Raw genomic sequence first — 1,153,433 nt, 5'->3', positions numbered from 1 at the left:
GTTGCTAAACAAAATACATATTTAATCTACATAAAACAGCTTTAAAATAAATTTAAGACTCCTACGGAAATTCATACGAGTGAAAAGTACAGCTTTTAAAAACTATATGAGATTCTCCTTATGCAGAGTGTGTACAGATTAATGGTGAGAGCTGGGGACTAGCAGCCAGGACTCTGGGCACTATTCCCAGCTCTGCCGTTGGCTAGCTGTGTGACTACGATCAAAATACTAGAATGGGACTACTGGTATGGGTAAGTGCCAATCACTGAAGTCAATTGCTCAGCACCTCTTAGGATTCAGCCTTTGTTAGTTTAGTGATATGGTTCAGTCAGAAACCCCTTTCATTTATTTTGTTTGACAAGGAAGAAAATAAAAAGCCAACTTGCCGACTGAAGGATGAATTATTTGCCTCATAATTAAGCTACAGTTCCTCTTGATCACATTTGGAAACAAATTCCTGGTTGGAAAAAATACCAAGAGCCATTTCACTTGTCCAGTTCATTTTTATTATTGGAATCAATCTTTTTAAAAGAACCCATTAAGAACAGTGTACAGAGCTATAAACCAGAACCACCAGTCAAGCAAACGTGGTACTCAGAAACACAACACTGGCATGGTCTCCAACATGAAATGGCTTCTTTTCAAGGAAAAGTTTGTATAAATGTCCCTTCTTGTGGGTGAAATTCCCACTTAAGCCTTATTTAAAGCACTATATACCACTTAAATCCCAAGGTATCTGAAGTGGTCTTGTGCTCCTCTTCTGCACAGGGAGAACTTCACAACACACATAGCAAAGATGATCTTTCCATGGTGGCTTTTAATGTTTGGTTTATCTTGTATAGGAAATATGTGCTTGACAGATCAGACCCTTTGGGGAGTTTTGAAAGCATTCCAATATTTGCATTTCTTATTTTTCCATTTCACATGTACCTTTGTAACCAACACACTTTCTGGTTGTGGTGTTCTGTTTGAGACAGATAAAAGGAGTCTGCTCTACAGCCTTCGCTAACACCCAGTTGGCTTTTAGCTCATGCGGTAGAGGCTCTTGCACTAAACTCCAGAGGTCCTGGTTCGATACCACCCGCTGATGACTAGGGTCTGTCAGCATTACAAGTGGGGGCTTATCTGGGATTTCAACTGGGAAGTCTCTGAAGCTCGGGACACGCTTCCTCAGCTAGGGAAAGTATGTAACCCACACACCTTCTGGGCATGGTGTTCTGTCCCATCTAGTGGTACTGAGACCACTTAGAGACAGAGTTAAATGGATCTGTCAGCATTACATCTACACTCCCTAAGTTCTGATTGGAAGGGACATGGCTTGCCAATCCTTGTGGCAATTAGCCTCTTCAAAGAGGCATGGTCTCTTCATTACAACAGGTTAAATAGTAAAAACAATATTGTTTGCAATATGTTCCCACAGAGGAGGGGCAAAGATTGGCTTGCTGTGATTTGTGCGCCCATATAGTTAATTGTTAGTGAATATTCAGACCATTTGCCTGGTGCTCATGAAAGCATTCATGAATTAGCAAGAAGAGTTATTCATCTGAAAAATGTATTCTGAAAAGTGCCCTACTCACTGTTTGTTATTCTTCTGTTAAAAAATGTTTCATTTAGCCAACAAGGGTACAACAAAACACCAGATGACTTAGGTGACATATCACAAAACGCAAACTGCTACACAGTTATGGAGCAGAAACAATCCCATGGGACTCAAGTGACCCGTCACAAAACCTGAATATATAACAAGTGGTTGTAGAAAATAAATCATGAACAACTCCTGGGCTGAAAATTGTTTGTCCAAACTAGACAGCGAATACTCACAAATAAAAGGTGCAATAGAAAAATTCAGAATTGGTTCACAAATGATTTTCTACCCTGTACATGGGCAAAATTCCTAACAAATAATTCAACCTGCTCTTCTCTTCATTATCATAGAGCACATAGTCCTAAAGAGAAGTCACACATCTCTAGACCCTTATTTGAAAAATCCAGCCCCAGAATTTCATGGAGGTTAAATGGCATCGTTAAAGTCCTATGTAGGAGGGTGGAGAAATGTGCAAAACTCTTTAAAAAATAGGTTTTCTTAACTGCAATTCAATAAAAGTAATTTTGCCGCTAAGACAAAGTAATGACCACGTTTCCGAGATTTGTAATACATTGCAGGAGCTGGGCCCAAGGGCAGCAAATACTTATTACTGGCAGTGTGTATGCTCTTTCAATCAACATAAAATATTATGTAGTTCAGTCTGACACAGTCAGCAGACAGTCTGCACATAATACTGCTACAATGAGTCTAATTTCAAGAACAGCTCAGAGCCAGAAGTAAATAAATAACATAAAATAATAAATAAAACTAACCAAGTTTGCAGAGAGAAGGACTGAGCCGGAGCAGCTGCAAATGAGCTAGGCTGTACTTCTGCTGTATATTTTAATTTCTGGTGATCATCACCCTTTGTAGGGGATGGAGTCTCCAAAGTCACCAGAGCCTGGAAATAACCAAGGCGGGAGAGAATAAAATGGCATTTAATTCTGGAACCAGACAGGAATGGGGTGCCTGTCTCCAAAGGGTGATGTTTACCAAGATGGGGAAGGGATTGCATTTTCCAATAATAGTTTTGGAGGGTGAGCATCTGTGCTTCTTGGATGACAAGGAACAGGCATTGTTAATTACGCTGTTGCTATGAACAACAGTCTGAGTTCCTATAGCCAAACCCCATTCATCCAGGGCTGACAGCCAAACTATTTCTCTCAAAGACTAAACAGATAATAGCTCCAAGATGGATGCAGTGTCGCTCACAGATAAACTAGGGATGCATAGTGGTTCCTAATTAGCCCTTGTCAGACATGAGACGATGGCAAAGTGATGAGAGTCCGTTTTTACAAGGGATTGAAAGCCAGTTTGCTCCTGTGTCAATTTTTAACTTTACAAGGACAGATTAGTGGGACCCAGCATGATTTGCTGGGTTCTGCTAAATAAAAGAGGAATGGGCTAGCTGGTCGGCCTCAGGGTAAAGGTAGTTCGTCAAACGGCACCCTGAAGACTCTGGGGAAAGGAGTGGAATGACTGCTGGTCACCTTCTGAAGTGCAAAACTGTCCCAGTACTGGTATAGAAGGATACTGCAGGACCGCCCAGAGGGTGGGGCAAGTGGAGCAATTTGCCCCAGGCCCTGAGCCCTGCAGGGGCCCCCACGAGAGTTTTTTGGGGCCCCGGAGCAGGGTCCTTCACTCGTTCTGGGGGCCCTGGAAAACTCTCCCAGGGCCCGGGCCCCTGGAGCTTCTTCTGCTCCTGGTCTTCGACGGCAATTCGACGGCGGGGGACCTTCCGCTCCGGGACCCGCCACCGAAGTGCCCTGAAGACCCACCGCCTAAGTGCTGGGTCTTCGGCGGCAATTCGGCGGCGGGGGCCCCTGGCCGTCAAAGACCCCAGGCCCCCTGAATCCTCTGGGCAGCCCTGGAATACTGGGCCTCTCTCATCTTCAGCCTCCCCCAAGAAGAACTGCCATCAGATGGTAGGTTTCAGAGTAGCAGCCGTGTTAGTCTGTATCCGCAAAAAGAACAGGAGTACTTGTGGCACCTTAGAGACTAAAAAATTTATTAGAGCATAAGCTTTCATGGGCTACAGTCCACTTCTTCGGAGGCATAGAATAGAACATATATTGAGGAGATATATATACACACACATACAGAGAGCACGAACAGGTGGGAGTTGTCCCACCAACCCTGAGAGGCCAATTAAGTAACAGGAAAAAAACAGTCAGATGGTAGGCATCCAAAGACTGTTTCAGGGAGAGTTTTATGTAGGGGTTGAGGAGCGAGGGCCCAAAACTTGGGAATTTGGGGCTAGTCTCAAAAATGTTGATAATTCAAGTTGGCATCTAAAAGCCTGAACTCTGGAACTTTGCCCATTGCTAGGTTTTGTTATTATGGGTGAATGAGCCCAAATCTCAAGACATACTTAACTGAATCTTTTTTTAAAGTTATAGATCAATTTGCTTAAGTAGCTCCCCAGATGCACCCTAACATGCGGTCTAATTTCTCTTAAATAATCATATTTGGACCTCAGCAAATCTGGCTTTCAGTGTGGGGCTGTCTGTCATCTTCAAAACTCATACAGTACTTCTTCTGGGCTTCCTCAGGAGATATCATCTGAGCCAAAGAAGCTTTGGAAAGAGCCCAGAAGACAATACAATGGACCTGAGATGGCATGGATTGTGACCTGGAGCGTAGTCATCTTTGGAGGATGGAGAGGAAGTTGGGGTCAGGCAAAGGGAGAGGAATCTGGCTGCATTGAGAGCAATGAGTACAGCCGGTCAACTTTAAAAATAATAAAAAAAAAAAAAAAAAAACCCACACAAATTTTGACAACATTTTAAATAGAGGGGAAGTTTTTCACTGAATATATTCAAAAATAAGAGGTGAGGAATGGACATCAGAAGTATTAATTACAAAGAATTAATCTTTGAGTGGCCACCTCCACTTTTGGTGTCATTAAGAAGTTATATCACCACTGCTTCATGTTCCTTTGGTGGCAAAAGGGGGAGGGGGAAAACCCTATCTAAAAGATCACTGAACTTCCCACATTCTGACAGATAAGGGTAACATTTTCAAGAAGTGCATACTAAGTTGCTCTAGCCATTTCTATTATAGTCAGAGCAGCAACTAAAATACTTTAAACAAATAAAAATGTTAAGTTTTTGATTATGCACCTTTTTGGGTACTTAACTCCTTAAAATGTGTGCTTTTACCTCTTCAAGCACCTTTCCTGATGAGCTAAGAAACATCTTTACCTAAGCCACATGACTCACTATAGGAAATGAAGGACCTCAAGAACTGCATACCACCTGGAGTCTAGTACTTGCACTTTTACAGCATGTACCTTGACAAATACTTATTTATTATTATGGTTGCACCTAAAACACCAGCTAAGAATGGGACACCAATGTGCTATGCACTGTACATAAGAACATAATGGCCATACTGCGTCAAATCAAAGGTCCATCTAGTTCAGTATCCTGTCTTAGAATCATAGAATACCAGGGTTGGAAGGGACCTCAGGAGGTCATCTAGTCCAACCCCCTGCTCAAAGCAGGACCTAATCCCAACTAAATCATCCCAGCCAGGGCTTTGTCAAGCCTGACCTTAAAAACCTCTAAGGAAGGAGATTCCACCACCTCCCTAGGTAACCCATTCCAATGCTTCTGACAGAGGCCCATGCCAGGTGCCCCAGACGGAATGAACAGAACAGGTAATCATCAAGTGATCCATCCTGTTGCCCATTCCCAGCTTCCGGCCAACAGAGGCTAGGGACACCATTTAACTTCCACTTTTTAAAGGGTGCCTTTTTGCCTCTCACTGCCTCTTTTACTTCATTGGTTAGTCAAAGTGGCACTTTTTAGTTCTCTTACTATGATTTTTTTAATTTGGGGTATACATTTAAGTTGTGCCTCTATTATGGTATCTTTAAAATGTTTCCATGCAGCTCGCAGGGATTTTACTTTTGGTGCTGTACCTGTTAATTTCTGTTTAACTAACTTCCTCATTTTTGTGTAATCACAAATTACATACTGAAATTAAATACTACAGCACGGGGCTGCTGTGGTGTTTTCCCTGCCACAGGGATGTTTAAATTTAATTATAGTCATTATTACCAAGCGGTCCAAACTGAATATACAACAGTCCCCGCCCAAAGAGTTTACAGTCTAATTAAACAAGACTGGCAAATGATGAGGCGTGGAGGGAAGGATATAACATGAAAGCACAAAGTGATGGTTTGCAAGCATTGTTTAAGTTCTGCATAGCTTTTTCTTTTTGGTGGGGATCTTAAATGGGGAGGAGCTAAAAGAAAACAAAGGAAAGGAGAATGGGACACTGATGTGGGGATGATAGAAGAAGGTTTGGATGGAGAGGAGCATGGAGGGCAGTATGAGTTTGGTTGAATGAAGAGACTCAGAGCAGGTATGAGCAGAGGTTGGTGGAGTAATTAGTCAGTCACCAACAGAAAAGAAAAACTCCACAAAACGGTCTGTCAGCACCATCAGCATCCAAAGGTCTACCTTCAGCTGCTGCTTCTGCCTAGTACACCCATAAATTGCTTCATATAGCAATAAGGGTGAATTGACTTCATCATGGTTAAGACGCATATTGAATATGCTATACATGCTTAGGCCTTTGTTGTACGATCCACACGGAGTTCACTCTCCTTCCCCTGATTCTACACAACTAGAGTTCCTGGAGCACAATTCAAAGGAAAATGTTTGCTCTCTGGATGAGCATGAAGTTTTAGGCTGCGTTTTCTAATTTATTTTTTCAGAGAGTTATTTTTCTGGGGAGACTGAACCTTTCTGAACCAACACAGAGCTTAATGAAACTCAGTTTGGTTTTGAATTTTCATTTAATCATAGGGGATTTGAACCTGAAACTTAGATCAGAAGTGAAAGGTTGAAAATTCCATAGGATTGGAGATGGATGAAAAACTTCATCAAGACCCTTGTGAAGTGATGCTAGCTAATATGACACAGATCTAGTAACTGATCCTACTCCCCTTGAAGTCTAAAGCGATATTTGCTATTGACTCCAATGACACCAAGATTGAGCCCCTGCCCCTTAGTTTGTAATCCATTTTTAGAGGCAGTGCTCTACTTCACGGAAAAAACATATTGGTTCAGACACAGCACAGAAGCATTGATTTCTCTAAGTCCACTTGATCTGAGTTGGGAAAGATAAATGGCAAAGATTCTAAATGCACAAATGTAAGAGGAGTAGATGGACTAACAGACAGAACTATGGTTACTCCTCACGCTGGGATATTATCTTCAGGTTTATTACTGGTCAACATGAAGGATGTGAGCTAAATTTCAAAACTACTTAGTCATCTGTCATGCAATTATGGGGCTCAGAAAAGAAATTCACAGTAGATAGAAAAGAATTACCTTGTGAGCCTTTCAAAGCCTTTGATTAAAGCAATTTTAAAAGTGTTCTGCAAAATTCCTCTGTCCACCAGCAAACATGAATAGGGAGGATGTTCATAGTCAGCAATTAGTGGTAACTGGGAGTAACACCAATATTTGTACTTCACCTTATTTCCTGCCTTTCAAAAACATGTAATCTCTCTGTACTAGACGGCTCAGAGGTCCATTACGGCTAAATTTCCATCTACTACCACCTCCCAATGCTGTTTGAGGCAGTTTCAGGCAGTTCGTTATAGTTGTGTGCTTTCTGGCAGGCATGTGTAAGGAAAAAATACGACATTTTTATACAAAACCATTTTTGCTTAAGGGATTGATAATGGGATATGGAGTCTTTCACTTTTAGGACTCTGGTGCAAATCTAGTCTGGGTCAGTAGTGATCACAAGTTATTCCCATCTGAAAATGGTTTTTGAGCAGATGTGAAACAAATTGGTCGCTCTCAGCCAAGTGGCCAGATCATAAAACCACCAGCACAATTGTCACAAACTGGCCCCCCATGAGGGCTGTCTTGGTACAGACCCGAAAGACAGAATGGATTATGGAGATTAACCACTCCTTCAATTCAGTGGTCCAGGCACAGCTAGTCGACAATTTTCAAGCGAGAAGTTTTCCTGCCAAAAAATACAGTTTTATCAAAACCTAAACTTTTCACAGGAAAAATGTCTATTTCGACACATACAAAATGCTTTTCCGGTGGAAAACGTCAAAAGAAAATAGCAACAAAACCAACATTTTCAGTTGAAAGAAAATTTGTTTCATTTTGACTTCAAATGTTGGGGTTTTTTCAGTTTTAAAAAAAATGTTTCACAGCCACATGTTGAATCAAAATGACAATTTGTCTCATTTGATTTAAAGCATCATTTTGTTTCAGTTTTTTTAAACTGAAGAAATAACACAATGAAACTTTCAGCCGAAACAAAACAAAAATTGTTGTTTTGTTTCAAAATTGATTTGAAATGAAAACTTCTGTTTCAAATTGGTTCAAAATTTCCCATGGGAAAACCGAAACATTTTCAACGGCTTTTTATTAGAAATCTCTCCTTGGTAAAAATCCAGTCTTCCAACCAGCTCCAGTTCTCACCCAAGCAGGGACATATTAGCAGGGCACTGAGGGAATTTCACCTGCCTTTTTGTGGATAAAGAAAGGACTTTTGTCACCAGCACTGTGAACCTTGCACTAGCACTTGACTTAATCCTGATCCCACTGAAGTCAACAGCGGAATTCCCACACACAAATCTAGGGACTGGAATTCAGTACAAAATGTGCCCTTCTCAAATCTCAAAGAGTGAGGTGGGGTGTGGGTGTGAGTGTGAGTGTGAATTAGGGCACCAAGCAGCAGAGATGTATGTGAGAAGGGAGAGCACTGAGGGAGTGGAGAGAAGGCTCTGAGGAGAGAGCATGTGCGAAAGAAAGAAAGAAGAGCAGAAGGGATGGTGGAGTGTTAGCGGGAAAATTTGTCGAGTAGAGGTGAGTGAATAAGGGATATTTCAGATAGGAGGCTGAAGTGGGAAAAAAATTGGTTTCAACTGCAACTGATTTTATTTTTAAATACTTGTCTTTTTTGTTTAATTTCAGGTCATTTTCTGGGTGTTTTTTCACCTGTTTAAAAGAAATAGCTAAATTTCAAAACAGAATACTGTTTCAAAATGAAGAGTCAAAACATTTTGTTTCAGAGCTGTCTAAACAAAATGTTTCAGCTTGAAATGTTTCATTTTGGAAATGTCAAAACAAAATGTTTTGACCTTTCCAACATTTTTTTCCAGGTTTTTTCAAACAAAATAATGTGCTGAATTTGACCTGTATTTGCTAACAGTTTTGAAGCCTTGAAAAAAAACATTTGTTGACAAAAATTGTACCCCGCTGTATGTGTGAGGGAAGGGAACATGGTTGAAAGGACAGAGTATATGGGAAGAAGAGGGGAAAAGGAGGGAGGAATGAGAAGGCTGGGACAGAGCCATTCATATTTTTTTAAAAGAAGATCAAGAATCCAAAATACACCATTTCCCACCAATATTTTCCCACAGCTGATTATTAGCCCTTAAATACTGCCTGGCAGAATTCACACAGCATACCAGCCCTGTGGTCTTTGCTCTCCCATTAACATTAATAAATTCTGATTCAGCCTCGGAGCTGCTCAGGCCCTCCATTCCCACCCCAACCTGAGCACTGACATTCTCCATTGACCCAGTCCTGCAGACATTTGTGCTACATATTGACCCAACCTGGGGTTCAGCTGTGCATCCACAGACTTGCTTAGTTTCCCCAGCATGGCCAGAGAGATCGACAAGAATAAAGTTAAATTGATTACTTTAGTATCTACTGCACAGATCTTCCCCACCTCTCTTCATAACAAAACTGTGAAGGAGATTTTGTGTTGGCAATAATCTCAAAAACAAATTAACTTGACTTTAACTCCATTATGCAGGCTAGTCTCTCTTGAATTCTGTACCATTAACACAGGAAATGGGCTCATTAATTATGAATGGTGTATACACTTAACTTCAGTAATTTGAGGAATATGTTAGGTGGTTTGTGGTGGCATTTCTCTTAATCATGTGGGTACGGTTGGAATGTCTTTCCTAGAGCACAGCATGTTTCCGAATGCACAATATTCAGATTCAGAGTAACAGACTCTTCAGGGTACTTTGTAGATACAGGGATGGGTGGAACAGGATTGTATAAAAATAAAGTTGAACCAAACCTTTGTCTCAAACTGAGCCCCTGTTTATTACTGGAGTTCATAAATCTTCCATTAACATTTGTATGTTGCCTTCCATTTTTGATGCACCTCTGCCTTTCAGTATTTCACTCGGGAGTGGAAACAGAATTATCAGGAACATAGTGGATTGAGCATAGGACTGGAGCTATGCACTCCACAGTCCTAATCACAGCTTTAACACGGACTCAATGGGTGGCCTCAGGCGAATCCTCCCTGCTTCTGTGGAGCAAGCCACATACTCTCTCCAAATCCATAAAAAGAGGCTAATATTTAAGTAAAGTGATCTGCATTTACCACACTATGGTATATAAAACCCAGATATTATCTTCCATTCTAAGTCCAGGGTAATAGCAATGGCTTCTCAGATAGCAACTGTCTTCCAATCAAGGCACTTCTGTGGAATCTATTATGACAGTATCTCAGCTCCTCATAGTCCATCCTGGAATTTATCTTTACAATGTGTCTAAGCATGGGCGGCACATGGCTCCGGTATTTGGGGAGGCTGGTCTCAGCAGAAGCTCCCCCTGCTCTGTCCCAAGGCCCTGCCCATACACAGCCCCCTCTCCCAAAGCCCGTGGGCATGTCCCTCCTCTCCTCTATCCTGTCCCCCAAGACCCCTGCCATCCATCAAGTCCCTCCACCTCTACCAAGACCCCACTGCCTGCTGCGTCCCTCCTCTACTCCCCCTCCTCCCTGACACCCTACCGCCTGCCACCTCCCTCCTCTCCTGCACTCCCTTCCCTGTGCTCTCCCCACCTGCTGCGGTGCTCACTGAGTCCTGACTCCCTCCTCTCCTCCACCCACACACCCCATGGCCCCCCCATCTGCCACGGCACTCACTGAGTCGCAAGTCCCTCCTCTCCGGGCCTTAGCAGGGGGGCCACGGGGGAGGGAAGGTGGAGGAGGGTAGAGACACAGCAAGCAAGTAGTGGGTGCCTCTGGGGGAGGACATGAGGGACTACTCAGTGAGAAGCGGTGGGCAATGGGGGTCTTGGGGGAGGAGCAGAGCAGGGACAGGAAGAAGTGGAGCATGGGAAGGGCACTGGGGAAAAGCAGGAGGGTGCCTCAGGAGTAGAGCACAGGCAGGGCCACCACAGCCCAGGCATCCACGCTCTCCAAGGCGGCAGGTCAGTGGCTGCACTGCAGGGGAGGCTTAGCCTCCCCTGGCCTATTATGCCTAGTATTACCCCAGATACATACATGGGGGAACTGAAGGACAGAAAGGTTAAGTGACTTGCTCAAGATCACACAGGAAGTTTGTGGCAGACTGTGAGGGGCACCTGTGTCAGAGAAACCTGTTTTAGCCCATGAAAGCTTATGCCCAAATAAATTTGTTAGTCTCTAAGGTGCCACAAGGACTCCTCGTTGTTTTTGCTATTAATCACTGTATTTCTTCATAAAGGAAGAGACCAGACCCTCGAATAGGAATCGGGGATGAATACGGAAACAACGTAGAGCCCCCGCATATAAAATGATTCTTTCCCTGACTTGAACAGCTGTTTGTGAAGGAGCTGTCAAATGAAATGGGAGGAGGCAAACAGTTCTGTACAACTTAGAGAGTCATATTTGTGGAGGAGGTTTGGTACAGGTTCCTCTGTGATGGTGATAGGAAAGAGCTGTTGTCCATTCCCTTCTGCTCTATTAGTGCTGGGCAGAGGGGATTTTTCTGGCCTCTGTAGAGTTGGGTTATTCCAGGAAGCTACCAATCTAGAAGGTTTATTGCTACGGTATGGATTATTATGATTTATGAATAAACCTAGATGTCTGAGTTGTGAAAGATGGTTATTGCCTTTCTGGCTTGTCATTCAGATGTGCTCACCATGGGACAGGGGAGTTGGAAATAACTCACTTTTTGTTTAAATGAAGGCTAAAGGAATCTCATAATGGCAAGATAGCACCTGGAATATCTAGGCTGAGATAATTTACTCTGAGCTTGACGGGACTTGGTCTGTTCCATGCTTCTAGTAATGGGAGTCTCCTTTATCTCTGTGTGTGTGTTTGTTCGGTACACATCACCATAATATCTGAGCTCCTTCCCCCCACCCCATTTCCCCTCCCCTTTCCTCTGCCTCCCTCTCTTCGACTTCTAACAAAGAAAAACTCAAACAGCTAAACATAGTTCTGACTGAGGATTTTAACTGTGCTCAGCATAGAAATACCAGCCATTTCCCTCTGGCTAGAGCTGTCCCCAGAATGCAAGCTTCAAGTGCAAATGCCAACGGTTCTCTAACAAGTGCAGCATCTAATTGATTCTCAGCAGGCTCCTGTACGGTTGTTGTGTTAGTGTAATCTTTCCATGCCCTTCAAGGGCAGTCTCCTCCAGTCATTTCCATTCCTCCTTTTGTCGTGAATTGTATCTATGCATGTATTCCCTGTTTTCCCCAGGTTGCCTGTCCTATGATCTGCATTTTCTGTCATAACATCCATATTACTACCATAGTTGCTCAGTAGCACTTTGAACAGAGTCTCAATTGGCTTAACCATGCATGTCATTTCCACAGTTTCAAATCTCTAGCCTCTGTGAAGTACACACCAGTTGTGTGTTACAAATATATACTGTGTATTACATCTTCTGTAACTGGTGCCCCCCTACATCTATGGGGGATTTAAATTGATGGAATGTTGTGGAGTATCTGCTCTATTTAGCTGTTCAGCAAAAATGTTCTAGCTGCATGTACCTGGTAAACATCAGCCCCACACCAAGTGTATAATACTCTCATGCCCAGTCCTACAGAAACAGAGCTGTGCAAAGTCCATCGCACAAGAGCAACCTTGCAATAATCATCATGTATGCTATGCATAAGGCTCATGAACAACCCTATAAAAAACAACCCAGCATACAGAACCCAGCATGCACCAAGAACAACCCTACAATAACAAACAGGTCTGCAAAGCTCAGGACTCAGGAGCCACCATATAAAAACAATCCACTACACAGAACCCAACATGCCCCAACAATAACAAACAGGTGTATATAGCTGAACAACCTATAATTATAAGCAGGTGCTCACAGTCCAGCACTAACCACAACCAAATCTATTGGAACAAGACATGTACAATGCACAATTCTATAATAATACACCAGTGTGCATTTTCACAAAGGAATGAACAATCATTTTGGTAAGGAAAGAAAGGTCACACTCAAGCTTCTGATTATTAGAAGCTTTTGGGAAAGTGGACATCCTTTTAAAAAGGAGAACAGATTATACAGAGATTCAATTTGGAGTGAAGCTTTAGTACTCAAGGGAATGATAGAATTGGCTCCAGCCAGGCATAGAGCAGGTAGGTGTCCTGCTGAGCAAGTATCCCCAGATAATCCTGGTCTTGTTGCAGACTCTGCTATTCTACTGTTAGCCTCTGCCCAGCTCTGCCAATAAACCTCAATTCCGAGCTGCAGTATTCTCTGCTGTTTTAGTCCTGAGCCCCAAAGGAACTCTACCAAAACATGTTACTCCTTACCTGCAGCACTTCACAGCTAGTCACCTCCAAAACTAAGAAGCTCCATGTTACAAGGCTGCTCTGCTCATGCTGGGTGATGCCTCCTTCTGGCTGTATCCAGGGCTTAGATCTGCCAGGCTTCTTCCTGCAGATGCACTCCATCACTCTCTCTGAGTCTTGCTCTGTCAGGGCTCAACTGCTCCCACTTCATGGCTTGGCCTGCCAGCCAGGTCACTGGAAGCCTCCCCTTTCAGGGCAGCAAAGTCTTTCAGGACCCACTATCCTAGGCAGTCTTCCCATTCACTGCCCCTTAATGGTGCCACTTCCCCTTTGGCTGGTCAGGGGACCCAGGCCTGCCCTCTACACTGGGTTCCAGCCCCGGAACCCTACAACAAGCGACCGAAGTCTGCACCGTCCTAAACCTCACTGCTGTATCCCTGGGCTATTTTCTACTTTCTCTTTGCTCACCCTGACCCTGACTGAAGCCCTCTCCCTCTGTGGAACCCCCAGATGCTCTTAGCTACTGAGCTTAATACAGTCCTTTCCTGTTCCTGTCCAGCTGAGCCTTCTCTCTAATTAGTCCTTGTTCCCTGGCTCCTCCTCCAGGTGCAGCATAAGCAGTTAATTGGCCCACTTAACCTCTTCAGGCCTTGTGAGGGGTGGACGCCCCCTCACACTGAGACAGAAAATATTTAAAAAATAAAAAGAGGAAACAACTTTTAACTGCATTTTTTCAGATGTCCAGATTACCTCAGGTTTGGTTTGAGTTCTGCTCAGGCTCTTCTTTTAACCCAACCAGTTTGTCCATTTCTAGTGAGAGGAGTCAATAGGAAGAGACAGTGTTGTTCCCAGGTGAAACCAGACATCTGTTGCTTGAAATGTTTCAGAAGAACACAGGCATTGTGTTTCTGGGTAAAGCACCTACAACACACGGCATTCAGGCTGCTCCCAGCTGAAATGGCATGGCCCAGACTAGCATCCACAGAACATTCTGCTGGGCAGCTCAGCTGAACTCCCCTCGGCAGACAACAAAGCTGCTTGGAAGGTGTGCAAGGAGCGTCTTCCCCCCTGTGACAAGCACCTTCACTTGGGAAAGAGAAGAAACCACCAAGGCAGCAGATATTATTTTTCACGATTGTGGGTATTTTCCATTTGGACACAGACCATTGGGTAGGATGTGCTTTTAAGACACAGCCCTGTGGTATTAGGCGCACAGGTGGGCTACCCCCCCCCCCAGGTGGGAGATCTAGCAGGTATTGTCTGCCATACCAGTGGTTTATATCTCATTGTAAATACAAAAAAAAAAAAAAAATCAGACCTCTGCTGGTTAAATGGCCCCCATACAACACAGGCAAAAAATGACAATGGTACTTCCCGCTCTGCCTCACAAGAGGACCCAGACATTTTGTTCTTTGTTTTATATTTTCTTCTTCATATCAAGAGGGAAAAAAGATAAATGGTTTTCTTGCTCGGACTGACTGAACTTGTGAGAATGTCAGGTCTGGTCTCTCACTTTACTCAGGATTGCCCAGATGGCTCCCTTTGAAATGGATCTGTCTAATTTTAGAGCAAGGAGAGAAGAAGGAACCACAGAGTCTAAAGCAAGGTGACTTTTTTCATAGGCTTTGATGTAATAAAATTCTATGGTTATGGCTTTCTTGCTCTCCTTTTTTTCTCCCCACAGTGATGCACGTGCCTCAACTTAAAACTGATGAAGCACAGAGGTGCCTCTGACGAACGGAGACTCTTCTGAGGAAGGTTGGGTTGGCATGCAATTAGCATATTAAGGACATGTTCACTTGTCATTGGTATTTTGTTGCCAACCTCAGAAATACGTATTGTAAAGACTGTAGAACACAGGAGTATTGGCAGCACAATCCACATGATGAGAAGCAAAGGCAGTTGTGTTTCTGCCACTTTTGATAGTTGTGATTTCCAGCCACTGTTGTTTTCCTTGGGGTAACTTCTCCTAATAGTTACCATTGCCATGTAGGGCAATATGGCATACAGATCACGCCGCCAAAGATACTGCAGCATGGAAGTAAAACTAGATGGACACTTTGCTTGTCACTGGTATGGAAAAACAAAGCGGCCCCTCTGCACACTAATGAACATCATTAATTAAGGTAAATAGGAATGCCCTAGTGACTCAGACCAGTGGTCTGTATAGCCCAGTATCCCATCTCCGACAATAGCCAGTCCCAGAAGCTTCAGAAAAAGAAATCCTGCCATAGAGGACAACCTGCCTTAAGGAAAGTTTCTTCCTAAACCCCAACAATTAGAGTTTGGAATATACCCGGGAGCCTAACGATTTACATCCCTTCCAAAGCTCTTGTTTATTTTTTTTTTTAATATTTACTACAGTGACTTTGGATATTCTTGGATACAAATATCTAATCAATGTTTGAAGTCTGCTAAGCTTTTGGCCTCACTGATATCTCATGGCAATGAGTTCCCCAGGCTAATTGTGCATTATGTGGGGAAAAAATCCTTTTATCAGTGTTGAATTTGCCCATTTTAATTGAATGTCCCACCTTTTTCTGAGAGAGAATTAATGGAGGTTCAATTGATCTTCAATATACCAAACAAGGGGATTTCTTGCCCAACGTTGCAGATTTAGATAGTACAGATAAGCACCTGGACGTTTAGGTTCTCTTTTTTTTATCTTAATGAATCTCTCAGCTACAGCTGGTCAAAATGTTTCAAAATTCAAAAAAAGAAAGTGGGGTTGTTTCAAAACAAACATTCGCAAAGAGCTCCTCTTCAAGCCTTTTGAGTTGCAGCCTTCATGGCTCCTGGCCATAGTTAGTGAATAAGATTCTCTCACTTCCATAGGTACTGACAAACATGCAGAGATTGGGCCAGATTCTCTTGTCTGTCTCAGACCTGGTGTACACTAGAAAATTAGGTCAGTTTAACTAGGTCGTTCAGGGATGTGAAAAATCCACACCACTGAGCCGCATTGTTAAGTTGACCTAACCCACAGCATAGACAGGGCTCAGTCAACAGAAGAATTCTTCCATCAATCTAGCTATCGCCTCTAGGGAAGGTGGCAGCGAGAGAGCCCCTCCCGTCGGTGTAGGTACTGTCTATACTGAAATGCTACAGCGGGGCAGCTGCAGTGGCATAGCTGTGCCACTGTATCATTTTAAATGCAGACAAGCCCTCAACTGTGCCCCTGTGCAAGTCAGAGGAGGATGGTGGGAGCAAAGGTGACTTAGGGTATGTCTGCCCTGCAGTTAGACACCTGTGTCTGGCCTGGGCCAGCTGACTTGGGATCGCAGGCCTCGGGCTAAGGGGCTCTTTAATTCTGATGTAGACATTCAGCCTCGGGCTGGAGCCGGGGCTCTAGGAGCCTGTGAGTTGGGAGGGTCCCCGAGTTCAGGCTGCAGCCTGAGCCTGAACATCTACAACGCAATTAAGCAGCCCCTTAGGCTGAGACCCAGGAGCCTGAGTCAGGTGGCGTGGGACAGCCACGGTTGTCTAATTGCAGCATAGACGCACCCTAAGCACCTTTCTTTGGCCGTAGGTCCCCTGGCACTGGCATGGCCCCCCTGCAGAAGTTAGAGCAGCCAGAAGGCTTCTCTTTCTTGGGTTTGCTGCCACGGGCTCTCAGTGATTATTACAGTAGCTAGGAATCAACTGGATGCAGGGATTTTCACCAGCTATGTTCCCTGTGCCAACAGCTGATGGTTGTGCTCAGGGGAAGTGGGAGTGGCAGAAGAGCCACCTAAGGACTGGAAGGAGGAAATGACTGATTCCTCCAGCTTTGGGGCTGCTTGTGCCACTGGTCCCCTGAAATATCACTATTGGTATTATAATACTTTGCACTTCTAAAGTCAGTAGCAGAATTAGGCGATATCCTGACTCCCATGGTTGTGCTTTGAGCACCAGACTGTGTATATGAAGAATATATCGATAGATAGATTCTTGAATTCAGGATGAAGCAACAGGAATATGTGTTCTTATAGACTAAATATGTATCTATACTTCCCGGATTATAAGTAATCACTGCAGTTTTCTTATACACCTCAGCTTCCTCAATTCTTCTCAACGCTCACAAAAACAACGAGGAGTCTGGTGGCACCTTAAAGACTAACAGATTTATTTGGGCATAAGCTTTCGTGGGTAAAAACCCCCACTTCTTCAGATGCATGGAAGTGGGTTTTTTACCCACGAAAGCTTATGCCCAAATAAATCTGTTAGTCTTTAAGGTGCCACCGGACTCCTCGTTGTTTTTGTGGATACAGACTAACTCGGCTTCCCCTCTGATGCTTGGTACTCAACACCTCGTATGCTAAACACAGAGACAATATTGAAGCAACTCTGAAAGTAAAAAGCCACAGAATTAGAATCAAACAGGTGAAATTACTGCAAATACAGATTTCAAGTGAGCTTGGAGATAAAACCCTGACAGCTCTGACCTTCTCCTTAGCCAGCTGCAGATTAGCTGGCAGTGGTGCTTTGCTATTGCATTAGAAGCTTTGGATAATGTATTCCTCAGAGTGTACAATACTTTGCAATAAAACTTCAGCTTTCAAGCCACTGCCATTAAAACTGAAGGACTTGTGTTTGGTTTGGTAAGAGCTTAGGACATCAGAAAGAGGCCCAGAAGCATGTAGAGTAAGGATGGGCAGACCAGTTTCCTCACTTGTCTGTCAAGTGCCACCATTTGGATAGTAAGAACTTTATGACAGGAATCTTTCTTTTAAATATTTTCCATGAAGCACCTAGCAGTCTTGTGGAGATAATAGTATTAGTAATTATTATTAATATTGCATTGAGCATAGTCTGAGAGGGTTGTTTTAATTCTTGTGACATTTGGAGAAGTTCTACTATTGACTCTGCTCTTTATTCATATAAGCTTCCCTAAAATCCTCTCAGACTGCAGGTAATTTAATCTACTAAAGTCCTCTTGAGTAAATCAATACCCTGTAGAGAAAACATGGTGATGTGCATGTTCTCAAATGTCGCGGTGGGGTGGTGTACACAGGATATGTCAGTGTTCATTCCTTCAGATAATTTTTCTCTGTGTGACTTGAGTGCTGAGGAAAAAGAGTTTGGGAGAGGAGTCTGTTGGAGCTGACAGAATCTCAGTAGACGTGCTGGACTCTTGAGAACCTGCCCTTAAAGACCTCAGCACCCTCCACTGAGGCCAGATTTTCAAGAGTGCTCTTCTCCCAGTTAGGCACTAAAATAAGTGGCCAGATTTTCAAAAGCTCTCAGTATGCAGGGTGTTGAGCACTTTTGAAAATCTGGCCTTTATTTACACCTAATCAGAGAGCAGCTCTTTTGAAAATCTGGGAGCTGTGGGCATCTCCACCTGGCTTAATTCTCACTTGAGATCTCCCTGAAGAGTCTTCTTGGGAGTGCACTTTAGCAGTCCTGCTACTACAATACCAGTGTCCTGTGCCACAGAGTTGAGTCAGAACTTTCCCTCACACGCCGCATGGTCAGCAAAGTGACTGTGAAAAATTACATGGAGAGCTCCCATATTTGTTTTCTCTCACTAGCTTCCAGATCAGGTCTGTTCCATTTACAGGAATCAATGTTCTGAGAATCAATCTGCATTCCCTCTGGAACTACTAGACATAAAAATACTTCAGTCAGAATTTATCAGACATGTCTATTGATGATGCACGAGGAAGGCAAGAATTCAACTCACTCTCCTAACAGCTTCACTGGCTATGTGGAGCTCTCAGGATTTGTCGGGGATTTTGTCAGTAGATCTCACAGATGTGACTCAACCACACAAAGTATGCAGGTATGCTGAGTAAAAAGTCACCATGTTTTAAATAGCTATTTAGACTTTCACCACACTTTATCACAAAGTACAGTGTAGGAGTTAGTTGTTAGTAAATAACTTTGCTCACCAATGGGGTACCTAGACTGCTCAATTCACATGTGCTTGCAAGTGCTACCTACACTGCAGGCCCAGCCTGTAGGCACTTAATGATTCTTTAAAGAGTGATTATGGTCAGAAAACTGGCTGTAGTGATGCCATTTGCTTGAACTGCTCCTGAATGTGTTGTAGAGGCTTTGTTTCATGCAATCCTTGCTCAAGTGTGACCCCAGCCTTACACTGACTTCAGCCACTGAAGTCAATGAGAGCTTTGTCTGAGTGCAATAAGAATGATGATGTGACGTTGCACTCAATATGATTTAATGAAAATATGCTAATGAGTGTAAATATAATGTAACTGGAATATGCTTCATGCAAAAGGTCTCTTGTAAGGTATCATTACAAAGCTTATAATCTACTGAGTGTGGTCATCCTATTTGTATAAATGTACCACTCTTGTATCTGAAACTAGAAATATGAAATATAACTCTGAGGGCCTATTGTAGATATGCAAAGTGTGGGCCATTAATGGTGATTTGGAATCTTGATGGCGCCCATTAATCAGGACAACTGACTGTAGATGGCTCTGTTTTACTTGTAAGTCTTCCTGTATAGGTGTGTGCTGGCAAGTGGGTAATGAAGTCTTACAGTGTCATGTGATCATGTCACCTGAACTGGAATCCATCTTTAACCTGGTGCTTTTCCATTTAGAAGTGGGTTGGGGGGGGGGGGGGCCCAGAGAGACAAAAGATTCCTGCCTTGTGCCAAAGATATATAAGTGGGTAGAACAGAACAAAGGGGGCTGCAGTCATGAGAAATCCCCTTGCTACCACCTGAGCTGGAACAAGGGCTGTACAAGGGGAAAAGATTGTGCCCAGACTAGGAAGGCGTCCAGTCTGTGAAAGAAACTTGTTGAAACATCTCTGAGGGTGAGATTTTATCTGTATTCAGTTTTATTACTGTATTAGGCATAGGCTTGCATGTTTTATTTTATTTTATTTTGCTTGGTAATTCACTTTGTTCTGTCTGTTACTACTTGGAACCACTTAAATCCTACTTTCTGTATTTAATAAAATCACTTTTTACTTATTAATTAACCCAGAGTATGTATTAATACCTGGGGGGGAGGGGAACCGCTGTGCATATCTCTCTATCAGTGTTATAGAGGGCGAACACTTTATGATTTTACCCTGTATAAAGCTTATACAGGGTAAAATGGATTTATTTGGGGTTTGGACCCCATTGGGAGTTGGGCATCTGAGTGTTAAAGACAGGAACACTTCTCAAGTTGGGTCTGTGTTGGAGCAGACTGGCGTGTATGACTCCATAAGGGTGCTGGAGTCCCAAACTGGCAGGGAAAGCAGGGGCAGAAGTAGTCTTGGCAGATCAGTTGGCAGCCCCAAGGGGGTTTCTGTGATCCAACCTGTCACAGACGACTTCAGGATTTGGCCACAAATCAGATTCATTTTTTACTATTGCCAGCTCAAGCAGTGTAGCCAGCTGAGGAAGAACAGCTGGGCTGGTTCTATTCCATATCTTTATCAATGATTTAGATAATGGCATAGAGAGTACACTTATAAAGTTTGCGGATGGTACCCAGGTGAGAGGGGTTGAAAGTGCTTTGGAGGATAGGATTAAAATTCAAAATGATCTGGACAAACTGAAGAAATGGTCTGAAGTAAATAGGATGAAATTCAAGAAGGACAAATGCGAAGTACTCCACTTAGGAAGGAACAATTATCTGTACACATACAAATGGGAAATTACTGCCTAGGAAGGAGTTCTGCAGAAACTGATCTGAGGGTCATAGTGGATCACAAGCTAAATATGAGTCAACAGTGTAATACTGTTGCAAAAAAAGCAAACATAATTCCGGGATGTATTAGCAGAAGTGTTGTAAGCAAGACAAAGAAGTAATTCTTCTGCTCTACTTGATGCTGATTAGGCCTCAACTGTCCAGTTCTGGGTGCCACATTTCAGGAAAGATGTGGACAAATTGGAGAAAGTCCAGAGAAGAGCAACAAAAATGATTAAAGGTCTAGAAAACATGCCCAATGGGGAAGATGATAACAATTGGGTTTGTTTAGTCTGGAGAAAGGAAGACTGAGAGGAGACATAACAGTTTTCAAATACATAAAAAGTTGTTACAAGGAGGAAGGAGAAAAATTGTTCTCGTTAACCTCTGATGATATGACAAGAAGCAATGGGCTTAAATTGCAGCAAGGGCAGTTTAGGATGGACATTAGGAAAAACTTCCTAACTCTCAGGGTAGTTAAGCACTGGAATAAATTGCCTAGGGAGGCTGTGGAATCTCTGTCATTGTAAATTTTAAGAGCAGGTTAGACAAACACCTATCAGGGTTGCTGTAAATAATACTTAGTCCCGCCTTGAGTGCAGGGGACTGGACTAGAAGACCTCTCAAGGTCCCTTCCAGTCCCACGATTTTATGATTCTATGATTCTATGGATTCTAGTCTGCCTCATGTGTCATTGACACAATATCCAGCTAAGTTCTGGTTCCATAGTTTTCACTGGGGTAGGACTGAGAGGGTCAGTAAGAAGTCAGCTCTTCTGAGTCAGTATGGCCATGGCATGTCCATAAGGGCCCTAGAGGACCTGCCGAGACATACTTCAGAACCAGTCTTTTGCAAAGGAATCAGAACTATCACCCTGTTCCCCATTTTCCATATAATATGTTGACTGACTGACTGACCTACTTGCAAATAACTAAGTGAAAAGTATCTGGAGTAGGAAGGAACAGGGCTATATGCACTACACAGCTACCAATAGTGAAATCTGACATGGAAGACCAACTAGGGGCTTTGCTTTTAGGAGCCTGGGTTTGGTGATATTTTCTATTGGTTCCAATAGGAAATTCACTAAACTAAGCTCTGTCCTTGTCTGATTCTCTCTGTATAGGAAACATAAATCCTGCACAAAACATTTACACAGAGCTACCCCCTAACTATGCTTCTGGAGAGCAGACTCTGTTCAGCTAACAGGGACCGTGATGAGACTTGGGAGCATTTTCAGGCATCGTAATACAGTGAATCCCACTTTCAAGAATTACCAAGTATGAAAAGTTTATAAGAATCAATGTCCCAAACTATTTAATGTTCTTTTCAGGGAGAAGAGCAGCTCTGAGTGCAATTGGTGTTAAATAAAATGGATACACACATTTTTTTAAACCATGGATTTCTCCAGCATTTTTTTTTTGTTTCAAACGCTCACCCTGCCTTGTTCTAGCTCCTCCCAAAATACAGCCCTGCAAACTCCCCATCTTGAGTGTGCCTTTAAAAGTTGTGCAATGAGCAGAAAATAATCTGTAGCAGTAGCACTGATGATATTGGGGAAGGTGGTGCTAAGAGGAAGATGTTACAGTAGGGGACATGGAGAGCTGGCACATACGAGCTGGGCTGAGAACAGAGTCCAAGAGTCCTGTGAGGATTAGAATCCTAGCCCATCATCAATATAGAAATACCCAGACTCTGGATCTAGTCACGTAGGGCCAGATTTTCATACGGGCTCTCCTCCCATTTAAGCACGTAAATAAGGGTGAGATTTTCTAAAGTGCTCAGAGCCCAGGAATAGAGCTGGATGAATTTCTTTCCCCGCAAATAGTAAATTTGGTGGAAAAAGTATTTTGGGTGCACAGAAATTATTCATGAATTTGGGTCCATTACATGAAATAGATTAGCCCCTCCCCCCCCGCCACCCCAAAAAAATGGGTGAAAAAATAAAATGTTGAAATTGTTAGTTTCAGTCATTTTGACGTGTGACATTTTGACTTTTCTTTTCATTTTGCCCATTTTAAAAACAAAATGTTTCCTTTCAACCATTTCGAAAAGTTTCTACTTTTTGTTCAAAATGTTGCTAAATTTTTTAGAAAGGGTGAAAAATACCCCCAAATGACATGAAACAAAACGGAAAAATAAGTTCCGAAATGAAACGTTTCATTCAACTCAAACTGAATTTGTTTTGTCTCAGATCAGTTTTCTGCTGTATTATAATGTACATATCTGGAACACAGGAGAAGCTTAGCAGGAAAACAACTTTGGGAGAACAGATTTTATTTATGCAGCTGAGGATCTGGACAATATACACTATGTGACAACATCTCGCTATTTATTTTCTTTCTTTTGGGTGCTGATAAGGATTCAGTTGCAGCACTGTGTAGACTAGGGGACAATTTTTGCTCTAATTTATACAGGGCAAATCCTACTAAGCTCTTACTGGTGTAAGAATTTGGGTCTAGCTGTCATTTCAGTGATCATCAGTAGCCGTGGGGTGGTACTGAAAACACACCCTGAAGTGTTTAGAGCAATCCTATAGATTCATCACTTTCAGATGAATCCACAATGCTGATGTGCTTTTGATTAATTTCATGACAGTTTTGGAGGGTGTTTGTTGCAGGTCAGCAGTGAGATACATTGGCATCATTTGGATGCACAGGACCGCAGCTGTAGGCGGGGAAAGGCAGGAGTGAGCATCCCTGGCAAAGAGATGTGGAGGAAGCTGGCACAGAACCAAATCACATTACCCATATTTGGTTAGTTCTGAGCTGGAGTAAATCAGGTCTGCTTCATTGATTTCAGTACAACTACACTGATTTACACCAGTCAATCAGTTAAGGTTTTGATTCGGAATGTCAAAATGACTAGCATTCTGCAATTTGCATGATTGAAATGACTAGCATACTGCAATTTGCAATGAGTCATGGAATAGAAATATATTTTCATGATGTTACTCCTGGACTAAAAAGCCAGAGAGGAAAACTGTTCCCTTAAACACAGCCATCACTGTATCAGAGTGAGAACTGGTTGGGAATTTTTCAACAAGATGTTTTTAAATCAGAAAATGCCAATTACATGAAACAGAAACTGTTTGGGGAAATTTGACAAATTTCCCATTTCAAGAAAACTTTGAAAAAGTTTTGATTTTTTTTTAAATCAAAATTAATACCTTTTAGTATTGTGTTGAAATCACTTTTTGTTTCAACATTTGTTAATTTATCGTAAAAAGTTTAAAAAGATCAAAATCATAATTCAACATTTCAAAATTATCAAAATGAAACATTACGATTGAACCCCCTCCCAAAAATTCAGATTTTTGGTTCATGAAATTTTTCTAGTTTTTGACTTTTTGTCCTGATTCAGCATGTGAAAGATGTTCAAAATCTCTAAAATTCACGTGGGTCAGGAAAACTGTTGCCTACCCAGCTCTAATCAGACCCCCTCGTAGGAGCTCCAAATTCATCCCCCACCCCGCACCCACACACATAATCCCTCCCAAAATATTGCAAAATATTCTATCAATAATTAAAGGAATTATCTACTTGCAATTGTGCTGAATGTTCCAAGAACATCTTATTGCTCCACTGAGTTCAATGGACTCTTAATTGTTGATGACAGGGCCAGCAGCAAAAAAGTTGAGACTTTGCCATAGGGACTTTGCCATGGAAGATCTCTGTGCACCCTATTTTGCAACACACTATTAAAAGAGAATGCCCTCAAAGGAAATCTGAGAAATCTGTGGACCTGAAAAGTGGCAGATGCCCAGATCTCTCTTTGCTGGAAACACCAGTGACTACTTTTATAGCTACTTTCCACATAGAGTAGCTTTTGCCTGTGTCACTGCACTGCCCGTATTAGGACAAACAAATAGATCTCAGCAAGTTTAGTTCAGAGAACCAGCCAAGACATGGGAGCCTGAGCCAAAAGTTACCTTTTTTGGTTTGATTGAGGGAACTATATGCAAGAGTACAGATGACGGATTGTCTTATGGTTACGGCACTGTACTGGGACTTGGGTAGATCTAGGTTCAATTCCTTCATCACCCACAGACTTCCTGTGGGGCCTTGGGCAAGTCTCATAAGCCTCTCCTCTGCCTCAGTTTCCCATCTGTAAAAATGAAGATAATACTTCTTTTCCCCCATCCCTTGTCTGCCTTACCTACATAGACTGTAAGCTCTTTGGGGCAGGGACTGTCTGTGCACTGCCGAGTAGAATGGGACCTGATCTTGGCCAGGCCTTGAGGTGCTCCTGTAATGCACATAAATTATAATAGCAGTGGAGAAAACTTGCTGTTGTTGGTCCTTCCCCTAACTGGCCAACTTACCATCTGAATAGTCTTACCCTTGGTATTTTATAACTTCCATGGAAGTTAGGAGCCTAAAAACCTCTGAGGATCTGGGCCTTCATACTTACTTCCACCTCTAGACAAACATTGAGAAGGACAGAAGTACATGGGAATTAATATGAAAACATTATCCAGACTTTTTTAAACCCTCAAAGGACAAAGATATGTGATTGCTCCTAATTATCCGAGTTGGTCCACCCATAATGTAGATGCTACTGCTCTCGGGCCTAATCCTGAGATCATCTGCTCCAGATGTACATAGTTGTAACGGAGATCAGACTGGCTCAGTCTCTTTCTCCGTTCCCTTTGATCTCTCGTACTGGCTTCCTTGCTCTCTTGTCACAATTTTAGACACACAGGTGTGGGGGTGGGGGTGATTCTTCCCTGTTTTGCATGATTGTTATTTGTTTGTATTACTGGAGTGCCCAGGAGACCAAGTCATGGACCAGGCCCCCCGTTGGGTGAGATGCTGTACAATCTTGCATAGCCACTTGTGCAAAGTGAGTGTAAACACCATCCATGCTGTGAGTGGAGAATTCTAATTAGGTAGCATTTTACAGCCATCCCTATCGTCAGCAAAAGAGAGAAGTTCGGAATCAACTGAGCAGAGGACCAGGGATGTGACTTTAAATTTCCCCAATCACAATCCTGCTCTGCACTGGTCCAGTCCACCTTCAGTGACCTTATTCCTGATTTACATTGGCACAAGATCTGAATTAGGCAGGCAACCTATACAAAAAATACTACACAAAATTGTTGTGTTTGCTTCTTTATTTATTTCCCCCCCCCCCCTCAATAAACTTTGTTGGTAAGTCTGCTTCTTAAAGTAGCTACTGACCAGATCTGATCACTGGAATCAGGACAGACTAATTATACCTAATAATAAGTTCTGAGACACAGCAAGAAGCCTGCGAGTGGGAACCTTTAGATCAGCTAAGCCAGAACAGGAAGTTTCATTAATGAAAAATTGGCTTAGAATTTATGTTTGTCTGTCGGAACAGCTGGCCTCGTGGAAGCTGGGAGGATGCAGGCTTTATTAGTTTGACCTGTTCCTCCTCCTCCTGTTTTAATTAAATGAAGACATTTGATACCAAAACATTTTGACATCCCTCCCAGTCACCTCTGGGTATGATAGGGAACCTGGTCCTGTGCTCAGCCTGGCTGGCAGTTGCTCCGGGCTGTTTTTTGCCGCAGTCAACAGTAATGTGTTTCATGAATTCAGACAATCTTTTGTTCTGATGACAGTATTCACAGCCATGAGAAACTGCTCAGAAATCAGAGTGTGTTGTAAGGATTTTTCTTTCCCTGGCCCCAGCCTCAGTTTTCACTACCTCACAAATATACCCGAGGCAGATCAGCAGGGTATACAGCCAGAACTGGCAGATATGCATGAAAAAATGGATCCTAATGAAGAATTTTTTGATCATTTAATTGGAAACAGCCTTATATTTGTATTGACCTTCTCTGCCTTCCAGTTCCCATTCAGCACAAGCTTCCTCTGCTAAGCCTTTCAATAATGACCTCTGCACCCTTCTTATACCTGCTGCTCATGCCAGCACAACGTGTATTATTTTATCTGTGTTTGATCTGTGTCTGAGCTAGACGGTAAACTTTTGGAACATGGACTGGGAGTTTGGCTGTATTTGTGCTTACATTGATTTAAATTACTCCATGGACTTCAGTGAAGTTATTCCTCCTTCACACTGCTTTGCTAATAATCTTATTTGTCTAGATAGCACACAATTGGCAGGATAATAATACTCTATTGTATTTTTAAGTGGTTGTATGACATCCCATATCTGCCGGGGGGGTCTAATATAGAATAATAGGCAAAATTGATTTCTGTGTAGCTCCACTGAATTTCTATGGAGCTAAACCATGGATGAATTAGGCCATTAATTATGATTATTACCGTGCTGTTTCCCTTAGCTCTTCATAACAGTGAGGTGATTTTCAAATGCAATCCACAGACAGTAGTGTAGAATTCTCAGGAAATAAAACATGGAACTAATGGTAGATATACAAAGGGTAGCATCAGGGTTTATTTAATAAGGTACCAAATTCAGTAAAGCACCTAAGTGTCTTCTTACCTTTAAGTTTTTGCTTATGTCCTATTAACTTCTATGAAACTTAGGGTATGTCTACACTACGAAATTAGTTCGAATTTATAGAAGCCGGTTTTATTGAAATCGGTTGTATACAGCCGATTGTGTGTGTCCACACATAAAATGCTCTAGGTGCTCTAGTCGGCGGACCGCGTCCACAGTACGAGGCTAGCGTCGACTTCCGGAGCATTGCACTATGGGTAGCTATCCCACAGCTATCCCACAGTTCCCGCAGTCTCCGCCACCCATTGGAATTCTGGGTTGAGATCCCAATGCCCGGATGATGCAAAACAGTGTCGCGGGCGGTTCTGGGTACATGTCGTCAGGCCCCTCCCCCCTCGTCACAGCAACGGCAGACAATAGATTCGCGCCTTTTTACCTGGGTTACCTGTGCAGACAACATACCACGGCAAGCATGGAGCCTGCTCAGCTCAGCTGAGCTCACCGTCACCATATGTCCTCTGGGTGCCGGCAGACGTGGGACTGCATTGCTACACAACAGCAGCTGCTAACTGCCTTTTGGCGGTAGACAGTGTAGCATGAGTGATAGCCGTGGGGCTGGCAGCCGTAGGGCTGCATTGCACCAGCCCCTTGCCCTTTGGTAAGCGATGGTATAGTATGACTGGTACCCATTGTCGTCGTACTGGAGTGGCTGTCAATCATGGCCACCTGGGCAGACATGCTACTGTTTCGATGATGATGGCTACCAGTTGTAGTATACTATTTTCTGCCAATTGCCCAGTATTGTCTGCTAAGCACCCAGAAGAGGCCGAGGGCGATGCTGGGTGCTGGCGGACGTGGGGCTGGCAGACGTGGGGCTGCATTGCTACGCAGCAGCAGCCCCTTGCCTTTTGGCAGACGATGGTATATTATGATTGGTATCCATCATCATCGTACTGGAGAGGCTATCACTCATGCTGCACCGTCGGCTGCCAGCTTAAGATGTAAAAAATAGATTTGTTCTGTATTCATTTGCTTCCCCTTCCTCCGTGAAATCAATGGCCTGCTAAGCCCAGGGTTTTCAGTTTAATCTTTGGGGGGGACCATTCTGTGTGACAGTTGTTTGTGTTTCTCCCTGTTCCTGTACCTGTACGCCATGTCGTCACTCGGCCCTCCCTCCCTCGCTCCCTCCCTCCTTCTCCTGGACCATCAGATACTAGTTTCGCGCCTTTTTTCTGACCAGGCGCCATAGCTAGCACTGGGATCATGGAGCCCGCTCAGATCACCGCGGCAATTATGAGCACTATGAACACCAGGCGCATTGTCCTGGAGTATATGCAGAGCCAGGACATGCCAAGGCGAAACCCGGACCAGCCGAGGAGGCGATTGCAGCGCGGCGAAGAGAGTGATGAGGAAATTGACATGGACATAGACCTCTCACAAGGCACAGGCCCCAGCAATGTGGAAATCATGGTGTCACTGGGGCAGGTTCATGCCGTGGAACGCCGATTCTGGGCCCGGGAAACAAGCACAGACTGGTGGGACCGCATCGTGCTGCAGGTATGGGACGATTCCCAGTGGCTGCGAAACTTTCGCATGTGTAAGGGCACTTTCATGGAACTTTGTGACTTGCTTTCCCCTGCCCTGAAACGCCAGGATACCAAGATGAGAGCAGCCCTCACAGTTGAGAAGCGAGTGGCGATAGCCCTGTGGAAGCTTGCAACGCCAGACAGCTACCGGTCAGTCGGGAATCAATTTGGAGTGGGCAAATCTACTGTGGGGGCTGCTGTGATCCAATTTGCCAGGGCAATGAAAGACCTGGTGATATCAAGGGTAGTGACTCTGGGCAACGTGCAGTCAATAGTGGATGGTTTTGCTGAAATGGGATTCCCAAACGGTGGCGGGGCCATAGACGGAACCCATATCCCTATCTTGTCACCGGAGCACCAAGCCACCGACTACGTAAACCGCAAGGGGTACTTTTCAATGCTGCTGCAAGCCCTGGTGGATCACAAGGGACGTTTCACCAACATCAACGTGGGATGGCCGGGAAAGGTACATGATGCTCGCGTCTTCAGGAACTCTGCTCTGTTTCGAAAGCTGGAGGAAGGGACTTTCTTCCCGGACCAGAAAGTGACCGTTGGGGATGTTGAAATGCCTATCGTGATCCTTGGGGACCCAGCCTACCCCTTAATGCCATGGCTCATGAAGCCGTACACAGGCAGCCTGGACAGGAGTCAGGACCTGTTCAACTACAGGCTGAGCAAGTGCCAAATGGTGGTGGAATGTGCATTTGGACATTTAAAAGCGCGCTGGCGCAGCTTACTGACTCGCTCAGACCTCAGCAAAAAGAATATCCCCATTGTTATTGCTGCTTGCTGTGCGCTCCACAATATCTGTGAGAGTAAGGGGGAGACCTTTATGGCGGGGTGGGAGGTTGAGGCAACTCGCCTGGCCGCTGATTACGCGCAGCCAGACACCAGGGCGGTTAGAGGAGCACAGCAGGGCGCGTTGCGCATCAGAGAAGCTTTGAAAACGAGTTTTGTGACTGGCCAGGCTACTGTGTGAAACTTCTGTTTGTTTCTCCTTGATGAACCCTCCAACCCCCCCCCCCCCCCGACCCGGTTCACTCTACTTCCCTGTAAACCAACCACCCCACCCCAGTGCATTTTAAAACTTTAACTCTTATTGAAGGCCAGCCTTCTGATGCTTGGGCGATCATCTGGGGTGGAGTGACTGGGTGGCCGGAGGCCCCCCCACCGTGTTCTTGGGCGTCTGGGTGAGGAGGCTATGGAACTTGGGGAGGAGGGCTGTTGGTTACACAGGGGCTGTAGCGGCGGTCTCTGCTCCTGCTGCCTTTCCTGCAGCTCAACCATGCGCTCGAGCATATCAGTTTGATGCTCCAGCAGACGGAGCATTGACTCTTGCCGTCTGTCTGCAAATTGACGCCACCTATCGTCTTCAGCCCGCCACTTGCTCTTTTCATCCCGCCATTCAGCCCGCCACCTCTCCTCTCGTTCATATTGTGCTTTTCTCATGACATTGACTGCCTCCACGCATTCTGCTGTGCTCTATCAGCAGCTCCGTGAACATATCGTCCCTCGTCCTACGTTTTCTCTTTCTAATGTTCACTAGCCTCTGCGAAGGAGAAACATTTGCAGCTGGTGGAGGAGAAGGGAGAGGTGGTTAAAAAAGACACATTTTAGAGAACAATGGGTACACTCTTTCATTACAAGGTCGCATATTTCGGCTTGCAGGCAGCCATGGCAGGCCACAGTGTTTTGGCTTTTTTAACCTTCTTAACATGCGGGAAAGGTTTCAAACAGCAGCGCATTTCCCATATCAAGGATGAATTGGGTTGTCCATTTAAAATGGGTTTTCAATGTAAAAGGAGGGGCTGCGGTTTCCCGGTTAACATGCAGCACAAACAAGTAAACCACCCCCCCCACACACACACACGATTCTCTGGGATGATCACTTCACCCCTCCCCTCCACCGCGTGGTTAACAGCGGGGAACATTTCTGTTCAGAAGAGCAGGAACGGGTGCCTCTGAATGTCCCCTTAATAAAATCACCCCATTTCAACCAGGTGACCGTGAATGATATCACTCTCCTGAGGATAACAAAGAGAGATAAGGAATGGATACTTTCTGCATGCCAGCAAACACCGGGACCATACGCTGCCATGCTTTGTTATGCAATGATTCCAGACTACGTGCTACTGGCCTGGCGTGGTAAAGTGTCCTACCATGGCGGACGGGATAAGGCAGCCCTCCCCAGAAACCTTTTGCAAACGCTTTGGGAGTACATAAAGGAGAGCTTTCTGGAGATGTCCCTGGAGGATTTCCGCTCCATCCCCATACACGTTAACAGACTTTTCCAGTAGATGTACCGGCCGCGATTGCCAGGGCAAATTAATCATTAAACATGCTTGCTTTTAAACCATGTGTAATGTTTACAAATATTTACAAAGGTACACTCACCAGAGGTCTCCTGTGTGCCCTGAGGGTCTTAGGTGAGTTCGGGGGTTACTGGTTCCAGGTCCAGGGTCACAAACATATCCTGGCTGTTGGGGAAACCGGTTTCTCCGCTTCCTTGCTGCTGTGAGCTACCTACAGTACCTCCATCCTCATCTTCCTCGTTCCCCGAACCATCTTCCCTGTGTGTTTCTCCAGTGAGAGAGTTATAGCACACGGTTGGGGTAGTGGTGGCTGCACCCCCTAGGATCGCATGCAGCTCCGCATAGTAGCGGCAAGTTTGCGGCTCTGCTCCGGACCTTCCGTTTGCTTCTCTGGCTTTGTGGTAAGCTTGCCGTAGCTCCTTAATGTTCACGCGGCACTGCTGTGTGTCCCTGTTATGGCCTCGGTCCTTCATGGCCTTGGAGATATTTTCTAATACTTTTCCATTTCTTTTACTGCTACGGAGTTCAGCTATCACTGCTTCATCTCCCCATATGGCGAGCAGATCCCGTACCTCCCGTTTGGTCCATGCTGGAGCTCTTTTGCGATCCTGGGACTCCATCACGGTTACCTGTGCTGATGAGCTCGGCGTGGTCACCTGTGCTCTCCACGCTGAGCAAACAGGAAATGAAATTCAAACCTTCGCGGGTCTTTTCCTGTCTACCTGGTCAGTGCATCTGAGTTGAGAGTGCTGTCCAGAGCTGTCACAATGAAGCACTGTGGGATAGCTCCCGGAGGCCAATAACGTCGAATTCCGTCCACACTACCCCAATTCCGACCCGCAAAGGCCGGTTTTATCGCTAATCCCCTCGTCGGAGGTGGTGTAAAGAAACCGGTTTAAAGGACCCTTTAAGTCGAAAGAAAGGGCTTCGTCGTGTGGACGTGTCCAGGCTTAAATCGATTTAACGCTGCTAAAGTCGACCTAAACCCGTAGTGTAGACCAGGCCTTAATGGACAAGTTTAAGTTCTTTGCTGAACCAGGGCCCAATACATCAAAAGCAGTCAATGAGGCAGCATTTCCATGGATGATGGGATACAGAAATACCCCATATTCTCTCATTTCTGCACACTTCTGTGTTTAGGAGGAGAGTGGAAGTGTCAGATCCCCATTGAGCAGGACTGATCTTGTGGCATTATCTGGTCCAACCAGGAGGGAAAGTCTGGTCTTGTGAAACATTCAACCCAGTGTTGCAGACCCAAAAGCTCCAGATATGTATCTGATTCTCACCAGTTTTACAGCAGTGTAACTCTACTGGCATATATTGAGTTGTTTCTGATTTACACTGATATAAAAGAGTGGAATCAGACCCCACAATCCTTAGGTGCTTATCCAAACCCAAGCTCTGGACCTCAGACAGTGTTCCACATAATATGTATCCACATAATACAGTCATGAAAGCTCAGCATTCTCAAACATTTATTGAAATTCAAAACAGCTGTTCAACCTCTTTGTTTGTTATTGGCATGACCTGTTTCTCTTTCCTGCACACAGTTTGGGGAGGGCAGGTGAGATTTTTCTTCACACAGATGTATTCACGGGTAAACAAGGGTATTTTTGCTGCAAACCAAAGTGTTCATCTTTTTTTCTGTTTGCAAAGTTTAATTCATCCAATCAGACAGCTGAAACAATACAATGTGAGTCAGGTAACCAATCAGATACCTCCACAGATGATAGTCAAAATGAATAGTTTGTGAAGATCCCATGGCATGTACAATGTTCGTTCAGATTATTTGGGTAATAATACCTGTGAATAACGAAAACTTTCCCTGCAACCAAGACTGGACCGCAAATGATTCAGAAGCAGAAAGAAAGGAACCCATCAGATATTTTATTCACAATGAGTAGCTCAACAGCTGGAAATTGAGTATTCCTTGATATAGCTTTGAAAGGCTTGAGATATGCATTTCAGATGCATTTGTCTTTCTTTTCTTTTCTCTTCCCTCAGCCTCCTCTCTATAAGTAACCCTATAATTTGTCTGCCACCAGAACAGATTTAATAACTTTCATCTCTGAAAACCCCAACCTTTGCTCAATACTTAGCATCTTATGACATCCACACCCATCATTTATGACTACAGGGAAACTGAAACATAATCCCTTCATAATCTTCCATTACACTTTCTACCCACCAAATGTGCAATTTACTGACATATCTCTGCTTCTTCAATGTGAGAATAATGACTGAATTTTACGAACACTGATACAAACAATCCCATAGTCCTTCACTCTCAGTGGGGCATTTCATATTGATCTTTCTTGCCATGCTTAAAGAACTGACTGTGAAAACTCAGTTGGCAACTGCAGTTTATCCAGATCACTACCATCCATGCCCCACCAGTTTCAAACATTATGGCAAATTGTTAGCAGCCTGGAGTAGTTATGGAAGAACCACTGAAAGTCTGACAGTTTAGTTCAAATAAGGACAATAAAGTTTACTGGCCAAATTCAGCCCTGGTGGAAGTGGACAAAATTCCTGTTGGCCTGAACCCTCTTATGCTAGGATTCAAATTGCTCTTGGTTTCTCATTTGAAACTTATCCAGCCTGGTTTATCCATGCCTTGTCATAATTAGGAGCATGGGAATGGTCAGTCTCAAGGTCCATCTAGTCCAGTACCCTGTCCCTGACAGTGGTCAGCATCAGATGTTTCAGAGGAAGGTGTAAGAACTCCACAGCAGGCAGATGTGGGATAGTTTGACCCCAACACGAGGTCTTATAATATCTGAACAGTTAGAGATTGGTTTAAACCCTGAATATCGAAGTTTAATATCCCTTCCAAAATTTGGTAGTATTAACTATTACCACCCTGGCTATAATTTGGTGCATTTTTTTGTGGGGCTGTATCATGATGTTGCATCCCCATTTCCTGGTGCAATGTTATATAGAGCTCTTTTGGTCAAAAATTTTGATTAAAAAATGTTTTCCATTTCCTCCCTATCTGTATTGTCATATATTGTCCGATGTAAAGTCATTGCATCGTGGCCACCCATCATTTGGGACTAATTTTTTCATGAGTGAGGCTAGACTAGGGTTGCCAGTTTTGATTGACGTATTCCTGGAGGTTTCATCACATGACATAATCTCTAACTAAAGATTAGTCTTTAATTTCTGGAGACTCCAGGACAATCATGGAGGGTTGGCAACCCTAAGCTAGAGAGGCAGGGAAAAGGGGAGAATCACCCATGCTGGTATCTTCATACAGTTCCACTCAATGGTGGTTTTATGACTTTGAAGGTTCCCCTACAAGGAGTGCCTCTCAGACCCCCTCAGAATGTCCATCTCCCTTTCAGACATGTGCCAGATGAGGGTGGATTAGGCTCCAGCGCACCCAAATCCCCTCAATACACATGCATATTTACTGTGGGTTACTCTAGCATGTTTACATTTTCTCTACCACTCAGATTTGAGTGTCCCCTGCCCATGGGAGGAACAAATTGCTCCCCATCACTAGAACCATCAGATAGATGTCTGTGTCCCCCGACAGGTGTAGAAATTACTGCTAAGACTGGTGCCCTACTTCCATCACTCTTTCTGTATATTGGTCATGCTTTGCTATGGCTGCTGTGGCAAGTGGCGGGGTATAATCAGCAGCAGATTAAACTAAAATCTGACCAGATCCACAGAAAGACAGAATGGCCCCGATACCTTCGTGTTGTAGCCCTCTCCTGATACCCAGTCATTGGCACAGCTGAGTCCAGCCACTCTTACCCATAGCTAGGTTCCCTGGCAATCACTGCAATGAGGGCAGACACTGTGCTAGATAATCTGCTCCGGGACAGTGTAACCCTCTCCCTGCTAATCGCTGAATGTGAAATACACCCCCCCACACCAGGAATCGAGAGAAAGGTTCTAAGTGCTCTGATGCAGTAGCTTCTTTTCATGCCTCTGTAGAGGGGTGAATTTCATCCTATGTACCTGTTTTTAAAGGAAAAAAACACAGCGCACTATTAGCAGATGTACCTCAGACACAATGCATCTGCAGTAAAACGTGTGTGTGTGTATGTATGTATGTGTGAGAGAGAGAGATTTCCAAGGGACCAAAGGGAATTGGGCACCCAAATCCCATTGTAATTTAAATTCTCTATATCCATTCTTGTTTGTGGTGATTTCTCTGTCTCTTTTGCTATGGTTATTTAGATTTTGACTTGATTTTTTGAAACAGAAGAACTAAACACCTTTTCAAAATTCAAATAATTATTTTTAAAAAATGAAGCCAGAATGAAGTCTGTATCCGAGAATAGTTGCTGCTGATGCACATGGGGAAATGATTGGCTCGGTTCATACTATTTCCCTTTCCACAACAGTTTTATTACTGTATTTTTTCTCCCATTTTCCATCTTCTCACTTTCGCATAATGTAGTTTAAACAGTGGAATCTAGTTTATTCCAGCCCTGGGGTCTCACCCTCTCATGTTAAAAATATATCATTTTTTATAATGATGATATATACTTTCCACATACCGATCTCCCACAAACTATTTGCTCTGACTATTTACATATTGAGATGCACTTCAGCTTTGGAAAATTTCTTGCAGCCTCCCATTACCACTGTTTAGGTAGGAGCTACAGTGCTTTGTGCTTAAGAAGCTAGCAGAGAGAGGGCAAAGCTATCAATGCTTCCCTGAGCGGATGTGACCGAGGACACTAGAGGGAAAACCTAGCCCCCACTTCTATGGCTATGGATGTCTCCCCAGTGATGGAACTGGTTCAGTTCAATGTACAAGGGGGAGCTGGATTTGTGCACCCCGCCATGGCATGGAGCCTAGATCCATGAAAGCTTCCTTTGCAACACTGCTGTGAGGGTGGAGTCAGGGCAAGCTCAGAGGTTCTGCCACAGTAGGATCCTTCAGGCCTACTGCCCCCACATTTTGCTAGGGACATGGTGGGGCCATAGAGGGTTGCTTCAGCCTGGGGGGGGGGATTCCTTCCTTCCCCACTCTGCACTCTTATGCACCACTCAGGCTGGGAACTGGGTTCTGGATTTGGCACCTAGGCTCCAAAGGAGGAAGATGAACCAAAAATAAATAAATAAATAAATAAATAAAACCCAAGAAAGTGGCACTAAATTTCAAGCTCCAGTTGAAATATCGGGGGAAATAAATTTGCTATACGTTAAGGGAATAAAGAGCCTGATCCTCAAAGTGTTGTTGCCGAGTTGCTTTAGAGGCTTCTAAGTGGTCCTATAATTACAAATAATGGAAATCATAAATACCACCACCACCACAAAAAAAAAAAAAAAAAAAAGTAGTTGAGATGATGCAGAAAATGGAATTTTACTCTGCAAATTTTAACATGAAGTGAAAGTTTGGGTGCACTTTCACAAGAATTCACACGTTTTCTCAAAGCGGACATTTTTCATCAATGAATCCAGTTTGCCAGAGTAAAAATTAGGCTAAATCCCATGTTGGAACTAATAGGAAAATGTTTACACATGTCATACAGGTAAAAACAAAACCAAAAATCTCAACTGTTGCAGAGAAATGTCTCTGCCTTTGCGGCAAAACTGTATTTTTAAGTGTTTGTGTGAACTTACCATTCTTATTTCGTAGGAAAACAGGGATCACTTTGAGACAAAACCCATCACAAATTTAGTCTTTTGCAAAAAAAGGACTAAAAATGAAGTCTGGTCTCTTTGCGCCAGATGTCCTGGCAGCAAGACTTATTTCTATACACTCAGTACCTGTCAGTGTCCCCTTTCAACATAACACATTAGAAGATTATTATATTTTAAAATTTCCCAGGCTTTTATTTCTTTAAAGGTGCACAGTTTGCCAACAATTAGTCTCTACCTGTTTGCAGACTTCAAGCCAAAGCCCTCCTGACTTTGACTCTAGTTAGGATTTCATGTAAGCAGCTGAGAGATGAATTATCTCGCTAACCAACTGGCTCTGGTGTTTCAAGGGTTGTCTGCTGAGATGAAAATAGTGAAGATCTGAAGGAATTTATCTGAGTTATTCCACACTCATCTTTCCCGATCAGTTATTTTTTATAAGTTATTTATATTATGGTAGTATCTAAGTCCCATTCTTAATGGGGGGCCCCTTTGTGCCAGTATAATACGAAAGACAGTCATTGCCCCAAAGAGATTGCAGTCTAAATAGACAAGGAGAAACGTGTAGTAGACTGAAAAATTACTCGCTTTAAAATTTAAAGGAATTTGGCTGCAACTTTCATTCTGATGAGACATTGGGATCTCCAGTAGAAGGTCTCCATTAGATATTAGTCTGTCCCTTAATTATTCTTTCCACTTGTTTCAGAAATAATCTGTGGTTATTAAGTCTTACATTTCCCAGAAAAATGTTCAAATGTATTCAGGATTGAAGAGACGGTTGGAGGTAAACTGCGGGAAGAGAATAGAAAAGATCCCAACTCCTCTCATCTGACTGTGTCTGATCTTGAAGAAGAGACACTAAGTATCACAAGCTTCAGTTCTGTGGGTTTTTCATCCTGACATGATGATGTTGGAATCTCAGGGCCAGCCCAGAAGAGCTTGTGCTCCAGGAATCCATCCATTGAGCACAAGTGGGAGGAGAAGGCTAGAACCTCTAAGTACAGAGCCTACGAGAAAGCAAACAAATAAGGAAAAAGTTACCAGTACTTTAAAAGATGGGATGGCTTGAGTTGTGTGTGAAATTTCAGATCAGGTCCTATTTTATATGAATGAGTTCACTTACCCCTAATTTCTAGAGCAAAGAGGTGGAGATAAGATAAACTACTGGATGCTCATAACAGTGTCTCACCTTCGATCAAGATGGACCATTGTGTGCTGGAACATTCAAGCTTTTGTGGGCTGCTCCTTTATATTAAAGAGATGGATGGCTGTCCACATTTCAGTAGGCTGATACTTTGACCAGTGAATTAAGTCATCTGCTGACTTGGAACAAAACAAGCATCCCATAGCCTTGTGTTTGAGCCCTTCCTAGAATCTGCAGCTGCCTGTGGACTGTTCAACATGCAGAATACGTGAATACTCAACATGCCAGCCCAGTCATTTTGATGTAGCATTTCTCTCTTTGAGGGCTCTCAACTGTCCCAGCTAGCACACTATATAAAAAGGTATCTTAACATTCAGATTTCCTGCCCATTCACTCTCATCATTGAGAGTTTAAGGACCCAGCTCTTTCTTTTGCTGTGCTATCCATAGCCTCTATCCTTGCTGCCAGTGAGCCCTGGCATTTCTCAATCATTGTGGCATACTAGTATGGATAAAGGCAGAGCTGGCAGCTTCTTTCTGAGGAGCCCATGTGGCTTGGCATTCCGTCAGGGCACAGATGTTCCCCAGTCTCACATGGGATGTCAGGATGGAGAAACCCCTTTACCAGAAATGTGGCTGAAACAGCTCGAATGAGCGAGCATTGATACACACAAGGGTTGTCAGCCTCCACTCCAGAAACACAGACTGTTTGCTGAGCTGCCTCTGGGTCTGGTTCTGATTCTCCTGCAGCTTGTCACACTGGAGACAGCAAGACACCTTGGATGAGTCTTGGATAGTTCCCTTGCCTTCCCTCTGTAGATTTGTCTTTTTCAGAGAGAAAGTGCTGAGGACATGGATACTACAGCTTGGATCCCTTTTGATCTCAAAGCATTGTCTCTGCCAAACAAGTCTCTCACTTCAAGTAGTGAGGGTCTGTTGCAGAAACAAATGCTGGCAAGAAAGGTCTCTCAGACCTTCACCACCATACGATGTGAGAGACTGAATCTGGGGCTCAAATCCAAATTTGCTGCTTGCTAATACATCTCATTTTGCTTTTGCAATTTTGCTGAGGGTCTGGTAGCATGTCAAAAGCCAGGCATAATGAGAGAAGATGCTCTTCTTTCTCAACACAACTCTGCCAGTGCAAGCTGATCTGGCCCTGCCACACTCTGCAGTTCCAGTACTACTCAACCACCATTTCTCCCCCAACAACTGAACCAGTTCTTTAAAATCTCTACTATTCCCATCCTAGCCTCCCCACACATAGCAATGCCAGTGCACCCTGCCCTGATTTGTAATAGCCCCCTCTTCTACTCCAGCATTAGGTCTCTCCTGAGCAGATGCTGCCAGTAATGGGAAATTGGATAAACATCCACTAGAGAGTAGGCTACAAATCATCAAGACCAGAACTGATTCAAATGATAGAACAATACTGCATCATGCTAAGACATCTTTGTCAAGGCACTTCAGAAGTATATGACAAGTGCTGATCGGCAACGCCAAGCCAACAAACATAAGCTAGGAGACAAAGAAGGGAGTTCTCAGGCTTGAGCTGAGAAGTAATGGGCTGGTGGCATCCTTGAAATCTGTGCACAAGGAGCTCCAAAGAAAAGGTAATAAAGGGATGGAATAAAACCTGCCACCGAGAACAGCACAGTCAGGGTTCAGGGAGAATGGTTGAAACCAGTAGCTAGAGCAGAGTGAACAGGTCACCTCCCCCAGCCAAAGCAGTCTGGTACATTAATACACAATGTTCTCATGAGCCTGTAGAATTTCTCCGCTGTGAACAATGCTGATGTTCGGATCATGAGAAGTGAATAGAAATTAGATATCTACTTTTCAGGTTGCAAAGAAGGGCCCAATTCACCAGGGCAAAAGGAGGCCCCCGGAATGGAAAACTTGCCAGAAGACAGTTGCAGCAGCCCAAAATGTAGGTAACACTGGCCAGGATGTGGACATGATGAGGAAAATGCCAAGAAGCACTGATTTATGGCATCCCTTTAGCCATCTCCATCGGCAAAAAGCCTGCTGAGCCCCAGCTATAAGGTGGAGATGTGTCCCATCTTCATCAGTAAGCAGAAGTTGGGTACCTGCCCTCCCTCCTGGTAAATCAGCCATAGGCTGCAGTGAGCCTAGCTGGCACAAGAAGGTATAAATTTATACCTCCCTGCATCTGCCCTGGATAACATAAGCAATGAATACCATTTACTGGACACTTTTAGGGACTTGTCCCAACACAACTTTATTCCTGGCTTTCCCTTAATTTTCTGAAAACTCAATGAGCCTAGCCTGCTTCCTTCCAAGCCCCAAAACATCTTACCCCCCCTAGTTGTAGGGTATCCCATAGCTGGTCATACTAGGAGGGCTTCTGTGATTGGACATGGCTCAATACTCATTACTCTCAATGAAAGATCCATGCCACTGTTCTGTGGATTATATTGGTCCACTTCCAGGATCTGGTGACTGAACCTATTGGTGTGAACCATGGGAAGACTCAAAACCAGTGGCCACAACCCGATATAAGGCACATAGTCAGTTGTTTGCAGTGCGTGCACAATAAGCATTAGTGAAAGTAGGAGGGAGAATCAAGGCACCCAAACCTACACCCCTCTCATATCCATATACAGACGTCCATTTGATTTCACTCTCCTGCCTGGGACAGTGGAATCTCTCAGACAATCCAAGCGCAGCACTGTCATAACATAGATAGTGGAGAAGATTACACATTTTTCATATCCAGGTGGATAAACATAACTCAGTTAGGCTTAAGTGTACTCCAAACAGTTCTGGCAATTCTGGCACAACCCAGGGACGAACAGCACCAGTGATGGATAATATTCTGGGTTAGCTATCTGCAAATGTTCTGTCAGTTTCAATCAGTTCAGTAGTTGGAATGCATCTGTGGCACAAGAAGATGACAGCCTATTTCAACCATGGCAACGTGTTCTGGGATAATACCAACAAAGAATCACCGCAGGGGTGTTTTCTGCTAACTGGGATTATGATCAGGAAAAAAGCTTCAGAATAATGGAAAAAATCCTTACATAATTTTGGAGAAATACAAACCAGGAAAAGCAACTAGAATATTAGGGTCTCACTACATGAAGCAGGGAATGGCAGTAATTTATGGATATGTCAGACTCTGATTTCAGTTATCTTGGTAAAGATCGGGAGTAACTCCAATGAAATCAAAAATTACTCAGGATTTACACTAGAGTAATTGAGATCAGTATCGGTCCCAGGTAAGAGCTTTTAAGCATTCCCATTAAAATGCAAACCTCTATTTTTAGGGAGTTCTATTACTTGGTGTGTTCTGGGGATTAAATTTGGGCACATAAATTCCCAACCTATTCTATCAAAGCCACATTGGTCTCAAGAAACATTCAGTCTTTCATTATAAGAAACCTCAGTGACAAAGTGGGAACAAGTTATTGCTGCTGTCTGCTATGTCAGGCTATGTGCCTAGCAGTGTCTCCCATGGGTTAGTCAGGACTCCTTGTTTCTTTTTTCCCCCAGCTCCACCACTGACTCACTGTGAGAACTCAAGCAAGTCCTTATTTTCAGTGCCTCAATACTTGCATGCCCAGCTTGGGACACATTAAACTTGATTTTTCAGAGGTGCTGAGCACTGATTTACTTCAAACAGCTTTATGGGTACTCAGCACTTCTGAAAAATCAGGCCCTAGTTGGGCACCTAAACACAGAGGCAATCAAAACTAGTGGACACTCCTCATAATGTTGGCCTAATCTCCCTCCCCCAGCCCTATCCGGGGCTCAGTTTCCCCATCTCTAAAATGGAGATAACACTCTCCTATGGGACTGTGAAGTTTCATTAATGTTTGTAGGGCACTTTGAGAGCCTCATATTGTGTGGCATCTTTCATCTAACTAGTATGATTATTACATATTGTGTTGGAGTAAGACCTGAAAGTGAGGTATCTTCAGAGGCTAGCCCAGTGAGTAACAGTCTGTGTAAATGTCCTGTCTTACAGACTCTGTGCGTCCAATTCTCCAATCACTTCCATCATTCTCAATGCCAAATAATTCCACTGGGTGTAAGTAAGAGGAGAATCAACATTTTTCTATTAAGTGAGTCCAGAGACTAACTCAGCCTCCAAAACTCTACAATTGTATTGAATTTATTCAGTTTAAATGGATGAGAAAAGAAATTTTGTCCAACCAAACCTGAATTCTTAGGGCTACATTTAGCCACCCTTACTCATGCTGAATAGTACCTAACTCTGCAGTGTTCCCCCTGCTCTCAGAGTAAGGTACTAGTCACTGCAAGTAAAGGAGGCAGAATCAGGCCTATATTAATTTTATTTTCCGTGGCTTTATAAATACCCATTGTGACAAAGTTCCTCCTCTATCTTGGTGGGTCCTGCGCTTATTGGCAGATTTTCTTGCCACAGAGATTCACCATGTGGTTTGGGGAACAGCCCAGAGACCTTCCCCTCTGGAAGAACCCACAGTCCAGGTCAATCAGGAGGTTTGGGGGGAACCCAGGCCCACCCTCTACTCCAGGTTCCAGCCCAGGGCCCTGTGGACTGCAGCTGTCTATAGTGCCTCCTGTAACAGCTGCATGACAGCTACAACTCCCTGGGCTACTTCCCCCTGGCCTCCTCCAAACACCTTCCTTATTCTCACCACAGGACCTTCCTCCTGGTGTCTGATAACACTTGTGCTCCTCAGTCCTCCAGCAGCACTCCCACTCAGCTCCTTGCACCTCTTGCTCCCAGCTCCTCACACTACAAACTGAAGTAAGCTCCTTTTAAAACCCAGGTGCCCTGATTAGCCTGCCTTAATTGATTCTAGCAGCTTCTTCTTAATTGGCTCCAGGTATCCTAATTAGCCTGCCTGCCTTAACTGGTTCTAGCAGGTCCCTGATTACTCTAGTGCAGCCCCTTCTCTGGTCACTAAGGGAACAGAAAACTACTCATCCAGTGACCAGTATATTTGCCCTCTACCAGACTCCTGTACCCCACTGGTCTGGGTCTGTCACACCATATTATACATTCTTCCCCCTTCCCCCCATGCAAACAAATAGATTATTCTTATTACATCAATTACACATTCACTAATGAAATCAGATAGATCAGAGCTGCCAGAATTCCTCCTTTCAGTGCAAAGCCAATTGCAGCAGCTTGAGTTTTGGAAGGTTTCTATCTCTCTCCTTTTGAAATCATTTCATTAAAGTTCTCCAGTTAATGTCATTGTCACCTGGCGAAATGAACAATAGAAGTGAATGATGCTTAGCAATGGTAACTCTGGAGTTACCAGTCTCTTAGGGTTGAGGTTATTCCTAATAGGTCCATTCTTCTGCTTTTAGGAGATGATCTTGCAAAGACTGAAGCACGTGATTAACTTTACTCACCAGAGTAATCCCAATGACATCAAAGGGACAACTCCTATGAGGAAAATAAAGTTATTCACATTTCTTGAGTCTTTGCAAACTTGGACATTAATTATTTGGGACTAAATGGTGCCTTGTCCTTAAATGGTTGTTCAGCTAGGAAGGAAGGTTTCCTCCCACCACTACCACATATGGCCACATAAGGGCTACTTGATTTGCTGCCCCTGGATTTGGGAGAGTTCAGGGGCTGTCTTCCAGACATTGCCTCTGAGGAGCAGCAAGCTGCAATGCTCATGGGACAGGAAGCAGGCAGAGCCATAAATCTGCCTTCCCACGACCCAACCAGTGGGACTGACTGGCCACACAGGATCAGAGGGGAGAATATACTGTGCCCCATAAGACTGTCAGAAATTACTCCCTCCACCTAAGTGCAACCAGGGATGTGCAGGAGGACCTGTGTCTCTGAGGATGTGCTGACAGAGGGTTCCTTCCCCAGTGTCACTAGAGGAGGTTTTGGAATTAATCGATAAACTTAACAGTAACAAGTCACCGGGACCAGATGGCATTCACCCAAGAGTTCTGAAAGAACTCAAATGTGAAATTGCGGAACTACTAACTATGGTTTGTAACCTGACTTTAAATTGGCTTCTGTACTCAATGATTGGAAGATAGCTAATGTAACGCCAATATTTAAAAAGGACTCTAGAGGTGATCCCGGCAATTACAGACCGGTAAGTCTAATGTTAGTACCGGAAAAAATTAGTTGAAACAATTGTAAAGAATAAAATTGTCAGACACGTAGAAGAACATAAATTGTTGGGCAAAAGTCAACATGGTTTCTGTAAAGGGAAATTGTGTCTTACTAATCTATTAGAGTTCTTTGAAGGGGTCAACAAACATGTGGACAAGGGGGATCCAGTGGACATAGTGTACTTAGATTTCCAGAAAGCCTTTGACAAGGTCCCTCACTAAAGGCTCTTACGTAAACTAAGTTGTCATGGGATAAGAGGGAAGATCCTTTCATGAATTGAGAACTGGTTAAAAGACAGGGAACAAAGGGTAGGAATAAATGGTAAATGTTCAGAATGGAGAGGGGTAACTAGTGGTGTTCCCCAAGAGTCAGTCCTAGGACCAATCCTATTCAACTTATTCATAAATGATCTAGAGAAAGGGGTAAAAAGTGAGGTGGCAAAGTTTGCAGATGATACTGAACTGCTCAAGCTAGTTAAGACTAAAGCAGACTGAAGAACTTCAAAAAGATCTCACAAAACTAAGTGATTGGGCAACAAAATGGCAAATGAAATTTAATGTGGATAAATGTAAAATAATGCACATTGGAAAAAATAACCCCCACTATACATAGAATATGATGGGGGCTAATTTTGCTACAACTAATCAGGAAAAAGATCTTGGAGTCATTGTGGATAGTTCTCTGAAGACGTCCACGCAGTGTGCAGCGGCAGTCAAAAAAGCAAACAGGATGTTAGGAATAATTAAAAAGGGGATAGAGAATAAGACAGAATATCTTATTGCCCTTATATAAATTCATGTTATGCCCACATCTTGAATACTGCATACAGATGTGGTCTCCTCATCTCATAAAAGATATACTGGCATTAGAAAGGATTCAGAGAAGGGCTACTAAAATGATTAGGGGTTTGGAATGGGTCCCATATGAGGAGAGATTAAAGAGGCTAGGACTTTTCATCTTTGAAAAGAAGAGATTAAGGGGGATATGATAATGGTATATAAAACCATGAGTGATATGGAGAAAGTGAATAAGGAAAAGTTATTTACTTGTTCCCATAATATAAGAACTAGGGGCCACCAAATGAAATTAATGGGCAGGTTTAAAACAAATAAAAGGAAGTTCTTCAGACAGTGCACAGTCAACTTGTGGAACTCCTTGCCTGAGGAGGTTGCGAAGGCTAGGACTATAACAGGGTTTAAAAGAGAAGTGGATAAATTCATGGAGGTTAAGTCCATTAATGGCTATTAGCCAGGATGGGTAAGGAATGGTGTCCCTAGCCTCTGTTTGTCAGAGCGTGGTGATGGACGGCAGGAGAGAGATCACTTGATCATTACCTGTTAGGTTCACTCCCTCTGGGGCACCTGGCATTGGCCACTGTTGGTAGACAGGATACTGGGCCAGACCAGAGGTCCATCCAGCCCAAAACGGCCGTTCTTATGTTCAGTGCCTAACCTAATCTCTGAAGTACAATGCCTCCCAATGCTCCCCCCAGGGCAGTGCTTCTGTGCACCTTCCCTTCCGATGGACTGCATGCAAACAGCACATCCTAGACCTTAATTACCAAGTGACTGATCCTGTGAGGTGCTAACTGCCTCCTTCAAAGTGCTGAGCTCCCTCACCTCCTATTGACATAATGGGGGTGGAGGACCCTGGGCATTTTACAGGATAGGGCCCTTAATTTGCTTATAAATGGAAGAATAGGATTTTCAAAGGAGACTAGGAAATACAATGAGAGTTGGGTGTGTCCAACTAATACTGTATTTTCCTTAGGCTCCTTTGAAAATCTCAGCCTAAGGGCTAGTCTACACTGGCAACACTAAAGGGGACTTGTGTAGTCGCAGCAGAGCACTGGGAGAGAGCTCTCCCAGCACTCTAAAAAAACCCACCTCCACGAGAGGCGCTGGTGCACTGTTTACACTGGCGCTTTACAACGCTGCAACTTGCTGCACTCAGGGAGGTGTTTTTTCCACACCCCTGAGTGAGAAAGTTGCAGCGCTGTAAAGTGCCAATGTAGACAAGCCCTGAAACTACAGACACTTAAAATCCTGGAACATGAATAGATCCCATTGACTCTTCTTCTGAGAACACCTGGTTGTTGGTTTATATTTTGGTTTCTAATTGATTAGATGAATATTTGGATCCCTTACTCCTTGGAATTTCTTTTCTCTCATAACAGAGAAGCTCTTTTTATTATTAATTATTATTATTATTATTAGGAGGTTCAAGTTTGTGCTTTGTCATCCTTCATTATAGACCATTGTATAACTATTTGACAGTGTCTGTAACATGCTCCCCCTTTTCTGTCCTCTTCTGATTAATCCTGACCTCTCTCTTTACATTACATAGCATCAGTCGCTTAGTGACATTGCTTCAATTTTACGTTTCCTCTTTCTGTAGCTGGCTCTCATCCTTCAGACTCTTCTCCTGGCACAGCTGGATCAAAAGATCTACAGCTAACAAAAAAAGTTTGAATCATAGCAATTCAGTAAACTTCCCTAGGCTGTAGAACATGCCTGTAATGAATTTAAAGCCCTGCATTCTTGAAGTGGGTGGGTGCGCACAGTTCAGAGTTTTCCCTCTCATTGTCACCGGCTAGCGAAGTTCTTAGTGACAGCAAATCCTCCCAGTTACACTTTTGCCAAGAAGGGAAGTGGGATCCCTTGCTATTTCTTTTGGCGCTGCTATGCCTGGGAATCTCTCTGGGGATGTCCAGTGCCCACTTGCTAAAGAGCTGCTGATCTCCTACAGACAGACAGAGTTGGTTGTAGGCGTGGGTAACTGAAATGGTTGCTTGGGATTGCCATGCGTTTGACTCCTTTCTCCATGGTCATGCACTTATTCAGCATGGGCTAATAAGTTCTTCCCTTCTGGCAATGGGGCTAGAAGGGGAGGCACCTCACAGCTTGATTTCCTCACCTCTTGTGGCCTGAGGCCGCACAAATCATGGGGCATGCCCTATCTACAAAGTAGGAGAATGATCACATTTTCAGACACTTGTGATGGCTAGAAAGAGAATCTAGTCTCAAGAGGATATGGAGGTGAGCAAAGCTGATGGTTTGTGATGCTGGATATGTCCTTTCTGACCAGAGGAATTTACAACATGCTGGCTACTTTTTCCATTTTCCAGGTTGACATCTCTTCATATTGTTTGACATTCAGCAGCAGGTGGAGGTGAACCATGGAGCACACTGAACTGAATGACACTGCACTGTGGTTTTCCCCAGATAATTATTGATACTTCCACATAGGGTTGCCAACCCTCCCGGATTGGCTGGGAGTCTCCTGGAATCAGCCTCGATCTCCTGGAGGCTACTGAAACCAATCTGGAAGATTTTAATAGGCCACTAAAAGTCTGGTGGGCAGCTCAGCGGAGCTAGGATGACTCCCTACCTGCCCTGGCTCCACGCGGCTCCCGGAAGCAACTGGCACATCCCTCTGGCTCCTAGGTGCAGGGGTGGCCAGAGCATCTCTGCGCACTGCCTCCACCCCGAACACTGACTCTGCAGTTCCCATTGGCCGGGAACCATGGACAATGGGAGCTGTGGGGGCTGTGCCTGTAGGCAGGGGCAGCATGCAGAGCCACCTGGCCACCCCTGAGCCTAGGAGCCCGACATACCGGTCACTTCTGGGAACCGCCCAAGGTAAGCGCTGCCCGGCCGGAGCCTGCCCCCTTCATTCCCCTTCCTACGCCCCAACCCTCTGCCCCAGTCCTGAGTCCCCTCCCTACCCAAACTCCATCCCAGAACCTGCACCCCCTCCTGCACTCCAACCCCTTGCCTCAGCCCAGAGCCCCCTCCCACACTCCAAACCCCTTGGCCCCACCCCCGAGCCTGCACGCCCTCTCACACCCCAACCTGCTGCCCCAGCCCAGTGAAAGTGAATGAGGGTGAGGGAGAGTCAGTGATGGAGGGAGGAGGAGGGGGTGAGCTGGGGGCAGGGCCTCGGAGAAGGGTCAGGGCAGGGACAAGGCCTCAGGGAAGGAAAGGAAGGAAAGGAGCAGGGGCAGAGCAAGGGCGTTCGGGTTTGTGTGATTAGACAGTAGGCAACCCTATTTCCACAGAAACTTCTGTCCAAGGATCTCAACAGTTCTGGGAACAATTAAGAGTCACAACAACCCTGCAAGATAGGTAAATAATACAATCTTCTTTTCATAGGTGGGTAACTGAGCCACAAAGAGAGTCAGTGTTTTACCCAATAGTTCACAGGATGAAAATGATGAAGCAGAAAATACAGCTCACGCAATTGGATTCACCACTGTAATCATTGGAAGATGATGGCAGCTGACATGCAAAACTTGGTCCCTCTGCTTAGGTTAATCACCTATAAAAGCCTATTCCAGATATTTTACTCTGATGATTCCAGTTTGCTCTCTGCCCTGTACAGGCCTCCAGGCAGGCCAGCTCTACTGTTTTTGCCGCCCTAAGCAGCGCGTCGAATTGCCGCCGTGGATGGTGGGGGCAGTCCGTGTGCCTTTAGGGCAGTACGCATGTTTCCGCCACCGAATTGCTGCCGCAGGCAGCTGAACATAAAAGCTGCTGCCGAATTGCCGAGGAAACACGCGTGCCGCCCTAATGGCACACGGACTGCCCCCGCTGTCCACGGCGGCAATTCGGCATGCTGCTTGGGGCAGCAAAAACACACGCACTGCCGCCCCTTGCAGATTGCGGCCCCAAGCACCTGCTTGGAATGCTGGTGCCTGGAGCCGGCCCTGCCTCTGGGCAAAATTAGTGGTCACGACCTATAGCTACAAGATATACATCAAGCTCTGGCAGGCATGTTTTATTAACTGCAAATATTATCAGCTCTTCACTCCCATTGAGGTGATGAAGCCACATGTTTTATATCTCCTTACAATAAAACTGATAAACATCATTCAAGGGCTGTCATTCACAGCAAAATGCTGTTGCTGTCTGCATTGCTACAAGGCAAGCTCGCCGAACCATTACGTCTCTCCAAACCTCAGTCCTCGCAGCAGCAAGTAAACTCAACAAAGAGCCAATTCCAGCTGAGAGAAGCTCAGTCCAGGAATGGGGGACTCCATCAATTTATTGAGGCCGATTTTCTTATCCTCTCTCTGATACTGTCTTGCATGACCTCATATATAAACTAGGGAAATACAACCTAGATGGAGCTGCTATAGGGTGGGTGCATAGTTGGAAAACTGTTCCCAGAGAGTAGTTATCATTGGTTCACAGTCAAGCTGGAAGGGAATATTGAGTAGGGTGCTGCAAGGAGCAGTTCTGGGTCTGGTTGTATTCAATAGCTTTATCAATGATTTAGATAATGGCTTAGAGCATACACTTATTAATTTTGCAGATGATACCAAGCTGGGAGAGGTTACAAGTGCTTTGGGGGATAGGATTAAAATTCATAATGATCTGGACAAACTGGAGAAATGGTCTGAAGTAAATAGGATGAAATTCAAAAAGGACAAATGCAAAGTACTCCACTGAAGAAGGAACAATCAGTTTGCACACATACAAAATGGGAAATGACTATCTAGGAAGGAGTGCTGCAGAAAGGGATCTGGGGGTCATAGTGGATCACAAGCTAAATATGAGTCAACAGTATAACACTGTTGCAAAAAAGCAAACATCATTCTGGGATGTATTAGCAGGAGTGTTGTAAGCAAGACACAAGAAGTAATTCTTCTGCCCTACTCCACGCTGATTAAGCCTCAACTGGAGTATTGTGTCCAGTTTGGGGCACCACATTTCAGGAAAGATGTGGACAAACTGGAGAAAGTCTAGAGAAGAGCATCAAAACTGATTAAAGGCCTACAGAACATGACCTATGAGGGAAGATTGAAAAAAATGGGTTTGTTTAGTGTGGAGAAGACTGAGGGGAGACATGATAACAGTTTTCAAGTACATAAAAGGTTGTTACAAGGAGGAGGGAGAAAAATTGTTCTCTTCAGCCTCTGAGAATAGGACAAGAAGCAATGGTCTTAAATTGAAGTAAGGGCAGTTCAAGTTGGACATTAAGAAAAACTTCCTAACTATCAGGGTAATTAGGCACTGGAATAAATTGCCTGGGGAGGTTGTGAAATATCCATCGTTGGATATTTTTAAGAGCAGGTTAAACAAACGCCTGTAAGGGATAGTCTAGTCCTGCCATGAGTGCAGGGGACTGGACTAGATGACCTCTTGAGGTCCCTTCCAATCCTACGATTCTATGATGCCTTTGTTTGTACATTGTACCCTTCCCTGGTGCTTTTGTTTGTTTGTTTTTAGACTGCAGGCTCTTTAAGAAAAGGATTTTGTAGTGTTCTGTGTTTGGATAATGTCTAGCATGTGATGGATGCTACAGCAATCTAAATAATAAATAATAATAATGTGTGGCCATCACCAAAGGGCTTCCACCTGGTAAGAGAGGGTTATATGTATTTCATTGTTCCTAGCCCAGTATATTAAAGGATTTGTTCTCTCAGCCCAACTCTGATACAGGACTCTTTGTAACAATCAGTCACAGAGGAGATAAGGAGTAGCTGAAACTCCCTTACTGTTCTGGTTCTTTGTCCTTCCTCAACCATCATGTCTTGCAGCACAGACACAAATGGAATTACAGGGGAGGCTGGTCTCAGACCTATAAAATATTTCCCCTGGCTCTCAGTTTTTAGCAGAGATGTCCCCAAATGAAAGCCCTGGGCAAGAACACCCCTGAACTTTTCAAGGGTAGGTCAAATTCAAAGCCCAGCTCCAACTTTTGCAGCCAGTTTCATAAGCCCCTCTCATATCAGCACATGAATCTCAAAGAGCTTTACAGACATTAACAAGTTAAGCCTAGTGAGGTAGTAAGTTTCATTATTCCCTTTTCTGTAGAGGGTAGAGAAACAAAGGCCTGGTCTACACTACGACTTTAATTCGGATTTATCAGCTTTAATTCGAATTTACCCTGCAACCGTCCACACAACGACGCTATTTATTTCGATGTAAAGGGCCCTTTAAATCGATTTCTGTACTCCACCCCGACGAGCGGAGTAGCGCCAAAATCGATTTTAACATTTCGAATTAGGGATAGTGTGGCCGCAATTCGATGGTATTGGCCTCCGGGAGCTATCCCACAGTGCATCATTGTGACCGCTCTGGACAGCAATCTAAACTCGGATGCACTGGCCAGGTAGACAGGAAAAGCCCCGCGAACATTTGAATTTCATTTCCTGTTTGCCCAGCGTGGAGAGCACAGGTGACCACAGATAGCTCATCAGCACAGGTAACCATGCAGGCTGATAATCGAAAAAGAGCACCAGCATGGACCGTGAGGGAGGTACTGGATCTGATCGCTGTATGGGGAGAGGATTCAGTGCTTGCAGAACTTCGTTCTAAAAGACGAAATGCCAAAACTTTTGAAAAAATCTCCAAGGGCATGATGGAGAGAGGCCACAATAGGGACTCAGATCAGTGCCGCGTGAAAGTCAAGGAGCTCAGACAAGCCTATCAAAAAACAAAGGAGGCAAACGGTCGCTCCGGGTCAGAGCCGCGGACATGCCGCTTCTACGCCGAGCTGCATGCAATTCTAGGGGGGGCTGCCACCACTACCCCACCTGTGATCGTGGATTCCGGGATGATAGTCTCATCAGCGACACCTGAGGATTCTGCCGATGGGGGAGAGGAGGAGGAGGAGGAGGAGGATGAGCTTGCAGAGAGCACACAGCACTCCATTCTCCCCAACAGCCAGGATCTTTTTCTCACCCTGACTGAAGTACCCTCCCAACCCTCCCAAGCCAGTACCCAAGACTCTGACCCCATGGAAGGGACCTCAGGTGAGTTTACCTTTTAAAATATAAAACTTGTTTTAAAAGCAAACGGTTTTTAATGATTACTTTGCCCTGAGGACTTGGGATGCATTCGCGGTCAGTTCAGCTACTGGAAAAGTCTGTTAACGTGTCTGGGGATGGAGCGGAAATCCTCCAGGGACATCTCCATGAAGCTCTCCTGGAGGTACTCCAAAAGCCTTGCCACAAGGTTTCTGGGCAGTGCATCCTTATTCCGTCCTCCATGGTAGGACACTTGACCACGCCATGCTTGCAGCAAGTAATCTGGTATCATTGCCTGACAAAGCCTGGCAGCGTATGGTCCCGGTGTTTGCTGGCATTCAAGCAACATCCGTTCTTTATCTTGTTGTGTAATCCTCAGGAGAGTGATATCACTCCTGGTAACCTGGTTGAAATACGGGAGCTTAATTAAGGGGACAGAGGTGGCCGTTCCTACTGGGCTGTTTGCCGGTGGCGGAAAATAAATCCTTCCCTGCAGTTAGCCAAGTGCAGATGGGAAATTGGCCCTGAGCTTTTCGCGTTTGGCTAGCAGGGATCTTCCCTGTTACCAGCCACACGGTGGGGGGGAGGGGTACCGTGATCATCCCAGAGAATTCATGGCGGGAGGGGGGCGGCGGTGGCGGGGTGGGGGGTGGTTAGTTTGGTTCCTGCAGGGATCTTCCCTCATACCAGCCACGCGGTGGGGGGGAGGGGTACAGCGATCATCCCAGAGAATTCATGGCAGGAGGTAGGGGGGGGTTAGTTTGTTTTCTGCTGCTGCTGAATGTTAACAGAAAAACCGCAGCACTCTACAGGCTATGCTTGGTATGTGGGAAAGGAGGGCGCAGAAGCTGTAAGACAATGGCTTACCATGGCCGCATGCAAGCCGAATTCTGTTGCCCAGACCTGTGATCTCTAGCAGCAAAGCCACAGGCACTCAGCATTAAGAGGCAAAATGCGACCTTGCACAGAAATCACATGTGCTATGTAATGTGAATAGTGTTGGTCACCGTGAAAGAGTATAAGCATTGTTCTGCAAAATGTATCTTTTTAAACAATTCTCTCTTTTTCCCCCTCCCTACAGCAGCTGCAAATTCTTCAAGCCTCCCTCCTCCATCCCGAAGGTTATCACAGATAAGGCGTCGTAAGAAGAGAACGCGAGACGAGATGTTTTCTGAAACTATGGAATCCAGCCGCAGTGACAGAGCTCATCTGAATGAGTGGAAGGAAACAGTTTCAAAGTATAGGAAAGAAGCCAGTGAACGTGAGGACAGGAGGGACCAACGTGAGGACAGGAGGGACCAACGTGAGGACAGGAGGGACGCTCGAGATGAGAGGTGGTGGCAGGAAGATCAGAGGAGGCAGGATGCAACGCTGGGGCTGCTGCGTGAGCAAACAGACATGCTCCGGCGTCTGGTGGAGCTTCAGGAACGGCTGCAGGAAAACAGACTGCCGCTTCAGCCCCTGTTCCACCCTCCCCTCTCCCCATGTTCCGTATCCTCCTCACCCAGACGTGTAAGAACGCGGGGGGGGAGGCTCCGTACACCTTCCCATTCCACCCCAGTAGACAGCCCAAGCAAAAGGCTGTCATTTTTTTAACCTTTTCTTAGTGGCTTTTTCCTTCCCAGCAATCCTCCTCCCAAATACCACCCGGGTTCCCTCCCTCTTTTTCTAACCTATTAATAAAGAATAAATGATTTTTAAATGATAGTGACTTTATTTGGTTTGAAAGAAAGCTGGGGGAAGGGGGAGGGTGGGTTCCTTACAGAAAATCAGTCAATAAAGGGGGCGGGTTTTCATGAAGGAGAAACAAACAGATATTTCACACTGTAGCCTGGCCAGTCATGAAACTGGTTTTTAAAGCTTCTCTGATGCACAGCGCTTCCTGGTGTGCTCTTCTAATCGCCCTGGTGTCTGGCTGCGCGTAATCAGCAGCCAGGCGATTTGCCTCAGCCTCCCACCCCGCCATAAAGGTCTCCCCCTTACTTTCACAGAGATTGTGGAGCACGCAGCAAGCAGAAATAACAATGGGGAGATTTCTTTGGCTGAGGTCAGAGCGAGTCAATAATGATCGCCAACGACCTTTTAAACAGCCAAATGCACATTCTACCACCATTCTGCACTTGCTTAGCCTATAGTTAAACAGCTCCTGACTCCTGTCCAGGCTGCCTGTGTATGGCTTCATGAGCCATGGCATTAAGGGGTAGGCTGGGTCCCCAAGAATAACTATTGGCATTTCAACATCCCCAACGGTTATTTTCTGGTCTGGAAAGTAAGTCCCTTGCTGCAGCCCTTTAAACAGAGTAGTGTTCCTGAAGACGCGAGCGTCATGAACCCTTCCCGCCCAGCCCGCGTTGATGTTGGTGAAACGTCCCTTGTGATCCACAAGTGCTTGCAACACCATTGAAAAGTACCCCTTGCGGTTTATGTACTCGGTGGCTTGGTGCTCCGGTGCCAAGATAGGGATATGGGTTCCGTCTATCGCCCCACCACAGTTAGGGAATCCCATTGCAGCAAAACCATCCACTATGGCCTGCACATTTCCCAGAGTCACTAACTTTCGTAGCAGCACCTGAGTGATTGCTTTGGCTACTTGCATCACAGCAGCCCCCACAGTAGATTTGCCCACTCCAAATTGATTCCCAACTGACCGGTAGCTGTCTGGCGTTGCAAGCTTCCACAGGGCTATCGCCACGCGCTTCTCAACTGTGAGGGCTGCTCTCATCTTGGTATTCTGGCATTTCAGGGCAGGGGACAGCAAGTCACAAAGTTCCATGAAAGTGCCCTTACGCATGCGAAAGTTCCGCAGCCACTGGGAATCATCCCACACCTGCAACACTATGCGGTCCCACCAGTCTGTGCTTGTTTCCCTTGCCCAGAATCGGCGTTCCATGGATAGAATCTGCCCCATTAACAACATGATCTCCAAAGCACCGGGGCCCGTGGTTTCACAGAATTCTGTATCCGTGTCCGTGTCCATGTCCTCATCATGCTTGTCGCTGCGCTGCCGCCGCCGCTGCCTCCTCGACTCGTTTTTCTGGTCCTGGCTCAGCATAAACTCCACGAGAACGCGCGAGGTGTTTACAATGTTCATGACTGCTGTTTTGAGCTGAGCGGGCTCCATGCTTGCCGTGGTATGGAGTCTGCAGTGTTCACCCACCCAGGAAAAAAGGCGCGAAATGTTTGTCTGCCGTCCATTGCTTTCATGCAGGGAGGGAGGGAGGAGGTGAGGCTGTACCCAGAATCACCTGCGACGATGTTTTTTGTCCCATCAGGCACTGGGATCTTAACCCAGAATTCCAATAGGCGCGGGAGACTGCGGGAACTATGGGATAGCTATGGGATAGCTACCTACAGTGCAACGCTGCAGAAATCGACGCTAGCCCCGGTACTTGGACGCACACTGCCGAATTAATGTGCTTAGTGTGGCCGCATACATTTCGACTTTATACAACCTGTTTTCCAAATTCGAATTATATAAATTCGGATTAGTCCCGTAGTGTAGACATACCCAAAGGCATGAAAAAGTTAAATGACTTATGCACGGTCACACAACTAAACTACTGACATTGCTGGGAAAATAACCCAGCTCTCTTTGCTCTCAATCTCAGATTTACCCATAGACCATGCTCTAAGATTAGAGAAGTTGCCTCTCTAATCATTTTATTCTTTTGGGGAGAGAAAAAGGTGAGAAGTTCTGAGAACAGAGGGCTAATAATGAGGGAGCTAAGAGTCAATACAGAACTCATTTCTTATGGACAATAGAAAAGGAAGGTGCATGGCCATCCTGCTGGGACAGCGATGAAGGGGTGTGCTCCACATTGCTCTCAACTGACCCATTCTGGCCATGATTAAATTAGACTAGACCAAGAGAAGGCGCTCTCTCCATATCAGATAAAGGAGAGGGTGGAGCTGGGGGGTGCTGCTTCCCAAGACCGGAAGAGGAGTGAGAGCTTCCCACTGCTTTTAGTGGAGAAAGGGGAGCTGTGCTCATCCAGCACCTCCTGACTTTAAACCCTGTCTCCTGGCCATCCAAGGACAGACGCTGCTGAGAACCATGGAGAACCATGTCCAACTCTCTATGAGACAGCCCAACACAGGCTTTAAGGGAGGAATAAAGCAGCATCCCACAGCTTCCCATTTCCTCTCAGACAAAGAAATGCAAGGTGAGCTTCCTTGCTGGCCACCCACGGACACTCTTCAAAGAGCAAAGCTTCAGGCAAGAAGCAACACAATTGCAGAGCACATTTAATAATTGGACACAAGTGCTTTGTCAACACATTATAGGAACAATAAACCCACGCGTGGCTTTAGGTATTATCACAGGCTGCAGCTAGTGGGGGATGAGGAATTCAAGAGCCCTCTTTGGCTGCTATTTTAGTACCACTAGTATTCTTGTGAGAGAAGCCGAACAGATTTTTAACCGAGCACCACCCAAATCCTGCAGCATCTGTGGATCTCCTGAGATGTCATTTAAACTGAGATGCCATCCCCCATTCACATATACAACTCATACATACCTTTCTCTCACATACACTCATTTACCTTTTACCGTGAATGTGCAACCTCCCCCCCCCCCCACACACACACACTCTTTCTCACATAAATACGCCTTCCTCTCACACTATTCAAATGCCACTCACACACCACCCAGATAGCTACATTGTCACTCCTCTTGTGAAGGTCCCCTGTAATGCATGTGAATAAGCTAAATGTACACAGCTGTGAAACTACACATGGGAGACCAACCAGTGTGTAAAAGCATATAAAGAATAAAGCACCTCAGTAAAAAATGAATGGCAAAAAGCCCTAAAAAACAGAGTTATTACAGAGGTAATTAGACCAAATAGCCAAGACGCTAAAGAGAACAGGACTAAATGAATAGCATCTATAATATACCATACAGTGTTGGAATTGCTGAAGTGTGCCAGACTCACAAGAAAAAAGGTACCAATAAGAGGGCAAATCCCCGCATACTCAGTAAATCAAAGGAAAATCAGTTCCCAGACGTATACAGAAACAGCCATATCTGTGGGGGTGGGGGAGGAGAGATCATGTGTAAAATGTGCAGCCGAATATATTAAGCAGGACTTGTCAAGGGAGAGACAGCTCTGAAGAGAGGCAAATGGCAAACATCCAGCCAGTTCCCAATTAGAGATGTTTACTTTGGCCACATGCAGGTCACAAAATGCAAAGGAAAAATAAAATAGCAGCAGCAGGAAGGGATGAAGACAGATGCATAGATATTCAGAGAATGAGAGGGAATAAGTAATGTTGCTGTTGCCACAAATTTGGGGTGACAGTATTAGTTATGTGTATATGCACCCAGTTGATTGATGCGGAGATCTGACATGAAAGCGGACAAACTATTAGTTAATTGTTAAGGGAGGGGACTTTTCTGTGGGGGGAAGCTTAAGCTCTGCTAAGATCTCTTTGATCTACAGATGAAGAACAAATACTTGAAGGTACTTATTTGTTCAGGTAAATGGCACTGAATTTCAAGCCTGTCACAGCTTACCTTAAGGATTGCTATTTCAAAGGGGTCCTGAGCAGTGGGAGATGGAGGATTCAGGAATAGTAATGGGATACATCCTGGAAGTCACTAGTTGGAATACTTAGCAGATAAAGACAGATAATAGCTCTCATCGGATGGCTGACCTGTGTAAAATTAGTTGTGTCTCTGGTTCCAAGTGGCTCATAACAAAATACTGTCCCTATAATCATCCTGCTTAGAAATCTCAGTAGGGCCAAGGACTGGATGGGTCATGTCGGCCTCTCTCAATTGGTGATACAATCATGAATCCTATCTGAGCACTGCACCTGCATTAATCAGTTTACACCCCCCCCCCCCACCCGCCACAGTAGCCCTGTGAGGTAGGGAAGTGTTAACAGCATACTAGATCCCTAAGATTAGGCATGATAAGGAAGCTCAACAGCCATACACCATCCTTCCTAATGGGACCAGCGCCTTTTACAGTCTTCCCACTATAACTTCAGGGAGCAATAAAAACCACAACGGTCCTATTTATCATGCTAATCTCCCTAGGAATAATAAAAACCCCAAGCAAACAAAAAACAAATCCATACAGAAATTCATCCTCAGCAAAGAATGCCTCTAACCCAAACTCCTTCCGTCAGGTGTCAGTATCACTAACTTGGCTTTTGCACAGCCTTCCTTAGAGCCTGAGCATTTATCTGTCTATTTCTCTCCCTCCATCTGTCCTCATTGCTGGCATCTTTATTCTGCTGAGAAGTGCCAGAGCCAGAGCTTTAATTATCACCTTAGTACTTGGAACAGCAACAAAATAAGAATAAATGCAGCACCGACAACAAGACAATGCCCCATTGCTCCAGTGTTTTGGATTATTTATATATTTTTGGCCTCCTGAATAGACAGTTTTAATGGAGTTTTCCTGTTCTATCATCTCTGGCTGCATGGCTGTCTCTACTTTCCTTTGCTTCCTTTAACCTTCCTTTTCGGGAATGGCATCTTTCGGGGCTATCACATCCTAGCATTTTGCCTGTGTTTTGTTGGAACCTCTGGAAGGGCTTCAATAAGGTCATTTTGAACTTTTTCCAAATGTTCATTTCACAAGTAATTTCAAAAATTTTGACTTTTCATTCTGATTGAGGATGTAAGGACATTTTGAAATATCAGCATTTCCCCTGGAATGGAAATTCCAAGTTTTGAGTAGATCTACTTATAACTTAGCCAAACTTTAACCATTTGGCCCGAAAATATCTATGCCAGGTGTCTGTCTCAGGTTGACTATATCTGAAAATTTTCAGCCAGAACAGTTTAGCCACTTCTGAGAACAAGGTTGGGCAAAACAATGTATTTTCCCCAAGGTTAAAAAATGCTGGTGTCCTTTTCTTTGAGAAGCTCTAGCGCTTCCTTGTTTTGATGCAAAAGTTTGAGATGTGGTGTATGGGAGGCTGGCCTTTGTGTCAGGGACACAGGTTTACCTACTGAAAGAGTAATCAAAAATTCTTCTCTCCCTGAGTGCAATGTGAGCACTTTTCCTGAGTAGGTCTCCAAGTGCTTTACAAAGGAGGTCAGTACCATTATTCCCATTTTACAGACAGCAAAACAGGCAAAGAGAAGAAGTGACTTGCCTAAGGTCACTGAGCAGACCCATGGCACAACGCAGAAGAGAACCCAGTTCTCCAGAATCTCAGTCCAGCATACAATTTGCTAGGTCACGCTTTAAAGCTCCAGCCACTTCCCTCTGCCAAATATAGAGAGACAGTCCCCAGAAAAAAGCAACAGAGGGTCCTGTGGCACCTTTAAGACTAACAGAAGTATTGGGAGCATAAGCTTTCGTGGGTAAGAACCTCACTTCTTCAGATGCAAGTCCCCAGAAAAGCATGCTGAGCAAAACAGTTCCTATAAAAGGGCAACCTTACAATAGGGACTAAACAGTCATACAAGAAGGTGAAGTCCCCGCAAATCACAACTATCTCATAGGGGTATCTTCTAGCTGTTTTAACAACTGTTATTTGACTACACCTTTGGGCTATGACTGAGTGAGCATGAGTGATCAAATTAATCCCTGGTGCAATTCCACTGTCTTCAATTGAGTTCACACTGTATAAATACTAAGGATGAAGCTGGCTATGTACAAGCACCTTTTCTTTCTATTTAACTTCTGGGCCCCTTTTCTCCCACTCAAGTCAATGGGATTAACTCGTATCCTGCACAGATATTTCAGAACAAATCCAGCTCTTTTGCTTAAGAAAACGCCAAGCAGATTAGAGGGTTAGAATGAAAAAGCATTCTCAGCCTCATCTATAAGGTTCATTGCATGCAAATTGTAATACATTTAATTATTATTGGATTGTCAGTGCCAATGTGCTTAATGCTATGCAGGAAACAGTCCCTGCCACATCAAAACAAGACATATTGGGAGATTCAGGGCAGAAGGTGTTATTTTCCCTTTCTCTTGCACTAATATTTTCTATTGTTTTGTTTGTAGGCCTCACAGAAACACTGAATTTAGGAGGGATTTGCTTGAGCAGAAGCTGGGATCCCAGCACCCCAGTGGAACTAGATCTTTTTTGCTAAATATTGTGTGGGCTTAATTGAGCTAGAACTGGCTTTCTCCTGTAAATTGCTGGACAAGCATCGCGCACATTCTTCTCCCTTCTGAAATCCCCAATGATGTAGCTTGGCAGCACGGTAAGCTCCTGATCTATTCCTGCAGGCAGCTAACTTTGTGAGCCATCTTGCTGTTAACGATGACCTCATCTCCAGCTGGATAGAGAAATAAAACCCCACACAATTTGCCCACTGCTCCTAAGATGGCTTTTTTTCCCCCCATGATTGTTTCCGTGTCCTGCCTGCAGTCGAATCAACTTGGCTTCCAACGTTACAAAGCAAGCATATAATTTTGGACAATACAGCATCCTCTATGTACTGCCAGGAACCAGTCAGTGATTAACACACCTTTATCAAAGCCAGCCATGACAAATGTCAATTGTCTTACGAGTCAAACACTACAGCAAAGGATGATTTTCTGGAACCAGTGTAATAAAGAAGCAAGGACATGATATGGCTCATTGTGGGGCTTTGATCTTTGTCATGAACTATATTAGGTTGTGTAGTATAAGAGAAACACTGAAGTTGTCAGGATATCATTGTTTGTGTCTGTAAATCACTGTTAGCCTTGTCCATCTAATGATATGGTCCTCGTTGCTGTAATATCTAAGACGCTCACAGTCATGAATGAATTTTATCCTCACAATACCCTTGTGAGGTAGGGACGCTCTATCCCCATTTTACAGACGGGACACTGAGCTACAGGGTAGATTAAGTGAGTTGCCCAAGGTCACAAAGGAAGGCTGTGGCTGAGCAAGGGCTTACTTTAGGCTATGCCTTAGGATTCAAGATGCCTAGGTTCACGTACACAGCAAAAGCTATGCACAAGCTTTGCCTACCTGAACTAGCTTGAATCCAGCTAGTGCAGCTACGAATAGCAGTGAAGATAGCGCAGATGCATTTTATGAACAGGTAGTAAAACCACCGCATGGACCCTGGGTCAGCTTACCAGCCTGTTCTCAAGGCCATGCAGAGCGGTCCTCACTGCTAGTGTTACCAATGCTAGCTGGATTCAAGTTGGCTCAGATAGGCTATCCTGTGCACAGTTTCTTTCCTTAGTCTGGAAACTTATTAATGACTGACCAAACAGCAGCAACTTTCAAAGGAATGTAGTTGTGCTCATGTAGCTGGACTCTCACAAGGCACTGGGTCCATTGGGTAGCATCCAGGGAGCATCCAGGGAGTTTCCTGGTATGTATATTAAATGTATATAAATGGGGTTGCCGGTTAGGGAAAACAAAGTTGAAGAAGTATTTTTTCACATGGCAGGATCAGAGGTAGAGAGGGGCCCGGTTCAGATCTCAGTTACACCCAAATAAATCTGGTGTCTTCAATGGCAGTACTGTGAATTTACAATCATGTAAGTCAGATGGTCTCAGAATCTGGCCCAGAGTGAGGATGTAAAGCCTGGATTGGAAGGGACCATTGGTCATAAAGAGCATCCAGGAAGTTAGGAGCAACAAGGGGGGTCTAAAAGGTCACCATCATGGTTCCTGAACTCCCTGGTGATCATGGAAGTAAAGGAGCAGAGTCCATTACTGGGGAGGAAGTCAGAAGAGTCCTGATGGGATGAGTTAACAGGCGGAGGGTTCAGGCAGTATCAAGCCGGAGTGCGATAGAAATGGAGAAGAAAGTTTCTTGAGCACAGATCAAGTGCGGTTGAGGTAAAAGGAGGTGAAAAAGAATGAACCACATGTGCCGGAGGTTAGTCACATTACTAAATGCACCACTGGAAGGTCCTCAGATACTATGGGGTTGATGGCATTATAAGACTCTAACTAGAAGACAATAGAGAATTTAAAATCAGATTTACAAATAATTAGAGAACTGCAGGGGCAGAGGTGGAAAAGACCTACTAGGCCTATAGCCAGGTTCACATTTTGAAAGGCCCATGTTAACAAACATTTGTACCCAATTTTCATCCCAAAATTGCGTGTACAACTGAGTGCTTACTTTGCATGTGCAGACCTGCATACGCCACAGTGTTGGCGCCTTGTGTAATGTATGTTTCCCTAGCTGTACATATATGCAAATCCCTTACTTGCATGCATGTCCTCATGCAAAGTAGATGAGAAAGCAAACCCCTCTGGGAGTAGGCAATTGTGACCTGTTATTTCTCTACACTCGTTAGACCTTTTTAGGTTTGAAGCATTGCAGAAAATCATTTAACAATCTCTATTTCAGAGCTCACCTTGTGAAAAGTCTGCATTGATTCCACCAGAGAGAGAGAGAAAATTCAATATAAAATCAGTTTGTACCACAGCTTGGAGATCAGCACTCTGTTTCTGACACTCTTGTGATGACATTTCACTTTTCCTCTTCAGAAGTTGCTTTCCTTTCTGTTTAACTTCTGGGGCCCTTTTCTCTCACTCAAGTCAATGGGATGTACTCGTATCCTGCACAGAAGCAAATGGGGGCTCCTCTGCTCTTCTGGATCCACACAGGAGGAGAACCATTAACTAAAGCCTGTTTAATCCCAGATGCTTGGAAATGGGTGGATGCCCATCTTGCACAACCAAATGGCATCAGTTCAGAAGGGGGCCCATCACTTATGTAACTCAATAGGAAGATGGAAAATCACTTGGGTTCTCCTTTCTCAGAACTTTAATTTGCCTATGCAACCTTGGTTCCTCACTGATTTGAAGGCCAAGGCACTCATGTGGCATTTCCCTGGGCCAGACAATACAATCTTGGTGCCTGATCACGCAAAGTGCTGGGCATCCTCAACTCCCATTGATTTGCAGCAGCCGGCCCTAATTTTGTATCCTAAAATACTTTACTGAGTTATACAGCATGGATTTAAATAAAAAAAATGAGCTTGGTGAGGAAGAAATTAAGAGCTACTGTATAAGCAAAGTCAATGGGCACTGTGCAGAAGACAGTAGGTATGGCATGACTGTACCTCTGGAAAGAATTTGGTCCTGGTGTTATCAAAATTCCATAGCTTTCCAGATGAAAGGCTGCCATTTGCGGTCTCTAACCAGGGGGGCTATGACATTGGAACAAAGCTAGTGAGTACCAAGATAATGGGATCCACTGATATTTGGATTTGGAGCTCTGTCGCTGCAGCAGACCATTCTGAAACTTTGGCTTAAACAACTTGCACTATCTGGAAATTACTTTTTTCACCTTTCAGATTCATCTCTTAGGTTCAGCCTTCCTGCAGCAGCCATTTGCTTTCAATTAAACACAGGATGTTTGTGTGCCTCCTTAACTGAGATCCTGAAAGACTCTTGGTTACAGCACAAACCAACCTTATCGCAGCTTCCCCTGAGTCACCGTGTGGCTCAGCTGGGAGATACAGAACAATTACGATCTCTGTTACTGACTTCTGCTGTTTAAAGCTTTTCTTTTATTGCTTTCCTTTTTCAAAAACAAAGTCCACCACAAGCAAATAATGATCACCCAACCTCAGATTCACACTTTTATAAGGTGACTGCTATGGTAACTACTACACGTGACTGGTTTTAATTAATCTTTATAACACCGACCAGGTCAGGTGACTAGGATCTGGAAATAAAGTTAATTCTCATCCCAGTCCTACTTTGTGTCATACCTTTCTGTCAGTATGAAACAGGATTTGTGGTAAAGAGGGGACTGGATGACTTCATGGATTGGGTAACTGGGTTTTGACAGAGCCTTGCATCTCTATTTTGCCCAGAGCACAGATCAAGTGTGGTTGATCAAGTGCCCAGAAGAGCAACGAATAAAAGTTGTTACCTTCTGATTGCTGTTTGGAGGATGCTGTATGAAACATATTAGTGATTCGCATGCTGTTTGTAATGGGTGGGTGCATGTAGAGAAGCAGGATAATAGTGATTAGGGTACTAGTCCAAGACTTGCGAGACCTAGGGTCAATTCCTTGCTATACCACAGTCTTCCTGTGTGGTCTTCGGCAAGTCACTTAGCATCTCTGTGCCTCAGTTCCCCATCTGTAATATGGGTATAATAGCACTGTCCTGCTTCCCCAACGGGGCTGTGAGGATAAATGCATTAAAGATTGTGAGGTGCTCAGATGCTATGGTGATGGGGGCCATAGAAGTACCAAAGATAGACAGACACTAAAGAAGTACCACAATTGGTACTAGCTATTCCTCTTTTTGGAACCTCAGCAAAGATGTTAATGACTAAATGGGGGTAGACACTTCCCTCTCACCCCTCCAGAGCAGGGTTGAGACACGTCGGCAGGTGGAGCAGAGCTTTAGGAGCACAGCATGGGAAAGACAGCACTTCTGCTGCCGGTGCTGTGGATAGAGAGGATATTGATCTTTGGGGTTGTCAATCCTGCACCTTCAGCTTCACCGACTCCCCCTAGTCTCTTTTGTGAGCAGGGGATGTTGCTGGGGATTCTCCAGTGTCCCCCACTGGATCCCTTGTTTTGTCCCTAAAGTCTCACTTCTGCTCCTGTTTTTTATTTGCCCTCCACCATTTAATTGACCTTGGTGTCCTCAACAGAGGGGGAAGGCATTGTTTTTTCTTTGTGTAGAACCCCCCTTCAAGGACCTGTTAATCCTCTCAGCTCCACTCATCCCGTTCTCTTCATCAAGCAGTGGGTGCTGTCTGTGGTTCTCTGCCCAGTGTCTATTTCTGGCATTTTTTTTTCTCAACCATTGGCCCTGCTCTTATTAAATTTTCCCATGTAATTAGTCAACCCCATTTCCCTTTTTGGATCTTCCCTTTCTTGGTGCCCGGGCCACTGTTTTCTGTGTGGGAGGGCCCCTTTGGGCCTACTCCATCATGGGTGGTCACATAGGCCAGCACTCTTGGCTCCACCAATTCCCCATATCTCTTTCTGGAGCAGTGGGGTTCTCTGATCAGTATCCCCCACTGGTATACTTTTGTTGTACTTCTTACCTCATCCCTGTCCCTGCAGTTTTCATTTGCTTCCTGAAATCAGCTGACCCCACTTTCTTTTGGCCCCTCCCAAAGTCTGAAAACTGGCTGTAAATTGTACATTTAGGGGTTCATTGTTTAGATTTCTGCTTTTGCTGGCAAAGATCTTTCTTCAGCTGTGACAGGAGGGGTTAGCACTTTTATTTGTCACAACATGAGTTTTCTAGCCCTCCAAAAAGTTCTCTTCAGACTACAGGAACTGGATTCGAAACGTTTTCCATTGAGTAAACCCTGTTTCCACTGCCACGCTGCAATTCCCTGTGGCACACAAACAGTTAAGTTTTAAACGTTCAGAATAACTGTCTAGAAGAGATAAAATGTCATCAGATTATGAGGCTCAGGGCCTGATTCCATAATGAGCTTTTCCTGTTCCACATCAAAATACTAAATAAGTAAATACATTTTTTGCTGATATTTCTAATCTCAAAAAGGCATCGCCAATTCTCCCTGGGCTGGATTAATGTTCAAAACTAAAGTAGAGAAATAAGCTTTTTAGTGGCTCACAAGGAGAGGTTTTGGCATGTTTGAATAAGACTAGGGAGCTTCAAGATAGGGTCCTTCTTCCCTTGAGTATAATTGGGCAGCTTCATTGCTGGTAAAACTCCATAGCTATAATAATTATCAGTAAAACTAGAGCAGGGACAATGTTGATTCAAGGTTTTTATGTAAATGCCCAGACACCAATGTTTCTCAAAGCCCCATTGCTGCACTGGCTGCATAACACCCTGTGACAGATTATGGCCACTGTTCAACTAGGGACTTATGCATGTGGCTAATTAAAAAAAACACACAAATAAAACAGTTGATGTCAATGAGATTACTTAGTTGCTCAAAGTTTGGCATGTGCTTAAGTATCTTACTGAATCAAGATTGATGTGAGACAGAGCTAAAGTTACTGAGGTTTTCTAGGGCATGGCCAAAACAAAGAGGAAAAAAGGAAAGGTTTCCTTCAGCCAATGAGTTCAAAAAGGGGTTTCTCTTCTCCCAGGTCTCTGCATGGAAACTTTCAGCAAGAAAGGTTAAAGCTTGACAGTCTCCCTACCAGGGCCAGCTTTTTTGCCACCCCAAGCGACGAAGCAAAATAAAATAAAATAAAGATAAAGCCGATCGGCAGCACGTCAGCGGCAGCTGAATCGCACCGCTCCATTCTTCTGTGGCAATTCGGCAGCAGGTCCTTCGCTCCCTTTCTTCCTCTTCGGCGGCACTTCCGCAGCAGCTCAAAGAGGAAGAGAGGGACCCGCCACCGAATTGCTGCTGAAGACCCGGACGGGCTGCCCCTTTCCATTGGCCGCCCCAAGCCCCTGCTTCCTTCACTGGTGCCTGGAGCCGGCTCTGCTCCCTACTCTCAGTTCTGGTGCTTGGTGCCACAGCACCCTACAGCAACCAGGAGCAGCAATTGCGGGGAAAGCCCTGCTCAGAATATGCATTCTCAGGATGGAGCATGCTCAGTCACTCTGTGCATGTGCAATCTGGTTGGTACCTAGGAGCTGTGAAGGGATGGAGCATGCTCATTGCAGATGGAATCTTCTGAAAATTTAGCTGCTGAACTCTAACAGTCTCTACTGAGCATATGAAAACTGCAATTTCTCAAAGGCTCAGAACTTGGCCACATATGGGCAGTTTTTCAAGGGCATGGCAAAGCCATATCCCTGACACCAGGATAACTCCCTGCCAAATTTCATGTCCATAGTCCAAAATACAGAGGCACTAGTGCTCCCCAATTTTTTTTTTAAACATCAACAAATAATGTATTCCCTCCCATTCCCAGAAATGGCTGAACAATTTTTGCTGAAATTTTAATAAAATCAGCCACAGGTAGGATGACCAGATAGCAAGTGTGAAAAATCAGGACAGAGTGTGGGGGTAATAGGCGCCTATGTAAGAAAAAGCCCAAAATAGCAGGACTGTCCCTATAAAGTCAAAACATCTGGTCACCCTAGTCACAGGCAGATACCGGCATGGGAAATTTCAGCCTCAACGGTAAAATTGTGGCAAAGTTATAGGCAACTGACAATAGAACCTTATGATGGGAAGTGTTGGACAACCTTAACTCTGCTACTAGCTCTGACCCTGCCAGCAGGTAGGGGATCTTGGGGGACAACTACTGCACTGGTGGGGTGTAAAATAAAAAACTTTATTAAGAACATGCAAAAACAGGGAAAAATTTAATAGTGAGGGGTATGGGGTTTGTTAAGGTAGACAATTGGGGAGGGGTTTCTTTTAGTAAATAGGATAGGAGGTTTCAATAGTGGGGTACAATACAGTTGGTAACCAATTAACACTGAAGTATAAATGTAGCAGGTAGCTAACAATTTATATGTAAAGAGTGTGTCACAGCAGCATATAACCAACTAACAGTATGGGTAAAATGTGTTAACTAACCAACAACTCTAGGTAAAAATGTGTCACAGTGGTGTAAATGTAAAATGTGAGGGGTGTTAGAGAGGAAAAAGGGTAACCAATGGGGTTTTATGCTAGACTTTAGCAATACAATTGAGGTTTGGCAGCAGTGGGAGCAGGGTGAGCACGTGGGGGAAGGGATTAAGAGAGAGAGAGAGAGAGCGCGAGCGCGCGCAGACAGGCTGCAAGTTTAAACAGCAGAGAGACAATTATACAGAACACAGCAAAATCTTATCTATGATTTAACTTAACCAAGACTACACAAATTAGCAAGTAACAAAACACAATGCAACAATTCTTGAAGCCTAACTTACAGAGTACAATGCAAGCAATTTTCTAAACCTAACTTAACCACACCTATGCAAAATGAAATTACAATTTATCTAGACTAAAGGCTAAATCTAACCTAATGGGTGCACCTTATACTAGGGGTAGTTCCAGAGGGCAGAATGGTGTGTGCCCAGGATACATCTTCAAGGGGGGGTGGGGTTTAACTAGTGGTGGCTGCAAGCAGGCTTATTTCTAGCAGCAAAGGCGCTGCGGAGCTAGAAGCAGATTACAGATACAGACCAAGGAGTTAGCTTGGGTCTGCCTGCTGGGGAAAGAAAGCCAGCAGCTAGAACAAGGGGAGTGTGCAAGAGGTTTTTCCTTACCAATCCCCAAAGCAGCAGCAGGAACAGCAGTTTCAGCATCAGAGGACGCAGAGAGGGCTCGATTCGCTTACAATAATCAGGAGATCTCCAGGCACAAATTCGTTGTTTGTGGGAGGGGAGTTTAAAAATGGGGTACGCTCAAAAACAAACGAGAGCAGGGAGAGGGCCCCCCAAAGACCCCTAGCTGATCAGACCAGGTGGCAAAGCAAGGACCTTCTCCGGGCGTCTGATCAGAAAATGTCTGGTTTTAAGGGCAAATTCAGGCAGTTTCCCGCCAGTAACTCTGATTGGTTCCCCTTAATCCAGGGGAGGAGAGAAGGCAGGGAAACTGCAGGTAGGCACAGGACATGTCTGGGCAAGTTCTGAGTCACAGGTTTGACTCATATGCTGAGCTATGTGGCCACTTTAGGTCTTGCATACCTGGGCAGAGCACCCTACACTGAGCCAGGTCCTGAACAAAGAAGCTAGACAAAGGAGCGAAAAAGCCCCCACCTCCCTGAGCAGAGCAATGGCTCCAGTCAGTCTGCACAAGCCATTTCCATGAGCAGGGCCAGGCTGCGACTTTGGTCAGTTCCATGGCCGGGGGGGGGGGGGGGGGGGGGGGGGGGGGGGGGGGTGCGGCCACTCAGCACAAACAGAAAGGAAGGGGATAAAAGGAATCCAGCAGGGGGACAGCTGTAACAGACAAGCTCCACCTATAATATGAACCAAACTGCTAGCATAGGCTCAGTCCAGATTCCTCAGAAGATATAGCTTTAATAGTGCCTGGGAGGACAGCATCATTCACTAAAATTTAGCCCAATCTTATTCTCTTCATCCATGGATCTCGGACAATCCTTCTATCACTGATCGAATCATAGAATATCAGGGTTGGAAGGGACCGCAGGAGGTCATCTAGTCCAACCCCCTGCTCAAAGCAGGACCAATTCCCAACTAAATCATCCCAGCCAGGGCTTTGTCAAGCCTGACCTTAAAAACCTCTATGGAAGGAGATTCCACCACCTTCCTAGGTAACCCATTCCAGTGCTTCACTACCCTCCTAGTGAAAGTTTTTCCTAATATCCAACCTAAACCTCCCCCACTGCAACTTGAGACCATTACTCCTGATATGCAGCTGTATTCTTTTTCCTCCTTTGGGAAGGAGAACTAACTAATTTTCTACCTGTCACTGGACTGGGTTTGTTCCCTGCCAGATACATCTGTCTTTTAAATAAGACCGGCTGAAATTATTTTTAAAGAATTTTTTTCTGTAAGAAAGTTACCTTTCATTGACATAGAATTTTTTAAACAAAAATGTTAATTTGACAATAATTTATAATAAACATTTTCTAAAACAAACCCTTGGAATATTTGTTCAAGTTTTTAGAAATTTTCAATTACTTTTTTTAAATAGTGGAGAATCTCACTCTGTTTACTTTTTTCCAAAGGGAAAAAAAGGTAAGAAAGTGAGAGAAAAAGGAAGGAGGGAGAACACTCTCAGTCTTTTTAAATTTCTTCCACTGGAAAAGTGTAAAAAATATTTTAAAAAGTGAGGGAAAGTGTTACAGTCTCTAACTTTTTAAACTTAAAAAATGGCACAAACATTACTTTTCCACAGGGGGAAGTAAGAGAAAGGAAAAAAGAAACCCAAAGTTGTAAGTGATTTTTTTCATGAAAAAACAAACCAACAAATGTTAGATAAAACAAAAAACTTTTTTTCAAAAAAAGATCACCCCCCCCCCACATTACTTTTTTGTCCATGCCATCCCTAATTCTGCAAAAGGGAAACCCTAATGTTTATCTAAGAAGGCTTGTTATCTTTTGAAATCACAAGTCAAGGTATGAGTCTGCTGCTATGCCACCTTGGCCTATCAGCTAATCAAATCTCACATGATCAGCAAGGCTTAAATAAATTAGTGCTTGTGTGGAAGACCTCCAACCCACCCCCCACCCCACCCCACACACACACACCATCCCAAGGTATTGAAGAACATGGTGTTGGTGATTCAGGAAATGGCACATTTCCACCTCAGTCAGCTCTGAAGTACAGCCCTACCAGAGTGTTGGTGGATGCTGTTTTTAGGATGAGACACCAGGTCCTGAACACATGGAGTCATTAAAGACTCTAGATTTTTTTTTTTTAATTATTTGTTGCAGAAGTAGAGAAGCTAGGTCCATCCCCGACTGAATTCTAGCTTGTGTCATGTACTGCTCATATGCCTCATGCAGCTTCAATTGGATATTCTATACTCCCTCGCGTTTTGCCTTGAACTGTTGGTATTGTTAAACAGATACTGCATTCCAGAGAGGAACAAAATAATTGTGTAAGTGGCTTCATTTTCGAGAGAGATGCAATGATTCCTGTGTATGTAGATACTATATGCAGTTTGAAAAGCTCTTTCAGATGAAAGGAGATCTAAAAACACAAGATAATGTTATTTTACAATCTCAAGGAGACAAAAGATCAGAATGTTAATGGGCAGGAGTCAGTGTACTCTACAATATGGCATGTTTATGTCCATCGTATACAAAGACACCCACTCCCCACATCCTGAAATGCCTCTCCACTCTGATCAGGGAACACTAACGCTACTGTGGATGTTATTAGCTTATAGGTTGTTGAATGCTACAAAACTTCAATTAGTTCTCAGAAGAAGATGACATAATTTATTTACATTCTGGGCTTCACCATGGACCAGTCAATATATGCCAATTTTATTAGGTGCAAGGTTTTGTAATAGTGAGATGTACTCCTGAACCTCCTTGGCTTTTAATGATCATTGGCTTAGACAGGTAATCAATAGCTGCTTCTCAGAAGGCCCGTAGATATTGACTTTGGTCTCCAAAAGACTTTATCAAGAGTAATGCGGGGGATACTTTCACTTCAAATTAAATTGTGGACCATTAAATCTCTTTAGTAAAAGAGTGGAACTAATATTAGATGCCAATGTGCCTTTTGAATTTTTAAATAGAACACAACACTCATGGTTGGGGACAAGGATTCTGCCAGGTTCCTGGGTTATTCTTTTTTCTTTAGCAGATATTTTAACTGTTATAGATTTTCCTGAAGACAGAATGCTATAGCTTCAGAATGTGCTCTCTGTTTCTCAAACAATAAGAGCATCTCCTATGTAAGAGGGTTGGATCAACTGAGCATCTGCAGGTTCTAAAGACAAATCACATTGCTCTTGGTCACCTTGACACTTGCCTCCTGATTCCTCCCGCAAGTCCCCATCTTGACTGTGTATGTATAGGTTGAGGTGGTAGATGGAGATGGGAAAAATCTATGTTCTAATGACTGACTTTTCTGTGTTATGTGTTACCTTGTGTGCAACTGTGTCTCTTTAGATTTGATGTCAATGAAAAGGGGATGTTACCAACCATGGCTACAAATTTAAGAGAAATGGGCTGAAGTTGGAAGAATCAGCTTGGCTGGTAGTACCCAACAAAATTGAGTTTGAGAGGCTAGTAATGCTAGCCAAAGATAACTCTCTGGGATTGCACTACACCATAGGTGATCACACCAAACTTAGCCATTGGCAATGTCACAAGAGCCAGAGCTTCACCTTACTTATATAAAATGGAGCAACCTACAACCACCCTTGTCCTTTAATACAGACATTGAGTGTGTAAGCTTCTGCTGGGATCAAGTAGGAACATAGTATGCTGGGCCCTTTGTTACAGAGTTTGTGGTCCTTGGAAACCAAAGATAAGGGTAGCCAAGGTAACATTGCAGAGCTCAGGGGACCAGGTTTGCTTCATAGACCACATTTGGGCCACCCCTGGACTAGGGGTAGGCTATGAGAATCATTGAATCATAGAAGTGTAGGATTGGAAGGGACCTCAGCAAGTCATCTAGTCCACTCCCCTGCACTCAAGGCAGGTTTAAGTAATAACTAGACCATTCCTGACAGGTGTTTGTCTAACCTGTTCTTAAAATCCTCCAATGATGGAGATTCCATAACCTCTCTAGATAACTTGTTCCAGTGCTTAACTACCCTGACGTTTAGGGCATTTTTCCTAATGTCGGACCTAAACCTCCCTTGCTGCAATTTAAGCCCCTTTGCTTCCACTGCTATCTTCAGAGGTTACCACAAGAACAATTTTTCACCTTCCCCCTTGTAACAACCTTTTATGTACTTGAAAACTGTTATGTCCCCTCTCAGTCTTTTCTTCTCCAGAAGAAACAAATCCAATTTTTTCAAGAATGCCATGGTGTTATATGTAATAAAATTCCCAGACAGCAGACAGGAAAAACATGTAAAACACACACAATATGAATGGAGACAAATGTAATTTATCTTGATCTATCACTATGATATCAATTTTTCTAGCATTTGTACTTTATAAAGTTTTCCTTTATCAGTGGCTGTCTAGCCCTGTTTCACATCTGTTTCTATTCCCTGATTCCATGGCTGCCTGGTGAAGAGTAGACTCATCGCGGGAGTGCCCCACATGGCTGGGTGTAGTGTAGTAGGCTCTCTCCTCTTTAATGTCCCCAGCCAACAGTCGTGCTGGTCCTGTGGTGCTCTGCCTCTTCCTCAGCCCTCTGCCCAGATCATGATTTATTTCCACCCCTTACAAGGTAACAGAAGTCCCACTAAGGGTATGTCTATAATGCAATTAGACAGCCAGGGCTGGCCCGGCAGCTGACTCGGGCTCACAGGGCTTGGGCTAAGAAGCTGTTTAGTTGTGGTGTAGATGCTCAGGCTGCAGCCTGAGCCTGGGATTCTGCCTCCTCACAGGATCCTAGAGCCAAGGCTACAGCACGAGCCCAAACATCTACACCACAATTTAATAGCCCCTTAGCCCCAGCCCTGCAAGCCCAGGTCAGCTGGCACGGGCCAGCCGCAGGTTCTGAATTTTAGTGTAGACATACCCTCAAAGTCCAAAACCATCCCAGCACAAGAGATCCTTCTGTCTCCTTTTGGGCTACTCCTCGGCACATCCTTGAGGCTCCATCTTCAGCCTAGGCTCAATAATCCTCATGTCACTCTTGTGCAGCCCTGCCTCATGCTTGGTAGGGGAACCCAGCCCCACCATCTGCTCTGGGTTCTGTCCCAGGGACCCTGTATTAAGCTGCTAGGTCTGTTCTTTCAGACCTGCTGCTGTTTTCCTGGGCAACTTCCAACCTCCTAGTGCTGCTTCCCTGCAGCCTGAGCTTAACACAGCCTCTGCCTTGGTTCCCAGGCCTCTGACTTCTCCCTACATCCTTCCTGCTTCTCCTTTCTCTGCTGTAACACCAGCCCCTCAGGACTGCCTCTCTGTGCCTTCTCCCTTTTCCAAGGCCCAACACAGGGATTATTTCTCTCCTAGTGGCCTTCTTCACTATGTCTTCTCCAGGCCCTTCCCAGAGAGAGGAAACTCTCTAATTCATCTCTCCTGGGCTCTTCTCTCCTGGGTCCCTCTGCTGGGCCTGTCCCACAGTTCTCACTTCCTTCTCTTGTGAAGAAAAGCCAGCGCCTCCCCAGCTGGATTTAACAAGTCAAGCCTGTCACACCCTCCAGGTGCAGCAAACTGGGTGAATTGATCTCTCAGAATCCTGTTAACTTGTGTTCACCTGTGTGGCATAGAAACCCCATCACACTGCTGTGGGTTATCCATTCCACACATTCATTTCCCTTGGCATCCAGAGGTCTTTTGAGCTTTCTTCGCTCTGTAGATTCATTCTTCACCTCACGTTTTGTCTTATTTTTGAGCCTGTGACCCTCTCAAATAGTTTTGTGACATTCACCTTCTCTGTAACCCCTCAGAAACGTTGCATATTGCAGTGGCTTCGTATCTTTTCCAGTGAGTGCAAGTATTTTCCTTCCCCACTCTCTTCATAGCTTTAACTCCTGACAAACTCTAGCACCTTTGCTGCCCTAATCTGTACCATCTCCAGTTTTCCAGCCTCCTCCCTGTAACAGGCAAAAGCCAGAGAGTTCAAAGCAGGGCTGTGAGAAAGCAAATATGTTTCAGACTGTGCTGTTTACTTTCTCTTTCTGTGGTCTCCATGAAAACAACGGGTTGCTTCATACGAAGGGGTGAACACGGATGGGTGTAACAAAATGCAGCACAAACAGGTGAAATGTAAACATGTCTTTATTTGGGTTACAACGTGCTCTTGTTATAGTGCTTTGGCCTTTCCATCAAGGTCACTTCACACCATGTGTGAGGTGTGATGCTCAGTGCAGGCAGACAGACTCACGCTAGCACACTAAAAACAGCAAAGTGGATTTTGTGTTGAGGGCCTGAGTCCAAGCCCACATGACCCCCTGGGTCTGGGTGACTATCCTGAGCCACCACCCAGCCGCAGTGTCCACACTGCTACTTTTAGCATGCTAGCTCGAATTGAGCTAGCACAATTCTGTCCACTCAGACTGGGAATCACACCTCCTAGCTGCATATCCAGCATGGCACATGCCTGCTGTGGCTTTCCATCAGACCACTGCATTTCAACCCCTTTCTCTCCACATCACAACTGCCAAGAGCCATTGTCTTTCCCTCCTATTTGTTTCCTGTGCACAAAGAGCAAAAGATGCATTTTCAGGCTGCCTGACAAATAAAGGAAGAACATTATGTCCTCAGGAGAATGAAAGACCAGAATGTACTTCTCATTCAAAGATCATCTGAGTTGAATCTCCTCATAGCCCTGACCCTTAGCAGAGAAGTAGGCGGAATTTTTATTTAAAGAAGCAGTATCTATACAATAGTATCATAATTCTGTGCACCACAATCAGGTTGGCTCTTGTGGTATATCTGGAAAAGAGAAACATCAGATGTACGCCTGGTCTACAGTTAAAACTTATATGAGCATAGTTATGTCAGTTGGGGGTATGAAAAATAGAGACACCCTAGCAACACAGCTATGCCCCAAAAATCCACAGTGTAGATGCAACTATGCCAGCAGAAGAGTGCTTCTGTCAGCATAGCCAATGTTCTTTGGGGAGGTTGAGTTCCTACACTGGCAGGGTTTCTTCTGTCGGTGTATGCTGCGTTTACACTGGGGGGCTATGCCTGCATAGCTATGCCACCATAGGCTCTGTAGTGTAGACATAGCTCTGGTTTGAGTGTAAGGGCTTGTGTAAACAAACATTTTGTTCACTGTAAGCTGGCCTGTCAGAGCCCACTCTTAAGTGTCCATGTGGACCCTGCTACCATGCACTAAAAGTTCCTGGTGTACTTTGATCTACCCTGCTTTGAAATGGGAATAGATCAGAGAGCACTATGAAACTTTGAATGCATGGCAGCAGGGGTCCACGCAGATGCAGTGCACGGCTGGCTAACGTGGGGTGCATTCACACCCCAGCTTGCTGAGAACTGTTAGTTTAGACAAGCCCTAAGAGAGCCTTCTAGACCTCGCCTACCTTATGGAGCAGGTGTCCTATATTGCTCTGCCTCATTGACTCATTTGCTTGTTTATCAGAGATTTCCAGCCCATTCCTACACATCCAAGAGGAGACTCAACATGCCACATTAACATCTGATTTTTGGGGTAATTATCTGAACTGGACCTCATATCCTAGTTTGGAGCATCCACCTATCACTGGTCCACTGTGATGTGCTGCACAGCTGGATCAGCAGTGGCACACATACAGATGTGTAAATCTGGCACTGAGATGTTTAAGAATTTTTGCTAGCCAGAAGCCACATTCTTTTGTTTCCTTCTTAAAAGGGGAAACAAAAATTTCACAGTGATTTAAGAAAGTGAGCAAGCAGCCCCACCATAGGGTGACCAGGTGTCTGGTTTTCAACCGGAACACCCAGTCAAAGAGGGACCGTGGCATTAAAAGTCCGCTTGGCGGTGCTGCGGAGCCAAAGCAGGCTAGGCCAGCAAGTCTGGCTCCTAGCCGGGGAGGCCACAGGGCTCAGCGCGCTACCTCCGCCCCGAGCACTGGCTCAGCCAATGGGAGCTGGGGGGGGGGAGGGGGCACAGTGTCTGCGGGCGAAAGCAACGCGCGCCACAGAGCCTCCTGGCCCCCAGCCCTACCTCGGAGCCAGACCTGCTGGCCACTTCCGGAGCACAGCGCGGTGCCCCAGGACAGGCAGGCAGCCTGGCTTGGCTCTGCAGCACTGCCTCCCGGGAGCTGCCCGAGGTAAGCCCACGCGCCAACCCTGAGCCCCAACCCCCTGCCCCAAGCCCCCTCCAAACCCAGAGCCCTGCACCCCAAACCCTCATCCCTGGGCCCACCCCAGACTCCACACCCCCAGCCCAGAGCCCATACCCCATCCTGCACCCCAACCCCCAGCCCTGAGGCCCCACAAACCCAGAGCCACCTCCTGCACCCCACAGCCCACACCCACAGCCCAGAGCCCTCACCCCCCGCACCTGAACCCCCTCCCCAGCCCAGAGACCCTTCCCACACCCTGAACCCCTTATTGCCAGCCACACACTAGAGCCCTCAACTCCTCCTGCACCCCACCCCCCTGCCTCAACCCACAGCCCCCTCCCACACTATGAATCCCTCAGCCCCACCCCCAGCCTGAAGCCCCTCCTACACTCTGAACCTCTCAACCCCAGCCCCACCCCAGAGCCAGCACCCCCAGCCAGAGCCCTCACCCCAACTCCCTTCCTCATACTGGAGCCCCCTCCTGCACCCTGAACCCCTCATTTCTGGCCCCACCCTGGAGCCTGCACCCCCATTTAGAGCCCCCTCCCACACTCCAACCCCCTGCCCCAGCCCAGTAAAGTGAGTGAGGGTGGGGGAGAGCGAGCCACTGAGGGAGTGGGAATGTAGTGAGTGGGGGGCGGGGCCTCGGGGAAGGGGCAGGAAGGGGATGGGGTGGGACTAGGTTGTTTGTTTTTGTTACAATAGAAAGTTGGCAACCCTACCCACCCACTGGTAATAAATCTAAGCTTGCCTGTGCCCACCTTCCCCACCAGGCTCAGATTTATTTTCTGAGACGTAAATCACAGAGACAGATGCACCATTTAGGATGTTTTCCTATCTTTAACTGCATCACTGCTGATCCTTCATTCCCCATTCCACGGGCATTCCAGTGAAACAGTAGAAACTAGCATGTTCAGTATCAAGAAAGAGGCTAAAGAGGTTAAAAACAAAACTAAGACACTCAGCATGGACTGCATAAATTAAAGCCCTTCTAGCACAGGCAGAACTGAACATATGTACTGAGTAGGTGACAGGTGGTAGGAGAAGTCAGTAAGCATTGCCAGGATTGACCACTGCCAACTTATTTCCCAGTACACTAAATAGTCATCCCTGACATCTGTGGGCCTTTTATCATAGAACGATCCTCCTCCCGTCACTGAGGTAGGTCAAGTTTATTGAGGCAATCCTGTCCACTTTCAAGACAATAAGCAATAGGTCTAAATTATCCATATGCTCACAGCACTCAGAAAATGGCGGGGCATTGTAACAACAATGGGTTTTGTTATTACTATTATTGGCTGCCCTGTGACAGCCAATATTTTCACTATAGCTGTTAGTGTTCATTGTCTCCTTAACTCCCCAATAGTCCAGAAAGACAGATTGTGCAGCAGACAGTTCTGGTGCTCAAGAAAAGGGTGACATGGTCATGTCTATCATTTAGTGAGATAAGCAGACAGCTCACTGGATGGATTAAAAGGGAAGCCTGGCTTCAGTGCTGGCCACGAAAAAAGATCTGGAATATCTAGAAAGTTTTGCTGCTGGTGCAACTGCAGCAATGTCTCTTTTGCTTTTGACCTCACTCTTATATTTCACAGTGTCTTTCAAACACAGGGTGTTCCCAAATACTTTACACCAGGGGTCGGCAACGTTTGGCACGCGGCTTGCCAGGGTAAACACCCTAGCAGGCCGGGCCAGTTTATTTACCTGCTGACGTGGCACGTTTGGCCAATCGCGGCCCCCACTGGCCGCGGTTCACCGTCCTGGGCCAATGGGGGCAGCGGAAAGCCGCGGCCAGCACATCCCTCGCCCGCACCGCTTCCCGCCGCCCCCATTGGCCCAGGACGGCGAACCGCGGCGAGTGGGGGCATAGCCCCCCAGTGTAGACGCAGCATACACCGACAGAAGGAACCTTGCCAGTGTAGGAACTTGACCGCCCCAAAGAGCATTGGCTATGCTGACAGAAGCACTCTTCTGTTGGCATAGTTGCATCTACACTGTGTGTGATATGTGTCACTTGTGTTCTCATACGGAGCTCTACTTCTCCCTGCTGCAAGCTCCCTCCCAGTGGAGCTATCCGACAAGCCCTGGGTTGCCCAGGGCTGGGTTCCTCCAGCCCCAGAATCAGATGAAAGAACACACACATTAACAGAGCACGTCTGAGAGGACCGGGTTAATCTGCACTCTGAAGCTGACCCCTTAAATGTCCCTGGACGCAGTAGGCTGGGTCAAGCAGCACTTCCAAGCTGCCACCCTTATATGCCATAGGTTCAGCATGGGAAGCCAAAACACACTCATGGCGGGGGGGTGGGGGGTGGGAGGGGAGAGAGAGAGGCAACCAGCTTAACCATGAAAGTTATCTATTGCCAGGTAATAACCATACAAGGGGAGCCAAACAAACAACAGTTATAATATTAAACCTAACTTAAATTTGATTATAAAAGTCAGGTTTAGAAAACTATAACTGATCACACAAGTCAGAGTCAGAAGGCTGTACCTAGAGAGAGACAGAGTGAGAGAGAGAGAGATGGGTTCTCACCACTCCATGAAGCTTGAATTGATCCGGGGTCCCAAGTAGTCGTGGTAACGGAGGGGTCCGGAGTGCTGGAGACAGGCACAGCCCCCAGCACGATCAGTCAGGAGAGGATGAATTCCCAATGGAACAGATGCAGATTTTGGATCCAGGCATCAGAGCACTTACTTGAGCCCGGGTAGGGGTTTTTATAGGGAAAAGAACAATGGTTCAAGGGAGAACACTAGATTTGTTTATGGGTAAACTAATGGTTCAAGGGAGTATACCAAAGTTGTTTTGTTCAGGCTAGACAATAGGAACTGCTCATTTCTGGCTATGGGCGCTGTTTCTTCGAGAGAGCCCACAATGCAATTAGGCAGCTTCAGTATTTTGGATACCAATAAAGGATTTATTACTAGAATTGGTCTGATAACTACTGAGCTGGGTGTGTGCAGGCGTGGGTTCATTAACGTCTGGAGCAGAGATCCCCATCATGCAGTGCTTCCCTGCTTTTCTGGTCCCAAAGTGCCGTGCGGTTCTTGCCTTGGAATCTCTGCTCTCCATTCTGTATGCTAATGGGGATGCCTCTCTGTCCCATCTTCGAATCAAATGAGGCTAGGGGGAGTTTCCTTAATCCTGACACTCTTGTCCGGAGGGGTTTAGGTGGGTCTCCCACCGCCTTTTCATTGCTTTTTGTACGTCTTTCTTCTGATTGGCTTTCGTTCAAAAAGAAGCTGGGAGTGGGGGGAGATCTTTTGTGAGTCAGACAGGCTGGGTACTGCACCCTAGTTCCCCAAGAACACAGAGCTGATAGTTAACATAAGGGAGGCCTACATTATTTGCTCCTAGAAGTATGACCTTACATTTGGCCGTGTTACAATACATGTTGTTCAAATAAGCCCACATTACCAAATGATCCGGTCAGTCTGTATAACTGATGCGCCCCAACATTATTTACCACTCCCCAATTGTGACATCTGCAGATTTTACAAGTAATGATTTTAGTTCTTCTAGACCACTCAAAGATAATAAATAGCATTTGGCCAAGAACAGATCCCTGCAGGATCCTGCTAGAAACATCCCCAGTGGATGAATATTCCCCTTTTACAATTACTTTTACTCTAACATTTAATCAATTTCTAATCCATTTCCTATAGATTGCATTCATAGAATCATAGAACTGGAAGGGACCTAGAGAGGTCATCTAGTCCAACCCCCTGCTCAAAGCAGGACCAATTCCCAACTGCACTCAGGGCAGGACTAATTATCTAGACCATTCCTGACAGGCATTTGTCTAACCTGTTCTTAAAAATCTCCAATGATGGAGATTCCATAACCTCCCTAGGCAATTTATTCCAGTGCTTAACCACCCTGACAGTTATGAAGTTTTTCCTAATGTCCAACCTAATCCGCCCTTGCTGCAATTTAAGCCCATTGCTTCTTGTCCTATCCTCAGAGGTTAAGAAAAACAAATTTTTCTCCCTTCTCCTTGTAACAACATTTTATGTACACCTCTACCCCAATTTAACGCTGTCCTCAGGAGCCAAAAAAACCTTACTGTGTTATAGGTGAAACCACATTATATCGAACTTGCTTTGATCTGCTGGAGTGCGCAGCCCCACCCCGCCCCTCCGGAGAACTGCTTTACCGCATTATATCCGAATTCATGTTATATCAGGTCATGTTATATCGGGGTAGAGGTGTACTTGAAAACGGTTATCATTTCCCCTCTGTCTTCTCAATTTGTCCACATCTTTCCTGAAATTTGGCGCCCAGAACTGGACACAATACTCCAGTTGAGGCCTAGTCAGTGCGGAGTAGAGCGGAAGAATTACTTCGTGTCTTGCTTACAATACTCCTGCTAATACATCCCACTATGACCCCAGATCCCTTTCCGCAGTACTCCTTCCTAGGCAGTCATTTCCCATTTTGTATGTGTGCAACTGATTGTTCCTTCCTAAATGGAGTACTTTGCATTTGTCCTTATTGAATTACATCCTATTTACTTCAGACCATTTCTCCAGTTTGTCCAGATCACTTTGAATTTTAATCCTATCTTCCAAAGCACTTGCAACCCCTCCCAGCTTGATATCATCTGCAAACTTTATAAGTGTACTCTGTACGCCATTATCTAAATCATTGATGAAGATATTGAACAGAACCAGACCCAGAACTGATCCTTGCTGGACCCCACTCATTATGCCCTTCCAGCATGACTGTGAACCACTGAAAACGACTCTGGGAACGGTTTTCCAACCAGTTATGCACCCACCTTATAGTAGCTCCATCTAGGTTGTATTTCCTTAGTTTGTTTATGAGAAGGTCATGTGAGACAGTATCAAAAGCCTTACTGAAGTCAAGATATACCACATTTACCACTTCCCTCCTATCCAGAAGGCTTGTTACCCTGTCAAAGAAAGCTATCAGGTTGGTTTGACATGATTTGTTTTTGACAAATCCATGCTGACAGTTACATATCACCTTATTATCTTCTAGATTTTTGCAAATTGATTGCTTAATTATTTGCTCCATTATCATTGACTCTGTATAGTGCTGATTTTATTATCCAAAGGTCATGTTGAACTACATCAAATGCCTTGCAGACTAAGTATAGTATGTCAACATAGTTACTTTTATCAACCAAACTTGTGAGTGCATCAAAAATATCAAGTTTGTTTGACAAGACCTATTTTTCATAAAACTCTATTGATTAATTAATTATGCTACCATCCTTTAATTCTTTACTGATTGCATCCCATATCTACCTTTCCATGATTTTGCCCAGGCTTTACGTCAGGCTACCAGACATCCCAGGTCAACCCCCCTTACCCTTTTAAAATATTGTTTCAATGTTAGCTTTTACCAGTACCCTGGAACTTCCCCAGCGTTCCCAGATTTATTTGTTAAAAATCAAAATTAATGTTTCACAGAACTCCTCAGCCAATTCTTTTAATATTCTTAGGTACAAGTTATCTGGTCCTGCAAATCTAAAAACGTTTAACTTTAATGGTCGCTGTTTAACATCCTCCCATGTCACTGATGGAATAGAAAATTTCATGAACACTATGAATACATTATTCTGATTCAGGATACCCTGAATACAGAACATACATATTTATGGAGTAATTTTGCCTATTCGGTGTCATGATTGAAAGATGTTTTCAGATGAGATTTGAGCAGAATTGAAGAGTCAGTTGACAGAAATAGGAAGATTTCAAAGATAATATTAACAGTAAATACATTGGGTGAAGAGACTAGAACCTGGCAAAGAGTAGAAAAACAGTATTTGCAAATATGCTTGATAAACTGAATCCCATTCCCACCCCACCAATGTTGTGCCTTTTCTTTTTTATTGCTAAATGATATTGTATTCAAACAAATGGACGAAGTAATGCAAGTTTTGAGCTCATAGCAAGGTTTTGTTGAATAAAAGAATGATTTTCTTTATGATGAATCATATTTCATACTAGGTGAAAGTAGAAGCTGTTTATAAAGGTTATGTCTACAGATGGTCACAATTTTTTTCATTGTAGAGGTTTTGTGATGAAAAAATGTCTTTTTGACCAAAAGGAACATTAATGTTGGATGATTTTTAACTAAAAAAAGTTTGTTTGTTTTTTTTTTTTTTTTTTTAAACATTGTTTTGTTTTAGTGTGAAAAATCTCTCTCAATGTTTATTTGTCTCCTGGGGCGTGAATAAACAACTGTGAGAAAAAAGGGTTGTTTGTTTGTTTACCTTTTCCCCCCACTGGAAAAAGAGTGGGAGTGTAAAAATGTTGGGGAGCATTTCCCAAAAACATTTTTTAGAATAAAAAAATTGGAGTTTTTGTAGAAAGCTTCAAGCCAAATAATTTTTTTTTTCTTTCAACAACATTTTGACCAGTTCTAGATGTTATCCAGGCAGGAAACAGAAACATTACCATGTGGCGCAGCTCGAGTAGCAAGTTCCAAACAGAAAACACTCAAATATTTGCTGCATGGTTGAAATGAATTAGAACAAACTCGTCAAATAATTTAAATTAATAAACCAATACAAATTGTGATCTGTGCACAGATCAATCACAAACAAAGAGAAACAATTGGCAACTGATTTGTTCTCAGGGAATAATTCAACTGGTCTCAGAAGGGAAAGAGCTGAATACTAGATGGGTAAAAGGAGTAAGGCAGGTAAAACAACATCTGTTTTGTAGGCTAGAATAGGTCCCTGGAAGGTTTGAGAAACAAGGGGCTAGAGTATGTTTCACCTCTTGAAAGGCTGGGCCTCATCTCCGTATGTAAAGTTAAGCATGAGTGTTAGTCTTTACAAGACCAAAACCTTAGATTCGAAGGAAGGAATTGTCTTTTACTATAGTTATGTACAGCATGTAGCAGAATAAAGCTCTCCTCTCACCTTGGAGAACTAGGCATTACAATTATAAATAAAACATTTGATAGGTTTCAGCTTGCTAAATCCTATAGATTTTTCCACAAAGGGAAGCTTGTTCATTAGAATATTAACCGAAAGCAAATGCTAAACAGTCATAACAAATTTTAGAATTTTATTTAATTCACTTTAGTCTAGCAGCCAAATTTAAAAAGAAGTTTTATTAATGAGTTAAGGAACCCATCTGCTAGAAAACATTTCATTGCTATCCCATATAAAGCACATATCTGGTGGTGCAATTTTTCTATATCATGTAATGTTTAAATGCTATCGGGCATATAGTCTGAAAAAAATAATAAAAATCATCAGAAAAGGTTGTAACTCGAAGAAACAGTTTAATTTTGATCAAAATTGGCATAAAGCTTCTAAATACAATTGATAATGAAACGATGTACTCAAAATAGCAGTGTTTTGGAAAGTCTGGGAAATATTTCACCTGAGGTGATATATTCTATGCATTTTCCCCTACTTTTTTGCCTTCGGTTAAAGTAAAAAAGACTAGTCAAACAACAGTATGAGCTTGTTTGTACAATGTAATATATCAAAATATGTGTCATTCCTTGTAGAATGGACTGATTTGGGGGGGAAAAAAAATCTTGTCTAGTATTTTTAAAAAGTTATGCAAATAATAAGATCCCTACCTCCTAATTATAAAATGTTTTCAATGTTTAGAATGCTCTGACAGGTTTCATGAATAATGTCCAGTCACTCCACCAGCTCATGGACACTTAAATTTCTATTTTGGGAAAACTACCGGAAAAGTTTTTCCCTGGATAGAAATGTATGTAATGGATTTCTCCCAATTACTGATGGATTACATAGCAGCAAAGAGACAACAACAAGTCCATAGATCTTGAGACATTTGAAGAGATGATTCCACTTGTCTTCCAGTGTGGTCATATGAATTATGCTAGTTGCGGTTGTGTAAATGTAACAGAAGCCAGACTTCTGAGAAGTCAGATCTATATTGTGTCCTAGTTTATAGGGAGGGGAATACCAGATTGCCAGACCCTTCAATGGTATATGGCATAACATGGTCATTGAGCAATCTGTCAGTGAGGACTGATGGAAGAATCATCATCTTTGCACAAATAAGGCTCTGACCAAGTACCTTGTGTACCTGATTGCACATTTTAAGACAGCTATGTCAAAAACAAATGTGTAGAATGCAGCCTTCAGCAACAGATCACCACAAAGAAACTACCATAAAGCGCATGGCTGAAGATGAAACTGCTGTCCAAGAGATTTTAAAAGTTGTGAGTAAAAGAATGACAAATCCTTTTAGCACTGAACCTGGAACAAACCCAGACAACACACAGCCACTTATGAACATTGCAACATCTACTGTAGCCCCTCCTGAAACTGCAGAAAATTTGTGCATTGTAACAGAGAATAGCACACAAGAAATGAAGCGGTTTGTGACCAGTAGCCTGCAAAGTGCTGAGGTAGACCTCTTTGACTACCATAAAAAGGCATAATTTTAAATCATGTGGTATTCTCAGCAAAACAATTGAACAAGAGAAGAAGAAGCAGAAAGCACAAGAAATAACTACTGATTATCTGATATTCAGCAAGCTGACAGTTATTGCCCATCCGGAGATGGTGAGATCCAGGGTTTGATGAAGTATGAGCTGGTGTAACCCACACACCTTCTGAGTGTGGTGTTCTGTCCCATCTAGTGGTCCCGAGACCACAGAGAGAGAGATAAAATGAGTCTGCTCCACAGCCTTAGCTAACAGCCAGTTAGCTTTTAGCTCATGTGGTAGAGGCTCATGCTTTAAGCTCTAGAGGTCCCAGGTTCAATCCTTTCCCTCTTCAACTTGGAAGTATCTCTAAGCAACACACTGTCTTGGCTGGAGAAAAATCTGTCAATAGTTGAGATACCAGTATCCAGTGAGCCAACAATAGCTATTATTGACCTCAAGATGCTTCTGCAGATGGTGTGCACTGAAACTACCAAGTGCAAACCTTTTGGGGAGCTGTCTGATCAACTGCTGAACATTATCCTGGGCCGAAAATGTCAATACACTGCTGCTATTGATGACAATTATGGCAAACAAAGAATCAATCAAATCTGGTGAAAGAGCTCTCAGGGGGAATGTCCAAATGCAAGAAGTTTGGAACCCCACTGTGTAAACATTATCAAAGCACCACTTGAAGATGATTTCAAATTCAAAGAATAAAAGAAACGCAAACTTTCTCCTCAGAGACTGGAATGTGAAGTGTGAATAGAGATTGTTACCTGGTTGTGAAGTATACCTTGCCGGTCAGTTTCATAACAGCACATGAGCAGTAAAAGCAGTGCCTGGCAACCATTCTGCAATACCAGAATCAGCGGCGGCTCCAGGCACCAGCGCTCCAAGCGCGTGCCTGGGGCGGCAAGCAGCGGTGGGTGCCCTGCCGGTCCCTGCAAAGGCGGCAGTCAGGCAGCCTTCGGCGGCTTGCCTGTGGGAGGTCCGCCAGTCCTGCGGATTTGGCGGTGGGTACGCCGAAGCCATGGTACCGGGGACCTCCCTCAGGCACACCACCGAAGGCAGCCTGCCTGCCGTGTTTGGGACGACAAAAAAGCTAGAGCCACCCCTGACCAGAATTTGAGGCAGATCATGAGGAAGCAGATTCATGCATGTTCTTGCATGTTGCCAATACAAAGCAAACACTCGGAGTAAGCAGGGTGCAAATGTGGAGCTTGGATTCAGATGTTGCATCTATATGCCCAAGATATTGCCTATCCTTGGGCCAGATGAATTCTATTCCAAAACTGGTTTTGACCAAAAGACGAGATTTATTCCCATATATAGAGTGGCTATGGAGTTGGGAATGGACATGTGTCTTATGCTGCCAAACATTCATGCTCTCAGTGGTTGCGAATCTACTTCAGCTTTCAGTGGCATGGAAAAAAAGAAATGGTTGAAGACAGCAGCTGAGCACCCAGAGCTCATGCAGAGTTTGAAACGTCTTGGGAGAAGTCCATCTCAGATAGAGGAAGAGACAGGGAAAGCCTATGACTCACTGGTACCTTCGCTGTATTGTAGTAAGATGCAAGCATCTCTGGATAATGTGCGCTATGAGTTGTTTGCTAAGAACAAAACAAGTGAGAAACTGCCACCAACAATAGACTTCTTCAGGCAGCACCTGAAATGTGCAAATTGTCAGTCATACATATGGCATCATGCCACAGTTCAATATTTTCAAATGTCCCTTGTCAGTAATGGATGGTTGATGTATATAGAACGGGACATCTTGTTCCTAATGTGATGGGGCTATCATGTGCTCCAGAAGCCAACAAGGAGATGCAAATGCCGCAGGGAAAATTGGGTGTGCTGCCAATTCCTGCCATGCATGCAACGGTGCCAGTGACAAGTGTTGCAACACAGTACTGAATACATCAGACACAGCTTCTGGGGAGAAGAAGTGTTTCAACTATCTTCAAATTACTGTGACTGTTTATGTGAGTAAATATATCTTGAAGGGTTGTTGCATTAGACAATCAGTAGCTCCTAGTTACATGTAGGGGTTACATAAGTGTACAGGGTTATACTTCATTATTTACACGATATATTCATACAAGACATTCTACAGCCTTTCTACTAAAAGTCATTACTGTTGTATAAATAGTTTACATGTATTGTCATCATATCCGGTGACAGTAAAAAGTTAATCACAGTTGTGCCATGTGTGCTTTAGAAATATGTCTCCTGCCAAGCAGATAACATCAAAAATATGTTTTGTAATCAGGAGAAGGGATCTCATTATCTGCATTGCTTCATAAAAATAGCAGACAGAAAAATCTCTCTCAAATCAGTCCATTCTACAAATAATGGCAAATATTTTGATGTAGTATATGGTACAAACAAGCTCATACTGTCATGTGACTACAGATTTTTGCTTTAACCCAAGGGGAAAACAATAGGGGAAATGCATAAAATAGAACACCCGGGGCTAAATATTTCCCAAACTTTCCAAAACAGTACTATTTTTAGTACTTAGTTGCATTATCAACTGTATTTGGAAGCTTTCTGTCAATTTTGGTCAAAATTACACTATCTTTATGTGAATTATGGCCCCTGTTGTGATTTTATATTTTGGATTGGATGCAAGCTTAAAAACATTGTTATAAAGAAAAACTGCATCACTTTTAGCATCTACAGCCACCCAAGTGATGACTACCAGATATGTGCCCAATATGTGGTAGCAATGAAATTTTTCTAGCTGATGGGTTACCCCTTACCAAAATGGGTCTGGGCTGGTAGACTACTTCTGTAATCTTCACCTAGCTCTACTCCCAAGCAACTGGGTTCACATACCTATCCCCTGAAGACCATTCCATAGCCTAATAGAGCTGTGAGGAAATTTCCTGACAGAGGCATCAGTGCAGCAAGATATATGGAAAAGTGACGTATGCAGCAAGTCAATGTTTAAGCATCTTCTTTCTTCTCAATGCGGGGGCAGGGGAGGTCAACCTTTTTTAGGTTCCTTTGTGTATCACAAGAACAACACAGAAGGAGGACTGGTGACCTATTCTTTCCAAGACCATCTGATCCTGGTTGAATAGCTTTGCATTTATGCTCCAAATGGGAAAGTAGGCTTCCAAAATCCTGACATTTGCTACCACAGGGACAACAGTACTTAAGTATGTCTTTAACTTTAAGCATGGGAGTGATTTCACTGAAGTCAGTGGGACTACTCCTATGCGTAAATTCAGGCATGTGCTTAGGTGCTTTGTTGAATCAGGGCCAGGATCTTCCCTGTCTTAATTTCATCCCGTCACTACTAATTGTATCCCCAGTGGCTGCTACGTGATGCTTCAACGTTTACTATATTCACCAACCTTCTATATTAAAAACATCTGATTTTGTTCAGCATCCATGATCAAACCAAGCTTAACAAGGTAATAATTACAAGCAAGCTCGGCAGCTGTCAAATATATTTTAAATGAAGAAACATTTATTAAATGTGAACGCTAATGTGGGGAGATCCAGCTACAGGAGCATTTCTTATAAAGAACAGAAGTTGCTGCTCAACACCTGCACGGTCTGATTTGCACCAAACTGCTCTAATTAGCACATTTTGAGCTATGATTAGAGCACCAGAGGAAGCCTTCCAAATGCCATTAATTATGGATGCGATCTTAAATTATTCACTTTGAATATTTTTTCTTGATATGCCCCTTTTATCTTCCACTAACTTTTTGTTGCATCCTAGAACAGAGTCAAATTAAACCTCAAAAGTGAAAGTTTGCTATGCTAAAGAAAGGGCAAACTGAAAATTAATCACACTTTTTTTAGGGCATCCATGTTGGGTGGCGGGGAGGGAATGGGGAGAATTATTTTAGCTATAAACAATCACCATTCTCTAAAACCATCCACCAATGCTGGGAAAACATTAACCTTTAATAATTTAGGATGAAAATGTGTATCCCTCAGTAAAGCAACGTCAGGGAAGTCCGGAAGCTGGTAGTATATTCGTAGATTTTACAGCCAGAAGGGACCAATAGATAATCTAGAAAGATAAAGGTGGAAGCAGAGAGAGAGAAGGAAGAAAGGATGGAACCCCCCAAAATAAAATAGAAACACCAGAAAGGAGAAGGGAAAGCCATTTAGTATGTTACATTTGAAAATATATTCATCAGAAAATTGGACAACAAGGTTACAAGTAAAGACCTGTTATCACAATGAAAGTGGATGAGAAGTCCATTCTTGGTGGAGTTTATCCCCTCTATGGGGAGCATGGACTATTCTCAGCCAGGATTATCATATCTGGCTTCTAAAGGACAGTTATTTCCCTTGGACTGCACAAAATGGCATCTATTTTCCAAACCATTTCTAGACTGTGTCACCCCCGTACCCCTGGGAAGAGCTGCAAGGGTATGAGCTCCTTCCCAAACATGACTCAGGACCAGATCATTCCCTTAACAACATTCGCATGCAGAAGGGACTTTCCATGTGCAGATCTCCCACTCTCTACTCTGAATGAGGGTGGGGAGGCAATTTCCCAGGCAATGCAGAGGGGTCAGTAAGTGGGGAATGAGGAGTAGTGATGGGTGATGTGTATCCTCAGTACTCATCCCAAGCAACAAAGGGAATTAATACAGCACTTAAAGGTGGCACCAGGGACAAGCGTCAGTTAGGGAGTTCCCTAACACTGAAGTGCCAAGGAAGTGTGGCAGTTAGGGATCCAGGGCAGGGCAGGGCCAAGCCATCAGGTCTCTGCACAGATAGCCCTGTGCTCCTAGCATATCTCTGATGTCCATGAGGCTGGCCTTGTTTTCTTCGACAGGACAGCAAACCCCATTGCTCTTGATCGGACTAATTCAGAAGACACTCTGCAGGGCAAGCCCCACATTGATTCCTGGCCCCTGAGTGGATATTTCTGCTGGAGGGCATCATCTAGCCCTTGGCAACTTGTGCCTTGATGAAAAGACATTGGCTGGGCTGCTTGGACTTGCCAGTCTAGCCCTGTGTGTGTATGCATATGATTAATTCAAATACCATGCTGCACACTTCATAGACACACTAATAGTGAAAGAGAGTTACAACATATTAAGCCAAAGGCTTTATTTTCCTTGTTTTCACATGCTGATCTGATTGCCTGATGACATTTACAGGAAGTAACCTTGTTTTGCAGAGTTAGAAAGAAATCAGGGGAATTCTAAATGTCTACTAAAAATAAAACCACATCTAGATGCAATCTATATATAAATGATAAAGGACTTCTATGCATGTCCTTTGTACTAAGCAGATAGTCATTACATGGAATGGGGATGTTTACTAGAGCATCCTCCTGAATTTTATCTCTTTTCTTGATCTAATTCTCTCCTTTAAAGTTTCCTCTGGGATCAGTTAGAAGCTACCAGCACATGGTTGTTTTGTTAAAGGCTGCTGGTAAAATCCAGTGGAAAGTAGAGATTTTTAAAAGGGTATTTAAAATATGTGACTATCATAAATTATAGACAGAGCTTTAGGCTGTTGCAATAGCACTTACGGCTGGGATCACATCATCCTTCTCGAGCTGTACAGGACTAAGTCTGGTCACAACCTGCATGAGAGCACCCTAAGAAAGCACTGCATGGAGCAGAGATTCAGGACACAGTGCTCTTCCTCTGCACCAATGCTGAATCAGCAAGGCATTTTGTGTCTGAGAGATCTTGCAGATGAGCTATGTGGAGGGAGCCACCTTATTATTTGTGGTCATTAAAGCACTTTAGAGAGATTGGTTCCAACATCCTGGCTCAATTCCTACCTGGGTATTAACCACATTCTGCTAGATGGCTCATGCCGTTTCTATTAGATGAAATATTCTTTAGTTCCTCTCCTAAACTATACTGTTACCATGACGTATTCAATCACTCCTATGTTCTTTCACAGATGGTGATTTGTATATGTGTTTTCTGGATGTAAGACCAGATCCAGCATCTATTGAACTTAATAGAAATTCTCCCACTGACTTTAATGGGCATTAGATCAGGATTGTAGCACATAGCGAACCTGCTCTTGTCCTTGTGAAACCAATGGAGTTTTGCCATTGACTCCCCTGGGTGCAATGGCAGCTCCATAAGTACAGTTCAATCCTCAAGAGGCACTACAGAAATGTAATTGACAAGCTTAAATATAGAGAGAAATTACACATAGAACTGAGCCAGAATTTCCCATGTGATAATTTATGCCATCACTAGGTGCCAGACTCTGCTGTTAGTTATTACACTGGGGTAAATACAGAGTAATTCCACTGATTTTTGCCAGAGTAACTGAGATCAGAATCTGGCCCTAGGTGTCCTGAGTTAGGTACCTAGTATATGAACCTCAACCCTTTCCATCACTGAGACAGTTGAGAAACAAATTCCATATAGCTGTAAGACTCCATCTGGAACCCAGTCTTCAAAATGTTGTGTCTTTACTTGGCCTATAAAATGTAGGCTTTGCTTGATATTATCATCATCATTATAAAATATTGCCATGAACAGTATATAATAAATGAATCTGTAACAGGGCGGGACTCACCCCTGCGGTGCCTCCTGCTGGTCGTCCAGGGAATTAGCTCGTCCAGCCTCTGGAGTGCCCCCTTCAGGCTGGTGTCCCACTTGCTGCTGGGCCCAAGTCCTCCTGGACCCCGGTGCCCCTCTCTCTTGGGGGCTGTTCCCTGGCAGTACCCCCACAGTTTCTGAATCTCCCCACCCAGGGGAACCCCCACCCACTATCCCCACCTCATCTGAGTATCAGGCTACTGCCAGTCACCATCTAGCCCCAATTCACTGGGGCAGACTGCAGTGTACAAGCCATTCATCACAGGCAAGGGGGGTTTGAACCTGCTGCCTCTGCCTGCCCTTGTGCTGCCCTCTGCCATCCCAGTACCCTTTCCGGCCTTTAACAAGGCCTGCAGCCTGTGGGGTTTCCCCAGCTCCTCTAGCCTTCCCCCAGCCCTGCTCCACTTTAGGTACTCTTTCTCAGCTCCCAGGCAGCCAGGCCCTTCTCCCTCAAGAGCTAGAGGGAGAGTCCTCCTCTGGCTTCTGGCCTCAGCCCTCTTATAAGGGCCACCTGGGCCCTCATTAAGTCAGCCGCGGCCTGATTGGGGCATGGCCCCTAGCTGATGCTGCTTCCCCCAATCAGCCCTGCTTTTCCTTCCCTGCCACAGCCTCTCCCCGGGCTATTTTAAGCCTTTTAAGGCAGGAGCGAGTGACCACCCTGCTACAGCATCCCAGCAGGATACTCTGTTTCAAGCACTCTTAAACATCACCCTACATTGCATTTCATATAGAAAGTCAATATGCAGTATTTAGCTCATAATATTCAATATGCATCTGCCTCTCACCTCCTTAGATCTGACAAACATCATCTGAGCATGACAACTACTTGTCCAGGTGTCTCATGGGTGGCAGGTTGGAGGGAACTTTTCAGACAAACTTGCAACTACGCAAATGAAACTCCTAGCTGATTATGCCATAAATGACAACCAGAGCTAATTAAAAGGAACAATATCCAGTTTGATTTTACATTAACATTGCTAGAACCTCAATAATTGGATTCTGGGCCTTCCACCTCTAGTCACGGGTCTCAACCTTGCCCTGGCTGGAAGTGAATAACCCCAAATTGTTGCCACCTATGGTGTGTCCTATGTGAAATGAGTTAGTGGTTTTCAGTTCAGTTCTTAGATGGAAAGTATTCATAGCACATAAACACTATTTCACAACTGGCTCACTTGTTTGCAATCTAAGCAGACAGACCAGGGGTTGAATGAATCATAGACACTGAACTATGCACTCATGTTTGAGAGCTGTTCCTACCAGATCAAGGGTGGGGCACATAGGCATGAGATAGTGAGAGGAGAATCTGTGCACTGCTACTGCTCTTAGTGTTTCTCTTCTGTGGATACAGGACCTTGGACACAAGGTGGGGGCAGCCCAGCACCTTACACTAACATTAAATGTATATGAAAAATTATCTGACAACATATTTCTGATAGGAGTCCCTGTGCTGCAATGTATTCAGGTGCATTCGGAGAGAGTGAGAGTGGGAAAGGAAGGAAGATGAATCCAATAAGTGTTGTAAAATCAGACTTATTGAGGCAAAAATAATGTATTTGGCAACTGATATATGAGCCAGCAGGGAGACCCCAGGTGTGGCTATAGCTGTACAACTGCTTGCTCAGCAGCGTTTGATTTTGCAATCCACTTCAGAAAAAGACAGCCAGGCATTTCTGCCTCCTCCTCCTTACTCTGTTCATCTCCCACCTGCCAGTGGAATTCAGCCGGCGCAACTTGGGAAGCGGTGTGGGGGGAGGGGGCAGAGGATAAGACGGTCCCTGCATTGGAGATGGATGGCTCATGGGATTCCAAACAGGCTACTGTGCCTGGGGGTGCCAGTTCAAACTGAGGCCAGATCAACAGTGACCATAAGTTATAATGATCTGAATGCTATTTAGGGACCTGTGATAAAATGAGTCTGATGTTCGTCTGGTTCCTAGCAGACAATTGTCCTCCCTGTACCACAGGTGACTCCCTTCTTGGGGTCCCTAGCAGAGGGGCCAAGGAATGAATGGGCCATGGAGATAAAGCTAAATTACCCATAGAGGGCATGGGTCCGGTCATGCTGCTGCCATGTCTTCACATGTTCTCTACCTGAATAGTGGAACTTGGTCACTCTGGGATTTCCTTTGACTTGCGTCCTCACTCCTGGTCCTACATTCTTTATCCCCATAATCGGTTGAGCTCTGGGCTTTGTAGCCTCTCCCTCATTGGAGGAGATGGGCCTTTCATCATTTTGAGGGGCTCTGCCCACCAGTCCTAGATTCAAACCAGTTGGCAGTTAGCACCAGCACCAAACTCACAAGAATCTAAATTGCTGCTACTTAGCTAGAGAGAGGAACAAATTTCATTGTATTCTCCTTAGAGCTATTGTGTCCTGATGTACATTATTCTCTGTAAGTTGTTTAATACATGAGGTGGAAGTGCTCCCGGTAGATAACAGATTCATCATCATCATCATAATATTCCATAATTGTTATGTCAGTGATGCAGTGGGTGGTGCTCTTCTCTTCCCATGCCAAGGCAGTACTGAACCAGTGCTCCAGCTTCATGCTAGGGGGTGTGGTGCTGAGAGAAGTGCCTTCTTTCATACCAATAATAAAACAAAGGTCCTGACCTCTTGTGGTCATTAAAGCTCCCATGGTGCTTGTTAGACCTAGGTAAGTCCACCTTCCTGTCTTTATTGTCGAAGTCACTACAGCCGTTAGTGCCTTTGTCACCTGCAGGCTAGAACATTGTAACTGACTCTTATCTGGCACTCATATGAAACTTGATACAGGTTCCAGCAGCTACAAAACGCATCAGCCTTTTTACACCTTTGTGTAGGGTCAAGAGAATGGATAATACCCTGTAAAGGCCCTTCTATACTGCTATGCTGATTTCTGAAAACAAACTGATTCAATGCCATGTCTTGCTGATAATATATACAGGGATCACTGTGAGCTTTACAGACTATAGATACTGTACAAAAGAATTGCTTTCCTCCAGCACCGAAATGCATCCAGCTCTTTGTTGGAACACCCAGCACAGCGACACTACTAAACTGTTTAGGAGAGACAGTGAAGAATACCAAACATGCCAATGAAACTGATGGAAGAATTTAGGTAAATGGAATGTCATGACCTGTCTTTGAATTTGAGCAGGACACCCAGATTGACAATGTACTCTTGCAAAAAATACTTTGGAGATTTTAATGCTCAACACCATGAGAAGCTCAGTTTTGCATCTCATCCTTAAAGAGGGATCTCCCCTAACCGAACCTAACCTGCCCTCCTGAGATGTCCCAGTGCCTCCTATTCCTAGGCTTGAGCATCATAATTAAGGCTGGGTGGTAGTCTTGGGAAGTTATGAGAAAAAGTCATGCAGTGATAATGGGGGAAATGGCAAAAGTCCCAAATGTAATAGAGACAATATGAAAAGTCACAAGTTGTTGCAAGGAAGCCATCCTTTATTTGCAACTAAACATGTTTAAAACCATTGAGCAAGCCGTAAGTACTAGTTTAGACTATTTAAAACCAGGCCACTCTTCCATACTCCTTTACGCTGGCTAATCGGGCCTGATCCAGATACCACTGAAGATAAATGAGAATCAGTCCATTGACCGAGAGTTAAATTTGTAAGGACCTGATTCTCATTTACACTCAGGCCTCTTTACACTGTTCTGGAAGTTTAGAGGGGCCTTAAAATGGGCAAAAGTGTGATCTGCACCTGGTTTTATGCCCCTTTACACAGAGTGGTGTAAAAGGGCCTTAGCTGAATTGAGAATAAGGCCCTAAATGTTCATAGAAAGTAAACATTTGATGGGTGACCAGGGAGACAAAGGCATAGGATATTTTCAGAAAGCCCCTAAAAGGCATGGTTTTCCACACAGGCATCGTGGCCATGGCAAGCCTGAACATTTAATGATAACAGTTATACATGATAGGTTTGGTAGTGACTTAGGTCCTGATCCTGCAAACACTCACATAGGTAACTTTGCTCGCATGGATTGTCATTGACCTTATTGGGACTTAGTTATGCACATGAGGAAATGTTTTCCAGAGCAGGACTTTAAAGTGAAGAGTGTCACCTAGTGAATTAATTATTATGACTTTATACAGCACCTGCATCTTCCTTGAAGATTTCCCATCCAAGCACTGACCAGACCTGACACAGCTTAAGAGCAAATCTGCTCTCATTCACATGCATGCAGATCCTGTTGGCATTAATGGGAGTTGCACCTGTGTAAGTGAAGGCAGAATTTGACCCATATTGCCTGGGGCGGCTACAGGCACCAGAACAGCAAGCACGTGCCTGAGGCAGGAAGCCAAGGGGGGCGGCCTGCCAGTCGCTGTGAGGGCGGCAGGCAGGCGGCTTTCAGCAGCATGCCTGCGGGAGGTCCGCTGGTCCCGCGGCTTCAGCAGCAATTCAGCGGCGGGGCACTGGCGGACCTACCGCAGGCATGCCGCCGAATCCGCGTGGCCAGCGGACTACCTGCAGGCGCGCCACCGAAAGCTGCCTGCTTCCCGTGCTTGGGGCGGCAAAAAACATGGAGCCGCCCCTGCATATTGCATAAGTTCTGCAGTGCTAATTGGCCTGGTTGCTAGATTTGTTGTTGAAACTGAACTTTGAACTGTTTTTAATTTGTGCAGCACAGTCTTCAAGATATTGTCAATTAAAAAAAAATTAAATCTACTACCAAAAAACACTCCAACCTCTTACTAAATCTTCCCAAGAAGCAGGAAGTTTTCATATTAGTAATAGAACTATCTCTATTTCACCTATGGGGAAAATGTGGCAGAGAGAATATAGAAATTAGAGGCTGACAAGAACTAGGAAATGATCTAGTTGCATCTTCTTGCCCGTGTCAAGGCAATTTAAGTGGCAGGTTAAAAGAGGAGAAGTGACTTGTACAAGGGAATGCAGCATGTCAGTAGAATAATATTCAAATTTCCTGACTCCTACTACCCTTTGCTAACTACTTGGGCACACCGCGTCTCAGAAGACAAGATTTCTGCAGTCAGCACAAGTTTACTTAAATTATGCTCTTTGACTCAGCTTGTGAACGCAGCCATGCACCCACATAAACAGAAGATGGGAATAATTACATTTTCCTTTCCCCATACCTTGTAATTAATAACTGCAATACTTAATACACCAGTTATAATTGGTGAGGGGGATTTTTTTTCTTAAGACAATTCACAGCTATTGCAATTATGAAGCATGCAGTATTTATTATCACAGCAGGCACTGCCAAATGCTCATCAGCCGTTTGCATGTCATTTGTTAAGGCAGTGTCCTCAATAGGAAAGCTGTGTTTGACAACACATATCTAGCGTCCGGCAGCAATGAACAAAATTATTTTTTGCACTATCAAGTCACCCATTTGATGCCATTTTTGGAATTACTACTTTCAACATGTGTGTGTGTGCGGGCGATGGATGATACCTATGAAAATTACAGCATTGAAATGGGTAGGGCCCATCGCAGCAGAGGAAAACCAAAAGTAAGGAAAAATACCAACCTGGACACTGAAGACCAGGGGCCAGTTTTTGATCATAGTTACACTCAATAGAATCATTCTGAATTTATACATGCATAACCTTGATCAGAATCTAGTCCTAGGTGCATATGGACCCACAGAAGATCAGAGAAAGCAGTATGGTCCTTTCCCTCTCTTGCAGTGCCATGGGATGGCACTTCCATGTATACATCTGCAAGGTGGTAATATGATGTCTGGTAATCTGAGCTCTTTACACAAATTTGGTTCATCAAAATCCAAAGTGACTGGTTCAGGTGGACCTGGATTCCAGCTCACCTTCCTGAATACCTCCTAGGGTGGTGGAGCTCTGAAATTTGCCAGATTTGTGAGACATATTTTTAACTATCAGAGCTTGTCTACACAGGACACTCAGGACAATTAATCCAATTAATAAAGGCCATGTCTGCACTACAGCTCCTATGCCAGCATAGCTAGGTTGGCATAGGTATGTAGACATAGCACCCTAGTGTAGAGAGCCTATTCACAGTTTTTCTGCCAGTGTAGGAACATCACCTCCTCAAACGATGTTAGCCATGTCAACAGAAGCACTCTTCTGTCAGTATAGCTGCGTCTACACTGTGGGTTTTATCAGCACAACCGTGTCAGTCAAGGGTCTGGGGTTTTCACATCCCTGACTGACATAGCTATGCCTATATAAATTTGAAGTGCAGACCAAGACAAAAGATGTGAGTTTAAAGTGGATTAGTTAAACTGCATTCAACCCCCCCTTGAACACTCTCATTTAAATTAAAGTGGCATTAATCCAGTTTACTTGAATTCACTTTGGAAGTGTTGACACAGGGGTTTTATACAGTTTAACTAATCCACTTTAAATTTACACCTTGAAAATACCAAGGGTATGTCTACACTACGAAATAAGATCGAATTTATAGAAGCCGGTTGTATAGATATCGGTTTTATACAGTCGATTGTGTGTGTCCCCACATAAAATGCTCTAAGTGCATTAAGTTGGCGGACCGTGTCCACAGTACCGAGACTAGCGTCGACATCCGGAGCGTTGCACTGTGGGTAGCTATCCCACAGTTCCCGCAGTCTCCGCCGCCCATTGGAATTTTGGGTTGAGATCCCAATGCCTGATGATGCAAAAACAGTGTTAAGGGGGGTACATGTCGTCAGGCCCCTCCCCCTCCGTCAGAGCAATGGCAGACAATCGATTCGCGCCTTTTAACCTGGGTTACCTGTGCAGACAACATACCATGGCAAGCATGGAGCCCGCTCAGCTCAGCTCAGCTCACCGTCACCATATGTCATCTGGGTGCCGGCAGACGTGGTACTGCATTGCTACACAGCAGCAGCTAATTGCTTTTTGGCAGTAGACGGTGCAGTATGACTGGTAGACGTCATCGGCTATCTGGGTGCGGCAGACGTGGGGCTGCACTGCTACACAGCAGCAGCTCCTTGCCTTTTGGCAGTGGATGGTGTATTACGACTGGTATCCATCGACATCATACTCCTCAGTGAGTTCAATCAGAGGCACCTGGGAAAGTTCTTCAGCAGATTCCTCTAAGAAATACTGCACCAAACTTTCCACTCAGGGCATCTGATTCTTGATGATGATGGCTATCAGTCGTAGTACATCATTTTCTGCCAAGCACCCAGAAGATGCCGATGGCTTTCAGTCATGCTGCACCGTCTGCTGCCAGCTTAAGATGTAAAAAATAGATGGACCAGATTTGTCCTGTATTCATTTGCTTCCCCCTCCCTCCGTGAAATCAACGGCCTGCTAAACCCAGGGTTTTGAGTTCAATCTTTGGGGGGGCCATTCTGTGTGACAGTTGTTTGTGTTTCTCCCTGATGCACAGCCACCTTTGTTGATTTTAATTCCCTGTACCTGTACGGCATGTCGTCAGTCGCCCCTCCCTCCCTCCGTCAGACACTAGTTTCGTGCCTTTTTTCAGACCAGATGTCGTAGCACTGGGATCATGGAGCCGGCTCAGATCATCGCGGCAATTATGAGCCCTATGAACACCACGCACATTGTCCTGGAGTATATGCAGAGCCAGGACATGCCAAAGCAAAACCAGGACCAGCCGAGGAGGTGATTGCAGCGCAGTGACGAGAGTGATGAGTAAATTGACATGGACATAGACCTCTCACAAAGTACAGGCCCCAGCAATGTGCAAATCATGGTGTTACTGGGGCAGGTTCATGGCGTGGAATGCCGATTCTGGGCCCGGAAAACAAGCACAGGTTGGTGGGACCGCATCGTGTTGCAGGTGTGGGATGATTCCCAGTGGCTGTGAAAGTTTCGCATGCATAAGGGCACTTTCATGGAACTTTGTGACTTACTTTCCCCTGCCCTGAAGCACCAGAATACCAAGATGAGAGCAGCCCTAACAGTTGAGAAGCGAGTGGTGATAGCCCTGTGGAAGCTTGCAACGCCAGACAGCTACCGGTCAGTCGGGAATCAATTTGGAGTGGGCAAATCTACTGTGGGGGTTGCTGTGATCCAAGTTGCCAGGGCAATCAAAGACCTGGTGATATCAAGGGTAGTGATTTTGGGAAAGGTGCAGGTCATAGTGGATGGCTTTGCTGCAATGGGATTCCCAAGCTATGGTGGGGCGATAGACGGAACCCATATCCCTACCTTGTCACCGGAGCACCAAGCCACTGAGTACATAAACCGCAAGGGGTACTTTTCAATGCTGCTGCAAGCCCGCGTGGATCACAAGGGTCGTTTCACCAACATCAACGTGGGATGGCCGGGAAAGGTACATGATGCTCGCGTCTTCAGGCACTCTGGTCTGTTTCGAAAGCTGGAGGAAGGGACTTTCTTCCCGGACCAGAAAATAACCGTTGGGGATGTTGAAATGCCTATCGTTATCCTTGGGGACCCAGCCTACCCATTAATGCCATGGCTCATGAAGCTGTACACAGGCAGCCTGGACAGTAGTCAGGACCTGTTCAACTATAGGCTGAGCAAGTGGCGAATGGTGGTGGAATGTGCATTTGGACGTTTAAAAGCGCGCTGGCGCAGCTTACTGACTCGGATAGACCTCAGCGAAACCAATATCCCCATTGTTATTGCTGCTTGCTGTGCGCTCCACAATATCTGTGAGAGTAAGGGGGAGACATTTATGGCAGGGTGGGAGGTTGAGGCAAATCGCCTGGCTGCTGATTACGCACAGCCAGACACCAGGGCGGTTAGAAAAGTACAGCAGGGCGCGGGGCGCATCAGAGAAGCTTTGAAAACCAGCTTTGTGACTGGCCAGGCTTTTAAACCATGTGTAATATTTACAAAGGTACACTCACCAGAGGTCCCTTGTGTGCCCTCAGGGTCTGGGAGCATGCCTTGGGTGAGTTCGGGGGTTACTGGTTCCAGGTCCAGGGTGATAAACATATCCTGGCTGTTGGGGAAACTGGTTTCTCCGCTTCCTTGCTGTGAGCTCTCTTCATCATCATCTTCCTCATACCCCGAACCCGCTTCCCTGTTGCGTGTTTCTCCATTGATGGAGTCAAAGCACACGGTTGGGGTAGTGGTGTCTGCACCCCCTAGCATGGCATGCAGCTCTGCGTAGAAGCGGCATATTTGCAGCTCTGCCCCGGACCTTCCGTTTGCCTCTCTGGCTTTGTGGTAGGCTTGCCTTAGCTCCTTAATTTTCACGTGGCACTGCTGTGCGTCCCTGTTATGGCCTCTGTCCTTCATGGCCTTTGAGACCTTTTCTAATATTTTGCCATTTCGTTTACTGCTACGGAGTTCAGCTAGCACTGATTCGTCTCCCCATATGGCGAGCAGATCCCATACCTCCCGTTCTGTCCATGCTGTAGCTCTTTTGCGATCCTGGGACTCCATCATGGTTACCTGTGCTGATGAGCTCTGTGTGGTCACCTGTGCTCTCCATGCTGGGCAAACAGGAAATGAAATTCAAAAGTTTGCAGGGCTTTTCCTGTCTACCTGGTCAGTGCATCTGAGTTGAGAGTGCTGTCCAGAGCGGTCACAATGAAGTACTGTGGAATAGCTCCCAGAGGCCAATAATGTCGAATTCCATCCACACTACCTCAAATCCGACCCGCAAAGGCCGATTTTAGCACTAATCCCCTCGTCCAAGGTGGAGTAAAGAAACTGGTTTAAAGGGCCCTTTAAGTCGAAAAAAAGGGCTTTGTCGTGTGGACGTGTCCAGGCTTAATTCAATTTAACGCTGCTAAAGTCGACCTAAACTCATAGTGTAGACCAGGCCTTAGTTAATTCAGATTAATTTTCCTGTGTGTCCCCCAGTAGAGAAGTCATACATGGATCCAGGTGCCAGACAGGCTGAATAAGAAGATCCTATTTCTACCAGAGATGGGCAAAACTGGAGGTGATTTTAGGTTTGGCAAATCAAATTCTAAACTTGATGTGGTTTGAATCCCCATCCCATTTAGCCTGAATCCCAAAGTTTAGGAAGGGAAGATGACAGGAAAATGGTTCTAATACTAGTTCACTTCTAAATCTGACAATATTGCTTCTCTGACAGTGACTGCAATTTAAGAACTGGACAAAAAATGTTGCTTTGAATATTGGCTTTTATTATACCAAGGAATGTTCTTAGCTCGTTATTATTGGTGTTTTAGATAAGATAAAATTTACCATCTGAAAGGTAGACTCCTGCTGCTTCCCATTTGTATAGTCAGGCATCTGCAGCTATTTTGCGCAAACAATGTTATTAACCAGTGTCCATTAACATGTGTGTTTTCCCCGCAATTCTATTTACATTTTGATTTCTGATAGCATTTGAGGGATGCTCATTCATCGTGTTCCCGATGAAGGCCATTACTGACTGAATTATTTATAGATTGCTGTGCATCATTCATTGAACAGATAGGAGCAAAAGACCATTGCTAATTTGAGTGGGTAGCTGGTTAAAAGATAAAGGAATGAAAGCTTATGCTGGATTACCAAGAAAGATTCAAAGTAGTCTATACTGATCCCTAGCACTTTACCTTTCCAACACACTGCGCAAACATTAACTCTTTAATCCTCACAAGATCCTTGCAAGGTAGATAATTTACAGATCAGAAAAATGAGGCACACACAGGTGAAGTGATTCATGGAAGAATTCAGTGCCAAACCTGGGATGGGAACGTAGATACTCCTGGCTCCCAGCCCCATATTCAGTACACTATAATATGCTGATTCTTCTTAGGTTCATAAAGCTGGGGTGAAATCTTGGCCGCACTGAAGTCAATGGGAGTTTTGCCACTGACTTCAGTGAAGCCAGGTTTTCACCACTGTGGTTTATATATATTTTTAAAAACTGCAGTGTGAATTTGGAGCCTATGAGAGGGAAGGATTGCAAACCATGACTAGAGTCAGATGTAGGGCAGGAAGGTGCTGTGCAAATCTCCTGTACTGTAGCATTGCTAATGTACCCTGTGACCTGCAGCAGACCCTGCTGTTCTAGTCCTGGGCCTCCATACAGCTTTGAAATACACATCAATCGCAGCCCACACACATCTCCTGCTACTCCAGTTCTGGGCTGTGCCTACGCAGAGACTATTTATTGTGACAAAATGAGACTCTCACTGCATGGTGGCTCTCTGATGTGACCTGGATCAGATCATCAAACTTATTTTTCCTTTAGCCCTTAGGCGAGCCATGATTTCAAACCTCCAGGTAGGTCATTAACCAACTGCAAATGAGTACCTAGCCTTCAAGGCTGGTGGTCTTAACAAAAGGACGACATTATTTCTCAAAGTAACAATTCCCAAAGCTGCCTAGGACTCTCTGAGACTGTTCTGAAGTGCAGCATTGTGAAAGGCGGAGGAATGTGATGGGGGAAGGAGAGTTAGTGGCATGGTGGTGAACTGACATCAGAGTAGGGGTGAATGGTTAACTGATTCCAATAGTTGTTAAGGGTAGATAAAGGGTAGGATAGGGAGATCAGGCAGTATTGTCACAGTAGGGTGTTCAGCCCTGGTATGGAAAGACCCCCATCCTCTACTGCTTAGAAGGCAGCTCAGTCACTTTGGCCCATTCAATGTATGGACTCTGCTGAGGATACCACTTAATGCACGGTCCACACTACATGGATAGGTCAGCGTAAACTGCCTTGCATCAACCTAGCTGTGGAAGTGTCTTCACTTAAATTTGGCTCCCGTCAACATAAGTGCCTCTGTACACCCGTTTAGAAACCCCAGCTCCCCGAGCGGCATCAAGTCACAGTCAATGTAATTAGGGCGATGTAAAGTCAGCGTAGACACTGTGCTGCTTACATCAACCGGTAGTGGCTATCAGGAGCTATCCTACAATGCCCCACACTGACAATACAATCGATACAAGTGCTCCTGGTGAGACCATGCACCGTCGACACAAGGGCCCAAAGGTGCACACACACAAGTGATTTTACAACTGTAGTGGCTGTAGGCTGATGTAAGTTAGGTTGACATAATTTTGCAGTGTAGGCATGGCTCACAGCTGACCTAGAAACCAGAGACCCACTACAAATAGTTCACATAGGCCAGTGACCACCTTACAGAAAACAGTGACTTTTGTTTTGCCATTGAGCTGGGCCAGGTACAAAGCACTGATCTGTAGGTAAAATAATGCATTCCCCATCCCGCTTCGCTGAGCTATCCAGTTCCCCTGTTTGTTCTTCTGCTTTTCATGCTGCTGATTTGATTTTTGATCTCCACCAAAACCACAGCTACGTAATGAAATACATTTGCTATCATCACATGGGCCAATCACACAATGGGATAGGAGGGGAGGCAAATATAACACCATTAATTTCTGTCAACAAAACTCAACTTATTTCAGTGACTATAGCCAACTTTTGTCTTCCAACATAATAACATTTGTATGTGCATGAGTATATAATACCATATGGATAGCTTATATGTAGCAATCAATGCCTTAAAGGCGTGTTCTTGTTTTTCCTTTCTGAATAATGCACCGAACTTTGGAAAGTGCTTAGAAGTAGTTTTCTGCCTAATCATTTGTTTGGAGTTTTTCCATGTTTTTAAAGCATACAATATTTTCCTTCTCTCAGCAAAAAGTTTTGAAAGTATATGTGATGTCTGAAGGAGTTTTTGATGGGGCAGGGAAAGAGGATTATTTCAAAGATACTTGTGCCGCTAAAGATTTTAAATCAGAAACCCCATCCACTGGCCCTGATTCAGAAGAGCACTTAAGCATGTGCTTTACTTCAAGCTGTGCATGTGAAGAGGAGGACAAGTATTAACAGAACTGGATGAATACTGCAATAATGATTCACAGACATTCTGGTGACACCTCAATAGGAGTACAGTGCAACTGTGTTTGCATCCTGTTTCATTCACTTTTCTCTAACATCCATGCAGCCCAAGTTCTGTTCACACCAAGGTTCACAGAAAGTAACTGTCAGGCCTGCTGCTCAATACCAATGGGAAAATGTAGAACAAAATTAAAAACTGAGAGAAAATGCAGAGATTTCCCCCCAATAAAATGAAACTTTTAAAATTTGTCATTGAAAATGAAAAATTTTGAATGAAACAAGGCAAAAATGATTATTTTGAATTTTTTCACAAAACATATTTACATTTTTTGATGATCTCTCATGATTATTGCAACGGTCATAAAACGGATCAAGTCCAACCATCATCTAGGACCTGATCTATAGCCTATTGAAGTACATGGAAAACCTTTCTTTGTTGCACATTTGGGGACAAGGCCCATTGACATCATTTTTGGTATGTCAAGTCCCCCAGTACCAAATAAATATCCTTCGTACCAATCCATCATCTTCCATGTAGGGCAGTATTTCCCAAACATGGGACACTGCTTGTGTAGGGAAAGCCCCTGGCGGGCTGGGCCAGTTTGTTTACCTGCCGCATCCACAAGTTCAGCCAATCGCGGCTCCCACTGGCCGCGGTTTGCTGCTCCAGGCCAATGGGGGCTGCGGGAAGTGGTGGTCAGTACGTCCCTCGGCCTGCGCCGCTTCCAGCAGCTCCCATTGGCCTGGAGCGGCAAACTGCGGACAGTGGGAGCCATGATCGGCCAAACCTGCGGACACGGCAGGTAAACAAACCGGCCCGGCCCGCCAGGGGCTTTCCCTACACAAGCGGCATCCCAAGTTTGGGAAACACTGATGTAGGGGATATAAAGGGATGCCTTTAACATTTACAGATCATCTCTTGTTCATAAGCAACCTTGACCTCCTCATTAGCCAACAATAAAGCTAGGCCCTCTTTGTGACAGGGTGTATCAACCCTGCACTGGCAACGCAAGGGTTAACAAACTGATTTGGGCCCAAGAAGCTACGCCCAATCACCTTCCCTGGGCATGCTCACAGTGGAGGGAGTATTCAAAAGGAAGCATCTCAGCTCAGTCTCGGCTGGCTGAGGAGGAGAGTGTTTGTGTGCAGCAGGCTCTTCCCAGAAGCCGTCAGGACTCCAAATTGCCAAGGCTGAGTACCGTGACTGTGGTGGGGGAAGCCAGTTGACCGCAGCAACAGAAGGGGACGATGCACCTCAACCAGCAGGTGAACTGCCAGAAACAGAATAAAGGGCAGGAAGCGGCCATGGGGATGTGCTTGAGGGTATGGAGACCTGAGCCCTGTAACAGAGTAACTGGTTTTGAAGGGCCTTGGGTTGGAACCTGGTGGAGTAGGGTGGGATGGGTTCGTCTACCCTCCCCACACTTGTCACTAGACAGTACTGCCTCTGGAGAGAGTGGCCCCCAGACTCTTGCTACTGGGCAATACTGCAATACTTACTCCCATCAGAGCAAGTGCCCTCTTAGACTCCCGCTGTGGGGTGCTACCACCCTTAAGCAAAGCAGCACTCTGGACCCCTGCTGTCCCCTGTGAGGCTGTATGACTGAATATGACCTTTTATATCGTTGATATTGCCACTGTTATACGAATGCAACAAATTTTGCACAAAGTATGCCCTGTAAGGTGTCAATGGAAAAGTTATGATTGGCTAAGTATGATTATCCTCTTTATATGCACGCATCATTTTTGTATCTGAAGTTCTGAATATTGGCTATGTACTGGCATCATAAATATGTGTTGTATTCCTGGATAACACTCACCAGATAAAATTTACATTAAGGCCCAACAGCTATGTATTGATGCACAGTTCTCACAGTGGGCTATGGAAGAAACTCATTCCACCCAGGTAGCTCTTCCTGTGGATGCCTCAGCAAGATTATGGGCCATGGCTACCCCGGGTGAGTCATCGAGCCATGTAAGGGCATGTGATATGCTCATATGACCCTGAACCCATCTTTCCGCAAAAAAAGTCAATAAATTTCCAGGCACATGGCAAAGGATATAAAAGTATTAAATAAATATTTTTCAAAAATCCATGCCTACCTAATCCATCCACAACATTCATGGGAAGAGTACCCAAGACTGCAGTTAGAAGAGGAGCAGTGTTAGGGATTGCTGCATATAGTAGTCATGCTGGTAATTTTAATCCTGTATGAAATAAAGGGTTTTTTTTAACATCTTCATTTCAAGCTTCAATCTAGTTCCTTTTTAGCACAGACAAGAAGCAGGGTAACCACTTAGCTGTAGTAAAGGCTTTTTATTTTAGTTTTTTTTTTGTTTTAATTCAAATGAAATCATACTCTTTTGGAAACAGAGCTGACTTTCCAAATCAGGCTCTTGTCAGACTCAAGGGACGCAATTAGATGTAAAGCAGGCCACCTGTTATGACAGTAATGAGACTCAAGATCTGTTGTTAGCAAGCCCCAATGGCAGCACTGTGAAATTAGCTCTGAACTTTAATTAAACCTGTAGCAACAACTTACTTTTACTTTTTAAAATTATTATTTTATTAGTTACATCTGAACAGGGGACTAGATGGCTCAGTGGACTATCAAGGTTTTATACCAGCTTTTCCCTTTAGATTAAGCCCTCCTCAGTTTTTCTATTCTATACAGGTTTTAATACTATTCTCACCACTGCACTGTCTGTGCGCCTTCTATTAATACTCTAAGCCAGTGTTTCTCAACCTTTTTGATACCAGGGACTGGCTTGCTGACATTCTAAATGGGTCAGGGAGATCTCAGGGACTGGTGCCGATCCACGGATCTGTTGTTGAGAAACACTGCATTAAGCAACATGACTACACATCGGTCACATGTATTGTTTGTTCTCTCATCCTCTCCCTAGATGGAGATGCATATTCAGTGGAGTGTCTTGGTTTGGTAGGGTTTTTTTCTTTATTATTTTTATTAAATAACAATACCAATTGCTCTGTGCTTATATTAGAGAAGGTAAGATCAACGAGATGTGCTTTGTACTAGGGAAGTGGTGAGATTTGTGATGGTCCTTAGTTCCCGTTGGGAGTTCACTCTGCAGTCTCGGACCACCCCCAGAGAAGATTCTGCATCCTGCACAGATGAGTTACTCTTATTGTTAAGAGTTGCATTGTGCCATAGTCTTCATCCCAGAGCTTTAGACAATCTTTTTTAGACAGTCCTGGTCCAGGCCATGGAGCATCTTGACAATAAGGACTGAGATCTTGAACTGAGACCTTAAACTTGATTTGAAATGCTATGAGAAAACAGTGCAAAGAGCAGAGGACAGGTGTGATGTGCTCATAGTAGCCTGTGTTGCTGAGGAGACGTGCTGCAATACTAGTTGGCATTTCCTAAGCACTGTAGGTTTCAAGGACAGGTACATCAGATTGCTGTATTCCAACAATCATTACCAATATCTGCCTGGCTGTTTAGTGGTTTAGGTGAAATTAATGGAAAGACTCAGTCCAATGTCTACTGAGTCTCAGTTCAGTCACCATATCGGCATATGGATTGGTGGAGTCTCACCAGTCCCAGGGAACTCAGAGGATGATTTGGTTCTCCAGCTCACCCCCAAACCCCATATCTCCACATGTTACCATTGCCTGGTGGGCCAGGATGACCTGACCACCACAGAAAGGATGGAGGGAGAAAGGACCCTAAATAGAATGCAGGAATGCTTACACAAGGGGTATATCAGTATTGAGTTTATTATCATCTGCACCCAAAGTCTTTAGTCCCATACATTCTCTTACCTCCCAGGCAAGAGACAGGCCCCAGTTGGTGCCCAACTCTACCAAAACTCAGTACATTTTCTCCCAAGATGATTACTTCTCCTTCTACTCCCTTCCTGAACTGTTTTCCCTTTGGCACGTCTTCAGCATCCCAGTCTTCTTGAATGTTGCCACTCCCCCCATCTGGACAATACAGACCCTCAGCCCTTTCCACTCCCAGCAGCCTCTGTGAGGATTGGTTAACTGGAGTCAGCTGCTTGGTTTTGTTTTTTGTTTTCTTCACCCATGTGACAGTTCACAATGTCATAGAGCAATCCAGCAAGCACACTCAGCAGTAAATCACTCACAGCTTGGGACACCCCAGCATGTTTTATGGAGAGACAGAACATTGGCCTGGACAGCAAGATTGTCCCCTACTCGAGTCTATTCTGTACAGTTGTGCGTGGCATTTTAAAGGCAAAGATATAGACAAGGTCCTTGCCCGTGTACAATGTAAAGTTAGAGTCAAGACATAATACAGCGTCAACAGATATGAAGGCTACAACTCTTAGGGGTGCAGCTGGTACCAGATGATCTTTCATTTGCAGCTGGGACCTTGGATGGTCACTAATAATGCAGTCCTTCTCCCCAGTGTATGCAGTGAGTAAAGGCCTCAGTCTTACTGTGCACATCTTGAAGCTATGAGCTTCCAGCCGTGCTAGCCATTCATCCACACTGACACCTCAGAGAACATGACGCAAGTTGCAAAAGCTTGGCACTAATGAAGTCAATGGGAATTTTGCCATTGATTTCAGTGGGGTCAGGATTTCACCTGCAGTGCCCAAAATCACATACCCTCGCATCAGACATTCTCTTCCAAGGAATTTAGACATTTTGGTGGAACACAGTGAGTGCCCTTGGATTCACACACACAGCTCCAACTGAAGTCAAAGGGGACCACACTTGTGAAAACAGGATTTTGTGCTTAGTTTTGCAACCATCTTTAGCCAATACGCCCATGATTTTCAATCTTCCCTATAGTACATAGGAAACATGTCTACCTTTGTTAACTCAAATATTAATTGAAACTTGAAATTGATATGCCATGAATCAGAAAAGACAGGTGTAGTAGAAGACTTCTGGGCATAATTCAGTCCTTTCTGGAACTGTGCCTGCTTTTTTCCAGGGATTACTTGAGCCACCCTGTATCTAGATCATGAGCGTAGATTTTATTAATAAAGCTCATCTCGTCCATTTCCCTTGCCAAGTCAGGATTGTTCTCAAAGTATCCACAAACACAAGCTTTGTCTCAGCAGGAAGAAATATTGTCGATATAAAGTTTATATTTAAAATAATAATAATTTCCTTTCCTGACATTTGACAATAGATTTTTTTGCATAATCTAATTTCAACTTTTCACCATTTATGTTCTTACTTAATTTTCTGCCTTTCAATCTTCTTGGACAGTGAAAATAGAAAGATCAGTTTCATTTTTTGTTTCTCGTGCACTAGTGCAATAGCAATACTGTCTGGTGAATTAAGTTCTGTTTGGGTTTCTGACCCACAAGAGAATGTTTAAATACCACAGACATACTGTACTGAAATATAAAAGACCATGAACACATTTCTGTCTATATTAGGTTCTGTAAAAAAATATGAAAAAATGAAATCATATTTAATTGGGGTCCTAAGACTAGCTGACATTCTCTTTAAACTGGAGGGGGGAAAATCAATCTTTAAAAAATGCTTTTTATGAAACTGGTAGATATTTTAATAACCACAACTCAAAAGGTCCTTTTAACCCATTTGAAAGATGTCTCTGTTATATCTTTTAATGAGCAGTTTCATCAAATTTGCTTCATCCATATATTTAAAAGAGAAGTCATTAAAAGAAATGGAACACTGATGATTTTTGCAAAGTTTGGAAAATGCTGATTTAACCAAAGTTTCACTAATAGTAAAGTTGGGTCTTTTCTATTACACAATTACAACTGGTATAACTTACTTGTCCATGTATTTTGGTCTCAGCCCACAACCAGAAACTCATTCTTCCCTCGTATAATACACCTACAGTTACATCTATGTAGGAACTATAGTAGGTTTCTTATGAGTTAATACTGTAAAGAAGCAGCATCATATTGTGGGTTCAGTTTAATAGTTCCCAATGTAAAACCATACAGATAACCCCAAAGAGGGAAGGGTCATTTTCTAATCTTGTCATCGCTTGTAAATAAATTCCATAAAACACTCAAGCAAAAACCCTGCTGGGTTGTGCAATGTGCCCTGAAGATCAGATAACTCAGCCTTTCATGGACCATTTCCAGAGGCAAGATTTTGCTCTCAACCACTCCAATGTAAAGCCAAAATAATTCTACTGAGAAAGCTCCGACTCCAGGTTCCCTGGAGTTCAATTCCTGAACCATCAGAAAGAGCATCCCATTCATCTGAGAACAAGTGATGGCCCAGAGACAGAAAGGCCATTTCTAAAACAGCCAAGTCCCAAACTTTTAGAGCGAAAAACCATCCCCTTGACTGCACACTGGAACAAGAGGGAAGCTAGTGCAGTATATGGACCACAGTCATAACATGTTCCATGTTTGAACTGTTGCTAAGGAGAAGCACTATCTGAGTTTCCGATTGGTGCCCTTGTTACACTCAGAGTCAGAGACCGGGGTGATTTAAAATGGGAGCATTTTATTAAACTTAGAATCCAATTACAACACATGCGTGCACACACACACACACACACACACACACACACACACACACACACACACACCACACACACACACACACACAGCTTGCTCAATACCCACTGCTGGAGAGTCTTATAGAAGTACACCATACTGGGACCACACCTGGCTCCACAGAGCTGTTTTAAGCTGCTACCCCTTAAACAGACCTCCAGTCCATGGATAACAATAGCAAAGTCTTTGCCCTATGTGGATATATATGGGCTTTATTTTCCCCTGTGTCAGATTCCTGCTAAATGTAGGGAAGCACATGTGTGTATGGGAGACCACCAGGGAGCCAGTTGTGACCCCCTGATCCTATGCTTCCCAGCAAGAGTTAGAGCAGTCAAGGGGTTGCTCTAATGTGCACTCTTGGCACAAGGTCCCTAAGAATCTCATGGCAGTGTAGCATAGTATAGCCATTCACTGTCCCACCGAGATCATTCCCCTCTATTCAGCATTTGAGAGGCCTCATCTGGAGTACTATGTCCAGTTTTGGACCCCACACTACAAGAAGGATGTGGAAAAACTGGAAAGAGTCCAGCGGAGGGCAACAAAAATGATTAGGGGGCTGGAGCACATGACTTATGAGGAGAGGCTGAGGGAACTGGGATTATTTAGTCTGCAGAAGAGAAGAATGAGGGGGGGATTTGATAGCTGCCTTCAATTACCTGAAAGGGGGTTCCAAAGAGGATGGATCTAGACTGTTCTCAGTGGTAGCAGATGACAGAACAAGGAGTAATGGTCTCAAGTTGCAATGAGGGAGGTTTAGGTTGGATATTAGGAAAAACTTTTTCACTAGGAGGGTGGCAAAGCACTGGAATGGGTTACCTAGGGAGATGGTGGAATCTCCTTCCTTAGAGGTTTTTAAGGTTAGACAAAGCCCTGGTTGGGATGATTTAGTTGGGGATTGGTCCTGCTTTGAGCAGGGGATGGGACTAGATGGCCTCCTGAGGTCCCTTCCAACCCTGATATCCTATGATTCTATGATTTTAACATGGGAATGGGTCAATTGGCACAAGATCTGGCTCTGCAAGCTTTATGCCATCAAGGAATTTCCCACTGTCAGGAAAGCTTTCCGCCAGCCATTTTCAACCATAACCTAGCCATTTTGTGCCACCTGAGCAGTGCAAAATCGCTGGAGCAGACACACATTCTGCTTTTAGTCCCATCAAACTGGAGTAACTCCACTGACTTTAGTGACATTACTCTGGATTTACTTTGATGTAATAGAGCAGAATTTGGCCCATCATTTTCAAAATGGCACTTAGAAATACCTGTCATAGTCTCGATGTCATCATAACTGTGAGTAATAATAGTACTTTGCACTTACAGATCAGTGGTGCTGATGTCTCTCAATGAGAATTGCCCTTTTATTAACACATTCCAGCTGGAACTCCAGTCTGATAAATGATGTAGTGAGACACAGACAATGGAGCTCGACATTTGAATGCATCACAAAAAGCAGAGGGACTTCCAATATAGTTTGATTGTAACTTCTATTATGTAGATGTTTTATTAGGGTTCATTGAACAGTATCTTAATGCAGCTGCATTACCAGTGTCTGAAAATATGTCAAGCTGTCAAAGAGGCAGCTTCTTAACAGCATTTAGAGCTTAAACTTCCAAGAAGAGGCGGTGCGAGCACAGCTATGGACCAGCTGACACCAATGAAAAGTGACTGTTCAAAAAGTTTCAAACTTTTTAAATAGTCGACGGGGGTGAGGGCAGGCTCAGGGCTGGGTCTGAGTTTGGGTGAAGGTTTGTGTCAGTATTTATTTTATCCAAACTGCCTCCCATCCTTGATCTTGGGAAGGCAAATTACAAAGTAATGACTCTGATCGTTGAGCGCCCATGTCTCTCAGGGAAGTGGGCAACACACAGACCTCCTGAACAGTCTATTCAATCAGACTCTCCCAGGACAGCAGAAGCCAAAGAGAAAGGGAGTGTGTATGTCAGATGGGAACCTTGAGACAGAGAGCTGCCAAGGCTGTCTGATCTCAGTCCATTTCTACATGTGGCCAACCGGGTGACTTCCCTGGTCTATCCTGCCTTCCCTCAGTCTTTATTAAATGCCTCCTTGTAGCTCACTTCCTTTAGGAGGTCTGAACCCCCCAATCTCCCTGCGATTGGCAGAGCCTTTCTTAGGGGTCACACTCCAGCAGTTTCAAAGCCCTTTCCCCCCTTTCAGAGGTCTTTGGCGGGTTTTGGAAAGTCTTTGCTGGCACGGGTTTCTCAGCTCCATCTGAGGCCCCGCTGCTTTCCTCTTGGTTGCTGCCCTTTCCTGTAACCAGCTCTCTGTTTTAGGTTTGCTTCCTCCAACTGGAACTGGCTCTGCAGTGTGTCCATTTGGTAGAGATTGAGCCCAGAGGCACTCGTTAGCCTTCCCCTGTTTGGGACGGGGGGGCGTGCCCCATTACACTTCCTTTAAACATACACTGATTAAATCCATGAAGTGACCACCATTCCCAAAGCCGTGGAGCTCACAAGATCAATGCTGATGACCAACAATAACTGAAGGCTAAATTCTGCCAACAGTTCTCAGGGCATGTCTACACTTAAAATGCTGCATTGGTGCAGATGCACTGTGGCGTTTTAATGAAGATGCTCTAAGCTGATGGCAGAGAGTGTCCCCATCAGTGTAGTTAATACAGCTCCCCAAGAGGCAGTAGCTATGTCGGTGGGAGAAGCTCTTCCACCAACATAGAGCTGTCTACATGTGGGGGGGTGGGCATCAGCCGCAGCCGTGCCTGAAGACGGGAGGCAGCTTGTCTATGTCTGCACCTACACCATCTCAGGGATGAATCTACCCCATGTTCATAAGCAGGACCAAAGCTGGAGACCCTACAGAAACCAGCCCAGGTTTTTCACAAGACTCTGGAGATGCTATGAGATTTTTAGCTAATTTCAGGTACTTTACCAGCCAAGCTAAGTGTTGGTAATAAATATGCTTTTTTTAAAAAAAAAATCTATCCTATATCTTAATGAACTAATTAAACCCTCCAGACAACCAGAGACACAACAAGAGACCGATATAAATACATTTGCAGGCCTCTCACTGTATATAACTCAGCTGATTTGCCTTAAACTAAACTCAATGGCAGCCCTTTTAAACCATCATGGTTAGCTAGCGAGAATGACAAAGGGACATATAGGGAGATAAATTACTCACTGCACTTACCTGCTGGACCTGTCAGAGTGAGAGAGACTATTTACTGAAACAAGCATCCCCATTCCCTAGGCGAGACTCTAGTATATTAACCAGAAAATGGACAAGGTTCTGAGCTGGAGGGACTGGAAAACCATTACAGACCTTCGTCATTTAAAACTAAATAGTGAGCTTAGTGCTGGTTGGAAAGCCCAGAAAACTGTACTTTTCTATTTAACTACAGAGCACAGACTACAACAGTGCAAGCTTCCACCAATACTGCTCTGCTGCCCTGATCGCTTCCAGGGGCCAGAGAAGAATTCAGTGCCTCTGAGCTGTTCAATATTCGGCCTCTCTGCTGAGACAGCCACCCCAGGGCAAAGGGGAGTTAGTGTCGACAGTTTTGTCCTTGTGGAACTGGAGCAAAACCAGCCATTTGTTTTATATACGCCTCCAACCAGGTATCCAGTAGCAACAACTTTGGGGCAGTACTTACCAGAGCCTGGCTCAAACACATGACCTAGAAGCAAAAGCCTCTTTAATCCAGTCTCATGAGCATCGGGCACCTCTGCTCAGACCTTTTCAAACCTATGAACGCTTTATTGATTCATAAATCGTTGGGTAACAACAAGAAGAGTTGGGAAAATGCTAGTACCGACCTGCAACATGTGAGCTGGCAGCAACAACACAACCTTGAGAGCAAATTTATAGCTAGGGAAGTTGCCTCTTTCAATCATAAATTCACCAGGATGGGAAAATCACAGTTCTCATAAAATATAGTGTCCAATGGCTCTGCAAAGATTCCTTCTCCCTCCCCCTCAAGAGTTAAACATATGATTAAGTGGAAGTAAATGCCACAGTAATCTCTCTCTAACTTCTCCCTGGGGTAGTGAAGCGCTGCACTGTTCTTAACGGGAGCTAGTGCTTAAATGGCACAGTTTGGCCCTGAAGTATCAAAGTGCTACCTCGCTGAAATAACATTTGCATTTCAATGCCTTCCTCTGCAGCAGGATGTTGGAGCAATAATAACACCACCTTGCACTTTGATAGCAGCTTTCATTGGAGCACCTCAAAGCATTTTACAAACAAGAATTAATTAAAGCTCTGGGAGGTAGGTAAATAGTATTAGAGGGCTAGATCCACAAAGGGGTTTAGGTTTCTAACTTCTACTGAAATCAATTGACGTTGGTGCCTAAATACCTTTGAGGATCCAGATGCAGAGGAGGAAACGAAGTCACAGAGCAATGAGGTGACTTGCTGAAGGCTACATGGCAGTGCCAGAAATTGGGTCCCTCACTCACCATTAGACCTCATAGTCCTCATACTCTCATGGGTGTCCATAGCTCTGTTAAATTCTCTTCATACTGAAGATGACATTATAAAGTCAGTTTTTTTATTTACAGTGCATGCCCATTTTTATCTCTGGGTGGATTTTTTTTCCCATGTGAACTCTTCTTCCTTATTGTTAAATAGCAGAGTAAAAAAAAAAAAAAATCAAATGAGAGTTACTGGGGTTGGACTATATTAGTCTTGAATGTCTTTTCAGTGTATTAAAATGTTTTCAATTACCTCCTAATACACCTCCAGGGAGCCTGGGAGAATGGGAAGATTAGCAGAATAATGAGTTTAAATTATTTAGGGTTTTTTTCTCTATTATATGATGATATTTAATTGAATCCTAGGCCAGACACATTTGACAATATAAGCCAGGTTATGTCTAACAAGTTATCTTGGTTTCAAATCAAAAGGGTGGAAATAATTCATATTAATATGCAAATTTTCTTTTCTCCCCCTCCCCCACTCCCAGCAGATGAATTAAGAGGGGTTTTTTGCAATGAGCCAAACAAGGCAGCTGATGTGATAGTTATTGAATCTAGCTAAATAGACAGTCAGTCTCAATTGTGACCTTATCAGGCTGAGTGGAGACAACGTTCAGAATGGTGGGGAAGGAAAGGTGCGAGGGCGATCCATTATTTTTGTTCAGTCCAACTTAATAATAAAACCATTCAACATTCAACCTAATTTGCAAGCTAGCAAAAGGGCTTTTGATTGGAAATGTGCTAGGAGGGGGTGGATCCATTTGATTGGTTAGTGGAGGAGAACTAACATCTGTCTGGGTTTTTATAAGAAATATTTATATCAATGAATCTAAGGTATGTAGCTAAAGAATTTCTAAGGTGCCAGTCACCTTGGTAGCTAACTGCCAAGCAATAGTTATGAGGAAAGTATAAAAAGTCCCCAAACCCAAGTTCTCAAGAGGACCAGGTCACACACAGATTCAACCTCATGAACTTCTTCTGGTCCCTAATGTGCAGATTTTTGGTAATCTACAAACACTGTTCTATATAAATTACAGGTGATCCTGGGGAAGGCTTTACTGAAACTCTTGTGTCTTACATTTATTTCATCCTGAACATTCAGACTGGGGCTTAGTCTATCCCCATGACCAGAGTCCCACTGCTGAAAATGAGCTTCTGCCTCTCCAGGTTCATTGTCTTTGTGGAGCAGAACTTTGGAAGAGGATGGAGGTTAGCCAAATGTGAGGGAACCATGTCCCAGTCCATTAAAGGTTTTGTATGCTAGGACAAGGACTTTGAATTTAGATCTGATACAGAAGCAGGGAGCAGTGGAATTCGCAAAGAATCAGTGTGATATGTTCATGGTGTAGTTATCTGTTTATGGACTATCTGCAGCCACAGCAGCCTTCTGGTAGCAGCTGAGTTGCAGTAGTCAAACCTCTCTCTCTCCTATATAGTCTTCCTCTGGAACTTCTATGGTCCTCCTCTCAATAGAATCTGAGAGTCTTGCAATCAATTAATGGATTTTATCCTCACAACACGGTGATGATGTAGGGAAGTGATACTCCCATTTTTACAGATCAGAAACTGAGGCAGGGATAGATTAAGTGATTTGCCAAAAGCCACATATAGGAAGTTCACAGCCGAGCCAGGAATTGAACCCATATCTCCTGAAACCCACTCCAATGCTCTACCGACTGGATCATCTTTCCACCCCAGGATGTGACAGGGCTGGATCATGATGCCATGATCCTTGTGTTAGAGGCAAAGACATAACATACCAACCTGCCAAAGGTGGAGGAAGGTGTTCCTTGCCACTTTGGCCATCAGTGTTCCTAGGAATAACAGGACGTTCATCACTGCCCTGCCAATCTAGGGTCTGAGGCCTTCAACCAAAAGTGCTGCTCCAGTTCTAACAAGTTCCTCAAAAGTTTCACTTTCCCTCCACCACTTCTGCTTCTCCTGGCGTTGGTCTGAACCAACTCCATTTCACCCATCCGCTTAACTCTTCAAGTAAATGGAACATCTTTGTGATAGCAGAGACTGCATCATTGCAGAAGGAGACAGACAGTAGGGGAGATATTAGAGAGTTCTATAGAATTTCATATGGTAGGGACCTCAATGGCAAGGAGTAGGTTTCCATCAGACCTATCTGAGGTCTGCCTGATAGGAATGAATGGATGCAGTATCATGTTACCCCCCATGTACTCCCACAAGATCTCATATACGCATCATGAAGCTGATCTAGCAATATCAGGATAGAGGTTTATTTCCTCCGCCCCCCTTCTCTTTCTCTTTCACTCTCTCTGGAGACAGAGAAAGAGAGGGACTCAGTGTGTGTGTGTGTGTGTGAGGCATAGCACACACAGAGAGAAAATATATGCCTTGTAAAATTAACCAGTTTGGGCGCTTAATCTACTCACTAACCGCAGTTCTTCTCTAGCTAGTTCCTTAACATTTATGAACTTCATTCTCTGAATCTGAAAAAAATGGGACTAATAATATATGTCTATTTATTTGCGGCTGTGGACATCTTCACTACAGTAAATATCATTTCTCTTATTTCCCAGTGGGGGATCAATGTCTGCCCTGTGGATTAGACATGGCTTTAGCAAGTAGTAAACCTGAGTTCTAGTTCTAGAAGTTCTGATACTGATTTACTCTATGGCTTTGGGCAAGCCACTTATCTCAGCACCTCAGTTTACCCATTTGTAAAATGGATGTCATGACATTTAGCTTGTAAATAATAGTTATAAAGTTCAAAGGATTATCAGGTCTTTCAGACACATAGATTATGACCTCTTGGTTCCTAGTTCTATGCTTAGACCACCTGGTTTGTAGGCATTGCTGCTGTTTCAAAATTCATAACTGTTTTGTTTTTTCATGTCTCCTATGAAAAATGGTGGGAGATTAGGTGAAAACACTCAGCAATAAACATTTGCATGAAAGATTTTTCAATAAATAAATTAAATAATGTAGCATTATATTATATACAAGTAAAAAATTGCCTACTAGAATTTGTAAAAAATACGAATTTCTGAAGTTCATCATGAGCATCTATGTTGTATTTACCAATAATAATGGATTGGTCTTCTTAATCCTTAATGATTGCATCATTGTGGAGATTGTTATAAAACTACGGAACGGTTATGGGGGACTGACAGTTCTTACTAATGGATTTAATGGCTGTTGTTAGGAAATACTTCATAAGAAAATGTATTCAGGAGATTGTCCTTGTGGATTAATTCATGCTTTTATGAGTGTCTCTAATAATAAATGAGTAAGTATGTGATAGGTTACATTGTCATATTAAAACCTGAAGTAGTTGTCAGATACACGAGGTGATTAGAACAGGACGTGCTGAATATCATGTAACCAGAGAAAATAGTAATGGTGGGCCCAAGCCACAATGTTCAGATATGAAAACTGATCCAAATTTCTGATACTTCCAAGTATAGATTAGACCCAGTCTTCCAGCTTCAGGACCATATCTAGAAATCAGAGATGGAAAGCAGGATCTGGTCTGTCTCTATATTCCGGACCGTTCCCTTTAGTATATTCTCCAATGCTGTGTCTATTCTAGTTTTATGTGATGGGATATCTCCCATTTCCCACAGAGACTATTCGACTGTCTAGTAGCTCTCATCATTGGGAAAGATTTTCTTGATATTGAGATTAAATTATCCTTAGCACAGTTCATCATATTACTCCTAGTTATGCCCCCTTTTACCACTCTAAATAATTTCTTTATATCCCTGGTGAATGATTACAGGGCGAGGATTTTCAAAGGCATAAAAAGGGCCAGGTGCCCAACTTTGCTGAATTTCAAAACGAACTCTGTGAAAATCTCCCCTGACACCCAGAATAGAAAGAGGGCCCCAGCATGGACTGATCAGGAAGTCTTGGACCTGATCGCTGTGTGGGGCGATGAGTCCGTGCTTTAGGAGCTGCGATCGAAAAGACGGAATGCGAAGATCTACGAGAAGATCTCAAAAGCCATGACGGAGAGAGGATACAGCCAGGATGCAACGCAGTGCCGCGTGAAAATCAAGGAGCTGAGACAAGCGTACCAGAAGACCAAAGAGTCAAATGGATGCTCCGGATCCCAGCCCCAGACATGCCGTTTCTACGAGGCACAGCATTCCATTCTAGGTGCGGCCGCCACCACTACCCCACCACTGTCCGTGGACTCTGACGATGGGGTATTGTCGACGGCCGCATCCTCGGAGATGTTCGCAGACGGGGAAGATGAGGAAGGAGATGAGGAGGACGAGGCAGTCAACAGCGCTTTCAACGCTGATTTCCCCGACAGCCAGGATCTCTTCATCATCCTCATGGAGATCCCCTACCAACCATCCCAAGGCGGTAACCCGGACCGTGAATCAGGGGAAGGATCAGTAGGTAAGTGTTTTAAACATTTATTTTGAATAGAATAGGCATGGTATGTTAGCAATGGGTTTTTAATGATTAGTTTGCCCTAGGCACTTAACTTTTTAGTCATTGCCAGTGCAGCTACTGGAAAAGTCTGTTAACATGTCTGGGGATAGAGCAGAAATACTCCTGGGACATCTCCACAAAGCTTTCCTGGAGGTAATGTGAAAGCCTTTGCATCAGGTTCCTGGGGAGAGCGGCCTTATTGCCTCCTCCATGGTAGGAAACTTTTCCGCGCCAGGCTAGCAGCAGGTACTCCGATATCATTCCCTGGTAAAGCACGGCGGCATACGATCCTGGTGTTTGCTGGCATTCATGCAGCATGCGGTCTTTCTCTGGCTCCGTAATCCTCATCAGAGTGATATCACTCAAGGTGACCTGCTTTGAATTAGGGGAATTTTAGTATGGGGACTGATTGCCTGTTCCTTTAAATAACTGTAACCGGCAGTTTACAGCCACGCGGTGGGGGTGGGGAGGCAAACCGTTCATGCTGGCCGGATCGCCAGCAGCGTGCAGGGATCTTTCCCGAGCACAGCCAGGTGGTGAGGGCGGTGAGGCAAACCATTCATGCTGAGCGGTTTGCCGGCAGCATGCAGGGATCTTTCCCGGGGACAGCCGCAATGGGGGTGAGACAGGAATTGGCCAACGCTAGGAGCATTGCTTGGAACATGAAAGGAGGGCACTGCTGTAAATTAAGCTTTAAGCAGCCAAAAGTCTACGTCTTACCATGGCCGCCTGCTAGCCGAATTCCGTTGTCTGGCCCCGCTTGTGTGATCTGTACAGCAAGACCCCAAGCACTCAATGTGAAGACAGAAAATTTGACCTTGTACTGAGTGCCCATGTGATAGGTACTGTGCATGGTCTTGTTCACAGAGAAAGACTATATTCATTGTTTGCAAAAATGTATCTTTGTGAGGAATTCACTCCCTTTTTCCCATCCCACAGCTGCGAGTGTCTCCTGAGCTACCCCGGCATCCCCCTCCCAGAGGCTGGCGCAGATTAGGCGCCGAAAGAGAAGGACACGGGACGAGATGTTCTCAGAACTTATGGTCTGTTCCCGAGCCGAGGTGGCACAGCAGACCCAGTGGAGGGAGAACATGTCACAATACCAGTGATCACACAGCAAATGGGAGGACAGGTGGCGGCAGAAAGACCAGCAGGCGACTCAAACGCTGCTTGGACTAATGAGGGAGCAAACGGACACGCTCCGGCGCCTTGTAGATGTTCTGCAGGACCAGAGGCAGGAGGACAGAGCCCCACTGCATTCTATCGCTAACCGCCCTCCCCCGCCACAAAGTCCCATCCCCCCCTCACCCAAAGTCCCAAGGAGGAGGGGTGGCAGGGGCCGTGAAAACAGTCACTCCACCCCTGTAGACTGCTCAAGTAGCAGAAGGCTCTCATTCCCAAAGATTTGATACGTCCTTTCCTTCCCTCCAAATGCACCTCACCCAAGCCCCCGTCCCAGTTTCATCCCCTAACTGTGTAGTTCTTAATAAAAAATATGTTTCTGTTAATTACTGTTTCCGTCATGTTCTTTTAGAGGAGAGTGTGTTTGAAGGGGGGGAAGGTGGTTGGTAATTGGAGAGGACAGTCACCTTTACCAGGGTACAGACACGGGGGCAGGTTCAGCAGAAGGTCACACACACATTGCAGTCACTAGGCACCCTGGTCAGTCTGGGAGGTGGTTTTCATTTTCGGGGGGGTGGGGGGGAGCTATGTGAGTTTGTGGCGGGGGAGGGCGGTTACAGATCTTATGCAGCGGTCCTTAGCCTGGATGACAAAGCCACGCAGCAGGGGATCTGTAACCGCCCTCCCCCGCCACAAAGTCACATAGCCCCCACACACAGAGTCCCGAAAAGGAGGGGTGGCAGGCTCTGTTGAGACAACCAGTCCACCACTGCGGACCGCTCTAGGAGCAGGAGCCTGTCATTCCTTGAGTTTAGAAGCGTCCTTTCCATCACTACACCCGCTCCCCACCACAGTCTGCATCCCAGTTTCAACCCTTTACCGCGAAATCCTTAATAAAGAAAATGGTGTTAATGAACAAAGTTTCATTTATTTTATTTTTAAAGGTGTGTTGGAATGGGGGGAAGAGGGTTGGTAACTGGAGAGGATAGTCAACGTTAACTGGGTAAAGAAACAGGGGCAGGTTCAGCTTCTGTTTAAAAAAATGTAATAGTCACAGGTTACCCTGGTCACTCTGGAACCTAGCTTTCAAAGCTTCCCGGATGCACAGCGCGTCCCGCTGGGCTCTTCCAATCACCCGGCTGCCTGGCTGGGCGTAATCAGCAGCCAGGCAATTTGCCTCAACCTCCCACCCCACCATAAACGTCTCCCCCTTGCTCTCACAGAGATTGTGGAGCACACAGCAAGCTGCAACAACAATGGGGATATTGGTTTTGCTGAGATCAGAGCGAGTCAGTAAGCTTCTCCATCTCCTCTTCAGACGTCCAAAAGCACACTCCTCCACCATTCTGCACTTGCTCAGCCAGTAGTTGAAGAGTTCTTTTTCACTGTCCAGGGCGTCTGTATAGGGCTCCATGAGCCAGGGCATTAGCGGGTAGGCTGGGTCCCCGAGGATCACTATAGGCATCTCCACAACCCCAACAGTTATTTTGTGGTCCGGGAAGTAAATACCTTCCTGCAGCCGTCTAAACAGACCAGAGTTCCTGAAAACGCGAGCGTCATGAACCTTGCCCGGCCATCTGACGTTGATGTTGGTAAAACGTCCCCTATGGTCCACCAGTGCTTGCAGCACCATTGAAAAGTAGCCCTTTCGGTTAATGTACTGGCTGGCCTGGTGGTCCGGTCCCAGGATAGGGATGTGAGTTCCATCTATAGCCCCACCGCAGTTTGGGAATCCCATTGCGGCGAAGCCATCTATGATCACCTGCACGTTTCCCAGGGTCACTACCTTTGAGAGCAGTAGCTTAACGATTGCATTGGCTACTTGCATCACAGCAACCCCCACGGTAGATTTGCCCACTCCAAATTGATTCGCGACTAACTGGTAGCTGTCTGGCGTTGCAAGCTTCCAGAGGGCTATGGCCACTCGCTTCTGGACAGTCAGGGCTGCTCGCATCCGGGTGTCCTTGCGTTTTAGGGCAGGGGACAGCAACTCACAAAGTTCCAGGAAAGTTCCCTTACGCATGCGAAAGTTTCGCAGCCACTGTGATTCATCCCAGACCTGCAGTCCATGCTTGTTTCCTGGGCCCAGAATCGCCATTCCACAGCATCAACATGACCCATTGCCACCAGGATGTCCACCGCGTGGGGTCCCGTGCTTTGTGAGAGGTCTGTGCCCCTCTCAGACTTAATGTCCTCACCACGCTGCCGTAGCCTCCTCGCCCGATTTCTCAGCATCTGCCTCTGAAAAAGGTGGCTGATAAGGTGCGAGGTGTTGACAACGGCCATAACTGCAGCGATGATCGCAGCGGGCTCCATGCTCCCGGTGCTGTGGCGTCTGCGCTGTCAATCACCAGAAAAGTGCGTGAACTGATTGCCCGCCGGTGCTTTCACAGAGGGAGGCCGGGAGTGAGGGTTGAATGACAACAGTTACCCAAAACCACCCTCGACACATTTTTTGCCCCAGCAGGCATTGGGGGCTCGACCCAGAATTCCAATGGGCAGCGGGGACTGCGGGAACTGTGGGATAGCTACCCACAGTGCACCGCTTCCAATGTCGACGCTTGCCCCGTTAGTGTGGACTCACAAAATCAAATTACTGTCCTTAGTGTGGATACACACGTTCGACTTTGTAATATTGGTTCCACAAATTCGCTTTAAGTAAAATCGAACTACTCTCGTAGTGTAGACATACCCTAAGAGTAAGCAATGGAAGGGGATGTGGTGACAGTTAAGTGTGTGCAGATAGGAAAGCGTTGAACGGGAGAAGTGATGAGTAGGACCCTGAGAAAGCAATTACCCAACAGTGTCCTCTGAGATTTCTCAGAAATAAGAGAAGAGAGACAATGATGGCCGACACTGTCTATCATACCCATGCAAAGGTCAAATGTTATGGTCAATGCTATTGAAGGCAGCTGACAGATCTAAAAGTAGCAGCATGGTCCTTCATCAATTGCCAGACGACCATTAACCAGCACAATCAACATTCCCTCTGTACTATGCCCAGACCTAACTGTCTGAGGTCGAGGAGATTTGAGGACTGCAGAAACTGCTGGCGTCATTCCACAACAATCTTTTCAATAATCTTCCCCCAAAAAGGAATATTTAAGTCTATAGGACAATTACTGCAGACTCTCAATGTCAAGAGAATGAAGAGATGTTTTTTTCAGCTAGGGTCACACAATTGCTTCTTTAAAAGAAGCTGACATCTTGTTCTTCTGGAAATTAACTCCAATAATGTCACCAGTATCTTCCCACCTGCCTTCATTAGCAAAGAGCCACCTGGATCTAGCTTGTGACTCCCACAGCACTGTAGCAAGCTACACCAATCAAAACTCAACCAGCGAAGACCTCATCTTTGTCTCCAGCAGGCATGATGTCACTATTGTGGATGCGGATTTATCCATCCAGATCCAAGCCTTTTCATCTGAAATCTGAATGCATCTGCAATACAAATTGAACATTCTTCACTGTGAGACACACTGGACCTAATAACCAGATGCAAGGAGCCCAAATTAATGTGGCTGAGTGCAAACCAAAACATTTCCACTGATTTTAAGCACTGCATGATCAGCAACTTCTGGGAACTGATTTACCCTCTCATGGTGTCTCACACACACAGTACAATTTAAAAAGTTGTGTGTTGTGGATGGATTGTACCAGAGAGCTCTGAAGCAACCGGAAACATTTTGGGTGCTCATTTACATACCTCTTCCCAGCATGCTCTCACAACTCAGAGTTATCCCCAGGCAGCACAGGAATCCAAGGGGGAACAAAGAAAGGGTGTTTGTGTGTGCTTTTCTCTGCGATCTTTGCAAACTGCTTTCAAACAAGCAGAATGGGATTTTTAACCTGAGGTACATTAACAATACTACGTACAGCTATGGATTATGCAAATTCATACTGGACTATCAGTCAGTGCATTTGGCCATAGAGACAGCTGGTGTCTAAATGGAATTGTCTGATCTTGAACAAATAGGTTCAAATTGTTCGGGGGAGGCACATGACTCTGACTGTGAACTGTTTACAGGTTCATTGGTGATAATCTTTAAACCAAGATTTAATCTGCATAACTCATCTTCCTCATTAACAATCTTCTGCTCCAACACCTGCCTTTGCTCTCCAGTTGGGACAAAAATGCTCCTAGGGTGAATAAACTGTGCTGAAGCTAGCTGAGGTGATTATGGTGCTGACAGTTTTCTGAGTGTTAATGAAGTCTAGATAAAGAATTAAGACTGGTTAGCTGGGCATCAGCACATTGATTTACAACAGCAATGTTAAAGACAGCTGGGGGGCGGAACAAGTCTTGTCACCGGACGGGAAAGAGAGAAGGAAAGATAAACGATGGAATTCCAGACCCAAACAACTTTTTTCCCAAACCAGCAATCAGGTGTTGAGACCATCACAGGATGCGTAAGGTTTCCCTTTCCCGACAGCATAGGGAAGCAGGAAACGCATCCCCTGTGAAATGATACCCAAGGTATATTTGTGAGAAATGCTGGCCCTGTGGTTAAGGCAGTGGCCTGAGATTCAGGAGTTGGGTTCAACGCTTAGTGCAGCCACAGACTTCCTGTGAGCCAAGTGATTTCATCTCTCTGAGCTTCCATTCCCCACTTGTAAAACGGGGATAATAATACCTCCTTTTCTATTCAGACAGCCAACCCTTGGCAGGGCACAGCCTGTGTCTCACTAGGTGTTCATACAATCAGGCCCTGGTCTTGGTTGTACTATAATACAAATACATTTATGCACACACACCTCATTCCCCAGGAACAGGACAGACTGATGGCAGAGGGAAGTGCTCCCAGAGGATCAGAGACTAGAGTTTTGGCCCTTTGTCTTCTTGTTCAGGACTCTGTATCACACTTTAAGTCCTACAAACTGCAAGACCTGGAGAGCTGTTATATGCATCACCTTGGTGACCAGGGCAACTGGCCTAGGTATCTAGACACAATACAGCAGCAAGCATGGCACAGATTGTACAATAGAAAGATGCTATTGGCAGATATGCAGCCCCTCTGTTTGTAAAATTACTGTTTAGGTGGAGCCTTGTTAATGAATAATCTAAAAACATAAGCAAGTCAGGGGTTTTCCCCCTTCTTTTAATAGCATTGAGTTTGTGTCTATTTGAAGGGTCTTTTCATTTCTGTCTAATGTAAAGATGCTGCAGCTTGTTAGAGGTAGACCAGTGGGAGATTCCTTTCTTTCTTTCTTAATGCTCATGGTACTTCAAGTGCTGGGATTAGCATATTATCTGCCTGTTGCTTGCCTGTAATGTGCATACAGAGAGTCCATATACCAAATGTGAGAAAATTATCAAGCCAGACCTCCAGCCTCTGGAGGGCAATCTAACTCACTAGTGTTCTGACTATCTCTTGGACTCTGGCAGTTTACAGAGTGGTTTTAGCTTATCCTAGGAACCTACGTGAATTAAAATGTATATTTTGACCACATTAAAGGCCTGTTTGTCTGTATTAAATGCATACTTTGCCACCTATATTATCTATACTAAGAAATCACCTTCTTTCACAGAGATATGCAAACTGACCCTCCGTGACACCCTGTGCCTCAAAATAGCACCCTAGAACCCCCATATTCACCACTGTGATATGATTATGATATGTTTTGTACAAAGTATGCCTTGTGAGGTATCATTTGAGAAGTCAAGATCTGTTGAACATTCCTATCCTGTTAAACGATGTGTGTTACCATTGTATCTGAAGTTATGATGTTTTGTTATGTGCGTGTTACCGAAATATGTTGTGAGGTTGGGAGGCACCCACCGCTAGCCTTTAAGGGGCAACAAAGGAGCACTGACAAGACAGGTTTACATCAGGACCAGTCAGACATATGTTGATGGCCCATCGAGAAGAATCCACTTCCCCCAAGACTCCTCAGAGAGGACATGGACACAACGGGGGCTAACTAAACCCAGCGTCACAGCAAGGATCTTTCTAGCACCTGGAGAGAAAACATAAAAGAGGGACAGTGACATCATCACTTGGCCTTTCTCTTCCCCCATCTCTACACCTGGAAGATCGTCTGGAAGACAAAGACTTCAAACTGGGGAGATTGGTCCCAGGCTGAGAAGGGAATTCTGCCTGCGTAATGAGAATGGCAAACTTCCTGAAAACATCCAGTAGGATGAGAAACTTCTTGATTCAAATCTTGCTTAGTCAGTAGAATTTAGACTGTGATTTTATTTTTATTTCTTATGTAACCAACTTCCATCTCTATGCCTGCTACTTTTAATCACTTAAAATCTATCTTTCTGTAGTTAATAAATCTGTTTTATATATGATCTAAAACAGTGTGTTTTGCATTGAAGTGCTTAGAGAATCTCAGCTCAGGTTAACAAGGGCTGTTGCATGTCCACTCCCCTTTGTTGGAGTGGCGAACTAATGAATGAGCTTGCACTGTTCAAGGGAGTCTTGAGCAATGTAAGATGGTATATTCTGGGGTGAAAAGCTGGGGACTGGGGTGATTTGCTGGTGCCTCTCTCTCTCTCTGTTTAATTCATGAGTGGCTTGGAGAGCCTTCATGCAATTTAGCTGGGTGTCGGTCTCCACATGCTGGTGGCTGAGTGATCACAGTGCCTGAAAGGGTTTGCTGCTTGTTACTGGCATAGCATTGCAAGAGACAGCCCAGACTGGAGAGTTAAGGGGGCACAGAAATCTGACAGTTTCAGGTTGTACCCCAGGGATCCCATCACACCCGCACACGCCCACCCCCATTATCTGGGGATGTAGTTTTGGTTCATCTTGAAATTCAGAACAAGAAGGGAACAGTCAGCCAACTATTCTGTTATGCCTTCATTAACTTTCAAACCTCACATTCCTGTCCCAGTATCTCCGCCAGTAACACAGATGAACTCTATGGTGAGTTCTGTAGTAATAATTAGCATCCTATGCTGTATGTATTGAATATAACAGGTCACTACACTTGTATTCCCATTTTCCAGATGTTGGCAACTGCATTTTGACCTAGCTTTTTAATCAGCCACTCTTCTTGCTGTGTTTTCATACCAGGGCCCTCTGTGAGGCAGAAGGATGGAAAATTCTCACAAGTGATGAAATATCACAGCTTTACAATAAAATATTGGGCAGAGATGCGGGGGCCTGGGGTGATGAATATAAAATACAGTCATTGGAAACTGTCACTTCACCCTGTGAAAATCCAGTGAGGTCAAACCTGATGGACTAATCTATTGTGACAAATGTAAGCGGGGGAATGGTCCCGCTATTGTGGGGAAATTTCCTGACTTCTGCACTACCCCGGTGAGGTGGGCAAGCGAAAGGATCTGAGTCCCCGCTCCCACTTCCTTTACCCAGAGGCCTCCCTGCCCTTGAGGGCTCCCCTTCCACTCTCCTGTCTGGCTGAGTCCTCGTAACCCCAACAAGGCTGGGCCCAGGATTCCTGGGGGGCTCGACCCCCAACCCTGCTGTGGTCACCTAGGACAGGGGCTAGGGTGTCCCCACTCCGGGGTACTCTCTTTACACTGGGCACCTCCCTGACCCACTGATTATTCCATACAATTTAAAGAAAATTCAAGTTGTTTAATTAACAATTAATCTAAAGAAAAGAACAAGGAAAAATGGGAAAGGTTAAAGGAAAACACATCACCCTGCTCTGTGGCAGGGAACATCACAACCAGTGTCTCTGGAATGTCAGGGCAGGTCACAGTCTGCTTCTTGTAGGTCCCAGGCCTCCTTCTCAGGCCCAGGCCGTGCTGCAGAGACGCTGCGGGTTGGACACTTGCAATGGTGGTGGCCACACACCTCTGGGCTTTGAGTGGTGGGACCCTTCTTCCCAGCGTCAGCCCCCCGTAGGGTTAAGGTCCCCCTCCCAGTCTGGCCTGCAAGGGCCCTTGTCTGGGGGTGTCTTTCTGTGCTGGGCCCTTTGCCCAGGTTCCCCCTTGGCTGGCCCCACTTGCTCACCACACCTGGCTCTGTGGCTGCAGCTCTGCTCCCAGGACAGGATCTGCTCTCCCCGGGCTGCGTCTCTGGCTCTGTGGCTGCAGCTCTGCTCCCAGCACAGGATCTGCTCTCCCTGGGCTGCGTCTCTGGCTCTGCGGCTGCAGCTCTGCTCCCAGCACAGGATCTGCTCTCCCTGGGCTGCGTCTCTGGCTCTGGATCTGGCACGGTTCTGCTCTCCAGCTCAGCTTGGGCCCCTGCTCTCTCCTTAGCTCGGCCCCACTCAGTCTGACTCAGGCCATTCCAGTTCACACGGAGGACGGGACCCCCTCTGGCCTCCTGACTCCCTGATTAGCCTGCCCGCCCTGTCAATCAGGCTGATCTGGAGCATTGGCCTCTCCCCATGGTTCCTGGGGACTGTCAGTCTCAGGCTCCTGATTTGCCCTCGACCCTTCCCCTTTTAGTGCTGGGAGCTAGCCAACCAAAACACCCCCACTGAATGTTAGTAAGGGGGCAACAGTCCCCTTACACAAAGGTAACACAAAGGGAGGAAGGCTGGTCTTCTAGTTAAGGCACAAGACTAGAGGTCTAGGTTCTATTCCCACCTCTACCACAGACTTGTTTTCTGATCTTGGATAAGTCATCTGAGCTCTCTGTGCCTCAATTTCCTTATCTATAAAATGGAGTAGCAATATCTATCTCACAGGGCTGCTGTGAAGCCAAAATCATTAGTGTGTGTAAAGTGCTTTGAACTCTCCAGGTGGAAGGTGATTCAGGGCCTAATCTAGTGTCCCTTGAAGACAATGGAAAGATTCCTATTGATTTCAGCGGGCTTTGGGGATCAGGCCGATAAAAGGCCAATGTATCATTAGATTATGGTATGGTGTCAATCATGTCAAAAACCTGAATACATTTTGCTTTCCAAATGAAAGGAGACGGTTATATACGCAATGTGATTAGTCATGGAGCCCACTTTATTAATGGAAGGCTGAACAGAAACCTACTTAGGGAAGAAAACACTAGGGAAATCTGAGCAGAAAGGGATAATGCTTTGGTGAGTTTGACTGTAGTTGCTCTTTAGAGTCTGAGAAGGCCAAGAAACTGAAGATCAGAAAGTTTGCTTAAAACAGACACTTCTGATAACAAGGAAAGTGGACTCTGTGTTGGCTGCCTGCCTAACACATCTGAGCTTAAGTAAAACAAGAGGGAGATTGCATTGCCATGCAGGGTAAGCCTGTGCTGACAAGATGTTTTCTCCTGTGCTCTGCATTAAATTTAACAGATTGAGCCAGTTTCTACTCTAAGCCACAACTAAAGCAGTGCAGGAAGCAAACGTTCCATTTTGCCGGGAAGTACATAATTTTGACATTTGTTTTCATACAAACTCAAAATGAAAACAAATAATTTCAAAATTTCCCATGAAACGAAATTACGAAAAAAAATATTGGGGGTCCATCAAAACTTTGCATCACTATTTCGTGTAATATCAAATACCTTTTGAAACAAAGTTATTTCAAAATGAAAACTTGAACTGTCAAAACAGAATGTTCCAGCCTTATCAAAATGATTTTTTCCCAATGTATCTGTAAACAAACTTTCCTCAAACTAGACAGTTCCCAGGGAAAGTTTTGGTTTTGACCAAATGGCATTTCCTTCTGGAAAAATGTCCTGTAGAAAACATTTCTTCCAGCCCTAGTTACAAGTTTTAGTGCATGCAGTGAAATTAAAGGTTGTACAGAAGTAACTGAAATCAGAATCCGGGTCTTTGTTTATTTATTTATTTGCAGGGACAGCACCATGAGCCCATAGTCTGGAGCCTTCTTATTTGTATTATGACTTTGAGTCATAGAGTTCAAAGCCAGAAGCGACCACCAGGTCACCTAGTCTGACCTCCTGTATATCACAGGCCACCACCACCCAGAACCAGCACCCTACAGCCAACTATGATTTGTCTAGTGATAATACGCCGAGGCCCCAGTCAACTTTGAGGTCTCATTATAATAGGCATTGTACTGGCAATCAGGTAGACAAAGTCAAAGAGCACATAATCTAATTGGAGCCAAGAAGGAACGAATGGGCATAACTAACAATGCAGGAAATGGAGGAGGCAGGACCAGGGCTGGGGAATCAAATGAAAAGGTATATTTGTAAATAGAATCTGCCTACCTTGTTTGTAAGTTCAAAGAAGGTCTAATTCAGGGTCAGTTCAATGTTCCTTGGGAAGTTTCTTATTTTATCTACAGCAGTTCATCTGTCCCTACTTTCCCCACTGCATCGTCCAAGAACTCAAGGCTGCACACAAAGGGTTAAGTTCTAACTGACACATCTGACTGAAATTAAAGGGGTAGGGGTTGGCTATGACCTCCCTTGCACTGGTCTGTAAGGTGCCGAGGGTGTGAGGAGCCTTTCCTCACACTGTGTCCTGAGCCTTCCCTCACACTGTGAGCTCTTTGCATGAGCTAGGTCCAATCTCCTTGGGGAGCACAAGCCCTGCCCCAGCTAGCATCACTGTGGGCACTAACCATCTGAAAGTGGGGTGGGGCACATCATGATCCCATTTTCCTTTCACGCCTGACTGCAGAGATGGACGAAGATGGAGGGGCTGGGGAGCTATAATCTTCCATTGTAGCTTTCTACTTTGTAGTTGGCCTAGAAAGAGAAAGTGGGATTCCGCCAGAGTTACTGTATTCTCCTGTCCCAAGATCCCCAGCCCCCTCCCCTTGAAAGGAAGAAGTGCTGTCAATGTAGCAGGTGTTATCCTACATTCCCCAGGCCCAGCTAGAATTCCTCATGCTCTCAGCTAAATCAAGGTGCTGTCACACTGTCTCTAGGGCATACACCAATTTAGAAGCCACGATCTCTCACAAATTAGCTAGTTGCATGTTAGGGCTCAACCTCCAAGATGTGTAGATTGCATTGCTTGAAAAACAAAGGCAAGGAGGAAAATGTTAGATTAGGGCATGCTATTGGCAAGCAGGACTACTGGGGTCTGTTCCCAAATCTGCCAGTCTTGCTCCAAGTCACTTAGATCCAGATGTTTATGTAGGTGGCTAAATCCCACTGATCTCAAAGAGTGTTAAGGAGTCTAAACACCTTTAAAAGTCCAGTCCTTGCATGCTCTCTGCCTCAGTTTTCCTATGAGTACAATGTGGATAATAATTAGAATTGGTTGAAAGTTGATCAGCTAAACATTTTTTTAAGAAAAACAGCTTTTCAATCCAACCAAAAATGTGCTCTGAATATTTTCATTTTGTTCAACATTCTCAGTTTTTTTCAAGGAGAAACTGAACATTGATTTTTTTAATGTATTTATTTGGCAAAAATGTTTGGGTTTTACATAAAAATAAATATGGAAAATTTTGAAAATAGATTCTTTTGAAATATTTGCATGAAAAATAATTGGTATTTTTTGACTAGTTCCACTAATAACCCTTACCTAAAATCTTAGATGTGTTGTCTGTCTAAGCATATTAATGTCTTCATTGTGTATAAAGGCCTTTGAGAGCCTCACATGAAAAGGGCTAGGGGAGAAGAAAGTGTTATTATAGAAGGATTCCCTCACAATCTTGCCTTCTCAAGAGTTTTATTTTCCTGAATTATCTCCTGTTCTCGCTGATACACAGTCAATCAATACCCATACTGGTGTTTGTCAGGGACATAACATGCCAATTATTTGAAAGGTAGATCCAAACCCAGGGAATGGGCTGTCTCATTAAGATGTTTGCCCACAGGCCGAGTTCTATCTAGCATCCTTTCTAATTAAGCGGTTTGTGCTCCAAGACCCTAACAAGATCTTGGCCTTGGATTTTCTCCAATGTAGATAAGACCACAGAGGCACTTTATGAGCTATACTTGCCCACGTGATCCACATTACAAGTGTTGCTTGGTTTTGCAGCAGTCTGCCTTTGCAGAATAGGGATGGCAGTACTGATTACCCTTAATAACATTATTATGCTGTGTGCACAAATCAAGCACCAAGTGCAATCATGTGGAGGATTAGATTGTTTTAAAACCTGATCTTTATGCTTGCTACATATCTACTGGACCCTGTATGTTGTAATAGGCTGGCCTTTACATTCCTACTGCTTTGATAAGATGAGAGGTGATGCCAAAATGTATTCTTTCCAGCTCGGCGTCCATAGCTAATTGCTGTTGACTGGTGCCTACAGCATGTATAAAGTGGAGATTATGAAAGGAGGGCTTGAACTGTGCATGTATTTGGTATAACCACACTTATCTTAAGACATCAGTGGATCCCTTTATGCAGTTACACCTGCTCATAGCTGCATACTGAGTAACTGAAGTTACTTGGACATATGCAACCTACTTTGCAAAGAATTTGAAGCTCATGGGCATTGGGTGTGACAACAGAACTCGGGGTGACTGTGCTAACGGTCTACAAATGCAAAGGTCAAGCAGGAGAAGGAAATTGAGCAAAGATAAATTGGAACAATCAGGACACATTCCCTAAGTGTGCTCCCACCAGTTCTCTTGGGAGATTATTTCACAACTGGATACATTCCAGCCTATTAGGCTGTGTAATAATTCCATGACAAGTGGAGAGAGCACAGACACGTTGGACATTAAGTACTAAATTTCCAGTGGGTAGAGTCTCTCCAGTAAGCACAATGGTGCATTTACATTTGCCTGCACATTTACTACAACTGTGCCTGCAATTACAATGATTTTGCATGCACGCAGGTGGATATATAATGGTCTATTTGCATATGGCATTACAAAAACCAGATACAAAAATATAGCTGTGCACCGGAACTTCATTGTTTCAAAATTTAGCACCCAAATCTAGAGCCAGATCTTCAGCTGGTGTAAATCACTGTAGCACCGTTAACTTCAATAGCACTGCATACATCAGCTGAGTATCGACCCCTAGAATTGACAAAACCCTTGACAACATATTGGGGATTAATCCTGCACTGGCCAGGTTTGGTACAGACAAGATGGCCTTAGGTCTTTTTCCATCTCTGATTTCTGTGATTGTAGGACAGCTGCTTGCTTTCTCTGTGATGGTGTTAGCATGCAACATAGCTGATGGAACCAGGATTAAAGGGAACAAAATAGGCTAGTCCACACTGTGATACTGCACCCCATATGCATCATGGGGGTATGAGTATGACATGATTATGACATAATTATGATACGATTTGTATAAGATAAGTCATGTAAGATATCATTGGAAAAGTTATGATTTGCTGAATATGATTATCCTATTTGTGTGCATGTATCATTTTTGTATCTGAAGTTATGAATATTGACTAGGTATCTGTATTTCAAATGTGCTTACTCTGAGGAACACCCACAGCTAGCCTTTCAGGTACAACAGTGAAGAAGCTAGACAGTGCTGATGGCTCATCAGCAAAGACAATGGACTATGAAAGGGCTTAGCCTTCCTGTAAACGTTTCAGCTGTCCTGTAAATAATGGCTGCTATGACTCAGCAAGGGCATATGACCAGACCACATGATACTGAACTCCATTTTGGGTACCTGTATTTTCCCACAAACTGGGGTGGGGACTGAGTTAGGAATAAAGGGTTCCCATAATATGTTAAATTTAGGGCCGACTCTGGCTTTCAGGCTGCCCAAAGCAAAAAGAAAAAAAAACCCGCGGCGGCCAGAACAGCAAAGCAAAAATTTAAAAAAACCTGCAGCGCGGCCGAAGCGCGGGTGCAGGGGGACTCCCTGCCCTGCAGATGTGCCCCGGCTAGTGGGGGGAGGGAGCAGGGGGAGAGAGAGAAGGGGGCGGCCAGGGCTTCAGCGGGGCGCTGCTATGCGACCCCTCCCGCCGTGCCCCCTGCCGGGAGGGCTCCGCACCACTCCGGTTGGCTGGGAGGGAAGGATGCAGGCTGCCCTGCTGGGCTTGCTGCAGGGTGCTCCCATCCTCCACGCCGCTGCCCCTACAGGGCGGCCGGAGCGGAACAACAACAACAACAACAAAAAAGCGGCCGTGCCACCCTAGGATTGGGCGGAATGCCGCCTCCTACAAGCTGCCACCCCAAGCACCAGCTTGCTTGGCTGATGCCTGGAGCCGGCCCTGGTTAAAGCTATGTCAGGTGGGGTGTGACATCATCTAGGGGCCTCACTCCCCACATAAGGACACTCCTGCAAACATCTGAGAAACAAAGACTGAACTGGGGGAAGCAATGGTCCAAGGCTAAAAGGAGTTCTATCCTGTGTATGGAAACCTGGTGGACTGCTTGTATCATCAGCCAGAGTGAGAAACTGCTCATTCATATCCAATCTTTCTAGTGTCTTAGCCTTAGTTTGTGGTTTTGTTTTTTTTACTAGGTAATCTGCTTTGATCTATTTGCTATCACTTTTAACCACTTAAAATCTATCTTTTGTAGTTAATAAACTTATTTGCTTTATCTAAACCAGTGTGCATTTGAGTGAAGTATCTGGGGAAAAATCTCAGCTTGGTTAACACAGGTTTGTTGCATATCTTTCCCACATTGAGGGGAGGGTGAACTCTTTATGAGCTTACATTGTACAGATCCCTGTGCAGTACAAGACGGTATAATTTTGGGTTTATACTCCAGCAGGGGACTGAGGGGGGCGTGCCTGGGGAGCTGGGAAATTGGCTGGCATCCGCTGTTTGCACTTAGGTAGCTCAGTTTGGGTGTGTGGTGCCACCTGCTGTCGTGTTGAGTGATATCAGGGCTTGGTGAGTCTGGCTGTAAATCTCCAACAGAGCAGTGTGAGCAGGGCCAGCCCCGCTGGGTGGTTAGAGGAGCACTGCGATTCCCACGGCTCCCCGACTGCACCCTGGGGGTGACAACCCATCATACACACTTACAATAGCTTCCTTTTGAAGTTGGGAGGGCCCTTTGTCCCACCATCCTAAGATGGAAACGTGTTTTGCTACTAACGTGCAGGATCTAATAGCAATCTATCACACCTTGAAGGTATGTGACATAAATTGTGCCTTGTTTACATAGCTGGTTCAAACAGACAAGGTAGGTTAAGCTGTTCAGAAAATGACTTCTGTACGGGACAAACTCAGTATCACCTGAACAGGCTTAGCCTGACCAAGACTGCTCTATGGTTCACCTGGTAAGGTAGCTGACTCTGGACTGGAGACTTGGCTGCAGTAATAAGCAGGCTGCAAGCCCAGAGACTCCAGGCACTGGATGCTGTGGGGTTGAGAGAACCTAAGCAATCAGTCGAGTCTGCTTAGTTAGCAGCCACTGCAGCAGCCTCATGGAGTTTCACTGATTATGCTGCTCACTTCTCGTCCTGAAGGAGGTGGGGGGAGCAGACCGTCTTCTTTCCTTCATGCGCCTTGAATCAATTTTTTTCTCCATAAAGAGGGATTTCTACCAGGTTCGTTGGATGATGCTCTGCAAGGATTTGAGAAGCCATTCCAAACCTTTTGCTCATACACTGGGCAAACCTTTTCTTTTAACTCCCTTCTTAAATTGGTACAGTAAGGAGGTGGAAGGTGGGGGGGTGGGGAGAACTGGCCTATCTGTCCAAAAAGGTGCCAGAGTGTAGCAAGACAGATTCTAATGCATGGCTGTGAGCCACACGATTTTAGGTTAAGAATCATTAGAGATTCCAGTGGCAATGCCAGGGATGCTTTCCTCTTTCAGCAAGCACAGCTTTGCCATTTTATCATTTCTAAGAAAGGGCTGACTATTTCCCCCCGACTCCTTAAGCATGGGATCATTAAAGCAACAGCTGAGCTTTCCCCTGGGATAAATTGCAGGGGGGGTGGGTTAAGTCAACTCTTGACCAAATCAACAAAAGCCCATGTGTTTCTGGGACTCCAAGGGATGGATACTTGAGGGAGGCATATGCCATGCCTCACTGAAGCCTGTATTCTCTGCTCAGTGTCTCCTCCTTCTGCTGCTTGCAGCCCATGATCTTATCCCCAGCCAGCATTCAGTTCTTTAGTCTGTCTTGTTTGGATCCAGCCTCATGGTCGCCGTGTTCGGAGGCTGCTCCCAAGTATCCACCTGTCGTGGCTAGTGCTGGCCCCTTGCCAGGAACAAGCTGCTCTGTGGGCCCAGCTCTTATCCTTTCAATCCCAGCTTCCAAGTTGCCCAGCTAACTCGCAGGCTGATGCCTTCAGCCAGTGGCTCCTGTAGCCATATAGCCTCTGGTCCCCTCTGACCTCAGGTTCTACTTTCCTTCCATTTGCTAGAGGGATTGTGGAGCTATCTACTGGCGGGATGTTGAGATGCAAGTTAACACAGTGCCCAGTAACGAGCCAGCAGGGTTTTTACAGTACTTCGCACTTCTATAGATAGCACCTTCTACCTGGGGATCTCAAAGCCCTGTATGGATATTAGCCTCTCAGCTGCTCTATAAGGAATTGTATGGATTACAGCAGCGTTATTGTGCTGGCTGGCAGAGCAACTGCTCAATAGAATCATAGAATATGAATATCAGGGTTGGAAGGGACATCAGGAGGTCATCTAGTCCAACCCCCTGCTCAAAGCAGGGCCAATCCACAGGCAGATTTTTACCCTAGTTCCCTAAATGGCCCCCTCAAGGATTGAACTCACAACCCTGGGTTTAGCAGGCCAATGCTCAAACCACTGAGCTATCCCTCCCTTCTTGGTACACATGATGACATCCACTCAAAGGGGACCCCAGGATCGGGATGCACTTTGAAGAGGAAGTTAAGGGGTGTATCTGCTCTTCCTTCCTGTGCGGGAGAGGGAAAACATAACTAACAGCAGCAGCAGCTGCATGTGCCCTCTCCCACTAATAAACAGACATGGATATTTTGCTTACTCAGCTTATGCCTGCATCCTTATTCTGGGGAACATGCCTGTGGGCTTGTCCCCCAGTAAATAGACTGCAAGACCACCTAGCTACGTAACTGGCATTATAATTCTCTTGTTAAGGAAACTGAGGGACAGAGAGATGAAGTGACTTACCCATGGCAAAGCCAGGGACAGAACCAAGGAATCCTGATTCCCCATTCCCTGCACTTGAGCATAGTCCAGAGCAAACAGCTTCTCTCTGAAAAGCTGTTGTCAGGCAGACTGCCACGTCTGGGCAACTTCACTCTGAACTTGGCAGCGGCCCCGACGGCTCAGAGGGCTGTCAGACCGCATATGTTCTGCCTGTTGTTCCCTTCAGACCCAATCCGCACAGCATTGCATATGCTTGGCAGGTCAGAAACTCTAAAGCCAGGCTCACCGTACGTAGCTTAGCAGTCACTCCTGCATCTGATGAAGACTGTCTTCCAAACCAATGCCTAGATCTATATGATTATGGACAGGCATGCACTAGTCCTATTAAAAAAAATCCATCCTGCCTGGCATGTTAATGGGGTACCCATTCTGCCCTCAGGGGGCTCTGTTCAATAAGGAATTATTTAGCAGATCGTCTGTGGCTTTATCCCATCAGCATTCACGTGTGAGTCAAGGCTACGCATGTGAAGCATCTGCTTCAAACTGTCCTTCCAATTCCCCTCTGACGCAGATGCTGAGAGGCAGGTGAGCAACGCCGGGATGAGCACACAGACATGATGCAAAAAAGAGAGAGATCAGACAGGATCTCATCAATTATCAATAGGGGAAGCCATTGCTCTGTCACAGATTGGTTAAGAACCAACCTCTCTCTTTAAAAGCTTCCAATTTCTTTCAGTCAGAGCAGAGACAACGCAATCCTGGGTTTGTAATGATCTGCAACCCCAGCTCACATGCCATGGTCATCAGCTGCACATGCAGCATCAGGAAACTAGAAGTCACAGCTTTCAGCTCCAACAGCTGCAGACAACTGCTACACAGTGGGCTCAAAGGAGCAACTGCATTAGCCCAGCTGGTAGAGGGCACTGATGTATACACACAAGTAGGTCTGAGTGCATGCCCAGCAGAGGGCAGTGCCATGCATATGTATAAGCGGTCTATTAAAATGAGCTGTCCTCCAGTAAAGCAAGGTTCAGAAGCTGGGAGGATTATGTCAGCAGAACACTGGGATGGGGCAGGGAGTGCCTTGCATTATTCTCTAGCAACACCTATCGCCGCTGACTGACACAAGCAGAAGCTCTGAAGGGGCCTGCAACCAGCTCTAGTCTGCCAGAGGCAAGATCACTATGATCCAAAGGGAAATTACTAGAGGTATCATCAAGGCGGTGATGGGGAAACAGGCTCAGAAAAAGTGACTTGCCCAAGGTCAGAGAGGGACACTCAGTCTGAGAAGAATCAGAAGAGGAGAACCTGACTTGCTGTCCTCTGATCAGTCCATCTGGCCAAGCCACCTCCCTCAATACATAGGGTGCTGCCTTCTCACAGCAAGTTGCTTTTGTCACCCAGAATATCAGGGTGTTCTGAGCTGAAGACTTTGCTGAGGAACTCGCATGGAGCAGTTTCTTGACCTGGCTTTGAAACTGGGCCTGGACATTACACTAGTAGCTCTGTGTTATAAGGTAGGGTCAATGTAAAGGCCAATCTCAAAGGGAGTGGACTAACTGAAATGTTATAGATTTCATAGAGTCTGACCTCCTGTATATCACAGGCCATTGAATTGCACCCAGTCACCCTGGAGTGGAGCCCAATAACTTGGGCTAGCCTGATCCATTGCAGTCCTTCGGAGACTAAACAGTTGTGCACCATACCCAGAGAACAGGAGAGACTGAGGCACCACCAATGCCTGAGGCCCCTGCCGTGGCAGGGAATTGGTCAGGTGGGATAGGTAGAGATAATCCCAGCAGTTGAGCCGTGCCCCCATACTTCACAGGCAGTAACGTAGCTAGCGGGGTGTAGGGGAAGCAGCTGCTTCCCCTCAGCACATTTTCCAAAAGCGGCGCCTTAGTTAGGGGTTACCATGGCACCAGCGGACGGGGCCCACGCTCCGCTCTGAAGCTTGGCCTGCCGGCCGGCGCTGTACTTCAACAGGCAAGGGGGGGGCAGGGGCTGGTCCCTGCGGGGAGGCGGGGCGGCGCCAGGCACAGGAAGCGGAAAGCGGCGGCGCTAGCAACTGCAGCAGCGGGGCTGGTACCGGAAGCAGCATGGAACGGCCGCGAGAGGTGGGTGCGGGCGGCCCGGCTCCCCCTGCCTGGGGCTCCCCTCGCCCGCCGCGGGGCACGGGCTCCTCCTCTGCAGCACTGCCCGCCGCGGGGCTGAGGCTCTCCCAGGGCTCTGCCCTGCACGCGCCCAGCACCCCCCAGGGCTGCTCCTGCCTCCCTGGGCTGGCCCCAGATCCCCTCCCCCGGGGGGCTGGGGTCTTGCTGTGGCTTGTGCCCCTCTGCCTCCTCTGCGGGGCAGGCAGCCCCAGGGGGTTGAGGCTGTGCCACCCCTTCCCAGCTTCCCCCTCCAGCAGCCCCCGCACCACCCTGCCAGGTCTGTTCAGCCCTCGGCTCCACCGGGTCCTGCCCTCATGCAACCTGCCTCTACTGTGCAGGTGCAGGGGGCGGCCCGGCCCAGGGGGACTGGGGGAGCCGCAGCAAAGCCCTGCCTGGAGCTGCCCAAGAGACAAGCCTGGTTCTCAGCCCAGGCTCCGGCATCAGCCTACAGTGGGGAGCAGAGCCACCCCCCGCCGGCTCAGCTCAGCCCAGCCCCACTCTTAAAGGGACACGGACCCCACCGCGGCACGACCCGGGGCACGTGGGGATGTCAGGGTGCATGCAGGGGGCACCCGGGTGCCTGCAGGGCCCTGGCAGTAGATGGGTCTGGGGGGATCAGGTGAATGCAGAGAGGGTGGGTTACATGGGGTATCCAGGAGGGTCGGTATATGGGAGTATCAGGGTGCATTCAGGGGGGTGCATGCGGGGGGCTTTGGGGCACAAGTGACCCCAGCACTGCAGTGCACTGGTGCAGGTGGGGTGCTGCAGGGCTCTGTTTAACATGCCCTGTGCTGAGTTCCCATTGCTAGCATTGCTGGTGCAGGTCTTGGGACAGGGGGCCTCCCGCAGCCTCCCAGCATTCAAGAGCGCCCTGGGCTACCGTCCAGTGTTCTAGAACCCAACCGGGCTCTGGAACGTTCAGCCTCCTACCCCCTCCCCTCCCGCCTGGGGGGCCCAGTGAGGGGGGTGCTCGGCATCATAGCAGCGCAGAGGGGAGGCCAGCGCGGGGTGGATCCCATGAGGGCGGGGGGGGGGGCGCCAGCCAAAGGGGGGGGTCGTGGAGCGGCCGGAGGAGAAGCCAAGGGGGGGGGGCGTGGCCAGAGGAAGAACCAAGGGGGGGCGCCTTTTTTATGTTTGCTCTCTCTGCTCTTAGAACCTGGCTATGCCACTGTTCACAGGAAGGCTAAAACCCCAATGGTCCCAGACAATCTGACCTGAGGGGAAATTCCTTTCTGCCCCCACATATGGTGAGCAGTTTGATTCTGGTGATGTGAGCAAGATTCGCTGGCCAGGCATCTACGAGGGAGGATTTTCCGTACCACATCGGTGCACTGGTTCACCACATCCAGTGTCCTGTCTGCAGCTGTGGCCAATCCCTGATGCTTCAGCTGAAAGAGAAAAAAAAAATTATCAGAATACATTGGCAACAATGGGGAACAAAATCCTTCCTGACACCTGCAGGTGATTGGCTGAAGCGAAGCATAGGATTTGAATACAGTCACTGTCTTACTGCAGAGCAGCAAGTGTTATGAGCATGGTGAGGAAAATGCAGAGCTCTTCGTTCCTCTCAAGGCCCATGAAGGGAGACAATGAATAGGGGGATACATAGACAGTACCAAGGCCCTGTCCCCCATAGCTTCCACCCACCACACACAGACAGGCTGTAGAATTTCTTCCAGTAGCTGGATTAAACATACTGTTTAGAAAGCTATCTGATCTCTCTTTAAAGACTCCATGTCATGGTGAATCCACTACCTCCCCTGGTGAGCTTTTCCAAAGTATAATTACCCTCACTGCTAGGAAATTGTGTCTCATTTCAAGGTCAAATTTGTCTAACTTCATCTTCCAGCTGCAGGCTCTTGTTCTGCCTTTGTCAGCAAGGTTGAAAAGCCCCCACTATCAGGTATCTTTTCTGTACGTTTACCTAAACTGCCCTTGCTGCAATTTAAGCTCATTTCTTCTTGTCCTATACTCAGAGGTTAAGGAGAACAATTTTTCTCCGTCCTCCTTATAACAACCTTTTTTGTACTTGAAAACTGCTACCATGTCCCCTCTCAGGCTACGTCTACACTACGGGGGGGGGGATTGATTTCAGGTACGCAAATTCAGCTACGGGAATAGCGTAGCTGAATTCAACGTATCTGATCCGACTTACCCCGCTGTGAGGACGGCGGCAAATCGACCGCCGCGGCTCCCCTGTCAACGGCACTTACTCCTGGGCTGGTGGAGTACGCGCGTTGATTCGGGGATCGATTATCGCGTCCTGACGAGACACGATAAATCGATCCCTGAGAGATCGATTTCTACCCGCCGATCCGGGCAGGTAGTGAAGACCAGCCAACAACATTTTCCCTCTCAGTCTTCTCTTCTCCAGACTAAACAAACCCAGTTTTTTCAATCTTCCCTCACAGGTCATGTTTTCTAGACCTTAAATCATTTTTGTTGCTCTTCTCTTGACTTTCTCCAATTTGTCCACATCCCTCCTGAAATATGGCAACAAGAACTGGACACAATACTCCAGTTGAGGCCTAATCAGTGTGGAGTAGAGATATCCTGCATCATGGCCGGTGCTGTTTGTTCCCAACCTATTACCTTGTCGTTGGCTTGTTAAACTGATCAGAAACCTCTGATGCTAGCTCTGATTTGTAGCTAGCTCTCAGCAGCCCCATTTGCACATGACGGAGGTTCCTGTTGCTTAAGTGGTAGTGCTGAGTTGTGGGATGTTTTCCTTTCTGTTCGGGGAAGAATTGCTCATCTGTATGCTGGGGGAGTCTCAGGGAGGCAAACTGCTGCATCAGACAGAGATGCGCCCTGCTGAGCCATCCAACAGCATTCCTGTTTTAGTTTACCCATCTAAGTAGTGTAAAGGGCTCCATAAAGAAAAAGATATTTGCATTAAATGCCCATCGCCACAGACAGCCATCCTGGTAAAGCCACCACAGCTGAAAGAACAAAGGTGGAAGAGCTGGGGTGGCAACTGCTCGGTAAAATCACGGACAGTAGTTCCGTGTTGATCCCACTTCAACTTAAAATCATAACCTAGTGACTGTGGTCTGCTTCATCAGCAAAAGAAACACACCCTTATGAAGAGAGTTGCTTTGTGACTGTAGAGCCAACAAACACTTTGCCTGATATGGGATGTCAAGTTTTCTTGCAATCAGTGATGAGGGCTTATCCTGAGAGGTGCAAAGAGCCTGCTATGACCTTTGACCCCAGCACTGATCACTATCATCATAGGTAATTAACTTTCATTGTAACAGAATGAGTCCTCTTGGTCCAACCTGAAATTATGGTATACGACTACAGTACTTTTGAGTGTCTTTCATCTTGTCTGAAGCCTATTCTCTGAGGTCTAATCTATGCCTGGCCTATATATTTGTCTCCAGGCTGTCTCCTCCCCAAATCCAGAACAAGACATCATGATGATCCACTTCACCCCAGCCTGAGTGGGATGATCCCCCAATTAATACTAAATCGAGGTGGAATTAGATCTTTTGAACTAGGAGGGACATGCCTTTGGACCCCCTGGTGTACTCCTCCCCCAAATTCCATAGGCAAAAATATTCCTTCATGAAGGCACCTCATCCCAATTTCAAAGACTGTGTTTCATATTAGACCGAGCAGCACCATTATTCTCCCTAGATGAGCCTCTCTAGAAAAACGTGACTCCATTTGGCTTGGATTCCCTCTCAGGACTACAGCCAGTGAGTGACTATATTAATGATATTAGCCATGCTAGCTGACACGAGGGCCTCCAGAGAGACTCAGTTACAAGCAACACATTTTAAAGCTCATTTCTGATCTTAATTTAAACTGATTTATTTTGTGCGTGCATGCTCCCGGCTTCCAGCGGCTGGTAATTTACATAGCATTGAAAAAAACCCTGATCTGTTTAAGAAGGCCACATTCGAGGTGGGAGTAGTCCCCCATAATAGTCATTAACAGAAGCTCCCAGCCAGAGACATTCTGGATAGTATAAGGTTGATGGTGCCAGTTTTACTTACACCGAATAGTATTTTACTCTAATAGTCCTACTAAAACCATGAATAAAGGTGACACAACCAGGGCTGCCCAGAGGGGGGGCAAGTGGGGCAATTTGCCCCAGGCCCCACAGGGGCCCCGTGAGTCCTGGCCTGGCAGCGGTACGGGTCTTCGGCAGCATTTCGGCAGCGGGGGGCCCTTTAGTGCTGCCGAAGACGCGGAGAGACTGAAGGGCCCCCCACCGCCGAAATGCCACCGAAGACCCGGACCGCCGCCGGGTGAATACGAGCACCGCAGCTCCCCCACTTTGCCCCAGGCCCCCTGAATCCTCTGGGTAGCCCTGGAAACAACCAGGCCTTCATTCCCCCTGCCACACACACACATCAGGTTAATTTGATAAAAATGGAGCAATTTTCAGTGTCCTATGATCATGCTGGTAGCAAATATTTTGTGGAAGGACTTGAGGCTCCAAATCCAGATCTAAGACTGAGCAAAAACAAACAAACCACATTCACCTGAGAAGGATCCACCAGCTCAGGATTCCTTTTTTCCCCCTTCTCTTAATTAAATATTAACATAAATTGGCCTGTCAAAGCCACATTCCTCGCTGAATTCCAAGTCTTTCCTTTAGCTGATCCTTCTCCTCAGACCCCTTCTTTTTCTTTAATTTAGTACTGAGGGAAAAGGCACTGGTTTGACAGCTCTGGAGGCTGAAGTTCCATGTTTATGCACACAGCACGGATTCAAGACTTGTAGTGGAAGTGGAAGCTTCCCCTCTCCCCGCTAAAGCGTCTTACATCCCTGCTAAAGCATCTTAACCATGTCTTGAAGGGACCACTTCTAGAAGGAGGAGATATTGCACTCTTCACAGTCTTTTCAACCCTCAGCCTCTCTGCTGAATTTGTCAACGAGGGAGACAACTAGTGCCAAGTGCAGTTCTTGATGTGGATACATGCTTTACTAGTCACTCCTCAGAGCCTGCCAACTCCATTTCACATAGTGCACTAAGCAACAATTTACAGGCAGTAATGATCCAGTGTGGATTTGAACCACTTACTTATATGTGAAAAGCCCCTGTGGTATTACCAACCTCTTCAGCCGTACACTACTTAAGTGGATACTTTTAAATGTGAATAGTAGTGCTGCTTTAAAGCAAAAAATAAACACCCCCTTGCATGCATTGTGGGGATGTGACAAATCCTAGGCTTTTCTATTTGTTAGGCACCAAGTATCATTGATTATAGAATATGTATCTGACTAATAAGGCAAGTCATGTAGTATGAAGAAAAAACAAAATCTTCTCCCAGCTGGTGTGATCTACCCTGTTGTATGCAACTTGGGTGTCATGGGTTGTATAGATCATACAAGCAGCACTGTCAGGTGTCATGAGCTCTTTCCTCACACTGTTCCTGGGGTGATAGCAACAAGTGCCAGGACAGTTGTGGCCCTGGACTGTAACAGGGCAAAGAGATCCAGAAGTGTGTCTGGAAGAAGACTCAACTGGATTTCACAATGAAGGTACAATAGGGGTTTTTGAAATCATAGATAGTGATTTTCTTTAGTTATTTCTATATTTTTTGACTGATGGTACCTTCCTATCTTGGGGATCAGACCCATAGTCCACATGGCAGTCTCCAGTTTGAGTGGCTCTTATTCACACATGCTTTAGTGCTATTTCAATTATTAATATTAATTCATTATTAGAGAAAGTGACTTGATGTCCTGATTTGTGTAAAGATTGACTCCTATTCTGAGAACCACTATCTTCATAATAACACTGGATGAGGAAGGCAGGACCATTCGCCTAAACTCTGATGTGTACTTGCAAAAGGCTGAGGCTCACATCCTCAAAAATATTTAGGCACCTAACTCCCATTGAATTCAATGGGAATTAGGTACCTAATATCTTTGAGGATCTGGGCCTCACTTTACAAATACTTCCATAGTGGGCTATGGGAGACAGGATTGACTCTGGGTATCACATGTGGTTGTTGATCTGAATTTGAGGATATGGGTCTCCAATGTTCTTTTACATCAGGACAAAAGCTAATTCTAGAGATGGGCCTGAACCAAAAACCCTAGATACAAACACCCCTGAACTACAGGGAAGTTCAGAACTGAAGCCAAAATTTGTGGCCAGCCTCTTTCTCTCTCTTTCTCCATCTCATTTATTCTTAATGACAGGTCTAGCAAGAGATTGTATTGCTCAGGGGACTGGTAATAGGCTAAGAAGTCATTCATCTCTAGTTTGGTAGTAACTATCAGAGGGGTCTGAGAGGACATTGCTGAGGACTTCTGGACTGTGTTGAAATGAACTGGTAGTATCAATCCAGTTTCTACTGGCCAGATGTCCCTTTCACAAAAACCATCACTGCACTTGGCATTAATTGGCACATGCCTTTTCAGAGTCAGCAGAGAGGCCAAGGATTGATTGGTCCATTGATTATTATTTATACCATATATAATGGTCCCTCTGTCCCAGGCTTAGAGGATGGCCACTCTGACCTGCTGTGTCAGGAAATAAACAGTTAATTAGGGGTCCCCAGCCCAGGACTCCTGGCTAGGGAGAATAGTGCTCACAGTCTGAGTTCCAATCTTCTGGGTGGGGGGAGGGATAGGGCAATAAGCAGTCTTTAGCCTAGCCTCCCGGTAAGGCAGACAGCCAACATGGTCAGTGGCTCTGGTCCTCCAAGCAAAGCAGAGCAGTAAGCAATTAAAAAGTCTGTAGCCTAGTTTCCTGGCTAAGGCAGACAGCATACACAGTCTAGGGGCCTGCAATCTTCTGGCTGGGGCAAGCCACAAACAAGACACAGATCTTCTAGCTTAGGATGAGTAGGCCACCACTCGAGGGTCGGGCTTTGCGGCAGGGCAGTAGGGGGACCCAGTCCCATCCTACTCCACCAATTCCCAGCCCAGGGCCCTTACAGTGGCAGGGGATCCTACCAAAACATGCTGACTCATACTACAACAGCACAACCTGACTAATGTCTGGTTCCCCTGGGCTACTTCCTACCCCAGTCCATTGGTGTGGCTCTGTAGTCTGCAGGTCCTCAGTCTCCTCAGGGTAGGTGGCAGATGCAAGTCCCAGCAGCTCCTCTCCACCTTCAGTGTCCTCCTCCAGGGGCAGGCAGGGCACCGCATAGCTTGGGGTCTGGTCCGGAGTCCTGCAGAGGGCTAGAGACATCTACCTTCTTCGCTGGCCCAAGCCCAACTGAGCCAAAGGGCCCGCCTCTTATACTTCCTGTCCTTTCCCTGTGTTTCCAGGACAGGGGGTGGTGCTGGCTTGGCTCCACCCACCAGGGGAATGTAGTGGTCCCTCCATCTCTGGCTCGGAAGGAGGCCACTCTGCCTCATTAAACCATATTAAAAGTGGAACTTTACAAACACGACAGGTCTCCCACCCCCAATGAATTTGCAACCTAAGTTCATAGATGCGTGAATGGCGGTTTCCTAGTAGTGAGTTTATTGAATTGTACTGCTGCATTTCAGTTACATTTGTATGCTTGAGTCTTTTAAAACTAGACAGGACTAGACAGCTCTGAAGACTATATTATAAAGAATAATCTTTCACTGCCCGATGGGACAGACTGGATGATTTAGCAGGTCATTTCCATTTCTAATGTCTACAAAATGGAAGATGAACTAGCCACAAACAACATGTATAAACTGTCTGGGGATCAGAGAAAATGAGCTAGCAACATCTCACTTTCCTGCTGCTTTTATTTCCACCAGTTACTATTTTCCCCTAACACATCAGCATCTGATTAGTGTTACACTCTTGGAAGTTGCAGCAACTACTAATGCTCAGTGAGCTTCTTCCAAGTAGCCATGGCAGAACCCTTGATGTCAGGTAAATTAATTGCTGACAGGCTTTTAATTAGTCCTGCCAAACTGTTCCAAAGTCTAAGAGCTGAATAAGATGAAAGAGAAGTGGGGATGCTAAGGACAAATAACCTGTTTTGTAACCAATTATAAGTGTCCAAATACCCACTAGCAACTGTGCCAAGATAGACCATGTTTCAACCATTTTCATTCTGGTGTGCGCAAATAAGACCAAGAAGTTCTTTTAAAAACTGTGTGTTATAGAGAGATATTAATAACTTAATCAATGGACCTTGGATCAGGTCCTGATTCAGGAAAGCACTTATATGTGTGTTTGATTTTAAGTGCATGCTCAACTCCCATTGACTTCAAAGTACCTAAGCAAGTTTTTAACCTGAAGCATATAAGTAGTCCCACTGACTTCACTGAGGTTACTCACATGTTTAACGTTAGGCACATACTCAAGAACCTTGCCGAACTGGAGCTTAAGTGGACAGATACACAGACTGTTCATATGTTAGACCTCAGTTCTTGCCCAAGCCCAGAAACCCAAACTCATGCCAGCAAAATGCTGTCACGCCCACTTTAGAACTGTATAACAGGACTATAAGGTGGATAGAAAGCTGGCTAGATTGTCGGACTCAATGGGTAGTGATCAATGGCTCCATGTCTAGCTGGCAGCCGGTATCAAGCAGTGTGCCCCACGGGTCGGTCCTGGGGCCGATATTGTTCAATATCTTCATTAATGATCTGGAGGATGGCATGGACTGCACCCTCAGCAAGTTTGCAGATGACACTAAACTGGGAGAAGTGGTAGAGTGTAGGGATAGGATGCAGAGGGACTTAGACAAATTAGAGGATTGGGCCAAAAGAAATCTGATGAGGTTCAACAAGGACAAGTGAAGAGTCTTGCACTTAGGAAGGAAGAATCCCATGCACTGCTACAGATTAGGGACCAAATGGCTAGGCAGCAGTTCTGCAGAAAAGGACCTAGGGGTTACTGTGGATGAGAAGCTGGATATGAGTCGACAGTGTGCCCTTGTTGCCAAGAAGGCTAACGGCATTTGGGGCTGTATAAGTAGGGGTATTGCCAGCAGATCGAGGGACATGATCATTCCCCTCTATTCGATATTGGTGAGGTCTCATCTGGAGTACTGTGTCCAGTTTTGGGCCCCACACTACAAGAAGGATGTGGAAAAATTGGAAAGAGTCCAGTGGAGGGCAACAAAAATGATTAGGAGGCTGGAGCACATGACTTATGAGGAGAGGCTGAGGGAATTGAGATTGTTTAGTCTGCAGAAGAGAAGAATGAGGGGATATTTGATAGCTGCTTTCAACTACCTGAAAGGGGATTCCAAAGAGGATGGATCTAGACTGTTCTCAGTGGTACCAGATGACAGAACAAGGAGTAATGGTCTCAAGTTGCAGGGGGGAGGTTTAAGTTGGATATTAGGAAAAACTTTTTCACTAGGAGGGTGGTGAAGCACTGGAATGGGTTCCCTAGGGAGGTGGTGGAATCACCTTCCTTAGAGGTTTTTAAGGTCAGGCTTGACAAAGCCCTGGCTGGGATGATTTAGTTGGGGATTGGTCCTGCTTTGAGCAGGGGATGGGACTAGATGGCCTCCTGAGGTCCCTTCCAACCCTGACATTCTATGTTTCTATGATTATTGGTCCATTTGTGTGTCTGTTCTTTTTCTTTTGTTTGTCCCTTTCAGACCAGATGCTGCTCTGATTCATACCAACATAAATCCAGGGTAATTCTACTGAGGGCAGTAAAACTCCTCAGGATTTACACTATTGTAAATTAAAGCAGAATTAGGGCTTTTGGCCCAGAGCCTCTAACCAGATTTACCACGTTGCCCTTTATGTCCATGCAGGACCCTCCTGAAGTGGATGGAGCACTATACAGGTGCAGATGACCACCCATGCACATCCAACTGCAGGATAGATTTTAATCCCCTCAGTGCAAGGACTGTGCCTTCCTTTGCGTCTTGTGCAGAACCAAGCACACTATTGGAACTTAAATAATAGTGGCATATTTAGGAGGCATTGTTACACACAAGACCGTACATAAATATTTTGTCATTTCATTTTATTATGGGTATTTATTAGGTATGGCTGACATCAGAGCTGCTGCCTCGCTATGTCTCAACTGCCATCAAAGGCATAAGGATATTGGCTATAATGCAGCATGGTGCTCAGAGATGCTATGAGTGAATCCACTCCTTCAATGCTTTATCAAAGTGAGGAGAAACTGAATATCACCATCCTGCATCTCTATCATCAATAATGCCACCAGCCACTGGGCTGCAGGGCTACAACTATAAGGGGTCATCACACCATAGAGAGTATTTGGATCCCAACACTGGATCTGAGTGCTTTTTGCTCCCCTTTTATCTGGGGAGGCTTTAAGCACTCTCTTTTTCTTTGGCCTCTTAGCTTACTCCCTAGACTTTCTGTCTAGAACTCTGTTTGGAAGTGGGACCCCACAATCCAGCTTCACAGATCCCAAGACCAGTGCTGAACCCTCCAAAACTCCCCAGTAGCTTAAGCACACCTTTCACAGAGCTCCACCCTTGTTTGTAGTCTAGTTCTTCATTTACCTTTTCAGAGACACAGGATAGTTGAAGCAAATAACTGACAGACTTAACTGAGGGATTTCTAAACCAATCACTCTTTACTTTAGAAGGCACAAGAGATTTGCAGATCTAGGTGTGACACTATGCCTCATATTCTTCATAGTGATATTGTTATGATATGAATATGGCACAACTAAGATGTGTTCTGTGCAAGATGGGTCATGTGAGATATCATTGCACAGGTTATGATATATTGAATGTGATTATCCTGTTTGTATGCATGTTCATTTCTGTATCTGAAGTTAGAAAGATGGTCTATGTATCAATTACAAAAGTCTTTGCACCAGGGGAACGCCCACCAGACAAAATGCAATCAGTATGGCTGGCTAGTCAATGGGCCATTAGGGAGAACAAGGGACTTTGAAGATGCTAATCTCTCACCTTCCTGAGCAGCTTCCTGGGATGCTGCTTTGACAGTGCAGGGTCATGTGATCATGTCACCTGGTATTGAATGGAGCGAGGTAAATAGTGGTGTCCCCCAGAGGTCTGTTTTGGGACCAGTCCTATTCAACATATTCATAAATGATCTGGAAAAATGGGTAAACAGTGAGGTGGCAAAATTTGCAGATGATACAAAATTACTAAAGATAGTTAAGACCCAGGCAGACCGCGAAGAGCTACAAAAGGATCTCTCAAAATTGGGTGACTGGGCAACAAAATGATGAAATTGAAAGATGAAATTGATGTTCATCAATGCAAAGTAATGTACATTGGAAAGCATAATCCCATCTCTACATATAAAATGATGGGGTCTAAATTAGCTGTTACCACTCAAGAAAGAGAGCTTGGAGTCACTGTGGAAAGTTCTCTGAAAACATCCACTCAATGTTCAGCAGCAGTCAAAAAAGTGAACAGAATGCTGGGAATAATTAAGAAGGGGATAGAAAATAGGACAGAAAATATCATGTTGCCTCTATATAAATCCATGGTACGCCCACATCTTGAATATTGTGTGCAGACGTGGTCACCCCATCTCAAAAAGGATATATTGGAATTGGAAAAGGTTCAGAAAAGGGCAACAAAAATTATTAGGAGTATGGAACGGCTTCCGTATGAGGAGAGATTAATAAGACTAGGACTTTTTAGCTTGGAAAAGAGACGGCTAAGGGGAGATCTGATTGAGGTCTATAAAATCATGACTGGTGTAGAGAAAGTAGATAAGGAAGTGTTGTTTACTACTTCTCATAACACAAGAACAAGGGGTCACCAAATGAAATTAATAGGCAGCAGGTTTAAAACAAATAAAAGGAAGTATTTCTTCACACAAAGCACAGTCAACCTGTGGAATTCCTTGTCAGAGGATGTTGTGAAGGCCAAGACTTTAACAGCATTCAAAAAAGAACTAGATAAATTCATGGAGAATAGGTTCATTGATGGCTATTAGCCAGGATGGGCAGGAATGGTGTCCCTAGCCTCTGTTTGCCAGAAGCTGGGAATGAGCGACAGGGGATGGATCACCTGATGATTACCTGTTCTCTTCATTCCCACTGGGGCACCTGGCACAGGCCACTGTCAGAAGACAGGATACTGGGCTAGATGGACCTTTGGTCTGACCCAGTAGGGCCATTCTTATGTTCTTATGTACTGGACCCCATCTTGGCCATCTAGTATTTTTCCACAAAAGGGGTGGAGACCAAACTGGGAAACAAAGGATTCCCACCATATGTAAATCCTATTTAAGACAGGGAAGTGTGTTAATTAGGGTGCTCTTTCTTCACTGAATCCCCACCCAGGAAGACTGCTGAGAAGATCTAAGGCTTCGTCTACACTACTGAGTTTTGACAACAAAAACTGCCTTTTGGTGATAAAACAGTGAATGTGTACACACTGTGATGCAACTTTTGTCGGGAAAAATGCCTGGTTTTGGCGACAAAATACTTCCACTCCTACGAGAGACTTTTTTCTTTTCCCTTCCCTTTATTATCGACAAAGAGCCATTGTAAACATCATGCCTGCTTTAATTGCTTTATTTGGCCTCCAGGGAGTGTCCCACAATGCCCATCCTGACCGCTCTGGTCAGCAGTTTGAACTCCGCTGCCCTGCAGCCAGGCAAACAACAATCTGCCCCTCCCCCTTGCAAGCCCTGGGAATTTTAAATTCCATTTCCTGCTTGCCGGCTCGGCATGGGGAGATCTCATCACATCTTCCCAGGTGATCATGGCTGGCTATCGCACCAAACGCTCTCCTGCCTGGACCACCATGGAGCTGTTGGATCTGATCAGTGTATGGGGAGAGGAGTCTGTGCAGTCGCAGCTGCATTGGGCCCATAGGAATTGGGATACCTATGGGCACATTTCTCGAGGCTTGTGCAAAAAGGGTTATGATCGGGACACACTACTATGGCAGGTGTACCATCAGGCGAGAGAGGCAAACCATCGCTCCAGTGCTGCACCTAAGACCTGCTGTTTCTATAAGGAGCTGGACGGTATCCTCGGTGGTGACTCCACCTCCACCGCCAAGAGCCCTGTGGATACTTCGGAGGGAACAGAGGCAGCACAAAGAGGACCTAACCCAGAGGATTAAGTTATTGATGAAGAGGTGGAGCTAGACAAGGATATGGAGCTCCTGATGGGGTCACCCAGTGGCACAGGCAGCTAGGAACTTTTTTTCCACTCCTGAGGTGCCTAGGCAGTCTCAGCAGTTGCTCACCAAGAAGCAGGAGATGAGATGCCTAGTAAGTGGCTGTGGCTTGTGTAGTGTGGAGGTGGGTTCAGGGCATAGAAATGTGGGAGGCTGGCTGTGTTTTTGTGAGCTGGACATTTCCCTATGTAGCTAATCAGTACAGCGGAACAGGGTGTTGATGCATGCCGAGATCTCATGGGAATCCTCCAGAGACATCTCCAGAAAAGTTTCCTGGAGCTACTTGGCAATCTTCTGCTGCAGGTTGTGTGGCAGTTCAGCTTTGTTCCTTCCCCCATTGTAGGACACTTTCCCGCACCATTTGACAATCACTTGTGCAGGGACCAAAGCGGCACATAGGTGAGCTGCATATAGAGCAGGGCGGAAGCCTCAAGCCTGCAGTAGATGTACCCTGGTTTCCCTGCTTACCCTCAGCAGTGAGATGTCTGCTAGAATGATCCCTGCCTGTGGAAAAGTGTGGGATAATTTTAGAATTATTTCCCTGTAAAGCTGCACCGCAACCCCTGAACCTGGCAAGGGTCAGTGAGAAAGTGATCGGTATGTTGCAAAAGGTGCATATAAGTGAAACGTGTCAATGTGGTGCTTGAATTTAATAATCCCGCTTCTGTGCATTGTCCTCTGTGCTTCCCCAGATGCAGGCTTCAGGAACACCCCACGCACCCTGCTGACCATCTCTGTCAGATGAGAAAGAGGCCAAGATGCAGCAAAGAAGACATGTTCCGGGAGGTACTGCAGGTACCTGTTAATCCACTAAAATTCTCAAACCCGAACTCTTCTCCCCTCCCCTGTCTTCTCACTGATATTCTTGGCCCACTGTCTGCTGCAGATATCAAGAATGCCTACGGATTCCTCACTGTATCTGTAAGGGAGCCAGGCAGCCAGCGAGTCTGATTGCTCACATTCCATTCAGACACAAACAAATCCCCCTTGCCTCCCCTCAAGTCGTGGGACTGGGTCCTCTCCTTCTGGAGGATTCTTTCTGTTGATTTCTGTACTGATGGTGGAATTGATCCAAATTCATACTTTTTTCTTTTTTTTTAAAGTGGGTAATTATTTTTTTTAAGTGTTGGTTCAGCTCCAGCTAATTACTAGGAAATGGAGAACCATGTGCTTCCTGCCACAATTAATTAGTCCACTGCCTGTTTCCAATCTTACATTAGCCTGCATTCTAATTATATAGAGTGACATTCCTGCCATGAAGCATTAGCATCCAAACCAAGAGGTGTGCACACATCTCCACAGATCCTGTGTGTTGGATCAGCTATGGCAGACTCACAGAAGCACAGATGGAGAAGGCCTACTAAAGAGACCAGGTGAATGAGGGAATATCTTTGATTGGACTAACTTCTGTTGGTGAAAGAGACAAGCTTTTGAGCTACTCGGAGCTCTTCTTCAAAAGCAGTGTAGCTTCAAAAGCTTGTCTCTCTCACCAACAGAAGATGGTCCAATAAAAATATTACTTCACCCACATTGTCTCTCTAATATCCTGGGACCTACACGGCTACAACAACACCGCAAACAAGACCTATTAATTCATCTTCTCTCACCCTTTCCTTCAGCACTGTTCTTAGTGTTTTTTACAATGCTTTTTCCACTCTGTGCTCAACTCACTCAAGCAACAGGGCTTCTGCTACTTTTTGTAGGGCAGAATTTCTCAATCTGTGGGTCGTGACTCCAGTGGGGGAGTGGGGGGGGTCACTAAAGGTAATTAGGAGGGTTACGAGCAGGGCCCGCCCCAGGGTTCCCCCCAAGTGGCAGGGGGAAAAAAAAAGGCCCGATCGCGATCGGCGGCAGCTCCATTGCGCCGCTTTCTTCTTCGGTGGCAATTCGGCGGCAGGTCCTTTCCTTGGAGAGGGACCGAGGGATCCGCCACTGAATTGCTGCCGAAGAGCCTGACATGCCGCCCCCTTCCCCTTGGCCGCCCCAAGCACCTGCTTGCTGCGCTGGTGCCTGGAGCCGGCCCTGGTTATGAAGCATTGAAAAAATGTATTACAATTCTAAAACAAAGAATATTAGCACTTCCAGAAGAGCTTTGGGGCAGCAAAAAAGCTGTCCAAATTCATGTGGTTCTCACCAAAGGAAAGTATAAAAACATCACTGAGTGTAGCCTAAAGGCTCAAAAACAGAAGGCAAATAAAAAAGAAATTTGAAAAGTGTGATTTTTAGAGCCAAGTTCATGATTCCTGGGGCCAGACTCATGAGCTCTATACATTGGAGTGCTAGGAACGCCGGCGAATCAATAAATAATAAAAAAACAATGCAACCAACTGAAGCTGCTGAGAGAGGATGTTGGAAGGCAGGAAAGGCTTCTGCCCCACTCCGAAAAATGAATAAATCAAATCAGCGTACAATATACTGACTCCCATCCCAGATGAAGTCCACGTGCCATTTGCAGCGGCCTGATTTAACGGAATCCACCTGAGGCCCCTGGGTGGCGGGCCGGCATTCGGGAACGTATGCAGCAGCCAGGAGCAAGGCTTTAGCCGAGGCTGCCAACAATTCATGGAGGCTGTTCTTTCAAAAGACCCTGCTCTGAAGAGCTCCTGTTTGGCTCTCGGGTAGGTTGCAGGGACCCACATAGAATTCTGACAGCAGGTGAGTCGGCTCAGGAGAGTGTAGGACAACTGGAATGAAGTTCAAGGTTAAGCTCCTCTTTCATTGTTGAACACCTAGAAAGAGAAGGCACCGCCGCCTGTGTGTTTTAAAGAGTTTTGGGAAGATTTTATCACATTCCTTCCAATTTGCTCCCTAGCAATTCAAAGCAGCTCATGCTCCATGCTTACAGCCCGCCAAGCATTATTACCACCCATACAGCTTCTCTGTAGAAAAGCCGCCACTGGTAAAATAGGTAGCAGGACCAGAAAAGCCCTCTCGGGTCATCTGCTCTGTGCCCTCTGCATTTCATAGGACTTTGTTCTTTACCTCATTCTCACTAATGTCTTATCTAACCTCTTGGATCTGTGCAGTGATGGTGCCTCAGTCTTCTCCCCTGGGGAGTTTCATCTGTTTTCCTCTTGTTCTGACTGTTAAGAACTTTTTCCTGATATCTGGTCTAAACTTTTCCTTCATTAGCTTCAGGCTATTTCTTCCTATCCTGCAATTTTCAAAGGCTGTGAATTAATTCCCTTCCTTCATTTATATTGTTACCTGGAAGGTATTAGACTCAGATTTTCTTCCCACTGGTCTTCTTTTAATAGACTCCTTCACTGTCTCCTCCTGTGACATATCCTCCACTCCACGAATCATTTTTTTAAAAATATTTCCCTCCTATTCTTTCAGCCTCCTTCCTTAACAGTAAAGACCAGAGCTGCTTATAGTTCTGCAGGATCCCTTGCACTGGGACTACGTCAAGTGGCATTTTCACCTCCCTAGTTTTGCGTGTGTTCCTCTGCTGCTTGCAGCTGAGAATAATATGTGTGCATATCTGCTGTCAGCTGTGTCAAGAAAAAGATGAGGAGTCAATGGAAATAAAATCTCTTAAATCCTCAAGAGTCCTCTTCTTTTTTAGTCTGGCAACTGTTAAAGGGGAGAATAAAAATAAAGCAGAAATCTCTTGGGCAGATGAGCAAGGCAGATTTAAAACTGGAGCGAGTGTGTGCCAGATTATTGTATGGCAGTGATTCCCAAACTTTAACAACGTGTGAACCCCTTTCACTAAAATGTCAAGTCTCGCAAACCCCCTCCTAAACATGCATATTTCCAGGGATTTTCACCTTTACCTGAGTATAAATTATAAAACCAGTGATCTTGGAAATATAAAATTTGTTTTTATGACATGCTTATTACACACTATTATTAATTATTATTTATCATTACAGTATTTGTATTACATTATGAAAACGGCAACACTCTTCCAAGATCTCAAGATAGCTTGTATCACTTTGAATAAGCCTGTTATAAAACAAGGCACCTACGTGTCATCAAGGAGTATCAGATGTGAAACAGCATGAAGGTACTTAAGAAGCCAACTCACAGAGTTCCTCCTACACAAGCATTCAGGTCTTGAGCAGTCCAGACAAACAACGCACGTTACAACAAAGCTTAAACTTGTTCTTCATAATAATATTAAAAACAATACTACCTGCCTATTTAATTTTAAAAACAGCAAAAAATATCCACCTCCCTTTCCATTACTTATAAGGAGTCTTGAAGTTTAAATCTCCTCAGTGTGATAGATATGCTTGCTTTGATCTGCTTAGCTCTTGGGAGTCCAGGCACTCCGGGCTGCTGGCCCCGTGCTGCCTGGGATCCCTAGGGACAGCTCTGTCTGCCATTAGGGAATTTTTTCCCGAGAACCCCCTGTAACATTTCACGACCCCCCAGGGGTTCACAAACCCCAGTTTGGGAACCACTGCTGTATGGCGAGGGTATATCTGCATGTATCTATATAAAACAACTTCCATTTTGTTTTCTGAACACCATTTTGATTATGAGTCTAATCTGTGCCTTCACTTGGCTTTGAACCTCCATATTGTGCTAAAACACATAGGTGTTAGAATTTCTCCTGAAACCACCTAGCAGAGGGATTACAATACAAAGTCATTAAACCTTGATGTTCATCCATTCAAATGGAAGGACTCTTGCTACCATCCACGGCAAATTTGTTCTCCCAGATGAGCTGGTAACCAAACAACTGATCTCCTGATGGCGAGACTTTGCTCACCTGGCAGGGATTTGAGACTTACCAGGAAGGTCACCTTACAAGGGAGACTGGAAGCCTGTAAAAGGTAGGGTCTCTCATGGCCATTTTGAGAATTGACCAGAAGAAGAAAAGGTTGACCAGAATGAAAAGCAGGGGAGGAAGGATCTTGGACTCCTTAGAAGACACTGACCAAAGGATGTCCAAAAGTGGAGAGGCAAGTGAGGCGGGGAATGGCATATAGTTGTTTTTTGTTTTACCTAGTGTGACAGGTTATCCCCTCACTGTGGGATGCCCCCTAATATATTGGGGTACCACTGAGCCCACCCATTCCAGCAGCCTGGGCTCCCTCACCCTATACTGCTGAGCCAGGCCCTTAAGTCTCCTCCAGTGTGTGCGCGCACACGTAGGGACACACCCAGCTGCAGAAAGACACAGACACTGAAATCAGATCTGCGTGGGATTGCCCAGTATTCAAGTGCACAACCCCTCTGGGGTGCAAACCCAAAATTGTATTGTCTTGCATTGCACAGAAGTCTGTACAGCATAAGCTCATGAAAATCACCCCCTCTCTCAATGTGGAAGAAGATATGCACAGCTTTTTGCCACCCTCCGCCCCACTTATAAATTGCACAAACTGGTTTGAAGAAAACAAAACAAGTTTATTAACTACAAAGGATAGATTTGAAGTGATTATAAGGGATAGCAAACAGATCAAAGCAGGTTACTGAACAAATAAAACAAACATGCAAACTAAGATCAATAGAGTAACTCCTCACTTAACGTTGTCCCGGTTAATGTTGTTACATTGCTGATCTATTAGGGAACAAGCTCATTTAAAGTAACGCTATGCTCCCTTATAACATCATTTGGCAGCTGTCTGCTTTGTCCACTGCTTGCAGGATTCTCTGGAAGAGCAGCCCCTCCTTGTGGGGATTAGAACCCCCACCCCCACCTGCTCCCCTAAATTCCCTGTAAGGTACCTGGCTCGGCAGCTGCCCAGGAGCAGTTCAGCTGTCCCTCCCCCCACTGCCGTGCTGCTCCTGACCTGCCCTCTGCCTTGGAGCTTCTCCCGGGAGCTTCCTGCTTGCTGGGGGAGGGAGGGAGAGGGGTGCTGATATCAGGATGTCCCCGTGCTCCTTCCCCCCCGTGCTCTGTACCCCCCCCTCCACAAAGCAGAGGAGAGGGACAGAAAGGAGGGAGCTGGCTGGAAGCTGTTGCTTCCTGTCTGATCTGCTTAAAAGGGCAACGTACTTGAAGTGGTGTCAGCATACTTAAAGGGGCAATGCACGTCTCTCCCTCACTCATGCACGCACCCCCCAGCACTTTGGAAAGTCAGCACCTGTGCACCCATGCATGTGCTGTCAGGGGGAGGGAGTGGTGCTGTCCAGCTGGATAGCATGGGCTCATCATCATGTTCAGTTTTTTTCAGGGAAGTGTTTGCAGCTACTGCCCTGCATCTATTGTGTTTCCTCCCTCCTGCCTCAGTCCATGTTGCCTTGTAGAGTGTGAGGCTACATTAACAACAGTCTATTAACCCTTGAGGGCTCAGCTGAGTGCTTGTTCATCATTTAGCAGCAAGGCATTCCCTGGGAAATATTCCACCCTCTGACTCCACCACCTCAACCAAGCTTCACAATAATTCATTGCTGTGTACAATATTCAACTGTTTGTTTAAAATTGTTTAAAGCTTATACTGTATATGTATATAATGTCTTTTGTCTGGCCAAAAAAAAATTCCCTGGAACCTAACCCCCCCATTTACATTAATTCTTATGGGGAAATTGGATTCGCTTAACATTGTTGTGCATAAAGTCACATTTTTCAGGAACATAACTACAATGTTAAGTGAGGAGTTACTGTACATTAAAGAAACTGGCTACAAGTAGTAATTTCTCACCCTAAATGTTTTAGGCATTTCTTTCGCAGGCCAGACACCTTTTCCGGTCAGGGCTCAGATCTTCTTCCCTCCCTCCTCAGTCCTTGTTTCTTAGGCTTTGTCTACACTACCAAGTTTTGTCAATTACACTTATATAGACACCCAAAACTCGACTTAATAAAAATCAGAAAAGCTTGTTCACACTATCCCCCTCTGGTGAGAGATCACGTCCACATTGGGGGCACCATCATCGACAGTGTGAGCAATGCACTGTGGGTATGTATCCCATAGGTGTTGTGGGAAGGCGGAGCGGATCACAGTGCATCTTGGGACGGTGCTAAATGTCCCATCTTGCATTGAACAACAAGGAGTCTGGTGGCACCTTAAAGACTAACAGATTTATTTGGGCATAAGCTTTCGTGGGTAAAAACCTCACTTCTTCGGATGAGGTTTTTACCCATGAAAGCTTATGCCCAAATAAATCTGTTAGTCTTTAAGGTGCCACCAGACTCCTTGTTGTTTTTGTAGATACAGACTAACACGGCTCCCCCCTGATACTTGACACCTCCCTGTGCATCGAGATCCCCCGCTGAGCTGCCTGCACCCAGACTGCCCCCCACAGAACCCTCTTACCCTCATCTGGATCCCCCCACACTAAGTCCCTCTGCACTTGGATCCTGCTGCTGGGATGAGCCTCCCTGCCCACATCTGGAGTGCCTGGCACAAAAGGGGCAGGGCCCCAGAGTATTTCTGTGGCAGGCCTGGCCCTTGTTCTGTGTCAGGGTCAGGTTCAGTCTCACTGCCAAGTCCCTGTCCCAGGGGGGTGCGGGAGGCTGCAGGGTATTCTCCCACCTCCATACAGCCAGTGGCCTGTGCTCCCCACTGCTGTGGTGGAGCTTCCACATTTATTTATTATAGAAAAAATTCAGAATTTTAAAATATTATGCACAGAATTTGATGCAGAATTCCCTCAGGAATATGGGGCACTGTACAGCTGTGATGGTGGGATTGTGAAGGGGGTGCTGGACAGTAGGGGATCTGTGGGTGGGGTAGCTGGGCAGGGGGTATGGTGTGCAGGGTGCTGTGCAATTATGGTGGGAGGTCAGCGGGAGGGGTCTCTAGGCAGGGAGTGCTGGGCATAGGGATCTGTGGGAGAAGTCTCTGGATGAGGGGGCACTGACATAAGGGCAGGGCACTGGGCAGGGGGCAGTGTGGAAAGGGCATGGTGGCAGCACAGGGCTAGGTGGGCCAGTGTGCGTCTAGCAGTTTTGGGTTTGTAAACAGTGCCCTTGTGCTGGGCTGAGTGGGGCCACTCCCACTGTGCTTCATTGCCCCCAACTAGCCCCTCGCTCTGCGGACCACCCCCCATCACATGCCCTATTTCCCCAATGAGGGCCCACAAATATGTTTGGCGCCGGGCCCACAAAAAGTTAATCCGGCCCTGCATACCACAGCATTATAGTGGGGGATGTGGAAATGCCCATAGTGATCCTGGGAGACCCGGCTTACCCCTTACAGCCATGGCTCATGAAATCTTACATGGGACACCTGGGCAGCAGTAAGGAGTATTTCAATAAAGGCTGAGTAGGTGCCAGATGACAGTTGAATGTGCTTTTGGCAGATTAAAAAGCACGCTGGCATTGCCTTTATGGCAGGTTAGACCTTAATGAGGAGAATATTCCCATGATCATAGCCGCCTGCTGCACTTTCAATAATGTCTGTGAATCTAAGGGTGAAACATTTGCTCGGGGTGGAGCGTTGAGGCAGAGCACTTGGCTGCTGAGTGTGAGTGGCCAGATACCAGGGATGTCAGAGGAGCCCAGAGGGCGGCAATTGAAATGAGGGAGGCTTTGAGGAAGCACTTTGACAATGAGCAGCATTAACGTATATCTTTCTTAGAGTAGCTTCCATGGTGTATTCCATGCTTTTTCCTAGGAGGCTATGTTGACATCTGGGGTCGAGCCCGGGCCTGCTCACTCTGCAGCATTATTAAAGACTTGAGCATTTCTATTTGCTCCTCCATTACTTTTATCATCCACTCAGTTGCGTCCCTAGCAAATGCTTATCAAGTATCAGGGGGTAGCCGTGTTAGTCTGTATCTACAAAAACAACAAGGAGCCTGGTGGCACCTTAAAGACTAACAGATTTATTTGGGCATAAGCTTTCGTGGGTAAAAACCTCACTTCTTCAGATGCATAGAGTGAAAGTTACAGATGCAGGCATTATATACTGACACCTTTAGCAAATGCTTGATTCTCTTTTCTATCCTGTCTTTCAGCTTCCCAGAACTCCTTTTGTTACCTTTTATATTGGTTACAATTTGAATGTAGTTAAATAAGGATTACTAAATTCCCTACCAAACTGGTGACATTTCCTACACTTGGGTAATTCTTTCACTATGTGCCTGTATAACAAACCATAGCAATATATATATAAATAAATCTACATAGGGGATGGTGGCAGGAGGGAAAGTGAGAGGGTAAAATCATCAGTGAATGTGGAACCCAGGCCCTTCTGTACCAAAACCACAGACTCTAATCACTTGAGCAAAAGGAAGACACCACCAGGTGATGTCTGTGTTAGGGTAATCGTGGGGTCAGCCACTAGAGGAAGACATTATCACACACACTAAGCCAGTGTACTATGCAAGTGTCCTCTCTCAGAGGAAAACACCACCTTCAGAGGCAAGCACAAGACTCATATTGTCCTCAATAGAAGCTATCCTGACTCACTCAGGGCAGGATTTTGGCCTATCTTGGAAGTCAGCCATTTTCAGCAGCCGTCTCTTTAAAAAGATTGGGGCTCTCGTCTATTCACTAAGATCCTATATAATAGGACCCATAGTGCCAGATCCTGGGTCCTGCCACCAGCTGTTTTGAACTGCTCAAAGGGTGGATGGGAAGGGAGAAAGGTGGTCCCCCACACACACACACACTCACACTCTCTGCAGGTCCCATGATGAGTACAGCTCAGCTGGACTTTAGGATCTGGCTGACAGTCTTGTTGCAGGTGGCATGGGCCTGCTCTGTCTGAGAAGCAGTTCCCTAAGCAATAGCTGGGGCTTTGAAAGCTCCCGTTTTGCTTTACTTTGAGAACTAGCTACAGCCAAAGCCTGCAAGGCTCCTCTCGTGTTTGTTGTGGCACATTAACTATATCTCCCACAGGGATTGTTCTGACCATAACTACAAGGCAAAATTACACAGAAACGTTCCAAAGGGGGTGGAATAGGTGTTAACATTTAATGTGTTTAAATCTTTGATGATGGGGACGTTCAGGCTTTGGGATACCAAGGGTCACATTGCATTTTGCCAGAAGGCCAATGCTCTAATTTGCATAAAGTTAGCATAAAGTGATCCTTAGAATCACAACATCTGTTTGTGCTTGTATTATCAATGATAGGGAATAAAAACTGTATTTTGTGTGAGTCCAGACACAATAAAAATTGGCAGCATGGTGCAGTGGATAGGGCGATGGACAGGGAAATAGTTGGTGGAGCCAGGAAAAAAACAACACTAGTCATGTGACCTTAGGTGAGTCTCTTAACCTGCCCGGTGTGTCCTTTACCCACCTTTGTAAAGCATTTGGGAGTCTACAAATAACAATCACTAAGTGCTAAAGATCACGATTAATTGATCATCATTGTTCTCCCCCTGCAGTGATTAGGAGAAGGTACTCGGGAGTCCCATTTTAGGACTCCCAGATTTCATAATTTATTGATTTTGCTAAAAGCGTCCCTTAGAAAATACTCTCAGGTTTGTTTGTTTTTTGGTTTATTTGTTTTTTTTAACTACAGGAAAGGGCCCAAACAGTCTACTGTATAGGCTAGTCATGTAGCATACAATACTTTATCTATTTCTGTATATTTGCACATGGTAAGAAACTAAGCATTGTGACCTGTACTCGCTCTGCACAAGAGATGCCTCTAACTCTGGTGTGGGAGATTCTAATGGATTAGTGCTCAAGGCTTGGCTAACTTCATAAATGGAAGCTGTCAGCCGCTGGTAAGATTATGCAGTCACCTGCACCGCCCATGAAGTCAAGTTTCCTGTGGTTTTGAGCCATCATCAAACCAGAGAGGGTAAAAGGGAGAAAAGGGATTGCTGAAACCATGAAAGAAGCAATCACATATCCCCATTTCTCATGGCAAAAGGGCTCTGATACAGCAAGATGGAGCAAGACAGGTGACAGAGTCAGGGAATTTGCTGCAAAAGAGGATTTAAGAAAAAAAGCCAAAAAGAGGACTAGGAATCCAAGTCAAGATTTTCCTCCTTCTAACCATGTCTGGCTTTCAGATTTGAATGACCCTTTATTCTTCTTCCACTCCTGATTTTCAAGAGACCAGTGTTTCTGGGATAATAACATTTTCAGTGTAAAAGTGGCTTCCCTTTCAGCCTTCAGTGCTTTGTCATTGTGGAAATAAATTGATATATTTGCATTTGAAAGACTCTTATTATCACACCTGGGCTCAGGATGGATTGAGAGCTTGCACATCCAGGGGAAGAAAAAGAATAGACTGTCCTTCAATGTCAGAAAATAGTTCTGCTGATCATCGCTCTCTCTTGTCTCTGTGGGTTTTCTCCCCCCTAAGAAATAATCATTTCATCCCGTTCAGTGGAGGAGCATTTAGCCATCAACGGCTGGACAGTGAGGAACTTCTCTTCTCCATTCTTTTGGTGCTGACCCCCAGCTGCTTCCAGCTCATGAATAACTACTGAGAAATCCACAGTTAACAGGTTTTTATTCAATAGACAGGGCTGGCTTAATATTTTGGGTTGGGTTGAAGGATGGCTAGTGGGCTGTGGTTCCTCTGTAAAACAGTGTGTGTGTGTGTGTAGGAAAGTTGTTACGTGCATTCTGGGGAGAGGGTCATATTCTATTTTTAATTACAGTCTCTATGCCCGAGTATATCTTTAAGACAACACACAATCTGGCATCCACTGCACAGGTCACACTGAGGTCAATGGGAAGTTTGCATAAAGATCAAATAAAGGAGGCCCTTAGTGAGTGTAGTAACTTAATTTTAGTTTGTAGGGCCTTATTGCTGCATTCAGCATCACTCATCTGGAGAATACACTCTCCTGTAAGGCCACCACTATTCCTTCCCTTTGTTTCTCTTCCTCCCTCTTCCTCCTTTCTCTGTTTCTCTCTCCACTTTTGTGACTCTCTTCCTCTTTCACAGCTGCCCAAAAAAGTGACAGCCCTATAATAAGAGCGGTGAGAAGCTGTGCACCATATCAGTTAGCCCAAAGGACTCTTGTGGTCCAATCCTGCTCCCATTGAAGTCAGTGTCAAAATGTCCTTTGATGTCCTGAGATGCAGAGTCTAGCCAGGAGGTTCTCTTTTCAGATCGGCCGTTGGCTTACTCCGCAACCATAGGCAAGTCACTTAGACCTTTCTGTGCCCTAATTTCCCCCTTCTGTAAAATGGGGGTAATAATGTTTACCCACCTTACACGGTGTTGTGAAGCTTAATAAATAAACGTCTGCAAAGGTGCTTTGAGATCCTCAAGTGAAAGCGACTGTATTCATTGAAAGTATTATTACCTGGGTGACAGGGAAACACTTAGTGCTACGGACAGGCTTGAACCAAACCGCACAACTGAACACTCCTGAAATTCAAAGGGAGGTTTGAATCTGAGCCTGGATCCAGAGCTAAAATCCAGAGCTCCCCATCACAGTGAAATGGGCCACTTTGACAGCCTCGTTCTGAACACCTCTGATCTTCCGAATTTCAAGAGCTCTGAAATCCAGATCCAAGTTTTGCAGTTTCACATAATGCAAAACATGACAGGTATCAGGGATTCACAGAAATATCACCAGGGCTAAGGTTACAGGAGCCTGTTCTGTTCCAAGTAGGGCTATGAGAAGCTCGAGACCTGATTGTCCTTTTCTCTTACCTCAACTTCATAGTGGACTGGCTTCTCTTTTAAACTTGGCGTAAGTGCACGGCGAATCTTACAAGGGTTGTAACGAATTCAGATTTTCCCCAACATATTTGAATTACAAGCTGTAACTACTGCTCTAAGGATCCCTGGTGTAAGAATAATTTAAACACAAAAAGGCAGAGGCTACTTTCACAAACATAACAGATTGCTGATGCAAATAGATAACCCTTGTCATGACTCTGTGTTCTGTTATTTCAAAAAATTATTCATTAAAATATGGTGTTTATTGCTCCAAATCTCAAACAATCATCCTTTATTATCTGAGTCAAGCTGTGTAGCCTCAGCTCAGAACACTGCCTTCCACATGTTTTATTCCTCCTGACAGCCGGCCATAGGGAACTATGCATGCAAGCAATATTTAATGGAGGATTTGGGTGTTTATTTTTCTGCTGCCAGAAGCACAGTGCCTTCCATCGTATGCTTCAGTCTGGAGCACTCAGCTATTATGCAGGTCAGTAGCAGCCACAGAGCAGATCAACCAGCATTCAATTTGCACTTGGGTAATTCTATAGATATTCTTACAGATATTGGGAGTGCACTGCACTGGGGGCTTCAGTTATTTATTGGAGTCTGGAGAACCCAAAAGGCTCTTGGATGCATCTCATGAAGTGCCTTGTCCATCTTCTGAAAGCATGGGGAGCACATCCAGCTGGATAGACTAAACAATAGGGTACATCTTTCACTTTGTACATTACAGGGATCTATTTGGGGTCACTTTAAGTCCCTTTAAAAATATCCTTCTTTCTTCCCTCCCTCTCATCACTCTCTCGCAAGTATTCTCTGATGCCATATACTAAGTAGGGATGAGCCAAATAAACACTGCACCAAACTCATTCACCAAAACCAAACTCTCAAAAGTTCAGGCAAAGTTTGGGCAGTGCCTTCTCCTGCCAAATTTTCTCTGGTTGGGGAAGCTGGATGGATCATTCTTCCTGAGAGGCAGGATGGTTCACTGGTCAGGGTATCAGCCTAGGCCCTGAAAGACCTAAGATGAATTTCCTGCTCTGCCACAGACTTTCCAGTGTGACCTTGGGCAAGTCGTTTAGGAAATTGAGGCATAAAAAAGCTATCTGCAAAATGGAGATAATACACTGCTCGGCCTCCTAGGGGTGTGGTGAGGCTAAATGCATTACACATGGCCAGGTGTTCAGCTACTACAGTAATAAGGGCCACATAAGGACCTTAGACAGATAGACTCTCTTGAAAGAGGGCAGTCAGAATCTATCGCCAGGAATCACCACCTACTTTATCTCCATTGATGTTCTGCATCTGCTGCTCCCCCTACTTAAGAACATTATCATCATTAGTTGTAATATTTGGAGCCTGTCAGGAAGGTGATTTGTGGAGGAAGACAGAGTGCTTCAGTGGAAAGGAAGGGGTTTCAAAGTGCAGAGGTTCAGAAAAGCATCCCACGTTTGGGGAGCTTCTAGGAGTGGAAGTCAGGTTTTCAGTGCTTTGAGGTTCACCTATTTCTATAAAAATAAACTGTATCGTGTTAAGTGAAGCCAGCCAAAGGGATTCAGATTTGGCCCAAACCGTAGCCTTAATATTAAATTGAATCCAAGCCTTGTTAAAATGTCCAGAATAATGGGGATCTCTACTAAATCCTCCCCTTCCCAAACTGCAGCCTCTCCCCCCAGCTGCTGACTGGTGCTGGAATTCATGTTTAGGTCTCAGCCATTCTAGCAACTCAGCTGTTTTCAGCTCTAGGAGGTTTGGGTGTGTCTTCCCTTGGGATCAGAATGAAGAAATGCATCTTGGCTAGCCTATGACACAGAACTTATAGGATTTAGGAACAGGCTCTTTGCCCCAATAATATCCTTCAAAAATTAATGCTGCAGGTTAATAACCCCATGGGATTAATCAAGGAATGTTTCCTTTTAGTCTTTTAATTTCATTAGCTTACTAGTTTTTTTGTATTATGGCACAGGGTACATGGGAGCACGTGTGATGCTGGCAGACCAGCTGCCAGGCCCCAGGCCTCACTGAATGCTTACAGATGCATAGCTGGAAACCAGTCTGGCTCACCTCTGTTTTAGCATTATCAACATTGATATTAGATATTAAGTTGATAAGAATGTGTTTAGATTTTTTAAAATGGGTGTAGGATGCTGCGTGCACTGGTCTCATCTGATGGGTTTTAGCCCACGAAAGCTTATGCCCAAATAAGTTTGTTAGTCTCTAAGGTGCCACAAGGACTCCTCGTTGTTTTTGCTGATACAGACTAACAAAGTTACCACTCTGAAACCTTTGTAATTGTGTAACTCAAACAGGAAAAGAAGCATTCATTAAAGTAAAATGCTTGCCTTGCATACAAGAATTGCCCATTGAAGGCAAAGGAGGTATTGTGTAGCATCAAAGGACAGAGACCCTGTTGACTGCATTCCTAACTCCCTCCAGGAAGGAGAGACCTACTCATGAACTCATCCCATCGATTTTGGTCTTTGGAGTGGAGGGGATAAAAAAATCCCTGACAAGGAGAAACTGAATCTTTTATGCCGTCGGGATTTTGAGGGGCGAGGATTTGTAAACATAAGCATAGCTATGTGGCTTGGGAGGGGTTAGCCTTGAAAGACACTTTGGATTGACAAATTATTACTTGCGTCACAGACAAACTCATTTGGGTATATATGCCTGCTTGCTTGAACCTGCAAATAACTCTCATTCCTTTTTCCTAATTAATAAACTTTGTTACTTTATTACAGGATTGGTTAGCAGCATTGTCTTTGGTATGATCTAGGATACAAACTGACCTGGGGTAAATGCTTGGTCTCTTGGGACTAGGAGCAACCTGAATATTTTGTGATTTTTTGGTGTAAGTGGCCATTTATCACTTAAGTCCATCTTGCCTGGGTGGCAACATAGACCCGGGGAGCCTCGGGGAACTGTGACTCCATGGTAAGACTGCAACAGTGATCCAGGAGTCCACAGTTGTTACTGGATTGGTGAAATCTAATTGTAGAACATACCACCAGTTTGGGGTGTCTGCTCTCCTTTTTGCGGTTGGCACGCTCAGTCATGAGCCACTCCAGACAGTGTGATAACATGTAATTAGCCTATTGTGTACTTTCGGTATTTTAGTATTCTACTGTAGAATTCTAGTATGTTTCGTTTGATGAGGGAGCCTGACATGAGCTATATGAAGTACAGACGTATATGACAGATTGAACTTGTGATCTGCGTTTGTCACGCTTCACAGCTTAGAGTTTAACAGCTCTCTTCTTTGCTCTTGCAGGTGTGCACCCCTGTGTGAGCTGTCCATTTTCACCCATACAAAGTCAAACTCTTTAGCCAAAGCCACGGGTCAGGCCAGGATGCATAAATTAATCTTGTAATCAGTGTTGCGGATTGCATGCCCCAGTGATATGTTTGTTTTCCTCACATTTGGTTACTTTGAATATGAAATAGAATTTAAAACCCCATTTGAATTCCAGAGCTTGAGCTGTACGCAATGCTGCAATCAATACCTGGTCACTTTGAGGTCTAGCAGTAGAGGGAGGAGTCTTTGGGAAGAGACAAATGTTTCTCTGTCAGGGCCGGTGCAAGGATGTTTCGCGCCCTAGGTGAAATTTCCACCTTGCGCCCTCCCCGAGCCCTGCGGCAGCTCCCCGCCCTAAGGCGCCCCCCCCCCCCCCCCCCCCGTGGCAGCTCCCCACCCCAGCTCACCTCTGCTCCACGCCCTCCCCGAGCCCTGCGGCAGCTTCCCGTCCCCACCCCCCACCCTGAGGCACACACCCTCACTCCGTGGCAGCTCCCCTCTCCACCTGGGGAGCCGTGTGGCAGCTCCCCACCCCAGCTCACCTCTGCTCCGCCTCCTCCCTGAGCACGGCGTCGCTGCTCCACTTCTCCCGCCTCCCAGGCTTGCGGCGCCAATCAGCTGCTTGGCGCCGCAAGCCTGGGAGGGAGAGAAGCAGAGCGGGGCGGCGTGCTCAGGGGAGGAGGCGGAGCAGAGGTGAGCTGGGGAGTTCCCCTGCATGCCGCCCCTCCACACACACTTGCTGCAGGCGGTCCTCCCCACACCCCCTCTGCCCCAGCTCCCTCCGCCTAACTTCCGACGACAACCGGGGCGGCCGAAGATCTGGCCGCCGCGGTCGCCACCGAAGAAAATGCCACCCCACAAATGCTAGCACCCTAGGTGACTGCCTAGGTTACCTACCTAATAGGTTGCACCGGCCCTGTTCTCAGTGTCCCAAAATGGGTCTGTGCTTCCATGTACCAAGAGCAAGTTGTACAAAAGACAAATCAACAAAGCAGTTGACTTACTTTCAGTGGAAAGTTTTCTTGAGTAAGGACAGAGGAGCCAATCTGTAAACACTTATCACTGAGTGTACTACCCGCTCAACAAGGCCTTTAATGAACACTGCATGATTGGGCCCATGGGTTATCAGACAAACAGGGAACCTGATAGGCTACAAAGCCCAGCACAGAATGTAGCAACATGGAGAATGGGATAAAATGGTAATTTAGGTTTTGACTTATCACATAGCAAGTAAAGCACCATATGCAAAAAAAAAATAATCCCAACCTTAGTCTAGCCCAGAGGCCTAGTGAAAAGTGCTGTGCATGGCAGTACAGGAGGCCTGGGATTCATATGGTAATAACTTCAAAGACTGAGGATTTGTGAAACTAGATGGACCAAGGGATTGACAATGGGCTTTGGCTTTTTTTTTTTTACAAGTAATTATTTACTATTCAGTGGCCTATGTGTTGAGGACCTCAGTCCAGGTTCTGGTGACCAACAGGTGTCCAATGAGAAAAAAATCTCTGTCACTCCGGTAGCGTCTGGAGATCAAGCACTGAACTCTCAATGGAGACAGAGCTTCATTTTGAGCCTAAGAGGTGCCTCCTCAAGGTGAGTGTTGAAGCCCATTGGTAGAGTGTGTTTGTGGAGGGGAAAGCTTGACCAGACAGTCCAGCCCTTGTGGTGCCTGTTCCATAGGTAGGAATTCAATCTCCCGGGCTGTCAAGCCAGCATATTTAACATGCAAAGGGGTAGGTTAAAATCGGCACCCTGAAAGGCAATATGCTGATTCGAATACCCTGGGACTGTAAAGCTGGGTTGGAAATCTCATGAGAAAATGCTCCCACATGAGATATCCAGTAGGTCCCTTCTCTCTGGCCAATGAAAGGAACAGCATTGATGCCTAAAGGAGCCCTACTCAGTTCTCTATCAGAGTTAGAGTGGACATGACATAGGACCTGAAGTGGTAGGAGATTGAACACAGAGGAATCCCCAGAAGGAAACCCTCTTCCTCTATTCATTTACAGTTTACCCTTAACTGTCTGATCATTAGTAGTGGGACCAAACACTGTGTAACTGTTGCCCTTGAGGTGTCCACACAACACCAATTAAGAATAAGAGGCATCAAGGACAGCATATAGTTGTAGGCCTTGTAGGGTCCTTTAATTCCTAAATAGTCCTTATGTTAGCTAATGTCTGTCTCTAGTTAGAAATGACAGACATCAAAACTGGCACTAAATAAGTGATTAGCTGATGAACACTTCTAGACTGGTGTTTCTAGCAAGGAAAGCCCAAAACACGACATGTGCCATTATGTGCTGCAAAAAAGTCACCATCAATTACCATCCCAATCACACAGCCTCAAGGCCAAGCCATCGATGAGCATGGCGGAAGCACCTAAAGATTCAGTTCATTGAGAAGAACAAAGCACTGTGGATTTGTATCATCCAGCTGCTCCTTCCCTCCCCCTCTCACCGTAATGACAGTTTAACTGAGCCGGAACAGGACCCTGGAATTATATCCAGCAGTAAATGTGTGTGTAATTGAATTGTCAAAACAGACAGCAGCATATTTCCACTGCTGTATAATACAAACAACATGTTCAAGGCAGCGGCACTCGTACAGCACAGGAAATAAGATGAGAGGCATGCATGCTTCTGGGACTGAGTTTGAGCTTTTAATGGCTAAGCATGAGGTAGCTGTGCTGTTACTAGCCACTGTATATTTATTTTTAGGAGTGCTGGCTTGACAGAGTGGCTTATAGATATTCACAAAACAGGTGAAGCACAAGTTTCTCCCAGAAATCCCTGATTCAACTGTTTAATTCCTTCCCTGGTGGGAGCATTGTTAGGGGGAAGAGGGTAGTTCAGTCTCCATGAACTTTCAATCCTCAACCTCTCCACTGAGATTGCCAGTAGTGGATTGGATTGTGGTGGGATGGACATACATCTTGTAAAGTGTTTGCCATGTCCCCCACCACTGGCTACCCCATGTCAACATTAACAGCCTACCGCTCCCAGATAACGGAGTTACTCTTTTAGCTGAAGTGGTAGATGTCCATGTTTTGGTGCTGAAGGTTCTAGGTTCAAACCCTGACAACGACCCACGATGGAATTGTTACAGGCACCATTAGGCTAGTACTTGAGAAGTACAAACTCAATTCAGTACTCTGTTCTGGCTTTGAACTGCTAACCTGGATTTGAAAGACTGTCCACTCCAACTCCTACTCTCCTTTCCTTGTACAACTGTAACTTTCATGTTAAATGGCAAGTTTTAGGGGTCAGCAGCCATTAGAGCTGGGGACCAAAACAAAACTACAAGGCAGCTCAGACCAATCACACTAAACCTACTCAATTTCAACTGGTCTCTCATTCTGTGTATCTGATTTTCCAGGGAAGTCTAGAAACAAAGGTAATAGAGCTTTCAGGGCTCCCATAGGTTTAGAAACAGTTAAGCCAGCACATATAATGCCTGCTGCATTAAATATTAGGAGCAGATAAAGGTTAACATAGATAGTTGTGGGAGAAGGAAGCAATTTGCCTCCTATCAAATGGAATTTAAAGTATTTAGGTGAGAGACAAAAGGTTGTTGTTTCTTTCCACCCCATCGGACAAAATTAGCTGGCTCTTAATTGCATGTGGCTCTTCTCTGACATCCTTCTTGAATTGTGGACACTGGAACTGGACATACTATTCCAGCAGCAGTTGCACCTGTGACAAATAGAGAGGTAAAATAACCGCTCTACTTCTACTAGAGATGCCCCTGTTTATGCATGCCAGGATCACATTAGCCCTTTTGGCCCAGCATCACCCTGAGAGCTCATGTTCAGCTGATTATCCACTACGATCCTCAAATCTTTTTCAGAGTCACTGCTTCCCAAGACCTTTGTTCCTAGGTATTTAGCCATATTAAAAACATATATTGTTTGCTTGCTTCCAGTTTACCAAGCAATTCAGATAGCTCTATAACAGTGACATGTCCTCTTCATTGTGCCCAATTTCTGTGTCATTTGTAAACTTTCTCAATGATGATTTTATATTTTCTTCTAGTTCATTGATAAAAATGTTAAATAGCATAGGGCTAATAACTGATCCCTGGGGGACACCACTAGACACACATCCACTTGATTACCCCCTTTACAATTACATTTGAGATTGATCAGTTAGCCAGTTTTTAATCCATTGAATGTGTACCAAAGTTAATTTTATATCATTTTAGTTTTTTTATTAAATCAAAATATTGTGCAGTACCAAGTCAAATACCTTACAGAAGTCTAAGTATATTATGTCAACACTATTACCTTTGTCAACCCAAACTGGTAATCGCATTAAAAAACTATATCAAGTTCGTTTGACAGGCTCTATTTTCCATAAACCCATGTTGATCAGCATTAATTAAATTAACCCCTTGAATTAATTATTAATCCATGCTGGATATCTGCCTGAGACTGACTTTTTCTGGAAAGTTTTAGCTCAACTTGTTCAGACAATTCTAAGAGCGAGATTGGGGAGTGGGGGGTAAAGTTCTTTTGCCCATATTCAGAAGTCTTACAGTCATTTAATTGTTACACTCTAGTACCTCAATGCTTTGGAGCAGAGTCCTGACACTTCTTTTGGTGGGGTGCGGGGACTTCCTGATGTCAAGGATTCACGTCTTGTCATTCCTGTGAAAACCTGCCCAAGTTATAAATCTCTGAACAATCTCAGTTTGCATATGCTCAGTAGAGACTTGTTAAAATTTGGCAGCTACATTCTCTGAAGATTCTGTCTGCACTGAGCATGCTCCATCCCTTTTACCATAGGGATCCTGTGTATATTATCATAGAACCATAGGGTTAGAAGGGACTGCAAGGGTCACCTAATCTAACCCTCAAGGTATCACACCCCTTCAGAGCTTCTATGTGGGATTGGACTGTATATTCAATGTCTCTTAAAAGTGCAATTGCTGCACCCAGCTGCTGTGGTACCAGCCACTGGAATTGAGAGCAGGGACAGTGTCTCTCCTGGGCTCTGTATGCTCCCATGGTTGGTGCCCAGGCAGCATGGAGTAGAAGGAGGGAAGTGTCTGGAACACAGAAAATGTTTCTAACTTTTGAGTGTTTGACTTTACAACCTGAATGTTCTTTTAACATAGTTTTTGAATGAAATTACAGTTTATATCACAGCAACACCCTGAGAACCCAACCAGCCTTAGGGCTATTTATGCTGGGCAATGTACAAATGTATAGTAAGAAACAGTCCCAAGCACCGATTTGCTTGCAATCCAAATAGACAAGGCAAAGGATGGGAAGGTAAATAGAAGTACAGAGAAATTAAGTAACTTGCCCCACATCACACACAGGCCAGTGTCAGGAGCAGAACCTGAATTATCTGACTTTCAGTGCAGTGCCTTCTCCATTAGACTATGCTGCCTCCCAGTCTTGGTTTTTATTTTGCTTTAATTACTAGTTGTTTGAAGCTCCTCGAAGTTTTGAAATAGTCCCAGAATGGATGGATTAATGGACATATTTGAGTATATGTATTTCCTGCACATCAGTTCTCCTTTCTTTCTGAGAACCTAACTACTCCATAGCTGTGCTTTGGGAAGCTCCCAGAGCCCTTCGGAAGTGGGGCGTGGAATGTTCTTTGGTCTCGATCAGAGTACTAGACGAGATGGAGATTATAAAAACAAAAAGCAGCTGCCATAAGCACACTGTCTTCAGAGTCGATGTTCTGTGGCTAAATTCAATTTGGTTCATTGCACCAGGTCTGGATCACCTTTCCAGGGGGCAGTGAGTTGTGCCTAAAGCAGTAATTATGATAAATGTTATCAAATGTCTCTCTGATTAAAAGCGCATCCTGACTCGATCATCATTGGAAGGATGTGTGTGGGAGACAGACTGCCACTCCAACGATTAAAATTTAATTATGCCTCCATTTGGATTACAAGTGCTCAAACTGCTTTATCCTCTCCACGCCAACTCTTCCTGTAGCATCAGAGCTATTTCTCTGTGTGCACCTGCCTCCCCATTAGAACCTCGTTAAGGTGCACACCTGCAGTGGCTTCCATCCAGCCCTCAGCATTCCGGTCATTAACCCTGTGCATGGTTGCATGTATGCACAGATACACAGTGGAGGCCACTAAAAAGAGTGAGCATTTACCAGCAGTTATCAGACAATAGCATTAGAGCTTACACTGTTTTCTTTCCATGCTTAGAACAGGACATGACTGTGGGAAATGTTGACGACTCATCTACTGCACTTTCTAGCCCAGTGTTGAGTTTCCCATACTGTTTTGGCACTTGCGGGTATATGGTCTTAGCACATCTTCTGTTCCACAATATTTCAGCCATGATGTCTCGCCCTGTGAGGAGCTAGACTCCGTGCCATTTCCTTGAACTACACGGGTTGCCTCCAAAAGAAGGACGTGGGGGCTGAATAGAGAAATTGAAAAACCAGTACCCCAGTGTATATGCAGTTGTAATGAAATATCAGTAACCAACCTGGCCAAGTGGTGTCTCATCTGAATCTGCTGAAGTGACACAGATTTGGTGGCAAGTACCTCCCACCCCAGCAGACTAATCATTGAACCCTCTGGAAGGGTTGGTTTGATTGTTACATTGTGCATCCATTAAGGCAGTTTCACTTTCAGCCTTTCCTGCAGTAATACAGACACAGAATCTGCCCAGAGGTGTACCACCTCTAACAGACTGACTTTGTGGGAATTCAGAACAATGCACAAGAATTATTGCTGTAATTCCTCTACGAGAGGTTCACCACCCGAAACCTACCTCCACCAATACCTTAACATTTGAAATGTGAATAAACTGGAAAGGGAACTACACAGCTGCATTGCTGATAAGCACAATTTTTGTTCACTTTTAGATGATTTCCCCTGACCCGTAACCAGAATCCAGCCTAGTATTCACCACACAGGGCAGGAACTCAAGAGGTACAAAAGTCTCTGTCGTGCTCAGTGGTACCCATATTTTTCTTCATCTGCTCAAAACCACTTGTGCTGCTAGAGATGGGTAGCTTTCACTACTAGTGTGCATGGGCAAGGTGCCAGTGTGCCTCCAAAGGGAACAAAAGCTGCCCAGGTCGTGCTTTCAGAGCAACCCCCTTGACAAATGGTGATTCGGAGACAACTGGGAACGAATACAGGATTGCCTTTCAGACCCACTGGTTATGCCAAGAAAGGAGACAGGGTTAAGAATTATGTAAAAGAGACTCATCTCTGCTTTTAATTGAAACCTTAAAGGCTCCCATAGGTCCAGCTGGCTCCACTGAAATGTCATCTTCTGTTTCCCAACACAGTATCAGTGCCGCATCATTTATGGAGGTGTATTTGCTTAAGAGCCATCCTCATTAAAATTCAATTTACACTGAAGCTGTATAATCCCTCATTGTAATAACCTGCTAAAAAGCCCTTAACTACCACCTCACATGCCCATTTAGCAGGGAAATTAGCTCCGCAAAAAACATGGTCCTAATTCAGCAATTAGGGTGCAGTTTGCATCCGCCTATTGCAATAAGATTGGAAGGCAATTTACAAGGGAGTATCACTCATCACAAACGATTAGAGCTGCATTTGCAAGTGAACAGAATTCCCAGTGGGAGTCTGTATAGGAAAGGTCTGTTTGTGTTTCCAAAAAATAATCAATGATATAGATGATATCAAGAAGAGTGAGACTTTTTCCATAGTCTTATTTCTTAAGCTACTGTATTATTTTCCCATCACCTCAAATAGGTAAATAGGGCCTAAGCTACACAACATGGCATTTTTAAGGTGAAGTGGAACATAGTGGAAAGGGCACTTCCCTAGCGAACTAGAGACAAAAATCTTTAAACTTTGGAGTGTACAGTCAGGCAGGTAAATCCATATATAGAGTCCTAAAAAAAAGGGCTGATTTTCCAGGGTTGTGAGCATTACAACTCTCATAAATTCATATTTAGATACAGATTTCACACTTGGCCCCTTTTCTTATAATGAGTCAAACTAAACCCCTAGGAGAGCTAAACTCCTTGAACTTGGGGAAAGTTTGGATTTGGATCTAAAGCCTGGGAGTCAGGCCCAGCTCCACTTGCTGCTTTCTAAGGAAACATCCAGCAGAACCAGGGTCAGAAAAAGGCAATAAATTATTTTAATTTCCTTGGTGAAAGGGCTCTGGGTTTGGTTTGGCTACATATGGCTAAGGGAATTCTAGTTTCCATTTAGCCACAGTAGAGAATGGCTAATGCAGCAGCAGCTCAAGCTGTTACCTTGCCAATGTCTCCCAGACTTACCTTTTCAGGGATAATGGGATGGCCAACCTGTGGCTCCGGAGCCACATGCGGCTCTTCAGAAGTTAATATGCAGCTCCCTGTATAGGCACCGACTCCGGGGCTGGAGCTACAGGCACCAACTTTCCAATGTGCCGGGGGGGGGGGGGGGGGCTCACTGCTCAACCCCTGGCTCTGCCATAGCCCCTGCCCCCACTCCAACCCTTCCCTCCAGGGCCGGCTTTAGGCCGATTCAGCCGATTCGGCTGAATTGGGCCCCGCGCCAAGAGGGCCCCGCGCTGCAGCTCTCCACCCCGCCCCCAGCTCACTTCCCCGGCCCCTCCTCCCCTCCCCTGAACGCTCCACCCTCTCCCCTGATTTGCGGGAAGTCTGAAAAGAAGCAGGGGCGGGCCGGTGTATCAGCACACAAGGTAAGCTGGGGGGCGCGAGAAGGGCTCGGGGAGGCGCGGCCCGTTCCCGCAGGCCCCAGCGGCTCTGGCCCGGCTTGGCTCCAGCCCGGCCCCCGCGGCCCGGCTCCGGCTCGGCTCGGCTCGGCCCGGGTCTGGCCTGGCCCGGTCCCCGCGGCGCCCGGCCCCCGCGGCGCGGCTCGGGTCGTGTCCCCCCCCCCACGGCGCGGCCCCCACGGCGCGGCTCGGGTCGTGCCCCCCCCCCGGCACGGCCCCCGCGGCACGGCTCGTGTCCCCCCCCCCGGCGCGGCCGGCGCGGCTCGGGTCGTGTCTCCCCCTCCCCGGCGCGGCCCCCGCGGTGAAGCTCGGGTCGTGTGTCCCCCCCGGCGCGGCCCCCATGGCGCGGCTCGTGTCCCCCCCCCCGGCGCGGCCCCCGCGGCGCGGCTCGGGTCGTGTCCCCCCCGCCTGGCATGGCCCCCGTGGCGCGGCTCGTGTCCCCCCCCCCCCGGCGCGGCCGGCGCGGCTCGGGTCGTGTCTCCCCCCCCCGGCGCAGCCCCCGCGGCGCGGGTCGTGTCTCCCCCCCCCCAGGCGCGGCCCCCGCAGCGTGGCGTGGCTCGGGTCGTGTCTCCCCCCCCCCCAGCTCGGGTCGTGTGTCCCCCCCCCGGCGCGGCCCCCGCGGCGCTGCTCGGGTCGTGTCTCCCCCCCCGGCGCGGCCCCCGCGGTGCTGCTCGGGTCATGTCTCCTCCCCCCGGCGCGGCCCTCGCGGCGCGGCTCCGGGTCGGACCCAAGCCCGGCAACCCTGGCCGGAGCCCGGCTCGATTCCTGGGGGCGGGGCTTGCAGCAAGCCCCGCCCCCAGGAATCGGGCCCCGCTCTTGCTAAAGCCGGCCCTGCTTCCCTCCCCCTCCCCTGAGCCTGCTATGCTCTCATCCCTCCCCCTCCGAGCCTCCTGCATGCCACGAAACAGCTGATCGGGAAGTGCGGGGAGGGAGGGGGAGGTGCTGATTAGCAGGGCTGCCGGTGGGTAGGAGGCGCTGTGGGGGGGGAGCTGATGGGGGGGGCTGCTGACGTATTACTGTGGCTCTTTTGCAATGTACATTGGAGATTCTGGCTCCTTCTCAGGCTCGCAACCCCTGGATTAGACCATAGATCAGTCTCCAGACCTTTTAAACCTTTGGCCTCTTTGCTGAGACTAACTACAGTAATGAACTTATTCAGTTGGTTCTTGTCCAATATCAGCCAGACTGAGACCATGAACTCATTTCACATAGGCCACTGACCAGGCTATCCCAGTCCCTGAGATGTCCCTGACACAATTTAGGAAGGCAGCAAGACGGTCCCTGGTATCAAAAAAGTTGAGAAACACTGAACTGTTCTAACACATAATAAGTGTGATACACCAGAGCATTACAGTTCACAGCTAAAGGTTTCACTAGAAATAAAACTAAATGGTGTATTCCAAAAAAATTTTCAACAGCTGGAACTTACTGGTACCCAACAGTCCATGCAAGAGAGGAATGGGTTTTGTGGTCCTTGTTTTTAACATGTCACTCAAGATAAATCCAGCAGCAATTCTTAGAACCAGGCTAGGTTCAGTACTGACCCAGAGGCAAGAGTGTTGACTAGGAGAAGTCCAAGGAACAATTAAGGCTCCAACCCTTGGGTCCAGACAAGCTGTATGTGATCCAGGACTCAAGATGAGGAGGGCAAATGTGGCTTTATGCCATCTTTTCAATAGCCCAGGCCACAAAGGGGCCAGTTCACCAGCTGCCATAAGTTAAAGCAGACTGTCAAACTGCTCAAACCTATACTAGCTTTTAACAGTCCCCTATGCCCCCAGCTCCTATAAAAAGGTCATTGGAGTGCAGTACTCTCCAGCCACATGCCCTAGTTCAGTGAGTCCCAAACTTTAACAACCTGTGAACCTCTTTCACTAAAATGCCAAGTCTCGCAAACCCCCTCCTAAAAATGCATATTTCCAGGGATTTTCTCCTTTACCTGAGTATAAATTATAAAAGCAGTGATCTTGAAAATATAAAATTTGTTTTTATGACATGCTTATTACACACTATTATTAATTATTTATCATTACAGTATTTTTATTACATTATGAAAACGGCAACACTCTTCCAAGATCTCACTTTCATAGCTTGTGTCACTTTGAATAAGCCTGTTATAAAACAAGGCACCTACGTTTCATCAAGGAGTATCAGATGTGAAACAGCATGAAGGTATTTAAGAAGCCAACTCACAGAGTTCCTCCTACACAAGCATTCAGGTCTTGAGCAGTCCAGGCAAACAACGCACGTTACAACAAAGCTTAAACTTGTTCTTCATAATAATATTAAAAACAATACTACCTGCCTATTTAATTTTAAAAACAGCAAAAAATATCCACCTCCCTTTCCATTACTTATAAGGAGTCTTGAAGTTTAAATCTCCTCGGTGTGATAGATATGTTTGCTTTGATCTGCTTAGCTCTTGGAAGTCCAGGCACTCTGGGCTGCTGGCCCCGTGCTGCCTGGGATCCCTAGGGACAGCTCTATCCGCCATTAGGGAATTTTTTCCCCGAGAACCCCCTGTAACATTTCATGACCCCCCAGGGGTTCACAAACCCCAGTTTGGGAACCATTGCCCTAGTTCTAGCCCTAGCACAACCCCCCCGAAGGGTGGCCTAGAAGAGGCTGACATATGCAGATGACTATGCAACCAGTGCAATGAAGTGGCTCAGGATCTGGCCTGTTGGTCAGACCCCACCCTTTCTTCTCGCCCTCTTTCCAGTTTATTTTCTGCTTCCTCCTTCCCCCTCCCTTGCTGTTGGTTTTGATGCTAAATGTTAATTGTTTTCACTATAGGGCACACATGTCTCTTATTTGAATAACTGGTTGCTATCGCATGCCAGCTGTGTTTGTACAATTGCACCTGCTGTGCTGTATGTTATACAATGACATCTGTTATTACTGTCTCCAGTTTTCTCGGTAACACTTTTCAAGAACATTTAAATTGTAAACAAATTGTAACTTTCAAAAGAACAAAGAGTCAATGCATATACAAGCAGCTACCAGCACAATACTAGACAGGCAACCTAAATTAAGCCTGCAGCACAGTTAATTGCACACACATTTGTGTGTGCAAAGTAATTGCATGCACAGATAAGATCATGTGCAAAAGGCTTATTTGCTGTAGGCTTACCTGTGTGTGACTGTGAAAATGAACATTCCATGGGCAGCTTCCACAACTACATCTGAAAATGTGACCTGGGTCCTATAGCATTTTCCTCAATATTGACAGGCAAGGGGTTAATTCCCCCCCCCCCCCCCCCCCCGAAAAGTTGAGCTGTGTTGCAAGGAGGGATTGGAACAAGCAGATGGGAAGTGGCGCACCCTACCAGGATTCCTTTAGGGAGCCCAGCATTGTTTGCATGATTTACAGTTTCATTTAAAAAGTGGCGGGGTGAGGGGACCAAAACAAAACACAAAACTCATTAGCTCTTTTCGTTGCAGAGAAAGCCTTCCAAATGCCACCCCAAGACAGTGCTGCAGCAGACAGGCAGCAAACGATGGGCCAATGTATCCCTGGTGGGACTCCATTGACTTCAACAACGTTACACTGGAGATGAATTTGGTCCATTGATCCGAGTTGTGAACTGTCCCCGTTCACCTCAGTAGGTGTTAAAGAAGTCTAATGATGATGTAACACACTGAATAGTGCTACAGACATAGGAGGCTGATCCAGAGAGATTAATGAGCCTGCTATTGCTCCCACCTCCAGGACTTGGCTCTCTAGCTCAAGGGCTAGAGACACATGCTCTTAGCTTTGAAAACTGGTAGGTGGGGCCAGTTACAATAAATGTTATTAATTAGGCCTCTTTGATTATTTTATCAGGAACATTGGGCTATTCCTGGATCCTGGGCAAAGCTTGCGTAGATTACCAACACCACTTTTTCCCTCTCCTACACTGATCCTTAGTTGCAGCAACAAGTTCTTCGCAAACTCCCACATTGTTTTAGCCTTTCCGGCTGCCTGAAACACAAGCACAAAGAAATGATATATATTGGACCACAGGAGCCAGTGGCTTGTGCCGGATTGGATTCCAGGCCACTGTCTCCCCACTGTGTTATAAGCAGTCGCTCTCGGTGTACATACAGCAAAGAAGAGTCTTGAGACAGGGATTCATACTTTGATACCATAGTAAAAATCCAGCCCCGCATTTGTCATGGCCAGAGGGGGGGCAGTCATTACAGCCCACGAAATCCAGCTATATCCCTTGAATTGAGTGAGCAAAGATCAGAGCGATAGAAAATAGAGGTGTTTGCACAATGACCCAGCCCCAGCTGATGGGATAAGGGGAAGAAGAAGATAGAGGTGGAATAGTTTTATTAAAAGCCACCTAAGCCATAACTTGTTGCCATCACCCAGGGATCAGGACAAAACTGTTCCTCACTGTATACTATTCTCCAGTACTTTAGCCAGTCTACAGTGTGCCAAGGAATGGGGCTTCCACTGAAACCCTTAGGTGAACTACTCCACAGCCTAACAAATCTGAGCCTCATACTCAGCCTCAATGTTCCCGCCATTTGGGCTTTTCTCCCCTGGCACCTTGTCTTACCCAGCCATCGTGTGAGAACTGATCCAGAAAGTGATTTCTTCCCAGCAACATGAACCTCTGCTCAGGATCAAGGTAAGTAGAAGTTAGGGTTACCATACGTCCGGGTTTCCCCGGACATGTCCGGCTTTTGAGTCTTTAAATAGCCGTCTGGGGGGAATTTGTAAAAAGCTAAAAATGTCCGGGATTTCCCCCTGGACGGCTATTTAAAGACCCAAAAGCGGCTGACAGGGCAGCCGCACTGGATTGAGCCACTCACTTGCGGCCTCTCCGGCAGCAAAAGCCCCTCCCCTGCAGCTTCAGCACGCCGGCAGCACTGTGCGGGGCATAGGCACCGACTTTTTTAGCCGGCGCCGGGGGGGGGGGGGGGGGTCGCACCCCCCCCCCCTCCACCCCTTCCCCACCCCATTCCAACCCCTTCTCCAAATCCCAGGCCCCACCTCCTCCCCCGGGCACGCCGCTTTTCACGTCTACCCTCCTCCCTCCCTCCCTCCCAAACTTTTGCGCACAAGCCTCGGGGGGGGAAGAAGCGGAGTGCTCAGGGGAGGTGGCAGAGCGGAGGTGAGCTAGGGCAGGGGGTGCAGGGAGGACTGTCTGCAACAGTTAACCCGGGGGGGGCGCAGGGGAACCGCTCCCCGCCCCAGCTCACTTCCGCTCCGCCTCTGCCTGCTGCCTTGAGCGTGCAGCCGCGCCGCTCCGTTTCTCGCCCCCTCCCTCCCAGGCTTGCCGCGCGAACAGCTGATTTGAGGCAAGCCTGGGGGGGGGGCGCGGAGAAGCGGGGCAGCTGCGCGCTCAGGGGAGCAGGCAGAGCCGGAGCAGAGGTGAGGTGAGGTTGGGTGGGGCTGGGAGCGCAGCGAGTCAAGGAACAGGGAGCAGGGGGGTTGGATGGGGCAGGGGTTCGGGGGGGGACCTGTCAGGGGGCAGGGGTGTGGAGAGGGATTGGGGCAGTCAGGGGACAGGGAGGGTTAGATGGGTTGGGGGTTTGGGGTGGGCAGTCAGGGGACAGGCAGTGGTTGGATAGGCGTGGGAGTCCCGGGGATCTGGCAGGGGTGTGGATAGGAGTCAGAACAGTCAGGGGACAGGTAGGGAGTGAGGTCCTAGGGGGGTAGTTAGGGTGGGAGGGTCTCAGGAGGGGGCAGTCGGGGACAAGGATAAGGGAGGCTTAGATAGGGGGTGGGGTCCCCGGGGGTGGTTAGGGGCAGAGGTCCCGGGAGGGGGCGATCAGGGGACAAGGAGCAGGGGCAGTTGGATGGGTTGGGGATTCTGGGGGGGACAGTCAGGGGGCAGGAAGTGGGAGGGAGTGGCTAGGGGGCGGTGCTACCTCCTCCCGGAGTGTCCTCTTTTTTGAAAGTTCAAATATGGTAACCCCATAGAAGTGCTTTACCCAGACTCACTGAAGGCTCCTTAGAGCAGGCACTGAGACAATCACAAACATTGAGCCGCACCTGCTGTGAAAGGGCATGACTGATACCTCTGTGTGTCAGCTTTGTGCATGTGACATCTAGCTGTCACCATCTTCCACTGGTCAGCCTGCAGCTGCCTTCCACAGCAGCCTCATTCCCATTGCTTTTAATGAAATGCCTGATGTGTTGCTAGCGGTGGGGCCTGGAAGGGGCAGGGCCACATCCTTATAAATATTTTCCTCTGGAACAAACCACTTAAGGGAAAGGGATTTGGGTCTGACATTTTTTTGTCCCCAGCTGCCTGGCTGCTTCCCTACCCAGAATGTTTCAACACAGTCTGTCCCGTGGAATATTTTGCATATCTAACTTTTTGTTCCCAAAGTGAAAAAAAAAATGGAAATGTGAAATTTTCTGCAGAATGGAGAATCTGGGTCCTGCACAGCTCTCGCTCAGACATCACTTCCTGTAACAGGCCCTTTAGCAGGAAAAAGCAAAAGTGCAGGTAGAAAATGCTGAAGTTTGCACTGGTGACAGCGCGGTGTACAGGTTGGAGCATGAAGTGAGAGAAACCAGGATGCTGGCTCTTTTCTATGGGGAGGTTCATTTAAAAAAAAAAAAGTGGGAGGCTTCCAGAACGGGCAGCCATAAGTGATCACATCAAACAAATGACCTTCCCATGGTGATTTATGGGCTAATCTCTCACCAATGGTTACCACCAGGGCAGCTTATCAGTGAGTGCCCAGTACAATTAGCGCTGCTCCATGAATCACTCCCAGAGCTGGCTCTTCTGGAGGAGGTTCACATGCAGTTTGTCATTACAGCAGATAAAGACTTTGCCTGCACCTCTTCTCCCCCCTGCCCAGACACTACCGCTGAAGGCTAGTGGAACTCCTGTTAGCAGGCTTCTCTGGCCTAACCAGGACTCCATTCAGTTGCTAAGTGTGCGTTGGAAGGCCGGGTGGTGAGGGCACACATTGAGTGGGGGGCTCAGGACTCCATTGGCAGGGGGAGCTGTGAGGAATCAAGGAGAAAAGCACTGAATAAATATAGAGCAAGGAAACGGGGGAAACAGGATCATGTAGCTGCCAAGGAGAAGGGGTAAGAAGGGACTTGTTGGAGGTGTGATGGGACTAGTGAAAACTCATCTATGCCCCCTTTCTATGCCGCCCCATATGAATAGCACAAGGGCAGCACCCCTCTTAAATTACTGACAGGCAAATTTAGCAAAAACGGAGGAAGGAGATGCTTTTTTGTGCAGCCTGGAGCCAGCCTAGAGAATTCAGTGTCACACATATATACAGTAGCTGGATTTTAGAAAGGTCCAAATAGTTTTTAGACCAATAATAAAAGTACTAGTTCTGCATGTGAGAATCCACTCTCCTGCTTCAAGGAATAAGCTGATCATTGCCAAAGCCAGAAGCAAGCTTCTCTCTCCTCTGTCCTCACAATTTGTATGCTGTCATATAATGGACTTCAATTATGGGCACCAGAATAATGCCTAGGCCGCAATCCCTGAGCCAGCAAGGAGAGAGAAGCATTCTTCCCTCTCCCCAGAGGCTGGTATCTGTAGTATTTACTACCATTATGGTTCCCACAGAGGCATTTTCTGGGACCTTCTATGGCTTGGAACATTATGTAGTTTTACTCTCATTCTGGAAAGCTCTGGGCTCCAAGGACTATGTTGGTGGAATATGGATCTGAACCTACTGAGAGAATCCTTAGACCACTAGTCCATCCCTATAGAAATAGAGCTCAGATCTGCTTTAGCCACTAGGCCATGCATCCTCCCTTATTGATTATACAGATTTCTTCTTTCACAAATAATTTCTCAGCGACCATTGATGCCTAAAGCATCATCATCTGGACCCATGGGAAGGAGACTCTGGAAGAATTCCACCACGATTTCAACAGCTTCCACCCCACCATCAACCTCAGCCTGGGCCAATCTACATGGGATTGTATCTCCTGCTGTGCATCCACACCGCAGTGCCTGAAATGCTGGTCCTAATGCCACTGAGGTGAATCGCTACAGCAGCTTTGTTGACATCACACCTCTGTAGCTCCACTGAATTCACGGGGCTGCACGGGGCTGACTGAAGGGGGAATCTGGGCCCATAATGGCCAGACAACGTAGAAATCTGACAGCTTCTTCCTGAGCTTGTAACTTTCCAGGCTGGAAATTTCCATGAAGGTGACAGAACTGCAGCCTCCAGACTTTAAATCAGGCACCGAGACAAATGGCAGCAGAGCTGATTGAGGATGTCATGGTTTGAGGAGGGGAAATACAAATGAGGTATCTATTTACCGTTCAACAGTGTCCATGCGTTGCTCATGCAAGATTTCCATTGCCAGTTGACATCTGGACCCCAGCCCTAATTATACCCTGACAACAGGGCATCGCCCATTCTTCCCCAGTCACACAAACTGCATTTCAATGGCTGCTACGGCTTGTACCCCTGGCTAGTGACATCTTACAGGAAGCAGAAAGAGCATGCATGTAGTTTACATTCAAAACTAAAGCTGCACAGTTTGTGTCAGAGGAAAGTGATTCACACAACACACTCCCTTACTGGCTTCCTATTGCCTGCAGTACTTGCAAGCCAAGTTCTGATCTCCCATACCCCTTTGTATCCCCACTGCAGTCAATGGATTTGTAGAGGTGAAACAGAGAGCAGAATATGGCCCACTCACCTGCGGTCATTTGAGGTTCTTGTGACATATTATGCCCATTGCCCTGGCCAAATTTCAGTTGGGAAACTACAGGGCCCCAAATTCTCTCTGCATTTTGGGTATGGTATTCTTCTTCAATACGGTATTCTGTCTTTAAACAGCTGCCACATTCCACCTCAGGGATTTCAGGGCTGGTTGATGCCACACTATGGGCTCCTTTAAGGTGCTATGTACCTAAGAGTAAAAGGCCTTATTCCCTGTGTAATCTGAAATCTAGTGTTTGCTGATTGCAATGTGATGTTTATTCCTCCTTAGGGTTAGGAGAGGGTGGAGCTTGGCGGTGGTTCTCAAAGATGGTTTATTGACAGGTATCACTATTTGACAGGAAAAAGACCTTTGACTTAAGTGCTCTTCCACCCCCTGGATAGCAATGATCACCCTGTGCCACAGGGAGGGAGAAGCCATCATTTGTAACTGTGCCTCTGAAGCATGGCTCAGCGATGGATACGAAAATAAAATCAGCCAAATCCTGCAACTTATTATTTATATTATAGCCATTCCTAGAGGGCCGAGCCAACATTACAGCCCCATTGTACTAGGCACTGCACATACACATGACACATGCTAAGAGACAACCTCTGCCCCCAAAGAACTTGCAGTCTAAATAGACAAGCCAGGCCATGAATGGAAGCAATGAAATAATCATAATCCCCATTTTGCAGATGGGGAATTGAGGCACACAGAGATTAAATTTCTTGCCCAAAGTTACACAGAAAAATCTGTGTCAGACCTAGGTATTGAATCCAGATCTCCAGGGATCTAGTCCAGCACTTTAACCATAAGAACAACCTTCCTCTTAAATATCTTTCTCCATCTTCTTCACCCCTTTCCTTTCGACCCCCTTCATCCGACTGTTTACTACCATTACCCCTTTCCTTCACCTCCACCCCTTTGTTTTTCTTTTTGTATCTTTCATGTCCTATTCTCTCCGACTGTTTCCCCTCTTCTGTTCTCTCCCCACCTTCCCCATCGCCTCCTCATAGGAAAGCGTCTGTAGCATCTCCCTGCCTGCCACTAGCAAGGTCTCTCACCCTGTTGGCCATTCAAGATACACCTTCTTCACTTTGAAGACCACAGAGGAAGGAAGTGACAAAAATACACATCTCAGGGGAGATTAGCTAGTGCCATTATCTTATTTGATAATTTTTTTTTTTTTGGAAGAGAGCGAAACTCAGTGTGGGCCTAAGTGAGCATTAAAGTGTGAAATTAATTTCTGTTTGAGAAATAAAGAGAAGGATGGGGTTGTATAAGAACAAAGTGCATTCACAGTGAAATCTTTTTAGAGTTCCCTGTGCTCTCTCTCTTAGTCAGTGACAAGGCTCTTTGTGTCCCTGTGACTCTTCTTAAAGACCAGAAGCTCCAGTCTGCATTCATGCAGCAGCTCAAACCACATGAACCCCAAGGTCTCTGGTGTCTTCTGCTGACAATCAAAAATCACTGTGAAAAGACAGAGTCTCAGGGGATGTCTACATTGCAATCAGAAGTGTGATTGCAGCACAGGGAGACATTGCCTCGATAGCTTTACCCATGCTACCACGGCTAAAAATAGCAGTGCAGACCCGGCGGCAGGGGCTTCAGCCTGCATGAGTAACATAAGTATATACCCAGGGTCCCCGGTGTGTTTGTCCAGGCTGTGCTGAAGCCCCTGCCATCACATCTAAACTGCTATTATTAGCTGTGCTAGCATGGGTATGTCTAGCCGTGCTGCAATCACACCTTTGAATGCAGCATAGACATACCCTCCAATACGAAACCATCTATCCAGAGATTCAGGTCAATTCCTGGTACCTAGAACAAGTATTAAATATTCATGGGGAGGCAGGCCTAGATCAAACTCACACGTGAGAACAGCCCCAAGCATTAGGAGTGTGACATTCCCCAGGGGAAAGTCTGGACTGTTGAACCGCTGTGTCCCCTCAGGTCTCCAACCCCAGGTGACTCTTACACTGCTTTGCTGTAAGAATATTCACTCCTGGCCTGTTCACACACAGCCTCTAGCATGTAACTTGCTCCCAGCTGCACGATATTGAGTGCTACTAGTTAGCCACTCATGAATTAAACAGCAGAGCAACACCAACAAGCTCTCTAGCCCCAGACTTTCCCCCCAGAAATGTCTGTCTTGTACTGTCCAGCACACTAATGAACAAAGGAAGCTCATAGAAAGTCCGCCATTTCATCAAAGGAAAATGATACGCAACAGCCTTGTTGTCCCAAATGGCATTTCCCACACACTTCAACCAAACACACGGATTAAGATAAAACAAGAAGATAAGTTTATTAAGTACAGAAAAACTAGATTTTCAGTGATTACAAGTAATGATGCACAAAAGTCAGGATTGGTTACAAAAGAAATAAAAGAATAAAATGCAAGCTGAATGCCCAACTTAACAAGCTAAGTGAACTTAAAAGCAAAAAGTTCTCTCTCCATAAGTTTACAGTAGTCTGTACTTGCTGAAAAGCCTTCAAGCCAGGACCTCTCCCCCAGTTCAAAGATGTTTCCTTTCTCTTTCAAGCTTTGTAGCTGCTGTGAGTAGAGATGCAGGGAGAGAGATAATTTGTGTTTTGTGTGTTCTCCATTCCTATACACTAATCCCCTCTGGGAGGATTATCTCCAACTATGGTTCAGGTGACAGGTGATCTGTTACACGGAAACCTCCCACTGTGTCTTTGCCAATATATAAAGTCCTTGCTCACACCCTTCTTCCTGCTAAGGAATAGCCATTGACTAGGTGATTGTCCAATTGATTATGTTGATACCTGGCTGGGGGCATCGGTGTGTCTTTGTCCTTAAAGAACTGGTTTGGGCCTGCCTTTCTAACTCTGGAACATGTTACAGCAATATTATGCAGTAGAAATGTATAACTTAACATACAATGTTGAGACACAGATTTACCAGGATAATAATGTTCAGTGGATTATGATGTTTCAAATGCTACCTAACAAGGCATACTTTGTACAAAATTTATCATGGTCTTGTAAAAGTGGTGAACATAATAGTATAGAGTAGACCATCACAAGGAGTGTTTCAGTTCTCAGACAGGATATGCAAATGGCCTCTACCTTCATAATGGGACAAATCCCAATCTTGGATCTAAAGACTCTAGCCCTTTGAAACACTGGAAATCTGGATTGGGAATTGGCTTGTGAGGTTTGGGTCCATCTCTACAACATAGTCAAACTAAAGACCTTATGTCCTGCCCTAATGCTTGTGAATGGAGATGGGGGATTGCTCTGGGAACTTTACTATGAATCCCTTTGCGGATACTGACTGTGAGCTAAGGTAGACTCAGACTAAGCCCTGATCCAAAGGGGGATATGCTGTGAAAGTGGCAGAGTCAGTCCTGTTCCTTCTGCCTGCAAAGGGAGTGAAATAGAGTGGTAAAACAAACAAAACATTGCGGCAGAGATGAGACAAGTTGCTTGGCATCCACAAGATCAGCCTCAGCTGTTTCTCTGAAAATGATTTTGACAGCCTCTCCCACTACCCCCTGCCTATGGGCTCACTCATGCATTATGCACCAGAGCGGTCACCCCCGCATTTGGTTGGTGGGATGGCTGCTATTGCTACTGCTGCTGCTGCTTTGATGTCCTCCAGGGACCCTACTTTCATTTTCTTTTGCTCTGCTGATATATCAGTGATTCAGCAAGCCTGGCCTGGCGACGTGTGTTTATTTCCTTGTCAGTAGAAAATCACCAATCTCTAAATAAAAATCAATGCAGAAAACAATTCTCTCATACTATATATATTGTTTCCCCTTTCCTCTCCCTTTGAAGCTTCTGGGCCTGTTTGCACCACAGATGCTGAAGGAACTTTGCTAAGTTTGGCTATTGTTACCGTTGAGGATCACTGATGGAACCTGTCTGCATTTAAAAACAACACAGCCCTTGCTTCTACTAGAAAAAAAATCAATCTGTTGTATAGCGATCAATTGTTCCACCACTGACCGAGTCTGTCTGTGTCCACACAGGCCATGCTATACCAGTTCAAGGCCACAAGCAGATTTGCCTTGTGTCTTCACTTACAATGACCTGCACCAATTGAAGTGCAATCCCAGAGTTCCCTGCACTCCTCCCTGATATAACTGGGTAGGAATGGGAACACACTGGTATCCACTCTGGCACTCACTTGATTGAACTTGTACCAACTAAGGCTTTACCCCTACAAGTTATGGGGGTACTTTCTATAGATTGTTTACTGGGCAACAACTGACTGATTGTAGTCAATCTGGGTGTGGACACATGGTGCCCTTCAACCGACTGAATGCCATTATAATTGATTGATTATTTGAGTCCAGGTAAGGCCATGGTCTGAGGGCTTACCCCCAAAATACATCGCTTGCCTCCGATAAAAGGAACCTGACAAACAGAAATCCAGCTGGGAAGATATCCTCTTTCTAGAGATTTGCGAGGGACTCTACCAGCCATGCTGCAGAAAGGCTGGCTTGTGAATCAGCCAGGGAAACGCATAAATGGAATAGAAATCCATCCACAATGAGATGGCAAGGAGGCATAATAAACAGAGGTATGTTTGTCACCTAATACATTTAACTCTAAACTGGACATAAGCTCTAGAAAATAGACTCTAGGGAACAAACCTACATTGGCCAGAGGAGAATTAGCTGACCAAACTGGCAGGATTTGCAATTTCTGTGGCTGCTTCTCCCTCACTGTGCTATCTGAGCACCTCACAAATACTAATGAATTAAGCTCTGCAATGCCTCTGAAATGTGGGAAAGTATTATTATCTCCATGTTTCAGACATGGAAACGGAAGCACAGAGAGCTACAGTGACTTTAGCCACAGTCAATAGCAGAAGTAAGCAGAGACCACCATGCTTTGGGGCTCCTGGTGGATAATCAACTGAACATGAGCTTTCAGTGGGATGCTGTGCCAAAAGAGCCAATGTGATCCTGAGATGGATAAACTGGGGACTCTCGAGCAGGAGTAAAGAGGTTATTTTACCTTATTTTTTGGTACTGGTGCTACCACTGCTGGAATACTGTGGGTTTAGTGCCCACAATTCAAGAAGGATGTTGACAAACTGGAAGGGTTCAGAGAAGAGCCACAAGAATGATAAATGGATTAGAAAACGTGCCATATAGTGACAGACTCAAAGAGCTCAATCTATTAAGTTTAACAAAAAGAAGGGTAAGGGGTGACTTGATTACAGTATATAAGTATCTACATGGGGACAAATATTTAATAATTGTCTCTTTAATCTACCAGAGAAAGGTATAACACGATCCAATGGCTGGAAGTTGAAGATAGACAATTTGACTGGAAATAAGGTGTACATTTTTAACAGTGAGAGTAATTAATCACTGGAATAACTTACAAGGTAAATCCTCCATCCCTGACCATTTTTAAATCCAGATTGGAATTTTTTTTTCCTAAAAGCTCTGCTCTAGGAATTACTTTGGGGACGTTCTATGGCCTGTGCGCTATAGAAAGTCAGACTAGATGATCACAGTGGTCCCTTCTGGCCTTGGAATCTATGAAACTTCTAACTCCCCATCTTGTGTCTGGACTGCAAGGTCATCCTTTCCTCCCCTCCCACTCTGTTAGGTCTTTTCCATCTCTAACTCTTGGGTTCCTATGATAGGTATTAAAGGAGAGAGTGGAATCCTAGGGCTATTGTTGCCATCTGCTTCCCTAGCCACAAGGCAATGCCAAGCCCTGTGCTGGAAGCTGCTGTTAAAAGAGAACCCACATAGCAGAATATATGTTTTATGCAAGAGGCCTAGAGAGAATCTCCCCTGTCAAACCATCTGTTCCTGCTTCAGTGGCAGAGTGAGTGCTCTCCTCTGCTGGGAACGTCACATTGATTTCAAATCCTGGCACAAACAGCCCCTGTGAGTGATCAGAGACAGACAGCCACGTTCACATATAGAATGTGCAATGAGCGAACCATTAAGTCTTTCTTTTCTTTTCTTTTCTCTTTGGAGTCAATGCAAAAGCAATTAAGAAACGCAGCATAACTTTCCATCTGAAAAACCATTTCTTGCATACATAAAGCAGATGAACTCCATCTCCCTCCAGGGGTTTATTGAGAAGGGGCCAGAGATTTCTCGTTATTAACTACAATTGCCTTGGCGATGTGGACATTATCAATAAAGAGCCATATTCCCCCTGCAATCCTTCCCAGTGCAAGTGAACACAATGTGTTTTAAAAGATATGTGATATATTATTAGCATTAGCATTATTGTGGGGCTTCTGTCTTTGGCTTTGTGTTTAATCAAAAAGGAGTTTTAGCAGGTTGTTTTTGAAATCCCCCTCCTTATAAAAAAGTGGTTTCATGAAAAGTAGCTCTGATTGTAAACATGTCGCCTTTGAAAATATCCTTGGCAAGGTTAATAAAGCCAGCCGTGTAATTCAGTGCTATTCCTTCGGAGTCAGTACTGAGCCAATGCCCTGGTCATGGGGTTAACTTTTCAATGAGCTATTAAACCAAAGCCTGTACCATTTCCAGCAAATTGCTGCTGGATTCCTATTGCTTGGTGGTAACTGATAAATATTTTACCTTGAAATATACTGTCTTGTGCAGTGTGATAGGGTATACAAACCCCACACAGGACAACAAGGGGCTAAGAAGTTGCTTGGGGCTTACCCAGCTCTGCCCCGCCACACCTGCAAGGCATGCATTGGCTGGTGGAGGAGCTTAAAAGGGGAGCAGAACAGCTCCCTTGTTGGCAGGCTAGGGAAGAGAATAGATCTTCAGCCCCCCACTCCTGAGGAAAGAGCTGACTGAAGGCAGGAGCTTCCCAGATGACTGCTGCCTGAAGGCCCCACCCAGAGGGAAGGGAGGGCCAGTGTCTGATGCACACTGAAAGGTCATTGCCCTCTATTTTTATTAATTCAGTTTATCTGTGTTAGTTCCCCTTGCTTTTTGTTCATGGACAGTCTGCCCTGGAAGAGGGGAGACTTCAGTGACCTGGCCAGAGGACCAAGGCACAGGGAAAGGTAGGTCGCTTGCAGAGATGGAGCAACTGTTAGCAGGAGACACCCAGCAGGAAGAGATCTCCTATGCCTGGCCCGGCCCCCCAAGGAGGCTCCAGTGGTGAGTCCATCCCTTCACTGCAGATATACTATAAACTCCCACTGCATTTCCAACTGTTGTGGTCTCAGAGGCCAGTCTACAGGGAGAACAGTGGCACCTGGGACCCCAGCCCTTTTGAACCCTCTGTCACCCTTGGTAATGTCGAGCTTTGGCACTCCATGCCAGAGGTCCCACTAAGCAGAAGAGGCAGAGCCAAGATGTATACTTGATTGTGTATGGGGACAGAGCACTGCTGCTGTAGCCCCCAAGTTAATTCAGCACATATCTCCAGAAAGGTTGCCTTCCCCATCCTGAAATTCTCTCACCACTGCTGGGCTCAGGTCTGCAGAACAATTCTTTCCCAGCAATCCATGTTGGTTTCCCAAGCCCAGAAACAGTGCTGCTGTGAAGCTGCTCCAGGAGCCAATCCTCCTCTGTCAGTGGCTCGGTGTCTTTCTCTTCTTCCTCGTCCACCTCCCAGTCCCACTGGATCGTCGCTGAAGATCCTCCTGCTGCTGGTGGAGCTGCTGCTGCTGCCACATCAGCTGCTTGGTGCAGCAGGCAAAGTCCTAAGCTGAATTCTCATGGGTCTGAGTGAGGATATAGAGCCCAAATAGCCTCTGTATATTCAGAGTTGTCAACATCGTGGCACAGTGCATTTGTTGGGTCCATGCTGGTAGGCAGCAATTCAAAAACGATGCATGCCTACCCAGAAAGGAAATATGGGATGGAGACAGATGAATCATGGGATTTTTTAAAAAATGAAACTAGGCAGGCTTCCACTATGCATCCCACAATGCACAGCAAGAAAAATCCCAGAATGCATGTCTAAACACCGACAGACCATGGTCATCAGGATCAAACCTAGGACCTCTGGAGCTAAATGCATGAGCGTCTACTGCATGAGCTAAAAGCCACGTGGCCCTTAGCTAAGGCTGTAGCAGACTCATTAATCTCTCTCTAAGTGGTCTTGGTGCCACTGGATGGGACAGAACACCACACCCAAGAGGTGTGTGGGTTACACACACTGCTCAGCAGCCAAGCAAAGGTGCATGGAATACCCTCCAAGAATGCCACACCTTCAGTTTGCAGCAAACCAGCCCCATATGTACACAGCAATGTGCATTGCCAGATGTCCTGTATGCATTCTGGTCCTGTAGCTTGCATAATGTGTGTTACCAGATGTGCAGCAAAAAAGCTGAGGATTAACCCCCCCATGTAGACAAGCCCTGAGACTCAGGAGTGGATTAACCCTTACTCCCTTGAAGCTAAATCAGGGCTTGGTACAGCCCATATTGTTAAAATTCCTAGATACTCAGAGTTTCCTTATTTTCCTTCAGAGTGTTAGCACTGAAAACATCAGTGTTTTCAGAATCCTCCATTTCCTGAATCCTATTTTCCTCCCAGGCCCTAACTCCAGATGCTTTAGATTTCATCTACACGGCAGTTCTAAATGCGCTAACCCATGACAAGGAGGTTCCATCTTCAGCCACAACTTGTTGTTTGTGGAGTGGGTAGGGGCAACATAGTTACAGAATCATGTTCAGGAAGTGAGTTATGGTTAGAATTGTAGCCCGGAGGGAGAGTAGTGTATCAGGGACACACCCATGGGTTCCATTTGGCTTCTGAACAGCCTTCTTCCAAGTCCTCTTCTCAGTTCTTGCTACTTGTTTCACCTACAAACTGAATAGTGAATACTCTGTACTTTGTTTACATTTTACAAATATGTAACTTTTGGATAGTACAAAACTGAAACCCAAGCCAGTTCAGAGTAACATAACTATATAAAACGGTCATTTCACTAACCAAATGACCTTAGACCATTGCAAAAGGTAGACTAAACCAAAGCAAAACCACTCTGCAGTGTCCTCTAGTGATGCTAATGGTGCATGTCAGAACTAAGCCTCCACAGTAAGCCTCCTACAATAATTAGAAAAGGCGGCCAGGTTCTGTTGCTCCAGAGAGGTTGCATTTGCTTTCAGAAGGATTAAATATTCACTGAGTTCACTTTACAGCACACCGGGTAAAGGTTTAAAGGAGATGTGTGGAAAGAGCAAATTTTGTTGAGTGAAAAATAAATTGGAGAGTGGGAGGATACAACAATGTCCAGAATGATTGTTCCAAGCCCCCAAATGGTACTTTATATGACATTTTTGAAAAATAGTGGGTTTTCCATCATGACATGTTACATTAAGAAATTTCATTGTAAAAATAGATCTTCATCAAAACAAAACAAAATTGAAATTGAAAAACTGAGAGTTTTGTTTGAAGGTAGGATCAACACAGAACGAAATTCAACAAAATTTCACTCAAAATGATCCTGTTAACTACCACACAGCAATAACAAAACCCCACAGTCAAATAAATAACCCCCTCGCACACACACACACACAATTTGAAATTTCACTGGTTACTTGTGAGATTGGACTTGTTTTAAAAAAATCAAATCAAAACAAAAAATATTCCCATTTTTGTGAATTGTCCTGTGACTCTTTTTCACATTGCCCTTTTAAAAAGACATTGTTGAGTACAACTGGGCCCAAACCAGGGCCTTCCTTTAAACTAGTTGAGTTTGAGTGGGAATGTTTGCTGTGGCACAGTTATTCCATTGGTTGCATGGGTACAATTGCAACTGCCACTGAATTTAACAGATGTCTGCACAGGCGTGGGTTGGAGAAGCGAGGACACTAGGCTAACTGATCTCAGTGCAGGATTGGAAGCTAAATATGAAGCACAAAAAGTCTCTTTCCTGTTTGTGAAGCAATGTGTTGTGGTTCTGTGGCTCATTTACAAACTGCCTCCCCCTCTCTTAGCCAGTGGCCTCTCCTCTATCTCCCTAGGCTTCCGCTTCTTTTTACTGTGCATCATTTTATTTGCTATTTGCTATTTTGATATTCTATACATAGTTCCCTTTGCCTCATTTTAAGGCTGAGTTCACAAAGAGAATTAGGTACCCAATGCCTTCTGGAAATCCCTCTTAATTTTACTCCTAGTCTCTCTTTATTTTGGTTTAAATTTCCCACCTTCTTCTTGCTCCTCTTTTATTTAAAAACATAAGAACAGCCACACTGGATCAGACTAATGGTGCATCTAGTCCAGTACCCTGTCTTCTGACAGAGGCCAATGCCAGGTGCCTCAAAGGGAACAGAACAGGGCAATTATTGAGTGATCCATCACCTGGCAGTCCCAGGTTCTGGCAGTTTTATTTACTTGTTAGCTGCTACTTTCTCTCTCTTCTTCTGTCTATGGTACTTATATTTCCCCCATTGCTGTAGCTCCTGAACACCTCACAACACCCTTGTGAGGTAGACGGTGCTATTTATATTGAGGCACAGAGAGGCAAAGTGACTTGTCCAAGCTCACACAAAATTTATGGCACAGCAGGGACTTGAACCCAGTTTCTAAACTAGTGCTCTAAAAATTGGATCCTCCTTCCTCTCCTGATCTGGGTGTTCCAGGGGAATTGAGCCACTGAGTAAAACTTTTCATTTTCTTTTGGTGCAAGGTTATACTCCCTCAAATTTCACTTTATCTGCAGTTTGGTCAAGATGGCTACTTCGGAATCAGAATCTTACAGACACACTTACTTTGGGTATCAGAGGGGTAGCCGTGTTAGTCTGAATCTGTAAAAAGTAACAGAGGGTCCTGTGGCACCTTTAAGACTAAGAGAAGTATTGGGAGCATAAGCTTTCGTGGGTAAGAACCTCACTTCTTCAGATGCAAGTAATGGAAATCTCCAGAGGCAGGTATAAATCAGTATGGAGATAACGAGGTTAGTTCAATCAGGGAGGGTGAGGTGCTCTGCTAGCAGTTGAGGTGTGAGCACCAAGGGAGGAGAAACTGCTTCTGTAGTTGGATAGCCATTCACAGTCTTTGTTTAATCCTGATCTGATGGTGTCAAATTTGCAAATGAACTGGAGCTCAGCAGTTTCTCTTTGGAGTCTGGTCCTGAAGTTTTTTTGCTATAAGATGGCTACCTTTACATCTGCTATTGTGTGGCCAGGGAGGTTGAAGTGTTCTCCTACAGGTTTTTGTATATTGCCATTCCTGATATCTGACTTGTGTCCATTTATCCTCTTGCGCAGTGATACTTTGGGCTCTTTCCAGTGTAAAAGGCATCTCAGATTAGAATTCATGACATCCAAGAATCAGGTGGTGACCCCCTCACTCCTACAGATAAGCAGCTAGTACACTCATAGTGCCATGGACTTCAGCAGACTACTTGCATGAGTACATGATTACCAGTGAGAAAGAGGAAGTCACAATGTGGCTCTTGGTGAAATTGTCCACATCGATCCATTTTTGTCTACATATGGGCAAGGCAGCTTAAACAGGAAGTGAACTGAACACACTTGGAGAAGCATTTAAACTCCTATCTGCTTATCCATTCTAAACCTTCCACTCTCCCTAGGGTTCATGCACCACCAACCCTGTGCAGAGTCCCCCAGATGCTATTGTCTACATAGAGTCTGGGCTTAGATTTTGAAAGCTGCCTCAGCGACACAGACATTTTTGAAAACCCACACCCTAAAATTCCTCCTTTAGAGCTGCACTGCAGGGTGAATTCCTTTAAAACCATCAATTTTCCAGTCAGATGAAGAGCACTGAGTCCCTTCAGGGTAGGTGGAATGTTAAACTCCAGGACTGTGCTAAACAACCATCACTGCAAAGGTAACTAGGAAATGCTTGCAACTGCAGAGAAATAAATGTATTAAGAAAGCAAAGCTCTGCCTTAGAGGAAGAACTTAATCTCAGTCTCCTAGATCACAAGCTGCCTGCCTGCATTCCCCTGCTGGGAAGAGCGGATTCCCACAGCCTGCTGCATCTTCTGCCCTTTCAAATTTGCTTTACTGTATGCAAACAAGGCTCTTCTTCCACTAGGGAAAGAGATTTTTTCTCCCATTTCCTTTCTCCCCCCACCCCCCACCCCCAATCCTTTAATAAAAAATAGCATCTACAGATAAAGCCTCATTCTCTTGCTCTTAGAAGAAAAAGATGTTTTCTCCATGCAACCGGGAGACATTTTCTGTAGATGGCATTGGAGTGAGAAACATCTTTTGCGAAAAAAGAAAAAAAAATCTATTGTGTTATTCTCCAAGGGTGAACTTCACCCCTGTGCAGAGGGTCAAAACAAGGCCTACACACCACTTAAGGATGAGGTGTCAGCATCAATCCATGCTTGCCAACCAAGTTGCCTCAACTCGGACCTTAAGAATCTCCTCTAAAGAGTAGTTTCAGCCTCCAAAGCCATCAGTCCTTGACCTCTCTACTGAAAATGCCAACAAGGGGCCTAACTAATACAGACTGGGTAGGTTTAGTAAGAACTAGAATGAGATTCTCTAGTGCATTTCACATAGGCCACTGAATAACTTCCAGCTGATTGTAACTAGTGACCTAGGGGTACGGTTGAACCACTGAACTAGTGAATAAGGATTCTGTAGCTTGTTACCAAACTGTTGAGCAATCTAGGAACATGGACACTTCTAGCAGTGGCAATTAAAAACAAATATTTCTACCCATTGGCACAGCTTGGATTCTTTCCCTGTTCAAATAGCATCTGCAGCTTATAACAGAAAAGGGTCAGGAACTGGTGGATGAAAAAGGAGAAATACCCAGTTGAACTAAGAAACGATGAGTAGACTAGTGATGTTGGATGCACTTAGAAAGCTTTGCTTCAGCTCAGCATCCACAGGCTCATGCAAATGTATATAGACCTCATTCGGGTGTGTTCTCATGGGAATTTTGTTGCTTCTTGGGTTTGATAGGGTCTGAAAGTACCTCAAGGCCAGTGTCTCTGTTGCTGTATTTCAGCAATTCTGTCAGGGATGTTCAAAGGTGCCTATGAGAGTTAAGTACCCAAATCCCATTGAATTTCCATGGGGTTTGATCACCCAATTTCCTTAGGCTCTTTTGAAAATCCGAGCCTTTGTTTCTGGTCCCACACAGACTCCGGAAATGCAAAGTAACATGCAAAATTTAAACAAACAGAAAATAGCCTGGAACTAATTAGCTCACTCAATATTTTGAAATATCAGACAACTTGAATTTGGTTTGAGGTTGGGGCGTAGATTCAGACTGATTTTTATTTTAGCCAAACTATTTCATCTGCCATTCATTTGGGAATAATAATAATTAATAATCCATCTTCCTTACCCATTGTTATTACCGCAATACCATTATTTGACATCACGGAAATGATCGACAATTATGCTCTCAATGCTCGATGTGAATGAAAGGGAGAGCTGCAGAAAACCCATGCTAATGGCAAGTGGTAGCACAGGCTAACTATTTCATCTATTGTGTATTTGCAGACAAAGCTCCTGCAAGCTTGAGTGTTTGTATGTAGGAAAGGGTCGGTCTGCGTTTGTGTGATTTTAAAAAAAATATGTTTGGATAATTCCCGCTGGTTGTTAGTGCAGAGCCTAGGAGGCAGTAAATTAACTATAATTTCACATAGGAGATGAAACCTTTCACAGAAATTAATGACTGACTTTGGGGGAAAAAAGAGATGTTACTCAGATGAGGAACAAATGCAAGACGGAATGACTCTCAACCCTACTTTAAACCAAAGCTACCTTGTTTTTAAATCTGGAACATGATAAGAGCTGCAGAAAATATAACAACAAGGACAATTTGGAGTTCCCTCACAGCACTGAACACTTTCCTGATACATGTTACCTTAATTTACACACAGGAAACACCCTCCCCTCGCATATTTGAAAGCCTAATTTTTTCCACCTAATAGTTAATTGCCCAAATACCCTATGTGCCTGTGTAAAGGCCTGTTTGCAACTCACATGCAGTAACTTCTCCTTGAAGAGTCCCATGCAAAATACAGCATGCACAGAATTAGGGTTTGCCATTTGAAAATATTAGTCCTTAATGCATCCTAGTCCTTATATAATCCTTAATGATACTGCAGAAATGGGGAGAATCCAATGTTGTGCTCAGCTATCACACTGATGAGCAAGGGAGAGAGTTCAAAGCCTCAGCTTCACATCTAAGCCAAAGGAGAGCACCACCACAGCACAATGCCTCTGCTCTTAGCACCGTACTGGGACATTGGCGTAAAGGAAGAGTCCCAACTACTCACTCACCGACACCACATCCTGCAGCATGCAGGTGTCCCTTAGGGTTTTCCCATTGAGCCAAACACTGACCCAACTTGACTCTTACTTAGAGAGGAGGCGATTATAGGGAAAAGTCACTGTTCAACAGGGTTGGAGTTCCAGGCTGCAGACAAGGGGTGAAACAGCAGCCCCATTGAAATCAGTGGTAAAGCTCCCATTGACTTCAGTGGGCCATGATTTTTCACTCAAGATCTGCAATTTAACTAGATAGATTACAGTGGTGGGATTTTCCTCCAATACTCCTATTGACTTCAGTGGGATCAGAGTTTGGCCAACACTGGGTTCTTTTGAAAATCTTACTCTAAGGGTAGGTCCACACTACCCGCCCAATTCGGCGGGTAGAGATCGATCTTCTGGGATTGATTTATTGCGTCTCATCTGGATGCGATAAATCGATCCCAGAAGCGCTCCCCCGTCGACTGCGGAACTCCTGCTCGCCGAGAGGAGGAAGCGCTGTCGACGGGGGAGCTTGCCTGCGCCGCGTGGACCCAGAGTAAGTAAACTTAGTTCGATCTAGGAAACATCGACTTCAGCTACGCTATTCTCGTAGCTGAAGTTGTGTTTCCTAGATCGATCCCCCGCCCCAGTGTGGACCAGCCCTAAGTTACAAGGTCTATCAGTGTTACAGGATAGAAGTTGATTGGTCATTTGGGGAACTTGGAGGACATTAGGAAACACTGAGACTTAAGAAGCTCAATCTATTTCTTTTATCCGAGAGAAGGTTAAGAGGTGACTTGAACATGGTCTACAAATACATAAACGGGGAAGCCAATTCTGACAGAAGGCAGCTCTTTATTCTAGCAGAAAAAGGTATAATGGCTTCCAATGATTGGAAGCTGAAGTTAGACAAATTCAGACTACAAATAAGTCAAAAAATGTTAACAGTGAGGGTTCTGAACTGTTGGGACAACTTACCTAAGGACACAGTAGATTCTCCATCACTTGAAGTATATAAGTTAGTGGTTCTCAACCAGGGGCCCAGGGACCCCTGGAGGGCCCTGAGAAGGTTTCAGGGGGTCCACCAAGCAGGGCTGGCATGAGACTTGCTGAGGCCCAGGACAGAAAACCAAAGCACCACCGCATGGGGCTGAAGCCCGGGGCCCCGAGCCCTGCCACCTCGAGCTGAAGCTAAAGCCTGAGCAACTTAGCTTCATGGGATGCCCTGTGATGTGGGGCCCAGGGCAGCTGTCCTGCTTGCTACCCCCTAACATGGGTCCTGTCTTTTATATGCAGAAGAACAGTTGCTGTGATACAGCTGGGCTGTGGAGTTTGTATAGCATGTTGGGGGGGGGCTCAGAGAGAAAAAGGTTGAGAACCGCTGGTCTAAGTCATAGAACCATAGGCTTAGAAGGGACTGCAAGGGTCATCTAGTCTAACCCCCTGCCAAGATGCAGGATTTGTTGCATCTAACCAGTGGTTCTCAACCTATTTACCATTGTGGGCCACATCCAATACTACCTGTATGGCCCTGAGGATGTCGTGTGGGCCTCAGAGCTGTACTGATTGGGCTGCAAGCGGCCCATGGGCTGCAGGTTGAGAACCACTGGACCATCCAAGACAGATGGCTATCCAGACTCCTTTTGAAAACCCTTGTCAAAGGAGCTTCCACAACCTTCCTAGCCAGTCTATTCCATTGTCCTACTGTTCTCACAGCTCGGAAGTTTTTCCTGAGATTTAATCTAAATCAAGGCTGGATTACTTTCTAACAGACACACTATGGCTCAAACAGAAGTTAGAGAAGTTTGGGCTTAATACAGAAATTGCTCTATGAAATTGTATGGCCTGTGTAATGCATGAGGTCAGACTAAATAATAACAATGGTTCCTTTTGGCCCTAAAATCTATAAATCTCTTAGTCGATTAGGTGTGTGAAAATCTGGGGGAAAGTATTCAGAACTTTTTGAACCCCTCCAGAATAAGTGGATGCAGTATTCATTCTGAATTTGGGGCCAAGTTGTAACTTGGTTTTCTTTTATCTAAATTGCTTCACTCATCCCTAAAGAACATAGTTTGGATATTGCATTATAGTCTTTAGTTTACTTTTATCCTACTTTAGAAATAGAACTTCAAGTAAATAAATCCTCTTCACTCCCTGGTTCCCTCTTTAACCATCTAAAGGTTCTCTCAGTTCAGCTCCTGGGAGACAGTTTAGTATTCAGTATAATAATAATTCTAATATGGTACTTATATAGAGATTTATGTCTTCAAATCACTTTGCAAACATCCACTAATTAATTCAATTATCTAAAACAATTAGTCTGTAAAGCCACTATACACTCTTCAGATCACCCATATGTTACAGTATATAATTGAGTGTTTCGCTACTAACTTTTTAAAACTAAAAATGTAAATGCAACTTAACAAATTCATTTAATACCTGGCTCTCTTATTTTGCAGCAATTAAGTGCTCACATATTCCTGTCTAGCAGCTTAGGGGGGAAAAAAAGCAATATTGGTTTAATGTATTAAAGGGAATGTAATTAAATATTTGTTCAGGGGTAATTGTGCATAAATTGCACAACAATTGAGTTTTATATAATTAGTACATCTTAATTAGTCACCATCTTTACGATCAATGTTCAATTTACTCACAATTGTTTTGCTTAAATGTAAATTAAACACTTCTTTGTGGGCCTTTTACTTAAACCCATTACCCAGCACTTTATATAGGAACTGATGCTTTTTGCTGTTATTAAATGTCTGCCTGCAGCCGCTTATGGTCCCAAACACTCTTAATGTCTCAACTTACTTATTTCACATCCAGTGAAATTTACTTTATTATTTCCAGGCTGAGAGACTGTGCTTAAGGCCAGATTTTTATATATGATAAAAAATAGGTGAAATAGACACACTCAGCTAAGAGCAGAGGCCTTTTTGGTTACTATTGGAATGGAAAGATTCATGAATTCGTGATGCCAAAGGGAAATATTATGTTGAATAATGGAAGAGAAAGAAATGAATACGATCAGAGCAACTTTGTCCCATATATGAGTCAAATCTCTGTCTCTCTAGCTAGGCGTGTGTTTTATTTTTTAAAACAGGTGCATCAGAGCAGCTGCCTGTGCTGACACAACCACACTGCTTTTTTTTAGGTGCTAGCTCAAGCAAAGATAGCACATGTATGTCTGCCCAACGCAGGAATCCCAGCCACTGTGTAGATGTATCCACATTGAGATAGTAGCAGAGCTGAGGACAGAATTTAGGAATCTTGGCACCCAATCCCCTGTTCTAACCACTTCCACTTGGTTATATGACATTCATCTGTGGCCAGTGTGCCATTCTAGACACAGAGACACAAGTGCATGCCCCCTAGTTTTTTGCATGGTTTATTAGCTGCTAAACCAGATTAATACTTGCAGGTAGTAAGATAACAGTGTGCCTGGCAAGATTCTCAGCTGATTGGCAAATGCAGTCTTCCACTCAACAGAGAATGCGCTGATAGAGATTATGCACGTTGAAATCATAGCGACTCAGGAACATAGCACGAGACTGCCTGCTCTGCAGTGTCGATCGTGAGGGGAGGCAGGGGAGGAGAGAACGGTGGCCCTGGTGTGTCTCCACTTCGATTTGCTTCAGAGCTGAAACGGACGACTGGGGACATTCTATCCCTGTAAAGATTTCTTGGCAGCTACTCACGTCTATATAATCCTCCAGCAGAAGCAGTCTGTGGCCAGCAGCAGCTTCCTGCTTTGAGAGCATTAAGAGCCTTAGCAGTGGGGTGTTTGATGAGGGTGCTTGTTTGATAATGACTGAAAAGGTGAAGCAAGACAGTAGCCCACCAGCCTTGGACACGAAGCATGAGAGAAACACTGGCATGAGAAGCTGTTCACAGAATAAGGACCTAAAGCTAAAGGGAATGAGCATTCAGAGAGTTAAGTTCTGGTATTCATTAATATTATTGATTCTACTCTTACAGTGCCATAAACGTACATGGTGTTTTACAGACGAAGAGATGACAAAGTGGAAGCTCTTCAGGGTGGGGACTTCAAAATAAAAGCTCCATGCACATTTTCCAGTGCTCAGCACCCAGGGTTGGGACTAAATATTTAAAAATGCTCAGCAACTAGCCCCTCCCGTTGCAACACTTCGGCCAAAGTTTCAAAAGGATTCAGCAGCCACCAGCTTCTACTGCGACACTTTCAGGCAGGTATTCAAAAGCACTCAGCACCCAGCCTGCTGGTGCTTCTTGGAGAATCTAGCCCCAGCTGTGGGAGCTGAGCCCTTTTGAATATCTGGCTCTAAGCACACCTCGTTCAAAGTGATTTAGATGCAAAAGGCCCAGTCCTGCTTTCAAAGTCAGCCGGAGCTTTGGCCTTGACTTCAATGGGAACACAATCAATCGTAAAATCAATATTCAAAAGCAATTAACCCAGGTAGTATTTTTAACAGACAGCACTTGGTTTAGAAAAAGGAGGACAGGGAGTGTGATGATAGCGGTCTATAAAATACTTGAGTGGGGAAGAAATGATTGAAGATGATATTATGGAGATAAGTCAAAGGAGAATTTCCATAAATTGCCAATGGAAAAATTCAATGTTCTTCTAAAAAAGGGTGTGGAAAGCTCTTCACTACTTCTCACCACCAAGTGGAGTTCAGATAAAACACATCCCCATAGAGGATAATCTTGCACTAGTGTCAGAGTGTAGGATAGACTACATAATCCATGGCACACTCTCCAGCCCCAGCATCTAGGAGTCGGTTTATCAACTATATGTATTTTCCTCTTTTATGAAGTATGCAGTCATTATTTTGTCCTGTGTACTGTTAATCTCACGCTATGATTTCTGCAATATGTGAAATCACTTTCTATGCACTATATATTTCAAATCTCTTCACTTCCAGGTAGATTTGTGACTCTATATAAACTTTTATAGAGAGTACTGGAGAAAACAAGACATACACACAAAATGTTCCTTTTATGTGGTGACCCAATGCCTCCCAAGTCTATTTATTTGATTTATCCTGCTGGGGTCAAACATTTGATCACACTCTCATCAGCGACTAGTAGTAGATATTTGAAGGCAAACATTTCCTATGCACCCTATGATGCTGATGATAACAGTAAAAGGACAAGTAGCCATTTAACTTATTTTTGAAGACTGTGTTATGACATCCAGCTCCTGTATGGTTTATCAGTAGAGGTTGAACTCAAGACCTTCAGCACCACAGCTACATCTTGAGCTAAAGGATTAATTCTATTAGCTGGTCACAGTACCCGGCTGATGCACTCTGGACCAGCCTACAGAGAGGGAGAGATAATGTGGGTCACGTGAATGTTACAACTACCAGGAGTTTGTTTTACAACTCCCTACCGCCCACCCATAGGCACCGATTCCGTGGGTGCATAGGCGCTGACTCCATGGGTGCTCCAGAGTTGGAGCACCCACAGGGAAAAATTAGTGGGTGCTCTGCACCCACCAGCAGTCAAGCTCCCCTCCCCTCCTCGCCTCACCTCACCTCCTCCTCCACCTCCTCCCCGAGCACACCGTGTCCCCACTCCTCCGCCTACCTCCCAGTGCTTGCCGCTGCCAAACAGCTGTTTGGTGGCATAGCAAGCTCCAAGAGGGAGGGGTAAGGAGCGGGAACGTGGCACGCTCAGAGGAGGCAGTGGAGAAAAGGCAGGGCCAGGGTGGGGATTTGGGGAAGAGGTTGGAATGGGGGCAGGGCAGGGGTGGAGTCGGGGCAGGGCCGGGGGCAGAGGGGGGGGGTCAAGCACCCACCAGTGTGAATAGAAGTCGGTGCCTATGTCTAGGTGCGCTGGGAAAAAAAAAGTGGGTGCTCAGTACACACCAGCCATAGCTGGTGGCACTGCAAATCAGCTGTTTGGCAGCTGGTGAGGAGCGCTTGGGGAGGGCAGAGAGCCAGTGAGCAGCAGCCTCAGGGGAGGGGGCAGGAAGAGACAGAGTGAGGGAACGGTCTGGGGGAGGGGGCAGAGCGAGGATGGGAAGAGACAGAGTGAGGGCAGGGCCTTGGAACAGGGGTGGAGCACCCACAGGAAAAAATAAAAGTCAGCACCTGTGCACCCATCCCAAAACACACACAAACAAAACCCTAATTGTACAAACTGGAGAGAAGAACCTTCCCTGTGATGCTCTCTACGTATTTATATAGCTCTCTCACTCTAGTATCTGAGTATCTCCCAAATATGGTTGGATTTATGCTCAAAACACTCCTCTGAGGTCGGGAGGTACCATTATATAGAGGGGGAAAAGCAGCAGAGAGAGAGGCCAAGTGACCCTAAGATCATATGGAAAATCTACGACACAGCTAGGAACTGAGCTCAGATTTCCTCATTCCCAGGCCAGCCCAGACTTACCCACACACCCATCCTCCTTCTCAGCTACCACAGATGTCTGAACCAGAGGGAAGCAGTACCATGGCTACCATTCTGAACGTGGGCAGACAAACTAACATAGGCATAGTCTTCATCACTGCTTTTGCTTTCTGAAGACTTAAAGAAATTAGTGTAGATGTGGTGTGTTCAAATAAAAATGGAGGTGTGTTTTTCTACACACACCTGCATGCCATTTTGTTCATTATCTGTTACACAATCTCTCTTACTCTGCAGTTTGAAACTGCATAGCACATTTTACATTCTAGCGTTTCTTCTGATATTTGCATGCATCAGTGTCTGGTGACCCCTCACCCTCTGTTAAGGACTGTCCATCTCATGTAATGGCTGCGTTTGTAATCACTACTGAAACTACAGTATATAAGGAATAGAATAATCAAAATAATAAAATTCTTCTACTCTGTCGTCTCTTCGATCTCAGGATCTCAAAGCACTTTATAAACATAAAGGAATTAACCCTAACCTGACCCTTTTAGATTGGGCACAGAGCAAGGAGACTTGTCAGATGACCTCTATGGCACAGCTGGAATTTAGACTCATTTCCAGATTTCCAGCTCCAGATTTCACTATACTAGACATTGCGTCCTCCCTGGGGAAGGTACAGCTGCCTAAAGTGTCTGCTGATAAACCCATTTTGTGCCTGTACCTCTTGCTTTGAATATTTCAGCAAGTTAGACAAACTGAGACCAGTTGCCACTGATCAGGCAATGTTTTCCTAAATCAGTGATTACATTTAGCTAAAAAACATAAATCCATCAAGGGCTTGTTTTCCCAGGAGTTCACTGTTTGAAAATATAAATATATAAATTAAACTAAGCTTTCTCTACTGGATGTCTTGTAAAGCCTTGATGAGGACTCTTAGGGCATTGCTAAAGTTTTGGGTTTTTTTAAATTATCAGAGGAACTGTAGCTGGATCTATAGAAACTCTGTATCAAAATGACCTTTTTTCTCTATCACATTTCTTTAAAATGTTATAGATTATTTCTCCTTAGAACTTTTCTTTTTACAGAACATTTTTACAAATTCATTTCCCATTTCAGTTGCCTTCTGAAAGTAAAGAAAGCAGAACAGAAAAAGTCAAGGCCAAATTCCATTTCAAAACTCATTGTGCCTATAGGTGTGCAGACATATGCAAGAGCACATCTATGCACAAGCTTTCACACCCATACAACTAATCAGGGCCGGCTCCAGCATTTCTGCTGCCCCAAGCAAAAAATAAAAAATAAAAGCCGTGATCGTGATCGGCAGCGGCAATTGGAAAAAAAAAAAAAAGCCGCCATTGGCGGTGGCAGTTCAACGGCAAGTCCTTCGCTCCTAGAGGGAGTGAGGGACCTGCCGCCCCCGAATTGCTGCAGATGCCGCCCCTCTCCCTTGGCCGCCACAAGCACCTGCTTGTTAATACCTCCCTGCTCCTTGGTAGTATCTTCTGCAACTGAGACAGACTTTTTCAAGTCACACAAGTGTCTGTGACCAAAGCATCCGCCACAGGAAGTGCTGATTGGTCCTGAGCAAGCTAAGTAGCTGTGGGGAATTGTCATTAAGGGTGAGCAGTTTGCACATTCCAGGAAACTGAGCCAAATGCCAATCATTGCTTAGAAGGGCAATCTGGAGAAATAGGTCTAAGCAACTGTATCAGCCAGACTCAGCCAATGGGATTCTGCAGACGAGAGGCATCCTCAGGCGTTAGCAAATCCCCAAATAAATCCTCATTGATGGGTGAACCTCACAAATAGGGAACTTTGTCTCAGCTTTTTCATCTGAAAATTCACATAAGAGAAGATAGGAGATGCAGACGCCATGGGGATATAAGCACCTTAGAACAACTTAAAATAGCAGCAGTAGACATTAGTACATTATTTGTTATTGTTATTCCTTATTCAGTGTTTCCCTCTTTAAAAAGTTTCAGTTGCCCAATCAAAGAGGTGAAACAATACCATGTGGCATGGGTGACCAATCACAAAACATACTGATTAGCTGAAATGAAAAGTTTGGATTATCAATAGGCTGATTAGCTTTGAGTTCAATGCTTTATGGAGTTTCCTCAGCTTCACACATGATCTGTCAGTCCTTTACGGTGCACAAGTATATTTTCCAAGTGTCATCAGGCTATTCTACCCTGTGGTGGCTACAATAATTAAACATGGCATGTTTTGCAGTGGTTAGAACAGGAGTCTGGCAGCCAGAACTCATGAGTTCAAGTACCTGCTGTGTGACGGTTGGCAAGGCATGACATTGCTCTATGCCTCTGTTTCCCCTATGTAAGATGGGGATAATACAAGGGTATGGCGAGGCAACATACATATAAAGTAAAAAGCCACCTGAAAAGCTGTGTCCTCGGCCATCAAAATCTGCTTCTCATAGAATATTAGGGTTGGAAGAGACCTCAGGAGGTCATCTAGTCCAATCCCCTGCTCAAAGCAGGACCAACACCAACTAAATCATCCCAACTAGGGCTTTGTCAAGCTGGGCCTTAAAAACCTCTAAGGATGGAGATTCCACCACTTCCCTAGGTAACCCATTCCAGTGCTTCACCATCCTCCTAGTGAAATAGTGTTTCCTATTATCCAACCTAGACTTCCCCCACTGCAACTTGAGACCATTGTTTCTTGTTCTGTCATCTGTCACCACTGAGAACAGCTGAGCTCCATCCTTTTTGGAACCCCCCTTCAGGTAGTTGAAGGCTGCTATCAAATCCTCCCTCACTCTTCTCTTCTGTAGACTAAATAACCGCAGTTCCCTCAGCATCTCCTCATAAGTCATGTGCCCCAGCCCCCTAATCATTTTCATTGCCCTCCACTGGACTCTCTCCAATTTGTCTACATCCCTTCTGTAGTGGGGGGACCAAAACTGGACACAGTACTCCAGGTGTGGCCTCCGTGCCGAATAGAGGGGAATAATCACTTCCCTTGAGCTGCTGGCAATGCTCCTACTAATACAGCCCAATAAGCCGTTGGCCTTCTTGGCAACAAGGGCACACTGCTGACTCATATCCAGCTTCTCATCCACTGCAATCCCCAGGTCCTTTTCTGCAGAACTGCTGCTTAGCCATTCAGTCCCTAGTCTTTAGTGATGCATGGGATTCTTCCTTCCTAAGTGCAGGACTCTTCACTTGTCCTTGTTGAACCTCATCAGATTTCTTTTGGCCCAATCCTCCAATTTGTCTGGCTAACTCTGGACCCTATCCCTACCCTCCAGTGTATCCACCTCTCCCCTCAGCTTAGTGTCATCTGCGAACTTGCTGAGGGTGCAATTCATCCCGTCATCCAGGTCATTAATAAAGATGTTGAACAAAACCGGCCCCAGGACCGACCCCTGGGGCACTCCCCTTGATACTGGCTGCTAACTAGACATTGAGCCGTTGATCACTACCCATTAACCCAGACAATCTAGCCAGCTTTCTAACCACCTTATAGTCCATTCATCTATTCCATACTTCTTTAACATGCTGGCAAGAATACTGTGGGGAGACCGTATCAAAAGCTTTGCTAAAGTCAAGATATATCACATCCACCGCTTTCCCCATGTCCACAGAACCAGTTATCTCATCATAAAAGGCAATCAGGTTGGTCAGGCATGACTTGCCCTTGGTGAATCCATGTTGGCTGTTCCTGATCACTTTCCTCTCCTCCAAGTGCTTCAAAATGGAATCCTTGAGGACCTGCTCCATGATTTTGCTGGGGACTGAAGTGAGGCTGATCGGTCTGTAGTTCCCCGGGTTCTCTTTCTTCCCTTTCTGAAATATGGGCACCATGTTTGCCTTTTTCCAATCATCCAGGACCTCCCCGATCGCCATGAATTTTCAAAGATAATGGCCAATGGCTCTGCAATCACATCAGCCAACTCCCTCAGCACCCTTGGATGCATTAGATCTGGACCCATGGACTTGTGCACGTCCAGCTTTTCTAAATAGTCCTGTTATTTCACCACTGAGGGCTGCTCACCTCCTCCCCGTATTGTGTTTCCCAGTGCAGCAGTCTGGGAGCTGACTTTGTCTGAGAAGACCGAGGCAAAGAAAGCATTGAGTACTTCAGCTTTTTCCACATCATCTGTCACTATGTGGCCTCTCCCATTCACTTTCCCTGACTTTCTTCTTGTTGCTAACATACCTGTAGAAACCCTTCTTGTTACCCTTCACATACCTTGCTAGCTGCAACTCCAGTTGTGCCTTGGCCTTCCTGATTGGCCTTCCCCTGCATGCTCTAGCAATATTTTTGTACTCTTCCCTAGTCATCTGTCCAAATTTCCACTTCTTGTAAGCTTCCTTTTTGAGTTTAAGATCACAGAAGATTTCACTGTTAAGCCAAGCTGGTCGCCTGCCATATTTGCTATTCTTTCTGCACATCGGGATGATTTGTTCCTGCGCCATCTTCTCCTTGAGCTGCCTGTTGCAGGTGGCCCTGTGCGCAGGTTGGCTCTGATCATCCCTGCTGTCTGCCATAAAACAAATGATGCCACTTCTGAAGCTGAATAATGAAAGCAGAGGCATGATTGATAAGAAGATAAACTAGCTTAATTGGCTTTATTTCAACAAACATAAATTAATGAAATTAAACACCAGAGGGAGGGCAGCTGCTCTTTGAAGTAAGCCCGGGATTTCATTTTGCCACTCTCTGCAGCTTGCTGAAAACGATGGGGCTTGTTGGACTATCTCTGGGAGGAGCCATCTGATCATGACAATAGTCCCCCATCTTGGTGCTGACATGTGATCAGCATCCCTAACTCCCTCAGCTCCCAGCCAGCCGGTAAGAAGAGATAGCCAATAGGATTAATTCCTCCATCACTGTGGAACCTGGTCAACAAGAATCTAAACATGAAATTCTGCTGGTGAGGAAAAAGTGAGAAATCTGCCTCCTGCAGCTTGACTCGCAGAGATGTTGTTGACATTCTTGTGAACTCTAGACCAGAGTCAGGGAAACTATTAGTGGCTCTGCCTGCAAATGCAACACTGCCCTTGCTTCTCCAGTGCTTCATCCTATTCAGTTTTAAAGCTGCCCCAAGAGATGGGATTTCCAGCACTGAAAGTTTCTCCTAATTCTTTTACACAGGGAGCAATGTGTGCCCACTGAAAGCCTCCCATTAATGCCAACAGGCTCAGGACCAGGCCTCTTACATTCATCATTTCTTTTATATCTTATACTACAGAAAACACAAGCCATTCTGAGGGGAGATCTCTTGCCAGACATTGTGCTTTTTCTAGGCACCTAAAAGTTAGGTATGGTGAGGCTTAGTGTCACCAGGCCTAAATTCTTTTGTCAATCTAGCTCATGGACAGTGTTCAAGGCACTTGCAAGAGATCTGCTATATTCTGTGTCCCGCTCCAACTGCCTGTGCATAACAAGAGCTTTGCAGTGCTGCACCTAGACTCTTTGCCTGGGAAACTCAGCCCTACAAGGCACTACCCTCACTATCACAGTACACACGTTATTCACCGGTGGGTGGGTGTGTAATACCAAAGACACACAAGGTGGCTAAGCTAAGCAGTGGCTCAGATCCTTAACACTGGAACATCTTGATTTCTTTGCATTTAAATTCTCAGTCTCACTGTAGAGTTTCGCATTTAATTTCACTCTCTATGCATCTTGCTAGGGGAAGTTTCCTGAATAGCCTTGGTGCTTTCCATTCCATTCCTTTCTGTGCTTCTGAAGCATATATATTCTAGGGGACAGTGATGTCTATTGGCTAGAGCAGAGGCCTGGGAATCAAGTAGCATCCCTGCCTCTACCCCTCCATCTAACCTTGGGCACACCAGTGAACTTCAGCAAAGTAGGGTTAAAGTGAGGATAGGGAGGGTTAATGAGCCTAAAATACTTGGAGATCCATTGCTATAGTAAAACGATGTATTGTTATTATGTCCGGGCAAAGAAGATGGAACAGATCCTCCTTTATATGGACTAAGCTGACAGGACCACTAGATTGTGTGCTTGACCCTCAAATTCCTCATGCGCTTTCAAATATCCTCCCCCACAGCTGCCTGTATTTGCTACATTACCTGTAGCTAACACCCAGTGGGAGCAAATCAGAAAGCTGCTGAGGATGCATAATAAAAGGGAAAACAGAAAGCTAATGGATTTAATTTCTCTCATACACAACTGGAGTTATAGACAGTTACCAGCCTCACAGAGGGACAAATAAATATGGTTGGACATACATTATTAAATGTAATTATATTGTTACTTATAGGTTCAATTAAATACCTTGGACATTTTTTGTAACAATTCAAGTCACAGTATGTGCTGTGATGACATTAACCTTCAATAATCATCCTCCTTTCCCATGGCACTGCAAGAATGACTACATTAATTAGTAATGAAATGATTAAATATGAAGAGCACAAACCCTGCCATGAATCTCGGCATGTGGACACCTTTCAAGGACCGACTGGCAAAGAGTCAAGCACACCCTGAAAGATCCACCCTGGGAATTTTACTGCTGCAGGGACTCTACAGCTGGGAGAGTGAATGGGTTTCTGGTTTTGTAAACTGAATGGTCTAAAACCAACTCAGCTAGTTTATACTGCCATTCTGGAAAACATTAAGCCTTTCACCACCCTGCTCCCAGCTAAACTGTGTTCATCTGCCCTGCAGAGATCAAGCTCTGTCCTAATCCTTCACATAAAACATTTTACAGCAGCTTCCATCCCTTTGTGCATCTCTTCACTGCTGAGCGCACCAGATGGGTTGCGTCATTCTCAGGGATTAGGGACACAGCTAACACTAGAATTTACTAGCAATCTTGGGAGAAAGCCTGTTCTCCTGAGGTTAAAACTCAACTTCTTGGCCAATGAATCGCTGATAGATTTGAACAAACATCTTTCCCTTTGGGTACTGATCTATTTGACCTCCAAACATTTTGGAGATGTGTTTTCCAGAGATTTACACCACCACATGGAACTACAGACTGTGAAACTACAGACTGTAAAGTGCATTGAACAAGGCAAGCTGTGGTGATGCAATGCAGTTCCCATGTACTGAATAGCGTCCTGGGCCCAGATTCTGTTTTCAGCCGCACCTGGGGAAATCTGGAGTCACTCCACTAAAGTCAGTGGAATGACTCCAGATTTACGTTAGCATACACTGGGAGCAAAAGTTGCCCTCAGGGGATTGGATTTACAATTGCAACTGTCCGGTAACAGTCAGTTTTTACAGGAACTCAGGGTGTCTCAACGGTATTATTCACCCTGCAGGGCAGAAAATCCCATGCACGGCATGCTCCCATTCTGCTCTGCGTGCTGTACCTATTTCCAGAACTGCCACAAACTGAAAATCAACAGTGAAAACTCTCTCCTCTCATTACAGACCCAAATGACAGGCTTTTAGAATGATTAGCTAGAAATTGCCTTTTCCATCAGATACAAGCCCAGAGGAAGGGGGGTGCCAAAGAGAAAGGAGATGCTGATATGAGCTTCTTTGTAATGCAAATGTAGGAACACGCTTTTTATCTTCAGACAAGTGCAAGTGCCTCACAAAGATTTTATTTAAGGCCTATGTTCTCATGCATTACAAAAGTGAAGCAAAGAGACGTGCCAACTTTAATGAACTAGGGGCCGTATTATTAGTTTCAAGAAAGAGAGAGAAGGAAAGAGAGCGCACAAGCAATTTAACGTCAAGCTTATTAAGAATATGCCATGCATTATGAGCCCTAGGAAGGTGGTGGATTTCAGTCACATCTCTATTTAATCCCAGGACCTCAGGTAAACTGTACACACAGCAACAATTCCATCTCCATCAACACCTAAATCACTCTCCGCAGCCTCCTTAAAGATCCTGCTTCAATGCTTTTCCTCCCATTTCCATATCATAAAGCTGTGATTGTTGCAGGGGCAGCACGATGCGGTTCAAGGGAACGCAGCAGCATGGAAGGCGCTTGCCTCATTTTATGCTTGCACGGGGTTGTTAACAGCCATGTCATAAATATGGCACGTCACTTCTTCCTTTTGTGTGTTTTAACTCTAGCACATAATGATGTATAGCCTGAGCTATATGTAATGGGCTGGCTGCATGAAGGAGAAAGCAAAGCTTCACAAACAAATCAATTCAGAAAAACAGGTGATAGCATTCCCCCCCAAACCTATTGACTGATGCCTGATGCAGAAGCCAAGTCTGGGGGAGGGGAGAACCCCAATGCTCCACAGTATGTGCTGTCATTACATAGATTTCTCCAGCACTTCTCCATCTCTCCCCAAGCAAGCTCCTTTATTCCACCAAGCAGTGACTTCCATCTCCACCTGGGCATTAGAAGAGTGGTGCACTACTGAGAAGACCCAACAGGGGAGCTTCAGGATGCCGGCACTTTTCAGTTGCCTTCTCAAGTGAGAGTGGATATTGACAGACTGGGAGGGGCATTGCAGGAACCTTAGGTTCTCATCTCACGTATTGCGTAGGACACAGCCATGGAGGAGACGGGCTCATCTTCTTTCTCCTCATCTGGGCAGAACCTCTGAAGATCAGCAAAAAGACCCAATGGTATGATGGAAAAACCCAGCATACTAGGATGGCAACAAGAATTCTTAATTAAGTTGACAAAGTTCCAGGTGGGAATGATCCAAATGGGAGTATCCAAGAACATCCATTATGAGTGTCCACACAAAAAAACTAAGCTTCCAGCACTCCAAATATTGACATTCACTCTCATCTTCAGAAAGTTCTGGTATGTAGGCACAACAATACTATTCTCACCAGATACCTTGAAAACCAGGTTTTAGGCCAAACCATTTCTTTCAACAGTTCTACAACACATCCTTATGTGTTAAAATTGACCCTTTTCATCTCCTTCCTCCCACATTTTGTCTCAGCAATTAAAATAAGACAAAAAATCTAAGGCCAAGATTTACAATAATAAATGCCTAAATTTAGACTAAGTCTACACTCTCAGTGGCCAGTATCACAGGTAAGGGAGTACCTTTGGTTTATACAATAGCATTAGGATATTTTCAATCTCAAATCCCTGTGAATCTTGACCATTTTGTTTGCTTCCAGACTGTGCTAGGCAAGGAGCAGAAGTTTCCATTGGGCTGTGTACATTGATGCCCAGGTCCTTTTCCTGACTAATTGCAGTTAATTTAGACACCAGCAATGGGTACGAGTAGCTCAATTTGTTCCTTCCAGCGTGCATTACCTTGCTTTTGTCCTGCCTGTGGTAATGTCCTGGACTACACACAAAGAGACAGATGTGCAGCCCAGCCTCAACTGGGCCTTAATTTTTGTAGGTTTAAAATTCTGCTCATTAATCAGGTATTAGGTATTTAAATCACGTTAACTATGGGTGCAAAATTGTGCCCCTCAATAATATGCACACGCACACACAATTTGTGCCAGCAAAACTGGAGGCAAAGGTTTGAAAGTCTGGCCTACCTAGTCATGTAACTGCTGGAGAACTGCTAACCAGTTATCTGCTACTCTGTTGTCTGGCCTTCCTCTGGAAGACACAAGGACAACCTCTTTCCAACTCATTTTCTCCCTGAAGGCCTGACTCCTAGGGCTGTGTCTTGACTGCTTCTTCATGTCTTTTTGCAGCTGTACAAGCTTGCACAAGTGGATGAATTTTGCAGCATTGACATGCATTACTCCATTGACATAGTTACCATTCCCCTCCCCCCATCACAATATTCTTCCTGCACTGAAGGGGCTAAATGAAAAACGTTATTGTTTGGCAAGTGTGTTTCACAGCTTGTTAGTGATGAGAATGCATCTTAACGTTTGATCTTTGAGCCTGCTGCGCTGAGCTAAATGAACCAGCTTTTCCCTTAACATCTTCCTCCAAGCAGGAGCTTTTGCGAATTCCATCAATCCATACCCATGCCACAGAGAAGGCTGGGTTAGCGAACAAGAGGGGGATGTGTTCTGAAACTGCTGATTGACCATGAAAAGCACATGCAAGGTAGAAATAAATACCGTGGGATTTATAGTAAAGAGGAAATCGTAGTCATTATCCCAAATGACTGGGTCAGGACAAATGAGCTGTTTCTCTCCCTTCACACATTTAAGAAGCACTAGATGTAAATGACAAATGCTGGATTTAACACTCTCGCTGAACTTAAGCGCTGAATAATTCACAAGACCCAACTCTGGGTCTGGTAGAGCATCTTTGCTAATCACCAGGGCTTATTTGGATATTGCCTGGTGAAACACACTTTAAAAATACATTAAAAATGTAAAGACCTTCTGAAGAATTAAAATATCTACAGGCAGTGTGTGGCTCCCGAGTAATCAGAGTGACCTTTGTCTTCTTCTGAATTCAGTCCTGGAGCCTCAAAAATCCCACCTGGCCTGTAGGGAGGGAGGCTCCAAGTTACAGGAGCTCATTGTTATTCAATGGAATTCATTCTGCAGATTAGGAATCCTCTGCAGGGTGAGTGGAATTTGAAAGCTCTGGGACTATACCTGAGCAAGGGAGAGAACAAACAGCAAATATATATATATACAGAGAGAGAGATAAATATACAGAGAGAGAGAGAGAGAGAGAGATTACGCTCAAATAAATTTGTTAGTCTCTAAGGCTGGGTCTACACTACCCGCCTGAATCGGCGGGTAGAAATCGACCTCTTGGGGATCGATTTGACAATCGATCCCCGAATCGACGCTCTTACTCCACCAGCGGAGGTGGGAGTAAGCGCCGTCGACGGGAAGCCGCAGAGGTCGATTTTGCCGCCGTCCTCACAGCGGGGTAAGTCGGCTGCGATACGCCGAATTCAGCTACGCTATTCACGTAGCTGAATTTGCGTATCTTAAATCGACCCCCCGCCTCTAGTGTAGATGTAGCCTAAGGTGCCACAAGTACTCCTGATCTTTTTGCGGATACAGACTAACACAGCTGCTACTCTGAAACCTGTCGTTATGCAAGGCACTGCATTTAGCTGAATGGAGTGGAAATCCATAAACTTCATGAAAAAACTCACACAGATACAGACAGACATCATCTTCCTTTCCAAATGCAAAGAGATGGACATCATACCAAAAGGACTAAAGGTAAAAAATCCATTACAATCTACATATCACATAGACTATGCTGAGAGGTTGTGTCACACACTCTCAAAGAAACTGCGAAACCACCTGATCAACATCCTATACAGCAAAAAGGGAAAGATTAAGAATGAGCTCTCAAAACTGGATACTCTCATAAAAAAACAACCTTCCACACAATCTTCCTCATAGATAGACTTTGCAAAAACTGGACAAGCCATTTACAACACAAACTTTGCTTCTCTACAAAGGAAAAAGGATACTAAACTATCTAAACTGCTACATGCCACAAGGAGCCACAACAGTACTTCCCTTAACCCACCCAACAATATTGTTAATCTTTTCAGCTATACTCTTAGCCTGGCAGAAGAGTCTGTCCTATCTTGGGGCCTCTCCTTTTGACCCTCCAGACCCACGAACATGATACAGTTCTGCGGTGACCTAGAATCCTACTTTCGACATCTCCGACTCAAAGAATATTTCCCACACACCTCTGAACAGCATACTAACCCACAGAATCCTCCCTACCAGCACTACAAAAAAAAGGATTCTGCATGGACTCCTCCTGAAGGTCGAAACAACAGACTGGACTTCTACATAGATTGCTTCTGTGAACGTGCACGTGCTGAAATTGTGGAAAAGCAACATCACTTGCCCCATAACCTCAGCCGTGCTGACACAATGCCATCAACAGCCTCAGGAACAACTCTGACATCATAATCAAAAAGGCTGACAAAGGAGGTGCTGTCGTCATCATGAATAAATTGGAATATGAACAAGAGGCTGCTAGACTGCTCTCTAACACCACATTCTACAGGCCATTATCCTCTAATCCCACTGAGGATTGCCAAAAGAAACTACACCATCTGCTCAAAAAAATCCCTGAAAAAGCACAGGAACAGATCTGTACAGACACATCCCTAGAACCCTGACCAGGGGTATTCTATTTGCTACCCAAGTTCCATAAACCTGGAAATCCTGGACGCCCCATCATCTCAGGCATTGACATCCTAACAGCAGGATTGTCTGGCTATGTGGACTCTCTCCTCAGGCCCTACACTACCTGCACTGTCAGCTATCTTCGAGACACCACTGACTTCCTGAGGAAACTACAATCCATCAGTGATCTTCCAGAAAACACCATCCTGGCCACTATGGATGTAGAAGCTCTCTACACCAGCATTCAACACAAAGATGGACTACAAGCTATCAGGAACAGTATCCCCAATAATGTCATGGCTAAGCTGGTGGCTGAACTTTGTGACTTTGTCCTCACCCACAACTATTTCACATTTGGGGACAATATATACCTTCAAGTCAGCGGCACTGCTATGGGTACCTGCATGGCCTCACAGTATGCCAACATTTTTATGGCCGACTTAGAACAACGCTTTCTTAGCTCTCGTCCCCTAACGCACCTACTCTACTTGCGCTACATTGATGTCATCTTCATTATCTGGACCCATGGAAAAGAAACCCTTAAGGAATTCCACCATGATTTCAACAATTTCCATCCCACCATCAACCTCAGCCTAGGCCAATCCACACAAGCGGCCCATTTCCTGGACATCACTGTGCTAATAAGCAATGGTCACATAAATACCACCCTATACCGGAAGTCTACTGACCGCTACACTTACCTATATGCCTCCAGCTTCCATCCAGGACACACCACACGATTCATTGTCTACAGCCAAGCTCTAAGATACAACCGCATTTGCTCCAGTCTCTCAGACAGAGACAAGCACCTACAAGATCTCTATCAAGCATTCTTAAAACTACAATACCCACCTGCTGAAGTGAAAAAACAGATTGACAGAGCCAGAAGAGTACCCAGAAGTCACCTATTACAAGACAGGCCCAACAAAGAAAATAACAGAACGCCACTAGCCGTCACCTTCAGCCTCCAACTAAAACCTCTCCGGATCATCAAGGATCTATAACCTGTCCTGAAGGACGATCCCTCACTCTCACAGATCTTGGGAGACAGACCTGTCCTTGCTTACAGACAGCCCCCCAACCTGAAGCAAATACTCACCAGCAACCACACACCACAGAACAAAAACACTAACCCAGGAACTTATCCTTGCAACAAAGCCCGATGCCAACTCTGTCCACATATCTATTCAAGTGACATCATCATAGGACCTAATCACATCAGCCACGCCATCAGGGGCTCGTTCACCTGCACATCTACCAATGTGATATATGCCATCATGTGCCAGCAATGCCCCTCTGCCATGTACATTGGCCAAACCGGACAGTCTCTACGCAAAAGAATAAATGGACACAAATCTGACATCAGGAATCATAACATTCAAAAACCAGAAGGAGAACACTTCAGCCCCTCTAACCACTCAGTGACAGACTTAAAGAAAAGCTTCAAAAACAGACTCCAATGAGAAACTGCTGAACTTGAATTAATATGCAAATTAGACACCATCAAGTTAGGCTTGAACAGAGACCGGGAATGGCTGAGCCATTACACACATTGAATCTATTTCCCCGTGTTAAGTATTCTCACACCTCTTGTCAAATTGCCTGTAATGGGCTATCTTGATTATCACTACAAAAGTTATTTCTTTAATTAATTAGCCTCTTAGAGTTGGTAGGACAACTCCCACCTTTTCATGTTCTCTGTATGTATCTCCTTACTATATGTTCCATTCTGTGCCTCCGATGAAGTGGGCTGTAGCCCACGAAAGCTTATGCTCAAATAAATTTGTTAGTCTCTAAGGTGCCACAAGTACTCCTCTTCTTTTTGTGAACCATGAGTAAGTCAGATAGTTAAATTCAGAAGCAAATATCTAGATTCTAGAATCCATGGAATTGAATTCCCATCCCAAATATTTGGAGAAGAAGTGGAAAGGGCTTTGTTCTCAATGCCAAGATTGAACCCCAAACTGGAGAATGCTCTAAGAAGGGGTTACAGCTCAGAATCAGGTATGCTTCTCCATAGAAAGCTCTCTCTTATAGCATTCTCTCCTTCTGCAAAGAGCCAATACTAATTCCTTAGAATATTACAGGGACATAAAAACCTGTTGAAAGTACTATTGACCTAATGATGACAACACTCACTCCTGAAGATGGTACTACTGTCTTTACTGCTCTTTGAGTCATACAGTCATAGAGTTTAAGGGCCGAAGGGACCGTCAGATTATCTAGTCTGACCTCCTGTGGATCACACGCCACCAATACCACCCAACACCCGCACATGAAACCCAACATCCCAAATTAGACCAAATATTACAGCCCACAGGAGACTAGACTATTATGCGCCTTAGGCAGAGAATAGGCTGGACCAAGGTGCACCCCGTGCCCAAGACCCCCGCACCTGCAAGGGAAATGATTAAGTGAGACATACCCAGATAATCCTGAAAGTGACCTGCATCCCATGCTGCTGAGGAATGTGAAAATCCTCCAAGGTCCCTGCCAATCTGACCAGGGAGAAAATTCCTTCCCAGCGCCACATATGACAATCAGCTCAACTCTGAGCATGTGAGCAAGAACCAGGGAAGCTAAGCACCTCATAGAGAGAACGCTTGGTGCTACTTCAGAGCACTGGCCCTCCCCATCTGATGCCCCATTTCCAGCTGTGTTCATCCCTGATGCTTCAGAGGAAAAGGATTAAAAAAGCCCTCCCAGAATACCTTGTGGTGATGACCCTTCCTGACCCCTGGCTGAAACCCTGAAGCATGAGCCCTGCTCTCTGCCATCACAAGCAAGCCTGTCATACAATTGCATACATAAAGTTGTCCATCTCTCTCTGAAAAGTAATTGAGTTGTTTGTTTCTGCAACTCCAATTGGGAGGCTGTTCCAGAACCTCACCCATCTGATGGTTAGAAACCTTCTTCTAATTATCAGATTGAATTTGTTCATGGATGGTTATATCCATTTGTTCTTGTGCCAACATCATCCTTTAGCTTAAATAGCTCTTCACCCTCCTAGGTATTTACTCCTCTTTCCCCACTGTATTTATAGGAAACAATCATGTGCCCTCTCAGCCTTCTTTTTGCTAGACTAAACAAGTGAAGTGCTTCTAGTCTCCTCCCATAATATAGGCCCTCCATTCCCCTAATCATATACTAGTTCTCCTCTGCACCTGTTCCAGTTTGAATTAATCTTGAGTGAGTTAAGTAGTGATGAAAGTGATGGCTTATTCGAACCCCGGGAGACTGAAATCTCTTGTTGTTCCCAAAGGAATGAGTTAAGACCATATTTTTTTAAAATTCCGAAAAACTTCACTGCAGCCAGAACCCTCACACAGCAGCATCTGCCTTCCCAAGAGCTGGAGACAAGCAGCACAACACACCAAAAGGACAATTCGTTTCTGTTCCCCTTCCCCTAGGCTCTCTCTCCAACCATACCCACCTGCCACCCAGCTAACAGCAGGGAAGTCCATTACACTATGCATGTGCAGAACAGTGGCAGCACCAGTATAACCTTTCCCCACACCAGTATGCTTCATCCCTAATCTGGATTTTATCTTTGCAAATCCACTCTAAAATCAGAAAGTACTTACTTATTCCCATTTTTTAGATGGGGACCTGAAGCACAGAGTAAGTCACTTGCCAAAGATCATACAGGAAATCTGTGGCACAGCAGGGACTTAAAGCCGGGTCTCCCAAGTCCCAGGATAGCACCCTGACCAATGAGCTGTCTCTAACATGGAGGGACCACCTCTAGGGGTAAGGAGGAATATTAAGAGGATCTTCATGGCTCCTTCAGTCCATGACCATCGTAACTCTGAGTTTTTGTCCCATGCACCCCTGGCCACTAGGAATTGGACTGAGACCACTAAACTCATTTCACAAGGCTGACAAGCATTATTGTGAGCTGGTAATGAGTTTCAGTTCCTTTTAGCCTGGAATAGGTTTGAATCAGCAATCTAGAGATGAGAGACTCCAAATACCATTGCCAATTACCTGAATCACCCAGTCCTTCACACCTGCAGTGGCATCAGAACTTCTTACGTGCAAGACTCCCATCCTCTATATGTTGAGCCACTCTGTGCATCACTATAATGGTACATATTATATGCAGAATATAAGAACCTAGGAACTGCCATATGGGAACCAAACAAAGGGCCGTCTCTTCCAGTGTCTCTCTGATAGAGGCCAATGCTGCATTCTTCAGAGGAAGCATAACACGTCTCCATAGAACATCAGGTGGTGCAAATCTATACCATTGGCCAGTGGGGTAAAGTTAATGACTGCCCCCACATTTGTGGACCCTGATGCATCAATATTTAGCTTACTAAAGGGAAATGACTAGCAGAGGAAAGTAGGGTAGCAATATCCAACTAATTTTGCCAGCTGACTTCAGCTTAGTCTGAGTCCCAGGCCTCAGAAAACTGCCCAGGTGGGAAAGTAAAGCTGATCAGGAATTTTTCAATTAAACATATTTTTTTTTGGCCAAATAATTATGATTCACTGAAAAGGTGGCTCGGGCCATAAAAGAATATCTGGGGGAGGGGAAGAGAAAGAGACTACTTCTCACCCTAGAATTGTCAGCAGCCTGGTGGTTAGGATGCTCGCCTAGGAGATCAAGGATTAAGTCTCTCCTCTCTGTGATTTACAGCAGAGACTGAACCCAAGCCTCCCACATCCTAGGGGAGCATCCGAACCACCAGGATAGTTGTTATTCTGGGGTGGGTAGCTCTCATTTTTTTCTCATGAAAAATGTCACAAGGTCTAGTTTTTGTTGTAATGTAGAACAAAAACCAATATTGAATCCTTGCATTCCTTTAATGAAGTGGAATTCTTGTTGTCCACCCAGCCCTAGTGAAAAGTTTGGAGGAGTTCAAGGTAGCCCTTGAGGAGCTAAGGCAGCAAAATGGTCCATCAGGCAGTTATTATGTCATCAGTGATGAAGGGCAAAACCCTATCAGTTGATTGTGATTTCTTCAGCCCATTATTTATTTACACAGATAATTAATTCCTCTGCAGTACAAACATTTATCAACAACTCCATTACCCAACTCTTCCCTCTTAGTTCTTTGTGGGGCTAGTCATGCTGACAGCTTCAGTAACCACAGTCTAATTAAAGTAATTGTTGGCCCGCATTTCTTATTCTGTTTCATGTATAATTATACTCCGTGGGAAGTCTTGTGGGATTAGAAACAGACTTTTAATCTATTCCACATGAATCAAAAACAACTCCCGAGAAAACAGTTTAATAGCCATGTTTAACAGTGTGCCACTTTATTTTCACTAGAGATTTCACAGGCTCAGTGCTACCCGCAGACGTTTTCAGCCATACAGAGATGACAAAAGGCTCCTTTAAAAGTGATTTTTTTTTATTTCCTTAAGTTAATTAACTTGGTTTTTAAGGGAAATCTTGGACAAAATATGTGGTGCAAGTGACAGCCGCTGCTCCCCCAGTGTTCTGGGTGGCTATAAACTCTTTTCTTTGCCTCACCACCCACTTTTGAAATGCTTCTCTGAATCCACCTGTCCTATGCTCCCTGATGTGAACCAATTACCCATGCTAGCACTTGCTGTCACCAAGCCTTCATTGCTTCTGCTTGTCTCTATTCCCATCTATACTCACACCTTCTTATTCTGGCATCGACATTGCCATGACTGTGTGGCATTGCAAGATAGTTATACTGAAGATGGCACAAAAGAAAATTGTGCTTCTTTGGGATCTGCTGTCACTTCTGTCCTCCTGGCTTGTTCAGAAAGCAGGAATTTGGGCCCAGAATAGAAAGATTCATATGAACAGAAGAGATCTGGGGTTAGCTATTATTGGTCTGTGGGGCTGGTCAAAATGGCCAAAAACTTTCTCATGACATTTCAAAAGAAAACCATTGCTAATTTAAATAATAGGGTTTTTAATTCCTCAATATTTTACGAGAGTACACTTTACACGGTACATAGACTTTGTGCTGGCCCTCTACACCGTGGTGAATTTAATCCATTGCTAGTATTTAGTTGATTAGCAGATATTAATTCAAAGCTTGTGGCTGGCCAGTACAGTCACATTATAATATTTCTGTTCCTTGATTGGATGACCTCACATTTGCAAAACTACTTCTGCATCCATACAAAAAGCGTTTCATTTAATCCCATTGTGAATGTAGTTCTATGAGTACAAAATTCATTATTTGCTAACATTTGCATAAGGCAAACAAAACTTTGGTTGCATGCATCTGTGCAAGAAGTGTATAATCAATGGCCCCATTTCTAATTCAGTGAATCGTTTGTGAACAGGTTTCTACTCTATTCAACCAGTTCCAGTTGGAACTACTTGTTAGAAGATTGGAAATTTTTCAAGCAAGTGAGTTGAACTTGCACAGACAGTGGACATAGCATAGTTCTGAATGATTCAAGCCAAAAGGTACTATTTTGTAAATTTTCTTAAAGGGCCAGATACAGGAATCTTTCAAAACCATTCTATTTCAGAAACATTTTTTTATATAACGTCACTTTTCTATATTTTTTACTTCATCATTCTTTACTGATCACCATATGTCCAATACTGAAAAATATCCTTACTTTAGCTTCACGTTGTTCATCTGCAACAAAGACGCTATCCAAGAGACATGTTTCAATTGTCTGTTACATTGCTTATCATTTGCTCTGTCCTTTATAAAAATACTCTGTGCTTCGTATGTTCACCTGCTACCCAATTAGCCACAGCTAAACTGCACTCCTGCCGTACATTTATCCTCAGGTAAAGCTCTGTAGCTTTAATCTATTCCCAGACCCCACAGTACATCACTCATTACCAGACATGGATTATAGCAGAGAGTTTCAAAAATTTAATTAGGATTCTAAATCCATCTTTAGGCACCTAAATGAGTGGTGTAATTTTCAAAAATGCTGAACACTTTGCAGTTTCTGTTGTTTCCTATGAACACTGCGGGGTGCACAGCTCAGCACCTTGGGAAATTGGGCCACTTATTAAGAAGCCTAAAGATGGATTTAGGAGCCTAACGTTAGGCATTAATTTTTTAAAATCTTGACCTAAGATCTTAAACAAGTTATATGTACACGTTTATATGAGCACAGGATATATGGCCAGTTAGAATGTTCTATTCTGTTCTGTATTGGTTCTTATACCATGCTCACTGTTGTTTCTGAGCATCTTCCAGGAATGCTTTAAGCAACATGACTAAGCATCTTCATGTGTTTGTTCTCTCATCTTCTCCCCAGAGGGAGAAGCATGTGCAGTGGAGTGTCTTGTTTCGCTAGGGTTTTTTAAAAAATAAAATGTTGATATATTTTTACATTAGTGGAGACAAGGTCAAAAAAAATGTGCCTTGCCCTTGTAGAGGAAGGTGGTGAGTTTTGGGATGGTCCTTAGTTTCTGGAGGATTCTTTCCACAGTCTCAGACTGGCTGCTGGGAAAGTTCTGTCTCCCACGCAGACTTGCGTGACTCTTATTGCTGGAAGTTACACTGAGGAGCAGTGTTTTCATCCTTGGTCTTCGTCCTGGAGCTTAAGATAGCCTTTTAGATATCCTGGGCCTAGACCATGGAGCTCTTTGAAGAGAAGGACCGAGATTTTCAATTTGACTCAATAGTCTATGGGAAGCCAGTGTACAGTGTAGAGGATGGGTCTGATGTGCTCACGGCAGCCTATGCTGCTGAAGAGACATGCTACAGCATTCTGTACTAACTGGAGGTTTTTCAATGCTGAAGACTTCATGCCCAGGTATATCCCATTTCCATAGTCCTGCTGAGAGGTGATGGAGGCATGAATAACTCAAGTAATACCATTATCTGCAGTGATGGGACAGTCTCCTAGACATCTGGAGATGTTAGAAAGTATTATTATGGATGATATTAAGGGAGCAGTGAGGAATCCAATAATATTCCTAGACTATGGATTGAATTGACCAATTGAAGATATGTATCTCCAACCAAAGGAGGCTGCATCATAGCTGAAAACTCCAAAATACTTTCCTCTGTCCACCAGCATCACCTCTGTCTTGCTCAGGTTCAACTTCAGCCAGCTACTCTTCATACTTGAGTTTATCTCTGTCAGGAATCAGGTCCTGCAGCAGAGCCAGTCTCTGGGCAACCTAACAAGCGCAGCTGGCCTGTAGTAGGCTGCCTGCATGGCTGCACCACATGATTGGTTGGAAAAATCAGCAGACCAGCATTGAAGCCCAGCAGCAGCAGCTGTTCAGTCGTTGGCTGATCCAAAACCAGGTGCTGCAAACTGTATGTGGTGCCTTCATCACACCAGATTGCTGCTGGGGAAATGCCCATTACTGTAAAGCTGAAGCTTTCAGACTTAACCTTTTGGGCTAAAGTCATAGGAAAGCATGAAGATGGAAACACTAAGCTAATATACAATGAATGCTGAGAATTAAGTGTTTGACATGTAAGGCAAAAACTAAAAATGCCTCATTTTAGTAGGGTTAAAGCACAGACAAAGGATCTTCGTGAAAAGAAAGACCTAAAAGGGATTAAAATCTATAGCTTTGGGAAAATGCATTATAATTGGAAAATTATACCTCCTGAGGTAGATATGGAATTGTATAAAGTTAGTTAGTTAATTGTTCTGTTAGTTAAACAGAAATTAAAAGGTACAGTGCCAAAAGTTAAATCCCTGCAAGCTGCATGGAAACTTTTTAAAGACACCATAATAGAGGCTCAACTTAAATGTATATCCCAAATTTAAAAACATTGTTGTTTAGCCATGGTGGCACTTTTTTGGTTCTCTTACTAAGTAAAAGAAGCAGTCAGAGGCAAAAAGGCTTCCTTTAAAAAGTGGAAGTTAAATCCTAGTGAGGAAAATAGAAAGGAGCATAAACTCTGGCAAATGAAGTGTAAAAATATAATTAGGAAGGCCAAAAAAGAATTTGAAGGACAGCTAGCCAAAGACTCAAAAAGCAAATAAAAATAGCAAAAAAAATTTTTAAGTACATCAAAAGCAGGAAGCCTGCTAAACAACCAATGGAGCCACTGGACAATTGAGATGCTAAGGAGCATGCAAGAATGGTAAGGCCATTGCGGAGAAACTAAATGAATTCTTTGCATTGGTCTTCACTGTTGAGGATGTGAGGGAGATTCCCAAACCTGAGCCACTCATTTTAGATGACAAATCTGAGGAACTGTCCGAGATTGAGGTGTCATTAGAGGAGGTTTTGGAACAAGTTGATAAACTAAACAGTAATAAGTCACCAGGACCAGATAGTATTCACCAAAGAATTCTGAAGGAACTCATATGTGAAATTGCAGAACTACTAACTGTAGTCTGTAACCTATCATTTAAATCAACTTCTGTACCAAATGACTGGAGGATAGCTAATCTGACCCCAATTTCTAAAAAGGGCTCCAGAGGTGATCCTGGAAATTACAGGCCGGGAAACCTGACTTCAGTACCAGGCAAACTGGTTGAAAATATAGCAAAGAACAAAATTGTCAGTCACATAGATGAACATAATTTGTTGGGGAAAAGTCAACATGGTTTTTGTAAAGGGAAATTATGCCTCACCAATCTACTGGAATTATTTGATGGGGTCAACATATGTGTGGACAAGGGCGATCCAGTGGATATAGTGTACTTAGATTTTCAGAAAACCTTTGACAAGGTCCCTCACCAAAGGCTCTTAAGCAAAGTAAGCAGTCATGGGATAAGATGGAAGGTTCTCTCATGGATTGGTAACTGGTCAAAAGATAGGAAACAAAGGGTAGGAATAAATAGATAACAGTTTTCAGATGGAGAGAGGTAAATAGTGGTGTCCCCCAAGGGACTGCACTGGGCCCAGTCCTATTCAACTTATTCATAAATGAACTGGAAAAAGAGGTAAACAGTGAGGTGGCAACATTTGCAGATGATACAAAACTACTCAAGATAGTTAAGTCCCAAGAAGACTGCGTAGAGCTAAAAAGGGGTCTCACAAAACTGGGTGACTGGGCAACAAAATGGCAGATGAAATTCAAAGTTGATAAATGCAAAGTAGTGCACACTGGAAAACATAATCCCAACTATACATATAAAATGATGGGGTCTAAATTAGCTGTTACCACTCAAGAAAGGTCTTGGAGTCATTGTGGATAGTTCTTTGAAAACTTCCACTCAATATGCAGCGGCAGTCAAAAAAGTGAACAGAATATTGGGAATCATTAAGAAAAAGATAGATAACAAGACAGAAAATATCATATTGCTCCTATATAAATTCATGGTACGCCCATATCTTGAATACTGCATGCAGATGTGGTCACCCCATCTCAAAAAAAGATATATTGGAATTGGAAAAGGTTCAGAAAAGGGCAACAAACATGATTAGGGGTATGGAACGGCTGCCATATGAGGAGAGATTAATAAGACTGGGGGAGTTTTCAGTTTGGAAAAGAGATGACTAAGGAGGGATATGATAGAGGTCTATAAAATCATGACTGGTGTGGAGAAAGTAAATAAGAAAGTGTTATTTACTCCTTCTCATAACACAAGAACTAGGGGTCACCAAATAAAATGAATCGGCAGCAGGTTTAAAACAAACAAAAGGAAGTATTTTTTCACACAATGCACAGTCAAACTGTGGAACTCCTTGCCAGAGGATGTTGTGAAGGCCAAAACTATAACAGGGTTCAAAAAAGAACTAGATAAGTTCATGGGGGATAGGCCCATCAATGGCTATTAGCCAGGATGGGCAGGGAGTGGTGTCCCTAGCCTCTGTTTGCCAGAAGCTGAGAATGGGCGACAGCCAGGGGATGGATCACCTGATGATGACCTGTTCTGTTCATTCCCTCTGGGGCACCTGGCATTGGCCACTGTCAGAAGACAGGATACAGGGTTAGATGGACCTTTGGTCTGACCCAGGATGGCCGTTCTTATGTTCTTAAGATATAGCAAATCAATACATTTCTGACTAGTGGGGATGCTACTGTCAAATATATACTGATGCCTCTTACATATAAAGATGTAAGAATAGGAGGAGGGGGAACAGCACTCTGCCTTCCTACACTGGGAATCAATAAAGCTGTAAGACTGTCAAACTTTGTAGCTGTTTTGATGGCTGAAATGGCAGGGATAATGCTGACATTAAATTGTGTCATAGACGTGTGCCCAGTCACCGTGGTCATCCTATTTGATTCCTTATCTAGACTACTGGTGATTAGAAACACCTCTTCAGATAACAGAAATTATATATTTTGTGTAATAATACTGTTAACAACAGAATTGACACAGTTGGGTGTAATCAAGTTGTGATGGATTAGATCATAGAAACCCCTTGGGAACTGCCAACTGATGTGCCAAGACTACTCCTGCCCCTGCTTTCCCTGCCAGCCTGGGACTCCAGCACCCTGTCTTGTTGAGCCAGACATGCCAGTCTGCTCCTACACAGACCCAGGGTCTGAACCACGTGTCCCAAAGCTGCAGACTTAACTGAAAGCAACTTAAGAAGTGTTCCTGTCTATAACAATCAGATGCCCAACTCCCAATGGGGTCTAAACCCCAAATAAATCCATTTTACCCTGTATACAGCTTATGCAGGGTAAACTCATAAATTGTTCACTCTCTACAACACTGATAAAGAGATATGCACAGCTGTTTGCCCCCCCCCCCAGGTATTAATACATACCCTGGGTTAATTAATAAGTAAAAAGTGATTTTATTAAGTACAGAAAGTAGGATTTAAGTGGTTCCAAGTAATAGCAGAAAGAACAAAGTGAATTACCAAGTAAAATAAAATAAAACACGCAAATCTAAGCCTAATACAGTACTAAAACTGAATACAGATAAAATCTCACCTTCAGAGATGTTTCAATAAGTTTCTTTCACAGACTGTACGCCTTCCTAGTCTGGACACAATCCTTTCTCCTGGTACAGCCCTTGTTCCAGCTCAGGTGGTAGCTAGGGGATTTTTCATGAAAAATGAAAAATTTTTGTTCTGTTCCATACACTTATATATTTCTTGCATAAGGCGGGAATCCTTTGTCCCTCTCTGGGTTCCCACCCCTCCTTCTCAATGGAAAAGCACCAGGTTAAAGATGGATTCCAGTTCAGGTGACATGATCACATGTCACTGTAAGACTTCATTACCCACTTGCCAGCACACACCTATACAGGAAGACTTACAAGTAAAACAGAGCCATCTACAGTCAATTGTCCTGGTTAATGGGAGCCATCAAGATTCCAAACCACCATTAATGGCCCACACTTTGCATAATTACAATAGGCCCTCAGAGTTATATTTCATATTTCTAGTTTCAGATACAAGAGTGATACATTTATACAAATAGGATGACCACACTCAGTAGATTATAAGCTTTGTAATGATACCTTACAAGAGACCTTTTGCATGAAGCATATTTTAGTTACATTATGTTCACACTCATCAACATACTTTCATAAAATCATATAGAGTGCAACATCACACAGGTATCCCAGCACATGCAGGGGTAGTAAGCAATGAGCTGGAATACAAAATGGCAAAAAATGCTGTTAAAAACAAGCAAGTTGATTTAGAGATCCCGTCAAATAAACCGGAGTTTAAAAATCTAATTAAAAATGAGAGGTATGGAAGAAGTTATGGGCAAAAGAAACAAAGGGGAAAAGATTCCATGAAATATGCCCAAGAGTTGAAAATGCTGATATAAACCAAGATCGTGAGGGACAGAAAGAAGTGGCACCATTTAGAATTATAACTGGCCATTGTGGATTAGATAGTAATTTGTTTCTAATTAAACATAAAGATGGATTATGTGGAATGCACAAGGTCCAGGAAATGATTGCTCCTCTCCTTTGAGAATGCAAAGAGTGCACCATCGAAAGAGGGTATTTATATGAAAAAAAAAGTATCAAAATGTTCACTGAAACACCTAGTAAGAGCACCAGGAAAATGGGAGCCTATAAGAAAATATTGAAATTCTTTAAGAATATTGGGAAGGGTGAAAGACTTTAATTCTTGAATTATCTATGGTATCCAGTGATTGGTCGTCAAAGACTCAGCAAGTGAGTTTGCTTTGCCATAAAACAGAAGAAGCAGCAGCTCAGGGTTTGTTCAAAGCATTTGCCCAAGGCTGTGATAGCTCCTGCTCCTGACTTGTTCCCAGCCCTGCTCCTACCTTGGACCCCGCCCTGCTCCTGCCTTGTCTTGCCTCACTCTAGGTAACTCAGTTCCCACCCTTGACTCCAATTCCTGAGCTCTGACTTCAGCTCTGACCCTTGCTCTGCCATCTGGCCTCTGACTCTGGTTCTGACCTTGGGCTCCATCTCCCAGCTCCTGCTTTGACCACTAGGCGTGACTCCTGCTCTGCCCATTGGCGTGACTCCTGCTCTGACCACTTGGCATAATCACACATATTATGGTCACTGACAATCTCCTCCAAGTACAAGACCATCTCAGTGGGAGTGGTGGTGCAGTATGTGAAGGATATGTAGAGTTCTGCATCATCTGCATATTGCTGTCACTTGAATGAATTCTTTAGACAATAATCACTTATAATTTACATTTACACAGCAGGATCCCAGTGTGCTTTACAAACAGGACTAATGTTACACACTTCTAAAGGGCAACCACTTCTGGCATAGAACATAGCTTAGCAACACTTCACAACAATGCAAGATAGAATGCAAAGAAAGTAACAGGATGCCACTAGTCATCACCTACAGCCCCCAACTAAAACCACTCCAGCGCATCATCAAGGATCTACAACCTATCCTGAAGGAAGATCTCTCACTCTAACAGACCTTTGGAGACAGGCCAATCCTCACTTACAGACAGCCCCTCAACCTGAAGCAAATACTCACCAGCAACTACACGCCACACAACAAAAACACTAACCTAGGAACCAATCCCTGCAACAAACCCCATTGCCAACTCTGTCTACATATCTATTCAAGGGACACCATCATAGGACCTATCCACATCAGCCACACCATCAGGGGCTCGTTCACCTGCACATCTACCAATGTGATATATGCCATCATGTGCCAGCAATGCTCCTCTGCCATGTACATTGGCCAAATCAGACAGTCTGTATGCAAAATAATAAATGGACACAAATAAGACATCAGAAATGGTAACATTCAAAAAACAGTAGGAGAGCACTTCAATCTCCCTGGACACTCAATAGCAGATTTAAAAGTGGCAATTCTTCAACAAAAAAACTTCAAAAAACAGACTTCAGCGAGAAACTGCGGAACTGGAATTAATTTGCAAACTGGACACCATAAAATTAGGCCTGAATAAAGACTGGGAGTGGCTGGGCCATACAAAAAGTAATTTCCCCTGTGTTGATATTCACCCCTTCTTGTCAACTGTTGAGAATAGGCTACTTCCACCTTAATTGAATTGCCCTCGTTAGCACTGACCCCCCACTTGGTAGGGCAACTCCCATCTTTTCATGTGCTGTAATACATATACTGCTTGCTGTATTTTTCACTCCATGCATCTGATGAAGTGGGTTTTAGCCCACAAAAGCTTAGGCCCAAATAAATTTGTTAGTCTCTCAGGTGCCACAAGGACTCCTCATTGTTTTGGCTGATACAGACTAACACGGCTGCTACTCTGAAAAGAATTCTCTGTCCGCTTAAAAATGGTGGGGGAAATTAGGCTTGGTCTACACTAAACCCCCAAATCGAACTAAGGTACGCAACTTCAGCTACGTGAATAAAGTAGCTGAAGTCGACGTACCTTAGTTCGAACTTACCGCGGTCCAGACCCGGCAGGCAGGCTCCCCCGTCGACTCCGCGTACTCCTCGCGGCGAGCAGGATTACCGGAGTTGACGGGGAGCACTTCTGAGTTCGATTTATCGCGTCCAGACAAGACGCGATAAATCGAACCCAGAAGTTCGATTGCCTGCCGCCGAACCAGCGCGTAAGTATAGACAAGCCCTTAGAGTGGCAGAATGCAATTGCCATAGCTGGAATATGACCAGCGCACTGAGGCAAAGCCCCCAGTTACAGTATATTGGGAGAAAGCACTTAGCTTGTGGGAGTTGGCAAACTTGCAGACACAGGGTGCACTAGCTCCACTAGCAGTAACACATCTAATCCCCACACAAGTTGATAGGTTTGTGGGGAGGGGCTATACTCTACAAGTGACTGCTCCAGTCTGTGTTAACATTGCTAGTTAAATGTTATTGAGCCCCAAGAAGCTACTCAAGTCTAGAAACCGAATTCTCCCCTTCAACTGTGCCATCTTCATTTTCTTCAGTTTATCCAGGATTTATTCTTTTTTTTCTCCATTTAGGAGTATAGGAGGGTGGAAGGGAATTTTGGGATAGTGTTATTGTTTTTCAACGGCATTGTGGATATGCTGGTTTGCTTGCCAGAGCGAATACAGTACCGACCGCAATGACTTCACAATATTTGTGGGAGTTAGCTTTGGGATGAATCTGACACCTTTTTCTTTTCTGTCTTCAAGAATCTCAGAGCAGTTTGGAACATGAATTAAGCGTCACCAGATGCCTGTGAAGAAAAATCCAGGAGTACTGATTCCCACTTCTGTGCCCCAACTATGAGACAACATTACCTTGGCACTCCACACTATTGATCCATATTGAACATTAGAGACTTTCCCTGTCATTAAGGACCAGATTTACAGATTCAGTACTGAGCTCTTTTGAAAATCTGATCCCTCCTGCAAAGAGACTGGTCATTACACTGCATTAGTAACCTACAAGACGTGATCATTGGTGAACAGACCGAGCTGAGATTCTCCCCCAGGAGGAGCTGATTCCACCACCAAGGAGTTTTTAAATAATAGACAATGAAAAAAAGCATCTGTGAAATTTTAGACTAGCCTTATAGACAAGAATATTGATGTTTCTGTTGTTTTAATGTGAGGATGACAAACTTGCTTGGTTTTGCTTGCAAAATAAGTTGGAAGATTAATATCACCCAAGCAGTGGAGTGATTGAGCCTGCAGCCTCATCATCTTTTTGATTCCTGAGCAGTTTATCTCCTCATACGCACAACAGCAAATGAATTATTATCTAATTAGAGATGTCGGGGGGTGAGGGGGAGAATCCACCCAAACCTGCCCTAACTTGGGCCAGATGTGTGTCCAAAGAACTTAGCTTCACTAGCAGATTTTGTCCAGTGGTTTCAGAAATCATTTCAGCACTGCAGTATGCCTGCTCTCCTCTGCTGATCCAGATAGTGCTGTTGCCTATTATCTGGATTCCAGGAGGAAAGAAAGGCATCGAGAAGGAGGAAGAAGAGTAATTACCATGCACACTCCTTTGCTTCCCTACAATGCTGCAAAAATATTTTTGATTGTTATTAAAAATAATTCCTGGCTAAATTCTATAATCATTTCACAGAGAGAAACAACTTTAGCCCAGGAGCCAAACTTAGATGAACAGCAAAAATTTGCAGCTCTGAAGACAAAAGGGTTAAAATCTTTCCATAAGACTTACCTTTGGAAACCTTTTTGGCATGTTTATACGTAATTAATCTAAATTAAATTGGGTGCCTCCCTCTCTTAGTGACCTTTGAAAATCCCTATCTCCACACATGGCAGTACTGAACTACAGCACCTATAAAAAAAGTAATTTTCCCTCTGTTGATACTCACACCTTCTTGTCAACTGTTGGGAATGGACCACATCCACCCTGATTGAATTGGCATCATTAGCACTACAAAAAGTAATTTTCCCTCTGTTGATACTCACCCCTTCTTGTCAACCCTCGGGAACAGGCCACATCCACTCTGATTGAATTGGTCTCGTTAGCACTGACCCCCACTTGGTAAGGCAACTCCCATCTTTTCATGTGCTGGATATTTATACCTGCATACTGCGTTTTCCACTCCATGCATCTGATGAAGTGGGCTGTACCTCACAAAAGCTGATGCCCAAATAAATTTGTTAGTCTCTAAGATGCCACAAGGACTCCTCGTTGTTTTTGGTGTTACAGACTAACATGGCTACCCCTCTGAAACCTGTCACTACTTAACCCCGGGGAGTTGTGCCAGCAGGGAATTTGACCTTATGAGATATTTTTAAAAACATGAGGGTGTGGAAGCTGAGCCGTTAAACACAGTTGTGACTTAGCTGATACCACCCCTTCCTTAACAAGTAAGGCAAGAACTATCTGTAGCATCAAGTCTTTTGCCAGTTGCCATGCTCAGGAAGCCACCAAGCTCTCTCTCCCTCTGCTCAGAGCCTAGCCTATTCTCACAGGACAGACCGGAAGAGGGAGCAGCCAGAGCCCTGCAGCTCAGCATGGCTCCACTCCCTCTTCCCTGCTCCCCTCCTGTGAGCAGAGACAGCGCTTCTGCTCCTCCCCACTCCCTCCCTGCAGCACCCAGCCCAGGGGAAGAGGCTGAAGAACCCGTGGAAGCTGCGCCTCCTGCATGGAAGTGGGATGGGAGACCCTGCTGCAGCCCCCCTCTGCCCTACCAGGCCTGGGAGAGCGGGGTGAAGAATCCCGGCAGGAGCAGATGAGACTGGGGTGGGGAGGGGCACAGCTGATGGGGGCTGGAAGCTCGGGGGCCTAAGCAGTTGCTGGGGCTAGCGGGCAGATACATTTCAGTTTATTTTCTCACTCTTTACTGTCATGCCATGTATTTAATTTCAAAACTTTTTGTTTACAGTTAAGCACGTTGGAGCTGGAGAGTGTTGATACACTTTGATTTACAATGGTACGCTTTTAATCAGGCGCTTAATCAGACACTTATGCGACATGAAGCGATCTGTAATTGACATTAGTTAACCTGATTGCGTGCTGCACAGTACTTTTCCTAAGGAAAATTTTACAAAAATAAAAAAAGACGGTGCAAGTGAGTATCAAAATTTCAAGCAAGAAGAAAGGGTAATTAGATGGTCATTCATTTCTGGTGAGTTTAACTTCTATTTCTAATGTCATAGTTTTGCCAGAATTAATATTAATAGCATGCTAGTTTAATAGCATGACAGTGTATTTTATAACTCTTTGTTTGCAAGGTTTCATTGGAATATTGTTTACCGGCAGACTGACACTTCTTTTGAGATTAATAAATACAATCCAGCACACCACTCTTGAAAATGATGGGCTTGTGGCAGGCTCACTGGAGAGCAAACACTTGGAGAGCTCTTTGTCCCTTGAAAGAACCCTTTGACCAACCAAGATTTGGCCAGTGCCTTATCCAGCCATCCAGAAATGTAACTGAATACCAGTGCTTTAGGTAATTAAAGCCATAGCCAGGGCTGGCTCCAGGCACCAGCTCAGCAAGCAGGTGCTTGGGGCGGCCAAGGGGAAGGGGCGGCACGTCGGGCTCTTTGGCGGCAATTCGGCGGCAGGTGCCTCAGTTCCTCTTGGAGGGAAGGACCTGCTGCCGAATTGCCACCAAAGAAGAAAGCGGTGCGGGGGAGCTGCCGCCGATCGCCGGCCCTGGCCATAGCATCACTATATGCATTACTATGAGTTACATGCCGAGATTAAAATGGGTTTTGTTTGTTTGAACTTTCATTCAGCTTTGCAATTGATATAGCACAAGTAAAAAAATAGCACTGAAACAATCAAGCTGCTTTAACAACATGGTGTTTGGCATCAGGCCTGGATGGTGGTGAAACAGTCAACGGAAGGACTGAATATGTAAAGAGGTGGCCCCAAAACTATAACAACCCCAGGCCTCCATCAAAGTTAATCCAGCCCTGTGCACCGGGGTCAGTTTGAACAATTTGAGTTAGACAAAGCAAATGCTGATAGGGCGGCATTCATTCTGCTACTTCCCTCCCACTCAAGTCCTATTGAAGTGGTGCATTGACCTTTTGCTGCTGTCTGCATGGGGGCAACTTTCACCTCAGGGGGAGGATTGTGTTGCATTTCAGAAAACTAATGTTGAATGCCACAAAGAATCTGAGCAACACAGGATTTCTAGAAGGGTTTTACTTTGTTAATAGAACTAAGCCCACTCACTTCCTCCCTGGAGGGAAATGGGTCAAAGACAGGGAAGAAACAGAATGTGACTAGATGAAGGTTCTTTTCAGAATTTCACCTTGCCTAATGGGTCCATTTCCTTTACCAGTTTCAAAAATGGGCTTAACTTAGGGCTTGTCTACATTTGAAACACTACCGCAGCACAGCTGGAGCGCTTCAGCTGCACTGCCATAGTGTAGACACTACCTACGTCAACATGAGGGGGTTCTCCTGTCGCTGTAGTTAAATCACCTCCCCAAGACTTGGTAGCTAGGTCAAGAGAAGAATTCTTCCATCCACCTGTCTACATCAGGGGTTAGGTCAGCTCAAATATGTTGCTCAGGGGCGTAGATTTTTCATACCCCTGAGCAATATAGCTGGGTCAACCTAACCTTTTAGTGTACAGCAGGCCTTATGGGGTATATCTATATTGCAATTAGATACCTGTGTCTGGCCCGTGCCAGCTGACTCAGGCTAAGGGCATGTTTAATTGCAGTGTAGATGTTTAGGCTCAGACTTCTCCAGCCCAAGCCCAAACATCTACACTGCAGTTAAACAACCCCTTAACCCAAGCCTCAGAGCCCGAGTCAGCCGGCACGGGCCAGTCGTGGGTGTCCAAAGAGATCAAGTGGTGTTCGAATAAATGTCAGGTTCCCTGCTTGCTGTTTGCAGTGTTGTTGTAGCCATGTTGGTCCCATGAGATTAGAGAGAAAAGGTGGGTGAGGTAATGTAACAGAACCTGGTCTTTTAAAAGATATTACCTCACCCACCTTGTCTCTCTAATGTTCCCTAATGACAAGCAAACGGGGCTGTTTAAAAGGCTACATATAAAATATGTCTTGGGACAACCTTATTTCCCCTTCTTAGTAGTCAGAATTGCTTGCTATACCGTCTGACAGCTCCACTGATGAAAATGTATGAGAAGAAGAGGTGAACTACATCAGATGTCTGGAAAATGTTACGCCACTCACAAGATCTGTGACATTAGAAGATTGACTTGTGTCAATGCTTGAAGCATTATAGAATCTTCAACAGAGGCTATGGCAGCTAAAAGAACTAGTGTCTGGCCACTTTGAATGGCACTGGAGTTAAGACGATGCACAAGACAGGTGCAACCTGACTGAAAGAAACTTCAAAGATCTACGCTGTTGTACTCATCACTTTGAGCTGATAAGCAAGTTATTCATAGTACAGCAGTGATGCGTCACTAGGTGACCAGATGACAACAGTAAAATATCGGGACACATTGGGGTGCCATCATCCCTGCCCACAGTTCATCCCCACTCCTCCCAGGCTCCGCCCCCACTCTGCCCCAGGTCCCGCCCCTTCTCTGTTCGCCCCCACCACTACACCCTTCCTCATCCCCCGGCCCGCCGCTGGCTTGCTGCGTCCCTCCTCAGTCCCTCACCCACTGCTCGCCTCTTCACCACCGCCCACCGCTCGCTTGCCACTCACCTTTTCACACACACACCCCCGCCTGCCACTCACCCCTACGGCGCCAACTTCCCCTTTACCCAGTGGGTTCTCGCCCACCCCCCGCCTCTTCTCGCCCCTGCACCGCCCTCACCCCGCCCCCATTGCATCCCCTTCCTCCAAGTCTCCTCCCCTGAGTGCACCGCATCCCCGCTCCTCCCGCTGCCTCCCAGAAAGTCCTAAGTGTCGCCAAACAGCTGTTAGGTGGCGGGAAGCACTGGGAGGAAGGGGGAGGAATGAGGACATGGTGTGCTGCAGGGGGAGAAGGAGGCAAGGAGCGGGGAGCTTGGCTGTAATTTTTCCCTGTGGGTGCTAGTAACAATCATGACTGGTGGATTTCTTTCTTTGCTGATTCCTTTAACCTGAAATAACAGTAATCTAGACTAGTTGCATAATGTAATAGACTGTATCGGGAAGGAGGTTTAACTCCCAGCCTTTAGGGCATGGCTACACTTGCAGATGTAGAGTGCTTTGAGTTAAACCAGCCTTAGTAGAGCGCAGTAGCTATCCCAGCATGCAAGTGACTGCAATGTGCTTTTAAAATGGGAGGGGTGGGGTGGAGTGTGACAGGGAGTGTGTTGTGTGTATGTGGGGGGAGAGAGAGTGGGTTTTTGGGGGGCTGAGAGCATGTCTGCATGCTGTCTTGTAAGTTCAGACAGCAGCAAACCTCCCCCTCCCCCCCGCCCCCGCCTCTCTCTCTCTCACACACAGCATTCTACAGTAACGGCTTGCATGCCAGCTGTCAGAAACGGAGCTTTGAAAGGGCATTTCTGCATTCCTACAGGAGTTCAAAACAATGACAAGAGTGGCCACTTGACTTAAGGGGATTATGGGACATTTTCGGAGGCTGATCAGAGCACAGTAACCCAACACCTCATTCACACTGACACCCGGGCGTTCTACCCAAGGTGCAGCAAACGTTATTCCACTTGCCGAGATGGAGTACCAGCAGCGCTGTAGCCGTGAAGTCAGAGCACTCTACGTGCCTTGCCAGTGTGGACGGGGAGTGAGCTAGTGCGCCGGGGACTCCTTATTGCACTGTAACTCACAAGTGTAGCCAAGCCCTTAGTTCTCCCAGAATTAGATAAGTTAATGGAGGATAGGTCCATCAATGGCTATTAGCCAAGATGGGCAAAGATGCAACCCCATGCTCTGGGTATCCCTAAGTGTTTGACAGATATTGGGACTAGATGACAGGGAATGGATCACTTGATAATTGCCCTATTCTGTTCAGTCCCTTTGAAGCATCTGGCATTGGCCTTTGTCAGAAGACAGGATGCTGGCCTAGATAGACTATTGATCTGACCCTGTATGGGCATTCTTATGTTCTTTAAATTTGTCTTCTAGACTGTAAATTCTCTAGGACAGGGACCCTCTTGATGTCTGTATGTTGCATAGCACTGGGCATTTAGACAACATCAATATTGCTAACCCCAAGTGTTTAAAAATTATGAGTCAGGCTAAAAAATCAAGGGATTATCATAAAAATCACAAGATTTTAAAAAACAAAACCAACAAAAATGTTGGGGGGGGGGGGTGTGGAGTAATTTGCTTTCTGGCCTCTGAGTCTCCAGGGTGCCGTTGGGTCATGTTTTCAAGCTTTTTCTCTATAATCACAAAGGCCATAAACTTTACTTTTTTCTTTTTTTTGTTTTAGTCAGTGCTGAAGTTTTCCTCTCATCACACAAATCTAGTAACTAGGACTTTAAGAAAAGCTCCAGATATTGCGAGGGTCAAGATAAAATTGCAAGAGTTGGCAACACTGCAACACTTAACCAATCAAATACAATTGGAGTGCAAATATCTCCATTATAGAACCATAATTAACTGTCTGAGATGGAGCATTAGCTTACTGGCTGCTGCAAAGTCTATATCCAAGCAATCTTTCACATAGAAACCCAGGCTATGCTTTTGGAACTGTGACTGATGGTTTAGCCATGCCTCTCCCAGAGTGTCATTTCATGAGTCTCAACATTTAGCTGAGGTGGGCATCATTATTGCTTTCAATGGGCACAAAGAGATCTGAGGAGACCCTTCGCTACCGTGATTTCATACTGATTTCATTATGTAAAAGTGCTGCACAATCCCTGCAGGCGAATCACCCTGGTTTCCCACTCAAGCTGTTTCTAAATCAAATGTCATTCACTGCAATACACAGACACAGCGTCCAAATGGCAGCAGAGCACTGACAGCCTCACAGATATAAATATTTACCCACCATGGGAAAGATAACCTGTCTGGATGTTGATAACTTGCTGATTTGCCTTAGATGTGTATTGCGTGATGGTCATTTTTCCATCGTCCTGCAGTCCTACCACCTCTGGTTGTAATATCTTCAGATCTCAAAAGCTAAGCAGAGTCATGAGACCTCCAAGGGAAAATAAGGTGCTGCCAGAAGTGATGAGGTTTTGATTCAGTAGGTAGAACTCTTCCACATAAGTACCAAACTAATACCCCAGCATGGTGTTAGAGGGCATGGTGCTGCTTGAAGTGCCATTTTTGGGTGAGACTCAGTATTGAGATTCAAATTGCTTTCAAATATCATTGCTGGCTGGTCTCTCTGTAAAGGGCCTCTAACCACCCTTTTTTCTTTGGAAAATTCAGAATCCAAATCTAGAGTGATCTGTTTTGACTTGGGCCCACTTGTAGTGAACAAGAAGTGAGGTTCTTACCCACGAAAGCTTATGCTCCCAATACTTCTGTTAGTCTTAAAGGTGCCACAGGACCCTCTGTTGCTTTAAGCAGGAACATGCACATCTATTAGGTAACAAGAACCTTTAGAACATTTCAGTGGTGATTCTATGAAAACCAAGGGCTGAAGGATCATATTACTTAGGGGTTGTGGAATCTTCATTGCTGGAGGTTTTAAAGAACAGGTTAGACAAACACCTGGCAGGGATGATCTAGGTCAGCATGGGGAGACAGACTAGATGCCCTCTGGAAGTCCCTTGTAGCCTTACGTTTCTCTGATTCTATGATCCTTACTTAAGTAGTTACTGGATCTTGCCAAGACTCACTACTGAGAACAGTGTTTAAAGCTAATGAGAGTACCCCCAATAGTAAGCATTGCACTTGGCTGAAAGCATTTGCAGGATCAGGCCCTAAGTGTGTAAGCTCCTCAGGGCAGCGAGCATGTATCCATTCGACTTTGTAGGGCCATGCACATCTGTAATATTTAGAGCTGGTTGGAAAGGTTCTGATGAAACAGTGTTTCATTGGAATTTGCCAGTTTGTCAAAATTGAAACATTCAAAAGCCAGGCAGCTTTCAAATCCTACCTGCCAGGCAGTTTTCTGAGGGAAACTTGTTTCCTACTAACTCACCCACCTAGCTACTCCGCTGCCTGCTTGGTGGGCTTCTGGGGAGCCCAGGCTTCCAGGGCCTGCGGCTTCCCTATCATCCAATATGTAGATCCCCCTAGGGCTGCAGACCCCAGGGCTTCCAGAGTATGCAGCTCTGGGGCAGCCAGCCAGGACCCGAAGGCTTTTCTTGCTGTGGCGAATTAAACCAAACTAAACCAAATTTTGAAATATTGAAATCCTCAGTTAAATGTAATTACCTTTTTCCGCACAGCCCTAATATTGTTGTATAATAATAGCCCCATTGAACTCACTGGGAATTGATTACTCACGCGAGTGAGTGTTATAAAACTGGGCCGTAATATAAGTCAGCCTTCTTCTGAAGAATATGAAACCATTTTAAATTGATCAAAAATAAGCAAAATTACTAACAACACTTCTAAAATTAAGAGAAGATTCTAATGTGCAGAGAAAACCCTTTAAGAAAAGATTGATTTCTATCTTTCTCCTCAAAAGGGAATGTGTCTTTATGTTTAATGCCAACTATAACTGCATGTGATAAATTTAATCCTTTTATGTTAGACAGAGAAGGGCAAGAGATAATTAGTTTATCAGCCTTAGATACACTTGATGGTTACAAAATATGACAAAATGCCAAAAATTATCAGAAGAAGCTTTTAAAAAAAAAAAAGTAAAAAATGATGTTTCAAATCTTCAGGCCTAAAAGGTGTTCTTAAGTCATTCATTGTCAAGAAAGGCTGGGAAGGATCTAAGTATAAAATTAGATTTAATAAATGGAGGAGAGGAATTAACGAAGAGTTGAAAATATAGCACATGATGTGATACACATGACAACTCAAGATATTATGCCTACATAAGGGAGTGATAGATGATAATTAGATGAGAGACCAGCGCAGGATGGAGTCAGCCAGGAAAATCAAGAATCGCTGAGAGACGGATTTGGACACTCTTAAAGGGTTACTGAAAGAAAAGGATAAGGGATCATGGTTTGAGCTCAGACATAGGAAAATATAGGAACATGTGAGGATAGGCAGCTCACAACTGCCTTAGTAATGGAAAGGTTGTTGTGTAACTTTCAGCTCAAACTCTAGTTCAACGATCAACTTTAGTTCACTCACTCACACAGAGAGAGAGAGAGAGAGAGAGAGAATTGACTCAGATACAAAATGTTGACTTATAATAAGAAAATTGTATAATGTTTATAGTGAGAGCTCCTGGAACTGAAATGCTAATGGCCTGATTGTAGAGATTCCAGTCAGTTCCTGCCTAGACTGATAACAGGGGTGACTGTGTGAAATCAGCCATCATATGAAAATTGAGGAAAGGGGTGTAGGAAGGTACAGGCAGGTCCTCAGTAATTATTGACACTTCAAGGCCTGAGCAAGGCGGGGCATCAGACCAGTGGACCTACTTCAAGCGTCACTCATGAAGATCAAAGCCAATTTGTGAAACACAGGAAGAGGAATTACCAAATGCAGGAGGAGCACAGACAACCCTACCCATTACAGCCATTGTATCCTAATTAACCTTACCGTCTTCATTAAAGGTGATAAGAGCTCTGCCATAGTGAGGAGACTATGGGCCTGGCTGTCCTTGGGGTAGTATATTGGGTCTCACTGGATTTAGTCTCAGGTGACCTCGGTTAAGTTCCCACCTCGGCCACAAACTCCCTGAGTGACCCTGCCCAAGTCAGTTAATCTGTCTGGTGCTTCAATTCCCTATCGTTGAAATGGGGATAATACCTGCCTACTTCACAGATGTGTAGTGAGGATAAAATCCAGTGATGCCTCTGCTCAGCTATGGTGATGAGGGCGATATAAATACCTACGTAAGACAGATCCACTGCCTTAAACCTTGTGCAATCATTTATACCTGGGCAAGGTGAAAGCAATATGCTACTAACTCAGAAGCATGAGCATGGCAACAGGGCCGCTGAGAGCGGGTTCGGACCCCGGTGAAAAAAAATTTTCGGGTCCCCCAGCAAGGGCAGACCAGCTAAACAGGGCTGACGAGAGGGGGGGAAGCCAAGGAAGCCGGGCCCCGGGCCCCCTTCCGGACTGCCAGGCCCTGGTAATTTATACCGGCTTCCCCCCCCTCTCGTCAGCCTTGCATGGCACTAGAGAATCACACCCCATGTGTCTGTGATAGCAAAGACAGGAAGTTCCCTTCTCTCATACGTGAATTCATGAGCCATGCCATTTCAAAGATCCTTGGTGCATATCTCAGGTCACTGAAAGCCTGTGCTAAATTCAGCCTCGAACTGCACAACATGGCACGAAAAAATATGAACTTCTCCATTGAAATGTCCTGAACCCATGAAAATACCCATAAGAGAACAATCTGGCAATGCCAGAGAGGAACATTGCAGCAACTGGAAAAGTGGGAAGGATTCCCAATTCCAGATTACATTAATGCCCAAAGCAGTACATAGCTAGTGTGCTTACTCCAAACCGAACAACTTACAGTTTAAAAAAAACACACACTATAGCTGTTCCTCACAGTATCTGTGTAATAGCAGAGGCTGTCATCTCAGACAGGGTTAAACAGTCATCAAATGAAAGATAGAAGGAACTCATCTTGATAGATAAGGAGTGAATGAGACTTTGGGAAAGTACCTGGAAATAAACATAAAGGGAAAAGCCTTGAGCTCAGCTTAGAGAACTCTTAGTTGAAAAATCCGAGACTGAACAGAATCAGAGATAAAGAGATGAGAGGCAGAGATCCAGTATTGCTTCTAGTAAAAGGTCAAAAGATTCATCCAGATGTAAAATACTTGTGTGTGTGTGTGTGTGGCTTCTTACTCCTTTTAAAATTTTAGATGGAAATTTTCTTTGGAAATCGTTTGCTCCAAATCTTGTAGATCATCACTTGGGTTAGCTAATAAATCTAATTGCGGAGAATCTAAACTCAAAGAGCTGGATTTATATTCCCTCCACCACAAAAGCCTCATTGCCGCCTTCATCAACAGTGCCGATGGGAAAAGTAAGGCCATGTCTACACTACCACTTATGTCAGCAAAACTTATGTCACTTAGGGGTGTGAAAAAACATCCCTCTGACTGCCATAAGTTTCTCCGGCATAAGTGGTAGTATGCACAGTGCTATGTCGGTCAGAGAGCTTCACCCGTCGACATAGCTACCACCACTCGTGGAGGTGGGTTTCTGATGTCGATAGGAGAGCGCTCTCCCGTCGGCATCGAGCAGCTACCCGAGCAATCTTACAGCAGCGCAGCTACATTGGTATAGCTGTAGCAATGTACAGCTGTAAGCTTGCTAGTGTAGACGGCATAAGGAAGCACCAAATTATACATCGACAAATATAGTGGGGCTATTGGAAAATGTTAATGAGAAAATGGATCACAGAGATTGCAGTGCCATTTCTAAACACAAAACTGGAGCAAATAAACATGTCCACCCACAACATAGCAAAGGTGGTAACACTTTAAAATATATTTACATTGTAGACCATTTGTGGTGGCATGTAGGGTATGTTTAGCTACATGTCACAGTGAAAAGGATGCTGCATCCAGACTGCAGTGTGTAGCTACACACAGCAGTGAAAGGCTCTGGCAGTGTGGAAAGGCTCCAGTAGTGGGGAGCTGCCAAAGACTTTCCCCAGTGTCTCCCCCCTGCCAGACACTTTCACTGCTGTGTTGCCTCAAGACCATTGTGAGGCATCATGGGAGATATAGTCCAGCCAGGAGCCCAGCCCATAGAGGATAATGAGGATGAGGCACCCAAACTACTACTCCCATCAGGTACCAAGACAAGAGTTCCAAATCAAAATATGTAGTTTTAACCCAAAAGTTTTGAACTGAGAAATTTTGTTTTTCAATTTTTTTTTCACTGAAATTTTTAGGCTTTGATTTTTTGCCAAAAAGTCAAAATTTTCCATGGTAGATTTAAACAAAAACCATATTTTTTCCATTGACATTTTCCACAGAAAAGAGAACATTTTCTAACCAGTTCTGTTACTATCCCCACTTTACCGAAGAGAAACTGAGGCCCAAAGAGGTTAAGTGACTTGCCTACACTCACATAAGAAGTCTGTGGCAGAGCTGTGACTTGAAACCAGATCTCCTGATTCATAGTCCAGTCCCTCAACAAGAAAGAAAGAAAGAATCAAAACTCATCATTAAACACTGCCAGCAGAAAACCACTTGATAATTGCACCATCCTTCTTAGCATTAGAGATCACTGTAATTTCAGATAGATAAATCTTTAGTACCTTGTACACTTCAAAGTCAGGTGGCATAATAAATTTATCCTAGGGGTCTAACAATAGAACCTACAAGATTAACAACCCTTCTCAGCCACTAAAGGGAGCAAAGATCCAGAGGGACAATGTTTTATTAAGATGGCTAATCTATCTGAGGAACAAATCTGCTTGGTTTTTGTGCCCCTATCCCTCCTATGATTGCTAGCTGTGGTGTATGGGGAATTTAACTGGTCCCCTGGACTTTGACGGTATGTTTACACTATAGCTGTGCAGCAAAGCTACGGTGCTGCAGCTGTGCTCCTGTAGTGTAGACGCTTCCTACAGCGACAGAAGGGGTTTTTCCATTGATGTAGTTAATCCCCCACTCCGAGAGGTAGCTAGCAGAATTCTTCTGTCGACCTAGCCGCATTTACACCAAGGGTTAGGTCGCCCTAACTATCGCATTCAGAGTGCAAAAATATTCACAGCCCTCAGGGACTAGCTAGGTTGACCTAGTTTTTAAATATAGACCAGGCCTGGGTCAACTAGATCCCACAATCCCTTACAGAATATGAGAGGAATGAGAAGTGTGGGAACCTTGAACTGGTTGTTAGGTGGCCAGGAGGCAACTCACCCAAGCCAGTAAACAATTTTCATCATATGCTAATTCCTCAGAGTCCTTCTCACCAATTGCTACTTGTAGTACGGTCACTAGGATTTGTGGGGAATACATGAACATGTTTTGTGACTAATGATTTGCACTGTTTTATTTTAACTGTTTAATTGATTGTTTCCCTATATACTATGGCAAAAACTCATCACCCACGAAAGCTTATGCTCCAATACTTCTGTTAGTGAAGCTTATGCTCCAATACTTCTGTTAGTCTTAAAGGTGCCACAGGACCCTCTGTTGCTTTTTACAGATTCAGACTAACACGGCTACCCCTCTGATACTAATATGCTGTATTTCTAGGATGTCTCCCATTCAATGATCCTAATGTGTTTGTACAAATAATCACAACATCCCTGTGAAGTATGTTCTCCCCCATTAACAAATGTGGAAATGGAAGCCCATAGAAGTGAAATGACTTGCCCATATTCAAATATCAAGTCTGCAGCTGAGTTGGGAGTAGAAATTAGATCTCCTGAATCCCGGTCCTGTGCTTTAATCACTAGCTGTTCTTCCTTTATTTCATTTTTCTTTCTTTCCTTATCCTGAACTTTAACTGCTGGACACCATCATTTACTGCAGAAAGCCACATACCTGCATCCACAATGGAAGAGTTAATTGACTTTTGAATAAAGTGTTCCTCTTATCTGTTTAACTGTGTAGCTGTTTGCCTTTTCTCCCATGCAGGTATATATCATCTCCATGTTTTTGATATTCATAATTACTTTTACATGAAAATCAATGCAATATTTGTTGCAAGTATTTTGGCCTGTGGAGAGAGCTTACCATTCAGAAGGTATTTGAATTTATATGGAATACTTTTATTGATCGAGAACTGAAAATATGATCAAGTTTCTGTCCTCGCTTGCTTGACAATATCAGTGTTGGAAAACTATCAGACTTGAGAATCAAAGTAATTTATCTATAAACAAAGCCCTACAGCTCTCAGAGGATCACAGCATTATGGAGGTGGTTCATCTTGGAGCAACATAAAGTTTGGCTCTCTTCGTAAAGAGAGCAACTATTCATCCCCAGTAAATTTGACAAGGGAAAAACTCACATTTTCTAGTCATCTTAGCCCATAGCACGCTGGTATTTTGCAGACTGCCTGCTGAATGAATGCTGAGGAGGACAGAGATAAATAACATGTCCACAAGATTCTAAATGGCTACTGCTGTACAGAATTTCAGGAGCAGAAAAGAAATTGAATTCCAGGAGGTTCCTTGGTAGGCAGGGCTGGAGCGCCAATTTTCTGTCTCAGTTTCATCTCTCTTGTGGCTAATGGAATGAAGAATGAGCCTACATTTTCTCAGATTTTTAAAAAGATTTTCAGATTAAAATATTTTTTTTAAAAAGCTAGAGTTAAAATTCAGGGATTTCAATCATATTTTCCATTTTTTTCTTTTATTTACTTAGATATCAGTCTTGTACAAACTCAGCACAAAAGGGTGCATATTTAAAACTCTGGGCACGCTTGATATACATTTAAAAACTCAGTAACAAAGGAGTTACAAAACATGAACCATCCATAGCAGCATCATTTCAAACTCTTCACACCCTAAGCCCATAGCTACACTACAAAGTCGACTTAAGTAACATCGATGATCATAAGCCGCTTTAATTACATCAGTTGTGCACATCCACACAACACTCCTTGTGTCGACAGAGTGCGTCCACAGTCAGTGCTCTTGCATTGACAGAGAGAGCGCTGCATCATGGGTAGCTATCCCACTGTGCAATTCACCACTCTCTGCTACTGGGAGATCTGGGAACGGATCGCAGTCCATCATGGGGGCATGCTCCCCTTCCTATGATGCAGTTCTTTCTGTCCCATCATTCCAAGGACTTCCGACTTCATTTTGCACCATTTTTGAACAACCCCTGTAAACTGTGTGCCTGCCATCTGTGCCTGAAAGAAAGGATCCTGAACTAGTGATCAGTCTGGTGATGAGCATTATGAACATAGCACAGCTGGTCCTGCAGTATTTTGTGAGCTGCAAAACAGAAAGGGAATCTGTGGTGCCTGCCCTGCTGTGTGCAATGGAAAGAAACAATTCAAGATTGCTGCTGGCATTCACGGAGCAGCTGCACATGGTGGACCGTCAGTACTGGGCTTGGGAAACAAGTACTGAGTGGTGGGATTGTATCGCAATGCATGTATGGGATGAGGAGCAGCAGCTGCAGAACTTTCAGATGCACAAAGCCACCTTCTTGGAACTGTGTATGGTGCTTGCCCCTACCCTGCGGTGCAAAGACACCAGAATGAGAGCTGCCCTCACAGTGGAAAAGCGAGTGGCAATTGCTGTATGGAAGCTGGCAAATCCAGAAAGTCCACCATGAGGGTTGTGGTGATGCAAATGTGTAGGGCTGTAGCAAGGCGGTGGAACACCCCACAGCCCCGCTGAGGGCCGAACTTCCCCTAATCCCAACGTGGGCGGAGCCACCGGGTCCGGCGCCCGCCCCTCTGAGGTCACGGCCCCGACCTGGAAGTATAAAAGCTCACCTGCAGAGCTCAGTGGAGCCCAGGCCGGCGGCGAGAGCAGACGTCCGTGGCCAAGCTCCCGCTTGGGAAACAGCCGCAGGCCGCGACCGGCCTGCTGAGTCACCGGGCCGGTCGAGCCTACCTCTCGCCCGGTACCCCGAGGAGGACTGGCCAAGCCTGCCCCATGCCAGGTACCCCGAGGAGGACTGGCCAAGCCTGCCCCGTGCCAGCTACCCCGAGGACAAGCCGAGCCTGCCCTTCACCACCTACGCAGAGGAGCCAATGCTGGTGGAGAGCACCGATGACACCAAGATGGCCCAGGTACCATCCGAGGGGAAGTGTGGAAGTAGCCCGGAGGCAGCCGACCCCAGTCTGGCTGCTGCACTGCCAGAGCCAATGTCAGTGTGTTGTGGCCAGGATCCCCACTGACAGCAGCGAGTTTCCGTCGCTGCTAGGGCCCCGGGCTGGGACGAGTGGAGTGGGAGGGCCTGCGTCCCCCCTGCCACCCACTCCTTGGGTGGCAGACTCCCCCTTTTTCCCCTGGCCTAGAGAGGCTGGGTGCCTGCTTGACTATTGATTTGCTGCCCCGCCCTGACCTAGGGCCTGGGCTGCTACAAACTCTGACCCAGCCCCTGCTTAAAGGCCTGGGCATTTGCCTGATTGTCTGATTACTGCCCCACCCTGATTGAGGGCTCGGGGCTCTTTTCTGACTGTAGCGAGGCGGTGGGATACCCCACAGCCCCGCTGAGGGCCGAACCGCGGCCCAAAACTACTACACGGGCCATTAATTGCTTCCTGCTATGAAGGACTGTGACTCTGGGTAATGTGTAGGAAATACTTGAGACTTTGCGGCAATGGGATTCCCTAACTGCCCCAGGGTGATATATGGCATGCATATCCCAATTTTGGCCTCAGACCATCTTGCGACAGAGCACATCAACCGAAAGGACTACTGCTCCATGGTCTTGAAGGCGCTGGTGGATCACGGGGGTTGTTTCACTGACATCAATGTGGGTTGGTCAGGGAAGGTTCATGATGTCTGCATCTTTAGGAACACTGGGACTTTCTTTCCAGACCATAAGATTCCAAAGGGGGATGTGCAAATGCCCATAATGATCCTGGGAGACCCCGCCTACCCCTTGCTCTATGCCTCTCCTCAAGGTGGTTTGATTTTGTCAGCAGCGTAGCAGGGGAGGTACATTGGTGGTAGGAGCATTTCAGTGTGTACAACTCCACTGTTTTGTCAACTAAAACTGACTTTTGGCAACAAAACTGGGTAGTGTAGATCAGGGGTAGGCAACCTATGGTACGCGTGCCAATAGGGTGACCAGACAGCAAATGTGAAAAATTGGGACAGGGGGTGGAGGGTAATAGGAGCCTGTATAAGAAAAAGACCCAAAAATCAGGACTGTCCCTATAAAATCGGGACATCTGGCCACCCTACGTGCCAAGGGCGGCACGCGAGCTGATTTTCAGTGGCACTCACACTGCTCGGGTCCTGGCCACCGGTCCGGGGGGCTCTGCATTTTAATTTAATTTTAAATGAAGCTTTTTAAACATTTTAAAAACCTTATTTACTTTACATACAACAATAGTTTAGTTATATATTATAGGTTTATAGAAAGAGACCTTCTAAAAATGTTCAAATGTATTACTGGCACGCGAAACCTTACATTAGAGTGAATGCATGAAGACTCGGCAACCACTTCTGAAAGGTTGCCAACCCCTGGTGTAGATAAAGCCTAACACACACCATTGACGAATCAGTCATTTGACCAATACAACTTAAAACTAGACCTGTCCAGAAAATGGAAATCGCTTCCTATGAAAAACTTCGCACTTTTGAAAACAATGTCATCCCATATTGTGAAAAAAATTCAAAAACGTGTTATGTATGACAGGAAGGGATTCCCAGAATTTACAGATAAAATGCCATTTCAGGAGAACGAAAACGGAATTTTTTGGCTTGCCAGCTGCCTGTCTAGAAGAATTTGTCAATTTCACTTTTTCCCAGAGAAAATTATGCCTCACAACTTTATTGCAGAGAAAGTGAAATTAGCCAGAGTCTTCCAGGTGTGCAGCTGGGGAGCTGTCATTTAGATTTTCCTGACTGAAAATAGAAAATTTTTGTCCAAGTTGAACTTTTTCTATGGAAAACGTTTGATTTTGCAAAAAAGGCACCTTCCAGCAGGAAAAAGAAATGATGGGAAATTCCCGACCAGCTTCACTTAAAACCTGCAACATTGGACTGTTCCCACTAGTCAGAAATCTCACTCAGCGGCTTTAACCCTCCATTAATGACCACGTAAATGGATGAGCTTTGAGACATGTCTGGAAGGCCAACTAATATAGGCTATTTTGGACCTTAATGGAGAGAGCATTCAACAGGAAAAGGGGCCTTGCTGAGAATCCGCTGCCAGTAGCTCTCTCCCTTTCATAACAAACGGGGAATCAAGCTCCAGGTTCTCTTCTGGTCCCAATTGTGGCCAACACTTCATTAATTTTAACATTAGTTTAATGAAATTTTTTGTCTTTGAACTTTTTTAGGTGTGACTGAAGATTACCTCTCTCGTGCTAACCTAAAGATTTCCAGATGCTGTATTCCAGTTGACTATTAAAACCTACCTTGTTTTGAAAAGGCTGCCCAGTGTCAACGCAAATGCCTGAAGTGCACTGCTCCCTACGAAGACAAAGGCTCTCTCAGAGTCTGAGTTCTGTTGGATTTGCTCCAAAGAGTCATGGAGAGAAACAGGGGTTGCTGGAGTCTGAAGGCTCAGTCGCAGAGTTTTTGAGACCATAGGCCCGCCCTTGTGGAGAGTATGGATCCTTGTGGTCCAGCACACTAAAGGGCTTACTCCCAGGAGACTATACAAAGGCCAAGTCATCTGTGAATCCCTGACAGCATGACTCAGGATGGTATGTTTCACATAACTAGCAACAGTATACACAAAACACTGGAGAAACACTGGTAGCTCGCAATGATAGGAACCAGTTGAGCTATGGGTGGCTGCTGCTTAGTCCATTACAAACTGTGCTCCACAAGGAGTGTTCAGACATTGAGGAAAATCTGGACCAAATCCCACTGCAAAAGTGGATAAGACTCAGCGCACAAAAGGCCCTAAATCATGCTTCGAACAAAACGTTTAGATCAATTGGAGTGCTTACAAAACCTCTATTGCTCTTGTAATAAAATCAATGTTCTTTTAATACTTGGCCAAGCTTCCTAAATGAGTAATATCCCCAATAGCTTCTCTCAAGTTTCCAGCCACTAGAAAGGAGTGGGAGGCAATTATAATCTTCTCGCAATCATGGACTTGCAAAAGATTTAATCCCTGACAATAGGACTCAAGTGATCACTGAATACAATCATGCCTGAACCATTTCTTTATTTTGGTTTGCTCTAGAAAAGTGGACAATTTGTAATCCTGCCATGTCTGCAACGGAGACTCTCCTCTCTGCGAGGTTGTTCCAAACTCTTACAATCCATTGGGGAGGGAGGAATTCACCCTGTAATCACCAACACAGAGACCTATCCCAGTGCCTTTATTAGCATGTACAGAATCTCAGTGTCATTGCAAAGAGCAATCAGACAGTGGGAGTACAACATAAATCCCAGATTCCTAAAAGTAACTCTAGCTCCCTCAATCAACAGCCATCTTGACCTGCCCTCCAGCTGGGGCTCCTTAGTTCGAGATTAAGGCACCTCCTTCCCTTTGGGCAGTGGCCAATTCTTACATGTGGTGCAAGATCAAAAGGACCACACACTTAAACTGCTCCCTGAGTCTGCCCCCAACCTTGGGCTCAGACTCTTGGCCTACCATCTCCCTTGAGCTGCAGCACATGCACTTTCCTGCAGCCTTCACAGAGATTTGTTGAAAGGCAACCCCTTACTTTATTTGGAGGAGAACTGGTTGCAGGAAGTAAGGACTGCATTTCCGGCCAAGCTTCTAGACAACCAAGGCTCAAGGAGGAGAATGCAGATGCCAGTTTCTCCTCTCTGCCCACCTACTCACCAATCAGGGATTTGAGGGCAAGGCCTGTAATCACAGGGTTGCTACTGAGTTGTGTAGTGGGGGCTCCACACATCTCCTCTCTTGAATACCCGTCCCCAGAAATGCCTTATCCTAGCTAAACCCCATGTTATCCTATCTCCTTCTGCCCACACCTCTTCCTGATGCAAACGTAGTTCAAATTTCTGCAATGCCTTGGCAACTGTCTTCATCACAACTCTGCTTCCCATTAACATGTAACACTTTTACATATAACACCATTAGAACAAAGAACTTGGCATAGTGCAATCAATAACTGTGCTGCCCTCTGCACTGCCGTATCAGTCAGGGAGGAGATACCCCTTTATTCTGTCTGTGAGAGCACTAGGGTTCCTCTAAACCCTCCCTCAGACCCAGGGCCTGAGAGAGAGAGAGATGGATCCTGCCCAGACAGACCATAAAGCCTCCTGGGTCCCATCATTGTCTGGTTTCACTTAAAATAAAAATGATACTATTTTCCTGACTTCAAAAATGTGTAACCCCTTTGGGGTTTAGAGAGGGCCTGCGGGCTGCTGCCTCTCTCTCCTCAGAGCTCCAGCGCCACCCCCTGGAGTTTCCCTCCTTTTTTCTCACTCTCCCCCTCCCCCCCCGGAAAAAGATTTCAAGGGTGCTCTCTGAACCCCAAAGGGGTTACCATGTTTTCAATCAGATTTTTTTTTTCAAACAGCTGAGAGAAGGGGAGGGATTTGAGAGGGTTGGGGTGAGGAGGGGTGAGGGTTGGCAAAGAGAAAAATCTGAGGCTATTGAATTTTCTCCTGTAGGCAGGTACAGGGACAGAGTTTAACAGAACACAAAAAACGCCAAACCAACTGGCTGGAGGGAGGAAAGGCCAAACAGAAGGTGCATCGTCTGTCTGGCTTTTGCCCAGCAATGAAAGATGCTATCAGGGGGCTTTCAGGTTAGTCCTTTCCAGCAGACAGAGAAATTGACAGGTTGTTTTCCTCCCTGACAAACAATGCTACTTTGCGCCATTCACATTCACTCTTCGGACTGCCTGCAGAAATCTTCCAGATTGTGTTAGCTGAAGGGTGGCAATCCACACCTTCCAGGTTGTTCATTGTCATTGCTGTGGGACCATGGAGCTGGCTTTAGACAAAACAACCCTCTCTGACAAGGCAACAGACTGCTGAGAAATTTAGGACCTACATTTAGGTGAAAAGTGGGGTTTACTGAAGGCATTATGAATAGAAATGTTTTGGAGGTTTTAAAAATTATTTAAATTCCCATTCAAACAATTTATTTTTTACAAAAATTAAACATTTCCCTACACTCTTGGGAACCTAAACACAATTAGATTGTTCTAATCCATGAGAACCACAAAGTAAAACTGACTAGAACTAGAAAGTGAAACTGACCAGCCTAGTTTCATTGTCCTTGCTGAGCATTCTAATCTATTCAGGTTTCAGGGTAGCATTCTAATCTATTCAGATTCTTTAAACCACTCTCATCACCTTCATATCAACAAGGAAATGGCATAAGCAGTGGCAAGTGAATTAGATGTTTAAAGTTCTTTCAGTGTTGATAATATACACTAGAGAGATAAGGTGGGTGAGGTAATATTTGTTATTGAACCAACTTCTGTTGGAGAGAGAGACAAGCTTTCCAGCCACACACAACTCTTCTTCAGCTCTATTGTGCAACATGCTGTACAGGCACACAATGAAAAGACAATCCTTGCTCCAAAGAGTTCACCATCTAGGTATGACAAGATGCAACAGCTGGCTGAGACAAATAAGGGTGAGGGGGGTAATGAGGTAACAATAAAGTGATTGAGTTCTCCTCCAGTAAGCAGTGGTCTCAACTCAGTGCTTGCTTAGCTAGTGTCAGCCAGTGTTTACTTGTAGCTGTCATGGCAGAGGTGAGTCTTAAGGGGGAGTATGAAGAAGGAGAAGGTAATGGCTTTGTGTATTTTTTTAGGGAGTTTTTCCTACTCATAGAAGGCAGCATGATAGAAAGCATGAAGGTGCCATTCATTCACTTGTGATATACTTTTCATATTTTCAGATAGACTTGCAAATGACAGAGCTAATTCACAATGCTATGCAAAAGAAAAGAAAAGAAAAGAAAAGAAAAGAAAAGAAAAGAAAAGAAAAGAAAAGAAAAGAAAAGGTCAATTCTGCTGCATTTTGCATTAGGCAAATACTATTTAACTAGCTCCTTTAATAATGCAGATCAGAACATTATACATACACACACACACACACATTAAACGAATGCACTTATGCTTATGTGAATTTTGTCTTGACAGTTTGAGGGTGAAGTGTTTCTTTTTCTGGATACATTGCTGTAGTTGTTGGAGCAGAGAGCATTTCCTTGACTCTTACTAAATATTGTTGATTCTGAAGATGGCTGTATGTGAACTATGCAAAAACACCCAAACCAGCCTGGATTTTTGAAGCCATAAGTGTTTATCTGTTTGTGTGTATAAGTTGCACAGGGTAAATAGTAATTTATCATAAACAGCACCAGGCTTCTGAGTTTAAAGATATTCCTCCTGCAACCTGCAACCCCAGGCTGAGTTACCGACAAGTAATGAGAGAATGTGTGAGTTCTTGTCCATTTTAGATATAATAAATCCTCAGCAATTCTGGTTTCCAGGTAGTGCATACAGCACCATGACAACCCCTATTCACAAAGGCATGTCTTCATTGACTGGAAGCTGTGCCCTTAATAAGACATGCTGTGGCAGATGTTGCTTTTGTCATGAGGAGAAAAGCTTCTTTGTCCAGATAAAGACAACTGAATCCTCCTCGATGAAGGCCCTGTCTGAAGGGAGCAGAGCCAAACTGAACTCCTGTGCTCCTAATGAACCTGGGAGTTCCCGCTTTCAGTGACAATGTGGCCGTCATCATTATCTCCAGCTCTTCAAGCTCCTGGCTCCTCCAGCTGAGCCGACACTCCTGTGGCCAGGATGGGGTTCAGAAGCTAATTAGATCAACAATCAGTGGGGAGCGCAGCCAAAAACTCTCCACTGAAAGGCTCACACATCTGAGAGCCATAGCAGTGTGGAAATTAACAAGGAAAGGACAGAGAACTATCTGTCATCCTTCTCTCCCTAATAATAATAATAAATAATGAATAACCTACACGGGTATTACCTGTCATTCTGTATCATCTCTGCAACCATTACAGGCTTAAATTGATTTGAAAACTATGGGTTCACTGATGATACATCTAGGCAGACCCAAGTGCAGGATCTAGCCCTATGGGTGAGACTTTGGCCAGCCCTGTACAAGGGGGGGAAGGATGCAAGGAACTTCTTTTGCTACTGTGTTGGGAGCTGTCTAGAATCCTGATAGGAGGCAGGGAGGGAAGAAAAAGCTATATGTTCGCACCTATAAAATAGATACCTAAAGGAGAGATGAGGAGAAGTCCCTGCTTCTCTCTCTCCCCCTCGCTCTTCCCTCCCTACCACAAGCATTGTGGGAAGGGGCATGCACCCTCTTGAAAGGTAGTGCAGCAGGCCTGCCAGCATACACTACCTGGAAGCCCCAAGAAGGAATTCTGGATATGTCAGCCCGGGGGCTCCAGTAGCTTTGTGGCCCTTTCATATAATCTCTAATGAACCAAAGGGTGCCTAGACCAGATTCCAGCCCTATTTGGTGGTATCACTTCACCTGCTACTGAAATGCAGCTACCTCTGGGGCCAAACATGGTAGTTGTTCAATAGTGCGTAACAGCACAATACCACAGTTTAGACTGGGCAGTCGAAAACAACTTTCCAGTTGAACTGCCAGGGAAATTTTGGCAGGAAAAAAGTAACTACCAAATTGGTATTTGGCCAGGACTCTGGGGTTAATATCACTACCTTTGCAGAGATTGCCATGGGATCTTTCATGGTCACACATGGTTAGCATCTGAGTCTAATACATCTCATCTGAAAGATAACCGCTGGCAGCATGGCACACTCTAGGGCTGTGTTGAGGCACTGATACAATATTAGCTCAGAATGCCCCCTAGTGAATCCAATAATGAAAAAAGCAACTAATTATGTAATGAAATGCCAGCAGCCTTTGCCCTTTCCAATTATTTATTTTATAAACTTATCATAATGGTTGCAGAAGTACCTTGTATGGGGAAGCACTATAGGACTTCAGAGGGATGAAGCCAGCAGAAGTCTATAGAAATTATAAGAGTTCCATAGAAAGTACTTTCAATAACCTGCCAAATGGAGTAGAGACTTGTATATCCCCTGCTAAAAAAATTGTATAGGATTGTTTTAAAAATCCTACTAGGAAGGCTGTAATCTTCTATTAATCCTATAGGACTTTTCTATAGGGGCAATAAGAGGGAGGCAGGTTAGTAGCAGAATGGCAGAGAAAAGAAGTGAGTTTTGAGGAGGGATATGAAGCGGGGGCGGGGGGGGGGATGAGGCGTATTTTTGACATACTGGAGAAGGAAGGTCAGTTGAGGCATGTACTTTGGTGTGACCTTTAAGGCTTCTGTGCTACTTGCTTCCCTTTGATCTCTTGGCTGCCCTCTGGTGAACTGCCCACTTTCACCTGTTGCAAGTCACCCTTCCTTGGAGTGGATTCAGGGTGACCAGCTGTCCCGATTTTATAGGGACAGTCCCGATTTTTGGATCTTTTTCTTATATAGGCTCCTATTACCCCCCACCCCCTGTCCCGATTTTTCACATTTGCTGTCTGCTCACCCTAAGTTGATTCCACAAGCCTGGTCCCACTAGACCAGAACGAGAGTAGGTGCCTAGGTCCACAGATGCTCTTAAATTTTCCGGCATATTAGTGGGAGGCCACCCGCTTGGGTTAACTCTCCACAAAGACAGAGGACAGTTTGAATTCTGCAGAAAACCAGCAGGTCTTTTTGAAAAACAAGGTGTTTTAATCTAAAGAATTCAAAAGCAAAGAGAAAAACGACTAAACAAACTTTCGCACACATCTGCTCCTATCTAGGCTAGAGACTATGAGTTAAGCTAGATAAGGCTATTTCATCTTAAAATATAGAAAATGAGGGACACACCTTCCATTCTTATAAGCCAAAGTCCCCTCTGACCTATTTGTTGGCAGCCTGGCATAGGGTCCTGGGGTGGAACACCCATAGCCTCTCAGTTGTGAGCCTGGGTCTGTGTTCCTTTAAAAGCCCACTCTCCTTGCTGTCTAGAGCCTCCACACCAATTTTTGTGTCAGGAGCAAAAGTTATCCCCCACCCCACCCCAGGGAAGAATAGATTTCCTTTTTCCTAATCCAGTTATGCCTTGTCTACATGGGGAAGTTTTTTTCAGTATGAGCTAAGGTGTGAATGACACAGGTATAATCCCCCTGCATTGGGGGTGCTTATTCCAGTAGAAGAGGGCCTTTTTGCCACTTAGCTTATGTCTCTTGGGAAGGGATTTAAATGAAATTAAAAAAAGCTACTCTTATACCAGAATAACAGTATCCACATGGGGGTTACCCCAATATAACTATACCTGTATAGCTATAGCAGTATAACTGGTAAAACTTTCCCATGTAGATAAAGCCAGCTATTTCAGTTAAATATCAAACAATAATTAATAGATTCATAGATTTATAGATTCTAAAGGACCTCTGTGATCATTTAGTCTGGCTGACTCCCGCATAACACAGGTCATAGAACTGCCCTGAAATAATTCTTGCTTGAACTAGAGTATATTGTTTAGGGGGGAAATCCAATACTATTTTCAAGAATTATCAGTGATGAGGGGTTGAACTTGAGAATTGAAATTTGGCTTCTATTTGTCACTCTTAAGCAGAAGTGCAATGACTTAATGGGGTCAGAGATTCAACACAGGGATGCAGGTGAAAGAATTTCAAATGACCATTGAATAGCGTGGCAGAGTTTAAAGTCACCAGTAGAGGGCTATGTTCCCTGCCAGCTAAGCCATTGCCTCTTTAAGAGCTATGCAGTACTGTCTCCTTGTGCTAAGAAGAATCCCCCATTCCAACTTCCCTTTCCCTCCCTTTCTAACTGCCAGTAGAACAACGTTTCAGAACATGAAATATATGGGTTTTTTTTCCATTCTTGTTTTAAAGAAAAACAGGGCAGTCAGTCTTCAAACTACCAAACAGTAAGTGTCTGGCTGGAGTGTTTCTCCCTGCTGACCTCCTTGAGAGAGAGAAAGAGAGAAAGTAAGTGAAGCAAGAATAGTTATAAAAAGGCTGAAAGGGAACAGTAAATGTGTTCCCTAGTTTGTCTGCGCTGTAATACGAGCCGAGATACACGACTAGGCAGATACACCTGAATCACCCACATGCCCCATGCACATCACCCCGGGACCTTTTAACTCTTGATCAGCTAGCTTCACTTGCAGTGGCATTGTGTGTTGTCAGTCACCCAGCATAACCTGTATAACTCCACCTATTGTGCATGCATTGTCACAGGAGATCCTACTCCAAAACATGACAAGACAGTCTTGGAAAATGTTCATCAACATGTAACAGGCCAGGCAGAAAAATCAGTCAAACCTGCTCTTCAGGGGGTTACTTTGACAGGTTAGTTAACTCTCTGCTTGTTAAAGAAGTATACTCATCTACAGGTTCCCATTGCTAACAAGAATTCCCCACACCATCACCCTTTCTCTTTTCTGTTACACTGAGCTGTCACTTATACTAAAAGAATTCAGAACAATGGGACAAATTAAGCCCTGGTGTATCACCATGGAATTCAATGGAGAACTTTAGATAAGCAGACTGTAATTTGTGCTGGACGTTGAGGCTCTCATCCGTACTCTTTCAAAAATGCCATGGATTCTTGAAGGATCACAAGTAGCCAGGACCTCAATTTGATGTGCCATCAGAGATCCTCATGACATGATATCACATCACTGTGTGATGACTTAGAATCATAGAACCATAGGGTTAGAACGGATCACAAGGGTCATCCAGTCTAACTCCCTGCCAAGATGCAGGACTTGTTGTGCCTAAACCATCCCAGACAGATGGCTATCCAGCCTCCTTTTGAAAACCTTCAGTAAAGAAGTTTCCACAACCTCCCTAAGCCAGTCTGTTCCATTGTCCTACTGTTTTTGCAGTTAGGAAGTTTTTCCTGAGATTTAATCTAAATCTGCTATGCTGTAGTTTGAACCCACTGCCTCTTGTCCTGCCCTCTGTGGCAAAAGAGAACAACTTTTCTCCATCTTTTGATGGCAGCCTTTCGAGTATCTGAAGACCACTATCATATACCCCCTTAATCTCCTCTTTTCCAGAGTAAACATACCCAGTTCCTTCAGCCTTTGCTCATATGGTTTGCATTCCAATCCTTTGATCATCTTTGTGGCTTGCCTCTGGATCCTTTCCAGTTTTTTGACATCCTTTCTATATATTAGTGACCACAATTGGATACAGTACTCCGGCCGAGGCCTAACCAGTGTCAAGTAGAGTGGTACTATCACCTCCCGTGACTTGCATGCTATGCCTCTGTTAATGTACCCTAAAATTCCATTCGCTTTTTCTGCAGCAGCATCACATTGCTGACTCATGTTGAGGTTGTGATCCACCACAACTCCCAGATCCTTCTCAGCAGTGCTGCTGCCATGCCAGTTTCCCCCCATTCTGTATTTGTGCATTGTGTTTTTCTTCCCTAAGTGTAGCACCTTACATTTGTCTTTGTTGAATTTTTATTTTGTTGACTATAGCCCAGTTCTCCAATGTATCAAGATCCCTCTGAATTTTAGCTCTATCCTCCAAAATATTGGCACTTCCCCTAACTTTGTGTCATCTCATGGTGTTGCACTGGGATAAGGTGATTTTCAAAGGGGAAGGAAGATTTCTCCATAATATAAATTCTCAGAAGTGGCAACCTTTATCCTATCATCCTAATGAGGATAAACGAGCTGCATGCCACATGTGAAATGCACAAAAAGAAAGAGATGGAGCAAAGAGGTCCCATGGTCTTTCTGATACGGCGTGCACGATGATCATCCATCCATCCATGCAATCTACTGGCAAGGGCCATTATTATCCATTATATGTTCCTTTCACATCACATGCCCTGTATTTTATGGGAAAGAGGGAAAATCATCCTCCTACTCAGCCAAATCTCCTTTGCTTCCCTCTGGTCCTCACTAAAGATAATTGCAGGGGTGATACATTCACAGCATTACTAATTACACTCTGTGATACTAATTACACACTTCCTTTAGTATTCAGCACTAGCAAAAACAAAAAAGAGGGGCCTGATTTTGATTTCTTTTAAACTAGTGACACTCAGGAGTCACTCCACTGAAGTCAATGGAGTTGCACCAGTGTAAAAACAGGGTGAGATCAGAGCCTGGCCACTGATATCTACCATGCATCTTAAGAAAGAATTACTTTAATTTAGTGCCTGTATTTCTTATAATGCAAATGTGTTGAAAGTATTTTAACCCTTTCCTTGCTGGCCCTTCCGTCACCAAATCTGTGGTATTTCCTCTGCTACCAATGATCAGTGATATGTTAAGAGGAACCAGATATGCCCAGCAGCCTAGGAGACAAGTTCTATCAGAATGGAGCAGCACAGAAAGTGGTTTCTGCCCAGACATGCCTGGCATAATCAACAGCACTGCAGCAGGTATATTCTGCCTGGATGTACCTTGCACATTCAGTGGGACAATAGATATATTCTACTTGGGTCTCCCTACTATACACAGCAATATAGTTAAGTCTTTATTACCCAGACATACTTGGTACATAGCAGGCTTGTTCTACCTGGTTATATCTAGGACATTCAGAAGCATGTGGGGGCAAGGTCCTCAGCTGGTGTAAATCAGTGTAACTCTGACAATACATCGGCTGATCATCTCCCCAAAATGTACTATATCCAAGGTGCATCATACCCAAACACACCTGGTATCAATTTAAAATTCCACCTGTCCTGGGAGGAGGGGGCCTTTTTTTTTTTTTTACAGGAACTCAGTGCTAGTCAATGGAATTCAGGCTGCAGGGTAGAAATCTACTGCAGGCAGTGAGGAATTTTAAAGGGCCGGCACTGTACGTTCAGCACAGCAGGCATGTTCTGCACAAACTAACCTGGTACATTCACTAGCAAAACAAGGGTGTTCCCTCAGCATGTACCTCGTACATTCAGCAGCAGGTGTGTACCACCTGAATGGACCTGGTTCATTCAACTGTGCAACAGATGCATCATAACTGGCTGTACCTGGCCCATCTGGCAGCAGTCTAGCCGGTTAAATCCCTTCTTACTAATGCTACATAATCAACTCATTGTGTAATTGCCAGTCTATCACTCTGGCAGTACATTTTGTGGTGTGCATGTTTGTGTGTTTTCATATTTCAAATATGAAACCCTTTCTTTGGACCATTGTTGTGTTTTTTACGCCTAGGCCTAGCGATTGGGACTCTGAGAATTGAGGCCCACACAATAGGCCAAACAGCTGGCTTTGTGTTGCCTTCATAGAAATATCTAATTACAGTGGAGAACACATGCCACCATTGATGGCAACACATCCATATTAAAATGCCTTTGTCCTGCTCGCAGTCCTATCATTTATCTAAATGACTATTATTTTCTCTTTTTCCCCCAAAGCTTTTATTAAATCTATGAGCAATTTCAAGCCATTAGCCCACAGATATCAGCTTTATTCAATGAGCATGCATTGCTGGCAGAGAGGTGGCGTGCCTAGCTTGGTCTCTGGCACTAGTCATGTCAGAAGGCTCAAATCTAAGGGGCACGGTTCCTCTACTTTTGATTGATGCCCTGCTCCCGGTTTTTCTGCCAAGTGAGGTTGTAATTCATGCCCGGCCAGTTCTGCTGTCACTTATTTCTGCACGGAACGTCTATCTTTTTCTGGGTGAATTTTAATTTGTAAGGTTTATTTTCACTGCTGGCAGGATTCTTTTTATACTGGAGGGACTGCTCCTCTAAGCAAACAAAGTCAACAGGACTAGCTAAATAGAAAGTTATTAGGGGGTAGGTACCATCATCCCCTCTATGTTTCTCTGCTCTGCCTCCTCTGATTTTAATGGTTGGTGAGGTGCATACATCTGCAACCATAGCTGCAGGCTGTGATCTAGTCAGTCCTGGTGTGCCAAAAAAGTCTTGGCCCATTCAGCACCTCATCTCTCACCCTGTGTTTGTCTTATCTATTTACACTGTAAGCGCTCCGGGGCAGACATTGCATCTTGCTATGTATTTGCACAGTGCCTAGCACAACGGCGCCCCAGTCGTAGCACTGCTGTAGTACAAATATTAAATAGTAATGTATGTCATTAAAGATCCTGTGGCACTTTTTGCAGAAGTGGGGACATTAGCGTCAGTTTTCAGGTGTATCTTTTTCCCAGCATTCACCCTGCAATTTTAGTTGGATACCGTCGGCTTCACTTCCTGTGCTAAACAGTTTTGTCATGTTATTTTGCCCTGTTCAGTAGCTATCATGCTCTGCCTCAGAGGTTCTGAATGTCAGTCACTGGTGTAATGATTGCTTTATTTATGGTTTATAAAGTGATTGAGGATCCTTTAGAATCAAAAGTTCTTTGGACATGTAGGGGCATGTGACCCACATTTCCCCCCACACACATCCCCAATGCGTCACCTCTGCTCAGGCAACACTCCCACTGAAGTCACTGGGAGTGTTGGCTGAATGAAAACTAAGTAGAGAGCTGAGGATGTGGCTTTCCATGTTTATTCACAGCTGCGTTCACTGAGATAGTCTCAGGGGAGACAGGTCTTCACCCTGAGGAGGGTCGCCAGGCAGAGCAGTCAGACACTCTGATGTCACAGTAAGTTCAGTGCAATTAAACATTCACTCTCGTCAGCATCTCCTGATCTCTTCTCTAAATCCCCACTGCCACACATCACTAATTGTTGCCGGGGCTGTTACAACCTCTTCCTCTCTAGCCCCTCACTCGCCTTTCCCTTCCCACCAGTCTTTCCAAAATGCAACTACTGCACCCCCTCCATCTCCCAGTTGCTAGGGGCATGTCAGTCTCCTCCTCAAGGGCCTGATCCTGCTCTCACTCTCCCCGACTTACACCTGTGTGAAAGAGATCATGACCAGGCCCCAAATCTTTTCACTGGCTCTGCCTACATCCCAGTTAAGTGGCTTGCTGTCACCTTTGAAGCTTACCACTGCTCTGGCTCACCTACACCACTGCCCATATACCTCCTCTGCCCCGATTCTTTGCTCCATTAACTTTGCTGGGCTACATGCACCCTTGGCCTCCTACTCCTGCTCGCACCTCCTCTAACACTGCTTCCTGGGACTGCAGCAGCCTCCCTTTTCCAGAGCATCACAGCCTTGATCTTGCATCCAGTGAATTCAGTGGGAGTGTGTCATGGGCTTGAATGGCTTCCCCATGTGAATTCTAAGGGAAGGCCATCCCTCCAAAGCAAACCACCCGACTCTCTCACTGTACCAAGAGGGCATGGTGCAGACCAGAAGGGAAGGGGTTAGTGCTAACAGGTGCTATTTATTACCATAAACTATGTCTACTAGCCTGTGAATGTACTTGACACTTAATAGAATAAGACATGGTTCCCTGCCCCAAAGAGTTTGCAATCTAACACAGACGACACAAAATACAGCTGTGCACTGTTCAGCAGATCACCTACATTCTCCTTGTGTTCTACTAGAGACCCAAGGTTATGAACCAAAGCCCCATTTGCCAATGGCCCTTCCTCACTCTTTATCTGAATTAACATTGAACAGGTGGGTAGGGTCCCTAGCCTGGAAGACAGGAGACCCGGATTCAATTCCCTGCTCTTCCACAGACTTCCTGTGAGACCTTGGGCAAGTTACTTAGGCCCAAGTTACTTAGGCACCTAAATCCCTTTGAGGGCCTGTGCCTCAGTTCTCATGTGTGAAACAAGGCAAACAGCACTTCCAGACCTCACACAGGTAGTGTGCAGCATTCAGATACTGTGGCTATAGGGGGCATGTACGCACATGAAATAAATAGAATAGTGGCCTTTTTTAAAAAATCAGTTTTGTTTTGACCTATTTTACAAGCTTGAGGCAAATAGCTTTAGCAAGTTTCAAGAGCGGATTAGACACTCACCCGAGTAAGATTTGCATCAGTGTGACACTAGCTGGGATGAGATTACAAGGACTATCAATCATAGATTCAGAGACATTAGAGATACAAAACATCCATTTTGTAGATCATCTAGCTCATTCCCTGGCCAGTGCAGAATTTTCCATACCATATATCCTCTGGCTTTTTCATCCATCCTACTTCTACAATCTTCATGGCTTCGGGCAGAAGGTGATCTCCAGATGGGGTCATAAAGAAATTTCTCCCTACCGCACTTCTTATTTCCCAACTATGTTTGAATCAATTTATTAATTTCCAGCAAGAGGCTCTTCTATTTCTCTTCCAGTTTGGAGCAGATGGCCTCCTCTGAAAGCCAGTGACCTGAAGATATGCAATTTGTTTTCCTTGGGTCAACCACTGATCTTCAGAGCCTGAAGGAGGGTGGGAATAAAAATGCCCAAACATCTGCTTTACTAAGGGGGAAATGAGACTGTCTCAAGTGACTGGTTCAAATTTAACCAAAGTTGGAAACTCACCCTAGAGACCAATCAGTTGCTTTACAATGAAGCAGTGTTTGTTATGATTTATTATATGCCCCTAGAGACTCCACCCAAGAATGAGGTCCCATTGTACCAGGCACCATGCAAACAAATATCAAGAGACAGAAACTGTCCCAAAGAACCTGTAGTCTAAACAGATGAGAGAAAGGAAGAATTATTATCCCCACTTTATGGAGGCACAGGGCAACCACGTGACTTGCCTAAGGAATTGAACCCAGATGTCCTAAGTCCCTGTCCAGTGCCCTACCCACAAGACCCTCTGTCACAGACTGGCTGGCCCTTTAAGGCAAGCCAGACTCGTCCTTGCCTGTGACCAGACAGCTATCCCCCAGCTGAGTGTGATGGACACTTAATTATAATAACTGACCCCAGCTATGGGGATCTCAGAGGGGGGGGGTGCTGCTTAAACAGGTGTCAATGTTTAGCAGTGAGGGTGATTAACCATTGGAAGAGATTATGAGGGGTTGTGGTGGATCCCAGCCCTAACCATTTTAAAATCAGATGTTTTTTTTTTTTCCTAACAGAGCTGCTCTAGGAATTATTTGGGGGCAGTTCTGTGGCCTGTGTTATGCAGGAGGTCAGACTAGATTATCACAATGGTCCCTTCTGGCCTTGGAACCTATGAATCTATGAACAGAGCTGTGAACTCAGCTTAAGGGAGGAGGCCCAGATGAGAGGATCCAGGGGAGTTCCCTCTCTGGGAAGGGTCTGGGAAGTCAGACTGGAAGACCCATTGGGAGTAGGTCAGGTTCTGGTGGAGGCCCTGAGCTAGAACCTGTAATGTGCAGGGAGGTCCCTGAGGGAAGCTGCCAGAGTTCTTGGGGAGGGAGACAGTGAGAAACTCTTGCTGGGATGAAGCAGCATTGGACAAGTTCTGCCCAGCCTAGGTGTGGGGGGAAAAGGTGAGAACTTCAGTGTAGCCCAAGAGGGGCAGAATAATTGTTAGTTTAGATATTTATTTGGACTCACTGTTGGACCTTTTCTTTCCCAAAACGGTGCTTGGACTTTTAAGTGACCTGGTTGGAGGGTCAGGCCGTGGAAGACTTGGCCAGAGAAAGGCCATTGTGGGACCAAGGAACAGGCCACTAAGGGTGTGCTAGAGGTGAAATCCCTGCAACAGCATGATCGGCTGCAAGGAGGTGCTCAAGTGGTGGGTATGCACTCTACAGCACTGACCTTCTTTCTGAGTTCATGAAGCAGGGATGAATAATAAAGAAATATTAATTATCTCATCCTAGTCCTGGCAACCTCAAACCCCTTGTAGTGCAACATATATTGTACAAGTAGGTGCATTACGAAATAGAAGTTTCATGCCTTCCTTTGCAAGATCTGACATTCCCCACTGCAGGAGACAGGATGATAGACTATACAGGCTATCTAGTTTTGTGAGACCGCCCCCTTTCTGGTGATCAGAACTGTTTTCTCCCTAGAAATCTATCCATAACTCACTTTGCAAATATTAGAATTTTTTTTCCCCAGCAAGAGGTAATTGGGGGAGCGGGAGGGAGGGAATTTCACCAGTGGCTTCCAGTGATGCAAATGGTGACATTCTCTGCAAAAAACTCCCACATCGTTGCACTGGCTGGAAATCTGTCTCTTTTTTGTTTGTTTGTTTTTTCCGTGAAAACAGCTTGTGGTCACTCTCCAGGCTCTGGACAACATTGTCCCTGCCTCGAATTCTACTCCCGTTCTCTTATTCCCCATGAATTCCTGCCTAACACCGTATCCAATCCTGTCTTCTAACTGCTACACCAATAGCCTTCTCCTACTTTCAACTTTTACTACGAGCAGGGGATGTGGCCTAAAAAGCAAGTGCAGATTCCCTAACCCTATCCACCAAGGGCTGAATTCTCAAAAGGACTTAGCTTCCTAACTTCTATGTAGGTTTCTAATGTCCACTGAAATCAGTGGAAGTCAGGAGCCTAACTCCTTTTAAGAACCTTAGCTTCTTCTCCTTCAAATCCACTTGTATCGCTTAGTCTTCCTATGGTCAGCATCTCTGCAGTTCTGAGTGACCGCACCTGGGCTCTTCCATTTATAATGACACATAGTTTCTTGTTCATTTGCAGATGCATTTCAAGCTGCTGGCGATGATCATAAATACCCTGAGGAAATTATCTGCCAGACCATCTTTTAACTATGTTTCATCTCTGCAGTTCAGATCAGCTGGGAGCTGCCTGTTGTGAGTATGGATGTTTAAACAGCTTCAGTCAGATCCATCTCGGGTGTATCTCCATCTTCAGCAGCAGAGTTTTATATGTGGAGGGCTCCCACCTTTGGAGTTCACTCTTCTTCACAAGTCTGTTACAAGCCAGATCATCAGCAGCTGTAAATCAGCACAGTCACATTGACATTGGATCTGGCCCAAAGTCTAGCAGCTTACAGGTCGTGATGCCATATTCATCTGTTTAGTAAAGCTGCATCGGGCGGGACCACAATCTTGTTTTGTGAGAAATTCCGTGATTTCAAATTGTGGTTTTGCTACACATCAGAACAAAAACAAAACTTCTAAATTTACCACAAAACAAATTTTGGGGAAAAACTTCATTTTGGGTCCATTGAAATATTTTGGTTCATGCTGACTTTTTACAATACATTATACATTTTATATTATCATTTATAACACAAACTGAACTTCTAAACAAAAAGTTATTTTGAAATGAAAACTCAAAGCATTCCATTCTGACAGTGTCAAAGTGGACGTGATCAAAACACTTTATTTGAGTCAAGGCATTCCTGTGGAAAGATTTTTGCTTTTGACAAAATGGCACATTCTGATTTTTTTTAAAAGAAAGTCCATCAGATTTTTGACGGGCTCTACTATTTAGGTTTAGCGTTTGATTAACCTATTATTTGTGGTGCTTTCATTACTGTAATGGAAACACTTGGTTTCTTTGGCAGAAAGTGCTATTGGGTTGTAATTGATTGTAAGCTCTTTCAAGCAGAAGCAATGTCCTTTCCCATTTTTCTGAGAAGTCATGCCACCCTAAACATAAAGTAGCACTGAGTAAATACATAAGATATCTTATGGCATTTTGCAGAGTACCAAATACATCTCCTATTGTATCAATCCTGCTGACTCTTAGTAGCACTTCTTTTGTGAGTAGTCCCAATGACTACTGCAGTAAATGAGATTCAATATGCGTAAGGACTCAGAATAAATATTTTATGTTGCTTTATAAATGTGATAATAGAAATGGTTTGAAGCCACAAAGCAGAGATCTGGATTTAGCCATGAACTACTCCAAAGATGGATCCAGGGTTTTGTTTCGGAAAACAAGCAAAAACACTTCCGCAATTACTTGTATTGTTAAATGAACCTTCTTTTATTGTGCATAGGTCTCTTTTGATCTCTGTCCGTGACAGTTGTAGTGAATGAGTTTACTAACAGGAATGTTCATGGAAATAGCAAATGTTGAGTATTATAGAATGTCTGGAGAAAGTGAACGCCGATTCACAATCACAGGTATTCACACTGGCAACTTGATTCAAACTTATGCTTATCCAATGAGGGAGCAGAAACATACCATGTGATCCACCAGCCTTCTCAAAATAGCTTGAATTGCAAATATCAAATACAACGAACTAAAGACTGACAATTATTTGATGAAAACATTTGAATAATTAATAAATCTGAGAAGATTATGATCTTTTCAAGGACAATTCATGAGCAGATAACAATGTGACGCTCATCAGAAATTATTTTGTAGATGTTATTTGTCCAGTTCTAAAAAATGTGAATAGCATAATAATACGTAATTCCAGTAATGGAACATTACTCTGCAGTAAAACCCCAGCTATGGGCCAGATCCTCCACTGATGTAAATGAACATAGTTCTGTTGAAGTCAGTGGGCCATGGCCTCAGCTAGTATTAATGCAGCGCCACTGAAATGAATTAAACTATGCAGATTTACGCCAGCTGAGGATCTGGCCCTATAAGTATTAAAGTAAAAATACTAACCAAGTAAAAATAAATATCTCTGTCGTTTCACACCATCCAGAGAGCTTCACAGTATCACTTTCTCCATCTGTTGTTATCAAACACTGGAGAGAGGAACATATTTTGTCACTGAGTTTAGAGGCTGCAAGTTATCCACTCACTTTTCTTGCCACCTACCCTGTTCCAGCTGGGTCACTGATTTACTAAACTACTGGTGCTCCCTTGCCAGCAGGTGCTATTTCCAGATGTGCTGAATATTCATGAGAGCAGCATGTTCACTGGGGCTAGTGCTCTGTTTCTAATTTATTTTCATACCTTTATTCCTCACACCTCTGGACCAGTTGCTGCTTGCAGATCTATTTTGGGGGGCTTTCTTCTCTTGTGTCTTTGTGCATATGCTTCCGTTCCATGTGTGCTGCCTTATTTAATAGGACATTAATCAGTGACGGACTTCCTTAATCTTCCTCTTTATTAGTATCTTTGCTTCCTGATCCCAGAGACAAGATCAAGAACATTCAGGTGCTGCAGAATATGATGCTGGGAGTTGGTATGGGCTGCTCTTCCCTCTGAATTAGTAAAGAGCCTAAGCCTGAGGTGCTGTGTTGCTGGTCGTGCCATCTTTTGGATGAGATGGAAAGACAAAGTCCAGGCCATTTATGATCATCATAAATCTCATGGCATTCTTCACAAGTGTAGTGATCTAACCCTGGTTCATTAGCCGAAATTCCAGTGCAGTTGGAGTACGTAAAATCCGAAGACCTGAATCGGATGCATTATTCTGTTCCTCACCTAAACTGCTGTGAAGAGTTGCCAAGTGCTGTCACCTGCTGTATTTCAGCCCAGACAGGGCTTTTAATGGAGGATGAAGTGATCCCGGTATGTACAGTTTGTAATGTTTGAGCTCTCATAGGTGAACTGGGGAAATGTGGCATAGATGAAATTCCTATGAAGTGGGTGCACAACCACTTAAAAGACTGTACTCAAAGAATAGTTATCTATCAAACTGGGAGGGCATATCTAGTGAATCCCATGGGGTCTGTCCTGATTCTGGTATTTCTCTGTATTTTCATTCATTATTTGGATCATGGAGTGGGGTGTAAAATTTGCAGATGACACCATACAGGGAGGAGTTGCAAGCACTTTGGAGGACAGGATTGGAATTCAAAATGACCTTGATGAATTTGAGAATTGGTCTGAAATCAGCAAGATGGAATTCAATAAAGACAAGTGCAAAATACTATACTTAAGAAGTACTGCAGAAAAGGATTGGGTGTTAGAGTGGATCACAAATTGAATGAGTCAGCAATGTGATGCAGTTATGAAAACGGCTAATATCATTTAGGGTATATTATAAGGAGTGTTGCATGTTAGACCTAGGAGGTAACTGTCCTGCTCTACTCAGCACTGGTGAAGGCTCCGCTGGAGTGCTGTGTGCAATTCTGGGCGCCACACTTTAAGAAAGATGTGGACAAATCGGAGAGAGTCCAGAGCACAGCAACAAAAATGATTAAAAGTTCAGAAAAACTAACCAGATGATACCAAACTGGGAGGGATTGCAACTGCTTTGGAGGACAGGGTCATAATTCAAAATGATCTGGACAAATTGGAGAAATGGTCTGAGTTAAACAGGATGAAGTTTAACAAAGACAAATGCAAAGTGCTCCACTTAGGGAAAAAAATCAGTTTCACACATACAGAATGGGAAGAGACTATCTAGGAAGGAGTACGGCAGAAAGGGATCTAGGGGTTATAGTGGACCACAAGCTAAATATGAGTCAACAGTGTGATGCTGTTGCAAAAAAAGCAAACATGATTCTGGGATGTATTAACAGGTGTGTTGTGAGCAAGACACGAGAAGTCATTCTTCCGCTCTACTCTGCTCTGGTTAGGCCTCAGCTGGAGTATTGTGTCCAGTTCTGGGCACCGCATTTCAAGAAAGATGTGGAGAAATTGGAAAGGGTCCAGAGAAGAGCAACAAGAATGATTAAAGGTCTTGAGAACATGACCTATGAAGGAAGGCTGAAAGAATTGGGTTTGTTTAGTTTGGAAAAGAGAAGACTGAGAGGGGACATGATAGCAGTTTTCAGGTATCTAAAAGGGTGTCATAAGGAGGAGGGAGAAAACTTGTTCACCTTAGCCTCTAAGGATAGAACAAGAAGCAATGGGTTTAAACTGCAGCATGGGAGATCTAGGTTGGACATTAGGAAAAAGTTCCTAACTGTCAGGGCGGGTTAAACACTGGAATAAATTGCCTAGGGAGGTTGTGGAATCTCCATCTCTGGAGATATTTAAGAGTAGGTTAGATAAATGTCTATCAGGGATGGTCTAGACAGTATTTGGTCCTGCCATGCGGGCAGGGGACTGGACTCAATGACCTCTCGAGGTCCCTTCCAGTCCTAGAATCTATGAATCTATAAGTCAGTTTTCATAAGTCTTCAAAAATGATAAATGTTGTTATAAAGAGGATGGTGATCAATTGTTCTCCATGTCTACTGAAGGTAGGACAAGAAGTAATGGGCTTCATCTGCAGCAAGAGAGATTTAGGTTGATATTAGAAAAAACTTTCTAACTGTAAGGATAATTAGGGACAGGACTAGACTTCCAAGGGAGGTTCTGGAATCCCTAACATTGGAGGGTTTTAAGGATGTGAGATGGTCTAGACTTACTTGGCTCTGTTTCAGTGCAGGGGGCTGGGCCAAATGACCTCTTGAGGTCCCTTTCAGCTCTACATTTCTATGATTCCGTTTGTTGAGTAATCTTTAGGTGAAAGGTGCTAGATTAATATCAGTGTGATGGGGTAGATTAACCCCTTTTTGACTGGTGGTGGGATTAAGAACGCCTGTGGTCACAATCTGCCTCAACCCATCCCACCAGTGTGGCTTGTCAGACTTAGGTGTAGGCCCTTAAAAGGGAGGAACTCAGTCCAGTCGAGGTGGCCGTCTGAAACAAGCAAAGCTAGAGCTCCTTGGCCAGGGCAGTAGGGTACATGCTGATGAATGGCTTGGGAGAATTGCCAGCTTGAGCCTTCTGAGAAAAGAAGATGGGCTGGTTTGCTTCTTTGGTTGAAATGCCCGGGATTAACTATTGGCCTTTAGCTATGAAGGAAGGTGGGAGCTCAGATTTCCTGTGGTTTATAGAGTCATAGCAATTACAGATGGGAAAAGACCTGGCAGGTCATCCTGGGCCTTACCTCCTGCATACCAACACAGGTTTGTTTTCTGTATTCCCTGGAGCTTTGATCAGGGGTAAAATCATTGAGATTTTCAAATGCAGATTACAGAGAGAATGTATAAATAACCAATAATGTGTCTGTGTTTGCAATTACACGTGAATTTGTTCTGCAAATAGAGAGGTGGTGTGTGTGTGTGTGTGTGTGTGTGTGTGTGTGTGTGTGTATATATACATTCTGTCCAATGATGTGGGGCCTTGGCCTTGGATGGAGTCTCAATATGTTGGTGCTACTGTAAAACCACGACTAACACTAAATGCAGAAAAAGACGATAATGCATGTGTGACACTCCCCAGGAGCGCCCAGGGCTGTGAGGCACCTCACCACCACCTGCCCTTAGCGTGCAACTGTCTTGTTTGTCAACTGTGTCTGGTTACAGACTTGATTCTAGTACAACTTTTAGAATGCCATCAGGATATATGTTTTACAATGATATTAACGATCAGTGTGATACCAGATTTCATTTGATACCTTACAAGACACAATTTCTGGATAAATACCATGAAGGCAGTGTGTTAGGTGTAGTGAGTTTGTCAGTCATGTTGGGAGTTGCTGTTACAGACCAGGGAACCCTTTGCCAGTTGGCTCTGAGGGGTTCTGAGTGTCACGCCCTGGGAGTTGCAGAGAGACATCTTCCAAATAACACCTGTTTACATCTCCCCAAACCGGTTCCCTCATCCTCCTTGATATTTACGCTGTTAGCAACAAGCTTGCTCCATCTGCACTTTGTGGGAATAGCTATCACTTCAAACAAGGCATTAATGAAGATGCAGTAGAATTTGTCTTCCTGGAGGTTACTGTCTCACGCTCTTTGCATTGGCTTTCACTTCCAGAGAGAAATGCATCTTTAATAAAATGTCTAAACTTGTGAGCTTTGATGTAATTATTTTATTTGTGATCAATAATTTTATTTTTCACAACCATAGAGACCTTGCTTCTGAAACTTGTAATTCCCACGACAGCTTTGATAATGCTAATGTTGATGGATTATCTTGCAAATAATGGCCATTTATCTTCAAAGGACACTCTGCTGCAGCTGATTATGACATCAAAAACAAGTTCTTCCCACAAGACCTGACCGATAACCTTGATTATTGTACACCACAAACACTGCTCAGACATTCCACAGCACACAGTACAGTAGCTGATAGACCTAATAATGTAGAAGAGACCAGCATGCTTCAAGGGAAGGAGGCTGTGATGCCTAGTAGTTAAAACTGTGAGCAAGGAAGACATGCAACTGTTTACAGCTTCAGAGCAGTATTTCTTATGGTGACTGGCTGATTGTTTGGTTTGTCATCAGTAAGGCTATGATTTTGGCATGGAAATTTTTAGTAAATTTCATGGCAAAGATGCAGGAAACATTGATAAGTTGCAGAAAGGTTACTCACCAAATAATGTAAGAGGGGGTGGGGCTGGAGAATGAGCCCACCTGTGCTTATCCTGAAGCAGTGGCTCCTGTCCCACAGGGTTGGGCCTGGGTCCCCACCCCGGGCATTCAACCTGGTGCACAGGATCTCAGTACCACTCATTTTTGGCCTGTCCGCCCCTCCATATCAATCTACAGAGGGGCACCTGGGGCCAAACCTGAGTGGCATTGCAACCCCATGTGCCAGGTTGCAACACCACTTGTATTTCATGGACTTCATTCAAATTAACATTTGCCTGACCTCTGTGACAAAATTGTAGCCCTAGTCATCAGGCATTTTATCACACACTATAGGCAAGCAGCAAAGTAATACAAGAAGCCTCCTAGTCTTGGAAATATAGTGTATCTGTACTTCTAAGTACAGGATTCTGGGAGATTGCACCATCTTGATTCATTATTGAAAAGAATGAAAGAAAAAGAGAGACCGCCTATGTAATCAAAATGGAGATGGATGACAATGGGGAACAAGGTAAGAGACACAACACATGACTTCAAGTATCAGAGGGGTAACCGTGTTAGTCTGAATCTGTAAAAAGCAACAGAGGGTCCTGTGGCACCTTTAAGACTAACAGAAGTATTGGGAGCATAAGCTTTTGGTGGGTAAGAACCTCACTTCTTCAGATGCAGTCTGAAGTGAGGTTCTTACCCACGAAATCTTATGCTCCCAATACTTCTGATAGTCTTAAAGGTGCCACAGGACCCTCTGTTGCTTTTAACACATGACTTTTTAGGTGCAGATGATCATGACTTTATCACACATGTTATGTGCAAACAGAATAAAGTCCCAGCCAAAAATATATATTAATTACACTTAGGCCCAGATCCTCAAAGGTAGCAGGAATATGTGGAATTCCTGTGGAACTTTTAAGAAGCACTGGGTCAGCTATTTTTTTGTGGCTGCAGACGCTGAACAATATAATCCGCAGAACACAATCAGTCCTGGCTGGCTGGCAAAAAGGCATTATTTTACCACTTTGGAAAAGTAAAGGCAGCAAACAAGTCAGTTGTAACCATTGTAGCATTACTCTTCTGTCCATCATGGGGAAGATTTTGCTTCTATCTTGTTGACTGATATCTTGAGCAAGAGAAGACCACAACAAGCTGACTTCACTCCCGTCCACACCACAACAGCGCAAATCTTCCCAGGGCATCAGTTTATTGAGAAGATATAAGACGTCAAGTGTTCCATTCACACTGCATTTGTGGGTATCAAGGCCACATTTGACTCTGGCAGGGAATCGCTTTGGCTGATCTTGAACAGAGGCCTACCCAAGAAGCTCTGTAGAATGTTAAATCTCTTATATGATGACTTCTCAAGCTATATTCTTGTAAATGGGAAAAGAACCTTCTTTTTCTGAAATAGGTCAGGCATTTGTCAAGGATGCACTGTCTCCCCAGAACTTCACAATGCTGTCAGACTACATGCTTGACCTGACACTGAGTAAATATATTTTAGGAATATGCCTTGATTATAAGAACCTTACCAATCATCAATTTTGCCAATGACATAACTCTAGCTGTTGAATCAATGGACAAGCTGGTTGTGTTACTTAAAGCCCTGGAAATCTTAGCAGCAAAAGTCAGCCTGAAAATTAATTGGGGTAAAACCACATTTCTTCTGGTCAATGATTTCAAACATACTGCAGGCTCTAGCATCTTAGTGGGTGATGACTCTGTTGAGATTGTCAGTGATTTCACCTACCTTGCTCTGTCAATAACATGGGCAGCAACAAGAAAGAACTTGAAGCCTGCACAGCAGAAGCATCATCTGTAATGGGGCACCTCATCAAGAATGTCTTTTAAGTTTAAAACTGAGCACCCTGATAAGCAGGGAGACTGAGGATATATAATGCTTTGGTGGGCCATATTCTCAGGTATGGGACTGAGCCCTTGCTGTGAAGACTGAAAGGAAGCTGGACACCATTCAGATGCAGCATCTCCATCATCGGGGGGGGGGTGGGGGATAGCTCAGTGGTTTGAGCATTGGCCTCCTAAACCCAGGGTTGTGAGTTCAATCCTTAAGAGGGCCAGTTGGGGATTGGTCCTGCTTTGAGCAGGGGGCTGGACTAGATGACCTCCTGAGGTCCCTTCTAAACCTGATATTCTATGATCTCCAGATCATCAAATGGTATGAAGTCAAGTTAAATGAAGAGATCCACTTCCCAACAAAACAGGTCCTATTCTCTCAAACAGTCACCCAGTGCTTTCAAAGCTGGTATGGTCATCTGCTGCAAATGCCTACCAACTTCCCTGCAAGAATTGTCTTTGACTCAGTGACAGTAGGATGGAAACTGCTCCCACTCCCTGAACACCTAAAACATGATGGCTGGATGGCATCAACAGACCCTTGACCTTCTCAGACATCCTGCCTGGTAATGTGCCTGATTTAGCCCAGGACAGAACATCACAGAGGCACATAACTTTTTCAGTATTCTCTATGCTGTCCGAGTGACAGTATGAGAACTAACTTACCCAGCTTCTCAAAGATATGTAGGTGCCTATCTCTCACAGAAAGTTAGGCACCTCTTTAAAATGGCCAGTTTCACAAAGCTGAAAACAATTATGAGTCCAGTCAGCTGGTGGAAAGAAATTTAAACAGCAACTGGGAATGATAATTGGGAACTGTTTAAGAACATTTTGCTAGATGCCCAAAATGCCACCAGCAAGAAAGAAAGCTAGGGCTACACTGTTTGAAAAAAAACCTGTGAAAGCAGAAATACAAAATAAAGAGATACATACCATATTAAAATGTATATCTCCACAAACAGAAAAAAGGGAAAGCTGATAGCAATGAATATAAATTGAAAGCTAGAAATTGTAAAACATTGATAAAGGGAGACAAAAGGTCATAAGGAGAACTGTGGCTTGCAGCGTTAAGGAAGCAAGGTGGTTTTTAAGTCTATTAGGAGCAAAAGGAATCTTAACAATCATATTGATCCATTACTAGATTGACGTGTTAGAATTGTTTATAATAAGGCAGAAGTGTTCAATAAATATTTATCCTCTTTCTTTGGGAAAAAGCCATATGGTATAGTCAAATCAGATGACGATAATGAAATACTTTCCATTCCAATAGGAACTTAGGAGAATGTTAAACTGCAGCTACTAAAATAAGACATTTTTAAATCTGCAGGTCAGGATAACTTGCACACAGTAATTTAAAAAAGCTGACACAGGTGCTCTCTGGACCATTAATGTTCATTTTTAATAAGTCTTGGAACACTAAAGTTCCAGAGGACTGGACAAAAGATAATGTGAACTATTTTAAAAGGGTAAATGGGATACCCCAGTAATTATAGACACATCGGTCTGACTTTGATCCCAGGCAAAATAATGGAACAGCTGATACAAGACTTGATTAATACAAAATTAAAAGAGGGTTTATCCAAACATGGATTTATGGCAAATAGATCCTGTCAAACTAACTTGGTATTTTTTTGATGAGACTAGAAGTTCAGTTGATAAAGGTTATTGTGTTGATATAATAGACTTCTGTAAGGCATTTGACTTGATACTTCATGACATGTCAATGAAGAAACTAGAGCAATACAAAATCAATATGGTACATATTACATAGATTAAAAACTGGCTAACTACTAATTGGTCTCAAAATGTAATTGTAAATGGGGAATCATTGTTCCGTGGGTATATTTTTAGTGGGGGGCCTGCAAGGGTTGGTTCTTGGCCCTACACTATTTAACACTTTTTATCAATGACCTGAATGAAATATAAAATCTTCACTGAGAAAGTTTGCAGGTGACTCCAAAATTGTGGGAGTTGTAAATAATGAAGAGGACTGATCACTGATACAAGGCAATTTGGATCTCTTGGTAAGCTGGGAGCAATCAAATAAAATGCATTTTAGTGTGGCCAAATGCAAGATCATACATCTAGGAACAAAGAACAAATTTCTCTAATTTCTTAATTGACATATCATGTAGTACCAAGCCAGATGCCTTACGAAACCCTATTACATCAACACTATCCCCTTTACTAACTAAAATTGTCATCTCATCGAAGACCAACACTTACAGGACTAGGGACTGTTGTACTAATTGGGCCTATAAATGTATCCAAGTTGAAAACTCAGTTCTGGAAAGTAAGTAAAAGTTTATACAGTGTCACAATAACCTATCATAACAAATGTTAATGAGAAAAGGGGCAAAAGGGAGAGAGAATGAATTAGTACAAATAAAAAGGCCTCCTGACTGAATTCAACGACTGTGTTAAGATTACACCTGGTAAAAAAGAAGTGTGGAGTTGGAAACCAATAGACTGAAATTGGTGTTTCGGAAATTAGCCTTAATTTGTGGACAAAATAATGAGAGGATGGGCTATGCTGCCCATCGCTTCCTTTGCGGGTTCTTAAAAAGAAAAGACTTTTGGGTGGGGAATGAGCAGAAGAAGGAATTGTGTGCCATTACAGCTGCTCCCCCACCCCACCTCCCTCCACACACACACACACTCACACTTTCTCCTCGGACCCCAGGATCTACCATAATTCCTATGGGCCGTCATCTTGAGCCTGAGAGAGGCCCTGACCAGGCCAGCGAGAGGGACCTAAATGACAATGGCATCTTCACTGGCTTCAGCTAATTCTCAACCACCCCCTGGGATGTGGGACATTGAGCTCTTCTCTCTCTCTCTCTCACCCTACCCCACTGTGTGTCGTTTTCCTTCCCCACCTTATTTCTTCTCTCTCTCTCTTTTCTCCTGCTGTAAAATAAGAGTCTGGTTTAGCCAGCCAAGACTCTGTTTCACAGTACCGTTGTCAGTCTGTGACCAGAGAGGCAGCTAAAAGCAATGCCCTAAACAGTCCGATGCTGGTGCAAGTTTGCCAGGTCTCAAAGTGGTGGATAAGACCATGTGCTGTGCCTGTTTCTCCAGCAGTGAGGTTTCATGTACCCAAAAAATAAACTGGAAGCCACTATAGACTCCAGAATATGGGTGAAATTCACCCCTGTGTGGAGAGCCAGCACAAGGGCTTCACATCACTTAAGTCCCACTTATGTCCTCAATGTTTAAAATGGTGCTTAGGCCTGGTCTACACTAAAACTTAGGTTGACCTAGCTACAGCACTCAAAAGTGTGAAAAATTCACACCTGTGAGAGACACAGTTGAGCAGACCTAAGCCATGGTATAGATACCACTAGGTTGATGGAAGAATTCTTCGTCAGCCTAGCAACCGCATCTTGAAGGGGTGGATTAACTACAGTGATGGAAAAACCCCTTCCGTTGCTGTAGTGTCTACATTACGGCACTACAGGAGCATGGCTACAGTGCCATAGCAATGCCTCTATAGGGTCTGTATTGTAGACAAACCCTTAAATTCTGTGCTGGCCTTCTCCATAGAGGTGAATTTCACCCTGAGCCAAAATCCTGAATTGGCGCATAGGCCTCATGCTGGCCTTCTGCTCATGGGGGAATTTCACTCACTGTGAGAAAGTTTCAGAGTTGGCAGAAAAGAATGCTTAGCAGGGCTCTCTCTCTCTCTCTCTTTTTTTTTTTTTTGTCTTTCCTAACGTCTGCAAAATTCCAGAAGTATTTCAAAACAGCAGCAATGGTGGTGAAAGAGAATAAGAAATGAAAGTCATGTTTATTGCTTCCGACAAAAGCTTATTCCTCTTCCCTTTCCACAGTGACATACACACTTTCTTGGTGCTTTGTCACCAGAAAATATAAACAGCAGTTTGTATTTGTTTCAGGGCTGTTGGTTTTGCTTTTTATGTTGTTGGTTTTGTTTTGTTTTGTTTTGCTTAGATCAGGATTTTTATCCATGCGTTTCAACCTAGATCTACAGGACTGCTTGTACTTAGGGGTCTACCAAATTTGCGGCCGTGAAAATCGCATCACAGACTGTGAAATCTGGTCTCCCCCATGAAATCTGGTCTCAAGCCGCCCAGCTCTGAAGGCAGAGTGGAGAGCAGCGGCTGCTGGCTGAGCACCCAGCTCTGAAGGCAGCACTGCTGTTAGCTAGCAGTGCAGAAGTAAGGGTGAAAATACCGTGACCCCCCTACAATAGACTTGCAATCCCCTTTTGGGTCAGGGCCCCGTTTGAGGAATGCTGCAGCTAAATCACACATTTTTTGTGGGTTGGTCATGGCATAAGTAGCAAATATTGCAGATATGTTACACATCTGCGAAATTTGCTATTATGCCATGACCAACCCATGAAAAATGTGTGATTTCTCAGCGATTTAAGTAGATCCCTATTTATACTGTAAAAACAGAGGAAGGAAAAGTTTAAGCAACTTCCTTTTAATCTGTGCAGAGCAATGATTCAGGCTGTCAGCAGGAGTGTGATTTAATACCATGACAAACTCCTTGAAACATCTAGTGTGACTTGTATTTAAATGGGAGCACCCTGATGCCAATGTACCAACTCCTGCTATGTAAATGAGGCAACACTTTCTTTACAAATGAGACTACTACCATCCCTAGTATGGTGTCATCAGCAGGGTTTGAACCCAGGACTTTCAGCACTGACCTCTATCACTTGAGCTAAAGGAGTGACTCAGCTGTTAGCAGTAGTAGGCTGTAATCCTCTAGTGAACTAGCCATTAGCAGGGGGATGTGGCACACACTTTTCCAAAGTGTCCCAAGAGCATCCACATGGGTAAGTGGGACAACTCCCTCTATACATGTGAGAAATCCGCTGCACAGAACTTTCATATCCTGATGAACCCTTACACATTATGTGCTCAGTTTATGTCCCGGTGGTGCAAGAGAGTGCAATGGGAGTGACACGATCCTGAACCACTTAGTTCCCTCAAGTGATGATGTTCCCTAGCTCACAGGTATTTTTAGAGACACACATGGAATGAGTCAGACCTGACCTGAGATGGTTTCCTGCACCAGCCTTAAAGAGCCTGTGACACAGTCTCTACTGCTCATGCTGTCACTCTGTGCATCATACTGACCTGAGATACAGCTGTACCTCATTGTAAGTCCAAGATGGCAGAGAGAGCTCTTCTGGGCAACTATGCTATGCCATGCCAATATATCTATTTGCATGAATATCAGCTTCCCTTTGAACATTCGTATGAACAAAGCTTCACATGCATAAATGTTCATAGAAAGTGAGTTAGACAAGGGCAGACTAAAACTGACTTGAAATCAATTTATTGTTAGTAGTAATGTTCATGGAAATATTTTTCACTCTTCACGTTGCTCTAATTTTTAAGCAAAGTGTGCACTGAACATATTAAATCTTATCTATCTATATAAGCCTTTGTAAGGCAGGCATCAGCATAGGCTCTGAGTGCCTTGCATGATGGCGGGGATGGACAAGACAACGGAATTTATCATCTTTCCATCATTAATTTCTATGATTCCAATTCAGCTAGGCAGCAATTTGCCCATGGTGGCAGCCTCTCAATGATGTGTTACTTCCTCTGGCTTAACATTTTCTTTGACAGGACATTAGAGGAGACAGAGTAGAGATATGGTGTTGTTAAAGTAGAATGAAGTGATGTCTGGGAAAAAGTTTAATCAAAACGCCCTCAGTTTGCCCAGTAAGAGTTCTGGGAAATCTTGTCAATTTCACCTAAAGAAGGGGCGGGGGGAAGAGGAGGAGCGGAAGAGAGATGGCATCAGCATTCTCCCCTAGAGAACTGAATTGTGCTACTGCTGTCATTCAGGCAAGACACAGGAAAAGGGGAATATGTTTTCTCTTTGACATAAATATGGATTAATTTAGCAAATGTGGTTATTGGCTTTTTTGTTATTCCTCTGAGATTCCAGTGGCTTCCTAATGCTAGCATATACTGTGGGACACAACTTAGCAGAAAAAAGGGTATCCATGCAAGCTGATGGATATCAAATAAGGAAAAATTCAATAGACTTATTCTCCTCTCGCTCCAGTTTTACAGTGCATTACTTCTGTTGGTTTCAATGGAATGTGGAAGGAGAATCCAGATGAATGGGTTAAGACACATCTGTCCTGAGTTTCAGAATCCCTCTATTTCTTTTTTCTTTTTATTGGATGCACTATTGTATTGTTTTTTGTTTGTTTTTTCTTTTGAGTTATGGGGACATAAAGTCTCAGAGAAGCATCATAATTTTTATGCTGTCTCTTTTCAGTTTTCATTTACATTTTTATTCTCTTTTCTCTGAATAAAAATTGTTCCTCAAGGGTAACGGGAGAGACAGCAAATTCATCTCCCACTGTCACTGTGGTCACATGATTCCCATGGTGTACTGTGGAGGCTCAACCAGAGGGAAACCATGACGCGTCATGGGAGCGGTAGTCCAGTCAGGGAACTCAGCCCAAAGAGGAGAACAGGGACATGAGGCATCTGAACTACAATTCCCATGAGGCACCTCAGCCACTCAGGGAGACGCAGATGAATGTGGACCTGACCTAAAACTAAATGTTTTGAATAATTTCAACAAAAATAAATGTTTCAATTCAGGTTGTACCAATCCAACACAAAATATTTTTTCCCAAAAATTTCTGAGGAAAATTTTGATTTTGCAGAAACTGTATTTTCTATCAAAAACACATTTTGATGGCAAGTATCAAAGGGGTAGCCGTGTTAGTCTGGATCTGTAAAAGCAGCAAAGAGTCCTGTGGCACCTTATAGACTAACAGACGTATAGGAGCATGAGCTTTCATGGGTGAATACCCACTTCTTCAGATGCATTTTAATGGAAAATTTCCAACAGCTTCATTTTCAACCTTTCCACAATGAGTAAGATTCACTGCTGTGCACTGGGCCAGCACAAGGCTTGTGCACCACTTAAGGAGTGATACCTTCATGGAGTGCTGTGTGAATGACCATGCAGTACAGATGTGATAATGAACCTGATACTGTAGTTATGTGCCTCACTACTGAAGCTCAATGCCTTGATTTAAGGGGATAGTGTTTCCAGTAACATGAGACACAGCATTACACTCTTACTTTTCCAAGATTGAGTTGAGGTATGCTGGTGGGGTGGAGTGGAAGACATCTTGAATGGCTGCCTACCTGTTAAGTATCAGGGGGTAGCCGTGTTAGTCTGTATCCACAAGAACAATGAGGAGTCCTGGTGGCACGTTAAAGACTAACATTTATTTGGGCATAATCTTTCGTGGGTAAAAATGAACCTTGCATCTGAAGAAGTGGGGCTTTTTATCCACGAAAGCTTATGTCCAAATAAATCTGTTAGTCTTTAAGGTGCCACCAGACTCCTCGTTGTTTTTGCCTACCTGTTGTATATGTTAATTCAGGTCTCTAATCGCCAGTGAATCCAACCCTCATTAGCACTAACTTGGAAAGTTAAACAACAAATTTTAGTAACTTCCATTCATTTCTAACTTTTATACAGATCACTTGTAAGCCCAAAAAAGTAACAAATATGGACAAAACCTAATTAGACAAACATTACTGTATTGAGAATACTGTGAATCAACTTCATACAATCGTTATTGCCCGACCTAGAACTGACCTGAACAATTTAAAAACAAGTGCATTGGATTTTACTATTCAACATCCATTAATGCTCATGGAAGGCAGATGGCTACCCGTTTGATTAAGTACTCCCTTGAGATATACAAAGCACTCAACGCACAGTTTTGCTTTGATACTGAAACATTTTGCAGGCTTTTTTGTTTGTTTGTTTGTTTCATACAAAATTTCATCTGGTTTCTTTGACTTTCACTGGAAGTGTCATAATTGTGCACATTTTCATTATTTCTGTTAAATTTTTTCACATTTTTAGCTTTTGAAAAGGGAAATGCATTAAACTGCCTTTCAGTCAGGGTAAAGTGAGATTCTTGACTTTGGCTCTTACATTTTCATTAGCTTTCCTCTATGACTCCAAGCAAATCTGGCTTTTCAGGTCCAAATGCTGTCATGGAGACTGAAATAATGGTCATTATTATAGTCATCAGTCGACTCTATCTGAATTATTCCCTGAAGATGCTGCATACTGTATATGCCAACTGTCCCTCTCAGGAAGTGTGAGTTGGTGATGAATTCTGAGCAGGGTTTCTAATTCATTTTATTCCCTTTAATTTAACTTTTTTCTGCATGTCCAGCTTCAGAGCCACCTATTTTCTCTGCTCACTCTCTTCACTCACTGCACAACTTTACAGTACATCCTCTTTGTCTCTTCCAAAGATTCCCTATTTGGAGGTTTCTCTTTCACAGAGGAAGCTCTATACCATGTGTGTGGAACTTTTTTCCCCCTCCCTCTCCCTCCTTCTGGGTCACTTTATAGACTCATAGAAGTTAGAGGAGGAATAGACCTACTAAGTCATTTCACCCGTCTCCATGGGCCAATGCAGGACTGATCCCTAAAGTACACTTACTAGTGTTTTAGCCAGCCTAGTTTTAAAGGTCCTGACCTATGGCGCTTCCAACACTCCCATGGGTTGACAATGCCACAGCCCACTAGATCTTGCTACAAATACATTTTCCTGGTAGTCAGCCTAAAATTTGCCTGTTTTAATTTCTTCCCATTACTCCTAGTTATTTGCTCTTGAGCTCACCTCCAAACAATTCCTCCATCTCCTTCATCTTTACACCCTCCAGAGAGTCCAGATATTTGTAAACTGTTTTCATCTCCCTGGTTATTGTTCCCATAACCAAGCTACATATATATATAGTTCCTCTAGGATTGAATTGCCCCTGTGCTCAGGGGAGCCCAAGGATTGCTTACTTTTTAACACCTCCTCCCCGAACAGGAGTACACATTGCCCTCAAGAGGGCGGAAAGTGAAGCCATCTACAGATGAGGACTTCCTGAGGCATGATCCGCTCCATGTGGGTCTCCCCTGCCCCCTATTCAGGGCTGGGCCTATTTAGCACAATCTAACCATTCCCTTTAGCTCATGAGTCAATCCTTCCCGACCCCTTATTCATGTCCCTCACTTTAAACCTCACTCCCTTTAGCTTGTGATCAGTTCTCTCTGTAAAATATTTTGTGACGTATTCTACAGTATATTGAAAGTGCTTCATAAAAACACAATAAATTATTGGAATCTAGCCCTAAGCATTTCAACGGAGACCAGAGATGTGTGTTTATCTTCACCCACTGAGCTCCAAATGCTACAGAGCCCTGAAGTGAGGCCTCAGAGTATTTCTTTCAGACTGCTGCTTCTTTGATCATGGGAAAGCAGGCCTGACTTGAAGTCTGTCAGTTTTGATCCATCTGGCCGAGATGCAGCGACTCAAAAATGATGGAGCTAAAACAGAATAGGAAACCTTGTAGTGGTAGAATCCATTGCAAGGAATTATATAATGGGATGTAAGGATGGTCGCAAACAGGAACAACAAACAAGATTAGACAACTGGTGAGTTGTCATTACCGTGATTGTTGCTGCTGATTGGTTGATTAGGTATTGCACACAGAGCAGAGCAGACCCTCAGCTGGTATAAATCAACCTCATTCTATTGAATTATGCCAATTTATACTACCTGAGCTCCAGCTCATTTTGGTACCTTGCCCTCCTCCCCCCATGCTGCCCACTTGTTTGTCTCAACCACCTTTCAGTCTTGTTTTTTAGATGGGAAGTTCTTTGGGGCAGGGACAGATATTTGGTATATGTTTATACAGCGCATACTGTAGTGACTTTATTGAGAATTTCCAAATATTTGGTATTTTCCTTAAAGCTTCCAGCTCCTGGAGTCATGGGAATACATAAGTGGCACAGCTTCCCTTTTTAAAAAAGCAAGTTTCTAGCCCTCATGATTGCAGAATAAAGCTTCAAAATGTGAGCTGAATGCAGCCTAAAGGGTCAAAACCAGAAGGCAAATAATAAAAACCCAATATGTATTATTTGTTGAAATCTCATGATTTTTAAGCCAGTCTCATGATTTTTGAAAGCCTGGGGGTGGCAATGCCTAGCACAATGGGGCTCCATCGTGATTGAGGCTCGAGGCACTCTTGTAGTAATAAATGATAACACCAATATATGGATCTGTTACATGAGGAAATATTTTGTGCCCTCTGGGTATAATTTGCACTTCTGCAAAGGACTAACAAAGGACCTAGGTGATATTTAAATCCCATCTAAGCCCTCTGGCAGCGAGGGTGAAATCCTAGTCCCACTGAAGGCAATGAGAGTTTTGCCATTGACTTCAATGGGGACAGGATTTCACCCCTAGTGCTATTCCTCAGTCCCTCTGGCTATAAGCAGGACTAAAGTGGAACATACAAAGGGGTGAATTTCACCCTATGCTTAAACCATCCTGATAAAACAGCACAGCTTCTCGGGAGTGAATTCTTTTAACGGGAAAGAAAAGTTTCCTGTTCGGCAGTACAGCAAGACTGTCTGTTGAACAGGTTTCTTATTGCCCAATCAACAGCCAGTAATAGCTGAACCACATGTGGCCTTCATTTCTTTGCCATCTCCTTGAAAAACGCAGGTGTTCACCTAGCGGACGGACGAGCTCTCTGTGTGCATGATCAAAGGTGGTTTGGAATAGGAAACAGCTTTGCAGCTTGATACACCAGGCATCATTCGTGGCTTTTAAAGTTTTACTTAAAATCCCATAAACATGTGTTTGTTTTGCTGGGACAATGAGGTGCTGTTTCGCTACTGAAGGCTCAATTAACTAAGATTCTGTGCTGGTGCAATTGATGTAAATCAGGCTATTCGACAGGCAGTGCAAATAAAGAAGCAGAATTGGCTCCAACCATTTAGCTGGTGCTAATTGAGATGAAATGGAAGGCAACACATTGAATTTAACATTCTCTGTGTAGACAGTTTAGTGCATTTTTTTTATTGCAAGAATTTATGGACTGTGCAATGATAGCACCAGTGAAAACATGACAATGTAATGGTGTGACGCATTGTAATGCTTTGTTTTTTATTGTAAAACAATTGGGAAAGATGGGAGGTGATGCAACATTACCTCCCACATTTATCAATGAACCTGTCCATGCTACTGTATCTCCTGGAACTACTAAACAGTGGCAGGGCCAGGCCATAAGACCACCCCGGGAGTGTGGGATGAGGGATGTGGGGTTACAATTTGTGATAAGAGAATCTCAAGGGTCTAGATGTTTATCTGAACATGCTTGGTTTGAAAAGCCTCTTGAAAATCTCAGGAGAACTGCCTTTTTCAGGACATTTAACGTTTCAATGTCTGTAAAAAACCTGGAGATGCATGTACATTAAGAAAAAAAATTCCCTTAATGTGATCAGCCTAGTCCCTAGTGGTCATGTGTCCACGCTGAAAAGCTCACCACCGGAACTGGCCCTTTTATTGGCAGCCATCGACAGAATGGCCTATGAAGGCTGAACTTCCTTCTCAGTGACACTGACAGCCCCTCCAGACCACAGGAAAGGCACATTCCAACTCACTTTGGGCTAGACTGGGAAAATGATATTTTTTGTTAAGACACAGGCAGTCTGGGTTCAACTCCTAGCTCTGCTATAGATGGCCTGTGTGATCTGGGGCAAATCACTTAGTTGCTTTATGCCTCAATTTCCTAGGCCTCTCGGATCAAGCTTCTGTAAGAGGACCATAATAGAATTTGTCATGGCTGAAATTAACCCCATGCACTTGAAAAGATGTACTGTCACAGAGAAAATCTACGAGAACACACACCCATCGAACATTTCCATACTAATCCATGTACGTGATCCCATTTTTCACATCAATAAGTACAATCTCAGAGGGCGATGTAGATAAGAAAAACATTTGAAAGGTGTAACATCAAGGATAGATTGGATGAATTATTTAATTTCACCCAAGTCGGTAGAAGTAGGTGTGATGGAATGAAACTGAAGAAAGAAAAGTATAGGTGAAGAAAAGTGAGCAGAAAACTCTCTTATTTAGTGTCTGGCATATACTTCAAAAATACAACAACAACAAAATAGAAAAAAGAAAAAGAAATACAAAAAAATTCCAATGTTCTTACGAATACTCTTCATTGGCGTTCCGGGACCTTTTGTGATCATTTTCCATTGACTGAGTTTCACTAGCATAACTATTTCCTGCAACATGGGTTTTTTTTTTAATCTTGCACACTCAAATGTTTGTGGGAAACAATTTAAAAAAATTGCTTTCAGCAAGCATTTGCAATGGCACTTGAGTTACATTCCGCCAGTCAGGGAATGGAAACAATGTAATGTGACATGATCAGACCTAGTTAACCAACACAACTTCTAGTTTGAATTTTAGATAGCAAGTCGTAGAATACAAAAAATGAGTAAAAATATGATAAAATCATTCAAATAATGATTGAATCTGAAGAAACTGTGATGTGTGCAGAGACATTCTTTGATGTGGCAAAATACACTGAATCAGCTATGCATTGCAAAATATTTGCTCAGGAGTATCCTAATGGTGAGAATGATCAGACAGTGAAATAGTCTCCATCACAGGATGAGTTGGCCCTTGAAAGACGTTTGGACCCAGCTTCATATCTGGTTTCCCTTGAATCATGGGACTGGGTTTGGGAGACCCGAAGTGCAGCACAACAGCAGGGGGAGCATGTAACCCCAGGAAGGGTCACATAACTGGGTCAGGTGACTGCCTTTCTCTCAGTCGGAGAGATCACAGTTGGGGTGAGGCTTGCCACAGTGATCAGGCCTGAGGCTTAGGAACGCAGCCTATCAAGGTCTTAGCTGGAAGTAAACTGGGGAAAGTCTGGGATAAGGACTTAAGAGAAAGGCTGCCTGAACCATGAAGGAAGTAGCCCTGAGGGAATAATGAGCCTGGAATAGATGGCTTTTTCATTAGTTCAGGCCTTGGGGGTGGAGCCTAGGAGGAGAGACCAGGCTCTAATACACCCCATATTATACATTATTGCCAACCCCAAGTGTTCAAAATCAACGAGCCCCCAAAAACCATAATACTGGCTTAAAAGTCATAATATAAAAATAACAAACAGTTCTTTTTAAATGTTACTTTTAATATTTTTTAAGTCTTTAGAGGTCAAGTTTTCCAGCTTTTCTCTACAACCACGAAGGCTAGAAACTTACATTAATTTAAAACAAAACAAACAAACAAAAGGGCTGAGTCGGTGTAATCACTTGACTCTCTAGAAGGTTTAATAAAACCCCATATATCATTACCCTGCACAAGGGCAATGCATTAGCTGTGCCCCTGGGAGTGGGCTGTGAGGAATCCCTGCACTAAGAGGAGACAATGTAATATATGCCATCATGTGCCAGCAATGCCCCTCTGCTATGTACATTGGCCAAACTGGACAGTCACTACATAAAAGGATAAATGGACACAAGTCGGATATTAGGAATGGCAATATACAAAAACCTGTAGGAGAACACTTCAACCTCCCTGGACACACAATAGCAGATTTAAAGGTAGCCATCTTACAGCAAAAAAACTTCGGGACCAGACTTCAAAGAGAACCTGCTGAGCTTCAGTTCATTTGCAAATTTGACATCATCAGCTGAGGATTAAACAAAGACTGTGAATGGCTAGCCAACTACAAAAGCAGTTTCTCCTCCCTTGGTGTTCACACCTCAACTTCTAGAAGAGGGCCTCATCCTCCCTGATTGAACTAACCTCATTATCTCTAGACTGATTCTTGTCTGCATATTTATATCTGCCTCTGGAAATTTCCACTCTGACGAAGTGGATATTCACCCACGAAAGCTTATGCTCCAATATGTCTGTTAGTCTATAAGGTGCCACAGGACTCTATATCACTTTTTACAGATCCAGACTAACACAGCTACCCCTCTGATACTTAAGAGGAGACAGTGTCAGTAGAGACCTGCATCAAGGGCTGAGGGACTGCTCAAACTTGGGGAAAGGGTTGAGGGCCTACTTAAGCCTGAGAAGGAGGCTGAAGGAGAGTTTGAGCCCAGGGAAAGGCTATGAACACTATTGATCCCTGAAAGGTGGATAGAAAACCAACCCCAGAGACAAGGGGAACTCTGCAAGGACTAAACTGCTGCTGCAAAAGGTAGAACAGTGTGTGCTAAGAGAGGGCTGGAAAGACCATTGAGGCCTCTGACAGATGGTGACAAGACTTGGGAATGTGTTTTGTTTGGACTCTCCTTTTTATCCTTGGAAGTGGGGATTGATGTCTAAGCTAGAGGGCCAAATCACCCCAATTCACCAAACCACCCTACCACTAGAAGAATGATAGTAGACCTGAAGGGAAATGACAATGCAAAGCAGAGAAATAACAATGCAAAGCAGAGAAAGTCAAGACACGGACAACTGGGCAAATGGACACCAGAATGTGATAAACTGACCATGTTACTTTCTCCCAATGGAAACTTCATTTCTGGAGTCATTTAAAACTGAACTTGACAAAGAACTAGAGAACACATATATTTTGCAGGGAATAATGCTGCATTGGCAGTGAGATAGATTAGACAGCGTCTGTCTATTGTTTATTTCCATATATATTTTCTATGGGACAAAATCTGTTTCTATTGAATTCAGTGTCAAAACTCTCATTGACTCCAGTAGGTTTAGGAGTTGGCCCTCTGAGAATTAGTAACCTGAGACTTCATTATGTACCTGTTACTTCAACTACCCAGCAACTGCCGAGTGACCCTTTCGAGGCACAATGGGAGTATATGGGATTGTGGTTGTATTTGTTCTTCAAAAAGTGCAGGTTATGTTTAAGGGTGAGGGAGGAAGAAGATTCAAACAGCTGTATCCATCAAGAACTTGAGCGGAAAATAGGACAGACTTCCCTTTCTAAAACTGCCTCTGATAGCAGAGTTCTTTGAAAAAGTGTGCTTCCGCCTCTCTAGTCTTCAATGGAGACGGTACATTTGAGAGCAAAGGGAGAAGCTGAAAGATTGTAGCAGTATCAGTACCAGGGGATCGTCGCATGTTTGAAGCTTTACTTCAAAAGTAACTTGACACCAGTGGAATCCAAGACAGCTACTCTGCATAAGTGAACTGTCACAATCCAACATGGAAGAGTATCTTTTTGAGTGAGACTTTTTTTGCCCAAGCACCCTCGTATGATGTACTTGTTGTCTGCCATCAGGCACAGTTGCCTCTCTGGGATCCTTCTTGTCTCCAAATACTCATAGCTCCACTTTGGGCTGGATCCTACAAGGTATGAATGCCTTCACCTGCCATTTTCTCCATATATTGCCTTTGGTGGGAGTTGAGGGTGCTCAGAACCTTGCCAGCCTGGGGCCTTTAGGAAGGAGGGAGTGGGTTGTAGGCATCCTTGAGGCCCTTTGCCCCATGGATACTGCTGTCTCCAGGAAGGTGAGGAAAGGAAGTCATGATCAGCCTCCCTACCCAACCTTTCTAAATCCAGAGCTTGGAAGTACAAACCCAATTCTGTTTGCCTTGTTGCATACTCCTATTAACAAAAAGTGTGGGGGGAAGAAAAGGGGTGGATAGGAGGAATAGCCACACTGTGCTCTGCCCACCTTCTATCCATCTATCACACTGTCTTCTCCTTGTGTGTGAAAAATAAGGGCGACATTCTTTCTGTACAGGGGGACCAGTTCATAGCCTGTGCACTACTTAAATCAAATGTAGGCCTTGTAGTCAGGGCTTTAGTGAGACTGAAATGATGTATAGACCTGGTGTTGCCCTGCTCCAAAGTGGAGAATTTCACCCTACAGGAGGAGAAACAGACAGTGACTGTGGGAGGGGGAGACAGAGTGATGCATAGAGACAAAGGTCAAGTAAAGGAGAGAAGACCCAGGGAAGAAAAGTCAAGGCAAAAAAAAGGAAGGAGAGGCAGAGAAATCCTGCTGTGAACTGGGCTGGTATCTTCATAATGAAACCATCTCCCTAAAGTCTTGAAGTCCCCCACACCTGGAGTCTACAACAACAACGATCCTGTCTAGTGTTTCACAGGAGCCTGGTGATGACGAGGATGATGATCCTTCTGAAGCATTTTTCATCAGTGAGGCACTTTGCAATCCTTCATGAACCTTCACAACACCCCTGTGAGGTGTGATTTGCCCCACAGAGCACAGTGAGTGAGCCAGGATTCGTAGCTTTTATTTCTCCACAATGAACACATTCCATTGCTATCTCCATTTAAAGGGCCACTGTCTTGTACACAGATACCTTGCTTTAATTTCTCTCGATGGGAAAGAAAGTCAAATGGCAGCAGGAGCTACTAGATGAGAGATGATTAAGCCCAGTACACGAATCTGTGACTTCTTAAATTGACATTGGTTTTGTCTGCTGGGATGATATGATGGTTAAGAAAATGTACAGATTACTTTCTATTAGATTCCTTGATTGAGAAATAGCAGATATGGAGTATCTTGGCTACCAATAAAAGAATCGGCTTCAAAGCAATACCCAGAATAAAGGTCACACACACACCCCACCCCTGTTCTAGCAAAGTATTTAAACACATGCTATGTATCAGATTTTAAGCTCACCAAGGCAGGGATTGTCTCTTTAGCTGTTTGTATAGTGTCCATCGCAGTGGGACCTTTGAGTGCTGCTATAACGTGTTGAATAATATCAAATCATATCAATCATATCAACTGGGAGATCGGGGCTAAAACTAAGTAAACAGGTTCATGAAGTTCCCAGCTGTCTTACTGAATGATGATCCATTCCCTCCCCACTCTCATGCTTGTTACCTTAGACACTTGGTAAATGTAGGATGAAGATTTTCATTATTTATTTGCAATATGTATCCTCTGGATTGTAGGCAGCAAACGGACAACCTGAAAGGAGTAGAGGATCGACGTGGACAAGCATCACAAAGTATTCTGGCTTCTCTAAACCATTAGTGCCTGGATCACTGGGTAGAAATTCACAGCATTCTCCTTGGAAATATGTTTCTTTTCAGTCACTCCATTTCTTGCTTGCTGAAGTGGCCAACTTCTCACTGCTTCAGAGGCTCCATTTATAGCAGTTCCCTTAGACCTTCACAGAGAGCTTCATTCCCATGCATGCATAGCCAAGAGCCAGTGCAGCGAGGGAGCTCCCAGAGGGATCATTCTTACCTGTGCTGGATGAGAAAATCAGTCCGCTGCATCTTGCTACATAGGAGCTTCCTGGAGCCTTGGTTGAGGAAGTTTTTAGAATCCACTTTGAATACGCTCTTCCCCTTTGGGCAAACATTTACGGTTTTCATTTTTTTCCTTCCTAACTTTTCCCTCATGATAAATTCCTGGCAATGTGTGACTGTTAAAGGAAAGGTATTAACATGCCATATATTAATATGCGTCTCGGTTAATGGTGTTATCTTAGGTTATACTTACATCAGAGACTGATTAACTGCTCACTGAAATCGGATTGTGAGAATATTAAGGAAGAAGCTTCTAGAGTGATACTATCACCTCCTTTTAATAAAAGTATCATTAACGCTTCTTAATTCACTACAATATGTGGTTCCCTTAGCTGGAAGGTCTGACTCTTTTAAACAATTTATTGCCAGTGAAGGCCAAGCAGGTGCCCTTTATAAATCTATTTCATTAACATGATATACTTAATGAGAAAAAGATTATTCTTCAGAGCCCAGACTTGGTGAACATATTAGCTTTAGAGACTGTTAGACCTTTTCTGTTCCTACAACTTTTAATATTAAATTCTCCATGGCACATCACCCTGATCCTGTTATAGTTTCTACTTAACAAACCCCCAAGCCAACAAAACTCAGATGTAAAAAGTAGACCTTGAGAGTTTGCATCTAGTGGCAAAGGCCCTCTTGAAGTTCCAGTTAGCAACAGATGAGCCTCACAAGGTTTGAAAGAAGCATCCAAAAGTTCAGATGTTTATATAGTGCCAAATATCAGAGGGGTAATCGTGTTAGTCTGTATCCACAAAAACAACAAGGAATCCGGTAGCACCTTAAAGACTAATAGATTTATTTGGGCATAAGCTTTCGTGGATAAAAAAACCCATTTCTTCAGTTACATCTGAAGAAGTGGGGTTTTTTATCCATGAAAGCTTATGCCCAGATAAATCTGTTAGTCTTTAAGGTGCCAGCAGACTCCTAGATGTTTATGTAACGACTTTAACCTGGAGAGGAGAAATAGAGTAGTCTAGTAAACTGATCACGAAGCTAGAAGTCAGGAACTCCTCAGTTTCATACATTCAGAAGTTAAGGCCAGAAAGGACCATCATGATCATACATGTGATCTGACTTCCTGCATAATACGAGGCACAGAATTTCACCCAGTAATTCCTGGATCAAACCCATGAATACTTGTTGAGCTAGAGCTTATCTTCCAGAAAGACTTGTTTAAACAGACAAGACAGACAAAAACTATTATGCGCATTACACGGATGGGGATCTGAGGCACCAAGAAATGAAGTGACTTGGCTAAAGTCTCACAGAAAGTTTGTGGCCATTCCAGGAATTGGGGGAGGAAAGAAGAAAAAAACAAGGAGTATCATTTCTTTTCCAGCCTCAGTACAGGTTTGGTTCAGTCTGGGATGTTTAGATTGGGATGAATATGACCCAGGAGGTTGCCTGTTTCACCTTTCTGGTTAAATATAACTGTCATGAGAAGTCATAATCCCTGCATGAGAGGTGCTCTTTCAGATGACTTGATCCATTGACATGGAGAATTTTGTAGATGAAGAACAATGTTTTGAGATCAACCTAATGTTCTGTGGGAAGACAATGAGTGAGGCTCTGTGATAAAGTCCTCTCAGCCACAAATGTTACTCAGGAAGAGGTGTGCTCTGTACTGTATCAGCTGGATCTTTAAGGTTGGTGTGCTCATTCCAAAGTAGAGTGAGTTGCAGGGATCCAGAATGGTAGTCAGAAAAATGTGAGTTATTAGGAGCAGAAAGTAAGCCTTTTTGCCAGCCACAGATGGAAAAAAGGCATTTCTAGCATCTGTAGCTATTTAAGTGTCTAGAAACAGGTCGGGAAGAGTCCAGAAAAGCTCCAAGGCTTTGAAACAAACTTGACTATTGGAAAGCAGACTCCATTAACAGTGGAAGATGCTTTAGTAGTGGCTAGATCTTCAAAAAGTCTTCCTCTTCCCACCAGCATCACCTCAGTCTCAGGTGGGTTTAGTTTCAGCCGTTTGCCTCTTATCCACTCACTGGTCTCACTCAGACACTGAGTAATTGTGTAATACAGAGTTAGGCTTTGCTGTAAAAGGACTTCATTCAGACAGTCAAGGGCTAGTTATGCATACCTTGTATCAGGCAGCAGATACATGGGAGAAACCAGTGGTAGTAATATTTTCTGTGGGTCAGAGGAAGAGACCAGGGAGACAACGTGAAAGTCTCAGAACTGCAAGGTAATGAGTACATTCAATTCCCATTGACTTCAATGGTGGCTGACAGAACTTATTACTTCACAGGACTGGGCCTTAACGTTGAATTAGAATGATCAGATGCTCAGTTTGAGAATACTGACCAGGTTTGCTGGACTCTGACCACAAACACAGAAGCACTACATTGCAAACCACACAAGTTTACTCCAGCTCCCTGTGTAATCTTCCTCTTAAGAGGCTAGAGGAGGCTGAAGCCTAGGTGTGGCTGTAGTAGTAAGCATTTAAAAAGACAACAGATGTCTATGTATGAACATTCTCTGGGCTGATTCTCCTTTGTGGCTGACCCCTGGTCAGCACTGGGGAGAGAAGGGGAGGTACTAGGGAGCTGATTATGGCTCTCTGTGCACCACTTGGTCCTGGCTTCTGTTAGAGCAGCCGAAGGGCTGCCCCTAAAGACCCAACAATAGTGGAGGAAAGTCTGAGTGGAGTTTTGCCACACCTTCCTGCCCCACTCCACCCTCTATTCTGGGGAAGAGGTGACAGGCACAAGAGCTGGCTCTGCTGGCTTTACATCACCACAGAGTTCCTCCTGCTAGGGGAATTCTTTGCTGCCTAGCTTCAGCCCCTCTGTGATACAAAAACTAGAATCCAGCCCTTTCTTTCCCAGCTATTGAGTACATAGGTGTATCCTTCAGATGGTCTCATGCTAGGCTGGAGTCCAGTGAACAATGCAGACAGCTATTATTTTAATCTCCATGGGCTGAATTCCTGATCAAAATGGTGACGCCTCCACAAGATGGCTCCTTTACCAATAATATATAGTGAGAGGCAGAGGCCAGAGAATTCTAAGGGCTCACCTGCATGAGAAGTTAGTGCAGAATAAGCTGATGCGAATTGAAAGCACACTTGCTATTCCACACTAACTCCCCGTGTGGACATTCTTACCGCACAGAAAAGTGGTTTAGTGTGGTACAGTGTGCAATAAAAATGTCAGTACTGGGAATTAGTATGGAACAGCTAGTGCACTTTAAATTCATATCGTAGCTTACTCCATACCACCTTGCCACGTTGACAAACCCTAGGACAGTAAGGCTGGTCTACACTTAAAACTTATACCAGCAAAGTTATGTTGGTCAGGAACATGAATAAAACATCCCCGTAGTGAGTGGCTGTGCAGATAAAATTCCCAGTGGAGACGCAGCTATGCCGACAGAAGAGGGCTTTGGTCAGCGTAGCTAATGTCCTTGGGAGGTAGGGGGTACCTCTGCTGACAGAACTCCTTCTTCTCTTAGCATATTCAGTGTCTACACTAAGGGGCTGTGATGGGTTGGATCACAGAAAAACCCTTGGGAGCTGCCAACGGATGTGCCAAGACTACTTCTGCCCCTGCTTTCCCTGCCAGCTCGGGACCCCAGCACCCTGTCTTGCTGAGCCAGACACACCCGTCTGCTTCAACACAGACCCAGGGTCTGAATTACTTGCCCCAAAGCTGCAGACTTAACTGAAAGCAGCTTTCAGAAGTGTTCTTGCCTTTAACACTCAGATGCCCAACTCCCAATGGGGTCCACACCCTAAATAAAGCTTATATGGGGTAAATTTATAAATTGTTCCCCCTCTATAATACGGATAGAGAGATATGCACAGCTGTTCCCGCCCCCCCAAGTATTAACACATACTCCGGGTTAATTAATAAGTAAGAAATGATTTTATTAAATACAGAAAGTAGGATTTAAGTAGTTTCAAGTAGTAAGAGACAGAACAAAGTGAATTACCAAGTAAAATAAAATAAAACACGCCAGTCTATGTCTAATCCAACTGAATACAGATAAAATCCTCACAGTTCCAGAATGCTTCCTTTTACAGCGTAATCTCCTTTTAATCTGGGTCCAGCAATCACTCACACTCCTTTGTTCCAGTTTCTTTCAGGTATCTTTGGGGGTTGAGAGGCTCTCTCTTTAGCCAGCTGAAGACAAAATGGAGGGGTCTCCCACGGGCTTAAATAGACTTTCTCTTGTGGGTGGAGACCCCCTCCTCTCTCCTACGCAAAATCCAGCTCCAAGATGGAGTTCTGGAGTCACCTGGGCAAGTCACATGTCCATGCATGACTCACAGTTTTTACAGGCAGAAGCCATTGCCCCCATGGTATCTTGAATGTCTCCAGGAAGACTTATGTGGATTGACAAAAAGAACAGGAGTACTTGTGGCACCTTAGAGACTAACAAATTTATTAGAGCATAAGCTTTCGTGCATCCGAAGAAGTGGGCTGTAGCCCACGAAAGCTTATGCTCTAATAAATTTGTTAGTCTCTAAGGTGCCACAAGTACTCCTGTTCTTTTTGCGGATACAGACTAACACGGCTGCTACTCTGAAACCTGTCATTATGTGGATTGAAGCATTCCAAGATGCATTATTCCTTAAGTGCTTCCTGATTGGGCACTCAATATTGCTAATTCCTTTCTCCAGGAACTGACCAAATGCTCTACTAAGGTTATTTAGAAATCAAGCCAGTACACGGCCCATATTCATAACTTTGAGTAGAAAAATGATACATGCATACAAATAGGATTAATAGATTCAGTAGATCATAACCTTTACATAGATATGTTACAGGGCATATGTAGCACAGAACATATTCCAGTTATGTCATATATATTCATAAGCATATTTCCATAAAGCCTTATGGGGGGTGCCGTCACAGGGGCTTTGCCGACATAGGCTCTGTAGGTAGTGTAGACGTAGCCTAACAGCCAGATTTTCAAAGGTATTTAGGTGGCTAAAGATGCAAATAGGTGCTTAGTGGGATTTTCCAAAGTGTGTAGGTACTTAATTCCCATTGAAATCAATGGGAATTAGGTGCCTAGGTGCTTTTGAAAATCCCAATAGGCACCTATCTGCATCTTTAAGTGCCTCCATACCTTTAAAAATCTGGCCTTGACTCTGCAACATACACAATCCCTGTTTCCTGGATCGCTCAGGAGTTAATAACCAGTGATGGGAATAGGGAATGGTGAACCCATCCCTCTGAAATGAATATTCTCCTGTTTCGTGCCTTGGCTCTATCTTCCCTGACAGATGAACCCGAGGACAGTTCTTTGTAAAGGTCCCTCGGGAGATATGTGCTTTTATGTTCAAAGCCCTCAGAATTTGTTAAGAAAGTGGAATTGTTGGGGTAAGCTGTGAGTCAAGCTTCCTCCAGGGTATAAGCAGGAACTGGCAAAACTCTTGCATTTAATTAGGCCACATCTGGGTCCGATGAAGTGTGGAAAGAATAGTTTCCTGACTCATCAGCTGCCTTTATTTTGTGTTCCATTCTCTCTTCTTCTCGATTGGACCCGTTCTTTTTGCAGATGTTGTGCGGGTTGCACTCTAAGCTATTGTGCAGCATGAAGACTGGCTGGACACTTTGAACAATTGCTCTTTGTAAAGGGAGAGGATTGCTTGAATGGTCGTGCCAGAGTGAGACTCAATGGGCTGATCTGTTGCTACTTTTGTGGGGAGGGAGACGTTTAAAACTACGACAAAAACTTGAAAACATTTTTTTAAATGATTTGTTTTAATTAATTAATATTTCTTCTTTAGTACCAGGAGTTAAAATTAGGGGGAGCCCAGCAGAGGACTGCCAGATCTCAGTGCCACCGTAGCCACACCCTCTTTCCCCCGGCCATCCCTCCACACCAGGATCCTGCAAAGAGGGTGGTTAGTGCTTGTGCATGGAGGGAATGTTGGAAATAACTAAATCTCAGGCTCATTTTGAAAATCCATCCTCAATGTATTTACCAAAATGAAAAGTGCACGACAGCTCCGCTCAAGCACACAGTGTACTGTGTGTTCAGGCTCAAGGGAATGCTCCGAAAGGTGACAATGAAGGGGTGTTTGTTAAACCAGCTTTATAATACAGAAGTGGGCCCAGCATGGGGGTTTGAGTTCCTATGTGAAAGAGAGAGAATATGTGCTGAAGCAGGGTGTGTGTGTGTGAGGGAGATGAGATGTTTGTGCTGAAAATTCACTTAGATTATTTAATTTTGTAAGGCAGACACGTTGGTGGGTGCATTATAAGAACCTAAATAGAACAGAATAGAGCATTTGGGAGAAGAAAAAGTGTGTGTATTACACCTCTCCCACAGAATCAAGCTGAAAACAGCAATAAATTAAGCAACAAACTTTAAAAAGACCTTCATCAGACCCTGAATAGTATTTCCGAAAATGATTGATAAACAATTATTAGGCTGCTGTCACACCCCTAAAGTCGTATTTCATTCTGTCTACCCAGTGGACTGTATAAATCATTGGCTCATGACAGGAGAAATAAATAAGAGTCTCATTTCTCACACAGTGCAGGGTCTTCTTTTTCTCCTCTTTCTCCTCTGTTTTTCCTCAGCTGCATCCACACTGGCTAACAAGCCAAGTGGGCTAGTCAGTTGCAAGCCAGAAAGAAGTGACTGATAAGACTTGGTGGCCTGGCTTGATAACCTGTCCCATATTCTTCTGGGCAGGCTCTCTGGATGGACTCTTAATTGTTGTTCACAGGCACTGATTCCCCTGGGATAGTTCCCACTGTTAAGGGATATAGAACCAGCCGCCAGGTGAAAATATTGACAGCTCTTCCAGGGGAGCCTGCAAAGAAACATGACATTTGGGGACTAATATTTATCGCTCGACAACAGCTGGCAAATTGTTCTCATCGGATTCGGCTGGCTGCTCCCCGGCGGAAATCAATAGCAGATTGGAGATATTTCATTCCATCTATTAGGTGCAATAAAAAATATATATAACCATCATTAAAGCCAGGGATTGCATAAAAATCTCATTTGAATTTGGGCTGCATTCCATAACCCAAGTTATAGCCCAGACACTACGGTGTATCTGGGCAGTAGGTGTTTGTGACATCTAGCTGGAGAAACAGGTGATGAAGTATATTCAGTGAGATATCTAGGAAGCAGCTACTGTGATTTTGGAACCGAACAGCTAACTTTATTAATTTGCTAATGCACAGAGATTATTCCATGACATCACAGCCTGGTTACCAGGGCCGGCTCCAGGCACCAGCTTCTCAAGCAGGTGCTTGGGGCGGCCGTTCCGGACAGGGGCGGCAGTTCCAGGTATTCGGCGGCGGGTCTGTCACTCCGCCTGGGAGTGAAGGACCTCCCGCCGAATTGCCGCCGCAGATCGCGACTTTTTTTAGATCACGATTGCGGCTTTTTTTTTTTTTTTTTTTTTGGTTTTGGTTTTGGCTGCTTGTGGCGGCCAAAACCCTGGAGCCGGCCCTGCTGGTTACCATGCACAGACGTCAGGTGGCAGCATAAAAGAAAGCACCGCATGAATAACAGGCTTTTTCTGTTATACATGGCAAGGATGTGCCCTATGGGAAAAGATAGGATCTGGAAGTTCCTTTATGAAACTTGTCCAGACTTCAGAAAAGGTTAATAATTGGTTATAGTAAGGTTTGGGGCTGAGGGACAGGGTTCTTATTTCCAAATTATGAACCATTTCAGAAAAATATCTGGAGAAACTCCTTTCTAGCTAAGATGTGATCTAATAAGCAACCCTAGGTCCTAGATTCCAGAAGCTCCTCCAGCTATTACATTGTCTTTCATGTAGTGACTGTACTCTATTATTTGTCATCTCCCTCCCAATTGTAACAGAATGTGATAATTAGGAAAGGGCTTCATTAACCTCACAGTCATGTCTCGTTCAATGCAGAATGAAGGCCTTACTGTATCGTAGTTATAATCAAAGTTGTATACCAAGGGCCAAATGTATTGGAAGAGCTGTTCTGAGGAGGGGAGAGGCCTGGAACAGCAGAGGATTGCAGGTCAGGATGGAAATACATTAGTTCATGTGTGTGAGTTCCTGGAACTAGAATAGCAAGCAGTGCTGTGGGTCAGGACTGAAGTGCATTGGCAGAGCTGTGTGGCAGGCTTGCCCAGATAACAAGCATTGTTGCAGATCGAGATTCAGAGGTTTAATTGGCTGACTGAACAAATCCTACCTATGTTATTCTAGGCCAGGGGTTCTCAAACTGGGGGTCGGGACCCCTGAAGAGATCACAAGATTATTACAGGGGGGGTCGCGAGCTGTCAACCTCCACCCCAAACCTCGCTTTCCCTCCAGCATTTATAATGGTGTTAAATATATAAAAACATACTTTTAATTTATAAGGGGGGGTTGCACTCAGAGACTTGCTATGTGAAAGGGGTCACCAGTACAAAAGTTTGAGAACCACTGTTCTAGGCATTAGGTAGTGCAATCAGTTCCCATGAGTTCTGAATCTTGACACAAAACATGTCAAAAGAAGAAAGTGAGAGATACTTTCACTTCCATCCAAAATGTCTGTTTTTTGCCGCCCCAAGCAAAAAAATTTTTGGCTGCCCCCCACCCCAGCCCTGGGCTCCCCCCGCACCCTCTTGCCACCCCAGCCCTGGGCTGTCCCCCCCAACCTGCACCCTCCTGCTGTCCCAGCCCTGGGTCACTGGTAACTCGCTCCCAGGGTGGGTCATTCAGCAGGAATTTTGGATGTGCACAGAACACAAACAGGATTGGTTCCCATATGGTTACAGAAATTCAGTAAAGTGGAACAATTTTCAGCTTGTGTGATTGGAGGATGTCTGGATGCATATTATAAGACTGTTGTACATAAATGAGGAAAAGTTGAGGTGCCTTTATTATTCTTTTGTTCCACTCTTTGTTTCTATAGGGAATTTGCCAATTTGCCATCACTGTCTTCCTTTTACACAAATAAAACTAAAAAAAAAAAAAAGGCAATGGCTGTTGAAAATAGCAATTCCAGTCCTAATAACCACTGGGAAGCATTTCTTGCTCAATTTTATACTACTTTTTCTACAGCAAGTTACAGTGGATCAGTATATTTGATTTGGGAGAAATGAAGTAACAGCTGCCCAAATTGAGCTTGAGCACTCCTGAATTTTGAGGGTGTTCAAATCTGGAAGGCAGGTGCTAGATTCCCTTTCTGAATATTAGCTAAATCTGGAAAGGAAAAGTCAATTTCTGCTTCCATGGCTCAGAAGTGGAAATCCTGCTACGTGCCTGGTACTGTATCTAAAGCTGCCCAGGTCCTCTAGCAGAGCCTCCCCTCCCTTACTTTTCATTTTAAATTCTAGTGGGATCCACGTACCTCCCTTGCTAGGATTCAGATAGAGAGGTGCACTGTCCTTTTAGTCCACCCAATTCCTTCTTTGGGAGCTGCAAGGTAAGGTCACACCAGTATCCCTAATCCAGTTTGGGGAAGTCTTCTACTTCTTGGACTGGGCACACTTGTCCCCCACTCACAGTGCCACCCCGTTCTAGCAGCCAGCTCTCCATTCACAGCAAGCTGCAGCATGGCTCAGCTACCTCACTCCCTCCCCCTCCCTTTCCTGTTGATAGCTGCCAAGAGATTGCTGGGAAATGTAGTTCTTTCCCTGCTCCAGGGCTGGCTCTATAGGCAGGGAGCTAGGCAAGGAACTACAGCTCCCAAGCTCCTGTGGGTTCTCCGCTTCTGCAGCATTGTGAGAGGGGAGGAAGTGAGTTTAAAAAAAATAAAAAAAAATAAAAAGGATGGCCGGAATTCCGCCCCCTGCAAATGTGCTGCCCCAAGCACCTGCTTGTTTTGCCTGTGCCTAGAGCCGGTCCTGAGTGCAAATGAACATTTTCAACAGTTGATAATTCAGACAGCTGAAGTCTCCCTTCAAATGATGCACCTATTAATTTGCTTCAAACCTACTCATTTGCTCTCTGCATCCTTCCTCAGTGACTCACTGATGGCTAAGATTTCGAAGAAATTAATTTCAAGAGAGAGACATGGTGTTGGATTGAAACCAGTCGAAGTGATGTGAATAATCAAAAGGGGAAAGCCAAAATATAATGGACCTGAATTTGTTTTGTCATCATCAGCTGCCCTGGACTCCCCAGGGAGTGACAATCATGGCAACTGATTTAGACCATTATTAGGGTTCTTCGTTTTCAGTTTTTACCAAAAACTTCCAAAAAATGCCATGATGTAGTATGTGAATTTGTCCATGCCCTGTGCTTCTCAGGGCTTACCCAGACCTTACTGATGGTCCTTTGGGGGATTTTGTGCAAAAGTTCTGCCCAATTGCAAATTCAATTAACCTGACCAAGAAATATTTTGTGGAGAACAATGTTGCTCTTAACCAAAAAATTAAAGAGAGGTTGGCTGGAAATATGGTTAGTTCTTTGATTTTTGATGAATCACCAGATATTCTTGATCAATCTGTTATCGGCAATTTTGTTTTCATCATTTGATTTTGTAGTGGGTAAGTCTGCACTTATTTTGGCAGATTTGAAGTTTGTAACTTCAGCACATAGTCAGACAGTAGCAGCCCATGTCAGTAAACTTTACATGAAAATGTATTATATGCAAGGATGTGGCAACAGTGAATTCTGACTCAACCTCTTACTGCACAAAGTTCAGACAAGAAGTAAAGCTGTCTGAGAAACCTGAATTGCTTTGTTTGTCTAGCCCATGTGTCTCAAGCAATGGGTATTCCAGAAATAGCTAACTTAAGGAAGGTCATAATTGGTGCTACTGCGGTTTTCAAGCATTCCAGTAAATGCTGGATGATGTCTGTGAAGAGAACAAATGTGAATGCAGCCTTCCAATTACCATTGTTCTGACAAGATGGTTTAATATTTAGCTGCAGAGTGTTCAGAAGGCATGAGGTGTCCTAATGCAGCTTTTAGATCAGCAGTGGAAAAGCTGAAAAGTCAAGCAGCTACTCAAGAAACTTAGGCAAATTCTTTACACACAATTCAAATTTCTGACGGAAACCCTTAAGCTATTGTATGAAGCACAGAAGAAATTGGGATCCTGTTCTTCTATAAAACAGAACATTTTCTAACACAGAGGTGTATGGAATTCTGGTCAACAATGTCTCTGTGGAAATTTGTCCCAAAAGCACATCTGGAAAGATTCCAGAATAAACAGAACTTTTCATGTCTATTTTGCCAATCAGTAAGCAGTATACAGTTGGAGAAGCTTTCCAAACATTTAATGCAGAGACATCAGAGAAGTGGGAATGTATTGTCACTCATAATATTCACTCTGAAGCTTTTAAGAGTGAATCATCATTCTGGAAAGTCATTGTGCTGTTTGACCCCCATCACAAAAGTGTGGCCTCTCCTGATACATTTCATGATTATTTTTATATCATATCCTCCTCTGTGGCTTTTAATGAAGAAAGCACTAAACTGGAAAGCAAGTTCCATGAGTACACAGCAATGCCTTCTCCAGACAACGGCGCCATCACCCCATTGAATTTTGAAAAATCCACTCTACTGACTCCCCAGATTTGAGTGGTGCTGCTTCTCACATCCTCAGTGACCAGCCTGACTCAGCTGAGGCGGAGCAAATATTTTCTAAATCTGGCTATATCTAAGATTGCAGGAGAATAGGCCTTTGAAAAAAAGACACTTTGAAAATACTGTTGCAAGACTGTGCTACCCCAGACTTTTGGCATTCACACTGAATCCCCTTATATCAAATGTAACTGCGCAGATCATGAACAGTAAACTGTCCACTTTTTAAACAGAAGTTTTATTTTTGTCACACGGATTAGAGATAATGGTTTAATAAACAATAAACTCCTACTTTTCTCTATTTTTTGCTTTTTTTCTGTCCTCCCCCACCCCCAGTATTAACCCTGAGATTTACCTGGAAAACTGTGAAGTTAATTTGATGCACTGATTTTCACTTAATTTTTGAAATGAACACTTATAAATTCCCGGGAAATTAAATAAATAAAATTTGGAAATGAAGGGGTCTTACCCATTGCATCTGGTTCCATTGGGATTTCCCCGGGGCTGTAAGACATCTGCCCTGAGGGACTAGTTCTTTGAGTGCAATTTTCCCTTGTGCAGAGATCTGGAGAAAGCCTGTGCACCCGTTAAGTCCTATTTAAACCCTACTTTGAGGGATTAATTAGGACTAACATGGTGCCTAGGCATTGTGCAGGGCCTCTGCACAATGGTGAATTTTACCCTTTGTTAGCAATTAAGGGGCTTGTTCACTTTCAGTGTGTTTGAGTAGAGTTGGGTAAGTTGCAAATTTTAACAAATACTGTAATCAACGTGTGATTCCATGAGAGAGGTTTCTTTGTAGAATCCTGGTGCCATGCAGGATGTGAAGCAACACGGTCAACTGGGCTGAGGATGGAGTTAGGATCTTCTGTGTACTAATCCCGGGTCTTGTGCTGATTTTCTACTTGGAAGTAAATTTATTTCTCTCTGTTTGATTGGATTGGGGGCAGCACAGTGGGGAGGCAATAAAAAGGGGCTGGTTTGGGGCAGTAGAAAGAAAGAGATTACATCCAGGGAGGCAATAGAAGGAGAAGGTGGCTTGTGGGTAACAGAGAGGCTGGATTTCGGGGGGGGAGGGAGGAGAATGATGACAGTGGAATAAGTAACTTATCCCTTTGTCCGCTCCGTATCTTTCTCTGTATTTTCCACTCTGTTTTGCAATCCTGACTGGGTTTTTTCTTCAACTGCTTGTTTCTCGTTGTTCAGAGTTTTACCCATCAGAGCCTGTTCTGAGACATGGACTCCCTGGCTGTCTCCAAAACGTGAACCACTTGTCTTCATAATCCAGTTAACCCCTGTGTCTGCATTTGGTTCTTGATGTGACATTTCTGACATGACATGATGCAGGTATGACAAGCCAAGCTAGGTCGCACTATCATGATGCATCAAATCAGACCAGCCTGGGAGGTGGAAAGAAAACGCCCAAACCCCACATAACCTTTGCAGACGGAGAGGCCCCTCATCAATTTGATGGAGGTAGCTTGATTAGAAAGACAGCCCAGGGGATGGCAGGAGAAGGGCGACCTGTCCCTAGCTCACTGGAATGTACCAGGATAGTCCCTTTTTTAAGCCCTGTCCCGGCCATCCCAACTTTTTTGGCAAAAGTGGGGACTTGTCCTGTTTGCTCTTGCCAACTTGGTCAGTTGGCAAGAGCAAACGGGACAAATGCCCACTTTTGCCAAAAAAGTGGGGTGCAGAGGAACGTGCGGGCGGGTGAGCGAGTGAGGATGGGGGGAAGCAGGGCTCAGGTGAGCAGTGACACCAGTCCCAGCCTTGTACAGGGGGCAGGCAGGGCTTGGGTGATCAGTAATGCCTGCCCTGCGTGGCGTAGGGGTGGGGGCTCAGATGAGCTGCTCGACCAGCCCTGCTATCCCCCCTTTGGGAAATATGGTCACCCTACCCAGATTCTGTCCTGCACCAAGGTTCTCTCAGGCAGGACTGATCTGCCCTAGCCCCACCATAGGCAGGAGCAGCTTTGGGGCAGCTCGAACCTGTGCCAGCAGGTCCTCAACGGCTCATGCATAGCTGGGGATTACCAGAATCCTTTTCCTGCTCTCTATACTGGGGGTGGCTGGGGATGGTGATGCAAAGACTAGCTAGGCCTCCCTCACATGAGGACAATTTATGTGTGTCCCAGATCTGGCTGCTTTCCAGTGTGATGCAAAGAGACTAGAATGCCAGAGAAAATCTGGCCCAAGTCATGCAGGTAACCTGCAACGGCTGTCTTGGACACTAGTTCAAGGGAGCTAATTCTAGCTGCTCCTCCCTGTGATTCATTCGCTGCAGATGCACCGTCACAGAAGATAATCTGTTGCTGGTGTCCTGGTGCCTGTTTCGTTGTTGAGCAGTGGCGTTGCTTCTATGGCAAACATGAGACGTGCTAGAGGCTAAAGCCACAGGAGGATGGAAATGGGGAGGAGTGACTGTGACCACAGAGAATCAAAATGGACAGTACAAAGAGGAACTTTGCCAATGAGGGGAAAAATACAACATTCCCTAGGCAGGCAACTCTCCTCCAAGACAAGGCTTTGCTCATTCAAGGTAGGTTATATAACTTTTGAATCTTCTGTGGCATTAGGATGCACTCTGAATATTTGTCAGTGGGCTTGTGTAGTAGGTCTCTCTCTCTGCCTCTTCCTCCCTTCCTCTTGTTGTCCCCTTTTTCTTCACTCATGAAAGTCTTGAATCTCTCCAGAATTAGCCATATAACTAACTGAAAGGAATGAAATAGGGAATGGAGCTGGAGGGTCAGGTTTCAGGTTTATTTGCTGTACACGATTACTCGGTGAAATGTGTCTCTAATTTCGTTTACTCTCTGGCCTGCTATTTGAAATGAGGATGTAGCCTGGACAAAGTCATAGCAAATGCACTTTTGCTGCACACACCCCTACAGCTATTCTGGACTGTTTTACAAGCATAGGCAGCCCTGCAGCTATGGAAGCCTGCCATAACTTAAAGGAGCCTCCCATGATGCCTATGTTTCATTGGAGGCTGTTTTGGACCATGGAGCACTGCAGAATTGGGAGGGTGCATAGTTAGCTTTGAAGCCACCTTTGTCCCCAGAGCCCCACTTGGTCTGTCCTGGGGGCACAGCATAGAATCTTAGTCCCGTAGTAAAAGGTCATCTCCTCCCACACTCCACAGGGCGTAAGAACTTCCCAGGGATTGACTCCACTCTATCTGGGCATGCTACACTCAGCCAACACATGCATGACAATCCAGATCAGTGCTGCCTTCATTGTCACCTTTCGGAGCATTCCCTTGAGCCTGAACACACAGTACACTGTATGCTTGAGCGGAGCTGTCGTGCACTTTTCATTTTGGTAAATACATTTAGGATGGATTTTCAAAATGAGCCTGAGATTTAGTTATTTCCAACATGAGAGAGCCTTAAAGAGCCCCTGTGGGCCACTTCATTGGCTGAGCAGTGACAATTATAAACAATAACTGGAATCTAAATAGAAAAACACGCAGGATTGTAAGTGCTTCCCATTTTTCAAGTGGATGGAAATGGGGAACAGATGAAGAGATTCAGTCTGATGAAAAAGGATGCTACAAAACTTGATGAAGAGGCAGCAGACTAAATATTTCTTTATTGCCTCGTCAAGGTACTTGTGTCTCGCTAAATACTGCACAATGTTATTTAAAGTGTCTGTCATTCAAGCCTTTGCCAGAGAACAGATGAGCAAATGCAAAGTTGGGAAGGAGACCAAACAGAGTTGGTCTGAAAAGACTCTTTTGGCGTCTTTAAGCTGCTTTACGTACCCACACAAAAAGGAAAAACAAAGGAGGGAAAGTTAAAGGACCATTTTGGCACCTGCCAAAGGATTCAGTTCAAGGCGGGTTCAGAATGTGAAAAGGGTTGTGTTTGATTCTAGTTCAAGTGTAAGGATTAGTCGGGTGTGGCTCTGGAAATGTGGGTAGTTATTGGTCCTGTTCCAAAACTGTGACGTTTTTCAGATTGGTTTCAGTTGTGGAATGGGTGAAGAGTTCTGTTCTAGAACCTAGAGAAGGTTTTGTTCAGGTTTGGTACTAGCATTGTGGGAAAAGTTGGTTCCTGTTCGATTCTAAAACCTGGACAACTTCTGTTTCATTCCAACATTTATTTGCTCTTCTTTTCTACTGCAGCAGCAGTCTAAGGGCACCAATCAGGGATAGGTGTCTCACTGCACAAGGGACTATACAAACAGCACAGGCCATCACTTGCCCCATCTGGTATTTAGAGTGTTCACAACTGTATCCCTATACTTAGATTGGACTGTCTTCTTGTTCTGTGTTTGTACTGCACCTAGCATAATGGGGCCCGGTCGATGATGGGGAATCCTAGGCACAAATGCAATCATAATAATTAACAGATGAATAAAGAAACAGAGCTAGATTCTATATTGTACCTCTCAGAAGGATCAGCACAAAAGGTACAGCCTGTGGGCAAAGTGGCTTTAAAGCACCTTTGTTCCTGCTAGATTCTGGGCTGGGGTTAGAGTAGCCCTCACTTTGTTCATCTGAAGAAGTGGGTTTTTTACCCACGAAAGCTTATGCCCAAATAAATCTGTTAGTCTTTAAGGCGCCACCGGACTCCTCGTTGTTTTTGTGGACACAGACTAACAAGGCTATCCCCTGATACTTGTCACTTTGTTAGAGCAGCCTAAATCTAACTTAATGGTAGCCTCCCTACCGCTGCCTATGGATTGCTCCACAGCCCAGAGCACTTGGAGCAGTGTGCAGGGACCAGAACCTGGCCCACAAACTGAGAAGAGCGGGAAAGGACTAAGTGACAGTAGAAATGGGTGTGTTCGTGTTTGGGTTTGCTTGTGGAATTAGTCCCATATTTGATTCACATCAGTTCTAGAACCATGTTGCAGGTACTCTTGAAATTAGACCTATAAAGATGTTCAGGCAAGCAAGCAGGGTTGTCTGAATTTTCCAAACCAGTTCACCCATCCCGTCTTCTAAGATCATTTGCCTTTACAGTTCAGGCTGAAACCAGACGTTTCATAAGGTTTGTGTGACTGTAACACACTATCAAACAGAGGCAGGTCTCTTTGCAAATTTGACTTACAGTCCTGCTTCATCAGGCAAGAGTCACTCTTTGCTGTTGTGGTGGGGCTTTTAGAAACACTCCCTTCCCTAGTAGAGCTTGACAGTTTCAGAATTTAAATTTTAATTGTGCTGACATTTCCTAGGCAACTGTAGTTTGGCAGCCCTTGAGTAAAAACAAAACAAAAAAGAAATTGAAATTTGCATTTAGATGGGGAGAATTTTTTTTTCTGAAGAGCATAACAAGCAACAAACCATGATAACTTCCAGTCGTTGAGATAACACCAGCTTGGAAATATGCCAGCCATGATCAAATTATGGGACTCTCTCTTATTTATATATATTCTCCCATTCTGGGCACAATATGTTCCTTTTTCTCAATTTTGTACCTTGCCTGTAGCAAGTGGCAATAGAAACAAATCAAATCAGTTCATTTTGTGCCAAATCTGAGGAATGAATTGCTTTCAGTAATGCACCTACACTCTTGGGCTGAGAGAAGAAAATTGTTGGCCCCATGACTTTTAAAGATGTAGAGTGTTTATGCTATATTTTAAGAAGCAGCCAGCCATGAACGGGTACTTGAACTGTGCTGTCAAGGAAAACAACACACTTTGATGATGCCGCTTTAAGTGATTAAGTATCTTGGTGGATAAATGCTTCAAAGCTAGTTTTCTCAGGATGCCTTAAAGATTTCTACTGAGTCGGGACCAGGTGAATTGGAAATGGAATACAATGGAATGGATGGGAACAGGGCATTTAAAAGTATATTTAGAATTGTGAAAGGTGCCAGATGAAGACTTCAGGTCCATTTTTATCCCACAGCGTGTAAGTAATTTCACTTGTGTGTACAGATGGTAGAGTTCACCTACCCAAAACCCATTTACATTCATTGTTCACAAGTACATCTATTTTGGCACATGTAGATTCAATCACTCGTGGACACAAGTAGTAGTGCTCAGAAACTACATGTTCAAAACGGCATGGGCGGAAAGAGGCCATATTTTGGAGACATGGCTCCAACAGCTGACAGTTCATAGGTATTTAAACATTTTGCCATCTTCTGACATTCAGTGTCATATCTTTACCCATCAAGATCATTGGCCCCGGATAAAGTACCTTTGCATCTCTGGAGCAGCATAAAGGGACCTTACAATAACCCAAAAAGGGCTGACGAAGATTCCTCTAGGGTAATCTGGGGTGGGTAGAGGTGTGATAGGGCTAGAATGCAATGACCTCTGTTGATCCTCAGCTAGCAGAATGGTCCATAGGGGAACTTTTCTAGCTGGTGCAAGTTGAAGCAACCCTGTGACTACTCCAACTCACCATGGGGTTTGGTTCAGCTCCTTGGATAGCCCAGGATCAGGGGAGGCCTAAGGATGGCTTAGAACCAACTTTGCCTTCCCTTCTTTCAGCTGTGCCAAACATAAATGTATGCTTGGCATGGCTGAGGATTGTATCCAGCCTGAGAATGTTGCAATACTTTTTCCTGGATTGAACATGCACATCAGAAATGAATGGTCTGTTATTAAGGTGAAGGTCTCAGTCACCACTAGTGGTGAAACCCTTTAACTTGCCATGCCAAACCAATGTCATGCATTTATTGGTGTAATTTTTTTTCCAGCTAACCTGAATGGGATGCAACCACTACTGGTTTTTCATACTCAGTGAGCTATACTTGTGCATCATCACTCAGACATCATGAGTTAAGACATCAAGACCTATTGCAGAGTAAGTCCCAGGGCATGAGTGATCAATACTATCTCTGAACGTATCTGCACAGGCTTAAGACCTCTGATATTTTCTACCATTTTGGAACAGCTAGTTCAGAGGGAAAAGAAAACTTCTGGCAGATAATAATTATAATATTTTGTAAACCTAAAAGGAACAGCGTGTACAATATTGGAAACACATAGATAATTCTTTATAACAACTATATTATGCTATGATTTATACCAGCTCCTTCCAAATATACTAAAAACAGAATACTAATTTTCTCTGGAAAAAATCATTTTTGGCATGGGTTGTCCTTAACCCATATTTGCTCTAACCTCAGTAATGCTTAACTAAGGTATTGTAGAAATAAAGTCATATGTTGCACTTTTAAAGTACTTCCTATCTGAAGGCTTGTTTTACAAACAGAGCACTGTGTAGCTGAAAGCTTGTCTCTCTCACCAACAGAAGTTGGTCCAATAAAAGATATTACCTCACCTACCTTGTCTCTCAAACATTAATGAATTCAGTCCTACAATACCTCAGTATTACTTGAGGCACAAGTGCCTTGAAATGACTTGTTCAAGGTCACACAGGAAGTCAGCTGCAGAGCTTGGAAAATAACCCAGCTCTCCTGATCCCCAGACCTGTCCCTTTTTCCCCCCGTAACAACAACATCTTCTAAAGAGCACCTGGGTTCAAGGCTCTCTTGAAACACTTATCTATATCGCAAGACTGTCCTTGCTTCAAAATGAGAACAGGCCTTTATAGTCACTCATGAGAATCAAGGCTCATCTCAGTTTGTAAATAAGCATGAACTAAGTCCACCTTCCTATACTTCTACTTGCCTGTGAATGAAGCAAAAGTATCTGTACATTGAAAGGTGTAACTGGCCATTTTTTAAAACAGCAGTAATCATGGTTTTGAAATCACCAGGCATCATCACATCCCCATTCTCCTCAATGACAGGCACAATTTGATCTGCTCTCTCCCTGACTTCTGCTTTATTTTTCATATCTGCCTTATTTTCTGGTCACTACATTGGCTCCTCATTGAAAAGAAGGTCAATTTTAAAGTCCTGGTGCTAATCTACAAAATTCTTGATGGTCTGGGGCTGTGCTATGTGACTGGCCTCTCCATTTCTGATGATGATTTCCCATGACAAATATGCTCCTCGGGAACAATGGAGTTTTCCAAGAACAATAAGACTCACAAGAGCTGGAGACAGAGCTTTCTTAGCGGCTGATTTATGTCTAGAGAATACACTGAGGAGATCAGAATTATCCCAAACCAAACCTCCTCTGTGTCAGAGACCGGGACCTATCTATTTCCCACAATAATTAAGCAAAATAAAATTGGATGCATAAAACTGTACATATAAATACATCTAATAATTAAGGTGTTCCGATACCTTGATGAAGAGTGCAGGATAGATAGATAAGATACAAAGAATAACAAGTTCTATACACCAGGAGGCCAAGAAGATTTACCGTAGCTGGAATGAACAATTCCTTCATGTTCTAACTTACCTTTGCAGCTACAGTGAATCTTTTTGGCCTTGTGGCATATAGAATTTAATGTTCCTTGTATACTGCAAATCTATCATCCAAGTTACTTACGTGGCCCTCATTTCCATAGAATCTGAGTGTCTCACAGTCTTTAATGTATTCATCCTCACAACATGCTTACAGGGGAGGGAAGTATTGTTCCCATTTTACAGATAGTCTCTCTGTGCTCAGTTCTCCAAGTGACTTGCCCAGTGTCACACAGGAAGTCTGTGGAGGAGCAGGCAATTAAATGCCGGTCTTCCAAGTCCCAAGGTAACACCCACTGAATCATCCTTCTCTAAATGTGACTTTCAGTATCAAGGCAGCTGGTTGCACATCCTTTAATTTGTCCACACAAATGTAGCATGTAGACTTTCTAGAAGTCTGCTTGCACCACTTCCGTGGTTGTGACTCTGTTTTAATGCCAGGACAGTCTAGCTTAAGATGGAATAGTCACCCACACAATAATCCTAGAGGTAATTTCTGGTCTTTATATCCAGCTTCAACATTCAGACCACATGTTGATTAAAAGCCTCTATTTTTATTTTTCTCTGTGCCAGAGGACACATTGCAGTAGACACAAGCAGAATAGCTCTAGATCACCTAAATAAATAAAAAATAAATACAGTTCTTTCTGTGACGGAACTGAAACTGCAGACTAAAGCCAGTCAACATTTTTATCCATATCGTTGTTCTGGAGGAAAATACTATTTTGTCAAAATCAAAATATTTTGCAGGAACGTTTTGGTTTTGACAGACAAATTTTGAAACAATTTGAAATCAAAATGGAATATTTCATTTTGTTTTTTCTCATTTTTTTTATTTTATGTTATACATCATGAAATGTTTAATATTATATATTACATATTTTATATTTATACAGATTATAACATTTCAACATTATCAACATAAACATTTTGAGAAGTCGTTTGGATGTTTACAAAATGAAATTGTACAGAACTTCCATTTCATAAAAAAAATCAAAATTTTGACTTTTCATCCTGAATCAGGATTAAAACAAATTTTGACATGTCAGACTTTCTCTCAGGATGGAAATTCCATTTTCTGACCAGCTCTAATGCAGATTCGGTGTTTACTCCTTTTTAAGGGATTCCTATCTACATAAAATTCTGCCTAAGTAATATGAGCTTTTCTGTACTTTGCTTATTGTGATTCTACACATGTTGGCTACAAATACTGTCACTATTACTGGTAGAGGAGCTCTCTTCTACAGCCTGAATAGCTTTTACTACCCCAATGCAAAAGAAACTGAGGTGGGACAGAGAAAGGGTTGCAGGCAAAGTGGAAGGAATATCTACATTTAATATCTTTCAACGTTAATGAAACAACTGCTTGTCTTACATAAACCAAGCACTGATTTCCCAGCAGTGTGCACTAAATGGTATGTGATCCTTTATGGAAAATGCCTACTAGGATGAACCCTCAGTGTTCTACAGAAATTACTCCAAAACCCAGTAGCCTATAATGAGGAATCTAAAAATGATTGTTTCTATATTCAATTTTGTAGGACTTCTCCATAAGGGGTTGTGGAGTGAAGATGCTTTTTGGTGGCATGGGGCAGAGACAAAGAATCTGACCACTGAAAGACTTACTACCTTGATGTCACCTTGATGTACATGTGCTGAAAAAAATTGTTAGAGGGCCACATTTGGAATGGTGCTGAGCATCTACTACTCCTTCACTTCAGTGGGAGGTATAGGTGCTCTGCAACTCTCAAAATTTCTGCCTAAGAAATTCCAATCCAGTATCGCAAGCAGCATGGGCTAGCTGCCCTGAGTATAAACCTGTCCAGACTCTATGAGTACATAACTCGGGGTGGGTAACACATTTTGCCGCTTGCTTCTGCCCATGCTACCACAGATACACTACTAATATTAGCACGCTAGCTATGTCTAAATGAGCTGGGAATCACACCCTGAGATTGTAGTGCAGAAGTAGCCAAAAACAGTAGGAGAAAAAACAGGCATGTCAAGCAGATGAGATGTTTTTAGAAGCTGAGTGAAGTTGCAAATATCATGCTATATAGAACTGTAGTCTGCCTTAAAAAAGGATGTATTTATTATAGAAAACCACTGCAAACTATAGACACAAGCAAACTTGGTCCCGTTAGACTGGAGAATAGCTAACGTGGTTCCTATTTTCAAGAAAGGGAAAAAAAGTGATCCGGGTAACTACAGGCCTGTTAGTTTAACATCTGTAGTGTGCAAGGTGCTGGAGAAAATTCTGAAAGAGAAACTAGTTGAGGACCTTGAGGTTAATGGCAAGTGTGATAATTTACAACATGGTTTTACGAAGGGCAGATCGTGCCAAACGAATCTGATCTCCTTCTTTGAGAAAGTAACAGACTTATTAGATAAGGGAAATGTGGTGGACCTAATATACCTGGATTTCAGTAAAGCGTTTGATACTGTACCCCATGAGGAATTATTGGTTAAACTGGAAAACATGGGGATCGATATGAAAATCCAGAGGTGGATAAGGAATTGGTTACTGGGGAGAATGCAGCGGGTGGTATTAAAGGGTGAACTGTCAGGTTGGAGGGAGGTTACTAGTGGAGTGCCTCAAGGTTCGGTTTTGGGACCCATTTTATTTAATCTATTTATAACTGACCTCGGAACCGATTGCAGGAGTGGGCTGATAAAGTTTGCGGATGATACGAAGGTGGGAGGCGTTGCAAATTCGGAGGAGGATAGGGATATTCTGCAGGGAGACTTGAATGAGCTTGAGAATTGGAGTATCAGAAATAGGATGAAATTTAATAGTAAAAAGTGTAAGGTGATGCACTTGGGGATGACTAATAACAATTTTAGTTACAAGCTGGGGACGCATTGGTTAGAAGTAACGGAAGAGGAAAAGGACCTAGGGGTCCTTGTAGACCGCAGGATGACTATGAGTCAACAATGTGATGTGGTGGTGAAAAAAGCCAATGCGGTCTTGGGATGCATTAGGCGAGGTATATCTAGTAGGGATAAGGAGGTCCTGCTTCCATTGTATAAGGCGCTGGTGAGACCTCATTTGGAATACTGTGTGCAGTTCTGGTCTCCCATGTTTAAAAAAGATGAACTTAAACTGGAACGAGTGCAGAGAAGGGCTACTAGGATGATCAGAGGAATGGAAAACCTGTCGTATGAAAGGAGACTAGAGGAGCTTGGGTTGTTTAGTCTGACAAAGCGAAGGCTGAGGGGGGATATGATTGCTATCTTTAAATATGTCAGAGGGATAAATACAAGGGAGGGAGAGGAATTATTCCAGCTTAGTACTAATGTGGACACGAGAACGAATGGATATAAACTGGCCGTGGGGAAGTTCAGGCTTGAAATTAGACGAAGGTTTCTGACCGTCAGAGGGGTGAAATATTGGAACGGCCTTCCGAGGGAAACGGTAGGGGCGACGGATCTGTCTGGTTTTAAGATTAAGTTAGATAAGTTTATGGAGGGAATGGTTTAATGGTAAAACATAGTAGCCAAGGAAAACCAAGCAATGGTACGTAAATAGTATAATGGCCAACAGGGGTCAGGCTGGAGACTCTTGCCTACATGCTCGGGGTCTTACTGATCGCCATATTTGGGGTCGGTAAGGAATTTTCCTCCAGGGTAGATTGGCTGAGCCTCTGGAGGTTTTTCGCCTTCCTCCGCAGCATGGGGCAGGGATCACTAGCAGGAGGGTCTCTGCCGATTGAAGTCACTGAAACACAGGATTGGGGACTTCAACGGCAGAGTCCAGGGAAGGGTTTTGTGGCCTGCAGCATGCAGGGGGTCAGACCAGATGATCATAATGGTCCCTTCTGACCTTAAAGTCTATGAGTCTATGAGTCTATGAGTAAACTGGCTTTCACACAGCTTGAGTTCCTGCCTTGTGTCTCTTGTTTGCCAGGGACCACACCCTGATTGGCACTCCACACAACACACAGATACTTAATGGCTAAATAATATACCCTAGAGCAAAAAAGGGACAGGGACAGTTTTATGAGGGGAGAATGAACATAAATATAAGTGGTCTGATTCCCAGAAGTCCTGAGCACCCCAAGGTCCTGCTGAAATCAGTAGATTTTTAAATTGTGACCCTGGTAAGTGGCTTTATAGGCAGAGGGATACAATAAATAGTTATATAGACCTTTAAAAAATTCTCTAAAACGTGCTTCAAATACTTTTTTCTCTACTGTATAAGGAATATATAGACTACACCATGTGTACTCCGCGAAAAGAAGAACAGGAGTACTTGTGGCACCTTAGAGACTAACAAATTTATTAGAGCATAAGCTTTCGTGGACTACAGCCCACTTCTTCGGATGCATATAGAATGGAACATATATTGAGGAGATATATATACACACATACAGAGAGCATAAACAGGTGGGAGTTGTCTTACCAACTCTGAGAGGCCAATTAATTAAGAGAAAAAAAACTTTTGAAGTGATAATCAAGATAGCCCAGTACAGACAGTTTGATAAGAAGTGTGAGCATACTTACAAGGGGAGATAGAATCAATGTTTGTAATGGCTCAGCCATTCCCAGTCCTTATTCAAACCGGAGTTGATTGTGTCTAGTTTGCATATCAATTCTAGCTCAGCAGTCTCTCCTTGGAGTCTGTTTTTGAAGTCTGAAAAAACAGATTGACAGAGCCAGACGAGTACCCAGAAGTCACCTCCTACAAGACAGGCCCAACAAAGAAAATAACAGAACACCACTAGCTGTCACCTTCAGCCCCCAACTAAAACCTCTCCAGCGCATCATCAGAGATCTACAACCTATCCTGAAAGATGATCCTTTACTCTCACAGATCTTGGGAGACAGACCTGTCCTCGCTTACAGACAACCCCCCAACCTAAAGCAAATACTCACCAGCAACCACACATCACTGAACAAAACCACTAACCCAGGAACCTATCCTTGTAACAAACCCCGATGCCAACTCTGTCCACATATCTATTCAAGTGACATCATCATAGGACCTAATCACATCAGCCATACCATCAGGGGCTCGTTCACCTGCACATCTACCAATGTGATATATGCCATCATGTGCCAGCAATGCCCCTCTGCCATGTACATTGGCCAAACCGGACAGTCTCTACGCAAAAGAATTAATGGACACAAATCTGACATCAGGAATCAAAATACTCAAAAACCAGTGGGAGAACACTTTAACCTGTCTGGTCATTCAGTGACAGACCTGCGGGTGGCTATATTACAACAGAAAAACTTCAAAAACAGACTCCAACGAGAGACTGCTGAGCTAGAATTGATATGCAAACTAGACACAATCAACTCCGGTTTGAATAAGGACTGGGAATGGCTGAGCCATTACAAACATTGATTCTATCTCCCCTTGTAAGTATGCTCACACTTCTTATCAAACTGTCTGTACTGGGCTATCTTGATTATCACTTCAAAAGTTTTTTTTCTCTTAATTAATTGGCCTCTCAGAGTTGGTAAGACAACTCCCACCTGTTTATGCTCTCTGTATGTGTGTATATATATCTCCTCAATATATGTTCCATTCTATATGCATCCGAAGAAGTGGGCTGTAGTCCACGAAAGCTTATGCTCTAATAAATTTGTTAGTCTCTAAGGTGCCACAAGTACTCCTGTTCTTCTTTTTGCGGATACAGACTAACACGGCTGCTACTCTGAAACATGTGTATTCCCTCTCATATATAGATAGATTCACATCTATTGTTTTGCATGTGTAATGTAATTATTGGAGCTGCTCAGTGCTGGAGTACACTAAACCCTAAGGGTATGTCTACACAGCAGAGAAAAACGTATGGCTGGCTTGAGCCAGCCAACTCGAGCTGTGGGGCTGTTTCACTGCTGTATAGATGTCTAGGCTTGGGCTGGAGCCTGGGCTGTCAGACCTTGCAGGATGGGAGAGTCCCAGAACCCCAGGCTCCAGCCCGAGCCCAGAAGTCTACACCGCAATTAAACAGCCCTGCACCCCCTGCCCGAGCCCATGTCCGCTAACATAGGCCTGCCGTGGCTTGTTCTTTGCTGTGTTGACATACCCTAAAGTTCCAGTAGTGTGCCCGGTGTACCATGACTTGGAGATAAGCACTGAGCAACCCCAGTAATTACATCATGCACACAGGAGTGTGGTAGCCCTGGTGGATCCCAATAACCTCTCAGACACATGGCTAGGCGAAAAGGTATTTCACTTGGGCTGGCAGGAAGGGTAAAGATTGCAGATATTCTATGTACAGAGCTTAAACAGGTACAATTCAAAGTGAGCAATAGAGGTTCTTGTTTGGGTCCCTGGACAGCCCAATCAAGAGTAAGGGCTCTTCAGGCCTAGTGCTTGGGGTACCCTCTCCAGTCTCTTTTCCAGCAAAAAGGAGCTTGCAGGTTTCCAGGCCAGGCTCAGTTCATGTCTTTCACTGGGGCCCTTCTGCCTTGGCACTTTGCCTAGCTGCTGCTGCTCCCCTATAAGCCACACATACACCTGCATCCAGCTGTAGCATCTGGCACCCATAGCCTCTTCCACACGCTGCTCTGCATATGGTTGGGGGGGGGTTCCTCTCTGCATCCAGTTTCTCTGCAGCTTCTGGATCTGTGCTTCCCAACCTAGCCGGCTACTCCCTGCTTCAGGTCCCTCCCCCTACCAGGCCAGGAGGAAGTGCTGGTGGGAGTTGTAGTCCCCAGCTTAGCAGCTCTATCACAGTAAGGGCTTGTCTATACTTACCGCGCTGGTTCGGCGGCAGGCAATCGAACTTCTGGGTTCGATTTATCGCGTCTTGTCTGGACGCGATAAATCGAACTCAGAAGTGCTCCCCGTCAACTCCGGTAATCCTGCTCGCCGCGAGGAGTATGCGGAGTCGACAGGGGAGCCTGCCTGCCAGGTCTGGACCGCGGTAAGTTCGAACTAAGGTACGTCGACTTCAGCTACGTTATTCACGTAGCTGAAGTTGCGTACCTTAGTTCGATTTGGGGGTTTAGTGTAGACCAAGCCTAAGATATTTGTTTCTCTGTATGAACAGTTGGAGTGTACTATTTCTATAGTCAGGATTTTCTTTTAAATCAACTGCCATAAAGTCAAAATGGTCTTTCCTTATTTGAATTCAGAGCAGGTGCAGAATTATTGCAAAGCTCCCTTTTAAAGGTCATGATATACCACATTAGCATTATGATGACACAGTCAGACATGAAGCATCTACAGAGCAAGTGTCACCCAGGAAAGGTTAAGGGTTTGCTTCCTACCCTGATACCCCATATTAATCCCATCTGGAGAGCAAGCTACCTCCAGACAGAGGGAGATGAAAGCTGGGAGAATGCACAGATTCCCCAGCACCTGCAGTCTGAGCTAGTTCAGGAGGCCAGACTATTTTCAAGCTGTCTTATTATTTTTTCCTGAAGAAGTAGGCAAAATGATGGATTGCAGGAGGATGGGGGCATAACCAGTTTGCTCTGCATCTAATGAGACACTGCAACAATGAGGCTTATATTCAGCCTCGTAAGAAGAAAGAAAGGGAATTGAATGAGGAATTTCAAAACTATGAAGGCTATCGTGAAAACTGATTGGTCCCTTTTTTACATGTTGTCCCACAATACATAGGCAACAGGGATGCTCAGTGAAGTTAACGTACTCTGAAAAATAATTGTTTTTGTGAAAACTAGATGTGTAATTGCACATGGAATGTACATGTGCAATTGCATGGGGTTTTTTGCTCATGCAATCTCTAAAATTCCATGGGGAAATCACCAGTGGTTCCTGTAAATGGCCATTTATGTGTGCAGGTCCTTGTTTTGCAGTTGTGGAAAGGAAACACACATGTTATGTGTGATCTTTTTTTGTGTGCCCTCAATTTAAAACCAATGAAGCATGAATAAATGGTACATATCATCCTCTGGGATTCATGAGGTCACTGAGAGAGATACTGTGGCTACACATAAAAGATTACTTTATTATGACCAGTAATACACAGCTACGCAAGTGAATATAGCAAGAAAGGTGTTCAAATCTCAGGCTCCAAGGCATGAGCTGACCACTGCACTGGCCAGGAAGGAATTCTACTGCTGAATGCACAGCATCACAGAACTTATCAAGAGAAGCATTTGGAGGGCTTTGCCTTCCTCTAGAGCATTAGGTACTATAAACTGCCAGACCAGTTTATCTTAATCCAGTGTTCCCATTCAGTCCACAAATGAAGTGTACTGCAAGAAAAAGTATGGCCTTACCTTTAAATGATCTAGTCCACATGTACAAAAAAAAAAGATGTACTTATCCCACTGGAAGAATCTTTGCCATGGTTTTTCTAGAGCTTAATTCCTGCTGAATAGTAAGGAACCGTTTTGAGAGGTAACCAGGAAATCTCACCCTCCTGATATTTCCAAGAAAGATGTTCCATGGGATCAGTGCAGTGTGAACAAGAAGAGTGAAGAAAAAAAAGCCCCCTTAGAGGAATTTGATTTTAATAAGAGGATGATGAAGTTAATTAAAGCTCAAAGCCCCTGAGCAAAGATAGCACGGGAGTTCTTTGGGGTTCCTTTTGCTTTGCCCCAGCTGTTCCTTTCTCAAAGCCAAATGCGGGAGCCAAAACACCACAAACTGACAGCTGTTCACTGGTTAGGCTGTGTTTTTGTCATTAAATGGTAGGAAATATAGTTTCAGAATCCTCTGCAGGGATTTAGCCCAGTAACTCATACTGATTCTTAATGGGAATTACACAATTCAGTCCCTCTCCCCTCAATACATCTCTGCTAGCTGGGTTATTTGTCTGTTTCATTCTCACCTGAAACACCTTTAACCCATCTAAATATCACAAACAACCTGTGCTGTCATTAAAAACAAAATCCTGCATGCGTATTCACAAATGGACACTTGTACATGCAAATCAGATAATTACTAATGGGCCAGCTCCTGAGAGTTGTTAAGACGTGGAGGTCAGCATGAGCTGCGGTTGCTCAAAACATCTTTTGGATTTGGCCTAATAATACTTTCTGTAGCACCTTACATACAAGGGTTCACCTGGCATCCAAGGACCTCGAAACACAGGAGTTAAATGTGACCCACTCTTTTCTTCCCCTCTAGTAGCTACATCAGTCACACTGTCCTTTCCTGGGTTACTCACAGATCTTGAAGCCCTCACTGTTCCTTATGGAATTCCTGCTGCCAGCAGCTTGATGGGCTGCCTTCGGATGATTACTTTGCTTGGATGATAAAGATATTTCTTTCCCTTTGCGTCTGATCCTACAAGGTGCTGAGCACCTATTGAGAGGTGCTGAGTGTGCTTAACTCGCTCTGAAAATGAATGGGAGTAGAGAATGCTCATCTTTTCTCAGGAGGCACTTAGCACTTTGCAGAATCAATCCCATGTGCTGCTTTTAAACCAGTCAGTGTCATTAACTTCAGTGTAATCACTCCTGATTTACACCAGAATACTTGGAAGAGAATCAGGTCCATGCTTCCCCCCCATACCCCTCATTATCTGTTTGCTAATATCAAACACCATGTGCATTTTCTGAATTATTTCTGCCACAGTAGCTCCATTGGCATGAGCTGCTGACCAAAGCCACCAGGCTGCATCTACCTGCCATGTTGTACATGTAATGACCAGATTTGGGCATGCAAAGCTGTGGTTTTGCTAGTGCACCCATGTATAGAAACATGGTGTTCGCTGGGAGAGGCACCTCAAATGGGAAGTACCATCTAACTATGGAGTGTTCCACTGGAAATCTTTGCAGGGTTGAAATTCATTTCTGCCAACAATCTTTTGTCAAAGTCTTTCAGACCCACACTCAGAACAAGATGCCCACTGGGCTCTGTTTTTGGGATACTTTCCAAATATTTAACATGAGGGGAAAAGAAGGGAAATGAATAGTCCTTGTAAATACCCTGATCCTACAAGGTGCTGACAGCCCTCAACTCCCTCTGTAGTCATCAAAAGTAGGAATGAGGTTCCGACTGTCTAGGTGCTTGGATGAACGAGAAAATTAGGTGACCCTAAAGGGATGCTAACAAGAGCAACCTGTTGCTTGCCCCACTATAAATGAACTAGCCTGGAGAGCAGATTAGTTTGCAATCTGACACACAGCAAATCAGGCAGTTTGTCAATGTCCCTTTAAATATCAGAGGTGCTAGCATCTGAAAGCAACTAATGGTGACATTTTGTGGGAAACAACCCCATTGAAATGCATGGGGCTCCATTAGGTGTCTGGAGGGGGTGTGACCAATCAGCATGGATGAAATGGCAAAGGGGACTCTGTGTGAAATGGTGTTCATAACAGTTGGAGTGAAAAAACAAAAGTAATTGAAGCCAATAAACTCTGTTTGCTTTGCCATCCCCCAAAATGGAAACCAGCCAACACCTCCACCACCACCAGACCAAACCTAGGGAGGAGTGGGTCAAATGGTTAAGGAACACCATAGGTGTAAATAAGAACACCTATGTTCCATTCACATCTCTATCACCCTCCGTGATGGGGCAAATCCCTTATTTTCCCTGTGCCTACATTTCCCCATCTATAGAATGGGTATAATGAGCTATGCCAGAAAGGGGCTGAAAGGTTTAATTTGGGAATATTTGTGAAGCAATTTGAGATTGCTAAATGGGAGGCACTGTAGAAGTGCAGCATTTTGTTATAAGACCCAACTCAAATCTTTAGCCCCAATCTTTAACCAAAACCCAACTGTGACCAGACATCATCATCACCAATGAGGACCGGAAGAAGATCATCATCGTGGACGTCACAGTGCCGTTCGAGAACAGGACCCCGGCCTTCCATGATGCCCGAGCTAGAAAGGCAGAGAAATATGCTCCTCTGGCTGAAACCTTGAGAGCTAAGGGTTACCAGGTCCAGACACCCACACTGATCGTCGGAGTGCAGAGAGAATGCAGAATCGGTCAATGCTACGCTTGGCTGATGCAGCAACTCATGGTGTCGGACACCATCAGGTGGTCGAGGGACAGCTACATAGAACACATCACCGGACATTGGCAATACCATGAGGGATGAGCTGGAGTGCTGATGAGAAGAGCACTGGGGAACGTAACTGAAATACTTTCCTCATGGATTGTATTTTCTAAATGGACAGCCAACCTAATTCTCAATTACTGAGGGACACTCTCCACTCATTGATATATTTTGCTTTCCACAACCAAATCTCTGTACAACTTTTCATGAGTGATGTAGCCGAGTATTCGGATTCTAATATCTAAACTGTATTGTTAAATCTATTCACCTAAATTTGGGTTATTGCTGATTATGTACTCTATGTAACATATGATTTTAAAAACTAACTTTATATTTGTGGATAATCTAAGCTCTAGACCCAGATGCACAGACTCTCTTTTCCCAACCTATGTATTATATACTTTTTTTAACATTAGCTTTAAGAACATTTTTATATTGGTGTATCTGGGTGAAAATGAATGGCTTGTGTTATACAGGAGGTCAGACTAGATGATCTGACGGGTCAGTTCAGATCATAAACTCTATGAAACTTCATTTCAACCCAGAATCTTTTATGAGATCTGGAAAAAAAAGAGAGTTAATTCCCCTCCCCCAAACATTCCTCAAAATGTTCCCTGCTATGGATAAGGAAGGTGTGTGGAAGTGTGCTCATTCTGAGGGCTTTCCCACATTCTTAGAACACACCTTGTTATGGACCCTGGATGAAAATGGGCACATTGTGAGGGATATCCATACTCCTTAGAATCTGCACCCACTCTGTACCTGGGGAGCATTTTATGGTATCTGTCACATATCTCTCAGAACATGCAACCATAGTTTCCTTTGCAAGCAGCTGAAGTGGCTGACAGGAACATTCTGAGGCAGGGCACATTTTGCTGTCACACCAGCCAGGAGAGGTGGCCGTCCTCAGATGGCAGTGTATGTTGCTGCTTTTCAAGGGGCATAGCAGCAGATACATTTCCAGTGTGTCCATGGAAGCTCCAGGAGCTATTGTGGTGGCCTCAGGCAGAATGTCCCCTAGAGACCCCACTGTGAGGACACTGCTTTGTACCACACCCTGTATGTGCCACGCTGTGCCTAATAGGCAGGTGTAAGCCCAGTCAAAGTTTTAACTTTCCTCAAGTCCATGAGGTGCTTTGAGTTTCTGTGAGGATTCTGGTAGTGGCAGCTAGATAAACAAGTTGGTCTTTAGAGGTGGGAGGGTGTTCTGAAAAGGGGTGGCCACTGGTTCTGGGTCTCTATCTGCCCATGTCCTCAAGGTTTTGGGGGGAGCATAGATGACAGCAATCTAATCTCACCTAGTGCAGAGCCAATGTCCCCTATATAAATAGTAAGACAAAATCAGATGAATGATCCAAACCTGGATGTAATCCTTCCAAACTTCTTGGTAGTTTGGGGCAAAGTTTCTTATTCCTGTGAGGAATGAACATTCACAATTCCCAAACCAAATCTCCAGTATGAAAGATGATCAGATTGCTTAATTTCAAAAATCAACCTAGCTAAAAGTGTTGCCATATTCTGGGAAATATTCTCCAACTTCTAAATACCTATTTTAAACTATATTATTGTGATGCTAGCAGACCAGGTGCCAGCTCATGCTAAAGCCCCAGGTCAATTCACTTGTGTATTAGTATAGCTCAAAGGGGTTAGTCCCTGGGCCAATCCCGAGTAGTGTATTGGGGATCATGGGTAAAGGGCCAGCAGAGGAGGGGTCCCGATGGAAAGGAAGAGGGGTCATCTAATTTGCTTTACCTGTGGTCAGGAAGGCCATAGGTACAAAGATTGTTCCCAAATTCAGTGTGACTATGCCCAGGCCTGTGCCTCAGAAGCCCCAGGGGAGCCCCTTAGCCCAAAGGGTTATGCTTTCACAGTCACAATAGACAGCACCACAGCACTGGGCCTAGTGGATTCTAGCTCAGGACAGACATTTGTACAGGAGCAATTGGTAGTTCCAGGGGCTCCAAAGGGTGCAGAACGGGTGTATGTGGGCTGCATTCATGGAGATGTCCAGCCTTACCTCACAACCAATGTTAGATTGACCACAGGGGGCCAAGATTGACGGTGGTAGTAGCACGACATCTCTCCTATCTGGTGATTTTAGGACAAGATTGGGGCCCTGCAGCCAGACTTTTGAGGGCACCATGTAAGGTGGGACCAGAACCCGCTCTTGACACCCAAGGGGAATATAAACTAGAGGAATTTCTTCCCTTTTCTGACCTGTTTGGTCCAAGGCCCAAGTCATGCTGGGAAGCCCTTCGGGCTTCACGGGAAAATGGCATCGGGGTGCAGTACAATTTAGACTTCCCTAGGAACCATCCACCAGAGCTGGCTGGTCCTAACCCAACCCCAGGGGAAGCCATGCTGGCTTTGGACCGGGGGAGCCCAACTTTATTCAGAGTCAGAGGGAGGATCCAGTGTTCAGCCCATTATATGGCCAACTGTTCAGGACTCCCAATAACCCCATTTTGAAATACAGTGGGATCTCTTGATGAGGGTAACCTGAGACAAACAGATGGAGCCTATAGAGCCCAGCTCCTAGTTGTCAGGCCACACCAGAATCAGGTGTTAAAATTGACCCAGGACATACCTTGGTCCAGACAGCTGGGGGCTGGCCTCCCTCAGAAGCTTGAGTAAGGGGTAAACCCCGTATTGTATTTGAGCAGAAAGCTCCTTCCCTGTGAACAAAACTATGTGGTGATCAAAAAAGAGTGCCTGGCAATAACGTGGTTCTTTGAGGCCAGGGGATACTATTTCCTTGGAGCACCCTTCACCCTCATCTTCAGCTATGCCCTGCTGCAGTGACTGCATGCTATGTGGGAGACAAACCCCAGAGTGATATAATGGTACCTAGCCCTGTGGCCACATGTCTTCACAGTCCACCACAGGTCTGGAGCCACCCTTGTGAACATGGATTTTTTTTTTCCACAGGAAGGGGCAAGTTTGGTGAACAAAGAGTGTGTCCCCAACATCACTCAGCGGGGAGGCGTGTAACAGGGAGATCTGCCCCTTTAATGGCCTTGTGGTGGGGTGGACAAGGAGCAGTCGACCCTGTGGCAGAGAGAAGCCCAATAGACAGGTGCTCGGAATCAGCTGACACAGTTAACAGCACTTCATGATTGGCCCATGCTGTCATCTGGGTAAGGATAGTATAAAGGAGAAACCAGCAGCTGCAGCTCAGAAGATAGTAGGGAGCATTTGCTACTGTAAGAGCAGGAGGCTGAAGGCCAGTGGGCCCTGTGGATTTCCCCCTGGATTGGGGAAGGCCCTGCTCAGTAGCTGCCAGAGGGCCCAGTCTGATCCCTTACCAAGATTGTTGATTCTGTTACTTTTTGCACATTTTTCTGTCATTGTTATGAAGACAATAAACAGAGCCCTGAAGAAAGCGACAGAAACTAAGTTGGGCATGGCTGACAGTTTGTTCCCAGCTAGTGATTAGGACCACAAATGCACACATCCCTTTTTCATCTATGCTTATGTTTCATCTATGCTTATGTTGCTTATGTTATGTGGCAAATTAACCAATTCCCATATTTTAATCAATACCTGTTTACCTTTTACTTGTAAGAACTAATTTCCCATTACATTTTATCCAGACAAATGAAGAAAGCAATTTGCATTCCTACATAAGAACGGCCATACTGTGTCAGACCAAAGGTCCATCAAGCCCAGTATCCTGTCCTCTGACAGTGGCCAATGCCATGTGCCCCAAAGGGAATGAACAGACAGGTTATCATCAAGTGATCCATGCCCTGTCACCCAATCCCAGCTTCCGGCAAACAGAGGCTAGGGACACCATTCCTGCCCATCCTGGCTAATAGGCATTGATGGACCTATCTTCCATGAATCTATCTAGCTCCCTTTTGAATCCTGTTATAGTATTGGCCTTCACAACACCCTCTGGCAAGAAGTTCCAGAGGTTGACAGTGCGTTGCATGGAAAAAATACTTTTTTGTGTTTGTTTTAAACCTGCTACCTATTAATTTCATTTGGTGGCCCCTTGTTCTTATATTATGAGAAGGATTCTGGTTAATTGTTCTGTTTGTGAGAGCTCAGGTTTACAGATTTTAGATAGCGCTGTTTCAGATATGGTAGCTGACATTGCTACAGCAGTGCTATGGTTTCACAAACTGTATTTTTCCACTTTATCTTTGCAGCTAAGCCAAAGACATTCAGTTGATTCAGTTGTCCAATTGCAAAGCACGCTGGTCCAGTTTGGTCTACTAGTGTCATGAAGTACGATGGGTTTTAACTTAGTTTAATCAATGGAGAGGAAAGAGGACGTTATAAATAAGAAGAATATTTGGTTATTCTGTAATAATGCTTGTACAGCATGGCTGAATGCTTCTTTTAATTACTTTTAAAAAAATATGAATTATTCCTTATCACTAATACTGTGCTAATGCCATGAGTTTCAGTACACTACTAAGGTTAATATTTGAGAACTGGTAACCAAATATTGGTAAGACAATGGCTTGGATTGTCACCTGTCATCCTGGCAGCTGAATTTCAGCAGAGACATGGCAAAGTCTCCCTTTTACCCTTCTGCCCCAAAAATTTTGCACGATTTACCAGTGCATTTCCAAATGTGTAGGAGCGCTGCATCCAATGGTGTTGTATTACATATACCAGAAAAGTCAGTTTCTTGCAAGACGTGATTGTATCCTCAGTGCATATAAGTAAGTTAGTTCAGACTTCATAAAGGAGGTAGGACACCTCTGTTGCTATGGTAGAATGTCTTTACAGACTTTCAGCTATAGGTCCTGCTATTTTGTGATTATTTCTATAAAGACAATTAAATCCTGAGGAGAGTTGTCACAATGCAGATTATCAACTCATCAGTTAGCAAGCAAGTCAAACAGGGCCATCACTGCAGTTAAGAACTTATATTTATATCAGGTTATTAGTATTCTGGGCACTGTGAGTATAAAATCAGGTAGATACTCAGTGGATTTCTGCTTTATACAACTGGAGCAGATACTGTATTCCTATTAGTAGTCACTGCTGTTTCTTAACATTATCAATTAGTTACCTTGGGAGTCTTTAATTATTAGATACACATAATGCATTACAAAGATTGTAAGAAAAAGAGTGTGATCCAATGGATAGGAGACTGGACTAGGACCCAGAAGACTTGGGGTCTCTTCCTAGGTTAGCTACTGACCTGCTGTGTGACCTTGGATAAGTGACTTCACCTCCCTGTTTCCTCTCCCACCCTTTCTCTATCTTGTCTATTTTCAGTGTAAGTTCTTTGGGGCAGATACTAGTTCTTATCATGTATTTGTCCAGCACCTGGTGAAATGGGATCCCTCTCTCAGCTGAGGTCTGTAGGCACTAGTAGTATACAAATACATACATGAGGTCTTATTCTGGGTGCTCTCTCCAAGTTGTGTTGAAGCCTATCAGTGTGATATTCTGAGGGATGCTTGCACTGCCTTTGCCTTTTTTATGTGTTTTCTGTGGACAAAGCATGACGTGGTCAATTCAGTATCTTTCAGCAATGCTAAATTCACTTGAAAACTAAAATCATGGCATATGGTCTATTGATTTATGGTAAAGTAAATGATGACCATAGAGTAATAAGAGCTGTGGATTCTGGCTATGTAATGAAGCCTGGGAGTTATTCTTTCTCTGAATAATTCTTTAGGAAGTTGTAATATTTACCCTTTAAAAGGTGGCAGGGAAATAACAGACCACCCACTGAGACCAACTAATTGATCCATGTAATGAAAAGGACAGAGTGAGGATGAAATAAAAGAACCCAAGACTGGTCAAATGAAGGAGACTCAAATATAAGACTAGCAGAAGGAACACAAGGTCAGAACATTTTTTAAATTATTGTAGTGTGGCTTGTAACTCACCTTGTGAATTTAGGTGCTGGTGTGCGATAATTATTTCTTTATAATGCCACTTGTGAAATGAAACAGCTCGGAACTGATAAAAGCGTAAACTCCAAATCCATTGTGGATCACTGAAGCATTTAATCAATGTTTTAATAATCTTCCCATTCCATCTGAACTCCAACTGGCTTCTCACGGTAAAATCAATGAAATAAGTCTATCCATTAATACTGACTCTTCTGCCGGGATGAAATGTTTGGAGCTGGCATTGGGGTTGGAATTCAGCTTTCAGAGTTAGGGTTTGTCAAGGCTGTATCCCCACTTTGAACTTTAGGGTACAAATGTAGGGGCCTGCATGAAAACTTCTAAGCTTAACTACCAGCTTAGCTCTGGTCCGCTGCCACCATTTCCCAATTAGATTCCCTCCCTGGGAAGCCCTGAGAAACCTTTCACCAATTCCCTGGTGAATACAGATCCAATCCCCTTGGATCTTAAAACAAGGAGAAATTAACCATTCCCCCTCCTTCCTCCCACCAACTCCTGGTGAATCAAGATCCAAACCCCTTGGATCTTAAATAAGGAAAAATCAATCAGGTTCTTAGAAAGAAGGTTTTTAATTAAAGAAAAAGGTAAAAATCATCTCTATAAAATCAGTATGGAAATTAACCTTACAGGGTAATCAAACTTAAAGAGCTCAGAGGACTCCCCTCTAGTCTTAGGTTCAAAGTACAGCAAACAAAGATAAACACTCTAGTAAAAGGTACATTTACAAGTTGAGAAAACAAAGGAAAACTAACACGCCTTGCCTGGCTATTTACTTACAAGTTTGAAATAGGAGAGACTTGTTTAGAAAGATGTGGAGAACCTGGATTGATGTCTGGTCCCTCCCAGTCCCGAGAACGAACACACTCCCAAACAAAGAACACAAACAAAAGCCTCCCCCCCCCCCCAAGATTTGAAAGTATCTTGTCCCCTTATTGGTCCTTTAGGTCAGATGCCAGCCAGGTTACCTGAGCTTCTTAACCCTTTACAGGGAAAAGGATTTTGGAGTCTCTGGCCAGGAGGGATTTTATAGTACTGTACACAGGACAGCTGTTACCCTTCCCTTTATAGTTATGACAGGGTTCCTTCTTGAATGGCTGGGAAGTGTTGAGTCTGTCCACTGAAGGCCAAACACGAGGGCAGATGAAAGCAGTTTATGACATCCCCTATCGGGAATCTGGACTTACTGTGCACACCACACTGGAGCAGGGGGACTGAAATCTGAGCTTCCCAGGTGGGAGGGAAAACAGGGAGGTGAAGTCACTTATCCAGGGTCACACAGCAGATCAGTAGCTAACCTAGGAAGAGATCCCAAGTCTTCTATATTCATTGGGCCAGAGAGAGTGTGAGAATGGCCTGCTCCAGAATTTCCCACATCCCTTCTTCACATCAAGTGGGGGTGATTTAATCTAGGTCTCACGTATCCAAGATGGATGCCCTAGCCACTGGGCTTAAGATTATAAAGTGGCACCACCACCTCCTCCTGCTGTGTTGTGTTGGTTTAGGCATGCTCAGAGCATGTCTACTGGATCAGGCCCCCAAGGGAAGATAGGCAGGGGAATGCCTAGCTTGTGAATCCCTAACTGCTGAGTGTGTCAGAACTTAGACAACTATGTGCAGGCCCAGCTGCTGAAATTTAGGTGCCTGGGACTTTAACAACAAACATTTAGACACGCAGGGATTTCAGACACCTAGGGTCCTAGGGAGCATCTGAGCGGGAGTTTTGTGAATGTCAATGGTACCTAAATTTTGGACTTAGGTTCTTAAAGTAGCAGTTAGGTACCTAAGTCGCTGTGTGTATTTAGCCCTATGACTAAAATGTTGCCAGGACCTTAAGGATGTAGATATAATCAAAGAACATGTGCCCCACAAAGGGACAGGAATTAGAATTGTTAAATATCCCAGTCCTGCTTGAAACACTTGCTCACCTTTATGAACTAATGTGCTTGTAGCAGCTCATGTGCAATACACATCTGCCTTCTCTGAGATGGAATATATGGGGAATTGGAATGTAGCACAGCACCAGGTGTTCTGCTCCTACTGCATCCCCCATGACTTCTGTCATCCCGGGACCAAATTCAAGTTCACTTTCTTGGCGGGCTGAATGGATTGCGGCCACAGTGCCACCTTGCCAGATGGCAGAATTCTCATGTAGTGTATGGCGCCCATCTGCAGTAAGGCAGATACAGCCATGATAAATGGAAGATCATTGATCGACACAGATGGGCCTTTGCAGATTTCTCTTGATGGAGCCTCAGTGCTGGCTATTCCGTCCATTAATCAGAAAGACAGTTAATCTACTGCCCTGTCTGAAGAGGAGACCGAGAGAGAGAAAGACTACAACACAACTGTTAACTCCTTTCTCAAGACACTATTCTCACTTAACTCAATGGTTTAATGCAGGAGTTTGCTCTACTCTCTTGTTATGTGGGCCTTATAATTATTACAAATTGAGGCTCTGGGTTATAATGCCTATATCTTCTACTGACATAGATCACTGACGTACGACTCAAATGTCTGTTCTTGGTTCTTATTCTACATTCTCTGGTGCCTTTAAGAAGCTTTCTCTAGAGGTAAGACAGTGATACCGGGAGTCAGGAGACCTGAATTCTATTTCCAGCTCTGCCTCACATTTATCTTGTGACCATAGGCCTGTCCCTTAACCTCTTGGTACCTCATTTTACTAACTAAAAGTCAACTTCTATGTCAGGGGAGCCTACGTGGCTGGAAAAGTGAGCACCCTTTGGGTTTAAAAATTGGACAGAGTTGTTTATCTTCCACCTCCTCCATCTAAGACAAAGGACAAAAGCAGAGATGCAAACAATGGCTTCTCTTTCTAAGGCCCCTTAATTAGCAATATGCCGTCATGTGCATCCCATGTACCACAAAGCCTTTTGCACTAACGACCAAAATCCCATTAATTTAGCAACAGAGGGATGGGATAGTGGTCAGCCTGTGAATGCTAAGTGCATTTTAACAGCTGCATATCTCTGACATCTTGGAAAATCATCCATTTTGATGCCCTTATTTCAAAGCGGATTTGCCTGGACTTATTTATCGCTGCTCTAAGGAACATGTTGTTTTTCAGCCTACGCCCCATTCACATCAGCATGAAAGACATACACACACACAAAGACAAAAATCCTACATGTTTAAATAATCTGAAGGATTGATTTCAACTGACAAAAAGACAGGAAATTAACAACTAAGCGCTGACACTCCATGCATAATGTACTGTCAGGTTCTATTCTGTGTGTGCATGTGACTTTTCTTTTGTGGGTTTCTTTAATGTTAATTTTAAAGAGGGACTTCAACATTAAACAAACTTGAAAGACAAGAACATTAACAGAACTTGACAGTGTCCTTATAAGCAATAATGGCAATACCAGCAGCTACTATACATTATAATCCATTTTGACATAACGCTGTACATCAGTTTCCTAGAGCTATTTATCGTGACCTTTATAACTACAATGCTAATGACTTTGTACCTTACTCCCCTCCCTCCTTTATTATGACATTCTGCAGCAGACCATTTTTACTGGTTGAAAGGGACTATTTCATGATGGCATCATCAGAGGGTGCAGAAGAGACAGCAGGGAGTATTGTACTTGGACACATTATAAGGTATGAACCACGAAGGACAATCGCGCTTTGCATTTCTATAGGGACTTTCATCCAAGGATCTCAAAGTGCTGTGCAAACATTAATCAAGCCTGTGATGATAAAACAACCACTGCTGAATTTCCCAATAAAAGGATGACAGAAGCTGGGGATGTGATGATTGTCTGCTGGTATTTGGAGGGTATTAATATGGAGGAGTGAGAATTTTCTAGAATGGTCCAAGGGTCCATAACTTGAAGTAATAAGATGAAACTATAGCAAAGGAAAATAATAGAGTCTTCTATTCTACATAGGTTCTCTACCTTCCTCATCACTGTAGTATCTTCCATGGCAGCTACACTCTTCAAGAACAATGGAGCTGCCCGCAGTCAAAGTAAGACTGGTGAGAACTAGGCTAGGTCTATACTACCCGCCTGAATCGGCGGGTAGAAATCAACCTCTCGGGGATACGCGACAATCGATCCCCGAATCGGCGCTCTTACTCCACCAGCGGAGGTGGTAGTAAGCGCCGCCGACAGAAAGCCGCAGAAGTCGATTTTGCCGCCGTCCTCACAACGGGGTAAGTCGGCTGCGATACGCCGAATTCAGCTACGCTATTCACGTAGCTGAATTTGCATATCTTAAATCGACTCCCCCCTGTAGTGTAGATGTACCCCTAGAGAGAGGGCTTTCTTGATGGCTGCCCTGTGGCTATGAGACTGAAGAATCCCAAATTACCGGGAATCTCACTGCTTTCAGGCCAAAGATCCATCTCCTTGCCTTAGCTTTCCCTCAGCAATAACAACACAGCAACCCAAACTGCTACATATCCTCTTTCTGGCTGGGGATGAGAGCAGCAGTGAACCATATGGTAGGCACTCCGACACCTCAGTGGCAGACAACAGACACCACTGCATAGCAAGATTTGCTCATAGTCTGGATTTGAGGAGTGAATGAGATAGAGGAGGATTCCCAGTTTTTAAGTGATGTAGTTGTGATGGGTTCCCTCCCCACCCGGGGATGCCACCTGCAACTGGGGTTCTACTGAGCCCCCTGGCCCACCAGCCTGGGCTCCCTCTCACACTGTACTGCTGTGGTAAGCTGTAAAGCCTTCCAGCCTACACTTTCACCAGCATTCACACAGGTAGGGACACACCCAGCTGCAGTTACACACAGGCTCGCTAACCACCAGCTTCCCAGCCTGGGACCCCAGAGCAGTACCCCCGTGCCCTGGTCAAATCTGGCCAGTATATGGGTTTAATACTCTCCCTCAATGTGAAGAGAACACTGCACACTTGTGGTAACCAAGCAGAGATTTTCCCCAAGCACGCCAGTCAAAGCTCACTGGTTTAGATTAAAACATAAAATAAGTTTATTAACTACAAAAGGGTAGATTTTAAGCGATTATAAGTGATAGCAAACAGATCAAAGCAGATTACCTAGTAAATAAACAAAACCGCAAACTGATCGTAACACACTAGATAGGTAGGTTATGAATTAGCAAATTCTCACCCTGAGTGATAAACAGGCTGGCAGATTCTTAAGGCACAAGCTGCCTTGACTCTGCAGCTTGGGTTTTCCAGGTTTTCATACAGGCTAGAAATCCCTCTACCTTGGGACCATCACTTCCCACAGTTCAGTCTTGTTCCTCAGGTGTTTCCAGGTGTGTTATTATAAGGGGAGTGAGGTCCCCCCATGATGTCATTTTCCACTTTTTATATCTTCTTCCCACTTGCTGGAAAGCTCTTTTGCTAGGACCTGGGTTAAACAATTCCCATTGTGTAGTGCTATCTCTGAGAGGTTTCTATTGTACACAGTCCCTGGGTTAATCCTGGTGCTTGTGTGCATTTCCTCAATAAGCCATTAACATTGTTTGGCCTTTTTACTGTTGTATCTGAAAGACTGCTTGTGAGTGATTTCAGCCTCACAATAAGTTTCAGTAACACATATATAGCCAAACTTCATAACTTCACAGACAACAATAGCACATACAATCCAATGAGATATTACTGTCTAGCAGATCAAGACTTTTAGAATGATACTTCACAAAGCATACTTTGTACAAAACATATCTTAATTACCTGAAAGTGGTGAATATTGGTGTGCCAGGGTGTCACAGTAGTGTCTAAACTTATACCCGGGCCAATCTAGTGACCTCTTTCTGATATTGCCATCTCCAGAACTGAATATGATATTATAGTTGTTGTTTCACAAGTGCCATATAGAGAAGTCCAGGCAATGATGCGTGTGATATGCAACCCACATTCAAATTGCATTGTCTTTTTGCCACTATATCTCATTGTAAGCTCATCTAATTTGCTGTCCACAGTCATTTCAATGTCTTTTTTGGCATTGCTGCTTTCCATGTATCGCCCTCCAATTGAATATCTTAGATTTGAATGATTATTCACCAAATAAATTAGCTTGTATAATATCTCCTGTCCATATTTCTATCCTCTGGATCCCTTTTATGATTTCTTTGTCCTCACTGGCATTTGTAATACTTCCAGTGCACTTTCAAGTGTTAATTAAATTAAGATGTGTTTTTTCTCTCATCTTCCAAATACCACATCAGTTGCTCTAGAGATAATTATGATTAATTCTCACGGAGAATTATGACCTCAGGTGAGGAATAAGCATCTGATAGAGATAAACTGGTAAGAAACAAAGATCCTGTTTTTATGCAAATAACCCCGGTTCATCTGAAAATAACAACTAACTTGTCTGTAAAATTAATGTTGTTCATTTTTCCAGAAGGCATTATTTGCTCTACTAAGGGCACTAATAATTTCCCCTATTTCTATACCACCATTCAACCCCAAATGCATTATAAATTATTCAAAGTTTTGGTCCTCATCCTCAAAATCTTCCAGAGGTTTGGCCCAAGATACCTGAGAAATTGCCTCACTCTGTGTAATCATGACCTCCCAGCAACCCCAGAGCAAAATGCAGACCCACTTCTTCAATCCAGTCTTCCCAAAATAACACTACTACAAAACCCCAAACCAAACAAAAGCTGCAAAATAAAGTTCAGTCCTAGCTGGAAGGAAAAAAGAGAAATATATCTTTCTGTGTATACTTCATAAGTTTAGGAGGCACTCACATAAATATACACAGAAGCTAGGTGATTCAGTGAAGATTGTATTCAATGGGTTTTCTGTTTTTGTTGTTGTTATAGTTGTTGTTTGCAAATTATCCATTAGGAAAATCACTATTTTCTTGACTATGTTTGTCATTCAGAATAATTCTTGGGCCATTGCTTATTCACAAACAATTGCTTGCAAGCATTCAGTATTCAAAATGTGAACTGTTTTAATTGGATACATAGATCATGTGATTTCTATCTGTTCCTTGATTGGATGAATGTGACTCTTGGAATCAGGTTTTTGCTGTAAATATGCATGACTATGCAATCAAAATCACTTCTCCAATACTCACATAAACTACATTGTTTCCACAAACATCCCTCCTGCCCGTAAACTTTTTTGTTAGAAATATATGAGAAGAGAAGGGGTGGGATCCCAGCCAAAGCAAACTCATTTAAAATGTGAATGAATAGCCCTGGGATTTTTTTGTTTTGTTTGCAGTATTTGCAAAAATATCCTATGCCATTAAAATCAGAATTCCCTAAATTTATTTTTTTAAATAATTCTCAAATGAACTCCAGCCTCTGACAAAATCAGCTGAAATTAATATTATCCAGTGACACTATTTGCGAGGTTAGGTTGAACCTTCCTGAATTATACTGTGTTTATGGTTCTGCAATAAGATAAAGTATATTTGTTTGACTTCCAGGACTCCCACAAGTATCAGTATCACATAAGTTTCCCTGCACTATATTGCACTGCAGGATGTTGGCGAGCATGTGACTTCAGGGATCCTTGTGAGTATGTATATGTATCTCATGAAGCTATCACAGTGAGCACAGGTTAGAGAACTGGTCAGGATGACCTATTGTTTCCAAGATGTGCTGGTTTTGTGATAGCTCTGGAAATGTGATTGCAACAAGGTGGCTGGGTTCCTTTTTGTCAGTCTTGTTTGTAAGGAAGATGCTAATTGAGCCATGCTGTAGGAGATGCTTCTAAACTCCACTATGGATGTAAGTGAGGGGTGAGTAGTTCTTTAGAGCTAAAGGAATCTGTGGTCTGGGGTTTAGCAGTCCTGGAGCTGGTGCCCCAGGAATAGCCAAGAAAGGGGAGAAGGATTGGGCTGTAGCTCACATTATTTATTTGGGGTTAATAAAGTTGAACTCCAGGAATGGGAGATTTTTGCCACTCTAGAGTGGGTGTGGGCTGTGTTTTGTTACCAACAGGCTGAGAACACCATCTGTTCACAGGGATCACTGCTGAGCACATTGTGATGTTGATTTACCCACTCATTGTCTTTACATTAGGGCTGTCAAATTATTTTTAAAAATTGCAAATAATCGTGATATTAAAAAAATAGTTGTGATTAATCGCAGTTTGAATTGCACTGCTAAATAATAATGGAATACCAATTTAAATTGATTACAAATATTTTGGATGCTTTTCTACATTGTCAAATATATTGATTTCACTTACAACACAGAATACAAAGTGTACATTGCTCACTTTATATTATTTTTATTACAAATATTTGCACTGTACAAAAGATAAACAAAAGAAATAGTATTTTTCAATTCACCTCATACAAGTACTGTAGTGCGATCTCTTTATCATGAAAGTGCAGCTTATAAATGTAGATTTTTTTTACATTACTGTACTCAAAAACAAAACAAAGTCAAATTTTAGAGCCTACAAGTTGAAGCATGAAGGGGCACGCAAATGTTTAGTGTATCTGGCACATAAATACCTTGCAACATTGGCTACAATAGTGCCATGTGAATGCCTGTTCTCACTTTCACGTGACATTATAAATAAGAAGTGGGCAGCATTATCGCCCATAAATGTAAACAAACTTGTTTGTCTTGAAAGTTGGCTGAACGAGCAGTAGGACTGAGTGGACTTGTATGAGATGAATTGAAAAATACTATTTTGTATTACAGTGCAAATATTTGTAATAAAAAATAATAATGTAAAGTAACCACTGTACACTTTGTATTCTATGTTGTAATTTAAATGAATATATTTAAAAATGTAGAAAAAGATCCAAAATATTTATAATAAATGTAAATTGATATTGTAATATTGTTTAACAGTGCGATTAAAACTGTGATTAATAACTTTTTTTTAATCTAGTTAATTTATTTTGCATTAATCACATGCATTAATTGGGATTAATTGACAGCCCTACCTGAAATGAATACAAATGTGAATTGATTTAACTTCATTTGGAAAATAAACTTCCCTCTCCCTCTGCGCACTCGGGCTCAGCCTCCAGCTGTATCTCTGTTTTCATTCCAAAAGCACCAGAACCCAGCAGATCCAACCTGTCTGTGCACACATGGTATTATTAAAAGAGCTGTGTGGTCAGATGTGAGGGCTGGTTCACAAATCACCTCAGCAGGCATCAGCCAGTTTTTTTCTGGTTAGTACTCCAGTACAAAGGCTGGTAAAGAACGAAGTGTAGAAGGATGGCCAGAGGAGGGTGGGAATTGCACCCAGAAGACTCCCTTCCATGGTAAGTTCAGCAGAGCTGTGAAACTGTCTTTAGCATGAGAGGCAAGCCTCCCTGGTGGAAGAGGAGGAATGAGATGGGATGCCAACTCCGCTGGGGCCTACTTATGTCTTGACTGCAGGGGATGACCACACTAGTTCTAGTTTGATAGGTCTGAAGGCTGTGGGAATAGTTACTAAAACTATTCCATGGCTTCCTCCCTCTCCAACCACCCCACTAGCTGTCACTTAGAGGACAGGAACTCAGATCATCCCTAAACAGGAGGAGCAGCAGCATAGAAATGCTCCCAGTAAAAGCAATGAGTCTAATTCTTTTCAGTATGACTTCACTGGGCCAGATCCTCTGCTGGAGTATATGGGCATAGCTCCATTGACTGAAGTAGAGCTCTGCCAATTTACATTAGCTGACAAGATGACACCTCCCACCCCATCCTCGACTCCAATGGAGTTACAGTTAACTTACATTGGGATAAGTGAGAGGAAGATCAGGCCCATGTTTTCTGTCATTGGAAGAGTATGTGGAGGACCCCTGCAGATAGCACTAGCGCTGATCTCATCCTAACAAGCCCTCAGGTGACTTTTCAAAAGAATTAACAGAGATTTACTTTGACTCTTCATTAATTTTGGCTTTTAAAATAAGATGAGCTGTTTCTCTTTTCTGGGGCGTTATTTGAGGCATCTTTCTTTGCTGACCTTTAGTCTCTTTCCTCCTGTGTGCAGATGAGGGCTATTTTTCTTCTCTGGCTGCTCTTTTAGAAAAATGAGACTCCCAGAGAATCAGATAGTTTGGGGGATTAGACTGTCAGCCTCAGGTCACCAATTCAAATTAGGTCCATGTGGTTAAGCCCCTGATCAACCTGCATGTAGTCATGATCATTCACTAAAATGTACTTACTGATCTCAGTCCACTAACTACAGAATCAATGCCCACATCAGAGAAACCACCATCATGAGTAGGATTAGTAAACTGGTTTACTGTGTCAGCACTAGCATCAAGGACAGACTAAACCATGGAAATAGACCTGCTTCCTCATCTCCAGAGGTGCTTCCTGCAAAATCCAAGGCTGAGGAAGGCATTTTGATGGGAGGGGTGTGTGTGTTGGGGGGAATAGACACTGACACTGTCCATTCTGCATCTGTCCTGAGGATACATATATGAGTCAATCCCCACCGCTGTCAATCTGGCATAATTTACCAGCGCCAAATCCACTTTAAAAAGAAAAGAGAAAGCTGATTCTTTTAGCCGTGACCTGACCTCCAAATTAAACAGGAGTGCTCAGATGGGAGGGTGGGGGGAGTGTTACCTGAAAGGAAGTGAAGATGAACAGGGACCATTATCTGAACCCTCAATTCAAGAAAAGAAATAGCACAGCAAACATAGTGAATGATAAAAATTGGAATAATTACTTTTTCAAAGCCTGAACTACTATGATCATATATTTTGCATGTCCATTGTGCCATCCAGCCAAGGATCATAAATCCCTTTGCAAATATTAGTGAAGCCTCACAACATCCCCTGCAACACAGGTATTACGATGCCCATGTTCCAGGTGACAAAAGTGAAGCTTGGAACAGCAAGTGACATGGCAGAGGTTGCTCTGAAAGTCATTGGCAGAGCTAGAAATGGAACCCAGATTGCCTCATTCCCAGGCCTGTGATTAAACCACCCAGCACTGCTCTGTCTCCTTGTGTATACCACTGTAAACAGTTATGTCTGTGATGGAGCAATGACACTTCACTGAACCAAGGGTTAGTTTTAACCCAGCTTCCCTTCCTCTTGCTTGCGTGCTCAGGGGAAGAACATGCCTTTGGGAAGGCCCAGGGTCAAATCAAAAGCTGTGGAGTTTTCTGTTTATGTTATTTTACTTTCTTACTATCCCTTGAGAAAAATACCCTGCTGATGCAACAGCTATATTTTTTTCTGCTGAATCATTTTCCCCATCTTACAGTCCCTAAGGTCTCTGAATCATTCAATAGTTCTTTGAATTTTCGATTTAGGTTTCAAGGCACAGAATAAAATGCAAACCATTTACAAGAACGAAGGGACTGTCATACAGGCATTGACTATTTATTACATTTCCGTCACATTCCACTTGATTCAAATCAGGGATGGGCAAACTGGTTTGGCTGAAATAAGAGGTCTCCCCCTCCTCTCCCATCTCTTCTTTAACTCTGGAAACTTTGCCCCCAAATTTAGACCAAGGTAGCTGCTTTCCTGGGGGTCTTTCAGATGGCTGAACTCCAGCATTTTCAAGTTTCATCTCAAAATGGAAGCACTGAAATACAGAGAGATAGGCTGTCCTGGTAAGGATTCCAGCTCAGGTGAAAGGTGTGTGGGTAATTCAGATAAACAGTTACTCAAAAACTTTCAACATTTTGAATTTCCACCAAAATACAGATGGGTTTGGGGGGTTTTTTTGCATTTTTTATGTGAAAATATTGACCTTTTTGACCAGCTCTACAGATAAATTGTTGACGTTTCGGCTATCCTTATTAGGGAAAAAAATTGGAATCAAACAGAATTCCTGGATTCTATTCCTGGCTCTTCTACAGACTCATTGTGTGACATTGGGCAAGTCACTTAACCTCTCTTTGCCTCATTTTCCCTGTCTGCAAAATGAGTATAATGATTCTTACCCATTTCTGTACAACGTTTTGAGACTGATAGACAAGTGCTATGTAATTTCGAAGACCATTATTCTACCTGAACTGTATCTCAGAGCTTTCTGAGTTTTGCCACTCACTGATTCCTAACCTCTTAATGATGCCTGTGTGTATAACTATGATTATGTATTCATAATTATTTTATTGTGTCAGGGCTCAGAAGCCCTAGTCAGGATCATGACCCCATGTGACAAGCATGGTACATACATGGCAGAAGACCCAGCTCCTGCCCTGAAGAGATTGGAATCTAAATAAGCAAGACAGACAAACAATAGAACAAAAAGATAAGTACATAGTTTGGGAGTTGCTTACCCAAACACATTTGATAAAGCAAAGCAGGCTGCTCAACTTGAGAAATAGAATATGAATACTCGGGTAGCATTTATAAAGGAATTTTGAAGCATAGTGATGTCAGTAGTGTCACGGAATACTAAGCAAGGCTTTATATATTTTTTAAAAATATATATTAGTACTTGATGTTTCATTATTTATAAGGCTCTCATATGGCCAGATAGTAGAACACCACATAATTTCCTCTTCAGCCCCACCAGTGAAGATGAAGGTGCCCTAATAAAATTGACTTGCTCACCGAGGTGGCAAAATGTTAATTACTTTTCATAAAAGATTCAGCTATAGAATTTTAAGTGAGCACATTTGCTGCCAGGGTGCTGGGAAAACTCACTGTAACACGGCTAGCATTAGCATGTGACATTGGTGTTGCTAACAAAGACTGCATGCTGGTGGTATGGCCTGCTTGGTACAGTGTATCACGTGTCTCCCCGTATCCAAAAGGGTACAGTCCTAGGGAGCAACATAGAGAGAAGAGATGGGGTGCTACTGAGTGCAGCATCAACGCATATGCCAACTGTATCCATTTCCCTAAGGCTAACAGGTAACGGTGCAGAGCTAACAGAGAGCCTCTTTTGCCAGACTCAGTCCTGGTGGTGGTTGCATTTGATGAAGAACTTCAGTAAGTCACCTGAAGCTACACAAGTGAGGATTTTATTGACCTGAGGCCCAGAGAGGGAAGCTCAGGTTGCACTTCTAGGAAGCATTGGTCCGGAGACACCTCCCACCAGAGAGGAAGAGCACAGGATTAACCCTATATAGATCCTACCACAAGAACGTATCTCAGGAGTAAGATTGGTGGAGGGGAAGGGAGAAGAGAATTTGACACTGACAGCCAGATCTCTGCTGGAGTAAATCATGATTTACACAAACTGAGGATCTGCCTACACTAGCCAGCACATTCTGCCATCTTTGATATGACAAAGTGTGGTGGGTCAATCCAACAGCCAGCTGGCCAAGTGGTCAGGCAGTGGCTCCAGAGTTCTCTTCAGTCTACTTGTTCTAGACGGGGCCTTGCTCGGATGTATACAGCAGGCCTCTCCCTCTGCTGTATGGGGGGGACAGGGAAGGGGACCTGGGCCCTCTCATTCCACCAGGTCATGAACCAGGCTCCTAAAGGAATGTTGCAGTTCCTGGACCACTTGGTTCACCCCAAGTTACACTCCCTCCTGGGTCACGTCCTGCCAAGCTGTGGCTCCTCTGTCTGGGGCATGATCACAGTCTTTGCAGTATCAGTGTAGTCCATCAGTGTCCCCTCCTTCAAGGCCTCTCTTGGGTTCCTAATGCAAAAGGAGATTGGGCGGAATATGCATCATCACTTCCAGAGTGACCTTTCTAATGATGTAGTCTCATAGACTCACAGACTTTAAGGTCAGAAGGGACCATTGTGATCATTTAGTCCAACCTCCTGCACATTGCAGGCCACAGAACCTCACCCACCCACTCCTGAAATGGACCCCTAACCTCTGGCTGAGTTACTGAAATCCTCAAATCGTGGTTTAAAGACTTCAATTTATAGAGAATTCACCACATACACTAGTTTAAACCTGCAAGTGACCCATGCTGTAAAGGAAGGCAAAAAAAACCTCCAGGGTCTCTGCCAATCTGACCTAGGGGAAAATTCCTTCCCGACCCCAAATATGGCAATCAGACCTATAGCATGTGGGCAAGACCCAAAAGGCAGATACCTGTGAAAAAATTCTCTGTAGTAACTCAGAGCCCTCCCCATCTAGTGCCCTGTGTCCAGCTGTTGGGGAGTTTTGCTACTGGCAGTTGCCAATGGACCACATGCCATCATAGGCAATCCCATCATACCACCGCCTTCAAAAACTTATCAAGCTGAGTCTTGCAGCCAGTTAGGTTTTCTTCCCCCACTGCTCCCCTCAGAAGGCGGTTCCAGATCTTCACTCCTCTGATGGTTAGAAACCTTCGCTTAATTTTGAGTCATTGTTTCCACAGCTCCGGGAGTCAGCCTGGCTTGCTGTTGCAGAGTGCAACTCCTTCCCCCCCTACCCTAGACTATTAATGTGCTTTTAAACTGTCCCTTCACTGGGAGTATACCCTGCAGCTGTTGAGGTGCAGGGCCTCCTTAGCCCAGTACTGTTCCATGCCTTGTTCTGGTTTAGTGTAAGCCCCATTGCACAGAGGTTGTTACATAATTAACCCTGAATTTCCTGGCTTCTGCCAGCTTAAACCCACCTTTTAATATTTTGTTAAATACAGAAGAAGGCAATGGTGTTCCTTGAAGTGCTGGTGTTCCTTAGAATGGCATGAGTTCAGTGGCTCTGTGCTAGGCAAGTGGGACAGCACTGGGGATATGCATTTAGCCCCATCATACCTGATACATTAGGCAGCAAAAAAGCAGACAACAGATTTTGGGGACAGGCAAGGCCGGTGCAACCACTAGGCAAACTAGGCAGCTGCCTAGGGCGCCAAGTGGTTGGAGGCGGACAAAAGCACGCTCAGGGGCAGTGGTGGAGTGAAGGTGAGCTGGGGTGGGGAGCTGCCACATGGCTCCCTGGGCCGGGGGGGAGCTGCCGCGGGGGTGGCACCTCAGGGCGGGGGGGGGGGGATGGGGAGCTGCCACAGGGCTTGGGGAAGGGGGAGGGCTCAAGGTGGAAGTTTCGCCTAGGGCGTGAAACATCCTTGCACCGGCCCTGGGGTTATTTATTTTAATACCTAGCACAGCACGGACCAGTCTGTGAATGCTACAAGATCATCTGTTCTTCACAATAAAGCAGACAACAGCTCCCATTTCCCCTTTCAAATAAAACTAGTCTAGTAAAACAAGCAAGGAGACAAAAGCACCTGCCCTCCTGTTATCTTGGCCATCTGTGTGCTTTCCTCTTGGCCACACTCCAGATGCTTAAGAAAGAGATTCCATGTGAAAAGTTAACAGTTAATGCAAATTCACCAGAGCCCTCCCCACCCTATCTCCTCCTTTCCTTTGCCCAGAAAGAGTCAGAATAATTCACTCTGATGAAATTGCATGTGACAGTTTATGGTACTGATTCTTCCCAAGGTTGGAGGCAACCCAAAATGAGTCGGAATGGCTGCCTCTCATACCTAATCCCATGTGCTCCTTGCTGCCAGCATGATGTATATGACTTTAAGATAAGCACTCCAGTTCCATAGTGATGAGCATAACACGGATGCTGAGGCTGAGAGACCCAGGAGGGCAGGAAACTGACTGATCCTTTGAAAACTCCTTCCTTCAAACAGGAGTCCAGTAGTGCTGGAGTTTGGTTTTCAATATTTCTAGAGAAGGGGGATTGAAGGAGGCATTAAAGCCCTCTTTGCTTCTGTCCCCTCACTCCCACCCTGTGTTGCATCCACCACCCTTCACAAAAGTATAAGACAGGATTCCTTCTGGAGCTGATCCCCACAGCTTTTCCATTGACCTCAAGGGTGCTGTTGAATAAGACAAGGTATTACCCCTTTCCCCTGAAAGTTGAGCAATATGCCTGTGTCATTCCTGGCCCAGGCCAGTGTGGTGTCAAGGAACTGAAAATTAAAACAGCAAATCCCATATGGCAGGGTGCAGAGCATAATATTAACCACTGGCCTTACAGCAACCTTTCCCTTGTAAGTATAATATAGCATTGTACCTGGACATGGTACTTCACAGACACATAAAAAGACAGGTCCCTGCCCCAAGAATCTGGTCATCTACAGACTAAATTGTGAGGTAAACCACAGTCCATTGTAGTGCGACTTTGAAATTTGCTCTCCTCAAGCGTTTGTGCCAGGAAAACTCCAATGAAGGATCACTGGTCCATAACAAATAGAAAGGATGGGAGCAAACCTGGCGAGGCCTACAAGCAATGTGCCAGAACTCTACAATTTAGAATGATATGGTTTCACATGGCACATTTTCCCCATCTTCCCACTGTATGTTTATTTACCCTCCCAACTCCCACTGAATCAATGGGAGTCTTTCCATGGATTCTAACAAAGATTGGGTCGATCCCGTTGTAAGTTCCTGGGGGCAGAGACTTTGTCTTTCTCTCCGTCTGTTAAGAGCTGTGCAGATGCGTGATCCTATAGAAGCAATAGATAATATAGTTAGCAATGTTTCTGCTGGCTCAAGTGAGCTAACACAGGGGCTGACAGATTCTTCTGAGGGGTAAAAATAAAAATGTCCTTTTCTTAAACTCAGCTTATGTCAGGGGTAAGAAACAGCCCAGGAGACCTTGTTATTCATCTCCAGAGACGGAGGGTAAATACATTCTGCTTTTGCCTGGGTGTTTGTTTAGAAATGATTGCTGAGCACCAGCTTCCCACCCAGATGCTACCTCGTTATTATTCTGCATTCATTTGAGTGAAGCTTCCCACCCCCCTACCCCACCTGAGATGCATTTACTGGTGATCATGAGTAACATCAGAGCTTGTTTTGCTGTGATTATTCTGTAGTGATTTATTGTTCTATAAACCTATACATTATCCCCTGTCCTTTACCAATCAGAGGTATGGGCAGGAAAGAAACATACAAAGCAGATGATTCTGCAAAGGTCTGAGAGCCGGCAGTGCCCGTTCAGCACCTCGCAGGATCAGGCCCAGCAGGAGAAGAGTGAACATTTCAGCTGGTTGGGAGTGTTTTTTTTTTTAAATGCTCTTTTTGGGGGTCAAAAAAAGCCAATATGTTGAAACTGAACCTATTAGCATGAGAGGGTCAGTTTCAATGAATTTCTCATTTCAAAAAACTTTTGAAAAAAAGAGTTTCAAAATTGTCATAACATAGAATCATAGAATATCAGGGTTGGAAGGGACCTCAGGAGGTCATCTAGTCCAGCCCCCTGCTCAAAGCAGGACCAATCCCCAACTAAATCATTCCAGCCAGGGCTTTGTCAAGCCTGACCTTAAAAACCTCTAAGGAAGGAGATTCCACCATCTCCCTAGGTAACCCATTCCAGTGATTCACCACTTTCCTAGTGAAAAAGTTTTTCCTAATATCCAACCTAAACCTCCCCCACTGCAACTTGAGATCATTACTCCTTGTTCAATCATCTCCTACCACTGAGAACAGTCTAGATCCATCCTCTTTGGAACCCTCTTTCAGGTAGTTGAAAGCAGCTATCAAATCCCCGCTCATTCTTCTCTTCTGCAAACTAATCTTCTCTTCTGCAGACTAATTTTGATGTTTTCTAAATTAAAAAGTTCCATTTAAGGGTCAAAATGACGGTTTGAAATTGAAGTTAATTTATTGTAAAAAAAAAGTGAACAAAAATATTGAAAAGATCAAAACAGAAACAGAACATTTCATATTTATCACAACAAAAGGTTTTTGAATGACCCGATTTGAAATGTTCTTTGGTTTGTTGGTGTGCAAAATGTTTGAGATTTCAGCTTTTCACCCTGATCTGGGACAGAAAAAAATGATCAACATCTCCACAATTCTCAGTAGATGGGAAAACAGTTTCCTGCCCCGCTCTAATGAAACATCCCTTCTGCCTGTTGCCACTTCTTTGCCACTGAGACAGACTTGGAGAACTGAATCATCCAGATTGTTCAGTCTTCTCGGACCCCATCCAACAGCTATTCCTCCTCCTTGCATTCAGATTTATTATCATGTGGCACTGACTTTTATGGGACTTTAACGCTATTGCCTTGATTTAGATTCTTTCCAAATACCACAGTCTATTAAAAGCATCACTTCATCAAAGTCCGCAATGTTAATTTACCAGGAAAATTCCCACAGGATTTTTTTTTAATATTTTTTTTATTATGAAATCTAGCTTCAGCTTGAACTAACAGAAACTTAATTATAAATGGGAGCATAGCACTAATTAAATCACCCATTCCAGTGTTAAGGCCCGTTTGGCAGTAATACACAGTGGTAAATTGCCGTGTGGGCTACATTTCAGGAGATAAGCTCCCAATATCGGTTAACTCTAATTTCTTCCCGTCTCTTTCCCCTTCTCCCCACTTCATCACAATGAAGAGTGGAATGCAAGAAATCCAGGGATCTCTGAGCCACTGGAAATTCTTTCTACAAACAATAGCTATTGCAATTACAAAGGGAAGGATAAAAATAACGAGGAGTCCTTGTGGCACCTTAGAGACTAACACATTTATTTGGGCATAAGCTTTCGTGAGCTAGAACCCACTTCATCACATGCATTAAGTGAAAAATACAGGAGCAGGTATAAATACAATAACTCCTCACTTAACTATCAGAGGGGTAGCCATGTTAGTCTGGATCTGTAAAAGCAGCAAAGAGTCCTGTGGCACCTTATAGACTAACAGACGTATTGGAGCATGAGCTTTCATGGATGAATACCCACTTCGTAAGATGTATGTCATCCGACGAAGTGGATATTCACCCACGAAAGCTCATGCTCCAATACGTCTGTTAGTCTATAAGGTGCCACAGGACTCTTTGCTGTCCTCACTTAACGTAGTTATGTTCCCGAAAAATGCGACTTTAAGTGAAACAATATTAAGCGAATCCAATTTCCCCATAAGAATTAATGTAAATGGGGGGGGGTTAGGTTCCAGGGCAGATTCCCCTACTCTGCAAGCACCAGGGGCGGGGGGCTCAACCCTCAGCCCGCACACTCCACCCCTTGCCCCAAGCCCCCACCCTTGACCCGCCTCTTCTTCCTCCCCCACCTCCTCCCCCTTTACTTCCGCACACTGCATCCTGGCTCCTCCCCCTCCCTCCCCTCCCTTCTAAATGCCACAAGCCAACTGATTGCCGCATTCAGGAGACAGGCGTTTAGGTGGCAGGATGGAAGGGGGAGGAGCGAGGACTTGGTGTAGGCTCCCCGCCTCCTGCCCGGGGAAATCAGCTGGCTTGCAGCATTCGGGAGGCAGGGGAGGGAGGGGAGGGGGAGGGAGGGGGAGCCTGTGCACCGAGTCTTTGCTCCTCCCCCCTCCCTCCTGCCTCCAAAATGCTGCAAGCCAGCTGATTGCCACGGGCAGGAGGTGGGGGGAGAAGGGGAGAGGCGCTGATCTGCGGGGTCTGCCGGCGGGTGGGAGGTGCTGGGAGAAAGCAGACAGCCAAACAAATTAAGAGTGGAGCATTGCACAACTTTAAATGAGTATGTTCCCTAATTGATCAGCAACGTAACAACAAAACAACCTTAAGTGGGACGACTTTAAGTGAGGAGTTACTGTACATGAAAGGATGGGGGTTGCTTTATGAAGTGTGAGGTCAGTCTAATGAGATAAATCAATTAACAGCAGAATACCAAGAGAGGAAAAATAACTTTGGAAGTGGTAAGAGAGTGGCCCATTACAGACAGTTGACAAGAAGGTGTGAGTAACAGTAGGGAGAAATTAGTATTGGGGAAATTAAGTTTAGGGTTTGTAATGACCCAACCACTCCCATCTTTATTCAGGCCTAATCTGATGGTATCCAGTTTGCAAATTAATTCCAGTTCTGCAGCTTCACGTTGGAGTCTGTTTTTGAAGGGGTTTTTTGTTGAAGAATTGCCACTTTTAAGTCTGTTATTGAGTGACCAGAGAGGTTGAAGTGTTCTACTGGTTTTTGAATGTTATGATGTCAGATTTGTGTCCATTTATTCTTTTGCGTAGAGACTGTCCAGTTTGGCCGGTGTACATGGCAGAGGGGCATTGCTAGCACACAATGGCATATATCACATTAGTAGATGTGCAGGTGAACGAGGATAAAGGGAAGGATAAAAATCAGAACAGTTCCCAAGCCTCATTCTCCATATGGTACAATGTTTGGGAGTAACCTGATATGCTCTGTGACTTGCCTGACCTGTATGTCCCCAGTTGCTAATTGAGATGCTCTAGTCTGGCCAGGGGGCTGGGGAAGGTGGCTGCATGCTAGCTTACACTCAAAGTTGAGCCCAGTTACCAACATCCTTGAAGGCTTGTTCTGGCAGCTAGGGATATCTGGCAGCTGTGCTCCAGTCACACCCCCAGCCATGCCTGTACATGCCACCTTGCTGATTTTTTGACACTGAGGGAATCCCTAACCATTCTATTAAGAAGGTGGCATGGGAACCAGGCTTGGTCTCATTGGTAGCTGACAGTATATGTACTTAGCACCTCCTGCGCCAAATGGACCTTCAGCCTCCACTATAGAAGACAAAGTCAAGGCTTTCATGTGACAAGTTTTCACTATTTAATCAAGTCACATGTCTTGCACTGGTACCTCCTCGATGACTTCAGTGGGGTTATTTTAATGAGGACGGAGATAATCAGATTCCAAAACAGTCTACCCTCCAATGGGTGAAGAGGTGACTTATACTCTTGGGTCTCAATTCAGAACCAGGATAATGGTGTCTAAATTCTAAGCACTAGCTGACTTGCATTAAGCTGTGATAAGCCAGAGAGAGGGGTGGCTAGGTAGTCACCATAGCAATCATTTTTTGCTAAGGAAAGGTACATTGGTCTCTATGATAGGCAAAGCACAGATGAAGAAATTTTAGCAGTTCCCCTCTGGGATTAAATCAGAACTTTTATTCTCAGTGTCTGTGACATTTATTATTTTTCCAAGACAGCTTATGCTCTGCTTTTGATTTCTAATTATTACAGCAAAAGAAACCCTCATCGCTGGGCAGGTTGCTAAAGTGTGTTCCCCTCTTAAGCACCTACAGGTGGCCCAACCTTAAAATGAATTTAACCAGTGAAAGGAGTCCACTTCTAGTGGTCGGATTTGTTGTGTGTGCAGCAAAGTCTCAAACTGGGACCCTCATGGTCAGGAAGCAGCATTTCAAACAGGACACCTAAATATGTTCCCATAATAAAGTGCCTCCATTTGGCCATGCTATAAGCCTTAGAAAAATCTCAGTTCACATGTCCTCAATAGAGACTTGTTGGAGTTTCACAGCTAAACTCTGAAGATTCTGTCTGCACTGAACAATACACTCCAGCCCAGGGCAATAGGGGCCAAGCAGGACTCCCCCTGCAATTTCAGCTCCCAGCTGCTGCTGGTGGGGTGGGGCTGGGCATCAGAACTGAGAGCTGGGAGCCTATCTCTCCTGTACTCTCCATGCCCCCACTTCTGGCACTCGGGCAGTGTGGAGGAATGTAGCAGGGACCAGAACTGGACCAGTGGGGAGAAGTAGTAGATTGGGATAAGGATCCTGCAGGCAGGGAAGTGGAACTGGAGGCTGGTAGGAGGGGGAAGATGGGGACTGGCTGGGCAAGGAAATTGAGGACAAGGAGCTGAGGAGATAAAGAAATTGAGCAAGGAGACTGAGACTGCAAGCCAGTGGGGGGAACAGGGGTAGGGGGAACAACTGGAGCTATTTTGTGGGGCACATCACTGTAGTATCTAAGTGGTTCATTAATAATAATTGATTTATCCTCACAACAACCCTTGTGAGGTGTGGGGCTATTCTTATCTCCGTTTTACAGAAGGAGAACTGCAGCACCTATCATATATGAAGCCCACAGAAGCATTTTCCCATTGAATTTTGACCTCCAAGCCCTCTCCCTCTGCCGTGCTGGCAGGATCTGGTGAAGGGATGACATTGTGTAAGATACTCATACTTACTCCATATTATATGGATATCAGAAATGTTCACTAAATTGGTGTTTTCCACATACAATCATCATCATCCTCTTACTTAGTACTTCTATAACTCTTTTCATCTATAGATCTCAAAGCACTCTACACAGGAGTGGTCGCAGCATAATCCCCACTTTACAGGTGGGGAAACTGAGGCATGGAGAGGTTAAATGATGTGACCTTGTAGACAGTGCAGAAGTCAAGTTAACTCAGCATAATTCCTCAGCTTATTGGAATGATGGCCTCAGCAGACAGAGAACCTGCACTGTAGAAAACTGGGAATACTGGGGAGGAATTCAGTGGGACCAAGTTGTTTCCTATTGTCAGGGCACATGGATATTCTAGAAGAGGAATTCAGTGATTTGCTATCCATCTTTTTTGGTCAGTACTGAGGTGAAACCCTAAGAAATGTGGGGGACAGGGAGGAAGCAAATGGGAGTTGCCTGATGTGACTGACCCTAACAATGTATATGGTTTGTGTGAAATACCATCACGTACGTTCCTGTGGTCTATGTGTCATTTTATCTCAGATCTCCGTGCTGGCTCCCTTCCTTTTGCGCATTCAGAGCATAGTTTACATCCTTGCTCTGATGGCTGTGGAATGGATGTGTTTCTGGCCCCTGTTGCTGGGAAGAGATGAATCTTACAAATGGGCAAAAAATGTAAATTTGGCTCCTTAAATTACATTTCGCTGAAGTCTTCCAGTGAAGCTTACAGAGCTCCTCTGAAGTAACCTCCTGCTGGTTTCCTAAGGGCCATTCACCTACAAAATGAAAGGCTGAAGAATTCACTCTCAGACAGGGGCATGGATGCTGGGGATCGGGAGGGCGAAAGGCACCTGCTACATCCTAACAGTTCTGCCAATCCTAGAACAGTGTCAGTTCTCCAGAGGCACATGAGCTGCACCTGTTTGCAACATGTTCCACTGTTGTGCATTGTTATGGACTAATTCGCAGTGACTGAGACCACATCGGTTCCAATTCTTATTTACAATTGTGGCCCTTTACCCTGCTGTGGCAGGGGAAGGGTGCCTTAAAGTGAGTGTAAATGTAATTTAACCCCCTTAAAGGGCCCAATACATTGCTCAGAACATTTGTGTAAAGGAGAATCAGGTCAATCATCTTTGGGGCTATACAGTAGGTTCTGAAAGCCTCCAGGATAACCATTAGGGCTGCCCAGTGCGAGAATGCAACTGCCAAAACTGGGAGGGAGTTGGAGGGATAAATCCCTACTTCTATTCAGGTTAAACTCCATTTATGAGAAGACTTGTGTCATGGCATAACTCCAAGGGGAGCCCCCCTACAGCCCAAAAGATAGGGAAGGAGATGGTGTCTCAGTGCAATTCCCAGTAGGTTCGAGTCCTTAGCATAGAATTTATCATCAAAACTGCCCTATGTGTTGAGAGAGGCCAGGACTGAAAAAGTTAAGTTGACTGAACCCCTTTGCTGACCTATAAAGATCATCCTTCCAGGTCAGAGTATTATTGTTTGCGTACCTTAGTGCCTAGAGGCCCTATTTTTTTTTAAGTGCAGTAAATACACATAATCTAGACGTTGTCAGTGCATATCCCACAAAAGCTTACAGTCTACATGGACAAGAGACACAAACGATGGGAGAAGGGAAGTAACAGTATCCTTGTTTTACAGATGGAGACCTCAGACATTAAGTGACTTGCCCAAGATCTGTAGTAGAACTAGGAACAGAACCTGAGGTTCTTGAGTTCCCACCCATTGCCTTAACAGCAAGACCTCCTTTTGCTGATAAAGCCACTAAATAAGGTGACTAGAGTAGAACTATTTAAAATACATTAGAATGTATGAGGATTGCCTTCATAAAATGAACTGGGGGGTTGTTTTTTTGGTTTGGCGTGGGTGGTGGGAGGGGCAGATGACTGGAGATTTGGAAAGCGAAGTTAATAAATGTGCCCACTTCTTTTAAAAAACAAATCTGTGTACCTGCTAATTATTAGTCATATATGTAAATACTGTCATTTTTGTTGCTCACATGAGTTTCTGGTTTATATACTACAGAAGCTTCATGAAGAACATCATCATTTGAATTATCATTACAGGCATTTATACAGCACTTGTATATCGGGATGAATTTTATATTACTGACATGAGGTCATTAAGAATTACAACTAGGAGCAGAAAAAAGCCATCATAGTTCTCTGCTATACCACACAGCTTTCAGGCAGAGGAGGTGGGTTTGGCCAGGTGGCTAAAAGACTGGTAGTTCATAGCTTATGAGCAGGTGGAAGCCCAGACATAGAGATGCATCTTGCAATTCTTTCTGAGCATGGCCAGGTGGGTGATTTACTATATTTCTGGTAGATGCTGAAGAGATGCAGACCCATTATCTATAATGCCCTGCTGCCAGCTGCCAGGGCCTTCATCCTGGGGCTAGTAATTTCCAGCACTCTAGATGAGTGTTGGCCATGCAACTGGAATAACTTGAGCACCCGCTCTGGCCGCAACATCTCATCAGGCAAATAAGAAATATGGAGCTGTTACAGAGTGGTACCCAATAGCAGATTTAAATTCCCGTGCGCCCTTGGAGCTCAGAACAAGCATTGCCGAGCTACTGGTTGCAGAAAGAATATGTAATGTGCTGTGTACGCGTCTGTGCTGTTGCTTTTTACCACCTGGCCCACAGAGTGGCTAAGCGATCGGCTGTTAAACTATATAAAACTTAGTGTTAGAAACCTGCCTCTTTGGAGCTGATGGACCAGGAGTCTAATCCCAGCTCCCTAGGAATGTGTGTGAGTTACCAAATTGTGTCTGTTGTCTGCAGTGCAAGATTGCTTTCACCTCCTGTTCCTGAATTTTGTCAAAAGGCCTTAGGGTATGTCTGCAGTGCAAGTAAAAGCCTCTGTCTGGCTCATGCCAGCTGACTCAGGCTTGCTGGGCCCCAGCTATAGGGCTGGAGCCTGGGCTCTAGGACCCTGCAAGGTGGGAGGGTCCCAGAGCTCGGGCTGCAGCCCAAGCCCAAACGTCTACACTGTGGTTCAACAGCCCCTTAGCTTGAGCTTCACAAGCCTAAGTCAGCTAGCATGGGCCAGCCGCAGGTGTCCAACTGCAGTGTAGACATACCCTTAATGGCTGCGGCTGACCTGGTTCAGTCCTCTGAAGAGCATCAAGAAGTGTGTAACAGGCTATCACTCTCCCTGCCTCTGTTTCCCCTGGCAGGCTGCATTATTATTCACATCATGATCCTTCCCCTGCATCATGCTGGACTTTCTTCTTCTTCTTCTTCTTTTAAGCATTCACTAGTTTTATCTTGCAGTCTTGCCACTGTATTAATTCTGCTGGCTGCTTGGGAGAGCATACAGCATGTCTCTCTTATCAAGCTGTAGCACAACAGAAGCCCTCGGGTAAAGGCATTTGGCTCATAAGATCCAGCTTCTTTCTGACCATGACTCGGCAGGATTTATGGTTAAATACATCAGGACTTGCTCTGGCACTTTTTATCTCATTACCACTGGCACTTTAGGCCAAAATACAGCCCTCCCAGACTTGAAGGAAAGTGGCATCTGCTTATGAGAGGACTGACTTTGGTCTCATATCCTCCAGATGATGAAATACCTCAAAAGAAATACAGCACAAATGCAGTTACAACAGACTAGCTAACTGTGTTGTCTCCCAGTCTAGTGACTACCCTACGTAAGAGGATAAGAATCTACTACTGCCACTACTAAGAGGAGATACTCCTTCAGCTCAAGTGGTGGCAGCCTGTTCTTTTAGTGCTGCAAATCCCAAATTCAGTCCTTCCTGAGTATAACTGTACAATCAGAAGAGAGTTTTTCCTCAACCCTTAATGCTTATAACCACTTCTTTACCACTCCCCCAATATTTGCATCATCTACAAACTTTACAGTAATGGTTTTATGTTTTCTTCCATGATTTTTTTTTATGTTTAAAAGTGTTAAATAATGTAGGGCCAAGAACAGATCCCTGCTAGACCCCACTAGAACCACACCCACTCATTGATGGTTCCCTATTTACAATTATAGCTTGAGATTTAACAGTTAGCCAGTTCTTAATCCATTTAATGTGTGATGGAGCAGGGCCAGGGAGCAGTGGGAGAGGGGAGATATATAAGCCCTAGGTTAATTAAGGTGTGGTTCCCTATAGACTAGGGAGGGCTGCTACAGGTTAATTGGAACACCTGTAGTCAATTAAGGCCCTGTCAAGAACCTAATTAAAAAAACTCTACTTCAGGCAGACAGGGTGTATAAGGAAGGAGAGAGGACTGGGGTTTAGAGGTGTGTTACTGATAAGTGAAAGACCAGAGCACTTGAGGAAGGGAGACCCTATTCCAGTGTCAAGGACCAAGGGTAACCCTACCTGATGGGGAAGAGGGTAAGAAACTCACAGGGGTTGAGAGAGGCTAGGACTCAGAGTGAGGAGCAAACCCAGACCCCTTCTCTGTTTCCCTCCTCTACCACCTTCCTGGACCCCAAGAGCAGGGGCCAGAGGTGGTGTCTTAGCACCCCACCAAGAAAAGTGGGGGACCCACATGGCCATTTTGTATGTTATTTTTGTATCATGCTAGTTTCTTAATCAAAATGTTGTGTGGTGCTAAGTCAAATGCCCTACTGAAGTCTAAATATATTGGACTGTCTTTTTCCTCTGTCTGTACAGCTCCTAGTACAGTGGAGTTCTAGTCCTTGACTAGGGCTTCTAGGTGCTACTGCAATACAAATAATAAATACTAATAAGCATAATCAACATTAATACCTTTGTCAACTAAACATGTAATCTTATTAAAAAGAGAAAATATATTTTCCATAAACTAATGTTGATTGGCATTAATTATATTACCTTCCTTGCCTTCTTTATTAATTGAGTCCCTTATTAGGTGCTCCATTATTTCCATAAAGAAAACTGAATTGTAGAAAATAGTAAAGGGAAGCACAAGCTCCCAAGAAAAAACCTATGGCCAGTAGAGTTAAGGAAATAAAATAGAGATTTTAAGTATATTAGGAACAAAAGGAATCCTAACAATGGTATTGGTCCATTAATAGATGGAAATGGTAGAATTGTAAATAGCAATGCAAAAAAAGGAGAAATGTTCAATAAAGACTTCTGTTCTGTATTTGGGGAAAAAGCTAGCTGATGTGTTCATATTATATGAGGTTTTGATATAGATACTGAAGACCCACCCCTCCCCAGATTAAAATTTTGCAAAATTGGTAGATTGCTGGACAAGATACATGGTCTGAATCCATTAGAAACTTGAAGTTTAGCATACAGCAAAAATCCAGCAGAGAAAAGGCAAATTCTGGTCTCAGAAGTACTGCCTTAGAAGCAAAGTACTATTAGATAGGTGGTGCAGATGGAGAAATGGACATTATCTGAAGTTTGGCTTTTTTTTTTTTTTAATTTAAAATTAGCACAGGAATATCCTCTATTCTAGATAGCGTGGCCATTTATCCTGCTGCCTGTCACTCCTGTAAGAACTTTCACAGTTGGCATCCATTTTCTATACTTGTACCCTCCTCAATTTGATGCAGTGTCTTTGTACATAAAATTAAAATCCATGGAAATGTCATTCCACCACAGCTTTAACAAAAAAACTGCACTTCCCTCTGAAGAGCAATGTATCAGTAGAGCTAGAGAAATTATTAAAGAGTAGTCTTTCTTTTAAAAAATAAAAAAAAAATTAAAAATCGTTCTTTACAAAGCTCTGATGCCTTTTGGCTGGAGTCTCAGATGCAGCAGTGACATTAGAGGAAACCTAAAAATAATTTTCCTAAGTGTGCAGCAAGAGAAACAGTCATATGTAACTGCACACTGAGTCAAAGTAAATTGTATTTGAAGGTGCCCCACTGTGGTGAATGGAGGCCATTATACAACTGGGCCAGCAGCTAAGCATGAACTGTAGATTGGAAATCATGCTGAAGACTGATAGGGAGACTGAAGATGGTTGGTGCAGGTCTGAAAAGTTTGTAGACCTAGAAATTGGGTCAGATATTCTTAGGGTTTCCAATCTTCATGCTTCAAGCCAGAGGTTGAGAGCTTGTAGGGGGATGGAAAGGAATTCTCCACCCTGTCCTCCATGGTAGAGGTACACAATTATCCGGGTTCATGTTGGCTTTTTGGATCTAGGACAGACCGTACTGTAGATGGACCAGTACTCTGATTTCATTATGGAATCTCATGTATTCCTAAGAAATGGTCATGTCTGATCATCTTGAAGTAGGGGGAAGTATTCAGCCACTGAGCTTCCTCAGTTATGAGGTATAGGAGCTGAAGGCATGAATTGTAAGTTGACTGATAACCAAATGGCCCAAGCAGAAAATATGGATAGTAAGAGAAACTGGAAGTCTAATACTAGGAATGGTCAAAAAATAAATGGGTGAATAGGGAACTAGAACCAGGATTTAGAACATCAACTTGATCAAAGGATTCTAGGCAAGACATCTATGCCAAGCAGATGGAACAGTACAGAATCAGTAGTGAGATGAGTAACCTTTTATAGAGAAGAAATGTCAGCAAACACAGATCTAATAAATACAGACATCTGGCAGAACAAGTAGGGTGGATCCAAGATGGGAGAAACTAGGGTTAGGGAGGAGAGACCTTTGAAGAGTTAAGGGATGGGACATGGCTGATATTAATGTTGTACGGCATTGTTGCATAGTAAGTCTTGTTCTAGCACTGAATGCTACTTAAGGTTTCTTTCTGAGGACATCCATGACTTCTGAACTTTGCACACACATTAATGATATTTCTAGTACCGCCCTACTGTAGCTTGGCTTCATGCAGGAATTACCAAGTGAAATTCTATGGCCTGTGCGCTACAGAAGGTCAAATGAGAGAATTTGGCCTTAATATCTGTAAATCTATAGTGGGGATGACAGGTGAACTTATGTTGGTTGACTGGTGAACTTAGGACATTCTCTGAGGTAACAATTTCTGTGGGAGTTTAGGATTGGAGTAAAAGATACCTGTTTGCTGCATGGCCAGTGAGAAGGCTACAGGAATCAATCTGTGTGCACAATGTCAACTTAAGCATTCATGAAGTGCAAAACTGTACAATCTTTACATTACATGCAAAAAATGACATCAAGGTACAGTAATAGCTTGTAAGAGCCAGAAAAAGACCACTAGGACCACACAGTCTGAACCCTGATGTTCTGCAGAACTAGTCACTCCATCATTCTCACTAATGTCTCACCTACCCTTTTCTTCAATCTCTGCAGTGATGGCACCTCGACCACCTCCCTATCTTGCTGCCAAGAAAAGAATTCTGCAGTCACTCCCTAGAGAGTGGGGGAGTTGGCAAGAGATGGGGAGTTCTAGGGAGAGTGAGCCCTGGAATCCAGTCTGGGAATGCAAACTCGGGCAAGAACTCAAGAGGGGGTAAAGTAGATGCAGAGGAAGCTCCAGTGGTAAACCAGATGGTAGGGGGGGCATAAAATAGGGAAGACAGGTAAGAAGAGGTCCAGGGAGATAGTGACGGGGTCTGGGAGTAAGTGAACCATAGTTGCTGGACACAGGTTCCCTGGGCTGGAACCCAGATTAGTAGGCAGGCTCAGGTTCCCCTATTGGCCACTGAGAAAGTGGCATAGAGTGCAGTGGCTAAGCAGATTGTCTGAGACAGTTTGTCCAGTGGGACTTTGTTACCTCAAAAGTGGAGGACTGTAGGGACCTGACTGGCAGGCCAACCTGTGGAGTGGGAGCATCCTGGGTTACAAAGAGGGAGTAGCTTGAATCTGGAGTGCGGGGGAGGGAAAGGAGAGTGACCACAGGTGAACAACCAAAAGGAGGCTGGTTTAGAGCAAATCCCCAGATAAGCCACTAGGAGTTGCCCCAGTGGTGAGTAGTGAACGCCATGACACAGCCAGATTTCATGTTGTAGTTATAGCCATGTCTCTCAGATCCAAAGAAGTGCAAAAGAAAACAAATGCTGATGGAGACTTCAGGGGATGTTAGAATCACGGACACACTATGATCATCAAACATATCCCATTATTTATTTGTAGTATTTTACAGTAGCCTGCATAGTGTCTTCCAACCCACTTGTCTTCATGATTTCATACTCCAAATATGTATATATTGTTCTGGTGAAGGCATTTATAGACTGATCATGCTTCCTCTGGTTTTTTTTTCTTCTTCTTCTCTAGACTATATAAATTAAGCTCCCTCTGTCTCATCTTTCAGTCCTTGTATCACTTTTTTGATGGTTTTCTCTATTTTCTATCAAACTAATATTTACTTATCTCTGCATGAAATGGCCCCCAAAAGTGATCCATTCTATCATCAACTTACAATTTTGCAATCTTGCACTTCTTCCTTCATTTCACCCTGTCTGACACGACAACTGCTTTTTTTCTCCACATTGCCCTCCCAATGTACCTCAGCCCAGACCCAAAGAGATCATCTCTTAGGGCGAGAGAATAGTTCATCATTCATATCCATTCAGTCTCCAGCATCTTTGCTGAAACTCCCAACAGGGGTGACAATGAGTGTAAATTATGGTGGCCTCTTAAATTAAGATAGAAATCTAGTAGATCTAGTTGGGAATTTTCCATCAATTATTTTTCAGTGAAAATTCAGTTTCTTCAAAATTGAGATGTGGTCTGGCCAGGGTGCCTGACCCATAGGATAGAATAGGGACATGATACCTAAAACCACAGCTCCCATGTGGCATGACAGCGAAGCCTAATTTAATGTTGATCTGACTCAATGTTTTGTTTGGAGTCAGTTCAACAAAGCAAAATGAAACATTCCTCTTTGGTAATCTCGAAATGGTAGAAATGAAATGTTCCATGAAACCATTTGATATTTCAGCTTTTTACTTGAATTCAGGTGGGAGTGGGAGAAATATTGAAATATACAAATTTCCCAGCAGATAGAAATTCTGATTTTCTCTTAGCTCTAGTATCTAGCCTAAGAGCCGTCAACTGACTCATTTCATAAAGCCACTGCATAGGCATTAGAATAGAACGCTGGTCTCCACTGACCTGTGCTGAGTTAGAATTTATGATCTAGATGTATTTTGCAGTCTATTCTGCAGACATGCTGAAGTACTTCGCGGACAGACATTGTGAAGTCTTGGCTAACACAGCGATGGAATTCCTTCCAGGGAATGATCCATGATCCAGTGAAAGGCAACAAGTTAATTGGAAATAAATTTCAACACAACTTAGTTAACCTGTAGAACTCCCTGCCACAATAAAGTCACTGAAACCAAGAGTGTAGTAGGATTAAAAAGAGGATTACATGGTCATATGAATGAGAACATCCACGTTTATATTTGATAGGGTACACAAAATATGAGAAACATAATTAACCTTCCAGCATCAGAGCATGAGCCCAGCACATACTCCTTGGGTTATGAAGAAATTTACTTTACAAGCAGGCTATCCCATAATTGCCCATCATAAGGAATCTTGCATCTTCCTTTTGGACATCTAATAATCTGCTAATTCCACAGTCTACCACACTTCACGAGTGTTTTTCCTCATCTTCAATTTAAATTTTCCTTAGCTCAGTTTCACCCCTTGCTCCTAGTTGTTTCCCAAAAACCATTTTCCCCCCTCCTGGGCATTCACATCTTATCAGTATCTCCCTGCCTACTGTACACTGCAGCACGCTGCTCTGTTTTGCAACAGATTGCCTCTGGCAGAGCACTGGAAAGATGAGGAAGAATATGAGATGGTAATTCTATTTAATCACAAACTGAAGCATCACCTGGGTTTTCACAGCACACAGGGCAGTAATTCCACCATGCAGATGCTCAGATACCAATGTAATAAGCTAGAATGAACACCTATATGTTAGACATTAGAGGAAATAGGTGGATAAATGGAGATATCCAGTTCAATCATTAAGTCATGGTAGCCCCTTAATTCACATTTTATTTATTTAATTCAAGGCTCTGTAGTTTCCATTGAAATGTTTTTAAATAGTATAAATGCCCCCCATTATTAAAACCAGTCAGTGAGAAGCCTGTGCTATTCTCAGTGTCTGGCGGTGCAATGGTGTAGCAGGAGCTAAGATAGATTTAAGAAGTTGGCTCGTTCAGATATTTAAAAGGTACAGCACGATGTTATAAATCCAGCTTTCTCCATCCACATGCACTACAATGTAGTGCAGCGGCGCCGTATATTTTAAATAGCCAGAAAATTGGCCCAACTCATAATGATTTTACATTTATTGGCCGTGCTTCAGATTTATTTTGTGCCCACATGCAGGTGGGAAATACAGAGTGTCGGATCCACAGGGAGGTGGAGGCCAAATGTGCTGGGTGTGGAAGTGTAGCAGAACATTGTAAGGTATTGGGGGGCTGGAAGGGCAAGAACATGCTGACACCCCGGCTGCCCTCAACCCAAAAGCAGGAATAATGCAGCCAGAATTCTTTTCTTTTCTTCCTCCTCCTCCTCCTCCAGCCACTCTCCTTTTACCCTATCACTCAAGCAAATTAAAAGGGCATTAAAAATGCAGGTTGGAGATGAGATGATGACCAACGGGGTGGGGGGAGGATCTGAGCAATTAAAAATTAACCTGCACTCCAGCAAATAATTTCCCTATAAAACATAATTTGCATCTTCCCCTGCTGCTCTGGTAAATGAAATTTAAATATTTAACCAGAGTCCCAGGGGTTGCAGCATGTGCCATCCCTCAATGGGAGAAGGAGAGCAAACATTTCACTAACAAGATGAGCAATGCTGCCTGTCATTCACTCGGACTGGTCCACTCCTTACACAGCTTTGCAACTCACTCACCCTTCTGTTTGTGACAGATCTGTAAGCTGCAGACGGACACACAGGCAACTGCTAAGATGCTTCACGCATGAGGTGCATGGTACTTCCACGGATGCGCCTTGTGTCATCCTCCGAAATGACAATGGGCTAATGGGCCATCAGCACAGCAAAGAACATGCTGTGGCCCACTGCAGCCAGGACCAGCAATAAACCTCTTGGGCTGAGCAATGCAAACTAGAGATCACAGAAACATCAATGGGATAGCTCCACGAAGGGACGAATAGTCTCATTTTCAGAAATGTCCGAGTACCCACAAATCCTATGGAAGTCAATGGGAAGTGCGGGTGCTCGGTACCTTTGAAAAACAGGCCACCAGTGACTAGGTCCTAGTCCATAATCCTGCTACGGCTACTGCAGGATGGTTCCGTAGAGTATGTTTGATAGTCCTTTGTCTAGATGGTTTTTTCCATGTCCCAAGCAATGAATCTTCCACCAATTCCCCAGGTAACTATTCCACAGGCTTCCTGATATCCACCCTAAATGTCCCTTTTCTTAATTCATCCTATCTTGCCTACTTCTACACCCTTAAAGTCACCCTACATAACGCCTTTGTTCCCTTGAGGTTTACACTATTCAGGTATATTTACACTGTTTTATCAACACATTTAAGGCTTAGTTGCTCCCTGTCCCACCCTTCACCCCTCTGCGGGGGCCAGGCACAGACACCCACTGAAGATTCCAACCATGTCAGAACTGGGACTGCTATGGACTCGCAGTGGGGAGGGTCCTTCCCTTCTGATCCCTGTGGAAGTCCCCAAGAAGTGTGAAGATTTGGTCCATGCCCCCCTGTTATTTATTTCCTGGGCCTAACCTAGAGTCAGCGCAGCCTTAAGGAGCGTGCAGGTATATGTGAGGTGTGCAACTATTGCTAGCTGAGAACAGCTTCAGACAGCATTGGTGTGATGTCAGGATGGAAGGAACAAGTGGGTTAAACAACAGTGGAAAATCTTCCTCGGAAGCCCAAGTGAAGGCGTTAAGAAGAAAAGCAGAGCAGTGAATGACTTTGCTTCCTTTGACGTTTCTGAGTGATGTCTCCCTCTGGAGCCGTGGCCCAAAGCCTCCTGTCTGAATATGCCGATGAACAAGGAGAAGAGATCAGCATGACGCTGTAGCCTGCAGGGCCACTCGTGGGGAGAGAGTTGTGCTTCTCTTCATCTTAGTCAACATGGACCCATGGCAAGGAAAATGTCAGGCGCTTTTAAGCCCATTTCAATCAGGGCCTATATCTTGCCTTGAGAGAAGGGCAGAGGGGACAGCCACAGCGCTGATGTGAATTGTGTGATGCAGCTACTGTAGTGAGGAGGGGACAAGTTGGATGTAGCTGAGAAATGTTGCCCCAAGAAGATAGAAATGATCTTTAGTGGTTTATTCTATCTCTTCATAGACCCCTTTGGGAGCTGTATCAATAAGAAATGTTATCTAGCCCATTAGACGTAAAAGGAAATCCATTTAAGAAGCCACCATCCAGATGGATCGTGCTGCCTCCAGATATGTCTTGGCTTCAGCGGCCCAGCTACGGTGCTGCAACTGTGCCAGGGTAGTGCTTGTAGCATGGAGGCTTCCTACATCGGCGGCAGGGTTTTTCCGTCAATGAGAAGCAGAACCTAAGTCAATGGAAGAATTCTTCCATCGACCTAGCTGCATCTACAGTGGGGGTTAGATCGACCTAATTATGTCACGCAGGGTGTAAAATTTTTCACAGCCCTGAGCAATGTAGCTAGGTTGACCTAAATTTTAGGTGTGGACCAGACCTCAGAAAAAGTTAGCAGAGCTTACAAATGCTTAAATGTGTAGGAACTGGATGACTCAGGGGATTGGGTGTTGCTTCAAATATCACCTGGGCTGATTGTACCAAAAGCTATAATTACCTGGTGCCTGTTCAGTGGCCAATGGGAAATTAGTGGGTGTCTCTCAGTCCCATTCCTACTGGGCTGATGGAATAATACGATTACCTGGCTCTTATACAGCCCTTTTCAAATAACGATCCCCAAAGGCTTTGTATACATCACATCTAGTTTTAACTGGCAGTGTCAGCAGAGAAATCAAGAACTGAATGGGCCTGAACACCCCTCTAACCCAGATCAGGTTTGAAGAGAAGATTGGGCCATATCAGCTCAATCATTGGTCAGGCTAGACTGATATTTTGCTTCCAGCACGGGCCAGTACTTAATGCTTTAAAGGGAGGGAAGGAATTGGCTTTGTACACCCAGCTAAAGAACATCTTATATAGTAGAGCACTGCTCTGACTAAGGGCTATGCAGAAGTTGCACCACTCTAAGCGGAGTTCTGAGAGACACCAATTGCTTCTGGAATTCCTGGGGAGCACAGCTGCTGCACCACCCCTTAGAACTTACAGGGAACAACTTGTACTGCCTTCTTCAGCCAGCTCTACCAGCTAGTGCAAAAAAGGGTTGGCTCTACTTCCTTCCAACCCCCTTTGGAGAGACTAGCACCTACAGAGGCAATAACCCAGCCCAGCCCTTTGTCTTGGCGGAGCACAAGAGTTGCATCTGTGGCTAGCCCCTGTGAGGGGTGTGAAAGGGCAGAGGGCTCTTTGCTCCCTCCACTCCTATGCATCCACTCAGGGGACCAGCCACAGTCTGGTGTCAATGCTTCACTGCTGTATTTAGGAGGGGATGTCACTGATGTAACGCTGAAGACAGATTTGCTTACCTGTATCGTGCAAAGCTACAAATGGTTATAATCTAATCAAGCCCTTTTGAAAACCCAGCAACACAATCGGCAAAGTGCCTGGGGGGTGGCATGAGTGAAGCTTTCAGTACCACTCTCCCTGCTCTGTGGATAAAGAGGAGACATTAGTCATCAGCCAATCCGGGACCATTTACTTTAACCTCATTTAACACTAATTTCTAATATGAGTTTTTCATTGTAATCAAACAAAGGTTTTTTGGGGGGGTTAATTAAAATAATTACAGGGACATTTCATTTAAATAAATTGCTCCCTGGAGTTCAGTTAAGGCGGGTGTTAAAACTGGATGATGAAGATGATTATTATGGACTTTGAAAAGAGACGCATAGGCAAAGGGCACAGAGAGAAAATGGAAATGGGACACAGTGAATAGATTATCTGGATGATCTGCTACGTGGATTAATGGACTGAATCCTTTACACTGTATCTACAGTGTGGTTTGTGTATATCACCTTCAATAAAGCAGATGCATGGAGTCCCCTTTCCTGCTTTTTTACAAGTTACTGGGCTTGTTACAGGAATCACTACATGAAATCTATGGCCTTGTTATACAGGAGGCTAAACTAGATGACCACAATAGTCCCTTCTGGCCTTGGAATCTATGTATCTTCAAAATCCTGATAGTCTAAGGTTCTGTCTCACTCTCTGCATATGAAAGTCAATAAAGCATCACACAGATCATTCATTCAGCAGAGACAGCGCTGGAGTAGAAACCAGACCATTCCTTCTCACCAGAAAGCATCTCAAGTGAGATTCTGTTATGGCTTCTAGTTGATCTTTGTCCCAGACTCAGACAATACTGTCCCTCTCTAAACAAAGAGAACTGAGTTTTGCCCTTTGCTCCTCAATGGTCAAGGTTTCCCAGGGGAGTCAAACAACTGCAGAAAAGGAACACCTGAGTAAACAAGGCGGCTGCTCACCAGGGGATGCCAGGTGTAAGCAGTCTGGATAGCCCTGCAAACTGCAGCTGCCTTTTCAAAGTCTGGAGAGGCCCAGGCAAAACATTCCATTGATAAATGAATATTCGATGGTGCTGTCTGATCCTGGAAAAGTGTGAGTCTTTGTCCTCCTCTGGTTCATATGGTTTACATATGAGAATAAGGGTTTACTACAGCTATCCATTAAGGGAGTTACTCCTTGTGAAAGGGTGTCCACCCCACACAAGCCCAGATCGGGTTAACAAGGACCAGAAGGGGCCAATTAACCTCATATGATGCACCTGGAGGGAAGACAGGGATTGATAAACACTAATTGCAGATTAATCCCAGATGGGAGAGGAGCTGGAATAGGATTATAAACCAGGAAGTGAGTGCAAGAAGAGGCTGTAGGGAAGGAATCTGTAGTCACTACCTAGAGGGAAAAGGAGTAGGACAGGGATAAGGAGGTGATCCAGGGAGAGGTGATCCTGGGGTCTTGCCCTGGACTGGGAAGTCTGGCAAGAGGTCAAGAAGGGTGAAGTAGCACCAGATGGGGCAAGAACTAATTCCCAGACTTAGCCACAAGGAGGCCCACTTGCAGGAAGTGGGACCCCTTCACACTCCTTTAGCTCCCGAGGTAGAGGCTCACGCTTTTAGTACTGTCAGTCCTCTGTCCAGTCCTCACTAATGGTGAGGGTTGCACTTGCCTAGCACTGTTTATCGCATGGCATTCCTGTTCAAACATGAAGCAGACTGTTTTGGGTTATGCCCCTTTAGCAGGCAAAAGGATGGAATATTGGACTTTGACAGTTCCCTAGCATTCTGTAGCAGTTGGGAGATGAAGCGGGGAGGTCTAGGTTGGATATTAGGAAACATTATTTCACTAGGAGGGTGATGAAGCACTGGAATGGCTTACCTAGGGAGGTGGTGGAATCTCCATCCTTAGAGGTTTTTAAGGTCTCACTTGACAAACCCCTGGCTGGAATGATTTAGTTGGTGTTGGTCCTGCTTTGAGCAGGGGATGGGACTAGATGACCTCCTGAGGTCACTTCCAACCGTGATATTTTATGATTCTATGAAGGGGTAGTTGGGGAGAGGAGAAACATGTAGTCACAGCAGCAGGAAGAGAAAGAGTCCCGGGGACCTGAGGGATGGGTGTGACAAGAACAGTGTGAAGGGAAATGAAATGGAGCTAATCTAACCTCTGTGTATGACTGAAATAGTCCCAACCTGGGAAACTCTTTCATCACATTCAAATTCAGGAGAGAAGAACTCTCTGAGAAATTGATGACATCTCTGTATCCAAAGCTCTGAAGATCCACTTGCCAGCTAAATGCTGTGACCTGACTCTCCAATGCTGCATTCCACTGCTCACGTGCATTACAAAAACATCTCCCAGCCCAGCCTCCTCTGCACTGCCCCAGCCTTGCTGAAGGCCCAGATCTGGAACCTCATCATTTCTGACCGATGTAGGTCACTGGGAGCTCAGTGCTCTCAGCCAAGCCATTCTCCCTTTCCCCCATCCTTCTGTTCTTGTACCTTCTCACCACGGTAGAGATCAACATCTCCAATGGTGTGACTCAGAGGTTCTCTTTACCATCAGACTTGCTGCCATGGAACTGTGACTCTGAGTACTTGCCAGGGCTAGGAAGTGTATTACAGCTTGGTTTGAAACACAAATTGTCCTTATACTACTGCCAGTGACAGGAGAACTACAAGAGTTAGTGGGTACACCTAAACATATTCTTTTCTGTGACAGCAACTTGTGCCAACTACCTCCTTATCTACAAATCAATAAAAAGAGCAACAAGGAGCGGGTATTCAATGTGTATGCCATAAGGAACAAATTTTCTCCAACTCATCTCTATAAGTGTATATGTGCAAATATCATTCAATATGCTGTATGCACTATACTCTGTGAGCCAGATAGACAGTTTAGGCATATATGTGGACACATAAAATGCTCTTCAGTTGCATGTTGAATCTGTGCATTTGCACATTGAGTAGTTGTACACACCAACAGTAATCAGTGCAACTGGGCACAGCTACCTGATTTACGTGAACAATTGTGGTGTGTTTACAAACCTACAGTATCAGGAAATTAGACCCTTTGTGTGTGTGTGTGTGTGTGTGTTTAGTGCATATTTTATACACTGCATGCATGGTAGGACATAGATGTCAGATCTTCTAAACTTCACTACATGTACAGTATCTGTTGGGTAGTTGAATGTGTAAGATGAAGTGGGTGGGTGTTTTCAATATGTATTTCAATTTATTTTATTAAATGTATCAACTACATAGACAACAGAATGAACTGGTGTATTTATGTCCACAGTGTACATAAAAGTAATCAACAGTCAAAGCAGCTCACAAATCAATGAAGCACTTTCCATAGACTCTAACTTCAATATATTGAGCCCAAAAGAGGCAATACATTATATACAAGTTACGTTTTAAAAGACAAAGATGCAAGTCTCCACTTCCCTATTATGAGGGCAAGGAGTGAAAGTAATAAGGTCAGATTTTCAAAAGTACTAGGTGTGGATGTACATATACATAATTTGCATACACAATTATCATAAGCACATGTGCAATTCCAGTGACTGCACATATAAATTGTGTCTAGAGCAGTGGTCTTTCACCTGTGGTTCACAGGCCCCTGGTGCCTATGAAAACAAAGTTTCAGATCCCAGAAAAAGGCATTCTGTTTTTCTGATCAATCAAAAGTATGTGATTCGGGTTTTGCCCTTGTAAGTAGGGGGAAAGTGTTGTTGTTACCATAGAAGCCCACAGTTTAGCGCCCTTTTTCATGCTGCATCAAATACTGTGCTAAGCATATGCAACATTTATAGTTGAATTCTGTTCAGTCAGTTTTCAGTCTAAGACTTCTATGGCAGGGGTCCGTGGACCACAGGTTGAATGTCCAAAGGGGTCCATGCCTCCATTCAAAATATTTTAGGGGATCTGCAAATGAAAAAAGGTTAAAAAGCACTGGTCTAGAGCATAGGTTCTTCTAAACCAACTTGAGTGGGTGGGTGTTATAAAATATATATGTAAGGGATTCCCTGCTTGCCTCTTTTTGAGTCTTGCTTGCGCTGGGTAATTCCAAGAACTCCTCACCCACGATTTATTTGTGAAATTCCTTCAGGAGGTGAAGACACGCAAAAACCCCAAAGCTGCAAACCAAGGAAAACACTGTGATAAAATATTTTAAAGAAGAAAAATAGAAAGGGGGGACAAAACCACTCCCTAGCTACAGAATGAGTGCATTTGTAGAGCCAAGCAACAGACAGTTCACAGGGAGAAACATTATTTATTATAAGTCACTGCTCTCACCTGCAGTCTCTTGATGTTGGGATCCTCCAAACAGTTCAAGAGAGCTCTTTATAGTACCAGAAAGAGAGAAGGAGGGGAGCTCAAGAAAGGATACCAATAAGGTAGTGGGAAGTAGTGGTTAAAGCAGGAGGCTGCAAGTCCAGATACCTGGATTTTTTCCCCACCTCCTCCACTGATTCCCTGTGTAGCTTTAGGCAAGTCATGAAACCTTTCCGTGCCTGTTAACCCTTCTCTACAATGGGGATAGTGATGCCGATCCAAAATGTAAAGAACATTGAGATCCTTGGGGAGAAACTGTCATATACTACAAGTAGAAAAGTATCATCACTAAACAAGATGGGCCAGATCCTGAGATAGCATAAATTGGAATAATTCAATTAAAATCAATGGAGCTATGCCCATTTACACCAGATGAGGACCTGGCCCCAGGATCGTAAATATATACCTTGTATACAGGGCCGGCTCCAGGCACCAGCTTGGCAAGCTGGTGCTTGGGACGGCCACTCCAGAGAGGGGCGGCAGGTCCAGCTATTCGGCGGCAATTCGGCAGACGGTCCCTCACTCCCACTCGGAGCGACGGACCTTCTGCCGAATTGCCGCCGCTGCTTCGGGCAGCCAAAACCCCGGAGCCGGCCCTGCTTGTATATCCTAATTGAGTAAATGTATTCCTCTATCGGGAATACATAACACTTGATCCACAGCTGATTGAAATCAGCACAAAAATATCTATTGACTTCAGTGAGGTTTGGATCAGGTCCTCAGGCCTCAAAGTACAGCAAAGTACTTAAGCAGGAACTTATCTTTGAGCATCTGACGAGTCCTACTGATGCCAGTAAACCTGTTTACATGCTTAAATTATGCACCTGCTTAAATACCTTGCTGATTCGGAGCCTTACTGCTTGATCCTGCTGGTTGCTGAGCAATCTGGCTCTGATACAGCAGAGCACAGTAAGCCCATGCTTAACTTTAAGTACATGCATGCTCCCACTGAAGCCAATGGGACTATGCACCTGATTAAAATTAACTATGTTCTTAAATGCTTTGCTAAAGCAAGACCAAAATGCTCAGTACTTTGCAGGATTGAGCTCTTATTGAGTATGTGAGAATATTAATAATTCAGGTTATTTAGACACACAGGGCCAAATCCTGCTTTCACTTACACTAAGGTAAATCTAGAGTATCTCCACTGAAGTCAATGGACTTACTCCAAATTTACAGCAGTGTACCTGAGAGCAGAATTTGGTTCAGAGTGTATTAACTGTCTCTGGGGTGTTCTGTAATTTGAAGGATACCTTCACTAGAGCTTCTAAGTTTCTCACTGATGCTGCAGAACTATCTATTATTTGGGGTAATCAAAAGATTATTTTCCATCTCTGTAATATTAATTTCTTGGCTTCTATCAGCATGGCCCGGGGGAACAATCTTTCATCCTTGTTACACAGATCACCTATTATTGATAAATTCCCTAATATGTATAGTGCTTTTCTGTCAGCCTTTGAATTGAATACATTTATGCAGCAGTTACTGTTTTAATCTTTAAAATATACCCCAAATGCCAGGACGCTATTTTTCTCATGACTTATCTAATATCTTTTGCTTTCTTTCCCTAGTAACAGTTTGAATTATCAGAGGCAAACACTGACTCGAAGGGCTCTCAGAGGCATCTAGTGGTTGAGAGGAGAAACTGCATTTCATGGCTGAATTTTGTTCATCCTTTTGTATGTTGTAATAGTAGTCCCTGGAGTCGGTGGATAATGATCACTGCTATGTGACAGGGGTTTAACCTTTTCCAACCTTAATCAATATCATGTGACTGGGAGCCAGGGAGAAAATATCAGTCTCTTAACAGTTCTCCTATGTGCCAAACCTTTATTACACCTGTGAAACTACAGCTGCAAACACAACAGGCTGGAGGAGAACAGGCACTGCTCTGCATCTATTCGTGGAGTGCGCTGGTGCATGTGGGGAGCAGACTGCACCTCAATGGGGGGTAGTAGCTCCAGGGGTGGTATTATGATTAGGGTGACATGAGGTATGATGCTGAATTCTGCCCATCATGCAATTTGCTTGTATGATTTAATGGCACACATTAAAAGTGAAGCTATTACAGTACAAAATACTGCTGACTCTGAGATAAACAGTATCCCAAGGACAGAATTATTGCAGGTTGAGCACAGCTGCCACAGTTACATGCATCCCCTTCAAAAACCCCACTCATCCTCCTAAACACAGGCTGTGGCTTTATGGGGTTAAGAAGCAATCAAAGAATTCTGCCTATATGGCCCACTAAATCTATACATCAAAGACTCATTTAAGCCTTCCTTTTTAAGTGTTATTATTTGTATTTCATTAGCATCTAGAGGTCCCAAATGAGAGCCAGGCCAATTGTACTGGGCACTGTATGAGCACAATTTACAATCTAAAGGAACCTCAGGAGAAAGGAAGGGATATTTAGTAGTATGTAGTGTGTGTGTGCACACGCGCACATCCATGCACCTGTCACTGGTTGGGATCGCAATTGCTCAAATGTGTGCCACGTTACTAGCAGCTCTTGACCTTCCCTCTAAGGGGCCTGTGCTTTCGGCAAATCAGCCTTTTAGCCCCACCATTCAACAATCTTTCAAGCAGCCATGGTCTGGTGACGTCTAGAGGGTTACAACCGTGTGCCTTGAAAGAGAATTGTTATTTCATTTAAATATTGCAGTCCAAGCCTCCCATGCCAGAGACTGTTCTTCACCATGTTAAACAGCAGCAAGGGGAAAGGGAAAAGGAATAATGGCCCCATCCTTATTTCTACATCAATGATCAGCCTTTCTATTGATTGAAGATATCGCAGAGAAACAACAACATTGAACAGATAGGGCAGACTGAATGCACTTCAAGAGAAAATTATTTCAGGTAGCAGAAACATTTAAAGGGATCAAAAGATACATATCGTAGGCTAGGGGGAGAAATGATGCTGGAAATGGAGACTTCTATTGAAAGGTATGATTTGATCCCTGGAAAGCTCCTTATGGAAGATAAAGTGATTTAAGATCAAGTTAGAGGATATAAAGAATACAATGATTCAGAGGCACATCTGAATGCTGGATGTCCCTGACTGGATGGAAACAAGGCAGACAAATCACATTTTTGCTACAACTTCAGGAGCCCTCTCCTTGTAACTGCAGTGTAAGGAAGCAGCTGAACTGCTGCTGGTGAGCTCCGACAAGAAGCAATTTATTTTCATGTCACACAGAGCTGGGTGAACGCTTCAGAAAAATCCCCATGAATATTCATCCTTGTTTTGAAACAGATTCTTTTGTGTTCCATTTCTGGGGACTCTTTTGTGTTCAGCTTTCCAGGACGCGTGTGCAATTGAACATTGCAAGGACAAATATCCACAGAAAGTGAATTGTAAGCTTGTATGTGTAGATTCTCTCAGAAAGCCATTGTAAACTTCCTTTCTATGAGCCTTAGGTATTTCCTGCCTCCCCTTTCTCACCCCCCCCCCCATTTATCAGGAAATTTCCTTCCACTGTTCTCCTAACTCCTTCTACAATCCCTTACTTATGTGCCCCACCTCTTTCCTTCTTCTCCCTGACCCATTTAGTTGACTACTACACCCTGTGGGCACTAGCAGGAAGCAGTCCCAGCACTCACGTGAGCAGAAAAGCTACAGCTGTTCCCTCCATGAGGGACACAAGAGGTGGGGAATTTCCTTGTGTACTCTTCTCCAGCATTTGTGCCAGCCCTAATTCATTCCTATATTAGAGGAAGGATAGCCTAGTAGGATGGCCGTGAATGAAGACTTGGAAGCTCCTGTGTTCTAATCCTTGCTCTACCACTGACTGCTTTCCTTTGGGTCTTGAGTGAGTGACGTCCCATTCCATAACTCAGTTTGCCCATCTGTGAAATGGGGATATGTGATAGGGCAGGTATGCCACACAGGCTCCAGAAGGGTTAAGGGGGGCCTGAGGAGGCCAGTTAACATACCAGGATGCATCTGGAGGGAGAGCTAGGCTTACCTGAGGATGAAGTCCAGAAAGGGAGAAGCTGAGGGAGGACTATAAACAGAGGAAGTTGAGAGCAGAAGAGAGCTGCAGAGAGAAAGAGTCTGCTCTCATTCCCTGGGATTATCCAGAGCAGAGAAACCCCAGAGAGAGGAGGTAGGGAGTTTCCTAGCTCTGAGAGGGGCCTGGGGAAGGCAGACAGCAGAAGGCCACAGGGATGGAATTAATCCCAGTGGTGGGCTCTGGAAAGGAGGCAAGGCACAGAGAGGCAGACCTGAAAGATTGGTGTTCCAGGAGAGTCAGGAACTAGGAGGATCTAAGGAGAAGACAGAGGCCCAGGAGCCAGAGCAGAGGGTATGTTAAGCACAGGCTGCAGGGAAGCAACATATGGGGCCTGGAGGTAGGAAGTGGCTCAGGGAAACAACAAATCTAAAGGAGCAGACCTAGATGCTTAATATAGGGTCCCTGGGCTAGAACCCAGAGCAGAGGGTTGGATGGAGTTTCCCTATCAGTCCCCGGGAAGGAGCATACAAGCCTGAAGTAAGGACTACAGAGCCCAGGGTGAGGCTGAAGATGACATCTCTAAAATGGGCCGAGGAATAACCCAAAGGAGACAGAAGGATCTTTTGTGCTGGGACACTTGTTGGACTTTTAGTTGGAATTTTGTTATCCCAGAAGGGGTGGGGAAATAAACCATGACTTGGCTGGAGAGCCAACCCATGGGAAGAGGTGGACTACCAGAGGATTAACATGGCTGTCGGCAAGGAGTACCAGAATGGGGAGAGAGCCACCACACCATATCCAGCCACAAGGAGGAGCTCCGGCAGTGATCTCCCTTCAAAGATAACAATTTCACTTCAGAGTTGTTAGTTAATATCTGTCAAGCACTTTGAGCATATAAAACATTGCATACCGGTAAATGCTAAATATCTAATAACAAAGAACATTCTCCCAATTAGGGCCCCGAATCCTTGGGAATCAAGAAAACTGTAGTTTTTCTCAAAAAAATGTAGGTTTTTGTTTGGTTTTCTTTTTTAAGCTCATCTAGGTCTCTTCTTTTGCTGCTGCAGTCCCAGCAACAGATGGAATTGATGATGGCCTCAGATCTGCAAGGCTAATCAGGACCCATATCTTCAATAAAGAAATTGTCTTGTTTTCTGTTGTTTTGTTTTGGTTTGTTTGTTTGTTTTATTTTTATTTTAATGGCATAAACTGTTTTGTGTGGATTTCTGACTTTCTTTGACGTCTCTGGAATATATAGAACTGCCGATAATAACACACAGTGTGGGATCATAAAATGATCCTGCACCAAAGGGAGACGGTCTAATAAGTCCCCACGGCAGAATCTAAAGAGACTTCGGCATTGCTTGTCGGCTGAGTGACAGTGCCTGATGAAAGGCAAGTGGACCAGTTCCAGATTTCAATGCCTCCCCACTTCATCAGAAGTTTGGTGCTCCAATTTTATCCTCTAGGGGATTTATACAGACTCTGCTTCTCTCCATCTTTCTCTCTCACAGAGAACCAGAACAAATGACCCTCTAAAATGGAAACTGGCCATATGGGTCCATTGAGCAAAGATTCTGTTCAGCCCAGCCTCCAGGGCCGGCTCCAGGCACCAGCTTCTCAAGCAGGTGCTTGGGGCGGCCGCTCTGGAGAGGGGCAGCACGTCCAGGTATTCGGCGGCAATTCAGCGGACGGTCCCTCACTCCGCCTGGGAGCGAAGGACCTCCCGCCAAATTGCCGCCGCAGATCACGATCGCGGCTTTTTTTTTTTTTTTTTTTTGACTGCTTGGGGCGGCCAAAACCCTGGAGCCGGCCCTGCCAGGCTTAGAATTCCAGTGTCATTCCAAAGTGTAACAAGTTCATCCACTCACTAAAACCTTCCTTCCTTTCCCTCTTATAAGACAGTTGGATGGTTATTTGAATATTATTCTGTACCCTTTAGAAAACATCAAAAGTGAGGAGAGTTTTGTCCAGGGGCTAGAGCTAGGGGGACAGGGCATCAGAACTGCTCAGTTCTATCCCAGTTTATGCCACAGTCTTGCCACGTTACCTTGCAAATGAGTCACTTAACCTCTTTTTCCTCTGCTCGGGAAGCGGGATGTAATTAATAATATCTACCTCACAGGGATGATATGTGCTGCGCTATGTAATGGCTTAGCATTTGCAAAGCTCTTTGTGAGGCTCAGATGCACGTCTCGATAGAAATGCAATGCATTGTTATCGCACAGGATAAATAAGCATTCTGCAGAACCAATGCTGCCTGATTCATGGCATATTAAAAACCATGAAATGCGGGAATTGATACATCACTGTAATTCAGACAAACAAAGGGAAATCTGTTTGCTTGATTACACTACTAATAATGTCATCAATGTCTTTTGCTGACATCTTAACCTGAGAGCAAAGCTCCAAAAAGTGTCAGGAAAATCCAGGACTCCGAGTTGGAAATAAATGAAATTCCATTTAGGGTATAATGGATAGTTGCTTTATTCTAGTTCAAACCCACTGAAGAAACTCCATCATTCCGTTCCATATGCATAGGGGCTCGGAGTCCTCAGTGGTCTCCCTACCCACCACTACTGTAATGTCCTGCCTTTACATCTGTGAGTGAATGATGTCTCCTCCAGCATTTGGCATATGGCGAGCATAAGGGACCTACAAGAGCTCTCCTTTAAGTCAGCTAGTAAAGGCTTATGCTTTTTAGAGCTGAGGGAGGACAGTTCTAGTCCTGGCTCCCTGCATGTATGTAAAATGTGTAACAGTTGTGTCCACTTTACACTATTTCTCCTTAATTATCTAGCTGTAGCCCTTTGCCATAGTTCATCTGGTATCAAGCTACCTTCTTGCCTTCCCTACTAGAATATTAGTCTGGCAGTGTTCCCTGTCCTGCCTGAAACAGATGGGCAGACTGGGCAACCAAGTTCTCCTTACACTGCCCAACACACATGGGACTGTTCCCCAAATCATATGTTTTAGGCTGGATCAGAAAACTGTTGATAGTCTTGTATGTATGTAATATGTGTAGCTTATCAAATAATTTCCTCCCATTCGTCCCACCAAATAATAATAACTAGCTCCTATATAGTTCTCTTCCCCAGTAGATCTCAAAGGCCCACATTTTTTAAGGTATATAAAGATTGCGGTGCTGAGTGACAACACCTAAATCCCATTTTCAAGTGTTTTAGGCTCCTAAGTGCCTAAATCCCTTTTGAAAATTAGACTTGGGCTCCTAAATTAGTTAGGCATTCCCACGGTGAGCACCACAACACCTAAATACCTTTACAAATCTGGGCCAAAGTGCTTTCAGAAGGATGTAAGTATCGTTCTCACTGTTTTACAGATGGGGAAACTGAGGCACAGAGTGGTTAAAATCACTTTCAAAAGGTCACCCAGCAGGCAAAGTCAGGACTAACCCAGGTCTCCAGAGACTCAGGCCCTAGCCACTGGGCCATACTGCCTCCTCCTCCTTCATCTCCTTTCTTTTAATGTCCAGATTCTTTCTGATGAGATTTTAATACATAGGTTCCCCCTTGGGGGCTGGAAGAAGACTAATTAATCATTTGAGAGCCTATTTCCTTACCATGTGGATGAAGGTGCTGTCTTTTTCAGACAGCCTGCTTGATATTGGGGGGGAGGAGTAGCTCAGTGGTTTGAGCATTGGCCTGCTAAACCCAGGGTTGTGAGTTCAATCCCTAGGGGGGCCACTTGGGGATCTGGGGCAAAATCAGTACTTGGTCCTGCTAGTGAAGGCAGGGGGCTGGACTCAATGACCTTTCAAGGTCCCTTCCAGCTCTAGTAGATGGGATATCTCCATTAATTTCATTCTTTTTTTTCAATTTCAATATTATAGGTCAATAAAAATTGAACCCACAAAAATACATACAGCAGGTATACAGTGCATTAGAGACCAGCTAGATACTGCCTTAGACAATAATATATTTCTCTACTGGCCACAGAAAGATTATTGTTCAGGGCCATCGTTTCTTCCAGAAAAGTCACCCCCCCACACACACACCCCAGATACTGTGCTAGAGCAAAGTAGGAGGAGAAGGAGGTTTTCTGGGATACTTTTGCCATGATGTGGGATATAAGGATCCACTTGGTTTCCTTTTTCCTTCAGTGCACTGCCACTGCACAGACTGACAATTGAAGAGTTAAACCTGAACACCCACAAATGGCCCCAGCCATTGCAATAATGGAAGGAATCTTAAAACTTACTTAAGCCATGACAATCAAATGAAAATACCTTAACTTTGTGACTTTTTCCAGAGGGCAGATAAGTGGGCAATGCAGATGGACCTTGGCCCAGGGTCAGCAAAGCATTTAGGACCATGCTTCACTTTAAGCATGTGCTTATATCTCACTGACTTCAATGGGAGAAAAATCATATGCTTAAGTTCTTTACTGAATCAGGGCCTTTGTTTGGAGTAGAATTAATGGTACAGTAGAGAAGGCAAAACCTTTTATTTCATTATGAGTTATGTATTGTGGTCCTGGTTCAGAAAGTTGACATCAGTGGGACTTCTCATGTGCTTAAAGTTACTAATGTGGGTAAGTATCTTTCTGAATCAATGCCTGTAATTGCAGTTTTAATGGAGGCTGGTTCTTCCCTCCTCCCCCAACATTCTGTGAATTTACCACTCTCTGATTCAAATGAATGCTAATATTGAAACCTTTACAAAACCTTCTTTTGAACCTGAGCACAGTGGTCTATAGTTAGTGGTTTTGCAAATTGCTAGATATTACTTTGTAAGTGTGTTTACCTTGGTAATACAGATTGTACTAAACTCTACTGAAGTAGAGTTACACCCGGGATGCCTTTGGCTCATGGTGACAACGAATAGGGCCGCAAAATATTGTGGAATTGGGACCTGCTTAGGAAATGGTAGTAGCTAGTACTGCATTCTGATCTCATGCTGGTTTTACACTAGAGTTACTCCATTAACTTCTTTGGAATTGCTTGTGATTTATACCAATTGTAGAGTGTGTGAGAGCAGAAACAAGCTCGTAATCTTCCATATTACTGACACAATAAACACTTATTTCTTTATCTAAGGGAAAGGTAACTGGTGTTGAATTCATGCATTTTTGCACAGTATGATGGAATGACTAACAGAGGCTAGATTTTGGTCAAAAAGGGCATAAAACAGCATGAGTTTAACAACATGGTGTTAAACCTGAGTCATAATTAACTGAGGCAGTGAGTGATTAACACGGAACAAAATGGATGCTATTTAGCTACAAAAAATACTCAATATTTTTTCCTTTAGTGTAGTTCCTTTTTATTTACTTCTTGGAATAGGGACACAGAAAGGCCCACCTGGAACACTGTGATGGTGCATTCCAACAGCACAAGGCATGGGCTGAGCAACTATACACATTACATTGAAGCTGTGGCTGTTTGAACTATACACCAACCTCCAGTCTGTATGTGCAATGAGTTGCCATTACTGTTAAGTCTGCTTGGAGAGCTGCAACAGATGGAACCAACCTGTTATATCTCCAGTTGACTGATGCCCCATTCTCAGATGGGCAACAACACGCTGCACCCACTCAAAGGTCTGCTCATATTCAGGGGAAGAAACACACCTCTGTGGTTCAGGGTGTGACCCCAAGGCTGATCTCTTGACAGCTCTTTCCTTTGGCAAGCCCCTTTGGTACGACTTTGCTCACACCATCTCAGACAAGAGCGCTACTAGCCCTTTACCATGTGTGGATGATCAGCACCGCCAGGGAGCTGAAAATTATGTCCTTACAGAGAGGAAGCATATGTGGGAAAGAGAGTCTAACACAGTAAGCAAATTCAGGAGTCCATCACTGCACTTGCCTCCTTGTCTCCTGGCTTGTATATCCTGGACCGGGCTCAACAGCTGGCTTCTGGCTTCTCCAGAGTTGCTGTGGCCATGCACCGGCTTGGCCTGGTTTCCTCCCCATGCTGTGACTGTGGGGCAGCAGCACAGACAACAACTCATGTGGTAGAACAGTGCCCAGCACATAGGGTGACCAGATGTCCCGATTTTAGAGGGACAGTCCCGATATTTGGGGCTTTTTTTAATAGGGCTCCTATTAACCCCCACCCCCTGTCCCGACTTTTCACACTTGCTATCTAGTCACCCTACCAGCATAACATTTGGAGAGCAGTTTACAATGTTTAGCCTTTCTTGATACAGAGGCTATCGTCTGGTTACAGAATCTGGACATCAAGCTCTGATATCTGCATACGAGAGCGAGAGAGAGAGAGAGTATGAAGTTTTCATTTTAAAAGGACAATAAGGTTATGTGGGGTGGGGGGTTGAGTTTATGATAACCCCTTGAATTCTCAAACGTGAAATATATCCTCTGTTATGTGGTATACTGCGTGCCTGACACTTATTTCAAGGCAAAGAGTATGGAAATCATTAACAAAACTATCAGACTAGTAAAGAAACACACAGACTTTGCAAACTCATATATAAAACAGTAGATTGGTCCAATTTTGATCCTACTAACCTTGACATGTATTGCGGGGTTGCAGCGAGTTAAAGCTGAAGCTAGCTTCCCTTTATAAGCTTCATTTTCATACCCATCCACCTACCTAGCTGATCTCCCTGAAATGTTGAATGACCCACTTAGTCATAGGGGGAGCTGTGTACAGAACTTGGCTTGGAGGGGAAGGATGGTCCAGCGGCTAGGGCCCTAGCTTAGATCTTGGAGACCCAGATTCAACTCCCTGCTCCACCAAAGTGCCTGTGACACCTTGGGCAAGTCACTCTTGGTATGTTAGTTCCCCATCCCTAAAATGGGGATAATAGCGCTGCCCTACCTCAGAAGGGTGTTGTGAGGATAAAACTTTTTCAGTGATCAGATATTACTGTAATAGGAGCCACATAAGTACTGTTAACCTTTTTGACTCAACTAGCTAGTCAAATATTGAGAGTCAAGTATGTAGTTCCAGTTAGGAAAAGAAATTGGTCATAGTCCAGTATTTCTCTGATGCAGTTGTGCTCATTTACAAAGAATGTACAAAATCCTGTTTCTCTGAACTCAGAAGGAATCAAACAGTAGGAAAAAGCTTCTTTTGCCCACAACTCCAAAAGCACTCATTTCAGGCTGCATCCCTGAACCAAAATCCTCTCCCCTGGTTCCTTCCATGGTCAGCCTTCAGTCTCTCTCTCTCTTTCCCATTTGCTGGGGTTTGTTGTTGGTTTTTTTTTTTTTGTCTATTCCACCTTCACACACACACATTCCCCCAACCCAAAACAATATTCAAGAAAAGCTCCTGGGCGGGCTCACATATTTATTTTGTCTTAGGTGGGGGCTAATTCTGACTGTTCCATTAATTGAAGGAAAAGTTTACTTTCAAACTCAGTGAGGTTTTAACTCAACCCATAACCTAGCTCAGGGGTTGGCAACCTTTCAGAAGTGGTGTGCCGAGTCTTCATTTATTCACTCTAATGTAAGGTTTCACGTGCCAGTAATACATTTTAACGTTTTTAGAAGGTCTCTTTCTATAAGTCTATAATATATAACTAAACTATTGTTGTATGTAAAGTAAATAAGGTTTTAAAAATGTTTAAGAAGCTTCATTTAAAATTAAATTAAAATGCAGAGCCCCCCGGACCGGTGGCCAGGACCCAGGCAGTGTGAGTGCCACTGAAAATCAGCTCGCGTGCCGCCTTCAGCATGCGTGCCATAGGTTGCCTATCCCTGACCTAGCTCATAACAACATCATAGGTAGAGAGGACTGCTGCAAGTCCCAAATGAGGTGTAATGGAGAGCTCCATGGGGTGTCAGAAAGTGCTGCAAAACAAGATGAGAAGTGGGGAACTTGCAAAGATCCCCCTTGCCTTGAGCCTGGCGTGAGCCACATCGATCAGGCCCCTTGTTTTTATAATGACTCTAGAAGCCAAACCCCATCAGTAATGAATGATAATAAAATGCAAACAACTGCTTCTGATAATCCTATTATGGGCGTCTGTATGTTCTGCTCCAATTAAGGTGAAAGAGAAAGTGATTAGAAGGAGCTGCCAAAAGCAGAGAGTGGAAGGAAACAAAACTTCAGAGTTAAACATAAACAGGAGGTGAAGTGAACTAGCCCTGCTGAGATGCTATCGTGTATATGCTTTTGCCACGCTTATAAATAAAATATTTGCTTATTATTGCAATCACATGGTGTGCCGATCCCTGAGAATTTAACATAACGATGCAACTTGTGAGAGCAGAACAAAAGGTAATGTGCCGAGATGAGTAACGCAGGACGTGGCCTTCACAAGGCATGTGGAGAAAATAAGGATGCCAGAACACAGCTATTGTTTCTTTTGTTTATTTTAATGGGGATTTGGGCACATAAAGGATTTCTGATGGGTTCTAACACAGTGGGCTGCTTGATGGGAGATAAAAGTGTCTTCATTTATTAGTGTCACTGCAACATGTCAGTGGTTTGAATTCTGTTTTTACCAGCGATGCGCTGCATTGGGGTGTGATGTTTTAAAAACATTTTCAGATGATGCCGCTTTTCCCCCAGAAACACAAGACATCTCTTGTATGTCTGAATAATGTGAAGTGCCTCATTTAAACCCCATAAGCACCAGGGTATTAAAAGGCAGGTACTCTCACTTTAACTCGTGGCATTTTGAAAGGAAGGAGAAACTCAATAGTGTACATTAAGGATAGAGTGGGCGAGCATTTGATGAATGAATAGAATACAATGTAATGTGATCCTGTGGAGTGTCTTTCATGTAAAACTCTATCTCAAAGCACTTCACCATCTTCAATCACAGCAGAAGGAGGCAGAAATTAAGAGCCTGGTGAGAAAAGATGCGTTTTCAGCTGATGAGAGAGTGAGAGATGGTAAGTCTGTTTCAGAGGGCTGGGGCTGTGGAAGAAATGGCTCTTGCACTAAAAGTGGTGAGATAGTTTAAAGAGACAGTTTCTAGATTGAGGTGGGGCAAGAGGGAGAGTACATAAAGGAGTCTGGAAAGGTTTTTAAAACAGGAAGGCAATTCTGAATGGGCTCCTGAAATGTTGTGGCTGTTTTACAAATCCCAGAGGCCTTTGCAAAGTTCCTTAGCAGCTCCAGGGGTCAGTGGGAGGGAGCAGCCTAGAAGGCCAAATAAAAGACTCAGATGGTCAGCATTTCAACCTGGCAGCCTCCCTGAAGGTGCCAGTAAAGTGGGTAGGAGAGTGGCCTGCCAGTGCTTCCTGAAAACCACCAGGGTAAGGAGACAGGTGGAGGCTGTGCTTTGAATCTATGATAGCTTTCGCATTTCGGATCTATGTCCAGATCTTGAGCTCTGGAGCTAAACACTTCCAATTCAGGGATTTGTCCTTCAGCTACCAGCCCATCTTTATTTCAGTCAAACTACTGTATCAATTGGGGGTGGGTACATAAAGAAAACAGAAACATTTTTGTGGTAGCTGACATAATAATCACTAGCTCTTGTAAAATATTTTTCAGCAGTAGATCCCAAAGTGCTTTACAAAGGAAGTCAGTATCATTATCCCCATTTTACAGATGGGTAAACTGAGGCACAGAGAGGGCAGGGACTTGCTCAAGGTCACCCAGCAGGACAGTGGCAGAGCCAGGAATAGAACCCAGATGTTCTATATCCCTGTGCAATGCTATATCCATACATACACATTTTTTTCATGTACATACACACCCTAGATACTTAAGACTGGAGCAACTCCTGTGGCTGCTTTCACAGCTGAGCTCCAAGCCATATACAGGAACTAGGGATGGTCACCTGAGCACTGTGGAAATCAAGCTTTCTAAGAGGAATGTGTTATATCTATATGGGACGATCTCAATCTTGGCAACATTTTTATTTTCATGGATAACGAAGAACCTCCTAGCTTGTATTAAGAACTGGTGTAAAGAGCACAAAGGAAGCCATTTGAGGCACTCTACCACAGCAAACTTTATTGGTCCTCAAAACCCCTAAAAAGTGCTACATAGTCTTGACCACCATCTACTGGCACTTTTCTGTTGTGTACACACACACACAACTCTCATAATATCTCTCTGCCGATAATGGAAAATTATGAATTGATAATTAACTACACAGGCTTTGAAATTACTAGGCAACTTTCCTACTTTTCCATTCTGTGTGGCTTTGATTGCCCTCCTGAGATTTCTAGGCTCCTAAATTTTCTGGCATCTGCTTTGCCATCTTATGGAAGTCCCCAATAGGTGAAGTCCTTTCATTGCCATTTTTCCTTGTGTCTGCATCCGCATGGTGGGCCTCATTTAAAAAACTGTGCGTTGGTTTTTCTCAGGAAATAACAATTGAGACAGCGGAGTTGTCCTTTCACTTACTGGAGGTGATCTTAGTCTTTGCATACCTGTCCTTGCCCTCCATCTCTTGTCTCTGTCGGGTGCTAGTAGTACTGTCTTTGGTTGTCCAGGAGCTCTGTGGTTCCTCTGTCATAGTAGTATTTGGGTTGCTGTCACCACAGAGTTATTTGTTCTGCCATCTTTTCCACTACTGCTGGCTTCAGAAGTTTATTTGCTATAGGCAGTAGAGTCTTTGTAATGGGTGACATGAGGTGCTGTACAGGGCTGCTGCCCATGCCTTTTTTTAGTGTATTTCTCCAGTCCAGTAATGTAGTTCTATCTTAGTTTGCCTTTTCAAAATAGTTTCTTGGCAGTTTTGACAGCGGCTTCTTTTTTGCCATTAGACTGGCCACGGTGCAGAGAGCCTGTGATATGTTCAGATTCTACTGATTCTGTAAACTGAAGTTTCCCAACCGGCATGCATAGTGAGGTTCATTACCTGCAAGAACAGTCTCTGGAATTCCATGCCAGGAAAACAGAGCTTGGCAGTATTCAGTGTCACCGGCTGCTATTGTATTTAAGGGCTCTATTTCCCACTAATCCAAAGAGTAATTAACTGTCACAAAGATATGCTCAAGTTCCCGATAGACATAAATCCATGAGGCCTTGAAGAATCTCCAGTTTTCAGATATCCCCCTGGATCTGCATTGTGGCAGGGAGCAGCATGTTGCTCACAGCCAAAGTGGCTCAGTGCCTCGGGTCGGTTGCCACAAAAAATAAAGGAATAAAAACTCTTTTACTTCCAATACCATATTAAAAGCTGATGTAAAGAGCCACACAGAGGAAGTCTTTTGCAGTGCACAGTAACAACAACAAAAGTTACTGGTCCTACAAAATCCATCAGCAATGCTACATGTTCTTGTGTGCCATATACTGGCACACTTTGTCTTAACTCTTTACTAGGGCTGTCAATTAATCGCAGTTAGCTCACGCAATTAACTCAAAAAAAGTAATCATGATTAATCACACTGTTATACAATAGAATACCAATTGTATTTTATTAAATATTTTTGGATGTTTTTCTACATTTTCAAGTGTATTGATTTCTTTTACAGCACAGAATACAAAGTGTACAGTGCTCACTTTATATTATTTTTATTACAAATATTTGCACTGTAAAAATTATAAACAAAAGAAATAGTATTTTTCAAGTCACCTCATACAAGTACGGTAGTGCAATCTCTTTATCATGAAAGTGTAACTTACAAACGCAGATTATTTTTGTTACATAACTGCACTCAAAAGTAAAACTTTAGAGCCTACAAGTCTACTCAGTCCTACTTCTTGTTCAGCCAATCACTAAGACAAACAAGTTTGTTTACATTTAGGGAAAATACCGCTGCCTGCTTCTTATTTACAATGTCACCTGAAAGTGAGAACAGGTGTTTGCATGGCATTTTTGTAGCTAGCGTTGCAAGTTATTTACATCACAGATATGCCAAACATTCATATGTCCCTTCATGCTTCAGCCACCATTCCAGAGGACATGTTTCCATGCTGATGATGCTTGTTAAAAAAATAACGCATTAATTAAATTTGTGACTGAACTCCTTGGGGGAGAATTGTATGTCTCCTGTTCTGTTTTACCTGCATTCTGCCATATATTTCATGTTATAGCAGTATCGGATGATGACCCAGCACATGTTTGTTTTAAGCACACTTTCACACCAGATTTGACAAAACACAAAGAAGGTACCAATGTGAGATTTCTAAAAATAGCTACAGCACTCAACCCAAGGTTTAAGAATCTGAAGTGCCCTCCAAAATCTGAGAGGGACAAGGTGTGGATCATGCTTTCAGAACTCTTAAAAGAGCAACACTCAGATATAGAAGCTACAGAACCTGAACCACCAAAAAAAGAAAACCAACCTTCTGCTGGTGGCATCTGACTCAGATGATGAAAATGAACATGCGTTGGTCCGTTCTGCTTTGGATAGTTATCAAGCAGAACCCATATCAGCATGGATGCATGTCCTCTGCAATGGTGATTGAAGCATGAATGGACATGTGAATCGTTAGCACATCTGGCACGTAAATGTCTTGTGAAGTCAGCTACAACAGTGCCATGCGAACGCCTGTTCTCACTTTCAGGTGACATTGTAAACAAGAAGCAATACTTGTAGTAATACTGGGAAGTGGTCAAACTGAGTAACAGTGTATTATGCCTTGCATTGCTATTGGGCAAGAAGTTACACTGCTACATGAAATCAATGGGAGTTAGGCACCTAAATACTTTTGAGATCTGAGCCCAGATCCTTTCATTCCTACACAGTCCTTAATCAGGTAACACTCTACAGAAGTCAGTATACATTTTGCCAGAGCAAGGACTGCAGGATTTGGCTATCACTGAGCAATAATAACGTGCAAGTGGGCAATGAGCTACAGCATTACAGAAAGTACCGTAAGACGGTATTTCTTGGCAGGGAGTAGCAGTACTAGCAGAAGCCTTTCTCATTACCATCTTCAGCTTGTAATCTGATTGTCCTTTTCAAGTTCCGTGTGATAAGGATAATGGAGTTTATCATGGCACTAGTCATTCATTTATGTTCAAGGAGTTTTGACTGGGAAAAGCTACAAATAAACAAGACACAGTACAGATAAGCAATAAGTAACAATTTTCCATGCGGTTGCTCTGTACATATTTCCACTGCAAAGATTGTTGTAAGAAAGAAATATGTCAACAAGAAACAAATAAAAACCTGGAACACAAAACAAACACAACAGCTCCTCTAACCCTGGGATCTAAGTTCACACCTCCTGAAAAGAAGAGATATGCCAATGGTCATTATTTCCACACTATAGATTGGATGACCAGTGATAATAAATCTCTCCTTTCTATGGTTCCGTGGCACACTGGGAAGGGTAGGTTGGGGCTACAGATCCTAAGGAAGGAAGGGACATATACATAAGTGAAGGAACAAGGTAACCGCCATACTTTAATTTATGTAGAGAAAGTTATGAAAGCTCTGTGATTTGGACACATCAATTCTATCCATTCCTCCCTACTCATAGCCCTACAGCTATATAATTTGGGCCCTGTTCATCCAGCTTCTCCCAAATGCCTTGCATTCATTTATTTAAGGTCAGCATTAGCTTTTCCACTATTGACCTACTCTCTTTTTAGCTGCCATTATCAAATGTAGTACAGCTCAGAGTAAGGGGGTGATGCTAAATTTCAAAAAGATAGAGCCTGGAGGTCATCTCTCCAGTCTGTCTGGCATTTATACCACACTCATCACTAGTACAGCAGTGTCATGGTCATCATGTATTTTGAGTTGGTCTGTCTTTAGTACCTCTCGTGCAGGAGAGAAAATGAAGAAGGTGGTGATATTTTTGGGGGGGAGGAGGGTTGTTTTGTTTGTTTGTATTATTGGTAAAACCAGAAATCAAACAACTGAATGCTAACAGTCTTAATACCATCCCTCCTTTGGATCCAGAACATCTGTAATAGCATGGCAGAGCCAGCAGAAAAGTTCAAAGGACCCTGACCTTCCTTCCTGTTTCCAGCTGTCAATGGGTACCAGAATCTCCATTTCTATAGCACAGAGCCCTCCTGACCTAATATGCATTCAGCATAACATTTTTATTTATTTATTTCTGGATGTGACATGGAGTCCCGCCTTAGGTATCTCCATATTATCAGTCTATCTGCTTCAGAAAGTTGGAAGTCATACCTGCTAACTAACATACCTGCTCTTATGATAAATGCTATAGCTTCTTTGACGACCACAAGACATCATGACCTTTGTTTTAGACTGTAAGATTTTTTGAGAGAGGGCCCCAATTTTCATACATATTCATATAGCACAATGAGGCCCATGAGAGCTTCAGCAATATAAACATTACTGATGCTGGATTTTAAAAACAAAAAAACAAAAATAGCACCTCCCACAGTACGGTATTTCACATTGTCAGTGCTAACTCAAAGGGAGAATTGACACCTACTGAATCATCAGCACCATATCTTACAGGGCCTAGATGCTCCTCAAAGGTTATCCATACAAGTACAGCCCTAGCCCACCACTGCTTAACTTTTGAGATCTGAGAGGCTTACACCAAAAGCTAGCTAGGCAAAGGTAAAGCTAAAGACGCAAAACACCTATTCTTTACTTACTCTAATAAGATCAAGCACAGCCATGGAATTACCTGCAGCCAGTCTGGATGTACACATTTGCATAGGTGATCTGACTGGATAATTTTGTTCCAGATCTTGGTATGATTGATTTCTGAGGAAATAAGTAAGAGAAATGTAACAATTCATTGCATTACCTTTTAAAGCCTAGCATGAACAAGGATCTCTCTCATGTGTGTAACAGTGTTGGATAATGCACTGCAAAAATGTACATAAATTAAGATTGCAATTCCATCCTGGCATTCTGGCAATTCAAGCTTTACTCTTGGGATTTATGGTGTCACTTACTAGAACCCCAACACAGTATGACAGAGTCATTACAAATATCTAGTGATATATTATGTCATCCATTAGCTGCCTATTTTGGGTTTCTTGCCTTGACTTGTCTCATAAGTGTACATTAGAAGTTTTGATCAAAACAGATGGGCCTATCTTTCTCATGCCTTTTTCTAAGCATATCTCATGGGAGCTCTGTGTATCTCTGTTCATCTTCATATAACTCTCCGACATAATTAACACTTTGAACATTGGCATTTTCCAGACTGTCAGCCAGATAAATGCTTAAGAGGACATAATACATGCACACATTCTCAGCAGTCAATTGCCAAGGTTTGGAACAAAGTTATCTTATAGATAAACCAGGCTATAAAGGATTCATGCTCACTACGATTCATTCATGAAATGAGTTCTTTCCAGACCTGAACAAAATTCAGCTTCTCATAGCACTGGAGGGAAGTTAAGACTGACACTATTTGTATATCAAAATCAGTCTTCCAGTAATAGGGTTTCCACTTTTCAGATTTTATTTTTCCAAGTCAAAATTTGTGATACTGCATTGTGAGTGATGCAAATGTGATCACCCTGTGACAGTGCATCAGTGCACAATGACAGTCGCATCATATTATTGCACCTTAGAGACTAACAAATCTCTAAGGTGCCACAAGTACTCCTGTTCTTTTTACGGATACAGACTAACACGGCTGCTACTCTGAAACCTATCATATTGTTGTGTGCTCAAGTGAAGACGCCTAAAATAAACCTGGAAACAGGGCTTAAATTCAGCCGGAGCTGTGCGGAATGGAGCTCTGGTAAACACTTTTAAACCCACGGGGCAGAAGCCAAGAGCCCACCTCCCAAGGAGCTGAAACCCCAAGCCCCAGCACCTCCCATGGGGCTGAAGCCCTGAGCCCCAGTACCTCATGAGGAGGGCCTGGGAAATACTTTTTGAGAATTTAAGCCCTGCGTGGAAATCCAGATTGTTGTTACAGAACATAGGAAAGACTCCAACGGAGACAGTCTCATGTTTTTCAGGATGGGTAGCAAGACACCCCACCAGATGGCCAAGCTTTATGCATGTAGCATCTTATGGTTTTTCTCAAACTAAATGAGATTGCTCTGGGGAATTTCATGGCACAATATTTGCTCCTTTTTTACTTGGTCTTTCTTCTTTTCTTTTGGAGGAATCAGAGGAGTGATCAAAGAGTAGCTCTAGAACTGGGTAACTATTATTGCTATTAAGAACAAAGCCACAGATCTGAGCCCAGTGCACACATCTAAAAACATAAGAAAGGCCATTCTGGGTTAGACCAATAGTGCAGCTACCCCTGTATCCTGTCTTCCGACTGGCCGGTACCAGATGCTTCAGAGGGACTGAACAGAACAGGGCAATTATTGAGTGATTCACCCCTGCATTGTCCAGTCCCAGCTTCAGGCAGTCAGAGGTTTAGGAATACCCAAAGCATGGGGTTGCATTCCTGACCATCTTGGCTAATAGCCTATCCTCCATGAACGTATCTAATTCTTTTTTGAAGCCAGCTATACTTTTGGCCTTCACAACATCCCTTGGCAATGAGTTCCACAGGTTGACCATGCATTGTGTGAAAAAGTTCTTCTTTTTGTTTGTTTTAAACCTGCTGCCTCTTAATTTCATTGGGTGACCCCTGGTTCTTGCGTTATGTGAAGGGGTAAATAGCACTTCCCTGTTCACTTTTTCCACACCATTCATGATTTTATAGGCCTCTATCACATCCCGTCTTAGTTGTCTCTTTTCTAAGCTGAACAGCCCCAGTCTTTTAAAATCTCTCCTCGTATGGAAGCTGTTCCATGTCCTTAATCATTTTTGTTGTCCTTCTCTGTACCTTTTCCAATTCTAATACATCTTTTTTGAGATCAGGCAACCAAAACTTCATACAGTATTCAAGGTATGGGAGTATTATGGATTTATTTAATGATATTATGATATTTTCTGTCTTATTATCTATCCCTTTCCTAATGGTTCCTAACAGTCTGTTAGCTTTTTTGACAGCCACTGCACATTGAGCAGATGTTTTCAGAGAACTATCCACAATGACTCCAAGATATCTTTCTTGAGTGGTAACAGTTAATTTACACCCCATTTTGTATATATAGTTGGGATTATGTTTTCCAATATGCAGTGCTTTGCATTTATTAACATTGAATTTCATCTGCCATTTTCTTGCCCAGTCACCCAGTTTTGTGAGATCCCTTTGTAACTCTTCACAGTCAGCTTTAGACTTAACTATCTTGAGTAATTTAGTATCATCTGTAAACCTTGCCATCTCACTGTTTACCCTTTTTCCAGATCATTTTTGAATATGTTGAACAGTACTGATCCCGGTACAAATCCTTTGGGTACCCTTACCTCACTCTACTGTAAAAACTGACCATTTATTCCTACCCTTTGTTTTCCTATTTTTTAACCATTACTGATCTATGAAAGGACCTTCCCTCTTATCCCACAACTACATGTTTTGCTTAAGAGCCTTTGATGAGGGACCTTGCCAAAGGCTTTCTGAAAGTCCAAGTACACTATATCCACTGGATCACCCTTATCCACATGTTTGTTGTTACCTTCAAAGAATCTAGTAGATTGGTGAGGCATGATTTCCCTTTACAAAAGCCATGTCGACTGTTCCCCAATGTATTGTTTTCTTCTATGTGTCTGATAATTCTGTTCTTTACTACAGTTTCAACCAGTTTGTCTGGTATTGAAATTAGTCTTACTGGATTTTAGTTTCCAGGATTGCCCCAGGAGCCTTTTCTAAAAATCAGCATTCTGTTAGCTATCCACCAGTCATCTGGTACAGAAGCTGATTTAAGCAATAGGTTACATACCACAGTTAGTAGGGCCAGGTCTATGCTATAGACCTATATTGGTATAACTACGTCACTCAGAGGTGTGAAAAATCCACACCCCCTGAGCAATGTGGTTATATCAACCTAACCCCTGTGTAGACAGTGCTATGGCGATGGAAGAGCTTCTCTCATCAACATAGCTACTGCTCTTGGGGAGGTGGATTAACTACGCCGATGGGAGAAGCTCTCCTGTCCGCATAGGAGGGTCTTCACTAAAGTGCTACAGAGGTGCAGCTGCTCTGGTGCCTAAAGACAAGACCTAGTTTTAAAGTTTCTTCAGAACTCTTGGGTGAATGCTATCTGGTCCTGTCAACTTATTACTGTTCAGTTTATCAATTTGCTCCAATACCTCCTCTATTTACCCCTCAATCTGGGACATTTCCTCAGATTTGTCACCAAAAAAGAATGGTTCAGGTGTGGGAATCTCCCCCACATCCTCTGTAGTGAAGACTGCTACAGAGAATTCATTTAGCTGCTCCTCAAAGGTCTTGTCTTCCTTGAGCAACTCGATTATCCAGTGGCCCCACTATTCATCAGGCTTCCTGCTTCTGATATACTTAAAAAAAAAAATTACTGTTAGTTTTTGTGTCTTTTGCTAGTTAATCTTCAAATTCTTTTTGGCCTGACTAATTATACTTTTCCACTTGGTTTGCCAGAGATTGTTCCTTTCTATTTTCCTCAGTAGGATTTGACTTCCAATTTTTAAAAGTTGTGTGTGTTGTTTTTTTTTTTTGTCTCAAACTGCCTCTTTTACTCTGTTGTTTAGCCATGGTGGCATTTTTTGCGTGTGTGTGTGTGTGGGGGGGTTCTGCTACTTTTTTTTTTTTAATTTGGGGTATATCTATGGTATCGGCCTCTATTATGGTGTTTTTAAAAATTTCTCCACACCCTCCATGGAATGAAGTCTGGAATGAAGGTCCCTTGATAGAACATAATAGATTTTTTTTGTTGGGATTGATAGGTCAATGGCTCCATCTAGCTGTAAATACTTGATTTTCTTTTTAATTAAAAAAAATGCCCTGTGAGTTAATTTAGCACCTAAAAAAAGAGAGATACCATTAGCTACAGGTGCAGGTGGCTCCCATAATAGCTCTATAAATTTACCTCTAATCTAACCTACAGCTCCCCCTACTATTCTAGTACTGGGCTGCATATGCTGGCTTTGTTATTGTCGGCTTGTTTGAGTTTTCTGCTGATGTCACAGATATGTTATTATAGGGTTAGTCCTGAGCGCTCAGTTATGTACATTAATTTATTATCATAGGGTTGTTCATGAGCTCGCTATATACACTAATTTAACATTATAAGGCTGATCATGTGTGCTGAGCTACTGCCTTTGATTCTCCCCTCCCCTTAACAAGAAAATAGCAGTGAAGTATTTGAAGTGAGAACACAACATACAGACATATGCAAATTCAAAAGTACAATCAGCTACAAGGAAAGAAAGGCTACTAATGTACTAAGGATGTGGAGACACAACAGTGCACACACAGAGAACCTTAGTTGCACTTAACACATTTCCCACAAACCAGCATAGGAGACATGAAATCTGACATTTACAAAATGGATATTGCATGAACTCAGTAGCCCAGGATACACTTAGAACCAGGGCATCAGAGCAGAGGCAACGCTCACTAAAGGTCTTTATGAGTGATTGATCATTTCACCAAAGAAGACATTATTGCATTGGTGGAACAATGGAAATGTGACAGTTATGCTTTCTGTATGTGCATTTGGGGTGCAGTTCAGAGAGGTTTTTTCCCTTAAAGATGACATTTCGGGCATGTCACTTTCCTTCTCCTTCTGCAGACAGTGGTGCAGGATTCACTTCAGTCAAGACGCAAAATCATTTAGAGAGAGACCTATAAACAATAGGACCTTTTCTCACCATGTCATCATCAAAGTCAGTGCAGAAAGGTTGAAATGACAACTCACTCTCAGTTAGAAATGTACTTTTCCACAATGTCATTAGCTCCCTCACACACCTCTGTCGTTTTGGGATTCAGAACATTTATTTCAGGATTTATTGGAACCAGAGGGAAGAGAAAGGAGAGGCCATGATCCCCGCACCTCAAATCTCATGCTTCAGACCTAGAAGATGATTGCCACAATGTTCAAGAAGGAATTCCTCCCATCGATCCCCTCACATTAGTAAGTGATGTGACAGGCAGAGTTGTAGGAAAGAGATCTTTATTAAGCATGCTGGGAGACCAGTGTTATGCTCTGAGGTGCTGTTTGGGTGGTAGTAGCCAGCTTGCATTCCTGAGCCTGTAGTGCCACATCAAACTAGGTCCATCCTGAAACCTAGTTTTCTGTCTCCAGTTCCACTTATCATACTATATACGTGGGGCCTGATCCAAAGCTCACTGAAGTAAATAAGAATCTTTTCCTGCCTTTAATGGGCTTTGGCTCAGGCCCATAAACCAATGCCTAGCTGGCTGGCTGCATTATAGGGAGTTTATATCTTCCTTTAACTCATCTAGTACTAGCCTTTGCTATCAGGATACCTGGACAGGGTGGTACAAAGGTCTTATCCCACAGTGCTGATGTGTCAGTTATGGACAGAATTGAGCCAAATTCAAAATTTCCATCCTGTGGGAAATGTCAAGAGTGAGGCCATTAGGAAAAACCCTTTTCAAGCCTGAACAGATGATGAACTGTGCTCTGAAATTGTATCCCTCCTTTTCACAGTGTCTCAGCCTGGAAGAGGACATAGGCTGCACATCCCATAATTCTCAGTTCTTCAACAGAGAAAATGGGAGGTGCATCTGCAGGAGCATGGGCCTGGGTCCTTCCAATTTTTGTCACTGCTAACAGCCACTCCCCTTCTTCCCCCTTAAATGACAGATTCAAAATGTTGATTAAAGGAAACTCTTGTTTCCCCCCCTCTACCCCAATCTCTTCCAATCATTTTCTCTCAACCCCCTCCCTGGTCCTCTCTCTCCTCTATCCCTTGCCCTTGATACTGTCTCCCTTTCCCGTCTCCAACCTATTCCTCTTGGGATAGCAGCTAGAGCTCAGGTCTTGCTGAGAATATTTTGGATAGTGAGTTTGCAGGTGTCGCCTTCCAAATGCAGGTGAGCTGACAGCCCTACCATCCTGTCCCCAGCTCCAAATAGCTGCAATATGCAGAACCCAAACCAAAATTGAACAGATGTGATTGTGTCTGGGAAACGATGCAGTTTGACAACAACAATGCCCCGTGTCAGTTGTGGAGCCACCACTTCTCTGCTGCCGACCCCTGTCAGCATAAGTGGCAGACACCAACCACCAAATGCAATCTTTCAGCACATCCTGTTATTACAAAAGCTCAGTTGGTGCTTCTGCTTATTATTACTCATATAACAGTAGCGCATGAAGACCCCACTGTAATGGACACTGTACATAGTCCCTGCCCCAAAAAGCTAATTAGACTGAAGGTAGGAGAGGACCAGGCTTACAGACAAAAAGTGTCTTGCCTCGGGTACACAGTGGATGAGCAGCTGTACTAGAACAAGAAGTTCAAGAACCGAAGCTGCCTGACTCTTTGGCCTGTATCCAGTCCATTAGACAAAGCTCTCTCCCACTGCCTTGTATTGATGGATTCTAAACTCCTAAATGTCTCTTCCTTTTTACACACACATACACATACGTGTTGGAGAATGTGACAATGTGAAGAACAGACAGAGAGGTGCTGGCAGCGAGTGAGACAGTACTTTAAAACCGTGCTTCAGCCTCAGGACTTGTTATCATTTGGGGTGCTAGGTACAGACAGGCTGCATAGAGTGCTAGAATTACAAAAAGGTAGTGGGGCTGGGTGGCTTTGTTTTTTCTTCACGTCACATCAAAATCCATTTTTAGAATCAGCTTTTTGCACCTTTTGATTGTCAGTGCCCACAATCTGCCACCTGGACTGTGCAAAGTCTTTTTTTTTTTTTAATTTTCTTAAGCCTTGGCATCAGTGGTCCAGTCAAGGGTAGAGAGAGTTTGGGGCAGATCCTGCTTCCACTGAGGCCAGTACCAAAACTTTTCACTAACAGGAACAGGATTGGAGCCATAGAGCTCAACGCTGAGTTGCCTTGCACTACATGACACTAGTGCAAAGTGACTGCAAATTGTGGCATCAGGTGCAGGGCAAGGCAATGGTGAATTGGGCACTTAAAGCTTATTTCCTATAAGAAAGTGACCCTGTGTGCCCTTTCCAACAGCAATTGTATTAGCAGCTGGCCAAGACCTAAATGGCCTGGTAACCCTGGGAGTACAGACTAGAAATGGTAGGAAAAAATTCAACACATCAGAAAATGGAGTTTGTGAAAAATCAAAACATTGTGTGGCAATAGGATGATTGAACGAATTTACAGTGAGAGTCAGTTGAAACAAATCATTTTGACTTTCCAGTGACAGCGTTGAAACATTTAGCGTCAATAAAATAAAAATGTTTAGTTTCAACTTTATAATTGTTGAAATTCATCTAGACTTTTCCATTATGTTACACTATTAATTTTGATATATTTACATACAGTATCTTTAATATATTTAATAGTTAGTATTATAGTAAGTGTTTTGACATTATTGAAATGAAATGTGTGGATGTTTCCACACTGAAATTTTTCTGAATATCCATTCTGTGGTAAATTTCAAAATGTTGACTCTTTGTTCTGATTCGGAACCAAAACAAATTTCAAAATGTCACTATTTCCCACAGAACACAGATTCCGTAGCTCTATTACAGACCCATGCAAAAATATAACTTCCACAGTATCTGGCCCTATGGACCAAATATGGAGCATGTTTACACCAAGGTGAATCCAGAGTAACTCTGTGGCTAGGATGCTGGCTGAAGGCTCAGGATCCGTGGGTTCTATTTCCAGCTATACCACTGCTGTGTGACCTTTGGTAAATCACTTTCCCCCTCTGTGTCTGTTTCCATTCCCACCCCTTTGTCCACTTTATCTATTTAGACTGTAATCTCTTCAGGGAAGGGACTATGTGTTTATTCAGTGCCTAGCACCATGGGGCCTCAAACTCAGCCCTTATGTAGCAATGTATTGAGCACATCCCTAACTTTAAAAGCAAGGGAGAAGTCCTGTTGAAACCAATAGGACTCCTCATGCGTAAAGTTTAGTATTTAAGTACGTTGCTGAATTGTGGCCTCTAGGCATTACTGTAAAACAAATAACTGAGATCAAAATCCATCTGTATGTCTCTTTGCTTTCCTCCACTGCCTTTAGTCTCTCTCTTTTCTGAGTACCAAATTCACTGGCAAACTATAAAAATAAAAGGTAAAGACATGTGGTTTGTCATGTGATGACAGATACAATCTGTTGTAAGTGTCACTGCAAGACACCTCCTCAGCAGCTGACTTAATTCTCTCATATTTGCAGTTGCTCATCCCTGACAGCATATGTCTAATCAGCTGTGAGGGTCCCACCTCTGATCTCTCCACTGTTCCTCAGACCAGTAAAATGCTTGAGAGTCAAATCAACAGAGGGGCCAGCAGGTGACCTCTCTCAGAGCTTCTGTGTTACAGCAGCTAGTAGGCCTCCATACAGAGGCGGCTTCTGCAAGAGTCTTATTGTACGTAAGCAAAAGGGGACACTGCTTGGAAGGCATTTAGATCATTTTCCTAATACAGAGGACTGAAAGTTAAGAAATCTATGTTCTGGGCCCAGCTCTGATAGGGAGTGTGTCTAGCTGTTAAAGCAGGGGGACCAGAAATTAAAAGATATCATGTCACTGCCACACAAATATGGCACAGTAGAACCTCAGAGTTACAAACACCTGAGTTACGAACTGACCGGTCAACCACACACCTCATTTCACAGGCACCGACTCCATGGGTGTTCCAGCTTAGCACCCACTGACAGCCAAGCTCCCCATCTTCCCCCCCACTCCCGCCAATCAACTCCTCCCACTCCCTCCTGGTGCCTCCTGCATGCCGCAGCATGCACGAGGCGCTGGGAGGGAGGGGGAGGAGCGGGGATTGGGCATGCTCGGGGGAAGGGGCAGAACAGGGCAGGAAAGAAGCAGGGTGGAGGCAGAGTGGGGGTGGGAAGAGGTGAGGTGGGATGTTGTGAGAAGGGGTGGAGTTGGGGCAGCATCTGGGGCTGAACGGGGGTTGAGCACCCCCAAGGAAAATTAGAAGCCGGCGCCTGTGTGCCTCATTTGGAACTGGAAGCATGCTTGTAGGAGAAGATTAGGAGTAGGAGCCAGGAAGGGAGAACAAAGGCAGAGATGGGCAAAAGGTGGGAGAGAGTAGAAGCAGAGGGAGGGATGAGAGGGGTAAGAGGAGTGCAGGGGTGTATATGTGCAAGGGGACCACATATGGACAATCTTAATATTGCTATTTACTAATTTGGGAGTATTTGATTTTGCAATGTTAATATTCTTTAACATGGGAGGGTTGTTTGTTTTTTGGAGGGGTTGAAGTTGGGGGAGGGTGTTGAATGTAGTTTTCTATGCTTTTTTAAAAAAAAGCAAAGAAAACTATCAAACAGAAATGCTATCAGTTAACCATACTGACCTCAACTTGGAAGTCCGGGCACTACCTAACAGTAACTCCATCCTGTCTGCCTAAAGTCACTCTGGGGTTTGAACTGGATACAATATTTTTCTTCACTTCCTTAAATAGAACTGTTGAGCCCTGTTAAACAGCTGCCACGTTCCATCCCAGAGTTGGCTGCAGTTCTGTGGGTGACGTGATCCCTGTGTAGAGAACTCTGGAATCTTTGGGGATGAATGGCACTAATCTGATCTGGGTGTCACATACCTCAAAATTCAGGGGTGGTCAGCTCTGGGCTTTTTGGATTGTTCTGATTGGCTTCAACAGCAGCTTTGTAAACTGATGGCTGAGACCAAAAGAAAATAAATTCTCCTTTTCCCTTCCCCTCCTATACTCTCCCTTCATTCCCTCCTTCCCTGCCACAGTGTATGTGACAGCAGAGCTCAACCGGACCTTTCCTTCCACATGAATTGCATGCAAAAATATCGCACTCAGAGAGATGAAGGACACACAGCAAGAGTGAGATGCAGACTGACAGGCCAGGGCTGCCAAACACTCGCTGCTAGCAAATGCCTTTTGAAGCAGGGAGATTTCACTGAGATAAAGGTGTTCTCCCCATGCCCAGAAAGAAGCAAACAAGTAAACAGCAACACAAAAACCATTCATCTCAAATTTGTTTTGCTGAGAGAATTCTTATAATGTTGATCTCAGGGATATGCCACTAGATTTCTGAAATGGAAGGGGATGTTAGAAAAATAGTCCTTTTAAGCAGCTGCCTGGTATGCTCATTTTTTCCAGAGTTGATGCCACAAGGTAGTTTTTCACCACCTGACTTGTGCCCTTGGGCAAATTACTTAGTCTCCACAACCATAAAATGGGGCTAATGATATTTGTTTCTCAGGGCACTGTGAGATGTTATGTGATAGTGCTTTGAAAGTGAAAAGTGATAGGTATTGGTATTTGCTCAGGAAATTTTTAGGTAATGGCTATAACAAATCTCCAGTGTACCAACATTCAAGTCAATGGCTGGATTGGGCCCAATTTATTTAAGAGTAATTTTCATTATTTTTAGTTTCACATTTATACGGGTTTTAAAATTAAAATAATTGGGTGATAAACCAGATTCTAGAGGCTTGTACCTTACCTTGCCATGGACTTCTAATTACCCTATGGTACCTTAGTCCAAAGGAAATATGGGTCTAGGCAAAAGTTGCCTGTAGTGATAGGGAAGTGCCCTATGTGCATTCCTCTTTTGTGACATTAATAACCTGTTCTCAAGTACTTGCAGCACAAAGAGATTCAAAGGTCAGGCAGTTAGCCAGTTCCCAGGTGTGACCAGTTACAACTGAAGTCAATGGGAACTGCAGGATCTCAGCTACCCTGTAAAACAAACACAAGGTCTCAAGTTTGGCAGCCAAATCAGTAGTGCAACTTTTAAAAATGTTGTACTGTGGGTACGTCAGCACCACAATTAAAAACCCGTGCCTGGCCCTGACTCAGGCTCCCAGGGCTCAGGCTAAGGGGCTGTTTAATTGTGGTGTAGACCTGTGGGCTCGGGCTGGAGCCTGGGCTCTAGGACCCTGCAAGGTGGGAGGGTCCCAGAACTTGGGCTACAGCCCAAGCCAGATGTCTACCCCACAATTAAACAGCCCCTTAGCTTGAGCCCCATGAGCCTGAATCAGCTGGCATGGGCCAGCTGGGGGGCTTTAATTGCAATGTAGATATACCCTCAGTGACTTGCCTGAGGTCAGAAAGGGACTGTCAAGGTCAGGCCTCAGCAATTTCTAGTTCTTAGGGTATATCTACACTGCAGTGTAAGCTTGAGCCCAGGCTCAAAGCTAACCCCTCTTGCAGCTAAACTGTAATTTCACTAATCCAGTGCCCAGATCCAGGGTCCCAGGACCCTGCAGGGCTGGAGGGTCCAAGCTCAAGCCAGGACCCAGGATCCAAGCCCAAGCCCTATTGCTTTGCAGGGTTGCTGCAGGTCCCAGGAGTCAGCTGGAAGTATCTGACAATTCCATGGGACAACTTCCTCAATTGCCTGCAATCCACTCTATTGAATCTGCAATCTACCCTATTGAAAACGGAAGCCTCCCCATCCCCCTCTTGGAGAGCAGCAGCAGTTCAGGTCAGCATTAACCCATTCTCTTCTGATCATGCATGTGCAAGCACACAATAAGAGAGCCTCCTGAGTTTGCAATGGAGAGCAAACCCATCAAGCCTTTTGCAAATCAAGCTGCTTCTTTGTAATATGCAGGGCGGGCAGTAAAGTTTTCCCAGAATGCACCACAATCCTAAGGCTTGAGTGGCCACAGTTCAGAGTGGGGGATGCTAGGGACCATGGGATATGGTTACTTTGCCTCAGAGCTGCTCACTGCAGTGTGGACACCCAGGGCCAGCTTTAGGACCTGCGGGGCCTGATTCCGCAGTCTGGGTTTTCAGGGGCACTTCGGCAGCAGGGGGTCCACTCCACATCTTCCGTGGCACTGAAGGACCCCCCACTGCTGAAATGCTGCCAAAGACCCCAAAGCGGCCCCCCACCGAAATGCCGCCGGAGTGGACCGCCGCTGGGTGAGTCTAAGGCGCGGGGCCCTCTTACCTGCATGGCCCAATTCTGGGGAATCGGCCTAAAGCCAGCCCTATGGACACCAGAGCCCTAGGTTGAGGGCAGGTTAACAAAGTCTTAACTTAGGGTTTAAATACAATGTAGATGCTCAAGGCCATGATCCCCTAACATGGGTCAGTTGATTTGAGTCCCCATTGCAGTGTAGACATACCCTCAGTCATGATTCTGTCACTAATGTCTTGAGGCCTGATTCTCCATGGCCTTGCAGTGTATTTAGTCATTTGCCATACAGTATTTGTGAAAAGTGAATGCAAAGGAGATGTAAAATGCTATCACTTTAGAATGGCAGTGTCTGAGACCCATTTTGCATTGGTGTTTATGCCTGCACAAGGTTCAAGGGAGTAGAGAATTGCACCCCTGGTTGGAAACACAAAGAACTTTAACTAGACATTATAGTTTGCCCATCATATTTGGAAATGTAGCTATAGTAGTTTTGGGCCGCAGTTCAGCCCTCAGCGGGGCTGTGGGGTAGCCCACTGCCTCACTACAGTCCGAAAAGAGCCCCGAGCCCCAATCAGGCTGGGGCAGTAATCACACAGTTAGGCCAATACCCAGGCCCTTAAGCAGGGGCTGGGTCGGGATTTGTAGCAGCCCCCAGGCTCTCTAGGCCAGGGAAAAAGGGGGGTGGGGGAAGTCTGCCACCCAAGGAGTGGGTGGCAGGGGGAACACAGGCCCTCCCACTCCACTGCGTCCCAGCCCGGGGCCCTAGCAGCAACGGAAACTCGCTGCTGTCAGTGGTGATCCGGGCCACAACACACTGACATCGGCTCTGGCAGTGCAGCAGCCAGACTGGGGTCGGCTGCCCTCAGGCTACTTCCACACTCCCCCTCGGATGGTACCTGGGCCATCTTGCTGTCGTCGGTGCTCTCCACCAGCATTAGGGTTACCATACGTCCGGATTTTCCCGGACATGTCCGGATTTTGGGGGCTCAAATCCCCGTCCGGGGGGAAATCCCCAAAAGCCGGGCATGTCCGGGAAAATCGGGAGGCTCGGCCGGGGCCTCTTTGTGCGGGGCCGGGGTCGCGGGGCCGGGGGCATGGTGCCGGGCCAGGAGCCGGGCCGGGGGCCAGGCCGGGCCAGGGTCGCAGTGCCGAGCCGGTCCTGCGGGGCCGGGGGCGCAGGGCCGGGGAGCCGGGCCGGGCCCGCGGGGCCGGGAGCCGGGCCCGCGGGGCTGGGAGCCGGGCCAGGGTCGGCCGGGGCCGCGCCTCCCCCTTACCTGCTTCAGGCTTCCCACGAATTAAATGTTCGCGGGAAGCAGGGGAGGGGGCGGAGACTTTGGGAGGGGGCGGAGTTGGGGCGGGGCTGGGGGCGGGGCCGGGGCCCCCTGGGAGTGTCCTCCATTAGGAGGCACAAAATATGGTAACCCTAACCAGCATTGGCTCCTCGGGGTAGCTGGCACGGGGCAGGCTTGACCAGTCCTCCTCGGGGTACCTGGCACGGGGCAGGCTCGGCCAGCATGGTGACTCAGCAGGCCGTTCGGGGCCTGCGGCTGTTTCCCAAGCGGGAGCTTGGCCACAGACATCTGCTCTCGCCGCCGGCCTAGCCTCCACTGAGCTTTGCAGGCGAGCTTTTATACTTCCGGGTCGGGGCCGTGACCTCGGAGGGGCGGGCGCCTGACCCGGTGGCTCCACCCACGTTGGGATTCGGGGAGGTTCGGCCCTTAGCAGGGCTGTGGGGTGTCTCACGGCCTCGCTACAGTAGCTCAGAAACTGGTCAGAGGGAGGGTGACAGGAGGAGCAGAGAAAGAGCATAGAATCAGCTGGCAAAAAGCTCCTTGCTAGCATTCTTTTGCAAGACCTGATTGCCCAAAATCAGCAATATTTGACTGGGCTGATCACAGTTCCTTTTTGTGATTTATTAAAACTGAAGCTGGAGTGAGCAAGAGGGAACAGGATGTGGAATGCTAAAATGCAGAAGTGTCTTTCAGCATCTGCAAAAATCTTCCCTTTTGCTATAAATATTTGCAAAAACCAAAGCTGCCAGCAGCCCATGGGAATGTCCTGATTTTTTTGGTTCTTTTTCCTTTTGCAACTTTTTAACACTTTTTAAATACTTTGAATACTGAATAACTTTCTGGATTTGGTATTTGTTACAATTTCACCTGCCCTGAGAGAGGAACTGCAAGTGCTTTAACAGATAGGTTGAAAGGTGGTCTTGTTTCACTGAAACACCCCTAAACAAGGAAAGCACACGAAAACAAACCACTGCTTGCCTATACTAAGATCCTACCTATAAATGAAATCAATTTGGTGAGTCATGTGGTTAGATGTTTGGCTGTGTGTGTGTGTTCTCCCTGTGTGCTGCCCCAGCTCTGCGCAGTCAGCTGGCACAACAGACTTCGAGTGAGCTGCCCAATGATCACAAGATCTGTTAAGGTACGAAGGCACCAGGCCACGTTTATTGTTGACAAAGCACAGTAATAGCACCTGGCAGACTCTACAAGGATACTAAGACATGTATGCCCATGACAATGGACGCAACTTAGTGAATGGTAGGACTTTCCATTTCTCCCTCAGCTGGACAAAGATACTTCCTCTGAGATACATTTTTATACCCTGATACAAACAAGTTAGAACTGCCTTTGACATATGTCACGAAGTCCCCGGGCGATGCTCTGGAACTGCTCCCCACAAAGCCAGTCAGGACTTTGGGGAGCCTCCTCTCCCTTGGAGCGGACTGTCTTCAGGGCAAGAAGCTCACACAGCTTCACCTCCTGGGTCTCTCCTGGGAGCATTTAGCCTATGCCCCTCCGTGCGCTTCCCACAGCAAGTCTGCCCAGGCGGGGTCCTGGGGAAGCCAGAGGTCCTGCATGAACCCCCACTTTGTAGTCAGACATGACTCTCAGGCAGCCAGTAAAGCAGAAGGTTTATTTAGACAACAGGAATACAGTCCAAGACAGGTCTTGCAGGCACAGATAACAGGGACCCCCCCATTAGGTGCATCTTGGGGTCCCAGGGCACCACAGCCCCCTTGGGAGGTCAGAGTCCCATCTGCCTCCCAGCCATTCCACTAGGTCGCTCTGAAAACTCTCCCCCCAGCCTTTGTTCAGTTTCCTGGGCAGAGGTGTCACCTGGCCTCTAACCCCTTCCTGGGTTCTCATGTTACATACTCAGGTATTCTTCCTCACAGCCAGTCTCCCATCCCGCAATGCAGACCATCCTAGCCACACTTCCCAGCCAACACTCCCCACTCACCATTCAAAGATCACATTAAGAACAGTCCCAGTTCTTCACAACATAGTTAGTCACTGTCCCCTGATGTGATTAGTTATTACCTTGTAGATGTTGGTTCAATTAAAACATTTTCATTATGTACTGTCATCCTGACCTTATCTTTTAGGAGGGGTCAGTGTGTTTCTGTAATTCTTGGGGAATGTTTTTGTACCATCCTTGATATTGGGGTGTTCTGGTACCACTTGATATTGGGATGTGTTTGCATGTGTACTCTGCTTGGAACTTCTTAGGAATGTGCGTTTTTGCAATATCAGCCCTGTTCTTGCCAGATTCTGTGAGCAGGTCCTGCCTCATACCAGGCCTCTGATACAAGAGCTTATGTTTCAGGCTTTCTTCCTACTACAAGTCAGTTACAATACAGTTACAATTTGTGGTGTAGATAAGACTTTATTCATACCTTGGACATGTCCAATTTTTGCAGGCCTGATGAAAAGTCAGCATGGTGCTGCGGAGGAATTGTGATGCTGGGTGTGAGGAAGGGGCATTATAATTTACTTACACTATCATCCCTAGACAAAGGATGTGGAGGCTGTCTGTAATATTTTATAAAATGTGGTATGTCTGGCTGTTTTTTATTGTGTGGTTGCGACTATAGTTACATGGAGTTATTTCCAACAGTAGTAGACTGTGGATAGGCCAGAAAGTGGACAATAACTCTTGATATTCCCCATTTGCAGATATAGAAAAGGAGAAAGCAGGTGTCAATCCCTTTGAAATTTACCTCTGACCATGCGGAGTTCAACACCACTGGCTTGGTACAAAGCGGGGGAAATCCAGGCAGGAAACTACAGCAAAGAACTTTGGAGTGGATAAGACTGAACCCCTGGTGCTCAGGGGAGAGAGAGACACAGAGCTTTGCACTTTGTTTGAAAAAAGTCAGTTGTATGTCTCTGTGTTCCCAAAAGGAAGTCTTGCAGGACACCCAAGTTCAATTGGGCCCACTGAGCAATCACCGTTGGTACACGGGATGCTGCACCTCATCCGCCCACCCCTAACAAGTGGGAGAATTGTGGAATTTCACCCCAGAGACGTGAAGGCACAGGGCTTGTCACCTGGAGCGGATGCACTCAGTGAGACTGAGAGAGGTCAAAGGTGCAGACAGCACTGAACTGGGACTCTATATGCATCATCATGTTGTTATCAGTGAGGAAGGGGCCTTCTTATGCCCTTTCCAGGGAGATAACCTGGAAAAGAAGGAAATGGTTCTGCATAAATGAGAAGCCTAGTCCAGGTAGGAAAGTTCCTGGCCTTGTTTTGTCTCCCCCGTTTCTCTCCTCTACCCTTTCTGTTGTCTCTCACCCTCTGTCTCATTCCCACTTTGTAGAGTGGCTGTATAAAGAAGGGCAAAAGCAAAGGTAGTTTCCATTTCAGAGTGTGGGATGGTAGTCGGCTTCATTGACATTCAATGGCTATTGCAATCAGAGCCTGATTTCCCTCTCATTTACATTGGCTTTATACCAGCATAACTTGGGTGCAGCAGAGTTACTCCTGACTTACCCCAGTGTAAGCGAGAGGAGATTCAGGCCCAAAGAGGAGCTCAGCAGGGAAACAACACAGGAATAAAGGGAAGGGGCAGAGGAGACGAGGGGGAGAGGGCTGTGAGCTTCCCCCCACCTCCGCTCCAAGGGAAGGTAATGGGGTGTCTTGCAAAATCCTACCCCATCCATGTCCTCCACTGAAATGTGCGTTTGTGACTCCCTATGGCAGTACTTAGAGAACAGCAGACATTATCCCTGTGCCTGCTACAAAAGAAAGTCTCCCAGAGAGGCTATCACACCTTTCTCAAGTGGAGGAAGCAGACTATAATTACAAAAGACCATGCTGTATCAGTTCTTTAGTACTTTCTACGCTGATGCCAATTAACTCTACTGCACCTGTAGTGTAGCTCACAACAGGAACTCTGTGGTGTGCTTCGCAGTGAAGAATGCTATGAAATCCATGTATAACAGAGATATGTCATAAGTAATCTAGTCATATTTTACATATGAGCCAGTGTTTGATATTGAATCTCTAATGAAGTGACATTGTTTCTTTAAGGGATTGTTGAAGTTGCTGGCAGGTTACAGGTTCTACCCTTGCAATAGTCAGAGAGTCTGTTCCATCTCTAACTGCTGTAGTCTCCTGTAGCATGTAGAAGCTGGACAGACAGGCTCCAGATGCTTTAGGTGTTGCTGGAGTCCAGGCATTATGCTTGGTGGGGAAAACAAACAAACAAAAAACCAGAAGCTGAATGTGTAAAGGGGACAACTGGCAGGAAAGCAACACAGCTGGATCTCCATGAATATCAGTCACCCATTTCATTGCCATGTGAACATAATCCTATGCTGTTTTAGAGCCAGAGACACCATAGTGGGATGTTATTAAACTGCGATACTGCAATGTTTTTGTTGTCTGTGTACTCCACATTTGATTACTAAGCACACTCTTGAGTGTGCAGAATTCAGCAGCCATTCTGTACTCAGAACATAATGCTGACTGCCAGAGGAGACACTATCCAGATGTACACAAACACTGTCCTCTCTCCTGGAGACTTTATATTCATTCTTTCTTATTTTGTTGTTCTCTTAATTTAATAAAAACACTCAGATTTAAAGAATTTTGTTTACTCATTATGTATGGAAAAAGATAACAGGACCAGGACCAGCCAACCTTTTCTTGTATTTTCTCGTAAGGGCTTATAAAGTACATTGATCCATGGACTCTGCCCTTCAAATGTTCATGTGGGTTGTAATACATCTTGGCTAACACATTGATTCATCTGGATGGCACAGTGCAAAGTGCAAAATGTCTCAGTGTATCAAGAATGTAATTCATCTGTGAAGGTGCAACCAGAAATCGCTTGGCTGAGTTCTGCATTGTGGTTAATGGGTTAAATAAGAATTCAGCCAAAACTCAGAACAAAAGAAATAACTAAATAAAAAGAGGGTAACCCATCAGACTCCATGTAGGTCAGAATCGAAACAAGAATCACATTCCTTGGGGTCAAGGCTTTAGAATGAGTAGATGCAGGAGATAAGTCACACACACTACACAGCTGTTCGTATAACTGAAAGCCTGGTGATACAGAAAAATTTCTACAAAGATTCCCATCTGTTGAAATAAGGCAACTGTCCTGAATGTTAAGGCTTGACTATTCATCCTGCAGTAAATGGATCAATATGATGCCTTGCAGTGACAAGATAGTGTATCAAGACATAATAACTTGTGGTTACAATGTGAGGGCCCAACATAACACAGCATCGTGGGATGAAGATGCAAACCTCACACCTTCAATTCCTTACTGAGTGCTGGGCATTCGGAAAGCCATTGAAAGTCACAAGGAAAACAATCTGTCTGAGGCCCTGGCTAACCAGAATAGTCTATTTGGTATAAGCTAAGGTGTGATTTTTTAGCTAATATATTTGTACTGGTATAACCCGCCTGTAAACACTTTTGTTCCAGTATAAGAAGGGCTTTTTTTCTTTTTGTTTGAATGTTGCTTGGGAAGGAGCGTAAGCTAGACTGAAAAAAGACACACATCTCAGAATAAGAACACCCATAGGGGGTTATGTAGTAAGACTATACTTGTATAACAGGAAATACATTCCCATGTAGACAGGGCCTAAGGCCTTAATCCTACAAACATTAATACATATGCTTAACTTTTCTAACATGCACAGTTCCATCAAAATCAATGTAAGTATAATTTAGCAGCTGCGTGGGTGTTTGTAGTTAAGATAAAAATCAAACTGTTGACTGTAGGGGAAGAGCCACCATGAGGGAGAGGAAAATAGAGGCACCATGGAAAGAATTCACAAAACTGCTGGTGACTAGGCAAGCCATGACTTGCTCATTTACCTTTTTGCAGTTGCACACAACATCAAGCAGTTTATGTTTTAATTAAACATTATCTTTATTATTGAAAATATTTGTTTGCTTAATTGAACAGTGACTATAACAGCTGGCTGCTTAATCATAACTGATCGTGTTGCCTTTTTAGCTCAAATGGTAGGGGTTTAGGCTTCTGATAACTGAAAACAGGATTTGGCCTACTGTTCAATTTTTGCATATATACAAAATGTCTGTGGTGCAACATTACATTAAAGAAAAACGAAAGTAGGAATGAAAGGTACCAGCATATTATCATCAATTGAACCAGCATACTGCCATCAATTGGATCAAACGTGTGCTTTTGTGTGTTCTATAAAGTGAAATGGAAGCATAATTACCTGTCAGTCTCCAACATGAGAGGTTTTTTTTATTGTTTTTTTTTTTTAATTTAGAAGTACTGAGTATGTAAAATTTTGTCTTCCCTGTTTTTGCTAGAGGACCCCTTGGAGGACCCAGAGAAATGGACTGGGAGATTTTTCAGTCCTTTTGAAGTCTTTGAATCTTTAACAAAAATATCTTTTCTTGTAGCTGTTTCTCATACACTTGAGCTAACCAGGAATAGCAAAAACAAACTTTTAAACAGTCCGAATAAAAATCACGTTGTCCATTTTGCAATGGTATTTCTGACGTCAAAATCCCTGTCAGTTCTCTGTTTGTTCAGAGTCTTCCAGCAGGAAACAACAAACAAGGCAGACAAAATCTGAAAATCTACTTCTTTCAGGCATTCTCTTGACATCATGAAAAAGTAAATAAAGGCCTTGTTCCCGTCATTAGATCTGCATTGGAGGGGAGGATGTGATCGCATAAGCAGGACCAAATGTCCCAGCCCCAGTTCTCTTTTGCCTTTGCATGTCACTGTTTGTTTGTTTGTTTGTTTGTAATTTAATTAAAACACACACGAAAAGTGCCCCAAACCACTCCTCTGTTAACTGTAGCAGCAGGCGTAAGGAGTTCAAAGACCTGGTGAGCTGCCTGAGCGGGGCGTCTAGAATTAATCCTCGCCTGCCAGCTACACAGCGATCCTTCCCTATGGATATAGCCTGGAACCACCTGCGTCCCCGAAGCAAGCGAGGAACTACAACTCCCAGCATGCGCCACGGCGTCCTCAGCCGTCCCCGCACTGCGATTGGCTGGTGGAGGGGAGGGGGGCACTTCCCCCCCCCCACGTGACTCAGGCCGGCAGCATCTGCTACTGTCCCGGGCAGAAGCAGCCTGAGCTGCCCCCCGCAGGTGCCGGCTCCGTGCGGGACGGGCTCAGCCAGGGCCTATGGCAGCGGCGCAGGGGGTTCGCGGGTGTCTCCTGCGGGGGCCCCTCCGTGCCCGGCTGGGCAGGGGCTGCAGCTCCGGGGCTCCTGTGCGGCAGCAGCAGCAGCAGCAGCAGCAGCAAGCGCTGGTGGCTGCCCCCGCCCCGGCTCAGGTGAGTGGGGGGCAGCAGCCCGGGGGGTTAATGGGAGCCTCGGGGTGGGGAGAGGGGCGTCATGTAGGCGGGCAGGTGTCTGGCTCAGTAGGGAGGTTGTGGGGGCAGCTGGGGAGGAGGGAGTTAAATGGGGGGACAGGGGAGAGGGGCTGGTGGGGTGGGAGTTAGCTAGGCAGAAGGGGCCAGAGTGTGACTGGATTTGAGGTTCAGATGGGTGCCAGCCACTGGGGATTATATGCAGAGGGGATAATGGGGCAGTAGTTATTTAGGGGGAGGGTGCCAAGGAAGAGGGTGATTTGGAGGCTATGGGTTACCTAACTTTGGGGGTGGCTGAGGGGAGAAATGGGGGATCATACTTTATGGAGCAATTAATACTGACACAAGGCCACCTCTGGGGCGAAGGCGGGGGGGTCAACAGCTGAGCAGCAGGGAGGTGAGGGCTTTTAAACAAGATATTGGCACAACCACTTGCTCTTACCAAATGTGCCAGGAGACCTTGGACATCTATATAGAGGAGGTAGCCTTGTGAAAATGCCTATCACAGTGAGCTGCAGGGTGCTAAGTCTGTCTTTCTTGGAAAGCTGAGTCGCACAGTCAGCTACTTTGAGGGGGAAGTTATCTAGAAGAAAGAAAAGAATTGGGTGAACTGTAGATAGATTTTTATAAATCTGTTAAAGGTGCTCCTATTTTGCCTTTTCTGTCCCCTTAATACTGAGATGGGCAACTACTGTTTGAACACTGATGATCTTGGTTTTAGATAGCACTTTTTTTCCCCCCTTAAGAGATCCTAAAGTGCTTTACAGAAATATTGTGTACAGAAATCCTTGCTTTCACCAGAGAAAGGTAACCACATCTGGACTGGAATGTGGCAGCTGGCTAATAGGGGACAACAGTGCCATATGACAGTTCACAGCTGGAAATGAAGGTGAAAACCGTATCCCTCTAATCTTATCTATTTTTTTAAAAAATGGGGAAATATCTAAGAATAATGTTCCCTATTATTGTAAGTGTGAGTTTATTCAAAGGGCAGGTCCTTGTGTAAAGGGTGACTTTTTAAAACTGCTGTACAAGTAATGTTTTATAGTTGGAAGTAACATCACAAGTTTACGCTCCAGACTTAAGTGTTGGGTTTAGTAATGTACTACTACTTTCAATTTGGTTTCATTCAACATTTTCTGATTTCTGTTTAAATATTCCTCTGGAGTAATTGCAACTATAATATCCTAGCATTGGAACTGAAATTGACTGAAAACAATCGTGAAACTGAATAGTTTTTCACTTGTCCAAGATGAGAAAAAAACAGTTAAATGGCATATGTGGTGAAAAGTAAATTAGATTTTTTTTTAATTCTTTCAGTGTTTATAATCTACCATGTTACTAGTAAGGAATTCTGTGCATTTTAAAATGTTCAACCTGTATGTGTTAACTTTAAGCAATAATACCTCCTCTCCCCCTATTACAGGCTGTTTTTTGTCTCAAGTGTAATAATAATACTTATCTCTTAATTACAGTAATATTATTCTCTTGTTTAGTAATAGTGAAATTCCAGCTCCTTTATCCAATTTGTAGTGAACAGGTCATTCAGCAGAAATGTTTTTCCGTTATGGGTATACTGTACACTATTCAAAAGCACATTATCTGTAAATGCCAGAAGTGGCCATCTTTGTTGAAATTGGTCATCTGATGATCAATTGGATGTAACCCAAGAGGTCATGTGGACTTCCTGGTAGGAAAGCTGTTTGTTTACTTTACAAAGCTGTCTTGAAACTGAATTTCCTCAGCAAAAACATTGTCCTAACTAGGCTGCTCCCAATTTAACTGTTCAATGCCTCGAAAATTAATTCTACCTCCTCAGTGCCAAACTGGGGGTGGAAGGGCACAACCGAAACATGCAGAGTGTAAGTGTCTGACACACTTCTGCAAAAATAGGACTTGACATACAGAATAATCACAATTTTTACATGACTTATTGATTATTCTCTCACATGGCAGCCCCTTAACAAGCACAAAATAGACTGGGACTAGGTTCTGGTGCTGGTTTCTGGGTTACTGGAAGTCAGTAATATTTTTAAACTGACAGTGAATTTAATACTTTTTACAAGAAATCAAACTGACAGTAAACAACTTACATGTCAGTAAAATTGGCTCAATAATTTAGAAAAATGGTTGTTTGGTTTTTGATGGTTCACATAGTAAACTTTTTAAATTATGTGACCACAAGCAGAGCTTTAAGCCTAAAATTGCTGTCCTAGAGACTGCATTTTTAAAATTGCTCAATCAGGAATACCTTGCTCTTTTAAATGCTACTCTGCAGGTTTTAAAGCAGAATATTGTCAATCACCTTTTTTTGCGAGAAGGGGAAAGCACTTGGGATATCTGGTGGGCAGATCTGTGACTTTTATGTGTATAGTGGTGGCAGTTGTATTGTGGTCTAAAATATCATCTGAATCCCCCTGCGACTTAAGCAGCCAATCAATGTCAGTTATGTCATGTAAAATGGAGTTCTGTATCCCCCTTTCTTCTCTCTCCTTTCTGGGGGTCAAATGGCAGGAAGGATACTCTTTCCAAGTTCCTTCCACAAAATAAGCACTCAGATGGGTCACCACAATCAGATGCTGCTTGCTGTAAATTATGCAGATATTCTAAATATGATAACGTTTGCCACTTGGCATGCCCCTCGGTAGGGTTTGAATATGGGGCTCCTTTCTGCCATCCAGCTAAATGAGGAAGGAGGTGTTATCCCCTGAATACTACTCACTTGTGGCACCGAAATGAGATGTTACACACAGTACATGTTGCAGATCTGGGTGTTGGGGGAAAGGCTGGAAGTGGGAGGGATGTGTTGGGTGAGGCTGTAGCATGCAGCAGTGTGGCCTGCTGTATCTTAGACAGGCCCACCATGGGGTTGCCTAAGTAGCTCAAATTAAGTGATATTTGGGCTTACCTTTTAAAGACTTGGTGGCATTTTTTACTTACTTGCAGCCGGTGGGGTTTTACACTTAATTTGGGGGCCATTTTTCTCTGGGCTTTTTTTTTTCTTGGACCAAGCACTGCCCCTGCATGCAGCATGATGGTGCAACCCCTGCCCCTATGCTGCTCTGTAGCCTTGCTCCCTCTGGGTTTGGATGGCTTTTTTTTTTTTTTTTAGACCAGTCGTGCTTGTTTCTTCACCCCCAGCAAAATCCTCTACAAATGCATATTTAGTGATTTGTCAAGACAAACACTTGATAGTTTTTTGTTAGCATCTCAGAGAAGTCTGTTAAATCTTTCTAGTCTCTGGAAAGTGAAGTGAAGAATGTCCGAGGGCTTCAGGGCTCAGGTTACAGGCCCCCTGTCTGGGGTCATGTAGTAATTTTTGTTGTCAGATCGGGGTCGTGGTGCAATGAAGTTTGAGAACCCTGCGCTAGGCCATTTTGTGATATTCTTAATAACTTTTTAAATGTTTTGATGTTTGTGGAAAAATTACTGTAGAAAGCACAATCTCATTGACACATCCGGAGGCTTGACGCCCTGTCACAGAGAGTTACAGGAATAGTGGTTTAATATATATTTTTTTAAAATATTCAGTGTGATCTTCTAACTTCTAAACATCTAATATAAAGTGTCAGATTGACAGCCCAGGAGTCTGAAGTCCTTTGTTCACAGATCAGGTAGCAGTACAGTCAGTAGCAGAACAGGCTTCCCCAGCTCCTCTCTATCGGTGTGCCTCAACTGACCTTTCAGGTGGGATGAAAATAGTTCAGAGTCCATAACCAGTTAATCCTTGGCCTTTCTACTGAGGCTATTGATCATGCCATTGAGTGCTAACTGAAGAGGTGTGTTTTTTTGGTAATGTAGACAACAGTCCCACTAGAAATTGGAAAGAAAACTACCAAGCTCATCTTGCGTGTCTGTGAACAATCATTAGTTAGTGGGAACTTGCTGTCAGCATCAACCTAGGCTGAATTTGACCTAGAAACCTAAGTAGTTAAGGATGGATCACTTGATGATTACCCGTTCTGTTTATTCCCTCTGAGGCATCTGGCATTAGCCACTGTCAGAGGACAGGATAGTGGGCTAGATGGACATTTGGGTCTGACCCAGTATGGCCATTCTTATGACTCCTCCCATTATCAATCCCCTAAACTATATCCGGGTATAAGGATATGACAACAAGCTAACGAATAGGAACTTCTAGCAGTCAGGATGAAAACATGATCTCTGTTATTTTACACAAGCCTGTCTGCTACACACCAAGCAAAGATTGTTAATTATTTCCAAGAATACTTTTAAAGGGACCATATCAACATGAGTCTGCTGATCCATATGACATGAGTTAGTGGTGAATCTCTCCGTTTGCATCACTTGGGCAGAGGGAGAGGGATAGTTGGAGTCATACTTTCACTGGGGAAAGCCTTTGGTAGTAAGCTTTCCTCTCTTCGTTCACTAAGTTGTCAATCTCTTATAACCTTGTGTAACACCAGCTTTTGCATGCTTGTGGTGGAGATTTTGTACAGATTCTAAGGTTATAATGAGAGATTGTCATGACTGATAACTAGGTCACGCTTTGAACTTCTATTTTATTTTATTTTTTAGAAAAAGCAAAAGCATCAATGCATTTTCTTTTTAATTACAAGCAGCTTCTAGCACTCAAGCAACATTACAATAACAAACCATTTTATGCAGCTGAAGAAAAATCCAATTAAGGAAGCAGATCTTGATTTCAAAAAGTATGTTTAAATAGCTAAAAGATTTATAAAACTACAGTAAAACCTGCTTTAGCGACCATCTCTGAAGAGAGACCACCAGTCACAAGTGAGTACTTGCAGAGGCCATGGAACTTTCCCCCCTATAATTTAAATGTGAAGAAACTGTGAAGAGCGACCACCTGTCATCTGCAACCAGCGACATTTTCTTACTCCCTTCAGAGCTGGGTGCCCAGCCAGCAGCTTCTGCTCTCCATGCTGCCTTCAGAACTGGGCGGCCAGAGAACAGCAGCTGCTGGCAAGGCACCCAGCTCGGAAGGCAGTGCTGCCGTCAGCAGCAGAGAAGTAAGGGTGGCAATACCATACGTTTGAAGAGAGACAACCTCTTACAAGCATCCACTTCTGCGAACTCCCATGAGTGGTTGCTCTTGGCAGGTTTTGCTGTACATTGGGACTGTGTCCTTGAAGAGAGAGAGTGTCACTTTCACATTTATAATAGGCAAAGGTTGCTGGTTATCTGCTAATATGTGAAACAACTAAAGGATGTAAAACAACCGCAAAGTTAGCTGAGGGATGAGCAAAGGTTAAAAGTCTATAAATTTGGCTGTGTGCTCTCTTACTTATACTTTGTCTACATTAGGGAATTTTTTTACCAGAAATTACCACCAGAGCTAATGGTGGTTCATCTCTCTCTGCTAGGTGCAGGCCTGGTGTAGCACTCCCTAATGTCAACAAGGCTACACAGAACTGCAGACACACCGTGTGGTCTGTCTGCACTACCCCCTGGGAGTTAAAGGTAGATTTACTCCACTGTCTGCTCAACTGGAAACCTTCTTAGTAGTTACCATGGATGAATCATGTATAGGGTCTGAGTTGAGAGCTTGGCTGTGTGTTGATGAGTGTCTGTAGTTATCAGTTTTACCTACTGGTAAATGCAAACAGAGAGGGCCAGGGTCCTATATTGGCACCCGATACTGTTTTGTTGTTCAAACTGAATCTGGCATCCCTTTTAGTGTAGTAAGCAAACTTCAGACAGAAGCAGGCCTAGATTTCCTTCTGCCTGCTGAAAATGGATGACCGAAAGCAGAAGTACTGGTAACTCAAGGTATGTCCACACTGCAATAAAAGACCTATGACACAGTTGCAGCTGGCCTAGGTCAGCTAATTTGGGCACAGGCTGCGAGACTAAAAATTGCTGTGTAGACGCTTGGGTTGGAGCCCGGGCTCGGAGACCCTCACCCAAGTTTCCGAGCCTGGGCTCCAGCCTGAACCCTGAAACCTGAAGAGTGGGGTGAGTCTACAAGCCTGGGCTCCAGCCCAAGCCCAGATGTCAACACTGCAAATTTTAGCCCTGGGAGCCTGACTCAACTGACCCAGGATCTGAGGCTCAGTCTGGTGGGTTGTTTTTTTTTTAATTGCACTGTAGATGTACCCAAACAGGGCTAATGCGCCACTTCATGTAAGCAGACACTTGTGCTTCGTGCCTCTTTTCAGACCTTACCAGTCCGCTGGCCAAGCTGTATCGAAAGTCCTCTGGACTCTTGCCATTTCATTACAAGATCTTTGCAGGTGGAGAGCTGAAGTAAATTGAACAATGGTCTCTGGGAAGATTATGCTCCTACAAAAGGATTATCTTTCTGCTTTTTTAAAAGGGTTGCATTGTTAGAACAGCTGTGAATGAGTCAAAATGACTTAGGCTATTAGATGTCACCTCTCTGCATCTCCCACTGTTCTGCTCTCTGTCTGGCTGCACCCTGTTCCACCCCACATGCCCTACGCTGCCGGGCTGATCTGTTCAGGGAGTGCATCTCCTACCTGTCTTCCACCCCCAGGAGTAGCACACAGAAAATCTTCTCCAAAAAACTTTTGAGGGGGAATAGACAGCTGTATCTAGAGTATGGAAGATATTGTAAATATCTCTACACATAGTGCTAGGGCTCCCTTGTTTAAACTATGGAGTGACTAACGCTGCTGACTAGAGCCAGGCACAAGGTGGATTTGATTTAAATCATGATTTAAATCACTAGCCAGGAAGACTAGATTTAATCATGGCTTTCTACATAAAAATGCATTCTTGTTGGTTGTTATAACCTTAATACATCTATCTCTGAGTTGTGAAGAATATGTAGGTTTCATTTTTAGAAGGTACACACTATACATTTTTAAAGGGTGATTTATTTTGAGAACTTTTCAGATTAGTTTTACAGCTATATCAGAAAATTAATGATTGTTTGGTTAGTTCATTTACCAAAGGTAATTGAAGCAGATATTTATGAAGTCATTGGGAGATGAACTATCTCCAATTCAACAGGTTAATCATTAATATTTGGAGGATTTTCTTGCCATGCTGTATTAGGAGGAGAACATCACCAGACAGACATTTAAATTTGTTTTATTTAACTAAATCAACAATGTTAAGTATTCTGGATTTTTTTCTTCAACAGCAAACATAATATTTTAACAAAACAAGCATATGTCCCTCGCTTCTCACATTTATCTCCAGACTTCCTCTCCCAGAAATCTTCTATTCATTGAACTTTTTGAAACTTTCCACTTTTAGAGAGAGGTAAGGGATTGACTCTGTACACAAATTTGCAGAGGCACAATAGAGTTGAGGTCTGTTATTTCTCACCTCTATATATTTATTTATTTAAAACATTTTTGCTGTTAACAAGCATGTTACCTCTGGAGACACAAATCCACAGTTGAGAACTGCAAAACTAAATATTTCTGAGTCCCATTGGGTAGATAAAAAGATTAACCTATACAGAAGCCTGTGAAACCCCATAAGATTGGGTCCCTAATCCATGAACTATTGGAACTCATTTACAAAACTTTTCGTAAACATTACATGAATATATTGTCTCATACTATAGAATTAGAATTTATAATCCCTATTCCGTGATGAGATATCTTTGAGCTATAATGTATCTTAATTAAAACTATCTTTAGATAGGTTTTTTCCTCAAAAATCATTTTATCAAAAACATCTGATTTAATTTTTTTTTTAAATCATTGATTTTTTTTTTTAATCCACCTTGGCCAGGCATAATGTGGGCAGGGCTGTGCATCCTTGTTTCACAAGTACACCTCTACACTTTACCCCCTGGCATCCAATCTGTGTGGGCAGAGCAGTTCTGGAGCTCTTTCGGGAGCAACTTTGGATAGCTCTTCTGTATAGGTTCTTATACCATGCTCATCCTTCCAGTAGCGCACTGAGCGATGTGACTAACATCTGTGACGTGGCTTGTTCTCTCATCCTCTCCATATCCGCCACATAATGCAGCCCTAGAGTCCAGTCACACATTTAACATCTGAGGTTTACAGTCAGATCTTAACATTTAACCTTTAACCCCTTGCCCATTATAATCTAACAAGGATAGCTAGAATGACTGGAACTGGTCACTGTAGTCACAGGACTTAAAATATTCCTTTTTTCTTTAACTTGCTAACACAAAATCTGTCTCCTTAAATGATTTTGTGATGTTGTCTGAAGAGCATGAATGGAAACAAAATGCATTGCATTTCTAAGAACCATTTCCACTGCATCTCACACACCTCATCCCATTATTGTAACTGTATTTTGTTCCATTTAGAATCCTAGAATGTCAGGGTTGGAAGAGACCTCAGGAGGTCATCTAGTCCAACCCCCTGCTCGAAGCAGGACCAATCCCCAACTAAATCATCCCAGCCAGGGCTTTGTCAAGCCAGGCCTTAAAAACCTCTAAGGATGGAAATTCCACCACCTCCCTAGGTAACCCATTCCAGTGCTTCACCACCCTCCTGGTGAAAAAGTTTTTCCTAATATCCAACCTAAACCTCCCCCACTGCACTGACTGCTCAGTGTCAATCATAATTATTCAATTGGTCTCCATAAAATCTTAATATAATTCCATTAACATAAATGGAGAAATGTGAGCATCCACCACCAGATAAAAGTATATAGGTATTTTTAAAAAAACCCAAGCACTTGGTAATTCTATAGCTCCGCTCATTTGAACCTCTGAAAACCCTTATAAAAATGGTTCTAGTATTATCCCTGTCTTACAGGTGGGGAAGTGGAAGTACAGTGGGATTAAATAACTTGCCCAGCACCTCATAGGTTAGTGGCAGAGCTGGGAGTAGAGATCCGAAGCCCTGGCTCCCAGTTCTCTGAGATAACCAGAAGGCAAAGCTTGGTAGCTTTCAGTAGAGTGAGATGAAAGAACTACTTGAAAATGTACATCTTGTGGTCTCAGTGCATCCAAGACTTCAGCTTTGGGGTTCATCTGAGTGTGCTTGTTCAAACCTTAAAAGTGTAAAAAGCTTTTTGAGGCAGTTGGATATCCAGACTTCCTAATATACTGCAGCATGATGCTTGGGAGTAGTCTCACATGGGAAGCGGTTGGGGATTAGCCCAAAGGCAGGGAGCGAACTGGCTGCAGTCACCCTGGCTTTCTTCAGGGTCTCAAACCTGAGGCTCAGCTCTCAGTTTCTCTGTGTCCAATTGTGGTTTCGCTTTCAAATTTTTTCACAGTAGCTATTTCTTTAGCCAGAGGCTTCAATGATATGATAGACCCTGGGATAGGAGGTGGAGGAGGAGGGAGAAGGGGACAGTGGCCACAGGGAATATGGGTGGGAAGCTCACTTATATAGTTTTACTCTAACTCAAAGGTGTGTTTAAACTTGGCAGAGTTGAGATATGGGGTGGGGAGAGAACCAGGTACAAGCTTGATAGACGCCATTCATAGATTTATTCAAAAATCGAGAGATTTAGAAATAAAATTGATGAGGATATTGCGTTGTTGTGAAGTGGAGAGAGAATCCCAAAGACTTCTGAAGCCTGTACAACAATACAACCTACTCTCATTTACGCTGGTGCATATCTGGAGTAGCTCCATTGATTTCAGCGGTGTCCAGATTTATGCTGGTATAATATTCTAGAATCCAGCCATATAATCTAGATGACGGAAAGCATGCCTGCATTTCTGAGGCATACAGGTGTAGTTTGAGCCTCTTAGAGAAAGCATTCTAGTCTTCCACACAACATACGTTGAACCTGCAGGCATCAGCAGAAGCAAAGTTTGGCAAATAGCTCTTTCTTAATTAGTTTGCCTTGGGAACAATCTGTTCTATCACTTTAATGTGTTAATTTAGATGTTGGCACTCTCTCTGCTTTTAAAATAAATATTTCTGGAGGGGTTTTCTAAAGTCTTAATCCCCATCCACAAACAAGTCTGGGTTTGTTCCCCAGATAGCTAAGAGATAGAGGTAACTCACTCGGAGGATCAGTGGTTGCAATTTCCTTACTTGAAAATAGGTAAAAGACAAACTTTCCTTTAACTCTCTAATACCCCCATTCTTTATTCTTGGGGACATTTTGCTGGACCACTGGTCTGTAGTTGATCTCCAGAGCAGAGTCCTTGCCCCCTGCCGTGAAGATGGTCAGGTTATAAGCAGGGGGTTATGACACTGAGTAGGAAGCCAGCAGCTGCTGACGCCATGATTTCCTACCAGTACCCCTCTGTGAAAGGGATGAGATGCAGAATTATTTATAACAAAGAGGTTTTTAATCAAGCATCTGCTTCTCTTAATGGCCCAGTAAGCAAAACGGTGGCCCTGGGGCTGCTGCTAAACTTTAACCCTAGTGCACTAAACATTGCATAGGGTTGCTAGTTTTGGTTGGACGTATTCCTGGAGGTTTCATCACATGATATAATCTTTAATTAAAGATTAATCTTTAATTCCTGAAGGCTCCAGGCAATCCTAGAGGGTTGGCACCCTATTTGGGTGTTTTCTTCTTTTTTTTTTCCCCTTTCCACCTTTGTTAGCTGCTGTTTGATATGGTTTGTGTCTTGAGCAGCACTTGTTTGAAACTTAGATTTGCCTGTCCCAGCCAGGCCTGGGAGTCTCTTCTTAGTTCTGCCCACATTCAACCCCTGTTGTACAGTTCTTTGACCCCCTGCCCTTGCTGGTGTTTTACTTCCTTTAATTACACACGCATAGAGCCTTGCAAATCTGCAGATATCCACGGACCATTTTTGCAGCTCACAGATAGGATGCAGATACAAATTTTGTATCCGCGCAGGGCTCTACACATGCAGGAACATGAAGCAGGGGTTTCAGATAGTGTTACAATCTGGAGTAACTAGTCCCAAATGTGTTCTGCTTCTAGCACTTTTAGGCACACACAAGGAGAAGAGACCAGCATTGTGTTAGTTACAGCCTTGTTTAAAACACTGTCCTATTACTATTAGGGGTTTTAGCACTGCCTCCCTGACTAGTTACACAGCGCCTTTCAGCTGGGAATCATATTAGCCAAGCCATGTCCACAGCACAAGGCTTCTAACACAATTCAAGCCGGAAAACCATACTAAATACGGCTGTTGCCAACAGATTTAAAAGACCGTTCGAAGTGGCCCAATTTGTTCTTATGTTGGACAGGGCCTTTTGCCTCATATTTGAACTTTCACAGGCAGAAGGCTAGCGATGTACTGTCAGTTCTAACTTTTAGTTCTTCTGCTAGGCAGCAAAATGCCTGGAAGGATCATGTCCAGGTTGATCAATTTGAGGACCACAATGAGGGCCTCTGGATGACTATTTTGGGTGTATATCTTTCCCTCTGTCTTTACAGATTTCAAGAATCAAACTGTCCATGCAAAATACTTTGCAGAGAAGGCCTACAACAACTGCTACACAAAATGGCTAACTTTAATATGGTTCCTCCCCCTTTATCTTAAATAGGCAGCAGGAAATGAGTCTGGAAACCCCTGGAACTCCTTAGCTGTTCCACTGAGACTCACTTTGGTCAAAATCACTTGGCTTCTGTGTCCCTCTGTTTTCCCCTTCCGTCAAATGTGGATGATAATTTCCCTGTGAAGTTTAGACTCAGTTAACATTTGTACGGTGTGTTGAAGACGAAAACAGCTATCATTTGTTTTATTGCTTTTTCTCCTCAGGAATTGCCAAGCACAAGAAGAAAAGGTTTCCTAACTGAACATGCTGCCCCTTTCTCTGCTTTCCTGACTGACAACTTTGGCCGTCAGCACAACTACCTGCGGATCTCCCTGACTGAGAAATGTAACCTCAGATGTAAGTCTGTCTGTTTCTTCCTCCTCCATGTCCCAGTGAGGTCCACCTGTAGGAACTAGAGCTGGGCAAAAAATTTCAACCAAAACTCTTTTTGGGTGAAAAAATACAGATTTGGTGACACCAATACTTTTGCCTCCCTCCAGACTTAAGTGGCAAATTTGATTTACAGACCTGTCAAGTAGGTGTAAAGTTGTTTTGGGGATTAAGCCAGCAGCTGTGTCTGTGGGCTTGTCTGTTCATGCTACCGGTATTTCTGCAAGGCAGGACAATTGGCAATTGCTATGCAAAGTGCAGTGTTGGTTCCTTGCCAGCAGCTGATCTGACTCTTTGCTAATCCTTCCTTTTGCCCATGTATTTCTTGATTGCTCATTCAGGTCAGTACTGTATGCCAGAGGAGGGAGTTCAACTGACCCCTAAATCAGAGCTGCTCACTACCCAGGAGATAATCACCCTTGCCAGGCTCTTTGTGAAGGAAGGTGTGGACAAGATCCGATTGACTGGTGGAGAACCACTCATCCGGCCTGACGTGGTTGATATTGTGGGTAAGTTTCTGGTCTGGTTTTATCCTCCTTTAGCAGTGCCACAAATCATGCAGCACAAAGATGTCTCGGCCTAATCAAATTGAGCAGCATGGCATGCTGGCTATGTTCTGAGGGAATGTTCCCTACCATGATCTGAGAACCCTGTTTGTGCCTGTCTGACAAATGGGAGCTGTATGCCTTCAGTGGCAGGTTGAGACACTGTCTCTGCTAGTTCTTCAGTGCATTTCCTCTTTCTGACCAGTGTTGTATCCGTCTTGCCTTGATGCAGCTCGAGCCAGCTGCACTTCATCCAGGCGCTGATTTTTTTTTTTTTCTTTTTCCCCAAAGACGTTCTGACATCTTGTTACTGACAGTGGTTGCATCACTTGAGAATGAGATATGTAGTTGAGTGCAATGGGCACACCATTGTCCGACCCCCTGGGCTCAGCAAACTAAATCCCAGTGGGCTTGTGTAGATATTGACAATAACAGAGGGAATAGTATGGATCCCCATGGGACTCTGTAGATGAGTGGCTTTGGAGGCGGGTGGGTTACCTATTGCCACTCAGTCTGCTGGAGAGGAATGAATGGAATCACTGTAGGCTTGGGCCACCTACTCCTGCTACATCATGTAGCTGGGTTAGTAAGTGGTCCTCTGTGTCAAAGGCAGCCAAAAGGTCAAGCAGTGTGAACGTGGAAGTCTTGTGTCCATGGTCATGATGTCATTTAGTGCCAATGGAACTGTTTCTGTGCTGAGCCCTGATTGTGAGGCATCCAGGATGTTGGCAGATGTCATGTGTGGTTGTTTGAGCTTGGTGGTTATTGCTGCTTCAGTTATTTTGTCTAGGAAGGGGAGGCTCTAGACCGGATGGTTGTAGGGGAGATCTTCAGGGTCCAGTGATGGCTTCTTCAGGATTGGGCAAACTATTGCATTTTTCAAAGAGTTTTGTAGGTGTGCTTGTCTGAAGGAGACATTGATTATTTCCATTGAGGGGACATTGTTGTTCTTCTCTGGCTTTTATCAGCCAGGCAGGGCATGGATCCATTTCATGGGTTGTGGCTCTAACATTTTGTGGGGCCTCTTAAGTTTGTTCTGTGTGATGGGGCCAAACTGTGTCAGGGTGGGTAATAGAGTCTGGTTTGAGTGGCGTTTCGTTTGTCCCAGTGGGTTCCATACATTTTCAATTTATCTTATCCGCAAAATATGCTGACTACTCTTCCCCGTGGTTGATGCTTGTGTCAGATATTTGGGCTATGAAGTCTGGATTGATTAGCCAGTTCACTATGCAAAATAGCTGTGCTGGCCTTGGGAGTGGAGGGGCTCATTTTGCATCCATTACTGTGTGGTGTAATACTGTAAGAGTTGTCTGTGCTGCTGGAGGATGGATGCAGAATGTGGTTTGCACTCAAGCTTTCTGCCTGTGCACTTCGTCTGCTGTAGTTGATCTGTGAACCCGAGTGATCATTTTGGTTCATGTCAGGGGCAGGTTGTGGCCATTGTGTTAATGGTACTGGATGTTCGGTGATTGTACTATTGGACTAACTCATTGGTGCCTTGGGCATTGTATTTGTGTGGCTTGTTCTCCTAGGGTGAATTGAAAACCTAGAGGATTCAGGGGTCTACACACATGCATTATTTTTCTTCTTATAGGTTGTCCTGTAACTTACAGTGCATGTGTCTGGCACCTAAAGACACGGTCCCCAAAATAAAGGGCTTGTAATTGACAATGGAGGAAGCTTTCACTGAGGCAAGACAGGTCCACTGCTGTGTTTTCTCCAGACTTCCAAGGGATGTGCCAGAGGCACCATTACTGCAGCAGTTTGAGAACAGAGTTGTGGATGGGGAAGTGACTTGTCCTACAGATGAAGGCAAACAGACTTTTCAGGTCTCCATTGTTCACAACTTGGATATACTCAGTTTTGTGACTTGGCACTTCTGGGCAGAGGCTGCTCAGACAAACTGCCGCCCAAGGCAAAACTTCAGTATGTTGCCCCCGGTCCAGAGAGCCTATACTGCGGAGCTGAGGAGGTGGCAGTTGGGGCACTTTCCATCAGAGCTGGAGGATCCTTTTTCTCCTGGGACTTGCAGTGTGGGGAGGGAGCAAGGGGTTGGGGGACTCTGGTTTGGGAGCTGGGGACTGGGTGATGGGTTAGGTGTATGGGAGGAGGCTTGGGGGTAATGGGTGTCTGGGAAAGACGGGGATTGTGTGGGGGGTAAGGGCTCAGTGCCTGCAGGAGGCAGGGGTGCCCCCAGTTCACTCTCACCACCTCCACTGTGCACCCCCTTGCTAGGAGCAGGTACCAGTTGCCCACCCACCCCCAACATTTACCTGCCTAGTCCAGTGAGATGGGAGGCTCCTCCCTGCCACTGCTTCCCACCATCAGATTTGGCACTCCTGTAGTGCACATGCGAACGGGCCTCTCCAAGCAGGGCCCAGCAGCTTGCCTGACCAAATAGACTACATCAATGTAGTTTGCACCAGCAGGGTCTCCTCAGGGCAGTTAGAGCGCTCCGCAATTCACGCCAGTTCTCCCAGAAATCTGCCACTGATTGACCTATAACTAGAGCGGTCTCTGTTTCTGGGGTGGATTCTCTTTTCTAGTAAAATGAGAGTGCTTATTATGTGGGGAGTAAAAAAACAACCAAGTAGTCTGGTTTTGTTTCCGGTAGCTTAACCTGTCTGGCTAGGATGTTCTTTCTTGGCAATGCATCACTTAGCGGAGTTTCAGTTTTCAGCTGAGTCTTGTTTGCACTCCCTAACCTTTGAGTGGAAGGCAGGGTTTAGTGAAGGAAACATTTTGTTGAAGGTGAGAGGGGGAGTCTTTGTGATTAATTGGCACAAAAATATGGCTGAAGTCAGGAAGAAGTTGTCCATGTTCAATAGTTCTGCTTTGATGTAACTCTTAATAAAATTCTCTGAGTACTAGAGAATTCCTGTATTCAGTATTTTGCTGATTTTGAAGTGGGAGCTGCAGATACTTTGCTAAATGGATTGAGCAATTGGCTAGTTTTACTGTAGCTTAACGAGCCAAATAAATGTGTGTGATAGAGGAAAAAATATGTATTTGGGCTATAAAATCTTTATTGCCAGGAATCTGAGATGGCTGCGTTTAACTCACAAGTGAGTTCTGCACGTTTTCTGAAACAAGTGGAAATAAAAATTTAATAGTAACCCTGGCATTATCTCACATTTTGTTAATGCCTCATGTTTAGTCTACCTACTTCTTATTTTGCTTATTTGTCTTTGGCTTTTTTAATAGCCTTTTCCTCTTCGATATTTATAGAAATAATGCAACTAATCTGGGCAGGTCTTAGTGACAATCACAAGGATGTTTATCTTAATAGTTTGAAATGTATTAGTACATCATAGTTTGGCAAGTATATATGTTTGGGTGTTTTCATGACCACACGTGATATAAACTTTTATCACTACAGTCATCTCTGGGATGCAAATACTGCAGGCGTTCTACCTCAGCAATACTAAATTATGGGTACATAAACTTACCCCATTGTACATTTATTTGGAAATGTTACTTTTTGCTGCTGCTTCTAAATGGTATGCCCCTTAGTACCAGTCTGCATTTTCCTGTATGGAGCAGTGTGTACTGTGACACTGTTTGAAAACAGTTTAACTGTTCAGTGGTGCTGGAAAATAACTCATCTTTTTGAAGTCGTTAGACACATAACGTGGGAAAGCCTTGCATTCAGTTAATCAATAAACTCCTAATCTATAGTCTTGTTGTTAATTGCATTAAATAAGTAAATGTTTCACAAATTACTGGAGCACTATTCACTTAACTCCAGTATGATTAGAAATCGAAACCCAGTAATAATCTAAATGTAATAGAACACAACTGTGTAAAACCACCAGCAACCAGTGTTAGATAAATGTTTGTCTTTAAGGGAGTTTAAATTCCAATTATTGCCCTTTTAACTGAAGCATAAATCATGTCCTGCAGACATAGTTTTGGAATTAGTATTTTAAAGTGGTCTTTGCAAGATGGTCATTTATAATATACCCTTACCTGTTGGACATGGTTCACATTTCTGAATTTTGCTGAGTTTAATCATTGATGGTGTTCTTCGTTCAAACTGGACAATGAAACCAGTTTGGTCCATTTCACTTCCTCTCGTTAGTTAATTCACTTCTTGGGTTTCATGTGTTAGTGCAATGCTGTTTTGTTTCCATCATTGCGCGGAAATATTTACATATATTATTTCTTAACTGAACCTATGAAAACACTCCTAATTATTTTGGATTTTTAAACCCTTTTTGTGTCTCACTCTACTTTAAGGCACCTTGCAGGTCCTAAACATGACTCACCTCCCTGAGACGCTTTCCTGAAGCAGCATGCAGTGCTTAGGGTGTTTTGGCAATATTGGTACTCTGAATTTAGCTTAGTTTTCACTGAATAAATGTTCTCTCTATATAAAGTATAATATATCTGCTAATAGTAAAACTCCTGAAGTCTGTAAGGGATAGAGGAATAATCAGTACCACGTTCTGCTAAGACCAGGGCTGGCTCCAGGCACCAGCTTGGCAAGCAGGTGCTTGGGGCGGCCACTCCGGAGAGGGGCGGCAGGTCCAGCTATTTGGCGGCAATTCGGCGGACGGTCCCTCACTCCTGCTCGGAGCGAAGGACCTTCCGCCGAATTGCCGCCGCAGATCGCGATCGTGGCTTTTTTTTTTTTTTTTTTTTTGGCTGCTTGGGGCGGCCAAAACCCTGGAGCCGGCCCTGGCTAAGACGCTGCGTCTGCACTTTTTTTTTTTTTCTTTTTTCTCCCACTGCAATAATGTGGCTTGAAGCCAGTATGGGAAACTAGGTTCTTTAATTTCTTATTTATCTACAGGCCTGCTGCAACTGCTCAGATTATTTAGAAACTCACATACACCATGAGTCAGCAACTACAACTTACTGCAGGTTTATGTCAGGTCCTTTTGCCTGCTCTGAGTGCAAGTTCCTGAGGTGACTAGTAAATGGGGTATAGATAAGGCCCTACCAATTTCACAGCTGTGAAAGTGTCATGGTCTGTGAAATAAGCCCTTCCCCGTGAAATCTGATTTTTTCCTTTGCTGCCAGGAGTGCCCCAGTCAGTGGGGGGGGTGGGGGGGGGGAGTGGAGGCTCCTAGCTGCAAGTCCCAGCCAGGCCGTGGAGGGACAGGACTTGTCCTTCCCTGCATGGCTTCTCTCGGGAGAGTGGGGGGAGCTCAGACCCACCTCCGGATACCTGTTGGGTTGGGACCCCCACGGTTACAACACTGAAATTTCAGATGTAAACATCTGACAATGTGAAGTTGACCAATTTAAAAAACCCCAGGCCATGAAATTGATCAAAATGGATCCTGAATTTGGTAGGGCCCTAGATATAGAGTCTGTCTTCTCTAGGTCAGCCAAGACTCCCTAGATTTGTATCACATACAGTTTTTTACTGTCTGGCTGTTGAGTGGTCTCTGGCCTGGTCTACATTGTGGGTGGGGGATCGATCTATGTTACGCAACTTCGGCTATGTGAATAACGTAGCTGAAGTCAACGTACTTAGATCTACTCACTGCAGTGAGTCAACAGCTGATGCTCTCCCGTCGACTTCGCCCGCACCTCTCACTCCGGTGGAGTACTGGAGTCGACGGGAGAGTGCTTGGCGGTTGATTTATTACATCTAGACTAGACGCGATAAACCGACCCCCGCTGGATCGATCGCTGCCATTCAATCCTGCAGGTAATGTAGACAAGCCCTCTGTCAGTATGTCTACACTTAAAATGCTGTAGCACTTCAATGTAGACCCTACCTATGCCAACGAGAGGGATTCTCCCGCCAGTGTAGGTAGATAGGTAATCAGCGTAGGTAATCCCCTCCCCAAGAGGCAGTAGCTCTCTTCCTAGCTCTGTCTACACCGGGGGGTTAGGATGGCATAATTGCGTCTCTCCAAGGTGTGGATTTTTCACCCCACTGAGAGATGTAATATCCTAGTGTAGACCAGACCTGCGAAATTAGCTTGTGGGAGAAGGGAGTGGTGTCTCAGCTCTGTTCCTAGTGGACAGACATCCATAACACTAAAACTTTCTTTAGTCAGTGTGACATCCCAGGGTCCCCTAGAGCAGGAGTTGGTGCAGTGTGGAGTATTGGGTGTTTGTTATCAAAACCCAGAACAGGAGAGGACTTGCCTAAGAGGACTGTGCTTGTAGCTCTGCTGGCTAATAGCAGGATCCCTGCAATAAGACTTGTCCAAAAAACCCAAACAAATTTTGAGTCATCAAACAATTATACTTCTCTTAAGCAATGATTTTTATGGGTCTTATTGAAAACAGAACCTTTGTTTCTTCTTGCCTTTATTTATATATAAAAAAACTTAATAGCAACCCTGGCATTATCACATTTTGTTAATGCCTCATGTTTAGTCTGCTCCTTATTTTGCTTGTTTGTCTTTGGCTTTTTTAATAGCCTCTTCCTCTTTGAAATACCTTGATAGTTATAGAAATAATGCTATTAGTCTGGGCAGGTCTTAATGACATTTACAAGGCTGTTTATATTAATAGTTTGAACTGTATTAGTACATTTATATATATGCTTGTGTACACCCTCTCCTCTTCCCACCCCCCTTTGCTGACTGCAGCAGCAATTACATTTAGCAGGCATGCACTTGGGTCTGGTCGTTGCTGTCCTGGAGCGTGCTGGTCTACAAACATGCAAGGTACTCCAAAGGACTGTTCTGGATTCCGATTTGTTAGAAACACCTTTTAAAATACTGTTGAGGGGCAAGAAGGGAGGGATTTTTCTTTAAGCTGCTAAGAGGTTTGTGCAGCTTTTTTACTAATATTTCCCCCTGAGGATCTCCAAGCTGATGCTGAGGACTGTATGGGGTTACGGTCGGAGTATTTGCAAAATAAAGAATTGCCTAATTTACAGAGCCCCATAAGAGTGCCTGGCATTTTACAGACAAATAAATGTATTATCCAATGCATCTGAATGTTTTCCATACAATTTAGTCCTGCAAAGCCAAATCAACTGTGTCTCCGTTGCATTATCATTAATACTGGTGATCTTCCCATCTAGTGGCTGAAAACCAACTATGACCTTTGTTTTGAGGTAGAAAGAACTTTGAGTGGTTCTTTGTTTTGTTGTTAGATATTAGATGAGTTTTGCTAGGAAATAGCACCTTTTGACTTATCAGTAGGAGGGTAGGGAGCCATTGAAAGAGAATATGCCATTTTCACAGAGAATATTCTGACCATGAAGGGGCAACAAATGTAAAAGTGGTTGTCTTTTTTTATTTAATGCTAAATGCTGCACTCCCATCTCAGGCTACTGAGTTAGGTAGTCTGATCTTCTTTCCCATTCCATTTGGCTTTATTTGTATGTATTTAGCTGCTGATTATTTTTTTGGTTGGAGTGATTACGGCAGGCATAAAAGCAGCCTTAATCTCTCTCTAATCGCTACTGAGTTTACCAGTCAAACAGTGCAGCATGACACAAGATAGCTGCAAATGTTTCGCTGCTTAGCCTGCACAAATAAACAAGCAGGCAAGGATAGTGGCTGGTCGTGGTGAATAACTACAGACACTAAAGATTAGTTCTCCCATCTCTAATTTCTGATCTCTGGATTCTGTCCAGTCTGTTTACTACTCTCTGCAATATCGTGCCCTCCATTAGAGTCTCCAGTGAATTGTCTAGCTGTGTATTCATTACACAAAGAAAGAGGCACTGATAAGAACCACATTCTACCCTAATTGGCTAAATTCAGCTGGTGCCATAATAGTTTAGTGCTGGAATCCATCCAGTTCAGGCTGCAGCATGAAAGTCTGATTGGACTCTGCTTAAACCTGTACTTACTAATCTTTCCAGCAGTGGCATCTGTAGTGGCTCCTGTTGTTTCTCTGTTGCTGGAAACTTGCTGGTTGATCAATGGCTCCATGTCTAGTTGGCAGCTGGTATCAAGTGGAGTGCCCCAAGGGTCGGGCCTGGAGCCGGTTTTGTTTAATATCTTCATTAATGATCTGGAGGATGGCGTGGACTCAGCAAGTTTGCAGATGACACTAAACTGGGAGGAGTGGTAGACATGCTGGAGGATAGGGATAGGATACAGAGGGATCTAGACAAATTAAAGGATCGGGCCAAAAGTAACCTGATGCGGTTCAACAAGGACAAGTGCAGAGTCCTGCACTTAGGGCGGAAGAATGTCATGCTACAGACTAGGGACCGAATGGCTAGGCAGCAGTTCTGCAGAAAAGGACCTAGGGGTTACAGTGGACAAGAAGCTGGATATGAGTCGACAGTGTGCCCTTGTTGCCAAGAAGACTAACGACATTTTGGGCTGTATAAGTAGGGGCATTGCCAGCAGATCGAGGGACGTGATCATTCCCCTCTATTCGACATTGGTGAGGCCTCATCAGGAGTACTGTGTCCAGTTTTGGGCCCCACACTACAAGAAGGATGGGGAAAAATTGGAAAGAGTCCAGTGGAGGGCAACAAAAATGATTAGGGGGCTGGAGCACGTGACTTATGAGGAGAGGCTGAGGGAACTGAGATTGTTTAGTCTGCAGAAGAGAAGAATGATGGGGGATTTGATAGCTGCTTTCAACTACCTGAAAGGGGGTTCCAAAGAGGATGGATCTAGACTGTTCTCAGTGGTACCAGATGACAGAACAAGGAGTAATGGTCTCAAGTTGCAGTGCGGGAGGTTTAGGTTGGATATTAGGAAAAACTTTTTCACTAGGAGGATGGTGAAGCACTGTGGAATGGGTTACCTAGGGAGGTGGTGGAATCTCCTTCCTTAGAGGTTTTTAAGGTCAAGTTTGATGAAGCCCTGGCTGGGATGATTTAGTTGGGAATTGGTCCTGATTTGAGCAGAGGATGGGACTAGATGACCTCCTGAGGTCCCTTCCAACCCTGATATTCTATGATGTGTGTTCTGAGGACAGCTAATGGGCAAGAAAAGCAGTTACATTGATGTACCTTCTTCTCCCAGGCTGGAAACACAGCACGTTCCCCTACTGGCAACCGGATTGTGGTGCTAGCTAGTGCTTCTCCCACAACTGCTGGCAACCGTGGCCTGGGCCAACGGTAGCCACCCTTTCTCTAGTAGCTCACTCCTGGTGTATGGGGAAGGTTTGAGACATCCAGAAAGGCAAGTGAAGAGAGAGTTGGTTCTTAAAGAACATCGCTGTTGTCCCTCTGCTTCCAACACTCACAGTACTGGGTATATGTCTTCTAAGTCGCAACCCCAGCCCCAAATACCTTCACGCGCCTCCCTTAGGGTATGTCTACAGCTCAAGCTGGAGGTATTTATTATTCCCAACTCGATGAGATATACTCATACTAGGTCTCATCGAGCTAACACGCTCAAAATAGAACGTGGCCGCAGCCTCGCTAGGGGCAGGAGCAGCTAGAGGCCCCGAGTGATGCCCGTCGGAGACGCTAGATGCATACGCAGGCCAGATAACCCCTCCCTCCATTTGCATGGCCACAGCTACATTCCATTGTTAGCACGCTAGCTCCATGAGGAACCAAAATAGAATCTAGTGCTCACTCCTGGAGCTAACAAACATATAAGGCAGGTAACATTTCATTTTTGCACCTTAAATAGGCAGATGTGTATCCGAATACAGACAGGGCTTGTCGACAGTAAACAATCTGAGGAACACTAAAGGTGTAGTTCCATTGGAGGTAGCAATGATGGGAGTGCTTGAGTATCTGGGGACCAGGTGGCCACCTGCTCTTTTACCACTGTGTTTTTAGTAGAACTGCTCCAAGCAGGGTTAGATGCCATGGTGATAAAAATGCCTGTACCCTATCCACACTAATGCTCCCTCTATTGATAACGCAATGGGTGGGAGACTTCCAGAAAGAGTCTAAGATAGACCCAGCCAGAGGGACTAAACCTACTGAATAAGATGCCGCTTTTACACAGTCACTTCTTATAGCAGACCTGCACTTTAAGGAGATAAGAAAAGGATTGTTTTTTTGGAGAAGTATAAGCTGAACACTTTTACTAATCAAAACGACATAACTTAAATATAGTAGAAACCACACATGGTGAATTGGGTTGTAGTGAAACAGAATGGCAATCCCAAGTGATTCCAGCGCATCACCATTTTCAGGTTGCAATCCCAGTTAAGTAAATCCTCTGCTTAGCAAGGCTTTCTCTGTGCAGGGTAAGCAGATGACTTCGCTATACAATGGTTCTAGTGTTTCAAACGAACTCCCACCATAAAGAGAGGGCATGAAAGGAAGTGTCAGGAAAGAAAAAGAAGAAACAACTAGAGTACTACAGGGAATTCAATTTTTAATTTCATAGTAAGTTTGCTGCCAAATTGCCAGTAACAACCTTCTGCATTTCACTCAGCTGTGCAGATGTTTCAGGCTGGTTTCGGTGTCATGTGAGCCCCATTGGTGGGACAGCATTGCCAAGTTTGGGAAAAGCCTCATAACATTCAGGTTGTGGGGCAGGTTGGATACTAAACCTCATCAAGTGAGGCAATGGGTAGTGTTCTGCTCCTTCCTGGCTAGGGGCAGTTGGAATTAGCCACCTCCGTTTCCTCACCCATGTGGCAGCCTTTTTACAGTAGACACTTGGAGTTACCCAGTGGTCACTGTGAAGCTCCTAGGACTGGTACTAACTTTGGAACTGTGTGGCTCTAAATTGGAGATTAGCCATGTCTCAGGACCCTGCAAGTATTGCTACACATGCATTTTGTGGGAATGATGCTGTTTCTGAGACTTGAACTTGGGATGTTAATCTAATCTTTCTTCTTGTGTTTTTTAATAGCTTTCCCCTTGTGGGTCTTGCATTAGCACTGTTTGATCACTCAGACTAGTAATGCTTGTATTAATAGTAAGGACGAACTTTGAAGATTTCAGCCTTTAAGCTGTACCGCCTGAGTGTCTCTTTGCCTCCTTAAATTCCCTATACAGTGTTTGGTGACTACAGCATGCTTTGCGAGCTATCTTAAGTTGCTTGTATAATGTTGCTTTAAGCTGTTAAAATAGCTGCCACTTTCTCCCCCGAGATGTGGTTGTGTTTCAGGGGTGGGTGAAGCAATTTTCAGCGAATGATATGCTATGGTGTGTAAAGCCTTTAGGACAAAATAAGTGCAAGTAGTTCAGGATCTGGATCCAGTCAGGGCCCCAAGAAAGCCATGGTTAGCGACTGACCCATTAGCGTTGGAATTCAGCTTTCGGAACTGGACAGCTGGGAGACAGGCCAGGTTAAATGAGTCCATGGGGCTTCCTTCAACATTAAAGCATTCATTTGCAGTAATAAATATAGAGTGCAGTTAATCTATGTCCAGAGCGTTTTGAAGAAGTTCTTGGAATTGCTGTTGCTTGCCACATTTTAGCTCCTTTAATACCATTTGCGGCTGGCTTGTGCTGTACTCTATTAATCTAGTAAGTGCAGCTCCAAAGACAATGAGGTACAAAAACCTATGCTGGTTGTCAACAGAGCCCACTTGGTAAGGGGTGAGCTCCCCTCTCTGACTATCTTCTCTAGTGAATTGGTAAGTGGGTGAAAGGACTTGGTGGATGGAGGGATTTGGGCTCTTGACTGCATTCATGTGAAAATAACTTTCTCCTTTCCCTAGTGATCTAGAATGTTCTCTAGAGGTTCCCGTGCATCTTGTGGTTGAACTCTGGCCATTAAACGCTCTCCTTTTCCCTGCTGTTTCCTAGCTCAGCTATACAAGCTAGAAGGGCTACAAACCATTGCTGTCACAACCAACGGGATCAACTTAGCTAGGCTGCTGCCACGGCTGAAAGAGGCGGGGCTGGATGCCATTAACATCAGTTTGGATACTCTGGTTCCGGCCAAATTTGAGTTCATCGTCCGGAGGAAAGGTACAGACATTCAAATAACATGTCGCTGGTTATAGGGTGACATTGCCTATCTTTTTATATCCCTGTTTGTTCAGCCAGTCTCTTTCAAACTTCTGTTGGGAGAGAAGTGAAATTCCCTTCCTAAATACCAGCCTAAAATATCTACACTTGGCTTGAGCTTGATAGCTGGCCCTCTTCCCTTCTACTCAGCCTTCTTTCACAGGCAAAACCCCTTTTCATGAGAACGGGTGAATAACAGCTTGAGGTAGGAGGTCTCATAACTACATTTGTCAATTCTCAGCTCTACACTGTTCTCCTGTTCAACATTTTTAGCCAGGAACAGAAACAATGCTCTAAAACCAATTGTCCACCATTAATAATCAAATGAAGGCATGAATGGCTGCCAGATTGTTCCCCTGACACCCACAAAAACTGAAAATAATTCATTCAGATCAGAGGTGGTCAACCTACTCCTTGCCATAACCACATGTGACAGCTGACAACAGTTTTGTGACAGCCCCTGCTCCTCGCCTGTCTAACCATAAAGAAAAAGAAGATGGTCATGAGTCACTGAAACCCATTTGTGACTCCCAGCTTCAGAACCTATTATTCCCAAATACTGGATGATGATGAATACAGAATATATTCACTGTATGCCAGGTTGGTTCATGATTTGCCTGTGATTCACCAGCTCTGCTTCTCATGCTGACATTTGTTCTTCAACTCTATAAACATTTGTTTTCCTTGGGGTACAAGCCCTTCCACACACTTTCTACAGTGAATCCTGCTTAAGGACCCATCAGATGGGCAATCTTGTGTCTTCAGCAACCAATTTAAAATGTCCCCATATGGTTTACTATACTGCTTCTAATGACTCCTTAAGATAAGCCCTGGTGACCTGTGAAATGAGTTAATGGTTCAGTCCAGTTCCTAGTGGACAAATACCCTGCATTGAAATTAGCTTCAGAACTGGCACTATTTGGAACCTTGTTGGCATTTCCAGCAGAGAAGTCAAGCTCTAAATAGACCACAAAGACAGAAACTTGCTGTCAGCAGTAGAAGAGGTCTCCCCAGGTCATGCTTGAGGCATGCTTAAATGTGTAGTGAGACATTATTATGGGCACAAGAGAAAACTATCCCATTGTGGAGGAAAGATAGGCAGTAGGGTAAGAGACCACCCTGACTTAACCAGGAGATCTTCAATGACCTGAAACTTTAAAAAAAAAAAAAAAAAAAAAAAAAAAGTCATACAAAAGTGGAAACTAGGGGTACGTCTTCACTTACTGGAGGGTCCGGCGGTAGGCAATCTATGTTCTGGGATCGATTTATCGCGTCTAGTTAAGACGCGATAAATCGATCCCGGATCGATCCCGGAAGTGCTCGCCGTCGACACCGGTACTCCAGCTCGGCGAGAGGAGTACGCGGCATCGACGGGGGAGCCTCCGTGCCGCGTCTGGACCCGCAGTAAGTTCGGACTAAGGTACTTCGAATTCAGCTACGTTATTAACGTAGCTGAATTTGCGTACCTTAGTCCGAAGTGGGGACTTAGTGGGGACCAGGCGTAAGTCAAATTACAAAGGATAAATATTTTTAAACAAAACAAAAAACACAAGCATGTAGGGACACAAATAGAAAGGCCCAGCCACAAGATGAGATTAACCTAGCTAGGGACATGAAGGGTAACAAGAAAACATTTTCCAAAAACATAAGAAGCAAGAGGAAGACCAAGAACAGAGTTAGGCCCATTACCCAATGAGGAGGGAAAGGCAACAGAAGATGCAGCAATGGCCGAAGTGTTAAATGCCTTTTTTGTTCGTTTTCACCAAAAATGTTAGCAAAGTGAACATCCGTGTGAGTGGGGTAGGATCTGAGGCTAAAATAGGGAAATAAGTTAAGAATTTCTTAGACAAATTAGATGTCTTCAAGTCAGCAGGGTCTGATGAAATACATCCTAAAATACTTAGGGAACTGGCTGAAGAGATCTCTGAGCCATTATTAGTTGCTATCTTTGAGAACTTGTGGAGGATGGGAGTGATCCCAGAGGGAATGGAAAAGGGCAAATAGAGTACCTATCTGTAAAAAGTTTCAGAGTAGCAGCCGTGTTAGTCTGTATCCGCAAAAAGAACAGGAGTACTTGTGGCACCTTAGAGACTAACAAATTTATTAGAGCATAAGCTTTCGTGGACTACAGCCCACTTCTTCGGATGCATATGATATGCATGTAGTCCATGAAAGCTTATGCTCTAATAAATTTGTTAGTCTCTAAGGTGCCACAAGTACTCCTGTTCTTTTTATCTGTAAAAAGGGGAATAAGGACAACCCAGGGAACTGTAGACCAGTCAGTTTAACTTCCGTAGCTGGAAAGATAATGGAGCAAATAAACAATCAATTTGTAAGCACCTAGAAGAAGAAAAGGTGATAAGAAGAACAGGAGGACTTGTGGCACCTTAGAGACTAACAAATTTATTAGAGCATAAGCTTTCGTGGACTACAGCCCACTTCTTCGGATGCATATAGAATGGAACATATATTGAGGAGATATATATACACACACAGACAGAGAGCATAAACAGGTGGGAGTTGTCTTACCACCTCTGAGAGGCCAATTAATTAAGAGAAAACAAACTTTTGAAGTGATAATCAAGCTAGCTCAGTACAGACAGTTAGATAACAAGTGTGAGAATACTTACAAGGCGAGATAGATTCAATGTTTGTAATGGCTCAGCCATTCCCAGTCTTTATTCAAACCGGAGTTGATTGTGTCTAGTTTGCATATCAATTCTAGCTCAGCAGTTTCTCGTTGGAGTCTGTTTTTGAAGTTTTTCTGTTGTAATATAGCCACCCGCAGGTCTGTCACTGAATGACCAGACAGGTTAAAGTGTTCTCCCACTGGTTTTTGAGTATTTTGATTCCTGATGTCAGATTTGTGTCCATTAATTCTTTTGCGTAGAGACTGTCCGGTTTGGCCAATGTACATGGCAGAGGGGCATTGCTGGCACATGATGGCATATATCACATTGGTAGATGTGCAGGTGAACGAGCCTCTGATGGTATGGCTGATGTGATTAGGTCCTATGATGATGTCACTGGAATAGATAGTGATAGATAGAAAAGGTGATAAGTAACCGTCAACATGGATTTGTCAAGAACAAATCATATCAAACCAACCTAATACTCTTCTTTGACAGTGTAACAAGCCTTGTGGATGTGGGGGGCGTGAGTAAATGTGATATATCTCACTTTAGTACACTTGAAATCCTATAGCAGCACAGCAGAAAAGGTTCTGGAAGTTGTAATGGATCACAAACTAAATATAAATCGCAAACGTAACTCTGTTGCAAAAAAAAAAATGCAAAACTTATTCTGGTATGTATTAGCAGGAGTGTTGTAAGCAAGCCACGAGAAATAATTCTTCCACTCAGCACTGATAAGGCCTCAGATAAGTCCAGTTCTGGGCACCACACTTCAGGAAAGATGTGGACAAATTGGAGAAAGTCAGAGGAGAGCAACAAAAATGATTAAAGGTCTAGAAAACCTGATCCATGAGGAAAGATTGAAAAAACTGGGTTTTAGTCTGCAGAAGAGAAGACTGAGAAGGACCTTGATAAGTTTTCAAGTACATAAAAGATTGTAAAGAGGAAGGTGATAAATTGTTCTCTTTATCTACTGAGGACAGGAGAAGAAGCAATGGGCTTAAATTGCAGCAAGGAAGGTTTAGGTTAGACATTGGGAAAAACTTCCTAACTATAATGGTTGCTAAGCACTGGGACAAATTACATAAGGAGGTTGTGGAATCTCCATCATGGGCGGTTTTTAAAAACAGGTTAGACTAACACCTGTCAGGGATGGTCTGGAAACTCTAGATCATACTTAGCCTTGCCTCAGCATAGGGGACTGCACTTGATGACCTATTGAGGTCCCTTCCAATCCTACATTTCTATCATTCTATGTTGGTTTTATATGTGTGTAGTTAGTACTGCTGTCCATCCTGTACTCTTTAATGTGGCTAAACAGAGCCTGAGGTCACTGATAAGGGGGCATGAGTCCTATCACTTTTTTCTAGCTAGTGAATTCAAATGTAAATTTCAGAGACCTAAGACAACAACAAATACAAAATGTGATGGTGGGGATATGTTAAAAGTTCCTTTTAAATGAACCTTAATGCTCAACATGAAGTTCAACCCAAATGTTCAGGTTTGGTAGATTTTTTTTTTTCCCCTCCCAACATGAAATTCATCATCACACCCTTATATTTTTGAATGCAAAAAAAAAAAAACCCTCAGTGTCTGTGAACCACGTGGACTGCTAGCTTAGAGACAATGTCTCCCCTTAGCCACTAGATGGTGCTGCAGTACCAGTAAAGTCAAGAACAAGCTATGTAAAACTCTGCAGGGCTACAGAAAGTAACTGTAACCTATTGAGCACTCGGCCATGGAGCCGAGATTTCACTGTGCTCCCCAACCAGAATAAACCTAGAGCGTGGGATGATCCATGTCTGACAGGTGAGGAAAGGTGGTCGCTCTCTTTCTCTGGGTACTTGTTTGGTTAATCTGGCTCATGATGAGGAAGTTCACTGTGTTTGGATACAGAACTCACACAAATGAACATTCCCTAGATGAGAAAGTTAGAGAGGCAATGTCATTGGTGTGGTTGCCTCATGGTAAACAGTGCAGGAAAATACCTGGCTGTACCAGGGCACAGTTGGGAGTCCTGTCCACTCTTTGCTTTTCGCTGCCTGCACTTAAAGACTAGCCAGTTTCAGGCACTTGTGGGAAATGAGTTCCTTCTCTGCTATTGAAGGGACACACCTGATCCTGCAGCTTCCTGAATTACATGGCAGCAGCTCTGGATATCCGATTGGGAGTCATTAGCAATGTGCTGCTTATAAACTACATCTCACTAAAACTTGTTGAGGGAAAGGCGTAATTACCGGTATATATGTTCTGAAAAAAAGTCTTTTAACTACAGAAAGGGGAGAGTGCTGCTGAGCCCAAAGGTGCAGGGGAGAGATGGGGAAATTCCCAGGGTTTTTAATAAAATGTATTAAAAGGAAGGTAAAAGTAAAGTTACTAGTTTTCTAAGACTTTGGGTGAAGGAGAAATAGGGTGAAACCAATAACTCCAAAAGTGGGTGACTTTTTTTTTTAGTTGCATCCATTTAAAAAAAAAAAAAGGTACTTTTGCATGACTTTAGACCAAGTTTTATAGTGAATGGAAGAGTTCACCATAGGGATGAGTCGAGTTATAATGTGAAAGCACAGTGAGGCAGACACTTTAGGGCTTATTTGGGGGGGAGGTATCCAGAGAAAGGGTTCTGGTTCTATGGGTTCAGGGTTTTTTCCAAGGCTTAGTAATCCATTGCCTGGGAACTTTTACAGTGGTTATGCTGGAGTCTGAGGAATAAACAGTACATTAGGGAGGGAGGGAGGATGGCGCAGTGGTTGGGATGTTGACCTGTGACTCAGGAGACCTGGTCTGCCTTAGATTTCCTGTGTGACCTTGGGAAAGTCACTTAGGCCCAGATCCTCAAAGGTATTTAGACACCAAACTCCCATTTCTTTTAATAAGAATTAGGCACCTAAATACCTCTTGAGGATCTGGGCCTTAGTCTGTCTGGGCCTTCAGTTCCCTTTTGGGAACATGGAGATAATAGTACAGTCTTACCTCACAGATATGGAGGATAAATGCACTGAAGATTGTGAGATGCTCTGCTACTTGAGTAACAGGAGCCACATAAGTAACTCAGATGCATGAAAATGAGGAACATGGTGTCTCAGCTCCTTCCTGCCCTTCACGCCCTATGGAATGAGCCAGTGGAGAATACCTGCACTTCGATGCTGATGCTGGAAATGAGTTGACAACCTCCCTCGCTTTTTCAGATCGCCCCTGGAGGCGATGTGATGACAGCCTCCCACAATCTCACCTTTGAACTTGTGCCTTGAAACTACTTCTCCTGCAGGGATGAAATCTGGGAGGTGGAATCCCAGCTGAGACCAATCCAAAGGGGTTGTGAGCATACGCATTTGCCTGGATAGGACCCTGCCTCAAAGAGTCTGAGGGACTGAGTGAGTGTGGCTGGGAATAAGAGGAAGAATTGAGAAGGACAGTTGTTTATACATCACAAGCTGTAACCCTCCTCAGATCACCCCTACCCAGCTAAACCCAAGCATGCATGGACTTGGGCGTGCCTGGTGTCTTTGATCTGCTGCTTGGGGCTGTGTTTTGATGACTGGCCTCTGGGGGTTCAGTTAAGGATCCCCTTTTGGCATTGCCAAAGTCACACTATCCCTCTCCGTTCAGTCCTTCCGAGAGGTTGCTGGGCTTCCCAGTCCCTGTTCGTGACTCTGGGACATGTTTATAGCAGTGCGTTATGATCTCCCCTGCCATGTTTAGTCTGCAGCTCGCTTAATGAGAATAAAACCCACCGTTGATGTCATGGGCTTCCTAGGTGCCAGCAAAGCAAACACTCTTGTGAGGAGGAGAAAGCAAACGGGTTCTGAATTCAAGCAGCTGATGTTTGCATCAGTTCTTTAGTTTATTAGCCCTGTGCTCTTCACCCCTGCACCCCACTTTCATCCTTCTGCTTTGCAGGGCTGGCATTAAAGGAGCTGCAGTTGTGGGTCAGAAAAGATCAGTGGGACTGGCGTCCTCTGCTTCCCTCCTGTGCACCCCTGTTTGGTGTGCCCACTCTGAACTAGCCAGGGAGCAGATGGGTTAAAGCTCCCTGATCTTGTTCGTGGCATTCTTTGTGTATTGAATACTGGAGAAAGGGACTGGATGGGCAGCCCTGGAGACACAAAGGCACTTGCTTATTTCCAGTAGCATCCACAGGGTACTGGGCACTTCCCAACCCAACAGACCAGGACTCCATTGTGCTGAACATTGTACAAACCCAGAACAAAAATCAGGCCTTGCCCCAAAGAGCTTACAATACTTAATGTGTATGAACCCCTCTTTTGTGGGACCACTGCCTGGACTGCCAATGAGAATGTGGAGGGACACTTGATGCTTATTCTGATGATGGTTTTTGATGTCAACACGTGTCCCCTAGGAACTAGACATTGTGGCCACCTGTTCACAGCAGGGAACAACGTTTTGCTGCTAGTTCTCTTCCTAACTTTAAGAAACTGGATTATCACTTGGGGTGGGGTTGTAGGGAGCATGGGAAGGGAGTTCAGATTTTTCCAAGGCCCTTGGACTCATGAATTGTCTAGCTTCTTGGCAATTAGGAAGAATAAGTATTGAGTGGACTCACTGTCTGGAGGTGGGAGATGGGGTGGAGATGCAATATGAGAGGATGAGGCTAAGCACGTCTATTGCTGAGGTCACTGCAGTTTCTGATTCTTGTCTCATCCTTTCCGGGAAGGTCAAAGGCCAAGCTGAACTGGTTTTGTAAAAGCTCTCTTTCAATGTGCCCATCAAAGTGACGGGTCAAATGATTCATAAAATGAGGATGCCATGAAAAGTCGCCTGTCACCTTAAAACCAAAGTCCAAGCCATTAGCTTTTACAGGAACCAATAAAAATCTGTGGTCAGGGGCAAGTTCGGAATTCTGGCATTTTTGTCCATTTCTTGATTCATTTAGCAGCTCGTTGCAGAGTGGTCAACTGACAGAAAGTGACGTGCTGCAGTCTTAGCAGAGGCAAAAATGCAACAGACGCCTCTCCTGATGGCCTCTTTTAGCAATTGTTTAGTGGGGTTTTTTCCCCCCTAAATCCGGGAGCACTTTTTGGAGATGCTCTCCCATGTTGGTAGAACTGGGGGTAGTGATGGTCAAAGCTGAAGCACAGAGAAGTTAAGGGCCAGATTTTTGAAGGTATTGGGTGCCAAAAAAAAGCAAAGGTGCCACAGCCATTAAGCAACTCTGCATTTTTTGGGCACCCAAATATCTTCAAAAATCTGGCCTCAAGTGACTTGCCCAAGGTCACACTAAGTTGACGACAGCAGCAGAGTTGAAGACAGAACAAAAGTCTCTTGACATCAGTACCATCTACTGGGCCAAGCCGTTTTGTCTCTGCCATCTTTTTGTCTGATACTTACTGACTTGCTCATCTTTTGTTAAGACTTAATTCTTGTTCCATTTTAGGCTTTCATAAGGTAATGGAAGGAATCAACAAAGCCGTTGAACTGGGGTACAATCCTGTTAAGGTAAGATCATTTGTTGTGTAGTGCTCTTGAACCCTGTGTTTTACTCTGACTTGATACTTTGCCTTTTTGGGGGTGGTTTTTTTTTTTTTTTTTTTTTTTTTCCCTTCAGAGGTTGGCAATTTTTGTAAATATTGAAGACATTTTCCAGTAGCATTCTAGGGCCTTCCCAGGACATAAGGGTGATCCCACCTCTTCACCTTGTGTAATTGACTCGGACGTTTTTCATTCAGAGCCTCAGGGTATTGAGATCTTACATGGGAACACCAGGCTCCTTCTCTCCCTCCAGGTGAACTGTGTAGTGATGAGAGGCCTCAATGAGGATGAGCTGTTGGACTTTGTGGCGCTCACGAAGAACCAGCCGCTCGACGTGCGGTTCATCGAATACATGCCCTTCGACGGTGAGTACTCCTGGTCTGTAACTGCCTGTGCAGTTTTGCCTTCTATCGCGGGGAGTGAATCTGGCTGACAAGTCTGCGCTACTTGGGCTTCTTTTCTGAAACCTGATTGCGTTGACTGTCTCCTGCGGGGTGCCTGAACCCCTATTTTAAACCTAAGAGAAGCTTTGTGTAAAGTAGCCACTGTAGTTTTCACTGCTGTGTCCAAGGACGCAGGGCAGGTGGATGGCAGGTCAGCGTGTAGTGAGTGGGAGGTTGGGTGCCCTGCAATGGCCAGGGGCTGGAGGAGGGTCTGGCTTGTTGTATATTGGAGATGCCTTTCCTGCGAGGGAAATCTCATGGAAACAGAATGGTGTCACCATTATAAGCTATGTTCCGCCTGTGAAACTTCCTTAGCTCCCTCCTCTCATCTGTTTTCTATCACGGTACCTGTCCATGGAGTGGGCTGTTCTGCTTATGGTGAGTTCAGACATGGGGTACGTCTACACCGCAAAGGAAAACCTGTGACTGGCCAGTGTCAGCCAATTCGGGCTGCAGGGCTGTTTCGTTGTTGTGTAGACTTCTGGGCTCGGGTTGGAGCCCAGGCTCTAGGATGCAATGGGGTGGGAGGGTTCCAGAGTTCAGATTCCAGCCCAAGCCCAGAAGTCTACACAGCAATGAAGCAGTCCTGCAGCCCAAGCCCCATGAACCCAAATTGGCTGGCATGGGCCAGCACGGGTTTTTGTTTGCTGTGTAGACATACCCATGGTGCCCTTCAAGAACCCAGGATTCTAGCTTCTTTGCTTCCCATGGTCCAGAATGAAAGTGTCCTCCGTGCTCACGGTATCAATATTGCTCTTTGTTGGGGTGCACTTTTCCTGCTAACTCTTTCCAGAAAGGCCCTCCATCTCCCCCTTCCATTCCCACTTTAGGAAAACTGGGGCCATCTCCCCAAGCTATTCCATGTTGGAATAATTTATCTTCAGCTTCTGCATTAAACTGTGCCAGCACAAGGGCAGAAGCCACAAATCTGCACCAGAGCTAGCGGATGCAGAGCCCCCGGCTAGGACCCTGTCGCCACTTCGACACAGACAGTTGTTCTGATTGTCTCTCTACAGACCCTTGCCCTTCCTGACCAATCCAGGTTAGTTCACCGTTCATTGCATCCTCTTACCCAAGGAGACAAGGATTGCTAGAACAATCAATTGTAAGGGTCAATACAGGTCCTCACAGTTTGGGTGTTGAAAGGGGCGATTGAAATCCAGGTAAAAGGACTTTCTGTTCTTTCCTATTTAAAAACTCCTGGTGGCTAAATTTGTGCTGATTTAAAACCTAGGAAACAAGTGGAACTTCAAGAAGATGGTGAGCTATAAGGAGATGCTGGATACAGTCAGGCAGAGATGGCCTGACCTGGAGAAGCTGCCCTGTGAGGCCTCCAGCACAGCCAAGGTGGGTGCAGGCTAAGAACACTATGAAGGGAGACCCAAGGCTTCAGCAAAGTGCACAACAACTTGTATTTGGAATGGCTGGAGCAAAGAGGATTCGCATGTGGCATAATGCTCCATAGCCACCTATGTAATGATCCCAAGGACATTGATCAAACTGCATGCACACAGCCTCAGTGAGCAACTGTCATTAACTTTTCCCATGGAAATACCAGGCATCTACCAATTACCTCTCTGTCAGGTGTGAGTGTCGGGGGGGTAGACATGTTGGGGCTTATTTTGGGGAGTATCCAGAGAGAGGGTTCTGGTTGTGTCGCTCATAGGAGTTTCCATGGTATGAGGAATACTAAACATGTATTCTCTAGCCATATCTTTATTCCTATTTTAGTCTTGATTTAAACGTGGGATCTAGAGGTGACAGGTCTTAATCTCCCCTGGTTCAGTGTATAATTAAAAAAGAAAAGAAAACCAAACCAGGCACCCCTTAGACTCATTAAAAGTTGAGGAGCAGTCATTGATGCAATGTTTTTGTTTGCTTAAATAATTTTAATATAAAATAAGTTTAGGCCTTAACACAGGTTGTTGTCATTTCAAATTTAATTTTAACCAGGTTTATTTTTTCAAAAGAAAAATGTACCTAATTTAAATTACAAATCCATTTAAAACATGTAAATATCATTGACTTGTATCCACCCTGATCTATTCTTCTGTCCCGGGGCTGCTTCAGGCTTACAAGGTACCAGATTTCCAGGGGCAGATCAGCTTTATTACCTCCATGTCAGAGCACTTCTGTGGATCCTGCAATCGGCTGAGGATAACCGCAGATGGGAACCTGAAGGTAGGCAATGAAACAAGACGTCCTTCACCGACTTAGAGCTGAAATAGGGGGTTGAATTACTTCTCGTAAATGGAACGGTGTTGGAGATGGAAGAGGCAGTAGTGGAGAGGGGAAGGAAAGTGAGGGTGAGATTTAGACAGGGATAGACTGGAAGGGGGTGGTCAGGGGGACAGGAGAAGGAGCGTTCAGATGCTGACTGTACTCTGTAAACTGCAATGTAAGGAGAGGAATTGATGGCCCAAGAATTGCTCCATTGTGTAGCACTCAGATTTAAAAGAATGTCAGTGTGAAATCTTGTCAGTTTAAAAAAAAAAATAGTTTCAGGTCAGCCTGCCTGAGTCCCCCTGCTAACTTCTGTGGTTATATATGTGCAGAAAGTGAACAGGGTGAATAAAATTCCTCATTTTTACTTTCAAACAGTCTTGTGTTATGTGGGACAATAGCAAATTAAAAAAAAAAAACTTTGACAGAAATAATGTGTAAGTGACCATAACAGGGTCAAAACCACTCATTTTCCATGTTTTTCCATATACCTTTCAATACTCATATGTTGAGATCCATTTGTCAATGTTCAGGACCCTTTGCTGACAAAAGAGTAGGTGTCCTCTAAGTTAGCTGAAGGTGGCACAGTTGTACTAAAGCAACTTGCCCAAGAACAAAGTAATCCCATGACAGGGATGGCAACTTTGTATTGGCATCAAAACAGTTTGTGTGCATTCCCAGCAATTGCAATACACTTTAAAATATAGAAGCAGTAGCTGTGGAACTTTTAAAAAGCCTCCTGCTTGAATACTTCCTTCCTGGATTACCCTTGGGAACCAGCTGGGGCATCTCTCAGCCCAGCCATGGTGCAAGAAGACCTACAACAGCAGGAGAGATGAAGGAAGGAAACAAATCTCATGACATCTCCGCCTGCCTGCTGTGTTTCCAGATGGTCCAGTTCTATATACTCCTAAAGTAAATGGCTAGCTGGTGGCGTTAGGAGTACTAGAATTAGGAGAACTGTAGCCATTGTTCTCCCATAGACCAGGTTGTTTTTTTGCTGCCTGATGTTCAGGTAAACTGCTGTAGTAGTGGATCCTATTGGGTTCACAGCAAAACATCGTTTGGCTCCCAGACATTGGACCTGTTCTGAGTTGAATTTTGTGCATTGCAGCCCAGCAGGCCACTGAATCTTGTTATCCAGACCCAGTACTGCAGTGAATTTCTAGTTTTATAGCCCATCCCATGAAACGCTAAAAATTAACATTAAAAATGTTCATCCTTGACAATGAGCTTGGAGATCTGGGTACTGTAGGGTTTGTCTCTTACATGTTCATTCAAAGGCCTGTGCTTCCCCTCCTCCCCCCATTTAGGTTTTGTAAGGGTATGGATTTGCACAGCTTCCCTCCTCTGCTGACTCAGGCCTCAAGGCTGCAAGGAGCTATGCAGAGACAAGACAGCAGTGTTATACCCTACAGAGACCCAGATGCATGGCTGGGAAGTGACTGTGCCTTTTTATTATTTTGAATGCTTTGCTCAGTTATTACCCAGGATGCTGACGTTGGTTGTAATAGGAATAGTGTTTCCCGGCTAGCTTTATTCACGGTCTCTCCTCCCCTTGGTTTATTGCAGGTGTGCCTTTTTGGGAACTCAGAAGTGTCCTTGAGGGATCACCTACGGTCCGGTGCTTCGGACGACGAATTGGTTCAAATTATAGGAGAAGCAGTGGGCAGAAAAAAGAAACAGCATGCAGGTATGTTTACTGTGTACAAATAATAATGAGGGGTTAGGACAAACTGCCCTTTTTCTAAAATAGAATGGATGATTCGCAAGACCTGGTAGCAGGGAGGGAAAAGCTATTTTGTGGAATTAGTGACTCAGGAGAGGAAACTCTGAGGTTCCCACTTGATTAGGAGCATTATCTGCCACTGGTCTTAATGAGGCAACTGGTGACAGGCCAACCTCAATGTTCCAAGGTTACTCTGAAATCTGGGTACTTTTCTGAAGCTTTCTTACCCACTTCCTGAGCTGGAACCCAGGCTGTCTAGCCACCGTGTGAATTTCTGGGGTTGTAAATAGAACTCTGAGCGTGGCTGTAAATGAGTGTCCTCCTCCTGGGTGCCCCCTTGTGGCCTTGAGGCAGTCCTGCAAGTGACCCCTCACCTCAGTTTCCCTCTTGAGTAACCCAAACGCCTCCACTTCAGGCTCTGCTTAAACAACACCTCTGCTTGGGCCCAGTAGATTACAACATAGTCCATATCACCCCAGTGCACACAGTCCTTGTTCGCACTATACCTCACTGTCTTCTGTCACAACTAAGCTCCTTATCAGCCCTTGTCAGTCCCTCTGCTAGGGCAGCCACCCCAACGCTTCCTTCTGGGGTGCACCCCCGCTCTTCCCAGCAGACAGTCCCATGGCCTCTCCATGCAGCCTTGCCAGGGGAGCATCCCTCACTCCCTCAGGGTCCAACGACTAAAGCCATCTGCTGCTCTCCTTTCCTTTGGTCCTCTCTGGCCCTTGGCTCTGGCTCAGAGCCAGCAGGCAACTCCCTCTGCTGCTCCTCCTGCCTTCAGTCCTCTGGGTTGGGGAGGTCAGCCAGCAGCCCCCTCTTGCTATTCTCCTGCCTTCAGCCTTATTTCGGGAGAACCACTTTCTGTCTCTGGCAGCTTTATCTCCGGCCCTTCTCTTGTCTGGCTATTACCATCGCTAGTGGTAACCTACCTTCTCGTTGTTATGAATGCAAACCTTTTCCCTTGCCTGCCTTTCCACTTTGCAGCATTCTGAGAGAGCCACATTTTCTCATTAGAATAAATGAAGACCACAAGTACCGGAGCTAGGCTGCTGATCCATCTAGTCCAATCTCTTGTTTCTGACTGTGACCAGTACTGATTCTTCAGAGCAAGCTGAGAGAAACTGCTAAGATACAGCTGGTTCTGCAGCACTGCTCTGGGGATGGGGAATGGTTTCATAACCCCCATGGTGATGCATTTACACCCTGATGCTGGAGACTGGATTCTTCTTCTCTCACCTGGCATACTTGCAAATGATTTTATTCACAAATCTCGTCCAGCTGTCTTTAAAAATTCAGCTGCCCACTGGAACTCCGACAGCCTTCTCAGTGAATTCTAGACACTGACGCTTTGCTGCAAGGAAGTATTTCCTTTTTTGTTCTAAATGCACTTTCCATTAATTTTATTGAGTGACTCTCTTTAGTTCTCTTATAAATCCCTAACCGTTGTCATTATCCTTCTCTGTACCTAGTAACTCTATCTGCAGGTGAGGTGACCAAAGCTGAGTGCGCGATCTCAAACGAGGGGGTAAATCCAGTTTTTTTCATCTTCTGTCATTCCAATCCCCAAACAGTCTGATGCTTTTCTTACCCTGCTGCCTCTGTACACTGAGCAGACATCTTCATGTCCTGGGAGGAATCTGACACGTTCAGCACTCCTCAGTATATGAGCGTAGACTAATTTTCACTGTGCACAACCCTTACCCAAACACAGTTGGGTCTGCCACCATGTTGTCCAGTAAATCTAAACTGTATGTCCATCTGGAGTCTCTCACTACCTTTTTTTTTTTTTTTTTTACTACTCGGAACAATTTGAAGTCATCAGCATATGCCAACTCAGTGTTCCCTACTGCCTCCAGATCATTAGTCCCCGTACCACCAATCCTGGGGTCTCTCGGTATTAGCCTGCCTTGTAGTGGAAGGTATACAGATGTATTGAGAGATATACAGTTATATGTGTAACCTGTTTACCTATACAGTGAAATACCATTGCTGCTGCTGAAATATGACAGTATGTCTAAGGTACTTAAATGGCCCCCGTCACCATAGTAACTGAGTGTCTCACAATCTTTTAATGTAGTTATTGTTGCAAACCTTCGGAGGCCATATAAATACTATTATCCCCATGTTTATAAATGGGGAATTGAGGCACTGAGAGCCTACATGACTTGCTCACATAACACAGGAAGTGGCAGAGCAGGGAATCGAACTTTGGTATCCCAAGTCCTAGGCTAATGCTCTAACCACTGGACCATCCTTCTCCAGTCAGTCTGAATTATTTGACTGCTGTAACATGCAGAGAGTAAGTCTGGTTATAGGAGACTTTCGGGAAAAGGCTCCACTGTATGATGGCAGCTCTGTACTTGGGCACTTGCATATTGTCCTCAGACCATGTTTTATGTTTTAATGAGTTAATTGGTATTTTCTTGTTAGTTTTTTGGGCTCTCCTTCTCCTAGTGGGTGGGTTAGGAATGATGGGGTGGAGGACAGCAGAAGAAAATAAATGACTTAAAATGGGTTTTAAAAAAAAATAGTAATTTTTACATGTACATTATTTTATTTCTAGGCATGTTTAACATTTCCCAGATGAAGAACCGGCCAATGATCCTGATCGGTGGGTGACAAATCAGTACGTAATACACACACCATGGTTTTATTAGGGTTACATCTCTGGGGAGTGGAAAGGGTTGGGTTTTTTGGTTTTGGTTTTTCCTAAGCTGCGTATAGTTCTATTTCACTTTGGGCAGAGATGAATTGATTTTAAGAAATGTGGTCATTTTTAAGTCGATCAATGAAAAAAGGAGTGTGGGGGGGAGAGAATTGGTGACTCATCCATCAACTTCAGCCTGTCATCCTGCCATAGATCATTTATATGGCTGTCAATGTCCATTTTGAGCTTTTAAAAAAAAGTGTTGCATGTTAAGGCAACTATGTCTCCTGTTTGCTTCCTTTGCATTAAGCAAGACCAGGACAATGATACTACAGCACTTCTGGGTGTTTCTTATAAAGCAGGATCTGGCTGAGATTTTGGTACCTTGAACAAATTACAGCATAAACATTAAACTTAAAGGATGCAGGCTTCACTTTATTGCTGGGGTAGAATTCATTGATGGTGACACACTACTGGGGTCCCTGCGCTCAGGTATTGTGGCATAGCTACCAAAGGAAAATCTTGCTCCTTCACCTCACCACCCATATCCCCTGAATCTGGACAAATGGGTTTCAAAACCCTGGCATTTAATTTAATGAACAGTGTGAGGACTCACTTGCATAAACCATGGGGTGAGAATACCACTTACCAATTGCAGCCTAGTGGCTGTCGGGTACTTATATAGCACCCCTATCCATAGCGTCTGAATCCCTAATGCCTTGGACTAAAGCCTGGGGGGCAGCAATGAGAGTGCATTCTTCTTCTTTTTCCCTTGTCTTCCCAGGGGCATCATTTTCGAACCCACCCTTGGCTAGAATGCTTGCCCGAGAGTTCTCTGGCATTCACAAGCACAAATCAGCTCTAATTCAGAGGGGGTGGGGGAGAACAGATTTCAAACCATTTACTCCTCTAATCAAATAGTCTAGTGGTCAGAATAAAGAATTGTGTCTCCTGGGTTTTATTCATTGCTGTTACTGATTTTTATGTGACACTGGCCAAGTAGGTTTGCCTTTTCTGTGCCTGTATCTCCCTCCATTTATAAGGAAGGGGTGGAAAAATGTTGGGTGGATTGCTTAGTGAATATTTGTAAAAGCATTTGAGATCCTTGGATGGAAGGTGCTTTAAGTATCATTATTCCTTGCTAAGAAGCTTTGATACATCAAGGGGGAAAACATTTTATTTCAAGCCCACTTCTTCTTCTCTTCCAAGCAAAGCAGAAAATCAGCCATTATGATTATAACTTGGTAACTCAAAGCTGGCAAGAATGGGCAACTGCAAGTACCTAGACTGGGAACAAACAATTGTATCGGTGGGAAGGTAACATTCCTTAGATTTACAAAACCTGTTCCTTTAATCAGTACTTTAGTAAACTCCACTCAGGGCTGGTCCACACTGGGGCGGGGGATCGATATAGGAAACGCAACTTCAGCTACAAGAATAGCGTAGCTGAAGTCGACGTTTCCTAGATCGAACTAAGTTTTACTTACTGCTGGTCCACGCAGCGCAGGCAAGCTCCCCTGTCGACAGCGCTTCCTCCTCTTGGCGAGCAGGAGTTCCGCAGTCGAGGGGGGAGCGCTTCTGGGATCGATTTATCGCGTCCAGATGAGACGCGATAAATCGATCCCAGAAGATCGATCTCTACCCACCAAATCGGGCGGGTAGTGTGGACCTAGCCTTAGTCTCTCTGCAACTGGATTCTGCAGAGTGTCATATTAATATGAGCTTTTGCTCCCCCCGCGCCCTTCTCTCAGAAGAAAGGTTTCACTCAAGATTCTTCCACTTCTCATTTCTTTGATACCGTGCTGTCTTCTGCCATATTGAGTTTGTAGGTGAACAGCTTGAACTGTGCAGGCAATTCCTGGTTTGTTTGGTTCTTTGGCTGTGTTGCCAGAGTTGCTCTACTACGTTCCAGAAAAGGGGGAAACAGTACAATTAGAACAGTCTCACAGGCTGCAAAATGAGGATGGGCTGGGTCTTTGAATGGGATGAAAAGTTGACTATTTTACTTTCCAAACTAGACCTCCATCCACTGTCATTTATTAAACTATCTGTGGGGCTTCTCTTTAATTTTTAAAATAGCATTTGGAGGAGGAAGGTCTGGATGCAGAGATGGGATCTATCCAGCTTCTTTTGGAATAGCACTCTGATTACATGCAATGATAGCAGAAGTCTGTCCTGTTCTTCCCCATCTTGAGAAGTGACCGCTGGCATTCTCTGCATAAACAGTACAGTCTCTAGGACCAGAGCGGAGTCAAGGATGACACAATGTGATGTGCAGACCATGACTACATCTGGAAAGCAGATTGGGGGATTTCCTAATTTGTGTGTTTAATTGCAGGGTTCAATTAAAGTTAGTGTGCGAACAGACAGGAGGTAGAGAGAACATGGAATTCATTTAACTAAATCTAATGCAATGGAAATGATTAATCTCTCTTGCTCATCTTCTTTACTTAATTTGGTCTGTCCTGTAACTATTTTCCTTAATAGAAATATTAAGAATAGGCTGTTCTCCTCCCAGCTTCACCTTTGTAATGGGAGAGTCCTTATGCCTTCTTTTATGGCAGTTGGAAATTTTTCAGTGGTGAAACCAATTTTAGCTTTGCAGATTTACTAATAAGGTACAAGCAAAACACTGCTGAGCTCCAGCAGTAGAAAGTTACTAGTGCATTGTATCCAGCCCAGGCATGGAAGTTCATGGTCTTGCTCTTTGCCTTTTTAGTGTTATGTGAACAACGTGGGTGAGGACAGAGGTACCATTGTGTGGGATTTAAAGGAAACGTGTATAAAAGAGGCAGTTTGTGCTGCACCCCTAAAGTGCCCGACTGCAGGGTGCCTCATCGCACTTACCCCCATCTTCTGAACTCGTCTACTGAACCAGTGTCAGTTATGTGCCTCCCAAATGTACTGACTGATGCTCTACTCCTGAGCAGCTTCAGTCCTGGGGTATTTAGCTCTTAATTCTTCCTACAGCCTAGCTCCCCCCAGTTCAGGCACTCTGCATGAGTTTACCTTCAGTCCTGCAGAGCTTAGGCTACTGAAGGTCTCACTTATCAAGAATTTAAGGTTTTTTGTTTTTTTAAATGAAGGTTCAAGGTGTCCCAAGACCTGTATGGAAAAAAAAAAATCAAGCTTCTTCTCTATGCTGTTGCACCATTAGTGTAGTGTCCATTACAAGATGGGCTGCAGCCAGTAGGCCCCATTTCATGAGGTTTCCCTCTTAAATCGGATTAGTGCTAGTAAATGAGTTCTTGGTGACGCCCGCCACTCCTAGTTAATTACCTGTTAGAATCTTTCTTTTAGCCCCTCCATCACTGAGTGACACCACAGATGTACAACACATTCAGCCCTAGTGTGAGAGGGCACAACTCTAGGGGAGCTGCCTCTGCTTTCTCCATAGCTGAAGGTAGCCCGTTGTCTTGATTAAAAGCTAAAGACAGTTAAATTCTAGCTCTGAACCAAGATGCTCAGAGAATCTCCTCCCCCTGAGCTAGCTGAATGGCACGGCTGTTGAGCCTAGCAGGGAAGAGGTTAAATAAACACTAATCTTCCGTTGGAAGGTTTTGCTAATCCAAGGCAATAGACCCAGTACAGTGTGGCGAGGGGCTGTTTGCAAGGTGGGCTGTCCTTCGGACTCTACCAAAAAGTAGCAAAGCAGGTGGGGACCTTGCCTTTCCCTTGGGAAAAATAAAGCACAGTGTGTGTCACTCATGAGAGAGCTGCTCTGACTCCTCTGTGAACAGCTCTTGAACTCGCTGTTTCCCAAAGGAGTCCCGCTTCAAGGGGCTACAGAAGGGGCTTGCTGATCTGTGATCCACTAAACCTCTCCTGAGCCTCTATATCGCTTCAAGGAATAGTGAAGAGCATAGGGGAGATCTCCTTGTCAAAAAGCAGGTTAAGACGTGGCCATTACTTGCCTCTTTGCCCCTTCTTCCTTTGGATTATAAATTGATTCACTTCCATTGTATGTAACAGGCTCCTTCTGTCGTGGGGCTTGCCAGTGGGCGCTGTGGAAATGCCAAAGTTGGGGGATTAGTGTGAGGGGCAAGGAGGGCTACATCCCAGTGGATTTAAATAAAGATCCAAACTGAGCTGGCAGAGCTCCTGGCCAGGGCAGAGGAAACCAGGTTCAATGAGGGAGTCTGAGCTCCCAGTGACTAAGCCTCAACGGCCGAGCACATCATTAACTCGGTAAGAACTGGCAGCGATGAGGGAGGTTCCCAGCATGGAGCCTGTCTAGGAACTTGCAGGCAATGCAGCTGGTGCTTGTCGGCTCAGCTGACCTCCAAAGGCTGCCGCTAGGAGCAGAAACCAGGAAAGTGAAATGATCCTACTTTAAATAGCGCACTGGAAAAGGTGAGTGGCAGCCAGAGCTGGAGGGCAGGAGAGAGCAAAGTAGGGAGTGAAAAAGTTTGTTGAGGAAGACTTTTTTAATCACAGTCACAGAAGAAGGCAGTAGACCCTGCTCCACCTTGTTTTTTCCCCAAAGATGAAGTCCAGGTAATTCTTTGGCAGCTTGTTCTCAAATGTTGATGTTTTTTAAAACTGAAAACAAATGACTTATGAGTGACCCTACAATAATCGTGCACCCAGCTGCAGTGTTGGTAAGCAAGTCAATATAACAACAAGCCTATGAACATGGGGAGGTCTGAACTTTAGTAAGGAAATGGAGTTCAATTCCCACCTTCCTAGGGCTTTTGGTAACGTATAAAAGTGGGAGCAGTGTGCTGACTGCATCCTAGTTCAGATATATTTAGCTTATCCTTCCAATTAGTAGCAATAGCTTGTGTCTTATTTCTATTTATCCTCCTCTTCAGAGGCAGCATTGGAGTCGACCCCACTACTGCAAGATGCCGTGCAGAATTCTCCAAGTTCAAAGCAATGGGGCCACAGACCTGGCCACTGGCTAACGCCAAGAGCAAGTTTATCCAAGCAGATGGGAAAAGCATTTAAGAAAAATATGTTTACAGGACAGCATGCCTTGCCAGGATCTCGCTCAGAGCAACAGCAGCTGGCAGCAGAAATTCTGCAAGCTCAGGCACACAGCATTTGCATCTTCCAAAAGAATTTGAGCTCTAGCTCAGACACAAAGTGCCTTAGGACAGGAAGTCCTTCCATTCAGCCCACCAGCCACACTGCTGTGGACAGTCACTCGGGGGCTGCAGCTGGAAACCAGTCAGAAGAAAAGGGCCCAGGATCTCACTCCAAAGCCATAGGTTCTGGCTTGTGCGCCAGTGAACGGGGTCCCTCCAGCAGCCTGACTCACATTGACCAAGAGGGGCGGGCGGCCATGGTAGATGTTGGAAAGAAGCCCGATTCTGAAAGGACCGCTGTTGCCAGTGCTGTGGTTCGCCTGGGTGAGAAGGCATTTGGGATGGTGCGGCAGAACCAGCTGAAGAAAGGGGATGTGCTGGCAGTAGCCCAGATCGCAGGGATTCAGGGAGCCAAACTGACCAGCCAGCTGATCCCCCTGTGCCACAACATCCCTCTGAGCCAGGTGGTTGTCTCTCTGAGCCTGGATGAGAGCAGATGGGCTGTGGTGATCCAGGCGCTGTGCCACAGCCAGGGTAAGACGGGCGTGGAGATGGAAGCGCTGACGGCCGCCAGCCTTGCTGCCCTGACTGTGTATGACATGTGCAAAGCAGTCACTCACGACATAGTCATCGAAGAGGTGAAGTTGGTGAGCAAGACGGGAGGGCAGAGGGGAGACTTCCAGCGTGGATAGCACTTCTCCTGGCACAGGAGCATCCTCACGTGGGCACTGAGGGTGTGTGCCGCTTTGGTGCCATATCTGCAGTCAGGCTGGGGAAACAGCAGCAGCAGGTATCCTGTATAAGAATGTGACAGTCTCTGAATGGCCAGGCCATCTCACTGCTGGGTGCTCCTCAGTTCAACTACTGGACAGGTCTCTGCAGGCATCCACCACCACCCTTGCCAGTAACCTCAGCAGAGGGGCCAAAGGTTCGGTTAGGCCATGGGTCAAAACTGAGGCCCTTCAGCCCTGTGGTGCCAGGGAAGCTGGCCTGGCTGCTGTAACCCGTCTAGTGCTTAGTCAGGCGCTCTTCATCAGTATTGAATTCACTTGGCAAATGAACACAACAAGGAGGAGTTTATTGTATCTTTGATCAATGACTGTGCCTTCAGAATTGCTCCTTTCTCCCCATCAAACTTGAACTAGGAAGAAACTTCAGAAGGAGACAACGGGGAGTCATTCTAGAGTCCTAGCCATTGAGCAAAGATTTTAATAATGGACAGAGGCCCATCAGCTGGAATTATTCAGCTCAAAGTCATAGTCACACCCCTCACACCTGCTTGGGTCCTAAATGGGTCTGATAAGCTCCCGTCCCCTGGCTGTGGTACTGGTGTCCATGAATGGAAAATTAGATGCTGGTTGACTGATGCCAAATAGCCCATGCCTAGTTCTGATTTCACTGAGGGGCATGATGCTGAATACAGAAGGCTACTGTGGTAGGGGGAACTGTAATTTGCACACCCTGAACTGCATTGCTCTAGTTCACTTGTGCCTGCCGTCATAACCAACTCATTAGATGTTCCTGCATGCTCACAGGCCAGTTCTGAATCAATCTCAGTCCATCAAAGCCACTTCCCCTCCCTCGCCCTTCCTTGCAGGGTCCTGAAGCAATGGCCTGCAGAGGAACATCAAAGCTTACGGTGTTGCCCCACTCCAGAGCAACCACAAGGAAGTATGACCAAAACTGGGTAGCCATGACAGGCTTCCCTGAAGAGCCAGTATGGGCGGTCAAATGATTGACTCAGTTTAAAACTACTTCATACGTTTTTGTACTCTAGCAAGTTTATGGGCTGTGCCTAAGGGCCTCATTCTGCTCCTTAGAGAAGTCAGGGCCAGAACTCCTCAAAACATGAGCAGAATCGGGCCCTTAATTTTTTATTTCTGGGACTTGAAATCCAGCCGAGCTCCAGCAGATGGATTTTTTTTATTTTTTAATCCACCTGCCTGCTGTGACTGTTTGTAGCCCCAGCTAAGGTTATCATGGAATAACCTAGTCTGATGCTTGCTTCTTCTATAGACTTTGCATCCAGCCAGCAGAGGAAGCCTGAGCTAACTCTTCCATCAATAATGCTGCTGTTGCTGAGCTCAGTGATTCTTTTGGCAAACAGGGTCATAAACATCCCTTTGCTGTGTTGACTCTGCTCCAGGGAAGGGGAGGAAATCCTTCAATATTTGTCAAAGGAACCCAGGAGAGGGGAAATTGGAATAGGCACTTAGAAAGCTGATTTTTCAGTCTTCTAAAAGTGAAGTCCTTGATGTTGCGGAGTCTTATGCTATTTTGGTTATTAAAGCCTGAACCTCTTGAGGCATGTGGCTAGACAAAGACCTCTGCTTTTTTTTAAAAAAAGGGAAAGTGCCACAAGGAGAACTAGGAAGAGAAAAACTTAAGTACGACCTTCATTCATCCTAAAAGCTCAAAGCCAGAAGGCAAACAAAGAGAACCCTGCGCAGGGGGCTGGCACATGTAATGATTTTTAAACATTTGGTGGTGGTAACACTCAGGACTTGAAATGGTCCCCTTGCCAAGGATGATCTTCAAAAGCAGGAGTTCGTTTTGCATGTTTTTTGGAGTAGAGGGGAATAGACATAGCAAAATATACTGATTTGTCAGTCTAAATTGAAAAACAAACAATTCTCCCTTAGAATCTTGAACTCAAGTTTTGAAAGTTTCTCCTGCCACAGTTGAGATCAAACACCTCCAGCAGAGCAGGGATTCCAGCTCTCTATGCCATCTTAGAGGCTAGTGCCACCCTGTGCTATGGTTGGAAAGATACAGAAGTCCCTAATTCAGATCTTGGCAGACCAAAAGCCTTTCTGCTTCTAAACCTTGTGTTTAAAAATGAAGTCAGACAGTCCCCAGTGTTGAGGAATACTTCAGCAGTAACAGGTTGTGGTTTTTTTTTTTTTTTTGTTTTTTAAAAAGTGGCTACCCCAAATACTCTTAACCCCTTTTTGTTTTAACTTGCTCACCACTGCTGTATTTTGGTTTTAAATAGTAACCTGAAAGCTTTACCCAACTGTCAAAGACCAGGAGCCCCCAACTTTAATTTATAGTGTGTTCCTCTGGCTTAAGTTTCCTGCCCTTTGGATACCAGTGCCGCTGCCCCCTTTGATACACACAACAGAGGAAGTTTTTAAAACAGCCTTATTAACCTTGCTTTCCTATTAAACTAGCGCTTTCAAGTTACTTGAAAATTCTTTCCTTTGCCTTGTGATTGATTAGGATTGTTGGTACAGCCTGCTCCCTAATGTTGTTTCAAGAAACATTTTATCCAGGGGTGAGACTATACATGACAGCATCAAGCACATCCCAGTCACTTTGGAGGAGATTAGCTCAGGTTTAGTGCAGCAAACTGGGACGGCATGGTCAGATTTAACCCCCACCCTCTTTCCTATACACGTGATTGCCCAATCCCTTTTCTTACTAACTCAAGGAAACACTTTGGAGTACACTGTAGAGTCACTGTTCATTTTAAGCCATGCTACATTTCAGGTACAGCTAGCAGTTTGAAATATATATTTTTCTATGGCTGAGCCATTATCCACAACATCCCAGTAATAATAGTGTTGCCATGACCACTAAGTTAAGTTTAGGGGATCCCATTGACTTTATGGGGTGCCTGTGTGGAACCAGATGGCCTAAGCTGGTTCTAATACACTTGGCTCTAGAAGTAGGTGGCAGTGTGTTTGTTTATATTGATCAGACCTTTCATTTAAAGACTGCTTAAATTAGCACCTCTTAAAATTCTATCTGAACACACCTTAATGGTAGATGCGTTACGTAGCTAGGTGAGAGAAGTGGTCACCAATGAATTGGGAGTCTAAGCACTTCAGGGGTGTCTACTCTGCATGTGGGAGCAAGCCTCCCAGTGTGGCTCGACAGACTTGTGCTAGTGGGCTAAAGAGCTGTGTAGCCATTGCAGCTCAGGTTGGCATTTGGAGGCTCTGCCCCGAGGTACACTTGAGAGCCTGACCTCCAGTCCAAGTCACAACATCAAAGCAATGTCTACACAGCTAGTTTTAGTGCACTAGCATGAGGCTGTAGACCTGGGCTGGGCTGCTCGCTCCCAATGTAGCTAGACCAGGGGTCGGCAACCTGCCGTATGTGTGCTGATTTTTGATGGCATGCTGCTGCCTGCCGGGGTCCTGACCCCACTCAGCCCCCCCGCCCACTGATTTCTCCTGCAGAGACAGGAGGCAGAAGCTTGGTCCTGCTGGCAGCCAAGCTCTCCCCTCCCCCGCTTCGTCCCCCAGTGTGGTGCTTTCCTGCCCCTCCCTCTCCCTGCCGCCAATCAGCTGATCACCCTTGGGAGGGGGAGCTGAGCCGCAGCATGCACGCTGCTCCGGGGAGGAGGCAGATAAGAGGTGGGGACAGGGCATATCCCCTCCAGCCCCCTGCCGGGAACACCCCCACAAGCCAAGCACCCCAGCCCTCTGCCCTGACCCCTGCACCTCCTCCACACACACCCAGCCCTCTGCCCTGACCCCTGCACCCCCTCACATCCCATGCCCTACTCTTGCACCCTGAGCACCAAACGGGAGTTCCTGCCAGCCCCTTGCCAGCTGGGGTCCTGTAGGCCCCACTCAGCCCACTGCTGAACTAGGTGAATGGAACATCAGGCTGGCAGCGGGCAGCGTGAGAGCAGCATTTTAATTTAATTTTAAATTAAACTTCTTAAACATTTTGAAAACCTTGTTTACTTTACATACAACAATAGCTTAGAGACCTTCTAAACACTGCTGAAATGTATTACCAGCACACGAAACCTTAAGTTAAAGTGAATAAGTGAAGACTCGGCACACTGCTTCTGAAAGGTTGCCGACCCCTGAGCTAGACCCTTACAGGTTGCACTGGGTTTCAACTACTGAGTGGGTGCTGAATTCCTGGCTAGTTTCTTTCCTGCTTCTCTCTATCCCACACACCTCCATGAAGGGGAAGAGTCTTCCTTGTAGGGAAGCACTGGCCAATATTAGGAACAAAGCTTCCTCGGCCTGTACCGTGCTGCTTCCCGCAGTCCCCATTGACCTGGAACAACGAACCACGGCTAGTGGGAGCTGCGATCGGCTAAACCTGTGGACACTGCAGGTAAACAAACTGTCCCGGCCCGCCAATGGATTTCCCCGATGGGCCTTGTGCCAAAGGTTCCCGATCCCTGCCATACAGCATGAAAAGCAGCATTTTTATCAAAAAGCACTTCAGATACTTAATCTGTTTGGTTTTCTTACAGTTACTATGAGATGTGATTAAGAGCTCTTCTATCTATCCAGAGAAGAGCAACAAGAATGATTAAAGGTCTTGAGAACATGACCTATGAAGGAAGGCTGAAAGAATTGGGTTTGTTTAGTTTGGAAAAGAGAGGGGACATGATAGCAGTTTTCAGGTATCTAAAAAGGTGTCATAAGGAGGAGGAAGAAAACTTGTTCACCTTAGCCTCTAAGGATAGAACAAGAAGCAATGGGCTTAAACTGCAGCAAGGGAGGTCTAGGTTGGACATTAGGAAAAAGTTCCTAACTGTCAGGGTGGTTAAACACTGGAATAAATTGCCTAGGGAGGTTGTGGAATCTCCATCTCTGGAGATATTTAAGAGTAGGTTAGATGTCTATCAGGGATGGTCTAGACAGTTATTATTTGGTCCTGCCATGCAGGCAGGGGACTGGACTCGATGACCACTCGAGGTCCCTTCCAGTCCTAGAATCTATGAATCTATCTGCACTGAGGTAATGAAAGATACAAACACTCTGGGTGCTCAAATACCATAATTCTGCACACAAGGTCCTATTACTATATCAGACCATACTGATTCCTTGCCATGGCAGAGAATCTCTGCTAGTTTAAGAAGAATATTGGTTAATGCACAGAAGATTCCTGCTGCAATTCCTTCTTGCAGAGCTGGGGGAAGAAGGGGTCAGGCTTGGAAGCACAGTTACCACACTTAAACCCTGAGCCTCAAAAGAATTTAGGCACCTAACTCCCAGACATCAGTAGCAGTTGGGTGCTGAAATCCCAGGAGGATCTTGCCTTAGATACCATGGTGATAGACAACCTTAAAACCAAATAGAGTGGTTTTTACATGTCAGGACTGAAGTGAATTGGCTGAGCTAAATAGGGAAAGGACATCTACCTGCACTCTGCCTTTGCCTAGCTTGCTGTAGCCAAGTTGACTGTGACTTTCATGAGCACTTTTTGTTCACCTACATTTACATCTTTAAAAAAAAAAATTACAGCCTGTTGGGTATTTGTTTTTAAAATCCCATACATCCTGATTCAAGGGGTTGAGGAACGATGAGTTGTATTCAGCAAGAGAGAAGAAAGTTTAAACCTGAGATTATGGGGCAATAGTTGATTTAACAAGCCAGGACCCACCCACCCCCCCCAGACTTTGAATTTTACTATAATTCCTGCATCTGGGGTAGGGAGGAAGCGGGATTGTAAGGTTCTTTCTTAATCTGAATAGTTGGGGCAAATTGACAGCTCAGCTCTGTTGGTGCCATAACATTTTCTTGTTACATAACCAAGCCTTGGAACTATGCAGTTATTCTGATATAGATAAGATGTTGAATTAAGCATGAGAGTCCATTTATTTTATGAGAATGTGTTGCCAAAGGGCATCGGGGAGTGAGTGTGATGTTTGTACCCCTGCTCCAACACACAAAGTGTGTTCTCAATTACGCACAAGTAAACTGGGTCGGTATTTTAGAGGCTTATTTTGCTCCAATACATTTTTAATAAAGACTAATTGTAATGGAAATAAACCTCTTTGTGTAGCTTTATTTTTGAACTACGCTTAACCCTGACATAATGTTTAACTCCCTTTTAAAGTTTTCAGTTAGGGTCTCTTCAGGAGAAGTGGCCTCTTCTGAATTTTCTCTAGCTCAACAGGTTGAGTTTGCCCCTGTGCCATGTTACAAGTTACTACCACGGACTGACAGTGATTCCTTCTACGAGGAGAAATGGATAATTTCTCCATATAAAACTTACTTGGGTGACGCTTATAAGAAATGTCAATTTACGAAAATCTTTAGAAGTGAGCCAGTCTAAGTGGATGTGCCAAAACTAAGCAATCACATAACCTTAGCACCATAACCTCAGTCATTCATCATTTCACTTCTTCCACCCTTCCTTGCCCATGGTCGGTCTGCTATACTCATCCATTGAGTCTTGGCTAGTAGCTGGGGTTTTGCTGCACAGTTACCATTCCATAGTCTCACCCTGCTCTCATTACCTGTTCCTGCTCAGTAAGGTGGCGCTCCTCTTACTCAAAGTGATTGTGTCAATAACTGGCTGTGGTAGCAGGTTTGGCACAGAGACCCCACTCAAATCTCCTATTTGCTGTTTGAAGAGAGATTAATTTGCCTTCCACCTTGTTCACTTTTCCATCTACGCTGCCCCAGAAGCAGACGAGATGTTCTCCTTGAAAACAAGGAGACACGTTAAGTGAGTAACTTACAGATTTTGGTGAGTTATATGTGCAAGTCCTGCATGCCTGGGCAATAGAACCTCTACTCGGTACATGTCAGAGAAAGGTATGGGAAAGAGATACAGAACCATTCACCTCCAGCTCACTGATAATGCACCCTAGATCCATAGTTTCAAAAATCATTGTCATGTCATTTTGGTGGCCAATGTGAAGCAAGTTTGGCCTCAGTCCATTTCAACGTACACAGGTGCCTCATCGCAGAGCAATTACCCTTACAAATGGCACTAAACATCCAACTCAGTCTCGAGGCCCAGGATCAAGTGAACCAAAGTAGTGGCTGATGCTTAGCAGAGTCCAAACCATGGCAGGGCAATGGGGATTTTGCACTACTGTGTTGTACACAGGAGGGTAATACAGGACTTCAAGCTGCAGAGCTGGCCCTCTGTCACCTTTGTAGCTGCACTAAATTCACTCACAACTGTAAACACCCGCTCTGTCTCCCCTAGTCTCCTTCCTCCTCTGCTTATTAAATGACTTGCTTGCTTACAATGAGGATGGGGTTGAAACAAAGGGCTGAGTGAAGTTTCTGTCCTTAAATGAAGCTAGTAAACCCCAAACTGCCTTGGTCTCAGCATCCAACACAAAGTGATTGGAACTTGGCCTGAATAGAAATAAGGATGCTGAGTGTGTGTGAAGGGAAAAGCCAGTCAAAGCTTACTGCTAGAGATGCCCCTACCACTCCCCTAGGATAAACATGTAAACAGAAGAATCCCATGAAAGGATCTTACCCACCACTGCCCTAGACCACAGAAACCCCCCCTCACACACACACACACACACACACACACTCTTTACCACCTCAGAATCTGCAAATAGGGCAGAAGAGGTGCACATTGTCATGTGAGCCACGAGCAACAAATCTACCCAAATGTTAAAACAGCCTCAGGATGTAGGCACTTCTGCACTGAACTCCTCTGCAGTTCTGGGAATCTCTGACGCCATGTTGCCTGAAGGCTGGGGCCCTAGCGCTGGTGCAAAGAGGCAAAGCCTCCACACAAATGGTCCAGTGCCACCAGCAGATGGTTGGTGATCTGTGGAGCATATCAGCGCTGTGCTCCTGCTTGTTTGGAGGGGACTCTGCCACCTCCCCCTCACAAGAATGGCTTGGGGAAAATGTAATGAGGGGACTTCCACAGTTTTACTTCTAAAGGCTCCTCCTGCAAAAGGTACCCTGTGAAGGAGGCAATTCTCACACCCTTGAGCGGACCTGAGAATAAGGAGCAAAAAGAGGACTACAGAGTAAAATTCAGAAATGCAGGTATGGAGGTGTCATGATTTTGGCTTCTCTTCCCCTCCGGTATCCACAATTCTCCCAGAATTCTGAGGCTCTTACAGTCAATCTGACACCTTCTCTGTTGGCCTGTTTGCCTTTTATGAATGTTTCTGAAATCTTCCTGAGCCAAGACCAGGTTTCTGAGAGGCTGACAGATTGACACAGCATCACCCCCCTAGCCCACCCCCAAAATGTGTATTCCTATCCTGGGTAGGCCCTACCTGCACCGATAGAACCTTGAGGGGTCTGACTCCCTTCCCCTCCCCCACCCCAACACCTCAGCAATATTTAGCTTTTCATGCCACTTAAGTCTCATGAATTGGTGAATCGTGGCAGCCTTCGTAACCCACATTTCTGTGGGCACAGGAAAATGGGGAAAAGTTGTGGCATTGTTTCCGGTGTCCACTGTGGCATGTTGCAGGAGCATACTTGCCCCTAGCTTGTCTTTGCTGTTTCTCTGTTCAGGACTCGTTTAGCCTTCGTCCTTTGTGGCAGGTAACCAGCTAGCCACCATTCCCTGCTGGACAGCGATGTGGACATTTAGAGCTATAAATCACTGGCCAAGATATAGTTTGTGGGTGCCTAACTTGAGTCACCTTAAAGGGACCTGACTTTCAGAGTGGGGATCTCCCACTCTGCCCCTCCCCTGAAAATAAGGCCCCTTTTAGATAGCTCAAGCTAGGCATCCACAATCACTAGTAGCTTTTGAAAATCTTGTCTCTGATAAGCCATTTAGGGCCAAATTCTGCTCTCAGTCACACCAGTATAAATCTGGGGTAACTCCACTTCAGACCATGGAAGTTTTACTCCAGATTTGGTTTTAAACTAAGAGCAGAATCTGGCTCTTCCTCCCCACCCCACCATTGGCCTTTAACTAGCTTGTGGCTCCCTTTGTCTGGCTCAGCGACGGTAATGCAGGCCTGTGACAGTTTTGAAACTGCTGCAGATGTGTGCGTTTTGGCCAGGAAATAGGCTTGCTAATTAGTTAAATGGAAACAGTTTTACTTCGCTCCACTTAACAGAACCTTGTTCCAAGAGAGGCTTAAGGTTTCAGTGAACATAAAAATAGCTGGAGGAATTACTGGTTGCAATAGGCTACAGCACTAACCTTCCACTTCTGGAGATTCTAGTTCAAAGCCTGGACTTAGGTCACCAATGAAAGTGGATTTGGTGCGTCTATCATCGTCACATTGCAAACCCACGACATAGCTGGCAATCTCTGCCCTAGAGAGAGGCACAGGGCTGGGACAGGAAAGGGGTTTGGTTGAACTGGTGAGCTATGTATGCACTACACCTACCAACACAGACTTCTCATCTTACTGCCTGTGACTGAGATGAGCAGTTGGCCAACTCTACCTCCATTTGTCCCTCACTGCTGGCTGCACCACATTTAAAGACATTTCAGTTCAGTGATGTGTGCACAAGCTACCCTGAGGACCTGGGCAGAAGGCAGATAATGATACAGGGCGACTATAGTTGCACTAGCATGGTGTTTGGAGTAAGTGATAGACCACCACCTACTGGAGTTTTGAGGCATTGGTAGTTGTAGGAGGCTCTTGTGTGCTCTTAATAAAACCTTACACAAGCTAGAGCAGGAAGTTGATCAAACATATGATGGACTCAGGTCTGGATTCACATTCTCGCTCTATGTTGACACTGACATTCTGCATGGCCCTAGGCAAATCACCTAATTTCACTGGGGCTCTGAGTACGTCTATACTGCACAATAAGCCTGGACTGACTCAGGTTTTGAGCCAAAGCCCCCCTTCTGTCCACACACAAATCAGTCTGATTCAGGTCAGCAAACACTCAGGACTCAGGTCCTAGGACCCTGCTAAGGGAGCGGGTGACAGCCCGAGTCTCACTGTGACTCAGGTCCAAGCCCTGTCATTTTGTTGTGCAGACACAGGTCAGGCAGGGTTGTCAACTTTCTATTCGCACAAAACCGAACTCCCTTGCCCCCCCACCCCCAGTCCCACCCCTCCTGAGGCCCTGCCCTCACTCACTCCATCCCTCCTCCCTCTGATGCTCGCTTGCTCTCCCCACCTTCACTCGCTCATTTTCATAGGCTGGCTCAGGGGGTTGGGGTGTGTGCAGAAATGAGGAGTTCAGGGTGAAGAAGGAGACTCCGGGCTGAGGCAGTGGTTGGGGTGCGGGATCTGGGGGGACTCTGGGCTGGGGGGTGGAGCCAAGGTGTTCAGAGTATTGGAGGGGACTCTGGGCTGAGGCAGGGGGTTGGGGTATGGTCTCTGGGGTAGGGGCAGAGCTAGAAATGAGGGGTTCAGGGTGTGGGAGGGGACTCCACGCTGGGGCAGGGGGTTGGGGTGCAGGGGGGCTCTGGTGTGGGACCGGGCATGAGGGATTTGGGGTGCAGGCTCATCCTCAGAGCTGGGGCCAGGGGGCACAGGAGGAGGGGGGTTGGGGTGCAGGCTCTGGGCAGCACTTACCTCAAGCAGCTCCCGGAAGCACGGCCTGTCCCCACTCCGTCTCCTACATGGAGGTGTGGCCAGGGGTCTCCGCATGCTGTCCCTGCCCCAAGGCCAGCTTCACAGCTCCCTTTGACCAGGAACCACAGCCCATAGGAGCTGCGGGGGTAGTGTGCAGAGCCACCTGGCCGCATAGGAGTCAGAGAGGGGACGGGCTGCTGCTTCTGGGAGCCACGTGGAGCTACCGCAGACAGGGAGGCTGCCTTAGCCCTGCTGTGCTGCTAATCTGACTTCTAACGGCCTGGTGGTGGTGCTGACCGGAGCCGCCAGGGTCCCTTTTCGACTGGGCTTTCCGATCAAAAACTGGACACCTGGCAACCCTAAGGTCAACATAGTGCTGTATGGAAGTGTTACTATGGCTAAGATAGTGGGGTTACAGTTGCTGGACCCAGGTTTTACAATGCAGTGGGGATGCTCAAGCACAGGTTTGGCAACACAGAGTCCACGCACCTAGATCCCACAGACCCAGCCATAGTGTTCAGTGTAGACACATCCTCGATTTCCCCATGAGTGACACGAGGACAATGCCCACTCCCTACGAGTTTTGTGAGGGTTCATTCACTACTGTTTAACAAGCAGTTTTTTCGGATCCCTTGAGGGAACTAGCCATTAATGGCGTTAGCGATGCTACTCCTTCACGATACATGGAGCAAAAGTAAAACAGAAAAGGAAACAGAGATGATGTTTTACTGCACATACCCATTAGGGATTATCCTCGCATTTCCAGGTGCCCACCTAACCCCAGCGCCACAGTTAGTAAATAAATACTTAATACCTTGGACAACCAGAAACATCTTTTTCTTTTCCTCTTCATATACAAACACTCCCTGCTGCACACGTTAATACAACTTTCCGGCTGCACAACTGAAAGGACGCAAATCCAGAAGAAGAAAAGGTTAAGGTTCCAACACCAGGAGGAGCTCGACTGCATGGCTTTTTGGGTGGAAGGGGGTAAGGGAGTTGGCTTAATTTAGGATTATGTTTGGAAAAGGATACGCCATCAAATATACAACACGTGCAATGCCGCAGCATTAATGCTATTGGTGGAGCCATAGGCCAGGTCCTCAGCCGGTGTAAACTGTAGCATAGCTCCATTGATGTCACTGTGCAGATTTATACCGGCTGAGGACCTGGCAGGCAACTTTTGCTTCGGTGTGATTTCCAACTGTGCAGTTTTAACATTTCATTAATGCCACTTTCTTGTCCTGAACTCCAGAAAGCTATTTTTAATGCAAGCCTCAGTTATTGTCTTCTAAAGAAAGCACAAGCACAAGCGCGCGCGCACACACACACACACACACATATACACACACACACACACAGTCTTGACCCTGCAACGAGCTGCCCTTTCCCTTCCTGTGTGTGATGCTGTATAGCAATGCTATAGCTCTGTGTGGCTCATTTGGCTTGTGCAGCTCAACTCCTGGGGCCATCCTCTGTGCCAAATCCAAGAAATAAGCAGAGCCGAGCGACGGGAATAATTTCTGCTGCCCTGGAAGCCTAGTTTCTCCTATTGCAGCTGGCAGTTGGAGAGGCTCCATTCTGCCAAAACTGAAACTTAATTGGGTTCAGTGGAAAAGACAAGCTGCGGGCAGGGCCTCCGCGATTCTGGGTTTACAGAGAACGTGGGCAACGCTGGCTTCGTCCCACTGGGAAAAAGAAGAGAGGAGCCGGTGGAGACGTCACTCACGTTTGGAAAAAACGCCTCAGCCGGAGCCAAATGCTTTACACTGAGACAGGGAGCAGGCGGGGGCAGACTGGTTGCCTGGGAAGAGAAGGCGAGCCCAGGAAGCCAAGTGAAAGGCAGAATGAAGTCAGGTAGAAGGGCAAGAAACAGACAAGCCCATCCCAGAGGCACATAGCCAGGGCCACCAGGGAGAAGACGAGACCCCCAGCAAAGCCAAGAGGTGGCTGGCACTGTTTTTCAGATTGGATGCTACAGCTAGGCCCTAAAAAACAGCTCAGTAATGATCCCAGAGCTTGCAGCAGTCCTGCTCTGGGCTATCAGAAAAGATACAGCAGAGGAAACTTGTTTGCAATGGGAGCTCAGATACCAGTTTGAAATCTTCACACTAATAAAGGCGAGAAGAGCCCAGCTGCTTCATGAAGGGCAACTTATTGCATGACATTTGTCAAGACACAAATATTTGGACCATGTTAGAGGTCCCTTGGGACTCTCTTCCCACACCTTGATCACGGCTGCCATGAGCAGAGATGGTCTAGCCACCTCTCTACGTGTCATGACGGCCCTGGGAGCTACCTGTCCCATGGCAAAGGACATATGTTGTTGTGAAGGACACTGTGGATGTAAAGATGCATGCAAAATCTCAGCCATTGGTAGCATTTTCCAAGTGGCTGTAGTGCAGGGGATCACATATACAGTGCTACAGCAGGACCAAACTGAATAGCCAGCAACCTTGCCCACGTGGTTATTTCTGCGTGGCCTTTTCTATCCTGCAGACTTTAGGAGTCTCTCTAAGGACCCTGCATGACCAGATGAAGCCAGCAGGGCCGGGCCACATCCTGGGAAAGCATCTGGTCATGAGGCAGTTGCTGTCCTTTGTCCTGAATCATCTAGAGTTGTGGCCCCAAAGCCTAGGTGACAGATGATCATCTCCCATATTCCCATACCGGGGAAAGAGGGATGGAAGAGATCTGCAGTTCATCTTTGGCTTCAGGTTGGACTAGGACGTGTGGCTATGACTGATTGTAAGGAATAGCACAGGGGGAGGTCTAACCGTGGCTGTCCAAGTCCTGCAAGCCATGAAGTTCTCTTACTCTAAGCACGCAGTCTGCAGTGTGTTATTCCACATAAAGAAATAGAGATTTGGGGCCAAATTCAGCCCTGATCTAGCTCCACCAAGGGTCGATAGGAGTTTTACCAGCTTACTCCAGGGCTGAATTGGCCCATTGGTTATTCATCTACATAAAAATCAGATGAGAACATAAGAACGGCCATACTGGGTCAGACCAATGGCCCATCTAGCCCAGTATCCTGTCTTCCGACAGTGGCCAATCTCAGATGCTTGAGAGGGAATGAACAGAACAGGGCAATTATAAAGTGATCCATCCCCTGTCATCCAGTCCCAACATCTGGCACGAGGCACTCAAGTAACAGGACCCAGATTTGAAAGTAGGAGGCCTGGTTGCAGTGTTCTTGGCAGAGGGTCCACCTCTAGATCTCTCACTCTGATTCAGTGCTTTAAAAGTATCCACATGCTCTGCAATTCACTTGACCTGCTGATCTGATGAAGCCAGAGTTGCAAAGCTCCTCTATTTGCTCCATGTTGGGTGAAGGGGGCTCCCATTCCTCAGATGAAGGATTGCATTGTGATTGGTCAACACACACACACACACACACACACACACACACACACACGCACGCATTGATAGACACATTTGGTACCTTGAAACACAGACAGAACGAGCACAGGAATACGTGCTGAAAGCCCTCACCCACCCAGCTAGCAGGGACATTCCACAGAAACTACCTGGGGTAATCTTAATAATCCACCAGAGATGCCCCAGAATGCATCATTCTGGGATATGACAGACACAGCAAAAGCATCAGCAGTAACAGTGAACCAACCCATGGGGTCTCAGGTGAATCAAGGATTTTCTTATCTGCCCCCAGAGAGCTCTATCTGGAGGGCCTGATTTTCACTTCTCTCCCTCTAGGGTGTTATTCTGTTATTTATGGATTTAATGAATGAACACTTGGGAGCGTGTGTGGACAAGGGCAGTCAGGGGTCGTGAAAGGAGAGGAAGAGAAAGGCCTTCCAGCCACTGTATCTGTATAAAGTAGTTCCACATGCAAGCGAACCAGGGCTTGCCTCACTGCTGAGTGTTATGCAGTGTGGTTTCGGCAGCCATTCCACCTCGACAAAGCTGTTATTTATTTACTTAAAGACTTGCATTCCATGGAAAAAGATGCCCCAAGATAGCTCTGTGTTTCTAAAATTAAACCCAGCTGGCTGGAATGGGGAGGGAGCAAGTCAGAGTGCCCCATTCAGCGAGCAGGGAAGCAGGCTTGCAGTATTGTTGCTGCTGCTGCCTCCTCTGAAATATTTTTCCTCCTCAGAAATCCGTTGGCGAGCCCAAATGAAAAGCCCTCTGTGCCCTCTAATGCGGAGACATATTAGAAACAACTCTTTTGAAAGCTGGGCTTTGATTAGTATCATCCTCAAAAACAGAAACATCCCAACTTGCTGTAACAAAACCAACACAGGATGAGCATATAAAGCAATTGCTTCTTTCTCAGCAGACCAGTTGAGGGCTTTGTCCCCCGTGGATCTGTTACTCATGAATCACTGGATGACCCAGAGTTTTAGTGCAATCAGGAAAAATCGTATGTGCAATTCACCAGGACATGCCACATTTCTGACGTTGGTTTCCTAGCTAATCTAGCCAAAGCTTCTCTGTAGTTCCTATGTCTATAGTACAGGTTTCTTTAAAGCAGACTCCATCTAACTCTTGTTAGTTGCAAAGTTTAATCTGCTAATCTACGTTACAAAGAGACTTTCAGGTTAACGGTTTAAAAAAAAAAAAAGAAACTAAATGTCCCTCCACTGTTACTAACACCACCTCAGATGAGTATTAGCAAAATAATTAGAAAATCTTTATTTACATTTAATCATTTATGCTGTTTACTTTTGGCATTTTTCTGTTTAGCCAATGAGAATGAGTCAGTCTATTTTTCTCTTTTGTTTATCCTCAATTTCATTGTCTGGCATCATGCCCTCCCCCACTGCTGCAGTGTTTGGCTCAAGAACTTCATGGCCAACTGCAGACAAGAGGATTTCATGTTTTAGACCAGGAACTGACCTGTGCAGGGATGAGGAAGGAATTTGATCGCCACTCCCTGCATGCCCACGTCCTAGCACTGGACAATTGGGACCATGCTGTATTTCCTCTGCCAAACATAAATGCACAGAAGGGGGAAAACTTACTGCTAAAACTCCACAGCTTCTGTCATGAGTCTCCAGTGGCACTTACACAAGCCCTGGCATACTTCTGCATGACTTAGTGGGATCCTTACACTTCCAACTGTGTGTGCACGCGCTTGGGGGAGGGGAAGCTGTATTTCCCACTACCGGCCACTAGAGGCTGCTGTAGTGCCTGTTCTCAATCCAGTGGCAAGGAGACCATGACAAGTAGGCCAGAGATACTGAGTGGTTGGGAGGGCCGGGGAGAAGGCAAGGTGAGCTGAGAGATTGAGAAATGGGGAGCAGAGAACAGCGGGAAGAGAATAAGGCAGAGTCTAAAAAGGAACCAACTGGCTGGGGAAGTACTCAAAAGATAGGACATACCACCAGGCAACGCTTGCTGTGCAACCTTCATTTTGTCCCTTTGTGCATACGCGTTATGAGGCGCCATTAACTATTTGAGCACATGCTATTTTTGCCTGTCAGCCTCATTCAGTGCACAGGCTGGACTTGCTCAGGGAGTGAATTGGGGCTGTGGAGTAGAGGGGACATGCGTGTATCCCCAGCCTCATTGGTTGTAGACGCTGCAAGATGTGTATTGACTGAGCCGGGAAGAGGCAGGAGAGCCTCGTGGTTCAGACACTGGCCTGAGACCCAGCAGTTCTGCCCTGCCACAGAGTTCCTTACACGTCACTTAAATCTGCATTTTCGAAGACGGCTACTCACCGAGTGTTCCTCATTCTCCTGGGTGCTTGGCCTTCGACAGCCAGGGTGTGATTTCCAGAAGTTCTGAGTGCTCCCAACGGCCACGAAAGGGGCTCAACACCTTGGACAAATCAAGCCCTGAGCAGGGTATATTGGGCACCCAAATACTGAGGACAAATGATTGCAAATTTGAGTCTACGTTTCTGTGCCTCGATTCCCCATCTGTTCAATGGGGATAATACCTCGGAGCATTGTGAATATTAGTCCATTATTGTGTGTGAGGTACATAGATACTACGGCCATGTGTGCCCTACAGAGCTTAAATAACGTTTGTGAAGCACTTTGAAAGGCTGATGGGAGATGCTATAGAAAGGCAGAGGATGGTACTAAGGGGATCCCTGCGATCCATTCCCCATATGGACATCTCAGAAAGAGCTCTGCCCTTTGTATGGGCCTGAGATGCTTGTTCATTGGTCCATTCAGCTATAATTATAGTGATTTCTGTCCGAAAGAGAGCTGGGTCCAAGCTACACAGGATTGAGCTGGTAAGATTGTTTGGACCTAGGGCTTTGAGAGTGGGTTAAAAAGTAAAGGGTAAAGCTGCTTTAATGTCAGACCCAATCCCTGTCCTTCTCCCCACCCCTGCCCCACGGCAAGCTTGGGCTGTGCTGGGCAGGCACCCCTGACCTTGGCTGGGAGGGGATTAATGGGGAGCTGGCAATTTCTTCACAAAGAAGGAATCTTGTTTAGGAGAGAGGCTAAGATTGCAGGTTTGGAGTTTCTCTTTTTGACCCCACTGAAAGGCTGGGACGTGCCTACTGGTGCCTCCCAGTGCTGAGACTCAGATGCTGGAACGGAGCAAGCGCCTCAGGACCACGGCCGCAATCAGTGGTTGTAACTTCATATCAGCACAGTTGGAAAGTGGCTTTTGTGATGAAACGCTGCATAGTCCCTTTGGTTACAGAGGCAGCTTTGACTCTCCAAGCTGGAGGGGCGGGGGCAGGCAGGGGCCCTGGAGATCTTCATCGATTCGAAAGGAACTGGGGAGCTAGGGAGGGAGGTGATCACCATTCCAAGAGGATGGGAGTGTTCCTTGTGTGCACTGGCAGAATTCTACCACAACGTGACACCCACTGAGCTGGGAGGCAGATTGGGCCACACTGCAAGTGCAGTTACAGCAGAGTAATGGAAACATAAGACTTGCCAAACCCCATCAGACAAGTGGTCATCTAGTCCAGTAGCCTGTCTTTAGCAGTGGCTAGTACTGGAGGCTTGAGAGGAATGAACCGAATAACCTGCCCTTGGGGACAGTGTGCGCCTAACTCCCATAGTCACGACAGAGTCACTCTGTTGACGTACACAAGAGTAACTGACATCACTGAATGCGCACTATTTTCCCAGGAAAGTTTAGCTGACGTATGGCACTGGGGTTTCAGTAGGGTCCCATTTTCATCCCTCACAATGAGAACATGACTGGTCCCCGGCTAGGGCTGCTCCTCAGGTCTCTTTGAAGTTGATGTGACCTATCACTACGTGGGTGTCGCTTTTACAGCCTGTGTCACAGCCAGAGGTCATCCCCCATCCTCTGGCTGATCATGCTGCTAGGCAAGCTGCCAAGAGGTGGATCAGGACTGCTGAGAGATGCCAGGTGGTTGTTGACCCCTTGTCCCAAGGCTACATAACAAAGAAGTGCCCAAAAGTATGAGCACGGCTGTGGGAATGAGATGGGAATGGTAGTACCCCAGGAAACAGCTGGAGTGCCAGATGACACCCTTATCCCTATGACATTTCAAGGATTGGTGGGGAGCAATAACTTTGCTATTCATAAAGAAAGTAAAATATAGGGCCTGTCCCTAGAAACCCAACATCTGCTGACTAGCCAGAGTCTGTGTCTAACAGACTGACAGCAGGTCTCCCCTATCTAATGAAATCCCTCCTACCCAGACAAATCTGGTGTTGCCAAAGCTATTTAGACCACCTGAAACCCATTGTAAGCCACATGCTTGTATCTTTCTCAGCTTTATAGGGATACGGATCAGGATTCTGGACAGAGCACAACCCTCTTCTATGCACATCCACAGAGTTACGGGCTTTAGCATAGTGTATGTAATTCACTGCCTGTGTCCATATATATGCCGGTGATCCCTATGGCAACTCTATGTGCACTTTCCCAGGCTGATGCTTTCACTGACATAATCCCTGAAAACCTGGCAGGGATAAGACAATGCATAGGATTTGCCATATTAAGACAGACCACCTACTCCTGTGTGACCCCTGCTCAATGCCACACAGGAAAGCATAAGTCCTTCATATATCATGCACCTGGATAATAATATGCTGTGAAGTAGATTTCTTCCTGGCCCTAGCTTGTTTATCTGATTTTTTTCCCCCTAGCTAGTATACTTAGAGATGCTATTTTATTCATATGAATAGCAAATCCTTTATGGCAATTGCTTATTATTTGCCTCAGTAATATCCTGCAGCAGTGAGTCGCACAGCTGAAAATGTGGCATTTCCTTGTATTCATTTTAAATTAGTCACCATTTATTTTTAGTTTCAGCACAAGGGTCCAATTCTCCATGTGTCTGTAGGCCCCTGCAGGCTCAGGGCCTTCACAGACAGTCAAGGAAAGGGACCCATCAGCATTCCATGGATCAGGCTCCAGTTTTCCCAAGAAAGCCTGTACATTGTTAATTTCACCTTCAGGGGGCATAGCTAGATGTCACAGCTATTAGAAAAAATCAGAACCAGCTTTGATCCCACCCTCCCTCCCTTCCATCAGTAATACCTGAAAAAGTAACAGCTGCTTCACACTTGGAGACACTGACTTCTGCTAAATGCATTTGATGCTGCAGCGTTACTCAGGCTGCAGTTTTCACCCAGTATCCTCAAGGTACTACTTGTTTCGCATTGTATTTGCAGCAGCAGCGCTAAAGGAGATAGCTCCCAAGGGGCTGTTGCTACCCCTCTTTCTGGTTAGTATGAAGATTAGCCACACACAAAGGAGAAGAGGAGAGGAGAAATCGCTTGATAGGGGCTTTAGGCACTAACACAACACAGCTGTTCAATAATAGCAGCAATCCATAGATTGAATTGTAATTAACAGGCTAGCATGGTGAGGCATGTGAACAAGAGTGCCCTCTGCTGGATGAAATTGGACCAACTCAAGCATTAAGTATCTCACCTTATTCTAGCTACAGGTCTACAGAGAGCATGGAAACTTTAATGCTACAAATGACTGTGGCAGCGGAGGCCTTTAGGGCAGGAGTGGAAGGGGAGCGATTGTGCTCCCTTGGGTACACCGGGAGGATGGTGTCAGCAGCTGGTTTGCAGCCCCACTTCCTTACCCCACAAGGTGAGGTGTGGTTGGAAAACCCAGACGACTCATCTTTGCTATCACCTGCAGCCTTTTCATGCTCTGCTCTCTCTGCAGCTGCGGCTGTAAGTGATCCCAGTAGCATGGGAATCTCAGTGCACAAGTCAAGCCCCCATTGGCCCCCTACCAGTGTCATCTCCCAGCAAGGGGTCCTCCAGTCCCTCAGCTCCGGGCAGGAGATGCAGTAAGTGAGCTGGAACTCATTGTCTTTATGTTATGTTGCACCCTTTGATCGTGGCTGGAAAGGGCTTTTGGAGCTGGTCTTTTGGAGCTAAGCTTTCCCCTAATTAATTAAACACATGGGGAAAATCGGCCCTGGGAGAGAAGCACAAATATTTATCCTTACCACAGCAAGACTAGCCCTTTTGGAGGGCCCTGCTTGATGTTTCCTTTCAAAGAGGCTTAGGAATGGGGCTGAGCCAGTGTCGACAAAGCTGACGGTGTCATGGCTGGATTATTTATGATGCTTGAATTTCAATTCCACACAACACCCAGAATACACAACCCCCTGGGCAGAAACCTGGCCCGAAATGGGCAGGAAGGGGGGGGGGGGGAGAGCTGGGGGTTAAGCCCAGATCTTGCTATTACATGGGAGGTCTTCCAAAGCAAACACTAGGAGACAGTGACTTCAGTAATGCTGGCTCTCAAACAGGGGCATGGCCTGTCTCCTTCCTGTATCCATGTCCAGCCACGGGCCCTGAACACGCGGGCAGCAGGAGATTGGATCCTCCCCCCTCCCCACCCAAGAGTTGTATACTCAAGCCCAAAGGCTGACTAGGGGCCTTATTCAAGGCATGTGGGCCAAGCTCCCCTCACAAGCCACATTCCAGGGCAGCAGTATGAAGGGTTGCTGCCTGTTCTGTGCATATAGGGACATGGCAGATTAAACACTTAAACCAGAGAGGGCTTCAGCCTGTAGGGCAGGGGTTCTCAACCTTTTCCTTTCTGAGCTCCCCCACAACATGCTACAAACACTCCAGGGCCCAGCAAGGGGAATGATCAGGGCTCCGGACCAGGGGATGGGGGGGGGGGGGGCGCGCCCACAGGCATAGCTGTTGTGGGGCAAGGAGGGGCTAGCTCAGGGCTTTGTGCTGGTGGGAGAGGTAGCTCTGAGTGCTGGGAGAGGGTAGTTAGGGGCTGTGTACAGGCGGGGGGGGTAAACTTAGGGGGCAGGTAGAGGGTCAGTAGGGGCTGTGTGTGGGCTGGGGGTAGCTCAGGATGCAGGGAGGGGGGTAGCTAGGGACTGTGTGCTGGGAGCTCCCCGTAGTTGCTGTTCCCCAAAGGCTCTGATGGCCCCCAAGCCAGGTCCCCCCACCCCAGCAGCTCTTACTGGCTGCATGAGCTGTCAAAGGGGGCTGGGAACGGAGGAGAAGCTGCAACCCCAGGCACCAGCAGGAGATGGGGTCTGGGGAACGCTGCAGCTGCCCACTCCATGGCACCAACCAGCGCAGCAGCTGCCTCACACTGCAGTGTCTTACCCAGAGCCAGGCAGTTTGAGGGGGCAATACCCCCTGTGCCCACAATTCTGCCCATGGGCTCCCAGCTTGAGGCCCGCAGGAGATGCCGGGGCTCCATGGCCCTGCTTAAAAGGGCTCGTGGCCCCAGACCTCCAGTTGAGAACCACTGCTCTAGGGCTCCCCATCTCCCTAAGGCAGCAATTCTCAAACGTTTGTATGAGTGACCCCTTTCACACAGCAAGCCTCTGAGTGCGACCCTCCCTTATAAATTAAAAACATTTAACATTATAAATGCTGAAGCAGGGTTTGAGGGTGGAGGCTGAGAGCCTGCAAACCTCCCTCCCCCCCCCCCACATGTAATAACCTCACACCCCCCAATGGGTCACAACCCCCAGTTTGAGAACCCCTGCTCTAAGGTACCTATATGGCCCCCATGAGAGTAGTATGAGTACCTCACATCTTTATACATTTATCCTCACAACACCCTCTGAGGCAGGGCTGTTATCCCCAATTTACAGACAGGTAACTGAGGCACAGAGATATTAGATGACTTTCCCAAGGTCTCACAGGCAGTCTGTGACAGAGTGGAAAAGAATCCAAGTTCCCCAAATTGGCACCCTAAGTAGTGAGCCATCCTTCCCCACCCCAACATCCACCAGAGAAATGTTCTGCTCTTCTCTTGTAATGATTAAGTTTTCAATGCCTGTGTCCTTTATTGCGCTAGACAGACCTCTCCCAGCCAAGCTCCAGCCCAGACATAACCCGTTTAGGATCCCCTGCACAGACCCAGTTAGTCAGTCTCCAACTCTGAGGCATCAGCTGTGATCCTGAGTGACAAGCAGCCCAGATACCCAGGACGGGAACATGGGTGCCAGCAAATAATCACATAACACCACAGGAGAGCCCAACCTTCATATCCGCCGCTACCTTCTAGGAAGACACTGATGAGATTAAGCCAGGACTAACTAAAGGAAAGCAACTCCCTCCCCAATAGAACTCTGACCAAACTGGGACTAATAGAGAAAAAACATCTCAAAGTAAGGCAGCAAAAAGCTACTTCAAAATGCCCATTGGTTATTGCAGCAAGAAAATCATCTAGCACAACAGCCTTCAAACCACAGTTCAAGCCTCAAAAAGCCATTGGTCATGTTCTTTCGTAGCCCAAGCTCAGCTCCCAAAAACTCAGCCCTCTCTTCCAGTGACCTCCATAGCACCCTCTACTCATCTGAAGATAAGAGATCCACCTGGGACTCAGGGGCAAGCCAGGGGCTAAAGGCAGCAGATTCCAGCGCCATTTGGCTAGCATACAGACCCTGTCCCCCCCGCCCACTGGGACAGCTCATGCCTGGGTCTAATTTCATTTCTAGTATACAGCCCCTGTGGGGCAGAAGCACTTACCTCCATCCTCTGCACTGATCTGGAGAGAAGAGACCGGGACATCATCACAAGGAGGAGAGGCTAGAAGATGCTCCTGTGCCAGATCCTTTCCCTCCCCAACCAGATATCAGAATGTTTCAGCCCACGCTCACAGTTCGAACAAGACATTTGTGTCTCTCTTTTTCTGTAGCGTAGACAATGCTGCACTTAACTAAAGCAACTGAAAGGAGTCCTTCTAGGCTTGATGGCCACTGAGTAGAAAGATGTGGTTTGCTCTTCTAACTATGCAGAAGACTTGCCTGGCTGTTAGAGAAGGGGGAGCGGGAGGCTGGGTTCTATTCCCAGCTCTGCCACTTGCTTCTGGGGTGACCTTGGGAAAGATTCTTTGCCTACATACTTGCAGCTGTAAAACAGGTAGGGCAGGGTGAGTTGAACACAGAAATCCAGAGCGCATTTAACAAGCAGAAAATAAAATGCTAGCCCCAGAGAGCATGCTCTAGTCTGCTCCCTGCTAACAATACTGCCTGAGCCTGTTACCTCCAGTAGGCCTTTTCTAGAGCTCCCTGGTGGAAACTGTTAGCTCCTGATTGCTCCTGGCCTGGAGCCCTGGGTCATTATCCTAACTGCTTCCACCAGTGTGGGTGCAGAGCTGCAGGAGACAATAGCAGGGAGTTAACGCTGGGCCTACCAGACCCAACAGTCCATGCGTTGCTTGAAATGCCCTGGGACCTCACCTGAAGTTTCCTGTTGGAACATATTGTGTTATGATGTTATGGAACCGGAGCCAAACACAAGCAGCTAGGGGGCCTAACATGTAGCCCAGAGCAGTTTAAAGATGAGTTTAGCCAACAAGCCATTCCTCCCTCCCAGAGCAAGGGAGGTTTATGTGCAGACAAATGACAGCTGTGTGCATTTCATTGGGAGAAATCATTTAATGCAATTTTTGATGCAAATTAGATGCCCCCCTCAAGCCCCAGGGAGGCTCTGTGTTTCAGGGTGAGAGAACCCTAGCCTCTGGCTATAAGCAACAGCCTCATAATTTTCCATTTCTGCATCTTCCAACCTATTCCCCCTTTCACTCCCTTTCCTCCGTAAAGTGCGCACCATTCAGCCTGTCTCTATCTCTGCCCTCCTGCTGCTGCGCCACTCTCCCTCCTCCCCCTCCTCTGTGCCTCTTGCCCTCACAATCTTCCCCACCCCCATCCTGAAAAGCTTCCTCCCCCAGGGTGAGGACCCTTTCCTTTCAGCTGGGGTCACTCCCTTGCCCTTGTCATTGCCATCAAGATGATGCTTAGCTAAGCAAGCGATCCTGTGACCTGGATCATAAGCCTTGTACTCCCTTTCCCTTCCTCTGACTGTTGCCCTGACTGTGGCCTCCCAGCATGGGAGCTCTCTGAGGCAGGATTAGCTTTGGGCATGGGGATTAGAGGGAAGAGCACTCTTTAAGGACTCTGCCCATAATCTCTTTGGCCCAGCCCCACAAAGGTATTTAGGCACCTAATTTCAGTTTTTAAGCTCCACTGTGATCCACAAAACTCCCTCTAGGCACCTAACCTCACCTGCCACCTACATTTTCAGGGTAAAAGTTCTCAGTGCACCGAGGGGCTGCCTGGGCGCACGTGCCCTGGTGCCTTTCTTTAGGTGCCCAGCCGCCTAGCTGCAGCCTAAGCCCCAAGGCAGTACCCAAAGGGGGGCAGGGGGAAGAGAAAAAGGAGAAGCGCCTGTCTCACATGTGGGGCCCAATCCAGGGGGGGATGCTCATACCACGTCCAACAGGTCAGACCCGATTCAAAATCTAGCAGGAGCACCGCCGCTCACCTTATAACTTTGAGCCCTGTGGTTAGGCTATTTGCGTTGGAGCCCCCCGTCCAATTCCCCCTCTCTATGCCAGAGGGAGGGAAAGGGTTTGAACAGTGGTCCCCCACCTCTCAGGTGAGTGCTTGAACCACTGAGCTATGAGATATTCGGGGGGGGGGGGGTGTCTCCCTCAGTCTCTCCTGTTGAAGCTGTTCCCCTGTGGATAACTAATGAAGAGGCCTTGGGCCAGAGAGAGAATAGCTCTGTAGTCCTGTGGAGGAGGGAGATCTCGGGTCTGGTTCTCCTGCTCCAATTATTAGTTAGCCAAAGTGGAACAGCTTCAACCGGAGAGACTGAGGGAGCCTCACATCAGAGTATCCCATAGTTCAGGGGTTCGAGCACTCTCCTGAGAGGTGGGAAACTCCTGTTCAAATCCTTTCTCCCTGTAAGAAGAGAAGGGAATGGAAACTGGGTCTCTCCCATCTGAGGAACAAGCTCTAAGCACTGGCCAATAATTATAAGGTGGGCAGTGACACCACTTCTTCCTCTAGCTGTTTTGAGTGGAGGTAGGCAGAGGCCTAATTCACTCTCATAAGAAACAACTTAGGTGCATAGCTCCAGAACAGGGGCGGGGCTTAGGATACACCCTTCTCATCGGCATCTCCCACTGGCTAGCTTAAGGCAGCTCCTCACCTTGTGTGCTGGGTTTTGGAGATATTAGTCTTAGGCCATGTCTACACTACAAAATGATATTGACTTAACTTATGTTGGCATACAGCCACTGCAGTTATTAAATTACTTGTGTGCGTGCACACTCGGCTCCTGGGGTTAGCGGTGTGCATCCTTGCCAGGAGCTCTTATATCAATTGTATTGTCAGGGTGGGGCATTGTGGGACGGCTCATGGAGGCCAGTAACAGTCGACATAAGCAACCCTGTCTACACTGACACGTGTCGACCTAACCACATCGACTATAACTCTACACCACTCGGGGAAGTGGTGTTACTAAATCGGTGTAGAGGGGCACTTACGTCGGTGGGAGCCAAATTGAAGTGAAGACACTTCCACACCTAGGTCAACACAAGGCAGCTTATGTTGTTCTAACCCTGTACTGTAGGCCCGGGCATCTATTTCTCTCTATTCATTGTAGAGGGTTGGCGCCTAACTCAGCTTTTGTGGCGCCCAGGGTTGTTCCATTGATTTTCTAGGTGCTGCAAAGTGAAGTGTTGCAATATTCGGCTTTGCAACACCTTTGTGGATCTGGGCCTTTTACTCTCTGCCCTCTCATGTGCAGAATGGAACAGGATAGGTCTTTGAAAGGGCTACCAACAAAACAATCCTCCAAAGAGGAGACTGGATTGGGCTGGGCTGGTGGCTAGTACTCTGCAATGCCATGTGGGAAGCGTAAGTTCTAGTCCTGATTTGTTGCTTGCTCCCAGCACTGAGATCCCTGCAGTGGAGGGTAACAGAAATCAAGGCTGTACTGTCTCAACAGTGGGCAGTGGACACCTTATGTACCCGTTGGGCTCCGAAGAGAGTGTTCTCAGTCATGTCTTCTTGCCCAAAGAAAGGTCATAGAAAGATAGAGCCTTACATGGAAGTGCCCAAAACTGGGATTCTTCCTTAGAACATCCTCCCCACCCCCCACACACCTATCAAATGTGCCCAGCTGACATCCAATAAAGCACATGGAAAATTCAACCATAAAATAATTCACTGCAACAAAGTGGGGGCAATATATCTTTAATTTTTTTTAAGTATTACAGTATATTCTTATAAAAAGGTGCAGATAAAAAGGACACTACAGGTTTTTTACATTTAATTCATTTATAGTCTTAAACTGACCAAGAAATGAGGATACACTAAGGCATTACAGCAGCACCGGACCTCTCCCCAGCTCCTGCGGGCAGCACTGTGCCTTCTAATTTTGCATGTGGGGGAATCCAAAAGTGGCCAGCAAGTTTCAAGCTAAACCTAATGCAAAGAAGTGAGAAGGCTGGCTGAGATGAGGTCCTAGCAGGAGCAAGCACTGATCTGAAACATCTGATGTTTCCTTTCAGCACTGTGACATTTTTTTAGGAAGCCTTTCCAGATGGCGGTTAGAAGGGTGGATGATAGCTGGGCACAGAGGGCTTGCTGCTGGTGATAAGCCCGCCTAACAATGTACTGTATGGAATTTGTGGAACATGCTGTAGGCAACACAAGGGCAAACTAATGGAGTCAGATGCTGCTCCCAGTTATACTGGTGTAAATCCAGGGCAGACTGACCTGACCACACTGGAGCTGATCTGGATTTATACTGCTAACAGAAAAATCTGCCTTAAAGATCTATAGAGTGTTCCTCCAAGAATGAGAACAACATGGTGAAGGGCTTTATGACTCTCTGAAGTATCTTAAAGACACCACCATTAGAGAACCCATAGCCCCCGTTCTGCGCTGGCAAACACATGCAGCCCTATGAGTTCACAGGTGCTATGTAAAGCAAAATTTGGACAGCTTTGTTTTTGCCATAAGTCCCATAAGGATTAAGTAGCATTAATCAAGCTGCCCATTGGGATCAGTAGTTGAGTGAAGCCAATCCATGGGAGATGTATGTGCAGGATTTAAACTTACATTAAAAAACAAACAAAAAATCTACCCTTACAGTTGTAAAGAAAATCTTCCCAAATTGTAAAAAAAAAAAATATGCTGTCTCCAAGAGACTGCAGCCAGAAAGGAGTGATAGCTCGGAGTGGTGAGGACTGTCTCAGTTTGTCCCAGCAACTTGGTAACTCTGAAGCCTAATGATGACAATTTAAAGGACAACATTGTTCTGTGTTAAGCACTTTTGTAGAAACATCCTGCTCCACTGGGATGATGGGCAGAACTGGGGATTGTGGGCGGAGTTTGAGGAGAGTGCTAATACCTTTTAGCCCACTGATTGGGATTGGGATAAAATAAAATCACAATGTGCATGAAAGTAACAGATCTGTAATCGGTCTAAAAGAAAAAGCTCTTCTGGGTTTGACATCACTGGGGCCAGCTCACTGCTTTCAGGGAGGCATGGGCCAATGGGGATACAAAACCCCAGGGAATGCTCCCTTTCTCCTTCCTTCCCCCACCCAACTGATGACATGCAGCCCAGCCCAGAATTGCCCAGCAGACCGGCTAGCTGGTGTAATGCCCTGGCACAGTCTCAATAGTCTTTGCTGTAGTGCGGTGCATACATGCAAACATAGCAAACTAAAATAAGGCAAAATAAATAGAGGTGTCAGATTTACAGCTTCCCCCTAGAGCTTCCTAAAAACCTTAATTCTTTTTAAAAACATTTAACCAAAATAAAAAAAAAATTACCCAGAAACAAAACTGCATACATCATGTACATCATGAACTGTACAACCTGTCTCCATTCCCCTCAAAGACACTTCGGACACACACCTCCCCCTCCACAACCCAGCTCAGAGTGCAAGCGCATCTGAAGAGAGGAAACATTCCTCCAAAGAGGCTGACCGTCACAGAAATGCCCACCCCATCTCTTTCCCACAAGGCCCCTCACAACCTCTCTCGCTTTCTCGGACACCCCGAGCACATTACAGAAATGCTTCTGAAGAACCCCCAAGCCAGAAGTCTCTAGCCACTAAGCACTAGTCCTGCTGCTGCCGCTGGGGCGGGGGGTGGGGGGGGAGTGGATTTGGTGCCTGGATCTTCAGTCAGCTGCAGAACGTGGACTGGCCTTTCTGCTCCCATGTTGTGGAGCTGCTTTGATGTTATTTGTCCTGGTCTCTGGAAATGTGACTGATTCCGCACTGTGACCCAGACCAGAGACAGCCAGGGAGGGACTTGACTAAGCACTTGTGCTAATAACTTTTCTGTGGTCACCTGGGGCAACCCTCTAACAACAATGGGCTTGCACAGGGGTAATTAAGGGTGGACTTGGACCCTGGGGGCCAGATTTAAGGAGATAGAAAATACACTCTTCTGTAGCAGAGAGACTCCAGGGGAGGGACTTGGCTCAAGGGGGGGACAGGCAACGTTACCCTCAGTTGGGCTAAAAACTCTGCCACGGATCCAGAGGAGCTGTGCAAAGTGGGAAGAGCTCAGGAGGGTGCTCAATTGGCACACACCTCTGTCCGTTCAGCCTATCCACTTTTGGGGCTGGGCTGGCCCCTTACAGCTGCCCCATTGCAGAAGAAGTTGAAGCTACTGTAACCTGGTTCCCTGGTGGGGGGACCTCTCACTGCCTGAGACCTCTGCCAAGGTTTGCACCAGTGTGACTCTGGAATTAACCAAATCCCAGCTCTACTGGCAGTTACCCCAGATAGGTTCTCCTGCGAGCTCATCCTCTTCACCTTGCACGTGCTCTGGCCTTCCTGATCTGTTTCCCATTGCCTTTCCTTCCCTGGGATTTGCTGGTGCATAGTGGGCCCATTGTCAGCATCCCTCTAGGGCTGGCAGGAAGGTCTTTGGGAAAATGGCTGAATCCTTCTTGCTGGCGTAGGGTTTAAGTACTCTGAAAGAGCTGCTGGGAAGGCTTCAGGAGGTGCCTCGGTTAAGCTAAGAAAGAGGCGGTACTTAAAGCTGCCCTCCTGTGGGCTGCTGCTTTCCGCCTACCAACATGCTACCCCGGGGCTGCGTGTGAGCAGCTCTTGTAGGAGGCTGAATGGAATGGTAGGAGACAGGAAGGTCCGTAGCCACGCCGGTGCTGTTCCCCATTTTCCTTCCATGCACAATGAGCCAAAAGGGCTAGCTGCACGCTACAAACGTTCCTACCCAGAAGGATCATGGAGGTATCAGAGTGGGGTGAAGCAAGGCCTGGGCAGCAGTGAGGCACTTGGGGGTTACCAAGGCAATGGCCGAGAAGATTTTGGTTCTAGCAGCAAGTCCGGGAGCTGTGAGATCAAGGGCAGGTCCACAGATGTGCAGGATTCTGTGATTGCAGCTGATCCCCTTAAGGTAAACATGCTATTAGGTTCCCACAAGGGAAAAACTGAGGCTGCACCTACTCTGTTTCAGGGAAACTCTTCCACAGCTGTAGCTTGGTGCAGCTCCACTGGTGCTTGCAATGATAGGAGTGCTAGTGTAGACTGGTAGGGCTGAGCTAGGACCAGAGCAGGTGGAGATGGGACAGCTCCTGGGATGCTGCAGGGCTGTGTTGAGCCAAGATGCAGAGGAGCACAGGGGGTGGTGGAAAAGCAGCAGAGCCCCTATGACATTGCAGGGCAAGTCTCAGATCGGGGAGCAGATCCCAGGGACTAGGGAAGATGGGAAATTGGGAGAGTACTGCAGACTCATCCCCTTCATTTAACTGTTCTTTTTCTCCCCCTTCAATTCCAACACTCGTATGCTCTTGTTCAGGGGAAATGGACATTTTATTTCAAATCTTGGGGAACCCTGGCTCCTAGACTCAGCCAAGGGAAAAAACAACCACCAACCAAAAACCCAGAATGGAGCTCCTACGGGTTCTTATGGTCTCACAGCGTGTCAGTCACTGTGTCAGCGTGTCAGTCACTGTGTCAGCGATTACAGCCCGTATCCTGTGCATTGTGGGGCTCTGCTAATACAAACTCATTCACTTGAGAACAAAGACTAGGCAGGGCAGCACAACCTCCGTTTTCCTTCCTCAGCCAGTTAGCGGCTCTCCAGAGAGCTGTGTTTAAATGGCACAAGGGAGTTGCACTGGTCACAGCAACCCTAGGTCTAAAATCAAGATGGAATGTGGTCCCAGCATGAAGGTGGGTTCCAGGGCAGGGCCAGCTGCTCCTCCCTTCCCATGTGACCAGCTACTTCGCATACCATGAAAACACGTTATCAGGTCTTTCTCCCTGTTGCCACCTGTCAGTGGTAGGAAACGCTGCCAACCTTCATGACTCAACGCAAGTGTCTCCAAGCCCTGACCAGGGGCCTCCTCCTCCCAAGAACATTTTGCTATGGCCAGGTGATCAGAGAAGGGGAACGCGCTGAAGGCTCCTTATGATGGAGAATGCAGCCTTGATCCAGCATCAGAGACTCAAGCAAAAAAGCATCAGAGACTCAAACACCTGATGCTGAGAAAATGGAGCTGGAGTAGATCTAGAAGGTGTATGGACTCCTATAGGCTTTTCAGTCACAATAATCTAAATCCACAGTACGGCCCACAGCTGCCTGGTATGACCCTACCCTATGTGCTTTGTGCACCAGTCTGGGAGTTGGAAGATTTCACCAGTTCCCTTTGACTCTCTTGCACAGAGATCTCTGCAAATCTTGGGCTGGACTGTGCAATTCTGATGAATGGACAGTGGGCTTCTTTGTAACATAACCTCCCTCTCTCTGCCTTTGCTACATTCATGGCATTGCAAGGTGACTAGAGTGTCAGAAAGCCTAACGCAAACCTGCTGGTGATAAGCACAGGATGGGGAGATGCTAGCTCATAAATTCAAGGCTCTTCCCCTGAGCAGAGTTTTCTTTGACATCTCAACCCCTGTTGAATTTTCCTTATAAAATGGATTAGTTTTAGACTGGGGGTCAGTGAAACCATGGAGTCACACCTGCTTACACCAGGGCTTAAAAATCTCAGACTTGGAATTTGGAGACTACCAAAACCTAAACTCAATGTATACCAATTTGGCATGTATTACAATCTCATATGGCTCTCACAGGATGGGTTATATGGCATGCTTTAAAAAAATAGTGTTGGAATAGAGCACTGATCTAGTACGGAGGAGCAAGGAGCTTGTGAATATAATTTACAAAAGACATTTTTGAAAAATCTATTTTGGAGTTTTTAAAAAATTGCTTAAAATTTTTTTCTTAAGCTTTCAAAACCCGGTTTGAAAATACAAAATCTCTCTCATAAAAGGTGCCTGTGTCTGCCACAATGGACATTTCTGTTAGCTGCTAATCCCCGAGGGGGAAGGGAATAATACTGAAGGAGAATGCATGCAGCTCTTGTAAGATACCAGCTCTTCACCATGAGTATTCTGCAGAGGTGCAGTGGTCTGGAATGTCGTCAATAGGGAAATTCTAGGGTAGGAGACTCAAAATACAGTAAACAACATTACAGTTTTAAACTTTTTTCTTATCTCCATAGTTTACATAATTATTTAACCTTCCAAGAGTTCAGAGAACCTCCACAGTGTGTTTCCCCGATGTTGTCTGAATATAATACTGATCAGGCAGTGTGCCTGGGGCACGGAGTTTTGTCCTGCAGACTCAATGCTGAGCCTGAGATTAAGTGACATTTGGAGAAAAATAAAGCCAAGTAATTAAAGTGACAAACTGAGCTGTTTCTGACTTCCTCCAGATTCTGCGAGATTTCCTGCTGTTTGTTTTTTTAATGCATATTTTGCAGAGGATGGGTCTCTTTTTCTCATCCAGTATCACATCCAGAACACTCCTTTCTTTCTCCTCCTTTTTCTCTCCGTGGGAAGATAACCAAAAAGCTCACTTAAGGAAGACAAGACAAAAGAAACCATGACAACCTGCATAAGCTAGTCTCATTGCTAGAGTCATGAAGGTGAACAGAAATAGCAACAAAATAGTCAGTGTCTTTCTTGTTGGCTTGTTTGTTTTTGGCTGTGTGCTTTACATTTTTATTTTTTAATAAAAAAATTCCTATTAACACAAATTTTCAAAGCCCTCGACCCATTCAGATCTGTGTCCTCCTGATTAATTCCTGTCTTGTTTATGGCACCTTCATTGCAAGCAACACCTTCCAAGTGGCAAAGACCCTGGGTAACATGGCTGTCCTTGGACATCTTCACATATTATGATGTTTTATGGTTCCCGCAGGGGTTTGCTGAGAAGGCCAACTTCCTAGATGCAAGTTCTAGTTCCAATAAAGTTGTAGCTGGCACCAAATGGAAAAAAATATCCCATTTCCACTGCCAGTGACCCCGTTTGACTGTCTTTATTTAGGACCTTGTGATGATCCCATACAGTTCCCAATTTCCATTGGGTTGCACTAACAAAATGATGCAAAAGCGGTATGAAATTATCAGCACTGGGTGGCTATTACCCTCCTACCCTTGGGCAATGGCAGTAGGCTCTAAGAGCATCTGGATCTGGCCCCGATCAGCTGTGGGTTCATTTTCTAGACTCCAACGCAGAGCACCCATTCTAGAACATGTATTTCACTCTCTCCCAACTTTTCAGGTTCTAGAACGTCCCTAGAAGCTTCAACAGGTTCCAGAAAATGGCTTTAACAAAAAAAAAAAAAAGAATTCAAAAAAGTTTTGTAAATGGTTTTATCAATTCTGATTATTGGATTTCGAGCCAGGACTCCATCTCATTTCCAAACCCCATCCTTCCCCTCTGAGCGTCATTTGCTTTGGCTACTAAAGGGCACAAAAAGCACAAATAAAAATACACAGTACATGAGATCAAAAGCATTTTTCAGGTTCTAGTCAATGACTCTTTGTAAATCCAGTTCTGGAAAGGAACTCCATGGCAAACTCCCGAAGGCTGCTCCAGATCTCGAGAAAGCGTCAGGTGTGTTCAGAGCCAGCCTGAGACGTGATGGTCTTGCTTAGTCTCAACAGACGGAGAACACTACTTGTTTGTACTTTGGCACACAGCGAACGATCTTCCCCCAGCTGCTGAGTGGTCCACAAGGCCCAAGTGCTTCCTGTTGTCATCAATAGGCCTTTGCTGAGCTTGGAGGCAAGACTCCCAGAAGCAAATCAACCAATGATCCGAACGGCTCAGTCACAAAGTTTGCTGGCTCCACAGAGGCACTTTTACAGCCATTCCACATTAGACGCATGGGGGAGCGGCGGGAGGGGAGGAAAGTTGGTCATGAAAAAGTAACGTCTCTAGCTACGGGCTGGGTAAGCCCTTGGGGGCAACCATCAGCCAATTGCTGTCACACACATTCATCTTTCTTGGTTTGTTCTTTGTCATCATCTTCTTTGGGTTGGTTCTATTTCTTTTATCCCCTCCTTCCTTGTGTTGTTAATAATTTAGTTTGGTCACTGCCCGCTCCCGACTCGTCTCCAAGCCTTGGTTCCCTGAACGCTTACGGTTGCGCTTGAGCTTGGATAAGTCTTTGTCGAAGACCTCGCCTGACCTGAGGGCTGACACCAGGTCGTCGAACTCCCCACTCTCCTCGGAGATGCTGCCGGCCTTTGCTTTCTTTTGTCGCCTCTCTTTCTCCCTCTGCTCTTTCAGCTGTTGAGAAAGACACATGGATTTAGGCTTGGCTGGGGCTGGACAGAACATTGTATTATTAAGGGACGTTGTCAAGCAGGCACTAAGATACCACAGTGATTGGCATGATGTGGAAAGCTAGATTACAGAGGGGGGGGGCTCAGTTCTGAGCCCTGCTGCACACAGGGGAGAAAGGAAGCATAAGAAACCCCCTTAAACCCTATGCCTGATCCTGTGTGGGGGATAGCAGCCATACTGGGCTGCTCCTCTATTCTCCTGTGCAGGTGGGTAAGAGTGGGTGGAGTCTTATCTACCCCTCCTTTCCCCCCAATGCACCAGCCCTGCACTGAACCCAGCATTAAAGGGGGAAGCAAGTAATTTGCAGATACTTCCCTCCTGGAGCAAGGGAGAAGCAGAGACCAAACTCAGAGTTACAATTTGGTTCATGTCTGCTCTTGGGGCAGTGGCAGCCACATGCTACACCTTATTCAGACTGGGTGGAAGGTTACAGTCCAGCCCATAGCTGAAAAGAGGAGAGAATGTAGAGAGATGTAGGTTAGGCCCCAAACTAAGCACAGGGTGTGCTGATAAACCCAAATAGGAATAGAAATGTGGTTATTCAATCAAACCATATGCATTGGGATGGAGTCAGTCTCTTACAGTGATGGGAACACAAAGGCAACAGAAAGAGATCAAGAAAGAGAAGCCAATTATAAACAAAGTGAAGTAGACCAGCCAAATTGAACTGTCCAACCTGAAGGAGATGCAGAAAGTCAACTAACAGCATCAGTGATGAAAAAGAACAGTAGATTTTTTTTTATAAGTTTACTAGCCGAGTTCTTCCCTGGGTGATGCCCTGCTTCCCTGGAGTGACACCAGCAAGGAGTCTGTCCATATGAGTTTGTCTCGCTAACGTCCATCTAAACTCCCCAGCACTGGCTGGCTCCTTGGGTTAGGGCTGGTGATCTATCCCACATGCACAGACCCAACCGCGATGCTCTCATTCTCTGTGTCAGCCCCTGGGATGCAGGAGGTGCATCTCCATATATAAACTACAACCCTTCTCTAGGTCAGTGAAGGGGTCCTATTCACTACCTCTTCCCTGAAGCATGGTGGCTGATGGGAGGCATTCAGGAGAGTGGGTTACAACAGGGAAAGATTTTCTGGAAAGAGGGATCCCATCAAGTTTGAATACAGGACATGGGGAAACATACCCCTCCTCCACCAACCTACACAGAAATAAACCTAAATTGCAATGTGCAACATCCCCTGCTATTCCAATTCTGACCACACACAGCTTTGTCAGTGCCCCACACCCTTGGCCTGCAGCACCCCCTGCTATCCCAGCCCTGGGCTCCCTACACACAGCTTTGCCTGTGTCCCTCACCCCTGACCTGGAGTCTTCCCTCTCCCCCACCCGGTGCCATCCTAGCCCTTGGCTCCCCACACATAGCTCTGCCCACATGCCCCCTGCAGCCCTCCTGCTATCCCAGGCAGTTGAGGCATCTCAGCGCTGCTGACCTACAATACCCATACTTTTACAATGGACCACTTCACTTTTAAATACTAACCGCTAATAAATCGATGCCAAGTACTGGCATTTTAAAGCCCCTCGTACAGCAACTCCAAGGACGATGCTGAAGTCCTGGGATTTCTCCTTAATCCCCCCTCCACCTCTGAACCAAGCCAAACAGAGTGGTTTATAAATAAAATAAACAAATAAATTAATAATAATTAAAAAAAAAAAACTCAAAGCAGCAATCCTCCTAAACAAGCCCTGGGTTGCAGTAGCTGCTGGAGTTAAAGTGCTGGCAGCACAAAAGGAGGTAGAGGAATGCTGAGCTGTTCTCAGGCCTCAGGAACGTGGGAGGTTAGTTCACCCCAACCCCCCCGGGACCCACACATCGGAGTTCCAGCAGGAGAATCAATGATGCATGCACGTTCTCCCTGCCCTGTCAGGGCCGAAGGCAGCCTGAGTAACCATGGCATTGAGGGCAGCCGGGGGAAAGGCTGCTGGTATCTGCAAGGCAGGCGCCAGTGGGCTCCTGTGTCACAACACACGGTCCGGGGACAGACACAGAACAGATGATAATCAAGTCTGAACGGAAGCAGCCCAGTTGGCAGGACTGCGGGGGATCTGGTGCCAAGTGCTTCAAAACAGGAATATCAGTCTTAAGGAGGACGGTATCCCCCAGGTGTGCAGGGGAGGCAGCCCAATGGCCGGATGGCAACCTCCAGGTGTGGGGAGGGGAGGCACCCAGATGTCAAGAAGGCAGCTTGGAGGCTGGAACAGCATGCCCTGGTTTGACAGGGCAGCACAACCTTTCTGGGGAGAAGAGTGCAGAACAGACCCCTGGGGGCTGGAAGCCCCTCTTGTCGGCCCTGGGATTTCAAGGCAGCCACCAGATGTTTGCCCCTGATGACTGAGAACTCTGTGTCAATAACAAGGCCTGCAGCGGGAGGGAAAGCACACAGCCAAGGAGCACTTTGGCAGGAGAGGGAGTGGGAGGACAGGCAGCTGGGAGAGGAGATGAGAAATGAGGGACAGGTGGAGGAGAGCCAGGCTTGCGGGAGCAAAGGAGACAGTGAGAGGTGGTGTCTGAAGCAGTGGCAGGGATGGAACATGAGCAGGGGAATCGTCTCACTTGGCCCCTGTTCTCTTGAGAACAAGGAAAGAGGCATCCCCTCCCCGACGCCTCCTCCCCCGGGTTCTCACCATGGCCTCCATGCGTGCCCTGCGCTCCTCCTCCTCTTTCTTCTTCCTCATATTCTCCAGATCTTGCTTGGCCTCTGTGAACGACTGCAGGAAGGTGTCGAAGATGCCAAAAAATTCATCTGGCTGCATCTTGCCCTCATTCTCTCCAAAATGCTTCAGCGCCTTGGCGTACTGTCAGACAGGGAGAAGAACAGAACACGAGCATGGCAATTAGAGGGGCTGTTCAAGGGGGTCAAGGAGATAAAGCCTAGGGATGGCTGTGCACCACACTCAAGCCCCTTCAGGTTCTTTTGTGGCCAATGGGAAATCGCCTCCACAATCCCCTGCTAGCTAAGGAAAGGCCATTTGATCTCTCCCCTAAAGAAGATGCTCCCCTAACTAGCCAGTTGGCATTTGCAGGCAGATTTGGAGGGCACCAGTTAAGCACCAACGTCAAAAAAAAATGCCCAGTGCCTGAGGGCCACAGAGTCATTTCAGAGAGCAGCTGTGCAGCCACACCTCAGCAACATCACTGTAACCAATGAGGGAATGAGTGCTAAACTGTGCCTGGTCGAATGAGCCTCCTCCCCCCATCTCTCCCTTCTGGATCAATTGATAACATGGCTTGGGTTAAGGGACTCTTGCCGTATCATGACAGTGTGTTCCGTCATTGGCCTTTTGCGGTGTAATCCCTCACTGTGGAGACCGCTGAGCAAACAAAGGGAATTGCCTGGCAGAAACCAGGCTGCAAACAGACAGGGCAGGCGAGGAGGGTAAGGAAAGCAGCCAGCTTTCCCAGGCGGACTTAAAAGAGAGCGGAAACATCAGAAGTGGCCTTTATTTTACAAGGCAAATGCTGAGGCTATAGGAAGCATTTGGAAGCTGCCAACTGGCAGGACTTCAGTTACAGGGCAGCCTTGATCTGGCTGTGGTGAAGTCACAGCAAAGTCTGGCTCTGGGTCATGAGCCCTGCAGCCCTGACACAGACACGCCATTAGTAATACACGCACACATCATCATACGCATCCACTCGGACACAGCCATAAACTCGCACGCACCCACATGCCCTGCCGCCGATACTCACACAGAGCCATACGCCCTCTTGACGATACTCTTGCTCCCAACACTGATCCACGCACACAGTAGCACCCATAGGCACTCTCAGCCAACACATACATATCCACACACTCCCCCAGTGTAGATGTTCATACCCTCCCCACAGACACACCGCCGTCAAACCACACCATGACTCTTGCAGGCTATAGATTCACTGCGTTTGATCACTGCAAAGTGCTTCAGGTACACATCCAATTAATACAAATGACAACGGTCCTGGGCCATGGGGTGATAATCCAGCTGCCCATTCCCCACTTGGGTGTTTTTATAGAATGTGAGAGAGACCAGGAGCTGTGCAGTTTGTATCCCAAACAGGAAATGAGCGAGAAACTCTGGGATCCTGCCTCAGAAGCCCCTGCAACTCTGATGGCTGCACTAGGACTGACAGATGAAGGAACAGTTGCTTTCTGGCACTGCCTGTGAAATTTTGCGATTCTCCCCATGCTCCCTCTCCTTTGCTCTTCCTGCCAGGCTCGTGCAAAGCAGTTTGCAGCGATAGGCTAGTTCTTGTAAACAGTTGCTTTTTGGCCAAAAAACCCAAACAACAGAGAAATTCAGAGTAGCTGACATTAAACAAAATTTGCTGCAAGCAGCACAAGTTGCGAGCAGGACAAGAGGCATAGCAGCAGTAGCCGAGAATCAGAGACTGTAGGGTGCAAATGCAGGCTGGCAATGGTGTTGAGTTTAACCCCCATCTCTGGACATATATATTTAGAAAATTATGGTAAAGAGTAAGCATTATATGTTTTGACTGCTGGGGACTCCAGCCCTTCCCCAGGGAGACACGCCAGAGGTTGTGGAGACAGCACCTTTGGAACCTGAAAAAGAAGATCCCTTTGCTTAGTTCTCTCTTTTTACCATTAGAGGCCAATCGGCCAAGGGAGGCCAGGGGGAGAGGTGAAGAAAGAAGGGAGACTCCGTAGTGCACAGACACTGTCATCGTGCACAGAACAAAGAGCCCAGAACATTCTACGCCACGGGGAACAGACCTAGTCGGGGATTCCCTTCCCATTTAACTCATTGCCGTGGTTTGCAGAGAACTAAAAAGTAAGGCACAAATCAAGACCAGCGACATTCTTTCCCCACACAAAACATGCACAAAAATGGTCACTCTCTTGTTCTAGGCAATTTCCTGCCCTTTGAACTCCCACAAAATTTGCCAGAATGACTCTTATTTACTCAAAGGTGGGCCAGAATCCAAATCCTCAACTCTGTACAGTTTCTTACTAGTATCTAGATCACAAAGGATAAGAGGTTATTACTGCTGCCAGCAGGAAGAGTTGCTCTGTTAGCTCAAGTGGCAGAAGCTTGTGCTTTTAGCACTGGAGATCCTGGGTTTAGTCCCTGGCAACACCACACAATGGACAGTCATTACATCTAGCCATGGTCAGTGTTTGTCTCAGGGGTTCTTGTAGGTAGGGATGGGAGCACCAGTGCAGAAATGGAATGAATCTTAACATTGCTCTGGATTATAGAACTTTGGGAAGGTGAGTGAGATGGTGCACAAATACTAAACTGGTTTAAACCAGTGGAGGGGCAATCCCACAGAGTAGGTAAGTACTGCCTAGTCCCCCCTTTCCTGGGCCTCTTGAATCCTGCCTACATATAACATGTGCGTAGTTCCCAAGTGCCATTTTTAATTCCCTTAAAAGGGGGGAACCTGCAGGCACACACTCTACACTCCTGGCTGCCATTTGCCCAATGGCTATCATAGACTCATAGAATATCAAGGTTGGAAGGGACCTCAGGAGGTCATCTAGTCCAACCCCGTGCTCAAAGCAGGACCAATTCCCAGACAGATTTTTGCCCCAGATCCCTAAGTGGCCCCTTCAAGGATTGAGCTCACAACCCTGGGTTTAGCAGGCCAAATGCTCAAACCACTGAGCTATCCCTGCCCCCTGCACCAGCTACTCTTGCTTCATTAGCAGGGATGCTCTGGTCATTGCTCCTCCCACTAAATGGAGTCACAGAGTTCCACTGTCTCCTTAAAGGCACAATACCCTTGTTAAAGAAAAATAACTATTGGAGAGTCTTATAAATATAACTGGTTCTAGATTTTGAAGTAATGTTGAGGAAGGACTGTCCTGGATGCACTGATACCTCATGATGCCACATCCGCTTACTGTAAAGCAATGAAATATGAAAGGTAGAAACATACCAAGCTACAATTATACGAAAGGTAACAAATGAACTATGAAACAAAATTATGATTTAATTAAATGTTTTCTCTCTGGCTCCCACTCAGAAAAAGTGGTAGGAGCAGAGGAATATGAACCAGAAGAATGGATTCTAGACCCAACTCTGCCACTGATATGACCTTCTGCTAGTCCAGCGGCAGTCATTAGACGGACCGCGGGCCAAATCCAGACTGCTGGATGCTTTTGAACGGACCCCAAAAATCTTATTTACTTATTTTTTATTATTATTTTCTCTGGAGTTTGGACCTTGACTATACCTTGACCAAGAAATCTGGACCTTGACAAAAAATAATTGACTACCCCTGTGCTAGTCACTGTCTCGTCTGTACTTCAGTTTCCCTGTGTTTACATGAGGATGGTAGATCCTTATCTTCTACTTCATAAGGGAGTTGCAAGGATTAGTTAGTTAATGTCTGTAGAGTACTCTAAATGCAAGTATCTCTGAAGATGGGATGTTAAGGAAACCTCATGCTGTCTTCATACCCTTTAAATTCCAACACACCCCTCTATTTTAGGACTTCACCTACCTACCAACTGTATCAGTTTTGCAACAAGTGCTTCTCAGAACTTACCATCTCCACCCAGGACACTCCACTGTAAACACATTACTTTCCCAGTGCCCACCCTACAGTGCATGAGCAGCATGTGATGCATTGCCACAGCCTTTGCCTTAATAGCAGCTTTGAAGTGTAAAATGGTCAGGATCACGTGCTGGGTGATTACCACTCAATGGGCCTCCTTGTTGAAGTGGAAATTTCTGATTGCCCAGCTTATCCCCGGCTGGCTGCCCATTAACTCTGAATGCCTGTGGGTCTCAGGCTGAGCCTGCTGTGTGTTCCTGGGCTGTCACAATTCTTTACAATAGCTGTCGGCCTTACGGGAAATGACACAATCTTATTTGAAATAGTGAATTACACACGCCCTAGCGTCTGAGACAGATCTGCTGCATTTCATGCCTCAGTGTGTCAACCCCAGTCCACATCTCAGAGACACTCCGTGAGGTTATTCTGGACTACAGGTGGCTCCTTCATTTAGTCTTCTCTACAGTGGGCACAGAGACCTGAAGATGGGTTTGCCATGAACTCCTTCCCCCTCCGCTCATGGATAGGTGAACTATTCCCTGAGGTGCCATCAAGCCTTCATCGTTTGGGCCCTATTTGTGGCAGGTAATTGTGGGGTTCCTGATAGGCATAATGCTATATTCTCAATGGACGGACACAAATAAATTGATTGAGCTTGTATCACTTCCTCTTAAGATCTTGTCGATGCTTCTAGCATAAGTAGCATCAGCCCTGTCCATTACTCGAATGAGAGCCCTCTACCACAAACACAGTATACTGCAGGAAGTAGTACTGGTGATTCAGCAGGTGGTACTTTTCTCTCTGAATCGGTCCCTCCCTCCCTCCCACCCCCCTGGTGTAGGAAGGTGCTATGCTGCTGTAAGTGACATCTTTGGGGTTAGAACTACGTCCCAAGCTCTCATGACCAGACATCATAACTGATCAGATTTCTGAACAGGCTGAACCCACAAGAGCCAGAATGCTCCAGAAGACAGGCTGAACTCCACCTGAGTTCTTATTCCTGATTCTGCCACTGATGCTTTTGGTGACCCTGGGCAAATCACCTAGGGTACATCTACACAGCACTTAAACACCCACCGCTGGCCCAGGTCAGCAGACTAGGGCTAAGGGGCTGTTCAGGGGTGTAGAGGTTCAAGCTTGGGCTGGAGCCTAGGCTCTGGGACCTGTGAGTTCAAGTCAGCTAACCTGGGCCAGCCATGGGTCTTTTATTCCATTGTAGACATACCCTGAACCTCTTTGACTCAGCTTCCTTTTGTGACATGAGAACAATGGTGCTTATGGTAGCTTCTTTCGTAAAGTGCTTTGAAATCCACATATGAAAATCATTATATTATTTTGTGATGTTCTGTGATGTCAGGCACTGGAACATGGATAGAAACTTGCTTATTACTTAAGCCATTCGGGGGGAAGATACATGGGCAAAGCAAAATGGAAAATGTGGGTTTTTGGGTGGAGGGAGGATTATAACATGGGCTGGTATATATTTTTCATTAAAATAAATTCATTTCCACAACTTATCACTCTTCCATCTCATGATATAACAGGTCTGTAGCTTGTTGCCAACTCTCCTCCCCCTGCCAAACTTTCCACTGAATTCCTCTTTTTGCCAAAGCAAATGGTTTAGACAGTTGTTTATTTTAAAAAGTTGTTTCAACAAGGAGATGGAAAACGGGACAGCAGCACACGCTCGCAGCTGTGCCCGCCAATGAAACATCAAGCGGGCTGCAGAGACCCCATTGGAAGCAGCAGGAACGGGGGGAGGAGATGTACGTGCAGGGGAAAAAACAGCAACAATGACAATTATCCTGGAGTCTCCAACCGTTATTGAGGGACTAGCAATGGGAAGAATGAATTACACCACCTGCTCTGAGCAAAACTTAAAAGACTTCCCTAGTCAAGCAATACCAAAGTTGTTGCTACTAAGATTCCAATTCTGCAGCAAGGCAGTTCAACTAAATGCTACTCTGCTTTTTATGGGCCTGTCAGTGGAAAGACTCTCATCCATCTCCACAGAGGTTGGACGGGACCCTACGTCGCCTTGAAACCTATTGATCATAAAGGATATTTGAGCTAGCTCCATAGTAGCCAATAGCAACCCTGCTCATGCAATATAGACACCATGAGCATTTCTGACACATTAGGTTGTCCTGGGCCTTCTGCATTTCTAATTTAGTGTAGGTCGGGTAGGTAATTTATTTACCAAATGGCTCTGTTTGAGATGGCGAGCTTTGGTATCTGTCCATGCCTCTTGGAATGTGCCCCAGCTTGACTCCCCCACTAGTCCATTAGTCTCAGCAGCTGACAGAAGTAACCAGTTCCAAAAGACCGAGAGAGGCCAACTTTTGTGTTTGAAATGGACATTCTGTCTTTGCCGCTTGGACTAAAGTATCCCTGTGTGCCTTGTAGCTCATTGCCATTAATGGCTATTATCTTAGCTGGATTTTCACTTTCCTCTGCTGCTCTTCAGAACAGTGCTACTATGTTTGTCAAATTTACTGGCATTCAGTGGCTGTGTAGACTTTGACCTCCCATCTTAATGATGCTCAATATTAGTCCCCTGCTTGAGGTATCATTTCATAGTCAAGTCATAAAAAAAGACTGAGAATGGACAGGCGCCCAACCTCCCTTTCATCTTAACCTTGCCAAGGTTATTTCTTTGTCTTTATTATGCCCCTGTACTGGGCAACTGTAGGCAGCAGGATGCTTGCTGTTGATTTTATATCTATTCCAGCTTCTGTGCTGTAGACCCAGCTTGTGAATTCTAATCACTATCGTAGTGATCATGTCTGAAATATACATAGTGTCTTTCTTCCAGAATGATCCAAAGTGTTTTACAAACAGATTTATTATAAAAACTATACACACAGGGTGAAGTTCACCCATGGGCAGAGAACAGATACAATGCCATTGCTTCACTTCAGTGTATTGTCAGCGCTTATGTGGGACTTTAGTGGAACAGAGGCCTTATGGGGTAAATGTCATCCCTAGCAAATAGAAAAATAAAATTTACACCATGGGAAGAACTTGTGAAAAAAATTACATTCATTTGGCCTCAGCGTTTGCATGGTTTTCCCACAAAACCCAGAAGGGCAGTTTTCTCAGGTGACATTCACTCTCATCCTGATTTTCCTATGAAGAAAGCAATTTTTCATCTGGATCAAACTTGTGAAAATTGGTGATAAGTTTCAGGATAGAATTTCTCTAAATCCCTCCCCCTCCACACACACGGGAAATGGCAGAAAATATAATCCCTTGATCAAATCTGTGAATTCTCCTAAAAAACCCAACCCCTCACAGGTGTTACAGTGCACTGAAGGTGAAAAAGCCAGCAGCAGAACAGTGCCCTGCACTCTGAGTGAACCTATTAAGAGAGTTGGGGTAAATTTTTCAGCTTGATCTTACCCGAACATCTGTTTTGTGCATGCACAGATGAGAGTGGTTACAGCATTTCACTTGCGAAGTGAGACGCCAGCGTCTGAGAATCTGGCCCTTAAATTTAAAACATCACTTCTTCACTGGGATAATTGGCATCAACTGGTCCTGTCGTCGTCTGTCTAAGCAAAGAAGCCAAAGACTGCATGGGCCGTGTGAGACTGAACTCCCCCTCCCAACACAAGATGTGGTGGCTCTGAGGTGCACTGGTGGGGCTGTGGGAGGAGGGGGGGAAGCTGCACTACCTGTGTTATACCCGCTCCATGGGTAAATAGATAGCTCTGGTCAGCTATCTTCTATGTTATGGGTAAAATTTAAGGTGGTAGTTTGGCCTAGGATCTATCTGAGAGACTGCCTCTCCCTCTATTCCATGCTGGGTTCAGTGGAAGTATTGAGCGGCAGCCCCATTGCTGTAAGAGAGTGAAGGCGGTGGGCAGGATGTTCTCCACAAAGGACCTTCAGCTTTAGAACTCGTTCCATGCCTTTAGTCCCACATAGCTTGAGTCTATTGCCCTCCAGTCCAGGCCAGGCTGTAAGGCCCTTTGCATCCCTTAGTAGTGAGGAAATGGGAAGACTTCAGTAGGAGCTTTTACTACTGGATCATTGCTGGTTGGCCCTCTGCTGATTTGTCGACTGGAGTTGTCTTTTATCAATGTATATTAGAGAAGCAGAGAGGAGAAAAGGTTTGTAGGGCTCTTTTAGAGTGGATTTCTTATATAAATCTCAATAAATACAGAGCACATTTTGCCAGCACTAAAGACACCTAAAAATAATTTCTCAGGTTTGAAAAGATACTTTGTATTGTTTTAAATCCAAGCTCAGGAAAGATGGCTCTGCCTAACGCCCGGCAATCAATTAGCCAGTACTATATTTAGAACGATATTCAATCCCAGCTGTTAAAACCAGGACTTCATTATTAAAATCAGTGAGCCAGACCATTTCTTCCAAGGCTCATTAGGATTTTTTCCCCCAAGTCTTCCCCCCCCCCTCCCCATTTCATTTCTAGAAATCAAAAGGAACAGGATAGTGAGATCTCTGTGTGTTGTGTCCTACTTTTGCTGGGCAGTTGTAGCAGCAGTTTCCATGGCAGGGACAGAGCTCACGATTCAGCAAACACAGAGAGCCCATTGAGCATGGGAGCTGTTATGGGCTCTGGGAAACACATCTGGTTTGTTGAGAATTTCCCGTTTTGAAAAAGGAGCGGGGGGGGGGGGGGGGGAAGAAGCGAACATGAGAAATAGCACAGTACTGGTAAGGACAGAGAGTTCTCTTTCAGGAGTCCAAGGCAGCTCAATGCCAGTGGGAGAACCAAAGCTCTAGATTCAGCAGAAGCTGGAAAGGCATATGTTCAAGAATAGTAGGGGTGTGTTAGGAGAAGGTAATAGGGAATGGGGGAGAGGTTTCCTAAGTATGTTATAGTCATTAAAATAAAACTTCTCTTGTTAAATGCTTTATGTTGGCAAATGTCAAAAAACGTGTGCAACAAGTTCCAGACATATTGGTCCGGCTGCGGGGAGACACTCCAATTATCCTTAAAGCAACAGGATCCCCTTTTTCCTGCCCTGGCCTGATCAAGGAAATGTATCGGTGCCTCAGAGTGAATGATTTTATGTGTTTAACCCATCACTGACCCCAAGATAAACCGTCTTGTGCCAGTCAGTGCAAGTCAACTGAATGTACCTCTTCTGTCCTACAGCAGGTATAAGAGGGGGAGGACAAAGGACATTTTTATAATGATAGGTAAAATGGTTTGGATACTGTAGGAACTGACCCCAAACTCATACTCAAAATTTATACTGAACTGAACCAGAGTCTTCTTGATGGTTAAAATGTCTGCTTACCTCTTGCCTTCCCCCCAGCCGCTCTTTTCTTCACCTTTTTGTACATCTGCAGTTTTTTGATCCCAGACAAGAATAAAAGCCAGAGGTCCAAAATACCCCACAGAATGGGAGTTCTCTTAGGCAAGCCATACTACAACAGAAGTGGAGGTTCTGGAACATAAGCCACCCTTCCCTTACTATCAGTGCCAAATGAGGACTTTTGTTCAATTTTTGCCATAATAACCAACCAGCTCTTGTTGTGATTTCTGTGGTGTGTGCGGTGAGGCAAACGCTGCAACTTTGAAAAGCCAAGTCATCCCCATTGTGATGGAATGTTATGTCAGAGCGATGGCACAGCACGGTGACAGGACACTGTATTGTCCTGATCCTCCTCCAGCATCATGCTTGTCTTCTGAAAACCAGGAAGCCTGGTAACCCAATTACTGATATTTTATTCACAGTTCAGCTTGTCCCCTCACATCTCTCTCTCACTGCAAGCTACTGACACCAGCAATGGAAACGAACTGGTCCAAAGGAAATAACTTGTTCGCTTTGGACAGCCAACTGCTTTTAACATACCAGCCAACCAGGACAGCTTTGCCATTACATGCTGTTTATTTTAGGACTTGTTCTCTTTTAAATATTTTGATATCCTTATGAGCTTTTCATACATGTTCTTTCCCATTCAACCAGAAGACGGAGGGATTAATGCCAGCTTCTAGTCATCAGCAAAGAGCTGGCACCTCTTCAGAGGGCTACACTTCCCTTACTAGATTTTTTCAAAGAAGCAAATGCGAGCTGATGACAATAATAACTGAATATCGATACATTTATGGTATTTTTCAACGTGAAGGAGCCCAACGTTTCTTGCAGATGTATATATCTTCCACCGTTACATCAGCAGAATTTAGCTAAGTTTTGCCAGGAGACCAGATCTAACAACCCTATTCTTGAAAAACATGCTGTGGGATCTTTAAGAACCAAGAGAGATTGTGCTTCTGATCTCTCACCCAAAAGACAGAACTCCCAATAACAGTATTTCCTAACACCATGTCACAAAAAACACCATTGCCATTTTTCCCCATTCACACCATCCTCATCAATAAGCTCTAGAGAAGAAAAAGATTCAATGGGCAGAACCTAGGAGGGGATCTGGGTTGTATCTGTTCAGTGAATGGGATAGATAGACCAAAATCACCACCTTTAATCTGAAACTCTTTGAATGTCAGGATGTTGCCTCCTGCCTCACCCTGCCCTCATTAGGGTCCCAGCATCTTAATCAGCTACTTCCATTTTGGCTCCAGAGACAGGTTTCTGTTCTCCAGGAGATACTGACCAAAGACGGCCAAAATCTCTCCAGAGCTGCTTGCAAGGTTCAGACTCTGCCCCAGATTCATCCAGGAACCTGAGGCCTAGCCTAGACTTAAGCCATGCCTGAGTGCTACCACCATGGCCCACCTCTAGGGAGTAGAGGACTTCAGTTCCGAGGGCTGCCATTCTGGTACTTTTCACTGGGAAAAAGATGCATGACATGGGGGAAGGAAAGAAGTAGCTGTGTCTGCTGGTTAGGGGGTTTCCCTCCCTCCTCTTACACAGAGAAATACGGGGTACACAGTTTACCCCTTGCTCTCACTTAACCCACTCATCGGGATCCTAAGGAAGCAGAAGAAATGAGCTTCCTAGCTGTCAGAGTCAGTAGTGAGCCACAGAAGGTGGATCTGAAAGCTGCTGGCTGAAAGGTGCAGGTTCCAGTCAAGCACTTTCAGGAACTTTCCTACCTTGTCCCTAGCCTCGTTCAGAAGGTCGTCTAGCTCCGAGAAGCTGAAACTGGCCACAGTGATGAAGTCACTCATGACAGGCACAAACCTGTCCCCTGCTTCCCGCATGCGTCTCTTCTGGTAGTCCAGTTCCTGGAAGAGAAGAAGTCAGAAGCGTTGAGTGGCAGCCAGCAATGGCTCCTCAGTGAGGAAGAATGGGGTTGGGTAAGTCCAGTTGTTCTGGTTAACACAGAGCACAATCTCTCCTCCAATATACCCATCAGCAGCTACAGTTCAGAGCCACCCCCAACCTCTGCTTTCACCTACTCAAAGGCAGAATCGCCATGAGACGGAGGCAAATCTTACTTGTCGTCTCCTGGATCCTGCAATAGTAACAAAAAAGAGTTCCTTACTATCCATCTAATTTATTGTATTTCTAAGACACCTTTAGTATCTAAGTGCCACATAGCTGAGACACTACGGTTTTCCTTATACTTAGAATGGGAAGTAACTGGAACTCAGATAACACGGTGTGGTAACTACAAGTAAATGCTGGTTTATTTAATAGTGCAGTGGTATTGTGAATCACAGGGAAAGCCTTTCAGGAAGGTGCCCTGTTCTGGAGCTGGGCTGATGGCAGAAAGTATCTTCCAGAGAGCTGCTGAACCACACTGGTTCTACAGCAGCGAGGAAGGGCTGCATTGCCCCCAGTTCACAGGGGCATTTTGAGGCTTGCCAGCATTTGTCCCCAATTAATATTTGCAAAATACTTTGAGATCTTTGTATTAAAGATGTTATAGAAGAGCAAAGCCTTGTTAGTGTTCAGACACGGAGTTGTCTGGCCATGTGGTAGAGTAAATACAGTCTTAGGCGTTTGCGTTGGTCTCATTTTTAAAAGTTTTACAAAACACAACCGAGATGCCAGGATTTGGGCTTTTACTCTGGGATACCGCAGTATTTCTATCATCAGAGGTGAAGGATTTTGTTTAAAAAATCTGCTCAAAAGAATGATCGTCAGGGAAGTTTGCTGACCCACTGGTTAGAGCACTAGCCTAGGACTTGGGAGACCCTCATTTAAGTCCCTGCTCTGCCACAGACTTCCCCCGTGTGACCTTGAGCAAGTCACTTAGCCTCTCCGTGCCTTAGTTCCCCAGCTGTAAAATGAGGATAATTGCACTACCTTGCCTCCCAGGGGCATTGAGAAGATAAATACATTAAAGATCGTGAGGTGGTCAGGCACTACAGTGATGGGGGCCATATATGTTTCTTGGATGGATAGATAAAGGATGTGATCAATCCAGCTATCTCCTGTGTCACCAATAGCAAGAGGAGGGGAACTCAGTGTCAGAAGCAGGGAAGCATTTCCCATATAGCTGGGGTACTGGTTTCACAGTCAGAAGAAAAACTTTTAATTATGGAGTATTTGATCAAAATGTACGTGCTTAGACATGAAAGCTCTCCTTCTGATGGCTGAGCCACCACTTCAGCTGGATGGAAACCAATCCCCAGTCTTCAGCACAAGAGTTTGCATATGCATACCACCTTCCTTGGGCACTTTTTCAGCACCACGGCTGCTTATTGATGGAGGCTCAGAAATGCCAATTGAAGCTTAAAAATGTAATCTCCAATGTATCCTGCATGATAAGCAGTGGCTGGATGTGTGATTTCCAAAAGCTGGACTGAACAATAAAGGGCTGTGTTCCATTTTTAAAATCACACCACAAACCTGGGGAAGTGAAGGGTTATAAGTATCTTTAAGAGCAGCTGACTGCAAAACTATTTTTAGTCTTCTATGCTTATGGGGCCTTGAAGAATCTTCTCAACCAGAGGAGCCAGGATTGTGGTGAGAACACTTTGGAAGTTGATCAAAAGTTGCACGTTCTCCCCCACACCTGACAATGATCTTCTATTGTTGCTTTAGTGTTGCATTTTAAGTGCCAAAAAATGTGAAAGGAGTGAGACTGGAAGGTGCAGGCAGCCCAGACTGAAAGCATCATGCAAGGGGCGGGGGGGTGGGGCAAAGGTGACTTAATGGGAAGGAGATTTTGCCCCAGAAGTCTACATATGAGAAAGCAGAGGAGAAGCGGATGGAAGGACAAGAGGGCAAACAACCCACAAATAGAAAACCAAACAAAGTAGGTGCCTGCATTTCAAGGAGGGAATTGCCTAAATCAGCCATAGGTGGGGCTCCCTTCAAACCACAAATCCCATGTCAGTGTTCCTTTTATGGGTGCTTCTGACCTCCAAACACCCACCCATAGCAGCAGCCTCTGTTACTAGTGCTTCCTCCTGACCCAATAATCCACACTGGGTCTGAAGCTTTTGATCCAGGAGGAACTGATGATGACTCACTGAAGTTAGTAGGATGGCTCTGGGGACCAGTAATAGGACACAGAGCCCTCCTCCTCCTCCTCCCTGATCTCCAGTTCAAATCCAGCCCAAGTGAAAAAGGGGCTAAAAGTCATTACCCTCTGCAGGCTGTTTGATGATGCATAAGAAATAAGAGATGGGTCTCATTCAAGTTCCTACCAGAGAGGTGTCCGAATCACAGACATCACGGTTGCCACCAGTTGGCCCCTTTGTTGGCAATCTCAAGTCAGAGACCAAAAAATGAATTGGCAATGGAGACTGAGCTCTGCTCTCATGACTAGAGAGAGAGAGGGTCTCTACAGGCTAGGGTGAAGGCACACCTGCAGGGTCATGTGGGGGAAGCTTGCACTTCTATGGCTGGTTATTGCACCGGTTGAGTGGCTCCATTAGGTCTCCAGGATGCCAGTCTGGCATTTCATTGATAGATTTTAAAACAAAGCCAAGCTATCCTAAAGATAACAGCACCAAAAGGGTGGGAAGTTAGTGCCAACCAGCCTTACACTGATAACCAGGACTGAAAAGGTCACTGATAGCTAAACAGAGCAAGGGTCTCATTGCATTTCAAACATCTCAAATGCTGTCTTTTACCTCTATTTAATGCCATGATTGCCCTCATGTCCCACAGTCAGCAGAGGACACAGTCAGTGTAGGATTCATGGCTTGAAAATCCAGGGAGAAGGAAGGGGGAATATGCAGCCATGCAGCTGTTAGATGAACTTAGGCAAGGGAGGATATAACAACAGTAAGACTTGGCACTTACATAGGACTTTACATTTTCAAAGCTCTATGCAAACATTAGCTAGCTAACCCTCCGAACACCCTGTGGTAGGTAAGAGTTATAATCCTCATTTCACAGATGGGAGGTAGAGAAGTTAAGTGACTCGTTGAAGGCCACACAGAAAGTCAGTGGCAGAGCCAAGATTAAAAAAACAGGAATTCCTGGCTCGAAGCCCTAAACTCAGTCCAACGGACCACACCGCCTCCCACTACACCATGCTGCCTCAGGATGACAGAGGGTATGTCTACACTGCAATAGGGAGGTGTGACTGCAGACATACCAGAGCTAGCTTTGATGAAAGAAACTGGGTTCTATAGAAATTACTCTACAAACCTACAGAAATGAATAGAGAATGGGATCCTTTACACAGGTTTTCTGAACCAGTCTACAGAATTCTACAAGTTGAAATGAAAGGGATGGCCTTTCTCTCTGGTTTCTCCATAAGGAATTTGAAGAGGCTCATGTTAAATCACATTGATTTCCTTGCAAAATGACCCTTGTTGATGGAGAGTTATTTGCAACTATGTAATTTGGGTTTGCTGTTGAATTATTCCTTTATTTCTTTTTGCTGTATACTCTATCAAACCTCCAAATCCCAAGCTCCTTATCCTTCCCACCCCCTTCCTTAATAAATATGCCACCTCAATGAATACCACTTGTTAGCTGCCTCCTGAATTCTACTCATTCTGCAAACGCCCTCATGGTGGGTAGGTATTGTTTATTTATTTATTTATTTTGAGATTTCTAGGTGGAGGACCCATGTGCTGACATGAAAAGCTGAACCCAGGGATCATTTATACCAATGCCTCAGCTTTAGCGCCTATGATGGAATACCTTGGGTCGGAGGGCTGTTTCATCCAAATACACCACCATGCATTCATCTGTTTTGCAAGAGTGCTCTGCAAAAGTTAACCAACAGCTGAGGAAACAAAGGCAGCAGAAGTCCAGCTCTGGGGACTTTCAGCAGCAGTGGGAAGAAATGCCATTGCATGTTGTCTTACAGCTTCTTTGTGTAATGTTTCATCCTGGGTCCCCTTTATCTAGTCCATGTCTTTCTTCACTCAGCCAGGCAGCTGCTTGTGTTGCTGGCAAATGGGGCAGGTTATAATTGCCTAACGTGTAGTGTATTCCCCACCTGTTTACTCCTGCCCCAGGGGGGCATGTGAGACACCTGCTAAGCAACCAGTGATTCCTCCGCACAAAGCAAAGAGAGGTTTATTTCATTTTTTGGTGTCTACGCCATTTGTCAAACTGTGTCTCGCTCTGCGGACCAAGATCAAACGAGCCTTTTGTTAAGGCCGAAGTCTGCTAGGATCATCAGCACAAGCTTAGCAGGACCAGCTTTTATTTATTTTTCCCGGCGAACACATTGTGCTTAATGAGAAAAGAAAAGCCCCCTTCTTCTCTCGTAGAAAATATAGTGTCCCAGATCCCAAGTGGAACATTTTTAGTGTGGAGATTTGGAAATCTTGACATACTTACAACCTCAACGGCTTTCAATCCAGTCTTTATGTTGTTAACTTCCTTCTCCAGCTCCATCAGGCTGCAAGGGAGACAGAGACGCAGCAGTTAAAACAAAAAGGGCAGTGTTACACAGGAATACAGGAACTGCTGTAGCAGAACAGACCACTGGTCCATCAAGTCTGGGATCCTGCCTCTGGCACCAGCCATGCCAGATGCTGGGGACTGGGGGAAAGGCTCTGTGCTGCCTTTTGTATGTGATGTAAAACCCAGGTCCTAACTGCTTGTGGTCAGATTAAAGATCCCATGGTATTTATGGAGAGGAGAAAAAGGTTTAAACTCAGAACATCTGTCACAGGATGCAAGATACCGGCCCGTGAACTCAACCCAGCACTCTAGCATGGAGTACTAGCCACAGGGCTGGTTTGTAATAATTGCCTGATTCACAGGCAGAGAACTCAGCTTCAGCACACACATCACAATGGTCTCAAATCAGTTTCACACCCATTTTCTCCCCCACTTAACTACAGAATCCCATTAGGGACAAACTTATTACTAACCTATCCTTTTATCATGCACTATCTAAATACTGTTGTTGACTATTTCATCACATAGGAGCCCATATGAGCTAACATTGTAGGTTAGCACAATCTTACCCTAAAGATCACTAACAGACAAACTCCTAAACTGTAGTGTTGTACTGGATATCTCCTTAGCATACAAAAGTCAGAGTACTTTTCATTACCACTAGGAGATGAAGTCTGTCACCTCTAAATCACTGGCTAGAAATTGGTTGCAGGTTACTAGTGAGTGAAAAATTGTTTCTCAAACTCTCAACCAATTCCTTAGTGAAGAAGTGTCCACATTTGAAAAAACAGTACTGGTGCTAATTTATGTCTATGTGAGAGCTTGGAGCACAGAACTTCTCTCTTTATAACCTGCGTTCATTTTTCCCTAGCTTTTCACAGGCTGTAGAAGTACCAGACCAAGCCAGCTCTTCATACGGGAACAATAGCTGGGCAAATACTGCACACAGGTATTCTGGGACAGTGCTTTGGAAAAACTCCAAAATAGTTTTGAAGGTAGTTGAAACCTTTTTATTCGCTTTCCACAAATATCCACAGGAACTTTGTTTATAACAAAAACTTTAGTGAAAAGTGAAAGTGTCCTAAACCCTTGTGCAAAAGTGTGTCTGTACAAAGGTTTGCATGACCACCTTGAAAATGGCTTAAACAGCCCAGGACTTATTTGCTGGGTTTTGTTTTTTATGTTTTTTTAAACAACCTCCAAATATCCAGCATGGAACATTATATAATGTAGGTTACCAATCACACAGCACAAGTAATGAATTACAAACAAACAGTCTAGTTGTGGTGACTAGTTCAGGAGTATCAAGCAGGACATGTTTGCATAAAACTCTCAATGATTTCACAAATGACTAGGCTGATCCTCACCTGGGGTAAGTCAGCATGGCTGTCAATGGAACCAAGGCAATTAACACCAGCTGAGGAGCTAGTCCTTACTTGGGAATACAGCAGCAGAGCAAATCTATAAGCAACTAAATGTCTGATTGAAAGCCCACTGAAGTCAATGGAAATTTTTCCTTTAACTTCAACGGACTTTGAATCAAGACGCAAGTCTGACAGTAGCATTGGACTTACTTGACTTTTGCTGCTTCCGGAAGATGCTGCAGCTCAGACTGCATGTCTAGGATATCTGTGTAGTTCTTCTCAAAGATCATAATTAAGTAGTGCAACAGTGTAATATTCCTAAAATAAAAAGGACACAGATGAGAAAGGAAAGCTGGTGGGGGTAATGCCAGCCATTGCAAAGGGTTTGGTGATGGAATCTGGTACGTCAAATGAGGTGAACATCACATAATGAATCAGCAACTCTGTTAATGAAATGAAAATATCACCAATTAAAAACAGACTATTCTCCCAAGAATCATTCCTTCCAAGAACTAAAGGGAGCTGGGACTTAGGGATGCCATTCCAGATATGGACACTCAGGCTCATCCAGGCCAAAGGAAAAAACTATCTAGGCAGTAGCTACATAGGGGATGAGTAACCTCAGAATGTGTATACAGGAAGCACATAGCAGTAGTTAAAATAAAGTTCAGGTTTATTGGTTTAATGTCTTTAAGATAGGGATTAATTCCAAGTGACTTCTTATGGCAGTTACTCATTCTGTGACAGCCTGAAGCCATTCCCCCTGAAACTGTTGTCTCATTAGATCCCGGCAAAGGGGTGGGGGAGGAGGGGTACCGGCGTGGGAGACATCCAAGAAGAACCTAAAGTGCTGCAGGGTATTACTGATTCAGTAGGTGGCACTCTTTCCTTTGAGTCAGTACAGAATCTATGCTCCGGAATCAGGGCCAGCTCTGGCTTTTTTGCCGCCCCAAGACAAAAAAAAAAAAAACCTGCGAGGCGGCCGGAGTGGCGAAGCAAAAAAAACAAAAACAAAAAACTGTGCAGGGCAGCTGGAGCCAGGGTGCAGGGGGACTCCCTGTGCTGCAGACGTGCCCTGGGCAGTGGAGTGCGCGCCCCGGCTAGCGGGGGAGGGAGCGGGGGGGAAAGACAGGGAAGCCACCCCTTAGCACTGCGTTTTGGATGAGAAGTAAAAATTATGGCCCTGGCTTCTTGTGGCTGCTAAAGATTCCATGTCTCTTTTTGCAAAAGAAAGGATATTAAATACAGGTAGCGTTGCTGTATGCAGTTAAACAGCTGACGAGTTCCACCCAAGATGTGACTGAATTGCAGTGCTGTATTAATTGCTTCTAAAGCACTTCAGGTTCCTGCAGAGTGAAAGCACCATTGAAATGTAAAGGTAAGACATCATTTGAAATTCTCTACAGTATGTCACCACAGGAAGCAAGATGCAACATGGTAGCTTTCATTTGCTTGGGGACTTTCAAGCCTACCTGTCTATGCTGGATTTAGTGTCTGCAATTTTGTTCAGGCTGGAGACTTTGAAGCCATACGCACTTCCCCTTTGGCCCTTGTTCATGTAATTGCCAAAAGCCAGGACAACCTCCAAGAGCTGCTTCAAGCGCTTGCTGCGGGTGAGCTCTTTGGAGGCCAGAAGAATGGCTTGAAAAGAAGTAAAAGATGACCCAAGGTTACATCACAGCAGCTTTTCTGAAGGCATTTATCCTCTGATTCTAAGCATTCCAAAGCACAGCCCCAGGGATCCCCAGTCTCAAAGTGTCCAATCCTGGGGCCGATCATGGCCTCAACCAGGGCAATGTCATTTGAAAATGTTGAATGGAACATGCTCACGTGCTCACTGTAATATCCAAGGAGGGGTCCTAGGAGCAGTTTAAATACCTGAATGAATCCTATCTTACCCTCCTCAAAAAGGGCACATTTACAGAAGAGCACTAGGGACTATGTGTATCTGCTGTTACAGCCACACCTGACGGGGAATTACAGGGGTTGGGGCTGTGAAGAAAGTCTGCCTTTAGAAAAAGAGCACACAACGTTGGTGGCTCCGTGGCACAGGGTAAGGTAGAGGGTAGCAGTTAGGACACATTCTGCAGTAACAACTTTATTGAACCTTTGCATGTAATGACAACGTTAGCTGGTGGTCTTGCCTTGTACTGACTGACTCTCTACAAACACGGCATGTGGGTAAATCTCTCAGACATTCCCTGCCCCTCACCGACTCCCTGCAGAGGCCTTTGCCGTACCTTCCACTTTAGGCTTGCATTCTGCCAGCCTCTCTGGGAACTTCTTCTTAAAGAATAACGCCTGCAGCCGCTGCTGGTAGTGATCGATCCTACATAAGGGGAAGCAGAGGGACACCATGAAGCTCGGGGTACCTATGACGGCAACGCTCAAACACAGATTCAGCACAGACACAGTTCATTTTATACACAAAACTGATCCAGAGGTGGGATTACTGAAGCAGCCTGCAGCATATAAAGTCCTATTGCTCCCAATGTCTGTCAGTCAGTGTCAGGTGCTAATACTCAGACTGAGGAGTATAGCAGAAGGACATAGGGTTTGTACTTCTACCAGTTGCCCATGAGATATGGTTAGTTTCCAGTCTTTCAGAAAGATGCATTTTTATAGTAGACTCCAAATGGGGTAAATGGAAAAGGGGTCCCACCCAGGAGAGGTGTCAGGTTGGGATAGGGAAAGGGACAGATCCCAGTGTGGGGAGGCAGGGGAAAATGTGACAGACAGATGGAAAAGGAGTGTATATGAGTCCCAACTAGGAGATCCAGCAGTTGAAAGCCAGATATGAACATCTGTGTACGTGAACAGTGTTGGATGGGTGGAACAAACATGTTCTGGTCAATTCAGAGATTCCCCCTAAATGGCGCCCAGAGAGAGTTCTTACCACCGAGAAATGCTTATATAATGACTTGAAATGTCTTCACATTGTGGATGTCTGGGAGCCCCAAGGCATAATTCAGTGCAGAATCTGGCCCACAATATCTTGATTGTTTTCCATCAATGTCACATTATCCATTTTCTATCACAATTACAGCAGCTCCCAAGAAGCCCCCAGGGCATTTTCTCAGCATGTTACACAGACCTGCTCATTTCATAGAGGAATCGATCAGCCCGGGCCATGCGGTCAATTTCGTGTTTATGTTCCTCCAGCAGGTCGATATCGCTCTTCTCAGGAACAAACTTCAGCAGCTAGAACCACAGAGGCAAATCAAAAACAAGCATGAGGGATCCAGAGAGAGAGAGACACCCACGCAGATGGAGAGTGAGACCGCATGCAAGAGAGAGAGTGAATTGTTGTGCTACTGTGAGGAAGAGCAGCTCTGATTCCCTCAAGTGACTGAATTCTGCTCTTAGTTACACCAGTGTAAACCTACAAAGAACTTCTTGCACTCCCACAGCAGATTTACATTGATGTAAGTGAGTAGAATCTGCCTCTCCAAGTGGAGATTATCTATTCCACTCACCCTACAGTACCACACAAAGCCCCAACTATCTCTCTCCTCTCCTGCCCTGCTCTGCAGAAACAATCAACAATATCTAAGCCACTGTATGTGTGCCTGACACAGGCTGCTATTCATGTGCTGACCTTAAAAGCGCACACTTTGACAGATTTTTGACATATCTGGTGGGAGTCGTGCTTCAATCTGGTTATAAATATTGTCATGCACACCCCCCGGCCCACATTCACGGGGAGCAAATTGCCTGCGAGAAACACCAAGCAGTGGATCTGCTTTTTATCATTGCTCTAATATTTTATCTAAAGAAACCAACACTCTGATATGGAGATACAGAGCAGCTGAATCTCTCTGACACATCAGGGGAGCCGGGCACAGGCTTGTAAATTTTTGTGTATACAATTAAACATTAAGGTCGAGCATACAAAGGGACCATCTCCTATACAGGGATCAGAATAATAAAGAAGAAGAAGCTGACGACTTTGCACTTTTTAATGCAAGGATCTCTAAGCACTATCCAAATATGGGTAAGCATCATTACCCCCATTTCACAGATGGGAAAACTCAGGCAAAGAGTGAACCAACAGCAGAATTGGTAATAGACCTAAGGTCTCCAGTTTGCTGCTTTAATCACTAAACCAGAAATGAAGTAAAGGAGAATAGCCAGCAAAAAAAAGGAGATGTGGGTTGAATAGGAGAGCAGAAGTAGAGGGAAAGTAGAAATGAAGAGAAAGAAAAACTATTACTAATAAAAAATCATAACCACACATTCTCTAGATCAGGAAACTGAAGTGATAATGTAATAGAAAAACTTACTGAACCAAACTCTTCCAGGTGTGACTCCATCAAAATCACCAGGTATGCATTTGGCACACTGGGCAAAATTCTCCTCTTTTACATGAGCACAATTATGTCTCAGGGCCAAATTCAGACCTACTATAAGCGGAGGCATTTCCAGTGAAGTTGACTGAGCTGCATCCACTTATCCTAGGTCTTAAATGGGCCCAATGAGCTGCTCCAAGAGGAGAAACTGGCCCATTATCCTTAGACCAACCATTGTAAGAAGTAATTGTGATTCTTCTCACCTGCTCCAGCATATCTTTGGCCAAGTCTTCTTGTTCATCCATCTTCAAGATCGCCCGTTTGATTTCGTCATTGGACAGCTTCAACCTTTCAATAGTGTTAATACTGCCCCATTAGTAATTTGAGGAATACAAAAAGCCCCCCAGAAAGCACAAGGCATAAAAGGCCACATTGACAGCTTCAACACAGGGCCTCCTATGACACTCTTCTCCTCCTCCCTCCCTCCCCCCCGCTTTGCTAGTCTAAAGAAGTCAGTCGCCTTCGTTAAGATGATCTAATCAATTCTGGTGTACAAAGACTTTCCAGATAATACTTTTTTTTCCCCTCTTCAGCTAATCGAAGTCACATCAAAAGCAGGAGAAGAACAACAACAACAACTGGCTCCTCATAGATCAGAATTCCTTTTATCTTCCCTCATCACAGACACCTTCCTTTTCAAACACTTTTACTCTTCACACCCTGAATCTACATACCATTGAATCCAACTATGAACCTAAGCTTCACCTCTGGGAATATTAAAGCATCTCCTGGCCACTGAGTAATGGTGTTGAATCTTCCCTTCTGGATCAGGGAATAGGTTTGTTTTGTGCAAGTGTATTGGTTTTGCTTGAGAAATTCACTGTGCCAGCATTCACAGCTGAAAAGGGAATTGACAGCATGAATTTAGGCAAGTAGTGAGTTATACCCCTCAGCAGTGCTAGCCACTTCAAGATAGGAGCTCCTGTGCCAGACGGTCAAGGTGGTAAAATTATCATCCTCCTCTCACCAGCCTCTGCCCTCTTCTTTAGAGGTCTGCAGTTAATTAGGCAATCAGTTATAGCAAAACAAGCAGGGCTCAGTGAATTGATCAAAGAGTCTTTTCACTTCTAGGTCACCAGTTCAAATCCAATGCAGACCAGCAGCAATCAAAACTTGTTACCATCTAATGGCTGCCAGCTGGCTTTTCTGAAATGGGCTTGGTGGTCCACAATCCAGTTCTTAGTGAACTGCTGTCCATATTTACAAAGTCCACACACCATATTTGACATCCTCATTGGTTGTTCCGAGATGGAATGGACCACAAAGGGAACTGCCGTCTTACTTCCAAAGAAAGTCTCTACATCAGGGGTGAAGCTTACAGGCAAGGCAAGGCAAAGTGAGGAGTGGGAGGGGAGAGGAGAAGCTTTTGTGCAGAAAGGACTTCAGTCTCCATGGACTTTCCTCAATCAATGCATTACTTAACATTTAGTAGAGGGGGGAAAACAAAAATAAATGAGTCATGGGGTTGATGAATGCAGCAGAATGTTTTTGTCTTCAGTGCTGAGAAACATCACGGTAACATTTTATGCTGCTATTGCCATTTGGATAGGATCACGTTTTTGGAACTATTCAAAAGCAAATGTAAATGCTTTATTTTTACAGACAGGAAATATTACTAAATCTGAGAAATTTAAATCATTTTAATGTTGCCCAATATAATAAACAGCTGGGAACTAAAATATGAATCAGCAGACATTCAAAAGCTTTTTAAAAATTATGCTTCCTAACTAGCTTCAGCTATGCTGTTCCCAACTATTCATCCAGTCTGTTTTAGAAATGAAGCTATAGTAGAAATGGTGCACAGGGCCAACTGCCAGCACAAAAGGTAAGGAAACTAGATTTCCATACAAGGCATACAGTTGAGTCACAGTTAGAAGAGAGGAGAGGATTAAAAGGCTCGGAAATGAAAGGTTGGAAAAAAACATTTTACTTCTAGGTTACCAGGTTGACTCAAGCTCAACTCAACACAGGGGGAACTGGGTGAAATTCTATGGCCTGAATTAAACTAGAGATCAGACTAGATGATCTAATGGTCTGACCCCTTCTGCCCTCAAAATCTATCAGTCTTAAAATCTGTGAGTCTATGAACTTGCTAGTGATCAAAACCGGTTACAATCTGATGGCTGAAGAGCCTAATGTGAAATGATTTGGTGGGTCTCTGCCTACTTCCTAGCCGATGCATACACATTGTGGCTACATAAATGTTGTGGTTTTGTTTTTCTTGGGACTGCACCTTTACATTTCTAGGAGACTGCTCTCTGCAGGAGGAAGGTGCCATATTGTGAGGCAGAGATCCTGCAGACTTTACAGAGGAGACATGCACACCGTGCTCTCACATGGAAATCTAACTTTGTCTTTACTCTGATTTTCACCCTGACCTAAAATAGAAACAATTCAGGCTGAGAGGATATGGAAAAACATAGCATTCGTTACGTAGATCATCCTCTCCAACTGGCATCAGTTTCAACAAGGGGCCCAAAACTGAACAGACAGGTTTGAGGTACATTGGCAAAGACAGTGGGAGAAGCTCATGTTGCTGCTGGTCACTAATCTGTTCTGTGGCCTAACTGAAGACTTCAGTTTCCAACTCCATCGACCTGGCACCTTTCACCAGCATCAAAATCACTTCATGCATCTTTTGTTCAAAACTATTTGAGAGCCCCAAAATGACAGACAGCTACATAAACACTGATTTTTTGGCTGCATCTGTGCCCAACCACAAGCAGGAAAATATCTGGCTTGGTTGACCCAGTCCATATTAGAGAGTACCATAAAGCTTGCCCAATCATCTGCAAGGAGGCAGTTGAGCTTGGTCACTTGCAAGCGGGCATCCCATACTATTATAGATCCTATTAAATCTGATAGAAGGGTCTCATCAAAATGGGGTTTATTTTTCTGTTGGGGCAGTAACTGCTTGTAACACTTGAAACGTCAACAGCACAAACATGGATTCCCACAGTTAGAAGCCAGCTGAACAACTGGCCCGAAGGTTGTTAATCAAACGATTCTCGTTATATTTTCGAAACTCCCAATCAGCCCTGTAGAAGATCTGAAAATCTCCAACAGTAACGTGAAACAGATGTGTTGCATTTAAACAGAAACAGGTGAACTGATTAAACAGGAACCTAAAGCAGATGCGTAAAATCTTTCCATTCAAGACTGAATAGAGGTTTCCCTGGCGTGTGGTACAGACACCAAATTAAAGTGTATTTATGGCCCAAAAAGTGACACTGTAGAAATTACAGCTCAACATTGGAGAGTTATTCTCCAACATCAGTGACTTTCTTACCAACTCTCCAGAGCCAAAGATTATTTATCCAACTGCCACAGTCCTCCAGACTCCAAATGGCATGTGTAATTCCAGCTGCGTCCTCTCTGCTTCATATATCTTCACTGACAACAGAGATCTTGGCCACAAACCCAGCTGGTGACATGTGACTTAAAAGGGAATGCAGCACCCTCTTCTTCAGCTACAATAGGCTTCGTCTATAGTGCAGACAGTGCCCAAACCTGCATTCAATCCTGCCCCAGCCTTGGGCAGATGGAAAAGGACCTAAAGAGCCGTGGAAGGAATCCCACCCTCTTCTCCTTGCCCATCCCTCCCCGCATGGTGATGGAGCAAGGAGACCCAACTGCTTGTGGCTTCTTCTAGTGGCATTAAAGCTGAACAATTACTAAATAGCTTCTAATATGGTACTTAGCTTCCCTCCCTCTATCCCCTCTGGACACATAAATAATCCCTATTGACTCTGCAGAGTAATTCATCACTAATCTCCCCAGGACACCTCGGCTGATTTAACGCCAGCTTCACTTGCAGACATCAAGTGGCTTATTGTTTGGTCCTCTCAGAGAAAGACGTCTGCCTGACTCAGAACATGCCCGAGAGACATGCCGTCGTTTCGCATCAATCTCCCTTACAGACATCCAGCACTTTCTCATTTTTCTTCCTTAAAGATATCCATTGATTCAAGCTGGTGTTACCCCTTCCCCCTCCGCTGCAAGACCAACACAGTATACCCATCATTCAGCCGCCAACTCTCTCCAGAAAAGGAAAGAGCAACTCAGTTTACTGCTCCACTCCTGGGCAAGTACTGTTAGGTCTTGCTCAGCTTTCAAAGAAGTGCAGTCACCTACTGCCAGAGTACCATGAAGTTATTCAAAGTATGCTAACTTTTCCTACCAAGAGGATGTCATTCCCACTCTTCCTCTCTCCCTGGGAAAAGAAATCTCTCATCTTTAACCAAGATCATTTACCTTTTCAAAAAGGATTCTTGTGGTTCTTGTGACAGGAACTGGGATTGGCAGCCCCGGAGACTGACAAGCTCTTTTTACTCACAGAATAGGTATAGCAGCACGGAACTCCTCCTCCACACACACATTCTCACATGCCCCATTGAATCCTGACCTAGAGAGATGGCTGTAGGGTAAGAAGGAAGCTCATGTGCCATATGATCTTGGCTTTTACTGAAACTACCAGCCAAGGCTGGCACATGGTATGTTTTTGGGATGCGGATATTTGTCTTAAAGGAAATGGAAGGACTCCCTCTCCCCCACAACAGTCACCAAACTGCCATTCGATAATAGTGCCTGCTATTCACTGCCAAACCTGGCTGAATTTGAACTGGTGGCCACATCCCATGACTGATCCCCTGAGCTATCCCTATAATACACAAGAGTAAGCTAAACTGATACACTGATATAAGCCCGTTTACAAGTGTTCACACACACAGCTGCACCGTTTAACATCATCTCTTTTGTTAAGCCAGTGCAACTTGTGTGTGCAGACAAACCTTCCCAGTTACATGGAGAGAAAGTCCTAATTGCCTTCACTTCACTTTGCTTACAGAGAAATGTCACTCCTCTTTAACTGGGCTCCAACGAGTTATTTCCAGACAGAGGTTAATTACTTCATTCCAGGAAGATGGTAACCCCACCTGTTCCTGCTCAAGGAGAGAGATGCTCACTACCCTGTGTGGGAGGGACAAGGAGAAAATTTTTGGCTCCCTTTCACACTTAGGCTGATCCCAAGTGAAGCATGCAGAGGGGTTGAGCTAGTCTTGCTACTGCTTCTCCCAGCAGGGAGTGACTACACAACCTTCCAAAGCGACCTTCTCTCACAGCTGCCAGCACAGCCTGCTAGAGGTGAGGAGAGATGCTGCCATCACTGCTAGGTGATGCGGTTGCCATGGCAGGGGCTAGGAGTGCTCTGTGGGAGTGGTTCCATACCCAGTCCCCTTCATGTCTGGACTGAAGGGGTTGGAAGTGCTGAGAAGGCAGTACCATGTGGCAGACTGATGTGATACCCAACCCTAGAGTACATCTACACTGCAATAAAAGATGTGCTGCATGGCCATAGCTGGCCTGAGACAGCTGACTTGGGCTCGCAGGGCATAGTCTGTGGTGCTAAAAATTACAGGGTAGACGTTTGGGTTGGGTGGAACTCAGGCTCAGAGACCCACCTCCCCTCACATGGTTTCAGAGTCTGGCCTCCAGCCCCAGTGCAAACATCTGCAGTTCACCTCAGTTAAACCTGGGTGTATCTCTACCTATGGCACTTCTGTAGCACTCACCATGGTTCCTGTCCTCCAGGGATGTGCACTGATGACCAATTCCTGCACAGGAGCAACAGGCGTGAATGGCCCACTTGCATGCAACAGTCCCAGTGTAATAGTCTTTGCCAAGGCCTCAGCTAGGCCAGCTGACGAGTGGCACATAAGTACATGCTTTCAGTACAATGCTCCCTTAGTGTGAAAAACGTTATTCGCAATAACTGCCCATAGCCACGCTGATTCACAGAAATAAACAACGTAAGACACCTGGCCTGCACAGGACAAACACTACACAGAATTGTGCAAGGACACCATATTAAATCAGGGAATCCGAACACTTGGAACAGACAGAAAGAAAAGGTATAGGCAAAGGAGAACAGAGAAATTTCCAGCTGAGAGCTGAAAAGAGTTGATGAGGTCCAGAGGGACAGGCAGGCTGTTCCAGGCCACAGAAGTCTGACCAGAGACCTCTGACCTGGTGGACACTGGGGATATCAGGAAGATCGTGAGGGAGGCTGATTTCTGATGTGGCAGAAACTGGTGCATGTCAGAACCACCACAGAAGAAGCTGTTCTTGGACCTGGTGGGAGCCAGGACACACCAGAGAGAGTTGGTCCTGTGACCTGGCTCAAACGGGACGTACTGGAGGTACTGTGAGAGAAACTGACCTTGTGAAACATTCAGAGCAGCGTTTTGGATGCTTATCTGAGCCCTTCGCAGTTGGCTTATAGCTACCTGACATGGACTAGGGCTTGGATCTAGACTCATCAGGCTCCACAACATGAGTATTGCACCCACTGCACTGGAGAAAACCCCAAGGTTTCAGTGACGGTAAATGGCCGGGGGGGGGGGGGGGGAGAGAGTTTTCACGAGGAAGAGGATGAGGAGGAAGGTGACACTGAAGGACATTTACCAACTAATTTCCTCATCAACAGAAATCAACTAGCATTGCAATTTTCATCTCCTTTAATTTATCCCAGTTAATCCTTTCTGCCACAGTCTTGTTAAATATGAGAGAGATGGCTATTTCCCACTCCAGCTAGGTTTTGGCTTGTTGGGCCCTATGAAATATGAGCTCTGCCTGACCCTTTCTAACACAGTGTTAGTAAAACAAAATCATTCGAGCAGTTGGAAAAACCTCATACAGCTATTTTACTTTAAAGGACACGACAGTTTAGTGTAAACAAAGGGGGAATAAACTATGGGGATGTATGCACACTTACAGTCAATTGGAAACAGCTGTTGGAAAGTACTACAGCAACCTGAGAGTGGGATCTGCAACTTTGGATTTTAGGATTGCACAAATGCACTCTGTGTTTGCTTAGCATCTTTTTTAAAACAAACAAACAAACGAACACTTATTGCGTACGTCTGCGTGCGCATAAGATGCATTTCAAAGAGGGCAGGGAAAGCAACATGCTCATGGATTCCGATTCCCTTCCCTGATTGGAGAATTTCGCTTTCAAAGGCTTGGTGGAGGCTGGGAGGAAAGGATAAAGAAGCCGGGGAAGGAAGGAAACAGCAAAGGCATGATAAAATCCCTTGTAATTATTGTCTGCAATCAACCCGAAAAAGCCACATACTGCACTTGGAAGTAAATCTGACTATAGCCCGAGGAACAGAAAGGCATGAATTTAAAGGAACCTTTTGCCCAAAGATTTTTGCTTCTTTTGTCTTAAATGGGTATTGTGAGGTTGGGAGAGGATTATGGAGCTGTGAATTCTAAATAAAACAACAATTTGGGGGCACATTGTTAGGTCCTTACTCCCGCCTTTACTCAGGGAAAGCGCCCATTGTACGTTATAAAATTTTTATTTTATAGGCTATTTAATGCACATGGAAAATGCTGGGTTGATAGCCCTGGAGATGGGTGTTTCCTAGTTGCACAGAAAACACCGCAAGTGTCCCTCGCTACTGCTCTATCCATTAGGCTCAAATTTAACCTCCTCAAAGAAAGAAATGAGAGTTCATTCTCCATTTTCCATTCAGTCCTTGGCCTCTCTATTAAGACAATGGGGTCAGAATGTCATTGGCTGTGGGCACCACTTATCTTGAGATGTTGATAATGGGGAACAAGTCCCCATTTTGAATCCAAACTAGATCAGTAGCTACTCAAAGTCCCAAAGACCTTGGGAGGCAGGCCAGTCCTCGCTTACAGACAACCCCCCAACCTGAAGCAAATACTCACCAGCAACTACACACCACACCACAGAAACACCAACCCAGGAACCAATCCCTGTAGCAAACCTCGTTGCCTAGTCTGTCCCCATATCTACTCTGGCGACACCATCAGAGGACCCAACCACATCAGCCACACCATCAAGGGCTCATTCACCTGCACATCCACTAATGTTATATATGCCATCATGTGCCAGCAATGCCCCTCTGCCATGTACACTGGCCAAACCGGACAGTCCCTCCGCAAAAGAATAAATGGACACAAATCGGACATCAGGAATGGTAACATACATAAGCCAGTAAGTGAACACTTCAATCTCCCTGGTCATTCTATTACAGATTTAAAAGTCACTATCATTGAACAAAAAAACTTCAGAAACAGACTTCAAAGAGAAACAGCAGAACTAAAATTCATTTGCAAATTCAACACCATTAATCTGGGCTTGAATAGGGACTGGGAGTGGCTGGCTCATTACAGAAGCAGCTTTTCCTCTCCTGGAATTGACACCTCCTCATCTATTATTGGGAGTGGACTACATCCACCCTGATTGAATTGTCCCTGTCAACACTGGTTCTCCACTTGCGAAGTAACTCCCTGCTCTCCATGGGTACGTCTTCACTTACCGGAGGGTCCGGCGGCAGGCAATCAATGTTCTGGGATCGATTTGTCGCGTCTGGTTAAGACTCGATAAATCGATCCCGGATCGATCCTGGAAGTGCTCGCCGTCGACGCCGGTACTCCAGCTCGCCGAGAGGAGTACGCGGCATCGACGGGGGAGCCTTCCTGCCGCGTCTGGATCCGCCGTAAGTTCGGACTGAGGTACTTCGAATTCAGCTACGTTATTAACGTAGCTGAATTTGCGTACCTTAGTCCGAAGTGGGGGCTTAGTGGTGACCAGGGGCATGTGTCAGTATATAATGCCTGCATCTGTAACTTTCACTCTATGCATCCGAAGAAGTGAGGTTTTTACCCATGAAAGCTTATGCCCAAATAAATCTGTTAGTCTTTAAGGTGCCATCAGACTCCTTGTTGTTTTTGTAGATACAGACTAACACGACTACCCCCTGATACTCAAAGTCATGCTCATTTGATGATGGCTTGGTGGACCATGTGAAATGAGCTGATGGCGCTCAGCCTAAGTCCTAGAATACAAGTGTCCACATCTCAGAACCACTCCCCAAGGCCCATTTGCTAGCAGTTGGAAAAAAGAAGACACGGCTTGGAGAATGACCTCCGCTCTCACTCTTTCAGAGAATTTCCCCAGGTCAGGTCTGAGGCATATGATCAGGGCAGAACAAGGACTGGGGGGAAAAGCTAGTGCCCAAGCTGTTCTTGTTCTTTGGACAGAGACACAAATTCAGTCCCTAGAGCTTCACCCTGGTGCCTTTAACCAGGTTACAGTTAACTTAAATGTATGAAAAAGAAAGATGCGCAAACAACCCAAATCTCTTGTTGACAACCCAAGTAACAGGCTTTCACCCTGAGATCCTCTCCCATCAATATAAGATACATTCCACGTGCTTAAGAGAGCTAATCTGGGCCCCAGCGTGTCTCGCTGACATGCCGACTAATGTCACATAAGTAACTTAATGAGAACCTCAGTGGGTTTCACCAAACAATGGAAAGAACGGGCTCCATTTCTGCTGGTCTGGCTGCAGCTTTGCTTTTAACTGTTAGCTTGCTGGGGGGTGGGGATGGGGGTGAGGAATCCAACGCTTATTAACCTGCACTTCCTGCTGAGCAATGGAATGATTTTTTCTGAGTGCTGCCTCAAAAGCTGTCTCCACCCCAGTTGTTGACACTCCTCTCCTCTCTGGTAGCAAGGGGAGTCTTCTTCTGCAGAGCTTAGAACTGAACCAGACCTGTTGTTTAGCAACAGACCTGCAGCCTAGCCAAGAATGGTTGGCAAAGGACATGCAAGGTGTGCATATAGCCCAGATACACAGCATATGAGGACACACAGGTCATTGCAGGAGGATACGGAGGATGCAAAAACATCTGCTGGCATGTAATATCTAAAGTGTCTCCTGAGTGTCTCTCACATTCGCTGCCTTCCCCACAAAGGCAATAATAATGAAACAAAACAAAAAAAGTTGGGGGAGGGAGGGGCTGAAGAAAAATGTATTGGATCTGCCAGCATCCTTCAGGAGTCTGGTGTGCTCCCAAAGGGTTTCTCAGAGCAATATGCAGAGAAGAATGTGACAGAGAAACTGCTGCCAAATGACATATATGGTGCACCATTATGGGACAGCCCACGTACTGTTGACTGCACAGTGGCCACATTCCCCACATACACTTGTTTGTGTGCGTTTATGGCAGTTGAGAGTCTATCTACTTGCCTGTGTTTCAATATAGATCTGTGGAGTGCCTGTGTTTTGGATGGCCAGGTGTGTTTGCAAACCTGTAAATACATTCGGGTCTCCAGGAGTGGATGCAATTCCACGTAGGCAAGCGCTCATCTGGGTGTGGATACATCTGCATCTGTGTGCACATGCAGGTGTCCATGGTTGATCTCAGTGCGTATTTGGGTGTCCGTGTGTTGGGTCTATCTTTGCCTCTATGCACATTAACCATGCTATACACCGTGAGTTCATAGCTACTACACTTACTTGGAGAGGAGAATGACGCAATTCTGAGCCCTTCGGCCATCAATAACAGAAAGCTCTTTAACCTTCCGTGTGGACAAGTATAGGTCCTCAGTTGAGCCCATCTCTTTCTGCAAGTAACCAGACAGAAAAAATAATCAATGCCCTGTTTTTTCTTCCTCTTCTCTCTAGCCAACACCCACAGAATAAACCAAGTATATTAGGCAACAGCCCAGCCTAACCCACTAGCGCTGAACTGGTGGGGAGATTCATCCAGGAGGCAGAATAGGAGATAGGAAGTGCATCAACTTCTAAAGGAGGAGGGACTCAGACAGATTTTCAGCCCAATTCACTAGTCAAACAAATGCTGATCATTTGTTGTGCAGGATCATCCTAGCTTTCAGGCATTGGGCCCGATTCTGATCTCACTCCATCGTAAATCAGGAGTAACTCCATCAACAGAGTTACACTGGTGTAAAACCAATATGAGAGCAGAACCGGGTGCATTATGGTGCAGTGCACATGCATGTGTATATCCCCAGGAACACAGGTCTATTCAGAAGCCTGAATGGCCTCCAGGAGGAAGTGCCTGCAGTAGAGGTTGCCTAGCAGTACGGAAAGGTTGCATCCCAGTTGGAGGCAGTTGGATAAGAGTCCTTATATTGTCTCTTAACTATTGAGTTCACCATTGGAACACAGGCCTGCCAAATTCCCATTGAGCGAGGGATGCCAAGAAACACAGAGAAACGACATGATGAGTGGGATCCCTGGAGTCAGTCAGCTGTACTCGCCACACAAAAACGGGAACTAACGCTAATTTGATGTTCAGCAGGAGCATGCTCCATGCTGTCTCAGAGCCAGATTCTCCAGTCCACTGAGGGCCAGAAACTGACCCTGGAGAATTCCCCCTTAGGAGAATCTCCACAGGTGTGATGCTGGCAGAGGCAGCATAACCATCTCTGACATCAGCTGCCCTCCAGACCCCAGCGTAAGGCAAAGGAAAGGGTTGAGTCAGGGGGCAGGAAGGGGCATGCGGGAGCAGATTGGCACTAGTCCTGATCCTCCACTGGAGTCAGGTTAGGGAGCTTATGCCAGCAGCTGAGTAGCCCTTCCCTGCAGCTCTAGCTTCTGCAGGGCAGCTGAGGATAAGAGAGCGGCAACCAGCTCCCTGTAGTTGTCATTGTCCACTAGTAATGGAGAATTAACCAGGACTTGAGACCCAAAGATGCTTAGTGAGTCTGTTCTCCTCTCAAAGGGCTTGTGTGACTCTGAATATGGCTAATGGAAGCTCTGCACAGGCATGTCTAGAATAGACCTTTTTAAAGCTTTTCATCTCCAAACTACTTTAAAGGCCCTAGTTAGTACTCTCACATGGCAGAGAAATAACTGATGTGCCTATTTTAGGGACAGCCATAAGGGTAAGTCTCCCATTGGGAGTACTTCCCTTAGGCTCTTGTAAAAATCCTAACCTAAGAAACTTGCCTTGGGGAGTTGTTTCTACCACACAACCTTGTCCTTTATTGTCCCTTAACATGCTGAAAAATACCGAGCTGACCAAAACCATGTATCAGCTTCCCTTGGTGGCCAAGGTTCTTATAGGACTTTCTGGGAAGGGCAGTTCCCAGAGACTTGGTGACCAGGACTCATTATAGGACAGCAGGGACTAACTGCAGAACAAACCCATTTTCGAAAGCTATGCCTTCCTTTGAAGTGTTCTCTACTCTGATTTTATTTAAGGTGCCCGTAGTGCGATGAGTAGACAAGTGAGCCTGAACTTCTTCACTTCACGCGCACACACTTCTGTCTCTCCTCCTGGTCTTTGAGGACTATGAGCCTCCCAAAAAAGGTGGACTGAACCGGACTCCTCTCTCATCTACCTTCTCTGCTCTTCAATTGCCCTGAAGGGTCACTGGGAAACGACCTGAAACCTTCTTCCCAACTCAAGCCTCGGCATCTTCTTCCTGCCCCACAGACAGAAGCTCTTCTTTATTGACTGTTTTGTGGCTGGTGAAAGGGACCTGAAGTGACCGGCCTAGAGACTGAAGTCATCTCCAAAGCAGGTGTGGGCAGGTCAGTGTAAACTTTCCCCACAGTGCCCTACCGTGGTGTGTCACACACTGAACTGCAGAAAGCATTGCTACGGTTGAGGAGGACTTCACATTCTATGTCCCATTTGTTCCTTGGCCTCTCTGCTAAAAATGGTCAAGAAGGGGACCACAGAGCAAGCTATACTGATGAGTTTTCCATGATGTGGTCACCTGTCAGTAGAAAACAGACCAAGACCTCCACATTTTGCACAATTGAGTGAAAGGATGATGCTTGTGTTCAGCTTCCTCCCACCCCGGATGAATGCAAGTAGGGGAGCTGCTTGTACCTCCTCCCCACCCAGGCAGGATCTGGTGAAAATCGAGCACTAGATGAGCACAGGGCCCCTTATTTGCATGGTGCTGTGTGTTGTCTTTGGTCTGCACACCACAGGAGAATCTTGCAAGCCAATAGTTTGTTTTTAGGAGGCAGACAGTGGTACTCACCTGCTTACAGGAGGAAGGGTTAGTTAGCAGGTCCTATGCAGGCAGCAGCCGCAAATAACAGAGAAGGAAACATGCCAAACATTAGCCACAGAGATAAAGATACCAAGTTTAACAAAGAGGCAGATTTTAGCCATACACAGTTTTCTAAGAGAATAAAATTATTTGCAAGTAACATAGGCCCAGATTGTGAAAAGGTATTTAAGCACTGCTCTGCTCATGGAAAGTCAATGGTACTTGGGCCTTGCAACGCTGAGTGGCAAGTACCTTTAAAAATCTAGGCCACAGTCCTTCTCCAAAGAGCTGCCAAGGTTAACATTCCAGGCTCTGTTCTCCTCTCCTTATGCATGTGCATAGCTCCCCATTGTTAATCATAACTCATTGTCCTTCTAGAGCAACTTCCATCCAGAGATCTCAAGGCATTTTACAAACACTAAATAATTAAGGCTCACGACACCCTTCTGCAGTTGGTATTATCCCCATTTTATAGACAGGCAAACTAAAGCACAGAGAGCTCAAGTGATTTAGTCAACATCATACAGTCAGTGGCAGAGTCCGGAGAGGAGTCCAAGAGACCTGCCTCTTAGTCCAGTGCTCGTCCACTGGACGCAACCCTGCTTCTGCCCACAGCAGGAGATACACGTGCCAAGGGAGGGGAGAACAGATCCTTTTGTCTTTAAAAATAAAGAAGCAGTTTAACAAATGAAACTGGAAAAATATATTAAGACCATGTTAATAGCAGCAAAAGAAAGAAATGCCTTATTTACACGCTCACTTTCTGTTTCAAATGCAAAAGAGCAGAGATTTGCTTTGACATTTTTCTTCACAGATATTTGGATGAAGTTTAAAAGTCACGAACCCAGAGTAAACGCATAGTTGGCCAGAGTGGAGCATTTCCAACAATAAAAAGGAAGAAAAGACCAAGCGTGAATCAACTGGAAAAGTTCTGATCAGATTTTAATTCATGAGGAACTTTGGTTGCTTGTTAAAAATGGTGAGGACTTATTGATTGGAATCCAGTTTGCATTGGAATGCATGTAGATGAAAAAGGAAATATCATCATTTAAAGGAGCAACCAAGGAATATTTAAAGAAAAAAATGTGTAAAACTGAAGCCAAAGCTGGAATACAGTCAATAACCTTTAGTACAAAAACATACTATGGTATTCTACACTAATATATCTTACATCAGTGATACTGCAGTGTCTGGGGCTATTGTTATAAAGTACTATAGTATTTTTATAAGGATCAAAAGGACCATTCTGAGACTCCTGGAGGTCATTCTCAGAGGATGGCTCCACTCCAGTGGGAAGGGGTTAGGGTCAGGTTAGATTATGGTTGAACAGGCCAAACTGCTTTTCAGTGGTTGGTAATGCAGCCATAAATATTATGTTTCTAACTAAGAGTTGGCAGACAAGGACAGCCTCAGCTTTAGATTCTGGGGCCCAAAGGAGGCAAGACTTTGGAAGGCCTTTCCTAGTGATGAAGCTCCAATGTTTACTTCTTGATGTCATGTGTTGATGCAACATCACTGCATTGTGATGGTGTCTTGCTGCTGTTATGGCTGCTAACACGTATAGATGGCAACTGCCTGTTTCAGCACGGATTCAGGGTTCCCCTCAGAGCTGTGGTTATTGCAAATGTCTAAAGCCAGCCATGGACAAGGAATGAATTTCATGTACTTTAGTCTGACTAAACTGGATTCTTACGGAGGAGTAAATACCTTAGGAGGATATTTTGGGGGTCTTTTATCATGCAAATAATCTGCCTAATCTGAACATCCCAAGATTAGGACAGTTCTGGTCAGTCAGTAATCCTAGCAACCCCACTGAAATATCAAGATATTTGAGGGGTAAAATGAGGACCAAAGTGCAACATTCTCATCATATAATGGAACCTCGAAAGCTTCCAAATTGGGATGCTCATCTAGACACCTTTAGGTTAGTGAATCGGAACAGTTCTACTAATCCTGCTTTTATGACGGCTGGAGATACGGTGCCCAGGTTAGTTCTTTACTGGAATCAGTTTGCCAATGCCTGATAATAGAGGTCTGAAACCTAGTGTAGACTCAGTGGTATCGGCTAAAGATGGAAAGGGAAGCCTTGACTAAACTCCTTATGTTTGTACCATTAAATCAGACTGTGCAAGTTATTTTAATATGTTTATAATTTAACACTGGATGAAAAATTACAAGAGAAGAGTGAGAGAACAAAGCTAGCTAAATCTCACTTGGTAATTCTGCAACACTATAGGGGGCAATATTTAAGCATCAAAATAGCGTCTAGCTATCATTTCCGTGTCTGTCTTCAAACTCAGGAGCAATGGCCTGATTCTGCAGTGTTGCAAGAAAGTTTCCCCGAACACATTCCAAACGCTAGAGAAATCTGGGGGAGGGAAGGAGGTAGAAGTACAGCCCCGTTCCTGCTGAATCTCATTCCTGGGAAGCAGACAGATTGTAGGTGACTCGCTTTCCAAGAATAGGAGGAGGGGGGAAAAAGACCTTCTAATAAATGGCTGCTATTAGAGTATGATGTTAGTGTCATAATCTGTAACTTGGACAGTTTCTGTAACTCAGCCAGTTTGGCCAATATGTTGTTTGGAAAAAAGCAAAAGCAAAACCCAGCTAATTCTGCTCACATAGCTCAATACTCTGTAGCTGCCCAGAGTTTTACCCGGGAGGAATAAGAAGGAAAAAAAAGACAGAAAGAGATTAGGAGCACTGAATACAAAGTTCAAGAGCTTTACAGAAGCTAGCTGCTGCTCAGATCAAATCAGAGCACTACCTGCTGGGATCTGTAGTATCCAAGGGCTACACATTTGGATCAAATATCAAGGCAACAGCACGCTATACTTTGGCCAACGGTTCCCTACCCACCTCCCCACTCTTGTGCTTTTCTAGGGAGCACCAAACTCTCAAGCAGAAGTAACCTCCTATTGGTTTCTCCCCACCCCCACTGGTGCCAGTGAAGGGTCCAGTCACTAATGTGTCCCATCCTGATCCAGAGTTTCAAGAAATTCAAGGCCTGCAATGCTGGGGGAAAAGAGCCCCACCCTTACCTGGTGTCTTTGATAAGCAGAGAACATTTTTTCAAAATCCTCCAGATCCAGCACCCTGAAAGCCTTTAAGTCATCGATTTCATGCCAGATTGTGCCATGGATCTTCTCCTACAACCCAAAAGAGAAAAATCATACGTTCAGGAGACAAACCACAGTGAAAACTTGTAGCTAAGCACATCCAATTCCAGAAAGGCAGACCCAACTATTGTATCCACTCAGCACAGCACAGGATGCTGCTGTCATTTGGGGGGCATGTTTTGTTTCTGGAAGACATAGTTTTCTAGTCCAAAGAGAAACATTAATACAAATTAATGGGGCTGGTTTTTTAATCTGGGCATTTTGCAATTTGCATTACATCAATTCCCCTTTAAAAATGCCACTTTCCAAGACTAGAATACCTCATCGCAGATACCACTCAAGATCCCATGGGTACATTTCCTTCCAACAGTGGCAATTGCTGCAGATGAACATGGTCATGTTGCAGCAGGGTTGTCGTCATGAGAAGGAAATTTAACAAGGACTCTAATGTGTGGGAAATCCCAGACACAATTCTCTCCAGCTTCACAAGACCTTGCTGCAAACCTTAACTGGGTGTGGAATACACCCTGCATGGATATCAAGGAGTCTTCAAGGTTTTCCCTCCAAGTGACTCTCTCCCAATCTTTAAAGTCAAATCATCTCCTATTGGATGGGCTCCCCTGTCAACACCAGAAGATACCCACAGGTCTCAAACAGATGTGATCCGTATCCCAACCTCTCAAACAGCAGCACTGACAGTCACAATGGTGAAGGCAACATGAGGTAGGGCAGACCTCCCCCATCCAGTAGGTGGTTACCATGAAAGAGGGAGTCACCAACATGGGGGAAGCCAGATGCCCTCTCACAACTACATACTCTCCACTGTCACAAGGAAGCTTTTGAAAGCCTTTGAATTTTAAGGCCAGCTGTCAGCTAGCAGAAGGATTGTTGTTGTTTCTTGCAGTCTCAGCAGAGGCACCATGGACTGAACAGCCCCTGGAGACTGAACTACCTTCTCCTCCCCATAAGTCGTCCCGCCAGGGCAATAGCACTCCACTGAGGTGAAAAAAGATCAGACTACATAATAAGATAGAAATATAAAGGAACTGGGAGAAATCTCAGAGGTGAAGGTGCTGCAAACCAGCCCAGCAAGGGGGTCTTGTGGACAGCAAGTAAGGAAAGCCAATGAAACTGCCCCCAACAGGATCTAACTCTGAAGTACCTAAGGTGCACCCATGCAGCAAAGTGTGTTAACACATCATTATAGGAACTAATTAGGAACAGGTTCCACTTCCCATTCACACTCATCAGAGGAGCAAGAGAAATGTAAGCCACAAGGCTCAAGGAAGCTGGAAAAACACCTGACGTGGGGACCAAAAAAAAGGGGAGGGGGGCTGAAGTGTCTGGAGGAAATTCCTAACAAGGTGGGAAGGTGCAAAGCAAAACCAACACCTTCCTCTCTTGAGGCAGCTCGTGGATGCATAAACAGAGGGAGGAAAAGCAGTGTGAGTGAGGGAGAGTCATCACAGCCCAGGAAAACCTCCTGTGTGGAGTAGAACCCAGAATCTAATAGGCTCACCAATAGTTTTGTGACTTTTTCTACATCCAGGGTGGTCCTTTCCAGCCACTGCAAAGTCACAATCATAGTCATGACATTTGCCAAGTTTTGGTGCTTGTCTGGAACTTTAGGATCTACAAAAACAGGCTGGAAAGTGCATGAGAACTAACTTTGTCTGGATGCTTCTGGCTGAGACTGGAAATGGAATCCAGGAATGGGAGAACATGAAAATTAGCTTTGGTTCCTAAACCCTGAGGTTTGGGCTGCTTGTTATTTCAGCCAGTTCATCCCATTCTAGTGGCAAGGTCCAAATCATAGAATCATAGAATCATAGAATATCAGAGTTGGAAGGGACCTCAAGAGGTCATCTAGTCCAACCCCCTGCTCAAAGCAGGACCAATTCCCAGCTAAATCATCCCAGCCAGGGCTTTGTCAAGCCGGGCCTTAAAAACCTCCAAGGAAGGAGACTCCACCACCTCCCTAGGTAACGCATTCCAGTGTTTCACCACCCTCCTAGTGAAATAGTTTTTCCTGAGGTCCAGGTTGGATATCAGGAAAAACTATTTCACTAGGAGGGTGGTGAAACACTGGAATGCGTTACCTAGGGAGGTGGTGGAGTCTCCTTCCTTGGAGGTTTTTAAGGCCCAGCTTGACAAAGCCCTGGCTGGGATGATTTAGCTGGGAATTGGTCCTGCTTTGAGCAGGGGGTTGGACTAGATGACCTCTTGAGGTCCCTTCCAACTCTGATATTCTATGATTCTATGATTTGGACCTTGCCACTAGAATGGAATGAACTGGCTGAAACAACAAGCAGCCCAAACCTCAGGGTTTAGGAACCAAAGCTAATTTTCATGTTCTCCCATTCCTGGATTCCATTTCCAGTCTCAACCAGAAGCATCCAGACAAAGTTAGTTCTCATGCACTTTCCAGCCTGTTTTTGTAGATCCTAAAGTTCCAGACAAGCACCAAAACTTCTTGATGTTTCTCTGAGCTCTCAACCCTTTCTGAGTCACCCCATCACTAGCTAGATGTGTAGCTGTACTATCTGGGGTGGGTGAGTCTTTCTGGAAAAGCCCTAAACCCACAGACGGCTCTAGTTATTTTGCTGCCCCAAGCACTGCAGTCAGATGGCTTTCGGCGGCATGCCTGCGGGAGGTCCGCTGGTAACGCGGATTCGGTGGCATGCCTGCGGGAGGCCAGTCCCACACCTTCGGCATACCCGCCACCGAATTGCCGCTGAAACCGTGGGACCAGCGGACCTCCCGCAGGCATGCCGCTGAAGGCAGCCTGACTGCCACCCTCATGGCGATTGGCAGGCCACCCCCCATGGCTTGCCGCCCCAGGCATGCGCTTGGTGCGCTAGTGCCTTGAGCCGCCCCTGCCTAGACCCCATCAAAATGATAAGCACTGAGAAAAGTTGTGTGGCACATGTTGTGTAAAGTGAAAGTCTGGATGTAACCAAAACAGCTGCTCAAACTCTGTTGATCTAAATACCAGGCTGGAAATCTGTAATGGGAGCAAGATTTCCTTGTGGCTAGAAGGATCATGGGAGGGAGGTAATTCTCACTAGATTTCTGATCTGCCTGGGAACAAGAACTACAAAGGGAGCACCAAAGCAAGTTTCCCCTGTCATGTGCTCCCCCAGAAAAAAATAAAAAAGCAAGCAAACAGAAAGTTACCCCTACTTTTTCTGATTTCAGAAGACATTTGTGCCAGGTATTCTCTTAGATAAGCTGGTTTGCCCATTTCTTGGTTTTATATTACTCAAACCTATACAGACACATCCAGGCTGGGACAGTCTATGTCATGAACAAAAGAACTTCAATCCCAGACAGCCCAGCTTAAGTGCTGAAGAAGTATACCAGTTAAGGAAATCCCTTATGCAGAGAGGTGCGGGCAGAACAGCCTTCAGTACACAGAGTGCACACACGGAGGGGCTGTCCCTTCCATTCTTGTGTTGAGACTGACCCTTAAAAAGCTGCAGAGGGCTGCTAGACAATTTCTTCTGTTGCGCTCTTGCTGCTTGGCTGATAGTTTCTTGTCATTGGCCAGAGAGACTGAGCATTTTAAGAGAAACAGACTCACATAGTGTGGTTGCTATGATAAATGATTCCCTTGGCTCCATAAAAATATTTATGGTCCCTAACTAGCAATTTAAAAATAAAAAATTCTTTACTTCTTTTTTTAATTGTTACAAGCCTGCCAAGCTCTGTGGTTTCTCTGCTTTGCACAAGTCTTGGCCTACACTGAGAAACTAAACCCAGGAACTACATTTCCCAGGGTCCCCTAGTGATTAGCTAAGAAATGCCGGGAAGTGGTGTAGTTTGAGAAACATGGGATTAGTCAGGATGAGTCATAATGAAACGTTTGCTCTACTGAGATGGGCTTTTGGTACATTATATTTATAACCTTCCTGCAGTCACTTCATTTCCACACTTGCGTGTTTGAAATGCAGCACAGTCTGCTGTATGCCCAGAGGGTTATGAAGATGACAAAGCAAGGGGCTGCACAGGGCAGGTGTCCATACAGCCTTGTCTTCTGTTGGCTGCCACCTGTTTCCAAGTCATCAAACTCCATCATGCATCAACATAACTTCACAGCATGAGTGAGCCATGACTTCGCTTTGGGAGGCTCCAGACACATTCAGGAATCTCTAGTTCTCCTACAAGTCAAGAGAAACCTGTGAAAATTGTGAATGTCCAGTGAATTTTAGGGCAGGCAACCACTAGATGCATGCAAACTATTCACAACCGAAAGGTGAAACTGCTTGAAATTTGATTTTTTTCACATTTCATTGCGAGCTTGAAAATGTGATGAAAAATGGATTTTTCCCCTCTTAATAATGGATCCCTTTACCCATGTAAACAAACCTATTTTGAGGAAAATGTAGCTTCAATTTTTTTTTGGAGGGGAGGCCTGGTTTTGATTGACAACAGCTACTTTGTCCCGTTTCATTGCAAAGCAAAATCTGAGACACAAAGAACCACCTGAGACAACAGTGAACATTTCAGGGGGAGATGTTGCAATCCGATCTCCCCACGTAGTTCTGTAACAGGGTGGCCACCTCCACAGTGCCCTCTCATGGCCTGGGGTGGCTCTGCAGCAGCCCTGTCTCAGTTTCTCATTTTCAGCCTGCTTCAGCAGCTGCCGGAGGGGCTTGCTATTGTAACTTGGGCCTCTGGCTAAAGCCTTAACACAAGTCCTTCCCTTCCTGGGAAATAGAGTTCCTTTGTTTGTTTTTGAAATTGGACAAAGTCTTTGCCCCAGTCTCAAACTAGTCCATGACCTCCTTCCCAAGGGGTTGGTCTTCTCTCTAATTCTTCTGCCCACCCTCTCAGCTTGGCTTTCAGCCCTTCCCTAGCTCCTCCTTTTCCATATTTCCTCTCAGCCCCTCCTGGGCTTCTCTGAGTTGCTGCCTGCTCTTTCCTGAAGAGCCACCCCCTAATGCCTGCTTATCTGGGGTCTTTCACAGGCCTCTGCCTGCCTTGTCTTTTCTTCTGGCCCTCACAACCTTTCTGCAGCCATCTGCTACCAACACTTCCCTTTTTCCACAGGCCGCTCGGCTAGGTCAGGTTGAGTTACATGACTCACAGGTCACATGACCTTCATTTTTCCCACCTGGGGAGGAGAGCCGGCTGTGTCACAGATGGGGTGGAGACCCATCTCCCTTTAAAAAGGCCAGTCCCCAGTGGGTAGGATCCCCTCACTCTGGGACCCATTTGGGGATCACTCTTTTGGCTATGGCATTCATACTGATTTAAGGAACGGTCTACTGAAGAATGTCTCAGCACCTTGCATGTCACTTTCTGTAGGAAGGAAGAATCTCCACTGATTTCAGTAGTAGCTCATGAACAATGTTCCCACAGAACAGAGCTCTCCAAGAAATTACAGTGTCCCCATCGAAGCAGGACACTCAAGGGTTCTACCCTGAGAATATTTGTGCAAAACAACTGTTTTTTCCATCAATATTAATAACCTGTAATGAAGTGTATTTTTGCCATTTTCCACCAGCAACTACAACTTTTCACAAGGAAATCCCACCGTGTTGTCACGAATCCACCACAAGTGGAAATTTATCATTTTCACAGCAGCAACAGTTTCATGTTTTTGTGGAAAAATTCAACCTCAGGAGCTACTGATAGCTCATCTCAATTGATTGGCCTCTTACAATTGGTATGCGTACTTCCACCTTTTCATGTTCTCTGTATGTATAAATATCTTCTGTGTGTGTGTTTCACTCTATGCATCTGAAGAAGTGGGCTGTAGCCCACAAAAGCTTATGCTGAAATAAATTTGCTAGTCTCTAAGGTGCCACAAGTACTCCTGTTCTTTTTGCGGATACAGACTAACACGGCTGCTACTTTGAAACCTGTGGTTGATATGTGATTTTTTTTCACTCTATGTGCAAAGTTATTTGCACGACTCTTTTCATACAAGAGAGGTTGTGGTATATGCAGAATAAAAGCCTTCCTGATGAGGCAATCTCAGCACAGCTCCTGCTGGGTTTGGCTCTAGAGAAACTCATTTGGTAGAGCCACTACTGGCAGTTGGAGGACTCCTAACTGGGCAAGTCCATTTGATAGTATCTGGCCAGCAGGTAACAGGAACATATGTAGGCAAGTAAACCAGTTACTCTGGTAGTTTCAAATGAATTTACTAGTACTTATTATGAAGATAAAGAGATAAGAGAGTTCAAATCCACATCTGGACTCAAACTTTCAGGTTGTTTAGATCTGGTTCATATTTTGAACTAATAGCAAATATCCAGTCCCAGACATAGGCCTTGTATAAAACCCAGGATGGAATGATCTGGTGGGGGAAGCAACCCCCATTTTCAGTCTAGGAGCAAAGAAAGAAATCTTCCTGGGAGTTCACAATGGCCACACTGCAATGCTTAGTGTCTCTTCCCCATCCCTTTTAAAACCAGTAGCTTCCAACAAACAGTATTGCAGTACTGGAATGGAGCTGCGGCATGGAAGGCATTAACTAGAGCTCAGTCTATGGTATCAAAGTCTCTTTGACACCAGTCATCAATTCAGAACTAAGCTAATAGAGATTGTGCGTCTCAGGGTGAATTAATGAGTCATTGTTCGTGAGCTGGTGCAGTTTCCTCAAAGCACAAACATCTTTCAGCTGAGCGCTGGGTGAGTTCCCTTTCCCGGAGTGCCCATGAGAATTGTGGGATGCGATTAATTATTGCCAAGTGCTTAGATAACAAGAGTTAGAAAGCAGCTCAGCATTCTCATAATGCACAATAGATGGGCACCTTCCTTCCCAAGCCAATGTTAATGCTGGTGAATGGGGCGGGATCAGCTGCCCTGGATGTCACTCTCCTCTGTGGAGCCACAGAAGTGGTACAACACAGACCATACACGTTTCCGGCACATGAACACACAGTGCCTCAGCCAACGTAGGCCTCTCAGGGCCCACAATAAGGGCAGAAGGGGATTTTACTCTGTACGGCCAATTCAGCACTGAGTCTCTGTACTGAGCCCAGCAGCCTTTAAAAACAAGGGAACAAAAACAACCTTTGTGGCAAATTTACATTTCTCAAGACATTTGCAGAGGACCTGTGATTTTCCCCTCCCCTCTCCATTTCCATTCACTCCAGCACCCACAAAGTTGCTAACTGCTCCTTCTGGAGCCTGTCAACTCTCCTCCCTGTTTTGTCCAGAGGGGATGGGCTGCTCCCCATAGAATTAGAAGCCCCAAACCTTGACCCTCATTCACTTCAAAACATGCTATGGTCCAAGAGATCATCAAGTCCCTTCATCAGCTCTTGGGGTAGGAAGGAAGGTCTTGTAGTTAAGGTGCAGGCTTGGAATCAGGAGATCGGGATTCTATCCTTGTTTCTGCCACAGACGCCACATGTAACCTTGTGCAAAGCACTTAAACGTTTTTTTCTGTCTTTTGCCTGTCTTGTCTATTTAGATCATAAGGGTAGGGCCTGTCTCCATATATATGTACAGTAGCTAGCATAATGGGTCCCGGATCTTGACTGGGGAATCAAGGTGCTACTGTGATACAAATAATAAACCATTTCTATGCCCCAGCTTCCCCATTTGTAAAATAGAGATACCACCTCCTACAAGGTGGATTGATTGTGAGGCTTAATAAATTAGTATTTGTGGGGTGCTTAGAGACTGCAGGGATGAGCATAGAAATGCCAACAAATAAGTAAAACTAAAGATGATCCCATTAAACCAGCCTTGGTCTGGCTTGACTCTGGGTTCTGAGGGTAGGATTAAAACCCATAAGTTACTCCCCACAGCAATGAGCAGAGAGGAAGTGCCCAGTAGCGGCTTGGGGAACCCACCAGCTCTGAGGGAGATGGCTCAAACATGTTCCTCTCCCTTTTAGTGAGGAACATCAACTTATGGGGCACATTTTGTCACAGCAAACAACCGTCCCAGCTACCCTCCAACTGACGGCACCACAATCTCTGGGATCCATGGAGAGCTCACTAAGTCAAAACACGAACACTGACAAATGCTCCCATAGGAACATCCTGCCCCCTACACCTCCCCAAACTATTCCACATTCCCCAAAATAGCATCTTTTACCCACCTCACTGCCCAGCCCTTCAATTTTATTAGCACAGCTGCCTCCACTCCTAACCAGAGGGCAGGATAAGCCTGTGGTTACTGTGCACTAAACAGAAACACCTGTGCCTCTCATTTTTTAAAAATATATGTATTGTTGTTATTTCTTTTCTTCAGCGCACTAAGTCCCATGTTCTAAAAAGGAAAATAAATCCCCACTCTTACATTCTCTCCCACACCCCCACGTGGCCCTGACAGACAAGCACAGACGGTGCAGCAAATATTTCACTTCGTTTTATTTTAAAGAAAAGGAGAGAGAGTGAATTCTTGTGGCATTCCAGAGGTCCCCAGACACTCATTCCAAATGCCTGAGTTGGGCCCCGGGTGAGTTTCAGTCTAAAAAAGAACGTGGGTTTCTAGGCAGCTATCCAAATTCAACACAGACACTTTTTTTATCTGTGAAAAAAAAACACCCAAAAGAGAAGGGAAGAAAAAAAATCCAGCAGGAGGGGGAGAAGCAGAGGGGTGGGAGTGGCTGCAGGGGTGGCAGAAAAGGGGCGAGCTGTGCAACAGTCAATTTGAATTCTTTTCCGTTTCTCACTGCCCCGTCTCTTAGGAATTCTCCCACCAAGAGGGAGAGTAAAGGCAATAAGCTGCAAGTCTAACTGTGAGAGGGGCAGAGGTGGGTTCACGTACAGCCATGACGACATGAGTGATGACAGTGACGGGCTGCTGTCTCCTCTGAGAGGCTGCCCCTGCCAGAGTAACGTAGGCTAATTTAGAAGTCAACTCCGCAACATCTGCCCTATGCTCTGCCCACAACATGCTATCTGGTCACACAATAGGGATGCTCTTGTTCCCTGATGGGAGTCTGTAGAACTAGCTCTAGGTGTTAGCCAAGGAGACACCTGGTTCTGGTTTATGTCATGAGATCCACTGTGGCTGCTCTCGTAGTTATAGATACACCTGGATCTGATGCAGGAAAGTCTAGGCTGTGCCTTGCTCATGATAATGCAGGCCATTGGGATGAGGTTCATTGCGGAAGAGAGACACGAAGGCATCAACTTCTCACACCCTGAACGTCTCCCCACTGGCACCAGCCAACCCGCAGTAATGCCTGACTAGGGCAGATGGGGTGCTGCAGTGTCTTACCTCGCTCAGTTTGGCCCAGTTGAAGGATTTCAGTGGGTGGGAAGGCTGTGGGATAGATTTCTTCCTCAGGCTGGTCCCGCTGCTGCTGAAGGTGGTTGTGGGAGGGGGCATCATCCCCATGCTGAAAAAAGGAGGGGCTCCAGGTGGGGGAGGTGGCCCTCCTGGTGGAGGTGGCGGAGCAGGTGGAGGGGGACAGAATGGGAGTGGAGGTGGCAGCGGGGGCAAACACTCCATCATCAGAGAGGAGGGCAAAGCTAATGGGCCCCCAGGAGGGGGTGGCGGAGTGGGTGTGAAGGAAATGCCACCTCCTTGCTGGAAAACAAAAGAATAAGCAAAGGATGTTTAAAATGTACAGTAACTCCATGTTGCCAACTGTTGTGATTCTCTCTCACAATATTTGGTGTTTTTCTTAAAGCCCCAGATTGCAGAGTTTTGTGATAAGGGAGAATCTCAGCTTTCATTTGAAAGTCAAAAAGTAAGTTTCTAGCCCTTGTGGTAACAGAAAAGAACTTGAAAATATGACCCTTAAAATGCTCAAAAACACAGAGCCAGTATAGAAGGCAAAATGTATTTTTCTTCTGATCCCATGAATTTTGGGGCGCTTACTCATAATTTTTGAAATAATGAATACGTGCCAACTAACCTCACTAGCACAAAGACAGGAGGGAAGCCCCCATCCATAGTGACTAGCTTCTAAGGGCTGCATTTGGGCTCCCGGAGGCTGAGGCACGCTGGGAGTGAGGAAGGCGCTGCACCAGGCAGGAGGTAGCTACTGGAAAGGTTAGGCCTGCAGAGTGCAGAAGCAGCCGCAGACCCTCCAGAGGCGCCACAAGGAGCATTTGTCACCTCCATTTCCTATACCTGTATAACTGGTGACGTTTGCATTCCTCCACCATCTCTGGGGGTGAGGGGCAAACACGCTCCATTTGGGGGTTTCAACACAAATTATGGACATCTGCCACATTGTGGGAAGGGACATGCACCCCTCAGCTTTTTGTGCATGGTTAAATGAAGAGGGCGATTACAAAAAAAGAATGGGACAGACTATCTATAGACATGTGGGCATTGACCCCTGTATATTTTACCAGGGCACATACCCTGGACCCTAATGCAGGTCTATGCAGCCTTTATGCTGCAATCAGAGGTGTGATTGCGTCATGGGCTGGCATATCTGTGCTAGCTTCAATTAAGCGAGAACAGCTACAAATAGCTCTGGCGATGCAGCAGCACAGGCTAGCAATGCAAGTACGCACCCAAGAGTCTCAGTGTGCTTGTACAAACTATGCTGAAGCCCATGCTACCATGCCTTCACTGCTATTTTTAGCCATGCTAGCATGGGTAAAGCTAGTGCAGGTACGTCTATCCATGCTGCAATCAGACTTCCGATTGCAGCGCAGACCTATCCTAAGCCTCCAGCTTTGCAGCTATATACTCAGACTCCCTTGGTATGGGGGGCAGACACAATTCATCGTTATTGTGCCTTTGCGCATTATTCATTCGCTTCTGTGGGTTAAAGGATGAGAAGAAAAGTCTCAGCCTCATACCGAGAACTCATTGAATTGAGCTACCAGGTCTGTCATTTGGTCCCGGGTCTGGCGCAGTTCCAAGGATTCTTTCTGCAGCTTGTCCTTCATCTTGTTCAATGTTTTCATCATTTCATCTTTCTCTTGGGTCTTTATCTCACATTCTCTTTCCTTCTTTTCCAGTCTGCTCATCAGCTCTGTGTGTTCTACAGAGAGAATGAGGAAGCATGACTGATTAAACAAAACCCATGAAAGCTCTAAGGAGATGTAAGCTAGATTGAGATAAATAATGCAAACTGGTGCTGGTGGGGAGTTATAACCAGGAGCAATGGGATGAAACTGGGCCAAGGAATATGTAGACTGATTTTCAGCATGTATTACTTGACAGAGGCTTCTTCGGCTGTCGAAAAATCACCTATGAAAATTTGTGGAAGCCCCATCACTTGAGCCGTTTAAACTAGACTAGAGAAGGCATTGGGAAATATACTACTAGGACCAAACAAGCATTGTCCCATGGGGATATGGACCGGAGGATCAAAAAGGTCATCTCTATCTCTACTGTCTATCATTGTGTGGTTAAATCAGGACATCTCCCTCAGTTCTTCAAACAGAGAGAGACCACATACCTTTTCTGAATTTCTCCGCCTGATCCCTCCACTGTTTCACTTCATTCTCATTCACCAGCCTGAAAGATGAAACCAGATTATTTATGGTCTATTCTGAGCCATCCAGCCCTGTGGGCAACTAGCCACAATGAAAGATGACTGGAAAAGACAACTTGCTGAATTGTAGTATTACCATACTGGATCAGATCACTGGCCTATCTAGTTCAGTATCCTGCTCCCCACAGTAGCCAATACCTGATGATGATATAATTGGCCCTTAATGTGTCTGCATTATTATTTAATGCTATACATGGGGTGGGGGGGATCCTTCCTGATCCCTTTTGTGGTAAGTGGATGTCCTGACAGTATGACATCTATTTACTTTTATCACAGCCCTCGTGGCTAAAATTACTACTACTGCTGGTCACAAATTATCCTGACCCTTTTTTAAGTTGTAGGTGGCCTTTTTATTTCACTTTTGCAGTTGTGTGTTTGTTTCTTGGAGAGAGGCTGGCTACATTTTAGATAATATATCAATTGCCAGACAATGTCAATACCTCAGACCGCCATGGCCATTTCTCACTAGTGAAAGAAAATACTCAGGAGAAGGAGTGATTGTATAGGCAACAGAAGGAGCAACTATGAAAAAAAGACCAGGTGCAAGGTCTACAATGAGGTCCCATGTTGGGATGGAGAGAAGGAAGTCAACTACAGTGTATTTTTCAAAACAGCTAATGAGAAATTAGCTCTGGCTCACAGAAGGCACTGTATAATTTTTAATAGAATAGAATTTAGTTCTATATAGGAGTTTATACTCAAAGTATTGCAAAGCACTTTACAGTGTCTAGACCAGAGGTTTTCCACCCGTAGCTCATGGGCCGTGAGTGGCCCCCAGAGGTCACTGCAAAATCGAATGGTTTGGCAGTGGAAGGTACAGTGCAGCACAAGGAATGGGTGCACGGGAGGAGTTGAGTGGAGGGATGGCTCATGTGACCACCTCTCTCACATGAAGCAGCTCACAGAGTGAAATAACTGGAGAATCATTGGCCAAAACCGCATGTGGGTGAGGGAGGAAGCAGATATTTTATGGAGAGGTAAAAATTATTTATGCTATTTGGCTGCTGATTTTATGTTATTTGAAATCTTCCTGAATTAACCCAAAGCCATGGATGAAGAAGATCTAAGTAGAGCTGGTCAAGTTTAAGAAAATGTCAATGAAACTTTCATCAACACTTTGAAAAAAACAAAAAACAATTTTGTTAACATTTCATGACTTTTCTTCCTTGATTTTCCACCAGCTCTATAGCTAACAGAACTCAAAGAGCACAGGAAAGTAAAACATACCCTGGAAAATAAGGAACAGATTAAGCTACAGTTTGGAAAGCAATTAACTAGAAAATTTATAACAGCTTACAATAAAATATAATCTAGATGTAAGCTCCTCAGTGCAGGGACCTGGTATTTTTTTTAAGTGCCATTTACAACTAAAGTGCTGGATAACAGAATTAAGTAAGAATAATTAACACAATTTACATCTTAATGATGTTCTTGACATTGAAGTTGTCCAGTGGAGCTATATCTGGATCATCCCCTTTCTCATCCTGAAGAACGATTTGTTGTAGTATCCTGTCTAACAGCTGCCACTGCTGGAAATGTCCCCCATTCCGCTTATCTGCAGGGAGAAATACCAATGTACAAGGGTTACTATTAACATCTGAAGATGCTTGGAATCCCTGTATTCCCCAGACAACAGGCCAATGTTCCTCGCTTTCTTTCTACCCATCTTAACAAAATGAGGGGGGGGGAGACTTTGTCCCATCGCAGGTAAATTATAGAACATCGGTCCTGGTTCCGCATAGTCTTGCGCCTTATATTGTCATTTACACTTGAGCAACAAGGGTGTAAAATCCTATCAAATCAGACTAGTAGGAAAAGTGCATGCACAATCATGCACCTAATTTGCACATTCAAATTCCATGATTTCTACTGCAGATCAGGTAAGTGTGTGCAGAAATGCACCTACAGAGGTGTCTCCATAGGTCAGAGTTGTGACTTTGCTACTTGCTGGGGGCTGATTTTTTTTGGGGGGGATGGGGGGTTGGTATCTAGATACCACAGTGCCCAGGCATTTTACAAATATTTATATTTACAATTTGCATGCTCAGCTATCTGTAATTCAATTCAATACAACTTTGTGGACATAAGCTATAAAAAAAGTTATCAATGTGTTTAAAAAAACAAAAGCCTGATCCCTCTGGTATGCATTGAAGGAGCCAGGATCCATCTTGGATAGGAATGCACACAGTGTACACACAACAGCAGGAAATGCACTGCAGGATTGGCCCAATGGATTTCAAAGTCTGGCCCTTTAAAAGCTGTTTTTACTAAATACTTCAAAACTGCTGAACTGTGCCTCTAACCCAACAACATTCCTATCAAGATTAGCCCTGCTCTGGTAGCACATTCTGGGCTCAACCTGAGCCCCAAAGCATATGTGCTGTCTTGTACCACATTAAAGAATTGACTGTCCTACAACTGCTAGGTGGGTGACTGTACTTTTAAATCCAGCAGGCGCCCAATAATGCTCTGCATGTAGCCTCTTGGATAGACATCAGGAGGGTTACCCCCACCTTCCTTGCTAAGCTCCTCAGTCTCATTGCTCAAGCCTGGGTGAAATTTACTAAAACCACTCCCCAGGACTCTTTCCTAAAAGGACTGGGTTAAACAGTTGTATAACGATCTTGCTAAAGGCTCTTTCCTGGCCACTACCCTTTGAAAGCATCAATCAGTAATTACCAATTGATTATTTAATCAAATAACTTTAAGAACCCATTCATATCATATCATACCCTCCAAAAAGAAAATGCTCATTTGGTTTTCTGGTTAGGGTCTGAGAGCCTGATGCATTGCCATGAGACAGCAGCCCAAAGACATGCTTATTGGGGGATTTCCCATCAATGGGCAACAAAGGTTTTATTTTATTTTATTTTTTAATTCCTTATTGCATTGTGATAAAATTCAAAATGGCACCCACTCCTGGGCGTTCCCAGACCCAGAGCATAAGAGTTCTGTCTCTCTCCTTTGAAACTTTTAATTTAAATGTAAACCCCCCAAAAGCTTGGTTTGTGACAAGTTGGGAGGCCCCCAGCTTCTTAATTTTGTTTGCAAGTGCAGAGAGTTAAGATGCCACTTGTTAGCTTGCAACCTTCCAAAATCCACTGGTTGGGGTCAGTGTCAAATCCTAGCTCCTTCACCCACAATGTCTGAACAAGCCTCTGCTGTATCAGAAAGTGCATTCCCTCCTGTGAGCCATTGGCCCTTTCTTATATCAAGGCTCCCCACTCCCCTCTGCCCCAGGAAGCAGGGATGTACTCACAAGGCATCTGCAAGCAATGCTGAAGGACTGATAGCAAATAGGGATAAGCGTCCGTGTGCTTCAATCTCTTCTTGATCATCTCGAACATCTGAGAGGCGCTTTTTGTATCAATGTGAATCTGGAGTAGGCAGAGAAATAACGTGAGAGAGGGGAAGAGAAACATACAGAGCGGGAGATGGATCCAGGAGTGAAAACTCTTTAAACAAGAGAGATGAGCAGACCGCAAAAAGCAGGAATCCCTTTGCGATGACCCAGCAGAGGGGCTTCAGTGAGAAGGGGGCTGGCAGATAGGGAGTCAGGTGGGCCTTTGGGATCAGCACTGCCACACCTGTTTGCAGTGGCAGTAAGGAACAATTCCCAAAAGGGTTGGGAGGCTGGAAAGGTGGGACGACATGCCTCTGACCTTGCTCCACCTACTCTTCCCCTCCTTACAACGTATGTGCCCCTCCCCCCACCCATCTCCTCTAAAATGCCACCCTGTCTCCACAACCGCCTAGGTGACAACCTTCAGAAACGTACCCTGGGTTTTGTTATTGGAAAACTCGGAGATGGGTCTGAGCCACCCCCAGAGCTGAACTCTCTCAAAGCGAGGGCATATTTGGATCCAGAATTTTGGTTCAGGCCCATGACTATTGAGAATGAGTTCCTGCCACCCCTGCCCTCTTTTGTCCCTGAAAACTCTGCACAATGCAGAGAGGAAAATGCCTTTGTCCAAGCCCTTTGGCAGGAGCCATGGCAGTGTTTAATGTTTTCATTGTTCACGTGTACTGTCCCCATTCTGTACATGAGAGACAGCAAAGAGCATTCATCATCCCTTTAGCAGCCATGGCTGTTCCTTGCTGACTGCTTGGGAAAGTCGCAGGCTTTTGCATTCAGCAGCCAAAGCAGATATTCAGCCTCTGGCAACTCACCACATCAAACCGCTTGGCAAGTTCCAGATCGTCCTCGTTTCTCACCATCTCAAAGAAATCTAAGTGCCTAGGAAAGAGGAAAACAAATCCAACCAACTCACATGACAACTCTCACCTGGACCAAAGCTGTGGCAGGGGAGAAGAGGAACTCCATTTCCTTACAGAGGGCTGTGATAATGGCAGGTTTGATGAGGCAACCCCTTCTCCCTCCTCCCCCCACCCCCAAATGATGGGACTGTCCGGACACCTTGTAATATTTACACCGTAAGGCTCAAAGGACAGGGCATTTAATGGGGCTTAATGACAAACTGGGAGGTGTGGATTGCCTGGGGTTCAACAAGTTGTTAATCCCCATTTAAGTCCCTATGTCAAGGTGATTGCTGCTTTTAGAGCCTAAAAATGAAAATAAAATAGGCATATGACATGCTGTATATTGACTGACATAATATCACTCACTGCATAAGGGGGAAATCCACATGCCCTGCTTGCTTGCCAGACTGCTGGAATAATCTCATTCTTCTTATGACATGTAGCACAGAGAATTTCAAGTATTCCATTTAACACAAGACATTTTGTCATAGTGCTTGGGGTCCTCTTAAACTGCGCTGGCCCCCAGGGCTCCATGCTCTCTTTGTCTAACCTTGCTCCATTGTAACTTGTGAGACCCAGCAGCCCCACTGACTTCCTGTTGAACATCCTTGGTTACTGGATAAAGAATCATCACTAGTCTAAGTACAATGGTGTCAATCCAGAGTAACACCGCTGACTTCAGCCATTTGGCCAGCTTTCGACCAGCATAAGAGCATAAGAGCACACTCTGGCCCAGTAGTGCTAATACAATGGGGCATGTGTGTAAAAGAAGAAGCCCAGCAACATACTTCAATATTCTGAGTCAAAGACTTGCGGCTCCTTTGCTATCCTTCATGAGAGGTAATTGGATTTAACCGGGTATTTATACAAAGTGTCAGGCTGCAGCATGTCATGGTTTGATCCTTGGGTAGAAATCTCACTCACAGTATTCTCAGCCACATTGAGGTTTGAAGGAAACCCCAGTTTTAATGGGACAGCCTGCGTCTTGCAAATTAGATATAAAAATGTAAGGGCCTGATCTGGCTGTCTTCCAATCCATGTAATTCCAGCAGAAACTGCTGCCACAATCCAAGCCACCTGGTACCTCCAGAGAGTGGTTTGAACTAGGGTAATGGAGGAGGGGGAAGAGGGAATAGCACAGCAGTGGGGGCATTCCCTCTCCATGCATAGGTGGGCCATAGGAGAGTTTGCTCCACAACACCACACTCCATACCTCCAAAGGTTTGTGTTCTGCATTGCTTCACTTTATAATCTGATAAACTTCTACAGGCTCCTCAAGATCCTCAGGTATCTCGGTCAAATCACCTAGTTCTAAAAAGTTTATTTTGGCTTGTAGATTTCTGAAGAGTCTAATTTAAGCTGCCTCAGTCAATGCAGCAAACTACAGAACTTAATTAGACTCACCTGTCTAATGTTGCATTTTCATGTCCTCTTAGCTTATCAATAACAGGTTGAATTCCCAGCATCAGAAACTCATATCGCAGGTGCAATCGGAATTCCAAATTGTCCTTACAGAAGGGGAGAAAAAAACAACTCAGACTCCAAAAGATTTTGGACAGATTCACTTAAAGGTAAATTCCTACTTTGAATATCACCTCTCCTGCTTTTAAAAGTTTACAGGTAGACTCACGTTCCCTGTTCCCACTCAGAATTTCTCTCAACAATCCTGACCTTCCATCAAAAAAAGCAAGTTCAAACTGGGCCTTCAGTCAGTGTGTCATTCTAGGCAGGGTGGTGCTACCATTAAGGAGAACTAGGCGGTTGCCTAGGGCGCCAAGATTTGGGGGCGCCAAAAAGCGGTGCCCCCAATTTTTTTTTTACAGCGTTCCTCCCCGAGCGCGCAGTTACTACTTGACTTCTCCAGCCTCCCAGGCTTGCAGCGCCAATCAGCTGTTTGGCACTGCAAGCCTGGGAGGAGAATTAGAGCTGGGGCGGTGTGCTTGGGGAGGAGGCGGAGCAGAGGTGAGCTGGGGTGGGGAGGTGCCACACGGCTCCCCGGGCTGGGAGGGGTGGGGAGCTGCCGCGGGGGTGCCTCAGGGCGGGCGGGGAGCTGCCGCAGGGCTCCCCACCCCAGATCACCTCTGCTACGCCCCCTCCCTGAGCACGCCATCGCTGCTCCACTTCTCCGCCTCCCAGGCTTGCGGCACCAATCAGCCGTTTGGCGCCACAAGCCTGGGAGGGGACGAGAATTAGAGCGGGGGCGGCATGCTCAGGGAGGAGGCGGAGCAGAGGTGAGCTGGGGTGGGGAGCTGCCGCACGGCTCCCCAGGGGGGGAGCTGCCGCAAGGTTGGGGGGGCGGGGCGCGCAAGTTGGAAGTTTCGCCTAGGGCGTGAAACTTCCTTGCACCGGCCCTGATTCTAGGGTGACTGTGTATTCTGATGTTTCCCCTTCAAAACAAAAGTCCTCATATAACTGCATCAGCTCCATGTATCCTTCTGGGAAGGGAGCCCTCAGAGACCTAACAATGCTCTATAAGATGCTCAACAGGGGACAGAGGAAGAGCAAAGCAACCAGCATTTTCTCTATGAGCCAAGAGCAGGTCTCTTCCAAGCCTGGGTCACAAGCAAAAAGAATTTTGGAGGCTTCATTCAAGTTCCCATCTATGAATCTCACAAAACCACCATGCACACTGGCATATTTGGGAGTCTCTGCTCAGGAGGGGCTTCAAGGGGGAGTTACAAGCAAAGTGTGAGGAAGACGTTGTTAAGTTAGGATTGATATGACCAGTCGAGCCCCTTTTCCAAGAACTAAACCCACTCAATAACACTGTAAGACTTGCCCCTTGGTCTAATAGCCATTTCCAAAGCAAATAATTCAGTAGCAACAGCTCTGTTGTAGATGGAATTTCCAGGGTGGTGACTCACCTCGCCTGCGCCAGCATTCAGAACAGCATTGATAAAGGACATGATGGCCGTTTTGAGATTCACCTCATCCCGATAGCGCCCCATGCTTCGGTCTAGCTCATTCAGCAATGTCTGAAACACAAGGGGTGAGGTGAGAGAGATTAATAACATTCATTGCTTTCCACTGCACAGCTCCCACATTAGCTCCTTGTGAATGGATGGTGAGCATAGTCAGACTGCCTTTGATTTGTCACATCTCTGCTTAGAGTGTAAGTGGTTCAGAGGAGGGCCACGTCTACCTGTCCACATTCATTACAATTTGGGGCACTCCATGAAAAATAATTAATAATAAAATGCCCACTTGATCCTGATGGAGAATCCCTGCCTAGTGCTTTGGAGGAAAGCAAATCCCCACCCCCCCCTTTCCCATTTAAGTCCCTGTCAGTAGGAGCTATATGGCAGAAGTAAGAGGACCTTCCCTAGCCCAGATCCTCCAGTCAGTTTAACTCCGCACATGCAAGACAGCATCTCCATGGTTAATGCCTCTTGGCCCATTTATCTTGGCATCCACGTAATTTTTCATTCTTTTCTTCAATCCTAGCACAGTGGATTCTGCCAGTGCCTCAGGGGATAGAGAATCCCCAACATTAACTACACTTCCAGAGGTTCTTCTCCACCAAGGGTATCATTGCACCTAGACCTTGGAGGGGTTTCAGTTTCCACTTGTTCCCTTGGTTCTGTTTAGTTGACATAAGGCAGATTTTTGCTCAAGTCTTTATATGCTTCTTTTAATGTATTTGTACACAACAGGAAGAGCTCCTGTGGTCATTCATCTGCAAACTCTTTAGAGCTTAGAGGTGAGCTGCAGAGCTAAAGTGGAGTGGAGTTAAACCCAGATTTTCACGCTGATGTCCCCCCACTAAACAAGCTACAGAAGCATTTAGCACTCAAATATCTTTGAGCTAATCTTTATTAAATCTTCCTGCTTCACAGGCAATATCTCAGAGCACATCACTGTCACGGCATCTGGTATTTATGATGTTGCAGAATGATGCATTCTGGGATATCACCAGTGGGTTTGGAAGCACCAAGAGATGTTATTGTGAGGCAGGGAAGAATTAAAACAAAGAACATAGTTAACATGTTTTGGTGCCAAATGCTCCCTGCAGCCTCGTTAGGCTCAACTCCATTTGAGCTCATGCTGTAGAGTTTCCCTTAAAAACTGATTTGAGTCATAAGTGATTTGTGTCATTCTTCATGTATTCTTTCTCACCGATTCCAGGGCAAATGTGCTCAGATTGTAAATCCAAAAATGACTTCTGTCAAACCTGCAAATTCCACATGGAAGAGGATAACTAAATTGTGCAGCTTCTGCCTCTCACATCAACACTAAACAAAAGCCCCACAATCAGAATTCAGTTGACAATTGTGCTGCTCATGCACTGGGGAGAATGCAATCCTGCTCAGTCTTCCAAAGGTATTTTTTGGCTGTACAGGGAGAACAGGACTAAAACATGCTAATGTGATACACTCAGCAGGTATGGCTAAAATACACACACGGAGCAGAGATGTTGAGTAGGGAAGTTGATTTTTTACTTAGTGGCTTTTTGGACCCTGGCTACTGAAAGCTTTTCATTCCTAGCCAAGCCCTCCATGCCTGGGATCAGTTTAATAGGTGTACTCTGGTCACCTCCAAAAAAGTACATCCCTATGGAGATAAGGTGTCACAGAGTACATGCCTTGTATAATGGTCTAAATCCCTTCTCTTATTTATTATACACCTTTCTGATCCAGCCTAGGACCCACTGGCATCTCTTTCTGTAACGGAACATAGCATATACACCTCCATGTTACTACATGCTTGAATGTCTAAGCCCCTTCTACAGCCAGCATCTTCTCTACAGCTCAGTGGGCCGAGTAAGTCTGAACTTTGTCTTCTGTGCCAGCTGCAAGTGCCTCTGCTCCAGGCGTTTGATCATCCAACAATTACAATGTCTTCCCATTGCTCAAATGGACACCCGACACCCACCCATGCTCCCTATTCACAATAAATGGGCACCAGTCTTCAAACACACCCAACAAAACTAAAGTTCATGAGTTGTCCAAAAAGCAGAGGAGAAACAGCAGAGAGAAGTTAATTCTGTTACTTCAGATTTTGCGCCAAGATTTTGAGACTGAAATCCAAAGCCTTAGGTCTCTGGAATGACGTGGGCAGGATTTCCCCAGCCACTAAAACAGCAGCACCAAAAGTAAGTTTTTTGTTTTGTTTTCCCCCCAAACTTTGCACAAACCTGACCTCAGTCAGAATTCCCTTTGTTCAAAGTCAAGAAACATCAATTATTTGGAGACAACATCACTGAGCTGGAGCAGATATATGCTCATCCATGTCTACAATATATTTTTGTGGTTTGGTAAGGACATGTGTGTGAGACAGACTCAATGTTAAGATTTATAAAGTATCATTCCAGACCCACTAGCCATCCAGCTCAAAGGACATCTGCTAAAGTTCTCTGTCCCTTTCCTGCAACTGAGCTGGGAATAGGATGTGAAAAGCAGTCAGGGCAGGGCAGAGCAGACTGCAGGGTAACAGCAACAAAAATGCTCACTGAGTGAGGTGAGCAACATTGCATCCTCTGCCATCACTTTGATCTAGAAGGGAGCACTGTAAGGTCATGAAGTCCTTAAAGGGTCATAGTCTCTACCCCACATGGTGTGGCAGTTCTCCAATATCCCTAACCCTTCTGGAGTGGCTGATGCTCAAGTCTTGACTTGAACATTTCCTGTGAAGATTTCACCACACCTCTGTGTACTAATTGATTTTATGGTTATAAAAGTTTTTCTTACTATTTAAGCAAAAACTTTCCTCGCTTAATTTTGTTGTTCCTCATCGCTGACATCCAATAAGGTTCCTTTAGTAAGCAGCAAACCGCAAAGCAGTTTGGATGAGCTCTGAGGGGTGGAAGCAAATCAAATGGGAATAAAGGATTCTTCTTCTTTTTAATTTACTTCTTTTTAGTCCCTTTACTGTGTAATCTCAAATTGCTCAAATCTCCTTCTATGGGCACTGTTCCATACTGCTAGTATTTAATACAAGCCAGGCGATGGGGCTCTGGAAGGAATGCCAGTTGAAAAGACTTAGTTTAGGAAGAAGACTGAGCTGCCTATATTCCTTCACTTCAATGTTTCTAGTGATACTAAACATGAAAACCAGACACTGCTGCTACTCTTGTGATTCTAGACAGTGACTGGACAACAGCTCTTATCACCCAGGGAGACATTTGTTAACACTACATCTCCAATGTCACAGTAACTCTAAGGGCTTCTCTGCATTGTGAGTTACTGCTCGGCCAGCCAGGATGCAAATCTACAGAGCACTAGATTGCTGAGTAGTAACGTCCTATATCGACTCTGCTACCACACAGTGAAAGTCCTGGAGTGTGGCTTAGTGTATTATGGCTTGACAGCATAAGGCCAGGTGGCCTGGAATCACCAACAGTTGCTTTAATAAAGAGAGAAGCACTGGCCTATATCTGACAAGGGGATTCACTCAGAACTGAAAGCAGGGTGATTCAACATTTTGACAGGTCTGTCAGATGTAAAGCTAGACATGAGGGACATTAGTGTGTCCTAAAATATCTTCCCAGGCCAGAGTGGCATCATCACTTTGCAAAATGATAAGACTGAATCAAAGCATGAGTGTGTTGTTAAGATGCACAAACGTTACAATGCCCAGACACAATGAGTTTGTCCCACTGGAAAAACCTTGGAAGAGGGCAACCATAATTATTATTAGTGCCAGCAATGCACTGGGCACATCATGGAAGAGTTATAAACCAATAATAGGGTCCTTGCCTCAAAGAGAATCAAATATAAATAAAGCAATGTATAAATGAGTACTTTCCGTATGCAGAACACTTAGGAGCAATGGTCTCAAGTTGCGGTGGGGGAGGTCCAGGTTGGATATCAGGAAAAACTATTTCACTAGGAGGGTGGTGAAACACTGGAATGCGTTACCTAGGGAGGTGGTGGAGTCTCCTTCCTTGGAGGTTTTTAAGGCCCGGCTTGACAAAGCCCTGGCTGGGATGATTTAGCTGGGAATTGGTCCTGCTTTGAGCAGGGGGTTGGACTAGATGACCTCTTGAGGTCCCTTCCAACTCTGATATTCTATGATTCTATGATTATGATTCACAGATCTCAAAGCACTTTACAAAGGTAAGTCAGTGCCATTATCTCTATCTTATAGAGGGGGAAACTGAGGCATTGAAAGATTAAGCGACTCACCCATGGTCACACGAGTCAGAGACCAAATAGAAATAGCATCCACTAGTGGGACTGGATGCAAGAGAAAGGAAAGAAACCACGCGGTGAAGCTTAAAATTTGTCTTGTTCATTCATGATTTTTGTTCAGAGTGTTTGTTGCTTTGTTTTCCATATTTTCTTTCTTTTATGGAACAAGTTTATGGGGTGGTGGAAGAAGTATGTTCTAAAAAGGAACTGGATGGAGCACAGGCATGTTCAGCCTGGAACAGGGAGGAGACAACACATTTGTCACCATACACTATGGGCAAAGAGGAGCAAACTTTAAGAAAATAGATAGGTTTGGGCTGTGAAACCTCTGAGTGTTAAATAGATTCATTTATATTTATTACTATTAGGTATGACCTCTGTGTCCTCAGGTGTGCATTGCATTTATTCATGCCTGCTCTACGCAGATAAATCAGGTGGTTCTCATATATAACACTGGTGTTGCTCTGCCCATGCCAGTGACCCAGATGAAGCTAATAAACTCTCCTTGGAGGATCTTGCAGACTAAGCCTGAGATTTTCAAAGTCACCTAGATGGTTTGATTGCCCAATTGCCATTAATTTTAATGGATATTGGGTGTCCAGATCCCCTTGGTGGCTTTGAAAACCTCCATCTAACTGGCACAAGAGGATGCAGCATCACACAAACTGGAAGAGACCCAGTCCCATAGAGGAGTGTGGACATTAGAGGTGGAATACTTCCAAAAGCTGGTTGGGTTTCAGGAGCATTATAAAAGAGGAAAAGACGGGGCGTGTCATATATTAATAAAAAATGGTTCAGGCATAAAGGAAAGCATGAAAAAAAGGTACAGAATGGGCAAAGGGACTGCTCCGCTCAGGAAAGAAGCTGGGGCAAACATGAGGGAATGGGAAGGGTCTACTGAAGGAAACAAGAGATAAAGGCTGGTAAAAAAGGGAAAAGGAGAAACATGAACTCTATTAGCAGTAAAAGGAGTGAGAAAACCAGTGATGCATCTGGCAAGAGAAAGATGATCTTGACAGTGGCATTCTGGTCAAGCTGCAGGGTTGGGAGATGGGGGAAGCTGGAAGGAAGGAGGTCGCCACAGTGAAATAAGATGACTGAAGTCTTAGCAGTGGAGAACATCAGAAGGGTGAAATCTGGAGATGTGTGGCCTGATTCTCCTCCAAGACTAGTGTAAAAACCTCAGAATGGCCATACTGGGTCAGACCAGTGATTCACCTAGCCCAGTATCCTGTCTTCTGACCGTGGCCAATGCCAGATGCTTCCAAGGGAATGAACAGAACAGATAATCATCAAGTGATCCATTCCCTGTCATCCAGCCCCAGCATCTGACAGTCAGGGGCATAGGGACACTAAGAGCATGGGGTTGCATCCCTAACCATCTTGGCTAATAGCCATTGATGGACTTATCTAGTTCTTCTCTGAATCCAGTTATACTTTTGGCCTTCACAACATCCTCTGGCAACAAGTCCCACAGCTTGACTGTACATTGTGTGAAGAAATACTTCCTTTTGTGTGTTTTAAACCTGCTGCCTATTAATTTCATTAGCTGACTCCTGGCTCTCATGTTATGTAAATGGCTAAAAAACACTTTCTTATTCACTTTCTCCACACCATTCATGATTTTAAAGACCTCTATAATATCCCCCATTAGTTGTCTCTTTTCCAAGTTGACTAGTCCCAGTCTTTTTAAATCTCTCCTCATATGGAAGCTGTTGCAAACCCCTAAATATTTGCATTGCCATTCTTTGTATCAATTCCATATCTATAGATATTTTTTGAAATGGGCAATCAGAAATACATGCAATAGCCAAGATCTGGGCATACCATGGATTTATATAGTAGCATTCTGATAGTTACTGTCTTATTATCTATCCCCTTCCTAATAGTTCCTAACATTGTTCGCTTTTTTGACTGCCACTATACATTGAGCAGATGTTTTCAGAGAACTATCCACAATGACTCCAAGATCTCTTGTTTGAGTGGTAACTGCTAATTTAGACACGATCAATTTGTAAGTATAGTTGGGATTATGTTTTCAAATGTGCATTACTTTGGCATTTATCAGCATTGAATTTCATCTGCCATTTTGTTGCCCAGTCACCAAGTTTTGTGACATTGCTTTGTAACTTTTTGCAGTCAGCTTTGGACTCCACTATCTTGAATAATTTTGTATCATCTGCAAACTTTAACACCTTACTGTTTGCCCCTTTTTCCAGATCATTTATGAATATGTTGAACAACACTGGCCCCCGTACAGATCCCTGGGGGATACTATTATTTACCTTTCGCCATTTTGAAAATTGACCATTTATTCCTACCCTTTGTTTCCTATCTTTTAACCAGTTACCAACCCATGAGGGGGCCTTCCCTCTTATCCCATGACTGCTTAAGAGCCCTTAGTGAGGGACCTTATCAAAGGCTTCCTGAAAGTCCAAGTACACTATAACCACCCGATCATCCTTGTCCACATAGTTTTTGACCCCTCAAAGAATTCAAATAGATTTCTGAGGCATAATTTCCCTTTATAAAACCTGTGTTGACTCCTTCACCAACCAATAGTGTTCATCCATGTGTCTGACAGGCAAAATGCTTGAAACTGGTAGAGAAGTTAGGCTTACTAGCAGGATTGCTTCCGGAGCCTTTTAAAAAAAAAAAAATCGGTATCACATTAACTATCCTCCAGTTATCTGGTATAGAAGCTGATTTAAGTGATAGGTTACATACCACAGTTAGTAGTTCTGCAATTTCATATTGGAGTTCTTTTAAAACTCTTGGGTGAATACCATCTGATAAATTAAATTGAAGTCACCAGGACCTATTTGTTCCAAAAAATCAAATAAATCAGGAATTACTCCATTGAAGCCATGAGTGTTACACCAGATTAGTACCAGTGTGAGGTCACAGTCAGACTCATTGTAGATGGAATGATGTCTTGATTACGAAGAGTCGGTAGTTCAGGCTGTAGTTTCTAGTAGGATCCAAGTGTGAAATTTTCCAATTTAAACACACTAACCCCTAGTTTTACCAAAAGAATTGTTTACATTTTCTACAAGGTCCCATAAAATAATCCATCTTCACAAATGCATTTCAGTAGAATTTATAGTGGTGGAGCCAGATCCTCATTTGGTGTAAACTGGTGCAGCTACACTGATTTCAATGGAGTTGCAACAGTTGAGTCCAGACTCTGGTTTGGATTCTGATCTTAGTTCTACTGGTATAAAACAGGAGTAACTCTATTCAAGTCAAAAGAGATATAGCAACATAACCAAAGTACTTTGGTTATAGCAACGTAACTAAAGTAAGAAATTGGCCCAAAGTACCAACTTTCCCTTTGTAATCTCCCTGCTACTTCTTCATTTGTTGGTGTCTGTGTGGTACTATACTAGGCATTCCGGGCAGTAACAATCATGCCTGGAAGACCAGAGATGACTTAAGACTGTGCAGCAACCTGTAACAAGGAGAATACAATTTTATTTGGTTCAGAGTTAAATGTGTGATCACACACTAATCCACGTCACTCAGGCACATGCAAGTGGGAAATAATCAGTGCTCCAATCTGAAGCTGTCAGTAGTGAGGTATGCAGATGCTTAAGTTTTAGACAGCTGCCAATAAATAAAGCTGACCTTCACTTCCTCATTCTTGTGAGGAAGTGGGGGGGAAAAGAAAATCCATTAAGGAATTCCACCAAGACAAGAAAAGAAACAGGGAGAAGGGAAAATAAAACTCTCTCACAGTTCTCTGGGAGAAAATGGTTCCAGCAACAGCTGTCTCACATTTACTCACTGACTCCTTGAATCATCTGCTATTGAGAGAGGTTGCCAAAGAAGATCAAGGAGAAAGAGAAACTCTGATATTCATTGCTGGTGCTATTGGGAAAATGCTAAATCCAAAACCAGTGAGCAGCTGAGATGGAGCATGAGGATTTCAACAAGAAGAGGGGGCAGGAAGCAACAAGAGGGAAAGGGAAAAAAGGAAATTATGTACCACTGCTGTCAGGATGGTGACTGGGGGAAAGCACATGTTGTGGAGTGGGAGGGAAAGACCACTCTCAGAGTCACTGAATATAGATCACGGTCTTCATTATTAGTGATGAATGTTTGTTCTTACAAGGAAGCCATGAAAAGTCAAGGAGGGACGGACTAACTGGCTCAGGGGTCTGGTAAAGGCATAGGGAGCTTTTCACTCCTACGTCACTGGTTTCAATCTAACCTGAGTCAGTACTGGCCAAAAGGTGATAACCATCTGATGCGTTGTGTGAAATGAATGGTCAGGTCTCAATCCAGTCCCAGGTTTCCATATGAGTCAACATGCCATCACAAGTGGCACCCCTCTTGGCAGTTTCAGCAGAGAATCCTACAAAGTAAATAGCCCATGAACTCATTTCACTAGCTGGTCCCAGGCGATGAGGGCTGAAGCACAGTAGTGAGGCAGTGAGTCAAGTCTTGCACAGCTGCTGCCTGTATTGTAACTTTCCTCTGTTCCCATCTAGGGCTGTCAATCCAACACCTTTCACCAGCACAAAATTCCATTCTAAAGCAAAACAAAATCTAATGAGCATGCCAGAGTTTTAGATCTTTTTCATCTTTAAATTACTCTGTAAGACACAGCAGTGAGATGTTTTCTGAAAGATCTGCTCTAGTTCAAACAGGAATTACTTCAGGAAAGTTCTATGCCCTGTGTTATGCAGGAGGTCAGACTAGAAGATTATCAGAGTTATCCTTTCTGGCCTTAGAATCTATGACAAAGACTGAGCTCAGGCCAGGTTCCAGAGAAGCTCAATCTTCCCCACTGTCTATGGACCTAATGGTCCCATTTCTGTCAGCTTCCAAGCCTGAGATGCTGAAATCCTCCTCCTCTTTGGCTCATCTACTGTTTCCTTAAATAGCCTATTGTCTCATCATCTATGTGAAAACACAGCAAAGCCTTTGGGGGGGGGGGTCTCACCTTTTTCATGAGGCCAATCCACAATTTCATCTTTTGTCATGAAGAACAATGGAGCCAGAGCAATTTGTTTCCATTCTGCATGTTCAGAATATGTGTCTCCTGTTCCTCCTGTGTAGAGTTTGCTTTTGATTAGCTTTCACTACTCAAGAAGAATTCTAATGGCTTAATTGTGTTGCTGCCAGATCCCGGTTTGGGGGAATTCTGAGTTGGTTTTATAGGCTAAGAGAGAATTTCTGAGGAGGGAGTTAGAGAGCAATGGGTTGGAATCTACCTAAAGCAGGAAGCTTTAAACCCTTCAGAGAACTCATGCACTGAGAGATGCTATTAAACACTCAGGTGATAGGAGACATTTCCCACCAAAATTGTCCTTGGAAGCCAAAGGAGCTGTGAAGTATTTGCAAAGTCTTGGTTATAAAGCTGCAGATCCAAGACCCAGAGCGAAGAGCTGCTCAGAAAGGGCGTTGTTGTTGTTTTATTGTATTAAATCCAGATTCAGTCCTCTATTATCTCCCAGGCACATACAGTAAAGGCACAAGCTGGCTTGTCTAGTGCCTCCTTGGGCTCAGCCACCTCACCCCCTTAGTGAAAACTCCAGATCTCCCAGTAAAGCAGAGACATTCATATCCCTCTTCCTTGGCCTGGCTGTCAAGGAACTGCAAGACCACTCTGAGCCAAGGCCAGGACTAGAGGGTAACAGTGCTTCACACTTGACAGATGAGATATGAAGCTTTATGTCACAGGCATTCTTAACTCAGAACCTTAAAGTGTGGCATCAGCTTCCTTCCTTGCCTTTCACTGAGCACGGACCACGTTCACTTGGGATGCCACCACTGATCCACTGAGAGACTTAAATGGGTGGACGATGGCAGTGGTAGGTATTTGAAGACTTCTTCAGAGTTAAGATAAGAACTGCTTGGGTTCAACCTGTTGGAGAGAACTTTGGAAAATGCCATTCCAGTTTCTGGACATAGGCTTTACAAAATTAGTAAGCAGGAGCATATCCCTGCTGCTAACCACATGTTTTGTTTTGTTTTGTGTTTTTAAAAAAAAGAAGAAGCAAACACTTATCTTTCTTCCTCGTGCCCCCCCCCCCCATGCAAAAACATTTGACAAAGGCAATTGTTTGTGCATTCCGTTCATTCATGGATGAGATAGTAAGTAAGTTCCCCCAGGCTCACAAGAGCTTCTGTGAATCATTAGATGTGACTTCTCAAAGGCCCAGCTGTACAAGATGAGATGTGTTACCATACACTAGCCCAGCAATGATTTATCATCCCAGTCATTTACAGTTTGAGACAAATAAAAAGATATACACAGAGGAGTTGACTTGGGATTGCTACAGCATATGGGTTTATTCAGCAGATCAGCTCGGTCAAGTTGGGACAAAGAATTAAAATCTGATTGAAAGTTGCCAGGGCTGTGAATTACTGCCAAACACGCGAGGTCACCCCAAAGCACCTCCAGTGTAAACAATCTCAAGCTTCAGAAAGGCTTCCTCAGTTAGGCTAATTACCAGAAAACTAGTGAGATTTAAGGTTGTGCTTTCTTTTTCTTACATGCAGATTATACCACACTAACCATTGTACTCTCTCTCAGCCGTTCACGTGGTTTCTCCTCATCAAGATGGTTGTTTCATTCGGAAGAGGCAGGTCATGGCATCAATTTATAATCCCCACAACTAGAAAGTCAGTAATCTATCTTTCTGAGTTCTTCCTCTATACTTTGAACAGGAAATATCTGTGCTAACTGTGGGGTAACAACTGGTAAATGTTGGCTTATTAATGGCTTTTGCTATAGATCATTGACTCCATACTTTCTGCATTATGGACAGAATTGACCTTAAAAGCACTACAGAAGCTCCTGGGGCCTTTATGCTATTGGCACTTAAATAGAATGGTAACGGGCACCCAAATAGATGACATCAGTCTAGGTTAGAGTGTGAGATTACTGAAAGCCTGTCATTAATACAGCAAGACTCAGTTTTAAGGTAAATCACAGTAGCTTTAAATCAGCATTGATAGTAGTGACTGACTGTAGAATATGTGTGATAAATAATCTATGTGGGGGAGTTGACACTACTTTGGTTGATCCAAAGTCCAGGTGAGGAAAATGGACTTTATGCCTCTGACAATGTTATGCACTGTGTAGAAGTATAAATCACCCTTTTCAAAGATGCATGGTGTTGGGCATTGTTGGCTGAGCGTGTTTATACCTGGAATCTTGTCCTCTCTGCAGCATAGACCTGGTAGTGAAGCATGGCCTGTAGGACCTTCTTATGGCCATCCGGCACCAGGCAGACAGCCCCGAGGATCTCCAGCACAGCGATTTTGGTCTTGATGTTCTCAGTCCGTAAGCTCTGGGAGATGATATTGATACTTTCTGGATGGGCCAGGACGTGTGCCCGTCCCTGGGAGTTGTTCATCAGTGCCTTGATACATCCTATAACGGATGTGTGTATGCGGCTCTCTGAAGTCTCATAGTCCATGCTCTTCAGGAAGTTCAACAAACAGGTCAGGCCATCCAGCTCAATAAACCTGGTCACAAACCTGAAGGGAAAGGGAGGAAAACAGAATTAAGGCAAATTGTACAATAGGCATCAAATTAATAGACTATGGAACTATGATCCTAAGAACAGAGCAATTGGTAGCCTAGATAACTTCAGATGATTCCAGGCAACACGTCGCAAACAGATGGTCAGTCTTGTTGTCATGGTCATTTTGCATTCTGTCTGCTTCAAATCCCACCTTTTGTTTCCCCTGTCCTATGTGCTTGGACAGGGTTACTGTATAATAACTACCACGTTCAACCCCAACGGCTGCTGCATTTCAATGGCTGGTGAAAAGTTTCCTATATACTGGCAAAATCTATAGAGACCACACCTACAGTCCTGGATCAGGCAAAACTCCAAAAATGGCTTGTATAATCTCTGCTGGCAGGAGATGTGCTTAAGAAGGGAGCAGACTCAATGACCACCATGGATACCATCGGGGTCTGGCATGAGGACACAAATAGACTAGATATGTAGACAGTGAATTTGCAGACGGAACAACATGGAATAAAGCGGTGTTGGAACAAGTTTTGGGTCACTTTTCAAGTCACTGGGGTTCTGTGTCAAACTTTCATTATGAAACCAGGCAAAACGTGTCTGGTTTAGATAAATTTCATGCACCAATCTTGATGGATACAACATAGAAAAAGCCCAAGGAGGCGTCTATAGTTTCATTAAAACCAAAGATAAAAACACGATAGGTCAGTTTATCCCTGGAATTAATCCACTGAAGTTAACTGAGTCCATTGAAGTCAGTGGAACAATACTGGGAACAAATTCACCCCATTGGTTTTAGCTGAGTTTCACTGTGAGTTTCCAGTAGGCTTAATAATTTGGGGTCCTATGCAAAGTGAAGTGAACAGGATCCCATCCAGTTCCCTGTCCAACTTGTGAACACTGAGCGGCTCCAAGTGTGCGTGTCATTGCTTTCGGTTCTCGTCTCTGTGCACAAGACCACTCCTGAGCCTCAATGATGTATTAGTATACAATGCACATTAGAAATAGGTCAGCCAGTCCTGTGGTTGGTACTCCACTTTACCACACAGAAAATGTCATGGCCTACCTGAAAGTTGGGTTTGCCAACTTTCAGCTTACTTGGACCAACAGTTCTGAGCAGAAACCAGGCAAAACCTGGTGGTTTCAGATGAGTTTTGCTCTGAGGTTTGTTCAAACCTGAACTTCAAAGCAAATTTTAGAAGGGGCCAAACACACATGCACCAACAACGAGAAGAGGGATTTCATTAACTCAGTTCAGCAAAACTGCCAAGTTTCACACTGCTCTGATCACAAATTACTTGTCTTTTGGGTGCACCGTCCTAACTATCTGTATGAGCCACAGGAAGAGAAGCCCCTCTCCCCCCCAGGTAGATGGAAAGACCACACAGAGTGCACCAGGAATTCAGTAAGACACTGAACACCCCTTTTTGTTATTCTAACTGGTTGCAAGAAAACTAAAGGGTAGTTCAGGGTCTGTGACCCATTCGGTTGCTGGCCTCTCTGCTGAGACTGCAATTTAGGCAGTTGTGGCCAACTGTGGTGGTGGTGCTGTGTCTGTCATACATGTGTCCACTGAGAATTGGACTGAGACCAAAATCATTTTGTGCAGACTAGCAGATGGCCATGAAATGATCACTTTTAGATGTTTCGCCAGCTGTATCCCAGAAGGGCCTGAAATTTTCTCCATTTTCTAGTCTGAATAGGATGGTACAACACATTATCAGCTCTGAGTCCTAACGTATTTACTTCAAAACTATTTCTTCATGGTGATTCTTGCCAAGTTTCTTTGTGAATCCAAGGGCTTGCCAAACTCATTACCAAAACCCAGTGGCAAAAGCATTGCCATCCTCATAGCTCCAGGGCTAAGAGGAGGCTAAGACTGACGCCACCTGAGGACACAGCATTCTCCAGTGGTTCAAGAAAATCACTCAGAGCCTGGTCAGTCAAGGGTTTCTGAATTCCACTTCCAGATGGAGAACCGGCTATTGGTGTGAGACATACAAGTTACTGTGACTTTCATGTACCTCTGCCAGCCCAGCTCTGAAGGCCAGGTGACAAATAATTTGTGAAAGGCACAGTGACATTCTCACAAGCATAATACCCAAATAAATCTAATGGCAGAGAAACGTTGCTAGGATTCCTAGGGTGAAGTCACTCCAGCAGGAGGGTAGGTGCAGGAAAGAGATTAATGTCATAGACCTTGATTAACGATGAAGTTTCAAACAATGTCGGGATTTTCCTGTATCCTATCTGGTCCAGAGAGCAAAACGCTAAGCTCTGTTACTCAATAGGAAGCAAACTTGACTACCTCCCAATCTCAGCTGACATCAGACGTAGGAATAAAGCTGTGATTGTCACCTTCCCTTGTCTAAACACTTAGTGCCCTGTCATCAGGAAAAGCTATAAATTGTATGTGTGAGTGAGAGAGAGATGGGGGAGTCGAGCTCATGAGCTAAATGTCATTCTCATTGTGTATTTATTTGGCCCGCATGATGCATGCGGGACAGAGATGGGAGAGTTCAGCTCCTAGGCTGAATGCCATTTATATCATCACATTTGCTTAGTGCTTTTGTGCGTGTGTGTACATAGGTGCACACGCACACACACACACACGTACATGCTTGTGCATGTACGAGGCATGCAGTTGAGTTTCTAGGGAAGAGTGCCATCGTGTTATGTGCGTGTACAATTAGCCTCCCACATGCCCCATATGTTGCACATGAGGGCCTTGTTTTAGATGGAGATTTAAAGGAGTGATGTCAGAACATGTTTGCTAACGTGCCCTGTGTAACACATTCTAAAGTTCCAGCATAGACAAGGCAGCATGTGCTTTAAATAGGTGCCAAATTGGTTGAATTAAACCCTAGGCTCCCTGCAGGTGTTTGCTTGGCCAGCGCAATTCATGTTAAAAACAGGGTTCTACACTAGGGTTTTAAAACATTTTAATTTGAATATTAGCTAACATAGCTTAACAACACACCTCTCATCCTAATGTAGACAGGGCCTACGTGACAGTGATTTTCCCCACGGCTGTGTCTTATTCTCTGATCTATCCCTGTACAGATTGTGCTGCAGCCTCACTGTGAGAAATGACACAGCTTGGGAAAGACGGAAAGAACATAAACCGGGGGGGGGGGGGGGGGGGCAGAAGGCGCGTGGGGAGGGCAGGATGTTCCCACCCTACTGACAGTCAAGGCGATGTTTCCCAGGCTAGCTGCAGCAGTGCCTTTGGATCAGGAGGCATGCACAACCCTGACAAACCTTGGACCTCTGCCCTGCCTGAAATTCAAAGCAGAATAGGCTGCATTTGCTGGATAGATTAGTGATCAGCTAAAGTACACAGGAGTGACACATGGCTAAACCAAGCCAAAATAAAGAGAGCCCGGCCTCCATTTATTTTAAGACTGGGTAAAATAGGGTTGGAGCAGGGCTGAAGAGTGATGACATTTATTGTTGATAATTCAGATTAAATAAGATCTTTCTCCCCTTGCCCTCAAACTTGAACCAAAACTCTCCCGAGATTCCAGAAAGTTGGGTTAACTTCTCGTGCCCCTCATCAACTTTCATTTTCACTGTGCTGCTGCATTTCCATATTCAAGTGCTGAAATACAAAGAGCAAAGCTGTTCTCTCACCGATTCTAGTAATAATCTTTGAGGAACTTTAAATTAAAATCTGTTTTCTTACAATACATATTTTCTTGAAAGTTACAGTTGTTCCTGAGCACTGGGATGCATGCAATGGATTATTTTTATACAGCTGCTACTGAGATCCATGCACTTATTTATTATTGTAGGGCTGCTCCTAAGCACTGAGACAGACACACTGGTTTATTATAAATGGAATGTCTATTGCACTTTCATCTAAAAGCAGAGTGCTTTAATGAATTAAGCCTCACAAAGATGCCCGAGATGCAGGTGTGTATCATTTCAAATTTTACAGATGGCTATCCCAGTTAAAGGGACTCCATTCTACAGTATTAGAAAGTACATATCCACATGGGGACACTTTGTTCAGTGACTCCTCTTACAGAGATGCCTACGGGTAAGCAACCAAGGCACTCCATCAGTATCCTGTGCCCTCTGCAGAAAGATTCTGTTCATTCCATTTGATACAAGTTTCGGTTTTCATTTGCCATGTTGCTCGGGGATCTAATGAAAAGAAGCAGCCTGGAAAAAGGGATTCGTGTCCAAATTCAACTAAAAAGACTGGTATCTTGAAGGCCTATGTATAGAGCTGCTTACAGAAGGGATCTGATGTAGCTGTGGCTCCCCCACCCCCGCATCCTTTTCATCAAAGAAGGAATTGGCTTGTGATCAGGCATTGGCACAAGGCCTGTTTGGCAGCTAACAAATTGAGTCATTGGAAATTAGTTGAGACACGGACTTAACTCAAAATTTGGCTTTGCTTAACTATGGGAAAAAAAGGTTCTAAGCCACCGTCAGCAATTTAAGAGGGAACGCTTTATGTGACAGTTCATTGATGCTGGTGCAAATGCTCATTATTATAAACAAATTAAATGAATGCCTGTTGTCAGAGGGACCCAGCTGAAGCAGCACAGGACTGGTTGAGAAAGCCCTGAAAATCTGATCTTTGGCTGAAGACACTTCCTTTACCCGACTCACATACACCCCCCCCCCCAGGAGATTGGGAGTGGGATCTTATTGGAAAGGCCTTGAAGGATAGAAGGAAACTCATTGGTGGCAGTGAATATGTTTGAGCTGGACACTCAAGCCCATGGAAATGTCTCGCTCCACCGCTTGCTGCCATAAATGTACTCAACTGACATGATGAAAGTCTGTCAATTTCATTGAATATGCTCCAAAATAGATCTGCACCAATGCAAAGGATTGATTACATTCTTTCACAGCAGCTTTGACATGTGGGTTGAAAAACCAACACCTGGCCTAAGAGTGGGGAAGTTGTGACAAGCTGCCATATTTCCTGTTTATCCTTTAAGTCAATTTGGATTGTATTGTATTCTTTGCTGTGCGTCTAGAATACAGGCAGTCAAGATTAGATGGCCACTTGCAAGCAGGTTGTCCGCAGATGCCAACAACATCCTCCAAATCATTTCACCACTTTCAGCTACACTGCCCTGAAACTCACAACAGAGGAGGTGCTGTATGTCACAGTACAGCACTTCCTACGAAGTTCTGTCAAAACTGCCACAAAGGATTCTGGGTTACAATAGATGAAGTCAGATGGCAAGGGGCTGAATATGGATTCAAATCATGAACAAGTTTGAAAACAACATTCCAGCAGGTCAATAAGTCATAGTCTCCCTTCTCCACTTAAAAGCTCCACGCTCATCCAGTACCTGAGCATGCACTCACCCAGCCCAAGGAAGACCAAAGGCTAAAGTGATGGGCCATTTGCTTATTCCCTCAAAAAGAAGATGCGAGTGCATAGATGTTCCTTTACATTCAGAGCGCAACACAAATAGATGTTCTGGGAGATGTTTCACCAATTCTAATTGGTGGCTATACTTAGGAAAAACCCTGAGTAGCCCAGGGGTATTAGGTTTGTCAGCGTTCCTGTCTGGCTTATAATCAAGACAGGCCCAAATCACAATACCGGCTCTGCATCCAGATTCACTTTCCTAAAGCTCAGATCTGAAGCCTCCTATCTGCTGGTGTCCCCACTCTAGTTATAATTAGAGAGGGTCCCAAACCAAAATCCAAGACCTGAACATTCCTGAACTTGATTCCAAAACTAGAGCCAGCTCTGGACTTTGCAAGTGGCCAGCCTCTCTCTCTAATGGGCCAAAATAAATCCCTGGAACTAAAAAACTCTGAAGTTTGAGGGATTGAAACCTGAATCCAGAATTCCCAGCGTGTCACGAAGCACTCAGAATTATAGAGCTCTTTCAAGAGAGAGGCCTTGTAGGAAGGCTGCACCAGTAACAGTCTGCTTTTTAGATGTTCCCTTCACATCCCTGCAGAACAGAGAACAAGCACCATAATAAAAGTTGGTTTTGCTCCTGGAAAGCAGGTAGTTAGCACCCTAGTGAATTCTTAATGGGGCCTGTATCAAGCAAAGCAAAGAACAGTGGGTTCTTTCTCCTCAGATTAACATATTTCCCACTCTCTGGATTTTTCCAGAGATAACGTGGCATTAGCTGCTTTCTCACACTGCCCCCACTTGACATACACAGCAGATTAATAGAGTGTGTGAGGGGCAGGACTCAGATTTATGGATGACATGGCAAACAAGACACCCTTTTTGTTGCTCTCTTACAAGGTCACATTTTCAGGAGCTTTGAGTGGATTATGCTTTCCTGCATGGAGGGAGGAAGAAAACAAATCCTGACAAGAGAGGACTGGCTTCCTGTTATAGTTACGACAATTTAGGATTTGCCATAATGAATCAAGCCACTGGTCCATCAACGACTCCATCCTGCCTCCCCCAGGGACTAATACCTGATGCTTTGGAAGAAGCTGTGAATGCATGCACATGCACCACCCAGCCAGCTGTACAACCCTCTGCATAAAGGGAGAAAACAACCTCTATTTCAATCATTGCTCCCAGCTGTTTGGTTTGGTTAATTGGAACATGCTCCAGAATTATCGCTGGTGTAACTGCATCAATCACATTCAATTTGACCCTTTACTAAGTCCACACGTCTATATAATTCATGCTCACAAAAAAATATTGCAACAACATGAAGGACACAGACATGCAAAACTCAGCCATTTGGCTTTGCAGGAACACGTGAGAAAGAGATTCTTCTCAATTGCCATCCACCTGGATTCCCAACTCTCTTGGAGGTGGCATTCACAAAGGTGGATGGTTTCAGTGGGAGTTAGTACCTTTGTGGTTCCTCTCTTGGTGCTACTTGGAGCTTTGGCTTCAGAACTCACCATGGAACTGTCACACTTCACCAGGGTATGTACTGAAGCCCCTGGAAACTGACTTCTGCATGGTTTGGATGCAGATACATCAGTCAGTCTCAGACCTCATGAAATGTTCATGAACTTTTTGACCAATCCACTCTACTTCCTGAGATCACACCTGTTATGGATCTGTTTTCTGTACACTGTGCTTCCCAATGTAAAGAGTCTCTAAAGTAGCCAGCTTGTAATTATTCATTATTGCTGCACCCAGCAAACAAAAGGTGACCTTAGATTTTTGAAGGTGCAGTTCATAAATATACAAAAAATAAACAAAAAACCAACTTAAGAATACAAGCCTAGAAGAGACGTCCTAGATCATAGAGTCCTCTGCTATCACCGACAAACCCATCATATAATCAAACATCTTGCTACATTCTCATAGCTACATGCATCACAGGAACAAAATCCCACATCAGGTGCATGTCAGATGACTTGGATGTTTCATACTTAGCATTCTGAGTTGCTCTAGATAAGGGATATTTGAATCCAATGAAGTTCGAGAGTTAAGACTGACATGCCATCCTTAATTCACTAATATACGCGGGGTACTGCACGCCATGCGGTCTAGAATCTGATTACCACAGTTTTCACCTCTATCTTCAAAGACCTTCTTCAGGTTTCTAATAATGCAACTTGTCTATGCTTTCCTGGAGGCACATTCATTACTCCACACATGCACCTGGATGGAGTGTTTAGAGATGAGGGTTGCAAGGTCCCCTATCAAAATTATGAGCTACCAAAGAAGGCTTTCTTGCTGTCTTTGAAGATGAAACAACTGGGTACCTGCCCACAATCTGCTGAAGGTTCTCTCATTGCCACCATTTCCTGTGTCAGATATAGCCCTGTGAAGGAGTGGGTGAAAGAGGAGATGAACAATTACCTCATTGGTTGAGTCCGCAGAGCTGTTTTCAAGTCTTCAACTATTTTATTCCTCATTTCTGTTTCTTCTTCATCAAAAGCGTACAGAGTCTGCATCTGTTTGGAAAGCAGAGAGATGGTTACAAAAGCCAGGGCTGCCTGATGGACGGTCAGAGAAAACAGACTGCTAGACAGCCCAGAGGTCATCAATAAGAAATATTCTACCAAATCACGTGGAGGTGCTTCCATCTGCAAAGCTGAGTCCAGCTGAGACTGCTTCTATTCCTCTGGGTTGGCAATAGTGTATAACCCAGTGTTCTCAGATTATCAGAGGAAGTCACAGATGCCCTCACAAAATAATGTTCCTGTGTCTTATCTGGGATGTTCACTGCAATGTGTCTGAAGAAACAATTTAAGTCTCAACATTCCTAACAGGCAGGTATTCGAGGGAAGTGATTATTCCCCTCTATTCAGCACTGTTGAGGCCACATCTGGAGTACTATGTCCCGTTTTGGGCCCCCACTACAGAAGGGATGTGGACAAATTGGAAAGAGTCCAGCGTAGGGCAACGAAAATGATTAGGGGGCTGGGGCACATGACTTATGAGGAGAGGTTGAGGGAACTGGCCTTATTTAGTCTGCAGAAGAGAAGAGTGAGGGGGGATTTGATAGCAGCCTTCAACTATCTGAAGGGAGGTTCCAAAGAGGATGGAGCTAGGCTGTTCTCAGTGGTGGCAGATGACAGAACAAGGAGCAATGTTCTCAAGTTGCAGTGGAGGAGGTCTAGGCTGGATATTAGAAAAAACTATTTCACTAGGAGGGTGGTGAAGCACTGGAAGGGGTTACCTAGGGAGGTGGTGAAATCTCCATCCTTAGAGGTTTTTAAGGCCTGGCTTGACAAAGCCCTGACTGGGATGATTTAGTTGGGGTTGGACTAGATGACCTCCTGAGGTCTCTTCCAACCCTAAACTTCTATGATTCTCTAATTCTATTGCTGTTCCAATTTTTCAGACAGGTAGACCAAGGTACAAAGAGGTTAAGACCTACATTTTCAGTTGTATTCACTAATTCTGGGTGGCACAGTTTTTTTGGATGTCCAGGCTAAAGGCCAGTACTCCTGATCTAGTCCCACCCAGCTCTTCCGCTGACTTGCTATATGACCTTGGGCAAGGCACTGAAACCCACACTTTCAAACTTGGATGCATAAAGCTAGACACCTAAATTCAGAGTTGGACACTTGAAATGGGTAGCCTGATGTTCATAGATGCTAAGCACACATAGGTCTCAGTGAGGTCAGTTGGATTTGTTTAGTGCTCAGCACCTCTGAGAATCAAGCCACTACTCAGTGGTTTGAGCATTGGCCTGCTAAACCCAGGGTTGTGAGTTCAATCCTTGAGGGGGCCACTTTGGGATCTGGGGAAAAATCAGTATTTGGTCCGGCTAGTGAAGGCAGGGGGCTGGACTCAATGACCTTTCAGGGTCCCTTCCAGCTCTAGGAGATAGGATATCTCCATATTTCAACATTTTGGCCTCTGCCTCAGCTTCCCCAATTGTAGAAGATGGATGATCATTCCTACCTTATTGATAGTGGTACTGTGGGGTTTCACAAAACAATGTTAAGACTAGGAGAACCTCAGCTCTCAGCTCAGGGTCTTCTTGAATAAATACCTTGATTAAACAAATATCCAGCACCTACAATAATGACCTATTACAGCAGAATACTAGTGTCTTTATGGTAATGGTTCAGCAAGGAAGTCCCAGAGGAAAACCTCCTTTCACTAGAACATCTCTTAACTCTCCCCCTCCCCTTCTTTCCCAAACCCTTCTGTGTTGCAAACCATGTGGTGCCAACGCATGTCAAATCCTGAGGGTGGTCACTTGGCTAAGAGCCATGGCTGTTTTATGCTACACAGCTGGTACAGGGAGCTGTATTTAACTCTAGGGGTCCTCTTTCTGATCCACACTAAAGTCAAATTCACTCACTAACGGAGTGAGATATTTCCTGCCCTAATGGAATGACAGAGCGCTACTGATGGAAAATGAGCTGACAACGTTTTATCTTCTGCCAGCATCCCCAACAGCCAGAAACATATACTGAAACACTCGAGCCAAGCCATATACAATCCCCTCTTCAAAAAAATAAATAGAAACCATGAAAATGCATTGTGGAATCTCAATGGCAGATTCCTGGGGTGGGTTTTGGTGCTTGATTTGTAGTTCCTTGGGTGAGGGCCCATATGGTCAACTTTTCTTGGCCCATAAACATTCCTTTGAAAGGCTCTCATTTTTACAATAGCTCACTTTCTCCTTTGACCCATTGTTGGAGAGAGGCACATGGATGGCAGGAGGGTTTTCAAAGGTATTTTGTTGAGAGTGAAAACAGCCTGTTTCCAAGTGAAACAAACATAAGTAATCCTGCTTTTGCAGCAGATGGTTAATTACAGAAAAACCCTTTCTGGAAGCTATGAGCAGCCAAGAGCCCTTAATTTCTCTCTCAGATACACAAGGCCAGGAACATGACTCCCTGTGCCTCCTCTAATGACAGAAGAGTCACATGTCCACATCATGAAATTACAGTGTGAAAGTTACAGAAAACAGGATCACCACTAGGAGAGAGGGACGGGAAACTATTGTGTTTGGGGATCACTGTTTGTGGCTGCATTTCATAGTTATGTTTGGTTGGAAAATAGTTTTTCTGAACTAAAAACTGCATTAAAGGGATAATGTTGGCCTAGTTTAGGACTCCATGTTAGAAAATTTTGTTCCACAGACAAAAAGGAGGAGCAAACTACTGCAGGAGCTTCAACCAGCACTCAACCAGATACTTCATGCACAATTACATACAGACTATTTTTTACAAGTAAATTTTTGCATGTTCAGAAATGTTGATTTGAATGCATCAGGGAAATCTGATATCCAGCTACCTGGTCTGCATGGATTAGTCTGAGACTACACATATATGCAAAAAACTATATACAAGGAATTGTGTGTTCAAAATGACAGGCAATCTTAAAGGCTGCTTTTGGAAATTTGGCTCAGTGTGAATAGAAATATTTTAATTTAAACTTTGGATTTTGTTTAAAATCCAAGGGAAAAAACTCTCCTCCATCCTCCTGTGCCCTGAAATACTAGAAATCCAAATACAGCAGCATAATGCTAGTGCATGAGAGCCAGAAAGCAAAACTGACTAGAAGCGGAAAATGAACTGACCTTGCCAAGCTAAGTCAGATGGAATAAAGGAAATAAATAGCAGAAATGGTACTAAAAAGAACTACAAACTGGATTTTCAGAATTTTACAGTTATGGTCCAAGTTCCTTATTTTGATCTCACCTGTACCATTTTTACAACTTGTTACTCAGCTGAGTTCAGTGAAATTACTTCCGATTTAAACAAGTATAAGTGGATCAAAATCAGGCCCTATGTCATAATTAGAGTATGGCCATTTATTATGGTTATTAATGTGACTACTATCTGGGCAATATCCCTTTAAAAACATTCAAAGAAACGAGCTCAGGTGGAATTCAAGCTGCCATGACATCTTTGGAACTGAATTAGGGATGATCCAAGAGCAGAAATTCTCAATTACAGAATTAATTTTAAAAACCCAACAAACATAAGATACTCTAAGCAAACAACGGTTTAGAGCAGCATGAACCAGATGGGAGATGGAATCATCCTCCACCTGTTAGATTCTGCTGAAAGATATATTTTCTTTTATGTCCTATGAAGCGGTTTTGCCCTGAGCAAATGATTTCTGAGCCAGAGAAAAGGGCCTGGTAACAGCTGTATTTATTAATCCTGACCCCATCTCATGCTCTCAACACAGCTATCACTCCAAAGAGCTGTACGTGCAGCTACTGTTCACCGGCAAGCCCTTCTGTACAAGTGCAAAGATAGCCAAGATCATAAAAGCAACATGGTGGTGTCAAAAGTAATCTTCCTTCTCCCCAGTAAACCGGAGATTGCATTTATTGAGGCTGCCAAGCAGACCGTATCACAGAGAAAAAGAGACAAGTCTCTTGACATGTGCTAGAAATAGGGCAGCTGCTATATCCTACAAAAAGAAGTTTCATGACTTGACAAATCAGCCGAGATGATGACGACCCTGATATTTAGAATGGTGTACGATTTTGTGTCTGCAGATAATCACTGGTATGATTTGTTGCACTAGTTGTCAAGTTACTAGATTTACAGGCACAGAATTACAGGTGTAGAACTGAAGGCCACTATTCTAAGTTAGGTAGCATCAATGGTTAGCTCCCTTTCTTCCAGGGATTGATGCAGGAGCTATTCCATTTGTGAACTAGTTGGTATTGTCCTTCCAATTGGACCATCTGAAGGACAGCGCTCACAATTATAACAGGGGGCATGACAGTTATAGTGGGGGCCTTATTCTACTCTTAACCGTGCTGGTGCAAATCAGAAGTAAAACCACAAAAGTCAATAAAGTTCTATAGACATAAACACAGTATAAAACTGGTGAGAGAATCATAGAAATGTCAGTCTGGAAGGGCCCTCGAGAGGTCATCAAGTCCAAGCTTCCTCACTGAGACAGCACCAAGTAAACCTAGACAAGGGATGGTCAAACTTTTTGGCCCGAGGGCCCCATCTGGGTATGGAAATTGTATGGCGGGCCATGAATCCTCACCAAATTGGGGTTCGGGAGGGGATGAGTGTGCCTCAGGGGTGCAGGCTCTGGGCAGCGCTTACCTCAAGCAGCTCCTGGAAGCAGCGGCATGTCCCCCATTCCAGCTTCTACAGGGAGGCGCGACCAGGCAGCTCTGCTGCGTGCTGCCCCGTCCGCATGCGCCGCCCCTGCAGCTCCCATTGGCCATGGTTCCCGACCAATGGGAGCTGCGGGGGTGGCGCTTGGGGCAGGAGGAGCGTGCGAAGCCCCCTGGCTGCCCCTATGTGTAGGAGCCGGGGGGGGGACATGCCATTGCTTCCGGGAGCCAAACAGAGTGGCCCGCGATCCTGCTCCCCAGCTGGAGCACGGGAGCAGGAGCTCGACAGCCAGATTAAAATGATTGGCGGGCCGAGTCCGGCCCACAGGCCATAGTTTGCCCACCCCTGGCCTAGACCATGCCTGACAGATGATTGTCTAACCTGTCCTTAAAAACCTCCAATGATGGGGATTCAACAACATCCCTTGGAAGCCTATTCTACCCTTAGGACTGATCTACACTGGGGTGCTGTTTAAAGGGTCTCTGATTGATTTACAGTCGGTCCAAAACTTAAGTTTTGCAAAACCCAGGGTATAACATTTTAAAACAATAGAAAGGTGTCTAATGTTTTTAAAATTCTAATAATATTTTTGTTTCAAGTTTAACATCCCCCTGAAGTATTTGCAATCTAAATATTGCAGCATGTGCTAACACTTGGAGAGCCACTAAGTGAAACTGATTAGATACTGATTGGAAACAAAGTGAAACTGACTAATCATTTTTTTTAAAACACTTCACTCAGGGTGAAGAATGAAAAAAACAGCAGCATTAGCAATGAAAGCGAAGGGGCTCTTAAAAAATTCTTTCCATTTTAAGAATCTCAGAGGTCCTATTAACACAGGTGAGGACATTTCTTTTAAAATACCCTGATTCACTGCTATGCTACTCCAGTTTTACAGTGATGTAACTCTACTGAAAACAAATCAATGGAGCTAAACCCGCATAAAATTGGAGCAAATAAATGGTAAATGAGGTCCATTAATTTTAACCCAAGTAGCCCTTAAATATCTCCAGTGATAGGGTAAAACATAAGGCAAAAGAAAAATTTGTCAATCAATCATTCTAGGGCCAGGGCATGTCAAAACAGCATTACCAGAACCTGGTGTTTATTGATGATCTTAAAATGTGGTTAAAATCAGAAAAAGTAGGCCAAAATCTGCTCTCAATCCCTGAAGCTGCTCCAAGCTTTAGAATACCGTCAGTTACACATTCATTCCAGATTTACACCAGGATAAATTTAGTGACTGATCCAAAGCCCTTTGAAGTCATTGGGAGGCTTTCCAATAATTTAGTGGCTTTGGATCAAGCCCTCAGAGCAGAATTTAGTGCGGTGACACTGCAAGGTTCCATATTTCTTCTCCCTTAATGACTCTTCTAGAGTAAATTTGCTCAGTCTAGACATCAAAACACTAGTCTTTGCCAATCATGCAAACTCAGCCTCTTCTCTTAAAACCAAGCTGTGTTCTTTCCACTTCACCCCTCATCACCAACAAATTCTGGAATCAGCAGTTAGGTAGTAGTTTTTGATGAGACATGATAGAATAGAAAGCATCTCTTCTGTTACCTTCCTAGGGTGGCTCTGAAGCGCTAGTGAAACACTGACTGTGTCCGTAAACTAAACAGGTATTACCAAAAAGAAACATCAACAATCTATAAAGTGTGCAACATGGTGTCATTTTTATAGCTATTTTTCAGCCCATAACAATGCTATGAAGATGAGCTGAAAAGCTTTTATAAATTAATTATAATGATAAAAACCCACCAACAACTCACACTGCCCAAGATGTTAACAGCTAAATTCATGCAGAACTGATGAGGGAAATCAATGGCTCTTGCATATAAATAACCAGAAGCAGAATTTGGCCATAAACCAATAACAGACTATGAATTTTCAGAACACAGGAATTGCCATACCAGATCAGACCAGCGATCCATCTATCACATTATCTTGCCTCTCACAGTGGCCAATGCTAGATGCTTCAGAGGAAGGTATAAGAACCCCCCAGTAAATAATTATCGAGTAACATGCTGATAAGGGAGGTTTTTCCCTAAATCCTATCAGTAAGTGGTTAGTTTTATCCTGAAGCTTGAGTATTCATTGCCCTACATTTCTGTTTTCGTCCTGTCTCACATAACTTGATTTTTGATTATCTATAAAAATGACTAACCCTTTATTTCATTATTATTATTATTATTACACTAAATTCTTATAGTCAGTAATGTATTGTGGCAGTAAGTTCCATAGGTTCATTATACATTGTGGGGGTGGGGGAGCATTTTCCTTTATCAGTTTTTCATTTGTTTCCTTTCAAATTTCATGAATGTTCCTTGTTCTTCTATTGTGAGTGAGGGTAAACAGGAGCAGCTGTTTTATCTTCTCTATGCCATTCATGTTTTTATATATGCCTATCATCTCTTCACTTATTTGTCTCTTTTCTGTGGGCCAAATCTTGTCACCTTTACTCACACTGAGTAGCACATCAGTCTGCAAGTAATGCCACTGAAGTCAACATGACTACTTATGGAACAAGGTACTAGTCCGTGAGCACCCCTCCAGCCTAACCAGGCCTCATGGGGAGGGGGCATGGTAGGGAGGGGCAATCCAGCTCTACATCACCATCCCTCAAAATTCCCAACATAGGGGGAATGGCTGGAGCACCCCTGTGCTCCACCAAGCCCCCACTGGCTTAACTGTTCCTTGTGGACCATTATCAGCCAGTGTAACTGAGAGCAACCCCGAGGTTGCTGTGTGTCATATTATTACATCCTTCCCATGCCAATGTTGGTGCACAGAGCAGAAACTAGCTTCTTCCAACCCTCTCAGCCATTAGCTGTTGCTTCCTTCTGCTCTGTGGTGTTGAGATTACGGTTCTGCCACCCCTGCTAAGGCTTCTTCTTAATGTTTCTATTGAGTGCCCTTGTTTCCTCACACCACTTGGTTTCCACTTGCTCTCAGCTTCCCGTGGGAGTCTGTGTTGGCATGTGGGATACCTGCACCAATATGTCCAGCGCTTTCTTCTGATTCTGGTGGAAACATGCTGCTGGTTACATCTCTTCAATGGTGATAAACTCTCTCCATCCAATGCCCAGAAGCCAGGGGGCTGGCTTCTTCCTTTCCCCAGGAATGCTCAACCACTGCTCAACCCCAGGCTCTACCCCCACTCCACATGCCTTGAGTTTAGTGAAAGCTGTGGAGGCCTTTCCTATCCTTGATTTCACTTCTTTCTCGAGATCTCTGTTGTGCTTGGGGCCAAGTTGGTCCTAAGATCAGGGAATCACAAAGGTGACAAAGCCATTTTTTGCCCTTCCCTTCAGGTTCTTTGTTGGACAGAGTTTGGTTAAACCCAGGGGTCAGGGCCATGTTTTATTACTGGATTAGGAGCTTACATTTACATTTAATTTGTTTTTAAAGCTTTTCAGATCATCTTTAAGCACTGTTTAAAAAGAGGCGAGAGAAATATATACACATATATATACACACACACACGTGCTCGCGTGTATGTGCATGTACACAGGAGCATAGGAGAAAACTGATTATTGATTTGCAAGACAAAAGCCACAGCGACACCATCACATTTCACTTCTGTAATTTGGAGTTTCCAGTGAAGAATCTGATTTCATCATTTTCAGTTCTGTGAATCACAGAAATAAGAGCTGAAAAGGGCCTGCATTTCATCAAATCCATCTCTCTGCCAGTGCAAGATTCTTCCCTACAGAGTATACTCCTCTCCCTTTGCCAGCTCAATTTTAAATGAATCAAGCAACTGGACTTTCACTACTGTCCTTAATACACTGTTTCACAATCAAACAGACGCTGTTGTTAGGAAATCTTTCCTGGCGTGTGCAGAGGTAACTTACTGCAGCCATGGAGTTGATGCGGTCAATATAGTAATCCGGCCAGCTGGTAGCAAGCTTATTAGGGTCTTCTTGTTCCTGAAACAGAAAATTAAACAAAGTTACATGAGCAGGCTTAAAGGATAAATAGTTTTCATTTGGTTGAAATCATCTGGAATTCTTGACCATCTTACTTCCTACCCATTTCCTTATAACACACACATCTTTATGGATTTTATTACAAACCTCTTTGAAGGTATAGTGCTAAAGGTATCCTTGTGATGGCAGAGAAGGAAAGATCACCCTTCAAATAGGATTACTGAAAACAGCATTACAGAACTGACTGAGACAAGGTTGTCCTTCCGTGGCCAAATGACAATACTCCCCTCCTCACAGTATGATGACAAAGCTTGCCCTCAAAGGACAGAGCCTTCAAGGATAACTCAGTTACATTTTCAAGTCTTACATTTTACAGATTTTAGAAAATATTTTGCATTATTTCTGCTAATTGGATGGGCAAGTTTCACTAACTACAGAGAAAAATGCCAAGCCAAAAAGTCTGGAAATAGGCCAAATGACTGCTTCTTAGGAAGTTATGCACAACCTCAAAGCCTCCAGATGAACAAAACTGGAATCTGTGAATTACAGTGAAAGCTGCATCAAAGACCACCTCCGAGAGCGGTCTTAATAATTTTAAAGTATCTCCGTACATTTTGCAATTAAACTCACCTTTCAGTTAAAGGCCTACCTCTGCTGGGCAACCACATTTTACTGGTTCTTTGGGTGGTCACTTGAGAGGTTTCACTGCATCAGATTTTATTTTACTTTACTTTGTGAAGAGGCTAGACAGATAGACTAGAAACCAGTAAGAAAATAACGATTGGTTTCTGGAGCCCTAATCTCCCACCACAAGATATAAGTAGCTTACATTAAAATCAATTGAAGTTCTATCTTGTGGTTGAAGAACTGTGTCCCTTGGAGTTATACTAAAGATGGATGAACAGAGATTATCTTTCTGTCTGTCTCGCTAATCTTCCTGACATTCTATTGTCCTGTATGTATAAACAATTATTCATATCAACAGGCTTAGCTTGTAAAAGTTATACAGATGAACATCAAATAGCCAGATCTTTATCAGATCGCATCAACTCTTTTAGTGCTGCTACATATTTATGTTGTTTGGAGAGAAGAAATATTTCTACACGCCCCCAAACTGGCCTGCCTTCAAAAGAACCTTAATACTTGTCAAGCTCCTTTCAGGTTAAAATTAAATCATAGCATACACTGTAACAAATCCATGGAAAATGTCAGGCTTCAAATTTGGAATTCACAGCAACAGCAGGGGTAAAACTCAGATCTTCCTGCTCCAAGACCACAGACTCCTATCACTTGAACTAAAGGAGAATCTCAATTAGCTGTTAGCAGTATACAGCCAATGACATAATAGAACAGTTCTGCTTCTAGCCAGTAGAGGGCAGTGGTACATATACCTACCAAGCCAGTTCATTACAATACCTACCTCTAGCTATACATAAAGCCTAAGCGGCTGTCAAAACGGCAAGAGGCATCAAATGCATTGCCTAGTTCCACAATTTATCACATATATACCACCTCCCCACCAGTGGGGTGTGTGGAAATTCATGCCACACATGCACACTTTTCCAGTGCAAGTTGGAAAGCCTTTGTTTTCCTTCTCTCCCTTTCCCTGATGAAAGCAGTAGGCTGATAGAGCTAAATCCTTGCTTACCAACAGATCCAGAGCTATATGGCTCCCCATAAGTAATCAGCTAGATTTCTACACCTCATTTCATTGCAGACTGCCTTTTAACACCTACTCTCTACTAGATGCTGACAACTGTTTTGCACACAGCAGGCCTTAACCTCCTATCCAAGAGTCAAAATATGACCTTGCTGAAGGAAAAAACAATACAAAAACATGCAGTTGATAAATACAGCATTATTTTTAGAAAATAATCTTATCATGACCTGAGTAGCACAGGGGAGAGAGAGAGAGCTAATCTAGTGCTAGTTAAATAAAGGCCATTCCACTGGGCACCATGACATATACAGCAACCTATTTGTAAAGGGACATCAGGCCAAGACACCAATCTGCAGTGCAAGGTGCCTTGATCGGTCTTCCTGGAAGTTTCCTGTGTAAAGGAGTCTGAAAGAGCGAGTGACCTGTGCTACAGTTGTTTCCTAGATAAATGGGACAGTAAGTCTGTGAGAACAATATACACAGCATCTCCTTTGCCTATTCATTGAACCCCAGGCTAGGGAAGAGGAAACAAATTCAGATAAAGTGACAACCATTCTCCAAATCTCAAAGAATCCGAGTAAAAAAATCTAAGATTCTTAAAAAAGCAGAAGTGTTAGAATACCGTGAGAAATCCTGCTCTTACTGGATTTCCAGCCCAAACAATAGGCTAAAAGGGTTTAAGATAGGAAATTATTCAAGTATTTGGATGCTTTTCCTATCTGAACCCCTGAAGCTTTGGGGGTTTGACCAGTTGTATTAAAAGATCAAGAACTCTGACCTTCCTAAGGTAGGATTCTGTATTTTTGGTTGGCTGAGCAGATGAAGGTGTAGTCAATTTACTCTGTGATTTACTGTTTCCCTCCCACTACTTTCTACCCTTCTATATCCAGCATATAGTGTGGTCCTAACCCTGAGATCAAAGCTTAATGCCTCTTCTATGACCATTCTGCTGCTTTTGAGCAAGGGCTGGGTGAGAACTGGTTTGGATGAAATAAACATTGATCTGAGGTTCAAAAAAAGTTTGGTTACATTTGTGTGTGTGAGAGAGATTGCATTTTCTGATTCTGATTCTGACCAAAAACCGAAGGTCCAAAATCCCATAAGGAAAGCTGTTCTGTTTATGGGCCTAATCTTAAGAGGAATTCCTCAGTCCTTATTCAGACAAAATTTTCATTGAAATCAATGACTGTTTTGGTTGGAAAAGGTCAAAATCTCGCCCTCTATTTCTGAAGTAGAAGAAAGCCAGTTCTTACAAAAGCTACTTTTGCAAACTCAAGAGGTCTGGATAAGCATGCGGATGTTTATCTGAACTCTCAAAACATTGGTTGGTCCATCACTAATTTTAGGCAGCCACCTGGAGAACATTTTCAAAGCATCAGTTTCTGACGTGAGATACCCGAGATCACACTGAGATTTACATCAGCCTCAGGAGCAGTACCACGATATATTACAATTGGAGACACTGGGGAAGATGGTTCATTGCCCAGGTAATGCAAAAGTTCTCTGCAGTATGAAATCACAGCATCTCACTTCTTCTCAGACAACAGAATCTAAAATACTTTGGATTTCTTAAAGACCATCGAGATTCTGATCCTCAAATAAAACATTTCATATTGCCTCTCAGCAACTTGCACTGATGTTGATGACAAAATCCTCTTCTTCCTCCAGAACATGCAGAAGGAAAAAAGTGGGGCCTGCTACCCAAAGCCACACAGGCGTCAATAACTGGAAACAATTACCCAGCTGTCTGAAGCAAAATGTCAGCCAAAGGAATCTATTAAAGCAAAGCCACTTTTTAGCTCCTTGAGTAGTGTAAATATTACATTAAAAAACAGACGTCAGTCAGTGGGCTTCAGAAGCAACCATGTCATTCTTCACCAGAGCAACAGCTACGTAACTACTGTGAAAACACAGCCCTGATATCATACAAGCCTGTAATAAAGTCAAGGTATTATATAGGCATTGAAGCTAATTTGGACTGAGTCCATCCTCATGGCGGAAACTGAGACTTGAGTTGAACAACTTCATCTAACATAAGATTTAATGGAATAGTTCAAATACTTGGAATATTTGAACCAACTGCAAAAATAAAACTAAACAAAATATTCTAGCCACAGTTCATTTGATCCTGCAGGCCTTTTACAGAGTTCTTGGGGAATCAATCCATTATACAGTCTTCATGGACACATTCTCTTCAATGGCACGAAGACATTTGGTGGCATCAGCTCCTAGTGTGAAAGACATGCGCACTAGAAAAAACCCACCATGCCTGTAAGTACATCATTCCCCTCTGCTGGTGGTCCTTTGTAGAGAGGCATTCAAACACTAAGGTGATGGGTGCCGTATAAATGGGTAAGAGATTGAATAGGCCCTGAAGATTAAATGCCTAGCTTATCTGACAAATGTCTTTCAGGAGAGGGTTGAGTCATTTGGGAGAAGACTTCACAGCAGCTGCCAGCACTGTATCTTTTTTGCGGTTAAGCACTCGACTTCAGCATCCGGGGCTGTAGATCTGAAATTTTACTCTAAACACCAAATATACTCAACAAAACATAGTATTTCTCCAGAGTATCTCCTTAGTATCCAAGCACTTCCCGGACATGAATGGATTTATCCTCACACTACCCTTAGGAGATAGGGAGTGATTTACCCCAATTTTACAAATGGGTAGAGAGGGACAAGAAGAAAAGTTGAAGTGACAATCCAAACTCACCCAGGAAGTCAGTGGCACAGCTGGGAATAGAATTCTGATCGCTTGATTCCCAGGCCAGTGCCCTTACAAGACTATCTTTCCTCTCCTATTACAGTGACCTGATTTTCAGAGGTCCTGGAAACTCTCAGCTCCTTGGGAACTGCAGATGCTCAGCATCTCAGCAAATCAGGCCATGTGCACACTGGACCATGGCACCATTTAACCACACTTCAGGTGTAAATATCCTGTGCTGATGAGTCATGCTGGCTTACCACACAGACTAAGGTACTGTTTGCCACTTACACAGCTGTCCAAAACACTTAAGCACACTTCCTGATAAGTGGAAGTAACAGACTACCTTTATCTGCTGAACTCCTTCCCCCAGTCCATTTGGTTGATAAGCATTATTTAAAGCAGCAGCAGGACAGGCAACTTACATAATGCCATCGAGTTTGGGTTTAAAATCTTTTTCACAAGTCCTTTATTCGGTGTAGTGAATTCTGGTTGACCTCAGTAGAAACAGCATACAAAACAGATGGAAGAAAAGAAATCCAAATGGGCAAACATACGAGATAAACTTTTCATTCCTATTTACTTATTGTAATCTGCAAGTAAGAGCAAACTGGTGCTTGCAATCAGTGTAAATCTGGAAAAACAGAATTGAAATCAATAAGGATATTTGAATTTACACTTGGGTAGCTGAGAACAGAATTTGACAAAACACAGCTTCTGGTTAGTGCATTTCCCCTGCAACAGCTGATGGCATCATTCCATCCCAGACAGGAGGAAGCCGGATTCCTATACTCAGCACTAGCTGTCAACAGTGTCATCACTTAATGGCAGAAAAAGTCACAGAACCCTGAACTCAGGTGGTTAAAAAATTATTAGTTTTTGTTTAAAAAAGTGTAATTAAGGGTTTGCCATGTTGGTTACGCCTCTATGGTGGCTTTTTCCAAAAGCACCTAAAAGAAGTCAGGCTTACAATTCCAAATGAAAGTCAGTGAAAGCTCAACTCCCATGAGATGTTTTTGAAAGGCTCATCTTAAAAGTACAATGAATACTTTTCACTCCTGGAGTGCCTTCCCCCAACCATATCCCAGTGCTTTTCACAAGTTAATGAATTAAGCTTCACTGCAGCCTTCTCAGCTAGGTGAGTTTAGGTGGGCAAAATGAGGCAGAGAGATTAAGTGATTCCCGTCAATCACACAGGAAATCTGTAACAGAGCCAGGAATAGAACCCACATCGGACTCCAACATCCTGTGTTTTTATCCAATAGACCATGTCAGACTCCAACGTCCTGTGTTGTTACCCAATAGACCATTTTCCTTTTTAATGTAACTGATTTTCTGAAAGTTCAAGCCTTTGCAGTTCACCTTTAGAAAAATCTTTGAATCCCAAATGAAATTCTTCCTTGAGCATTAAAAAGTCTGCTAGCTGTTTCTCAGTTCTATATCAGTAATAGAGCCTGCCCCAATGGAGCACTTTGGTTAACAAATACAAAATGTGTCCGATCTCCCATGAGACAAAATATGAATTCATAACAGCAGCTGAAACAAATCCAGGATTCTTTAGACAGTTTACGAATCCGAAAAACCAACCAGGTCCCAGGAGATAGTAATTTTGAAACAGGACAGACCACAGGACTGAGCCATTCACTAGACAGATGTGGTTACTGCACTATTTCCTCGACTGCATGACTAGCACTGACATGAGTATTCTCAAGGTGTTGTGGATGGTGCCATACCCAAGCCGTCTAAGCACAATTCATCCAGAGCAAGAGAGACAAATATTTCTTCTCTCCCTGGATTCAGGTTCTATGCAGATAATAATCTTTGTGCTCCCAAACCAGTCTATTTTATCATGAGATACAAAAGAGAATATCCATTCATTAGCTGCTATACGTGCTAGAACAATGTTGAAATGTTCCAATTCCATCTAGTAAAAAGTGGTGCGCACGCACACTACCCAGTTCACTGCAATATGAAATCGGGACATATTTACCCAATCAGATCATTGTTTCATCTAGCCTGGTACCTCTCCTCCAGCCAGGCAGTATCAAGCCAGGCTGGTCCAATTGGCGGAGTCTGCTGTCTCTGACTGTGGCTGCTAACTGATGTTTCAAGGACAGACTACTGCAAAGCTTACCATGCCATTATTATGATTTATATTACAGCAGCACCTCATTGTCTAAGTTTGCCAACTTTCTAATCGCACAAAACTGAACCCCTTAGCCCCACCCCTTCCCTGAGATCCCACCCACTTCACTCCCTCTTCCTCGGGGCTCTGCCCCCCACTCACTATATTCCCCCTCCCTCAGTGGCTTGCTCTCCCCCACCTTCACTCACTTTCACTGTGCTAGGGGAGGAGGTTGGGGTTCGGGAGGGGGTGATGGCTCCAACTGCGGGTGCAGGCTCTGGGTTGGGACCAGAAATGAGGGGTTCAGGGTGCGGGGGGAAGGGGGCTATGGGCTGGGGCAGAGAGAGTTGGGATATGGGACAGGGCTCCGGGCTCTGGGGTTGGGCTGGGGATGAGGAGTTTGGGGTGCAGAAGAGGGCTCCAGGCTGGGGGATGGGGCCGAGGGATTCGGAGTGTGGGAAGGGGCTGCGGGTTGAGGCAGGAGGTTGGGGTGCAAGAGGGGGCAAAGACAGGACAAGAACCCAGGTCTTACGTCCTGGGTCCAGTGGATCAATCCTGAATTACAATCAGTGACAGAAAGAAGAACAAGCATTCAGCTCCCCAAGGAACTTCCCTCTTGGGAACCTTCCCACAGTGCCAGGAGAAACATGCATGTCATCCAATCCCATGAGTCTCCAGAGATTGAAAGGATTAGAGATTGTGTTCAGTCAGTTTCCAGAAGATGGTTTTCCCCACAATACCCTGGAAATTCACACATTAAACTGAATCCACATTATTTTTTCCAACATCCTACCCACCACATTTTCCACTATGTCTGATCCTGAGGTTGAGAGGGTTAGATATTTTTCACATTATATACCCACAATGGGCTTGATTCGGATCTCACTTAGCACTGGTGTAACTCCATTGACCCTTCAGATGAATTAGTCCTCATCAACATCTGTACAAGTGAGAGGAGAGTTGGGCCTTGGGGTGTTCTGGTCAGGGCCGGCTCCAGTATTTTTGCCGCCCCAAGCGGTGGGGGGAAATAAAAATAAATAAAATTTTTAAAAAGCCGCAATGGGTGGCTCTACCGCCACTGCTTCATTCTTTGGTGGCAAGTCCTTCCCTCCGAGAGGGACCGAGGGACCTGCCGCCAAATTGCAGCCGAAGACCCTTTCAGTTGGCCGCCCCAAGCACCTGCTTGCTGCGCTGGTGCCTGGAGCCGGCCCTGGTTCTGGTCACTTCAAAGGTAAAACCCACTAAACAACAAAATGCTTCCCCTCCTGCATCAGCAATGGGCTGGAATTCCACACCTGTAGAGCAAGAACCCTTTGGACACGTTCTGTGTCTTCAGGTTACGCAGCGTTTATTTAAATTGGGTCTAAAAAAAAAAATAAACTGTCTAATGATAGCATTTAAAGCAAGTTTAAGCTTTACAATAACTGTATCTGGCACAGACCTTTCTATGGGTTGTTCCTGGATAAAATCCTATCTAGGAGAATTTTAAATTCTAGCAAGGCTGCATAGTACATTTTTAGTTTTGAAAACTCCCTCATGTACCATTCTCCTTTTCCTGTTGGCACTTTATCATCACCATCATTGGCACAGACAGATGTGAACTTGTTGGCAATGCTGACAGCATCAGCCACCTCTTATTTTTAGAGAGAGCACAAATATGCTTGTCCAAATATAGAGCCCCTGCTGTCTGATGAGGACATTGCCAGCATGAGCCACTGATTTATAGGTGTAGTGTAAGGACAAAAGGACATCTTCTCCCTGAGTTCATCAGTCTGACCAAATACACAGCTGGAGCTGGGACTTGAGAAATGTACCCAATTCTTCCAACCCCAAAGGGAAAGCTTACTCACATAGTTACACCAGTAACTCAAGCCACGCCCGCACTGTGAGCCAGGTCCCTGTCTACGTGGTCTCCTGTTGGTTAGATTCCCTCAACTACTGGGGCCCAACGGCTTCAGTTTCCTACTGGCTGAACTCTGTGTTGCCACTGAATTGAATACCACCACATAAATGAATTCATGGTGGGCAGCCACCTACCCCCAAATAAAACAATTAATGCTGCCCATTTCCACCCAAAACCCAATAAAAAATAAAGCTAAGCAGCTCAATTCCCCCCTCCCCTCACATTCAATCAATTTATTATGGGGGAGGGGCAATATAAATTGCCCCCTCCACAAGTCAATTTATGCTGATTCCACGCACAGAGTCTTGGCGGGTGTCAGGAGTCCTCTTCCATGGTAGCAGGGGCATGGGGGATTGAGTTTTCCCTCCTCCTGGACCAAATTCCAGCCCACCAAAGCCAGGGAGCAGTGGGCTGAGGAGCAGGGAGGCTCCAGCCAGCCTGGAGATCATGGGTAGCAGCCTCCCTGCCTGCCATCCTAGCAGAGTTTTCTCTGCCAGGTGGCGGATGTTGCCACCACCCCAGACAAACCTTTTGTGGGGATAGCAGCACCTCACCGCTCCCCCCCCCCACCTACACCTTCCCAATTGTCAACACCACCACCAGTCCTTGCAACATCTAGCTGTTGCTTGGGAGTCTCTGCTCCAGTATTGGCCCTGCTTAGCTTGTGACAACTGACAAGATCTTGGGCCAAAGCGGTGTGCCTACAGGTCAGAAATTTGCTCCTCGAGTGGACTGCCTGCAACTCATCTTGTTCCTTTCAGCAGCGCCCTTTTCAATGGTGTGCCTAAACAGTTGGTATTTATGTCATTTTGGCTGAGAGAGAATTTCCTTTTTCAATTCCTTCTCCTCTTTCTTGGCATCCTTTCGGCAGCTCAGAGCAAAGCCAAAGCCAGCATAACTGAACCTCCCAGCTGCCACATGCTTGCACTTGAAGTTTCTCTTTCTGTGCTGATTTGTTTATTTTCTAGTGAACAACCTCTTATTTTCTTTTCCAAACTAAAAAAAAATTTCCCCCAACTAAAAGAAAAAAATATCCCTCCAAGATCCATGGCAATTACTCTGCCTGCTGAGCTGGTGATGGAAATCAGACTTTACTTCTCAAAAGGCAACACAAACTATTCCCTGTGGGAATACATATGCACAGACCTGGCTAATGAAATGTTCTGACAGGCCCTTCTTAGCTATCTTGCCCCTCACAAAAATGCTGCTTTACAAAGACTTCCCATCCCCCTCTTCAACATGCTTCTCCCCTGGTCCCACTGTAGGCCATCTGGTCACAAGGAGAGTTGATGGAGTTTTGATGGTGATGATGGACTGGTCCATTCTGTCTCCCTTTCATGGGTGCCACCACGTACCAAATGAAATGCTGACTATACTATAGTCAGAGCTTTTGCAGTATGAAAGATGGGCTTGAGGTTAAGGCACTAAACTGGTACTCATGAGGATCTGGTTTCAATTCCTGGTTCTACCACAGACTTCTTGTCTGATCTTGGGGAAGTTACTTAATTCCTCTCTGCATCTGTTCCCCTTCTGTGAACCATAATACTTGCTTTCTCCCAGCCAGCATGTGTCTTGCCCATTTAGTTTGTTCACTCTTTGGGACAAGAGCTTTCTTTTACTATACGAGAGCTCAGCGCCCAACACAATGGGGCCCTCCATCTTGGTTCGGGCTTCTATATGCTACTGTCTATAAGCTTAATAAAAATAATAATGAAAAATCACAAGAGCAGGAAGCTGAGAAAGACTCCAGTTTGGTTTCTTTTTCTTACAGGCAGTAGATTCTGAAAATATTTAATTTGCTTGTTTCAGAATCCACTGCCTCTTATTTTAAATCGTAATTGGATTTTTTTTAAATGTATGCACTAGTTCAAATACAGCTAATGGACTTGAAGCAGGAATTAATACAGATAAGCCCTATGCCTGTGTTATGCATAGGGCCCTACCAAATCCATGGTCCATTCGGGTCAATTTCATGGTCATAGGATTTTAAAAATCATAAATTTCACGATTTCATCAATTTAAATCTGAAATTTCAGTGTTGTAATTGTAGGAGTCCTGACTCAAAAAGGAGTTGGGGGGGGGGGGTTGCAAAGTTATTGTAGGGGGGTTGCGGTACTGCTACCCTTACTTCTGCACTGCTGCTGGCAGCAGCACTGCCTTCAGAGCTGGGCAGCTGGAGGGCAGCGGCTGCTGTCTGGGATCTCAGCTCTGAAGACAGAGCCACCACCAGCAGCAGTGCAGAAGTAAGGATGGCATAGTAAGGTATTGCCACCCTTACTTCTGCACTGCTGTTGGTGGGGCACTGCCTTCAGAGCCGGGAGCCTGCCCAACAGCTGCCACTCTCTGGCCGCCCAGCTCTGAAGGCAGCGCAGAAGGGTGGCAATACCGTAACCCTCCTAAAATAACCTTGTGATCCCCCTGCAACTCACTTTTGGGTCAAGACCCCCAATTTGGTCTCCCTTATGAAATCTGTATAGTATGGGGGTAAAAATCACACAAAAGACCAGATTTCATGGTCCGTGACATGGTTTTCCATTGTCATGAATTTGGTAGGGCCTTAGTTATGCAAGAGGTCAGACTAGATCACAATGGTCCCTTCTGGTATTAAAATCTATGAGGATATGGAACTGAATGACTTTCGCTTTAGGTATTTGCTGTCCTTGGAAGATTAATGAGCATTCAGCAGAGTTCAGAACACAGGTAATAAATAGTGGGAGCTCTGTTCTGTACTAAATGGTTTTCCAGCATTTTAGGTGAACATTTTAATTTGTTTTTGTATTCTTTGCTCTTGCTTATATATTTGAGACTATCTGAAAGGTGAGAGCTTTATGGTATGTATATATATTAATTACTACATACCATCAACAGGACAAAACTGAGCAATACATGAATTGTAGGGATTGATCCTGTTGTGGAAGGGGATAGACTACTAGATGACCTAACATCATAGCTGCCACTTACACACAAAATCAGCATCTACTCACAGTTCCCACACCAGTTTCTGATATCCCACAGTTATTGCCTTTTACAAACAGAAAAATACTAAAGCGAGATATCCAATGGAGTAATACTGGATAAATTCTGGCTTTTTAGTTGTGATCACTTGATAATTAAAGTGCCCAAACCTGCCTCCCACTGAAGGCCAAACTCCCACTGGTTTCAATGCAAGCCAAATCAGGAGTCCAGGGTGAGATTCCACAACTGCCATTTTCAAAAGCAACCTCCGATTTTCACTGCTCAAACTTAAGAATACTTTGACCATGATTTTCAGAAGTGCTAATCACTTGCAACTCCAGCTGATGTCATTGGGGCCTGCAGGCCCTTGATACAGCTGAAAAAAAATCAGGCACAAGGTATCTCAAGTCGGGTACCCAAAATCGTTATAATGGTCATTGTTATGATTTGGGCCTATGCCTTCAGAAAACTGCCCTAACGAGCTAGAAAAACTATTTCTGCAGGGCTGCCAAACTTTTGGATTGACAATGCTTGGGCTTAAAACAAAAAAGGAAACTAAAAATATTTCTCTCTCATGGAAAAAACCCATCTTTGGATTTAAAAAATAAATGTATAACTCCGAGGGCCTGACCCAAATAACCTATGCGCTCAAGATAAATAAATGAGCCTCCAAGTGCCAGTACTGCACCATGAAAACCGTGAGCCAAAGCCCAGAAAAAGAAAAAAAAATTCACTCTTATCTTTTCTGATGTCCCCAAGAATGGGATTGGCATTTTAGAAGTCCTTTTAAGAGCAGATTTTCTCTATTGGAATGTTGGCACTTCAGCTGAATGATGAGAGCAATTTCAATCTGTTCTTCCCCATCCCCTTCTCCACCAGCTAATCTATAATTAAACTTTTGAAAGGGAGACTCAGAAAGGATCTGCTGAAGAAGAGTCTTCATCATCGTGGCAAAGTATGTGCCTCTCAGATCAATTTGTAGCTAGGTCCTTGTTGGTCTGGCTGGATATTCAGTTTATGTCCATCACTCGTGATCCTATCACACCACTGAAGCTTTTGGTGACCACTTCATTGCCAGCTGTGTTGCAGCATTCCTTGGTAAAGATGCTTTGTAATTCATTGGTCTTTCATCCTAATGACATGTCCGTACCAAGAAAGCCTCCAAAAATCGCATCAGTCCTGACAGAGGCATTTGCTAGGTTCAGCTACAAATATCCTCATTTCTGATCCTGTCCTCCCACATAATACGGAGTAGCTGATGAAGACTATCAATCAAAAATGTCAATCTGCCACTCTTTAGCCTTCCTCAGCACCTATGTGTCACTGCCATACAACAGAGTTGATATACTTGTAGTTCTATTGATCCACAGCTTCATCACAAGCTTGATGTCACAACATTCCCACAGAGGCTACTAAAGACCCCAGAACATGGTAGTAGCTGCTGCTATACAAGCTTCTACATCTTTCAAGCCTTCTCCAGCTCGGTCTTTGACATTTCCCAAGTATTTGATCATTACCACCTGATCAGTGTCCTGTCTGGACACTGGTTGGAAGCTGGAGGCTGTTTGATGGTAATGTCAGTGACTTAGTTTTATCCAGGTTAATAACCAGACCAGTGTGTCTCACTTCTTGCCCAACCAGTTCAGCCATCAGCTGCAGCGATTCCCTACGTTGAGCCAATAAAATAATGCAATTGGTGCATTCAAGATCTCCCAGCGAATGGTGTAGAAGAGGCTGACAACACTGTAGCAAACTCTTCGAGTAAACATCTTTGACCATTTGACCAGCAGGGCAAATTTTCACATCAGGAGGTAGTTATGGGAATCTAACAATTTGCTGACACAATGCTCTGATTCTTCTTACGTTCACTAATATAAATCAAGAATATAGCTGGCTGAAGTCAATGAAGTTATACCAGTGAGAGAAGTGCATCAGGCCCAAACACCATTACACTGAGCCATAATGGAATGACATGGTGAACATGTTATATGAACTCCAAAAGTTATTCCTGCACCTTAACATTTTGTACACCAGGCTCACCAAGTTGAAATTGGGACAAATCCTTTTACTGCTCTGAGAATGCTATCCCAAAAGCTGAAGAAGAGAGGAAACAGATATTGATTTGTGTTTTTTAATTGGGCCTAACCATATTGCAAAAAATCTGACACCTGCAATACACAGCATATGTTGTACATTAACTTATGCCACTATTAAAATAGTTATTTCTGTTTGAAGTGGCCCTGGAATGTCATCCATCATGTAGTAATTGTGACCTCTTTGCTTTTCTTCTTGAAAATCTTCAACATTCTAGATGCAAGAGCTGGAGAAGTTATGGGCCACTGACTCTTACTTGTACATTTCACTCCAATGAACAGATGAATTAGTGCTGCACATGCGGTCTTTTATATAGCGACAAAAGAACACACGAGGTGCTGTGACATCATCCTCTGATACGATGGACAGCCATACTATCCATGTTTTGTGCTTGTCATAGGCCCTGTATATCTGAACTCACTGGTTTATATTCCACTTTCAGTTACATCACGTAACTCTCTGGAGGTCACGTCGGGATATGTAGATTAGAGAGACTGGTGTGGCTCTGGAACAGTATTGGGCTAACAAATCATCCCAGGTAACTGAGTATTAAATCATTCTGTTTAGGGGAAAAGCAGCAGATACTGGCAGGAAAATAGCAAATTAACTCCAAGGACGTTGGCATTCTGAAAACTTCCAGCTAAAGAATGCAGCTGTTTCCAAAGGGCAACATCCTCCCTTTGGTGACTTACCAGTACCTTGAGATTTCTCTGAATAACTAACTGAAATGCAAGACTACTTTCAGAGAACCCTATTTTGTGAAATTCTGCATTTCAGACATGGTTTTCATCAATCAGTCTCCTAAGCTGAAGAAGCAATGCACCGTTCTGGCTGAGAGTGACTGCAGATGCCAGGATCTTTGGCTGCAATTCGGCGGTGGGTCCCTCGGTCCCTCTCAGAGGGAAGGACTTGCCACCGAAGAATGAAGCAGTGGAGGAGAATTAAGGGGAACTAGAAGTTGCAGTCTGTTTTAAGGAGAAGATCTCCTTGTGATGGTTCAGGAGATGATGGATGAATCCCAGCTAGGGTGAATGCAAGAGCTACACAAAACACAGAGATTCACTCTTGCCAGAGTTCTATGTGGGGCTTCTGGGGTCCTGCCTACAAGCAGTTTCTCTCCTAGTCTGGCCTATGGTCCCATGTGACATTCCTATTTAAAAACTTACAAGATTGAAGCATTAAGCCTCTATAACACATTTAGGAAGAGTCAGTGGGGAGACAACCTGGCACCTTCGGCACCAAAACATAAGCCCAAACTACTTCAGCTAAAGGAGTAACTAACTTGACCAGACACATGTAAGAGGCTCGTATCTGACGTGTGGATCAGCCGCTGGCAAGACAAGACATCACACACACGTAGCCAGTGTGTTACACTTGCACACACTCAACCAGCTCCCCTGACTCTCAGTTGGGGCATGATCAACCAACTACCAGTAGCTCTTGCCTTAGCAGCAGGGCTACTCTGTATTTAGCTCCTCCCACTAGTTGGCGCAAGGTAGCTCCATCTCCTTAAAAGGCACAATATTCATAATTAAGAGAAAGCGATTGCACTTTCATCAAGCTCTGCTTAACTGGGGTTCCTAATAAAGTGCTTCTCAAGTATTGTGCCATATCAGATACTCATTAGAATTGCACCAGTTACTGAGTGCTGAAGAACAAAGTTAAAGAAGGGCATTATGGTATGTCTACACTTCAGGATAAGTCCAGGGTTAGTAGAATTTGAGTTAGCAGACTCTGGGTTTGTTAGATGCTTGAGCATCTACACCAATCTGTAACCCCAGTGTAGGAATTGTTGAACCAGAGGTCCCAACCTGGGGCTCCAGCATCTACACTGCATTATGCAGGCCTGAGTCCAGCCACTCGTATCTCAGACTTCATAGTGCCCTCCCAAAATGTGGCCACTCTAGCCCTTTGTTCATGATGCAGTGTGAGACAATGTGAGGTCCACCAACCTTGACTGTCAAGCGGACAAAGAAAGGCGACCTATGGAATTGTGGGATACTTTTGCCAGACTCCCATAGTACAAGTCCAATGGTGCTGCATTTACACTGCAAAGCAATAGGGCTTGAACTCTGGGTCCTGGCTTGCCTCTGTCTTTGACCCTCCACCCCCATGGGGTCCTGGGACCCTGGGTTAGTGTAATTTGTGTAGAAAGAAGGGGGGTTAGGCTACAGCCTGAGTTCAAACCCTAGGTTTACATTGCAGTGTAGACATACCTTTAGAGGGGAGATTAAATACCCCTTACAAATATAAATCCACAATAAAAAAATGTTTCAGATCCTAAGTAGATAACAGATTCTATGAACAAACTTTCAAATAAACTCTCCAAAAGAGAGTTGAAAACAATGTAACTGAAAGCCATCATGATTGATTATGCACTGACCACATGCTTGACACTGTAAAAACGTAAAGGAAGACCTGACTCCTGACCCAAGGGATTCATAATCCGAATCAGACAATACAAAAACAAAAGCAAAAACCCACATTCAGACAACACAATGGTGAGACCTTCCTCTGGTGTCTAGTGTCCCTACATGAGACCAGATGAAGGTCCTGTTTCTCTCTCTCTGCTTCTATAGAGAGTTTCCTTTCAATGTCCTCATGGAAGAGAGATGTTTGAGGGAGGGATCTGAAGGAAATGAACATTTTCCCTTGCTGCAAACAATGGTGTAGCTAACACAAAGCTCCCTGCTCTGCCTTAAACATCAGTGATGAGATCAGCCGTAGCAAGAGAAACACGGAGACAAGACCTCAGAGCCTTGAGAAGAAACAGCCTTTCAGCTCACTTTTAAACTGAGAAATGAATACAAGTAATATTCTATCTGGTTTCTCAGCATCAGCCAATCAGGGTGCAAACACAACATGCTGGATCCTCCATCAGGTCACCAGATTTCACCTAAGGGCTAAGGAGGACGGATTTCATTACCGTCATTATTCCCCCACTCTTACCTACATATGTCAAAAGCTGCAAATACAGCTCCGATTTAATCAGCAGACACCAGAAAAGAGAATAAAATGACACATGCATGGCCCAGGACAAAATACTCTATGTATGTAGGCTGGGGCTTGGTTTAGAGCAGCAATCGCAGTTTGGATTGGGTTTGGAGCTGGATTTGGGACTCCGGCTAGAGATGAGACTAAGGATGGATCTGGGCCTGGGTGTGGGGGCGGAGGACAGAAGCCTCTAGCTCTACATCCAGCTGCACAATATCATGCTGCATTTTTATGGAGGATTTCTGCTGACAATGCAAACCACAAGGGCAAAGCTCGAGTGGTAAGAGAAACTCTTTTTTAAACATTTAGACATTCTCTTCATTAATGTTAGACAGACGGCATGGGTACAGACTGGGACTCTTAGCGACACTGCACTGAAAGGCTATAAAAAGCCAGCAACAAATACTGTTTAAAACTAAAGGTCTGACCCTGTGAGGCACTAAGTGCCTTTCACTCCTAACAGTCAGCAACGAGCACACAGCCCTTCCTAATTAACACCCCAGGATGATGGACTTTTACACCAGACAGACTGAGCAGCAATATTGAGATTTGAGAATATCTGCAGACTCTGCTACAAAATACCGCTCTAGTCTTTGGCCAAGGGGTGCATATTGTAGAGGGGAAAACAGGACGTTTCTAGGATATTGACTAGTTTTACTATAGGTGAAGTTTCTCTCAGAACATTCTACATTTATATATACAAATAAGAATTAGTGATGCTTAGCCCTTATACAGCAATATACAGAAAAGGACTGTACAATGAATAATGAACAACTTTCAGCCCTCACCAGTGAGGATAGGTGGGCATCATCAGCTCCACTTTACAGATGGGAAACTGAGACATAGGGACACGAAGTGACTTGATCAGTTCTATGCAGTACATCAATGGCAGGGCCAAGTTTAGAGTCAATGGGCTCCTTTCGCCTAGTCTCAGGCTCACTCTACTAGACTACAACATTTCATATACATGAAGGATAGCAGTAGGGTAAAAAAAAAAAAAGTCACCCTCACTGAATCAGTAATGGACAGATGGCAGGAATAAATGATCCATGAACAGTGCAGTCATGAGCAAATTCTGCTCTCTCTCAAGCGCTATGTTTTTTGGCAGGCACAGCATGATTTCACAGAATGCCTCCTTGGCAGCTTTTTCAGGTGGCTTCTCAGTCATCCCTTTGTCACTGAAGAATGGCTTCCCCATCTCTAGAGGATTAGGTATCAACATGGGAAGTGTCACCACTTGGAGGATTAAAAGTGCTGCAGGTTCTCTCAGACAAGAGTGCCTCCTTTGGCAGAGCTAGACTGGACTGGATAATCCTTCAACACTCAAGCCCTGATTCTCTCCTCACTCCTCACCTGCTCTGTTATAAATCACAAGTGAGTCTCTTGAAGTCACAGGAGTTACTCCAGGGTAAGTCTTCTTCCTGACACTTTTGCTTCAGCCAAGAACCCGTCTTTATCACAAAAGAGTCAAACAAACAAGGAAACAGCCCCAACTAGCCAGCCAGCCAAGGAGAGTTTAACATACCTGTTTCTTTCAGACAGATCAGGTCTAGTTTGATCAGCTTTGAGAAACAGATTTGCTTTTTATTCTAGTTCAAAGCAAAAAGAAAAGAAAAAAATCCACTCAAGTGCATAAAATATACTACCCTCCTGCTGAAATTTGGTTAGTTGAAGGTTTACAAATTACTCTCTGGAGGTAGCAAGGGCCGTGAAAGAAAAACAACCTCACTTGTGTATCTAGCAATAAGAAGTCTAAGAGGGCCTTGTGTTATTGAGACTGTGCAGAAGGCACTAGGCTATTACTGGCACATTAAAACCGGATTGTGTGAGGTGCAGAATGTTCTAAATCAGTATGAGTTGAGGTTTCTCAGCAATTCACACTGTCTAGCCCTTACAGAATCCTAATAAGAGCTGGCCAAGTAACAGTCAAATAATTTAACCAATGTCTTTTTAAAATTAATATTAACCTTTTCAAACAAACACGTGCACATAGGTCTTCTGGTGAAGCAACAACACACAAATAAATGCAAAGCTGTTTCAAGGTCCTGCGAACTATAAAATGCAGTTAATCGAGTGCCCTTTTTTGTTCAAATGATTTTAATTATTGGAATGCACAATTTTTTTAATATGCAAATAAAATGTTCTAAAACCTGAAAAAAAATTAATGCTAACATTTTTCTAAGCATTGGTGGTACCAGAAAGTTTACTGCTTAAAATATAATCTGATTGCACTATACAGAGCCTGATCTGCAATTCCTGTAAACAAGTAATTCCCAGGAAATTCAGCAGGAGTGTGTGTTTTATATGTGTAGGGATTACAGAATTGGGTCAATAGTCTACAGCAGTCCTGACTTCCACTGATGTGCAGATGAGATGCACACACTGAACAAAGGCAGCATATGCTATATGAATGGGTTGGGAGTATCATAAAATGCAATCAATCAATACATACATCCCCCTTTGGCCCCAGTGGATGTTCACAGTAGAGAGAGAGGGGACAACATTCAGACCTAAGGCAAGAGTTTGGTATTTGGGTCAGAAGAGATTCAAGGGAGACTGAATCATGATTCATTCCAATACAAATGAAGACAGTCCTGTGTGTTAGCATCAGCTCTGACTCGATCATCACATAACGCTCTGAAGGAGCGGATGCAAAGGCATGAGAAAGATTCAAATGTTTCATGCCAGGGTCGAGTGGGTCTTTGTCTACCTCCAGTGGTAGGCCCACAAAAGAGTATAAGAGTCACTACAGCAACGAGGTAGAGGTTCTACTCCTTTAGCTCAAGGGGTGGAGGATCGGCGTTTAGTACTAAAGGTCCTAATTTCAAAAGGTCAAGGATAGCCAGTGTGGGGTTAGTTACACAAATGCCATAGAAATTTGCTAATCGGCAGTTATCTGAAATAAGAGACCGGCTCCAAAACCAAAATATTTGGATCCAGATTTGAATGTCTTCAAGTCCTGCAGTGCATGGATTTGTGAGGTTTGGCTCAGGCCTATATCTTTTTTTTTTTTTTTTTTTTTTAAGTTTGCCTTTCCCCATTTCTCAACAATGATATGACATGAAAGGCAGGCTGTAATGAGGTCTGAGTGTACAGCAATGACCTTCCACGAGCACCTTAGCAATCATCACCATAAATAATTAAATATAAACTACAATTGTCAAGACAAATGAACAAAGTGACTTTAGCGATGCACGAGCCACATTTTTGTAAAGGGCATTTATTTACGTAAGACAGTCAGTGGGTCCCACAGTCTGAGGCAAATTTGGGAACTTTGACCTTCCATTCATTTTAGACTGGAAATGGCATCTTGGATTAATGTATGTGAATGGTCCCCTCAATTTTTACTTCTTAACACTTCCATTTCAGAGTACACAACCCACTCAGAACTAACTGCTCACTCCTCCTGCAAGGTGTCGAATGCCCTCAACTCTTGATTCATAGATTCCGAGGCCAGAAGGGACCACTGTGATCATTTAGTCTCACCTCCTGCATAACACAGGCCATGGAACTTCCCCCAAAATAATTCCTAGAGCATCTCTGTCTTGCTGTCACAATACCTAAAACATTCCATCTTGATTTAAATGAAACTAATGGGAATGGAGAGTGCTCAGCACCTTGCAGGGCATATTCTGAGTTCCTGACAGGGTGCTTTACATTAGAGAATTGAGCCCTTCATGTCTAATATTAGATTGTCCCTCCCACAAAGAATTTGCAACTTCTTTCTCTCTGTATTGCAAGACACCTGGTAAACTTTTGTCATTGTAGGATAGATAGATTAGATTAGATACAGACAGCCAGAGAGAGATCAGCACTGATATTCTGACTGTCCTTAGGGAGAGACAGGAGGGTCATGGAGGGAAAAGCAAAGAACATTAGATAATTGAGAGTATTTGCAATGTAATTAAAGGACACCTGGCATCAGGACCTTTTTTCAGTTAACAGGGCATTTCAGATACCTAGAGTTTGGATAAGTGATGTTGCACTGTATGTGCAGCATAAAGATTTTCCAGTGTGCAGCCCCTTTAACTCCGGAGGTCTTCAGAATTCTTATATCAAATCTACTGCCTTAAAAAAGTGTAATGTAGTGAATCCAACCAACATATTAAATACATTAAAGTCTGCAACTTCCTGCCAAAGCTGGCAGGTCCAGGAGATGGAATGTGTGGTTCTCTAAGATGACTACAAATAGATCCTCTCCCACTAGAGCTGAGAAAGCCAGATGAGTCTGCCAGCAAAAACGTAAGGCAGACATTAATCACAGGAGCCTGTACCTTCTCTCCACATGCAAGCTCTATGCACCAGCAGGAAGGATAATGCAAACCACCAAACAGAATAGGTGTATGGAATTCTCAGAGCTGAAGAGGTTCTTCGGTACTTCCTGGATTACTGCTAGCATTCAGATACTAATACATTATTCATCATCAACAACTTTTCCTGGGTTAAGGTAGGTTCAGCTGAGAGCTGCCCATATGCAAAACATCTCTTTTGGTTTGAGTTTTGTTTTTTTAAATTCCATTGTAATTTTAGTGCCAAGAAAAGAGTCCAGATTGACATACCCAGGTACTGAAGCCGTCAATGTATTCACAGAAAAAAATAAGTTGCAGACAGCAGCAGGGCAAATATGATCTCAGTTGGGTCATCTGCAGACTTTGAATCTGGCCTCTTCAGTGCTAAAAGCATGAATCTACTGTTTGAGGCCACTCTACTATCAGATAGAATCAGAATGTTATCCTCTTGTGGACCAGCCTCCAGAAGACAAAAAGCTAAGAGCTCCTGGTGTGACTAACACAAGCTTAAGAAGTAACACACACCAAAGTTGCTTTTTCCAGGCATTTCTCTTAACCAACATGTGCTAGATCATCAGGGAAATGCTTCTTTATTTCTTGGGGACCACAATAATATCCAATGCTCTACTCCTGGAAGTCTTTCTCTTACAGGTTTCCCAAAGGTGAGAAAAAAAATCCAGCCATCTCTCCCAACCCCCTATTTTTCTAGTGAAAAAGCCTGTGGGAATTAATGTAGGTATCAGCTATAAGTCCTTATCCTTCTAGTCTCTCTCTTCTTTGACAGCAATTTCAAAACCTTCCTGTTTATTTGAATGAGGAAGTTACCCCTAGAAACTCACATGAACTGATCTCTCTGTCAAATAGAACATACACTGCCTCCTACTTGCTCTGGAGGGCCTGGAGATATCAAACTTTACAACAGCAACATAATTACATATATATTAAGAGATCTTAAGAGGTTCCTAAAAATGTACTTTCCACTCAGCCTTCTATGATTGGATCCATGATAACTAAAGTAATAAAAGTTTTTTAAAATTCTATAAAACACTTCCAAAATAGTTTTTTTCCTGTAACATACATGGCATATGCAAAAATTCATGATGGTTCAATAAGGCATAAAGGCTTTAATTGGTTCTGGATGCCCTTCATAAATCACCTGTGCTTTCACTACTCATAAGAAAGCTGTCCCAAACTCATGCCAATAAAGCCTTTATACCACTCCACCACATATTCTGTGTAGATCTAGATGGGTAAACGCTGTGTGTGTGTGTGTGTGTGTATACACACACACACACAATTAATTACAAACAGTTTATTATTCAGCTACTTAAATCAATCAAAAGGTAGTACCTTCTTTTTGCTGCAGTAAATCTGCCACTTCTTCTCTGGAGGGAGTGCAAACATAGCCTCTCTGTTCTTATCCGTGAGATCCAGTTCATCCTGGGATTGTTAAATGAAACACACACAGTCAGTTGCATTGATACCTGCCGATACTGTGGAAAGAACATGCGTCAACCATGCCCCACACCCTCAATTAAAGCAGCAGAGGACCTAGTGTCTCCCTGTAACGATTGATCTCTGTAAAGATTTGTATTGCCTGCATCACCTTCACCACTGATTTACGTTCACATATTCTGCTACAGGTTCCCCCAGTTAGAGCAGAACAGACCCAGGGAGGTGACGAGCAACCACAGTGTCTAACTTCCCTTGTGAATTATCATTACACCTGTGCTTACCTGGGTGGGAGCAATCATTGTATTTGATGAATAAGAAGTGATGCGTCCTGATATAAGGTGATGAATCATGAAAGAGTTGAAGGGAAAAAACCTCATTGCTCTGGCTAAAATAAGGCAGACACTAAACTTTCTCTGAGAAGTCTATATAGAGTCAATGCACCTCCTTCCAGGCCCAAAATACCAACCTGGATCCTGCCCACTCCCAGCTCAGCCCTGCCAATACATTTCAAGACTGTCCTGCACCAACCCCCAATAGAACAACCCCGGAGACTGCCAGCTATGCCAAACTACCAATGATTTTTAGGCCGGCTTTGAACCAGCAACCTGGAGCGAAAGGATCCATTTCCCATTACCACTCCCCTGCACCATCCAGTTCCCACCAAAAGACAAAAGTATAACCTCATGTTTGAAAAAACCAACATATTCCAAAGAGAGAAATTCACCATTGGTGTAACTGGGCAAATATCTTCATCTGTTGAGGAGAGCAGCAAGTTTGGCACAGTATTTTTGTGAGAGGAAGGATTACCTTGTCATTAGTAAACTACACTGGATTCAGAAGTTCAATTCCCAGTTCTACCACAGGTTTCCAGTGGGACTCTGTGCATGCCACTTGAGCTCTGTGCCTCAGTTCCCCTTCTGCAAGGGGATGATAATACTCCCCTTTTCCCAGGCTATTTAGACAGCAAACTCTTCAGGGCAGGGACTGTCTTTTATGGTGTACGTTAAGCGCTTAGCAAAATGGGGCTCCGATCTCAGTTGAAGTCCGTAGGTTCTGGTGGGATATAAATAATAATATTCCAAAGAGCACACCAACATATTTTGCTTTGTTTGGTTCAGCTGAGCTGATCATAGAAGACAAGCGGCAGAGGTGTGTGCTTGAACAAGAGTAAGAGTGTGCGTGTGTGGTACAAAGACCATCCACTCCTCCTCACAGTTTCAAACAATGTTTCAGACAGATTTTTCTGTGTGTAATATATATATTTGAAGGAGAAAGTGTTCAGGAGTCCTATAACAAGATGACATTGTGAGGCTAATAGAACTGTAAATGCAACACCCATGCTAAGCTCGCCCATTGCAGGGACAATACTTCTTTAATTCAGCCCCACAATGGCTCATTTGGAAAGCTTTCAGGGCTGGGAAACTTGTGAAAACAGTGAGCTAAATTGCATACTGAGCCTGGTAGTGGCTGCTGACAGATTTAAAGGTCCGCAGAGACTTCAGCGGCAGAAAGGTACAAAAGAAACGCAAACAGTAACAAGACTAGGTCACTGCCAGCAGCAGAAGGTAGAATAAGCTGGGGGATTTTTATTCTTTTCAAAAATGTTTAAAGAAAAAAAAATGTTAGCTGTGCATGAAGAGCACAAGCCATGTGGAAATATTTAGGGTGAGTTTCCAACCAAGGGGGCAGCCAAGCGAGACAAGGAGTTCTATAAGCAGCAACCAGAATCATATTCTTGGGTGGAGGGAGAGAGAGAAACTACATGGAAGGTCATAAGACCAGCAAAGGAATGCTGTTAGAGGTCAAGTGTTTGGGATGAGTGGGAGGGCCAGGGAGGAAATCAGAGTTTCCAGATTCGGAAGAAGAGCTGCTGGGGTTGCAATACACATGTGAAGTGAGCTGGCCAGTCTTAGCTAAGTCCTGAGAAAATCATCATTGCGAGAAACTGGAGGCTAATAAGATAAACAGTAGGAGTTCTCTTATGAAGCTTAATTCATGTACAAGAGCAAGTTGAGAGATAGCTAGTTCTGTGTGGTTTTCACAGACACTCCCCCAATACCATACTGAATGACAGCACACTCAACCAGTAAAAGACAAGACAAACATGACATCAGAATACTCATTAAGTGAACACACCCTAAGGGTAGGATGCTGTAACTTGCCACCTCTGAAAGTTGCTTTTGTGGGTGTTCCATGCATCAGGCATAGATTCATAGATTATAAGGCCTCAAGGGACCTTTATGGTCATCTACTCCGACCTCCTGACCAAGGTGCATGCTGCTGTCTTTGCCCCACCTAGCGTTCTGCCATTTAATTATATATTTTGCATCCTGATAGCATGAGCTTCCTTACAGAAAAGATAGATAATGGGATGGTAGAAGATGCAATGGAAAAAAGCATGCAATGGAAAAAAGCATGCACATGCAGGCAGCCCTCCCCATTGCAATCTAAAAAGCAAACCAATAGTAAGAGTCATTGCCCTAGCTACAATCTTCATGCTTCAGGGCATAACTTGCTCACCAATTGAGGATCAGGAAGGAATCTGCTTCCATTGAACAACAGTTAGAGAGGGTGGGCTACTCCTTCCTCTGAAACAACCAGCATTGACCATTGTCAGAAGGCCAAATCCTAGACTCCAGGCTCACAGCCCAAATGGCAAGGTTGCAAGTGGGGGCACCTCCACAATGGAGGAGGAAAACCTCCCCTACTGGATGCAGAGCAGCAGCAAAGCCACTCGTTGGCCTTCAATGCAGTGTGCAGTCACTCCTGTGGCAGCTGTGCTCTCCGTCAGTGAGGGAGGAAAGCTAGTGAAATTGCATAGTCATGGATATATCAGCCTTACTTACCTTCCTTCCCTTGTCCAGCCACTCAAAAGCCCCTCATGTTGAGGCACACGTTGTTCTCTAAAGGTTCTCAAAATCCTGCCTCTCTCTACTCCTTTCTGCAGTGGCAGGGCAAAGGACTTCTATAACTGCAGAGGAAAGCACAGGATCTGACCCAGAGATAAGACACTGGACCACATGAACCATTTGCCTGTTCCAATATGGAATTCTCATGGAAGGCACCTTAAGAATCTCACTGCCTGGGAGAGTGGCCATAACAAGCACCTCAGGCTCTGAAGAGATTTCAGAAGGTTATATCTGATGTGCTCGTGAACACATCACACTGGCCTGTTTTCAGAGTAGGACTAGTCACGGAGTGAGACTGCTGGCTCTACTGTGAGTGCAGTGACAGTGGCCATCCACTAGAGGAAAAAGGAACCAAAAAGGAGGAGGTGGGAGAATGCAGAAGTAGTAAGGACCTTGAATAGCGTCATCTAGAACAGGGACAGACCTAGGTGAGGAAGCCCTCATGCCTGGATGCCCAGGGAGCATCTGGGGGAAGAAGAGAAGTTCTGTTGGAACAAAGGGGGAGGGGAAAAACCCTCCTTCTATCTGTTGTGGTGATTTCTCTACAGAAATATAGTAACTCTTCTTCCATGTCTTGGATGGAGGGCTTGGTTCCAGAGATTCATGCCAACAGGCTCGTGTACAACACAGCTCAGCTGCCTGGCTCTCAAAAGCACTTCAAGCTGCAAGTGCTCCAGTGAAATACAGATTAAAAAGACATTTGCCAGGACAGCCTCAGAGATGTAAAAAAAAAAAAATCCAGTTACTATTCCTTACATTGCACTCAGTTTTCCATTTTTTTTTTAAATTTTACTTACTGAGGGTGGGATATGTTCAGTTAATTTCCTTTTATGTGGGCCTTTTTACGGACAGACTGAATTTTGATGATACAACATTAAAACCTATTGGAGCTGGATTTGAGGTTCAAATATTTCCAGTCCAGTTCTCTGGGCCAAAAGGGAAGATGGCCAGCATTAAAATGGCTGCAACCCAGGAAAACAAGAGGGAGAGAAGAGGAGGAATGGGCAGGGAACATAAAACAGTTTTTTGTGGGATTAAAAACCATACTATGCCCCATGATTTGGGGAACAGTCAACGAATTGTGAAATCTGGATCTGGTGATCGGCCGCCATTGTTTTATGATGACATTTAAAGTCCAACACAAGCAGAACAAAAGGGAATTTCTCACCAATAAAAGGCAGCACCTCTCTGAAGAAGTGTTACATTACATGAATACAGGAAAAATAATGTGGGAGAAAATTAAAATACCCAATGGTTATCTTGAAGAATCTGGCTGCATATTAAGGACTGTGTTTAGGGATCCCTTCACCCATCTCTAAAATGTAGCCGCCTCCAGGTGGAACATCGTAGGGCCCACTAACTCTGCCCATCAGTGCTTTTTAGGACAGGAAGAATAATTCATTCGATTGGAACTGTAGGATTTAGGTGAGCAGAATTTCGTATACTCTGAAACTGTGATCCTAATAAACTCCTGCAAGGTGTGTTGGGACATTCTAACAATGCTGTCTGTGGAATCTCTTCAGCACAGCAGGGCTCTTCTTTTAAATCAAGTTCTTTGCTACTTATGTAGCTTTTTCTACTAACCCTTTCTGAATGTGCATGGGAAGGACTTGACATGGTGTACATGGGCTGACATTGAAGAGAATTACCAAAATGTATCCCTCCTGCATTCTTGGCCATTATCTGTTAACTCACCTGGAATCCTATGGGGAACAAACTGCGATTTGCAATGTCTTATTACATTGGTACAGTCCAATACAAGATCCTCTTCCTCACCAAATTCAAATTAGTTTGTGCCAATATTGAACTAAGGCCAGTCCTGATTTTTTATAGATTTTAAGGCTAGAAGGGCCTTTATGACTATTTAATCTGACTACCCGCATAAGCACAGGCCATAGGTTTCACTCAATGATTCCTGAAACCAAGAATCTCAAACAGTTCCGCCTGTTATGTCTTGTCACAACCTACACTGCAACCTCTTTGGGAAGGGACTGTCTTTTTACCACATATATGTACAGTGCCTAGCATACTAGAGTCCCGATCCTTGACTGGTGTCAATAAGTGCTACTTCAATACAAATTACCAATGATGATAATAAATTGGACTGAGGGTGATACTTCTCCATTGCTTGCAGTTGTCATATTGAGACATCTTCTCTTTGATGGCAGAAGAAGATATCTCAAACGTGACCAGAAGAAGATCTCAAGCTCTGTACTTAAACTTCTCAATACTCTGGGCTTGTCTACACTTACCGGGGCATCAACGTGCAGCGATCAATGCATTGGCAGTCGATTTAGCAGGTCTAGTGAAGACCCACTAAATCAACCGCAGATCACTCCGTCGACTCCTGTACACCACCTGAACAAGAAGTGCAAGGGGAGTCGATAGGAGAGCATCTCCCATCGACATTGCGTAGCGTGGACCCCGCAGTAAGTAGATCTAAGTACATCAACTTCAGGTACATTATTCACGTAACTGAAGTTGCGAAACTTAGATCAATCTTCCCCCGTAGTGTAGATAAGGCCTCAAATGGACACTGCAGCATTGTATGTTTAGCATTTCCAACCTTGGGTGGCATGAGAATAGGACATGTCCTCTGTATAGAATTCCATCACAGGTAGCAAGTTCATCTCTACAGTCCTAGTATGTTTTTATGTGAGACGATATCTGGACTTTTTCTGCTGACTATCCATTGAATTCTTGCTCAGGCTCTTGTAAGTTGGGTCATTTTGTGTTTCTCGTTTGAGCTTGTCAGATTTTGCTTCAGAAATGGGTCGTGGTGTTATATGTATTTCAACCTCCCCTTCCTGCAGCTCCTGGCTTCCCCTGTTTAGACGTGCTCTTGAAAGCATTCCTGCTAGAAGCAGCTCCTTTCCAGGTCTGTATTTCACCTTTGCAATGTCATGATCATTCTCTGAAGTCTTGGTGGTACTTTACACAATAGTTTCTGTAAGATGGCTTAGAAAGGTTTATGGTCTTGTTTCTGCCTCAGCTGATTTCAGCCTGCAAACATACTTATGAATAGGGTTACCATTCGTCCGGATTTACCTGGACATGTCCTCCTTTTTGTGCTAAAAATAGCGTCCGGGGGGGATTTGTAAATCACTCAAAATGTCCGGGATTTCCCCCCCCCCCGGCAGAGCAGAGCGAGCGGCTGGGAGGGCTGCAGGAAAGTCACGGGCTGGACTCCGGAGCAGCTGTAGAGGAGCTCCTCCTCCCCCCCCCCCTGCATTCTGAGCCGGCAGCTCCTCCTCCCCTGCAGCCCAGTGCTCCGGTCCGGCAGCGCTGTGCAGGGCCAGGGACCGGGTTGTGTGTTGTGCTGGGGAGCGCAGCCACGTGTCCGGCTCGCACAGAGCCCAACACCCTGTTCTGAGCAGCAGGGTAAGGGGGCCAGGGAGGTTCTGGAGGGGGCAGTCAAGAAACAGGGGGGGGGGTCGGGAGTTCAAGGGGGTCTTTTTGGGGGGAGTGGAGAAAGTTTTGGGCAGTCAGGGTACAGGTAGGGGGTAGGGTCCTGGGGGGCAGTTGGGGGGGGGTCTTAGGAGGGGGCAGTTAGGGGACAAGGAACAGGGAGTCTTAGGTAGGGGGTGGGGTTCTGGAGGGCAGTTAGGAGCAGGGGTCCCAGGAGGGGGCAGTCAGGGGACAAGGAGCGGGAGGGTGGGGGGCTGGGAGTTCTGGGGGGGAGCTGTCAGGGGGCAGGAGTGGGGAGAGGGATCGGAGCAGTCAGGGGACAGGGAGCAGAGGGGTTTAGATGGGTTGGGAGTTCTGGGGGGGGGGCTGTCAGGGGGTGGGGAGTGGTTGGATGGGGCATGGGAGTCCCAGGGGTCTGTCTGGGGGTGGGGGTGTGGATAAGGGTTGAGGCAGTCAGGGGACAAGAGGCAGGGAGGCTTAGATAGGGGGTGGAGTCCTGGGGGGCAGTTAGGGGCAGGGGTCCCAGGAGGGGGCAGTCAGGGGACAAGGAACAGGGGGAGGGTTGGGAGTTCTGGGGGGGCGGGAAGTGGGAGGGGCAGGGCTAGGGCGGGGCTCCTCCCGTCCTCTTTTTTGCTTGCTGAAATATGGTAACCCTACTTATGAACCCAACCAAAAACGATTGCCAGCATTTCTTTTCCAATCTGAGCATGGTTTTGTTACATTTTAGTCAGTGCTTAAAATGACCTGGGTGTTCATCTTGCAAAAGGACAACCAGCCCTCAACCTCTGAGAACTTGCACAACAAAGATCATGGGGCCAAATTCTCTGATGGTACAGGTTGCCATAGCTGAACTGAGAATTCAATCCTTACTCTTTTTTTGGTAAATTCAAAACCGGAAGATAGAGATTGCCATACTGGATCAGACCAGTGGTTCATCTGATCCAGTATCCTGTCTCCAACAGTGATCAATGCCAAAAGCTTCAGAGGAAAGTGCAGAAATCCTGCAGCAGAAAGTTTTGGAATAAGCTGTCCCCAGCAAACAGGGCTTTGGAGTTGTGCTCTGGCTCTGCTCCAGCTCCAGGCAAAAACCTGGAGCTCCATTGCTCCGGAGCTGCTCCGCACTCCAGCTGCGGGCTCTGCTCCAAAGCCCTGCCACCAAATGTTTGTTCCCAACTACCTGAGCTACAGAGTGGCTGGTGACCTGAAGCAGATGAATGTCTCTCCCTTTCAAAATATTTCCGTACTAGTACTAAGGACTTTGTTTAAATTCTGCAAAGCTTTTCTCTTGCTGGTCACTCCAGCCTCATTTGGCACTTTTCCACAAGCTGCATTCTAATCAGAACATGCAACTAAGAGAAACTAGGGATGAATTTGATTAATTATGTTAATATGCCCATAGCGCTCTGTAAGGTCTCCTTGTTTCAGGGTCCTTCCATTTGGACAATTACCTCCACCTTTATTGCAAACAAATCTGGCCCCGGTGGTTTGTTGACATTAATTTTGTGACTTTCTGCCTGTGTGTGCATTAAATGAACCCTCCCCATGCGCACACCCTCTCATTCATGCTTCCAACCCTTTTCCTCTCTCATATACATACACATGCCTTTTCATTTCCCTCTACCCCTCCTCTCTCGTTGTCCCCTTATCTCTGTCCCACACACTCACTCTGTCTTTCCCATTTCACAAGCACCAAGTTTATCTTAGTTACAAAGATCACAATGTAACCCCCTCTTCTGACCTCTCTCCTACTGCCATCCTTGGCTCAGAAGAGGCTGGGCCTGCAGTGGATGTGCCAAATGCTTTGCACTGGGATCCCAATTCCACAACACACCAGACCAGAGCTGTTAACATGTAGATTTCTCATCACATAATTAGAAGAGGGGCCAATAAAAATTCCAAGCCTCTTTGACACTCCCAAATGGGACGGCAGAGCCTTGGTCCTGACCAAAAAAATTGCCTCACACACTGGGTTTATTTTATTTTGTAAAAGATAAACACAGATTCTAGCACATCATAGGATCCAATCCAGTGTCCTTTGGCCCTGGCACCCTGAGGGGCCAAGAGAGGGTTTGAGCTGGGGAGGCGGTGGTGGTAGGGTAAGCAATGCTGAAATGCAACTCAAGCCAAACCAGATAAAAAGCCCTGGTATCTTTGGGATTGGAGAGGGAGGAGAAGCGGCAGAGAGATGAGGGAGGGGTTGTCAGCAGCATAGTGTGATCCTTTCCAATACAGGATCCAACCCAGTATAGCTGTTATGGTGTTAACAAGTGAACCGAGTGAGACCACATTGCTAACATGTGATTTATATTGCCTGACAGCTACATTTTGGCATGAGAAAATCCCAGGAACCTTTATTTTTTCAGCCCCCATTCTCTGTGCCAGCCCCATTTTGGCAAACTACAAATGGGTTACACTGATGGCTTTCACATTCTGTCTGCACTTCTCCCTGCTGAGGAGAAAGAAAGAGCGAGAGAAGCCCCATCAAAGGCTCACAATCAGCAGTCCTGAAAGCCACTTCAGAGCCATCCAGGAGGGGATGAATAAAATAATCCCTCTTCAGATCTCAGTCCTGCCACAGAGAGCTATGAAATCATAGAAGTCAGAAATAGGGAAGATTTATTCGATCATTTTGTCCATCTCCAGGGGACAGTATAGGACTGTTCCTCCACAGTGTATTTTCCAGTGCTTTGTCCAATCTAGTTTGTCACACTGACAAATCAGAAGCAATGTGCTAGAGAAATCCATGCTTGGAACATAAAGAGTCTGGCAGGATGTGTTGAAAATTGACGACTGAGTTTTCACTGAGAGAGATTAAGTCAACTCCACGAGCTGGCTGGTGTTGTCAGTTCAACATAATGCAAGAGAAATTCCATTCAGCAAGCTCCACAGCAGGGAAACAATCGACAAGTATTACCTGGTGGATGTTCATACTCGGCAAGCAACACCACTGTCACCTACACAGGTGTGGATCCTGGCTTTTCCACATGTGCAGGAGGCACATTTCATCTCCCACATGTGCAAGTACTGTGTGGCCTTAGTGCTTCACTAACCCATGTGAATGACTCCTCCACCCCATCTTAAACCCTCGTGATCAACAGCAGCTTCTTTAAGGTACAATGAAATAACTCACTTGTGGGAGGAGACTGGGAAAGAAGCAATATTTTCTGTTTGATTGACTGAAAGCAATGGGATGTGTGTTTGTGAACTCATTAACAAAGCAAATCTGGTCTTCCATACCTTTATGTGCATACTAACATGCATACAATGTGCATATGTGTATGCCGTGAGCATCTGTGTCAGCCCTATGCACATAATATCCATGTATTACATATGGTACATGCCTGCACACATGTACAATGCAATGTCTTACATGTACATGCATGTGTTGTGTGTGCATAAGATGTATATGTTCACACAACATACCAGGTGTGTGAAGGGGCACATTTAAGTCTGTAACTGTCAGTAGGTTGACATAGATAAGACACTTGCGTGTGGCTCTCACTGTAACTCTGAAATGCAGATGCCTGTAGGTTCCCCCTCTCCCCACCTCCCATTTCCTTTCCTGTCTTTGCAACCAATACTGCTCTGGAAGGCTCCTGGCTAGGGAGGCTGGTTATCCTCTCACTTCAACCAGTGAAAATCAGAAGCAACTTCATTTAAGTCAACGGTGTTACACTTGTGTGAAATTTGTGTACATGAGAGGAGAATCTGGGCCTGGGTGTCTTTCTTCTTCCCTGCCACCTGGACTGGCTGTCCATTCCCAAAGCTCAGGACTACAGCAGAGATCTCACCTGCCAAGGAGAAAGCAGTTTGCTGCCAAAGAGAAATCTCAGTAGCCCCACACGCACAGCGCTCTGCTGCTGCTTCCTTTCTCCCTCATCAAGCATTGGTTAATCTCTTGTTTATTTCCTAGAGAAAAGCTGGGTCCCACCCAGATCCTGCTTCTCAAAGCAGTATCCCAGCACATGCAATTAACAAGGTCCATTCCAACAGGCTGCAGGGGTCCCCTTCAGTGGTGAGCTGGAGCCGGTTCGCACCGGTTCGCAAGAACCGGTTGTTAAATTTAGAAGCTGGTGTAGAACCGGTTGCTAAAGGGGCCGGCGGGTGGGCAAACTCCAGTCCGTGGGCTACATCCGGCCCGCAGGACCATCCTGTCCAGCCCGCCTGAGCTCCCAGCTGGGGAGGCTCTCCTGGCCCCTTCCCCACTTCCCCCTCCCTCGCAGAGCCCCAGCGTGCCAGGCTGCCGGCACCAGCGCTCTGGGCAGCTCCTGCCACTTTGAGCAGCATGGTAAGGGGGCCAGGGCTAGGAGGATAAGGGGCAGGGAGTGGTTTGAGGGGGCGGAGGTTCTGAGGGGGGCGGTCAGGGGACAGGGAACGGGGGGAGGCGTGGGAGTTCTAGGGGTCTGTCGGGGTGGTGATGGATGGGGTCGGGGCAGTCAGGAGACAGGGACCGGGGTGAGTTGGGTAGGGGGTGAGGTCCTGGAGGGGGGTCTCAGGAGCGGGTGGTCAGGGGACAAGGAGCGGTGGGGGTTGATGGGTTGCGGGTTCTGAGGGGGGCAGTTGGGGACAGGAAGTGGGTTGGGGTCGGATGGGCGGGGGGAGGGAGGAGACAGGCACATGGGACCTGTACTCACCGCGCGGTTCCCTACCGGGTCTTCAGCGGCACTTCGGCGGCGGGGGGGGGTCTTCACTCGCTCCGGGTGAAGGACCTGCCGCCGAAATGCCACCGAAAACCCGGAGCGAGTGAAGGGCCCCCCTCTGCCGCAAAAGTGCCGCTGAGGACCTGGTAGGGAACCGGTTATTAGGATTTTGGGAGCTCATCACTGGTCCCTTCCCTCAGAGAGACTTTAGACACCTGCCTTTGTGGCTCTTCAATCCTCCCTCCAGAAGGAGCAAGCTGGTAACCAGGGCAGGCAGCTGAAGGGCAGCTGGGACAGTCAATATTAATTTATACAACTGCACCACAAGAGAGAGAGACTGTCTTCCTCTCCCCTATCTTTTGTATGTTTTTCACCATCTTGGGTTGTAAGCACTTTGGGACAAGACCCATGTTTACCTCCATATTTGGACCATACCAATCACTTCAGAGCCCTTTCTCAAATTGGAGCCGCTGGGTGTTACCGTTAATATTAAACCTCCTCATCAAGATGTGCTGTTACAGCACAAGTGACCCTTCCCCACCCTTCCTCCTCCTCCCCTCATTTCCCTTCCCCCTCTCCCCTCCCTGCTCAAGGTTTGTTTTTCAGGCCAGAGCCCTTCAGATGAGACTCTGCCTGGGAAGCTAGGTGTGGGAAAGGTTATCAGGAAACAGCCGTCTCAACGGCTACCTTTCCGGCTTCCCCACCCTACCCCCAGCCCCTAAGGTCTCTGCTCTTCTGTTTAATACGAATGAGTTCAGAGGCGATTCCTGTGCTAGAGCAATTCACAGCTTGCACTGTGCCAAAGCACACAGGCACACACCTCTTTGATCGCTTCCTGCTCCAACACAGCTCAGCTGGCTCGCCCCACAGAACGTGGGCTGAGAAGGGCACAGCAAAAGAATTATTGCTGCCTGAGCCCCATGCGAAAGGCAGGCTGCGTTTCCAGGGGCGTGGGTACTGCCCTCTCCTTCCCCCTCAGCTCTATCCCCTTGTGTGCGTCCTACTTACCATACGCCTCTGCTGAGGCACACACACGTAAGACAAAGCCTTGGCTGACCTTTAGTTCCCTGGACAATATTATGTAAGAGGGTAGGAGAAACAGGGCTAATAAGATTTCCAGAGTGAAATTAAATAGTCAACATGCTCTCTCGGAACTCAGGATCATAGGGCTAAACTTTGCTCTCTCACACAGGTAGAAACCCAAAAGAATTCTAATCTGTCAAGTGAATTAAAGGAGTTATTCCACATTTACACAGGCATAAGTGAAATCAGAAATTGGCACCAATTCTAGTCAGCGACACCAGAATTGCAACAGTGTAACAGATCAGAATCTGGCCCTAATTCCTCTCAATTTAGTATAGTTACTCTGGATTGACACCAGCACTAATGGGAACATAATCCTTCTCTAACTCAATTAGTTCAGTGAATTTACTTTAGATTTTTATCGGTGCAACAGAGAACAGAATTTTCCACACAGACTTTGAAGGATAGAGACCTGTTAAGTCACATTTAATGTGTTACAATCGCTTCCCTGAATTAGTGAAGAACTGGTATATTTCCTAGTAATTAGTGCAAAGTAGTTTTAATTGGTCCACACAATGACACTTTCTCCACCTTCCTTGGGGAACTATTCCACTGGGTAAATACATTCATTGCCTGATGCATGTTGACTGAAGACAAAAAGTGCATTTTAAATCACCTATGTAAACACTATGGTGAAGGTGTGATGGTTGTGCGCAGTTAGCCACTCACACCCTTGTGTATCTCACTGATCAAAAACCCTGATAACTAGTACGACACCTACTGTACTGACATCATTTGAGCTAATAGAACACAAGCCAAAGATTTTTTTTTCATTAAACCTTTTAAAGATTAACAGGAAACCTCATAAAACCTGGGAAAAGGAACAAGAGCGGGTTGGGCATTTGGCCTTGTGGATCCTGTGCATTTCTTCAATGTAATTACTTTTCTTTGTTATTGTTTTGAACATTTGTAATACAAAACTCATCGCAGTGTAGATGAGGCAGCCAACAGTTTCATACTGACAGATTCATCCAGCTGTTGCTGTCAATGTTGAGATGTAACACTAAGGCCCTGACCTCTCTTGGCCATTACAAATCCCCTAGTCTTTTCCATGACTCAGGGGTATCCCTGGCCAAATTCCAAGTTGGGTATTTACATTCTGCCTACATAAAATTCCCCTTCAGTTTCAGCTGAAGCGCCCCACTTAATAAATGGTTACATAACTTTGTTGCATATTGGTAAACACACAGTCTCAGAGCTGGCTGCCCTGTAGTTCTGGGTAAGTGATTCTGTACATAGTCAGCAAAGAGTTTTGGAAGTCCTAAGGATGAAAAGGTGCTATAGAAATCTTCACTTGCATCTGAAGAAGTGAGGTTCTTACCCACAAAAGCTTATGCTCCCAGTACTTCTGTTAGTCTCAAAGGTGCCACAGGACCCTCTGTTGCTTTTTATAGAAATGTGAGTTGCTCTTATTACATTTGCACTTAGAGGCTCAGAATGGGGATTAGCGCTCCATTGCGTAAGGCTCTGTACACACAAAAAACAGACGGTCCCTGCCTCATAGTGTTTACAGACTGCACAAGAGTTTACATTCATCACAATTGTTACTAATGAGAGCAAAGCAAAATCTATGAATAGGAGACAGTGATGGGGATTTGCTGCTGAGATCCAGAATACAGTAGTTGATCAGGATGGTGTGTTTCATTGTGCCTATAAGCTGCTTGTGCCTTGGCTCAGTCAGTAGTACACCACACTTTACGCAGAAATTGGTGTAACATTATCCTCATTTTATAGATGGGGATACCAAGACACATAAGTGAAGTGACTTGCACAAGGCCCCAAAGGGAGTCAGAGCCAGAGCTGGGAAGAGAACTCAGGAGTCCCTGGCTCTCGGGTCTGTGCTCAGACCACATAGCTCCGAGGAGAGCATTGCTCTTGATGGGTGTTCCCTTCCCCACAAGTTCAGGGCCAGAGTTAGACTTGCTGAGGATCAGGGCAGAAACTAAGGAGTGGGCCCTCACCGGCTCACATATTGGATATCTGCAATGTTTCTGAAGCCAAAGCCCGAGCCCTGCCATGTGGGACCCTGAGCAATTGCCCTGGTTGCTACCTCCTAAGCCAGCCCTGCACAAGTTTTAAAGACCTGTCAGTAAAAAATGCAAATAGGCTTCCACAGGAGCGGTGCTCCAGCCCCAGGTGGAAAGCATCAGTCTCTTTCCTTCCCCTGGACATAGCACCCCTAAGGCAGAGCAGCTGCTGAGGAGGCCTGGAGCAATGAGCAACACAGAAATCCCCCTCAATGGTCTCTCTCCTCTTTCTGCACCAAGAACGCAGGCGGATTTTCCAGTTGGATTCCAGAGGAATGCAGCAGAATGGCTGCTGATTTGCTGCATCTGATGACACCAAAAGCTTTTTCCCCACCCATCACAGAGGAAGGCACCAACCAGGCACTTACCCAAAAAAGATGGCACACTGCCCCTTCTCCCCCAGATGTGGTAGTACACAAAGATATTGAGGTAATCGAGAATTACAGCACCTGCCATGTACACACAAATACTGTATTGCATATCACTCAGGCCATAAGCTTTTCTGATCTCCATTGTTAAGCAAGATGGGCAGACCGAGAGAGATGAAAAGAAAGAGTGCAAGAGTAGTAGATTAATTAGTTGGGAGTGGATTCAACAAATCAGATTCAATAAATTCTCTCCTACCTCTCTGCTCTCTACTTTAACTTCTTGTTTGGTGGGTCCTCCTCCTGCATTGTCCCACTCCCCCACGGGGATCCCACTAAGTTCCATTCATTCCTCTTCTCCATTTACAACATCTCATCTACTTCCACAGCTTTGACCACCATCTGTATGCTGAGGACCCACAAATCTGCCTGAACGGTCTTCATGCCATTATCCAATCCCACATTTTAGCTTCTTTCTCCCTCTCTGACATCTTTGACTCTTCCTAATCTGAGTTCTTAGATCCAAGTTCTACATGGTTCCTATCTCCACAGTAGTTGATGGTCTCCGTCTCTCTCCCCCTTGCCTCCTGGCCACAGTCAAATCCTGCTCCTTCTTCCTCTACAGTATTAAGATCAGACCTTTCCCTTCTACCCCTACAACTAAACACACTCATCCACGTGTTCAGCATTCCCCATGTCACTGCAACCCACATTGCCCTGCTCCAGTTCACGAAAACCACGGTTGCAAGGATCATCTTACTGGCCTATCATTCAGACCACACCACCGCCACCCCTTTGGATCCATCCACCTGCTATCCCTTCAGCACCACATTGAAGGTGAGCACAAGAAAAAGCCAAAGTCCTACAAAACTCTGCCCCTCCCTAATTATCTACATCACTCCACACCTACTTCAATCCACCAAAGCAGCCAGACTCAATATCCTGCTTATACATTTCTCCTCCCACCCCAAACACCTCCATGCATGCCCCTGCACATGGAATGCCCCTTCCTGAGCTGGTCCCCAAGACCATTACCCTCCTGCTATCCTGTCCTTTCTCCCCAACCTCTTCCTATTTTTGTCACCTTCTTTCATTGCATCACATCTGAAATTGGACTATAAACGCCTGAAGGTGGAGATCAGGTCTTATTTATTTGTGAGGTGCCTCGCATGATTTTGAACTCTATAAAACACTAGAAAAAGACTTAGGGACAGCATAAACTGCTATATCCATACACAGGGTAGCTAGATCAGAGAGCAGACAAAAGAATATACACCGCTACCTCAATATAACGTGACCTGACATAACACGAATTCGGATATAACGCGGTAAAGCAGCGCTCCGGGGGTGGGGGGCTGCGCACACCGGTGGATCAAAGCAAGTTCAATATAACACGGTTTCACCTATAACGCGGTAAGATTTTTGGGGTCCAGAGGACAGTGTTATATGGAGGTAGAGGTGTACTGCTGTATTGCCAGTGGTGCTCTGTTCCCATTGGGGTGGGCTGAGATGGGTACCCCAAGTCAGCAAGACTATAAGGAGTGGAACCGCATGGTAATAGAAGTTCATATATAGCGAAACTTCAGAAAAAACAAAAACAAAAAACAGGGAGATTGTTTGCTTTGTACTCAAACTGGTGCTGAAAGACCCAGGCAACAGGGAAAGAAAGCACGATAGGCTGACAGTGCCAGCCAGTATGTCCATCCTGCATTCTCAATGTCTTATTTTAACCACATTTCTTTGCCACAAATTAGAGTCCTAATGGGATGCGCAATTCTTACTGTGTCAACATCACTGCAGTAAGAAATAGGACACAGTGTAGCTTTATATGAACTTCTCACTCTAATTTAGCCCTTACCATAAGTGCACTTTCAGCTATGTCAGATCATGCAAGCATTTTCGACTCAATTGATAATGTATTAAAGACATTGTGGAAGGATGATTTCTTAGCAAATGTACCAACGCTAACAATAGCGGAGAGATCCTATCTTCTACACAACCTACAAGCATTCAATAGTGGAAAAATGTCAAATCAGCTTCTTTGTACATCACTCTCTGTTCTGAGAGAGTCACACCGATGGGAACGCATAGCAAAGCTTGCATTTCTACCAGTTGCTCTGTTCTCTACCCTCTTTTTGCTGGTCTACACACCTGCTCCCGTGCTGCTGAAATTCAGTAATATTCCATTAAAAACAATGGATGGCTAGGATGGATGAAGCGCTTTCCCTCAGCACAGCAGGGGCATCCTACACCTCAAACGTGTCTGCCACGGTGAGTGGGTCGTATCTGGGATGTTCTCTAGGCACAACAGATGCATCCCACCTAGAATGTATCCAAACATTTCATGAGCATAGTGTATGCATGCTACCCAGAACTTTAAGCAATATAGCAAATACCCTCTACGTGGGGCATTCAGTAGCAGCCAGTCACCATGGAACAGACAAAACATCACATGGGCCAGATCCTCAGCTGGTGGAAGTCAGCATAGCTCTGTTGACTTCAGTAAAATAATATTGATTTATGCTAGCTGAGATCTGGCTACAAGTTCTGTGATAAGGTAGCACTCTACCAACACATTCTGTGAGGTGATCCGTTCATGTGGTTTCTCCTTGCACTAACAATTGTGAACAGGAATTTCACAAATGCATGGGTAATGTTGTGGCCCCTGGCTCCCCTACACCCAAAATCTGGCAACACAAGCACAGACCCTGATTTGTGCTTACTTATAGAAACGTGCATTCAAATCAGGACTTGCCCATGAGAATCAGGCTTTGTGCATGAGTTAAGCAGATGCACATGCTTTTGAAAGTCTGGGCCTGCAAGACCAGAATCTCAAAAGAGTAAGTCTGTTGGATAGTATCAGAGGGGTAGCCATGTTAGTCTGGATCTGTAAAAGCAGCAAAGAGTCCTGTGGCACCTTATAGACTAACAGATGTATTGGAGCATGAGCTTTTGTGGGTGAATGCCCACTTTGTCGGATGCATGTAGTGGAAATTTCCAGAGGCAGACAGGTTCACCAAGGACTACTGCACATCAGTGGCCAAGGCTTTTAACGGACTACTTGCAACTGAGCAGTCCACCTCCCAAGCACCCACTCATGGTCAGGTGTGGCTTTGCAGCACCCTGCCTCAGTTTCCCTTATTCCCCTCAGATTTCACACACAGGCTTCTCTCTGTGCAACCCAGGATCTGGGCTTATTAATATCGAAATTTCAAACAAACCTCAAAGACCCACAATAAAATTCAACCCAATCCCCTGCTTTTAGCTGATCTCTCCCAGCTCTACCTGCCTGGTGTCTCCTCCTCCTGGTATGTCAAACTCTCCTTGCAGCCCCCTGCTTGCTGCAGCTCTTCTGCAGTCTCTGCCACAGCTTCCTCTTTTATAAGGACCAGGTGCCTTCCCTTAGACCCATTTGGGCAACAGGGAATCAGTCACAGGTGCACTGGTCCTCACTCCCTCTGAAAGGGGCCAGTCACTGTATGACACTCCCATTGCAGTCTCTCACCATGTCTAGCTTTTCACTTTTTCTTCTCCATAAGACAGGAAAGAGGAAGTGTCTGAGGAGAGTGAGCCACACGGCACAAGCAAGGAGAGCCTTTGCCTTCAAAGTATTGCTCTCTTAACAGCTTCAAAAATCTGAATCAAAAGCCCATCACGTAGGCCAGTGATTTCAATGGAAACAAAACACATCAGACAGCAGTGTAGAAAGTTATACTCAGGCAGCTACAGTCTAACCTGACGGAGAGAAAGAAGGCTTTGTGGTCTGGCTCCCCTCAGCTAGAAAGGTACTCCACTACTGCAGGGCCCTGTTGATCACCTTGGCCTTCAGAGGATCACCTCAGATAATGATTCTAAGACCCGTGTCCTCTTCCTGGCCCCACCTAATATCTGAGAAATACCAGTTAATCTATTTATTGGGATTTTTTCTTACAGCCTCCACTGAAATGTTCCTGTTTAACAGCCTCAGGGAAAGGAGGCAGTAATTAGGAATGGGCAAAGTCTCTGTTGGTCCAAAGCCAGCAAGTCTCCTGCTCTGCTGGAACCAGAGCTCATCATATGTGAATGAAACAGGGGCCTCTTCAGATCTTGATTGCATTTGGCACAAAAGCACTTTCCTGGTTAATTAGGAACAGCGATTCAGTATATAAATGTGTATCAGGAGTGGGCTCAAGCAGTGAAAAGGCCACATGTCTGGGGGGAAGGGAGAACAGAGGCATTTTAAAAGTATATTTTTAGTGAATTTTCTACTGATCAATGGCCCTGCTAACTGAAAGGCCTCTATTTAGCCACCAAAGTGGTGCAGTATGAGCGGGATCAGTTTAAGCTACCCAGGGCTGGATTAACCCATCACTGGGCTCTAGGCAAACATACATTTGTGGGCCCCTGCCTTCTAATATGAACCTGGGCACCAGGTTGCAATGCCACTTGCTCTAATTTGACCCAGCCACTCCTCAGTTATGACAGAGGATTGGCCAGGCCAAACTTGAATAAGTAGCACACAGGATTGCAGCAACACTCAGGTTTGTCCCAGATGCCCCTCTGTCATTACAGGAGGGGTGGCCAGGCCAAATTGGGCTCCCCCACCCCTGGAATTTGGGCCTTAAGCACATGCCTAGTTTTTTTATGTATGAATCTGACCTGAAGCTACCCACAAACACCTCCCCAGAGCCAAGTAGGATCCTGATTTTCTGTTTTGCAGAAAACACTTCAAAATCTTGGAATATCCTTTCCAAAACAGAACTAAACCAACAATTTTGAAGTTTCCGGTGAAATGAAATTCTGAAAAGATTTCATTTTGGGGGTAAACACCACATTTTGTTTCAATAAAATACAAACATTGCATTCTGCTTTTGACTTTCTGTGTAGGATAAAATGTAAACGTTCCACCTTATCAGAGCACTGTTGCTTTCCCGCCCTCGGAAAAGAAATTTTGTCACAGATTGACTCATTTCTGCAAAACGTGTCACTTTCAATGAAACAGCATTTTCTGAAAGGGAAATATTCCACTGGAAAAATTCTGCCCAGTGTGTTTGTACACTTCCCCAGCCAGCATACCTAATCTCTGCCCTGGGTACCACCTGTACAGATAGGAGTCCTCAGTCGCCAGGATCCAGTCAGTTTTTCACATTTTTTCCAGAGGTAGAGTGTCACCTAATACCATTTGCAGTGGTGGCTCTTTTGTTTTGCTCTTTTAAACATGGACCCTTGTCCACTGGGAGCTGGACTGATAACAGCAAACTCATTTCACGTAGCCTACTGAACAGCCATCATGGCTTTGGGGGTGGGGGAACAGCAACAGCATCACTAAGGCCTGGTCTACACTAGAAAAATAGGTTGGTTTAAATACATCAGTCAGGGATGTGAAAAATGCACACCCCGGTGTTGTTACCCTGATCTAAGTCCCCAGGTAAACAGCACTAGGTTGATGGCAGAAATTCTTCTGTCGACCTCGCTACCACCTCTCGGGGAGGTGGATTACCTGTGCCAATGGGAGAACCCCTCCCACGGGGATATGTAGTGTCTATACTGAAGCACTACAGCATTTTAAGCATAGACATACCCTGAAGGAAAGATTATCAGCTTTTCCCTTACTCTCCAATCCTTTTTATAACCTCGGCTCAGTAACTTTCCTGTATTCACTACAGCTTAGGGTTACCTGCTGACTGAGTTCCCCGGACAGCCCCAGGTTCTGATATTGCTGGATTTGTCATTCATCCTATAGGACTTTTTTTTTTTAAAACAAACCTGAATTTCCTTTAAGGAGAGAAAAATCACTTTTGGCAGTAGGACACAGTGCTGCATTGTGACAGAATGCAATGTTGACAGATATGCTGTACTGTAAATCAGTCATATTTTTCTCTTGTGAGACGAAATAGCAAATGTGGAAAGAACACAAACTAAGCAGGTGAAGGCTAGATATAAAACACTGTACTCAGAGAGACTACATGATGGTAGCCAATGTAATACACAGTTATCAGAGTTAAGAACCTGTATAACAAACACAAAAGGTGGCAGTTAGGGACAGGTGAACCAGTCCAGTGAATATTAGAATTGGCACAAATGTTTGCCCATAAGGTAAATGATGCTGAATTAGCCGCCCTGGAGATATAGGTCCTACACAGAACAGGTACAGTAGGGACAACAGTAGTACATGCTTCCCATACTAATCTCCTGTCATGTGTCTGTCCTGGAGGATGAACATTGGTGGGAATGCAGGCGTTATGGCCCATTCATTGCTTTGTCTCTCTGACAAGACTGCCAACAAGAGTGCCAATTGTGATGGTGGTTTCTGTGATGTGCCTACTGGGAACTGAGACCAGCCAACTCATTTCACATCCTTCATGACACAGCCATCCAAATGTTACAATATTTAGTCACTGCCAACCCTGGGCTGCATCTAAATAGGTAACCTAGAAATGAAAACCTAAAAGACTGGATATGGGGCATGGAGGTTATCTACTCCCCTCCCCTTCCCATTGTTCATTCTTGTAATGGAGTAGAAACAGATAGAGGATTTCAAAGGAGGATTTCAAAGCGTAGTTTCTCGCTAGGCACCCATTTGAGCCCCCTCCTATCTTGTCTAACCAAATAAAGGTAAGGAGAGGCTCACTACCCCAAATAACCTAAGGCTCATCCTTGCACATACTTCTTCATTCTGAAGGACTAGATTCCCTCAACTTCACCATGCATAGTCCCATCAAAGTACCTACTTGTGTGGCTTGCACAAACACAGCATCAACCTGAAGGGCTGAGAGGGCTGGCAATCTCCACCAGGGATCCAGTAAACACTACACACACTGTGCGCCTACAGTTGGGAGGATGGCTTGGGAAACAGCAGTACCACCACTTGCAGGAGATAGGGCCACCTGCTATGGCAGTCACCCTGGGACAAACTGACTAACAGGGACTTATGCTTCAGTGACATCCTAGGACATTCCATGTTTAGAATCCAGTTTATCCAACCCAGATGAGAACTGTTAGAGTGAGTCAAGAGGCCACTGCAGGTGGAAATGGACCAGGAAAATGTTAATTCAGGCTGTTTGATACCCTAGGATAGAGGCTCTTAACAGGTGCGTCTCAGTGACCCTGCGATGAAGAGGGTGGGTGGGAGCGGAGAGAAATAGTCATTCCACTCACTTCTAGGCTGGATGAAAAAAAGCAGCGATCATAGGCAGAGAGGCAGGTTTCAGGCAGACTGGAAGTACTCAGGCAGAGTCCAGCCCCTGAGAGACTTTTTACACCTGTGTAGGAGAGAAAGAGCTTCTAGGTCCCTCTGTGAGGGACAACACAACACAGTAGAGCTCTCTCCTAACTCAGAAACCAGGAGTTGTTTGAGGTGCCATGGAAACCAGCACAAAGGGTGATATGATGTGAAGTAACAGGAGAAGGAAAAAGGAGCTGGATTTTGGGTAATAGATGGAAGGGGCAAGTCAGTCCCTAGGCTACCAGGTAGTGCTGCACATCACTGTGTAGGTGAAACGGGCTTGCTTGCCAGTCACAGTTAATCTTATTCCCAGGGTCAGCAGGGGCCAAGAGTGCAGCAGATGTTGGGTCCTAAGGAGAAAGGTTCAGTACTTGGGCCCCCTCTCTACCTGGTCTTTCTGGAGCTAGGAATGCTGCAGAGCAAGAGAGACTTTGGATACCAGTCTCTTGTTGCTCAGGCAGGCAAGGAACCCTGCTGGAGCAGTAATGGAGACACGGGCTCAATGAGGGGAGGGATAGCTCAGTGGTTTGAGCGTTAGCCTGCTAAACCCAGGGTTGTGAGTTCAATCCTTGAGAGGACCACTTAGGGATCTGGGGCAAAAAATCAGTACTTGGTCCTGCTAGTGAAGGCAGGGGGCTGACTCGATGACCTTTCAGGGTCCCTTCCAGTTCTAGGAGATAGATATACCTATCTTGTTGATCACCTAGGCCAATGAGGGCCAGGAGTCAGACCGGGCCAAAGTGCTCAGTCCCCTAGGGGACAGCACAAACTACCCTAAGCAATGTCCTACCTCTCCAGCTGATTATGGAGCAATAGGGTCTGAAAGGAGTTAGGAGGGAGTCCTTTATTCAAAAGGATGACGTGGGGTGGAAGGTAAGAGGAAAATGATGGAAAATCCTAAATTCTTCAGACAGAGTGAATGGAAATTCTTTGTCGTAGAAAATGTCTGGAAGGTCAAAGCTGTTTCTATTGTTCCTAGGCACATTACCAACTTAATTAAATAGGACACACTCAGGGAGTTTAGGCCCAAAGTTGAGTTATGGATTTAAAAAAAAAAGTAACATGGATAGAAATGTTTCATGAAATTAATTAAATTAAAAAGTAAAGTAGTTTTTTGTGGAGCCAGAGAGAGAAGATGGATTTAACCATTCCTGTTCCTACTGGAAACTCATCACACAACAGTATCGCGTGCAAGAGAAACCGAAAGTGAATGTGAATTCAGTCTAAATTCAGTGTCCAAGCTGAGCTATGTGCAAGTCGTACTGCAAAACCAACACCACAAAGAAGGAAAATATATTTGAATGTTTTAAATTCTTTCAGATCTAATAATCAAATGTGGTGTTGGTAACCCAGGTAAGGCCAATAATATCACTGATTTGTTAAACACCACATGCTCAGATCTGTGAAAGGTCACAGAAGATGACTCAGTCCAACTCCAAGAAGCTTCCAGTCTAAACAGATGAGTGAGTGAGTGAAAGAGAGAGAGAGAGAATCTTGACAATGTACTTTAAAAAACAACAACACCTTTTGTATTTCTTTCTTAGAAAACAGCTGACATTCCTTTCATTTTTCTGATTTCTCTGGGTCTGCTGCATTAGTTACCCTTCCTGGTGCAGTTTGAGTTCACGCTTGAGATCAGGTTGCCTGTGTAACTGACAGATTTGGGTGGTGAAACCTCCAGCATCATGAGACTTCAAAAGCAAATCACCTCCCTAGGTTTTTGTTGCTAGTGGTTTCTTACTTGTCCTTGAACAGAGTGAATTTGAACACATCTTGGAGTGGATGTATTATAGCCTTGCAATACCTATGAAGTTCAACAAGAAATTGGGGATAGGAGGGAGGTTAAGTGATTTCCCCTTGATTTGCAGTAGATTTTAAAACAAATCTTCCAGATTTTCTGTAGTTCTTCTTCAGTCAATAAACCTGTGCAAAGGAAAATATATGCTTGTAGCAGGGCCACATTTGCCAGCAGGCACACACAGGGGAGACCACAAACTGCAGCAGCACTTCATTACAAGGCAGCATGCACAATGCCAGCTGGCGGGGGGAGGAGGGACGGGAGAGGGGGGGGGGAAGAGAGAGAGAGAGCGAGCACAAGAGAAGGTGGAGGAGAACGAGCAAAAGCACTCTAGAACTGTAGGCTAGGGCCAGCTTTATCATTTACGGGGCACAAAACCACCCCACAGGTGCGCCAGTATGCAGGGCCTCCCCTACTCTTGTTCTACCACCAGGAGAGGTGGAGGAGAGAATCTGGCCCCAGATGTTCCTTTCCCTCATACAGTAGGGCTACAGAAAGAATTAGGGCTGGCCCTTGAGATGCAAAGCTTAGCTAGACTACGGAGGCCCCAGAAGCACAAGGACCAAAGTGGGTGTTTGCTTTGTGTCACAGACTGGTGCACTGGACGTGGACATGTTACAACAACAGCAGCATTTGCTTCACAACTTGCGCCTATCTCTGTGGGCAGACGGCTTGGTGAGTTAACATTCCCACTAGGAAACCATACATGCCATATGCAGAGGCAGCGCCCACTGAGATCAGCCAGGGCTTTAATTTGCCCCCCATGAGGGGATTGAAAAGCCTGCTTGCTTTCGCTGAGAACCTGACTGAGGAGATGGGTGCCCAAACATACCATCCAACTGCTAGAATAAGTATCCCAACACATGCCAAACTCTGTCTCCCAATTTGAAAGACTGGGCTTCCAAAAAGCTAGCTGTTTGGAGATGAAGTTAAAATCATGAGAACAGCAGACACACAGACACTCATCTGACTTACAATATCGCATTACATGGGCACCTGAGGGGATCCTTCACAGAAGATATTTCCCTCAGGGTCAGGTGGAATGTCCAGAATACTGAATATTTACTGGGCTGGAAAATAGCCATGCTGAAAAATATCCTGTGAACTAGGTTGGTTTTTCCATGTTCTCATCTAAAATGTGGGACAATGCCCCAGATTTTAGCTGCACAAGGGGCGAACAGGCTTGGGCTTTTAAAATGAGAGAGAAATGCAATCAAATGCAGGAATATTTTTCATTATACCCTTTTACAGAACAGATGGCACAGGCCAAGCCATACCCTCTGGGCATGCTCCAGGGAGCGCAACGCAATGTTTGTCTCACTGGAGATCTCAGACTGTGTCAGTGCCACCATTTCGCTCAGGGATTTGGGTCAAAAGGCTCCACGGTCATATCTGTTTTCTGTCTCAAAGACCATAAAGGATAAACAGTGGGGTGGCCGGTATACAACACAGAGCCTTCCCAAGCACTTCCAGGTCGCTGATTTACACTGGCACATTTACAGACTGAACCTTTCTAATCCAATTAAAATCTCATCTCAGCCGTCAATACAAACGTGGTCTGTTCTATTTTAGTGTTTCAGAGAACATGCATTAGCCTGGAACTGTGGGTGAACCAGGTCTCCCGGGCAAATCCTGCAGTCTACCAGCCTAGTTTCTATCACAGGCAACCACATTCAGAAATCCTTTGCTATTGTCTCTCTACCTACCTAGGAACTCATACAACCTCCCTCACCGTAGTATCTGAGCACCTTCCAAAATTAAGCAACACTTCCTTATCCTTCTGAAAGAGAGCACTTTTCTCCCACAACTAAGTCCTCAGAAAATTACAGTTCTAATAATATCAAGAAATGCACAGAAATGGATTTCATTTATTTTGATTTCAATGATTTATTTTTAAAAAAGAAATACATGCCCATTTCAGGCTCTGGGCATATGTACAAATGGTACTATATATATATATATATATATATATATATATATACACACACATATACATATATACATATATACACACACACACACACACACACACACACACCACAGTAGTGGGGCAGTTGCCCCACTTTGGCAGAGGAGGGGTTAATAGCGGCCCTTGGAGCAGCTGCGCAGAACCCAGCCAATCAGAGAAGGGCAGAAAGGCAGCCAATCAGGGCCAGGCTGAGCCCTATATAAAGGCTGCAAAGCAGAAGAGACAGGAGTCTCTCCCTCACCAGCCAGGGAGGAGGACTGGCTCCCAGGGATAGCACCTTAGATTGAGCAGCGCTGGGCAGGCTCAGGGGAGCAGAGGGAAAGCTCCAGCCTGATACCTGCTAGGCTGAGGCTCCTGAAAGAAAGGGCTGAGAAGGTGCAAGGGCCAGAGGGAAGTGGCCCAGCGAGTGCGAGCAGTAGAGGGGAGAGAAGGAGGGCAGGACATGGCTGCTGCCAAAGGGTCTCTGGGCCGGGACCCAGAGTAGTGGGTGGGCCTGGGTCCCTCCCCCCTTACACTGCACCTGGCCGTGGAGGAGCATGGCCCGATACAGACTGTGGCTTGCCCCTGAGACAAAGGGCTAGACTTTGGGGCTGCAGTTGGCCACGAGAGCAGGTGCAGACTGAGGACTGCTGACACCCCCCCAGAAGGGGACAGAACCGAGTAGGGCACAGCCGGAGGGCTGTGTCCAGAAGAGGACTCCGCAAGCCAGGGAGCAACGCAGGTCCCAGACAGCACAGCAGAGCAGACAACGGGTGAGACACCACCTGCAGAGGGTGCTCCACAGCTGAACAGAGCTAATTCCTGGTGCAACCAGCAGGAGGCGCTGCGGTGGTGAACCACACTTCTGAAGGACAACGAAGCCATCAATTCTCGCTGGAAAGAATATTTAAGATCTCTTTAACCGTAATTCTATAGTTGCAGATGAAGTCCTTGAGCAAATTCCTCAATGACCATTTAGGGATGAGCTCAGAGACCCTCCCAATTTGTATGAGGTACACAGTGCCACCAAGCAGATGAACAACAACAAAACAGCCAGGGCCGGCTCCAGGGTTTTGGTCGCCCCAAGAAGCAAAAAGCCGTGATTGTGATCTGCGGCGGCAATTCGGCTCCGAGCGGGAGTGAGGGACTGTCCGCCGAATTGCCACCGGATAGCTGGATGTGCCGCCCCTCTCCAGAGCGGCCGCCCCAAGCACCTGTTTGCCAGGCTGGTGCCTGGAGCCGGCCCTGAAAGCAGCAGGTCTAGATGGGATCCCCGCTGAAATCCTTAAAGACGGGGGCCCAGAGCTAATTCAACCTCTATACCTGTTTATCCTTAAAATCTGGATAGGAGGATATATCCAGCGAAATGAGGAATGCCATGATTATCCCCTTTCTTTAAAGGGTGACAAAGTGGACTGTGGAAATCATCATGGTATCTCCCTCCTAGCCATTGCAGGCAAAGTTCTGGCGCGGATCCTTGCAACCCGCCTTCTGCATTTGTCAGAAGAAATTTTACCGGACTCAGAGTGGTTTCCGACCATGTTGTGGAACTGCAGATATGATCTTCACAGCATGGCAGCTGCAAGAAAAGTGTCAGGAGCAAAACCGACCACTGTACAAGGCTTTTATTGATCTAACTAAAGCCTTTGATTCAGTGAATCACCGTGCCCTCTGGACTGTACTTTCTAAGATTGGATGTCCTGATAAATACATCAATGTCCTAAAATTGCTTCATGATAACATGAAAGCGACTGTTCTGAGCAGCAGTAGCTCCCAGAGTGAACCTTTCAAAGTGCAAACAGGAGTCAAACAGGGCTGTGTCATTGCTCCAACCACGTTTGCAATTTTTATTGCTGTCATTTTTTATCTAATTGCTGGGAAGTTTACAGATGGCGTTAAAATCATTTACAGAATGGATGGAAAGCTGGTCAGGCTTAGCAGGCTGAAAGCCAAAAGTAAGATTTCCACAACATCTATTGTGGAACTTCAGTATGCTGATAACACAATCTTTGTCCTCTCTAAGAAAGATCTTCAAAGTATCTTGAATGTGTTTGCCGATGCTTACATATGTCTTTGTTTCACTCTTAATATCAAGAAGACTAAAGTGCTCTATCAGCCCTCTCCAAATGAGGTATTACATGCCCTATCTATCAAAATCAATGGAGTGGCACTGGAGAATGTCGACCATTTCCTCTACCTTGGATGTCATCTTTCATCCAAGGCAGATATTGATGCAGAAATTCAACATCGCCTGAACTGTGCCAATGTAGCTTTTTTCCATTTACGGAACAGGGTTTTTTGAAGATCACAACATTCGAACAGACACCAAGCTTCTTGTTTATCAAGCTGTTATTTTCCCAACACTTTTGTCCAAGTTTTGGACCCATACAACCTATAGACATGACTTGAAAGTCTTTGAGAGGCACCATCAATGCTTCCTTCATAAGATTCTGAAGATCAAATGGGAAGACAGGCGCCCTAATATTAGTGTTCTGGAAGAGGCAAAGACCACCAGTATCAAGGCAATTCTGCTGGACTAGTCACATTGTCCAGATGCCAGCCATTGCCTCCCAAAATAGGTCCTGTTCGCTCAGCTGAAAGAAGGGTACTGTAACGTGGGTGGACAGCAGAAGCGTTATAAGGACTTGCTGAAGGACAACCTAAAAAAGTGTAACATTGACACTTGGGAGACACTTGCCCTGGATCGCTTAAAATGGAGTGAAATCCTACATGATGGTCCCCTGCATTTTGAACTTGCTTGCTGACAAGCTGAAGAGGACAAGAGATGCAGGAGGAAAGAGAGACTGGTCTCCAGTCATGGTCAACAGCCTCCTGCTGAGCCTGAAAACATCTGCCCTCATTGTAACCGAACTTTTGGTTCAAGGATTGGCCTTATTAGCCACCTGAGGACCCATAACTCCCACGGAAGATGCTCATACTTGGTAACAAGTGATCGCCCATCATATCTATATCGTATATACACACAGTCTCCTCCCAGAAACGTTTCCTCCCCACCAGGAAAAACCTGGCAGAGCATCAGACCCTGCAGTGGGACTTGAAGGTCAGCAGATTCAGGTTCTGGCAAACCAAGGTGGATAGCAAACACTTCAGGGACCTCCCATGGGGAAAATAGCTCCAGTGCTTTGGTTGACTTCAGCCATAATAATATGACATTGATAGAAAGACAGGCTGAGCTAGCCAGGACCAGCCATTTAAAGATTTGTAGGTGAAAAATTAACACAATAAATTGCACCCAGAAATAAGCTGCAGCTGATGTAGATCACAGGGCATTAGTGTAAATGTGCTCCCATAAGAAACACCAATCAGCAAGCAGGCTGCCATATTCCATGTCATCTGCAGTTTCCAATAGACTAAAGGGTAACCTCATATAAAGCAAATTATAGTAACCCAGTCTCAAGCTGAGAAAGGCCTGGGTCAGTGTGACGATATCCACATCCAAAGGAAAAGGTTGCAACCTTCTGACTAACCATATATGATGCAAAAACATCTTGGCCACTGCAGCTGTTTGGTCATCCTGAAGCAGCTGGAGATCCTTTTTGCCAACTATTTGACAATCAGGCATGTAACTCCAATTGAGGGAGCCAGTATCTTCTTTGCCAATACTACTGACTTCCCCCACCCCACCAGCATAACCTAAGTGTTATCTGTAGTCACACACATCTCACCCTTATCTAAACCCCAGTCTTGCTCAGACACCGGATAAGCTGGTCAACTGCATCGCATGGGTCCTGCTGGGTGTCCTCTTCCTACTGTAGACACCATAATACATATTGTCTCCATCTCCCCCCAGTGGCCTCACATACATGCTGAACAGGAGGGGAGAGGGGAAAGGAATGGCCATGAAGAATGGAATCCTCCAGCACACTACATTAGAGGAACCTTGGAGCAACTGAGAAATTGCTCAATACTGCCCCTTGTTTTCAACTGGAAAAACTCCTTCCATTCCTGCTAAAACCTACAACTGTGTCACCACCACCTCGTGACCAAAGGTATCAAAGGCAGCTGACAGATGCAACAAAATCACCATGGTTACTTGTCAGTGATTTCCTGCTGGTGACAGATGAGAAACAAGTACTATCTCCATTCCATACATGGGCCAAAACCCCAAATCTCCTGGTGTACTCTCTAACAGATAAACTCTCTTTATCCCAAAGGCAGCCATAGGAAATTGATCTCTGGAGCAATGATCAGGGATCAAAGTACTGATGCCATGATAGCCAGATTTAGGGTTGGGAAGCAATTTCTTCCATGGCATATTGGTAGGGCTATCTGCCTAACCCTGTAAGAAAGAATCACTGTTGGTAGTGATTTAATCCCATTCAGACCTGAAATATTATTGGTGTCCAAGTAATTGTCCATCTTTTCCCTTGGAATCTTAGCAAAGAACTATTCAAGGCAGCAGTTACACAGCCTTCTATTCAAGAGTGATTAACTAAACCCTACCACAACATAGGGAAGTAGTCTACACAACTCACTGGAGGTTTTTCCCAGCTCCCAACAAGTTATGATTCCTTATCATCATGTGTGGTTTGCATCATCACAGCACTTTAGAGCCCCAGTCATGGGCCAGGACCCCATTGTGCTAGGTGCCACACAGAACAAAAAAAAGAGTCCCTGCCCCAAAGAACTTGCATTACCCCCACAGGAAACCTCTCCCACACCCTGTAAAACATAAGGTCAATGGCAGAAACTCACCACAAGTTCAGAGAACCTAGCATTGAGCTCCTCTGCTGATGGGATTGGGACAGAGAACTCCAGGAACTGGAGGGGGTTATTATCCTTGAGGTTGATTTCAGGGAGGTCGCTTCCCCCGAAGCAGCAAAGAAACCCCAAAGCATGACGATTCCTTTTCCGGGGAGCCATGGTCATGGTGTGAGATGCTATCTACTGATCATGATCTGCAGAGAAGACAGGAAGAGAAGCCATTAAATGACAATCTGCACCATCCAGCACAGGTTATTTGTGGTTGTCATCGCCATCAGTGTAACAGGCAGAGAACAGACTGATCTGTCATGCTAAGGAACAAAAAAAAAAAAAGCCATCTAGATGGACTGGTTAGTCAAGGCTTAATACATCACCACCACCTCCCATGGCTATATAGCATCTTGCATCCCAAAAGTTCCCAAAAGGTTTGACAGAGCTAGGCTGGGACTTTCAAAGCAGTCAGGATTCACTTAAGTCTGCTCCAATCAAAATCGGTGGGAGTTTTAACACTGACTTGAATTGGAGAGGAGTTAGGCCAACGATAAGCCCTTTGGAAAATTCCACTGAAACTGACACACACAGCTGCCTAATTCACCCACAGCTGACAGAAAACCCCTCTGGGACAGAATGCAACAGTTTTTACCCCACACAGCAGACACCAATGATGGAGGACATGGAAAGAGCAGAACACAATATTGCACAACAGTTTAGGACAGGAAGTGCCAAAGAATACTGAAGCAGTTGAAACGGCAGGGGACAATGCAGGCTAACCAGGAGCACAGGGTGCAGCAAAGGACTTGGGGGTTGGGGGAGTCTTTTAGTTTTGGTGGCTAAAAAAGCTTTCTAGAAACCTTGAGAGTCCTGGAGGGGGCTGGGGTAAAAAAATCATCAGGCAAAATCACTGCTTAAAGACTGCTGCACGCTCCCCCACAGCGACAGAGGTGGCTCTGCATAGGACTACTGTTCGAGAACTGCTACTTTAGCAGGGCAATAACGGGAGCCACTTCAAACTAAATTGTAACTAGAATACTCAAAATGTTTCTTTCCAAGTGAGGTTGTTTTAAATTGCCCTCCCCCCCAAAAAAATTGAAAATGTTCATGTTTTCAGAATTTTCCAGTTATTTTTGGCAAAAAACCCCTTACTGAAGTGTTTTTTTTTTTTTTTTTTTTTTTTTTTACACACACAAAAATTGGTTTGCCAGAGTGGGTCCTTCTTGGTCAGGACTAAGGCATATTAGTTGTGAGGGAAGCTTGCAGTGCTGCTGCTCATGCTAACTCTGCTCTGGGGATAGACGGGGACTCCAGTCTCCAACCGTTCTGGGGCCCTCAATTCAGCAAGTTCCATCAGAATTACACTCAGTGATGAAGAAACAAGGAATAGTAACTGACATTAACAGTCATAGGAAATTTCTATCTGTATTTATTTCCCCTTCTATATACACTTGTGGTTTAACTCGGCATATCATACTGTCTTCTACCTGGCACACTGACCTAACCCCTTCCTAATTTCACTGTATAGGGTGCACAGAATAAAGCACAGTTCACAATGGCAAAGAGGAGTGGGAGGAGTCAAACTAATTAAACAGCTATTTGGTAATCTCCCCTCTCCACCCCATATTCCTTCCAGAAGACAGATGGGTGGGGTCAGCAGTCTGTGGTATTGCCCTGGAGAAATCAAAAGCAAAGATTTATGAGTCCTACATATCTGATTCACTGCAAGAATTTGCTCCTAGATACTAGGCAGACACCTCAGGAAACTTGGAGTGCTGCCTTGTAATGAAAACATCTGATCCCCAGAACTATTCTACAGTAAAACTAGTAGCCCCCAGCTCCCCTCATCTAATGGAATGAATCTCTTACCGCTGCTGGCTTGCTGGAGAATGGTTGTGTTTTGTCTTGTTCCTAAACATGTCTGTTTATTGGACTAATCCCCGTGTTATAACAGCCAACGCTTTTCATCCATTCACTTGTGCACATTCTAACCTGAAACAGGTGTTTTGGCTGCTCACAACAGATACTGAGATTTGGAGCATCCTGACTCCACTGTCGGTTACAGTGAAAGATTGGCCCTGATTGCACACAAGGGCCCAGAACACAAACTTATTAAAGTAAAGAAGGCTACAGCTTCAGACACACAAGTTGTAGGTACCAGCTGATACGAATGCCAGAACTTGGGAAGCACTAGTGTAACCAATTTGCTGCCGAGTGCTTTTACACAGGCCAATATATACACCAGGTGCTGACCCACGTTGTCATAACTATAAAGGGAAGGGTAACAGCTGTCCTGTGTACAGTACTATAAAATCCCTCCTGGCCAGAGACTCCAAAATCCTTTTCCCTGTAAAGGGTTAAGAAGCTCAGGTAACCTGGCTGGCACCTGACCCAAAGGACCAATAAGGGGACAAGATACTTTCAAATCTTGGGGGACTTTTGTTTGTGCTCTTTGTTTGGGAGTCATTTGCTCTTGGGACTGAGAGGGACCAGACATCAATCCAGGTTCTCCACATCTTTCTAAACAAGTCTCTCCTATTTCAAACTTGTAAGTAAATAGCCAGGCAAGGCATGTTAGTTTTCCTTTGTTTTCTCAACTTGTAAATGTACCTTTTACTAGAGTGTTTATCTTTGTTTGCTATACTTTGAACCTGAGGCTAGAGGGAGGTCCTCTGAGCTCTTTAAGTTTGATTACCCTGTAAAGTTATTTTCCATACTGATTTTACAGAGATGATTTTTACCTTTTTCTTTAATTAAAAGCCTTCTTTTTAAGAACCTGATTGATTTGTCCTTGTTTTTAGATCCAAGGGGTTTGGATCTGTATTCACCAGGGAATTGGTGAAGAGTTTCTCAAGGCTTCCCAGGGAAGGGAATCCATTTGGGAATGGTGGCAGCAGACCAGATCTAAGCTGGTAGTTAAGCTTAGAAGTCTTCATGCAGGCCCCCACATTTGTACCCTAAAGTTCAGAGTGGGGAAGCAGCCTTGACACACGTATCAGGCACATGGGTTTGAAATGCTTAAAAACAGACCACAATACAATAGCCTGGGCTTTCATTTACACAAAGACCACTTTACACCACTCTAGCAATGTAAAGAGGCCTTAATGTGAGTATAAATGTTATTTATGGCCACTTTAAGGCCCCTTTCCACTGACAGAACGGTTTAAAGGACCTTAGTATAGTTGAGGATCTGACCTGAATCTTGGACTGATTCTTATCCTGGAGAAGAACGCTCACTCCCACTGTAAAAGATAAGGAATAAAGAAGAGTGGGGAGGTGGTCTGGTGATCCCCCTGAGTTCTCTGTTGGAGACAACTGTTTAGCAGAATCAGACAGGTCTTCATAGCTTAGGAGCCTGTCTACCTTATAGTGAAGATAGTTTCCAGGACAGTGAATGTTATGAAAGGATATGGATAATCTGGGTAAAAAAAAAAATGAATAAGATGGGCACCAGGATACATTGCTCAGAAAAGTGATGTATTAACAGGAGCAACTCAAGACATCTTCCCCTCACACAGAAAAACATCCCTGATGTCTGAAAAGGAGCCATATATATTCAGAGAAGAAACACAAACCTCGCCCATCAGGAAATGTTTAGTAGCCCACACATTGATCAGGAAGATCCTCGGAATAACCAGTAGGGCCCTACCAAATTCATGGCCAGGAAAAACATGTCACGGACCATGAAATCTGGTCTTCTGTGTGCTTTTAGCCTATACTATACGGATTTCATGGGGAATACCAGGGTTTCTCAAATTGGGGGTCCTGACCCAAAAGGGGGCTGCAGGGGGTTCGCAAGGTTATTGGGGGGGGGGGGAGAACGGGGGTCCACTGTAGTGTCACCCTTACTTCTGCACTGCCTTCAGAGCTGGGCAACCAGAGAGCAGCGGCTGTTGGCCGGGCGCCCAGTTCTGAAGGCAGTGCCCCGCCAGCAGCAGCACAGAAGTAAGGGTGGCAATACCATAGCATGCCATCCTCACTTCTGCACTGCCTTCAGAGCTGGATGGCAGCAGAATGGCGGCTGCTGACTGAGGGCCCAGCTCTGCAGGCAGCAGCGCAGAAGTAAGTGTGGCAATACCATACGATGCCATCCTCACTTCTGCGCTGCTTCTGGCAGCAGCTCTGCCTTCAGAGCTGGGATCCCAGCCAGCCGCCGCTGCTCTCCAGCCACCCAGCTCTGAAGGCAGCACCGCCACCAGCCAGGGCCGATGAAAGTGGGGGGAAGCCGGTACAAATTACCGGGGTCCGGCAGTCTGGAAGGAGGCCCGGGGCCTGGCTTCCCATGCCTCGTCGCCTTACCGGGGCCCGGCGGTCTGGAAGGGGGCCCAGCTTCCCCCCCTCGTCAGCCCTGTTTAGCCAGTCCACCCTTGCTGGGGGGGCCCGAACTCGCTCTCGGCGGCCCTGCCACCATCAGCAGTGCAGAAGTAAGGGTAGCAGTACCACAACCCCCCTGCACAATAACCTTGTAACCCCCCCTCCCCCCCCCCCCAAACTCCTTTTTGGGTCAAGACTCCTACAATTACAACACCATGAAATTAGCTGAAATCATGAAATTTCATATTATTTTTAAAATCCTAGGAACATGAAATTGACCAAAATGGACCGTGAATTTGGTAGGGCCCTAATAATGAGGCCATTAATCTGTTTCTGCTTACTGCGCCTGGTTCAGAGTCTATGGTCTTGAGGTCTTCAGATTCTTATGGTAGAGTGATTTTAGATTGCTAATTCCTGGGTGGGATGAGAAAGTAACTTGTGAGAATCATGGAGCAGCAAACTGAACTGTGCTAAACTTTGCCACAAAATCCAGACACACTCATTGCACTACACCGGATTTGGGGTTTTGATAAAAATAAACTCAAAACTCAACCTGTTTGTCAAAAGTTCTCCTCAGATTCAGAAAAACCTTCCAAGCATACTAGGGACTGATTTAAAATATTAACACAAAATGAAGTGTTTCATTTTAGTTTTGGGCTGTTTTTTTTTTTTCTTCCTTCCCCATCGGATATTTGGGCTTCTTTCAAACCTGAAATGCAAAATGAAACTCTGAGGGTGCAACTCCATGTGAATCAAATGAAAAGGTTTGATAGAAACCAAAAAGAATCAAGTTCCATACAACTCCACAAACAAAAACATCCGGTTAAATTCCATGTCAACGTCCTTCCAGAGTCAGACAGAGAGCTGAAAAGAGTGAATGCTAAGTTGAGCAAATATAGCATTTTTTTTTCCACTTTGCAAGTTCTCATGTTCTCACAAGACTTTGTTGTTTCAATCAAAGGACAACATTTCTCCATCTCTAACCCAGCACATGCTGTTTTTGCAACTAAAATGAATAAGATGGAAAAATGGTGCCAATCTTCACTATGCCCTGAATGAGAAATACTGATGGGGGAAACCTTCAAAAAGGTTTGGAAATTTGTTTGAGTCAGTATAATTGGGCTGGAAATCATATGACAATAGGCTCATGATAGAACAGCTTGCTTCCAGTCAGGCCAGGAATTTAATCAGAAAAAGTCTCAACTGGGGTTTCACCTGTTCCACTTCTGGGGGAAAATATGTACCAAGGTGCAGCAGAAATGAAGATGATGATGGAGGAGAAGGAAACTCATCACACAAGTCCCCCTCCCCACTTCCCAGCAATGAGACTCATCAATAAAACTCAGCAGCCAGCATAGGGCACAACTTCTTGCTTGATTTCTCCTTCTCTCACTGCAGTGGCTTAGAAACCCAAGTACTATAAAGCCTACCTTGCAAAAAGTGTGCGTGAAGGAGAATTCATCTGCAGGCTGTGAAAGGATCAAAAACCTCTCATTCTGATCAAACAAACATCAATAATAAAGGAGAAATCAGCATGTCACAGTCCAGTAAGCAGACAGGTAAGGGCATCGATGAGCCCCTTCATGGACAGCAATAACTCAGCAAGGCCACTTTTCCCCATCACTTTTTAAAATAGATAAGTACTTTGGGGCTGTTTCATGAATCAAGGGGTTATCCCCTGCTGGGTAGAGGAGGGATTGTTCACAACTAACATACCCTTTCTAGTTTACGTTTTAACTGCCAGATCTAGTCTTGACAGGACCCAGGCCTGAGGGGCTTGAGGTGCTGGGATGAAAGGGGTGAGGAGGTTGGAAATGACGGATCTCAAAACACAACACCCATTGTGAGCACCCCATCCAAACAGGAAGTCTCCTGCCAGCAGTCTGAAAGGAGGGATCTGTGCAGTCCATCGAAAGCTGCATATTTTGCCCTTTTAAGGGACTTGTTGTTTGACAGCTCAGGGGTTTGTTTGTGTTTTTTTTTTTTTTTTAAGGGCTTCATTTTTTTCCACTTAATCTGCAGAATAAACTGTACTTGGAGAGTAAATAAAGCCCTTTTGCAAAGTCAGGCTTCTCTGGGGACAAGGCAGGGGATAGGAGCAAAGGCAGGTGAAGTGAGCCACTGGATGCCAGATCAGCTGCAACACAGCTGGATGCTATCGCTGTACATTTGTCCTAACCTGCCCCAGGACCCTTTATCCTGTTTGTCTGCCAGAACAAGGCTGCCTTGTGCTTTCATGGAGACTGAGACTCAGTGAGACTAACACACAGTGTCGTGTCAATCCAACAGCACTTCAGGAATATCCTGTATGGAAAACATACAATCAGCCTGTAGCATTGCACGTTTGGTGCAGTTTATGTGCCCCCACATTCTGCCACCTGGATTATCCTATCTACATCTCCCTTCCCCTTCTGAGGGCATTGGCTACTTCTTTCATGCAGTTGAGAGAAAAAGGCACAAGCCCTGGCAGAGGTGCCCTGTATTGCACTTGTGGAATGCCCACATTCCCTTGCTGTCCATGCCAAAGCTGTAATGACTGTTATATGCTTGTGGGATCGATAGAGCCAGCAGAGACGGATGTCGGCTTTCAAGGCACATTCATAAGAACTTTGGAATCTCACTGGAATAGGCCAATGGCCAGCCTAAATTTGAATCTAGTCTCGGACAGTGATCCACACCAAGAAAGGCAAAAACACCCTCACATAACACACCATGTTGTGCTATACTGTACCAGCAAGGGAGAGGATGTCTCTTTCTTTCTAGCTGGTGAGCAGCTTTATGCCCTACATGTTTTCACAAGAGCAACTCAAGAGAGGTTGCCCTTTTCCATTCCATTCCCTCAGGGCCTGCTCCTTGTCTGATGCCCTACATGATACTCCAGGCCAGAGCTAGAGTTATAACAACAATTATACTTACTCTGCATCTCCTTAAAGCAGCCCCAAACTGTTAACCAAATGCTGATGCTCTCTCCTACAGTGTAAGTTTGAGATACACCATTGAGGTCTGTAGAGTTTTTTCTTCTTATTGGCACTGGTGTAACTGCACTGAAAATGTGGAACTATGCCTAGAGAGTTCTTCACCAAAATCTGGGGAGCATGGAGGTGTCATTACCCAGATGGAAATTTGGCCAGGATACTGGGGTTACAAAAAGTGCCATGAGGTCTTTAAGTATTAGCAGTGGCCAGGACTTCAGCTTTGCTCTCTCATCTAGAAGATAACACCTCTCGCAAGTGAATTCAGTGCTGGTGAGACAGCTCGACAGCCGTGGAGATATATCTTCTATTGAGGAGATTCAGCCCAGGCACTAGCTGTACAAGCTGAGATATGAATGCATCTCAACTCTTATCTGCAGTGGCCACCCTTAGGCAATGAGAAGTCAATCTCCAGGCCTTCTCTGCTGACCAAGGAGGCAATTACTAACCATTCTCATGGTGTTTTTTCTGATACAGACAGCTGTTCATGGGGAGCTGGGCTTGAGACCACTCAAATGGCAATAAAAGTTTTATAGCTGTGCTGTCAGGGAATGCCTACAGAGCTCACATGAGTAACATGGTTATCCCAAACTTGTAGTAGTAAAAGCTTTCCAGCACCCCACTCCATCCCATAACCTATATTTAGAGTAGCATTTTCCAGGTCCACATCCCAGCCCCAGGATGGAGTTCCACGCTGACTCAGAGGTGTGAAATGCTACCTACATGTTGTTATAACACTAACTGTAGACAGATGAGATGTCTGGAGGGTTTTAAAATATAGATTACTGGGGATTACAGAATGAAACACAAAGTATTTTATAAAATGAACCAGGCAGAGGGTGCATGTGAATAGAGAGTACAGCCTCTCTCACACCTGAGCTTGCCCGTCAGAGGGTACTGGGACCCTTAAATGTTTAATGATTGTTACAGCTGGTTTAAAAATGATGAAAAAATGGCCCCTTTACACATACAAAAATGTTTTTTTTCCCCTGGGTATTTCTTCAATAAAATCTCCAAAAATGATTTTGTTTTTCCCCCTCTTACTCTTTCCCTTTTTCAAAGGTAAATTGGAAAAGAGGAAGTAAATGAGGAAAAGGGGAAGATGATGGGGCAAAATAGAAGGAAATAATTTCTCCCCTCACCCCCCACTTTTCTCACTGAAGATGATTGCTAAAAAGTTTGTCAAAAATATTTAAACAAAAAGTTGTTCCCTCTCTAGATCTATGGAAACCAAAATTATTTTCAAATCTCCAACATACTGAGTGAAAACTATCTTCTTGACCATCTTAATGATTCTATACTTTGAGATGCTTGTATGGAAAGTGCTATAAATACACCAAACATTTGCTAGTAGCTGCTTCTAGACAGTTATATTGAGAATCAATGGGAAATTTCTCCCTGGAGGAGTCCCACTATCATGCTTGAAACACCCCTCCCTCCTGTTCTTGGCTGTGCAGTCTTGGCCTTTTTTACAACACAGAACAGCTCACTGTCATTTGAGACGCTAACTTCAGTCCTTGCTTTCACCCCACAGCCCAGTCTGTGATTCGGCTCAGGTTGGGAGCTGGGGTCTGGATCTTTGCCTGAGATCTAATTATAAAGATGTCCTCTTCCTCTGACAGGGAGTACGTGTTCATTTCTAATCCACTTGGCTCAGTGACCAAACACAATTAACCTAATGCAATTTCCCCGAGATTTATCAGATGGATTAGCCACATGTGACGAGATACACTCCAACTGCCTGCAAGGGCCCTCTCTCTCTAGGGCAGCCTCTAAATCCCCTCTTCATTCTGCTGGGAGGAAGGGAGACAGAAACATCCTTTTCTTATTCTCAGAAATCATGTTCCACATGCAAAAGGTCCCAAACAGCCTGTGCTCACTCTGTATGAAAAGTCACAAACTTCAAGCAATGTGCTATCTCAGCAATTGTCACGTGCAAGAGGCTCACCATCATGTCTTTGCCCCCACTGTTCTGTCAGACAGCTCAGTTCAGATTAATGTAAAGAGAATTCTTTGTTAAGCTGCTAGCACTGCAAAGACCATGAGGGAGATTCCCATACCTGGGCTATTCTTTTTAGGTGACAAATCTGACGAACTGTCCCAGATTGAGGGGTCAATAGAGGTGGCTTTGGAACAAATTGATATTACTGTTTAGTTTAAGTCCCTAGGACCAGATGGTATTCACCCAAGAGTTCTGAAGGAATGCAAGTATGAAATTGTAGAACTACTAACTATGGTATGTAACCTATCACTTAAATCCACTTCCGTATCAGATGACTGAAGGTTGGCTAATGTGATACCAATTTTTAAAAAAGGTTTCAGAAGCGATCTTGACAATTATAGGATGGTAAGCCTAACTTCAGTACCAGGAAAATTGGTTGAAACTATATTTAAAAAAAAAAATTGCCAGACACATAAGTGAACATGATTTGTTGGGGAAGAGTCAACATGGCTTTTGCAAAGGGAAACTATGCTTCACCAATCTACTAGAATTCTCTGAGGGGGTCAACAAGCATGTGGACAAGGGTGATTCAGTGGACATAGTGTACTTGGCCAGATTTTAGAAAGCCTTGACAAGGTTCCCTCACCAAAGGCTCTTAAGCAAAGTAGGTGGTCATAGGAGAAGAAAGAAGGTCCTCATGGATCAATAACTGGTTAAAAGATAGGAAACAAAGGGTAGGAATAAATGGTCAGTTTTCAGAATGGAAAGAGGTAAATAGCTAGGTCCCCAGGGATCTGGGCTGGGACCAGCCCTGTTCAACATATTCATAAGTGATCTGGAAATAAGGGTAAACAGTGAGATGACAAAAGTTTGCAGACAGTTAAGTCCAAAGCTGATTGTGAAGAGTTACAAAGGGATCTCACAAAACTGGGTGACTGAGCAACAAAATGACAGATGAAATTCAATGATGATAAATGCAAAGTAATGCACAATAGAAAACATAATTCCAACTATACATACAAAATGCTGGGGTCTAAATTAATGACTCAGATCTTGGAGGCATTGTGAATAGTTCTTTGAAAGCATCCACTCAATGTGCAGCAGCAGTCAAAAAAAGCGAACAATGTTAGTGTAAGGGGACTGTTGCCCCCTTACTAACATTCAGTGGGGGTGTTTTGGTTGGCTAGCTCCCAGCACTAAAAGATTGGGGAGAGGCCAATGCTCAAGGTCAGCCTCAGAGCCTGATTGCCAGGGCGGGCAGGCTAATCAGGGAATCAGGAGGCCAGGGGGGTCCCCGTCCTCCATGTGAGCTGGAATTGCCTGGGTCAGACAGAGTGGGGCAGAGCTAAGGAGAAAGCAGGGGCCCGGGCTGAGCTGGGGAGCAGAGCCCTGCCAGATCCAGAGTGACCAGAAAAGCAGAGAGCAGGGTCAGACACAGCCCAGGGAGAGAACAGATCCTGTGCTGGGAGCAGAGCTGCAGCTACAGAGCCAGGTGTGGTGAGCAACCGGGACCAGCCAAAGTTAGGGTTACCATACGTCCGGTTTTTCCCGGACATGTCCGGCTTTTCGGCAATCAAACCCCCGTCCGGGGGAAATTGCCAAAAAGCCGAACATGTCCGGGAAGAATACCTTCCGGGCACTTCCCCTCCCGCAGCTGCTCTGCTCCTCCCCTCTCAGACTTTGGCTCTGTTTAAGAGCCAAGCTGCCCCAGCCAGCACTACCGGCTTCGGGCAGTCCCCTTTGCCTCCGGACCCCAGCCGCTGGCCGGGCATTTCTCCTCCCCGGCTCCAGCTGCTCTGCTCCGGCGGCGCAGGGTCCGGAGGCAAGGGGGGCTGCCCGAAGCCGGTAGCGCTGGCTCGGACAGCTTGGCTCTTAAACAGAGCCGAAGTCTGAGAGGGGAGGAGCAGAGCAGCTGGAGCCGGGGAGGAGAAGTGCCCGGCCGGGGGCGCAGGGTCCGGAGGCATAGGGGCTGCCTGAAGCCCGAGTGCTACTGGCTTCATGGTTTGCCGGGCAGCCTCCAGACCCTGCGCCCCCGGCCGGCGCTTCCCCTCCCGGGCTCCAGCTGCGCTGGGGAAGCACCGGCCGGGGGCACAGGGTCTGGAGGCTGCCCGGCAAACCGTAAAGCCGATAGTGCTCGGGCAGCCCTTTTCGCGTGGCTGGGAGGGAGGAGGGGGAGTTAGGGTGGGGACTTTGGGGAAGGGGCGGGGAAAGGGCGGAGTTGGGGCAGGGTAAGGGGCGGGGCTAGGGTCCGTGGAGTGTCCTTTTTTTTTATTTTTTAAATATGGTAACCTTGGGCAAAGGGCCCAGTGCAGAAAGATACCCCCAGCCGAGGGTCCTTGCAGGCCAGACTGGGAGGAGGATCTTAACCCAACGGGGGGCTGACGCTGGGAAGAAGGGTCCCACCACCCAAAGCCCGGAGGTGGGAGTGGCCACCACCATTGCAAGTGTCCAACCCACAGCATCCCTGCAGAACTGCCAGGGCCTGAGAAGGAGACCTGGGACCTACAAGGAACAGACTGTGAAGTGCCCTGATGTCCAGAGATACAGTCTGTGATGTTCCCTGTCACAGAGCAGGGTGATGTGTTTTCCTTTAACCTTTCCCATTTTTCCTTATTTTTTTTTAAATTAATTGTTAATTAAACAACTTGTATTTGCTTTGAATTGTGTGAAATGATCAGTGGGTCAGGGAGGTGCCCAGTGCAGAGAGTACCCCGGAGTGGGGACACCCTAGCCCCTGTCCTAGGCAACCACAGCAGGGTTGGGGGTTGAGGCCCCCCCAAGAATCCTGCGCCCAGCCTTGTTGGGGTTACAAGGACTCTGCCAGACAGGAGAGTGGAAGGGGAGTCCTTGAAGGCAGGGAGGCCTCTGGGTAAAGGAAGTGGGAGCAAGGACTCAGATCCTTTCGCTAGCCCACTTCACTGGGGTAGTGCAGAAGCCAGGAAAGTTCCCCACAATAGCGGGACCATTCCCCCGCTTACATTAGGAAAGGGATAGATAATAAGATAGAAAATATCATAATGCCATTATATAAATCCCTGGTACGCCCACACCTTGAATACTGTGTGCAGTTCTGGTTGCCCATCTCAAATAAAGATCTATTAGAATTGGAAAAGGTACAGAGAAGCACTTAGAGATATAGAACAGCTTCCGAATGAGGGGAGATTAAAAAGATGGACTGTTCAGTTTGGAAAAGACGATTAAGGGGTGGATATGATAGAGGTCTATAAAATCATGACTAGTGTGAGAAAGTGAAAAAGGAAGTATTATTTACTCCTTCACATAACACAAGAACCTGGGGTCACACAATGAAATTGACAGCAGGTTTAAAACAAACCAACAAAAAGAAATACTAATTCACACAACACAGTCAACATGTGGAACTTGGGGGAATGTAGGAAAGAAAAGAAGAGTGAAACTTCGCTTTGAAAAATATTGAAAAGCAAAGGAGGTTCATTACAGCAGCAGAGATGTATTTCCTAAGCTGGTCTGCAGAGCCTACAGCTAGCTATACCATCAGAGAGCAAACCTTGGCTCTGAACATACTGAAGAAGTGTTACATTTTAAGTTGAATCATTGATTTCGCCTTCCCACCAAACAAAGTTAGACTCTCCCAGTGGAAAGAGAAGCCAGCCAACCAGCCTGCCCACCCAAACCTTTAGACCAGCTCTGCTGTATATGCTTTGTGAGATTCCTTCATAAGCAAACTCTCTCATCACTCTTCTCTTCAATAATTTTTCAGTGATGAATTTTTCTATTAAGGCACAGATCGTTGAGAACCTCAGAGATCCCATGGCACCTGTAACTTCTCACAGGCAGAGATTACATTTTACGTTACTGGGTAGGCTATCACATTTATGCCTGACAAGACATTGCCTGTGCAAGGTGGTCAAGAGCTGGTGTGGGATATGCAGATCTGCATATAAATATGGAACTACATCATCTCTTTATTTCTAATTCCACAAGGGGAAGCCTATAGAGTTGATGCTTGTTTATGTTGTACAGAAATGTGGTGAAACGTAAGTAGGCCCCAAAAATCTATTTCCTAAAAATAGGCTTGACAATCAATAGTCAAGTGAGGCTAGGTAAAATATGAGTGAAGTAATAACTCAGACACAAATTAGAGATAAATTAGGGCATAACACCAACACGTGTTTACAACATGACCAGGGGATAACTGGTTTTACAAGCATTTTAAATAAAGTATTAATGTTTTGGAAAAATGCCATCTATATTGATAGTTAATGGTATGGCATGTATGCAAATATAAATTAAGATGTATGCTTGATGTTAAATAGCCAATGAGAAAGCAGAAAATATTTAATTGTGGTAGCAGAAATATAGACATGGTAAAAGATGGATGCAATGTTAATTAAGGTGTGTTATAATTAATTATAAAAGAGGTAACTTGCTAATTTTAGATTAGGCATGCCCACTCGCCATCAATGTCCTGTTAGAGAAAGGATTATACCCAGATTTCCAATTCAGGGACTGATCACCCCTGGATTTTGTCATTTCATTTTAGAGCACCAGTATCTATGCCTGTTTGCTTTAATTATTTTATCTAAATAAAGTCTTTAATTTGATCACTCATGGTGTCATTCACAGTCCTCTGCTAAATTAAGTTATTTTTACTGCCCTAGAGGCTCAAACATCAAAGATTTCAGTTTGGTTTTATTCCTTATTATTAAACTACTAATTAGGAACAAATCAAAAGTTTACAAAGGATGCTAAAAATGTGGTGGCTGCTAATGACCATTGACGTTAGGCTTTCAGTGCCCACAAATCTGATGCTGTTTTGACTCTGTCCCGAAGCCAGCTCACCAACTAAGAATAGACACAAAGAGTTGCAAGACATTCTGAAACACATTGTCGGGGGGGGGGGGGAGAGAATAAAAACCTCTCTTGCTTTGTCAGCAAAACATGCAGGATTCTCATTCTCCTGTTGACTTTATCACCAATTCAGACTGCAGCCATAAAAATGCACACAAATCTAGATTCAGGAACACGAAAAAGAAGGGGAAAGAACGGTGTTGTGGTTAAAGCAGAGAGTCAGGATTCTTGTGTTCTCTATCCAATTCTGTCAAGGATTCTCTGTGGCCTTGGCCAACTCTCCTCACTTTGCCTTGGTGTCCTCATCTATCTAATATGGATCATAATATTTCTCTACCTCACAGGCAGAGCTGGGTGAACAATTCATCTGAGGAATTAAGTCTTTTCTCTATTGGGGAATTATTTTAATTTTTACAAATGTATTCATTGTTTATACTTGTTTGATACTATGCAATCTATGGGTCATTCATAAACTATTGAGTTCATCTACAGCTACAAGCTCAATCTTGGATCTACTGAGCCAGACCCTGCTCTCAGTTACAGCATGCAATTCCATGGAATTCAACATCTATAAATTAGAGCTAATTTAATCCACAACAAATTTCCTCTTAATAGTTTTGTTATCTATCGACTTATCCAAGTAGAGACATGGTCCTCATCACCTTAGTGTTTTATAGTATGCCTACACCAGTGCTGGAGGGTATCATTTACATGACATGCTTGAGTGCTAAAATTAGCTACAGTGGCATGAGCATCAGCATGTCCCTCCCCCCGCCCAACAAAGTATGTACCTGGTGTCTCTCACAGGATCACACTCAGGACAGCTAACCAGTCCCATGCCATTTAGCTAAATTTTTATTTTAGTGCACTAGCTCAATCCACTCTAGTGCAGGTATGTCTAGTCAAGCTGGAAATTACATCTTCCAGCTCCAGTGTAGACATACTCTGAGTATCAGAGATATCAGGGTTGGAGGAAGGAAGAGGTATTAGACTGAACAGCAAGTGTTAACAGAGAGCTAAGTTTCTTCTTGTAGTTCTAACTGGACATGAAATTCTGTTTCTGTTCTGAGCCTAAATTATTGTATGTCTGAGTAAATTCATAGATTCCAAGGCCAGATGAGACCATTGTGAACATCTAGACTGACCTCCTGTATAACACAGGCCATAGAACTTCCCCAAAATAATTCCCAGAACATAGCTTTTAGAAAAGCACCAATCTTGATTTATAAATTGCCAGCGATGGAGAATCCACCACGACCCTTGGTACATTGTTTCAGTGGTTAATTGAGCTCACTTCTAAAAATGTCCACCTTATTTCCAGTCTGAATTTGTCTAGCTTAAGCTTCCAGACATTGGATTGTGTTGTACCTTTCTCTGCTAGAGAAGAGCCCATTATTAAATACTTGTTCCCTATGTAGATATTCATAGGCTGTAATCAAGTCATCCCTTAAACTTTCTCTTTGTTACACTAAATAGATTGAGCTCTTTGAATTCATGGTCACTATAAGGCAGGTTTTCCAATCCTTTAATAATTCTCATAGCTCTTTCTGAACCCTCTCCAATTTACCAACATCCTTCTTGAATGGTGAGCACCAGAACTGGACAAAGTATTCCAGCAGCAGTCACACAAGTGGCAAATAGAGAGGTAAAATAACCTCTCTGTCCCCACTGAAGAATCCCCTGCTTATGCATCCCAGGATCGCATTAGCTTTTTTGGCCAGTGTCACACTGGGAGCTCATGTTCAGCTGATATTCCACCACAACCCCAATTCTTTTCAGTCACTGCTTCCCAGGACAGGATGAAGGACTCCAAGTATGGCCTACAGTCTTTGTTCCTAGATGTAGGTTCACATTTAGGCATATTAAAAACACACTATTTGCATGTGCCCAGTTTACCAAGCAATCCAGATTGCCCTGAATCAGTGACCTGTCCTCTTCATAATTTACCACTCCCCCAATTTGTGTGTCATTTGCAAACTATGAGTAATGATTTTAAGTTTTCTTTCAGTCATTGATAAAAATGTTAAATAGTGTAGGGCTAAGAACCAATCCTGGTGGGACCCCACGGGAAAAACACCCACTCGATGATTCCCCATTTACAATTACATTTTGAGACCTAGCCATTAGCCAGTTTTTAATCCATTTAGTATGTGCCATGTTAATTTTATCTCCTAGTTTTCAATCAAAATGTCATGCAGTACCAAGTCAAACACCTTGTCTAAGTGTGTTACATCAATACTATTACCTTTATCAACCAAACTTGTATTCTCACCAAAAAACGCAGGTCTTGCCACCACCCCAACGTCTATGGATCAAATTTTGATGTCACTTACAGGTGTTGGAGTCAATGGGATTGCATTGCTTCAAATGAGAGACGTTTATCAAAATTCATCCCTAGCCTTCTCCCTTCCCCTCACTGTCATCACCACCACTATTTTTCCAGTTATCCAACCTTGGTATTCTTTCCAAATCTTCTATTTCTTTCTCATATCAGAGTCCTTGCTCTGCTACCAGAACCATTTTCCTTTCCCTCAGTTTGCATCCAGTTTACCCACTTCTTCAATCTCACCATTTTCTTTACATAAAATTCAAGTTTTCTCCATTTTTAGGTTCTCCAAAAGGCCACCCTGATCTCCAGCACGGTCCTCAGCTCCTCTTAAACCTTCTCCCATTCTTTGTTTCACTAAGCTTATTTTCTGACTTCTCTTTTTAACCTTCATCTCACTCCAGTCTTCTTAATTTCTTTCTTGCCAAGGCTTACGTCTAGAATAGCTTCCAATTCCCACTTAAATGCACCTCAAACTCCAGCACTCCCCTCTCTCTCTCAAAAAAGACGCCTCTGAAAACTGACCTATTCCATAACACAATCTGTAAAGGCTGCACCCCACTCTACATTTGTTCTCTTTTTATTGTATCACACTCTATTGTCCCAGCTGGTGCCCTCAAGTTGCAAGTCCTCCAGGGGAGGGACGGTGTTACATATTTAACCCAGCTAAGTTACTGTACAGTGCCATGTAGACTTATGGTGCTACACAAATAATAAAAACCAGTAGGTCACCAGAATATAATCACCCAAGCTGGAATTCGGCCAGGACATTGGGTTTCACACTCTTACAATGACAAGTTTGTTTGGGGCAGAGTTTAGCCATGTCCACCAGTCCCGTGTGAAGTTAGTTTATATAATGGCTGGAAATAGAGAGCTTTACGCCTTGTGAAATAATGGGATACATGGAATGGTTTTCACAACCACATATGTGGCAGCAGTAACTTCACTAGATGGGTAACATGGCACATTGTTCTCTTGCAAGTCTCTGATTAGGGGAGGCCTCTGGGAACCAGCCTACCCAAAAAAAAAAAAAAAAAAAAACACCCACCCAGAAAAAAATCCCACTGATTTCACAAGTGCTGTCCAAGGGCCAGTCAGAAGCAAGGCCAGTCACTCCACCACATAGTCAGACCCGCTCCTCGATCCCCAGACATTTGCACAGTCACAAATGATCCCCTACCCAGAATGTTATTTTTAGGACTGTCCAAAGAATACATTGTAACATTATGGCCATGATAGTCTCCACACTTCAATCAATCTTGCAGCGACATCCAGAAGGATGTTGTGCTTGCAATTCAATGTGTCTCTTTGCTATTCAATCGGGCTAGTCTAAGCCGCCTCTCCTGCAAGCCATAAATCAAAGTAGTCTAGCTTTGCTCAGCTCCACTAGTTTCCTATACCTCCTTCATATGGCACTATAATGCCCAGTCAAGCAATTTTACCAAAGAGAGTGAAGGAAACAACTGGCCCTAGGGGGCTAGAGTGGGTTATGAAGCCTTTCACTTGCTATAATGAATTTGTGCGCTAAAGACAAGACAACATTGCTGAATAAATCTCACACACACACACACACACACACACACACACACACACAGCCAGGACTAGAGCCCTGCTCCTTCAGCCCCAAACACACTGGACCCTACCACTTCCAGTGAAGTCAGCTATCGGAGGTCTACAGTGGTATCACTTACAAACGTACATGCAATTGCAATTACACCATATAGTGATTGATCTCACGGGTTTGGTTCTGGCCCACGTTAGTATGGTCTGTCAAAACAACCTTAACCAACCATCTCAGGAGAAAAGCCAAGGATCGAATGGGTCTGCAAAACTGGCAGGGTGCAGTGCAGTGGAAGCTTGTCATGCTGCTGTCCTTGTTGTACTTCCATTGTGCAGAAAGGAAGTCAGTCTCAAGGCTGGCCAATCCTGATCTTTCACCAGCACCAACAAACATGGCCTTTTAAAGAATGAACGAGCAGAGCCCTGTTCCCAAGAGTCTCCCTGTCTTGTCTGATTCATCTCGCTCTTTCCATGCGATCACTGTCCAAATATTTCCAGATGTGATGCAACTATTTTGCAAAGGGATTTGGGAATCAAGATTGTATTCATTTGCTATCCTGGGTGCTTGAATCTTCCAGACAACATAAGCCACTGAGGGAATTAGGGCTTTATGCTGGGAGAAGGAACATTTTGTAAGAATTGCCCATGTGCTCCAAAAACAAACAAACAAACGGTAGCGCTCCAGTTATATCTTCCCAAACGCCAACCCCTTCCATGTGAATTGTTGCTTTCTTTTCCAGACAATTATCAGAAGAATGTTTCATCCTTTTATACAATGTTATCCTTGCTTGACAGTGCTGTATTCCCATTCCAGTTCTAGATCCAGAATCAGTACTTCTTTAACAGCTCAGTAAAGACAGGTCTACACAGGCGATTTGCCCCAATTACAGCCATTGATAGCCAGCCACACATGTAGCTGCACCAGTTCATTCTCCAGTGTAGTCAGGCAAGTCTATTTGCCCCAGTGGTGCCTACCTTGATTTCAAGCACAAGCATGCTCCACTGGTGCAAATAGCAGTTTTGCCTTTCTACCCTGACAGTTGTAGCCAGGGCAAGACCCCAATGTAAACAAGGCCTAAATTGCTATCTCCTTGTATGGTTGGTGCAGTATACTAATAGCTAGTGTTCTACAATGCCCCATGGAAAAGATGGGTCCAATTTGAGATCCCATTGCTTTCCCATTCTGGAATCACTGAGGGCTGAGTATGCTTCTGATGACCATTTGCAGAACTAAGAGCATGTCTACATTGCAGTTAAACACCCATGGCTGGCCAGCATCAGCTGACTCGGGCTCATGGGGCTTGGGCAGTGGATCTGTTTAGCTGTGATGTGTACATTCAGGCTCGGGCTGGAGCCGGGGCTCTCAGAACCTGTGACGGGAGAGGATCCCAGAGCCTGGGCTCCAGCCTAAGCCCTAACATCTCCACCACAATTAAACAGCCTCGCAGTCAGAGACCAAGTCAGCTGACACGGGCCAGCTGCAGGTATTTAAATTGCAATGTAGACATACCCTAAGTTTAAAAAGTTGGTGGGTTCAGTTCAGTTCTTAGCACACAGGTATCTACTCTAAAAAAATCCATTAGCATGAATGATACTACTTGGCAGTCATAGGCAGTTTAAACCAAATGTATCAAGAATTAAACATAAATGGACACAAATCAGACATCAAGAATTGTAACATTCAAAAACCAGTAGGAGGGCACTTCAATCTCCTTGGACACTCAACAGACTTAAAAGTTGCCATTCTTCAACAAAAAAAACTTCAAAAACAGACTTCAACGAAAAATTGCAGAACTGGAATGAATTTGCAAACTTGACACCATCCAATTAGGCCTGAATAAAGACTGGGAGTGGCTGGGTCACTACAAAAAATAATAATTTTCCCTCTGTTGATATTCACCCCTTCTTGTCAGCTGCTGGGAATGGGCCAATTCAATCCACTTTGATTGAATTGGCCTCATTAGCACTGCCCCCCGCACTTGGTAAGGCAACTCCCATCTCTTCATGTGCTGTATATTTATCTGCATACTGCATTTTCCACTCCATGCATCTTATGAAGTGGATTATATCCCAGGAAAGTTTATGCCCAAATAAATTGGTTAGTCTCTAAGTTGCCACAAGGACTCCTCGTTGTTTTTACTGATACAGACTAACACGGCTACCCCTCTGAAACCTGAACACGTCTTGAGACTCTGAATTTCTCTCTTGGTCCTAGTGATGGTTCCTCTAAATCAAAGTTGAGACACATTGACAGGGTGAGATACCACCCACATTATACCTGTTTCAAGATAAAATGGAGGACTTCAGACTACAGGGCTGTCAATTTGGCACCAGTATTATATTCACTTTAAAAAGTGAAATTAAAAAGAGATCAAACAGTATTTTATTCCAGCATTTTTATTTTCATTACGCATTTTGACAAGGGCTAATCTGGGTTCAATGCTCTGAAACCTCAACATTACGTAAGTAGGTTTGCACTTTGAGCCAGCAACTTGGTGAAAATGTTGAACTTTTAACCTAATGTGTCTTCATGAAGACTGGATGGCTGAAGTAAGTCTTGCCTGATGGATTGTTGGTTGTTTTCGGTGTGCATTTTTAAGTAGTATCCAGATAAGATATATTTTCTGGCTGCCCTGATACTTTCAGGGGCAGGAGATTACAGACCAACACTGAGGAGCTGGTTACAGACCCTGGACTTGTATCCTTGGGTTTTGGGGCCAGTGAGAGTGGTTATGTGGCTACACTAGGGTGAACTATGCCCTTAGTCTATGGTGAGAGTGTTCAGAATGACACTGGTGCTGACTAGGAGGATCTGAAAATAAATTGTGTTGCCTGTGAAAAGTCTGCCACTGCTTGCATGAGCAGTGGCTGCCTTTGACAGATACCGTGCTGCACACAACCCATTACTAAGATCAGAGAAGGGGAAAAGCAAGCCCTGGAATATCTGGGAAATGTACACCTGAGTCCAAGCTACACAGATTACTTGTCCCCTCCTTATACAATGCAACTGTGGGGAATCTATCTTACAAAGTGATGAGTGCCCTTAGTCCACATTGCCTAGAGCATATGCATGGCCCTTACGTGTGTGGTGCATGTATATCCCATACCAACAGCTTTGTTTTACTACTAGGTCTGTCAGTTTTAAGGAATAGCCTGCCTTCAATTCATGACAAGATGTCATAGCTGCAGAGAGCTTTTGTGGTTCATGAAGATTTGTGGTAGGAATAAAGTTTAAGAAGTAAAACATGTCTGGATAAAGGTTTTTTAGATCTGTGACTGACCAACAACCTGCGTTTTCCCAAATACAGGCCAGCTGATCATCTCAGGGATCCCTTATCCTGAGGAAGCAGCAGGAAGGTAACATGCAATATACACTCAGTACCTGTCTCCTGATTCATCAGTGGCCACAGCACCTTGATAGCATGCCCAAAAGTGGATCAGATATTTCCAGCTGCTGCCCCCAAAGTAGCATACATCTTGCAAGACAGATTCAAACTCTGATTCCTGTCAGCCAACTCAGTGATACAGGGCCGAATGAAGTCCACCACTTTCTATCTTGTTCCAGCTTCGTGGCATCGTTAACCTTTAAACCTTTTTGTTCTATGTCCTTTTTTGCCATGTCTATCCAATGCATCCTTAGTCTTCCTCTTTCTAGTTCCTTGCACTCCGGTATTATCGTCATGTCTGGTATCCTTTCCAGGTTCATTCTTGATACATGTCCAAACCATTGCAGTCATCTTTCTCAAATCTTCTGCAACTATTTTCTTATCACTTCAGTTTTTATTCTCTGCAGTCTTGAAACTCTCAGGATTTCCCTCAGTCAGTTTATATTTGAGGTATTTTGTTCCATGGCTTTCCTCAGACTCTAGCATTCCCATCCATACAGCAGTATCAGCATGATCAAGATGTCTTTAGCCTTCCAGATCATGCAGAGCAGTGTCCAATTTTTCTTTTTATGCCACCTTCACAATTCCCATTCTTTGATACTAGTCTCCAAGGTACACAACATTTTCCCAATTACTCTAGCTCTGTGTCTGTTTGATTTTTTCCTTTCTCTGGTCTTCAAATTGCCAAATTTTGTCTTCTCTATACTGATCTTCAATCAGAATTTCCTGCTTTCCCAGTCTATCTTGCCAGTTAGTCTCCATAAATCCTGCTTGGTCAATGCTGTGAGGTCACTATCATCTGTGAATCTAAGGTTACGCACTGTCCTATCACATAACATGACTCCTCTTTATCTCCCAGTGCTACAGCCATTTCAGCCATTACCGAGCTGAACAAATCTGGCGATAGCATACATCATCGCTTTCATATGGTCATCTGGAACCATTCCGTCAGCTTCTTATCTACTCTCACTGCACTTATTGACTTGCTGTAGAGGTCATCCATCAGCTTGAACAAAGAATAAGTGATGGAAAGAATATTTTGAAGAGCTGTACAATGTGAAGAACACAGTAGACGAAGTGATCCTGGAGAAACTTCCCAGTACAAACAAGGGAGGGCAGATGCCAGAATTCTTAGAAGAAAAGATCTCTCCAGAAAGTTTGAAAAAGAAAAAGGTACTGGAAAGTGGCACCCTAACCACAAAGCTGCTGCAAGGAAGATGTGGTAAAGGGGATCCATAAGCTAGTCAACAAGATTTACAAACAAGTGTTAAATGAGTGCAGGAAAGCAATAATAGTACTGATCCATAAAAAAGGGGATAAGAATGAGTGCAAGAATTACAGAGGAATCTGCTTATTGAATCTGCTGGGGAAAGCATTCATTAAGACGTTGCAGAGAAGAATTAAGACATCTGCAGAAGCAGTGCTTGTAGAGAAACAGGCCAGATTTAGACCAGAACGAAGTTCAATAGATCAGTTATTTGTGATAAGACATCAGAAAGTACATAGATCACAACCAAACCTGTTACAACAACCTTATAGATGTCAGACAGGCTTTTGATAGCATTTGGCAGAAAGAGTTTAGCAAGTTAAGAGATTCAAACACGGCACCAGTCAGATATCAAGAGAGTTTATTTCCAGTCCCCCCACTTCTGCCACACACAAATTGTTTATCAGCCAGCTGATCCAGGCATGTTCATTTCCATAATGTTCCATTAGGACTTCAGAAGATGAGCTGCTTCATGCAACTAATGCAGCACCCTGCCCACTGTTAGATGTGGAAACATCCTATGGTAAGAATAACCCTCTAGTAATTTTCCTCTCCTGCTTCTTCTGTTATATTCTATTTGAAGCTCCCCTCCTTTCCTTTTAGTGCTGCAAACAACTTTTCTGCATCATCTCCTGGCTTTGCAACATGGGATCATCTCACCTTTCCCTCGGCTTTTGTACAGCAGGAAATGGTCTGCCAGGCTTCATATGTCTGTATCCAAGTCATCACCTAAAACAGCTTCTTTTGCCGCATTCTTCACAAGTCCATGTAGAGTTTGCTAGAGTGCTACTGAAGCTGTGTGTTCATGTACAGGACAAGTACAGCTCAGATAGCAGCAGGGCAAGCTTCCCCTCTGCCCCCCAGAACTGGCAGCAACATTATGGCAGGTTGGCACCAATGTAGATGTGAACAAAGCTGGCCCACCGCCTGGAGGGGTAAGAGAGCAGCTCTGTCTTTATGGCCTGTTCATTTCTTGGCTTTTCTGCAGACTCTGCTAAATAGGGTCAATGATGGGAGTGGAATGTGTGATACAAGACCACTCCCTGCCTGCTACAAAAGGGAGATAAGGCTGTCGCTGACTTTTACTGGTCAGGCAGTAGAAAAACCTAACCTGCAACACAAGATTTGCACTGTTAGGTTATTGCACTATGCCACCATGTAACATCTTAAATAAGTTTAATGACGCTGGGAGCCTCCTGAAAGAGACATTAGGGCTGATTTTTGGGGTTGCTGAGTGCCAACAAGTCAGGTGAAGTCAGTTGGAGATGCAGGCTCTTAGCACAGCTAACAAATCAATTCCCATGTGTATCAGAATAGATGGCAAACCTAGACAGAGATCACCAACATACTTTACATGAACTTCCAGTCAGCCACTCAATCATAACAACCTTTGGTCGCTTGTTTGACTACAGTCCAGGAACAGAGGTGGAAAGGCTCTCCCCCCCCCATCCCACCCAGTCCCTACGTGCTGCTTCTGTCATAGAAGCGTGTGTCATAAAAAAGGAGTCTATCCTCCTGAGCTCCACTGCTTACAATGGAGAAGCTGACCACTGAGATACGTCTCTACTTCCCAACACCTACAAAGTGGGGAAACTAGACTGTGGCTTATGCAAACGCTGATCCACCAGTGAGCTGCTCTTGTGGGTGACCTCTTCCAGAAGCTGAAAGTCTCCAATTGCTTGTGCTATCCACAGCCTGTTCTCAATAAATACAGCTCACATGCATGTGATCTAACCACATGACTATCAGCAGGAAAAACTCAGAGCTCTGGGTTCAAACCACTACTGCTATTTAACCATATTGGACTCCAGTGAGGTCACCCCAACAGAATTAACCTGCCAGATCAGGTGGTTTAAATTCATTGTCTGAATGGATTTTTTAAATGTTTTTCTCAGCAGGAAAATTGACTCAGAAGAAAAGGCTCCTCTGGAAGGAGTGCTAAGACGCAGCTGGGATATCCTGTTCATGCTGAGATTTCAAAAATGGGATCAGAGATTGTATCATGGACAATGATTTCCTGCTCTCCTGAAAGGTCCTACTCTAGAGAAAAGCGATTTATCTCCTGCAGAGCCTCCTGATGACAGCACTGATTCACCCTAATCCCCAGAGAGTATTTCATGAATAGACAGATATAGTACAGCATATTCCCACAACTAAGGAGTTCCCCCACCTCTACTCTGATTGCTAATGTACCCCAACACCCTACCACTTGCTTCCCAGCAGTCACCCTGTGGGAAGAGTCCTCACAAGGGGTGATCCCCATATTAGTCCAAGAAACTGCTGTGTAAAAGTGAGGGTGACATAACAGAGCCCTAGTTAAACAAGAATAATGTGTACAAGTATTGAGATTGGCCCCTTGGAGAGATGGAGCTTTGACACTTCCATTTAAAAATCAGAGAAAGCAACCCTGACAGCACCTTGGAAATGAGATCTCAGCCTTCCTAAATGATCACTCTGGCCCCAGGAAAGTGTTTCTCTGAGTTAGAAAAAGTATCTCTAAGGACTGAGGCTTGAGTTTAAGTTACTAAATATTTGAACCCAAGGAAGCCATTTATCACGGGGACTAGAGCAAAGGGCAATATGGGAAGATCAACTTTTTGGATGGAAGGCTGATATCCTCTGTGGGGATATTATAGCAGGGCTTGTGTTGTGGAAGGGCTTCGGTGTGGTGGCAATGCGAGTGGATCAACCAACCCGTGGCTCAAACCAGGAAATGACCTCATGCTTTTGCAAGAAGATCTTCAAATATTTAGGCTGAGATGACCTCAGAGGGAATTGATCTCCATTTCTTATCAGAGACCAGAGGTCTTCAAAGCTAGGTCCTGTAGGGAGGGAATGTTTTCCTGCCATGGCCAGGGATCCCAGAAAATAGACGCTCTGTAGGTTCCGGTGATGGAGGAGGGGTCGGCAAAGAACCTATAATTTCTCCTCATCTCCCAAAATAGATCTGGGAGATGTTGCTCAAAAAATGTGGTTCACAGTTCAACGGCAGTAATTTCAGGATGAAATGGAGTTGCAGGTTGTAATACGTCTAGCTTTTGGCGCTCAGATGAACAGACCAGCAAAGGCTTCCTCTATACACTCACCTCTCCGCAGGTACGTGAGACTCCCACTAAGCCTGACAGATGTAGATGCCTCCTGGGACAAAAAAGCTTACCAAGCCATTTATTTCTGGTATATGGCCTTCGATTGTACCAGGCATTTGGGCCCAATTTCTTTATCCCACAAAGAGGGTGGGAAATGCTTTTACAAGGATGAAAGTATTCCCTGTATTCCTGAGCACACTCTGCAACAACCAAAGCAGAGATCCCACCACCACCACCCAGAACCTGCAGAATCTATCCTAGTTATACACAAATCACAGCACAGGCTAGGGCACCAGTCCCCTCCTAAACTGGCAGGTCTTTTCCAGTCCAAGCCATTTCTCCACCCCAAAAGGAAAAGCAGCAAGACAAAAGGAAAAGCAGCAAGACAAAAGGAACTAGTACTGAGACTAAGCACAGAGGGGATGGCAGCTTTTTCTCCTGTTCAGAGAAGGGCTCTGTTAAGAATTAGCTATGTCTACATAAAATGCTCGCTCTTTGTTGGCCCTAAAACGATATCCTTTGCCTTAATTTAGCAGAACTCAATGAAAGGGAGACCCAACTAAGGGGAGTCTCGCATGCTGGGGCAGAAGATACTGGGCATGTTTAGTCAATGCCATGTAGCTCTCTTTGCTAGAATGGATGCTCTCAATAAAACTTCTCAACCTTAGTCTTGAGTAACTCCATTTAAGTTGCTGGGCATAGACTGATGTGAGAGAAGAATGAAGCCCTGCATGTCAGGGTATGTCTACATAGCAAAAGCTGGCCACTGGCAGGCCTATCCAAGCTAGTTTGAATCCAGCTAGCAGGGGTCACAATAGCAGTGAAGACGGCATAGTGTGGGCTTCAGAGCAGGCTAGCAAGCAGAGTACATAGCCAGGGTCCATGCCGAGTTTGTACCACTCACACTGCACTGTCTTCAGTAGTATTGTTACGCACACTAGCTGCATTCAAGCTAACTCAGGTAGGCTAGCCCACGTCCAGGTTTTGCTGTGCAGACATACCGTTAGAAGGCTCCAACTACACTAGCCCCAAGAGAGGTCTCATTGTAGAGTCTCTCTCCAAGTCACTGATTTTTCAGCCCTTTGCAAATGGCAGTGCAATCTGCTTACCTCAATCAGGAGAGCAAAGCAAGCCAAGGTCACTGGAAAGCTTCTGTAACTCAGCCAATCACCAGATGGGTTCAGGCCTTCTCACCCCACCAAATCAGGGTTTTCACTATGCCCTCCCCGCACTGCAATAATCTTCAGCCTTATCTGAGCGAGGGACTGTGTGTAGGGACAGGAACGACAGCTCTACCGTTTTCACACACGTTTCCCTATCCCAAAGCCTTCCAGGAGAGGATGTTTTATGCTGCGCTACCTGAGCAGCGCTCATGTCAGAGAGGGGAAAGAACATGTCAAGGGATAGTGGGAAGCAATTTAAGACACTCAGGTTTTCTCCCCATTAACTGCAGGACCTCTTGGGGTCTGTTGGTGTTCTATGGGTATCACTCATTTAGCTAGTTTTAAAAAGCTCTCTCATGCACTCTCCCCCTTATATCTCACTCTATACATGGATTTTGTCCCCCCCCCTGAAAAAAAGCCCCAGGGACTGGAAAATGAAATCCATGCTACCAGCCTAGCGCTCCTCAAGCAAGCCCTACACAAACAAACCAGTGTCTGCAGGCCACATTCACGAGCAAGCCTACCACAACCAACCAGCTCCAGAGCTAGACATCCGCAATCCTAGAACATATCCGCATTCACAATCTGGCATGCTCGCCAGCAGACCAACAAGAAAATAGTGTGCTTGTGTGGAAAATGAAGAGTGTTGGTCAGCAAAGCTCCCAAGGCGTCAGTTACAAATATCCGTGAGTAGATACATGCATTTAAAGGTAGGTTGACAGCATCCCTTTAAGAAACCTCAAACCCAAACACTGAAGGATCTGCCAAACGAGCAGCTTCTTTGTCTGAGTGAGCTGCATGTTCCCGATTTACAGTGACAGGTGCTCCCACACTGTAAATGTTTACATGCTGGGGAAAGAAAAAAAAGGCAGTGCAGTTCAAAGGCAAAGACAAACAAGCAAACCTTTCATGCAGGTTTCCTGGACTATAAAGCACAAGCCAGCCCTCCCCATTTACAAACAATAAAACACTCAACCCCACTTAGCTTTCCCTCCTTAAAACAAAGGAGCAGACTCCTCCCCCTTGCCCGAGGGAAACCTGCAATTCCTTACACCCCCTCAAGACAAAACCAAAAGCAACAGCAAAAAAGCTCAGGAGCATAGGTGCCGAGTCTGTGGGTGCTCAGGGGCTCAAGCACCCACAGAGGGAAAAATAGGGGGTGCTCAACACCTACGGGGTTGGCCGTGGCTGCTGATCTGGTGGCCCTGGGGCTACCATCAGCTGTTCAGCGGCTGGCCCTAAGCTTCCAGCAGCTCTTCAGTGGCTGCCCCACTGATCAGCTGTTGAGTGGGGCTGCCCTGCCACTGGCTCCTCTTCCTCCTCCCCACCCTTAAGGCAGGAGGAGGCAGAAAGGAGTGAAGGGGAGGTGCTTAGGGAAGGTAGTCTCAGGGGAGGGGGAGGAGCCGGTGTGGGGCACTTACCGGCAAAACAAAAAGTCAGCACCTACGCTCAGGAGCCAGAGGCAAATTTTAGCTGCCCCAACACAATGCAGCTACCTCCATCTGCTCCATTAAGAATATACAGGGCTGGATTTCTTGCCTTGGCCTGCACCCACTCAAGGAAGGACTCTTGAGGGCAGGGAGTGGCAGAAATCGCTACTCAAATCGTCAAGAAGAGATTTACCGATGTCATTGGGGGGGGGGGTGGAAGAACAAGCCCCAAACCCTGAAGATCTCAGGGGGACCCACAGGAGGCAGCCATGGAAATCTGTGTTGAGACCCTGTGCTGTCATGCCAACTCTGGCTCTCCCCAGGTTCCTAATAGCAGTGTCCCATTGCAGCTACAGGCCCAAGACTTCCCCCAGGATGCTGGCTCTGGGAACCAATTCTCATCTCCTACCCCTATATGGGGTTCTCCAGTGCAGAGAGGGCCACAGAAGAATGTGTGTGCCACCCTCCCCCTGAGCTGCCCTGTCCACAGCACCCCTCAGTCCAGGGGAGATTCTCCTCAGCAGATCCAGGGCAGGGATCTGTACAGTGCTGCAAAGATGACTTAACACACTCATATCTGGGGTGGAACCTAGCTGAAGGAGAGCCCTGATGCAGGTTATCTGGGCCGCAGGCGGGTGCTGGTGAAACTCTGGTGAATTCAGCAGTTTTGTCAGTTTCTCATCCATTCAAACCTGAAATGGAAGCAAGACGTGAGCCCCACAGAAAGCAGGCCTATAAGGGTATGTCTACACTGCAGCTGGGCGTCAGCCTCGCAGCTCAGGTGGACAGACTCATACTAGTGGGGCTTGAGCTAGTGCACTAAAAATAGCAGTGTGGATGCGGAGGCTTGGGCAGCAGCCTGGGCTCTCATACCTACCCGACACCCTGTGTCTGAGCTTGGGTGGCTAGCCTGAGTCTCCACCAGAGCCACAACGTCCACACTGCTATTTCTAGAGCCCTAGCTCGAGCCGAGCTAACACAAGTCTCTCTTCAGGCTGTCAGGCTCCAAACTGCAGTGTACACCTACCCTTTATGGCTTCAAACATACCGAGACCACCAAGTTTCATGCAGCTCTGGCCCCATTCCCACGCTCTACTCCTACATTTAAATCTCTATTGAGAAGTTTTAGTTATAACCCAAGTTTTGCAGCTAGGGTCCATCGCTAGTAACATCCACATTTGCGTGGCAGAAGCAGTTATGTGTCCATGTTAGTTCTACTAGTGTTAGAGGCTAATGCACAAAGTACATGGAGAAAAAGGTTGGAGAGGACAGGCCCGGGGGGAGAGGAAAGAGAGAAAATTGCCTTCAGCCTCCTGGAAATTCTCAGGGAACGATGCTTCCTTCGCAAGCTCCTAAAAAGGGTTTGCAAACATTGCATAGTATAAACAAGAAAACCCCAACAAACCCTGGCTTAATAAAAAGGAACCAACAGCGTCTCTTTAAGAGACAAAAGCCACGGTGAGCCAATTCTTGGAACCTCTGGCAGAGAGATTAGCCAGTACATACCCTTCATTCAGAAGTCGATAAATGAATCCTGAGCAGCTGGCAGAGAAAGAGGAGGAGGATGAGATGGTGTGAAGCAGCACAAATCAACTCCCTCCTCAAGCAAACAGCCGGTCTACAAAGGCTGGATTTGGTATAGGGTGAGGGAGAGAACGAAACATGCCCTGTGTGTGGCACTAAGTGTCTATTCCAAAAAGGTTCTGATACGGCGCTCATCACTGTGGCGTCAGAGCACCTTCTTGTAGTGCATTGAGCAACACCACTAACATCTGCTGTGTGTTTGTTCTCTCATTCTGTCCCCTGGGGTAAAAGTCTGTGCAGTGGAGTGTTTTGAATTTCTGTATATTATAGCAACGTGTGTGTGCGCGTGCGCATATGTTTATGTTACAGAAGGGAACGTCAAAGACATGTGCCATGCATTTAGATCGGAAGGAGGAAGCAGATATCCACAAGGAGGAGCCATCAGTCCAGAGTAATCCCTGGGGTAACACCACTAAGTAAACTGCATCAGAGATGAATTTAGCCCAATTTTTGTATTCCAGGGCTGGGAGGGGCTGCAGGTCAGAGGTGAGGGGCACAATATCAGCATAAATGGGAATCACACATTGAGAGAAGGATGTATAGACAAAAGCCTGTGTGGGTCTGGTCAGCCAAGAGAAGGGAGGCTATGACAGTCAGAGGGTTTATAGATTCATAGATTCTAGGACTGGAAGGGTTGCAGTCATCTGTCCCACTTGCACAGTGTGTCATTATGAAATACCTTCCTGGGACAACTACACAGTATACAACTTTAAGGTCAAGTCAATTTTTAACTGTTCTTTTGATAGCTTCTTCAGGGGCTGTTTGAATAAAGCACTGTTCATTTTATCTTGAAAATGACAGCACAGTGTACCTGAGCTGGATGGAGGTGGGTGCATATGCCCAACCATGGGCATATGGATCTGTCAAAGAGAGGGCAAACCTTCCTTGTGGGCATGTATTGGGGTCTCTTTGGCTTGCTTGTGAGCATGTGGACAGAGGCATGCGTGTATGTTCATGTATGAGTGGTTAGAGATGCTTACTTGGTACAGATCTAGATGGGGTATAGGCTGGGGTGACTATGTTTGGGCCTGTAGTTGTGAGGATCAGTGGAGGAAGAGGATGGGGTGCAGAACTAGAGATCAAGGCATTAAAAGGGTGTTTTTAAAATATTTATCTAAAAAAACCAGGCCAGTCCAAATGTGGCAGTACTGAGCTGTTTATAAGCCAGCCTCCCTGCTAGCATGCCCAGAGAATTTTTATGGAGCATGTCTGGAAGCAACAAACCACCAACTCCTCCAATTTCTTGTTTGCAGAAGGTTAGACTGCACAAGCTGTTACTTACACAGCCCGCTGGGTGCAGGCAGCTGCCCCACCCCCTTCCCAAGCCTACTTATTAAACTACATGAAACACTGAGCACTAGAAACTCCTGGGGAAACTGCAGCTTTAGGAGCCCTTCCAGAGTTAAAGGAAACCTCATGGGTACTAAACCTTAATCTCATTCATATGAATATTTCCAACCCCGGCACCTCCCAAATATATAGTATCCAGGAGTCTTTGTAAAGCGGTGTCTCTGCAACAGCAACACCAGCCTTATTGCAACTCAGTACAATACGTTTAACCCCTCAACTGCTGGTTCCCACATCAGCTCTGGTGTGATGGTGAAAGAATACACAGGCCTGTTCTGAAGATCTGATGCTCCCTCAGAAGATGTGAGAGGACATACCAGGTAAGCTAGGCAGCACTTGAGATGGACTCCATTCAGCAGTCTAGCATTCATTTACCCCCATTGGTCCCACTAGCTGCAAAGAGATCCCTGGTATTGGAGATGAGCCCAAACTGCAAGATTCAGATCCAGATCTGATTTTTCCCCAAACTTCAGGGGGTTTCAGATGCAGCCTGTTGATTCTGACCCATTTCTGCTCATCACTGTTCCTGCTTCTGTTAAGTCAATGGGTGGCTCAACCACCTATGTCACTGGGAGCAGGATGAGGCCTTGGAAGCACTAGGAGAGCCAATCAAGCGTCACCCAGTCTTTTCCCTTAGGAAGCTTTTCAGGACAAATGCTTGGAAAGCAGATGAACGCAATTCTGGTGAGCAAAACCCTGTGAGAAGCCAAAGGAGGTACCCCAGCCTTTCCCAGAGTTCAAGCCCTGGTCCCTGAGGTCTGGGAGCAGTACATTTGGCAGGGCTTTTCCGGAGGCTGCTATGTGGAAGATAAAGAATGTGAACAATTTCCTGCTCGACGGCATGCAGCTCCCAAAACATCTGACAGTTTATGTACTGGAGATTGTCTCCACAGAAACCTGGCTTCAGAGACCAGAACACCAACAAGTGCCAACTTTCCAGTAATGAGAAGTTGATCTTCCTTTTCATACTCTTTTCCCCTCTTCTTTCCAGTCTCAGTCTCCTCCCAGGTGACTGCCCCCCCCAATCATCCTCAACACAAAGGAAACCCACAGCCCCTCCCTCTAAACCAGACCTGCGGGAGGGTCTATTAACACCCATATCGATGTTGCAGATAAGGTTGCTCCCAGGTTAGTAGGAGCTCAGAATCAAATATGCTCTCCACTCGACTGAGGCCACTCTTACTGGCTGGACACACAACACAGCACTGACACATTGTTCTCCTACTCTCCCTTGCACAACCTCTAGAGAAAACCTGGGATGGGGTCTCTGGGGAGAGTTCTCTCTTTCAAATTGTCTCAGAAATCAGCATCCATGCTTCCAGTCTATAGAACCTGATTTTCATCAAGTCTTAGCAGCTAAAGGCAGGAAAGAACCACCATATTCGGTGATCCCACTCCCAAACAAGTGCGATGTCCCCAGTAGGGGTATGGGCTCTGTCAGGGCATGCCATGGAGAGCCACAGCATTCTTTCTTCTCAGACCAGGCCCCACTATGCTGCTAGCGCACTGGAGTTTTTCAGAGCATTTCCCATCTGGGCTGTTCCTAGGAGGTTCTGTGCACAAGTTTCACCCCAGTGAAAAGAGGTATTATCTGAGGGTCAGGCCTCTGGTGTGCAGAAGCTGAGCCTACACAATCCACGTCAGAGCTCTCATGGCCAGATGGAGTTAGGTCTCTGCAAAGAAAGATTTGGCACAACATGCATCAGATCCATCAGTTCCAAATACCCACCTTAAAGGTGCCTGAAGAGGTGTAAGGGATAGCTTGGACTCTGCGTTATGCTTGGCCCTTCAGGGAATTCTTGCAAAGTGGGGCCTAATTCAGAGGAACATGCTTGTCAATTATATGCATTGTGCCCAATCACATGACACAAATGGATCATATTACTATGTATGAAAATTTCAACCAGGAAATCTTTTTAAAAAATTGCATTTATCTTATTGATCAGTACCGCCACCCACCCTCGCTACTGCCACCTTACAAGTGCAGGCTCACACGTATACTCTACCACCTTTGTATGACTGTTTGGTTCAAGACACTCTCAAAGTTAGATGCTTAGAGTCAGATTTTCCAAACAGCTTGGCACTCACAATCAGGGCCAAGTTTTCACAAAAAGTCCAGCTCCCATCAAGGAACTAAAGCAAGGAACAGATTTTCAGAAGAGCTGAACATGGTGGGTAGAAATGTTAATACACACACACACACACACCCTTGCAAAAAAGTTCCAAAGTATATTTTTGTTCTGAAACAGGAAGCTTTGTGTGTTTCTAGGGATAAATTAATTTCTTGCTTTCTACTGCTTTTTTCCACTGCAATAGAATGCTTCAGAGGGACAACAACAACAACAAAAAGAAAGTGGGAAAAACTCCACTTCTGGGCATCATTCATTTTACTGCATTCGGGGGGTGGGGGAGGAAGAGAGGAGGGGAACACAAGCCTCAAAAATTTGAAGTTTTTAGATTTTATGAAACAGCAGAAAACTTTGGAAAACTGGAAACTTTCTGCAAGTGTTCGCAGTTTTGGAAGGAGGCCATTTTTGATTGAAAAATTAAAATGAAAAATTTCAGCCAGCTCTAGTGATGAGTATGAGCCCTTTTGAAAAACTGGCCAGCAGCATCACAATGTGGATGCCTCATTTGCAGGTGCTGAGCACTTGAAAAAAATCTGGTCCTACGTGAATAACTAGTCTCTCTTATCTAGACCAGCAATTTCTCACCTTTGCAGTCCCACCATTGGTGATGGCAATGGTGGAAATACTAGTACAGGGTGCTGGCGTTTTACCATGTTGCCTAACCGCCTCCTAGCTAGCGGAGCAGCACTGGTAGCAGGGAAACAGTGGGCGATATGAAGAGAAACGCCAATGTAGACAAGAGAAGTAACCCTCTTCCATGGGTGTGGAGCGCTCTTCTACCTAAGCAATCAGCCAAAGCATTCTCTGCTAATTCACACTGGATGGAATGCTGGTATGAAAAGACACGGATATACACCTTCAATGTTAAAAACATAGGCCTTATTTCCAGTCTGAATTTGTCAAGCTTCAGCTTCCAGTCACTGACACTGGATCTTGTTATACCTGTGTGTAGACTGAAGAGCCCTCTACCATCAAATGTCTGTTCTCCACGTGGGTACTTACAGACTGATAAGTCACCCCTTAACCTTCTCTTTGTTAAAGCCAAATAAATTGGAGCTCGAGTCGTGCCCAGCAGTATAGAGAATTGGACAGTGAAAATGTTAACTCTAACCCTCAGCTTCACTGACCTATGCTGCAGACTGCTACAGTTTGTGTGTTATAACACTTTGCACTTGGATAGCACCTTCTATCCAAAGATCTGAATCAAGCTCAACAGAGCAATGAACTATGATTCACAACAAACCTGTGAGGTACAAAAATATTATCCCCTATTTAACAGGCACAGAGCCTAAGTGCCTTACTCAAGGCCATATACCATGTCAGTGGCAGAGCCCAAGATAGTACTCGTATCTTCTGACTTGCAATCTTGTGCCGTAGCCTCAAGTACCCTATGGAGCAGAAAACCCATCTAAAGAACAGCCCCGGAGTTAGATGTAAGCAAAACCCACATGAAAACCTAAGTGTAAGTGATGCTCCAGCCTTCCCATGTATCACTTTCCTCTTGAAGATTTTTAGGGCTTGGGAGAAATTCCAAATAAATTATATTCCTATGCTTTGATCCTGCAGTTGCTTCTGCTAGCATAAGCCCCTGTTCCTCTGTAACTTCAGTGGTACTGCACACGGCTGCAGAGGTCAGCAATAGTGGATTCAATCACAAGATCAAAGCCTTCAATATTTATCTTACCCAACTTTTAAAATGTAAGTGCGAACCAAGTAGCTTCATTTAATTGTCATTGAAGCCTGTCCAACAAGTTCCCATTCCAATTTGGTACCTTAAACAATATTTTGTTTTCAAAATTATTTAAAAGTCACTTCTCTCTTAGCTGCCAAGAGAGGAGGAATCTGGGACTTTGCCTTTCTTGCATTGATTAAATCACTAACACCTGAAGCAATATAAAGAATGCAACTCAGCCCTCACGGCTTGGCAGATAACAAGAAACTGGGCCAGTTTCACCTTTAATAAATAATTCTAAGTAATTAATTTCCAATTTCAGATATGGATGGAAACCCAACCCATGCAGCACTGCAGAGAGGCACAATCCAGTGCATGTTGACCATGTGCTAACACAGGAAATCAGAAACAGCTAGTATTGGATTATTCATTTAAAAATCAGCAATACACACAGAGTCAGGTCATCCCTTTCTGTGCACATAATCCACAGAAGGAGGGCAAGTTAGTATAAAACAGGCAAGATTAAGGGCACAGAAAATTTAACTCACTCTCTGTATGCAGCATACAGTCCCTTCCATAACTAAGGTCCAAAGCAGTACTTAGAAGACATTATGTGGTGACATGAGGGAGCAGCCAGTCAGTCTGGGAGCTAGAGACCCGGGTGAGCTAGCATTCTTAATAAAGGATCCCCTTTATATTCATTACAACACAGTCCTCTCTTCTCTACGACAAGGGATACTACAGAGGAAGGATTAGCAGCTGGCACTCGGAAGAACCAAAGTTTTCTAACCAGGCAGAGCCCACGTGGAGTTCTGTCTCCAACAACATGAATCTCATGCTCTGTACCGAGTGCCATCTCCTTTGTATTCCTGCAGTCTCCTTTTCCCAGCTCAGAGCCATCCTACCACTGATGCTCCATGCTGCCTCTACTCTCCCGTTGAGGTAGTAGAAGCTGTTGACTGGAAGTTAACAAGGAAGAGCATGATGTTATCTGGGGCTCTCTCCTGAGAGCAGGGTGGATTTTCTAGTGCAGCAGGTCATCTAGACCAGTTGATCCTTGGCTGTGCTACCTCCAACCAGCCACATGTCCCGGCCTATCAGGACTGGCCTGAGCACTTGTGCATGAAAGTGGTGTGTAGCATCACCAACATTGCTCCCCTCTGCAGCACCTATAGGGAAACATAGGCCCTATAATGAAAAGAGATGCTATTGATTCTGTATAAATTCATGAAGTTATATTTATTCTTATAAACGCTCTCTCCACTTACCTCCCATAAACTGAATTTAGAGCATTCCAACACTATTTCCACAAAGCAGGATTTCTGCTCATATGCAGGATTTCTCTGTTTATGGAGGTGCACCTGGCCAGATGCAATTGCCCTAGACCATTGCTCTGCCTGCTGCACACACCTCAGATATCCTGCTTACACACAGACATCTCCATCCACACTCCAGCACACCACAGGATTTTCATAGAATATCAGGGTTGAAAGGAACCTCAGGAGGTCATCTAGTCCAACCCCCTGCTCAAAGCAGGACCAATCCCCAACTAAATCATCCCAGCCAGGGCTTCATCAAGCCTGACCTTAAAAACCTCTAAGGAAGAAGATTCCACCACCTCCCTAGGTAACCCATTCCAGTGCTTCACCACCCTCCTAGTGAAAAAGTTCTCTAATATACAACCTAAACCTCCCCCATGCAACTTCAGACCATTACTCCTTGTTCTGTCATCTGGTACCACTGAGAACAGTCTAGATCCATCCTCTTTGGAACCCCCTTTCAGGTAGTTGAAAGCAGCTATCAAATCCCCCCTCATTCTTCTCTTCTGCAGACTAAACAAGCCCAGTTCCCTCAGCCTCTCCTCATAAGTCATGTGCTCCAGCCCCCTAATCATTTTTGTTGCCCTCCACTGGACTCTTTCCAATTTTTCCACATCCTCCTTGTAGTGTGGGGCCCAAAACTGGACACAGTACTCCATATGAGGCCTCACCAATGCCGAATAGAGAGGAATCACGTTCCTCGATCTGCTGGCAATGCCCCTACTTATACAGCCCAAAATGCCATTAGCCTTCTTGGCAACAAGGGCACACTGTCGACTCTTTATATAGCTTCTCGTCTACTGTAACCCCTAGGTCCTTTTCTGCAGAAAAGCTTCCTAGCCATTCGGTCCCTAGTCTGTAGCAGTGCATAGGATTCTTCCTTCCTAAGTGCAGGACTCTGCACTTGTCCTTGTTGAACCTCATCAGATTTCTTTTGGCCCAATCCTCTAATTTGTCTAGGTCCCTCTGTATTCTATCCCTACCCTCCAGCGTATCTGCCACTCCTCCCAGTTTAGTGTCATCTGCAAACTTGCAGAGAGTTTTGTGCCAGTCCTCCCTTCAAGTTCACTTCCTTGTGTCTTACCAATGGCCCAAGAGTTCAGGATTCCCAGTCATTTCCTGTCCCTTGGATTAGCATCCAAAGATGTCCTGTTTACATTTCAGGACTGTGGTGGAAATAAACATGATGACAGGACATTCCATCAGCGGGATTCAAATACAGCCATGCTGGGCTTGATGCAGGATGCTGAACAAAATACAGTCTTCATTTTTATTTTATCTTCCTTCCTCAGCACCTTCCCCTTCCTTGTGTTTCAGCATTACCTCACAAGGACACCAGGAGGTGCCTGCTGGTTAGTCAGTCCATGTGAGAGAATTAACGCAGTGGAAGGATCTCTACAGTTGAACCTTGCTAATTCCCACCCATGACTGCAGGACCTGTTGCAAAGTTACCAAATAGAGTGAGTTAGGAAATAAGCAACAAAGATGACAAGGGAGCAAGGATACTGTCGTGCAAAATTGATGGTTTCTTTTGGAAATTATAATCTCAAAGCAATTTATACAGATGGTTTCTGTACCGGTCTCCCCATTTTACAGATGAGGAAATGGAGGCATGGACAAGCAGAGCAATTTTCCCAACTGGTCCACACTACTTGATGGCTAAATTCTGCTCTCAGCCACACTGGAGGTAAGGTATAGCTGAGATTAAAAAGGAGTTATTCATGACTATACTTCATAATGCACTAGCAAATATACTGTAGAATATTTTGTTAAAACAACAATGTCTGAGTAATAGAGAGACCCCCACTACAGCATCTGCTACTAAATCTCTGCCAAGAGAGCTAAGTAGGTTATAAAATTTGCAGGCTAGTAAAGGGCCTATTAGCAATGTTCAACCATGTTATTATGATTAAAAACTCAGTACTTTGTGCTATACATTTACCCAATGCTTTACACACAGCAATTAGTTTCTTCATTCTAGTTAGACAAATATAAATATTATGAAGGATCCTCTTGAGACACAAACTGGAAGGCTACCAAGAATAAACTAAACACTCCCAACGTGACATGTTCCAGAACACACTGGGGGTCTCAGAATCATGGAAGCTAGAAATGGAAAAGGTCCACCAGCTAATGTAGTCCACCTCCCTGTGGCCAACACAGCATTGTTCCTTACAATGTGCTGTCTAGTGTTTGGTACAGTCTAGATGTAAGTGATCTCATCATAGAAGTAGGGCCAGTTCCTTTGGGAGGACAACTGAGATTTTGCAGGTTAGAGTGCACATTTTAGTCCATGATGGTGTTGAGTAAAACAGGAAATCAGAATGTCCTACTGTAGTTTTCATCTCAGGTGGAGGGGACTTTAAATATAGGAACATGTGCAGCGTGACACATTGGGAGATCAGCAGGCACAGAGGGGACTGCATGATCCCTTGCATTTGGAATGGAATATTGAGACATTCATCTCTAGATTACAGCCTAGGTTGGTGTTGATTTCAAGTCATTGCTACATGTCACTATAGCAGAGGTTCTTCTTCGAGTGCTTGCTCATATCCATTCCATTAGGTGTGTGCGCGCCGCGTGCACGATCGTCGGAAGATTTTTACCCTAGCAACACCGGCGGGTCGGCTGTGGAGCCCCCTAGAGTGGCGCCTTCATGGCGCTGAATATATACCCCAGCCGACCCGGCGCCCCCTCAGTTCCTTCTTACCGCCCCTGACGGTCGTTGGAACTGTGGAGCGCTGCTTAGCTGTTCTCCACTCTCCCTAGCTTCGTTAGTCATTCGTAGTTATAGTTATAGTTGTAGTTCTAGTGTTTATAGTTAAATAGTTAAATAGTTTAAAGTTGTTTTAGTTGTTATTGTAGTCAGGGGATTAAGGGGGTCGTCTCCCCATTTCTCCCCCGGCCGCGGGGCCGGGCTCATGCCCAACGCTCCCGGCTTCAAGCAGTGCGCCTCCTGCGCTAAGCCTATGCCCACGAGCGACCCGCACGACTCCTGTCTGAAGTGCCTGGGAGAGTCCCATCAAATAGATAAGTGCAAGATCTGTAAGGCCTTCAGACCCAGGACCAAGAAGGAGCAGGACTTTCGGCTCCGGCAACTCCTGATGGAGGCGGCACTTAGTCCAGACGCTCCATCTACAAGTCAGGCCCCGGCACCTAGCGCCTCGGTGCGCAGTGCCCCGGCGGCACCGGCTATGACGACCACGCGAGTGGCGTCGGACAAGCCTCCCCGGCACCGAACCTCGTCGGCACCGCAAGTACAGCAAGTGCCTCGGCGCCGGTCATTATCCCCGGGGCATAAAAAAGCCCATAAGACGGGGACCTCGGTGCCGAAGACGCCGGCTCCCCCAGTGCCGGGGGTAGAGCCGCGTCCGCCGGTGGAGCACCGGAAACAGGTGCCTCCAGCACCGTCGACTCCGGCACCGAGGCCATTGAGTCCGGTGCAGATAGCGTCTCCACCGAGACCGGCGGTGATACAGTGCCTCCCGTCGACTCCGGAGACCTTCGCGGCGGCGAGAGACTTAATAGCTCTCACGGAGCCGGCACCGCCACAACCACCGGCACCGACGGCACCGTTGACTCGCCCGGTCCAGTCGAGGGGGAAACCTGCCTTGATGCGCCCTCCATCGCAAGGGCTGGAACCTCGGCACCGATCCAGGTCCCGAAGCAGGTCCCCACGCCGCTCGCAGTCCCGGCACCGGATATCGTCTCGGCACCGGTCGTACTCGCGGCCAAGATCTTCTTCGCGGCACCGCTCTACGTCTCGGCACCGCTATGATCGTCGGCACCGATCAACGTCGAGACGTAGTTCTCGGCACCGCTACGGTCGACGCTCGACGTCGAGAGGCCGCTCCCGGCACCGGGCATACTCCAGGTCCTCGTCGAGGTCCAGATCCGACTCCCGGCACCGACGAGGTCATCGGCACTGGTCGCGGTCCCGGCACCGATCGCCGGCACCGCGTAGAGATAGATCATCTCCAGACCGGCACCGTGCGGCACCGCAGCCCACAGGAATCGTCTTGACGCTCTCGGCACCGCCGTGGCCGTCGAGATCGGTGTCCCGCTCCTCGGAGGACCTCTCGAGATCGGCATACCCCCCTCAGGGGCAAGCCGAGGAACAGGACTTAGGACACTGGCAGGACACAGGGGACCATTTTCATGGCCCATCTCACTGGTCGTTTTGGACCCCGTGGGCGTACCATCAGGCGCAAGGGGCTCCAATTGCTTCGACCTCTCGCTCCGGTCACTCCGTCAGAAGGGCCCCGGAGTCCACCATTTCTCGACCTCCGCCAGGGGGCATGGAGGCTTCTGTGTCCACACCACCGGACGCCCTGGACCCAGGCGCAGGTGACGTTCCAGCTCAGGAACAGGGAGAACAGGACCAGCCCTTGGATCCTGTCCCACCGGAGGCATCTTCCTCTTCTTCTCCGGATGAGGCGGTGGCGGGCACATCGTGCACAGGCCCACCCCCAATAGATCTTCGGGCTCACCAGGATCTTCTGCGCAGGATGGCCCGTAACATGGACCTGCAGGCGGAGGAGATAGTGGAGGTGCACGACCCGATCGTGAATATCCTCGGAGCGGATGCCCCATCGAGGGTGGCGTTACCCCTGATCCGCACGATTCAGGCCAATGCTTCTACGATATGGCAGACTCCTGCCTCTATCCCGCCCACAGCGAGAGGGGTGGAAAGGAAATACTTTGTCCCGTCTAAAGACTACGGGTACTTGTATACCCACCCCCAGCCGTGTTCTCTGGTGGTGGCATCAGTGAACGCAAGGGAGCGCCACGGCCAGCAGGCCGCAGCGCCCAAATCAAAGGAGGCTAAGCGCCTCGATTTATTCGGCCGTAAAGTTTACTCAGCCGGGGGGCTGCAACTTAGAGCGGCTAATCAACAGGCGCTCTTGAGCCGCTATAGTTTTAACTCCTGGAACTCTATGGGGAAGTTCAAGGAGTTGGTTCCCCAAGAGTCCAGGGAGGAGTTTGGAGCCCTGGTAGAGGAGGGTAAGAAGGTGGCTCGGACCTCCTTACAGGCCTCCTTAGACATAGCGGACTCTGCTGCGAGAACCCTGGCCTCAGGTATCGCTATGCGGAGGATCTCCTGGCTCCAGGTTTCGGGTCTGCCTCAGGAACTGCAGCAAACCCTGCAGGATCTACCCTTCGAAGGTCAAGGGTTGTTTTCTGAAAAGACGGACTCTCGCCTGCAGAGCCTCAAGGACTCCAGGACGATCATGCGTTCATTGGGGATGCATGTTGTGGGCCCTCAGCGCAGGCCATTTAGACCGCAGCCTCAGCGCTTCTACCCCCCCCCGCCTCGTCAGAGACAGGACTCGGCCCGGAGGCGAGGGCGAGGTGGCAGAAGAAGGTGGACCGGCCCTCAACCTGGTCAGAACCAGGGGCCACCTAGACCACCTTCAGGCCCTAGGCAGAACTTTTGAAGGTGCGGTCGAGGACGGCGCCCCAGTCATCCCCCAGGATCCAGCCCCCTCCTTTCGGGATCGCCTCTCCCACTTCCACCGTGTTTGGTGCCTTATAACTTCGGACTGTTGGGTCCTTCGCACGGTGGAGAGGGGATACGCTATCCAGTTTTCTTCAATCCCCCCCTCCCACCCCCCTTCCCCGTCCCTCTTCAGGGACCCTTCTCACGAGCAACTTCTTATACAGGAAGTTTCTACGCTCCTCGCTATGGGGGCCATAGAGGAGGTTCCAGTGGAGTTAAGGGGCAGGGGATTTTATTCCCGTTACTTCCTCATTCCCAAGTCCAAAGGAGGTCTGCGACCCATCTTGGACTTGCGCGGACTCAACAAATTCGTAGTAAAGTTGAAGTTCCGCATGGTCTCTCTGGGGGCCATTATCCCTTCCCTCAATCCTGGAGACTGGTTCGCCGCCCTCGACATGAAAGACGCATACTTTCACATTGCTATTTACCCGCCTCACAGACGCTTCCTGCGGTTCGTGGTAAACAGGGTGCACTACCAATTTGCAGTCCTTCCCTTCGGCCTATCCTCGGCCCCACGGGTGTTCACGAAATGTATGGCTGTCGTGGCAGCGTACCTTCGTCGGCAAGGGATACAGGTGTTCCCGTACCTAGACGACTGGCTGGTACGCGGTCGCACCAAAGAACAAGTTAGAGATCACGTCCACATAATAGTGCACACATTCAACAAGTTGGGTATCCTACTCAACAAGGACAAATCCACTCTAGAACCTACCCAGAGAATAGAATTCATCGGCGCGGTTCTAGACTCCAGACGCGCACAAGCCATCCTGCCAGACAATCGCTTTTGCACCATCACGAGCCTCATTCAAGGACTCAAGGCCTTCCCAACTACCACAGTGAGGTCGTGCCTTACCCTGCTGGGTCACATGGCTTCCTGCACGTACGTAACCAGGCATGCCAGACTTCGGCTTCGCCCACTCCAGACCTGGGTGTCATCAATATACCGCCCACATCGGGACAGCCTGAATATGGTGGTCACAGTCCCGAACTCGGTCCTGACCTCCCTCACATGGTGGCTAGATCACAATGTGGTTTGCGAAGGGATGCCGTTTCACGCCCCACAACCCTCTCTGCACCTGGTCACAGACGCTTCATCTCTGGGTTGGGGCGCCCATCTCAACGAGCACCATACACAGGGCCTGTGGACTGCACCCCAGCTAGCCCTGCACATCAATGTTCGGGAACTGATGGCGGTGCGCCTGGCGTGCCAGGCATTTCTCAATCTCCTACGTGGTCGTTGTGTGTTAGTTCTCATCGACAACACCACGGCCATGTTTTACATCAACAAGCAGGGAGGAGCACGTTCGTCAATTCTATACCAGGAGGCCATTCGCCTGTGGAACTTCTGCATCGCCCACTCAATCCTTCTCACGGCATCGTTCCTCCCTGGAGTCCAGAACACTTTAGCGGACCGACTCAGCAGGTCCTTTCAAACACACGAGTGGTCTATCTGTCCGGACATCATACATTCCGTTTTCCAGAAGTGGGGGTTTCCCCAGATAGACCTGTTTGCATCTCGAGACAACAGGAAGTGCCACGTGTTCTGCTCCCTGCAGGGTCGAGCTCCCGGCTCCCTCTCGGATGCGTTTCTCCTTCCCTGGAAGGACCACCTGTTTTATGCCTTCCCTCCGTTTCCTCTGGTCCACAAGGTACTGCTCAAATTGCGCAGAGACCAGGCACAGGTGATTCTGATCGCCCCAGCGTGGCCGAGACAACATTGGTACACCACGCTGTTGGAACTCTCGGTTCGGACACCGATCCCGCTTCCATTGTGCCCGGATCTCATCTCTCAGGACCACGGTCACCTGCGTCACCCCGACCTGCGATCACTCCACCTCACGGCGTGGCTGCTCCATGGTTCACCCAGGCAGAGCAGCAATGCTCGCACTCTGTCCAACAGATTCTGCTGAGCAGTAGGAAGCCCTCAACACGGTCCACGTACCTGGCCAAGTGGAAGCGGTTCTCCTGTTGGTGCGAACAACGAGCCACGTCACCGTTGCAGGCACCTATTCCTCTCATTTTGGAATATCTCCTCTCCCTAAAACAGCAGGGGTTGGCGATATCTTCAATTAGAGTTCACCTGGCCGCTATATCGGCCTTTCACCCAGGGGAACTCGCGTCTTCGGTATTCTCTAACCCGATGGTCGTTAGATTCCTCAAGGGCTTAGACCGGATGTACCCACAACAACGTCAGCCCGTTCCGACGTGGGACCTCAACCTGGTTCTTTCCAAGCTCACAGGTCATCCATTCGAGCCACTGGCCACCTGTTCACTTCTGTACCTATCCTGGAAGACAGCCTTCCTCGTAGCCATCACCTCAGCAAGGCGCGTTTCTGAACTCAGGGCGCTTACATCCGAGCCCCCTTACACAGTTTTTCATAAGGATAAAGTGCAGCTCCGCCCACATCCTGCCTTTCTCCCTAAGGTGGTTTCTCCATTTCATATCAACCAGGATATATTTCTCCCGGTCTTTCATCCTAAACCACATGCTACTCGCCAGGATCAACGTTTGCATTCTCTGGACGTACGCAGGGCCCTGGCCTTCTATATTGACCGCACAAGACACTTTAGAAAGACGACGCAACTCTTCGTTGCAGTGGCCGACCGAATGAAAGGTTCACCGGTCTCCTCACAACGCCTATCCTCCTGGATTACGTCTTGCATCCGGACTTGCTATGACCTGGCAGGGGTCCCAGCACCGCACCTCACCGCTCACTCCACGAGGGCCCAAGCTTCCTCGACGGCTTTCCTGGCGCAAGTTCCGATCCAGGACATTTGTAGAGCTGCGGTTTGGTCATCAGTCCACACATTTACAGCGCACTATGCACTAGTGCAGCAGTCCAGGGACGATGCTGCTTTCGGATCAGCGGTTTTGCACACAGCAATGTCTCACTCCGACCCCACCACCTAAGTTGGGCTTGGGAGTCACCTAATGGAATGGATATGAGCAAGCACTCGAAGAAGAAAAGACGGTTACTCACCGTTGTAACTGTTGTTCTTCGAGATGTGTTGCTCATATCCATTCCAAACCCGCCCCCCTTCCCCACTGTCGGAGTAGCCGGCAAGAAGGAACTGAGGGGGCGCCGGGTCGGCTGGGGTATATATTCAGCGCCATGAAGGCGCCACTCTAGGGGGCTCCACAGCCGACCTGCCGGTGTTGCTAGGGTAAAAATCTTCCGACGATCGTGCACGCGGCGCGCACACACCTAATGGAATGGATATGAGCAACACATCTCGAAGAACAACAGTTACAACGGTGAGTAACCGTCTTTTCTCAAACCTCATTGCACTATGACCCCCTTCTGAAAACAAAAATTACTACATGACCCTAGGATGGGGAACTGAAGCCTGAGCCCGCCCAATCCCTGCCACCCTGGGAGGAGGGGAGGGGGCAAAGCCAAAGGGCTTCAGCCTCAAACAGTGGGGCTTGGGCTTCGGCTTCAGCCTCTGGCCCCAGCAAGTCTAAGTCAGCCCCGGCAACCCAATTAAAACAGGGTTGTGACCCACTTTGGGGTCCTGACCCATAGTTTGAGAACCGCTTCACTACAGTCATTCAATTTTGAGATGACAAAGGCATAGATATCTAAGATGCCCATCAGTTTGGTATCTAGTTCACTGAAACACACACTACCTGGGATTAACCTTGAAGGCCATCTGAACCTTTAGCTAGTGTGGAATGCTACTCACCACTTCCAAGTGGGGCAGACAAAGAGGAACACACGAGGTCTGTGCGCCACACTTTACACAGGCTGCCTATCCACAAAGCCTAGCTCTTTTCTTAAGTGGCGTAGATCCCTCTTACCTCCGAGACTGCCCCCGTCTTACCCTGCTCTCTAGATACTCAGAACGCTTTGGCTTTCTTCCCCCAAACAGTAAAGAGAGCTCAGCAAAGCCCATGTAGGGTGCTCTCTTGCCTATGGAAACACATGCAGGCTTAAGCCTGGCCCCATTTAGACAATACAAGATTCAACTTTTTGTCCAAGGCTTTCCACTAACTGCAGGCTCTGGAATCCCTGGCATTTTGCCCATGGGCTGGATTTTCTTCATCTCTTCCTTTAAATTTAGCAAGCACAGGAGTGGGGAGGAGATGGTGGTGTCTTTGCTCCCTCTGTTTGGGAAGATGTTATTTATTCTTGATCTAAACCATGTGTGCTCCTGCAGTATCTAGACAGGGGCTGTATAAATGCATGTTGTAACATGACAGCTGTTGGAGATCAATAAAAATGAGTTTGCTGGGTCTCAGTCCTGATCCTAGTGGACAAGCAGCCACATCACATCATCAAACCTCACAGCTGGCACTAATCAACATCGCAGTCAATGGTCGCACCGGAAAGGCCAGAGATTGAACTGCCCTCTCACCCCTTCAGGATGAGCCTGAAGCACATTAGCAGGATAGGATGTGGGGAAGCTGGCTCAGCCACTGCCCATGCTGTACCTGTTTCTCTAAAGAAACTTTCAAAAATACCACATTAACGGGGGGGGGGAGGGGGGGGGGTGAGCCATAATGGACCTATGTTAAAAATAAAGAGCAAGTTCACTTCTGTGAGAGCAGCAGCAACAGAGCAGATGCCATTTATAGTAATTCAAAGTGTCACTGAATAGCATCATTTTTATAAATACACTGAAAGCCGGACATGAAATAACTGGTTAACAGCTCCCTAATCACAAGGGCTTCCTCTGCTATACATTTTTCCTATTTATCCAATGGCTTCTGTTTTATATCTAGTTTGCTAATGGAAAGAAGGGGGGAAAACTGGCCTAAACCGATCCAACAGATGCACAGAACTGGGGCCTCAAACACAGGCTTCTTTTCTGCAGCCACCAAAGAAAAGACATTTCAGCAGAATTCTCTCTTTGGAGAAAACTACCACAGAAACACATTCCCCTCTGTTTGGAGCCACTCAAAATAACTGCAGCGCAGATGCCAGGAGAGTATTTTGTGCTGCCTGCATTCACAATTCCCAGTAAGGTGGTATCAAAACAGCAAGTTAGGGACTTGATTTTTTTCCCATTAGTAGTATTATATGGAAGGAAAAACAAAACTAGCCTTAAAACATTTGTCCTTCACAGATCACAAAGGTCCAAAAACACCACTGAAAGGTAGATTATCTTTTGAGACAACCTATCTTCTGGACTATCTGGGGCAGTTGGATTTTTAGAAGTATTCAGGTGCATCGTTTGTATTCACTATTACTATGATAGTATGTACAACTAGGGCTAGCTGCACTGCAAATCACCAGAGACTGGTCCTTTACACACTCAGTTATTGTGATTGCACATATTGTATGTGCAAATTCATGCATATTTTGCAAACAGTGATACTACAAATCTTGGCTTCTATGTCCACAGTGTCGAGATTTTAGGATGTAAGGCCTCCCCAAAGGACCTGTCTGCCTCTATGGCTGAGCAGATGGCAAATGCTCAGTCAAACAACAATCAGCATTGTTCGATCCATTTAAATAGGATTACCATATTTTAATTTTTAAAAAGGAGGACACTCCATGGGGCCCCGCCCCCGCCCCAACTCCGCCCCTTCCCCCGCCCCCAGCCCCGCCCTGACTCTGCCCCCTCCCCTGAACGCTCCGCCTCCTGCTCCTTCCCCTCTCCCCCTGCTTCCCGCGAATCAAATGTTCGCGGGAAGCCTGAAACAGGGAGGCAGCAGGTGGGCTGGGGCTGGGGCTGGCGCGGCCCAGTCCGGCCCCCCTGGCTGAGCGGCTCCCTCCGGCAACCGGCCAGCCCAGGCCAAGAGGCTCTGGCCCCGCCGTCTCCCGCCCGGCTCAGCTCGGTCCCTGGGGCGCCGGCCCCCGATCGAGCACCCGCACCCCCGGCCCAGCCCCTGCCGAGCACCGCGCCAGCCCCAGCGGTCCCGGCCAAGCACCGCCAGGCCCTCCCTCCCTATTTTCCCAGGGATGTCCGGCTTTTTGGGATTTCCCCCCGGACGGGAATTTGAGGCCCAAAAAGCCGGACATGTCCGGGAAAATCCGGACGTATGGTAACCCTAATTTAAAGTAAGTAACACAGAGCAATTAAGTGAGTTGTCCAAGTTCAAACAGCAAGTCAGCGGCACAACCAAGAAGAGAACATAATTCTCCTGACTCCTAATAGCAGAACCACTAGGGAACAGCCCTGCCTTCAGACACTTTCCCAAGGAGAAAAGGGGCTCAGAGATTAGTTAATCTCTTACCTCAGATTCACTCAGCAGGGCAAGGTGGCCAGCCTGGTGGCTCCACACTGTGCTGTCACCTGGATGATCTGAGGTCAGGTCTTGAGCTTCCCAGTTGGGGGGGGGGGGGGTGAGGGAGGGCAAGAACTGGAACTGTGATCCATCAGACACACTGAGCACTGCTGACAAGTTGTCAGGGAGACATGTCCACACTCTCCTTGGCCACAAAAAAGATCACCATGATGCAGGGCCTCAGAAGATATGTGGGGGCTGGCTAAAGAGGAGAATGATGCCAATTTCAGTGGAAGTCCCAACAATTAGAGCTGAAATGAATTACGTACCTGAGCAGTTCCACCTCAGAATGACCACCACTGATAACAAGGCCTCTGTCTCTCTAACACACGCACTTGTTAAAAGGAGTCCCAGCACTAATATACCTCCCACCAGATACTTTAGCAAATTTAGCCAACTCAAGGGACAGCAGCAGCATTCAGGCCTGAGACTTGCTGTCAGGAAACTGAGAACTCAAATTACCATACCCAGACTGAGCTTTGCAGAGGATACCCCCCACCCCAAAACTCCCAAGCCTTCAAGGGCCTGTGAATAAGTTACACTGTTCATTGAAATAACAGTGGTACATTGTATATTGAGTAGCATAGTAACTCAAAAGAGCAGTTCCTCTCTCCCCTGGCACCTTCCTTCATCTGCACCATGCGAGCTGAAGAGGAAGGGAGCAGCGAGGAACAAACAGCATGCATCATTGTGCTAGAATCACACATTCTGGCTTTGTGCTGTTGGCAGCCTGAGAAGCGAGATTACAGTACAACGGAGCACGCCCTGGAGTTCATTATTGCCGTTATAAATCGGGACCTGTGCGTCACACAGAAAAGGAGGCAATGGGCTGGCAAGACCCCTTTCTAAATAGATTCCCAAGTCAGCTATTTTGAGGAGCATGTCAGACGCCAGCAAGAGCTGCAGTGGTAGCATTGCCCAGGTAGGACTCAGCATCACAACAAGCCAGGTTTTGACCCACTTTCGTGTTGTGCATTTCATCTAAATGGAGTTAGTGCTGGCCATACTGACAACCCTGGAGACAGAAATCCTCTGTATACCCACAGGAAAAGATCCCTTGTGACCAACAGGAGTGCAAGTTATGTCACCTTTCACACACACTCACACCAGGGGGCCTTAGCCCTTTTGCCATGGCACAATCCCGGACCGTCCAATGCTCAGCCTCTGCTGAGATTAAGTATGATGGGTGTTTTTGTGATGCTGCCATTTGTCCAATGAGAACTGGATTGAGACCCATCAAACTCATTTTACACAGACCACTGACCAGCCATCAAACCATAATGACCTTTGATCTGTGCCAAAGTTGGCTAGATTTGAACTGATTGCGAGCCAAGAACATGTCTGTTGCAAAAGACCCACCGCCTGTTCTGGCCAAATTATGGCATGGGCACATTCTGCTGTACCAAAATTCCTCCTGCCATTTCAACTGGATACTCCATCTTTCTATCCCAAACAGCTGTGTAGTGTGTCTGTATGCTTTCAAACACCTCCTACTTTCTACCCCATAGGTAGCTGCAGATCAATGGTAGACCAAAAGATTTTTATTAAAATCTCCTTTGTGGAGTGCTTTTAGCACCATCAGGACGAAAGACACTATAGGAATGTAAAACATACAAGAGCAGATAAGGCATCTGGAACTTCAGAAGTGAATCCTGCCCTTAGACTCTCTTAATTCAGAAAAGCAAGGGCTATAACATAATTCTCCTGTTTTGTCAGAGCACATGGATTGCATCTCTGCAAGCCTCTTGGTCTATTCCTCACATGCGAGAATGCAGCGTCTCTCACAGCTATTCAATAGGCCTCCATTGTTAACCTTCTTTAACTCATTTCACTGATTGAGATTTTGCAGAGAAAAAAAAAAAATCACTCAGCCATCCGGTTGAAGAGCTGTATTGGTGTGATGACCCACAGGTGTAGATACAGGCACGTCTAGCGTACCAGGTGTACATGCATTGCCTGAACAAATAGAACTTGGAACAAATCCTGTCCATTAACCTCAGTGTACCTGAGACACCACAGCAGGGCCCATCTGCTTGTGAAAAATACTGTGGGATCTTATGTAAATGAAAGTTACATTTGACTCCGTTGGGATTATATAGGTGTAAATGAGAGCAGCATTTGGCTCCCTTGTCTGTATTTTATTCTAACACTTGCACGTGCAAAAGGTTGGGGGTTTTTAAGCTCACTAGCTATGCTATATAAAGCATCCCACAAACGCTCAGCTAGTGATTCTAGTAGGGTGGCATAGCTAGAAGCATAATCATGTCATATCAAAAGTGATGGCTATGATAACGGATAAGATCCTAGATAACTGCTGCTGTTTCCAGTTTCTCTAGCCACACCTTAAATCCTCTATGTTTAAGTGCTGATGATCCAGATGCTGGATGTCTCAAAGTATGGGTTTGAGACAAGTCCAACAGCCCATTTCTCCAGACCACCTAAAACTACGAGGAGAGCACAAAGCAGCCACTCAGTCATGGCGAGAATGGCCATAGTTTTGGCAATAGAAAGCCTCACCACAGCCCCTTACTCCACCATCACTGAGCACTGCCCCAGCCTAACCACCTCACTCCTGTCAGATAAAGTGAGGAGGGAGCAGCAAGAATGCTCCGTCACTGGCAGCAGCAGTGCGTATGTTCACATACCAAAGCTCTGTCCTACTGCACATTCCAGAGTGAGAATATCCATGCTTAATTTGGCCCTGGCTTCTCAGCTAGAGAGCTGCAGGACCAATGTAAGGGTTGGGGACTGGTAGTGGTATGTGTCCATCTGTGACCTTTGGGAAAAGAGATTAGCAGAAGATTCCCACACTCCAACCCCTCAGGCTTAGAAATCAACTGCAGTTCGGTTTGAATGAAAAAGTTTGCTAAATAAAATGGAAAAGCAGACAGGTTTTCTACCACCTCTCCCCACTAGATGAGTATGTTGGGATGACTGTGTCCCAGGGACAGTCCTCTTGTGCAGAGATTGAGGTAATCTCAAATCTCACTGAAAACTCACTTGTGCAAAACTCACTAACACTAACTCAGCAGTAAAATGCTGCTAACATCCTTTTCAATGAAAGCACCCCCCGAAAAAGGGATACACATTTAGTGCTATCCTTTACATCACCAAGTGCACTTGTGTCACTTTGCCCATTTAAGGCTCCCTGGAGCAGTGACTGTTTGTTCCTGATTGGAGCTTAATAACAAAGTATAATAGTGAATCTGAGCAGGCACATCTGCTATGGCTAGGCAACAAGCCTGGATAGCATATCAGATCTACTCCAACCCTAAATATACTCTCCTGCACTCACTGTGTTCTCATTTACAGCAGTTGCTGAGTTATGAGGGATTAGCTTGCCTTGGAAATCACTATGTTCACATTACCATAGCAATGCTTTCCTACAACTCCCTGAATGCTAGATCACCTAAGATTGTGTTCCATTAACTCAGGATGGCACTAAGGTAACGGAATGGGCAAACTCAATTAACCTGAGGTTAGACATGCATGAAGTTCAGCAAACCAGCTTGGCAGTGCAGTTACATGTTGTTATAACATACAAGCTTGTCACATCATGATCCCCACGCGACAAGCATCCTGCACCCCAGAGATCTAACACTGGAGTACAGATGATAGGACACAACCAGTCTTACCAAAATGGCTTCTCTTTGTACTGCTGGGATAGGTTCCCAGACCACAAGCTCTTCATGTCCTGCCGCTTACCTACGTGGCTGATTCTTTCCTGCCATCCTCACCCCAGAGGTGAGTTTCAGGGGCATGCTCTCTTCTAGGCTGGGGACTTAATCTAATCATCATTGCAATGCAACATGACACATGCTGATCCATATTGTGCAAAACATTTGGTCAAGAAACCTGGAACCAGTCTGGTTGATATTTCTGCCCATAGAATCCAATTAACCCTAATAAAGAACTTCTTGCTTTGTGACTACAATGTAAACATACATTCCATTCTACAGGGCAATCCTTGTTGCCTCTCATACTATAAAAACTACCTTTGTGTATTTTAAGACCAGGAGGGACTATTATGATTCTCCAGTTGGGCCTCCTGCATAACAATAGCACCCAAGAATTTCTGCATAAAGGGTACAAATTGAGATTCAGCTATTCTGTTTCTTATAGGGGTGGGAGAATTTAGTGACCCCTGTATTGCACAAAAGTACTGATCTTTTGTCCGGACTTCCATCTGATAGACCATATGCTTCTCTCTCAGCATTTGGAATCCAGAAGACATTCCCCAGCAAGCCAAAACAATTAAGGTAAGTCAGATTTTAGATCTGATCTGGGCTCTATGGCTCCTTCCACAGAAAGATCTCAAAGTACTTTACAAATACTAACGAATTTAGCCACATGCCATGATGCAAGAGAATCTTCCTCCTCTCTGAATTTCCCCATCTCTAAAACAAAGATAAACAATGTGCCCACATATAATGCTTTGGTGATCAATATTCTGAGCTACAGCCCCTCGCTGTCAAAACTGAAAAGAAGCTTGACACCATTCACATGCAGCATCTCCAAATGAGTGAAAATATCAAATAATACAAATTCAAGTCAAATGAAGAGATACATTTTCTAACTACACAGGTCCTGCTCTCTCAGCCAGCCAGTCAGCCAACACTCTAAGGTAGTATGGTCATCTCCGAATGCCTACCAACTTCCCTGTGAGAATCATCTTTGACTTTGACCCAATGAAAGCAAGATGAAAAAGACCCTCCAGAAGACCTATACTATGATGGCTAGATGGCATCAATAGACATCTGTCCCTCACAGGCATCCTATTCTGTAACATGCCAGATCTGGCATCATGGAGGTGCATAATGCATTGAATGGCTTCTACCCTGTCCAAGGGACAGCACTAGAACTAACCAAAAAATCCAAAACCCCACATTCAAAGGATTAGATGCGTAGAGCCCAGGATAGAACACCAATCTCCTGACTTCAAGACCAATGTGTTAGTAACAAGACTATCCTTCCTCCCTTTGGGACAGCAGGTCTCTTTAAACTACCAAGGGAATGTGTAACTTTAAAACATGATCATAATGGTCCCTTCTGACCTTTACTATATGAACATCTAGTCTGACCTCCTGCATAATACTGGCCAGAGGTTTTTACCAAGTAATAAAACACTGGGCCCTGATCTAGTCACTTGTGACTGAAAGTGTGCCCCTGCCCCACCCTGGTGTGTTACATGCTCAAAGTGTACAAGAAAAATGTGTCTCTAACCTCTCATTCAAGTGCAGCAAAACAAACTCCTCTTAGGTGCTTTCCAAGGGCACGTGCCGTTGGCATACCCATAGCATAACCTCAGCTCTGAGGCAGACAGGTTTCCCCTGGAGGCTCCTCTATACCTCAGCAATTGTTGCCTCCCAGTTCATTCATCATTGTCAGATGACTAAGCTGCAGCTGATCAAATCCACCTAGACAGCCAGGGTGGCCTCCCCTGCACCATGGCAACCTCAGGAATCCTGTTTGCACTAGACCTTTCCTCTTTCCACCCCAGGCTTGTCTCTCGCACCAAAAGAAAACACCTTAGCTACCACAGAACTAAACAATAGCCTTCCACAAGTGAGAGACACTTTAGGCCCAGTTCTCTGCTCATTTACACAGGAGCAAGCAGACTGTCTTCAATGGCATGACACTATATTTCTCAGGTCCCCTTACCTTGCAATTCACTTGAAGCTATAAATAAGCAAGGAATTTAGTTCAAAGCTGCCTTTTGGGGCCAAATCTTCATTCTATTAAAGTCAATGTCAAAATTCCCATTGGATTTCAATAGGACCAGGATTTTGCCCTTGACTGCTCAAACCAAAAGCTTTCCTTTTACTTCCTGAGATGAGCAGTCTGGGAAACGGAAATCATTCAATCCTTATTCAGTCTGCTTTACAATCATTTTCTCTTCCCTCACCCAGAAAGGTAAATGCAAGCATCATCTTTCCAGCCTAAGGTACAAAGGTAGTTTTTATAGTATGAGAGGCAACAGAACCCCACTGTGCTTCATATGCTTTTGATCCAGTTTCTTCTCTCAGTGGTGCCCAGAAGTTTCCTGACAACCTGGCACTAACATGCTTGTGTGAGCTCAAGTGTTTTTCCTCTCTCAGCAATGAGGTGGTCCCATACATTTGTATGGGGTTAAAATCAGGCAGTTTTACAGGGCTTTGGAGCTGTGCTCCGGCTCCGCTCCAGCTCCAGGCAAAAACCTGCAGCTCTGCTGCTCCGCGCTCCAGCTCCAGGCTCCACTCCAAAGCCCTGGTTTCATAGTATAGTTGGAGACTGGTATCCAGTCACCATTACATGAGGTGACAGTTCCTACCTGATTACTTTACTGGGAGAGGTGAAGCAACGAGCCAAGAACAAAGTGAACCACAGACATGCTGGTGCCAGGTTTGAGGAGGGCAACTCACTCAAAGAGGTCTTCAGAAGCAAGGTACAAGAGGGTCCCAAATACTACAGTGAAAAGTAGGGGCATGCACAGGAGTTTAAATTCCACTACTTTTCAGGGGAGGGTATATTCTGTGACCCTGCTATGGCCCTGGGCTGGAGGGGCTCCCTCTCCCTGCCAGAGTCATTGGGCCAGAGGAGCTCTGTGCCCCCATCAAATATTGGGGGGCATGGCCCTGCTTGCACCCACTTTTTTATGCCCCTGATAGAAACCATTCTATCCAGGTTGTTATACTGTACCCCCCCCCCTCCAAGGCATCTGAATACCAGCATCCACTTTCCTGCCCTTTGAGCAACAATATAGCCAACGAGACTATCACTTCCAAGACAGCACTGCAGCGCCAAACATTTCCTGTGGGGTTGACAAAGATCTCAGAACACCTATGGAAGTGACCCATTTCCTACTGGATTGCTTGGCTATTATATAGAATCATAGAAATGTGGGGCTGGACGGGATCTAGAGTGGTCATTTAGTCCCTTCTCTCATGCGGAGGTAAAGTATACTTATACCACGTGGCCTGAAATACAGTTTTAGCATATGCGAGTGTCTCCCTCCAGTAGCTGGATCAGCATGGATAGCAGCCTACTACCTACTCACATCTAACTGAGTTATTCCCTTAGCTCAGGTAGTACAGGCTTATGTTTTTGATGCTAAAGTCCTGCGATCTATTGATGCTGACAACCTAAGGCTTGCATGTGTGTGTGGGTTGGGGACAGGGGGCCGTGCACTGGTTTGTTACATTTGCTTTAGCACCTTCCGACATAACTAGTATATTTTAATCTCCCATTCCCCCCTTGTTGAGAATGTTCATTAACCATTTATATTTCACAATGTCAGAGTTAATTACAGTCCTCTCTATTTTGGGACCCACCTCATCTGACCTGTAATATTCCGCTGCAAATGTTGATATGGGGTTTCTCAGTTCTGCTTTATCTCAGACATGCTTTTGCAATGCATGAGCTACGTGCTGGAACAAAATGCAATAAAAAGAGCTTTAAATAAAGAAAGACAGTACAAGCAACAATCCTTATCTTCCTATCTGCATCATAAAAATGCAAAGACACCCATATGGCCCATTGCAAAAGAATGAGTTTCCTGCAGGCACTGTGCTGTGTCACTCATTCATATACACAAGATGTACTGTACACAGCTATGGAGATCACAAAATCCCTCTGCTAACAGGGAAAACTCATATTTCATAGCTAGGATGTCATCACACGGCTTCATTTCACAACTGGTCAGAATGGCTGAATCAGGGCTTTTCCAAAAGGCCAAAATATCAAAATATTTTCTCAGGCTTAAAATGCAAGATTTCTGTTTAAGACAGAGAAAAGCATGTTCCAACTGGAAAAAAAGAGCTAGATGGAAATGGTTGTAGGATGGTGTGTGGATGTAATAGCACTAGCAAAGAAGAGCAAGCATGCCGACATGTAAGAAGTGATGTGTGTGTGTTGTGTACAGAAGAGTGTGCGTGTATGTCTGAGTGTACACGGGTTCCTGTGACTAAGCATACCAATGCATTTGCCAGCGTGAGGGCGGGTATGCACCTGTGCAACACATGCCTCTTCTCTATATCTGAAAAGAAGTTTAGAGGAGGAGTGCTGTAAGTTCGTAATCAGGAAGGGGAGAGGTTTCTCATATAACAAATGCAACCCTAGCTACAAAAGCCATTCTCTTCTCTGCTGTTCCATTTCATGTGCACATGGCACTTCCTGTAGGCATGACATCCTAATCTATTTCCAGGACCAGCTCATTTGACTTTCTACAGTGGCAAGCTCACCAACATCTGCTTAAACCATAAAGACAGTCACCCTGCGAGAAACGCACATTCTTTGGAGGATGCTCTCTCCAGACTAAGCAAGTTTGGAAATCCATGAACTCCAGCGGCGTCAAAACCACAGTGGTGAGATCATTTGGTGACTGTGAAGATGATAGACGCTTCTGTAGGCTCTTATCCAGTTTGCCTGTGCAGTATTATTAACCTGGGAGTTCTGATATTCATAGCATGATCCAATCATTTTCTGACAAAAACAGAGGATTAGGCACACTTCACTGTACACAACAGAATTAACTGAAGCTTTGAAGCAGTGCTGTGGGTCTTGGATGGCCTTTTTGTGTTTTTAAGCCACTGTCTGCTTCAGTTGGAACCCAAACAGTCCTTTTCTGTGACGTGTCTTCTTTCACAGGCATTAATTATTTTCCTGGAGCATTTTAGGCCATCTAAAAAAAGCAAAGAATTATTTTGCCTTCTGCCTGCCTGAGTCAGCTACCAATTTAAGAGCTTTCAAGGACCCTGAAACCACAGAACCCAGGCCCTCCAATTACCTGAAGCCATGGCATAGAATCCATGCCCTCATCCTCACAGAACTTCAGTAGCATTCAAACACATTTGATTTGAATTCCAGGGGTGTAAATGAAGGCCAAATTTTGTAGCGACCAAACGTTGCTTCCAGCAGATGAGTGTTCTGCAGCTCATCTATGTAATGAATTTGCTGTCTCCATCCAATTCTTATTGGACGGTTGCCCACAACAGAAAAAAAATCCACCAACACAACAGGCTCCAACCATTGACAGTGTCAGCAAAATGGGCAAGAGTTGAATGAAAACAGACTTCCCTTGTTCTCCCTGGAGATGGTCACACGAAGGCTAGATTGGATCCTGTTTGATGGGGACTAGAGGGTGAGTATTATTGTGCACTCATGGCTTTCCTCACCAAGTAGGTTACAGTAGGAAGATAACATCGGTCAGAAGCTGGGCTGATCCCAACAACAAAAAATAGAAAAATCCAAAGCAAAAAAAAAAAGTTAATTATAAAGAATTTTTTTCTCCCCCTCAGTTTGGATTGCTCGATACATTGCAAAACAAAATGCACTCAAACTACATGTATAAAAAGGTTGTATTTGACATCTAGCAACCTGAGATTCATTATCACTGTTTAAAGTGTTACCAGAGTCCCTAGATAAAAATTCAGTCTGTCAGACAGTTGAGTATAATTTATTCTTCCCTAAATATATTTAACCACACACACTTGGGGGGGGGGGAGGAAGAGGGAGTGAATGTTATCAAGGGATCAAGAGCCATTCCAAACGCAAGAACAATCTTAACTTCTTCCAATTCACTGCATCTTTCAGTCACATGGGCAGCATTTTACTTGGCTCATTTTCCATGCAAGGCTCAGTTAAAAGAGCACAATTCCATTTATTTTGAACCCTGTGGACGGTGAAGAATCCAGGCAATGTTTTTCAAGCCTAGATGCCAGAGGGAGGGAAAAGTATCCCTGGGGCACGCTATTTTTAATGCCTCTCTAGAAGTGATGACACTCTGGCAATAGTAGATGACAACTTTGCAGCAGCCTCAGTAGTGAAAATATGAAAGCCACATAAGACAGCAATTGCCAGGCTCATGTCATGAAGACCACAGAGTCTTATCTTCTCTTTAAGACTTTTCATTTCAGTGGCCTGATGTAATAGTGATTGTCACAGACCTTTCCCATTAATAGCGCTGCAGGGAAAAGGGGGAAAAAGGATAGACCAAACAATTCTGCAGCTTATGTCCCGTTTAAGAGCTGCTCTTCCAGAAAAGCATAACCACACAAAAGGCAATGTTGTCAATCTATGCCCCGGGTGACAGCAATGCAACAATTGGCCACTTCTTTTGCCCTGAAGAGTTCTGTCAGGGCAGTGGACAGATCAAAGGTCCATGATGTTACTGTCTGGAAGCTGCTGATAGACCTGACCATTGATCACAAAGTGCCATTTCTCTGCACATCCAAGTCACTCCCTAAGTGGCACACTGGGAGAAAACTAGCTGGCTTATGCTCAGCTCAAATATAAAGAGAATGCCTGTTGGAGTGGAGAAAGATTTGGCAGAGCTTAGGACTTCACTCCTCGGGATCTATTAAACATTTCAGATAGCAGCAGGGCCAGAAATGCCTTTTCAAGTACAGCTGGCCAAGGGAGTTCAGCCCTTGTTCTCAAGCACAGAACTCATCATGGTCATTGGTATATTTGCTACCTCCAGGCACTGTAGTTGTGGTGCTCAGGAGTCCACCTGAGATGTGCAGGTAGTTCAGAATACAGCTGTCTGCCTCCATCAAATTGCAGATTCAAGAGAATGTTTGCAAAGAGCTGCCCTGCCAATGGTTGGGAATGTCTGACATGCAGTATCAAAATGGACATAGGAACACATGCCAATCATATTCTATGGGTGCTTCTGTCCATTAAGATTGGAAACTTTTTGCTTCTTGATTTTCTCTCACCTAGGGATTCTAGTGGGTTTTTTTTTGTTTTCCATTGTTTTACTTGTGGCAGAATTGGGTCTATAATTTAATAAAATAAGAGATCATCCCAGGGAAAGAAAAACGATCAGGCTTGGGTCGGGGTGGGAAGAGCCTTGCTAAAGTTTTGCTCTGTTCCATGAGTTTCAGGGAATGAAATCTTTAGCAATAAAAGTTAAAAACCAGAATCTGCACAGGAATGAAGCTGTTCAAAAGAGGAAAATGCAAAGAAGCCCATTTGAAATCTGAAAAGCCTGCCTCAGTCAGAGTCGAAACACAAAATAAAGGCTGTTCACCTCCTCCCCTCCCCAGACACCTTTTAAATATTTTTATTTTGAGTACAAAAGCTTCTGCCTTGATAGCCATGGAAAGGGAGTCCCCTGTTTATCCACAGAACAAACAGCATGGTAGTAAGAACTGCTTTTAGGGTGACCAAATAGCAAGTGTGAAAAATTGGGACAGAGGTGGGGGGGGTAAGAGGCGCCTATAGAAGAAAAAGCCCCCAAAATCAGAACATCTGGTCACCCTAGCTGCTTTCCCCACAGTACTTCAATCCCGTACTGGGAATCCACTCTTAGGGTGAAGAAGCTACTTCAGTCTAGGACTGTTCAGCCCTTGGCATCTCTGAGATTTTCAACAAGTGAGTCCACTGTGTTGATGGGTTTTCAACACGAACACTCATCCACTAAGAGCTGGACTGAGGCCACCAAAACTATTTCATAGAAACCACTGAATCCTTCTCTTCGTTTGAGCACAGATGGTCTGGATTTGAACCAGCAACCTAGAAGTCAAAGGTGATAAAGCCCATTATCTCTCCCCAAATCACTCAGGGACCCTGAGGTTTGTCTAGAAAGTTCATTAGCACTACGCATAAAGTTTTTGAATAATAACTGGTACTCCTAATCCTCTTCAGAGAGCTCTCTACCTCATTTCTAGAGAGGAGGCGGCGTTAGGTAAAGGGGGCTGCATGTTGGCAAGGGTCAGCCTGCCTGCTGCCAAAGGTTATGCTACATCCCAGTCTTCATCTAGTACACAAAGCCAGGAGCAAGCAAAAGATGAACTCTGAAGATGTCCAGGAAACATGGAGAGAGAAAAAAATGGAGCGTAAGATGAGAACAACCTTGGCTGGCTGCTCTTGCTATAGGAAAAATGCACAGGCTTTGAGTGGCTATGTTGCCCCTTGGAGGCATGGGGACCACAGAGAGCAGCTCCTCCACCTCCTGCCTGGCTCCTCAAAATGCCAAGGAGTCTCACCCCTGTGGAGCTCCAACACGGTCTTCCAAAGGGTCTCAGAAACGAGACATTATCCTGCTCCACATATGGTAGAGGATATCAAGCCAATGACTTGTGGGAGCAAAGGGGTTGATCAAGGCCTTTTAAATTAGACTAAACTCTGCAGCAAAGTAGCCCACTGCCAGCAGAGAAGTGGCAGACCTGGTACAACTTGTCATCATGCACTGTATCTGCTCCACCCTCACCTCCCCACAGGAGATAGAGCAGCAGGACAGAGCCACCCATTGCAGGGAACTGGGCTTGTATGCAGGGTTTTGGGTGGTGGTTTTTTTTAAGTGACTGGAACAGGAAGTTTATTTAAACACCATAAAAGTCTCATCTTGGGGCAAACTTCATAGTTCATGAGGAATTAAACTTTAGCTCAGGAGGGAGGAAGGTCCTGGGAAAGCACATTCCTGCATCCCAGTGTTCGAAGTAGCATTAGCTGACTGTCCATGGCCTGGGAGGGAGGCAGAGAGAGCAGTAACTTAGAAACAAAGAGGGAGGGAGAAAATTTGCTAGGAAGAAAACTTTAATACAAGTTACAAATTATTACCTCCCCCCACTATCCAAACACATGCAGTAGATATCATCCCTTCTCATTGGGGCAACAATCCTGCAAAAAGGGAGTGAAAGTGCCTTTCAAGCTCAATCGCTGTGTCAGTGTCTGCATTATAGCTCCTTCCATCCTAGGGGCACTATAAATGTCAAGGAATTAAAAGCCTCTCAACCCCCACACCCAGGGTGGGTAGGCAAACGTTGTTAGATTGTTAGGTCTTTTAGGCAGGTCACATGTCCTGCTCCATGCTTGGGAAAGCACCACAAAGCATGTGGGACACTTATTATTCCCATTTAATGATGGAGAGAAAGAGAGGATGAAATCCTAGCTGTACTGAAGTCAATGAGAGTTGTGGCCTGGATTTCACTCAGAGTGGTTAAGTGACTTGCCCAAAGTTACATAGTGAGTCCACTTTAGAGCCATATAAAGCTCTCAGATACCACAGAGATGAACACAGGATAGATACATAGCAACCCAGAAGTCCCAATTCCCAAGTCCCCTGCTCTAATCACTAAGCTGCACTGTCCTCCTGGAGCCAAGAAAAGAACCAAATAGTCCCAATTCCAAGTCCTCTATGTTCTCTGCCCTGTTGCTGAACAGCTGCTGAATGCAGTAAGGTAGCTTTGGTGGCAGTTTGCCATAGGAACCTTAAGGACAGATTACTGTCTACTGCTGATCATGACTTCTGCGTGTGCATGACGGAGTTCATAAATCCAAAGTTTAATTAACAAAACAAGGAGGAGAGGGAAATGAGCCTTTTCTGGGCTGCCCAATGAACTGGAACGAGATGGTTCATCTGTCCAGGTCTGGCCCATAAAGCATTGCTAAGACAAACATTATTTACCTCTAAAAAAAAGAGCAAAGTACAAGGAACTTTCCCTTCCCAGTTACAGCACACACCCTGAACTGGACTAAGTTCACAGACAGGTTGGGCAGGGTATAGTCCATATCAATAATGAAAGACCTAATAATCACAGGGCTGGGGAGAGGCACCTGGAATCTGCCCCGATGCTTAACTTTCCCAGTGTTATCTATGTTAAATTGTCAGTAAGTAAGGAGAAAAGATCCCAGCAGAGCCATACCTTGATGGCAAGAGGATCAGATTGGGAAATTGACACCATCCTGCACAACACTCACATAGCAACTTGCTCAGTATCCAGCATGACAAACATCAATGCTATATGAAGAGAATTAAAATCATCCCCACAGCTACAGTCAGTGCAGCAACCCTGGGCTGTCAGGACCAAGCCCCTCCTATCAGCTGTTTGAATGTCAAGCCTGCAGAACATTGATTCTAAAGCCAAATTATGTCCCTAGAAAATGCAAAGCTCCCACTGGCCTGCTAATCTAGGTATTTATAACACACCCATCACTGTAGTGGCTCTGTCTCTTGTAAATTTTTATTGAGCCATTTGAGTGGCTACAAAGACCTCAGTTCTGCCTTCTCTCCCACTCTGTAAGACGAGTTAGAAGTACTAGGAATTCATTTCATTCTTTGTATTCTTATTTCTCTCTGCTCTTCCCTCTAACTGGAAGCATCTGGGTTCACTGTAAAAAGACCTTACTGTTAACTTCAAGTTCTCAACTGCCTATTACTAGGGGATACTTGAGCTGAGGACCTCAATTCCAATCTCTCAGTCACCTGCCAGTACACATATGCACACTGAGGGACTCCGTGTTAGCTCTTAACTCAGATGCCAGATACTTGGTCCCCCACAGAAGTATGTCCAGGTAAAAGACAATGCTAGAATGCCAGATTCACTCAGCTGCTCTTAACTCACCAGGTGATGTAAACCACCTGTCTGCAGTCATTGTTTTTTTTTTTCCTACACACTACAAAGAAAATCCCCTTGTAATCACTGAACTTTAATCATACATAACAAAAACATATTGGCTAATTCTTAGTCCCAACAAAGTCAATTGCAAAACTCTAGAGACATCAATAGAGACCAGATTCTTGCCAACCTTGTTGGATTGACAAAATTGTCTTTATCCACTCACCTTGACCTGTCCGTTTCTCAACCAAACACAAAATTCAGTTGAGTTTCAAATAAACAATCTCTGCACAGCATAAATTGAAAAAGTCCCTTCATAAGATCCACCAGCAATTCTCCACCCTGCACACTTGATAACAGCTGTGGCCATTCTGTCTGCAGCCTTGGCATACAGCAAGCTTGCAGAAATGGCACTCTCACCTCCTACGCTAAAGAGGAAGCTGTCTATCAATGCCTTGGTATTATTACCAGGAAACCAGTCAGGAGCGAATGAGGAGAAAGCTATGCCCACAATTTTCAGTGAATGAAACAAAGATAAGTGAATGAAACAAAGATAAAGTGGAAAGATAACATTAAGGTCTAACAAAAACAAGCAAAATGTGTTGACAAGATTTCATTCTTCAGAAATCAGCAGGCCTCCTCCATATTTCAGCAGAGCATGAACAGGGGGACTGAAACCACCTGGAAAGAAACACTCAGCAGCACTAGCATTTCATAGCAAAATTGTCTGCAAATAAGCAGTGTAACTAGCAAACACCACCACTGTTTAAGACTCCCCGTTATAATCTAAAGCATCATTGACAACTTTTATAAGCCGTGATTTTAACCCCCAGAGTGTCACGTTAGGCTTCGGGCATTGAAACAGGTTTGGTGAGAGGTGAATGGAGATGCTTTTGCAATCAGCCAAGAGGACTGGTTGAGAGCCCAAATCAGAAAAGAATCTACCAAGGTTCCTCCAAAGCTGCATGGCCGGCTGATACGATTTATAATTTGTATTGTGGTAGCCTCTAGGAGCCCCAGTTGTGTTAGGCACTGTACAAAACCAAGACCCCATTGTGCTAGGCACTGTACAAACATAGGACACACAAAAAGTCCCTGCCCCAAAAGCTTACAATCTAAGGGCAGCTTCTCTTGCACCAGGAGGTATTTGCCTCCTGATCAGAAGAGCCTCAGAGGGGTCCTTGCTCGCTGCTGCTGCCTGCAGCAGCACCTGCTCCTGCATTTCATTGCTCAGAAAGCATCAGGCCCTCGAAGTTCTTAGTCTGTTATATCTCCTTTCCGTCCCATCTGCCCACAGGACAGAACAGCACAGCAAAGTGAGGAATTTTCCATTTCCAGGGAACTGAAACAAATGGCTCAATTCCTTCTATGGAAATTGCATTCCCTTAAGTATTTATTTCTGGCCCTGCCTGTCCTGAGTGAACCCTCTCCCCAGGATCCCAGAGGGAGAGAGAGATGAGACCTAACCCTGCTGCTATAACTCTAACATCCTTCAGCAGAAATCCAAGAGAGACCCTTGTATGTTATGACCCTCTCCTTCAATTTCCATGCAACATTTAAGGAACCAGGAAAACAGAACAGCAAGGGACTGTTCACTGATATTTGATAGAGTCCCTGAGAAGCAACAGCAGCTGTATAGCTGAACTCAAGACTTGCAGGATCCTGGGAATTCCACCCCAGTACCTGTGGGAGCTCTAAGAGCCCCTCTCCCACCCACAGGGTCCTGGGAATTCCCTTAACACCTATCTCCATGAGCCATTCTCCTGCAGACAAGATCCCAGGAAGTCTCGCTGTACCTGCTGAATTAAATCAAGCTCAGATCCAAGAGTTCGCCTATCTATTTTAATCCTTTGTTACATTTGAGGAAGGATGAACAGGGGTGGGGGGAAAGAGATACAAATCAAATTTAGGTCATCCTCCTGCCTCTGCAACAGACGTGCAGTGTGATCTTGAGTGAGACACTGCTTCTCTGTTACCTCCGTTTTTCAGAGGAAAAAAAGAGGGACACTTCCACAACCCTCTCCCAAAAGGCAGGGGAAGTTGATCTGTGTTAGTGCTGTGTTTTGAGATCCTTCAAGTCCAGGCATTATTACAAGAATAATAAATTAGCACATTTTATCCAAGGATTGTTGAGCTCTATCATCCCCATTTCACAGATGGGGAAACCGAGGCATAGATTGACTAACCCGTTTATATCGTGAGACAGTGGCAGAGTCTGAAGAAGCCTATTTTTAATAGCATGTTCATCAGTAATCAAGTCCTATGTACTGTGACAAAGTTCCTCCTCTATCTTGGTGGGTCCTGCACTTATTGGCGATTTTCTTGCCGCAGAGATTCACCATGTGGATTGGGGAACAGCCCAGAGACCTTCCCCTCTGGAAGACCCCACAGTCCAGGTCAACTGGGAGGTTTGGGTGGGAACCCGGGCCCGCCCTCTACTCCGGGTTCCAGCCCAGGGCCCTGTGGACTGCAGCTGTCTATAGTGCCTCCTGTAACAGCTGCATGACAGCTACAACTCCCTGGGCTACTTCCCCATGGCCTCCTCCAAACACCTTCCTTATTCTCACCACAGGACCTTCCTCCTGGTGTCTGATAACGCTTGTGCTCCTCAGTCCTCCAGCAGCACTCCCTCTCAGCTCCTTGCACCTCTTGCTCCCAACTCCTCACACTCCCACCACAAACTGAAGTGAGCTCCTTTTTAAAACCCAGGTGCCCTGATTAGCCTGCCTTAATTGACTCTAGAAGCTTCTTAATTAGCCCCAGGTGTCCTAATTAGCCTGCCTGCCTTAACTGGTTCTAGCAGGTTCCTGATTACTCTAGTGCAGCCCCTGCTCTGGTCACTCAAGGAACAGAAAACTACTCATCCAGTGACCAGTATATTTGCCCTCTACCAGACTCCTGTACCCCACTGGTCTGGGTCTGTCACAGTACTCTCTAGGAACCAGTCCTGTGAGCCTCCAATGCACACTTATTAGAGGAGTCCTAGAGTTATCCTAGCTAATGTGCCTCTATTGGAGGCACAGTTTAGGGAGCACATGATGCATGAAGCTATTGCAGCTGCTGTATGCCCACCACATAACCACATGCACAGCAGAGGCAGTACAGGGGTCCAGAGTTATCTCAGCTATTGAAACTCTATTTTAAATCAATGACATGTTCAATGACTAGCAGGCAATTTCTATTGGGAAGTGGCTGCGATCAGAAGTCAGATCCTTTGAGTTGCAATGGTCTGGAGTATAGCAGATGTGCTACATGCATCTGTTGCCATTGAGGTGGAAGACCCCTCAGATACTCTAAAAATGATGCTGCCAAGTCAGCCTGACTGCCCAGGGAGAGAGGCTGCATGGGAATGTGTCAAGGACAAGGCAAGCCATACCCAGCCTCCCCTGGCTTGCGCATAGCGTGGGATCCTGTCAGCAGGAGGTTCCCACTATACATCTTTGGCTGCAGCTCTCCCTCCGCCCGTGATTCTTCACTCTTCTCACTGACTCCTCGTCCACTCGGAAGGAGAACGATAGATTCCAGACATTCACTGAGTATTTCTTCATCTGGAGCTCTGTGAGCCACTTGCCTCATTCCTGCTGGGAAAGTGCCTGGAAGGTTGTTTTCTATTTTATTCCCCTGGCACCCTCAAAGACTTGTCTGTGATCTGGATTCCCTCCAAAGCCTGATCAGCTGGCTCCTTTCAAGTGGATTTTTAAACACAGGGATGAGCAAGCTGGTGTGGATGAAATAACTGACCCAGACCTCCACCAATCCCAGGAACAGCACCCATCTCTCTAATTAAACCTATCATGGTTATTTACATATTTTTTTCCATCCCCTTCAATGTTCTTACACTCCATCCTTCCTGATCCTGGCTGGGGCTAGAATAGCCAAAGTCTTCTGACTAGTCAAGGATGGGAGTGGGCATCTTTTGCTGTTTTTGTCTATGAGGGCACTCAGGGGCACTGAGGAGATCAAAAAGCCCCCAAGCTGTAAAGCATCTTAACCTGAGGGCACAGGGCAGATGCACTTCCCTCTTCCTACCATCAACATATAGACAAAAGGTAACGGATGAAGTGTAACAAGAGCAAGAGGATATTAGCAAGATGGTTAGCACTCGAGCAGTGCAACATTTTTCAGCAAATAAACTTCCCCTGAAAAAAATCTAAGCTGAAAAGATTTTTCTTGGGAGTGTGTGTGTGGGTGGAGAGATCCCCTTTATAAGGTTTAGCCCAGTGATTAGGGTACTTGTCTGGGATGTGGAAGACTGAGGTTTGAATCACCAGTCTGGAGCAGGGACTGGAACTCAGGTCTCCTGCACCCCCCCCCCCCCCACCGTGAGTGCCATAACCAGACTATAAGCCAGGGGTCGGCAACCTCTGGCACGCGGCTCGCCAGGGTAAGCACCCTGGCGGGCCGGGCCAGTTTGTTTACCTGCCGCGTCGGCAGGTTCGGCTGATCGCGGCTCCCACTGGCCACGGTTCGCCATCCCAGGCCAATGGGGGTGGCAGGAAGCCACGGCCAGCACATCCCTCGGCCACGCTGCTTCCCGCAGGTAAAAACTGTCCCGGCCCGCCAGGGTGCTTACCCTGGCGAGCCGCGTGCCAGAGGTTGCGGACCCCTACTATAGGCTATACTAGGGTGGGTTGCGCTCAGTCTCTCCTTTTAAAGCTAATCCATTTTGTATAAACACTTAAAACACTCACTGTGCCAAAGAGTGTGTGAGAGTGACTCTATAGCCTGGGGATTAAGACACTCACCTAGGAGGAAGGAGATGTGGATTCAATCCTTCCTCTGAATCAGGCTAAAGGTTATAAGGGTAGGGTGATGGGAGCAAAGAGATGGACCCAAACAGTTTCCAGCCTGAAATTAATTTTACTGATTTGCAGACAAATTCTTAACATTTCTGGAACTGAACCAAATATTTTGCCTGATTTTTTGGTTGCTGAATGAACAAAAAAAATTATTCATGCAGCTCTAGTTGGCACATCAGTTAAAACCATAGAGTTTCCTTGGCTTGATTTTTACTAAACACATCTTTGACATCTGGGCCAGGGTTTCCGGGTCTTTGGGGAGATAGGTGCCTTCAGGAAGGAATTTGGTTCATAGGAGACAGACATCATACTTGAAACCTCCTCCATGGCCCAGTCTAAGGAGCCCAGTGCAACAAGGTGAGGAGATGAGCCCCCTCCCAAATACCATATAATTGGAAAGTGGAGTCCCAGAAATCAGCAGCAAAGAGGAACCTGCACAGATGACATGGAATCCAGTCCACAGCTGTCAAAGGAGCTGAAGTAATGGGAAAATAAGTAAGAAACCAAAGAAAGCAAGTTATTAATGAAGAATCATTGCTAAACAGGAAGATCTTATGGTTTCAAATGTGCAGATAGAGCTATGGGCTATCATCAATCTTGTTCCAGCCCTGTTTCAGGTGGGAATGGAATATCACTAGAAAGAAGTTTCTGAAACCATTAAATAGCCATCAGGGAGCAATCCCTCCTGTACCATTCACTACCCCGAGAAATCCAGGGTAACACCTCCATAGTCCAAGAGACAAAAAAAAAAACCTGCCTGAAAACCACAGTGCCGTAACATAAGGAGTCAATTGTGAATTCTCTCCATAGCACATCAAACATGAGGCATTCATTCATTCCCGCAGAGTCAGCATTGATCTGTAAGCTGCAGCCCTGTATTACACTTTCAGTATCATCCATTTAAATCAGGAAAACATTTCCAGGGGATTGAAAGAACCAGCTACAGTGAGTTGTGGATCTATTCTTGATCATATCATGGTATCAGACACTGGAATAAAGGCTCAATAAGCCAAGTAGTACTGTAACTTTGCTTATATTCTTTCTCCATGCACATCACTCTATTAATACAATTCCCTGCAGATGCTCACAGACAACCAGACAACCACATGCAGACAACTGTATGTTCCCATAGCCACACCCAGCCTCATACCAACATTCATCCAACCAGACCCCTATATAAACACTGCATGCCACACACCCTCATGCGTCCAGCTATACAGTCATATCAAAGCTGCTTAAAGGAGTTGCTCTGATGCATTTGTGGAAGCAGAGGTGAATGGAAATCTCCATCACAATATGTTGGCCTCATGCTGCCAAGCATTGCCGCACAGTCTATTCCACTTAAGGGGCCATGGTGGTGGGTATATTGAGGAGAAGGGGAAGCAAGTAAGAGGATAACAAAAGAGGATTTTAAGAAGTAAGCAAGAGGTGAACACTGATTTTCTTTTTGATTGCTCAGCCTTTAATCCATGTGTCTTATTAAACTTGCATACTCCTAAGAGAAATCAATAATTCAGAGGTCTGGCAGAAAAACCTGTGGCATTGTAAGCCCTCTGTGCTGGGATTCCAGCACTGCTGAGGTTTGTTTTTGGTTCCCAGAATAAATATGACAACATGCAAGTGCAAAGTGTTGCTCCTTTTAGTCAAGAATCTCAAAAGGACTTCAAAGATTAAACTAACTATACCTCTCACTGCACCCCTGTAAGACAGGAAAGAGCGTGTCTCTCTCTGTCTGACAGATGAACAGAGATGAAGGACCAGACTTTCGAGAGAGTTCAGCTACTGTTTAGGCATGAAAATAAGGGGCTAGATTTTCTAAAGAGCTCAGCATGTTGAAACTGCTCTTTTGAAAATCCAGCCATAAGTGTCACAATGGGAGTTGCTGGGGGCTGAGCTCTTAGAAATCTGTCCCCAATTGTCAATCCTGAGCACATGCCAACCTGGGTTGGCACTCTGTTGAAAATCTGGCCCCGCATAACTTGCCCAAAGTAAAATAGCAGGGCAGTAGCAGAACCAGAAATGGAGTAAAAAAAAAAAAAAAAAAAACCCAATCTTTATTCTCCTGTTCTTATCACTACATTGCTCTGAGAGAGTTTCACATCAGCTCTTTTCTGTCCAAACTGAAGCATCTTAAAAATAAATAAAACCACTAAAAAAACTAGGTGTGGTTCGTCTTTATTTTAATTCCACCTACTAAGAATAGCCAAATTAGCTTCCTGAAGTGTGACACCATCTGGTTGCCTTAAGCCCAACGTTTATGTGCAAAATCTAAAATAAATAGAAGTGATATGATTTGTTTTTCTTTTAATGAAAACTTTTTTTGTTTGGATGTAAATATATCCCTGTAGTGTTTCCAACTGGAACAGTGCATGTGTTAGTGTGTGAAAGACTGATAGTGAAACTGACAAGTAGTAAAACTGATAGAGTTTGTTTCTCTTTCTAAACTGATGCAGCTAGTAAACGAGCAGCATAAGGAGTGAAAAGTAACTTCAATTTTAAAAATTCTTTCAGAACATTAGATAATTAAATCTATAATTTGTTGGGACTATATCATATTTAATAGGACAATGCTTTTTTTTTTTAATAGCTCAGAGACATTGGCCGTAGTAAATAAATACCTACAGGTATCAATGCATAATTTGCAAAAATGCTTTGAAGTAATAACTTAAATCTGAAAAAAAAAAAAAATCACCCCAACAAATTCAGTTTGTCCTGAAGTTGTGATTCAGCCTCTTGGCTTTTACCACAATTTGATGGCAATATTACTTATTCTTTGTAATAAGGTAGCACCCAAGGCCCCAGTGAGCATTAGCAAGGCACATATAGGCAAACAAGGTCCCTGATCCAAACAGCCCACAATCTAATTATCATGACAATTGTAACTAATTGCCCTGTTGCTGGCAAAGGATGAAATTGAATAGGGAGACTGAAGGAGGCTCTTGGTACTGTAAATCAGGGGGAACACAATGGTAAAGGGCAGGATGGTGGAAGTTAACCCTGTTATTGTCCAAGCTACACAGATTCTGTGGATAAACGGAGGAATTTGGTCTTCAGGGCTGTCTGTTTGGCACCTTCTACCAGAATGAAAAATTCACTTGAAGAAGGAAAAATGAAATGTGAAAACAAAAAACCATGCTCACTTGTGAAGCTTCCCAGGATTTGGGAAAGATAAGTTTCCCAGCCAGTGAAGTGGAGTTAACTGATTAACATGGGAGCCAATAGAGGTATGCTGGTCCCAGTTCCTCATGCACCTTTGTTTTCAAGTGAATACTGCTGGGGGGGGGGGGGGGGGGAGAAAGAGAGCACGGGGAGAGGCACATCAAATCAAGTCCCGTCTCATTTTATTAAAGAATCCAATTGCTATAAAATATTTTGTTTGCCTACCAGTAGATAAAATTGCACTTTTAAAATGTTTTCCCCAAAAAACCATTCATAAGCAAATTCTTAATTTCCAGTTTATGTTCTGTAGTCAGAATGTTTTAGTTCTAGTAAAATAAACTCCCAAGAAGTGGGAGGAGAAAAAACTCCTTACCTTACCTTGGTCTGATGCTTTTTACCTGCTAGCACATTGCAATATTCTGCAACTGCCTAAGTCAAGGGCAGTCAGAGCAAGGGTGAAGTGATAGATACAGTATTTATAAAACTGCCTCTGTAAGGGAGTTGGGGTTTATTTTTTTAATAAACTGAAAATGATAACACAAGAACTTTTCATCTGGCATGTGCTTGGGCTCCATCAGCTGCTGAAAAAGATTGTAATTTCAGCTCTGAGACAGTGCTTCTCCATGCACTTTCAGTGGATTTCAAAATAAACACAGCTATATGATCATGCCTCTTAGTAGCCAGAGCGAGGTAAGGGCACATGTCCCAATACATTTAGAAAGAAGCTGCAGAGCTAGATAGAATGAGGCACGCACGCAACATTGGTTAAACTATAAAACACCAGGTTGAAGCAATGCCTCTGACACCAATGGGAAAAGTCAGAGGGGAAATCAGAAAGACGACTCTGCTTGTCCTTAGCTCACCTTCCTATGTATGGCTATTGCATTAGGCATCACATAATATGGGAGATCATTCAGGTGATCCCTGCTCACCCACCCACACCACTCAGCCTGCCAAAGACCAAATATGAGACCCAGGAGGCGAGAGACACAAGAACGCAGGCAGCTGAAAATGATGAACGATGAAGGACTTAGTCATTAGTTACATTTCCTATTGCTCCTCTTCACACATCAGCAGTTCTGCCATAAACACCTTAAAATAATAAACAGGACAGCATGAGAGGAAGGTAAATTGGAGTCTGAAAAAAGTTAAGTTCCCCCTTCTAATGATGGAGTTGAGAGATGTGGTGGCACTGACTCTCAGCAGCACCTCGGGCTTTTCCTTTTAATGGGGATGCTTCATAATCTCTGGTCTCTTGAAATTATCTTGTCACAAAAGGGAGTGGGGCTTCCAACAGGGTGTTTCCAATTGGGCCCCAGACACTCTGGAAATCACTCTGTCCTCCCTCCCACCCCTTCGTCACCTTGGTCCAAAATAGTCTCAACCTGATGACCTTCTGGACATGCTGCAAAGCCACCACTTATTTGACAGGGGTTTGGAGGTTGTGGGGGAGGGAAGGAAGAGGAGTTTGATAGTAGGTTCCTGGAATAGAGAAGGAGTGGGGAAGAGAGGGACTTTCATGTTGCTTTGATTTATTGGCTGGCTGAGTTCATAGTTATTTGACTAGGATTATTTAATGATGCTGGGTGGTCATCATTGTGTCCCTGTAAATTTAGTTAAATGTTAGGGTGGCTAAAAGCTTTGTTGTGTGACTAGTTTTCATTGTTGCTTAACTCTAACAAAATGATAAAAAAAATCAATCATACATCCACAGACACTAAAGTCCTCGGGGAAACTGCACAGATGTGAGACAAGGAACAGAACTCAGAACCATAGGCTCTGCCAGTAGGGATGACTAAATACCAGCTGCACTATACCAGCCAGTAGATGGCATAATGAACCCCACAGAGGACACAGACATATGTAAGCACTGGCAGGTCTGATATAATCTATCCAGAAGGGTCAGTCAGGACTAGCTGCATTTGGGTATCTTCAGCAAAGTTATTCTTGGGAGAACCTAACCCTTCAATCTCTTTCCCTCACTGCCTCCAAATCCTTTTAATCTCATCTCCTGGCCTTCATCATCTCTGCAGGTCAATATGGTCTTGTAGCAGCACATGCCAATTATACATTAAATTCAGGATGGTCCCCTAAAGTGTACCAGCAATTGGAGGCTCCCTCCACTATGAATTTTCCAGTCACTCTTGGGGCAAAGGTGCATTCACACAAACCACACAGGGCATCAATACACACATAAGCAGGCCTGACAACCCATCCAGTAGATTGTAGTGCTGCAGATTCATAGAAACAAATGTTGGGCTGGAAGGGACCTCAAATGCGCATGTGTTAAAATGTTTAAAATTAGAACACTCTAAATCCCATGTTTCTATCCTTCACTCACTCTTCTTTATATTCATAAAGCACCCCTTGTGCAAGGATACAAGGGGCTTGACCAAACTGATATAAACGGAGAAACCCAAATCAAACCAATCCCATTCAGTTTTATAAACGGATAGCAGATCTTAAAGAGCAGAGCAAGATGCTATTGATATACTGGCTCCAAGAGGTGGATGTGAGCTATTTGTATCAGGAACTTGCAAAGAGAGCAACCTGGTAAATAAGAAATCAAGAGATCACATGAACAGCAGAGAGCAAAGCCAGATCCAGCTCTGTTAGGTAAGCACCAAAAACCTTACAGTTCTCTTACTGCTCTCCAGGAAGCCAAGGTTCTTCTCAGTGAAGGGCTGCTATGGAAAAATATAGTAAACAGACTATGGTAGATGCTAACTTCTTCATTAAGAGCTTAAACTGGATGACCTGCAAAACAAAGCCTACCAGTCACTGTGCAAAAGTGAACCATAATTAGGAACTGAACTGTCAGCAACTAGCATAGTAATGACAGGTCTCAGTCTGGCTAGACTCACAAGGTGGTGTCAGTGACAGCTTAATTGAATGTCAGACAAGAGTTCAGGCTTCATAGCAACTCCAAGGTCATGGGCATCCTTTGAAGGGTACAGAAAAGTATTGTGCTGTTACAGAAAGAGTTCAGCATGGGTGACCCTAGAGGCATCAAAACTAGGGAGGGGGGAGAACATTCAAAGCAGCCCCGTTTTATCTGTGCCAGGTTTAAGAAAATAGAAAGGGCATCTCCAAATTTCAGAAATCACACACATATAGCAAATAATGATGATGCAATGCAGGCGCCAGGGTAAGATGTGATCCCATAGACCTGCTCTATACTAGAAAATTAGGTCTGTTTAACTATGTCAGTGGTGTGAAAAATCCACACTCACGAGCTGCGTAATTAAACTGACCTAAATCCCTGTGTAGACAGCACTAGGTCGACACAAGAATTCTTCCATCTCTCAGGGAGGTAGATTACCTACACTGATACAAGAACCCCTACCATCGGCATAGCCAGTGTCTACACTGAAGACTGACAGGGGCACAGCTGTGGCACTGTAGCATTTTAAGTGTAGAGAAGCCCAGTGCCTAGAGCAAATGCCTAGTGCAAAATAAAGCAAACCCTAAAGTAGAGTCCTATGGAACAAAGTAGTAGCTGGGGTCAATTACTCTGGACTGTTTCAAGTCTAGGGATAAATTGGGGACTTCAGTCTGAGGATTTAGTAAATTGGAAAACAATAACTGGATGAAAATCATCTACAGGTACTAATCAGTCATGTTGACCAAGAAAGTAGACAGGGAGATGCAGCTGATAATCATTTAACCTAATCAGTAGTCAGCAGAGAAGAGAGAGAAGTCAAGTTGTTATGGACACCCACAGCAAGTGAACAGCCTGGCTGCTAGCAGGAAGGTCAGCAGGAGGCAAATTCACCCCAGTGTTTGATAGCTTTATCCGCATTCTCAACTAAACTTGCTGCACCAACCACTAAGTTTCATGAGCAGAAAGAGAAAGCTGCTGCTGCTGCATAGAGGTGAATCAATAATCTTAAACAGAGGGAGATTCAGTCCTTGTAATGAAGCCAACAAGACAACATTTTCTCCAGGGCATCCTAGCAACCAATCATTCAGGGTTTCTTTCCTGCTCAAGGATTAGTCAAGTAACCTACCACTTCACCTAGTACTTGTGACAGCCCCTTCACCTCCCTGAGAAGGCTCAAGTATCCTACACAATGACAGTAGGACAGCAACACCTCCAGCTAAGTAATGCAATCAGGCAAATTGTTTAAAGCGGAGTGATAAAAAAAAAAAACAACTAGATCACTGAAATGCAAAGCAAGCAGCACCGAGACAACTGACCTATGCCCACTAGAGAAAGCCACAAATCAGCATTATCTTTTAAAGAGAGAGAGAATGAACAAGAAAATTTAGGGAAAAATCCTACCTTGGAAACTACATCATGTACCCACTTCTCATCCATGGATGACTGACTACCTGCCTAGTGTCTGAAAACCCACTACCCCAAGGACATGCTCTCCCCTAATGACTCTTTCAGAGCCTCTTGCAGTTCAGTCATGTGACTGCGGCTCATGTGCACCACCGCCCCAGCACACAGAACAGTGCACTGAAACAGTCAATGAAGTGTGGTCACAGGGTGTCTGAATGAGCAGATTTCATACAGTCATTCACCCTGTTTTAATCTGCTTTCCCCATAATGGCTTACATTGAGGATTCAGAGACTGTAAATCCACCCCCACATCAAGTAGCAGGAGTGAAAGTTAGGAATCCCAGACTGTCCTGCAGCTCAAGACAGACCAGTACAAAAGCCACAGATCCCAATACAGACAGACACTTTGATTACCTTTGAACTGGAGAGGGCAGCTCAGACCCTTCTCTAACACAATTGTATTAGTTTAGTAATATTTTGGTCCTATCTAGTGCCTGTCATATGAGGATTTCAGACTTACATTCGCACCCCTATAAGGTAGCTTACTATTTTTAAATCCCATCCATGTGTATATATGGTATTTTATTATATGCTCTAACCCTTATTTTATAGAGGGGTAAAATGAGACTCAGAATGGTTAAGAGATTTGTCCAGAACAATGCAGCATAACTGGTACAGCTGGGATAAGAACCTATTCTCAATGGCCACTCCCACCCCCCTGGCCCCCCCAATCCTAATCACTTGACAATATTTGGTTAAAACATGGAAATGGTATTGGGGAGTCAGGACTCCTCAGTTCTAAGGCTCCATCCCCTGCACTAATCACTTGACCATATTTGAGACAAACTGTTTTCAGATTCAGTGCTGAACTTCCTACCTGCAACTTGGTTAACACTGAATTAGACCTTCTTGAAAGAAGCATGTGTCAGATATTCTAACAAACCTTTTAGATTTGGCATCATTCTTCTTCTTCCTTACCCAGGCTGAATCTACATATGTAGCACAACACACAAAGTGCCACCACCATTCAATATTTTGCACATTTGCTTTAGTAGCTGGTGTGTAGCACTATTTCTCTGCAATACTCAAAAAGCTGTGTCAGTGGGTAAAACACAAGAAAACACATCAATTAAACATTTAACTCCTTTCAGCCATGAGTCTGGAATCTCATTTTTATAAGCAGGCTTGGATTTGATTGACAGAAGTTTTATTCTTGTAACAATTCAAATAATTAACCTACTTCTGTCCCCTGAAGCGCAAAAAATCAGGCCAGTGAATAGATGCACCTATTTTTGGATGCTATACTGTAGATGTTGCCACATAGATGTGTCATTTTTTGCCAGTTTATCACCATTAAGTTGTTCACAAATGAGTTTTACCAACTTCCCTGGCCAATTTACTGTGAATTACCACCAGATGCAGCAACACCGCCCTCTGTCTGCCACTGAGAAAATTGGCATTTGATGTCATTGCCTACCCTTCCAGAGCTACCAATATATTTTATCTGAAATGAATCAACATCTATTCACACTTGCTTAAAGCATTTCAAAATCTGATGGCTTTTGAAGATGTTGTTGACAGCAATCTATCCCTACTACACAGTCAACTGCACTTTTTTTTAAAAATTGCCAAACATGAAATGTTTAACTTTTTAGAGTAAATGACAAGCCACTTTATTTCAAACACCTTGATTTTTAAGATCACCCTCTTGAATCATCCTCACTACAAAAGCCAATTAGAGCTCTTACCAGCTTCCTCCCCACTACACAGAAGCACTTGCTGGCTTTCCCCTTCCAGCTCCTGCAGCCAAGTGTTAATATGGAAAAGGGATTTTAAAATAGAAAGAAGCACAAATGCTCGAGATCTACTTTACATTTTTATTTTCCCCTCATGTTTTCCCAGCTGCTCTGTTCAGGAGACAATATAAAAAACCCAACTGCCTGCAAAGAATATTAAAAATAAAGAGACTTGAAAGCTGCAGTCCAAAGAGGAGGATGTGACTTTAGTTTGACTTACCAATTTTATCCAGCTGTATGTTTTCCTACTTGCTTTTTACAGCAGCTGAGCTCAGTGCTCAGGAACGTCCATCCTGTGTCAGAGAGCCAGGCAGGAGTACTGATCTCCACGCTGGATGTTACTGCGTGAACTGCAGATGGGGTGGCTGCGTGTGTGTGTACACTGTATTCGGATAAAGATCAAGAACTGTTTCCCATTCCACAGCCCAGCTACAGTGCTACAAGCTTTAGGAGGCAGGGCCTTCCTCTGCTACTGTGCTACACTTTCTTAAAGAGACAAGCTCCAGTTTGACAGGCAATACCAATGAACAGACTCTTGAAAAAAACCCGAATGGGATGGTGTTTGGAGCAGGAGAGGTGGGAGTTGTGTTCTCATTGTCTGAGACCTGGCTGACATCCATCAGGATATGAAATAGTTTCCTACATGCTTCATTAACAACAAGACTTTAGTCTTCCACACAGCCTTTCATTCAAGGCTGTCAGAGCATTTTTCAAAGGCAGGTAGGAATTATTATATAGACAACTTGCTCAACATCACCTGGCAAATCTCTGGCAGAGATGGGACTAGAATGCAGGGGTCCCAACTCCAAATACCTGATCTAAACACTAGAGCACACATACACACCACACCCCTGAGTGAAGAATGGCTGAATATATACATACATGTTACCCAATTATCCAATCAGGGATGGCTGCAAGTGACTCACATTATATTGTCCTTAAAAGTATTTACTCCCTTGTAGGGCAGAGAGCATATTTTAACAAATGCAAACCTATAATTTCCCAGTTTCTTCACTCTCTCACTCATTCTGAAAATAACTTTAGTCTGGTAGCAATCCACTGTTTCCAAGGGATTTTCTACTCCCCAGCTTCCCATTCAGGGGATGTGCGTGTTTTAAGTGTACCACGCCTTAACATGGAAGGAGTTGCTCCCTCTGTTGATTAGGGGGCAAAGAGTCCAATCGTAATCTGGTGATTAGATCAGGACTCATGGGGGAAATGGCATTTAATGGTTAGAGAAAAGGACTGGGACTTAAAGGTTCTGCTTTCTGTTTCCAGCTTTACCACTAACTCAACATATGACATTGGGGGAGGGGAAATCTTCTAACTGTCGTGACTCAGTTTCCCCAACTATAAAATAGATACCTTAAAACTAACCTACATCACTGGGGTGTTGTGAGGATGAGTTAATTCATATTTGTAAAGTGCTTTCACAGCCTTGGAGGAAAGCAGTTATAGAAGACAGAGTTTGGCTATTAAGAGCTCCTGCTGCCTTCCTGAAGACTGAGAAGTGTTCTGTTTAGCAAGACGACGACCAATCCTACAGCCCTTACTCCCAGGAGTAACCAGACACTTTCAGGAGGAATGACTTATTTTAGATTAAGGGGCAATAATAAAACCTAGGAAAGGCATCTCTGAGCAAGAGCACAGTGTGCGTGTGTCCCTCTAACATGCAACTCACAAACTCTGTCTCACAACATAGCAGCCACCTCTGCAGATAAGCAGCTTTCTTAGAAATGTAAGGGCGCAGTATAAAACACATGAGGTCAACAAAGAAATCAAGGAACTACTTAGGTTGTGCAGGATTGGGTCCAAAACTATACATTTCAGGCTCTGTACTATAACAGAATCTATGTTATTATTCATGTATTTTTAGGATAACAGAATGTGAGTGAAATCATAGACTCATTAACTTCAGTGGCATCAGGATTTAAACCCATATTCCTTACTTTTTCAGCTGTTCCTGCTGCTTCCCAGCCCGAAATCACAATCCGGTATTGAGGGTATTATGATCATTTCCTTAGTAATCAGGTTTGATGGCTCAAACTAGGGGTTATTACTCCAGATAGAGAAGAAACAACAGGATCATATCAAATGTGAAAGTAGTAAAAGTTCTGTTGGATCCATAGCAAAAGGAAAGGAAAAGTCAGGGAGAATAGACATTTTAAGATGATCAGTTATGCCAGACACAAAAATAATTGATTCCACATTGAATGCTCTGCAAAGGTTTCTGTGAAATGTCACACTGCCTTTGGAGATCTAAATTGTTTGTTCGATCCATTCTCAAAACAAAGGGACAGGGGCATTATTAATCTGAGAACAAAGGTGCCCATTGTGAATGGAGCTTCAGTGCCAGGCTCCCTGCTCCAACCAGCAAGAAGATTAAACACCACGGCTCTACGGACAGGGCTGAGTGCCATGCCTCACACTATCGCTCACAGGCTGCTACCAACTCTCAGTGGCCCTCTTACTGCTCAGTCACTGCAGGCTACAAAACTAGCAAGTCTTTATTTTAATCTCTTCTCTGCAGAGACTTATTCTGCATGTCCCCCTTCTAAAATGGCATGCAGTGCTAGGAGTGTCTCCTGGCTATGCTGTGCTGAGTACATGCAGAAAGATTAGTACTGCACTGCCAATGTGCATGGCAATGCCAATGAGGGTGGCGTTATGTTTCACCATATTGCCACCAGAAGTATCAGTTCCCTTGGAAAGAGCAGCACTGAGAAATATATTGACAATACAGACATTGGTATAGCTTCATTTAGTTAGCTGAAGCTCTTCTTTTTTTTAAAATTAGAAGCGTTGGGGCTAATCCAAAACCCAGATCTAAGGGTTTGATCCTGCTCCTATTGACTTTAATGGTGCAGGATCGGGGTCAAAATACCCCTGAATTTGGGAGGCTTGAGTTCCAGGTTCAAACTTTTCACCTTGACCCATCTCGATAAGGGATCAAACATAAATCTCAGACCTGAGCGCCCTCTAAATAAGTTGGTATTTGGAGCTGGACTCAGCTATTCTATAAGATGGAAAGTGAAAGCATTAACAGAACTGGTAGGTTTGTAGTTTTCCAGTTGGCCAATAATGGGGTGTGTCAGACACTGTCCCAGAGCATACTTCTAATGAAGTTAGTTTGAAATGGAGATGGCTTTGCTGGTTTACTTTTTAGAGCACCTGAAGCATCACTGACACTGGAATGCTGCGGGAAGAGAGTTTATTAGTTAACTGCTGCTGCTAGAAGAGTAAAAGTTATTTGTTGTTGTTGTTTCAGGTTCAGTATGAAGAGAGGAGGTTTGCTTAGGTTTCTCAATGAATATTAAAAAAAAAAAAAATAGTATCTAGAGCTGAAAGTCCCTCCAGATTAGTAACAGATGTAACGTAATTCAAAGTGCTGGGCCTCAACAACTGGACAGCATCCTTTGTTCAAAGGAAGTCAATATAATAGCTACCTAATTATTTGTAGCAGTCCTCACAGTACTACAAAAGGAGGCTCTCAGCTGCTCCAACACAAAGATACTAGCCCAAATATTGCTCTGCTAAATTAAAGTCTGCTTTGGCATCACAGAAGGGCCTGAACCACAACATTCAGCTCCAGACCTGAATGTTCCCAAAGTTAGGGGACATTTCAATCCAGGGTTAGGGATTGGCCAGTCATAGAAGTTCAGGCCAAGCCAAACACCAAGTTCAGATCTAGATCCAAAGGGTTGGTTGGGTCTGGGGTATTGGTTTGGGCCTTCTTGTAGATGGAACATTGCAACTTCCTCTCTTTAAGTTCTAGTCTCCCCCTTCCACACTCATCTCCTCCTCCCTTTCCAGACCCCTTTTAAAACTTCTTATTCTGTAGCTATTTAGATTTTGTAAGTGGGCTCTGTGTGAGCTAAGACAGCTGAGCCTGGAGTGAGGGGAAAGCAGAACTGGCACTACTAGAGCAGCTGGGGAATGGGGTTAAAGGCAGTCTTATTTTTAGCCAGTGGAAAAAAGTTTCCAAGCTATTGGAGGAATGAAGCTGGGTGTGACCTAGCTAGGAGGGAGGGAAAACTTAAAGCTTTCTAAAAGTAAATTGCCTCCTTAGTTGCTTCCTGTAACTGGGCCCACCATCTCCCATGCACCCCTTTATGATATAGGGGCATACTACAGGCAGGCTGACTCAGTTTCCCCTCTTGGACTGTTCAAATAGAAGCTTCCTTCAGGTTTTTCCTTGGTCAATAATACTCCACCGTGGGGACCAGGTTTATACATATAAAACAAACTGCATATAACACTCAACATCTCTAAACCAAGTCCACATAACACAAGATTTCTCTTCCTCCTGCCTGCCCAGGGCCTTTCCAGTCTCTCCCAAACCCCCCTGATCTCAGGATCTCCTCAGTAAACACCCTTTCTTACTCACCACCACTTCCTATGCTTTCCTCTTCTCTATAGCCAGCTGCTGTCCTTTATAGGGAATTGCCTGATTCAACTCAGGTGTGCCTCATTCCATAATCAGGGTTGGCTAGCTCCAGCCCATAAGGGGCAAGCCTCCCTATTACGCTTCCTTTGTAGTTGAATTACAGCTGCTCAGACTTTACTTCTGCTTCAAAGTTAGTGAAGCACAGATCATTGCCTTGTGAAACAGAGCACCGCTCTAGTGACCCCCTCATTGCTGTGTGCTTCTTTCATTTATATTTTCTCCTCCCTCCCAGAAAAAGAGATTGGCATTGGGATTTGGACTCCTAAGTACCTAAATGCCTTTTGAAAATGAGATTTAGGCTCCTAAATCAGTTAAGTATTGTAATACTGAACCCAGCAATGCCTAAATACCTTTAAAACTCTGGGCCTAAGAGACTAACGCAGTTCCCAGCTATGCGCACACAGTGCCCAGTGACTTCCAGGAATATCCCCGCAGTATATGTGAAGAAGGAACTGAAACCTAATGTACATGAACACAGAACATAAAAATGTCCATACTGGGTCAGACCAGTGGTCCATCTTAGCCCTGTAGCCTGTCTTCCGACAGTGGCCAATGCCAGGTACTTTCAAGGGAATGAATAGAAGAGGGCAATCATCGAGTGATCTGTCCACTGTCATCCAGTCCCAGCATCTGGCAGTCAAGTCAAATCAACAAATCCATGAAAACAAGAAGCAACAACCTATGAAGTGTCTGAGGGCATCTCACTACAGAACCGAGAAAAATAATTTATCTCTGGATTGGAGGACATTCCTAGTCTTGGCTCAAACACTGGGGAAGATCCTTTGGTCTGGCTGAGCTCCACTGGAGGGGGAAGAAAAGATGGCTTTAAGCTGCCTTTGTTCCTCCCTGGTCAGGGGAAGCTTTGGCCTAGAGTGTGACTTAGAGCAATCTCGGGGCTGCTGTAAACTATACCCAGCTGTCTATGACCTCTAAGATGCTGTTCAAACAGCCAGGGAACTTAGAGGTGATCCAACCACATGTCCTATTGCTTGACCTTACCCCCCACCATACTGGGGGCAGGGCATGGGAATGTAGTAGAGCTAATTACCATCCTCACACCACCCAGGAATTCCTCTCCAGTCACAGGGAATTCCCAAGTAGCCAGATCTATGAGGGTTCTATCTGCTTTGCATCATCTGAGAGTACCTGAAGCAGGTTACTGGCCCAGTAACTCCTTCTCTGATCTTTGGCAAGACACTTAAAAATCTCTGTAAAATGGGAACAACAATACCTGCCTATGTCCCTATTTTGTGTAAATGTTAGAAGGATTAGTTAGTGAATGTGGGTACAGTGTGCAATGTAAATTCTAAATACTAATATTCTGTAGCGTTTACAGGCAATTTAAGTGGCAGAACTGATCCCTTAGTAAGAGGCTGTGATCTACTGGGAAAGAAGCTGATCTTATTATAGCAATGGATGATAAATGACATTTATTCTCAAACCACTCTGCTGCCAAGCTCTTCATCAGTTTTTGCTATTGTGCCATATTTAACCTACCCTGATTTTCCTGGACATGGCATGACTTCCCATCACACAGAAATTGTCCTACTCTGTGACACACACTTTCCTGAAGAACACTTGGCTTTCCTTACAGGAATTCCTGTATGCTTAGGAGTCCTGGAAATGTGACAACGTTCCTACGGAAAGGTGGTTCCATGCTCTTAGGCACGGGGTGCTGAGTTGTTCACTTGAAAAGCTGCTTGATCTCGAGGGGTGGACGGGAGGAGAAAGGAGGGATTTAAAGCGGCTTTGCTATACTTGTCAGGATGACTTTTAGTGCATTAGGAATGATGCAGTGAGGCACTAAGTGGTACACAAGTGATTAACAGTGAGACTGCATAGCTCCAGAAACAAAAACCTACATTAATATTTGGTGAAGGGGCTGACTGAGGCCTGGTCAACATTGAAAATTTAGATCAACACCCCAGCGTTGCTCAAGGGTGTGAAAAATTCACAGCTCTAAGTGCCATAGCTATGCTGGGCTAGCCCCCTGGGATAGACGTGGCTGGGCTGATGGAAGAATCCCTCTGTCAACCTAGCTACCGCCACTCAGAGGGGTTGAGTTCCTACAGTGACAAAAAAAACCCCTCCCATCACTGTAGGAAGTGTCCACACTACAGGACTACAGTGGCATTGCTACAGCACCATAGCTGTGCCGCGGTAGTGCCTGTAGTGTAGACACGACCTGAGATAAGAAGAGAGGCACACCCAGACCCTGCAAGACTTAGTTCCATCGGTGGCAATGTGAGCCAGTAGGAGATTCAGTATGTTTCAGGAGAGCAGCACACATTTATCTGGGAGAGGGGCCCTGATTCTCTACTCTGGTAGACCAGTTTTATGCCAGTGCACCTCTGTTGAAATCAACAGTTACACTGCCTTAAAACTAGGATAAGAGAGTGAGAATCAGGGCCTAGATTCACACTCATCTGTGGAGTAGACGCCTGGAACCATTATTAGCTCGTGGAATACTACCCGTGCAGGAGGAGAAATCAATTGCCTGAGAGAAGATCCATGGTGTCAATCATGATGAATTACTTACCTTTGGTAAAGCACTTTAAAGATGTATCGTGCTAATTATTAATAGGGATGGAAAGTAAACATGTCCCTTTACCACTCATGGAAACTAGATGAAAACTATTAGCAATTGGAGCTGTGAGCCGAGCCTAGTATTTGTGTTTCAAGGAGCTGAGTTTGGCCCCTTGTGTTTAATCGTATTAATTAGTCACGTTTTGGGTTTTTTAATGCCTATAGAAGCATGATGGGGTAAAAAGAACACAAAGGGCATGACCGTGCTCCTTCTGAAGCCTTTAGTAGCTTCACTGCCCAGTTCAATGGGGGCATGATTAAGCCTGAGTCCTGGGGCCTCATTCACCATTGCACCTACACCTTGTGCAGTCATTCACACCTGTGTAATGTCAGTACCATCCTAATCTGGTAGCATTTTACACCCACGTTGCACTGTGTAAATGACATCTCAAGATGCAGGAATCATAGAGTCAGTCCCTTTCCTTTCACAACATTTCTGTTCCTGGATGATGGAGACAGCATGAGAAGAGTAGATGTCCTGTTATTTCAGCCCCTTTGAAGACTCCTGCAAACACCATAAAAAACCTAAACGCCAATACAAATTCCAAGACTTTACCATTGATTACAGTTTACGCAGAATGTGAGTGCACAGCCCTATTAACAACACAGAGCCTCCTCCCTACAAACCAAAGCCTTGTAGGATTTTAAATTTAATTGAGGAAGAAGATGGAGGAGAGGCAGCTCTTGTCCCAAGGAGTTAAGAGAGTGTTTTGTTTGCACTGGAGTCCATGGTGAGTCAAAACAAGAAAAATATTAATATCCACAGAATCAAGCAAGTTATTGAGCTATTGCTTCCAATCAGCCAGAAAGGATCTTCCCTTCTTATTCCTTAAATTAAAAGAGAAAGTTCAACCTAAAAGTCTTCCCATTTTCACTACAATTATCACCAAGACCAACTTACAAAACTTGTCGTCAGGCCTAGCTACAACAGGGCTAAAAATTATAGTGTAGATCCCAACTGCTGGGATATGGTTAGACCCTGTCTGCACTACAACTTTTAAGCTTGCTGTAACCGGGTGAGTGGAAAACCATCCTGTAATGAGTCCCCATATTTGGTTATAGTAGATAAGATGTTCACTGCAGATAATATAATACACATTTAAGAAAACAAATAAATAAATAACTCCCCCCCCCTGTCGTCATCACCCTCCCGCCTCCCGGTCAAAAAAAGGCAAATCAGAACTAACCTGGGTGATCCCTACAGATCCTGTTTTCCTCTCCTCACTCTCTTTGTTTGGGGTCTGTACATTAAGTTCAGGACTGCATGGCATCAGTGTAAGAAAGACCCACCTTCAGATGATTTAGTGCAGCTTTTATGACAGTGGTGGTGTTCTGCTGGAGAAATAATTACAAATAACTAGGTCCCCCTAGTGTTCTGTTGCTGTAGAAAGTACACTGATTCACTTGCTTGCAAGAGAAGTTACAAAAATTGCATTTCTGTCTAGGTTCTCATATGACCCCCATCACTGCAGTGAGGGGCTTGATCCTGCAAGGTTCTGATCAGTTTGGCCCTGATCCAGCAGCTTACTTAAGCACGTGCTTAAATGTTTTAATAATTCCATTGATTTTAATGGGACTATTCATGTATTTAAAGTTAAGCATATGCTTAAATGTATTGCTGGTTTGGGCCCGAGAGCTTAGCACACTGCAGGATCAAGCCCTATCTGAGCACCTCAGAAACATCACCAAGCTCTTTACAGTAGCTACAGTGACAGGGACAACCTTTTATTCAATCCATTTAGCCACCAACCTTCAATATGGTGAAACTATCTTAAATACTGAGAGGAAGAAAAAGATAATCTGCATGAAAAGTTTAACATAGACAAAGTTGTTTATTTAATAGATGGGTGCAGAAAAGTTGGCTCTGTCTGTCTGTCTTAGGCTTTATAGGTATCAGCTACTGTAGACAGATGAATGCTTGTATCCATTATTCAAGAGAAGCCCTAAAGTTCTGTTACAAATTATTTTTTTTATTAATCAGTTTATTCTGTTAAGAAAAAAGAAGCCAAATCATTCTGCTCCAAGACATTCCCTGAATGCTGCTGCACTATTGCCATTCTTAGAAATATCATCAGAGTGACCTTCTCCTTGTTCTGTTCCCAGGGTATTTCACTAAACAGTTTTAAGAGAAACTTCATTAAAGTCGTAGGAGTCTGTTCTCTCATGGGTGCATTCATATAATTCTCAATAATGTTAACCTTTTGGAGACTGCAGACACATAGGGCCTGATTCTCCCCTTCATTACCCCAGCTCTACACTGGTATAACTCCATTGATTTTAATGGAGTTATATCAATGCAGTGGAAAACCAAGCCCATTTTTTTTCACTTCTGTGAGAATTTGGTGCTAGTGAAAGATGCCACATTAAAAACTCTAGAGACAGAAGTCCTCTATTTAACCTCAAAACTGATACAGTACAGACAGCAATGCTACCAGTTCCCCTCCAAATCACCCCACCACACTTCCTAATCTTGCCCTTTAGTGACTTCCCCTCAGGTAAAATAACAGAGTAGTCTACATGGCCCATTTAGTCCTGGGCCTCTGTACAACTGACAGTAGTGATGACAGCTTTTGCGAGGTGAACATTGGGCCACTGGAAACTGGGCTAAGATGCACCAGCTGCTGCTACCTGAATCCTAAGGTACACTGAAGAGCCATAAGGTAGCAGGGCTCATCCAATCTATCATCAGGCCCTTCCACTGCCTCAGTTTCCCCTTCATGAGCTCCTAAAAACCGCACATAGGGACCCATGTCATTCAAGTGCACCCCTTTCTTGGGATTCTATAATTTATTAAAACCACATCACAGTTCAAATGTCAGCTTAAACCAAAGCCAGTCTTTTCTCAACTCTACAGTTTCTTCAGCCCTTTGCTGGCTCAATAGTTCCATCCCATTCTGAGGTCCTGCTCCCTGGTATTCCTTTCACCACATTGACATATAAGCCATATACATCTCTTAAGGCTTCTGGCCCCTGCCCCTCATGGCAGATAGCTCCACCCAGGCCTTTCCATCTGATTGGTGTAGAAAGTGACTTCCCAGGTCTTCTCTAACCCTAAGTCTCCTACAGGTTTATCTCCCAAGTTCTCCCCATTCCTCCCCACAGACACCCTGCAGAACTCTCCCCAACACACTCGCAGGCCCAGAGCCTCTAAGGTATGTAGGCACCCAACTGCTATTAATTTCAATAAGCATTAAACACTCTTAAAACCCTGAGCCTCACTGACTGAATTCAGGCTGCCCTTATATTCCCCAGCAGGCCTGATTCCTAGTCATGGACTTCCATCACATGACACCTGGACTGAGAGGTAAACTAGTCATATTGAGGTTGAACCCAACACTCGCTTAAAGGCTCGGCTCACTTTGTGACACACAAAAGGGCAAAGATAAGGACAGCAAAGACACAAAATGCAGATTCTGTCACTGTGGATTGTGGTGGTGCCTAAAACTGGAGCTTAGATGTTTAAGTCTGAGCGATGGGTACCTAAATATATTTCTGGATCCAGCCTGAGTGCCCGAGCCATTCAATTCACTTATATTTATTAAAACCACATATATGGTCAAAATAATCATCATGTAAAGTCCTATGGGTCACACTATAGATTTCAAACTATTATACAGATTGGCTTTATACTCCACTTGGTGTTGAATCTAAGCCCTGTCTTGACTAGTGACATTGTTCCCATAGTAGTAATGTACTTCAAAGGGGGGTGGGAGGAAGGGACAGCTAAGAAAAAAGAAAAAAATAGTATAAATAGGATCCTTCATGATGTGAGGGGAGTCAAAGCATTTTATTGGCATTTATTTGGGATGACCTGCATAACCCACCCATGATCCAACCACTTATGAGTAATGTGGTCACCCCAAACACATTGAAGTAAAAACTTTATAGCACCTTACACCTGCATTCATTCACTCACTCTCTGTCTCATTGGTATAAGAACACATTCCCTATTTTAATAGCAAGAGTTAAAATCATCTGTTTAGATTTTCAACTAGAACAATATCCATTAGTATTTCTATTGCTGAATCTAGTTGGCTGCAAAGACTACACTACCTTTTTTAAAGAGACACTCACTGCTTATTGAGACATTTAATTTAGAACCAAACTTCTGTGGGAGGAGGTATGATCTAGTATTAGATCACACTTCACAGGTTCTATACCCAGTTCTGCCACTGACTCTATGCATGACCTTGGGCTAATCACACAGGGATAACTTTTCAGAAGGGCAAGAGTAATTTGCACCTGCAAAATGTGTGCCAACATTTTTATATCCACAGCTGAACTGTGAATGCAAATCTAAGTACTTGTACTCCCAGCTATCAAGCTGTGAGGGAAAACTGGGTAGTTAGTGATGAAAATATTCACATTTGTGCTCACTATTAATTTTGTGCTTGCAAAATGTGGGTTCAAATTGTCCCTCTGCCTCAAAAACAAGGACACTTGGCCTCAACTCTTCTAAAAATATACCCCTACTTCTCTCTCGCTCTGTTTTCCCCATAAGTAAAATGGGGCTAATACATTGTAATACACTTTGAGATCTTTGGGTAGAATGTGCTTTGTATAAGTGTAAATTGTACATTATACAATACTCTCTGTATTTCTCTTCTTCAGATTTTCTTCATTATTGGGGACATTTGCATGAAAACAGTAACCTTGTTTCTTAAAAGTTCATTTGTTTTTGTTTTGTATTCTTGAATTGAAGTCAGAGTCCTTTATTTGTGACAGCATAGTAATTGCCACAGCACCCATTCATAATGCTATAAAGAGACGGTACTGATGACTTTTCAGCCGAGTGTTGATGAGGAGGAAGGTACAGGAAGGTCCATTAACAGTACAGACACCAAAGTCAGAGCTTCATATTTGACCTTCTTCCTATCCTGCCCCTTTACTGAAATTCCAAGATCCAACCCACCCCTATGTCATTGCCATGGAGCCTGATCCCTTGTCCGTACCTAATCCAGATCTGAATTCAAAGGCTATCTCTTTGGCTTGCCTCTTCCTAACAGTACTAATTTCCAGTACAGTGCACTGGCTGTAAGTACAATATATAAAGAATATTTTTGTTCCACTGTCCAAGACATTAAGTTGATCCCCCATCTCTTAACCTGTCTCATCCCAGCTCAGCCACATTTCTATTCCCTGCCCCTTTGCTATGATGGAGGACTTGCCTACTGGTCATCCAGCCCTTTCCTAAAGCCTGTGGTCCTTGAATGGGTTCCTGTTGTACAAAGTCTTCTGGGAAGCTTCTTCTTGTAGCCTTCATGTTGGGATCAATTTCTGGTGAGCAAGGGTGTTCTAGGTCTAGCTATCCCCTATCCCACTTCCCACACCCAACGGATGGATTTTCAGAGGAGAGAGCTCTTCTATTTGGGCAGCTTCTTACTGCAGCAAAACTCCCCCGCTCCCCGAGTCAGTGCATATCTGCTAACACTTCAGTTGGTCTTCCATTCAGCCTATGGTTGAAGCTGTCTCTGAAAAACGTAAGGGTAAGATTGTGCCTGACTTTGCATAAATGCACCTGGTTGGGGAGAGAGCCCAAGGACCCTTCCCTTCACTCTCATGTCTCTGCAGAGGAGCCACTCACAGTCCTGGTCCTTGCTTCCCCAGGTAGTCTAGTACTGGCAGAGGCATTAGATTCTGTAAAGGAGATAGAAGGGGCGGGACAAATGTGGGACCAAGGTTCCACCTCTCCAGCAGAGCACCAGCCAGAAGAGGTAGGCTGTGCTTTGTAACAGGGGCTAGCAGCAGGCGCGACTCTCAAAGGCATTGTGCCTGCCTAAACTGCTACTGGGACAGTAGGCCTCCACATCCTTAGCAGCCACACCACTATGGCATTGTGTCTTAAATCCACAGTCAGTTCTAAGTGATTTGCTTGGGAGGATTGGCAGGGAGGCAGGGGGCGGAGAGGATTAAGGTCCAACTTCTTCACTTGATGCAAATGCCAGTCCCCTTGAGTGTTAATTAAACCTTCCTCTGCACAGACATACTTTGCTTAAGAAACATTTACCTTTCCTTTTTTTATAACCTTAAGAAAATTTGGGAGGAATGCAAATTGTTTTGTTTTCCATCTTCCTGTGACGGCAGCAATTTATTTATAGCCAGAAACCAGAGGACAGTTCTCACGTGGCTGCTGAAAATTAAAACAGCATGTGGGGTTTGGTTTTGTTTTGCTTTTATGCCGTTGCAGTTCCAATCTCTCTCTGCGTTCCCTAAATCCTTGTTATTGTAACCAGAGCCACATTTCACATTGCTACAATTCCGGGGTTATGTAAATTCTCAGGGCTTTAAAGGAAAGGGCCTGCACACTCTGTGCAGGGCCATGGGGAAGTTGACACAAACAGTTATGGCTGACATATAGGGATGGGCAAAGGTATTCAGATAAACTAAGAACAGACAGGAAATTTAGGTCAAAACTCCAGAGTGAACCTGAACTGAATCTCTTTTTGAAAGGCACAAAAGTTGCATGTACTTTATCATCCCAGCATTTTCATTTTTGCGCATCTCTGTATAGCAAGGGAACCTTTGGTTAGATGTTTTAGAAACTCTTCATTCGGTCTCTATCAGTTTCTACTGGTCTGTACTGGTTTCTACTGGAGGAGCAGTAATCACAAGAACCAATAGACTTTTTATATACGAGCATCATTTTTACAGTCATCATGAAATACATACAGTACATTGAATATATTTACAGTCATCATGAAGACCTTTATTTTATATTAAATGAAAATCAAAACAAGAACAAAATCTTAATGAAAGAGCAAGAGAGAGAGCACAGTGTGTGTGTCTCCTCTGCAGCAGGCTGCATCTCAACACAAGGGCAGCTGCATTTACAGCGAGTATGGGGAGGGTATCGTCTCCTTTTAAAGGTGCAGTACATACCACTCATCTGTGTGCTCCTGAGTAACAAAGTTGCAATCCTGAGTCTATCTGTGAATTTCCATATGGCCAGGGGCAAGTCAATGCATGTCTCCGACTCCATTTCACTAAAATACAGATAATAACACCTGCCTCAGAGGAATGCCCGGAGGCTTGGCAGAAGCTCATCTCAGACCTCAATGTTTGGAAAACTCCGCTAAATATAAAAGATTTTATATTTTATATAAATATAAAACCCACCTTTCTGTCCCTGCCCCCACTCCAACTCTGAACCATGTTGAACTTGTTGTCCAGAGGGGCCCAAACCGAACACTCCAGACTTGTGTGATTTTCTTCGTAAGGCATAGTGCCTCCTGATTGCTGAAGGATAGTAATGAGAGCAGTGGGAATTGCTACATCTTTAAAAAGGTCTGGCCAGGGCCTCCCAGCACTCTCCTGCCAACACTTGCCAATGCGCAGGAAGTGAGGGGACTGACTTGCCACCTCTAGGGCCATTCAGTGTTCCACACAGCCCTAGCCAAAAGTATGGCTGCCATCAGGGGACAGGGCTTCCTGTATCCTCTCCCCATCTAATGCATATACAAAAAGCCACTCAAGATAATTTCCCTAACATAGTCAACAAAGAAGCAGTGCATTTAAAAGTGTGATGTACTACAGAGCCCCACAGTCACACTCAGTGATCAGCTGGGTCACTGCTGAACCTCTGCTTAGGACTTTCAAACAGTTTTCTGGTGTTTATTAAACGGCCAGTATGATGGGAGGAGAGCTCTTATTAAAGGACAAAGGTTCCTATTCAGCTGATAGCCAGTCCTGGGGCACAGATGATGGTAGCTGCTATTGTTATGAAAAAACAGCAATTTAAAAAAATAAAATCTAATGACCTACTTCAAGACTTGCTGTTAAACAAGATCCCTGCATGACTCCAGAGGTTATATCAGTTTTTCATGTGTAATTGCTTATTCAACGAGAACCAAGACCTGCTGCAGTCTAGTTCTGGCTCTGATCTTGACTATCTGGCAAGTGACTTTAGGCAAGTGACTGAATCTCTCTGTGCCTCCCACAACTCCATTTGAAGTGAATTGGAGGTATGGGTGCTTTCCACTAGTCTAGGAAAGCCTCTTGAACCAACTATTTTCAGATGACTGGTTGCACATCAACTAGAACTCAAAAACACCATAGGACATGATGGTTCAATTCCAAATATGCCTCCTACCATCCTCTTCTGCAGATTTCAGTCTCTTATTTGAAATTGTCAGGAAAGGGTTCAGAGTTTAGATGTGTGTAGACATCTAAATCATCAACACCACTTCCTGCTTCATGCTGAGTTTTTAATCACAGGTCTCCCATCCAAGCACTGACCACGTTGCTTAGCTTATAGAATTTAATAAGCAAGCAACTGGGAGTTGTTGGCTTCAGCAGCAGCCTAGCCCTCACCTGCAGCACATTAGTTTCCATATCGAAGTTTACAAATATCTTGTACAGCTGCATACGCCATGGTGGATGTTGCTTGGTTCAGCATAGCCAGCCAGGCAAATGCAGGCAAAGAGGCTGCTTTCAGACCTGTGACACAGTCGGCCCACAAGAGACCTTTTGCAGCTCCCTGGTACAGTTCAAGTGAGCCAGAATCACAAAATGTTGATATTTTCACGCAGAACAGACTGTACAACAGAGAAGCCTGAAGAAACGGGCCTATAGGGAAATCTCCCCACAGATATCAGACATTTATGATGAGTTTGAAATTTAAAGGCCTGTGCTGGCCCAGCAGTTGAATGTGGCAGAGCTCTGCTTAGGCTCGGGTTAGATGGCCAGTCCCACACTACAACGGCAGCACCCTCAGCTGCTGGGTAAGAAGGGATGGGCAGAACAAGAGGCTGTGGTTGGGAAGGTGAAGGCTATGTAGAAAGGGAAGTGGAAGCAGTGTTCCAGCAGGGTTATGAAGAGCCCTTTTCTGAAAAATTTCCTCTAGTAATTCAGTATAGCAGCATCTCCTGAGCTGCTACTTTTTCTCCCTGGTGCCATCACCTACATCCACAAAACTCAAGCAGGACAATGACAACTTCTGGTATAGGCATGATGAAAATGACCCAAACTAAGGAGAGGTGAGAGTGTACCTCTGAGGATGGGGGAAAGTCTGCCAAAAGATCACTGGTAGTAACAGATATGCAGAAACTAAAATAATGCAATGACTAATACATGCTTGTGTGATGAATATTTAAAAGCGAGTCCTCTCTTTTAAGGAACATGCACACAGACTGAGGAACAAACTCCTCAAGTCCTGGTACTGCTGACTAGAACCAGTACTGCATTCTCTGTTACCCTGAAGTTCCCAGGGATGCTGTTCAGAAGCAGTGTTGCGCTTACCTACCTGAAGTCCCAGAACTACCAGCCCAATCTAGCATTGCATCTGTATGACATTCAGTGGCTTTAAAAAACTTTTCTAGGCGCTACAGAGCTGTGAGTTGCTTCTTATGAACCCTGAACCTGGAAGAGGGTGGTAAGAATTGTGCTAGACTATGTACAACAAATGTAGAAACCTGGCCAGGCTTGTGGTCCTTTGGGTCATTCAGTTTAAATATAAAAGTTGGAAAACATGGCTTCCACATTCATGCTGTGTGAGCTGATCCATTAACAAGAAACAACCAGTTTGGGAGCACTGAACCAAATCCTCGTGGAAGTGTCCATTATTAACTAAAGGACATCGGCAGTTAATGGCAATATAGATTTTGCAGTGATCATTCAGCAGAAGCAAGATTCAGGATAACATGACTTCAGTGGAAGTTGAGAGCACTCATCCTCCCTTAGGAGGTACAGCACCTCACAGGACCTGGTTCTAAGTTTCCAAACCCATGCTAGTTTGTTTGTGGTTTAAGTTTATTTTTATTTTTTGTCTAAAAAAATACATTAACTGATTCAAGTGCAAAAGAAAGTCCCAAGGCCCCTTGATATGTCAGTCAATAGTGGTTGAATTCTATTGGCCAATTGCACCATAGGAATCTGGAAGTCCTCCTAACACTGTTGGCCCTGGTACTGAAGTGCCCAGAAACAACTATTCCTGGTGCTGTTTTATCAGAGTTTAGGGACATACTTCCCAATAGGCCAGTTAGGTCAAAGCTCAGGGCAACATCCAAGAGTGAAAAGAAAGAGAAACAAAAGGAGATACACAGGATTTTTCACAACCTGTTTCTATTTTGATTTGCCTTGGTCACGTGTCACTGTGGCCTACTGGGAGCTCTCTAATCATTTGGACTTTGTGTCCAATGCATTCTGCTGTTTACTTAGAGTACTTTCCCTTTGATTAATGTAACACCAGTACTTTGGGCTAGCCACAGGGAGTGGGGGCAAGTTAACTTCCTGCTGTCACATGAAGCAGGCAAGGATACAACATTTTCAGTCTTACCCCAGTACAATTGACAGGCATGGACTAACCATCTCTTTTTTGAGTCAGTGCATTGTACAGAGCTGGATTATCATGTCCCTGCTCCATAACATTCTGGACAGACATTAGAGACCATATTTCAGCCCAGCTTTGTGTAAGCCTCCATTTTTGAACATGAAAATAATGGCAGGTGCAGCAAATCTCACTTAGTTGTCTAAGTCCTTGATTGTTCTTGCAAATCAAAGGCTAAAGGACCTGAAATATAGCAGAGATTACTGTGCTGCCATTTGCGCCTGCAAAAATGGAGCCCAATGATTGAAAACTTAGCTCCGAGACTCAAGGTGCTACACTCTCCACATGTGCGTTTTATGAAAGGCGCAAGGATGTTATGTGGAAGCGATAACATTTCATAATACCTGTTTTCATTTAGTTCTTTTTCAGACAAGTAGAAGCTTGGTCTGAATAAGGGCTGAGTAAAATCAAAGTAAGGGCCTCTGGAAATGGCCCATTGGGTGTGAGTATTAACATTGCCTTTGTGATTAATACAGGAGATGGTGAAGTGAATTGTTCCTTATAAATTTTTACCTCCATTTAAAGCAAAAAATGTGTCATGCAGAGCAGTTGGACATTTAGACCTGAACATGTTTCCCTCAGAAAATGCATAAAGCTATTCTAGATAGGCCCAGGCACAGCTGGAAAACTATTCCTGGGTTCCCTGAGAAAAAATTCACCTACTCAGAAAGTGCATCTGCTCTTCTCCCCAAAGCCTAACAGTGCTGAGTGCTAGAGACTCTGCTACACTCACATAGGCTAGCTGTCTGACTCCTGCTGACGATGAAAGGTTAAGGTCAAGCTTTGTACTTCTGTCACCGGCAACATAGGTCAGGACCTCTGCACCAAAGCCACAGGGATTCACTCATCGGGACATCTGACCCGCAGGGCAGTAAAAATATGGAAAGAAGCAATGAGGACATGTTCATATCTCAGTAGGGCACAGCTGGAGAACAGTCTGTTTTGGCAGGGCCCTGATGTTATTATAACTTCCTCCCTGTATAATAGTGTCAAAGGAGGCTGACAGATCAGAAAATAGGCAAGAACCACAACTGATTGTCTCACCATGCATTCAGCTGCTGGCATCACAGTTTAATTGGTTCCCGCTGTATACGTGGCTTTGAAAGTAGCAAAGGACTAAAGTCTCCTTATGTTTGGTTAAGATGTTGCTTTCTTTAATCTGATGTGCAGACAACAAAGGAGTCTCCTGCATGGAGGGGGTCAAGATTCTGCTGAGGTGGATTAAAGCAGGGGACTCACATCCTAGGCATCCAGACAACACGGCCAGCAGTGAGTCAGTGAGAAATCAAGACCCCATTTGCACTAACATACTGCCCTGTTGCTGAGAATGTTCATCAATGGAACTAAATCTTAAATCATCCTCTCTACGGAGGTGTCAACAATTGTTTTGTCCTGTTTACTCTAGGAAATAAACCAATTTCAGCCAATTGGGGCAGATCCATTACTGACAATCATTGTCAACAGTGGACCAGTTTCCTAGTATAGACAAGAATCTATCTAAGGGGCATAGGGGGAGTAGAGAGGAAAGGTAAAAAATCAGCAGGGGAAAAGGAATGGAAGGTAACATGCATTGAAAGTGATGAACATGGAATCCCAGTGAAGGGGAGCTAGATGGGGGGGATGTCTTGGGGGGACAGTGTGATTCTGGTGGATCTATGCCATATTTACTCATAATGTGTATCTGCCAGCTGGTAGGCTAAGAACAGTACTGCCAGGAAGTTTCCATTATAATCTCCTATTTCAGTTGTTCATAACTTTGGCAACCAAAACACACCTCGCTACTCCCTACTTAAAGTAACTTGAAAAATATAGTTCTCTAAACTATATCTTCTTTCTTTATCCTCCCTCAACCTCAGGTGTACAGGGCAGCCATAAGTTTCTGCCATTTATTTCAGTTAAGTTGGTCTGCTCAGGTTTCTGAGTGTCATGTTGATAGATTTGGCTTCTTTCCCTATTGTTCTGCATAATGTTTCTCTAGGTTGCCCTCTTTTTCTCTTTCCAGGTGGTGTCCAAATTATCACTCACTGTGGAAGTTGTGTTGGTGGCATCCTTAAAGTGTGTCCTAAATATGTCCATCGTTGTCTTCTTACCATATTTGATGCTTTAGATTGGTTTGTTCTACTTAGAATTTCTAATGTTGCAAGAAACCCTCTCCAATAGACTTCGAAGAACTTCTGCGGACATTTATTTTGGAGTGAGTTGATCTGCTTATCAATTTATGTTCTAGACTTTGAGACTTTGCTTCATATAGGAGAACAGATATGATGCCAGTGTTAAAAAAATTGTATTTTTGTGTCAGTGCCCATCATGCTCCTTTTTCTAATCTTGACAAGTTTATGAAAGTAGTTTGCTGCTTTTGATATTTGTTGCCTGACATCAAGCAGGGTGCCACCAATATTGCACATCTCAATCTCTAGATAGTGAAAATGACTTATTTCTTCTAGCATTTCTTTGTCCACTCTCATGGTTCATTTTTGGGACACTGATATATTGATGATGAACAACCAACTTGTTTTGCTGTATTTGCCAAAAGCTAGGTCTTTTCTTCCAGGTTTCCTGGAAACACATCTTCAGTCCAGGTCTTAAAAATTAAATGGTATCAGTGTAGCTTGACTCAAAGAGGCTGGACATTTTCCCACAAGTCTCTGTGTAAATTTTAACCTGTCAGGACTTCATAGCTCATACATTCAGTCAAACAGCTAAAAGCTTCCCCCCCCCCCCAAACAAACAACAAAAAAGATCTAGGTTTGTTAGCTGTCATGAATCAACAGAAACACACGCTAAAAACGCTCCTTTGTTTACAGTCAACTTTTTAAAAAATCCACCAAGGACAGAGAATTGACAGGAGCTTCTGGGGCTCAAAGCTCAGCTTGACACTAAGTTCAAATAAAAGCTGAACTGGGCAGGAACATGCGTCGCCAGCGTTTGAGTCATCTTGGGACTCAGTTAAGAGAAAAATTCTTCTTAAACAAAAACAAATGTGAACTTCAAAGCTTGTGACAAGAAATGTCGACTTTAGAGATTATTGCTTTGAGGCCAACAAATCCAGAAAGTAAGCAAGCTTTTGCTATTTAGGGAAAGAGTTCATTCCCTTTTGGTGGCAATGTGTGATGGACCCTAGAAAGTTTATCTAAAGCTTTTCCCAGCCGCTTGAGGTTACCTCTCTTTCCCCCTCTCTACTCCTTCCAGTCAAGTCGTAGCCGCTATTCCTTGCCTGACCCCCAGCTCCAATTTCCATAATGTCCTCTGACCCCAGACCTGATTCCCTCTTCCTACCTTAAACAAGACTCTCCGTTCCCCTTTCTGTGACTCCAGGGAAACCCCTACCTTTGATTGCAACTCATCAAAAGGGTCTCAAATCTCACTTTCTCTCTGTAAGGCTCTGAGTAGCTTCTCTATTCAAATCCCACAGACTTCTGGATTTCTCTGGGTCAGATGCACTGCCCCACCTCCCTCCAGCACTTCAAAACTCATGAGATCAGAAGGCAATACCTGACGCAGCAGAGATCACCACACATGCCAGGACCTCAGTGATTAGATACCAAGGTGACAGGCACTTTGCATATTAGAGGGACTCTAACATGGACCACAAAGCAAACACTACATGGGAGTTACAGATTCTACCGGAAAAACTGTTGTGAGAAGCTATTAAATGACCATTCAAGAGATCAATATGTGAGAGAAGGACTGACATCCAAAAGCTCTCAAGATTTCTCTAAGCTTGGACACTGACTCACTGGACCCAATTCTTCTATTACTTATATTGCTGTAAATCAGGAGTAACTCCATTGACTTCAGTGGGGTTACACCAGTCTAAAACTGGTGTAAAAAGAATCAAACTCACTTTGTAGGTTTGGCATTGTCACTTAAGCCAGCATGTACAAAAGTGGCTTGTAATTTTTGGTGTCGCAGTTTGTGTGCCTAAGTGTCTTAAATTGGAGCCCAAAAATTGAGAGACCCAAAATTTGGTCCTCAATTTCTCTGGGCCAAATTCTGCTGCTATTTGAACTTTACAATAGAAATGTGAAGTAAATTCACTGAATTCTCTGGGGTTACTAAAGATTTTCACTAGTGTAAAGGTGAGCAGGTCTGTGTCTCAGTTCACCCATTTTTTCAACTGGAGACAACAGGTCAGATCTTCAGCTGGTGTAAACTGGAACTCAATTGCCGCTATGGCAATTTACACCAGCTAATGTTCTGATCCAATCATATTAACCTACTGAGCTTTCAGGAGCATTGTGAGACACAGTTAATGTCTGTACAGCACTTAGAGGTTGATGACCCTGATCCTGATATCACTTACACCAGTGTAAATCAGGAGTAATTCTGTTGAAGTCAATAGAGTTACAGTGGTATAAAACTGATGTATATGAAAAAAGAATCAGGTCCGATACATGTTATTACAATGAGTACTACCGCGACCAACCTACTGGAATGGCAGCACATCAAAGGAGCCACATTTTTGGGAAGGAGAGTGGAGAGAGGAAAAAACCTAAAGAGATACCACTGTCCATTTGTAGTTGGATAAAAAACATGAAAACAAACATATGAATTGTTTCATTTGATTAAAAACAGAGCAGTCAGTTTTTGTTTGGTTTAGGAACATGCTGCTTTTGCCTTGGTGGGTCAGATCTCCATAGGACTGGCCTGAGTTTGAAAATTCACACTAATTAAAGAGCTGAGAGCCAAATCTCCCACACATCTTCTCCCTTAGTGTCAGGAAATGGGGTCCTCCCATTTCTCAACAATTAGGACATGTGGCTGCCCTAAAATGGCTTGATATGCTCTTAAGATTCCACAAAAGCCCCTGGGAATCTTCCAATGGCCGTGGGAGAAGGATCAGAAACAGAAATGCTCCATCTGGAGGATGACTACATGAGACTGCTAAACTCTAGCAGGATGTCACGCTCTGCCTGAAGAAAAAGAGTGGATTAGAAAGTTTACAGTCAGTGTTCCTTGACTACAGGTCCAGTCTTGCTGGAAAGATTTTCCACTGATTTCAGTGAAAGCAGGATCATATCCCAGAGATACAGAAAACTCAGCTAAGGTAAACTGCAGGTATAGCACCAGCAAGCAAAAAATTACAGAGAAACAAGATGTCAAAAGGTTAAACTGCTTACTCAGCTTTGTAAGATCACGTGCTTGGATTTATGGCACACAATGAAGATATTTTAAAACTTCAGGGTCACACAGTGATTGGCATGAAGATTTTAATCGAGAAATTGTCCTGCTGCACCCTGAAGCCAGAATCCAACAAAGAAACCAACACTCTCCTTTTAGTACAGCATTTGTTTTCTACTGCCTTCCAAAATTCTCTCGCCATTTTAGGGTTAGTGTCTATCAATGAAGCAACCAAGTGCAGGCTCTCTCTGTTGAAGTAATCTGATCCATATTGGAGATCACATTTATATACAGCTCACCCACTCATTCTGGGGCACCATACTTGTCTCCTATAATGTCCATGGCTCCCCTTCCCATTTCCCCCCAGCAGCTGTCTATGTAGCACTGCCTCCCTGGGGACCATTATGGATGATCTCTTTTCCCTCTAGCCTCTTCCAAGCCTTCAAACATCTACAGGGAGAGTTGCTCCCAGGCTAGCTGCTCAGGTGGGGGTGTATGGAAAGCAAGGAGACATGATCAGCTCTTCCTCACTAGCTCCTGCATGTGAAGTTCTCTCCTCCATCCCCTGCCAGCTCCAGCAGCCCACTATGGTACAGAAATGCTTCAGTGCCAGCCTGAGTGACTGCTGAGCCACCTGAAATTGTCTGTCTAGTCATTGTTACCCTCATTAATTGTGTCAGTGTTTACAGAAAACATTTTCAGCTCCTAACAACTTGTAAAACCCTTTTTAAAGGGTTTTTCTTCGTGTTGCCAGACAGCCAGTGCAATTAGGCTGTTGTGAAGAAATGCTTCTTGGAAAAGCAGCTGCCTAGTTACTGGAAATAAAACCCAATGAAAAATAAATAGGGAAGGTTGAATGCTGCTGTGCTATGCCAGCATACCCAGAGCTAATACCTTAGAAGTCACTAGATTTAACTCCAGATTTATACCAGGGTAAATGACAGCAGGATTTGGCCCTCAGCATGCGCACAATCGTGTTCTTTTTCAGTACAATTTAATTTCCTTCAGCTCAGGCAAGCTTGTATTGCATGGCATGGCATAGCTCAGTTGGATTAGCCCTTGAACATCTGTCCATTGAAACAGGGCCCCATTTCATTAGCTGGTGGAGGCATTACACCACCCACTCAAGCACAGAGGGAGATTCCTGCAGCTATTCTATATACAGAAACTTGGATCTACCTGATTTAGCTTAAAAGAGCCAAAAGACATTTTTTTTCAGCTTCTCCTCATCCAATTCTGTCCTCCTCCTCCCCCGCCCCTCCAAAAAAGAAGAAACGTATTTGCAGACTTATTGCATTACAGAAACAGCAGCCCAGTTAGCACTGACTTGAAACAGCCTTTTTTGTGGTTACTTGTTTGTTGAAGCCAATTTCTGACATCGCTGACATGGTACAATTCACACCACTTCTGCTACTCATCCCAACTCATTAAACAGCATTGCCTTTCCTTACAACACCTGCACTGATCAAACTCCCTCTCAGCTGGAAAGGAGTTTGTCTTTTTCAAATCTCTTGTAATGAGGTCAGTGTCACCAAACATATATGTACCAAACTCTCCTGTCTGTCTGGGCAAGGAAACCTAAAACCCTTTATTCACTTCAAAGCATCATGGGTCTGGTTAGAAAGAAGACATAATCTAAGCAGAGGAGATCACATTGAACAACTCAGTCTGGAGTTGGCAGCGTCCAGGTCTGTTCAGAACAGCTATTCATGCCGCAGATGGAGAATTTTGTGAGTGAATCTGTGTATATACAGAGGTAGCTAATTTAATTACACTAACAACAGTAAGTACAGCATGTTCTTCCATTTTCATAAAAGATAAGTACATAAAATCTTTGTCCTATAATGAATATGCCTTTTTTTAATGGAGAGGACTTCACAAATTGCTTGAGAATCCTTTGGGTTATAAAGCTAGAAAAAAACTGTTTTCATTGGGATTCAGAATGCTGGTCTATGCTGTCAATCCCTTCATCTGTTATCCCTTGGGACACACCTGCTTCCTCTCCTTTCTATAGTGAGTCTTTCCTTGCTGCAGTAGCTGCCTTCCTCAGGGATGCCCCCAAAAAGGGCACAGTTAGTTTTCTGACTAGAGAGTTCTCAATTCCTTCCTTCTATATAATTACCAAACTCCCCCAGAGAGCCAACAGCACAAGGTTATATAGCACTGAGGTGCTTAGTATTCAGGACTTCATTCATGTTAGCTAATAAGCATTTAAGTATCTGCTCTCCTGAGAAGCCCGACAAACAGGATTGGACAGAACTTCTCCGTCCACTGCCACAGAGCCAGGAAGCTGCTTTGCTTCTCACACTGGAAGAGGAATCTCTCACTGCTGAGTGTTAGGAATGAAAGGGTTAAAAATAAATTACATAGTGTGAAAAATCTGAAGAAAGTTGTATCTTGCCTGGGAGTTTATTTGGGGTTTAACTGTCCTGCTACCAGAACATTTCAATCCCCAATTCATTTGGTAGCTTTCCAAAAATATCTCTCTCACATGCGCACACACACACACGCAGCGTGAATGCTGTCAGCCCGTGTGTACACTTGAGAGAAACAAACAGCCAAACCTGAATCATCCAAGCTCTCAAACTGTCTCCAGATTGTTTTAGAAAAGAAAGGAAAGCAGAGCTTGCCTGAGCTGTTTTCATAAAGAAATTAGAAGAGGTGCTGCAGCAGCCGCACTTACATTGTAGCCCCCATGTCTCTGCGCAGTTCCCCCCTTTCTGCAGTCCTATAATCCACACAGAGCAGTGCTTGTCCTTCTCCTTTAGCTCTCTGCACAGTACTGTACTCGGCTTGGAACTGCTGCTGTTTTCACTTTCAGACCAGCCTCCCTCTCCGAAGCCTCTGACGTCAGGCAGCCTCTAAGAGATATTTATGGCATGAATGGTTTAAAGTTTCTCTAGGTAGAGTTTGGATTGCAGTTCTTCGGGATTTCTAGTTTTCACACTTAGATGGAAAACCTCCCAAAGGGGAGGGTGGGAGTCTGGGAGGGGTATAGATGTGAGGGGAGGTGGAACAGTAGGAGGCAGACAATGAAGGCAACTGTTTCAGACTCTGGCAAAAGAAAACTCTTGCTCCTTTCTGCCTTCTGTAAATACATCCAGGTCCAGGAGGCAAAAATCTTCCATACAGGGCCCCATTTGCAATAGTGGTTTTTCTGAGGATGCCTCAATTGCAGTATGCAATCCACAGATGCTATTCATATTGGGCCTGTTGCATTTGGCAAAGAGGGCTTCTTTCGCATACCACACCCTATGCCACTGGACTATCCCTCTACTGCTTCACGCCTGTGACAGGATTTAAGTTAGGGATGAATGAATCAGTCCTTCCCAAGCTTCTCCCAGACTGTTCCTTTTGCCTTTCCCACAACCTCTTCCAACTGCCTGCCCCTTATGTCTGGAAAAGCCTCCTCATGAACGTATGCCCAGCTCACGCGCCGTCTTCCTTCAGAATACGGCTGAAACCCCCCATCCCACAGAACATTCTAGTGCAAGTGGCAATCCCTCACTCTGTGTTTGCTCTGTATTGTATTCTACCTAGTGAGAGCTCTCTCTTTGAAGCAGGGACCTGGTATTTCTTCAGCACAGCTCATATATCGCACAGTGTGGCACAGTTTACCTGCTGTGCAGGGTATATACTTACGAGGCTATATAAAGAAGCAAAAGAATTAGAACCAATCCGCTCTTAAGAAGAAGCATTAATATACAATTGGACTTGAAGAGCTAAATTTACTCCCGATGTAATCCTATTGAGGTAAATGGAGTTACATCAAGGATGAATTTGGCCCCAGAACCTTAAAGCACTATATAGACATTAACTAATTAATCCTCAGATCTGTGCTGTGAGGTCAGTAAGTATCATTAGCTCTGTTGTACAGATGAGGAAACTGAGGCCCAAATTTGTCCAAACCCACTAAGTGTGCCTGTGTAAGACTCCAGATTGAAAATGAGCTCCCATACCTACTGAGAGGTTCAAAATTTTCAAACTCCCTCTGTGCTTCCTAGTTCCATGTGAGATGAGAAGCATCAACCAACTGTGAAGCAGGTTTTCCTTCCCCATTTCAGACCAGAACAAAACCGGAAGCACTCAGAATCCCAGGACAAAACCTGTCCTTACGGCGTTCACAGGGAGGGAAGTGGTCGTGAGTGTGCCAGGGGGAGTGGCAGGGAGAAGAGAGGATATTCCACTAAAGCAGTGGTGCTCGCTTCTTAAAATAAATGTAGAGCCAGTAAATTTAGAAGTAACAATGCATAGATTATTAACTCAGAAAGAAATATTACAATGAGTTATAGCCTAATCTACCTCAGGCCCCAGATATAGCTATGGGTACAGTATAAAAGCCCAGGTAGATTAGGTTAAATAGATCAGAGGTAAGGGTGCTGTGTCAGAAAGGGTGTAAATACCATACTTACTTCTTATAGTGCTTTTCATCTCAAAGGATCCCAATGTACTTTACGTCTATACAGACCATTGTTCAAACAGCTCACAAATTAGTGCCTGTTATTTTTCCATGCACAGTTATCTGTATGCACATCCCTGCAAATCTTCATGTGTAAACAGCACTTGCTCAGGCAAATCCAAGAGGTTGATGTCTTACTACCAGTTTTGGATGTGCAAGTGCTGTTTGCAGGTGTGAAGCTAGGTTTTTGCCAGTGCAAGTTGCTGAAGATGCAAATTTACAGACTGGTCCTTTGTGCGGGTATATTTCATAATCCCTTATTATCTCTGCTCTGCCACCACCATTAAATGTTGGGCCAGAGCCAAAGCCAATAAGTATCACTTAATTAACTTCAGTGTATTTTCGATCAAGCCCTTTCTGATAATTTCATAATGTGAATTAGCCTAATACACTGAAATGTTACCCTCACAACCAAAGGCCTTGAGAGAAAATCCAGAAGACAAGTGCTAGGCACTAGAAAGGGACTTCTACCACCTGTTTCAGTGAGATTCTGTGAATCCTGCAGGTCCAGCAAAAAGAAAATGCTTTCGGCCAGACAGCTTTTCTCCCCAACACTTTATTGTTTAGGACTAAAGCAGTGGCTCTCAACCTTTCTAGACTACTGTACCCCTTTCAGGAGTCTGATTTGTCTTGCATACCCCCACGTTTCACCTTACTTAAAAACTACCTGCTTACAAAATTAGACATAAAATTACAAAAGTGTCACAGCACACTATTACTGAAAAAAATGCTTACTTTCTCATTGTTACCATATAATTATAAAATCAATTTCAATTGGAATATAAATATTACACTTACATTTCAGTGGATAGTATATAGAGCAGCATAAACACGTCATTGTGTATATGAAATTTTAGTTTGTACTGACTTCACTAGTGCTTTTCTGTGTACCCCCAGGGGTATGTGTACCCCTGGTTGAGAACCACTGGGCTAAAGAACCAAAAAGGTTTTCATATGAATAGAAAGAGCTCAGTTTACACTATACAATCCAGCTCTCTAACAACTGGAACTTCCTCAGAGGCCTCTCTCCCTCTGACCCCCAGAATGTCAGTTTTGTAGGGTTCTCTAGGTTTACTCTAAGTGTCAGTTTGGCTCTTCAGTCCCCAGCCCAGCTGCCTTACTCCAGCTTGTGCATCTGCATGTGAGCTAAGCCTGGAGCTCACTTGCTGCCTCCTGGGAATCAGACAGGGCCTCTGAAGCCTGCAGCACAGCCTCTCTGCAGGGAACTATTGGTTTTACTGCATATTTCAGGGATTCTCTGTCAGCTCTCACAAGCATGAACCTATGAGGAGTCTTGCTTTCCAATGGCCTGCCCTGAACCAATTCACCATGTTAAAAACCAAATGAAAGCTGCTGTTGTGTGCTGGAAATGAGAGAGCTGTGTACAGTGACTCATGCTGTCCCTCAGATTAATTTCTAAGACCACACTAAGGTCCAGTCCGGAGCAGGGGGAAAGATGGAAATCTTGAAAATCAGAAGAAAATGATACATTAATGAGTGCAACCATTTGTACATGATCTTGTGGTGAATATCATTTCCTTTTTTTAAAAGTGATTTTGATGCTGGATGGAAAGACCTAGAGACCAAAATCCTCTGTGTATCCAGAGAAAAGGAAAAGCATTGGCCAGGGCAGTGTCACTAGATGCAGCACACTGCACCACTGATGCACCTCAACTCCATCCTGAAAGGACCACCTCTAGGAGTACGAGTTTGGTCTCTGGGATCCAGTCTATCTTTGCTGAGTTTTCTAGTTATTACGTAGGCACCTACTCATTCAGAACCGGACTGATATGACTCTCAGTTCACATAGGTCGTAAACTTAGAAAGTAAACCCTATCAGATCCTATAAATCTAGGCTGGATTTAACGGGTGTCCTAAAAATAAAAGATTCCAGCTTTCAGACCATTACTATGACCCGTGGCCATCCATTGCACCTCAGAAATAGCTTCTGTCCTATCAAGCTGAGAAGGTGACCCATATTCACTATGGAAAACTGCATGAATGTCTGATGGATTTCCATCCTTATAAAACTCTATATTAAGTGCTTTTATTTAAGGCCATGTTAGTTATCAATTCTATTTTCAGCAGGAAAGTGTACCAAAAAATGTAGATTGAACTTTACATTTAAAATAAATAGCTAGGAGTCTCTTAAAATACTTAAGATGTCAATGAACAGACAAATCTGATTCCTTATGCCAAGTGTGATAAAGTGGAATTGGTATGTAGGTGTCCCATGACAGACACGCACACCCAGGCTGTGGTACCACTTTATTGCCATTGCTGAAGTGTTATGGCAACAGCATCGCAGTAGTGCCTGAATTTGCTGCACTCCACCTCACGGGGAGCCGGGGGGAACAACATGGGAAGAATGGTTGGTTGATCTACATTGTTGCAGATCCACAAGCCCTACCCCCCTTTGCTTTATGCATTGGAGAGTACAATTCCACACGATACAGACCCTGTTTGAGACCTCCCATAGTCTTGTTCCTAATACAATGGAACTGGTGTCCTTTCTACCTGAGGTGGGGGGAGGAAGCAGGAATTTCCCCTTTTTAAAACAGACTTACATTATAACAGTACAACCTACCCAGAAGTGTACTGAGTGCATGAGCTTTTGAGGAAAAATTCATCCCCTCTTCAGAAGGCCAATACAAGGCCCATTGCCAGGAGTAAGTGCTCGCAGCTAGCTTGCTTACCTGCAAGCTTACCTTAACACCGGCGTAGACAGTCTAATGAGTGCAACTGGGCCCAATTTAGCTGCATGATTGGCCCAACCACCCGACTGGCTGAGGGGATCAGCAGACCTGCTCTTAACACCAGCAGCAGGCTACTGGCTGTTGAAAGTGTTTGCCTGGGGTTATGTTAGTTCCTGCTTTGGACCCAGCCCTACTCCTGTCTTCCCTGCCTCTGACTCTTGGTTCAGATTCCTAATTCTGACTCTGGCTTGACCCCTGGCTCTGATTCTGACCCTCAGTTCTGTTTCCTGCTCTGGCTACTAGGCCAGATCACCCATGTCTTAGTCGCTAACACTGATGCATCACTTATACTCTCAAAAATAGAGCTTAAGCGAGGCTTGGCTGGTGCACAGGCCTCAAGCTGGCACTCCGCATGGGGTGAATTTCTCCAATGGTGAATACTCACAAATGATGTCATCCCTTCTGCAGTTTATTTTGCAGACTCTCAGACCATAATGTACAGCAGGTTTTTTTTAAAACTAAACCATAAAAAACCTACCATATATCTAGATATTGCTATTGAAATATTGGCTACTCGGCCTACACAGCAAGTTTCAAAACAAGGCTCACCTCTGCATTGACGTCCTGACAACTCCCCAAGGAGTAAATATAGTCTCTCTTCAACAGCATCATGACTGTAAAAACACTTTTTATTTTCCTTGTAGATAAAGTTGTGCAAATGGGCATGTAAACAGACCACAGCAATTCCATCAGGGGCATGTGTTATGCATTTTAAAGTCTGCCTCAATATGCATACACATGATTGGCTGCAGGGTTTTATTGTGTCAGCCTTTTGGTGCTACAGAACAAGGGGGGAAAAAAAACAAAGGAAATTAAACCACAAAGCCTACTTTCAAATATTATCGGTGCTGCCATAGTGGAGCATCGTTGGCCTCCCTTGTCTGGTATGCTGCCTCCAGCAGTGGTTAAATACCTGGTGATTCAGAGCAAGGAGAATGGAGAACACAATGAACCTGGCAGTTGTGGGATGGAATATTATATAGAGAAAAGGGGGAGGTATTATTTCCCCCCCCCCCGCACCAGTTGATCAGTTTACACCCTGAAGCATGAGGTTTGAGATGCTGGGTTTCTTGCTCTAGCTGGCATAGCTGTGGATGTTATTTCTGTATATAATTCAGTTTGGAAACCTACCAGGTTTCACTCAAATCCGCATAAGTCAGGAAATGCAGAGTTATGGCATATGGTAGTGAGCATGGGGCACTCAAAAGCCAGCACAGAGCTTTCCATTTATTCTCGGAAGCACAAGGTGTTGGCCATGGTTGAATGTATATACTGGAGCCGGAAGATGGAAATTCCAGCTTATGCTAGCTCTGATTGAGCTAAAAATAGAAGTGTCCCATGGTGGTAGGAGCAGCAGGAGGAGCTAGCCATCTTGAGTATGTCTAGTTTCTCAGATGGGATTGTACTCAGGGCAGCTAGCATGTCCCCCTGCTCGTGTTGCTGTGGCTACACTTCTGTTTTTAGCACACTGTCTCTGATTGAACTAGTGCAGCTATGTCTACCTGAGCTACAAATTACACCTCCAGCTCCAGGGTAAACAGAGTCTCCGATGCACCAGGTTCTTTGCTGTTAGCTTTGCAAGCCAGAAGCACAGAAGGCTTCCCCTCCTGCATCTTCAACCACCAAAGTCTGATTCTCCACTGTCCTGCACCTTGTGTCACCATTTATACCTGGGCAAAATGGGTGCAAAAGGATCGGAATGGTAGAGTTTTATACACACTTTGCTCAGGTGTAAATGTCAGCAAAAGGTGAAAGGTAGTGGAGAGACCCATTGACTTTAATGGAGTTATTTCTGATTAACATTGGTATAAGTGAGGCCACAGTCTCTGCCACACCTAGCAAAAGCTGGACTTAGCAGGATGGGGTGGGGGCAATGTCAGGTAACTGGCTACAGCTCCCTGATTGTGAGGCCAATTGTGTACCATCCCCAGCTCTGGTTGACTTTAGGCAGGGGTTCTCAACCTTCATTGCACCATGACCCACTTCTGACAACAAAAATTACTACATGACCCCACTAAGGGGGGGGGGGGACCGCTCAAGCCCTGCTGTCCCAGGTGGTGGAGCCAAAGCCCGAGCCCCATTGTCCTGGGCGGGGAAGCCAAAGTCAAAGCCCAGTGGCTTCAGCCCCAGGCAGGGGGCCTGGAACCTAAGCCCTGCTGCCCAGGGCTGAAGCCCTCGGACTGTGGGGCTCGGGCTTTAGCTTTGGCCCCAGGCCCCAGCAAGTCTAATGCTGGCCCCAGCAACCCCATTAAAATGGGGTTATGACCCACAGTTTGAGAACCGCTTTTAAGAGCAGCCTGAGGAGAGCCAGAGTACAGCACACTCCAGTCATTCCCCCTACACGGCAGGTAGGCGATGTAGCTGTCAGCTCTGTCCCTGCTAGGGAGTTGTGGCTGGACTCTGATTCATTTGCCTCGCTTGAGCAGTGCAAATGGAACCAAGTGACTCAGAGAATCTGGATCCCTGTGTTCCACTACAAATTAAAATTATCCTGCACATATAATATCAGAAATAAACAGCATTTTTGTAATACATCCCAATTCATCCAGTTATTCCCCGAGTTAACTGAGCTTCATGTGATTTTTCCACAGAAAACTAGAGAGTGAATTCAGAGTGGCCAGGGTCCTATGAGAGCTTTGTGGGACACCACCTCTTGGCTTCCATTGAACACAGACTGAATTAAGTGCTCTCAAAGCAAAGATGTTAACCGAGAATGGGCTTAAGAAAAATCATGCAGGAAAACCGGGCAGATGTAGGTGACATTCCAAGTTAGCTATGTTCATTATATGTTACACAATATCAGAGGAGCTAGGGTTGGATGGAGAATTTGAATCCTTTGGACCATATCAGATTTAATTATTCTCAACTGCACAGTGTCTTTTTTTTTTTTTTTTGTCTCTTCTCTTGACTTTCTTCTCGCAAAGGATTTATTTCCAAAAGACTCCAGGAAGCCAACACAGCTTATTAGACTAGCTATTATCCTGAGTCACTTCCTACAATAGTCTAATACAACTTTTAAAACAACCTCGTCTGTGGGCATAGGTCTGAGTATATCAATAGTCAGTGGAGCTGCATCAACATACCTGAAAGGAGTATCTGTTGATAACTAGTTATATTATACACACATAAAAAATCAAGGTTGCAAAGTCAACGATTGAAAAATTAGATCTCAGATTTATAGCTGCCCATGCAAACTTATGTCAGCCTCATTATGATTCAGTTTTATCCAGCACCATGTAGGAAGCCTGTAGCAGACTCAAGCAGAGTCAAGATTAGAAAGCAGCTCTCGGTATCAGGCCAAGGTTTAAATCACAAACCCACCCTTTAGCTCCTTGCCGCCTTTTGCCACGTTTGATATTCATCCTGTGCACTAAATGAGGCAGGACTTCTGTAGAAAAAATGATATGTGATCAACCTGAGACTGTGCCATAATGCAAGGGGGCAGCTTTAAAGTTGTGTGAGCAACTTTAATTCTGGCATTTCTATACTCTTGAGTACTTGGCTTAGCACCCTTAATGTTCTTTTACCATAGTGTTTTGTATGTAATTTGATAGGTTTTTTAAAAAGAAAACAGACCCACTATCAAAATTCTATCCTGTGCAATCAAAAAACCCCACTTATTGGTCATCAGCCCCAGGACCTCTAGATTCACCACACAAACTTTTACCATTTGAGCAAAAGGAGCAATGGCTAGCAATAGGAGGCTGCTATGCTCTATGTGGATCAGCCATTACACAGTGATGTGACAAACCCTTTGGCAATGTGTTTTAGAACTATTTGCTAGACAACATAAGAACATCGGGAATTGGGATTTCTGGGTTCTATTTCTGGCTGTGCATGAGAGTGTGGTCTAGTGGTTACAGTCAGCATAGTCAATCACATATATTTGGCATATCCATTCTGAAAGGCAGTGCAACTAACTGAATCAGACTTGACTCTGCCATATTAGAGATTTAGGTTTAATTACCAGGTCTGCCAACACTGAATTTGTGAAATCTTAGTTACTCCATCTGCATAGTGGGGCAATTATACTTGCCTGCCTATGATGACAGGAGCATGAGACCTTGATCAATATTAATTCTGTGCACTTCACAACATTTACAAACACTAGTCAGTAGAAGAAGTGAGATATGATATCAGGGCCTCCTAGGTCCCAGCCCAACACTCCTATTACACCTCACATGTGAAGAAATGATATCCATAAATGTATTTGTCATGTGTAAAGCTATGGTTTAATCATGGGTATTTTTAGTAAAAGTCATGGACAGGTCATGGGCAAGAAACAAAAAATCACGGTCTGTGACCTGCCCATGACTTATACCATAAATACCCCTGATTGAATCTTATGGAGGGTGCTGGGGGGAGCCTCGGGGGACCCACGGCACTAGCTGCAGGGGGAAAGCCCCAGTGGGCCCGCTACCCGGGGGGAGTCCCAAGGTGCCAGCGGCGGATCCGTACGCCGCCGGGGTCGTGAGCTCCGGGGGACCAGCGGCTGCCCTGGCCGATGGGGGAACGGGGAGCTCCAAAGGGGCAGCAGCTGCTCTGGCCACCTAGGGACTACTGCCTGGAGCCGCTGAGCTGCAGCGGCTCCCGGCACCCTGGGACCACTGCTCAGGTGGTCCCTGGGGCCAGCTGCTGGGGGCTGCCAGAGCAGCAGCTGGTGCGGCTGGCTGCAGGGCCGCCCGAGCGGCTGGCTGCAGAGCTGCTCCAGCCACACTGGCCGCTGCAGAAGTCACGGAGATCACAGGAAGTCACGGAATCCATGACTTCCGCAACCTCCATGACAAACACAGAGCCCTAATCATGTATCTTTAACCTCTTCATGCCATCTGCCCAATAATCTACTCACATGATTTAAGGATCAACCTTAAAATCTCTGAACTCTGGGATATTTGTCTCTTCAGGTGGATGAAAACCAGGCCTACAAGGTAAATGAACAGGCGAGGCTTTGGCAGTAGGGTAAGAACTTGCGGAATACAAGTTTAGATTCTGGACTCCTGGGGAAGCAAGTACCTGGGATCAGCACCATCAGACTACTGGAGAGGCGAGCCAAGAATAACAGATCTAAAAGTGTACATTAAGGCTCAAACCACAGATGTTCTGAGCACCTTCAACTCCTATTGACTTCTATTATCTTTGAGTATGCTCAGGACTTCACAGGGTCAGGTCTCTTATGTTTAAGGCTAGCCCTGATTATTACCTAGCAGACAGAAGGGGGGGGGGGGAGACACTGCACAGCAGGTTGTGATAGGATTCCCAGGGAGGCTAATGATATAATTAAACTGTTATTACCACTTTGTACTGGGACTGCACAGCTGTAAGACTTGAGCCTCCCGGGGAACAAGAATGAGCACATGTGTTCATAGCCTCCTGAAGAAAGGGTGAGACAACTGCTGAAAAATGTATCACAGGTAGTCACAAGTATGTGCTACAAGCCTTCTTGGAGACACAAAGAGAAAAAGCATCAAAGTTCATAGGTTAAATTCAGAATCAGTAAGTGGGTGTAATGCCCATTGACTTCAGTAGAATGGTACCCATTTACATCAAGTCTGAATTTGGCCCCACTGATCAAATTTCCTTTAGCCAGCAGTTGGTGCAATGTATCCTTGCTTAAGGAACTGAAAGAGAGGGAACGAGAGGTTTTAAAACCTGACTGCAGCAGGAAGAGCAAGAGGCATATTCCAGAGTGAGTAAAGGTATATGTATGTACTTATTCAAACTGGTTTGAAAAAGAACATACCTAAATCTATACCTTAACTTTGATTGGGTTCTTGTGCAGGTTCAAAAATGTTTTGACAAATTGTATTTATTATTCAGTTTCATTAGCCTAAGCCTGATGGTGTGCCCCTTGGGTCTTAGGATCTGCTCCTGTGAGTTCCTGAGCATCCCCTGAGAGAGGTTGAAGTCAATAAGAGTTGGTGCACTTAGCACCTCCTAAGATCAATCCCTAATATATTTTCAATGGTTATGAATCAGTCTCTTTTGTGCTAATGTTGCAGTTTCTAGCAGAACCAGAGATACCTATAAAAGTGAGGGATGGGTGAACTCGGTCAGGTAAAATATAAAGAGTCACCCCAAACATTTTCACTACAATCATGCATCCATCTTCTCAGGGTCAAATATGGTTAACTCTTCCCTGATTTCCTTGCACTGTTTCCTGCTGAGATGGGAAGGAGGGAATGCTGAAATATTATGAAACGGGGTTCTTACGTACCCACCTGGGGAAGTGAGGAAACAGATTGAAAGAGCAAGACGGGTACCCAGAAATCACCTACTACAGGACAGGCCCAACAAGGACAATAACAGAACACCACTGGCCATCACATACAGCCCCCAACTAAAACCTCTCCAGCGCATTATCCATGATCTACAACCTATCCTGGAAAATGATCCCTCACTCTCCCAGACCTTGGGAGGCAGGCCAGTCCTCGCTTACAGACAACCCCCCCAACCTGAAGCAAATACTCACCAGCAACTACACACCACACCACAGAAACACCAACCCAGGAACCAATCCCTGTAGCAAACCTAGTTGCCTACTCTGTCCCCATATCTACTCTGGCGACACCATCAGAGGACCCAACCACATCAGCCACACCATCAAGGGCTCATTCCCCTGCACATCCACTAATGTTATATATGCCATCATGTGCCAGCAATGCCCCTCGGCCATGTACATTGGCCAAACCGGCTAGTCCCTCCGCAAAAGAATAAATGGACACAAATCGGACATCACGAATGGTAACATACATAAGCCAGTAAGTGAACACTTCAGTCTCCCTGGTGTCAAGTATCAGGGGGTAGCCGTGTTAGTCTGTATCTACAAAAACAACGAGGAGTCTGGTGGCACCTTAAAGACTAACAGATTTATTTGGGCATAAGCTTTCGTGAGTAAAAACCTCACTTCTTCGGATGCATAGAGTGAAAGTTACAGATGTAGGCATTATATACTGACACATGGAGAGCAGGGAGTTACTTCCTGCTCTCCATATGTCAGTATATAATGCCTGCATCTGTAACTTTCACTCTATGCATCCGAAGAAGTGAGGTTTTTACCCATGAAAGCTTATGCCCAAATAAATGTTAGTCTTTAAGGTGCCACCAGACTCCTTGGGACTCTTAGAGGGTTTCTAGCCTGACCAGATGGCCAGACAGGAAGATCCAGAAATTTGGTAGGTTGGTTCCTGCAATTAATCCAGCCCAATTTTGTGAATTCAGGAGGTTCAAGCAGTATAATTAAACGAGATGAATTTGGTATAGTGGTCAAAGCACAGGATTAGGACAAATGGATTCTGCCATGGAGTTACTGTGTTTTTGGGCAGGCCACTTAACCTCTCTGTGCCTCAGTTTCTTCATGTGCAAAATAGAGATAACAACACTAACCTACTCAACAAGGGTGTTGTGAGGATAAATTCATTAATGTTGGTAAAGTTCTCTAATATCCACAGATTCAAGGTGCTAGAAGACAGCAAATTACTCTTAATACTTAAGCTTTGAGGTGCTTTGCTTCTCTGAACCAAGCCTAAAATTTACAAAATCACTAATAAAATATATGTATACTGTTGAGAAGTTAAAAATGTAAACTTACAGCAAGTCTCCTCACTCTGTGCGTGTTTCCAAATTATCCTATTTTACAGGGCTTCAGACAGTTTGTTTCTAATGGGCCAAAGCCAACAACAACCAAGTAATCATTTGTTACTCTCCTTTGCCTTCATTAACATCTTGATAGTATAAACCATTCAGTAATCTAAAGAAATAGCTGGAGTCTGTGCAAATAACTTTCTGTGTGCACGTCAATAGAAAACCAGAAGCATGTTAACTAACTCACAGTACCTCACATTAGTTTACATAAAAGGGGGATCACTTATATCACTACAAACATTAGCAACATGTGCAATTGTACACGCCGCTCTACTCTGTTCTGTTTTGGGATGCTGATTCTATTGGTTTTCAGAATAACATTGATGTGCGCACGGGGAAAGGTCAGCGAAGGCCAGAGTAGTCAAAGCAGACAAGGTAAGAATAAAATGTTGATTTCCAGGAATTAGATTTGTTTAGGAAAATACCAAAAACACATGCACAGAAGGTAATAACTGCAAGCCCCCATGATATCCCAACTCTGAGAAGGAACAGGAGGTTTCAACTAGGGTGACCAGACAGCAAGTGTGAAAAATTAGGGCAGGGGGTAATAGGAGCCTAAATAAGTAAAAGACCCAAAAATCGGGACTGTCCCTATAAAATCGGGACATCTGGTCACTTTAGTTTTAACACAGAAAAAAGCTGAAAAGAGTAAATACATTGCTACATTTTTAAAGTCAGTCTTAACAATTTAAATTCATTGTAGAACTAGCATTCAGATTAAATATGGGACCTTCCTTGGACTATTTTATAAATAGCCATATACTGTAGATGAGGTTAATCAAGAAATTGGGGTAGTTTTGAGATGAAACAAAATCTATTTTGACTGGAAGCAGAAGTAGTTAATAAAGGTTAAGTCAGCCAATCAGGTAATATATATGCTCTGTCCCTGAGGTGACCAGTTGAAAAGCTTGAATGGTGAATTCTGATGACTGAATAATTAACTGAATTCTTGCTACAAACAGCTCACTAAAATTTGCAAACAAAAATAAAGGGCTAAAGTCATTGAATATACTGAGCCAGATCCTGAACTATTCTGGTGCTGTGCTTGACAGCTGAGAGAGTGAAAAGGTGGCATTAAGCCACTCTTACATCCCCCCCCCCCAATCTGAGGCCAGCTGAGGGCTGCTCTAAATTACACCCAGCTGCAAGAGCCATTCCAGAAGCCTGAATTCCCGGGCACAGTGATGTTCCAGGATGGGGTCACAAGAGAAGGTAGGTAATCTTCAGGAAGCTGGTTATGCCAGTTTTTCAGATTTGTGATGCTAGGGAGCCGGGGCAGGGAGAAACAAAGATCTGACCCTTTGTTGCCAACAAATATTTTGACTAGCTTCTTTCCCTGATAGTTACAAGTCTGATTTCATTAACGTTTATCAATCTCTTTGAGATCCCTCAATTGATGTTACTATGCAAGTTCAACAAAATATTATATAAAGCAAAAGTTACAATGCCAGAGTATATACAATGGATCTATGGGAAATAATCATTCTTCTGTCTTTGAAGAATTGTTTGACAAGCCTTTACATTATTTCCCTAGGAATTGGTCTGGCTTAAGTGTGTTTATCCTTTTGCCTTTTGTTAGCTCATGTTTGCATTTACTGCCCATTAATAACAGACAAACACAACATAGGGTTGTTAGATTATTTTATGAACTGTGGATATTTCCATATTTCACTTTTATATAACATCAACAGGATAGGGGAAAGGGAATGTGGCAAGAAGCCCATGGAAAAGGTGAGTTGGACTGAGAACTGGATGTGAAGATAACAAACCTGCAAGCTGATCTTCATTAAGTAATTTTATATGCATTGGAGGAGAATTCTGATATATACATACCCCTGGAGGCTTTTGGTTAACAGGAATATTTCGATAATTGTTATTTTACAGAATCAATTAAGAAATATAGCAATAAGAAATCATTTTGTTTCTAAAGCGTCTCATCCCACCATGATCCAATTTTCATCAGTAATGTTCTAGAGCAGGGATGGGCAAACTACGGCCCAGGGGCCACTTCTGGCCATTCAGATGTTTTAATCTGGCCCTCAAGCTCCCGCCGGGGAGCAGGGTTGGGGACTTGCCCTGCTGCATGCATGCTATGGCTCCACCTGCCTCCCGGAAGCAGCGGCAAGTCCCCCCTCCGACTCCTACTCATTGGGGCAGCCAGGGGGCTCCACTCCGCATGCTGCCCCCACTCCAAGCGCCACCCCTACAGCTGCCATTGGCCGGGAACCGCAGCCAATGGGAGCTGCAGCGGCAGTGCCTGAGGACGGGACAGCACACAGAGCCGCCTGGTCACACCTCCATGTAGGAGCTAGAGGGGGGACATGCCGCTGCTTCCAGGAGTTGCTTGAGGTAAGCGCTGCCCGGAGCCTGCACCCCAACTCCCTCTCATGCCCCAACCTCCTGCCCCAGCCCTGATCCCCCTCCTGCCCTCCGAACCTCTCGGTCCCAGCCTGGAGCACCCTCCTGCACCCCAACCCTTCAGCCCCACCCCAGAGGCCGCACTCCCAGATAGAGCCCTCACCCCCTCCTGCACCCCAACCCTAATTTCGTGAGCATTCCCGGCCGACCATACAATTTCCATACCCTGATGTGGCCCTTGGGCCAAAAAGTTTGCCCACCCCTTTTCTAGAGCTTCATTCCATAATGTGCACAGTGAATAATCATCTAGTCTAATCCTCTTCTAAGATGCTAGGCAGCCCCTTCTACCATTGTTTGTCACTGTATGTTATTAAGGGCCTGATCCTGCTATTTAGGGTCAATGGTGAAATTCCCACTGATTGGTATGGTGCGGGATCAAGCCCTAAGCTCATTAACAACTGCCCACATCTACTGAACTACTGCCCCTCTCGCTTATGTACTGGACCCAAATAACATTTCCTTGGCCTCCCCTTTTATCTTCACTCACTACATTATACTCTGCACCATCTCCTTCTGGATCATTTTCCATATCAATTTGTCTTTTAGGGGAAATATTTTATAGGGAAAACATGACAGCCCTGCTCTAGGCCATGAATGGACATAAAGATTTGGCTCTTGCAATAATACATCTGCAATATTTTGCCCAAAAGTCACTTCATTTTTAACCACATCTTGCACTTGTTATCCTGGCTACTTCACAAGCCATTGTTTATTAGAGTAGTGCCAGGGACCAGCCATGCCAAATCATGGTTCTAAGATTCTAAGCTCAAGGCTTAGAATCTTGTCCTAGGCACTGTACTAAAGAGCTTAGTGGTAAATAGACAAGACAATGGGTAGGGCAAAGGGCGCAGTGATCAATATGACTGGTGACCAACAAATCTGTTAGTTCCATTATTTTTATTTATTTATTTATTTTAGTTGGATTTAGTTGGGGGATGGGGATTAGCTAAATAGTAAGACAAAGGGAGGGAGAGAGCAGGGGAGAAAGTGGAGGGGTGGAATCAGGAGGGATAGGAGCGGGGTGAGGCTGAGGTGAACAGTCTATGAGATGGGGACGGGAGAGAGTTGGAGAAAACAGACAATCAGCACAGGGCAGAGACAGCACAGTCAAAATAGTAGAAAATATAATCAGTATCAGCCTTTGTTTAAACTACTTCTGCAGTTGCTCTGCTGGCTTCAGTCTCTAGCTCCTCGCTCTGGCAGAGGAAAGGGGGATACTCCCATAAAGTTTTGGGCCAGGGCGCACTGGACCTATGTTGATGTTTGTTCTTCAATGGCTCTATTCCCTCCTCTCTGTAGAAATCTCAGAGGGTGATTGTGAGCAAATGATCAACCACACTAAGGATCCTCTCTTGTTGATTCCCACAGGGTCCCATTCAGTCAGTCATCACCCTCAACATGTATATGAAACTGCTAAGGGAAATTGCAAAGGTATTTTGGGCTACAGTAGCACCAGTATGCTAATGACTCTTCTCCTTTGCACCTGTTCTGGATTATCCGACTCCTTTGCTTTCCCACTGCTTGGTCAGAGGGACCAGAAAGAGAATGTCTTTATTTGATGATGGGGACATCATCTCTAATTATTCTCTACACAGGTGTTCTCTAATTCCCAGGGACCTTGGGGAGCAGAATGTAAATTAGAGCAGCCCTGAGGCTGCTGTAACTTATGCCAGGGCCTGGAAAGTGTTCTCCCCAGGAATCAGGGTATGCAAAGGTGACCCAACTGCAGGAGAAAGATAATTATGAATCAGGCAACAACAATAACAATAATTGAAACCAGTAAGGTTAAGCCAGTTTAACTTGTTCCTAATTATCTTGAGCTCAGCCAGAAAAAGCCACTCTTAAACCAAAGTCAGAATGTACACACTGATATAGTTAAACGCATGCAAATCACAATGACACTGGTGCAGGTCTCCTCCTTATAGAAAGCTGACATTAGTTCAACCACATGTATTTATTACTAAATGCATCTATTTAAAAGAAAAGATATCCACTTAAACACTGTGACTTCAGGAATGTTTGCTTTATAACATTTTGTTGTGTTCAACTATGCATATAATTCACCTAAAGAGAGGATTATAGAAGTGATCATTTTCTTTAAGGTGACATTGCCTACTACACTAGTGCAATATACCATGTAAAAAAGCGTAAAAGCCTACTGTACATATTTGTATTTATGAAGAACATTTATTCATAGATTCATAGATTCTAGGACTGGAAGGGACCTCGAGAGGTCATTGAGACCAGTCCCCTGCCCGCATGGCAGGACCAAATACTGTCTAGACCATCCCTGATAGACATTTATCTAACCTACTCTTAAATATCTCCAGAGATGGAGATTCCACAACCTCCCTAGGCAATTTATTCCAGTGTTTAACCACCCTGACAGTTAGGAACTTTTTCCTAATGTCCAACCTAGACCTCCCTTGCTGCAGTTTAAACCCATTGCTTCTGGTTCTATCCTTAGAGGCTAAGGTGAACAAGTTTTCTCCCTCCTCCTTATGACACCCTTTTAGATACCTGAAAACTGCTATCATGTCCCCTCTCAGTCTTCTCTTTTCCAAACTAAACAAACCCAATTCTTTCAGCCTTCCTTCATAGGTCATGTTCTCAAGACCTTTAATCATTCTTGTTGCTCTTCTCTGGACCCTCTCCAATTTCTCCACATCTTTTTTAAAATGCGGTGCCCAGAACTGGACACAATACTCCAGCTGAGGCCTAACCAGAGCAGAGTAGAGCGGAAGAATGACTTCTCGTGTCTTGCTCACAACACACCTGTTAATACATCCCAGAATCATGTTTGCTTTTTTTGCAACAGCATCACACTGTTGACTCATATTTAGCTTGTGGTCCACTATAACCCCTAGATCCCTTTCTGTCGTACTCCTTCCTAGACAGTCTCTTCCCATTCTGTATGTGTGAAACTGATTTTTCCTTCCTAGGTGGAGCACTTTGCATTTGTCTTTGTTAAACTTCATCCTGTTTACCTCAGCCCATTTCTCCAATTTGTCCAGATCATTTTGAATTATGACCCTGTCCTCCAAAGCAGTTGCAATCCCTCCCAGTTTGGTATCATCCGCAAACTTAATAAGCGTACTTTCTATGCCAATATCTAAGTCATTGATGAAGATATTGAACAGTGCCAGTCCCAAAACAGACCCCTGCGGTACCCCACTCGTTATGCCTTTCCAGCAGGATTGGGAACCATTAATAACAACTCTCTGAGTACGGTTATCCAGCCAGTTATGCACCCACCTTATAGTAGCCCCATCTAAATTGTATTTGCCTAGTTTATCGATAAGAATATCATGCGAGACCGTATCAAATGCCTTACTAAAGTCTAGGTATACCACATCCACAGCTTCACCCTTATCCACAAGGCTCATTATCCTATCAAAGAAAGCTATCAGATTGGTTTGACATGATTTGTTCTTCACAAATCCATGCTGGCTGTTCCCTATCACCTTACCACCTTCAAGTGTTTGCAGATGATTTCCTTAATTACTTGCTCCATTATCTTCCCTGGCACAGAAGTTAAACTAACTGGTCTGTAGTTTCCTGGGTTGTTTTTATTTCCCTTTTTATAGATGGGCACTATATTCGCCCTTTTCCAGTCTTCTGGAATCTCTCCCGTCTCCCATGATTTTCCAAAGCTAATAGCTAGAGGCTCAGATACCTCCTCTATTAGCTCCTTGAGTATTCTAGGATGCATTTCATCAGGCCCTGGTGACTTGCAGGCATCTAACTTTTCTAAGTGATTTTTAACTTGTTCTTTTTTTATTTTATCTGCTAAACCTACCCCCTTCCCATTAGCATTCACTATGTTAGGCATTCCTTCAGACTTCTCGGTGAAGACCGAAACAAAGAAGTCATTTAGCATCTCTGCCATTTCCAAGTTTCCTGTTACTGTTTCTCCTTCTTCACTAAGCAGTGGGCCTACCCTGTCTTTGGTCTTCCTCTTGCTTCTAATGTATTGATAAAAAGTCTTCTTGTTTCCCTTTATTCCCGTAGCTAGTTTGAGCTCATTTTGTGCCTTTGCCTTTCTAATCTTGCCCCTGCATTCCTGTGTTGTTTGCCTATATTCATCCTTTGTAATCTGTCCTAGTTTCCATTTTTTATATGACTCCTTTTTATTTTTTAGATCATGCAAGATCTCGTGGTTAAGCCAAGGTGGTCTTTTGCCACATTTTCTATCTTTCCTAACCAGCAGAATAGCTTGCTTTTGGGACCTTAATAGTGTCCCTTTGAAAAACTGCCAACTCTCCTCAGTTGTTTTTCCCCTCAGTCTTGATTCCCATGGGACCTTACCTATCAGCTCTCTGAGCTTACCAAAATCTGCCTTCCTGAAATCCATTGTCTCTATTTTGCTATTCTCCCTTCTACCCTTCCTTAGAATTGCAAACTCTATGATTTCATGATCACTTTCACCCAGGCTGCCTTCTACTTTCAAATTCTCAATGAGTTCCTCCCTATTTGTTAAAATCAAGTCTAGAACAGCTTCCCCCCTAGTAGCTTTTTCAACCTTCTGAAATAAAAAGTTGTCTCCAATGCAGTCCAAGAATTTGTTGGATAGTCTGTGCCCCGCTGTGTTATTTTCCCACCATATATCCGGATAGTTGAAGTCCCCCATCACCACCAAATCTTGGGCTTTGGATGATTTTGTTAGTTGCTTAAAAAAAGCCTCTTCCACCTGGTTAGGTGGCCTGTAGTAGACTCCTAGCATGACATCTCCCTTGTTTTTTACCCCTTTTAGCCTAACCCAGAGACTCTCAACACTTCCGTCTCCTATGTCCATCTCTACCTCAGTCCAAGTGTGTACATTTTTAATATATAAGGCAACACCTCCTCCCTTTTTCCCCTGTCTATCCTTCCTGAGCAAGCTGTACCCATCCACACCAACATTCCAATCATGTGTATTATCCCACCAAGTTTCAGTGATGCCAACAATGTCATAGTTGTATTTATTTATTAGCACTTCCAGTTCTTCCTGTTTATTCCCCATACTTCTCGCATTTGTATATAGGCATCTAAGATACTGGTTTGATCTTTCCTCCCAGTTTTGTCCTGACCCTCCTTTCTCTCTGACAATATAGCCCACGCTCCCTCTCGTTTCCGACCCATCTCCCCGGTCTCCATGTTCCCCACTTACCTGTGGGCTTTTGTTCAACATTAACAAAAGGGCATTTGATGTGGTGTTCTACTCATTGCTGGACAGCGCCTCCTCCTGGCGGTTCTGGGGGATTGGCTCTGCATGGCGGATGCTCTTCCTGCAGTTGTACTCCATCTTGCTATCTCAGTCTGTAGCCTTTCTTTCACTCCAGGAGCTGCTGCAGCCTCGTTGTGACTCTGGCCAGGTCACTCAGTGGTTTCCCTTTCTAAGGTAGAGTCCTTCAAAGTCTCTTCTCTTCAAGGGGCATTCGGCGGTCCTCAGGCCCAGTGCCATGGCCAGTCACTCCTGAAGTCTTCCAGTTCACTGCCCTGCCAGTGCCACTTCCCCAGGTAAGAAAACCCCGATAAAGCACTGGGAGGGAGTGTTTGTGTGTTCTGCTCCCCACTCTACTATTAAGATGTCAAGTGGTCTTGAGCAAGTTACTTCCCCTCTGCATTCTTCAGTTTACTTGTGTATCAAATAAATAGCTATAACAATACATATCTAATGTACTTCTCTGGGATGTTTCAAAGCCTAGTGGGCAAAATACAGCCCTAAAATGGAAGGGATGTAATTCCACTTACAGTAGGACTAAAACTGAGCAATTTGGAAAGTGCTTTGGGATCCTTGAAAAGAGGTACTATGTAAGCACACGTCATTATTAAATATGTGATCAGTTATATTATATTAAATACTAAATCACTGATAGTATTTAGAATGAATGCACTAAAGCCCAGATTTTTGAAGGTATTTAGGTGTTCCTGTGCTCAGCATCACAATGCCGAAATGATTTGGGAGCCTACATCTCTCTCTTTTTTTTCCCAAGTACCCAAATCCCTTTTGAAAATGAGCTTTAGGCTCTAAAGCAGTTAAGTGTTGCGACACTGAACACAGCATCATAAAATACCTTTACAACCCTTGGCCTAATGACTCCTATACAGTATAAGCCACCCTGGACAACAAACAGAGTTTACTCCTGGGGGAATTCTGCGCCACTGTGCAATGCAGAATTTTGCAGAAATTAACGTTGTGTGCGCAGAATTTCGTTTCCCCCACAGGAATGGGCTGCAGTGCTCCTAGCCATCACTCAGGGCCACTGGACTCAGCAGAGGCCAACTTGCACATAGAAGACACTTCTGGGGGGAAGGAGAGGGAGCTAGAGGGTTCCTGGCAGCTGTAGTTCCCAGCATGCCCTGAGAGAAGGAGAAGGCGGCATGCAGGAAACTCTATGCAAGCCTGGGACCAAGCATCAGGCTGTTTCTCCCTCTGGATCTCTGGGGGACGAGGGGGACAGGTGTCTTGGCAAGGGGGGGACCTGCAGCTGGGCTCGGGGGCAGGGGGAGGGTGTGGATATCTGGGTTGGGAAGCCCCACCGTGGGGCTCTGGGGACGAGGGGGTTGGGGTGTATTGGCTGGGGGGGAGCCCCACAGCTGGGCTCTGGGGGTGATAAGGGGGCAAAGAAACAGGAACTGGGTTGTCATAGGGGTTTCTTTAACTCTCCTGGGGGAATTTTTGTGTGTGTCTGTATTGTTACAGACATACTTGCTGACAGGTATTTTGAAATAAATTACCAAAATAATTGAAACTGGCGTGATTATGTAGTGCTGTTATTTTGACAAATAAAATTTGCAGAATTTTAAAATATTGTGCGCAGAATTTTTATTTTTTTGTCATAGAATTTTTAATTTTGGGGTGAAGAATGCCCCCAGGAGTAAGAGTTCTTAGCAGTGACTGGGTGTGCAGTTGGGCATCCTCCTGCTGTCTTTCTGAAGGAAAGTTAGTGGTCAGGATAGAGATGCAAAGTTAAAGTTAGGTAAATAAATAAACTTTTTTTTTTTTTTTAAAGAAGTCTTTTTGACTACTGGTGAATCAGACAGAAAGTCTGCCTCTGCACAGTGGCAAGCAAATGATGTCTGCAGCCGCTGACTATCAACTGTTACCCATTTATAGGATTTCTCAACTACCAGACTGGGCACACAGTACTAGCATATGACAAAATCACTCAGCACTGAATATACTTGGCACTTGGGGCCTGAATGAGCTACATTAGTTGGTTTATTTTAAATGAAAAGTTGGAAGCTGCCAAATAAACAAATCTGAAAACCTAATTCTTTTTTCCTCATTATTTTAAAATATGTAGCCTCGTAAAAAAAATTAGATTGCATAAACACTGTTGGAAAATGCCTTAATAAAAAGTCTTCTATTTTGTTTCAAAGAGTCTGAGAACGTTTCTAATTTGCACATTTCTTTTACACTGATGTTCCCCTAGGTCTCTTGTAGAGTATGGTAAGAATTATTTTCAGGAGCCATTAAGACTCTGTGTGCTTCAGTAACAGAATGTATGTGTCATACACACTCACAGAATTATGAAATAAATTAAAGCCACACTCTGGCTTAAGAAAACCCAGTTACCCCCCAAAATACCTCTGTTTCCTCCTCTTTGCAATAGGGGTAAGCACCCTCTGTGAGGCTAATTTGTTAATGTTTGACATCCAGGATGGAAGGTACTAGAGATGTACAAGGAGCTATTATTTTATCCATGCAATGGCCCCAACAAACATACATGTATACACATGTTTTCATTGCAACTGATGCTCCAGGTCAAATTTTAAGTGGGTGCTATCTCTCTCCTTAGTTTCAATTGTGCTCTTATACCAGGGACATTTCTGAATATCTGCTCCTTCAGTTCTGCCATCTTCTTAGTGCAACAACTCTGCTTCTGCAACTTAACTGCATCCCATGCCCACGATCCCAGCTGCCTTTGACTCAAACTCTCCTCTCCTCCTCCCTCCATGTTTTTCCCAATACAGCATGCCACCAAGTTCTTCCAAAAGAAAATTGGCAAAATACGTGACCTTCCTCTGCCCCTCAGTGTGCCGTGCCTTCCCTTCCCCTCCTACAACTCTCTCCTCCTCCTCCACTGTCACAGATACAGAAGTTTCTTACCTGCTCTCCTTTAACCCTTCCACTTGCCCTACTAACCCCATCCCATCTCCTGAACATTCTTGCACCCACTCTCAGTTCTCTCCCTTGCTCTTTTCCTTACCCTCTCACTCTCCTCTGGCTCTTTCCCCTTACATTACAAATTTGCTCTAGTCTCTCCCATCTTTTGCTTCTCCAGCAACCAGGCCTTCTCCCTTTCATCTCTAAGCTCGTTGAAGGCACTGTCTACAACCGCTGTCTGGAATTCTCCTCCAATTCCATCTTAGACCCTCTCCAAGCTGGATTCCACGCCTTTCACTCCACTGAAACCACTCCCGCTAAAATCTCTGCTGCCTGATCTAGGAATTGTGTATTAATTATATTGATTACTTAAGAATTTCCAGTTAATGCTCTGAGTTTTCATAGGTTCTTGTCCCAAGATCAGGCCCAGGATTATTACAAGTACGGTTAAATTGGGAACCCCAATCTGCATGATTGCAACATTCATACTTAGGAAAAACCTTCTATGCTTGTAATAGTTTTATTAATACAGATAAAGTTATAAACACTACAAGCGATCAAGGCAGATAAAGATAATTCAAAATGTGCACCTGAGCATCTGTATACTTGCAATATCCCTTACAGAACAATCTGAAGTGTTAGTCATTATATTCTCCATCATCAGCATCTTACTCATCACCATCATCAGTGGTCATCATCCTGGCATCTCCCATCAGCTACAACTTCCAAAGCAAACAGGCAGGGATACAGCTTTTATAATGTGTTATAGTGACACCACTATAGTTATTGCATATTCAATAGGGAGTTTCATCCCCTTTTACTTATTTGTATTTCCTAACCCTACTAATATTGGGGTGCCCTTCTCCCAGAGGTTACCAGTCCATTTACCTCCAGCTTATTAGCATATATGTCAATCAGTTCAGTTACCGTGATACTCTTGTGGTCTGACATCTACAGATGTTCCTAACTTTAAAATATCCCAAACTGGTATAATCTAGCATCTTGTGGTGTCCTGTCAGGGTTACAACATTCTCTTTTGTGATACCTTATGATCTAGAGTTACTCCTGATTGACTACTTATGCTAAGGTTTTTGGGGTCTTCTGCCTTGATTAGTTTAGCTAAGCTATTGTTTTACAGATGCTGAAGATTGTAGGCTCATTGCATTACTGCCTTAACTTATGCCTATTCCTTATCTACAAGCTACGTTGCTAATGACCTTTTCTTAGACAAAGTTCAGAACTAGTACTCTAACCTCACCCTCCTTGACCTGTCCACTGCTTCGACACCATTGATCATGATCTTCTTCCTGAAATCTTGTCCTCCCTTGGCTTCCATGGTTCTATTCTCTCCTGATTCTCACATCTCTTTAATCACTCCTCCAGCATGTCCTTCAGACGATCCTCCTCATACTCCTCTAACTTTCTGTGAAGGTTTCACGGGGCTGTGTCCATGGACCCCTTCTTGTCTCTTTTTACACCTTATCTTTGGATAATCTAATTGACAATCAAAAATTCAACTACTGTCTCTATGCTGGTGACTCACCACTCTACCTCTCCACTCCATAGCTGCCTCCTTCTGTCCAAACTACAATCTCAAGCTCTCTCTCGAACATCTCCCCATGGATGTCTAGCCATCAGCTCAAGCACAACATGGCTAAAATAGAGTTCTTAATCTTCTCTCCACCAGGCACTCCCCACTACCACTGTTTTTGATCACTGTGGACAACACCACCACCTAGGGCTCCTAGATGCTATGATATTCAAAATAATAACATTCCTCAGTCCTTTGCTGAGGCTGATAGATGGTCTTTTTCATGGAAGAGAAGAGACAGATTTGTCTTGTAATGAATATAAAGTGGATTATTTATTGAGGCCATTGGACACAGACAGAAACTTGCAGGTCTCTTTGGTTCTCAGACTGACAAATATAGCCTTTACTACCCAGGGTCACCCCACACTAGAGTTGCCCCAAGGAAGGAAAAGGTTCAGGACTGGAGATTGGAAAGGGAAAATTCACAAGAGATATTGATTTTAGAAATTGGCCCCATTATGAAATAGCTGAGAACCACTGTTAGAAATGTGCATGAGGTAGAGAGCTTGAGTTGAGGAATCAATACAGATACCATCAGCACTGCACTAAAAGTGTGTTAATTTAAGCCTACTATCAATGTAGTTTCCAACAGGGGACTCAATTGATCATTTAGAAAAAAAAATCTTCAGCCAAAAATTTTATTGGCTGCTGAAGCAGTCCTAGGAGTCCCTTATTTTGCTCCATATTCTTTCATATGTTTTTCATTTGCTTTATAAAAATTCCAAAATGAATAAAAACAAAAAAGCACTTAGGAGAGTATTTTAAGATTTTCCCAGTCTTGGCTTTGTCTAACAATACATAAATTTTTAGAAAAATATAAATGTGTTTGGTAAGAATGCCATGAAATAGACAAAAGAGGAGGAATATTTCAAGACACTTGCCAAGCTTAACCGTTACACGTGCAGTGATGTAGCTTTGTCTTCAAGGAGAGAGAATGTAACAATAGTTTGACAAGGGGAGTGGACTATCCCAATTCCTCTCAGTGGGCTGTTAATACCAGACTCTGCTGCTGACAATTTAAATGTCAATGCTGTTAACTATTTCACTGATGAACATTTAGGATAAAACACCTAAATATTCTGGGATGGTGGGTGGAGTTTGGGATCATGAGTGGAGTTTGTGTAGAGTATCAGTACTACTTCACCCTACACCTGTTCCCAACCCCAAATTTTCAAGTCCCTTCTATGAATACAGATTGTAGTCCCTGATAGAGTTTGTATCGGATGCTAAACTTGTTGCATTTGAACTTTAGTCCAAAGGCCAAGTTTCATATTTTAAATATTGTTCATTTAAAAAGGGACAAGAGGATGTCTGGCCATGTGGAAGACCTACAAATAACACCAGGTTTCCCAGGAGTTGGATGATGAGACAAATTCAGTCTTTGACAAAAGAGCTTTGGCCCTGCATCCATCCATCTGATCCATGGAAAGATTTTAGTGTTCTAGCTTCTAATCATCATCCCAGCCAAAGAGCCATGGTAACTGCCAAGAATAAGTAAAGCCTGTGAAATGTAAAACTTAAAAAAAAATAAAAATACAAGTTTGGGCTACTATGAAACTTACAAGGCTGTTTATTTGGAGGCACGTTAGGTTGCTAGGTGACATCATGGAATATCATCCCTGAACTTCCAGTTTCCAGTATATATTGTGATCCAGATTACTTTTTAATCAGATGAAAAACAGAGGAGCCAAAGGGATGATTAGTTATAATATGTAAACTACTCATTCAAAATTCTATGGGCAATTTTTTAACATAAAATTACCAGATATTGGAACTTACATATAAGCTGCAACTCGATAATATCCTCATCTGATAGAGTTGTTGGAATACTGTAGTATAGTGAATTTTTTCAAAAACAGTAGTTGATAGTATGATAGGTGTACCCAAGCTCATAGGCAAGAGCTGAAGGCTCTTCAGCTACTAGGCTTAGTCATCTGGTACATTCCCAATAAGCAGTCTAGCACATACCTCAAACAAAAGGATGATTTACTACCGCTGACAGAAAAGAAAGCCCTAAATTCCCCTAAACACTAAGTTAGGGTCAGTCCACAGGAGAGCTAGGGCTTCTCGGGCCTACTGTCCAGTGTGTTGCAGCTAGTTGAGGAAAATTATTTTGAGAAAAATTAGGTATCACCTACAGGTTCCACTCGGCAAGATTCAGTTTCATAGTCTGTTGGATCATTGGAACTCTCTACACCAATGGTTCTCAAAGCCAGTCCGCCGCTTGTCAGGGAAAGCCCCTGGCAGGCCGGGCCAGTTTGTTTACTGGCTGCGTCCATGGGTTCGGCCGATCACGGCTCCCACTGGCCGCGGTTCGCTGCTCCAGGCCAATGGGGGCTGAGGAAAGGGCGGCCAGCACATCCCTCGGCCTGCACCACTTCCCGCAGCCCACGTTGGCCTGGAGCGGCAAACCGCGGCCAGTGGGAGCTGCAATCGGCCGAACCTGCGGATGTGGCAGGTAAACAAACTGGCCCGGCCTGCCAGGGGCTTTCCCTGAACAAGCGGCAGACTGGCTTTGAGAACCACTGCTCTACACTGTCATCTTGATGCTGAAAAAGCTTCTTTCCATATAGTCCCAATCAGGGCACAAGCCCCACCTCAGAGTCCCTGCAGTTTCCCCACAGGCTTTGTGCACCTGTATCTAACAGCAGGCTCCTCTTCCAACTCTAATACTACTTCCTCCTATTGCATCATCAGAGAGTCAGATCACTTCTCTCGACAGACTCTGGGTTTAAATTCCAATCCCCTCATCTTCTTGTCCAGGATTGAGGGTTGGATCTATTCTTTCCCCCTCTTGTTGACCTATGACCTTGTAGTGATGGAGGGACAAAAGTAGTGAAACTGCTGCTCAGCTGACTTGTCACGGTTTTCTCTTTTTCACCATTCTGCCTCATGTCATTTTAAAAGGTGAAAATCTGATGTTCCCTCCCCAAAATTGCACATATAGCTGCAGATATTTTTAAATTCCCCATTGAATTCAAGTGTCTGAATCCTGCCACTGATATGATAAATTGGTAGTATGATGAGGTGTGCAGACTCAGCTCTATGGGGAAAGTGAAGGGGTTAATTCCTCCCCCTAAACAGGTGCTCTTCTACAATGAAAAAAATGAGGTTCCATCTGGAGATAATTTTTCATTGAGAGGATAAAAGCTACTGGGGGAGGTTTATATCAAGTAGTGTATTCTAAAAGCTTTTTCAGGAGGCTGGGTTAGACATTATAACAGCCTTTTTTCTGTAATGAAGGAGATAGGAGTGTCTGTTGCTTCTTTACTCTGAGACCCACTTTTGCAACTTCAAAGAAAGGCATTCCTTTAACTAGCTATTAAAAGTACAGGACCAGTTCTATCCTCATGTGCATCTATGCACTTTTATTGAAGTCAATGAGGTTGTAGGGGTGTAATTTAAGGGAGAATCTAACCCATTTTTTATCATTTGATGATGCAGTTGTAACAGGAATTTATTTCTCCTCTCTTGCCCCCAATTCCCTGTTGCCTGTGTCCTATTCCATGAAATTTTATCTTTTTGGACTCAGCTTAGACCGAAACTGTTTTACACAGAGAATGTACATTTATTCTCAATAATGTGCGAAACATAAACATGATGCTATGTACAAATTTTATTCTCAGAAATAAGAGTTTTGTTTTTTCCTAAGGGGGTGTTTAAAATGGCTTTGATAGTGGGCTGCTTCTTCAACATATTGTTTACTATTACAGGTGTCCCATCTGACCCTATGCACAACTCCTTTCAAAGGAACACTACGAAGAGAAATAGATTTCTGCTTAATGCTCCAGGGCTAGTGCTTGAGGAAGTTTACTGCTCCTACAAACATGTATACGTCTCTGCCAAAGTGTTTCCAGCCCATGGAGTTCTTGAGATGCTGGATCTCAAAAGGTGGGTGTCCTCTAACTCAGTGTTTTTCAACTACTGGTCCATAGACCAGCGCCACTCCCTGAAATCTCCCTGACACAGTTTAGGAAGGCAGCAAGGTTCCTTGTATCAAAAAGGTTGAGAAACACTGCTAACTTACAAAGTTCTTTGTTCATGAATGTTAGCTTCTCAATAGTTACAAAAAACTTAAATAATAGGGATCTGTGCCATGGTTCTATTTACCAGGAGAGGTCCTGATTCTCCATTGCCTTGAACCTTTGGGTTGTCAGGTACATCATGCAAAGTGAGTATAAAACGCTATCAGTCTGAGTTGTTAAAAATTTGAACAAGTGTTAGTGATGATACAAGAGTGCAAGGAAGTGGAGAATCATAGATGTTAAGGTCAGGAGGGACCACTGTGATTATCTAGTCTGATCTGAATAATACCAGCCATAGAATTTTGCCCAGCAATTCGTACAAATGGGTAATTACTGGCTGAGCTATAGCATATCTTTTAAAAAAATATCCAGTCATGAAATTGGGTCTAAGGCTTCTTGAATCACTTAATGTTGTCATGAGGAATGCCTGTTTCTAAGCACAAGAGAAACAAGAATGATACTTTGAAAGTAAGGGGAAGGATACCTGATTTAGAACAAAGTCATTTAAATGACCTAAACCAGTAGGCAATATGATGGGGGCTTCATAGTCTTCCTCCACAAGTTACTTTTCCCTTTTGAGCACTGTCTGAATTTAGCTGTGTGGCTGTTTCTCTATCTAGATACTGTGGGTACACATAGAACATACCACTATGCCTTCCTCCCCCCAACCCCCCCACAATCTTCAAAGGGTCTTCTGGGGTGTGCCAGTTTTACTGGCAATTTTAAAATCCAGGACTAGATGTTTTACTAAAAGATCTGCTCTAGGAATTATTTTGGGGAAGTTCTATGGTCTGTGCTACACAGGAGGTCAGATGGATGCTCACAATAGTCCTTTCTAGCCTTGAAAACTATGAATGATGGTTGCTAGATCTGTTACACATTATATCACAACAGACACCATCTGCCTAGTCAAACCACCTACAGCAGATATCAATATAAAACCTGTCATAAAGATAAAGAGGGTATGTGAGGCCTATGTGAGATCGCTATTTTCAAGGCAAACAGTTTCAGTTCAGTAATTTGAATTAGAGAGACAAGGTTTTCCCAGACCTGGAGAAGAGCTCTGTGTAAACTCAAAATCTGGTCTCTCTCACCAACAAAAGTTGGTCCAATAAAAGGTATTACTTTACTCACCTTGTCTCTCTAATATCCTGGGACCAACAGAGCTCCAACACCACTGTACACAGTCATTTGAATGGTCAGTTTCATCAAACATGGTCAGTCTGAATTAAGAGCAAGTTTCTTTTTTCTTTAAAGAGATCCTGTATAGTACTTGTTGAGGAATAAAGTAATGTAACAAAATGGCATTAGTGTGTATGTTTAATGCAAATTCCTCAGGCATTTTCTCCTTTATGATGGAAGGGAGCAATGTAGAAAAGTCCATTAAGAACTTCACTATGAGGGTTAAACATACTTAGGACGTGCTTAGATATTATGGTGATGGACATTATAAAAAAACCTTAGATCGAGAGAGGTGCTACTGTGCGCCAATGGGTAAAATTAGAATTGCTCATTTGTATGTAAATAGGACAGATACTACTAATAGTTAAAAGGAATTCCCTTTTAGCTTCAATCATAGGAGTCTGTAGTCTTGGATCAGAAAGATCTTGAGTTTTACCCTACCTGCTTTCATGAGCTGAGACTTTTTAAATAGTCATAGTGATAGTTACAATATCATCATGCAGACACAAAACTTCCCACTTATCAGAGCTCATTGTCTCTTCAATTTTCTCAGATTAGTCCTATCCTTGTAACACTTGCACATAAACAGCCTACAATTGTACTGATTCTATTTGCTGCTTTATTTCACTGTAAACTCATCTAATTTGCTGTTTTCCCTAAGAAAGCAGTAAATGCTTTCTCTTGAGTGTGTTTGAGATTACTGGTATGATTCTATATCCATTTTTATTACCTGACATTTCTAATCTCTCTCCCTTTTATGCTGTTGCTCCATCTTTACAGGTGTTAGTGGCATTTTGTACTTTCATATCAGCTGCAGCTATAATTATTGAAGCATACTGCTTCCTTCCTCTAACAGCTTGTTAGTGAATACAGTAAACATGACCAGACCAAAAGTGGAATCCAGTGCCATACCATTAGACCTGCTCTAACTCAATTTGCTGTAATTTATCATTGCCCTTTGTGATCCTCCACACACTCTTCAGTCCATGCATCAGTGTTGCTGTACCTGAACATTTTTCCCTCAAAAGAAGATGTAGTATCAATAGCAGGGTCACCCATTCTACGATTCAAAAACATGTCAGGCTCCCGAAATAATGAAATTGATTTAAATACCGTGAGACTTATTTTAAATAAATACAAGGTGTGTCTCTTTTGTCTGATTGGTGGCCCAGCTATTCTCTGCCATGAGGGCTAAAAAACTTTTTTTTTTAAACGAAAGTTAAATCTCATGTAGCTACATGATCGCAGAAGCTGGGGCTTTAAGGCAAACGCCAAATGCCGTAAGACTCCTGCTCTCGCACAGAGGACATTGCCACCCTTACATTCAACTCTGCTATGCGGGTGAGGCGGGACTCGGTGCCCCCTGTACGACCAAAGGAGGCGGGGCGGCTCCCCACCTCTGTGCGGGCCTGGGAGAGCGCGAGGCACCAGCGCGTTCCGCAGGGGGCTGGGTGGGTAGAGCCCCAGAGAAGAAACGCCGCTCGCTGATTGGAGCGGCGGTAGTCGGACTGCCACTGCCGTCTCTCCGGAATGCGCATGCGTAGCTCGCTGGCGCACGGCACCGCCCTCTTTCATTCCCGGCGCAGAGCATGCTGGGTAGTGTTCCTTGGTTACCGTTGCTATGCAGGGCCTAGTCTCCCCCTCCCCCCCATGAGCGGCGAGATGGTGAAGCAAACGATCCAGATCTATGCCCGGGTGAAGCCCCTGGCCAGGCGGCAGCAAGCGGGGGTAGGTGGCCGCGGGGCAGGTAGCCGGGCTGCAGCCGGCCTGGGGAGCCCATGGTGTCGAGGGGCAGCCCGGGGGTGGAGCGGGGTGCCTGGGGCAGGGGGCAGCCCGAGGTGAGTGGGGGCGGGCACCAGGGGGCAGCCCGGGACGCCCCGCTTCGGGAGGGGGTTGATATGAGCTGTTTGAGGTTCCCCTTCACTATCCCTAGTTTATGAGGCTGGTTAACTTGCCAGCCTTGAGCTCCCCCCGGCTCTGAGCGGCGATGTACTTAATGCTGAAGAGGAGGACGTGCTGCAGCGCCGGGATGATTTTAAATGGCCCGGAGCAGAGTAGACATTGACTGTTAAAGGGAGCCTTAAAAAACTAAATTGTGCTCTAGTAAAGCGTGTGACCTTTGGGCGAAAGGAGCTGATTTTCTACACCGGGGTCAGCAGCCTTTCAGAAGTGGTGTGCCGAGTTTATTCACTCTGATTTAAGGTTTCGCGTGCCAGTAATACATTTTAACATTTTTAGAAGGTCTCTTTCTATAAGTCTATAATATATAACTAAACTATTGTTGTATGTAAAGTAAATAAGATTTTTAAATGGTTTAAGAAACTTCATTTAAAATTAAATTAAAATGCAGAACCCCCCGAACCGGTGGCCAGGACCCGGGCAGTGTGAGCGCCACTGAAAATCAGCTCAAGTGCCGCCTTCAGCACGTGTGTCATAGGTTGCCTACCCCTGTTCTACATACTTACAGGAAGCTTGTTTAATGATACCATCATTGTGGATGTTGGAAGTGAATGCTTGAGTTGAAATATTTCATCTTCATTGAAATGAAAAATAAAAAGTTTAATGAAAACATTTTCATAAATGGTATGTAGGTTTTGCCATAAATCTCTTTAAAAAAACAAACCCCCTCCCCCCCAAAAAACCCAAGCTCTTTAAATTGTGGTCCAAAAACTACCCGATGATTGCCTTATTAATCTCACAGAATAAACACTTCTTCAGGTTTTTTTTTTTTTTTAAATAAACCTTTGGTCAGATATTTGAACGTGGTTTTATTAAGCTAATTTTATCAAGGGACTTGGTGTCTAATTGCATTTAGATATTTTGAAATCTTATTCTGGGGTGGGTGGGTGAAAGAGAGACAGTTCTCTACTGTGTAATGCAGAATCCCCTGTAGCTCAAATGGCAAAGGCTATATTTTTGAAGGAGGGCAAACGGGGCTTTCTCCTTTCAGTCACCTTGGAATTCTGATGATAGATTCCTGTGTATGATCTTAATGAGATGATGAAGTTAAACACATCAAGATGATAGGGCCATGGTACAAACCACTGTTCTATGGCTGAAGTCATTTTGTTTTGCAGATTTATTCAGTTGGTGAAGATGAAAAGTCAGCCTCCAGTTTAGAGATTATTGTTCCACGTGACTTGGCAGATGGATTTGTCAATAATAAACGAGAAAGCTACAAGTTTAAGTAAGTTTATTTTGCTCTGATTTTTTCCTCATGCAGTTTATACTATGATCACTTTCAACATTACCAGATCTGTGTTATACCCAAGCTTATTATTTTTCTTCCTGTTAAAGACAGTCCATTTTCTATATTCAGTGTCACCGTTGCCTACAGAGAAGATTATTGGGTAAGGATCAGCCACTAAATTCAGTGTGCCAGTCCTGTGGAGAGTCAGTAAAAGGTTCTTATTAATCTCTGATCCATACAATATAGTTTTTGGTATATTTAGTAAGATTTTTAAAAAGACTTTTTAACAAGAGGAATCTTTCAGTGCTACAGTACATTATACTCTATCATGATTTCAGGGCAAGACATGATAAAACTAGAAAAGTTTAATAGCTGAACTTGTATGCTTCATCAAACTATTACATGACATTGTGGTAAAAATGTCTGAGTCCTGTTTACAGGCCTGCACCCGTGCAGCTAGCTATAAAGTTTTAGTGTAGACAAGGCCAGAGTACAGGAGGGACCTTATGCGCTTGCAGAAACTAATGAGCCAGCACAGGGTGGATAATGACTTTAGCCAAAGATTTGTTGACAAAAAGCACTTTCTAACAGGAATTTGTTGATTTCAGGCCTAACCAAAACATACTGAAGACAATTATAGTTTGTCAAATGAAAAGGGAAACTATCAGCTTAGAAAAATATTTATACATTTCTATGAAAATATTACAAACGAGAAGTAAAAACAATTATTTGATAGCATCCTTTGTATGGAAAATTTGGATGCAACATTTTGTATGGAATTTCATATTAATTGAAATTTGATGCTGAAGAAAATCTAAAATCTACTGTAGAGTAGGACTCCAAACATCTGTAACTCATGCTGATGTCACTGGACAGGCTGTATGCAACACCAGTTTAGGTTGTAGATGCCCATGCCAGCTTAATGGATGCTGACATTCTCTGTGTCTTTATTGTTCCTATCGGGAGTCTGTGCAAATGAATTCTGAGAAATACTGAGCATTGTGATCCTTAAGGAAATGCTCTTTGTTTTCAATTTTTTATCATAAAGCCATACATACAAAAGGAATGCTACATGCCAAACCCTTTTTCTTTCCTCCCTAAAACTCACTATTTTTTGGTGAAGTCTTCCTACACTGGTCATCTCACCAACTAAGGGCCTGATCCTGCAATTCTATACTCCTGTGCGCAGTGTCATTAAGATCAACAAATTCAGTACAACTACTCATCTGAATAAAGGTTTACAAGATAGGGACCTATGTCTCCATACCTCATGCACTGAATATTTCCCCATGTATTGCATTTGCCTGAGTAACTGTACACTGTAAACCCTTTGAGACCATGTTTTTTACATGTTCTGTGAAGTAAGAACTATGTAAACTTATAGTGCCAAACAGAACAACTGCAGATGTTGGCTTATAGTAAGTGGTAGAAGCTTAGATTTTTTTTTATTTGATGTTCATCTATTGATTACAATGTTTCCTAGCTGCTACGTTTCATTGTAGTCTAAAAATTGGAAGCCTGGCTGTACCGTTTATATGTGCTGCTTGGTTATAGGATAATTAATTTATCCAGTTTTCAGTGTGATGCCAGTTGCAAACACTGATCCCTTGATAGCTGTAAAATACAGGTTTTTTCCCCTAAACTACCTCATTTTATCAGAGGGTTTTATTGTACAGATCTTGTCAAAGCAGTACTGTTTTTTGTATACTAATCTATTTGTATACAATAGCACAACAGGACACTGTGGTTAAGACTACAGGGAAAACATTGTACTAGGTTATGTAAGCCCAATGATGTAAACATGGACTAGTTACAAACAGAAAAACAAAAATTATGAATCAAGTAGTGTTTGAAGATACTGCATGATTATTTGTTTATTATTTTCAGATTTCAGAAAATTTTTGATCAGGAGGCAAAACAAGATGCAGTTTTTGAAAGCATTGCCAAACCAGTTGCGGAATGGTAGGTTTTAATCTTGTACATAATCAGCAGTTACATGGGGTCACTGGTAACTTTCATTATACCATTTGAAAGCAATCTGATAATCATTTGCCCTGGTGATTTAAAAATGGATTGTGCTTTTATTCTCTAAATGCTGATCCATCTGAATTTGATAGGCATGCAAGAATTCCATGGATGTTCTGCTTATAGAAAGGCTCCATCGTCAGCCCCTAACTTAGCATTGCTATGATTTCCTGTTTTGTTGATGTTATATGGGAAACCAGAGGAGTTCATATTAGGTTAGTTCTTCTTATTCCACTGATTTATCTCCATTGGTCCTTCAGAAAAGTTAATTTCATAGCCCTCACACTATGCAACTCTAAAGAAAAGGGTTATGCATGAGGAAATTTAATCTCCCTGTTTAGTTTTTATTAACTTTAATATGATTTAAGGAGAATTATGAATGGGCCTCCAGTTTTGTCCTTACTACTTTTTGCTTAATGTACATACTCATGATGGTGTTGGTGACACTATATCTTGACTCCTTATTATAATAACTAAAGAATGTTAATGTTGTAGAATGAAGTTCTCAAGTCTGATTCCTTCATTTATAACTAAAATTAAGACTTTGTTTTTAAATTTTACTGGTTTGTATTGATATCTTCAACAAAAGACTTTGATAGGATAGATGAACCTGTGCTGTGCCTGGCAAGTAGAGAGTTAAAACCCTGTCTTGAGCATGCCAGAGCTTGGATTATCAGCATTCTTAGGAAACTCAAGTTACCAAAGCTAATTGGCATCAATGCATCTATTTTTTTTTTTGGTTTTGGTTTTGTTTTTTTTAAGAGAGTGGGGTTACACAGGGAGTTTGCTGGAAGGTGTGAGGACCAGCTGGGTGTGTTCCATAGCTCACCTATACAGTGCTTCTGAGCTGTGGGAATCTACACCCTTTTTCTTTTTTTATTTGAACCTGTGCTGATGTGAGTCCCTGCAATTAGATTTTATGGCTGTGAGGGTGTAAAATCCTTGAGAAATGGATTTGGTTTAAATAGGAGAGTCTGTTGAATGGCTCTTTTTAAAGCAGATTTTTAAATCTTTATAAAAATCTACCTCTTGCTTGACTCACTAAATAAATACTACATGATAATCTGGTCAAGAAATTGAAATAATGGGCCACTTTACCCTAAATTTTCTTTATGAACCATATTAAAATATACTGAAAGTAATATATTGTGAAACACGTACACCGATCACTGAGGTCTGTTGACTCCCATATGCTGAAGGAGCTATGTTCTTAATAGAACAATCCAAAACCTTCCAAGTCTGTTTGAAATAGGTTTGTAAATTTCATTTCCCTCCCTCCGCTCCCCCTTTCCCCCAAAGAAACAGTTTTGGCTTTGAAATTAACCCCATTTTTCCTAAGTTCAAATTTCATGTGCACATTTGCAGCTGCATGAGTTCCCAGCAGTTTGCTGTGTCATAAGTGGAAATGGGGCTGTCTGCCATATTGGAAAATGGGAGGGCTATGGTGGAGTGGGAAAGTGTTGGAGAAAGTCAGGATAGAGTTCCTTTCCCTTCACTGTTGTCTCTCTTAGGATTTGTGTGCCCATCTTTATACGATATTTCTCAGTTTAGCTGAACAGACCCTTCTGATCACATTGGGACTCATTTAACTAATTTGTTATTTATATCTCATAATTTAAAAAAAGACTTGAAATCATCTAGCTGTGCATATACCTGAGCTAATGTAAATGCATGTTTCCCTTCCTTCCCTCCCTACTCCTTACACCCATTGTTACGTTCTGTCTGAAATTAGATTGTAAACTCTTTTTGGAGTATTCTGTTTTAATATAATATCCAGGGCTTTGGAGCAGAGCCTGGAGCGTGGAGCAGCTCCGGAGCAGTGGAGCTGCAGGTTTTTGCCTGGAGCTGGAGCGGAGCCGGAGTACAGCTCCAAAGCCCTGAAATATCTAGCAATGGGTCACTGTCCTGACTGGGGCCTCTAGTCATCTACTAAAGTAATAATTCTAATGATAATAAGTCATTAAAAAAACCCCACACAAGAGTAGTACCAAGAAGACTGCCACTGGGAGACTTGCCCTATGTGCCCTGTACCAATAAAACAAGTTTGAACCTGAAATGCAGCACAAACAGCAACCTTATAATTTGCATGTATCTTAAAAAGAACAATCTAACTCTGTAACAAATTACCGCCAGTTCATGATTGCAGATTAATCTCATGTCAGGGCTGATTTCAAGCATTTTCTATTTGGAGTCTAACATTTAAGAGATTTACTATATAGATCCTCTTTCAGGAAAATAGGTTAATAAATACAGTAGCAAACCTGTATCATTTGATGTTTTTAATTAAGATGGTAAGTATTTTTCTTCTTGTGAAGAGTTCTGTTTATTGTGGATGATGGAGTTTGCTTTGTCTTATGCTAGATGAGCCAATTGGTTTGTTCCAAAACAGAGCAAATAGTAGGACTATTTCTGCCTTAACAAAATATAAAATGAAATAGGGCACATATCAAATGTTTCCTTTTGAGGACACTCTTTCTTGAGAACCTGTAATCTTTCTTTTGATGGTTTAAAGGCTTGGGAGTGAGGGTGGGGGCTGTTCATAAAGGGCCTGATCCAAAGCCCATTGAAATTAATAGGAATCTTTCTGCTGACTTCAGTGAGCTATGGATGGAGCCAAGAGAGAGCAGACTTTCTAATAACAATCAGATATGGCTCGGTTCTGTTTCATAAGAGAAATCACCTCCAGGTATTCCCCAGAATCTTGTCCATTATTGACTATATGTTATAATGTCTGAAGCAGCAAGAATATAGTGAAATGTGTAGATAAACAATTTTAGAGAGAGGTTTCACTAGTAATCTAAAATGTCTGGAAAAAATATTTGCTAAATCCTTTGTTATAATACAAAGCATTGGAAGTGTACCACAGGGAGCAGTTCTGCACTGGTGGGGGATAGACTAAATGACCTAATAGGACATTTCCATCCCTAATGTATATGATTACATGAATGCAGTGAGCATTCTCTAGTTTTATTTCTGTCTTTTTGATTTCAATGTAAGTGGTCAATTTTCTATCCCATTCCTTTAGTAACATAGTGAAACTACTTAGAGGATATATTTTATCTCCTAAAAACTTAGGGGTTTGGGCTTGTGTGTGTTACTGTCTAATCAAGAAAAGAATATAGCCTCCACCCGTTCGAGACATCACCAAACTAATGAAGAGGTATTAGTTATATTAAGGGCATGATCCGGCACCCATCTGAGTCAATGGGGTCCTGTCTTTGTACTCTTAGAGTCTGTGCCTGAGAGGTACCCTTAATTCCTGTTGGGTAATAGCATCAGGCCTATAGATTATAAATTCCTTGAAGCAGGGAGCCTGTTACTCTTTGGTGCAGAACTGAACATGGTGGTGGTGCCAAATAAGGAAATTATGAACTCTATTTCTGAATGATTAGAAGATAAAGGATACATGGCATATTCCCAAATTCTGTATATTCTTATTTCTAAACTTTCAAAGCCCTGCATCAGTTTTAAAATTCTCCATTCCCATTAGAGACAGATGGAAGTCTCCTTCCTTTGAAACATCAGAGATGGCCACAGCTGGAGATGAGACAATGGCAGGATGAGCTGGTGCTCTGAGGTAACACTGAGCATTATCTCAGTCAGGTGCTTGACTAACTAGTTCTTGCTCACATGTCCAGGGTCTAACTGCTTGCTATATGTGGGGTCAGGAAGGAATTTCCCCACATATTGGCAGTGACTTTGGGGGTGGGGGCTTGCCTTCTTCTGCAGCATGGGGGGCAGGTCACTTGCCAGGATCATCTAGGTATATCTCACTTAATCAATTCCCTGCTGTTGCAGGGGCCTCAGGCATTAGTGCACCTCAGTCCCCTCTTATTCTCTGCCCGAGACACATCTTCTGAGGAAAAAATCATTATTGTATCTCCAAGTGTTTCTCATTTACATCGTTTTACTTTTCTTCATAATCTGAAATAAAATATCTTGTTTTCAGTACTTAATAACAATGTCTGAATATACAATTCCATGAATATATAACACTTCATGTATTTAAAAAACTATTTATGTGGTATAAATAGTGAGCTTGCTGCTTCACAGCTGAGTATGAAGATTTTAAAATATAGACAATGCATATGTAGAACAGGGTTACAGGAAATCAGTAGGCAAATGTGGTTGTTGTTTGTATCACCTAGAAACTGCAGGCACATTGGATATCCATTGTGCTGGATGCTGGACAAACCTTTTAAAAGACATCTCCTGTCCTGAGGAACTTATGATTTAAAAGGCTAAATTGAGCCTTTAGGCTCATCCTTTTGTAAGGGGCAGTTCACTGCTGCACTGGCCCAGGAGTTGCTCTGGAAAGGAATTATTACTCAGTGTCCCAATTCCCTCCCTTCTCCCAGGTTTGCTTCCGTGGAGCAGTAACTAATTGCATGCCTTCAGAAGGTGGTATCATTTCCACTGGCTGGCACAAAGCAATGGGTAGAAATGTAGTTCCACCTATTCCCCGTAACTCTACATCTCCATCCCACCCACCTGTTTTGAGACTTGCAGCCCCTGCCCTCTCCTCACGCCCACCCTAAAGCCACGATGCAAGGACCATTAATACATCTGTGCAGGAGGGTGGGAGGATCTTCCTTCCCTTCCTTATATTAGCCTGAGTCACAATCTGGACCTAAAATAAGACTAGACAAAATAAGTGGGTGTAACAAACCAAGGAAGAAATGGGAGAAAGAGTGAAGTCAACAGAGGCAGGAACATGTGGTTATGTACAATGGCTATGTGCACACTTTGCAGATTTGAATCTTAACATTAATGTCTCCGTTATATATAATTAGTGATCCTGGGTAGCCATTTAACTGGCAATCAGACATCATGGTTCATATGCATATCACCAGTTTCACAATTATTTTTAAAGAACTTTTCCTATTCCCTTTCTTGTATTCCTCCCTCCCTTATTGCCAGTTTAGTTCATTCTTATTTTATGGGGAGGGGGCACTTGAGTTTATAGGCTTCCTGAAGTGTGGTTTAAGGAGAGGCTTGGATGGGAGGATGCAGGTAGGGCAGGCCAGGGCAGGAGTGGGGTTCAGGAGGCATATTGGGGTGCATGGAAGAAGGTATGGGAGTGAATAGGAGGAGAACACACAGAGTCAGATTGGAGGGAGCAGGAAATGACAAAATGAAATTTTATGTAGATGTTTTGCTAACTTTCTCCAGAACTCCGAAATAAGTATACCTGTTATTCACCCAGGCACAAACTGCATTCAGTCAATGAGACAGTCTATTTTGATCTAGATAAGTTCAAATGTGTGCCAAAATCCAGTTAAGGTATTGGAAATATCTTCCTGCCTATATGAAGATTGATTAAATATTAACAGATAGTGATGCAGGGGGATTTCCTCCCGAAGAGGAAATACTTGCAATCTTAATGCAGAAGCTGCTATATAGCTACTATATTAACCAAACTACAGCTGACCATTCATTGTCCCTTTCTTTTTGCTCTTAAGTTTTCTAAATGCTTAAACATCTATTTTTCACCGTAGGTAAAAATTAATGTTAATGTTAGAGAAATGAAGGACCCAAAGAATAGATATTAGAAGATACACATGCACTGAGAAAAACAGATTCTAAAAATGAGAAATCTTTCTGCAATTCCAACTGTCCTTAAAACAGTGTCCTATCCTCAAGGGCTCATATTAATTTTTGCAAGTATGAGACAATTGCTGAATTTTTGTGTATTGTACGTTTTTTGTGCATAAATGCTGTATGAATTTGTCATCTTTTTGTTCTTCAAGTTACGTAGGGGACTCTCTCTCCCCTTCTCTCTCGCAAAAAAAAAATAATTAATTGCCCATTATTCTTTGTTCATTGTCCCCATCACTCAGCTGCGGTATAACATAACACATTTTCCATCTTCTTGGTCTTGTTTTGTGGCACTGCTGGGTGCAACTGCAGCATGTTGATTCTGGACTTGAAGGTAGTATTGGCTGGTACAGTAGGTTGCTGGGTGATTTAACTGGCAGAAAGAATTGTTTCCAACACAGTGGCCTCATAAAGGAAAGTCTGTCTTATATATTTTTGCTAATGGGATTCTGAAAATAAAGTATTGTCAGCTCTCTTGTTACAAATTATTAATAAACCCTGTCTTTTAGATTGTACGATTCTTGGGGCAGGGAGTATCATTAACATTTGTACAGCACCTAGTGAAATGGGTCCTGGAAGCCTCTAGATCTCATTGATGTGATATGTTATATTATTAATGAGTCGTTGGCACAGAGCTTCATAAATGGTTCCTTGAGCTTTATGGTAATATGGCTAAGTTAAAGAACACATAACCACAGTAGCTATGTTTATAACACAGTTTGTTCTCTCTGGAATTCTAGAAATTAAGGTGTAAACATCCGTCGTGATTATTCATGGTTCTAAATGGTAGACTCGAATGAATGATTGTCCATTCCTGAGCAGTTTATATTCCTGAGTCAGTGTGGTGAGCAATGGCTGAGCTCTGCTCTAGATAAACTTCCATCATAGCTTTATTATTACTAATGCGGGCAGTTTTGGCACAAAAGGGCTGTGGGATCACTTTCCTTTTGGATGCCAGTTTGACACAACCCAGTTTAAAAATTGTGCTAAATTGGAGAATCAGACAATAATGATTAATGTCTCTTCTTGAAATGGCTGCAACCATGGGGCCATATGAAGTGCAAGGATTCATTAACATTTCATCAAACCACTATTATAGGGCACAGTATTTGTAAGATTTATTCTGACACCAATTGCAGATTTTCAGACTGTTAAAGAAATCTGCTTATTATAGGTTACAGTGCGACTGTTTGGGTGGTTGCATAGAGCATCTTTTTCAATAAAATACCATTTTTTATGCAATGTTCATGGCTGAACTTGCATATTTTAGAGAACTTGTTGGAGTAATGCAGGAAATAATGTTGCACCTCCTTTTTCAGGAAAATTATCAATTTCTAAAGAAACTGATGTGTGCAGTGAACTCTTGAAAAAAAAAACAGTGCTGTTATATGTATGTTTGGGAGTTGGACATATCTATGAAATGTGAGATATCACCAAATTAGATTTATACCACAATTCTGGCAAAGATATAAAAAGAAGTTGTCGTGTTGAGATATTTTGTTTATTTTAATTAAAAGGAACTTTTATCTGTGCTCCAAACGAGAAGGGATATTTAAGTACTGAGATTCTCCAAAGGCAAATCCTCCTTCAAAATTACTTTCTCAGAGTTTAAAAATAAAATAAAGTTCACAAGTCTCTTAATCATAAACAAATACCTGGGAGTTGGATTTGCCAGGAGTGTGTTGAATTTTATTGTGAGTTGACTATGGATTAAGGGCTTTTGAAATAGGGAGAGGGAAAGTGCAGGGACATCAGGAAAATAATCAAAGATAGTGGGATTTGAAATGAGGAGAGATGAGATGTTATCAAAAGATCAAAGATACTGAAGTTTTCCTACTTTCTTCATTAGTTTAGTATTTGCATAGCTGTTGAACAACCAGCTATATTTAGATGACCAATAATTTAAAATGAAGCCATCAGAACCCATGTTAGAATAATGAGTGACATAAACTAATAAAGTAAGGTAATTTAGAGTTAGAGTTAAAATTGTTCCTTAGTGCCAAATACTTCTCTTGGCTGCACATACGCATCCATGGACAGAACTTATTCCTTAATCAATTCCTTTGTTCGTAGGTATTAGCATGTGATTTGTTGGAGTATGGTGCTTACACACAGTATACTTAGTTAAAGGATGGCGTTTCTGAATTTCTGTGAGTTTTTTAAGGGCACTAAATATATTCCTTCCTGCAAGATTTACTTTTCTTTTTCATCTTAATTTAGACGACTGAGCAGTATGTCTAGAACCATGGATGCAGAGTCAGAGCAAGATATGGCGAAATGTCTGTGCCAGTTTCATAAGTAGTCTTACTGATCTTGCTTCTGGATCTAATGGGTAGGCTTCACTTAATCATTTGTAAGGTGGGCCATATCCCTTCATCACTAGTAAATGCTAGTGATGAGAATTTGAGAATAAGATTTTCACACCTGGTTTGGATCCTTTATACTGGGTAAAAGGATAGACGTGGCATAAAGGGGAGCTAAAAATCCTGTATCTGGCATCGGAAGGATTTCCTGGGCAGAGACACTGTGGAAGACTGCCATAAGGTTGCCTTCCGAGAACCCCATCATAAGCTCTGGCATAGGTCAGAGGTTCTCAAATGGGGGGATGGACACTCCTGGGGGAGTGCAGAATGTATTCTGGGTGTGTGAGAAGCTTTAAGGGAAAAGAAACTTACTGCACACATTTTACCCACAGCAATGAATAAGTAGCAAAGCTGATTCCTCCAGACTGACTCATAGGACTGGAAGGGACCTTGAGAGGTCATCTAGTCCAGTCCCCTGCACTCATGGAAAGACTAAGTATTATCTAGACCATCCCTAACAGGTGTTTGTCTAATCTACTCTTAAAAATCTCCAATGATGGAGATTCCACAACCTCCCTAGGCAATTTATTCCAGTGCTTAACCACCCTGACAGTTAGGAAGTTTTTCATAATGTCCAACCTAAACCTCCCTTGCTGCAATTTAAGCCCATTGCTTCTTGTCCTGTCCTCAGAGATTAAGACAAACAATTTTTCTCTCTCTGCCTTGTAACAAACTTTTATGTGCTTGAAAACAGTTATCATGTCCTCTCTGTTTTCTCTTTTCCAGACTAAACAAACTCATTTTTTTTTCAATCTTTCCTCATAGGTCATGTTTTCTAGACCTTTAATCATTTTTTGTTGCTCTTTCTGGATTTTCTCTAATTTGTCCACATCTGTCCTCAGATGGCGCTGTGCATTTTGATGGATTTCTGTTAAGCATGCATAGCATTATACAAAGTCATTGCCATCTGTACGTTAACCTGTTTGCTATGACACGGTGTGCACATTTAATTGTAAGCATTGACCACAATAGCAGTCTTGCTTTTGCTTTGTTACAATGGATTGTTGGCTTTGTTTGAATCAATGCCTTTCTGTTTTTAATATTTAGTGAGAGTTACATGTTGATTTATTTATTGGTATATACACTTGTGTTGCGGGAGGGGTGTGTGTAAACTACTACAGACACAAAGAAGGGGGCCATAATCAAATAAGTTTGAGAACCACTGGCATAGGTGGTATGGCAGGAGTTATGAATGATATGTTGGGGGTGGGACCACAGCATGTAATGCTTCAAAGATTTCAAGCAGTGCTGTTGCCCATAGGGCAGCTCCAGGAGCCTGTGTAAATTAGGCAACCCCCCCCCCCATCCTACCCCACTAGACTGCCTAAATTATACTGGAGGCCTCTCCAATACATGGAGCAGTCCAGGATCAGGAGGGCATAAAGGTGGCTTAAAGCCACGCTGCGAATTCTGTATTGCACTTCTTAGAGGCACAGTATAGAATCTCACCCTGGGTCTCTTATTTCTTGGCTATGTTAACTATTGTCTTTGTGAGGATGTCTGCTATCCTAACACAACTAATAGTCAGGCCTTTGTTCAAGAAACTCCCTCCTAACATTTGCCACCTCCCTAATTTTTGACCTGTTTAAAAACCCTCTCTTTCTGGGAGAGATTGAGAAGGTAAAGGTAAACCAACTCCAGCTACATAACAAAAAAGTATGCCCTTGGAGTTTGTGAACAGAAATTTCCTACATTGTGGCCTCTGCATATTTCCACTTGTTAGATGTGCCCACAAGTCAATCCAAAAATGTGTGATTTAATGTATAGCAAATGCAATGTAATGTGTAAATGTATATAAAAAAGAGGATATCTGTGTAACTTCGGATGTGTGGTATGCCCTATACCCATCCCCTATGCTTTAGTCTGATCAGCTCAGCATAGCTTTGCTGTATGCCAAATAAAGCAACTTGAGTGACAAAATTCAGAGTCAAAATGAGTGTTTTGGATCCCAGAGAACTGGATGAAGTGTTCGCCCAGAACTTGACAAGGTGTTCTGGATAAGCCAAGTGGAAAAAGTCTTGGAGGGAATCCCAACGCTACCTAAAGTCGGCCAAAAGAGATTACAAGCATTACGCTAACTTTTGTCAGCAGGCAACCTCTCAAATCACAGTTGGAGATAAAGTATAGCTCTCAGTGTAACACCTTGACTCTACCTGGCCTTCAAGAAGTTGATTTACCTATATCTTGACCCATTCCAGGTCATCCAACAGATCAACCATGTGGCCTTTAAACTCCAACCTCATAGGGTGATGAAAATGCATCCAGTATTCCATGTATCCTTGCTGAAAAAGCTCACCATCTACTTCCCTGGATGAATACAATCACCACTGCCACCTGTCAGGTCCAGGGGCATGAGGAATATCCTGTTAAGCAGATTTTGTACTCCAAAATTCTCAGAGGAAAGCTCTGGTTATGGTCCAGCTGATTGTTCGTGAGAGCCAGCCAAAAATATGCAAGCACGTGACCTGAATCAAGAATTCTATCAGTCAAACCCTGATTTACCTGGCCCGAAGACATTTGGTAGGCGTCTTTTAAGGGGGGAGAGATAATGTAATGAGTCATAGCTGAGCCTGATGAGTGATCTCTGAGCCTGAGCCTGATAAGTGCTGTTGAGCCTGATGAGTCAACCCTCAGCCTGAGATAGCTGATATAGTGTACTTGGACTTTCAGAAAGCCTTTGACAAGACCCCACACCAAAGGCTCTTAAGCAAAGTACACAGTCATGGATGAGAGAAGGTCCCTTCATGGATAACATAGGAAACAAACAGTACAAATAAATGATCAGTTTTCACAGTGGAGAGAGGTAAATAGCAGGGTCCTCCTAGGGTGACCAGATGTCCTAATTTTATAGGGACAGTCCCAATTTTTGGGTCTTTTTCTTATATAGGCTCCTATTAACCCCCACCCCCTGTACCGATTTTTCACACTTGCTGTCTGGTCACCCTAGGTCCTCCAAGGATCTGACTGGAACCAGTGCTGTTCGACATTCATAAATGATCTGCAAAAAGGGGTAAAAGTGAGGTGGCAAAGTTTGCAGACAATACAAAATTAATAAAGATAGTTATGTCCAAAACTAACTGTGAAGAGTTACAAAAGGATCTCACAAAACTCGGTGACTGGGCAACAAAATGGCAGATGAAATTCAGTGTTGATAAGTGCAAAATAATGCACATTGGAAAACATAATTGTACATACAAAATGCTGGGGTCTAATTTAGCTATTATCACTCAGGAAAGAGATCTTGGAGTCATCCTGGATAGTTCTCTGAAAACATCTGCTCAATGTACAGTGGCAGTCAAAAAAGGTAATGTTAGGAACCATTAGGAAAGAGAGAGACAATAAGACAGAAAATATCATAATGCCGTTATATAAATCCATGGTATGCCCACACCTTTAATACTGTGTGTAGTTCTGGTTGCCCCATCTCAAAAAAGATACATTAGAAATGGAAAAGGTACAGAGAAAGGCAACAAAAATTGTTAGGGGTATGTTACAGTTTCTATATGAGGAAAGATTAAAAAGACTGGAACTGTTCAGTTTAGAAAAGAGACAACTAAAGGGGGATATGATAGAGGTCTGTAAAATCATGAATGATATAGAAAAAGTGAATAGGGAAGTGTCATTTACCCTTTCACATAACACAATAACCAGGGATCATCCAATGAAATTAATAATTTTAAACCTGTTGCCTAAGATAAGGAAGCACTTCTTCACATAATGCACAGTCAAGCTGTGGACTCATTGCCAGGAGATGTTGTGAAGGTCAAAAGTATAAATGGGTTCAAAAAGGATTAGATAAATTCATGGAGGATAGGTCCATCAATGGCTATTGGCCAAGATGGTCAGGGATGCAGCCCCATTCTCTGGGTGTCCCTAAACCTCTCACTGCCATAAGTGGGAGCTGTGCGACCGGGGATGTGTCATTCAATAATTGCCCTTTTCTGTTAATTCCTTGTGAAGCTTCTGGTACCAGCCACTGTTGGAAGACAGGATACTGGGCTAGACGGACACTGGTCTGTCCCAGTATGACCATTCTTATGTTCTTCTCCCTGAGCCTAATTGGCTGAGTCCAGGTTGATTGTCATGGAGCCCTCAAGTAATCTGGAGATGAAGATCTAAGTGCCACCAAGGCCAGGGATATAGGCTCCCAATGAAAGCAACTACTCCAGTCTACTCAGTGTCACTACCTCACCAGCTGTATCCCCCACTGCTTGTTGATTCTAACTGCCTGTGCCCCTGTTCGTGCTTGCTCCTGTTCCAGGCCCAATCTGTGCCTTCTACAGCCATATTCCAACCCACTCTTGGTTCCTGATTCCTTCTCTGACCCCTGGCTCTGGTCCCTGGCCTGTCCACTAGGGCTGACCGCCGCTTCTACAACCACTAGGCCTACCCATCCACTTACCAGCTTCTGACACCATGTTTGCTCCATGCTGCCAACACTTCTCTATCACCACTGGAAACTCAGGCCAGGTTTCTGCTGGGGGACCTGTGAAGCTATACAGTGCAGGAAGTGCCACCCAGAAGAGCCTGAGTGACAGCCTACTGATTGGGCCATGATGATGTATAAAGCCCTCACAGAGAGCTTTCTAAGCAACGATGGAGACCTTCTGCTCCAGTCCATGCCTTGCTGTGAACCCCAGACTCCGGCTTCTGATCCTTGCTTGACCCCAGCTCTGATACTTGAATCTTGTCTGCAACTTGGCACCTACCCTGACTTCTGGCATCCTGACCTGGCTTGGCCCCTGACTTTGCTACTTGTCTCCTGACAGCAACTTGGTATCCAACTTGTGCACACAGGCAACTCACAGCCCAGTCCTGACACCGGTCCCAACAGTTTGCTGAGACCCTCTCCAGCGGTCCCATCCAACCCCTCCATAGAAGATGGAAGGGAGGGCAACTCTCCAACCAGCAGTTCTGTGAGGGCCTGGGATCTGCAGGACCAAGTCACCCTTCTGCAACTGAAGAACCTTGTGCTACAGATCCAAGCTATGCAGTTTGCAGCCCAATCACAGAACCTGCATGAGCATTTAGCTCAGTTGCATATCCAGGTGATGCAGCTCACTGCAGACCCTATGTGAACAGCTAGCATCTCACAGGAGATGCAGCTACACACATCCCTCAGCAGACTACCCACCTCCCAAACAGGCTCCCACATTGCTGCTGCCAGAATGGTTCTGAACCAATGCAGGCTACTCTTCCTGCCCCGCCCCCAAATGTACCCCCGAGACAAGATGAAGTGGGGCTAGCAGTTAGCTTCCTCACCAGCAAAGCACTCAACTGCGCTTCCCCCTATTAGAGTAGAACAGCCCAGTACTCTCTGACAGGGATGCCTTCCTACAAGCCTTCTTTGATAACCCACATCGTGTCTGCTCTGCAGAGGCGGCCCCCCAGAAGTTTCATTAGGGGCAAGGACCGGCCACCTCCTATGCTGCTCATTTCCGATATCTTGCAGCTGTTGTCAAATGGAATGAGGCAGCCCAACAACACCAACTCTGGTGAGGACTCAGTGCAGATGTAAAAGATGATCTAGCCCACATTGAAAACCCTACACCCCTAGAGGCATTTATTGATCTCCCCATGTCATCGAGTCTTGGCTGCGTGAGCAGAAGGAGTAAAGAAGGGGCAGCCTGATACTCTCACATCCGCCTGCTACACCAAAGTCTGTAGCACCGAGTCCTGCAACCGAGTCAGTGCAGGTCGAGCTGGATTACTGATGTCCGACTCTGGAGGAGAAAGAATATTGATTGCAGTTGAACCTCTGTTTTTACTGTGGGGAGTCAGGACATGCACTTGCCTCCTGTCCAGATTGAAAGAGCTTGGGAAACGGACCAGCCCACGCTCAGTTTGGGGGTACAGCCTGGGAATCATCAGAGTGCCATGCTCTGGAACCATCCCCTAACCCTCGAGAAGAACCTTACCTGGGAACGACAGCGTCTCCCAGCATTTCCAATTGCTCCTGCAATTGCAGATCTTGGGGGAGGCAAGACAGATTCCTCTGCAGTTGATGATGATAGACACTGGAGCTGCTGCCAACTTTATAGATGTTAAGGCAGCCCAAACACTCCAGATCCTTCTTTTGGCAAATCCCACACTATACCTGGCTGAGACGATAGATGGGTGGCTCCTATCATCAGGACTGGTGACTCAAGAGACTATCTTCCTAGAGTCCATAGTGGAAGGGTACTGGGAAATAATATGCTCTGATGTGATCTGCTCTCCATTCTTCCCAGTAATGGGCATTCCTTGGTTGGAGAGGCATGATCTGTGTATCTCCTGGTGGTGGAGGAACATTATTTTCTCCTCCGAATATTGCCAGAAATCTTGCTTCCAACAAATGGACCAACCTCCGTTGGAGTCACACCGACAAGACTGGACCAGCAACGCCCTGAGTGAGGGGGTGAAGGGCAATATAAGAATCTGTGTGACTAAAACGTCAGACCATGGGAGTTCCAGGCTGCTGACACTTCCGCATCACCACCAGAAGTACAGGCTGGCTTTCCGCTGGGGGACCCTGTAGAGCTAGATACTGCAGGAAGTATTGCCCAGCGAGGCTGCAGTGGTGGCTCCTCACAGCCTACTGATTGGCCCATGCCGGTATATAAACAAAAAATCCGTCACAGGGAGCTGTCTGAGCAACGACGCAGACTGACTGCTTGCTTCCACTCCAGTCCTTGCCTTGCTGTGAACCCCAAACTCTGGCTCCTGACCCTGGTTCAACCCCAACTCCTTGTCTTCTGTCTACCTTACCACCTGACCCTGAATTCCTGGCATCCTGACCCAACATGACCCTACTCGTCTCCTGACCGCAACTTGGTGACTTACCCTTGCATGCAGGTTGCCCACAGTCTGACCCTGACAATTCTTCTCTATAGTCAAGCCTACTGTGACAGGTTGGATCACAGAAACCCCTTTGGGAACTGCCAACTGATGTGCCAAGATGATTTCTGCCCCTGCTTTCCCTACCAGTTTGGGACTCCAGCACCCTGTCTTGTTGAGCCAGACATGCCAGTCTGCTCCAACACAGACCCAGGGTCTGAACCACGTGCCCCAAAGCTGCAGACTTAACTGAAAGCAACTTAAGTGTTCCTGTCTATAACACTCAGAGGCCCAACTCCCAATGGGGTCCAAAGTGGTTCCAAGTCTTGACAGACAGAACAAAGTGAATTACCAAGTAAAATAAAATAAAACACGCAAGTCTGAATCTAATACAGTAAGAAAACTGAGTACAGATAAAAACCTCACCCTTAGAGGAATTCCAGTAAGCTTCCTTTTACAGGCTAGTCTCCTTCTAGTCTGGGTCCAGCAATCACTCACACCCCTTGTAGTTACTGTCCTTTGTTCCAGTTTCTTTCAGGTATCCTTGGGGGTGGAGAGGCTATCTTTTGAGCCAGCTGAAGACAAAAAGGAGGGGTCTCCCAGGGGTTTAAGTAGACTTTCTCTTTTGGGTGGAGACCCCCTCCTCTCTCCTATGCAAAGTCCAGCTGCAAGATGGAGTTTTGGAGTCACATGGGCAAGTCACATGTCCATGCATGACTGAGTTTCTTACCAGCCAAGCCACATTCCTGGGAAAGCTCCAATGTGGATTGGCATCTTCGAGTTCATTGTTGGCTTAAGTGGTTCTTGATTGGGCACTTAATTTGCACATTCCTTTCTCAAGAAGCTGACCAAATGCTTTACTCAGGCTACTTAGAAATCAAGCAAGCATACAGCCAATATTCCTAATTTCAAGTACAAAAAGGATACATGCATACAAATAAGAGGAATGTATTCAGTAGATCATAACCTTTACATAGATATGTTACATAGCATAGGTAGCATAAAATATATTCCAGTTATATCATATATACATTCATAAGCATAATTCCTATGAAGCCTTATGAGGTACACCATCACGCCTGCTATTATCCATCAGGGCTTTCAGTCCTCCGACAGCACTTTGTCTCCTTACCTCAGTTTTCTTGATGTTAAGAAATGCTGTCACTACTTCAAAAATGTAAAAGATATAACCTTTTCCTCCCCATTTAAAGGAGAGTCTAGCCAGAAACTAAATAAATCCTTTAGCCCCGTGGGTCTGAACACTTGCTTCACTTAAGATTTGTTTAAGAAAAACTAAGGCATAATCAGGTAATATTGCTTCCTCCCCACCCCTTAAGTTTCCAAGGGACCTGAAATTCTGCTGGTTTTAAGGATCTTACTCTTAGAATCTAATGTTACAAAAATTAAGAATATATTTATTATGCATGGGTGCTTTCATTTTCTTGCAATTTTTGAGTATCTTCAGGCTCCTGTGATCCTTGCCTACAAAAGCATCTGGAAGGGCCAGTATTTCTGTAAACTAACTAACACAAAATGCTGTAAGATCAATAAGCCTTATGTTCAAATCAAACTCACTGATCCTATTACTAGGTCTTTATGATCAATATTTCTGTAATCATCTCTATGTGAGCTTGCAACATTGTGTTCAGTATCAATTACATGGATTTTTACTTTCTCAACAAACTGCTGTGGTTTTTCAATAGTAACCAATTATTCCTACATTCTTTACTAATCTAAACATACATGCACTGATTCTAGACTTCATGATACAGCCTTTTAAAGTCCTATGTGATATACTGAATTTTGTGCCCATAGACCTCTACTTTTGAAGAATGATGCCATCTTTATTCTTGGAAGAGTACTGCCTGAAAAAATCCTCTTCAGGGGCTCAATTGGATAAAGTTGCCAATCACTCTCACCTCCTACTGAAGTCAAACAAAAGAAAATTTAAGTTAATAGGAGAAGACTTTACTCATCACTTCTCAAGACTGGGACCTAAGTGATGAGTTTCTAGTTTGGGGTTTGTTTGTTTGTTTGTTTTCACAGAAGAATCTGAGACAGATCTTACAGTTTAAATCTTGCAGTTCGGAGAGCCAGTTTGTTGTATTCCTCAACAAAGCTAAATCTAACAGCAGAGCTAGCTCAGAATGTTCTCATCATGGCTCAAGCAAAAGAGTCCCTGCGCTCTCTCTAACAATGAGCATAAGAAGCAAAAATACATTTCTGTGTCCTTAAACTTAAGACAGAGAAAATGCTCGTCATAAATTAGAACAAAATGTAGTCAGAAAAACAGCCACAATAAAACAACCTCAATCTGCTTTCACGAAAGAGAAAGTGTATTTTTACTGTTTGCTGTTATTGGATTCTAAACTGCTCTTTATACTAACCCTTTACATTTCAAAGAGGAAGTTACTGAGCTATATTCTAGAAGATCTCCAGAAATTGTCTACTCTGTATAGCTGTTTAACTTGAGTCATTTCTAAACATTTGAAAACATTTGTTGTGCATATTTCCCAAATAAAGGCCCTCAAAGTGAAAATAAGCATCTATTGGGGATGAGATAAATCAGTTGATCTACCAAAAATACAAATACAGTAATATGTGTCAAGTATCAGGGGGTAGCCGTGTTAGTCTGTATCTACAAAAACAACAAGGAGTCTGGTGGCACCTTAAAGACTAACAGATTTATTTGGGCATAAGCTTTCGTGAGCTAAAACCTCACTTCTTCGGATGCATAGAGTGAAAGTTACAGATGCAGGCATTATATACTGACACATGGAGAGCAGGGAGTTACTTCACAAGTGGAGAACCAGTGTTGACAGGGCCAATTCAATCAGGGTGGATGTAGGCCACTCCCAATAATAGATGAGGAGGTGTCAATTCCAGGAGAGGAAAAGCTGCTTCTGTAGTGAGCCAGCCACTCCCAGTCCCTATTCAAGCCCAGGTTAATGATGTTGAATTTGCAAATGAATTTTAGTTCTGCTGTTTCTCTTTGAAGTCTGTTTCTGAAGTTTTTTTGTTCAATGATAGTGACTTTTAAATCTGTAATAGAATGACCAGGGAGATTGAAATGTTCACTTACTGCCTTGTGTATGTTACCATTCCTGATGTCTGATTTGTGTCCATTTATTCTTTTGCGGAGGGACTGTCCGGTTTGGCCAATGTACATGGCAGAGGGGCATTGCTGGCACATGATGGCATATATGACATTAGTGGATGTGCAGGTGAATGAGCCCCTGATGGTGTGGCTGATGTGGTTGGGTCCTCTGATGCTGTTGCCAGAGTAGATATGGGGACAGAGTAGGCAACGAGGTTTGCTACAGGGATAGGTTCCTGGGTTGGTGTTTCTGTGGTGTGGTGTGTAGTTGCTGGTGAGTATTTGCTTCAGGTTGGGGGGTTGTCTGTAAGCGAGGACTGGCCTGCCTCCCAAGGTCTGTGAGAGTGAGGGATCATTTTCCAGGATAGGTTGTAGATCGTGGATAATGCGCTGGAGAGGTTTTAGCTGGGGGCTGTATGTGATGGCCAGTGGTGTTCTGTTATTGTCCTTGTTGGGCCTGTCCTGTAGTAGGTGATTTCTGGGTACCCGTCTTGCTCTGTCAATCTGTTTCCTCACTTCCCCAGGTGGATATTGTAGTTTTACGAATGCTTGATAAAGATCTTGTAGGTGTTTGTCTCTGTCTGAGGGATTGGAGCAAATTCGGTTGTATCTTAGGGCTTGGCTGTAGACAATGGATCGTGTGATGTGTCTTGGATGGAAGCTGGAGGCATGTAGGTACGTATAGCGGTCAGTAGGTTTCCGGTATAGGGTGGTGTTTATGTGACCATCACTTATTTGTACTGTAGTGTCCAGGAAGTGGATCTCTTGTGTGGACTGGTCCAGGCTGAGGTTGATGGTGGGGTGGAAATTGTTGAAGTCCAGGTGGAATTCTTCAAGGGCCTCCTTTCCGTGGGTCCATATGATGAAGATGTCATCAATGTAGCGCAAGTAGAGGAGGGGCACTAGGGGACGAGAGCTGAGGAAGCGTTGTTCTAAGTCAGCCATAAAAATGTTGGCATACTGTGGGGCCATGCGGGTACCCATAGCAGTGCCACTGACTTGAAGGTATAAGTTGTCCCCAAATCTGAAGTGGTTGTGGGTGAGGACAAAGTCACAAAGCTCAGCCACCAGGCTTGCTGTGGCCTCATCAGGGATACTGTTCCTGACAGCTTGTAGTCCATCCTCATGTGGAATATTGGTATAAAGTGCTTCTACATCCAATATGTAGTGACAGCTATTTTCTACACAGGTATCTAAATTGAGACCTTTAATGAAATAATTTAGAAGTATGTATGGTAAGAAATGGTCATTATTATTGCTAATTAGTATTATAACCCATCACCATAATATCAAGACACTAAGAAAAGAAAATAAATTGATAAAGGATTTGAGAGAGATTTGGAAAAAATTATAAAAGGAAAAAAAATGCTGATCTTTGAATAAATTACACAGATTAGTCCCTTATTGGAGAACATAGTTTTTGTCCCTTTCATAAATCAATATGCTATTGTATGCACAGCATTTATTTTAATCTTCCAGTATAGGTAATTAGTCTTTTTGTACTGATCTTTTGGTGTCAACAATTGCTGAATTTTTCTCAGAGAATTAAAAAAAAAAAAAGTAGCTACTCTATAATTGGTAAGTGATTTTTAAAATATAACCCTAACCCTAAGTTCCCATAAAAATGTAAAAATGTAAAAACACATTTTTGAGACAACAACAACTCTTATGAACTAAAAATCAGAAAAGTCAGGATATTGTAGCTCATTTTTTTTCAAGTCATAAGTTTCTATTTTAGAGAAAATACATATACAATACACCGCAACGAGCCGTATTCAGGTTACTTGCCAAAAGTTGAGTGAAACGTGTGAACAGTTGGCTTAGCTGAGGATCATTTACTTTATAAATGTTGTAATCTATTTTTCATGTTCTACAGTTCTGCATGTAAAATTAAACACAAGTTGACATTCCATTATATTTTAAAGATGAAATTTACCAAATGTAGAAACTTGCCAGTACAGTACATGTTTCTTCATCTGATAATATACACAGGTAAAAACTTACTAATTTTTATATTTAAAGTGGAATATGTATTTGAAAATGTAATTCAATATAGTTAGAACTAAAAAAACCCTGCTGCCTATATCTTGTATCTCATCCTCAGAAAAAAGTAGGTTTTAAATTCTACATGGTTTTCCAAATTAGTAGTTGATATTCAAAATGTATCACGAGGAGGTGTATTAGTAGTGTGTAAATATAACAAAAGAACTTCTGATATAAAGATATGTTTAATTACTGTAGTATGGTTAAAATACTTGACTATCAAAGTGTCTAGTGTGCTAATGCATTCTTACACCTCATATGTTTTTGACTTTATCCAAACCCCAAGGAAGTCACCGAAAAGACTTCCATTGAGTTTAATGAGCTTTGACTCAGACTCTTGTTTAATGATCAGTAGTAGTTTAGTATGATTTTATTCCTCAAAGCATTTTCCAGACTGTGACTGATTACCTGAACACCATTTTGTGACAAATATTGTAAATAATATCTCAATTACTGACTACTGAGTCAGAGATGAAGATTTGTCCATAGCCATGGAGAGAATCTGTGTCAGAACTGGGACTAAAACTCAAAAACTCCTGGCTTCTGGTCCTGTCTTCAGGTCACTAGTCAATGCTTCCAGGCTTCCTGGGACCTGAATGAGTATAAACATCAATATGATTATATTAATTTCATTAATTTTGATGCCGATCCCATGTATGTGTGCATAATTTGTCACCTGCCTTGGAAAAACTGTTACTTCAATTGCGCACAGTACAGTGAAGGCAGTCTGTACGTTGCTGACTCATTTTGTCAAGTCAAATAAGAATTGCTAGGATCCCAAAAGTCAGCTGTAGTGGCTTTTACAGTTAATCAGAAGGCAAGGATGTCATTCCATTGGTAAAATGTAACAAGAAAAATAGATTAATTTATAAAAGAGGTAAGTCATTAGCCTAGAAATGGTATCACACATTCCTGTGACTTAATAAACTGAGTAATAGGACAACATAGACATGTGCCTATGCTAAAATAATTACAGGGGATTAGGAAGTTATTTGGCTGCAACTCAGGCTGCTAATCCAATAAAATGAGTGTATTCATGCTACCAATACCCCCTCTTGAATTGCTTTATTTGTACTATTTTTTTTTCAAAGTCTTATATCCATGATGAATATTTGTTATTATTTTCTGCAACTTTGGATTGTTGGATGGTATGAACTCTTTACAGCTGAGCTGCTTAGTTCATAAACATTTATTTAACTCTTTAAAGTGATCATTGGATAACCATGATGTTGCCTTGAACCAGTGATTTGCTTTATAATGGCCTTTCCTCCTAATCTGATAAAAACAAGCAATCTTAAATTATCAAAACCAAACACAGTATTGTGTGTGTGTATACATATATATATATATATATTATAAACACACACAACACAAAAAATATAACATTTCAAATAATTTATGTAGGAACCTTAAGCAAAAAGTGTTGGTGGCACTTTTCTTTTCTTTTCTTTTTTTTTTTTTTTTTGGTATTATATATAGCCATATAGTATGGGTTCACATCATATCATGTGACTAAATTGGGGTGGGCAAACTTTTTGGCCCGAGGGCCACATCGGGGAATAGAAAGTGTATGGAAGGCCATGAATGCTCACAAAATTGGGGTTGGGTGCAGGTTCTGGGGTGGGTTTGGGGTGTAGGAGGGTGCTCTGGGCTGGGACCGAGGGGTTTGGAGGGAGGGAGGGGGATCAGGGCTGGGGCAGGAGTGTGGGAAGGGGTGCAGGTTCCAGCTGGGGGTGCGGGGGCTGGAGATGAGAGGTTTGGGGTGCAGGAGGGTGCTCTGGGCTGGGATATAGGGGTTTGGAGAGCGGGAGGGGATCAGGGTTGGGGCATGGGGAGAGGCTCAGGGGGTGCAGGCTCCGAGCGGCGCTTACCTCAAGTGGCTTCTGGAAGCAGTGGCATGCCCCTTCTCTGGCTCCTATGCGGAGGTGCAGCCAGGTGGCTCTGCGTGCTGCCCCATCCGCAAGCACCGCCTCGCAGCTCCCATTGGCATGCGTAGGAGCTGGAGCAGGGCCATGCTGCGGCTTTCAGGAGCCACATAATGCAGACCCCGATCCTGTGCCCCGGCAGGAGTGGTGTAGCGGGGCCGAGCTGCGTGGTCCGGCCCCCGATCCAGTGCCCCAGCCGGAGGGGGGCCAAGCCGCATGGTCCGGCCCCCAACCCAGCGTCCTGTCCTGAGTGGGGCCAAGCTGCGTGGTCTGGCCTCTGACCCAGCACCCCGGCCGTAGCGGGGCTGAGCCACATGGTGCAGCCCCGACCCAGCGCCCCGGCCAGAGCGGGGCCGAGCCACGTGGTGCAGCCCCGACCCAGCGCCCCGGCCAGAGTGGGGCCAAGCCGCTGATGCTGCCCCCGACCCAGTGCCACAGCCAGAGCGGGACCGAGCCGCATGGTGCAGTTCATGGTCCGGCTTAAAACAGCCTGTGGGCCGTAGTTTGCCAACCCCCAGATTAAATAGATTTTCAACGTAATTTAAATGTATATTCTGCGATATAAAATTTAATTGTTATACAGCGCTGACAAACAAAATTATTATTTTTATTGTTGCCAAACCCAAACATTTAAAAATTATGACATATTAAAGAAAAAATACATTTTGATTTCTTTTGGTTCTGAGTCTTTAGGAGGTACTTAGGTCACATTTCCAAGCTTTTCTCTGTAACCATGAGGCTTAGAAACTTTTCTTTTTAATTAAAGCTGATAGTCTCATATAGTCATTGTATTCTTGGAACTAGGGCTTCAAGGAAAACATCAAACATATGAGACTCCCTATAAAATTATGAGAGTGGACATCACTGATGTAGAGGCCCATTTAAAGATTAGGACCACATTGTGATAGCCTTTTACAAACATATTGGATGTTTTTCTAAAATATATTCTCTGGGAATTATTTTGTGGACGTTCTATGGCCTGTGTTATATAGGTCAGATTGGATGATCACAATGCTCCCTTCTGGCCTATGACTCTGTAATAAATAAGAAAGTCCTTGCCCCAGAGTGCTCAGTCTAGAATAATGACAAGAAATGAATACTGTTCCATATTCTAAATGAGATCACAAAAGAGAAATTTAAGTGGTTTGTGTTTAGCAGTAGAAGCAAAATCAAATTAATGCTTCATTTATTTGCTGAGTAATTGTTATAAAGTCCTTTGTCATGACCACTGTCTGTATTTGTTTAGTTGAATTAAATAGGGGCCAAAACCTTACACAGCTAAAATTCCCATTGAAATCAATGGGAACTTTGCTTGAGTGAGGACTGCAGGATTTGGTCTTTGGTGAATGAAACTGTTCTTATATAAATCAAAAGAAATGTATCTCTCAATTCTACAAATAAATGCTATTACATTCTAGCCTGCAAGTAAAATGTATCTTATCATAAAACAGACTGCTTGGGAATAGAGAAATTAACAAATTTGGATATATTTAGGTCATCCCATTTTACAATATTTTTCATTCTCTGTAGACTGTTGTTCTGAACTTGATATTTATTATTAAGGAGAGATGTCCCTCCAAAAACTTGGAAAATCATAAACATCAGTAATTTTGTTAAAGTATACTGGAGACAGATCTCTTCAGCAACATCCCGGCCAATCTGCCTGGAATTAGTCCATGAGCTTCTGAACATGAAGTCATGCAACATTTCATAAACTCACTAAAGATCATTTCAGCAAGACCTCATCTCTTGGATAATGTGTCTTTGATGTGTTTTGTTTGAAGTAGTTAAGAGACAATTCATTGAACAAAGCATCTTTTTAACCATGCCAAAGCTCAACTGCCCGAGAAAAAAACATGCAGGGTTTTCTGGTGATTCTGATGCCACTTTAAAATTTAGAAGGTATGGGTGTAACTGTGAAGAAATACTACTTATGTCTGTTCTCCACATATGAATATTTCAAAATCTTAAGTGAGATTTCAATTGATAACCAGGCCAGTCTAACTAGTTCAGGATTAATTATCTAGACAAATCTTTGGGAGCTAGAATAATTGAAGTTAATGCAAGGAGATGCACATTACACGTCCCTGTGCTAGCCTAGCTTCCTGCAACATCAGATATTCGCTCCAAGGGAGGTCTGTTGGTGTTTCCCTACTGTTTTCCCTTGATGTTTCTACTTCTTTTGGAGACAGCTTTAGTTTGTGGCTGAGGTCTTCAGGAGTCCCTCTGGTGGAAACTTCTAAGGAAATCCATCTTGGCTGTGCCCCCTTCCCAGATAGCACTATCAAATTTTTGGGTTGCAGCGTCCATCTACAGCCATCACCTTTGAAGTTGAATGAGATGTTGTGGTTACTTTTTAGGGATAGATTCACAAAAGGACTAAATATTTCAACACCTAACTTTTAGGTGCCTTGCTACCCAGTAGCATCTACAGCCCCAAGTTAACATGTTCAAACTACAGTACGCAGACCTTCTGACCTGTATCCACACTGCTGAAATGACAGGGCTTAATTCAGAGTTCCAGCAGGACTCAGGCTCTGACCCAGCACCATTAGTAGGGTCCGAGGACCTGGATTCTGAGTGCTTGCTGATCTGAGTCGAACTGATTTTTGTGTGGACAGAAGGGGGGGTTGGGCCCAGACCTGAGTCAGGGCATGGGCCTAGAGTGCATTGTATACATACAAAGGCCTTTCCCCTGCACTAACACTAAGTGTTGCCTCCTTTTCTTTAGAAAGTTGTACACTGACTGGCACAGTACTGCTGAAATGTTTAGAGAAGCATTCTCCCTCTTACATCGTTTTCTTTAACTAAATAAATTGTATACCTTAATGTTGAAAAAAACATTCATACCTTGGACTTTTCAAGTATTCTATGTTCAGCAAATAACCATTTATTTTGCCCATCTTCTAAGTGCCCATATACAAGCTTATACAGCTACAGTTTAAATTTAGAATTTGCTCTCTGAAGAACAAACTAAAATAAGATGCAGGTTAAGTAAGCAATTTGGGAATTGATTTTTACTTTGAAAATGAAGATACAGCGTTTTTGAATGAACAAAGATCATTTGATCCCTAAGTAGCATTTATTATGTTAACAATTACTAGGTCAGATTCATTGCCAAATTACACTGCAGTCTCATCGATTTCAAATAGTCCTTATTTAGCAGGAGTATGGATTAGCAAGATTAGACCTATATTCTATAGTTCCTTATAGATCTTAAATAATGCAGAGAGAAATAATTGGCCACATTTTCAAAAGTGTCCTTGACTGTTATGCACACTTTTGAGTGTACCAAGGTTTTGTATGCACATTTTCACTTCCAGGTGCAGGGGGGACCCGGATGCACAGGGCTTGTTGGGGGATTCTGGGGGTAATGGGACTCTGCAGGGGGGTCCAGGTAAAAGGTGGTTGAGGTTCAGCAGGGGGGTCTGAGTGTGGGGGGATAGAGCTCAGCAAGGGGATCTGGGGAGATCAGTGGGAGGGATCCAGATGCTGGGGGAGTTGGGCTTAGTGGGGTGGGGATCCAGGTGCATCTGGTTGGGGCTCGGTAGGGTGGGGAACTGGGTGGCTCATCAGCGTGGTCCAGGTGCAGAGGGAGTGGGGCTCATTGGGGGGGGGGTTCTGGGTGTGTGTGTGTGGGGGGCGTGAGGCTTAGCAGGCTCGGTAGGGTGGGGATCCGGGTGTGGGTGGCTCGTCCGTGTGGTCCAGGTGCAGAGGGAGTGGGGCTCGTCAGGTGGGTTCTGGGTGGGTGGGGCCGGTGAGGCTCAGCGGGAGGGTCTGGGTATGAGGGGGTCTGGATGCATGGGGGTTGGGCGGATGGGGGAGCAGCTCCCTGTAAAGTGATCCCTCCCTCTGCAGCTGAGGAGTGATGGGTGCAGAAAGTGCGTGGGCGGGGGAGCAGTTTGCAGAGCTTTCTACAGCTGGGGGAGAAATCTGGGGATGGGTCTGACATGCCATGCAGGGGAAGAGGAAGAGGAAGTCCCGTCCTCTCTCGCCCAGCTGGGACTAGCAGCTGAGTCCGGCGCAGGGTAGGAGCCACCAGCCGGGTCTTCCCCAGTCCTGCCCCCTGTCCCACAGTGATTTACCTCTCTGCCTGCTGCCCTGGGCACTCGAAACATACTGTTGGGGAGGGTCGTATGACTGCTCTTGTGGCTTCCCTTTGCTTCCCCATCAGAAAGTCATTTTTCTGTGGGTAAGCAAAGAAATCTGTGGGGTACATAAATTCTGCGCATGTGCAGTGGTGCAGAATTCCCCAAGGAGCAAAAAAGACACCAGGGGAAGATAATACTATAAGGTTACGTGTGACCATATCCAGAATACACTGCAAATTACACCTTTTTGCAGACGCCGCAGCACAATAACGGACGTTAGGGAACTACAACAACTGTGAAGAAGAACAGGAAAGGAAGGAAGATCAGTAAGATCCCAAACCGAGAAGAGACAAGAAGCAGATTCACTTAAGGGCAGCTCTGTGATTCACCATTATTGTATTGTGCACTCAGATACTGTGTTGATAGGTACTCTGCAAATTCCTAGAGTAGATGGATCGGGCGTTTTCTAACCTTGATGCTGTTTGTATTGGCTTTTTAACATCTGGAAGCTAAAATCTAGCTATTCCCTGACTTCATGGGGTATTTTTGGTCATTGGGAGCAGATGTTGGCTGTAGTTGCTGTCAATATACTTCTGTTTGTTTTTCTTTGATATCCTAGTTTAGTGGATTAAACTGAGCAATTTGGCAACCTCTCAGGTTTTCAAATAAGCTTCATTAAGTTGGAGACCCTTTGCATCTCTCATGGTGCCAGACCAGCAGCCTATCTATACATGGTCCCTTCCTCTTAGACAAGAAAGAAACATTTTTTCTTATCTTGGCTTATCACTTTATCTATAAACAAAAAATGCACAAGAATATTTTTGCCCTTTTTCCTTTATGCAAAGTTGGTAGGGTCTTTAGACTAAATTAATTAAATCTACTTTTGGGGTCTGATAAATCTTATCAGGAGGATAATTCTTCCCTAATTAATGTATCCCTTTTATTGCTCCCTTTGAATTTATTGTAAGAGGAGTTTGAATTGTGGAAAAACATTTTGAGATGTATAAAGCTAGAGCAAATCTTTATAAACTACAGTTGCTGAAAGGAAAAAGAGGAATTTGGCATTCCTGAATCCAGAGATTTTATAATCTGTCCTGTCAAATGCAGACTGCTGAGTCCTAGTTCAATTGGCCATATGAAAATTGTAGTAAAAAGTAGGCTGAATACTTATCCAGTTTCTATTTTTAACTATTTTTGGGTGATTGTTTCCAATTATCTGTTTTACAGAAAAGTGAAAATACAAAGTAATGACCATAATTTCTGCCTTGGGTATTTATATCTTATCACCATAGAATATAGGATCTGATATACAGCAGGTAGCAAAGTACTTGTTTTCCAGGAATATTCTGGGGCAGTTTACCATAATTAATCTGAAATGAATTTAAAAATGGCAAAAATAGTCTTAAGTCTTTACCCCCAAGGTAAACTTGGACAAACAAAACATATAACTAATATACCCAGTAGAATCAATACAGACTTTAAAAATGTATACATGAAATTGAGAAAAGAAAAGCATAATACATATATCTATATACCTACGTATATATTATCTCAGGGAGGGCTGGGCAAATAACCAAAACTTGTATTTATATCTCAGACATTCCCTCCTCAAGGTCTTATTTAACAAAAAGTATGACTCTCTGCTGGAAAGTAGTGAAGGAATGTTTGCCATGTATTAATAAAAAAGCCATTAGCCATATTTTCATATACAAATAGTTCCATCAAACTATAACACCTTATCAGTAATGAAATCCAGATCACCATAGTTAAAGGGAATGCTCTTTGTTCGTTGTATTAAAACTATCTCTCTCTGCAAACAAAACCAAGACCAGAAACCTTCAAATACATACTCTCATATCATGTAAATTATCTAAATTCATTAATAAAAAATGTCTCAGTTGATCATGGAAGTGGGATGACACACTGCTCCATCTGTCCTTCACAATATACATTAATATCACTGTTCTCATGATTGTCCAGTGCTTGATCAAAATCAAGAACAGTTGGTTGAAGTTACATTCAAATATGACAGAGGTTATTATGGTTGGCAGACGAGTTTCCAGCCACAGTGCAGTCTCCCGGTCAAATCAGTTTGCAGTTTGGGAATGTTCCTGGATTCATGAGTGATGTGTTCTGCCATTGACAGCTAACTAGGAGACTGTGTGCCATCACTGGACTCTTGGATTCATCACTGACCTAAACTCTCACATAGCAGTGTCCACATTCTATCATCTACATTTACCTAGGAGAGTGCATCCTAACTTTTCAAAAGGTGATCCAGCCTTATTAATATGTGCCTTGACTACCTCTTAGTGGGACAACAGCAGTGCAGTCTACCTGAGCATGAAACAGTTATTCCAGGGTAAATTACAGTTAGTACAGAGTTCAGCAGTGCACCTCCACAGCAACACAGGATTCTGGAAATATGCAAGGTCCGTTGTCATCTCACTACAATGAGTCCCCCTAAAATACTGTGTCGAATTCAAGTTTCAGTCGTTATCTTCAAGATTTTTAAGGGTCTGAGCCCAGGCTTTACCTTAAAGATTGCCTAAAGTTCCAGAATGAGGACCATCATCAAGAAGTCTGCTCCTCTGGCACAATAAAACTGTCTATCACAGGGGTCGGCAACCTTTCAGAGTAGTGTGCCAAGTCTTCATTTATTCACTCTAATTTAAGGTTTCGCATGCCAGTAATACAATTTAACGTTTTTAGGTCTCTTTCTATAAGTCTATAATATATAACTAAACTATTGTTGTATGTAAAGTAAATAAGGTTTTTAAAATGTTTAAGAAGCTTCATTTAAAATTAAATTAAAATGCAGAGCCCCCCCGGACTGGTGGCCAGGACCCGGGCAGTGTGAGTGCCACTGAAAATCAGCTTGCATGCCACCTTTGGTACACGTGCCGTAGATTGCCTACCCCTGGTCTATCATAATGGTAACTTTCATTTATGCAGGAGACAAGAGCCTTCTTTGTAGCCAGTCCAAGACTGTGGAAAGAACTCCTTTAGGATCCATGAACCACCACAACACTCATCACTTTTCATTCCAATTGCAAACTTGACCTACTCTTCACTCATAAAAATAAATAACATAAGCAATTTTTTAAAAAAAGTCCACACACAGTTTCCTCCCTGGGGAAAGGAAGGGAAAAAGAGAGACCAACACATGACTACTGCTAGTCATGTCACAATGTACTTCTGGAAGGCACTAGGATACCTTGTTGAGTGATACAGTATAAGAACCTGAGTAGAATAGAATCTATTAACTGTTTTCTGATTCGTTACTGTTTCCCTAAAGTTTTGGACATACTTACTTTCCCTAAAAGAGTGTCCATATGTGTCACTGGATCTGCTTTTACATCTAGATTAGTTTGCCCAAGAGAAACTTGTAAAAACAAAGGACCATCTTGTGCTGTATATGGGGAGATATCATAATGATGAGCATTATTAGAAATATTAATGGATTTGACACTGAATTTCAATTTATGGAATTTTCTACACATTGTTCAGTTTGGGAGAGGGGGGACAGTAAGCTTAGCCTTCCAAATATGTGGATGTTGTAAGGAGCATGAGGAAAACCCAGGGATCTCAGGCCACCTGTGGAGGACCGAGTTATGATGGGTGGGACACTTCAGTGCCTCCACATTATTTCATGGGTTCTCTTCTCTTCCAGGGCAGCAAAACTGTCTTAACTGCCTCACAGTATAGCCAGCGAGGCATCTAGCTTGCTCCCAAACTGATGCTGTGCTACTGGGCTACCAGATCATGAATTTAATTCTTCTGATAACCTTCCAACATTTTTTTAAAAACTCAATCTCTGTGGTAAGCACTCATTAAAAGTGCAGATTGATATTTCTGGAGGCTTATGTTTCTTATTTATGCACATATAAAGCACAGTATGGACAGCAGCAATGGGAGCTTTAAACACATTGGCACCTCAATGTGCTTTAGCCCTGACTTTGTGGGACCACGTCTAAGGATAAGAGGACAATTGGCTTTTTGGCTTCTCTGCTGAGACCGTCAACAAGATTAACCGGGATGGTTGTGATTTTTTTGTGATTTGCACACTTTTCCACTAGAAACTGGACTGGGACCATCAAACTCACTTCACACAGGCTATTGAATGGCTATCATGTGCTGCCTATTTTAGTCACCACCAAGCGACTGGATTCAGGATGGGTTGGTTTAGAGATTAAAGATTCTCTATAGCCCATTACCAACTCTTCATTTACACTGATATACTATAGTGATAGTCACACGAAAAGTATGTACATAATAATAAACATTGTTAGAATCTAATGGTAACTCTGATATTTAATTATGGAATGAGTCAGAACATCATTGCTTTCTATTCAGGTCATGAAAATCTTGAAACTCCATCTGATCTAAAATAAATTTGTTTGAGCCTGATCCAAATGCTCACCGAAGACAATTGATATATTCCCTTTGACTACAATGGGCATTGAATCAGGTTCTTGATGAAGCTATAAGAGATAACCATGGAAAAGATACTGTATACAACATGTTATCTATTCCTTCATTTTTTAGTGCTCTAGCAGGATATAATGGCACTATCTTTGCATATGGACAGACGGGCAGTGGCAAGACTTTTACCATCACTGGGGGAGCAGAGCGTTATAGTGATCGAGGCATCATTCCCAGGACTCTGTCTTACATTTTTCAGCAGTTGGAGAAGGTACAGATCTTTGTCCTTTCATTTTCTTAAAAAAAAAAAAAAAGTCTGATTTACTAATACTGCATTGAATCACAGGAAACAATCTTAGTGGTAATGCTACAATAAGTCCTGACTTAAACCCACCAAACGAAAGAAATGAATATTAGTGGTGAAATCTAGCCTGACACTGTAGCCTTACCATAAAGTCATCATGAGTGGTGGATGACCAGGTTGTTGCCAGGCATTGAAAAATAGTGGACACCATTGGAATTATTCCAATTTCTTATTTTTTGAGAGTACCACATTCAGGCTTGCCCAGGTTGGTGTTTGATCAAATATTTGGCTGTGACAGCATCAACTGTATTATGCCTATGATAAGTGTTGCAATGCACAGATGAAGTATGAAAATTCATAATCCAATATAACGTTAGGCCAAGAAGAGCAAATAAAAGATTGACCATCAACCAGTATTTTCACCCATCATTTGAACTACCTTGCTTTTCGTATGTTTGAGTGAAGCTCATAATATTAACTTTATGCAGTACAGTATTTGTAAAATTCATAATACAACTTGATTTTCCTGGATAAACTTTATTGAAGGTCTTTAAAAAATCAGGTTACTTAACAGGATTATTTTACTAGATTGTACTAATCCATGTTAATTGCATGGTCACAGTATAGTATGACCACTTAAATATCACAGATCCATAATCACAACTATTTAATAAAATATAGTGGGAAAATAGTTTCAAATTTCAATATCTCAGCCAGTTTAATTTTTCAAAAGCAAAGACATCCAAACCACAATAATCCTTTTTGTATGTTTGTCTCTTCTTTAACTTTAAATATGTATGTAATATACTTATACATGCTAATATGAGTAAGAGGCTCATTCCCTGCCTGAAGTCTGGCATAGAGTGGGCAGACATTATGCAAGTTTCTCGGCGTAGCTACACATGTATGCCACATGAACAAGTAAAGCTGTAAATAGTAAAAAGATGTGATGAAAGTTTTTGCCCATAATGCGTTTTTCTCATAATGCACTTGTATGCCATCTGTTAAATATTTAACTTTTTAATAGTGTCTTTAGATCTGCTTTAAAAGGTATCTAGACCTAAAAGACTAGTTAAAAATTGTCTGTAGAATACTTTCAAAGGTAGTAAATTGTACTCATAGAGCCAGTTTTGCAGATGTTCCACATGTAGCACTTCTATTGAAGCTAGTGGAAGTTCTTTGTGTGAAGAGACCATGGATTTGGTTTCAGTGTAAGACAAAAAGTGGTTAATATTAAATAATGAAAGGTTTACACAATTTCTCCATCTCTTCCCTGTGCTCTTACTTTCGAGTCTCCTTCTGATTCACCACTCCTACTCTACCCCTTTTTCTAACCTTATCTGTTACTCCATTTCTGAGTTTTTCCTGAGCAGAGGCTGCCCCTAATAATAATTCTCAGAAAAAAACTACATTAAGATGGAGTTGCATCTGAGAGCACATATTAGATAGTTAAGGTAAAATATATTACAGAAATGTTGTAGTTATTTGAAAATCTAGTGTTTATAAATCCAGTTAATTCAGAGTTAAGGTTAAATTTAAAAGAAATCTAGCCATGTCAAGTTATTGAAAATTGGTTGGGCCACCCAAGTAACATTCCCTTAGCACCGTAGCGACAACATGAAGGGACGAAAAGAAGCAATCTAATATGTCTTTAAAAATCAGCATAATACAATCTGCAGTCACAAAAACTTAATCATATGGTTTTGCATGGTGTCACTGCAGAGTGAAGTTAAGGTTGTTTGGGTGCCCTCACTGTGCATTTCTGTTTGGATTTCTTTTAAGTTTAACCTTAACTGAATTTCCTGGGTTTATAATGTGTTGTTTTGGGATTAAGTACAACATCCATGTAACATGTCAATATAAACTATTTATATTGTTATTTATTATTTGTATTGTGGTAGCAATAGAGTCCTCAATCAGGTAGCAGACTCCCACTTTACTATGCTCTGTACAACCAGAACACAAGGGCAGCCCACACCCTGAGGAGTTTACAATCACAGTAAATATACTCTATAAATGATATGCACTTTCAACTGGCATTTAATCTTAATGTAGCATTTTCTAGTAATATACATGGGTTTCTAAATTTAAAATTTCATATAGGATCACTAAACAAGAAACGCAAAGAATATTACCAAGTGATATTTTCAATGATTTTAAGATCTTAACCTTAAACAATTTTTTAAAATTTAAATGTTATGGCCAGTTTCATCAGTACACTTGGCTACTTATGCATCAGGGAGCAGTGCATGGCAGTGACAGCATACTTGCCAGTCCAGCTGGGTTTACAGCTGCTTTGTTTTTGCTAGTGCATCACAAAGAAGCTGGAGTGTATACCCTAGTTTTCCCCTGCCTCCTTCACTCCCAGCTTTCTCCTGCACATGCATGTGGACAGTTCTTGTGGAATTCTCTGTAAAAGAGCATTATTCTTCATCCTTTGCTGAAGAAGAAACATTCATTTATGAAGAATAACGGGCTCATTCATCTGCCCATAATTAAAAATCTTCCATTGTAGCATATGCACAAGATTTTAGTGAGTTTAAACGACATGGGAGGTTTGACGCATCTGCATTGTTCTGTTGTTAAGTTCATTCAGGACAATAACAACAACAACAGTCTGACAGTAATGTCTACATTTTTTAAAGAAGCCATTTTAAAATTAATTTTAACTCCTAAATTATTTAAGTGATTTACTTGTAAATTCATAGAAATATCATTCTGTATTTAAAAAGTAAATGCTGTAATTTTGGGGGGACTAAATGCTGTAATTTTGGGGGGGACTAAATGCTGTATTTTTCATACTTAGAGGTTGAGTCGTTGCTTTTAAGTGCAAAAACACTACTCAGTCTTAATTATGGAGTACAACTGGTATCTCTAATAATTCTTGCCAGTATTTAGTTCTTTTATACTACTTTTCATCCATAGTTCTTAAGCTGCTTTACAAAGGAAGTTAAGCACCATTTTCTGCATGTTACAGATGAGGAAACGCAGGCACTTATGAATTATGCAAGATACTCTGCTTGTTAATGGTGGGTTTGTGGGAAATCACTAGGTTGGACACCTTGCAATATATTTCACTTGTGACCAAAGAAAGTTGGAAGCTTGCCTCCATAGCCAAAGGCATTATGCCACCTGTTTGTATTTTAATAAGAAAAAATTGCCAAATTTCATTCTTGTTAATTTTGGTACTTTTTTTTTTTTAATCTTGCCTGACTTTTTATGCCATAGATCAGCCTTGCATAAATTTTTACAGAGGAGTTAACATTTGAAATGCTATGTTTATAGTATAATGGAAATGCGGACTGATTAACTGAGGAACATGAATGATGTCAATAATGCCTGAAGCTCTTGAGGCTCCCTGTGACAGTTCTGAAGGGGGCTTCCTAATTTTTTGAGTGTGAAATTCATACCTCTCTTCATAAATTATGAATATTCAGTCTTTTTGCAGGGAACTAAGCACATGTGGGTGGAAATAGATTCCAAGACCCTGCTAGAGGGCCAATTCCTCCAATTTGCAGGCTTGCTGTGGAGTTGCTACTATTCCAGCCTAGGATGAGTTTTGGACCTGTAACAGGGAGTAGCAGGACCCCCCTTGGTCCTGCCTCTGCTCTGCTCCAACAATCACTCAGAGACCTTCTGGCTCAGCAGTCACCGGTGCAGTTTATTTACACAGTGCAAACCCACCACCTCTCACCACATATTGCTGGAAGTCCCAACCTTAGGGACTTCTCTTTCTTGTAGCCAGGAGGGGATAGCTACCCCTCTCCTTCCACTCTCTGGCTTCTTCCGCCATCCCCTTTGCCTCCTTCCTCTGTGCCTGAATATAGCCCCAGGCTAATCAGGCTGGCAGCTGTTCCAGCTCTGCCAATCAGTTTCAGGTTCCTCTAGTTAGCTCCAATTCACCTCCCTTACTTGGAGCTGGAAGACAGAAGGCTGGCTCAGCAGTTCCTGGTCAGCACCCTGTCACACTCTCCCTCCCCCCTTACTGAACCGCCAAGTTAATCCGTGCCCATCCCCTCTTCTCTCTACCAGATGGTGCAGTGCGGGGGAGTTCTCCTTCCACCTTCTGGTGACCCTTGGGGGTCTTCTCTGTGGGGTTCCTGTATCCCCCACCCACAGACATTACATTGTGTAGGGGGTTGATGCCCCCATAGGTCTACCGCTACCCACAGGTCCTCACACCATTCACACCCCCATGGGTGTCCCCCCTCTTTTTCCTCTTTCCCTTCTGGCAGGGTTTCGGGGTTGATCTCTATCTCCCCCTGGACACCCAGGGCCTCCAGTTCCCTAAGCCTGGCACATGGGGCCTGTGTCCCTTCTCCTTGAGTCGCCTTGAAGGGGGCTCCATCTCCTTTGGTAAGGGTCCTGGGCCGGATGCCTCCCCTTCCCTGTTTCCTTCCCCTCCTCAGGCTTTGTTGTTTAAGGGTTTGTACCTCGTTCTCTGGAGGAGATTGGTCTCCCTCCTTACCAAGGCTTTGTGGCTTGGATAGTTCCACCCCCTTCTTCGGGGGACCTCCCCTTTTCCCCACCGTGGACTTCCTCCCACCGCTTCCTTTCCCTCCTGGGAAGGGTTCCCAGTCTGTGCCCACCACCTCTGGATAAAACAGCCCTTCGACTACCCCGACCCGTTTCCACTGAAACTTGCCCTGGCCCTTGAGGGCACCTGGGCAATAGGGCACTGTCTAGTATCCCCGCGGACACACTCAAGGTCGCTCCAGGAATCAGCCAGTGTGGCTTTACTAGCTGCTGCTGGATAAGCAAGCAGGTTGAGGACGTATCTACCAAGCCCCCCTGGGGTACCCTCCCCACCATCACAGGTATGGTGGACAGTTTCTGTCCCTTTCCTTGCCCTCCAGCGTCAGTTCAGCTGCAGAACTCGCTCTCCATGTACGGGCAGTTCCCCTTTTTATGTCCTGGTTGCCTGCACTGCCAACAAGTCATTGGTCAGGCCCCTGGAGGAGCTCCTCAGGCCTCTTCCACTCCAGGCCCTTTCTGGCCAAGGGTTTTCTGGGCTCTTTCCCAGACTCTATGTCCTTGTAGGGCTGCCCCTCTTTCCTGGGGAAGTCGGCCTCCACGTATTCCTCAGTCAGTTTCACGGTCCCCCTCCACCGTGTTTGGTTGATGATGCCTAACCCATACCTGTATGTTCTCAGGGAGTCTCTGTAAAAACTTTTCTAGGACCAACACGTCCATTATCTTCCCCACTGTCTGGATGCTGGGTCTCAGCCAGCGGGTGGCCCAGTCCATCAACCTCTGGGCAAACGCCCGGGGGCCACAAACCCCCTGTTCACCTTACCGAATGGAACTTCTGCTGATATTTCTCTGAAGACAGCCCCACCCAATCTAGGACGGCCTCCTAAACCTCATTGTAGTTCCTGGCCTGCTCTTCGCTCAGGGCCACATAGGCTACTTGAGCTTCTTCAGCGAGGTAGGGAGCCAGTCTCAGGGCCCAGGTTGCCCTATCCCATCCAGCCCCCATGGCTATGCCCTCGAACATGCAGAGAAACGCACGTGGGTCATCTGCGGGGCTCATTTTACATAGTCCTTGGCCAGGTGCCCATGAGCCATCCCCCCTCCCCAGTAGGGCTCACCATCCTCTGCAGGAGCTACTGTTGGATGCTGGTCTGTTCCCATATAAAGTCCTGCAGGCTCTTTTGCTGCTTGGCCTACCAGGTAAGCAAGGCCTGCCTCTCTACTTGGTGGACTTGCTGAAAACCTTGCATAGCCTTCTGCATTTCTGCCTGCTGCTTTACCAGCCACTGCAGGGTCTCCTCCATCTCTGGGACGCCAAACTCTTGCAATGGCTCAGGATCTTGGACAAGCCCCCATGTGTAACAGGGTGTAGCAGGGCCCTCCTCAGTCCTGCCTCTGCTCTGTTCCAACAATCACTCAGAGACCTCCTGGCTCAGCAGTCACCGGTACAGTTTATTTACACAGTGCAAACCCACCACCTCTCACCACATATTGCTGGGGGTCCCAACCTTAGGGGCTTCTCTTTCTTGCAGCCAGGAGAGGAGTGCTACCTCTCTCCTTTCCTTTCCACTCTGCTCGCTTGCTTGCTTCCTCTGTGCCTGTATATAGCCCCAGGCTAATCAGGTTGGCAGCTGTTCTGGCTCTGCCAATCAGTCTCAGGTTCCTCTAGTTAGCTCCAATTCACCTACCTTACTTGGAGCTGGAGTGACAGAGGGCTTGCTCAGCAGTTCCTGATCAGCACCCTGTCACAGGACCCAGGTAACCTCATAAATGTTGATTCAGTAGCTCCTTCCCCAACTGTGCTAGCCTACTTGGGCCTGGCATAAAGCCTCACTCTGGAAGAAGCAAAGAGTACAGTACCCCTCCAAGTCTGCATGGCTGCTCAGCCTGTTCCTTCCCCCCTCAGAGCCATTGTGGGACTTAAGTGTTGCAGTGGACATTGTATAGACCCTATTCATCTGGGTGAATTTTTTTTCTCCTTAAAAAAGGAGATTAGCATCCCATCATGCTTCATTAGACATGCAAAAACAGTCTAGAAAAATCTTGAGTGGCTTAAAACTTGCTTTTTCATTCTCCCATCTTAACTAAAATGATTTAGTTGGAAAAGTTATTATATGGTTTAGATAAGAAATTAAAATTATGTGTTCTACCAGCAAGCAACAGGTTTCTTTTCATTCTGTATTAAAGTTATTTTTAAGTCAGTGACTCTCAAATAGGAATTATTTTTGGTGACCCACAGAAGGGAAAAAAGTTTGAGAACCAAGCACTGTTGCCATGGATAAGGTAGGGGATTGCGGGGAGGCCATCGAAGGATCTTATGAAGTGGTCCTTGACATCAAAAGTGTAAGAACTTCTGCTAAAAGTTAGTTTTCACTTCAACCAAAACACAGAAAAATGATCTACTTTCCCAATGGACAGAAACAAAATCAGTGAGGAGATAAATATTACTGTCAGGTTTCTAAGAGGTTGTGACAGAGAGTGACGCTGATAGTCACTCATTACATCTGTACAAGAGAAAAATAAATTAAATATTCTTGGCAATTTTATATCAGTGTTCTCCAAAAGAGAAATGAAATTTTGTTTACATGCTGTAATATTAATTCTGAACCAATATAAGTCATTCATTCTGCCACTCCATCAACCATGTGAGGCAAAGCCAAGAAAATAAAAGTAAAAGTTGTGTATTGTCTGTCTGACTTCATGTGTTCTTTGTCCCTCTTTACTCCACAAGGTCCATGACTGAATTAAACTTTTATTTCTTTAATTTAGCAACTTTGTGCAAATGTGAAAATGAAATATATTTGAAAATAGGTAAGCTGATCAAATAGCTTACTGTTGTGTCCTGGTTATCATCTGGTCAGCCATTCCATATTATGTTTGTACTGTATTTAGAGCTGTACCTACCAATCCTTATTCATAAGAGTAGATTTTAGTCACATGAACACCTACATGAGTAAGGGTGTATAAGATGGAGTCCCTAGAATACTCCTTGAGACTAGGACTTTGTCTTCCTCTGTCTGATACTGTGCTGATTAAATAATAATGTAGGATGAAGAAATAACCATCTGATTTGTAGTATTTGCATATTTAGTTCTATCAAGAGTGCATGCAGGAACATTTGATTTTTCAGACTTGTTTCTGGCATTTAAAGTGACTGTCGCTTCATAGTATTAGCTAACCAAACATTTAGGGACACTGCTCCCTCTCTGCTCTCAGATTGGCCACTTTTACTTTTTGTGTGGGTGTTTTGCTTTCCTCCCTTATCTGTTCTTGTTTCTCTTCCTTTCATCTTTGTCTCTTTCCATACCTTCCTCTTCTCTTATTTCCTCTTGTCTTTTATAGTGGGCCCTTTCAAAAAAGCTGACATAGATGGAAATTTCCATATATTCATGCACTAGTCAAAAGTATATTTAAATATATTTAAAATATATTATACAAATATCTTTGTTATTGTTTCTTTACTATGTTTGTGGTGAAATGTCAATTTTCCTCTTGGTTCATGAGGTAGCTCAGAAGCAAGGTGAAGTATCATTAGAGGAAATGTATTTTATCAGGATTGGAGCTTGTGGAGACAGAATCATAGAAGTGTAGGGCTGGAAGTGACGTTGAAATCATCAAGTTCAGCCCCCTGCGCTGAGGCAGGACCATGTAAATCTGGACCATCCCTGACAGGTGTTTGTCCAACCTGTTCTTTAAAACCTCCAGGGTTCCTGTTGAAGCCCAGAGACATCATAAGTGTTTAGTAGTACATGGCATGTTTCTGTTAAGGCGGTTTCTTTGTAAAACAGGTATTGGTATGCAGACATTTGCAAGGAGCAATTAGCTTTTCAAATAGGGATGCAGTCGACTCTGTAGTGAAGGATCTCACTAATACAGGGTGAAATTCACTTCTCCCCATTCAAAGCTGGAGTAAATGGGCTTGTGTGTGGATCTAGGTAGTGGTTCAGGAGGAATAGGGAGGATAATGTTAATCCACTGAACCAAGTGATAAGGCATATGGCTACAGCACTATGCAGCAAAGGCCTGCAGCTCGGTGGGTTGAGAGAGTTGCCGCTGTGCATTTAGCTATGTGTTGGTTCTTCCATTAAATTCACGTAAGTGCCTGTCTAGTGGTCTCTTCCCAGCATGCCCCCAAAAACCATCTATGGTGCACCAGAGGCACAGATGCCCCTTTCATGATGGCAGGTGAGTTCCATCCACACACACCTAAGCTCAAATGGTGGGCGCTCAACTGTCATAAAGGGTTTTCACAGGCCCCTGGATGAAAGTGAATTACACCCATAGAAAGTGACATCTGCTTTACCGTCCATTCTTTCCATGATGTAAATTACCTCTCTTGGGGGAGATTTATTACCTGTGTAAATTGCAATGCCAATCCCAATCTCTGTCTCATTTTTCATGCTAGTAAAACACCATTGAAAAATAACAATATTAAAAAAGAAAAAAAATTAAGTGAAAAGACAAAAACAGGACCATTTTAATCATTCAAAGCCAGATTTGCCAGTGTGCTAAGTCCATTTGCACTGTGTAAATGGTCCAAAATTGCCTTAAAGTACCTATTGATGGTCAGAGGAGAATTCATCCTTTGTAGAAGAATTCTCTGTTGCTGTAAAGCTGGCAGAGGTGTCATAACTACTTCTTAAACCAGCAGCACCTCTTCTCACCTTGAGTCTAAGGGGGCATGATAGAGCAGAGGGACTTTGTTTCTCAGGGAATCTTACTCCAGTGACGTAAGTTAGAGCTGCTCTTAACTTGCATCTCTAACTTGCACTGGTCTCTAGGCAGCTCAGGCCCATAACGGCACAACAGGCTCCTTATGAATAGACCAAGTAGAAAATTGATCTCTCAATTTCTAATAGCTTCTCCTTTTACTTTCCTGTTCAGAAATTCCCCTTACAATCTACATAGCTCCATGATTACATAATACAGATATTTTTTTCATCTACCCATAATGTGTCTTTTAAAACAGTTTTCTCTGAAACACTCTTCTGTCATGATCAATAAAAATCTCATCCTGGAAATATGTTATGCAGTGACAATGAAAGGTTCATGTCTCACGATAGCCTTTGAAATAAAATTAGCACATTGTATTAGAAAACTGCCTCTGTAAGTGTGATAATGAGTGCTTTCCCAGTGATTTCATCCAATTAAATAAATTAATTCACTTTTACTTTGGAAATTGCAGTTCATTATTTTGAGGTTTACATTGTTTGGCTTTGGCTTTGAGGGAGGAGAGAATTCTGTCTGCAGAGACCAGTTGGATTATTTTACATTCTGGCAATACAGAAAGAAAGTAGGGCTCCAAAGGATAGCTGACAGCATACGCAGTGTTTAGGTATTTTGGTAAAGAACATGGAAAGCAATGTGCCACTGAAGTTTCTAAAATGAAGTAAATCTTTGATTTTTTTTTTTTTGCAGGGATCATCTCTTTATCCATAATATGAGGGTATACCTCTTTATAGTAACATGGTTTTTTGTCAGAGAAGTGAAAAATGGCATGTTACACAATTCTGTAACCAAGTTGCCGCATTCTAAGTGTATGCAGACTTTTTTAGATATATGGAACCAATAAAAAAAATAACAGACTGAACTTGCTTCTAATCATGGGCATAGGTCTTTTTTATTTTAGTTTTTAAGTCTTCATGCATATGGCAATGGACAGACTTGAAAGTGTCACGAATTGAAAATGTAAAACATATCCAGCAAATGAAGGAGAGAGAGGGTGAGGAAGCAGCATGGAAGCTATAGTGATAAATTTGTCCATCTGCCCTAGAGCTTCGGCTGCTATTTATAGCCCTTTTAATTTTCTTTCCTATTCAGGACAGCAGCAAAGTGTACACAACCCATGTTTCCTACTTGGAAATCTACAATGAATGTGGTTATGATCTGTTGGACCCAAGACATGAAGCCTCCAGATTGGAAGATTTGCCGTGAGTAACAAAACTACAAAGAATCAGCAGGGATAAAAAAATCACTTTCAGATGCCCTGTTTCGTTGTTTTCCTTTGAAACTGTATGATACTGACCTCAGACTTAATTAACTCAAAATAGTTCATTTTTTATCAACTTTTTCAAAAGCTTCCATTATTATATTTTGTATGTATAGACATTGTGAAAAATGGATAAGAATAATTGAAGGTGAAGGTGTACGAGACTGATATAATTGGGGGAAAAGGTTCACAGGAGCCAGTACAAGAAAAGAGAAGGAGGAATTGTTCTTCCTTGTGACAATTCATCCACTTCACCCTATGCTGTAGGAGTGACAAGACATATAGAACAGGGCAGCATTCCTCGAAACTAGTACACAGAAACCTATTTCAGTTATGCGCCTTTCCTTCAGGAGTACTGTATTTTCTGGCGTATAAGACTACTTTTTAACCCAGGAAAATCTTCTCAAAAGTCGGGGGTCGTCTTATACGCCGGGTGTCGTCTTATAGGGCGGGTGCTGAAACTTCCGAGCCGGACTGGAGAATCTGCGGTCGCCGCATATGGTGGGGGGAGCTCAAAAACGGCCGCGGCCGCATCCCCGCCCGATGACGAGGTGAGGGGGCGCCTCACCGGGAAGGTGTAAGTGAAGGGCGGAGCAAGCTGCAGGCGTCCGGGATGCCCAGGGTATGGAAAAAAGAGATAGAGCGGCGCTGTGCCCAGAAAAACACGCCTCTTTCACCCGTCTGGCCCGCCCTTGTATCCTATTACCGTACCTCCTTCTCTGCCTCTCAGATCTCGCTCCTGAGGACTGCAGTGAAGCGGCGCAGGCACGCATGTGCGAGATCTGAGAGGCAGAGAAGGAGGTAATAGGATACAAGGGCGGGCCAGACGGGTGAAAGAGGCGTGTTTGCGCTACCGCTCTGATAGTCTTGGAGACAGGGAGGGCTGGGCAGGCAGGGAGAGCTGACCAATCCAAGCAGGCTTTGTATACAACAACCAGCCAATCGCCGGTAAGGTACATCGCTTGCCGTGACTGGCTGGTTGTTGTATACTGGGTACCACATACAGTACAGCACCAGTATCTACCTGTTCATACAGTATAGCACCAGTACATACAGTACAGTATACAAATGTCCAACAGTCAAAACCCCATCATGGCTCCACCAGCAAGAAGAAAGAAATATGAAGCCAGTTTCAAACTTAAAGTTGTAAACTTTGCCATGGAACATAATAACTGCGCTGCTGCAAGACAATATGGAGTAACAGAAAAGATGGTTCGGGACTGGAAAGCAAATAAAAAAGCATTAAAGAGTATGCCAAGGGGTAAGTGTGCATTAAGAAGAGGCACTCCACATTGGCCAGAACTCGAAAAACATGTAGCAGACATGGTGAATGAGCATCGCCAAAACGGTTATGTAGTGACACGAAATAAAATACATTTGTTTGCACTTCAGTGGGCCAAATCTAACCCAGATCACAGCAACAGATTTAAGGCCACTGTATCCTGGTGTACTAGATTCATGGGAAGGCATAATATGGTACTGAGGCAAAAGACGAAAATTGCCCCAAAATTACCTGCAGATCTTGATAGCAAAGTAAATAGTTTCCATCGATACGTAATACAACAGCGCACTAAACATGGCTATGCGTTAAGTAGTATTGGAAATATGGATGAAACTCCAATGAATTTTGATATGGTTGGAAATAAAACTGTCCATCAAAAAGGTGAAAAAACAATTTTAATTAAAACAACAGGACATGAGAAGTCCAGTTTTACAGTGGTACTAGGATGCACAGCTTATGGCGCCAAACTGAGACCAATGATTATTTTTAAAAGAAAAACAATGCCGAAATTCAAGTTCCCTGTTGGTTGTTTTGTACATGTGAATGAAAAAGGCTGGATGGATGAAGAAGGGGTAAAGCTATGGCTTGATAATGTATGGAGCAGGCGACCAGGTGGACTTATTAAAAAATGTAGTCTACTGGTGTGGGATATGTTCAGGGCTCATTTAACTCCCAGCACCAAGCAAATGCTTGCAAGACTAAACACAGATGCGGCAGTTATTCCTGCAGGATTGACATCGTTGGTACAGCCACTGGATGTGTGCCTAAACAAGCCATTTAAAGATCGCATTCAAGAACAGTGGAATGAATGGATGGTTAGCGGCGAAAAGTCATTCACAAAAGGAGGAAACATGCGTGCTCCACAGTTGGATGTTTTGTGCAAGTTTGTCATAAAAGCCTGGAATGATATTGATGCAGAAACAGTAATCAAGTCTTTCAAGAAGTGTGGCATATCAAATTCATTAGATGGTATGGAGGACGACTACTTGTGGCAAGATGAAGAGGAAGCCGAAGCTGAGACCACACCATCTGATACGGAATTCGATCCATACGATGACTGCCTTACAAATGTATCACAAGATGTCATTGATGTACTTATGATATCAGATGACGAACAGGAGGATTTTGAAGGCTTTTAAAGGGAAACTGTCACGCCAGCAAAACCTGTAAAAATACCGTAGCTTACAGTTATGATGGGCGTTGCTAACTCGCCAGGGACTTGCCCGGCACTTGCTCTCTCTCTCTTGTTTGTTATCTTCCTCCTATCATCATCAGTTCCAGTTTGGTTGACAGCTTAGAAAACAAACAGCATGGCAGCTCCCATGGGTTTATTGTCTTATCCTTTCTTTCAGCTTTAGAGTGAATTAGGAAAAGTTTAATCCACTTGCACTGTTTTATGTTTACATGTTTGATGACAAACAGCCTTATGTTTATAAGTGACAGTTTTCCTGCTAAGTACCTGCATGTCATAAGCATTTGAATTAAAATTACCATATTGAAATCAAATCTGATGTTTTTTTAATTTTTTTTGGTGTGCATTGGAAGAGGGGTAGTCTTATACGGCGAGTATATCCCAAACTCTATATTTTAACTGGAAAAGTTGGGGGTCGTCTTATACGCCCAGTCGTCTTATACGCCGGAAAATACGGTAATTATTTTTTAAATGCTGGACCTTGTGGAATGTAATGTGATAGTAAAGGAGATAAAGGCCAAGAGGGATTCCAAAACGCAGTACAGTATTTCAGAACAGATGATCATCAAAGTACAGTTTCTGCTGATGAAATATTTAGTACACTATTAACATTTGCCTGAGCTGAATACAGACCCTAAACTCAGTTTAGCAAAACCCATTCAAACCCCATTCTGCAACATTTGAAGAGTAAGCAGTTTTGATAATTGATTTATCCCAGTATTGAAGAGCATATGGAGGCTACATGAAACACTGATTTTTTTTTTTTTTGGTGTGGCATTGTCAAAGCTCTCATATATTCTTCAGTTATGTGATTGTGGAATTTATAGTGGTTGTGAAGGTAGCCTTGAACATGGGAGTCAAATGTAAACTAATGCACTGTTGAGTTCCTGAATTTGCGGCTAGCCTGAAATAATAGCTCTGGAAAGTGTGAACTGCCTCATACATCTCAGTGAAATGTTGGCTCTGATATAGGACAACTTAGGTGCTGTCAGTAAAAATGTGTGGCATATTGAAACGTGAAGATCTGGCAACATCATAAATTCAATTCAATATCAAAATACATTACCTGTTTTCATATTAACACACAAATAAATCATTTTTTAAAATGCATGTAAAACTGCTATAAAATTTCCACCAGTGCCACAGAATCTAGAGATTTTGCTGCAGAATTTAGATTTGTCCTTGGACAAAGTGCATCCTGCAAAGCCTAGAGTTGTTTCTCATCAGTCATATAAAATATGGACCTTTTAAAAAGCCATTGCTATGATTGGATTGCCTCCATTATGAGGTAGCATAGTCCAGCAGATAGTGGTGTCAGGCGACTGATTCGATGTGTAGGTAGTCAAGTCTCTTAACCTTTCTGTGTTCCACTTTCCTCTTCTGGAAAATGGGTATAATTATACTTACCTGTCATTGTACAGTGCTTTGAGTTCTATGGCCAAAAGTACTACTGCATATTATTTATGTATTCAGTCATGGGGGGTAAACCTTTGGGACATGTTATATATTTGCAGTTTCTTAAACTCTGCAGACAAATCAGAGTCTAATTTTGAAAAGAACCTCATTCTGATGTCCATTCTTGCAGGTGTAAAATGTCTGTGCCTGCAATTAGTTAGGGGGTGCAAATGCTATCACATAGCTATCCAATTGAATTGTGGGCACAGTTATTTGTAGCCTAGGGTGTGCCTGGAAAAAGAGAGTTCACTATTAAAAACTGAGTTCTCAGTGTATATAATGAATTGTACAATATCAAAACTGGTTTCTATTTTGCATCTTGATTAAGCTAGAGTAGAGAATCTCTTGTGGCTGGTATTAGGGTATTGTTAGAAAGTTAAAATTACAAGGAGATTTGATTGTGGAATTAAGGCTGAAATACACTGGGATTGATGATGGAGTTGCCCGGTAAGCCATATACAATAGTTTATGTCAGTATGAGTAATATAGAGAGAATCAAATTATTTGCTGTACAATAACTACTTTTCAAAGATAGATTAGTAACTATTTTACTATATACATATTTATTAAACATGTTTTGCGTATTATAATGGCCAAAAAGTAGTATTTATGCAATAGACTTGACAACACTTTTAAAGCTCTTCTTTGGTTATTTTGTATCAAGAATCTTTTATTTAAAAAAAAAATCTTAATGGTAGACTCACCTAATGATCACATCAACATGGAAGGAGCTATTTCAAACTTATCAAGGCTTTCATAATTTTTAAAAATATATATACTTACATTTTAAGGGCTAAAAAGGAGTATAAATTGTGCATAAATGATTTATTGCACATGGAAATGATTATTTTGTATAGTTTGCCATTGCACAAGTAATTACCCCTTATGTGTGTACAACTTAGATGCAGTTTTTGTAAAATCTGTGATATGTTCAGCATTTGCGACTTCTCTCACTTTCTCAGAGTTATAGTTGCTCCGGACATCTATGGAGCTGATCAATAATAAGCAAATATTTAGGGAAGAGAAAAATCCTAGACAAACCTATTCAAGTACACCTCTACCTCGATATAATGCTGTTCTCGGGAGCCAAAAAATCTTACCGCGTTATAGGTGAAACCGCATTATATTGAACTTGCTTTGATCCACCGGAGTGCGCAGCCCCGCCCCCCCCGGAGCACTGCTTTACAGCGTTATATCCAAATTCGTGTTATATCGGGTCGTGTTATGTCGAGGTAGCGGTGTATGATAGAAAAAATGTATCCAATGAGGAACTTCAGAACTGAAAGGTGATGTTCATCCCATTTCAGAAGGATCACACAATGCCTAACACATCAGTTAAACCCTATGTAAGCCCTTGATGTGGAGTTTAGGTGTCATATAGAGCCTTATGCAGGCTCTCTGCACTCAGGTGAAATTCACCCATATGAGCAAGAATAAAAGAGGTGAAGAAATATGTCATTTTTTTAACAGGAAGCAAAGAATCAGAGAAGCTGATAAAATATGCCATTTGTTTTGAAAGTAGTATCAACCCACAGATTCTTAGAGAAGAAAGTGAACCATTGTGAACCAAAGAAAAAGACTGACTTTATTCTAACAAGTCATATATTATTCATGACATTACACCACTCTCCAGTTCAACACAAGGAATAACCACAGAATGATGACATGTAAGATCATTCAGTTTAACATAATAAACACAAACCATGGAAAGTGCACAATTGTCTCACTGATAGTGCTTGAAAAGCTAAATGTGAGGGCAGCATCTAATGAATGTGAAGAAACGAATTCAGGTTTTGACAAAAATATATTAAAAGAAGACCTAATAGAAAGTGATAAAAGGAGATGGTAGGTACAAAATTGACTTTGCTTGGTATGCTAACATGTACGTTACACCTGTCTTGATTTACCATTTCCTCTTTTTTCTACATTTAAATCTGACACTTAATGTTGTTATACAACTAAAATAATAATTGCAAATGGCCACCATCCAAATAATTTACTGGCTGACATTTAAATTATCAGTGACTTAGAAAAAGTCTTAGATTCCCCCTGGTAGATGGCAAGAGTGTATATAAGATCTACTATGATAATGGGGCATTTGAAAAAAAAATTACATTCTCCCATAGGGGAACAGCTCCCCCCTCCCGCAACCCATAATCCTCCAAGGAAGGCCATGGTTGCTTAAAGCATAGATCAGAATAAACTACTCTTTTAATCCCTAAATTCCATAACAAGGGAAAGGCTAAAGACTAAGAATAAAAGATGTAACTGCCCAAAACCTCTTTAATGACTACCTGTCTCATCACACAATCAATGTACAGAATTGAGGCTCGAGGCTCCATTGGGGGAATCTAGAGTATTTTTTGTCTTGAAAAATATTGTTCATAATCACTGACTACTGGAAATTACTTCAAAAGAGTTCCCAATCCTGTTTATTTCTCTACTGCCCTCCAAAGGTTTAAGGGTTCACCAGACTGCTGACACACAAAACTAAACCAAATATTATAACAAGAACTCATAGATCACTTAACAAAGGAAGCCACAGGAAAAAAATTCTACACACAGGGTAAATGACCGTTTTTCTTCCATCTGGTTTATAATGCAAAGAAACCAACAGGCTATCTCCTGATTCTAGGCTAAACAATGTGTGCGTCAGCCATTCCCTCTTTCAGTGGTTATACAAGCTATATAATCTGGAGACTGGCTACCATCCATAGATATACAAGACCCATATTTTTACATACCAGTAATTCTTAGTACACTGAAAATTCCTGAGGTTCACAATATTAGGTCAGGCCTTTCACGAGAAAGTTCATCCCTTTGGAATGAAGAGTGCTCAATGTATGTTTTAGTTTACACCATGAATGTCTGTTACTACTGCACACCAAAGGTTAACAGGATATCTAGGTTTGACAATCCATGTTTTTCTGGATGCTAATAGAAAGATCCAGACAGGAAATGATATTGGGGATAAATGGTACTGATTCATTCTTTCAAAGATTGGATCTGATATAATCCACAAAAATATTACAACTGGAACTAACCCAGACCTTGGAATGTGAAAGAGCTAATTTGAGCATAGAGCATAAAATATTCCTCCCCATTCAGAAAAGGATATCTTCATTTTATCTATTAACCCATCTCTCCAAAATAAGGAAGGATCAGTCAGTGACACCTTTTCTGAAGCCACTACTTCAAATCACAGTATTAACTCATTGGCATCATCAAGCGAGACTCCATATGTGACTACTGAAATCACTCAACTCATCTTATTCCTGTGTTCTTTTTTGGAAAGGTTTACTTTACAGTAGCGGAGCAGTGTACTAAATAAACAAGGAAGTATGAGTGAAGTAAGAGAAGCAACAGTATATTATGCCCGCACTATTGTTTGCACTGGTTATTGACTATTGTGACAGACCCAGACCAGTGGGGTACAGGAGTCTGGTAGAGGGCAAATATACTGGTCACTGGATGAGTAGTTTTCTGTTCCCGGAGTGACCAGAGAAGGGGCTGCACTAGAGTAATCAGGAACCTGCTAGAACCAGTTAAGGCAGGCAGGCAGGCTAATTACAACACCTGGAGCCAATTAAGAAGAAGCTGCTAGAATCAATTAAGGCAGGCTAATCAGGGCACCTGGATTTTAAGAGGAGCTCACTTCAGTTTGTGGTGGGAATGTGAAGAGCTGGGAGCAAGAGGGGCAAGGAGCTGAGAGTGAGAAGGTGTGCTGCTGGAGGACTGAGGAGCACAAGCGTTATCAGACACCAGGAGGAAGGTCCTGTGGTGAGAATAAGGAAGGTGTTTGGAGGAGGCCATGGGGAAGTAGCCCAGGGAGTTGTAGCTGTCATGCAGCTGTTACAAGAGGCACTATAGACAGCTGCAGTCCACAGGGCCCTGGGCTGGAACCCGGAGTAGAGGGCGGGCCCGGGTTCCCCCCAAACCTCCCAATTGACCTGGACTGTGGGTTCTTCCAGAGGGGAAGGTCTCTGGGCTGTTCCCCAACCCACATGGTGAATCTCTGCGGCAAGAAAATCCGCCAATAAGCGCAGGACCCACCAAGATAGCGGAGGAACTTTGTCACACTATGTCATAAGAAAAGTGACCGCAGAAGGCAAATGAGGAATTGTATGGATGTATGATAAAGCACAATAGGGTGACATTGTTTTTGTTGATGATATTGTCCTGCTTAGTTCAATACATTGTTTAATGGAAGAAAAGCCCAGATTTGGGTTGATACAGCAAAATAAATTGGTTTGTTCATCAACAAGGGGAAGACGTAATATATGGCTATCAGTGTCCCCAAAGTACCCATTAAAGAGGACAAAGAAACTCTACAAGAGGTAAGCTACATGATTCAGGCAAATCACATTGTTTCAAGAAAGAGCAATGCATGACATTTAGCAAGCAGTTTCAAAATATCAAAATCAGTCAGACACCTCTATGGACTGTGTAACCGTGCCTTCATGGGTCACAACTGAGAATACCAAATTCAGGACAAACTGATGAAAAATAGGGCAGATACACCCCAAAACTAGAGGTTATTCTCCTATGAGAGATACCAAACCAGCAACAAAAGTAAACTTCTATTTCATCACACTGGCTAACAAGAAGTCAGAACAGCAGTTTCCTTAGGCATTCCAGTCCTTGTATCACCACCAAAAACACTAGACTTAGAGATAAGTGGTTCTTTAAAACCAATTTCATCAAATAAAAGGTTCCTCTGATCCCAAAGGAGCAGACACACACGCAGGTCAATATACAACTCAGATCTTACCCAATAATCATGCTGTTACCAATCCTTTAGTATCTAAAATCTAAAGGTTTATTTATAAAAAGAAAGAAAGGGGAGAGTTAAAATTGGTTAAAGGAATCAAATATATACAACATTTGCAAAGTTCTTGGATCAGGCTTGTAGCAGTGATGGAATAAACTGCTGGCTTAAGTCAAGTCTCTGGTTGCTTCCAAATCATTGGAAGATCTTCAGTTCCTTGGTTAGAATGCTCCTATTAGTATAAGTTCATAGTCCAGAGGCTGGAGCAGGAAAGAGACAAAATGGAGATGTTTCCAGCGCCTTTTATAGCTTCTGCCATGTGGAGGGAAACCCATTGTTTCAAACTAAGCACTGGGCATAACTAGTGGAAAATCACAGGTGATAAGATGGTGTTTGGAGTCACATGGGCAAGTCGCATGTCCATGCATAATTCCACTTAGTCACAGTAGAAGTCATTACCTATACCTCAAACAGCACGTTCACAGGAAAGTCCATGCAGGGTAGGTGGGCGTCTTCCATTGTGAGTTAAATGTTCCTTGATGAGCCACTTAATTTGAATAGTCTCTTCAAGATGTGCAGGCTAAATACCTTATAACATTTGAAATCCAGGTATAGAGCCAATACTCATAATTTCAAATACAAAAATGATACATGCATACAAATAGCATAATCATAACCGTCAAATCATACCCTTTTTATAACACCTTACTTGATACATTTTGTACAAGATTTGTTGCAATTATATAACAGCGGTAGCAACAATGATCTGCATGGTCATAGTTTAATCAGATAACGTCACAGACTGCAGATCAGTCTGTCATTTTCTAGATTCAGATGGTACAATACAAGGACTTGCATGGGAGTATCTGAGGACAGAATGTAATCTGATTTTAGCAGTAAAACATTGCTTTCTAAGGACAAAGTTATGCCTATTGAGTCTAAGCTCTGTGTATGAGTGATGAAAGGTGTGTCAGGGGTTAGCTGGCGATACTCCGGGGTGTGATGCTACTGGCGAGAGTTAAAGGGGCCACTTCCCCTAGCGACAATATCAGGGGAAGCACTGCCTAGAGGCGATAGTCCAAGAAGCCGCTTCGCCTAGCAGCAAGAGTGGGGAGGATAGGAGAACTGGGCCAGTCCTACTCGCAGGGCCCTTCAAAACAAGGTACCCTGTTTCGCCAATATGGGGTTGATATAGCCATCACCAGGTGCTGGCCCCATTCAGGCTCATAGACATCTTAGTGGGGTAGGGCAGGAGAGCTAGGGGTGGGACAGGATTGCACTGTGTACTCTGGAGTACAGCTATTACTGCTCCAACAATAAGCATCTTGTGTCTCCTTTTACATGTGCTTGTGACTGCACTTTATGCTAGGGCATGGGTCTCATTATCCCTTCCAACCGAAATACTGAGCATCAGAAGGTAAGTTGTTTTCCTAGTCTAGTTCTCAAGGGAATGCTAGGCTGGAATTCTGCCTACTTGCTTTTACTCAGCATTATTGTATGGCACATTGCACATTGTTTGTGCTTAAATAATGATGATAATGGTGAAAAGATCCAAGTTCATCCAACAAACACCTCCAGGTTTTTCTGACAATCCTCTTGTCCCACTCTCACAAAAAACAAACAAAATCTTCCCTGATCATTATAACTTTTATAAATTCCTTTTCTGTGAGAAGATTTTCAATAGCGTGATAGCACTTGATATATTAATATGAATATTTTTAAAAAAGATAGAAACAGACTGTATCCATGTAATCAGTACGTATCACATAAGTCTTGCAGACAGTCAATGTTATTTTGGCATGACTTTGCCAGTGTGAGATTTGTGGGCAGCACTGTCCTGGCATCCTTCTTAACCCTATTAAACAATCAACAAGGAAGTCTGCTAATATTTCTAGGTGAGGCATGCGCCATCTAACCATTCCACTACTACTGTCTATAAATATGTCTTTTATTTATTGTGGCAAGTGGCCCTTTTGCTAAGGAGGGCTTGGATGTCGCTTCCATCTGAGCCCACTATGATGTCGTGTCATCCTGAAGTGGTCTCTTGAATGACATGAGGCATTGGTTCCTTGCTTAGGGATGGAGAGAACTGTCTAAGTTGACAAAAAACTTATGAAGTTTGGGAAGAGGGATACAATTAAAATATGTACAATTTTATATATATATATTTTGTTTCTGTGTTTTTTCTGAAGTACACATTGACTATATGTGATTTCCCTTCAATCCAGCCATTATTAGTTGGTGAATTTCTTGTAGGCAATCAAGGGAAAGGTGGAATTTGAAGGAATTTGAAAAAAGAAAGGGCTTACGGATCAGTTTGAAGTAGGTTATTCCATTTGTAGGGGGGAGTATGGAATAAAATATGGAAATAGTAATGGGAGAAATTAATAAGTAGGTGGTCAAGGCCAGTATTATTGGTAGAGTGCAGAAGGTAAGAGGTGACTGACCATCTTTATGTATCTGCTCTTTCTTGCTGAGAATTCTGAAGAGCCTGGAAGTAGAGGACAAGAGATTATAGACTCATAGACTTTAAGGTCAGAAGGGACCATTATGATCATCTGGTCTGACCCCCTGCACGCTGCAGGCCATAAAACCATCCCCGCCCCTTCCCTGGACTCTGCTGCTGAAGTCCCCAATCCTGTTATTAGTGACTTCAATCGGCAGAGACCCTCCTGCTAGAGATCCCTGCCCCATGCTGCGGAGGAAGGCGAAAAACCTCCAGAGGCTCAGCCAATCTGCCCTGGAGGAAAATTCCTTCCCGACCCCAAATATGGCGATCAGTAAGACCCCGAGCATATAGGCAAGAGTCTCCATCCTGACCCCTTTTAGCCATTATGCTATTTACCTACCATTGCTTGGTTTTTCTTGACAACTATGTTTTACCATTAAACCATTCCCTCCATAAACTTATCTAACTTAATCTTAAAGCCAGACAAGTCCCTCGCCCCCACCGTTTTCCTCGGAAGGCCGTTCCAATATTTCACCCCTCTAACGGTCAGAAACCTTCGTCTAATTTCAAGCCTGAACTTCCCCACGGCCAGTTTATATCCATTCGTTCTCGTATCCACGTTAGTACTAAGCTGGAATAATTCATCTCCCTCCCTTGTATTAATCCCTCTAATATATTTAAAGATAGCAATCATATCACCCCTCAGCCTTCGCTTGGTCAGACTAAACAACCCAAGCTCCTCTAGTCTCCTTTCATACGACAGGTTTTCCATTCCTCTGATCATCCTAGTGGCCCTTCTCTGCACCCGTTCCAGTTTGAGTTCATCTTTTTTAAACATGGGAGACCAGAACTGCACACAGTACTCCAAATGAGGTCTCACCAGCGCCTTGTACAACGGAAGCAGGACCTCCTTATCCCTACTAGATATACCTCGCCTAATGCATCCCAAGACAGCATTGGCTTTTTTCACCGCCACGTCACACTGTCGACTCATAGTCATCCTGCGGTCTACAAGGACCCCTAGGTCCTTCTCCTCTTCCGTTACTTCTAACCAATGCGTCCCCATCTTGTAACTAAAATTGTTATTGGTCATCCCCAAATGCATCACCTTACACTTTTCACTATTAAATTTCATCCTATTTCTGACACTCCAATTCACAAGCTCATTCAAGTCTCCCTGCAGGATATCCCTATCCTCTTCCGAATTTACAACGCCTCCCACCTTCGTATCATCCGCAAACTTTACCAGCCTACTCCTGCAATCGGTTCCGAGGTCAGTTATAAATAGATTAAATAAAATGGGTCCCAAAACCGAACCTTGGGGAACTCCACTGGTAACCTCCCTCCAACCTGACAGTTCACCCTTCAATACGACCCGCTGCATTCTCCCCATTAACCAATTCCTTATCCATCTCTGGATTTTCAGATCGATCCCCATGTTTTTTAGTTTAACCAATAATTCCTCATGGGGTACAGTATCAAACGCTTTACTGAAATCCAGGTATATTAGGTCCACCGCATTTCCCTTATCTAATAAATCCGTTACCTTCTCAAAGAAGGAGATCAGATTCGTTTGGCACGATCTGCCCTTCGTAAAACCATGTTGTAAATTATCGCAATTGCCACTACCCTCCAGGTCCTCAACTAATTTCTCCTTCAAAATTTTCTCTAACACCTTGCACACTACAGATGTTAAACTAACAGGCCTGTAGTTACCCGGATCACTTTTTTTCCCTTTTTTGAAAATAGGAACCACATTAGCTATTCTCCAGTCTAACGGGACCACCCCCGAGTTTACAGATTCATTAAATATTATCGCTAACGGGCCCGCTATTTCCCGCGCCAATTCCTTCAATATTCTCGGATGAAGATCGTCCGGTCCTCCCGACTTAGCCCCATTAAGGCGTTCAAGTTTTGTTTCTACCTCTGATACGGTAATCCCCCATCCCGAACGCCCCTCTGTAATGGTGCTAGTATCCCTAATCCCTTCATTGGCCTCATTAAACACCGACGCAAAATATTCATTGAGATATTGCGCCATGCCTAGATTGTCTTTAATCTCCTCTCCGGCAATAGTCTTCAGCGGTCCCACTTCTTCTTTCTTTGCTTTCTTCCTGTTTATGTGGCTGTAAAACCTCTTACTATTGCTTTTAATTCCCCTCGCTAGGTCCAATTCTACACGGCCTTTGGCCTTTCTCACTCTATCTCTACATTCTCTGACTTCACTTTGGTACATTTCCTTACTGATCCCTCCCCTCTTCCACTCTTTGTACGCTTTCTGTTTTTTCCTAATCGCCCCTTTGAGTCGGTCGCTCATCCAGCTCGGTCTAAATCTCTTGCTTGGTAATCTTTTTCCCTTTTTGGGAATACAGGCCTCCGACAGCTCATGCATCTTTAACTTAAAGTAATCCCAGGCTTCTTCTGCCTTTAAATCCATTAATACGTTTGCCCAATCCACTTCCCTTACCAGTCCCCTTAATTTGTTAAAATTGGCCTTTTTAAAATTATAAACCCTAGTCTTTGACTTAATTCTGTTACTCCTTCCCTGTATTTTAAACCGAATTAGCTCATGATCACTGGAGCCCAAATTGTCCCCTACTACCACTTCCTCAACGAGGTCCTCACTACTTACCAGAATCAAATCTAAAATGGCCTCCCCCCTCGTCGGTTCAGCTACCACTTGATGGAGGAATTGATCATCAAGCACATCTAGGAACATCTGAGCCCTATTATTGCTACTAGCGTTTGTTCCCCAATCTATTTCCGGGAAATTAAAGTCCCCCATAATTACACAGTTTCTATTGCTAATTACTTCTCTAAGCACATTAAATAGTTCCTTATCCATATCCTGGGTCGATCCCGGCGGTCTATAGCACACTCCAAGCACTATCCCCGGAGAGGCTCTAGAAGTCCTATTACCCATTGTAAGTATTGCCCAGACGGACTCTGAGTTGTCTAATCCATCCACTATTATTTCTTTACAGTTTATTTCACTATTGACATACAATGCCACCCCCCCACCTTTACCTCTGTTCCGGTCTTTCCTAAACAGCACATACCCCTCCATACCTGTGTTCCAGTCGTGACTGTCATTCCACCACGTTTCCGTTATTCCTACGATATCTGGTTTCAGCTCTTGGACCAGGAGTTCCAATTCCTCCATTTTATTACCTAGGCTTCTGGCATTGGTGTATAGACACCCTAATGTATGTCGTTTAGCCCGTCTCCCATTAGCAGCACTATATGTTGCGGGCCTCCTAGTGTCCGTCCCTCCTGTCCTTCCTATGTCCAATCTCATCTCCACAGCTATCTCTCCTCTCATTTTACTCACCTTCTCCATACTGGAATCTGGCGTGGAGATTAACTGTGCATCTCCCAACCGTCTCCCCAAACTTGCTAGTTTAAAGCTCTTTTGATAAGATGAGCCAGCCTCCCTCCCAAAAGTCTATTTCCTTCCCTACTCAGGTGAAGCCCATCCCGCGAGAACAGGTGTCTGTCCCCGAAAGCCTCCCAGTGGCCATACATCCCAAAGCCCTCCTTATAGCACCACTCCCTTAGCCAACTATTTATTCTCACAATCCTATCAGCCCTTTGCTGCCCTTTCCTCGGAACGGGCAGAATCCCACTAAAGATAATCTGAGCCTCTATCTCCTTGAGCGTCTTCCCCAGCCTGGCATAATCTCCCTTGATCCTCTCTAACGAGAACCTAGCCGTATCATTCGTTCCTACATGAAGGATTATCAGGGGGTTCTTACCTGCTCCTTGTAGGATCCTTTTCAATCGCAGGTCCACATCGCGTATCTTTGCGCCCGGTAGACAGCACACCCTTCTGTTCTCCGGGTCCGCCCTGGTCACAGGCCTATCCAATCTCCTCAGTAAAGAGTCTCCAATTACATACACCTGCCGTCGCCTGGCAACAGTGCGATCTAGTAATCTAGTCTCCGATCCCTCTAGTCCTGACCTGTGCCTATTCCTATCTTCCCTTATGCCTTCCTGAATCCTCACGGGGCCCAGAATTGGTGCTGTCTCCATCAAGTCCTCCCCCCTCTCTCTTGGACTAGCAGCTCTTCTCTTCTTCCTCACCCTTCCACCTTCAGTCGCCACCTGCTGCCCCTCCAGCTCGGTATCCAAACACTCGAACCTATTCCTGAGTTCTATTCCCCCCTCACTGGCCCTTCTTTTCCTTGGCCTGCTTCTCACAGTCACATGCTCCCACCTCCCATGTTCTCCCCCTTCCATTCCCCTCTCACCATCCTCTCCCTCTGCCTCTACCTCCACCATTGAGCTTGATGTTATGGAAAAGGAGTTGGAAGATTTGGAGGATGTTGGACAGGGGAAGAGGGAACACAATCAGAAAGATGAGGAAGGAAATTGATCTTAGTAGCTGTGTTTTGAATACATTTAAGAGAGGGGAATGAAGGTATCAGTGAAGCCAGAGAGGGGGAGGTAATAGAAATCAAGACTGGAGATAAGGACCTTTGACATGTTTTAGCTATGTTGATAGAAAGAAAAGATTGGATATCAGAAATGCTGTGGTGGATGGAGCAGCATTTTTGGACAATTTTTGATCTTGATGTGTGGTTCAAGGACAGGGATCCAATTTGGCCAGGTCAATAAGCTAACACTCTTTTTTTAAATTTTAGATTCTGGCATTTTTCCTGCATAATCTGTTTTGATTTAAAAATATAAATAAGGGCTTGTCCACATGAACAGTTAGTCCACTTTGAAACAGGACTAGATCAAAGCATGCTAATGAATTGTTAATGAGTATCAGCAGGGTCCACACAGATAGTGTGCAGCAGGCGATTGTGGGGTAAATTCTCTCCACAACTAGCCATGAATTAGATATTAATGTAGACAAGCCCTAAGTCTCTCAGCATTATAATTATGAAAATAAATCTTCAAAATATGATCTGCGTGCAGTCGACACTCTGAAACAACAGCTCTGAGAAGTATGAACTGATCCATTCGTTTCTCTGGTGTGGTGACTCAGATGCCCTCTGATGATAATTTAAATTAGCTATTACATTGCTAATCAAAACATATTAAAAAATAAAAAAGAGAGAGAAAGAGAGAGAGTGGAATGATTATATTATGAAGATCCGCACAATCTGCTGTGAATGGCGTCTCAGTTTGATGGCAAATGGATGGCACTTGGGAGAGTTTCACCACTTTTTTCTCTAATCTCACCCCTGAAACCAAAAGGCAACAAAGGAGGAGCATATCCCAAGGGAGTATCTTGAGTCCCACTGAAGGTAAGCCAACTGTGCAGAGCCCGGTAGGACAGCCAAGCCCCGTTCCCATCCCAACAAGATATTGCCTCCCTTTCCCAGATCAGCAGGGGCCTATGCTCCTGTGGTGGTGAGTATGGGGCTAGGTAGCTTCCTCCCTGGTTATTCTGGCTGCTGCTCACTTTTCTGGAGACTGTCTACAGATTTGGGCAAACATCATGCATTGTTAACACTGTAAGTCAAGCTTTTAAACTTTTCTCCACTACCATGAAGGCTAGAAATATATATGTATTTTAAAAATGAAAGCTGATAGTTTGATGCCATCATGTAACTCTGTGAGCCAGGGACTTAATCATGTGCTTATTGTGTCTATGCGATAATCTGAGCTTTCCTCTGGGCATCTCAAATTCCATTTATAGGGAGACAATCCTGAGAAGACTATCAGAATCCAGGAGAGCACATGTGATAATATTTTGAATATCTGAACAAACTATAGTGAGTAGCATTTCAAGTGAAAGAGATTAGAGTACCACTACATTTTACTTTCCATTTCAAGCCCTGGTCAAGGGAAAGGGCTTGGAAGATTACTCGCAGGCTAATGAGATCTGATATTGTGATATAGTGGTAACAACAGAGAATGTAGGGATGGTGAGGAATTTGGAGGTAAGAGCAAAAGTTCACTGTGGATTCATGTTTAGTTTAAACGGATGGCAAGACATTCAGGAAGAAATGTCAGAGAGACAGGTTGAGATACGAGGTCAAATTGATGGGGTCAGATCAGGAACATAAATAAAGATTTGTGAATCATCTACATAAATATTGTAATTGATGCCTTGTGAGCAAATCACAGAAAGATCAGCCAGAGGGAGCAAAGGTAGAAGAGGAGGCAAGGATGGAATTCTGTTGGGGTCTTTACTGCGAGGGGTGGAGGAGGATCTATCAAAAGAGACACTGAAGAAACGACCAGAGAACCAGAAGAAGACAGAGTTACAAAAGCTGTGGAAGGACAAGATGTTGAGACAGAGAATACTATTGTGTCAAAAGCAGCAGAGAGGTCCAGGAGAACGAAGATAGAATAGAGGCCCTGAGACTTTGTCACAACATGTTTTTTAAATACTTTAATTAGAACAGTGTCCAGTGAAGAAGAGAGTGGGGGACAAACCAGGTTGGAATGGTTCTAATATAGGTTAGGAAGAGATGGTGCATTCAATGGCTTTGAAAATGAGGGGACGAAGGTCAATAGGGCAGTCGTCGTAAAGGAGTGGTTCTCAACCTATTTACCATTGTGGGCTGCATATGCAGGGCTCTCCGTGTTATGTGGGCCGCATCCACACAATATAGATACTAACTGTATGGCCCTGAGGATGTCACATGGGCTGCAGCTGTGTGCTGATTGGGCCACCGGTTGAGAACCACCGTCGTAGAGATAATTGGGGTCAAAAGATGTTTTGTTTTTTCTAAAGATGGTGAGATAAACATGTTTAATTTGTGATAGGAATGATCTAAAGGAGATCAAAGTCTCGAGAGTAAGGATGAGAAGTCAGGAGGTGGCAGGGAATCAAAAGTACTTATTTGGTATTTATTATAATGTTAGTATTGTTTTAATACTTCAAATCTTCAGTGCTTATTTTTACTGTGCCAGGCCTGTTCAAATACCCACTATTTTATTTGAAATCTTAATGAAAATATTAAAACAAGGATCACTTGCAATCAGCTCTAGTATTCTCTTATTCTGTCCTTTTTTTTTTTTTTTTGTAGAAAAGTGACAATAATGGAAGACCCTGATCAGAACATTCATCTGAAAAACCTGTCTCTTCAGCAAGCAACCAACGAGGAGGAAGCACTGAACCTTCTTTTTTTGGGAGACACTAATAGGATGATTGCAGAGGTAAGAATCAAGCTTACTGGTACAAATTTTATCTTAAAATAGTTATAAATATTCTCATATAACAACTGCTTAACTAGTGCAGGGGGCTGACATGAAATGGTGGCTTCTTTTTTAATAGATGTCCATTGTGAAAATGGAATAAGCATGTTTCCATTTTCTGCATTTATGTTTTTCACTTTGTGAAGAGCTTTCAAATGTTTGTACTTTGTTTTTCTAAAGAGTATTTATTCGTTTCACTGTTTCAGAAATACCATAATACTGTCTTTCTCTGTGCAGTTGGTACCTCGCAGTCCAGTAAATATGTGACTCTGATTGGTTGTCAGCTATGTAATAATTTATCATTGCAATTAAAACATAAATGCAGCCTTTTTGAATAAAAGCACATAGACTGACTTTTGGATATTATGTGTGTCCCACATGTATGCACATAAAAAGATCTGAACAGTCATCATTTTATATGGCACTGTTAAAACTTCTTCCAGACATAACAGCTTGCATTTGAAGTGGTTACAGTAACAGCTAACAGTCTCTGTATTTTTTCCCCAAATAATATGCATGTGTGGTGTGTATTACTTGGGAAAAGAAACAAACACTGGTATATGCTATGTTTAAAATGAACATTAATAGATATGCTAAGATGAGGTTGCTTTAATTGATTCTGCAAAATTCATGTAGCATAAGATATTTGTGTATATATTGTGGCCATTCTGAGCTCAGAAATCATCAGTTTTTCTTTCGTATTCAGTAGTTGAAAACGAAATGTAGACATAAAAGGCACATTATATTAGCAGGGCATTGTCAACCCCTGAAATTATGAGATGTCTTCTCTGCTTCCTAGCAGCATGCTCAATACAGCTATTTGCATCTTAGAAGGTTATAATTTATTCAAGGGGTCTGTTCTGAAAAGACATCTTAGAATGTCAGAAAGGTACACAGTAAGTTAGCGAGGAGAAAAATAGTGAGAACATGTTTCACATCAGGAAACCTTTCAAATATATGAAAAAAATACAAGGTAGCCCTTGGCCCCCATTGACTGATATGTACATACCCACAGACTTAGAAAGGAACACTTAAATCCATAATGTGTTCATTCAAGAAGCTGACACTTTTGACTACAGCTGTGAGAATACCTTCTTTCTGGAATTCGTTATAACATTGAAAAACATAGGAGGATCAGTCTTCATAATAATGGCAAATAAGGGTTCTAGTTTTTTGGCACCTGAAAAGCAAAATATTTGGGCAGTTTTTTTATCACATATTTTGGCTTCTGTAAAACATTATGCTCTGGCCATTTTAAGAGTGCGTGTGTGTGTGTGCGTGTGTGTGTGCGTGGGTTTTTACCTGACTGTCAGAATTAAATTTCTGAGAAGGGAGAGCTTACTGCGGGAAGGGGAAAGGACTTGGTAACCTAGTTTAAAAAAATGATTACTAACTTCACATTTACAGAGAAAATTCAGAAGCTACTATGGTAACCAGAAAACATTTGCAAAACATAGTCCCAAGACCTGGTATACAAAATCAAGTTTTCCTTAGGGTTTATTTTCATGTACTCTAGTTGTAGCCAGCATTTTCAGGAAAAGTTATTAAGAAAAGATACATACTTGCTAGTCCAGAACATTAAAAACAATTCCCAAACCTCTACAGATATCCTTCATACAACTTAGTGTTTTCTTAAAGCTAGTAATGAGAACTGCATGTTAATTAGTGTTCTTGATCTCATAATTTTAAATGAAAAAGATGAAATGCTCAGAATTACTTGGAAAAATGCTAGCTGTGACTGAACCCTCTGCTGGTTGAAATTACAAGAAGTATCTTCATGTTACTTGCCGTACTACATATGGGAAGCACAATTTTCAAACTTGAGTTCCTTAATAAGATGTCCACATCTTTCAATGGCTTCTTTTTATCCACACTTAGAAATATCAAGGACAATTTACTTGCACCTAAGTGATGATCTTCATGTCTAAATGCAAGATTTTGATATCCTGTTAAGGTACCCAGGTTTGAAAATCGGGCTATCTATGTTACTTGATGTAATAAACTGTGTTGCTTACTCTTTAATTTTAAAGGGGTAGTTTGATTGACTCATTTGTTTATTCATAATCTTTCATTCATCATTGTGAAATTTATACATTGCTTTACAAACAGTATAAGACATGTTCCCTACCCCAGTATGCTTACAGTCTGATCAAGACAAGACTCTGGGCAGCAGTTCAGGGAATGGCGCCTGTGTGGAAATTATTTGTGAAGGGAGCAAGATAGAAAGCATTCATGGAAGAACTGGTTCTCTGGAAGAATTTGAAGAAAAGAGAGGATGCGTCGTGGAAAGGTTGTGGTAAAGTGCTCCAAGTGTAAGGGCAGCTGGAAGCCCAGAGGAGAAGAATGAGTGTAGCACAGGAGTGAGAAAAAAGAATAAAAGGAAATCAAAACAGAGAGGTAGGCATAAGCAAGATTGTGTACAACTCTGATGGTGAGGACAGAACTCTAATTTGATAGAGTAAGAGACTGGAAGCTAGTAAAGGTGTTCAAGGAGAAGGATAACTTGTTCTTAGTGATGGGAGGGGGAAATGACTTTAGTAGTGGTATTTTGAGAGTCTGGAAGGAGAACTTATAGTAATCAAGGTAAGAGAATTAATCAAGCTATGGCGAAGGCTATTAGTAGTGGGGATGGAAATGAGGGTGGGTATATTTTTGGTGATATTAAAGAGGAAGAATCATGAGGACTTACTAGGAGACTTCCTTTAGGGGAAGTAGTATGGACAAGGGTCAACGATGACACTAATGTTGCAACCCTGGGGAACAGAAAGATAGTGGTCTTATCAGTGGTGATAGGGGATGTGGTGAAGAAGGATTAGGAGGAAGGTTGAGTTCAGTTTTGTTGAGAATGAGGCAGGACATTCTACCCCTAGAGAGAGTGGTAATGTTGGTGGTTGAGAATTAGGTTGGTCATTGGCATAAAAATAGTAGGTGATGCCATGGGGGCAGAAGATGTTGCCGAGAGAGAAAATATAGACAAAACATTCAGGCTTACAACTGAGTGAGACAGGTGAAGATAAGAAATCACCAAAGGTCATGATGAAGGAGCTAATAATGAAGTTTCATGATGACTATAAAGACACAGAGTCATGGAAGCCAAGAGAGGGGAGAAAGCAAAAGAGGAATCAAGGAGGATACAATTATGAGAGTGTCCCTCTGATTTAGCTAGGAGAAGGGATGGGGATGAAGGAAAATTTCTCTACTTCTCTAATCTAGGGGATACAAGAACATACAGGAATCTAGAGGAAAAGAGGAGTTAAGTATCTTAATTATGGATATGTCTACACAACAAAGAAAAACCTGCAGTTGGCCCATGCCAGCCAATTCAGACTCATGGGGCTCTGGCTGCAGGGCTATTTCATTGGCTGTGTGGTCTTCCAAGCTCTAGGAGCCTGTGGGATAAGAAGGTCCCAGAGCTCCCTCACCAGTGGCTGCATAGAGAAGAAAATTGATATTTGATTATGAATTCAAATTATGGTCCCTGAGTGGTGCCATGAAATTTTTTAATTGAAGTGTTTGAATCAGTCCCATCTTCTCAGCTGCCCTCTTATTACTTCTCCTACCTTCCCAAGAGCAACTCTGATATGAGCTAGGAGAATGCTGGACAGCTGCTGTCCCTTCTCTACTGCAGCTGCCCAACAGCTCTCTTTAAGGCCTGCTGCAGCACCAAGATAGAGAGGAGAGTAGTGTCTGCTTCCCTGACAGTCTGTGTAAGCCGTAGGAAGAGCAGAAGAGCTTGACTGTCTCTGCCAGAGTCTAGGGCAGTATCTGACAAAGGATGGCTCTCTTCCTACACACAGCAACCCAGGGTGCAGCCATGAGAAGAGAAACCAGTGCAACCAGTTATGGTTCTCTGATTCTCTGTCATAGTCTAGGTTAGAGCAACCTATGAGCTGCTCTAACGTGTGCCAACATGGTATATAGTCTCCAAAGTAATAGCCATAGCACAACATGCTCCAGCTATTCCGCCTACATACTGCTAGACACCCTCTGCACCCGGAGCTGTCGGGAGGGAAATGGAGGAACCATTTATGCCATCTCTATGCACAGGAAGTCCTTAGGTTAGCATAGAGAGCTGAAAGTTAAAGCATAGACCATTCTGGTCATTCCAGAGCAGTTCACCAGCCAAGCTGTAGTGAATTCCATTTTCAGGCTCTCAGCCTGTCTCTCTGACTTCCCTCCTTAGTTCCCAGGTGAGTGAGCTCCCAGCTTCTTCCAGAAGTCAACTCTTATCCCCCCTCATCACATGTCTCAGTCCTTTGTTCTCAAGCTGGGGTCTCTGCTCTGCTTCCCTCCTCCCTTTGGGTAATTGGTTGCTAGATTTCAGTGTCCTGGTGATTGGGCTTTCCATTGTCTTCTCATGTTTTCCATTGATATGAGTTGGCCTCAGCCAGGCCTTTTTAATGACCCATTCAGCCCACTGAGACAGCTAGGTGACACACACACATCTATGTCTCTTAGCCTGCCCTGAAAGCTAACTTAATGCTGTTTCCCCCACTGGGTAGCAATGCAAAATATAGGGGGAAACTCAGGCATGCATAGGATTCATAAAAATATTACAAAAAATTCCCACTTCATCACACAAGTCTTGTGATATATTGTTGTTTTTCTTAAAGCCCTAGCTCCTCAAGTCATTAAAATATATGAGAATCTCACCTTACCTTTTTTAAATGAAAGTTTCTAGTTCATGTGGTTGTAGAAGAAAGATTGAAAATGTGTCCTAAATATGACATGAAGGTTTAAAAAAGATAAATAAAAGTATATAAAAACAAAAAAAAATCCATTATTTTTATTTTTAAAACTCTTAATTAAGCCAATAATATGATTTTTGGGGGAGGAGGGCATGGCTGAATAATTTCTAACCTCTTAAGGTCAGCAGTTCTTTGATTGCTGTTTTTAGACCTTTTTTGAAATAATATATGTGGCCCTCAGGCTGAAAAGTTTAGACACAACTAGTCTATGTAGTTCTTTATTGGATTTTGTGTTCCTCTAAACTTAAAAAGACTAAGATAAAGTCAGTAACCGCCCAAGAGCATGCACAAGTTTTAGAAATCTCAAATCTTATTTTGTTAAGTTAGAGCAATATGCCTAAACACTGCAATTACAAATAAACCCAGCATTTGTTTTTCTCGAATGAAAAGTTAGTCCACTTTAATGAGGAAGGAAATGTTTCAAAACATGGTTTTATGACTCTAACTCTCAGTTGTTTGAATTTGGAAGACAGTACTTACAAAGTATTGTTCCATTACTTAACATGTTTGAGGCACCTATGCAGGCGGTGTAAACAGCAGGGGGTTGGCAATGTTCATATATGTTGTTTCAATAGAAAATAAAGCTTTTAAACATTTAAAGATGGCTGTGGGGACTTACTTGTGACATCCGTGTTAGACTCATTCCTCTTCTAGCTAATTTTATTGTCAATTAATACTCTCCTCTGGGCCACTACACTGTTGGGAGCACCATCTTTTGGGTGAGACATAAATATTGGACCCTGACATTTTATGATCAGTTGAGATTAAAGGGCACTTTTGGCAAGAATTGGCATGTTATCCCTGCACTGGCCACATTTCAAACTGAGTTATGACTTTCTACCTCCCTAAATTCCTCTTTGGCTGGCACGGAATGGCATTCATATGTCAAGCAGCCATGACTTCATTTCAATGAGTAGTAGAACAATTACTGTCACATACCTACTGTATTGAACAATCTTTAAAGTGTTTTATGATTTTCATGGATAAAGAGTGCTGTATAAATGTAAAGTTGAATAATAGTCTCATAGTGGAATAATAAAGATTTTGCATCAAGGTCTGACTGTTAAGTCTTATTCTGAATGAGGACACTAATACATGAAGTATGACAAGGTAATTTTTTTAAAGCAAAGTGAGGGCTTCCTTTAAAAATCAGAAACAAGTGAAAAATATATTTGGTCTCCTGATATCTTCATGTCAGATACCTAGAAAGACTCCTTTCAGTCTGCAGCTTCAAATATATCTCCTATATTTAATGATAAATAAGTGACATTACCCAGACTTTTCTTACTGATGAACGTGTAGCCTAGATTTACTTATATTTGTTCACAATAATTCATTGAAAGGTTGCAATTCTACCTTCAACTGTTTAAGATCACTGTTGCCAGTATAACTGCATACCTTGCCATATGTTGCTGCCGCATAAAATGGGTTTCTTTCCTATTTTAACTGTGGAGAAAATAACAATTTTTTGATGATGAAAAACATACATTCCTAGTGTGAAATCCTGGGTCCATTGAAGTCAATGACAAAACTCTCATTGCTTCAATAGACCCAGAATTTTACCCATAAGATCTATTTCTGATTTATACCAAAGCCATATTTACATCCACTTTTAGGTTCTTTTCCACTGACAGAGTGGTGTATAGTAGCCTTAGTGAAAATGTAAATTAGGTCCCTAGGGCAGTGGTTCTCAAACTAGGGCCGCCGCTTGTTCAGGGAAAGCCCCTGGCGGGCCGGGGTGGTTTGTTTACCTGCTGCATCCACAGGTTCAGCCAATCGCGGCTCCCACTGGCCACGGTTCGCCGCTCCAGGCCAATGGGAGCTGTGGGAAGTGGTGGCCAGCACGTCCCTCGGCCTGCTCTGCTTCCTGCAGCCCCATTAGCCTGGAGCGGCGAACCGTGGCCAGTGGGAACCGCGATCGGCTGAACCTGTGGTGTGGTAGGTAAACAAACCGCCCCGGTCCGCCAGGGGCTTTCCCTGAACAAGTGGCGGCCCTAGTTTGAGAACCACTGCCCTAGAGTCTGGAATCACTTTTTGTCTTATGGTTGACATAATGATTTGAAGAATGGTAAGACATCACAGTCTGTGCAGTCCCAACCTTCATTAGTGAATCAGATACCTTATTTCAGTGATAATTCATTTTGTAAGTATATTTCGGCAAGTATAAGTATAAAGAGCAAGTTTTTGCTGGATTATACAAGGTGTGTGAGAAATCCAGTTCAACAGTTTTCTTTTATACGAAGAGCACGTGCCCACTGCTGATTTTACAACTGCAAAAGCTGTTGATTTGTATTAGGACAGCAAAATTCAAACATGTTGCTCTCCTGTAATATAACACGACAGCTTTTAGACCACCAGAGCATGACTTTAGATGAAGTAAATGGAGGTCAGGAGTTCCCAGCAAAAAGAGATTGAAATCACCTCATCACTCCCACTTTAGGGGACTTCATGGCCCAAACTGGGTACCACTGTAGTCCTTTGAGAAGGAGTATGGAACTGGACCTTCAGCATCATCTTGAGAATTGAGACTAACTGCCTCCAGTACAAAAGCCAGGATATCAACGTCTACCTCGACACCAGGTACTTCAGTACTGACTTCTTCAGCACTGATTCCTTTGTTATTAATCTCTACGGTACTGCCTTCCTTGACACCAACGGTGTCTATACTGATTATCTTGGCAGCATCCACAATGGTACTGTCAACTCATTCAAGGAGGTTTATGGTAGCACTGTCCTCCATAGTGTGAATGTATATGGTACTGAACGAGCTACAGGAGACACAAAAGGCATAGTCTCCACTGCTATCTATGGTGCTGAACATTTCTACAACATTGCCTACTGCTGCTGCAGTGCCAAGCCCTGTTAGATGCCGGTCAAAGCTAATTTAATGGTGTCATGTATTTCCCCCCTACTCCAGCAGTTCTCAAACTGTGAATTGGGACCCCAAAGTGGGTTGCAACCCCATTTTACTGGAGTCACCAGGGCTGGCGTTAGACTTGCTGGGGCCAGGGGCCGAAGCCAAAACCCAAGCCCCACTGTCCGGGGCCAAAGCCTGTGGGCTTCAATCTTGAGCAGTAGGGCTCAGATTACAGGCCACCTGCCCTGGGGCTGAAGCCCTTGGACGTTGGCTCCTCCCCACCCTGGGCAGTGGGGCTTTGATTTTGGCCCTCCCACCCAGCATGGCAGGGCTCAGGCAGGCTCAGGCTTTGGTTCCCCCCTCCTGGGGTTGTGTAGCAATTTTTGTTGCCAGAAGGTGGTTGCGGGGGGAGGGATAGCTTAGTGGTTTGAGCATTGGCCTGCTAAACCCAGGGTTGTGAGTTCAATTCTTGAGGGGGTCATTTAGGGATCTGGGGCAAAAATCTGTCTGGGTATTGGTCCTGCTTTGAGCAGGGGGTTGGACTAGATGACCTCTTGAGGTCCTTTCCAACCTTCATATTCTATGATTCTATGATTGACTCTGAGTACTCCTATTAGGATAGCATCTCCATTAGAGGAAAAGTGCTCTTTATCTTCATCTCATTCCTAACAAAGCAAAGAGGGATCACTTGTATATTCCACAAGGGTGACCTCTAAAAAGGCATCACGGGCATTTTACAGACCTAATTCATCTATGGGATACAGAGATAGGAAGATGTTCTGGTAGCCTCTCGTCCCCCTTCCTTACATGTAGCATGTAGCCATGGTCCTAGTGGAACCCATGGGGTTTGCCCCACACAAGACAAACAACATCTGTGCCACCTTCTAGGATGAGGACTCACCCTCCTGTGCATCCTCCCATAAGGCTAGGGAGTCTCAGGTTGCAATCCATCAGTTTGAACAACCTAAGGAATTATCTAACGAAGAGCAACCTCAAACAGAAGAACAGATCATACAGGCTGCTATCTCATCATCGTCCCTAGACAAGGCAGTGGCTCCATCTACACCATATCACTTGGAAGTTCACAAGAGTTTCAGACGTGCACAGACCTATAGCTGATTCTCTAGAAATCCTGGCGGAGGTGATCCAAAAGGCTCTTCGACAATACTCCACACCATCATACCTAGTTGTCTGGCTTTACTCTTAAGTTTTGCTAGCTCTAACAAAGCCTCGTTTATCTGGCAGACTCCAATGACAGTGACACTGATTTCTGAGAAGGTGTATAAGAGGTTCCATGTACCATCCACCAACTCTAAGTATCTATATACTCATTCAGTATGTGACTTTCTGTTAGTGGCAGTGGCTACTGAAAGTAACACAAAACAGCCAAAAATGATGGTGAAAGACAAGAGGAAATGTATCTTGATTTATTCAGCAGAATTAAGCACCAGCCAGCCCGCAATCTCAAATTATTAACTACCAGGCTTTTTCTGAACAACCATGAGTTTTCAGAGTTTATCAATAAACTCCTGCAAGAGAACAGGGAGAAATTTAAATCTTTGGTTTCTGAGGGACAAATGATAGCAAGAATATCCCCCCAGGCAATGCTAGATGCCCCTGAGACCGGATCCCATCCCTGGCAAGTTCCATTGTCCTGAGGAGAGCATCTTGGCTCCAATGTTCAGGTGAGGGAGGAGTGTGCAGATGATGATGGAGGAACTTCCCTTTTTTGGGCCCAGATCTCTTTAGTGCAAAGACAGATGAGGCTCTTAATTCATTGAAGGACTCCCTAGCCACCCTTCATTTTCTTGGAGTATATACACCAGCTCCTAGATGAAAGTAAGGAAGACTACATCTTTTACTAGACAGAGACAGACAGACACTGAGTGCCTTTTTCCACCAAAGAGACTTGGAACCACCAAGGAAGCAAGGGTTGGAGGGGTGACCTTTTGCTTTTACATCATATTCATACCATGCTGCAACTATCTTGAGATAGTCATATTAATGGGAGAGGTGAGAGCTTCTTTTATTTTTGGGGAGTGGAGGGAGTCATGGAACCTGATAACATCAGACCACTGATGTTAGAAGTAATCTCAGTAGGATATGCTCAATTATTCTGTACTTCATTCCTCTTCCCCATCCCTCTCATGAAAAAGTGTGATACCATGAATCGGACTTACTTCTTTCTCTCAGAGCTGTAGAACAAGTTCCATTGCAATACACAGGAAAATGTTTTTATTCCAGTTACTTCCTAATACCAAATTCTTGCCTCAGCTATCATTTGAATAAAAAGTTCCATTTACCAGTTTTCTTCCTGGAACCGTATTCTAACCAAGGGGAGTCTAGGTTACATACAGTGGATGTCCTTCGTGCATTATCATTCTGTCTACGTAAGACCAAACCATTTAGAGTCTCCTCAAAACTCTTTGTTTAGTTTGCAGACAGATCAAAGAGCCAAGCTATTTCTACCCACAGGCTTCCAAAATGGGTGTTTAGCTGCATCAAGACTTGTTATATTCTAGCTACTTTAGATCCTTCAGTGCAGATTAGGACCCACTCCACTAGGACTTAGTTAGTTTCTGCACCTTTGTTGAGAAACATGCCCTTCTCAGAAATATGCAGTCTATACATTCATGAGACACTATTATCTGGGGTAAGTCCTTATATCTGATGCCTCTTTTGACAGAGCTGTACTTCAATCTTTAAGTAGACTCTGAGCACCTACTTCCTTACATCAGGTCACTGCTTGTGAGTCATCGAGGGTGGAATATATTTGCACAAACAGTTGAAGAAGAAGAAACAGTTACTTACCTGATAGCAACTGTGGTTCTTTGAGATGTGTTGTCCATATATATTCCATGAGCTGGCCTCGTTCCGTACTACTATGGGGTCCTGTAACACCTGGATTCTAAATGGAACTAAGGAACTAAGTGGTGGTTGACGCAGCACCACCCTTCATGACCTTGATGAGGGATACAAGGACAGTTAGTGCATAGGCACAGCCCCAAGGAACATCGCTGGCCAGAAGATTCCAATCTCAAGCACATGGGGCGCATGTGCACTAAGAGTAGACTATAGATGGACAGCACATCTTGAAGAACCATAGTTACTATAAGGTAAGTGACCAACTCTTTTGCATTACACTGTGAAGGAAATTAAGTTGGAAGTAGAAGGAAGTGTTTTGTGAAGATGTAGAGTCTGTCATGGGCAATGTGAATATGCTACATACGTACTATGGGACACCTTTTAATCATACTCTGACTAGACCTTTTCTTGCTTTGGGGGATTTACATTGTGGGGAATGTCACATTTAATTAATCTTAATTCCCTTTAAACATGCATTTTATTGAGTAAGTGACAAGTTATAGTAGGTCACCATTTCCCAAAGTGTGGAGTGCTCCTTCAGGGCGAGAGGGCACAAACGACTAGCTGGTGTGGAGGGGTAGATGGCAGATGTATAAATTAAGGTGGGTAAGCCTTTAACAACACATGGTGGTTTTGCAGAGGGACACAATTGATTTCCTGAAGGGGGACTCAGTTTTCAAAAGTTTGGGAAACACTTCAGTATGTATACAGAATGGTATAAACATTACATCAATAAATTTCTGTTTACCCATTCATTGCATATAGCCCATCTTTTCTCAAATAGTTCTGTTAATTTAATACAGGCAATACATCATTCCATTTCTTCTAATTCTTTTATTCTGGCCAACCACATTTCTATAGATGGTATTTGTTCCGGCAACCATAATGATGAAATACACTTAGTGGTTGCAGTCACAAAAATTCTAAACAGGTTTGTTTTAATTTAAACAATGTTGGACATTTTTCCTACCACTATAGTAATAGGAATTTGGGGGGATGTGTGTCTGAAATATCTCTTGTATCCATTTTCTAACATCAGACCAGAAGCTGATGCATTACTAAAAAATGTTTTTACAAGATATAAACATTATTGGATCCCTACACTACAGTGCCACAGCTGGATATCAGCATTTGACCTGCAATTAATTCCTTTGTATTTTCACATGACATCATAGAGGACTTGAGATCCGCTTTTGTGGCTTATGTCGTCACAGAATTCCTGGAAGGAATTGTTTCTTTGCAAGTCATGTAGCTCATCTATTATTCTATATATAGCTTTCACAATAGCAACCATCTGCTTTGAGCCAGGCACCTCCCATATTTTACCCTCCTTCACATTAAGTTAATCTGAAAGAATGACTTCATAGACATATGGAAGGAGTGTTGCCAACAAAACCCAAGACCAACTTTGAAAGCCACCAGCAGAATCTTTGTAGTAGGCATTGAGACCCCGTCTAAAATATTTTTTTTTCATTTCAAGTTGTCATAACAGCTGCACGCTGAATGCTCAGTGAAGTTTCGTATGTAAGATGCAAAAAAAAGGAATAGGGGCCTTACTGTTTGGCCGGTGTTGTTGACAAGTACATTTTTGTTTCTCTTGCTTTGTGCCCTGCATCTATGTGTGTGGTACAAGTAGGAGAGTGAAGAGGAGGAGGGGGATTATGGTTGCAATTACCATTCCATAATCACATCCCATTTAACAGTTTAAATTTTTATTGGCTTACACTTCCTACACTAGCTCTGCTGGAGCTTTCAGTATGTAGGAACACTTTAGCTGAATATATATGAACTGCAAAGTAGAAATATAATCAGATTATAAAGTGACGGTATTGGTTAAAACATCATTCTACTCTGAAAAGTTACTTTGTAAAAATGCTGGAGGAACCAACTAGGGGCAAAGCTTTTCTTGACCTGCTGCTCACAAACAGGGAAGAACTAGTAGGGGAAGCAAAAGTGGATGGGAACCTGGGAGGCAGTGACCATGAGATGGTCGAGTTCAGGATCCTGACACAAGGAAGAAAGGAGAGCAGCAGAATACGGACCCTGGACTTCAGAAAAGCAGACTTTGACTCCCTCAGGGAACAGATGGGCAGGATCCCCTGGGAGAATAACATGAAGGGCAAAGGGGTCCAGGAGAGCTGGCTGTATTTTAAAGAATCCTTATTGAGGTTGCAGGAACAAACCATCCCGATGTGTAGAAAGAATAGTAAATATGGCAGGCGACCAGCTTGGCTAAACAGTGAAATCCTTGCTGATCTTAAACGCAAAAAAGAAGCTTACAAGAAGTGGAAGATTGGACAAATGACCAGGGAGGAGTATAAAAATATTGCTCATGCGTGCAGGAGTGAAATCAGGAAGGCCAAATAACACTTGGAGTTGCAGTTAGCAAGAGATGTTAAGAGTAACAAGAAGGGTTTCTTCAGGTATGTTCGCAACAAGAAAAAAATCAAGGAAAGTGTGGGCCCCTTACTGAATGAGGGAGGCAACCTAGTGACCGAGGATGTAGAAAAAGCTAATATACTCAATGATTTTTTTGCCTCTGTCTTCACGCACAAGGTCAGCTCCCAGATTGCTGCACTGGGCAGTACAGCTTGGGGAGAAGGTGACCAACCCTCTGTGGAGAAAGAAGTGGTTCGGGACTATTTAGAAAAACTGGACGTGCACAAGTCCATGGGGCCGGATGCGCTGCATCCGAGGGTGCTAAAGGAGTTGGCGGGTGAGATTGCAGAGCCATTAGCCATTATTTTTGAAAACTCATGGCGATCGGGGGAGGTCCCAGATGACTGGAAAAAGGCTAATGTAGTGCCCATCTTTAAAAAAGGGAAGAAGGAGGATCCGGGGAACTACAGGCCAGTCAGCCTCACCTCAGTCCCTGGAAAAATCATGGAGCAGGTCCTCAAGGAAACAATTATGAAACATTTAGAGGAGAGGAAAGTGATCAGGAACAGTCAGCATGGATTCACGAAGGGGAAGTCGTGCCTGACTAACCTAATTGCCTTCTATGATGAGATAACTGGCTCTGTGGATGAGGGGAAAGCAGTGGATGTGTTATTCCTTGACTTTAGCAAAGCTTTTGATACGGTCTCCCACAGTATTCTTGCCGCCAAGTTAAAGAAGTATGGGCTGGATGAATGGACTGTAAGGTGGATAGAAAGCTGGCTAGATCGTCGGGCTCAACGGGTAGTGATCAATGGCTCCATGTCTAGTTGGCAGCCGGTTTCAAGCGGAGTGCCCCCAAGGGTCAGTCCTGGGGCCGGTTTTGTTTAATATCTTTATTAATGATCTGGAGGATGGTGTGGACTGCACTCTCAGCAAGTTTGCAGATGACACTAAACTAGGAGGCGTGGTAGATACACTAGAGGGTAGGGATCGGATACAGAGGGACCTAGACAAATTAGAGGATTGGGCCGAAAAAAACCTGATGAGGTTCAACAAGGACAAGTGCAGAGTCCTGCACTTAGGACGGAAGAATCCCATGCACTGCTACAGACTAGGGACCGAATGGCTAGGTAGCAGTTCTGCAGAAAAGGACCTAGGGGTCACAGTGGATGAGAAGCTGGATATGAGTCAACAGTGTGCTCTTGTTGCCAAGAAGGCTAACGGCATTTTGGGCTGTATAAGTAGGGGCATTGCCAGCAGATCGAGGGACGTGATCGTTCCCCTTTATTCGACATTGGTGAGGCCTCATCTGGAATACTGTGTCCAGTTTTGGGCCCCACACTACAAGAAGGATGTGGAAAAATTGGAAAGAGTCCAGCAGAGGGCAACAAAAATGATTAGGGGTCTGGAGCACATGACTTATGAGGAGAGGCTGAGGGAACTGGGATTGTTTAGTCTCCAGAAGAGAAGAATGAGGGGGGATTTGATAGCAGCCTTCAACTACCTGAAGGGGGGTTCCAAAGAGGATGGAGCTCGGCTGTTCTCAGTGGTGGAAGATGACAGAACAAGGAGCAATGGTCTCAAGTTGCAGTGGGGGAGGTCCAGGTTGGATATCAGGAAAAACTATTTCACTAGGAGGGTGGTGAAACACTGGAATGCGTTACCTAGGGAGGTGGTGGAGTCTCCTTCCTTGGAGGTTTAAGGCCCGGCTTGACAAAGCCCTGGCTGGGATGATTTAGCTGGGAATTGGTCCTGCTTTGAGCAGGGGGTTGGACTAGATGACCTCTTGAGGTCCCTTCCAACTCTGATATTCTATGATTCTATGATATCTCTCCTCAGCCTTCTTTTGGTTAGGCTAAACAAGCCAAGCTCTTTGAGTCGCCTTTCATAAGACAGGTTTTCCATTCCTTGGATCATCCTAGTAGCCCTTCTCTGTACCTGTGCCAGTTTGAATTCATCCTTCTTAAACATGGGAGACCAGAACTGCACACAGCATTCCAGATGAGGTCTCACCAGTGCCTTGTATAACGGTACTAATAGCTCCTTATCTCTACTCGAAATACCTCGCCTGATGTATCCCGAGACAGCATTAGCTTTTTTCACGGCCATATCGCATTGGCGGCTCATAGTCATCCTGTGATCAACCGATACTCCAAGGTCCTTCTCCTCCTCTGTTACTTCCAACTGATGTGTCCCCAGCTTATAACAATTATTCTTGTTATTAATCCCTAAATGCATGACCTTGCACTTTTCACTATTAAATTTCATCCTATTACTATTACTCCAGTTTACGAGGTCATCCAGATCTTCCTGTATGATATCCCGGTCCTTCTCTGTATTGGCAATACCTCCCAGCTTTGTGTCATCCGCAAACTTTATTAGCACATTTCCACTTTTTGTGCCAAGGTCAGTAATAAAAAGATTAAATAAGATTGGTCCCAAAACCGATCTCTGAGGAACTCCACTAGTAACCTCCCTCCAGCCTGACAGTTCACCTTTCAGTACGACTCATTGTAGTCTCCCCTTTAGCCAGTTCCTTATCCACCTTTCAGTTTTCATATTGATCCCCATCTTTTCCAATTTAGCTAATAATTCCCCATGTGGAACCATATCGAATGCCTTACTGAAATCGAGCATGTCACAAATGGGCTAGTTGTGGTAATTGCACTGGAAAACACAGCCAAGTTTCTGTGTCAAGCAGTGTCTGAGTTATCGTGTTGTCAGGAAATTGAACTGGTTCTATAGTTCTGTGTGTTAATTAAGTCATAATACTCATTCCCCAGTGCTTTAAAAATTCATATTTGTAGAAAACTACACTTTCTACCCCATATGACTTTACAGCCATCAGATGAATTAATTAAAATGAAAACTCTTATTATCCTTTCTTCTATTACAGATTTAAAAAAAGTATATAGAACTTGATCTGCCTTTTCTCCATCTCCACACACTTTAAAAATCAATACTGAAGACATCCTGCACAACACAATGTGCTTCATAAGCAAACATAGTTTATAAAATAAGAGAACATAACAAACCATACTATACAAAATGGGATGCTTAAGTACAGTAGTAAAGAGGGAATGTATTCCAAGTTTTCTAGCCCTGCTGATCATAGTTCATAGTACCACAAGATTATATGAAGTGCAGTTAAAGGCTGATATTTTTCAACATTTCTTTAGTCTGTAATTTTTCTTCTTGCTTATATTCATCAGCTCCATGTATATTGAAAACATACAGATTTGCTTAGTCATGGACCCGTCTTTTCACAAATTAACTGTATCACTGGTAGAAATTGTTTTCCATTATAATGTGACACACCCTACCCACATTCATGGTGAGGGCTAACCTCTTACCTTCTGCCTCTACTAGAACTGTTAGTACTCCATTTCTAAGTGTTAGTTCCTTTAATCTCCGATTCAGAAATTGGATACTAAAGAACCAAATTAAAGGGGGTATTCTGTGAAGCTTTGGAGAGTTTTACATTCCAAAGATTTTGATAAAAGGAAGCATTTAAAAGTAAGATCATCTGTGGTTATTCTGGCCTCCAAGATGTGTTAATTAGGATCATTAGCCTTCCAAGTGATTGTATAATCATAGTCCTCTTTCTCTCTCAATTAGAATGTGCTAACTGTAGATCATGGCTAATGAAACTATTAATGAAAATTATCTTGGTACTAAAGTAAATGCTTCACATATTTGTTCTAATATAATAAATCCGTGTTATAACTATCCAAATTTTACACCAGATTGTGAGCATCTTACTTCCATTGGTGAGCAGCCACTTGCATAAGTAGTCCCAGGGAATTTTCATGTGTGTTAACAGTTTACCAAGGGGAGCTGGGGTGTGTGTGTGTGTGTGTGTGTGTGTGTGTGTGTACGTACAATCTGGGCCTTTCTTTGCAGTGATCTCAGTGTAGTGATTTATAAGCTAAATAAATCTGGTTTAGTCGGTCCTGGTGTTATAGCAGTTATTTTTTGCAATGTTTTTTAGTAAAAGATTTAGTAACCTTTTCTTCACAGACTCCAATGAATCAAGCCTCAACTCGTTCCCACTGCATCTTCACCATTCACATCTCAAGCAAGGAACCAGGATCTGCAACCATCCGACGCTCCAAGCTACACTTAGTAGACCTGGCTGGTTCAGAGCGTGTTGCAAAGACTGGAGTTGGAGGCCAACTCCTGACAGAGGCCAAATATATCAATCTGTCATTACACTACTTGGAACAGGTAAAATTAGCAGAGTGTGAAACTCTGTCTTTTACTTATTTATTTATTTTTAGTCATGTATATTGCTTTTGAAATCTTGATACCTATCTCATTTAGTTTCAGGACCATGTATTATTGCAGTGTTTCTCAACCTTTTCAGGTTGTTAACTTCTTATTCAAATTCAAAATTTTCAAATCCTTCCCCCCCACTTTACATTTACATTAAAAGTAAGACTACAAAATGTATCCGTGCTAACAATGCTAAACCCTATATAATTTATTTGTATTTTCTTTTGCTATAGAGACTCTTTTAAGGGGAAAATGCAGTGCTTGATACTTTTTCAGATGGTATTACAAGCCTTTGTTGGGAAATAGGTGATATTTTTTGAGTTGCTGAAGTTCAATACTGTTGATTTGTCTTAAAAAAGACAGACTCACAGGAAGAAAGAAAAGAATAGCAGAGGAGAGAAGATGTAGATTCTGTATCTGTCTTTTTTTTTTTTTTTTACTAGCAACATAGTTGCTGGAAAATTACAGGCATGGCATTTGGTTTATTAGTCACTCTGAGTCTGGATAGACCTTTGCCAGGTTACTCAGGCATTGTTTTTAGCATCCCTTGTTGGTTATAGCAAATGAGTTCAAGGGTAGTTTCATCCTACCTGGCCTAACTGAGTTTTTATTTGATAGAAGTTAAAAAAGAGAGACAGAAAGGAATTAGGTGGTGATGGAAACCTGCAAATTAGGGAGAGGAGTAATAATAAGAACCTTTGGTTCACATCCTAGCTATCACTCGTGATTCAGCTGATCCTGTTGAAATGGTGCTGTCATCTGATTTCCTTTTCTCGACTGATTTGGTCAGGATCTCTTTCAGGAAAATGATGTGATGGTAAATGTCAGGGTCTCAACAGGCTGGGGGAAGGGCTGATGACATCCATTATGATGCAGCTTCTTGACATTCAATGGTCCTATGACAGACCTCTGGGATATAACCTGGACTGTGAGTCCATTGTGTCCCCTTTTACTCTCTGGATCAGGGTACCTCTCACTCTGCTCTGCTAGCGACAAGCAGCCCCTTCAAGCTTTGCTCTAACATGTGAAGGCACACCCAAAGTTACATGCATGCTCTCTCAGCCTCCCATGAACTATGCACAGGGAGACCTCAACAAACTCCCCTCAGGCGCAGCCTTGCACCCCAGAAATATACCATCTTGCACAGCTCAAGACCTCCTCTTGAACAATGCAAGCTTATTAATGGGTTTGCCATTTCATCAAAGGATAGTGGACATGCACCAGCTTTAGTAATCTGATCAGATCTCCCAAGCACTCAGGACAAATTTACTGGTTAAGATTAAATATTAAAATAAATGTATTAGCCACAGAAAAATAGATTTCAAGTGACTATAAATGGTAGGCATAGAGGTCAGGAATAGTTACCTAAGAAATAAAAAGTAAACACGCGTTGTAAATCCTAAATTTTATCAGACCAAGTAAAATTTGAATCAAGCAGCTTTTCTCACAAGCTGACAATTCTTAGTACACAGGCTGAATTCCTTTCTCATTCTGGGACAAATCTCCCCAGTTCAAAGTCTTTTTCTTCCCAAACGTTCTTGTTGCCTTCAGAATAAGTGGGAGAGGAGAGAGGGGTGATCTCATGATGCCACTGTCCCTTATTTTATACCCTCCGCTCATGTGCCTGTAAAAATACTGGCTCAAACATGAAGTCAAGTATCACATGTCCTGAGGCCTTGCTAAGTCATGGAGTTAAGCAGTCCCCATTGTGTGGAGCTCAAGCAACTGTCTCTTATTGAATTTTAAATCTCTTGTTTACAATGCCCCGGCTGGTTAATGACTGGTGATGGTCTCTTAACACCCATCTGGGTGCGGGTTACTCCTTTGTTGCCACTGGAGAGCCAGTTGTGGGCATCTCCCAAACTCTCAAAATATTTCAATAACAACCATATAGCAAAATCTCATAACTCCTTATACAATGATGATATACATATTTTGACAAAACAATGAGTTTCAGCAAATCATGACCTTTCATATAATACCTTACAAGGCATTCTTTGAACAAAATATCATAACTATATACAAGTGGTGAATATGGGGGTTACAGGATACTATTTTGAGGTACAGTATGTCACAGGTACCTTTCTTTTTCCTCCCCTTGTTCCCTCCTTCCAGCAAACTTACATAATTGTCTTATGTTCCCCAGAACAATAGTGTTTTGAAAGAGACTCTCCTCTCACCAAATAAGGATCTGGTGGTTCCATTTATAGACATTTCCTCTCATCTTAACATGTTGTTACCCTCCAGGAGCCTTTTCTATTTCAATTAATGCTTCTTTTGTAAACCATTGTTACATACTATTTCTACGTCTCCCTGAGTTTTTACCTTTTATTCACTTTGGACAATCCAAAGCTCCCACCAAGGGTAAAAGAATCAGCAAAATAACATACTGATCAATAAATTACTATTGCTGTATATATGTTTTGTTGTTGCTATGTTAATAAGTTGGAGTAATTATAGTTTGGATTGTCTTTCAAAGGCCCATTTGACTGTAGATGCAAGCCCTCACACCTGCTAGAGGACTGAAGTTCTTTTTGAATTTTAATACATAGTATTGTTTCCATGGTCCAGTAAACACTATGCCTCTTGCCAAACTTTTGTTGGTTTTGGATTTCTGCTAGTGAATACAGTACTTTTTCCAAAAGTTTCATTTGAAACATGTATATGTCACAATAACAGGGTACATCTTGGCTCATGAGGCTGACATTCAGTGAGACAAATGGTAAAAAGAATGAAGAAATGAGCAGAGCATATTGTATAACTTTGTACCTCATGAGATTTTTCCCTTTAATGCATGGGGACTTATCCCACTGCATACAGCATTTGGCAAAACGGTCAAGTGACAAAAAACCTCTTGAAAACAGGCTATTTTGTTTTTCTGAAGCTGGGAAATATCAACCAGTTATTCCACTAACCAGTGAGGAGATTGTGGGGGGGGGGTGGGGGGGGGGGGGAGGGAGTGGATTTTTTTTAAACAAAAGTCTTATACCCTGTTTAACTTGCAGTGAGAGGCACACATGAAGGCCATTAAAGTAGCTAGCTAGTAAAAATGATGCTGTTGATACTACTGGCTCTTTTCCACCTTCCTGCATTCTGGCCTCCTCTGCTTGGAATTGTGATATTATGAAATACAGAGCAGTCAAAATCCTTCCTCTAGATTCACTGGATTCTGTTTTATGATTTATTTTATTTAAAAACATTAGAAATACTTTCAGGAACAGAGGGAGAGATACATCCTTTCAAGATACACCTCTACCTCAATATAACGCTGTCCTTGGGAGCCAAAAAATCTTACCACGTTATAGGTGAAACCGCGTTATATTGAACTTGCTTTGATCCACCAGAGTGTGCAGCCCCCCCCCCCCCCCCGGAGCACTGCTTTACCGCGTTATATCCGAATTCGTGTTATATCAGGTCGCGTTATATCGAGGTAGCAGTGTATCTTAATACTATACTCTGGGGTTTACTTAGCTCTACTGTTAAGGCACAAGGTGAATATATACTGATTCTAACCAACCAAGGATTGCAGAAATCCCTTTAAAAGTGTATAGCCATCACATTCTTATTGGTGGTATAAATTGAATTTGTATGTGATCTAAAAAAAACAATCAGATATGTGTATTTACTGTACATTCTAAATATGGATTTAGTACCACAGGTAGCCAGTCAGAAAACACAGTCTGTCGAGAACCTGAAAGCTTTTTCATAAGTAAGGAAATTCATGAGCCAGTATATATTCATCAGACAATATGTGGAAATCTAAGGCATCTTGAGAAAAAGTGCCTACTCTCAATTTATTCCATTTTCCTCTAATCTGTGGTGTTTAAGGTCCTTTCTCACACTCCCAGATCCTTGGAACGCTCGGGCTGGACTTTAAATAGACCTTAATATGTCTTTCTGTCTGCTGTCTTACAGGTGAGACATCTTTGTACAAAGCTTGACAGCAGACAACACTAAAATTGAGAACAGATTTTTTTTTTAAATCCATATCAGTTTAAATTTGACTTAAAGATGAAAAACTACCTTTTAATTATGGTCATGATTAGATAAGTGACGATGCAAAAACAGGTTTCATCTAGGGCAACTGAACTGCTCCATGTGTGTATTCAGAGTAATATCTATTTATTTTTCTGACAAAAATAAGTTTTGCCTACTCATCATTTCTATCTTACATGAGCCTTTGTGAGGCTAAATTTGTTAATGTATAGAAAGCACTCTGAGATGTTCAGATTGAAGTTTCTATATAAGGTCAAAATATGATTAACATTGTTATTATTTTATTACTTCTGCTAGCACTGCAGAATAAAGACAGTTTTGGGAGGGCAAGCTGCACTCTGTTGTGGATCATATATCACTAATAGAAATGGTTATTAAGGGACTGATCTAAATCCCATTTAATGTAGTGCAAAGATTCCTATTAGGTTCAATGAGAATTGGACCCGAGAGCCCTGATTTTGCAATGAGCTCTACATAAGTGCACACACAGATCTTATTGCAGGCTCAAATTCTGACTGAATTCTGACTGCAAAAGCTTTTACTGACGGTTCTAATGCATGAGCCTGAAAGAGTTCAGCTTTATTCTCATACTCACAATTAAGTTTGCAGTCAAATCAATGTATGTCACATCCAAAGGTTTCATATAATAAAATAATGTAAAATTAATATATAATTTTTAAAATTATGCTTGTAAAGGTATTTTGGATATGGTGTGACATACTGAAGTGGTTGGTTACCATACTGTATAATCCCAAAGTATGCAGTCATAAGGTAATAATTACGTGGTATGGAAGATGCTTCAGCCAAGCAGATAATATTTTTCATAGAAATCATTTTTTAAAATCTGAATGATAAAGAAGTGTTCTTATGCTGATTGCATAATGAGGCTTATTAAAATAATTGGGAGAAGAGCTACTGTACAAGTATCTGGACAGTATTTTGGAGAGAAGTTTCCATTAAGACACTTTATAATGAAAGTGCAAGCCAGTACTTGCTAAGATGTTTAAAATAAGAATAAACTTTGTAGGGGAGGGAAGTGCCTTGACAGCATATTGCACAAATATTGTATATACATCATAATTCTTCTAAACTTTAATCTAAGTTACTTCATTCCAGCAGTTACAAAATAAAAAAGTAAAGTATTTGCATATAAAAGTGCATGTATACAATTTTTCCTTTTTTCACCCTTCTTTGTTTTTAAACTCTTTGAGCTAGGATCTATGTCTTCCTTCTCTCTTTTATTGTGTTCAGCACAATGGGGCCCTGAACTTGATCAGAGGCCACCATAATAATATATATTTATATTATTAATAATAATGATACATCCACAAGAGTGGACCCCCTTTGAGGATCCAGGCCATATGCAGTATTACAACATAAAATAATGAAATATAATGAGTTGGCTGGTTTGATGAATATAACTAACAACCGCTATTTAAAATCTAATGTTGAGAGAGTACATAATGGTATATGATAATAAATAGGTTTTATTGGCATGAGTTTGCAAAGATTGCATTACTTAAGTATGTTGAAGGCACTAAACTCTTATTAATAAAACTTTAACACCACTATATGCCACAATATATTATGTTTATGCTACATTTTATAGAAAAGATATTCTGTACAATTTTGTAGTTTAAATTTGTTATAGATACTATTTTAGTATTTTTCCTTGGGTAACAGGTGCAGACACCAGAGTGACAGAAAAAAAAGAATAAAATTTTAAAACATCTAAAATGATCTAAATAAATGTATTGTTCATCAGGGAGCCATGATTTCAAGGTCTGGTATTTTGCAACCTCACAAAACTAGATACAGATGCTTTAAACCATTGGTAGGAATGGATTTCCATCTTTCCAAAGGCATAAAGATGTTTCTAGACCTAATGAATTCTAAAATGTTGGATTTAAGGTGTACAGATTATCTAATGGTGTACATTGGAGCTACGCCAATTTATGCTGGGAAGGGATTTGCCCTTAAAACTGTTTCTAGTCAAAGAAATGGCATTTATTTTGCCACCCTTAACTGTCCCACAAGTACTCTTCCTTCTAATCCATCGCTACCAAGATTACTAACATTCCAGACTGATAAGCAGTTTTCAAACAGCCACCATTTAAAGAAAAAAAAGTAAAAAATGTCTCCTCCTTTTACCCCAAATGTGAAATTCCCTCCCATTTCCATATTACTTTGACCCAAGATCCAGGATGGATATTCATTAATATATGGTTCTTTAATTTATAACATGTCTGTAGAAAAGAAGAAGTTTAATATATGGGATATCATTACATGATCAGTAGCATATAATTTCTATAAACCGTTATAGTGATAATAATATACATATGATGAACTCTGTATTTAGGGCCTTATCCTGTTCCCATTCAAGTTCATGATTTAATTTACCTTGACTTAATTTTTGCCTTTGGGCCCTGATTCTGCACACACACTTATGCATGTGAGCAACTTTATGCATATAAGTACTTATTGGCTTTAATAAAGCTGCTCATGTGGCTAAAGTTATGTTTTTACATGTTCAGAGGCTTGTTTTGAACCTGTATTATTTCTCACCTGCTCTTTGCTCATTGGTTTATATCATATAGGCCTACATTTTATATTCCACACTTTAGAATATATTTTAGACAGCTGGCATGTTAAAAAAAAAAAAAATTAAAAGTGTCAAAATGTTTCTTTCTCCTCAAATATGCAAACGTTCTCCCTTAAATTACAGTAATCCAAGCTGACAAATTGCAATCCTGGATTAGTGGCATTTAAGAAGGTCTATTACTTTGTGAACTACGAGCACTAAAAACATTTGCATTATTACTGAAGAGATGGAAATGCCCTCTTTATAATGGTGTAAAGGCAAGGATGATTTTGTGGTTAATGCATAAGACTGCACCTTAAAAGACCTGGGTTCAGTTCCTGGCTTTTCCAAAGACATCTTGTGTGACCTTCTAAACGTCATTTGGGCTTGTCTACATGAACATTTAGTTTGCAAACAAGATGGGATGTGAATCTACCCCGCACCACCCTGCCATGCACTAACTGTCCGTATGAACCTTGCTGTCATGTATTAACTGATCATTAGTTCATTTTGGTCTAGTCCCATTTCAAAGAGGACTAGATCAAAGCAAACTAACAAACTGTTAATGTGCATCAGCAGGGTCCACACAGATAGTTTAGTTGGCAAACTAGTGCAGAATAGATCCACACCTCATCTTGCTGCAAACTGATTGTTTTTGTAGATAAGCCCTTAATTTCTCTGCCCTCCAGATTGTCCTATTTATACTCAAAAGTCTCTTACAACTCACTGAAGAAGGATGATCTTGTGGTTAAAGTATTACACTGGAGTTAGGAGAATTGGGTTCAGTTACCAGCTCTGTCACAGACTTCCTCTGTGAACTTCAACAAGCTATTTAATTTCTCCGAACCTTGGTTCCCCATCTATAAAATGGGGATAATACTTCCTTCCTCTTACCTTTTGCCTGACTTACCTGTTCAGAGCATAAGCTGTTTGCAGCAAGGACTGTTTGTTATTTTGTGTATATGTGCAGCCACTGCCTAACAAAATGGGGGCTCTCGGAACTTCTGTCATATTAATAATAAAATGATTTGCTTCTATTAGATTGCAAGATACTTAATATTAACATCTAGAAAAGCAATTTAAGATAGTTTTTGAAAGTATTAAAATGAATACTGTTTATTTGCCCATCTAAGGCTGCTACCATAAAACTAATGGTAATAAGGAACCTGGGCTTCTTGGGGAGAGATAATAGAGAATATAGTGACAATATCAATAATAATAATTAATAAAAAATAAACACTCCAAAATTTTAAAATTACTTTTTTTCTAAAATGTGTCATAAACAAAATATGCGATGGCATATGGTATTTATTCAGTTTTGTGTTGCCCTCTGCATAATGACTCCTGGCTTCATTACTTGTGGGGATAGAACGATGTCAAATTTTTACCAATAAAAACCTTTATTCCACCACACACCATCATGGAATCTTTGCTACTTTGTAATAATTAAATCTTTTAATGTAAATATCTGACAAGAGAATCAAGAATGGTAGGTGTATCGTTTCCTTTTTGGCTATGTATCTGTATTTAAAGTGAACTATGTCTTATTTTATATCTTTTCAGCAGTACATTAAATAGTATCTAGCCTTGGAGGTTTTTTTTCACATGCACAAAGTTTCAAGAGAGTTTACAAAAAATACACGAACAAGCCCAATTAAGAGAACAATGGGATTTTGAAAATATTGTTTTTTTTTTTTTTTTATGAAAAGGAAGCCTTTACTTTGGCAATGTCTACATTTCAACTTAGTAGTAGGCTAGAGGAAAATACCTTCTATCAGGGCCGCCCAGAGGGGGGGGCAAGTGGGCCAATTTGCCCCAGGCCCTGCAGGGGCCCCCACGAGAGTTTTTTGGGGCCCCTGGAGCAGGGTCCTTCACTCACTCCGGGAGCCCCAGAAAACTCTCGCGGGGCCCGGGCCCCCAGAGCTTCTTTTGCTCCGGGTCTTCGGCGGCAGTTTGGCGGCAGGGGGTCCTTCAGCTCCAGGACCCGCCGCTGAAGTGCCCTGAAGACCCGCGGTGGGGGGTCCTTCCACCCCGGGACCCGCCGCCGAAGACCCCAGGCCTCCTGAATCCTCCGGGCGGCCCTGCCTTCTATTAATTTAATTTAGTTCTTCATGAAAGTTGCTGTCATATTAGTGAATCCTAAGATTATAAGTTTATCATGTGTCCCAGTTTCCTTTTTGCTGAGAAATTGCAAAGCAAAACTAGAACACAATGAAATCCACTTTTGTTTGCCCTGCTAAGACATACATGCGTGTATGAGTAATAATAGCTACTTGTGCTTAAAGTTAAACATGTGCATAAGTCTTTGCAACATCAGGGCCTCAGATTGCAGAGTAGGCGTTTCCTCTTCTTGTGCATATGGTACATACATGTGCAGATTTAATTCTCATGTATTGCTGCTCTTATTTTAGGTAATAATTGCCCTAGCAGAGAAACATCGATCTCACATTCCCTACAGGAACTCTATGATGACTTCGGTGCTCAGAGACAGCCTGGGAGGAAACTGCATGACCACCATGATTGCAACACTCTCTTTAGACAAAAGAAACATAGATGTAAGTCATCCCTTTCTGAACTTGTGAATTTGTTAATATTTGTTTTTCATGTGTGTATGCTTAAATTTCTGACACACTGAAGTTTTAAAAATCTATCTTGCCAATGTCTCCAAGGTGCAATCCTGTCAATGGAAATTGCAGTATGATAGACTAAAATCATCACGTATGTCCACTACATAAGGGATCTATGTGTAATTGACTTCAGATTTCAAAGCCAAATTCTGATCAATTATGTGGGTGAATATAATCTCTGTCTATAATATTATAGTACCCTTGACAGATCTTACAAGATATGTACCAGTATTAAATTAGCTGGGTTCAGAATCAGGCTCTAATATATCCTTTGTGAATTGTGTTATTCTTTAAGTAACCTCAGATGAGGGGAAAAAGTGATGCCTAGTGATGAATAGGTGAACACTTAAAACCAGCTTCCTGATGATGAAGAAATGTGTGAATTGTGAGTAAGATTTGGCAAGGAATTTCCCCCAGGGCATGTTGATAAGGAATGCTGGTGCAGTCCTGCCCCCCTGAAGTCCATATCAGCACTCCCATAGACTTCAGTGAGGCCAGGATTTCACTCTTTGGGTATTGGGGGAGGGTTATGGGAGGGGTGGGTTGATTGGGGTGCTGGCAGGAGTGTGTGCACATGTTTTGGTTTGTTGGCCTTTCTGTGGATCAAGTTGGTTTATCTACCTGTCTTTCCTGTCTTTTTTTTAAATTTAGACATGTTCTAGGTCAGTGATTCTCAACCTATTTATCATTGTGGGCTGCATATGTGGCCAACAATGTGTTACCTGGGCTGCAGATTGAGAACCACAGTGCTCCCCCAACCCTCCCACAGACCCCTATGCCCAGTGCCCCTTTCTTCCCCCGCCCAGAGACACCTCTACAGAGTGGGGGCGTGGGGTGGGCGTCAGGAACCCCACACCCCACCACGCGGGGCTGTGTGGCAGCCCCGACCCCAGACCCCACTATGCGGCAGCCCCAATCCCGGACCCCACCGTGGGGGGCCGGGCAGCAGCCCCAGCCCTGACCCTGGATCCTGCTGTGCGAGACCGGGTGGAGACCCCAGACCCCGCCATGCAGCAGCCCCAGCCCCAGCCCCATCTCAGGACTCTGCCATGCGGGGCAGGGCAACAGCCCCAGCCCCGACCCTGGACCCCAGTGTGTGGGGCGGTGCAGCAGCCCTGATCCAGGGCCCGACCAGGCTCCAGTTGTGTGCTAATTGGGCCGCATGCGGCCCGAGGATTGAGAATCACTGTTCTAGGTATTCTGCAGGTTGTGCCTGGAGGAGCTATAATCTAGTTAAATCCTAACCTTCCATAAAATCAGAACATTTTAAAATGAACAAAAAACAAGTTATTCTTAGACGTATAGTGGAAAGAACTACACCTGGAAAAGGGAAATAAGATGATCTTTTACTAGCTGAAGCACAAGAGCAGATACATTTCTAATGCACTTAAGAGTTGCGAACAGGTAATTGTGCAGGCATAACTTGTAGCTGCACATGCAAACTACATAATTCTGTCTATGCAATTACCTGTGTTGTGTGCTGCTGTCACCCATTTTGTACATCCAGTCACCAATTTGTACTCTGGTAAGTCAATTTCGTATTGGAATTTAGGCTCCTGTTTAGAAATACTTGATCCAATCACTGAATCAGCCAGAATGAGCCAGGTAATAATGGTACAGTGAAAGTTTTCACTTTCTTGCTGTAATGTCTACTAGATACTACGCTTTATTCATTTGGGCTCAAATTTTCCAAAAAAAATTTAGTCTGAGGCAGACGTACAACAATAAAATTTCAACCCAAATGAATAAAGTTTGGTAATGTTATGTAAAACTTAAAATAGGATCAATTATAGTAAGAAGTGTTGGACAACAATAATAGGTGGTGCTGCTAGTCCAGTCTATAATATGTAATTTAATAATTAAATATGAAATCATTGTGATAGGAAATTTTTTAGGATACCTGTCTTGAAAGGAAATGCTTTGGATTTGCCTCAATATATATTTTTGAAAAATGCCACAGAATGTATTAGAAGTTGTTTATCCTGTAACTGCTTTCTGTTCTACTGATGTTCCCTTTCATTTAGAGGGCTAGATCCAGCGAGTGGTGTGGGGATAGGGGATACTTTCTCTTTGAAAGTCCTTTGACTTTGCAATTTGCTTTCCCCTTAGCTCACCAAAGTCTGGATTTGTTAACTTTTTGCTGCAAATCCTACCTCTTTTTTGTGAGCATTGGTGATAAAATGGGCTGATAAGTTGGATATGGATGCCTTTATTTGAGAGTTTTATCAGGCAGGTTAATATGTTAATAGTTAGAATAGTTGCACTGAAGTTTGGTTTTTTTAGAGATTTGAAGTGCCAGGAGTGTGAGATTGGTACTGTAAAATAAATTTAAAATTTCCTCCTTAAAATAGTTAGCACTCAGAGTTTACATCAGTGCATGCTAAAGGGGTTGTTTTTTTCCTTCCAGGAATCTATATCAACATGCAGATTTGCACAGCGAGTTGCACTTATTAAGAATGAGGCAGTTCTTAATGAAGAAATTGATCCTAGACTGGTAAGAGGGTTTTTGGGTGATGGTGTTTTTTGTTTTGTTTTAGTAAAAAGGTACAGCTACATATATGTTGAGGATTTCATGATCCCAATCAGTCATGTTTAGATACAAATTCCAGCTTTTGCTGTAAAATTGCTGCTGCTGTTGTTTTTATTTTGCCGTCTGAGAATAATTACAATTAAACTGACCTTTTTAAAAGCTCATAATGGCATGGGAAACTCCTACAGTCATTAAAAAGGAACCATACTTTTCATAACAATCCTTGTGCATCCTCCAGGGCAATTGTTCCCCAAACTGTGGTCCACAGACCACCAGTAGCCTACAGGGCTCTTGTTAGTGATTTATAGAGCGCTGGCTGGTCAGTTGATGGTGGCCTTTTCCTATTCTTCCACCTGCTGTATTTCATGAAAGACAGTAATGCATACATTAACCATTTTCCTAATATTACTTTTTCATATAAGCAATTGCTTACAATTGCCACAAGAGATATTAGGTGATGGGAACTTAGGGTTTCATCCTGCTCCATTGAAGTTGATAGGAATTTCCCCATTGACTTCAATGGGAGCAAGATGAAGCCCTGGGTGGAGAAATGAAATAGCAAATGAAAGGGCAGATTGTCCAGAAGAGGTCTATGTTAAGATGTGGTCTATATTAGGAAAAAGTTTGCTATCATTATGTTCTAAGGATTTCATTATAGGGATTTCTTATCATATGAAGAAGTGACTGACTACCAGCTATGAAGGGGCATCTGGCTTTATATACTATATAGATCAGTAATACTCAGTATGTGCTAACAGAGCTCCCATGGAATCAATGGAGCTTTTACCATTGACTTCAATAGGAGTAGATAGGCCAGTGCTGAGCACTTCGAATAATCCTACCTAATATCAATAAAAATAAATATTAGATATTATGAGTAACATGAGCTGACCATTGAAGTTTATGAATTCACAAGGCTTGTGAATGGTGACTTTGAAATTAATTATCATTAATGATGATTAAATAATGTTGATAGGGACTGATTCTGATCTCAGATCCCCTTATTTGTTGTTGCCAAATAGTTGACTTAAAATATCTATTTTATGTCACTGTAAATTATCTCATGGTGAAGTCCATAGCAGTACTGACTAGTGTTCCGTACATTATTTCCAAGGAAGACTCATTACCATGCCATATGAGCCAGATCACTGACAAATATGCAGTCGAACGGTTGGTAAAACTAAGGAACTTTGTGCTTGAGCTAAGAGCACTGAGATGAAGTGAGTCTGAAACTGTTATTCTACAGTGGGGCCACTTCTCTGTTAGTGCAGAATGAAGACTGGTTAATTCTCAAAAGGAAGACCATATATATGAACATCTCATAGTTTTAACTATTTGCTTTTGAAATTAAAACCTCTGAGAACTGTTCACTCTGTAAAATTATCATTGATAACCTTACTGTACAATGGAGAATTCACTCCTGAAGATGACTTAGCTTAACTCTGACACTTTTTTATACATAGACCATAAATATATTAGAAATCAAAATCAAACTAAACTTTCAGCACAGATCAAATATAGTAAGTACACAATGAAATATTCCATTCTGTAAGATTTAGATTTAGTAGTATCAGCCAATGACAAATCTGTTAGTGAATTATATTTTTGAATCTACTATTTGACCTTTAAGGTATATTCTCCTTTTCTGCTGATAATACTTCTGCTTCTCGGTTACAGTATAGAATAAACGTACATTCCAGGGAGTCTCTTTACAATGTGGCATTTATATGAGGACAGCAAACTCCTTTGTTTGTTTGAATCTTTTCGAGGATTTGAGTAGGGGTTGTTTTCACAGCCTATTATGAAGGTTGCGTGACACTTCCGATTATAAGACCCTGTTTTCAGTTGCTTATAACTTTGCCAAATCTTAGGGCTGAAATTTTCCATTCAGGATATCTGCCACAGGCTGAATTTGTTTGTTTGTTTGTTTGTTTGTTTGAAAATTTCAGCCAAAATTGTGTTGCTGATTCTGAGAAGAACACGGCTATGGAAAAATGTTGTTTTGTTTTGTGACCCTTTTATTTGTACAGCTCTAGTGCACCCATGCTTTGGGGGCAGGGACTTGAAATTTTGGCAGAGGGGCAGACTTTGTGTCAGGGATATCTCATCTCTGTGAAAATACACCCACATGTGGCCAAGTTGTAAGCCTTTGGAAGCCAGTTTCCATATGCTCAGTAGAGATCACTTAGATTTTATCAGCTAAATGCCCTGAAGATTTCACTCACATTAAGCATGCTCCAGCCCAGGGCTCAGCAGGACTTTCTCGTCAATTGCAGCTCTGGGCTGCTGTGGTGCCCTGCTAGATCTGGAAACCTGAACTGGGGAGCAGGGAGCCTGTTTTTTCCTGTGTGCTCAGTGACCCTCTACTGGGCCCAGGCAGTGTGAAGGAAGAAGCTGCCTGATTTGAATGTAGAGGGGACAAGAGCTGGAAGTGCAGGGTGGGGGTAATAGAGGGAGTAGATTGGGACAAGGGGAATTAGGGGATTAGGGGAAGGGGAGTCAAAAGTAAGACAGGGGTTGTTGGATGTGGAAAGAGGAAAATTGGGACTGGGAGTTCAGATACTATAATTAGCACAATAGAAAAGCTGTTAGAAAATTAATAATTCTATCTTCAGAGGAGGGTTTGAATAGTGTGCAGTAAGTAAGGCACATGCCACACATTGAACAGTTAGTAGAAAATAAAATATTGAATAGCTGCTCATTAAGTGAGCACTGTCCATCCTGTGCCCTGAATGCAACAGGACTCTTGTGAAAAAAACAGTATGTGATCAAGTAATTCAAACATGTATCACAGTTAATTCAGCCCTCTCTGTGTATGAAGTTTGCACAGGCAACTTTAATTCTGACATTTACTAACTTTTGAGTCTTTGACTTTGTAAACTTAAGTGTTGCTTCTACTGGAGTTTTCCAAATGGCTACTACATCAATGGCAGCCAAGTCTATGATGTCCAGTAAACACTCCAGCCTGATTGGTTTACTTTCCATATTTCATTGCCAAAATTCCTTTCCACAATAGCACATAGTACTTCTTGTGACGTGTTTCATTGTGCTCACTGCACTTCCTGTGTAGCTAAAGTAATTTAACTTTCAAACCCATGCTTTTCTCTGCCTTACCTTTCCCAAGCATGCTGCAGTTGCCTATGTACTGCTTGCCATGTGCTATTGCTTCTTTACTGTTCACAAAGTCAGTATGTGTGAATGCTTGTCTATTTTATATTTCTCTTTATTCTAATTTTGTTTTCATCCATAAGTAATAATTTTCTTATTAAAGATGGTCAGGAAGAAGAAAAAAGGGAGGAAAAAAATAACATCTGGTAAACAGAAGAACATTGATGGGATTTGTGTCAGTGGATACTTTATTGTTTCATATTGATGGCTTGAGATCAGAGAATTCTAAATGTAATCCTCATGTATATATCATCATCTGCCTTCCCTGATTAGTAATGGCATAATCTAGTAGGAAGATGGTACACCACATTTAGTACCACAAGCATCCTGACATTTTAGCTGAGAAAAACATCTTAATGCAGACATATTTTCCCTTGGCATTACCATTACCATCTTATCATTTTTATTTAATTTTTTTAGACACAATGGGTCTCTTTATGGTTTCTGTTAATGCTGAAACTTTGCATTTAAGCCATGTGTACAGGTTTGATCCTTTAGAAGTTCGGTTAGATAAATACTACAAGAATAGAATTTACTTTTCTATGCTACAGTTAGTGCTATACAAAACTCCTAGCATAGAGAAGTGAGGGTTCTTATAGCCCCTTGCACAGTAAAATAATCCGAAAAATTAGAAGTCCTGAGCATCCAGCACCTTCCGGTAACTTCAGTGGGCTCTGCTAGGTGCTCAGCGCTTTTGAAAATTAGGGCACTTAAACATGTAAGTAAGGACTTAGGAATCTAATTTTCACTATTCATTTTTAAATCTTGGCTGTAAGCTTTAATTATTTCTTTATAATCCATTATTGGTTTTTTTTTACTAGCATATTAGAAGTTTAAATATGTCAAGTTTTCTCCAGCTTCTGAAATAAGAATTTCAGAGTTAGTTCTCCACTTTTCTGTTATAGAAGTGATTCACTGGATCTCAGGAGAAAAAACAGTGGGAGTGCCATCTACATTTGTCTTGTTTCTTACAAATCTTGGTCCTTGCACTGGCAGAGATAGCAATGCAAGGTTGAACTCACTATACTTAGGGTGGGCAGAGATGAGAACTTTTACTGAGTTTTAGAAATTAACTATTCTTTCTAAGCTTACATTTGGCTTCCTTTAATCTCGTGTTTTCTGTAACAATAATTATTGATCCATGTTCATTTAGATGGCTATTTAAACTTAGAAGCATTCAGCAGAAATGGGAGGGAAAGAGGGTGGCAATAGCCATCTTAGTGATAAAATAGTTACAGCTTCATAGGTCTGTAGAAATAAGGTTACACTGCTGAGGTGGCATGCTTAATCCAGCACACAGTATGATGTAAGGCTTGGAACTGTTCCTTGGAGCTATCTTCAGGAAGGTCTGCTGTACTTCACTCTATCCAGGAAAAGAGGTTCCATTGCTCCAGTCACCATTAAGGAAGGAGGAAGAAGAATAAATCAGGAATAAAAATGGGATTTCTATCATAAAATGTTAGTAGTCCTTGTTCAGCTCCTGAGGGAAGCAGGGAGGATTGAGGAAGAGAGCAGGGGGCTGAGAAGGAAGTTCCAGAAGAGGAGATGGGTAATAATCCACACTCGTAAAGGAAAAGTTTGCCACAAAAAAAGTGGGAAACTGCTTCCTTTGTATATGTAACAGAATTAGAATATACACATTTCTCTATTTGACTTGTGGCTAATATTTCCATTAAAAGATGCTATATGCAACAGCCAGATTCATTGCATATTTACTTCATTTGATGAGAAGGTCTGAACTCCTGAAACTTGGTACATTAGGAAGTAAAATAAAAAGTAATTTTCTGCACTGGTTACAGAACCAATAACTTGTTTCCTTTGAAAACTCAGAGAGCATCATTTTAAGGAATGACCAGTCCAGTACACTACAGCACATAATGATAGATGTCTCAGCAAGTGGGCTGCATATTGAAGATCAAACGATAGTCTCTTCTGACGCAGTACAACATTTGGGTAATGTTACATAAATTTCTCCAGAGGGGGAAAGCTTGGATGCAGTGAGGAAAGAGTGATAGATGAGTTGCAGTATATAGAGAACAACAAAGATCTCAGAAGGAATATAAGTTCAAGATAAAATCTCATTATATTATTTTGTTGATATCCAACTACTAGTATTGGAACCCATAATTCTTAGCCTCCATTTCTGCAATTTTATGTCCACTGTCTTTGAAAACTGGACCATTGCTTTTCATCTTTGAAGAACACAGAATTTGAATGATTCTAGTTTAAACTATTTTTGGTCCCTTTTTTGTTCAGCATAACTTCTATAATCAATTCTTTTTAATACTCTAAAATAAACATTATAATTTCTGAAGTCTGACACGGTTAATTTTTAATTGTATATTTTGTATTTCTGTGGACCCATAATTGGTTAATTTAAAAAAAGTGAAGAAAGGGTTTTATATGACATAGGAGGCAGTTGATTTCTCAGGCATGTTTTTTTCTTTTGATTAATGAGTATCCTAACTGTGACTGACATTTACTGTTATCTAACACATTTCAGCCACAACTGTTAATGGTTCTGTGTTTATTTTAACTTGTTCTGAAAGTTCAGAGGGGATAGGAGTGATCCTTGCTGGGTCTTCTCAGACATTGCTATAAATTCTTTCTCCCACAACTCTAGCTATTAAAAAAACTTAAAATGAGAGACAAAATGAAGGATAATAGAAGAAGTTTAACATTGCATGAGACTTTTTTTACCATATAGGATTAAATCCTGCCACACCCTTTTCATGGCCACAGAAGTCTTAATTGCAGTGGAACACATACAGGGTCTCCAACATTTACTAAATACTGCAGAGCTTTTCTTCACATGTTCAGTGTGCTGCTGTCTTCAAGGTGGTGTTTGGGGAGCAAAGCATAGTTGGACTAGGGAGGGTCAGAAATGGAGTTAGTGGATCTGCGATTTTATGAATCTATTGGCCATTCACTCCCATGGAATAAGGGAATAAAGCACAAGAACCACAGAGGCTACATGGTTTCATGACCACACTGAGGCCTAAGGGGATTCCTTGTCCATCACTACCACAGTTCTCTTCCCAGTGCACAGCTGTGTGTGCTGGGCTTAAGATTTGGCACATAAATTTGAACAACATACTAGTTTCATGATTCATCATCTTTACTGTAAGTGCGGGTCATACAAAGGGTGTGCGTAATACCTTAATGCTACTAAGGTAAATTTGACTCTGATATGTATTTTATCTCTCACTATGGAGAGATACTGTATGTTTTTCACTGTGTATCTCAGCTAAACTGACCAACAGATTTGGAATCTTTTGATGCCCATTTCCTTCTCTTCTTCTTTAAAGCAGTTTAGCTTTAACTACCTCTGTTTCTAGACAAAAGCAGGATTTAGTTCAAACTAAAAACCAAATGCTGAGCCTCAATTGAATCTAGTATGCTGTTGGCACTAATTAAAAACTAAAATAATAGTGTGATGTTCCCCTGGTGTTATCTGGACCAGTGATCTGCTAGGTCACTCCAATCCTTGACTCCGGGAGCCAGCCTTACCCTGCTCTGCTGTGAGAACCCTAACTCCTGAGCTGTTCACGCACAGCCTCTAGTGTGTAAGTTGCTCCCAGCTACGTGAGTGAGCATTTTTGGCCAGCCGCTGCTTGGACTGTGCAACCGAATGACACTAGCCAATATCTCTGGTCCCAAACAGAACCCTAGGAACTTCCGTCTTGCAGTGTCCAGTTATGCCTGCTGGACGCTGCAAGCTTATATGAGTTCATCAATTTAACAAAGAAATTGTTAGCCCAAAGGCTTGTTATCCCAAGGGGAGTCTCTGACACACTTCAAACCAAGCACACTGCTTCAGGTAGAATAAACAAACAAATGTATTAACTACAAAAAATAGATTTTAAGTGATTATAAGTCAAAGCATAACAAGTCAGATTTGGTCAAATGAAATAAAAGCAAAATAGATTCTAAGGTGATCGTAACACTTTCAGTGCCCTTACAAACTTAGATGCTTCTCACCACAGGCTGGCTGGTTGCCCTTCAGCCAGGCTCTCCCCTTTGATCAGCGCTTCAGTCGCTTGGTGGTGATGTCTGTAGATGGAGGTGGAAGAGACGGGAAGAGCATGGCAAACGTCTCTCCCTTTTATCATGTTCTTTCTTCCCTCTTGGCTTTGCCCTCCCCCCCCTTCAGGGTCAGGTGAGCATTACCTCATCGTAGTCCCTGACTGACCAAAGGAAGGGGGGTGACTTACTGGAGAATCCAACAGATCCTTTGTTGCTGCCTAGGCCAGTGTCCTTTGTTCCTGTGAGGCTACACTGGGTTTGTCCCATACATGCCCTGATGAGGTGTGAAATGCCCCTCTGTTCCTGGAGAGTTTTGCCTGGGCTTGTTTTAAGCCATGAGGACACATTTTCAGCCTCATAACTATATACATGAAATTACAACCTATAACATTACTATAACAACAATGCTCAGTGCATCATGAGCCTTCCAAAGACACCCGACATGACAAACTTTGCATTGGATACCACACAATTGTATTATAAGGATGAACATGAGGGTTCAGGGGGTTCCCCTGAGATACAGAGTGTTACAAATACTATTTTATAATTATGGTTATGAGCTTATTTTTAACACTGTTTAAAAAAAATCAGCATTTTACTCCTACCCTGTAGATTGCATTTCAAATATAGATCAGATATATTTTAATCATCGTAACATTTGAAATCACTATCTAAAGGTGAAGGGTCAGTTGCGTGCATTGCCTTTTTATACTTCCAGACCAAATTTTCACTTTAAACTCTGTACCAAGCACTGGGTCAGTATCAGAGAGTAACAGTAGAGTAACCAATCCTAATATCAGATTAAAATTCCCTGACATGCCAATGGGAATACAGCACATTTATGGTGGTAATCAGAGAGTTTGTAATGAGACATTCACCAGCATATTTAATTCCCTTATAAAATGCTTTGTTGAGTTGGAGTAAAACTTTCAAAGTACATATGGTCCTAGTTACTTCACATTAAAAAAAACTTTCAACAGCATTTTAGTTATTTTTTTAAAAATCAGAAATGCAGGAAATTCAAAGTTACAGTTAAATTTATGGTTAAGACATCCATATATTTGAAAGGATTTTAAGGCATGATTAGGACACCCAAAGAATCTTAACTCTAGAGAGCATATACAATCAGATATGTTTAATTTTGCCCAAAATCCATGCCATGTAACATTTGGAAGGGCTGCCTTTTTAAAGCTATTGTATGTGGAATCAAGGCTTTCATATTTATTAAGGGTTTTGAAAAATAATGTACTTTTGATATTTCTCTAATCCATCATAAGATGTTAATTCATTAAACGGGCAAAATCCTGAGAGGTGCCAAGTATCTGCTGTTCATATTTCAGTCAAGGGGAGTTGCAGGAGGTCAACACCTCACAGGATTTATTCCTAGGAGGATATTGTGTTGCCAGATGTCTCCTCATACAAACTTTCTGTTTTAGAGCAATGAGATCCAGGTTCCAATAATGACAAAATTAGGAAACACAATATAGATATTCAAATCACCTCCTCAATTACTTCTACTTATTAATGTGGTTTAATTACTTCTCATTATGTTGATTCATAAAACTTGCTGGTTGTTGGCTATATATGAATGAGGCACAGTGTAAGTTTATATTGGAGAATATTGATTTTGATATTTAAAAAAACTTCTAAATTAAAAATTTAGTTTACATTTAGAAACTTCTTTTGCTAAAGAATAAAAGAATGATCCAGCTTTGGGGTGTGGTTGTCCAATCTTTTTCTCTTTTTGGCAAAGATACAATAACAAGCAAAAGTAATGTCATAAAATTCTCTTCCACTCCAATGACAAATGATTTTTCTTATATGTAATCTTTTAAAATCATGCTGTACATCCATGTCTTCTAACACATACAATTTACTGATTTTGGAAGGCTTTTTCCAGTTTTATAAATGGAAAAGACAAAAAAAAAAGTGGAATATATTTAGTCATTTTGGCCTATTTGAAAAAAGGGAAATTGTAAAATGAGAGTGAAAGAAACACACACAGTGTAATGTTCTATTGATCTCAGGTTTCTAATGCAAAGATCATGGTCTAGCCATTAATCAGAAGGTGATGCTTGTTTTACTGCCTTGCCATTTGTAGATGATTATCCAGCTGAAGAAGGTGATCCAGGAACTGAAGGATGAGCTGGCCATGGTGACTGGGGAGCAAAGAACAGAAGAACTCACACAAGAAGAGCTACTTCAGTAATGCTTAATAGTTTCTTTTTCTACATTCACAGTGAAAGTTTTTGTTACCTTCTCTGTTGGCATAATGAAGTCCAAGTGACCTCAAAGCATTAAATTCCCCGGAGACAATAATAAAGTGCAGTTAGACGCCAGGTTAGAGTGGCAACTTTCCATGAAAAGCTGTACTAGGCTGCTGGCAGTGTTTTCATAGCCTCAGCTTTGAGGAAGTAAAGAAAAGAGAATGTGAAGGGTGGGAATATCCATCAGATCCCAGCTGAGAAGTGTTGTATAATAATGCAAAGTAAAAAAACCCCAAACACTCTCAATACTGGATGTAAGATCTGAAAAGAATTCAAGAACCGTCCTTTGTGTTGAGAAGTATCTTGCTGCAGTCCCGTATCAAAGAAAACTTGCACTACTAATACAAGTTACATCCGTGCCTTAAAAGCCAAACATCTAGAATTTTATCAAGCATAATATTCAAAGAGCATGTTCAATACATATAAGTGTTTTGGGAGCATATAACTTTGCTGTAATAAAACAGTAGAACATAATGTAAGGTAGTGCTATGCCTGGTCTAGAAATATAGTTTGGAGCCGCTATACTCTATTCCAGTGGTTCTCAACCAGGGGTATGTGTACCCTGGAGGGTATGCAGAGGTCTTCCAGGAGATACATCAACTCACCTACATATTTGCCTACTTTTACAACAGGCTAGATAAAAAGCACTAGAAAAGTCAGTACAAACTAAAATTTCATAGACTATGACTTGTTCATACTGCTCTATATACTATACACTGAAATGTAAGTATAATGCTTATATTCCAATTGATTCATAATTATAATATGGTAAAAATGAGCAATTAAGCAATTTTTCAGTATTAGTGTGCTGTAATACTTTTGTATTCATATGTCTGATTTTGTAAGCAAGTAGTTTTTAAGTGAAGTGAAACCTGGGGGCTACGCAAGACAATTCAGACTCCTGAAAGGGGTACAGTAGTCTGGAAATGTTGAGAGCCATTGCTCTATTCCCAGCTTTGATAATGACTATCTATGTGGCTTTGGGCAACTCACTTAATTTCTCTATTCCTCATCTGTAAAAAGAAATTAATACCTGTTTAACAAAGTGTCGAGAGGATTAATTAATTATTTAACAAGTAAGTGATTTGATGTTAAATGCTAAATATTTATTACTATTAATATATAATTAGTACTAAACTCATCCAAAGGAGGACTAGCAGTGCTAATAGTCTCCATTCAGGAGAAATGGCAAATTTTAGTGGCTTGAACCCTCACCAGAAACGTTAATGTGCATTTTGTAGTTGGGTTAGTGTGTTGAAGTTTCTGGATTAAAAAAAACCCAATCGGTATGTATATTGAGGATGAGGAACCAGACAGAAATCTGTAAATGTTAAATCTTGCAAAGTAGATCTGAACCATTCCCAACATGGGTAATTATATTCTGCCTACTTAAAATGTCTTTGCAGTTTTTACTAGATTGTTAATTTATCATTCTGCCAAAAAATTGGGAGGTATCCCTCTCCCAACACGATCTGTGCCCCAAATACCTTAGAAGCTAATATCAGACATGACATAATGAGGGAGTAATAAGATAGCAGGTTGAAAGACAGGGTTAACATGTGTTGGATACTGTGGTTATTCAAAAAGTGCTAATGGCCAGCATAGTGGAGTAAAGAATTTTTTGTTTGTTAATAGAAGAAAGGAATTTATTTGTTGGCTAATTTCTTGTTGGCATCACAGAAGTGAGTCTTGAAGAAGTTGAATGAGGAGTCATCTTGTCTACATGTTGACTTTAAAGACTTCAATTTTCTCACTTTTGTCTTTGGGATTTATTTTTAGATTCCTCATTAGTTTGTGGATTTTGACATTTGGTAGGATATGACTTGTGTGAGAAAACATCAAAATGTTCTTTGTTTTGCAACATTTTGTTATCAAGTAGATATGTGAAATGTTACATGCATTACATCAATTTTTCTCTCTGGGCTTGTCTGCTACAGGATTTTTGTCATGTTCTATGATGCTGGTTCTTTTAATTGCTTTTGAGGTCATGATCACTAATCCTACTTATTGAGATTTCCTGCCTTTGCTATTCTCTTCCGCAAGATTGACAGTCAGATATGGTGGTACAACATGGTAGTTGTGTGCATCTGGAAAACCTACTTTAAGCAATGTGTGAATACAAATGCACAAGTTTTGAAGGGCATGAATTGAAATAAATTAAGTGTTATTCTATTATGTCATTGCTTTTTATCTTAATAACCCTATAAGGTATACAAAAGCACTCTATTCTGACTTCTCAGAAAAGGTAACATGGCTGCCTCTGAAAGGAGTGGCACGGAATTTCTCATTCTAATCCTTTCAGAGCAACTAGGGAGATGATTGTCTGCCTTTAAGGAACACTGAGTGGCATAAAGCAAAACTGCTTAGCAGGACCTTACTTGTGTTAAGACAACCATTTTTGGAATATAGACCATAAAATTCTACGTTCTCTTAACTTGGTCTTTTAGTTACAGTTAGTTCAGAGTTGTGCAATGTGGATATTTGTCTTTTAAAAAATTATTCTTTGCTGGAATGAAGAGCTCTGTAATTAAGATAGAGAGCCAAACTTAAGTACCAATGATTGAGATACAACACATTTCCTGGAGGTTAATAATCAACAAGGAATGCCTCTGGCCATTAACCTCAGCCAGACATTAACCCCAAAGAATTGCCTTGTTCAAGGTCATTACTGCTATTGCAGACTAAAAATGGCAAACAAAAATAGGCATATATGGGTTTTTTTAATGGTTAATGTAGTTTCAAAGGGTATGTAGAAGGCATTGCTAGAGAATTGATGCCCTGTACACAAGCAAGTCAAATTGCTTGAATCTCAACATTCCATTCAGTTTATAATGATAATAAACCCAAGTTTGGATGATTAAAGAGGGGAAAGTTTCTAATGTCAGGATCTAGTTATTTGTTTAGTTTGTGTGTTTTTGCACATAGACTCTGTAAGAAAACAGTTGGCGGTGAAATAAACAGCCAAATGAAAGTTTATAAAGCTTGTGTTTTAGTGAAAATGACTTTCTGTATTTGTTTGAACTTCTACACATTTCTTCTGTTTGTTCTGATAAAATAATAACTGTGTAGATAGTTGAAGACTATTTAATATATTCTATTGTAGGAAATAAAATTATTTAAAAACATATATTGTGAAAAGCAACAAAGAGTCCTGTGGCACCTTAAAGACTAACAGATGTATTGGAGCATAAGCTTTCATGGGTGAATGTCCACTTCGTCAGACGCATGTAATGGAAATTTCCAGAGGCAGATATAAATATGCAGGCAAGACTCAGTCTGGGGATAACGAGGTTAGTTTAATCAGGGAGGGTGAGGCCCTCTTCTAGCAGTTGAGGTGTGAACACCAGGGGAGGAGAAACTGCTTTTGTAGTTGGCTAGCCATTCACAGTCTTTGTTTAATCCTGATCTGATGGTGTCAAATTTGAAGTGTTGTAGCTGATCTGGTTAGACAGCTGTAGACACCAGCGACACCATCACAGGACCTAACCAGACCAGCCCTCATTTAGTGTCTCTCTGCCCAATACTGCAAACCTCTACTCACAAGATTAATTCCATTTATTGAAATTGTCCACATGAGAAAGGACTGCTCACATGAGCGAAAGTTTGCAGGAACAACCATAAACTAGGGAACAAATATAAGTGGACAGTCCTGTATGGATGTGGCAGCATGATGATCTGCTATTGAATGTGTGACTGTGAAACCTCTATGTTATAAATTTGCATCAGGTTCTCATACATTTTAATCTAAATAGAATTACTTAATAGGTTAGGAATGGGGCAGATGGTTATGACATACAGTAGAGGAGAAGAGATGCTGTATATAGGCTGATATAGCATGCTGAGTTTGTCCATAAATAGGAGTCACCTTACAATAATGGCTCTCAGAGGCACAGTGAATAATTCTTTTAGAATAGCGGCAGCCTGTTTGGCCTAAAACATTAGGAATCTCTGCCAGATTAGCATTTCTTGTTAGATGTTGCTACTTATCCTATCAAAGGAAATTATAACTAACATCAACTGTGGAGTTCAGATACTATTTGCAAATTTCTACTGTGTTAACACATCTTCCGTTGACCTTAAATGATCTGTACTTAAACTATATATTTTGAAATATTCAGGGTATTTGTAGTTCTTTTGCTTCAAAATTCTTAAACTTTAATAGAAGTCTTTCTCTGGTCTTTCCTTAAGGTTTATGTAATATATTATAAATCAGGAGCAGGTAATTAAGTAGAGAAGTGAACACTAAATATGTCCAGGACAAATCTGTACAGTACCTTCATAGTTTAGCAGTTTCATTGTGTTCCTTTGCCTAAATTTTGGGAAGACCAAAATAAAATTAGACTTTTCAAGGCATTCTGTACTATGTGGTATAATCAGTTTATTGTTTGTTTGATGCTGATACAGATACCCAAAAGAAACATTCAAGTACAAAACACCTGAGCTAAAAATCTTTCAAGCACTAAGCAAATACTTCATTTGCTATCTTTGTATAAAGAAGAACAGGAGGACTTGTGGCACCTTAGAGACTAACAAATTTATTAGAGCATAAGCTTTCGTGGACTACAGCCCACTTCTTCGGATGCATCCGAAGAAGTGGGCTGTAGTCCACGAAAGCTTATGCTCTAATAAATTTGTTAGTCTCTAAGGTGCCACAAGTCCTCCTGTTCTTCTTTTTGCGGATACAGACTAACACGGCTGCTACTCTGAAACCTATCTTTGTATAATTGTTTATTTCAGTTAGGAGGCTCTTTTCAGTAGAAGTGGGATACAAAAATGTAGCAAGGGCCTGTGGATAAGCAATGGAGCTCAGGGCCAGGAATAGTTTTCTAATCTAATCGAATTTATAATGTGTCCACGACCATATATCTTAGCACTAACAAAATTAAATAAGCATCCAAATAATCAGAAAAATTGTATTCTCTCTCTTTCTCATTAATGGGGTGCACATGGAAAGTGGTGATACTACTTCTCTACCTCTTTACTTCTCCCCTCTTCTCAAGACTAATCAGTAAAATGGGCATAGTGATACTTCTGACTGTTGTCTCTTAGGTTTGCTGTAGGAATTAATTAGTTAATGTTCGAGTGTTTTGAACATATAATTAGCTATAAAAGTATTATATTTCAAATTACTTGATTCATTACTTTCTGCCAAGTGCATCTTGCGTAATGGGCTACATCCCATTTGTCTTACTGCAGTAGTCCCAACTGAGGTCAATGAACTATTCACCTGAGTAAAATGAGTAGTGTTTGGCCCAGTACATGAAAATGTTTCTGTAGCTGGTTCTTTCATTTTCTTTTTTTATTCAAATAGAGGGAGGATCTTCCAGTTGTTTTTTTAATTAGTGGAAAGGAAAAAATATCTCTCAGGGAGACCATATAACGCTGCATTGTCGCATTGTTTTTCACAACATTCAAAACAAAATGAAAAACAAATGTGCTTGACTCTTCTAGTATATAGTACATTGTTACACAGCACAAATCTTGAGAATAAAGCTACAACTGCCTCTGGAATTCTAACCTTAAATTCTATCTTCTGTAGGTAGCATTTACCTTATTTCTCTATATATAGGGTTGTATTATTTTTATACTTGGTTAAACATGTAAGAGTTCTGCTGCTCTCATTTAGTTTATTTAAATATATAATATTATCTTCTGCTAGACTTTATGGTTCAGAATGGAGTTCATAAAATGCTGTCAAAATAGGAGTTGCTTCCTTTGAATCTCATAGCCCTCTTTTTTAACTATAATGGGCTGATCCCTAAATGTTTCTTGGAGCTAAAGAATTAGTTCCTTGTTTAGAAAAAATTTTTGGAACCCTTTGCACACTTGAAAAAACATGTATAAAATAGCAGCATGAGTACACCCACTAGAAGGTAATTGTATACTCACAGGTTTCTGTATTATAATTTAAAATTTAAAAAAAGTCACATTTAAATGGAATCGTTCTCCTTTTTTTTTGTAAGTAGCATGCCAGAAATAAAAGGGAGAGGCCTTTTTGTTTGAATGATGTTGGTATAATTTCTTTCTCCGAATGAGCTCACTAGCAACCTAAGTTTTATGCCCAGAAAATCAGGATTTCAAATCAAAACATTTGTGTTCCATAGCACCCACGCTTCCAGAATCCATGCCAGTTGGAACTCTCTAAACCTGGGACTGGAAATGCTGGCTTAGCACTTCAGTCTATTAATAACTTTAACTTCTTTCAGGTACACACACTATTGCAAGAGCTTTTTATTTTTAACTTAATCAACTATTGTTCATCTTTTTCATGTGCTGGACTTGTCATCAGTCCCTTCTGGCTTTTATTTTCCCAATTCAACATTTTGACATCTTTATGCTAGCACAGTACTAAAATATTGCACTGTGATAAAACATAGAGCTTTAACAGTCACACAAGGCTTAAGCTGCTATACAAACAATGCAGATAGTATTTTCGTTTACAAAAAGGGGAATGGAGTTCAAGAGCTCATATTGGCTGATATTGAGTCCATATCAACTGCGAGGTGGAAGTGACAAAGGGTATAATTACCTTGTCTCATATCAAGACAGCTATGAAAGGTCAGAATAACAATGTGCAAAAAAATCTTTACCATATTTTCCCCTGATTGTAACTGAATACACTACAGGCTGGTGACATAGCTCTAGGTGTGCAGGAGCTCTGTACTTCCACAAAATGATCCTTGTAAGCTGCATCAGTTTGATGGACAGATTAATTTATATTAGAGTTTCATACTGCAGCCCTTCACCGTGGTATCTGAGCACCTACATTTAAAATGGCCAGTACATAAGAATAGAAATATGGCCATTCTGGGTCAGACCAATGGTCCATCTACCCCATAAGCCTGTCTGGCCAATGCCAGCTGCTTCAGAGGAAATAAACAGAACAGGGCAGTTATCGAGTGATCCATCCCTGTCATCCACTCCTAGTTTCTGGCAGCTAGAGGCTTAGGATACCCAGAGCATGAGGTTGCATCCCTGACCATCTTGGCTAATAGCCATTGATGGACCTATCCTCCATGAACCTATCTAATTCTTTTTTGAACCCAGTTATACTTTTGGCCTTCACAACATCCCCTGGCAATGAGATCCACAGGCTGACTGTGCATTGTGTTAAGTAGTACTTCCTTTTGTTTGTTTTAAACCTGCTGCCTATTAATTTCATTGGGTGACCCCAGGTTCGTGTGTTATGTGAAGGGGTAAATAACACTTCCTTATTCACTTTCTCCACACCATTTCTGATTTTTTAGACCTCCATCATATCCCCCTTACTATTCTCTTTTCCAAGGTGAACTGTCCCCGTCTTTTTAATTTCTCCTCATATGGAAGCTGTTCCATACCTCTAATCGTTTTTGTTGCCCTTCCAACATTTTTGTTGCCCTGTACCTTTTCCAACTCTTAATATAGCTTTTTTGAGATAGGGCGGCCAGAGCTATACACAGTATTCAAGGTATGGGCTTATCAGGGATTGCATTATTATATTTTCTGTTTTATTATCTATCCTTTTCCTAATGGCTCCTAAATTCTGTTCACTTTTTTGACTGATGCCGCACATTGAGTGGATGTTTTCAGAGAACTATCCATAATGACTCCAAGATCTTTCTTCAGTGGTAACAGAAAATTTTAATCATTGAGGTGTGTGTCTTTTCAGAGGTAAAAACACGTCCGAAAAGTGAAAGCTTTTCTTTTATGGTGAACTAACTGTTTAAAGAGTGTTGGAACCCACGTTAGTGAAGAAAGTGTTACTACTGTGTTTTCACTGAAATGCTGACATTTCTGAAATGACTGTTTTCAAAGCTGCTTCAAACAATATGTGAGCTTGGTACAAAATGGACTAAAGAACTGTTTTTAATCATGTAACTTATTTCTCATATGATCAGCAGGGCAAAAAACGGAGTTCTGCTTAATTTCTATAGATTAAAGGTATGATTGGTTTTATTTTAAAAGTGTAAGCAATAAAAGAGTAGTTCGTTTTTCAGATATGGACACCTAACAAGAATGGAGAAATTCAGATGCTTAAATTAGAATTTGCACATCAAGGTGCCTGTTTGTCCAGTTGTGGGATTTAGGCATCTATTATTTCTTTTAAATGATGGTTCTACTCTGAACAGCAATTGTGTAAGAAAATGCCATTTTTACTCATCAGTTCCACTCACTGGGTGTATGGGTCAAATCTGTTGCTTCAGTGACTATGATTTTTAGTCCAGTTAGCTCTGTAGAATCAGGGAGTATGTCTACACTTGAAATGCTGCATCACTGCAGCTATGCTGCTGTAGTGCTTTAGTGTAAACACCTACTACAGCAATGGAAGGGGTTCTTCTATCGCTGTAGTAAATCCACGTCCCTGAGACACAGCAGTTAAATCAATGGAATTCTGCCATAGACCTAGCTCGGTCTACACCAGTCAACCTACAACATTTATGATCATCAACTTAGTGCTACAAACAAGATATAGGGGCTATACCAGTATTCTCCTTTTTCTTCTCAAAACTGTCCATCTCCTTCTTGAACTGATATTGCACATTCCAATATTCCAGGTTTGGACCAACTCTATGGCCCTTTGATTAATTTTTCTAAAATTGTATTTTTGGTTTGCTAGTTGCAAGATATTATGATTATTTTTATTTTAAGGAGACTTTACTGTATTGGCAGCATTATTTAAATCTTACTCACAAACGTCAATCTAATCAGTTTTTTGCAGCATGACTAGGATCAAGAGAAACCAGAAAATTGCAAGGATTTACAATCTCCCTGTAGAAGTCCTGTAGGCTTTACTTCTTTCTGTAGAATCTAAGGCCTGGCCTACACTAGAAGGGGGGGAGGGGGCGAATTAATCTAAGTTCCTGTAGCTGAAGTCGACATACTTAGACCTACTCACCGCGGTGTCTTCACTGCGGTGAGTCAACTGCTACCGCTCCCCTGTCGACTCTGCCTGCGCCTCTTGCATCGGTGGAGTACAGGAGTCGACGGGAGAGTGCTCGGGGGTCGATTTATTGCATCTAGACTAGACACGATAAATCGAACCCCACTGGATCGATTGCTGCCCGCCGATCCGGCGGGGTAGTGTAGACATACCCTAAGACTGAAATATTCAAACTTGTATACTTTAAAGAAAGCTCCAAAGATGTGACCTGGAGTAAAATTTTCAAAAGCACCAAGTTTCATTTTCAGAAGTGACTTACCTTTAAAAATCTGGCTCTTAAATGCCTATTTAGGCATTGCTGAAACAGTGTTGCAAAGCCTAACCGATTTAGGAGCCTAAATCGCATTTTCAAAAGGGATTTAGGTACATAAGTGCAACATCCTGTTGACAGTTGATGGAATTTAGACACTTAAGTGCTTAAATCACTTTTGAAAATGATGTTAAAGCTCCTAAATCAGTTAGGTGTTGCAACACTGAGCAAAGCAATGCCAAATACCTTTTAAAATCTGGGCCTAAATTTCACTGACTTTCATTGTAGTTTTATTGATTTAGGCTCCTAAGTCATTTAAGGACTTTTGAAAATGTATCTCTTATTTGCAGAAGTGCTGAGCACCCATAACTCCCACTGAAATCATAGGAACTTCAGGTGCTCAGCCTCTCTGAAAGTCAGAGCACATATTTATAGAGCCCTGCGCAGGTACACAAATGTGTATCTGCATCCGATCCGCTATCCCCAAAAATTATCCGTGGATTTGCTGGGCTCTACATTGGGGACTGGGCTGAGGCTGGAGCACAGTCGGAGAGAATCGGAGGCAGCTGTGGGGAACCTGCACGGAGTTGCGGACCCCCCACTTGTCCTCGGTCAGGCGGGGAGCCTGGGGGGTGGGGATGCAGCCGGGGGCTGCTCTCAGGCCCCCCCCCCCATCCTCCTCTGCACCGCGGGCAGGTGGAGAGTCCACTGCTGGCCTGGCAAGAGGAGGGAGACCTGTGGAGCTGTTTGGGGGCTGCTCAGGTCCACTGCGCTCTGCACAGCTGGCCACCCGGCTCGTATAGTGGCCAGGCTGCGGCTCTGAGCCACCCCGCTCCCCGGCCAGAGCCAGGTCAGGAAGAGCCGCACTGTCAGCTCCTCCCGCACCCAGTGTCCCTCCCCCCGCTGCCAAATGTCCCAGCCCCCCACTCAGTGTCCCTTCCCCCCAGCCTCCCCACCAAATGTCCCAGTCTCCCCACTCAGTGTCCCTGTTTCCCAGTACCCCCGCCCAGTGTCTCTGCCCACCAGCCCTTCCTCCCAGGGCAGGTGGAGGGACTCAGCCTCCCCACAACTGCTAGCGTGGCTCTCCCCAACCCAGCTCCAGCTGGGGGGAGTGGCTCGGAGCTGCAGCCCGGCCATGGTAAGAGCCAGGCAGGCAGCTGTGGAGAGCTGCGACGGACCCTCCACTTGCCCTGGGCATGGGGCCCAAGCAGCCCCCGACCCAGTGTCCCTGCCCTCAGGTCCCCTGCCCAGGGTAGGTGAAGGGTCTGTGTCGTGGCTCCTCATAGCTGTCCACTCGGCTCTTACCATCAGAGTCCTGCGCGGATACAAAATTTGTATCCGCATCCACGCTGCTATCCGCAGAAATGGTCCATGGATATAAAGCGGATACCCGCAGATTTGCAGGGCTCTACATATTTAGCATCCTAAATAAGCATTTGGTGCCTAATTTTAGACATCCAAGTTTCAAAACTTTGGTTTAAGTTTCTAGTCTAGTAAAGTGCCAGACTTCCCCCATTCATCTTAATTGGATGTTAATTCTAAAGCCTAATTATAGTTGCTTAAGAGTCACATTGTTAGCTTTGGCACTGCTGATTAAGGCCAATAGGAGTTTGCCATTCTGCTCAAAATGATTAGCATACTAAAAATATCCAGCTAATACCCTTGTCTGTTGTGGCTGGACTTATCAGTCACAGTTTCCTTCATTTGGAATGAACTTACTTTGGGAACAGCAACACAAGCATTGAATATGAAAATAATCAAATATTATTTCAATTTGGAAAATTTGGAGGCATTTGTTGCTTTCCTTAAAAATTAATATTTCTTTCTAATGTGTTAACATTGTATTGTAGCAAGACTTTGTGCTGTGTATCCATCTACCCGATAAACATAGAAGGGTGAAATCCTGATCCCATTAAAGCCACTGGAGTTTTGGCATTGACTTCAATGAGGCCAGGATTTCACCCACATTACTCTTTTTAAATCTAGCAATGGCTGTGCTAGCGTAATGCAGTAATTGAATGAAACATGATAATTTACAAGCTCACGTATCACTCATTTTCACTTTACAAGAAATTGGATCTCAGCAACAATTTATGCTATATAGTTTACCAATGCTGGGTTTCTTTTGTTTTGTCCATGTCAGAGCCAAGTATTTATATGAAAACATTAAAACTGATACTAGAATGGGGTCTACAGCTTTTTTTTATTTTATATATATATAAAGCATATATATATTGAAGCATTTGAGTACTCAGAACCTAATACAATTATATAAGGTGGCTAAAAAGAGCATGTGTCAGTATATACAGTAATTAGCATCTATAGTTTTCCATTACAGTAAGGGCCACATCCTGCTTACCTAAAAAGGAATCATCTACTTGCCTCAGTAAGCCAAGCGATATTTGAACCAGGAAGCTATTTTTACATTAGCCTTTTTTAGGAAATGTATTATTATTATTATTATTATTGTTTAGTAGTAGTAGTATGACCATAGTATCTAGGCACCCCAATCATAGACCAGGACCCCGATTTAGCTAGGCACTGTGCACACACAGAACAAAACGACAGCCTCTACCCCGAAGAGCTTTCAAACTGAGTATAAGAGAAGAGACAACAAATGCATCCAGACGGATAGGAATGTACAAGGAAACAGTGAGACAATATTTTCTACATTGACAAGACAGACACATGGTAGTGGAACGGATAGAACACACAAGCAGAGTGAACAATGTGATGGTGAAAAACGTCATGTTCCATGATTTATTTATTTGCTTGGTATTTGATGGGTTAATTTAGGAGAGGATCAGCTAAATGGAAAGGGAATGGAAGAGCAGGGGGGTGAAGGGAACAGGTCAGGGGAGGAGAGGGTAAGAGGGGCAAGTATGCTGTGAAGCTGTGATGAAGAGACTTTGAGGGGGTTGGAGGAGAAAGGGGAGGGTTGGTGCAAACAACGAATCAGCAAAAGGCAGAGACAGTCAGAATGGTATGCTTTTGACTGGAATGTCCAAAGGTCTCTGCCTTGACTGGTTCTGTTCCTCTTGGCTGGAGTTTCTGGCTGGCTGCTATCTGCAGTTCTCCCCCAAAACCACATTGGTGGGGGAAGGGAAGGCACTGTCTGGATCCTAGTGCCCCCAGAATGGGGCTGTTTCCCCTGCACAGTTGTGGGTCAGAAGGTTCTAGCAGCAGGGGTGGCCCCAGCTGGGCCCCATTTTACCCTCTATTTCCCAGTGCAAAAGTCCCTACTTAGGCTGCTTCACCTCTGTTGCAGCTCCAGTGGTGGTAGCAAGGTGAGAATGCCAGTGTATACAGAACATTGGCATTTTTACCACCGTGAGGTCTAACTCTTCTCAGAACAAATCTGGACGACACAGAACTGCTGCCATTTACACTAGTGCTTCGCGCTAGTGCAAAGTTGGAAGACTCCCTCCCAAAATAGTCAAGTGTAGATGACCCCTAAATGCTTTTAGACTACAAGGTAAAAAATATCTTTTGCAAAAAAACACGCTGAGACATTTCATCTGAAACCAGAGCCCACTAACGGTTATGAATAACAATATAAACTCTTATACAGAGGGCCTGATCCAGCTCCCATTAAAGTCAATGGAAACACTCACATGGACTAAAATGGGGTTGAATCAGGCTCACAGCTTATTAATCTCCATTGTATTGTTTAAATATTAAGAATAGACTGCATTGCATGAATGCCTTTTGTTCTGCAGCTTAGTCATAAAGGAATTTTTTGGTATAGATAGTGGCATTTTGCACCTCTTTCCAGCATAAGCTGAGATGTATCCTATACACTTTATCTCCTTTGTCGTAATGTTAGCAGGAATGCCTGGAAGTATTTTCCATTTTCTCACTAGTCTTTCATAGGAAGATCAATTAATTGGCTGGTTAGAGACCCTGGGGGTTTTATTCTCCTATTGATTCATAGAGAACTTACATGGATAGCTCCTATTAGCTATGATGGCATTTACTTTTCAATCTCTCGTGTACCAATGGATAAATAGATCCCTAGTTTTTAGTGAATGTGTTTAGTGTTTAGTTCAATCACAAACTAAATTACATGGTCAGACTTGAATTCTTGGTTCCTTTATGCACTAGGATCATTATAACAGTTAAAACATTTTTCAAAAAGAATTCTCTGCCATAATGGACTAGAAGTGCATGGTATGAGTTAACAGTAGCAGGCCAGAGACCCTACTGCAAAGTTTATAGTGAACAAACTGAATTTCTGCCTACTCCTCTTAGACGATTTTGTGAAAATAACCCATCTAATGACCTCAAAAATGTTTCAGTAGCTTCTTTTGTTTAGAGCCTGTTTTTCATAGTCTTGGATTTCAGGTTCACATGTCATAGAATCCAGAGCTGACACTAAATTGTGAATTCATTGTTCTTTAACTGAACTCCACTTTTATATGTGATATACGGTACCAGTGGTCTGTGGTTAAAAGGCAAGAGCTCCCACAAATGAATCATCGCACACAAGGCAAGGGCAAAACGAGGGCTTCCAAAATCCCTAGAAGTCTTGAATTCTTGCCCCTGTGTTTTGAGACCCTGCATGTTACATATTATTGAAAGCTCTAAACTTTAAAAAATCATGTAAAAACTGGCTGATGGTGCTTTCTCTGATGTATTTCAGCTGTGTTATTTGCATCCTGGTTCATAAAAACATGCCCGACTGGTTCAGAACTGGAAATGCATATTGAATATTGTTTAAAGAGGTAAAAATCAGTTGTTAAAGAGGATAACACTGCAGTATAGCAGATATCAGCTGATTGTCTTTCAGTTGGACTATCATAGAACCTGCCTCCCATCTGAGGTAATATGGATAGGCAGCTTTCGTGGTTTTGTGTGTGATATGACTAAGGTGTTGATAGGCAGGCTTAATTAAGGAAGAGCTCATGAGAGCATGGACGGTAGTAGAACAGAGGTAAAGTTGATATTGTAAAACTGTCTGTAACTGCTGAGTGCTTAGAAATGTCTGCATTTACAACATAAGAGCATTATAAAGAAGAGGGTAATAAAAGACCAAAGAGTTACTTAATACTTGTAAAAAATATGGGATATTAGGAATGGCATAAGATGGAGGGAAAGGCAAAAGAAAAACAAGACAAGGGGGAAAAGGTGAAGTCATTAGAAAGGACTTTGTGTTTCTGTCAAAACTTTCACTTTAGTGTTGTCACTCTAGTTATCAGGAGAAACAACTGAAGTCCTTTGAAATCAAACTGAAAAGAAGAGGAAAAAAAGATTGTGCCCTTCTGATGTTCCTTTATGATATATAAAGACAGTCTCGTAACATGTTTTGTTGTTTTTTCTTCACACACAAAAATCCAAAATAAACTTTCAGCTTTATTTGTACATTCAGAATATCAGATCCAATCTTCTTCCTATTTTTATTTATGATTGATTTTTGGTGTGAGGACAAGGCCTTTTGGAATATTTTTGGAAGACCTCAGTGATCCTCTCACATGAGAGCTGCAGCTCTCCCAAGGCTACGATTCAGCGTCCTCTCCACCCTCTGGCTATGTGTACACTGGGAATCGTGTTGGGTAGCACCTGCTAAAACCCTACTGTAGACAGAGCAATTTGTATTTTAACACATATTAGCTGGTAGGGGTCTATCCTAGGGCTTACCTCCACCAGCAAACTCATGTTAGAACTGCAACTTGCCTGGCCTACACTACAATTTTAACACCACTATTGTTAGATTAACACTAGTGCAGGTATATCTACCTGTGCTACAATCACACCTTCATTTGCAGTGTACACATCCCTAATACTGCTCAGTGCTTGACACAATGCTAAATCAGTCATCTACACAATGCTACTAATACCAGTGGAAATACAGTTTAGCACCAGTGAGAAATGTATAAAAAAAGGCCAAAGTGAAAAGCGAGGGCCAGATATTCTTGATACTAAACTGAAAAAACAAACCCAGATATAAAAACTAACCCAGAGCCTCTTTATACACCAGGCAGGAGGAGTATTTTTTATATTTTTTTGTTTTGCAGTTCACCTTAAAGACAAGCTGTTGGCTCAGGAAAGTATAACCTACTTTTTGTTGTTGCTGCTGCTGTTGTTTTTTGCTGTCTTAAACACTTAATGCCACATCCCTATGCTTCGCTCCATGTATGCTATCTTGTAACTGGACCAACTTTAAATGAATTTTATAAATTGGCCTTAAACTTAATCACTGCAGAGTGTTTAGAAAGTGATGATTGGGGAGGGTGGGGGGATTCTTACTCATTTGAGTTCTCTGTTCATTATTCTTGGATGATCATTAAGTGAGAGAAACTCTTTCTTGTTTACTGCTGTTTTTCATAAAGAAAAAGGCCTTTGTGTGCTACTATTTTTTCTTCCTCCTCCAGGGAGCTTCTATTGGGGGAAACTATTCTTCCTGAGGCAGCAGGGTTCTGGCAACTGACTTCAGCACACTCTAGCTTCCAACAGTGTGAGCCAGACCTGCTGCAGTTAGGACAGAACCCAACAGTCCTGAGGGGAAGAGTGCCATGATTTGAAAATCTCCTTTTGGAGCTTGCCGCAGCTACTAGGTTAGTGGTAACTGGTCGAGCTTTAATAGTTGACAATCCCTTTACTCAACAACAAATGGGGGAAAAAATACATAAGGGACACTTCTGGATTTAGAGGTGGCTTCACTGATGGAAAAGTGCCCAGAAATTTGTGATTGGCTCATTTTAAAAAAATAATAAAGAAAGAAAGTATGGAAAAATGTGTCTGCATGGATACCCCTGAAGACCACTTAGAAGCTACAGCTAATGAAGAATGTGGCAGCCTACTTGCTTGTTGTATTAATTATAGGGAATCTATTACCTATGCTCTAGCTCCCTACTCATTTCCTGATGCAATTCAGTGTGTGTTGATATTGACCTTTAAAACTTAAGAACTTGTGTACACAGAGACTGGAACTGAAATAATAATATTATTTGTATTATCATAAGGCCTAGAAGCGCCAATGATGGACCAGATCCCTTTTTATTCTGGAGGCTGTAGGAAGAGCCCCAAAGAGCTTACACTATGACTAAAATACAAGAGACAACAGAGAGCTACAGACAAAGAGACGGGGAAGTACAAGGAAAAAAATGAGACAGTATTGGTCAGCATGACAGGTAGTGATCTCAGCACACCAGTACCCTAGCCATTTTCAAGTTTTTTATAGGCCTCATGGCAAAGAAGAGTCCTAAGGAGGATATTGAATAAGATTTGCTGATATTTACAGGGAGCTTCTCCCAGGTGTGAGGGGCAGCATGGGAGAAAGCACATAGGTGTGTGTTTGAAAATTTAACAAGTGAGCAATAGAGACTGGCATCATGGGTCAGTCACAGGCAGGAGTTGACCTTTCAGTACTGAATGAGAGATGATAGGTAGGGGGAGGATAGGCCATGAAAAGCCTTGAAAGTGAAGACCAGTAGCTTACGTTTGATAGGATAAAGAAAGGGGAGCCAGTGGAGGGATGCAGAGAGTGCCGACATGGTCAAAGTGACAGGCTAGGAATATTATCTTAGCTGCAGCATTCTCAGTGAATATCAGCAAGGCAAGATTGTGTTTGTGAAGACCAGAGAAAATAATCTTACATAATAAATAACTAAATCGATTGTAACTCACGCTTTTAATTATTTCAGTGCAAATCTGGGTGGACACTCTTATTTCAGAATAAGATTGCCCCATGCCAACAAAACTTATCAGCAAGAAAGATGACCGAATTATATAAAAATAGGACACTTATTTCAGAATCTGAGTGTTCTAAGTGTCCTGTTTTGATATAACTTGGTCACTTTTTTATTGACAAGTCATCTTGGAATAGGGCATTTTGATTCTGAAATAAGAGTTTTGACACACCAACTTGCATCGAAATAACTAAGGGTGGGAAGTACAACTAATCTAGGTATTTTGATTCCATTTGCTGTGTAGACAAACCCTGATAGAAGTTGAGTCTCTGTTATCTGAGAGTGTCTTTCCTTACCTTCCTTTGCTATGGGAATTGAGAGCAGCTGATATACTTGAACATCCTAAATTTGAGCACCAGGCAGGCTGTGGACAAGGCATTTTCAGTGGAGGACTCTCCACTCTGGAATTGACTTCCCCTGTTAATATGAGCATTCCTCAATTCCTTGGCTTTCAGGGGACAGTAGAGAGCCTATCTCTGACCTCAGGCTTTTGCCTGAATGTGGATCAGAGTAGGAACTTCTTATTGTAATTATTTTATTATTGTATTAGTCTTTGGGGGTTGATGCTCTTTAATTTTAGTTAATGCAAATCAATTGATTTGGTACATTTTTTAAAATCATTGATGGAAAAGTGCCCAGAAATTTGTGATTGGCTCATTTTAAAAAAATAATAAAGAAAGAAAATATGGAAAAAAGCAGGAGTTTCTGCCAAATCAGTCTCTTACAAAGATAGGAAACATTAAAGTCCTGTATTCCTCGATGGTGTCTTGATAAATACAAGTCAAGTATAGAAGAAAAATCTCATTCTGGATGACTCCTGTGCAGAAGAAGTCAGCAACAATGTTATTCCTGAAAAAAAAATAATGTTCTGATAGTGCTAGCAGTATCTTTTGACTGATTTGATCTGTTTTATGTCATATGTTTAAAAGCACAACCTTTTCCCTGGAGTACTGATGAATTGACCAGGAGAGAGATTGCACAAAGACTAAAGGAGCTGTTGGAGGGGACACAGCAGTGGATCAGACGTTGTAAAACAGAACAGCTCAGTCGCAAAATGTACTTTTTATTTAAAATGTGTTGCACGCCAAGCAACCTCACTCCGCCTTCAAATATATTCTCAAAACTCTCTTCCTTTGTCTAGCTTTTCACCACTAATCCTTATTCTGACACTTTCTATTGCAGACACTACCCTGACCTGAGCAAACAAGAAGTTAAGAATAATTAGGCTCACCCAGGTGCTCCACAGAGGGGCTGTAAAAGATAGCTGATCCAGGAACAAGAGGACAGAGACTGCCTAGGAGAAGGCTAGTCTCTGAGCCCAGGGCTGAATTAGAAACCCTGAGCTGAGAAACTTTGTTCTCTTTTTATATTCTTATGTTTTGTTAACTATAATTAACTGACTGAGATCAACTTTTCCCTGAAAAAAGGGACAGGGGTGGCTTTCCTTTTGCTTTCTGTGCTAATTCAGCTCAGTCACCTACCTTATGTGGCAGTGGCCAGCTAGGCTGGATTTGCTGGGGGGGGTTTCCTGCTTGGATGCTAGGGGATCCTTTCCCTCCTGACACACCATGGCCCAGCTTTGTGTTGGGCTGGGCCATTTTATCTATCTGTCTGTCATACTCATAGGGCCTTCATTACCATAATATTTGAGGGCCTCCGAATCTTTTCATATAGTGATCCTTCACAACCCTGTGAACTAGGACAGTGCTAATATTCCCATTTTAGCCCTGGGAAACTGCGGCACAGTGATTAAATGACTTGGTCAAGGTCACACAAAGTCTATAGCTAATTCTCAGGCTAGCTCCCTAGCCACTGGACCATCCTTCCTCGCTGTCTGCCTTTGGTCACTCTTCTAGCCCTAAGGAGCCTTCTTTATGACCAGAGGGCAGCTAGTACCAGCCCCCTGTCAAGAATGAGCTTTGGAGGACCAAAAAGCAATTCCGGCTCCCCTGCTGCAGCAAGGTTTCCCCTCCCACCCATCTGCCTCTGTGCTAGGGGAATAAGTGGTGTTTTGCATTGAGATAACATATGGGTGTGTAACTGTCACTTGTATGTTATGTTAACTAAACGTTGCATTTTCATTTCTGCTTGGGTCAAGCCAGAATCATGTTCACAAGTTCCATGTTGCATCATAGCTTTGTGGACAGGCCGTCTTTGGAGGAGGATAAAATTATTCGGCTGTTGGGGCTAGGCCATAGGGAGGTTATATATCTCCTAGAATTGTAGGCTTTGGTGTGTAGCTGGGGCTGAGAGATGCTCTAGCAGAGACATATCCAGGCCTAGGGTGGGCAAGAGAATATCTTTGACTGGGTGGCCAGATAAGTGGTGGCTCATGATTGAATTGAGCAGCTACCACCACTCTTTGTTGCAAAAACCATATTCATTCCCTTCATTCATTTATTTACATTTTTATTGTTTATTAAATAAAGTTGAAGCCTTTGTGCCATAACTTATCCACTGCTTCTGAGCCATCTTTTTGGGAATCCCCTTGACAAGAGTTACCTTCCTGCTCTTACCTGACAATTTAAACACATACATGTATAGCTTTTTAAAAAAAAGAAATTAATGTACAAAAGTTTGTTGGTCTAAGGTCAGTATCCCACTCTCTCTTCTTATTTTCTCTTGTCTCTTCTCCTCCCTCCTCTGGTCCTGTGCGCTGTTGTCATTATTTGTGTTATCTTTCTCATTTAAACTGTGAGCACTTTGGGGGGGAGGAATAGCTTTGTTGTCTCCTGTAAAGCCTTAAATCATGGCATTATATAACTAGTATTTAAATTATTTCCATGGTCCCTTCATTGATAAATCATTCTGAAAATTTAGCTCAGTGGACTTAAGATATGTTCAGCAGGAAGAGAAACCTCAGACTGCATCTGCATCGCATCATCAATTTATTTTTACCTTTGTTTAATAATTTAATCCACTGGCAGAACTCCCAGTATGTTCTGATTTCTATCCTTTTTGTCATCTGGCTATATATTTACCTAAGAAGCTCGGTCCTTTAATTCTCTCCTGTTAAAAGGTGTCTGTGCTTGGGGGAAGGGATAGCTCAGTGGTTTGAGCATTGGCCTGCTAAACCCAGGGTTGTGAGTTCAATCCTTGAAGGGACCACTTAGGAATCTGGGGCAAAATGGGTACTTGGTCCTGCTAGTGAAGGCAGGGGGCTAGACTCGATGACCTTTCAAGGTCCCTTCCAGTTCCAGGAGATGGGATATCTCCATTAAATTTTTTTTTTTTTTTTGCTGTGTGCACAGAAATTAATATTCATGATGTTGTTTGTCTTTAATAGTCAGAATATAAATCTGAAAGCTTGTTTTAGTTCTTGTGCTTAATTGTGTGTTTTGAGGGCCTTTTCCATTCCTTTTCCCTTTGGCAAAAAATTCCATTTCATTTTTGGTTCAGGAAATTCTTCCTCTTTGGCATAAAGGTCTATATTAAAACACACTGAAGAAGTACTGTTCTTTAGAAGTGGCAAAAAGGCTTAGTTGGTTAACCACTTCTAATCTAGGTTCTGCTACAGCAAAGTTGAATCAGTCCATCTGGCACTAAAATCCACTTTGGCTCCAGTGAATGTGTGGTCTTCAAGCCACAAAAAGTGAATTGGGCAGTTGCGGTTTTTTAAAATGCTGGAAATCTCAAGTGGGTGACAGGTAATGGAGGAGGGAGAAAATACCACCTCACATTCATATTTACTACTCACCTAATTTGTAAATAGGAAACTAAATTAGACAGAACAGTCGCTTGGGACAAATTCATGCTCTCTCTTCTCCCTTGCCTTACTGTTCTCTTTTCTCCTAAAATATTCTTAGTAACTCCCTGCAAGGTTAACTTGATGATCTTGTTGCAAGCTTCTAGCTGACAAATGTTTTTGGATTGATTCCCATAGCCTAAGTCTCTGCCAACTGAGGCAATCAGGGTATAGCTGAAATGCCTATTCTTTTATTTACAGTTCAAGGTTACTGCCATGTTGTAGTAGCATTAAATGACCTCACATTGAGGATCTGACCCTAGTGCGTAAAATTAGGAGAAAATAGTTTTGGAATGTTTCTCTTATTAAATGTGGTTAATGTAGTGCTCAGTATACTGCAGGGCCACCCAGAGGATTCAGGGGGCCTGGGGCAAAGCAGGGGAGCGGACATACTCACCGGGCGGCGCTCCAAGTCTGCAGCGGCGGCGGGTCCTTCAGTCGCGCCGCGTCTTCGGCAGCACTGAAGGACCTGCCGCTGAAATGCCGCCGAATGCCAACTGAAGGGCCCCCCTCTGCTGAAATGCCGCCGAAGACCCGGACCGCCGCTGGGTAAGTAAAAAGGCGCCTCTAGCCAGAAAAGGGATTCTCGGCCAGGGCTTGCGGGGCCCCTGCGGGGCCAGGGGCAAATTGCCCCACTTGCCCCCCCCCCCCTCTGGGTGGCCCTGGTATACTGCCAGACGTAGTGCTAGATACTGAATGCTTTTGTTTATCCATAGACTAGCTATAGCACTGGCAGTTGCAATATAGGCTTCTCCACCTTTCCCAATCATGACACACAGAGGCCACTTGTAGGTGTGAGGGGATAGTTCCCATGTCCATTTATTTCTTGGCCTATCTGCTGAAATTACCAGTAAGGTTCCCACTTGTGGGATTGAATGCTTATTCATAGAGACCGATAAATGTAGCAATAATTAAAACTAATATTCTGGTCTTTATTACTCAATAATCTCTGCTCTGCTTCAGCTTGAGAAATAAATACCTGTAATTCTAGGGACACTTTGTGTCTAACTAATGTAAATAGATGTTTTAAATGGCCCAATCCTTTAAGCCCTTTGCACATACAATTCACCCTGACTTCAGTGGGTGCTCTATGAACTTGCAGGATCCTGCCCTGTCAGGGTTCCCTCCCCACTCTGAACTTTAGGGTACAGACATGGGGACCTGCATGAAGACCCCCTAAACTTATTTCTACCAATTTAGGTTAAGAACTCCCTATTCCTTGGATTAAGTAACGCTGCCACCACCAAGTGATTTAAACAAACATTTAGGGAGGGCCACTTGGAGCCCTACCTTCCCCAAATACCCCCCCTGAGTCCCACACCCCTTTTCCTGGGCAGGCTTGAGAATAATCCCCCAAACCCCTACACCCCTTTTCCTGGGGAGGCTTGAGAATAATATCCTCACAAATTGGTACAGGTGAACACAGACCGAAACCCTTGGATCTTAAAACGATGAAAAATCAATCAGGTTCTTAAAAGAAGAATTTTAATTAAAGAAAAGGTAAAAGAATTACCTCTGTAAAATCGGGATGGTAAGTACTTTACAGGATAACAAAAGACTCAAGAACATAGAGGATCTCCCCTCTAGGCAAAACATTAAAGTTACAAATAAACCTCCCTCTAGACAAAACCTCCCTCTAGACAAGGAAAATCACAAGCCAAAATAAAAGTAAGCTAACGCATTCCCTTATTATTACTTACTAATTCTAATTGAGTTGGATTGCTTGCCTTCTTGATCTGTCTCCAGCAAGCACACAGAACAGACAGACAAAACAAAGCTTTTTCCCCCTTTCCAGATTTGAAAGTATCTTGTCCCCTTATTCGTCCTTTTAGTCAGGTGCCAGCTAGGTTACCTGAGCTTCTTAACCCTTTACAGGTAAAAGGATTTTGTGCCTCTGGCCAGGAGGGATTTTATAGTACTGTATACAGAAAGGTGGTTACCCTTCCCTTTATATTTATGACATGCCCACATTTTGGTTTAATGGGATCCAAGAGTGTGCCTTACTGGTCTCAGCATGTATTTGTTAGCAATAAACTGTTCTTTTTCAGGGCAAGTATCAGGGGGTAGCCGTGTTAGTCTGTATCTACAAAAACAACAAGGAGTCTGGTGGCACCTTAAAGACTAACAGATTTATTTGGGCATAAGCTTTCGTGAGTTAAAACCTCACTTCTTCGGATGCATCCGAAGAAGTGAGGTTTTAACTCACGAAAGCTTATGCCCAAATAAATCTGTTAGTCTTTAAGGTGCCACCAGACTCCTTGTTTTTTCAGGGCAGAAACTCTAATTCCATTAACATGGTTGCTTAATTTTATGGATGAGCAGAGGAATTAGAAAAATTTCAGACATGCATGAATTTAGAAGAGAAAGTAGCTCTTGCCTGCATTTTTTGAGGCTCTGTTGGTTATGGTAATTTGGTGTGGGTTGAGAATTAAGCTAACAAGAGCACTCTTCTTGAATTTGTAGAGGTCCATTTGCCAAGCATTTGGTGTCAGTGACCATGTATATAATGAATGATATACACTAAATATTTTGCCTATATAGTCTCCTTTGATAATGTAAACAGGAAAGAAAAAGCTAGCTGAAACTGACCAGGCTCACGTAAGTGTTGGGAGCAGTGGCTTTAGACCATGTTGCCCTCTTTCTGCAGACCCCATAAAAACCCTTCTCCTCCCACTCCACAGGGTTGAGGCTTTGCTACTATTGAGGAGTCAGGAAGAGGTGGAGCTAGGTGACAGTAACTGTCTGTGGTATCTTCCTCAATTCCCACACCTACCCCACACCCTGCAAACATTCAGGCATTTACTGCTGAAGTTAATGCTGAACCTGTTCCTGCATGTGTTGTGAACTCCCTTTCCTCAGAGGGGGCTCTCGATCAACCACCAGCAGAAAACCATGGCTGCTCTAAAGCTGTGCTCCTGTATGGAGAGAGAGATTCTAGGGCAGTAGTCCAGGCAGAAGCACTGGGTGTCCATGCTAAGATCCTCGTGCTCTTCAGTCTTTCACACAGAAATCCTGTCTACCTTGGGGGACACACAGAAATATGGGTCTCAGGCACTGCCTGATCTATAGGAGTGGGGAGAGGTTTTAAAGCTCATCTGCTGATGCATGGATATTATAGAAATTCCAAGAGTTGTAACTCACAGAACTTCATGGTCCATATGCTGGTTTTCCCTGCCATAGCTTATAATTTGACTCTAAAAGAGCAATGACACGTTTCTGTATCTCCGGTGATTTTCTTAATGGGCCTGGTCCTGCAGTCCTAATGTAGGCAACACACACACTGACTTCAGTGGGTATTTTTCTTGCCTAAAGACTGCAGGCTCAGCCCCTATCAATAAATGAATAAAATGTTTAATACATTTCAGCAATAGGAAGAGAAACAATGGGTCTTTGGGGTATATAGAGAAACTGAGATCCAAAAAATGACATTGCCCTACATGATGGTGGGGGCTGAGAATTTTATGAATGCAACCTAAATTATTAAGTTTCATATACTTCCTAGCAAAAATACAGGCAGAAAGCATCCAAAGCACTAGTCTTAGAATTATGTCTTGTGAGAGAGCATAAGGAAACTGATTATGGAAAAATTAAATTATGAGAGAAATCAGGAAAACAGAAGATTACTTTTAAACATTTTAGTCCCCAAACTATTTATTAGCATACATAAAGCATTATCTGAATCATTTGTGATCCCTCCCATGTTAAGCTCAGAGTCTAGCACCAAAAACAAGAAGTTGATTGCTTGTGTTTTCAAGTAGACTAATAGAATGGACACCCAAACCAAGAGTCTACTGGGAAAAGCAGTAAACTTGGCAACTCTGAAACACATTCCTAGCTTGAGTCAATGTTGCCTGTTCTTATGAGAATTTTTAAGTTCCCTCAAAGATTATATTTGTTATTTTTGCCTATTATGTGCTTTCAGGCTGGAGGAGATAATTAAAACGTTTCTGGAAGATCCTGATCCTGAGAGCATGCTGGATGTTGGAGCTGATATGCGCAAGATCAAGCACTGTTTCAATTACATAAAGGTATATTCTGTACATATACAAGGAAGTGCAGAGAGCCCTAAGAATGAACTAGAAATATTAGAGGACACAGGGGAGAGAGAGCTGAGAAGCAACCATGAAGCTATGGAGAAGAAGGGAGTGTATTCAGGCCGAGAAATGCTTGAAGAATTGGAATGGTTTGGAATAATAACCGGAAAATATGCAGCAAGAATCTGAAGGAGCTAAAAGGAATAACCAAAGGGTATTAGAGGAGGAGCGAGTGATAGAGAGGACTGGAATTTACAGGAATTGCTGTGCTGAAGTAATCTGTAAATGGATAGAGAGTATATCCAAGTATATATGCAGCTAATAAGGAGCTTTACGTTAGACTAGTTACTCCCAGGAAGATATCAGAAAAGAGGGTTTGTGTCACTGAACCAGCTGCATCAACTGTTCTGGTTATATGCTATGCTGGGATATACTGCACACAAGATATATACAGGGTGAGGAGTAGCAAGGGAATAAATTGAACATGGGGTATATTTTTTGGTTTTGTTTATGCTCTGCTATAAAAGCTTCCGCAATTTTCTGATACAGTAAAGTATAAAACGCTGTCCCTGAATTTGATATCTAGATGACGAGGAATTAATACCCAGTTGATGTTGCTTTTTTCCTTACTACAGTGGGAGTTCCATACCAGAGAAAGATGTGTAAGGCTTAGATATTTTTATTGAGGAAAACTGATCAGTGGAAATCAGGAGATATCTCATAGTTAACTCAGTACTTATTGCTTTGCAGTCTACCAGTGGTGGGATTTTGCTTTTCAGAAATCCTGAAATCTCAAATCCGCTAGCATAGGTAAACAGTCACGCAGGGATAGGGAGAAATGAATCGGATGAGGATAGAGTGACAAGAACCCAGAACTCTTTTTATTTTATTTCATAGCAACTGATAAATCGTACAAACATTCCTGACAGACATCTGCTGTCCCCAGACATCACTGGAGGTGAAGATACTAATACCCCAGAGAAGAAAGAGGAGTTAAAGAAGTTGAGAGACCTTCTGCACCAAAGAGATAATGAAATCAGTATCCTTTATGAAACAGGATTTATTTGGATTTAAACTAATCTGGCTGCAATCTGAGGTGTGGGTGTGTATGAAATGGGAGATGGTGATCTGCAAAGAATTTCTTCCCTTTCAGATTGATGTATCAATCCACATTCTTAATCTAAGAGTCTCCTACCACTCTTTATCAGAATCCCATTGTTGCACTTGGTCCCTGTTTCTGTTATGAACGGAATCAAAATCCTGGATCCAAATACGCTGGGGTTTTGGGAAATTCTGATCCAGATCCAAAAGTTGTGGTTCAGGCTCATGTCTAGTAAACTCTCTTCCAGAAAATGATAAACTGGGTCTAGCATAGAAAACTGTGATGCTATATAAAGAACAATTTATTACCTTACAAAGAATAGAATTTCCTGTATTGTTATTTTTAGCCAAATGAAATGCTGCTTCAGGGACTACTGGACTCTCTTCTTTTAGATTAAATGTAAAATGTGTGCTTTCTACATCCAACTTTAACATTTAAACTAAAGCTGAGCCTTTATATTGTATAACAAAAATTAAACTACTCATATGTGCTGTGTCCACTTTACTGCCTCATGGGAAACATATGAGTTGCTGTAGCTTAGCAAAATGAAGAAAGGGCAGTTATTTTTAGCTGGCTGATAAAACTGCAGGCAGACCACAGCGTCACCATGTCCCTGAGTTTGTGGCTGATCTGTGGACAAAACTTGAACAATGGCAGAAAATTGACAAATAGCTTTCAAGTTTATAGCAAGCAGAGATTCTTTAGCATTATTAAAAACAAGATTAACTGCATTCTTTGTGTTCAACAATTACTCACAGATTTAGTATATCAAGTGTGAATGGGTTGTACTTCAGACTGGTAGCTTGCTTTACCCTGATGAAATCAAATGGTAGGGAAGCCTTTTAGTCTGCTGCATCCTTCACAAGAGCCAAATGTTTATTTTGAAAGGATAAACTGTCTAGTTAATTTGGCTATAAAATTGACTTAACACCTTTTAAAAGTTTCTTATTTTAGCTCAGAAGAGAGTCTTCTTGAAATAAATCATTAAATTGATAAAATATTTGTAATAAAACAACAAAATACGCAATTAATAGAGTCAGATGCACTCGCCCCAGTTATGCATATGTGGCTTTGTTTATGGAAGTGCAAGGAAGGAATTCATTGCATCCATCAATTTTAATTAGAGCTGTATACGGGGAATTGAAATATTAAAAGTTAAAATCAGAACTAGCATGCAAGGAACAGTAAGTGGATTTTGAAGCCTAAATAATTTTACAATTTACTTTTAAAAATTAACATAATGATTGGTGCAATAAAACTACCGAGGACTTGGAGGCTCTCCTGCCATAAACCGTAAAAGATCCTTCTTGTCTTTATGCACACTATAAAAACTATGATAAGAACCAATTTGTAAGACAAATAATTTTTGCCACCTAATCAACTTGATAATTCTAATTCCTCACACCTTGCCCAGATTTTTTCCATGTATTTATCAGATAAATTAGACACAAAATGAAAAAATCTCATCAACTTTATAGGGATTCATGTTACCTTTTTGTTTTTGCTAAATGTGTAGTGAATTCCATCAGAAAACCCCTGCATTCCTTCATTTAAAGTGTTTTTATGTCAAAGGTCTTTCTAAAAAATATATATGTAATTGGCAGGAATTTCTTTAAAACCCTGTTTTGTGTTTTATAATCCTTTCTATTGTGGTGTGCTTGACAGTCTTCCTATAAAGTTTAAGATTTCTGGCTTATATGATTTAAATTTGACTGGGGAAATCTGCAGGGTCTAATTGATGTTGCAATGTTACCCAACTTAATAAAGGGAATGTCACCCATTTTGAAAGAGTAACTAGAATTTAATATTTCTATTTTTGTACAGAACCTTACAGTATTTATTGCTTTTATCCAAACGTGGATTGGCCATAGCCATTTATACCACTCACTAATGTCATCTTACTAGTGCTCAGGACAAATTGAATTGGTTATTTGGAAAGATAAGTGTGAATACATAGACATAACGTATGGGCCTAACCCTGCAATCCATATTCACATGAATAGGCCTTCCATATGTGACTAGTTCCATTCAGTTCTACAAGACTACCTGTATGAGCAAGTGGCCTACGGAGAGAGTGGATTATTATTTATGGAAAGGAGATCCCAGCTAATTTCCTTAAAATGTTCTGCAGATATTCTAGTAAGTATGTTAAAGAAAGAAAAAAAGAAAGCACAGGATGCCCTCTTTCAGCTCAACACTGGGTCTAGTGGTCTTGCAGTCTCGGAAAGTTCCCTTTCTATAAGCTTGGAAGAAGGTCAGAGGCCATCTGCCTGTGTTAATGTGAAAGATACACAAGATTTCAGCTCCTCAGTACATAGATCTGCTTTTCTTCCCAGGCGAACAGGTTAGTGAAATGAATTATATGTGCCAGTATCCAGTTCTCACATTATGACTTTAAATGTATCATTCTTAGGTGTGGATTAGGACAGGGGAGTTTTACTTTCAGCATCAGCATTCTTGTGCTCATTTGCTTTTGTCCTTCACTTCACAAATATAATTACCTTGATTTCAGGCCACCTCAATGCACAGGTAACTTAATATGCTGATAGGACTCAAATGTTGGAAACGTAAATGAATGTTGAGAACTTCATTTGTAATATAATCCAGGAGATGACATCCTTCCCATGGAAGCTCAAACTACTGACTTAACTAAAACAAGATAAACAGTTATGATTAGTGGTAAGGGCCAGAAAGTAGGTTTCAAATTTTGTCCTTCAAAATAGGAAAGTAATCCTCTCTTCAGGTGAAAAGAAGGTTGATTAGTTCTGTCTCCAGCTATATAGCACCACACAAGATTCAGTGCTTAACCTTTAAAAGTAAATCTCCTCAGTGTTCCACATTATATAGAACATGTTTGGTTTTATTTGACATTTTTAATGAACCATTGTAATGATTTTTATCATTATAGTGTTAATGGAATCAAACTTGGACCTCTGTTTAGCAAGTTAATTCAGCAGGGAACTAACTTGAAGCATGTGAGTAGTTTCACTGAAGTCTTAACAACTTTGCTGAACTGGGACACTGGTTTGTAAGAACAAAACCAGAGTGCTTATATTTTCATATGCTGGAACTTTCTATGAAAAAGCACTTAAATCATCATGGGGAAGGAGGAGTGTTCAAGAATGCAACCTTGCCAAAGGAGATTAGGAAATGGCTGAATTCATAAATACTGTATTTGGTTAACATAGCCTGTACACTAAATATAATTTAAGCATGTGATAGATAATGTCATTTTCAGGAGAAGGGCAGTTTCTGTCCATCTGCACTTATATAGAGTTCAAACCCTTCTTAGTGAAGCTAATTCAATTATTTCCATACTTTCTTCTGTTGAGGAAGTTTTCCTAAGGAGTCTTTGTAAGCTCACATCTTAAGGTGTTTCCCTTGGATATAAGCACACCAAAGGCAATTACTTTTTAAAAAATATATTATTGTTTTACTGGATGACATTTAGTTAGGGCATGTGCCTGTCATGATGGAATAATGTCTTGGGTTTTTTTAATTAATAAAAATAAATATAATTGTTGACTCACTTTTTGTGAGCGTCATGGAAGAATGAGTCTTAAGGAGCCAAATGCCGGAGGAGAGGGTAGTGGTTTGGCAGAGGGGCTTTGATACAAGAATATAAATTACACCATCTAAACACTTTTTTCTCCTCCCACACATGTTTCTGAGCCTGATTCTTTCTTTCCAGTCTTCCTCAGACCAAAGACAAACGGCAATCCGGATGTAAAGCATTTTTTTTAAAATTACAATATTACTATTTTCATAGCGATTAGAGTATTAGAGGAACAATTGGAAGAGCAAAAGTTTAAATTTCAATGTTCCTTTAAGTTTATAGCGCTACTTTAGAACCAGCAAAATAATGTCAATAATATTGCATGCAACAAAATGGTCAGTGTGAGTTTAGAAAATATTACTATTTTATCCCAGCATTACATGCTGCTATAAGTTACCTAAAGGAGAGAAAATATCCCCAATGTTTGCATAGGATGATGAGTATTTTATCCTTCTTTCACCTAGAAACTAGTCACCGTATTATTTGGGATTTTAAAAAGCTCTTTTTCTAGTTAACATATCTTCTTTCAACCTATTCCTGTTGAAAAAGCAAAATGAAATGGAATTCATGGCTCACTAGAGAATTTGCGTAGTGCCTAGGCTCTTTAAAACATTCGACCAAGCCAGAGAAAGGTTAGGGATTTTTTTGTTTTGTTTTTTGGTTAAACGTCTGTTTTTGTTTTATTGAAATAATGAGAGAGCCTGCATGTTCGATTCTAATGCTGAAAGGGGCCATATTGTTCTCTTTAACATAGCAATGGTCTTAGTGTTTTTATGTTTCTTGAGTGTGTGTTCCAAATAGTCACCTGGAACTATTCAGCTTTCCAGAAGTCCCCAGATGACTCACTGCATCCTTTAACTGTTTGAGATTCTAACAAAACCAAACCATCCTCCGAAATGATGTCAAAGCAGTTTTTAAAAGTACATCATGAGCTGAAACTGCGTCAGAGTTGGAAGGTTTCATAAAAATACCCACGCAATTGTGATGCTTGTTGTGTAAATGATAACTAATGGTTCCTCTAAAGCCGCTTCACTTTGGAAATGAACTGAGGGATTAATGCTGCAACCATTTTTATAGTAGTATGAAGAAATGTGTGTACACGTGGATTAAGGATAACTTGTGGGGGAAGATAAGTAAAGAATTATAGGAATAAAGTTAGGTCCAGGGGATTCCTTTACTGGTGTTTAGGCTGTGATATAAGCAAAATACTTAATCTACTATCTCAAAATGTTGAAAACTGCAAGTATCATGTGAATATAGTGTATCTGGACTCCATCATGTGTTAAGAAACAATGGTCATATTGTATCCTGCTGTTACAGTTGTTACACTGCTGTCATGGTTCTATCAGCACTTTCATTTTAAACTTTAAGGTTTCTACTAGCAACAAAAATAATTATTTGGCATAGAAAAATGTATGTCTCAGAAGGGATGGGGTTGTATTATAATGTACCTCATGGCTGATTTCAATAATTGTATTTAAGACATGATCTAAAAAGTTTAATCATGCTGTGATCAGAAAATGAAAATCTTTTAATATAACATTAGTATTAATAATATTTGAATACATAGTGTAGTAATTCTGATTTAAAGACCAGCTTTTTAAAGTTAGGTGTGCATAACTGCACGCATACATTTACCTCCTGCATACACCCAATTTATTCACAGATTTCCAGTCTGCACTCAGTACAGGAATTTGTGTATACACGTGGGGAACTAGGTTTCTAAATACAGCATCGGGTATTTTTGCATATGCATGGAAATTTGAGTACAATGCAAGTACCTACATTTGTAAAACTGGCCCTCAATTACCTTAACTAATATAGTGACTGAGTGACTAAAATCTTCAATTTTATTTTAATAGAATTTATGTTAATAGTTTGAATCAGCTGTAATGTAGTTGAATATAATGGCACTCTTGTGATTTATGGTGTCATCAAAACTTTGATGGAATTATTTCCTTGTGACCCTCACTAATCTTTTTTACAGTATGAAGTACTTAAGGATGTTCTGCCATTTAGACCAAAGCCAGTCCACCGCTTGTTCAGGGAAAGCCCCTGCCGGGCCGGGTCAGGCCGGTTTGTTTACCTGCCGCGTCTGCAGGTTTGGCCAGTTGCGGCTCCCACTGGCCGTGGTTCGCCGCTCCAGGCCAATGGGGGCTGCAGGAAGGGCGGCCAGCACATCCCTCGGCCCGCGCCGCTTCTCGCAGCCCCCATTGGCCTGGAGCGGCGAACCACGGCCAGTGGGAGCCGCAATCGGCCGAACCTGCGGACACAGCAGGTAAACAAATTGGCCCGGCAGGGGCTTTCCCTGAACAAGCAGCGGACCGGCTTTGAGAACCACTGATTTAGACCACATGAACTGAACCTGCCTAATCTTTTAATGTTGTATTAAAAGATTACTAGTGCCCTGGAACTGATTTGGTTTCTTAGGCTGGTCCATTTTAATGTCTGGTCTTTAAAGGTTAATGGGAAAAAAATCTTCTGTAAATTTAATAAGACAAGTTTTCATTACTTTGCTTCATTAGCTATTTTTGTTTTGTACTGTAATGAACTGGCTAATGACCAGGTGAGCCACTGCCCTCTCCTAGTTGGTGTCAGAAGTGCTAAACAGTTCCATAGGTCCTTGTAATGGGGCACTTACCTCTGGAGCGCCTCCAAGCGACAGGGTCAAGTATTGTAGTCCTTTTTTCACCTCTGGTGTCCCCTGCTGGCTGACTTGACAGGTCTTCCATGGCAGGCCATCTGACCGAGTCAAAAAGAACAACTGAACCACTTGCAGGGTATTAGCGTCCAACAAATAAGCAGTCTGTTTCCTCTCCGTAGAGTCTTCAGCCCCAGCTTTGTTCTGACTCCCAAAGAAGACCTGCCCTCTTCTTGTGGTTACGCCACTTAACTCGTAGCCAGAAGGGGAACCTAGGCCCACCCACTAGTCTGGGTTCCAATTTAGAGACCCTAGACACAGCAGCCACATACTTGTTACTGCTTCCTGAGGCAGGATGTACTCGGACCGTGGGGTGTCCTGTAATTAGCCTCAAAGACCAGATATACCCAGTCATTGTCCTATACTAATATCAGCCAAAAGAGATTCTCCTTTAACTCTAGTGGTGGGGACTTGTGTCGAGATTTTCAAAGCCAACTAGGGGACTTAGCCACATAATTCTCATTGAAATTATTGGGAGTTATGTGGCTAACCCCACAACTTGTTTTTGAAGGTATCAACCATGGGCTTTTGAAGCAGGCAGATCTAGTTCAACCTCCCATGCTTCTGGGAAGTTCCATGTAGTTATAGTTCATATCACAGTGTCAATCATGAAGTCTTAGAAAGCCAAAGTGCTTAAATATGAATGTAGGAGCCTAAATGTAGGCACCCATTTCTGAAAATCTTGACCATCCTGCTGTGGGGATTGGGGGGGAGAGAGAGAGATTGTGGGGAATGTTGTGCTCTATATTTTAGTTTGCACTCTCCCTAAAATGGTCAGACTTTCTCTCACATGTCCTTCCCAGATAGTAACGTTGGCATCATAAATAAAAAAATTAAATTAATGGAGATATCCCATCTCCTAGAACTGGAAGGGACCTTGAAAGGTCATCGAGTCCAGCCCCCTGCCTTCACTAGCAGGACCAAGTACTGATTTTGCCCCAGATCCCCAAGTGGCCCCCTCAAGGATTGAACTCACAACCCTGGGTTTAGCAGGTCAATGCTCAAACCACTGAGCTATCCCTCCCCCCTAGTCATTTGGACTTCTACTCTCCTGCTATGTACAACAGTTATAATAATAATATCTTATAGTGGTTTTGTTTTAAGAAGTTTGTGTGTAAATATTGTGCTTCAGAAATGTGTCAGATTGACAGCTCTCAGGAGTTAACAGGGACAGCATGGTTTGTATACTGTCTGTACTGCCTTGCCAATATGCCTCAACCCTGACTTGGAGGGTCCACTTAACACAAGAGTATTCCTGAGTATCCATGCTGTTTCATTCCTTGACCTCTCTACTGAGAACGCCAATATTGTTTTCTTAAGCGAATTATCACAGTATTTTGCTTTTACTTTCTTTTGTGTGGATTGTGAAGGTTCCCTTTCTAAGGAACTTCAGTATTTGGCTCTGTATTATACTTATAGTAAAGGGGACAAAGGAGAATAGCCTGTGTATGGTATGTTTTTTTCAAATCAGACCATAGAGATTTCACTGTTGGATTCCGACTTATGTCAGGAAAAATGGTTTAGCAAAATTCCCCCATATACCACTTTGAAATTGTGCCCAAAGATTTCATAAGTGGGTGCTGATCAGGATCTGTCTGTGTAGTTGTATACAGCGCACATAAAAACAGCAGGTCTTGTATATATAGTTCTGTTATAAGATAAGCCTTCTAATACTAAAATTAAATAAAATTGTACTAGACTGCCTAGAGATTTTTGTTACAGCTTTTTTTTGTTCTTTAGGATTATTTAAGATACAATTTGAGATTTTGGAAGAAAATAAAAAGCGAATGGATAACAGATGCTGATCCAAAGCTTGGGGAAAAGAAAACCGCTATTTAAGAATAGGCAGTGGTAGTTTCCAGTGAAGGCCAGAGAGGGCTGTCAAGAAGAAAAGGTTCCCTAGGGTCATAAGCAGCAAAGAGAAAGCCGGCACCAGGACAAGTAATCCCTGCCAGAGAATATGAGAACAATAAGACTACAAATTACAGTATGGTTGGGTGGATGTCACATGAGCAGAAAGAATGTACCCACATTTATAAGTCAGCCCACCTTCTTCAGAGGGAAGTTATTTGAATTAATTAATGTTTATGAAGTGTTTTGAGATCCTTGGCTGCAAAGATCTATAAAAGTTCAAATTAGGAGTAGTAGTATATTATTTTATTATTCACGTGTAACAATGCAAAGATGTTTGTGCATTCCATGGCAGTAATAAACACCCAATTCCATCTGCTAGTAGCTAGGACATGGCTCCCTTTCCTGTTGGACTCAGACCTGGACACAGTGATCCTGCCTTATTTTTACCCTCCGGGCTTGATTATTCCAACTCATTATGTCTAGGAATGAAGCAACTCACCCTGAAAAAGCTCCAATGGGCACAGAACATAGTAGCCAATCTGCGTAGCAAAAGAGGTGGCCATGAGCACACCAGCCTAGTACTTTGCTCCCCTCCAAATATATAGTCTAATTTAAGCTCTCTGTCCTGGCAGAGCCCTGGATGGGATCGGTCCTAACTATCAAGGAGATTGCCTCTCTCCCTATGAGCATGTCTTCCATGTCTAGTTGGCAGCTGGTATCAAGCGGAGTGCCCCAAGGGTCAGTCCCAGGGCCAGTTTTGTTCAATATCTTCATTAATGATCTGGAGGATGGCATGGACTGCACTCTCAGCAAGTTTGCAGATGACACTAAACTGGGAGGAGTGGTAGAGACGCTGGAAGGTAGGGATAGGATACAGAGGAACCTAGACAAATTAGAGGACTGGGCCAAAAGAAACCTGATGAGGTTCAACAAGGACAAGTGCAGAGTCCTGCACTTAGGATGGAAGAATCCCATGCACTGCAAATGACAACTCCTGTAGATGTATCCAATCCGCACTAGCTGTACTCTAATTAGCTGACTAAAAATGGCAATGGGGATGCTCTAGCATAGGCTGCAGTGTGGACTGCACAAGCCTGACACCTCACCCCACCACGTAGGCACTTGCTTGTGCAGCCCATGTGGTAGCCTCTGCCACAGTTGCTCTCACTTCCATTTTTAGTCATGGATCAAACACTGGCTAGGAGGCAGGAAGCAAAGAGAAGGATTAAATGGTCAATTTTCATTGTGGCAAAAGTTAATAGCAGGATACCTTAAGGGTCTGTTCTAGGCCCCCTGTTGTTTAATATATTTATTAATGATCTGGAAAGGAGGGTGAATAGTGAGACAGCAAAATGTGCAGATGACACAAAGTTATTAAGCGGCGTCAAGACCAGAGAGGACTATGAAGAACTTCAGAGACACCTTAATAACTAGGTGAATGGGCAATACAAAGGCTAATAAAATCCAGTGTTGATAAATGCAGAGTAATGAACATCGGAAGGAAAAATATTAACTATTTGTACATCTTACAAGAGTCTAAATTAACTGAGTCACCTTAATAAAGGTACCTGGGCATCACTATAGACAGCTCAGTACAGACCACTACTCAGTGCACAGTTGGAGTCAAATAAAGCTAACAAGATATTAAGATGCATATAGAATGAGATGGTGAATAATACAAACATATTATAACATCTTTATATAAATCAATAATGTAGCTTCATCTGGAATGTTGAATAGTATTGGTCACTGTCATGGGTAGGGCCCTACCAAATTCAGAGCCATGAAAAATGTGTCACAGACCGTGAAATCTGGTCTTTTGTATGCTTTTACCTTATGCTATACAAATTTCACAGGGGAGACCAGAATTCTCAAATTGGGAATCCTGACCCAAAAGTGAGTTGCAGGGGGGTCAAAAGATTATTTTAGGGGGGGCGGGGTTGCGGTATTGCCACCCTTACTTCTGCGCTGCCTTCGGAGCTGGGTGGCTGGAGAGCGGTGGTTGTTGGCCAGGCACCCAACTCTGAAGGTAGCGCCCTGCCAGCAGCAGCGCAGAAGTAAGGGTGGCAATACCATACCATGCCACCCTTACTTCTGCGCTGCTGCAAGCAGCAGCTCTGCCTTCAGAGCTGGGCTCCCGGCCAGCAGCTGCCACTCTCCAGCTGCCCAGCTCTGAAGGTAGTTTCGCCACCAGCAGCTGCGCAGGAGTAAGGCTAACAGTACCGCAACCCCCCGTTACAGTAACCTTGCAACTCCCACACAACTCCTTTTTGTGTCAGGACCCTACAATTAGAACACCATGAAATTTCAGATTTAAATAGCTGAAATCATGAAATTTACAATTTTTAAAATCCTATGACCGTGAAATTGACCAAAATGGACCATGAATTTGGTAGGTCCCTACTCATGGGGCATGGCCTCCCTGTAGCACCTCCTGCTGGTCGTGTGTGGCACAGCTGGCATTCTCTGCTTCAGTGTCTTTCCCCATGGCGTGTCTCCTTGGCTTTCCACACACTAGCCTGTGCTGGAGAGGTGACTAAGTCTTCTGGCCAAGTCACAAACAAAACTTAACTTCTTCCGGGGTAGCAAAAGTCCAACTAAAAAAAGTCCCAGCAGACAAAAAGGTCCTTCTTGCCCTTTGGGGGCTTCTCCAGTGGGCCCTGTTTGCAATCCCTTTCTGGGCTACCTGTCTTGAGTGTTTCTGGCTCTGGGATACAAGATCTGAAGATCAAATGGGAAGACAGGCGCACTAATATTAGTGTGCTGGAAGAAGCAAAGACCACCAGTATCAAGGCAATGATCATCCGTCAGCAATTCCGCTGGACTGGTCACATTGTCCGGATGCCAGACTATCACCTCCCAAAACAGGTACTGTTCTCTCAGCTGAAAGAAGGGTACCGTAACGTAGGTGATTAAAGGAAGCGTTATAAGGACTTGCTGAAGGACAACCTAAAAAAATGTAATATTGACATTGATACTTGGCAGACACTTGCCCAGGATCGCTTAAAATGGAGTGAAGTCCTGTGTGATGGTCCCCTGCATTTTGAACTTGCTTGCCGACAAGCCGAAGAGGACAAGAGGCGCAGGAAGAAGGAGAGACTGGTCTCCAGTCATGGTCAACGGCCTCCTGATGAGCCTGAAAACATCTGCTCTCATTGTAATAGAACTTGTAGTTCAAGGATTGGCCTTATTAGCCACCTGAGGACCCATAATTCCCATGGAAGATGATCATACTCAGTAACAAATGATCGCCCATCATCATACTACATCTGTGTATTAAGGGGAGTTGACACCTTCTTCTGAAGCACCTGATACAGGTCAGAGGCAGGATACTGTACTTGATGAACCTCGGGTCTGATCCAGTATTGCAATTCCTATGTTCCTTTTTGCTGGTCCCCTGGTACAAAGACGCTGTAAAGACAGAGGATTTGGCCAGCTGAGGATTTGGCCAGTTAGAAGAGAGCTTCAATAGCAGCTCCTACAACACACTTCTCCTAGCCCTCGCATGGAGGGTATGACCAAGGAAAAGGGGGCATGACTGGAGCAACCCTGTGTTCTGGCAACTACCTGCTGCCAGAATGGCTCCTTGGGGCCATTAAGTCAATGAAGCTATTCAGGTGACGTAATGCTTCATTTGCACTATCTCCCTCTACCCCAGACTCCTCAGCTGTCCTGATCGTATCTCTGTATCTCCTTTGCAGATGAAGATTTTGCTCTACATCTTATTTTTAATGTTTTTTATCACACCCCTCACTTTTAATATAGTAGGGATAATTAACTTGTTTGGTGTCATAATGGGATTAAACACATAATATAATTCTTTCATAACACAGAGCTTTAGATTGTCTCAGGTATATGTGAACCAAAAAAAAAAAAAGGCTATACACTATCAACAGAGGTCTGGTAAAGTCACCTTATGCAGTACATTTTACCCTTTGTTCTCTAAACCTCAGAACACCCTCCTAAATTTTAGTAAACTTTGTGCTTTTCTACTCTTACCCTGCAAGTGTGTGTGTGTATGTGTGTGTGTGTGTTGACATGTTTCTGCCTATCTACAGTGGTATGTAAAAGTAGGAGTTGACATGCCAACTAATATAATTGGTTCATTCAGTCTGATAACCTGCCTTGAGCAGTGGCAAAGGCCTGATGCTTCACAGGAAAATTGGTGAGGGACCTATGTTTCGCCTGGTCAATTGTGCAGTGATATGGGGGTGGTGGTAGAGAGAGAGTGTGTCTTTGCAGCACAAAGGCTCATTTTGTGTAAATCTTCTAGCTGCAAATAATATTGATAGAAAGCTATCTAATCCTTTCTTTAAAATCTTTCTGAACTATATATATATATACATATGTCTCCTTGTCTATATATTTTATGGGTTTGATAAAGGTGTGAGAAAGACCTTATGTTGGAGCCAATAATATAGAACTCCAAAGTAGAGCCTTTAGTGTGCTGTGAAAGCCACACTTCACCATTTAAACATTTTCCATACCCTCACTCAGTTTATGATTATTTACATTTACAGTATGTACTTGATTTCACATGCACTGTAATAGTTTTAACAATTTAGTTGGTTTTATTTTTAACTAAGATTTGCATAGTCTCAACTGCATAATTGGCCTTGTTTTAATGCAACACAAAATGACATTGTTTAAACCTTTACAAAGTTTGTTCACTTTAATCACTGCCACTTTGTGAATAAATTTGATTAAAATTAAGTTTATTTGCCAACATTAATCTAATTTTGATGTGCAGATGAATGCATTATGTTTTCCATTCACCTATCCTGTTGCCTTAGCCCAGGGGTCGGCAACATTCAGCACGCAGCTCGCCAGGTTATGCACCCTGGCGGGCCGGGCTAGTTTTATTTACCTGCTGATGCAGCAGGTTCGGCCGATCGCGGCCCCCACTGGCCACGGTTCGCCATCCCGGGCCAATGGGGGCGGCGAGAAGCGGCGCGGGCGAGCGATGTGCTGGCCGCGGCTTCTCGCCGCCCCCATTGGCCCGGGACAGCGAACTGCGGCCAGTGGGGGCCGCGATCGGCCGAACCTGTCGCGTCAGCAGGTAAATAAAACTGGCCCGGCCCGCCAGGGTGCTTACCCTGGCGTGCCGCGTGCCGAACGTTGCCAACCCCTGCCTTAGCCTGAAAACAATTAAACTAAACCATCAGGGTAAAGTTATATGAAAAGAAAATCTTCAGTTTGGTTGCACATTTGTGAGAGATCTAAGGCTACATATACATTTCCGCTGTGTGTACGGACACTGCATGCCCAGCTAGCATGGATATAAATAGCAGTGTAGATGGTGAGATGCTGCTTAGGCGAGTAGAGTACCCCCAGGGTATGTACCCTACATGGCTCTCTACATTCCCAAGCACTGCCTCCAACACAGGAGCAGTGGAAGTGCCCTAAAGATGGGGGACCACAGGCACCCAAACCATGGCCCCGTCCACCCATGCTCTGCTCCCCCAATGCCCTGCCCCCACACAGCCCCTTCTCCCTGAGCCCCTGTCCTCCCAATGCCCATTCCCCCTGAGGCCCTGCCCTCATGCTGCCCATTCCCCTGAGCCCCACCCTCGCGCCATCCCTTCCCATGAAGCCTCACACATAGTTCCTGTATTCGACAGGCCTCTATAAGAGTAGACATAGCTGTAGCTGATACTTGGCTTCATATGGGATATTAATTAAATTTACTACTTTACATTTTTTATACAGTGGATATGCTGTGTATTATATGTTTGTTCTGAAGCAGACCTTTTCTGCGCAGCCATAGAGGGTATAACAACTTTATTCTCCAGTTTTTGATTCTTGATTTGATAAGCTCTCATTTTGTAAAACCTTCACCAAACCTACTTTGATTGTAACCTTTTTGGGACAGGCACAATCTTTTTGTACTTTTCATACAGCACCTGGTAAAGTGATGACCCGGACCATAACTAGGGCTCCTAGGCACTATGGTAATGCAAGTAATAAATAATATTCAGACACCTTCAAATCCCTCAGAAAAATCTCATTTTCTATTGTGAAATCTATGGACAGTGAGGGGGAAGAAAGGCAACACATGCATGCGGGTGTATGTAACAAAGTATGTAACTCTTTGTGGTAGCACCTCCCCTCACTGGCTGTGTGCCTTACTCACTATGCCATGCTGAGCTGGGTTTGTATGGGATCATTTCTTTTTTATGTTTGCACAGCACCTAGCACAATGGATCCCCAATCCTAACTGGGGGGCTCAGTGCTTAAGTGCTTTCCTAACCAGAGAGAGGCTAACGTACATGCTTAATTTTTTTCCTGAATCAGGCCCTAAATCAGGAGTAACTCTATTAACAATCCACTATGAATGGAGTTACACCATATAAGCGAGATTGCAACTGAACACGTAGACTCTGTTACCATCCTTCATATTGTGGTATTCTACATATTTTACAGTCTACTTCAGAGTTTTCTACTTATTATTATTACTAATTATTATTTGTATTGTTGTAGTACTTAGGAGCTCTAGTCATAGTGTCCACAGCTATGCTGGAGAACCCAAGGAAAGGATGTAGCTGAGAAATGAACAACTGTAATGTCCTAGTTAGACATGGCTAATGACAATGGGGTTAAACGGCGTTGGCGTCTCTAGTTGAAAATTATACCAATTTATGTGCTGACAGATCTGTTATTCTTGGATCTCAAGAGTCCCCTTTTAGGAGGGAATGGTGGGTATCATTCTAACTCTAATTCAGTAAGTCAGCAGCACAATGTTGTCTGTTTATATTGGAACTTGTCCTGCAGCTGACATTTTGGCAGGCTGGCTGCTGTCACTGAGGAACGTTTACAGATTGCATAAGAGAGTCAGTTTAGAGTGAGCACACTAAAACTTTTAGATTTGTCCAACTATTTTACTATTGAAGAGGTTGAGTTTACTCTATGATACCTACTCTAAATACAGCACACTCTAAATCATAAATCTATAAAAACATGAAGACATAGGGGGTGAACATAACACTTGATCACATTCAACAGCTGTACTGGGTGTCTACTGTTATTTATTGCATTGTAATATCTTTAATAAATCTGAAATACACACACCTTTTGGCTACAAACTTAATTTATGTTTCAGATGAACAATCCATAAAATGCAAAGATACATTACAGACATAAATTGAGATTTACATAGTCTTCAACTTTTTATTTTAAATCAGACAATAAATTAGCACAGTTTAAAGCCTGTTGTACAGCTTTAGTTATATATATATATTATTGCTGATAGATTTCTTGTATATGAAGACCTTATTTAAATATAGAGCTGCATAGAACAATTCCCATTGAATGGGAACATCAGTATGGTTTGGTAGTTTTAGAGGAGATGGAGCCATGAAAAAACCTGGGAAGAGTAGAGGAAAAGTTAGAGTTCATTATGCCTTTCACTATAGTAAGTGATATTGAGTTGAATTTGAATTTTATTATATAAGAACAATAAGTTTATTATATTCTCCTTTTGAGGGAACCCAGACTACTGCTTGTTTGCACCATAATTCTGTCATTTTGATTGTTGTATGATGGCTTTTTTTCCTGCTGGATTTGCTTTTCTGTTAAAAAGTAAACAATCTGATTACCAGAAAATAGTGTAAACATTTTGACATTGGACTGAGAAGCTAAATCCAAATAGATTAGCACATTCAAATGGTTGAATGTGCTAATCTGTTTGGGATAGATTGCTCTGCTCACACAAAGGACTTTATTACGGTTACTTTTTGACTAAATTTCCTGTTTCATCAATGCTTATTTTAGAATAAGGCTATTCTAAAAAAAGAGTTTCACACACAGCCTGCCTACCACACATCCAGGTCAGGGATAAGGGCCCCATCATGCTTAGTGCTGTTACAAACACATAAGAAGATGATGGCCCCTGCCCTAAAGAGCTTACAATCTAAGTATGAGATGAAAGACAACTGATGGGTACAGGAAACAGATGGGAGAAGCACAAGGTAGCAACATGATGAACCGAATAATAAGCAGTGGTCATAGTACACCAGCTGCTATTTGCTCTAACTGTACTCGTCTTTTCAGAAGACTTAGTTTTAATGTTTCTCTTGGCTTATTTAATCCATTAATGTAATAACTTGGGAGAGAGATTTCCTGCTCCTAAGGAAGAATGCACAGGAAGGTCCCCTAGGGCAAAGAAAATTCTTTCAAGTTTGCAGCATTATTTAGTCTACTTTCTTCCATTCAGATAATGTGGGTTTGCAGCCACCAACTGGAAAATTCAGGGGTTCACCAGCCAAACCACATATATTCCTTGAGAGCTATGTGGAACATACCTCTGCACCATATCTTGGGCCTACAGCTCATCCTTGCTCCCTAACAATGGAGTTCCACTAAAATCAGGAGTTTCTGTGCCCACAGCTGCTCCGGGACCCACCATAAAAAGGGTTCCACAGATCTGAGAGACTCCCTTCAGTAGTTAATACCTCTGGGTTGTGTAGAGGAACATGGCATACACAAGCTCTCCAATGTGTATTATTTCGGATGCTTCAGTCACCATGCTCAAGACTTATCATCAACCAAAGATAGCCATTTTATTGGGTCGGATGAAAAAAACTTCTTGGTGATTTAGGGCATTGACCTTTACTAGATTCTATGTAGCATTACTACAAGAAGAAAGTGAAAGTACATGAGCCACATTCTCAATTCCAGGTCCAGAAGAAAGTTTACATCAAATTCAGACTCCATCTGAACTTCTCCCAATGCTTAGTAGGGTACAATGAACATTTTATTTTCTCTGTTATCTTTTGTAATTAACATAAATGAAAACTGTTTGTTTGGTACTATCAATTCTGAGTACTGTATTTTCTGGCGTATAAGACTACTTTTTAACCCAGGAAAATCTTCTCAAAAGTCGGGGGTCGTCTTATACGCCGGGTGTCGTCTTATAGGGCGGGTGCTGAAACTTCCGAGCCGGACTGGAGAATCTGCGGTCGCTGCATATGGTGGGGGGAGCTCAAAAACAGCCGCGGCCGCATCCCCGCCCGATGACGAGGTGAGGGGGCGCCTCACCGGGAAGGTGTAATGGAAGGGCGGAGCAAGCTGCAGGCGTCCGGGACGCCCGGGGTATGGAAAAAAGAGATAGAGTGGCGCTGTGCCCAGAAAAACACGCCTCTTTCACCCGTCTGGCCCGCCCTTGTATCCTATTACCGTACCTCCTTCTCTGCCTCTCAGATCTCGCTCCTGAGGACTGCAGTGAAGCGACACAGGCGCACATGTGCGAGATCTGAGAGGCAGAGAAGGAGGTAATAGGATACAAGGGCGGGCCAGACGGGTGAAAGAGGCGTGTTTGCGCTACCGCTCTGATAGTCTTGGAGACAGGGAGAGCTGGGCAGGCAGGGAGAGCTGACCAATCCAAGCAGGCTTTGTATACAACAACCAGCCAATCGCCGGTAAGGTACATCGCTTGCCGTGATTGGCTGGTTGTTGTATACTGGGTACCACATACAGTACAGCACCAGTATCTGTACCTGTTCATACAGTATAGCACCAGTACATACAGTACAGTATACAAATGTCCAACAGTCAAAACCCCATCATGGCTCCACCAGCAAGAAGAAAGAAATATGAAGCCAGTTTCAAACTTAAAGTTGTAAACTTTGCCATGGAACATAATAACTGCGCTGCTGCAAGACAATATGGAGTAACAGAAAAGATGGTTCGGGACTGGAAAGCAAATGAAAAAGCATTAAAGAGTATGCCAAGGGGTAAGTGTGCATTAAGAAGAGGCACTCCACATTGGCCAGAACTCGAAAAACATGTAGCAGACATGGTGAATGAGCATCGCCAAAACGGTTATGTAGTGACACGAAATAAAATACATTTGTTTGCACTTCAGTGGGCCAAATCTAACCCAGATCACAGCAACAGATTTAAGGCCACTGTATCCTGGTGTACTAGATTCATGGGAAGGCATAATATGGTACTGAGGCAAAAGATGAAAATTGCCCCAAACTTACCTGCAGATCTTGATAGCAAAGTAAATAGTTTCCATCGATACGTAATACAACAGCGCACTAAACATGGCTATGCATTAAGTAGTATTGGAAATATGGATGAAACTCCAATGAATTTTGATATGGTTGGAAATAAAACTGTCCATCAAAAAGGTGAAAAAACAATATTAATTAAAACAACAGGACATGAGAAGTCCAGTTTTACAGTGGTACTAGGATGCACAGCTGATGGCGCCAAACTGAGACCAATGATTATTTTTAAAAGAAAAACAATGCCGAAATTCAAGTTCCCTGTTGGTTGTTTTGTACATGTGAATGAAAAAGGCTGGATGGATGAAGAAGGGGTAAAGCTATGGCTTGATAATGTATGGAGCAGGCGACCAGGTGGACTTATTCAAAAATGTAGTCTACTGGTGTGGGATATGTTCAGGGCTCATTTAACTCCCAGCACCAAGCAAATGCTTGCAAGACTAAACACAGATGCGGCAGTTATTCCTGCAGAATTGACATCGTTGGTACAGCCACTGGATGTGTGCCTAAACAAGCCATTTAAAGATTGCATTCAAGAACAGTGGAATGAATGGATGGTTAGCGGCGAAAAGTCATTCACAAAAGGAGGAAACATGCATGCTGCACAGTTGGATGTTTTGTGCAAGTTTGTCATAAAAGCCTGGAATGATATTGATGCAGAAACAGTAATCAAGTCTTTCAAGAAGTGTGCCATATCAAATTCATTAGATGGTATGGAGGACGACTACTTGTGGCAAGATGAAGAGGAAGCCGAAGCTGAGACCACACCATCTGATACGGAATTCGATCCATACGATGACTGCCTTACAAATGTATCACAAGATGTCATTGATGTACTTATGATATCAGATGACGAACAGGAGGATTTTGAAGGCTTTTAAAGGGAAACTGTCACGCCAGCAAAACCTGTAAAAATACCGTAGCTTGCAGTTATGATGGGCGTTGCTAACTCACCAGGGACTTGCCCGGCACTTGCTCTCTCTCTCTTGTTTGTTATCTTCCTCCTATCATCATCAGTTCCAGTTTGGTTGACAGCTTAGAAAACAAACAGCATGGCAGCTCCCATGGGTTTATTGTCTTATCCTTCCTTTCAGCTTTAGAGTGAATTAGGAAAAGTTTAATCCACTTGCACTGTTTTATGTTTACATGTTTGATGACAAACAGCCTTATGTTTATAAGTGACAATTTTCCTGCTAAGTACCTGCATGTCATAAGCATTTGAATTAAAATTACCATATTGAAATCAAATCTGATGTTTTTTTAATTTTTTTTTGGTGTGCGTTGGAAGAGGGGTAGTCTTATACGGCGAGTATATCCCAAACTCTATATTTTAACTGGAAAAGTTGGGGGTCGTCTTATACGCCCAGTCGTCTTATACGCCGGAAAATACGGTAGCTTAAATTTGCAACAATATTGAGTACTACAATCAATTATTTGCTTCTAGTGAGTTTCTGCTGTTGTTTATGGACCAAATGGAAATTACCAGACTCTCTACTGCTCTATATACAGCTCTTCAGGAATGCCCTTCAAAATAAATCAAGCAACTATTGACAGGTTTAAATGTTTTGCTCCTATTTAATTGGATTGCATTTTTGACAGACTTTACAAAGTCCTTTTCTGGTATTTGAGAGCACTGGATAAAAAAAATTACCACTAAGGCGCTAGTTCTGCAAGGTAGTTAAGCATATTGTCTAATTTTAAGCATGTGGGTAGTACCATTGACTTAGTGGAACTAATTATGTGCTTAAAGTTATGCACATGCTTAAATAACTTTCTGAACTGAGGCCTACATCTCTCTCCTCTTCTCCAGTCATTTCCACATTGAATCATAGAAGAATCATAGAAGGTTAGGGTTGGAAGAGACTTCAGGAGGTCATCTAGTCCAACCCTCTGCTCAAAGCAGGACCAACCCCAACTAAATCATCCCAGCCAAGGCTTTGTCAAGCCAGTCCTTAAAAACCTCTAAAGATGGAGTTTCCACCACCTCCCTAAGTAAAACATTCCAGTGCTTCACCACCCTCCTAGTGAAATAGCTTTTCCTAATACCCAAGCTAGACCTCCCTCCCACTTTGAGACCATCGCTTCTTGTTCTGTCATCTGCCACAACTGAAAACAGCCAAGCTCCATCCTCTTTGGAACCCAACTTCAGGTAGTTGAGGGCTGCTATCAACCCCGCCCCACCACCCCACACTCTTCTCTTCTGCAGACTAAATAAGCCCAGTTCCCTCAGCCTTTCCTCGTAAGCCATGTGCCCCAACCCCCTAATCATTTTCATTGCCCTCCGCTGGACTGTCTCCAATTTGTCCATTCTTTCTGTAGTGGAGGGCCCAAAACTGGACGCAGTACTCCAGATGTGGCCTCACCAGTGGCAAATAGAGGGGAATAATCACTTCCCTCGATCTGCTGGCAGTGCTCCTACTAATGCAGCCCAATATGCTGTTAGTCTTCTTGGCAACCAGGGCACACTGTTGAGACATATCCAGCTTCTCGTCTACTATAATCCCCAGGTCCTTTTCTCTAGAACTGCCACTTAGCCAGTAGGTCCCTAGCCTGTAGCAGTGCATGGGATTCTTCCGTCCTAAGTGCAGGACACTGCACTTATCCTTGTTGAACCTCATCAGATTTCTTTTGGCCCAATCCTCCAATTTGTTGAGGTCACTCTGGACCAGGGGTCTCAAACACGCGGCCCGTAGGGTTATTTTCTGCGGCCCGCGAGCCCCTCACAGCCCCCCCGCCTTCTCTCAGTGTTTACCTAGAGCAGCTCCAGCCGGACGTGCACGGGGGGCAGGGCAGGCTCCCTGCCTGCCTGCCCTGCGCCACTCCGGGAAGAGGCTGGAACATGGGGAAGGGGGGGCAGAGGGGCTATGTGTTGCTGTTGCTTCCGGCAGCGCCCCCAGCAGCTCCCATTGGCCAGGAATGGGGAACCGCGGCCAATGGGAGCTGCTGGGGGTGGTGCCTGAAGCAACAGAAACACACAGCCCCTCCGCCCCCCCCCTTCCCCACGTTCCAGCCTCTTCCCAGCGTGGGGACAGGGCAGACAGGCAGGCAGGGAACCTGCCCTGCCCCCAGTACGCGCCGGGCCAGATCCTGCCCCCCGAACCCTTTCTGCAGCCAAACCCCCTTCCCTGAGCCCCCTGCTGCACCCCGACTCCCTGCCCTGAACCCCCTGCCTCACCCCGCACCCTTCCTGCATCACAACCCACTGCCCTGAGCCCCCTGCCGCACCCCGCACTCCTCTTGCATCCCAACCCACTGCCCTGAGCCCCTTGCCGCACCCTGCACCCCTCTTGCACCCTGAGCCCCCTGCCGCACCCTGCCACCCTGATGCCCTATTGTACCCCTCACCCCTCCTGCACCCCACACCCCAATTCCCTGCCCTGAGCCCCTGCCACACCCCACACCCCTCCTATGCCCCCTGGAGGCAGGGAGGGGGCAGAGTTGGGGTGGGATTTCAGGGAGGGGGTTGGAATGGGGGCAGGGAAAGGGTGGGAAGAGGAGGGGCAGGGGCGGGGCCTCATGGAAGGGGTGGAGTGGGGGCGGGTCCAAGGGTGGCGGGGGGAGGTGTCGTAATGCGGCCCTCGGGCCAATGTACTAGTCCTCATGTGGCCCTCATGGTCATTTGAGTTTGAGACCCCTGCTCTGGACCATATCCCTACCCTCCAGCGTATCTACCTTTCCCTCCAACTTAATGTCATCTGTGAACTTGCTGAGGGTGCAATCCATCCCATCATCCAGATCATTAATGAAGATGTTGAAGAAAACCAGCCCCAGGACCAACCCCTGGAGCACTCCGCTTGATACCGGCTGCCAACTAGATATTGAGCCATTGTTCACTACCCATTAAGCCCAACGATCTAGCCAGCTTTCTATCCACCTTATAGTACATTCATCCAATCCATACTTTTTTAACTTGCTGGCAAGAATACTGTGGGAGACCATATCAAAAGCTTTGTTAAAGTCAAGATATATCATGTACACCGCTTTCCCCATATTCACAGAGCCAGTTATCTCATCATAGAAGGCAATCAGGTTGGTCAGGCATGACTTGTCCTTGGTGAATCCATGTTAAGTGTTCCTGATCACCTTCCTCTCCTCCAAGTGCTTCAAAATGAATTCCTTGAGGACCCACTCCATGATTTTTCCAGGGACTAAGGTGAGGCTGACCGGTCTGTAGTTCCCCAGATTCTCCTTCTCTTTTTTAAAGATGAGCACTATATTTGCCTTTTCCCAATTATCTGGGACTCCCCCCTCCCCGATTGCCACGAGTTTTCATAGATAATGGCCAGTGGCCCTAAAATCACATCAGCCAACTCCCTCAGCACCCTCGGATGCATTAGATCCAGACCCATGGAGTTGTGCCTGTGCAGCTTTTTTAAATAGTCCTTAACCTATTCTTTCACCACAGAGGACTGCTCACCTCCTCCCTATACTGTGCAGCAGTCTGGGAGCTGACCTTGTTTGTGAAGACTGAGACAAAAGAAGCATTGAGTACTTCAGCTTTTTCCACATCATCTGTCACTAAGTTGCCTTCCCCATTCAGTAAGGGTCTCACACTTTCCCTGACCACCTTCTTGTTGCTGACATACCTGTAGAAACCCTTCTTGTTACCCTTCACATCCCTTGCTAGCTGCAACTCCAATTGTGCTTTGGCCTTCCCAATTACACCCTGCATGCTTGAGCAATATTTTTATACTCCTCCCTAGTCATCTGTCCAAGTTTCCACTTCTTGTAAGCTTCCTTTCTTCTTCGAGTGCTTGCTCATATCCATTCCATTAGGTGTGTGCGCGCCGCGTGCACGATCGTCGGAAGATTTTTACCCTAGCAACACCGGCGGGTCGGCTGTGGAGCCCCCTAGAGTGGCGCCTTCATGGCGCTGAATATATACCCCAGCCGACCCGGCGCCCCCTCAGTTCCTTCTTACCGCCCCTGACGGTCGTTGGAACTGTGGAGCGCTGCTTAGCTGTTCTCCACTTTCCCTAGCTTTCTTGTTGTATCATAGTTGTAGTTATAGTTATAGTCTTAGAGTTTGTTGTAAGTTAGTTAAGTAGTTTTAAAGTTGTTCTAAATAGTCCAGGGGGTTAAGGGGGTCGTCTCCCCCCTTTTCTCCCCCGGCCGCGGGGCCGGGCTCATGCCCAACGCTCCCGGCTTCAAGCTGTGCGCCTCCTGCGCTAAACCTATGCCCACGAGCGACCCGCACGAATCTTGTCTGAAGTGCCTGGGAGAGTCACACCAGACAGACAAGTGTAAAATCTGTAAGGCCTTTCGTCCGAGAACGAAGAAGGAGCGGGACTTTCGGCTCAGGCAACTTCTGATGGAGGCGGCTCTTAGCCCGGACGCTCCTTCCACGAGCAAGGCCCCGGCACCTAGCACCTCGGTGCGCAGTGCCCCGGCGGCACCGGCTGCGACGACCACGCGAGTGGCGTCAGACAAGCCTCCCCGGCACCGGACCTCGTCGGCACCGCAGACACAGCAAGTGCCTCGGCGCCGGTCCTTATCCCCAGGGCATAAAAAAGCCCATAAGACGGGGACATCAGTGCCGAAGACGCCAGCTCCCCCAGTGTCGGGGGTAGAGCCGCGTCCACCGGTGGAGCAACGGAAACAGTTGCCTCCGGCACCGTCGACTCCGGCGCCGAGGCCGTTGAGTCCGGTGCAAATAGCGTCTCCCCCCAGGCCGGCGGTGATACAGTGCCTCCCGTCGACTCCAGAGACCTTCGCGGCGGCGAGAGACTTAATAGCTCTCACGGAGCCGGCACCGCCTCAGCCACCGGCACCGACTGCACCGTTGACTCGCCCGGTCCAGTCGAGGGGGAAACCTGCTTTGATGCGCCCACCATCACAAGGGCTGGAACCTCGACACCGGTCCAGGTCCCGAAGCAGGTCCCCACGCCGCTCGCAGTCCCGGCGCCGAATATCGTCTCGGCACCGGTCGTACTCGCGGCCAAGATCTACTTCGCGGCACCGTTCTACGTCTCGGCACCGCTATGATCGTCGGCACCGATCAACGTCGAGACGTAGTTCTCGGCACCGCTACGGTCGGCGCTCGACGTCGAGGGGTCGCTCCCGGCACCGGGCATACTCCAGGTCCTCGTCGAGGTCCAGATCTGACTCCCGGCACCGACGAGGTCATCGGCACCGGTCGCGGTCCCGGCACCGATCGCCGGCACCGCGCAGAGATAGATCATCTCCGGACCGGCACCGTGCGGCACCGCAGCCCACCGGGATGGTTTCATCTCTCTCGGCACCGCCATGGCCGTCTAGATCGGTGTCCCGCTCCTCGGAGGACTTGTCGAGATCGGCATACCCCCCTCAAGGGCGCGCCGATGAACAAAATTTCGGCCACTGGCAGGAGATGGCAGAGGACCAATCTCATGGACCATCTCACTGGTCGTTTTGGACCCCGTGGGCATACCACCAAGAACAAGGGGCTCCAATACCGTCGACCTCTCGCTCGGGTCACTCGGTTAGAAGGGCCCCAGAATCCACCATCTCTCGGCCTCCGCCAGGAGGCATGGAGGCTTCGGTGTCCACGCCACCCGACACCAGGGACCCAAGTGCAGGTGATGCCCCGGCCCAAGAGCAAAGGGATCAGGACCCCCCCTTGGATCCGGTACCACCGGAGGCATCCTCTTCCTCCTCTCCGGACGAGGCAGTGGCGGGCACTTCATGTACGGGTCCCCCTCCGATAGATCTTCGGGCTCACCAGGATCTCCTGCGTAGGATGGCCCGTAATATGGACCTGCAGGCGGAGGAGATAGTGGAGGTGCACGACCCGATCGTGAACATCCTTGGAGCAGATGTCCCATCGAGGGTGGCGTTACCTCTGATCCGCACGATCCAATCGAATGCGGATACGATATGGCAAACTCCTGCCTCCATTCCACCCACAGCGAGAGGGGTGGAAAGAAAATACTTTGTCCCCTCTAAGGACTATGGGTACTTGTACACCCACCCCCAACCGTGCTCACTGGTGGTGGAATCAGTGAATGCACGAGAGCGCCACGGCCAGCAGGCTGCAGCGCCTAAATCAAAAGAGGCTAAGCGGCTCGACCTGTTTGGCCGTAAGGTCTACTCAGCCGGAGGGCTACAACTGAGAGCGGCGAACCAACAGGCGTTACTGAGCCGCTACAATTTCAACTCCTGGAACTCTATGGGGAAGTTTAAGGAGTTGATTCCCCAAGAGTCCAGGGAAGAGTTTGGAGCCATGGTAGAGGAGGGCAAGAAGGTGGCTCGGACCTCCTTGCAGGCCTCCTTGGACATTGCAGACTCAGCGGCGAGGACCCTGGCTTCGGGCATCGCTATGCGCAGGATCTCCTGGCTTCAGGTTTCGGGTTTGCCTCCGGAGCTGCAGCAAACCCTACAAGATCTGCCTTTTGAGGGGCATGGATTGTTCTCGGATAAGACGGACTCCCGCCTGCAGAGCCTCAAGGACTCGAGAACAATCATGCGCTCCCTGGGGATGCATGTTGTGGGCCCCCAGCGCAGGCCATTTAGGCCGCAACCTCAGCGCTTCTACCCCCCCCCCGCCTCGTCAGAGACAAGACTCGGCCCGGAGGCGAGGGCGAGGTGGTAGAAGAAGGTGGACCGGCCCTCAACCCGGCCAGAACCAGGGGCCACCTCGACCACCTTCAGGCCCCAGGCAGAACTTTTGAAGGTGCGGTCGAGGACGGCGCCCCAGTCATCCCCCAGGATCCAGCCCCCTCCTTTCGGGATCGCCTCTCCCACTTCCACCGTGCTTGGTCCCTTATAACTTCGGACCGTTGGGTCCTCCGCACGGTGGAGAGGGGATACGCTATCCAGTTTTCTTCTATCCCCCCCTCCTCCCCCCCTTCCCCGTCCCTCTTCAGGGACCCTTCTCACGAGCAACTTCTTATACAGGAAGTTTCTACGCTCCTCGCTATGGGGGCCATAGAGGAGGTTCCAGTGGAATTAAGGGGCAGGGGATTATACTCCCGTTATTTCCTCATCCCCAAGTCCAAAGGAGGTCTGCGACCCATCTTGGACTTGCGCGGACTCAACAAATTCGTAGTAAAGTTGAAGTTCCGCATGGTCTCTCTGGGGGCCATTATCCCTTCCCTCGATCCTGGAGACTGGTTTGCCGCCCTCGACATGAAAGACGCATACTTTCACATTGCTATTTTCCCGCCTCACAGACGCTTCCTCCGATTCGTGGTAAACAGGGTGCACTACCAATTTGCAGTCCTTCCCTTCGGACTATCTTCGGCCCCACGGGTCTTCACGAAATGTATGGCTGTCGTGGCAGCGTACCTTCGTCGGCAAGGGATACAGGTGTTCCCGTACCTAGACGACTGGCTGGTACGCGGTCGCACCAAGGAACAAGTTCGCGATCACGTCCACATAATAGTGCGCACATTCAACAAGTTGGGTATCCTACTCAACAAGGACAAATCCACTCTAGAACCTACCCAGAGAATAGAATTCATCGGTGCGGTTCTAGACTCCAGACGCGCACAAGCCATCCTGCCAGACAATCGCTTTTGCACCATCACGAGCCTCATACAGGGACTCAAGGCCTTCCCAACTACCACGGTGAGGTCGTGCCTTACCCTCCTGGGTCACATGGCTTCATGCACGTACGTAACCAGGCATGCCAGACTTCGGCTTCGCCCACTCCAGTCCTGGGTGTCATCAATATACCGCCCACATCGGGACAGCCTGAATATGGTGGTCACAATCCCGAACTCGGTCCTGACCTCCCTCACATGGTGGCTAGATCACAATGTGGTTTGCGAGGGGATGCCGTTTCACGCCCCACAACCCTCTCTGCACCTGGTCACAGACGCTTCATCTCTGGGTTGGGGCGCCCATCTCAACGAGCACCATACCCAGGGCCTGTGGACTGCACCTCAGCTAGCCCTGCACATCAATGTTCGGGAACTGATGGCGGTGCGCCTGGCGTGCCAGGCATTTCTCAATCTCCTACGTGGCCGCTGTGTGTTAGTTCTCACCGACAACACCACGGCCATGTTTTACATCAACAAGCAGGGAGGAGCACGTTCGTCAATTCTATGCCAAGAGGCCATTCGCCTGTGGGACTTCTGCATCGCCCACTCAATCCATCTCACGGCATCGTTCCTCCCTGGAGTCCAGAATACTCTGGCGGACCGGCTCAGCAGGTCCTTTCAAACGCACGAGTGGTCTATCCGTCCGGACATTATACATTCCGTCTTCCAGAAGTGGGGGTTTCCCCACATAGACCTGTTTGCATCTCGAGACAACAGGAAGTGCCACGTGTTCTGCTCCCTGCAAGGTCGAGCTCCGGGCTCCCTCTCGGATGCGTTTCTCCTTCCCTGGAAAGACCACCTGTTTTATGCCTTCCCTCCGTTTCCTCTGGTCCACAAGGTACTGCTCAAATTGCGCAGAGACCAGGCACAGGTAATTCTGATCGCTCCAGCGTGGCCGAGACAACATTGGTACACCACGCTGTTGGAACTCTCGGTTCGGACACCGATCCCGCTTCCGTTGTATCCGGATCTCATCACGCAGAACCACGGCCGGCTGCGTCACCCCGACCTGCAATCACTCCACCTCACGGCGTGGCTGCTCCATGGTTCACCCAGGCAGAGCAACAGTGTTCTCACTCTGTCCAACAGATTCTGCTGAGCAGTAGGAAGCCCTCAACACGGACCACATACTTGGCCAAGTGGAAGCGGTTCTCCTGTTGGTGCGAACAGCGAGCCACGTCCCCGTTGCACGCACCTATCCCTCTCATTTTGGAATATCTCCTATCCCTAAAACAGCAAGGGTTGGCGATATCTTCAATTAAAGTTCACCTGGCCGCTATATCGGCCTTCCATCCAGGGGAACTCGCGTCCTCGGTATTCTCTAACCCGATGGTCGTTAGATTCCTCAAGGGCTTAGACCGGGCGTACCCACAACAACGTCAGCCCGTTCCGACGTGGGACCTCAACCTGGTTCTCTCCAAGCTCACAGGTCCTCCATTCGAGCCACTGGCCACCTGTTCACTTCTGTACCTGTCCTGGAAGACAGCCTTCCTCGTAGCCATCACCTCAGCAAGGCGCGTTTCTGAACTCAGGGCGCTTACATCCGAGCCCCCTTACACAGTTTTCCACAAGGATAAAGTGCAGCTTCGTCCACATCCTGCCTTTCTCCCTAAGGTGGTTTCTCCTTTTCATATCAACCAGGATATATTTCTCCCGGTCTTTCATCCTAAACCACATGCTACTCGCCAGGATCAACGTTTGCATTCTCTGGACGTACGCAGGGCCCTGGCTTTCTATATTGACCGCACAAGGCACTTTAGAAAGACGACGCAACTCTTCGTTGCAGTGGCCGACCGAATGAAAGGCTCACCGGTCTCCTCACAACGCCTATCCTCCTGGATTACGTCTTGCATCCGGACTTGCTATGACCTGGCAGGTGTCTCAGCACCGCACCTCACCGCCCACTCCACGAGGGCCCAAGCTTCCTCGACGGCTTTCCTGGCGCAAGTTCCGATACAGGACATTTGTAGAGCTGCGGTTTGGTCGTCAGTCCACACATTTACAGAACACTATGCACTAGTGCAGCAGTCCAGGGACGATGCTGCCTTCGGATCAGCAGTTTTGCACACAGCAATGTCTCACTCCGACCCCACCGCCTGAGTTGGGCTTGGGAGTCACCTAATGGAATGGATATGAGCAAGCACTCGAAGAAGAAAAGACGGTTACTCACCGTTGTAACTGTTGTTCTTCGAGATGTGTTGCTCATATCCATTCCAAACCCGCCCTCCGTCCCCACTGTCGGAGTAGCCGGCAAGAAGGAACTGAGGGGGCGCCGGGTCGGCTGGGGTATATATTCAGCGCCATGAAGGCGCCACTCTAGGGGGCTCCACAGCCGACCCGCCGGTGTTGCTAGGGTAAAAATCTTCCGACGATCGTGCACGCGGCGCGCACACACCTAATGGAATGGATATGAGCAACACATCTCGAAGAACAACAGTTACAACGGTGAGTAACCGTCTTTTTTGTGTTTAAGCTCACCGAAGATTTCTCTGTTAAGTCAAGCTAGTCGCTTGCCATATTTTGATATTCTTTTTGCACATTGGGATGGTTTGTTCCTGCACCCTCAATAAGGCTTCTTTAAAATACAGCCAGCTCTTCTGGACCCCTTTCCCGTAATATTAGCATCCCAGGGGATCCTGCTCATCAGTTCGTTGAGGGAGTCAAAGTCTGCTTTTCTGAAGTCCAGGGTCCGAATTCTGCTTTTGTCAGGATCCAGAACTCGACTATCTCATGGTCACTGCTGCCCAGGTTGCCACCCACTTCTACTTCCCCTACCAATTCTTCCCTGTTTGGGAGCAGCAGGTCAAAAGGAGCACGGCCCCTAGTTGGTTTCTCCAGCACTTGCACCAGGAAGTTGTCCCCAACACTCTCCAAAAACTTCCTGGATTGTCTGTGCACTGCTGTATTGCTCTCCCAGGAGATGTCAGGGTGATTGAAGTCCCCCATGAGAACCAGAGCCTGTGATCTGGAAACTTCTGGTAGTTGTCCAAAGAAAGTCTTGTCTACCTCATCCTCCTGGTCTGGTGGTCTATAGCAGACGCCCACCACAACATCACCCTTGTTGCTCTAGCCTCTAAACTTAACCCAAAGACTCTCAACAGGCTTTTCTCCAGTTTCATACTGGAGCTCTGAGCAATCATATTGATCTCATACATACAGTGCAACTCCTCCACCTTTTCTCCGCCGCCTGTCCTTCCTGAACAGTTTATACCCATCCAAGACAGTGCTCCAGTCATGTGAGTTACCCCACCAAGTCTCTGTTATTCCAATCACAGTTCCTTGACTGTGCCAGGACTTCCAATTCTTTTGCTTGTTTCCCAGGCTTCTTGCGTTCGTGTACAGGTACCTAAGATAACTAGCCGATTGCCCTACTTTCTCAGTATGAATCAGGAGGCCTCCCCCATTGCACCCTCCTCCTTGTGTTTCCTCCCGGTATCCCACTTCCCCACTTACCTCTGAGTTTAGGTCATCATCCCCTGGTGAACCTAGTTTAAAGCGTTCCTCACCAAGTTAGCAAGCCTGCCTGCGAAGATGCTCTTCCCTGTCTTCATTAGGTGGATCCCATCTCTTCCTAGCAATCCTCCTTCCTGGAACAGCAATTGGTTCTTTGTCCCAGTCTTCCCTGAGATCCTTATCTAATTTTAGTGTTTTTATCCCAGCCAACTGGCTCCCAATCCCAGCCTCCCCTCCCTCTGGTCCCAGTCTCATTGCCCAACCAGTTCTATTCTCCCCTCCTCCCCAACTCCCAGTCCCAGCTTCCCCTTCCCCTTCCCCTACTCACAGTCCTAGTCTCTGTGCCCTGACAGATTCTCTCCCTCTCACCCTTCAGGACCCCTTGTCTTTATCTGCTCCTTTCACTCCTCCTGGTCTGGCTTTTGTATGCTCTGCATTCAGATCAGACAGCTTCCTCCTCCACACTGCCCAGGTACCAGCAGAGGGATCATTGAGAACACAGAAGAAACAGGCTCCTTGTTCTCAGCTCCAGTGCCTGACACCACCCTGACTCCACGCGGCTGGGACCAGGCATTACAGGGAAGTCTGGCTTTGCCCTTGTAGTCCTGGGCTGGAACATGCTCAGTAACTCTGTGGTGGTGGCACATGCACAGGCTGGTCACACATAGAGGCTGTGAGGGGATGGAGTGTGCTCCCTGAGCACAGAATCTTTGTGGAATTTAGCTGCTATAAACTAATGTCTCTACTGAGCATGTGCAAACTGTGATTTTCTCAAAGGCTTATCACTTGGGCAGATTTGCAGAGGGATAGCAAAAGGCATTTTTCTGACATATAGACCACCCCTCTGCCACATTTCAAATCCCTGCTACAAAGCATGGGGGTGCTAAAATAGTTGAAATAAAAGGTCTCCAGAATTTTTTAACATGGGTAAACCAGTATATTTTCCCCTAGACTTGTTCTCCAAAATGGCTGAACCAATTTGGCTGAACATTTCTCAGAAAAAAATCAGCCTGGCACTTGGCATGGAAAATTTCTGCCTAAACAGTTAAAGTTCAGTAAAGATATAAACAACTTAAAACATGGTCTTATAATGGAAAGTATCAGTGGCCAGGGCCGGCTCTAGGTTTTTTGCCACCCCAAGCAAAAAAAATTTTGGCTGCCCCCTGTCCCAGCCCTGGGCTCCTCGCCGTGCCCCCCTGCTGCCCCAGCCCTGGGCTCCCTCATTCCCCCCCCACACACACCTCCTGCCGCCCCAGCCCTGGGCTCTCTCCCTCCCTCCCCCATCTGCACCCTCCTTCTGCTGCAGCCCTGGGTCACTGGTAACTCGCTCCCACGGCAGGTCATTCAGCATGAATTTTAGATGTGCACAGAACACAGACAGGATTGGTTCCCATATGGTTACAGAACTGCAGTAAAGTGGAACAATTTTCAGCTTGTGTGATTGGAAGATATCTGGATGCATATTATAAGACTGTCCTGCATAAATGAGGAAAAGTTGAGGTGCCTTTATTATTCTTTTCTTCCACTCTTTCTTTCTATGGGGAATTTGCCAGTGCAATATCACTGTCTTCCTTTTAAACAAACAAACAAACAGGCAGTGGCTGTTGAAAATAGCAATTCCAGTCCTAATAACCACTGGGAAGCATTTCTTGCTCAATTTTATCCTACTTTTTCTACAGCAAGTTACAGTGGATCAGTATATTTGATTTGGGAGAAATGAAGTAACAACTGCCCAAACTGAGCTTGAGCACTCCTGAGCTTGAACACTTTTGAGGTGTTCAAATCTGGAAGGCAGGTGCTGGCGGGGGGAGCGGGAAGGGGGCTGTGGCTCTGCGGGGGAGCACGGCAGCATGTATGCAGCAGTGTATCTGGCGCTGCGCGGAGCCAGACATGCTGGTCTGAGTGGCACAGTAAGGGGGCTGGAGGGTTGGATGGGGCGGAGGTTCGGGGGGGCAGTCAGGGGACAGGCAGCAGTTGGATAGGCATGGGAGTCCCGGGGATTTGTCAGGGGACAGGTAGGGGGTGAGGTTCTAGGGGGGAAGTTGGGGACAAGGAGAAGGGAGGCTTAGATAGGGGGTAGGGTGACCAGATCACCCAAGACAAATATCGGGACGCGGGGGGGGGGGGGGGGGGTGACGCGGGGGGCGGGGCCAAAAAAAAAAACAAAAAACCACCTTCCTCCGCAAGTGCTGGAGGGAGGCCCAGGAGACTCAGGGGAAGCGCGGGGCCGGGGTGAGTAACAGTCCGGCCTGGCCCCGAGCAGGCAGGACTCAGTTGGGAGGTAGGGCGAGGAGGGGGGCGGCCCGCGGGGCCAGGCGGCGGCTGTTCTCCCCCCCGGGCAGCGGGACTCGGGAGTAGCTGCTGCTGCAGCTCCCACTGCCACGGGGGCAGGAAGCGGCCATGGCGCTCCGCGGCTGCGGCGCCCCCGAACCCCCCGAGCCGGGGCCTGCTGCGGGGACCCAGCAGCGCGTACGCTGGGCCCAGTCCCTGGCCAGGCGCGTCTGGGCTGCTGCCCAGCTGGTGCTATCCCGCGGCGGCCCCGGAGTGGGGGCAGCAGGCCCCAGCCCCCCCGTCCCGCAGGGGAACGAACGGGGCTGGGCTGCCGATGCCTCCGCCCCGGGGCCGCCGCGGGATTGCACCAGCTGGGCAGCCCAGACATGCCTAGCCAGGGGCTGGGCCCAGCGTACGCGCTGCTGGGTCCCCGCAGCAGGCCCCGGCTCGGGGGGTTCGGGGGCACCAGAGCTGCAGCCGCGGAGCGCCATGGCCGCTTCCTCCCCCGCGGCAGTGGGAGCTGCAGCAGCGGCTGCTCCCGAGTCCCGCTGCCCGGGGGGGAGAACAGCCGCCGCCTGGCCCCGCGGGCCGCCCCCCTCCTCGCCCTACGGCCAGGCCGGACTGTTACTCACCCCGGCCCCGCGCTTCCTCTGAGTCTCCCGGGCCTCCCTCCAGCGCTTGCGGAGGGAGGGGGAATGGTGAGCCCGGGGAAGAGGCGGGGATTCGGGGAGGGAGCCAATCGGGGGAGGAGGGGGCGGAGTCGGGGCGGGGGGGGGGGGGGTGCGAGCACTTCCGGGCTCTAGGCTCGGGGCATTTCCTTGTTTGTCCAGTGTCCCGACCGCATGTCGGTCGGGACCCGGGACAAACAAGGAAATATCGGGACAGTCCCGATAAAATCGGGACGTCTGGTCACCCTAATAGGGGGTGGGGTCCTGGGAGGCAGTTAGGGGCAGGGGTCCCGGGAGGGGGTGATCAGGGGACAGGGTGCAGGGGGGGTTGGATGGGTTGGGGTTTCTGTGGGGGGCAATCAGAAGGAGTGGATGGTGGCAGGGTGGGGCTACCCTCCCTCCCTGTGGAGTGTCCTGTTTTTTGAATGTTAACATATGGTATCCCTACCTTCCCAGTGCAGCTCTCCATTCACTGCAGCATAAGGTCTCAGCTACCTCACTCCCTACCACTCTTTCCTGTTGGTAGTGGCCAAGGGAATGCTGGGAAATGTAGTTCTTTCCCTGCTCCAGGGCTGGCTCTATAGGCAGGGAGCTAACCAAGGAACTACAGCTCCCAGGGCCCCCTGTTGGTTCTCAGCTCCCATGCTGGATCCCTGCCGCCCCTGCAAATGGGCTGCCCCAAGCACATGCTTGCTTTGCTAGTGCCTAGAGCCGCCCTTGTCAGTGGCAACCTTAGTTATAGGAAGAGCTACTAGCCCCACCCATAATAGTCACTTATGCATGCAAACTTTGCAGATAGTCTTAGAATTGAATATATTCTTGTACCCTTTTATCCCATATAATAGATGTGCAATTGCTAATACAAACATTAGCTCAAGAATCTGTCATCCAAAGGAAACCTGCAAATTTCACACTGCTTCAGTGCAGCCCATGCTTGGGTGCTGATACACCCTTTCTGCCTTATGTTTGTTTATTTTAATTTAATATCACGTGTGTTCATTTTTTATATTGTGTATTATTGACAAAAAGAAAAATGGGCCACGGGTCCCCTTTGATACAGAGTTATATCTTTATAGCTAGCAAATTGTTTACTGCACAGTACAGTATGCAGTCTCATGACAGCAATAAAAATAAAGTAGAAAGAACCTTTTCAGGGAGATCTGTGAATCCTAGCAATAGCTCCAACCGGCTTAATGATTGCTTGCTTTGTTTCCTGTTTGTAACCATCTGAAAATCAAAGTAAAATGGGCAGAGATTCAGGGTATGTCTACACTGCAATCAGAGCTGTGATGGCAGCACTTCACTTGTAGACAAACCCAAACTAGCTTTAATCTAACTAATACAAGTACCTCTCACAGCGAAGCCGCAGCAGCACAGGCTTCAACTTGGGCTAGCCACCCAAGTAAGTACACAGGGTTTCAGTCAGGCTTGTATGACCCATGCTGAAGTCCATGCCACGTGTCTTCTCTACTCTTGGTACTCACACTAACTAGATTAACGCTAACTTGATTATGTCTCCATATGTCTGCACATGCTGCACTCACACCTATGATTGCAGTGCAGACATTCCCTTAGTAAAAGGTACACAGAGGAAGGAAACTCATTTTAGAACTTCACCATCTCTGATATGGATTTTTTTTAAATGCATGTTGGCTTTAATAATTATCTGGAGGCATATCCTGCTATCAGTTTTTAAACTGAACTCTCCACTGAGATCAACCTGCTGTTTTTATTTGTCCTAATTTCTTGTGGGTGCTATTTATAACTTATTTTTCACTCTGGGCCCAATCCAAAGTCTTTACTTCGTCAACTCCCATTGACCTCTGTGGGAGTTTTGTATGTATAAGGACTTTGGATTGAACCCATTGTGATTTATGAAAATCGGAAAAAGTAAACGTCCTGAGAAGGTTAAAATTGGATAGGAAAATCCATCTAAAGAAACTACAGAACAACCGTTCATATTTTTATTAGGAAAAATATATTAACATATAGACGTGTACTGCATCCAAGTTTTAAGGGTAAGTGCTCTTGGAATCAGCATTTTAAGAGGAAGCCCTCTGAAAGAACTTTTTACTGTTTTAACTAAGATTCTATAAATATGGACATAAAGCTATTTTAAGGAGATGCAGCCCAGATTTTGCCTTTTGGAGCTAGACCTATTTTGCAACATCAAAGGCTAGTTTTGTAGTTTAGAAGGGTTTGCTGGGGAAAAAAATATCATTACACTACTTCATTAATTTTTCAGAGATGTTGAAACTCAATTATCTCATGTATTAAAAATGTTGTTGTGCAAAAACACTTATTTCTTAAATGGCAATCAACAGCTTTTATTCCACATTTGTTTAGTTTTGCAAAAGCTTTTTGGCTTGTCTGAGATGGCCATCATGTCCTCCTCTCTACTTCTCAGCTGGGAGTCTCTTCTGATGCGTAACGTATGTTTGGAAGCTTGTTAAAGATGGTTTTGGCAGTTTTCGCTGCCTTACTTTTGAGTCAGTTTAAATGGGAAATCTTTCCAGTTCTTTTGTGCTAGTTTACTCTTTTCTTATCCAGATTAGCCTGCTGAATTGTAACCTAGTGTTTCCTGTGAATTCTGTACTGTTTCAGATCTTCCTGGCTTCCTGATTCATTAACCATACTTTGGCCATCTTAAGTAGCTGATGGATTCTGTATACTAACTCCCTTGAGATCATTTTCCTTTTCTGTGAGTGAAAGAAGCCTGGCATTTCTTGATATTCTGGAAGTTTGTGCTTACTTAAGGGGTGATTAAATTCTGTTATTTATTGACAGTCAGATTTGGCTCAGGCATCTGTGAAACTTTTTCCATATTGCTGTTACATAAGCATCTGCCTAAGAGACAGCAGTACCTTCTCGTAGCGCCATTTAGTGCCCTCTGTCTGTGTGTGTAGATAATATGGATGATTATAATTATTAGGCCCCCTCTCCTATTAGGTTACCCTTCAGATCTTTCTGAGCAGAGCACTAATGCTGTAAAGTAATGGAAGATTCAGAAGCTGTTTGGTTAACTCTTTATGTTTGTGCTTGTACCCTTGGAAATGGCTTTTCACTTCCTGGTTTTGAGTAGGTCCAAAAGCAGAAGTCATGTGAGAAGCTAGTCTCAGTGTATGTCAATATAAGCCTAAACTATAAATTATGGGAAATTTCCCCTGAAAAACTGAGTTTATTCGCTTTCTGGTGTAATTTACAAACCAAGCAGGTTAGATAAGCTTCAGGCAAATATTTGGGGCCAAACTCTCTACTGGTGTAAATGGAGCCATGCTATTTATATCAGGAGAGAATTTGACCCTGGAACTCTTGTGTGCTTCTTCCAGTTAAGTCAAATCTTTTGTAGTTCATTCACCACAATTTTCCCTCTAGGATTTTATATATGAAGTGTCTTTTTTAACAGTTCTGCTGTTGTGTTCATTTGTGGCCACTGTTCCACAGCAGAGCACAGCAGAATTCTTTTAAGTCAATATTAGTATTTCAGTAAGGATGTACCTACAATAGAACATGGGATCAATAGAGAAAGCACACAGATTTACTGAGGTTGATGTGGAGGGGGAGAATATTACAAATGATAAGTGGACTATCCCTGGAGTTAACATGGTGCTCAGTCCTACGTTAACCTGTTGATTTCTCTTATATAATTAATACCTTTCAAAAGATGCTGAAAGCCAAATTCTCACAACACTGAGAGCTGTATATAGATATGAGGGCAATACTTGATCCTACAATAATAGAACCCAGCTTCTGCAGTCATTACTCCGGCAGAACTCCATCGACATAGGTTGCAGGACTCAGCCCTAAGGGGCCATTATGCTATCTATCTACATGTCTGTGAGTAAATTAGGATTAAATAGAACCTGGATCTGCCAAAACTTTGAATTCCCTACCAGGAAAAAAGAAAACCGGCCTTTCTCTCCTGATGTAGACTTAAACCCCTCACTGCCATTGATGAGCAGTTACTTACCCAAGTCACTAGATTGATTTCAGTAGAACTACTCATGTGAGTAACTGTTCACTGTTTTGATTAAATATAGTTCATAGTATGGCCCTTTGAGTTGAGATTGGGTTTTAGATGAGGGTTGAGGGCTAATTTGCAGAAACCCAATTCAAATAAATCTAAGATAATGTTGGTATGTTGGGGGAAGCAACTAGGACAGGGGTTCTGAAACTGGGGGTCGTGACCCCTCAGGGGGTCACGAGGTTATTACGTGGGGGGTCATGAGCTGTCAGCCTCCACCCCCAAAGCCCGCTTTGCCTCCAGTATTTATAATAGTGTTAAATATAAAAAAAAGTGTTTTTAATTTATAAGGGGTATCACACACATAGGCTTGCTGTGTGAAAGGGGTCGCCAATACAAAAGTTTGAGAACCACTGAACTAGGAGAACTGGGGAGGATTTATGGTAACATCCTTGTCTGAGAAAGTGCACCTATAGTTCGTAACGTAGGTTCACAATTTGGGGATTTATTAGATCCCAAGTTGTTCCTGTTTGCTTAGGTTGTAACTGTTACTGAAAATATTATATGTTGTCTGCATTTGGCAAGATGAGTGTGATCCTTTCTTTCAGATGAAGGACTTTGCTACAGTGTTCCATGCCTTTCTTGCCTTCAGGTTAGATTACAGTAATGTGCTCTGCTTGGGCTAGATCTTGAAAATATTTGGAAAGTGAAGCGAGTGTAGAATGCAGCTGCCTGTCTATTAAATGGAACTGTTTGCTTTGAAGACGTGACATGAGTGTTCCATGGTCCTCAATGGCTGCCTCTCGGTTTCTGAGTAGAGCTAAAGGTATTGGTCTTAGGCTATAAATTCCCAAATAGTTTGTGGCCTGCCTATTTGAGAAACCACACTAGAACTGGAGTCTCTATCACAAGTGAGAAGAGGTTGCAGCCAGGCCATTGTTTGTGAAGGGTCCTCAGTCTTGCAACTTGCTTCTGCCCTTGGCCCACCAAGGCTCAGATTTGTTAACCTTGCAGACATATTGCAAAATCCATCTTTTTCCCAGGCATTCAGAGACTCAGTTTGAGAGGTGAGGGATGTTGGAGGACATAATTAGGATTGGCAATGTGATTATAATAGTATTGCATTAATTAATATCTAACAAATGGTAGAGGTCTTTTGTGTAGTTTGATTTTCGTATTTTATAGTATGTGTTTTCATTTTTGTGACAGTGCATAGGGCAGTGGAAAATAGAAGACATTTTATAAAAAGGTATTAGACTTTTAGTTTCTTCCTGATTCACTGCCTCTTTGCATCTTCTCATATCACCAGGTCTAGAGGCTAGGATCCCTCAATAGCATCTGTATTAAGACGAAAGTTTACATTTGATTACAAATTGCAAATGTATTCTCCAATAACTTTCTTTCAGAGGGAGAGGGATTGAAGCACTGCAGCCTCTAAACTGCTGTTGCTTTCAGTAGAGGGGAGCAGATATTGAGAGAGCAGATGACTGGAGCCCTGTAGTATTCACATGAAGAGGACAGTAAACAAGCACAGCAGGTGGTTGGTGAAAGAGAAGCTGTGACTCACAGGAAAAAGAGCACTAGCAAGAGTAGCAGCAGCAACAGGTGTTCCACAAAAGCAAGTAGAGGGTGACATAACTGATTTTAAGAGGACTTGGGGGCCTCAATAATTAATTAATTCATTTGACAGAGGGGGAAAAATTGGTTTGGTTCGGGGCAGAAGGGAAGGATTTGGTGGGACCAAAGACATTCTTGTGGAGCATGATGGGAAAGGCGGGAAAGGTTTGGGGGTTAGGGTGTGTTCCTGAAAATACTGGGGGTAAAGGCAGGAAGAGATGGCCTAGTTCCTGGGAGCTGGTTGGAGGAAAGCAAGGCTGAGAGTTCCTGGGGCAGGAAACATGTTCTCTTCAGGTACTGGGAACACAGAGTGTGCTTTCACAGTGGATGGTTTGAGGAAAGAGGTGGAGATGGAATGTGTCTGAATTGCAAAGGCAATAAAATAAAAACAGGAGTTAAAAAAGGAAGGCACCACTTCCTTCTCTAAAACCAACTGGTACTCTGAAAAGGCTGTTGAACCTAAAGTTTAGTGTCTGTAACTCAGTGTTTTGAGTACCCGATGTGGTGTTTCAGGCTCCCAATTCAGTTTCTTAAGAACTTAGAGAGAGGGGGCTGGAGGAGAAAAAATCCCACCTCTACAGATTGTGGCTCCTTGACAATTTGAAATAATAATTTTGGTCTGTAAGATGAAAAGGTTGGACCCTAAAGGTCCATGGCAGAGTGATCAGAATAACTGAAAACAAGTTTCCTTCCAGGTACTTTATAGCCAGATTGTATATACATTTTGTGGTCAGCTAGATACTTTTGTGAATATAGAAATTGTTCAGGGCAAAATCTTGTGATAAACACTGTGAAACACAAAGCATTATGATCCAACACTTTGAAATTACACTTGCTTGCTGCCAGCTTGCGCATTGATCCATTTTACAGATACCTGGTGTTTCACACTTTTCTGTCACACCAGTTCAGGTGTTTTTTCCACCTGTTTATGTGGAGAAGCGGTATGGCTCCATTTTTCACAGAGCTTTCTTTCTATCCTTAGCCTCCACTGAACTACTTGTAGAGTATTAACGCCAGATATAATAATGACTATGTTAGGATCTGCCATGTTCCAATCAAAGATCTCTTTAGAGTCCTTTTATAAGTTACTTTTTCCAGAGCATGCACATGATTTGCCTTACTGAAAGAAAAAGAAAGGAAGAAGTGAAATACTGAATTGGAGTAATATTTAACACAAGATAAAAAAAAAAAGAAGCAGTCAGTGCATTTGTTGTTTGGAACTTTTGATTGTTATTTTACCTAACAACATGTAAAATTGACTTTATTATTTCGGGACTGCAATACAGTGAGCATTCAAATATATAACTCTGGCATACAGATAGGAGGATAAATTGAGTTTTTGTGCTGCCGAATGGAATTCTCATTTTGGTTGGACTGAAAATTGTCATAAGGACTTTTTACCTATACATTTCTGCCAAGTGGGCACAGGAAGTGGCTTTGGCATTGGTATCTAAAGAAGTAATTTCATTTTCTGGAATCTGATTCTTGCAAATGTGTATTGTAGGAAAGAAAACAGTAAAGGGAATTTTAAAGGGGGGAGAGAGGAAGAATCATGTGCAAAAAGTGCATGAAAACAGTTTGACACCAACTTAATCTATTTCCTAAGACTTAATCAATATAACATAATATTGTTCATTTTTCTAGTTTGTAGATTCCTCAAAAAAAAAAATCCTTTTGAGAATAGTTGGTGCTTACCCGTTGCCATTATTGTCTTAACCAAATTCCATCTTAAAATTTGTTAGATAATGTATGGAGATTTTGAGGCTGGAAAAGAGGAAAGTTTGTTTATTGGTAAGGCAACCAGTAAGCAACATATGTATTACCAAAATTGTGGATTACAAGGGGTCAACCTGTATGACTACATAGGTTGTACAGGTCTATGACTTGGGCCTAACAAGCTTTTATATTTACAGATAATAAGAGCCAAGGAAAATGGAAAGAGAATAAATAGCATCAGCAATAATTTTGATTCAGCAGGGACAAACAGTAATTTTTTGCTTTAAATGTCTTCTAATAATAATATCAGAATTTCATCAGGCTTTTTAAATAATTTAAATTAAAAGGATCTCACAGCCTCTAGAATAAGATGCCTTTGTTGTTGTTGTTCTTCCTTTACAATGAAGCTTTTTCCAGTCTCTCATCTTGTTTTCAAATCAGTTGTTGGTTTGTTGTTTGTTTGTTTGTTTCTTTTTCTCCTTCTCTCTCTTCCCCCCACTCCCCTTTTTAAGGCTAATATCCTGGATATTACAATAACATCCCCTAAAAAAGAACAGGAGTACTGATACAGACTAACACGGCTGCTACTCTGAAATAACATCCCCTGAAACTTTCCTTACAGCGCTGGGTAATTGCCTGTAATATCATCAGAGCCTTTATGTGCTTGTGCCCTTAATCTTAAGGTCAAATCCTAAATCTTTATCAGATGCCTGAAATGTACTGGTTGGAAAGCTGTTTTACATCAGTTGACTTTAAAGGATTATTGCAAGTGAAAGCCTGTTTTAAAAATGCTAGAAGAGAAAAACTGGCATTGAACAAAGAACTAACCCCATGAAATGAGCCACAGTGTGGTACATCAGGTGGAAAATTTTGCAAAAGTAATGTTTCCTTATAAATTTGGCTGCAGAAACCAGAAGTTTTAGAGAAGAAAGTAAATGCTTTTTAATGCAGAAAAAGTCTTGTATGTAAAAATGATATAAACTTCACAGGTAATGGACAAATAAAAAAATGAATTCTGGTGCTACCTGATGAGAAGTCACTGTTACTGAAAGAATAGAACATTACCAAATTGTTTAGTCTGAGTATTTATAGTTTTCTCTCGAATCTTTTTCAGGACATTTAAACTCTGTCTTGCTTTTAATAGTTGTACTGTAGACAAGAAAAAATATCTTGGAAACAGTGATTCTTCTAAGCAATAATTAAGGCAAGAATAAACACAGGCAATCATTGTATGCACCTCTCCCAGTTGGCAAAGACTCTCCATATTAAGTCACAAACAGCTGCTGCTATGCTATCAGTCTGCTGTTAGGTGAAGGGCTCATCTTCTGTCTTTTGCCTCTTTGTTTGCTGTTTCTTCTCTATACCAGCTATGAATTTGTTTTTGTGCTTCACTTTTCATCCTCCAGTGTTCAGTGAAGACTTTATTTGCTTTCTTTTTGGTGACCTGTTTTGAGTTTTGTCATTTCTTTTTGGGGGACCTTCATACCGGTGTCTAGTTTGGTGTCAGATCTACTGATTTTTAAAAAATATTGTGACATACCGTTGTGCCAAAACTTTTGCCACAGACAAAACTTCCTCTCAGTGGGAATCCTTGGGGCATGAGAACTGCACACTGACTGAGGCTATAACTCCTTTATGGGTTTGACTTCTAGCAGCCAAGTGCCTGCTAAACACCCACAAACACCACTGCATTGCAGGTGCTCAACTTCTCTTAGCATTTGTCCCATGATGGTTTTGATTGGTTATGAATTTTTACTGAATATTTATAATATTCCTAGCCACCATGGATGAAGAAGCTCTCTACACAAACATCCCACACACAGATGGAATACAAGCTGTCAGGAACAGTATCCCTGATGATGACACAGCACAACTTATTGCTGAGCTCTGTGACTTTATCCTCACGCACAATTATTTCAAATTTGGTGACAATATATACCTCCAGACCAGTGGCACCGCTATGGGCACCCGCATGGCCCCACAATATGCCAACATTTTTATGGCTGACCTGGAACAATGCTTCCTTAGCTCTCGTCCACTCATGCCCCTTCTCTACCTACGCTATATTGATGACATCTTCATCATCTGGACCCATGGGAAGGAGACCCTGGAAGAATTCCACCATGATTTCAACAGTTTCCACCCCACCATCAACCTCAGCCTGGACCAATCTACACGGGAGGTCCACTTCCTAGACACCACCGTACAAATAAGCGATGGCCACATTAACACCACCCTATACCGAAAACCCACCGACCGCTATGCCTACCTTCATGCCTCCAGCTTCCACCCCGGTCACACCATACGATCCATCGTCTACAGCCAAGCACTGAGGTACAATCGCATTTGCTCCAACCCCTCAGACAGAGACCAACACCTACAAGATCTTCACCAAGCATTCTCAAAACTACAATACCCACACAAGGAAATAAAGAAACAAATCAACAGAGCCAGACGTGTACCCAGAAGCCTCCTGCTACAAGACAGGCCCAGAAGAGAAACCAACAGAACTCCACTGGCCATCACCTACACTCAGCTTAAATCTCTCCAACGCATCATCAGTGATCTACAACCTATCCTGGACAATGATCCCTCAACTTCACAGACCTTGGGAGGCAGGCCAGTCCTCGCCCACAGACAACCTGCCAACCTTAAGCATATTCTCACCAGCAACCACGCACCGCACCATAACAACTCTAACTCAGGAACCAACCCAGGCAACAAACCTCGATGCCAACTCTGCCCACATATCTACACCAACAACACCATCACAGGACCTAACCAGATCAGCTACAACATCACCGGCTCATTCACCTGCACGTCCACCAATGTTATATATGCCATCATATGCCAGCAATGCCCCTCTGCTATGTACATTGGCCAAACTGGACAGTCACTACGCAAGCGGATAAATGGACACAAGTCAGATATCAGGAATGGCAATATACAAAAAATTGTAGGAGAACACTTCAATCTCCCTGGCCACACAATAGCAGATGTAAAGGTAGCCATCTTACAGCAAAAAAACTTCAGGACCAGACTCCAAAGAGAAACTGCTGAGCTCCAATTCATTTGCAAATTTGACACCATCAGATCAGGATTAAACAAAGACTGTGAATTGCTATCCAACTACAGAAGCAGTTTCTCCTCCCTTGGTGTTCACACCTCAACTGCTAGCAGAGCACCTCACCCTCCCTGATTGAACTAACCTCGTTATCTCCATACTGATTTATATCTGCCTCTGGAGATTTCCATTACTTGCATCTGAAGAAGTGAGGTTCTTACCCACGAAAGCTTATGCTCCCAATACTTTTGTTTGTCTCAAAGGTGCCACAGGACCCTCTGTTGCTTTTTACAGATTCAGACTAACACGGCTACCCCTCTGATAATTTATAATATAGTGTCCCTGAATTATGACATTAGTGGAAGGATGCACTAACTTGTTAGAAATTACTTTTTGTTATGTTTGTCATATTTCCTCTTTGATTTCCACTATTGTTACCTATTGTCGCTCCATGAGTTCCACTCTTTTCACTCTGATGCTAGTTTAAATTATTCCTAAAATAATTGACCTTTGCTTTGAAGATTCAAAGTACTTTCCCACATGAAATAACCCCCACAATACCTGAACTGCATTGTATTCAGGAGGCAGTCTGGTCCAATGGATGGGACTGGGATTCAAGGCGCCTGGGTTTTATCCCTCTGTCTGCCATTTCCTCACTATGTGAACTTGTGCAAGTCCCCTCACCTTTCTGCACCAGTTTACCCATCTGTAAAATAAATAAATTAGACTGTCCGTTTTTCTAAAGCACTTTGTGATTTGGTGTTCAAAGGTTGTCCAAAGTATTTTTGTTCTATTATAAAACCATTTGGGGATTGTGTAAATTAAGGCTGAGTGGTCATATTACTGCGCTAGTCACACCATGAGTCAGTAGCAGGGCCTGGAATAGAATCTAGAAGATCTTGGCTGTCAGTCCCCAGCCCTAACCACTAGACATTATTCCTCTTGCTTTCATTTACCTTTGCCAGTGTTTAATGTATCCCTGTTGTTGGTGGACCCTGGTTGAAAATCTGTGTGTTATTCTAACTGGTTGAAATTCAGTACACCTCTACCCTGATATAACGCTATTCTCAGGAGCCAAAAAATCTTACCGCATTATAGCTGAAACCGCATTATATCGAACTTGCTTTGATCCGCCGGAGTGCACAGTCCCGTCCCCTTCCCCCTCCCCCGAGCTCTGCTTTACCGCGTTATATCCGATTCATGTTATATCGGGTCGCGTTATATCGGGGTAGAGGTGTATTGTGGTGAGTGGACTGCTTTGGTCCTTGATCAAAACCTCGTAGTCCCCAAAGAGAAATATGTTGATTGTTTATTTTTGGTTCCAGAAGCAAGCGAGGAACAATAAACTTTATAGGCCACTTGTAGAAACAGGGATGTCAGGTAGGCAAAGCAAGACAGCAATAAGCTGAGTGTGAGCATGATTCTGGTTTTATGGTGCACCCTTTTACCTGCAGTGTCTGCCCAAGTTGGTTGAGGCTTTGGTTTTTCATTTCAGATGAACTGCAGCGAGGCTATCTAGAAAGAACAAAAAACAAGACACCAAACAAAAAGAGGCACCTTGGCCTCATCAGGCCATTAAATGATTTTTATGCTCAGAAGTAGGCAGATTTGGGATGGATACTGTAGAACTTGGTAAGGTCTCCACAGTTTGCCTATCCCCTGGAGGCCAGGCTAGTTATTCTGGGGAGAAACTATTCTGAATATTGAAACATATGAGGAAATGTCCTTAAAGAAGGCTTTTCCAGGAATAAAACCTTTGGAGACGTTGCTAATCAAAATTAACTCTAAGTACAAAGTGTCAGAATTGAAAAACAGAAGTGGAATGTCTCAAATTCATATTGGGAGTGCTAATATGTCTTTACATATGGAAATACTGGGAAACAATGTCGGAGTTGGGGTTTTCCATGCAGATATCCTTTTGTTTCCAAGCAGACTTATTTAATTAACAAAAGTGTTCATAGCTGTAGGACACAGCAAAGTACATTGCATGTGGAAATAGGGTTGTATGACAAGCAATTTCCAGAATGTGTCATCCAGTTTTGATCTTATGAAAAACAAACAGAATTTAAAACCGTCAAACAAAACAGAGTGTCTTGGGTGTTCAGGAAGAGTTATGCTATTTTTATCAGTGATATTCAGTTATTGCTTAGAAAGTTAATTCTGACACTCACTTGCAGAGGAGAAAACACTCCTAATTCTGTGTCCTGACATAGACAAAAAGCCACAAAGACTACAGATATAAATATCATCCTCTGATCTTTGCTAGACATTTCTTATATCATTTAGTTAAACTGGGATCAAGTTTTGACTAAAAAGGAATTGAGGAAACTGAGTTTTTTTCCTGGGACACTGTGTCCATATATCACCTGATTTAACTCAAATAAGTCAGCTGAAGTGATGAAAGCTAATCTTGTTAAGAGCAGAATTCCCTGATATTGGTGCAGCAACTAGGGACCAGTGCTAAAAAACCCACAAAGATATGCTAATATTTTATTAGGCAACAAACATCCTTTAGGTTTTGATGAACAAATGGATGCTGCCAAGCCCCAGACTTTATTTTACCACATTGTGGGTGTATATCAGATTGCTTACTGGCTCTATTTTGTGGGGGGAAGGGTGCTGCACATGAAAAAGCGAAGTGATTATTTTGCTGTGTGTGGATATTTATCGTTATGGCAGCAATACACAGTGTTAATGGGAAAGACTTCACAATCCCACAACTACAGGATAGAAGATGCTTCCTGCCACTAATGTCAATTTAAACTGGAAACCTTATCACAAAGTTGAATTAATTTTACCCTGCCATCATTTCATGGATTAACCTCAGCGGTAACATGAGCATTTTTATTTGGAAATGACATTTATAGACCCCAAAGTATGATTATCTTTAGTATTAACTCTGAGCACATAATTTGAAAATGTTCATGCCCAAATAAGAGACATTTCAGTCTTTAAATACCACAGACCATTTTGTCAATTCAGCAGCAACTCTGAAAAAATGTTAGCCAGCTCTGTCACTTCATTCTGTCTTGGATGGGACAAGATTAGCAGAAGGTCTTTGAAACACTAAACATGGCTCTAGGGGTGCATAGCCCTTGTGGTGGCCCACTGGACAGGGGTGAATTTCACCCTTAGGGCATAGAAGCTCTATTGGGAGTATTTTTCCCAGTAGTGTAGAGTGCTTATGTCTTTTGCTTTCAAAACCTTTTGTAATTCAAAACATAGTTTATCCCTCCCACCCCCCCCCCCCAGAGTTTGCATCTATTCTATAATAAGATGCAGATGGAAAAAAATCGTATTTCATCCAGTTGTTTAGCAGCAGTAATAATTAATAGAATGTAGGATATATGTTCGTTGCTGGCCTCAGGCCTCTGTGGCATGGACCAGTAGAGTTGAAGGATGTTGCAGAGCTGAGGCACTTGGCCTGAAGATGAGAGGGAGATGATTTTTTAATATATATGTTCCTTCTTGTGATTAATTCATGGAGCAGTGCAGTAGTTAGCCATGGAAAATGCTGCTCAGTCATTATCCTAGAATGGATGATGGGAATCCTAGTAGTGGCTGTACAAGGGGAAACGAGTTCCTGGGAGTTCCCATTACAAGGTGTGGAATCTTCAGAACCTAGTTACAGAGAGTGACCGATGTTGCATTGTGTAGCAAGGAGAGCCCCATTTTTGACTATTTAGAGAGGGATCTAAAAATTCACATCAGGAGGGAGAAACCATTATTTTGACCCTTATCATATGCAGGCCTTCTCAGAGGTCCAGAGAGGCCCAGGCCACTTCCAGCTTTTGAGGCCCCTAGCCATAATAAAAATAAAAAATAAGTGACAACACATGAAAACAAAATAAGGCACCAAAAAAAGTGAGACATAACACTGCTCTACAGCCAAAATGCTTCTGAAATAAATGTAGTCAAACTTTACTAATTCTGGGTCACTGAGAACGAATATGATGCTTAAAATTGTTGATTGGCTCTAGTTTTCAAGATATGCTATTGGGTCAGTATATACGACCCTTGACTTGGGAATGGCGGAGGATAAGTGAGTTATAAAGGGAAGGGATCTCAATTTAAACCAGAAATGACTAACATACATCTTTGACTGGATCTATGACTAAATCTATGACTGGGTTTGGACAGTACTTGCTTTTTAGGCAAAACAATGAATGATGCAATCTGAAGCTGGTATTGCGTCATACATGATATGAATTGCATCATGTTATTCCTAGAAGTCATGGATGATGCAATCATAACGAAGCTTACATCACTCTGCTGAACAAATTGCCCTATATCAGCTGTAGAAATCATACAGGGTCGTGCTCTCTTATTTGTCAGTGTTTGATTTTGCAAAGGGACACATTTCTGTTTAGCCAAAGTGAGCAGAGATGCCTCGTACTTGTGTGAACAGTGCAGATAACTTCTGCTATGTTTGTGGTGAAGTGACTTTTGCATCACAAAAGCGCAGTATAACCACTATGGTTAAGAAAGCCTATCACCTTTATTTCGGCTGCAAAATTGGAGATCAGGACAAGAGGTGGGCCCCACACATATGCTGCAACACTTGTGCAACAAATCTTTGCCAGTGGTTGAACAGGAAAAGGAAATCTATGCCTTTTGCAGTGCCAATGATTTGGAGAGAACCAACAGATCATACCAGCAATTGTTACTTCTGCATGGTGCCTCCAGTTGGGAAAGGTGTGTCAAAGAAGAAAATGTGGACTGTGCTTTATCCAAACATTCCATCAGCTGTACGCCCAGTACCCCATGGAGAAGGACTGCCGGTTCCTGATGCACCAGAATCATTCTCACTTGAGTCAGACGAGGAAGAGGATGAAACTTCTGGTCCTGAACCATCAGTCACAGGACCCACATTTTCTCCCATCCTCCTCCTCTGAACCACACCTCATAACACAAGGTGAACTGAATGACCTTGTCAGGGATTTGGAACTACCCAAGAGTAAGGCAGAGCTGTTGGGCTCCAGACTACAGCAGTGGAATCTCCTGGCAGGTAATGTTAGGATTTCCATGTTCCATGACCGTCAAAAGGATCTTGTCTCATTCTTCTTCTTGGAAGGTGATCTTGTAGCCTGCAACAACATTGATGGTGTGATGGCAGCCCTCAACATCGTTCATGATCCAGATGAGTGGAAACTGTTCATTGATTCATCGAAGACGAGTCTTAAAGCTGTTTTACTGCATAATAGCAATGTTTTGCCATCAATTCCAGTTGGTCATGCAGTCCATATGAAGGAAACCTATGACAACATGAAACAACTTTTGAGGTGCATAAACTATGACCAACATCAGTGGCAGCTTTGTGGCGATTTGAAGGTTGTTGCTCTCTTGCTTGGTCTGCAGACTGGATACACAAAGTACTGCTGTTTTCTCTGCGAATGGGGTAGTCGTGCAAGAAATTCCCACTACATCAAGAAAGATTGGCCACTCCGACAGTCATTGGAGCCTGGGAGGAAAAGTGTTCAGCATCCACCACTTGTTGAATCAAGGAAGATTTTGTTACCACCCTTACACATCAAGCTGGGTCTGATGAAGAACTTTGTCAAGGCCATGGACAAAACACAAGCAGCTTTCAAGTACCTCCATGGAAAATTTCCAAGGTTAAGTGAAGCTAAGATAAAGGAAGGTGTCTTTGTTGGTCCTCAGATTCGTGAACTTCTTCGAGATGATGCATTTGACCATGCACTGCCTGGCAAGGAAAAGATGGCATGGAAAGCCTTCAAGTTAGTGGCAATAAATTTTCTCGGAAACAACAAGGCAGACAACTACAGATTGTTGGTGGAAAACCTCCTCTGGGCATACAAAAGCCTTGGTTGTAACATGTCACTAGAGATACATTTTATGCACTCTCATCTAGATTTTTTTTCCATCGAACTGCGGAGCAGTGAGCGACGAGCACGGTGAGCGATTTCACCAGGACATTGCAACAATGTAGAAACATAATCAGGGCAAATGGAGCCCATCAATGCTTGCAGACTATTGCTGGACAGTGACAAGAGATGCTCCATTTAATGAATACAAGAGACAAGCCAAGAAGCACCGAGTAGACACTGAATAGGACTAAACTATGTACGTAATAGTTTTTGCCTTTTGTTTCATAATAAATTTTATTTATATAACCCTTTTGCTGATTTTTAAAGTGTTACATAAACAGGACAGGTGAAATATTATCATGTAAAGCAACCATAAACACATGAAAAGACCTAGGTTTACAATTTATGATTAAAACTCTATCATCTACACAATATACATAGACATAAAATGTAAAAACTTAAATATCTTAGAAACAGTAGCCAATCAGTTGTTTTAATTGTCATATTTGAATTCAGCACATCAAAATACATAATAAATAGCACATTTTATCTCTGAAGCAGACGACTTCTCAAAAATTGTAGACCAGTGTAATTTGAATATTTTTTTATTTAACAAATGCTTTCTAGCCTTTTTCTGTGCAAATACACTAATTATTGAGGAAAAACCTAGCTTTCGTGCAATGTCACAGTTGATATTAAGCATGGCAAGCCCATTCAAACGCTCTTGTTCCATAGTTGAATGCTGATAGTTCTTTACCTGATTCAACACATTGAAGGTGCATTCACCTGAAGCCACTGATGAAGGCAAACTGACAAAAATACGCAATGTAATTGTGATATTAGGAAACACCCCAGAGAGTCCAAGTTCAAGTATTTGTTGAAGCAATCTCTTTGGCTTATGATCCAATTTAAAGTTCGTGGAATATATTTGTTTGAGGAAGATGACCTCATCACTGAGATCTTTTGAGGTTTCTTTGTTGTACTGTTGCTGAAATTGTTCAGCTGCAGAAAGTAGATCTTAATTACTCAATCTGTTGAACTGCCAAAGAAATGCAAAAAGGGTACAAATTAGTCGCAGTGACTCAAATCGACCTGTAAGACTTAATTAAATAGAGTCAATGATGACAAGGAAGACATTGACCCTATAATGCTGCTCGGCATCGGATTCAGTAGGTAAATTGCGATTGGTGGAGAACTCAGATGAAATGCCAATATTCTGTGCTACTAATTTGGACTCATTCAGGATCACATCCCATTGTTCACGAATCTGTTGAATGTAATTGATAAGACTTTCAATGTTATCCCTCTCAACATCAAGTGTAGCATTGCATGTTTTAATTACCAAATTAGTAGCTTCATCCACAAAGATGACATCAGAATGCATTCAAATTTGGATATGTGCTTCTGAATGACTGAAGTTCAGTTCAAGCCTGTGCAGGGAGATTGAGAGATTCCAGCTCATTTAAAGCCTTTCTCACTCAATTCAAATGCTGTGCAACTGGTTGAACACCATCTGTCCATACAGACCATCTAGTTTTGGACATCGCGTGCAGTGAAACAGGAAGACATTGCTTCAGAATTTCCCATCTCCGTGGACTGCTACTGAAGAGACTGTACATTTTCTGAACAGTTCCAAAGTAAGTAATTGCCTCCTTGCATGATTCTGCACAGTCAACACCTACAAGGTTTAGTGTGTGGTTTCCACAGCTGGAGAAAATACAGTTTGAAATATGCTCAAGCAGAACTGCGTGTATACCTTTGTACTTCCCAGCCATATTAGATCCATTGTCATAGGCTTGATCAATGCAGACTTGAAAATCTAACTTAAAACCTTCTCGAATTGCTAGTACTCAAGCAGCAATTTCTTTTCCAGTTTTTCTCGTGAAATTATCAAACAAAATAAACCTTTCTTCGGTTGAAAATTTTGAACTGTCTAGAATCTTAACATATCGAATAACCATAGTAGTCTCTTCCTTGTGAGAACAATCTGGAGTGGCATCAATAATGATTGAAAAATACTTGGCATTTCAAATCTCATCAAGAATTGTTGATTGTACAAATGACCCACATAGCTCGATAAACTTGTTTTGTATGCGTGTGCAGAGATAATGGACTTGCATGTGCTTTTGACTCTCTTGCGATTCTCGAACACGTTTATCATGCTCTGATAAAAGTGGGTCATATTTGCTGAGGTACTCAACTATGTCTAGAAAGTTTCCATTTGCACGATCACCAATACGTTGACTGGACCAAAGAAAGCCAATCTCCACTCAGAAAGAAAAAGGATGACATTCAGGATGTGCTCAAGAAGTTTTTTCCAGTTATTAGTTTCTGTAGAGAGTTCAGTCAAGAGTAAATTCTCAACTGAACTTTCAGCTGATGCTGCCCTACTGGCTGATTTCCATGCAACATAGATTTCTTTGTGTGACATTGAACTCTCATGTGACGGTATTCGGACTTCAACTTCCTCCAACCTCTGTTGATGCTCCGTCTTGATTGATCAGAGAGAACTGATGCATTTGCAGCACTTTTGTTCAAAATGAAGCAGGGTGCACAGTACAGAGATTGTTTTTTTTATACTCCAGCATAACCAGTCTCTTATTGGCATTAAAATATCACCTGTTGCAGTTGCGGCGTTTTTATTATCTGTAGCATTGTTTGTTGGGTAAGGTGTGTTTTCCAGTAGTTTGAGAAATGAAGTTATTGGCTTTGAGCTCTTAGCTGCTGCTTCACTCAGTTGTTTTTGCCATCTCTTCCTTGCCCCACTTTCAAATCTCCTCTTCATAGTGATCTGTCTGCTCAATATGTAACCTATCCACACTTGAAATATTCTGTTGCAAATAAGTAGCTTATCTACCCTTGAAATCTTCTACTGTAAACATGTACACAAATGCTGAATGGTACCCAAATGCTGAAAACACTTAAAACAAAGGAATACTAATTAAGAACACAAAATGAAACAGTCAGACAAGTTATTATCCTTATCACTGAATCAAAACTCAAGCACGCAAGATATAATATAACAGGCTGAGCTGAAGACAAAGGGATGACGTGTATATATAGTGTTACAGACCCAGACCAGTGGGGTACAGGAGTCTGGTAGAGGGCAAATATACTGGTCACAAGATGAGTAGATTTCTGTTCCCTGAGTGACCAGAGCAGGGGCTGCACTAGAGTAATCAGGAACCTGCTAGAACCAGTTAAGGCAGGCAGGCTAATTAGGACACCTGGAGCCAATTAAGAAGAAGCTGCTAGAATCAATTAAGGCAGGCTAATCAGGGCACCTGGGTTTTAAAAAGGAGCTCACTTCAGTTTGTGGTGCGAGTGTGAGGAGCTGGGAGCAAGAGGCGCAAGGAGCTGAGAGTGAGAGGGTGTACTGCTGGAGGACTGAGGAGCACAAGCGTTATCAGACACCAGGAGGAAGGTCCTGTGGTGAGAATAAGGAAGGTGTTTGGAGGAGGCCATGGGGAAGTAGCCCAGGGAGTTGTAGCTGTCATGCAGCTGTTACAGGAGGCACTATAGACAGCTGCAGTCCACAGGGCCCTGGGCTGGAACCTGGAGTAGAGGGCGGGCCCGGGTTCCCCCCAAACCTCCCGATTGACCTGGACTGTGGGTTCTTCCAGAGGGGAAGGTCTCTGGGCTGTTCTCTAATCCACCTGGTGAATCTCTGAGGCAAGAAAATCCGCCAATAAGCGCAGGACCCACCAAGATAGAGGAGGAACTTTGTCACAATAGTAAACACAGACACACATACAGACAGAGGGATAATGTCCAAAATTTTCAAATGTATGTCCTCACGAAACTCACTGTACAAGATTGTCCTCACAGATTTTCACCTTGAATCTGGGCCTGTAGTCTACAAAAACCTATGGTGATGGCCAAGCTACCAAGCTAGGGCACAACCAACCAACCAGTCACCTCTTTTAGCTACTATATGAAGATAATAATGAGGAATTCTCACACATAAATAATTCCTTAGTCAACTAGACGTAAAACTATAAAGACATTAAATTGTAACAATTCTCTACCTTTCAAAAGGCACTTGATCCAGTACCAACCACTAGTAGTGGTTTGTTTATATAATCAGGTGATCTGAGAGGACACGTTCATCACGGTCTAATCTTGTGCCATCAGAACGGATATATTTTTATTAATATTTATGAACATTTAAAACTCTTTTATATGACAAAATCTATATCAGTTAACAAAAAAAATTACGTCTTTTACCAAATCACATCTCTTATTTGCTTAAATTTGCATCTCTAAGCTGAGAGAGTGCATCCCATTTTGGTCTGATAGGGATGCGCATAAAAACAAGTTGCGAAACTTACCAAAAAATTGCCAAAAAATTAACAAGTGTCTAAATTTGAGGCCCGCTTTGAGCTTGAGACCCAGGCCAAATGGCCCTCCCAGCCCCCTCTCTGATTGGCCCTGAACATGTGTTCGTTTAAGAGGATGCTTACACAATGATATTTCTAAATAAAGGATTATATTTCAATTTTCCATTCTGTTTTTTAGACTCTCCAGATGAAATCCTGGCCCTATTGAAATCAAAGAGAGTTTTGCCATTATTTTCAGTCTGGTCAGCTTTTCACCCTCATTTCTCAGTTCTACATTTTGAGGTGACTCTGTGCTAGAATTGGACACAGCTAAAATGTAAAATGAAACAAGCATCTTCGAGATCATATTGAGCCTTTTTTAAATGGCAGTCCCCCTCTCACTGCTGTTTTATATCAATAGACACTTGGAAATTCATAGCAATTAAATGTCATGAAAAATGATATATAGAAATTGCACTGAGTTTAAATTAAGATCACATTTCCAAACTCATTGACAGTGCATGTTGGGGATATTAAGATCCCTGAACTGGATTAAAGGTCCAATTTTAAGCTTCAGAGGATTTGAAATACTGGTTTAAAATATGGATGAATTGCTATAGTCCTGTTAGTTGGTTTTTTTCCCAAATATTTCTAGGTCCTCTGTGATGAGTGCTCTTGCCCAAGAGGAATAATCTGGGACAGTTAATGGAATGCCAGGAATATTTGTGGACGTTCGTGACATTTCACAAAAGCTTCTTGATTATTTCATTTGAACAGTCTAAACCAAGGATGTTACATGAGCACAAACATCTTTTTATTATTTTTAGTCTCAAGACTTCTTGCTCATGTCATTTTTACATAATTTAATTCACACAGAATGAAATTCACCCCTATGCAGAGGGCAAACACCAGGCCTACACATCAGCTAAATCCCACATAAAGCTATATAGGTCTTAAACAGGATTTAATTGGTGCACAGGATTGTATGGACCCTCTGCACAGGATTGAGTTTCACACATATTGAATATTACCTTTCCCCAGCCATGCATCCACACAGCCTAGTTATCTGAAAGTAGTTCAGCACTTGATCTACATTGGTGACAGGAAGTTGTAAATGTTTTGATCTTTTAATTTGTTTATTGTTAGTTGAAAGAAAAATAATTTTCTTTATTTCCATACAGAAAACTTTCAACTGCAGTTTTGCTTTAGATTTGTGAAGGTGGTTTTTTTGTTGTTGTTGGTTTTTGTCTGTTTGTTTGTTTGTTTGTTTGTTTTTTGGTTACTGTTTAGTCTTTGTTGATTGAATTTGCAATGGCAAAATACAACAGTACCAAGCAGAAGCACCAAAGAGGTGCATCAGTTCATAATTCAGCTGCAGATAGAACTAAGCCAATAGAAGTTCTTCTAACATATAAGGAATTGTGAAGCATGTAAGTGGGTATCCTGTAGTTTCCATTCCTTTCTTAGGTTTCAGAGTAGCAGCCATGTTAGTCTGTATCCGCAAAAAGAGCAGGAGTACTTGTGGCACCTTAGAGACTAACAAATTTATTTGAGCATAAGCTTTCGTGGGCTACAGCTCACTTCATTGGATGCATAGAATGGAACATATAGTAAGGAGATATATATACACATACAGAGAACATGAAAAGGTGGGAGTTGCCCTACCAACTCTAAGAGGCTAATTAATTAAAATGAGCAGTTATCAACAGGAGAAAAAAAACTTTTGTCATGATAATCAAGATGACCCATTTCAGACAGTTTGACAAGGAGGTGTGAGGATACTTAACATGGGAAAATAGATTCAATGTATATAATGGCTCAGCCATTCCCAGTCTCTATTCAAGCCTAAATTGATGGTATTCAGTTTGCATATTAATTCAAGTTCAGCAGTTTCTTGTTGGAGTCTGTTTTTGAAGGTTTTCTGTTGCAAGATTGCCACCTTTAAGTCTGTTACTGAGCGACCAGAGAGGTTGAAGTGTTCTCCTACTGGTTTTTGAATGTTATGATTCCTGATGTCAGATTTGTGTCCATTTATTCTTTTGCGTAGAGACTGTCCAGTTTGGCCAATGTACATGGCAGAGGGGCATTGCTGGCACGTGATGGCATATATCACATTAGTAGATGTGCAGGTGAATGAGCCCCTGATGGCGTGGCTGATGTGATTAGGTCCTATGATGATGTCACTTGAATAGATATGTGGACAGAGTTGGCAACAGGCTTTTGTTGCAAGGATAGGTTCCTGGGTTAGTGTTTTTGTTCTGTGGTGTGTGGTTGCTGGTGAGTATTTGCTTCAGGTTAGGGGGCTGTCTGTAAGCGAGGACAGGTCTGTTTCTCAAGATCTGTGAGAGTGAGGGATCATCTTTCAGGATAGGTTGTAGATCTTTGATGATGCGCTGGAGAGGTTTTAGTTGGGGGCTGAAGGTGACAGCTAGTGCCGTTCTGTTATTTTCTTTGTTGAGCCTGTCCTGTAGTAGGTGACTTCTAGGGACTGTTCTGGCTCTGTCAATCTGTTTTTTCACTTCAGCAGGTGGGTATTGTAGTTTTAAGAATGCTTGATAGAGATCTTGTAGGTGCTTGTCTCTGCCTGAGGGATTGGAACAAATGCGGTTATATCTTAGAGCTTGGCTGTAGACAATGGATTGTATGGTGTGTCCTGGATGGAAACTGGAGGCATGTAGGTAAGTATAGTGGTCCATAGGTTTCCGGTATAGGGTGGTATGTATGTGACCATTGCTTATTAGCACAGTAGTGTCCAGGAAATGGACCGCTTATGTGGATTGGTCTAGGCTGAGGTTGACGGTGGGATGGAAATTGTTGAAATCATTGTGGAATTCCTCAAGGGCTTCTTTTCCATGGATCCAGATGATGAAGATGCCATCAATGTAGCGCAAGTAGAGTAGGGGCGTTAGGGGACGAGAGCTAAGGAAGCGTTGTTCTAAGTCAGCCATAAAAATGTTGGCATACTGTGAGGCCATGCGGGTACCCATAGCAGTGCCGCTGACTTGAAGGTATATATTGTCCCCAAATGTGAAATAGTTGTGGGTGAGGACAAAGTCACAAAGTTCAGCCACCACGTTTGCCGTGACATTATCGGGGATACTGTTTCTGATAGCTTGTAGTCCATCTTTGTGTGGAATATTGGTGTAGAGGGCTTCTACATCCATAGTGGCCAGGATGATGTTTTCTGGAAGATCACCGATGGATTGTAGTTTCCTCAGGAAGTCAGTGGTGTCTCGAAGATAGCTGGGAGTACTGGTAGCGTATGGCCTGAGGAGAGAGTCCACATAGCCAGACAATCCTGCTGTTAGGATGCCAGATGCCTGAGATGATGGGGCATGCAGGATTTCCAGGTTTATGGATCTTGGGCAGCGAATAGAATACCCCTGGTCGGGGTTCTAGGCATGTGTCTGTAGAGATCTGTTCCTGTGCTTTTTCAGGGAGTTTCTTGAGCAGATGGTAGTTTCTTTTGGTAATCCTCAGTGGGATCAGAGGATAGTGGCCTATAGAATGTGGAGTTAGAGAGCTGCCTAGCAGCCTCTTGTTCACATTCCAACATATTCATGGTGACAACAGCCCCTCCTTTGTCAACCTTTCTTTCTCATTCATAATATCACCAGAAAAGAAAAAGCACCTGTGTAGGGCCTTAGATGCCTTTGATACATCTTTGAATATAGACTTATAAAGCAATAAAATCAGCAGCATCCCCTCATTCTATACCCAGGAAATATCAACTGAAAAAAAACCCAGAACACAGCCAAATAATAGCCTAGCCTAACCTAACCCCACCCAGAAATACCTGTGCATATCTCACCCTTTCATCCCCAAAATGTATGGAGCATGTTTGGAAGGTCAGCTGATTCAAGCAATTTTGGCCCTAGAAAAGAGTGAATTCCAAAGTCAAGGGCCCCTTTTGGTATGCATCCTGATAGCAGCCCCCTTTCTTTTAAACTGGCTCCAGCTTGAATAGTTCTGCTGCCCCCAAGTGGAGTAGTGGAGCACTGTGAGATAGATGGGTCTCTTACTGAGGCAGGCCTTCTAGGCCTTTGCATGAGAGAGTTTATTAAAATATTGGAACAGAAAAATATTTGAATTGGAAAGGTTTGATTTTTGTTGTGAGCCAGTATCCGAAATCAGCTTATGTGGCCATTTATCTGCATAATCTGATGGATACGTAGAGTCTGACAATACATTCTAGTACCTTTTGTCGCATGATGTAATTGTAAACTTGAGGGATTGTGAATGAACTATTATATAAGAAAAGTTAAGGCTCCTTGAGCTGGTGCCATGTTGGAAGTGTGGGAGATGAAGCATCCTCTTCATGTGAGGGCCCGTGCAATCACTATGCTAGCAGTAGCCAGGGTTAGGCATGATGCTGTCAGGAGCAGAGCTGGTCAGGAATTTTTTAATAAAATTGTACCAATTTGTTGAAACTTGAAACTTTTTAAGGGAATATATGGCTTTCAATGCAACTGTTGTGGGAAAGTTTCTCAGCTCCATGATGGAATTTCTGGTCAGAGAGAGAGAACCTACCCAGAATAGGCAGTTAGGCCGGCTACTCACTTGGAATGTAGGCAATGCAAGTTCAAGTCCCTGACCTAGCTGATTTCGAGCAGGGATTTAAACCTGAGTCCCAGGTGAGACACCTGACCACGATGCTATTGACTCTTCCAGAGGGTTTTTTGCCCTTTCTTCCATTGTAGCTGTTCCACTTGGTATAAATAATAAAATGTTGATGGACCAGAGAGACTGGTGCTATGGTCCAGTGGGTAGGGCACTCACCAGGGCTGTGGAAGATCCAAGGATGTGTCTTGCACGTTACAGATGTGTGCCCTAACCGCTGGGCTGCAGCTACTTTGGCCTGGGTCTTTCTTTCTTTCTTTCTTTCTTTTTTCCCGGCACAACTCTGCATCTGCTGGTTTGTTAACAGGGTGAACTGCTGGGGTTAGTGCCTGCTACATCTGACCATGCCCCCTCTGGGGCCTAGAACAGTGCAGACAATGCTTCTCCGCTCCCTGTTTGTAGTGTTTTGAAATCAAATGATGACTGCTTTCTATCAGTGGAGGAAAAGGGGTTCCTTGCATCTTCTCCCTCCTCTACAGCTTGATCCTGCATCAAGCCCCTAATTCCTTTGTGCAGGGGGGCCATAATTTTTCCATAGTATTTCTTTAGCCCTAAAATCTTTCATTTTCCTGCCCACTTAAATGTTCATAGTTTAGTATGTTGCATTTAGGGATGTGCTTCTATCTTTGAAATATTAATCAACAAAACAGCCAAGTATGGCTCTGCTCTTGAGCTCTCATGTTTGAATTGATGTGTGAATAAAGGGAAGGGCACAGTGCCACCTCGGGAGAAACTCCAGGATGGAACTATCACTCAGATTGTTCCAGTTTGCTCCTTGCCCCCCTTCTGCTCCTAGGGGGAAGTAACTGACTGCAGCTGAAAAGGCTAAAATCTACTTCCCCCTCTTACTGGCCCAACTGTGTCCAGCATATTGGGGAGTGGGAGGGAATATGGAGCCATTGATCTGCCCACTCCACACCTCCTCCGCTCTCTTCCTCTGAGTTATATATGTCCAGGACTTTTTGTTTTAAACTATTTTTAAAACAAAGACAATAAAAATGTATTAACTCTGTGACAAACTATAAATGTAAATATTAGACAAAGTTTGGTGGTAAGCATTATAAATAGCTAAAGTAGGCCTTTAACATCTACCAAGATCTTTCTGAGCCAAATACTGTTACACCTTCACATTTTGGGGATAGTTTTTTATGCATGGTATCTACAAGAGAAATGCAGTTTGGAAGAGGTTCAAGTAAAATGATTGATCTGTACAGCTGTCTAGCTATCTTGGGTACTTTTATGTCCCCCATCATCATACCATCTGAGCATCTTACGACATTCAGTGTATTGATCTTCACAACACTCCTAGAGGGTAGGGAAGTGCTATTATCTTATATTACATTTTTTACATATGGGGAACTGAGGCATAGAAAGACTAACTTAGTTGCCCAAGATCACACAGGAAGTCTGTGGCAGAGCAGAGCCAGGCTACTGCACTAACCACTGGGCCCTCCTTTCTGTCTTCCACTAGAGTAACTACATCCTTTGGCAATGCTTTGGATTATGGAGAAAGGAAAACTTTCACTTTTATATCTCAGGTCAGAGTACTGTGACTACTAAAGACTAAAACAAAACCATAGTTGGGAGGGGGGGCGGAATTGTGCACAAAGCAGCTTTAAATTCTGTGGGATGCATTTCTTCTCCATAATGGATTTTGACTGATCTCCTGTTTCCCAAGTCAGCATCTCAAATGTAAATAATTTGTAGTAATCAAAAAGGGATCCACATAAGGAGTTAAATTTTGTTCCAAACTAAGGAATAGTTGAAAATCATGTCTGAAAGCCTTAAGTTATTATACAGTTTATATATACTATAACACATTAGCTAATCTGAAGCAGATAGGAGACTTCTTGGGGTCATTTTTTCCAAGTGATGGCTCAGAGTTACATATGCACACAAATCCCATTGTCTCTCAGATTAAGTACAGCCAAAGTAAATGTGTTTTAAATTCATACTGGAAATGCAGATGCTCTAAAATTGTCTGATAGACAATCTCTTTAATAGATGTAACGAATATTTTGTTTTCCCATTACCACTATATAAAAAAGCACTTTATGCTTGCTTTCCTCAACAAAAATCCTACCAATGACTTTTATTAAACTTCCAGGATAACACAGGACCAAGAGAAAGCTGAATATTTATTCTTGATTGTGTCTAGGCTAAACTCCAAGTTTGAAGAGTTCCCAAAATAGACAGGAAAGCCACTAGTCCTTTAAGGAGTATGGTGACTTTAAGACTCCCCTTTTAAGGCATCCTATTAATACTAACAGTACTTTGCACTTATATCATTCGTTAGATCCAAACAATTGAAAAGTGAATTATTATTCCTTTATTACAGATGTAGAAACTAAAGCATAGAAAGATTAAACTACTTGACATGGGTCAGTAGTAGAACTCAGGTGTCTGGACTCTCAGTCCCCTGCTCTAACAACTAGAAACGCTGGCATCACACTGGTTACAGTCATACATCTATCTGTGTGACTCCAAAAATCTTTGAGTAAGACTTGCAAGCAGGTATCTTAGGGAGAATAAACCCCAAATAATATCTGCCATAAACATGGTCTTTTTCATCGCGTTGGGGGGTGTTGGTTTCAGTGGAACCCATTTCTTAAGTCTCAGTGCTGCATTCTGAAGTTCTATAGGGTGTATGGGACATGACAAATAAGGCCCTGATTCTGTATCAGATTTGCTACTATGGACCCCCATGCACATGGGGAGACCCATTGAAGGCAGATCTGATTGCAGGATCAGTTCCTAAATTGCTAAACAATTTTTGTAAAGAACTTTTTTCCCTAATCCAAATTAGGAAGTTGTTTTACCTGTTTGAAAGATAATCACAGACATTTATCATTTATCAAATGGTACTTTATATATATTAATTTACATAGTTCAATACTGCAGTGCAACACTCTGAAGACACAAAACACACGGCAGATGATAAGTTAAATGAAAATGTTTGCTTAATGCAAACAATGTTTTCAGTCCGGGGGTGGGGGAAAGATCTTAAAATAATAAAAAAGAAAGGGAAAAACTACTTCATTCTCTCCTTCCCAAAGAACAATGAAGCAGCTGTGAATAGGAATAATTTGCAACTTCCTTTAAGTCACAGTTTTCAGATGCACCCCAAAGGTCTCCAAATTGCTGAAAGCTATGCAAGACATTTGACCAGCCATTTTGTGTTTTGTTGATCACAAGGGTTGTTACTATTAAAACACTTTACATTTTGATCAATCAGAAATGATTGCCATGGAGTTGGAACTTCTTATGCTAGAAAGAAGGGTTGCTCATGGTCATGACTCAAAGCCAAGTACCTGAATTGAACCTTCTATGGAATCTTCAGTATGTTCAAATTAAAATTAATTTTTAGCTGCAGAATTCTATAGATCTGAAGATTTTATTTGTATAATATAAAAGTACAATGTTTTGATGTGTTTTATAATCCCATATTTAAAATTTAATATGTAGATACCATTTTTTCTTGGCTGTAAGTAGGATTGGATTACATTTTTATCCATATGTTCTAGAAAGAGTAGTTCATCCTGTTCTCTTTTAGCAAATTGTGTTCTTTTAATAAAGATGTTCTTTAAAAAAAAAAAAAAAAAAGTAGGTGTGTCAGGGTTCATCAAACAGTTTGCTAACAAATTAAAATGGACTGTTTGCTTAAAGTTCAGCTGGCTTCTGCCAGATGGTGAGAGCACCATGACTCCTAATTATATGTGGGTGCGTACAAAGCACACTTGTTCAAGAATGGGTTGTTAGCAACAGGGTGAAGATGAGGGATAAAAGAGATGTCTGTAACATTCAGAATCCATTTATTTTTGACAACATACCAAAGTCTCTTGCGTTCTCTTTAAAATTCCTTTTGTCAGGGGAACAGATTACTGCTTTCAAGATAGCTGGCCAAAAGAGGGTAAAAAAAAGAAGGATGGAAAGTTCTTGAGCAGCTGAAGGAGGCCATGCCAAGAAGGGAAGACAGCTAAAAGTTGTATAAGAATAGTTAGACTGGGATTTGATATAGCTGTCAGTGCAAATTCAGGACAGCAGTTAGCCAGTTTGGATACTTCTTTTACACAGTCGAAGGTACTATCCATGTTCACTTTGTTGATCTGTTGTCATCTTGTCCCCTTTTTTAATTATAGCTCCCATTTCATAGTCTTTTGTGAGAGAACAGCCAGGTATGTGGTTGCTTTCCAACTACTGATAAAACTTGAAAATGCAAGGTGCTGAGCACATTCTATGAGGCACTAAGGGCTACATCCACAAAGGGATGGGCTTACTGCCACTTTAGCATTTAGGAGGTACCAAGATCCTCAAAAGCCCCTTAACCCTGGACATGCCTAAATTCCCAAGGCACCTTAGTTTCTGCTGGTGGGCATTCACAAAGCCACTTATGTCCTGATGAAACCAAGCAGCTCAGCCCCTGAGTTGACGGCTAAGCTCCATCAGGAGTAAGGTACATTTGCAGGGTGCAGCTTAGGCCACACCTCTTTCCTTGGCTTAGGCAGCTCCCCACTCAACTTGCTGGTTTCTGTGAATCCCTTTCTTAGGTGCCTGACTCTCCTCAGGCATTGTAGAGGAAGCCTGGATACCCAGTTTGGGGCTGAGGACTCCATTTGGTGACAGGGCACCTAAAAGTTACACTAAACATTGCCACACCTAAGTCCCTCAGTGCGCTCAGCCCCCATTTACTTCAATGGCGATAGAGAATGCTCAGTGCCAAGCAGTGGGCACTCAGCACCTTGCAGGATTAAGCCTCTGGCGGTGATAGATCTGCTCTTCAGAATTATTCAGCACCTATTGTTCCCATTGACTTCAGCTGGATCCAGAGGTGGCTGGAGCCTCTGAAAAGCAGGCCTTCTGATGTTTGTATTAATAGGTAATCAACTTTCTTCTCAGAGACTAACTCCTATAATGCTTCATCAAACCAAGGGCCAAAGTTAATTCACTGGCATTGGGTTTTCCTAGTCTCTTGATCATTGTTTTTCCACAGCCAAAAGGAAGCAGGACTAATTCAGCCTACCTGTAAGTGGGCAGTAAATCTTTGAAGTCAGTGAATTTATCACTTACACCTAGGCTGAATTTGACCTACATGTCTCCTTGCATACAACTGAAGACTCACTCATGTTCAGCCATAGCATAAGGAGATGAGATTTCCATTGACATCAATGGGTGCATCCAGTTCTTTCCAAGCTAATTTGGCCTCTTGTTTCCTGCTCCCACACAAAAATGTGGTATCTCATGTCTGTATTTTCTACATCTACTCTTAACTCTGCAGAGACAGTAGAATCTCCTGCAGAAAGCTTTATGTGCAGCTGTCAACACATATATATCCTCTAAGCTGTCTTTACTTGTCCATCTGAGGTGTAGGACTTATAGCTTTTAACTGCAGAAAATCTCAATTACCTTAATAAAGAAAAGAGCGGTTGCGAAACAAAATTGTGAGAATAGAAATAATTTGGAATTTAAAGTACAGTGAGTTTCCAAACCCAAATACATATTTATAACAAGCCAGTTTTCCTCTGTTAGACTCCAAACTTCTCTGAAAACTAAATACGCCTTTCTGTGGTTTCTAGTGTTACCGGCAAGACTGGTGTTGAAGCCGGCTCTCCAGGCCCCAAAAATACATGCAGATTCATGCAGATGTCTCTGGGGAAAAACTTAACTTGTCTCTGATCCAACCTGTCATGACTTCATTGATGCAGGCAGTCATTTTGTAGGGCTTTTGAAATACTCTTACCCCATCATTCAGAGTAATCTTCCAGGGATCCCGAGAGATATTATGTGGAAAGGCGGGAGATTAGCTCCATTTGTCATGCAAGTATTTAAAGGCAGTGTTCATTACTTAAACATGACAAAATGTATGCAGAATGTCAAAACGTCTATATTTATTTAATTGATTATAGGAATTTTAAACTTGTATTGTACTGCTTTGCTGTCTTCCATTCTTCATCTCAGCTGTGTTGTCTAATATAAGGTGATAGATGGTCCAGCTGACCAGCAAACAACCTTCTTTTAAATGAATGTTAATTGTATTCTGAGAGAACAGTCTTAAACTACTACATCAGTCACCTATTTTGTGAAGCACAGCATTTCCCTTTTGTGATATTTTCTGCAAATCTGCTGTTCATGGTCTGAGAGGTCAGGTATAAACTCAAATTAAGCCTTTACGCTGCAGTTGTAATAGTAAAAATCCCATCATTGCCATGTTAAGATAAAACCGCAGTGTTCATCTACATCACGTGTGATATAGATTTAAGTATAGCTCAGTTAATAGAGAAGAAAGAGTCTTACATCCAGATGATATAAAGCCACACCCACATGCATCTCTGATTGGCATTCTTGGAAGTTAAGCAAGAAGGTCCAGTATTGAATAGGCCCAGTACCATGCAAAGGATGAATGTGTCAGATCAGCAGTTATGATGTAGTTTGAACATTAAGCCCAAAAATATATTTGAATGGAAGCAGGTCAGAATAAACTGAGATGATATGAGAAGAGATCCAGCTTTAACCTTCTCTGAGTCTCATTGGAGAAGTACATGTACGGCTGATGTTAGACTTAGTTTCAAAGAGGCAGATGAGGTGGAAGATTCAATTTGCCTTTGGAAAAATGACTGTGATACACTATTATTCCTCTCACTAGCTGAGGCATGGTGTTGGTTTTCAGTGGTGTGGGACACTGTCTGCCAGCTCATTGTTCAGGGAATAGACATCTAAGTAGGAATTAATTTTATGTGTCTTCCTTCTTTTATTCCTTTTGAGTGGAATAAGTTGTTCTTTTGCCAGAACAGTAGACATACAACTACTTTTTCCATTTACTGTGTCTCTTATCTGAGTAACAAAAGATCCCCCTAGATAGGTGACCAGTTCCCTCTTGCACTAGAGACTGGATAAGCCAGTGTAGTAATGAGGATGGGATTTCCATGAGTTCTCATCTTTTTCAGTTGCACCATGTTTCTTAAGACTGAAAGCTTTTCACAGGATGGAGAGTGGAGCTTCAGTCTTTATTGGAGTCTCTGGGGATGCCGTAATATAAATATTAAATCATTATTTTTAATGGACGATAATCAGCAAGCCCTCAAAATGAGGTTTACATTACGACACAAACTTTTTTTTCCTTGATGATGCTATGCTACCTGAACTGTAGTCAAGGAGCCCTGAATCTGGCCCTACCACCAAATGCAAATATTGTGCAAGCTAATTTCTGAGTTGGGGTGCAATAACTCCTGAGAATTTACATAGTAACACCATTGAATAAGATTGATTTACGTTGCAAAGTCTTGCAAGACAATTTGGAAAATAACTCATGTCGCTACCATTGCTTTAAGAGCACCTGCAACTGGCTGCACGTAAGGATTAGTTTCACAGGTTCTGAATACACTGGGCTTATACATTAGCTCTCTCTTATCCTGCTCCAGCAAAAACCTTGCAACAGCATCAACAGTGGAGCAAAGCAGACTTAGACTCTGTTACTAAGAAGGAAAAAAACACAACCTGTTTTTAATGCCCAACCCTTAATATAAACTGAGCAACGTGGTGTGTGTGATATAGATCCTGTTTGTCTGAAGCTATGTGATATGTGTGATTTCTGGCACAGACAAACATGAATCCTTTTTATTTATTTAGATGTGGTAGCACCATTGGGTGGGTCTCCTAAAGTTCTTGTGGGTTTGACTTCAGATTTTCCTTTGTATGCACTCCCCTGAGCTTCTGCCAAGCCTGCCATGCTTTAGCCCAACTCCGTCTTTCTCTGTGTACCTACTAATTAAGGGCTGTCTTTTAGTATGTGTATGTGGGGTGTGTGTGTGTGTATGTATAAGTGTGTGTATATATATATTTATATAAGTGTGTAAACTCATAGGCAGCCTTGATCAAGTAATTGATCAGCAGATAATAGATGAAGGGCTTAGGCTGAGTCATTCATTTAACTCCTTTGAACCATGCAAACTCTGATGCATGAGATGTAAAATGTTTCCTTAGTAATGGTTATATCAGAACGTAAGAAACTTGGTTTGGCCAAATTTGTGTGTACCAACAAATACCCTACTTCACTGCTGACATCTGCAAACATTTTTTTTATGGTAAGTGGTTTTTTGATTCTCAGATTCTGTGTCCTTACTGTCCCTCCACCCCCACCTCAAATTTGGGAGCTATGCTATCCCTTGGCTCTTTAAAGAAAACATGAAAGCATAACTAGGCAACATTATATATTAACTGTAGCCGCACTGTAAATCCTTGATGTTAGAACAGATATTCAGTAGCATCTTGCAGCCATACCACTTCAAACTGTGAACTTGACAGATCACATAAGCTAATCACAGTCAGACCAAGGTAGTCCTTGGATCAAAGGCCCCTAGGGAAAAATGTAGGGTTCTGCCAGGAAGTGGTTTTGATGATTCATTAGTTGTTAAAAACACTTAACATTATATAGGACTTCTATTATTGTGCTTTAAAAACTAATTAATTTTTACAATACATCTATGAGGCAGACAAACTAATATGCCCATTTTCCAGGTGGGGAAACTGAGGCAAAAAGATTAATTGTCTTCACAACACTTGTCTTGTAGGGCTGATACTGTCTTGGGGTGATTTAAGGAGCACTATGCTAGTAGAGGTGCCAGCATTTAGATGATACATAAAACTGAAGTCCTGGCACTCTGTGGACATTAAGAATTATGTGACCTTTGTTGCAAGAGGTGTGTTAGGATGTTAAAGAGGTACTGTCAGATTAGTTTCTAAAATAAATTCCCTTAGCAGTGACTTAGATTAATAAAACTGAAGGAATTTTTAAAAGATCAAATACGCTCTTCACTGTGAATGCTGGTTGTTTACTTTTTTACAACACTCTCATCTTGGACAATTAAGAAAGGTTAGTCAGTTTTGCTTTACTTTAAAGTCAGTTTGTGGTCACCTCAACTTTCGGGTTTATAATCACTACAATATTTGGATTTCGACCCCTCTGAAGGAAAACGCATTGTTTTTTAAAAAATGTTTCTGCTGGAATTTTTATAAACAATTTTCATGGAAGCATTTCTTATAAACTTATTTTGACAAAACCTAATTTTTGTTGCACATTTAACTGGTGTCCCTTTAATCCTGGTAACCTTGGCCAGATTCCAGTTTGGGTAATCACATGCTGTTTACCCAAATATTTCCATTGGAAATTGTATTGTTCTTCACTTCTTGGATGTTATATACTTTAGTGTCGTCTGCTGGCAAAAAGCTGCAGTGTTTCACGCTGAGGTGGCTTCACTTTGATGGTGGGTTTAATGATTCTTATATATACTAAATAGTTTGGATTGTACAGTCAGTTTTGTCTGAGTGTAATGCACCCCAGTGCAAAGGCCTATGCACCACTTACATCCCACTGAAGGCCTATTTTGGGGGACTAAGTTGGATTTTAGTTATGCATAGGCCTTTTGCTGGCCCTCTGCAAAGGGAAGACTTTCATCCATTTGTGAAGTGCTTTGGAGCCATTTGCATCAAAGCTGCAATACCAGAATATATGTGATTACCATCTAAAGAAGCTGATCTTTTTTTCCCCGCTCTGAAATTATCATTACAAATGAGCAGATTAAATGCCAATGGTGTCAGTGAAATTAGATTGTGCCCGAGTTTCATTCAGCTCATTGAGTCTGGGCACTGTCCTTTGAGGCTTTTAACTTTCATAAAGACTCCATGTTCTGCTGTATACCAGTGCAGGGGTACCATGGTTTATGTCTTTCCCGTTTTTGAAGTGTAGCCCAGTGAAGGTAACCAGATGTATTACACATGCTCTTCATGCAGAAGCGAGCTGAGATTTACAGCAGGGGAATATTTCTCCGTTTTTGTCTTATAAAGTATTTATTTGTTATTGGTTCATTGTTCTCCAGCTGAGTAAAACGTTTACTATTTTGCATGCTAAGCAGATGGACATGATAATATCCAAGGGATCCTTGTGGAGATGTAATGAATTCTGCTTACATGTCTAACACTTTCTGTTTGACCACAAAAGATATTTCAAATTGTCTTCAGCATAATTTGAAAAGTGACCATAGTTCCTTTGTTGGTATTCGATAAGTGGAAATGTGTAATGGCAAGAACAGATCCATCACTTGAACTGTCTCCGGAAGGAAGTTTAATGATTTGAAGTGGGCCCCTTTCTGTACTCCTTACTCAGTCAGCCCCCACGTTCCCTACAATGAGTGTTTTGCCTGAATCAAAGGCAAATTCTGGTTTTATTAATCTCAGTGAAAACTTCGGCAATCATTAACTTCAAGGATTGGGCAATAGGTAAGAACGGCAAGATTTAGGCTCAAAATATACTTTTCACCCAATTTCCAAAAGGGATGCATAAGCAGATGCCTTTCTCAACCTTCTCTAAACCAAAGTCCACAGTAGATGCATATGAAGAATCAGAAACTCACCCTCTTCCTGGAGTTTAGCTTTCTTAACAAGTAAATTAACAACAACATAAATTCAAGCTTTCTCCCCAGTCTTGGCTGCTCTTAGGGTTCCTCCCTCAGGATGGCTCAGCCTACACCCAAGAACCTCTCTCCCTAGAGAATCACTTCCATCTCCTTCATATCCAGGTTGGATAACAAGCAATCTGATTCAGAGAGTCTGCAGAACCCACTTCAATTTCTCCTAACACAATCAACACCTGATGACCAACACTGCCATTCTATTATGTAGCATACTGCAAAAGCAGTGGAGGAAAGTTACAGATATCCACTCTAATTTATTTTCTCCTGCCTATGACCCTAAAATTAAATTGAAATCACTTTTATTAGTCTTATTATTTTTATTTCTATTACCATATTATTTGTATTGCTGTAGCACTTAAGAGCCCTAATCATGGACCAACATGCCATCATAGTAGGTGCTGTAAAAATATGGAAATATTTAACTTGTAAGTAAAAAATATGGATATCCTGTTACACCATAAGATATTACATGTGATAGCACTGGGGAGGAGCCTGTTGGGGTTTTTTCTTTGTTTTGTTTGGTGGTGGGGGGGGTTGTTGTTTTATTGGGGTGAGTGTTTTGTTTTTTTGTTTTTCTCATTTATTTTGTTTGCAGCCTGGGACAGAGCTCTGTAAAACTGTAAACTGTTGTTTAAGCATATGATGAGGGCACATGATTTAGTATCTAAATTGAAAACTTTTTTCTATTGTTGTGCTAGATTTTAAAGCAGGCTTCCCTGGGGCAATAGATAATTCCATTGCATCTCATCCACTCAATTCCACAACATCTATCCATGTTGTCATTTAGCAAACCTTCTAAATTAGCTACAGGGGCCTGTACATGTTTACTGTTGAATTCACAAATTGAGTTTTATGAAGCTTCTTCTGTTCTGATTACAGAAAATAAACTTCTCCTTTCTGTTTTAAAGCTGGTGGATATGACTCGGCACCCTAATGTGCTTCTCTGTTGCTTCTTGAAGTTGCCTTCCTAATCCTGAATATCTTTAAAGTCCTATAAAGCAACACTGAAAGAAATTAAACATTTCAAACCTGCATTTTCAAACCTAGGCCCCTAAAACTGGGTTCAAAAGGATTTATCAGTGTTCAGCACCTTTGCAAGTCAGGCTGCTTATTTAGGTGCCTAAATATTGATTTAGAAGGCTAAATTTTGGCTATTAACTAAGCATTCAATTCTGTCAGCTTTACTCACACACCTACTCACACTTACTCTTTGAATAGTTCCAATGGATACTAGTCAACATGAATAAGACTGGCAGCTCATTTCCCTATTAGCACATGGGCACCAGAATGCCCACATTTACAAAGTTGGTGTAACTCTGGTTCTGTATATCCACTGCTTCACAGCAAGCTGGAGACCACTGAACGTCCCAAGACATGGCAGCTGCTGCTGCTATACAAGCATTCATATCTTGAACATCCTCCAGCACCGTTTATGTCACTGTGGGCATGGAAGCAGACTGAAGAACACTGGATTGCCATTTTCAGTTCTCATAGTCTGCATCAGCTGCTCCATATCAAGTGGCAGGACAAGATCAGAAATAAGGATTTACGAAGCTGAACCCAGCACCCATCTCCATCAGCACTGGTTCAATTTCAGCTGCTTTCTTGGTCTGGTCATTATTAGAACAGAAAACTAACAAATTCTGAAGCGTGTGTACCAAGGAATGCCGTTACATGGCCAGTGATTAGGTAGGCATCAATAGCTTTTGTGACACAAGAAGATTGCCAGCAATAAACATAAACTGAATTTACAACCAGACAACCTTAAGCACCTTGCCAGAGATTGATCTGGGCGGTGCTCGATTTGCAAGGAGGCCGTGTCCCTTTGGTATTAGCACTGATGATGACTTGCACATTATTTTAAAACATCTCCCCCACTGGAGTTTGTGTTACATATTTTATTTGACCACGGTGCCAAATACTTGCTGTTTAGTATTGCTGCGAGTAGCATTTGTATATATGTCAGCATAGCATAAAGAAACATTGACCTTTAAATCAGTTTCCTGATTGGCAAAACTGGATTTATGTCATCTGAATAAGGCTTTATTGACTAACAGTATATTTAGAATGCTGACCTACATAGACATGTGGCTGAGTGCTGGAACCATTTTTATTGTTTGGCATCACTTCAAGAGATAATGAACCAACTCCTGAGGCCTTACTCAATTTTATTCAGTCTGTTTTGAGGCAGAACTACCGTTGACTTCAAGGATTTGTCCCAGGATGAACTAGCATGCAGCAAACGTTTCAGTTCTTGCTCATTTCAGTTCTTGTTTCATGTTGCACTCTTAAGGAGGGGAACCTCTTTGGCTGAAAGAATTTGTATTTATGTACCAAATATGTAATTGGATTGCATCAGAAATGGAGGTGGACCAGAACCAACACCCCAAATCCAAATTCCAGATCTGGAACAGTAATGAGCAGAACCAAAACCCGGGACTCGTACACCCCCAATCTTGGGAATTTGAAATCTGGACCCAAGTCTAAACTTCCCCAAAGTTCAGAGGAATGTATGATATTGTTGCTAATAAAAACGTGTTTGAGCTGTGAACCTCAGATATAAGGCTTAGGCCCATCTCCAAGTGTAAAACATCAAGTCTGAATCATACAGATTAATGTTAATGGTTTATGTAAAAACACATTGAACCAAATTCTGACCTTAGTCAATGGAACCTTCTCAGAGGAATGATGTAGATGTATCTAAGGGCAAATTTTAGACCTTTGTGGGATAATCTCAACCCCTGCTTTTGTTGCTTTCATTGCATAACTCCCATTGGCATTGTAATGACTTGAGCAACATAGGTACAGAGGTTCTCAACCTGTGGGTTCTGACCACCCTCCCCTTTTTTATAGTTATGAGGGAAAATATGGGGTCACGGTATGAAAAAAGGTTGAGAACAACTGGTCTAGCCAACAGTAAAATAAATTGCTTTCCACATCATCAGTAGTTACAACTGAGCAGTTTAGTTAACTTGTCAGCAATAGTTTACCATTGTGGACTGTTTTTTCTCCCAATTATGTTTTTATTAGTATTGTTATTATGCATAGTGCTATAGAGAGACAAGGTGGGTGAGGGAATATCTTTTATTGGACCAACTTCTGTTGGTGAAAGAGACAAGCTTATGAGCTACACTAAGCTCTTTGTAGCTCAAAAGCTTGTCTCTTTTGCCAACAGAAGTTGGTCCAATAAAAATATTACCTCACCCACCTTGTCTCTTTAATATCGTGGGACCAACATGGCTACAACAATATTGCAAACATAGTGCTATAGATGTACATACCACTTTACATCAGGAAAAAATCTACGAAACAGAAAGCAATGCCTTATGCAGTCTTCAAGCTCAAACAGGGATAGTACAGATACAATACCAGCAATGATCGGGTTCTTTTCCTCATGGAGGTGAAAGTAGAGTAGGAGACTGCTTAGTGAAATTGGAGTTCATTCCGAGTATCACAGGTAGCATGGAAGAAGGCACAGAATCAGGAGTGGGAGAAGGAGTCCACTTGCAAACCATATTCATCTTCATTACTGAATGGAACAAAAGCTCAGCCATGAGGGAATAATATCTTTCTACCAGCCCATCAAGCTCCCCATGCTCTTTGCAGTTTCTTGATTTCTTCTGCGGACTCTGCTGTATTTCCCTCACTTCCCTGCCTCCCAAAATCTTTCCATCATTCTCCTCAGGCCCCAGCATTCTTCTGCAGACTGTCTTCTGCTTGCATTATGTCTAGACATTTATTTCCTACACTGCTAGTTTTTCTTTCCAAGCCTTAATGTCTTTTCCCATCTCCTAATAGTTCTCTTTGGACACCATTTTCAGAATACAATTATTTACTGTTGCATAGATTTCTCTATTTTATTATGGCAGAATAACCAATAAACCAGAAAGTTTGATCTTCCCAAGAATCCTGGGCAACTAATTTTCTCTGTGTTTTACACAGCTGTATAAGATCTGCTGTTCTTGAATGTAATCATTGAAAATGATTAGCAGATGATCTTTATTTTTGACTGTTAAATTTCTACCAGACAGAACCAATAATTATTAAAATAATGTTGTCTTCCAAAGCCACCTCTACACTCTTCTGTACATTGATTGTTAATTTGAGGGGAAACCACAGATCAGAAAGCTTCCATTTTCCCATTCCTGAAATCTAAAACATTTATGTTAAAAGGGATTGTCTGGCAAGACAGTTTTCCTGCTAATCAGCTCTGTTTAAGAGTCCAAATGACCATGCTGATGCTTTTCATGTGAGTTTGACAGTGGCGGGGTGGGTATGCAATCCGGAGCAATGATGGGGGTGTTGCAAGAGGGACAGAGGTCCTGCAGAACTACCCAACAATAAGGGTGTGGCATTGTTTTTCTTGCACTCAGCTGTGAGTGTCATGGAGGCTTGCTGCACCTAACTCAAGTATATTGAAGCTCTGCAAAAAAAAAAAAAAAAAAAAGAGTGGATCTAGCATCAAGTTCAGGTTGCACATTAGATTTAGTGCCGGTGATGGGAAGAAAATGATATAAAATCCCACTTGTAAAACTAAACTGCTGCTTCAAGGCAGACATGAAAGAGCAATCATTTCAGGCCACTATCATACAAAATATCCCTTCGTACCCCCTTCTGCTCACTTGGGCTGAACAGATGTGTAGATTGCAGCGAGTCTCTCCATTTTAACTTCTCTATTTGAAAAAGGTGGTGCATTTCTGCATGCTTTGCCATTCAGACATTCCTTCTGGGGCTATTTTTTCAAGGCAAATTATTAAATTAGCAGCAGATGTGCTATTAATGTTGGTTAAAACTAAGGACAATATTTTGGAGTATACTTTTAGTGAAAATTTTATTTTTTATTTGTTGTCCCGGTTAGGGGGACCAGACAGGAAGTGTGCAAAATTGGGAGGGGAGGGGGGCAATAGACACCTATATAAGACAAAGCCCGAAATATCAGGACTGTACCTATAAAATCAGGACATTTGGTCACCCTAGTCACGGTTGTTTATCACTGAGAGGTAGATGCTGTTACCTTCTCTCATGTTGAATAGTGCCTCGGTCTGCAGGGAGTAATCATGGAGTAAGGCATACTAGCATGATTAGGGGTATCAGAATAAGGGCCAGATAATTTTAATTCAAAGGTTTTCCATACAAGCTGGGCTGGGTTCAAATACACTTAATTCAGCTTGTCTCAAGATCTGTTCAGACTTAAGTTTCACTGATATCCATCTCCCTTACATTTAAATCAAAGTAACTAACAAAGCATGCAGCCATGATATTTTGCATGTGGATATATAACAGGTGATGTTAGCACAATAGCATGGGTGTACTGGAAGACTGCTGTGCAGCAGAACTTCCATACTTCAGTGGATGGTGTTTGGAGCAGGCATTCCAGAAGGCTCCACATCTTCTATACGTAATAGAGTTGGGCTTCATGCTAGCTCTGTATGACCCACGAAGGAGGAGGAATTGAGGATGGGCCAGAGAAAAGACACAAGTGAAGAGTATCAAGTGGCTACAAACCTCCCCATAGGAAATGTATATGGCTTGTAGCCCCTGTTCCTACCTAGAAGTTGGATTAGTAGTGATGTAGAGGCTGCTTAGCTAATCTTTGCCTTTCCCATAGTGTGGATGCTAGATTCCATCCCCTCCACTTCACCTCCATTCCCTGGACAATTCTCATGCACTTCCCGGGGAATCTCATCCTGTCTTCGTCAGAATTTATTGACCCATACGTAAACATAAGATAATTCTGTCAGCTTGAATCACCTTAAAACTTTGAATTTGTATGTAAATAGGTGATACCAAGCTCAGTAGCTGCTTATAGGGAACTGTGGGCCAATTAGTACTGAGAGCTAATAAGTAATAGCCAGGCACATTTGCACTATAGAAAGTGAGATAGCAGGTCTTGTAAATGAGACTTTTCCAAGGTGGTTATAAAGAAAAGCTTTGGAGGTTAAATTCGTATTGATCCCTCTGATGGACAGACAGGGGACCACGGTTATTGTATTCAGATACAGGTGTGATTGGAGGCTACGCATATGGGCAAATAGTGTGTGGCAAGTAGTGTAATAAGTCTCAACCCCCTTGTGTTCCTGCTTTCTTATTCATAAAAGCATAGGACATACACAAAAAAGGGGGACAAAGTGTTAGAGCAAAGGTAGAGAATGGGCATGTCTGCAGAAACAAGGCATCACCCTATCATGGATAGTTTTCTGGTGTTTTGTGTCCTCCTCTCTTTTCCTTGTGAGAGAAGAACACGGGGGAGGGATAGCTCAGTGGTTTGAGCATTGGCCTGCTAAACCCACCGTTGTAAGTTCAATCCTTGAGGGGGCCACTTAGGGATCTGGGGCAAAATCAGTACTTGGTCCTGCTAGTGAAGGCAGGGGGCTGGATTCAATGACCTTTCAAGGTCCCTTCCAGTTCTAGGAGATAAGATATCTCCATATATTATATTATATACTCAACAGTGCAACTGTGCTGTGCAGGATTCAGCCCATTTCTGTGTGTTCAGTACTTGACCTGTCACTGAAGGAAGTTAACAGTTAAACAAAGCCCAAAGTTTCTCTCCACGTGTGAACTGAAAATATTCAGTGTGTGGTCTTTGGGCTAAAATGTGATATAACGTGCTCTGTGACATTGCATAGTGATGGTAACTGGAAACCAGCAATGGGGAATGAAAGAGGAACACAGAAAAATGTGCAATTTGCTTTATGAAAATACCAATGTTTTCACTTGCCATTGTTTGCCATGCTTAGATTTTTTTTACACTCTGGTTTTATTTAAGGAAGCATTAAAGTTATTTTGAAAAATTAAGAATTCAGGTTTGAAGATGCCCAAGTGAAGTGAATCAGTGAAATCTGTCAGTAAAAAATTTGCTCCCAAAAATGCCTTTTCTCTTTGTGTCAAGTATCAGAGGGGTAGCCGTGTTAGTCTGAATCTGTAAAAAGCAACAGAGGGTCCTGTGGCACCTTTGAGACTAACAGAAGTACTGGGAGCATAAGCTTTCGTGGGTAAGAACCTCACTTCTTCAGATGCAAGAGAAGCATCTTGCATCTGAAGAAGTGAGGTTCTTACTCACGAAAGCTTATGCTCCCAGTACTTCTCTTAGTCTCAAAGGTGCCACAGGACCCTCTGTTGCTTTTCTCTTAGTGGAAGCTGGTGTCTGGTTGTGTTAGTGACTGTTGATTGCTAAAGGACTTGTATGCTGGCTTGCTGTAATATTTGTCTGCAACAGTAATAAAGCAAAGGTGAACTATCTTCTGCTGCCACTGAGCCAGTTCTGACTTATTTTGTGGGCAGGATCAGGAGGAGAAATGTCACTTGGACGTCAGGAAGCTTTTGAAATTTTCAAGAGGGATTATGTCGACAGCGTAACCATCGAGGACAACAAACAGCTTCTTAAACAGAGGTGAGTGAGTGTCACGTTGAGATACAGCCAGGGATCTAAGGGCTCACAATGACTCTTGTGAACTATGTTTCAAGCTTCAAACTTAAACTTGGGGCAGCAGCAAGCTGTGCCTGTGGGAAAGATTTATTGCCCATCAGGTGCTTGAGGGCATTATATAAGAACCTGAATAGAATAGATTATAAGGAGCGATCAGGCTGGTCACAGAGCATTACTGTTCTTCTCTCACAAGCCCTAGAGAATATATATGGCAGGATGGCGTTGACAGTTTTGAATGATGTAAAGGAAGTTGGAGTCATGTGACTACTACTTTCATTAATATAATTTCCATTGTAGGAAAGAGTTTTATAGGCTGAGGCACTGAATTAAGATACCAAAGGGACTCACAAAATCTGTGTTCTAGTCCTCTACTACTGATTTTCTGTGTGTTGTTGGCCAAGTCATTTGAACCTTTCTGTGCCTATCTCTCTCAAATAGAAATAGCAATATTTTCCTACCGCACATATTAATGTTGTAAAGCACTTTGAGCTCTTCAGATGGACGGGACTAGAGAAGAGCAGCATATTGAAAGTAGCAATCCACAGCAAGGAAGACAGTGACAATCCTGGAAATTACAACACATCAGACAATGTCAACTGGCCAACCATGCTATGTCATTTCCGCTTCTGCATGTGGCATATATACACAGCACACCCACAGCATTCAGTGACAAACAGGGCATTTGGGAGGTGATCAGAGGTATGAAGGTGGATCTATAATACCTCTCTCACTTTTTATACTCCTGTGTCTCTCTCCCAACTTTTCCTTTTGTCTCCTCCCTTTCCTGGCTTCATCCTTAGAATGGTCTCCCACCCCATGTGCACCAAAGGCCTTATTTTCAGAGGCACTGAGCAGCTACCATTCCCATTAACTTGAGAGTATCTCTGAAAATCAGGCCCCAGGTTATCTCCCTCTCCTCTCTGCATTTTATTCTGAAACTCGCTGTTTGTTTGTTTTTTGTTCACCTTCTCTGAACTGCATAACTTCATTCTTATGTCTACATCTTCCATTCTCTGACACCCAGGAACCAAGATGATGGGAGTGTAAGAAGTAGATAAGTATTTATTTTTTTTGTAAAGTATACATATTGAACTATCCTGTTTAGAAATGTCTGTATTCTGATGATTAATAGATCAAATGATTCATGAGTAACTTAATGCGATCATTTCTTACATCTCTTCCTTTCAAGAACTGATAAAACAGTTTATAAATAAAGATTTCAGTGACATTACATCAACATAAAATTGGAGTAGCGCAGTGGTGAATCAGGACCATCATTTCTTGGACTTAATGCATGTTTTTATCAATTTCTCTGACCCAAAGCATTGTGAAGGAAAATGCATATTTCCTTTTATATTCTGACTATATAGTAGAGATCGGCCCAAACCACAAAGTTTGTACCAGATTCAAATTTCCCCAAATTTCAAGGGAGTTCAGACCCACACTCTTGAGTACCCCATTTCTAATACATAGCAATTGTCATTATTCACAAGTGCTGTGTGAATCTTGATCCATTTGGAAATCATTTCTCATGCTGTTTGCAGTGGACTTTAGCAAAGGAGATTTGCAACTCAAAGTTTATTATGTTTGTTAAAAACAGATTCATCTCAAGTCTGTAATTTGGAATGCAGCTGCTGAACCACCAGTTGCAAATTGCACAGTAAAGATCTTATGCACAATACATATTTAAAGGTTACCATACCTTTCCCGTATATGCAAGCCTCTCATGCTAATATTTTTGTGTACAGTAGCATAACCACTTCTGTTATATCATGGCAGCTTTTGATTCAATTTACTTATATTTTAATTGCTTTTTTCTTCTCTTTTTTCTCTTGTTTTTTTCCCTCTTTTACCTTATTTTGGGTGAATTTTCTTTTCTTTTTATTTCCATGTTAGTTATATTGTTTGTGTTGGTTGTGAGTTTAACATAAAACTGAAAGCTTGACTGTAATGCTAACAACTATAACAATTCAAATGTCTTGAGCACTGGGAGCCAGCTATATAGATGCTTTCTGTAGATGCCTTTGTATAACTGAAATACAATAAAAATCTTGAATTAAATTTGATTTAAAATAAAAATTGAAAAAAAAAAGGCAGCAGGTGCTCCTTTAAAACAATGTGCATAAGAGAAATATGTATTTTAAACTTTGTAAATAATGCTTTTCATCTGTAAGCCACAAAGCACTTTCCAAACGTGTGTCAATATTTCTTTTCTCAGTTTTTACAGATGGGGAAACTGAGGTACATTAAGGATTAGTTTCTTGATGAAGGTCATACAATGAATGAGTCATTGCTCAAGTGAGAAACAGAATGTAGGGTTTCTTCGTCTCAATACACTTTAACTGCCCCTTTACTTCAGCTGGCCTTGGGGAACACTAAACAAGTGGCCTCATGAGGTATAAGGGCCACTCCTGCAGACATGTATGCATCTGGCACAGAATAGTTGCTATTCATTTCTATCCTCTACAGTGAAAACTGCTGCTGCTGCCCACTGGCACTGCCTAAATGCCTATATTTGTAACCACACAGAGGCAGAGTTCCGGGCCTTTAACTTCCTACACTAGACCTCCAAAAAGCTTAATAATGTCTGTGCCTGCCAAGGCATTGAAGAGAGGAGAGGAGAGGAGAGGAGAGGAGAGGAGAGGCTTCTCTTAGCATCCATTCCTTGAAGTGAAGAATAATCTTAAATCTCATTTTCCAGTGAAACGTGTGTGAAAACTTGTCCCAGTCGAGCCACTACAATCTAGCTTCCCATGCTGCACCAGACATTCTAAACCCAGCCCCAGCGTATGTTTCCAATTACAAGATCTCATTGTAACGTAGAGGTATAATGTAAGGCTGGTCTGAAGGCTTGTCCACAGGGTGCATTAATGTGTGCCACAGAGGTGTAAATTCTAGTGCACACTAGTAGGCCGTGCACTGTCTGGCCTGTATGGACCCTGCTGGTGGTCCCATTTGAAACGCACCATGTAGACAAGCTCTCAGTTTCTTTGTTCTCCTACCCCAGATTTTCCACTTATTTTCCTCTTTAAGTCTCAACTATCCAGCCTGCCAGCTTAGGCCATTTTTGCCTTTTCTCCTCTACTCACAAGCTTTTGTTAATCTGCTTTGATACCACAGTGTCAAATTCACTCCTGGTTTAACTGTTGTGGTCAGTAGTTACCAAGGGATGAATTTGGCCCATGGTGATTGAGTCTGCAATAATCCTTAATGGAATCAAGCTGTGCCACCTAATAGTCTGAAATAAATGAGTGCTAAACTGATGTTGGCTCTCCCATTTGATGGCCTCTGAGAAAGTCAGCTTTTATGCTGACTGAAAAACAGAGACTTATATTTCAAAAAAAATTATTTTGGATATGTCATATTTGCATTTTAAGGATGAAATCTTTGCACCATTGAAGTCAGTGGCCAAACTCCCATTCATTTCAATGGGACAAGGATTTCACCCTATGAGTTTTACTTATGATGGCAACTAAAATCTCAGCAACAACAGTCTTCTTGAGGGAACTGTATACTCACTCAGGCTACATGTGAATTTCCTATGGACTGCACGAATACAGTTGCTTAACTGACCAGTAAGCATTAATGTTCACATACTGATGATCAGTCTCCCTTAAGAGCACCCTTATGCTAGATTTCTTCTTGGAAAAGAATCAGAAACTACACCTTTTCCCATAATTCAATTAGCAGGTTGAACCCAGAAGTGTTTGTTTTGGTTTTACTCAATCATAGGCATTTTACCTGAGTACTGACCAAGAAACAGTGAGTAAGGAACTCAGGATTTGGCCCAAGGGTTGGGAAGAGAAAGAGGCCATTTGGAGGTTTCTCTTTAGATCTCTGCCCAGACTGCAGGATATCCCTTTGGTTGTATTAAGTCAATACTCATGGAAATACAGTAGCTTATAAAAACAAAAGAATGCAAATGAATGTTTCTAAGGCTTCTCCCTACTTGTGTCATAAATAGCAAGTGTCAAGGAGCCTTTTTGTAGAGGCTACTTATCCATGCTGAATTCAGCTTTAACAGTAAGTGAGCATGAGCAAATGTGGATGTGGTGGTTCAAAATACCTAGTCTGAGGGGAAAACTGACTAATTAAGATGGGGCAGTTACCCAAACCACATCTCCCTAGTGGGAAAGCAATATTTCTTAACTCTCCACCACTGCTGTTTGAGCTAGACAGAAATACAACTTGTGGGTTTCCCCAGCAGGGTTCTGCTAGAGCATGGCTCATCCAGATCAGCGGAAGGCTCCGTTAACAGTCAAGTACAGTAGTTTTGCCTCCAAACCCTGCAAGGAATGACTATACACATCTAAGTAACCATTCCAAATTTCGCAACAACGCTACTGCCCCACCACAACAATCTTGATACAGCAAATCACCCCTCTGGTATTTATTTCCTTCTTCGATTATTACAATGGAGTTTTCCTGTAATATACCTCAAATCCCTCAGGACTTTTTCAACTGTTGCCATTGTATATAGAGTTAATTTCCTTTATCATTAAACTAGAATAAATTTGGTGTTACAGAGTGTATTTTGTATACCATGTACCCTAAATAGCTTTACAAATTACTGAGTTAGATACTGGCAGGCTAGTGATTCTGTCAGCTGATGCAGTAATAGCACAAACAGCCTGGGATACTGCAACCTGTTTAACGGAAAGGGCAAAGGAAGCAGGGGGAGGAAAATTCTAGCAGCCTCCTAGGGAAGATGGAGAAATTTAGTCCACTTACTGGATCCTATCTTTTGGCTGTTCTTTTTGGAAGGTGCTCAGATATCGTTGTGATGGGCACCTTGTAAGAATGTAGATGAAGCAAGTTTGCTGAGAGTGCTAATTGTTAGTATTTTGGGAAAGGAATACTGCCTTACATCACATTTCCAGCTGAACAGAAACCACTGCAGATTGCAGAAACCAATCACTGCAGATTATTTTGAATAATACATGAGGATGTGACCCTTAGAGGATAACAAGGAAGTTTTCAAGTTAGTTAATTTAGAAACATTGTTAGTGTTATTAGTTAAGCATTGCAGTCATCTTTTATGAAATAAGAAATAAGGAAATTGTTTGTTTGTGTCACCATAGTAATTACGTAGAGGCCCTAGTCGTGAACCAGAAACCCATTGTGCTAAGCATTGCAAACAGAGAACAAAAAGATATCCCCTGCCTCAATGAGCTTACAGCCTCACGTGTCACTCCAACCGGCAACTAATTTTATCATTGTTTACATGACTTAAACTACTACCATTGTACATTTATGCAGAGAAGACAGCATGGTGTAGATGCTTGAGCAAAGGGCTAGGAGCTAGGAACTTATTAATTGCACTATACTCGTTGCGTGGCTTAGGGCAAGTCACGTAACTGCTCTGTGCCTCATTTTCCCCACCTTTAAAATTGGGATGCCAATACCTTCCTCCAAAGGGTGTTATAGGGTTTGTTTAGTTAATGTTTGTACAGTGCTTTGGAAATGTACAGCACTAAAAGTATCAGAGAGGTAGCCGTGTTAGTCTGGATCTGTAAAAAGCAACAGAGAGTCATGCGTCTGACGAAGTGGGCATTCACCCACAAAAGCTTATGCTCCAATACATCTGTTAGTCTTAAAGGTGCCACAGGACTCTCTCTAGCACTAAAAGTGTTATTCGTTGTATTATGATCTCACATCCAGAAGAGCCCAAAATAGTTGTACATATGTTACACACGCAGGAATCACTCACCTGCCATTGAAATGCAGTCATCTTCATTATAGAATAAAGTGGCAATTTAAGCAGACACAGAAACACCACACAACAGTTCAGGACTTAAGGTTAAAAACAATTGAAACTTGCAGTAGGAAGGTTATTACCAGAACTAGAACTTGGCCAGGCCACCAGGGTTAACATCCCTACTCTTGCAAAAAGTTCCCTGGGATCTTTAATTATCACAAGTGGTCAAAGCCTCAGTTTTCTTTTTCAACACTCCCTAGAAACATGAGGGTTAATTAGCTCAGTACAAAAACAGAGGGAAAAGCCATTTACTGAATCACCAACACCACTTCCTGCAGCTGGCTGGGTTGTACTTGGTCTCCCATCCAAGTATTGACCAAGGTCAATTTTTCCGTCAAACCACTATCCCAAGATGGTAAGACTCTAAGACCTCAATCTGTGCTAGTATAAGGAGGGTACAAATGTGCAGTATTAAGTAAAAGGAAAATGTTGTATTACTGGAACAGTGCAAAAGAAAATTAAGGACAAAAATGTGCTTGAAAGAAAAGGTATTTAATTTATGGGTGTTTATCAGTTATAATCCTCTACAGAGTATGAAATAAACTGAGGGAAATGTCACATATTTAAAACCTCTTTTCCAGCTATGCATAGCACTCGTTGAATGCTACAAAACTAATTTTTTCATACATTGATTTGAATTTTGAAGTCATTGATTCAGTTCCACCATGTTCAGGCCCCTTTTCATTTGCTGTTTGTTTGAAAGATTTCATATGGATGGGTTTCAGTTCAACAAATGTTTGGAATATGGCTGGGTTTTTGTTTGAATACCTGCATTTGCATGCAAAGAAGGGTATCTGTGGACAAACGAGTATTAATAATTTCCACTATTCATCATTTCTTATTCTCCTGTCTAAAATTTTGTTAGGGAGCCTTACTATGTGACTTGGGTGACCGGTTACACATCACGAATAATGAATAGTGATGTGAGAAGTTTGCATACAGCTCAGAAGCTGAAAAATTTTCATCCAAACTATTCAGTGAATCTTTACAAATAAAACTTGGAATTTCTGTTCCCTAAGATATTCTGACATTTTGGATTGGGTTTTTTTTAATTATTCTGAATTGGAATGAAAAGCTACAATTTCAAAACTTCTCATGAAACAAACAAGCCACAAAATTTCAGTTTGGGACCATCAAATCATTTAGTTTTGATAAGGTAAAAAGCATGTTGTTTCAATAGGTAAAAACAGTTCAGTTTGACGTTGTTCCAGTTCATTTTGTTTTGACTTTTATGTTATATTACTATATTAAATATTGCATGTAATATTAAAAGTAATATTTTCATATAATATAAAAGTCAAAACAAAATTAAATGAAACTTTTTGACACTATCAAAACAAAACAAGAAAGTCATAATGATTAATTTAGACTTTTTTCAGTCAAAAATTTTGTCAAAACTGACACATTCAAGTTGAACAAAATTGCCTTTTACAATGGAAGTCTATTCCGTCTAAAAAAATGTGACCAACGCTACTTACAGATAACAAGTCATTCACAATAATGAGTTTGCAGATAATTTGCAAAGAGAAATACAGTCTTGATTTGTTAGAAAAAATATTCTCAACAAATAGCTCTAGCTGTAGTTTTGAGTAACTCCACCTGTTACTCTGTTTCTGTCATTAGGTTTGCTGAAGCAAAATCCCTAGGAGAAAAAGTAAATGAAGTAAGAAATAAAATAAGTAAGTAGATTTGTTTTAATTTCCTTATCTATCTAAATAATTGTCGGTTTTAACATACATTCATAACATACCAGGGACATGTAACCAGAGTCTGTTTTCTGATGAAAATTAACCAACCCATTACTAATAAAATTCTCTTTAAGACTAGGTCCCAGCTGATGACAGGAGATGTGGTCATTTTAAGTACAAACTTTGATTATTAGAAATTCCATAATGTGAAAGCCCCCAAATATATTCTTCATTTGGGGCTTTAGGTAATAGCTGTCACTTATCTGAAGTGGAACGCAGCCCTGTTGAAAGGTGTTTAGCATTTGCAATCCAGAATCTGATGCGGAAAATATCCAAATACTGTGTGGTTTAGAAAGATTGTAAACTGTGCGGGTCAGAGATTGCACTTACCTGTGTGTTTGTAAAGAACCTAGCACAACAGGGCCCCAGTACTGATTGGGCCTTTGTGCTCCACCCTTATACATTTAATAAGTAGGAATGTGAGACTCCTATGGGAAGGGTGAGTGTTTAAACAAACAAAAAAATTAGAAGATCTCAGGGTTTCAAGAGAAATCTCTCTGCACCAGGAGGAAAACACCTTTTTATCTTGCTCTTTTCAGAAGAAACAACACTGTAGGATTTTAATATTCCTGGGGGCCAAATGCTTTCTCTAGTTCCTAGCCCAAACAGCCAAGCTCTATGCTGGGGAAATCTTCACTGGTCCTGAGAGAAAGAATCCTTTTCCACAGACAGGCAATATAATCACTCAGAGCATTACCATAGCTGTAAGCTTCGGAGCTTTGGTAGAACCCCCACTTGCAGATTAAGACCACTTTACTTCTGAATGACAGCATCCACACTGGAGTTTGGGTGCTTTAAATTCACACCTTTAGTTCATTCAGCTTAAATTTCCTGAGTATTCCCATGTAGCACATGCCCATAGAGTATCCTGCTAGGCAGTATGTACCAGCAAAATGCTGTTTTACAAACCCAAAATGAGAGCCACGCTCTTTGAGTGGCTATGTTTAATTTGTTTTAGTGGATCCCAGCAAAATCTAGAGGAAAGCATTGGCTTTGATTGCAGTATTGTTTGCTTTTCCTTTTCCCAAAAGATAGTCAGAACTGTTCACAAAAACACTGGAACAGAATTGTGATTTTGCAGCATTTACAAACATTTGTTGTTAAATAGTTTTTCTCATCAAACCCTGTATTGAGATAATCAAAATTGGTTTTATTTACTGTTTCAATATTAACACTGAAGAATGTGAATGGATCAGTAGCAGAAAATAGCCAGCCCTTCGATCACTGGCTGCCACTATGCACAGATCAGTAGAGCTGTGCTGAACTTCAAGATACATATCTGCCATCCACAGGTAATTCTGATAATAACCATCCATAAAGATGCCAAAAGGTTCCTTTCAAAAATCAGAACAGAAAGTCCTTTTCCCTCTACCTGTTTCTAAGGAAACCCTTTAGAAGACTTTATTTATTTGTTTGTTATTGTTTGCTTTAAATGTCCTGTGACACAACATACAGATTGCGGATTTTTTCATTAAAAAACCCCTTTTCTAAAAGCTTTAATTTTTTCTAAAGCAAGATCACTGCCATTACTAAAAAGTACAGTCATCTAAACAAACTTAGTTGCCTAAAGTTTGATTACTTTGAAAATGTTGCTGTTCTAGTGATTAGAGTGGCTGACTAGGATGAAGGAGCTGTATGTTTCTCTTCCTGATTCTACTGCAGTCTCACTGTGATACCTTGGTCAAGAAATTTAACTTCTCACCTCAATTTCCCCATCTGTAAAATGGGAATAATATCCATCTTTGTAGAGTGTTTTGAGATCCTTGAAAGAAAGTCCAAGATAGTAGTATTATTATTATTGTTACTGTTGTTGTTATTGTTTTTATTATTATTATTGGTCTAGAATCTGCTTCCAATCCATTGTAAATGCAGTTTTCTCTAAGATACAACCAACTTTTCCTAAAAACTCACTCTGGGCTGAAACTTGGAATTCAAGTCCTCACCTTAGGTGTGTTTTTTGTTGGTTTGGTTTTTTAATAGTATCAATTTGTACTAACTTTAGTTTCAATTGATCTGGTATTTTTCAAGTGATAGGCAGACAAACTCTCATTTTGTGGTTATAAATGTTTTTCATGTATTGTATAGGCTTTTAGGCACCAATCCTATAAAAGGATCTGTGTGAGTGTACACAGCTGAACTCCACGCTGATGGGAGTGTCCACCTTCATGGATCACTTCAAAATCTCGGTCACAGGCTGTAACATAGGCTACTTTGTTAACAGTTTCAAAATATTAATAAAATGCCAGAGGATTAAGAAAGAGATCATAGTGCAAAACCACTTTCCCAGAAGAATTTTTTTTTTAATAACTACATTCTGGGCATATGAAATCTAGTACTGTGGAATTATAATGTAGGTTATATTGAGCTATTCCTTCGGCCTATCAGGGCCTTTTCAGATCACCTCTATTAATAAACTTGCCTATTAGCACCTCTCAGACAATTATTAGATCCCTAGGGTCAAGAAAGTTTCTGTAGCTAAACCAGAGCAATTAGGCCAGTTTACATAGTTAAGCAGTCTGAAACAATTTTCCAGTTAAGCCTGGCTCATTCATAGTTTGCGTATTCAGACAAAGCAACGTTAATGATGCCACATAAGGTTACTAACCTGCCAATATTATACTGAAAAACCTGATAGGGGCAATAATAGTCATCTGGGCCTGCAGCTAGGTCTTTAATTCACTTTTATTGTTGTTTTGGTTTCCTTAAAACATTCCTGGCTGAGTTGATGTACAAAATCAAGAACAGATCCCATCAATATCAGTTTCTTCTATTTCCAAGTTACACTTAATAATATAAAACTATGCACCACAGAGGTCATTGGGGGAACCTCCTGGTAAGCCACTTGGTGCAATGTAGAACCCATTTCACATGGTCTGATTATATACAGTGATATTGACAGTAGTTGGCTGTAACCTAAATTTGTATCCTGTGTGTCATAACTACCCTCTCATTCTGACTTTCTTTTGGAAGTATTGCAGTATTTTGCAATAGAAGTTATGCAAAATACTGCAACCACTTCCCAAATACATCAGCATTTTGAAAAACACATAAGGCACTTGGAACTGAGCAAAGAAATTCACAATGTGACTTTTTCTGGTAGGCTTTTGTGGTTGCTGTTGTTGATTTCACAAAAAGATAAAGGAAAAACATCCTAGGAGTCAGTGGGAGTTTAACTGCAGAACGACTATAATATCAGTAATAAGATACTGCAGCTAGCATTCCTCTATTTTAATTCCTCTCTGCAGTTGCACCACAGAGAATCAAATCCTGCCACCCTTATTTATACTGAATAGTATCTTACTCTGTGAGTAGTTCCACTGATTGCAGGGTAGTACTCAACATGAGGAAAGGAGGCAGAATCTGGACTATCATGAATAATAATAATAATAAAACTGTAGGGTATGGTCACATAGTCCAAACCTCTGAGTGTAAGAATCTCTATAAACTTCTAACCTTTTGTTCTCCTACTACTGCATGATCTGCACTGGTTTTGCAATAAGCATCTGGGTGGACTTCAACATGTTGGGTTTTTTAACTCATAAAGCACTAAATGGTTTGAGATCTGGTCACCTGAGAGACAGTCTCTTTGCCTGTGGTATGCTACCACAAATGAGATGAAGAGAGGTATTTGAGCTGGAGCTACTTTAATATAAATGAGAAGGAGCTGCTGGCAGGGTGCAGTCCATAAGGGGTCCTCAGCTTTGGAACCTGCTCCCCACTTGGTCTGCCAGAGCCCAGCATTATTAACCTTCTGTGCATGCTGCAAGGGCCATTGATTTTTTTCTCCTCTCCAAGATTGTCAAGGAGAGGCTGATCTGAGGTGGATATAGTTATGTGCAGTTCCTTGTTTATTCTGATTTTTAACTTATGGGTAAGGTGTTCAGGGCACAGGATGGGCACCTATAGTACAGTTTGGGGAGGGAGGGAGTATCCTCCAGGTCAAGTCTTGAAGCCTACTAGAAGGCCTCAAAGGCCGTGATACTATCACAATTCCACTCCCCGGGTGATCCTATCCACAGAGAATCCCCACAGCAGGAATTCTCTTTTCCCAGCACACTGAAAAATAGTGCTGCACAACAGTTCTCTCCCACTCTTCTGTGAAAGATTTTGGAGGGGCAGGGCAAGAGGGTCTGCAACTGCACAAACTGCTGGTCAGCATCCCCAATCAAGTGGCAGCAAAGAGGCCGGGAACACAGTGGAATTAGAACAGAGAAGAATTTGGCCCATTGAGGAGACTTTAGAAAATATGCTCTGTACAAGGAAAATTAAGCTGGTCTATTCTTACTGAGTTTAGTGATTAAAAGAGCTGCTCACACGCAAGCATGCAATAGGCACATGTACAGTAGATGCATATATGATTAGTAAAGATTTCCAATGCTTCACTATAAATGTCTGTTTTACTTGGGATGTTTATACCACTATTTGTTCTAATTTTTCCTGAGGAAAAAATTAGACCAAATGGTATTTGAAAGCCCAAAGGGAGGCAGCTGTTCCTTTTAGTCTGTCCAGAAATCAGCTAACGCTATAATTGAAGCTGTTTGAGGAAAGGCAAACTCATGTGGGAGTAATAGCTGTGCAAGCAAACAACAGGCCCTCTAGTAATGAAAAAGGCTAGGTGGGTGGATTATGTGCATGTGATGTTGACTGTGCAACCGTACCCCCAGGAATGTTGTGATGTTTCATTGGTCTGCCTTCTCTGAAACGTTATGGTGAGGCTGCTTAATGCATGAGATCGTATGATATCCAAGACAATCATACTCTTCGGTGAGGCCAAAGAGCTACTATTAGAAAATGAGATTACAGTATAATTAATTTTTTATACATAGCACTTATCATTTTCACAATACATTGTAATATTGCCAACGATAGAGTAAGGCAGTGAGAGTTGTTGTGGGGGCAGTAGCACAAGAAGAAGTGTGAAGGGCTAACAATAAGAGGAGGCAAAGAATAAAATATTGGTCAAGATTGTCCACTGCCTTACATTTTATGCAGCCTTTCATGTGAGTACCAAGTGGGTGTAAAACACTATTGCCTCAAAACTCTCCACTCACACCAGTGGCAGGGTTTTATACCCACTTTGCACTGATGTAAATGATGACAGAAGTTGCAAGACAGTGGAAAATCAGAACTATTGCTTAGAAAAAGCTTTATTCAACTAATAGTAAGGTTTAGACCCACAAAGAAACAACATCGAAGGTTAAGGCTACTATTCCAGTCAGATTACCCTTGTTCCTGGGTATTGCAATACATAGGGTATGTCTACACTACGAAATTAGGTCAATTTTATAGAAGTCGATTTTTTTAGAAATCGATTTTATACAGTCGATTGTGTGTGTCCCTACTAAGCGCATTAAGTCGGCGGAGTGCGTCCACAGTACCGAGGCTAGCATTGACTTTCGGAGCGTTGCACTGTGGGTAGCTATCCCACAGTTCCCGCAGTCTCCGCCGCCCATCGGAATTCTGGGTTGAGCTCCCAATGCCTGATGGGGCAAAACCATTGTCACGGGTGGTTTGGGGTACATGTCATCAGGCCCACCTCCCTCCCTCTGTGAAAGCAACGGCAAACAATCGTTTCTCAACTTTTTTCCTGGGTTACCTGTGCAGACGACATACCATGGCAAGCATGGAGCCCGCTCAGCTCACTATCACCGTACGTCTCCTGGGTGCTGCTGGCAGATACGGTACTGCATTGCTACCCAGCAGCAGCTCCTTGCCTTCACAGCAGCAGACGGTGTAGTACGACTGATAGCCGTCGTCGTTGTCTCCTGGGTGCTCCTGGCCAACCTCGGTGAGGTCAGTCGGGGCGCCTGGACATAAATGGGAGTGACTCCAGGTCATTCTCTTCGTTAAGTTTCGTATCATGGAGATTCAGTCCTGCCTGGAATATCATGCAAGCTGGAGGCTTCTGCCTCAGGCTGCTCTCCCAGCCAGCAGCACCGCGTGGTTGCACCTACCCCAGCCTACACCTTGCTCCCATGGCTCATGAAGCCTGGACAGTAGTAAGGAGCAGTTCAACTATAGGCTGAGCAAGTGCAGAATGGTGGTAGAATGTGCCTTTGGATGTTAAAAAGCTTGCTGGCGCTGTTTGCTGACAAGGCTGTTTGCGATTAGAAGAGCACAGCAAGGCACGCTGTGCATCACAGAGGCTTTGAAAACCAGTTTCATGACTGGCCAGGCTTTAGTGTGACAGTTGTGTGTGTTTCTCTTTGATGCAAACCCGCCCCCTTTGTTGATTTTAATTCCCTGTAAGCCAACCCTGTAAGTCAGGTCGTCAGTTGCCCCTCCCTCCGTGAGAGCAACAGCAGACAATCGTTTCGCGCCTTTTTTCTGCGCAGACGCCATACCACAACAAGCATGCAGCCTGCTCAGCTCAGCCACCGCTGTTGTGTCCTGGGTGCTGCTGGCAGCAGACGGTGCAGTAGAACGACTGCTTCCGCTGCCACTCTGCTCTCCTGCTCTGGCAGCAGACGGTGCAGTAGGGCTGCAAACCATCGTCATCGAACGACCGCTTCCACTGCCACCCTGCTCTCCTGCAGACGCCATACCATGGCCAGCATGGAGCCCATTCAGATCACCGCGGCAGATATGAGCACTGTAAACACCACACGCATTATCCTGCAGTATATGCAGCACCAGAAACTTCAAAAGCAGGCGAGGAAGCGATGGCAGCGCGGTGACGAGAGTGATGAGGACATTGACACAGACTTCTCTCAAAGCACGGGCCCTGGCAATTTGGACATCATGGTAGTAATGGGGCAGGTTCATGCCGTGGAACGCTGATTGTGGGCCCGGGAAACAAGCACAGACTGGTGGGACCGCATAGTGTTGCAGGTCTGGGATGATTCCCAGTGGCTGCGAAACTTTCGCATGCGTAAGGGCACTTTCATGGAACTTTGTGACTTGTTTTCCCCTGCCCTGAAGCTCAAGAATACCGAGATGAGAGCAGCCCTCACAGTTCACAAGCGAGTGGCGATAGCCCTCTGGAAGCTTGCAATGCCAGACAGCCACTAGTCAGTCAGGAATCAATTTGGAGTGGGCAAATCTATTGTGGGGGCTGCTGTGATCCAAGTAGCCAACGTGATCACTGACCTGCTGCTATCAAGGGCAGTGACTCTGGGAAATGTGCAGGTCATAGTGGATGGCTTTGCTGCGATGGGATTCCCTAACTGTGGTGGGGCGATAGATGAAACGCATATCTCTATCTTGGGACCGGAGCACCTTGGCAGCCAGTACATAAACCGCAAGGGGTACTTTTCAATGGTTCTGCAAGCACTGGTGGATCACAAGGGACGTTTCACGAACATCAACGTGGGATGGCTGGGAAAGGTACATGACGCTTGCATCTTTAGGAACTCTGGTCTGTGTGAACGGCTGCAGCAAAGGACTTACTTTCCAGACCAGAAAATAACCGTTGGGGATGTTGAAATGCCTATAGTTATCCTTAGGGACCCAGCCTACCCCTTAATGCCATGGCTTATGAAGCCATACACGGGCACCCTGGACAGTAGTCAGGAGCTGTTCAAGTATAGGCTGAGCAAGTGCAGAATGGTGGTAGAATGTGCATTTGGACGTTTAAAAGTGTGCTGGCGCAGTTTACTGACTCGGTTAGACCTCAGCGAAACCAATATTGCCATCGTTATTACTACTTGCTGTGTGCTCCACAATATCTGTGAGAGTAAGGGGGAAACGTTTATGGCGGGGTGGGAGGTTGAGGCAAATCGCCTGGCCGCTGATCACGCACAGCCAGACACCAGGGCGGTTAGAAGAGCACAGCAGGGCGCGCTGCGCATCAGAGAAGCTTTGAAAACCAGTTTCATGACTGGTCAGGGGGCTACGATGTGAAAGTTCTGTTTGTTTCTCCTTGATGAAAACCCGCCCCCTTGGTTCACTCTACTTCCCTGTAAGCCAGCTGCCCTCCCCTTCCCCCTTTGATCACGCTTGCAGAGGCAATAAAGTCATTGTTGTTTCAAATTCATGCATTTTTTATTATTTCATCACACAAATGGGGGGATAACTGCCAAGGTAGCCCGGGAGGGGTGGGGGAGGAGGGAAGCACCGGGTGGGGGGTGGAGGAGGGGAGGAGGGAAGGACAAGGCCACACTGCACTTCAAAACTTATTGAATGCCAGCTTTCTGTTGCTTGGGCAGTCCTCTGGGGTGGAGTGGTTGGGTGCCCGGAGGCCCCCCCCACCGCGTTCTTGGGAGTCTGGGTGAGGAGGCTATGGAACTTGGGGAGGAGGGTGGTTGGTTACACAGGGGCTGCAGCAGCGGTCTGTGCTCCTGCTGCCCTTCCTGCACCTCAACCATACGCCAGAGCAGATCAGTTTGATCCTCCAGTAGCCTCAGCATTGCTTCCTGCCTCCTCATCACGTTGACGCCACCTATCATCTTGATCCCACCACATCTCCTCTTGCACCTGCCACCTGTCCTCTCACGTGTCCCTCCTGTCCTCGCATTCATTTTGTACTTTCCTGCACTCTGACATTGTCTGCCTCCACACATTCTGCTGGGCTCTTTCAGTGTGGGAAGACTGCATGAGCTCAGAGAACATTTCATCGCGAGTGTGTTTTTTTCACCTTCTAATCTTTGCTAGCCTCTGGGACGGAGATGATAGGGGGAGTATTGACACATTTGCAGCTGTGAGAGGAAAAAAAGGGAGAGTAGTATTTAAAAAGACACATTTTAGAGAACAATGGGTAGACTTTTTCACGGTGAACCAAGCTGTTAACATTACATAGCACATGTGCCTTCTTTACCAGGTCGCATTTTGCCTCTTATATTGAGGGCCTGCCGGTTTGATGTGAGAGATCACACGTGCAGGGCCGGCGGGCAACAGAATTCGGCTTGCAGGCAGACATAAGTCACAGTCTTTTGGCTTCTTTAACCTTCATAACATGTGGGAATGGTTTCAAACAGCAGCGCCCTCATTTCCCATACCAAGCACCCGTTGGGTTGGCCATTTAAAAGGAGGGGCTGCGGTTTTCGGGTTAACATGCAGCACAAACCCAACTAAACCCCCACACACACACACAATTCTCTGGAATAATCGCTTCACCCCTCCCCACACTGCACTGCGTGGCTAACAGCGGGAATGATTTCTGTTCAGCCTCAGGCAAACAGCCCAACAGGAACGGCCACCTCTGAATGTCCCCTTAATAAAATTCCCCTATTTCAACCAGGTGACCATGAATGATATCACTCTCCTGAGAATAACACAGAGAGATAAAGAACGGATGTTGCTTGAATGCCAGCAAACTCCGGGACCATACGCCGCCATGCTTTGTTATGCAATAATTCCAGACTAAGTGCTACTGGCCTGGTGTGGTAAAGTGTCCCACCATGGAGGATGGAATAAGGCTGCCCTCCCCAGAAACCTTTTGCAAAGGCTTTGGGAGTACATCCAGGAGAGCTTCATTGAGATGGCCCTGGAGGATTTCCGCTCCATCCCCATACACGTTAATGGACTTTTCCAGTAGCTGTACTGGCTGTGAATGCATCCCAAGTCTTCAGAGCAAATTAATCATTAAACACACTTGCTTTTAAACTATGTATTATATTTACAAAGGTACACTCACCAGAGGTCCCTTCTCCGCCTTCAAGGTCTGGGAGCCCATCTTGGGTGGGTTGGGAGGGTACTGGCTCCAGGGGATAAACAGTTCCTGGCTGTCGGGGAAAATGGTTTCTCCGCTTCTCAACCTCCTCCTCCTCCTCATCTTCCTCATCCCCAAAATCCACATCCTTGTTGCATGAGAGACCATTGACAGAGTCCGCGCACAGGGGTGGCGTAGTTTTAGGGGTACCCCCTAGAATGGCATACAGCTCATCATAGAAGCAGCATGTCTGGGGCTCTGACCCGGAGCGGCCGTTTGCCTCTCTGGTTCTTTGGTAGGCTTGCCTGAGCTCCTTAAGTTTCACGCGGCACTGCTGCGGGTCCCAGTTATAGCCTCTGTCCTTCATGCCCTTGGAGATTTTTTCAAATATTTGGGCATTTCGTCTTTTGGAACGGAGTTCGGCTAGCTCGGATTCCTCTCCCCATACAGCGATCAGATCCAGTACCTCCCGTTCGGTCCATGCTGGAGCTCTTTTGTGATTCTGGGACTCCATGGTCACCCCTGCTGATGAGATCTGCACGGTCACCTCTGAGCTCGCCATGCTGACCAAACAGGAAATGAAATTCAAAAGTTTGCGGGGCTTTTCCTGTCTGCCTGGCCAGTGCATCTGAGTTGAGAATGCTGTCCAGAGCAGTCACAATGGAGCACTCTGGGATAGCTCCCAGAGGCCAATACTGTCGAATTGCGTCCACACTACCCAACTTCGACCCAGCAAGGTCGATTTCAGCGCTAATCCCCTCGTCGGGGAGGAGTACAGAAATCGATTTTAAGAGGCCTTTAAGTCAACAAAAATGGCTTCGCCATGTGGATGGGTGCAGGGTTAAATCGATCTAACGCTGCTAAATTCGACCTAACTCGTAGTGTAGACCAAGGCATAGTCTCATCTGGCAGGAGAACTCCTGCATCCCTTAGCAGATGCAGTACTCTGTCTGAGTTAGGGATGGACTAATACCATAACTCTGAAATTTTATGTTGTTGGTTTTAATGGCTTGAGTTCAAACACTATATTAAGTATATTGTATTTTTATTTTTGGAGCTCCTGTTTCTTAGCCTGGGGTCCATCAGCATTTTCATTTTCTCCCTTCTCCCTGCCACTGCACACACACGCATATGCACACACATAATCTCACTCAAAGAGAAGATGGTCCTTTATAAGTCAAGGACACCTAAAGAATGAATCCCAGGTGTCCTCATCTGCTATTAATATCCTGTTTGGGGATTGCTGAGACTTCAGTCTCTTTTCATCCACCTGGCATATGAAACATCTGAAGAAAATCTTTTTTTTTTTTAATCTCTGGTTAGTAATAGTGTCTCTGAAGGCAACTTAATCAAGACACAGCAAGTGAATGTGACAAACAAGGAAGGAGTTGAGCATAATGAAAATAAGCTTACACAGCTACATGATTGCACAGCTCAGTGGTGTGTGATGGTGCCAAATCATCTCCCCTTTTAAAAAAACTTAATAAAATCAGCTATTCCTAACTGCCACGTTAACCTAGCCATTATTGTATGACTGAGTTTTTGTAGATGTCACAAGAGAAGTAAGTCTTTGAAGGGTGATAGAATTGTGGTCTTAAAGTTTTGCTCATGGAAGTTGTGGAAGAAATCATGGAAACTTGTTGGAGAACAGGCAAATATGCCTTTGAGGCTGGCATAGTTATCACAACAGAGGGGTGACACAAAAAACTGTGTTACAATGCATGCTGTGCTTCATGAAGAGAGAATCAGAGTCAAATCCCAGTCCTGTAAGAGTTAATGGGAGTCCAGTCCAAAATGCCTAAAGGTCCTATTCTTATCTTGCTGTATTCATGTAACTTTCTTGTGGGAGCATCAAGGTAGAGAAGAGTAATTTCCTGCATATATTCACCCTATGTCACCCCGGATGTATCAAAAAAACAAAACAAAACACCCTACGCATGTACCAGAATAACTGTCCACTGGAGGTGGGAAAAAGGGAAGGGTGCTATACTGATATAACTCTACCTCTATAGGTATAGTTATTATACCTATATAACTCTATTGGTATAACTGATAACATTTTTCTGTGTAGATAAGGCCTTAACTAAGATTAAAACAATCAGATTTCTCAAGACAGAGATGTTGCAAAACACCATTGAGGCAATGTGTGGAGTTACAGTTGAAGAAGTCAATTTTGAGCGTTTTTTAACCTCACTTGCCAGTATAAATTACACACTTTGAGAAAGAACTAATTACTTAGGCAACAGAATCCCAAGGAAGATTGTAGGAATGTTGTATGAATGGCTATGTCAATATTATATGGATTTAAATAATTGCAGCAAAATTATGTGTGAGCCAAAAGCATTTTTAACTTTGTAGTGGAAGGGCATATAAATTCACAAAGGGTGAAATTCACCCTCTGTTGAGGGACAATACAATGCCTATGCACCATTGAACTCCTGACATTAAGTGGGACTTAAATGGAGTGTAGTCTTGCGCTGGCTTTCTCCACAGAAATGAATTTCACCCAAAGCGCCTTACTGCTTTCTAGAAGCTCATTATTAGTATTATTATTTATTGATTGCCTGGTAATGTAAAAGTCAAAACACTAGCTCACTGGACATAAATTGTTCTAGCCATTTAGGAAGTGAGAATGCAAGCAGGAAAGAATTGTCCAGTTTTGGAATGCATATCCAGTCTCTAGCACAGGATTCTGAAATGCATTTCATTTTAATGAAATAAACATTGAAACTTCATAGCTGCTGATTAGTGTAATTCGCTGTTCTAGTTTGCTTCCAGAAAGTCTCAAGTACTTTTCCAGTCTTATATCTGATTTATATGTTCAAGGAATTTTATTGGAAGTGACTAGTGCATAACAAAAATTGTAAAATTAGGATTAAAAGAGTACTGGGAAACTCAAAAAGAAAAAAAAAGTTACATTCCAGAGGCAACCCTAGATCAAATGAGAAGCAAGCAATTCACAAGTAAATGAATCCAGTATGAAGATTTAATGAACAGATAACTCCACTAAAAATACCACTACACAGTGTTTACTCCTTCAGGTAGTATAGTATGAATTGTTATCTCTAGCCGAGACTTGTAAATTCCATGGAACAAATCCTGAAGTTCTTACTTAAGCAAAACACCCATTGAGGTTGGCAGGAGTTCTGCTTAATTAAGGATTGAATAAAAACTCTGAAAAGACTTCTGCATTTGGCCCCATGATTGCTATTTCAATTGGTAATAAGCAGCAAACATTAGGTTTATTAATACAGCAACAAAAATTAAAAACTTATTTTGTGAAACATACATATTGCACTGAATTTGCATTCTGATAACTGCAATCTATCTGCATGTCTTCCCCGACTGTAAAAGCTTGGATGGGAATCTGTAGGTCATTCAGACACCCTCACAGCTTTCATGTGATTAGGCGGAGACAATGTCACAAGTGTGTTTCTAGTCATGGCTGCTTTCCTGCAAAATTCCATTTGCCAACAGGGCCTGGTTGTTGAACCATATTCAGGCTTTGATCAGGATTTACCCTGAAGAGTTGCCACAGGGATTCTGTGATCTTCAATTTGAAGCTTGCCTCTTTGAAATCATAAAAGTAAACAAAGGCCCCAATCCTTCAAATACATTAACACACATGCTTAATTTTACAAACATGAGTACTCCCATTGATTTAAATGGGACTACTAACGTATATAAAATTAAACGTGTGTAAGTGTTTGCAGGTTTGGGGCCTTCAGTCTCTGTTTGTTGAACTGTGCCCCCGGCTTGCCGGCAATGGGGTGCAATAGCATTGTTTCCTTTTGCCACCATGAAGATAAATAATATGATCACAGTTTTGGTGGTGTTACTGCATTTCTCCCCTCTCTCTTCTCCCATCCCAAAACAAGCAAAGGGGAAATTCAGTCAGCAAAGCAACACACTTAACATTTCTTAAGGCAGAAGGAGAACCCTGTCTTTGTTTGTCACCGAGGTGCTAGCACAATTGCATGAGGGTACAGTAAATTCCTCATCCCTGCTCTCATTTCCCTCTCTCCTTTTCCCCTGACCTCATCCTTTTTGTTCGTATGTTTGTTCCTTATGGAGACCACAATCGTCCGTTTCTCTATAAAATACTTGTGCTATGGACAGTGGTATAATAATCCATAAACACTGGGAAAAACTGACTACTTCTGAGTTGGGGGGGTTCATTATTTATTTCATTGACTTTATAGTGCCTATCATATGCGTTTGTCATTCTGTACAATTTAAAATGATGGTTAAATTAAACTATTCCTAAGGGGCCAAGCAGTCAGTCACTAAGGATAGTTTGGTCTCCATGTTCATTTAATTATTGGCCTTTCTGCTGAGACTGTTAAGAAGAGTGGCAATTGGAGCCAATTGTGACAGTATTTTTTATTATGTGAACATCTGTCCACAAGCAACTGGACTCAACCCACCAAATTCATTTCACATAGACCACCAGATAGCTTTCCGATAGTCATCTCTTTCACTTACAGTCATCCTGAGTTGTACTTATGTTAATGGTCTGGAGGAAAAAGGCTCCCAAGCTACACAAAACATTGAGGACCTCATCCAACTCCCACTGAAGTTAATTTCAGTGGAAATTTGACTGGGACCAGTGGTTCTCAACCTATTTACCATTATGTGGGCAGCATCCGATACTACCTGTGTGGCCCTGAGGATGTCAGATGGGCCGCAGCTTTGTACTGATTGGGTGCAAGTGGCCCGCGGGCCACAGGTTAAGAACCATTGGACTGGGACCTTAGATACTCTGGTGATAAATATCATAAATAAGGCCAGATCCCCTCTTCCTTTTTTTCTTTCATTTATTTAATATGAAATATTTCCATCCTTGGTCTTTTAAAACTGATCAGAAAAGACTGATCATTAAAAGGTCACCTAGATCAGCTTTCTAGTGAGATTAAATTTGCATTTCTAGAGTAAAACAACTATGTTAATATTTTGATCACATATACAGCAGATTTGCTGTCATTTTAGTCCCTTTATCTAACGCCATATACAATCTTGCACTAATACTGTTATCCAGAGCCATAATGAAAGAGAGGAAGGTTAGGACTCTAGACTGGGACTCTAGGTTCAACTCCTAGCTCAGCCACAGACTTGATACATGATTTTGGGCAAGTCCCTTGATCTCTCTGTGCCTCAGTTTCCATCCGTAAAATGAGAATAATAATCCTTCTTTTCTTCTACACTTTGTCTGCCTTGCCCATTTAGATTGTAAACTCTTCCAGGAAATGGTTTTGTCTCTTCCTTTGTGTTTGTACAGCATCTAGCACAATAAGGCTTTCATTCCGACTGGTGGGCTCTAGTAATATAGAGAAGTAATAACAGTACCATGGTTTCACTGTGCAGCAAAGGCAGGAGTAAACAGTGTAATAAACTTGCTTACAAAATTATGCCATACAGTCTAAATGTGGTTCTAGTTAGCAAACTTCCAGCAATACTATAAATGGCCTTCGTAATCATTCAGAGTCAAAACACCAGAAGGTAAAAACTGTCCTTTTATGGGCTGGGTGTTAAAACTATTAATTTCTAATTTATATATGGGAGGGCCATTGGGTCAGTGACCTTATTGATGAGAAGGATACAGGACAGAGAGTCCAGTGGTAAAGGTGGAAAACTGAAGTTTCTGAGTTGTAAGATCAGTATTTTCCAGAGACTTCCTAATACTCCAGATTCAGCAAAGTTGGTGCTCGCTAATGGTAAGGCAGGTTTTCCCTCATGGCAGTGGTCTTTTCCCTAGCACGCAAGCAAATTTTCAGCCATAGGAAGACATGCCATGTTGTTATTAGGTGTTGTTCTGCAGTGTTCTGTGTAGAGGCAGTGGTCCTTGAAGAAGGAGCTGTGTGAGCATCAGGGGAGTTTGCTGTCTGCTTTGGTCTCTGGTTAGAATCAGGGCCGGCTCCAGGCACCAGCGAAAGAAGCAGGTGCCTGGGACAGCCAATAGAAAGGGGTGGCATGTCTGGGTCTTCGGCGGCACTTTGGCGGCAGCTCAAGCGCTCCGCTTTAGTCTTCGGTGGGAATTCGGCAGCGGGTCCTTCACTCCATCTCTTCCTCTTTGGCGGCAACTCAATCGGGGTTTTTTTTTTTTCCTTTTTTTTTCTTCGTCGCTTGGGGCGGCAAAAAAGCTGGAGCCGGCCCTGGTTAGAATCAATCCTTGATATGGAATGGCTCTCTGGGAACCTGGCGTTAGTGTAGAACTGAGATTTTTGAAAGAAGAGATTGACTGCATGCTGTTTGACCAGCTCTGTTTGAGGACTGGTGTGTATGCATAAATAAAGCAAGTTACACTTGGAGTATACCCAGACTGTGCATCACTGATGTCTCCTCCACTGGGGAAGCTAACCTGCAAGGTCCCAGATGTCTGCTACTGCTTGACAGAGGGATGACACTGGTGTCAGAACAGAATACTGGTTTCAGAAGAAGGGGCAATGATAGCATATGTTACCATACATAATCTGAGATAAGCAATGTGATGTTTGCTCTTCTGGACTGTCACTTTTGACTAACATAATCAAGCATATTATCCCTGAGAAATCTCCTACTATCTGAGAAAAACAAAAGAAACCAATAGGCTACGGGAGCAAATAGTCCCAGATGTAATTTCTCACCTGGGAGTTTATTCAACATGGCCTAATGCCTGGAAGCCCCAGTCTGCTTCTGATCCCTAGGCTAGTTTCAAAGTCATTTTGTAATAAACCAGACATGTTTATGTGTCCATCAAAAATAGCAGTAGCCAGTTAGAGTTGAATGGCAGACAATCTTCAGATTTTTTTCTCATTACTTCCTTGGCCTGGTAGTTTCAACGTAATGTTGGAAAAAATATAGTTCAGTGTGTATTTGTTTTGTATAACATTCTAAGTGCCATTCCCTTGTGATTGCAGTTTTGAAATCTAGTTCTAAAATGTTACATCCTGATATTTGAAATGATAGGATTAAAAACAAAGGAACTTGGGCCGACATAGTTATAGCACTATGTGGTGTGAAAAATCCATACCCCTGAGCACTGTAGCTATGCCCAACTTAACCCCCAGGGTAGCTAGGTCGACGTGAAGAATGCTTTCTCCTACCTAGCTACAGTTGCTTGGGGAGTTGGAGTTCCTACAGTTACAGAAAAACCCCTTCTTTTCTTGAAGTCTGCATTCCTGTTACAGGGTTATAGCAGCAAAGCTACTGCACCATAGCTATGCTACTATAGTCTTCATCATGTAAACAAGCCCTGAATTTTTGCTGATTTTATTTCTTAATCACCTTGTCATTAGCTGAAGTTTGCTATTCATTAGAAATCTAAATTACCTCTCATTGCAGGATACTAACTATTTTTCGATTTGTTACTACTCTTTACATTTTAATTTATTCTCCCCTTTGTGTATCTCTCTTTCCATTAGGGGAGTATCACTCATCATTCACCATGACCTGTTGTATTAGAGAGTTTCTTTCTGTTCCTAATGATGTTCCAGTTGTGATTTTTTGAGGCAGAACTTAAATAAAACTTCTCCAGAGCCCTGCAGAGCACCATATGGAAAAACTCCAAATTGACCCCATAGCTTTTGAAATGATCTCTTCTTATTCAGGTGATGTGGCCTACAACAGGCTTGATACTACCAATTTATTTCATGTAGGTCAGCAGCCTTTGGTTACTACCAGCTCACACTCCCTGGTGATTCAATGCAAGTGTCATAATAATAAATTTATTGTCCATTTCCAGTGTGCAGAACCTGGGTTTGGGGGAGTTGTTTGTTTGTTTTTTAGTTATATTTATCTCACTATGTGGGAATTTATGCCTAGAATTCCATGTAAAGTACATTGCAAAGTAGCTCAGAAGCAGTATTACATGTGGGAACAGTGCTGGAATTGTGAGGTTACACTCAATTAGCATTTTTATTCTTAGCAACCTGTGGGGTTATTATAATGAAATAATGTTGCTATCCCCAGATAAATGGCTATATTTAGAAAACTAATAGTAAGCAGAACAACAAGAAAATGGGGAAAACAGACAAGAAAATCGACTCTGTTGGTGTGTAAAGTACTGTTCCACCCTTCTCAAACCAGGAGAGAACTTCAGCACCTGTTCTTGCTTCTTTTAATTACCATACACATTGTGGGCCAGATTCTTGGCTCTGCTCTACCCCATTGTGCCATTCAGGTGATGCAAAGGGGAGCAGACTGACCTCAAGCCCCAACCTGGAGATTCCCCCTGTACGGGGATCTCCCCAGCAGACATAGTCTCCTTCCATGCCTCCTACCTTGCATGGTTGCAGGGGGCATGTTTTGAGGGGGTGTCAGAGCAAATAGAAGGAGAAGTCTGGGTGCAATGTGCTCCATCAGTCCCCAGCTGGCATATGGTCCATTATTCTAGCCCACACCCAGGGATGGGGCTGGTTACAGAATCAGTGAACCATAGCAGGCTGACAACCCCTTCCCCCTTTCTGCTGTTCCTAATGGAAGCTGGATGCAGCAGCAAATCTGGCCTGGTGTGGAAAGTCTTAAGAGCAGCGTACAGAAAGTCTAGAATATTTGGGCCTGCTTTGGCCAGTGTAAGTCCTCCAGATTTCAGTGGGAGATGTACCTTCCTGTGCTGAGGCAGAATGTGGTCTGTTGGTTGATTATAGCTTACAGTAAAGTAATTTAAAAATACAAACTTTTACAACTTCTTTCTGACATTTATAGAAATGGCAACTCATGTTGGGGACAGCATGCGTGCTGTATGCAATCTTTTAATTAGAAAAAATTATTTGTCAGATAAATTATTCAGCAAAAATAGCAAAATTAATTAAATAATGTATCCAACTAGCTCTACTGTATTTTAAAGAGGACCCTTATTAACTTAATAGAGCATTGAATTGAATGTCCCATCCCAGCCTAAGATTTTTAGTGTTTGTTTCAGATTTGAGTTAGAATATCACTTCACGTCTGAGCTACAATCTGATCATAAAAAGAAGCATCTTTGCTTCCTTTTTATTACAAATGATTATCCATTCTTGCAAACAAAAATGTTTTTTTTTTGGGAAAAAAATAGGCTCAGTAGAAACAACAGTGAACAAATTTTACTTTTAGTTATACTAGTGTAAACCAAGGTGACTTTACCAACATCATTGAAAAAACAATGAACTTGGACCAAGACCTTTTAGTAATGGAAAATTTTCTGTTCACAGGCTACCTGCAGAATAAAAGACAGGAAAAGTGAAGACAAGGTGGGTGAGGTAATATCTTTTATTGGACCAACTTCTGTTGGTGAAAGAGACAAGCTCTTCTTCAGGGTTGAGCTCTATGTAGATTGAAAGCTTGTCTCTTTCACCAACAGAAGCTGGTCCTGTAAAATATATTATCTCACTCACCTTTTCTCTCTAATATCCTGGGACCAGCATGACTACAACGCTGCAAACGGAAAAAGTGAAGTCCTTCATGCATTTTATCACTGTGTTTTGCTGCTTTATCAGGTTAAAATCAAGTTCTTGTGTGTTTAATCTAGTACATTTTTCTCTTGGGGGCAAAGATACTAAGTGATGATTAAGAGCTAACACTATGGGAGGCACAGCAAAGGATCTATCACATTTCTATAGGTTAATTTACATTGTGTTGTTTGTTTTTTAAAATCTGCAACAGTGTCTTACATAGGAATTTTTCCTTTTTCCATTTTTTGCATGCCTTTACTGAGAGCTGGACGACTTACATTGATTATTTTTGTCTTAGTTCCGGGCCTAGCATAAATCATAGGGCTTGATTCTCCACCCCATTTACACCAGCTTTGCACTAATATAACTCATTTCACCAGTGAGACTTCAAGAGTGCGGAATCCGGCCCACAGACATTAGATATGTTAGCTTCCTGTCGCTCTCTGTCAGAGAGGGATTGTTCCCTATCATGCACATAGTCTTATAGAGTTATGTGACTCATTTGCTGATCTGGCAGCATTCACACAACTGTTGTAGTAAAATATAACATTGTCCATTTTCTAATTTGATTACTTTTTTAATCAGGTAGGATTAGTGGTGTCCACACAGCTGTTTTTGTATGTTACAGCAGTAGAGCAGTCTACAAAAGTGATCTATCTACTGTATTTAGGGGCACTTCTTACAGCACTGTATATTTAAGGTTGAATAGAACTTTCTGCTTACAGCTGATCAAATCAAAGTGCCCTAAAATCCATATGCATAGTCAGATTGGTTTGAAAATTGCTGTTCTGCCTGAGGAGCCAGGGTAGACTTAGCAGATACCCTATTTGACAAAGTATATGTCATGTATCTACTTTTCAAAGGACCCGGTTTCAGATTTCACCAGGATGCTAATATGCATGTAACCCTCAAAAAGACACTTCTCAAGGGTTCAGTGTGTATTGGTACAGTAGAACCTCAGCGTTACGAACACCAGAGTTACAAACTGATCCATCAACCAAAGCCTCATTTGGAACCAGAAGTACACAATCAGGCAGCAGCAGAGACCAAAAAAAAAAAAAAAGCAAATACAATACACTATTGTGTTAAATGTAACCTACTAAAAAAATAAAGGGAAAGTTTAAAAAAGAAGATTTGACAGGGTAAGGAAACTATTTCTGTGCTTGTATCATTTAAATTAAGATGGTTAAAAGCAGCATTTTTCTTCTGCCTAGTAAAGTTTCAAAGCTGTATTAAGTCAAGTCAATGTTCAATTGTAAACTTTTGAAAGAACCACCATAACGTTTTGTTCAGAGTTATGAACAATCTCCATTCACGAGGTGTTCGTAACTCTGAGGTTCTACCGTAAATGGAAAAAGTGCAGGAATAGAAAAGCATGCCACCCTCGCACCTTTAATCCTACCTGGATTAGTCTCCCAAATATACTGGGGATGCGTCAGGAGGGGGGTGGGGGGGCTGTAGAGTCATGTGCCCCCCTACAATTTTAAATCAAGTTGGTTGAAAGTAAAGTGTATTGCAATAAGGGCCTGGAACTTTTTAGTAATTTTCTACTGGGCAGCTACTGGCCAGAAAGAACAGCACAAGATGAAACTAGACTGCAAGCAAGTACACAGATAAAATAATGGCACAAAGCCCCACACGCAGTGTTTTAACAAAAACTTGCCTTTCTGTCTGGTTTGGTTTTGGATGTGGTTACAGTCAACTCAGAATATGAATTGAGATCAATATAACATTACCAGAAATTTGGTCAGAAAAAGAAAATACCTTTATATTAACCTGTGTATGAATTGTTTCCCTATTCATGTATGTATGGTGCTTTTTCAGTTATGGCCATTTGAAAAAAATGAGAAGCACAAACCTCTGCCAGTTCCTCCTAATTTATTTCCTTACTGTACCCCCTTACATTAATTCCTAAGAATTAGTGAAGATGCAAACTGCATTGGGTCATGTCTAGAAGCATCCAGCACATTAAAGACTAGCCTGCAGTATCAGCATTAAGATGGGATTGGTTTATAGGGTATCCATATGGCATTGGTTTGCAACTACAGTAATGGGCCAGCTCTTTATTTAATTCATGGACAAATAGATGCGATAAACAACTGAGCAACAACTTCCAGATGTGCATCAGTTCCCTGAATACCCTCCAACATATGAGAGGAAGATAGGTACGCTTACAGTTTGAGCATGCAAAGTAATTTAGGGCTTTGAGGTGGCAGGGTGAGACCCCAATATGTGTTAAGACAGCAAGTGAGGTCCAAGGGTATGCTCCCACAAGACACTTCTAAAACAATAACCTCAAAATATGCATTTTCTTGCACTCTAGAAAGCACACTTTCAAATTTGGACACCAAAAAAAGGTCTATGTTTGTTAACATCTCTAAGCTGGAGTGGGAGTTCAGAGGGCACTGGGAAACTAGTACAGTTAATAAGGCGCCTGAAAATCTCTGTGATTAGTTATGCTCAGTGCCTCATTTATTCCGTGACTCTGCAGCCATGGAATTTGCTGTGGAATTCACCATTTGTAATAGGATTGCGCTTCAAAATCTGAGTGTTCATTTAGGTCCTGTCTAGACTAAGAAAAGAGGTCATATTTTAAAATGCGTTGCTTAAAGCATGTTAACTAACACATTTTTAAAGACTAGTGTGGGCAGGATTTAACACCTTTAAAAATGTGTTAGTTGGTCACGGTCAATCCTATGGCAGAGCCTCCAAGGGACTTCTTTAAATTGTACTCAGTTGTCCACAGCCCCAAGGGGCTGTTCTGAGAGGTGGGGGATTACCAGAGTATAGGGGTGCTTTGGCCAAGCAGAAGTGGTGTTGAGGCACTACACCAACTCTATGCCGTCAAGAGAATTCTCACTACAGAGGGACTCCTCTTAGACATAGTTATTCCATTTTGTGCCCCTTTGCCACCACAATAGCAGTGTAAATGGAATATATGGGGTCAAAGATCTGAACCAGAAAATCTGAGTTATAGAAAGGCAGAATGATTTACCTGATCCACATTATGGGCTGTTGAGTTAGAATTTAGTCTGTGACCCAGAGACCTTGGTTTTCATTCTGAGTTTGACACTTATTTACTGTGAGCCATAACTGAGGCCAGATTTAAAAGAAAAACCAAAAAACATCACAGCAAATTGTGTCAGCTCTTTTGCAAATCTGACCAGAAGTGTCACACTGAGAGTTACTGAATGCTGAGCAGTTTTCAAAATCTGCCCCATGTATAAGGATCTAATGAGAGCTGGGAGGTTTTGGAAATCTGGCCCCAGCTGCTGTTCTTGTATAATGCAATAGTACTACTGACATGCCATGAAATAATGTAAGAATAATAAAAATTAATATAACAATGAACAAAGCATAAAACAAAATGAAATTCTGCAACAACATTTTGAAATTCCAACACAACATTTTAAAATTACAAAACAAAACAAAGTAAAACTTTTTGGAAATTCCATTGCATAGGAAATTTCTAAAATAAATTTTTGCTGCAATTCAGAACAAAAACAAATTTTGAAAAGTTAAAATTTCCTGCAAAATAGAAATTCCAATTTGGATCAGCTCCGGTTACATGTGCAATTTTGATTTCAACATTTCCAGACTTTTCATGCTGAAGCCTGCAATCTTCACATTCTCTAATGTAATCTTTTTATGGACTGTCTGACTAAGCATAAGAGAAACTTCAAATGTTGCAATAAAGATTCAAAAGAAGCCAAAAAAAAAAAAGCCTTTGCCCCCAATATTTCTAAAATTACAGAGTGCTCATTTCTTTATTGATCTGGTGGTGTGTGCAATAAGTCAAAGCTTTATTTGTCTGTGATATTTTGGAACACAGCTCCCTTCAGATTTCTGGAAAGATCTGAAGGAACATTATTAAAGACAAAAAATGTTACAGTAGATTTTCACCTTGCATAAATATTATCCTCCATTAGAAGGGAAATTCCTAAAGAGGTTCCAGATCCTAGATGTAGAAGATGACAAGAGGAGTACATAGTACTGTAATTCAGCTGAGGTTGTACAAGTTTGGTATTGTATTTAAACTACTACCCATCCATGCTGAAAACATTCCCATTTAATAGCACCTTCCTCGGTGAGGGGGTCTCTGACTTCATTATTGAGTTATACAAGCATTTAATAACAGGCCTGCTCAAAATGGAAGCTGAAAGAAAACTTGGCGGAGTATTTTGTTTTCACACTAGTTACTAGTTAATTACATGTAATTTGAGAAGAGATCTATACCTCTTAAATCACTGAATATGTTTAATTAGCAGCATTTTCATGCAAGAAGCTTTTCCCCTGCTTCAGATTATTCTTCTTCATTTGGCTTTTATTTTTCTGTTTGTCTTCTCCATTCCCTTCCATGCCTTTTGAGTCCTGTCACAAGGCTGGAGTTTTCTGTTACTGTTCCATCCCTTTTCCATACCTCGGGATGGTACATGTGTCCAAAAACAGAGGCCAAAACCAACAGATTTATCTCAGCCCTAATGACAGCGAGCTGCATGCTGAGTGAATTCTTAAATTCCCCAAAACTACTTTTTTGCCAAAACATGTGAAGTTGCAGCATTCAACATTTTATTGGGACTGTTATCTCCAAATGAAGAATGACTCCACTGGAAAAAATGATTTGGTATCAGCTGCAGGGCTATTTTTAGCTGCTTGTTTGGTGAGACTTCAGAAAACATAATTAGCCATATGGAGAGAGATGCTCGCCAAGTCTTAAATTCAGTTTTTGCAAACCACATTTAAAAGCTACCTTGTCTGCAAGTTTATATTATTGGGATCAGGAGACGTGTTTCTGTGAGAGCATGTGATTCTTCATTGTTCTTCGGGTAAATATTTGTGTTTGTGACGGTTATAGAACTGGCAGTACTAGAGGCTGAAATCTTCTGTTTATTTATAGGAAAAGGTTTGTACAGGCAACAGTACTGGAATTGTCCCCTAATTCTGTCACTAATGAACTTTCAGACTTGCCTTAGGATAACCTGTGTTCTAGGGCAGTTATAAGTAGAACTGGTCAGAATTTTTTTTTCACTTAAAATTTAAGCGAAAACAAAAGAGAGATCAGTTTCATCAAAACTTTTCCACACAAAATTTCAGCTTTGTATTGAAAACCAAGAATTCTCACTTGAAACCCAAAAGTTTATTTTGGGAAAATCAAAACAAAATATCTAGTTTTTACTCAGATTGATCCAAACTGAAATATTTCAGTTTGTCAAACCAAATCAAAATGCTTCGTTTCAGATCAGCTTAACACCTGAGCCATTGGACTGCCTCATGGGAATTGAACTTTGGGTGCCTAATGCCACCATTTTTCCCTACAGGCAAGGCTCCCTGGCCAGACTACATCTCACATGATACACTTCAATTTCCCCTCAAAATTTTCTGCTGGTTGGAGATAAGTTAAACTTTTGCTATTTGAGAAGTCACATACTGTTTTGGGTCCCTGGAACCAAACGAATTCCACTCTTCCTCTTGCTGTCAATGAGCCATAGAAGAGAATGAAAACTCCTGTGTCTGCTAGGAGAATGGAGAGGATGCTATCATTATTATTACAGAAATGAAGATCAGATCAGACCATTAGGGGACCTGCCCTACGTAAGTGTCCTTTTCTACCACCTTGATGGGAAGGAGAGAGCAAAGTGTTACCACAACTATGGCTGGAACTGTTTGAACCGTTTGAAAATAATTTGAAAAGATTTATAAAGTTTTGATTGTCTGAAAATCAAATACACCACCATTCTCAGGCCCTGACTTTTGAAAAGGATTGAGTTTGAACAAACCAGCCTTTCTTATGCTCAAATGTTGTAAATCCATAGGCAATGTTTAGTTTTAGATGATTTTGCTGAAACTGTAGTTTGAGTATTGGCCATACCCTGTGACTTACCCTGTGTGATTTTCCTGGCAGATATGGTTCAGACTTTACATTCAACAGTAAATGGCAGCCTGAGAACATACACTGATATCCAGATACAGTAGGAAAGTTCACCCCAAAGCCTTGATGGATGATTCACCAACACAAACCATGTTTTAACAAATCACACCTGGTTGGCAATGACAGGTCATATTCAAACCCAGGTTGATTTTGAACTCTCTTGCAGCTAGAGTTGAACATTTAGCACAGCCCTAAGCTCAGGCCGAATGAGAGGGAAACAAATGAAGTTGTGGCAACCCAGTTTCAAACAGCTGCCACCAGGCATGATCTCTGCAGCTTTTATGCAACTGTTCAGGGTGTGTGGCGAAAGGTAGCACCAGCTTGTGCAGTACAGAATCAGGATGGCAGAGTCTGCAAGATCAGTTGTATCAATTATTAGAGGGTCATTTGAAGACACTCCTCAATTGTCCACTGCCTCTTGCCCCTCTTCTGCTTGAAGTGGGGCAGGAAGTTCAGATAGAGAACCTTCCTACAACCTTCCTACAACCAACAAGAGATTTGGATTGCAAACTGAAGTCTGGGAGGGCACCAGGGGGTTGTAACATCACCCCTGAGTTGCTGCAGAGAGGTGAGAGTACTGTAGTACCATGGCTGCATAGGCTGTTCCAGACTATCTAGCACATGAACGTCATCCCTGATGACTGGAAGAAGGGTGTTGTTCTGTCTCTGTTCAGAAAGGGCAATAAGGCTGTGTGTAACAACTGTAGCGGTATTGTACTGATGTCAGTCCCAGGGAAAGCCTTTGATTCCATGTGAATGACTCGAATCAGCGATGCACTTTGTGGTAAAGGCTGGATACTCAGCATGGCTTTAGACCTGCTCATTCCACTGCCAACCAGCTCTTTACCTGCAGATAGCTTTTTGAGAAAATGGCTTGCTATGAGGCTTTGAATCTAAAGAACCAAATGTGATGGGTTGGATCACAGAAACCCACTTGGGACTGCCACCTGATGTGCTGAGACTACCTCTAAACCTGTTTTCCCTGGCAGCTTGGGACTTCAGTGCTCTGCCTGGTTGTGCCAGTCACTCTAGCCTGCTACAAACACAGACCCAGGTCTGACCCGTGTCCCCCACAAGCTGCAGGCTAAACTGAAAACAGCTTAAGAAGTGCTCCTGTCTCCAGCACTCAGATGCCCAACTCCCAATAGGGTCCAAACCCCAAATAAATCTGTTTTATTCTGTATAAAGCTTATACAAGGTAAACTCATAAATTGTTCGCCCTCTATAACACTGATAGAGAGACATGCACAGCTGTTCGTCCCCCCCCCCCCAGTTATTAATACATACTCTGGGTTAATTAATAAGTAAAAAGTGATTTTATTAAATACAAAAAGTAGGATTTAAGTGGTTCCAAGTAATAAGAGACAGAACAAAGTAAATTACCAAGCAAAATAAAATAAAACATGCAGGTCTAAGCCTAATACAGTAAAAATGAAATGCTGGTAAATCTCACTCTCAGAGATGTTCCAATAAGCCTCTTTTACAGACTAGACTTCCTCCTAGTCTGGGTCCAGCAATCACTCACAGCCCTGTAGTTACTGTCCTTTGTTCCAGTTTCTTTCAGGCATCTCCTTGAGGTGCAGAGGCTATCTTTTGTGCCAGCTGAAGACAAAATGGAGGGATTTTTCCAGGGGCATATATAGTCTCTCTCTTGTGGGTGGAAACCCCTCTCTCCCCCTGGGTAGAATCCAGCTACAAAATGGAGTTTGGGAGTCACATGGGCAAGTCACATGTCCATGCATGACTCCGTTTTCTAAAGGACTTTCCCAGGAAAGCACAGATGTGGATTGGCATCTATCAAGGTTCTTTGTTAGCCAAGTAGTCCCAGTTACTTGAATAACCCCTTCACACTAAGTTGACCAAATCTGCCTTAGGTGCTTTCTACAGCAATCACTTTAAATACAAGCATAGAGCCAACACTCATAACTTCAGATATAAAAATGATACATGCATACAAATAGGATGAATACATGCAGAAGAACATAACATTTTCAAAGATATGTTACATGGCATATCTAGCATAAAACATATTCCAGTTATGTCATATTTACACTCATAAGCATATTTCTATAAAGCATTATGGGGTGCAACATCACACCAAGGTTATGCCAACTTTATTGAATGGGAGAGAAATGTGAGCCTTGAGGAAGGCTGAAGAACAATAGATGGAAGTTTTCAATTCTCGCCAGCTTGCCATCTTAGTCAGTCAGCTATTCCATATTAAGTGGCAGGACAAAATCAGCAATAATAATGTCCATAGCCAAACCCACCAACCACCTCAATCAGAACTGTATCCGTTTTGGAAGCTTTCTTGGTACTGACATATTATTAGGATGAAAGACCAATATATTATGCCTGTTTACCAAAGAATGCTATTAAATGGCAAGTGATTGCCAAAAGCTTCAGTGGTGTGATAAGATGACGCATGTTGGACATAGACTGAATAACCAGACAGACCACCTTAAGGACCTAGCTAGAGATCAATCCATATGGTGCTTGTTCTGGAAGGAGTCTACATCTCTTTGGGATTTGCCTTGATGATTATGACAATCAAGGCGGGAGAGAACACTGCCAGGTGGAAAAAAGAAGCAGGAGGCCAAGATGGGTGCTTTTGGCATCAGAAAAAGTGAAACAAGCAGATTGGGATAGAAAGAGATGAATTTGGTAACTCATTTTTTAACTAAACGAAAAGGTACAGTAAGTTAAGGAATAGGTGTTCTACAGTGCTTGGCACAGCATAGACCTCAACCGATTGGGGTCTCTGGGCACTACTCTAATACAAGTAATACAATAATAAAGTGGAGGCAAGAGTTTCTTTCCCCATATGGCAAACTGTACCCAAACCAAGAGCTCAGAGGGATGGTCAGTCCAATGACAAGAATACTCAATTTCTCACAGTCCCTATCCTCTTTTTATTGGTTAGAAAATCTGATCTTCAAACTGGCATGCCCGAGTGAATATAAACTATGCATCCTGCTCCTCCATTGTTAATTCCTGATAGTCTTTTAAACAGCTGGCTCTGGGTCTGTCGAGCTCCAGGACATGGATAAACAAAAAAAATGCAAGGATTTATATGAACAATATTTATAATTAAAGATCTTGGACTCAGTCCTTGGCTGCTGTTCCACCCTGCTCTGTGTTGCTAGAAAGCTGCCATAAAGAAGTAGCAAAAGATTCCCCTTAACATAGGAATCATTGTGTGTTGTGAAGTCAATGTAGACATGACTGCACCACCTCACCCCAGACCTCGATGCAGGGGTCATATCAGAGGTGGACAAGAGGTGTACTAAGGTTGGGAGGGAGTGAGGCAAAGCATATGGCACTTTGCCAGATCCTTGGCTGGCACAAGAGATGGTTGCAGCCAGAATAACTTAGAGCAACTCTAAGGCTGCTCTAAGTTAGGGTATGCCTACACAGTAGCTGCGATGTGTAATTCTCAGTTTAGATAGACTTACGCATGCACTTGCTCTGCTTGTGCTATAGGGTGACCAGACATCCCATTTTGGCCGGGACACTCCCTTTTTTAAACCTGTCCCTGCCTTCCTGACTTTTTTGGCAAAAGTGGGCATTTGTCCCATTTGCTCTTGCCAACTGATCAATAGCCAACTGGCAAGAGTAAACGGGACAAATGCCCACTTTTGTCAAAAAAGTGGAGTGTTGTGTGGAGGAACATGCGGGGGGTGAGGGGAGATGCCAGTCTTGTGCAGGGGGGAGGCTGGGCTAGAAGAGGTGTAAGGAAGGGTTCCACTGTGGGGGGGTTCGGCAGGGTTTGAGCAACCAGCAACAGCCTCAAGTGGGGGTCGAACAGGGTTTGAGTGACCAGCGACAACCTTGAGTGGGGGCCTGGCAGGGTTTGAGTGACCCGTGAGTAGTGACAGCCTCGAGCTGATGTGACGGGGGGAGCCCAGCAGGGTTCAAATGATCACTGACAGCCTCAAGTGGGGGGCCAGCAGCTGGGGCCAGCCCCGCGGGGATGGGAGGTTGGGGCCAGCCCCGTGGGGAGGGGGCACTGGCACCAGCCCCAGAGAGGCGGGGCTTGGGCCAGCCCCACATGATGTCCCATTTTTCCTTTGGGAAATCTGGTCACCCTATCGTGTTAGCATGCTAAAAATAGCAGTGTGACAGTGGAGGCTTGGGCTAGCCACTGGAGTACATATCCAGGGGGTTGGGAGGGATTGTACTCAGGCAACTAGCCTGAGCCACTGCCAATGCAGCTGTGACTACGCTGCTAGTTTTAGGCATTAGCTGTTGGGTAGACATACTCTTAGACAAAGAGCTTCTTCGGCCTCTGGCCAACTCAAGATTGGTGATGCAGCAAGGTGGTTTAAATCCACCTCAAGTCCCGTACCATCCTCCCCCATCAGTGCTGAAAGTAAACTCAAGACACCTGAGGATTGAGCTCCTTGGCTGCAATTCAAAAACCCATTCTCTGATGTCTTGTACTTGCATTTATTTGTATTGATTTCAGGCTGTCTTCTGCCAATTTGATCTCTTCTTCATTGATTTGCTTGCTTGTTTGTCTCACTTTTTCAATTGACCTCATTGTCACTCCCTTGGTGGCTCTTTAAGGTAGTGCACAGCAGTTTGAATCTCTCTAGTCTGTTTTCAGCAAAGTCAGAGAGTAATTACTGTGCTAAAACCACAAATCAGACATAGGAGTTTGTTTCCTCTTTAATTCCCATTCTAAGCAGGACTTTTTATTTTTGCTGATGAGCAGTATATTCAAATAGTTTTAAAAGACCTTATTCATGTTGTGACAATGGAATTATCATTCCTAATCTATGAGTTATCCTTGAGAAAGGAATACATAGGGCTCTTCTAGGGTGACCAGATGTCCCGATTTTATAGGGATAGTCCCAATATTCAGGGTTTTGTCTTACATAGGTGCCTATTACCCTCTACCCCCATTTTGATTTTTCACACTCGCTATCTGGTCACCCTAGGCTCTTCAGATTACATCAGGACAGCAATTAAATCTATACACATCCACAGTTGTCTTCCAGAAACATTTGGATTTAAGGCATTGCTTTGAGTTAATCATATTATAACACGTTAGTCAGATTGTATTATAAATTGTTGTATATGTACTGTCTTGCTCAAAACTGTGTGATCAACATCACCTAATAGGACACAATACAGAGCATATGAGTAGTTAAAGCAGTAAAAATTAATTTTTAAAAGCAATTATTTGTTTAATCACATTTCATTGAGAAGTGTCTCCAACGGAGTTGTATTTTAAGGATTTCAAAGCACAAAAGACGTTTGTCTTGAACAATCATTTAACTGAATCTTTATCCATAACAACCAGTTCACTGTGATCTGCTCTCTCTAGTTAAATCAGTATTGAAAATAGCAGCTTATTTGATTGAGGGTTTGGGTTTCGTGGGGGGAGGTTGTTTTGGTGGTTTTTGCATTTCTTTCCATTAATCTGCTTCTCAATACTCAAAGATCTATATTTGTCTGGTAATTTTAAGAAGAGTATTTAGTACAGGAAGAGCCTGGGGCCCTTATCAAATTTGGAAAGACACTTGCAAAAAAGGGACCAATCCTATATCCCTTGTCTACTGAAAACTTCCATTGGCACTGAACATCAAAGTGTGGTCCTGCCCCCAGCGGCTTCATGTGGAGTTTTGAGCTCACAAGTGCTACTAACTGTCTGAGGGCTTGTCTACACTGAACAGTTGTTCTACTTTACCTATACCAGTATAGTTAGTGTGGTACAACCTCTTCAGTGTGAATGCAGTTATAAAGGTGCTTTATACTAATATAGTTATTCCCATATGAGAAGGGGAATATCTATATTAGTAGAAGCCTCTTGAAAGGCTTTTCCCATATAGCTATACTGGTATAATATACTGGCAAAGCCTCCTTGTGTGGATGCGCCTACACGAGCAAAAATGCACTTTCCAGACCCCTCCTGAGTGAAACAAGCTATACCAGCAAATGCACAGTTTTGCGGGGATAAATGTGTCTACACTATGGGCTTTTGCTGGCGCAAATCTGCCAGTCACCAGTCATACCCACATCACACCCCTCACTGAAATAGCTATCCAGGCAGAAGTTTGTAATGTTGACCTTGTCTAAGGCCTTGTCTACACTACGAGAGTAGTTCAATTTTACTTGCATCGAATTTTTGTAATCGATATTGCAAAGTCGAACGTGTGTGTCCACACTAAGGACAGTAATTCGACTTTGTGCGTCCACACTAACGGTGAAAGCGTCGACATTCGAAGCGGTGCACTGTGGTCAGCTATCCCACAGTTCCCGCAGTCCCCTCTGCCCATTGGAATTCTGGGTGTAGCCGGCAATGCCTTCTGGGTAACAAAATGTGTCGAGGGTGCTTTTGGGTAACTGTCGTCATCCGTCCATCACTCCCGCCCTCCCTCCCTGAAAGCGCCGGCGGGAAATCATTTCGCGCACTTTTCCAGTCATTGACAGCGCGGACGCCACAGCACTGCGAGCATGGAGCACGCTGCGACCATCGCTGCAGTTGTGGCCGCTCTCAACGCCTCACAGCTTATCATACAGGTTTCCCTGAGGCAGATGCAGAAAAGTCAGGCGAGGAGGCTATGGCACCGCGGTGATGTCCTGAAGTCTGAGAGTAGCACGGACCTGTCAGAAAGCAGGGGACCCAGCGCCGAGGACATCGCGGTGGCAATGGGTCATGTTGATGCCGTGGCACGGCGATTCTGGGCACGGGAAACAAGCACTGAGTGGTGGGACCGCATAGTGCTGCAGGTCTGGGATGAATCCCAGTGGCTGCGAAACTTTCGCATGCGGAAGGGAACTTTCCTTGAACTTTGTGAGTTGCTGTCCCCTGCCCTGAAGCGCAGTGACACCCGGTTGCGAGCTGCACTGAGTGTACAGAAGTGAGTGGCCATAGCCCTCTGGAAGCTTGCAACGCCAGACAGCTACCGGTCAGTCGCGAACCAGTTTGGGGTGGGCAAATCTACCGTGGGGGTTGTTGTGATGCAAGTAGCCAAGGCAATCGTTGATGTACTGCTGCCAAAGGTAGTGACCCTGGGAAACGTGGAGGCGATCATAGATGGCTTCGCAGCGATGGGATTCCCAAACTGTGGTGGGGCCATAGATGGAACTCACATCCCTATCCTGGCACCGGACCACCAGGCCACCCAGTACATTAACCGAAAGGGCTACTTTTCCATGGTGCTGCAAGCACTGGTGGACCACAGGGGACGTTTTACCAACATCTACGTGGGATGGCCGGGCAAGGTTCATGACGCTCGTGTTTTCAGGAACTCTGGTCTGTTTAGACGGCTGCAACAAGGTATTTACTTCCCGGACCACAAAATAACTGTTGGGGATGTGGAGATGCCTATAGTCCTCCTCGGGGACCCAGCCTACCCGCTAATGCCCTGGCTCATGAAGCCCTATACTGGCACCCTGGACACTGAAAAAGAACTCTTCAACTACCGGCTGAGCAAGTGCAGAATGGTGGTGGAGTGTGCTTTTGGCCGTCTCAAGGGGAGATGGAGAAGCTTACTGACTCGCTGTGATCTCAGCGAAACCAATATCCCCATTGTTATAGCAGCTTGCTGTGTGCTCCACAATCTCTGTGAGAGCAAGGGGGAGACCTTTATGGCGGGGTGGGAGGTTGAGGAAAATAGCCTGGCTGCTGATTACTCACAGCCAGACAGCCGGGCGATTAGAAGAGACCAGCGGGAAGCGCTGTGCATCCGGGAGGCTTTGAAAGCAAAGTTCCTGAGTGAGCAGGGTAACCTGTGACTTTAAAGTTTGTGTACTGAGAAGCTAAACCTGCCCCCGTTTCTTTACCCAGTTAATGTTGACTATCCTATCCAGTTACATACCCCCTTCACCCCCCTTCCAACACACGTTTCGAAATAAAAATAGTTCAACTTTGTTAAAGCACACCGTTTTCTTTAATACTGTTTTCGCGGGAATTTTTTAAAACTGGGACGCAGACTGTGGTGCGGAGCGGGTGTAGTGTAGTGACGCGAATGCAGCTTCTAAACTCAAGGATTGACAGGCTCCGCTGCGGTGGGATGGTTGTTTCAACGGAGCCTGTCACCCCTCCTGATCGGGACTGTGTGTATGGGGGGGTCTATGTGACTTTGTGGCAGGGGGAGGACGGTTACAGATCCCCTGCTGTGTGGCTCTGTGATCCTGCCTAAGGACCGCCGCTTAAGATCTGTAACTGCCCTCCCCTGCCACAAAGTCACAGAGCAACCCACCCCCCACCACATAACATGAAAACAACCTCCCAGACTAACCAGGGTAACTAGTCACTGCATCACTGCACTGTGTATGTGCCCTGCTGCTGTGCCTGCCCCCGACTATGTACCCTGCCAAAGGTGACTGTCCTGTCCAATTACCAACCCCCTTTCCCATCCTCCTCCAAAAGAACATGATTGAAACAGTAGTTTACAGAAACGTATTTTTTATTATCAACTACACATGGCATTGGGAGGTGAAACTTGGACGGGGGCTTGTGTCAGGCGGGAAGGAAAGAACTTTTCAAATTTTGGGAAATAGCCTTCTGCTACTAGAGCTCTCTGCAGGGGTGGAGTGAGACTTAGCAGGGACTCTGCCGCCTCTCCTTCTTTGCACTTTGGGTGTGGTGGGTATGGGACTTGGTGGCAGGGGAGGGCGGTTAGAGATGGACTGCAGCGGGGCTCTGTCCTCCTGCCTCCGTTCCTGCAGAACATCCACAAGGCGCCGGAGCGTGTCCGTTTGCTCCCTCAGTAGTCCAAGCAGCGTTTGAGTCGCCTGCTGGTCTTCCTGCCGCCACCTCTCCTCCCGATCCATGTTGGCTTGGTGCATTCGGGTCAAGTTCTCCCGCCACTGGGTCTGCTGTGCTGCCTGGGCTTGGGAACAGGCCATAAGCTCAGAGAACATGTCCTCCCGTGTCCTCCTCTTCCTACGCCTAATCCGCGCTAGCCTCTGGGAGTGTGATTCCAGGCTAGGTTGTGAGACAGTCGCAGATGGGGCTGTGGAAATGGGAAAAAGGGAGTGAATTCCTCAGAAAGAAAAATGTAGTTGTGAACAAAGAACATAGTCTTTCTCTGTGAACAAGACCATGCACAGCACCTATCACATGCGCACTCAGCACAAGGTCGAATTTTCGGCCTTCGCATTCAGTGCCTGGGGTCTTGCACAGCACATTTGAGAAGCGGGGCAGCACAACGGAATTTCTGTTGCAGGCAGACATGGTAAGCCGTACACTTGTGGCAGTTTAAAACTTTTATATTACCACTGGCCTCATTTCACATTTAAAGCTATGTCAGTTCCTGCAGCCAGCAATCCGGCAAGCGGGAACTCTGCCCCTGTCCCACCCCCTCGCGGCTGTCCCCGGGAACGATCCCTTTCGGCTGCCCCTCTCCCGCCTCCACCGCGTGGCTACAAACCAGCGGTTACAGTTCTGTCAAGGAACGGGAAAGCAGTCCCAACACTAACATTCCCCTACCTAATTAAAAGCAGGTCACCATGGGCGACATCACCCTGATGAGGATCTCTGAGAGCGACAGACAGAGAATGCTCCGGGAAAGCCTCCAAAGACCAGGGCCGTATGCCGCCCTGCTATGCAGAGCAATGAGTCCCGAGTACGTGATAGTCTCGTGGCGCGGCAACGTGTCGTACTTCGGAGGACCCAATAAGGCCGCTCTCCCCAGGAACCTCATGCAACGGCTTTCAAATTACCTCCAGGAGAGCTTCATCGAGATATCCCAGGAGGATTACTGCTCTATCCCCGGACATATAGACTGCATTTTACTGTAGCTGCAGTAGCAGGGAATAAACAGTAGAGCGGCTTGTGCAGGACAATCACTGAAAACCGGACATTGCTAGATTTTTTTTCAAAACTTGCACTGCCCATGACTAAACCGTTAAGCGCATAGGGCACACTAATCATGAACAACCCATTCTTTTAATTGTTAATATTCCTGTTTTGTTAAAAATAAATGTTTAGATGTTTACAACACGTACTGGCTGATCCTTCCCCAGATTCTGTGTCCGGGGTAACGGCTGGGGACGCTTCGTAGGGGATCTCTGTAAGGGTGATGAAGAGATCCTGGCTGTCGGGGAAATCAGCGTTGTGAGCGCTGCCGACTGCCCCGCCCTCCTCATCTCCTTCCACATCTTCCCCGTCCCCTAACATGTCGGAGGAACCCGCCGTGGACACTATCCCATCCTCAGAGTCCACGGTCACTGGTGGGGTAGTGGTGGCGGCCGCACCGAGGATGGAATGCAGTGCCTCGTAGAAACGGGATGTCTGGGGATGGGATCCGGAGCGTCCGTTTGCCTCTTTGGTCTTCTGGTAGCCTTGTCTCAGCTCCTTGATTTTCACGCGGCACTGCGTTGCATCCCGGCTGTATCCTCTCTCTGCCATGTCTTTAAAGATCATCTCGTAGATCTTTGCATTCCGTCTTTTGGATCGCAGCTCGGAAAGCACGGACTCATCGCCCCACACAGCGATGAGATCCAAGACTTCCCGATCAGTCCATGCTGGGGCCCTCTTTCTATTCACAGACTGCACGGCCATCACTGCTGGAGAGCTCTGCATCGTTGCCAGTGCTGCTGTGCTCGCCACGATGTCCAGACAGGAAATGAGATTCAAACTGGCCAGACAGGAAAAGGAATTCCAATTCAAATTTTCCCGGGGCTTTTCCTGTGTGGCTGGTCAGAGCATCCGAGCTCGCACTGCTGTCCAGAGCGTCAACAGAGTGGTGCACTGTGGGATAGCTCCCGGAGCTATTAGCGTCGATTTCCATCCACACCTAGCCTAATTCGACATGGCCATGTCGAATTTGGCGCTACTCCCCTCGTCGAGGAGGAGTACAGAAGTCGAATTAAAGAGACCTCTATGTCGAACTAAATAGCATCGCAGTGTGGACGGGTGCAGGGTTAATTCGATGTAACGGCGCTAACTTCGACATAAACGCCTAGTGTAGACCAGGCCTAAGTCATGTTAATACAAGTATAGCTAGGGCTTTTACTGGTATAAGTATTTCAGTGAAAAAAAATCACAGCTTTTACCAACATAGTTATACCAGTAAAACTATTAAATGTAGACCAAACCCAACTAACATAAACACTCCTTTCTGTTCAGCTCTGGGACAAGTCAGCAATTTGTATTTTTCAACAAAAATTTCAAAATTTGATGCTTAGTTCAAAAGAGTTATTAGCATCTTTAAAACTTATTCAAAGTATCCATTACGTATTATACAATCAAATGTACTACAAACTTTTATCACTGTGATCAGTTGAGGATGGTGGGAGTGGAGTACTACTAGCTACCATTCTTCCTTTCTAAATAAATGTTAAAATATCTTTTTTTTAACTATTCCCTTCCCTAGAATCACCACACGTTGGCATCCCTGTGGATTGATAACCTTTCTGCTTATAGATTGGTTAGAAAACACTGAAAAAAGTAAAGCTTTACACTGTACAACAATGTAGGAGTCTGACTTCATGGTCTCTCTTGTTCACACAAGGCATGGGAAGATGTATTTGAAATCCCAAGAAACGTATAGGGTATGTCTACACTGCAACCACACTAGCTTTAATTTAGTTATCTTGGGTCTCAGAGCAGTGAAACTGTGGCAGCATGGACTCCAGCATGGCCACCTGAGTAATTACCAGGGTTCTGGGAGGTTAGTGCAGTCCACTCTGAAACCCATGCTGCCATGGCTTCACTGTTTTGGTATCCAAACTAGCTAGATTAAAGCTAGCTTGGCTATGTCTCACGAGCTGCAATCGCACCCTGTGACATTCCCACAGAATATATGTTATAGGTTGGCTGTTATAATCTAAAATATTGCATATGGTGCATACTGTAATAAGACTATTAAATGCTTAAGAATTATTATGGTAACTCTCTGAAACATTTAACTTCTTATTATTGACTGATTCCCAAGCAATGGAGCTACCTGGTGCTAAAGATCTTTAATGTTTTAGGTTTTCCTCCTTCTCTAAAACACTCCTCTTATACACATGACATCTTTAATGGCTTAATTTGCAGTGATTAGCATAGCATATATGCGCATATTTACAAAGAATTGCTTTTAAATTTTAAAGATAAATTTTATCTTGAAATAGATGCACTCGTACTGGACATTATGGTCAGCATGGAAAAGCTAAATCCATCCTCAAGTTTGCATTTTCCTTTTCCCAGTATCCAGAGGTACAGCTCAGTAAAGTACACGTTCAAATCTCTGCCTAGAAATTGTTTTAATTTGAAATCTTGGGAAAACAGAAAATCCCTCCTGTTCTCAAAACACACATACTGGATGAAGTTGCATTTTTTTTAATTGGTTAAACTTTTATCAATGAATAATCGTTATTCATCCAGCAATCTAATTATGGTTTGAAATAATTGTTGCACTAAACCAGTGTCACAGGATCAAAGGGTACTTGATAACAGAATTGTGAAGAGAACAGGAGTACTTGTGGCACCTTAGAGACTAACAAATTTATTTGAGCATAAGCTTTCATGGGCTACAGCCCACTTCATCGGATGCATGTAGTGGAAAATACAGTAGGAAGATATATATACACACAGAGAACATGAAACAATGGGTGTTACCATGCACACTATAAGGAGAGTGATCAGTTAAGGTGAGCTATTATCAGCAGCAGAGAAAAATAATAGCTCACCTTAACTGATCACTCTCCTTATAGTATGTATGGTAACACCCATTGTTTCATGTTCTCTGTGTGTGTATATATATATCTTCCTACTGTATTTTCCACTACATGCATCCAATGAAGTGGGCTGTAGCCCACGAAAGCTTATGCTCAAATAAAATTTGTTAGTCTCTAAGGTGCCACAAGTACTCCTGTTCTTTTTGCGGATACAGACTAACACTGCTGCTACTCTGAGAATTGTGAAGGAGAATCGTATAGGGCATGGGAACATAGTTAGGGGTAATGAGATAATGAAATTAAGAAAGGGAAAACTCTAACTGTGAATATGTGACATCTTGATAGTGCGATGTATCAAGGGGTGGAAGTTGTGGAAACTTTATCAGATGGGACATTTAACATTGGTCCAAACAAAACATGAGAAACCAATGGGGAACCAGTTCTGCACTGGCAGAGAGATGGACTGACCTAAGAGCTCTTTTCCATCTCTAGCATCTCTAAGAATGTTTGGATGAATACTTGGAATTCTCTATCTGCCTTCTTAGATCTTCTCTTGTGTTTAGTAGCAGGAGACCATTATCCTGTGACAGTGCTTGACTTCATTGACAGAAGATAGCTTAAGTTCCTGTGTTTCTCATTGAACAAAGTTACATTTTAGGATATATGGGACCGAAATATACCTGCTCCAGTTTAGCTACAGTAGATAAGTCAGGGAAGGCGTGGCAGGGGCACTTCCTATCCTGTGGAGCAATGTAATTTGGCTGGCCTCATGGGAAATTTCAAATGGTGAGAGGCAAGTATGACTTCATTAATCTCTGAGATTTTGAAAGCTCTTTAACCATTTGCACTTTATGTCTTTCACAGACCATCTGAAAGGAGAGATAACCCAGCGGCACATGCAAAGGGCAGCTCTAGGTAAGAGCAGAATATTCTTGTATGAATAATAAATAGTGCATTTGGAAGAGAGGGCACTTCCCAGTGTTTACACGGAGTGTGAACATAATACATGCAACTGAGGCCAAACAAAACATTATGGTTTTTTTAGTTTTTGGATTATGAATTTTCTGCAATAATTGATGCATTTTTCTCATATTGTGTAGAGCTGGGCAAAAATTTGCAGATGAATATTTTCCAAAAAAAGCAGGTTTAGTAAACCCAAAACTAAAAAAAAATGGCAGGGGGGCTTGATTCACAAAATAAGAGGAGGACGTGGTAGTGGTGGTGGTGTCCCATCATAACTTTTGGCCAAATAGTTAGGGCACTCACTTGGGCTGTGGAGCAGGAACTTGAGTATCCCATATCCTCAGTGGATGCCCTAACCAAGAGGCTATAGGGTCATTCTCGCTTTGTCTCTTGCTCAATGACTTTTATAATATTTTATACAAAAAGTGGAACAGTTTCAACAGAAGAGACGGAGAGAGACCCACCTAAGAATAGCCTAGTTTTGTTGGGGCACTCACCTGGAAGGAGAAAGATGTGGGTTCAACCTGGGTCTTCCACATCCCAGATGAGTGCCCTAACCACTGAGCTAAAAGTTGTGAGAGGGACATCAGCGGCACTACCACTTCCTCCTGTTTTGTGAATCTAGCCATTTTAAAACATCTGGAAACAAAATGTTTTGGGGCAAACTACATGTTTCATTCAGTTTGAAACTGACTTTCATTCTTTCAGAATTCACATATTCGGTTCAACCCAAAACAATTTATTTTTATTTTTCAGAACTGCCAGCAAACTGAAAAATCCATTATTCTCCTGGCTCATATACTGTGTAAAGGCCACACATCCGATTTTCATGGCATCCATGAACATTGCCAAAGCTTTTACCAACATGGCAACTGACTTTATATGGGGTGACAGAAATGATGCAGAAACCGTGTAAATCATTTCTCCTAAAATATTAACCAGTAGTTTTACTGGTGCTAAAGCAGGAGCAAACAGATCCGAACCTTCTCAGTCCTTAGACCTTGTGCCTTCTGGACCCCTCTTAGATCTGAACTTCAATTGGTTCTGGACTTCAGTTTGTTTTGAGACTGGGCATCAGTTTAGCCACACTTCCAGAGTCAGCCTGTGATACCTTCAAAGCCTCTTCATTCAGAGAGAGGTCCAGAGCTGAGACTCTGTCCTTCCTGGCAATGTGGAGCAAAGCCAGTGCCAGACTGTGCTGCATCTTGTTAAATACCCCTTTCCCACATACTTAACGCAGTGGCTGTGCAGGTCAGTAACTAACATCTTGCTCTTGTAAGATAGACAGCATTTGAATCTGGTTTTCTTCCCAGATTCAAATGGCCCCTATCAGAAGCCAACCAGCTGATGGACTGACCTATATGCTAATGCAGTGATACAGTTTCACTTAATGCTACCCTGCTGTTCATATTTTAAAATAAAGCTAGACAAATATTAATAAACTATTTGCAAAATAATACACCAGTGCATCTGCCAAAGTGACAAGGGGAGTGATAGTGAGCTCTGCCCTCTTTGCCTGCTGAAGTTAGAAGGAGCTGAGGGGAGTGGGGCTGTAACTCCTTATATAACTTCATACTAAATGTCCATTTTCATAAGGGAGCATGTGCATGGAACCAACAGTCACAGCTTTCCAGGGGGTTGTGACTGAGGTACCATAAGGTACTCTCTCTTGGCAATATTCCATCTCATATCCTTTCCTATTTTTTTTCCTTTTTATAAAAATAATTAAATGCAAAAATATTTTTCCAGAATATCTATGCTGTAGAACAAATCATTAAAAGCTAAAAAAAAAAAAAAAAAAAAAGCCAGACTAAGGCCCACTCTCCCTCAAGTTGCCCTGTTCAGTGCTTGGAATGCAAGCTAAGGATGGTATCATCAGTCTAAATTCTGATTTGTTTCTTTAATGCAATTCAAATAGACTTTTACGTATTTTAATTGTGCTCAGATCTATACAATATAAAATTAAAGACATGCCCTGCTCTAAAGATTTTACATTCTAAAGATCAGACACAGAGAAGAGGAGAAAACTCTAGGAAATCCAAAAGAGGAGATAATATGAATCTATTATGCTGATTGGTTTGTCAAGTAAATACTTGGTACTCTTCTGCCACGTGAAACTACTCACGTGTGTAAGACGCAATGAACCAGATCCTCGGCTGATAAAAATCAAAGTATATTCACTGGGTCAAATCTTCAGGTGATGTACATTGACGTAGCTCCATTGATTTCAGTAGAACTACCTGAGCATCTGACTCAATATGTTGCATTTAAAGTTGTTCCAAGGTAAGCCGTGACACTGCTGTCTATGAGAATTCCTTATGCAGTGTTTCAAAGAAATAAAAAACGTGTACACTCCAACTGTGTGTTCCAGTGTGCATTGTAACATCTGGCCTTGTCTCAAACATTTAATGGCTCCTTATTGTACATAGAAAATAATGGGGAAAATACTATTTTAAATAACTATTTAACTGATTTTCATAAAAAAGGTAAGTATGGACTTTAAAAAAAAGGCCCCAGGGAAAAAGCACAGCACCGACTCTGCCAGCTACACATAGCATTGTGAATATTCCATCAATTTTCCTCAATGTAATGTGCAGCCCGTGTGTTTTGGCTTTTGTTTTGAACATTGCTGCATGCTTATCACTAAATCTGGACCACACAAAATATTTTCCAGACTTTTTTTCCTTCATTCATTGAGCCTTTTAAATATTCTGTGTATTTTGACCTTATCTTTATTCTGTGAATTGGGGCACCTCATTTGCCTGCTTATCTTATTCCACGTATATTCTTCCAGAGAATAGCAGGTCTCAGCTCTCCTTGAATCTTTCTTGATGACCATAAATCCATCAAGAGCTGTTTGAAGGAAAACTGCTTGGTAGGAAGCCTCATTAAGAGTTGGTAGAAATCCCTATATAAAACAATACATACCATTTGAATTAGAATCCAAGTGTTAACATCTTCCAGCTGCCTCTTCTATTTTATTTTATTTTTTACTTAAATACTTTTATGATCAGAACTCTTTAAGGAGCTCTTTTAGTTGGATTTTAAACATTGATGATCTGTTTTCCCTAATAGGCTCACTTCAGATGTGGATTTCTCATTAAAGGAAACCTCCTTGCTCAGCCAATTGTTCTTAGCTGCCTCATCTTTTAAATCACCATTTTCTGCATATTGACAAAGCACTAAAAGAGTCAGATGGGGAGTTTCAGTGGAGACAAAGAACATCAGATTGTTCTGATCTTCTGGTTCTGTAAAGAAGAAACTGCATAAAATTGCAAAAGGGCCTCATTCTGCCATCCTTACTAATACTCAGTAGGACTTTACCATGCAAATAATTCCATTCTTTTCAATAGGAACACTCAGAGTAGGGTATAACTAAGAATGACAAAGGGTGGCAGAATCAAATCCAAAATGACCAGATTAACATTTTCTTTTCTCTTCTTCCATTCTTCCATTCTTCCTGCTTTCCTTTTTCCCTTTCCACTTCTCTCATCGGCATAAAAAACTACCTTTGCAAGCAGCATAAGCTATGTCGGTGGGAGAAACTCTCCCACTGACATAGTGCTGTGCACTCGAACACTTATGTCGGCGTAACTCATGTCACTCAGTGGGGTGGAATATTCACACCCTGAGCGACATAAATTTTGCCCACATAAGCTGGAGTGTAAACTTAGCCTCTGATGACTCCTTTTCCCCCTCCTATTTAGGGTGACCAGATGACAGGAAGAAAATATCGGGACAAAAGGGGGGGGGGAGGGGGGGGTCACTGGCGGAGCAAAAAAACCCAAAAAACCGAGTGCTGCCGGTGTAAGGACACAAACAGCTCCCTCTCCCAATTCCCTACTGTGACCCAGTGCTGCTGGCAGTCGGGGGCGGGAGCTGAGAACAGCCCAGGGCTGCGGGCAGTCAGAGGAGATTATGCACCCTTCCTTAGGTATGCATACCTTCAGCCTCTGGTTTTTAGGAGGGGGGGGGAGAGAAACCAACAGAGAACAGCTGAGTGCTGCCGGCAGTCAGAGGAGAAGAAAAAATAAAAGCCGAGAACAGCTGAGTGCTGCCGGCAGCCCGGCAGAGAAAAAAAAAAAAAAAAAAGCGGAGTGCAGCGTCCCGACCGAAGATCAATCGGGACGCGGGACAAATGCCTAAATATCGGGACGGTCCCGATTTTATCGGGACGTCTGGTCACCCTACTCCTATTCTCTTTTTTCCCATCTTTCTTTTCACCACCCTTTTTCTCTTGTATTTTCTATCTCTCAAGCCTTCTACTGTCTTTCTCTGCTCTACTTTTTCACTCTCTGTTTCATGTTAAATCTCTATTTTTAGATCTGTCTCTTACACGTGGGTGCCTTTGTATGAGTGTACCCAGGATTACAGTCCTAAGGTAGCACAATCTAGTATAGGACACTAGTATGCTTCTATTACTACAGAAAAAGGAAAAGCATTCCTTTTGTTTGCTGTGCTGTAGAAGGCATAGGTACATCTGATGTGATTCAGTGGGCAGTAGTATCACAAGATGCTATCAAATGAAATTCCAGTAAAATATAGAGTCTCATTCTCCACTATGTTACTCTGGTTTTATATAGCTGTAACTCCCTTGAAGTCAATAAAACCATTGGAGTTGCATTAACATAAAGCTGGAGTAACACAGAGATTCAAGCCCATAGTGACTTATAAAAGCCACAGTGAAACTAGATAATCTTTTAGTCTGTTTATCCAAGATGTTGCAGGTGAAACAATTATAAATAGTGAGCAATGTCAGTTAATGCACAGCCGCTATGAGATAAGTGCTGTCGTCTAACCTGACCTTTTCTGCACGTAAATTTCCTCTCTTTTTTTTTTTAAGTCTTGGTACAAATTATATTAGTAAAAACACCAGTTTCCCAGTGCTTTCTATCACAGTTCAGGGTAGCTGCACCTGTATTCCCCCCTGTGGATCAGCAAGAGCACCCACTCTCAGCTTCCAGCTCCCCAGCCATTGCCTCTTTGGGAGGAGATACCAATCTCTTTCCTGTCTGACTGGGGTATTTCCAGGCTGAACAGTTCCTTGACTATACTGTGATCTCCACAGCAAAAGACAGACTGCCTATGCAGGCCTTCTTCACTTCTTTCCTCAGAGATAGGACACAGCATAATTGTCACAGTTAAGTTACCATACAGCCCTTTACAAGCAAGTACATTTATTCTTAAGACGGGAGCACTGGAACCTTGGTAGAAGTCGGAGGGCCATGAGGTCCTGCTCCTCTCTGTGGCCTCACTCCCTGGTCCTTCTCTTCCCCCCTGAAACTCCACCCCTTGGCCAGGTTGGAAGCCAGAGCTGGGCCAAGGTAAGAGCCACCCAGGTATCCCAGGCCACTCTGCCCTGGGCAGGGAGCCTGAGGGCAGCCCCAGCCTATGTCCCTGCCCCCGGGGTGTGCTTTCCAGGGCAGGTGGAGAGTCTGGGGCTGCCCACAGTGGCCCGGACTCCCTAGGTGGCTCTTACCATGGCCCGGCTCTGGCTTTTAGCCTGGCCAAGGGTGGGGCCTCAGGAGGAAGAGAAGGAGCAGGGGCAGGGCCACAGAGGGGCCAGGCCTTGAGGCAAGGGGCGTCTAAGAACAACCTTGCTGCCCCCCAACCAGGAAGAGGCTGGCATCGCTGGCAGGGGTTGTGTTTCGCAGCGGATACCCTGCTGCAAAGCACAGCCCCCGCTGGCACCATTCCGTGCCTGCCCAAGACATGCAGTTTGGTGGGCAACACTGCCCCCCAAACTGTGCCCATGTTAAAAAGTGGGCAGGCATGGCCCTCTCACTTTTAAAAGTGGAGGGGGCTATGAAACCCCCCCTCAGTCCCCTTCCACCTCCCCCACCAGTTCTGGCACCTCATCTTAATGTGAAAGCATTACAGAGAAAACATATTAAAACAATAAAACAACCTACACACATACTAATAAGCTTACTAGAGATCACCCTCTAGGGTGACCAGATGTCCCGATTTTATAGGGACAGTCCTGATTTTTGGGTCTTTTTCTTATATAGGCTCCTATTATCCCCCACCCCCGTCACGATTTTTCACATTTGCTGTCTGGTCACCCTCCCCCAACTCCAGCAAGGGGGATTTAACCCTTCAAACCCCTCACAGGGATTTTACCTATGATCACAAGTTCAGCATAGCTTCAGCTCAGAACCACCATCCCAGTGAGTTAGTGAGTTTATCCAGTTTGGGCTTTGAAGAGCCCATGGATAGGTAATCAGCCATACAGTGAGTTTCTCTTTAAGGTGCAGTTTCAAGTGGATATCTCTCAAAGTGAGTAATTTGCATTCTCTTCTTCCTAATATTTCCTTTGAACTCCCACTCAGCTAAAAGCTCAATCTTGTCTGGTCCATTGTTTCAAAAGAGTTCTTTGAAGCACATAATACTTTGCAGTGTTTACAGTAGTCCTGTCTCTCCCTTAAAAGACATTACATACCATTCCACAATATTACATAAATATTTGCATTTTTAATACAATGACCTCCTAAGATACTTTGACTTAATTCACTAAGGTTTGTCCAGGATATTGTCATATATATCACACCTTCCACCTGTCCCATCCAGCTTTCCCTATGGAGTGTCACACACATACAGATGTTTTTTAAATGTTCTCTCTAGATTGCAGTAAAAGGCATATTTTGAGTTTAGGGTTTCAAAGTTTTTGGAGTGACATGGCCCACCGATAGCACTTAGATGTCCACTTAACAAAGAAACACACCTAGAGTAGCTAACTCACTTGCTCAACTAACCTGGAACCTATTTATTTCTCTCCCTCCAATACTGGCATGTACAATAAAAGAGTTGACAAGTTCTGTGCATCTTCATTAGCTTCAACCAGCTCCATTTGCTCTCTTTTTTCTCCTTTTCTCTCACCTTCTCTATTCTCCCATTCTTCATCCCAATTTTCTACCTTCATTTTTTATATACGTTTTTAAATCCCTCCTACCACTTAGCTACCTGTTAAGAGCCCGCTGAACACATTAGGAAATAGCAACACTAGTCAGTGAATGAGAAATGGTGCTGCTTCCAGAGAGACTCATTTAGGGCCCAATTCCACCACCTTTATGGCCATTATGTAGTATATATCTCTGTGAGTGATACCATTGTTTTTAATAGGGCTGCTTGCGGAGCAAGGTACAATTTAATTTGAGTAAGGGTGGCAGATTTGGCTATCAGGGAGGAATCTATCTTCAATTTCAGAGTTAAAGAGTGTCTTGTTTTGTGAGCGTTTTTATTACAAAACTCTGTTTTGCCAGGATTTATAACTTAGGGCAGGTCTTCACTACGGGGGGGGTCGATTTAAGATACACAAATTCAGCTACGCGAATAGCGTAGCTGAATTCGACGTATCGCAGCCGACTTACCCCGCTGTAGGGACGGCAGCAAAATCGACCTCTGCGGCTTCCCGTCGACGGCGCTTACTCCCACCTCCGCTGGTGGAGTAAGAGCGTTGATTCGGGGATCGATTGTCGCATCCCAACGGGACGGGATAAATCGATCCCCGAGAGGTCGATTTCTACCCGCCGATTCAGGTGGGTAGTGTAGACCTAGCCTTAGCTGTTGAAACTAGGTTTGTTGAGAAACTTGGTGTTCATACTCTAGTCTTGACGGGGGCACTCCCCAATCCCATTGAGCAGCTGAGCAAAACTTTTTTTTTTTTTTTAAGAACCCCACTCCCCACCCTATGTGAAATGACTGGGGGAGTCAGAGATGGTTAACTAATTTCCCATTGTCTGTTGATTTCCTTGGGTCCCCACAACCAGATGTCAATTGCCATCTCCTATGTCTGATTCAGAGCTCTCAACTCTGGCATGGGTTGTTAGCAGGAATCTTTAGTGCAGTTTACTCCTGCATTTGATTAAGATGGGATATGATCATACAGGTTGGAGTATGTGGCCTTTGCCATAACTCTCTGTAGCTTTGCTTACATCACTTTTCCTGGACTTTTGAAAACTGAACACCCCTTTAAGAAAATGAAACCAATTGCACCCCTGCTTTTGTCCTTCCATGTAATGCTTAAGGCCTCTATATATTTTAGAGCTTCATATTATGAAGCTGCTTGTCCTTTCTTAAATGTTTTGATAGACAATGAAATAATATACACAGCTGACATTTAAAGTACTATCATTGGCATCTGAGTTTAGCACTAGAGCTGGGTGAAATTTTTCACGTAAAGCTTTTTTTTGTTTTGTTTTGTTTAAAAATGCAGATTTTGCAACCCAGAAACATTTTGCAAATGTGTGCTGATTTCACCAAATTGTTTTGTTCAAAAATGACTTTAAAAATTCCAGATGTTTCATTATGACATTTTTTTAAACAAAATATATTTCTCTTTTTTAGGTTCAACATTATTTTTTGTTTCAAAATTTCCTTTAATTTTATTTATGAAACAACCAAAAACATTTGAAAAGGTCAAAATATAAACAAAACATTTCATTTGACCCACACCTTTATTTTCTAACTTTTTGATTTGCCAATTTCTTTTAAAAAATTGGTTTTTTGGCGGGGGGGGGGGGTTGTGTGTTTGTGGTTGGTTGGTTGTTGTGGTTATATTATTTAGTTTTTGTTTGTTTGCTTGCTTGTTTTGTTTTAGGAATTACCGGTGAACCATATGAGTTATACTCCCAGCTGTAATTAGCATCCATTGAAATGAATAAGACAGTTCACACCTCAGAGCTATTGTTTCAAGGTCTCTGCAAACTCAGGCAGAGGTTTCTGCATCAGTTATGCTTAGGTCATGTTTTGAAGTTTTCTCTGCAGCTATAGCAACTAGAGATATACTTGGTTTTTAAATACTCTGGAGAACAGTTGAAAGGTCTGTCCATGACTCTCTCAACTAGTTCTTCCCATACTCCTGTGGGGAAAGGACACTCCACACTTTGGGAAACACTGGTTTACCTCATGCTTATTCCCTCAATCTAACCTGAGCTTGGTTTCTTCCATCGCCTTATTTTTCATAACTGAGAAACCATTTTAAATTGCTCATATGAAGAAACAAGTTCTCTTTCTGTACTAATGCTATGACAGAATGACACACAAGTGTTTTCAATCACAAAATGGCAGAAGCTGAGGAAAGTGGTAGTCTGAGTTTTCCCACACAGATCCAATGCAGTCCATAGAGGATAACAGATTTAACTGAAATTAAAATGATCTGATTTAACATAATCATTTCTGGCTCTGAAAGTCAATGTCTTATGAATAAACTATTTAAAGGCTCCTACAGGAACAATCCAACTATTGTCTACTAAACAGTCCAAAAGTTTAAGTATTATTTTCTCCTCAGTGGCAGGAGATACCATAAAAAAGTCTGCCCTGTGCACCTAGGTGTCAGAAGAAGGCCTCGTAATTTGGTACCTCCTATATATTTGTATATTTGTGTGCATATATTTACACATAACTGAGTTTTTCAGTCTTTAAAGTTCATTAATTTTTAAGCAAAACAGAAGCAGTCAGTGTGTAATGCTACCGAGTGACCTAGGGATGATGGCATGAATGGAAATGGTACAGAAGAGCACTTTCTCTTAATATTGCACAATTTTGATTATGCTACAATATTACAGTATGTTCTGTTCCTGTGGATATTTGTGTTTGAAAGCTGAAGCAACAACAATCTATTTTTGTAAGAGTTCACAGTTACTAGCATGCAGTATACTGACCTAATTCTTAGAGTGACCTCTAGTGGCTTAAGGCCACTTCTCTTATGGCTAGATTTCATTTCTCCAGGGTTTCTATTAGATCCATGGAAAACAATTGGTAATGCTTAGCCTTGAGGGCTGTTTTTGGAATTCTAAGATTGAAAGGAGGTGGATCAGGTTATGTTTGTTTAAAAGCATCCATTTTCCACTAATCCTAGCACAAGGATATCAATAGTAAAGCTGGGCGAACACCTCAAAAAACATTCCATGAATATTCGCTTGGATAAAAAAATGGAATTTATGTTGGCTGTGTTCACGGTTCTTTGGCATTCACCTTCCTTGGCTGTTGTAGCAAATTAGTTTACTGGCAGGAATGTTTGCAGAAACAGCAACTTTTGAACAGATATTAGAAATATTCATGGAAGGTGAATTTTTAACACACACACACACACACACACACTTCCTCTGCAAATACTGTGTGTTTGTGTTTTTTACTTCTCTCATCATTGTCGTACCTAACATACACTGAAGTCAGTGGAGTTACTCCAGGTTTGCACTAGCATAAGAGAGACCAGAATTTGGCCCCTGAATATTAGACAGTTGTAAAGTTGCACATTGTAACAGACCCACCCTGTTGGATCCACAAACTACTTAGTGTTTCAATTCAGAATGGCTTATGGTTAAAACTCTGAGCTGTTGCCTGTTAAACATCTTGATATCACAACCGCCTATTTTGTGCAGCTCAACTGTGCTGGCATCCAGCAGCATTTCACTGTCTTTGTAGTGGCCAGCAGTGTCCACAAGCTTCCTTGAAATAGACCTTTCTTTTGAAATAGTACAGAAATAGGACGTTCAGTGTGGATTGCCTCATTGTACAGCGACTCCCCGAGATGACTGGTAAGTAGCATTGGTAGATTCTGGAGTTAGAGGCGCTGATTCTTAAGTCCAGTCAAGCTGTGCAGAGTTTGAGCTGCAAAGTGGAAATGAAAGTGGCTTGTTGGCATCTTAGCAGCTCATTGATTCTAGGGCTGGGCAGGTCTGCATTGGCCCCAGTTTAAATCACAGTAGCCTCTGCCTGTAGCCCCGAGGAGTTGTAAAAGTAGCCAGGAATAGCTGAAGTACAGGGGTGCTCCAGCTGTATCCCATTCTCCCTAGACTAGGGTTACCATACGTCCGGTTTTTCCCAGACATGTCCGGCTTTTCGGCAATCAAACCCCCGTCCGGGGGGAATTGCCAAAAAGCCGAACATGTCTAGGAAAATGCCGGCCGGGCACTTCCCCTCCCGCGGCGGCTCTGCTCCTCCCCTGACTCTTCGGCTCTGTTTAAGAGCCGAGCTGCCCGAGCGCTATGGGCTTCAGGCAGCCCCCTTGCCTCCGGACCCCAGCCACCGGCCGGGCACTTCCCCTCCTGGGCTCCGGCGGCGCAGGGTCCGGAGGCATGGGGGCTGCCCGAAGCCGGTAGCGCTCGGGCAGCTCGGCTCTTAAACAGAGCTGAAGAGTCAGGGGAGGAGCAGAGCCTCCGGCCGCAGCGGCTCTGCTCCTCCCCTGACTCTTCGGCTCTGGTTAAGAGCCGAGCGCTACGGGCTTCGGGCAGCCCCCATGCCTCCGGACCCTGCGCCGCCGGAGCCCGGGAGGGGAAGTGCCCGGCGGGGGGCGCAGGGTCCGGAGGCATGGGGGCTGCCCGAAGCCCAAGCGCTACCGGCTTCACGGTTTGCCGGGCAGCCTCCAGACCCTGGGCCCCCGGCCAGCGCTTCCCCAGCGCAGCTGGTGCCCGGGAGGGGAAGCGCCCAGCCGGGGGCGCAGGGTCTGGGGGCTGCCCGGCAAACCATGAAGCCGGTAGCGCTCGGGCAGCCCTTTTCGCGTGGCTGGGAGTGGGAGGGAGGAGGGGCGGAGTTAGGGTGGGGTTGGGGCGGGGAAGGGGCGGAGTTGGGGCAGGGCTGGGGGTGGGGAAATGGGCGGGGCCAGAGCCCCGTGGAGAGTCCTCTTTTTTTATTTGATAAATATGGTAACCCTATCCTAGACTTCACCCTCTCCACTAGAAGCCATAAGTGGTGGGTGTGCACAGCTGTTCTGCTGGCTCTATACCACTGAAGGATTTCCCCTATGCCAGTGTGATGGGCGTATGAACCCCAGACTGGGAAACAGGGGGTTAAGGAGCAGTTCTGGTCACAGGAGGCTCCACCCAACCTCGTCTGCTGGGTGTGCTGTCAGTGGAGATGGAGTTTAAAGGCACAGCACAGCTCAGTCAGGGTGTTCAGTGTGAAGGAGTAGACTTGCATTGGTAGCTCCTGCAGGAATCCAGCAGGAGCCCCACACAGCCCTGAAGCCAACCTCAACTCAGAGCTGCAACCCCCTGCAGAAGAGACAGTGGAGTAGCTGCTTGTGATTGGGAAAGGGAATCTCCTGACCTCCTTCTGGGGGGATTCTTTCTGGGTCACAAGCCAGACCTTCACCATGCCTCTGAAGGGGCTGGGATGTAGTAGGAAGTAACCCAGGGAGTAGGCTGGATGATACCCTAGCCCAGGTTTCACATCTGAACTGCCTGCCCCAGGACCTGAGTTGGATCCTGGAACAGCAGGAGGGCCTAGGTTTTTCTACCGCCAAACCCCTGGACTTGCACCTCTAGGCACTACTGGCAACCACCCTGGACTTGATAAACTATGTGCTTCAGCCACCCGTGGACTTCAGAACTATGTAGCAGGGCTAGCCAGTGCTCCTGTCATGGTCTAAGGAGATGATCCCCCATCACAGCCAGTGTACCAGATAGATGGTTAAGCTGACTGTACAGACCCTTTGCATGCACAGAGCAGTGCAAAGGGTCCATAGCATAACAGAAAATTTATCTTGATTGTTTTGGGGCATAAAAAGCCAATAGCTCCCTTCTCCTTCCATCACTGTAATTGCCTTTATTCCACTTTGGACCGACAGAGCTCTCAGTTGTTCTCTAGAGTCTCAGCTTCACGTCTTTACTTGCTATGGTTGTGAAGAAAACCTTCAGAACATGACCCAAATGTGACCCATGAAGCAGTGTTTCCCTGAGTCAGCAGAAAGCCTGAAGCAAGAGGCATGAACTGCCCCCATTCACTGCAATGAGTGCTAATGCAGGTGCCCATGGTGATACTTTACATGTTGCTAACCACATCACTTCTCTTCAAAGCACGTAAGTTAAAGAGAGGAAGTATTGCAGGACTTGGTGGGGGACTTCAACTACTCAGATATCTATTGGGAAAGTAATACAACAGGGCACAGATTGTCCAACAAGTTCATGAAATGCATTGGAGTCAACTTTTTATTACAGAAGGTGGAAAGTGTGATTGGTGGAGAGGCTGTTTTATATTTGATTCTGACATAGGGAGGAACTGGTTGAGAATTTGAAGGGGGAAGGCAGCGTGGGCGAAAGTGATCATGAAATGGTAGAGTTCATGATTGTAAGGAATGATAGGAGGGAAAACAGCAGAATAAAGACAATGGACTTCAAGAAGACAGATGTTAGCAAACTCAGAGATTGGTAGGTAAGATCCATGGGAAGCAAGTCTAAGGGAAAAGAAGAGTTAAAGAGAGTTGATAGAAAGAGACATTATTAAGGGCACAAAAGCAAACTATCCCAATGCATAGGAAAGATAGTAAGTATGGTAAGAGGCCATCCTGGCTTAACCAGGAGATCTTCAAAGACCTGAAACTCAAAAAAATCATACAAAAAGTGGAAACTAGGTCAAATTCTGAAGGAAGAATATAAAATAACAAAAGCATGTAGGGACAAAATTAGAAAGGCCAAGGCACAAAACAAGATCAAACCACCTAGGGATGTAAAGGGTAACAAAAAAAAACATTTTACAAATACATTAGAAGCAAGAGGAAGACCAAGGACAGAGTAGGCCCATTACTCAATGAGGAGAGAAAGACAATAACAGAAAATGCAGCAAAGAAAAATTAGCAATGATTGGACGACTAACATAGTGAACATCAGTATAAGTGGGTTAGGATCTGAGGCTAAAATAGGGAAAGAACAAGTTAAGAATTACTTAGACTAGTTAGATGTCTTCAGGTCAACTGGTCCTAATGAAATACATCCTAGAATACGTAAGGAATTGGCTGAAGAGATCTCTGAGCCATTAGTAGGGCCCTACCATATTCATGGCCATGAAAAAAACGTGTCACAGACCATGAAATCAGATCACCCACCATGAAATCTAGTTATTGGAAGGCCGGAGGGGAGAGTTGGGCATGCACCTGGCTCCAACTACTAGTCCAGGCAGGGCTGGGGAGGGACAGGACTTCCTCTTCCCCTGCACAGCTGCTTTCGCGGGGGAGAGAGAAATCAAACCCACCTCCTGCTACCTCCCGTGGCTGCAGCAAGCTCCATGGCTGCTGTCTTCAGAGCCCAGCTCTGAAGTTAGTGGAGAAGCAAAGATAGTAATCCCGCACCCTCTCCCCCCCCCCCCCCCCAACAGCTTTGCAATCCCCCAGGAGCCCCACGGTTACAACATCTGAAATTTCAGGTGTAAACACCATGAAATTGACTAATTTTAAAATCCTGTGACCATGAAATTGACCAAAATGGACTGAATTTAGTAGGGCCTTAGCCATTAGCGATTATCTTTGAGAATTCATGGGGGATGAAAGAGATCCCAGAGCACTGAAAAAGAGCATATATAATACCTATCTGTAAAAAGGGGAATAAAGACAACCCAGGGAATTATAGACCAGTCAGCTTAACTTCCATCCCCAGAAAGACAATGGAGCAAGTAATCAAACAAATCAATTTGTAAGCACCTAGAAGATAACAAAGTGATAAGTAACAGTCAACATAGATTTGTCAAGAATTTGTGGATGGGGGAAGAAGTAGATGTGTTATATCTTGACTTTAGTAAAGCTTTTGATACTGTCTCACATGACCTTTTTATAAGCAACCGAACGAAATATAGCCTAGACGAACATAGTATAAAGTCGGTCTGTTACTAGGGGTTTTGCAGAACCCAAAGCTCTTGGTAACTTTACTCTTTACAAGGCGGCGGCAGGAAATAAATCAATGGGGGAAGCAGGCAAACAAAAGTGCTTTCACTCAAAGCTTCTACTTTATTTAGTCTCCAGCACGTACACACATCCGCAACAGGTTAGTAGAGCACCCCAAATGAACCCCAGATTAGTATTTACCCAAGGTCTGAAGGAGGTCTTAAGTGGATTTCTGTAGATGATCAGTGGTCAGCCTTCCATCAGCAGAGGAACTTGAAGGTGTTCAAGTGACCACTGAGCTCAGGTTTCTTCCTCTTTTTATACCCAATGTGTTAGTATTACATAGCTTGTTCATCAAAAAAACTGCTGGGCAGAAGATAAGTGTGGAGTTTTCCAGCCTGTCAGGCAGGGAATTTTCCCTCAGTTAACCAGCTGTATTTCACATAGTAATAGTTAACTATTGCCAGATTTCCATCTTGCAAACCCGCATGCTTCGGCAAAAAGCTCAAGTCAGGAGGGCACAGGGTCATGTTTACTACTCATGGTCACTCATTTCCCCGCTCCCCTCCTGGTCTGTGCTAAAGTTTCAGAAAGGCCTAGCTGCTTTCAGCACTAAGCATAACAATTGGTATTCCTGCTTCTGGCAATGGTCTAGGCATGTTACTGCATTCTGGGCTATCAAAAATCTCCCCATCCTACAGGTGCATAAATGGTTGGAAAACTGTACTTAGAGAATAGTTAACAATGTTTCACAGTCAAACTGGAAGGTCATATCAAGTGAGGTCCCACAAGGATCTGTCCTAGGTCCAGTTCTGTTCAATGTCTTCATAAATGATTTGGATAGTGGCATAGAGAGTACACTTATAAAGTTTGCAGACGATAGCAAACTGGGAGAGGTTGCAAGCACATTGGAGGACAGGATAAGAATTCAAAACAATCTTGACAAACTGAAGAAATGGTCTGAAATAAATAGGATGAAATTCAGTAAGGGCAAATACAGAATACTACACTTAGGAAGCAATAATCAGTAGAACAAAAAAATGGGAAATGACTGCCTAGGAAGGACTACTGCAGCAAAGGATCTGGGGGGTTATAGTGGATCACAAACTAAATATGAGTCTTCAATGTAATACTGTTGCAAAAAAAGCAAACCTTGTTCTGAGATGTATTAGCAGGAAAGTTGTAAGCAAGACATGAGAAGTAATTCTTTTACTCTACTCAGCACTGATAAGGCCTCAACTGGAGTATTATGTCCAGGGCCGGCTCCAGGCACCAGCTTCTCAAGCAGGTGCTTGGGGCGGTCGCTTCAGAGAGGGGTGGCATGTCCACGTATTCGGCGGCAATTCGGAGGACGGTCCCTCACTCCGCCTGGGAGTGAAGGACCTCCCGCCGAATTGCCGCCACAGATTGCAATCGCGGCTTTTTTTTTGTTTTGTTTTTTGTTTTGGCTGGTTGGGGCGGCCAAAACCCTGGAGCCGGCCCTGATTGTGTCCAGTTCTTGGCACCAGACTTCAGGAAAGATGTGGCCAATTCGAGAAAGTCCAGAGGAGAGCAACAAACATGATCAAAGGTCTAGAAAATATGACCTATGAGGAAAGGCTGAAAAAATTGGATTTGTTTAGTCTGGAGAAGAGAAGACTGAGAGGGACCTGATAACAATCTTCAAGTGCGTACAAGATTGTTATAAAGAGGATGATGATAAATTGTTCTCCTTATCCACTGAGAACAAGACAAGTAGTAATGAACTTAAATCGCAGCCAGGGAGATTTAGGCTACACGTTAAAAAAAACCTTCCTGACTTTAATGGCAGTTAAGCACTGGAACAAATTATTTAGGGAGATTGTGGAATCTCCATCATTGGAGGTTTTTAAGAACCACTTAGACAAACACCTGTCAGAGATGATCTAGATAATACTTTGTCCTGACTCAGTGCCGGGGTCTGGACTAAATGACCTACCAAGATCCCTTTCAGTCCTACATTTCTGTGATTCTATTATTTTAAGATCTACACCAATGTTTCCTGAAGTAGGCACCCTGAAGGATTAACCAGGGCACACAGAAGGTGTATAAATTAACATGTGTAGACCTTTAACAACACATGGCTGATTTGCAGGGGCTATGCAATCGGCTTCATTCCCCTAAAAGAGGGCTTAGCTTTTTAAAGATTGAGAAACATTGCATTAGAGCAACTGGAAATGTCTAATTATCTGATCATCTGCTTTTCTAAAGTGCCTGTTGTCATAGTAAATAGAATTGTCAATCATTGACAATGTGAGAGTGTGCTTCTTGTCAGTCTGAGAGAAGAATAGTCAAAGGTTATTTCCACAGGATGTTTCCCAGTTTGTATTGTCTTGTCAGCTCAGTGTGATTCCATGTCTAGAAACAATGTGGTTCCACATAGTCAACCTCAACTGAAGTTGATAGTTTTCAGACCTTTTGGAAAGAAGATATAAAATTGTCTTCCCAACACTTTGTTCGGATCCCTTCCAGCACAGCGTCTGTTGCTTCCGATGCTGTTGCCACATTCATTTTCTCACTTTTCTCATTCTGCAAGTGTCTGGAAGCCATCTGCTCTTCACTGAGCAGATTTGGATGTCACACACAGTGCAACCCCAAATTCAAAATCTATTGACTTCATCAAGGATGCTGAAATACTAGCAATACTTTTATCAATCTTCCCCCTCCCACCATCTTCTTCACTTCTCTTTTGCAGTTGGAGGACTCTCCATTAATACATTACAGCTGGCGGCCCCAACCAGCAGTTTGGCTGATGCTGCTTAGGCATGATCTGACTCCAAATGCACGTCTGTTACTCAAATGATTTTCAAATTTGGAAGTATTCAGCTCTTGTTTCAACTCCTTTTGCATGGCCTGAAAGACCGTATGGAAGTTGCATTAACCCTCTAAAAGTCTGTGCAGTTGACTCATAATACCAAAGAAGCTGCAAGTATGGGTGTTTTATTTCATATTCTTTCAACCAACTACATCATACATTTAGTATAGAGCACAAAATAAACTATCTTGTGCATTTATATGATTATTTGCACTGATATTGCACCCATCCTAACTCTGGCCTCTAATTTAGACTCATAGGGCTGGTCCACACTAACCCCCCACTTCGAACTAAGATACGCAACTTCAGCTACGTTATTCACGTAGCTGAAGACGAACCATCTTAGTTTGAACTTACCGCGGGTCCACACGCGGCAGGCAGGCTCCCCCGTCGACTCAGCGTACTCCTCTCGCCGAGCAGGAGTACCGGCGTCGACGGCGAGCACTTCCAGGATCGATCCCAGAAGATCGATTGCTTACCGCCGGACCCGGAGGTAAGTATAGACGCACCCATAGACTTTAAGGTCAGAAGGGACCATTGTGATCATCTAGCCTGACCTCCTGCACATTGCAGGCCACAGAACCTCACCCATCACTCCTGAAATAGAGCCCTAACCTCTGGCTGAGTTACTGAAGTCCTCAAATCATGGTTTAAAGACTTCAAGTTGCAGAAAACCCACCATTTACCGTAGTTTAAACCTGCAAGTGACCTGTGCCCCATGCTGCAGAGGAAGGCAAAAAAAAAAAACCCCAGGGTCTCTGTCAATCTGACCAGGGGGGAAATTCCTTCCCGACCCCAAATATGGTGATCAGTTAAACCTTGAGCCTGTGGGCAAGACCCACCAGGCAGATACCTGGGAAAGAATTCTCTGTAATAACTCAGAACCCTCCCCATCTAGTGTCCCATCTCCAGCCATTGGGGATTTTTGCTACTGGCAGTTGCTGATGGGCTACATGCCATTGTAGGAAATCTCATCATACCACTCCCTCCATAAACTTATCAAGCACAGTCTTGAAGCCAGTTAGGTTTTTTTGCCCCCACAACTCCCCTTTGAAGGCTGCTCCAGAACTTCACTAATTTTACTGACATCCAGAGCATTTTCATGGAAGCAAGAAAGTAGCAATTTGGCCAGTGTTTCACTGTCTTTTCTATGTATAAACCTCTAAGCACTTCATTTATATCACTATTCATTTGAACATACTGGATAATTGAGAGATTGACCAGTTTTATTTACAGCTTTAGTGGTATTAATGCAAACAGCAAAATAACTTGCATTCCTGATTTCCTTAGTCAAAAACTGTACAACTTATCAATGCTAGTCAACGAAATGATGTAAAATGAATTTGTCTGAACTAAAAGAACCGTTGATTGCACTTTCCAAGGCTTCTGGTGAGGTTACCAAATTATTATAGCAACAGATCAATGTGTTCTTAAAATAAGAAGTGCGCATATACAGGCAATCAGAAATTTGTTCAGCGGGAGCAATTTTGGATTCAACATCCCTTTTGGACATTTCTTTTCTGGGGAGCGCTCAGCATAAGCAGTGAACTTTCAGAGTGGTAGAGGAATTGGAGCCGTCCTCAACACTGCTGTTACAGCTTCATCCAACAGCAGCTGTAGGACCAACAACATCTCGAGATTGTGAACTCTAGTGAAAAAAAGCTAAAAATGTCTATATTACCTCAGTTAAAGGGGCAGATAAAACCTCATCACATCTTCCAGTTACTTTTCCCAACCTACGAAGATTCTCATATTACCGAGATTGAAATTCAGCCACCAAGGTGTCATCCATTCCCCAGTCTCGCCCAAACATGGGGTAAAACATTTGATAGTACTGGCTGGATTATATGAGGGAGAGAAATAGATCTGGGTTTCATTGGCTCTCTGAAAACATCATGGCCCATTCTTCCTCACTATCCCATTCAAAGATCCCATATACACATTAAATGAGAGAGCGGACAATTTGGATCCCTGCAGAACATCTCTTGAAAGCACCTCAGGACAGAAGAACAATTGCCCCAAAGTACCCTCTGGAATCTCCCCAAGAGATAAGAGCAAAGCCACCAAAAGGCTGCATCATTTGTTTGTGTTAGCATTAGCAGATGAACTAACTCCACCTCATAATCAATGGTATTGAAGACAACTGATAAAGCTAACAATATCAGCAGGGATACATGGTCAAGGAGGAAGGGAGCTACAAAAGCTTTCTCTGCAGCTCTGTTCAGTATCTAGGGCCATACTCAGAATGACAAGAATCAAGGCGATCTGAAGTAACCGGGTATACTGAGAATATTTACACCAATAGTGTAAGCAGAGAAGACCTGGCATCTGTCTCCTTAAGATATTGCCGTTCACCTAGGGATGCAGACAGCTCAGTCCAAACCTACTTGATCTTATCTACATAATGATGTTGAATGTCCTCTACAAGAGGAATGAGTCTCTAATCAGCCATCAAATGAAGACAGGTTGGATGAATTTGAAATAAAGCTGCTGATCAAGACTTAAAGATTCTGTTGGGGAGAAAGGGAACTTTTCTTTGCCACTCACGCAGGCACCACATGACATTTCAAGAAATCTTTATGATGCATTTTGTCAGAATCAGCATGAGATTTATACTGCCAGGGCTCTGTCTTCCTTCCCCCTTCACTTGTCTCAGATAATCTGTAAACCATGATGACCTGTCAGGATGAAGTTGGGAAAGCAAATATCACTTCACTGATATGGGCCACTTCATTGATGGTTGAGGACAGAAAAATAAAGTCCTACCAATCCCTTGATTGAGTGGTCTGTGGAAGAAACAATACTCTCCCTCCTAATCCTCCAGAAATGCTCAGGTTCATTAATCTCTGAGGACAGAAATCAAACTGGTCTCTCATCCCATCAGGAGACATGTATCCCAACCTCATATACCAGACAGTGTTAGTCCATGACCTGGGCAGAAGCGCAATTAGCCCACCTCTTGTCCCAACCCACCACAGATAAAAAATCTGGCCAGCTGTATGAATTGAGGTAGCAACCAGTGGACATCACGGTAATTGTGAAATCCTGGGTTGCCTCAAAAGAATTGTCATCAACATAGATGTTAAAGTCACTGAGTACTCTCAGCCTTGGTTCCTCCTAGAAGGAATCTCGATACCTCACGCAGTGACTTTGCAGTGCTACAGAACAGTTGCAGTACTAACACCAGTCCTGTCTTAAAGTCATCCAAGGACTTTCACACAAGATGGGCACACTGGGTGAATTCCTGGCCCTGTTGAAGTCAATGGCAATTTAGCCACTGACTTCATTAGGGCCTGAATTTCACCCCTTGTATTTAGTCTAGTTTTGGGGTGGAAGATCTGCATTACAGGCAGGATACAAACAGCATCACCAGACATCCTCACCCATTTCCTTTTGGTTCATACTGAACTGAGTATATGACTAGAGTCATCTGCACCAAAACTTGGCCAGCACGTGTCTTGCAAATTACACTGCTCTACAGCCAAAATGTTTCTGAAATAAATGTAGTCAAACTTTACTAATTCTGGGTCACTGAGAATGAAAATGATGCTTAAAATTGTTGATTGGCTCTAGTTTTCAAGATATGCTATTGGGTCAGTATATACGACCCTTGACTTGGGAATGGTGGAGGATAAGTGAGTTATAAAGGGAAGGGATCTCAGTTCAAACCAGAAATGACTAAAATACATCTTTGACTGGATCTATGACTAAATCTATGATTGGGTTTGGACAGTACTTGCTTTTTAGGCAAAACAATGAATGATGCAATCTGAAGCTGGTATTGCCTCATACATGATATGAATTGCATCATGTTATTCCTAGAAGTCATGGATGATGCAATCATAACGAAGCTTACATCACTCTGCTGAACAAATTGCCCTATATCAGCTCTATAAATCATACAGTGCCGTGTTCTCTTATTTGTCAGTATTTGATTTTGCAAAGGGACACATTTCTCTTTAGTCAAAGTGAGCAGAGATGCCTCGTACTTGTGTGAACAGTGCAGATAACTTCTGCTATGTTTGTGGTGCAGTGACTTTTGCATCACAAAAGCGCAGTATAACCACTATGGTTAAGAAAGCCTATCACCTTTATTTTGGCTGCAAAATTGGAGATCAGGACAAGAGGTGGGCCCCACACATATGCTGCAACACTTGTGCAACAAATCTTCGCCAGTGATTGAACAGGAAAAGGAAATCTATGCCTTTTGCAGTGCCAATGATTTGGAGAGAGCCAACAGATCATACCAGCAATTGTTACTTCTGCATGGTGCCTCCAGTTGGGAAAGGTGTGTCAAAGAAGAAAAAGTGGACTGTGCATTATCCAAACATTCCATCAGCTATACGCCCAGTACTCCACGGAGAAGTACTGCCGGTTCCTGATGCACCAGAATCATTCTCACTTGAGTCAGACGAGGAAGAGGATGAAACTTCTGGTCCTGAACCATCAGTCACAGGACCCACATTTTCTCCCATCCTCCTCCTCTGAACCACACCTCATAACACAAGGTGAACTGAATGACCTTGTCAGGGATTTGGAACTACCCAAGAGTAAGGCAGAGCTGTTGGACTCCAGGCTACAGCAGTGGAATCTCCTGGCAGGTGATGTTAGGGTTTCCATGTTCCGTGACCGTCAAAAGGATCTTGTCCCATTCTCCTTCATGGAAGGTGATCTTGTAGTCTGCAACAACATCGATGGTGTGATGGCAGCCCTCAACATCGTTCACGATCCAGATGAGTGGAGACTGTTCATTGATTCATCGAAGACGAGTCTTAAAGCTGTTTTACTGAATAATGGCAATGTTTTGCCATCAATTCCAGTTGGTCATGCAGTCCATATGAAGGAAACCTATGACAACATGAAACAACTTGAGGTGCATAAACTATGACCAACATCAGTGGTAGCTTTGTGGCGATTTGAAGGTTGGTGCTCTCTTGCTTGGTCTGCAGACTGGATACACAAAGTACTGCTGTTTTCTCTGTGAATGGGATAGTCGTGCAAGAGATTCCCACTACATCAAGAAAGATTGGCCACTCTGACAGTCATTGGAGCCTAGGAGGAAAAGTGTTCAGCATCCACCACTTGTTGAATCAAGGAAGATTTTGTTACCACCCTTACACATCAAGCTGGGTCTGATGAAGAATTTTGTCAAGGCCATTGACAAAACACAAGCAGCTTTCAAGTACCTCCGTGGAAAATTTCCAAGGTTAAGTGAAGCTAAGATAAAAGAAGGTGTCTTTGTTGGTCCTCAGATTCGTGAACTTCTTCGAGATGATGCATTTGACCATGCACTGCGTGACAAGTAAAAGACGGCATGGAAAGCCTTCCAGTTAGTGGCAATAAATTTTCTCGGAAACAACAAGGCAGACAACTACAGATTGTTGGTGGAAAACCTCCTCAAGGCATACAAAAGCCTTGGTTGCAACATGTCACTAAAGATACATTTTTTGCACTCTCATCTAGATTTTTTTCCACCGAACAGCGGAGCAGTGAGCGACAAGCACGGCGAGCGATTTCACCAGGACATTGCAACAATGGAGAAACGCTATCAGGGCAAATGGAGCCCATCAATGCTTGCAGACTATTGCTGGACAGTGACAAGAGATGCTCCATTTAATGAATACAAGAGACAAGCCAAGAAGCGCCGAGTAGACACTGAATAGGACTAAACTATGTACATAATAGTTTTTCGCCTTTTGTTTCATACTAAATTTTATTTATATAACCCTTTTGCTGATTTTTAAAGTGTTACATAAACAGGGCAGGTGAAATATTATCATGTAAAGCAACCATAAACACATGAAAAGACCTAAGTTTACAATTTATGATTAAAACTCTACTATCCAAACAATATACATAGACATAAAATGTAAAAACTTAAATATCTTAGAAACAGTAGCCAATCAGTTGTTTTAATTGTCGGATTTGAATTCAGCACATCAAAATACATAATAAATAGCACATTTTATCTCTGAAGCAGACGACTTCTCAAAAATTGTAGACCAGTGTTATAGACAGTTGATGCTTTATTAATCGCTAACTTTGCATTGGTCAGCACGAAGTGAAGGCCCAGAAACTTGTTCACTGGTATCCCAATCTTCTGATAGCTAATTAAGTGCGAAACCAATAGAATTGAGACTAAACAATCTTGATTTTGAATTATGCTTTACTTTAAATCCTTTCCTTTCTTATCTCCCGTTGCCTACTACCACAGACATCAAGAGATCCACACCCTCACAACCAAACACCCTGCCAGATCTCTACAGTTCCAGCAGGAGATAATATTGTTCAGCCATCTCAGGCACCCTTAGGTAGCCATTGAAGGGCTGCTACAGTTGACTGCCCAAATAAGGACTCCCCAGGGTTGGCTACAATGTTAATCTATAATGCAGGTTCCCTAACTCAAACAAGCCCAATTGACAGTTATTCCCCCAAATGTAATAAGTCTCACTTTCCTGCTTTGGGAGACACCACTCCAGCTTAATCCTATACCCTTGCCATTGAGCACAGATATCTGGGTTTGACCTACATATCAGTGACGGGAGCCTAATCTTGATTTCACTCTAATTAACCAGTTTATTGGTTACTCTGGCATGTGTCTGTCTCAGTCTCCCCTGTCAGAGATGATGCGGTTTGTATAAATAATTGTTTCTGTGAGAAGAGGGGATTTGAACCTGCAACTCCCACATCCCAGCTGAGTGCTATACCTACTATGCCATAAAGTCAATCTTTCACACACTCAATATTTACTTATTTATACAAAGTGTAACAGCACCGACAAGAGAGAGTGCAAAAAACTCGTTAGCTCAGTGGTTAGGGTATTCGCCTGGAGTGGGAGAGACCCAACTCTAAATCAGGCATATGAATCAAGTCCTCCTACTTCCCAGCTTTAGGTCACTGTTCTAAATCAGGCAGAGCAAGAATTCTAACCTACAGCCCAGCAGAGTACTCTAACCTCTGAACTACTGGCTGTTCTGTGGTCCCATGTTCTCTCCCTTTGCCCTCTCCTTCCTGCCAAAAAACTTCAGCAAGACTCAGGTTCATCCTGGTGCAGAATGGGATTTTTTGAAATCTCAAAAACTTTCACAGCATGGGAAATCTTCTTCTCACTCAGCAGGATAACCTCACACTTTGCCGGATTACGGATGGAAGTAGATTCCAGAGCCAAACATTCCCTCTTCCACTGAGAACACCCTGCATCAAGCCTCAAGACGTTAAGTTCTAGGAGCTGTTGGTGAGAGTGCCCCTGCTGTCTCAACTGTCCAGAAAGTGGACATGGAGAGAAGTGGCCTCTATGGTAGTCAGGATCCAACCATATAGGGCTTTATAGATTGCATCCAAGAGGAAAGGTTACAATGTCCTATCCAGACATACATGGAAAAACTTTTATTAATTACTGCTGCCTCATCCAGCTGGGCATCCAAGAAGACCACATTATGAAGTTCACAGAGACAAGCAGGCATATCCCGTCAAAAGAGGAAGCAGATACCGTGGCCTTTTTTTCTGAATGTTTCCAACCAGCCCAGCCACATCACCTCTGTCTCACCCTGACTGAACTTCTGTCACCTTCCTGTCATCCAAGCTCCTATTTTGACCAGGCACTGCGGGTGGGGGGAACACTGAACCATTTGGATCCAGTTGTCATTTGCATCCTGATGGCACTGCAGTTCAAACATCTCACTCTTCTAACAAGCAAATGAGAAGGCTCAAAAGTAATTTCTATCACTTTATTTTTGTATTGAAAATGTTTACTTCAAAATTTAGCAAAGAGACTTTTTCATGGAAATGCTTAGATGTTATTCTGAAGGGCAGTATAGAAACCTTAAAATGGATGGATGATAAGCCCTGTGCCCATTTTATGGATCTAGAGAATAATAGAGAAAATACCATCATTGAACTGTCAAGTATGGCTCTGGGTAATAAAATGGGCAAGATAACTGATGACAAAAACCTTATGTAATCTAGTGGCAAAGTTCAGTTAGTAGACTTAGTCAAGGTTCAAGATCAGTGGGTGTTTTCTGCCCAGGGCCCAGGTGTTATATTATTCCACTATATAGACTGCCATATGTGGAACACATTAAATTTGGACCTATTCACCTGCATTTTTCAGTATTTACTACTTACACATTTGGAAACCATTGGCAAAGTTTTAGTCACATTGGTTTCAGAAATTCCTGTGGCTTGAGTACAGCTGAATTGGAAACACTTTTTGTTCCATGTGCCAGGTATTTTAAGGAGCAAACCAATATGATGACATGTTTCAAACGAGGCTTCAATGAGTGGAAAACAAAAATAGAAATCTGTATTTAACCAGAAGAACTCATAACAGAGACACCAAAGCTAGACCGTGTATTCCAGGTATGCTACACTGGACACAAGTTACACAAGCATGTGAGGCCAGTGATAAAATTATACAGAGCAAAGCAACACAATGATGGATGGCATCTGTGCTAAAATTCAAAATAAGAGACAACATAATGGGTGTGGCTTTTTAAAAAAAAACCATAAATGTAATGTTTTCAAAGGTTGAAGATGAGACTATTGTTTTATTTTAATGCATAGAACTTACCACCTGGTAGAATGTTTTAAACACCATATTAGAAAATAATTAGAGGTACGGTTGATTCAAAACCAACAATTCAAATATTTCAACCTTTGGGAAAGTTTGAATCTAGATCTGAATTTCGCAGTTCATGTCCATCTCTATTTTTGTATAAAATGTGTCCATAATGCCGTCCTGGGGAAAGTCACATCCACTCCTCAATCAAACAAGACAGGTTGAACTGGCCTAGGGGAGGAATCAAAAGATAAGGAGAAAGCCTGAGTAACTCCACTCTCCCTACAAACAAAAGGAAAGGGGGATTCTTTTTAAACCAACCCAAACAGCATTGTAGGCTCCAGCCTAATAGCACAACAACCTCAGGACTGAGTTTGCCAAGAGTAGCAGAACGGATAAATAAAAGCAATACAAAGATTAATTGGACACTGAAGACAGCTCTAACTGTGATTATTTCAAGTGACTATAAATTTAAGTAGTTAAATACAAGATTGTCTGATGCTGAAACGAAAACCTTTGACTGCAAAGGTACAGCTGAAGGGCAGGACATAATGTTAATTGAGGTACTAGGACAATAAATCTCTAGATTGTTTGACTCCTAGAACAAATTCAGGGCCGGTAATATATGGGCTCCCTAGAGAGATTAAAGTTCAGAGTCACAGAGAGTTTCTTTACAAAATTGATCTTCAGTTTGATTGTGGACAAAAATAAGCCAGAATTTTTCAAGTTAGTTGACTATGAAGTCTGCCATGGTAACACTGATGATAACAGTATGTATCGCTTACTGAAAATAGTGCTTTTCATCCATGCTTATTTGAAAGGTAGGTAAGTATTATCAGTTTCTCCATGAATTCTTCGATTCACTCACTGCACCATGACCAGCAGAACTGGCTGACAATGGAGTTGATTGAATGCTACAAATTCCTAAGGGAGGGGTGCACAGGGAACACTCATCCTGCACCTCAAGAACATCAGGAGTCCTTTGCTGCACTTTCTCCAATGTATACCTGTGCTTTAATGAAGCCATCTGACCCACTAGTTTTGTTCTCCCTACAGTATTTTGGCATAACTACCATTGGAGATATGGATGGATAAGGGAGGAGACTAGGGGTGCAATCCTGATCCCACTGAAACCAATGGGTGTTTTACTATTTACTTCAATGGGGCCAGGACTTCACTATCTATTGTGTTTTATTGTAGTGTATTCGTATAACACCACTAATTTTTGACACCTCTTCTGCCATGAATCCGACACTTCTTTTGACTCATATGTTGTTTGCTTTAACTCCCAAGAGAGTTTCATTTCTTAATGTGTTAAGAGCACCCACTCCATCACAGACTTCCCCACTCAGCCCTACCCTTCTCTTATAATCCTTGTATGGAATGAAAGCTGTGTGTGTAGTTTTTGTTCGCCTTGCTTTTTAGTCTGTATTAACACACTTGACCTTACGTACTTTTGGTGAAATTAAATATGTTTCAATCTCATTTTTGATTAAGCTACAGGGTGTAACAACAAAAGAATAATGGTTTTAGCTGGAGTACTGACAGGCAAAGAGAGGTCATTACTGCCCTCGTGTTCCAGCCAGAATTCCATTCCTTGAAGCTAGGGTACATTCCTTAGGCCTAATGAAAGGTTGACATATAATTTATTTTCTTGGCTGAAATAATAATTGAGATGGAAACCAAAGTGTATTGTACAGCAAATCTTTTGTTCCTTGCATTTTTCTTTAGTAAAAAAGGCAAAACTTGTTTTATTGGGAACCTTAAGACACTCCCTAGAAATAGAAAGTGGTTTTGTAATAGTTGTGCTTTTTTAGTAGGTAACTTGACATTTCCGTCATTGCTGAACTGAGCCCAGTTACTTTAGTCCTTGTTGGGAAGGCTGTCTCCCAGAACAAGAAAATATTGTAGAAGTGTACTGAGTGTGGAAGTTCAAGCTGTCCTGCAATAGCTCAAGGGCATGAATACCAACCTCAGGGCAGACTGTTAAGAAGCAGGGCACAAACACCAAATTGGTTGTGAGTTCTATATTTAGTTTTCACCATCCAATTATCTAGTGTAAACTCCTCAAGCACTATAACAGCCTTAACATGGAGTTACAGACAGTTCCCTTGGGAACTCCGATCTATCATACCACCCAGGTAAGCTTACCTTTGTGATAGATGGTCCCTTACGTCAAAGATCACAGCAGTATTCAGGCTATCCCCAGTCCCAAAGAATCAGTCACTTACCCCAGGTCAATTGCACCTTAGATCTCACACCAAAGACAACACTTGTAATCAATCCTATAATAAACTGTCTAAAGATTTATTAACTAGAAAAAGGAAATAAGAGAGTTATTTACAAGGTTAAAGCAAGTGAACATACACGCAAATGAGTTCTCATCTTAAGTTTCAAAAAGTAATAGAGGCTTCTGTAATAAGCCAGATCTATACGTCCCTTCAGGCTAACCCAGGCTAAGCACTGAGGAATCCCTTGCTTATGCCTAGGAATCTTGCCCCCCAAGAGTCCAAGCAGCAAAGAGATACAGTTCCTCCTTGTTAGGGCTTTTTATTCCTTCCCCACTTTTGCTTCAAGTTGCAAATTCTGCTGTTGGGACAAATTCACTTGCACATCTCTTCATGGAGAGGAGAGGAGCAATCAATGAAGTTCTGTGTCCCCTGATGTTCCACAATAGTTCATCTGGTGTTAATAGGTCTCCTTTGTCAGGCAAGAGTTGCACCTACTGTTGGAAACTAGTATTTCACACTCATTAATACTTTTCTCCTGTCTGGTGATTTCCAGTTACAAAGCAAACGCTTAAATATTACCTTATAACATGTCGTACAGATATTTGCATGCAGCAACTTACAACCATTTCATAAACTTTAAACGCTAAACACATTCTTATAATTCTAATACCTATTTTAACAGTACTAACATCCAGGTGAGCTAGGCTGGTTCCAGCTATGTATTTGTCAGTGTTCAATTGAGACCTAGGGCCTTGGCATGAGCTGGCATCTAGTCTGCCAGCATCACACTGATCAGACACACTCTGGCATTGTGATGTAGAAACCATCCAGGAACTTGTGCCTCCAGTCTGACCTAATGTATCTTCTACCTCCTGATTTTCAGCAAATGTTGAGAAAACTGCTGCTGAAGTGCAAACATACTGTCCAGCAGCAAGGATCAGGTTAACAAAGTGAAGTGAAGAATAAAAAGATCCTAAGTTGCTTTCCATGCATTTTAGACTCTATTCTATGGCAGTATTTCCCCTCACATTTCTTTTTGCCTCATCTAACCTCTTGCAGCACATCAACTTTCAAGCAGTTCCCCTTGTTTATATTCAGTAGTTGAATTTAGTGCATGTCAAAGTTAATCTTCCCCACAGTTTGTACCTCAATACTCCTTTTTGCTATTCCAGTCCCAGGCACCTCCACCTCTGCCATTGTACCTCAGTCCTAGCTTGCCGCGCCTCTGCTATTTCAGTTCTCACCTCTGTTAGCAGAGACAGCCAGTTGTATCAACTTTGAGTTAGTTTTAAGGTGTAGACAAACATCTACAGGTGACTATGCAGAGACAGCCAAGCTAATTTTTATGTGTAATTTACAGTAAGGGCCCGTTTCTGATCTTGCATTCGTATAACTCCAAATTAACTCCACTGAAATCACTGGAGTTACACTGTGTGAGCAAAATCAGAACAAGGCCTAAGTTAGGATTTGGAACCCAGATCCCCAGAAGGGAAAGACTAATGCACTACCCCATAGTACTACTTAGCACTTTTCAAGCTGTTCTTATTCTAATTAAAATGCATTTCTCTTTCGTCCCTGCTCCATATGATCATTGCTAACCCCTGACAACTTCTACTTGTAGGTGTTGCCAGTCCTTCTGAAGAGCTAAATGAATCTGATCCCGTGGAAGAGAGGCTTCGAGCACAAATTGAAGAAGAGAAAAAAAGGTGTTGTTTCTGCCTCATCACATACTTCAAATATCAAATTAAAATGACATCTGGATATGTGCAGCATGTCCCAATAAGACTTCAGGACTCACAGCGAACCTCTGCTTTGCTTTGACATTATTACAAAAATGCCATCTTTCTGGTTCACTATTAACTTTCCACCTTCAGTCTAAAATGTCAGCTAGTTTCCTGTAAGCCTGGTCTGGCAGTCTAAAAATAGTGCAATATGTTACTGTTTTGAGGATCACAGTTAGCAACTTGTTTATTGGGATCAGAGTTAGAAATTTGCTCTTTGGTCGTAAGCTGGCAGGGGTGCTACCAAGACAACATACTTATCCATCTGTTATTTGCTCCCGTGACTGTTTCAGGAGCAATAAATGATTTTCTTGGGTCAGGTTTTTGTATCTGCTGCCCATAGAAGTGCTAATAAAATATGAGATGCTCTCCCATCCCTGGCTTTGAGAAGTTGTTTTGAAGTTCAGGGTTGGTAACTGCCCTGGGTAGCATAAAACTACATTAATGATCTGTCAGCATGTTTTCCCAGAGCCAAAGACAAAACTTCTCTGTTCTGAACAAACCCTCTTCTCCTTTCTCACTGCAGCTATAAAACAATGTTCAATCGCTTGAAAGGGTTGAAGATAGAGATTGAACACTTGCAACTTCTTATGGAAAAAGCCAAGGTGAAGCTGCAAAAAGACTTTGAAGTCTGGTGGTCTGAGGAGGCATCGAATCTGCAGGTATCGGCATGTCTCCTTCAACAGCATGCAAATATAAAATTAAATCTGCACTTGTTGCCTAAAGAAACCATTGATTAGATAGGAAGGGGACTATTATGGCTGAAGCTTCGGTCCTGATTCTCCTCACTCTTAGTGTGGTGTAAATCAGAACTTGAGAGTTACACTAGTGTAAAACTAGTGCAAGTGAAAGAACTATCAAGCTCTTTTTCCCCACTGTGTGCCCTAGTTTGGCACCCTCTTAAACATCTTCCAAAGAAGTCATTTTCACATAAAATCTAACTCAGAAACAATACATGTTAATCATGTTTTCAATTTCTTTTAACTTTTTTTTAAATGTTTTACTTCAGAAACACTTGTCTGAGGAATTCCAAATGGAATTGAAAGATCTTGGTGACATCTATTGCACCCGGCCTGTTCTGAGATGGGGAATGGCCTGCTCAGGAAGTTGGTCATTGAATACTGAGTACATTGGAATGATCCATTTGATTCCAATGAATTTTAAAGAATTTAAAGTGACTAGGGGAGACTTAGGGCCAGATTATCTCTTACTGCTCACCAAAACTATGCTGCTTTACAATTTACATGGCGTTTGGAACATGGCAGCCACCACCAGTAGCACATCCACGAAAGCAACACAGGCAACTGATTTCCAACTTCCCCTGGTTTTGATGACTCCTGTAGCCCTACAGAACTTCTAAGCTCCCCTGTGGTTCACCTATTCTCAGCTCAGAATGCCAGCACAGCTCCTGGCTCGCCAGCCAACTTCCACAACTGATACTGTAGTCAACTTTAGGAAATCCACAGAAGCAGAGGTCCCCGGTTTAATAATTGTAGTTATAACAAACTAAATAGGTTTATTTTAAAATAATATGTAAAAAGTTTGTACCATAGTGAAACAAGCTAAGATACAGGGCTTCACAATCACAAGAGATATCACAAAAGCAAAAAACATCACAAGAGATATCATTCTCATGGACTTTCTCATTGTCACTTCTCTAAAGGTCTTTCCTAGCAGGATTTTGCTAAGATATAGATGGTGGTGGCAATAACTTGTTGGAAAGGAGCCCAATTATGTCTGCTAGTAGAAGATCATCCCCAAACATTTGAGATCAACTAATAATAACATGTGAGCCTAAATTAAGAAGAATGCAGAATCCAAGGAATCCATGTATTATGTGACCATGTGAAGAGAACATTGGCTCCTTGAGTAAAAAATTATTAGTAAATAAAATTTTAACATGTTCAGCCAATATTTCTTTTTGTTCCAAAAAAAATCTATATTAATAACTAAACTGTAGTTTTATGAAAACATTATAAAGAAATGTATTGAACATACAGTTAACTTTCATGAACTTGTTATCTTGATATTGCATCAGGCAACTTAACTAGCTTAAATGCAAGTTTTGGTAGCAAAATACATGTTAAGTCAAAACATTGTAACTGTGTGGGTGGCAATGGGGAGGGGATTAATGGCCTTGCTATCTGCAAACACAGCCTTTCAGAGAGCTGTGAAGTATAATCCCTGTACCTACTGGAGGATGTCTTCTGTGTCTGTCCACAGGAGAGGCCCAAGATCAGCCTCTCATGATTCATCAATGGAAGATTTAGAAATCTGGACTAAATAATGACTTTGATACCTTGAACCTTAACCTATCTATAGATCTAAACACCTTAAGTAACTCAAGTCAGCCAACACCTGCTGCTGAGACATTTTGAAAACCTGAAACTTGAGCTAAGAAATTCTTAAACCACTCCTAAACACTTGCTTGTAATGCCTACGGGAGTTCTTGTGCCAATGATAAGATCAGCAGGAGGATGCAGCTAAGCTGGAAAGCATTGTTTGTATACAAGGCTTTGGCTGTGATTCTCAAAGGCACTGAGGATTGGCCTAGCTCTGTTACCATTGCAGTCAATAATAAAACTCCCATTAACTTTCATGGGAGCAGAATTAGGCCGATGTTGAGTGCTTTTAAAAATCCTACCATGCACATTTCTGTTTCTCTAGGACCAGCAAGAGAAACTACCAGTGAGCAATTCAGCAAGTGCCCTGAGGGCTTCCCCCCAGTCTCTTGAATCCCAGCAACATCTGTATGCTAACAGGTAAGCTGAATGTTTTTCTTCCCCTTACTCAGCCACCATCTATGCAGCTGATAACAGCATTAATTGGAGCTTGTTGCCTCTCCGCTCTTCTGTTGGTTGCAAACATTTTCTATGGAAAACAGCTTAGTAAAAATTGTATTGCACCTGGGTAATTATGTATTGCTGAGGTACCACAGTGCTGGACATGAAATGGACTGATGGACAAATAGATAGAAAAGAAATATTTTTATCTTTCACTTATTATTTGCAGTAATACTTAGGGTGGCTAGTTGTAGTGTGAAACCTTGTTTTACTGTGAAAAATCCACTGTTGCTATAGTTATTGTTCTTCACTTGATTTTTATAACAAATTTGATATCTGAGAATAGGGAAGCATTCCCTGTATCTAAAAAAGGCAGCCATCTTCCCCACCCCAGCATCTGTCACTTCTGATTTCACAGCCTACAATTTTAGGATAAGAAGGTAAATCTCTCACATCCATCCATTTTATGGAGTGATGTCATGCACATATGTAGAGAGAGGCTTAGTTCACACATGAATTTACCAGTTTACATGCTCCAAGATTAAACCGATGAAAAGGATTTACCTATTTCTAGTGGTGTTTGGCCCCTTCTCTCATCCCCTGCTAGGGATGGCCTGATTTCCTGGTTTATAAAGATACTGTACGTCAACAATGTACTTGGCTTTGGAACCACCCAAATTACCTCCCGTGTGCCACTAAGTATTTAATATTGTGGTATGTCCATGGCTGTAAGACCAGTTAATTGGCATTATGGCATTATTACAGCTACCTGCAGTGGGTGCCATTAAAATCTTATTACTATAGTAATATATTTATCATGGTATTGGCAGTATTTAGAATGGGGAATGTTACAAATACCACAGTTAATTTAACTGCTGTAAGTGATCAGTGTATGTCTGTGTCAAGGCTGAATCCCCACTCTGTCACTCCAAATGCAGAAAGTGGGGGCCCGCAAGGATTTTAAAAATTAATACTTGCCACTCCAGGCTTGTATTACATTCCCAAGGTTACAGCTTTTCTCTGACCTTGGGTTGGTAAACGCTGCCACCACCTAAATGCCAAAAACCCCCTTTGAACCCAGAAAGGAGCACTTGGGAATTCCTCCCTGTGGGGTACCCTCAAGCCCTTTCACCCCCCCTCCGGGGAAGAGCTGAAAAAGAGAACAAAGGAAATTAGCTGTGGCTACCAGCTAATCCAACAACATGCACAAACCTCTTAGGATACCAAAGATCCAATCCTGTTCTTAAAAAAGGTACATTTTATTAAAAAGAAAAAGGGAAAAAAATACATCTGGAATTAGGCTTTTGCTAGATTTTAAAGGAGCAATTCCAAAAATCAAGCACCCAAAATAGCTTTCTTGGGGGCGGGTTCAGCTTAAAGGTTACAAGCAAACAAAAGCATCTGGTGTTAGTACAGAGGAGTCCACAAGCAATAAGAAATAAAAGAAATAACCCTAATTGCATCTTTTTAGACAGTCCCTAATTTTACTTACATATCTGAGGCTCCAGATAAGTAGGTTCGAGGTATGAATTGATAATCTATAATCATACCTGGCTTAAAGCTGCTTATAGCATTACTGCTCCATGTCCCTGCAGCCCAGAGAACAACAGACAAAGGGAAAGTTCCTTTCCCAATTTTAAAAAGTTCTACCTTCCCATTGGCTCTTTTGGTCAGGTGCCCACTCCTTTTCTTTTACCTGTGGGCTTGTTAACCCTTTACAGGTAAAGCAAGCAGAGAACAGACCAAGAGGGATTTTACAGCTAACTGGCTGGCTGGGTTTACATCAAAGGGAGCTGCCCCCCCGCCCCATGTATCACAGTCTGCTTACGGCATTTTGTCTTGGGGGTAAAGAAAAAGGGCTGCTGAAATAAACAAACTGAAGAAAAATAATAGGGAAAACATGATTTCTCCTGCACAAACTTTACCCTTACACTAGACAGTTACATTGTGCCTGCAGGGTTTAGCTATTTACTGTGGTCCTAGTCCTGGAGTTTTAGGTGATTTTTATGTAGCCTAGGCCAAGATCATTAACTACCTTGAATGTAAGGACAGAGACCTTGAACTTATGTGATGTTCTACGAGGAGCCAGTGTAGTTGTAATTTTGTTTTCCCGTATCTAATTTCACCTTTGATGTTACTTTTGTAGTGACCTTTTGAAGTCCACTGTTCTTCTTTTCTCATAGTTTCATGGAGAGTTAATCTTATTTTATGTTAAGCTCTTTAAACCAATTTCACACAGGTACATTTTCAGTGTATGCACGCATAATTAGAAACACGGCTCTTTTATTATGGGGGGGAGCTGCATGCTTAGTATCCCACTGTGCATGAAAATGTACTCTTGCTCTTTGGAACCTGGTTGAGGCTTTAACATTGTAGAAGGAAAGTTTCCAGTTTCACAGTTTCAGAATATAGAATAGCAGAATGCTCATTGCCCAAGGATTCCCTTGTACCCAGTTGACTCAGTAACATTACTTATTAATTTCCATCATTATGTAGGATGAGACCTTGGCTATAACTTCCCCTCTCTGTTACATAGTCCTGGTTCACAAATGGCCCTTTGTTACCCAATCCACCAAGAAACTGGTAATACGTTCATATAAATTGATACTACCACCATCACCCATCCGGCAGACTGGTCGCAATAGTGGAAGCTGATATAAATTATATACTATGTAATGTTGTATGTAGATCAGTGGAAATAGAGAGCCATATCCAAGAGGGAATGGACATAAAATCTAACACTTAGTGGGCTCCCCGTCAGAAATGTAAGACTATCACTGACAGAATAAGCACGCACTAAAACCATTCAAACTAGCTCCTTGGTGTGAACAGAGGCAAATGCAGACTTCAGGATTAGAAGTAATGGAATGTCTGTCTTGGCACATTTAACAATCACAGGATACAACTCAGGGATTTGGCTATGGTAACCTTTCTCAAACTCTATATATTCATTCTAAGAAAACTCTTTGATCATCTCACAAGTCTGTAATGCACAGTTTATGTTGACTATTATGGTTTATGGGGCACTTTACAAACATTTTAGAATAATAAAATACTTAATTTGTGCAATGGCTGTTCTGGCAGTTGGGAATGTCATTAATTAGATGTAGCAGAGATGGTCAGGTCGCAGAAAGAGAAGAGATATCTCCAAGTAATACATGATAATGTATCAGGTCAATTTAGAACTTAAGTCCAAGAAGAGTTTGGTAATCCTTGTTAGGTTTAAATGGACAAAATTAACAAGTTTGTGGCCAAATATTTATCTTCCTTTAAATAAAACAGTGCTTCAGCCCTTAGCAACTCAACCAAAACTAGTCTGTGTTACTAAGGGCTCAGTTCTGTGAAGTGCTGAGCACGGGCACTTAGAACCTCACAGGATCAGGCCTTAAAGACCCAAAACCACTTGGCTTGATCTTTCTTCCACTGAAGGGAATGGCAAAAATCCCATTGATTGCAGTGGCAGCAGAATTGAATGTAGTACCTGGGGTTTGTTTAATACAACGCTACCTCGATTTAACATGACCCAATATAACAGGAATTCGGATATAATGCGGTAAAGTAGCGCTCCGGGGAGGCAGGGCTGCGCACCCCAGTGGATCAAAGCAAGTTCAATATAACGTGGTTTCATCTATAAAGCGGTAAGATTTTTTGGCTCCCGAGGACAGCGTTATATCGAGGTAGAGGTGTATATACACACACTTACACACAAGCCATCCTCAATATATTCTACATGAGATTAGGAAAAGTGCTGTGTTACACAGGTGAGCTAGTGGTGCCTTACTCATGTTACCATCTCTGATGTATTTCAGATAGCTGAAATTTATACCATGCATTTTCTAGAGGCTTAACCAGAAACATTGATTTCAAATCCAAACTTGCTTGCTCTGCCATTCTTGGGACAAGTCTTCATGCTAGGTAGTTTTGAATATTTTATAACCTTCTCTGATCGCAAACAGTAATCTGAAATGTTCAGAAAGCATAAGTGCCAAAAGAAATTTCAGACAGTGATTGCAATTCTTGGTAGCGATGGGGGTGTAGAGACAACCTATTAAGAAAGAGGTCAACAACATCTGATGAGTTAGAACAGCCAGAGACATCAAAAAATACTTATAAATTTTTGTTCCATTTTCTTAGGTTTTGTATAAGCTTTAATGAAGTATAATGAAAATATCCATGCATACAAATAAGAACAAAAATGCTACCTAATAAGAGCATAAGCTGCATATAGGCATCAGATAAGATCTTTAGAGTACATATGAAGTGATACTGAGACACAGCAACATTCATTGTAAATCCTCCTAGATCTTCTAATAAAAGTTTCCAAATCTAAATTAAATGTATCATCTCATATATCCAGAATTTCTAGACTTAGTGCAAATGCAACATGTGAACAGCTCCTAACAAGTGTCATATGAGGCTGTTAGAAGCAGCAAATCCAATCCATTCAAAGGAAATTAATTTAGTCACAATGATGAAAAACTCTGCAATGGGGAGAAAACAGAGAAAGGCTAATCATCTTTCCATTTCAGATTGAAAAAGGTCTATGAATATCTCAACAAACCCAGAATGAAAATATAGTGTGAAGGGAAGAGCAATATGAAATACAGAATAAAAGAGACTATTTTACTAAAAACTATACCTGATGAAATTCCCAAAGCATCAGAAAAAGAATGCACTCACTTATCTACACTGTCACCAGCATAAAGCTGTGAGTTAATTGCAATTGTGTGGGTGTGGGTCTGTCTGTCTGTCTGTCTGTGACATCCTACAAACTCTGTAAAACATCTTAAATTGTACAATTCTGGCTCAGTACTCCTTGGCTGCTCCACTCCAACAGACAAGGATAGTAGTCAGTTCATCCTGGTGGATGGGCATTCCCTGATTCCTCTCTCCCATTGGTTTTTATTTAGGAAGTTTATCAGATTCTTGTATTTTCAACTTTAGTCATTGGATATTTAGATTAACTGCTAGTGAAGAATGGAACTTGTTCACATGTTGCATTCGCATTGAGTCTAGAAAATTTGGTTCTTATACAGATCTTCTCAAAAGCTCTGGAGGGTTCCCTTCTCCCATTTCTGTTTCCAGCTCAATCAGATCTTTGTCTCTTAACCTTATCCAATCCCTTTTGCTTCACCCAACTCCCTTTCTCCAACTCCAACAGACTCCATGGACATCCAAATCTTTCTCCTTGACCTCAACAGACCCTTTAGCTCTCCAGCTTTGTCCTTGAGGCCCCCTGCTCTTAATTTACATTCCACAGGAGATAATCTCAGGTCCTGTGCGTTCTCTGATGACTTCTTGCCAGCTATGGTCTTCACATTTCGTTCCTTTGGTTGCAGGAGTCACTCGCTGTATAGGTATTGTGTGAAACTGGGGAGATATTTTCACAACATTTTTGTAGCGTTTTCCATTTTGCCCATTTTTCATGCTCTTGAAATGTCCCATTTCTGAACATTTGTGGAGATTATAATGTGTCTGCAGAAGAAGAGCTCTGTGTAGCTCAAAAGCTTGTCTCTCTCACCAACAGAAGTTGGTCCAATAAAAAACGTTACTTCACCCACCTTGTCTCTGAGGAAAAAATCCTTGGTTGGCGAATTTCCTTTTGAGCTCTAAAAGTTTGGGGAAAAGACCACTCACAAAACTGAAGTCACTAAAAATGCTCAAATTTCAAGCAGTTTGAATCTTGCTGCAAATATTTTGCCCACTCTACACAGAATACCTCGCACCCTTCAACTCCACAGAAACCCTGTAACCCACAAGATTTGAAATCGGCAGCTTGATCTGTCTGGGCCATTCAAGACACTGTCAGAAAGGAAGCTGATACTTTTCTAATGCAACCCAAATAAACCTCAGGTATGTTTAGAGTGAAAACTGTAGGGAACAACTTTCAAAAGCACCTAACTGATCTAGGAGCCGAAGTTCCATTTTCAAAAGTGACTTAGGAATTTAGGAGCCTAATTCTAGTTGGAAGTCAAAGAGAAGACTCTTAAGTGCATAAGTCACATTTGAAAGTGGGACTTCACCTTTAAGTCACTTAGATGTTTTTGAAAATTTTACTCAAGGTCTGAAATCCTGTATTGATCTGATAACATTCAAGAAAAGTGGGACTCCTTTGTGCCTAGTTATTGCATCACAGTAATAATATATCACACATTACCCATTCTCTTGAGGCCCTTGTAACACCCAGACACAATGGGGTGAGCTAAGCATGAAGTATTAAACATTTATTGAAAGCTGCATTTTGTATTTAATTAATTTAAAGTGAGTGAGTTTCATTTCAATGCAGTAGGCAGATACCAATGGTATAGGACTTCAGGAGTTAAAGAGAAATGTTCAACCCCATAATCTATGAGCTTCTCATTTGAAAATAACTTACACTCTTGGGCACAGTATATTCTGCAAAACTGAACCTGGCACGATGTAACACAGTAAAATATTAGTAATAAATTTCTTTCCTTTTTCAAGTTCTCTGCCAGAAACATCAATTCATAAGCCAAAGTGAATGAACTACTGCAGGGTTAAAAAAGCGGGAATACACCAAGCCCACCACCTAGCGGAAACACACTGCTTCTGAATAACACCATGTTGTAATTCTCTCTTAGTACTGGCATAAGAAATACTGCTGTATGTACTTACCCCATAGACACAGGAAAGCTGCTGGACAAGGGAAAATTGACATCCCATGACAGAAATCTGCCTTCCTAATTGAGAGATCCCTTGATAATGGCATCTCTCCTTTTGCAATAAGCATAGCTATGATCAACAAGCCAGATCCATAGGTCCTCACTCAGGTTTTATCCAGTCTCCCTTTGGTTTCATAATAATTTTGCCTGAGTAAAGGCTGACTACAAAATGAGTTAAGGCCTCACCATTTGGCTCAGTATTAATTTAGAGAGTAAAAAAGTTCACAAAATGTATTTCTAAAATACACCAAAATGCTCCATCGTGAAATTAAAACTCCTGCATAGAGAGTGAAATGGTGCATTTCCTCTGATTCTTTACCACCTTATTTGCCACTCTAAAACTTTACGTCCTAAGAGTGCCTTTTTGTGGCCATATTCACTATGCAAGTGCCATCATCACATAAGTTGGATAGGAAATTCCCTTCTTCCTGAAAGCAAAAGATGTTTTTTGTAGTTAAAACAAGTACATTCTAAAAACCAGCTTCATTGTAGTCATTTCAGATGTATCCAGAAGTTTCCTCCACACGAACTCTTAATTATCCCTCCATTTTCCACCTCCAGTTTTTCAGATACCAGTAGAGTCAACCCCAGTGAAGATCGTGGTAGGAAAAACAACTTGAGCAGGCTCAGCAACTCAACTTCAAATACAAGGTAGGGAGCATGTTGGTGCCATTCAGAGGGTAAGGTGGGCTGGCATTTTGTCTCCAGTTCCTTAGAATCCTGAACAATCCATTGTCATCTCTCTGTGTCTCTTAATAACATACTGAAGCTGCTCATTTTGAATCTGACTTTATAATTAAAGGTGAGTCTATGTCCTCACTTATACCGCATGCACCCATATTGAGAGGTGACTCCCCACCTTTCGTGCACTTCCTGTTTGACTGGAGGCAGTTTTCTGCTGGTTCATATTGTGAACCGTATACCAGAACAACATAAAAGGCTCTTTTTATATTCTTTTGTTTTTAAATGGGGAATCTTAGAATTTGCAGACCAATGTAGGATGCAGAGTCCCTAAAATCAAGAGATCCATAATATTTTTCACCACCATGATTTTCCCCTGGCGTGGATGTTAAAGCAGGATTTTTAGTAGAATTTTGCCGTGTGTATTTCCTTAAGACATTCACAATCTCCTTTGTGCAAATTATGCCAGTAACAAGTGAGAACAACAATCCTTGTGTCTGTCAGGCTAGGTAGTGAGTATTTGTATTGTTTTCTCAAAGGAGGCATAGCTGCCTTATGTTCGACGAATTTGTTAGCAGAGGCTACTGAGATTTTATGGAATCACTTTTGTTTATGTTCACTCCCTCCCCACCCCCCAAAAAAACTAGACATAACCCTGCTGTGCTTCAAGTTTAACACTTAAGCCGTTTTTCACTACAGCCATATCTAACAAGACGTGGTTAGCATTTATTTTTATTTATTTATTTATTTGCAATAGGAAAAAGAGCAGAAGGTATTTTCCTCAAATTTTCCAAAATAATCCACTTTTGGGACAGAGGCAAAGCATGGAAAATTTCTTCCCAAAAGATCAGTGTTTCAGAAATGTGGTTGTGTGTGTGTGTGTGTGTGTGTGTGTGTGTGTGTGTGTGTGTGTGTGTGTGAAAGATAGAAAGGAAAAACAGGTTAAAAAGGAAGTTAGGCATCACCTGCTCTCATGTACTGTACATTTTTCACTGTTAACACTGCTGCTAATCAAAATTCAGCAGACAGTACAGAAAAGTTAACTTTTATAGGAATTAGTTACTATACTGTGCTGAATAATTTCTTGATAATGGCTGCTTGATGGCCTGCGTCTGACCCCATGAGATGCTGCACAACAGTAACTCCAGGTCATAAAGGAGGACGTTGACTTTCACGTGACAAAGTGTGCTTCCTTAACTGAGAATATCTGACTCTCCCCTAAGGTCCTCAGTTTTTACTCAGTCCTTATAGTTTTTATACAGATGTCTCCACTAATAGCTACTAGAAAGATCATCCTAAGAAATAGTGCTCTGTTGGAGTTTTAGAATATCCTTGTTAATTAGATAAAAATAGACATTTTGTGGAGTTTGTAACAATTTCTGTACAATTGCCATCTTGGTTCTGTGCCAGCAGACTACTACTTACTAACTAGAGATTTAATTAGCAGCACATAAACATGCATATCAGACATCTGTTCTATATCAGCCAAGATTATATTCTGCCATAATAGTTACTTGAGTGCTGTAGAGAAAACCAAAATTAGAAAAGAGTTTTTTAAAAAGTAGAATGTCTATATAATCATGATTCCTCTCCATATTTTTATTGTGCTTTGATTATGATAGTTTCTATTTGGAAAATGTTAGTAGTGGTAGTAGTATTTATTATGGTACCAGTTGTGGACTAGTTCATCTATAAACCAATGTGAAGGCATAGGGCCACATCTTCATCTGGTGTAAATTTACATCAATGGAACTATGCCATTTTATACTAGCTGAAGATCTGATCCATGATCTTTGTGTCAAAGAATTTATAATGTAAGGCCCTGACTTAACCACACGGGCACAGGGACTCAATGCAGGACTGGGACTTAAATAGACAAAAAGAAATTGCAGTAAGCTGCTCTTTATCCCCTAGATTTGTCCTGGCTTCAGTGACTTCTGGCAAATGTCATGAACATCATATGATCCACAATCTAGTTCTACATGTACATCCATGCTGACATGCTATTCCATGGAATGCTCACTCAGCTTGCTGTGACGTTGTGCAGTCTATATGGTTTTATAAAAACTTGATAATAAGTCAATATAATGTAACTGAGATAGTTTTAGAGAAAATACGGTAATAAGTGAATGTAACGTGACTGGGATATGCTTCATGCAAAAGGTCTCTTGTAAGGTATCATTGCAAAGCTTATAATCTACTGAGTATGATCATCTGATTTGTATAAATGTACCACTCTTGTATCTAAAACTAGAAATATAAAATGTAACTCTGAGGGCCTATTGTAATTGTGTAAAGTGTGGGCCATTAATGATGGTTTGGAATCTTGATGACTCCCATTGTCTGCAGATGGCTGTATTTACCTGTGAGTCTTCCTGTATATGTGTGTGCTGGCAAGTGAGTAATGAAGTCTTGCAGTGACATATGATCATGTCACCTGAACTGGAATCCATCTTTAACCTGGTGCTTTTCCAGTGGGGGGGTGGAAACCCAGAGAGACAAAGAGTTCCCGCCTTACGCAAAAGATATATAAAGGGGGGAAGAGAACAGAGAGGGAGAGGAGCCATCATGCAGAATCCCCTAGCTATCACCTGAGCTGCAACAAGAGCTGTACCAGGGGAAAGAATTGTGCCCAGGCCTGGAAGGTGTCCAGTCTGAGAAAAACTTACTGAAACATCTCTGAGGGTGAGAGTATCTGTATTTAGTTTGATTAGACATAGATTTGCGCATTTTATTTTATTTTGCTTGGTGACTTACTTTGTCCTGTCTGTTACTACTTTGAACCACTTAAATCCTACTGTCTGTATTTAATAAAATCACTTTCTATTTAGTAATTCACTCAGAGTATGTATTAATACCTGAGGGAGCAAACAACTGTGCATATCTCTCTATCAGTGTTATAGAGGGCGAACAATTTATGGGTTTGCCCTGCATAAGCTTTATGCAGGGTAAAACGGATTTATCTGGGTTTAGACCCCATTGGGAGTTGGGCATCTGAGTGCTAAAGACAAGCACACTACTGTGAGCTGTTTTCAGGTAAACTTGCAGCTTTGGGACAAGTGATTCAGACTCTGGATCTGTGTCTGGAGCCAAACAGGAGTGTCTGGCTCAGCAAGACAGGGTGCTGGAGTCCTGAGCTGGCAGGGAAAACAGAAGCAGGGGTAGTCTTGGCACATCGGGTGGCAGCTCCCAAGGGGGTTTCTGTGATCCAACCCGTCACACTTGCCTCTAGGAGGCAAGGAGGCAACAGATTTGTCCCATGCTAATAGCAGCATCAGTTCTGTAGCAAAGAGTCACATTGCACAGATGCACCCATCATTTCTCTAGTAACCTCATTGCATTATTTAATTCTGCTTGACAGTAATTTTCTGTGGGTTGACATTAAAATATTTTTTAACTCTGTGTGTGTGTGTGAGGGGAGGGCATGTAATAACTAAACAGGCTGCAGTTTGTTAGGTTTATGGGAATCCAGATGTATTTTAAAAGCATATACAGATCAGAAAGTTAAAACGCCATGGGCTTGATTCTGCCCTAACTTAGGCTGGCTTCTGCCAACATAACCTAAGGAGAAAGCCCTTAAATCTATCTTTTTTTCAAACAGAAAAAAAAGGAGATGGGAATAGAGAATATAGAATCAGTCTGTTTACTCATCTGAGTCCTTGAATATACTTGCTTATTTCAGGACCCCCCAGAGTTCAAGTTTGTCTATCCCACTCACTGGAGACAGCCAGACTGATGCTGACATTCTGGCTTTCATTAAAGCCAGACAGAATCTCCTGCAGAAGAAAGGTAAACCCTGTTAAACGTACTAGGCCAAACTGAACTCTCTGATATAGCAGTAATGCATATATCTATATATCAATGCTAATGTAAATCCCCTTTGGGTATTTGTCACTAAATCAGAGGGTAAGAGTAGTCATAGGTGAGCAGTAAATTTCAGTCTACAGTGTAAGTAAATAAAACTGGCAGTAGGTAGAAGGCACACAGCAGTGGCACCCAGAGGTGGCCTGGAAGTAATTCATCACAATAAAGACAAAAGTTTCTTCTCTGTTTGTTTGGGTTTTTTTACAACAGTTTTTAATGACAGTAGCAAATTAGAGAGAAGATGAAAGCAGCAGTGATTGCTGAAGCAATAACTTTCCATCACCGCTCAAGTGCTGATGACAGCATTACTCTGCAAGCTATCAGCCCCTGGCAGATGGTGTTAGCGTTATCACAGAGTGGTGCTTTAGTATCACTCTGCTTATCAGGAATAACTCTCAGGTAAATACACACAGGCTGCAAATCCAGCCACCTTATGCCCATCCAAAGCAAACACTCAGCACACTTAGGCTTTGGGTTCCCTTTTGTCTTAATTTAGTAAGGCTGTTGTCAAGCTTCTTCTGGAGACGTTAAAGTTGAATTTGTAGGCAGCTCACCTACTAGCCAGGCTACAGAAAAAAGCAACATTTAAAGCAAACATCTAAGGCTTTTAGAAGGTTCAAGATTCATCCCGTTTATAACATACAAAAAATGAACTTTGAATTACAAGGGCACAATTTGTCATGAAATCATTTCTGAAAGCCCATCAAGATTGTATCTGTCAGTTGCCTTCCCTAACCTGCTTGTTATTTGTCTATAGGCCATCATGTAGCATCATGTGTGGATCTCAAAGAAGGCTAGGATTTAAAAAAACTGATAAACTTACGTTTCAGGCCTACCTGTGTCTGAAAGAGACGCCTACAGAACAGAGGATGGTCAACCCATTTTAAACTGTGCCAGAGTTCAGTTATAAACATTATGGAGCTAAGTGTGATACCACGTGCATGATGCTTACCACAGCCAGGGCCGGCTCTAGCTTTTTTGCTGCCCCAAGCAGCAAAAAAAAGCGCCACCCCCCGAGTCCTCCCAACCAAGCGCCGCACCGCCCACCCCCCCACCGAGCGCCGCCGGAACCCCCCCCAGAGCGCCGCCCCCCCCGCCGAGCACGGCGTGCCGGAGCCCGCCCCCCCGCCGTGCCGAGTGCTGCCAGACCACTACCCCCCGAGCGCCGAGCCCCGCGCTGCCCCCCCCCGCCGGAGCCCGCCCCCCACCGAGTGCCACCGGACCACCCCCACCCGAGCGCCGAGCCCCGCGCTGCCCCTTCCCCGTCAGAGCCCGCCCCCCACCGAGCGCCGACGGAACCCCCCGCCGAGCGCCGGAGCGCCCACCCCCGCAGAATGCCGCGCCGCGCTCCCCCCGCCGCCCCTTACCAGGTGCCGCCCCAAGCATGTGCTTGGGTGCCTGGTGCCTGGAGCCGGCCCTGACCACAGCCAGCCTGGCAGTACAGTGTAGGATGACTTAGAAGGTGTAGTGTGACTTACAGAAGTGTACAGCCTGCTAAGCACTGTACATTACAGTATATGCACTAGGCCCTAGCAAAGTTCCTAGCCAGCAGATTGTTCACCAGTTGCAGTAGATGGGTCCCTCTCTTGAGCTCTCCTTCGAAAGCCAGGTGGACGCCTCTGTTCACTTCTCGCCCAAACCCAGCACACCCTTAGTACACAGGATTGGATTTGGCCCTAAATTATTTCAGTTCTCCGCATCCCTCAGACACATACACAGCCTTTCTGAGAGCCCCTTGTCTTAGGATCCTGCTATCTCTGTTCTCCATTGCTTCTCCTGACCTTCACCACCAGTGCTTCCCAATGCAAAGGAAGTCTTAACCACACATACATTCAGGCTAAAGGCAGTAGACAATAGTAGTGACTGTTGCAGTGACTGTTCATGGATTAACTAACAGAGGATTTTGAGTATCAGAGGGGTAGCCGTGTTAGTCTGGATCTGTAAAAAGCGACAAAGAGTCCTATGGTACCTTATAGACTAACAGAAGTATTGGAGCATAAGTTTTTGTGGGTGAATGCCCACAGAGAGCAGCTGGCTCAAGGCAAAGGAAAAGAAGAGGGCCCAGAGCAGTGCTTGTTAGGTAAAGAAATCTCAGGTAAAGTTCAGAGGAAGCTGAGTGGGCAGGAAGAGGGAGTTGCTCAAAGTAGGTGCTTTGGGAAAGCAGACAATAATAATAACTAGCTCTTAGATCTCAAACACTTTGCAAAGAAAATCAGTATCATTATGCCCATTTTAGAAATGGGGAAACTGAGTCACAGGGCGGTGAAATGACTTGCCCAAGGTCACCCAGCAGGCTAGTGGCAGAACCAGAGATAGAACCCAGGTGTTCTGAGTCCCTGCCCGGTGCTCTATCCTCTAAGCCATACTGCCTACCCAGAGTCCAAACCTTTTTAGGCTTATCCATTCTGTAAACATTTGAGCTCTTTTCCATAATGGTGCTTTCTCCAAGGCTGTTCCATTTCACTCATGGAGCTTGGTTTTCTTCATGGGAAATCGCTGCAGGTGACTCCGGCAGAAAACATTGTCTGAGCCAAACCAAAGTCTGCTAAGGCGTGGAAGATGTCATCATACTTCCTCTCCCTTCCTTCAATGACCCTGGCCCTTTGAAACTGCTCCATGCTATCAATAGCCCAGAAACACATCAAAGGCTCTGCTTTGTATTAGCTGAAAAGAGAGGATAAAATGTGTGCAGAGGCCAATGGTGTGGAAAACAAGTTTCATAAATAGAAAAGGCATCAGCGTGGGAATGCACAACATCCTTAATGAAAGTAATACAGTGGAAAATGGCCTCTTTGAAGGGGTCCCAGGGGGAGATTAGTTAGGCGCTCACAGATCATTGCCATTCATGTCTCTGAGCTTTACAAACAGACATTAATTAAAGCAGGCACACATGCAGCACTTTACACTCTTTGGATATCGCTCTGTTCATCAAGCCGCCTTGGAGTAGCTTGCTGGGGTTGCTAACGTTATCGTTCTTGAAAAAGAGCAACACAGCTAGTAAAGTTACTTACAAAGGGCTGCTCTGTGAGCATAAAAATTTGTTTCACCCTTCATTCTTGGGGTAGCGAAGTGAAAACAGTTGGAGGTCAATATGTTGGCCTAAAACTCTTGGATTCTAACCTCTTCTTGCCCTGCATCTGTTTTTGTCTGTGGAGTAGCCATTGGTTTAAAATTGATGACAATGTCTTGAACTACAGACTGATTAACAGTGTCCTTATTTCCTTTCAGGCTTGGGGAACAAGTGAATTTCTTGTTGCATTCCAATACTCCCTTTGTAAATGAAGAAATATGGACAATTCAAAAATCTCTCCTCTTCCCCCACCTTCTCTCTTTAAGAACCAGGAACAACTCACCACTTTGGGTCTGCAGCTTGACTGAGAAAAAATGAATGACTTGTGTATGTCAAACCTGTGCAATCAGATCTTCAGCATGGACAAAGATCAAGCACAACTGAAGCAACTGGACAGGAAAAAAACCGTTTTGTTTATTGGGAATGTTATGGTTATTTTGTAAAACATCACAATTAGCACTTTTTAAAACCACTTTTCCATCACTACTATAAGTGAAACATTTCTTTGCTGCTGATGCAATTTTTTCTCTTTTTCTGATTGTACTCTGGAAGCCTATGAATGTAGTTATATGAAATTCAACAGTTTTGTCCACAGATGTTTGTACAAACATTGTTGGGTTTGATCCAGGTGGGTTTCACAGTTGTGCTGTGCAAAAATAGTAAATATTTGGTTCATGAAATTTAGAGTTTTATTCAGGACCATTGACTAATGCCAGCACATCACTTTTGTTGTTTTGTTTTATTTTGTGAGAAAGGCAGTTTTCATACAAAATGCCTGAAATTTTGAGATCACGTATTATAATATGAAAACTGATCTGCATTGAAGTGAAATTTCATAAATCAAAGTTTCCAGAAATTTTAGGTCTTTCACTTGGATCCATTAAATTTAATGTAAAAATGTATCGTCCCCAAAATGTCCAGGTTTAAAAAAAACAAAACAGTGATATCTTGCAGGTGTAATGTAAAATCAAGACAATTTTTGCAGAATCCAAACAAAATATGAAAATGTAAATGTAAAGTTTTAATGTTTTGTTGCAAATACTGTTCTTTGTATAACCCCACTCTGCAACCCCATGTCTCACTTTCAGTTTCAGATTACAGCAAATCTAAAACATAAAAGCAAAATTTAGTTTCCAAAATGTACAGAGTTTCAGACTGAAACTACCGCGTTTCATGCTATTGAGCAACTTGCAGTGATGAAATCTGAAAGCTCTTTGTTATTCATGTACAAAATACAGATAACTTGATTGGTAGGAGTCATGTATTCTTTAGGGCATAAACTTCAACTTCAAATGGTATTACATTTTGCAGCAACTGAAAATTATGCAACGAATTGGAAAATACTCAAAGCCACTGGTTTTCATCAAATAAACAATTAAAGTATGATCAATAATGTAATCTATTATTTAAAAAAGCAGTGTATTTCCATGCATTTCAGTTTACTGCAAAAATCAACATGAATGCCACAGAAATCAGTACGTTTTGCACAGAATTTAGCAACCACAAGCTGAAGTGGGGGTCAAGTCTATGGTTATTCATCGTCAGTGAGGAAGCGAGGGGGGTTGAGGTTTTGATCACTTGTAGCAGAAGGGACATAGTTCTTCCTGCTCTGGAGGACCCAAAACACTCCTTTTTCTGCAAAAGTCTTTATCCCTCATCTTCCTGGGAATGTTACTCTATACACACAAACACACCCCATTCTGGCTGCTGGCAGGGGTGTGGTCTCTACCCCCTGTCATTGGTTCCTGGAGGCGTTGAGGAAGAAAACTGTTTAATGCACTGTAGCAGCTGAAGACAAGGAGAAGAGCCAGCACCTTGTGATCAGCCAGTTCCCCACAGATCATAATTTGGGAACCCCTATATTAGGGAATGCATTCCACAAGCTGTTCCTCTGCAGGGCTTCTCTTGAGCAGAGAGGGCCAGTCATGCTGAATTAATGTTTATATGGCAGCATTGAATCCAGCAGGGCCACCAAACTGAGGTCATTTAAGCAAGATCATGGGAAGTGAACCAGAAGGCCAACTTTGAAAGTCTAGTACTGCTGTTCAGTTACATGGAGATCTCTTCCCGTCATTAGTAAAATCCCCATTGCAATTATACTAAATGTTGGAGGTTACCAGAAAAGAAGCATTAGGAAAATTGGTCATTTCTTCTGAGACTTACACACATTTGTCAATTGCCTTCAATTGTCCTGACGTGATCTTGTGTGACACTGTCACTTGATTTCATATGTAACGTTGTGTTTTGATGTTGCCATGTAATCATAGAAATCAGAGATAGAAAAAAGATCTAGCAGTTCCCCAATCCAAAATATTATGGTCCTGATTCTGATTTCTCACGAGTTTTATGTCAGTGTGACTCCATTGATTTCAGCAGAGTTACTCCCAATTTACGGAATGGTGTGAGATCAGAATCAGGCCAATATGCTCATGATGTGCCTGGCTGAGAATATAACTAGTAACATGAAACTACACAACTAGATAGGAATGCTGAAAATTGGCCTGCCACACCTTTTGGATACTTCCACAATACAGCTGGTTTTGGGGACACAAAAAGTTGCACATCTTACGTGCTTACTCATTAATCCAAAATTACTTGTCCACCATTTTTTCAGTGACCACCACATAAAGACTGCACCTTCTAGATACCGGTAGCTCCTATTTCTGTATGACAGTTGGGTTGACTGTACCATACTAATGCTACCTGTCTTGATAGTCCCTTTTCAGAAGCAAATACTCATCAGCAACTACACACCACACAACAAAAACACCAACCTAGGAACCAAACCCTGCTACAAACCCTGGTGCCAACTCTGTCCACATATCTATTCAAGGGACATCATCATAGGACCCAACCACATCAGCCACAGCATCGTTCACCTGCACATCTACCAATGTGATATATGCCATCATGTGCCAGCAATGCCCCTCTGCCATGTACATTGGGCAAACCGGACAGTCTCTACGCAAAAGAATAAATGGACACAAATCTGACATCAGGAATCATAACATTCAAAAACCAGTAGGAGAACACTTCAATCTCCCTGGTCACTCAATAACAGATCTCAAAGTGGCAATTCTTCAACAAAAAACCTTCAAAAACAGACTCCAATGTGAAGCTGCAGAACTGGAATTAATTTGCAAACTAGATACCATCAGATTAGGCCTGAATAAAGACTGGGTGTGGTTGGGTCATTACAAAACCTAAACTTAATTTTCCCAATACTAATTTCTCCCTACTGTTACTCACATCTTCTTGTCAACTGTCTGTAATAAGCCACTCTCTTACCACTTCAAAAGTTATTTTTCCTCTCTTGGGGTATGTCTACACTACGAAATTAGTTCGAATTTATAGAAGCCGGTTTTATTGAAATCGGTTGTATACAGCCGATTGTGTATGTCCACACATAAAATGCTCTAGGTGCTCTAGTCGGCAGACCGCGTCCACAGTACGAGGCTAGTGTCGACTTCCGGAGCATTGCACTATGGGTAGCTATCCCACAGCTATCCCACAGTTCCCGCAGTCTCCGCCGCCCCTTGGAATTCTGGGTTGAGATCCCAATGCCCGGATGATGCAAAACAGTGTCGCGGGCGGTTCTGGGTACATGTCGTCAGGCCCCTCCCTCCCCCGTCACAGCAACGGCAGACAATAGATTCGCGCCTTTTTATCTGGGTTACCTGGGTTACCTGTGCAGACAACATGGAGCCCGCTCAGCACAGCTGAGCTCACCGTCACCATATGTCCTCTTGGTGCCGGCAGACGTGGGACTGCATTGCTACACAGCAGCAGCTGCTAACTGCCTTTTGGCGGTAGACGGTGCAGTAGACTGGTAGCCTTCATCGGCGATCTGGGTGCTGGCAGCCGTGGGGCTTGCCTTTTGGCAGTAAATGGTGTATTATGACTGTTAGCCAGTCTATTACAAGTCGGGTCATCGCACGTTAGCAGAGTCTTCCCCGAGCAGCCGATTGTGCAATAGGCCTGAAGACCATCGTCATACACCGCCCCGTATTTGCTGCCAAGCACCCAGAAAGATGCCGAGGGCTATCAGTCACGCTGCACCGTCGTCTTAAGATGTAAAAAAATAGATTTTCTCTGTATTCATTTGCTTCCCCCTCCCTCCGTCAAATCAACGGCCTGCTAAACCCAGGGTTTTCAGTTTAATCTTTGGGGGGGGACCAGTCTGTGACAGTTGTTTGTGTCTCTCCCTGATGCACAGCCACCGTTCTTTATTTTAATTCCCTGTGCCTGTACGCCATGTCGTCACTCGGCCCCCCTCCCTCCTTCCCCTAGGCCGTCAGATACTACGTTTGCGCCACAGCTCGAGCCGAGAAGCGGTTCGCGCCTTTTCTTTGAATTCTGGGTTGAGATCCCAATGCCCGGATGATGCAAAACAGTGTCGCGGGCGGTTCTGGGTACATGTCGTCAGGCCCCTCCCCCCCTCGTCACAGCAACGGCAGACAATAGATTCGCGCCTATTTACCTGGGTTACCTGTGCAGACAACATACCACGGCAAGCATGGAGCCCGCTCAGCTCAGCTGAGCTCACCGTCACCATATGTCCTCTGGGTGCCGGCAGACGTGGGACTGCATTGCTACACAGCAGCAGCTGCTAACTGCCTTTTGGCGGTAGACAGTGTAGCATGAGTGATAGCCGTGGGGCTGGCAGCCGTAGTGCTGCATTGCACCAGCCCCTTCCAGGCGATGGTATATTATGACTGGTACCCATCGTCGTCATACTGGTATGGCTGTCAATCATGGCCACCTGGGCAGACATGCTACTGTTTTGATGATGACGGTTACCAGTCATAATATACTATTTTCTGCCAATTGCCCAGTATTGTCTGCTAAGCACCCAGAAGAGGCCGAGGGCGATGCTGGGTGCTGGCGGACGTGGGGCTGCATTGCTACACAGCAGCAGCCCCTTGCCTTTTGGCAGATGATGGTATTTTATGATTGGTAACCATCATCGTCGTATTGGTATGGCTGTCACTCATGCTGCAGCGTCGGCTGCCACCTTAAGATGTAAAAAATAGATTTGTTCTGTGTTCATTTGCTTCCCCTTCCTCCGTGAAATCAACGGCCTGCTAAGCCCAGGGTTTCCAGTTTAATCTTTGGGGGCACCATTCTGTGTGACAGTTGTTTGTGTTTCTCCCTGTTCCTGTACCTGTACGCCATGTCGTCACTCGGCCCTCCCTCCCTCCCTCCCGCCCTCCTTCTCCTGGTCCATCAGATACTACTTTCGCGCCTTTTTTCTGACCAGGCGCCATAGCTAGCACTGGGATCATGGAGCCCGCTCAGATCACCGCGGCAATTATGAGCACTATGAACACCACGCGCATTGTCCTGGAGTATATGCAGAGCCAGAACATGCCAAGGCGAAACCCGGACCAGGCGAGGAGGCGATTGCAGCGCGGCGACGAGAGTGATGAGGAAATTGACATGGCCATAGACCTCTCACAAGGCACAGGCCCCAGCAATGTGGAAATCATGGTGTTACTGGGGCAGGTTGATACCGTGGAACGCCGATTCTGGGCCCGGGAAACAAGCACAGACTGGTGGGACCGCATCGTGCTGCAGGTATGGGATGATTCCCAGTGGCTGCGAAACTTTCGCATGCGTAAGGGCACTTTCATGGAACTTTGTGACTTGCTTTCCCCTGCCCTGAAACGCCAGAATACCAAGATGAGAGCAGCCCTCACAGTTGAGAAGCGTGTGGCGATAGCCCTGTGGAAGCTTGCAACGCCAGACAGCTACCGGTCAGTCGGGAATCAATTTGGAGTGGGCAAATCTACGGTGGGGGCTGCTGTGATCCAATTTGCCAGGGCAATGAAAGACCTGGTGATAGCAAGGGTAGTGACTCTGGGCAACGTGCAGTCAATAGTGGATGGTTTTGCTGAAATGGGATTCCCAAACTGTGGCGGGGCCATAGACGGAACCCATATCCCTATCTTGTCACCGGAGCACCAAGCCACCGACTACGTAAACCGCAAGGGGTACTTTTCAATGCTGCTGCAAGCCCTGGTGGATCACAAGGGACGTTTCACCAACATCAACGTGGGATGGCCGGGAAAGGTACATGATGCTCGCGTCTTCAGGAACTCTGCTCTGTTTCGAAAGCTGGAGGAAGGGACTTTCTTCCCGGACCAGAAAGTGACCATTGGGGATGTTGAAATGCCTATCGTGATCCTTGGGGACCCAGCCTACCCCTTAATGCCATGGCTCATGAAGCCGTACACAGGCAGCCTGGACAGGAGTCAGGACCTGTTCAACTACAGGCTGAGCAAGTGCCGAATGGTGGTGGAATGTGCATTTGGACGTTTAAAAGCGCGCTGGCGCAGTTTACTGACTCGCTCAGACCTCAGCGAAAAGAATATCCCCATTGTTATTGCTGCTTGCTGTGCGCTCCACAATATCTGTGAGAGTAAGGGGGAGACCTTTATGGCGGGGTGGGAGGTTGAGGCAACTCGCCTGGCCGCTGATTACGCGCAGCCAGACACCAGGGCGGTTAGAGGAGCACAGCAGGGCGCGGTGCGCATCAGAGAAGCTTTGAAAACGAGTTTTGTGACTGGCCAGGCTACTGTGTGAAACTTCTGTTTGTTTCTCCTTGATGAACCCTCCAACCCCCCCCCCCCCCCGACCCGGTTCACTCTACTTCCCTGTAAACCAACCACCCCATCCCACCCTCCCCTCCCCTCCCGCTTGCAGAGGCAATAAAGTCATTGTTTTTTCACATTCATGCATTCTTTATTAGTTCCTTACAGAGGTAGGGGGATAATTGCCAAGGTAGCTGGGATGGGTGGGGGAGGAGGGATGGAAAAGGACATACTGCATTTTAAAACTTTAACTCTTATTGAAGCCCAGCCTTCTGATGCTTGGGCGATCATCTGGGGTGGAGTGACTGGGTGGACGGAGGCCCCCCCACCGTGTTCTTGGGCGTCTGGGTGAGGAGGCTATGGAACTTGGGGAGGAGGGCTGTTGGTTACACAGGGGCTGTAGCGGCGGTCTCTGCTCCTGCTGCCTTTCCTGCAACTCAACCATACGCTCGAGCATATCACTTTGATGCTCCAGCAGACGGAGCATTGCCTCTTGCCGTCTGTCTGCAAGCTGACGCCACCTATCGTCTTCAGCCCGCCACCTCTCCTCTCGTTCATGTTGGGCTTTTCTCATCTCTGACATTGACTGCCTCCACGCATTCTGCTGTGCTCTATCAGCGTGGGAGGACATCTGCAGCTCCGTGAACATCTCGTCCCTCGTCTTACGTTTTCTCTTTCTAATGTTCACGAGCCTCTGCGAAGGAGAAACATTTGCAGCTGGTGGAGGAGAAGGGAGAGGTGGTTAAAAAAGACACATTTTTGGGAACAATGGGTACACTCTTTCATTACAAGGTCGCATATTTCGGCTTGCAGGCAGCCATCGTAGGCCACAGTGTTTTGGCTATTTTAACCTTCTTAGCATGCGGGAAAGGTTGCAAACAGCAGCGCATTTCCCATAGCAAGGATGAATTGGGTTGTCCATTTAAAATGGGGTTTCAATGTAAAAGGAGGGGGCTGCGGTTTCCCGGTTAACATGCGGCACAAACACAAGTAAAGCCCCCCCCCACACACACACACACGATTCTCTGGGATGATCACTTCACCCCTCCCCCCCACCGCGTGGTTAACAGCGGGGAACATTTCTGGTCAGAATAGCAGGAACGGGCGCCTCTGAATGTCCCCCTTAATAAAATCACCCCATTTCAACCAGGAGAGCTTTCTGGAGATGTCCCTGGAGGATTTCCGCTCCATCCCCATACACGTTAACAGACTTGCTTGCTTTTTTTTTGTAATGTTTACAAATATTTACAAAGTTACACTCACCAGAGGTCTCCTGTGTGCCCTGAGGGTCTTGGGTGAGTTCGGGGGTTACTGGTTCCAGGTCCAGGGTCACAAACATATCCTGGCTGCTGGGGAAAATGGTTTCTCCACTTCCTTGCTGCTGTGAGCTACCTACAGTACCTCCATCGTCATCTTCCTCGTTCCCCGAACCGTCTTCCCTGTGTGTTTCTCCAGTGAGAGAGTCATAGCACACGGTTGGGGTAGTGGTGGCTGCACCCCCTAGGATCGCATGCAGCTCCGCGTAGTAGCGGCAAGTTTGCGGCTCTGCTCCGGACCTTCCGTTTGCTTCTCTGGCTTTGTGGTAGGCTTGCCGTAGCTCCTTAATTTTCACGCGGCACTGCTGTGTGTCCCTGTTATGGCCTCGGTCCTTCATGGCCTTGGAGATCTTTTCTAATACTTTTCCATTTCTTTTACTGCTACGGAGTTCAGCTATCACTGCTTCATCTCCCCATATGGCGAGCAGATCTCGTACCTCCCGTTCGGTCCATGCTGGAGCTCTTTTGCGATCCTGGGAGGACTCCATGACGGTTACCTGTGCTGATGAGCTCTGCGTGGTCACCTGTGCTCTCCACGCTGGGCAAACAGGAAATGAAATTCAAACCTTCGCGGGTCTTTTCCTGTCTACCTGGTCAGTGCATCTGAGTTGAGAGCGCTGTCCAGAGCGGTCACAATGAAGCACTGTGGGATAGCTCCCGGAGGCCAATAACATCGAATTCCGTCCACACTACCCCAATTCCGACCCGCAAAGGCCGGTTTTATCGCTAATCCCCTCGTCGGAGGTGGTGTAAAGAAACCGGTTTAAAGGGCCCTTTAAGTCGAAAGAAAGGGCCTCGTTGTGTGGACGTGTCCAGGCTTAATTCGGTTTAACGCTGCTAAAGTCGACCTAAACCCGAAGTGTAGACCAGGCCTTGGTATCCTGCTGTTAATTGACTTATCTCATTAGACTGACCTAACACTTGTTAAAGCACCCCCGTCCTTTCATGTATTTATACCTGCTCCTCTATTTTTTACTTCATACATCTGATTAAGTGGGTTCTAGCCCCAAAAGCTTATGCCCAAATAAATTTGTTAGTCTCTAAGGTGCCACAAGGATTCCTCATTTTTTTGCTGATACAGACTAACACGACTACCACTGAAACCTCTTCAGATAATCTCCTGAGTCACTGGAAAGGGCCCTGGTGTTTACCAAGAGGAAGGTACAGTCAGTGGCATCCGTTTATATTTGGATTTGAGCCTGCCTAGTCACCTGTAAAACAGTTTTTCTAAGTAAAGAGGTTTTTGTGCATGACTGAGTACTGTCTATTGACCGTGATATCTAGCCAGTGGTTATGCAAACTTGTAGATATAGTAAATTCTGTTTATTTAATGTTTCCAACCAGAGCAAACTGTCTTCTAAATCCAAAGACCTTGATTGCAGAGATGTCTTGGGGCAATAGCAGTACAGTGCTGGGTGCCATGCAGATGTTCCCAGGAGGACCTTGTGCCAAGCACCAGAGGCCACATCATCCTCTCTTGTGGTACAACACAGACATTTTCTACCCTCGTATCCCCTTCCACTGGTTTTACCAGAGGAGAAGATGGATTTTCAATGAGCTCCCCAATAGCATCATCACTTCTGGGAGGGCCAAAGTGTGTCCACACATTCATGGAAAGGGCCACAAAGCCTGCTCCCATTTGTGGTGAACCCCCAGGGCTGCACACAGAGGCCAGAGACATCCATGTGGATGCCTTGTGCTCACCAACTCTTGCGCCTGATCACCCCCCTTCCACTGCTTCCTGGCCACAATAGCTACAGGAACTCTGAGGAAAAGATGATACAGCCACAGGCTTAGCATCTCCTGTAAAGAGAATTGAACCCATGATGACATAGGCTTAGGAATCGAATACTGAGATTCACACATATGGCATCACCAGTATGTATTGTAGTAGCCTCTCTCTGAAAGTTGTTATTCTTCTTCTGGTTTAGCCAATCTTAGAGTGGAAATGTTTAGTGTCCGTAGTATAAACTGAATGCACCTCAGCCGGATAAAGTGTTAAGCTTTTGTAAATGTTAATTGTTCTATCTGCTCAACTGGAGAATATGGATGTTGACGAGATGAAACTCCAGGCATGACTTGTTCTCTGAGGCACATTTGGTGTCTCTATATAGAATGTATTTCTTTTTAATGTTCATTTTATTAATAACCACAAAAAATCCAATTTCTATTTTTTAATATGATTTTACATTAATCATTTTTTGTTTTGGATTAAATAATTGTAAATGGTCTTTTTCCAATTTTTTCCATTTCACTTCCTCTAATATTTGTTATGGAACCTCACCAGTGTGGCCAGCGTCACATAGAATTATAATACCAGTTATTACCAATGAATCTATCTGATGCCAGCACAATAAAACTAGGAATGCTTAACTTCTACCTCTACTTTTCTTTGTTCTTAGGGGCAGTGCACTTGAGATGGCACTCTAGACATGTCCTTCAATATCTGAAGCTCTTCACTCAACACAAATGCTATAATGAGCATACTTGCACTTAGGGCTGTATATTGGCCTTGCATGAATTGAAGATAGTTTGTGGTTTTAAGAGTTTATCTCTGTGAGGAATTGAAACAACCTGATCCAATGTTCAGAGACTGAGCAACAGTAAGATTTAAGGAAACAGGTATTTGTTTATAGAAATTATGTGAGAAAAGCATAATCAAAACTTTGCCGTTTCTTTCATCCATTTCTTCCAAAAGAGAGGATCCTCTTTCCCCCCCTTCACTGATACATGTCAGTAAATCAAATTTCATGAGTATAAAACTGATGTGAGATCAAAATCCAGGCCTGAGAATTGCCAGAGGTCATTGTCATGCGAAAAGAATCATAGTATGTTCATGATATTCATATTTCTTGCACCTCAAAAGAGTGCTCTGTAGGTTCTCCTCAGGGCCGGCTCTAGGTTTTTTGCCACCCCAAGCCAAAAAAAAAAAAAAAAGCCGGAATGCCACCTCTGGAATTCTGCCGCTCCGAGCACGTGCTTGGTTTGCTGCTGCCTAGAGCCGGCCCTGATTCTCCTACTCCTGCTGTGAAACTTAAGCCTTCTCAAGTTTTGCCATGGTAGCTATGTTGGTTGGGGGTGTGAAGAAATCAGTGCTTTTGCAACTATAGATTATTTTGTTTGATGAACTGGTTTCAGCTATAGCAGCAAAAAAAACTCTTTTGCTGGTATAAACTGCATCTACACCAGGAGGGCTTGCCAGTATAGCTCTACCTGTATCGCTGTACCAGCAAACACTTGCTAGTGTAGACAAAACCTTAGGGAATAAAAACCACTCCAATAATAAAAGGAAATTTGAAACAATTCAACAACTAGATGTTCACAGTTGTTTTGGCCAGGAGCAAAACCCCACTGAACCACTGTATCCTTCCATGCAGATTGTCACCTAGTGTTCTGTTCAGAGAAAATTGTGCCAGAAAACTAGTCATAAGCATCCTGTCACATCCGAAATTTGAGCCACACATAATTGTCAGCTGCACCTCATTACTCATTTTAGACCCAAATCTACCTCTGTCCCACACAGACCTGCTGTTATCCCGCTTTTCATTACAGTATTGCTTTTGGCACTGGAAATGCAGAATCAGGAAACTGAAGTTATGGCAGTGTTATTTACCTTAAAGAAACTAACATTAAACATCAATTTAAGCTTCCTCAGCTATTTTTTTAGGTGTGTCCTTTATTTTGCAGCTGACCTATATTTTGAAAGCCCATGTTCCATGTTTAGGACTTGATATTTTGAGAGCAATGCCAGAGATGCACTCAACAGAATTGGAGAATTTGGGGGGTTTCATTTGTTTAGTGTAGCTAGTGTAATGTGATTTGTCAAGTGGATCACAATCCTAGAAATCATATAGGTGTCCATGCATTACAGAAGATCTCGCGGCCTCTGTGTCATAGGCTGGACCACTTCAGGGTCAGTAATCCTTCACGCCCAAATGGAACAGTGAAGGTCTATTATTAATAATAGGTGAGATGAGCCAAGAAGGAAGCCTTCAGATCTCAATCCAAGTTAGATTTGGGCAAGGATTCGGGGCTCAGATTCAAGGCTGAATCCATGCTTGGGTTCAAGTTTGGACCCACAGCTCTGAAAATGCATGAGCTGTTCTTGTGAGATTTCTGCTGGGAGCCTCCCAAGTCCAGTTTTTATTGTAAATGTTTTTGTATAGCCCTAGAATTTTCTGAGCTCAGGACCAGATTAATGCATGGGCCAGATTAGTACATAGGCAAACTAGGAACATGCCTTGGGCCCAAATTCATGGGGGGTTGGGGGAGAAAAGGGTACATTTTGTTTTGGTTAACCAATGCAGATTTGCTTGCAAACAGAAAGAACTTCACCCACTTGAATGAGCGGTGTTGTGACCAGGCACACAGGGTCGCTCCACCACTCAAATTTGGCCCCAGTACCGCTCTGTCATGATGGAGGGCTGCCATCCCAAATTTGAATGAGTGACATTGTGACCTGGTGCTCTGAGTCACACTTCCCCTGACACTCAAATTTGTCCCAGCTGCCCCTCCGTCATATTGTGACCCCATGTGCCAGGTCGCAATGCCACTCTCACAAGACAGTGAAGATCTTTCAGTCTACACCAGTGGATTGGCTGGCAGAAGTAGTCCTCACACAAAGCTAAGACTCATTTTGCTATTCCAATCAAAGCCAAGGTGAAAGGAGGGCACTGGATGAAGAAACCACTTCCTTCTCCAACAGCAATACATGGACAGTCTGGGATGGGAATTTACTGCAATGGCATGTATGGGAGGGGACATCACTGAAGTGTATTTTCCCCCTTTCTTTCAGTGTATCAACGGTTTGTTGTTATTCATAATAGAAGGTGGAGGCCCAGAAGTGTATGTTTGCTGAGGGCCCAGTGATAGGTAAATCTGTTCTCATCCCAGATAGCTGTGGTTAAAAAATAATCTGTACACAAAGAACAACAAAAGAAGTGGGATTAGACCTTATACTTCATCTGGTTGTCAGAAGGAGGTTTCCAATCTTATTTTAGCACATTCCTTTATTGAATTCTTGTCATGTGGAGGCCTTACAATATTTTGGTCTCACTTGGGGCAAAAGGGGAGTGGGGAGCTCATTCATCCAAACTCAGAACTCACTCAGACATCATGAGTTCTCAGTTTAAACTCCAAAACTGATGGTTTGAATTCCATTTGGGTCTAGCAAAACATGAGTTCTGGGCTGCAGATTGGGGACTTCTGGTTTGGGTTCAGTTTTGGTTCACCCTGGTGTAACCTAGAACTCGGGCAAGAAGACCTTTCCAATGAGAATCTTTACAGTTTCCATTGCATGTGCTTCCCTTGGAAAACGAAAAAAAGTTCCAGAGGGTTTACTTAGAGATTTAAGCTCTCTAGTGTAAGGACCATCTTTTTGTTGTGTGTTTGTACAGCAACTAGCACAGTAGTGTCCTAGCCCGTGACCGGGGCTGCTAGATGCTACGATACTATAACCAATAAATGATAAACACAACTGAGTTCTCCCATCCTTTGTCTCCAATAATGGGAGAAGTTTCAAATCACAGGTTTTCTCACTCTATTTTTAGTCTTTTTAAAACATTTTGAAACTGAAAATCGGTGCATCAGTGCTAACAATTGGTCGGGAACTGGGGAGGTGATACTGATCGGGGCGGGGGGGAGAAATACATTGATATTTACAGATTCTAGCACAAAAGTAACAAAATCCAAGAGGCATTCCTTAAGCCCTGCAACTGTCTCTACACTAGGGACAGATCTCAAATCGATTCCTCACCAGAAATGTGATTTTTCCATGGGAGGAAATGACAGGGGCAGACACAGCGTGACCATTTTCACTCGTGTTTTATTTGATGAATATTGATTGAACACACTGTTCTGTTCACTTGCATGGAGCTGTGTATGCGTGTGAAAATATCTTTGTTAAATGGACGCTGTGCGATTTTGTCCTTGCACTTATCTCCAAGCTCATTCAGCCGGAAAGCGCCTCATCCCCAGCTGAGTATTTACTCTGCATTTTCTCTCTCACACACGCAATCGATTTGCTTTTTTCTTTTTCCTACTGAAACCCTCATCCTCAGGACATCTCTTATCATATATTCCAGGTCTCTTTTCAACTTTGCCACAGCTGCTTGGTATATTTTACTTTCCATTAATTGATTTTTGGTGCCTACTCTTTTGAAATGCTTTTTAAGTAATAGTTAATTCCTGCCATTAAAGATAATATCACCTCCTATAAAAGGCCATTAGAAATCGTTTCATTCGGCCCAACCAAATGGGGTCCATCTCTGATGCATGCATAAGGCACTTCAGCTACAAGTGTTTCAAGTATTGTGATGAACAAACCTCAACAAATTTGGAGGTTCAGTTTATCAAAGCCCCAGAAACTTAAGATTCTCACCCATAATAGCCAAACCTATTTTGACTTTTCCTTCTCATATGACCATCTTTCCTCCAGCAGCATCGCCAGAGGTTTCTCCCAGGACATCCTGATTTACGCTTCAAAGTCTGATAATTGGGCCCCCTTGTTGAAAAGAATTGGAGGCCTGTTGGAGAACGTGGGTCATTGTCATCTCTGAACGCTTTCTAACCGAAGAAAGGTTCTAGGCTGGGTTAGGTCGACCATTTGTTTCGTTACTCATTCATTTAACTAATTTCTGAAGCACATTTCACCATGACTTCTCCTTCAATTGTGGGAATTTAACTCAGTTCATCAAATGCTCAGCAAAATAAATGGATCTGCAGCAATCCCAGAAAGCTGCTAACTTTAGGTTCGGATGGCTCTGCCAAGAGGAAGAGCTCCCAGAGGCAAGGGCCCCTCTGGTGAGAGAGCCCAGCTCCTGCACTGTTGAAGTGAAAGAGCGCAGCTATCAGTCATTGAGTATGCATATTTACTGTAGCAAGTGCTTTTCAGCCACTCTGACAGGCAATCTCTCACAGAATCTAGTCCCAGGCCATGTGTGTACAACATCCCCCACAATCCATAGCAAATGGGCTGTGCCTTTCCCCTGTGCAAGCAGATAAAACACAGCGGTTGTTGCTGTGGGTTCTAGGACTAAGCCCTGGCCCTCACTGTAGCCACCAGAAGTTCTGCCTCCAGTGGTGGAGCAAGCAGGGGCAGCTCCAGGTACCAGCGCAGCAAGCACGTGCCTGGGGCGGCAAGTCGCGTGGGGCGGCCTGCCGGTCACTGTGAGGGCAGCAGTCAGGCGGCCTTCGGCGGCGTGCCTGCGGGAGGTCTGCTGGTCCTGCAGTTTCGGCGGCAATTTGGCAGCGAGTACGCCAAAGCCCCGGGACCGGCAGATCGCCCGCAGAAATGCCACCGAATCCGCGTGACCGCAGACTACCCGCAGGCATGCTGCTGAAGGCCGCCTGACTGCCGTGACTGGGGCAGCAAAAAACATAGAGCCGCCCCTGGGAGCAAGCTAGTGGTTCAGTGTCTCTAGACCAGTTTGCTTTACCATTTCATTGGGAGGTTTCGTTGTTCTTTGGCAATATCAATCTCACTTCAGCTTCTGGCTCCTCTCTCCCTTTCCTCAGCTGAGGAATCACCAGAGAACTGAGACTCTAACCCTCTGGAGGGTCCTCTAGTGTAGCATCTCTCTACCAGGCCCTCTCCTCTCCTCCCACCCACCCAGCAACAGAGCAGCCACCTATGCTCTGAGCCAAGTCCAAGAGGTGCTTTTTAGGAGCTTCCGAGGCTGAGCTACTCCCAGTCTGTTGCCAGTCAGCCAACCCTCATTCCGACATGGGACAATAGGATTTGGCTCTTACAAACAGCAATTCAAATGGAGCATGTGAAGGTTCTCCCAGAAGTGGACATGACCCATCACAGCCTTTAGTCTACTTCCCCAAGCACCATTTCAAGGCTGGTGAAAAAACCCTAAACACTAAGCAAAGGAAGGAAACCATTATCCAGAGCATTTGAACAGGAAGGAGGTTTGATAACAGCCAGACGTGGCTTCCTTGCCTTGGCTGTGTTTTCTTTCAGCCACGTTTTGGCCAAGATGCCATTGGCTCTTCCTCCTGTAAAATACAAAACTCCAGCTCCCTTCCAGTGCATGAAAATCATTAAGACTCCCGTGAGTGAGTCTGTGGGACCGTTTTAGCTAACGATTAACCTTTAGCTCTCCTTCCCCTCGTGCATTTGGATTAAAAGGGCAACCTGGAGAGCGGCAGCAGCAAAGATGAGTGAGTCATTCCCTAAAGCTACAGACTAAGGGCTTTTCCAGGTGTGGAGTCCACCGATAAGGAGTTTGGAACCAGCAAGCCAGGCAGTGAGAGGACTGAACTTGCTCGACGCTCCACTTTGTGACCTAGCTTTCCTCAGGATGTTTCTGAGCTTCATCCTGTTGTGTTCAATGATGCCACCAATGTTTGTATGGTACAGCCTGCAGCTACTGACTTTTCAATGCCTTCAGCTCCATGCTCTTCTCTGTTCTGGGGAGTCTCTTCTAACTAGAGAGATTATAGCGCTGCCTTGTACTGAAGTCTAGTAGTTAGAGCAAGGTGCTGGGAGTCGACTCTGAGAGTCTCTTCCTGAGAGTCTGCTGTCAACTCACTGTGTGACTTTGGGTATGTCACTTACCACCTCTGGCCTCAGTTCCCCACTCTAGAAAATGAGGAGAATGCAGGGGGTTTGTGAGGCTTCAATCATCAAGAGTTGTAATGCCTGTTGAGATTCTTGGAGGAAAAGATACTTTATAAGAGTAAAGCGTTCTTATTAACATTCGTGTTACCTAACAAGGGCTCGCCAGTTAGTTCACTCCTGGCTGAAGAAAAGATGAAGGGAGATGAACGCTGTTTGCACTCGTTTCATTTCATACAGGCCTGATGCCCTTAAGCTGTTTAAACAGACTCTCTGCAGCGATAGCTGGAACGGTGACCGTGTGATTCCTCAGCGCCGGGGGCAGTGTGCCTCGCGGCACATTAACCCAGTGAGTGCTCAGAAGGGAGAGCTGCCTGCCACCTCACAGCAGCAGCATGTCCCACCTTGTGGTGCGTGGCCGACGGATCAACTGGACTCTGGTGCTGGTGGTGGGGTATCTCTTTTACCTCCTCCTGGGGGCCATGGTGTTCCAGCTGCTGGAGAAGCAGGCAGAGGCCCAGTCTCGGGACCAATTCCAGCTGGAGAAACTCAAGTTCCTGAAGAACTACACGTGCTTGGACAAGCAAGCCCTGGAGCAGTTTGTACAGGTAAGAGGAGCAGGCTGCCCAGCTCTGAGCTCAAGGCTTAGTTTGGTCCTGGAGGGTTTATCCATTTTTACTAAAAATGCGGAGATCGATTTAACATCTGTGAAATTAAAGAACTAGCTGTCTAAAGAAAGGCAGATGCTGTGCAAGCTCCCTCCACACAGTTCTGCCATTTCACCTCAATCCTGACCTACAGCACGTCTTGCCTTTTCCACGGTGAGGCTCCCCAAACACACACTTCTGCTGATGCAACTGAGGGCTGCCTCAACGTAATTCCCCTCTCCCAGTCCTGTGCCCAGCTCAGCCCTTCAGTACTGCACTGATGAACGCTATTGCAAACCTTAAGAAAGAAAGGCAGCTCTGCCAGTGCACCTCAGCCCAGACCTGTATCGTCTCTACACATCTCTGCCTGGACCTTGTCCTGCAGCACCCCTTGCTATTCCAGCTCTAGCCCTTTCAAATGCCATGAGCTATGCCATATTGTACTGTGTTTTGGGGGAGTGGGTAAACATCCACAAGGTACCAGGTTAAGATGTGTAAACTCCATTTCATTTGTTACCTCAGGCAGTATTTGACACCAGGTCGGCAGAAGCGAAAGCATGTACAATGAGATCTTTAAACTCATTTACTTTGTCATTTAGAGGAACCAACACAACATGTACTTGCATCTGGTCCAATGTGCACTCAAAATAAATAGGTTTTAAGCTTAAAACAGGTTCAAGGGCAGTTGCAATACCCTCTAAGGTTACTGAAAGCTGTACTCCTTGGTTGTAGTATGCAATGACAGGGCAATAAGAAATCCTTGAATCGATCAGATCTCTTCTTCATGCTCGTAATTTCTCCAACAGCAGACTGGGAGCCTTTCCTTCTGCTAACCGTTTCAGTAAGGCCATTAAACTACTCCAAACAGGATGCCAGTTTGCATTGTACTCTTGGTCTGATGGGTTTCCACCGATCAATTCCCAGATGAACAAAGAGCCCAGCAGGCACAGTAAATGGACTTGATAGAAGAGTGAAGTACAGATCACAAAGGTAGCAGGAAGTGAATGATTCTGCCTGAACCTTGGTCCATTAAGACCACTGGGTAATTACTAATACTGCGATGTGTTACTTGTTGAGTGCTTTGCACTGCACGGAACATGACAGAGAAGAGAGCCCTGATGCCCAGATACAGAGAGACGATGACTCCTAGCTCTAAGCCCAATTGGGATATCTTCATAGGGCTAATGCATTATTTAGTCCAGTCCCTAATAACCTAGGAAGCTCCCTGGGGGCCAAATTCTCCTGTCTTACACCAATAGAACTATATTAAAACTAAAGGGGTTGCACTGTCATTGAGAGAAGAATTTTGCTGAACCTCTGGTTGTATTGAATACAAAGAATGTTTCAACTGCTAGCTGTTCTGGAATGAACCAGCAGAGGGCACCAAAGTATCAGATATCATGTATCAGACTTGAAACGACTCACACTCAAAAACAGCTCACTAGATCACAGGGAGAGCTGTGAAGGACAAGCAGAGAGAACTGTGTCATCCGTCACAATGCCTTTTAGACACATTCCCAGCTATTATTAATAAGAAGGAATAAAATTCTTCCAAAATTGAATCCCTAGCTCTGAGAGCACTGCTAAGAAACCATCATCTGTCAGTAGTCTTTATTGTTTACCTGTTCAATCATGAGACACCCGTCTACCCAAGCTAAAGTGTTGTGCTACTCTGAAAAGTCACTGTGTAAAAGGCATTGTTGCAGCTCCATGCTTATTGTGTGCCAGTGTCACGGGGTCGGCTTTGCTCAGTTAAATTGAAAAACTGGACTTTCTGACTCCCAGCCCTGCAACTCCACCCCCTGGGATCTGAGAGTCAAAAGTTAGTGTCGCTTCTGGCTCATACATTATCTCCAGTAACTGTGTTTGGACTTTACCTCCATTAACAATTGAGTTGATTCTGCAAGAAGCAGATTCCCGTTGTTCCATCTCCGTTAGCTCTGCAGGGCTAGAAGGAAAAACACTGAGATGGGCCTGATGTGAATAGCCTAAAACATCAGGAAATTCACATAAAACTTTGTGACCTGGGCCCATCTCTGGTAAAAACGTATTTTGTGTCAGAAAATGAAGTAGAGCTGACCCTAGATACAGACAGGAAGCAGAATACCTGTGTAAAGAGGAGCCATTTTTAGAGTCACTTTGCTGCCCAGGCCCACGCTTCCAGCCATTTGTCTGAGAACATCAATCCTGACACACGGGGCCAAACCCTTGGCTATGGCTAAGGAGAATGCAGTGCAGGTGCGGAGGAAGGAATAAAAAGTGGTATAAAGTTCACCTTTGCTCTCTTCAGCTCCTGTGATAGCTTTATGCAGGGCTGGTCCCCTTGTGGAGGGCTGCTCTAATTTACTTTGGGTGCTAATGGTCCCAAGAGAATCAAAAAGGCAGCAACAGATTGGTGCAGTATTGGAGCATACCAGCTGTACCCGTTTTCCCCAGCCACACTCTCTACACCAGCATCAGGGGTGGGAGGAGGTAGAAGCCATTCAGCTAACGTTTTGTCCCAGAGGATCCTTCTTACGCTGGAATGATCTGCCTGGGTCTGGATATGTTGGCAGCACAGCCAGATCCTGCTAGCATGAGTCACAAAGCAGACAGACCATACCAGAAGATATGGCCCACAGTGTCAGGATATGGATGTGACGGCCCAGAGAGGGTATTTATGGCTGGAGTATTTAAAAGGTATTTTAAAACTGCATTAAATTTTCCTTCTGCACTTGGCATGTGCAGCTTAATGGAGATTATACTTCTGAGCATTTGCACTTTGAACTGCAGAGAACGGAGAGTTGCTCCTTGTGGGCCATGGATTAGAGCTGAGGGCCTTTTAGGCATTCTGAGTGGCAAAGGACAGGGATTTGTACCTCAGTGCAGTCTGAAATTTCATTCTTCTCTCCTCATTGCCAGTTAAAAACACAGCAGTCATTTTGGATAGTTTGATTTATCAAACTCCCAGAAGAGGTTTTTAATGGCTAGAACAAAGCTATTTGGTAATAGAAGGGAGAAAAGTGTGAATGGCACTACTATAACGGAATCGAATGTGGCCAGATGCACAACAGTCTTAACTGATGGGTTTCACACGCTTTGCAGATTCCCAGATGCTGTAGGAATTGTTACTGAAAGAATAATGTAAGGTGTTAAACCCCAACCAACCAAAAGTTGTGTTATTCAGTGCGCATCAGATCAGCTAACATTTCAGAAGTGGTGCAATCCACATTGCCCTGGAATGAGGCATTGCAGAGATAATGCCCCCAGCAGCAGTCAAGGGTTTGGGTTTTGAATGAGCATCCCCCAACCTTTAGCGCTGATCTCCTGGTTGTTGGGTCGTTGAGGCTGAAATGGCTATTGGGGCAGCACACTCAGCCCCTCTAGGTTTTGTGTCACTCTAGAAGCAACCCTTTCTGCTGCTTAAGGAGCAGGGTGGTGGGTGCACAAATGAGGTTCATTCAGTCACCTGGTGGAAGGGTGAGGGCCAGGACCTTGGAGCTCAAACGTGGTGAGAGGAAAATAGAACAGATCCTCACAACTCCAACAGATGCCACTGCCCTGTGGAGGGAATAGAACAGCAGCCAGGCAATATTCTACTCACCCAGGGGCATTTAGTTGGATATAAGGATCTAGGGGTTATAGTGGCTCACAAATGGAATATGAGCCAACAATTTGATGCAGTTGCAATAAAGGCTAAAATCATTCTGCAGTGTATGTGTTGTAGGTAAGGCACTGGAGGTAGCTGTCCTACACTACTCAGCACTGGTGAGGCCTCAGCTGGAGTACTGCATCCAATTCTGGGTGCCACACTTTAGGAACGATGTGGACAAATTGGAGAGAGTCCAGAAGAGAACAACAAAAATTATAAAAGAAAACCTGGCCTATGAGGAAACGTTAACAAAACGGTCAAGTTTAATCTTGAGAAAAGAAGATCAAGGGGGGACCTGATAACAGTCTTCGAATATGTTAAGGCAGTTATAAAGAGGACTGTGATCAGTTGTTCTGCATGTCCACTGAAGGTAGGCCAAGAAGTAATGGGTTTAATCTGCAGCAAGGAAAATTTAGGTTAGATATTAGGAAAACCTTTCTAACTATAAGGGTAATTAAGTGCTGGAATAGGCTTCCAAGGGAGGTTGTGGACTCCCCATCATTAGAGGTTTTTAATAATAGTTTAGACAAACACCTTCCAGGAATGGTCGAGATATAGTTAGTTCTGAGCAGTGCAGGGGGATGGACTAGATCAGGGATTGGCAACCTTTGGCCCGCGGCCCGCCAGGGTAAGCACCCTGGCGGGCCGGGCTATTTGTTTACCTGCTGCGTCCGCAGGTTCTGCCAATCGCGGCTCTCACTGGCCGTGGTTCGCTGCTCCAGGCCACTGGGGGCTACGGGAAGCGGCATGGGCTGAGGGATGTGCTGGCCGCCCTTCCTGCAGCCCCCATTGGCCTGGAGCGGCGAACCGCAGCCAGTGGGAGCCGCGATCGGCTGAACCTGCGAACGCGGCAGGTAAACAAACTGGCCCGGACCTCCAGGGGCTTTCCCTGAACAAGCAGCGGACCGGCTTTGCGAAGCACTGACTTAGGAGACTATGTCCCATGTTCATAAATGACTTAAGGTATTTAGGTGCCTAGCTGCCTCTAAGTTCCTAAGTCCTCTGACTTTAGAGGTGTCCTTTAGACACCTCTGACATTTTCAAAACTGCCCATCTGCTGCTGCCTACTCCCATGGGAGCCGCAATCGGCCGAACCTGCGGACGCGGCAGGTAAACAAACTGGCCCGGCCCACCAGGGTGCTTACCCTGGTGGGCTGCAGGCCAAAGGTTGCCAATCCCTGGACTAGATGAATTCTTGAGGTCCCTTCCAGCCCTAGGATTCTATGATTTTTGACAGACAAGTAAAATATTTCACATTACAACTGAATTTGGGGAGCTGCACTCCCTTTGCCCATGTTGACTTTGGCCCACTGCAACACCCAGCAGGTGAGAGCAGTCTAGAGCAGCAGAGGATGTCTCATAAATTAACCCCAGGCTGTCAGACAGAAAGGAAAGGCCTGGAGATGATTGGTGGAGATACTGAGAAGCTATAGCTAAAAACAGAACTAGCCCTCATGATGTAGAGGTGAACCAGCCACTCCTCCCCCTCCACCCACAAACATGCATGAGTCACACATAAGTCTGGGATGAGATGGAGAGTGGGAGGGACGGAGGAGGAGCAACCTTTGTTTTTATGGTTTATCATCACTTTGTTTCCCTAATTCAATCCCTTTCGGTGCCCCCTCCATTCCCTTCCCTTCATCCTCCAGCAAGTTACTGAAATGTTCGTACTTGGGTGCTCCTGTTCTCCTATAAGGAGGGCACAGGCCCCTGGCCAGCTCTACTCCTCAGCTTTGCTGAGCCACTGAGAGACCTATATCAGGTCCTTCTGATCAAACTCTAACCTGTCTAGAAACTCCATTGCTTATTACACATCTAAGCTTGCTCAAGACATCCATCAACACTCACCTGTCCATCCTTTTTACCTGACAATCTTTATCATGAGCCTATACATGCTGCTCACCTGTGTTGTCTTGTGCTCTTCTTCTGCTTCAGGTCATCCTGGAAGCATGGGAGAAAGGGGTCAACCCAGAAGGAAACTCTACCAACCCCAGCAACTGGGACTTCAGCAATTCTTTCTTTTTCGCAGGAACCGTTGTCACAACTATAGGTGAGGCAGCCTCTCTTCCTATTAACCTCTTCCTCTGTCAACAGATGCTTCCTCCAACTGTCTTGTGAAAGACTGAATCACTAGTGACAGCTGGATAGACTAGACCTGTCAGGGGAGTCTGTATCAGTGTGGGGCATATTTAAAGTGCCACATTTTCAGCCAGCCTCCAATTCTGCATGTTCAGTCTGCATACCCAGCTTATTGCACCTTCAAAAGTGGGCACATGCCCATTTTGCACCAGCAAAGCCTTCATTTGCATATGCAGACTGCGCTGTGTGTGCAAGACAGGTACTGCATCTGCTTGTGCAAACCAAGTTAGTTGCGTTCGTCACAAAATTGGAGCCCTGGGTTGAAAATCAGACCCCTAATGTGGAAGGATAAGATATTTTTAAATAATTTTTCATGTCCAGTGTTCTTTTGATAGTGACAAAGATTTGGGGCCCAATCAGTGGCTGTGCCATTTTCTCCAGCCAGAATTCTGTCTGGAAAGGTGTGGATAAGCTGGGGCACAATGGAACTGAACTAAACTGACCTTCCAAGCCTTTTAATTTAATTGTCCCTTTTTTCTCTCCTTCACTGCAGGTTACGGTAACTTGGCCCCCAGTACGGTGGCTGGGCAGGTGTTCTGTGTGTTTTATGCCTTGTTTGGGGTGCCGCTTAACCTGGCCTTTCTCAATCAGCTGGGGAAAGGACTCAATGCACACCTGATCACTCTGGAGAGATGGGTGCACAAGCCAGGCCGTGCTCGGGTACAGTATCCATTTATCATTGGTCTTCCTCTGTTTTAAAGCTAATTGGTTTTCTGAAACAGATGGCACCTCAGGCTTCGCTGCTGCCTATTTGTGTGTAGATCCTGGGACATCATAATCATGTGTCCTTTCTATATCAGGAAGTTAACAGGTCACATTTATAGATGATGACTTTGAAGTACACTTCTACCTCAATATAACACTGTCCTCGGGAGACAAAAAATCTTACCGTGTTATAGGTGAAACCACGTTATATTGAACTTGCTTTGATCCACCGGAGTGCGCAGCCCCGTCCCCCCCGGAGCACTGATTTACCGTGTTATATCCAAATTCGTGTTATATCGGGTCGTGTTATATCGAAGTAGAGGTGTAATTTGCTCTTGTCTGAAGGAAACGATCTTTGCCTGTCTTAAGCCCTGATTCCCCAGAGCACGATAGCATGTTCTTAACTTTGAGCATGTGCCCAAGTCCCATTGACTTTGATGGACTACAAGTATGTACTTAAGTGCTGCACTGAATCAGGCCTACAGTGCCCAGCCTGTAGTGGTTTTAAACTACAATAGAACCTGAAAGTTACGAACACCTCGGGAATGGTGGTTGTTCATAACTCTGAAATGTTTGTAACTTTAAACAAAATGTTCTGGTTTTCTTTTAAAAGTTTACAAAACCCCTGGGAGATAGGTAATGAACTATTTTACATTAGGGGGAAACTGAGGCAGAGACAATAAGGCCCATGCTTTCAGACTTGCAAATTCAGTAGTTATGACTGTGAGTTCATTCAAGGTAAATGCACGCACAGAATTAGTCATGTATTTGTTGGCCATTGATGTCAATGGTTGCCAACTCTCACCATTTTATCATGAGCCACACATACTTGGTGTTTTTGTTAAAGGTCCAGCTCCTGGAGTCATGTGAAAATCACAGCTTTCATTTAAATAAAATTAGTTTCTGGTCTTCTTGGTTGCAGACAGATGTTTGAAAATGTGATATGAGCTCACCCCTGTATTTTCTACAAACCAGCAACAATAAAAAAATCCACCAACCACCCTGTGACAGACACTCAATGCCGCTGAGCTGCCATTTTCCTTCTCTCCTACAGGTAGTGCAGACACTGGCATTGGCCCTCTTTCTGACCGCCGGAACCTTGCTTTTTCTAGTATTCCCACCTATGATCTTCAGTTATGTAGAAGGCTGGAGCTATGGAGAAGGCTTCTACTTCACCTTCATCACCCTCAGCACCATTGGATTTGGGGATTATGTAGTAGGTAATGAAGGGGGTGGGGTTGGATGAACTTTATAGGCCTATGTTCTTAGACCACTGTAAATTGGGAATAACTCTGCAGAAGTTAATGAGTTACACCAGTGTAAGTCTGGCATAAGTAGATCAGAATCTGGCCCTATGTCTCTACTAAGACTGCCAACAAGGCCGTTAAGTATTGCCAATTGTGATGATGGGCGTGGATTCTTGTCCACTGAGACCCACCAAATTCATTTCACACAAACCACTGAACACCGATTAGATACTAACTGTGCCCAACCTGGTTTAGAATGAGCCACAGACATAGAGGTGAAAGACTCTATATCCCATTACTAATCCTGCGAGCCATCCAGTCCCAATTAGTGTCACCCACGTATGGACTAGACAAGAAACTCTATCAAACATTTTTAGGAATCAAGCCATGTCTCATACTGAGCTGCCAGGGATTATAATTACAGGGTGAATACTAGTAGCAAGCAGAGGCCCTTGTAAGAAAATCTACCAAATGGCAGCATATAATCCCCAGGGGCACTGGCTGTGCCCTAGAGTCACTGCCAGAGAGGAGGCCTTTCTCCTTTCTCTGCACCAGCTCACTTAAGTAATACACTTAACACATGAGGTATAGAATGTCCACATGTGTAGAAAGAACAATAGGTTCTGTCACCTTCTCTGGGGTTTATCCTCCCCTCACTTCCCAGAAGTTTTGTCTGTGCATTGTGAGAGTCTCTTTGCCTTAAGGCCTGGCTGTGATACTGTGGAGATCAGTGATGCATTTGGTCCTTAGCTGATGCACTGACCATTCATTCACTAGAACTGCCATATGGGTATCAGTGACACCCTCCATCCCCCCCATATACATACATATACAAAATGGCACTATTTGCTTGGTAATGTATTCAGCAAATAATATCTGAGCCTCTCTGTTCAGAACTCAGGCATACTGCATACTACAGAAAAAAAAAACATGGGTGTGATAACCTATGGGTGTGGCTAAAATAATATTCTAACATGTTAGAGAACCAGATGTAGAATAAAACATACCTTTCTAATATGGTTATAACATGATCATTTCCCATCAACACAGGCTAGAATGAATAATTTTACATAGCCCTGGTTAAGGTTAAACACCACATGTTAGTTGAAGTTTGATGAAAGTAACAGCTTGATTGCATGGAGATGCCACAAATTGAGTAAATCAGTCACATCACTTTCTTGTCCTATTTATTAGATGTATAGCAGGTATAGTAAAGTGGTCATGATAGGGTTAAATGGGTTACCCAGAGTAGTTTAGGATGGAGCCATGCTCCGTGCCACTCTTACTTCTTGTTTAGTCAGTGGGAGTTTTCCCTTCACTGTGCTGTGATGCAGTTAAATAAAGCAGCAAGTTCCCAGCCTGCAATTCTGTGTGCAGATGGGGGGCCTTACAATTTTGATCCCATCTACTCCAAGCCGAACCTCAGACACTGGGGATATGTCTACACTTAAAATGCTACAGCTGCGTTGCTGTAGCGCTTCAGTGTAGACACTACCTGTGTCGACAGGAGGGGTTCTCCCATCAACGTAGGTAATCCACCTCCCCAAGAGGCAGTAGTAGGTCAATGGAAGAATTCTTCTCATGGATACATGAGGACTTAGGTCAACTTAACTACACTGCTCGACGTGTGGATTTTTTCCACAGTCCTGAACGACATAGTTATGCTGAGTTAATTTTCTAGTGTAGGCCAGACGTGAGCAAGAAAACATGGGAATCATTCTAGGACATATGCCCACATACAGTAGATTTCTTATGTGGGATCAGTGTAGCTCACATGACCTCACAATAGACCTTTGCATGAGGTTATGTGTGTTTTGCATACTGTTGGCCTGTTGTTTGCCAGTCCCAGGGGTCCAATCTAACATGTGAAGTTTCACGTTTTTTTCAGGCACAGATCCTAACAAGCACTACATCTCGATGTACAGGAGCCTGGCGGCAATTTGGATTGTTTTTGGCTTGGCCTGGCTCGCTCTGGTCTTTAACTTGGGAGCTGACCTGATGGAAAAATTCCTTCAGTTAAAGTGGCACAAGCCTGGCACAGCAGAAGAAGCCATTACCAAGATGGAGGATGACCCTGATCAACCCAGAATCCACATACCTAGCTGAGAGAGGCTCATGGAGAGCACTTTAGAAAGAGCAAGGCTCCCCTGCTCCTGCCTCATACACACCAAGCAAGCTTTCTGGGTAAGAGATTGCTGGATCTAAACCACAGGCTGCAGACTATCTCCAAGGGAGAAGATATTTTCAGAAGAAAGGAAAGCCCTTCATAGTGTAAAGGCAGCAGCTGAATAAAAACCCCTTTGAGGGAGTGGAACTGTAAAACAAACATCCCAGTATTCAGCACTCACTTTCCACTCAACGACTCCCTGGTGCAAGTTCTCCTGAAATAATTAGTTACCATCCCTCTGATTTGATCTTTAGCTACTGGAATTGAATTCTGTTAAATCCATCCACAGTCTCACAGTGAGGGTGGGAATACCTGACATCAAGAGAGCTGAGCTGAATTTCACTTCCAAGCAGACACAATGAGAAAAACAGGACCAGGCCTGGCCACCTGTTTAACCACATTCATCAAATGAAGCTTTTTCTGAAACCTCTTGGCAGATTTTGTCCTACATATTCAGTGGTTACATTTCTATCATTGTCCAGCTGGGCTGAAAAGCTTCTCCTTAAAATTGCTTAGAAACACTGTGTCCATTCCAGAGCTGTCTGCACTCTAAGAACTTCATCTGGAATAAACAGGCATCTGATACCAAATTCTGATCTCCCAAGTCCCTTGATGATACCAGTCCCTTGCTCAGTGACTATTGCTGCAAGCAGACTTCCTTATTTCCTGCCAGTTCAGAAATCCTCTGCCAAGGTGTGGTACCTGCTTTGGGCCCATTCATTAAGAAACTCTCATGGACTATGTGAAGTCAGTACTGTCCATTCAGTCCTAAGCAAAACTGGCCGACTCCTCCCATTCCAAATCCTGCTCTCTGTTACATGCATGGCATTAGTTGGTGAGAACAAGGAGTCTGATTTTCTCACAACTGCTGTCAACCAAGAGTAACAGCTCTTACATCAGTCAAGGAGGTGGAAAAGCAAAACAAAAGCCACACGTGTGGAACGATCCTGTCGTTGAACAGTAGAAATATGGGTCCCACGTACAACAAACTTTATAAAGAGTTAATCAATAACGTCTTCTATAGATATGCTTGTAACCATTATGACATATGCTACTTCTGTATGTGCAATGCTAATAACATATATTAATAATTTATTAACCCTTTATAAGCCTGTTATAAATGGAACCTTCATGGACAGTGTGCCCAAAATACAACCTGACTGACAGAGTTAACCAGCAGTGGCCCATGATTTATTGATTACAGTTCACCACATGACAGCCTCTCAACTAGCAATTTGATATTTCACTGTGGGAAAGATGTCTATAAAATCTGCAGCAAATTGGAGTGCACAAGGTGTGAAACTCATCCCACACTTCTCCTCTGCTGGATTCTGTGTTCTAAGGAGATTCACAACAAAGGCTTGATCTTGCATCTTACCTGGTACCTGTTTTCCCCACTGATGGTTGGAACCTGGAGACTCCAGACTGGGTGCTCAAGTCTGAAATGCTGGGAAATAAGAGTGGACAGCTCCCACTTATTGGGCTTGCTCAGTAAGGCTCATGACACCATCACCCCATTCTACACCTCATTCTGATCTTGCTACTACCTACCTAGCACTGATCTCCCCTCTGTCCCTTCACACAATCTCCTAAATGAGTGCAAGAACCGCCTGCTCTGTAGCTTCTGCTGTCTGGAACAGCTGCCTTGGATCTCTGTGAGTTAGTTAGCTCTCCATATTTTTGCAACTCTCATCTGAAAATCTTGCTTACCTATATCCACTCTTTTCCCTCCCTCAGACCAAATGCTCACATATTGTCATTAGATGCTGTCTTTTCACCACTGTCTTTGCAATTTATATTATATTCTGCCTTATATTATCTAGCTCTATGAAACATTGTGGGCTGCCATTTGTATGAATGACATGATCAGGTACCAAGTAAAGTTGTACTGACTTGTGCATACGATCCAGATTCCATCCCACCCCTCCTGTCTTCCACACCTTCCTCACCCAACCTAGGCAACACAAACCATGTGTGCCAGGCCAGAGGCTAAAGGCAGGTGTACAAAATACCTTTCACTGTGCTGCCTGCCACACAATGTGCTAAACATGTGCAAAGATGACTAGACCAGGGATACAACATGTGCCTTACATGTTGGGGAGCTCTCTGCTACTCTATTTTCACACACACACACACACACACACTCTCTCTCTCTCTCTCTCTCTCCCCGCCTCCTGGCAGTTTGCAGTTGGAGTCTCCACTTCCTCAGCCCAGTCCTCCTACCAGTATATAGCTCCATTGCTAGCCATTGGCTTTGCCAAACAGCAGCAGAGCAACACTGACATGATTTTTGTCAGTTTCCAGTGCCACCCACATGATTTTGAATAGAGTTGGGCAGCAAACCCTTTTCCCATCCCACAATTATTTTGAAGAATTTGAAAATCTGTATCGTCCCCAATTAGGACAAAATCTCAAAAATGTTCATGAAATGGGAAAAACAAATTGGTTTGGGTCAATTGAAACATTTTGCTGCAATGATTTTTGAAATGTTTTGTTTCCCTTTTTCCCCTTTGATTAACTCTTTTTAGTCTTAAAATTTGAATGAAAAAGTCATTCCGAACCAGTACCTTGGAATTCTTTGTTTTGAAAACATCAAAGAAACATTTCAACAATTTCAAAACTTTTTTTTCAACGTTTTTTCGAGTCAGGAGATTCGTCAGAACCGACCTTGATTCACAAACAGTTTTGGTTTTGATGACGCTGCATTTACACACACACACACACACACACACACACACACACACACACACACACACACACACACACACACACACACACTGACTCATCCAAAAAATCCCCACTGGCCCTAGTTCTGAATAGTAAAAGTGAAAGCGTCCAGAGACTTGTTACGTTCACAGTGCTGCTGCTGCTGCTTTTGACGACACTCCGAGTAGCTGCAGAGATTCTGGAGTTGTCTGTCTGCAGACTCAGGAAGATACATTAATGCTGTATCAGCTCAGACATGAAAGGTTTTCTTAACAACCATAATGGCTAGAAAACAAATTACAAAAGAAAGAAAAATCTTAAATTCTGCAGATGCTGATGATTTAAGGCTCCTCACACTCACCAGGGGGAAAAGTTTCTTTTTCACCACTGTCCAGTGGATTTTTCAAGCCTTGTACAAGAGCCTAAAGATTATAGTGATGCCATGACAGCTCCGTTGTTCAGGTTACATTGCAATTTGCACTTAAAGCAGGGACAAAATACTTTTTTTATGTATGAATAAGAGTGCAGTGTTTCTCAGTGGGTGCAATTTGAACCTCGGGTGAATTCTGAGGGGATGGGTGCTGAGGCACAACCTACCAGCTGAGGAAAATAAAATGGCAGAAGATCTACTGCTGAAGAACACTATATAAGAGCCAGGCCAGGCATTATTATGGTATGGTCACTAAGGAGCCAGGGGAGGACAGGAAAGGAGTATCTTGCCCCCTCCCTATTCCTGTTGCTAACAATGCAATCTCTGCTTCCTGTACAGAGTGGACCTCTCTCAACTTCCTGTAAACTGCTTGGCTCTGGTGCAGGGGAAGCAGCACTCCTGAAGTTGTGGAGCTGGCATTGCAGCCTGTGTAAACAGGATTGCCCCAGAGCTGGGCACTGTGTGGATACATGAGCAGGTAATCACCAGCAGCTGCCACTCCATCCCCAACCAGGCCACCAGGATGGCACCAGGCCTCTAACTAGAAAGCCCGCCAGCACACCCATCCCAAAGATCTCCCTCCAAGTCTGGCAACCTCTGCACCATCCCACCGCAACAAGTCCCCGAGCACCAATATACCACCTGCAATTTTTTGTCATGGCCCCAGTCTCAGAATCTTGTGGATTGTGGGATATTAGGTGGATCCTGAACAGGAAACTGGAAGTGTTTTTTGGGTCCTGAATGGAAAAAGGTTGAAAATCCTTAATACAGTGTATCCTTCCCAGACTTATGACACTTACTCTTTGAGTGCAGAAAGAATTTGCTGGGGATTTTCATTTTAATCCATTTATTAGTTTATGAATGATTGGTATTTAAGTGGCCCCTTTTAGGAGCTTTTGGGGTGAAGCTTTTTCTTCCCCCCAGTTCCTTCTAACAAGGGTATCCTGATTTAGATTTGAAAATGGGCTCGGTTCTCGACAGAAAACTTGAACTCTCACCTGTTAAGTTGTTTTATATATCTTATCATTAATATATGTATTAAATAGCATAAGTGCATGTCAGTAATATTTGTGCATGATTATGTTTCATAGTATGCATTGTGCAGCTGATCTGGTTTTTATATGGTCATAATGTAAAAATATAGTAGAAATGTATCTGTGTTTTTGATAAGATAGGCAATGCAGACTGTAACCATCTTTTCCTCCTTTGTCCCTCTGAGACATCTGGAGACATCTAATTTTAAGATTATAACTCACATGCGATTATTAAATAACAGTACTTTGGAAAGTAAGAGGTAAGGCTGTGCAGTGCAATTTTCAGTTCTTTGATGCATGCATTGCAAGTGACGATTCTTGAACTGAAAGTGAGCATGTGAAAGAGACTATTATGCTGCTGGTACGGTTGAACGTCACTGTGGTAGTGATTTAATGCTTGGAGGCTGCTTGTATGTTGAGTGTGAATTTGCCTTAACTCATTCTTTTGATGTGTAATATTTGTGTTATTAGAAAATGCATCTGAGCAACTTTAATTGTAAAGGGTTAGATTGCACCTTTAGGCACAGCCCTGAAGCTCTCCTTTCCACCCTCTGTACCAGCAGCAAATTACAACAGTCCCTTTGCCAGCTCAGCTGTACTGGTAAATGGTTGCAGCCAAGGATCCATCCATTCTCCTCTTCCACTTCCGCTGTTCTGGGCATTGGGGTCTAAACAGACACAAGGTCTGGGAGGCTTTCTCAGGGATTTAAGGGGTGCCTCTTACTCTCCTGCATGGTCACAATCTGTCCCTAAATTAGTCAAGCTTGTGTCCAAAAATTATTTGTTTTGCTTTGTTTTGTGGAGACCACAGAGATTAGTCTGGGGTGATGGGGCATACTGTATATACTCTACTTGAATTCAGGGTAGCATTTGACACAGTCCTGCACAACAGGCTAATCCACCAAATTAGCAAATTCAGCATAGAAGGCACCAGTCCTGTATGGATAAGGAATAGGTTAGATGAGGGTGGCGGGAGGTCTCATATTTTTCATAGAATGGACCACACCTTGATAGAGAGAATGCCTCAGGACTCCTCCCCCCCCCCTTCACCTTCACTTATCAGCCCTGTGTCAAGTTCATCAATCACTTACATGGAAAAGTCATATTAAGAAAATATTTTAACTCCCTTTTTAATGTGATTTAGCAGCAGGAAACAAGAAAGAAAGCCCGTTCTCTGCAGATCACCATGAAGTGCCTCTCAGACCACAGGGAATGTGTCACTGGGTTAGATGATCAAGGTCAGTTTCCCCTGATGGAAGATGATGATGAGTGGAGTCCCTCAGAAAGTGGCACAGGGCCTGCTGGTTTCATTCCCAAGTATAAAGGACTCAGAGGAAGGTTTCACTAGTAGAGACTCCAGGCTTGTGGATGACACTAGATTGGCCAACAACTAGAGTAGAAGTAAAGAACCAAACACAGAAAGACCTGGATAGGTGGGCACTATTAGGGGACTATCTGTGAAATAATGAGATTGGTGGTCAGGAGCAGTCAGATGGGATGCACATTAAACATACTGGTTCTGCGGTACACACCGTAGGACAAGGATGGAGAACCATGACGCAAAATGACTGGTTGAGGGCAACAAGGCACAGAGGGCACCAGAAAGTTTGAGTGGCCAGAACCACTCTTGAAGAGTCTCTTAGTCTGCAGCTAGGGAGCACATGGTGACGCCGTCCTTCGGAAAGGAAACCCTGAGGCACAGCCCAGAAAAGGGCTACAGGAGTGTGGCAAAGAGGGAGGGATGGCTCAGGGGACTGGTAATATCAGCTGGAGCTTTTCCCCTCTGGCCCCTGGGAAATTGTGGTGGTGCCCCAGAACTGCTGCTCCTATGCTGGCCACAGGACAAACTAACTATATCCGCATGGGTCAGGCCCCTGTGGTACCAGAGAGCGGGGCGGAGGGGCGGGACATGGAGACTGAAGAGGGATCTGGGTGCCCCTGATCCACCACTTCCGGGGGTACCAGATGCTCCTGATTCCCTCACCACTGGGATGGGGCTGGGTCCCCCTGATCCCCGCTGAAGGGCGGGGAGGCGGGGAGGCCCTGGGCTACATTGGAGCCGCCTCCAGCGCCCTTTCCCCGCCCCCCGCGTTGCCTGCCTCCGGCCCCGGCCGGTGCTCGCCCGGAGTCCGGGGAGCCGCGGTGCGATGTGCAGGGCGCAGGGGGACGCCGTGGCCGGGCGGCGCTGGTGGCGGCTGCCCGGGACCCTGCTGCTGCTGCTGGCCTACGTGGGCTACCTGCTGCTGGGCAGCACGGCGTTCTGGGCGCTGGAGGGGCCCGCCGAGCGCCACTCGGCGCAGCAGCTGCTGCAGGACAAGTGGGAGCTGCTGGGCAATTACACGTGCCTGAAGGGGCCGGCCCTGGAGCGCCTCATCCAGGTAGGGGGCTGGGGACTCCCCCCGGGAGGCGGGGGCAGAGGGTCTGGCGATCCCCGCCCAAGGGGAGGTGGCTGTGCGCTTCCCCCCGAAGGGACAAGTAGCCCTAGCCCCTGGGTGGGCACGTGGTCCCTGAGGAGTAGGGGGCAGCTGGGTGAGATATTGAGTGAGTGGTGCCCCTTCCCTGGGGGAGCTCCAGCAGGAGCGGTACCAATGCATGGCTGGCACACACCATATACAGCTTTCAGAGTAGCAGCCGTGTTAGTCTGTATCCGCAAAAAGAACAGGAGTACTTGTGGCACCTTAGAGACTAACAAATTTATTAGAGCATAAGCTTTCGTGGGCTACAACCCACTTCTGTTATGCATCCGAAGAAGTGGGCAGTAGCCCACGAAAGCTTATGCTCTAATAAATTTGTTAGTCTCTAAGGTGCCACAAGTACTCCTGTTCTTTTTACCATATACAGCTGGCACTCGAGGGGCTTTGGGACTCTCTCTGCTTGAAGAGATCAGGGTATCCATCCCTTGGCCGGCAGGCACCTGTTTAGGATGCAGACTCTTCCCTCAGATATCTTCTTATCAATCGGGCTTTCTTGGAAAGCGGCTTCTTGAAGGTTTCTTTCTGTGTCCTGTTTTCCTTAGCCTCCTGCCGCCTGTTTGGCTTCGCTGAGCAATTAGCCCTTAAAGTAGGGGTAGTCAATTATTTTTGGTCAAGGTCCAAATTTCTTGCTCAAGGTGTAGTCAAGGTCCAGACTCCAGTGAAACATGTTTCACACCTCAGTAACAATAATGATCATAAGTAAATAAAAAGATTTCGGAGTCTATTAGAAAGCGTCTGGCCATCTGGATTTGACCCACAGTCTGCTTATTGACTACCCCTGCTGCAGGGCCTGGCAGAGGGCAGTTTTGTTTAGCCATGTACTTGACACTGTGGAACTAAACGGATGTGAATCACACTTTCTGTTTTAACGTGTACCTTTCACCTGCTTCCATCTGCTTACCAATATGTAACTCACACCCCCCCACACCTCACCTGGGAGCTTGTCCCTACCTGTGTTACAGATAGCGCTGGATTCCTGCGATGGATGGTATGTCCTTAGGGAGCCCCACTGGTTTCAGTCGCGTTCCACATGCTATCAGCTGGACCCTAGATTTGTAAATCTGCACATAAATTAGGCAGACCAGTCCAGTGCTAGTAATATCCTATGTATTCCCCAAATCATCAAGGCAACAGTAGTCCATTTTATACCTGTACAGAGTCTGTCGTATTTAAAAGTAATTTTATGTCTCTTAAAATGTAGCCGTTTCATCCCTCCTTTTCTTAGACTGGTGTGTCATTTTACTTAATTTTGCTCTCCCTTCCCCCCCCCCCCGTTTGCTTCTGACTGCTGAAAATATTGTTATTAATAAAGTAGAGGTTATGACATTTCCAGTGACACTTTTAGGAGCAATCTTTGAACTGCGGGGCTGCCCCAATCTTTAACATTTATTTTCCCCAGTATATTTAAATTTAGCTATTCTGTCCCGGTAATTTTTCTGCAATTGTTTTTAACGTGTCTGTTCTCCAGGTGTCTCTGGCCGTATTTTCTTTATTACGATGATTCCTAAATATCTTTCTCTTCTCATTTATCCTGAGTAAACTGTCAGTCTTTAAGCCTTGGTAGAATAGAGATGGTGGTAGAATTTTTCATTATAAGATCCTGGCCAGTTTTCTAATGGTTAATTGCATTTTAGCAGTGAATCAGAATGCATTACAGCGTACATTATCTTACCAGTGATAACGTCGTATAATAATTAATACGGAAACTTCTTTGCAGAGAGTTTAATTGGCGTCAAGTATCACTTTTTTCCAATTTTCTATTCATTATTTGAAAGAACAAGTGTCAAACAACCCAGTACAAAAAACATGCTTGTAAATGATGCTGAGGATATTTCCATGACAACTGTGCAATGCCCAAATAGGGCAAATATATTCTTGCTGAAACCCCTAGGAGCCACACATGTACAAAAGAGATGGGCAAAACAGGGGCAGTTTTGGTTTTGCAGAACCTCTGCATCAGGCAGGTATTGGTTTGGAAAACCCAAAATCTAACCCAGCAGTGATGTGGATGCGAGGCCCACTTGACCTAAACGTCTCTGGTTCAGGAAGGTGCGAGAGACTGGATAAGTGGTTCTTGTTTGGGCCCATCTCTGTTTCAGATAGGTGACTTGGGTTTTGCCAAAGCAAATGCTCGTGGTGGTTTGGTTGGTAGTGCTGTCCTACCTGACTCCAGTGGGGCGTGGGTAAATCTTTGCATTTTTGTTTCATCTGTGCAAAAACACCCACCATCACAACTGAGTTTTGTTAAGAGTCTTAGCAGAGATTGTGAGGATTGACATGGAAAAGGTAGCTGATAGGGAGGGGGCTTTTCAGCCTTACTGACTAAGATCTAACAATATCCAATGGCTGTAAGTTGAAGTTAGATAAATTCAACCTTGAAATGAGATGCAATTTCGTAGCAGGAAGAAGCAGCAACACTGGAACAGCTCATTGGGGAGGTGGTGGACTCGCCATCGCTTGTAGTCTTTAAGGTGAGATCAGATAGCTTTCTGAGAGAAATTCTACAGCCAAGGGCAGCAGAGAGATGTGGGGAGGTTGGGGTAGTTGGTCATGATGGTCCCCTCTGGCCTAGGAGCTGTGAATCTATGAATCCAACTGTTCATCCCTCTCTCCATGTGCCATGGAGAAAACAGGAAGCTCTACATTGCCCTTAACATGCTCATAACACTTGCAGCTCTGCATTAAGACAATGACCATAACCAAACTTCATGCTTCAGGGTTTCAGCCAGTCACCTGCAGGGGTCTGGAAGGAATTTCACAACACCTGACGCCTATTCACAATTGGCAAGATGTATTCTTGGCAGGGATAGAGGAGTGTGTCACCTTCCTCTGAGGCACCAGGGATTGGCCACTGCTGTACACAGGACACCAGATGGGGTGGACAAGTGCACTGAGGTGATGCAGAGAATCTGCTTTCTCAGATACTTGGCTAGTGTCGAGTCTTGCTCACGTGACCAGGGTTGAACTGATTGCCAGATTTGGGTCAGGAAAGAATTTTCCCTCAAATGAGACTGGCAGAGACCTTGGGTTTTTTTCTCTTTCCTCTACAGTGTGCAGCACGGATCGTCTAGGATCATCTCGGCATATCTCATGTAATCAATTACATTGGCCTCTATGCCTGTGGCACACAACAGTTTATTCTCTTGAGGACTTGAAATATTTTAGTCTAATCCAAGGTATTGGCCTCAATACAGGGTTAATTGGGTGAAATTTAATAGCCTGTGATATACAGGAGGTCAGACTAGATGATCTAATGTCCCTTCTGGCCTTAAATGCTGTGAAACACTATTATGCTGATTGTCCCATTCTCTCACCCCCAGAAGTGATAGACTGTAAGCTCATTGGGGCAGGGACTGTCTTTTTATTATATGCAGTACAGTGAGTAGCACAAGGGGGCCCTGATACTCTGGCCCCTAGGCACTACCATAATAGAATGAATAATATCATCCACATTGTGTGCTAACTCTGCAAACAACATAGTGTGAAATTTGAGTTGAGCTAATTAGCCAGAGGAAGTAGGAAATAAAGCTGATGAGTCCAGTTTTGCATTTCACAGTATATGCCCAAGTTCAAAGTCTCACTCTTATCCTTGAGAGAACAAGCAACATCTGACAGATGTCAGTCCCTTTGCTCAAGACTGGAAGGCGCTCCAGTACTACGGTGATGAATGCAGTGTAGATAAGCAGCTATATAGAAGAGAAGAATTGCTACATCCCACAATGGGTGCTGGGCGCTTTACAGAATAATACAAAGGCATGGCCTTTGCTCTGAGGAGCATACAATGCAATTTTTAGATGAAGGAGAGTAACAAACAGTAATGGGGGATGGGAGAAGAAGGACAAAGTTTACAGTTAAAGGAATCAGTGATAAGCTAGTCACAGTGCCACAGAGAACCAAAAGGCCTTTCCGGTGTGTTTTTACTGATTTGTTTTACCATATGCAGTGATAATGGGAGACCCAGATTCTATTCTGAGCTCTGACTTCTCACTGTTCGCTGTGGTGCTGAAAGTAGTTTTGGAGCCAGCTCCGTCCTCCCTGACCAGAGATTGACTGCAACATGCAGTGAAGGACCTTACTGTATGGGCTACAGTGGACCTAGATGGGGAAGGAAGTTAAAGGGTTTTTTTTCTTTCTCTTGTTATTAAATTAGAAGGTTCTTGTGCCGGCCGGACTTCCTGCTACATGAAACCCTGGCCTGATCTTGAATAGCCCTATATATTTTTTGTTTAATAGGTTTTCATGATGAGTTTAATGAAAAACCCAAACAAATCACACAAGAGCCCCCTTCTCTTCCAGTTCCTGTTCCAATTTCCTTTGTGGCATTGCTTGGATACTGTGTGTGGTACACGCACACACAAAACAAACAAATAAAATGACCTGTTCCCTCAGTCATCTGTTCACCCACTGGTTACCTGGCAAAGTCATGATCGGTCCTATCTCACCATCACGTTGGTATTCTAGACACATAATTTGATTACTTGCAAATTAGGAAAGAGCTGGACACAGTGGTTATGAAAAAGCAAAAGCAGTGGCTGGGCTTTTTAATTACTTTGACATATTTCACAGTCTGTGAAGTTCTTTAGCATTGTTTATATACAAAGCTTTTTCATTAGGGTTACCGCCAAACATTATGGTTAATCGCATTTATTACGGTAGAGTCCTGGGGCTGACAGCGGATGGAGTCTCGTTTTGCTACACACTGTACAAACATATCATTTCATATTATTTTCATCCTGTTTATTATGGTTGTGCCTTGTAACTGACCAAGATTGGGGCTCTGTTGTGATAGGCCAGGGATAGGCAACCTATGGCACACGTGCTGAAGCTGACATGCGAGCTGATTTTCAATGGCACTCACACTGCCCAGGTCCCGGCCACCGGTCCAGGGGGCTCTGCATTGTAATTTAATTTTAAATGAAGCTCTTTAAACATTTTAAAAACCTTCTTTACTTTACATACAACGATAGTTTAGTTCTATATTATAGACTTATAGAAAGAGACCTTCTAAAAACGTTAAAATGTATTACTGGCACGCGAAACCTTACATTAGAGTGAATAAATGAAGACTCAGCCCACCACTTCTGAAAGGTTGCTGACCCCCAAGCTAGGCACTGTACAAACACAGTAGTAGACAGTCCTGTTCTGATGAGCTTAGTCTAAACAGACAAGGCAGACACGGGGGTGGGGGGAAGGTAACATACAACAGAGTGAGCAATGCAGTGTGCTGGTTGCAAATTTCATGTTAGTTCAGTGATTTTTTTTTTAATTTTGTTATGTAAATCGTTCAGTGGAATGATGGGAGGAGCTAGTTGGAAGGACAAAGGAAGGGAGGGGCAGGAAGGGTTGGAGCAAACAGTCAAAGCACACAGGGGCAAGAACGTTCAGAAGCAGTCTGATGGCAACCGTTTAGTTTCATAAATTAGGTAGTGTTCATAAAAGGTGTTGGATTGACAGCCCTCTAGGCCAAAGTTTTACATATCCCCAGAACAGGTACAGCTTGGACAACAGCAGAGCAGGCTTTGTCCACATGCTACTCCCTTCCAAAGTGTCTCTGTTGTACCCTTCAGAGACACCACTTCTCAGGGGGAGAAACCAGTGCAGTGTCCTTGGTATCTTTAATCCTTGGCCATACTTCTGAGACTGTGAGCAAAGGTGCTGTGTGTGATGTGGACAGCTGGTCACAAGGAACTGGACTGAAAGCAGCAGCTCATGTTGCACAAACCACCAATCAGCCAATAGGTAGTAACAACTCTGGTTGATGGGTTCAGACAGATGGCTTAGATGAGAAAGGCTCTATAATCAGGAGAGGATGGCTTAGGTGGCTAAGCCTGGTGTTATATAAACTATTATTTGCTTTCCGGTCCCCTTGATTGTTTTCATTCTGTTGAAAGTGTGTTCACCACCTTTTCCAATCCCGTCAGGCTCCTTTTCTCCCTTCTTCTGCACTACATTTCTCAGCACAAGACAAGCACTGGTGCAATGAAGCTGGGTTGCATTTGTGGGTCTAATATATCAGAATCCTGGAGCCCACCCCTGCACCTCCCACAGTTGTCTATTTCTGATCTAGAGTTGTTCCATATGCACGTCCAACTACCCACCACGCCAATCACACACACATGAATCAGACATACATTTTTAATTATTAAAGACTGGGACATCATAGCTAAGAGGAAGGTTTCTGTAGGAAGGGATCTAAACATCCCGAACTTTGAAGAAGCCTAGTTTTCTTTCCGGCTTTGAGAACACCTGAAACAAACCTTCTTTCATTTATGGTACATAAGAAAATCTATCCCGCAGTGGCTGTTTGCCACGTAGGCTGGATGCGTCGCTCTGCCTGAGCTGAACCGGTTCTCCAGACTCTCTCACTCCCTTTGCTGTGATGTATGCCAGGATTGTGGACTCCGCTGCAGCTACAGTTGTTGAACTTCTTCAAAGACCCTGGACTATGTAATATACTTAGACTTCTGTCAGGCGTTTGACTTGGTACCACACAACATTTTGATTAAAAAACTAGAATGATATAAAATGAACATGGGGCACATTAAATGGATTTAAAACTGGCTAACAAAATATAATTGTCACTGAGTGGGTGTGTTTCAAGTGGGTTCCTGCAATGACCAGTTCTTAGCTCTACACTATTTAACATATTTATCAATGATCTGGAAGAAAACATAAAATAACTGATGAATTTTGCAGATGACACAAAAATTGTGGAGCGGTAAATAGTGAAGAGGCAGGTCACTCATACAGGCAGATCTAGATCATTTGGTGAACTGGGCACAAGCAAACAATATGCATTTTAATATGGCTCAATGTAAATGTATACACCTAGGAAGAAAGAATGGAGGCCATAGTTACAGGATGGAGGACTCTGTCCTGGGAAGAAGTGACTCTGAAAAAGATTTGGGGGTTGTGGTGGATAATCAGCTGAACGTGAGCTCCCAGTGTGACACTGTGGTCAAAAGAATTAGTATGATCTTTGGGTGAATAAACAGGGAATCTTAAGTAGGAGTAGAGAGGTTATTTTACCTCTGTATTTGGCACTGCTGGAATATTGTGTCCAGTTCTAGTGTCCACAATACAAGAAGGATGTTGATAAGTTGGAGAGGTTCAGAGAAGAACCTCAGGAATGATTAAAGAATTAGAAACCATTCAGTGATAGACTGAAGGTACTCAATCTATTTAGCTTAACAAAAAGAAGGTTAAGGGGTGAGTTGATTACAGTCTATAACAGGAGTAGGCAAACTTTTTGGCCCGAGGGCCACATCTGGGTATGGAAATTGTATGGTGGGCCATGAATGCTCATGAAATTGGGGGTTGGGTGCAGGAGGGGGTGAGGGCTCCAGCTGGGGATACAGGCTCTGTGGTGGGTCCAGAAATGAGGAGTTCAGTGTGCGGGAAGAGGCTCCAGGCTGGGGCATGGGGTTGGGATGTGGGGGGAGGGGGAAGGGCTCCAGCTGGGGGTGCGGGCTCTGGGGATGAGGGTTTGGGGTGCAGCAGGGTGCTCCTGGCTGGGTCCAAGGGGTTTGTTGGGCAGGAAGGGGATGAGGGCAGGGGGTTGGGGCATGGGAGGGGGTCGGGGTGCAGGCTCCAGGCGGTGCTTACCTCAAGCAGCTCCCGGAAGCAGCGGCATGTCCTCACTCTGTCTCCTACGCAGTGGCACAGCCAGGCAGTTCTGCATGCTGCCCCATCTGCAGGCGCCGCCCCTGCAGCTCCCATTGGCCATGGTTCCTACATGTAGGAGCCGGAGTGGGGACATGCTGCTGCTGCTTCCAGGAGCCGTGCAGCGCCACGGTACGAACAGAGCGGGGCAAGCCCCCGACCCCACTCCCCGACTAGAGTGCTGGAATGGGGCAAGCCCCAGACCCTGTTCCCTGGCGGGTGCTTGAGGGCCAGATTAAAATGTCTGAAAAGCCGGATGCGGCCCCCAGGCCGTAGTTTGCCCTCCCTGGTCTATAAGTACCTACATCGGGAACAAATGTTTAATAATGGGCTCTTCAGTCTAGCAGAGAAAAATATAACATGATCTAATGGTTGGAAGTTGAAGCTAGACAAATTCAGACTGGAAATAAGGTGTAAATGTTTAACACTCAGAATAATTAACCATTGGACCAATTTACCAAGGGTTGTGGTGGATTCTCCATCGCTGGCAATTTTGAAAATCAAGACTGGATGATTTTCTAAAAGATAGGATCTAGGAATTTTGTGGGGGAAGTTCTATGGCTTATGCTATACAGGAGATCAGACTAGATGATCATAATGGTCATTTCTGGCCTTAGAATCTATGAATTGAAATCCCAGCCATGGGGTCTGGAGCTTCCTTGTTTGCAGCCTTGCTCCAATGTTGTAAATGTATGATTTCCTAGTGGGGTCACTAGGATAATTCCCATTTCTCCCCCTCCCTCATCTCTTTGCTCCCCACCCCTCTCATGTCATACAATGTAGCCCTAATAACTTATTGCAGCTGTTTCCTGTATTTATTGGATTGGCCTGCCCAGTCCCTAGCATTGCAGCAGCGCCATGTTATTTGAAGCATGCTAATTACACAAACCATGATAGAGAAGAAGGAAATCAAAGAAGACGTAAATAAAATAAATACATCTTGCCTCGTTCCTTGAATCTCACCAGACTGGAGCACTGTGGATCTGTGAAAGGGAGTTTGGAAAAGGCAGTCATAGACTTACAGTAGCTGGGGCAAGCACCACCTCTGCCCATTCCTCCAGTGCTTCCTTCTTAGTAACAAGCATCCCTTTCTTCTCTGGCCTGAGCTACAGCCAATTCACTTTCATTCAGATCCCTATCTTGGTCTGGCACTGGGAGAGTAATGAAGCTGTTCATTAAAAAGCTCATTAGCAGTGAGGATTATTTATACATTAATGAGAATGCAGCCTAGTGCACCTGGAATTCTGCTCTGGTGGCCTCCTATACCTTTAAGAGACGATATGGTGAAGTAAAAATGTGTGGGAACCTACCTACGAAGTCCCTCGGGGAGGACAAGGAGTTGTCTAGTACAGCCTTGTGGGACCTTTCTGAAAAGAAGGAGCAGACTCACTGTGGGCTACTCCTTCTGGCCCATAAGATCGCACGCATGAGTTACGTTGTACCTTGTGGTCAGTGGTATTAAAAGCTGCTGATTACTCTAATTGAGTAAGCATGGAAACGACTTATGCTGACGTCTAACTACAAGATCAGACACCACAGATGATATTGCAGCCTGAGTTCTGCACTCAGATCTGAATCCAACTATGGGGATCAAATAAATCAGTGTAGCAAGCAGGGGTTGGCTCATCACCACTTTCTCAAGAACTTGTCCAACAAAAGGCAGGTCTGAGACAGGATGGAATTAATATCCCAAGATGGTTTATTGAGCAAGAGCCTTGTTTAGGTGTGGCTTCCCCGAACACCTTGGAAAAAGGCATTAATCCATGTCAAAATCTGGCCTACCATCTCTATGTTGTCTTTAAGCAGCAGTGAAGGACATAGGTCCCTCTCACAGATGGTTGGTGGCAACTCCCCATCCCACTCTCAGAAAGCAAAACTGGAAGAAAATTTCTCTCCCTTCCTGTTTTCAAACTGACACCATAAAAGTGATCGGCTCCAACCCGACCCGACTGTTCTGTTCTGAAAAATAAATAAATATTGTTCCTTACAGCAGGGCGTATTCAGCTCTGTTCAGGCACAGGCACTCTGGGGTTACTCCCACCTATCAGATCTAGGAACCGTTCCACTGGCCTGGGCAGATGGCCCTGGAGTCAGGGGGCTGCATGGTCTTCCAGGCTGTGTAAGCTCTGTCTGCAGTAGCAGCACTAACTGCCTTGGTGGAAGGTAAAAATGTTGTTTGCAGTCTGGTGCAGAGAGGAGGTCTGGTGGGGGCAGGAATGAGAGCGAGCCCACCCCACACTCATCCCAGGTAGTGCGGCTCTGCTCCTGTCCTGCTGGGCTGGGCACAGGGGTTAGACAGTGAGCCCAGGCAGTGGTGGCTGTGTTCTGGTCCACAGTGCAGGCCTGGGCCTGGTTCGCTGCTCTGGCCCTCACTGCTAGGAGGAGGATTGAGGAGACCACGACAGCATCCCGTGGTGTGTGTCATGCTTCGCCTGCGGAGCTAGGCATGTGCACAGGAGTAGCAGCTGGGCAGTTGGTGAGCTGATAGATGGGGTTGAGGGGGCCGCGCCCCCTTTAGGCTTAGCCCCCCACCACCTATGACTAATGGGTTAGGGTACTATGATTATACACAACTGGACAAGATCACATAATTCTCTATTAAGCCAGGTCTACCCTGGAAACCTTTGCAGGTGTAGTAACATTAATTAGGGCTGTGATTTGATTTTTGTTTTTTTTTTGCAATATTTCTAACCAGTAAAAATCAGTTAACTATTAAACCTGGGGCCTGTGCACTATGAAAATTGGGGGGCCCCCCACATTCCTTAAAGAGTCCCCACCCCACATAGAGCCCAGAATGCCCCTCCCACCCCACCCCACCCATACCCCACCCTATACACAGATCTTTGAATGCCCCTCCCATCACACATATACCCCAGCAACCCTCCACCAGCCCCCGCCCCCCGTGCATCCCAGCAGCCCTGACTCACATCCCGTTCACCAGCCCCCAGCACCTCAATTGCAGTGGCAATAGTAGCCCCCCCAATATCCCCAACTCACCTCCACCATCCTGGCCCCCAACCCTACCATCCTCAACATTCCCCCCCACAACCCCTACAACTCACCCCACCACCCCCAACATGCCACACTCACCCCCAACATCCTGGCCCCCAACCCCACTGGCTCCCAACATCCTCCACTGACCCCTAACCCCTCATCCCATAGCCCCCCAAAACTCCCCACTTACCTTATAGCCCATTGACCACTCAACCACAGCCCCTCGCCCACCACCTACAGGATCTTGCTGGCCACTCACTGGTGCCCGCTGGCACAGCGCTCCCCTCCCCTCCTAGGCTAGGGCAGCTCCTCCTATCTCGGCTGCGCAACTCTGCTTGCTCTCATCGTCCGCCCTGCACTCACAGGGCCCCGCACCACTCAGGTTAGGCACGGCCACCCCTCTGTCATCAGAGGGGCAGCTGGGCCAAACTTGATTAAGTAGCATTGCGACCTGCTACATGAGGTTGCAGCCCGGCTCAGGTTTGTTTTTTGTTTTTTTTCCAGTGGATGGGCCCGCCCCTGAGACGGGGATTCTGTGCAAGTGCACCAAGTGCACATTGGTTAATCCAGATCTGGTCAAAAGCCCTTGTGTAGACACAGTTCTACTGGCATAACAATGTTTTTTTCATTCAGGGAACTGGTTTAAACTATACCTGCAAGATCACTTTTTTTTTTTGCCAGTATAACCATTGTCTCCACTAGGAGGGTTTGCTGCTATAGCTACATCCGTATAGCCACACTGGCAAACATTTTCTAGTGTCGACTAGGTCTAATGTATGCTATTAAAGGTGTGGGAAAGTCAATTAATCAGGTCTTGGTTTCTTTAGTGGTACTAATTTGAGGCAGCAGGTGTTTTCTACCCAATTTCTAATCCATCCCACATCTTCCCTGCTTTAGTCAGAATTCAAATACAGTGCCTCCTCCAGCCAAGAACTGGGGTTGAGTGCCAATAAATAACAGTGGTGTGACCTATAGAGCTTTTTTTGTTCTGAAGCTAATTAACCTTTGTCTTCCTAATCTGAGAGGAGAGTGAACCTTGTCAATGTTATCTGATTGCTCCTGTTATCCTGTAAGAACTGTGCAATTGTACATATTAATCTTAAGAATTTCCAGTATATAGCAGAGAGAAACTCATTTAAACTTTAATCCCTTATCAGGAGGTCCTGTGCCTTTTGAAATGCCTCTCTCCCACACTGATAGTTGGGGAAAGAATGGGAGTTTCTGAGACCAGGTAAACAGTCACCATAATTTTGGTTTCCTGGACAAGTCTGTGTTTCCTGGACAAGCTGATTTCATGTGAATGTGTGAAAGCCAACCAAACAAACTGGGAAGTGAGATTCCCTCTCTCCGATCCAGTCCTTATACTCATTCTTTTTGCCTTTCCTGAGGACCCCTCTGAGACACACTCAGTTTTACAGGGAAAAACAACACTTCATGTTGAAATAGCACTGTGAAATAGCACTGGCTAAAATGCCATGATCAGCAAGCACAGGATACTAAAACTGACCAGAGTTTCGGTATATCAAGGGACGTTACATGTCATCTTCCACAATACTTCCGTCTCCCAACATGTGCCGGCGGATGATTGTCCTTTTCTGGAAATATGTCCGAAAGACGGTGACGGTGTAGTCCAATGGAAGGGGTGCTGGCATGGGAGTTTGGAAGAACCAGGAGTAGGTCTCTTGTGACCGGCTGTGTGACCTCAGGAAAGTCATTTTTGCGCAGATCCTCAAAGGTATTTAGGTTCCTCAGCGGAAGTTAGTGAGAATCTCTGTCCCTCATTCCCCCACCTCTCCCCAGGACTAGAAAAAAAGTGGATATGAATGAAGAAGAAACTACTCCGATTATCAGTTGTTCATACGAAGTGCTTTGTCCCTTTCTGTTACTGTTGAAGAGGGAAGTAGAACCTCAGCTGCCTAATAAGGTCATGCTTGTAAGGAAGGCAGCATCTCAGCTTAGTCATACGCATGCACACACTCTGGTCTTGCCTTTCTGGATGCCTTTTTGGAAGATATGCTTTAGTCAAACACAAGTTACTGGGTGAAATTCTGTGCCCTGTGATGCACAGGAGGTCAGACTAGATCAGGCCTGCACAACTCATAAAGCGGCGAGGGCCATATTACTCCAAAGAAAACAACTGAGGGCCGAAACCCCCCAAGCGCCGCCAATCCCCCCCCCCAGCGCCACCCAGCCCCCCCGAAACACAACACCCCCCCCCAGCACCGCCCACCCCACGGAAACAACCTCCCCAGCGCCGCCGAACCCGCCCCCCACCCCACCCCGCGCCATCTGCTCCACAGAATTAAACCCTCTTCCCCAGCGCCGCCCCACCGAAACAGCAGTATTGAACCTCGGTAATATGTTATAGCGGCCCCTACGGTAGTATAATTAAGGTAAAAGAAAAATGTCTTTTTGCTAGAAGTAGAATAAGATCTTCCCCCCCACTTTGTAATCGATTGCCCTGTTGAATGAATGAGGTGTGAATGAGGAAGGCATGGAAGGCAGGCACCTCTGGACAGCTGCAACGCTTGAAGAGGGCAGGGCCAGCTCTAGGATTTTTGCCGCCCCAAGCAAAAAAATTTTTGGCCGCCTCCCCTTTCTTTTTCGTGCCCCCGGCCCCACCCCAACTCCACCCCTTCCGAACCCCTTCCCCAAATCCCCAGCACTGCCTCCTCCCCTGGCGTGCCGCATTTCTCGCCCCCATTGCTTCCTACGGGCCCCCCATGACGTCCCGCCCTAGCTCACCTCCACTCCGCCTGCTCCCCCGGGCATGCCGCCGCTCCGCTTCTCCCCCGTCCCTCTCAGGCGAGGGAGGGCGGAGAAGTGGAGCAGCAGCGCGTTTAGGGGAGCAGGCGCAGCAGAGGTGAGCTAGGGTGGGGGGGCGCAGGAAGTAATGGGGGGGTTAGAGGAACCGCTCCCCACTCCAGCTCACCTCCACTCCACCACCACCGCCTCCCCCGAGCGCCCGCCGCTCGGCTTCTCCTCCCTCCTAGCCTTGCTGCGTGAAATAGCGGTTTCGCACGTGGCAAGCCTGGGAGGAAGGGGGGAGAAGCGGAGCAGCGGCGCATTCAGGGGAGCAGGTGGAGGCGGAGCGGAGGTGAGCTAAGGTGGGGGGGTGCAGGAAGTAACAGGGGGGTAGAGGAACTATTCCCCGCTCCAGCTCACCTCCGCCGCCTCCCCCGAGCGCCCCGCCGCTTGGTTTCTCCTCCCTCCCAGCCTTGCTGCGCAAAACAGCTGTTTCACGCGCAGCAAGCCTGGTAGGGAGGGAGAAGAAGCGGAGCGGTGGCGGCGCGTTCAGGGGAGCAGGTGGAGGCGGAGCGGAGGCGAGCTGGGGCAGCGAGGGCACTTTTTTCCCATGCCCCGGAGTCGGCACCTATGATGGCCAGCGCCGGAATGCCGCCCCTAGAAATGTGCCGCCCCAAGCACCTGCTTGTTTTGCTGGTGCCTGGAGCCGGCCCTGGGAGAGGGGATGGGAGCAAGACCAGATCAGTAGAACAGGTCAGCAACCGACTCACCACTCGCCTCCTCAGCTCCCTTGCCCCGGCTCGCCTACTCACCCCCAGCCACTGCCCGCCCACTCGCCTCCTCAGCCCTCCACCCTCCCGGCTCGCCTACTCATTCCCTGCCACTGCCCGCTTGCTCACCTACTCAGCCCCCCTCCCTCACCCGTCGCTTGTCTACTCACCCCCCCCTCCGCCCGTGGGCCGCACAGTGAGCCCATCTACTCAACCCCCGCGGACCGCACAATGAGCCCACGCGGGCCGCATGTGGCCCCCGGGCTGCATGTTGTGCAGGCCTGGACTAGATGATCCAACTTCTTGCCTTAAACTCTATGAATTTATGAAAAAGGGAGATCATTATACTTACTCTCCTTTGTATCACATTTTGAGGTCTACAGATGAAGAACCCTAGGTGACAACTAAGTAATTCTGGCTTTGGGAGTGAACTTAAGGGCTCAGAGAGAGGGAAAACAGAATCTAAGATGCAGTGTAAAGACTCTTTGTAGCTCCAGCAACAGGAAGTTGTGGTGAAGCTGGAAACTGTCGGTTGGGGCGCACACAAATGACAAGAGAGACTAAGGGGTGAGCTGTAGAATTGCTGTTGCCGTGTGCTCAGAAATGATAACCTAGGCTGAAGTTAGCACTAAGAAATACGTAGACTACGTCTACACTGCTCGCTGCTGGTAGCAGTGTGTAGGGTATGTGTAGCTGCACGCAGCCATGAAAAGCAAGCTCCATCCACGCTGAAGTGTGTAGCTATACATGTCAGTGAAAGGCTCTGGCGGGGGGGAAGGCAGCAGGGAGAGCAATGTCCCCTGTTGCCCCTTCCACCACAGTCTTTCCCCACTGCCTCTCCGCACCCCCCCGCCAAAGCCTTTCCCTGCTGCCAGAGTCTTTCCCTGCAGTGTGATGCTGCTGGAGCCTTTTGCTGCTACCAGAGCCTTTCCCCACAGCTGTAATCTTTCCCTGGGTTGGTTTATATATGCTTTGAGCCCAGGCTTGCTTGTCCTGCTGCAGGTATAGGTTAGAGTCCAGGTTTCACTTTAAGGTGGGCTCTGACCTGCCCACTTTGCAGTGAAGATGTAGCTAACACTGGGTAGTGGAACTCAGCTTTTGACAGTCCTCCTGTGTCATCCCACAGTTCCCCAGACCTGTATTTTACAGCCCTTCTACCAACTCATTTCCCACTTGCCTCCTATGTACCAGATGCTACCTGCTGGTTTATATCCACCTGGTCGGTGTTTAACTCTTCATTCCATGCAGCCTGCTCTGTTTCTGCAATATGCAGCTCACCTCAGCCAGACAACCCTATAAGATGCCATCGCAGCAAGCTGCTTGCTGGACAGAGGACCCCACCAGGTTTCTGGTTAACCTCTGGTATGAGTGCAGAAAAGAACATGATTTTGGGAGATGCACCTGAAATCTGTACTGTTATGATAACATCTTGAAGAGGCTGGGTGAGGTGGGGATCAACATGTGGCTGCACAGTGTTGGAAGTGTATTAAAATCCTAGAGAGGGCCTTCCTGCAATACAAAGGGTCTGGCAACTCTCTGTTTGCTACAAGGATTTGGACCAGGTGCTCGCCCTCACCTGGTATACAGAGCCCCCAGTTGTGCACGACAGGCTTTTGAGCAGGGCTGGTATGATTTTTATACTGGAGACAGAGAGGACCAGGGTAGCACTGGAGAAGGCAAAGCACTGGAGGCAGAAGAGCAGGAACAGACCACGGTTCTGGAAGTAGGCCACATGAATGTGGGATGTCTTGGGACCATAGTCCAAAGACCTGTTTGGGGACTGACCCAACAAACAGCCTAGAGAGGAAGTGGCATTAGAGTAGGAGCCGGAGCCACAGCTGGGTAAGTGGCTGCCGCCATCTTTGTTATTATTATGGGGAGAAATTACACCATGAATGGGAGGGATTTCTGGGTCATGGCCAATAAAATTATTTCTATGAAGGATATTATGTGTTAGAGGCTGGACTTAGTTTCAGCTGAGGGCAAAAGCCATGCCATTGTCCTGGCCCCCTTCCTCCACCCTAAGCCCCCAACCACCATGTGTGATCCAAGATGGAGCCCAAGTAGGGGGAAAACAATTAAACATGCAATTAGTGAGTCATTCTTATTAAATTTATGCTGATTATTTAAAATATATATCAAAGATGGAATTACAGGTTTAGCAAGCAGAAGTGCATATGTCAGCATCTTAGTAATTCTGTCACACCAGTAGATTGTTGTAGAATTATAGCAATACCAGCATTGGCCCAGACATTCTGGATTATAAATCCCAGTGGCTGTATTAAGTTGAAAAAGTGCAGCAGTACTTGGCCTTCCAGTGCTCCCATTTGCAGCACACTTTCCAGGCCAGGGTGGTGGGAACAGTTCTGCTGTTAGCAGGCCTCTAAATCCTGATTCACCATCCTGTTAATGTTCACTTGAATTTTCCCCCGCTCCTGGCTGGTGATGCTTGAGAATTTTTCATACAGGATAAACTCAAGACGATCAGTGAGATTCCCGGGTAGGACAAACTTCCAATGTCTGCCTTGATCGTTTATAAGCCCTCTCCACTCCTTTTCAGTCAGCAGGTGATATAAACTCTCCTTTGCGGAGATAGAGAGAATTCCACCACAAGCCTGGAGAAGTTTCTCTCTCTTCCATTCAGGGAACTCCAGCTGATTAACAACTTCTAAGGTTTCCCTAGCATGGATTAATGTTAAAAGCAATAGTAGTAGCAGGTCCCTTCTCACCCCCCACAGACTTACATACCAGGTCCAAAAAAATTTTCTTTTTTTTCTTTTCTTTTTAATGCATTAAATCTGGAATTCTTACCATAGTGTGTATGTGGGCTGGTAACCTGGCCTGCAGGAGCTTCTGAACTGACTGAGGTGTAGCAGTGAAATAAAATCATACCAAATAGATAAAAGTGTCAAACTGTTGTCTTGCCGTGACACAGAACATAAAAGGGGGAATTCTCCTCTTTCTTTCCATGAACAAAAAATATCTTCGTTCCTTGGCAGGACCTTCCACCTCTGCTGAACTGAGGCAGCCACCCAGGCTTCTTGGGGAGAGGACCCTGAACTAGCTTGGGAAAAGGCAAAGTGGGCAGGGGAGACCCACTACATGAATGGTCTGGGTATACTTTTTCCTGCCAGGGTGTAGGGGGCTGGACTCTCGAGGTCCCTTCAGCCTTTCATTTCTATGATTCTATGAAATGCATCATGACTTTGGACGTGGGTCACAGACCAGGCCAATCAGAGAGGGAAAGAGGAGCAGGATATGGAAAGGAAGAGGGAGAAAGCAATGAAGGAGGAGAGAATGCTCGCATACTCCCTCTGGCATGACTGGAGGATGAGGGAGCAGGACCAAGCACAGCAAAAGGAGATGGCTGAGCAGTCCCTGCTTGTCTAAGTGGGTAAAAGCCAGATCTCCTCAGCACTCTAGCATCATGCGCCTTGTGAGTGAATCCCACACTGGTGTTCATGAACTTGCCTTTGCAGTTGACCTACCCCAGCACAACGCTTGAGCGGTAGCCTTTGCAGTTGACACCTTCATGTGCTCCTTGTGGAGAGCAAACTATGGGCACATGAGTGCCATCGGTGGCCCAGTGCAGCATGCAAACCCCATTCTCTGAACACCAGCTGCTATTTCAGATGTCTAAGCCGTGTCCACTACTCACGGGGAAACTACAGCAAAAACCGCCTCACAAACCTCATCACCAACAGTTGACTTGCCAACCCCAAATGAGGTAGTCACCAGCCTGTTGCAGTTTCAGGTAGCCAGCATCTGGATGGCTATAGCAGTCTTGTTCTGGACTCTCTCAGCTGTATGTCCTGGCACTGTAGGATCAGGGGAAGCACCTCACACAATTCTATGAAGGTGGCCTTCCTCATGCAGGAGTTCTGAAGCTACTGGTGGTCCCCCCAGAACTGCATGATGATGTGATCCCACCACTCTGTTCTAGTTGTCCTACACCAGAATTGCTGGTCTACAGATGGGAAATACATAGCAACTGCTGCAGCATGTGTCTCTGCTCTGCCATGTCAGCATCCGGCATGTTTGAGCTCCAAGAGCCACTGCCACCTTCTGAGGGTCAGAAACGGCTGTGGAAATGCCCTCCACCATCTCCCATGCCCTCTATCTTTATCCTGCTGTGATAACAATTCAGCACCAAGCAGGAACAGCTCCTCCACCTGTGCTGGACTCCTGGTATGGCACCGGCTGGAGGGCATGGAAGTGAAAAACGTGCAGAGCTGGAAGTACCTCAGCTAAATGTGTCGGCAGGCTAAGAACACATCCACATGGGGGACTGGGAAGGATAGACAAATTCTGCCATAACACACTACATCAAAACAATTTCTTTAAACATTCAAATTAAGAAGCCCTGGGATACTTCCCCGTTGGCCCCCTCAAAATCCCAGCACCAAACCCAGGTAACTACAGTGCCAGTGTGGATACAGCTACACAGGTATGGATTGTATGTGACTCTGCACTATGGACACTAACAGGTGGCTTGGCAAGCCCGGGAGCCTGGATCCAGGTACCCTCTGCAGTGTAGAAGTACTCTAAGAAGTGTGACAGGCTGAAAGTCAGACTGGAGCAGTGAAGGTGACTGTGCTGGGACAGGAGGCCAGAATGCTGCTTTGTTTGGAAGCTTAAGCAGTAAGAGACAGCAGGGGGCTGTTCTCATTAGTGATGATTGGCAAGAGAAATGGGGGTGTACCCACCAAGTATTCTTTAAGTGAGCGAGCACTGAGGACTACCCCAATGAGCTGCCAGCGGGCTGGAGTTAAAGGAGGTGATGCTGTGGACCGTGATGTGTGGAAGGAGGTACAAGACTGGGCAGTGACTGGTATCAGGAAATAAAGGTTTGAAGTACAGTTGGCTTTGATGAGCCGACTGCAGGGAGCACCAGTGCTGCCAAGGGCACCAGTTCCCTTTGCAAATTTCTGGCTGCAAGGCTGAGTGAAATTGATGCAGTTCCTTTCCCAGGGTCACTCACCTCACAGGGCTTGTGCTGCTGGGCAACATGGTGTGCGTGAGGCCAGGAAGTCAACGAGATAGAAAGCAGCTTTTAGATAAAGCAATTTGACTGTGAAAGCCACACCTACGCCTTCCTCATCCGAGAGAACCAGATTGGGACATCGCAGTAGGTTTTGTAAGAGTATGTAAAAGATGGTGCCGCCCAGAAACAGATGAGGCTAGATGGCGAGGAGAAAGCCAACTTTTAAATAAAGTTACATTTTGATATATCAGGGCATGGAAATCCAAAAGGTCCCACTGGATGAATCTTACAATAACCACTGTGCACTTCTACAGAGCTGTCTGAGGAGCTTAGAGTGACTTACAAACATTAACGCTCTCCTAGGAGCTAGGGAAAGGTTCTTATCCTGCTCCTACAGGTGGGGAACATGAGGCACAGAGAAGTTAAATGACTTCCCTGGGATCACATAGCAAGTCGCTCAGCAGAGACGGGAGCAGAATCTAGATCTGACTTTGTCTTTTGGTTTAACCACTAAGATTCTGTTTTCTCTTTGTACTTCCTCTTTTGATTGATATTGTCCTTTGACTTACACATGTGACCTTTACAAGCTCTCAAAATATCAGGTCCAAGCACAGCAATTTCATGACTGAGTGTCTTTATTTCATGCAGTTTAGTCGTAGCCGTGTCCGTTCCCAGGATATGAGAGACGTAAGGTGGGTGAGGTAATATCTTCTATTGGACCAACTTCTGTCAGTGAGAGAGAGAAGCTTTCAAAGAAGAGCTCTGCGTGGCTCAAAAGTTTGTCTTTCTTGTTAGGATATAGATATTTAGGCCTGTCTGCAAAGGCCAATACTTTAAGAATGTAGGTGTATTTGTATTACTAAGTTAGTTATAGAAGTATAAAAGAAAGACAGTGATATTGATTCTGTCTGTGTAAGAGCCTTTTTTTACTGTGACAGTCTGGGCCTTGTTCTTAGGCTAAGGCCTTTGGCTAAGTACAGGGCCGGCTCTGGCTTTTTTGCTGCCCCAGGCAAAAAAGCCTCCCGCCGCCCCTGCGGGGAGCGCGGCAGGGGAGGGCACCGAGCCCGGCCACGGGCCCGCTCTCCCCAACCGGCCGGAGCGCTGGGGGGAGGGCGGCAAGCCCGCCGCGGCTCCGCTGGCGGCCAGAGCCCCGGGAGGAGGGCGGAGAGCCTGGCCGGGGCTCCGCTCTCCCCGGCGGCCAGAGCGCCGGGGGGAGGGCGGAGAGCCCGCCGCAGCTCCGCTCTCCCCAGCGGCCGGAGCGCCACGGGGAGGGCGGCGAGCCCAGTCGCGGCCCCGCTCTCGGGCCGGAGCGCCGCACCACGCCGCCCCCCTCCAGGTGCTGCCCCAAGCACATGCTTGGTGGGCTGGTGCCTGGAGCCGGCCCTGGGTAAGTAGCAGAGGCAGCCATAAACTGGGAAGTGTATGGTTACATCCTTACATTTTAAACTAGTTACATTGAAATAACGTGCTATTGGGCTGTTAGAAATATCAGGACAGACTTGTATTTCTATCACCTCCAGAGAAAGGGAAGAGCCTAGAAGATGAAAAAGGAAACTTAGTTTGATAGCATCCTGTCTAGCAAGAACTTATTTATCAATAGCTGTGAAGTAAAATCCTCATTTTTGTATTGTTCTATCACTGTAGTCTCCACTTCCCTTTTGTTTGTCTGTATAATCTCTGTCTGGTTCTGTAATTGTTTCTGTCTGCTGTATAATTAATTTTATTGGGTGTAAGTCAATTAAGGTGGTGGGATATAATTGGTTAAATAATTACGTTACAATGTGTTAGGATTGGTTAGTTAAATTTCAGTAAAATGATTGATTAAGGTATAGCTAAGCAAAATTCAAGTTTTACTATATAGTCTGCAGTTAATCAGGAAGTAACGGGGGGAATGGGAACAGGGAATGGGGGAATTTGGAATCATGTTTCGCTAAGGGGGAGAATGGGAACAGGGACACAGGCAAGGCTCTCTGGTGTCAGAGCTGGGAAGGGGGACACTGAGGAAGGCTTCACCCCAATAAACATCAAATTGTTTGCACCTTTGGACTTCGGGTATTGTTGCTCTCTGTTCATGCGAGAAGGACCAGGGAAGTGAGAGGGTAAAGGAATAAGCCCCCTAACATCTTGGTGCCGTAATTCGAATGCATCGCATTGGATAGGTGAGTGGCAGCCTGTAAGTCCCCCTTCCCAACAGTCCGCGCAGCTGCTTGGAGGGGGTATAGCGAACTCTCGTGATGGTAGTCGTGGGTTCTGGCAAGCCAGGGTACAGGATTTTTTTGATAAATGAATAAGGAAGAAGCAGGGCCCATACCAGGTGCAGGGGTCAGCCTGGGATGAGATTAAAAAGGAAATGGAGGCAGTGTTAGGGGACCCAGAGGGATGGGGGGTGGCTGAGGAGCCCACCCTCCTTTGGTATATGGGTAGTGGAAGAAGGTCCCTGCCCATTGGGACTGACTGCCTTCCAGGGAAAGGAGGCACTTCAGTCCACTTGTGAGAGGTTTGAAGTAAGGGCAGCATTATGGGAAGCTGCCAGTAATCTTTCAAGTTTGGTGCTGTTTCAGCAAGGGCTGCTGAAGGGTTGTAAATTAGTTAGGGGTGGTTAAAGATACTTTGGCACAACAGGGTTTAAAGTCAAAAGCAGAGTTAACAGACCAGCTTCAGAGACAGGAGCTGGGACTTGGGCTACGTCTTCACTGGGGGAGGGGGGGATCGATTTAAGATACGCAAATTCGGCTATGTGAATAGCGTAGCTGAATTCGACGTATCTGAGCCGACTTACCCCGCTGTGAGGACGGCGGCAAATCGACTGCCGCGGCTCCCCCGTCAACAGCACTTACTCCTACCTGCGCTGGTGGAGTACACGCGTCGATTTGGGGATCGATTGTCGCGTCCCGATGAGACGCAATAATTCGATCCCCGAGAGATTGATTTCTACCCGTCAATTCAGGCGGGTAGTGAAGACGTAGCCTGAGTCCTGGGGGAGTGGAGGGGAAAAAAAAGTTTCAAAGTAAAAAATGGCAGGATTTGCAAAAGCAGGTAACAACCCCCACTCTTCTCCCAGAGCCAGGATGAAAACCTAGGGGTAAGGGTTCCCAGTTGTTTCAACCCAGGGAGCCTACTCTTGGCTCAGAGCTAACTATATCCTTTTCTTCTTTTCCTTCTTCTTTCTCTGTTTACTTACTTTGCTGCTGGTAGCCTGTACTTTAAACTAACCTAACAGGCTTAATTGGTTTCTTTCCATCTATTCCCCCTTCTATCCCCCTGTCTTTCCACACTTTTGTTTTTCTAAAGTTTTAATGGAGGGTACTTTGAATACTTATGTAAAATGTTTTTGGTTTTGTTTTTAGTTTTGTTTTGTTTGGAACAAAATATAATAAAGGTCTGCTGTATTCCACATGAAAATTCACCCCCAATAAACATCAAATTGTTTGCATCTTTGGACTTTGGGTATTGTTGCTCTCTGGTCATGCAAGAAGGACCAGGGAAGTGAGAGGATAAAGGAATAAGCCCCCTAACATCTCTCATCAACAGAAGTTGGTTCAATAAAAGATATTACCTCACCCACCTTGCCTCTGTATTTATTTCAAGTGTTCTACAAGTAACTTACCCTGCAGCGATTGGTGGTATTGACTGGGCCTGACTGATGTCCACAGTTTGAGTTCTTGGACCAGCCTTTGACTCTGAATAACTGGAGGCGGAACACTCATATATATTAGTTGATTTTAAAAGTGTCAGGTCTTGAAAAAGCTGTCTGAGAAATGCCTGTTCTAAGTGAGGGCAATAGGAATCCTTAGCCAAAGCTCTGGGCTTTTCTCCTTAAATCTGTAGAATGTCTGTGTGTGGATACTGGGGTGAGGTTATTTCTAATTTCTGTTCTCCTTGTCCCTATGTTTTATATGCAGATACAATAAATCAATCTCATTAAATAGATATTGACTTATTACAATGAACTCTGGCTGCATCTGGATAGAAAACTTCCCATATCCTGATCTCTATCCTACAAGAATCCTACACATTGGCTACAAAGTAAGCATACCACTTTCTCCTGTAGTTTTAAGGGCAATCACAAACACCTGCCATTTGAATAATCAAATAGTCTATCAGAAACGTTTTGGATTTTCAAGTCTATCCCATGTATGGCACAGCAGGTTGGGTCTGGTACAATGAGGCATACCGAAGAGGCATGTCATCTGGAGGCTTCTGATAACAAGACACAACAGGGAAGTGGCTAACCCTGGGCCCTATGCTCAATAGTGCTGAGCACCTCGTGCAAGGGGGCTGAGTACCCTAAACTCCCAGGAGGCAGGAGCACTTGGCACCTTGCATGAGCAGGCCCAATGCTTACTTTTGAGTGGTGGATTTGGGTTAGAAACTCCCCTGCCCCAGAAATGAATGGAGAAAAGTCATGCTCCAGTGCAGATATTTTGGACTGTGTGTTTGCAGAATGGAAGGACAACATTATATCATTGTCCGTTCTGCTTGTTCTCATCGTGTCCTGTCTGGGCTGTTTATTTCCTCTCTCTAAGTGAAGCACTTTCCATTTATTAGTGTTGAGTTTCCCTTTGTTGCTTGCAGCCTTCTCTGCTCTCGTCTCGTCAGGGCTCTTTACAGGGTGGTTCTGTCCACCTGAGTGTTTACTGCTTTCAAAACTTGGTGTCATGTGCAATTTTGACCACAGCTGAACTTACACCAAAGTGAGGTTTAACAGAGAACAGGAACCAGGTGTGCAACATACAGAGAAGTTGTTATATTTTTTTTTTTAGTTTAGTTGAGCAAAAAAAGCCTCTGGAAACCGTAAGTGTTCTGGGCTAGGCTGATACTAAGAGGAAACTTCACAGCTTGAAGAGTGACTGTGATGCTCCTCTGGTGGACTCAGGGCTGTGAGGCATCTCACCACCACCTGCCCTTAGCATGAAGCAGTTTTGCCTGATGCCTGCTGTAGCTCAGCTCTCTGAAACCAACAGCCTCAGACCACCGACAAACACCTACCTGCAGGCCCCCGCAGACCTCGCCCTCTCTGTGCAGGCTAGTGACGGACAAATGGCAACCCCTGAGCCCCTCTGCCAGCCTCCGCCTCGGTGGCATCTAGCCCCTGGCATAGCCACTTACAGAAATGACCAGGTAAGTTGTCCCCCAGAGGACAACACACACACACACAAGCTTACTTGCGTCAGCTCTCAGCTCCCTTTTAACAACACAATGCTGTCATTTATTTATAGTGACAACAAATGGGTTTATTAACAAAGGTTATGATTTCAGGAGACAGTGAGCAAGGATAGTAAGAACAACTGGTTATATGTGAAACCGTCCTTTGTGTTTCCTCAGTGATGAATAAAGGGGAGTCCTCTTGTCTTCCTTTTGTCCAATAAACCTTTAAATTACACCCCCTTGCAGTGCACCCCAGGGAAAACTCTTCTCCCCACTTGCCTGTTCTCCTCTGTGCTGACCCCCAGGTTGATTTCGCCTCATATTGATTTGGAATGCAGCTGTAGTTCCCATTGTGTTTGGCTTACAGTGCTTAATTCACATGTCAATTAGCTAGCTGGACAAACACTTCTGGTCTGAGAGAAAACCTGTCTCCGCTGGTGACTCAGACCTTGATACACTTGCAACATATAACACATAATTTTTAAAATATCATCTGTGCATGATCTTAATGACCAATGTGTCACCAGCTTTCATTTGATATCTCACACAACGTTCTTTATAGATAAAGACTATGACAGCCATGTGTTGGGCGTAGTGAGTTTGTCAGATCTTTCAGGAATTCTGACACAGAGTAGTGACCCTTTGGCCAGCTGGCACCAAAGGGCCTTGTGGCACAGTCAGACAGAGGCTTCTCCATTGTTACAGAAGCATCAGCCACTTAGAACTCATAGCTCACAGATCATGGGGCAGAGAATACTTGCTTTGGTGGTTGTGGTTCCTTAGTAGGCCAGTAATGGGGTGGACCAGGCCCAAAGGCTCCCTGCTGGAGGCCTCAGGGTTCTGCCACACCCATCCCAGGAAAGGAGCAGTGGAGAGGTCCTCCAAGCAGGCTAGAGTGGCTGCAGGGGAAGCAGCCAATCAGGGCCCAGGAGGGCCATATAAAAGGAGCTGCAGAACAGAGCAGTAGTTAGTTGTTGTATGGAGCAGAAGAAGAAAGGCATGTGTTTCTGTCTGGAAGAGTAGAAGGACTATAGACAGCTAAGCCTGCTGGCAGGGTCCTGGGGAACAAGAGGCTCCTGGCTGGCTGCTAGGGACTGAGTAAGGACTAAGCCTGTGGAGGGCTACAGAAAGATAGTGTCTCCAGGGAGAAAGCCTTGGGGATACAGCCCCATACCAGGGCTGGACTACTTAAAGACTAAAGCCCAAGGATGGCTAGAGAGAGACATACCACCAGAGGTGTACTGCCATAGGCTCCTGTGGACTGTATACCCCGGAAGGAGTTTGTTCTGGCTAATGTGCAAACAGTGTGACTCAGCTGAGTCACACTGTTTGCACATTAGCCAGAACAAACTCCTTCCGGGGTATACAGTCCACAGGAGCCTATCGCAGTACACCAGATGGCTGAGTCACTGAAAACCCGCCTGAGAACCACTGAAAGGGGTCTGGGCATATCTGTATTCTGTAATCAGAAGGGGAGGTGGGTGCTAACCTCATTACAAGTCCATTGCCAGTAATGCTGCTTATCCACACCTTCCTTAACTGCAGTTCAAGAGGCTGTACATTGGGCATATTAAAGGTTAGAGCCTAGATCCCTTGCAGCCTGATAAACCCCAACATTGATACAGGGAAAGTTAATTCTTTCCCACTGTGCCCTGTCTTCTCCATTTCTTCTCATAAGGCCAGAGCCTACCAACCTTACGCATGCTGAATAGTAATCTATTCTGTGAGCTGTCCATTAAAATTAATGGGACTACTCACAGAGTAAAGACTAATCTACACTTAAAATTTAGGTTGACATAGCTGTGGCACTCAGGGTTGTGCAAAATGCTATAGTTATGCCGACCTAACCCCTGGTGGATGGAAGAATGCTTCTGTTGGCCTAGCTACTACTGTTCAGGGAGGCGAATTCCTACAGTGACAGAAACCCCCCCACACACACACTAGCTTTGATACTGTAGACAAAGAGCAGTTCCCAGATCAATGCAGTTTTTAGCTCTGAATTTACTGTTCGCCACCTGTTCGCCTTGTTTTCTTTTTTGCATTGCTCTCTCCTTAGACTGACAATGCAAATGACCAGCACGTGACCAATGTTTTATTTTCTCCCTAATGTCACTTTTTGGTGCTCGTTCAATGGCATCATGCTGAGCCATGTTTATTTGTCTGGGAGGAGGAGAGAAAAAGGAATCTTTTTGTCATTTACAAAAGAATTCAGAAACATTTCTGTTGTTGTTGGGGAGGAAGACGTCATGGTTAAGGCACTGGACTGGGACTCGGGAGACCAGGGTATACGTCACAGCCCTGCTGCAGATTTCCTTTGTGGCCTTGGACAAGTCATAGCCCATCTCTGCCTCAGTTTCCTCATCTGTAAAATGGGACACTAATACTTCCTTACCGCCCACTCATTAAATCTGTTGGTAGGTTCCTGGATCCTACAGTGCTGGTGGTCCCTGAAGTACCTCGATGGATTATTAGTTTAAAAGAGCTTATCTTTACAAAACCCAGATTTGGGGGCAAATTCAAGCTGAAAGTGACTCTCCTTATTGTGAAGGATGAGAGCATTATCAGTAGCACAGTGACTGAGCAAGGCAGGGGCTTGTGTTACTAGATGGCTGCTCGGCTTTGCTCAGAGGTGATGGGTTTAGTGTACTCTTGATTTAGCTTTGCATTGCAGGATAAATCATCTCCCAGGGGTGCCAGGAGGATTAGTTAAGGTTGTAAAGTGGCTTATGTATGTACTAAGGATAGTGCTATTTTAAGATCAATTTTTCCACATCAGTAACTTTATTGGTATGACACAGGGCACGCAGGTGTCAGCACAGTTAACTCATCGAGGGCCCAACTTGATGTAATTCTACTGACTTCAGTGTAGTTACTCCAGATTTATATTGTTGTAAGTGAGAGCAGAATCAGGCCCCAAGTCTCTGTGCATATGACCAGCTTAACAACAGTGATGGGGCAGCGTCTGTACATCCAGCGCATTGCTCGGTTTCTGATGTGACTGCCCTGTATTATTAGACTGGTCCTGCTATATAGTACATCTCCTTCTCACAGTTATACAGAGCTTTTGTATACTGCCTGCATTCCTCCCAAGTGTGGGGAAGGGATGTGGTATGCATCATCCACATGTAAAGGCTTACTTATTGCTTCATGGATCCTGCACTATGCAGAACCCTTTCAGGAGCTTTTGCTTTAGGATTACATGGATTAACCCTTGTTGGATTCTTGTCTGGGAACCTCCTATCTTCCTGTTTCTCTCCCACACAATCTAGGTAACTTGTGACCGATTTAAGGAATGTGACTAGCCCTAAAATCCTTCCCCAGACCCTTTGTTCTGTAGGTTCCCTTGGCTTGCAGTCAGCATAGTTTCTGTTAGGCCTGGTCTACACTATAAACTTAGGTGACTCAGGGGTGTGAAAAACCCACCTCTCTGCTATGCCATGGCTATGCTGACCTAACCCCTGCTGTAAATGCATCTAGGTCAATGGATACGCGTGTCTGTCGACCTAGCTACCATCACTCAGTGAGGTGGAGTTCCTACAGTAACAGGAAAACCACTTCCAACACTGTCATCTGCATCTTCTTCATGGGATTACAATAGCAGGGTTACCGTGCTGTAGCTATGCTGCTATCGCGCCCATAAGTGTAGGCATGGCCTAAGGTATTATTCAACGTACCAGGAGAACCCAGTCCTTAGATTGCAAGCTTTTTGGGACGGGGACTGTCTCCTGCAGCTTTTACAGCACAGAGCCAGTTGTCAGGGTTTACCAGAAGATAAATAGGTGATGGCCTTAGCCTCCCTGACCGCTCAGCCCTTGGATCTCCTAACTTCACACAGCTGACGACATCTAAGAGAGAAGCAGCAGGAGGAGTGTGGGTTATAATTTAAATTATCATCACACAGGACTGCAAAGGCCAATTACACAAAGAACAGCTCGAGTTGCCTCCTTGTGGGCTGATGATCTCACCTGTATTCACTGCCATCTCTTTGCAGGGTATCATCAAGGCCTATAAGAGCGGCCTCACCCTCCAGGGAAACACCACCAGTCTGGGGAGATGGGACTTTGTCGGCTCTTTCTTCTTCTCCATCTCTGCGATAACCACCATCGGTAGGAGAACTCTGCTGCTTGTTGTGGGTAACCTGGGTGGAACATGGATGGAATGGGAATGAATAATCACAGGAACACACCCTGCTCCCTCCCTGTGAGACACTGGCTTTCTCAGCCACCGGTGTTCAAATAGAAGCAAACTACATGCAGATTCCAAGTCCATTTGTCTCTCGTGAGCTTCTGCCTGACTCCCAAGCTGAGCTTTGTGAAGGGCCTGCTGATCTGCGTAGCAGTCAAGGACCCATCTGGTTTGGTATTGGTGAAGTGAGTTTGATCTCTAAGCCCTATACTGTGGCGTATCTGGGCTGTGGGTGGAGTGAATATGGGACTAATGAGGAAATGGGGGAAAATGAGGGGCTAGGGTAGCAGGGAATCAGGGAGAGATTTTTTTGGAGCCAGATTTTAACGAAACATTTTGGAGCTGGTGTGTAAAAATTATCGTGACTTCCTCTGCATTCCAATGATTATTTATATTGTGTTAGTGCCCAAAAGCTCCACTGAGGTCCAGACCCCCTTTGTGCTGGGTGCTGTACCAATACTTAGTAAAAGATAGACTTTATCCTGAATTAATTAAGCCTAATTAAGGCAAGCTGCAACAAATGGATGCTCCACAGAAATGAAGGGAATGGAAGGAAGAGAATGGTAACACTGAAAAGCACATGGGGTTACATGGATTCGCTCATTTATATAATATTAATAAATGCCCGTGGCCCCCTGTCTAGCCATTGTCTAGCCAGTGGCTCTGAAATCTTGTCCTTGGTGTATGTGCCAATATATTAATACTCTAAATCCCATGTCAGGGCTATCGGTCACTGAATGTCAAAGGAGTTGCCTAGGGGTCATTCTAGATTTCCAGCTTTACCTTGTATCTTTCAGCCCTCTTTGATCTTCGTCATTTTTCAGACCCAAATCTATCTGTCTACATGTCATGCAGACGGGGAATCGTTTTTACTGCTCTGCTTAGTACTGAAAATGCATTGCCATCAGAAATGCTGACTCTGAAAATCCGGAATTATAGCAGTAATAATATAATAGTTTGCTTTTCTACAAGCTGAGAAAAAGAAAAGACACCCACATGACTTTACTGGCTTCTTCCTGGACACTCTGATTTCCTTTTAATGCGCTTTGAATCTGAAAAGGCTGAGAACCGCTGTATGCTCTTGTGTCTGAATAATCCACAGGATGGCAGTGTAGCCTCATTCTAGAATCTAGATGGAAAATTCTACAGGTGCTCAGTCATCCCAACCGAGCAGAGAAGTTTGGACACTTTAGGTGCTCTGAACTCTGACTTAAAACCAAACTACCTGCTCAGAGCACATTTGCCTACTCCCGTAGTTTATTATACATCCTTTCCAAGCCAACCGGAGTGCCTCTGTTCCCCCAAAGCCATTTTAGCCTCATTGTGCTTAGCTACACTCCAGGCAAAACTAACTTGTCTTTTAAAAATGATTTCCTAGCAAGGTATTTTTTTGTAAAACAGGGTTTTAGACTCTAGTGCTTTTAAGGCTTATGCCCTGGCTTCCCTGAGGGGTACAACCATGCTAGCTGGAATGTTTTTATAATGGCAGTCCCATGGGTAGACTCAGATTTTAGAGTGCTTTTTTGTTTTTTCACAATGAAGCCAGTGGCAGTGGGCACTCTATTGCAGGTCTCTGTCTTTTCCCTACCCCACACACATTCCTCAAGGCTTAGAGTGGTCTGGTGGTTTGGGTGGTACCTGAGAACTTGGGATTTCTAAGTTCTTCAAGCTCTTGCTCTGCCACATGCTGCCTCAGTTCACCATCTGTAAAATGGAGACAACAGCATTTCTGCACTTCACTGGGGCTTGTGAGAGTAAATGCATTAAAGATTGTGAGGTGCTCAGATGTTATGACAATGTGGGAGGCATATTAGTACTGTAGGTAGATAGACCACGTCAGTGTAGTTCTTCTACTTACAAAACATGGGTGGACCACCGTTAAATAGAAACCAAAGCAGTTTGGCAGGTGAGCTTAGTATGTGCTAACAATTAAAAACAAAAACAAAAAAAAAACCACCTTTAACATTTGTTTTAACCTGACTGACCAAAACCAGTTAGTTTAAACTGGCTCCTCTTAGGAACCTAATGTCTTGTAACGTTACATTCTGTTTGAAGCACAGAAATACCAGTCAAATCCAAATCTGCTGCCCATTCTCCTTTTATGAATGAGAGTAGAATGACAGAAGAGATGTCCCATCTAAAGCCTGGCTGGGGACTGAGGCCTGATGGTGTGGAGAAGCCCCAGGAGAATCAGGATGAATTTGGGGTGTCCTTCTGGTCATTATTAATCATGGGGAAGGTTTTATAATTATTTGTGTGGGTTTTTTTTAATGTCCTAATTCTGCTGTATTTTAAGGTGTTTTTTTTTTTTGACTTAATGCAGAATTTTGGACTGAGCAGTGTCAGAGCGTTTCTCCTTTTATTAAAGGTACATTTGCATGGCCAATATTATGATGATTGGGGGGCACAAAATTACTGGCATAGCTATGATTGCAGGAAAGCAAAGCAAGATGTGAATTAGGGTTCAGTAAGTTCCGTGTCAGAAGGCTCAGGGGACTTGGGCTAAGGGGCTGGTTAATTGCAGTGTAGACGTTTGGGCTCAGGCTAGAGCCCAGGCTCTAGGACCCTGTGAGGTGGGAGGGTCCCAGAGCTCGGGCTGCAGCCTGAGCCCAAACATCTATACTGCAGTTAAAGAACCCCTTAGCCTGAGCCTTGCAAGCCTGAGTCACCTGGCATGGGCCAGCTGCAGGTGTCTAATACTTATTTCTGCCTTGAGTGCAGGGGACTGGACTAGATGACTTCTCGAGGTTCCTTCCAGTTCTGTGATTCTATGATTTCCACGATTTCTAATTGCAGCGTAGTTACCTCTAGATTCCAAGGCCAGAAGGGACCATTGTGATAATTTATTCTGACCTCCCGTATAACACAGGTCATAGAACTTCCCCAAAATAATTCCTAGATCCCATCTTTTAGAAAAACATCCAGTCTTGAGTTAAAAAATTGCCAGTGATGGAGAATCCACCACAACCCTTGGCAAATTGGTCCGATAGTAAAAATTTTAACACTGAAAGTAATTATACCTTATTTCCAGTCTGAGTTTGTCTAGTTTCAACTTCCAGCCATTGGGTCATGTTACACCTCTCTCTGCTTGACTGAAGAACCCATTATTAAATATTTTCCCCATGCAGACTGTAAGTCAAAAGTCACCACTTACCCTTCTCTTTGTTAAGCTAAATAGATGGAGCTCTTTGCATCTGTCACCATAAGGCATGTTTTCTAATCCTTTAATCATTCTCGGGGCTCTTCTCTGAACCCTTTCCAATTTATCAACATCCTTCTTGACTTGTGGACACACTATTCCAGCAGTGGTCATACCAATGCCCAATACGGTGTAAATTAACCTCCATACTCCTACTTGAGATTCCCCTGTTTATGCATTCTAGGATTTCATGAGCTCTTTTGGCCACAGCATCACACTGGCACCTCATGTTCAGCTGATTATTCACCATTCCCAAAACCTTTTCAACATCACTGCTCCCCAGGATAGAGTCCCCCATCCCGTTAGTGTGGCCTGCATTCTGTATTCCCAGATGTATACATTTACATTTAGCCATATTACAATTCATATTGTTTGCTTGCACCCAGTTTCCCAAGCAATCCAGATTGCTCTGTAACAGTGACCTGTCCTCTTCATTATTTACCCATCCCCAAACTTTTGTGTCATCTGCAAATTTTATCAGTGATGATTTTTGTTTTCTTCCAAGTAATTGATAAAAACGTTAAGTAGTGTAGGGCCAAGGACCAATCTCACTGGGAACCCACCTGTTTCACGATTCCCCATTTCCAGTTACATTTTGAGACCTATCAGTCAAAATTTCATGAGTTTTAAGTCAACCTTGTGATTGTTGAATGCTTGGCAATGGCAAGACTGTAAAAGTTACTCACACGAGTAGGCATTTGCGGGATCAAACGCTTGACATTTAATTCTGTGAATCCTGTTGGTACTGTACATTATATTATAGTAATGCCCACTAGATGGCCGTATAGTGTCTAAGGGAAAAATACAGGTGGCTGGTCATAGAGCCCCTATGTTTGAGATAGGGTGACCAGATGTCCCAATTTTATAGGGACAGCAGGACTGGCTCTATGCACCAGCAAAGCAAGCGGCACATTTGCAGGGGCGGCATTCGGGCCATCCTTTGGGGGGGGGGGGCCTGCGGGCGCTCACCCAGGTAGACGCTGTCCCAGCCCCCAAGCTGACGCCGAAGTCCAGGTGGAAGAGCCGCAGCGGTTGGCCAAAGCTGGCCCTGAGACTGGGGTCCAGCAGCAGCAGCGTGTCGTGCACGGGAGGTGCCCTGGGGCTGCTGTGGTTCGTGCCACCGGCCATGGCCAAGCCATCCCGCGGGCTCCGACATGTGGAGCATGGGACACTTGGGCTGGGGGCCGCCCCGCAGGGCACACAGAGCCGCTTGCAAGTGCCGCAGGGCGGCCATCCCCAAGCGCTGCAGCCGGGGCTGGGCGAAGCAGCCTGAGCCACCCAAGGACTGCAGCAGGGCAGCCAGGAGCAGCAGTGGGGCCATAGAGGGGACCGGTGCCCGGGGCGCTGCCGTGCAGGGCCCACGTCCGGCTCTCCGGGGCTCCGTTCCCCGCTGGCCGTTCCCTCTGAGGCTGCCCTGCCCCGGCTCCTCAGCCCCCTGCTGGGGCGGTCCCCCCGGCTCTGTCCTCCCAATTCCTGGCCGGTCCTGGAGGCAGGAGTCCCAGCTGGTGGGACCCTGGGCTGAGGCGTGGCCCGGGAGCCCCGCTCCTTACCCCAACCCTGCCAGCGCCAGGGCCCCCCTGGGCGCCAGGAAGGAGTCGGGTGGATGCAGCCTCCGCCCCTGCTAGCGTCATGAGCGGGATGCTGATGACCCGCACTGGGAGCGAGTTACCAGTGACCCAGGGCTGGGGCAGCAGGAGGGTGCAGGTGGGGGCGGAGAGCCCAGGGCTGGGGTGATGGGGGTGCGGGTGGGGGGAAGGGCACTGGTGGTGGGGGGGGGAAGGGGAGGAACCCAGAGCTGGGGCGGCAGGGGGTGCGGGTGTGAGGGGAAGAGCTCAGGACTGAGGCAGCAGGGGGGTGCAGGCGGAAGCTCAGGGCTGGGGTGGGGGGCAGCCAAAAATTTTTTTGCTTGGGGCGGCAAAAAACCTAGAGCCAGTCCTGAGGGACATTCCCGCTTTTGGGGTCTTTTTCTTATATAGGCTCCTATTACACCCCCCCCACCCCCGTCCCGATTTTTCACACTTGCTATCTGGTCACCCTAGTTGGAGAGCGCTGTCCATGTTTATGCAAGTTCTGGAGACATCAGAAGGTGTTACTAGGAAGGAAGCATGGTCCCAGACCTCAAGGCATAGCTAAGAATGAGATGGACTCTTCAAAGCATGTAAAGAGACAAGGTCCCTTCTCAAAGAACTTGCTGTCAGGCTCAGAGAAATGTAATGTACAGGGTGACGGTTCTGATGCAGGACCATGCTGGGACAAAGTCATGGGAGATCAGCACAGAAGCGTTTAGGAGTGGTTTGGAAGACGAGAGAGGTTGTCCCCAGCATAGGTGGCAGTATGAAAGAAATCGTAGGTATGGAGTGAGAGGAGAAGTTGGATGGAATTTACCCCTCACATTCAGGGTGTTGCTAACTCCTCCTGCTTCTTCCTCCACAGCTTCTTCACATCTTGCTGCCCACGCCCTTGCCTTGATGGTCTCCCACCTTGTAATCCTTCTGGCCTTCCCATCAGCTCCTGGCTCCCCTCCAGTCTGTGCAAAATGCCACTGCCAAATCCACTGCCCTCACCCACAGCTCTGTTCATTTCTCTCTCTCTCTCTCTCTCTCTCTCTCTCTCTCTCTCTCTCTCTCTCTCTCTCACACACACACACACACACACACACACACACACACACACACACACACACACACACACACACACACACACACACACACGTACATGTACACGTCCCTTCTCCGACTCTGCATCACCTTCAGCACCTACTTCAAACACCATGTCCCCTTGCTCAAAATTCTGCCAGCTCAGAACCCTCTGCTTCTCCTCCCTGTTGTCCAACAATCTCCTCTTCAGACCCTGCATGCCAGTATTATCAGTTCTTATGATATTTGGTGAGTTCCTTAAAGTCTCAGCTCCTGGAGTCACGAGATAATGAGACTCTCAACTTTTGTTTAAAAAGACAAAGTAAGTTTCTAGCCCTTACAGCTGCTGAGAAGCTTGAAAGCATGATCCCTGAAGGCTCAAAGACCAGAAGGGAGATAAGAACCTCAATTTTTTCATGTTTAGAAACTAGTGTTTTTGGCCAATCTTGTTATTTTTATGGGGCCTGACTCATGATTTTTGAATGCTTGTGGTTGGGAGTTTTGGCACTCTACCAGTTCCACCTCTCCCCTCATCCTTTAGTTCTTTTTGTGTACCTCTGGGCCTTTTCACCTGCTGTCCCTTACATCTGGAATGTCCTCTGATTTTCCACAGAGCTTCCATTTCCTTCAAATCCTTTTGCACACCGCCCCTCCCTTTCTCAAAACCCTCCCACAATAATTCTCTAGGTCCCTTTAAAAACCGTAGCAATAAATACATGATCGTACAAAAGACTAATGCAGCAAACCTTATCCCCCAAACAGCTCTATAACCTGCTCTGTGTGATGCATCCTCCCCCTCATTCATTACCCACACCTGCTCCCAGCATGGCCTCTCTTGCCATGATCAATATAGACTCAGCTCTTCAGGGCAGGGACCTTGTACCTATATGGGCTATATACAAACACTGAAGCAGGTTCGGAATGGGGAAGTGTGTTCAAGATGAAGATGAGAAGCTTGAATTTGATGCAGAAGAAGCAAAGGAAGCCAGTGAAGGGATTTGAGGAGAGAGTGAATTTTGGGGTGCATCTGTGCCAGCCTTTGTGGCACCTCTTGTTCACTTAATGCAGTGAAGGTACCATGTGCCACTGGATCCCAGAGCCCTAGGACTCAGCACTGTCTCAGGTAGGGGGGCGCTTACACAGGGCTTCCTTTACACTTTCTAGTCACAAAGCTAAGCTGTGTCATGCATGAGTTTCAGTGAGACCTTTTAAACATAAGATGGACGCAGTGAAAGTACCCCTTGTCCATTCTCCCCACCCCCATCTCAGGCATGAGGGAAGAGCTGCAAATGTACATCAAAATAAATCCCTTTTGTCCTCCCCTGCTCCTCTCCCAGTGCTCATTGACGCAGATGCAAGAAGCAGGCTGCAGGAAGAGGACAGTCAGAGGTGGTATTTATGGCTCTGCCACAGACAGCCCGGTGGGACTGTCAAAGGCCAGCTCAGATCTGTGGAATCATGAAATTCCTGGCAGCTCTGGAACACTGTGCCAAGCAAGTGCTCTTCCGTGCTTGTCTATCTCTGTGTAACTGTCTTCCTGTGGCTTCCCAGCAGGTAGTGGAGTTCCCCGGTGAGCGGAAGTATTCCAGTTAGAGCTGGGCCTTTTTTTTGGACAAAACATTTTTTTGGCCAAAAGAGGCTGATTGGGGTCAACTGAAACATAAGACCATATGAACGCCTGTACTGGGTCAGATCAATGGTCCATCTAGCCCAGTATGCTGTCTTCCGAGAGTGGGCGGTGCCAGATGCTTGAGGGGGAATGAACAGAACAGGGCAATTTATCAAGTGATCCATCCCCTATTGTCCAGTCCTAACTTCTGACAGTCAGAGGATTAGGGGCACCCAGAGCATGAGGTTACGTCCCTGACCATCTTGACAAATAGCCATTGATGGACCTAGCCTGCATAAATTTATCTAATTCTTTTTTGAACCCAGTTATACATTTGGCCTTCACAACATCCGCTAGCACAGGTTAACTGTGCCTTGTGTGAAGAAATACTTCCTTTTGTTTGTTTTAAACCTGCTGCCTATTAATTTCGTTGGGTGATCCCTGGTTCTTGCATTATATGAAGGGGTAACTAACAATCTTTTTCACTTTCTCCACATCATTCATGATTTTAAAGACCTCTGTCATACTCTTCCTCCCCCCCACCCCCCAGACATCTCTTTTCTGAGCTGTCCAGTCCCAGTCTTTTTAATCTCTCCTCATATGGAAGGTGTTCCATACCTTTACTCATTTTTGTTGCCCTTCTTTGTACTTTTTTCCAATTCTAATATATCTTTTTTGGGATGGGAACCACCAAAACTGCATGCAGTATTCAAAGTGTGGATGTACCATGGATTTATATAGTGGGATTGTGATATTTTCTGCCTTATCATCTATCCCCGGGGTTCTCAAACTGGGGGTCGGGACCCCTCAGGGAGTCATGGGGGAGTCGCAAGCTGTCAACCTCCACCCCAACCCCGCTTTGCCTCCAGCATTTATAATGGTGTTAAATATATAAAAAAGTGTTTTTAATTTATAAGGGGGGTCTCACTCAGAGACTTGCTATGTGAAGGGTCACCAGTAAAAAAGTTTGAGAGCCACGGATCTATCCCTTCCTAATGGTTCCTAATACTGTTAGCTTTTTTAATAGCCGCCGCACATTGAGGAGATGTTTTCAGATAATTATCCACAATGACTCCAAGAACTCTTGCTTGAGTGGTACCACCGAATGTAGACCCCCATCATTTTGTCTGTAGCTTTGGGATTATGTTTTCCATTGTGCATTACTTTACATTTATCAACATTGAATTTTATCTGCCAGTTTGTTGCCCAGTCACCCAGTTTTGTGAGATCCCTTTGTAACTCTTCACAGTCATCTTTGGATTTAACTATCTTGAGTAATTTTGTGTCACCTGCAAACTTTGCCACCTCACTGTTTATCCCTTTTTTCATATCATATATTAATATGTTGAACAGCACTGATACCAGTGCAGGACCTTGGGGGCCCCGCTATTTACCTCTCTCCACTGTGAAAATTGACCATTTATTCCTACCCTTTTTTTCCTATCTTTTTAATCAGTTACTGACCTATGAGAGGACCTTTCCTCTTATCCAATGAGTGCCTATTTTGCTTAACAACCTTGGTGAGGAACCTTGTCAAAGGCTTTCTGAAAGTCCAAGTGCACTATTTCCACTGGATCACCCTTGTCGATATGCCTGTTGACCCCCCTCAAAGAATTCTAATAGATTGTTGAGGCATGATTTCCTTTTACAAAAGCCATGTTGACTATTCCCCCATATAACATGTTCATCTGTCTGATAATTCTGTTCTTTACTATAGTTTCAACCAATTTACCTGGTACTGAAGTTAGGTTCACTGGTCTGTAATTGCCAGGATCTCGTCTGGAGCATTTTTAAATACTGGAGTCACATTAGTGATCTGCCAGTCATCTGGTACAAAGATGATTTAAGCAATAGGTTACATACCACAGTTAGTAGTTCTGCAATTTCATATTTGAGTCCCTTTATAACTCTTGGGTGAACACCATCTAGTTCTGGTGACTTATTACTGTTTAATTTATCAATTTGTTGCAAAAGCTCCTCTACTGACACCTCAATCTGGGACAGTTCCTCAGATTTGTCACCCAAAAAGAATGGCTCAAGTGTGGGAATCTCCCCCACATACTCTGCTGTGAAGATGGATGCAAAGAATTAATTCAGCTTCTCCACCACAGCCCAGTTTTCTTTGAGTGCTCCTTTAACACCTTGATTCTCCAGTGACCCTATTGATTGTTTGGCAAGTTTCTTGCTTCTGATCTACTTAAAAAAAAATTGCTGTTAGTTTTTGTGTCTTTTGCTAGTTGCTCTTCAAATTCTTTTTTGGCCTGCCTAATTATACGTTTATACTGACTTACCAGAGTTTATGCTGCTTTTTATTTTCCTCAGTAGGATTTGATTTCCAATTTTTAAAAGATGTCTTTTTGTCTCTAACTGCCTCTTTTACTCTGTTTGGCCATGGTGTCTTTTTTGTTGTTGTTTGGTCCTCTGTGGGTTTTTTTGTTTGTTTTTTGTTTGTTTGTTTTAATTTGGGATATACTTATAGTTTGAGCCTCTATTATGATATTTTTAAAAAGTTTGAATCTTGAATCTTGCAGGCGTTTAACTCTTGTGACTTTTCCTTTTAATTTCCATTTAACTAGATTCGTTATTTTTGTGTAGTTTCCCTTTTTTTGAAGCCAAATGCTAATGTGGTGGGCTTCTTTGGTACACACACACACACACACACACACACACACACACACACACACACACACACACACACACACACACACACACACACCCCTCTATTACTGATTGATTCAGCTATATTCACCTCTTGGGCCAGATCCTGTGCTCCACTTAGGACTAAATCAGGAATTGCCTTTATCCTTCTGAGGTTCCAGGACTAGCTGCTCCATGAAGCTGTCATTAATGGTGTCTAGGAACTTTCTCTGCATCCCATCCTGAGGTGGCATGTTCCCACTCAATATGAGAATAGTTGAAATCCCCCATTATTATTAGGTTTTCTGTTTTAGTAGCCTCTGTAATCTCCCTGAGAATTTCACAATGACTGTCACCATCCTGCTCATGTGGTCAGTAGTATATTCCTGCTGCTATATTCTTATTATTCAAGCATAGAATTTCTATCCATAGATATTCTATGGTACTGTTTGATTCACTTAGATTTTTACTGAATTTGACTCTATGCTTTCTTTCACATATAGTGCTGCTTCCCGTCAGCGTGACCGACTCTGTCCTTCCTATAGGCTTTGTACCCTGGAATTACCGTTTCCCATTGATTATCATCATTCCACCAAGTTTCTGTGATGCCTATTAGATCAATATGCTCATTTAATACCAGGCACTCAAGTTCCCCCATCTTAGTTTAGACTTCTGGCATTTGTATACAAGCACTTATAAAATTTGTCAATATTTAGTTATCTGCCTTTATGTGATGTAACTGAACGGGACTGTTTCGTTTGACTGTTTCTCTTCAGCTCCTACTTGTACTTTATTAACTTCTATCCTCTTCTCCTTAATAGGATATAGAGTATCCCCTTTAATAAATCCTCCCCTAAGGAATGTGTCTGTCCAAACCATGTGCTCCCTGCACCCGTCAGCTTTCCCGGAGTTTAAAAAATCCAGTACAATCTTCTTAATTGTACATGTCAGCAGTCTGCCACTAGCTCCCTGGCTGACCTTGGTCAAGTCACTTCACTGCCTTTATTCCTCCACCAATTCCTATACAAGGGCGATAATCACGACTTTCCACCTTTGGCAAACACTTTGAGATCTACATGCTAACTGCTCCTGTTACTGCAGACTTGGCTCAGATGGACACATGGCAAAAAGCCACACAGAAAGCTTGAAAAAACGCTGGGATTGACAGTGGGACAGAATTTCAAAGGCACAAAGGGGAGTTAAGCACCCAACTCCCCTAGGATTTTGGTGTGTGTTGGACAATTAACTGCCCTTTGAGCCTTTGAAAATTGGCCCCATTGTCTGTAAGGAGGCATGCAGGCTAGCCTGGGCACACTGATAACTTGTTAGGTGCCTGAGAGCTGCATCTAGACTACAAGAAACAGCCAACTGCAGCGCCCGTCATCTTCAATGTGGAGGTGCCACTACCCTGACTGGGTGTGACAAGCTGGTGTGTGTAATGAAGATAAGGGGATCGCATAGCAATGCTCCTGGGGCCACACTTCAGTCTCCCCTTGTCAAAGAGCTCTCAGTGCTCAAGCATTTCTGAGGTCAATGGGGGAAGGGCACTCAGGAAAGTTAAGCGAATGAACTGAAAATGTGAATTTAAAACAGATCAATTAGATTCCATTAAACCTCTATGTGGACACACTCACTCTGAAATGAAGTGGCCTTAGACCACTTCAGTTTAATTCAGGGAATGAACTGAGTTAAGCTAAAGCCACTTCTGAATAAGAGCTTCCACATGGATTAAATCAATGAGTTTTAACATAGGCACTTTAACAGCACACCTTCGGTTCATTTGACTTACACAATGATACTCAGGAAAGCTAACACATGCCCTAAGTGAGATGACAGCATCAGGTTTGGGTGGCACAAAGGCCCTATTTAGATTGCAGTTAGGTCTGGTTTTGGAGACAGTACAACCCCCATGTAGATGCACTGCTCTGGTGTAAGGCAGAGCTTGCACTAGTGCAGCCTACTTACTGGGGTCAGTCCCAGTTTGCATTGGTGCAGTGTTCACCATAGCACTACCTGGCTGTGTTTACACTGGTACTAATTTGCCTAGTATAGCCAAGCCCAAAGGGAAAGGTGGGTCTGATCTGAGATAGGTTCGGCCTCCTCTCTGGTTGCTCTGTTTCCCAAAGTGAGCCTACCAATATAGTCCTTCCTACCTTTGCCCCAGCTTTTCCTCTCACACTGCACTAAGGCTATGGAAAGCTTTAGTGCTGGAATGAGAAATCAGGGAGGGAAAAGAAGAGCTGCCCAAGCCAATACACAACCTTTCTTAATTTTAAACAGGGTAGGCGAGGAAACTCAGGGCTGGCTAGTTATATAGATATGCATTGGGTCAACATGACTCCTGTTTGAGTTTCAGCTTTCCTGGCTAAACACCTCCCAGCTCTGTCTCCTCAGGACCAAAGGAACCTGTGAAATGCCCTGGGTCTAATGTCCAGGAGAGAATCTGAAACAGTCAGAATTTGCAACACGCCCAGGAATAGACCCTACCATAGAAACACCCCACATGTTCTCTCATAGGTAACCTACCCTGCCCAAACCATCTAGCACCCTCTTTTGTCACGTGCCTGGACCTCTTTAACTTTTTGCTCCCTTCACTCTGTACAGAGCTACAGCTTGTGCAAGGGACTCTATGGACAATTGCATTTAAAAAAATCTCTGCTTAAAGAACATTAAGGTTGCAAAGTCAAGCACCCAAACATTAGGAAATGCCTGTGCAACCTTAAAGCAGCACTCATGGACGTGTGCATTGTGATAGTTGTTAATTAGATGATCACATACTGTTTTTTCTCCAAGACCCCTGCCTCCTGCAAGGGACCGAACTTTAGAGCTAGCCCTTTGAAGAGCTGTTCTTCACCTGAAATATCAGAAGGTGTTAAGTGCCGTGTATGTTAAAAGCTGGTCCTGACAAGTGATTCAGGGTCAACAAAGCAAAGGAAGGTATCGGGGACCCTGGATATGGGCTTGGGTTGCTAACCCAGGCTGAAGCAGTTGGCACCACATCTTCACTACTGCTGTTACCTGCAGGTGCTAGATTAAAACAAGCATGGGTGTGCTTACCTGTGCTACATTCACATCTTCATTTGCTGCATAGACCTGTCCTCACACCTAAAACTACTCCCTAGAGGGGCATGTCCTCCAGATACTGAAGATCGGGGGGGGGCGGGGCAGGGAGATGTTGGTTCTTTTGCAGGGGGATAAAGACTTTCAATGCAGTTTAGGCTTCTAAGTGACAAGGCCACTTTTGAAAATGGGACCTAGGTTCATTAGCCACATGAGCACTTTTGAAAATGTTACTGTGTCACCCCGTCACTTAACTTAAAGGCATCCTGCAAAGAGAAACAAAAATTGCATGTAACTTTTATTCCTCTTTCTTATAATGTAAACAAAGCAAGAGGTGCACAAGCCTAATTGTGTTTGTTTCTGAGTCATGCTTCAAAAGAAGAGGTCAAAATTTATGTAGTGTCTAAAGCCAAGCAATGTTTTATGATCTAGATAGTCTTCTACTGGCAGTTGTCTAACAAATCCTATTCCCAATGCCACACTGATGTCAATAATACTCACTCCAGAACAAAGAAGTAAATATTCCTGTCAAATCCCTGGCTTGGGCAGTGGGTAAGGGGAGGAAATTCAGAGACTGGCAAATGGAAATGGGGTGGGGGGGGGGGGAATTGGCAAGGAAAGATTTTATTTTCCAGCCTCTGAGAGGATGTCCCAAACAATGGGGAGTAATAAAAATTATACATGGGGTGGGGAGGCTGGCATGATCCCTTTAGAGTGGGACCATGCCAGCCAATGGGGTGACCTCCCATTCCTAGGGTAAAAGATGGAGGTCTAGATCTGTGGGGGAGGAGGGCAGGCAGAGAGTGCATCAGAATTTACCCTGCTCTGATCCTTTCCTGCCAGGCTATGGGAACCTGAGCCCCAACACTGTGAGTGCTCAGATCTTCTGCATCTTCTTTGCCCTCTTTGGGATTCCTTTGAACCTCATCCTCCTGAACCGGATTGGGCACCTGATGCTGTCTGGAGTTCAGCGATGTGCCAAGCGCCTGGGGGAGAAGTTGCACTGGCAGGTAAGCAGTCTGGCCATAAGCGCCTGATCCACACATTAAGGTGGAGGGGTTGTCTGGTTGATGGGGGTGAATTACCCAATAAAGGAAGCAGTGATTACTCTGCATTAACCTTTGGTTTATAGGAGCCAAATCATCTGCACTGATATCACAAGGAGCTGTTAGTTAATTGATAGCTTTACTTACTGTTCTGATGAACAGCTTCCCCTATAGCAGGGGTGGGCAAACTTTTGGGCCTGAGAGCCACATCTGGGTGGGGAAATGGCATGCAGGGCCATGAATGTAAGGCTGGGGCAGAGGGTTGGGGGTGCGGGAGGGGGTGTGGTGTGCAGGAAGGGGCTCAGGGCAGGGGGATGAGGTGCAGGAGGGGTGCGGGGTGTGGCAGGGGGTTGGAGTGCGGGGAGGGGTGCGGGAGGAGGCTCAGGGCAGGGGGTTGGGGTGCAGAGTGCAGGAGGGGGCTCAGGGTAGGGGGTTGGGGTGCAGGAGTGGTGCGGGGTGCAGGAGGGGGCTCAGGGTAGGGGGTTGGGGTGCAGGAGTGGTGCAGGGTGCAGGAGGGGGCTCAGGGCAGGGGGTTAGAGTGCAGGAGGGGTTCGGCATGTGCAATTCCAAATACAGTCTGATTCTCTCTGTCACAAGAGAGTTCCCTCCACTGTTTCTCTGTTCTGTTGTTTACTAGCTAATCTCAAAGGAGCCATCCCTGACATGGACCCTATTGAATCCCTGACATGGAACTCAGAAATATACATTGCATACCCAGACATTTTAAAATATACAACATGTATTTTCCTGGAGGTGGGAAAGAATTTCTGTCAGAGGCACATGCTACTAACACATTTCAACTTTAGGCTGTGCTATAAGACCCTGAAAACTGACTGATAGCAGAAGTGCTGATACTGCCTTCTCTACAGCAAAAGTTTTCCACTGGCGATCAAGGGACATCTGGTGATACACAGCAAACTGGTTTATCCTGGGTTGTCACTCCTTGTCTTCAGTTGCAATAAAAGAAGCTAGTAATACATTAAATACTTCCCTAATTCTAATATCCCATTACTATTATGGGAAGTAATAGTGGTAGTTGCCATGGAGATGTTGGGTGAAATCCTGATCCCACTGAAGACAATGGAGGGTTTGATATCAGTGGAGTCAGGATTTCACCCATGTGTGTGATCACAAATGGGATGGGAGGTGGTCCACATGCAGGGCCGGCTCCAGGCACCAGCTTAACAAGCAGGTGCTTGGGGCGGCCAAGGGAGAGGGGCGGCACCTGCAGCAATTTGGGGGCGGCAGGTCCCTCACTCCCTCTAGGAGCGAAGGACCTGCCGCCGAACTGCCGCCACCGATCGCAGCTTTTTTTTTTTTTTCCCCCCCAATTGCCGCTGCCGATCGCAGCTTTTTTTTTTTTTTTCCCCCCAATTGCCGCTGCCGGTCGCGATTGTGATCGTGGCTTTTTTTGCTTGGGGCGGCAGAAATGCTGGAACCGGCCCTGTCCACATGACTGTGACCATGAAGGGCAGTGTCCACAAGCTAATCTCTGTATTAACAACTGGTCTCCAAGAAGAGAATGTTTGCAGTTCCCTGCTCTGTAGCACTGTGAATGGTGCCATTGTCCTCCTATAAATAAAAGGAGAAAAATGCCCTAAGGCAGGGGTCGGCAACCTTTGAGAAGTGGTGTGCCAAGTAATCATTTATTTACTGTAATTTAAGGTTTCGCGTGCCAGTAATACATTTTACATTTACAGGGGCCGGGAACCCGGCTGGCAGAGGCCAGCGGACAGAACCCCAGACCAGCAGTGGGGGCGGCAGACTGAGCCGCTCGGCCCGCTGCCGGTCTGGGGTTCCGTCCGCTGGCTTCTGCCAGGCGGGGTCCCAGCCACCGGCCCCGCTCAACCTGCTGCCCATCCGGGGTTCCGTTCATCCAGGCAGGCAGCGGACTGAGCGGGGCTGGCGGCCGGGACCCCAGCTGGCAGTAGAGTGCCACTAAAAATCAACTCGCCTGCGCCTTTGGCACGCGCGCTGCAGGTTGCCGACCCCTGCCCTAAGAGGTTCTAACTGAGACTTGTGGGCAAAGGGCTTGTGATGTCCCTTTGCACAGGGTGAACTTTGCCTGGCCTGGACAAGACAAAAATCTTTGGTTCTGGCCCAGCCAACTCCGCTCATGCCATTGGATGCAGTGCCTGAGCTAGATCATCAATCTTGTCTTGACCGCACACGTGTCTATCAACTTCAGCGACGTGCTCAAGAAGTGCTGAGCCCTCTGTTTGCTGTCTGCTCTACTCTTCCAGCTTTATATCTGGTGGGATTTTCTTTTCTGTTTGACTAGGAGGCAGCAACCATATTGACAAGGACCTGTGCGCTGGTGACTGGCTTGTTGCTGTTCCTCCTGCTACCCCCATTTCTGTTCTCTGTGATAGAAGGCTGGACCTATGAAGAAGGATTCTACTATTCCTTCGTTACCCTCAGCACAATAGGCTTTGGAGATTATGTGATTGGTAAGTAGCTGGGATTTCATCACTCTCACCTAATGGAAGCCAATAAACAGTGTGTGGCATACTGGAGACCCATATGGCAGTTTTAACCCTTTAAAGATTCCCAGGACTGACAAATGCACTGTGGTAGGTGGCTGACTTGGAAGGGTCATAGAGAGCCAGGTCATGCATGGTGACTCCTTTGTATGGCAAGAAGTGGAAAGCAATCTCTTCAAGTCCTTCTGCATCTAGCCACCCTGCGCCTTGTGAGACCAGAACTAGTCAGAGCATTATAGCCTTCATCGTGAGGTCTGATATTAAAATGTGCTGTAAGCAACGTAAAACCTCGACACCTAGAGCATTTTGTCTCGTCCTGATCCTACTCTACAAACAGATTGTCACTACCTTCTCCTCTGTCAAATCCAAGAGACGCCTAGGTTTAGACTGTCAGGCAGCAGGGGCAGGGTGTTCGCAGCTTCCAAAACCCTTTGCCAGAGGAAACAGACTGAGCCCAACCCTGACTGTGTTCAGATTGAAACATAGCACACGCCTTTTTGATAAAGCTTTTCCAATTGAAAACACGAGATATAGACGCACGCACACCCCTGAAGGCCTGGGAAAGAGAGGAAAACATCTTTTTATAGACTCTTTCCCCCTCTCCCACACCCCATTTGTTCAAAACTCTTGTTTGGTGCTTAATTGCCTTAGTGATGGGCACCTTTGACATAGAGACAGGCAATCAGATTTTACTCCCCATCTTATGTAGAGGCTTGACTGCTGAGGAGCTCTGTAAGCTGCCTTCCATAACCAGCCTAATACCATAGGAATATTGGGCTCAATACAGGAGTAACGGGATAAAACTCTATGGCCTGTCTTACACAATAATGGTGCCTTCTGGCCTTAAAATCTATAACTCTACACTCCCGGTCAACCCTCCTGCTGTACGGATGCTGCAGCGTGGCTCACATCCTCTGTCTAATTGGATTGTTCCAAACGCCTTACCCATCAGGTGAACTCCTGTGGACAGGAAAGCTTTCTCCATGGATCAAATGGTCCATCACGTTGCCGTTTTCACTGCTTTTTGCAGAAGCCGTTTTGCTAATGGCTGTTAAACCTCAGGGTAAAGTTCGCACTGGTGAAAGGTTCCTGATTGACAGCCAAGGGAACCTACAAGGGTCTCTCTGGCTGAAATTCACCTTTGTGCAGAAAGCTGGTGCGAAGTCTATGGGTTACTTAAACCCCATGCTTAAGTGGGACGCAGGTGGTGCATAGGTTTTGCATTCATCTCTGCGTAGGGCTGAATTGCACCCTTGATGCACAGACTGGGAAGAATGAAGGCAAAGTGGCAGGCTTGTTTATTACCTGGATTGGGCTATTTACAAACCAGTGGAGATTACTCAACATTAAATAAGTAAGATGATTATAAATGACCTGGCACCAGGTGAGAGCTGCCTGGAAACTTTGCTGTGCTGGTATTTTTTTTTAAATTCTGCCATTTTGTATCCTTTTCCGTCATGTTTGCACAGCCCATGGGTTTTCTGTGGTGAAAATGACAAACCTTCCCATTAAAAATGAATGCTAGGAGCCAAGCGGCGATAAACAAAACATTAATGCAAGCACTTTATCTCCTGCTTGTGATTTTAATCTAGTGTATATTTGTGTCTGTGAGCAGATGCCTTTCCCAAACTGTTATCTCAACACAGTCCATGCAGGAGGTAGAAACCAAACTCACCCCCTTTCTGGGGTTTGGCTTTATTATATTCCCATAGCACCTAGGAGCCCTTGACAAACAGATGGTATCTGCCCAAAGAGCTTACAATCTAAGTAACCACGAAATCAACCAGAGGTAATATAAAGTTTAGTTCAAACCTTCTCCCCAGGCTTGTCTGCTCCTAGGGTTTCTCCCAGAGGACTGCTCAGGCCTTACCTTAGATTCCCCCTCTCACCTCACTCATATGCCAGGTGGCTCAACGCGCACCTGTGAGTAAGCAGAAGCCCCTTACCCTTCTCCCAATCAGGAACCCCTATTAATAGGGAAGGGTATTTCAAGCAAACACTGCCCTCCTGTGACAGTATTTTAGTGCTTAACAAAAACTGGAGGCAGATAAGATTATGTAAATGTAACCACATCCATGGGCCTGCCAGCAATTTCATTTTGAAAGTGGATCCAGTTTTGGTTTTGGTTTTCTTCTTTATCGTCATATTTACAATTCACAGTGAATTATGAGCTGTTGCTGATAGCCATGAAACTGGTCTGTTTTACAGTGCCTGCCTGTCCGTGAGACAGCTGGCATGTTCACATTTTGTACAGGGAGCAGTACCATTCTGTGATATTTCCACCAGGCTACACCAGCCAGCATGGAGAGTTGTAGCTGTCCCATATTTCTATCTAATCCATTACGTTTTTATACCACACCTGTCGCTGTAGTATCTGAACACCATTCTTGCCATCACAGGCACTGCCTTTTCAAAGTGCTGGGAGGTGCTCGACCCCTTGCTCCATCCCTCTTCCTGCCTCGCTCCACTCCTGCCCCGCCTCTTCCTGCCCAGTTCCACCCCCCCTCCCTCAAGCATGACACGTCCTCTCTCCTCCCCCTTCCCCCTCAGCCTTCTGCATGCTGCAAAACAGCTTTTGCGGTGGGGGAGAGGAGGAGGCGCTGATCCACGGGGCCCGCCGGCGGGCAGGAGGTGCTGTGAGGGGAAGATGATAGGGGGGCTGCCAGTGCGTGCTCAGCACCCACCATTTTTTCCCCCATGGGTGCTCCAGCCCTGGAGCACCCATGGAGTTTGCGCTTATGCTTGCCATGCTGCAGGGATGTAAAGGGTCCCTGGCTTTTCCGAGGGTTGCTGATGAGCAGACACCAACAATCCTTCCAAACCCAAGCCTCTGCTTTAGCTTTAGCTATAAAGTTTCTCTTACGGCACTCTTGGCCCAATGGCTATAAATGTTTGGGGTATATTTCTTCCAGGGATGAACCCAGACCTCACCTACCCTTCCTGGTACAAGAACCTGGTATCTGTGTGGATCCTCTTTGGGATGGCCTGGCTGGCCCTGGTCATCAACCTGTGCATCACCTTGCTAGAGAACTCTAGTGACCTCTGCCAGTGCGGCAAGAAGAAGAGCAAAGAGCTGGAGCAAGAGTTAATGGATTGCGACAAAAATAGCAGCCCGAGGCCTGATGACGTGGAGAACTGCAGCAGCAAGGACACAAAACCTGAAGGCGCAAACTGAATGACGTGCACAGAGCTTCTCTGACGCAGTGTGAACTTTGCAGAAGGAACATCTGATGGGCTAGTCCTCTTTGGTGTGCCAGGAGTTGTAGCACCGTTCTGCTTAGAATGCTTGGCGTAGAGTTCAGCCAGACAGCAGAATTGAGTTTGGGGAGACTCTACTGTGAATCAAGTGATCGAAACAAAATGTTGCATTTTCATATTTTGAGAGACAGAAGGGAAAACCAAAAGCACTTTTTAGTGCCACTGGCTCCAGGGCTTATTTCATCCCAATGATTACAAAGTCTGCTTTTGATCTGGACACAGACTGGATTGTAAATAGTTTGATAAATGGGAAAATCTGAAAAAAGAAATTGTTGTGAGATTCTCATGGCATAAAGACCACAGTGGTCTGTGTGTTCCTATTAGCCTACTGGCATATGCACTAGTACCTCCTGATGGATGGAATGCTAGAACTGCTCATGTGGCATTCTGTCAAGCTCATGAGACTGATCAAGGGGTTTCCTGTTGAAATAACTCCCCAGAAATCCTTTGTGCTGCTTAAAAAGAGCTTATGGATTCTAGTGCCTGGTACCCTTCGGATATACGTTCCCAGTCTTCTCATTCAGTCTTTCCTGCTGTGCTACCAGCATCCTAAATCATGCATTTTGAAAATCTGGTCTTTTAGGCCAGGTTTGAGATTTTGGATGAGTCACCCACTATCTGCATGGGACCCATGTTCAAGAAAAGCAATGGGCAGAAGAGAATGTGATGGATGTAAAAGGTAGTCTTTTGAGGTAGAGGGTTCAGCGTTTAGAAATAGAGGGCCAGGAGCATGGCAATACAGATACTTGAGTTGTTCACCGTCTCCCATGGTCAAAGGTCCTGGAATGCTTCCAAAAAGTGGAAGCTATGGCTGTCAAGTGATTTAAAAAAATTAATCGTGATTAACGTGCTGTTAAACAATTAATAGAATACTACTTATATAAATATTTTTGGATATTTTCCACATTTTCAAATGTATTGATTTCAATTACAAAGCAGAATACAAAGTGTACAGTGCTCACTTTATATTTTTATTATAAATTTCTGAACTGTAAAAATAAAAAATAGTATTTTTCAATTCACCTAATACAAGTACTGTAGTGCAATCTCTTTATCATGAAATTTGAACTTACAAATGTAGAATTATGTACAAAAATGCATTCAAAAATAAAGCAAGGTAAAACTTTAGAGCCTACAAGTCCACTCAGTCCTACTTCTTGTTCAGCCAATTGCTCACACAAACAAGTTTGTTTATATTTGCAGAAGATAATGCTGCCTGCTTCTTGTTTACAGTGTCATCTGAAAGGGAGAACAGGCATTTGCATGGCACTGTTGTAGCTGGCGTTGCAAGGTATTTACGTGCCAGATACACCAAAGATTCATATGTCCCTTCATGCCTCATCCACCATTCCAGAGGACATGCATCCATGCTGATGATGGGTTCTGCTTGATAACAATCCAAAGCAGTGAAGTCCAATGCATGTTAATTTTAATCATCTGAGTCAGATGCCACCAGCAGAAGGTTGGTGGTTCAGGTTCTGTAGTTTCCACATCAGAGTGTTGCCCTTTTGAGATTTCTGAAACATGCTCCACACTTCGTCCCTCTCAGCTTTTGGAAGGCACTTCAGTTTCTTAAACCTTGGGTCCAGTGCTGTAGCCATCTTTAGAAATCTCACATTGGTACCTTCTTTGCGTTTTGTCAAATCTGCAGTGAAAGTGTTCTTAAAATGAACAACATGCTGGGTCATCACCAAGACTGCTATAAAATGAAATATATGGCAGAATGTGGGTGTAAAACAGAGCAGGAGACATACAATCCTCCCCCAAGGAGTTCAGTCAAATTTAATTAACATTTTTTTAATGAGCATCATCAATATATTTGAAAATGTAGCAAAACATCCAAAATATTTAATAAATTTCATTTGGTATTCTATTGTTTAACAGTGTGATTAAAATTGTGATTAATCATGAGTAATTTTTTATCGCAATTAATTTTTTTGAGTTAATCACGTGAGTTAACTGCGATTAATTGACAGCCCTAGTGGAAACCTGGGCACATTGCTAAGGATGACTACAAAAGAATAGTAGAAGCATGCAGGGACAAAATCAGGCTAAGGCACAAAATGAGATACACCTAGAAAGGAACATAAAAGGCTATTAGAAATGGTTCTGTAAATACACTGAAGAAGCAAGAGACAGATGAAGGAAAGTGTAGGTTCACTACTTAGCATGAAAGGAGATCTAATAACAAATGTCAGCAGTAAAGCTGGGGTATTTAATGCCTATTTTGCTTCACTCTTCACTAAGAAGGTTAATTATCACCAAATGGTTAACACAATTCTAACAAGGGAGAAGGAACACAAGCTAGAATAGGGAAAGAACAGGTTAAAGAATATTTAGATAAGTTACCGTAGGTATATTCAGGTCAGCAGTACCTGATGAAATTCACCCTAGGGTACTTAAGGAAATCACTGATGCAATCTTGGACCTGTTATTGATTATCCTTGAGAACTTCTGGAGGACAGATGAGGTCCTAGAGGACTGGAGAAGGGAAACATAGTACTTATCTTTATAAAGGGGAACAAAGAGGATGTGAGGAATTATAGACTAGTCAGCCTACCTTTGATACCTGGAAAGATACTGGAACAAATTATTAAACAATCAATTTGTAAATACCTAGAGAATATTAGAAGAATAAGTAATAGCCAACATAGATTTGTCAAGAGCAAATCATGCCAAACCAACCTAATTTCCTTCTTTGGCCAGGTTACTGGCCTAGTGGATGTGGGGGAAGCTGCAGATATGATACATCTTGATATTAGTAAGGCTTTTGATACACTTCCATATGAAAATCTCATAAGCAAACTAGGGAAATGTGGTCTAGATGAAATTACTATAAATTGGGTCCAAAACTGGATGACAGACTTCACTCAAAGAGTGCTGTCCAACTGAACTAATCTGTCTAGTTGGGCTCTCAGGGGTCTGTCCTGGGCCTGGGGTTATTCAACCTTTTCATTAATGACTTGGATAATGGAATGGAATGTCTGCTTATAAAATCTTTGGGTGACACAAAGTTGGGAGGGGTTGCAAGCACTTTGGAGGACAGAATTAGAATTCAAAATGACCTTGACAAATTGGAGAATTGGTCTGAAATCAACAAGATGAAATTCCATACAAACAAATGCGAAGTACTACACTTAGGAATGAAAAATCAAGTGCACAAATACAAACTGGGGAATAACTGGGTAATCTGGGGGTTATAGTGGATCACAATTTGAATATGAGTCAACCATGTGATGCAGATGCAAACAAGGCTAATGTTATTTTGGAGTGTGTAAATGGGAGTGTCTTATGTAAGACCTGGGAAGTAATTGTACCCCACTCTACTTGGCACTGTTGAGGTCTGACCTAAAGAACTGTGACCAGGTCTGGGCACCACACTTTCAAAAAGATGCAAACAAATTGGAGAGAGTCCAGAAGAACATGAAGCAATGATAAATGGCTTAGGAAACCTGACATATGAGGAGAGATTAAAAAACTGGGGATGTTTAGTCTTGAAAAAAGAAGGCTGAGGGGGGATCTGGGAACAGTCTTAAAATATTATTAAAGGCTGTTATAAAGAGGATAATGATCAATTATTCTTTATGGCCACTGAAGATAGGATAAGAAGTAATGGACTTGTATCTGCAGCAAGGGAGATTTAGGTTAGACATTAGGAAATACTTTTTAACTATAAGGGTAATTAAGCTCTGGAATAGACTTTCAAGGGAGGTTGTGGAATCCCCGTCACTGGAGGGTTCTAAGAGCAGGTTAGACAAACATCTGTCAGGGATGGTCCTGCCTCAGCACAGGGGATGGATTAAATGACATCTCAAGGTCCTACCAACCCTGCATTTCTACTATTCTGAGTGTCAGAATAGACAGCTTTACAGTAGGACAGTCAGAGGTGCTGGTATGTGATGGCTCCAGTGTCATGAGGAACTTCAGGAAAGGAATCCTTTAGGCTGAACTTAGATTGTTTGGCAGAAGGTTGATGTCCAGAGATTCCACAGTGATGTTCTCTGACTACTATTTCAACAGTCAGGAGTATCAAGACAGGGGACTATAAGAAACCTCAATGTACAATTGGGAATATGGTGTAGAGTGAGTGGGTTCAAATTGATTGGCCACTGGCTAATTATCTGGCGGCTTTTGAAGCTGTCTGACTTTTTCTGTGTTGCTCATGTATTTTATCTTATTTATTTATCTTTTCATTGATGGGCAGATGTTGAGGTTTTTATTAATGTTTATAATGGATTGGCCGAATGTTAAATAGTAAAAGAGTGTGGTCTCCTCTTCTTCCAAGTGCAGAACTCCCCATATCTTTGACTGCTGTTTTTAAAGCCAGATGGGTGGAAGACAATGGGAGGGATCCCATGTGGAAGAGGTTAAGAACCACTGTCCTACCTCTTTCTTGAGTCTAGTTTGAAAGGTCACGGACTCTGGGGTTTCCACCTTTACCCCCATTCCACAGCCTAAGAGAGCTCAGTCTAAAGAGGATTTTCTTGCTATTCATTTTAAACATCCTTTTTTCTCAATCTGATCCCATTTTTCCTAGTTATCCTCCTTCACACACACATCCCAGAATATTTCCAATCCCTCCTTCAAATAATAAGACTGAGACTTGCAAAACCACCCATATCTCACTGAATTTCAATAAGAGTTGGGCACCTCACTCCTTTAGGCACTTTCAAAAATCCCACCTTGGGACTGTATTATGCCCTGCACACACACATCCCTAGTCACCATGCAGCCAGGCCAAGCTATTCATATTTTAACGCTATTTTAATTTATTTTTGTAAATCATTCTCTCTCTCTCTCTCTCTCTCGCCCCTCCTGCTCCTCTTTCTTGGTCTTTCTGAACTCCTTCCACGTGTCCATATCTTTCTAGTAACAAAGTGCCTGGAATCGCTCTTCTAATATCACTAATGTAGATATGAAATAACACTGGACCAATACCATCTACTTGTCTGGGTATGTCTGTGGCTCCCCTCCTCTAACATAATATCTGAGGATTTCCCCTTAGTACCCCCATTAGATCTCATCCCCCCCAGCTCAACATATTGTCACTTATTAGTACTCTTTGTTGACAGTCCTTCAGACAGCTTTCAATGCGCATGAAGTCCATCATCATAGTTGAAAAGTCCCCTACAAAATCCCAAGCCTTTGGTCTTTGCAGCATTTGCTGCAAATCTGTGCTCTGGCCAAATGACATGGATTAATTTGTTCCTAGATGGAAGAGAAGAAGGCGGGGGAGAGGAAAGTTTTGTAACATAGTGAAAAACATCATCACCAGTGTGTCTAAGAAAACAGACTCCTCTACCAAAATCTGGAAGGTTATCTGTTCAAGGGTAAATAAAAAAAACAAAACCACTGTGCTGTCATCACTCTTGTCACAGATGACTTGGGATATTCCATAATCTTCATTGGAAAATTACAGACGTTCTTTGCTTTTTTTTTTTTTTTTTTATTCTACAGAAAGGTCCTGGTGGATCTAACATTCTAGTCTTTGCCGCAATAATTGTACAGTTTCCATTAGTGATTTCAACCTAGCACTTCACTATTGTTATTCACAAGCCTATTCTTTCCTGGGTCCCTGTGTTTTGGGGGAAATAAAGGTCAGATTATTTATATTGTGATTAATGAACTAGTTATGCTACATCAGTGCCCAGAGATGTCAATCAAGATCGGAGCCCCACTGTGCTAAGCAGTTTACAAACACAAGCGCTTCCACAGAGAGCTCACAATCTAAGAAGCGTTACCTATATGAAAGGTGGTCTGGAGAGGGTACAACCAAATATATGTAAGGCCGCATTCACCAATATGCTCAGACTGCTTTGTGCTGCTCCAGAAATGAAAATCAGCCTTGAACCTGGTTTAATAGCCTGAGTTTACCATTGAATCTGTCCCCACCATTTTTGTGTATGTATATTGAAGCTCCAGCAAGGGCTCTCAGTACCTCATTTCCGATTGCCTTCAAGTAAGGGTATTCAGCACTCCAGCCAGACTCCCGATCCTGGTTTCAAGTCAAGGTAAGCTTCACCAATGCATAGCAGAGCTTATTGCAGTTTACCCTGTTGACACTAGGGGTTTGCACTCTGCAGCTACACCAGTCTCTAGTACTGATGACTGAAATCAAGGCAAATTCCCAGAGTATTCAAGGCCTAAGATCTTAAAGTAACAACTGTATAAGGCTTTCATCCTGCCCTGACAGATGGGAGGGATAGGTTTGATACTCTAATAGGTTTTTTCCACCACTGAATGGCTCATCAGTTCAAGTGGCTATGGTAACATCATCACTTGCAGTAGTAACACTGGCTGCATGTGGTGCTAAGGGAAACAATTGCCACACCTGCTACTATTTTATTTTTTAGAAATCCAGATGTTTCATATAAGTAATTCAAATCCCCCAAATCAAAAGGAAGTTGAACATCTAGGCAGACACCCCGGACTTGCTACAAGTTGCTCCTGTTCCCATCATGCTCTGACTCTGTGCCAGATCCTTGCCTTAACTTTGATTCCTGCCCTTATGCCTCACTTCTGACTGTCAGTTACCTGTCTGGCTCTGACTTGACCCTTGGCTCTGGTAATTGGCAGTTGACTCTAGTGCTGACCCTTGGTTTTGTTCCCCAACCTGGATGCCTGCTGTGCCCACTAGTCCAAACTGCCTGTGTCCCAGTCCATAACATTGTAGCATGGCCTGCCAGGCAACCTTGGCAATGCTTTGCTGTTGTAGCTCCAACTTGAGCCATTCACAAACAGCCTGCAGGTCGTGTCCGGGTATAGCTGCAGCCTGGGTCCAGCAGCTCTGACCTCAGCAGCCTATCAGCAACACTCCAGTCACACTCTGGCTTCCACCAGCTTTGGTTACTACATTCAGGCCTGGGAGTGTCCTGGGGGTCACCCTGCATGTTCCCAAAAATGTGTGTTGTACAATGTCCAACCTGCTCCTGGACAGTTTGTTGTTCCTGTAAGGATCAATATTCTCCAGTTTGTTACTTTAACTGGAGTTACCATACAGTTTAGTTTAAACACAGCACTGGATGAGTTTAGATTAAAAATAAAACAAGTTTATTAACAAAATAAAATAGGATTTTAAGTGAATTCAAGTATAAGAAGTAAAGTTAGAAATGTAGAAACATGCATCTAAAAGTTTATAACTTAACCTTGCAAGTTCTGGTTCAAGGCGTTTGTTCAAGATGGACTTTCTCACCTACAGTCTTCCAGCAAGATGGTGACTGACCCTTTCCTTGGTCAGGATCTCTCCCAGAGGTGGTGCCTTTGTCTTCTCAGGTGACAGAGAATGTAGGGTTTTCTGCCCCTTTCTTTTATAGTCCAGTGGACCTTTGAATTGGATTCTTCTGAAGATTACCCCTCAAAGCAAAGTTTATTCACACAGTGAGGTAGGAGACATGGAGTCTGGTGATGAAGGAGGCTCCATGCTCTTTCTCCTCACCTGTGCTGCTTGAAATGCAAATTTGCTTTGTCTCCTACCCCTGCTGTCTCAAGGACCCTGTTGACTATTTATATGTGAATTGAGGTAGACACACATTCCTTTGTTTAGGACAGACCCATTTAACAGCTTTTCCCTAGGCAGGGCTGTGGAGTTTTGAACATGTGCTAATAATACTATACAGGGGGATTTCATAACTTTGCATATAATGGTGCTACATACATTTCACCATCAGATTCTTGACCAGTAAGTTGTTAATTTTCAAATGACACCCCACAAGGCATATTTTGGACGAAGATTATTACAGTAGTGTACAGGGTGTGAATATGGGGTGCCTTCAGTCACAGGGCCATATCAGAACCTTAGATGGCTGGAAGAGTCATTCTGGTGAACTAGGAGTGAAGTACCCCAAATATTTTAACAGACATAGAACTGTTGCCAAGGCACAGTGGGCTAAATTCAGCTTTGGTGTAACTCCACTGAGTACACTCTCTGTAGTTACAATACACATTAATCTGGCTAGTCATAATGGAGTTAGCTGCCAGCATCCAGTTAAAACAGTTGTGCTGGCCCATCATGCCTCATGACTCAAATGGAAAGCAGAGGGTAGTGACGGGCACTATGGTAAGCAAGTCTGTCTATCCACATCCTTCTATACCAGAGGTGGGCCAACTACGGCCCGTGGGACCCTCCTGCCCGGCCCCTGAGATCCTGCCCCGGGAGGTTAGCCCCTGGCCCCTCCCGCGCTGTTCCCCCTGCCCTGCAGCCTCAGCTCACCCCGCTGCAGGCACAATGCTCTGGGTGGCAGGCTGCAAGCTCCTGGGGCAGTGCCGCTGCACAGCCCGGCCTGACCCAGTGCTCTGTGCTGCGCGGTACGTGGCTGTAGCGCCAGCAGCCACCGGTGCTCCAGGCAGCGCGGTAAGGGGGCAGGGGAGTTCGGGGTGGTGATCGGGGGGCGGTGCTGTGAATCGGGGGCGGGACAGTCAAAAGGCAGGAATCAGGGGGGTTGAATGGGGGCAGCGGTCCGGGGGGGCAGTCAGGAAGGAGAGGGGATTGGATCGGGGGGCAGTCAGGGGCAGGAGTTCCGGGGGGGGTCAGGGGACAGGGAGCAGGGGGGCCATCAATGGGGGGGACAGATAGGGGGTGGGGGGCCGAGCCACGCCCCCCTCCCCTAACCGGCCCTCCATACAATTTCGAAAACCCGATGCAGCCCTCAGGCCAAAAAGTTTGCCTGCCCCTGTTCTATACTGTTTGCTCATCAGTCAAAGGGGAGCTGTCAGAATGCACCAATTGGCGCTGAGTCTCATAGCCTTGCCCTCTCTTATCAAATCCTCAGCAATGCCAAGCTGATTAAACAGGAGAATTTGAGGTTACTGACCTTGCACCTGTTTGAGACAAGAACAGCATTGGATGATGTGTTGAGCTGCTCTCACTAACAGACACACCTGCTGACCTCAAGTCAGTAACAAGAGGTCCGCTCACTGCCAGACATAAGATTTGTTTTATTTAGAGCACATTTTTAAACTTTAGAGTTGCCACCTCTCTAGTACCAAAAAAGGGGGACATCTGGGATGATCCTGAACCCACAAAACTAGCCAACTGCCAGTGCATATTGAGCACCCTCTCAGATTTCCCAGCACAGTTACCTCAGAAAAAGGGATGATCCTGCGAAAACATGGACAGGCAGCAACCCTACTCCCTGTAGTGTTCTGGAAGTTCTTGTGAGCGAGAAATGTTTCTCTTCAGGTATATGCTGGGTATTATTTGAAATTATACACACATGATAATTAGACACACAGGGTTGGATTCACAAAGATATGTAGGCACCTAACACCCATTGATTTCTCCTAAATACCTTTGCAAATCCCACCCAAATTTACACACCATTTCAAATACAATTCATATCATGTATGGGGGAGACAGTGAAGTCCAGCAGATGGAACTCAGGACCATGTGCTAGGAATCCCTGTATTTCAATCCCAGCTTTGTCACTGACTCAGGGCTTATCTTTACTAGAAAGGGTTTGCCTATCTAGCAATACAGGTATTGCTATACAATGCCAGCTACCCTCCTAGTGGAGACACTGTTTATACAGCAACAGAATGCTTTTGCCAGGATAGTTTGTACCAGGTCGCTAAACAAAATAAGCTATACTACATCTACATGAGAGTTTTGTGGGCATAGCTATGTTGCTTAGGGGTGTGGTTTTTTTTCATGCTACTAACTGATGTAGCTATGCCTGTAACACTTTTAAGACTAGTCCAGGCCTCAGTTTATGGCCTTGGGCAAGTCTCTCAACCTCTGTGTAAAATGGAGTTAATTCTTACTTCTCTTCCTAATGGTGGAGTTCTAGGGATTCATTAGTTAAGTTTTGGAAGGGGGGGGGAGATCACTGAAACACTATTTAAGTGCTGCTGAGTATTATTAGCATAACATAAACTCCCACACAATCTATTAAACAGGGTATTGTCCCCTACTGGTTACAGTAGCCAACCAGCTGCTGAGAAGAGACAGAGACATTTGCACGGCTGCCAGTGTCTGAGATGGTAATCTAGTTTCCACCTGTTTCAATGCTGTAAATGCTACAAAAAGTAATTTTCCCTCTGCTGATACTCACCCCTTCTTGTCAACTGTTGAGAATAGGCCACTTCCACCTTAATTGAATTGGCCTCGTTAGCACTGACCCCCAACTTGGTAAGGCAACTCCCATCTTTTCATGTGCTGTAATATATATACTCCTTACTGTATTTTTCACTCTATGCATCTGATGACGTGGGGTTTGGCCCACGAAAGCTTATGCCCAAATAAATGTGTTAGTCTGTATCAGCAAAAACAATGAGGAGTCCTTGTGCCACCTTAGAGACTAACACGGCTACCCCTCTGAAACCTGTAAAAAAAAGTGTGCACCTGAAACTTCAGCAGGCAGCTCATGTTAAGGTCTATCTAGCCTACATATGCATAAATAGGGAGTCCTACAGATTGGAACAACACAGTACCAGTGGCAGATAATGCATAAACAAACCTCTAGCATTATCAGTGACCAAGCAGGGATCTAGACAGAGTCATATTCAGCTTTCGCTCACATTTGTCTGTCAGCAGAGCTTTTATTGTTCCTGGAAATATTAAAAATCTCACTTTCATCTTATTATTTTTACTAGTGATGTTGTTTTTCTTTCTACATCAGTGGAAATATACCAGTCAGTTTCGCTTTTGTTTTAGGTCAGTGTCATGTTTTGCTTTTCAGGCACTTGCCCAATGCCACAATGTTTAGTTTGCAAATGCTCCACGGGAAGGCTTCAGTCCAAGCCAATTATTTTCTTTACAAAATGTTCAAAACTCAAAAGCAATAGTTTAATAATAAGTGTTGTAAACCTTTCTTTTGGCCCACACCAAAATGCAAACTTCAGGCCTCAGCTATCTTAACATATTAAAACTCTTTCCTACCACTTTTAACCCAGAACTTTTTGATGGTTTTTCCTGTTTGGTTTCTGCTGACCTGGGAATTTTTGAACTAAATTACACTAACCCAATCCTTTAGGCATCAGCAGACAACATGGAGCTCATCTGATACTGTTATCACTTCTCTCAATTGCCTTGCAACTTGGAGAGCTGGCCTTTTGAAGTGACTTTAAAGGTAAAGTGCTTCTTACATTCTTGAGATGATATCAGCAGGGACTAGTTTAAATCCTGCATTGACTATAAACAACACCTAAGTTTAAGAAAAAAGCAGGAAGTCAAACATCAATGTAACCATTTCCCCATTTACAAACTCTTAAACAAGCCAGATCTATCTGTGAAGCAGTTCACAGGTGGAATTTCCATATTCTGAAAAAGGGTCTAAAGATTAAGATAGGAAAGTGATCTTAAACATACAAGCCAGATCCTCAGTTGTGTAAATCATGTAGTGCGATTGAAGTGAACAGGCCAGATCATTAAGTGGTGTAAATTGCTCTGATGAAGGCTGCACCTACACTGACTAAGGCCTGGTCTACACTATGACTTTAAATTTGGATTTAGCAGCGTTAAATCGAATTAACCCTGCACCCATCCACATAACGAAGCCATTTATTTCGAAATAAAGGGCTCTTAAAATCGATTTCTGTACTCCACCCCGATGAGCGGAGTAGCGCCAAAATCGATATTGTCATTTTGAATTAGGGTTAGTGTGGCCGCAATTCGATGGTATTTCTTGGCCTCCGGGAGCTATCCCACAGTGCACCATTGTGACCGCTCTGGTCACAATGGTGATCTGAACTCGGATGCACTGGCCAGGTAGACAGGAAAAGCCCCATGAACATTTTAATTTTATTTCCTGTTTGCCCAGCGCGGAGAGCACAGGTGACCACAGAGAGCTCATCAGCACAGGTAACCATGCAGGCCGATAATCGAAAAAGAGCCCCAGCATGGACCGTACAGGAGGTTGTGGATCTGATCGCTATATGGGGAGAGGATTCAGTGCTAGCAGAACTTCGTTTGAAAAGACGAAATGCCAAAACTTTTGAAAAAATCTCCAAGGGCATGATGGAAAGAGGCCACAATAGGGACTCAGATCAGTGCCGCATGAAAGTCAAGGAGCTCAGACAAGCCTATCAAAAAACAAAGCAGGCAAACGGTTGCTCCGGGTGAGAGCTGCGGACATGCCGCTTCTACGCCGAGCTGCATTCAGTTCGAGGGGGGGCCGCCACCACTACCCCACCTCTGACCGTGGATTCCGAGGCGGGGGTAATCTCATCAGCTACACCTGAGGATTCTGCGGACAGGGAAGAGGAGGAGGACGAGCTTGCGGAGAGCACCCAGCACTCCGTTCTCCCCAACAGCCAGGATCTTTTTCTCAGCCTGACTGAAGTACCCTCCCAACCCTCCCAAGCCAGTATCCAAGACCATGACCCCATGGAAGGGACCTCAGGTGAGTTTACCTTTTAAAATATAAAACTTGTTTTAAAAGCAAGCGTTTTTTAATGATTACTTTGCCCTGAGGACTTGGGATGCATTCGCGGCCAGTACAGCTACTGGAAAAGTCTGTTAACGTGTCTGGGGATGGAGCGGAAATCCTCCAGGGACATCTCCATGAAGCTCTCCTGGAGGTACTCCAAAAGCCTTGCCACAAGGTTTCTGGGCAGTGCAGCCTTATTCCGTCCTCCATGGTAGGCCACTTGACCACGCCATGCTTGCAGCAAGTAATCTGGTATCATTGCATGACAAAGCCTGGCAGCGTATGGTCCCGGTGTTTGCTGGCATTCAAGCAACATCCGTTCTTTATCTCGCTATGTAATCCTCAGGAGAGTGAATCACTCATGGTAACCTGGTTGAAATACGGGAATTTAATTAAGGGGACAGAGGTGGCCGTTCCTACTGGGCTGTTTGCCTGTGGCTCAAAAGAAATCCTTCCCTGCAGTTAGCCAAGCACGGGGGCGAGGGGGGAGAATTGGCCCACAGCTTTTCGCGTTTGGCTAGCAGGGATCTTCCCTGATACCAACCACGCGGTGGGGGGAGGGGTAAAGCGATCATCCAGAGAATTGGATTGGGGAGGGAGGGGTTAGTTTGTTTTCTGCTGCTGAAGGTTAACAGGAAAACCGCAGCACTCAACGGGCTTTGCTTGATATGTGGGAAAGGAGGGCGCAGAAGCCGAAAGACAATGGCTTACCATGGCCGTATGCAAGCCGAATTCTGTTGCCCGGACCTGCGTCTGTGATCTCTAGGAGCAAAGCCACAGGCGCTCAATATTAAGAGGCAAAATGCGACCTTGAACAGAAATCACATGTGCTATGTAATGTGAATAGTGTTGGTCACCGTGAAAGAGTATAAGCATTGTTCTGCAAAATGTATCTTTTGAAAAAATTCTCTCCTTTTTTCCCTCCCTCCAGCAGCTGCAAATTTTTCAAGCCTCCCTCCTCCGTCCTGAAGGCTATCTCAGATAAGGCGTCAGAAAAAGAAGACGCGAGATGAAATGTTCGCAGAAATCATGGAATCCACCCGCAGTGAAAGAGCTCATCTGAATGAGTGGAAGGACACAGTTTCAAAGTATAGGAAAGAAGCCAGTGAACGTGAGGACAGGAGGGCCAACGTGAGGACATGAGGGACCAACGTGAGGACAGAAGGGACCAACGTGAGGAGAGGAGAGACGCTCGAGATGAGAGGTGGCGTCAGGAAGATCAGAGGAGGCAGGATGCAACGCTGGGGCTGCTGTGTGAGCAAACGGACATGCTCCGGCGTCTGGTGGAGCTTCAGGAACGGCAGCAGGATAACAGAGTGCCACTACAGCCCCTGTATAACCCCCCTCCCCCCTCACCATGTTCCGTAGCCTCTTCACCCAGACATGTAAAAACACGGGGGTGGGGGTGGGCGGAGGCTCCGTACACCCTCCCATTCCACCCCAGTGGACAGCCCAAGCAAAAGTCTGTCATTTTTTTAACCTTTTTTAGTGGTCTTTTCCTTCCCGCCGATCTTCCTCCCAAACCCCACCCGGGTTCTCTCCCTCTTTTTATAATCAATTAATAAAGAATAAATGATTTTTAAATGCTAGTGACTTTATTTCCTTTGAAAGCAAGCTGGGGGAAGGGGGAGGGTGGGTTCCTTACAGAGAATGAGTCAATAAAGGGGGCGGGTTTTCATGAAGGAGAAACAGAAATTTCACACTGTAGCCTGGCCAGTCATGAAACTGGTTTTCAAAGCTTCTCTGATGCACAGCGCTTCCAGGTGTGCTCTTCTAATCGCCCTGGTGTCTGGTTGTGCGTAATCAGCAGCCAGGCGATTTGCCTCAGCTTCCCACCCCGCCATAAAGGTCTCCCCCTTACTTTCACAGAGATTGTGGAGCACACAGCAAGCAGAAATAACAATGGGGAGATTGGTTTGGCTGAGGTCTGAGCAAGTCAGTAACGATCGCCAGCGACCTTTTAAACGGCCAAATGCACATTCTACCACCATTCTGCACTTGCTCAGCCTTTAGTTGAACAGCTCCTGACTCCTGTCCAGGCTGCCTGTGTATGGCTTCATGAGCCATGGCATTAAGGGGTAGGCTGGGTCCCCAAGAATAACTATTGGCATTTCAACATCCCCAATGGTTATTTTCTGGTCCAGGAAGTAAGTCCCTTGCTGCAGATGTTTAAACAGAGTAGTGTTCCTGAAGATGCAAGCATCATGAACCCTTCCCGGCCAGCCCACGTTGATGTTGGTGAAATGTCCCTTGTGATCCACAAGTGCTTGCAGCACCATTGAAAAGTACCCCTTGCGGTTTATGTACTGGGTACCCTGGTGCTCCGGTGCCAAGATAGGGATATGGGTTCCATCTATCTTCCCACCACAGTTAGGGAATCCCATTGCAGCAAAGCCATCCACTATGACCTGCACATTTCCCAGAGTCACTACCTTTCGTAGCAGCACCTCAGTGATTGCTTTGGCTACTTGCATCACAGCAGCCCCCACAGTAGATTTGCCCACTCCAAATTGATTCCCGACTGACCGGTAGCTGTCTGGTGTTGCAAGCTTCCACAGGACTATCGTCACTCGCTTCTCAACTGTGAGGGCTGCTCTCATCTTGGTATTCTGGCGTTTCAGGGCAGGGGACAGCAAGTCACAAAGTTCCATTAAAGTGCCCTTATGCATGCGAAAGTTTCGCAGCCACTGGGAATCGTCCCACACCTGCAACACTATGCGGTCCCACCAGTCTGTGCTTGTTTCCTGGGCCCAGAATCGGCGTTCCACAGATAGAACCTGCCCCATTAACAACATGATCTCCAAAGCACCGGGGCCCGCGGTTTGAGAGAATTCTGTGTCCATGTCCATGTCCATGTCCTCATCACGCTTGTCGCTGCACTGCCGTCGCCGCTGCCTCCTCGCCTCGTTTTTCTGGTCCTGGCTCAGCATAAACTGCACGAGAATGCGCAAGGTGTTTACAATGCTCATGACTGCTGTCTTGAGCTGAGCGGGCTCCATGCTTGCCGTGGTATGGAGTCTGCAGTGTTCACCCAGGAAAAAAGGCGCAAAATGGTTGTCTGCCGTTGCTTTCATGGAGGGAGGGGTGAGGCTGTACCCAGAACCACCTGCGACAATGTTTTTTGCCCCATCAGGCACTGGGATCTCAACCCAGAATTCCAATGGGCGGGGGAGACTGCGGGAACTATGGGATAGCTATGGGATAGCTACCCACAGTGCAATGCTCCGGAAATCGACGCTAGCCCTGGTACATGGATGCGCACCGCCGAATTAATGTGATTAGTGTGGCCGCATACATTCGACTTTATGCAATCTGTTTCCAAAATTCGAATGATATAAATTCGGATTAATCCCGTAGTGTAGACATACTCTTATATTACTGTGGCCCAGAGCCTAAGCTGGTATTTTCAATATCATTCAACTTCAACCCAGCCTTTCTGTACATAGATGTGCTTTAGATATCATCACAGTTCCTGGGAAAACACCATGTATCTGTTTGTCAGTTCAGTGGCTGTCTGCTGTGGTTCTGTTTGCTGTAGTTCTTCTTGGACTGAGTTATGTGGGAAGTTCGAAACAAAATGAGATCTTAAGTATCAGAGGGGTAGCCGTGTTAGTCTGGATCTGTAAAAAGCAACAGAGTCCTGTGGCACCTTTAAGACTAACAGATGTATTGGAGCATAAGCTTTCGTGGGTGAATGCCCACTTCGTCGGATGCCACAGGACTCTCTAATGAAATCTTAAGTATCAGGGGGTAGTATCAGGGGGTAGCTGTGTTAGTCTGTATCTACAAAAACAACAAGGAGTCTGGTGGCACCTTAAAGACTAACAGATTTATTTGGGCATAAGCTTTCGTGGGTAATGCATCTGAAGAAGTGAGGTTTTTACCCACGAAAGCTTATGCCCAAATAAATCTGTTAGTCTTTAAGGTGCCACCAGACTCCTTGTTGTTTTAATGAGATCTTAGGCATTCTTGTTTGCACGCTATTACCTAAATACCCATTCACCCAGGTTATCGTACAGCTGAGCTGTGATTGTGGGAACTGAAAGATGGTTGGTTGTTGCTTGTGGGTGGAATGGGTTTTCTGTGTGCTTTGTGAGAATTGCTGGAAAGTTTTGCCACTGTTGTTTTTTTTTTAAATGTGGGCTTATCTTACAAGGGAAAACCCTCAGTGAGGACAAGAGGGCCTTTAATTTCTCTGTATATATAAGGAAGATGCATTGATGATGGCTCCATGATATGGTAGCAGATAGAGGAAAGAGAATGTATTCAGATACCAGCTTCAGATGCAGAATATGGACACTTCCTTCTACCAGAGGTCAACCATAACGATGATGGCTTTGCCCCTATTAGCAGCCAAACTGTTTTTAACTCTATCGTTAACAGATCATTTCCCTAGTATATACAGGGCTGGAGAGTGCACAATCCGATCTCTTTGGTTTGCTGGTGTGCTAATGTATCAATATTGTCAACACAGCTCTAATGCTGGTGAAAAGTGCCAGGGAGAGGACAGGCAGGGGCCATGCAGGAGAAAATAGTCTTAATAAAGCATTTGTCTATGCACAGGTTTGCACCAGTTTATCTAGAAGCATCTGATTCTCAGACTGTCACAGCAGTGTCAAGCAGCCTTAGTGTAGGTGAGAATCAGCCCCAAGGTGTGAATCTAAACTGATGTGTTTAAACCCTTGCAAACAATCTGGTTTTGGGTTAAGAGTGACTTTTTTGGTTTAATGTAAGTCGATGGGTGGGTGAGTGAGTGAACAGGTTGATGAACAGAGGGGTGGGAGGCCAGTTGAATGAATAGGTGGCTACCTGGGCAAGGGGATATGACTGAGCTGGTGGAAGAGGCAAGGAGCATGCAGACAGCTGCACAACATTCACTGCATTTCCATTTAAGTGAATGAGTTACAGGGCTGCACTGGAGACTACCAAAGCCCATAGAACCTATGACAGATATGCAGGGATACAAAGAACCCACTGGATG

The 1,153,433-nt window shown here is 44.1% G+C and overlaps 8 protein-coding genes and 1 long non-coding RNA gene across 52 annotated transcripts; 5 read left to right on the top strand and 4 right to left on the bottom strand.

Moving 5' to 3' along the window:
• Positions 1-407,540: 407,540 nt before the first annotated feature.
• Positions 407,541-458,442, top strand: MOCS1 (molybdenum cofactor synthesis 1). 5 transcript variants are annotated; one of them, XM_005289506.4, is made up of 11 exons: positions 407,542-407,798; positions 419,422-419,554; positions 419,929-420,096; positions 431,744-431,908; positions 439,973-440,034; positions 440,321-440,432; positions 441,745-441,857; positions 442,581-442,691; positions 444,306-444,426; positions 447,029-447,076; positions 451,927-458,442. In XM_005289506.4, the coding sequence occupies exons 1-11, from the start codon at positions 407,649-407,651 to the stop codon at positions 452,832-452,834; spliced, it is 2,091 nt and encodes a 696-aa protein (XP_005289563.2). In that variant the 5' UTR covers positions 407,542-407,648; the 3' UTR covers positions 452,835-458,442. The 5 variants fall into 5 exon arrangements, with proteins under 5 accessions (XP_042704452.2, XP_005289563.2, XP_005289565.2 ...); XM_005289508.4 differs by having other exon boundaries at positions 407,544-407,798; positions 447,029-447,091; positions 451,927-455,335; XM_065589289.1 differs by lacking the exon at positions 407,542-407,798 and adding an exon at positions 408,581-408,723 and having other exon boundaries at positions 447,029-447,091; positions 451,927-455,335.
• Positions 458,443-484,026: 25,584 nt separating this feature from the next.
• DAAM2 (dishevelled associated activator of morphogenesis 2) lies at positions 484,027-727,059 on the bottom strand. 14 transcript variants are annotated; one of them, XR_010599842.1, is made up of 27 exons: positions 726,692-727,059; positions 709,751-709,895; positions 625,106-625,308; positions 594,903-594,992; positions 572,754-572,828; positions 564,194-564,288; positions 556,087-556,420; positions 544,661-544,771; positions 543,201-543,304; positions 541,707-541,773; positions 540,796-540,913; positions 538,953-539,091; positions 537,441-537,499; positions 536,836-537,020; positions 535,292-535,603; positions 526,022-526,129; positions 522,969-523,001; positions 520,462-520,568; positions 510,328-510,412; positions 508,870-508,976; positions 508,016-508,104; positions 507,248-507,416; positions 505,986-506,093; positions 504,342-504,406; positions 499,737-499,868; positions 488,833-489,003; positions 484,027-486,137 (listed from the first exon to the last, which is right to left on the bottom strand). XR_010599842.1 is itself a non-coding variant. In XM_005289498.5 (27 exons), the coding sequence occupies exons 3-27, from the start codon at positions 625,277-625,279 to the stop codon at positions 485,922-485,924; spliced, it is 3,249 nt and encodes a 1,082-aa protein (XP_005289555.1). In that variant the 5' UTR covers positions 625,280-625,308; positions 709,751-709,898; positions 726,692-726,973; the 3' UTR covers positions 484,027-485,921. The 14 variants fall into 14 exon arrangements, 11 of the variants coding, with proteins under 11 accessions (XP_005289555.1, XP_005289558.1, XP_065445343.1 ...); XM_005289498.5 differs by having other exon boundaries at positions 504,346-504,406; positions 709,751-709,898; positions 726,692-726,973; XM_005289501.5 differs by having other exon boundaries at positions 504,346-504,406; positions 726,692-726,973.
• On the top strand, positions 603,696-651,820 carry LOC112060523 (uncharacterized). The gene is made up of 3 exons (XR_002889825.3): positions 603,696-604,435; positions 646,358-646,406; positions 649,598-651,820. It is a non-coding gene; the product is annotated as an uncharacterized LOC112060523 (long non-coding RNA).
• On the top strand, positions 676,471-1,055,412 carry KIF6 (kinesin family member 6). 15 transcript variants are annotated; one of them, XM_042848511.2, is made up of 24 exons: positions 676,471-676,613; positions 746,694-746,781; positions 752,263-752,442; positions 754,679-754,856; positions 759,250-759,359; positions 761,250-761,324; positions 802,343-802,452; positions 820,647-820,776; positions 837,685-837,891; positions 846,928-847,071; positions 849,551-849,637; positions 858,969-859,072; positions 883,660-883,765; positions 884,669-884,810; positions 887,005-887,217; positions 960,784-960,892; positions 961,953-961,982; positions 968,310-968,365; positions 1,006,845-1,006,895; positions 1,036,779-1,036,863; positions 1,037,465-1,037,600; positions 1,039,606-1,039,700; positions 1,046,966-1,047,055; positions 1,054,178-1,055,412. In XM_042848511.2, the coding sequence occupies exons 6-24, from the start codon at positions 761,322-761,324 to the stop codon at positions 1,054,335-1,054,337; spliced, it is 2,058 nt and encodes a 685-aa protein (XP_042704445.2). In that variant the 5' UTR covers positions 676,471-676,613; positions 746,694-746,781; positions 752,263-752,442; positions 754,679-754,856; positions 759,250-759,359; positions 761,250-761,321; the 3' UTR covers positions 1,054,338-1,055,412. The 15 variants fall into 15 exon arrangements, 13 of the variants coding, with proteins under 13 accessions (XP_042704445.2, XP_042704444.2, XP_042704448.2 ...); XM_042848510.2 differs by having other exon boundaries at positions 746,604-746,781; XR_010599843.1 differs by lacking the exons at positions 676,471-676,613; positions 746,694-746,781; positions 752,263-752,442; positions 754,679-754,856 and adding exons at positions 757,744-757,900; positions 791,869-792,016; positions 1,049,000-1,049,770; positions 1,050,768-1,050,874.
• On the bottom strand, positions 777,097-798,102 carry LOC135982467 (uncharacterized). 10 transcript variants are annotated; one of them, XM_065589281.1, is made up of 5 exons: positions 797,641-798,099; positions 791,996-792,041; positions 785,385-785,552; positions 779,247-780,466; positions 777,097-778,089 (listed from the first exon to the last, which is right to left on the bottom strand). In XM_065589281.1, exons 1-5 carry the CDS (start codon positions 797,641-797,643, stop codon positions 778,087-778,089), a joined length of 1,440 nt encoding a protein of 479 aa, XP_065445353.1. In that variant the 5' UTR covers positions 797,644-798,099; the 3' UTR covers positions 777,097-778,086. The 10 variants fall into 10 exon arrangements, with proteins under 10 accessions (XP_065445353.1, XP_065445354.1, XP_065445351.1 ...); XM_065589283.1 differs by lacking the exon at positions 777,097-778,089 and adding an exon at positions 781,050-781,139 and having other exon boundaries at positions 778,830-780,466; XM_065589284.1 differs by lacking the exon at positions 777,097-778,089 and adding an exon at positions 781,050-781,139 and having other exon boundaries at positions 778,830-780,466; positions 798,008-798,099.
• Positions 1,000,756-1,021,829, bottom strand: LOC135982468 (uncharacterized). Of its 3 annotated transcripts, none has more exons than XR_010599845.1 (2): positions 1,021,738-1,021,829; positions 1,000,756-1,002,328 (listed from the first exon to the last, which is right to left on the bottom strand). XR_010599845.1 is itself a non-coding variant. In XM_065589286.1 (2 exons), the coding sequence occupies exons 1-2, from the start codon at positions 1,003,897-1,003,899 to the stop codon at positions 1,001,856-1,001,858; spliced, it is 1,050 nt and encodes a 349-aa protein (XP_065445358.1). In that variant the 5' UTR covers positions 1,003,900-1,004,208; the 3' UTR covers positions 1,000,802-1,001,855. The 3 variants fall into 3 exon arrangements, 1 of the variants encoding a protein (XP_065445358.1); XM_065589286.1 differs by lacking the exon at positions 1,021,738-1,021,829 and adding an exon at positions 1,003,323-1,004,208 and having other exon boundaries at positions 1,000,802-1,002,328; XR_010599846.1 differs by lacking the exon at positions 1,000,756-1,002,328 and adding an exon at positions 1,012,438-1,017,554 and having other exon boundaries at positions 1,021,738-1,021,824.
• Positions 1,055,413-1,060,757: 5,345 nt separating the features above from the next.
• Positions 1,060,758-1,062,788, bottom strand: LOC135982466 (uncharacterized). The gene is made up of 2 exons (XM_065589269.1): positions 1,061,876-1,062,788; positions 1,060,758-1,061,329 (listed from the first exon to the last, which is right to left on the bottom strand). The coding sequence occupies exons 1-2, from the start codon at positions 1,062,414-1,062,416 to the stop codon at positions 1,060,860-1,060,862; spliced, it is 1,011 nt and encodes a 336-aa protein (XP_065445341.1). The 5' UTR covers positions 1,062,417-1,062,788; the 3' UTR covers positions 1,060,758-1,060,859.
• Positions 1,062,789-1,070,043: 7,255 nt separating this feature from the next.
• Positions 1,070,044-1,082,200, top strand: KCNK16 (potassium two pore domain channel subfamily K member 16). The gene is made up of 5 exons (XM_008175449.4): positions 1,070,044-1,071,099; positions 1,076,705-1,076,819; positions 1,077,402-1,077,568; positions 1,078,668-1,078,833; positions 1,080,749-1,082,200. Exons 1-5 carry the CDS (start codon positions 1,070,887-1,070,889, stop codon positions 1,080,964-1,080,966), a joined length of 879 nt encoding a protein of 292 aa, XP_008173671.1. The 5' UTR covers positions 1,070,044-1,070,886; the 3' UTR covers positions 1,080,967-1,082,200.
• Positions 1,082,201-1,087,129: 4,929 nt separating this feature from the next.
• KCNK17 (potassium two pore domain channel subfamily K member 17) lies at positions 1,087,130-1,141,699 on the top strand. Of its 2 annotated transcripts, XM_065589268.1 has the most exons (6): positions 1,087,439-1,087,575; positions 1,110,729-1,110,852; positions 1,115,966-1,116,080; positions 1,130,144-1,130,310; positions 1,132,628-1,132,796; positions 1,135,742-1,141,699. In XM_065589268.1, the coding sequence occupies exons 2-6, from the start codon at positions 1,110,772-1,110,774 to the stop codon at positions 1,136,002-1,136,004; spliced, it is 795 nt and encodes a 264-aa protein (XP_065445340.1). In that variant the 5' UTR covers positions 1,087,439-1,087,575; positions 1,110,729-1,110,771; the 3' UTR covers positions 1,136,005-1,141,699. The 2 variants fall into 2 exon arrangements, with proteins under 2 accessions (XP_008173666.2, XP_065445340.1); XM_008175444.4 differs by lacking the exon at positions 1,110,729-1,110,852 and having other exon boundaries at positions 1,087,130-1,087,575.
• The last annotated feature ends 11,734 nt before the right edge of the window (positions 1,141,700-1,153,433 follow it).

This window comes from Chrysemys picta, chromosome 3 (assembly GCF_011386835.1).
Source record: "Chrysemys picta bellii isolate R12L10 chromosome 3, ASM1138683v2, whole genome shotgun sequence".
Taxonomy (NCBI): domain Eukaryota; kingdom Metazoa; phylum Chordata; order Testudines; family Emydidae; genus Chrysemys; species Chrysemys picta.
Note: the sequence above shows the minus strand (reverse complement) of the source record. Positions and strands in the feature narration are given on the sequence as shown.

Bases quoted from the DNA above. Each gene is read 5' to 3' on its own strand.
- MOCS1 (XM_005289506.4), top strand. From the start codon at position 407,649: ATGGCAGCGGCGCAGGGGGTTCGCGGGTGTCTCCTGCGGGGGCCCCTC. The intron at 431,909-439,972 runs GTACAGACATTC...GTTCCATTTTAG, and splicing joins GTTCATCGTCCGGAGGAAAG to GCTTTCATAAGGTAATGGAA. The intron at 440,035-440,320 runs GTAAGATCATTT...CTCTCCCTCCAG, and splicing joins TGGGGTACAATCCTGTTAAG to GTGAACTGTGTAGTGATGAG.
- LOC135982467 (XM_065589276.1), bottom strand. The intron at 785,553-791,995 runs GTAAGACAGAGT...TCAACTTCAAAG, and splicing joins TTCTCCAACTGCTGAAAAAT to GTGATGGCTGTAGATGGACG. The intron at 780,467-785,384 runs GTAGGGAAACAC...ATTTCATTAAAG, and splicing joins AGAAACATCAAGGGAAAACA to GTCTCAATTTAGATACCTGT.
- KCNK17 (XM_008175444.4), top strand. From the start codon at position 1,087,345: ATGTGCAGGGCGCAGGGGGACGCCGTGGCCGGGCGGCGCTGGTGGCGG. The intron at 1,116,081-1,130,143 runs GTAGGAGAACTC...CTTTCCTGCCAG, and splicing joins CTCTGCGATAACCACCATCG to GCTATGGGAACCTGAGCCCC. The intron at 1,132,797-1,135,741 runs GTAAGTAGCTGG...TATTTCTTCCAG, and splicing joins CTTTGGAGATTATGTGATTG to GGATGAACCCAGACCTCACC.
- LOC135982468 (XM_065589286.1), bottom strand. From the start codon at position 1,003,899: ATGCAGAGCTCTCCAGCAGTGATGGCCGTGCAGTCTGTGAATAGAAAG. The intron at 1,002,329-1,003,322 runs GTACGTGTTGTA...CCATTTCCACAG, and splicing joins ATCTGGGGAAGGATCAGCCA to CCCCATCTGCGACTGTCTCA.
- DAAM2 (XM_005289498.5), bottom strand. From the start codon at position 625,279: ATGACCATGGCTCCCCGGAAAAGGAATCGTCATGCTTTGGGGTTTCTT. The intron at 523,002-526,021 runs GTAAGGGTGGGG...CTGCCTGCATAG, and splicing joins CTGCTTATCAAAGACACCAG to GACCTGCTAACTAACCCTTC. The intron at 499,869-504,345 runs GTAAGTATGTCA...CTTCTCTTCCAG, and splicing joins GATTGAAAGCCGTTGAGGTT to GAACTGGACTACCAGAAGAG.
- KIF6 (XM_042848506.2), top strand. From the start codon at position 757,823: ATGAGCGGCGAGATGGTGAAGCAAACGATCCAGATCTATGCCCGGGTG. The intron at 859,073-883,659 runs GTAATGCTTAAT...ATGTGCTTTCAG, and splicing joins ACACAAGAAGAGCTACTTCA to GCTGGAGGAGATAATTAAAA. The intron at 883,766-884,668 runs GTATATTCTGTA...TTTATTTCATAG, and splicing joins ACTGTTTCAATTACATAAAG to CAACTGATAAATCGTACAAA.
- KCNK16 (XM_008175449.4), top strand. From the start codon at position 1,070,887: ATGTCCCACCTTGTGGTGCGTGGCCGACGGATCAACTGGACTCTGGTG. The intron at 1,076,820-1,077,401 runs GTGAGGCAGCCT...CCTTCACTGCAG, and splicing joins AACCGTTGTCACAACTATAG to GTTACGGTAACTTGGCCCCC. The intron at 1,077,569-1,078,667 runs GTACAGTATCCA...TCTCTCCTACAG, and splicing joins ACAAGCCAGGCCGTGCTCGG to GTAGTGCAGACACTGGCATT.
- LOC135982466 (XM_065589269.1), bottom strand. From the start codon at position 1,062,416: ATGGAGTCCTCCCAGGATCGCAAAAGAGCTCCAGCATGGACCGAACGG. The intron at 1,061,330-1,061,875 runs GTGAGTGTAACT...CTCCTCCACCAG, and splicing joins GGGCACACAGGAGACCTCTG to CTGCAAATGTTTCTCCTTCG.